General features: G+C 44.2%; 1 protein-coding gene across 3 annotated transcripts; it reads left to right on the top strand.

The window, feature by feature from the left end:
- Positions 1-573,873: 573,873 nt before the first annotated feature.
- TENM4 (teneurin transmembrane protein 4) lies at positions 573,874-1,067,855 on the top strand. Of its 3 annotated transcripts, none has more exons than XM_074983382.1 (30): positions 573,874-574,117; positions 592,106-592,375; positions 798,709-798,961; positions 806,630-806,728; positions 808,633-808,868; positions 838,779-838,949; positions 844,906-845,120; positions 849,187-849,397; positions 875,463-875,564; positions 880,782-880,976; positions 895,373-895,573; positions 916,528-916,713; positions 923,879-923,905; positions 931,939-932,085; positions 949,261-949,477; positions 972,240-972,359; positions 980,353-980,614; positions 984,615-984,882; positions 987,501-987,644; positions 988,682-988,931; positions 992,905-992,925; positions 1,008,888-1,009,120; positions 1,018,936-1,019,090; positions 1,022,542-1,023,419; positions 1,030,223-1,030,395; positions 1,034,806-1,035,041; positions 1,046,939-1,047,235; positions 1,048,770-1,050,384; positions 1,055,043-1,055,185; positions 1,066,513-1,067,855. In XM_074983382.1, exons 1-30 carry the CDS (start codon positions 573,895-573,897, stop codon positions 1,067,269-1,067,271), a joined length of 8,307 nt encoding a protein of 2,768 aa, XP_074839483.1. In that variant the 5' UTR covers positions 573,874-573,894; the 3' UTR covers positions 1,067,272-1,067,855. The 3 variants fall into 3 exon arrangements, with proteins under 3 accessions (XP_074839483.1, XP_074839468.1, XP_074839476.1); XM_074983367.1 differs by lacking the exon at positions 923,879-923,905 and adding an exon at positions 711,003-711,212 and having other exon boundaries at positions 573,895-574,117; positions 844,903-845,120; XM_074983375.1 differs by lacking the exons at positions 806,630-806,728; positions 923,879-923,905 and adding an exon at positions 711,003-711,212 and having other exon boundaries at positions 573,895-574,117.
- Positions 1,067,856-1,153,433: the final 85,578 nt, after the last annotated feature.

Below are 1,153,433 nucleotides of genomic sequence, written 5' to 3'. Positions count from 1 at the left end.
GTATTACCTACTCCTCACTTTTGTAAGGTTATGATATATTTTATTGAAAGTGTACTGAGAGATCATTCTCAAATTCCCAATCTGCTGGACATTATCATCGTCTTGTCACCAGCGACCTCCCTCACTGCCTGGTAAACCTCACTGCCTGCCCAGTGCAGGTGTTTTGACAGTCATAAACTCTTACATCATAACAGACAACACAGGCTTATAATAAGGACAGGTCTCCTTGGTACCAAAACATATTAAATGTGTTTCAAAATAGCTCACTGAACTTCTGGAGCCTTAAAGGTAGACGGAATCTGGTACATCTTTTCTGCGTGCTGATGCAAAATTGTCCTTTAACAAAAGTTCTCTGAGTGTTTAATACAGCAAGGAAACAACCTATTCAAGGCAAATGGGAGGTTGTGTCTTAAAAAGCATGACAATGGCTTGAAGGACAATGGGCAGTCGTGTTTACTGTCAGAAAAAAGAGGCAAAACAAAGATGCATCCTCTGCATGAAGTCTTATATATGTAAGATGGTCACTGAGAAGTAATCATTAGGAATCTTGACATATATCTCCTATTTAACTGCAGAGAAGGGCAGTTTGATCAGCTGCCTGTATGCCTGAGCCTGTGTTGTGCAGACAGGAGCAGTTTGCAAGGTGTGAATTGGGGGAATTCCCTGCCGGGTGAGCCTTCAAGGGCTGATTAGACTGGAGGCAAGGCTTTGAGCCAGGCCTAACCAGCTAGCAGCTCTCTCCATAAGAAGGGAGCTTTCAGCGAACACTGAGCAGCGAACAGGGGCAGCACCTAACAGGGAAGGGAGTTTGCCTCTGGGAGTTCGCCGAGGGAGGAGCCCCGTGTTTGTCCTTTTCAGGTATGGTGTTCCACCTGTGCCCTGCAAGGCAGCACTATCAGGAAAAGGAGTCTCTGAAGAGAAGAGCCTGAAGAGCGATGGGGGAAGGTGGACCTGGGGGCACTGAGAGCAGCCGGGGGGAGAGGGGCCAGTGCAGTGAGGAGGGCGGACATGGGAGCAGATGGGGGTAATGGGTTGGGGAGGGTCCTATGGTGATGGTAGCTGCGGGGGGAAGGTGAAAGGTGGGGAGGAGGGTCCCGGGGATATGAGGTCATTGCTCCACAGGGAGCTATGGTGACTCGTGGTGACGGGGAGGTATGAAGTAGCGGGATCCTTAACCACATTCTCCACACACCACTGCCTTCTGGGTTATCCTGGGAAGGAGCAAGGCTAAGGGAGTAAACCCTGACAGAAAATCCGGAGTGGAGTCCGAAGGCGGTTCGGTGTCAACTTCTGGCACTGTCCCAGCAACACCTGCAGCTGAGATGGTACCAGACATGGAGGTTATCCTCTCCTTTGGACTATATCAGTAAAGCCGAGGCGGGGACACTGGTGTCTGGGCAGCCCAGAGCCTCCATAATAAGTGCCCAGGCGCGCGCCCGGAGAGGTACTCCGGCATCGCTGAACAGCGTTGCATCAACACAGGAGGCAACAGATACCAGTTATAAGCTCTTGCTCGATTGGCGTAGAGAACAAGCGCCAGGGGTTGCCTTCGATGGTGGGAGAGATCCTTGCATCTCACTGGACAGTCACTGCCCGCCTCAAGCTGGGCAGCCCCCAGCCAATAGGGTACTGTCCTGCCACAGTTCACCTGCCTCGCTGGGTGCATGAGGCTTAAGGTTCCTGAACCTGACAAGTGACTGAAATTTGGGCACCAGGCAAACCAATAAGAAAATCAACAACAAATGAGAAACATCAACAATTTAAGCTTGCTCGCTGGAATATGCGGACCATGCTGACCGGCTTGACTGAAGATCTTCAGGCCATCAGTGACACCCGAAAGACCGCTGTTATCAGCGAGGAACTGAAGAGGCTCCCAGTTGATATCACTGCACTGCAAGAGACGCAACTCGCAGATTCAGGATCTCTAAAGGAAAAGGACTACACCTTTTTCTGGCAGGGTAAAGCCCAAGAAGAACCCAGACAGCATGGTGTTGGCTTTGCTGTCAGAAACACCCTTCTACAAATGGTGGAATTAGTCACGGGCGGATCAGAAAGACTTCTTCGGATCACGCTTCAAACTTGCGCTGGTCCTGTCCACCTAATCAGCGCTTATGCTCCAACCCTGTACGCCACACCAGAAGTAAAAGACAAGTTCTATGACGTGCTTAGTGCTGCTGTAGCACAAATACCTGCTCGTGAACAACTGTACATCTTGGGTGACTTCAATGCAAGAGTTGGAGCTGATTGGGCCTCATGGCCTTCCTGCTTAGGACACTTTGGTGTGGGAAAAATGAATGACAATGGACAGTGTCTCCTTGAACTGTGCACGTACCACAATCTGTGCATCACAAACACATTCTTCCAAACGAAGCCACAGCACAGAGTGTCGTGGAGACACCCACGCTCGAAGCACTGGCATCAACTAGACGTGGTCATCACTAAGCGTAGTAACCTCAAAAACATCCTTCTGACACACAGCTATCATAGTGCTGACTGTGATACAGATCACTCGCTAGTTTGCTCCAAGCTCAAGCTGAGACCCAAGAAGCTATACCGCTCTAAACCTGCTGGAAGGCCCTGCATTGACGCCAGAAAGACGGCAAACTCGGAGAAAGCTGAAAAGTTCAGAGAGACCCTCCAGGAAAATCTGCTCAGCGGCCCTGGGGGCACTGATGTGACATCCAAATGGCAACATCTGAGGGATACAGTTTACAACATGGCCTTGTTGGTGTTTGGAAGAACAGCTAGAAACACGAACGACTGGTTCGAAGCTAACTCCGAAGAGATGATCCAGTCATTGAAAAGAAGCACACTGCACTCCTGGAGTACAAACGCTCACCGAGCCAGAGTACCCAGCAAGCACTTAGAGCAGCCAGAAGAACAGTACAGCAGACAGCCAGGCGCTGTGCCAACAACCACTGGCTCCAGCTATGCAGCAGCATCCAGACCTGTGCTGACTTTGGTAATCTCAGAGGAATGTACGAAGGTATGAAGAAGGCATTAGGACCCACCCAGAACAAGATGGCACCTCTGAAATCCAAATCTGGTGAAGTCATCGCTGACAAAGCCAAACAGATTGAGCGCTGGGTTGAGCACTACTCCGAGCTGTACTCACGCGAGAACGTTGTGGTTGACGCAGCCCTCGATGCCATCGAGCTCCTACCAGTAATGGACAAACTGGATCAGGAACCGACTGTGGGTGAACTGAAGAGAGCCATCGACAGCATTGCAGCAGGAAAGGCCCCTGGTAATTACCACCAGAGGTAATCAAGTGTGCCACGGACACACTCCTGGAACCCCTACATGAGCTACTGTGCCTGTGCTGGAAAGAGGGTGAGGTTCCACAGGATATGTGCGACACTGACATTGAAACGTTGTATAAGAACAAAGGAGACAGAAGCGTCTGCAACAACTACTGTGGAATCTCCCTCCTAAGCATCACTAGTAAACTGTTCGCTCATGTCATCCTTGGCAGGCTCCAGAAGATTGCTGAGAGGGTGTACCCCGAATCGCAGTGCGGATTCCGCACAGAGGGGTCTACTGTTGACATGGTCTTCTCTCTAAGGCAGCTGCAGGAGAAGTGCAGGGAGCAGAGGAAGTCACTCTACATAGCCTTCATCGACTTGACCAAGGCCTTTGACTTGGTCAGCAGGGATGGTCTGTTCAAACTGCTCCACAAGATAGGCTGTCCTCCATGGTTACTCAAGATGATCCAATTGTTCCATGAAGACATGAGAGGAACCATCCAATATGACAGCGCATTATCGGATGCTTTCAGAATCAGGAGCGGCATCAAACAAGGATGCGTGCTTCCTCCAACATTGTTCGGGATCTTCTTCGCACTCCTCCTGAAGCATGCCTTTGGATCTTCAACAGAGGGCATCTTGCTGCACACAAGATCTGATGGGAAACTGTTTAACCTTGCAAGGCTGAAAGCGAAGTCTAAGGTGCAGGAAGTCCTCATCAGAGACATGCTGTTCGCAGACGATGCTGCCATCGTGTCTCACACAGAAGACCAGCTTCAAAAACTGCTGGAACAGTTCTCCAAAGCGTGCAAGGACTTTGGGCTTACCATCAGCCTAAAGAAGACAAATGTACTCGGTCAGGATGTTGCTGAATCCCCATCAATCAGCATTGACAACTATACATTAGAGTTCGTTTATCTCGGGTCCACCATCACTGACCCCCTGTTGTTGGACACTGAGCTAAATAGAAGGATCGGAAAAGCGGCCACAACTCTGTCCAGACTCAGCAAGAGAGTGTGGAAGAACAACAAGCTGTACACTCACACCAAAATGCAAGTCTACAGAGCCTGCATCCTCAGCACCCTCCTTTATGGCAGCGAGACTTGGACCCTGTATGCTCGCCAGGAAAAGAGGCTGAACATCTTCCACTTGCGCTGCCTCAGGCGCATCCTTGGAATATCATGGAAGGACAGAGTGACCAACACCGCCGTCCTTGAGCAAGCTGGAATCCCAACCATGCACACCCTCCTCAGGCAGCGTCGGCTCCGCTGGCTTGGCCACGTCCACAGGATGAATGATGGAAGGATTCCAAAAGACATCCTGTATGGTGAGCTAGCTTCTGGCAAAAGACCTCCTGGACACCCCCAGTTGCGCTACAAAGATGTCTGCAAGAGAGACCTCAGAGAGGTAGACATCGAGCTGGAAAACTAGGAAGAACTAGCAGACGACCGCAGCAGATGGAGGCAGGGGTTACACAAGGGCCTTCAGAAGGGCGAGATGAGGGTCAGACAGCTAGCAGAGGAGAAGTGAGCGCACAGAAAGCACACTAAGGACTTGGCAGACACCCACCACATCTGCAAGAGATGCAGCAAGGATTGTCAGTCTTGTGTGGGTCTTCATAGTCACAGTAGATGCTGTAAATGAAGTCCTCAACGAAACTATAAAGGGCGCGATCCATAGTCTATGCAAACTGAAGGATGCCTACTAACTGCAAAGAGGGTTCTGGTCCATTACATAAGTTTTCCGAATAACTGTGAACGATCAAGTCCCTAAATGTCTCTTCATCAGCACTGTTAGTAAATGTGACAAGAGAAATAAATGTCATTTGTTTAGCTGAATATCATTATTAAGTAGCCCACTGTGCTGATCTCAATTTCCTTGCTTTCATTAGGAGCATTTCACATCCAGGTACTATCAAGAATGCATCGTGACACAGGTTGGTGTCCGTGAAACACCATTGAACATCCAACACTAACAAATGTATTTCATGCTCATACATCCCCTTCATCTATTCCAGGTAGATTTGAAGTTACTTATTATGTAACAATAAGCTCCTTACTAATTACATCTATCAATAATATGCCTTCTCTGTGTTAGAAATGTTTTATCTTTATTTACATTTTCACATGTTTAGATAGGCATCACTATAAACACTTCCAGTTATCAGGGCGTTTATAAACAGAGATGGGAGAACCTCTGAGTTTGGAAGCTAAATTCACATAGGATCAGTACATTAACTCTTTGGGCATTTTGTATCAGATCAGCAAAATGGGATCAGAAATCTCATTGTAACATGCTTTTAATGAAGGACTTGTGATGCTTGTTGCTACCAGTCAGCATGTAGCTAACAGGGGATTTTACATTGTGGTTCACTTTAGAAGGAGAGGTGCTGCCTTTCAACAGGAACCAAATGTGGAGTTCTTGCTGATTCAGTCTTGGGTGCGTGGGTAGCGCTGATAGGCAATTATTTGACAAAACAGAATTTCATTGAAAAATGCCTGTGTGTTGAAACTGATTTTTTTTTCCTTGGGAGCATATTCATTTAGACCAAACTTCAAATTTTTCCATGGTCTAGGATGGAACTTCTGAACCAAATGTGATCATAATAGACAACCCAGAAGAGCCTTGAGGTTGGGACACTGATCTGAGAAACTTAGATTCAAGATCTTGGTCTCCTATTGTTCAACATCCTGACTGAGTGCCATAACCATCATGCTATTGATCAGGAGAGGGTACTTCTTGGGATGTATTATGCCTACTTTGAATCATGGTCCTCCATAAGAACGTGGTCTTTATTAAGGAAAAATACTACAACAGACAAATGGTCTCCACATAGGCCTATTTTCTTGTTTATCTGGGAATTCTGGGTTGAAATTTGAGGACTGCTGATGCTCATGCTGGTAATGCAATGGGGAGTCAATTCTTCAGGGCAGCTGATCCAATCATAGATTATAGCAAGGACATCAACACTCACTGCAGAAGAGAGGCACTTGTGCCAGGCGTCAGAAGTGCAGTCTCCATAAGAAGACTTTTATTAAATAAAATATATATATATTTTTGTGATTGTTCACTGTAACAAATATTCAGTCATTCAGCAAATTCAGAAAAAGTACAGGTCTTAGCATGAAAGTGCAGTGTAACATAAAGCCATTTTATGACACTAAAGCTCAGATCTTCTTGGATAATGCATCTGAATTTCTCCATAAAGACATTCAAGTTGAGTTCTGATGTCAAATCACTTTAATACGATGGGAGAATTAGGTTTCTTCTTCTTTTGTGGGTCATGCTCATCCTTTGGGAATATCAAATTATTTTCAAATAAGAAAAGCATTTCTCACAAGTACTCATTGATGTTCCAAACAACAAGGCATTTCAAAAATACACAGGAATGCACCACTAATTTCCTGATAGCACCGAGAATGCCTTCAAATTCTTTGCAGTTTCTCTTATCAGTGGTTTAAATACAAGCCTTTCAGCTTTAACCTTGTGAATATCTAATCCAGAGGTTTCTGACTGGTGTGCTGTGGCACACTGGTGTGCCATGAGGTCTAAGTGCACTGCAGAGATTCATCAATTTCACCTCCCCCAAGCTCTTTGCAGAGCAGGGGGATGGGGGTTGTATTGATGAAATTTCATGGCACACTTAGATGACCCCGCATCAGTTTCCCTCCTGCTGCCCTTTGCAAAGTCACCGTGAGGGGAAATTGACAACCCCACGCCAGCTGGGACTCAGGCAGCCTTATTGCTTGAGCCCCCGGCTGGCACTGGAAAGGTCAGTCCTCCCCTGAACTCTGCAAAGTGGGAAGGGGAAATTAAGTAACCCTGGGCCAGCTGGTGTGCGGTTGGTCAATTTCCCCTTACACAGGCTTTGCAAAGCAACTTCAGGAGACAAACTGGCAACCCTGCACCTGCTGGGATTCAGGCAGCCTTGCTGCTTCATCCCCTGCTGGTGCAGAGTCGTCAATTCCCCCTCCTCTAAGCTGGAAAAAGTGGGTGTGTTATGGAATTGTTGGTCTCATTGAAGTGTGCCACATTACTGAAAAAGTTGGGCACCACTGATCTAATCCATGTAAGTCAATCAAAGTACACTATGATTCCAATTTCAAGGAGAGCTGATGGAATAGATTCCTGAAGATGTAATTTGGAATTTTTTTCAGCAAATCTGCTTTGCAGTTCACTGCTGGTTTCATCAATCAATTCGTGGTCAGTCTGGGACCACAGATGCTTACTTACAGTTCGGAATCCTGGTAAGTGCTCAGGGCCTACTGAATCTTGAAATTTTGGGGGCAATACCATTTTGATGGCACATCTTAATATTGATGCTTTATTACATCCATCTTTTAAAATGGCAAAATATCTTCAGATGTCTTTTGTGAGTTCTTCAGAGGCAATAGTGATCAATTCAACTCTTTTAGCCAGATGCATTAGTTGTGCTTGAATGTAATTGTTCAGAGGAGCAAAATCTTTCAATTCTCATAACCTCAGCTAAGAACAAGAGTTTGGATGATTCCTTAACTTCCAACAGCCCTTGCTTCAATGGATAAATTGTCATATCCATTCTTAATGTTTCAGATTATGTTGTGAATCTCTTCCAAACAGAGGACTATTTCCAAGTCTATCTTGTTTCTATGAGTCTTTGCAGGTGCTGGCCTTTGTACAGCACAGTAACTTCATGCCAGCAAAAAATGTATAGATTTACATTTCCAAATTGTATCTGCTACTGCTGAGTTCTTCTCATACATATACAAACTAGATGTAACTGGTGATTCATGTAGTACATGTGAGGCATTTTGCTTGTTTAATTTCTTTTGTAAAAGTATTTATACATCCCTACATAACTTTGGCAACATCAAAGTGAGAACATAAGGTATTCTTAGGATCAATACCTAGTTGGTGAGTATCTTTCAAAATTTGTTGTGTAATATCTTCAGCAGAAAGGCCATTCATTTGGGCTACACTAATAACACAATCTTGTATTTACCATCAACAAGCTAGAGTAAAACAGTGAAGAAACTTTGTATATACATAGCGTCAGTTGTCAAGTTTTCTGCTTGAAATATAATTTTGTATCACCATTGTTCTGAGTATCTCCAACAATATCTTTCAAAATTATCTTCTTCATATCAGTTTATTTCATTCTGAATTTTAAAAGTGTATTTTGCCTTTTTTCTTGATGGTTTTTCAGAGCATTCTTGTATTTTGGATTTTGTTCTGCAGTAAAATTGAGAAGGTTGATTGACAGTTCAAAATGGATTTTCCAAAATAAGATCTGTGTCCTTGAAGTTTATGATAATTTGATCTCCACTCAGAGTCCATTCATTTAGCATAGCAAACTGGATAATTTTTGCCCAGGGTTTTAAACAGTACTTGGGGTTTTTTTTCCATTTTTAATAATGATTACTATAGTAGCACCTGATTATGATGTTTTATTATAACTGCATTTTTCAAATTCATAATTCAGTAAAGTTATTGAGCAAAATTATAAACTGAAATAATACAATTGGTAATGTTTCTATGTTGGATCTACCACATCAGGTTTTGGAGCTTTCCACAAAATAAAGGATTTTTCTACAGATACCAAAGACCTGCTTTTAAAGGGTGTTTCTTTCTCTCTCTCTCAACATGGTGACTCAGATATTCAAAGTGAGAAAAATAGCTGCCTTTATAGTTTTCCAAAGCTATGTTTTCTTTTCAGTTTCTAGATATTTTCATGGTTTCCCCATTAATTTAATGGTCTACCATTGTCTTTTCTGGGTTGTTCTGTGCTGAGTTCTTGGAGCTAGTCTCCTCTGGCTGTGGAGGTGGTTATTCCTTGTATGATTTTCACCTCCCTGTAGCAAGGTGGAGCTTGAATGTTGCAGAGCAAATTATGAGCAGAGTTTTATAGATACATAAATCCATAACCACAGTTTCTGTGCATTTCCCAAAATAGCCATCAGGTTCACAACATTATCAGCTTTTGGCAGAGACCTTACCTGACATACATTAATACACAGTAATATTGTACACAGGCAGTTGATTCAACTGCATATTCTTTGTGATTCCAACCCCCTGTTCTCCCTTTAGTGTGTCTGGATCCTGATTGTCCAAGGAATATAGAAAAAGTAACATAAATTGCCTGTAACTTCTCTTTTCCTGCTGCACTCCAATCAGCCATTGCTTTCAAGAGGCCTAAGCAGTTTTCACATTTGATTAAACCTTCAGCTTCAGAGAATGCATTTTTCCAGTGGCAAAATCCAGATTTGATAGAAACCACATCAGCTCCCATTCCACCAGTGTTGCCCGGGCGTGCATGCAACCGACAAGGGAAACAAAAGGCCTTATCTTCTTTAACAGAAATGGTGCTCACAGCCCTGTTGTTGCTCCCTTGAGGAGTTCTCCTTGACACTGCAGTGGTGTGTCACAGTCCTGGATTCTAGGTGAGCATTCCAGGTTTAGTCCCCACAGCCATACTTGTGTGTATACACCAAAAGGAGTCTTCCACACTGCCTTAGATTTTTGCAGGAATGACACCCATCCCTCTTAATTTACTTCTTCCACAGGTCCTATTCATGACAGGTGACTCCCCGCCCCATTTTTTTCCTCTTCCTCCTTTCTTCCCTCCCTCCCTGCTATATAAACCCTGGATTCTCATTATCTGCTCCAAATCTGATGAAGTGGATCTTACCTATGAAAGCTCATTAACTAATTAATAAAATTGTGAGCCTTTAAGGTGCTACGGCACTTGCTTGTTTTTTGCCTTCAAAGGGAATTATTATCTCTTCACTCCCCTCCAAACTGGTAGGCAGGGCCTGGTCACAGCACTCCAAAACAAGAAGCCCACTTCACTGCTTTATATACTTTGCAAGCTTCCCTGCGGAGGCTGGCTCTGCAGATATTTTCTTACCATGCATGCACAATTTTTATTAGAGCAGCAACATGAGGAAGTCCCCAGTCTTCGCTTAGTTTAAACAGGGTCAAGAACATCTCCTTCTCTCCCAGGCTGCTAGAATCATGACACATTTTTCCTCTAATCTTCTCCATCCATGTGTGAAATAAATTTTACGTGCACAGAGGTATGTGCCCAAGTGCACTGCCATGACAAAGATGTGCTGCTTGCTGGGGCTGTTGTGCTTGCTCTGCTAATCAGCTGGGCAGTATTTGAGTCCCTCCTGGGTAGGTGCCCAAGTGCTCAGCTTACAGGGAACCCAAACTGTGACCCTGACTCTGTGGCCTTAGGACTATCATAACTCATCTGAGGAAACACATTTTTCAGCCTCTCATGACCCTACAGCCACAGGTTTGCAGGTGTCAAACTGTAAGGGTCTTTCTCTTGCCTAATTCCTCTGCCCCTGAGAGCAGTGGAGATGTAAGAAGCCAGAGTGGAGAAACATGGTGCACAGTGGGGCATATACAGGACATCTGTGGAGGCTAATGAATTTGATTTAAAGACATCCCACATCCTGACCACCCTTCATTTGGAATTTTAAATTTGAACTGAAAGCTACACCTGTTAGATTACTATGATTTTAGGATTTCAATATCATGTTGATTTTAGTGGTCCATAAATTGAGCTAATGGAATTTACTGTGATGACAGGCAGTTGAAAAAATCAGGCTAACTGACTTAAAATTGATTTTACCTCAGAGCAGACGCAGTCTAAGAGTGCAATGAAGACCAGTCCTGGCTGTGGTAACAAAGAGGTAGTTATCCCACTGCAGGGTGGACAGTAAATGTTCACTAGGAACTGGATGGAGATCACCAGTTAGTCATGAGCTGTTGTATTGTGAGAAATATCATCAATCTGTCACTGCCGGGGTCTTTCCACAATGGCTGCTCTTACACCATGATAGTGACACTGCTTAGAAACAATGGGTCTCTGCTGATGTAAAAAAAGCAAAACTCCTCTGATCTCAAAGGGGTTACACCCATTTATGCTAGCAGAGAAACTGACCATGCTTTGAGAAGTCAGGTCTGAGTTACACAGTCTCCTTTGCCTGTGTAACTCAGACGTCATTTGAACAGATTAGACAATAGCAAAATGGAGATGAGATGAAATTCAGGGCCAGATTTTCATCCTTGACTCTCATGCTACCTGCTTTTATCCTAATTCTGACATACTATGATATGAATTGACCTCTTTTTCTTTTCACCTTATGTGCTGGATTTACTAACAAAATGCATAGTAGAAGTTAGGCATGTAAGCATGAAGGCACCAGAGAGCAATTTCTTTCTCTTTCTCTCTCACACTGTGTATGTGTGTGTGTGTGTGTGTGTGTGTGTGTGTGTGTATCTATACACGTTGATTTGCCATGTGATTATTTCAACAGCCTTTCAATTTCATTAGGGATTCTGGTGAGAGTCAGGATGTCACTTATTTTTATTTAAAGGTTACAGGAAGGAAAATGAGTACTGACATCTTTTCCAAGCAGACCTGATTTATCAGCTCTCCTCCATAACTCCAGCCTTGATCGCTTCTGCATTAGTTTGGCTTTCTGAATATGTAAGGTATATTTTCAGCTTGTTACAGAGCAGGAGCCTCTCAGTTTCTCTTGTCCAGCTGTTGCTTTTTTTTAAAATTTTAGTTATTATTATTATTATTTTATTTTAACAGGAACACTCTAATTAGCTGCTATGAGGATTTGTGACTAAGTTGTAGATACTAGAATCTTCATGGAAATGTTGACTTTCTCTGGCAGATGCAGCTGGTTAACTCCAACCTCCATGTAAAGTAGCAAATTCTGATAAATAGCATGTTGGTTTGGGAGAGGGGACACCTAGGTTATTTTCCTGGCTCTACCACTGACTTACTGTATAGCCTTAGGCAAGTCATATCCCCTCACTTTTCCCCTCCTACCATTTGTCTTGTTTTTATTTACCCTTTAAGTTCTCTCAGCCAGGAACTTTTGACAAAGTGTGTATGTACAATGGGGGCCTCATCTTGACATGGGTCTCTAGGCTCATCCATAGTACAGATAATAAAGAAAGAGGCAGAGGGTCTTTGCCCAAGTGTAAGTAGAGTCTAGACAAGAGGGATCCTGCACAAAATTCCTAGGAATATCCTACTGCAAGGTTAAGCTGAGCTATATTTTGACCTGTTGTTTCAACAGCAAATCTAAAGACCCACTCCAGGAAGAAGGGTGTGCTGTGTGGGCAGGACTTTGAGGACATCTGCAGTACCTTAACGTGGGAATGGTGTGAGGAATAGAATGGGGATTACACCAGACAATGGTGGCAGACAGCTGGATGCTGTGCTCTTGGTCCAGCAAAACATTCCTAATGTTGCCTAGTATACTGGACTAACTCGAGTTAGGTCCAGTCCAGTTCCTAATGGACAATGGAACCACATCACAAAACATTCACTGGGACTTCATGGATCATTTCAGCAGTGAGGCCATAGTAGGTACAAGTTTTCCTTCTCTCTGATGTGGCACATCAGGGTTTAAAAGTAATCTTATTGTACTATCTGTGCTGTGGATAGAGGACTTCACAATCATTGAGAATGGACTAGAAAACAAACCATAATATTTTCTCCATAACAAGTGACCCAGTTTCTTATGTCTCTGTGGCATTTATTATTGATGATCACAATAAAACTCCCATTCACTTTGTTAGGGTCAAGTGTGACCCTTGCTAGAATGATAGAACTGGAAGTAACCTTGACAGGTCATCAAGTCCAGTCCCCTGCACTCATGGCAGGACCAAACATCATCTAAATCATGCCTAACAGTTGTTTTACTAATCTGCTGTTAAATATCACCAGTGATGGAAATTCCACAACCTCTCTTGGTAATTTATCCCAGTGTTTAACCACCCTGACAAGTAGGAAGTTTTTGCTAATGTCCAGCCTACAACACCCTTGCTGCTAAAAGGGAGAAGATGCTGGTGGGGATTTCTCCATGAAGGCACAACTTGCTTTCTTCTCGTGGTCTGAAGTGCCTGGCTTTTCCATTTTGAGACCTTTAAGGCATGCTGGAAATACCATTTTCTTTCCTGGAGGCATAAGGAGTCTGTAATGCAGGATTTAGGGAACATGAGGCCGATTTCTTTTTCTTGTTGTTGCTGTAAATGGGAGGCTGCTCCATGCTTTGTCTTTGGTAGTTTACATAATTATCAGGGGTACCTAGAATTTGGAGCCCCTGTGTCTGTTTTATAGATGTATCAACAAAATTGAAAGGCCTTTAGGGGTCAAAGGTTTTTGTTCCCTGTGTGCGTGGCAGGAGGAGTCTCATTCCCACTCTCAGGGTTTGTAGGTGCGACTGCAACACATTCACTCTTATAATATTTTCACGCGTCTTCCATTTCTGGTTGTGGCTGAGCCCAGAAATGCAGAAATAGTTTGAGACCAGAGCTATTTCTGATTCAGCTGGACACCCGGAGTGCTTCAAATCTCACACAGGAACCTGATCTTTTGAGATGTACAACTCAGATTTGTAAATCCAAGGCACTCAAAAGGCTCAAATAAACATCTCAGCTTTTTGATGCTTGCTTATCCGAATCAAAGATCCAAATGCTTTGAAGTTTGTCACCAAAATGCATGCACCTGTGCGAGGTCTGTGAAGGATAAAGAGTAATGCATGTAAAAGTAAACTATTTTGAATACAGCCATTAGACCATCTAGAAAAGTGCAATTTAAAAAGACAGAGTAGCCTGCAGCAACCGTGGTAACATTAACAGGAACACTTTATGCTAAATAAAAAACATTCAGGATGACATATCAAAGCACAATAGCCCCTGGTGTTGCATGAAATCTGTTACACGATTTTCCAAGTCAGGTTAAAAACAAGTGGGAATCTCACAGTGTTCATAGATGTGTGCGCTTAATTTTTTAACAACAAAAATCTAAAATACATGAATCTGTCTTGTTAAATGTCTGGAATTGTGGATGTTTAAAAAAATAGATTAAACTGGATTCAGAAATATATTGTCTTCATTGCAATGAAGTCCTTTTAAAAACAAAACAAAAATCTGTTAAAAGAAGAGTCCCAGACATCTGCATGCTGTAATTTGTCTTAGTGTACAAAGGAGAGGAAGAAAAAATCTTGCGGACGCACTTGAATGCCTGTGTGAAAATACGCATTGATTTAGTTCATTCTGCTATTCCACACACCACATAGCTGATTCTTTAGTGTTTGTACAGGCTGAAGCTTCCTAGTTCAACACGCTTGGGACCTGACTGGTGCTAAATGAGAGAATTTGACGGGCTACAGGAAGTCAATATTGTCTAGCACTATTACCTACATTTCCAGGCTATGTCTACAAGGCTGCATCTACACTTGCCTTCCTCTTTTGAAAGAGGCATGCAAATGAGGGAAATCAAAATGCAAATGAGGTGCAGATTTACATATCTAATACCTCATTTTCATATTCTTATTTCAAAAGAGCTTTTTTCATAAGAACATAAGAATGGCCATACTGGGTCAGACCAAAGGTCCATCCAGCCCAGCATCCCATCTGCCAACGGTGGCCAATGCCAGGTGCCCCAGAGAAGGAGAACAGAAGACAATGATCAAGTGATTTATCTCCTGCCATCCATCTCCTGCCCTTGTTCTGAAGGCTAGGACACCATACTTTATCCCTGGCTAATAGCCATTTATGGACCTAACCTGCAAAAATTTATCAAGCTCTTTTTTAAACCCTAATAGAGTCCTGGCCTTCACAGCCTCCTCGGGCAAGGAGTTCCACAGGTTGACTGTGCGCTGTGTGAAGAAAAATTTCCTTTTATTAGTTTTGAACCTACTACCCATCAATTTCATTTGGTGTCCCCTAGTTCTTGTATTATGGGAAAAGGTAAATAATTTTTCTATATTCACTTTCTCCACACCATTCATGATTTTATATACCTCTATCATATCGCCCCTCAATCGCCTCTTTTCCAAACTGAAAAGTCCCAGTCTCTCTAGCCTCTCCCCATATGGGACCCGTTCCAAGCCCCTAATCATCTTAGTCGCCTTTTTCTGAACCTTTTCTAATGCCAATATATCTTTTTTGAGGTGAGGAGACCACATCTGCACGCAGTACTCAAGATGTGGGCGTACCATAGTTTTATATAGGGGAAGTATGATATCTTTTGTCTTGTTATCGATCCCTTTTTTAATAATTCCTAACATCCTATTTGCCTTACTAACTGCCGCTGCACACTGCGTGGATGTCTTCAGAGAACTATCCACTATAACTCCAAGATCCCTTTCCTGATCTGTCGTAGCTAAATTTGACCCCATCATGTAGTACGTGTAATTTGGGTTATTTTTTCCAACATGCATTACCTTACACTTACCCACATTAAATTTCATTTGCTATTTTGCTGCCCAATCACTCAGTTTGCTGAGATCTTTTTGTAGTTCTTCACAATCTGTTTTGGTTTTGACTGTCCTGAACAACTTGGTGTCATCTGCAAACTTTGCCACCTCACTGCTTACCTCATTTTCTAGATCATTGATGAACAAGTTGAACAGATCGGTCCCAGGACTGACCCCTGGGGAACACCACTAGTTACCCTCCTCCATTGTGAAAATTTACCATTTATTCCCACCCTTTGTTTTCTGTCTTTTAACCAATTCCCGATCCATGAAAGGATCTTTCCTCCTATCCGATGACCACCTAATTTACGTAAAAGCCTTTGGTGTGGGACCATGTCAAAGGCTTTCTGGAAATCTAGGTATATTATGTCCACTGGGTGCCCCTTGTCTGCATGTTTATTAACCCCTTCAAAGAATTCTAATAGATTAGTTAGACACGACTTCCCTCTGCAGAAACCATGCTGACTTTTGCCCAACAATTCGTGCTCTTCTATGTGCCTTGCAATTTTATTCTTTACTAGTGTTTCTACTAATTTGCCTGGTACTGATGTTAAACTTATCGGTCTATAATTGCCAGGGTCTCCTCTAGAGCCTTTTTTAAATATTGGCGTTATATTGGCCGTCTTCCAGTCATTTGGTACCAAAGTGGATTTAAAGGATAGGTTACAAACCACTGTTAATAACTCCGCAATTTCACATTTGAGTTCTTTCAGAACCCTTGGGTGAATACCGTTTCGAAAGAAGAAAACCAGTGTAGACACTGCCCTTTCAAAAGTAAACCCCATATTCAAAAGAATCCTTCTTCCCATAAAAAGGGGCACTATATGAGGCTGCAGGACACTTAGCCACTCTGATAAGTGGTCGTCTGGCCAATTAAAATCATGCCAGATTTCAGATATTGCTGTGTGAGAGAGTGCCAGACTAGAGAGGTTCAACCTATAGTTATTTTTCTGAGTCTGTATGCTGAAGTGCTATCACCCCTTTGCAGAAGTTGAGGAGGAGATATATATATGGCATTGTGGTTTAAGCCCTGTAGAAATAACTGGCCCAAACAGGGAAAACCTGTATCACGTCTTTGTTCAGATTTTAAAGTGCTCTTCCAAAATATGGAAGCATTCAGGACCTGGTTTTTGGTATGTGCCCTTTTTTTCAGAATTCCACCTGCTGTGAGTAGTCTGTGAAAACCTTTAACCTAATTCCTCCCTGATGGCAATACCAGTAGCCTTAATGAATAGGTTGAATCTAACCTCTAACATCTAACTTTTCTTTGTACTACCCGGTGGGCCCCATTCAGCAAGCACTGAATGAGAACCATCATGTAGCGAGAAGTTATCAAACTGTTTGTGACTTGGGACATCAAAGTGCAATCATGGCAATGGGCATGATGTAAGCACCTAATTAGAATAAAATGACTGAACTTATTCTGCCCTGTGCAGCAGTGCTCCTAATATTTTACTCCTTCCTTTCCTGTACAGATGGGAACAGGTAAGTCGAGACGTGTGGTGGTCTTAGGGCTGCAATAACTCCTGTGCTCCATGCTAGAGATGGAGTGTATGTATTCCTACCCGCAGCCAGGGAACTAGGTCTGCCACTAGCAATGCTATGCAGGGTTGTTGTACACACGTGATTCCCAGAATATTAAAAAGAAAAAGACAGTTGGGTAATTTTTTTTTTTTTTTGGATCAGCTTCGGGTGGTGAGAGCCAAGCTTTTCATCTCACACAGCTCTTCTGAAGAAGAGCTCTGTGTGGCTCCAAAGCTTAGAATCATAGAATCCTAGGTATGGAAGGGACCTCAGGAGGTCATCGAGTCCAGATCTCTGCTTCAAGCAGGATCACCCCCAGCTAAGTCATCCCAGCCAGGACCTTGTCAAGCCAGGACTTAAAAGCCTCTAGGGTCTGGCCAAAAGAGTCTGAGAGAGGTACCGTGTTAGTCTGTATCTTAACAAAACAAAACAAAGCGGTTCTGTAGCATTTTAAAGACTAACAATATGATTTATATAGGTGATGAGCTTTCCTGGAACAGACCCACTTCTTCAGATCTGGAGAATAACTGAGAGAAAAAGATCTGATAGAAACGTGGTCCAATAACAGGTACTCACTCACAGGCACTACTGGCCTGACAAGTGGGTGGGTCCCCAGGCAGCTCTCTGACAGTGGGGCCCAGCTGGTGGGTAGTGGATGCTATCATCAGTTGGAGCCCAGAGCCCTGAAGGTGCAGAGCCTGAGGCAACTGCCTTTCCCTAAGGCCAGGCCTGTGAGGGAAAGGCTGCCATGCAGTTTTCTGAGGCTCAGGGCTGTTTATTTTAGTCATCTGCTCTCCCTACAAACAATAGTGATCATCACTCATGTATATCTGGGGGTAGGAAAAATATTTAGAATGTTCTTAGGCTGAACATGGTTCTACATGGCCCACTGAAAACCGATCAAAACTGGGATGTTTATTCTTCAGCAGATAGATGGAGCTGTACCTGAGCAAGTGTCCCATATCATGAGATTACCTAGCCATGTAAGATGGCTAATTGTGCTGTAATTATCTGTACAAGCAGGCCTGCCAACAGGGTGAGAGCAAAGAGGGCAGTTGCACTGGTGTCCAGTGATTCCATGGGGCTCAGGGCTCCTGGCCACCACATCTGCTACAGCAGCAGCAGCAGCAGCAGAGTCTGGAGCTCTGATCCCTTTAAATTAGCAACAGAGTCCCACGTGGCATGCTGCAGAGCCCTGGGCAGCATACTTTGGATGGCTCTGGGGGCCACACCCAGCCTTCAGTGCCACCTGGACCATGTGCCTCAGGCCCTGCCCCTTCTCCCTAAGGCCCCGACCCTTTCTAGATTGTAGAGTCAACCCCCCAGCCTTGCCCAGGGGCTCAGTGAGGCTGTTGGCTTGCCTGTGTAGGACAGACTGATTTGCAAAGTCCAGGAAAGTGCATACAGCTGCGCTGCCAAATCACAACATTCTACACAACAATGGCACTTGTAAGATACTGATGTTTACAGAGCATCAGTGCATTATGCACATTCTCCCTCAATCAATGCTTTATGCATCCTGCTGGTGTTGCTGATATACATCCACTCGAGCTCCTTCCTTTCCTTCTCTCCTCTCCATCACTGCAGGCCTTTAGGGAAATGCCCCTTGGCTTCTTTGCAGTAACTCTCTGGCACAGAGGTTGTGTCCTGGATCAATGCCTTTACTTGTGGTAAATTCTGCAGTCTGACTTGCACAGGGGGCTGTCCCTTGTAAAGCATTTGGGGGTCCGGTCTACCTCTGTTGGGCTTCTTTAAAGAAAACAAGCCCACCTCGAGTAATTTATTGCCCATCTATATAGTGGTTAATTGGCTAAGGATTATCTGGACCTGACAGACAGTTACCAGAGCTCACCTGGAAGAAGTCCACGTAGAGAGAGGTCTTCATAGAGAAAGTATAGTAGTGCAGGAATGCCAAGTAGCCACAGAAGGTCCTGGGAGGTCCAGCTTCCAAGGAACCCCACACAGCTTGGGGAAGAGCTTCTGGCAGCTGCAGACCCTGCACAGACTCTGGTTCCAGGAAGGAATCCAGATCTGAGAGCGCCACATGGGCAAAGGGCCTGGACGTGGACGTGAAACTTAGACTGAGCCTGCCTCCCTGGTGTGAGGTGCTTTCTTGTGCTTGTTAAATTTTCTGCTAATAAATAAGATGTTCAGAAGATGGCGTTGTCTGATACGTGAAAGCCTTGCTGAAATTATTTACAGCCCCCCTCTGGACATTCAAACATGGTGTACCTGCAGTTCCGCAACTGCCGCAAGGGGCATGTGGGATTGCACACGGTTTGTCACAGATTCATGTATGTGAACTCTTTGAGCACTACATTTGGCTGACTGACATCAATGGCGTTTTGCAATGGCAGGTTGGGGTCTAGTTAAATGTAACCAAAAATACAAATTTATCCATCATTTACCTATTTGTTGCACTTTCTGCAATTCACTCCAACAAGGAAGCTAGACTTCTTGTTTCAGATCTCTTTCATTTGGTGCTCCATGGATTTGTGCTAAGGTTTCCCAGCACCATTGGCAATTCTTTCTATCACATGCAGAAAGGAGGGAGTAGATGGAGGAACGCTTCTTATTTTGCAGGTTTTCTTGTCTCCCTGAATTTGTTATTCACTGTCCATTTAAAAAAAAAAGTAATAAAACCATATAGTTAACTTTCTCAGTTCTGATTCAGTGCGATATAAAAATGAGAATCTCATAAAACATATCAATTTTCTCCAATTATTTTCTATGGATATGAAAAGACAAGAAAACAATAGCTGCTCAGTTTTGCTTGTAGAACAAATTTTGAGGGATATTCCTTTGCCTTTAAAGTAATTTAAAGATATAATTTTACACTAATCTTGGCATTAGGGCCCTTATTCATAAATGCCTCTTTGGGACTTTGTTGTTTTTTTTCTCTTTCTCTATACAGGACTCTTCCAGGTAACAGCTTATGGAATAACTAGCAGTTAGTGATCTACAAATATTGAACGCAATATCTACTCAGCAGACAACTGGACAGGTAAGCAAGTAGTAGTTGTTTTATTATTTTGGTTTTTCAGTTTCTAATCTTGTTCTGTGTGAAGTGGTTTGCAATCAGATTCTGATCAATTAAATGTTTCTTAAAATCAAGGGCTATTCTGAATTTCTCTCATCCTCTGTTTGCCTGAAGAACTTCAATGTCAGCAAATTCCATCTATGCTGTATCTTGAAAGATAATGTTTTCACTTTGCAAGTAAACCATTTTATTTCATGGTGCATCATGGGGTTATGTAGATGAAGTTTTATCTCCTGTTGGTTTTATTCAAAATCCGTGGTGCTGACTTTCACGTATATTTGTGCATGAGCAAGAAATGTTTATTGTTGTTTTTCTCCTCCGCCCCCACTGTATTTGGTGCACTGAGTTTATTGTAACTATTACGTTGGCAGCTAGTTGTTGAAAGTTTGCGGGCCTGTAAATGCCAATGCAGCTTTTATTTCTATCTGAGCAATGCTATTCAGAGAGATTAATGTATTTAAAGGGAAACTGTCCAGAAGTATAAAAATCTAAAGGAATCCTTATAGGGTTACAGTAACTGGCTTACTAAGTGTCCTTGAATAAGTCATAATGCTTCTGTTCTTCAGTTTCTCCATCAGTTATGTGGGGCAAAACTGTGCTTTTGCAAATAAATTCAGCGAATGTGCCTTATTTTATGTAACCAGTGAGCTTATCAGTCAGCTAATAAAAACCTAACTCATTAAATGTGCCAAGAACACACCTCTTCCCAGAAACACACAAAAGGTGCAATCATTTAAAATATGACTTAGTTCACTTGATGAGTCACTGCCTAGGATTGCGTAATGTAGCCCTCCCATTCTTCTTCTATGACCCCATTGTTTCCTGCACATACTGGCTACATCTGCAGTACAGCAGTCCTTCAAAAAAAGTTCTTTCGGAAGATCTCTTTCAAAAACCTTCTTTGGAAAGATCGTGACCACACACACAGAAGTGGATTGCAAAATCGATGCACTCTCTCGATAGAGAGCAGCCACACTCCGGCCAGTCTTCCAAACCAATGGGCTAGGAAGCACCGCGGATCAAAAAATCTGGTGCTATGGAGGACTGCTCTTTCAAAAAAAAGGGCCCACGGGGCATATACACGTTTTTATCTTAAATCTTACAGGAAAAAGGCATTCTTCCTCATCCAGGAGTGGAAAAGGGCCGCCAGAAAATGCCACATGCTTCCCATGTAATACTGAAAGAACACATTTTGTGTCTAGATGTTCGACACAATTTTTCGAAAAAGCCCGCTTGAGTAGACTTAACCACTGTGTGTAATAGTTAAATTGCTCACAAGATCTTCGATGCAGGGATTCTGTCTCACTGACCTGCGAGGCATAGAGCTGTTTGCTTCAGAGGAAATAGGACTGTGATAGGATGTTTACTGCACATGAGATTTGAAGGCTTTAAGGTGGTGAGGTAGGCCAATTAACTGCTCAGGCTGCCCTGGAAGAGAAACCGAGGAGCAGGGGTTGACTGTAGATGAGACTCAGTTGGCCTGGGATAGGTAGGTCCTGTATGAAGTCCAGAAGCTGACAGGAGCTAGTGCAGTAGTGGGCAGAATATGGCCTGTGGTCTAGATCCAACTTGCCTAACATTGCTGTGTGGCCTGCAATGCAACAGAGCGCTCAGGCAGGCTGCCGGCCACAGACCCATGCCACTCCTGGAAGTGTCTGGAAAGCAGCCAGTGGGAGCTGCAGAAGAAGTCTTTGTGGGTGCTGGGAAGGCATGAGACTTGCTTCTCCCTCCCCCCCAGAGGGGCACATACAAACATGGTAGCAGCATCAGCCGGCTGCTTCTGGGAGTTCCATGGATCCATGGTGTGCCAAGGCAGACAGGCAACCTGCTGGAGCACCCTGCTGTGCCACCAGCAAGGAGCCACTTGTGGTAAGCGTCTCTTGGCCAGTGCTTGAATTTAACACCCCCCTGCCACCACCCAATCCTCTGCCCCAAGTCCAAACCTGCTGCTGCATCAAACTCACCCTCTTCTGCATCCCAACATTCTTCCCCAGTCTAAAGCCCCATCCTACACCCAAACTCCCTCCCAGACTCCATGCTCCCTCCATGAATATAGTGGAAATCTGCAGCCTCTGACAATGCACCAAAATTCATGAAGTGGCTCCTCGCACAAATTATTGCCCACATTTGAGCCAAGGGCTTCAGGGAACTAGTCCCCACTTGCTTTCTGGAAGAAAGGAAGCATGCGGGTGGCAAACCCAGAGGCAGGCAGAGGGGATAGATGGTATTTAGAGCATAGGGCCCTCAGCTAAGATTAGAGTCCCTTCTTGCTGTTTGTGTACATAGTGATAGTCCTTGCTCTGGAGAGCTAACAGCCTCAATAGACAAAGACAAAGGGTGAAAGGAAGAACAGCCACAGATGTCAAATGACCTGCCCTGAGCATCACAGGTGTATTTCCAGCTCAGCCTATGACTTACTAAAGTCTCCTGACTCCTATGCCAGTGCTTTGTGCTTTCACTCATGGTGCCTTGTGGTTACACTCGGGGCAATCCGGCTTTTATGTTTGGATTCATTATCCAATTGTTATTTATATAACAGCCTTTACTGGCATGACTTGTAAAACCTCCCATTTATATCAATAAGATACTGAAATATTTGGACCTAAGCTTCTTGCTACTCTCCAGTTACCTCTGCTTTTCTTTTAATCATTAGAAATTATCTTGGAATACTGTCTATACAGAACAGAACCAATATGCACTGACACTGCCTTGTAGTGCCATATGCAAATAGAGTTAATAATTTGTAGTATGGTGTTTTGGATGATATCTGGAAATGGATGTTGGGATAGTATTGGAGATGAGAATAATAATCCAAAATTCTTTGCACAAAGTATTTTCTTAAGCGCTCCAAATGATTAGAGTGAAGTTAAAAGTACTCAAGCTATTTGCAGAAGCCATGGTGAGCCCACACCAGATGGCCTTTCAGGGCTGAATCCGTTGATCAAAATGCTCTCGCATGTTCCCATTTTAATGCAGGTCAACCAATAATAAACACTGGTCAAAGAAATTCCAACAGCATTGGGAGCATGTTAAATAAACAAAAGAGTTAAACACAACCTAGGGCAGAGGCTGAAGGCTTCTGCCAACTCTTGTTTGAGTACTACAAACTAGGCCCTATTTTGTAGCAGACCCCAGGTCAAAGGGAAAGTGATTAATCTTGCTTTTGCTGGAGGAAACGATGTAGTCTTCCTCCGTGAATGTTTAAAAATGCAGTTTTACTTCAGAAAAGTTACATTAATCATCATCCACTATTTTTCTGAAATGCTTTTGTAGCACGGTGCTACCTGCTGATTAATGGTCTCCTTCTCTCGTTCAGAACCACCTGTGGAAATGCTGAGCTTGTACACTTGAATTGTTGGGAATTTTACTTCCCACAAATCCTGTGTGTACAAGTGCATTTGGTCACATTAGGCTCATGCTGAGTTTGTCATTGTGCATCCTTGAGATTGCAAACCAGTAGAGTGGCTTCCTCATTCCCATGGATTTACATTAAATGCAAGGTGATAAAGTGCTGTTTAGTTGTGGGGGGGAGGGGGAAGAAAGACAATTGTGTAGTGACAGGCACAAGTTAAAAGTGACAAGTAAAGTGCCTGCTGAATTTTTCAGCATGACAGTGCATCTGAATTGAGTAATGCCTGGGTGAGGCAGATAAAGAGAGCAAGTACTGTTGCCACAAGGTTCAGAACTAAACAGCAATATGGTTTTCACCACCTTTAAAAGGGAAAGTTTTCAGTGCTTCTCTCTCTTACTGGTTTCAGATAAATAAATCCAGCACATCGAAGAGCCTTAATGCAACAAGGAGAAAATTGAGCTCTTGTCTATTTTTATGTAAAATATATGTAGTGTGACTAAGCATGTATTGGGTTACAAGCATCACACATACAGAAGTACTGTATGTTGAGTACGAAATTGATGTTGAATCAAAGGTCCAATGTTGTCATCCTTTCAAATATAAATGTGTACTCAGAAATACATTTTGGACACTGTCACAGGATAGCTGATCTTTGAAGGGGAGTAGGGCCTAGCCCCTGATAAACTGAAGCTGAGTCCAAGGTTCAGGAGATGGCTTCAAAATCACATGGTCCTCATTATTAGAAAAAGAAGTAGGTCAGGTGCGCAGGAGAGCCACAAAGAATAGGAAGGCACTTTAGGAAACTATGGCCAGGGGTTAGCACTCGAAGTTATACATGACTGTCAAGCAGATGGCCTGCAGTGTGTAATCCTGTGGGAGTCAAGGTGAACTTCTTTCTCCCTAGGCTGAAGGTGTGAGGAGTATAGTTCTGAGGGGTGTCAATGGACTCCTGCAGAAGTCAGAGGAAACAGAGAATGTTGATACATTGGACATTCTGAAGAGCTGAAACTGAAGCCCTGGAGGAAGTGGGGTCTGGAAGCTAGAGCATGTTCAGTGCATGGCCTGGTGAATTAGTGTACCAGTTCATGGAAGTTAACATGAATTGCAAATGTCTGTTTTACAGATGATAAAAAATGCATTCAGGTAACCTGAGACAATCACTGTCTGAATCAATAGCAACTGATTAATCCAAATGGTACTTTTAAAAATATGTAGCATTATGAACCTGTGTCATCAAATTCTGACACCCCTTTAATTACTGTGACCAACTCCATGTGATGCATTGCACCTGCAATGGGGCTTCAGACATGTAAGACAAAACCAAAGACCACAGTGCTGAAACCATGTGTTTGGCTGGCAGGTGGATCCTCTGAGTCAAATATTAGGACACAAATGCTCCTATTGTTTTATTATCATTATTATTGGTTGTGAAACAGTCAGAAAGCAAGGCATGCATGTGTGCAGCAGCTGGGTAGGGGGATAAGCAATAGGATGGCTTCATGGATTATCACTTCAGAATTCTGAATACATTATCCTCTGCATCACAGACATCTCTTTTTGTCTCCCATGTTGGTTGCAGAAGTTATCTGTGCCACTGCACATGCATCTGAAAACTTTCCAAGGAAAAAAAGACTATTGAAATGTAGTGCTATAATGCAATATAATACAACACCCTCTATAGATAACTGTGTTCCCATTCCTGTAATACACAGGTACAGGGCATTATCCAGTAAATGAACATATCATGTCTTGTGCTCTAGCTCTCAACTTATGTCCACTGTCAGTTCAAAGCCTTGTTCCTAGTCTTCCCATGGGTGGATGAAGTATGTGAAAGGTAGAGATAGTGTTCTTAGGCAGAGAGGTTCAGCTGTGGAACAAACTTCCAGAAAGGAATCACACTATTAAAGTCCAGGCCCTTCCAGGCTATTCTGCAAAAACTGCACCTTTGACCAATCTTTCTCACTATTGCCAAAACCCAGACTGCCCTCTTACACATTCCATAAGCACATACTCTAATAACATGGAGAAGAAGAGCTGAAAACATAATGCAGTCCACTAGATCTAACTTATGCAGGAAATGCACATATTTATATAGAGTGATTCTGGATTATCACTTCAGAATTCTGAAGATCTGAGCTTGGATCCTAGTTAGTTCATAAATAAATATGGCTCCTCATTGGACTCTAATTTCTCAATTTAAAAAGCCAACAACTGCCAAATTCAGCAGAGCTAGCAGTCTTTCTTTAATAGAGATCCATGATTTAAGCAGCTACAGGACTTAAAATTTACAGGGGAGCATGGAGCAATCAATAACAGTTCAAAGTTTTACAGCAACCTTCACCCAAGAACCTTGCAATGCTTTACCAGCATTAATTAAGTCGTGTATCAGCCAACACCACCCTCCCCCTCTCCCCCCGGATCAGAAAAGTGCTAGTATTTCCCACATGGAGACATTTGAAGCATATAAAGGTTAAGTGACTCAATGGCAGTCACACATTTGTGCTGACAATAAAAGCCTTAACTCCTGACACCCAGGCCTGTGAGCTAACCTCTAGACAGCTAACCTACTCAAAGTTAAACTTGGGGACTTCAAAACTCTGAAGTTCAGCAGGGGTCTGATTCATTGAAGCCTACAGCTATCTTACCATTGATTGTAATGGGCATGGGATGGACTAGTGTATCCTGTATGGCTATTCTCAGCAGCTCAGAATACAGTCAGTGTCAACTGTTCTGTGGCAAATAAGCATTTAGTTGTAGCATTTAAATAAAACATTTTCATGGATCTTTTCCTTTTCAGGATTCAAAAATTAATTTGAATATATTTTATTAGTTTAATCAATTGTATTGAGGCCTCCTTTCTGCTCTCAAGTTGTTGTGCAGTCACTACTGGTTGCAGAGGGTGTTACAGAATTTGAGTGTAGGCGTAATGAATATTTATGGAAGTATCAACAAGTGTAGTCTAGTTTGAATGCGAGAAAAACTTAGTAACACAGGAAACACAAAGAATGACATTCATGGCACGCACAAAATGCAACTTCACTATCTAAAGATATATCTGCACAGCAAAGTTATTTCAAAATAACAGCCATTATTATTTCAAAATAATTTTACTAGCATCTGCACAACTCAACCATTATTTCAAAATAGTTTCAAAATAGTGTTTGGCTTATTTTGAAATAGGTAAACCTCATTGGCGCCATGTCTACACTAGCAATTTATTTAAAAATAACTTTGAAATAAGGTCTCCTTTCTAAAAGCCCCATGGAGCGACTACACACATTATGTGCTACTTCAAAATTGGGATTGAAATAATGGGGCCACATTTCGAAGTCATTCTTCCTTTCCCATATTGGGAATTGTGCCCTATTTCAAAGTGTAACTTCGGAATAGGACGTGTGTAGACGCTCTGCATTCCACTCTTTTGAAATAGCAGGTCTGCCATAGCAGCAGCCCACAGGAGCGTGGAGACACTCTGGTTGCCCCAGGTGGGCCTCTATGATCACTGCTGTCCATGCTCAAGGAAATACACCCCCAGCAACCCATGGCAGGAAGATGAGAGTGTGATAGCACCAGGGAGAACATAAGCTCTCAGCTGAATGCCCTTTCTCCAGTGACAAGGCAGAGATCACCCCCCCCAACACACACACACACACACACACACACACACACACACACACACACACACACACACACACACCAATGGCAAGTAGCCAAGAGCCCTGTGCCCCGAGGGGTCCCCTGGTAAGTCCTCCCAGGAGCCGAGCAAGCGCAGAGCCAGAAGGGGCCCCTCCTGGTCCGAGGAGGAGCTCACGGACCTCCTCAACTTCGGGGGGGAAGAGGAGGTCCTCCTCCAGACCGGTATGTGTTGTTGCAATGTGGACACATTTGACTGGCTCTTCAGAGACCTCAGTTGCAGGGGGCACCCTAGCTGTACCGGGGACCAGGTACAGTCCAAAGTGAATGAGCTGAGGCAGGCATACTGGCCAAGCTAAGTGCTATTTCAAAATACATTTTGTGTGGAGCACCATTATTTCAGAATAAGCTTTTCCAGAATATCTCTTCTGGAATAGCTTATTTGGAAATAACACTGCTACATACACATAGCCGAATTGAAGTCTTTCATAGGAATATATTAGCAAATGATGGTTAGTTTCTATGGGTCACTGTTATGAGCCTGAATCCAAACTCCAAGGCTGAGCAACTTGAGACATTGGAAGAGTTTGGAACCACACCTGGACATCACCCACAGTTTGTTACTTCGTCTGAACCAAGTGACCCCAGAACTCTGAAGTTCAGAAGGGGTCTAATTCATTGTAGTCCATGGCTGTCTTACCATCGATTGTAATGGGCACTGAATGGATCAGTGTATCCTGTATGCTGTGCGCTTGTGCAACTGCTCAGAATAGATTTAGGTGCCCCCCAGCCGATTAGCAAAGCGCCCACCACTAGATTTTTAGTTTCTACTGGTGGTGCACTTTAGTTCATGCCTCAGTGCACATAAAATTATTCCACACATGGATGGAAAAATGCACACATGGATCGAAAAGCATAGAGGGAACACTGGATGGGACTTATTCAGACTTTGAGAGTTGGATTCCCCCAGTCTTCTTCAGAGCTGTTACGCAGGTAGGTAACAGAAAAGGAGAGAGAGAATTTCATTGGACCATCATTTAATAGTTCTCTGACTGGATGACTACTTCCTGAGATAATATGATGTTATGCAGTTTAAGAGAGTGAAAACTAGGCTAATTCCAGTGATCTACTTTTCCTGGAAAAAATAAAGGAAAATCTGTCTTCCTACCTTACCACATAGCCAGGGAGCGTACAAGGCTATAACCCACCACAGGCCTCACATGAAGGAAACAATTATATCTATATATAATCTTACTTCAGCAAATCTAGTGGACCAAGCTGGTTAACCTATTGTTTTGAACAGGTCTTCAAAAGCCAGAATTCACTGTTGAGGGCCCTGTAAGTGACCCACAGCATGGCCTCAGACCAGCCATCATCTATGTTGGTTTCTTTATCTGTAAAATGAGGATAATTTAACATGCCTGGAAGTAGCTGTAGGGAAAGATTATAAACTAGTTTGTACAAATGTTTTCAGTGCTAATTGGTGTGAACAGGTTGCAAACTACAAATTAGCCTATTTGTCTTCACTGTAACTCTATGAAGTAGCGAAATATAATTATATCCAGGTACTCCTGTCTCCTCTAAGTCCGAACTCATCTGAAGAGCTTATTTTTGTTGCCCATTTGCTCTGCCTTTTATGTGCCTGCTCTACAAAAGGGGCCAGGTACTCTTCTACATCATTCATATTGTGCCTTTCAGCAACTCCTATGTCTTCAATTGCCGCTGCACATCTTCTTAACAAGATTGGGTCATAGAATCAGAGAACACTAAAACTGGAAAGGTCATTGAAAGGGCACTGAGTCCAGTTACCTGCCCTCTTGGCAGGACTCAGCGTCATCATGCCCGCCTCTGAACACTAGAATTGGGTAAACAATCCATGCAAAATACTGGCTTGGGGAGAGGGCAGAAGAGGAATCACTTACTTTTCTCACACCAGTTCTGTTTTAGATTCCCATGAGTGGTGTAGTCACCATGATTAATGGAAGGAGTGGTTATTGGTATGATGAATTGAAACTGAGTTACTTGTGAAGTACTTTTGAGGAATAACTTTAAATCAGAAATACAGTTGAGATAACCATAAGCTTCTTTCTAAACATCCATCCACAGGAAAAACAGGCTAAATTTTTAAAATAAATTATTCACTAAAAACAATTCACTTAGTTCTGAATATGGAAATGAGTTTTAAATGATATAGGCCCTTTGTTGTCCTGAATGCCAAAAGGTGTAGTTATAAATCGTTTTGCCTCATGACCTACAAGGACTGCATTACAGCTGTCAATTATCAGAGTGCCGTGAAAAGGGTTTATATATAGCAGCCTGCTGTATAACCCCTCCTCCCCTTCTCCATTTTCCTTTGTCACAGTGGTTTGCTCTTTTGGCATTCAGGGAAAGAGAAGCAAAAATGTAGAGGTGGAAAAAGTATCCAAAAAGTTACTTGAGTAAAAGTGTGGCTGCTTTCACTTCTAGATACTTGAGTACAATCAAGATGCAGCGTGTGTGTGTGCTTTTACTCAAGTAGGTTTCCAGAGGGACACTGCGGTGATTTTTACTTAAGTGCACCCCCCCCACACACATCAAAGGAGCTGGACTTTTATTCAAGTAACTTTTGGGGTACTTTTTCCACCTTTGCAAAAAGGCAATCACAATGGATAGAGAAGTCATATGCTCAGACCTGTTGTCTTCATTCTTTCTAACATCTAATGTTGCTCTCCTTCTGTGTGCATGCACTCTAAACAACAAAGCTTTAACATTTCCTCTAAGGATTTAAAAATCACATCAAGTATATTTACTTAAACATTCCAATGTCCCTTTAATTAACCGTAAGTTGAGAAACAGAACAATAAACTGTCTGAAAGCTGATTTCTAGTAAGGCTAGACAAAACAGCCATACTACACGGGTTAAATGGACTAAAAGTCGTGTTTGTAAAGGCATGGAAAAAGACATACCAGTAGTAATCAATCACCAACATACACTCTGAAGTACATAGCTTCATAGCACAGTCAAACTAGGCATAATGTACTTATGAAAATTACATAAGGTACGAAGCTTAGTCTGGACAAATTTCAAAAACTTTATTAAAATTGAACACCCAGGCATCTTGCCCATACTGGTCTTAGCATACTGGAAAGACAGAGAATTTCATGCACATAAGAAAAAGATAAATGATCATGCAGCTTCTGTTTTCTGGGGGATAATTGTGCATTATGGTTTATAAACTCCCAGAAGAAAAGTCATTCATCCAGGTTGCTGTTTCTTGTGGGGGTGATTTTCTCTATGCAAAGTATTGTTATTTTCTGCTTCAATTCACTTTACTCTTAATGGCTAATAACCAGTAATGCCAGCCCCAAGAGTTCAAAAATTGTGAGTCAGGCACCAAAATGAGATTTTTAAAAATGTTCTTCTGGTTTCGAATCTTAGGGCCTCATGTTCTTGTGTTTTTTTGCTCCACAAATGTACAGGGTAAATCTGAGATTCTAATGGGCAAATGAATACAGGACCTGGGACTCCAAAAGTTCCAGTAAATGAAAAATGCGTGCCTCAAGTTCACTCATTTTTAAATGCCAGTTTCTGATCATTCACATTATTGTAGCTGTCTTGGTTCCAGGATGTTGGAAAGATAAGGTTGGTGACATAATATATGCATTGGACCAGTATCTGTTGGTGAAACAGATGAGCATTTGAGCTTACAGAGAGCTCTTCTTTGTCTCTCTCACTTCTCAAAGGGCATTGTTTAAAATAGTACGTATTTAACTTTTTAAGCCCTTAACGTTATGCGAGTATTTCTGGTCTTCCCACTAACCGTGTGTGTTTTTAACAAAGGAGAAATGAGAGGAACAAAGTAAATGTATGGCTATTTAAAAACCTGCCCTGAGAAGCATAAACTGCAATAATTTTTCCACTAAATTTTCCAGTATATTTGTCCTAAAAGTTTTTGAGAGAGAATTCTTTCAGGCTAACTATATCTGTATGAAGATGTGTTCAGCAGCATGTTGGGGGTTGCAGTTGTGATCATGCATATGACACTACCAAGTCCATGCTCACTCTCTTCCATTTATTAATTTGGATTTGCATTAGAAATTTGGTTGTCTGAGAACCTCTTACAGTCACAGAACAAAAATACACCTTGGGTCCATCTACACTTGCATGCCTCTTTCAAAAGAGATATGCAAATTGAAAATGTAAATGAGGTATAAATTTGTATATTTGACCCCTCATTTGCATATTTTAATTTCAAAAGCACTTCTTTCAAAAGAAGGAAGACAGTGTAGATGCTGCTCTTTCAAAAGTAAACCCCATCTTCAAAATAATCCTTCTTCCCATTAAATAAAGGGGATTTCAAATTTCCCGGGGTCCTTTCAAAAAGGACACCTGTTTGGACGAGCCGCGCGACAGCGAGCCACGGCAATGTTGAAGTGTCATGGTCACCCGCATGCTAATGAGGCACTGAATATGTATTTCAGCGCTTCATTAATGGTCTTCAAAATGGCCATTTGAATGGCCATTTCAAAGTTTTGGGTTAGTGTAGACACGGCACATATGTGTAATATGTTTTCCCATATAAGCTCACTCTTATCTTCAGTTTAGCTCATGGCTTGTCTGGGAATTTCAACTTAAGGACACTAAAGTGACTCTCTTTTGTGATTTTGACTAAACCTATTCAACCACTAAGACCTGCCACAGAGTCTCTGTATATACACTTGGTGCTGCGGTAGTTCAATGACCATTAATATATAGTGGAAAAATTCTGACTCTGTAAGGTTTTCTCAACAGAAATGAAAGCATGATTAAGAAGATAATCTGATAAATGCCATTCGCACTTTGCAGAGTTTATTATCCCATTGCAGTTCTCTGTTTTAGAGACTGCTCATTACCAGAATGTATATAGCTGTTATCCCGAGAAAAAGATAAATTTGATTTCTCTCTTGATTTTTAATTTGTATCCATTCATTTATGTGGCTTTCTTTCCATCCTCTTACAAAGTGGATTGAACTAATCAGGAATAGTTAAACTGCTGTCAATTCACAAGTATCAGAGGGGTAGCCAAGTTAGTCTGTATCTTCAAAAGCAACAAGTCTTGTGGTACCTTATAGAATAAGCAAAATATCTGTTAGTCTATAGACTAACCAAAAGACTTCTTGTTGTTTTTCAATACACAGTTTACCTGATTCCAGATTACCTTTTCTCCATAAACAAGCTCTAAATCTCCATTTATCTCAGTTGTGACAGCATCTCACAAACAGGGAAATGATGTCTCAAGTAGGCAGGTGCCAAATAGCCAGGATTTGACACCTAAAATTCCACCTGTAGCCCAGCCATCATTAAATTCTGATGTCATGCTCAGAAAGAGCTCACTGCTGATGCAAGCAGCATCTCAGTGAACTCTCCCCTGAGGATACTTTGGGAAAGGGAAAGACTTCTGGAGCAAATGGTATTTACGTGAACACATCTACTCTGTGTAGGTGTCTAGCAGGAGACAGGAGCTGTGTAGCTCCCAGTGATCAGCTTTGGCTGGTGCTGGGTCACAAATCACTTCAGTACTGAATGCAGGGTAGTGAAATGTTGTTATCCTTATTGTATGACAAAAGGGGAGCAGAACTCCACTGAGCTTGTCCTGATTGGGGATCACCCACTGCTGAAAGGGCCTTGCTAAGTCCAGGGCTCAAATGGCAGACCCCTTTGAAAGTAAGAGGGGTTGTGGACAGGTTTCCCAACTGGCACGTGTGTATTCGCCTCATCTAAAGCTAAAACCCTGCAGGTCACAGCAGAGAGGTAGGTGGCAGAAGAAGTTGACTGATGGTTGTTTGGCAGAGCAGCGAGCAGAATGAGCGATTAGCAGACAGGCAGCCTAGGGCAACCACAGCAGGCAGGACAGCCAGTCAGAGCAAATGCTCAGATGGCAGAGCAAGCAAGGTGCCGTTTTTTCTGGAAGTGTGGGATGTGAACTACTGTAGATGCACCTGTGACTTGTGGGTCCTCCCTGACTGAAGATGACTACTGTGAGTGGGGGACAGTGAGGGAGCAAAGGGGGCACAGAAAAGGAACTTTTGGTTGCAAAACTCAGGAACGTGAAGCAGAACTCTGCCCTAAGCACACTGAGGTAAGCATCCTGCTCACAGTTTCATGATTATGAATCCGGCTTGTGGCATTTTCCCTAATTAATGTCAGATAACTTCTCTTCTTTCAACAAAAGTTTCTTTTCTACACTCAGAATCTGTACTTGTGAAAGGGGAAGTATTATCTCTCAGAGATACCTGGGGTGGTATGTAATTTTCCTAGGTTCCTGGATGGGGGCCCTAGTTGCTGCTGACTCCATCTGGCAGAAGGGTTACACTTAGAATAGAGCACATTTTGGCCAGGTGACTGCTCCACTTAATTTTGTTATCCATGAGAATGCATCAGTATGTAACCCAGAGACACTGAGCCTACTGGAACAGATGAAGTCTGCTCTAAAGCTTTAACCCAGTGTTGATTGATCTTTAACTCGTGCAGTAGAGGCTCCTGGCTTTAACCCATGAGGTCTGAGGTTCAGTCCTGCCCTGCTGATGACTTGAATCTGTTTCCTCTCATTGCCTCTGGGTTACAAATAGAAGGGGTTCAGCGATTCACAGTGGAAAAATGTCAGCTCGGAGGAGACACTGAAACAAATGGGCCCCCCAAAGTTCGGAGAATAGATGAAAAGGAGGAGAAGATATAAAAGGGAGAGGTAAAACACTTAACTATGTAAAGATGGTAAATTAGGGAGTTCCTCTCTATGTAAAGAGATTTTAGGAGTCACCATGCCCCTAAGGGCAGCTCATCCACCGGAGCCCCGAATCAGTGTTCCTTTGCTTTGGCTGCAGTGGATATCGATGGCTTTGCTTCCGACCTAGTGGCTGGTTGTATGTCCAGCTAAATGCTTATCATACACAGCAACCCTCCCTTACATTCACATGTGGTTTCATCTATCCACTATCTGGTATTTACCCCTGTGATAAGCATGATACCTCACATACATACTCTTCTGACACTCCCATAATAGTTGAAATAGCAAGCGAGGTGCACTTTAGTTGACAGAGGAAATATAGAGCAAGTACGTAGAGGAATGGGAAGACTGCTTTGAGTAAATACATCCCAGAACACCAGAAAACCTACACACGAGACTTTCCCTGGGTTGGATTTGCCAGGATTCATGAATCCAGATTACTCCACACTAGTGATTTCCATCATGTGGAGGAACCCACAGATCTTGATAAGTTATTGCAGGCCTGACACTGCTTGAGTGGAGCAAGGTGGGGAGGATGCCAGTTTGCCCAAGGAGGGTAAACTCTTTGTGGCAACACCTGTCATTATTCACAGAGGAAAAAGTACCCACACAGCACAGCAGTCCTCTTCAGTGTTTCTAGAATGAGTCGCTGTCCCACGGTAGCTCAGGAACTGCCTTTCAGGGCTAAATAGGGAATGCACCATCTGCGGAGAGACAGTCAGGAGACTGGCTGCATCCTGTCAGTCATGGGGAGATTGTTACCTGTGCTGTCTTCCTCTTGATCCCCCTCTCCTAGGCTTAGTCATTGGAGCTGTGGCTTGTATTTCACCACAATAATCAAACATCATTCTCACATAAAGCTGTGGAACAACTGCCACTGGTCAGGGTTACTCAATCACAAGACTCGATGCCCTTGGCAAGGTGAGCATGCTGCAGTCTACCCTATTCTCATTGGCCTGGAAACATGCTTGGGTCCATCTTCATCAGATCCATTAAGGTGGGTTTCATTTACCCATTTGGGCAAGAACTGGAAATTTTGTATGGCTGTGCAGTAACTCAGACTGAATAAAAAATAATCTTAGTGACATAAACCCTCATGCTTCAGGGCCTAAAGCAACCACAAAATAATGAGCAGGAAGAAACATCCATTATGGAGATCTTATTTCTTAATTATCTGCTGCAGAGATTGTTGTGTCTTCCTCTGACGCATATGGTACAGGTCACTGTCAGACAATATATTAGCTTGGTTGCACTACAGGTCTGATTCTATATTCTCACATACATCTCAGAGATTTAAAAAAATATATATTTGTGGTACTATAGTGAATGTCACTTACCAGCAAAGCCCAAGTACTTTTATGATTTCCATTGCGTAGACCATAAAAAGAGAGTGAAATTCTCCACATAAACACAACAAATCTTGCATCTTCAGGTGGTCAGACTAGGTCAGCTTGGTATAACTACTTAACCCTTATACTCCACGTGGAACATAGGTCATTTACAAGTCTCCACTTCTCTCTGTCTTGGGACAAACTTCTAGCTGGCTCCAGGAGTACCCCAGTTGTTTTCCTTCAGTCTCAGCAGACCTTCTCCATGTTGTCCAAGGTCTTCCTCTTTTGTATTTTTCTTGCGGGTTTCATGTGAGAGCTTGATTGGCTATGCTGGATGATGTTTTCTGAGAGAGTGGCTAGCCATCCCCACTTTCTTCTCTTGTTTTCATGGCATTTATTTATTCCTAGCCCTGGTATACCTTGAGACATCATAACTTAAAGTGTTGCTATTATAGAATCACAAGGTTAAAAGGGACCACCACCAAGCTGACCTGACCTGTAAGCCAAAACAGATCGGCTTGGTGGTGTTCCCTTTTAACCTTGTGATTTTATATCACCACTTTAAGTTATAATGTCTTAAGGTATACCAGGGCTAGGAATAAATGCCATATCCTATTGGTGCCCCAACAATGTGAAGTTCCCATTTATATCCCTGATGTGCCATAGAGTGTAGGGCCACAGATAGGCTGGCAGGCCAAATCTATCCCTAGTCTTACTGTTCTAAGGCAAGCAAAGTTATACAAGGTATTAAATTAGCACAGTGTTTGGACATAATTTTGACTTGATAAGATACTGCATATGTGCTAAATATTGCTCATGTTACACTCCCTATAAGTACCTGACCCAAGCCAGGGAAGCTAATGATCCAATCAGTGCACCACATTCAAATTCAGTGCTGAATCCTGATCATGTGCCACCTGAGGAACATTGCACATGCCTTCAAAAGAAGATTAATGATGATAATTATGAGTGCTCTTCATTTGCAGATTGGGCTCATGTGGATATCACCTTGTGAGCTTCAGTCAGGTGCCTATTGGATATGGATGCCTAGCTCTCTTAGCTATACTTTCAGGGGCAACACACAGTAGAAGCTTAGAAACAGAAACAGGAGAACTTAAGAATATTTTGTTTGGGAAGCTGTAGGTTCAATGTAGCTAGTGACTGAAACACAGTGGGATGAAAAGTCAGTAGCATTAAAAGAAAGGGGAAGTTATATTCTGGGGAGAGACTTGGACTATAATGTAAAGTAGTCCATAGATACGTTAGAAAGGGAAGATGATTCCCGTCAGTGTGAAAATGATCACAGCATGAATTCATCTTGGTTTAAAAAAGAATGCAATAACATTGTATGCTTCAGCTCCCCAAATCAGAATAAGACATCAAAGATGTTGAGAGGTCAGAACCAGGAAGGGCAAACTTTTTGGCATGAGGGCCACATGAGGTATGGAAATTATATGGAGAGCCAATTATATGGAGGTAAAGCTGGGGGAGGTTGTGCCTCCCTAAACGGCCAGGTGTAGCCCAGCCAAATCCCCACCCCTGCACCCTGATCTCCCAGGACGCATCCTACTTCATCATCATCAACAACAACCATTGGCTCAGTTCCCGTTGGTGTCCAATGGCCTCCTTCACTATTTCCTTCCATTTTTTCCCTGTCCAGTGCAGAGTGGTTTAGTTTCTGTAGACGAGCTCTGCACTAGTTCACTATATCATCTACCCGTTCTCTGCAGGGACTGCCTCTCCTGTTCAAACCATCCATTATGCTGAATCCTAGGGTCTTGACTTTTTGCTCATTGTTCATTCTGCAGATATTCCTGAATAGCTATAACTTCCACTGTATAACCTTCTGCAGTAGCTTCTGTTCCGGCTGTATCTTCCTATGTAATTCTTCATGGGTGACCTTCTGAATCTATCATATTCTCAGAATTTTTCCATACCAACTCCTCTCGAATGCCAATATCCTTCTCTTAGAATATTTCATTATCACCCACATCTCATATCCATATAACATGCTGCTGAATACATATGTTTTCAAAATGCTCAGCTTTGTTCCTAAGCTAATTGTTTTGCTTTTCCAGATCTTATCCATCACCTTCAAATTTGCTCTTGCTTTTGCTATGCTAGTCACAATTTCCTTCTTACCATCTAGATCATATGTCATGTTGCTCCCCAGATATGTGAACTTTCTGTGTTCTCTAGTTCAGTTCCAGCTACAATGATCTTCCTATTTCCTTATCTCCAAATACTATTCTCTTCATTTTATCAATGTTCATAATCAGTCCATTCCGCTTCCCTTTCTCATTTGGCACCTGCATCATTCTCACTAGGTTCTCTTCATCTTCCTTGATGACAACTATATCATCTGTGAACCTCAAGTTAATTCTCATCTCATGCACTGATATCCCTTCTACCTCTTCTTTTATTTTGTCCATCTCTTTCTAGATGCATGATGATGATACTCAGTGATATCAGATCTCCCCATCTCGTATCTCCACTCGTTCTAAGCCAACTTCCCAACTCTCCACACGTTTTCACTGCTGCCTCTGCATTGTTGTTAATATCCTTCAACAACCCTATCAGTCTGCTATCCTCTCCTTACAACTCCAACACCGCCCAAGTCACTTTCTGATGTATACTGTCAAATGCCTTTGGAAAATTGACAAAGCAAGTGTTGTTCTTTCGTCAGGCTTTCTCCATGATCAGTTTTAGTTCCAATATCTGCTGTATGGTACTTCTATCTTTCCTGAATCCTGCTTATTCATCCCCTAGATGTTCTTCTGTCTGTGATCTCAGTCTCTCCTTCAGTATCATCATCAGCACCTTGCCTAGATGATTCATGAGGGCAATTGTTCTGTAGTTCTTGCACTCCAATGCACTTCCTTTCGTGTGTATTGTCACTAGCACAAATCTTGTCCATTTCTGCTCCCCAACCCCGGACTGCCCACAGACCCCTCACCCTCCCTCACCCAGACTCCCTCCCACAGCCTGAGCCCTTCATCTCCTTACCTTTCCTCCATCCTGCACCCAAATTCCTTCCTACAGTCTACACCCCACAACCCCTCCTGCATTCAAACTCCCTCCCAGACACTACACCCTCTTCCACACTCCAATCCCCTGGCCCAGTCTAGAACCCACAACCTGCACCCATGATGTTTCTTGGGGTCTACTCCCCAACAGAGCCCACTTCTCCTCCTGCACCCGATCTCCCTGTCCCAGCCTGATGAAAGGGTGTGAGGGTGAGAAAGAGTGAGCAGGAGAGGCACTGGCAGGGGGGGGTGGAGGGAGTGGGGGGGTGGCCTCAGACAGGACAGGGTATGGCCTCAGGGAAGGAACAGGACAGAGGGTGAAGCAAGTGTCTTTTGGTTTGCACAATTACATACTTGGCAACCCTACCATGCAGCTGAATCACCAGTCACCCCTGCCTGCCAGGCTGCCCAGGAGCTGGCCTGGCTCTTCCCAGCATAGCTCTCCCAACCTCACTCCTCCGTGGGATCTTGGGGGCCAGACTGAAGGGATCAATGGGCCAGATAAGACTTGCAGCTCATAGTTTACTCCCCTAGGGATTAGAAGCAAATTGCCTCTTTCCCCTACATGGCTGTGCAGAGTAGTAAAGAAGTCAGTTATCTCTTGACTTCCATGTGCTCACTCTTGCTGATGAGAGGAGGGATTAGGGACTAAAGGAAGCAACTGTCCTGGCACCCAGCAATTCAAAAGGATCCAGGTTTCCTGGACACTGCTACTATTGCTGCTGCAGCACAGGCCAGAGCTCCAGACCCTTTAAATCATAACCGGAGACCCAGGGAATGCGCTCCAGTTGGGGCAGGGCAGGGCAGGGCATGGTTGGGATAGCACTGAGGACTGGCTGCCCCAGCTGCGCCCCTTCTTCCCAAGGCCCTGCCACAACTGGAAGCACAAAGTTGGCCCCCACACGCTATAGATAAATTCAAGCAATTGAGAGGAAACAGGTGCTCAAGTGATGTGTTAGATCACTACCATGTCACAGGGAAATCCAAAAATGGGGATAACTTAGTGCAGATTATTTTGTCAATGAACTTGCCTGTGAGCCTCATGGAAAGTGGGTTTGTAACACATTTTTTAATGAAGCAATACACGAGAGTTAATTGGTGAGCATCAAAGCTCCATTGGCTAGGAATGATCCCTGGTAAAATTTGATATAGTAGTGTTGAATCCCCTTGGCAATAATTTTTAAAGGGCAGGTGTTTTAAAGCTGTGAAGAAAATGCCAGCCTGAAAGGGCAGAATAAAAACAACATTAACCATCAAACCAGGCTGGCAGTGAGTTAAGGACAGGTCCTGATTCTGTTCTCATTTACCCCATTGACATAAAAATCAGGAGTCATATTCTCTGCTGTTTGTAGAGCATCATTGCTTTACTGGAGCTAGTGGAGATATGCCAGTTTTTTGCCAACAGAGAACTTGCCTTTGGGAATAACTCCCCTGAAGTCAGAATTACGTTGATGGGAGATCGGAATCAAGCACAGATGGTTTGCTGTGCCTTTTGAGGAAGAAAATGGAGACAGTATACTCTGGCTGGCTAACTAGAAAAGAGCACGGGTTTATAAGGGCTGAACAAGCTCACTTTTAAAGCTTTTGAAATCCTAGCCAAATGCCACAAATATATTGGGATATAAACTAAATCCACTGAGGTGCAAATTTGGAAATAAAAAGGACAAGGTGATGAGACCAGCCTAATTAAGTGGAGGATAGTGCAGCACTTGGAGAATAGAATCAACCCATCTTGCAACCACTCAGAAAATATTGTGCCTCTCTGACTAGTTAGAGTTCTTTGAAAAAGTTAATAAAACAGTAGATAAAGATGACCGAATGGAGGTAATTTATTTGGATTTTCAAAAAGCTTGTGATAGAATCCCTCTTAAAGAACTATTAAGGAAAATAATTCTCCACCAGATAAGGAGCAGATTCTTGCTGTGTGATTAAAAATGAATTGAAATAAACACTACTGAATGACTCAGAATAGAGAGAGGCTAATGTTGGGTCCAAGTAAAGGACCATAGTTACATTTGCTGATATCTGGAGGATGCAGTGATCCATGAATTGGAGACATTTGCAAATGGCATTCATTTTGATGAGGATAAACTGCAGAGGCTTATGAGATAAGCCAGTAAATATAGATATGTATATCCCTTATATTGCAGTAACACCTAGAGGCCCTTACTACTGTACTGTTATCCCATTTTGCTAGGCCAGGGGTACGCAGATGAAATCGTGAGAAGAGCCATTTTTTTCAAATTCAATTATACAATCAATCCTTCAAGGGCCACAATGCATGTGAATAGGAGACGGTCCTCAATAAATAATGTCAAACTGTGCTTTTTATACCCCTATTTTAAGAACAGTGCACACACAATTATCTGTACCAGTTAGAAAGTTGTTATCCCCATCTCCAGCCCGTACCCCGCTCAGCCCCAAATCCACCCCCAATTCCGAGGCTTTACCTCCCCCATCCTGCAAACCTTCCCTCCCCGGCCTCCCCAGGCTTAACCCCTCTGAGCCCCAACCTCCCCCTCCCACCCCCAGGATTACCTTGCCTCAGCACGCAGCTCCTCCACTGCTCCCCGGTGCCTTCTTGGTGAGCTGTGTGGCTCCTGCAGGGGCAGGCTCGTCCGCCCCTACTCTCCTGCCAGCTGACTTCCACCCTCGTGGGGTGGCCCCCTCTTGGGCAGCTTTCACTGCCAGGCTCCCTGCCACCCCTGACTGCTCAGCAGCTCCAGAGTTGCCACCATGTAAACGGAATTTATTTTTAACTCGGTAAATTCTGTTTAAATGGTGGCCACCTCCAGAGCCACACGTGGAGCCAGCAGTGGCAGAATTCAGAGCCATAAGTGGCTACTAAAAGAACCGCAAGCAGCTCCAGAGCCCCAGGTTGCTGACCCCTGTGCTGGGCCCCTGTATAACATACAATAAATGACATCCCGAGCCTAGAGACTCTACAATTCAAAAAGGAATGGTCGTCATGATGGCAGCCTGGTAGCTCATCCCGTCTAAATGTCAGAGAGCTGGTGGGCTTTGAGCAGCAAGGCTCCTCTGAGGAAAAGGTGTGCCGTGCTCCACTGCTCTGCACCTTGGACAGTCACACCAACGCAAAGTGGGTTTCCAGTGCTGATTCATTCTGGTATCTTAGCATTTTACACTCACTTTGTACTGGTGTCGCCCCTCCTGTTCACTCGCCCAGTGTGAGGTTATTCAGCATGGGGAAGCCTTGTGATTTCTTACTTAACGTGGGGAGGCTAGGCCTGAGGCTCGTTGGTGTGTATGAATGTGTGTGTACCTCAGAGCAGACCCACTCAGATAAACCACCAGCAATTCTGTTAAAAAACACAAAACGGAATCACAGTTCAGCAGACCCTCTCCTCTGCCTGCAGCCTGCATGCTGTTTCCCCTCAGTCTCTGCTGAGACCCTGCTAGGGGCAGAAGGTACATCCTACAGCATAACTCCCACTTACAAACATGTTCTAACTCCCACTGTAACTAAGCCCCACAGCAACCAATTCCATGTCCTCCCTCTGTGTGACTTAAACTAATTTTTGGGGGCCCAAGAAGCACTTTTTGGTCCTACTGTAAAAAAAAACCCAAACCAGGACCACAGTTCAGCAGCCCCTCTTCCCTGCCTTAAGCCTGCATGCTGCTTCCTGCTCAGTCTTTGCTGAGACCCTGCTAGGGGGAGAGGTCACATCCTGGCAGGAACTAAGAAGTTCTCCCAGCATGTCACAGCTGTAGTTCCCAGGGCTGCTGCTGAAATGCACTTGTCCTTAGGCTGCTCTGGTGTCAATGTGCAAGGCATAGAGCAATGGAGAAGCAGATCCAGAAACACAAGTTATCACGGATTGCTCAAAGGTGTTGGCCCAGTGTGCTTTCATGGCAGCTGAAAATTAACTTTGTGTGGTATAGGGACAAGTTCCGAGAGGTGCTGAGCATCCTTTGCTCTCATCACATTGCTGTGGGAGATGAGAGTGTTCAGCCCCCACCAGAAAATGTAAATTCACTGCGACAATGAACGTCTTTTGTTGTTTGTTTTCATCTGTGCCATGCATAGTTATGGAGTCCTAGAAGTGAAAATAAATGTAGGAGCTGATGCAACCGCCTCTAAAAATGTCAATGAAAAGCTTCACATTGACACAAATAGGAGCAAGGTGAGTCCCATTATGCTGTGGAGACGGATAACATACCAGATGTTTGTGTACTAGAAAGGTTTTAACGTGAGTTTGGATTTGCCATGTCACCCACAGCTAATGTACTATATTTTTAATAATTATTATATAACAATAGCACACCCCCCCCAAATGCATCCGATGCACTTAGGCTGGTTGGCCAAGCAAGTGTAACTTAAGCCTTTATATGCAGGAACCTGAAATTGCTAAAGATAATGAATAGAGGAAGAAAGGATTTATAGTGTGTTGCCATGAATATTTATCCTCCAGATAGGATTAAAAGAACAAAACAAGATCTCATCAGAAAAAGCACACAATTTTAAAAAGAAAAGAACAGAACAGGAAAAAAGAAACACCTGATGGGAGCAGCCCTTCCAACAGAGAGCAAAGGGGGCCGTTGCCCTGGGACCTGGCATTTCAAAGGGGCCTGAAGTTCTAGAGCCCTGGGCCCCTTTGAACTGTCATGGCAGCACTGCTCCACATGGCCTTGAGTGGAAGGAGGGGCCCAGCAGTGCATTTCCAGTGGTGTTAAGCAGATCTTGCCCTAGGTTCTGCCCCTTCCAGCCTTGGCACCCCCCCCCGCACTTCTTGGGGTGAGAAGCCAGGCCCCGCTCCCACCTAGCCCTGGTGTCCATGGTGGCTGTTGTTCCCAATGGATAGTAGTTTTTGGAAGGTCTACTTTTGTGGGCACACATTCACACTGATGGACAATGGTCAGTGAGCAAGAAACAGAACCATCAGCAGACTCAGGAGATGTGATACTCAGCTGCAATTTATGGGCTGTGGACTTGGGCTGACAAATATGCTGTCTGTGAAATATGTTGTTAAATGCTTCCATTCTTCACTTTAACTAGACTCAAACTGATGGAAAATTGCTGTCTGGGGTGCCAAGATAGATGGTGCAGAAAAGTCTGACTGAAGATGTCTAGAAAGAAGTCAGGGAACTGAATTGGCTTTTGAGATATTTTTATATATTTGCCAAGTGTCTCAAGATTTAACAAGCTGGATTGGATCAAGGGCCAGGTACAATAGAATACTTGGAGGCTTGAAAAATAGATCAGAAACACATGCTGGGATGTATCTGGTTAATAAAAGAGCTTTATTAGAGCAGTATGGTGCTGCTAATAAAACTGACGTGTCTTGGCATCTTCTGCCTCTACTGTTCTCTCACCCCTCTTTCTTCTTTTCCTTTCCCTTTTCACCTTCTGTCTTTTGGGGCACTCTCTCACAAAGTAAGGCACATCCCAGCACTTCTGCAGCAAAGCATTTATGCACATGGCAGCTTTTAACAGTATGAGCTGTCTCGTGGACTTGTGCTTCAGTGCTTTGCTAGATCAGGGCAAGGCTACTCAGTAACATTGAAGATTGAGCCCCTATTCTCTCTGATATTCTGCTTCATGCTCCCTGTTGCCCCATCTACACAGGCCTGTCAACCATGCTTAAGCCCAGTTTGAACACATCTGTGGGTGAATAGTCTTCACGTCTGGCTTATGGAGGGGGACAAATATTAGAAGACCCATGTTCTAGCCAGATCTCCCTCTGCATGAGGATAACAGCTCCCAGCCAGCCTACGTTAGAACTAGGTTAAATCATCTAAATTAAAACCATGTTCCGATTCATTTATGTGGCTTCCAAGACGTGCTGTTCTATCCCTTCCTCAGTTTTCTCATCATTGTGCTAACCTCCGTAGATCTGTTAAAGTGGGTACTAAGTCTGCTTACAGCTTGAGTGTGGCACCAGACCTATCAGCCACTGGCAGCGGGGGAATGCTTGAAGTTTTTTTTTGCCTCCACAGGGCCTGGCAACTCAGCTACATCTCCCTGTTACAGAGATTTTTCTGAAGGAAATTCCTAACCTTATTTCAAGTCTTCAGATAGTTAAATGTGCATTGCCAGTTCCCAGCTATGTGCTGGCACCGCATTTGGGTGAGATATATTCTGAAGGTTTCATCACGACACAATTTTTAATTAAATAGCAACGTTTAATTCCTGGAGACTCCAGGTCAAACCTACCATTTCTCCCTTGCGTCCCTGCAGACTTCAGAGAGGAAGCTAGGCCCCGAGAAAGTCCAATGCAAAAGGAAAGTTCTGTAACTCCTGCCTTAACCACTTACTGAGTGTCTCACTGGGGATCTTAGTGATAGACACATTAAGTAGCAGTGTCAGGAAGCTGCAGTGCCTCTAGGTTTGCACCCAGCTTGCCCACATCTGGGAGCAAGCCCTGCTAATGGTTCCACCAGCCCAGGTCCCATCCGTTCCACCCCTAAGGTCCCATGGAGCCTGTTGCAGGTTCCACTGGCCCATCTTCATCCCACCATGCCTGCTGTGAGCTTGGCTGAACCCCATACCCAAGGATTCTACCAACCCTGCCGTAAGCTCTGCCAGCTCCCCCCACCCCTGGTCCTGACAGCCCATCTGTGAGCTCTACAACCTCCCTGGGTCCTACCAACCCTGCCACCAGCTCCACTTCCCTCTTTTAGGTCTCACCAGCCCTGCTGCATGATCTGCTGGCCCTCCTGGTATCCCACTACCTGCCTGCTGGGCTCCATTGGCCCTTGGGGTCCTGCCACCTGCTGGCCCTTTGCTGGCTCTGCAACACACCAGTCCCACCAGCCCAGGGGGTCCTGCAGCTGGGCCAGGGTTCTGCAGCTGCCTCCAGCTCTGGCCCCAGCCTAGGTTGGTGAAGTTTGCCAGCTCTCCGAGACTGGACAGACTGAAGGCCATTTGCTGCAATGGAGTCTGGTTGATCCAGTCTGGGAAAGTTGGCAACCCAGTATCAACAGGTCTAAAGTTGGGAAGGATGTTCAGCTCAGCAGCCCCACATCCAAAATAACTTCAGTGCCACTGGTCTTAGCCCACAATGTGGGCAGAATACAGAACGTGTTCTACAGCCTAGTGCAAGGTTCACAGTAACATCATCAACAAGTGAAAAATAGCCTTGTGTTTCTCCAGGAGGGATTGGCTGTGGGTGTGTTGTTATGTCCTATTCAAAAGGTCAAGTCTCTGTTCTCATCAACTTCTTAAAACAAAAAACAAGGAGTTCCAAGACTACATTTTTGCCAAAGACCAAGCCCTTATTCCAGTCCATTCTACCTCCTTTGGCTGCACCCCCAAAGGTCATGCAGCATGACCTCAGAGCCTCATTCAGCTCCTGAGAGCACTACACACATTGCACCACTATGGGCGTGCCATACTTCCTATCTATTAGAGTAGCCCTCTCCACTACTATCTCCAATCAGATGAGGCTTTTGAAGCTAGGCTCTTTCTCAGAAGTCCAGGTTTGTATTTTGAATTCAGACAGGTAGTCCTCAAAACTCTCTCATTAGTCATTACTTAAATAACTTCAAGAAACAGTCTTTTAATCATCTAATCTGGGTCCATAGTCTGATCTCCTAGGCAGCCACATGGCCATTTACAGAAAGAGAGAGAGTGAGAAAGAGAGAATGCTCTGGATGCCCATCTTTAAAGGATAACCCTGTTTCTAATGCTAGAGGTACATGCTGTGACAGATCTGTGGACCTGAAACAACCTATCTGTGTTTATCTGAAAATTTCTTTTCTTCCCACAATAAGGGTCACAGATCGATCCCACCTTACAGATAAATGGATCATCCAGAACAGAGCTGGAAATTGACAATAAAGACTTGGGCTTGTGTTCTCCAGGTGGAATCTCCCATGCAGTGCTGTAAAAGAAACTGCTGTGCCTTAAGCATATTTGACACACCTTATAATTCAGAGATGCAAGCTGACTTATCCTGGAGCTGCTAGTATCCTCATTTGGAAGGGGTGTGGTATTCCCATTCTGGCAGTAACTGACAAGTCTGATTCTGCATCTATGCTGCAAGCAAGCTGAAGTAGCCATGTCATGGATCTGTGGACCTTATTATTCGAAGGAAACTTTTAAATGAGCACAAATAGATTTTTTCCTACTCTCCCCTTGATACAGTTGTACATATTTTTGAAAGCTAGGCTTAAATATGGTGTTTGACTCTAAGGAATTGAAATAGAAACTATATTCAGCATAATTATCATGCAGTGAGCCATACTCACTTGTGATGTGGCATGAATGACTCACAGAATCATAGAACTGCAGGACTGGAAGGAACCTTGAGGTCATCTTGTCCAGCCCCCTATGCTGAGGCAGGATCCATGAAATCTCATCAGGGATGGATTTGAACTGTTCTTATTTTTTCCCTTTCCAGAATTTCTGATAAACGTGGCAAACATCAATAAAAATTATATTGTACAGGTGTGTGGCAGCTTGTACTATATAAGTCCAGCTGACACTGAGAATATTTTTTTCTTAATTAGACTGCCTGTTCATACAGAAACTTACCCTTTTCTGCCGGTGTAAAAAATAGTCAGCTTGTCAGGGATATATTTGTAATGTAGGTCAGGAAGAGGTGACTCTGGCAAGCACTGTAAATTAATTGTGGGTTGTAGCTGTTAATCTTATGCATGTACTCTATTTCTGCTTAGGTTACAATACAAAGGAAACACAAGAGATAGATTTCTCTAGCTGGTAACATCCAGGTTCATTTGAAGTCCTGAGTGTCTAGCTCTTTTGCATAAATAATCTCTCAGATGCTTCTACTGTATGATGGCTTTATATATTAGATATCATATAGTTACAACAGATCCCCAGCATACAGACTGAAAATACCAGAGTGGAAAATCTTTTACAGACCCTAGCTACGTGCTTCTAATTCTGCAAGTCCTCTGTTTAATCCCCAGTTACAACCAAGCCTGAAGTCTTCACAAAATCCACTAGAGGTTGAACTACAGGATTAAGTCCTGCAGCTGGGAGCTGTCAACAAACTATATTATTTTTCCCAGTAAGGCATAATGATCTTGTATTCAACAATTAAAACATTTTAATCTAAACATGGGAGAACAGGGTAATTAGAGCCACTAGTCCACAGTGCCTTGGTCTGTCTGAAGTCCTGAACGCTGACTTTCAAATGGAGAATGACATATGGACTTTGTAGGCACACCCTATATCCTTGTATAAGAATAGCAATTCCTCTACTTGTTATTCTGTATTGATCAATCACAGAGCAGAGGGTATAACACAGACTGAACCACGGGTTGTATTTGCCTAGCCCGTAGCTGGGGATGCACAGTAGCACTGACTAGAACATTAGGGGCCTAATAACCTGGGCAGTCATGGTTTAAACAATTGGTAATGAGATCAGATTTAATAGATTATACAGGCTGATCTTGGCAGGAATGCAGCAGCAGCTAAAGAATTAACAGAAAGAGAGAGTGAGAGACTGACCAACAACAGAACTTAGGTTCACACAGTAATATTCCACTTCTTCTCCCAGCATGCTTCACTCTACTTACCTCATCTAACGAAAAGGCACACAATTACAAAACCTAGCCACCAGGTGGCAGACAGTACCAGACATTGTGCAATGTAATTGGTAGTCTGCTTCTAATTTTGGTATATATTTTGTGTTCATTATGTGCATTTTTAACTTAAGAAAACAGTTCTTTGGGTTCTGTATGCCCATTGCACTGAAGGTCTGTGCATGCCTCAGACCAGAGACTTTTCTCCAGTGGTACCCATAGGGATATCCCAGCCACACCCACATACTCAGAAGGTTTTCTATAAAGGGCAAAGCTGCCCCATATCTCCTTCAGCTCCCTCTTTATGCCCATATGTGGTCTGTGTTCCTTGTGAACGAACTACTTGGGACTTACTTGTATTTGCCTAGTTATGATGTTTTGTTTTTATCCATTGACATTGTCTCTCTCTCCCCCCTCTCTATTTTTATTAGACTTTTTTCAGTTTTAGTTTAAAATTTTCAGTCAGGTCCTAGTGGAGCTTATAGGACTGTCAGTGGTTTCCATTTGCGCTGTCTCAGGTGTTCAGAAGAAAGCCTTATAAAAGACAAATGCTCAGTCTGCTGCGGCATCAAGACCAGGACACACAGATGTTTGGAAGAGGTGTCTTTGATGCATTTTTGGAGGCCCTGCCCATAAATGATGCCATTATCACTATCGACGCTGTGGCAAACCTGCTCAGGCTAAGATTCAGACAGTTCTAAACTCCTCAGCTCTGTAAGGGTAAAACTGGTTGTTATTACAGTGTTTCAGCCTCTAATTGATGATAGCACCATTTTTACTAAACCTTTCACAGTCAAGTTCCCAAAAGGTTTAGCCAGGATCCAGTGCCAACTTGACATTTGAATTTAGTGATATCTGCTCGTATGGACCCTCTATACGAGCCTTTAGTTTCCTGCTTGCTTCTTTTCCTGTTGGCAAAGGAAGCTTTCTTACTGGCCCTGACCTTGGTGCGATGAGAGGAAGAACTAAATGCACTTGTCACTCATCTGCCATCTTTTATGACGTCAAGGCACAACTCAAGATCCATCCCAAGTTTCTCTCCAAAGTGGTTTCTGATTGCCGCCTGAACCAGTCTATATGCTTAGCAGGTTTGGTTGGTTGATTGATTGGTTGGTTTGGTTTGGTTTGGTTTGGTTTGGTTTTTGATTTTGGGGGGGGGTTGTTTGTTTGTGCCTCACAGGGAGGCACAAATCTTGTACATTCCATGGCCTTGGGGTTTATTTTTACCTGCACAGGACAAAGCCTTGCCTTGTTTCTTTCCAGCTCTGTTTTCTGTGCAGAGCATATACGAGATCAGCCTGCCTGTTACATTACAGCAGCTCTGAACATGGATTACTAGTCATACCACTAGGTGTTACCCCATCAAAAACAAAACATTTCATAGTACAATTGCAGCACACTCAACCAGAATGCGTTCAACATTGTCAGTGTTTGGGGGAGTGGTCCTGCAGTCGATCTTCTAAGGAGACTCCAAGCTTTACCAGCAGGGATAGCAGCTTAGGAATCATCTACAGTGCAATGGACATGCAAGCACATGAATTTAAAAAAAATGCTACTCCTCTTCTCATAACTATTGTTCTTCAGGGCATGTTGTGTTTGTCTAATAATGACCAATGCATTTTCTCCAGACATCACATATTTAGATGTGAAGCTACTGACGAAAGTGCAGGACAGCTTCCCCCTCCATGTCTTCTGTTTTGAGCCCAGAGAGCTTAAGTGTGGGCAGGGCTACCCCTGCAGGCACTGCTAGGGAAGGGTACCTGGCACCATCGGATAGGACATGCAGACATCTACAGGCTAATGGATATACGCCACACAACTCATGGAACAACAGTTAAGTATCAGAGAGGTAGCCGTGTTAGTCTGTATCTTCAAGAACAACAAGAAGTCCTGTGGCACCTTATAGACTAACAGATACTTTGGAGCATAAGCTTTCGTGGGCAAAGACCCACTTCATCAGATTCATCAGATCTTTGCCCACAAATGCTTATGCTCCAAAATATCTGTTAGTCTATAAGGTGCCACAGGACTTCTTGTTGTTCTCAGTTAAGAGAAGGTGAGTAGCTGTCTTTTAATGTGGACTTACTTTAATTGAGCCATAATTTTGAGATAAAAATTAAGTGAATTAGTTGTGGTGGTCTCAAAGGCAATTGGCATGCAGGTAAAATAGAAAGCTGCAGTTGTGAGGAATTCCTGTTGGAACATGAAACAAGGATCCTAAGCTCTAAAAATGAATTATCTTTGTTCTTGTGCTAAAAAACACTCTCTATTAGGCTTACATCATAAAAGCATTTATCTATGTCCGATTCCCATGTTTCCAGGCACTGGGTATTGAGCCCACTATGTAGCAGTCTATTGGTGAATATTAGATCATTGAGGTATGGTAGTTAAGAATTGGATGAATGGAAATGGAAGCAGTGGGGGTAGTTCTCCTTCCAGCATTTTGCATCTCATGAAATTCATATAGTAGAAATTAAATTCATAAAAGAGGGAATTGCAGTTAAAGTGTGAATAAAGATTTTGGCAGCAGCCCCACAAGGCCAAGCTTTGGCAATAATCCAGGTTGTGATAAGCAGAGAAACTGCGGAAAATGTGGAAGAAAAATGTAACTTCAAGTTCAGGGCTATTCAGATTTCCAGTCTTGAGAGCAAAGCTAAGAATAACAGTTGCAGAGGAAAGGAGGCTCGTTAGGCATAACTCTTAACCCACACAGATGCCTTTAGTAGTACTAAGTTATGGTGTAGCCAAGAGCTGACAGAGCTGAGACAGGCAGATAGATGGGCAGTAGAGAGATGAGAGAGCAAGCCAGGGAAAATATAAAAATGGATGTCATCTGAGGAGAGGCGATTGCCAGAAGGCTAGACGATACCCTCATAAACTTTTCAGGATATATGATCGCAAGTCTTTTTAATAGTTTAGTCAGATACCAAACCAGGATTTTAGTATTTCATAGTTTTCTGAAGGTCTGAATATGACAAAAGCCTCAAAACAGTTATTATATTTAACACTCCGTACAATTTACAGTAGCACATATTTTACAGTTTATCAAAGAGGTGACGTAAGGGCAAAGTTCTTCCTTAAGGTAACTCCACTGAAGTCAGTGAAGTTATAGGAGGGATGGAGCTGGCAGTGTGTCTAATGCAAGGCAGTGCTATTTACAACCCAAGCTAAATAATGATACTGAGCCCTTACATGGGCTTTGCATCTTCAAAACACTTTATTGAAATAAATTTATCCTAACAAAATTCCTGTCACAGAGGTTAGCCATGGGTTGAAAAGATGGAGGCTGAGGCAGAAGATGACTGTGACTTCAAGACACAGACTTCAAGATCAGAGAGGGCATCTGTGTCAGAGTCAAGATTACAATTCCTGAGGCCGCTGTTCTCAGATCACTAGACCGGATCTTTCTCATACACACCCCCCAGACATGTGGCATGAAGATGCTCTTGACAGTGGACTAGTCCTGTGTATCTCTCTGTGAATAAGAAGGGTTTAAGTAGACTTCTTGCACCACTGCATGGGGCCTATTCATAATCAGTTTTAATTCCCAGCTGTGGCTACCCCCATATCTCCACCCAATCAGGAGCTGTACTTCCTCTCCTTATACCAGCCAACCCATAACTATAGCCTGAAGACATGAACCAGCAGAGGGTGAGAGCACGTGCTGCCTGTTGTCATTGATTATATAGGAGATTGTTCTGGCTTAATTCCTCTGGGGCACCGTGCACAACTCCTCTGGGGGCTGCGTTCAGCCATGTAACACCATGCAGAGCTCAATGTAGGTCTATGGCTTTAGAGCCAAGTTGTAGCCCAATGTTTGTTTAGTCTTCAACACTCCACTTCAGTTCAAGTCACACCCTCGAACACTCATTCATGTCTGGTTTCCCCTGTCTCCCTGCCCCCACCAAAGCCCCATCTTCTTGACTTTCCCTTCAAAAGCTTCTTCACCTCATCCCCTCCCTCGTGGTGATGTCAATACAATGCAAAGTCTGAGTGGGTTGCTGAGCAGGATTTTCTGACCCTCCCAAGGCGAGTGTCCATTTTGTCTTTTTTGTCTCCTGTTGTGATTTGCTGAACCTTGTTTTCTTGCTGTTTGGTAGGAATCATGTTCATGGAACCAGAGGATACCCAGAATAAATTTTTGTTGTTGTTGTTGTTGTTGTTTTTTAATGGATGTCAGTGGACTCTGTTTCGCTTCATAAGAACTCACAAGAGCCAATTACTGGCGCATAAATTCCTCTACCATGAAAATTACATCTTAAAAATAAGAGAAGCCCTACATGAAACTATATCTTAATATACTCCCTGGATCTGCCAGAGGCTCCTTCATAGACTTCTTCTCACTTAGTTCTGCTGCGCTGTCGACCACTGGTCTTATCTTTTTCCCTTTGCCTTTTCGCAATAGATGAAAATGGCTAGACCACTGGATAGCTTCTTACCTGAAGTAGCTTTCCTATATCCCTCTCAGAGACTTAACACTGCACTTCAGATCCACTATGGAAACACTCCCTATGCCTTTTCTGTACTTTCTCAATTATTATTTATTATTTACGATAATTTAAGTGAGCAGTTACATTATTTACCCTAACTGTGTAAGGTGCTTGGGGGAAATTCACAGGACAGAGCATCTGAAACAGATAAGTGCACTTTCAGCACCTATCAGATTCCTTGTGGGACATGGAAATAGATATAGTTATATGTAGTACATCTTATCTTTGTTCTTTCAGGTCACCCCCACAGCATGAATATTGCATGTCACAGTGCCCATCCAAAACAAAAAGATGTATTAGAAATAGAAAAGGTACAGAGAAGGACCATAAAAATGACTAAGGGTGAAGAATAATTCTTGACCATAAGTTAAGGAAGTATGGGTTGGATACATGGACTATAAGATGGATAGAAAGCTGGCTTGACAGTCAGGCCCAATGGGTAGTGGTCAGTGGCTCAATATCTGGATGGCCGTCGGGTTCAAGTGGAGTGCCCCAGGGCTCGGTTCTGGGGCTAGTGCTGTTCAACATCTTTATTAATGACCTTTATGAGGGACTGGATTCCACAATCAGCAAGTTTGCAGATTGTCATCCCAAGCTAGAGGGAGAGGTAGATACATTGGCGGGTGGAGATAGGACCTGGATAAATTAGAGGATTGGGCCAAAAGAAATCTGATGCAGTTCAACAAGTAGTGTGGAGTCCTGCACTTGGGACGAAAGAATCCCAAGCATTATTATAGCTTGGGGACTGACTGGCTAAGCAGCAGTACAGAAGAAAGGAACTTAGGGATTATAGTGGTTGAAAGGCTGGATATGAGCAAACAGTGTGCCCTTGTAGCCAAGAAGGCCAGTAGCATATTGGTGTGCATTAGGAGGAGCATTTCGAGCAGATCTAGATAAGTTGTTGTTCCCCTCTATTCAGCACTGGTGAGGCCATATCTGGAGTATTACATCCAGTTTTGGGACCCCTAGTGTAGAAAGGATGTGGATGTGCTGCAGCAGGTTCAGCAGAGGGCAACAAAAGTTATTAAGGGGCTGGAGCACATGACCTGTGAGGAGAAGCTGAAGGATTTGGGCTTATTTAATTTGCAGAAGAGAAGACTGAGGGGTGATTTAATAGCAGCCTTCAACTTCATGAACGGGTGCTCTAAAAAGGATGGAGAGAAACTGTTCTCAGTGGTGAAAGAGAGCAGAACAAGGGGTAATGGTCTGAAGTTACAGAAAGAGAGGAGTAGGTTGGGTATCAGGAAAAACTACTTCACCAGGAGGGTGGTGAAACACTGGAATGTGTTGCCAAGGGAGGTGGTAGAATCTCCATCCCTGGAGGTTCGGATGGTTCGGATGACTTAGATCAGTTTGATCCTGCTTGGGACAGAGGGCCAGATTTGATGACCTCTTGAGGTCCCTTCCAGCTCTGTGATTCTATTATTCTATTCCATGATTAAAAAGACTGGGACTATATGGCTTGAAAAAGAGATGAGTAAGGGGGGGATATAATAAAGGTATAAAATCACACATGTTTTAATGAAAGTGAATAGGGAAGTGTTATTTGCCCCTTTACATAGCACAGGAACTAAGGGTCACTCAATTAAATTAACAAGTAGCAAGTTTGAAACAAACACAAGGAAGTATTTCTTCACACAATGACCAGTCAGCCTGTGAATGTCATTTCTAGGCAAAGGCCAAAACTATAATTAGATTTTAAAAAAAGAACTAGAAAGGTCCATGGAGAATAGATCCATCAATGGCTATTAGCCAAGATGGTGAGGGACACAACCTTGTGCCCTGGGTGTCCCTAAATCTTTGATTGCCAGAAGCTGGAACCAGAGGCTACATGGACCATTGGTCTGACCCAGTATGTCCATTCTTAAGTTTAAGGCTAATATTTTGTCTCAATTATTTTTAGTAAAAATCAGGCCTGGGTCACATGCTTCCATGCCTTTTCGGTTATTGCCCATGATTTGTCCATTACTTTTACTAAAAACTACTATGACAAAATGGGAAGGAAGGAGGGTCCAGAACCCACAGCTACCAGGGCTTGAGTTCCCCAACCTTAGCCCATGATGGCTGTGAGCTACAAAGTCCTCCTCATATCTGTAGTAGCTCAGATTTCCAAGGGATTCCTCTAGCACCTACAGCAACTGGGAGCTACAAGGAGGTCCCATTCTACCCACAGTCCTCTGGTACTGTAGGATCCCCATGTCACCTGTAGGTGCTGGAGCTGCAGGGTCCTCACCAGCTCACACCTCCAACCATGCTGCCTCAGGACTGAAGCAGAAAGTGTCACAGAGGTCTCTTTCGCTCTCCTCTGTGCTGATTAGGCCTCAGATGGAGTATTGAATTTACTCTGGAAAAGAGAAGACTGAGAGGGGTCTTGCTAATAGCCTCCATGTACCTAAAATGAGTTACAAGAAGGAGGGAGAAAATTATTCTACTTAAACTCTGTGGATAGGAAAAGAAGCAGTGGGCATCTTCATTGATGCAAAGGAGGTATAGTCTGGACATTAGAAAAAATGTCCTTTCAGTATCGTTAAAATAAATTGCCTAGGGAGGTTGTGGAATCTCCATGATTGGAGATTTTTAAGATCTTGTTAGGCAAACATCTTTCAGGGATGGTCTAGATGATGCTTGACCTGATCATGAGTGCAGGCAACTGGAGTTGATGACTTATCAAAGTTTCTTCCAGTTCTATGGATGTTTGAAGTCATGGGATGCATGACCTCTGGGACAAAACCTTAGCCTCCCCTATGTTTCCTTATCCTGTGAATCTGAAATACAAACAAGACAAGAGTGTGCTGAGCTCAGGACTGGAGACCAGGAATCCTCCACAAAGAGCGCCTCATATTATTGCCCTGGCTTCAGCACTGATTACTCCTGGCACTGGGCAAGTCACTTAAACTCTCTACCTCAGTTTCACAAGCTAGCAAAAGTAGATAATACTTCCCTTCCTCACAAAAAGTACCGTCAGTATTAACTGGACTATTAGTGTTGCCTACTTGCTACATGGTGGTGCTGGTAGTCACAAGAACTACCCTGAAATTCTAATAAAGGGAGATTTCTGCTAAAGTGAGCTGCAGATGAATCCATGGAGACAGTATCAATATTTCCAGACTCAAGTTTTCTCCTATCATGAGCTCCACCTCCCCCCACCTCAAAAATTGTGAAAAAACTTAAAAAGCATGAAGTTTAAAAAAGTGCCACATTTGTAAGGCTGTGAGAAAACTTCACCATGACATTGTTGCAAAAGCTGCAACTTTCAGCTCTCACAATTTTTTATAGCTGTTGCACCCCTGCATGGCGTGGAGACCCGTGCTCAAGGTCAGTACAGTACTCACTCATAGGGTCAAATTGATGCTGAAATTTTGCCTGGCTGCCCTTCAGTCACAACTCAGGGGGGCATGGATGGGGGTGGATGAGGAAGCAGATGGAACCAGGAATGTGTGTAGGTTGGGGCCAGGTTACCCGGGGGGCTCATCCTACTTTCCACATCAAGCATCACCACCTGCACACAGTCTCAAAGGTGTAGACCTCTCATATTGCCCAGGTGCAGTTCTGTCCCCACCAGGTGGTACAGGCCCAGCCTTCCTATCAACAGCAGCTCCTGCATAACATCAAGGACATCAGGTTGCATGGCTACCCAGCTGCAATGGGGGATGGGCTAAGGGAATCCAGGGCGAATGGGGCCAGACAAGTGGAGGCTTGTGCCAATGGGCTGGGACAGGGAAACCCAAGTGCTGCCGAGATCCCACAGGGGTCCAAGAGGTCTCTGAACTGAGACCAACTGTTGGGAGCAGGGGCTAAAGCCCTCCCACTCTACCTCAGGGCAAATCTATACTAGACCTTAATGTTGATCATAGAGATGCAATTCCAGCTACAACAATTGCATAGCTGGAATCAACGTATCTGTGATCGAGTTATCTGGCAGTCCTCACTGAGGGAGGTCAATGGGAGAAGCTCCCCTGTTGAGCTCCCTTACTACTCGTGAGAATGAGGAATACAAGGGTCAACTGTTGACCCGATAGTTTGATTTTGCTTGTCGTCACTAGGCACAGAAAATAAAACTCCAGAAAATTAACTCTGATTGGGTTGATCTCCCAGTAAATGTAGATGTGCCCTTAGTATTTGGAGGAAAGGGGCTGAGTATTCAGCCCCCACTGATGGGAGTTGGGGGAAGGACCCGGCTACAAACTCGACATCTAGGCAGTTACAAAAGAAGAGTTGAGGTCCTGAAACTTCACAGCATTGCCTGAGCTGCCTCTTCATGTCTGTCCTGAAAGTTCCCTTTACCTTGCATCCCCAACTCATCTCTGTCTTGAGGGTGTCTTTCCGCACACTTGCATCTGCCTGTGCTACTGGAGGGATGGGGTCAGTGTTTAATCCACTTTTTTCTGTCTTACAGTACTTGAACTGACTGTGACAAAACAACTTTAGCAATCAGTAGTCTTAACTTTTAAACAAAAAAAATCTATTTTCTTATAGGCTTAATTTTTGGGGGGTTGGGTTTTTGTGGGGTAGAGGGCTGGGCGGGGGGTTGGCTTACTATAGCCTTTACAGTTTACATTTTCAAGCTCTTCTCTGTGACCTTGAGGTCAAGAAATGTTCTTTTAAATGAAAGCTGAGATTCTTGCCAAATCACCCAACTGCAGGAGCTAGCACTTTAAGAAAGAACACAAAAGATGGTGAGGCTCGAGATGTTAGCACAGGAGCCTTCAGACTAACAAGGGACAATTGTGTGTTAGTGAACGCATTGCAAAAATAGCAATGGGGAAGGACAAAGATTCCCATTTGGGCTTAAATTGAAGCTTAGGTGACATTTTTAGAGTAACAATACCTGAAGTGAGCTATCCATTGGGAATTAGCAAGGAACAGACCTTTTTGAGAGACAGGAAATTGTAGTAAACCTTCCCTATAATACCTGGGAAGGAAGAAACTTGGAGTGTAGGGTTAATAGAGTGTGACTGATAGCTACAAAACAATGATTCTATGTCTAAAGCCATAGATCCAGAACTAAGCCACAAAACTGTATTCCTGCTCTGCAACCATGCCCTTTCTGGGTTAGGCAGTCCAGTCAAATCCATATTCATTTTAGATACCCCATCATATCTGTTATTATTCCATGGGTAAGAGAGAAACGTTGCAAGCTGTTTAAATACTGACATTGGCTGAAGGCAAATGGTGGGTGGCTGGCAATGTGTCACTGAACAGTTTAACGAGGCAGATGTACTATCTCTTTGTACATCATATTTTGTTAATCTTCTGAGGTGACTCTCTGTAGAATGTCAGCACGTTGGAACAGAAGCACAGGAAGACGAGACTTATTTTTAAGAATCCAAGAGTCCTGGCAAATGGGCTCCTCTTCCTTTCCACCCTGCTGTTGCTTATTGCAAATTACCCACTCCACTGCCTCTCCTGCAAAACACATCCGATGTGAGGCAGAAGAGAGGCAGAAAGGCTTGCCAAACAATTTGTGTGTGTCTGTCTGTCTGTCTGTGTCTGTGTTGTTGAACTAATGAGCAAAATCTGATTCCGTTTGTTTTTTCTAAAACGATATCTAGAGTGGCTCAGCCTTTACCAACATAAAATATAATTCTATTGAAAAATACTGCCTCAGTTATTGCTGTTCTCAGGCATAATCTTAGTTGGCTTCACTAGTTTATTGTTGCAATAATTTTACATATCATTTTCTAGATAAAGACACTAATCCCAGATGCTACATCTAAACTAGAAAGTTTTGTTGACAAAACCCCAGTTTTGTTGATGAAACTTGTGGAGCGTCCACACTAAAAATGTGTTTTGTCAACATATTTTCAAAAGAACTCAGCACTTTTGTTGGCAGCCTTCTGCCCATCCCCCATTAGGCAGAATGCCTTTCTCGACAGAATCTGTCAAAAAGCCATGTGGATGCTCTGGGGGTGCCTCCATCGAAAGACGAGGCCTCTGGGTCACTGGACGGCCTGGTCTTCTGTGCTTCTTGTAGGCTGTTCTGTTGAAAGAGCCACCAGGCAGTCCAGCTGCTCTCTGTTAACAGAGTGGATCAAGAGAAAGATCCACTTTTGTGTCTGGCCGCAATCTGTAGACAAAAGTTTGCTAGGAAGATATCTTCCAACAATAACGTCTATCGACAGATCACTGTAGTGTACACGTAGCCAGAAAAAAGAGCAGCAGTTCTTTTATAGTGGGGTGAATTTCAACAGAATCACATTGTTCTAGTCTTCTAAATCCAGTTGTTTCTTATTAAGAAGGCATGCCTTGTAGAATTTGTTGGGCTCTAATATATGTGCCATCTTCACTAATTTTTAATAATTAAATCTTGTTTCCAATTGAGTATGGTTAGTTTTACATTCAAAATCCAATATTCACTATTTGCTACGTGAAAATGTAATAACATCTAAATCCACTCTTCATTACAAACCTGCAACGTATTATCCCCAGGAAACATAATAATGGGGTAAGATTTAAGAAAAGGGCAAGAATTCCAACAGTCTCTAGGAATTTTGGGTGCTTTAAAAGAGCCTGATTTTTAGAAAGCCCTGAGTACCAGCCCTCCAAAAATCAAGATTCATTAAGGTGTCTTGAGTGGGCAGTCTTATTCAAAATTCTCTTTTGCAAATCTTGACTGTAGAATTTCTGATTAAAGTTTGTGGATTTAGAGCTAAAATTTATGGATCAAATGGCAGTCTCCTATAAACAATGATAAAATTTCAACTTCTGAATTAGTCATGTTGGGCTGCTGCTCAGCCACAGGAGCCATATTTAACTGGCCATTGTTGGAAGATGATGTCATCTTCAGCTAATAAATTATTGCATACATATTATGCATGTTGCATACCCATGAACAGTTTCACAATATGCAATGCTGTTAAAGGCTTTTGTTCAGTCATCTTTTGGAATCTCAGTGTATCAGATCTTTGTTTCTGCTTCTGACAATGCTGTCTATTATCCCATGACCTCTGAAGGACAGACTAAACTTGTCAAGTTTTTGGTGGAGGGAATAAAATACTACCATTCGTACTTTGATTCTTTCTATCTTAAGGAAAATGGGCATTCAGCAGTGCTTTAATTAGTCCTCAGACCTGTAGAGTCACAAATAATTGTTTTTTTCTCCTCACCTGTTTTCTCTTCACTTAGTGTATATAATATAAATTCCTTATCTGAGGAACAGGCTGTAAGTGCTGTGGTTCCATGAAGGCACATTACTTAAAGAAACCGTCTTCAGCAGCTGATGGGAAAGCCAAAATAATTTCATAAAATCTTCTTAGTATTTTATTGGTTCCCAAATATTATGAGCACAATACAGGCACGTAACAAGGCCCCATCCCCTGACCTGATGTTAGTATCCATTGCCCTACTCCTATAAGAGGATCTGCACAGACAGCAACTTCTGCCCTACATGGAATCCTGTTGGCTTGAGAGGTTTGTCTGTGTAGATTTAATTACAGGATTAGGACCTAAAATGTCAAGACTACTGATTGGAGATGATTCTAAGCATGTGTTTTGATTTTGTCTGCACCTGTGCCATATTCAGGAATATATCCCCTATGCTACTCACTAGCCCATATTCTCTTTTGTCTACACTAGCCCTCTATAGATTTCCCCATATAGCAGGATCAAGATGAAATCATGTCATGCTTCAGTGCTACGTTATTCTGCATAAACATATCAATAAAATTAAATTAAAATTTAAATGCTGGCTGTGACAAAATTTCTGGTAGTCAGTGTCAAACACAAAGCACATTACAATATTAGCTCTCAAAACATTTCTCAAATATCAGAGGTTGGACTAGAGAACATTTGCAGTCTCAGCCAATTCTATGACAACGTCTAGATTACAGGGATTTGTCAACAGATGTTTTTCTCAGAAGATATCTTCTGACAAAACTTCTGTAGACAGATTGCAGCCAAACTGCCAAGCAGATCGCTAGAGAAATCTGCTTTGTCAACAGAGAGCAAACACTTTCTCAATAAAACATCCAACCGAAGGCGCAGCAGACAGGGCTGCCCAGTATCCTGGAAGTCCTATCTGTCGAAAGAAGACCCTCACCAGAACATCCAAACAGACCTCTGTCGACAGAGTCAGTATGCTTCATGGGGAGCAGGATAAGACTGTCAACAAAAGTGCTGTGTTCTGTCAATTTACTGTCAACAGAACGTCTTGAGAATCTGGCCACTCACATAGATTTTCGGACAACAATTAATGCCAGTTTTGGCAACAAAACCTTCTAATGTAGACATAGCCTACGAATCTATGATCAGCATGCACCTGCAATGCTTCAGAAGATGTAGAAATGGCAGACAACTCTAATACAAGATGCTGAAAAATCTCATGTGCATGAAAGGGTTAGTTTGGCCATCTAGTCATCATGCAGTGATTTTCATACTTCTGCATTGCTTGGTATTCATTATAAATCTGTCTAGTGTCATGCTTCAGAAAGCCCCAACTTCTCTGCACCAAACTGATACTTCAAGAGGACAGTGGAAGGGCAAAGAACACAGCTAGGCATGAATGTTTCCAGGCTGGAGTCTGTGCTTTTACTGATTGTTGGAGCGGCACAGAGTGAAAGCAGTGTGAGCTTTGTGGCCTGTGCCTGCCCTGTCCAGTCTCTGGAGGGGTGACCTTTGATGCCCTTCCAGCTACACCTGAAAACTAATCTCTGGGAATGGTTTGCCAGCCAGTTATTTACCCACTTTATAGTACCTCCATGTAGGTTGTATCTCCCTAGTTGATTTTTGAGGAGACCAGACTAGAAAGTATCAATAGCCTTAGTAAAGACAAGATACACCACATCTATCACTTCCCTTATCCATGGGACTTGTTACCTTGTCAAAGAAAGCTAACAGGTTGCTTTGCCAAATTTGTTCTTGACAAAGCTTTGCTGACTGTTACTTATCACCCTACTATCCTGTAGATTAATTTATTGCTTAATTATTTGCTCTGTTATCTTTGTAGGCACTGAAGTTAAACTGAGTGCTCAGTAACTCTCCAAGTTGTCCTTATTTCTCTTTTGTATAGATTGACACTATTTTTGCCCTTTTCCAGTTCTCTGGAAACTTTCCTGTCTTCCATGACTTTTTGAAGATAATTGCTAGTGGTTCAGATACCTCCTCAGTCAGCTCCTTGACTATTCAAGCATGTATTTCATCTTGCATTGGTTACTTGAAGATATCTAACATCTCTAAGTAATTTTTAACTTAACTGTTTGGAGAAAACTGAAATAAAATAATCTTTTAGTGCTTCTGCCACTTCTACATTGTGTTATTGCACCCAACTTTTTGAAATAACTTTGCTGTGTAGACCTACCCAAAGACCTGCTTTAGGAGTTATTTTGTGGAAGTTCTCTGGCCTGTATTTTACACTAGTCACTGATCACACTAGCTGGTCACGATGGTCCCTTCTAACCTTAAAATCTATTTATTTTTTAGAGTTTTTTATTGGTGTCAGTTCCACCACTTGACAGAAGAAAAGAAGCAGTTGCTTTGAAAAGGCAAATTAGTCTTTCTTTTAACGCACATCCAGCACCCAGCACTATTCAGGTGTTTTCAAATTCAACGAATGTCAGCTGCAGTAAAATCAATTCAGGATGTGCATTGGGTTCCTAGAGACTCAGAAAGAAAATGAGTCAAGCATAATCAAGGGGAACAGGAAATGGTGGCTCTGTGTGGTACTGGAAACAAGATTACTGTAGCAAGTGCATTGTGTATAGCAGGATTTTACTAACAGCCCCTCTTGTCTAATTACTGTCTGCAGTAAAATCGTGTGTTTTATGACTAACATTCAGGACAGGAAGAATTCTCTATGCGCACTCTACTTCCTGAGTGCTTGGAGGGAACCTTACCTTAAAAAGAAACAGGGAAATCCCTTGAGAGCACTCTATAGATTACCCAGCATTAGTAAATTTGCATTGAAGAGGTTTATTGCCCTTGCCTTTGTTTTACCAGCGTAATTTAGGAAAGGCTTAAAACCTTCAGAGGTTGTTTTTGTGTGTGCTTGTAGTATTAAATCTGTTTTTTATTGACAGAGCTGCATTGGATGAATTATGCTGAGTTGCTGATATAAACAACATCCCCCACTTTCTGTAGGATGCCAGCAAAGTGTGTGTGTGTGTGTGTGTGTGTGTGTGTTGTGTGGGAGAGAGAGAGAGATAAAATGACAGCTTCAGACCCATACACACAAAACAGCCATGTCCTCTGGGTCCTTCTATTAATAACATCCCCGGGTGAGCAGATTATAAGAACATTGTTGTCTTGTTTTATACTTAAACAGCACATTTATTTAAAGGATTTCATGGCACTTTACATCCATACATTAATTAAGCTCTACAAAATCTATGTGGTATGTAAATATTACTTTATCCATTGCAACACAAGGAGAGAATAAAGATTAAGGGACTTGACCAAGGTAACACAGTGAGTCAGTGACATAAGCTCAGACTAGAACACATGTCTCCTGTTCTGCTGCCCCAGCTATTAACAGTATGGAATAAATTCTATCAGTTTTTAAATTAAAGCAGGTTGATCTAGGACCCTTTGTTGTCAAAAGCTGGAGCCAGAGGAGACAGATGGACAGTTATTCACATGACGTAGATGGAAAAATGACATACGTGTGCCCTCTTTTTGCAATGTGCTGTAATTGCATGTGACACAGGTTTATTTTAAACCTGTTTTATACCCTTTGATGTCAAGGTGGCCTTTTTATTAACTTCAATGCCTGTGGGATCAGACCCTTCTATATCAAAGAGGAAAATCTGCAACTAATGGCCTGCTTCACCCATGTGGAGGTTGGAACTGAATTTCCACAGCCTCAAACATTCCTTTGCTTTGGAAGACTTTTCGTGTATTCACTGCTGCTTCCAGGGTAGAACAGAAAGAATATGAATTTCCTTTTTTCTGAAGTTTTCTCCTTGAATCTCATAGGCTGTGCACACACAGTTTGAAAGAACGACAACTGAAACCTCCTGAGAGAAACTGACCTCCCTGGAAATAGTACAATCAGGGTGCTGGAGCAGTGCTTAAAGTAGGGGTGCAGAGAGCCATTGAACCAAACAGGAAATCCTAGACACGATGGAAACCCCCATTTCAATCCAGGGGGTAGTTCCTGCACTTCTGAGTACAATTAAAACTCATCCTGTCATCAGACTCTTTTTTTTGGGGGGTGGTCTATCCAATGAAGGAGAGACATTTTTGTTCATTTTCTGTAACCCATTTTTCAGGAAATACTCTGTGCTGGTGGTTCCCAAACTTTTCACTAATGCAGACCCACAGTCACACCCCTCAACCATTTGCAGACTCCCAGTCACTCCCAAGCCGTTCACAGATCCACCTCAAAGCCAATTATGGCCACTGTGTACACTTCATTACATGAAAAAGGAAACCACAGCATAGATTTTCGGACAACAATTAATATTATTGGAAGATACTGAATTTAAAAATACTTGATTGTAATTTTGCAATTTATTTAAAACTTACGTTATATGATAATTTTTTTATCTTTTTTTTTTTTCACGGACCCCCTGCAATGTCCTCATGGACTCCCAGGGTTCCACGGAGCCAGGTTGGGAACCACTGGTCTATGCTGATGCAGATATCAAGAAAAGAGTGCCCCATATCTGACTTTTTCTTTGAGCTCATCCTCAGTAGCAAGCTAACAGATGAGTAGGCTGATTGTGTCAGACTAGAATAAGATGTGTTCAGCAGCTAGCCAACGATGTCTGTAGGGGTGACACTATACTAGATGATTTGATGCCAAACATGACTCATCTTTGTCCCACTGGTTAATCAGCATTAAACCAACCTGATGGTTAAAAACTGAGTTAAAAGAAAAGTCAATTTCCTACTAAAGAGAAACCCTAAAAATTCAATCTTACCAACTCTTTGGGAAAGCCTGAACTAGTGTAAAATGTATGATCAGATGTGAGAAGAATCAGACAGGAATAAACAAGAAGGAAATAAGACTATTTGTGCAGAACCATAAAATAAACACTGCTGAGTTTCCCATAATCATAATTATTTGGACACCAGCCTTAATCCAGAAGTTTTCTTTCCCTCTGGTATAACCTGGGCTTTAATCAGCGAATGTTTAGTACTGAATGGTTTTGTCCTTTTTATATGTAAATTTGTACTTGGAAAATCATCAGCTACTTTTAGTCTGTTTGGGTTGACATGGTCTGCTTGCCAGAAGTTATATTTGCATACTAATTTGGCTTTCCTATGGGTACTGAAAAAATGATGCAAATATATCAACAGTCTGATAACTAGAGGGGAGAATGCTTCCGTGTCACACAATTCACATATGAAGTAGTCTGAAATGTGGATTTTACTAATAGTTCTTTTATCTAATCATGTCAGCACTAAAAGGCCTGATTGGTTAGCACTGGGCCCCACTTCAGGAAGACACCTTAATGTCCATGCTATCACCAGTCCCATTAAACTAGACTCTTTACTAAATATCTCCAATCTATATTTCAAAAAGAGAAAATCCTGACTACTGCCACTAATAGTGATAGTCCTGGATCCAAATGTACATTCATAAACCCAGCCCCTAAATGCTGGGAAAGTTTGGGTCAAGATTCAGATTTCACAGCCAGCCCCTCTATTTGTGCCAGCACAGGGCAGATTGAAACTCCTGCTTTAAACACTGAAATTTATGTAAATATTTGGATAAAAATCTGCTCTCTGAACCTCAGGTCCATCTCTAGCATCCATGGAAAATAATTTCCTTCATCATTTATTTAAAGATTTTCCAAAAGGAACCAAGGGATTTGGGTGCTCAAGCCCAATAATTTTCAGTGGGATCTGAGGTCCTGAATCCTTCATTGCTTTTGTTGAAAATCTCCCTCATAAATGCTAACAGTATGTTTGCCACTGTACCATACACACAATAAACTATCCTTGTCCCACAACTCTAAAAAGGACACAGGACAGTATGACAATGATATTTAATAATAATTACTGTTGATTCCTTTTGTGTCACAGACATGAGCCTTTGTAAGCAATCTCAATGATGATATGGCAATAGAGCCAACTGGTAGAGGAAATGCATTTACATATGTAACCCCTTTGCCAGGTGCAGCCGGCAGCAACCAGGGCCGGGTTCAATAGCTAGGGCTTCCTTTTCAGCAAAGAAGCTACTTGAGCCCTCAGCAAGGAACCTGGGAACATTACTTCACATCCTTGGGTGCCTCTGAGAGGCAATACTTCCCTACTCGCAAACACAAAGTATGAGTGTAGAAAAGGGACTTTTGATTAAAAGGAGGAAGTCACTCCACATTAACTAGGGAACATGCCACAGGCAGGATTCATAATCATAAAACTGTGAGCAGGACACCCACAGCAGAGTGCATGAGGCAAAGCCTTCTGACTCATGTTTTTGAGTTTCTTTTCTGTACCTCCCCTCTGCTCCCTCACCACACCCCACTCATAGTGATTGTCCTCCACCAGTGGGGATGCAGAGGTGCTTCTGTGTGAGTTCACCTCACACCTGGGGAAGAAGGCACTTTGCTTGCTCCACCATCTGAGCACTTGCTTTCCCTGGCTGTCCCGCCCACCAGCTGAGAGTCCTTGCCACCTGGCCTCCCTACCAGCCACTCCCACAGGCTATCAATCACATTCTGCTGCCATCTGCCTCTGTGTTCTGACTTCAGCAGGTGAGATTCTTAGTGATTTTTTTAGCTCTTAGCAGATTGGGCAGAAACAATGCCTTGCCACAAGTAAGCTTTTACTGAGGACTTAAAGTAGCAAGGCATTCTTAAGGTAGGTCTACACAGCAAATTTATTTAGAAATAACAGCCATTATTACAAATTAACTATCCTCACATCTACACAACACAACCATTATTTCAAAATAATTTCAAAATAGTGGTTGGCTTATTTCAAAATTGGTAAACCTCATTCTACGAGGAATAGCACCTATTTCGAAATAGCTATTTTGAAATAGGGGTTGGGTTGACAGGGAATAGAGCCTATTTCAAAATAAGCCATAGTGCATCCAATGACTCTTTTTCAAAATAGGTGCTATATCTGTAGGCACTGTATTCATAACGCTTCCAGAAATTAGGCTGTTGTGTAGACATACCCTTAATGAAGACTATTTCTGGATATCTTCAACCAGCAAGGAGGGACAGGTTAAACAAAATTGGTGACACTTAGGGAGCATTCACACTGCCTGACGGGGACACCTCTCCCCACCCCTCTGACTCTCACAGGGGTCTGACATTCAAGCCCTTGGCTTATCAAGATCCTTCAGCTCAGGATGACATCCTCATTTGGGACAAGAGAAGCACAGTTCTGCTGCTCTTTAGATGAGTGGTGTCCAAGAAAAATTTAACAGATTTAACAGGGCCTCCCTAACCAGCACTGTGCCTTGTGAACCACCCCCTGGTTGGAGTCCACTGAGGCCGGAGGAGCTGTCTCCACCGCTGCCGCCACGTGCTTCTCCCACCATGTGGTGGGGCACGTGCGCAGTGGCTGGAAGGGCACCCAATGTGTGTGGCTTTCCTGAGCTGCTGAGCCACATTTCACTACAGTCCACTGCCCTTAAGGGGGAGCATATTGGACACTGCACTTTTAGGTACTCCACCTGCTGGATATCTTGGCAGAGCAGATGTGTTCATGTAAGTACAGTTTGCTTCTGAAGTCTCTTCCCCTCCCAGCTAGCTGTCAGGCGAGAATTCATCCAGACCCTGCCTACATATAAATAGAAACAATTGAGCTTTGTGAGAGACATGGATAAACAGAATATTGGAAAAAAGGTGTGGCCAGAGAAGGGGTTTTGTGCTGGATTTTTTATTTTGATTCATTACCACCTTTTTTATTTTTACTCTCTAATAGGTGCTTTCAATATTTGTGGGTGAAATATACTAGCTGCAACAGGATATACAGTGGAGTAAAATGTTCACAGCACTACCTAAGGCTGTGTGCAGAGCTCCAGGTTTCATTTTTAATTACAAATGGGAAACATCCCAAAGGCTCACTTTTATTCACAAGCTTTTTAACAGTTCATGGAAACATGGGCCAGTTGCAGAGCTTGTTTCGAAATTCTGCCTCACTCACAGTTTTGCATGAGTATCACACAAAGCCAAGTGAAATTCTGTGGTTTTGATCATTTTTGCTATGTTCATTTTCAAAACTGAAAGAAAAACATGGGAAAGGGTGTTAGCCCCCATGAGTCAAAACCAAAGAAAATATTCACACACGTTCTTGCAGAGTATTTGTATTTGACACTGAGTAAAAATAATTCCCTTGATAATTTGAAATGAATGTAGGTAGAGTTCTTGCTACAAAACACTTGGGCTGGGTGTACAATAGCAAGTTCTTTTGGAGAATCTGGCCCTTTTTCAAAAGAACACATGGAGCATCTACGCACAAAATGTGCTCTTTCGATCCAAGATGGAAAGAACATGACTTGCTTCCGGAAGCCATCTTCCACTCCCAGGTCAGGAAGAACACTTTCTTTCTAAAGCTTCTTTTTTAAAAAAAGCACTTGTAGATGCTCCATGGTCCCTTTTCGCAAAAGAGCAGTCCTCATGGCACCGGATTTTTCGGTCCCTCGCACAATCTTTCAAAAAAGTGGGGGCTGTGTGGACACTCGATATTGAAAAAGCAGTTTGATATTTTGATCCACCTTTTTGTGTGTGGACGCACTCTTTGAAAAGAATTTTTTTTGGAAGAGATCTTACAGAAGAACTTATTTTGAAAGATCACTGTAGTGTAGATGTAGCCCTGGGCCATGTCTATACTTGCAAGTTCTTTCAGAAAATCAGGCCCTTTTCCAAAGAACATGCAGTGCATCCACACACAAAATGCACTCTTGAAGTCTGAAACTGAAAGAATGTGGATCTTCTTCTGGAAGTTGTCTTCCGCTCCTGGATCAGGAAGAGCACCTCCTTCCGAAAGCTTCTGAAAAAAAAAAAAAAAAAAAAAGCATGTGTAGAAGCTCAATGGCCCTTTTTTTCAAAAGAGCAGTCCTCACGGTGCCGGATTTTTTGATCCCTGGCTCATTCTTTCAAAAGAGCGGGGGCTGTGCAGACGCTGTCTATCAAAAAAGTGGATCAATCTTTTGATCCACTTTTTTGTGTGTGGATGTGCTCTTTAGAATAAAGATCATCTGTTGAGAGATCACTATGGTATAGATGTGGAAAAGTAGATGCTAGGATTGTTGTTTTTTAATAACTTTGGTGGGTAGACCTACCCTTAGATTCATCTGCCAGGGAGATTGTAGCAATCATCACTGAAAATATCAAGCTCCTCTGTACCCTCATACCAAAAACTACATCTTTGCCATCTGTAAGATGGTACTTCCATTAGTGAAAGCTCATTTTCTAGCAGCATAATATACTCCTTTTGATATTATAGTCAAAGAGGCCTGACTCTAGATATATTAAGTACATAATTTAGTTTCTTTTAATGCTATTTGCTGTATTTTACTCTTGTTTCAGTTAAGATCACTCTTGCAAGGGTGTCTTCACACTGACATCCCCAGAGAGAGGGGAAACCCATAACATCTAATAAAGATGCTGAATAATAAAGGGTTTCTGGAACCTGTGTCCCTCTCGCAGATTCAGTCAAGGGGCCTGGGCAAAAATATTCTGTGCCAGTGAGGTGTGTTGCCACCAGGCTGCAATGGTTGAAATGAGGAGGAGACACTGAAAGGCAAAATATGTGATTAGGGATGTGAGTGGCACTGGATACAGAGAGGACTTTTTTTTTTTTTAAGTAATCTAAAATTGAAAGAAATGGCTTATGTCTGAGATGTTAGGACATGTGTCTACAATTCTCAAGGTTTAAATTTGTCTTCAGAACCCAAGAAACTGAGATTGTTTGTGCAAAATCACTAAAAGGAAACATTTAACAATGTTTCCTCTGAAAATTTTAGGAAATACACTTTGGAAAAAATCTGTCCACTGACTTTGTGCCAAATCTAAAGGCTAAGACAATCTAGTATAAACCAGGAATTTTAGTTATGAGCTAAGTCTAACTATGGAGTCACTACCAAAACTTCCATAATATTGTTGCTTTAGCAAAATCAACCCAAAATATACACACACAATTTCTCCTGAAACCAGAGTTGCGCATGAGTGTCTGAAAATAGAACACCTTTCTGTAAGATTATACTTTCATATATACAGGCAGGTATTTTCCCAGAATAATAGCTTTTTTTATATCTCTTGCCTCCTACCCTAGTCATATTTAATCTTTTTCTGTGATGCTTTTATATCGGAAACCTTTCCAGCAGCATCTCTAGCAGGAGCAGGCAATATACAGCCCATGGGCCAGATCCGACCCACAAACCCTTTGGATCCAAATCACAGCCTGCCAGGACCCATGCTCCTAGCCACATATCTTGTGGCATTATGTTTCATAGGTTAAGTATGTTGTACACAAACAAAAAAATTCTATACAAGGATTTAAATTTTGTTGCCTCTCAATTACATTGAACTTACCCTGTTCTTAAATTGTGACATGAGTTACTTTTCTTCAGTCTATTTGTAATTTTTTTTAAATTCTCAGTTAAGTCCAACTTCTACTTGTTTTCTCTTGAAACCAGATATTCCTAGTGCAGATGAGCATCAAACTGAATGCACCGTATTGAGTGCACATATTATCATTTATTAATTAATGAGCATGTTCCCTAGCATTTTTAATGTTGTTGGTGATCTTGGTGATACATATATCATAGACTGATAGGTAGAAACAGGAATTTTTTGCAGAAACATTTTTGTATGAAAATGCCAGGTCGTTGAAACCAAAACTTTTAGTGAAAATAATTTGAATAAAAAAATTCTAGGGAGGAAGAGAGTGGAGGGGTGGAGGGGAGAATTATCCACTCCAAAATGGACAATTGACCAAGTGGGCAGATGGTGAGCTTCTGTGTATTCCACATCTCAAGGCAGAGTATTAATCATTGGGCTATTTTGTATTCTGGAGTAGTATGGTGGATTTTTTGTTTATAAATAAATAAATATATATATAAAGGTCTCAATTTCATCCTGATGAAGGAGACTCCTTAGTAAAACCTAAAGCAGAACTTTGGCTGGTGGTTGCATAACTGTAAAATGGAAACATGATCAGAAAATTCTGACTGTACATTGTCATCTATTATTGATACCAGATTTACCAGGTTTGCAGCACTGAGGGTGTGTCTTCACTTGCATTCCTCTTTTGAAAGAGGTATGCAAATCAGGCAAATTGAAAATGCAAATGAGGTATAAATTTGCATATTCAACACCTCATTCACATATTCTAATTTCAAAAGAAGAAAGCCAGTGTAGACGCTGCTCTTTTGAAAGTAATCCCATCTTCGAAAGAATCCTTCTTGGGATTGGGATTAGGAAGAAGGATTCTTTCGAAGATGGGTTTACTTTCGAAAGAGCAGCTTCTACACTGGCTTTCTTCTTTCAAAAGAAGCTCTTTTGAAATTAGAGTATGCAAATGAGGTGTGAATACGCAAATTTATACCTCATTTGCATTTTCAATTCGCATGCCTCTTTCGAAAGAGGAATGCAAGTGTAGCCACACCCTGAGAGCTGAAGCTAGTCTTAGGAAAGTGCATCTCTTCCATCCTAAAATGTCAGTCAGAGAGTGCCTCTGCAGAATGGCCAACTAAGGACAAACCTTCAAGGACCTGAAGCACTCAGAATTATCTATCAAGGTGGGTTCTTACAGTGAACGAGAAAGGACAGGAACAGTAAACTAGGACTGGAGGAAATTAAATGTGTTAATAGAATAAATGATGGCTGAATGCTCGTCTACAACAATTGAAAAGTGTAACGCAGAGAAGGGAAAGGAGAAATTTAGGGTCATTCATAGCAACAAGCAAAAATGTAACAGGCTGAATCTGTGGAAAAGTATTCACAAAACTGATTGTACATAACACACCCATGCTACTAGTCAGCTTCCTGAGGGATCTGTTGAAAGGCGAGTCATTCTAAATTGCATTGAACAATGGACTCAGGAACAATTGTTGTGTAAATCTGGATCATTCAGTAAGAAATGATCAGGGGAAGGCCCAAAAGAGTTCTTCAACGCTTGCTTAAATGAGCAATTCCACTGATTAATTCACTTCAGCTGGCTATGTCTATCACCACTATTTACTGCAATGGGACTATACACCTTTGTGTGAGTGTGTTGGATTGTGGTCTTCAGTTGATTTTCACTGGGTCTTCCAGCCGGACCGTTTTTAAACTACCTTCCTTGAAGATGATTGTGGTCAATCAGTGACTTGGCTGCACAGGCAGACTAACCCCTGGGGCCTTTGGTTCTTCCCCTCCGCTGCAGGAGCCCAGAAAACTCCAACTGCAACCAACCTATTCACCGTTGTGGACCACATATGCAGCTCTTACGTGGGCTGCAGTCACACACTGTTTATGCTACCTTTATGGCCCTGAAGCTGTCACAGTTCTGTGCTGATTGGGCCACATGCAGGCCACAGGTTGAGCACTGCAGCTCCACAACTTGAACTGTAGTGTTAGGTTCAATAGCTGGAGGAGGTAACATGCCATCTTCTATGGACTGCACAGAGAAGGGACGTATAAAACATTGTGATCAGTGCATTATATACATGTACAAACATGTACTAATACAAACGAGGTGCCCCTGCCCCAAAGTGCTTACAAAATCTAAATATGAGACAAGACGCAAGAGGTGGATCAGATAAACAAACAGGCAAGCACACAGTGACAGTTAGATTATGAACAGAATGATAAGCACCAGTCACAGCACATCAGCTGCCTATACCAAAATACGAGATCCTCTGCTATTCATTGGCCCACATAATCAAATGCACCCAATGCTGTTCTCTAAAGTTTGCCATATGTGGGCACCTGTGGGTCGCCAGTGTGAGCATGCTGCTCACATGGAGTCTCCAGAATGTTTGTTACCTATCTAGTAAAACAAACCCCCAGCCCTCTGAGTCAGAGCATCACACAAGACCTTCAGGTCTGTTGAGAAGACACAGGAGAAGGGGAACTCTCTGCCAGTTTGGTCTTAGACCATTCTGTGCTTCAGCGATGGTAACCACAAGTCATAAGCAGAGCAGAGGGTGGAGCACCAGCACACTAACTGCAGGACCCTGTAGTTCATCGGGTTTATTGCGGTGGTGTCCTCATGGGTCTTTGGCTCCACTGATGATGATAACCAGAAGGCTGCTTGCATGTGTGTTCAATGATGTCAGCTCAATAATCGCAGCAGACCTTGCAAAGTTCCCAAAGGCCACAGACCAGGTAAGCATCAAAGGTGCCCAGCTTGGTTTATTGCAGCTGTACAATTACAGTTGTTGAGTAGAATCTACTGATCCACTGTACCTATGTATCTGCTGCAATGCACTGACTCATTCAGCAGAAATCCCACTGCCCCCTATGTCAGATATAGATGGTCCGCCCAAGACACCATGTTGTACACAGGTACAAACAACGCACACCTCACTGCTGACATATTAGGTTGTCATCTTCTGATGTTGTCAGTTTACCACCCTCTGACACTACATGAGGTAAGCAGTGAGGTGGCAAAGTTTGCAGATGACACCAAGTTGTTCAGGACAGTCAAAGCCAAAACAGATTGTGAAGAAATACAAAAAGATCTCAGCAAACTGAGTGATTGGGCAGCAAAATGGCAAATAAAATTTAATGTGGGTAAGTTTAAGGTAATGCATGTTGGAAAAAATAACCCAAATTACACGTACTACATGATGGGGTCAAATTTAGCTACGACAGATCAGGAAAGGGATCTTGGAGTTATAGTGGATAGTTCTCTGAAGACATCCACGCAGTGTGCAGCGGCAGTTAGTAAGGCAAATAGGATGTTAGGAATTATTAAAAAAGGGATCGATAATAAGACAAAAGATATCATACTTCCCCTATATAAAACTATGGTACGCCCACATCTTGAGTACTGTGTGCAGATGTGGTCTCCTCACCTCAAAAAAGATATATTGGCATTAGAAAAGGTTCAGAAAAGGGCGACTAAGATGATTAGGGGCTTGGAACGGGTCCCATATGGGGAGAGGCTAGAGAGACTGGGACTTTTCAGTTTGGAAAAGAGGCGATTGAGGGGCGATATGATAGAGGTATATAAAATCATGAATGGTGTGGAGAAAGTGAATATGGAAAAATTATTTACCTTTTCCCGTAATACAAGAACTAGGGGACACCAAATGAAATTGATGGGTAGTAGGTTCAAAACTAATGAAAGGAAATTTTTCTTCACACAGCGCACAGTCAACCTGTGGAACTCCTTGCCCGAGGAGGCTGTGAAGGCCAGGACTCTATTAGGGTTTAAAAAAGAGCTTGATAAATTTTTGCAGGTTAGGTCCATAAATGGCTATTAGCCAGGGATAAAGTATGGTGCCCTAGCCTTCAGAACAAGGGCAGGAGATGGATGGCAGGAGATAAATCACTTGATCATTGTCTTCTGTTCTCCTTCTCTGGGGCACCTGGCATTGGCCACCGTCGGCAGATGGGATGCTGGGCTGGATGGACCTTTGGTCTGACCCAGTATGGCCATTCTTATGTTCTTATGTTCTTACATAGATACCACCTATCACCGTGTACCTCATGATTTGATTAGATCATCTCTTATCTATCATGCTGTTATTTTAGACACTTTCCTGAACCTGGGTCTGTATCTGTGAGGAGTAGGTACCAATGACTTTTTTAATGAGCTGGTGGTACCTTGTGATTTCAACTTTTGACCTTTACCAATTATTGTTCAGCACCTGCACCAATTACCAATTAGAGTGTTGCATTCTCAGCCCTGTTTGTGACAAGTTATGTTATCAGGGGCCTGCCTTTTGTTCACAGCTTAGTATTGCTTTATGCAAGCCATGTTTGTGCATTGTTGCTAGACCTTACGCCTCAAGCCAGGCCTATGCTGTATGTGTAGGCTTAGGACTTCATCTTGCTACAGACTCTTCTTATGAAGTGATTGACTGCATCCTCATTCCTATCACTTGGAGCTATTTAATTTTCCCCTAAGTAGAGCACAATAATTAATCTGGCTGAAAAAGACAAAGGCATGGGTCACTGTGGAACGCTCTATATCTGAGCCTGGAGGCTGCAGCTTCCTGGGTAGCAGTAGGAGAAGAACAGCAGGATGAGTCACAGAATCCAGATAGAGCAAGAATCAAGGAGGCCTCACTATTATACAGCCTGTTTCTGCCAGTGGTACGTATATCCCAGCAACTGAGTGCAGGCACAGCTACAGCTGGCGTTCCTATCAGTGCATTCTCTCTGTAGCCTCTCAGCCATGTCACTTGCCTAGCAGGATGAGAGCACACATATTGGTAACAATGGATCACAAAATTACAGTCCTAGGCTGAAAGAGACCTCAGGAGGTTATCTAGTCCAGCCCACTGCCCAAAGCAGGACCAACCCTAACTAAATCATCCCAGCCAGGACTTTGTTAAGACTGGGCTTAAAAACATCTAGGGATGGAGATTCCATAACCTCTCAACCCATGCCGGTGCTTCACCATCTTCCTAGGCTATGTCTAAACTGCAGGCTTCTATCAGGAGCCCGGAGGTCTCCTGACAGAAGCCTGCTGCTTCAGGAGCATTCTGCCAACATCCCAGTCATCCTTCCATAAGGAAGAAGAGATGTCTCGATGGGAGTGTGTGTAGGGGGTGGCGTCCCTGACATTTGCCACTGTGTGGATGGGCCAAATGTTGGGAAAGCCTCTCCTGATAGAACTGTCAGCAGGATATATGTAAATGCGTTGCACTATTTGCATGTCATTTGCTGACAGTTCTCGACAATCTAGACATAGCCCTAGTGAAATAGTGTTTCCTAATATCCAACCTAGGCCTCCCCCACTGTAACTTAAGACCACTGCTCCTTGTTCTGCCATCTGTCACTATTGAGAACAGCCTCTCTCCATCCTCTTTAGAGCCCCCTTGTCAGGAAATTGAAAACTGCTATCAAATTGTCCCTCACTCTTCTCTTTTGCAAACTAAACAAGCCCATGTTTCTCAGCCTGTCCTCATAGGTCATGTGCTCCGACCTTCTAATCATTTTGTTTGCCCTCCATTGGACTCTCTCCAATGCATCCACATCCTTTCTATAATGGGGGCCACAGAACTGGACACAGTACTCCAAATGTGGTCTAAGCCATGCCGACTAAAGGGGAAATGCTTCTCCTAATACACCCCAATATGCAGTTAGGCTTGTTGGCTATAAGGGCACACTGTTGACGCATGACCAAGTTCTCACACACTATAATCCCCAGGTCCTCTTCTGCTGCACTGCTACTTAAGCAGTCAGTCCCCAGCCTGTAACAATGCTTGGATTCTTCCATCGAACCTCATCAGATTTCTTTTGGCCCAATCCTCCAATTTGCCTAAGACACTCTGGATCCTATCCCTATTCTCCAGTGTAGCTACATACCCTTAGCATAGTGTCATCCGCAAATGTAGAGTAACACATTCCTTCCCTGAATGTTCTTGTCCTTATTTCACATGCACGCACACATACACAGCTTCTTTGTGCAGACTTTTAAAAGTGAAACTTACTTCCTCTCTTCCTAGATGTCAGGTTGGAGCAGCACCAAAGCTCCTGTCACTTCTGGTTTAATTATTTATGGGACACAGTAGCGAGTCCACAGAACCTGCTGGGCTTACCATGCCTGGGCTCATGACTAGGGCAGGCATCACAGAAAAACTGACAAACATATGCCCCCTTGCAGTACCTTGCGGATTTTGGGCACAACTGTAGTAATAATGATAATGATTATTAATTAATAGTAGTTAGGTCATCTGGTCAGTTAAAGGTTCTTGAATAGGTTCATTAATCTAGGACCAACCAAACATAGCCATGGGGTGGTGGGGAAGGTCACACAGCTAATTTTCATTAAAGGAATCAGAGGACTCCTACCTCTTTTCCTAGAGGGGTAGTTTTTAGAGGCTGTGTTCCCAAGCATATCAGTCACAGCCTTTGTCCAGTTGGGCTGCACTTTGTCTATCCTTCTTCTGATCAATTTTCAATTTAGTTCAGCCACTGTAACCTGATGAAATCTGTATTTTAGGCCCAGTGGAAAACTAAGCTCATTCAACCACTACATTTATCTTAGAAGTAACCTAACCAACCACCCTCTGTAAGGACTTGTGTGACGAGGAAGAAATAGTATCCATACCTGTAATATATAGAAAATTCTCTAGACCTCAGTGCTCTAGGCAGTCAATCAAACCACAAGACACTAGGAATCTGATGCATTTCCTAACTCTGAGGCAGTAAGATAGGTTGAGGATTGATGCTTCCATATTATCCAAGGAGAAACTGCTTTCCTGGGATGTTGCCGAAAAGGTTGCAAACATAGCAGGAAAACAGTAAACCACATTTCTCAATTTTGTTCCATATAGTCCTTCAGATGTTAATGCTGGGACATTGTCCTCATCCATTACAAAAGTCCTCCCTACCCAGACGGAGGAAGGAAAGGTCACGTAAATAACATGGAAATGAACCCTTGCCACTGGCACAAACATAGATCTTAACCACTACAGCAAAATCAATTCTCTCCCCTGTTTGCACATGCAGAGCAGCCAGCCTGCCAACTGGGAAAGCAATCAGACAGGTTTACGCTGGAACAGAATATGGAGATCACTGAACTAATGAAAGGGTTAACCCTTAAAAAACCAGAATGGACAGTCAGTTCCTGCTTGATTTCATGTGTACAACCCCTTTCCTTCCCTACCCTATTTGGTTATCCCAACTCTTCATGTCATGTCTGAAACTAGATTATAAGCTTTAGTTAAATAAATAAATAAATAAATAAATAAAGAGCAAGTCTTTTCATTTCTGTAGTAAAGTGCCCAGTGCTTCTTTGTAAATTACTATTACAGGTGCAATATGCCAGTATATTTAGATAGGAATAGTGCTTTTTTTTGTTTTTAAAAAAAAAGGAGCTGGTACTCAGCTGGTTCCCTGTCCCCTCCTCCCCTCCTCTCAAAAGCCAGTACTGAACGTGGAGCTGCCGAGCTGCTAGTACTCAGTACAAGCAACAAGTACCAGCGCAAAAAAGCACTGGATTAGAGTAAAGCCGAAGTTCAGTATAGTTTGCATGACATCAGATTAGTCAATACACCAGTGTAGACCAGGCTTTCAATAGTGACAAACAATTCTGGCTCTCTCAACTTTTTGGATAGATTAGTTTTTCATGCTATGTAATGCCAATAATATTTCCTAGATGCTTGTGTTGTCTTGTTTAGAAGACGTATGGGTTAAGAATACACATTAAGAAGAACAGAGAGATGCAGTCTGATACACCACACCACCACCAGGCCCTTGTGTTTCGGATTAAAATATAGCTTGGTTCTAAAACAGTCTCTGGTTTTGAAGACCCCAGCCCAGCCTCTCCTTCCTATTCCTATAGCTCACATATGTGTATCCTGAGAGCGCTTTTAAGGCCTTTACAAACAGCAGTGGTTTTTCCCATCATGGTTTTGATGGAACCTCTGTGATGAAACACAGGATCTGCGTTAGTGTCTTTGTAGCTCTGAGTCCTGCTAGAACAGTTTAAGAACAGGATCCTGATGGTCAAAGGCCAGAGAGCTTGTCCATACTCAGTGGGAGGTGGCTGCAGTGCTCTGGACACCCCAGGATAGCGTTGATCTGGCTGGTTTGAGCAATAGTGAAGTGAAGACATCACAGCTACATGACAAAGGTCCTAGGCTGGCTTGCATGGACCATGCTGCTGCAGTTTCACAGAGATTGCTATTGGCAATAACTAGCTCAAAGTTTATTCAGGTATGCTGATGCAGGCTGCAGTCACTTCTCTGACTGCAATGTAGGCAAACCTGAGATGGAGCAAGAACACAGGCAGTAGGAGAGCTTTTGGAATCTGACTCATTCAAAAGGGCAGTTGTCACAGAAAAAGCCAGTGAAATCTGAGTATCATTAAATCAGCAATATTGAAAGTAGTCTTCCAAATTGGTGTGAGGATACACATGCTGGCTGCAGCCTATGTGTTCTTCTCATTCACTACCTGCCCATTGTGTAGCATTAGCAGCGTGTCAGAGAAGAGTAGAAAGAGAATTGCAGAAGATTTCACAACTCTATGATGGAAAGGACAAACCCTGCTGAAAGTGCAAATAGCAGTCAGAGGAGGCAGGACTATAAACTATATGGACTATGTAGGACTATATGGGAAAATCTATCAGGAATGCCTGCGGCAAGGGTTGAAGGAGTTCTAGCACCACAAGAGAACTTGAAACACTGTAACTCTGTTCCCCAAATTAAAAATTGTAGAAGGAATGTTGCATTCAGTCTTGGAAGAATTCAGATTTGTATTAATTGAAGCTAGTGTTGATGTTGTTAAATAAATGTTATCTTAAACTATTTTTTCTTTAATCAACCCTGGTGAAAAAATGCTGAAACTTGTATGTCTAAAGTTACATACCTAATCCTTATTTAGGGACCTAACTGCATGGCCATGTTTTCACAAGTGTTGAACAGTTCCACTGATTACAGTTCACCTTCTGTTGATAAAACATTTAGCTCACTTCTTCAGGGGTAAAATCTTCAACAGAGCCCAAGTAACCCAAGAGCCAAAGTCCCGCTGGGTTTCCATGGCATTTTTGTTCCCTCTTAGGTCCAGAAGCTCTGTTTACATCCCCTCCATGTAAAAGAAAGCAAGACAAAACTCCTAAAACAAACTGAACAATGCAAACTGATCATAATCTGAAAATTTTGCTTTTACGACCATACAGGAATATACATGCAGGTGTCGCTACCCTCAAAGTACTGCTTTGTTATAATTCACACACCTACAGGGGTCAGTTCACTGTCCCATGTAGTGGCACTTAACGCACTTACAGAAAGAGAGAATGAGTCTCCTTTCCAGCCTTAGGTGGGAGCTAGCCAGCTTTTAGCTCAAACTGTAGAGGCCCACGCATTATGCTCCAGATGTCCCAGGTTTGTGGCGTTACAATTGCAGGCTTGCAGAACAAAGCATCTTTGTTCTGAAAATCTCACTTGCACTGGATGCTTAAAGGACACTTGCATTCTAACTTCGGTTTACTTGAATAATTTAACAGTATGTTTCATAAGCATACAGAAATATAAACTGTTCAATAAATACTGAACATGTGTATTAGACATAAATGAAGAAGTAAGCTTTTGATTTTATAGGTATTACAGGAGGAACATATATTAAGTGTCCAACACTTTTTTTTCATGCTAGACTGCTGTTTTCAATTTTTTGAAACTTTGTCAGAACTGAACTAGGTAGACTGAAATTTTCTATTTTTGGCATTTACCTTGGGTTGATTTTTTTCAAGCATGATAATGACATAAATAGGCTAGGAAAGATTGGATTTTATGGATAAATGTCTGTAAATGTCAATTTCCTCACATACACAAGCCACTGAAAAAATACTTCTATCTATAAATAATTGAATTTTACAGTAAAGTAAAAAATACGTCTTGAGAACTTACTAGATTTTAACTTAGTTATTCACTTTGTATAATTTGCCGTGATGTTGACAATTTGAGTTTTAACCTTTATAAAGTGATAACATTTTGAATCTCGACATCTATTGTCAATGAATAACAAGCAGTCATGTAGCACCTTAAAGACTAACAAATTTATTAGGTAATGAGCTTTCATAGGTCAGACCCATTTCCTCAGATCTTAGGAAAGCTCATTACATAATACATTTGTTAGTCTTTAAGGTGCTACGTGACTGCTTGTTATTTGTGACACTACAGGTTATCATGGCTACCACTGTCATTGCGTAGTTGATACTTTCCTCTCCCAAATAATTCCCACAACTATGATACTTACGATAGAAAAAAAAATAACAAGGAGCATTGATATTATCTGCTGAAATTTAAAAGAAAATTCCACCAAGTCTTCACCTAAACGATGATACAATCTCTATGTGGTACATTCTACTCTGCTCCACTCTAGAGCTAACCTTCATGGACATATCTTTCATAATATCTAAATAGCACGTAGCTGCCCTTTATTGGGCATGTGTTGTCTGACGTACCTGAAAAACTAAATCAGAAAGGCAAAAATAAATAAGAATACACAGAAGGGCTGTATAGACTCAATGTTAAGCAGTTTATCTACCTCAAGAAAAGCGGGTATTTATTATATTATCAAGGAGTGAATAAATGGTTGGGGCTGTATTATGTCCATATATCTCTGGTCACTGTTGAAAAGCACTCTGTAGCAATTGTATCCATGGGGTACAATTGTATCTGGGATAATGTAATTATTTCCAGTTATAAGTACAGTAAAAGGAAATGCCTCCTTATCCTAGATGTCACTCTGTTGGCCAATATTGACCTTTCTAATGGTGAATACAGTTTGTGTATGCGTTTATGAGAAGCCTGATACCTCCTTAATACATAAATTCAGCCCAGCTTTTATTTCCCTACAGCTCCTATGAAGTCCTAGAAATAAGTTTTATAGAAGAGACAATGATAGGTCTTCTTCTTGAATGCTAAAATAATTAGTGGGGCAAATCATGCAAAGTATGTGGCATGTCAGTCCTTTCTGGCACTACTCATCTGGTCAGGCCTTACTGACTTTGCACCTGTCCCTTCTGTCTACTCACATAAAGACTTATATAAATATTTTCACTTAAAAGGCTAAGTATGACGACCTTGGATGTGTAAATCCAGATGGAAAACAAAAATCCCATTGTCATCCTAACCATTGGTTAAGCTTGTCTTGCTTAATACTTATTCCTATAATCAGATTTCTCAGGCTCCATTGAACTGTTTTTGTTATTAATTAAGGTTTGCACAGTTAGGCATGATTAATGTCCCTTTTCTTCTTACTGCTGCTTTTCCTTAATGGTTGGGTCTAATTTTACCAGAAAGCAATACATTTAATACAACTTGCCATATGCCCTTCCATTTCAGGGAAACTCTAGAAGGTGGCATATAATGAGTGTCAACACCGAGTTATCCAACTGGACCTAAATAAATTAGTCTGAGAAGGCTGGAAATGACATAACCTGAGGTGTACAAGTAAAATGTCTCATCTGATAATGAGGGAAATATGGATTTTATGTGGGCCTAAGAAAACAGTTTCTTGCAATATTTTGAATTTCTAATTCAGTGAAATCTCTGAATGAATAAGATGAGACCAGTGTGGGGGAACGTAAACAGTGTCCCAAAATTATATTTTTGTTAGCTGTCTATATCTCTTTCATTTGAAAAGCAATTTGGACGGTCATCTCCCCAAACTACACATACCCCTAAAATGGGCTGATCCATGTTTTCAAAAATTCAAAAAGAAAAAGTTTTAGATTGCTGAAGCAATATTTATCCTGTTTAACCTGTAACCTTCCCCTACTGGTTTCCTCCCCAGCCATATCTCTATGCTTTGTCTTCTAAGCTTATGTCCTGCCCAGTGTGATTCTCAGGGTTTTAATTAATAAGAGCTTCAGGGAAAGGCCCTGTTTATTAAGAGATTTTATGTTCTGTAAAGTACTCTGTACATGTATAATAACATATATGTATGTATGTATGTATGTATGTATATATAGTAAAACAAAGAGAGAAGAAATGTTATTTCTTTTCTTTATATTATATTATAGATAAAGATGTGATTATAATATATTCTTAATCCAACCATTTTGCGAAGACAAACAATTTCATTTTGAGACTAGTTGAAGAATTAGGGTCCCTTAACCATTCTGGAAAAATTATAGCAACTGTAATAGAGAAATATACCTTTCTATAAAATGGTAATCTGCTTTATAGAGTTCTAGTCTAAGGAATATAATTCTTGATTAAATTCCTTGTTTTGGTTTAAATTTTCTTATTAATTTCTATGAGTGTTTTTAGTGTAAGTTCTATATACTATTATGACTTTACCCTATCACATTTTATGGGGCTTTTTTCCACATGGGAATGAACTCTGCAGACAGCTGATTGCTTGCTGTGCAAATGTTCTACTGTTAAACTGTTTCTCTGAAGGATTCCCCTTTCCAGATTCTATTTCTTTAGTTTCACAATGGTCCCGAAAAAGCCACACATTAGTAAGGTTCACCAAGCACTTCCTATCTCTATCCTCTGTGCATGGCTGGTCACATCTGAAATTGCAACATGAGGGAGATATACTTCTCTTCTCTCATCCTGCTCAGGAATGTTGCAGAGACCCACCAGATTAATGAATCCGTATTAACTCCCTGCTCATAACTGATTTTGAAAGTTCTAGGACTGTATCTGTTTTTGATTTCCACATGTGGGTAGCTATAACTGAGCAAGTCTGAAAACCAGGATTATATTATCTTTTGATAAACACTAGTAGATAATAACTTCCGGATGGGACATTGCAGATAGCAATATTTATACCCTTTATCCTTTCACAGAGACCCCTCTCCCAAGAATAATAAAAGTGTACCATGTATGCTAAATAGCGACGCCTCCTACACAGCCGGGACTTTTATATCACAAAGGGTGGAGGTTTAACCATTTTTGACTTCATATGCTCTGTACAGGTTAGTCTTTACTCCTTTTAGCCAGCATAGTACCACTTGAATCAACAAAAGTGGTTATCAAATAAACAGGCCATTTAGTACAAGGGGAGTGGGAAGGGACGGGAAGGAGAATGTTCTTTGAGTCTATCTAGCATAGCAGATGGCTATTCCCTGTATGAAACAGAAGATCTGTTGACATTCTACCTCTGAATTTAAACTAGACTGTGCGTATAATTCAGTGAAGATTTTTGCTGCCTCTGTAACTCTCCGAATCAAGTGGAGATTCACTCTGAGTGCTGAATAAATGAATGGCACACCGATTGAATTAGGCTCCTTTAATGTTCATGATACTTGTTACTCATTTTCACAGTGATTTCTCGTTTAAAAAGAAAGAAAGGTGGATCTTGATAAATATAATCTTACTTTCTGGAGGATCTTCGGGCTGTTGATGTTGTGCCTCTGATCTGAAAAAATTAAATTAAAATTAAAAAAACAAAAGAACCTCAAAGGAAGGGGAAAAATGTGAAACTGTGAGAAACTGTCAGCAAACAATCATTCTGTTCACTCTGTAGGCTGTATCCCTTCTCCCCACCACTTGTCTTGTTGTTTATATTGCTTTAATCTTATGGGCATAGGGGACCTAAGTCTATTTTCAGATCTGAAGAAGGGGGGCTGCCCCACAAAAACTCATCACCTAATGAATTATTTTGTTAGTCTTTACATGACTCCTGTAAATAATTAATAGTAAATTAAATTAATAGTAAATTAAATCAGTGCAACTTTTTTTAATGTGAACCAGGCCTGGGCCTACAAGTAAAAAGAAGTGTATCTTATCTAGCTGCTCAACCTGCAAAGCAGAGCCAAAAGGCAAGATGGGTTATTTCTCTTTCCTGCATCAACACTAGTGACAAAAACTGTGCTTTCCTGATTTTGCCCATATTGAAGCATCATGGGTTTGCAGCAGAAGTATAACTGAGAGTATGATTGGAACGCACTGAGGTTACACAACTGTAGCTGAAGAGTTTCAGAGGAGTAGCCTTTTTAGTCAGTTTCAGGAAAAAATAACTAGGAGACTTGTGACACCTTAAAGACTAACAAATTTATGTGGGCTTTATGCACATAATTTTGTTGGTCTTTAAAGTGCCACAGGACTCCTCATTGTTATGGGCAGAGATGTTTTGACCTGCTAAGCATTCACACAGGTGATGATACCCCAAGAAGGAGAGAATTAATATGATCAAATGAAAATTAAGAAAAGGGAGAGGGGAGAAACCAATTTTACTAAAACAGCAAACGTTTCTAGGAAATTTAGAGCAAGGAGGATTTATCCTTCATCTATTAAAAAAGAAAAAATCTTTCAGAGAAAATAATTCCCATTTCCTTCTTAGTTCCCTCTCTCTCTTTGGTATTAAACACAATTTTACATACTTTGAAAATCCATTTTCATTTTAAAAGCCCCAAATACCTCACAGAAATTCTTTTACAAACACTTGGAAGGAAAACCACATGACTCTCAGACTCCAAGGTGAGTTTGCAGGCTGGCAATCAAGGGGAAAAAGGCTTTTAAATGGAAATGTGTTTAGTTTACATGTTATCATCATTGTCATTTATTATTACTTTGTATTATTATAATGCAGTGGAGCCCCAGCTAGGAATCACTTCCTGCTGTGCTTGATGCTGTACAAATACAGAATCAGAAGATGGTCCCTCCTCCAAAGAGTTTATAGTCTACACATGAGACCATAGACAACATGCATGTCCATGAGACACAACAGCCATGGACCCCAACCACAGTGCCATTTTTTCACAGAAGAACTGCACTTTAAACATAAAGGCTTGGGAATAAAGCTACAGCTAGCCAGGAGGAGTCCATTCATTCACCCACTAAGATGAAGGATCTCAGTGACTGTGTTGGGAAAGCAGAATTGGGAGTGAGGGTGAGTGCCCGATTGACTAGTGCCTTGTGTACACACTTGCAAAGTGGATGTAAAACACTGGTAAGGTGCTCTCATTGCACTGACTACTCAAGATACAGATTCATGGTAAATCAGGGCCAAAGTATCCAGTGTTGCCCTCACATGAGAATCCAGCACCACCCCCACTGTGAAAAATGTCTGCTTTGACATTCAGCAAGAGACACTGGAATCTTCCCTCAGTGATGCAACCACCTACAGTAACTACAGAGCTCTAACAGCTGCTGTGGCAATTTTGGGCTGGATTCAGGGGCAGCATGGGGGGGCACGCGCAAGAACCCTGCCACTGCAGGATACTGGCTCCTACCTCCCCTTCTTCTCAGTAGTGTGAGGAAGTAGGGCACTTTCTTTATGCATCTCTGGCTCTGCTGTTTCTCTGAGGCTCCTCCACCCTGCCCCCAACCACCTAGGACTGCCTCACTGTAAGAGCAGCAGAGCTAAAGGATGACCACCTGCTGGGATCTTCCCCTGCTGTCAAGAAACAAACATGCTATCACACCACAAACATTGCTATAATTACAGTGAAAACTTTCCTATTTTTTCCAGCTCTCCACTTTTGGGGAGATGACAGTACCTCAGGGTGGAACCTCCTTCCAGTCCTTTGTATTTATTCATAAGCAGGCATGAATGTGACTAATTTCTTACAGGTAGTGTACTGTCACAAGCTATCCCCTCTTTTGATGGGGGGCACTGCGATAAAACAGTGCCTCTAAGAAATTTAAGTGTTGGATGGAGTGTGGCAGGTTCACGGAAGAGGGATGGGGTTGGAGAGGGATTCAGGGGGCAGTGTGTGAGATACTGTTCCCTCAGATTTTTCATCTATGAGTGGAGTGAATTTTGTCTGGCACATCAATACTGAGGTCACGTCAGCTTTTTCAGGTGTGTGCCACCACTGCCCCCCTACCCATCAGAGCTCGAAATGACAGCCCCGGATTGGGTCCTAAGAGTACTGGCATGTGTTATGTTTCCCAGGAGATACATTTATCATTATGTTTCCCAGATCTCTTGGAAATAAATGTTAACTCCATCTCTGCTTACTCTTCCCTTGCTACCAGAATTCAGGGCAAGGGCTATAGATATGGGTGTTGAACTGGGAGAGAATTGCTTTGAGAAGATCAAACTCCACATCTACGAGAAGATAACTGAGTGGAAACTTATGCCTGGGAGCTTTTCTGTTACCTTTCAGGTTATGTTAACTTAATTTTCTCATTGGAAACATGTCCACTGAAGAGAAAGCCTTGCTGACAGCAACTGCTTTCCTGCCAAGTAATTTAGGATGAAAAATATATTTTGCATATATTCTGCATGTGAGGGGGAAAAAATAAAAAATATTAAAGGGGACAACAGATCCTGCCATTCTTATTCAAGCAATCAGTCCCACACGCCTCTCCACACTATGGCTGAATCTACTCTAGCAAGTTTTATTTTTTTTTCTTTTGTAAAAGCCAGGCCTTTTTTGAAAATCCCACAGACTGTCTACACACAGAATGCATTCTTTCAATCTGAAATTGAAAGAATGTGGCTTTTTTTCTGGCAGCCCTCTTCCTCTCCCAGATGAGGAAGAGTGCCTTTCTCTGAAAGATTCTTTCGAGAAAAAGGCATGTGTAGATGCTCAGCGGCCCCTTCTTTCAAAAGCGCAGTCCTCATGGTGCCAGCTTTTTTGATTCCTTGCACCCTTGTTTTGAAAAAGCAGGGGCTGCATGGATCCTCTCTATTGGAAGAGCAGATTGCTCTTTTGCTGTACTTTTGTGTGTGTGTGGACGTGCTCTTTCAAAAGAAGTTTTTCCAAAGAGATCTTCCGGAACAACTTCTTTTGAAGGACTGCTGTAGTGTAGATGTAATGCATCTGAATATGGGTGTGCAGAATAGTTTGATCTTAATGGTAGCACAAAGCATTTTGTCTTAATGTACATGTATAGGCAAGTGTCTAAGACCTCAGAGCAAGGAAATGCAACTTGAATGTGTCACCTGAATTTGCCTTTTAAATGTGCCAAATGTTTTATCTGTACTTTCAGCAGGGAGGGCAAGGAAGTGATCTCTTCTAACCTGTGAGTTTCAAATATTGTCCCTTAAAATGTATTCACGCATCTTTTCAAATTCTAGGGAAGAATCCATCAGACTCTGATAGAATGAATAAACTGCTGCACTTTGGATGGCTTCAAGTTTTGCATGTCACATCTGTTTCCAGTTCTCTGGTAGTGATTTCTAGATTGATTCAGAGAAGTCCCTTTGTAATAAATTGTTTCATTCCTTATTCACTGCAGGGGCCAACTGCTCCTGGTTTTCATAGCAGGAAGGGCACACCTGTGTGTTTAGAATGTGATGGCAGCAGATGTGAGGTTTTCAAGAGGTGGGTGAGGGGTGGGCTGGATGGTTTGGTGGGGGAGATGTTTCCAGAGGTTTGCTGCCAATTTGAGTCTTTGCTTCTACTAAATCTGTTTTTCCTCTATTTTCATCTTCAGTTTTGAGTACAGAAGAGCTCCTCCCTCCCGCCCTTGAAGCAAATGACTCTAAACTGTCTGCAAACTTGATCTAGTTATGGAGACTCTGTGTCTGCACATACCACGTCTCTTCTCCCCTCTGCCATTTTAATTTATCTGCAGCTCAGAACCTCTGTTCCTCCATGGCAGTAGTAGCAAGCCAAACAGGCAGCATAGAAGTGGGTGTAAGACACACTACTACATTCAGAGGTGTGTCCAAGGCACACAGGTTGGATCCAAGCTGTCCCAATATTCAGATGTGTTTGGATTTAATGGAGCGGGAAGGAGTTTGACCGAGATATGGCTTCTCAAAGCCATTTTCTCCCTTTTCAGCTTCCATTTTTTTACAGCCCGTCCCTGGAATGCCCATGCAGAGAGAAAAGCTGAGGTGAAATTAACTCTGGTTTCCTAGGGCCTTTGATAATTCCCCCCAGACCTTTGGACAAAGCACTGTGGAGGTGGGTTCAGTGTAGCGTTTGAGTGGGGTTCTTTAGATATTCTTATGTGAATTAACAAAGGTAATGGTGACCCTCACATCCCAAAAGTAGGAGCTGGCCACTTATCCTCCAGGAGGCATCATGTGTACACAACTGTCAGCTCCCAAGACAAAACATACATGCTGTAGCCTTGACCCATCCCACAAGCCAGCTGCCAGACACTGAGGCTACATCTACACAGCAGCAGCATTTGGAAATAATCCATTCTGGAATAGCTCTTCTGAAATAGCTTATTTTGAAAGAACAGCCACACACAAGGGCTACGGCAGGGGAGGTTAAGCATTCTAGGGACAGGTGATGAGCAGATGTAGACTGAGGCAGAGCAGATGGCAAAGCAATTTTACAAGGTATTGTATCTGCAACTTCAGCCTTTCACCACAGAATCTTGGGTTCTCCCCTCGATCCTAGCCGCCATGGCAGAAGCTGCAGGGACCTGATCCTGCTACACAGTGCCTCCTGTGTGGTCATTTTAACAGGAGCAGAAACCACTCTGAGCCTTGCAGAGAGCCATCAACAAACTTGCATGATCAGAGTTTAGATTCAGCCATAGTCAACATCTTCATTAAACAGCCCTTGTGGCCTAGCAGGCTAATGGCATCAGGAGATTCAAAATCAGATGCATTTCAAAGCTGCAATTGTAAATTTCTAACCAAAATAAGATTTATAAAAAGACCTTTGGGAAAGGTCAGCTCATGAACTAGTACCTTGTGGTTCTGCCATATATTTAGCCATTTCTCTCTGCTCCTAATTGAGGAACAAGCCTCTGCAAGTGTTGAGGGGAAAGAACAATTTTTGTGTTCTTCATTACTCACTTGTAGCTTCACCTCCTGTGAGTTATGACTCATTTTCGCCCTCCTGGGACATTTCTCATATAAGCCTATCATACAGTAATTCACAAGAGGGTGAAAAATTAACTTCTCTTCTTAATACAGAAGTTAGGAAAATAGGCTAATAATTCATTCCACTAGAAGAAATTGATGTAATGGGAGCAGTCAGGTCACAGCATGGCGTGCAGCCCAAGTGAAAAACCACAAAACAAAAAGCCGTGTGTTAGCTAGGTTAGAGAGTTAGAGATAGAAAGCCTGGCTTACCTTGATGGATGTTAATGTTGCCTCAACACTTATTCTGTCTCTCATTTTTCTTTGTTTTGTTTTAGGAGGGCTTTTCGGGAAGGGGGAGAGAGAGCAGGTGCTTTTGAACGGTACTAGATTGATATAACCACAGAAGGTGTTCTCTTGCTGTGCATGGACTACATACAGCTTATTTGGTAGCATTGCACACTTCCCCACAAGAGGCACCCTCTCTGCAGGGGAGAAGAGCATTATATTTTCATCCTCTTTCCTGGGACTTTCTGCTGACACCATCAAACAGGGGTGATTTATGTCTGATCTGCCCTAACTACTAACATGTATATCGGTAACACTGTGTCACTCAGAAGTGTGGGAAATCCACATCCCTGAGCAATGCAGTTATATAGACCTAACTACCATGCTGACAGCACTCGGTCAACAGCAAACTTGTCTCAGCGGGGTGGAGTACCTATGCTGGTGTGAGAAGCTCTCCTCTGGCACTAAGTGCTGCTGCATTGTAAGTGTAGAGAAGCCCTTAGGAGTGCAGACATTTGCCTGACAGGAGATGTCCTGAGTTGACCAATTTGTTTCACATCAATCTACAAAAAGTCATTGGACCCAGGGGGGTCAATAGCCACTGCAGGCCCCAGGGCAAGATCGGAGTGGGCCTGGCCCCTCAGAAGGGCGAAGCCAAGGGTAGCAAGGGCGGGACCTACGGCAGTCAGCCCTTAGTGACTCAGAGCTACTCCCAAGGCTCCAGAGCTGCAAAGAGCTGCGAAACGGCCCTACTGCAACTGCCCCCTTTACCACACTAAGCCCCATCGGCATTCCTGATTGGACCACTCCACTCCTGCCATCCTAGAGCATATTTGAACCACTGGCAATGCAGTAAAAAGTACAATATCATGAAGTCTGTCTCCTGAGCCAGCCAGAACTTCATGGTTTAGTGCCTAAGGCACATGGCTGTCAGGCAAGAGACCTGGTTTCTAAACCTACCTCTCCTATTCACCAGAGTTACAGCTACACTATCCCTGCTGGAGACTGCATGTGGGGTACTTGTAGCTCCAGACCACAGTGAAAAGCAAGCTGTATCCATGCTGTGGTGTGTAACTACACCAGGTAGTGGAAGGTTCTGGCAAAGCAGAGGCAGCTGGGATGGGGCTGGGGTGAGGAGGCGGTGGGGAAAGGCTCAGCCTTTCCTTGCTGCCTCCCCCTGCTAGAGCCTCCTCCCACTGCTAGAGCCTTTCCTCATTGACAGAGCCCTTCCCTGCTGCAAAGAGGGGCACCTGCAACAGAGTAGGACACTGCACTGCTGACATTACTGGCCTAGATGGGGCTCAATGGCTGAAGCTGGTAGAGAGAATGTAGCATATGTTTTTGAATTCATACCTGCACCCTTTAGACATGTCTTTGCTTGTCTACACCATGTCTCACTGCCTGCACCATGCCAGGGGATCTTCACAGCTGTACTCTACATGCTGCCAAAGGAAGCATGCATGGTAGATGTACCCTAGCTGTGTGATCAGGAGATAGTTATTAAATTTCTCTGTGCCTCAGTTTCCCAGTCTGTGCTGTGTTAGCAATACTTGGCCTCCAGGTGTGGGTAAGGGATACGGCCATAATTTTTTTTAAAATTCCCTGGTAATTTTAAGATGGTCTGTCATGCGTAAGAGGTTATAACAAGCAGAAGATGTCTTTGATGCTAATATTAGTGTTTATGTAACATGCATTATTCCCTATATGTATTTATATTATGGTATAGCCCAAAGTTTCTGATGAGGAATGGGGGCTCTATTCTTCTAGAAGGCCAGACAAACATACAAACAGACAGACCCTGTGCAGCTCAAACATGCAAACTCATCACAGTTCAGCTTATCTTCCTGGTGGTTATCACACTGCTGTCAAAAGAGGGGTAGCAGACGTGTGCTTCTGGGGAGGATCACAGCATCCATTTAAGAGTGCAGAGCAATACAGGGCAGCCCTTTAGGACAGGAAATAAAGAAAAATATTATATCCAATTCAACCTGCAGGGGGAATTTAGGTCAGCAGAATATCATTACTCAAATTGGAATTTATCTAGGCCACCGAGGCTAATAACGCTATTCTTGGGACAAATGCTACGGAAACTTTAATGACCACCAGTTGTCATGACATTGCTTTTGCATCTGATCTGAACTGTGCCACTTGTAACTCTTAAAGCTCCAGTCTCATCCGAGGCTGAACTAGCTGGTTCAGTTCTGATGCTGATGCAGGAAGATAACTACTAAGTCAGCAGCACTACTTTTTTGCAGCACTCAGAATTTTTCTAAGCACCCCCTCTCCATCTCCAAGTACTGTTAGGACATGTTCTTCCTTAGCTTGGGTTTTCTGACCTACATTTTTTGCTTGTTCTTTAGCATTTCATTTTGAAAAGTAAAAACTAATTTTCTTTTGTGCTGAAAGACCACTGTTCCTTGTGAAGGAATGGGATTGCTTGAGAATGCTATTGAAGTTGGATATTTTTAGGAGTATGTTAGATCAAAGCTCTTATATCTCTTGGTGAAGTCATTCATGTTTCAGTACTACTTAACAGCCAAAGAATCTCTTTCCTGTTTCTCCTTTCATAGCATTTTCATTATATTCAAATTTGGAGTTTTTAAAATAAACTTTCATGCTATGTACAATGCCTTAATACAGCACTCGCTGATTTGAATTTTACCAACTCCACTGAAGTACGGAAATGTGCAGACTGAGAATGAAACAGACTTTATCCAAGAGACAGACAAACTTTAAGGTTTTCAGAGGGTGAATTTGGATAAATCCAATTGAAATTTCTTTGCTGTTGAAATTGGAGAGTAGATCTTGCAAGAGCAATCTTTCTCCTAGAACTTTTGGTAGAGCTTAGTGTTCAGAATTCTTCATGAATGTTTTCCGTGTACTAACTTGTTATGTCTATTTCAATCCTTGTTTAAGATCAATATAAATAAAGGGGTCTGAGCTGCCAAGTTTGGATCTGCCCATGGTCTGGATCCAGAGTTTTGGCTCAAGCTATTACTGAAAGCATGTCTATGTCGGTGTGAAGGAAGTTAAGCGGAATTAATTGAAGGTGTGACTTCGAAGCCCATTAAGCCCCCGTGTGGATGTTCAGTTGTTGTCAGTAGCAAGGAACTTTCTTTGAATGATCAAGCAGCCTTCACCTATTGTTAAAATTTAGTGTAAAGGTATTATCGTGTGCCTCTGTTTCCTTCAGGATTCCCATTTGCACCTGAAAAATGGTACTATTGCAAACTATCTTAAACATTGGGAATTTTGCGTAAGACAGTTTTATGTATGTTTATAAGTATCAGTGTTACCAAGACGGTAAGGTAAGAGATCCATAATATAGACTGTGTGACATTAACAGTATTCCTCTTCTTTCAATCTATCTCTTTCTTTTCCCTGTCATACTCATGCAAGTCGACTAGTTCAGTCTACAATGGGGCGGGCAATAATTTTTGCATGGGGCGCAGGGGCACTCCTAGAATTTTAGTAAGTGGTGGGGGAAACACATTTCTGTTTTACAGAGTTTGGGTGCAGGAGGGACCTCCAGGCAGGGGTTGGGGTGCAGGATAGGTTGTGGGGTCTGAGAGGCAGTATGGTGCAAGTGGGACTTCTGATCTGGGGCAGGGATACAGAGTAGGGGGCAGAGTCTGTGAAGGATCTGAGGCACAGAAGGGAACTGTGTGACCTGGGGCAGGGTTGGGGTGCTGGGGAGGATACCAGTTGCAGGTTCTGGGTGGAGGTACTGGATGGTGGTGTAGCAGTGCACTTGGGCAGGCAGGTTGCATGTATGCCATTATGGTCGCACACTAATCAAAGCTGTCAGCCACTCCTAGCAAGCACATTTCTGTGTGCCCCTTGGAAGGGAGGGGGACCACAGTACCCATGCCCACAAGTACCAGGCCTGCAGCTCCCATTGACTGCTTTCCAGCCAAGGGCAGCTGTGAGGCTGGTGATGGGGTTGAGGGCAGCACATGAGGACCCATTGCCCCTATACCCCCAAGGGGTGCACAGAGACGCACTCACCCAGAAGCCTCTGGCATGGCGCTTCTGAGAGTGGTGTGGGTGGAGCCATGGTAGGAAAGTACACTGCCTGAACACACTGCTGGTCCATGGGACATTTTCCTCTGGCGCCAGCCCAGAAGGTCATGGCAGGCCAGAAAAAAACATTTGGCAGGCGAAATCTGGCCAGTGAGCTGTATCTTGCCAAGCTCTGGTCTATGATGTCAGCTATTTGGGCCTTTCCTGATGATGTTTAAGGATTATCCTTACACTTTTTCAACTGCACAAATTGTCTTCCTCCAACAACTGAAAATAAGAAGTAATTAAACTGTCCTTTTTAATTGTTTAGGTATTTGATGGAGATGTTATTCATACAAATGCACACAGCAAGTACATAAAATCAATTCCATTGCTTATTTTGTACCTGGGTAAGTTTCACAGAAAGCAGGGTGCAAACTGCTAGGACATGTCTCAATAACTTGAGTTGCTGTATTTGGTTTCTTCAGTTTTAGCTTTCCTATTATAGGTACTGCTAGAAAAATCACTTCTTTAATTACCGTTTTAGCACAAACTTTTGGTTTTTTAACTTGACAGATGCCAGAAACACCTCACTGAAGCAATTGTCAGTGTCTAATAATTGGAAATATGCTGAACATTCACACAGCATTCACATTCACTCATGCAGCTGACAAAGCAGGTCTTTGCCCACAAAAGCTTATTTTCCAAAATATCTGTTAATGTATAAGGTGCCACAGGGCTTCTTGCTGTTTTTGAAGATGCAGACTAACTTGGGCACCCCTCTGACACACAGCATTTCTGAACTTAGAGTGTTTTATGAATAGTAGTTTGTCAATCCTCTCTGAACCATTTTGAATTTGTTTAGGTAAATAAATATGATTAGTCCCTGTGACAGGCACACTCACCTCTCAATCGACTGGAAGTGGTTAACCTTATACTGTGGGCTGAGCAAGCTACATGCCCTTCACCCTACTGGGAGTGCTCTAGGTTTGGCAGTATAAAACAGAGCAGCTTAGCTCTGTTGGGGTAGACAGCTGTGGAGGAAGAGTATGGGCTGCCCTCTCTAGCCAAGGCTCAGCAGAAACCAGGACTGTGGCAGTAAGAGACACTGCAGCCCAGGCAGATGCCACAGCAACCATGGAGGCCTCACAGGATTTGAAGATGCCTGAGGAGGGGCAGACTGGGAGACCTAGAGGTAACAGGTGTGCCCAGACTGCAGCATCAGGGGACTCTGACACCAAACTGGTGAGTGAGCTAAGGCCTGGAATCTGTGTGTTTTGGATGGAGCCTTTCCCTGCTGACTCAGGGGCCCAAATTATGGTCACCAAAGGGGACCTGGGCTGGGGGGTGGTGGAGAGGAGTGGACCAGATCCCCTGGTTGAGGATGCAGGTCCCTTCCCCATACTGAACTTTGGCCTTTGGGCCTTATTGCTCTGCTGACAAGGGTGAATTTATGGGCTCTCACTATGTCATCCCTCAGCTAAGGGTGAGCTATAAGACAGGTATACTTCACCCTTATTCTCCAGGGATGCTGGATGTACTGGTCTTGTGCATGGCACCCCCTCCCTCGGCCCCTCACAGCCCCATTTCATAGATATGATGACAGGCATCCATTGAAGACTTGCCCATTACTACCAAGTCATAAGAGCCTGAGAAATCACCAAAAAAAGATCAGTGCTGGCCTCTTTGGCCTAGCATTGTGATAATTGCTGAATTGAACCAAATTAAGGCTGGTTTCTAAAATATTCAAACATGATAGGGTTAGGTTTTAACCCTCCATTAAACCTTAAATGAGAGGAGGGCCATCTGGTACTAGTGACCCCAAAGGTTAGTGCTGGGCTCCAGAGCCTTTGCCTCTAGGTCCTTAGTTCAGTTCAGCCCTGATCAATAGTGACTTAAAGGTATTGCCATCCCAGAACTGTGTGTAGGCCAGTGTGAAATGAGCCGGTGTCAGTGATTACAGCTGCTAGTGGACATGTGCCCCCAACATCAAAACCATTCCCAATGGCCCCCCGCATTAGCTCTCTCAGCAGAGAGGCTCAGGATTGCATGAGACTTTGCGACAAAAATGGCGGCTCTTCTCGAGCTGGTCCCTGCAAGTCTGAGCCTGAGGCACAGTGGCAGGAAAACATGAGGCTGCCTGTGTTGTCCCCAGTCTGTCAGATGGACTTTGGGCTGGGGTTTTCAAGGGAACATAATGGAATTAAGCCCTCCATTCCCATTGAATTCTCTCGGATGAAGTCCCCTAGTTTATCTGAAAATCCTTATAGGCAGGATGCTGGCCTGGGATCTAGAAGAACTGAATGCAATTTTCTATTCTGCCATGGCCTTCCTGACACACTTTAGGTAAATCACTGGGAATATGTCTATACTATGCAGCTTTTAGCAACAAGGTGATGTCAACACTTTTTCAACAAAATACTTCCACCCTCTACAAGCGGCTTTTATTTCTCAGCAGGGAGGAGTCAAGCTGTGTCGTTTGGAGGTGGAAGGGGGATAAGTATCTGTGAACAAGACAATTTTTGTCGATTAATTGAAGTGTAGACATACCATTATTCTTTCATTGCTTCAGTTCCCCATTGGTAAAATGGGGGTAACAGCACTCCCATACTTCAGAAGGGTGTTATGAGGATGTATATGTAAAATGCTGTGCTGGGCTAAAATTCCATGGCAGCCAGATAAGCTCTAATAAAAGACAGGAATGATAATGCACAAGCATTTTCCGCAGCTGATTCAATTCATGTACCAAAGAGAAAAGCAAACTGGCAGCTTAAATAAGGACTCTGTGGCTACATCTACACTAGCACAGAAAGTTGACATGAGCAATTAATATAGCTAGAGTCAATGTTACTGCTGGGCCTATACCAGAGAAGAGTGATGGGAGAAATTCTCCCATCAATTTCCCTTAATCTTGTCATCTGAGGTAGATTAGACGGTCAAATGCCGAGCAATCTGTGGTCGATTCGATAAGTCTTATCCAGACATACTAAATTGACTACTGGTGAATCGATCTTGGGAGCATCTGGCCGTGCTGTAGTGTAGGTATAGGCTGAGGTTAAGATGTGGAGCTGCTGTTGCATTTATAGACTGACCTAGTATGCTGATAAGATTGTACTCAGTCCAGCAAAAGATGAGCTGCTTTATTGACAATCTTCATGTCATGCTGCCTCTAGGTTGACATCAAAGAATATTGATAATGGCTCCACAAACATCAAATGTTTGGATTCGGACAGCTGCTGGTAGCCTCTAATTTTTCATTTTCAGAAATACAGTTTCATAGGGAAGGATTACTCTTGCCCATCAAGCTTCTATCTTTCCCTTCCTTCTATACCCCATCCCAGAAAAGAGACAGAAGCTTCACAGGTATTTTAATTAGACTCCCTTTGGCATGAATATCAACCATAATATCACCCATTGTTCAGAGACCACTGCAGAAGAATAAACTGGTGAAAATGGCACAGAATAGGTGCCTTAAGTTGGCATGCCTTGCGTTTTGTCAGGCACATTGCACTAAACAGGGCTCTTAATTTCTGTTCATGTGCATGCTCCCCACACACTTCCCTTACTTCAGTTTTTGAGGTGCAGCAATGCAAAAGGACAGCATAGGTCAAAGAATCTGTCCTACTGTTTCAGGCTCAAACTTATGCTGTCTTCACATTTAAGTTTCCTCTGCAACTACAAGGAGTATAAATGTTTTTCAGTTGAAGCTTTGATTCTGAAACAGAATTGTGCATCTAATTCTTTGGGCACAAACCCATACTATACATTTTGGCCCTCTGGAGAACAATTAGAAGTGAAGTTCCAAGTGTGAAGCTAGCTATTGTAAAGCAGATTGTATAAGGAACAAAGTGGGTTACAATTCCTGAATTCTCAGGCTAAAGGAATTTTCTTTTGGAAGTTGCCTTTTGAACCCAAGAAAAAATTGCAAATAGTCCACTTTTTAACAACGTTTGCATTTTAATAAACCAAGAAACAGTTTACGAGGAGAAAGTAGTAAAATTACAACCTGGACTCAGCCCAACCCCTCACTCAGAACAAACAATTACAGATATAATAAAAATGTGCTGGTCTGCAACCCTTGTAAAAACAACCTCTTGTTATTTCAACAAATACATCTCTGAACATTTTAGAATTCCCAGTACTAAGCCTGTATTTTCTTTTTCTTATGTGTTCCTTTCCCCCTCATTCTAATCCTTTCACCCACCCTTGATTACCACCCAGGTAGTCTAGACTAACATTGTTTTCTTTCAGCCTTCAGAGCACATATAGATGATCCAGTGGCTAAACAAATGATCTTGTCTCCGTAGCTCTCCCCACTTGCTATAACCACTATAGAGCTGCACATGTGAATGTAATAGTGGGGAATTTGTAGGGAAATGCTGGTGTAGACAAGGCCATCAGCATTGACCAATAAAGCCCTAAATGGTTTGGGTACCTGATTAGCTGCAAGATTACTTCCTTCTGCATGCTTTACTGACACAGCTGAAATCAGCTGAGCTTAAACTTCAGCAAGAGAGATTTAGGTTGGACATTAGGAAAAACTTCCTAACTGTCAGGGTGGTTAAACCCTGGAATAAATTGCCTAGGGAGACTGTGGAATCTGGAGATATTTAAGAGCAGGCTAGATAGATGTCTGTCAGGGATGATCTAGATGGTGCTTGGTCCTTCCAGGAGGAATGGGGACTGGACTTGATGACATATCAAGGTCCCTTCCAGTTCTAGTGTTCTATTATTTCAGTTGGAGCATCTTTGCTGTAAAACAGAGAGCTGCTGGCAGGACATGAGATGGACTTGACTTGTTAATCTTCCAGACATTTTGCAGAGTGCATATTTCCCTCCTAACTTATTGAAAGGAGGTGAGAAGGATTAGCATTTATATATGTATTATATTTCCTGGAGGATATTTAGAAGTGTACGTCCAATGAGAGGAAAAGTCCTTTCCTGTGTTCTTTTACATGTTCTCGCATTATGCAATGAGTATTTGTAGCAGGATTCCTTTTTATCCCTACCAAGCAGGGCCTGTCAAGTCTTCAGAAAAGAGAGGAAAAAATAAAGGTAGAGCCAGAAAAAGAATGGTAGAACTAGCCATGGCATGACAAGTAAGCCCATTCATTAGTGAATGTTGAGTTTAGTATGTGTAGGGTAGGAAGGTGGAGGCAGCTAGTTAATCATGAGGTACTTTATAATACAGAATAATATAATCATATAGGGATGGAAGAGAGCTTGAGAGGTCGTCCAGCCTCTTGTGTTGTGGCGGGATCAAAAACTTAGACCATCCGCTGCAGGTGTTTGTCCAACCTGTTTTTAGAAGTCTCCTCTGATGGAAATTCTCCAATCTTCTTTGGAAGCCTATTCCAGAATTTAATTACCCCTGATAATGTTTTCCACAATATATAGACCAGTGGTGTCCAATACAAATTCAACAATCACCACAACCCCCGCCACCCCCACTCAAAATAAATGCCCTACCTCTCCTCCAGAGCCAGATGCCCCCACAGCCAGGTATACACACCACCGCCACTACCCCTCCTGCACAAACTGGCAACAACTCACCAGAGCTGCCACTGGAGCTGTACCGCTACTAGAGCTGCATGCATCGCGACAGGGCTGGAGCCATGTGAGCCATGGCAGGAGCCAACCTGCAGCCACAGACGCATGAGCCGTAGCCACGGGAGCTGCATGGCTCCAGGCCAAGACCCACAGGAGGAGCTGCTGCCACTGTCGCCATGTGCTTGTCCCACCAAGTGGTAAGGCACGTGCACGGAGCAGGCAGAGGGCGCTCCACATGTGCAGCTCTGAGGAGCCGTGTTTTGCCACACTGTGGTGTCCAATTTGCCATATGTGGTGAGTGGAAAGTGTATTGGACAGCACAGATCTAAACTAAACATTATGTACTTTGCTCCATTATCCAAGTCATGAATGAAAATATTGAAAAGTAGCATAGCTGGGGCTGACCCCTGCAGGACTCCACTATGTGTACTCCTCGTTTTACAGCAAATCATTGATAAATGTTTATTGAGCATAGTATCTCATCTACTTATGCACCCACCTTATAGTAATTTCATCTGGATCACATTTCTTTATGTGGGACTATGTCAAATACATTACCAAAATCAAGATGTACCTGTTGCCTCCCCCTATCACTTAGGCCAGTAACAATGTCAAGTCAGGAAATCAGACTGGTTTTTCATGATGTGTTCCTGGCAAATGCTCGCTGGCTATTCCTTATGAACAAGTTATCCTCTAAGTGCTTACAAACCAATTGCTCTATAATTTCTTCTAATATAGACTTGTCATAGCCTACCTTTCATACCTGGAAATGTAATTCCCCAAGACCTCTTTGTTCTCCCTTTTTAAAGATAGGTACTATCTTCCCCTTTCTCCAAAGCTCTGGGATCTCATTTATCCCTCAGGTGTTCTTGAAAATAATTGTTAATGGTTTTGAGCTGGCTTTAAGTTGTTCCTAAAATACCTTAATATGAATGTCATCAGGCCCTACCAAGCTGAGCACATCCTATTTGTCCAAATAGTCTTTAACCTGTGCTTTCCTATTTTGAAAACAAAAAAGCAGTCAAGTAGCACTTTAAAGACTAACAAAATAATTTATTAGGTGAGCTTTCGTGGAACAGACCCACTTCTTCAGACCATAGCCATACCAGAACAGACTCAATATTTAAGGCATAGAGAACCAAAACAGTAATCAAAGTTGACAGATCAGAAAATAAATTATCAAGGTGAGCAAATCAGAGAGCAGAGGGGCGGGGAGGGGAGTCAAGAATTAGATTAAGCCAAGTATGCAAAAAAGCCCCTATAATGTCCCAGAAAATTTGCATCCCAAAATTTCCTGTTTTGGTTTCTGTTCCTCCCACTGTGTTAATATTATTGTGTTATATACATTTAGTCCTTTTTAGTGATGACTCCAACATAACACACAGCAGCCTTCTGGATGTCAGAAGTTATTAGCTCTCTTTCCCCATTAAAGAAAGGTCCTACATTTTCTCGCATCATTCCCTTGCTCCTAATGCCTCATATGATGTTACAGTTCTCAACCGATGAGTGAAAAAGAAAACAGCTCATTCTAGCTACTCTACTGCCTTTGTAGGCCACTTGAACAGCAACCAATAGACATGTTGACCTAATATTATCCATTTCTGAAAGTAGTAGCCAAAGACATGGAAAACTCAGCTTTCCAGAAATATTTATTGTGGTTCTGTGACCACAAGGGTCACTAAGGTGGCCTTCAAGTGGACCAGTAGCAGATTAACACACAGGCCCAGTGCAGAACTATGGCCACACGCAAGTTCCTTCTCTTCCACTGAGGCCCTCCCCACCAACCAAACTGTACAAACTATTGGGCAAGGTGAGTCAGAGGCAGAGGCATAGGAAATGTGTGGGGATCCAGCAGCAGTGGGGGAGCTCAGCTGGCACCCAGGGTCTAGCACAGTGGGATTGTGATCCATAAGTGATGCTCATAGGTGCTATGATAATACAGTCAGACATCCTGCTGCTTTCTCCCTCCCTCAGCTGTATGGACACACAGAGTGTGTCACTGCCAGGGGAACACTACCCTCTCACTGCTGGGCATCCATGACACAGGTGTTCATACCAGAAATTGGGGCATCGAGAATGTGATTCTCTCCCCCCAGAAAGAGAACCTTTAATTTGTGCCCCTACAGTAGCCACAGTTACATGTTGCCTCTGACCTATGCCCACGTGGGTGGGCATAGGGTCCAATGCCCCAGGTTCCCGAGACAAGAGGAGAATGTTTTTTGAGCCTGGAGCCTCAGTATATCTTAATCTGCCTGTGATGTGGAGGAATATTAGATAATGAAGCCAGGCCTTGCAGTGCCCACCGTTCATCCAGGATTCTTCATAGCTGGTGTGCAGTGAAAGAGGCAAATGCCATTGTGGAGCCTGCGTTTCATATAGGGCTCTGCTGACATAAGTGAGTGCATCCACATTTACTACTGGGTGGAGAATCAGCCCCCCAGTACAAATCTTGTATGGGGCAGTGATAACTTCCTTGCGGAGTTCATGCCAGGGGTTGGATAAGCTCTTCTGGCAGTGTCCTATAGAACATAGAGGAACACATTTTCCAATTCATTGTACTGAAGAAAAACACCAAGACAGCCCCCTTGGGGACTGAAGTCTGCTGTTTGTCGCAGGAAGAGTTAGAGCGTGGGCAGCAGAAGTCCCAAATTACTGACATGGCCTTACTACTGTGACTAAATCCTTGGTCTGGAGGGCTCGCCTCAATCAGTGGCAGGCCAATTCATTCTCCATGGCCAACTGAGCCCTTGACCTTTGTACTGTGAGCGCCACTCACATTACTAATTAGTGCCAGGTGCAGTGATTTTTGATTTTTTTAAGCATAGGCACTTGGAAATGAGTTAATAACGGTGAGCTCATTTCACACTGACTACTGCAAAGCCACTACATGATAAAAGGTTTTGCTTCTTGTCAACCTGACTTGGGTTTGAGGTGTTAATCTACCGCTGAAGTTAGGGCTCTCTTTCTGTCTGTGTTAGCATTTAAAGGAAGAAGAGAAGAATTTCACGTGATAAACACCAAAGTGGCACCTCTGCTACCCTTTTTTCAGAAGGGTTTTCCAAAGTGAATTGCAGCTGCATGGTGTTGTTCAGAGTCAATGGCCAGCCAAGCATATAAAACAGCTCTGCCTTTCATCCACATTTAGTGTCATTATTACTTATGCCCTCAGCAGCTATGACAGCCTCGGTAGCCCTTGACTACCAAGAGCAAGTTCTACAAAGACATACAGGGTATGATAAGGAACCACCTCCTCAGCATTTCTGAAGTCCCCCTCATTTGCTATAACACCACTTCCTTTGTGAGGTCAAAAGGAAACACTTAACTATGAAGCAGTGTCCTTGGCTCTCTGACTTTTTGTGCTCAGAGTCCACCAGATCTAACTTAGCTATTTCTAAAGTGCCTATCATTGTGATATCTGGTAGCAGAATAAGCTGGATAAGGTAACAACCAAGATAAAATTATGCTTCCCAACAGCGCAACAAATCAGGCTGTCAGTTCCAGCGCCATATCATGCCATACTCTCACCCTCTAGGAGAAAGGTGCTATAGCCAGCAAAAAGACACATTTGCACTTTTTTTTTTCAGATGCTGTGTGACAAGATGACTATTATGTTATGAAACCCAAAAGTGTTTCACTATAGATGTGATCTCTAGCTCCAAAGAGCTTCTAGACGAAATTTGAACCATGAATGGATGAAGGTGATGAACATTAAGGAGAAATAAGTCTAGGAAGAGGATGATGATTTAGCTGTAGCATCAACACTCAGGTGGGGCACATCTTGCTGGCTCTGTTAGTTATATGTATATAGGGAAGATAAAGACATGAGAGTGATCAGCCTTATCTTATTCTTCATGGACATGGTAGAAGAGGTGGGTTTCCAGGGTGTGTTTCATGATCAGTGAACAGTAAGTACAGTACGTTATCCAACATGTGCTATTCAAGGGGTTTAGTGCTACAGCCAAGCTAAAAATACAAGTATTCATCCATGCAGGGAATTTTTTCAAAAGCAGGAGCATCTGTGAACAGTCACATTCACATTAGGTTTTGGCATTAAATTTTGCCCATAGGCTGAGCACTGGTGCTTGGTACGTGGCTACTTCCCAAATTATTCATTCTTATAAGAGGGCTATGGACGGTCAGTGTATAACTCCAATTGGATAGCAGGAGTGATGGGTGCTGTGAAGTACCTGCAAACAAATCAAACCTTTCCTGTGACGTGTGACTATACCAAAGAGAGCAGCATTAGTAAAAGCAAGAACAGAAGATGTTGCTGTGATAAGGAGCTTCAGGAGAGTGAAGGGGGAAGCATGTTTCACAGAGCTCTTTTTGGGACTGAACTTATCACTTTTGTTTTTGAGATATAAAGTGTGCAGCCCCATATGTCTAGATCTGTGGTTCCCAAGCTGGGGTCCATGGACCTCTGGGATTCCACGGAAAAATAAAAGATAAATAAAAATGATCACAGAAAATAATCAGAGGAGTAGCCACGTTAGTCTGTACCCACAGAAACAAGACGTCCCATGGCTTCTTCTGGACTAACAGATTTATTGGGGCATAAGCTTTTGGGAGCAAAGGTCCACTTCATCAGATGCACAAATCTGTTAGTCTATAAGGTGCCACAGGACTTCTCTATGTTTTTTCATATAAAATAAGTTCTAAATAAATTGCAAAGTTGCAATCAATATTTTTAAATTATCTTCCGATGTTATTAATTGCTGCCCAACAAGCTATGTTGTGGCTTCCTTTTTCATTTAATGTAGTATCCATAGCCACTAGAATTGGCTTTGATGGGGGTCTGAACAGTTTGGAGGAGTGACTGGAGGTCTGCCCTAGTGAAAATGGCAGTTGTGACAAACATGAGGAAGGGAAATGGGAAGTGAACACAGGAGGGGAAGAGAAAATGAAAGCTGAGGAAGAGAAGAGAAATACAGTACTATGTAAGGGTCTTTCCTGATGTTTTGTTTCTGTTGTGGTAGAGCCCACAGGCCCCACTCAGGAACAGAGCTGCACTGTGTTAAATGCCTATTTCAACTGGATATTATGGGTAAGGTTACAAGCTCCCTGAAACTGATAAACATGAACACATCTTTCATTTAAGAGACAAGCACCCCCAGCATTCACCCCTCCTGCATTCACCATCAGCCCCACCTAAAACAAGGCATAATGAAATCTGCTCAGAAATTAGCACCATGTGGCCAAAGAGGTCCACTGGGGATTGGGTGACAGGGCCATGCATGTGCCATGGAAAGAAGCCAAGCATTATACTAGAAGTCCACTGTGGACCTGGGAGAAGTCTGGAGAGAAGCTGGGTCTGGCACTCCCTAGAGGCTGCCTGAAACCAGGGATGACATGTTGGGGAGCCCAGGGGGTCACAACCATCCCCAGCATTCATTCCCCATCAGCCCCATGCCACCTCTGGTGAGTGTGGGAGCTAGGAAGCTCAAGCTGCTCTAGGGCTGCACCACTATGAGGGATGGGCAGGACTGCACTGCACTCACCGGAAGTGCCATGGCACTTCCAGAAGAACAGGTGGGTGGGGGTGGAGCAGGGACATGTGGCGAGTGCTGCCTCCCTCCCGCCCCAGAACTTCTCTCACTAGTCACCACTGCCAGGAACTGCTCCTTTTGTTTTGGATTCCTCCTGGTTTTGGGGAAGCAGGACTTAGTATGTTCCTTGTAAACAAACAAAATAGCTCCAAAGAAAACACCAAACTCCATGTTCATTTTGCCTGCCCACTGAAACATCTTAAAGGCCTTTTGACTAGCAGTGTGTGTCCAAAGAGTGTAACAGTATTAAGTGGAAAGTAAATTAACTGTGTGTTGTGGTTTAATACAGTACAGAATAAATACACAATTGGATTATGCCTCTAACTTTGAGGGAGTGTATCAGTGCCACATCTGACATGTTGGCGTCAGTCAATGCCAGGAAGCGATCAGATGCCTTACAATTTTTCTATTAGTCGTTTTCCTGGTCATCCCTTGTTTCCTCCCTCCCTCGCCCTTCTTCTGTGTACTTGGTGTGAGTTAAAGAGTGAAGTTCTGCTTCCCTGGCTCTGAGCTGTGGGGTCTCACTCTCCCAGCTGGAAGATGCACAGTATGGGATTGTCTTCTGCTGATCTTTTCCTTTTCAGTGGGTTTTGAAAGGGGAGTACATGATATAACAGTTTTGCTTTAAAACCATTTAAACACAGTCTTCCAACAAACTCTACATTTGGGTGGCTTGAAAACAAATACGGCTACCCAGGTGACATTATCCTAAAAATTGTTGATTTAAGAACAAATGTTAGTAATTATTTTCAAGTTTGCTTTCTCTCCTGTGGCTAATTGACCTAATTATGAGCTGACTGTTTGCTTGGTTCAGGAAGTCAGGCAGTGTGAGATTTTCACATGCTCAAAGTGAAGAAAATATACTTAAATCTGAATGAAGAGCAGTTCAGACCATAGGAGAGCAAGAGAATTGCAGCTGGGTTGGCATGGAGAAACCTCTGAGGGATCGGAAAGATGGTTTCTAATATTGGCCAGGCTCGTGCCTGGAGAGGTACTCCATCATCACTTAACAGCATTGAACCAACACGGGAGGCAACAGATACCAGTTATAAGCTCTTGCTTGATTGGCGTAGAGAACGAGCACCAGGGGTTGCTTCCAACGGCGGGAGAGATCATTGCATCTCATTGGACGGTCACCGCCTGCCTTAAGCTAGGCAGCCCCCAGCCAGTAGGGTACTGTCTCACCGCAGTTCACTTGCCTCACTGGGTGCATGAGGCTTAAGGTTCCCAAACCTGACAAGTGCTGAAATGAGCACCAGACAAACCAACAAGAAAATTATTAAGAAAAGGAAATCATCAAAGTTTCAAGCTTGCTTGTTGGAATGTATGGACCATGTTGACCGGTTTGACTGAAGATCTTCAGAACATCAGCAACACGTGAAAGACCACTGTCATCAATGAGGAACTGAAGAGGCTCCAAGTTGACATGGCCACTTTGCAGGAGACGCAACTCGCAGCTTTGGTATCCCTAAAGGAGAAGGACTACACCTTTTTCTGGCAGGACAAAGCCCAGGAGGAACCCAGGGAGCATGGTGTCGGCTTTGCCATCAGAAACACCCTTCTGCAAATGTGAAACTAGTCACGGGCAGATCAGAAAGACTCCTTCAGGTCAAATTCAAACCTGAGCCAGTCCCATCCATCTGATCAGCCCTTATGCTCCAGCCCTGAACGCCACACCAGAAGCAAAGGACAAGGTCTATGACGAGCTCAGTGCTGCTATAGTGCAAATACCTGCTCGTGACCAACTGTACCTTTTGGGTGACTTCAATGCAACAGTTGGAGCTGATCGTGACTCATGGCCCTCTTGCCTAGGTCACTTCGGTGTGGGAAAAATGAATGACAATGAACAGCGTCCCCTCGAACTTTGCACGTACCACAATCTGTGCATCACAAACACATTTTTCCGAACCAAGCCACAGCACAGAGTGTCATGGAGACACCCACACTCAAAACACTGGCACCAGTTAGACTTGGTCATCACCGGATGCGACAACCTCAAAAACGTCCTCCTGACACACAGCTACCATAGAGCCGACTGCAATACAGATAATTCGCTAGTCTGCTCCAAGCTAAAGCTGAGATCCAAGAAGCTGCACCATTCTAAACCAACTGGAAAGCCCTGCATTGATGTCAGAAAGATGGCAAACTCAGAAAAAGCTGAAGTGTTCAGAGAGACCCTTGACAAGAATCTGCGCAGCAGCCCTGGGGATGCTGATGCAATATCCAGATGGCAGCATCTGAGGGACACAATCTACAATACGGCCTTGTCAGTGTTTGGAAGAAGAGATGGAAACACAAATGACTGCTTCAAAGCTAACTCCAATGAGATGATTTCAGTCATCAAAAAGAATCTCGCTGCACTTCTGAAGTATAAACGCTCACCGGAGTACCCAGCAAGCACTCAGAGTAGCCAGGAAAACAGTTCAGCAGACAGCCAGGCGCCATGCCAACAACTACTGGCTTAAGCTACGCAGCAATATCCAGACCTGTGCTGACTCTGGTAATCTCAGGGGAATGTACGAGGGCATAAAGAAGGCAATGGGACCCATCCAGAACAGGACAGCACCTCTGAAATCCAAATCTGGTGAAGTCATCACTGACAAAGCCAAACAGATGGAGCGATGGGTCAAGCACTGCTCTGAACTGTACTCATGAGAGAATACTGTGGTTGATACAGCCCTCAATGCCGTCGAGCTGCTGTCAGTCATGGACAAGCTGGACCAGGAACCAACTGTGGTCGAACTGAAGGAAGCTATTGACAGCACTGCAGTAGGAAACGCCCCAGGCCAGGATGGTATACCACCAGAGGTAATCAAGTGTGCCTTGGACACACTCCTGGAACCCCTACGTGAGCTGCTGTGCCTGTGCTGGAGAGAAGGTGAGGTTCCACAGGATATGTGGGACGCCAATATTGTAACCTTGTATAAGAACAAAGGAGACACAAGTGACTGAAACAATCACCATGGAATCTCCCTTCCAAGCATCTGGTAAATTGTTCACTTGTGTCATCCTTGGCAGACTCCAGAAGCTTGCTGAGAGGGTGTATCCTGAATCCCAGTGCAGATTCCATGCCAAGAGATCTACCATTGACACGATCTTCTCCCTGAGACAGCTGCAGGAGAAATGCAGGGAGCAGAGGAAGCCACTCTATGTTGCTTTCATCAACCTGACCAAGGCTTTCTACTCGGTCAGTAGGGATGGACTGTTTAAATTGCTCCACAAGATAGGCTGTCCACCACGGCTATTCAAGATGATCCAGTCTTTCCACGAAGACACGAGAGGAACCATCCAATATAATGGCACATCATCGGATGCCTTCAGCATCAGGAGTGGCGTCAAACAAGGATGTGTCCTTGCTCCAACATTCTTCGGGATCTTCTTCGCACTCCTCCTGAAGCAGCCTTTGGATCCTCAACAGAGGGCATCTTTTTGCACACAAGATCTGACGGGAAACTGTTTAATCTTGCAAGGCTGAAGGCTAAGTCTAAGGTGCGGGAAGTGCTCATTAGAGACATGCTGTTCGCAGACGACGCTGCTGTAGTGACACACACAGAAGGCCCGTTTCAAAAACTGCTGGATCAGTTCTCCAAAGCATGCAAGGACTTTGGGCTTACCATCAGCCTAGAGAAGACAAACGTACTTGGTCAGGACATTGCTGAACCTCCATCAATCAGCACTGACAATTACACACTAGAGGTCATCCATGAGTTTATTTACCTCGGGTCCACCATCACCAACACCGTCGCTGGAGTCTGAGCTAAACAGGATTGGAAAAGCAGCCACAACTCTGTTCAGACTTAGCAAGAGAGTGTGGAACAACAACAAGCTGTACACTCACACCAAAATGCAAATCTACAGAGCCTGCATCCTCAGCACCCTCCTCTATGGCAGCGAGTCTTGGACCTTGTACACCCGCCAGGAAAAGAGGCTGAATGTCTTCCACTTGCGCTGCCTCAGGTGCATTCTTGGGGTATCATGGAAGGACAGAGTGCCCAACAACACCATCCTCGAGCAAGCTGGAATTCCAGCCATTCATACCCTCCTCAGGCAGTGGCGGCTCTGCTGGCTTGGCCACATCCACAGGATGAATGACATCCTGTCCTTGGAGACTGAGCTAAATAGGAGGATTGGTAAAGCAGCCACAACTCTGTCCAGACTCAACGAGAGAGTGTGGAATAACAACAAGCTGTACATTCACACCAAAATGCAAGTCTACAAAGCCTGCATCCTCAGCACCCTCCTTTACGGCAGCGAGACTTGGACCCTGTACACCCGCCAGGAAAAGAGGCTGAACGTCTTCCACTTACGCTGTCTCAGGTGCATCCTTGGAATATCGTGGAAGGACAGAGTGTCCAACACTACTGTCCTTGAGCAAGCTGGAATCCAAGCTATGCACACCCTCCTCAGGCAGCGGAGGCTCCGCTGGCTTGGCCACGTCCACAGGATGAATGATGGAAGGATCCCAAAAGACATTCTGTATGGTGAGCTAGCCTCTGGCAAAAGACCTCCTGGACACCCCCAATTGCACTACAAAGACATCTGTAAAAGGGATCTCAAGGAGGTAGACATTGACCCAGATAGTTGGGAAGAGCTGGCAGACGACCGCAGCAGCTGGAAGCAGGAACTACACAAGGGCCTTCAGAAGGGCAAGATGAAGATCAGCCAGCTGGCAGGGGAGAAGCGAGCCCATAGAAAGGACAGCAAGGATGTGCCAGACACCCACTACATATGCAGCAGATGCAGCAAGGACTGTCACTCTCGTGTGGGCCTCCACAGTCACAGTCAATGCTGCAAATGACAATCTTAAATGGAGTTACGAAGGGCACGATCCATAGTCTACGCCGACTGAAGGATGCCTTGGATGCACACACTTCAGGGACCCTCTTTTTGTTTTGTGTTTGTAAGCAGCTAACACAATAGGGCCCTAACACAAGAGGGCCCTAATCCATCCGTAGGGTCCATTGGCATGACCACACTACAAAGAATAAATCAGGCTTTAATAACTCCATGTGAGACAGAGCATGGTGACTCACTGTATAACATCCTGTATCTGAACCTGGAACACAAAGTGGCAGCTGCCTCTTTGGCACACAGGGAGATGCCTCTCTATATAGAGTGGCACAGAAATAATATTTTTCCTGCTTTGTATGACGTAAGTGGAAATAAGTTTGTTAAGACCTTAGTTTCTGGCAGACCCATCACTAGAGAAATCAGTAAAGACAGCCATCTGGGAGTTGGGCAGAGGACACTGTTCAGAACAAGAGGGTGAGTGAGAGGGGTTCCCCTTGAACACCCATCCCCCCATTACCTCTGCTCTGCCTTGAACCCCCCTCATACTGCAGCGATTCACGAGGTTCTTCTCCATTTTCAGTTTGGATCAGTCTTTTCACATTAGTCTGAGCCATGCAAGGTCCTCCATCTCTCTGAAGCACATCAAGAAAAAGGCAACTATAATAGTATATAAAACACTACAAATGTGGAGTATAATAGAAGATACCCATTCATATTGTTGTTGTGCTGGCTGGAGTAGCTCCTGAGCAAGAATACCAAGGCTGTTAAGAAGCAGAGGAAAACCCAAACTGTAACTGGAGAGGGCCTTCTCAAAACCCACAGTATGAGGAGAGTTTTAAGGGAGAACTGAGGTAAAAGGGGGATGGATGTTCACTGGGTGCTCAAACCACTTCACCAACGAAGTAACAAGCATAAATTTCTCAGGCGCTATTCAGCCTTAACATGGTGTAATTGACAGTGTCCTTGGGCATCCTTCTGTATCCTGTCACCTTGGCAAGCTTGACTCTATAATAGATGGTCTCTTTACACCAAAGATCACAAAATATTCAGGTTCCTCTCAAACCCAAAGATCCTAGGACTTACCTCAGATCAATTTGTCTCTTAGATCTCACACAAGCCAATGTTTGTAGCCAATGTTCTAACTCATAACCCTTTAGTTCATTAAGCAGGGAAACCAAATAAGAATGATATGCAAAGTTAAAACACTTAAGCACCAAAACACAAATGAAATAAAATTCAAAAGATAATAGAAGCTTCTATAAGAAGCAGACTTGTATGTCCTTTAGGGCCAACCCACACCAAGCAGATTAGGGATCTCTTGTTTATGTTTATAGAGGTGCAGGACTGGAAGGGATTCAATAGGTCATCTAGACAAATCCCCCGCAGTCCATGCAAGACCAAGTATTTACTAGACTATTCTTGACAGGTGTGTTTAACCTTCTCTTAAAAATTCCAGTGATAGAAATTCCACAGTCTCCCAGCAAATTTGTCCCAGTGCTTAACAACCCTGATAGTTACAAAGTTTTTTTTTTCCCTAATGTCCAACCTAAACCTCCCTTGCTGCAATGTAAGCCCATTGCTTCTTGTCTTATCCACAGAGGTTAAGGAAAACCCTTTTTCTTTTCTCCTGTCTCCTTCTCTAACAATCTAAACAAATCAAATATTTTTCCCAAATTTTCCCCATAAGTCTAAACCTTTAATCAATTTTATTATGCTTCTCTGGACATTCTCCAATTTGTCCACATTTTAAGTGTGGCACCCAGGAATTTTTGCCCCACAGAATCCAACCAGCATAAAAAGACCCTAATCTTTTCTGCTCAGGAATTTTAGGTCTCACCTCCCTAGAGTCCAAAATGATGGGAGGAGTGCTTCTGTACATCATTCCTCATGAGAGAGAAGAGATTATGTGCAAAAGTTCAGTGGGAACTGGGGAGAGCAGTCCAGAAGATCTGTTTCACAATGGCCCATTTTGATTCCGGTCGTTCCTGATGGGCAGGAGATAACACCATGTGGGGGAACCCCACATTTTGCAGCAGGTGATTTTGTTTCCTTATATGGAAAAAACAGTTTCGGACCAAACACTTTACACTTGTAACACAGACATTTAAGAAATACCTTAAAGCACGGCATACATGTAATAAGTACCATTAATATGTGCAGAATCTTACAAGAATTCCATGAAGTCTAGAAACACTCATACAAAATTAATATCTACTGTAACCATACTAACCCACAGGCAATGAGACTAACAGCCAGAATGGGCACTTAGGCAAGGTGGAAAGGGGGCTCTGGCACCATGCCTTGGAAGGGGCATGGCCAACAGCAGAAGGTGCAGAACCAAAGGCAGTCATCTCTCAGTGGTCCGCCCCCCTGACAACTGCCTCATAGTATGGTGCAGCCACAGCAGCACTGCTGTGCCACTTCAGAGGGTAAGACAGCTCATGCCACCATGGCTGCAAAAGTAGCAGTGGTGCCAGGAGACAGAACTCTGGACCCCTTTGAAACTCTGGGTCCTGAGGCAACTGCCCCTTTGACCCCCAACCCCCATCAGCAGGATTGCACACAGGTAAGCTGGACTGGTTTCCAGCTAAGCATTGCTCAGTGAGACCTAGGGCCTTAGGGTGAGCTAATAGCTGGTCTGCCAGTGTCACAAGCTTCTCTAGTGCCTGAAGGTGAGACCTGATCTTTTGATGGTGGATCTGACATTCAATATCCTCAGTAGCTGAAGAAACTGTTTCTAAGAGGCTAGGGCTAAACCTGATGAAGGTACTATTCAGAAAACAGGGGACTCTCATCTGAGACTCATGCTTCACCGACATGACTTGGCTTCATGCATAACTGATCCTTCTCAAGGTCTTAAGTGTAAACAATACAAACATTTAATTTGACATTTATGACCTTTAAATATTCATAAGCTACTGAATTCTAAGGGAATACCTACTGCAGCATTCGAGCTTGAATAAACCCCTCAATATGTGATATGCACATGAATTCCTGGCTGTGCTCTGTGGGGAGTATGGAGGTTCAAGTCTCAAGAAATGTGTTCTTACAAAAAGAACAGGCTCCTTGTAACACAGTTCTTGACAGACTAGGTGGCCTTACAGGTTGCATGAGCAGTGCCCCCTCTCAACAGAAAGGTCTTTCAACAATCCAGTCCCTGTTCCTTCCAGAGGGAGACTGAGATGGTCGTCAAGCTTATCGCAACATGGGCAGTTGGGTAGGGGAGCCTATGCTCCTCCAATTTCACTAGACTCTATCCCAGGGCCCTATGACAGTCCAACAGCTTCTCACTCCCTGGTGTGCCCTCTGAGTTACCCTCCCGACCTCACTTCCTGTCAAGTGCTTCTCTCCCCCAGCTCAAAGTCCAACATAAAGAAAACAAATAACTATACCCTCAGTCCCACCAGGCACTGCATACCATCTTATCCCTCTCACATTGCTTCTCCAGTATTCTTGTCTAAGGGCTCTCCAGGTAAGTCTCTCCAGGTAAGTCTCCCCAGCCTTCCCCCTTCTGAGCAGAGTGGCCCCATTTTCAACTTCTCCTCCAGTTGGAACATGTTTTGAAGGTCTTGAAAGGTGAGGCTACTTCATCCTGGTTTTGCTTTTTATCCCCTCCTTGCTAGGTGTGAGGTTTTTTACACCCTATCACACTCCTCCTCTTGTGGAAAGGCTGGCTGGAGTTTTAATTTTTGTCAAGTATCAACATTGCCATTGGTGCAGCACAAGGGTGAGATGACCAGAGGTTTACATGCTTTGTTGTTTGTGTAGGCCAAGCACATTGCACGCACCAGCTTTCCATTCCTCTCTCTCACAAACACACATGCTGTGTACCATGTTCCCATCCTTTTCTATTTCAGGAACTCACAGCAGGGCCCCATAATGCCAGGAATTCTATGTGCTTCCTCATTTCTCCTCCCACTCCATTTTCGAGCACATGCCAGGGGCTCTTTGTGTCCGCCATTTTCTTCCTCTGCCAATGGTTCAGTGCGCTCCCCATGTGTCTCTCCCCACTAGGGTTGCAGGTTCTTGAGTGGCATTTAGGGATGATTTCCTCCTATCAGTGAATAGAGGACAGACACAGAGTCATAGTATCATAGAATCATAGGGCTGGAAAGTACCTCAGGAGGTCATCTAGTCTACTCCCCTGCTTCAAGCAGGATCAATCCCATCTAAGTCATCCCAGCCAGCACCTTGTCAAGCCGGGACTTAAAAACCTCTAGGGACAGAGAATCCACCACCTCTCTAGGCAATGCATTCCAGTGCTTAGCCACCCTCCTGGTGAAGTAGTTTTTCCTAATATCCAACCTACTCCTCTTATTCTGTAACTTCAGACCATTGCTGCTTGTTCTGCTATCTGTCACCACTGAGAACAATTTCTCTCCATCCTCTTTAGAGCACCCCTTCAGGAGGTTGAAGTCTGCTATTAAATCACCCCCTAGTCTTCCGTAAACTAAACAAACCCAAATCCTTCAGCCTATCCTCATAGGTCTTGTGTTCCGGCCCCTTTATCATTTTTGTTGCCCTCCACTGAACCTGCACCAGCACATCCACATCCTTTCTATACTGGGGTACCCAAACCTGCACACAATACTCCAGATGTGGCCTCACCAGTGCCGAATAGAGGGGAATAACCACTTCTCTAGATCTGCTCGCAATGCTCCTCCTAATGCACCCTAATATGTTGTTAGCCTTCTTGCCTACAAGGGAACACTATTTACTCATATCCAGCCTTTCATCCCCCATAACCCGTAGGTCCCTTTCTGCCATACTGCTGCTTAGCAAATCAGTTCCCAGCCTATAACCGTGCTTGGAATTCTTCCGTCCCAAGTGCAGGACTCTGCCCTTCTCCTTGTTGATCCGCATCAGATTTCTTTTGGCCCAATCCTCTAATTTATCTATGTCACAATGGATCCTATCTCTACCCTCCAACGTATCTGCCTCTCCCCCTAGCTAAATGTTGTCTTCAAACTTGCTGAGGGTGCAATCCAGTCCCTCATCCAGGTCATTCATAAAGATGTTGAACAACACCAGCCCTAGAATCAAATCTAGGGCCTCTCTGCTTGAAACCGACTGCCATCCAGATATTGAGCCATTGACCACTACCCATTGGGCCCGACTGTCAAGCCAGCTTTCTGTCCATCTTATAGTCCATGGATCCAATCCATACTTCCTCAACTTATGGGCAAGGTCCTGGACATCTTTTCTGCATTCAGTAGTTTTGACAATGGCCAATATTGTTTCCACTAAAGCAAGTGGAGGAGTCCAGGGCAATGGTTTTGGCCTTTGCTGAATGAGAGCAAGCAGGAGCTTTTTGTGGCACACTGGGCACTCAACACCGTGCCACACTATGAGCAGCCAGGTGCAGTCCTGTGTTGCCAGGTGAACTGGGATGGGGTGTACATGCAGGAGACCTTCCAGGAGACCTTTGCCTGGGAGCCCCCATGACCTGGCCCCACTCACTCCATGCAAACCCCGCCCCAGTTCTCACCCCTGCCCGACCACCACTGCCCTTGCCATCCCCACCCAAGGCAGGACACATACACTGTTAAATAAATTCAACTGCTATGTATGAAACAGAAAGAACATGTGACTATTTATGGGGCCGGGGAACTATTTACTGGGGCAGGGGTGGAGGTGAACTGTATACAGAGGGGCAGGGGTGAACTATATACATGAGGAGGTGTGGGGCCTAAATCCTCTGTTGGAGTGGCTGGTTGGGAGCCACGACAGCCCCTGGAGCCGTGACCGCCCTGGGTCCGGGAACCACAGCGGGGCTGGGATGGGGCAGGTGGAACAGGGAGGTAGGGCTGGACTGGAGTATCTAGGGGTTCGGACTCGTGGGACGGAAGTGGGGAAGCCACGGACAGGCAGGGCTCGCCTGGCCACAGCCAGCGTGCCAGCTCCCGCTGCTTGGCCAGGGTCATGTTGGCTGGGAGCAGAGCTGCAAGGGCCGGGCGGGGAGCAGAAGGGGTGCAGAGCAGGGGGCTGGGGAACAGGGAGGAGCTGTTCAGGAAGAGGGAATGGGACTGAGAAGAGGGAGTGGGGAAGAGGGGGAGGCTGGGGCAGAGGGAGGTGGCGGGGAGGAGGAGGGTACCGGGAAGGAAGGGGGGCCTGGGGCAGAGAGGGGTGCTGTGGGAAAGGTCATCCATGGGCCGGGCAGCTGGGCCAGGCGGTTAGCAATGGCCTGGGTCAGGGTGTCGAGATACCCGGCCACCCAGTCCCAGGCTGCCCACTCCATGGAGAACCATTCCTGCAGCAAGTGGTTCTGCTCCCACCATCCAGCTGTGTGGGCTGCTGCCAGATCATCTGCCCAGCTCCGGTGGCGGCTTCTCCCACCCCAGCGCCTGGTCTGGGGAGGTGTCGCCCCTTCACCCTCCTCTGCTGCTGCGGGGCTCCCAGGCACATTCAGGGACTGGGGTGGCTGGCAGATGCTGAGGCTGTGAAGACATAAGGTGAGAGGGTGGTGCCCCATCATTCATGAGCTTGGGTACCGTGGGCCAGCGACCTTGTCCCCACCACCATCCCACCCTGCTTGTAGTGAGGGGCTCTGGGGCGGCCTGTCTTCTGTGGGGTCCATCAACGTGGGGCCATTAGAGTGGCTGCCCCAGCCTCCTGGGCTTCTGACCCTCATGGCAGCCCGTGGCCTCATGCGGGCCCCACCCGGCAGCAATGATGGCCATCCCCGGGTTCCTGGCCCATGGCTGTGTGCCCTGGCCTGTACTGACTGCGTCAGGGACTGCCCCCTCCCCCACATGACCAGTGCACTCCATGCCCAGTCCTACCTGAGGGTTTCTTGGGTGGTTCAGGGGAGGCCCGGGTGGAGGTAGCCCAGCTAGGGCCCTCGGAGGGCTCGGCCATGCACAATGGTCCCTCGCCCCCGCTGTCGCTGTCCCCGGTGCCAACAGGTACTTCGGGGCCTGCAGTGGGAGGGGGCATGAAGGGTCCTGGCTGGGGCACCTCACCCTGCCCCTCCAGCTCCGCCGTGTCCAGGGTTTCCCTGAGTGGTGCACCTTCCCTGGGTCCAAGCAACTGGTGGAGCTCCCTGAAGTAGGGGCAGGTGGCCAGCACTGCCCCTGATTGCCTGGTTGAGTCCCTTGCTCAGGCACAGCCCTGCTGCAGCTCCTTCACTTTGGAGTGGATTTGGTCAGGGGTCCGGAGGGGGTGGCCCTTTGCGGCGAGATTGCTGGCGAGGCAGGCAAAGGCGTCCACATTTCTCTTCCTCCCCTCCATCTTGAGCTGGATGTCCTCCTCCCCGCAGACAGCCAGCAAGTACCGGACTTCAGCTTCCAGCCAGAGGGGTCCCCTCCTCTTTGGGGACTGCCCAGAGCCCTGGGAACCCCGCTGCCCGGACCCCTTGGCTCCACGAGGATCCTGGGGATCTTGGCTGCTGGCCATCAGTCTGGCCACGGTGGGGTGTCACTTTCTGAGGGTGCTTGGGAGTGTTGTCTAGCCACCTCATGCTCCTATGGCTGCCAGCAACTCTCAGCTTCCTGCAAGGGGTTTCTGTGTCCCTGCAGCTTTAAGGCACCCACAGCTGACAGCTATAGAGCTCTGGCTGCTGGTGGGAGGGGCTGGCTCTGTGGAGGACTTTTCATTTAGAAATGGCAGCCAGGGAGCAGCTACACACATTTAATTTCAAAATTAACATATAAAGGAGGCATTTTTCCCAAAACGGGAGTGGAATAACCATTTCGAAATGAACGCCTTTTAATTTGAAATTAATTTTGAAATGAGCGATTGCTGTGTCAGATGCATGGGTGGACAGGTGGGGAGGTTTCAGAGAAGGATTTAAAAAGGGGGTCTCAGTAAAGGGAAGGGCCAGAGCTGACAAGGTCTATTCAGTCAGGGTGGAAATGGCCCATTATCAGCAGTTAATGTGGAGTAGTGAACATCAAGAGAGGAGAAAACAAGTCAGTTCATGGGTGGGATGTGGCCCACTGACAGATGCTAATGTGGAGGTGTGAACATCAAGGGCAGAGAAACTGCTTTTGTAATGGGCCAACCACTCCCAGTCTCTGTTCAATCATTGGTTGATGGAGTCAAATTTGCAAATGAATTGCAGCTCTGACATGTCTCTTTGCATTTATTTTTGAATTTTTTTTGTTTTAGGACTGCTACTTTTAAATCTGTTACTGAGTGTCCAGGGAGATTAAAGTGTTCTCCTACAGGCTTTTGTATGTTACCATTCCTGATGCCTGATTTATGTCCACTTATTCTCTTACGCAGAGACTGTCCAGTTTGGCCAATGTAAATTGCAGTGGGGCATTGCTGGCACATGATGGTATATATTATATTGGTAGATGTGCAGGTGAAAGAGCCCCTGATGGTATGATTGATGTAAGGTCCTGTGATGATATTGCTGGTGCAGATATGTGAGCAGAGTTGGCAGTGAGGTTTATTGCAGGGATTGGTTCCTGGTATAGAGTTATTGTGTTGTGGTCCATAGTTGCAGGTGACAATTTGTGTAAGCCTCCCCCGGGCTGTCTGTAGGCGAAGACAGGCCTGCCTAACAAGGTCTGTGAGAGTGAAGGATCATTGTCCAGTGTGGGTTGCAGATCACTGATGATGCATTGGAGAAGCGTTAGCTGTGGGCTGTATGTGATGGCCAGTGGTGTTCTCTTGTTTTCCTTGTCAGGCCTGTCTTGTAGCAGGTGGCTTCTGGGTACACTACATCACTGAAGACATTCCCACTAGTAAAGAATACTGCCGTGTATGTCTTCAGTAATTGTTGTATACACATCACACTTTTCCTCCACCCTCTGTAGAGGCTTCTCATAGAACTTTGAATCAGGTTCACAGTCTAGGGCTACGTCTACACGTGCACCCAACTTCGAAATAGCTTATTTCGATGTTGCGACATCGAAATAGGCTATTTCGATGAATAACGTCTACACGTCCTCCAGGGCTGGCAACGTCGATGTTCAACTTCGACGTTGCTCAGCCCAACATCGAAATAGGCACAGCGAGGGAACGTCTACACGCCAAAGTAGCACACATCGAAATAAGGGAGCCAGGCACAGCTGCAGACAGGGTCACGGGGCGGACTCAACAGCAAGTCGCTCCCTTAAAGGGCCCCTCCCAGACACACTTTCATTAAACAGTGCAAGATACACAGAGCCAACAACTAGTTGCAGACCCTGTATATGCAGCACGGACCCCCAGCTGCAGCAGCAGCAGCCAGAAGCCCTGGGCTAAGGGCTGCTGCCCACGGTGACCACAGAGCCCCGCAAGGGCTGGAGAGAGAGTATCTCTCAACCCCCCAGCTGATGGCCGCCATGGAGGACCCCGCTATTTCGATGTTGCGGGACGCGGATCGTCTACACGTCCCTACTTCGATGTTGAATGTCGAAGTAGGGCGCTATTCCCATCCACTCATGGGGTTAGCGACTTCGACGTCTCGCCGCCTAACGTCGATTTCAACTTCGAAATAGCGCCCAACACGTGTAGACGTGACGGGCGCTATTTCGAAGTTACTGCCGCTACTTCGAAGTAGCGTGCACGTGTAGACGCAGCCTAGGTCTTTATCTTAAATAAGCCCAATGGCCTAGGTGCAGGTATGTAAAAGGTCACCTAAAGTTCTGGGATAAAGGCCATAATCAACATCAGTTCTTCTTTGACATTGTGGAACTCTCTATAATAAGGGTAAAATTTATCTGGGCAGGAGCGAGAACTTTCTCAGGGGACAGTCTGAGATTGTGGAATGAACTATCCACAAGAACTAAGGACCTTCACAGACCTTCCCACTTTCCACTCCAAGTTAAAGGCCCATATCTTTGACCTATCTTCTGCAACATAAACACACAGCAACAGATGTATTTTAAGAATCAAAACTAAATTCCAACAAAACAAGATATTCTATTGCACATGCTTCTCTCTGTGGAGGAAAATATGAGGGAACAAACAACACAGAGATGTAATGTTGTAGAAAGTGGTTATGAGCATAGCATAAAAACCTACATAATATATCTGTGTGGCCTACCATTCCCCTCTAGCCCTCACCATGCCAAGAACCCCATTGTCCCACTCAGGCCAGAGTCTCTGTCCACCCTCTCCTTTCTCCTCTTCCTCTCCATGCCCCATCCCTCTTCTTCACCATTCTTATTCCTTTTCTCTCTGTCTGGAAGACAAGCCATTCAGGCTGTCAACATTTTAACCCATTTTTGGGAGAAGTGTAGAGCCAAAATAAGAGTTATTGGTATGTCATAAGGTATTACTGCAATGGTGGTGTAGCCAGGTTGGTCCCCGGACATTAGAGAGACAAGATAGATGAAGTAATTTTTTTATTTGACCAACTTCTGTAGGTGAGAGAGAGAAGTTTTCAGGCTTACACAGCGCTCTTCTTCAGGCTTGGAAAATGGCTGTGTTCAGCTGATTCTTTCATATGTAGGGAATCACAGAACTGGTTGAAACTGCTGGCTCTGCTAGCCGATGCCAAAGGTTCTGTGAGTTTCTTCTTTCTTCCTGTTTGGTATTCCAGTTTTCACTAAATCAATGGCCCAACTGGTACCTAGAACATTCACTAACATGTTGGATTTGATCAGGTACAGTGGTGCTAAGTGACCATATTACTAGCAGGCAGATAGCCAAATGTTAACTTGAATGTAAGACTTCACTCACTCAGTTATTATAGAGGAGCTCGTAATCATAGAATCCTAGGGCTGGAAGAGACCTCAGGAGGTCATCAAAACCAGGCCCCGGCCCAAAGCAGGACCAACCTCAACTAAATCATGCCAGCCAGGACTTTGTCAAGCCTAGACTTAAAAACTGCCAGGGATGGAGATTCCACCATCTCTCTGGGTAACATGTTCCAGTGCTTCACCACCTCCTAGTGAAGTATCTTTTCGTAATATCTTATTAGGCTAAGTGCTGTAGAAACACAAGATGGAGAAAAAGAGAAGTATTTGCTGACAGGTAGTGGATACCACAAGCACTGGGGAATGTACAAGTTGCACAGAGTACCTGAGTCAATGACATAATGTATGGAACAAGCCTAGTCCTTGGCAATCCACTCCTGAGGCTGTTCTAATTCATGCTGGCAACTAGACCTCTTCCTGGCCGTGTCTACACGAGCCCCAAACTTCGAAATGGCCGTGCAAATGTGCTGATGGGAATAAGGGGACTTCGAAGTAAGCAGGGTCCTTTTGAAAAGGAGCCCCGTCGGGACGAGACGCACGGTGGCGAGGCGCGTCAATTTCGAAGTGCCGCGGCCGCCCGCATGCTAATGAAGCACTGAATATGCATTTCAGCGCTTCATTAGTAAACTTCAAAATGGCCATTTCGAAGTTTGGGGCTCGTGTAGACGTAGTCCCTGAGATGCAAAGGTAGCATAAAACCTGCTTTGTATTGAATCAAGTCCTCACACAAGCAATGCCTAGTGTAGCTCAAAATCTGCACAGAGTCAGGGCCTATCTATTTTAAATATGTCTGACTTTCTCTCATTGGGTTGATAGCATTTCTGAATGACTTTTACTGTTCTCATGTTAGCTGTGCATATAACAAAACTTTCCATCTTGATTATAAAATTAATTTACAAGCCTAAGAGGCTTTTAATCAGAAAAAAATAGAGGTGACTGTTCATGTGAAAAGCTTTCACACTGTACAGTCTCCTACAGTGTCTTTAGTAATAGGATGTACTAGTTTTATGTATCATTATGGGTCAGGGATTGTATGTAATTCCATGGGGGACAGGGGTACCCACAGGTTTGCACCTTAAACATCTGAGAACATGTGAAGCAAGATGAAATACATCTGTAGGTAGTCCGTCATGTCCGATGATGACGTCCTGAGCTTGCACAGGCTCATCGATTGTGGACTCGCATGTGGCTGAGGGGTCCAAACTTTGAACGGCATGGGCGTTCACAGTGGGGGCAAGGGAATTGTCCTAGCTCTGTTGGTGCGGCTGCTGCTGTTGCTTCCTTCCTCTCATGAGCATCAATGAGGCGTACACGTTGCTGCTTTTCAAAGCTGTCATACGCGTGTCGTACAAGAGCACGCCAGCCTGTTTGGTCTTTTGTATGCTGTTCTAGCCGATCTGGTTTTAAACCAGCATGAGCAATGTTGGCCTTCACGCAGTCTTTATACCTCTTGCAAGGCCTGCCTTGATTCCTTTTGCCCTGGGAGAGTTCATCGTAGAGAAGTTGCTTCGGGATTCTTGACTCCTCCATTCATATGACGTGCCCTGTTCAGTGAAGCTTGGATTTCAGAATCATGGTTTCAATGCTCGTAGTTCCTGCTCTGTCCAGGACTTCCAGGTTCGTAACTATGTCCTGCCGTTGAATGTGCAGTATTGACCTCAGGCTGCATGTGTGGAAGCGCTCAAGCAGTTTTATATGTTTTCTTTACAAGGGTCAGGTTTCACATCCATACATGAGACTGGTCAGGACTACAGCCTTGTACACTTTCAGTTCAGTGGACTGTCAGCTATTGTTCTGATTCAACACTCGCGCTCTCAGATGTCCTAGTGCCCGGCTGGCCTGGCAGATTCTGGCATTGATTTCTTTGTCAAGGGAGCCATCATTGGCTATCACACTACCAAGGTACTTGAACTCCTCTACTGTTTTTAATTCTCTTCCTTCAATAAAGATTGAAGAGGGGAGAGCAGCAGATCCTGGACCAAGTTGAAACAGTACCTCAGCCTTTCCTCGGCAATGTAGGGGGGGATAGCTCAGTGGTTTGAACATTAGCCTGGTAAACCCAGGATTGTTAGTTCAGCCCTTGAAAGGGGGCACTTGGTGTCTGGGGTAAATAGGTCTGGGGGGAATCTGTTTTAGATTTGATTTTAACAAATAGGGAGGAATTGGTAGAGAACTTGAAGGTGGAAGGCAGCTTGGGTGAAAGTGATCACGAAATCATAGAGTTCACAATCCTAAGGCAGGGTAGAACAGAAAACAGCAAAATAGAGATAATGGATTTCAGGAGGGCAGATTTTGGTAAACTCAGACAGCTGGTTGGTAAGGTCCCATGGGAAGCAAAGCTGAGGGGAAAAACAGCTGAGGAGAGTTGGCAGTTTTTCAAAGGGACATTATTAAGGGCCCAAAAGCAAGCTATCCTACTGTGTAGGAAAGATAGAAAATATGGAAAAAGACCACCTTGGCTTAACCAGGAGTTCTTGCACGATCTCAAAATAAAAAAGGAATTGTATAAAAAATGGAAACAAGGAAAAATTACAAAGGATGAATATAGGCAAACAACACAAGAATGCAGGAGAAAGATTAGAAAGGCTAAGGCACAAAATGAGCTCAAACTAGCTGCAGGCATAAAGGGAAACAAGAAGGCTTTTTATAAATATATTAGAAACAAGAGGAAGACCAGGGACAGGGTAGGGCCATTGCTCAGTGAGGAGGGAGAAACAGTAACAGGGAACTTGGAAATGGCAGAGATGCTCAATGACTTCTTTGTTTCGGTCTTCACTGAGAAGTCTGATGAAAGAATGCCCAACCTAGTGAATACTAGTGGGAAAGGGGTAGGGTTAGAAGCTGAAATAAAAAAAGAACAAGTTAAAAATCACTTAGGAAAATTAGATGTCTGCAAGTCACCAGGGCCTGATGAAATGCACCCTAGAATCCTCAAGGAGCTGATAGAGGAGGTATCTGAGCCTTTAGCTATCATCTTTGAAAAATCATGGGACACAGGAGTGATTCCAGAAGACTGGAAAAGGGCAAATATAGTGCCCATCTATAAAAAGGGAAATAAGAACAACCCAGGAAACTACAGGCCAGTCAGCTTAACTTCAGTGCCAGGAAAGATAATGGAGCAGGTAATTAAAGAAATCATCTGCAAGCACTTGGAACGTGGTAAGGTAATAGGAAACAGCCAGCATGGATTTGTAAAGAATAAATCTTGTCAAACTAATCTGGTAGCTTTCTTTGATAGGATAACGAGCCTTGTGGATAGGGGAGAAGCGGTAGATGTGGTCTACCTAGACTTTAGTAAAGCATTTGATACGGTCTCTCATGATATTCTTATCAAAAAACTAGGCAAATACAATTTAGATGAGGTTACTATAAGGTGAGTGCATAACTGGCTGGATAACTGTACCCAGAGAGTAGTTCTTAATGGTTCTCAATCCTGCTGGAAAAGTATAAAAAGTGGGGTTCCACAGGGGTCTGTGTTAGGACCGGTTCTGTTCAATGCCTTCATCAATGATTTAGATATTGGCATAGAAAGTACGCTTATTAAGTTTGCAGATGATACCAAGTGGGGAGGGGTTGCAACTGCTTTGGAGGATAGGGTCATAATTCAAAATGATCTGGATAAATTGGAGACATGGTCTGAGGTAAACAGGATGAAGTTTAATAAGGACAAATGCAAAGTGCTCCACTTAGGAAGGAACAATCAGTGTCACACATACAGAATGGGAAAGGACTGCCTAGGAATAAGTACAGCAGAAAGGGATCTAGGGATTATAGTGGACCACAAGCTAAATATGAGTCAACAGTGTGATGCTCTTGCAAAAAAAGCAAACATGATTCTGGGATGCATTAACAGGTGTGTTGTGAACAAGACACGAGAAGTCATTCTTCTACTCTACTCTGCGCTGGTTAGGCCTCAGCTGGAGTATTGTGTCCAGTTCTGGGCACCGCAGTTCAAAAAAGATGTGGAGAAATTAGAGAAGGTCCAGAGAAGAGCAACAAGAATGATTAAAGGTCTACAGAATGTGACCTATGAAAAAAGGTTGAAAGAATTGGGCTTGTTTAGTTTGGAAAAGAGAAGATTGAGGGGAAACATGATAGCGGTTTTCAGGTATCTAAAAGTGAGTCATAAGGAGGAAGGAGAGAACTTGTTCTTCTTGGCCTCTGAGGATAGAACAAGAGGCAACGGGCTTAAACTGCAGCAAGGGAGGTTTAGGGTGGACATTAGGAAAAAGTTCCTAATTGTCAGGGCGGTCAAACAGTGGAATAAATTGCCAAGGGAGGTTGTGGAATCTCCATCGCTGGAGATATTTAAGAACAGGTTAGATAGATGTCTATCAGGGATGGTTTAGATAGTACTTGGTCCTGCCATTGGGGCAGGGGGCTGGAGTCGATGGCCTCTCGAGGTCCCTTCCAGTCCTAGTGTTCTATGATTCTATGATTCTATGGTCAAACCAAAGAGGTGAGTGGCATCAGCAAACTTGTTGACAATGAGCTGGAGATCAGATTCCTTGTGTGCCATAAGTGCACAGTCATCAGCAGAAAGGGCTTCAAGGATGAGCCTCTCATGCCTTGATTTACAAACCTAATTTGTTCCATGAAAGTTGTTTGTAAGGTGAAAATTCATAAATCAAAAATGAAATTCCCATTAATTTCAATGTGAAGAATTCTGACTAGTTCCTGACTCCCAGAAAAATCACCCTTTAATTTTCCCGCAAATGTTACAATGCTGTACAATCATAAAAATAAAAACAGCATTTCTTTATTAATTTATGATGTTTATTAGCACTAGTCAGTTTTTTGATAGCGAAGAAGGTGGTGTTGACAAGAGTTCCATGGGATCTCATGAGTCGTCTTCAGAAGACAGCTCTGTAGTGACTTCCACTTCCTTAATTGGGGTTTTATCTTCAGCTTTTGAGGTTGAGGGTTGAGGATCATCTGACAGTGTTAAGGGTTTAGGTAGAGGTGATGAGGTTGGGGGTTGAAAAAATGATAGAACTGAAGTTTGTAATGCAGCTGTCTTTTTTCCTGTCATACAACTCCTGATAACACTGAATGACTTCATGAATTTGTCCCTTTCATGCAGAACTCCATTCTAAGTTTGGGTCATTGTCATCAAGAATTTGCATAGCTTCTTCCAGTGCAGTGAAAAATTGTGAGAGTGTTTTAGTGTCCAGCATATTTTGTTCTTCATCCAATTTTTCCTCCTTCTTTTCTGATAACCTTTCTGCAGCCAGCTGAATTAATTCTTCATTAATCAATTCTTCATTGTGTGACAATAACAGGTCTTGAACATCATCTGTGTCTACCTCACTGAATCTTGCTTCTGTTATCAGTTGCACGATAGTCTTTTGAATGTCTTTCACTTCACCCTCAAAACCATGGAAATCATGAGCATATTTCAGCAATGTTTTTTTTTCCAAACATCATTCAGGCTACTTTGAGTAATTTTTACTCCATGCAGTTGCAATATTTTCTAGAGCCATCTTGGCGATGTAGTTCTTCCATAACTGCTAACTGTTGGTTTGTCTTCTCCATCTGATGGAGATACTAGATATCAAATTCCCAGTTGCAGATAGTAAGCTTTAAATGTAGCAATGACACCTTGATCCATTGGCTGAAGGATGGAAGTGGTATTTGGGAGCAAAAAAACACTTGAATGTTTGCGCCATGTTCTTCAAAATTGCTAGGGTGACCAGGAGCATTATCAAGGATCAGCAGACATTTATTATCCAGATTATTTTCAGCAAAAAATTTAGAGATGAATGACAAAAGGTAGTTTGTTATGTAATCAGTAAAAGGTGCTTGTCATCCATGTCTTTCTATTAGAATGCTGGACCACAGGTAACAATGCCTTGTTTAATCCTTTAAGCACTCTCAGATTTTCTGAATGGTAAACAAGGAGAGACTTCATTTTCCGCGTCTCCTTCTAAATTTCCACCGAGAAGTAAAGTCAGTTGATCCTTCAAGGCCTTGAAACCTGTTGCTTTTGGTTCATCCCTCGAAATAAAGGTTCAGGAAGGTATTCTTTTCCAGAAAAGCCCTGTTTCATCAGCATTAAAGATTTGTTTTGGAGAATTTCCACCTTCATCAATCATTTGTTGCAATGCAGATGGAAAAATGTTAGCTGTCTGAATATAAGCAGATGCTGTTTCACCTGTAACACACAGACTATGATAATGTGAATGCACTTTAAAGTGTTCAAACCAGCCATTACTTGCCTTGAACAGTACTTCAGTGGCCCCCAACTTGCCTCTTTTCCTCAGCTTTCTTCTTCAGGTCCTTAAACAGAGACAGGGCTTTCTCCCTTATGATGAGGAAGCTCAAAGGCATGTTGCATTCACTATGGCTGTTGACCCAATGCGTTATGAGCTTGTCAAGTTTACACATTATTGCATCCCTGGCCTTTGTTATTCAGTGCATCTTACCTCCACCAACGTACATTTCTGCCACTTCTCTTAGCTTTTCTTTCTACAGGAAGATAATACACACTGTCGATGCCACAAAGTTCATTGCCAAACATATGTCTTTTGATCACTGGCCCTGTTGAATTTTTTTAATAACTTCAAGTTTGGTAGCCATTGGTACTACTTTCCTTGGTTTCTTGGCCTTAGTAACACCTGGTGAAAAACCTTTCCACGTTTAAGACCCATGATGATCAAAAATAACAAAGATGCTTGAAGAATAATATCCCTCACAGACAAAATCACCTGAACAAGAGGAAGCCTGTGAACCAGCTGGAAGAGCAGGTGGCTAAGGGAAGTGTGTCAGCCTGCACTTGCCTATTCATTTTTTTTTCAGCCAGCTCCCCTCCCTTTGCCCTGCCCCTTCCCCCCACCAGGGCTCCTATGGCTGGGACAGCAGGGTTCCACACCCATGCCAGCTCCCCAGGGCTGCAGTTGCTGATGGAGCTCCACGCCCACTGGCTCCCAGCCCTGGAGTTGATGGCAGAGCTCTGCATCCCTCTGGCTCCCAGCCCCACTGCTGCTGGGGCTCCCTAGCCAGGGCTAGAGTTGCCAACAGAGCTCCATGCCCCACCAGCTCCCAGCCCCAGCACTGCTGGGGTTCCTCAGCCGGGTCAGAGATCAAAGTTGACAGTGGAGCTCTGTGTCCTGCCAGCTCCCAGTCCCAGCAAGGCTGGGATTCCCTGGTCAGTACCTGGGTTACCAACAGAGCTCTGTGCCCCGCCAGCTTCCAGTCCCACTGCTGCTTGGGTTCCCCGTCTGGGGCCAGAGTTGGTGGAGGAGCTCAGCGCTCTGCCAGCTCTCAGCCCCGTGCTGCTGGGGTTCCCTGGATGGGGCTGGTGATGCCAGCAGATCTCCGCCCCCATACTGGCTCCCAGCCCTGGCACTGCCATGGTTACAGTCTTCCTCCATGGATGGCTTGGACGCAGATTCGTTCTTCATTATAATTAAAATTATGTTAGTAAATTGAAAAATTGGTATAAATTTACTTGCTTCCTTCTAGCAAAAATTCATAAATTGTATGTTTGTAAATCGAGGGGTAGGTGTAAATGAAATTATAATTTTTGTAGGCGGGAGAGAGGGTTGCTTACTGGTTGGTTTGCTAACCTGGATTTATTTCCCTGCTACAAAGAACAGCTTGTATTAATACCAGCATCTATGTGTACATTAAGAAGTACTAACATACGGAAATTTAGCAAAAATTAAAATCATTTTACCTTCCACTTACTGGCCACTATGTTCAGGATTCCATGTATTTAAGATTCATTGGGTGTTTGTAACTTTTGAAGCAGTGCAGGGAAACATTGTGAGTGAAGCATGATAGAGTCCAATGAAGGAGGAACAGAGAAACAAATAATTTATTTTAGCATGTAATTATATGTAATTTGTCAGTCTAAATATTCTTTGCTTTGTTTGGGATTGTAAAATACTATAGTTTAGGTTTGTTTAAAAAAGCTTTTCCATTCACCTTTAAAATAAGCCAGAAAATTTTATGTCAATGTTCCTCTTTTAACCATGATTTTTTGTGATGACTTGATTCCCGTGATTTTAAACTCCTCAAATTACAAAGCATGTGAATGCTTCATAACACCCACACCCACACACAAAGTATATCAGATGAAATTGCTTTAAAATAATCCTATAATTTTTCCTTGAGCAATGACAGATTTTTTTAAAGCCTGTTCCCGACAGACATTTTGATAAGAGCTTTAAGTTGATTACTTTTTATATCCTGTGTGCTGTTTGGCTGATAAGCTCCCAATGTCCATCATTTCACATTGTTTTTATCTTCCTGCGCCGAAGCCATCTACTCAATGTCATTTTTTTCAGTTGGTGTGAAGGTGGCAGTGGAAGTGAACAGAAAGAGGAGGGGCACAGCCCAGACGCATGTTAGAGCTTAGGGGTCAGCCTACCCACAGAAAATAGCTATTCTACATTCAGGAGTGACACTGATTATCTGGGGAATGATGTTGATCTTTGATTCATCGCACAAGCTCTAACAGGGTATCTGATCTAGAGCTGTCTCATCCATAGAATTGTTTGGGGCAGCTGCCCTGGGCCCCACACTTTGGGGAGCCCCTTGGGGGGCCAAGAGTGGCCTGGAGAATTACCAGGTGGCCTGGCACCAACAGCAGGGGTCAGCATGTCCACCGATGGGGCAAAGAGGGCAGTTGCCCCGAGGCCTGATGTTTCAAAGGGGCCTGGGGCACTGCTTCACAGCTCTGTATGGCTCTGAGGGGGCAGCCCAGGGTTGTGGGGGGCATCCTACACCCTGCCAGGGCTGGACCTGCTCTGATCTAATTGCAGCAGCCAAAAACTTTGTGCTTTTTGTTGCTCACATCTGTACAATTTGAGGGTTGTCCTTTCTTTAAAACCTATTTTGATCACTTGTTGATTATTGTTCATGCCCTCCTGGGTACCTGGCGGTGGCCACAGTCAGAAGCCAGAATACTGGCCTCGAGGGACCTTTGATCTGTCCAGTGTGGCCGCTTTTATGTTTCTTACACTTTTTTTGCAAAGTTTACATGATAGAAGGAAGGTTTAATGGTTAACGCTCAGAACTGGGGTACAGGAGAGCAAGACAGTATTTCTGAGTGAGCTTAGGAGAAGCCACAGCCATTCATTCCATATTTTTTTTCTTCATCAGCACTACAGCAGTGATGAATCAGCTACAGGTTGAAACTCTCTTATCCAGCACTCTCTCATCTGTCAATAACTGTGGTCCAGCACAACCATGGATGTTGCTGGACCAGAGGGAACCAGCTGCCCAGAGCTGGGCTGGCTGGCAGGATACTCTCTCTGGTTGTGCAGAGCATCACTGACAGTCCTGCTGCGGGGAGTCCTGCCAGGCCTGTCATGGTGGAGAGCCCTTGCGGGAGCTCTACTGAGGGAATCCTGGCTGGAGCCAGGGATCCCTGAAAGCAGACCCACAGCAGCAGGGAGCCAGTGCAGGGAAACCGCAGCAGCAACCCCACAGGTGAAGGGAGCTATGCCGTGCTGGTGATCCTGCAAGGAGCCTCTCCAGGGCCAGAGAATCCTGGTAGCAGCCACACAGCAGCGGGGAGACTGGCTTGGTATCCCCAGTGGCAGCCGTTCAGCTGCATGGAGCCAGACTGGGGCGAGGACCCCCCGAGTCAGCCTGGGGGTGAGGAGCTGGGGGGCCTGACCTCTCCTGGTCTGGCATATTCCCTTGTTTGGGACCACTCAGATCCCAAGGGTGCCAGACCAGGGAAGTACAACTTATAAGGGATGTGTGGGTGGGTGTGCATCACTGTTTTCTACAGGAAGAAATCAGAACTGTGAGGTAGGCCTCGCACTGTTAACATCTTTCAACTTTGTCCTTCAGCTCAAATGGCTCTGCTCTTGTAGTCAGTGCATCATAATATTCTCTCCCCATGGAGGCAAAGTTCCCAGCAACATGCACCACAGTGGTAAATGTTGTGTTCTAGTCAGCTAATGATTTGTTACCATGAGAGTTTAAGTCATTAATGATTTTAATGCACATTGAGATTTTTTGAGTGGAGGATTCAGGTGAAGTTTTGTAGTAGTGATATTTACTTTGTTCCTTCCGTTAAGTTTGTTCCCCCACCCCTTTGTAATTAAAACAAGGAGCTGATACCTAGAGAGAAAATACAGATTTTCCTTACCACACTAGAACATCAGGCTGGCTTACTGGGTTGTGTGAACTTTCAGTCTCTATGGAATTATGAGTTCTGACACTACATGGTCATAAAAAGGCAGCGACATATACTATGTAACCAAAACTGGAGGGGGCTGCTGTTGTTCAGCGCGCGAGCTATGCTGGCACTTGGACAAAAAGCTGACACGAAGATCATTGAAAGGGAGGTCAGAGCAAGGATACACTCTTGTGATTAACACTCATAAACTGGAAAAGAGACCAAGTGCCAGTACCTGGGGATTCAGAAACCTTTTCGTTACCTGTTGCCAGCTGTGTTTGGGGCTGAGAGGGAGGGTGTCCTACCTTCTGGGCTCTCAGAATAGGGATCACCTCTGGGTGAATGGAGAAATTGCCTTATCAGGAAGAGAAGAGGTTCTCACCACCCTCCCACCCCACTGCCCAGCTGTGAGACAGAAGCTAAACCCATATCATGTGACTCACAGAGCTGCACGTTAGCTTTGTGCTGTGTCTCTTACTTCCTACACAGCATTAACAATAGGAAGGAACCACTTGGGCTGAGTGAGTTCCACATTAATCATTTCCTCTAACAATATACATCGTGCAAAGAGTATCTACTACACAGCTATTCTGGTAGCGCCATACGTTAGACTATTACATGTGGCCCCATCACAGTGTCAGAGCAATGTTTAACCTCCACAACCATCCTCTGAGGTGGATAATCGATTCATCCGAATTTTCATATGGTTAGCTGAGGGACAGAGAATGTAAAAGCCTTGCCCAAAGTCATAAAGGAAGCCTGTGACAGAGCAAAGATTTGAGCCCTGTTTCCCAGATTCTAGGCTGGTTCCCTGCCTATCGGCTTACTATTCCTCCAAACAGAACATCCCCTTCTCCTCAGGGATTTATAGACCTGAGTGCTTTTTCCACTAACAAAATAAAAGTTTGATTTTTTTAATTTAATTAATTATGGGATGATCTAGTTATCTGCAGTTTTTATAACAATTTTCCTTTCACTAAATACAGTGGTCAAAATAAAGATTTATAAGCCTGGGTTGTAGTTAGATCATCAACCCCCTTCAAATATAGGATTAATTTCTCCTGCTTTACTGAAAAAAAGACAGTAGATATTCATTTTTGTATTATAAGGTTGGTATTGACAGATGTAAAATGTATTCTGTTATACTTCGCCGTTCTGTAAAACCGAAGTCTAACTGAAGAGCAGATATAGTAGTTTTTCAAGGTATAAATGCTAAATAACATCTCCTCTAAAGATGGTAAAAATTCAGTGGTTCTTTAGAACCACCAATACACCTGGCAAATGTCAAAGTGTCATAACTCATCAAAACATAATTTAGATGTTATGCTGTGTCCTTATAGTTCACCGTAAAATGACAGAGCATGGCAGGAAAAGTATGATCTAGTGGCTTGCAAAGGGACCTAGGAGTCAGCATTTTCAGGTTTTACTCCCTGCTATGCCCCTAATCTTATTGTGTGACTTCTGACTGCATCAGTAAACTTCTGTCAGTTTTCCAGCTGTAAAATGTGAAGGATGTGTACACACACAGCACAGAAATAGTGTGAAGACAGTGTCTGGGAAGTGCTTTGTTAAAGATGCATGAAAGTCAAATAAAACTGGCAGAATGTTTTGTTGCAGTTTGCCTGGATATAAGAGAGAATAGGAGACTCAGAACAGAGGCGTTAAACATCCTGCCTGAGTGATGGATGCAGCCTGCTTCATGTTTTTATGTGGCCCCCATGGCATTTTCCGGTTTGGCAGAATCTAAGCCGTTTTATTTTTAAAGTACGTTGCCTAGTTGTGAAGAAAAGCTTCCAAATGTAGCATGTGTGACTGCTGTAGTATTCCTTCCTAAGTTGGCAGCCTGGAAGACTGCCTCTGGGTTGTGCGCCCCATCCCACACACTGTGAAATGGGGAATGTTGACTCTAAAGACCAATGGCATTCTTTTTCATGCAGCTATTGACTATAATCATTTTATCATCATTTATAATCCTTTATAATCATTTTATCAGGTGAGATAGGCAACAGGGTGAAAGTACCAAACCCACAGTGAAGAACTGCAGGGGGCTGGAGTGAAGAAAATGGAGAACTGGAGAGGTGATGGGGAAAAGAGAAAGAGAGCAACAGAAAAAGTGAAAAATAGATAGTTGTGAAAGTATTTTGTGATACTCAGGAACTTAACTAACAGTAACAGTTCAGATACTACCCACAGCTCACTTTCTGTCCTTCACTATCTCCCATTGACATTGGTAGAACATTACTCTTTGGATTGAGGGGTACTTACTCCTAAATATATGCCTCTGTCCATTTTCATAATCACCCCCCTACGTCCCCGGTAAATCCATGATGTTTTGAATGTATGAAATTCAGCCCTCTCCAAATATGAGTTTGACATCCCGGATGAAGAATAATTTCCAAGCACAGGTGAAATTTATTCAACACCAGATCTGTTTTGATGTTTGAAGGATGGAGACAAGTGCACGTGATAAAAATAGTATTTCAAATGTTGTCGTGCGGGTGGGGGAAATCTCCACTAATACTTTGGAAGGGAGCCATCAACCCAAGTTTAGCTCAGGAGTAGCCACACACCTTGGAAAGGTGTTTGAATTTATTAATCTATTCCTTTTGTTTACAGAGCTTTGTTAATCACTTCTTCATATTTACATATACAAGAAAAGGACAAAGCCAAATCTGTCACATTGGCTAGAATCTGACATGTTTTATTACAGACTCATAAAAATAACACTCACTTCTTCCTCAGCCCCCTCAAGAGTTCCTACTTTGCACTTCTTCCTCCATTTTCTCATATTCATTAATTTATAGATTCACAGGCCAGCAGGGAACATTGTGATTGTCTATCGGACCTCCTCCATAACATGGGCATAGAACTTCCCCAAAATAATTCCTAGATCAGATCCTCTAGAAGAAACAACATTTATATGAAAATTCTCTGTGATGGAGCATCCACCATGAATTTTTATAAATTGTTCCAATGACTAATTGCTCTCACTGTTAAGCATTCATGCCATATTTCCAGCCTGAATAGGCACATCTACACTAGCAAGTACATTCGAAATTGAAGTCAAAAAAAGGCCTTCTTTTGAAATTCACCATGGAGCATCTTTACACGCACCGAGATCTTTCAAAATTAACTTTGAAAGAACGGGACCCTTCTGGCAAAATCGGTCCTCCATTCCCGCAGTGGGAAGAGCGCCTCCCTTGGAAAGACTCTTTCGAAAGAGAGGAAGTGTAGATGATCCATGGATGACTCTTTCGAAAGGGGCAGTCCTCCATGGCAGTGATCAGCTGGCAAGTGGCAGTGCCGCTCAGAGCACAAGTGGAACTCTATGGCTCCATCATCTGCCCGTGTTTAAAGATGCAGGCTCCCAAAAATCCCCAGGCAGGAAGCTGAGAGAGGGCAGGCGGTAGGGAGCCCACACTGCTGTACACCCTGCTCCCTGCAGCGATGCCTCAGCCAGCCTGTCACACTCCCGAGCCCCATGCTTAGCAAGCCAGGCCCCCCCCACCACAGTGGCCCCCCAAGGAGACTGGGGACTCCTCCCAGGAGCGGAGCCAGGCCCCGAAACACAGGGCCCTGTCCTGGACAGAGGCCGAACTGCAGGACCAGCTCTCCCTCTGGGAGGATGAGGAGGTCTTGCATCAGACAGGAGTCCGTCACCACAACGCTGTGGCTTTCAAGTGGCTCTTCAAGGGCCTCACTGTTCAGTGCCACCTCACCTAAACCCTGGACCAGGTGAGGTCTAAAGTGAAAGAACTGAGTAAGAGCTATTGCAAGGCCCGGGACATAGCCAGGTGGTCGGGGGCAGCACCCATATGCTGCCCCTACTTCGAAGAACCATATGTCTCCTGGGGCCCAAGGAGGTAGGACCCCCGGCCATGGTCCCTCAACACAGCGAAACCAGAGACCAAGCTGGAGATGGCAATGGAGGGCAAGGACCACTCAGGACCAGCAGCCAGCACCAGGAGCCCGTGGACGGTCCACCCACTCAACACCATCAGTGAGGGGGCCCTTATCATCGACATGATGTCCAGGCCATCCAGCCAGGTCCCATCCACCCGTGCCTTGCCCGAGTTCCTGGAGGGACCCCTCGAGTAGGTGGTATTCATGCCAGCCAACCTGAGGCCTGGGGAGGGGGTGTTCAGTCCCACCCATTGTGGGTGCATGCCACCCAAACAGCCGCCAGCCCCCATGCACATGGAACCTGGATAGCCCCTCTCCACAGGCTCTGTGGGGCCAACGTGTGGCACTCAGCACCATGCATCCAGGACAGCATCACAGGCCACACAGCTGTGGAGGGGGTCCGCACCCATGCCGCCCACATGGGGAACCCCAGGATGCAGTCATCACAGGGCTCCCAGGATGGGGAGGGGTGGGGACACAGGGCCAGCACACAGGACTAATGGCCTGTTCACTGACCCCTTCTGTTTCCACCGGGCCAGCAGCCGGATGAGCCCCGTCCATGGGCCAGGGAGCCCAAACACAGAGGGTGAGGGAGAGCAGCCTACACGCTACTGGGGACAGCATGGTGCCACCAGACCAAGGAGGAGGAGGCGGGGGACCCTACACCCTGCACCGTGGCCCTGAGGCACCTCACAGGTGTGCTATGGGAGTGGCTCAACATGGAGCAGTAGGCCTGGGATAGGGTGGGGACCAATCTGGACACCCTGAGCCAGGCCATGGCCAGCCACCTGGCCCTGGCCACCAAACCTTCACAAACCACTCCCGCTCCCACCCGCACCTCACTGTCCCCTGTCGCCCCATCACCCGGCCCCCTTCCAGCCTCCCCCCTGTTCCAGTCCCCCATCACCCTCCCCCCCTCCAACTTCCCCTCCTGCTCCGGCCCCCACAACCTTCCCCACCCACACTGGTTCCCCCCCACGAGCCCGACCTTGCCACCCTGGTCCCAACCCACCTGCCCCCAGGCGGTCTCATGCAGCTGGCCTGCTTGCTGCTGGCCAGGGCTAGCCATGAGAAGGAGGCAGTGCCTCCCACCCCCCACAAGCTGACCCCAGTGAGGCCGCGGGGCCTGCGCCCCAGCCGCACCCCTACCTCCCCGTGCTCCCAGCCAAGGCCTTGCTCCCGGACATGGGGGGAAGGGGTGGGCAGAGGTGATGTGGATCCTGTCCCTTAAACCTCGTTGAGGAGCAAGGCCACCTGCCCCAACCCTCAGCCCTCCTGGGGCCTTGCAGTCTGGCCACCCTGGGCCACACCACCGCTGGAAATAGTTCCCCAGCCCCCAGTTCACAGTTCCCCCAACCTGCCTATAAATAGTCCCACCCAACCCCCAGTTCCCCCAACCCTCCTGTACATGGTTCCCACAATTAGGCAGAGGCATAGTCTGTTGTAAAGTGCTCAGTAAACTATTTATTGTTGTGTTTAACCCTGTGTCCCCTGTGCATGTGTGGGAGTGTTGGTGGAGGGAGTGTGTGCTCGGGGGCAGTGGTGAGGGGGGGGGTGTTCAGGAGCAGTGATGGGGGTGTGCACAGGGGATCACTGCAGTCCCTAGGTAAGACCTGGCACAAGGCCTTCTGTACCCGCACCCTGTCCTGCTGGGCCTAGTGGCAAAGGGCAGAAGGGGGCTGCTTGTACCCACACCCTACCTCAGCAGCCCACCCCTGCACAAAGGGCTCCTGCTTAGCCTACGCAAGATTCTGCAGTGTGCAGCAGGCCCCAGCCACTGACAAGATGTTGGGGAGGCCCACCTCCAGCCTGGGGAGGAGGCATCTGAAGCACCCCTTCAAGCAGCCGAATACACGCTTGACTGAATTGCGAGCATGGTTGAACCACTCATTAAAAGCATCCTGTGTCAGCTGCATGTGGCCCGTATACGGCCTCATGAGCCAGGCCTAGAGGGAGTAGGATGCATCTGCCATGATACAGGGCAGCATCGTTGTGTCCCTGTCAGGGTGCGCCTGCCGGGGGATGAAGATCCCCTCTGCCACAGTGATAAGACTCAAAGAGATCAATCTATTTAGCTTAACAAAGAGAAGGTTAATCCAGGCACCCTTTATAGTCCCTAAGTATCTATATAGGGCATACATATTTAATAACTGGCTCTCCAGAGAGCTATAGCAGAGAAAGCTATAACAAGGTCCGATGGCTGGAAGTTGAAGCTAGACAAATTGGCTGCATCTACACTTCAACTCCCCTTCCAAAGGACATCTTTTGAAAATTAATATCAAAGGGTGGCCTTTTGAAAAGGAGAATCCACACTGGCAAACAGGGAGCGAAGGTCCGACCCACCCTTTCATAAGTCCCCACCACACTTTTGAAAGAGAACATCCACACGTCCCAGGGTGCCCTTTCAAAAGTATGGGGCCAGGAAACACCGTGGACAGGGTTGCATGGTGGCCAAGCTCTCCCGGGGCCATTGCCAGTTGCGCCGTGAAAGGGTGTCCACATTGCTGGACCCTCAGCCTGCACACACTGAGGACTGGCTAGCTGTCTCCAGGCAGGCAGATGGAGAGTGACTGCAGGAGGCATCCTGAGCTGCCATTGACCCCAATCAGCTCCCCCACCCAATAAGGCTGTGGCCAGCACACTGGCCGCAGTGCCAGCCACAGTACTCCAGTGGCTCCAGGTGGCCACGCTGGGGTGGCCACCCTCCTGAAAGCCATCCTGAGGGCATGATGCCTGCACCCAGTCCTCGCCACAGGAAGCAAGCCATGTTTGCCCAGAAACTAAAAATAAAAGTTTGAGAAAGGGCTAGTTTGGGGCTTTTGGAATCTTGAGACTCTCCTGCAGTGGGAAGAAGTGGGGGGTCAGCCAGCTCTGAGTTCCCCAAAATGGCCCATGCTGTCATTTTCTGTTCTCTGTGCTAGCCAAGGACTTTCTATGCTGTATTCCAGACATCTAATAAATCTTACGGGAGGGGAGGGACAGTTCAGTGGTTTGAGCATTAGCCTTCTAAACCCAGGGCTGTGAGCTCAGTCCTTGAGGGGACCATTTGGGGTCTGAGGCAAATAGATCTAGGAAAAAAAATGTCAAGGACAATGTTTGGTCCTGCTGCAAGTGCAGGGACTGGAGTCAATGATCTGTCAGGGTCCTTTCCAGGTCAATGAGAGAGTTACATCTCCATATTTACTTTACAACCCTGGCTGAGAGTCACTGCCAATATTGAATATGGGGTGCAGTTCTCCTTTTGGGAGTACAAGCCTCTCACAGGTGTACATCCCAGTTGGACTTGCTGAAAGAGGGGTGCCAAATGCTCAGATTCAATCCTTCTTCCTCCTTCTTGGCAATCACTCAGTAACAAGTAGGATGTCTTGAGGTCACCCTCCTATTTGTGAGTCTGTTGATGACTGATCAGCCCAACCATAGAGTCGCAGATCTTATCACAGAAGGGGCAGGTGTTGGTAGCTGTAGGAGGAGAATGGGGCAGGTTTTGCTGCTCTTTTCATCTTCTCTGCCTCTCCTCATCTGCACTGCAGCAAGACCTCTCAAATTGCACCAGCTCCTCATGAACCACCGTTCTTCACTGGGGACAGACTTGGGCAAAGTTCTGCCAAAGGTTGAGACTGATGTTAGGCTTTTTTATGTGTGCCTTCAGCATGTCCTTATATCACTTCCTCTGGCCCTCAGCACTCCTCTGTTCTTCCCCCAACTTAGAAAACAGAATCTGTTTTGGGAGGCACTGATCAGACATCCAAGTCACGTGACTGGAGCAGCAAAGTTGTTGATGAATGATAATGGCTTCAATGCTGGTCATGTTTGACTCTTCCACAATGCTAGTGTTCATGTGTCTATCCTCCCAACAGATATTTACGATGCTGCTGAGGCAGGATTGGTAATATTGTTCAAGTGCCTTCAGATGACACTTGTATGTTGTCCAGGTTTTACATGCATACAGTAGCGTTGGAACAACCACTGCACAGTATAAAAGGAGTTTTGCTTTGGGATAGATGTCCTAGTTCTCAATGACCCTTAGTCTCAGGCAGGCAAAAGCAGAGCTTGCACGTCTCAGACGATGCTGGATTTCCACATCAATGTCAACTTTATTAGAAAGATGACTTCCAAGGTATGGGAAGTGCTTCACATTTTCCAGTAATTCTCCATTGACTTAAATAGAAGGTACAAGAAATTTGTCCTGTTGGTGAGGGTTGGTGGAGCACCTAAGTCTTTTTGATGTTCATTGTGAAGCCGAGATTCTTGTCTGCTTCAGTGAAGGCACTAAAGATAGTCTGAAGGGCTGCAGGAGAAAGAACAGCAACTATGTTGTCATCCGTGTACTGAAGCTCCATGACTGAGGTCGTGGAGGTCTGCTTTTAGATTTCAGTCTCCTCAGATTGAAAAGTCCGACTTGTTGCCCTTCTTGTAGGGACTGACGGACTGTGGAGATTCAATCCATGGAGGTTGAGAAGCCAGGTGGCTTTCATTAGGATATGAGTGAAGCTCTAAAGGGGGCCTGGCGCAGTGGAAGGGCCCTGCAAGGGACTGTTATACCATCCAGAGCACTATGACAGCTTTGTATCCCTTACTCACAATGAATGGCACCATCCTGTTAGAATGATCCCACTGCAGGCTATAGCAGATCACTTGAAATCAGTGAGATGAATACAGGTTGCACCTCTCTTATCTGGAACTCTCTCATGCAGCAGCATCCATAATCTGGCATGATTTTAGTTAGCCAGCTGACCACTTATTGTGTGTGGCCAAGTTTCCCACAGTCCCATAAAGTTTGTGTACAGCCACCAGTCCTGGCTGTCAGTGTTCTGTGCTGTTACTTAGCTCTAAACTAACTCTAAACGTCTTCTAAGAATGCAATAAATAGTGGAAGTGTTGGTAATGTGCTAGACAATATTGACCTCCTGTGGTCCAGCAAATTGTCTCATTCAGCACCAGTCAGGTCCCAAGTGTGCCAGAAGGGAGAAGTTCAACCTGTACTATGCACGGAACATGGATGAAGTAAGACAGCTTTCTCTCTGAACGGTGATTTCAGAATCTAGTCCCTAAATATACTGGAAAGACGACAGATGTATAGAGTAGGGGAATTATCATTAGAAGGCAAATGAATCATTTCCATAGAGGTTTATGTCTACGCAGCAAGTGAACTGAGGGGCTAACCATGCTTACATTGAAAACTCTGCCAGCTGTATCCACTCAGTTTGTTTGAAGAATTAGCACATTAAAAAATACCCACATACTTAACAGGTCATCTTAGAAAAATCTAGCATTTAAGAAAATGATTATCAACAGTGCAATACTGACATTATGTTGCTCTTGAAAGCTGGATCAAAAAGAGGGAGAAGAGATGTATTCCTCATCTATCTAGAGTATTAAAAGGGATTACTACTGCGACTTACAGAACATCACTAGGCTGTCAGGCAGTCTTGCACTATAGTACAAACATAGAACACAGGGATGTTTTAATGGAAATGACAGCGGTTTTGCTTGTTGCCTATTTAAGTAAAGAACTGTTCTTTTAGCACCCTTTGTTTTTTAGAAGGACAAAGCCGATAAAAAAAAGCCCGGGAAGATTTGCTGTGAGCTGAAAGCTATTTGCAGCCCATAATGTACAATGCTAATCTATTCTGGTATAACCTGGTTACTTATGTTCATAAATCAGTTCTTCTGCATGAATATACCAGGTCTGAACCTGATGTTTCTTATACTGGTCTAATTCGGGAGTGGACACATTAAAGTCCATGGAGTTACACCACTGCATATCAGACCTGGACCCAATAGGTTAGTACTGTAGTCTAGCATATTTCAGGGGCTGGGTGAGGGAGAGGGATGGTGTGAGCAGGTGCAGGGCCTTGGGAGAGTTGAGGCAGAGGTGAGGTGTCAAAGATGGGGCAGAGTGGAGGCAGAGCAAGGATTTTACAATTACTAGTCAACCTACATTTTTTAAGAAATAAAACACTTCTTTAGGAGCTCCCTTCCCTTTTTAAAACTTATATCCTTGGCCCTTTGAGATAAAACGTGTGATTGTCTTTTGTGCACAAGCCAGAAGAAGGAATAATTCAAAGAGCAAATTTTAGCCACACAAATGCAGATATACACATGTGGCAAAAGACTCACCTCCCTACCCAAAGGCACACTCACAATGTCTCCTAAACGCATACAATGCATGCACACAGCTGCCTAACAGAGGCACGTTTTCATACAATTTTCTAGAGTAGTGTTTCTTAAACTATGTTCCACAGAACATTGGTGTTCTCTGAACAACTTGCAGGTGTGCTGCGAGCGTTTGGAAAAATAATTTAAAGTTTTACAAAAAATAACCATTTTACAGGGATAGCAGTAATGGAAAATACTTTATTTCTACATCTCACAAGAGCAGTAGTGGTCTAGCAACACAGTAAGATTGACCAACATTGCGCTAGTTTCCCTCCTCTCTAATCTTCTCCTGTCTATACAGTGACGTAGCAACTGGCAATGACGTACATAGATGCGCTATGCCAGCATGGTGACTATGCTGTCAGTCAGCTGCTTGATGTCAGCCAATGTGTGTGTGTGGCATGTGATGATTTATTATTTCCATTGAAATGAGTAAAGAGATTGTTACCTTTCTTTTTAAAAAAGTCAGAAATGAGTGAAAATGCCACTACTTTCCACTATTAAAACCAGATAAAATGTTAGTTTCATTGCTATGATACCTGATTAAATTACTTCACTATTTTGGCTCTTATAATTTTTTGAAAGAAATTGTCATAGGTGTTCTGCATAAAAAAATATTACTGTTTGGTGGTCTGTGGTCTCAAAAAGTATCAGAAACACTATTCTAGAGACTGTCTAAATCACCCAGCCTAGAGTGGGCTGGAGGGAAAAGATGAGGAGAGTGGATTGGGAATGAAAGAGGCCAAGGATGTGCACAGGATATGGGTGAGGGGACAGTGAAGAAGAGAGGAGGGAGTGAGGGGTAATATGGGGTGGATGGGGGTGCAGGGAGAAGTTGCAGGGTGCACATGCATGAGGATATGGGGGTCAAAGGGTGTCATATAGGGACATTCTGGGGGTGCAGCACTTTAGGAAGTTGAATGTGCAAGGGTGGGGTGAGGAACATGTGGAAGGTGGCTCTGGGAGGTAGAGGATGGGTGGGAGAAAGCTGTAAGGGGTACTGCAACAGGTAGGTGGAGGAGGACAGAATAGGGTGGTGGTGGGATGCAGTGACGTGTATGGGGACAGGAGGTGGGATGAGGAGAGATGCAGTGAGGTGTATGGGGGGCAGGAGGTGGGATGGGGAGGCATGCAGTGAGGTGTATGGGGCAGGATGTGGGATGCAGTGAGGTGCATAGGGGAAGGAGGTGGGATGGGGAGAGAGGGGGATGAAGGCAGGAGGTGGATGGGGAGGGATGCAGTGAGGTGTGTGGGGGACAGGAGTTGGGGTGGGGAGGGATGCAGTGATGGGTGGATGGGGTGTAAGGCAGGAAGGAAACCAGGATGCTTCAGCTACTTCCATATCAATCAGGGCTCACAGGCCGAGCTAGACTCCACTTCCTCCAGCAGCCCCAAGCTGCAGACCTGCCCCCACCCATCTGCCTCCTCCTCTCTCTCTCTGCAAACACTCTGCCTTTCCCCAATACCCAGTGTGCCCCCTCCCTTTTCCCCTCCAGACATTTCCCTTTCCAATGCCTCACTTGATCTGCTCCATCTACATCTATTCAGACTTCCCCTCCAAACACTCTTCTTCCCCATATAGTGCCCCCCATCCACACTCCCTTTCTGCACTCCCTCTCCCTACCCCATCTGCACACACACCCCTTCCCGCTTCAGTCAGACAAAGACCCAGGTAGCTGCTCCTTTCCTCAGGCTGGAGTCAGTCCATAGTGCCCCCTGTCCAGTGGGGCTTTGCTGCCTCCACCTTCCCGCGCAATGTTGTGACTGGACTCCCCTGACCCATGTGTGGACTGCACAGTGCCCAGGGTGGCAGCCTGCAGGCACAGGGTGAAGGAGGAGAGCATCAGACCTAGCACACATTGCGGGAGGCTGGTGCTTCCTCTGCTCCCAGGCTGTCTTAGCCCTGCGAGAGGGACAGGGAGGCAGGGCAACAGGTACCTTGACTGCACATGCTGGAAACAACTGTGAGCTGTACAGTATGGCATGGTGGTGAGCAGGCAGTCTGCCAGCCCCCTGTGTGATGCAGCACCACCAACCAGACACTCATTGGTCCACTCAGCTGTGCTGACCAGAACCACCAGATTCCCTCTTTGATTGGACACCAGGTCACTTTACCAAGGCAGTGAATTTCAAGTTGCAGTAGTTTAGCCTGTACATAGAGCAATCTAAGGACTGCGCTGACTACTGTAGCCCATAAACAACCATACACTGGCTCGGCTTCTGTAAAACACGGCTGTGTTCTCCTCAACTTCTGCCTTATCACCTCCCTCCAAACTCAGGTTGTATGGTATGGTTGGCCTGGGAGTCAGCTCCGTGAATTTTCTGCCAATTAGGTCAGCTTCCCCCATTTCCATTATGAGCGTTTTCAGCCTGGTTTTTAAAACTCCCACTCAGATGGCACAAAAGCCCAGAACTGAGGGCAAGAATCTGAACTTACGTTGTTAATTAGCCCCCACAAAAAACAAAAAGTGGGCAGAGCTAGAACTCGGTGTTCAGGTTCTAATGAGAGTTTGTGGCACCGTGTTTGTTCTGGGCATATAGATGCAGGCACTAGGCATAATGGGGTCTGCATTTTCAGGAATGACTGGTGACTTTAGGGTGTCCAGGCTGAAACATTTCAAGAGTCCTGATTTTTATCCAGAGGATGGGTTGTGAAAATCTGTCCCTTTGAGGATGTCTTGAGAGCCACTCTTGAAAATGGAGGTATCCAAATCATTAGTCTGTTATTGAAAATACAAGCCTAAAGTGCTATGAGATAATTGTTCTGTATTATACAACCAGTATGGTACATGACCTCTCTCCTTTGAAAAAGATCTAATGGGAACTGCGGACATTAATGGTGAGCTTGAGTTATTGGCACTCCTCAAATCATCATTGGATAGGATCAAGTAAACTTTACCATTCGTAAGCTCTCTTGAGTGCTGAGTTCACACACTTTGGGCCTGATTCTTCTTTCTCATTGGTATAAACATGGAGTAATGCCAGGAAAGTAAAGAGAAATACATTGTAGTAAAGATTACATAAATTACTGGAGAACCAGACTTATACTATTTTGCTTATAGACGGCAACATCTGCGCTATTTTCCAACATACAGATGTAAGTTATAAAAATTTTAAACTATCTTTTTTCTAGATTGATCAAGTTGTTATCCCTAGAGTAAATACATCATGTGTTCTTTAAATTCATGAAATTAGCTCAGTAGGTCATAATAGCTCCTCTTATTGTCATTGTAGTGTGTGTGTATATTAGAGTACATATATGCAGTCCCATAGTATATTGACTAAGATCTGATTTCACTTACCCGTAAAACTTTGCACAGAATGTATGTGCAGTAAGTTTATATTGTAAAATGTGTATTATTTACTTGATAACCTCTACTCTGACCCTCTTTTTAACACCATGAAATGACTGACCCCTTTGGGTCCCTCAAAGACATTTCAGATGATGTTCCAGAAGACCACTTATTCATCCTGGTGGCAAACCAAGAAAGCTAGGTCCTGTACCAAGATACTGTTATGTCAGCCACTGAGTTTTGCATGGGCTGGGGAAAGAGGAACTGCAAAGCCATTAATGCTGTGTGTGTCTGCATCAGGATTTATTTTCTGCAGTTTCCTAGTGGGGCCACAAGTAGGAACATTAGTACAGAAAGGATGCCACATGGCTGCAATCAGGCCTGCCAATGGGGGTGGGAGGTGTGGAAAGGGGGCTGTTGCCCAGATAATGGCAATTCTAAGGGACCTGGGGCTCCTGGCTGCCACTGCTGCTACTTTGGCAGTGGCCAAAGCCTCGAATCCTTTTGAATTGCCACCGGAGCACTGCACTGGGTGCTCCTTGGGGCTCTGAGGGCTGGTGATGGGGCATGAGTGCTGTGGTCTGGGCAGCACTAAGGGCTGGCTGGCCTCATCCTTCTACCTGAGGCCCCACCCCTTCTGGGGAGCATGGAACCCCTCCCCATACACTTTGCCCTGGAACAGCTTCAATTCTGTTGTGGTTTAAGTCTCCTCACAGCAGGTTTGCCTGACATGGTAGTCTCAGGAACCCGCTTTGTAGTGGCACTTTGGCTATCACCAGTATAGTGAGAGTAGTGAGCTTCAGGAACATTACCTGGTGCAGCTAAGCCCTCTCTGTGTGGCCTAAATATTTAACCTCTCTGGAGGAAATGCTGGTTGGAGTGAAATCAAGGACAGATCTCCTATTGACTCTACACTCTGTGTCTACTTCCTCATCTATCAGTTGGTGGTGGTAGGAACACCAAGTCCCAGAGGTGCTGTGAGTATTAATTCATGTTTGTGTAGTTCTTTGAAGATGCAATGGTCTGCCTATGAGACAAATTACAAAGTCAAGCTTTGGGGCCATTATCCACCTCCAAGCCTCAGGAAGGGCAGCCATGTCTGAAGACTCAGGAGCACTCCTCCTTCTAGTCACGAGGATTTGAAATGCATTACCATCCTGCCTGATTTATTCCCCTCTTGGAGCCCTTACTTAAAAGGTTTCTGCCACCCCTGCTGCCCCACTCCAAGTTTAATCTGTTGGATTTTAATATTGTAGTGGGGTTGGGAATGAGATTAAAGAAAAATATTACATGGAAACATCTGAACCTCTCAGAACCAGGCAGCAATATGTTGTTATGAATACTGAAGCAATAAGAAAAATCCCTGGCTGAGTTGCAGATTCATATGCCAGGTTTAAGCATGAAGCAAATTTCTGAAACCAGTTTATTTTAAAACCTTTAAAAATAAAAACAAAACACCCAGCCACATGATGGAAATCCAAGCTAAGCCCTTTACTGGTGCAACACTAGTGGGAGCTGCCAGGTGTTTCCATTTCCCCTGGTGCCTGCATTTCTTTTGATATAAAGCAGCATTGTGTGAGCTGTTCAGAGGCAGAGGGAATGGAAAGGAATAACACAATAATATTAAAAAGTTAGTCAAGTGCTGGGAAAAGCATAAATTTATTATAAAGGCCTGAAACCCTTAATGATTTTTATCCAGTATGAAGTCTCTTTTTTTTCTTCCTTATAGGAAGAACAGCAAAATGGATTAATATTATCTGGTGATCTCTTTCTGTAATTGTTTCAAACCCTTCACACAGCTCCCACTACCTTTCTGACCCCATGATATGAGACCTATCCTCCTCCCACCTTCTGGCTCTCCTTGCTTGACTCTAAGCAGTCTCTAATCGTGGTGCTGACACTGTTTTCTCCTTGGCTACTCTGGTGGCTAAACCATTGTTCAGCTGCATCCATTTGCAGCATTGAATACATTTCATAGATTCATAGATTTGTAAGGTTAGAAGGGTCATTTAGCCAGACCTCCTGCATGACACTGATGATGGAATTTCACCCAGTAATGCCTGCATCATGCATTTCAGCATGGATAAAACTAAATGATCTAATTCTACCTCCTTATTTTGAGCTTCAGCTTCCTAGTCTAGTTGAATTGTGTGGTGAGTGAATCTCTTGGTGCAGGTACATGCCATGGACAGCCAATAATTCAACGTAGTCATAGGGATCGTGGTCTACTGCCCCTTGTAGAACACTTTCCATCACATCAATGAGCTCTGCATCAGACTCAGCATAAGTTTCCTGAAGGGGAAAGAGTCCTAGAATTCTACCTGCCCATCAGGACTGGAGCATCTTTCTTTTGCAGGAATTGATTTTGCAACTCAGGAAAATTTCCTCAGGATGTGAAATTTTAAAACTCCATGACTGAAAGTGGGAGTCTAGTGGCTATCCTACCTCTTCATAACATGCACTCTACCAAGTACAGCTTTGAGCACACATTCACCTCCCAGCCAAAAAATGGGAACAAGAAAATGACTGGTGGAGGAGGAAAACTGGCCAACATTTCAAGCATGGAGGCTTAAGTTAGGCAGCTAAATCCGTGCTTATGCACAAATGTAAGTGGTGGATTTTTGTAGGTTCTGTCTCCAGTCTGTCTGAATGCTCAGCACCTTGGAAAATGAGGCCACTTAGTTTCATAAAACTCCAATCCTGCAAGCCTCTGATTTCATACATGTGTGATAGTGCCCTTGACTTAAAAAAAACAGTTTTATGGTTGGGGAACCAACATGCCCCCTGCCCCGGAGCAAAGTGGGGGTGGGGGCAGCTCAGCTCCAAGCCCCCACAAGGGGTGGGGCCTCAGGTGAGGGGAAAGCCAGCCCTCTGCATGGCGCTTCCCACACAGCCCTCATGGAGTGCACAGTCTAGCACTTCAGCAGTAATTTAAAGGACACAGGACCCCAGCCACCACCACTGCCACAGTAGCAACAGCAGCAGGGGATGAGCTCTGGTCCCGTTTGAATTGCTGAACCCTGAGTAATTGCCCCCTCTTACCCTGTTGGCAGACCTGGTCATGGTGTATAATCAATACAACATCAAATCCCATTCTGATGTGGTGGTCAAAAGAGCTAATGTGACGCCTGGATATCTTAACAGGGACATATCAAGGTAAGCGGTTATACTACCTCTGTCTTTCTCTCTTTCGATAGTCACTTGATAATGAGTAGGATGTCTTCATGTCACCCTCCTATTTGTGAGTCTATTGATGGTTGATCAGCACACTTATGGAGCTGCAGATCATAGACGGGGCAGGTGTTGGTAGCTGTTGGAGGGGCACGGGGCAGTTTTTGATGTTCTTTTCTTCTTCTCCCCACCTCCTCATCTGCACTGCGTTGGGACCTCTCAAATTGCACCACCCCTTCACTTATTACTATTCTCCACTGGGGATGGTCTTGGGCAAGATTCTCCCAAGTGTCAACACCGGTGCTGCACTTTTTCATGTGTACCTTTAGCATGTCGTTATATTGCTTCTGCTGTTCCCACATGCTTCTCTGTCCTTCCTCCAATTCAGAAAACAGAATCTGTTTTGAGAGGCACTGACCAGACATCCGAACCATGCGATCAGTCCAACAAAGTGGTTGATGAATGATAATGGCTTCAATGCTGGTCATGTTTGACTCTTTCAAAACTCCAGTGTTTGTGTTCCTATCCTCCCAAGAGATATTTAGGATTTTCCAAAGGCAACATTGATTATATTGTTCAAGTGCCTTTAAATGACTCTTGTGTGTTGTCCAAGTTTTACATGCATACAGTAGCACTGGAACAACTACTGCGCAGTAGACAAGGAGCTCTGTCTTCAGAGAAATGTCCTGGTTCTCAAAGACCCTTTGTCTCAAGAGAGCAAAAGCGGAGCTTGCACAGCTCAGTCAATGATGGATTTCTGCATCAATGTTGACTTTAGTGGAAAGATAACTTCCAAGGTATTGGTACTGCTCCACAATTTCCAGTAGTTCTCCATTGACTTCAATAGATCATATATGAAATTGTCCTTTCGGTGAAGGTTGGTGAAGCACCTTGGTCTTCTTGATGTTCCGTGTGAGGCCAAGATTCTCATACGCTTCAGTGAACGCACTTAAGATGGTCAGAAGGGCTGTGGGAGAAAGAACAGCAACCATAATGTCATCCGTGTAATGGAGCACCATGATTGAGGTTGTGGAGGTCTTGCTTTTAGCTTTCAGTCTCCTGAGATTGAAAAGCTTCCTGTTCATTCTATAGGCAATCTTCACATCATCTGGAAGCTTGCCATCAATGAAGTGAAGGGTCATGGTGATGAAGATGCAGAACAGTGATGTGGCAATACCACAGCCTTGTTTGATTCCTGTTTTGACCTGAAAGGGGTCGCTTTGGCATCCATTGTTGCTCAATACTGTGGCAGTCATGTTGTCATGAAGCAGCCTCAAGATGCTAGTAAATTTTTTGGGGCAGCCTATCTTTGAGAGGATAGTCCACAGTACAATATGATTGACTGACTGAGTTGAATACTTTGGTCATGTCAATGAAACTCATGTATCAGGCTTGGTTTTGTTTACAACATTTTTCTTGCAGTTGCCAGGTGGTGAAGATCATGTCCACTGTTCCTCAGAATGGTGGGAAGCCACACTGGGGTTCTGGGAGAATTTCTTCTGAGTGGCAAGAATCAGTTTGCAAGGATTCATGCTAAGATTTTCCCTGCCTTTACTAGAAGGGAGATGCCATGATAGTTTCCATAGTCCAACTTGTCACCATTCTTGAAGAGACTGACAATCAGTGTCTCTCTGAAATCTCATGGCATTTGCTCCCTATCTCAGATCTTGAGATGGAGTTGTTTGTGGAGCACTGGCCCACCTTCTTTGAAGACTTCGGCAGGGATTCCCTCTAATCTGGCTGCCTTGTTGCATTCATCGTTTTGGTGGCAGCTTTGTCCTCACTCAGGGTAGGAGGTTTTGCAATAGTGTCCTTAGTTGCTGAGGGATTTGGTCAAAGGATTGTAGGACCACAGAGGAGGAGAGGGGCAGTTTAAGAGCTCGTTATAGTGCTCCCTCTAGTGAGAAGCAATGGCTTCATTGTCTTTCAAGAGTTGGATGCCATCCTGTGATCTCAGGGCATTGATTCCATGGTTTCTCACTCCATGAACAGCTTTGGTACTGAAAGGCCAACAGCCCTGGTTTGCCAGCACCAGGGACTGAACCTGTGATCATAGGGGCTAAAGCCCTGTGCTCTGCCACATAAGCTAAAGGTCAGCTGGCTCGCAGCTAAGGCTGTAGAGCAGAGACTTCACTCACCCTAATATGAGGTCTCAGTGCCCTGGGTGCTACAGTAGCATTGAAGAAATCCCTTTTATTGTTGCTGTCTGCAAGATGCTGGAGTTCTTACACCTTCTCAGTCCAGCACTGGCTATTCAGAGTCCTTGTGTTACGTTGGGCTGCTGCCTTGGCCTTTGCATGCACTTCTCTCTTCATTGTGCAGTTGATGTCACTTTGCCAGGCCTTAAAGGCTTTCAGTGGGACAAAGAAGTTGGCAACAACAACTCCAGTGGAGTGCTCCTCCTTACGAAATGTGCAGAACACGAGCCCATCATCACAAACACCCTCTTCCCGCCGAAAAACAAATCTAAGACCTCATGGCAACATCCTCGTCCACACTTGCAATTGGCATGATGTCCTCACACATGCAATAGCTAGTGCTGATGACTGCTGGACCAATCATCACCTTGTTTCATCCACAACAGCGATTAGGATTGTCACCAAATGGAAAAGTCAGAAGAAAAGGATCTGATGAAAGATCAATGTTTAAGGCTTGAAGGACCCCATCAGATGAAGAGACTTCCAGATAGCACTCCAAAGGAAGCTGCCCACAGTATGCCCTGAAGATGTGGAACAATACTGGTGTCAAATGAAAAATGACATCATTGGAGTTTGTGGAGAAACCATCAGCTACCAGTCTAGGAAGCATCAGGACTGGTTTGATGTGGAAATTAAATTTCCTCTGTATTTGGCAATGGGTGTGGGCATTGCTGGAACGCTGTCCAGTTCCAAAAGGAAGCTGGTATTTTGGGGAGGTTCAGAGACGAGCCACAGGAATGATTGCAGGATTGAAAAGCATGCCTTACTGAGGCTGAGTTACAGGGCTAAATCTATTTAGATTAACACAAAAAGAATGTTCTGGGGTGATTTGATGATAGTGTGTAAATGCCTACATAGGAAACCCAAATGTGATAACGGGCTTTTCTGTCAAGCAGAATTAAGTATTACAAGGTATAACTTGCTGAAGGTACAAATGTGCAGACTGAAAATAACATGCAAAGAAAGAACTGCAAAGGTAATTAACAGCTGGAGCAATTTACCAAAGCATCTCATAGACTGTTCACCATTGACAGTTTTTAAGGCAAGACTGCATGTTTTCTTCTCCAAGATATGCTCTAGTCCCAAATGGAATTAATTCAGGGAATATTATGGCTTGTATTTGACAGGAAGTCAGAATGAGCGTGACCATATGTCCCATTTTGGCTGGGACTCCTGTGTTCCCTCTATGTTGCGTGGTTGGGCGGCTGCCCAGGAGAGAGTCAAGTGCTGCTTAGTTGATTAGCTGAGTGCACACATCCAGCAGCCTGTGTTCGGGTGTCCCTCTTCTGCCGCTTTGCATCCCTGTTACTCCTGTAGCTGCTGCTGGGACCTCCTACGGGCTCTTTACAGTGAGGGCAGAGGGGTGCTTGTGTTCCCCACTCCCGTACCCAGTCTCCACAGAGCAGGGGGGAAGGGAGAGACACAGACTCAGAAACTGTGCGCTGTCTCTCTAAGAAAGGCACTCGCACTCCTCCAGCAGCTCTGAATCCTGAGACTCCCACAGCAGCCAGCTCACACAGTGTTGGTCTTGGTCACACACATATACATTCTCTGTGTGTCTCTCCCCGGCCCTTTAGCCCATGTATCCCATCTCTGTAGATCTGTGGGCAGGGAGACTGGGTTCAGGAGAGAGCAGGAAAGTGTTCAGTGCCTTAAAGAGACAGTGCATGGTGTCTCAGAAACTTCTCCAGCAATCCGCACAAACACTGTCTCTGAGTCACACCCACACTTTCAGTCACACACACATACACACTTACCTCCCAGCACATACATGTGTTATTGCTGTCGTTACTTATTGGTTCTTCCTGCAATGCACATACAAGTCTTTATCATTTTATTCCTTCCAGATGTTATCTTAGTGTTTTGACAGTTCTGTGCATTTCATAATTTGCATTTCTTTTACACTTAAATTTAATTCTTTGAGTAGTGAATTAAAAAATGTCTATGCTTTCCTAGACAGAGTAATTATCTCTTTAGTGATTATTAAAATATAAATATATATACATATCTTGGGGTTTCTTGTTTCTACTGGTGGTGAACATCCACACATACTATGTACATAACAAAATTTATTCCACACTTGGATGGAAACAAAATTAGAGAGAACATTTAAGCCCTGTTCAGGCTGTCATGACTTTTTTGCAAAAGTGGGCATGTGTCCCGTTTGCACTTGCTGATTTGATCAATCAGCAAGAAGAAATGGGACACATGCCTGCTTTTGTCAAAAAGCTGGGACCCAGAGGAGTGTGCAGGGATGCAGGGCATACAGAGATGCCAGCCCTGCACAAGTGGGAAGGTACAGCTGGAGGGTTGGGGGCAGGTGCAGAAGCATAAACTGCTAAAAAAAAAGTCCTATGGCACCTTATAGACTAACAGATATTTTGGACCATAAGCTTTCATGGACAAAGACCCTCTTTGTCAGATGCATACAAAATGGGTCTTTGCCCACGAAAGCTTATGCTCCAAAATATCTGTTACTCTATAAGGTGGCACAGGACTTGTTGTTTTTGAAGACGGACTAACTCAGCTACCCCTCTGATAAACTGCTCAGGCTTCCAATAACCAGGCAACAGCCCGGCACAGGGTGAGGGTGGCAGTTCTGGCAAGCAACTGGAAATGTCCTGTTTTCCCTTTGGAAAATATGGTCATCATAGTCAGAATAGATGAATACTGTAGGCCTTTCCTGGCTTTATCATCTGTGAGATGAGAATATATAAATTATTTTTAAGGGATCAGGACCTAAATTAAGCCCCTAAATCCAAATTTTGATAACAAATTTGGTCTGTTATATATAAACAGTTATTTTGGATTTGAATATGGTATATTTCTTTAGATTTTGAACATTTTGAGTTAGGAACTGCGGCCTTTGCATTCTTCAGTTGTGATTGTCAATAAATGATAATAAACAAGGTTCTTATTAACAAATGAACTGTGGCAGTAGCTGTTTTACAGTGATTTATGAACAACTTGCATCGGAATAATGAGAAATTGCTTTGGGTTGCTTAGAAATTTGAATGTCTATAACCTTCCATTCCTCAAGTATCTCAAAATAATGGGGAAAATGCACAAGCAAGAATGAACCCCCAGGGAAACAGAGGAAGAGGAAAGAATATCAGAGTCAGCTTGAAAGCAGTGTCCTGATGAGTGGAAGAGTTGCTGGTTAGCACCTATAAGTCAGTGCTTACCACTGGGTGGTGGAGAATAGAGGCTGCGAGCTTCAACTATTTGCTGTGCTATCAGGATTTGTCACTCAGGAAGCTACACATCTTCTAAGAACTTTTTTTCATGATGCTAGGTTTGGTCACCAATTCATGTATTTAAGGATGTCTTTAATAACTTAACCAAACTGTTGAAGGTTAAAAAATGGAAGCACAGACTTACCAGCCACATTTTCTAAAGAACTTTTCTTTGGGACTGAGTTTCTCTAGATATATTATCTGTTTTATTATTTATTTGCATCACTGTGGTGCTTATGTTGAGTGCTGTATAAGCAGAGGGTGGTTCTCTTTCTAAAAATAACTGTACACCTGAACACTGAGAAGACAAATAATGTGTTTTACTTTAAAGCCGGTCAAAAGTAATTTTCTTTCAATTTAATGAAGTTAACACTGGGATAGTTTAATCACCACATTAAACACTAGATCATAAAACTAGAAGAGAAAAGAACCTACAGTCATACCTAATTACTTAATTATAGTGTTTACGATTATATATAATAATTGTTTGGCTAGTATTTTTTTTTCCTGGAAGGTGGTAACTTTTTCATAGGCTTTAAATCAGAGGGAATTCAGGAAAGAAGAATGATTGAGACTATAAAAATTGTCTTGAGAGAATAATTGATAATTAAGTGTTTAGTGTTGAAGTATTTTAGAGCATTCACATGAATAACAGTTGTTACCTTTGCTTAATTAATTCAGCATTGATAATATGGTTAGCTGTGTACAAAGCATAAAAATAAAGACAATTGCAGTCCCCAAAGAATTTACATTTTTAATATTTATTATTGCAACTAAAGTCATAAGATGCACCTGGGTTCTATTAATTATTCAGATATGAGACCGAAGAGCAGGGAATTATTACAACCCCAAATGTAACTTCTGGCAACATACATTCTATTTTTAAAAAATAAACTCTTTGAGGGTTAGGGGTTGTATTTATTTTTGTGCCTGGCTGACAGAAGTACACCTCAAAGCTGAATAAATATTATAAGAAGTGTCCAAAACACAGAGAAGGCAGGAAACAATGTAAAATCCAGAGGAAGGAGTATTTTGTTGCTGTTGTTAAGTCATAATTGTTATAACCTTATGTCTGCTAGGACTTTTTAGGTTTTTAATAATATGCAACCTAAATTGCTTTGTCTAGTTTGGGCCTCAGAGGTAATTTCCCTAGACTACTATCCTCGGTTGAGTGACTGTTTACCAGGAAATCAATAATTTGTGTCAAATTATTTTGAGACCTAATAAAAGAATTGGCCAACATTCACAACAGAAGTGAACGTGGAATGAGAAACATAATGGAAAAAGAGAATATTCTGTTCTACACAGGTTCCTATTCTGCCCTTATCACCCTATTTCTCAGCGCCTGTGGCATTAAACAATATGACTAACTGTCCTGTATGGTGTGTTCTCTCTGTCATTCTCTCTGCAGGGAAGAATTGTGTATGCAGTGGAGTAGACTGTTATGGTAGGGTTTGGGGGGTGTTGTGTTTCGTGTACATGCTGCTCTGTATTTCTGTTAGTGAAGGCAGGTCAAAGAAGAGTGGGTTACATTTGTGGCAGAAAGTGGGGAGGTTAGTTCCTTGGGAAGTTTGTTCTACAGTCTCAGATCAGACCCTGAGATAACTCTTGCCTGATCTGATGGGGTATCTACTTTCTACAAGACTGGAAATGGTCAAAATGGCCAGGTAAGTCTTCTCAAGACTCTTCATCCCATATGGAGTGTACAAATAATATCTGCAAAGACCAAACTGCAGATCTTCAGCACAATGTGAAGAGTGCACTCTTGTATGGATGTGGGACCTGGCATACTAAAGTCTTCAAATCGCAAGCTACAGACATTCATAAAAAGATGCCTGAGGTACATCCTTCACATCAAATTGCAAGACTTTATCACAGATGAAGAGCTTTGGAACAGAGCAAGACAAGAACCAAGTGACATTCAAGTTAAGAGAAGAAAGTGGGGATGGCTAGGCCACACTCTCAGAAAATCATCATCCAGTGTACAATCTCTCAAATGAAACCCGTAAGGAAAACGTAAAAAAGAAAGACCTTGGACAACTTGGAGAAGATCTGCTGAGACTGAAGGACAACAACTGGGATACTCCTGGAGTCAGCTTGAAGTTTTGTCCCAAGACAGAGTGAAATGGAGGAGTCTTGTAGATGACCTGTGGTCCACTTGGAGTACAAGGGTTTAAATCAAGTCTTTTTCCTCTCTTATTTCTATGATCTCTGCACCATCTCTGTACATCTGTTCCAGATTCAGGTGACAAATTCTGCGAGTAGCTTCAGTAGAATTTATCCTGCATAGCCACCATTTCTAAGGGCAGGGGTTCTGGTGGTGTTAACAAAGAAGAGACCTTGACTGTGCAATTTGTCTCCTCTTGCTTGGCCAGGCAGCCCCCAAATTTGTTGACCTTCTAATCTAACCTATTTCCCCAAGTGTGTGGCAGGGGTGAAAAAAGAATCTTAGGGCTGGAGTCTCTCCTGTGAGTGGCAGAGCATCTTCATGAGCTTCAGTGAAAGCTGTGAGTTCTCAGCAGGCTTTTGGCACCTCTTCATATTTCACCATAGGATTGGGAGAACTGTGGAGGGCAACTGTGAACCTGGATCCTGTTGTGCATTGTTTATGTATTTTGTAAGTATACCTAGACGTACGTAAATAGCCATTGCTTCTGAAAGAACGGTAGAAATAAAGTAGGTAATATGTGATATGTAATCAGAATTATACTTTAAGGTCAATGGGATTTTTTACATTTTCCTTTTAAGAAACCATTGGGGTTTTGCATAAACATGGTCAGTAGTTTAAGTGTTTATTGAAACAAAAAGTACACATAAATGAGGTTCACAATCTTTGCAACAGAGACATAATTTTAATATAATTGATAATACTCAACCATGTTTTAAATGACTTCATACTTCACTTATAATAATCATCCTATAACAATCTCAGGCAAATGCAAAAATCACCTCTTTACATGGAGATTGTCAGCATAATTAGGCCAAATATTTACATCCTGCAGTTCCCATTTGCCAGGTCTTACCTTCTGGAATCCCTAGTTTAGGTACCTACCTTTTTGTACCTGACCTTTGCATAGAAAATTTTTAACCAAAAAATTGACTAACAGCTTTCATTTGGTCAACTTCTAAACCAAATTGCATCCCTCAATTTTCCTTCTTCTTCAGCACCATGGTAAACACGATCAATTCATCTGATGAAGTGAATTTTACCTATGGAAGTTTATGTCCTAATAAATCTGCTAGTCTCTAAGGTGCTACCAGAGTTCAGGTCATTTTTGTGTTCCAGACTACAGGGCTATCTCTCTGAGACTCCTCCATCTTGTAATCTCTCAATGTAACTGCTGTGACCTTTGCCTCTCTGAGTGCTCCCCTCAAGTCTCTCCCACATGCTTCAGCTGAAATCATTATTTTCCTTACTTGCCATCAGTATGTCCTGTAAGCTGAGCACTTGGGCGGCCACTGAGCAGGAGCGTGGAGAAGCAACGTTAGAACTGAGGTTTGTGCACAGAGAGGGAGAGCAATGTCCTGCCTCCCAGGGAGGGGGCCAGCTCTTGCAGTGCTGCCCCGCGTCACTCCCTCAGTGTTGCCACTGAGTGCAGCTGCCAGGATCCTCTGCTCTCCCACCCAGCACAAGTACTCTTGATTATCCAGAATATTAAATTATCCAGCAACCTTCCGGTCCTGTGGATGCTGGATATCCAAGAGTTTACTGTATAAAAATCAAATACCTAAAAACTAAAGTAAACTGTAATTATGCACAAATTAAAGCCAAACTTGTGACCTTTTCTTTTTCCTAATCATGTCCCAACAATATTTCTTCCTCTTATTTCTGCTTAAACTCTCTGCTTCTGCACACAGATCAAACAAGGGCCTTTATTCCCTCATGGACAGGGCCCTGACAAATTCACTCTACATTTTGGTCAATTTCACAGTCATAGGATTTTAAAAATAGTCATTTTTTATGATTTCAGCTATATAAATCTGAAATTTCATGGTGTTATGATTGTAGAGGTCCTGACCCAAAAAGGAATTGTGGGGTTGGAGGGGGGGTCACAAGATGATTATATTCAGAGATCAGCAAGAGTGTATGTGCTGTACCCACCCCATCACCTTCACCCGGACTGCCCATTGGCCCAGGCTAGGATTGGCCTCCATGAAGCAATTGGCAGGATTGGAGCTTTAGTCAGTAAAGTCCTTGAGGCAGCACCTTCTGTTTTCAGAGGAGCTGGGGTAGAAGAGTCGAGCACCTCTCCAGTGCTGTGCCTGCTTGTGATGCGGGAGAGAGAAGAAATAATGATGTGGGCTGTGAATAGAGGAGGGCACAAGTGCAGTTTGAATGAGAGCCAGTGCCTGTCCGTTTGTTGGCTCTTGCATTGAAATACACAGATTGACAGGAAGCTGCGTACCACATTTCTGCTGAATTATTCCAGTCGAGCACGGATGGGTTGCAAAACAACTCCATGCCCCAGTTGGGGAGTGCGGGAGCTGAGACTTGCCAGATGGAACAGCTGTCAAGGTCAGACAGATTTCTATGTGTGCCTATGTAGCCAGAATAACCCTGATGGTGTCCATTTTATTGAAACTGTTAATTTCTTTTGATATAATCTATTGAAAATCTTGTAACTGAAAACTCAAGCATGTTCTAAAAATACCACCTCATATTCATAGACTTGGCATCTCTTAAACAAGCCATCCCAGTTTATTTTTCTGACAGTGAAAACAACCTATAATGTGGCAAATTATGTAAACTAGAATATCCATGTATGAGATTAAGCGAACAAGATAAGGGTGGAATTGTCAAGCCAGCAGACTATTAGAAAGTCTCCCTATGTTCATTATTTACAATCCCATCAATCTATGTCCATGGGCAATGACAGCTGTCCCAAGACAACAGTGATAGCTACTCAAAAATGCTGAGATGTCAGCACTCGCTGAATGGTTAGCCCACTCAGAGGACCTCTTCCTAATGACTTCCCTCTGTCAGGACAATGCTTCCTTTATGTAACGGTGAAACTTTCCACTCGGATGTTCTGAGTTCTGTTCCCTAGCGGAAGAGATTATGTAGATTTCAATTCATGACTGTTAACTGCAGTAACGCTGTCTTGACATGTAGTGTAAGTCTTCAAAGTTCTTTTGGCACTGCAGATTTCTTTGAGAGAAGTAGTGACTACCCATCATTGTAATACTTCAGCTATTTACCAAGTGTGTATATGTACACAAAAGTTACCGATAGATTTATTTTGTTATTAAAGCAACCAGGTCGTTGGTATTTTAAAGAGTAGAAAACCAAACATCAATTACATTCTGAGTTGACACTTTAAGAAGCAAAACTCATTCAATTTATATGACTGAGTGCAAAGTTATAGGATCATCATATTTTTGAAGTGCAGATGCAGGCAAAAGTTATGGAGATAAAGACTGCATAATCTTAACTGATACTGAGTCCAGTTGTTGCTGACCTGGGATTCTGAGGCTGAGTTCTGTCTTCTGAAAGGTCAACACATTTTTTTTAAGAATGTGGCATTTTTAGTGTGAGAGCTTATAGCAAGAACTATTAACGGATTTGTGGTTCACTAAAGTAACCATAATTAATTCAATTTGAAGCCCGGTTAGTTATAGTCTCTATCCCCTTCTTTCAAGGACCTTCGGGAGAACAGGATTGTCTGCATTACCCTACACATACATGTTGGAGAGCTGCAAATATATAAGACAAATGACTGATTAAACCTCATGCTTCATGGCCTCATTTGGACACTTGCAAGGGTCAGGAAGGAATTGTTTTCCCTAATGCACAACTAGCCAGATGGATTCTGTGAAATATTTCGCTTTCCACAGAAACATCATTTATTGCTCACACTTGAAGACAGCACTTTGTTTTGGTGGACTGCTGTTCTGAGGTGGTATAGAGAATTCTCTTTCTTAGATACCAAGCTGATGTCCTGCTCGCATGGTTAGGATTCTTTCCTAATCCACTTTGAGGTTGGAAAGTAATTTCCCACTAGGTCAGATTGGCAAGGTGAGACCCACTCAACCCCTCACTGCCAACTGCCAAAGGGTTAACAGTCTGTGCCAGCAATTCTTGAGTCCTGACAACTCACTACACCCTATAAATTGTTTTTGTGGTATTCACACAAAGAGGGTCAACTGACATATCTAATAACATTCCTGTATCATATTATACTCATAGCAAATGTGTGTAGAGATGATATCTAAGAAGTTGTGTTTATGTATTGAAAACATTTCAAGACTGGCAAACAGGTGTCCTGATGATGAGGGATAAGACATGTACCTCTGTCAGAGGTCAGACACCGAAACTGCATATGGAACCAATAGGGCAATGTGAAATAGACAGGGAAAAGCACACCAGAGAACAAGCCAGGGTCACTGGCAGTGTTCCCTCTATTTTTTCCATCCATGTGCAGAATAAATTTTGTTCTGTGCAGCAAGGCATGTGCTGATGTGCACCACCCTATGCTGCTGACTGTGGGTGGATGCAGGCACTCTGCTAGTCATCGGACTGGCCCCTGAACATCTGCTGGGTGCCTGCCCAAGCACTTAGCCTACAGGAAACACAGGTCACTGAACTATAAGTAGGGGACCAGAGAGAGATTTTTGTCATCAGTCAAAGACGAAACCCCTTGAAGGGAGTGGAAAGTTCACAAAATCTTGGATCCTGGTTTTGACTGAAAACCAGCAACCAGAGGTTACTGGTGCAGGAATTGCAAGGAGTGCACCAGCCAAGTGCACCCACCCATGTCCCACCCCTTCCCTGCCCCCAGCTCTTCCCGTGCCCCACCTGGTCCCGCCTCTGCTCTGCCCATGCCCTGTTCTCTTCCCCGCCTACACCTGTTGCACTGCTTCCATAGGGTGCAAGAGCAGTCCCCTCTCTTCCCCTTTATTAACTAGGAAAGGTGAGCACTGATAAGTTTACTGTTTTGTTTTACATGCATGACCATTTTGTGTATTATTTATTATCTTTACTTGCTGTCCCAAAACTTGACCTCTGATGAAAAATTTATCACAGTGTTGTGGTGCTATGAAGGATTGATCCTAAATTGTGCCAGTGGGGCTGTCTGGGGAGAGCTTACCTGTTAATGTATGTGAGTTTCCAGTAACAGGGGCTGGATACCCCAAGGCACAGTGTGAATCTGGCAATTGGTGTGCTCCTGGCACTAGAATACTCAGCAAGGGCAAGGTCTGCAGAGTCCTGAAAGGCTGCGCTTATGCAGCCTAAGCTTTTGGCTATAGGGAGCTGAATTACAGAAGGCACAGCTACGACTCTTTCAGGCTTAGGGAAGAGGGTGTTGTACCTCACAACCTTGGAGGCCTCTGGGGAGCACCAGACGAGAACTTTGTGGGGGTTTTGCATTCCTCTTCAGCATGGAGTACGATTCGCCTGCTAGCATCATCTGAGCATATCCCACTGAATCAATGTCCTTCCCGCAGTTCATCAATACTATTGTAGGAGTCTCAGGCATTGGTGGCATCTTATACTCTGCTTGCTGTACACCACAGTTCAGTTTCTTGGGGACTGAAATGACCCATTATGCTCAACATAGGTGTATCAGGATGAAGTTTAATGGCCTGTGACATACATGGCTTAGACTACATGATTGAGTGGTTTCTGCAGACATGAAACTACAGATTGCCAACTACATGTATACATTTAGGCTGTGTCTACAATAGCTCCCCACTTCGAAGGGAGCATGGAAAGTAGGGTGTCAGGAGATTATTAATGAAGTGCTGCAGCGCATATGCAGCACTTCATTAAGCTAGTTCTCCCCCATGGTAACTTCGAAGTGTTAAACTTTAATGTTCCGGCTGGCATGCAGCCATGGCTAACCCACAAGTACTTCGAAGTGCCAGGGCTACTTCAAAATCCCCTTACTCCTCAAAATTTTGACTGTCACTGCACATTGAACGGATGTTTTCAAAGAACTATCCACAATGACTCCAACATCTCTTTCTTGAGTGGTAACAGCTTAGTCAGACCGCATCATTTTTGGATTACATTTTGAGGTGTAAAGGGACTTTGAAGTAGCCTGGGCACTTAGAAGTACCTGCAGGTTAGCCACAGCTACATGCAAGCTGGCATTTTGAAGTATAACACTTTGAAGTTGCTGCGGGGGAGAATTAGCTTAATGAAGAGCTGCGTATGCCCCGCAGCACTTCATTAATAATCTCCTGACACCCTACTTACCATGCTCCTTTCAAAGTTGGGAGCTAGTGTAGACACAGCCATACAGTGTCACGGAAACCCATATTATTAGTTCTGCATTTATATTAAAACTGGACTCTCTGTTCTATCCTAGTTTTTATACCACCTCTATCCTTGTAGAAGCTACATCTTTTAACAAAGCGAAGCAATATAACTCAAATTAAAAGCTTTGTTTGGATTGCATTTAACAGGAATTCATCTGTTTGCCTTTATCTGTCCAATAAGCTTATCCATCATCCTTTTTTTTAATGGACTGACAAAGAGGAGGGTGACATGCAGACATCCTAAACATGATCGAGTGACTGCCAAGAAGAGACATGCACTTAGTTGCATAACAGATATCAACCACTCCAAAAGACTCACATTCAATGTTTTGTGAAAAATGCTCAAAGCCACCAAATGTTAATGGGTTGACCCATGTAGGAGTTCTCACCTGCCACATCAGAAAAGAGGTGCACCTTGCTTAATGGCCAAATTTTACTTTAAGACAGTGGATGAATTTATTCTGGCAACTGCAGGCTAGTCAGTCTGACTCCAATACTACGCAAACTGGTTGAAACTCTAGTAAAGAACAGAATTGTCAGGCACATTGATTAACATAATTTGTTGGGGAAGAGTCAACACAGCTTTCGTAAAGGAAAGTTGTGCATCACCAATCTATTAGAATTTTTTGAAAGGGTCAACAAGCATGTGGACAAGGGGAATCCTGTGGACATAGTGTACTTAGATTTTCAGAAAGCCTTTAACAAGGTCCCTCACCAAAGGCTCTTCAGCAAAGTTAACTGTCATGGGATAAGAGGGAAGATTCTCTCTTGGATTGTTAGCTGGTTAAAATATCAGAAAAAAAGGGTAGAAATAGACAGTTTTCAGAATGGAGAGAAGTAAACAGTGGTGTCCCACAGGGGTCTGTACTGGAACCAGTCCTATTCAACATATTTATAAATGATCTGGAAAAAGGGATAAACAGTGAGGTGGCAAAATTTGCAGATGACACTAAACTACTCAAAATAGTTAAGTCCCTAGCAGATTGTGAAGAGCTACAAAAGGATCTTAATACATTGGGTTATTGGGCAACAAACGGGCAGATGAAATTCAGTGTTGATAAATGCAAAGTAATGCACACTGGAAAATATAATCCCAAAATGATGGGATCTGACTTAGCTGTTACCACTCAAGAAAGCTCTTGGAGTCATTGTGGATTGTTCTCTGAAAACATCCATTCAATGTGCAGTGGCAGTCAAAAAAGCTAACAAAATGTTGGGAATCATTAAGAAAGGAATAGATAATAAGACAGAAAATGTCGTATTACCACTATATAAATCCATGGTATGTCCACATCTGGAATACTGTATGCTAACGTGGTTGCCCCATCTCAAAAAAGATATATTTGGTGGAGGTTTACCACTTAGGCCAACCCTCAGTCCTACCCTGAACATATAACCCAAAGAGCACAAAAAGGGGAAGGCAAACACTGCCTGAGTGGGACTGTTTATGTTAGGTCTATTGCCAGCAATGGAGGAAGTGCTAAGACTGCTAAGAGAGAAGAGGTGCTTTGCCATAGTAGTTTCAAAAGAGCTTTTCAGAGGCACTTGGAAATTCAGTATTTTAGGGCTTATCTACACTTACCACTGGGTTGACATGCCAGAGGTTGATCTTCCAGGGTTTGATTTAGCAAGTCTAATACAGACCTGCTAAATCAAATGCCAAGGCGCTCCCTTCGACCCATGACTGCAAGGAGTAAGGGAAGTTGACAGGAGAGTTTCTCCCCTTGCCTTTCTGCTGTGGGTACACTGCAGAAATTTGGCTTCATGTACATCAACTCCAGCTGCGCTATTCTTATAACTGGAGTTGTGTATCTTAGGTTCACGTGATCTCCTTATGTGGACCTGGCCCAAGTGTTTACACATCCGTGAGTAGTGCCGGTGCATCTGCCTTTTTTCTTATATTACTCCAGAGTCTATGCCAAGAATGTGGTTTGACATTTGTTCAGTTTAACATAGGAGAATGAACTGTGTTCAGCAAACGTTAATTAAGACATTGTAAGCACCACTTAGCACGTAGTGATAACAAGGCAGCCGTGTTTAAAAATGCTAGCCCTTAGTGGTTGACCAAAATATTAAAATTTGTCTACACTGTGGTGTGTAAGTATGAGTTATTCAGCATGTGTTACACAACATTTTCTGAACAACTCTCATTTTCTTAGCCTACAAATAATCAGTCTGATTAAGGGTTTATGTACACTGTATTGTAGTGAAGGCTATGGAGGTTTGCATTGTGGAGTGTACCAAAAAGTCTCCCATTCGTTCCTCAAAGTGGATGCTGCCAGTGCAAATTAGATAAGTCTTAGTAGTTCCCAGCCACATCCAGATGACAGGGTTTGAGTGTGACTCAGTGGTATTCTCTGCAATTCACATCTCTGTCATCTGCAGTACAGCACAGTGCAGAGATCACCTAACTCAGCATCTGAGTCCCACAAAAAAGAAAGACTGTCCTATTTGTAAGGCCACAAGGGACCATTTTAGTGGGCTAAAGAATTTCAGCCAGTAATTTTCATGTTAAGCCCATAACTTCTGTTTCGTAGTGTAACTTTTAAAACAATATCCAGTCTTGATGCAAAAACTTCAAGGGATGGAGAATCTTCCATATCCCTTAGTAGGTTGTTCCATTGGTTAATTACGCTCCACGTTAAACATTTTCAACTTATTTCTTGTCTGGGTTTGTCTAGATTCATCTTCCAATCACCGGATCTTGTTATGGCGTTTTCTGAAGGGAAACAGTACATTTATCTAACGGAAATCTTTTCCCCGTGTAGGTACTTGTAGACAGTGATCAAGTCACTGCTTAAATGTCTCTTGGAAAAATTAAATAGATTTAAAAAATAGTAGGATCTTGTTGTAAGGCATATTTTCCAAACTCAGATCATTGTTTAGTGTTTTTTGAATCTTTTCCAGATTCTAAAAATCTGTTTTGAAGTGTGGAAGTTAAAGCCAGACACAGTATTGGAATGCCTCATTATATATCCCTTACAAAGAGATTCCACCTCCCTCATCCTGCTAATACATCCAAGGATTGCCTTAGCCATCTGAGTTACAGTATTGGACTACAAGCTCCTGTTCCATTAACTACCTGCCACAATACCTAAGTCATTACCAGTGTCAGTGTATTCATGGATACACAGAGGACAGGTCTGCACTAGCAGAGAAAGTCAACCTAAGACACATCTTCTCCAGCCGTGCTAGTCTCATAGCTGGAGATGATGTTATCTTAGGTCGATCTTCCCCATAGCAGGAAGCTGGCTGGAAAAATTGACTACAAGGAGCACCAGGGTTGACAGGGATGCCCTAAAAATTCAGTTTAGCATCTCCCTCCTATACAAGCTCTGCTGAACTCCGGAAGATGAAACTCTGAAGCATCAATCTTCCTCTAAGTATAGACAAGCCCTGTGCCACTTTATAAGTGTAACCTACATTTTTTTTACATCTAGATGTATGGCTATGCCTTTTGCTATGTGAAAATACTGGTACAAATGAGCTCACCTCTTCAAGCGACCCAGGTTGGTCTGTATAAAGACCCCGTCCATGTCCTTACTTACCAGTCCACTACTTTTTGACATCTGCAATTTAACCAGATCTGATATTTATATTTACTTACAGATCATAGTAGTAGGCATGCTTGAGTCTGCATAGACTAAGGATCGCGCCCTTTATAGTTTCAATTGAGGATTTCATTTACAGCATTTACTGTGACTATGAAGGCCCACACGAGAGTGACAGTCCTTGCTGCATCTCTTGCAGATGTGGTGGGTGTCTGACAAGTCCTTATTGTGCTTTCTGTGTGCTCGCTTCTCCTCTGCTAGCTGTCTGATCTTCATCTCACCCTTCTCAAGGCCCTTGTGTAACCCCTGCCTCCATCTGCTGTGGTCATCTGCCAGTTCTTCCCAGTTGTCCAGCTCCATGTCTACCTCTCTGAGGTCTCTCTTGCAGACATCTTTGTAGCGCAGCTGGGGGCATCCGGGAGGTCTTTTGCCAGAGGCTAGCTCACCATACAGGATGTCTTTTGGAATCCTTCCATCATTCATCCTGTGGACGTGGCCAAGACTGCGGAGCCGACGCTGCCTGAGGAGGGTGTGCATGGTTGGGATTCCAGCTTGCTCGAGGACGGCGGTGTTGGTCACTCTGTCCTTCCATGATATTCCAAGGATGCGCCTGAGGCAGCACAAGTGGAAGACGTTCAGCCTCTTTTCCTGGCGAGCATACAGGGTCCAAGTCTTGCTGCCATAAAGGAGGGTGCTGAGGATGCAGGCTCTGTAGACTTGCATTTTGGTGTGAGTGTACAGCTTGTTGTTATTCCACACGCTGTCGTTGAGTCTGGACAGAGTTGTGGCCGCTTTTCCGATCCTCCTATTTAGCTAAGTGTCCAACGACAGGGTGTCAGTGATGGTGGACCCGAGGTAAACGAACTTGTGGACGACCTCTAACATATAGTTGTCAATGCTGATTCATGGGGATTCAGCAACATCCTGACCGAGTACATTTGTCTTCTTTAGGCTGATGGTAAGCCCAAAGTCGTTGCACGCTTTGGAGAACTGATCCAGCAGTTTTTGAAGCTGGTCTTCTGTGTGAGACACTACAGCAGCAGCATCTGCGAACAGTATGTCTCTGATGAGGACTTCCCGCACCTTAGACTTAGCATTCAGCCTTGCAAGGTTAAACAGTTTCCCATCAGATCTTGTGTGCAGCAAGATGCCCTCTGTTGAAGATCCAAAGGCATGCTTCAGGAGGAGTGCGAAGAAGATCCCGAACAATGTCGGAGCAAGCACGCATCCTTGTTTGACGCCGCTCCTGATTCTCAAAGCATCCGATAATGTGCCGTCATATTGGATGGTTCCTCTCATGTTTTCGTGGAACGACTGTATCATCTTGAGCAACCGTGGAGGACAGCCTATCTTGTGGAGCAGTTTGAACAGTCCATCCCTGCTGACCAAGACAAAGGCACTTGATTACCTCTGGTGGTATACCATCCTGGCCAGGGGCCTTTCCTTCTGCAATGCTGTCAATGGCTCTCTTCAGTTCATCCACAGTCGGTTCTTGATCCAGTTCATCCATTACTGGTAGGAGCTCGACAGCATCAAGGGCTGCGTCAACCACAACGTTCTCGCAAGAGTACAGGTTGAGCACTTACAGATCATTTTTAAAGATACTAAATAAGGTTAAAAACAAATCCATGCAACAACTGCCCTAAAATCACCACCTTTGGATGGCTTGAAAGTCAGTGGAACCTGACTTCTGTGTTTTGAGAAACCTTTTTAAGTTATTTTAACTGTGCTGAAAATCAGTGCCAAACCTTACCTGCATTTCGAATGGTATAATGAGACTAATCAAAGCTACTGCTTCTAGCTTTGATAGTTCCTTGCTATTGTTAATACGAATAGTTTCATATCCTCCAGAGCCACCACTAGTCTTCAAAAAAGTTGTGTTTCCTGTTTGCAAGGTCAGAAGAGGAACTGAACTGACCCTCTACATGTCAACTGAGTAAACAAAACAAAATATTGGCACTGGCGAAAGGCTGTGAACACATATGCACAGAGCCATTTTCAAATTTCACTCTTTTTTTTAGATGCTTAAATGGGACATATGGAAATTCCCCGTCAATCTTATTTTAAAACATACTGCTTTACTAGCTGGTCTTAAATAAAAAAATATCAGCAGGGGTATTTGCACCAAAGGAAATTAAACTATATCAGATTCAGGCTGTTTTTAATTCTGAATGAGAGTGTCCATACAGTGGTTTAATGCAGTCTAACTAATCCACTTTATAGTCACAATGTTAGTTCATTGGGATTTATTTTTGTGGAGTGTGACAACACAGAACATCCCATATTTGTAAAGTTATATTGTTAACATCAATTTTAGTCTCTAAGATTTCCAAGAAACCTAACTTCCCTCCAAACCCCAATTATACTCTTTTCTCTTTGCTTGTTCAGCACACTTTAATTTGTTCCTCATGACTGGTCTTCAGTCCACTTCACATGCTATTGGTATTATGGGAGATTTCCCATTTCCCAAAGGATAAAGCTTCACAGAGACCATTTGTTCAGCACTTTTCTGCTCTCTGAGGTGATTATTCACACTGGCAATTGAGACCTGTGGGATGTGTCCATCCTATCTTCATCAGTGCATTTATTTTTACTCTGTTGGTATTTTAAGGGTCCAGACCCATTTCCACACCCTACCACTACCTTCGCACAGGCATAGCAGGAGCAAAGTGGAAAATCACAGGTTTACCTCTACCACAATAGACATCAATGCTGTGCCCCTGCTTAAATGTTCTGCACTTCGCATACATTACAGAACTTGGGCTTCATGGGACCTCCCTGCACTTAGTTCAGCACCACCTGTTGAGAGATAGATGATGGGACAAATCAGAGAATGGAAGTTGGCGTTATGGGGAAGTCTGAAAATGTTGGAAAACCAGGTAGAGATGAGACCAGCCCAGGTAAAGGTCAGGGGTCAGGCTGGTGCACCTTTGACATGACTACATCAACCTTTCTCTGTAAGGTAAGGTTTTATTGAACTAGTGATGGGGTTGCAGAAATTCTAAGGTTGCAGAAGAGCTCTGCTGCTTGGAGGTGCAGGACAACATTTATCCTCTATGCGACTTCTGCAATGCTATCACATTGCTTAGTCATTGAGCTGGAATTAAGGTCTGCCCATTTATTGTCACCTGGACAAGTGGAGAGACTTGATTTTGTTTCTTAACAGATATTAAATATTTTTAAACAAGTTCACACCTTTCTGGTTTCCTTCCCTATTTGCATTGCTTTTTTTCTTCTTGGCTGTCCTCTTTTCCCTCTCTAATCCCCTATATTCCTCTTTCTTTCTTTGGAAAGATTCTCTTTAACATGTAACAATCTACTAGAATTTTTGAGGGGCGTCAACAAGCAAGTGTATGAGCAGGATCCAGCTGATAGAGTGTACGTAAATGTTCAGAAAGTTTTTGACAAGGTCCCTCCCCAAAGACTCTTAAGTGAGCTAAGCTGTCATGGGATACGTGGGAAGGCCTTCTCATGGATCAGTATAAGATAGGAAACAAAGAGTAGTAATAAATGGTCCATTTTCAGAATGGAGAGATGTTAAGTAGTGGTGTCCCCCAGGAGTCTATACTAGGACCAATACTGTTCAACATATTCATAAATCATCTGGAAAAAAGGGGTAAACAGGTGGCAAAATTTGCAGAGAATACAAAACTACTCAAGATAGTTAAATCTAAAGCACACTGCAAAGAGCAATAAAATGATCTCACAAATCTGCGTGATTGGGATACAAAATAGCAGATGAAATTCAGTGTTGATAAATGCAAAGTAATGAAGATAGGAAAACATAATCCCAACTATACATATAAAATGATGGGATGTAAATTGTTTCTTACCACTCAAGAGAGAGATCTTGAAGTCTTTGTGGATAGTTGTCTGAAAACATCCACTAAATGTGCAGAGGCAATCAAAAAATTGAACAGGATCTTGGGAATCATTAAGAACCAGATAGATAATAAGATAGAAAAACTCTTATTGCCTTTATATAAACCCATGGTATGCCCACATCTCAAATGCTGCTTGCTGATGTAGTCTCCTCAAATAAAAACAGGTTAATTGGATTTGAAAAAAGGTTCAAAAAAGGGCAACAAACATTATTAGGAGTATGGAACAGCTTCCATTGGAGGGGAAATATATAACATTGGAAAAGAGATGACTAAGGGCAGATATGGTAGAAGTCTATAAAACCATGACAGGTGTGGAGAAATAAATAAGGAAGTATTATTTACCCTTCTCACAACACAAGAAGTATAGGATCACTAAATTAAATTAATAGGCAGCAGGTTTAAAACATACAAAAGGAAGTATTTTTCACGCAGTGCTCAGTCAGCCTGTGGAACTCTGTGCCAGAGGATATTGTGAAGGCTATCACAGTGTTCAAACACAAAATAGCCAAATTTATGAGGTCCTTCAGTGGCTGCTAGCCAGGGTTGTAGGAATAGTGTTGCTAGCCTCTGTCAGAAGCTGGGGATGTGTGACAGGGAAGGGATCACTTAATGATTCCCTGTTCCGATTGTTACCTCTGGGGCACCTGGCATTGGCCACTGTTAGAAGACAGGATATGGGCTAGGTGGAGCTTTGAATAATGCACTGGCAGCTGTCCCCTTGAATAAAATATAGCTTCTTAGCTAAGTATCGGAGGGGTAGCCGTGTTAGTCTGGATCTGTAGCAGCAACGAAGGGTCCTGTGGCACCTTATAGACTAACAGAAAAGTTTAGAGCATGAGCTTTCGTGAGTTAACTCACTTCTTCAGATGCCGGCATCTGAAGAAGTGAGTTAACTCATGAAAGCTCATGCTCTAAACTTTTCTGTTAGTCTATAAGGTGCCACAGGACCCTTCGTTGCTTCTTAGCTAAGGTGACCATCCGTCCCATTTTTTGGTGGGACAGTCCTGTATTTGGGATACCAAAAAGGCATCCCTACTTATTTTAGAAAAGGGACTAATTGTCCAGTATTTTCTGACAGCAGCTGTGCAGGCCAGAGAGCAGGGAGCCCGCAGGTTAGCCTACTTTCCCTTTTCCTGGGGTTCAGGGAAGCGGAGGGAGAATGGGCGGCTGCCGCTTCCCTGGAGTTTGGGGAAGGCAGGGGGAAGTGCTGTGGCTGCCCTGTCCCTGCCGCTTCCTTGGGGCTCCCAGGAGTATTGGCAGCTGCCACAGCCTTGGGCTCAGGGAGGATGGGTGGCTGCCACCCCCTTTCTGGCTCCTCAGGGCTTGGAGCCAAGAGGAGCCTGGAGGAGCCACTTCTCCCCCCATATCTCCCTGTCCTGTGTTTGGGACAGGGAGATATGGTTGGCCTATCCTTAGCTGCATGGTTTTGATGTGAAAACAGGTGATACCATATATTTTAGCTTGCAATATTTTTTCTGAGTTTTTGCTAGAGATGGACTCAAATCACAGCATCTACATTTCATAGACCTCCATGGTCAGGTATGTTAGCATCAGAGGCTTGGGTCTGGTCTACTGTAGAGCCTGCAATATTTGCATCCAGATTTTGGTTCTCATTTTGAACCCCTGGAAAGTTTCTGGGGATCTGAGTGAGGCCCATCTTCCAGTTTTAGGAAATACAGATGTGTACGAGATGTGGTGAGCCCTGATAATATTTTCTACAAGTGACATCAGTTTTAAAATGTGCTGTAGAATCATGACAGGGCAGCACTGTTCCATTCCGCATAGTAAAGGTGATTTCTAAACCTTTTGTAATTTTTATCATTCTCCCCTGGACTCTCTCCAGTTTGTCCACATTCATGTAAATGTGGCACCCAGAACTAGACACTTCTACAGCTGAGGCCCCACCAATATGGAGCTGAACTTAATAATTGCCTTGGGTGTCTAATATACCTTGTAATATTCACTTTTTCCCCCAAATACCTCACATTGTTGGCTCCTATTCATGTTGTGATCTGGTAAACCTCCAGTTCCTTTTCCACAGTACTACTTCCCAAGCAGTTATTCCCTATGTCACAAATATTCAACTAAGTACTTAATAGATTTATTTTTGAGGCCCAAAAGGATCACTTTATGATCAGGGCCATCCCAAGGGATGGAGCTAGGCCTGGGGCAATGCCCACCCCACCAGTGCCCCAGGGGTGGAGCCTGAAGTCACCCACTTCCTGCACCACAGGCCCCATCCCTATCCCCTTACCCCATACTCCCAGGCAACAGGGCCCAGGGATTACCTGGGGCCAAGGGCTGGGCAGTGAAGGCAGCAGGGATCTCCTCCCTACCTTCACTCACCGTGCAGGTGGCCAGCGTGGCAGCCTCCTCTGCCCTGCTGTGGCACACCACTCTCCTGGCCTGTTGTGCCTCACTTCTTCACAGCAGTGGGAACCAGGCAGTACTCCGGTTCCTCTCACTATGGAGAAGCGAGGAGCACCAGGCTGGGAGGGCAGTGTGGCGTGGCACAGCAGAGTGGAGGAGGCCACCGTTCCAGCCGCCCTGCATAGTGAGTGCAGGGGGGGAAGGGGAGGCACCCCCTGCTGTGTCCACTGCCCAACCTGCAGCCCCAGGTAATCCCCCGGCCCTTCCATCCATAGGACATTTGGAGCAGCCACTGCTGGGCCCCTGAAAGCCTGGAGCCTGTGGCAGCTGCTCCAGTTCATCCTATGGATGGGACAGCTCTGATTATGATCACCTAGTCTGATCTGCATCGCACAGACCATAGGCATTCACTGGAGGTTGGCTGAGCTATTGCACATCTTGCAGAAAAATATTCAGGTTTTATTCAAGTGATAAACAATCTACTATATCCCTAGGTAAACTGTCCCAATGGTTAATTGCCTTCACTGGTTTGTTTGGGTTTTTTATGAGTCTGTTGGGCGGTCTGAATTTGTCTAGCTGCAGCGCCCAGTCACTAAATCTTGTTATGCTGTTGTCGGCTAGATGAATATCAGAAATCTTCTTCTCGTGTAGGTCCCTCTTCTTGTGAAGAGCAGCTCAAGCGCAATCTATCGGCTTAAATGTGTTTACACAGAATATGTGTGAAACAGTTCTGAAGGGACAATAAATTGGACAAAATGTAATGGTAAACAGTTGATCTGTTTGCACACAATTCACATCCTCTTCCTCGCTCCTGCCCCCAGCAAAATAGAAGTATTAAATGTGAGGAGGTGGGTAAATTGTTCACAACAAATAATTGGAGTGGCTTGATGATCAGCCCATATTTGACCTTGCTTTTCTGCTTTCCAGTTTCTACCCTCACATTGAATACCCCACCTACCCTCTGCCATTATTTACATTGGATTATGACTTCCCTGTTAAATCATGTTTTGTTATCAAATGAAAATGCAGAACGTGACTTTTGCTCATGTAAACTAACAGCATTGATGAGGGAATAAATGTGAATGAAACATCATTCATAATACAGCCAGGATCTGGTTTTCTGTTACTGTGGAAAGTAATTAAAATGGATCTTTTATCAATATAAATTTGGACTTGTCAGAATTTTCCCGATCTTACTGCATCAATTTTTTTGTTTTTATGGATGGTCCTAAAGCAAAGGGATTTTTTTTATTTAAACAAACCTGCTTCTTGTCTAAAGCATTTTATTAATCTGTGGAAGATGCACTCGATAGTAAAAATACCTCTTTAACATGTAGCATCTGTGGATTTCAAGGCACAGACTAAAGCATGCCAACTAGTCATCACTGACAAAGCCAAACGGATGGAGCGCTGGGTCGAGCACTACTCCAAGCTGTACTCACGTGAGAACATTGTGGCCTACTCAGCCCTCAATGCCATCGAACTCTTACCAGTAATGGACGAACTGGACCAGGAACCAACTGTGGATGAACCGAAGAAAGCCATCGACAACATTGCAGTAGGAAAGGGCCCGGGCCAGGATGGTATACCACCAGAGGTAATCAAGTGTGCCACAGACACTCTCCTGGAACCCCTACATGAGCTACTGTGCCTGTGCTGGAGAGAGGGAGAGGTTCCACAGGACATGCACGACGCTAACATCATAACCTTGTATAAGAACAAAAGAGACAGAAGCGACTGCAACAATTACTGTGGAATCTCCCTCCTAAGCATCACTGGTAAACTGTTTGCTCGCATCATCCTCGGCAGACTCCAGAAGATTGCTGAGAGGGTGTATCCTGAATCACAGTGCGGATTCCGTGCAGAGAGATCTACCATCAGCATGGTCTTCTCACTGAGGCAGCTGCAGGAGAAATGCAGGGAGAAGAGGAAGCCACTCTATATTGCCTTCATCAACCTAACCAAGTCCTTCAACTTGGTTAAACTGCTCCACAAGATAGGACATCCGCCACGGTTACTCAAGATGATCCAGTCTTTCCACGAAGACATGAGAGGAACCGTCCAATACGATGGCACATTATCGGATGCTTTCAGAATCAGGAGCGGTGTCAAACAAGGATGCGTCCTTGCTCCGACACTGTTTGGGATCTTCTTCGCACTCCTCCTTAAACACGCCTTTGGATCTTCAACAGAGGGCAGCTTTTTGCACACAAGATCTGACGGGAAACTTTAATCTTGCAAGGCTGAAAGCTAAGTCCAAGGTGCGGGAAGTCCTCATCAGAGACATGCTGTTCGCAGATGATGCTGCTGTCATGTCACACACAGAAGACCAGCTTCAGAAGCTGCTGGGTCAATTCTCCAAAGCATGCAAGGACTTTGGGCTGTCCGTCAGCCTAAAGAAGACAAATGTACTTGCTCAGGACGTTGCTGTTTCTCCATCAATCAGCACTGACAACTATACGTTAGAGGTCGTCCACGAGTTCGTTTACCTCGGGTCCACCATCACTGACACCCTGTCCTTGGAGACTGAGCTAAATAGGAGGATCGGTAAAGCAGCCACAACTCTGCCCAGACTCAACGAGAGAGTGTGGAACAACAACAAGCTGTACACTCACACCAAAATGCAAGTCTACAGAGCCTGCATCCTCAGCACCCTCCTTTACGGCAGCAAGACTTGGACCCTGTATGCCCTCCAGGAAAAGAGGCTGAATGTCTTCCACTTACGCTGTCTCAGGTGCATCCTTGGAATATCGTGGAAGGACAGAGTGTCCAACACAACTGTCCTTGAGCAACCTGGAATCCCAACTATGCACACCCTCCTCAGGCAGCGGAGGCTCTGCTGGCTTGGCCACGTCCACAGGATGAATGATGGAAGGATCCCAAAAGACATCCTGTATGGTGAGCTAGCCTCTGGCAAAAGACCTCCCGGACACCCCCAGCTGTGCTACAAAGATGTTTGCAAGAGAGACCTCAGGGAAGTAGACATCAAGCCAGACAGCTTGGAGGAGCTGGCAGACGATCGCAGCAGAAGGAGGCAGGAACTATACAAGGGCCTTCAGAAGGGTGAGTTGAGGATCACACAGCTAGCAAAGCAGAAGCAAGCCCACAGAAAGCACAGCAAGGACCTGTCAAACACCCATTACATATGCAACAGATGCAGCAATGACTGTCACTCTCATGTGGGTCTTCACAGTCACAGTCGACACTGCAAATGAGGATGCCAAATGGAACTACGAAGGGTGCGATCCATAGTCTACGTAGACTGAAGGATGCTACTAACATGGTATCATGTTGTTAGACATGTAACTTGGGCCTCCCTACAGGATTGGGGAGCAGGCAGATACCAGACACAATGCTGGCATATAATACTCTAAATACTCTTTATTGCTTATAAAATGAACCTCACTCACACCACATTCAAACCCCAAATATACTGCACCAGAATTTGTAGTCAGAAGTCAGAATCAGAAGTCCCAATGGCCAATGCACATTCCTTCCCATCAAAAGCTGCAAGGAAACCACAAGGAGCACACCATATCTCAACAGGGCTCTGGATAAATAAACAACTTCATTTTGCAAATGTGTGAAGCCTCCATTTATATTTCACTTCATGACATCATGGTCTTTTGTCTGTTACCTGGGCTTTTTATCCACACAGTTCCAAAGAGACAATCCTAAGTGGGCCTCTGTGCTGCAAGACCTACCTTTTCCCCCAATTCTTATACCTTTTTTTATAAATATCCAGCAGACGTTATTTCTTTATCTGCTGATTCTTCATATTCTTTTAGGACATAACAAAGTTGTTTGTACAAATTGTTCTTGAACGCTTGAAACCTTTATTTCTCATGTAAGTTGCCAACATGCAACAAACACACTCCTATCCAAACACACTTCATCCACACTAGGTCTCCATGGCCTACCCAACCCATTATATACTGCCTTTTTTGTAAAAAGAGAAGTGCTGGTACTCATCCAGTTCCCTGCCTCCCCTTCCTCAGCCAATCCCAAGCCTGGGGCTGCTGAGGTGCCAGTACTCAGTACCAATAAGCACCAGCACAAAAAAAAGCACTGATATTATGTATGGAGGTATATGTGCCTATCTCAACAACGAGTCCTATGGCACTTTAAAGACTAATAGATTTATTTTGGGCATAAGATTTGTACAAAAGCTTATGCCCAAATAAATCTGTTAGGCTATGTCTACACTATCCCAAAACTTCGAAACGGCCATGCAAATGGCCGTTTCGAAGTTTACTAATGAAGCACTGAAATATATATTCAGCACTTCATTAGAATGCCAGCGGCCATGGCTGGCAGCTCATCCAGACAGGGGTCCTTTTCAAAAGTACCCCGGCAACTTCGAAATCCCCTTATTCCTATCAGCAGACAGGAATAAGGGGATTTCGAAGTTGCCAGGGTCCTTTCGAAAAGTACCCCCATCTGGACAAGCCGTAAAGTGCCGCAGCCGCCAGCATTCTAATGAGGCGCTGAATATGTACTTCGGTGCTTCATTAGTAAACTTTGAAATGGCCATGCAAATGGCCATTTTGAAGTTTTGGGATAGTGTAGACACGGCTTCGTCTTTAAGGTGCCACAGGACTCCTCATTTTTTTTGCAGATACAGATACAGCAAAGTTATTTCGTGATACCAGCTGTTGTTTCAAAATAACTTTGTGAGCATCTACATTACACACACGCAATTTCAAAATAAATTTGAAATAATGGATTCATTATTTTGAATTTCGTAAACCTCATTGCAAAAGGAATAAAACCTATTTCAAAACAGTGATTTCAAAATAGGCACCGTTAAAACAGAACAGCACTATTTCGAAATAAGCCATAATGGAGTCCAGTGGCACTATTTCAGAATGGGCTCTCTGTATCCAAACATGCTATTTTGAAACGCTGAAATGCATTCTTGTGTGTAGCTGTGTTATTCTGGAATAGTTTGTTTATAAACAGATTATTTGAGAATAATGCTACTGTGTAGATGTAGCCTAACACAGCTACCCCTCTGAGACTTGTCTCAACAATGTTATGTTGCAGTCCAACATAACCTCTATTGCACACACGACATCATCTTCCCAATTCTGCTGTTGATTCCCTCTGTTTCCTTGTTTTCATTTGTGACATGATTCTGACACAGAGCTTTGACAGCTTGGGGGAAAGTGCTACATAAGAAAGAAGTGGAATCATTATCAAATTGTTCCCATTTCTCCACTCTCTGCTTAACCTCAGTTATTATTCTTATTATTAACACGGGCTTCCCTAAAGACTTCCAGTTCAAAGAACAGCCCAGAGCCTGTCTCTCTGGAGCAACCTGTAGTAGCTAATGGAATTGCCTCAATACTAAGGATGTTGTCATTCCCCCGGACTGGACCATGTATTCCTGATGGAGCTTCTGAAAGCCAGCAGTTCAGATCATCAGTGTGAGTGAGGCATGGGAGGTGAGAAGCACTCTTCATTTAACTCTTTTCCTTTGTGCAGCGCACGGGAGCAATAAATCACAGAAAGTAGTTCTGTTCTGGTTAATGAGGATGAACCAGGAGACCTCTACAATAGTCGAACTTCCCCTGGCCCATGCTGGTCTGCTGAAGAACCAATACTGACACTCTACTTAGGTTGCCCCACTGATACAGGTGGATGCTAAATGGCCACAGGTGATAGAGTAATGTAGTGTTTGTTAGAGAGTTCCAGGTCAAGGTGGCTGTTACCGTGCACATCACTAAGCTCTACAGCAGCCAGAGTGCATTTGTCTGTCATATGATGGATTACCTTCTGATTTGCTAGGCATGAGTGATAGCTTTCAGTCGTCTACACCAAAGGTGTATGCAAAGCATGCCAGTCAAAGGAAGCTATAGCCAGACGCGGAAAGGAGGAGACTTTGGGTGCTAGTAGGCCTTCACATTCATTAGGGATTATTTTCCTAGAAGATAAATGTGCAGAAAATAGTATAAATAACTGCTGGCAGTGATAGCTGGAACTTCCGTGCTAACGTAACATTTTTAGAAGTTAATCCAGCATTAAATGGTGCAGGTGGCATTTCTATAGGAATAGTGGTTGTGTTAGGGAGTACAAGCTAAAGTATGAGATTGGGTTTATTGATGAATACAGATTGAACACTGGGGGGGGTGGTATGTTGACGCGGCAGCCTTACTACGAAAGAAGCTATGAGCAATTTCGAAATACCTAGTCTAAATACATAGAGCCTGTTTCAAAATAGAGCCATTGGATACACCAGGGCTTATTTCAAAATAGGCTGTATTCCCTGTCTTAACAGTATCTATTTCAAAATAGGCACTATTCCTCATGAAATTAGGTGTACCAGTTTCGATATGTCAACTGCTGTTTTGAATTTATTTCAAAATAGCAGTTGCATCATGTAGGTGTTAGGATAGTTACATTAAAATAACTGTGTTGTGTAGACTGACCCCAGGACAAGCTCCTTGCGAACAAGATTGACTAAATAATAGCATAATCTCCTAGAGAGGATGGTGGGAACTGCATTGCTTTTAGCAAAGAAAGCAGTTCTTGTCATTAGGTAGTGCATTGGAGATCCAGGGTACTGGATTCAGCTCCTTTCTGCTGTAGACTTCCTCTGGAACCTTGAGCAAGTCACTTAAGCTGTCTGTACTTCAGTTCCCCATCTGTAAAATGGGAATAACACTTCTTTTTCCTACTGTGTCTAGTCTTAATAATATATATCATCGCTTATTCTGAGGACAGGCTTACAGTGGCTGGAAGATGTACTCGATAGTGAAAATACCTCTTTAACATGTAGCATCTGTGGATTTCAAGGCACATGAGGTAGGTAACCCATTTTATAGGTGGGGAAAAAGAACAGACTTACCCAAGACAAAGTGACGTAGCAGCAGCAGCAACAATGCAAACAGCATCCAGAGTTCTCAATTCCTGGACCTGTTGCTTGGGCTACACTGCTTCTGAATAGAACTGACCTAATTCTTGTGATGGTGATAAACAGTCTCCTTACAGTGGGCCTAAGCAAGCTGCATAAGAGCAATGAATAAGCCTATTTTCCCTGCTACTCACAATTCCTGTGAAATAATTTCTCTGTGCAGACATTTTTTTCCTGAGCTTGATAAGCATTTTATTTACATGGAAATATCTCAGCTAAAACCCACAGTAAACATGAGGCGGTAGTCAAAACGCTACATCTATTATTGCAGGGAGTGGGTTGAGGAATTTCTGCTTCTTCTATGAACAGACCGTATTTTATTATCTTTGTTGTAAACTCATTATTTCTATGTGGTGAGATGAGCAATCCCATTCCAGATTAGTGTTATTAATTAAGGATGCCCAAGTCCCGGGGCTTTGCATTTAGTTTACTGTGTATTTTAATACAATAAAAATATTTAAAAAAATAAATTTACCATGAAATGCTCAAATGGTACTTTATAGGTAAAGAACAGTGCATAGCCAGGAAATCGTTTGCATAGAATGTAGCACAGCGCAAATTGTTGTGTGTTAGAGATCTAAGGGTAGGTCTACGCAGCAAAGGTTTTTCAAAATAACTATGCTAGGCATCTACACAATGCAACTGCAATTTCAGAATAACTTCAAAATAGCAGTTGGCTTATTTTGAAATTGATAAACCTCATTCTACAAGGAGCAGTGTCTATTTCGAAACAGCTGTTTTGAAACAGGTGCTGTTTAGACAAGCTGTGTCTACGCTTGCATTCTTCATTCAAAAGAGGCATGCAAATGAAGGAAATCGAAAATGGAAATGAGGTGCAGATTTACATATCTGGCTCCTCATGTGCATATTGTCCTTTCAAAAGAGCTTCTTTCGAAAGAAGAAAAGCAGTGTAGATGTGGCTCTTTCAGAAATAAACACCATTTTTGAAAGAACCCTTATTCCTAAAAAAAAAATTCCTACACCCCCCTTTCCAAATGTTTGTGAGTTCTGTTATGACCTGGGGCATGGGAGCACAGTGCCCCTCAAGTTTGGCTGAGTCAGAAGTGCTTAGGCTGGGCCTGAATCCCCCCTTCCCCACTCCGCCCCACCCTGCAGCTCTGTGACCTATGATTCTAATCCTGTTCTGCTACCAGCTGTGAGAATTTATTTGCAAAGGACTTACGTAAGGTTTCAAGTGAGTTTATTTTGGGACAGGGGCTTCAGCTGCTTGATATGTCTTAAAATTCCTATTATTTAAGCCAAGAAAGACAAGTAATGATCTTATCGTCCGAGCATCTCAAGCTGGGCACTCAGAACCTGGTGACAATTAAGACTTTTATCTCAGTGGCTCAGTTTCTCCCATGTTTAAAATGGGGAAAATCGTAGTCTCCCCAGTTTTGTAGACTCCTGTGGTAGAAGGGATGGAAGCCAATATTACAGTGAATTGGCTCTACACCAATGGTACAGCACAGGCAGCTTCTTATCTTCCTGGTAGGGAGGGGGAGTTTAGAGTAATAGTAAGCACAGTACAGGTGTCTGGGCCAATGGATGGTAACCACTGTTTTAAGCGATCTCTGAAGACCAATAGGAAATTTAAATTGAGATGTTTGGAAGCATAATGATTTCCTAAATTTGAGAACACCTGCAGAAGGAAGCAGGACTGTGTAGAAAGCTGTAACCAAACAACGGCTTTATGATGTATGGAATGTGCCACAGCAGTGCTAAGCATTATTATCACTTATTATTACAGCTGCACAGTATCACAGACATTCTGTAGTTTACTAAGTCATCTTCTCTCCTCTCACTGCAGCTGTCACCAGCCTGCAGTTAATTTGCTGTGTGTTTGTTTTTGGCCATTTAACACAAAGGAAAAACAATGGGAATCAATTAAATCACATGATACAGGCTGGGAAAGTGGGAATGTGCCAGCAAACTGAAGCTCTTTAACATATGACCCAGTAAGATAACTTGTAAACAAAACCCTCAAAGAGAAGTGGGGAAAAAAACGTGTTCCAGAATACACTTAGGCAAGGTACATGTGGCAAGCAGGGGTTAAAAGTTGGTGTTCTAATGAGATACGGAAAAGATCCATACTAATGAGAAATGACCTTCATAATTCATTTCCAGACCCATTGAGTTTCATTTGTGGAATTTATTTTTTCACATCTCATACTGATCCATCTTTGTTATCACCCTTGCAGAGTTATTAATACATCAGATAGTCTTGCTGCAATTTTAATTTTTTTAACTGCAGAAAATTGCTTTCCTTACCAAAATCAGCATTTAAAAATTGTCATTATTTTTAATTTCCTAGTATTTTATTACTATAATTATATCTTAATACTGCTTTCCACTACTGCAGCACTTTGCTTGCCAGGATCACAAAAGTGCCTAACAAATTTGTGTTCAGGCTCACATCTCAACTGTGAAGTTCAGCAGAGTGGTAATACTTAGCTCTTTTATAGTGCTTAGGTCTGAAAGTCCAAGTTGTGAAACCAAGGCACAGAGAGATGTGATACATCTCTGTGTAGGGAGTTTATATTCAGTCCAGGACCCCCAAAGCCAAGGCGGAACTAAAACTTCTTGGGTCTGAAAAATGGCACAAAATCTTACATGATTCCCATGGCATGGTAAAGAACCCTTTAAGAACCATCTTTCTCGAGGAATTTTGGCACTTCCATTCCCACACCTGGCCAGAGTCCTAAAGAATGGAGCTGCACATAAGTGAAGAAGAAAAGAAGTGAAAATCGAGAAAAGTTAATTTGATTTCATATGAAGAATTGGGTCAGTTCTCCTCTGCTTTTTTCCATTTTCTTGATGGGAAGAAGTATGGGAAGCTTCCACCCTGCACAGCAGAAAGGCAGAGTGATCACATACAGTGGTGCTTAAATACATTTAATAGTGCAGGTGCTGAGAGCCAGCACCCTTACTTCTGTCATCTCCAACAGGGGCTGGAAGAAGAGCCATGTCTCCAGCAGGGGGGAGACCTGAACAGGGGTAAGGATCCAAGGCTTCAGCAAGCTTGGGGCCAGCAGCGGAACCCACATAAATCCTGCAGGTGCTGCAGCATCCCCCTGCATCCCTACTTCCTACTCTCACGAGCACAGAGAACTCATGAGGGAGCTAGGAAGTAGCAGACTGTCTACTGTGCTGGCTCAGCTAATTCTGATGTCATCTAGCCACCCAACCATGTAACACACGTGCCGCTATCTGCCGCACACTGCAGCCAGGGTGTGCAGTGCTCCCTTTCAAGAGAATGGCATTGTGCAATCCTTCACTTTCTTGAATCAGCCTGACCTGTGTCAGAATAACAGAGCACATCACAAATAGCATACGTACTGTGACTGAAATTCAGCCTCTGCTAGTAGCCACAATGCCCTTCAGCCGCTGCTCAAAGTGAATTTTTCTTCGGAGCTTTAAATTGACGTTAACTTTCTTTCCCATTTTATTTTTGCACTGTCAAAACAAAAAGGCAGTCCAGTAGCACTTTAAAGACTAACAAAATAATTTATTAGGTGGTGAGCTTTCGTGAGACGGACCCACTTCTTCAGACCGTAGCCATACCAGAACAGACTCAATATTTAAGGCACAGTGAATCAAAAATTGTTATGAAGGCAGACAAATCAGAAAAAGTGTAATCAAGGTGGGCAAATCAGAAGAGCAAAGGGCGGTAGGAAGTGGGGAAGTCAAGAATCAGATAAAGTGAAGTATGTAAAAGTGTCCTTACAATAGGCCAGGTAATTGCCGTGGTTCAAACCACATGTTAATGTGTCGAATTTGAATATAAAAGAGAGTTCCCCACTTTCTGCCTGAGGGCAGTCATTAAAGTTCCTTTTCAGTAAAACACAAACTTTCAGGTCATTAACAGAATGGCCCACTCCATTAAAGTGCTGGCTGACAGGTTTGTGAATTAAGGGTTTTCTGATGTCTGTTTTGTGTCCGTTTATTCTTTGTCAAAGAGTGTTTACCATTTGTCCTATGTACATAGTATGTGGGCATTGTTGGCATATGATGTCATATATGATATTAGTTGAGGAACATGAGAATGTGCCTGTGATTCTGTGAGGTTACTCTTGACTTCTCCCCTTCCTACCGCCTCTCTGCTCTTCTGATTTGCCCACCTTGATTACACTTTTTCTGATTTGTCTACCTTCATAACAATTTTTGGTTCTCTGTGCCTTAAATACTGAGTCTATTCTGGTATGGCTATGTTGGGTCTGTCCCATGAAAGCTCACCACCTAATAAATTATTTTGTTAATCTTTAAAGTGCTACTGGACTGCCTTTTTGTTTTGATAGAATATAGACTAACATGGCTATCTCTCTGTTACTATTTTTACACTGCTTATTTTTGGCAAACTGGAGAAATGGCCTGTGGTAAATAGGAAAAAATTCAATAAGGACAGATGCAAAGTACTCCACTTAGGAAAGAACCATTTTCCACATGGAAAATGGGAAGTGACTGTCTAGGAAAGAGAAATATAGAAAGGGATCTGGGTGTCATAAGCCGTGTCTACACGTGCACGCTGCTTCGAAGTAGCGGCACTAACTTCGAAATAGCGCCCGTCACGGCTACACGCGCCGGGCGCTATTTCAAAGTTAACTTCGACGTTAGGCGGCGAGACATCGAAGTCGCTAACCCCATGAGGGGATAGGAATAGCGTCCTACTTCGACGTTCAACGTCGAAGTAGGGACGGTGTAGTCGTTGCGCGTCCCGCAACTTCGAAATAGCGGGGTCCGCCATGGCGGCCATCAGCTGAGGGGTTGAGAGATGCTCTCTCTCCAGCCCCTGCAGGGCTCTATGGTCACCGTGGGCAGCAGCCCTTAGCCCAGGGCTTGTCGCTGCTGCTGCGGCAGCTGGGGATCCATGCTGCAGGCACAGGGTCTGCAACCAGTTGTAGGCTCTGTGTATCTTGTGTTGTTTAGTGCAACTGTGTCTGGGAGGGGCCCTTTAAGGGAGCGGCTTGCTGTTGAGTCCGCCCTGTGACCCTGTCTGCAGCTGTGCCTGGCACCCTTATTTCGATGTGTGCTACTTTGGCGTGTAGACGTTCCCTCGCAGCGCCTATTTCGATGTGGTGCCGCGCAATGTCGAAGTTGAACATCGACGTTGCCAGCCCTGGAGGACGTGTAGACGTTACTCATCGAAATAGCCTATTCGAAATAAGCTATTTCGATGTTGGCTTCACGTGTAGACGTAGCCATAGTGAACCACAAGCTAAGTATGAGTCAGTGTGACACTTGCATAAGGTTACCATATTTGAACTTTCAAAAAAGAGGACATCCCTGAGAGGCAGTGTATCTGTATCTACCAACTCACCTATTAATGTACTAGAGCAGAGTTTCCCAAAGTGCGATCTGCAGCCCGGTACCAGTCCTTTGAAAAAAAATACCTGTCCTTAGAAAATATTCAAATTATCGTGCGCAATCCTATTAATTTGGTAAATTTCCTATTTTCCTACATGCTGCGTGAATGCTTTCGTGCAGCCGAGCCTGTCATTGGTTTTTGTGTCAGGTGTCACAGCAGTCTCTGTTTGCTTCTGCGTGGTGCAACAATATGTATGTCTTTTTAGGTTTACTGCTTAAGTTTTCTTCATTTATTTTCAATTAAATACCCTCTCGTTTTCATCTTCAATATGGATAAATGGCTGAAGAATGTAAGAATTAACAACTTGAGGTTCGCGGATGATATATTTATCATTGAGGAAGATGAGGAGAAGCTAGTGAAAACGGTGAGGGTGTTAAATGAAGAAGGGAAGCAGAAGGAACTGATTATGAACATTGTTAAAACAAAAATAAAGGTATCTGGAGATAAGGAAATAGGAAGGAAGATCAGCGTGGATCGTATTGAACTAGAAAATGTAGAGAAGTTCACATATCTGGGGAGCAACATAACCTATGATCTCCACTGTAAGAAGGAAATAGCGACTAGAATAGCGAAAGCAAGAGCAAGTTGGAAGGCGATGGATAAGATCTGGAAAAGCAAAGCAATTAGCTTAAGAACGAAGCTGGGCATCTTGAAAACGTGTGTATTCAGCAGCATGTTGTACAGATGTGAGACATGGGTGATAACGAAAGATTCGAAAAGAAGAATATTGGCGTTTGAAAGGAGTTGTTATAGAAAGATTCTGAGAATAGGATGGATGCAGAAGGTCACCAATGAGGAATTATATAGGAAGATACAGCCAAAAGACAGCCTGCTTCAGAAGGTTATAAAATGGAAGCTACAACTATTTGGTCGTATTTGCAGAATGAACAATGAATGAAAAATCAAGACCCTAGTATTCGGCATAATGGATGGTTCGAATAGGAGAGGCAGACCCCAAGAGAATGGAGAGATGATGTAGTAGATTGGTGCAGAGCTAGGCTACAGAAACTACGCCACGCTGCACTGGATAGAAAAGATGGAAGGAAATAGTGAGAGAGGCATCAGATACCAATGGCGCTGAGCCCACGGTTATTGATGATGATGATGATGATGAATGTGACTGGAAATACAATTAGCAAATGTTTGAACAAAATGTAGCCTAATACAAGTAGATTAAGAAGATAAAAAGTCCTGGACCCTCAAGTATTCCAAGAAGTATTTGAAATTTGGTTTTTTAAGTGCTGGTGGTGATAATAGCCATTATGTATAATCTGTCACACAGAACTATCCAATGAATCCATGAAACCATCAAACCTGAAACCTCATTTGGAATGCAAACATCCAGAATACACAAGTAAGGCCATATATTTTTTTCATAAATAAAGAAAAATGAATTATCTTCTGCTAAAAAAAAGCATGAAAAGTGCACTTTATGTGGTCTTCAAATAAAAACTTCTTGTTGTCTTCATATGAAGTTTCAAAACTAATAGCCAAGACAGATTATCCACATACTGTTGACAAAAAGTTAATACTTCCTGCATTGCATTTTATTACATCCCTTACTTATGGATGAAAAGAAAGAAATCAGTTGGGGTCGCTGTCTTTATCCAACAACACAGTGAAACGTTGAATTGAAAATATGGCAACAAATATTGAGGAAACTCTCGTACGTCGAATACAGAATAGTCAGTTTTTTGCATTACAAGTGGATGAAAGCACTGATATAGCAGACACTGCCAATTTTATGTGTTTTGTTAGATATGATTATGAAAGCTCCATTCAAGAAGATCTCTTATTTTGTTAACCACTTCCAACAAGAACAATGGCTGACAAAATTTTTAAGCTAATCGATGATTTTATTATTCAAAGTGATTTTGACTGGAAAAAAATGTGTTGGACTGAGCAGTGATGGAGCTCGAGCAATGGTAGGGTCTCGCACTGAGCTTGTCCCATGGATTCGAGCTGTAGCACCAGCCTGTGCATGGGTGCATTGTAGTATGCCATCACTTTTGAGTTCCACTTTTCAGGAATGTGTGAGGTTTATAAATTATATAAAATCTCATCCTTTGAATTCCAGAATCTTTACTGCTTTGTGCAAAGAATTAGGAAGTAAACATGATCATCTTTTATTACACTGTGAGGTTCAATGGCTATTGAAAGGAAACCCTTTGAAATGAAGGTAGAAGTTTTATTGTTCTTGATGAGACACTCTCCATTGACAAAAGATATTATATTTAAATTAAAAGGCGGGTTTCATGAATTTGATTAGTTAACAATGGTGGCTTGCTTATGTGACACATAATGTCTTTTAAATGAGTTAAGTCTGAATTTACAAGACACTAAAATTAATATTTTCAAAGTTCATGAAAAAGTTGAAGTAACAATTAAAAAACTTTGTTTATGGGCACAACAGGTTAACAAGAGAAACTTTAAATCTTTTTGTCCTCTAACTGAATTACAAGAAAAATATGCTGAAACTAATATCTAATGATTTCTGCAACAATCAAAGAACATCTCTTGGGGCTAATATCAAGCTTTAATGAATATTTTCCTCCAATTGACACCAATAAAATGTGGATTAAGAACCCATTTACTGTTGACACCAAAAATGAAGAAATATTGCAACTGAATGAATCAGAAGTGGATTCATTAATTGAACTTTCTTGTGACTCTGCCTCAAAAGAGAACTTTGATAAACTCTCCTTGATTGATTTTTGGTTGAGCTGTAGAAATGAATATTCACATTTATCTGAGAAAGCAGTCAAATTCTTAATGCCTTTCATCTTGACATATAACTGTGAAACTAGTTTCTTGTCTTTGGTTTCCTCAAAAATAAATATAGAAATAGATTGAATGTTGAACAAGATTTGAGGATAAAACTTTCTCCTTTTGCTCCTGACATAAAGTTGCTGTGTGATGCAAAACAACATCACCTTTCCTATTAGTTCTCTTTTTACTTATTTAAAAGCTGTAAAGTGCACTCATAATAAATTAGTTATATTCAACTCATTAAATTATAAATAAACTTTACAACTGGTAAAATGCTACTGGTTAAATTGTAATTAAGGTAATAACAATAAGGCAGTTAAGTATTTTATATCAAGATTTACATTATTATATACTATTACTAGCATAACTAAATGATAAACAGTGAAAATGTATTCATTTTCATTCTTTTTAATACGTGTTTATGTTTTTGGGCTGCAAAAAAAGGTACTGAAAAAAAAGGTCCCAACTATATAAAGTTTGGGAAACCTTGCACTACAGTATATATTGGTCAGTTATTACAGTGTGAACCTCTCTAATCCTGAACACCCTCATCTGGCAAATTCTATAATCCAGAAGGATTTTAGTTAGCAGGACAACCATTTATAATGGATGTGGTCAAGTATCCTGTGGTCCCATAAGTTTTATTTACAGCCACCAGTCCTGGCTCGTAGTGTTCCATGCTGTTATTTAGTTGTAATTTATCCCTCAATGTCTTCTAATAGCCCGATAAGCAGTGAAATTGTTGGTAACATGCTAGAATGTATTGACGTCCCATCATCCAGCAAATTCTCTCATCTGGCACCGGTAAGGTCCCAAAGTGCCAGATGAGAGAGGTTCAATCTGCAGCATATACAATACATTAATACAATGTGAATTGGTAAATACTGATATAGACACACGCCTCTCAGAGGTGTCCTCTTTTCTGAAGATTCAAATATGGTAACCCTACTTTTGTCAAAAAAAAGTAAACATAATTCTGGGATACATTAACGGAGTGTCATAAGTAAGACATGAGAGGTGATTCTTCTGCACCAATTAGGCCTCAACTGGAGTAATGTGTCCAGTTCTGGGCACCACGTTTCAGAAAAAAGATTTGGAGAAATTGGAGGAGAAAGTCCAGAAAAGAACAACAAAAATAATTAAAGAGCTAGAAAATATGACTTTTGAGGGAAGACTGAAAGAACTGGGTTGTTTAGTATGGAAAAGGAAAGCTGTTACGTCCCCTTTCAGTCTTCCAAGTATCTAAAAGGTTGTTATAAGGATGGGGAGAAAAATTATTCTCTTTAACCTCTGATGATAGGACAAAAATCAATGGGCTTAAACTGTAGCATGGAAAGTTAGGTTGGACATTAGGAAGTTTTTCCCTAATGCTCAGGATGTTTAAGCACTGGAATAAATTTTCCTAGGGAGGTTGTGAAGTTTCCATCACAGATTTCAGAGCAGGTTAGCCAAATACCTATCATAGTACTTGGTCTTGCTTTGAGCACAGAGGACTGGACTTGATGACCTCTCAAGGTCCCTTCCAGTTCCACTATTCTGAGTAGATGGTTTGAGGCAGGACTGTGAGAAGAAGACTCAAAAGAATCTGTTCTCCCTGCATTTGCAATCCAGGTCTGGCTGTGATCCGCAAGAGAACCATTGTCATGGAGGTCTTACAGGCAGGAGGCAGCTAAGCACCCAGGTATAATTCTGATCTCATTTGTATATCCTGTAGGCACAAATTACTCCCTAATCTTCATTGGAGTTGTTCCTGGTTTAAGTTATTATGAGTGAACGAGACCCAATGCTTTCGGGAGCTGATGTTACAAGAACATCTTCAAAATACACTCCTCACCACTGCCTTCTAGAAAGGTGCCCTTGGTATCAGGAATGGAATTTTGGGTGGTTAATTCATAGGGGCTACGTCTACACGTGCAGCCAACATCGAAATAGCTTATTTCGATGTTGCGACATCGAAATAGTCTATTTCGATGAATAACGTCTACACGTCCTCCAGGGCCAGCAACGTCGATGTTCAACTTCGACGTTGCTCAGCCCAACATCGAAATAGGCGCAGCGAGGGAACATCTACACATCAAAGTAGCACACATCGAAATAGGGATGCCAGGCACAGCTGCAGACAGGGTCACAGGGCGGACTCAACAGCAAGGCGCTCCCTTAAAGGGCCCCTCCCAGACACAGTTGCACTAAACAACACAAGATACACAGAGCTGACAACTGGTTGCAGACCCTGTGCCTGCAGCATAGATCCCCAGCTGCCGCAGAAGCAGCCAGAAGACCTGGGCTAAGGGCTGCTGCCCATGGTGACCATAGAGCCCCGCAGGGGCTGGAGAGAGAGCATCTCTCAACCCCCCAGCTGATGGCCGCCATGGAAGACCCAGCAATTTCGACGTTGCGGGACGCGGATCGTCTACACGGTCCCTACTTCGACGTTGAACGTCGAAGTAGGGCGCTATTCCTATCTCCTCATGAGGTTAGCGACTTCGACGTCTCGCCGCCTAACGTCGAAGTTAACTTCGAAATAGTGCCCAACGTGTGTAGACGCGACGGGCGCTATTTCGAAGTTGGTGCCACTACTTCGAAGTAGCGTGCACGTGTAGACGCAGCTAGGAAGAATTAGAAGCCCTGGCACAGTCGATGAAGCATGAGATGACTGAAACGATGGAGACCTGGTGGGATAACTCACAATATAACTGGAGCACGGTCATGGGAGGGTATAAACTGTTCAGGAAGGACAGAAGGGAGAAAAGGACGAGGAGTTGTGCTGTATGTAAGAGAACAGTATGATTGTTCAGAGTTCCATTGTATAGAGGGAGAAAAGCCCGTCGAAAATACTGCGCTTAAGTTTAGAGGTGGAAGCAACAGAGGTGATGTTGTGGTTGCTGTCTGCTATAGACCACCAGATTGGGTGGATGAGTTAGACAAGGCTTTCTTCATACTACCAAGAGAGGCTTCCGGATCAAAGGCCCCAGTTCTCACTGGGGACTTTAATCACCCTCACATCTGTTGGGAGTCCAGTACAGCAGCACGCAGACAATCCAGGAAGTTTTTGGAGAGTGCTGGGGATAACTTCGTGGTGGGAAAGCAAGGGCTTTTGAAAACTGGAGGGAGTCCTTTCGGAAGGTCCCGTTTTCATGGGCAGCATGCGATTCGAAAAGTCACACTTTCAAATCGCCACGACCACCATTATGCTAATCAGGTGTTGCATATTCATTGCAGCACCTCATTAGCATCTTTTGATCCCACTCATTAACATGCCCCTTTCAAAAGGAAGGGGCACATGTAGACACAGGGGAAGAGTATTTCCAGCAGATCTACAGAAGTTGTTATTCCTCTCTGTTCAGCACTGGTTAGATGACATCTGGAGTAATGTGTCCAGTTCTGGGCCCCCCAGTATAGAAAGGATGTAGAAGCATTGGAGAGGGCCCAGCAGAAGGCAATGAAAAGGTTTAGGGCGGGTGGAGCACATGACCTACAAGGAGAGGCTGAAGGATATGTTAGTTTGCAGAAGAGAAGCGTGAGGAATGATTTGATAGTAGCCTTCAACTTTCTGAAGGGTGGCTCTTCAGAGGATGGAGACAGACTGTTCTCAGTAGTGATGGATGGTAGAACAAGGAGTAATAGTCTGAAGTTACACAGCGGGATGTATAGATTGGGTATTAGGAAAAACTGTTTCACCAAGAGGGTGGTGAAGCCCTAGAATGCACTACCTAGATAGGTGGTGGAATCTCCATCCCTGGAAGTTTTTAACTCCCAGCTTGACTAAGTTCTGGCGGGGATGATTTAGTTGGAGATGATCCTGCTTTGGGCAAGAGGCTGGACTCAATGACCTCCTGAGGTCCCTTCCAGCCCTAGGATTCTATGAACTTGTCCCTGGATACTTTTGTCACCTATATTTAGCCCAGGTTTGTGTATCTGAGCCCCTACAAACATTGTCAGCTTTAGATTCTACCTTAATCTCTCTAATTTAACTCTTCTTCAATACCTTCACCATCTGTATTCTCTCCTTTCTGATTTCTTAAATCCTTGCTCACCAAACTTCATTATGCCTGAAATGTGGCAGTTCATGTCCCTACATTGGTAGCCAAGAGCAGACACCTATAACCCACACCCACCGCTTGTAAGCCCTCTGGGCTGGGAACTTTCTCTTTGTATATGTATGTATACCACCCATCTCATAGGGGCCACAGTCTCAGCTGTGGCTCCATGGCACTATTAGAATATATATAATATATTTAAGACCTGTATTTGTGACCCACTAAGCTGACTGTCCACAGAATGGGCCTCTTGTCACTGCTTGGAGCTTACTAAGATGCATGTCAGAGTGTCAGATACTCCTGCAGTAGCCCAAGTCTGTCAGTCTTCAAGGCACACTGAAGGCATTTTAGTTGTGTAACCCCAAAGGCACTAAAACTACTGACAAGGGAGAGTGATGTCTCTGCTCTGCAGCCTTGCCGGAGGGCCAGCTGGCTTTTAGCTCGTGTGGTAAGAGCATAGGAGTTGGGCCCATAATGTCACAGGTTCATTCCCTCCTGCTGACGACCTGGGTCCATTTGCCTTACAGTTGGTCTTCCTTTTTCTTTTTCTTTTTCATTTTTTTGGCTTTTTAATTAGTGTTCCTAGTAAACTTCTATGCATGCTTTACAGACCCAGTATTTCGTGTGTCAGCACAATGGGTGCTATAGAAATACCTAAACTGGATTAGATTTGATTGACTGACAGACATCTGATTCAAAGTCAGTTACCCTGGTGAGCTAAGCCCTGTTTAGAGTGGAGGGAAAGCACTTGCTCATTAATTGAGAAAAGTAGTTAGGAGAAGAGAGATTATCACATCTCCTAAATGGCTTGAACCCTCCAGTGGCAAGATGGTCGTTTGGAAATGCATTCACGTTTATTTTTAGTACCTTGTTACAGTGCTACAGTAATAAAATGCAAAGTACAGGAAGGAAGCAGTTTCGAATGGAGCTTTTGGAGAGAAGAGCTGAAGATTGCTACAGCACTGTTTCCAAATCTGCCTGCCTGTCCAAACAATACTGTATTAATGTGGAAAAACAGATTTTTGCTAAGAAAAATTACAGTTGAATTTGAAAAGCTTTTATCCTATGCAAATGATGACTTCAGTCAGCATGGTGAATGGAGGAGGGCTTTGAAGTTGATTATAAATTAACGTGATTATTTGCTTGTTTGCATTACAATAGCATGTAGAAACCCCATTGAGATCAGGAAGACACTGTGCTAGGCAATGTACATGCACCTAGTGAGAGATAATCCTTGCCCGAAGGAGCTTACAGGCTGCAAAGACAGAGGAAGAGTGCTGGAAAGGAACTGTGCTGATCTGAGTTTTACAGATAAGGGACTGATCTACCCAAGGATGCCCGGGATGTCTGCAGCAGAAATTGGGCCCAACAGTTATTTCAAAATAACTATTCCAGGGTCTACACAATACAACTGCTCTTTTGAAATTTCAAAACAGTGCTTGGCTTATTTTGAAAAGGTAAACCTCATGGATGTGGCTAAATTGCCCCTTCCTTTCAGAAGGGGCATGCAAATATGGCCTATCAGAAATGCAAATGAGTTGTGGATTTGAATATCGTGTGCCTCATTTGCGTACTTGTGTGGAATCTCCATTCCAGAAGAGCTGATTTCAAAAGCCAAAACAGCCATGTAGATGGGGTTCATTTGAAAGGAAACCCCCCGTTCCAAAGCACCCTTGTTCCTGAAAAAAAATTAGGAAGAAGGGCACTTTCAAAAGCAGGGTTTCCTTTCAAATGAACTCCATCTACATGGCTGTTTTGGCTTTCAAAATCAGCTCTTCAATTCCATATGAGTATGCAAATCAGAGAGGAGATATTTAAATCTGTGCCTCATTTGCATTTTTGATCGGCGGCATTTGCATGCCACTTCCAAAAGGTAGAGGCACATTCCACAAGGGCTACGTCTACACTAGCCAAAAACTTCGAAATGGCCATGCAAATGGCCATTTCGAAGTTTACTAATAAGCGCTGAAATACAGATTCAGCACCTCATTAGCATGTGGGTGGCCGCAGCACTTGGAAACTGACGTGGCTCGCCGCCGCACAGCTCGTCCAGACAGGGCTCGTTTTCAAAAGGAAGCCGGCTACTTCGAAGTCCCCTTATTTCCATCTGCTCATAGGAATAAGGGTACTTCGAAGTAGCCAGGGGCCTTTCAAAAAGGAGCCCTGTCTGGACAAGCCGCGCGGCAGCGAGCTGCATCAATTTCGAAGTGCCGCGGCTGCCCACATGCTAATGAGGCACTGAGTATGTATTTCAGCACTTCATTAGTAAACTTTGAAATGGCCATTTGCATGGCAATTTTGAAGTTTTTGGCTAGTGTAGACACGGCCAAGGAATAGCACCTATTTCAAAATAACTTTCAAAATAGAAAAGCAGTCAAGTAGCACTTTAAAGACTAATAAAATAATTTATTAGGTGAGCTTTCGTAAGACAGACCCACTTCTTCAGACCATAGCCATACCAGAACAGACTCAATATTTAAGGCACAGAGAACCAAAAACAGTAAGCAAGGAGGACAAATTAGAAAAAAAAAATGATCAAGGTGAGCAAATCAGAGAGTAGAGGAGTAGAAGGGGGGTGGGGGAAGGTCAAGAATTAGATTAAGCCAAGTATGCAAATGACCCCCTATTGTGACTCAAAATTCCCATCCCGGTTCAAACCATGTGTTAATGTGCCGTGTTCTTTTTTTAATTTCAACTTCAAACCCTACCCCTTTCCCACTAGCATTTACTATGTTGGGCACTCTTTCATCAGACTTCTCAGTGAAGACCAAAACAAAGAAGTCATTGAGCATCTCTGCCATTTCCAAGTTCCCTGTTACTGTTTCTCCCTCCTCACTGAGCAATGGTCCTACCCTGTCCCTGGTCTTCCTCTTGTTTCTAATATATTTATAGAAAGCCTTCTTGTTTCCCTTTATGCCTGTAGCTAGTTTGAGCTCATTTTAGCCGTGTCTACACGTGCACGCTACTTCGAAGTAGCGGCACTAACTTCGAAATACCGCCCGTCACGGCTACACGTGTTGGGCGCTATTTCGATGTTAACATCGACGTTAGGCAGCGAGACATCGAAGCCGCTAACCCCATGAGGGGATGAGAATAGCGCCCTACTTCGACATTCAACGTCGAAGTAGGGACCGTGTAGTCGTTGCGCGTCCCGCAACTTTGAAATTGCGGGGTCCTCCATGGCAGCCATCAGCTGAGGGGTTGAGAGACGCTCTCTCCAGCCCCTCAGCTCAATGGTGGCCGCATGGAGTGGCCCCTTAAACGTCCCCACCCCCTCCCTTCCTGTGCAGGAAGCTGAGAGAGCGTGCAGGCAGCAGCAGTAACACGCGGCTAGCCTGCACACACTTCTGCAGCCACCCACACTCCCAACCAACCTGATGGCTGCCCGGCAGCCCCCCCCGCACCCTCAGGGAACCCCCCCCCAAGGGGAGACAGGGTTCCCAGGGCAGCCAGGGCAGGAGACAGGCCGGGAAGCGTCAGCGGGAACCCTCCTGGACGGAGGCCAAGCTTCGGGACCTGCTGGGGATCTGGAGCGAGGAGGAGGTGCTCCAGGTAATGGGGAGCAAGAGGCGGAACGCGGATGCGTTCGCTCAGCTGGCCAAGGGCCTGGCCACCCGGGGTCACCCTGCCCGCACTCCGGACCATGTCCGGAGTAAAGTCAAGGAGCTGCGGCAGGGTTACGCCCGGGCCCGGGATGTGGCCAGCTGATCTGGGGCCACCCCCGTCACTTGCCCCTTTTACAGGGAGCTCAGGGACATCCTGGGCCCCTGGCACACCTCCTCCCCTCCGGCCATGCTTGACACCTTGGCTGAGGAGCCCCAGCAGGCCCCGGAGCCGGAATCCTCCCCGGAGGCAAGCCCCGCACCCTGGGGGGGCCCCCTGGAGCCCACCCCCGGGGCACCGGAGCAGGAGGAGGAGGAGGGGGACTCCTCCTCCACCAACACCGGGCTCCAGATCCTCCTGCCATCCCGGAGCAGCAGCCGGGCGTCCACCCCCCCGGGTGTCCCCCGACCGTGGGAGTGGAGCTACAGGTATGTACCCCCCCGGTGCACACCCCCGGGGTTGAGGGGCGGGGGTAATAGACATGTGGCCAGGGCCCTCCACATGCCCAGATGGCCATGGCCCCAAGGACAGCAGTGCCATGTCCCTCACAGGAGTGCATCAGCCCCTGTCCCCCACCACCAGCACAACAGTTCCATGCCCCATCCCCGGGGCAGGGGGGAGCGGCACCTCTAGGGTCCCCCGGGAGGAGGGGGTGGGACACCCCGCAGCAGCAGCAACCGCAGCAGCAGCAGCATGTGATGGAGTGGGGGGAGTGCAAATGCAAGTCTCAGGCTAGATATGAGCAACAAGCTGAATAGCTCCCAGTGGCTAAGGATGATCCTGGGGCTACAACTGGCAGGTTACACCTCTGCCCTGAACAAAGAGGAGGGAGGAGCAAAGCTGGGTTTGAATCGGGGGCCGCAGTTAGAGGCTAGGGGAAGGGAGAGCTGGAAGGCAGCCAGCCTGAGGAGGGGGAAAGCTACACCCCAGAGGGGCACCCCTTGGGGTCTTCTCCCCAGGACGGGTTGGAAGGACTGTCTCTGACTGCTGTACTGTCGCTTTTGGGAGAAACTGGGCATCTGTTGCCTAAGAAACCTCTCCTGTCAGACCCTGCTGAGTGAAGTGAGAGTCACTCCCGCCGGGGGACGGGGTGCAGTGCAGGGGGACCCTTGAACCCCATCACAGCAGCATCTCCTGGGGACGGGGATGGGGAACCTGCAGCACAGGGGTGGGGGGACAAGGGCCATGGCTCGGGGCCCACACTAATGCCTGTCTCCACTCTTCTTCCCCCCTCCTGTGTTCTGCAGCTGCACCATCGGAAGAACCAGAGAGCGCCAGCGAGGTGTCAGTGGTCCCGGAATCCCCTCCGGGGCCATCGCTCCAGGCCAGCCCCTCGGCAGAGGACCGACCGGCCCCACGGCGGGCAAGACGGCGGACCCAGCACCAGCCACCGGCGACGGACCCCCAGCTGCTGGCCCTCCACCGCCGGCAGGTGGAAGTCGCGGAGCAGCGCCTGTGGGTGGAGCAACGCCGCCTCCACCTCCAGGAGCGGGCGCTGGCCTGGTGCCAAGAGGCATGGGGGGCCTACATGGAGACATTCAACCGCATAGTGGACTACCTGGCCCCCCATGCCGCGCCGGCCGCCGCTGCGCCCACCCTGACTGATCCACCCGCCACACCACCCACTGCTCCGCTCGTCGCCACGCCGTCCGCCGTCGCCCCGCCACTGAGGGCCGTTCTGCCAAGGGAGACCCGGGGCCAGCTGACACTCGCCGGACGTATCTGCCAGTCCGCCCAGCCCCCAGCCAGCCCCGGACAGGGCTGCGGCCGAGGCGGGGCTCCCAGCCGCCCACCCCCAGTGCCGGACTATAGGGGCGTGGGGCCCAGGACGTGGCCGCCCCCCTTGTATATAGTTGGTATTTATTTATTTGTGCCCCCTGTTTGCCCAGTCCCGCCCCCCATGTAAATAGTTCTCCCCTTCCTTGCAACCCCTGGTTTTTTTTGTTAATATATATATACACTTTTCATATTTAAGTTAGTTAGAATTCCTGTATATAGTTTGTATTAGTTAGTTATAGAACAGAGTTGAAAGTAAACGAGTTTGATTTCACAAACAAGTGTCTGCTTTTATTTGTGCAGGAAAAGTCGGTGGGGGGTGCTGTTGGGTGCTCTGTGGTATGGGCGTAGGGGCAGGGAGTGTTGTGGAGGATAGGGGGGCGCAGTGGGGGGCCTGGCAGTGTTCACCCCGCGGCCTCATCGAAGTGGGCCCGCAGGGCCTCCCGGACCCGGGTCCCTTCGGGGTCCACCTGGCGACTGGGGGCAGCGGGTGGCTGCACGTCAGCCCTGCCGGCCTCCACAGCCCAGCCCTGAGAAAAGGCCTCCCCCTTGCTCTCCACCAGATTGTGTAGGGCGCTGCACGCACCCACAATCTGGGGGATGTCGGTGAGGCCCGCATCCAGGCGGGTGAGGAGACATCTCCAGCGCCCTTTGAGGTGGCCAAATGAGCACTCCACCATCTGGCGCGCGTGGTTCAGGCACTGGTTGAAGCGCTCCTGGCTGGCAGAGAGATGGCCCATGTACGGGTGCATGAGCCAGGGCCGGAGGGGGTATGCCGCATCTGCGATGATGCAGAGGGGCATGGTGGTGTCCCCCACAGGGCTCTCCCGCTGGGGGATGTAGGTCCCCGCCTCCAGCCGGAAGCACAGGCCCAAGTTCCGGAAAACCCGGGCGTCGTGGGTGGTGCCAGGCCAGCTCACATAAATCTCCTGGAAATGGCCCCGGCTGTCCACCAAGGCCTGGAGGACCACTGAGTGGTAGCCCTTCCGGTTTATGTAGCGTCCTCCACTGTGCACCGGGGCGTGGATGGGGATGTGAGTCCCATCCAGACCCCCAAAGCAATTGGGGAAGCCCAGGGTGGCAAAGCCTGCGATGGTGGCATCCGGGTCCCCCAGCCTCACGAGCCTGTGGATGAGCATGGTGTTGATGGCGTGCACAACCTGCAGGGGAAGCACATGGGAGAGCACCAATGAGGGGTAAGCAGGGTGTGTGTGGCCCTCCCCTGCCCGGGCCCCCCTGCCCTGTCCTGCCCTGCCCTGCCCAGGCCCCCTGCCCTGCCAGGGCTGCCTCCCCCGCCTCCCCCCGTGGGTCCTCTTACCTCCATGAGGACAGCCCCGACGGTGGCCTTGCCGACGCCAAACTGCTGGCCCACGGATTGGTAGCTGTCTGGAGTGGCCAGCTTCCAGACAGCGATGCCGACCCATTTCTCCACAGGGAGGGCATGTCGCATGGCGGTGTCCTGGTGCCTGAGTGCTGGGGTGAGCCACTGGCATCGCTCCATAAATGTCTGCCGGCTCATTCTAAAGTTCCTGAGCCAGCGGTCGTCGTCCCAGTCCCCAAGCACCAGCCGCTCCCACCAGTCGGTGCTGGTGGGGTAGCTCCACAGCCGCCGGCGTGTGAGGGGGGGCGGGGGCGGGGTGCTGCAGGGTTCTGGGTTGAATCGTCCTCCCCTGCGGGCCGCTCCTCCTTCTGTGTGGCAAGGAGGTGCTCAGCTGACCTCCCGCATGGCATGGAGCAGGGCGAGCCCTGCTCCTGCAGGGGCAGCTGGGTGGACCTCTGGCTGCTGCTGCTGCTGCTGGGGGTCCATGACTGCGTCTCCCGAGGTCTGCATGCCTATGGCTCTGCAGACCGCGTGCTGTGCAGGCTGAGTGTGTCTGGGAGGGGCCCTTTAAGGGAGCGGCTTGCTGTTGCCCCGGAAGCGCGAGCCCGCCCTGTGACCCTGTCTGCAGCTGTGCCTGGCACCCCTATTTCGATGTGTGCTACTTTGGCGTGTAGACGTTCCCTCGCTGCGCCTATTTCGATGTGGTGCTGCGCAACGTCGATGTTGAACATCGACGTTGCCAGCCCTGGAGGACGTGTAGACGTTATTCATCGAAATAGCCTATTTCGATGTCGCCACATCAAAATAGGCTACTTCGATGTAGGCTTCACGTGTAGATGTAGCTTTTGTGCCTTAGCCTTTCTAATCTTTGTCCTCCATTCTTGTGTTGTTTGCCTATATTCATCCTTTGTAATTTTTCCTTGTTTCCATTTTTTAATACAATTCCTTTTATACTTTGAGATCGTGCAAGATCTCCTGGTTAAGCCAAGGTGGTCTTTTTCCATATTTTCTATCTTTCCTACACAGCAGGATAGCTTGCTTTTGGGCCCTTAATAATGTCCCTTTGAAAAACTGCCAACTCTCCTCAGCTGTTTTTCCCCTCAGCTTTGCTTCCCATGGGACCTTACCTACCAGCTGTCTGAGTTTACCAAAATCTGCCCTCCTGAAATCCATTATCTCTATTTTGCTGTTTTCTGTTCTACCCTTCCTTAGGATTGTGAACTCTATGATTGCGTGATCACTTTCACCCAAGCTGCCTTCCACCTTCAAGTTCTCTACCAGTTCCTGCCTATTTGTTAAAATCAAATGTGAAACAGCTTCCCCCCTGGTAGCTTTTTCAACCTTTTGGAATAAAATATTGTCTCCAATACAATCCAAGAACTTACTGGATAGTCTGTGCCCCACTGTATGTTTCCCAACATATATCTGGATAGTTGAAGTCCCCCATCACCACCAAATCTGGGGCCCTGCTTGACTTTGTTAGTTGTTTGAAAAAAATCTCATCCACCTCGTCCACCTGGCTAGGCGGCCTGTAGTAGACGCCTATCAGGACATCACTCTTGTTTTTTACCCCTCTTAGTCTAACCCAGAGACTCTCAATATGTCCCTCTCCTACGTCCATCTTCGCCTCAGTCCAAGTGTGTACATTTTTAATATATAAGGCAACACCTCCCCCCTTTCTTCCCAAGCAGGCTGTACCCTTCAATACCAACATTCCAATCATGTATTATCCCACCAAGTTTCTGTGATGCCAATGATGTCATAGTTATATTTATTTACTAGCACTTCCAGTTCTTCCTGCTTATTACCCATACTTCTTGCCTTTGTATACAGGCATCTAAGACACTGATTTGATCTTGCCTCCCTGTTTTGCCCTGACCCTCTTTTTACTCTGACATTGTTGCCCGTGCTGACTCCCATTTCTGACCCATCACCCAGGTTTCCATGTTCTCCACTTACCTGTGGGCTTGGCTCCCCTGCCCACGTCAAACCTCATTTAAAGCCCTCCTCACTAGGTTAGCCAGTCTGTGTCCAAACACGGTCTTTCCCCTCCTCGAAAGGTGAACACCATCCCTGCCCAGCAGTCCTTCCTGGAATAGCATCCCGTGGTCAAGGAAGCCAAAGCCTTCCTGGTGACAGCATCTTCGAAGCCAGGCGTTCACCTCTAGGATGCACCTGTATCTGCCTGGGCCCCTACCACTGACAGGCAGGATTGAGGAGAATGCCCCTGTGCCCCAAACTCCTTCACCCATGCCCCCAGAACCCTGACGTCACTCTTGACCTGCTCAGCATCATACCTCACAGTATCATTAGTGCCCACATAGATGAGAAGCATGGGATAGTAGTCAGAGGGCCTGATAATACTCTACAATGCCTCCGTAACATCTTGGGTACAGGCCCCAGGCAGGCAGCATACCTCCCGAGATGAAATATCAGGGCGACAGATGGGCACCTCCGTCCCCCTCAGAAGAGAGTCCCCAACCACCACTACTCTACGTTTCCTCCTCGTACTGGTGGCAGCAGGCTTCCCAGCCTTGGGGGTACAAGGCTTCTCCTCTGCTGTACGGGGCGATTCTTTGTCTCCTGTATCAAGTACACTATAACGGTTTCCCAGTACCACAGTGGGAGGATTCTGAGCAGGGGTGGAACACTGCCTGCTGCCAGAAGTAACAAGCTGCCAGTGTCCACCCTGATCTATCTCCTCCTCCACCTCTGGTTTATCAGCCGTCCTGTGTACTGGGACAGTTACCTCAGATGTCTCCACATGAATACTATCCAAGAACTGCTCATGGACTCAGATACTCCTCAAGCTGGCCACCTCCTCCTGTAGCTCCTCCACCTGTCACCTGAGAGATTCCACCAGCAGGCACCTTTCACACTGGATGGTCCCCCCAGCCTGGATATCAGTGAGTGGGAATTGCAACCTATAGTCCCTGCAAAGCCACACCAGGATCTGGGTAGAGGCATCCATGGTCAGGCAGTCTGTCTGGCTACAGGCACAGGTGGCGGAGACAGCAGTAGTGCTGGCACAGGTGTTGCAGGTCTTCCTAACCATCATAGGCCTCCCTCTCCCAAACTCCCTCTTAAACTCACCTGTCTGCAGCTCCCTGTCCACTTCACTCCCCTGGTCGCCCGTGCCTCTGGTTTTTAAAGCCTCCTGGCCTGGGTCAGATCCTCCCCCTGTGAGTCACACAGGGGAAGGCCAATCAGGGGAGCAAAGGTCGGGCAGGCAGTCCCAGCTGCCACAGAAACTGAAACTGACCCACCTGAAATCAAAATGGCAGTTCAAATTCAAACATATTCAAACAGTTAAGCACACTCACTCGCCCCAAAAAGCCAGCGCTCTCACCTGGTAGTTTCTGCAGCCGCAGGATCATTTGCGCTCCCTCTTGAGTCTGTTCTGGTCTGGCTCTGGTCTGAAGAAGTGGGGCTGTCCACGCAAGCTCACCTAACAAATTATTTTGTTAGTTTTTAAAGTGCTACTTGACTGCTTTTTTGTTTTGATAGTATATAGGCTTGCACGGTTCCCTCTCTGTTACAATTGCAGAATAGGGGCTGTTAAGACAGGCTGGCCATGGCTACACTAGCCCCTGCCTTTCAAAATGGGTATGCTAATGAACCACTTCGGCAGATGCTAATGAGACACTGCCATGAATATGCAAACCAAATGGGAAGAAGGGGCTTTCAAAGGCCAGGGGGTCTACATGAGCAATTTTGAAACATGCACATTTGTCATTATGCTAATGAGGCACTGCATTAGCATCTGCTGAAGTGGCTCACTAGCATACACTTTCGAAAGAGGCATTCAAATGAGGAAAATCAAAAATGCAAATGAGGTGCATATTTACATATATGGATCCTCATTTGCATATTCTTCTTTCAAAAGAAAGAAAGCACTGTAGACTGGGCTCTTTCAAAAGTAAACCCCATCTTCAAAAGAACCTTTCTTCCCATTTCGTTTCAGGAAGAAGGGTTTGTTCGCAGATGCGGTTTACTTTTGAAAGAGCCCAGTCTACACTGTTTTCTTTATTTTAAAAGAAGCTATTTACAAATGAGGTGCCAGATATGTAAATTGAAGCCTTATTTTCATTTTCAATTTCCTTCATTTGCATGCCTCTTTTGAAAGAGGAATGCAAGTGTAGACACAGCCACAGGGAATAGAGCCTATTTTGAAATAAGCCATAGTGCGTCCAGTGGCTCTATTTCAAAGTAGGCTCCATGGCCGATTCTACACAGGCCACTTCCTTCGGAAGTGGCATGCTAATACATGGAGCAAAAGATGCTAATGAGGTGTGGATGAAAATTCCCCGTGCCTCATTAGCATAACGGCACATGATTTGGAGTCCAGAAGACCGTTCTTCCGGACTCCAAAATGCTGTGTAGAAGCGCAGCCCCTGGGGAGGCTTCCGGAAGGAAGTCCTTCTTCCAGAGGTCCCTTCTTCCCAAAAATTTTTGGGAAGACGGGGCCTCCAGAAGAAGGACTTCCTTCCAGAAGTCCCCCTAGGGCCGTGCTTCTACATGGCATTTTGGAGTCCAGCAGAACGGTCTTCTGGACTCCAAATCATGTGCCGTTATGCTAATGAGGCATGGGGAATTTGCATCCACACCTCATTAGCATCTTTTGCTCCGTGTATTACCGTGCCTTTGTAGAATCAGCCCATATGTGTAGATGCTGTATTTCAAAATAGCAAAGTGCTATTTTGAAATGCAGTTTTCTGTTGTGGCAGTGTTATTTTGAAATAAACTATTTCAGAATAGCTCTTCCAGAATAGTTTATTTCAAAGTAAGGCTGGAGGGGTACATATAGTGGCTGTGGCCACACTACCCCTCCCTTTCGGAAGGAGCATGTAAATTACGGCCATGTGAAAATGTAAATGAGGCACTGTAATGCATATGCAGCACCTTATTAACATAATGGCAGCCGCACAAATTTCAAAGCTGCAAACTTTGAAGTGTTGATCAGCAGTCTAGCCACAGGTGCTTCAAAATACATGCCAAACTTTGAAATTCCCACTTTGGCAGATGCTCATGAGAGTTAGGGAGTAAAGGAATTTCAAAGTCAAAGCACCCACAGCTACACTGCTGGTCAGCACTTGGAAGTTAGCAGCTTCAAAATTCTCACAGCTGCCATTATGCTAATGAGTTGCTGCATATGCATGGCAGCGCTCATTTGCATTTTCAAATGGCCATTATTTATATACTACTTCTGAAAGGGACGGGTAGTGTGGCCACAGCCACCTGACTCATAGTTGAGTAAAAACAAGACAGGACAGAAAGAGGAAGGTGAAATAACTGGGGTATTTCAAGGATCCCTTATTTGTAGGAGACACTGCTTCTCTTGTACCTGGTGAAGTCAAAGGACATGGTGTGGGTAAAAAATGCAGGATCAGACTACTTGTTGCTCAGAGGTGTGTACAAACTGCTTTGTTTGCTGTTGACATGAGAATAGAGAACACTTAGCAACAACTCCATATGATTTAAATTTAGTTAGAATTGTGGGTGTAAAATATGACTCACGAAGTGCAATGTAGCAAAGTGTAAGCTTGGTGGTGTTACAGACCAAACAACTAACTGGTGGGTAGGCAGCTGACTTCGGCAGCATGGGCTCAGGCAGCTGGAGCTGGCAGGTAGGCGGCTGGCCCCGGCACTGCGGGACGCAGGCGGGCTGCTAACTCCAGCAGCAGGTGGCTTGGGCTGGCAGGTGGGCAGCTGGCCCCAGCAACATGGGGCCTGGGCAGCTGGCCCTGGCAGCGTGGGACTTTGGAGTCTCAGGATGGTGGGTGGGGTGGCTGGCACTGCCCGCGTGGGGCTTGGATGGGTGGCTCAGGTGGCTGGCCTGCAGCTGGGGTAGGTGGCTGGTGGGTGAGTGGCTGGCCCTGGCAGCGTGGGACTCGGGAACGTGGCTCTGGCAGTGCAGATCTTGGGCTGGCAGGCAGCTGGTGTGGACAGCTCTGGTGGCTGGCATGGGGCTCAGGCAGCTGGTCAGCTGGGGCTGCACCAGGTACCTGCAAGGGGCCAAGAAAAACCATTTGTGCTTATTTTTAATTTTAAATAACATTTTTATGTCAAGTTTTTGAGTTTATTTTAAATTATGCATTGATTTGTTTGTTAAAAGAGGGGTTGGATGATGGTAAAGAAGAGGTGGGGGGGCGTGAAGTTTTCTCAAAAATTGAAAGGGGAGGGGTGTGATGCCAAAAAGTTTGGGAACCACTGTTTTAGTAGATGAGAAGAACCGTTGGCAAAGAAAGAAAAGAAAGATAAAAAAGAGGCATAGAATAGGAGATAGGATTTTATCCCATTAAGTAATGATAACAATAGCATTGTGAACACAGTATACAACAGAGCTGGGGAGAAATGGGAGGGAGACAATTCACATTATCAAGCAATGCAAATACAGGTTGAGCCTCTCTCTTCGGGAACCCTCAGGACCTGACAGGTGCCACATGAGAGAATTTGCAAACCAGGGAAGGTCAATATTTTCTAGCAGATTACCAACACTTCCACTGCTTACTGGGCTCAGAAGACATTTAGGGGTAAATTGCAGCTAAATAATAGCACAGAACATTGACAGCCAGAAATGGTGGGACCATGGGAAACTTGGCCACACCCATGATAAGTGTCTGTCTGTCTAACTAAAATCATGCCAGATTATGGATGCTGCCAGATGAGAAAATTCTGGATTAGAGAGGTTCAGTCTGTACTGGCAAAGAGAAGTATGAAAGTACAATCAGAACAGGAGCCAAGGAACAAAATGCTACCTTTATTGATGCCAGTTAAGTTTTGCCACAGATTCTCAATGGACCCAGGATTCAAAATGCTAGAGTTTTATTCCCCACTCTGTCACACTGTGTGTCCTTGAGGGAATCATGCCTCAGTTTCCCCATACATGAAGGAAGATGAGATTTCCCTACATCACAGAGCTGTTGATGGATTTTTAATGTTGGGAAGGTTATTTTGAAATCCTTGAGTGAAGGATGGATAGAAGGACAGTGTGGGGTCTGCTGTGAGCAGACACAGAGAGCTGTGGAGAAACTATCACTGAAAAGTTCTGAACTCCAGAGGAGTTGGCACAAAGAGAGCTCCTTTGGCTAGTCTAGTACCTGATTTAACACCACAAGGACAGAGAGAGAGAGAGAGAACAAATTTAAGTTCCTGCCGTATAGTATGTTCTAATGATGAGCCAGTGGTAGAATACAACACAAGCAGAAGGAGAAAACACTAAGATGGTGATGGGAACTTGTCAAACTGAACTTAAAACAAATATTTAGACTGTTTGATCTCTCTCTGTCTGTGTTCACTGTTCATACACAAATTTCAAGCAATGGAGCCTAGTACCCAAGAAAAAGCTAAATGCTCTGAGGATCAGATGATCCACTGGGATAAATGGGTGAAGTGACATGAAAGTCTTTACAGTTGCACCCATTTACATCAGCTGAAGATTGGCTGATAGGAGTGTTCTACTACATTTTTAATTGAGTGAACTAGGATCTTTTCCATGAAAATCAACGATAGTTCTTGGGCAATCACGTCAACTGAAAAACATGAGAGGTTCCTGTGAATTTCCTGGAACCAACAATTCTGACAGCTTTTCTGGTGTAAGCCCTGTAGCAGCCCAAATTTCCAATGATTATCAAAATATCTGACTGCTATTTTAATGGTTCAATTTGGGATGGCTTATGTAATTACACAGAAACATGAAACCCCATATGTTCTGGCACCCAAGTTTTATTCCTGGGAACACTGACTAGCTATTTAAACCATGAAAAGCATTTATTGTAAAGTATATTAAACTGCATCTTCAGACAGATGCGGAAAAGCTTGCCGTGTCCTTGGTACTGATGTGCAACAGACTGTTTTGAAACCATCTTGCAAAATGAAGAACAAAAGCACATTAGGTGCCAGCATTGTTTTAAGAAACGGCGCAAACGTAGCTAGCCCTGTGCCATAGAGTAACGCTACTGCTTTAACAAGGGACAACAGGCTGTCAGACACTGTGCACATTGCTGGGCATGTCACATAGCTAAGCAATGTTCAGGCTGCAAGGAGAGGTAATTGCCAACACCTCTGGAATGCTGGACCACCCTCTGTGAGCTGCCAAAAGGACCAGCATTGATGAGGGCTTCAAACATATTGACCGTTTGCCACAAAGTTGCTGAGAAGCAACCAGTCTGAAAGTCGATGGGGGAAAGAGAGAGATTCATTGAAAGTGGTGGGATAGGCTGATTTAATGTTCATAAGCAAGTCTTGGAGAGTGGAGGTTTGATTTCTGAAATCTGGATGCACAGGTGTTTTCTGGGTGGTTCAATTCTTATTGCAGTTCAGGGCTGGTGACAAATGTTGGAGAAGGGGATAACTTTGCTCCCCCCCCAAAAGGGATGAAGCTAGGGACAGTCAGCCTTCAGTAGTGCACAGAGACCATGCCACACCTCCTCCACCCAGCCCTCAGTGCCAGCTGGACAGCACTGCTCATGACTCTGGCACTTCTTTAAAGATCCTGGAGCTCCATTCATTGCTGCTTCCACAGACCAGTGGAATCAGTGCTCTTTAAATTGCCAAGCCCTGGGACAACTGCCCTCTTTCTCCCTCCACTCCTAGTTGTCAGCTCTGTTACAATTATTTTATTACAGGCACTTGTAAAGAGCTTGTCACAATGGATTCTGATATTCTTAGCCTGAAGCAGATATGGGTCCAAATATCCATAAGCTATAGGAAAGTTAGGTTCTGCATCCAACTTTGTGATATGGTTCTTTTTGATCAAAGACTTGGGCTCCAGCATGATCTTACCTTCCGAAAAATCTGGATTTCAGACCCTACTTTGGACCCTTCCGTACTCTAAAATCAGCAGGCCAAGAATAAGGCTGATTGCTTCATGTTGAGTATGTCTCTGCATAAATCAGTAGAGGCTGAATCTCTCTAGAGCGGCACCCTTCATGTCAAATGAGAGAATTTGCCAGACCACAGGAGGTCAATATTATCTAGCAGCATTACCAACACTTCTAAGAGCCAAGCAAGCAGTGGAAGACATTGGTCATATCTACACTATCCCAAAACTTCAAAATGGCCATGCAAATGGCCATTTCAAAGTTTAATAATGAAGCGCTGAAATACATATCCAGCGCCTCATTAGAATGCTGGCAGCTGCAGCATTTTGAAATTGCCACGACTCACCGCCGCATGGCTCCTCCAGACGGGGGTCCTTTTCAAAAGGACCCCACCAACTTCAAAATCCCCTTATTCCTATCAGAAGATAGGAATAAGGGGATTTTGAAGTTGCCGGGGTCCTTTCGAAAAGGACCCCCATCTGGTGGAGCCATGCGGTGGCGAGCTGTGGCAATTTTGAAGTGCTGCAGCCTCCAGCATTCTAAGGAGGCGCTGAATATGTATTTGCATGGCCATTTCAAAGTTTTGGGATAGTGTAGACGTAGCCATTTAGGGGTAAATTACAGCTAAATAACAGCACAGAACACTGTGAATCAGGACTGGTGGCTGTAGATAAACTTTATGGGACTGCAGGATAGTTGGCCACACCCATGATAAGTGCTCATCTGGCTAACAAAAATCATTTCAGATTATAGATGTTGCCTGACAAGAGAGTTGTGGATTAGAGAGGTTCAATTTGTACAAGAATAACAGAGGAACAAATATGCCTCTGTTTATGTCATGCCATCCTTAATGATTTGAAGGACTACCCCTCCAAAAGATGCTATCCATGATCATTCCAAATCTCATTCCACCAGTGGCTGGAATTGTTACAGTTTGTGAAAGTTTTTTTTCTGTGATAAAGAGCCACTCCCAGCAATAGGACTGACCTTTGGCCAAGGAACATTTCAGTTATTGATTTTATTTAATTAAAAAGAAAACCCTACAGCATTCATGGAGAGAGGGCTGTAGATACAAATCTAATTACACTGTGAAACAACCCATGGCAAAACTGTACCCCTATAGATACCATAACATGCTCATTTCTTGTATAGCAAAGCTGTAGATCCATGATATTTCCAGCAAAGGGTCCAAGTAACAGAAGCAAAGTGAAAGGGAAATGATGACTTCTGTGATTATGAAGGGGGACAAGCATGGTTTTGTGTTTGAAAGCAGGTGACCAAGTTTGAAGATTTTTATTTCTCCACTGCCACAGCCCTCCTTTGAGGGTCTGAGCAATCTCCAAGCCCTCTGGTGCAGTAGTGGTGAAGGTGAGTTTTCCCCATCCTCTCTGGTGAGCTTCAGCTTTGGTCCCAAAACAGGAAGATGAAGAGCCCAGTTTGTGTTCCATGTTTTCCGGGCTTCTTTGGTAACATTTGGCTACACCTGGCTCCCACCCTTCTAATCTTCATGAGCCTAATCCTAACTCTGAGCTTTCTCCTCAGAATCCTTTCCAGGTTTTTTCCATCAGGGAGGTCCTTCCTTTTTCCCAGGACCTAAGTGAGCTTAAGACAGCTTCTCTTCCCAAGAGGCCTTTCTATCAGGCCTACAGTTCTTAGGTACCTTGTGACCCACAGGGTACCATTGATCTTGGAGGAAACCAGGGACAGGTATTTGTATTCTGCCTACCATTGAAGGGATAGCACATTCTAACCCCACCATGCTTTATGGAAAATGGATTATGAATATAAATATGAATAACTTAGAGATGCTTTGGACTAAGTGCTTCTTGCAACCTTTCATTTTCAATGGTGTAATCTGCTGGATCTTTAAATCTTATTTTTGTGCATGTATCATTTTTGTATTTGAAGTTCTAAGTATTGTCTAATATTTGTATTCCAAATGTTGTTTCTGTGAAAACCTCAACAGATGTGGCTACCCTGTTGTGAGAGGGTGGCTTGTCAGGGGAATAGCAATACTTGACTGACAAAAGACCTTAATGCATTCCCATCCACTTTGGAAGAACTTTTCTGTCTACCTTCAGGCCAGCAACTAGGCAATTATACACATAAGCTACATCTACACAGTCCCGGTCTTCAGGTAAGCTGCCAGCAGAGCTATGCTAAGCAGGTTTCTGGAAATCACAAATGGCTTCCAATTTTCATATTCATGTGACTAATTAGCATAGCCACATGAGATTTTGCTCTCAGCATAGGGGTCTGCCAGCAGCAAAGAGACCATGTGGACATGCTGGCTAAACCTCTCTCTGTTGCCAGTCCCTTAGGGGGGATAAGACAGACCCCTCTGTCAAGAGTGAAATCTCATGTGGCTGTGCTAATTAGCTATGTGAGTATGCAAATGGAAAGCCATTTGCAATTTCCAGAAACCTGCTTAGCATAGCTCTGCCTGGAGTGGAGCTGACTGCATCCGTATAGACATGGCCATAGAGAACAATGGAATTCCCTCCACAAGGGAAGGGTAGAAAAAGGGCTATGAGGGCTCCTCCATCTTTGTCTTCAGATAGCCTTGGAAATTGCCTGACACACCCTAAGAGAAAGAAGGAGCTTTACTGTGACTTGGGTGAAGATAAGATCATTTTTGACCTGAAGCTTTCACCTGCTCTAAGAACAACTGTTCAGCGTAAGAACTCACATGTAACTAGACTCTTAGTGGAATGGAACTGAATATGTGTTTTCCTTTATTTTAATTTAGTAGCTCACTTTGATCTGCCTGATGTTACTTTTAACCACTTAAATCCTACTGTTTTTGCGTAACACAACTCTTATGTTTATAATTTAGCCCAGTGTAAATAGTTATTACTGGGGGAGGGTTAGCACTCTGCATAACTCCCTTTCAATGACAAAGTGGGGCTTACCTGATGAGCTCTTTCCATGCAAATCTTTTACATAAAGAGATACGGATTTATTTGGGGTTTTGATCCCTTCTGGGGATTGATTGTCCAGGGGCTGTGTCCTAGAATTCCATCCTCCCAGAACTGAGGTAAATTAGCATTTGGATTGCTTGGCAGGGTGGGGGGCAATAACCCCAAATCTCTGCCTTGGTTGAAGGAGACCAGAGGATCTGGCCCAGTGGGACAAGGTGGTAGGAAGCCCCAGAGAACAAGAAGGAGAATGTCAGTGGCATGGTCAGCATACAGGAAAACATCCCTAGGGGGTCTTCTATGCCCACATTCTGTTACAACCACTCTCTCATATCTTTCAGGGGCTCCGCCTGAAAGAAGGTTGATTCACTTCTTTGGGGCAGCTAGGAATGTTTGCACTGCTACTTTCTGTTCAGTATTACTTCTGTGAACAGACAGCTTCCAGGGCTGTCAGTCTGGTATGTTTCATTACATTTACTCTCAAAATAAACAAGGAAAACTGTAAACCAACAAGCAAAAATAATGTAACCAGCCAAGATGAAAAGTAAGGTGTGATAGGATAGGGCTTGCTTGTGACTTTTTACTAGTGTGTCAATATTGCTTAAATCTAAATCACATTACTTTCCTGCTGCACAGATATATTCCATTTCTCTCACAATGTTTATGCTTTATTTGCTGTCAGTTTCCACCCCACACACTCGTGTATAAAAGTGTGTTCCGTAGGTTCAGAGATCCACGTCAGAAGTCTCTACATATGAATTTGAGACAAACCCTAAGGGAAATGAGTGTGGCATTTGCACACCCTATTGACATTTAAAACAAAAGTCAGGCCCTGAAAACATAGTAAAATTACAGGTTAGATTCCCTTGTGGTGCCTACATAAATTAGCAATACTGCCATCATTGTCATTTTATGCTATGCAGCATCTGTGTGGAAATTCATATGAACGGCACTGGCTCACCAATGTCACTTGCTGTCAAGGATCAGGAATAATTTCACATGGGCTGACACTGTGGAGTAGGAGCTTCTTCAGTGCTGAGTTACCATGAAGATTACATTATGGACTTTCAAAACAAAGGACAAGAAACAACCTTGCCACTGTAACTGCTTTAGGCTACGTCTACACGTGCAGCCAACATCGAAATAGCTTATTTCGATGAATAACGTCTACACGTCCTCCAGGGCCAGCAACGTCGATGTTCAACTTCGACGTTGCTCAGCCCAACATCGAAATAGGCGCAGCGAGGGAACGTCTACACGTCAAAGTAGCACACATCGAAATAGGGATGCCAGGCACAGCTGCAGACAGGGTCACAGGGCGGACTCAACAGCAAGCCGCTCCCTTAAAGGGCCCCTCCCAGACACAGTTGCACTAAACAACACAAGATACACAGAGCTGACAACTGGTTGCAGACCCTGTGCCTGCAGCATAGATCCCCAGCTGCCGCAGAAGCAGCCAGAAGCCCTGGGCTAAGGGCTGCTGCCCACGGTGACCATAGAGCCCCACAGGGGCTGGAGAGAGAGCATCTCTCAACCCCCCAGCTGATGGCCGCCATGGAGGACCCAGCAATTTCGACGTTGTGGGACGCGGATCGTCTACACGGTCCCTACTTCGACGTTGAACGTCGAAGTAGGGCGCTATTCCTATCCCCTCATGAGGTTAGCGACTTCGACGTCTCGCCGCCTAACGTCGAAGTTAACTTCGAAATAGCGCCCGACGCGTGTAGATGCGACGGGCGCTATTTCAAAGTTGGTGCCGCTACTTCGAAGTAGCGTGCACGTGTAGACGCAGCTTTACAGTGTAGGCGTCCTCAGTTCACCAAACGTCTCCTGACCATTGTTCAAAGTGTAAGAATTTAATCTATTACATGTCTGAGGTTAGACTTGGGCCCCGGTCCTGGACTTCAGTGCCGGCAGCATGAGATCCTTAGTGCATGATAGATTCCAAAAACTTCCTTATGTTGAGTAGAACCTGTTTTTGTGAGAGGTCCATTGAAATCTCATTGGTCTTGGTATAGGTGTCTTGCCCAGTGCAGGACTATTCAGTGTAGGTAGCAGAGTCTTCCCCTATATAAATAACTATCAAAATCATATTTGCATTGACATCTAAAGGCAGTGTGGAAACCTTTTAAACCTGGTGTGTTTCAAGTTGGCTAGCAGGGATGGCTTCCAAACAAGTTGGCAACATTATTTTGGGGGGTGAAGTTAAATGTAGCCTAGACAAGGAGCCTGAGATTTTAAGGAATTTTTTTTAAATATATGGTTCTAATGCAATTTTGCTCCATGTCTATACAGAAGTTGGTCCAATCACTCTATAGCACTCGTCAGCCAGAAATCTCTCAGGCATGTTCCAAAGCATCTTTGCCCATTTTTCAGGTGAATAAACAGTGGCCAGGTTTACACTAGAAGCAGCTGCACTACAAAGATTCAGCTGTCCTGCTGTAGTCCACCTGATGTTCTGTAATGATGGAAGAGCACTCTCCGACTGGCATGAGCACCTCACTTCAGCAAGAGCTGGAAGCATACAACATCCATGCGGACAGCGCTTAAGTTGCTGTAACTTGCATTGCTCTGGGCTGTGTCTTTTTCACACGCGTGAGTGATGTAAGTTTGACTTCAGCAGTCATGTAGATCTGCCCTGTGTCACAAAGATGTTAAATTGATTTGGTTACAAGCTTCTCAGAGGCAGAGCCACTAATAGGATGTAGGTCTCTAAACTCTAAGGCTGGAGGGTTATTCAATGGACAGCAAAATTCTGGTGCTTCTAGAAACCTGGTGAACTAGAACAGATTTCAACAGAACTGCCTGATCTGGCATGACCCCTTTGTGGCTGGGTCCAAAGACAGAACATAACTTTGACCCCTAGAATAGGAGGCCACTTAGGGCATCTTCTTAAAAGGTGACTGACGTTGTTTTCTTTCAATTCAATACATAATCCTGTTGGAGGACAGGAGGGACGACTAATTCCCACCTGATCCTGTCTCTGCACTAACTTTACAAACCATTACAAAGATGTGTACAGGATAGAGCATAAAGAACTGCATCTGCAGGGGCCTGATTCTCACAGGTGCAGCAGTCTCAGGAATGCAAGGCTCTTGATGTCTTGCCAGATTGAGCCGAAGACCATGAGCTGTGACAAAACCTGTTTAGCTGTATTATTTCTTACAATCGCAAACACTCCATATTACCGATAGTCAAACTCTGCACTGCTCTTCCAAAAAAAATTCTGCTTCAGAAGACTGCAGTTAGAAAAGTGCTCTGGTAACAATATTATATGCTAATATAACATTTAACTGAGGATATCTGAACACTTTGCAAAGGCAAGGGAGAGGAAGTGGTAATGATATATATCTTCCTCCTACAGACTAGGGAAACTGAGGTATGGGTGTTAAGTGACTTGGCCTAGGTCTTGGCGAGTCAGTATGGTGTTCTCACATCTAGGCAATGCTGGAGGCCGGGCCCTTGGTGGGGTGGGAGAGGTCACAGGAGATCTCCTCACAGGATGTTAAAGTTGTGCCTTAACCGAGACAGACAGAAAGAGCACACACTTACTGCTAAGTGTATGCCCTATTATTCTGAGTTTTAATTCTATAAAGCATATCCAATTTTTTTTTCAAATCAGCTTACAGAAGGGATAGCACCTTTGGAAACCAAATTAAAGTCACTACTTCATCCCCAGTCAACCTCGCAGCCTCCTTCATTCTATGGAAGTGCAAAGGGTTCACTGTGGTGCTGCCAAACTTGGGAGTCCCTGAAAAAGTTGCAAACTCATTTCTGTCTCTGGGGTCCCCACCCAGGCAGGGCTGCCATTTAAGAAAAGTTAGTTTGGGTGGGGACATTATCTAAACATCCCTATTTCTGCCTCCCCCCTGAGGTGGTGAGTGCTCTTGGTGTGACTAGAGGCTCATCCTGTCCCAGGGAATGGAGAGATTGGTACACCTGTGTGTATGGAGGGTATCTGACTGAAAGCCAGCCTGAGACAGAGATCAAGGCCTAGCTCACTATGTGCTCAGCGCAGGCCACCCATGCTGCTTCCTGTCCAGATAGTAGAGGGAAGAAATGATAACACAGCAATTGGAAGCCCCAGCCTGGCCTGGGCAACTTGCACCTCTGGGCTATGTCTGCACAGCTGTTGGGAATGAAGCGCACAGCTCAGGTGGACAGACAATCCCTAGCATGCTGAAAACAGCAGTGTGGACGTAGTATCATTGAGGCTACCTTGGGTTAGACACCAGAGCTTGCATGAACAGGAGAAGGGAGGGTCAGAAATTGAGTGGCTGGTCCAACCTGCTGACAGCTCCACACTGCTATTTTGAATAGTAACAGAGAGGAAGCCGTGCTAGTCTATACACTATCAAAACAAAAAGCAGTCAAGTAGCACTTTAAAGACTAGCAAAATAGTTTATTAGGTGAGCTTTCGTGGGACAGACCCACTTCTTCAGACCATAGCCAGACCCGAACAGACTCAATATTTAAGACACAGAGAACCAAAAACAGTAAGCAAGGAGGACAAATCAGAAAAAGATAATCAAGGTGAGCAAATCAGAGAGTGGAGGGGTGGGGGGGAAGATCAAGAATTAGACTGAGCCAAGTATGCAGACGAGCCCCGATAGTGACTCAGAAAGTTCCCATCACGATTTAAACCATGTGTTAATGTGCCGAATTTTAATATAAAAGTCAGCTCGTCCACTTCTCTCTCTAAAACGGTGCAATAATGTCTCTTCAGTAACACACATACCTTGAGGTCATTGACAGAACGCCCCATTCCATTAAAATGTTGACTAACTGGTTTGTGGATCTGGAGTGTTTTGATGTCTCTTTTGTGCCCGTTGACCCTTTGTCTAAGGGAGTTAGAAGTTTGTCCAATATACAAAGCATCTGGGCATTGTTGGCACATGATGGCATATATGATGTTAGTAGAGGAGCATGAGAAAGTGCCCGTGATTCTGTGAGTAACCTGGTTAGGTCCAGTGATGGTATTTCCGGAGAAGATATGTGGACAAAGCTGGCAGCGGGCTTTGTTGCAGGGAAAGGTTCCAGGACTGGTGTTCCTGGGGTATAGGCTGTGGCTGTTAGTAAGGATCCTCATGAGGCTGGGAGGTTGTCTGCAGGAGAGAATCACAGAATCATAGAATCATAGAATAGTAGGACTGGAAGGGACCTCGAGAGGCCATCGAGTCCAGCCCCCTGCCCCCACGGCAGGACCAAGCACTTTCTAGACCATCCCTGAAAGCCATCTAACCTCTTCTTAAATAGCTCCAGTGATGGAGATTCTACCACCTCCCTTGGCAATTCGTTCCAGTGTTTGATCACCCTGACAGTTAGGAACTTTTTCCTAATGTCCAACCTGAACCTCCCCTGCTGCAACTTAAGTCCATTGCCTCTTGTTCTATCCTCAGAGGCAAGGAAGAACAAGTTCCCTCCCTCTGCCTTATGACACCCTTTTAGATACCTGAAAACTGCTATCATGTCTCCCCTCAATCTTCTCTTTTCCAAACTAAACAAGCCCAATTCTCTCAGCCTTCCTTCATAGGTCATGTTCTCCAGACCTTTGATCATTCTCATTGCTCTCCTCTGGACCCTCTCCAATTTCTCCACATCCTTCCTGAACTGCGGTGCCCAGAACTGGACACAATACTCCAGCTGAGGCCTAACCAGTGCAGAGTAGAGCGGAAGAATGACTTCTCGTGTTTTGTTCACAACACACCTGTTTATGCATCCTAGAATCATGTTTGCTTTTTTTGCAACAGCATCACACTGTTGACTCATATTTAGCTTGTGGTCCACTATAACCCCTAGATCCCTTTCTGCTGTACTCATTCCTAGGCAGTCCTTTCCCATTCTGTGTGTGACACTGATTGTTCCTTCCTAAGTGGAGCACTTTGCATTTGTCCTTATTAAACTTCATCCTGTTTACCTCAGGCCATTTCTCTAGTTTATCCAGATCCTTTTGAATTATGACCCTATCCTCCAAAGAAGTTGCAACCCCTCCCAGCTTGGTATCATCTGCAAACTTAATAAGTGTACTTTCTATGTCAATATCTAAATCGTTAATGAAGATATTGAACAGAACCGGTCCTAAAACAGACCCCTGCGGAACCCCACTAGTTATACTTTTCCAGCAGGATTGAAAGCCATTAATAACTACTCTCTGGGTACGGTTATCCAGCCAGTTGTTCACCCACCTTATAGCAGCCCCATCTAAGTTGTATTTGAGTAGTTTATTGATAAGTATATTATGTGAGACCGTGTCAAATGCTTTACTGAAGTCTAGGTATACCACATCCACCTCTTCTCCCTTATCCACAAGGCTCGTTATTCTATCAAAGAAAGCTATTAGATTGGTTTGACATGATCTGTTTAACAAAACCATGCTGTCTGTTCCTTATCACCTTACCACCTTCCAATTGCTTGCAGATGATTTCTTTAATGACCTGCTCCATTATCTTTCTTGGCACAGAAGTTAAGCTGACTGGCCTGTAGTTTCCCGGGTTATTCTTGTTCCCCTTTTTATAAATGGGTACTATATTTGCCCTTTTCCAATCTTCTGGAATCTCTCCCGTCTCCCATGATTTTCCAAAAATGATTGCTAAAGGCTCAGATACCTCTTCTATCAGCTCCTTGAGGATTCTAGGATGCATTTCATCAGGCCCTGGTGACTTGCAGGCATCTAATTTTTCTCAGTAAATTTTAATTTGTTCTTTTCGTATTTCAACTTCTAAACCTACCCCTTTTTCACTAGCATTCTCTACGTCAGACATTCCTTCAGATTTCTCAGTGAAGACCGAAACAAAGAAATCATTAAACATCTCTGCCATTTCCAAATTCCCTGTTACTGTTTCTCCCTCGTCACTGACCAATGGCCTTACCCTCTCCTTGGTCTTCCTCTTGTTACGAATGTATTTGTAAAAAGCCTTCTTGTTTCCCTTTATGCTTGTAGCTAGCTTGAGCTCATTTTGTGCCTTAGCCTTTCTAATCTTGCTCCTGCATGCTCGTGTTGTTTGCCTATATTCATCCTTTGTAATTTGTCCTAGTTTCCATTTCTTATACGATTCCTTTTTTAGTTTGAGATCATGCAAGATCTCCTGGTTAAGCCAAGGCAGTCTTTTGCCATGTTTTCTATCTTTCCTACGCAGCGGGATAGCTTGCTTTTGGGCCTTTAATAATGTCCCTTTGAAAAACTGCCAACTCTCAGCCGTTTTTCCCCTCAGTTTAGCTTCCCATTGGACCTTACCTACCAGCTGTCTCAGTTTACCAAAATCTGCCTTCCTGAAATCCATGATCTCTATTGTACTGTTTTCCCTTCTACCCTTCCTTAGAATTGTGAACTCTATGATTTCATGATCGCTTTCACCCAAGCATCCTTCCACTTTCAAATTCTCAATAATTTCTTCCCTATTTGTTAAAATTAAATCTAGAACAGCTTCCCCCCCGGTAGCTTTTTCAACCTTTTGGAATAAAAAGTTGTCTGCAATGCAATCCAAGAATTTATTGGACAGTCTGTCCCCTGCTGTATTGGTTTCCCAGCATATACCTGGATAGTTGAAGTCCCCCATCACCACCAAATTCTGGGCCCTGGATGATTTTGTAGCTGTTTAAAGAAAGCCTCATCCACCTCTTCCACCTGGCTAGGGGGCCTTTAGTAGATGCCTAGTAGGACCTCATCCTTGTTTTTAACTCCTCTGAGTCCAACCCAGAGACTTTCAACCCATCCATCTCCTTCGTCCATCTCCACCTCTGTCCAGGTGTGTACATTTTTAATATACAAGGCAACACCTCCTCCCTTCTTTCCCTGCCTGTCCTTCCTAAGCAGGCTGTACCCTTCAATACCAACATTCCAATCATAAGTATTATCCCACCAAGTTTCTGTGATGCCAACGATATCATAGTTGTATTCATTTATTAGTACTTCCAATTCTTCTTGTTTATTTCCCATACTTCTTGCATTTGTATATAGGCATCTCAGACATTGATTTGGTCTTGCCTCCCAGTTTTGCCCTGGCCCTCTTTTTACTCTCCCAGTGTAGCCCATACTCCCTCCCATTTCAAGTTCATCTCCCAGGTATCCATGCTCTCCACTTACCTGCAGGCTTTGCTCCCCTGCCCCGTTGCCCCTAGTTTAAAGCCCTCCTCACTAGGTTAGCCAGCCTGTGTCCGAATATGGTCTTCCCCCTCCTCAAAAGGTGAATGCCATCTCTGCCTAGCAGTCCTTCCCGGAAAAGGATCCCATGGTCAAAGAAACCAAAGCCTTCCTGGTGACACCATCTACGCAACCAAGCATTCACCTCCAGGATACACCTGTCTCTGCCTGGGCCCCTACCTCTGACAGGCAGGATTGAAGAGAATACCACCTGCGCCCCAAACTCCCTGACCCGTGCCCCCAGAGCCCTGAAGTCACTCTTGACCTGCTCAGCATCACACCTCACAGTATCATTAGTGCCCACATGGATGAGAAGCCTGGGATAGTGGTCAGAGGGCCGGATAAGCCTCGACAATGCCTGCGTAACGTCTCAGATATGGGCCCCCGGCAGGCAGCACACTTCCCGAGAGGAAATGTCAGGGCGATAGATGGGCGCCTCTGTCCCCCTCAGAAGAGAGTCTCCAACCACCACTACTCTACGTTTCCTTCTTGCAGAGGTGGCAATAGACTTCCCAGCCTTGGGGGTACGAGGCTTCTCATCTTCTGTATGGGGTAATTCTTGGTCTCCTGTATCGAGTACAGCATAACGGTTTTCCAGTACCACGGTGGGAGGGTTCTGAGCAGGGGTGGGACACTGCCTGCTGCCAGAAGTAACCAGCTGCCAGTGTCCACCCTGGTCCACCTCCTCCAGTGGTTTATCAGACGTCCTGTGCACTGGGACAGTTACGTCCGCAGTCTCCACCTGAATACTATCCAGGAACTGCTCATGGACTCGGATACTCCTCAACCTGGCCACCTCCTCCTGTAGCTCCCACACCTGCCGCCTGAGAGATTCCACCAGCAGGCACCTTTCACACTGAATATTCCCCTCAGCCTGGGTATCAGTAAGTGGGAACGGCAAGTCACAGTCCTTGCAGAACCACACCAGGATCTGGGTAGGAACATCCGTGGTCAGGCAGCCTGTCTGGCTACAGGCACAAGTGGAGGAGACAGCAGTAGTGCTGGCACAGGTGTTGCGGGTCTTCCTAACCATTATAGTCCTCTCTGTCACACTCGCTCTGTCAAACTCCCTCTTAAACTGCCCTGTCTGCAGCTCCCTGTCCCCTTCGCTCCCCTGGTCGCTCCTGCCTCTGGCTTTTCAGCCTGCTGGCCTCTCTCAGGCCCTCCCCCTATGAGTCACACAGGGGAAGGCTGATCGAGGGAGCCAAAGGTCAGGCAGGCAGTCCCAGCTGCCACTGAAACTGAAACTGAAACTGAAACTCCCCCCACCTGGAATCAAAATGGCAGTTCAAATGCCAGCAGTTAAAGCACACGCTCACTCAACCAGAGATCAGCACTCTCACCCGGTAGCTTCTTCAGCGGCAGGCTCACTTGCTCTCCTCCCTCTTAAACTCTCGTCAGCAGCTCCCTGTCCGGTCACCTGTTCTCTCCTGCAGACAATCTCCCAACCTCATGAGGATCCTTACTAACAGCCACAGCCTATACCCCAGGAACACCAGTCCTGGAACCTTTCCCTGCAACAAAGCCCACTGCCAGCTTTGTCCACATATCTTCTCTGGAAATACCATCACTGGACCTAACCAGGTTACTCACAGAATCACGGGCACTTTCTCATGCTCCTCTACTAACATCATATATGCCATCATGTGCCAACAATGCCCAGATGCTTTGTATCTTGGAAGAACTTCTAACTCCCTTAGACAAAGGGTCAACGGGCACAAAAGAGACATCAAAACACTCCAGATCCACAAACCAGTTAGTCAACATTTTAATGGAATGGGGCGTTCTGTCAATGACCTCAAGGTATGTGTGTTACTGAAGAGACATTATTGCACCGTTTTAGAGAGAGAAGTGGACGAGCTGACTTTTATATTCAAATTCGGCACATTAACACATGGTTTAAATCATGATGGGAACTTTCTGAGTCACTATCGGGGCTCGTCTGCATACTTGGCTCAGTCTAATTCTTGACATTCCCCCCCACCCCTCCACTCTCTGATTTGCTCACCTTGATTATCTTTTTCTGATTTGTCCTCCTTGCTTACTGTTTTTGGTTCTCTGTGTCTTAAATATTGAGTCTGTTGTGGTCTGGCTATGGTCTGAAGAAGTGGGTCTGTCCCACGAAAGCTCACCTAATAAACTATTTTGCTAGTCTTTAAAGTGCTACTTGACTGCTTTTTGTTTTGATACTGCTATTTTGAGTGTGCTTGTTTGACCCAAGCTAGTGCAATTCTGTTTACATTAGCCAGGAGGCTCACAGCTTCAGTGTAGACATTTCCACAAGCAACCCTGCAAACTCAGAGAAAACATCCCAGTGATGACTGGAAAGGGCTATGAAAAGTCTGGCAATAGTGGGGAGGAAAAGAAGTCTGAGTGGACAACTGCTCCTCTACCAAGAAGACCAATTTCTCTAGCACTGAAAACAAGGTGCTTTGCGTTGCATTCCCATTGCAAGGAAAATCAACATCCAACTTAGTTTGCCTTTAGATTTTACTTACAGGTGCACTATCATCCTAGTCGTGGTAAAGACAAAGTGACAGACTCACTGGGAAGCAGGATGACAGCAGTTTTACAAGTCGCCTTTGCAGCATTACTGCCTAATTGTAGAGCTGAGCAATCCTTATTGCCAAATGAGTGAATTCAGTGGGAAGTAATCAGGGATTTCAGACATATACCAGATGCCATTGCAAATAAAGCATCTGTGCTGTGGTCAGTTTGTTCTGAGTCCTTTGCTTGTTTTTCCTGGCTTGAATTAAAGGGAATTCTGCTATTGAATCAGGCAGCACTTAAAAAATCCGTTCTTTTCTGCTCCCTCTGGGGTTTGTCTGTACTAAAAGGAAGATCAACCCACTGACGGTTGATCGTTCAGAGTTTGATTTTGCATGTCTGGTAAAGATGCAGCCAAATCGATCTTTCTGGGGTCAGCACTCAACCTCTATACTCCATGCTATCGCATGGAGTAAGGGAGGTCTATGCGAGAGTATAGAGACTAGTCTTCACTTGGGAAATAAGTTGATTCTGATGTATCGATTCTAGCTATGCAAATGCCTAGCTAGAATTGCATATCTGAAATCGACTTATTCCGCTAGTATAGACTTAGCTTTCAGAAACCAATGTACAACCATCTTTACAGCAAAAAGAACATTGCCATTAGAAGCCATCACAGATTTTGAATTTTTTTTTCTTTTCTTTTCTGTTCTTCTCTTTCATTCCTGTATTTCTTCTATAGCGCTGACATGCAAGTTGTAATGTTTCAGATTGAGGCCTGGGTGTGACATGACTGATTTCACCAGAGTTACGGGACTCATCCATTTACTCCTTTATTTTTAAAAGATGATCTAGTGGGCCAAATATTCTAAAGGATGAGATTCTCTTTTACTGGTGCATTTCACACCTTTAGTTTAAATACAGGTACAAATCAGGTAGAAGTGAAGTGCCAACATTTATCCCTGTAATTCATTTTGCAGGTGTGCATTTAGTGAGTGCACATTTTGCTGCAAAAAGGAAGATGAAATGTCACAGTGAGGACAAGCAAATATGATACCTTATTTTATTTCCTCTCCCACTCCTTTTCATTACAACACGTCTCTGCAGTGTTTCACGGATGGCAGGGAGGGCAGGCCTTTTTCTGCAGTGCTATTTCAGGATGGGCAAACATGATATGGGAACGACGTGGGAATCTATTCTCTGGAGTAGCGCAGGCATGCAGCAGAGACAACAAATACAGTTCAGTCTTCAGGGAGGATGGACCAAATAGTCATCCTGTACCAAACCCAGTGGTTCTAGGGAATAGGGTAGGTGTATGAAAGAGCTGGGATTAAAACATAATCTGTTTTTGTCATCCAGTGACTAAAAGCTTTGTAAACTGCACAACTCTTGTCTTCTAGCTCTGCAATGAGCTGAGAAACCTGCATGCACTTGTCAGCAAACACTATTTTGGGTCTGGAGGGATTGTTTTTTTTTATAAAGACTAGTGTATTTGTGAGATAGTGATGCTAAGTGAGGGCCTGGGAGCCCCTTCCAGCAGAGATGGGCAAAGAATAGGAAATTGTGAGGAGTCTCTGGATAGGATTTGCTAGGGAATTGATGAAAGGCTTGGGCCATTCACAGGGAAATGCTCTCTCCCCTTGCTAGTGTAACCTGCACCTAGTGGAGTGGGTCACTGTCTCCCACAGTGGCATCTAGACCACTTAGAGAAAGAATGAGTCCTCTCTGCAGCCTAAGCTGAGAGCTGGCGGGTTTTTACCTCAAACTGCTCCTGCACTAAACTCCAGAGTCGCATGCTCAAGTCTGCCTGTCGGTGGTCACAAGTGGAGGCTTGTCCGGGCTTTCAACTGGGTCTCTGAAGTTCGGGATGCACTTCATCCTCTAGGGGAAATACACCACCTAGACTTCTGTACTAAGCTGCAAAGGTCCCAAGTTCAAGTGCACTTGTGGGTGATGCCATGAGCTCCAGTTTACTAGTGAAGGGTCCTGTGGCACCTTATAGACTAACAGAAAAGTTTGGAGCATGAGCTTTCGTGAGTTAACTCACTTCTTCAGATGCTGGTCCTGGAAATCTGCAAGGCCAGGTATAAATAGGCCAGAGCAAGGCTGGGGATAACGAGGTTAGCTCAGGCAGGCAGGCTGAGTTGTATTGTCATCAGCAGATCTGGAGGTGTGAACTCCAAGAGAGGGGAAGTTCACACCTCCAGATCTACTGATGAAAATACAACTCAGCCTGCCTGCCTGAGCTAACCTCGTTATCCCCAGCCTTGCTCTGGCCTATTTATACCTGGCCTTGCAGATTTCCAGGACCAGCATCTGAAGAAGTGAGTTAACTCACGAAAGCTCATGCTCTAAACTTTTCTGTTAGTCTATAAGGTGCCACAGGACCCTTCGTTGCTGCTACAGATCCAGACTAACACGGCTACCCCTCTGATAGTTTACTAGTGCTTTCCCACTTACTGGCATTGCAGGTCCAATGTAGCTGGGCTGACAGGGTTTCTGGTGGCAGCCCATGGAACCTTTCTGTATGGTTATTTCTGCAGTGAATATGAGCCATGAGGAAGCAACACAGGGCCATATTTCCTTACTGAGCTCTGCAAGGTTGATTGGTGGGTGATGAATACCTCCAGGCAGCTCCCTCTCATGCTGAGGGAGAACATTACTAGGAAGGACAATGAGCTTCCTTTTCTCAAAGGAGGCAGAAAGGCTCATGCTGAGAGGCCACCTTGTGCGGTGATCTCATGCAGGATTGGACCTTGAGTTTTTAAATATATTAATGCAGCCACTCAGATTTTTGTAAGGTGCTGCAACAAAAGTGGGGAGGAAATATGGCCTCATGATTAGAGGATTTTGTGACAATGGGGACTCTACGCTACCTGTGAGCTCAACTGCGAAAAGTACATGAAAGCCCATTAAATGTCACAGTAACCTATAAGAACAAATATTGATGGGGAAAAGGTACAAGAGCCAGACAGGAAGATTAGATTACTCCAGACAAAAAGGCTACATTGATATAGTTCATAGACTATGCTGAGGTCATGCTTGGAAAACAAGAAGTGGAATTAAAATTAATGAACCAAAATTGATGTGTTGGATAATATGTGTAAATGGTGGACAAAATAATGAGGACATGAGTTAATCCAGCTACCTTTCCCTGTGTTGACATCAGTACAGAGCAGAAATCTGGGTTCAACTCCTAGTTCCACCACAGACTTCTCGGTGACCTTAGGTAAGTCACTTAGCTTCTCTGTGTTTCAGTTTGCCATCTGTAAAATGGGCATAATAATAATAATCTTCCTAGGAGTGGTGAGAAAAAAATTGCAAGGTCTTCAGATGCTCTGGTAATAGGGGCGTTACTGGTACCTTAAATAGAAAATAGTCAATTTACATTTAGACAATTTACTTTTAGTATCTTTGTTCGGACAAGACAGATTAAATGAGGACTCAGGTGGGGAGCAAATGGTAGTTCTTGAACCCTTATGATAACGTAGCCCTTCTATTGAATCACTGAAGGATAGCTCTATCATGCCACATTGGATAATTGGTGGGGGCTTTGCAGGTGTTTGGGGGGAGGGAAGAGTACTGCAGAACAGTTTTTGCTGCTCTCTATTCATGCAACTATGGAGGATTGATCCTGGTCTCTTAATGGTTCCTGGGTACAGGAAAGACAAATCAAAACTACCACAGACAGTGTTAATGATAATTTACAGAAAGACAGTCTGTCCCTTTTGAGCCTGGAGTGAGCCTATGGCACAGCATGGCACCCCAGGGTGTATTTAGCTTCTGTAGCATGGATGCTTTGAGATGAGAGGTAACACTGTGCTCACCCAAGAAATAATTGCCGTTCTTGTCAATATTATGAGCCGGAATTCTCCCTGCTACATATGCATATCAGTTGGATAATGTGTTCTCCCACACTTTCTGATGTCAATTATTTGTTAGTTTTGCTGTGCACAGGCTACGTCTACACTACAGAGATCTTTCGAAAGAAGCTCTTCCAGAAGATCTCTTCTGAAAAGAGTTTCTTTCAAAAGAGTGCATCCACACAAGAAAGCAGACGAAAAGAGCGATCTGATCTTTTAAAAGAGTGTCCACACAGCCACCACTCTTTCAAAAGAATGGTCCAGGAATCGTAAAATCAGACCCCATGAGGACTGCTCTTTCGCAAAACAAGGAGTGTGGAGCGTCTACACACTCTGCCTGAAATGGAAAAGAAAGAGTGAGTGTGAAAGGAGCACCACATTGGCTGTGTCTACACTTGCATTCCTCTGTCGAAAGACCACACAAATAAGGGAAATTGAAAGTGCAGAGGAGGTGCAGATTTACATATCTGGTACCTCATTTGCATATTCTTCTTTCAAAAGAGCTCTTTTCAAAAGAAGAGAAGCAGTGTAGACGTGGCTCTTTCAAAAGTAAACCTCATCTTTGAAAGAACTCTTTTTCCCTTTTTTTGTGGGAAGAAGGGTTCTTTCAAAAGAAGCTCTTTTGGAAGAAGAATATGAAAATGAGGTGCCGGATATGTATGTCTGCACCTCATTTGCATGACTCTTTCAAAAGAGGAATGCAAGTGTAGACACAGTAATTCTTTCAATTTGCTTTCAAAAGAACACTTTTTGTGTGTAGAGGCTCCATGAGATCTTTCGAAAGAGCCCCCTTCTTTCAAAAAATCTTTTGAGAGAACTTGCTGGTGTAGATGCAGCCCTGCTGTGCTCTGCCCTTTCCGCAGTTGCCTTTCCATGGGGTGGGGGCAATTTTGGTATGATTGGTTTGTGGTTGAAATTTTCAATATAAATTCAAGATGTTGTCATAAACCACGGCCATGATTTCTGTGCTACACTGTACGATACAGCCACTTGGGATCTCAGTCACGTCAAAGGTGGGATCACCCACCCCTTGAACAAAAGGAGAGCCCTCATTAACTGCTAACCTTAATACAGACGTGAACAGTTCTGATTCCCTCCAGCAGAGGGCCGCGATAGGCATGCACACTAGCTCGTTTGTGAAGTAAATATTGTATTATGACAGTATTTACTTATTAGCACAGTGTGCTAGGGAAAGACAAGAACTTGGGACTATTTTCAGGACTGAACCACAGCCTTAGCTCTCCTTGTATTTTTCAGAGCTGAAACTTCTCCAGCCAGCATGGGGGCCTATTTTAATCCTTTCTATTTATTTTGCTAAAAGTCTGAAACTGTAGTAACCTCCACCAGCCTTGGGCCAAGCAATGAGCATCTCAGGGCTGACCCCAGAAAGAGTGCCTCTTGCAAAGCTATTGAAACAGCCTCGGGACTATAACTTCCACATTAAACATTGCAAAACCCTTGTGCCATTGGCATTTTGGTTTAACCCTAGATTCTAGAACCAACTTTTAAACTAGTCTTTCCTTGACATTCATGGGGTGGATCTGAGAAGGATACACAACTAAGCCGCTTGGCAATGAGAGTTTGGTTTTAGAAAGAGGCCTGAGTAATAAAAGGAGTTTCTACAGAGAAAGAAAACTGTAAGCATGTATGGATGCACACCCATTCATTCTTAACCAAAGGCCTCCCTGTTACACAATCTTTCACACACTCCTTCCCTGCCAAAAGTCAGTCAGTTTCTCTCTCCCACATATATCTCCTACCACCAGATCTTTCTCTTTCTCTCCCCAGCATGTACCCTTTCCACATATAGAGATGAAGAGAAGTGTGCTCCTATCCCAAGTTCACAGAATCCCCAGTTCATTCCTATGGATTAACATTTTAAAGTGTATTTCACTTTTTTCCTTAGACACCCTCTGTTTGTTGAAAGGCTGGAATTCCACTGGAGATTAACCTCCAGGACAGATTATGTCCCTATCTCACGTTTCCTTAAGCTACCTTCCTACCTTGCAAAGCAACCAGATGACTACATTTTTCCCTCCCCAACACCCCCTTCCCACCCACTGCACACACATATCTACCACTGTAGGCAGGCAACTGTTTGCATCAGCTTCCAGTCTTTTGATTAATGGGTTTTCCACATTGAGCTGCACTATGTGGGTAACAAGAAAATCTTATTAAAGTGAAATGAAGTAGCAAAAAAACTATCACATCAGTAAAACTAAAATCTCATACAGTACCTATCCTCCTTTCACAGCATTCCTTCTTGCCCTATAAAAGAGGGGGAAAAGAAAACAAACCAAGCAAAGATCAATACCAGCACTAGCAATAGAGAGACTTCAATATATATAGGAAATTAATCGTTACCACTAAAGACACAGTCTCTCTTTTAATGAAGGCTGCTGCAATATCATTGCAACAACTAGCAACCCACATGTTCTATTACAACAGGTTGAGCCAGTGCACGATCCCCTGTGCCATAGTTAAAAAAAAAATCAGATGCCTAAACGTGAGGCTGCTTTATTTCACATGCAGAGATCTACCCTAGCACAGGCTTTTTGCTTTAGCTTTCCTTGCAGAAGAGAGCTGGTGATAGCTTATTTACCTTCCTACCGATCTTTGAACTATGTGGCTTTTATTTGAATAAATTCAATCAGCTGTTTCAAATGATGCCTTTACCCTCTGGAGCTAATTCTCACATTAATTTTTGCTTAAAACCCATGTTTTAAGTTTTCAACCAAATATCTACAGTCTGCAGGATGAATTTCTATTAAAGGACCTTGAAGAAAAGGGAGCCTCTGGGTAAGCAGAAACGTCATAATGTCTGGACAGCGCTCCTTGTTTTGTAGCTTTTATAAGTTATTTGTAATAAAATGAAAGGAAAATGATAGGTTGCTTGAACAGAGAAATTTGGTTTGATCTGTAAATATTGGGTCAGATCCTGCAAAATACTGGTGCATTTCCACTTGTATTAATTATGTTGATTTCGGTCTCTCCTAAAATAGCCTTAACACAGAAGATATTTAAGTTATTTTTTCATGAACTTAAAGAGACCTATTCTGATTTCAGTGACTCTGATGTACATTCCAGAGTGACTTTAGTGAAGCTATTCTGGATTTACTCCAGCAACACTGGTTTAAGAATTTAGCCTTCATGCTTATTTTAAAAGAAAGCTAGTAAGTGTCAATCACAACCACCTTGTTCAACAAACTACAGCAAAAACTGAAAAATGTTTTTTGCGCATAAGGTGGCTGAGTGCCTTGCAAGCAGGTAGTGAACAGCAGCAAAACTTCAATCATCAGCTGGTGTAAATTGTCTTACCTCTGCTGAGGTTGATGGTGCTACTCTGAATTTCATACTTGCTGAGAATTTGGCCCCTGGCATGGAAGTTGCAGAGCAGATTTTTTTTTATTGTATCCTTTGGGGAAAAACGTTGTCAGGAGAGAGAAGAGAATGTTTTGCTTTTAAAAATCTGTAAAAAGTCAATGCGATTCCTAAGAATTTACTTGGGTTAAGGTCTTTTCTTTTTTAAATTCTAGAAAGCTATCATAAAAATCTTTTTAGCAGCCCTTTGGAACTTAACATGTTGTAAATGGGGTATACTTTTATATCAAGCCTGTGTTATTCTGTATATCTTTATATATTTGCCACAGATGTTGTTTAATCATTGGCAGAAGTACTTATTTGTTTAAATCTCTTCCGCGTGCTCAGCAATGTCCAAGCCACAGAAACAGACATAATCTCTGGCTGAGGAGCCATATGGGTCCTATTCTGTAAATGCAGTGCAATGTTCGCTATTGTAAGTAGCCAACGGATCTCCTAATAGAGCCAAGAGCTGTGAATAATAGTTGTCTCAGAACTGGGCCTAAAATTAAGATTCACATGCCACACTCTGATCTTTGTTACTTTGATGTAGATCTGAGATAACAGTTAAAAACAAGGGATTTACGCCAGATTTTTATCCAGGTAAATGAGAACAGTATTTGAGACTAAATAGGATGAGTATTCTTCTTCTTCATCTTTCTGAATAAAGAAGACACCATACACCATGACAAAACTATCATTTTTATCTCATTTTGTGATGCCCCAAACCCCATAATCTAATTGTTACACAGCCTTGCTCATGAGAATGGCTCAAATATTAGCTTAAGGTTGCAATAACAATTAGCAGTGCAGAAGCTTAAGCTATCTGGGTAAATCACAGGGTTTGCATACCATATTTTCTTATCCCTGTGTGTCAGGGGCACCTTTTCATTTCATCTTGGAAATTTTTAAGTTGTACTGATTTCCTCTCCTGGAGATTTGTTTTGCATAGTCATATATCATGCACTTTATTTATATTTTAAGATGTGGACAAGGGTACACTACATACAACAGAAGTCCACTATGTTCCAAAAAACGATAACAGGGAATCGAGCATTTAGTAAGAGTAGGATGGTAGTACCAGATAACACTGAGAAGTATTTTGAGTAGCTGGATCTGGTGGGCTGAGTATAGAACTGAGCAAGGGATTAAAGATATGAGTGTGCACTGCCTGTCACCCCAGATAGTAGTTTATTTCTGTGCAAAGTAACTGCCAGATACTCCCAGCAGCGTAAGTGAATGGAGAATATTACCATTTTACCCTCACTTTGCACAAAGAGTTGGGCAAAAATCAGACTCATGGTGCTCTAATCCTCACAGGGCTACAGACTTACTCTGTGACCTTAGGAAAGTCACATAGACTGAAATTTTCAAATGTAGCCACTGCTGTTAGGCGCATAGGACCTACTTCTCATTTACATGGACACAGCCTTGCACTGTAATGGGGCTTTAGGGTAGGTCTACAAAGCAAAGTTATTTTGAAATAACAGCTGTTATTTTTAAATAACATTGCTAGCATCTACACACAATGCAACAGCTATTTCAAAATAAGTTTGAAATAGCGGCTGGCTTATTTTGAAATAGGTAAACATCATTCTATAAGGAATAGTGTCTATTTAGAACTAACTATTTTGAACTAGGTGCTGTTAAGACAGGAAATAAAGCCTATTTCAAAATAAGCCATAGTGCACTAAAAAGCTCTATGTGTGTAGATGCTGTATTTCAGAATAGCTAGGTGTTATTTCAAAATGCATTTTTGGTCACATCTACACTCACTTCCCCCCCCCCCACCTTCTGGAAGTGGCACAGTAATGAGTAGAGTGGAAGATGCAAATGAGGCATGGATTAAAATATCTTGCACCTCATTAGAATATTCCTGCAAGATCTCGCTTCTGGCAGATCCCCATCCGGAAGCAAAAGCTGGCGTGTAGACAGGGCTCCTTTGGAAGGAAACAGGGGTCCTTCTGAAGGAAATCCCCCTTTTGGAAGACCCTTCTTCTGCAAACATTACTCACAAGGCAGTTAGTGAGATGAACTCCATCATGTTTGTGCTGCGGTCTGAAAATGCAAAATGGATTGTAACATCTGACTGGTAATGTGGGACTGCCTTTACTCACAATGCACAGCAGCTCGCTCAGTGTGAAAAGTGCTTCCTCATGCTCAGACACAACAGTGATGAGATCTGTGGAAGCACCTGAACAGAACGAGACATGAGCATGAGTAGCACAGCTGGGCCCTGTATTAATAATAGTCATTTCTAAGGCAGTGAGGGTACACCCTTCTCCATACGACTGGTCGTAGTATAAGTCTGACAGGACTCAGTAATAGGTGTACGCTGCAAGTGAAGGTCTGATTGTAGCACAAGTAAGTATATTTGCGCCAGCTTTAATACAGCTAGCCAAGGTAAAGGGAGTATGGCAGCACAGGCTAGCAGCCAGAGCATGAGTCCACTGGGGCACCTGGGTACGCTCAGGCTAACTAGCCCATGACATCACATCTCACTACTATTCTTACCTTTGTGAGCGAGCATGCATGCGTATGCCTACCCTTGCAACAACAGCACTTTCACTTACAGTGTAGATATACCCAGTCAGATTGTTTGTGTGACTGAGAATCTGCAATATCAGCCACTTGTTTTGTTGCACCAACCATACTCTGAAAATGCATCCTTCATTGCAGTGGGGAAATTGAGCTACGTAGCCTGTTGCAGGACCAGACCTCTGAAGTACAAACATTTCTCCTGATAGTTTTACAATTACTCACATTTCAGTGGGAGTTTGTAACCTTATAGAAAGTACACTCCAGTGTCAGATAGTAAAGTCACAATTTACTCAGCAATGACGATGTCAAAGGCTGGCTTGCCCTCTAAAGGATGTTGAACGTAGCCCTGCCCTGACCAATCTCTTGCTTCAGAATTGATACTGAGAGGGATCTGCTGATAGCTTTGGGATCACCTTGATACATAGGCCAGTGATTTATCCCACAGGCTTACAGAGGGTCTGGCTGACCTCATTTACACTGATTTATATCAGGAGAAGCTTCAGTAGAATCATACTGGTATAAAACTGATGTGAGATCAGGCCCTATACATCACTAAAAAAGTAAGCTAAAACCTCAGTCAACTTACATTCCTGATTTAACAGTTCTATGAATAACAGGGAATCAAAAGTTTAATATCCTGTTTGATGTTCTATTTACTTATACTCTGAATGCTTGTTTATGAATGTTGCGTACAGCATGAGACTCAGCCTTAAAATATTACATAGTGTAATGTCGCTTATTGCATTTGGTAATAAATGGCATCAGTTGCATGATTATTTGGATTTGTAGGCTGTCTACAAACACATCCCATGCAATATGTGCTTTTATAACACAAAGAATACAACTAATATGATTCAGCAGAGAGAAAAATAAACAAGAGATGTTGCTGGTGTATTCAGGATAACTGTGTATTTCCCAGTAACCTGATGCGTCATCAATATACTGAGCATAGTAACCAGCCCGTCCTTTCCTTCTCTTTAGATACCACCAGCTGGAAATGCTGCTTTTCTTGCAAAGTGGAGGGTTCAGTCTTTAACTCTTATTGACATTAAGTGTATCTGCTGATTTTTCTAAAGAGTGCTTATGAATACAGTAGGCTCCTGAGCTACATCAGGGTTGCACTCCTGAGCACCCGTGACTAACTCAAATTCCGTGCAAGTTGGCAGGGGAGCCAGGAACCAGGCGACAGCCTGGCTCCCACCTCCCCTGGGCTTGTGAAAGCCAGGAGACTTACTAGCATACCGGTGCAGAGCTGAGAACTGACTGGCTCTCCAGAGTGTAGGCTAACACCCTAGGCAGGCTCAGGAAGCCGAGGATGCTTAGGGAGCAGAGGTTAGTGTGGTGTCTCAATCTCCTTTGTAAAATGGAGATATCTATCTCAAATAGGATATTGGAAGATAAATTGGTTAATATTAATAATAAGTGCATTGGAGATGTCAAACATACAAATGCTACATTTTTATGGGCAGTAGTATTTATTAATGATGCACGAAGTATTTATTTCATCTCCTTGTTCCTTATCCGTATTGGATGTCGCAGGAAACTAAGATAATCTGTCTGGAGAATTCACAGGAAACATATACTGTAAAAATAGAGGGCTGGGAAGGACCTTGAAAGGCCATCTAGCCCAGCTCCCTGTGCTGAGACAGGATCAGTGCATATGTTAGAAAATGCTACATGAGTGTAGGAGCCAAAGTTCTGCCTAGTGCCTTCTCCCCTGTGCAGGATGGGGAACAGTAGCTCAATGGTGCAACTCTGCCTCCTTTCCCCGCTGGGACTGGTGATGTAGGCAACTTGTGCAGGAGGAGTTGCTGATGCCCTTTACTCTCCTGAGTGGGCATTCAGCCAGGCTCCCAACTGAGAACTGAGCCCAGGGAGATCAGCAAGTGATGCAAGAAGTGTAGGTCAGTGTCAGTAACTGAATCCAGATCCTCTCAAGCCTTGCCTAGTGCTTTACCACAAGCCCATCTTTCCTCTCCTCAGATAATGATGTGCTTGCTTTATCACCTCTTAGGTTGTTACTAAGTTCATGTTAAGGCTTGGCTGAAAGGTGTTCCTTATAGAAGTGCAAAATAGTATTCATAAGCCTCTCTCACATGCTGACCCTAGAGGAAGGAATGACCCAAATTCAGATCTATTCTTCTGATAATACTGAGACTGGTCTGAAGAGAAATAACTGTTTCTTTCCCTGGCATATGAACGGGTGTATGTCTACAGTACTATCTGAGCCAGATTCTGTTTTACATCAGCACAATTCTGGAGTAACTAATCTAAAATTAGAGAGAGGTGGCTGTGTTAGTCTGTATCTTCACAAAACAAAAAAGCAGTCCTGTAGCACTTTAAAGCCTAACAAAATTATTTGTTAGGTGATGAGCTTTTGTGGGCCAGACCCATTTCTCCAGTTAGTACTTCAGGACTGCTTTTTTGTTTCATTTGAAATTAGCAGAGCTAAGTATCATTATCGAAAAACAATATGATATTACACAAGTGTATAAGACATCGGAATTTGTCCCAGTGAGTTAAAATCTCTTTTGCCGTGAGGATGTGCTGTGAATCGGAGGGAAAATCGGGCTTATATTTTATTTGACTCCAAATATTGTCTGATAGGCTGCGTATCCTGTTACAGTTGAATGGTGATTTCAACTCTCATGGCATTTCTAAATGGGTTCTTACACTGCTGAAGTTAGCATGGTAGTCAAGCACCTTCATTAAAAAGACTGTGCATTAAACTGTCCATATTCATGATTCTGAGCCTGAAATTACTTAAGAATAAAACAAAGTTGATGATCTATTCTGTCTATTTTGTACATTGAGGTGAGAGATAAATCAGATGGATGTCATGTGTTGGTACAATAAAAGAGTAATTATAGTTCGGGTACTTTTTCAACGTGTTTCTGGCTAGTCACTCAGGCTGCAGCTACACTACAGCAGTCTTTCTAAAGATGATTCTCCAGAAGATCTCTTCTGGAAGATTTTTCAAAAGAGCGCATCCACACAAAAAAGTGTATTGAAGGATCAATCCACTCTTTCAACAGAGAGTGTCCACACAGCCCCTGCTCTGTCAAAAGAATGAGCCAGGGATGGAAAAATTGGGCGCCGTGAAGACAGCTCTTTCGAAAAAAGTGCAGCATCTATACTTTTTTTTTTTTTGTTTTTTTTTTTGAAAGAAGCTTTTGTAAGGAGGCACTCTCCCTGACCAGGAGCAGAAGATGGCTTCTGGAAGAAGAGTCACATTCTTTCAATTTCAGATTGAAAGAGCGCATTTTGTGTGTGGCCACTCCGTGTGTTCTTTCGAAAAAGGGCTGGATTTTCTGAAAGAACTTGCTAGTGTAGATGCACCTTCAGGGGATGGCCTCTAAACTGGAGTTGTTCAAGGCTGTTCTGTCATACCCTATGGATTTCTTTAAAAAAGGAGCGAGAGCAAGTCTAAGTTTTCAGGGAGGAAAAAATATAAGTAGAGAGGAGTAATTTGATCCTCTGGGCAATTTATACTCCTTTTGACATGATCCCCACTTCTTTATGCAAATCTGGCTGCTTTTTGGGTAAGAAATGAGTAGTGTTTCTGGAGACAAAGGAACCCTGGTTCCAAGTAAATTAGAATGAGAGCGTCAATCTCTCATTTTACGTTGGCCCCATATGGTCTGTGAAACATGTTTATACAATACCCAACCACTTTATTTGTCGAGTGAGCTCCTTTCATGCAAACTGCATTGCAAAATGCTTTCTGTAGTTTAAAAATACATTTACAGAGTTAAATTATAAATAATTCAGAGGGAAAGAGAAAATAATAGGCACCGGCAAAGGAGAATAGAGACCTATACATTTACAGGACCTTACATCTTATTGCCATAAATAATTATCTTGTACATATTACCTGTAAGGTGAGTGCATGGTCCCTGGCAGAATTATAGAACTGAATGTCAGCTTTGGAGCTCAGCTACCATATGTAAATAGGTTTAACTGTGCTCTTGATTTTACTGTCCTTACTGTATCTCCTTTTGCTGTATCGGCACCATACGGTAAACCTATTTTGTACTGCACAAGTAAAAAGGTTTGCAAGCATGTGAGCTGTATCCCGTGGTATTTATTAAGGCAAAACTCCAGCTGATTTCAGTAGGAGCTCTGCCTAGGTAAGAACTGAGGACCTGCTCCTATCTTCAGCTCCATCTCATGTGGCTTTGGAGTGGGACTTATGGCATGACTGAAGAAATTGGTGCTTTGTAATCAAGGAGAGAGAGGCTTACAGCCTAGTATTGCAACACAAGCTGTTGTGATAAACTTGCTATATAGGGGCCAAATGCTGAATGTCAGGCCATAAGGGGAAGTGCTTTATTATCCATACTCCAGTATCTTGCAGGAAATCCAAAGACAAAATTCCAGCCAACTCCTTTCCTTCCACTCAGGGGAACCCTGATCACAAAGCCACCAGTGGAGGAACCCCCCAGCTGTTCCAGCAGAACTAGGGATAGAGGAGTTTTACTATGGAGAAATGCCAGGGGCCTTATAATCAGGATAGAAGCACCAGAACACAGAACTATTTGCTTCTTCATATCAAAGTGGGGAAATCCCACACACACTAATACAGTAGAAAGATTTGAGGGCATTCTCCCTGTGATTCTCCTTCCTATAGCCTTTTGCACCAAGGGTGGAATCTGGTCATGAGTTAAGACTGCAGAATTTGGCTATTAACCATTGCTGTGTTCTGAATTCTAGTGTAACTTGTCCTCTTTATCAAGAGTCAGACACTGAATCGGCTTTGAATTCTGATTTCATCAGATGCAAAAACTTTGCCACCAGTTCAGGTCCTGAGCTTATTTCACACGGACAGATGGGACTGCCCATGCACCATGTTGTGGGATTGCACTTCTGCCCTTCAAAGATGCATGCACATCCCTAACATTTGATCAGTGGATAGTGCCATGGGCTGTGTTTATGTAACCCACCCACCTATGCATGGCTCACTGTCCCATGTAGTGGCACCTAGACCACTTCATAAAGAAAGAATAAGTGTTCTCTACATTCTAAGCTGTGAGGTAATTGGCTTTTAGCTCAAATTGTAGAGGTTCCTGCATGAAGCTCCAAAGCTCCCAGATTTGAGTCTGCCTCTGGGCAAGTATCAGAGAGGTAGCTGTGTTAGTCTGTATCTGTGGGCAGTTGCATTTACATTGCAGAGTTATTTTGGGATGCTGAGGTACCCTGAAATAGCTATTCCATGCCTATGAAACACGTCTGGTATTTTGAAATATTTTTCTAAATACTGGGCATGCTATTTCGATATCCTCTACCTCTCGTTGCAGGAGGAGTAAGAGACATCTTGAAATAGCACAGTGTATCGACATTTGGCGCTGTGTACATAGCACCAAATGCCAAAATAGCCTACTTCAAATTTAACTCAAAATAGGATACACACTGTGTGTATCTTATTGGGAGTTAAGGGTGCAGTGTAAATATATCCACAGGGTTCTTAGAGCCTGATCACATGTGGATTATTCACATGGCTCACCCCATTAACTTTCACAGGATGACTCATCCAAACAGGGGCTTCAGAATGAAGCCTTCATTAACCAGATGAGTCCTTCAGTTGTAAATACCAGGCTGCAGACTTGAACCAGGGACCTCTAGAACTTAGTGTAGGAGCCTCTACAGTTTGAGCCAAAAGGTGGTAAATACCACTGTTTATTTGAACAGGATTACTCTCCTAAGAGACAAGTGATTGCAAAACCTGTTTATGAATGTTATTTAATCCAGTGGCAGAAAGAAAGAATAGTGTATTTCTAATTTTGCATTGCACAGATCTCACAAGCTTTGAGGACTGAAAAAGGGGCCTGTATTTTTAACAGAATTAAGAGTATGAAGGGTATGACTTCTTTAAAAATAAGGGAAAAAATTGGACTTTCAGCCTAAACAAGGGGTTATGTACCTCTTATGTTCCATAAGATGTGAGGTTTTGGATAGGTCTCTGCAGTGTTTTACTGATTTAAAATGCATGCATCTATGCCATTTGATTACCCTTGTAATAAAAAATTCTTTACCACTGGCTCTCAGCTGGTGTGGTGCCTATTGGTAAGGGCATACCTAATCAGCTGAAGACACCTCTGCTGTTGCAAGGCACCTTTGACCACAGCAGATGTTGCTATTTTTGCTTGATGAATGAGAACTTTATGATCTGTGTTTCCATTGTTTTCTGGGAGCAAATGTCAGTGTGGAAACACAACCTGACATCAGGACCATTAAGTGATAATCTGAGCAGCAGCTTTAGGACTCGATCTCCTTGTCCCCTGGAGCAGAAGGTCTAATGGGCTAATGCATTAGACTTTTCAATCACCTTCTTGCACCACAGATGAAGCTTCTTTACAAATTCTGCAAAAGCACTGTGTTTCTGTACCCTGCATCTTGCACAGAGCATTGCAGAGCAGCATGTTTACTACATTACAGAACATGTGTGTGCATGATATGACTGTCTGTGCTCTGATCACAGGCATTTTTAAATGAACAGCCTTGTGAAGACAGCCTGAAAATCTGCACGCAGCACACTTTTTCAAACACAGTAATTTGTTCTGAATTTAAGTAGGGGATTTTTCCTAAGCAAAGTAGGCTTCCCATGAAATTTACTATTGTTCAATTTTCCCAAAGCATCAGTGCTTAGTTCAGTTAACAAGGAAAGGCCAATCATGTAAAGAATGATGATCTGTTAAATTTGAATTTATCAGCCAGTCTAAACACAAATGTGCTACTATGTATTCGAGGAGACCAGTTTTTATTAGTATTTTAAAAAAATAAATTCAAAAATAAAATAATCACAGTAAATGTTCTGATGAAATGGAAGAACTTCAAAACTGTGGGAAAGTATCATACATCAGTAGGAACACTAAAAGAACAAAGAAAAGCAAAAGTTATATGCAATTGCAAGTGAAGATGTTCCATTTCCTTTCTAAAATCAAATGTAAGCTGCTCATGTGACTGATTTAGTATTGAACAAGAAGGGGAAAATTGCGTCTTGGCATTTAAATGGAAATGTTTTTTTGTCCAGAAATTTTGGAAGCTTGCACACCGTACAATTTTATGAAAGGCTTATAAAATTACCATTGAATTTGGATGAGGTAAATTCTGGTAGATACAGTACAGACATTTTCCTATAAAAATTTGCCCTTCTAGAGACCCAAATTATCTTCCCCTTAATTTCAGTTCCCTGGTTTGCGTGTATTATAGAATCAATAACATCAATCAAATATAGTTCATTTTTAATAGATACAATTTTAAAAAGCAGTAATAACAGCAGCTCTTCTGTATAATAGATCTTTGCTCCACGTGTCAGGAAGAGTCCTGCTGGTTACAATGACACTGATTTGCAGCATGCCCTTTAGCTTTGTTTTCTGGATTTGGACTAACACACAAACCCTTTTTTGCTCTTCCTGAGGGCTGGAAATGATAGGATGAGAACTAGAGAGAAAAGGAAGCAGGAGGCAAAACTCTTGCCTCACTGGCTTAAAGGTACCATGTGAAAACCCAATTCCAGTGTTGCATTATGTATTAGTCTTAGTAATAGTATTCAGACAGTACAATTTTAGGACCTAATCCCGCAATCATTCTACATATGGGATTTCCATGGAATCTAGTCATTATTTTGCACTGCATCTTTTGTGCAAATAGTACTGAGCATTGCATATGAGTTCAGCATAGTGTGGAAGATACAGGAAGATGCAGTCTCTACTCCAAGAAGCTTTCATGTAATATACACACAGAGATGAAATATTTAGACTTACATACATGAAGCTTCTAGTCTGAGATGCTGCAGAAGCCATTCATTGCTAATTACTGAGAGGTTTTTCAGGATTGAGAGCCTTTCACTTGGGAGAAGAGAGTTGTTAAATGAGTGAGAACATGACAAATCCAAGTGTGGGAAGGAACACGGAATGATTAAAATTTTACAGTTAAATTTTACAATTACATTTATATCTTTGTTTGCATAGTAAACTATTATTAGTGTATATTATTTATGTTAATGTAGCATCTAGATGCCCCAGCCAAGATTGAAACCCCACTGCATTGGGCCCTGTGCAAACACACAGTGCAGACAGTCCTTGCCTCAAGTACTGCGATTCTACATAGACAGATAAAGGGTTGGGGGAAAGGAAGGGAGCTTGTACCCACTTTACAGGAAGTGGTTCAAGCAGAGATTGTGGTTAGAGAGATTGTAGTTAGATAAGTGGTTAGAGAGATTGTAAGTGACTTTCCCAAGGTCACACAGGATATCAGTAGCAGAGCTGGATACTAAACCCAGGTCTGAGGCCCCATCCAGTACCTTAATCACATAACCCTCCTGTCCTCTCTTAAGCGCATATTAATTGCCAAAGTGTTCCCTGTGATTTCCTGCCCCTGAAGGCAAGTTTTAAAAAATACAGCCTGAGGCTGATTTTTTTTTTTAAAAATGCAACACCTGGCAGTACAAATTTTTTCAGCCTTAAGAAATTATATTTTGTGTCATATAACTAAATGCTTGCAGTCTGCCCCTTCCCCCCTTCTATTTGTAAAAGAGAGAAAGAGCAACATAATTGTAGATTCCTATTTTAAAAATAACATAAAATAAACCAAGCCGCACACATCCCTTGCCGGGATTTCTCTCTGCGATCTCTGAACAAATCGCACAAAGGCGAGGCATGATGCAAGTAGCCTGAAACTAGCGGCGGGGAATCAACCGCGGCGTTGGTTTGCTCATCACACTGGCGGCTCCGCAGTGAGACAGCCCTTAAATATGGCCAGGGAGGGACAACCCCCCCGCCCCACTCTCCAAGGGGGCGTGGAAACCTGGGCTGGGGCTGTGCCACTCCGAGATGGCCCTATCGGCAGCATCACCTGAGCGGAGCCTTCCTCTCCCCCCCCCCCCTTTTTTTTTTCGCCTGAGTGGTGCAGACCGCTTTGAATGCATGTGTGCTTGTCATTCCCAGGCACTGTAGGATTGGCTGCTGCCTCCCATTCATGCAACCGGCGTGTGGCTCCTGCCTCTCGCTCTGTGTGCAGACCAGGGCGAGCGTGGCGAGGGGAGCTCGCTGGACAAGCCTTTGGATTTGCAGCGGCTCAGTCCGAGCGGGGCCACGCCGGCCGGGGGAGACGCCGGAGCAGCCTGGCTGGGTGGCGGCGGCGGCGGCGTGGTGGATCTGCCGGCGGCGGGGAGCGCCCGCGCCGGGCTGTAGTTACCCACTTTGGGCTCGCGCTGCGGAGAAGGGGCGCCGCGCCGGGGGGAGCCTGCAGAGATGGTAAGGCGGCGTTTCGCGGGGGGAAGCGGGTTCCGCTGTCCGCCTCCTTCAGCCCGGCCTCTCCCCCGCCCGCCTCACGCGGGCTCGGGGCGCTCTGAGTCGCCTCCCGCCCCCAGATCCTCTCCAGGACACTTTAAACCTTCTCCCCTCCGGGTGTTGTTACCTCCCCGGCTGCCTTCTCCCAGCCTTTGCCTTTGCGCCGCCCGGCTTCCCTCTCGCATCCCTCCTAGCGGCTGCTCCAGCTCTCTCCTGCTCGTGGCTCAGGCGGGGGTTTGCTGCTGGCTGGAACCCTGCTGGGTAGCCGGGGCCCCGAGCCTCTAAGATTTAGGTGGTTTATTTAGGAGGGTTACTTCCCCCCCTCCCTCCATCCTCCACGCCCCTCTCCACCCCAGCGCATCTGAGCCAGCTGGGATGTCAGGGCTTCCCAGCAAGGCGGCCCAAGACTGCAAGAAGGAAGGGACCGAAGCTAGAGTTCTTGCTAGATTATAAGATGTGGGATTCTGCTTATTGCATTTGTCAGTAAGGTCAGCGAAAAGAGGATGCCATTATTTCTCACCACAACCCCCTTTCTAACCCTGCCGCCCTCTCCCCGGGGGTGTGTTTACATTTGGATGGGTGTTAGAGTTGCGGTTGGGTTCCACATATTCCAAAGGATGGATGTCGCTTTAAAAAAAATCTGCTAGACTACAACTTGGGAGACAAACCCCTTTCTTAGCAGTTGTTTTTTAACCCCTCTCTTCCCGTCCCCTGCCTTCCAACATCCTCAGGCATAGTTTGGCATTTTTGAAGAGATATGGGAGTATGCGGGTGGGCGGGGAGAGGAATCTGGGGAGTATTATATTTTGATTGGTGACTTAAATTCTAGACAACTTGGACATGAAATATGAAATGTGGTTACGTAACATAGAATGCACGGGCTCCTTAACCACATTTCTCAAAACTATGTGTTTGTTTTGCTAAAAACTATTATTGATATAAAATTGCTGTTATATTTAACTTTGAAAGTGGCAACTGCTAAATATACTTGCAGTGCTTTTAAAATAAATGTTGTAAAGGTTGCATGTGAAACTATTCATTTATGCTATAATGCTGGACTATATTGGGTTGGAAAACATTCTGGTCTCAACCACGTAAGAAATGGGGCCAAATTTGGAAACTGTTAGCAAATAATGTATTTGTATGACTCTTTCTAATTTATTGGGTAGATTATGAACGCATTTTACAGTATCATTCAATAGAGATGTGCCTGAATACTTGATGCCAAAACTTTCCATTCTTTGGGTTGCATATTGTTCAGTTCCTGTTCTTTCAGGAAAGAGTGATTCTTAAGGTGTAGCACCTTCCCCAGATATGCCTCTCAGTCTGTTATTAATTGTATTTTTAACATTCAACTTCATTTTAAAAGTTAAGTTTTTATGACACAAAATGACAAAAGCAAAGGACAACTTAAAATTGAATTTGGCTGTGTCCTTCACATATTCATTTGTCCTTTGGCATTGCAGCTCATCACAGGATACTGTGCTATGGACCATATATTGAAGGAGTCAGAGGGGAACAGTTAATGTGTTCTAACCAACCCAAGTCTCATGCGTTTTCTGCATACTTGGCTCCAGAAAAACAGTTTGCTTTTGACATAGCTCATCCCTTCCCTGGAGAGTGTTTTGCACCAGCCTGTGCCACTATTCCTGCAGAACCCAGAATCTACCATATATACCTGTAAAGTACCACTACCATGTGTGCCAGCAGCTCCCAGGCACATTGTGTGCAAAAGCAGCAACAAGTTGAGGACTGGGTATCAGTTACAGAAAATAGATTCCTCTCATGCATTTTTTTGGGGAGGTGGGGAGCAGGTTGTGAGAGGCTGCTCCTAATTTGTACTTAATTTATTTTATTGGCCTTTTCAGAGTCAGATGCCTCCCACTTTGGGTCAGCCTGTAATGCTTTATAGGCTCTGATGAAGAAACCAGAGTAGCCACATATATTTTTGTGTATATGACCAAGGGGAAGAAATCCCTCGCTCTCGCTCTCTCTTTCTCTATTTTTTTCCCCAGCAGAAAATAAGGACTGGAGACAGTGGGGCTCCCTTCTTTTCTGATGCTGCTTGTGATAAGGACATCATTGTGTTTGCTATTTTGTGTCAGTTGCCAGTCTCTTTCCCTAGATAGAGTCTTCAGTCCCAGCCTTTTACCTGCCGCTGAATAAATTCTCCTAGCTCCAGCTGTTCAGGGCCATTAGGATTTCCTGCTGCCACGATCCTTAATAACATGATTGAGGAAAAAATGCTTGTGCAGAGGAATAACTGGTTTTTGTTGCCAGCAGATGTGGGGGTTTATGTGCGGGGTGAGTGGGGAGGCCATATGCAGAGGGGACATTTACTCCAAACAGTCATTCCTTCTGTTTTTGCTCACCTCAGGGGCTGGGTCTTCTACTTTGCCAGGGATCTTCCCAGGAAAGAGGGAGAAGGTCTGTGAAGAGTTGGTGTGGTGTGTGTGTATGTGTATGTGGGTCAACAACCTGTTTCTTCCTTGCCCCTCAGCCTGAATCCCTTCAAAAGCCATTGCAACGGGAAGCTCCAGCAGCGCTAATGCATATCCTACTCAGGCTGGGGATCCTGCTGAGATTTGCCTCTGTACCTCACCCCTACTTTCTTTTCTGGGTGTGTTCATCTCCACCTGTCTTTGGAGAGTGAGTCTGTCTCTTCACTTCAGTTTCTGGGTACTCTGTGTGTGTGTTTTGTTGCAAGGAGAGCACCTTTTTGTGGAGGGGTGTTTCTCAGATATGTTTTTAGGAGGCTGGCAATGGGAAGGGAGAGCTGTCTTCTGTGGCAGGAGAAAAGGGGACAAGTGGTCTTCAGGGATTTGTTTTAATTGAAAGGGGACAGAGGACTAAGGGGAGGAGGACTTAGCTTTTGCTAATTTTAGAGGGTAAGGTTGAAAGGAAGGCTACTGGAAGAAGAAAAAAGGTGAATGAGAGGAAAAATTGTTTGCCTGATTTTAGTGGGGGAGTGGGATGTGAAGGGATGTGCCCTTCTCTGAGGGTTTTTGCTAAGCTGGTGGGAGACGGCAAATGCCATTTCTCTTCTTGGAGGTTTGCAGAAGGTGGGAGCTTGGGAGAGACGAAATTACATTCTCTGTTTTCTGCAGTACCTCTAAATTAATTTGCTTGAATAACTAAAATTCAGTCACTCTACTCTGGCTTGCAGGTAACATGATGGCAGTTGAAATACTGATTTTCTTATTTTGTTTTTAGGAGTGTAGGTGTGAATTGAGGGGGGTTTTTTTCTCCCTTTTCCTCCAAGTTTTAACTGAAAAGCCATCCTCCCCCCTCCACATCCCTGCTAGTGTATACAATGCTTCAATTTAAATAGTTTGCCTGTATTGTTAAGATTTTTTTTTCAGTTTGGCATATATTGTTTTTCTGCCCAAGAAAACAAAACAGTTCCTGTGGTTCCATTTAAAAATAGCTGAGATACTTGAACAAAACTATCCTTCTCCTTCCCAGGAAAGTCATTTCCAGTTTTGTTAGCATTTCTGCTTCAGTGGTTCATTTTCTGACAGAATCACGTCCTTGTGAGGGAGCAGAACCACAGGCTTATGTAACTTGATGTTTCCAGATCAAAAGTTACAAATATTGCAGTAATAAAATGATGAGGTGGATTTGGCAAGATTAATGTTGTGTGACATGAATGATTTCTTATTAGGATTTTAAATAAATGCTATTTTAATAGTTAATTCAAAAATAATAGTTGAATAAATGACAAACCAGTTTCTTTTCTTTATCATCACTACTTTGTTTTATCTTTTGGCCCTAGATAGTTAAAAGCATTCCAACCCCTATTTGTGTATGTTTCGTACATATTATATAAAACTGAAACAACTGAATTTGAAATCACTTCTTCCAGATTTGACACAAAGAGGTGAGATTAAAAGTCAGTTCAGATTTAAAGACTGATAGTTGCCTGCCCGTTGCAAGCTCTGTAAGTCTAGCTCATAACTAAAAGCTAAAATATTCTGTTTCTGCTTTGATCTGACAGATTGGCATTTCTGGGTGCTTTAACATAATAACATGCTCTACTTGCCCATGAATTGGGTATTCATGGGTCCTTTACCAATATATTTTCAGAAGAAAAGTGTTAATGAAATTGTCTTAAAATGTATATCCACTTTGATATAGAGTAAAACTATAATCAGAATTCATTTTTTTTCTCTTTACCTAATCTCCCTAAGCTCCGAAGGAGATGTATAAATTGTTATGTTGTAGTTCTACACAAGCAAAGTCGGGTCTACATTCCTCTGTGCTGTTCCACCGTCACTATGCTGTCAAATTATTTTCCTAGAAATACTTTTCTTCGACAGCTCTCTTAAATGATTGTTTCCAATAAAAATTTCAAGCTAGTGGTATAGTTGAAATATGAATATTAGGGCAAGTTTATATGGCTATATGCAGTGACAAATACTTCTTGCAGAAAGTGTACATTCCTTGAGAAGTTTGATGCTCATGCATGCAAAACCTTATGTCTAGCATGTAAACTTGCTATGAATAAAGTTGCTTGTTCTGAACACAAATTCTTGCTGAGTCTTGTATCATCAATAGAAAACAAGGACATAACTCTTTATTTATGATAAGATCATCTTAAAAAGAGTTCTGGTTATAGAAATGTTTGTTCTTGATGCGCGATAGCAGAGGCAAATCGTAGGTTAGATGAATATATTGGCAGTCACCAGAAATGGGGTGGGGTGGGGTGGAATGAATAAAGTTGACAGTTTAGATTTCTGATTCCCAGTAAGATTTGCTTTCTAGGGTTTGAAATACCCTAATTTTAAACAAGATTAGGAAAAACAAAAACCCACAGCAGGAGAAGTCGCTGATGGCCTGTTTAGGTGTCTGGGCCTGCTGAGCCCCACTTAACAATTCACATTTAACAGTCTACTGAAATGGAGAGAATTCAGTAAGATTTAATTGATGTCACTGGAAGCTTTTGTACAGTGGTATTTTCTTCATCAGGTGTCTCAAACTCATGCAGTCCAAGCAGTTCCACAATCTGACTCGTGCATGGCTACTGGCATGTTGGCTCTATTGGTGGGGGGACATACACTGCCTCCATGTGCAGCCCCTACTCTGCCCCCACTCCTCATCGCACCTATTTCCTCCAGCCCCTGCCCCTGAGGGATGCAGCCTTGGGGATTAACCAGGTGGCCTGCAGTGACTGATCTGCTGGGAACTGGAGTAGTGCATCAACCTCTGCTCTGCTCCACCACCATCTGCCAGGTCAGCCGGTTGCTCTGCTTCACTGCAGTGGTGGGAAGAGGAGTGCCCAAGCCAGCGTGGGCTGGCTTGGGAGATAGCGGCAGAGCAGAGCAGGCTGCTGCAGAGCTCCACTTCCCCCAGCTCCCTGCTGTCACAGTGAGTGCAGGTGAGGACTGGGTCTGGCCTGCCTATAGATAGGATGGCTCTGCTCACATCTCTCCCAGGCCACAGGGACCTGCCTGCAGTGGCACAGAGCTAGCAACCAGAAGTGGGTATAGACCCCCTGCCTTACTGGTAGTGGAACCAGGAGTCCTGGAGGGGAAGGTATTTGATCACCTGGAGGTGGCGGGGAGGGGCTGGGTTCTGCACAAAGAGGGAGCACACAGGCCAGCAGGTGGGGCCAAGAGATGCTTGGGTGGGGGAACCTCACCACGAGCCGTATCGGAGTGGGTGCCCGGTGGCCCACAAGGAGGATTTGAGGACTGACAACGACCCTGAGGTAAATTGAGTTTGAGGCCCCTGTTGTACACTGTAGGAAAACTGCCCCTGTTCAGGATTCTGCTTCACTGCTACAATGAAGATGGGAGTTTGGCAACATGTGTACTACTTGTACAGCAATACAAAACATGAAGTTGGTGGATTTTTTGATTGTGCACTGATTTAGGTTGGGTTTATTCCTGCGTCTACAGTGCCTTTTTCAGTGAGTCAATGCTAAACAAAACAATATGGCTACGCCTACACTAGAGAGTTTTACCGACAAGATTCTGCGCATGGAACGTGTACACACCAAATGCATTTTGCCAACAGTGGGGGCAAACTCTGTGTCTGTCAACAAAACTTGGTACTTCTGCTGATAGTGTTCTGCCACTCTGTGATGAGGAATAATGCCTGTAGACTAAAAAGTAGTGTAGATGCTCCCGGAGGCCCCCCCCTCTTGACAGAGAGGGCTTCTGGTTCACCAGGCAGCCCTGTTTGCTGAGCTTCTGGTTAACTGTTCTGTCTAGAGAGTGGCTGGGCAGTCTGGCTGCTCTCTGTCAATAGAGTGGATCACTTTTTTCGATCCGCTTCAGTGTGTGAATTTGATCTGTCAACAAAAGTTTTGCTGGAAGAGCTCTTCTGACAGTAACTTCTGTCCTCAGATCATGTTCGTATCTGTATCTGACAAAGAGGGTCTTTGCCGACGAAAGCTTATGTACCAAAATATCTTACAAAACAAAAAAGCAGTCGTGTCGCACTTCAAAGGCTAACAAAATGGTACATTAGGTGATGAGCTTTTGTGTGGCAGGCCTCATGAACGCTTATCACCTAGTAAATTATGTTGTCAGTCTTTAAAGTGCTACATGACTGCTTTTTTGTTTTGTGAAGATACAGGCTACCTCTGTTACTATCCAAAATATCTGTTAATTTGTAAGGTGCCACAGGATGACTTCTTGTTTTTGAGGATACAGACTAACATGGCTACCCTTCTGATAGTTGGTGAAGAAGGGAATACAATTAATGAGAATCAGACAAAGCTGCCTCAGAGGGATGCAGCATTGCAGGATTTGTAGAATGGGCTTAAAAGGAAAGAAGTCCCAAGAGAAGCAGCACTGACAGAGGAATCACGCAAATTGCTCAGCCTCACACCTTTGTATTCATGTGCCTTCTGTCAGAAGACTCCTCAGTAAGATGACAGTGTCCTACTCTTAACAAAAACTTTGACAATTAGAAGTCACAGATGAATGACAAAAATGAAGGAAAGTGTACCATTACTATTTTTTCTTTTAATCTTTGACTTCCAGTGAAAGATGAATGACTAAATCTTGTAGTTGGGTTGTAAACTTTCATGGAAGTTTTTTCCAGCTTGATTTTAGATTACCTTAATACTTATTTACACAGAGGTTCCCTTTGCTTGGGTCTTGTCACGTAAAGGTGCCCTAAAATGAGCATCAGTTATGTTCACGCTTGCTGTAAGGCCCCTGTGTGCTGCCACAGTGTTATAGCTGGGCCTTGGAGTAGTTTAGAAGCAGGGATTCAGTGTCTTCTTTGTATCTCCTCACCCCATCTGTGATGGTGACTACTGTATTCCTGTGGTGTCCTGAGGAGAAACTTGCTTAAGTTTTCAGCTGTCTTATTCTTCACTGTTGAGGTCTTTTGTCACTCCCATAATGGCTGTCTGTTGCTTCTCCTTAACTAGCCAGTTGGCTCACTGTGGGTCACTCAGAGGCAATAGGAGAATGGAATGTCTTGACACGGGTCGAACCTTGTGAGTTCTGAGAAGCTTGGAGAGAGGATCAGCTGGCTGGGCTGTGCAAAAGCAGACTCGCAACTTGGATTTTATTCTTGCATTTCTGTGTTTCCTGAACAGAAACATTGTCAACAAAACAAAATTGAACTAAAGTGAAAGGAAGCTGCACCTCTTTACTGACAGCCCCATAGTACAACTTAACTTGTGGTCACTGGCCATAGTGTTCTGCCTTCTCAAATGCTTTTTCCCCCTTTCATCTACTGAGTAGCTGGGTTTTTCTTGGGCTTTTCAATATTGTTAAGAGTTTCTGGTATTCCCTCTAAGCAGTGCATTGTAGCCCCCACATGACCTTAGTACTGGACCCTGAACACCTGTGTGACATCTGAATGGGGAAAGAACTTCTATAGCTGCTGATAATAAGTTAAGGCCATTTAACCCCACACAATGACTTTTCCCATCTCTATTAGCTATGATTGCCTCCCTCTTGTCCCAGGATTTCTGTGTGCTGTTATAGCATTACTGCTGCCAACTACCTCTGAAACACATTCAGATGTCATGATTTTTACTAGCGATATGATTCCATTGTTGTGTGTTCCATGCAGGTCCCAGAACAGGTACGTGAGGGTTGCAAACTGAAATAGGGAAAGAATCTTTTTTGTAAATGTAGGGATCACATTTTTTATACAAGTAGACTATAGTATAAGCAGGTACTGGAAGGAAATTGCTAATGCATAAAACTGTGCTGAGAGACGGTTGAAATTCCTTTGAAAACCCTGTTAATGCAATTCTGCCATTCAAAAATATTATCATAATTATTTATCTGCTTAGAAAAACAAAGCTAAATATCATCTTTGTGTGACCAAGAAGAGGGAAGATGGCCTAGAAATAGGAACTGTGAGATCTGGATTGTATTCATGCCTCTGCAATATACTATAAATGTGACTTTGGACAAGTCACTTAGACTTAGGAGTCCAAAAAGAGCCCTGATTTTGGATGCCTCTCTTTTTATTAAGTGTTTTACTGTGGATATTTGGCACCTGTAAAGCAATAGGTTCAATGTGTCTCATGTGGGTGACCGAGTGTTCCCCATAAGTTGTGCTCTTGTGTGACCATTCAGGAGAGATTCTAGTTCTGCTCAGTTGTTTACCGAGTGTCCACAGCTGGGTTTTGTGGTTCTACTTGTGGCGCACATTCTCAAATGCCTTGGTACGCGTAAAAATTATTCCACACATGGGTGGAAAAGAGTAACGGGAACATGGCTGGGGGCCCAAAATTACTGACCTCTTAGGAAAATGTGGGACATAAACCCAAGGAATACAGGAGGTTCAGCAGCGGGTGCTCATCTGACTAAATTACATCGTGTAAAGTTGGTGCAAAATTTTAAAAGATGATTCAAATTTTGGGTGCCTCAGATTTTGGGTGTACAAGTTGAGACATCCTACTTGGGTAACTAGCCTTCAAAATTGTGGCCTGAAAGTTTGTAAGCAATGTTTCTGACATAATTGACTTAAAACAAAGAAACAAACAAACAAACAAACAAAACTTTTGAATATATCAACCCATTAAAATGAATTCTGCAAACCTATTAATCTAGCTACTAGATTTAAGGTCAACTGGGTTTAGCAGTTGCTAATAATCACTAAGTTTTTGTTTAAGATTTGATCCCACAATGAGTTCTGAGTAGGCAGATGCTGGCCCCCACACTGAACTGCAGTGTGCTCAGTGGAGTGGAATATGGGTGCAGGGGTCTGTCTGCTCACTGTAAAACTCCAGTCTTAGTGATTTACTAGTGGTGCTGGTGTTTAATGTCACTGGAGTTGGAGAGAAAAGGAAATGGCACATCTCAGAGTGCCCCTGTCTGCCTATTATCCCTAGTGCCTATCCCTCATACGCCTTTAAATGTCATCTGTTTGCAGATGTCTGTGCTAGAAGCTGCCGATCACAGGCTCTGGGGAATTGCGTTATTATGCACCTGCATCATTTGTTTTTGCATGATTTTATGTCTTCTGCATAATTAATGTTTTGTTGAAAAATTTTTTGCTTTTTATGTCTTCTTCTGAGATAATCAGGCAGCAAGTGTCTAACTGGAAGAAGGGAACAGAAAACAAATTAAGGGATATCACAGGCTGACTTGTGGGGAGAAATGGGAAAGGAGCTTATCAACTTGTGTTAAGTACTGGGATGCTAGTCCCGTTGAGAGAGCCCAGTGTTCCATTTGTGCTGTGCAGGAAGCAAAAAAGTCTGTGGCGTGTGGTGGTTTTTTTTTTTTCTTTTTTTTTTTTTTGGTTTGTTTGTTTGTTTGGTTTTTTTTGTTGCATATAAGTTACTTTCTTCCCCCAACTTCAAAACACACACTGCTGATTAAAAAATAGTGTACGTGCTCTTCATTTAACTGATGTTTAGATTTGTTCCTCTGTCCCTTCCCTCTATGGAAAAGAATAAAGCTAAAAACCTTGAATAACCTGTGCAGAAATGGGACTGACTACATTGTTGCTTACATCATTTCCCCTGAAATATTTCATAAAGGTCCATCTTTCAGACTGTATTGGGGAATGGACAATCTGACACTGGCTATTTATTGTGGGGAGAAATTGGTTGTAATCCTTATCACACTGCAATGCACAAACTGCAGGGGTTTGATATTGGGCCAGATCAAAACCCCAGTAATTGAGAGTCTTCTGTGGACTCTAATGTACTTTGGATCAGGCTCTTATTGTGTGCAAAGAAGCAGGACTGTTTTTCTCAAAACAGCAACATCAAACAGTTATGAAAATCTGGAAGCTGGTGTAGAAATAGATGGGCTTGTGAATGCCTGATGTGCTAGAATGGGCTTGTGGTAGGTTGGGTGTTCTTAAGTTTTCAAGAAAGCCAGAATTCCTGTAATGAAAACATGCATAGTGCGGTGTTTTGTAACTATTTTTATACCTACATCAGACTTGATGTTAGTGGCTTTGAATTATTTAACATTTTTCTTCCTCAGCGGTCCTCTCTGGTGAGTTTCCATTGCAGGGTGGCAGGAATTGCTGTGGAAGAAAGCATGCAGTCAGGCTGGTGTTGTTTACAAGGGATTTTGTTTGTTTGTTTTATATCTTTAAAGTTATTTCTTCTTTTTTTGTTGCCAGTGAGGAGATTATAGCCCAACATATTAAATCGTGCCGACCAATGTGGTTAAAAATGAAAAGCATGCCAGCTAAAGACACAAATGAGGCTTTTTGGGTGTAAACCACTGAACATGCATGTCTGTCATGGCCAAGCCTAGTATTTACCATTCAGTCCATTCAAGAAAACATTATTAGGTCCCAAAGGTAATTTAAAACCACATCTGTTAGATGTGTATGTGGGTAAATATACTTTTCTTTTTTAAGTTCCAACTTATCCTCTTTACAGGGTTATCTTCACTATGGGCCTCTTGTAAAGTTAAACTGACAGCTATGAAGTGCCTGGAACAAAATAACAAAATGAATTGAACTTTTATCTTTGCCCATTTCTAATTAGTGTTGTGGACTTCTAATAGATATTTCAAGATAGACATCCAGTTCTGGCAGGGAGCCTTCTGGAAATCAAGATCATGCCTCGTGCTGTGCAGTCAATAACCCAGTATTTGTTTTTATTTCTGCCATACTGGAGATTTCTTGTTGCTCTTTTTGGTATTCTTTTGGCCTGAATAATGTGTGAAACTCAAAATGGCTCTTTCAGGTGGTCAGAACTGCTAGTTTTTACAACACATGATTATTCTGCAAAGGCTCTTATGTGCAGCTCTTACCACAAGCCGAGGCACCTTTCTTTTAAAACCGCGCCCCATCATTAGTGTTTCACTAACATTAATGGCACACAGTCTTCAGAGCCGTACTCAAGGTTAGATTGTGCTAAATAGCAGAGGGCCCATAGTCAGCAATGGTGTGGCTTTGCATAGCCCCTGGGGATTAAGAGAGTTTCCTGGAGCTCTGCATTTGTACTGTGGCGGAAATCATTTGTGCCACTCCGTTATGCAGTGTGAGACACTCTCACGTGCTCTCTGGCAGGCCAGCTGTGCTCACTGGTTTATGAGGTGAGTAGAGCTATGTCTCTTTGCTTTGCTGCCTTTTATTCTAGCAAATTGCTCCCAGGGCAGTAACTTGCTAGTTACACCATGGGCACCAGAGTGCAAGGGCTGCGATTCTGGACCCATTCTGCAGCCTGCAGAAGTGAGAGAGGAGATCCTCCTATGTCCACAGATCTACCTATGTTGCCTCTGAGCTGTGCGGTTGGGCGGCCATGCAGGAGAGATTCAGATGCCACCCAGCTGATCAGCAGAATGCCCACACTCAGCGGTGTGTGTTTCTATTGGTGGTGCACATTGGCACTTGCCTCAATGCACATAACAAAATTTAATCCAGGCATGGAAGGAAAAAAATAGAGGGAATATTGATCTCCACCCTGTGCAGCTGCAGGCCTGTGTAAGGGAGGGGCACAGTTATGTCTGTAATTTCTGCTAAATTGTAAGTCAAATTCCTGAATTACTAGCAAATGCTAACTGTGTCAGAGTAACTGTGGCTCATCAGCATCAGGGGAAGCTGTACAGTATGTGTGTCAACGGAAGCTGTGTTTGAGATTTGACTGTCAAAATAAAGCATTGGACTTGGTGTTCTGAGTGGGAACCAACTGAATTCAACATTTGCCCTTTGAAGTTAATAGTAGGACCGTTAACTTGTTCTAGCTCTTGAACAGACCTCAGTACGCTTGGTGCACTGCTAAAATTAACTTATTTTAGCTGCGCTACCTTAGGTCTTGTCTACACTTACCTGTAGATGACTGCTCCAGATGTCAATCCTCTGGGTAGTTGATTTAGCAGGTCTAGTAGGGACGCATTAAATTGAATACTGCTCATCTGACTGTTGACCCTGATACTCCACAGGGTTGCAAAGAGTAAGGGACGTCGATGGAAAGTTTCTCCTTTTGACACCCCTGCAGCTGGGACACCATGGTAAGTTGAACTAAGTTATGTTCATTCCAGCTATGTTGTTCACATAACTGGAGCTGCATAACTTAGTTGGGCTTTGCCTGCCTAATGTAGACCTGCCCCACGTTATCAGTTGGTGTTGCAACTGCACTACTAGCCCTTTTCCTACCAGTGGATCTTAATGTGTGAGTTCTTACTCCTACTGGAGTCCTGTTTGAAGCCTGGAATTACCTCCACATAATGGAATGCTCCATGGGCTCATGGAAATTTGTCAGCTGTTTCAAGCCTCTTAATATATATTGTATCTCTCTTCACTATCTACCTTAACTATAGCATTTTGAGGAGTATCTGAAGTAGTTGTGGGTGAAAGAAGTTTTATTTGCGAAACCTCCACTTGAAGTTTTCAAAGCTTCCCTTTTCATTTTGTACAGTACATTTTACAGCTCTCTCAAGCTCTTAATAGTTAGCATTAACCTGTAGCTTTCTTAATCAAAATTTTAAGTGGTGAGGGTGTGAAGCACCTGAGAATCAATAAATGAAGTACACATACACAGATGTAAACAGCAGATCTCCTTTCATGGAATGTATTGTTTTGTAATTGTAGCTCTTAAGAAAGTTTGGTAGGTATGTTGTAAATTCGAAATAATCTGTTGTTGAGGAACGTGTATAAATCTCTAAGACTTAGATTGTTTGTTTGGTTTTCTCTTTTTGTTTGAGTGGTTTGGCATAACTATGCCATTGCATATGTAGTTTTGAGTAGCAATATAATAAAGATGGTTTTGCATTTCAGTGGAATGTCACTTTTCAATTTAAATGGTTTCCATGTTAAATCTGAGTGCATTACTTTTGTTCTCAGTTTAAACAGAAACTTCATTAAATACTGGGCGACTCAGGCCTTCCTTTTCTGAGTGTCATACTGGAACGGATTTATAAGGTTGATAGTTTCCAGACAAGGGGTTGAAAAATAACTAAGATTGGGGAATCCTTTCATTTTGGATAGTGTGAGGAGTAGGTGTGGGAGGGACTAGAGAAATCTTCAAAAGAAACCGAACACTTTTTGTGATTTTTGTTGTGCTTTGTTCAAAAATACCATTCGGAATGTAATGCTTCAGGTTTCATCCTTGTGTGATCCTCTGACACTTGATGGATGAATAAGATAATTCTTGGTCATCTCATGAATCTTTCCCCGACGCTTACACATATAATTAACCTTCCACTTTTAAGTTTTTAAAAATAAACTTTTCACCAGATAGCCAAGCCACTTCCCCTTCTAGCCATCTGGTAGTAGGAGGGGGATTTGGGGTTCCATTTTTCTCCATTCACTTAGGCCAGGTCTGTACAAGGCATTAAAGTCGATTGTAGATATGCCATTCTAGCTATGGCAGTTGTGTGTCTAGACTTGACTTATCTACAATTGGCTTACCTGGCTGTCCTCACAGAGGGAGGCTGACTGGAGAAACTCTCCTGTCGACGTTCCTTATTCCTCTCAATATTGAGGAGTACAGGGGTCACCTGCCAATGTTCATTTTTGCACATCCCTATCTGGTGTGCAGCATTAAACCCTGGAAGATTAACCCTGACCAGGTTGATCTTCCACATAATGTAGACATATCCTGCATGGTGCATGTGGAGTATTTCCAAAGAAGGTTCCCATTTCTTGTAGCTCTGCTTGCGCTTGAGGTTTTACTTGAGTCTTTCCTGATAAAACTGGACTAGTTCCAGATAATTCTCGTTTCACTTGGTAACTTACCTCAAGTCTTCTGCAGCTGCAACAGTGAGTAAGGGAAGTTTGTGGGTAGTTCCAATATTAACCTTATACCTCTGCAGTTGAGTTCAGCGTAATTTCTTAGAAAACTTATAGAATATTTGCTTTAAAGCAGGTGAATGCCATGTAAAGTTCTCATTGTTTTGCTCATAACTCAATGAGCAACATTTCTGACTGTAATCTGCTTTCACACTGGTGTAATCCCATTGAAAGTAAGAGCAGTATTTCCCATCATAGTTTCCCATCATAAGCTGGAAGCTATCATTTTAGAAGTATCAGAGGGGTAGCTATTTTAGTCTGAATCAGTGAAAACAGCAAGAAGTGCTGTGGCACCTTTATAAACGAACATATTTTTTGGAGCATAAGATTTCGTGCGCAAAGACCCACTTCGTCAGATGCATCTGATGAAGTGAGTCTTTGCCCACAAAAGCTAATCCTCCAAAACATCTGTTAGTCTGTAAGGTGCCACAGCACTTCCTGCGTTTTTTTCCATTTTGGAAGGATGATAAAGGCATTCTGACTGGGAGGGAAACCCTCTACACAAAGAAGACTCATGGATTGATAGTGAAAGTTTAAGTCCTGATGACCATAGATTCTGCCCTGTACATCCCAAAATAAAATCCTGCTGGTCCATGTAGTATTCCTCAGGAATACCTAATAAAATATGCTATGCTCCTTATTTAGATATGAGTACATGCTCCATTAGAGGAATTGCAAGCTATGTTAACAGCAGATGTGCTGGATATTTGTGTGGTGGGGAGGGTCTGGTGACCTCCAGCCAGCATGTGTCTCACTGCTTTCTGACATCTCTTGAGTTATTACTATGGAGAGATTCCCATTGTTCCGCTTTCCTGTGAGGTTCAGGCTCCCTGCATTCCCTTTCCTTCACTTTCTTGAGTGCTAGTGTAGCCACCCACAGGTAGACTTTAACCTGGGACCTCTGGAGCTTAGTGCAGGAGCCTCTATAGTTTGAGCTAAAAGTCCTAGCAGCAGGCTGTCAGCTAAGACTGTAGATGAGACTCGTTCTTCCTCTGTGTAAGTGGTCCAGGCATCACTATGGAGGACAGTAGATGTGTGGGTTACAGTAGCACTGTGGTTCTGGGACCACATATGAGTTATGTCTACATGGCAGAGTTATTTCCAGATACCTTGGAACCCCAAAATAGCTACTCCGTGTCTGTGAAATGTGCCCGTTCTTTTGAAGCATTTTGCTAAATAACAGACATGTTGTTTCCACATCCCTGTACTCCTTGTTGCAGGAAGAGTAAGGGATGCTTTGAAATAGCTCATTATTTTGACATTCGCTACTGTTCAGGTAGCGCCAAATGCCAAAATAAACTCAAAAGAAGATGCACAAATCTTAATAAGATGTGTATCTTATTTCGAGTTTAGGGTGCCATACAGACATAGTCACGCAGACCTGCTTTGCACTGTTGTCTTTTATCTCTCCATGAGTGCTAATTACACTGACTAGTCAATAGGGAGGCAGTGCAACCTTAACTTAGGCTAAAGCACTGGGAAGTCAGGACTTCTGTTTCCAGCTGTGTGACCTGGCAGAAGCCATTTTCTCTGCCTCAGTTTATTCCTTAGTACAGAGAATGCTATATAATGTTAAGCACAACAACTGCTGTTTTTTCCCAAATATCTTTTTTGATATCTTGTCAACTGTATGTATTTGTATATCTCCACTACCATGTATTCAGGCCATAGTAATATCTGACCACTACTCATTCTCTGAGGCTGCATCTACACTTGCATTCCTCTTTCAAAAGAAGCTTGCAAATGAGGGAAAATGAAAATGGAAATGAGGTGCAGATTTACATATCTGGCACCTGATTTGCATATTCTTCTTTCAAAAGAAGAAAAGCAGTGTAGATGCGACTCTTTCGAACTTAAACCCCATCTTCGAAAGAACCCTTCTTCACTTTTTTTTATGGGAAGAATGGTTCTTTCGAAGATAGGGTTTACTTTCGAAAGAGCCGTATCTACACTGCTTTTCCTCTTTTGAAAGAAGAATATGCAAATGAGGTGTCAATATGTAAATCTGCACATCATTTGCATTTTGATTGCAATCATTTGCATGCCTCTTTCGAAAGAGGAATGCATGTGTAGATGCAGCCTAATTGAATACGCTATGTATATTAAGAATGTCATTCTGTGTCTGAAATTATTGAAATAAGGAATCACATTTGCATCTTCAATGATAAGTAAAAATCTAGTTAACCTGTCTTTAGGATATTTTATTTTATTTTATTCTCAGTAATTGCACTGATCTCTTCTGTGCCATTCTAGAAAAGAGTTCCAGGTGTGATTGTAAAATGTGGGGGGGGAGGGCTTAAACCCATCAAGCAGTTCTATCTAAATTACCATTAATTTAGTAAATCACAAATCCTTTGTTCAGCATTAAGCAGACTGTTATTTCCATTTTGGAAGGATGAGCTCTGTAGCTGTCATAGTAAGTCTGAAGATCCAGGATTGTTAGTTCATATAATATGGTGTGTTCAGTATAACTGTATCCCCAGTATGAATATTTTAGCAGTGTTGTATGTCACATTTAAAAAATGAATTGAATTCTCTCTTTGATCTGCCACAGTAGATGAATCCTGGGCATTCCTGCAGTTTATACATTTATATCCTTTATTTTGGACTAGGATTTGTGAGAGATTAATAACATGCATTTGGACCACTGCCAGGTATATTCCGGAGAAGGACATCTTTTAGCTAGAGGAAGGAGCAATACAGGACTGATTACAAAATGACCCAGGGGCTACAGCTAAATGTAGACCCTTTTCCTTCTACCAGCCCCTAACCCTTCACTACCCTTAGGACTAAAAGTAAATAATGATACGGACAGGGGTCAGCACCTTTTCCCCCCTTCCCCCCACAACGTGGGTGCCAAGAGTGTCACATGAGCCAATCTTAACTGGCATGCAAGATGAGAGCCCACCCCAGCCTCTCCTCCCTCATGTAGTTGGGAGCTTGCCCAAAGCCAGGCCACCTGTGGATTAACAAAAGACCACCTAATGTTACCAACCACCACCTAAATGGTAAAGCTCTGCGTCTTTATTTATTTTTTAAGGAAGCTGTTGTAAGTAGAACTATTAGTGATTTTTAAAAGTGTCATCAGCACGTGGACCATTCACAGATGTCAAAAGGTCAAATTTTGGCACTCTGCCTCAGAAAGGTTGCTGACCCCGGTATGGAAGATGGCTCAGATGGAGCAAAGATACTCAGCATCAGTAAGAGGAATGTGGGGTATCAAACTCCTGTGTAGTGGGGATTTACCTATCCTTGATCCTTAGCAGATCTTCCTTAGACAAGGTGTACCTGGCTTCAACAATAATTCACCAGGATCTTCAGTGCTAGAAACTGGTGCTGGAGGAGCCATCTCAGGGTTCCACAGACCCGAAGTCTGAGAATGGCTGCCTCCCTAAGATCTCCACTCACAGGTAAGAACCTTTGTTATGGAATCTTTTGTTATGGCTGTATAATCAACAGACTTTAAAATTAAGGTATTGTGCACAAGCAGCTGACCAAACATGGAGAAGGGATTCATATCCCAGGACATCCTTGGTTGGGTCTATATGTTCCTTGCCTTTATCTTCATAGGGGTGACAAAATACACCCCCAAAGGCAAGACCAGAAAGGACAAAATACCAGTTCTTTGTAAAACCGTGCCATAGTCATATTACTCACGTCCAGACTTCTGTATTTCCCTTTCTGAATCTGAGTCAGGACTCAGCTGAGAGAGGCAGGTTCAATAGCTTGTGCCTTTGAGCCTTATCCAAACGGGTAACAAAAGAAGCCCACCTTTGTCTTCATGAACCTTACCTTCCTTGGACCAAGTGTGGTGGAACACTCACAGTAGGGCGGAAGAAGTCAAATTTACCTTTATGGGAAGCAGGTCAGGTCTCCAGATCAGAGCCTGAGTTACAAGGGATCCCAAAATAAGGTAAAAGGTTAGAGTTTGGGAAGGGATCCCAAAATAAGGTAAAAATCCTTAATAATCTGTGCTGTGAAAAGACAATGTGGGCATAGATCTTCCTCCTGCTAAACCTTCCAGGAAGGAGAATAGGAAACAGATCACATATATTCATCTTCTCACTTGAGTTGTCCTGGGTCAGAGGTAAGGACAGATCAAGAAAATTCTGCATAGCTAAGGTCCTTAAGTTGACAAACTCTGAAATCTTAGATTTTATCTAGGTAAAGCAGACTTCATAAGTGTGCAGTACCTACGGATGGTTATTTCCTCACCATAGGCACCACATGAGAAATCTAGAAATAGACTTTGAAGCCTTAAGGGTGTCATCTCCCTTCTCCTCCTCCCTTGTCTTGTTATGGTGATTGTCCCTGTCAGAATTCATCTATCTGAAAATCCTATAGGTTATATTCTACTCCTAGGGGTTTTCTTGGTAGGGGTGTTTGCACTGGATATAACCCCAGGAATTCTAGATAATTCATATTTACGCCTGAGAGAATGTTCACACTTCCTGGTAGCCATACTCTCATGGAATATAGAGTCACCAGTCCCTACACCCGCATCTGTAGTCAGATGTGATTTCTCATTCAGCAGGTAGAACAGAAGGCTCGTTTGTCAACAGGGGAGACAAAGCATAGAACAGACTTGTCAGCACAGAAACCAGAAGCAGTCAGTACCATCCATCTTGGGGAGATGGGGCCCTCTTTCCTCCCTCTGAAGTCCACCCAGAGTTCCCCCACATAACTGCCCAATTCCAGCTCAAACTGTTCAGGCCCTCTCTCCCACCTCCTTTGTCCTGTTTCCTCGGGAAGAAAGATGTCACTTAGTTGCCTAGGTTACAAAGAGCATGAAGACCCATTGTGTATGTGCAAGAAGTCATCACACTGAAATTCCCGTTAGCAATATTGATGCTGTGCCTAGAAAAACTGAGGCACTCACCTAGTGTTACCACAGACCAGCAGGAAACACATGCAGCCTCACTAGGGGAATAAAATCCTCACACACCCTACTCCATCACACATACTCAGGTTTACTTCAGCAGTTCAGCTCAGTCTGTATTCTTGATATCATTCTGGGGTAGGCAAGTGGGACTGTCTGATGCAGTTGGTTCTAATGTGTGGAATAAGCCAAGTTCTTACGTTGTGCACAAACACCACACTGAATTGTTGGAAAAAAGGCATGGGGTCAAAATTGAAATAAGGATAGTTCCCTCCAACTTCCTCACATTGGCTATGTATCTTGGTGGTACCATTTTTAAAAAAATTACAACTAATAAGACCAATAACTGGCTTTCTCGGCATATATTCTTTACCTCCCAGTTAGTTTTGGAGAGGAGAAGAAAGTACCATGAGATCGTTCATAACTACAAGGCATATTATTTCCCCTGAATAAATGGCAACTCAGCAATGGATGTAAGGATAGCAGTACTGCTGAGTAACTATTTGAAGAACAATTGTATGTATTTCCATTTTAATCCTCTCAGTCCCCCAGAAACCTGCCACAGAATTTTATGATGAAAGTAGGTTCTCAAATTTATTTGCAGTATCTTACATGCATAAAGACTTACACTGATAGTATAATTGATTTAGGAAATATCTTGTAAATAAGAAAATGGGAAGGTTTAAGACATCTTTGTGAAAGGAGCAAGTATAAACCAGTTTTCTTTTTCCTGTGTCATATCTTTAGTCCTCTGTAGATGTCAGCTGAATCCTAATAACCTTAGTGTGTTAATTTGCAATGTATTTTCTTTTTCATAAATGATATTGGACACAGTGGCATAAGTGGGTCAGAGTTAGATGAACTAATCCCCATCCAAACAAGGAGGGCATTTCTAAGTTTTATTGCCTTAGATTATTTTCAGTCCTGTGTTCTTTAATATTAAACCCTTTTTTATTTATTGCTGAGCACTGTACCTTGTTAAATATCTTTCTTCATATTTTTCCAAGACTAGGGGATCCGTTCTTGGCCCTGTGCTGGTTAGCATTTTTTGTTCGTGATGTGCTGGGGAACGTAAACTTATTACTGATAAAGTTGCAGATGATATAAAGATTAGGGGAGCGATAAATAGTATGGAGATGGATCACGGATGTGGAGCAATTTGGCTCCCTTGTTATGCTGCATGCAAACAAACTTTGTTTCAGTACCACCAGTGCCAGCCATATTTATAGGATGGGGGTTCTATCCTGGGAAGCAGCAACTGATTTGGGGTTCATGATGTGGATAACTAGCTGCACGTGGGCTCCTTGTGCTAATGCAGTCCTTGGATACGTAATTGGGCTTATCGAATAAGAGCAAGGAGAGCTCCATAGTTGACGCTGGTGTGACTACTATGGATAAAGCTCTGAGAAACCTGTGAATTCATGGATTGCATAAAAATAGTAAAATTAACCAAAATCTGTGATTTCCCTTCAACCCTACAAGTGGGGAGGCAGAAGCAGGCATCTGCACAAGCTGACCTCGTGCTTGACAGGGCTCATTGCAGGCGTCTGTGTGACATCACAGCGCCAATTCAGGGTGGACTCAATAGCTGGTTTTGTGCAAGGCACAATAGTGGCAGACACACCAGCTTGGAACAGGTGCAGCTGGCCTCAGTGGGGAGATGGTAGTGGATGTTCACACTTACAGTCTTATCCAGCATGTGCCTTACAGCACATGTTCCAAGTGGCAGCAGCACTTGTTGCAATGACCTTTCAGTATCTTCTGTGCACATTTTGTAACACTTGCTACTTTATCTGTGACACTACTGCGAATATTCTTTAAGGGGGAAAAAAAACCCCTCTAATTATAGAATACTGTGTCCAGTTCCAATGTCCACAGTTCAAGAAGGGTGTTGATAAACTGGAAGAGGTTCAGATAAGAGACATGAGAATGGTTAAAGGACTGGAAGATCTGCTTTCTAGTGATACACACAAGGAACTCAGCCTGTTTAGTTTAACAAAGAGAAGGTTAAGGGTGACTTGATCGCAATCTGTAAGTACCTACCTGGGAAACAGAAACTTGATAACAGAATGCTCTTCAATGTAGTCTACAAAGGTATAACATGATTCAGTGGTTGGCAGCGGAGACTAGACACATCCAGATTAGAACACAAGTGCCATTTTTAACAAAGGAACTAATTAAGCGTTAGGACAATTTACCAGGTATTTTGATGGATTCTCATTTATTTGAAATGTTTGAAGCAAGATTGGATGTTTTATTCTAAAAGAAAAGCTTCAGTTCAAACAGGAATTCATTTATGAGAGTCCTTTGGCCTTATGCTACACAGCAGATCAGACTAGATCAGGGCTCGGCAACCAAACTAGCAAGAAGAGCCACTTTTTTCCAATTTGGTAAAAAAACCTCAGTAATTCACGAGCCACATTGAATGTTAACATGCGATAGTCTTTAATAAATAATGTCAAACCATACTTTTTGTAAACCCTATTTTAAGAACAGTGAATGCACAGTGATTTGTAATGCAATACATGTTTACTGCAGGATGGTCACAAACTTTTTACTTATTCTATTTCCTCACACTTTGTGTGTGGTGTTGTGTTTTGTTTTTTTTTACCACTGTCTTCCTGACTTTCACTCCTGAACTGTGTCTCTCTCTCAAGGATGCTAGGGGGAGTTACACATGAAAGCTTATGCTCCAATATATCTATTGGCCTTTAAGGTGCCACAGGACTTCTCGTTGTTTTGCTAATCCCCACTGGAGACAGTACTATATTGACGAGAGGCCTTCTTCTGTCGATGCAGGTACTGCCTGTCTTGATAGTGAAGTACCTATGATGAGAGGAGAAGCTTTCCTATCAGCATAGATAGTGTCTTCTGTGGAGCATTTTAAGTGTAGATCTGCCCTAAACCAACATAAGTCTGGTGTAAACCAGTATAAATATACCCACTCAGGGTTTACACTGTCTTAATTCTGTTTTTAAACTGAATTAAATCAAACTGGTGCCACTTCTGTGGTTAGACAAACCTTGTTCTTCATTGTCTTCACTGCACCTTGCACTATTTCACAAAGGGTGCAGAACACTCTTTTTACACCCACTTATCCTCAGTTTGTCCTGATTAAAATGAGCAGAAAAGGCACAGGGTGAGGGAGAATCAGATTCTTTGAGCTTATGTGGTTTATTGGTCTTACTCAGTGTGTTCCAAACAAGTGTGCCCAAATTTTATCCCTGGTACAAGCAGATGACTTCAGTGGAATTGCACTTGTTTGAATTTGTCCCCCTGACTTCAGTGCTCTAAGGTCAAACACAGGGAAGCTCAGCGCTTTAATAGGTTGGAACACACAAGGAATAAAAAGGGACTTCTGCCTTGTTTTATTTGTATTCCCAGCTAATTTTGTCTCAGACTTTACAATTAGAACTCTGATTATGAAAGATTTGCTTTGTCTGAGTGTTAGAGACCGACAGACAGAGTCCTTGGATAAATGTGAACAAGTTGGCTGCTTTTGGAACTGGAGAGACAGAAGTGAAGTGGCTATTCAGTTCTAAAGAACGAAACCACATTATTTCTCTTCAGAAAATCTCTCAGGCCTTATGAGCCTTAGCAGATCTATATTTCACATACTCAGAGACAATGGTGATTCATGAGTACAAAGTTATATGGGCTTTTGTTGTGGTGTGTTCTCAAACTGTTTAGTCTGGCGAGCAACAGTGCCAATTGTTGGCTAAACCCCTGACAACTGAATATTGAACCAATAATTGGCATTGCAAAATCCCCAGTCCTAGCACAAAAAAGATGGAAACAAGCAGCTTCTCCCATCCCAATTTAATTCACTTCTTTTATACGGACCAACTTCATGTATTTTAGATTACTTTTGGGGTTTTTTTCTTTTTTTTTCCTCCTCTCTCTCAGATCTCTCCCAAAACATTTAAGGAATTGTAAAGAAAGTTCCACAGCTAATTAGTGAAGAATAATACCTATGTTTTCTTACTTTTTTAAAAGGTTTTATTACCAACTGGGACCCAAAATATCTAATTAGGTTAATAATGCACAATTGTTTTAATGACCGAGGGCCATTAGCAATTTAAAAAGCAGATGGCTCCTAATGAAACTGTTAAATAATTGTTTATTTTCTGTACTACTTTTAACCAGTTTTGTCATGAGCTTAGTCTTTTTCCTTTTCACTTCCTCTTAGTCATGGTAATCTCTGATCCAAAAGTAAAGGTTCCCATGCTTAAAAATAAGAGTGAAGGTTGTTTGTTACCCAACATATTGCACAGGAGTAAGCTAGTTATGCTGTCCATTTAATGTCTCAGTGTTTATCTTTTTGAAAATAAATGTATAGAATTGAAGCTCAGTGAACGCCTATGGGGCTGTGAAGTGGCACAACTGAGTGGAAAAGCAGGCCTTCTGTACCTGGGCTACTTGGTTGTGATGCACTCTAACATATTGTGACTCTGTCCCCTTGTAGTACACTGAACCTGTGTATGGTAGATCATGAATTTGACAGTCTCTGAGCTAGTGGGACTGATCCTTTAGTTCAAGATATATGGGCTTATGTTTTAGAGCTTAGATTAGGAATAGTGTTTTAGATTAATAGGTACTTATTGAACAACAAGAAGTCCTGTGGCACCTTATAGACTAACATATTTTGGAGGATACGCTTTCATGGGCAAATACCCGCTTCATCAGATGCATGAGGTACAGTCTTCCCCCCACTTACGAGGGTAATTTATTCCTGAAAAACCCCTCTTAGGGCGAATTCTCATAAGTCGAAAACGTAATTATCATTAATTTCAATGTGAAAAAATTTTGTGTTCCTGAGCCCCAAAATTTACACCCATTTATGCTAAAACAACACCAAATCCCATTAAAATGAACACAATTACTTCAATAGTTGACATTAGTTATCATAACACAACCTAACAAGGCATTTTCCCTTCATTAATTACTCTATAATATGGCTGTTTACCTGCTTTCAGGGGGCTGTCCCAAGTGCAGAGACAGGGCTGTGAGGGGAATGGAAATTGAAGAGCGCCTGGGAGGGGGGCTCTGGGAAACCGCCGCCAGGCGCTGTGGAGAGATGCGCCAGGCGGGATGCAGCTGTGGACAACCGTTGCCTGGAGCCATGGTCTTTCTCCCGCTGCAGGGTGGCCGCATCCCGCTGAGGCACGTGAAATCCAAATCAGTCCTCGTAAATGCGAAGAAATGCCTCATAAGCTGAAGCAGGGCTATTAAATGAAACTCCTTGTAAAGTCGAATTCTCGTAACCCGAATGGGCGTATCTTGGTGCATGACTGTACTTATTCTGTCCCTGTGTGTGATCCAATGAGGCATGTCATTACCTGTGATTCTCTGTCCCCTTTTAGTGGCCAAAGTGAGTACAGTAGGTTGAGAAGAAGGAAAGGGAAGTATACCACTGCCATGAATTTTTTTGGGCTTTACTATCCTCCATGAGCCCTGCCCAGTGTTTGGAGGAAGTACTTTGTTTTCATGAACCTCAAGAGGTGAAAAATCATGTTATACCTCAAAAGGCATGGCTCAAAATACGAGAAGATTTTTTAACAAAAGAGTGTGTTGTGTTTTTGGGCCTGTCTCTTGATCTTTTTTTTGAACTCTTCTTCTCCTGGATATAGCTGTGTGACAATTTGTGTTCCCAGATTTATAGGGTGAGATGATTTTGGTCTGCACTGAAGGAGCTGGCACCCCCACATCTGCCTGGCCTCTGCTTTGTGTTTAGTGCTACCCCCGCAATCATTTTAGCCCTTCTCAACGCTCCCCCCTCCATCAATTCCTTTCCGCACCCCCCTCTTCATGGCCTCGGGATCTGCAATGGAATTAGTTCCCTTGCGCCCTCTTGGGATGCACAGGGTAGCTCCCAGGACTCTTAACACACCCTTTGCCTCTTCTCACGCTGATTGTTGTTGGAGGGAGGAGCGAAAGTGGAGCTGCCCTGACCTATTGGTCTCTTTTGCTCTATCCTCCCCTTCTACAAGATTGGCTTCATGTGGGAAGGAGGGAAGCAGGTGCAGGGCGGGGGTTAGAGAGAGCTCAGCCTGAGGAAGCAGGCAAATGGAGTAGGCATCTAAGGGCTCAAATTAGTTAGGGAGCGAGATCTTCTTGCATCATCCATCATTGGAAAGACAGGCTCCAGCCCCAACCAAAATCCCAACACTTGAAAAAAGTTTGCAAGAGTTGTAACACTGACAATGAACCAAACTGTGCCATGGTGCTCCCAGAGAGGAATTCTACCTCAGGCTGCTGTCAGTTACGACGTCATCCATGTTCAGGAAGCCCAGGCACTACAGTAATGAACAAAGGGAGGGGGAATGTCTCTTGTGACCTCTACTCCTTGACCGCTTGTGAAGCACCTGGTCAAACACTGCAGCTCCATACTTCCCTTTCCCCCTCTCAACCTCCCTGACATGGTCTGGCCATTAGAAGGGACAGTGAGCCATTTTGCTACCATGGATTAAACATGCATGTCTTGAAACTGACCATCCAGATACTTAAGCACTGGAATAAGGTAGGGTTAAAGGGAGCTTTAGGCTGAGGGAGTTTAGTGGTTGCAGGCATCATGAAAGGAGGAGCAAGTCTATAGAAGGAATATGGATGAGGCAGGGCGACCATTTGGCATATTGGTGTCAGAGAGGCTGGGCAAGTGTGTTCAACAGGTGCAAAAAACAAAATAAAAAAAGCCCCCAAAAAACAAAACAAAAATGAACAAATAAAAAAAACAAACCCAGAATTGTTATACCAGCACACATTCTCTTACCAGTCACTGATGTGCTTGAGGCCTTGTTCAGCAAGTTACATAAGTACTTGTTAACTTAAGAACAGCCATCGTAGTACAAGGCTGTGACTTCCTTAGAAAACTTAAAGCAGCACAGCTGCAGATGTGCTGGAAGCTCTCTAGTGTAGCTACTCTATTGCATCTGACAAAGCGGATCTTTGTCCATGAAAGCTTACGTTCAAAAATAGCTGTTAGTCTATAAGGTGCCACAGGACTTCTTGTTGTATTTACTCTAAGCTGGTGGGAGAAGCTATACTGACATCAGTGGTAGTGTAGAAATTGCCCTATTGATGTGAGTAGGTTTTGAAATCTGACATAACCATTTGCTGTAGGTGAGGTAGGAATGGGATGAGTGCATAGTTGGGAAGACCAGGAGAACACAGAGTGAGCTGGTTCTGCTGGTATTTTGGGCCTATTAGGTGGAAGGCTTTGAAGGTCAGGGCTTCATTCTCAGCTGATGTAAATCTGTGTACCTCTATAGAATTCAAAAGAGCTTTTCTGATTTGTCATGTGAAGATTTGGCCCAGGGATGGAAACATTGACCTGGCCTTGAAAAGACACTGTTCAAATCCTGTGTCGGGTAACATGGGCCAAGGTCAGAAGGGCCCTGAAGAATGTGCTGTGTGCTAGGTACCTGTTTTAGTGTCCTGCTGAAATGAAGCCTTGGACAAGATAAGCTGAATTCTGGTCTGAGCCCACCTTAAATCCAGAATAACTCCACCAAAGACAAAATGTGACAGCTTGACAAGTCATTGCACATCACAGCCCTGAAGGGGAGAAGCCACTGATCTGGCAGCTTGTGGCTGTGTGTATGTGTGTGTCACATCCACAGTGGAAGGTCACTTGGCTGTTCTTCAACTAGCCCCTTAATTTTCTGGGCTTGCAAAGCAGCTTTTTTGTTCTCTCTCATGTCAGGAAAGGGTTACAAATAACACTAAAAATAAAGACTAATTATCTTACAAGGGCTATGCCTACACTAGCACCCCATTTCAAAAGTGGGATGCTAATGAGATACTACAGGACATGCTAATGAGGTGCTGCAATGAATATGCAGTGACTCATTTGCATAATGGAAGCTGTGGCACTTCAAAAGTGCCTCTTTGGATCGTGCTCAGGTCGTCTACATGGGGTCCTTTTTGAAAGGACTCCACACATTTAGAAATCCTCTTATTGCTATAACCAAATAGGAATAAGAGGATTTTGAAATGTGCGGGGTCCTTTCGAAAAGGACCCCATGTAGATGAGCCGCATGTGATCGAAAGTGGCACTTTTGAAGTGCCGCGGCTGCCATTATGCTAATGAGGTGCTGCTTATTCATTGCAGCACCTCATTAGCATATCCCAAAGTGTCCCTTTAGCATCCCCCTTTCGAAAGAGGGGTGCTATTGTAGACATAGCCACAATGCTTAAAGTGGTGGGTAGCATCACTGCATTAAAAGCTCCAGGCTGAGTAGCTGCCTCCTTGGTTTTTAAGCATCCTGTGCTGGGAATGGATGGTTTGTTGGGCGGGGCTGGGTGAGAAGGAATTTACATCTGGATTAAGGAGGTGAAATAGAAACCATGTAATTTTGAGGGTGTCCCAACTGTGGTTTTTTTCGAAGTCCAAGTTTTCATGCTAGGGATGTGTACATTGGAACAGCACCTTTGAAGTTGATGGAACTAGTGTATTTGCACCAACTGAAGTTCTGGTACCCATCTTCAAAGCACCCCCTGTGATTATCTAATGCTACTTGTGCCATTGGTCTCCTACCCTCCTCTGGCCTCAAATGTGGGCTTAGCAGCTAATGATGACCTAACCAATTTTCAAACCCAGTGCTCCTTAGCAGAAGAACTGCCAAAGGAGGTGCTGTGTGTTTTGGAGATGGCTTGGGAGTGCCAGCAGGTTCAGAGAACAGAAAAGGGTAGGCATAGAATGGAAAAGCAGAGATTGGGGTGGGGCAGTACTTCACAAAGGATGCATGTGAGAGATCATGGCTAGAGGCAAAGAGGAGCAGTAAGAGATGGCAGAGACGAGACAAATTAGCAGGGAGAAGACTTGCATTGAGATGGTAGGTGCTGAGAGAGGGAGGAGAGATCACCTTCTGGAATTGGAGAGAGAAATGTAAGTGCTCAGCCCACAGCGATGGGACCCTAAGAGAAAGGGATAGGCCCTGCAAACCCAAGAGAATGAGGTAAGAGACTTCAACAGTAGTATGTGGAAGCTAACATTGAACAGATCGCCTGGCAAGTGAGAATCTGCAGTTAGAGTCTGCTGAAAGTTCCTGTCCTTCATGTCTTGGTGTTTAAGCACTGTGTAGGCCCTTCTGTATGTGGGAGCCTCTAGCTGTGCTGTGTGTGCCAATCTGGCTCTAGAGACTACAACTCCCATGAGGCTTTGGGAAGGAAAGGGGGCTCTTTGGCAAGGCAGAAGAAAGAAGATAGTGGTCTCCTGCTGTTGGAGAGTTAAGGCTGATGGAACAGACTGCTTCAAGGCAAGGGTGAAGCTTTCTCCCAGCCAGAAACTGCTTTGGGGAGCTGCAGCCTGCTAATGAGCAACACTGCAGGGAAGGAACTTTATCTGTGTGGGTTAAAGCACTGTAGAGGCCAGCTCCAGGTCAGGGGGCCTGGTCTGCTTGTTGCTTTGTCTGGACTGACATGCAGAACCTTCGTGGGAGTGTCTGCAATCCAGTGAATAACAGCCACACGCCAGTGCAAGCCAGTAACCGGAACTTTGATAATTAAAGAGTGTACACTCTGTGGTGGAAAAACTGAGGGTAGTGTACATGCTTGTTATCTTTCATTCATTTCTGTGTATAGTGATAATTCATTTCATTCATGTTTAGTCTGTAACCCTGCCTCCTTAAGTTGCTAAGTAAAGGTGTGAGCTTATTCTTATGTGGTCTGTCACACATATACTACTCATAACTGCTGTTTGGGAGTTAAATCTAGATTATAACTGAAATAAGTTTCTTAACAGGTCCCAAGACACACCATTAAGTGTGTACAGGGGCCAGCCAGGTGGAGGCACTGCCATCTTACAGAGCTTTAGAAATAAGGGCTGGAAAGGGGATTCCCAATTATCCAACATCACCACTGAGACACTCAGGATCTCCTTTATTATTATTGAACCCATCAGGTGCTTATACACACAGCTGAGTGCTGTGTGCTCCCGAGTAACTCAGGAAGGAGTGAAAGAGGGTTATTACTGGAAGTGTGTTTCTGGGCTGTTACTGGATGTCCTGTGTGTAACGAGGTGCAAGTATGGGCTGAGAATGACAAGTGACTAAATATCTGAAGTACCATGATTGCTTTGATGTAAGCTGTGTGGGGAATCCCACTGCCACTGTGGAATGGAATTCAGATACTTAAAACTCTGAAAACTGTTAAATCCATTGATATCTGACGAATTGCTACTCTGATGATCTAGAAGCTATCCAGCAACCACGGATCCTTCTTTGGGTTTGGAGCAGCATTCTCTGTTAGCTGAGTGCTTGGGCAGCTGCTCAGGAGGGATTTAGGTTCTGCCCAGCTGATTAGCAGAGTGCTCAAAGCCTCCCACAGCTGGCAGCATGTGTTTGTTTTGGTGGTGCACAACTGCGCACACCTTGGTGTACATACAAACACTTGTTCCACCTATGGATGTTAAAAATCTAGAGGGAACACTGGCCAAAAGTTCTAGAAAAATTTCTTAGTTTTCTTGTTTTTTCTTTTTTAAATGAGGTGTGGAGGGAACCAAGCTAGAGTATTCTGAGGTCTTCCTTTTGTAGTACCCAGAGACACTGAGACCTCATACTAGGGTAAGTAAAGTCTCTGCTCTACAGCCTTAGCTGAGAGCCAACTGGCCTTTAGCTCATGCAGTAGAGCACAGGGCTTTAGCCTCTGTGGTCGCAGGTTTAATTCCTGGTGCTGGTGATCCAACAGTGTTTCGCTTTCTTAGCATGTTCCTGAAGTTTGTTTGGATAGTCTTTCAGATGCTTTCGAATTCTTGAGACCTTAGTAACTTGCTGCAAATTCTTGGCATGTAGCTTTGTGACAGTAGAAAGTCTACTGTTTATGCATGATTACTTTTTTCCCCACCTAGAAATTAAAGCTGAGATTTTTTCCAAGGGAACTGTGAGGTTCAGCTGACATTGTTGACTTAAGGAGGTGGCAGTAAAAGGTTTCACTTTGTGAGGTGAGGCTCTGGAAGACAGGGAGCTACAAGGTCTAGTTGTATTAGGTAAGTTGTGTTTAAATACATAATAATTTGAGTATTTGCAATTAGGCCTCCACGTGTTAAAGGTATTGACCTAGAAACTGGGCCTCCCAATCACTTTGGCTGCTTTGCAATTTCTACTGTTTTCTTTTGCTTCATTGACTGATGTGGAAAAGGCTGTGGATTTTACGGTGTGTCATGGTACTTTCATCGACCCAAACTGAGACTCATCTTAAATATCCGTGCAGTGAGTATGTGCCCACCATGCTGTCACTGGATGGATGTACTGGGCTCCATGTAACATGCAGAATGAATGGGATGGAGAGTGGGTGCTCCTGTAGTTTGTTTCAAAATCCTCATCAGTTAATCTACTGGGGACCTTCCCAGCTCATCACATTCAACTTTAAAGAGATGTTGTCAGTTTCTGAAGGAAAAAATCTATTTGGAGGCAGGATAGTCACAGGGAGGTACCCGTGTTAGTCTGTATCTTAACAGAACAAAAACATTTCTTCTGAAGAAGCGGATGTGCCTCATGAAAGCTCATCACCTAATAAATCCATTTGTTAGTCTTTAAAGTGCTACATGACTGCTGTTTTTGTGTTATTTGGAGGCAGTTAGCTTTTACCGAAGCAGTATATCCTAATGGTTAGCGTACAGATGTTTGGTGGGCAGGCATGTGGATACTTCTCCTTTGTCTGCTTTGGACTGGTATATATTTAATCCCAGATCCGCAGTTTCATCTTTTGTAATAGGCTAACACTGGGCTCTTTCAGGTTAAATTAGTAGAAATTACTGTTTTTATCTGACTCTCCTTCCTTCCTTCCTTCCTTCCTTATTGATCTTATCAGGGGACATTTGAATTAGGACAGGAGAGTGGAGAGTAAATTCTTCTGGTATAAATAGGGACTACATAAAATTCACTGGAGTTATTTCAGATTCACAGCAGCGTCAGAACAGCGTTAGCATAGAATCTTTGTTGCTTTGTGTGTTTTCTCACTGTCGCTGTCCCTCATTTTAAGCAAAACTTTAAAAAAATATAGCCTCAGAGTGTATGTGTGCAATTTGTTCATGCAGATAATAGAACTGAGGTATTTAATTCTTCACATGTACCATGGATACAAATAGGGTTGTGCATTTGCGTTTGTCTTAGTGGCTCATGGAAGAGATCATGTTTAATTCACATGAGGAAAAGCACAGAGAGAGTAAGGCCAAATGAAAGCATCCTCACTTTGATTCTGTCCAGTATGAGCTTGAGAATATCTCAATATCTTGAGAGAGGTGCCCATCTGCAAGAGAGTTCAGAGCATTGCATAAAATGGGGAAGAAAGTAACATGGGTAAAATTTTTCATGGATGTGTTCGTGCAGCTTTTTTTCCCCTAGTTGGAGCAAAGGTTTTTTGGTTGTTTTTTAAATTCAGCCAGCAGAATAGTAGTTGGAAGATATTGTTATGAGTTTTATGCAGTTTGGATAGTAGTGCCTTTCCACTGAATATAAAAATACTAAGTTCAGCAAGTCTAAATAGGAGGACAGTGCACACTTTCAGTGTGATTAACATCCTGCTGTTACTTGTTCATGGTCCATATTGCGTGAATGGGTAAAGGTAGTCAACCTTGAAATCAGTATGCAAACTTAACCTTAATTAGCTGTTTCTAAGGTCCAGCTTACCAGTCCAGCCATGTGTTGTTTGTTTTGTTTTTTTTCTGATTTGAAATTTTAAAGAAAATCATTGGGGAATGCTACAGTTAACTTGTATTTGGCTGCTGAGCAGTAGTATCCTGTAAGAGCTGAGTATTGTTGCAACAGAAAACAAATATGGAAATACAAAAGAAAATATAGATTTACCCATTAGCTTGTTCATTAAGAGCTAAAGTGTCTCATTTCTGTGAAACAAAGGAACTGGGATATTTCTTCTTGTGCATGCTACCACAGAGTATTTGAAATCCCTCACCTGTTCTTTGTTAGCCCATCTCATGGAATTTTCACAAGGAATAAAGCAGAAGTTCTAGACGGTGGGGAAGAGGACTGAATAGAGAAGTGGCACTAGCACTGTTGAAAACCACACATCAGATGTATGCGCCTTGTAAGGGAAAGCTGGGATTTCGCTGTGATTCTAGTGTGTACATGGGCCTGCCACGAATCCTGGTGCTTTCATTTGGGGCTCACTGTTAGGTGCTAAAGGACTACTGGGCTTTTTTAAAAATCCCGATCTATTTAAGGGTATCACTGTAGTCCTCCCTGTCTCTCTCACATCAGCAAGAACCTTTTTCCTCTATCTCACTCTCACAGAACATCAGCAGGTACAGAATATATTAACACATTCTCTGCTGTCTCTGTTTAAAAGGAAAAAAAAAAGTAACCTCTGAGTCAGACACACAGCCCAATTCAAATTCATGAATACATTTGTTTATATAAAACTGTTCTGCCTAGTATCTTCTGACCTTTCATCTATAGGAATAGGCCATCCCAGTTAGTAGCACTTGGGATATTTTACAAACAAATTTGTATTGGGGTGTGGGCCAGCGGTGTCCTTTGTTTTCTCAGTTCACTAGCATATCTTCCTACCCATGTTTTCCTGTGTCAATCAAATTCAAACAATTCATCCAGTGTCCGATGTTGGTTGTATAAGATTTTGCCATTTTCAGCACTGTGTGTGTTTCTGAAAAGTTACAGGGACCTATGACTGAGAAGGGACTGTTGTTTTGAAATTAACATACGAACCTCAGGGTCAGGTGCTTTGAACTTTACTTAACCCATTTGCAAAATGGGGCTAATAATGCACATGGTCAAACCTATGGTGTTGTGAGGCTAGATTAACCAGTATTTGCAGAATGACTTAGCTCTTTTCATGTGACTTTGCATTTAAATTGCAGTTTTATTATGAATAAAAACAGGAGGGAGGGGGTTAAAATGAAGGAGTAAAAAATTTCCCAATGATGATATACACTGAATCTAGACTAGGTTGCCAAGGAAGCAGCAAAGACTTGTTCCTTAAAAATTATCAAGCCTGTGATAATGGTAGGAAACAAACCTGGATTGGGAGGCTGATGGACTAGATAACATTGAAGATCTTTGTCGTCGCTTACTTCTATGATATTGAGGTATTTAATCCATTAAGGGCTTGTCTAAACTAAGAAGGTGGTGTAGATAAACACGCTGACTCTTGGTTTTGGAGTGGGAGATTTTCTGCTTCCTGGCTTCACTGTGTGCTGTGTACATGCTTCTGCCTCACTGCTGTGCACCCCCAATATAAATTTTTGGTGGGGTGTTTGAGCCCTGGAGACTGACAGCATTGGTGCCAATGAGTGTGGAATAAGCTAGGATGTTTGAAGTGCACTAGCCATTCTCCATTAACTTGCTATTGTGCACTAGGTGTACCTTTTGGAGGGTTTAGCTTTCTGCACAAAAGCTCTTTCAGTGAGCCACATTGTCTCCGTGTGGGGTATTCATGCAGAACAGCTCATGCTTTTTAAATTCACACCCTGGGTTCATGCCTACTAGCTTCCCCTTGTAAAGTGTGCCATAGTTCAGACAGGCAGATGTTTAAAAATAAAACATGCCTTCACCCACATAGATCCCCTTTGTTCAAGTTACAGCATTTTTTTTCGGATGTAGTGGGCTGGTTTGAGCCGATGAGTTGTGTATTCTTGTAGCAGATGCTGTGTTTGTGTTTGCCATACATCTCCCTATGTGTAATGTAATGCCACTCTAGCAATTTCCAACTATCTTTTATTTTTTCATCACTGAAAAATTGGCTCTAGTACATTTTCACTATTGTTAATTTATGCCTAATCAAACATATTTCAGGTAGAAGCTTGAGAAGGGAATGAAATGTAACCCACACACCTATCAAAACAAAAAAGCAGTCAAGTAGCACTTTAACGACTAACAAAATAATTTATTAGGTGAGCTTTCATGGGACAGACCCACTTCTTCAAACCACAGCCATACCAGAACAGACTCAATATTCTGTTCTGGTATGGCTGTGGTTTGAAGAAGTGGGTGTGTCCCACGAAAGCTCACCTAATTATTTTGTTAGTCGTTAAAGTGCTACTTGACTGCTTCTTTGTTTTGATAGGATATAGACTAGCACAGCTCCTTCTCTGTTACCACACCCCTATGTGTAGTTAACTGTCTTGGTGCCACTACGAGACCACTTAACAGAGAAAGAGTAAGTGTCCTCTAAAGGCTGAGCTGAGAGTAAGGTGGCCTTTAGCTCAAGCTGTGGAGGTTCCTGCATGAAGGTGCAGAGGTCCTAGATTTGAGCCTGCATGTGGGCAGTTATAGAAACCCAGTAGGAAAGGTGTTTATTTGATAATGGTGAGTAAGGTGGACTCTGTTTTTATGTGCATTTTTCTTATGTAATTCCTTCTGATCCCTTAGCCTGCTCTATGCCAAACTGGGCAGTTGGGTAAATTCTAATTGGAGTGAGATTTTTCTTTTGGACTGTTCTAAAACTTTGACCTGAACTCTTCTCAGTCCTGGCTCCCACAGCACCTGTCTCCAGATTTAACACAGATCTAGTTTTTTTTTTAGAATAGCTGGTGAGCAGTTGTGTACAGTCCTGCATATAGTTACAAAAGCTGGGTCATGGAGTTTTCCTTGACAGAATTCTTATAGACGCTAAATATTCAAGCATGAAATGTGTATCCTTCATTCAGCAAAACAAGTCAAAGATGAAGGTAGCTCTATGAGTACTAATATCTGTTGGCTCCATTCATCACATCTTCCTATTGAAGAGGAGGTGTTGCTATATCCTTCTTTTGTTGTATTTAGATTAGGCTCTACCCTCAGGCTTCTGGCAAGCTGACAATGTGATTTTTGTCTTTGGGTGGACTTTGGTTGCCCCAGCATAACTAAAAATGTAATTGGTTGTGGCAAAGTGCACACGTTAACTGATCCTAACTAAATGTTATGACCCTTCTTTTTAAGATGGTTGTTCCCCTTTTGCTTGAAATTATACTGGAGTTTGGGATATTGCTGGCAAAACTCAGCATGGGGCTTGGCTCTTGCTGATGCTATGAATCTGCCATGAGCTTCTCTGGACACAACAGCTTTAGTGGGACTGTGGAAAAGGCAGGATGTGCATCCTCCACATTCTACATTGTTCAGCAATCCAAAGAAGGAAAGATGCTGGAAGCATGGTACATTTATGCCTTGCTGTGGTGAACTCTGTGTGCAATGCCCCGCATTCCCAACTAGTAACACCCCCAATGTCAGTGCTATTGCAGCTGCATTCTCCAATTCTTCTGATTGGGGCACTTGTGGAATATGAGTTAACAGGGCATTAAAGAGCGATTCATTTCCAGCAGTAAATGCTCTTTCTAATTTATTCCTTGCAGAAATCTGATGGCAAGTGAAAGATGGGCAGAGATAAGGCAGTCTGCACTGTGTGGTCTACATTATGGAGATGTGGGAACAAAGAGTGGGAAGTGTTGTCTTTTGCTCCTGATTGCACATTTCAGATGTAAAACAGAGTGAATGCCCTCACAACAAAAACAGCCTTGTCACCCAATTAGAACATAAGACTTCTGCTTCTGGTCTCGAGCACTAGAAGCTTAACCGACCATATGTATACAATACGCTGGTTTGCAAACTGAAACAAAGTTTCAATTGTTTTAATAAAAATTGGTGACATTACATAATTTGCTATGCTGATTTCAAAAATGGCATCCATTTTGCTCTATCATGTTAGGATTTTTCACAAATTTTAAAAAATGGATATTTGTCATGCTTTTATTCCACCTTATGCATTAAAAACTTGGTAAATAATAAGTTATAGTTCTTTTAGAAGATCTGTTGTAAGTCCTTCTTTAAAGAACAAAGGAGCAAAGTGTGAAATTTAACAACTGAGTAATTTTAAATGATTAGATGCGACTGAAACAGTGCTTTTTTGACAACTTTGTATGCATTTCCCCATCAGTCTCTCTTTTCAGGGACCAGCAGTAATCAACCACCATGTTGACATGCCAGCGTCCTTAATATCTCTTTTCCATCGTCTTGCTATCCTAATTAAATCTTTCCCTTTGCTCTTCACTGACACTTCCAAGATTTTCAGGAAAATTAATTCAGATGGGAATGCAAAAAATGAACTTTCAAGCTCATGTTGCATCCAATTCTTCCAAATTTGTTTACCATGTTGCCAACAAAGTTTTTATAATCGGGATCTTTGTTATTCCCTGAGAAGTTTTGTATGACATTTCTGAAGGCCACCCAAGTGTCTTCCTCTGTGTCATTCATGGTTTCTTCAAAGTTAGTTTCAAGAATCAGTTTCCTGATCTGAGGACCCACAAAGACAGCCTCCTTAACTTCTTGGTAACTCAAAGCTGAGAACTTGTTGTAAATGTACTTGAAACAGTCACTGTTCTTGTTTAATGCTTCTCACAAATTGTTTCACCAAATCTAGCTTGATGTGGAGTGGAGGTAGCAGTACCTTGTTGGGCTCAATCAGATTTTTCATGAATTATATGTGTTCTTGGAGCCGAGAGTCAGACTCTCCGTTGGTGGCCATTGTTTTCGTAGTAGTAGTAGTAGTAGTAGTAGGCATCCTTCAGTCTGCACAGATTATGGATCATGCCCTTTAAAGTTTCAATTGAGGACTTCATTTACAGCGTCTATCGTGACTATGAAGACCCACACGAGAGTGACAGTCCTTGCTGCATCTCTTGCAGATGTAGTGGGTGTCTGACAAGTCCTTATTGTGCTTTCTGTGCACTCGCTTCTCCTCTTCTAGCTGTCTGATCTTCATCTCGCCCTTCTGAAGTCCCTTGTGTAACCCCTGCCTCCATCTGCTGCAGTCGTCTGCTAGTTCTTCCCAGTTGTCCAGCTCGATGTCTACCTCTCTGAGGTCTCTCTTGCAGACATCTTTGTAGCGCAGCTGGGGGCATCCGGGAGGTCTTTTGCCAGAGGCTAGCTCAACATACAGGATGTCTTTTGGAATCCTTCCATCATTCATCCTGTGGACGTGGCCAAGCCAGCAGAGCTGACGCTGCCTGAGGAGGGTGTGCATGGTTGGGATTCCAGCTTGCTCGAGGACGGCGGTGTTGGTCACTCTGTCCTTCCATGATATTCCAAGGATGCGCCTGAGGCAGTGCAAGTGGAAGACGTTCAGCCTCTTTTCCTGACGGGCATACAGGGTCCAAGTCTCGCTGCCGTAAAGGAGGGTGCTGAGGATTCAGGCTCTGTAGTTTGCATTTTTGTGTGAGTGTACAGCTTGTTGTTGTTCCACACTCTCTTGCTGAGTCTGGACAGAGTTGTGGCCGCTTTTCCGATCCTCCGATTTAGCTCAGTGTCCAACGACAGGGTGTCAGTGATGGTGGACCCGAGGTAAACGAACTCGTGGATGACCTCTAATGTATAGTTGTCAATGCTGATTGATAGGGATTCAGCAACATCCTGACCGAGTACGTTTGTCTTCTTTAGGCTGATGGTAAGCCCAAAGTCCTTGCACGCTTCGGAGAACTGATCCAGCAGTTTTTGAAGCTGGTCTTCTGTGTGAGACACTACAGCAGCATCGTCTGCGAACAGCATGTCTCTGATGAGGACTTCCCACACCTTAGACTTAGTTTTCAGCCTTGCAAGATTAAATGAAGATCTCTTGCTCTGCTATCTCATTCACATAAAAAGCATGGCATTTGTGTAACCAGCTGCTGACCAAGCAGTGTACACTGCTCCTTCAGATCTCCACATACAGTATGTTCATGCTCTGGACAATACACCTTTTCAAGGAGAGGCTCAAGATTTTTGTAGGTTTCTCTTAGGTGGCATTAGGCACAGAGGCTTATTGATTGCTGTTATGAAGTACATCATCTTTTGGGCTTGTCTTTGAAGAGTCAATAAACAGTGTCCAGTCACCTGGTTGGTAAGCTGTCCCCAAGCTTTCTATTAATCTGGCAATGTTATTGCAGTATGCCAACACCACATCCATAGAAAAATATGGAGCAAACTCCTTCTCACGGTTCTTGTACCAAGCAAAATTCCCATCTGCTCATAGGAATAAGGGGACTTTGAAGTAGGTGGGGTCCTTTCGAAAAGGAGCCCCGTCTGGACGACCTCCATTTGCATGGCCATTTCGAAGTTTTTGGCTAGTGTAGACATAGCCTTAATGTATAACACATTATAATAGCATTTTTTTAAATAAGTAGACTCCAGTTTTTTGAACTCAGCACCCCAAAATTAGTTACAAACAGTTACTTGTTCTCAAACAATGGAACCCATGCAGAATCATTATTAGAAATCAAGCATCACAGGGGTAGCTGCATTAGTCTGTTTCAGTAAAAACAGTGAGGATTCCTGTGCTGCCTTAGAAACTAAGAAATTTATTGGAGCATAAGCGTTCATGATTCAGAAACCCACTTCATCAGACGCTGACAAAGTGGGCTCCAGCCTGCAAAAGCTCATGCCCAAATAAATTTATTAGTCAGCTTATTTTGCCAGCTAGTTTATTGAGTGGTGGTATCTGCAAGATGCCCAATTTCCTCCCTTGGTGCCAGAATCTGATGATTTGTACTGGGTGAAATTCTGGCCTCACTGAAGTGAATGGTAAAATTCCTCTTGATTTTTCAGAGGGGCCAGAATTTCACTCATTGAGAACCTCACTCCACAAACAGTGCAACTGAAACAAATCACGCTTGCTATAGAATGAAGTGCTGAGAAGCATAACGCTGTCAGGATCTGGCCCTAGATTTAAAAAAGGTAAAAGTTATTGTCTGTCTCCAGGCAAATATTGACCATGTAATGGCAACCACTCTTGCACTCTCAACATGCTCTGAAGCACTACATGAGGAAGAGTCTTTTGTCCAAACTTTAGGTATAGTGATTCTGTTAATTACAATTTATCTTGTTTCATATTTCAGTACAAGTGACCTGTTAGCTATGAGAAGGCAACCTACTACTGAATATCGGTTTACTAGGCATTTTAAAAAGGCAAAAATATATTCCACAACACAAGAGCAATGTTATGAAAATCAATTTGTGCCAAGGTGAATTGATTTTAAATCAGTGTGATTTTTAAATCAGTGATTCCAATCATGATCGTAGACTCATAGAACAACAGAGGTGGAAGAGACCTAAGAAGCCATCAAGTCCAGCCCCCTGCCCAAGGCAGGACCAAACCCCATCAGGTCAGCTCAGCCAGGGCTTTGCCAAGACTTAAACACCTTCAGGGATGGAGATTCCACTACTTCCCTAGGTAGACCATTCCAGTGCTTCACAACCCTCCTAGTGAAAAAGTTTTTCCTAATGTTCAACCCGGACCTTCCCAACCGCAACTTGAGACCATTGTTCTGTGTTCTGCCATCTGTGACCACTGTGAACAGCCTCTTTGCAACCTCCCTTCAGTAAGTTGAAGGCTGTTATCAAACCCCCCTCAGTCTTCTCTTCTGCAGACTAAACAGACCCAGTTCCCTCAACCTTTCTTCATAGGTCATATGCTCCAGCCCCCTAATTATTTTGGTCGCCCTCCGCTGGACCCTCTCCAGTGTATCCACATCCTTCCTATAACTGGGGGCCCAGAACTGGACACAGTACTCCAGATGCGGCCTCACCAAAGTCGAATAAAGAGGAATAATCACTTCTCTGGATCTACTGGCAATGCTGCTCTTGATGCAGCCTAATATGCTATTAGCCTTCTTGGCTACAATGGCACACTGTTGACTCATGTCCAGCTTCTTGTCCACTACAACTCCCGGGGTCCTTTTCTGCAGATTTAAATCACCAAGTGGAAATCTGAAATTTTTTAGCAATTATATAGCTTAATATTTCCAGATTCTTTTTGTGAATTTTAGTATGTTAACAAATGGTGAATGACACATTGCTGGCTTACTACATATTTAACATTTTGTCTATGACTTGCGTCAGGCTGCATTAGGATAGTAACTGGAATTTAAATAGACACAAAAATAGTATATAGAAAGTATATTTTCTTTAAAAAAACAACCTCAAATGCTTCAGATACATAAACATCACTCATAAAAACATGTTTCACTTTTACAACTAAATGATTTATTTGGCAGATTAACTGTCGTCACTGAAAGAAACTGGCTATTTCAGGTGAAGTTTGGAAAATTTTCAGATATGCCTAAGTGAAAGCAACTAGAGCTTAAGTTCCTAATTGTCTAAGGCTATGTCTACACTATGAGATCCATTCAAATTTAAGGCGGTTTGCTTGACGTTAAAACGTCTCTGTCTTCACTGTAAATACCACTAGTTCAAATTAGGGACCACTAATATTGATATAATATCGCCAGAACTGGCTGGGCGTAGTGTCAAGTTTGCGTTTAAAATTTTGAATAAAAGCCAGTGTGGAAGCGCCATGCCTTAACATCTAATTTATTAACCTCCAGAAGTTTCCTGTATGTATCCCACAAAGCTATGCAGTTACGTGCCAGATATGCTGGTTTCCTTCTCTACTGTCCTCAGGTGCACAGGGACGAGGTTGTGGGAAGCCCTCGAATGTGAATTGGAATTCATCAGCACCCAGTCCTGGAAATATAAAGAGCACCCCTAATGACAAATTTCTTTTACCCATCGCATCACACTGTATCAATAGCCATTGCATCAGTAACCATCTCCTTCAGTCATGAGCACTCAGGGTATTCATATGCTTAGTAGTTCTCAGTCTTGCAGAAGAGGTCCAGCTTGGAGCCATCAGGAGATTATGAATCTTCTTGCAGTTTGGGAGATGAATCAGTGGTGAGCAGCCTTTGGGACCAAGCTGTTTTTTTTGTTTTGCTTTTGTTTTGTTTTTCTGAATACTAGAAGCAGATTGCGGGTGAGTATGGGTTTTGGTTTTCTATGGATATGTGCCCCTCAGAACAGCGTGTTAATACATCTGGTGATGGAGCACTTATCCTTTTTGGAGATCTCCTTGAAGGCCTCATCCAGGCACTCTTGTATTTTGCACCAGGTTTTTGGGCAAGCCTGACTTATTGCAGCTTCCATGGTAACACATCTCGCTACTCCAGGCAACCAGATAGTGATCTGGTGTCATGGCAGCACACTGTATTTTGGCAGATTTTCCAGGCTTCTGGTCACACAGGATGAGCAGTTTTGTCGATATTTGTTAGTTTTAGCAGGGCAATATTTTCTTTGGCAACTGAAATAAGCATGGGAATTTGGATTGGAATTTTTTTGCAATGCTTCCCGCCCTTTTACATTTTCACAGAGCTCATTACTGCACTACATAGCTGGTGCGCGCTCCATCTCCCTGCTCCAGGTGGGTGGCAGGCTCTCTGGGCCTTTTCCCCTCCCATTTACCTACCCCCCCTGCCTTTTTTTTTTTTTTTTCCAGTTTACAGGGATCCTTCCCACCCAGCCATCCATGCAGCTGGAATCGAACCCTTCCACATCACCATGCAGCTGCCAGGCTCTGCGGGCCTTGCTACTTATGGAGGATTGCTCCAGGAATGGGTGAAAAATGTTTCCCCTTCTCCAGAACACCGGATGGCTTACCCTTATTTGCAGCCCCATCGCCAGAAAGCAAACAGTAATTTACCATGTCCAACAACAAAATTTTTTGGCTAAATGATGGTAAAATGATGGCTTGTGCAATGCACAGTTTGAATCCCATCCTTAAGTGGCCTTGCAAAAAGAAGCTTTCCCTGATAGTAGAGACAGAGACCCATTCATTTCATGGGTAAGGGCTTAGTGTGAAATGTATCTCAGTTGTGACGTTAACTTTCCAGCTGTCATGCCGAGTGTGGGAGACAGGTTGAGGAAGTGCAAAAGGTGCAAGCAGGATCTGATCCTGCAGCACATGGAGTAGTCTGAAGCAGAAACCAGTGACATGAAAAGGGAGACAGCACATTGGCGGCAGAATGTGCTTGTCTTCCAGGGGGAGCAAGTGGCAAACCAGACAGAAAATGTGGCAAAGCTCATAATGATAGTGAGCAACCAAACAGAGGTCCTGCGCTCCATGCTGGAGCTGCAGAGGGGCTTCCAATGCAGCAGTTGGGAGTCCCCTGAAGACATCACCCACCCCCCCATCGTCGCGGTCCCTGAATGTGGGGAGGGAGGCTACAGCCCCTAAGGGCAACTGCAAAAGTCTGTTCCACCGACCTTGACCACGCATCTTTTCCCTGCCACTTAAACCTCTCTTCCATCCAGAATAAATTATTAAAAATTAATTATTCTTTTGAGCTCAGTGTAACTTTTTTGGCATGCGTGAGTGGTAGGGTGCACAAATCATTGCAGGGAACCAGGCGGGGTGGAGTGGGCTGATAGGACAGCTATCCACTGCTACGCCAGAGTCCGCAGAAGACTTGAAGCAGAGGCACTCAGGTGTGGGTGGAGAGGACCAATAGCACAGCTACCCTTTTTTTCAGGAAAATAACCCTCGCTTCACATCTAGTCTTCTGCCTGCAACTTATCCCCCTCCCACCAAATAAAAGCATTTGTGTAAGATACTGTCTGATTTATTGGTCCACATTTGGTGGGGAGCACAAATGAGTTCGGTGAGTGGGGGTAGTTGTTATGACAGCAAAGAAATACATCACTATCACATGCATGGCAGATCATTCATGAAGCTATTTTTAAAGTGTCCCTGATTGCTGTTCCTCTGCATGGTTATTGGTGAATGGCTGTGTAGGCTGCTGCAAGTAAGCCCTGCCTATGGCCTCAGCCTTGACATTCCAGGCATTCAGGAAATTCTTCCACCTGCGTTCACAAATGTTATGCAAAATAACGCACCCTGTAATTACAGTGGAGACATTAGTTTCCTAAAGATCCAAATGGGTCAATAAGCATCTGAACTTCACTTTTAAATGGCCAAAGGCACATTCAGCTGCCATTCTGCACTTGCTGAATCTTTGTTTGAAGTTTTCCTTGCTGCGCTCCAGGACTCCTGTGTAACATTTCATAAGGCAAGGGGGTGCAGGGTAAGCGCTGTCGCCCAATATTACTTATAGGCATCTCCACTTTACCAACCTTTATTTTTCTGCTCTGGGACAAAAGTCTCATCCATGAGCTTTCTGTACAGCCCAGAATTTCTGAAGATGCGTGTGTTGTGAACCTTACCACACTGATGTCAGTGACATGACCTTTGTGATGTACCAATGCCTGCAAAACCATGGAGGAGTACCCTTTTCAGTTTATATACTCAGGTGCCAGGTGGGCTAGGGCCATGATGGGGATACGCATGCTGTCTATTGCCCCACTGCAGTTAGGAAACCCCTGGACAGCAAAGCCATCCACTCTGGCCTGTACATCTCCAAAGGTCATGGTCTTCCTGAAGATATGCTGACAGATTGCATTGGCCACCTACATCACCATGACCCCCAGTGTAGATCTGTCTACCCGGAATTGATTTGACACTGTCCGGTAACTGTTGCGCATTCCAAACTTCCACAGAGTGATTGCCACTCGCTTCTGAACTGTTAAAGCCAGCCACATTCTTGTGTTGCTGGGCTTCAGGGTGGGGGCCAGCACAACACACAGGCCGTGTCTGCACTAGCCCAAATCTTTGAAATGGCCATGCAAATTGCCATTTCGAAGATTACTAATGAGGTGCTGAAATGCATATTCAGTGCCTCAATAGCATGCTGCCAGCCGCGGCTCTTCGAAATTGCAGCTTTTTGCTGCCGCTCGGCTCATCCAGACAGGGGCCCTTTTCGAAAGTACCCCAGGAACTTCAAAACTATGTAGGAATAAGGGGATTTTGAAGTTCCCGGGGTGCTTTCGAAAAGGGTCCCTGTCTGGATAAGCTGCGTGGCAGCAAAAAGTGGCAATTTTCAAAGAGCCGTGGCCTGCGGCATGCTAATGAGGTGCTGAATATGCATTTGGGCTAGTGTAGACGTAGCCAAAGTTCCATAAAAGTGGACTTACACATGCAAAAGTTCTGCAGGCACTGCTCCTCATCCCAGGACTCCAAAATGATGTGGTCCCACCAGTGTGTGCTGGTCTCACAAGCCCAAAACCGCTGCTCCACTGTCAGCAGTGCATTCGGGCAGCCAGCAGTTGAGTTCTTGGACCATACTAGAAAGGTTTTCTCTTCAAAACCTTCATCATCATCATCGTAATGCTCAACCATCACTGAGCTTTGTAATCAGCAGAAAAATTGCACAACAGTCCGTGAAGTTGCCATAAGGGTGCGTGCAATGACCTGAAGCATTTGAGGATCCATGTTTGCGCTAGTGCCATCTCCCATTTGTTTTTGCATGGTTACTGGGTGCTCTGAATTCTGGGACAGTACTTTGCATTGTGGGATAAAGACATAAAACACGCAAAAGCAACTGGGTTTAAGGCACTATGCGATAGGTACCTACAATGCATTGCTCATGCAGTCAAACTTGGATAAGGCAATGGGGAAGCAGAAACTTGACATGGAGAAGTGGAGGGCTGAGTTTCCAGAAGGTTTGTGGACACTAAATTCGAACTCATAATATCGAGGTTAAGAAATCGAATTTATTAAAAGTCAAATTTATCCCATAGTGTAGACGTAGCCTAAGTCTCTGGATAATGAGACTGTCTCCTAAATTACTTAGGCTGACCTACTGTGTCATATTTATAAAGCTTTTTCCTCAAAAGTTAGATGTTTTTCTCCTTGATTCATTCTTTTGTGGAAAAGCAGCCAACTCAAAGTTTTTGATTGCATCTCATGGGTTCAGCATATCGATTTTTTTTTTTATTTAAATGTATTACAAAAAATAAAAGGTTTAGGCCTTAATATCGTTTGTATTACATTGTTTTAATTTTGAACACATTTACTTTTAAAAGGAAAACATTATAATTTAAATAACAAAATGTTTAATTTTTTTTTAGAAACATTGATTTTTATCCACCTGATCTGTACCGTATGCCAACCTTCTCCAGCTCTTGTATGAGCCTGTGATATTTTATTCGTGTTGTGGGAAGCAGTGGATTAAGGAAGGAGAACATGCTGTGGAGTTAATACTGAACATCCTGTTGCAGCTTGGGTGATCAGGGTGGGAGGTGGTTTTGGTGAAATGTGGCGATGAAATTGTTGACTTTTTAGTTAATTGAGATGTTATATTGTGTATTCAATTTGCCATCCATTCCATTTACCAGTTTATCATTTTGCCTTTTCTTTGTTCCCCACATCCAAGGCCTTTCCAAGTCTTGTTTTTGTTTCCTCCCTGACATCTCCAAAATCCACCAACTTCAAAAACACCCTGATCTATGCCTTTGTGTCATTTGTTGTATCTTTCCTTCACCTTGGCCTTTATGCAGATCAAGACTCCTTTAATCACACTATGGCTATTGCTATGAGAGAATTTACAACATAGCCACTCTAAGGTACCAGGAGAGAGTTCTTCCATAAACTTAATTAATCCATCCCTAACAAGTGTCATCAGCAGCTCTGCCACTGACATAGGGATGTCTATGCTGACACTTGGGTCAGTATAACTCATGTCACTCAACAGAATAGCTTATTCAGATCCTGGACTGAAAAAAAATTATACTGACATAAATGATAGTACACACATAGCCTTATAGTGCTAAGATTATTTTCTTCTGATGCTCTTGTATCTTCATCACCTCTAACTGCACATCCCTTCAGTGCCTTCCTCTTTCCTTCATGAGATCCAGCCTTCCCATCTTCACCTTAGTGGCTTCACGTAACTTTTCCCCATGTATATATCTCTGTCTTTATTTTGTCTAGTTTCCCTCTTCCCATTCCTTTCTTGCCCAGCCTCACACATTCTTTCAGGTCACTAATTCTGCTTAGAGAAGACTCCCACTTCCCTCTACGCTAAGCATCACCGTTCCACATCTTGCTACTGAGACTCCTTGGAAACTCACTTCTTTTCCACAGCCTTCATTGACTTAACCACAAGGGAAGACTTGAGTGGCATTAACGAAGATGCCACTTGGCATGCTGGGCCATTAATTCTGTTGCTGAAAGGGGAAAAAAATGCAAAATGCAATGTGTGAAGTCATCACCATTGCTTCCTCCAGAAACCACTTGCCCCAACTGTTGCTGCTTCCTGGAAGTTCTGTCATTGAAATACTGGCTCACTCTTATATTGTTTTAGCTTGTGAGTTAACGTAAAATCTAGTATAGTATTGCAGGACAATTTAGTGGTAGCTTCTGGTATTGAATCATGCCCTTTTGTAGGTGCTGTCATACTGAGTCAGACCAGGAATCTATCTAGTACAAAAGACTGTCTTTGCAAATGGCCATTATTAGCTATACAGTGGAAAAAATGCTGTAGCAGGCAGTTATAGCATGACCTCTTTCCCATCCCCAGTAGTTTTAGGTTGCGTTTATGAAGCAAAGGAGCTCCCACTCCCATGAAAGCTCTTGTCTTGTTTTTTTCCCTTATTGTTTCGTGGGCTTTCATTATCCATATAAATATTATTGTTTGTAGTCAAATCTTCCACATGGAGAACACACATTTGTTGATTAAAAACAAGAGACCGTTGATTTGAACAGAGCTAGTGCCTAGTGTTCTACCAAGCAGAAGGGCTGGTGTTTATGGTTCTCAAGCAGTTATGGGGCTGTGAACTCCTCTGATTTCTCTGCCCCAAAGAACAGCAGAGGCATGTGAGAAAGTAATTAGGCCTAACATCTTTTCATCACATTTTCCATTTTTTAAATTGTTTTTGAACTTCAGCAGTGCTGGCATCAAGCATAGTAAAAGCAGTATATTTTGTGAGGGGCTTGTTTCAAAGATGGCCATGTGTTATGGAGATAGCAATATATGCAGTGAAGTAAACTCTCATTCATCTTTATCCATTGCTAAATTAAACATTTACTTATAAATGTGCTCAATAATTCTGGAAAGATCAGTGATATGCACTCTGCTTATGTGCACATTGATGTACATATATGTTCAGTTAAAGTGATACGAACATATGGGTTTGGTTGGTAGACTCTTGTGCAATCCATGTTGTCTGGGCAGGGGAGAGAGCTGTGCTTCAGCATTACCCTGTTTTTCCAAGTGGTGTATTCAACCTTCAGAAGGACAGCATAGCAAATACCAAATGGGAACTATGCTTGCAGCAAGTTGGCCTATTCTGCCTTAGCTTTGTCTGAAATTTATTTTCATATTTTAAAATGGACTGTGTTGCTTATTGACTCCCCACAGGTGGGGTGAGGTTGGAGAACACTTCCCTCTGCTGTCTCCTTTCTGTCTAGTAGATTCTCTTAGATTGCCCTTGTCCAGGCAGAGAGGCGCTCAGTGTGAATCTATAGCTAGTATTTGTCTTCATGGAGTGGAGGACGGACTCCTTATGTCTGTTCCAAGTCTTCGGCTGTGATGCTGTGCAGCCGAACATCTCGAACTCCCTCTGTCTTGGATTCCTGACCTGTGCAATGGTTACAAGTGTGTGCTTGCCCAACTTTACTCAGTCCTTGGAGATATGCAGATAAAAAGTGCAATAAATACTGGTTTGGTTCGCCACATCTTACTTAGCTGCCAGGAGTGTGCCCTGATTAAAAACAGGCCATAAAGCTGTATTCATTTTGATCATGGCTGTTTCTTAAATGACTCCCAATCAATTGTATGTAAAGCCTCTGTCATTTTGTCTCACTGGCTTCACTGCCACCATTTTGTCTTGCCATTAGAGCACTGGTTTCAGAGCTGTGAAAGATGATATTAAAGGAGAAGGTAGGCTAGAAAGACAATGAGGGATTAAATGGGAGTTTAGCAGAAGTGCCTGGCTGTTTTTGTTGTCGTCTCCTCCTCCTCCTCCTCCTCCTCCTCCAAGAGAGTACTTTTGTTGAACTGCTAAAGCCAGCAGGGAGAGGTTTAAAAAGAATGCATCCCTTCTTCAGTATCCGTCCTTTTAGCATTCCACTTACAGCTTGAGTGGCTGCTGTATTGAAGCAGTCACCTCTGTTCCTCTCGATTTCATTGTACCCTATTTGTTGTTGTCAGGGAATGAGAAGAAAAAAAAAAAAAACAGATTGAAAGGACTGAAAGCAAACAGTAATCTCGGTGAGATGAAACTTTCCCTCCTGAACTCCTGAGAGCAGATTTTATACATGTAGATTTCATTCCACTCTTAACTTGGGAGTAACAACCCGTGCACATTGAGATCCATTCAATTTAAGTGCCAGCAAACCTTTTGCTGAAGTTTTCAGACTTGGCTAGCCTGCAAACTGTTTATTTTCTCTCTCTTTACATCTCCTTTTGTTCTGATCCCTTTTGGTTCTAGCAATCAGACTTCCCACCAACATGGCTGTCTCTTGGGTTTCAAAGGACCTGCATGGTCATAAAATACTGTAATTTGCCTTTTGGGAACTTGCGTGTCATGCTCTTAAAAGAAGAGCCTTGGAGAGATGTAAGAAAACGAAACCCAATGAAGATGTGGGATGTGCCTGTGCTGGTAATTTAAGGATCTTCCGAAGAAAGTTTGTTTTGACAGTGTCATAACGAACTTGGAGGCACTACGTGTCTTGAGGCTTGACCTGTTTGAAATCAGGGGCCGCATTTTCATTTCTTTCCAGGCCTCTTCATATGTATGCAGGCTTTCCTGCTGCTGTAGGAAGACAAGAAATAGCTGAATTTCCACTGTTTCAGTACCATTTGTGCCTCGCGCAGCTGCACACAAAAAGAACGCTTTAGTTGCTTCAGTTGTATCCAGTTACAGAAAGTGACTCAATTATTGCGGCTGTTTAATCCTGCTCAGCAGATGCTGGAAATTTGTGCAATCTAGAAATGCAGGACCCCTTCCCCAAAAGACAGATAATAGCAGCCCAAATTATTGCCATTGCCAGACTTCACAGGAGGATGTGAATTGTCATTGTCTGCAAAATGTGTGTACTTTACTCTTGTTTTATTTTTCTATTGTCTCCCAAGCATTTGGATCCAAAAGGCTAGACAATAGCTTAGTTTTTCTCCAGACCATCTCAGCAGGCTGTTGACACAAAGTTTTAACATGAGTGCATTTTTACTAAAAGCCCCAATGCACAGAACCAAAGAAAATGATGAATACACAACTAATTACACCTTTGTTGTTTGTTTTCTAATCTGTCATAGACCAAGTGAAGGTGATTCCCATGTTGCATTTCATCTGTAAATAGATGTGACGAGCTGCCTTAACCTCTGGTGGGAAGGAGACAAAGCGTTTTCAAGAGAACAGTTTCCTCTGTAATTTGAATACTTGGTCATGCCTCATTTGGCAAAAAATAAGGAAACACCGCGTGGTCTAAATACCCCTCCCTTTATCAGGCTCAGGTTAGGATGCAGCAACTGGTGCAGAGAGGCTGTGTGCTAAGGGCCCTGACTATCCTACTACATATGCATCTCAGTGTTAATCTGTGCAAATTTAGGGCCCAGTTCTCTGTTCATCAGTGAAGTTTCTTTGTCTTTGGAGTTACTCTTGCGTCACACTGTTATAACTGTGAGGAGAATGGGGTCCATAATCTCTCAGTAGATCATCTCTGCAGGCAGAAACTCAAATGACATGGCTGAAATGGTCAAACTCTGCACTTAGGGGTACTATGGGGTAGAGAATTACTTGGAAACAGCTTACTGTTGTGCCAGTTTTTCAGCTATTCAGAGTCTAATTTCATCTGTAAAACATTTAAAGAACACCTTTCATCTGAGGCCAGTTGGACTCACTTCAGGGGTGCCTCTTGACTCATACAGAATTTCTTTATCTTTTTACCCTGGAGCTCTTTGTTGGTGCCTTCTCTGAGGTAGTATGTTTCCCTACATACGTGGGACCCAGTCCAGCAGAGCACTTCAGCACCTGTTCAGTTGCACCTGTTGTTAGCAGGGTTATTCAGGTGCTTGCATGCTATATCTGGGACTTGGTAAATCCAGCCATTTTATGACTGGTGAATTGGGCTACAGCAATCTTCAAAGAGTTGCGAGGTACTTTATATAACTAATCAGGTGCAAGTACCTGAGGAATGAAAAGCTAGAGCATTCCCCACCATTTAGGAGAGCTTCTTACCTCATAACTGAATGAACTCACTGGAATTACCATCCCTCTTCTCACAGCAGTTTCCCCTTAATATAGCTCCATTGAGTTCAATGGAGTTAACTCTTGGTTTACACCAGGTTAAATGAAAGGAGTATCAGTCCCATTGATTCTGGGCCCTGTACATTTGCACAGCCAAGTCTTCAATCAGGAAAATGTAGCTAGCAGCCAGGAGCAGAGAAGAGTTCAGCCAAAGGGAGTAGGTTAGTTGTATCCTAACTGATAGTTGCACAAGGCACAGCTAGTACTTGCATCCAAATATAGCACAGCACTTAACAAAGATCACTTAAGGCTCAAAGTGTCTCTGTCACATAGGTGGTCTTTCCATTTGACAGGTGGATAACTGAGACATCTACAATTAATAATTTTTCCAACAGTTAGGGCGAAGAGGAAATAGAACCAGGTGTTCTTCCTTTTAGTTCCTTGCTCCTATTAGATTACATGTTGTAGATTAATTGGGCAGGCGGCTCCAGACAGCAGGCTCCTCTCCTTGCCAGCCTGTTGGAGCTAGGATGTGGCATTAGAATTATAAAGGACTATATATAAAGTAAAATGTCCTACAGTACCCTGCAGTTATGGTCCCAAATACTGCCGTAACTCTCTTGCTTCTTCAAAAAAACAGTCTATACCAACTCTAAGTTGAAATATTCAAAATAAATCATGTTTCTGTCATGTGGAAGCAAACCTAATGATACAGTAAAAGACTACATTTCCATAACTTTGACTCTCATCTGCATGTTATGTATTTGAAAGTCAATGGGAGCCATGTAACTAAGTGAAAAGAGACAGCCTGCTCTCTCTTGGCAGCTGCAATGCTATCCTGGAGCAGAGGAATCACCTGTTTGAGCCCTATTTGATTTTCTCACTCACCAATACGCAGTCTGAATCCAAACAGAAGAGATACATTAAAAAGAGATGGATGCTGTAACAAGATAAGAACAAACACTATGCGCTGTCCCACTGAAAACTACCAGCACGGTAAGTGGGGAGGGAATATGATAGTCTTTTATTTCTCACTCTACCAATGACTCCTGGAAGATTGGGCAAAGTTCGTAATGAGAAAATGTCAGCTTTGTTTATTTTAATTTACCCCTTTAAAAAATTAACTCCATTTTCTGATGATACACACTTTACATAGTGTTCTCTGATTCTTCAGTAGCTTTTGGAAAAACCCTTGTAAAGGTTTCTTATCTCCCTTGGGTGGTTAGAAAGGCATTTTTCAGCAAGTATCAGAGGGGTAGCCGAGTTAGTCTGTATCTTTAAAAATAAGAACTCCTGTGGCACCAGAAGACTAATAGACATGTTGGAGCATAAGCTTTCGTGGGCAAAGACCCACTTCATCAGATCTGACACATCTGGTGAAGTGGGTTTTTGCCCACAAAGCTTGTGCTGTAAAACATCTGTTAGTCTATAAGGTGCCCCAGGACTTCTTGTTGCTTTTCAACAAGGGGGAAGAGATATCCAAAGGCCCTGTAGTAAGTCAGGGTAGATCAGTGGTTCCCAGCCATTTCAGTAACACGGTACACTTCAATGAGACAAACAGTTCCACAGCACATCCCACTTTTTTCAGTTGAATTGATTGCTCATAAATGTCACATTTATTTGCATATATATGGCTATGGTCTTACGAGAGAGGTTTGCACAATAGCAGTGTATGCAACAAGCTAAACCGGGATCAAATGGGATCTTGAGTAATTGAGTAACTGCTGAAAACTGGGGTTGCAGAGTGGCTGGAGATGGCTCCAGAGAGCAGGCTCCCTTCCCTGCCAGCCTGTTGGAGCGTGGATATAGCATTTAAACCATGTCCCAGTTCCAACAGGCTACCATCCTTCCTCCTCTCTGCCACAGCAGGGAGGGGTCATGGATTGGGAAGCAGCATTTCAGCAGCCTCTTGGTGCGAACGAGCTTCTGTAGGGTCGGCATTTCCCCTCAGGGTGGCTCTGCAAAGGACCACTGGAAGGGAAAACTGAGAAATCCTGCATCAGCTGGGATTCAGGCAGTCTTGTTGCCTGAGCCTCAGCTGGCAAGGGGGTTGTAAGTTCCCACCCCGTGGCTCTTTGCAGGGCCAGAGCGAGGGGAAGTTGAAACAATTTCATGTCACACTTGGACACTTCTCATGGCACACCAGTGTGTTGCGGCACCCCAGTTGAAAACAACTTATGTAGAGTCATCCAGAGGACTTCTTGTATGTCCACGGTGACTGTGTAGGTCTTATTGGATTGGGGCCTTGCTGACTGTATGGGGACCATAACAGTTAGGTATATCCAAAGGTTTTTCATCTGCATAAATATAGCAGAAAAAAAAATTTTTTTCTCTAATTTAGACTTCACTTGCAGCTGCAGGCCCCTGTCCTGCCCCAAGATGTGCCTGGAGTGAGGATCCTGGTTCTTGCCATGTAGGATCGAGGCCAGACCAGCTGCAACCTTTCCAATATGATAAGTGGCCCAGTTTTTTACATCTATGAACTGCAGATGTTTAGCTGCCTCACAAGTGTTGAGTTGTGCTGCACTGATTTTGGTTTAAGTGCTTTGAGATCTCAGTAGCTATCCAAGTGGAAAGTTACGTTATCATTCCTAGAAAATAGTTCCTTCCTGTCTCTTTGTAAGGGTGCCTCATCAAAGCTTTGAAAATGGATGCCTTTCCCTGATAAACGGAATGGCAGTCAGAAATATTATTGACTGTCGAGTCATCCATAAGGAATTATTAGCAACATGGGTTGAGACCGATGCAGCTTTTTGCAGTTGTTTCTGGTGTTTTCTCCCAAATTTGGGTTGTTAAGAAACTGAACTAATATAAGCATAATGCATGCTAGAAATGGTTTTAAGGATCTATATGATGCACATCAAAACTAGGGAAACCCAGAGTTAAGGCTGAGAATGTATGTTGTGATTTCATCTGTTGTTCACATTGTCATGCTTAGGCATCTGAGTACGATACTGCTGTGCCTGGGACAAATCCATTTTGCAGACCCTCCGAATGCCAAGACCCAACAGGGTTGAGAGAATAGTTGTGAAAGGGAACTGACGGAATAAACATACAGCTTCCAGTAGCATGCACTGTCAGGTTTTGTACCGTTACAGAAGAATACTGTCATGTATTTATTTTAAATAAAGAAGAACATTATAGTAGCCTAGATCTCCAGCCTCAAATCTATATTTCCTTGTTTCTTTGGGTTTAGAGTATTACTATTTGCAGTTTTCATAATAATAATGGCTTGGAGGTTTAGTAATGCAGGATGGCTGGCTTCTTTAAGGCGAACCTACCTGTGACTGGCTTCTTTCAGAATGAACCCATCTTGACCTTTGTTAAAATAATTTCCTCCCTGGTATGTCTGGTTGGCCACTATTTGGCTAACAATCACCTGGCCCTGGCTTTGCTCAGCTGAAAGGAGTGCGCCTAGAGGGAGGAGCCTAAGGAGAGGCACTCCCAGGGACAGTGACTTAGAGAGGGAACTCAGAAGGTATTTGTGGAAGGATCAGGCTAAATAGCTGTAGGCTGCTTAGGGAAGAGCTGCAGTCAGCTAGCAAAACCTGCAGAGTTCCTGTCTCCAGCCAAAGGAACAAAGGTTGGGAGCACCTTTTGTATAGAGGTCTTAGAAATGGGAGTGGTAGATTCAGACAGAATCTGTTTTGCCTGCTGAGAAGCCTGGGTGAAGCTCAGCAGTCCCTCTATTTATTCTATCCATATATAGAATAAATTTTATGTGCACTGAGCTATGTGTGGATGCACACCACCAGTTGAAACACATGCTGCCAGCTGTGGGCGCTCTGCCAGTCGCCTGGGCAGCATTTAATCTCTTCTGGGCTGATGCCCAAGTGCACATCTTGGAGGGAGCACTAAAGGTCCTTTTATTGATTCTGTAGCACTTCCAGTTCATAAATCAGGCTCTCTGAAGGGGGCACTGTTGGATACATGGAAGACTGTTTGACCTTATTGATATGTGATCGAGGAAGTTAAGCTGCGTCCTGCCTGCAGGGCCACAGCAGGCCACAAGGTAAGTGCCCACATCACCATAGCTGGCAGCATGTGTTTCTACTGGTGGTGCACAGCTGCACAGGTCTCAGTGCTCATATCAAAATTTATTCCACACATGCATGTTAAAAATTAGAGGAAACATTGGCTGTATCCCCTGAAATCTCTAGCCTGGGGTGCCTTTTCCACTGCTTTGCTGTCAGAACTTCTGGCCTGCTCACACTGCCTTCAGCATTCACAGTCACTCCCTGCTTGAATATATGACCAGTCAGTCATAAATTACATACAAGTCAGCATATGCAAATTCCATGTCCCAGCCTTGTCCCTCAGAAATGTACATCTGAACAATGCAAGCTCATAGAAGAGAAAATGATAATGCACCAACCTTGTTACTCTAATGTGATTTCCCACATACTTGAATTCAAACATACTTGTTCAGATGAAACAATAAAAAGGAGCTACAGAAAAACTGTAAATGATTACAAGTGATGATGCATAAAAGTCAGGATTGGTTACAAAAAAATAAAAGTAAAACCCAAGCTATTGGTTATCTTAACAAACTAATAGATTTCAAAGCAAAGCTTTTCCTCACCATATGCTATAGGAAATTTCACAAGCTGGATACTCTTTGATCCCTCTCTCTCAATGCAGTATCCTCCAGGTATTCACTGATATTGTGAGTGGAGAGCTGGGAGGAGAAAAGATAAGTTGCAGGCCACTCTCTCTCAGTCTTATACTCTATCTTCCTTCTTTGAAGATTGACCCCCGCTTGATGTGCAGATGACTGGCAGTCTTTCTTGTGGGTGTGAGGTTTGAACTATCCCTTTGACAAAATGTAAGTTTCTTATTTAGGTCTTCTCCCCTGACCCCCTCAGCTAGCTCTTTAATACCTGGCTCTAACCGTTGTGTCTTTGTCTCTGAAAAACGGGTTTGTGGTTGTTACCCAGAATTACAATAGAGTGTCACATACAGTGTTATGTATTTCAATAAGATCATGATATTTAGCAGATCATGGCTTTTTCAGATGATACCTCACGAACTTCATTGTGTTGACCACAATGGTGTAAACTGTCACAACCACTCTACGGTGGAACACATGGGTGACACTCATATTTACTGCCGAGGAATAGGACAAACTGTGGGGTAGGCAGATCCCAGCTAATTTCTATATTAGAGCAAGCTGGAAAGTTGCATTCTGGGCATGTAATTACGGAAGACCTCCCCTGTGTGTGAAAGACTAGATTGGATTGTAAGGCCTCAATTCACTAAGGCAGACTAGTTCATAGTTTATTTTAAACATATGTTGTAATCCCAGTGAAGTATTTAAGGCCATGATTAAACTGAATAAGTGCAACTTCTTTGAAATCATTGGGACTATTGGCATGCAAAAGGACCTCCCTGATTTGGAAGCCTGGGTGGCTGGTATCATAGGCATGGGAAAGCTCTGCTGGACATGTCCCCAACTCCAGGCCACCACTCACCTGCTCTTTCCAAGCCCAAGGCTGGGGCAGGCACGCCGGGGGCTGCACCATGCTGCCCGCCTTCCCTGTGCTGGAGCCGCTGTGGCCATGCCTCCTGCCCAGCATTGGGGCTGGCAGCTTGGTGGGTGTGCGCAGTGGAGGGCCCTTCCGTGGCGGGGGGGGGGGGCATGCTAGTGGGTGGGGGAGGGTTAGGAGAGCTCTGGAGCTTGAGGGTGCTGGGGCTGCTCTGTCTAGCTCGCTGGGGCTCTAGGACAGGCTGCAGCTGTGCTGCCAAGTGTTGCAGGACTGGGGGAGGCTCGGACCATGCTGCCTAGTGCTCAGGGGCTGGGGGCACAAGTCTGGGGTACAGGCCAGTGGCCATTGTGTGTTGAGAGGCTGAGGGTGCTGGGCAAGAGCCAGCTGCCACAGTGTGGGTTGGGTTCTGGTGGTTGTGGAAGGGTCAGGGCCTTGGGTGGGGGTGGAGGGCAGCCTTCCCTATGTCAGGGGATCACCCACTACCTGTGATTGGGACCTACATGTTTGCTGAATCACAGCCTGAAATTCTAAAGTTTTAGTTATTTTTTTCCTTGAATATTCGAACCATACTAAGCTCTCTCAGAACATTTGTCATGTTTAAAGAAAAGCATTTGCTAAATAAATCTGGAGTGTGCTGTAAATTGGTTAATGGACTTTTCTGTAAATTAGTTCCTTTACTCACTGTTCAATTTCTATCAGAACCAAGGCACCTTTTTTAAAAAAAAACAAAACTCACTGTAGGCACTTATATTGTCCTCATTACCATGGTGTCTGAGCTCCCAAGCCCAGGTACTGTAATGATAGTGACTCTAATTTTTCTTGCTTATATGGGTAACACAGAGTGTTTGAAAATGTAATTAACATTTGATTGTGGAAACCTTTCAGTTCCATTTAGAATATTCCATCTTTAATTCACTTAATGTGCAGTGATACAGGTGATCCATTTAGATACTCAAGAAACTGAAAAGTCCTAACATACTCAGAATGTAACATTTATCAGTAAACAAAAGCCTTACTTGGATCCATTAGTTCTAAAGCAGTTATCACAAATATGTGACATCATTTACAGCCCATGCATAGAAGGGAGCACTATTCCACTAGATATTTTTCCTCATCCAAAAAAGAGAAACATTGATGCAAATGAACCATTCTTCAAGTTGTTTAAAGAATATAGCCAATTAAAATGTATCTGTGCATTCTGTAAACAGGTATTTCTTTATCTCCTTTCTTACACTTTCAAAAATGTAAGTGGTTATTAGTAATTTTAAAAAATCTAGATGATTTGTCACTGTTTATGAGCCTTACTTATTTTATGTTTCCATCAGCTTGGCCAATGAAAATCAGTAAAAACAATTCCACTTCTGTTTGTAGTCAGTTTAACTCTTCAGAGTCTTAGTGCTACAGAGTTTCAGTTTGCTGAATGATGATGGTAGTAGTGATTTTAAAAATATAATTACCTTTCTCTTGTCTTAGATTTCATAATTTTTTTTAATTAGGTCAGCTTGGGTTCCAGTTCGGCAAAATACTTTAAGCATGTCCTTAAGAGTGCTGTTGAATAGAAATTAACTTTATGTAAAGGCTCAGAAATGAGCAATTCATACAGTGCTTTGCTGAATCAGGGACTTTGTGGGATTAAAGGACCACTTTGTATGTGTATGGCAGTGTGTTCTAGATATCGCTGAGGAGTCATGAGGGGAAGGACAGAATTGCTGGGCCCCTGCGCAAGGTATGAAGAGGTGTCTTCATGCCTCCTTTAAAGGGGTGGGGCTGAGGCAGCCAGATGTCAAGGCTACTACCTGGCAGCCCTTAGCATAACCTTATGCTGCAGCAATGATTTAAAGGGCTCAGGGCTCCAGCTGCTGCTGCAGCAACCAGAAGCTCTGGGCCCTTTTGAATTGCTTTGCCCAGTGGCCCCTCCCCCCAGGTCTGTTGTCAGGCCTAGGTACCACAGTCTGTGCAGGTCACTGAAACAGACAGTATGAGACAGTGCCTGCTGCTAGGTGCTTACAGTTAAGTATAGCATAAATGAGGATGTAGGGAAAAAACAACTATATAATGAAGTTATCTTTGTTATACACGGTGTCTGAGGCACTGACTTGCCTACAGACTTCCACTTTTTCGAAAGGTCTTCTCTCACAGTTGGTGATTGGAATGACAGTCTTTGTTATTTATCATCTGTCTCAGTGTATGTCTATGCAGCAAAATTGTTGTGAAATAGCAGCCACTATTTTGAAATAACTGTGCAAGCATCTACGCAACGCAACCACTATTTCAAAATAATTTCAAAATTGCAGATGCCTTATTTCGAAATTGGTAAATCTCATTGCACTAGGAATAATGCAATAATAATGAAATAGGTATTTCAAAATAGGGGTGGCGTGGGTAGGAAATAGAGCTTATTTTGAAATAAACCATCATGCGTCCAGTGGCTGCATTTTGAAATAGGCTAAGTGCTTTTCAAAGTGCATTTTGTGTGTAGCTGCACTAGTTTGAAATAAATTATTCCAGAATAACTCTTCTGGAATAGATTATTCAAGAATAATACTGCTGTGTAGACATAGCCTCAGTGAGCAAATATGGACATGGTAGAGAGAAGCTAATTGTGCAGTGGGTCTATGCATAATGTTCAAGGGAGAAAGAAGGGAAGAAAATCTCCTAGGCCAGGGGTTTGTAACCTGCAGCTCCGGAGCCACGTGTGGCTCTTTAAGGACTTCTTTGTGGCTCCTGACACTATAATTACAATGTAAAAATAAAACCCTCCTGATTATTTTTGATAAATGGTGAATGTCTAAAAGGCCAATAATGAACAACGCATATCTAAACAGCAAACAATATGTGATCTCAAAATGTTGGATAACTCCCCCTTTTATATGTGCAGTGCCTTGTGGGATATGATCCTGTTATCTGTGTTTTGGCGGTGTTGCTAATAAAGTCTTGACTTTGAAAAGGAAGCTTGTGGCATTCCTGCTATGAAGTGCATCATGCATTTTGAGAAAGAAAACTGAAATTAAATGTGAGGTAAATTGGCATAATTAAAATAGGTTTGGAAGTGAAAGTCAGGAAGACAGTGGTCCAAACACACATTTAAAGTGTGAAGAAATAGAATATGTAAAAAGTTTGTGACTGTCCTGCAGTAAACATGTACCACATTATAAATCATTGTGTATGTGCTGTTCTTAAAGTAGGGGTTACAAAAAGTATGGTCTGAAGTTATTTATTAAGCACTGTCTCATATTCACGTGCATTGCGGCTCTTGAGTTATTGAATTTGTTACTGAATTTAAAAAAAAGTCTTTTTGCTATTTTGGTTGCCAGCCTCTGGGCTCACCTGTCGTTGATGGGAGAACCCCACACAAATAATTTAATTCTTAATCTGTAAAGACATCTTCAACAGCCTTGTAAAGTAGGGTTGTGTTCTGCAGGCCATAACTATGCTGGTATCATCTTTACAAACAACCAGATTGAGTACAATTCCATTGAAGGCTTGGGAGACAGAGCAAAGCAATTCAAAACCACTGCATACACTTCAGGAAGCTTATTACAGCCCTGCCTCCTGTGATCTCTGCAATTGTGTAGTTGTGATTCAGGATAGTACAGGTTTATTTTTCTCCTTTTGACCACTTCATGCAGTATCCTTTCTTCCTTTGTTTTGGATCATCACCAGCAAGTGTGCCACAGCAGCCAATGAGCTGTAAAGGAAGAGAGGAAAAACCTCACCAAAATTCAGCCTCCACACTTTCTCAGGTGTGGTGTGCACGCATGCAGGGGTGTGTGCACAAACTCCTTTGTGGGAGTGGAAGACTAGGTGATTACTTCGATGATAATTGTGGGAGGATTCAACCAAGACAGTACTGTGCTGCATAGACTCGCAGCACGAGACTGTCTTTGCCCCACAAGTTTACAGTTGAATTTAGTCATGCTGGACAAAGACAGTGTGGCCGAGGAAAGTTAGAGAGGCCAGGTGACTAATCCATTGTCAAGTAGCAGGTCAGTGGCAGACCCAAGATTAGAATTCAAATCTTCAATCCCAGTCCAATGCCTTAATTACTGGACATTTTGCCTTCTTTGTAGTGCAGGAGTTATCACACCACTGTGGAGGAGCACAGGGAGTTCAAGTCATAAATATCAAGGCCAGAAGAGACTGCTGTGATCTGACCAGATAACCTTTGAAGTGCAGGCCATAGAACTTCCCCAGAATAATTCAGAGAGCAGATTTCCCCGCAACCATTGGTAAATTGTTTAAAAATGGTTGGTTACTTCTCTCAAAAGCAATGTGGTGTGGGCCTGGCCCTTCCCTGCTTCAAACCCTGTCCTTTCCCTAAATCCTCCCCTCCCTTTCAATATCTAATATTGGATTACAAATGCTGTGGCTGGGAAGTTTGTTTTTTGGCTTGTACCATGAAGAGCCTTATATTCTGAGGGCAATGGGGCTAGGATTTTAAAAGATGCCTAAAGGCAATTTGGTGTCCGGAGTAAAAACCAACAGGAGTTGGGTGCCTAAATCCCTTAAATGCCATTGAAAATCCCAGCCTGCCCAAAATTGCCAACCTTTCATAAGCTCTTTCTCAGCCACTTTCAGTCACCAGAACAAAATTACACGTCCAGCAAAGCTCTCCTAATGCCTGCAAAGATATGGTAGAGTTATAAACCCAAAGGCTGGTGTCATCCCTACTTATTTGACAGACTCCTAATAACCTGTTCAAACATAGGTAAAGTTAGGCACTTAGGTTCACCTTGCGGTGCCCAACTAGTGGCCTGTTATCTCACAACTTCCATTACCTTGGATGACAATAGGGTATGTAGAAGCTCTTTAAAGGAGCAAATGTAAATCATAGCTCAGTATTGGAACATCTTTACCTGTGAAGAGGCAGGGATGAATTGCAGCAAAAAAGAACAGAACCATTCTTTGTATGATGTAAACAGGTGCTCAGTTTCCTGTCGTGAGCACCCCAGCTATTCCCTATTCTTCATTCCTTAAAAAAAAAAAAGAAAAAGAAAAGGCAGGAAAAGTAACCAAAATGGAACAAAGCACTCCCCTTCGTAGTGTTCTCTAGAATGGTGTTGCACTGCTGTTTCTGCCCCACTAACCACAGTGAGCTGTGTAAACCCCAGGTGAGCCAGGCTGAAGAGAGACTAGCATAAAATGAAGATTTTTTTTTTTTTTCCTTGAAGCTTGTGTCCCAGGGCAGTGCAGCCGTGCTCCATAAACACCTTGCTTTTGTCTTGCACTGCTGCTGCCTTAGGTTGCATCATACTTGTGACAATGACATTCTGCCAGAGTTGTGCTGGGAAGAAGTGAGCTCTAGTCACACTTCTCTGACAGTAATTTGTTAAACTAGGAGAGAAGGCTGCTCTTTCCGGAACAAGGTAAAAGGCTCTTCACTAAGCAGAAGAGAAGTCGGGGGGGGTTAACAAAAACTGAAGTTTATGACTCTGCTTGCTAATGCAATCGCTGTAATTTAAATTTCCATAAAGCTCATTGGCCCAAATATTTGCACATGCAAATATGTTCAGCTGAAGCCCCTTGATCTGTCGTATTCCTGCAAATCATGTTTCATGTTGGCTCACTCTTTGGGACAGATTGCCTACTTTTGGATTTGTTATTAAAAGATAATATTGACTAAGGCGCCTTTGCACTGAACAGCAGCATCTCCTCCAGGCTGGCATGACAATTTTTTGTCACAAACTGTTTGCAAGGAATTCTACCCTGCTGTTAATGACAACAATAATTAATGACACTTTCCCTGAGCTGCCAAGTGTCACCCATCTCACGGCCATGTCATGCCTGCCAGTGGCTCAGGCTGATCCTCAGCGTCCAGTGTCAACAGTAGCATTTGCACCTCTGCTTGCTTCTCCTGAGGGCCTGAAGCCAGCCTCTCTACTTCCCTCTGCTGGATCCTAACACAGGGGACCAGTACTGGTCCCTAATCCTCCCCCCACCACCATCCAAGCTGCGCAGGCTTCCCCATCACAACCCCCCTAACACCAGCTCTCTTACAGCAGCCCCAGGCATCCGTGCTAGCACCTACCTCCAGCAGCCCTACTACTCTGATTCCTTTTGTATCCTCATCTGCCCCCGCACTTGCCCATCTACAGTAGCATCAGGTCCTTCTGCTCCATGTGGCACCACACCTGGCTCTCCAGCACACCTTCTGATTAAAACCTGCTTCCCTGTGCCCATTACCCACCCAGTATCGCAAAGCACACCACCCCTCCCAACCTAGTTAGCTCCTCTGTTCAATACTTCTCGCTCGTTGTGCAGATAAGGCTCTGTGTGCATGTGCTGGGGATCCTGAAGTGCACCCTTTGGGCTGCTGAGGTGCCTGTATTTGGGGGGCCCTAGGCAGGTGTGTGCATCTAGAGAGCCACTCTGCCTCTTTGCCAATTTCAGTGTCCCTGCCCACTGGCAGGCAGGAGAGACTAGTCTTTGCAGTAAAGTTGTACATGACTGCTGCAGCATCTGTCTCCCTGCAGGCAGGCAACAAGAGAAGGAAACTGGGGTGGACAGTTCCCTGCACTGTCACCCATCTACCAAAACACCCCCTGGGAGGAACATGCCTCAAGGAGCTGTTCAGAATTTGTCAGATCTGCTTTACCCTCCTGCAGCTTTTTCCAAACACAGGGTGCTCTGTCGGCAGCAGCGTGTTAAACCCTGCGAGGCATCTCTACAGGACTCTCTGGCTTGATGTACACAAGGAAGGTAAGTCGATTGCAGATACACAATTCTAGCTATGACAATTGTGTAGCTAGAATCAACTTATCTGCAGTTGACTTACCTGGCCATCCTCACTAAGGAAGGTCAGTGGGAGAGTTTCTCCCATTGACCTACCTTATGCCTCATGAGATGCAAAGATAAGTTGAATTCATGCGTCTCCACCAGGTGCATGAAATCAACCCCTGGAAGATCGACTGTGAGTGGGCCCATCTAATGGGTAATGTAGACACAGCTGCAATTTTCCCATCTGTAAAACAAGGAGTCTAAGTGACTTTCCAGGGGCAGGCCAGAGTGAGGATCCCAGTTATCTGAAGCACGAGATCATCCTTCCCCTTGTGCTTGGCCAGGAAAAGGAAGAGGTGGATTTTATGTGACTGTGAGTAAGGGCAGACCCACAATGCCCCTGGGGAGGCCCCCATGGGGAGGCATAATCCCTGCCTCAGCCCCAGCTCTGTGCTGCATTTGCATGCTGCTCTACTCCTTTGGAGGAGCCAGCCCCATCCCAGCTACCCTCTTCCCCTTCTTCCACCCTGCCAGCAACCCTTGCTCTCCTTCTCCTGCTACTGGAGCTTGCCAGTCACCTCTCAGCAGCTGGGGCAAACAGCTTGGGAGATGCTGGTTAGAGTACCTGGATACCATGGTAGAGAGTGCAAGATGTGGAGTGAAGAGCATGAGCGCTTGCTTATGGTGAAGAGCTTGTGTGTCTGTAACTGGAGGGACTGTGGAGAACTAATAAGGAGGCACAGTTGGATGGAGAGATGAATTGACTCAGCTCTTGTCCTTTAATACAGGGATGCAAAGTAGAGTCATGCCCTTCAGTTCTAAAGATCAAAGGCTAATGACTTTCTACTTCAATTTAAGGTCACACTCATGAAGTCACGCCAGTCATAGTAGGTTCTCCCCCTCAGCAATGTTGCTGTGCAGAACATTGGAGGAAGCATGGCGGGTAACTCCTTCCTTTCTCAGGACAGCAGTGGTCAGCCATGTGTTGGCTAAATGGCCACCGTGGTTAAACGTGAGCATGCACACAACATATCTCCCAAGGTGAAGGGAATTCACTGTGTGCCACAGAGTGCCCACAAAACCACAAATGCCAAAGCTCCACCCTTAGTTCTCTGTTGTGTCCTTTTGTGTCACTCAGCTGTGCCTGGCTAGCACACAGCACTGAGGTACCTTAGCCCCATGATGTGAGTGGAAAATGGAAAAGCAGGGAGTTAAAGGAACTGTAACTGGGTAACTGGTCCATTTAATTTAAATGAGGTTCAGCACTCCTGTTCCAGGCCATGCGCTCCCTAGTTTGGTGTAATGTGGGCAGGGCTGACCTGGGGAGTTATAAATGAGAATTCAGAAGCCTGAGGCACACATTTCAGACTCAGACTTTACAAATGGAGGCAGTGCCAAGGCTGAGAGTTGGACTCAGAGTCAGAGCCAAGCTGTGAGAGCTCTCTAATTGAGCAGGGCCACCGCTCAAGGCCACATCAGGCCAATGGAAGCAGAAGGCAGTCAGGTGTCACCTGCAGTCTTTCCCCAGTCAGAGAGGGCAGAACTCTGAGGCCAACAGAGGGAGATGATTGCTCTGTCTCTGAACAGGAGAGCCAAGGAGGACTGAAGGCTGGGGAAGGGTGATGTGCGAGAGGGATAGGCCTGAAGTGTGATGAGAGACACCAGAACCATAGAGCTGGGACCCGGGGAGAGATTCCAGAGCTGTACTTGGTGTTCCACTGATGGGGCAGGCATGCTGTTTGTCCTGTGCTGGGGGATGGGGGGAGTCTGGTTGATGGACATGGGACTTTTGGGTAAGACATTATCCCCACAAATGAGCTATTTATGTATCATAGAATATTCTGAGTTTATCTGAGGAATCAAGAGGAAAACTGAGATGAGGGGTCACTTTCAGAGCTGCCCTGAGGCCATGGAAAGGCAGGAGACAGCCACATATCGAATAGGAAGGACATTGTAACAATAATTAAAAAAAATAATTTTAGCAAATACACGCATTTCTTTCCTTGGTTAGCAGAGACTTTAGGCTCTTCTAATGCAACTGGATTTTGAGTATCTGCTTTTTATCATCTTGCCTGCTTGTTTTGACTTATTTGTGTACATATTTTGCATTTCATTCTGCTCACAGGGTGAAATTTAGCTCAGTCGACTTCACTTTTCTTTGTAATTAACTCATAGTCAGTTTCATAAATGGAATGAAAGGCTGCTCAAACTGAGGTCCTGTAAAGAAGGATGTTCAGGCAGCTAATCGGTAACCTCGCAAGTCAGGAGCTCTTCCATCTATTCTGGGTTCTGCTACAGACTTATTCTGTAACACCAAACATGTCACTTAATGTTGTTTGCAACAACATTCACATCATTAAAATAAGACATACACAGTTAGCACAGGCACTGGATCTGCTACCATCACAATCAAAATCACTGACTTCAAGGAGATCAGGATTGGGACCAAGGCATCTGAAGGCAATTATACAACTTTACCTGGCAATTACTCTCCCTTCCCAGCTGTAACAACATCTCTGAAATCACTTTACCCTGAGAGTCGGGGACATGGAGGCCATTAAAAAGGACAAAACAGCGAGTCCTGTAATAGCAAGAGAAATAATCAATTTCCATTGTCCCAAAATGGTCAACTCATATGTCATACACACTCACTGAGCCAATTTTTGCCCCTAGCTTTGCAGACTGCCTTCCTTGGGCTGTGAGAATATATTTCTAGGTTTGTAGAAATTATTCTTATTCTTCCCTCCTTTCCCCTTCCACAACTGCAATGGAAAACCAGGCCAGGGAAGAGAAGTACGGCTTGCTCTGCTTCACTGAGTGCAGAAAATAAATAATCATCCTCTCCAGCATCCATTAGTTAACCTTGCTGTGTGTTTTCAGCCTACCGCCTCTGAAAGAAGATAATTTATAAACATGTTATATATTGAAAGTGTTTGTTCACATCTGTCTGTCGGCAAGTTTTATAAATCAATTAGCCCCAGACAGACACACTGTGTAGCTTCCTTTGTTGCCAAAGATGTCACTTATGTATCAGCTAGAAAAATCACTACCCTTAACTGTCTTTTAATTTGGTTGCCTGTGAAAAACAATTAAGTATAGTGTCTCTTGTACATGTGTATTCACAGTGTTCTAGTTACCTGGCAACCTGAGGAAATCATGTTTTGAGGGCCAGACACCTTTATAAAATAGAATACCTTAGATATTCATGTATACATCAAGTGATTTATGTTACATTGTGAGGGTGTTTAAGGAGTGGGCAAATCAGTTTATGTTCCGGGCAGCATAACTGACCAGTTGTTGTAAATGAGTTATCTGACCAGGGGCTGAATATGGGATGCGGAGCAGTAGAACTGAGAAAGTAGCGCATGAGCAGGGAGAGGCTTTGGAAGTCTTCAATGATGGAAGTCACTGTAAAGATCAGAGGGGTTATTGACATATATCAAGATAGCAGCAGAGCTAACAAACATAATGCACACAGCAGTGGGAAAACTGTTGCCAAATTTCTGGACTTCACTAGTTTGCTTCAGGCATCATGGTGATATAATAATGAATTGTTGCAGGGAAAGACGTGTAGCCCACGAGCCCTCTGTTATGAACCAGGGGCTATGAAATTCCAGATAAGGCTCCGACTCCACACGCTGACATGAAATACGTTGTGTGTGCTAATTAATGGTTTATGGATAAAAAAATAAATGTGATCCACTCTCTTTAGAGCCATGGAACTGGGTGTCAGGACTATCTAATTTTGTCATAACTTTCCTCTGAGACCTTGGCCTAGCCAGTTAAATGCTCTGCCTCAGTTTAAACCTATTGTCCAATAGGGAAACTCTTGGGCTGCCAGTTTGTTTTTTTTAGAGCATGTGAACATAGGTATGCGATTGGGAAGAGCTGCCTAGATAAAGTGGGGGTAGCTAATAATGAAGGTGGAGTAGGGAATGTAGATAGAGGGAGTGAATGAAGGTGGAGGCAGATGGGGAAGGGAACCAGAGTATGAGGAGGGATGGAGAAGGGAAGAAGCTGGTCTCTTGCAGGTTTTACATGAGAGCATGAGAATAGCCACACTGGATCAGACCAAAGGTCCATCTAGCTCAGTATCCTGTCTTCCAAAAGAAGCCAATGCCTGATGCCCCAGAGGGAGTGACCAAATAATATTCAAAATGTGAGCGTACTGTGGATTCACATAGAGGCAACAAGATATTCTCAGTCTTTTTCTCTATCCCTTTTTTAATGATTCCTAACATTCTGTTTGCTTTTTGACTCCTGCTGCGCATTGAGAGGATGTTTTCAGAAAACTATCCACAATGACTATAAGATCTGTTTCTTGAGTGGTAATAGCTAAATTAGCTCCCATCATTTTGTATGCATAGTTTTAAATGAGAAACAGGGCAGCCATTTGTTCCACAGATTACTATATATATATGCTCTTATATTAATGAGATCCATTGGCAGGAAATGGGTTGAGCCACAGGGATATTTTTCAGGATCACTTTTACACCAGCCACTTGAACTTTGGGAATTACATGTTGTTGCCTGATGGAATTAGATAGACTGACTAGTCCCTTCTCTGCACTTTCTGCACCACTTCTTTAAACCTTACATTTAAATTGCTTCACCTTTTGTGATACTGTTTTACTTCCATAGACCAGTAAATGGGTTAATCTTTAATACCTTACAGTAATAAAACTTTTAATTAGCATTAGCTTGGAATGACAAGACAACAAGTAATTAAGTTACACTGGGATCTAGTTGGAATAAAATTGATACAAGGGGATAATATACACATAAATCAGCATTTAAATAAAGTGAGATCAGATTGCTGTAATTAAAAGGAAAATCCATTGGTATTAAGATGTAAAAACAACTGATATAATAAACACAGTAAAATAAACAGTCTAGGAAAATGCAAATCATCCGAAAAGGAAGGAAAAAAAACACAGTTTGGCTAGTGTTAAGAATACACAATTATACAATATGGGAAAGAAGAAGTTGGAAGAATGAATAAATGTTGTTAGCGTCAGCTTGGAATGCCATTAAAATTAACCTGATGCATTACAAGGGAATTCTGGTTATAAAAGTAATTACAAGAAACAGTATCCATTTGGAATCCATGAACGAATGAGGACAGAGAAAAGGATGAGTTGAGTACAGAAGAAAGTCATTACCTCTTGGAACTTATGACAGGCACATGCTGTAGGAAGCTAGCAAGAAACTTCTAGTGTGAGTTTAATTAGACTATGGAGAGAGCAGCCCAGAATGCATCTATCAAGACATCATTCTTTAGATTGCTCACTGCCACAGGACTTGGCACTTTCAGATGATAAAAATGTAACTGGTTCATTAGCTTTTTGGATTAAAGGAGCCATTGTAACTTCAAGTGTTTGTTACAGTAATTAAGGTATAATAGTTTGAGTGCCCCACTTTTTTTTTTTAACAAGGCGATCTCTTTCTGCAGAAGGACTGCTGAGACAACGAAGGATTTAGAGGGATTGGATGTAGGACGGCAGTTTAACAGAACACAAGGTTTTCAAAATTAGCTGTAATACCCTAAGGCAGGGATGGGCAAACTTCTTTGACCTGAGGGCCACATCTGAGTAGATGTACCATTCAGTTTGTCATAAATGCCTGTTAGCCCAACCTCTTCCCAGTACAGATTAGCCATTGTGCCAAAGGGGCATGCCTAAGGGCCCCAGGCAACTTGGGATCCCAGGAAAATCAGCAACCCCACGCCTCTCCCAGCTCTGCTGTTTCCTGGCATTCTTGCGGGGTAACAGGTTCAGAGAGAGGCAAGCCCCCAGCTGCGCTTCCTGATGGGAGTGGTAGACAGAGTAGGACAAGCCTCTGATCATGCTTCTCAGCAGGCGCTCAGAGGCCAATTGAAAAGGTGTGACAGGGTAGGCAGAACCCACAGGGCCGTTGTTTGCCTACCCATGATTAGGGAATGAGAATCCTGAGGCCAGTTGTGGCTAGCCCAGTGAAGATGTGCTGTCAGCAGTGGTGACTGAGAAGGAGCATTCTGGGGGGCAACAGCCACATGCCCCCCTCTGCCTGAGGAAGGGCAGGACCAGTCCTTCAAGTTTGAGCTGCTCTGGGGCTGTGCTGCTCCAGGGGAGGAGTGTAACCACCACTGCCTTCCCCAGAAATGGCACAGTGCTAATGTTAAGTGCAGAAGAGCATGAAACACTTCATGCATCCCCTCATGCATCACTCCTCCCTCTCAGCACATGAATCCATGATGGAGGTCAAAATAGTTACACTGAGAAAGGAAGAGAACACTACATAGAATGCCATTCTGTTGATTAGTGGTAGATTCTGTCTTTGAAAGTGGTATCATTTTGGTCACATCTTCTCAAGCAGGATAAGGAAGTGGAAGAGGTTGTAAGACCCACAGAAATTCCTTGAGGAACAGGGTGGTGTGTAATGGAGGCTTTTTCTACATGGAGAAGTTTAAAAGCCCAGGAATGTTTAACCTGGAAACAAAAAAAGAATGCCACGGTATAGTACTGTGTATACCGTGAATGAGGTAGAGAAGGCTTAATGGACACTTGCTGTGAGAACTTGTCTATATTCAATGCTGTACTGGTTTAGCTTAAGATGTGGCAAACTACTTTAGTTCAGCAGGTACTAAAGTCTGTGTAGATGCTCTTCAGTAGTTTCAGATTTGGCTTAGTATCACAGTTTATCATAAATCATTTTGGATCTGGTCTTAACAGAACAGGAAGGAGCCACTCTAAAAGCGAAATAAGTGACCACACACAAGAATTGGGACCCATTTACTAAAATGGTAGAAATATGCACTCTGACGAGGGTGTAGGTTCTTCTCCTTAACATGATTCTAGTGTGGAGACCAGGGATGGGTGTTAATGATGTGTCAGGTTGGCATGAAGAGGTGTGTTTTGTGGATGCTTCTGACTAAAACTGGGATCAGACAAAAGGGAGACTGTGGGAGAGGAGGAATAGATGACTGAGCTGGTAAGCAGTTTGTGACAACCCCACCCAATCTTCCTCTTCCTTTTCACCAGTGTAAATCAGACAGCAATGCTGCTGGACTCAGTGGAGTGACACCAAGGTCAGTGAGAGGTGAAAAAGAGTTTTAGCGTAAAATCTTGGCCATACTGAAGATAGCTGTAGTTTTGGCATTGGCGTCAATGGGTCTGAGATTTCACTCTCAGTCTTTTTTATCAGTGGAAATCCCATTTGATTATGGAATAATAGGAGAAGAATTTTTCACTGTGGTTCAGCTTTCACTTAAATACATCAAAGATACTCCTTCAGTGTTGATCATGTTTGTCAGCACAAGATAATTGCCTTTAATAATGGTGTTGCCATTTACAGGGAAAGAGGTTAGGGATCAAACAGGAAAATTAAGAGAATAACGTTCTGACATAAATGAAACAGACATTATTCAGCCTGACTTGAAGGTGCATTCAGCTCCTCCGACTGAATGAGTGCTTGCAAGCCTGCGTGGCTAGTTAATGGCTCTCTGCAGGTCACTGGACTGTTTTGGACATATTTGTGTGCGTAGTAGGAATGTAGCAGAAGAGTAATTTGAGGAGAGCATTTTTTGTTTCTTTTTTAGTGGCAACTTGGTGAGCCATTAGCTGGAAACACCAAACTTCATAGACTGAATGATTCGTGCCTGGTTATGATGGTTGTGATGTGGCATTTGCACAGTCCTTGTCATCTGTCTGGAACCCAAAGTGCTGTACAGTATAAATTTTTCTATCAATTGTGACTAGAATGTGCCATGCTGTATAGTGCAGCTACCTTTGAGCTGAAACAGCAGCAAGTAGACAGTTCACTGTAGCATCTCACAACAAATTTGGAGAGGCCGTGAGAAATACTGTTACTTGCTGATGATACGAGGGTAGTTATAGTGAATCAAGGTTGAATTAGGTCAGGATACTGAAGTTACCATTAGATGCAGAAAGAGGAATAATGAAAGATCTCCTTAGGCTCTTTAACTCTTTTTTTTTTTTTCCTGCAGCATGTTTTGCGATATGAAATCCCTTTTTGTCATAGAATCTTTAGGCCAGGTGTACAGTAGAAGATAAATTTGATTTCAGATATGCAAATCCATCTATGAGAATTGCGCAGCTGGAGTCAACGTATCTAAAATCGATTTTTGCTGCTGTCCACACAATGAACAGCTTCCCTTACTCCTTGTGACTGCCAGGAGTACTGGGGTCGATGGCCACGCCATTAAGTTCAGTTTAGCACATCTCCCCTGGGTGGGCTAAATCAAACCCTGGAAGATTGACAACCAGTGGGAGGATCTTCCCCTAAGTGTAGATGTACCCTTACTGACAAGAGGGTGCAACTTCAGTTCTGTGTTTCATTTGAAAGATGGTGCTGTCAGCAGCCCAGTGTCCCCTTTCCCTTCCTCAGGGCTGAATCATCAGGAAAAGTGTCACATCTAAGCCACTGGTTGGCAACCTGTGACTTGTGGGCCACATGTAGCCCATCAGGGTAATCATGTGCCCACACTGGAAAAAAAAAAAAAACAAAAAAAAACCCAACCAACCAACCAACCAAGTCACCATCCAAAAATCAGTTACTTTGACAAAGTGTTAGCAATCCTAAAGGAACTTTTCATCCCCAACAAAATGCTGAACAAGGAATGTCTGAATAAATAGCTGGATCCTGAAGTATTCCCCTGATGGTTAGCAAGGCTCCGAGTGAACTAATGATTTCCAAAATCAGGGATCGTTCCCTTGAGAATGCCATTCCTTATGATCTATTAAATCAAGGCTTCATAAAGAGATCTTCAGCAACAGTACAAGGAAGGAATCAGTCCTGATAGCAACCAGGAGAAATGAAATAGACAATACAGGGGGTGAGTGCCGTGCTGATTGCATGCTGCCAAAGATACCTCACTAGTTCCCCTCCTAGTGTAACGTGGACACAGAACAGGAAGGAGATGGAATGAAACCAGGCTGTCTGATGGAGGAGGTCAGAGGGCAAAGGAGGCAGGTACTCCTGGGCTTTGCATTTCAGATGAGCCTAGCGCTCCAGTTGCTCCTGCTGCTACTTTGGCAGTGGTGGCTGGGGGTATGGGCCTCTTTGAATTGCTGCAGCATTGCTGCTCTGGCTGCATGTGGCTGTGAGGGAGTGGGGGCATATGTCAGACCCATCCCTTCTGCCCTTGGCTCTGCCTCTGTCAGGGCACAGAGCTGGGCCCCCTTCCCCAGGGCTCATGACGGCTGTCGGCCCATTGAACAGAACCCCGGGGAAACAGAGCCATTCCATCACAGTGCTGTCTGTCCCACAGGCCTCTCAAACACCAAGATTATCAGACACCTGCTTGGTGTAAGAATTAGCATGGACGTATGACTGCTGCTAGGGTCTCTCTTTAGCATACTGGTTATTGTTGGATTTATTTAATCTTCCCTAGAACTGGGAGAATATTTCTCACCTGCTTTCCTTGTGACATAAGAGCAATAGAAGCCCCATCTTTTCCTAGTCATTTCTCACCTTCCCTCCTCTTCCCCCGCCCCAAAAATACAGCATTGTTTTGCTGCCACCATTGTTTTTCCATCATCTTTTTAACATAGGGGCAGTATATGTGGCTTCCAGCTTCCAATAAGCTTTGCAATTGCAGAGAATCAGTCTGGCCTTGTGGATAGAGTACTGCACTGTGTTTCAGGGGAACTAGTTTCTATTGCTGGCACAGATGCTGGGTGCCTTTGGGCAAGTCAGTTTACTGATTCCCGTGCCTCAGTTTCTCCATTTGTAAAATGTGGATAATACTAACTACCTGCTTCGTAAAATGTTTTGAGATATACTGATACTGAAGACACTAACCTCCTTTGTTTAGCTCAGGGGTCAGTAACCTTTCTGAGATGGAGTGCCACAATTTGACCTTTGACCTCTATGTACAGCCCAAATATATTAAGACGCGGAGCTTTACCATTTAGGTGATGGTTGGTAGCATTAGCTGGTCTTTTCTTAATCCCCGGGCAGCATGGCTTTGAGCAAGCTCCCGGCTGCATGGGGGCGGAGGAGCAGGGCTGAGCTCCTGCATCACATGCCAATGAAAATCACCTTGTGTGCTTCTCTTTGCACCCATGCTGGGGATTACTGATGCCTGGTTTAGCTCTTTGAGATTTGTAGTTGAAAAGTGTTATACAAGATCTAGCTTTAGTTGTTGTTGTTGTTGTTGTTATTATTATATTTATTATAAACAAATAAACATGTGTAGCTCAAGAGGTAGCATAGCATGCAAAAACCGTTAATTCCCACTGACTTAATTCCCATGTTCAAAGTGAGAGTAGCTGTCCCTATTGCATTTCATGCAAGGTAGGTGCAGTGCTTTGAATTCTCGCAAGTTATTGGGGAAGAAGTTTGGACACCCCCACTGTCAGCTGCAGTGTCTTGTTAGTCACAGAGATTACTTCAGCTTGTGGCAGCATCTATGACAGTAAGGTATCCTGCTTTCTCTTGTCTGCTGTCTTATCAAGTGCATCCATTTATGACCAGGGCTCAGTCTCTGTTCTTGGCACAGTCTGTAGCTGATTTTTGTGGAGTCAGTGATTCATTGGAAAACAGCTGAGCAGGCATCAACAGCCTGCACTTAGTAAAATAGGTTCAGTGGCACTGCCGTATGAAGAGCGCATGCAAGAGAGAATCAGTCCCTGTTGGGAAATCAAATTAAGGCTGCATTGAAATGTACAAGCTGCTCACTGAAACACAGTCTAACTTGGGGATGGGAGGGGTGTGTGTGGCAGGGGAGGGCGAGTGTGAGGAAGTGAGATGTCAGCAAAGCCTTTTAGTTAAACCACAAAGGTCCTTTGCCAGCATAGCAAAACCTGGCCTTGCTCGGCTCTTGTAAATCTCTGGAATACAGAGGCCATGGCAGCCTAAGAAGTGTTCTAGGAAGTAATAGCAGAAGGGAATCAATTTTTTTGGATGGGCTTTTAAGTCGTTGTAGGAGGAACTGAAGTGCTATTTCTTCCGGTATCCAGTCTCCTGGCTACTTCTGTAAGGCCATGTCTGCACTACCCCAGAAGATCAACTCACTCAGGATCAGTCTTCTGGGGTTCAGTTTCATGCATTTGGCAGGGCATGTGAAATCGATTTATCAGGGGTCAGCAGTCGAACCCTGTACTTGCATCTTGCGGAGGTCAACAGGAGAGTTTTGTCGACCTTCTTCAGTGAAGATGGCCAGGTAAGTTGTTTGCAGGTAAATGGAAGTTAGAATTGCGTATCTGCAATTGACTTACTTTCCCTAGAGTAGACATAGCCTGAGGTTTTTTTTAAAAATGGAAGACAAAACTCTCCCAATCAGGTGATACAGGCTCTGCTCCTGACCCTTGCTATTAGTAAATCTTCTCCACCAGGCCAGCCAACTAGCTCTTGATTTTCTTTCTCGGTGTGGTTATTTGAGTGCTGATCCATGCCTTAGTATTGAAGACACTTAAATGAAGAAAAATGAAAATGTGGCAGTTTTGCTGCTGACTTGATGATTGTGAAGGATGATTGTGGGCAAACAGACAGAAAAGGATAACACTGCGTCCTTCATGCAGCTCCCACTCAGAGCCCTAGACAGGCTGCTGTCATGTGCCTGACCCTCCTGCACTTTTCTGAAAATGGTGAAGAGATGGGAATTGCTATGTGCATTTCTTGCCAGGTATGAAACAGAGGCATTGACAATCATATGGGCCTTTTCACAAGATGATCCTGTGATTTTGGGCACAAGAGCGAGGATGTTAGCCATCATGCCCTGGCCAAATTCCATTCTGGATCACTGAAGTCTGTCTGCATAGAAGCCTCCTGCTGTTTCTGTAGAATTCCTCTTTTCCTTTTGCCTTTCTGACCTAATTTGTTGTGCTGCATGTCTGCACTCTGTTAAGGACTTGCTCTGTTTCATTGGATGGCTGCTTTGTCAGTGGAGAGTGGAGTCAATTCTACATATGAACATAGGTTTTGTAGCATCTTGGAAATGCCTTCTGGAGAAATACCTGTGATGACGATTATTTGTTTGTATTACATAAGGGTAACATTGTCAATAGAGGCAAAGCCACTTTCAGAAGTCACTTTGGGAATGAGAGTTAGGCTGTTCACTCACTCAGCTGCTTATGAAAATGCTACCTGTGGTTGCCAAGTAGGAGGGTCTGATTGATTGTGCTAAAATATGTGCATACACACGCAAACGATCCCTGACCCAACCAGCTAATAATCTGAGGTCCTGGCTAAGTTTGGAAGTGATTTTCCAATTAAACCTCAAAGTTGCGAAGTATCTGTGTAGACTGCCCATGTTTACAGTATCTCCTGCCTAAAGGTCTGCTTGGTAGACTCGGAAAGGGACCATATTGTGCAGTGTTAGAACGAATGTCTGAGAGCTGGGACTGCTGTCTTCCTTGCTCTGGCACAGATTCTTGCATCATTTTGGGGCAAGTCACTCAAGATTTCCCATCTGCAACAGGGTGATGAAGGGGATAATGTTTTCTTAGGTCACAGGGATATAATAGTAATGCTTGTAAAAACACCTTGGAGGTCATTGGATAAAGAGAACAAAGTGTTTCCTGGCAACAGCCACGTTCAAAGCATCATAGCAATTGCTTGTGATACTTTTGCATTTCCCCGTATCTCCTGATGCTTTCACTCTGATATGAGCTGAAAACAGGAGGAGAGCCATACATAAACGCAAAAGAACATTAAAACACATCTCACTATTTTGGAATCACTAAAAGTGCTAATATCCGCAAAGACAAAACTGTGGATCTTCAACACGAGTGTGAAAGGTGTGCTCTTGTATGGATGCGAGACCTGGCATACTAAAAGGTCTTTGGATCACAAGGTACAGCCATTCATAAACATATGCTAGAGGTACATTCTTCACAGCAAGTGGCAAGACTTTGTCACAAATGAAGGGCTATGGAACAGAGTAGGAAAAAAGTGCTTGATCAAGAACTGCTTAATGCTCAAATCAAGAGAAGAAAGTGGGGATAGCTAGGCCACACTCTCAGAAAACCACCATCCAGCTTAGTTTGTCAGTCTATCACATGGAACCTGCAAGGAGGATGCAAAAGAGGAAACCTCAGACAATGTGGAGAAGATCTACTGAGACTGAAAGACAGCAACTGGAGTCGTCCTGGAGTCATCTAGTTTTTTCTCAAGACAGAGTGAAGTGAAGGGGACTGTAGATGACCTGTGCTCCTTCCAGAGAACATGGGTTTCAGTCAAGTAAGTCAAAAATGATTAATCTCTGGCAGAGATTCAGGGGAGTTTGATTTATTTTCCATATTCACATATGCACAATGTACCAAAATCCAGTCCCACTGAAGTCAGTTGTTGTCAGATGCCACCAGTGCAGTGCTCTGCTCTCTCCAATGCTGGTATCACTCAGCTGCGTGCGTGTGTTCCCTCTGTGTGCTGCCCCAGCTCTGCAGATAGCCAACACAACAGACCCGAAGAGAACCCCTAATGACCACAGAGTCTAGTAAGGTGTGAAGGCACGTCGGCCAGGTTTATTGCCGTATTGGGCACAATAGTAGTTCCCTGTAGACTCCTCAGTCTAAGTCAGGGCATGCTACAAATATGCACCCACGGTCAATGGACTCGGCTCAGTCAGTGGCAGGACTTTCCACTGCCCCCTCAGCCGGACCCAGACCACATCCCAGAAGTACATTCTTATACACAGGTACAAACAAATTACACATCACTCCTGACATATTGAGGTACAACCCTTCTATGTAGTCAGGTGCCGCCTCTCACCTTGTACATGTTGGTTCGAACAAAACAACTCTATCCATCATATTACCCTTACCTTGTACGTGTTGCTTTGAACAAAACAACTCTATCCATCATATTACCCATTTGCTCCTGTCATTGGGATGGATTGGCCTATTCTTTCTTATCTGTGGAATGTTCCAGGGTAGGGTGTTCTGGTACCATGTACCCCCTTCAGTATGCTAGGTAGATATGTTTATGCAACATCAACCCTCTTCTTGCCAACTTCTGTGAGTAATGCATTCCTTTAGCTCACAGCTGCACTTTGCTTTCTGTTAGCAAAGTCTTGACCATTACTTTGGTTCAGGCCTAAGGCCTCATACTGGGCCTGTACTTACTACATCAGTGATGATTTCACTCAGTGTGGCCTCTTGGATGGAACAAAGGACTGGGAGTCAGAAGACCTGGGCTCTATTCTCAGCTCCTTCATTGGCCTGTTGGGTGACGTTAGGCAAATCACTGCCTCCCCATGTGCCTCAGTTTTCCCATTTGTAAAATATGGCTAATGATACCTACCTCTTTGGGATCTTCTGATTGAAAAGACTAAAGAGGAATGCATAATTATTATTTTATTACATGCTAGCAATGATTTTCAGCTGGAACAGAACAGGGTAGTGGGTGAAAGTCTAGAGATCTTTCAGTTCATTCCAGACATATTCAGGATTTGAGCTGCAAGCGCCACAGTAAAGTTAATTTTGTCTGAAGTTTTTGGAACAAATCTTTGGTTTTATTTTTTCTAACAATAAATAAAATAAAAATAAAAGTCAGTCATAGGTGGGCTAGTAAACAAGGGACAGGGGGAGCGGGAGAGGAATGACCTTGCACTATAGCACACAGCACCTGCGACATGCTGTAATAAGTGTGTATGTCACACAGGAGAAAGAGGAAGGAACAGGTGTATTTGGGTTGCTGTCAGAGGTATGCCGTGGTACAGCATTATAGTGTGTAATTGTATTTTCATGCTGCCTGGGATGTCAAGGGCTTTGCAGAGACTTCTGAGTGTGTTTGCTTTGCAGCCTTGATCGAGGCAGCAGTTGCTGGGTGGCGTGACCAAAATCAAAGGCATAGGATTTTTTTTTCCCAGGAAATCTGGAGGGGTTGAGGTAGGGAATGACACTAAGGTGAGGAGGGAATAAAAATCTTTGGTGCTTCAACAGTGAATCCTCTCTGAGCTATTTGGGTTTATCCAGACACTTCTGGGATTTTGATCATGTAGATGAAAGCGATTTGTCTGTGCCACCAAAACATAATCTCCCCCCTCTCACCCCAACACACACACAAGAGATGGTTAGTCTCTTTGAAAAACAATATAAAAGCTCCAGTGTGGCTTCTAAGCCTCATTTCAGTTGTTGTCACAGCCTGTGTTTAGCATAACCCGCCACCTGCCTATCAACGCTCAGTAGTAGCACTGGGTGTATTTGCTATGATGAAAGATACTGGGTTCATAGCCCTGGAGAGTGATATCCTTTATAGGCAGGGCACAGATACAGAGGCTGCGTCTACACTATGTCTCCCTTCGAAAGGACGACTTTTGATACTTAACGTTGAAAGACGGCCTTTTGGAAGGCAGCATCCACACAGGCAAATGGAGAGTGAAGGATCGACCCGCCCTTTCAAACAGCCCCCACCACACTTTAGAAAGAGAGTGTCCACATGTCACAGGGCACTCTTTCGAAAGTACAGGGGCAGGAAGTGCTGGGGGCAGGGTCGCATGGTGGATGAGCCCTTCCAGGGCTGCTGTGTGCCATCCCTTTAAAGGGCCCCCTACCCCAAGCCTTGGCCTGCACACACTGAGGGCTTGCTACCTGTCCACAGGCACGTAGACTGATGGAGAGCAGAGGAGGCACCCCAGGCCTCCATGGATCCCAAGCAGCTCCCATGCCCCATTGAGGCTGTGGCTGGCACTGGCCGCAGTCCTGGCGGCAGCGCACCAGCTGCTCTGGGTGGCCACCCTATTAGCCACCCTTCTGGAGGTGGTCCTCAGGGTGTGACATCCCCACATGGTTACCGGGGTCACCCACTGCTTGTGGAGCAGTTGGGTGATGGGGGCCGGTGGGGTGGGGACTGGTCCCTCCACAGCCGGCTGGCCGGCTGCATGGTGCTGAGTGCTGTGTGTTGGCCCACTGGAGCCCAGGGAGCCTAGCCGTCCAGAGTCCACAGGCACCAGGTCTGGTGGCTATGTGAGAGGCCTGCGGCAAACCCCAGGCAGGACCCGACACCCTCCCTCCCAAGCCCCGGGGTGGCTGGCGTGCAAGCAACCTACATATGGGTCCCTCGGAGAAGTTGGGCAAGGCATGGGTGGATGGGACCTGGCTGGATGGCTCAGACAGAATGTCGATGATAAGGGCCCCTTCACTTGAGCCCTCATCATCGCTGGTGGGGTCAAGTCACCATGCCGTCAATGGGCACCTGGTGCTGGCTGCCGGTCCCTGATGCTCCTCACCTCCATGGTTATCTCCAGCTTGGTGTTGGGCTTGGCTGTATCCAGCACGACAACCAGGGGTCTGGCCTCTTTGGGCCCCAGGAGGTGGTGGAGCTCCTTATAGTAGGGGCAGTTTGTGTCCGCTGCGCATGGCTGCATCCCAGGCCTTGCAATAGCCTTTGATCAGACCTGGTCCAGGGTGTGGGTGGAGTGGCCCCAGTCGATCAGGCCCTCGGACAGCCGCTCAAAGGCCACGGCATTGTAGCGCCAGACCCATGTTTGGTGGAGGACCTCCTCATCCTCCCATAGGGAGAGGAGGTCCTGGAGCTTGGCCTCTGTCCAGGAGGGGCCCGGTGCTTTGGGGTCTGGCTTGCCTCCTGGGAGGGCTCCCTGTTGTCTTTGAGGGTCCCTGGGATGGGAGGAGGTCTAGGTGGCTGGCCGTGGAGCCAGGGAATGTGAGGGGCTGGCTGAGGTGTTGCGGGAGCCAGCAAGCTGGAGAGCAGCATGGGCTCTCTGCTGCCTGCACAGTCTCGGCTTCCTGCCTGAGGTTTGTGGGAGCCTGCGTCTTTAAACGCGGCCAGATGCTGGAGCCATAGACATCCACTTATGCTGAGAGTGGCACTGTTGCCTGCCATCTGATCACCACCTTGGAGGACTCCCTCTTTTGAAATAGCCATCTGCAGAGTGTCTACACTTACTCTCTTTCGAAATAATGTTTTGAAGTGGGCCGCTGTGCCCACCGTGAGAATGGAGGACCAACTTCAACGGAACAGCCCTGTTCTTTCAATGTTACTTTTGAAAGATCGCGTGGTGTGTGTAGACGTTCCGTGGGTTATTTCGAAGGAAGGCTGTCTTCCAACCTCGATTTCAAATGTACTTTCTAGTATACATGCAGCCAGAGTGTAAACTCGCTCATACACCCCATCAGTGTACTTCACACTGGCCTGGATAGGGACCATTAGGGAAGGGGAGAAGAGAGGGGCGGATGACAAAGGCAATTAAGTTCAGTGCCTGGCTATGTCCTAGGTCTATAAGTATCTATATGGGCAACAAATATTTAATAACCCCTTTTTAGCTTAGAAGAGAAAAGGAATGTAACACCAGCCAGTGGCTGGCTACTGAAGCTACAGCAGATAAGGGGGGTGTGTACATATATTTTAATTGTGTGAGTAATTAAACACTGGAACAGTTAAGAAAGGGTTGTGCTGGATTCCCCATCAATGACTATTTTAAAATCAAGCTTGGATGTTTTTCTGAGTTTCAAAAAAGTTTAGTGAATGTTGCCCTTTCCCCAGATTTTTTGAAAAAGCTTTGCTGCTACCCTTAATATGGAAAGTCCACATGTTCAAAGGCAAAAGTGTGGTAAGAAAAACACTGGGGCCCAAACTGGCCAGTCTGCTGTGTCTTTGTGTGGATGAAGTGAATAGGAAATAGCCAGCAGAAAAATGTCACTGAACAGGCAAACTGTTTGTTGGCATTAATCAAACACAGCTGCCTCTTGCACTGGTTGCCCTCCTGGCCCCGTGTGTTGTAGGGACGTTGAGGGAGGAAGGGAGCAGGGAAGAATCATAGAAGAGCAGAGTTGCCCTGCTCTGCTTCTTCACTGACATAGTTTCAAACAGCCCTTCAGCATCGCTAACTTTTGCCAGGACCAGGTTTGGCAGGATTAGGACTCTGCAGTCATCAGGCGGTGATCCTTCCATCTCTGTCTCTGTGAATTGCATGGGATTCAGACAGTAGAGAGAACTACCGGTGTGTTCCATAAATCCTTGCAGGCTTGAGCTTTCTAGGAATGGATCCACACAGTCTGTTTTCACATGATATGAACAGAGAGCTCAGTTTTTACTGACCATGAGGGAGAAAGTTCCAACCTTGTTGACTCAGTACACTAAGCTCATATGGGTCAAAACACCAAATTCAGTTTTCCAGTGATGGGTCTGTCTGTGTTGGAGTGAACAAATTCTCCATTGTGCACAGCACAAACAGCCTTTTCTTCCACAGCAAGCTGCAAGGCCTCTTTGTTCCAAAGGTTTTTTTTTCCTGCCATAGAACAAACATATTTATTGTCAACAGTGCAACAGAACCCTCCTTCCCGTATGTCTGAGTTCCCATGTGTCTCTCTTACACCATCCCAGGGCATTGATAGTGTACGGGCTCTTGTTCCAGACCCTTATCTGGCTTTTATTTCATTAGTGCCCTTGGCATCTACCCCATTCAACAACTTATAAGTGTATCTAGGTGACCTTCTGCGCTAGGAGCCTACTCCATTCTTAAAGGACCAAAATAGATTTCCCTCCTTTCGTTCACTTGGCACGTGGCAATCAAGACATTGCCCCTACTTCCAGGGCTATGGAGTTTATGTGGACAGTGACAGCAGAAGATGTTTAAGCAGCTGGTGGGGCTGACAGAATTGCGAGGACCCAGGGTAAGGGGGGCAGCCCTGGCTCTGTGCTCCCGAAAGGGGTGCAGCCTTTGGCAGAAGGGGTGGGGCTGAAGCCATACAGCCCTCAAGTCCAGTCGGATTGTGCCGTAGCACCATCCAGACCATGTTGCCTGGGCCTCTGTCAGCGATTAAAAAGGCCCAGGGCTCCGGCTGCAATAGTAGTTCCTTTTGAATTGCCGGGCCCAATGGAAGTTGTCACTTCTGCCCTATTAGCAGGCCTGTTGGCAGTGCTGTCAGCAGCAAGATTATCAAGACAATTAGCCTCAGTAAGATGTATTTGCGTAGTCCTACATTATGATATCGTCCAGTTACTTTATACTACACCTGGCAGAAGGCAGCTTCCTCGTCGCTGAATAATAATTCCAGTCATTGGTTCCAGACTTGCCTCCTGTGACACATAAAAGTCAGTTATCTCCTTGTGGTACATACACTGAGCCAGCTACTCCTCTGGCATGAAACCTGCCAGTGGAGCTCTGCTGATTTATCCCACCAGAGGAATTGGCCAGTAACTTGATTGCACAGTGGCTAGCAGCAAACATTATCCTGGTAACACTACAATTGGAGATTTTCAGCATACGAAGTGGATTGTTACAAGGCAACAGCACGGTCATGATCCATGTTGTGTGTTAGTCCAGATGGGACTCTGTTGAAATCAGTGGAGTTATACCAGACGTAAATTTGGCCCATTGCAGTGGAGATGAAGGAAGATCATCTCTGTCCATGCTAATGAATGGGAGATGACAATTCTGGTAAGTAGGGAAGGTGGCCTCATGGACTAAGGCACTGGACTGAGACTGGGAGTTTGGGCTCAGTTCCTTTCCCTTCCACAAGTTTGCTGTGTGTCCACTGTGGCATAGGTCTAAATTTTCATAGAATCCTAGGACTGGAAGAGACCTCAGGAGGTCATCGAATCCAACCCCTGCTAAGAAGCAGGAGCAATCCTAACTAAATGATCCCAGCCAGCGCTTTGTCAAATGGGAGTTTAAAAATCAATAGGGATGGAGATTCCTCCACCTCCCTAGGTAACCCATTCTAGTGCTTCACTACCCTCCTAGTGAAATTGTTTTTTCTAATATTCAACTTAGACCTCCCACACTGCAACTTGAGACCATTGCTCTTCATTCTGTCATCTGTCACCATGGAGAACAGCATTTCTCCATCCTGGAGAAACCCCCACTCCCATGAAATTGCCCATCACTCTTTTCTTCTGTAGACTAAATAAGCCTAAATACCTCAGCCTCTCCTTAGAAGTCATGTGCTCCAGCCCCCCCCGCCCCATACAGTGCCTGCTACAATGGCAGTCATGTTACATAGCACAACAAAGCATTTGTTGGATGATGTGAGGATGACTCCATTGTCGTTCCATGCCAACAGAATGATGTGCAGTGAAAATCTTTAAGATGTTCCTCACCCCCAAGGGCACAGACTTCCATGTTGTGCTGGAAACATCATTCTGGCATGTACTTTCTCCATATATGTGTGAGAGCTTTAGACAGAGTTTTTCTGTTGTAAAACAGCAAGAAGTCCTGTGGTACCTTATACACTAACAGATATTTCAGAGCTTAAGCTTTCGTGGGCAAAGACCCACTTCGTCAGACAAAAGCTTATGCTCCAAAATATCTGTTAGTCTATAAGGTGCCACAGGGCTCCTTGTTTTTGAAGATACAGGCTAACTTGGCTACCTTTCTGATACTTTCTGTTCTAAGCGAGTGGTATTCCTCATTAGATGACTAAGAGCTGGAGAGCTGCTTTATCACCAAACGATGAGCAGAGCTACTAAATTATTGCAAAGCGAGGTAACATCTAAGTCCATCATTCTTCTGTATTGATCAATGCCAGAAAGCAAAGATTACAGTTTCGTGTCAGGTTGTCCCCTGTGATTATGTTGTATCTCCGTGTATCTCCATTTGGTACAATCTCTCTCCTCTTTTTTCCTAACTTCTGTCTTTAGTCAACTTTTACTAAGTGCCAGGAAGTTTATTCTTGTGGTCAGTATTCTTCTTGCCTAAGAATGCAAATCTTTTGTAGTATTTTGCAGGTAGTTACCTGCAGTTCTAGTGCTAGTAACTTTGTATCCGGTGGCATTTCAAATAATCCTGATGAGTATACCACAGCCTCTTGCTAATAATGGAGTTAATTGGCTTTTATCAAGTAATTTAAGGAACAAGTGTAGGAAACAAATTGAAATTCCCATATTGGGGAATATCATCTGGCTTCTAGGTAGCTCTTTAAAAACAAAGGATCATATTCCCATTGCAGATGTTTCTGGCGCTAACCCAGGCACAGGTCAGAGCAGGAAGCAGGCTTGTTTAAAATGGACCTGCTGGCAATGATCCCCACCAGACCTCTACCAGCTGGGGATAACCAGAGCTCTCAAAATTAGCTGGCATATGGTAGACAATTGGTGTCTGCACCAACTCTACCTGTTCTTTGCTTCCAGTGGATTCCCAGGCTGGGAAATCCTCCACTAAGGTTTTGTGGCCAACCCTGTTTCCTTTGTGGTACCTGAGCAGCACAAAGAGAGCAGAGTATGCCAGAAAATCTGCCCCAAATACATCATGAAAGGGGGAAACCCAGTTGCCATTGTTTATATGTAATTCCAACATGAAAACAATGTTTGTGAGGGTAAAAAAAGGTAATTAACAGTAGCTGCTCCCCAAAATGTATCCAAGAATAGCGATATGTAAGCAGCTAAACGTGGGAACTCATTTTGACTTCAGTTGTTAGAAACCCAGAAGGGGAGAAGATGAAATGACATTGGTAAGGGAAAAGGAAAAGTAATATAATATGCACAAGCGTCCACAAATGGAGCTGTGGTAGTGTTTCTTTAAGATCTTTTGGTTATGTTATAAACACAGTGAAACCTTGCGTAAGGTTCTAAGAACAGAGAGGCAATCTCTTCTCTAATATGACCATTTTAAACTGTCCCCAAGGTCTCTGGTGCCATTATGGTTGACCGTTAAAGATCAACTCTATGAGGCAGCTGATTTTTTTTTTTTTTTTTTTTTGCCAGTCCCCATAGGGGTTCCTTAAGACAGGTTTTACTGTCTATTGAATACAGCAGCACTCCAGATGTTTTTCTTGGGCAGATGTTGCCTTACTTAGTACCAGACAGCATATTTACTGAGCTGCTATTTTGTATGTGCAAAGCAGCTGCAGCTGTGATTCAGAATAATTTTCCCCTGTGTCATTTAAATTTTCTATCCAATTCAAGTACCCCAACATGGTTTCATATTTAAGAAGCACACCTCTTAAGCAGTGACATTTGTTAAAAATATTGGAGGACTGTTGCTTGAGAGAGGGAGTGCACCATGTTTTTTTTTAAAAAAAAATTTAAAGGAAATTGTTTCTCATTGCATGAAGCTTTCAATGTCGTTTGCATAGATGATTGGATTGATTCCATAGTAGTCTTTCTGGAGTCAAGGCAGCAGTGTCAAAACAAGAGGGAACAAGATCACGTGATGTTTCTGTGAGCTGCTGGCTGAATCCTTCCAGTTTCCTGATTTCAAGTGTTAATTTTAGCCTCCTCAGGCAATTAAACCACAGACATAACTCACAAAGCTTCAAGGATATGTTCTGTGAGCACTATGAAAGACAGTCCTTCTAAATCTGGGGTCAGCAACCTTTCCAAGGTGGAGCACCAAAATTTGATCTTTTGACCTCTATGTATGGTGTGAGTGCTTGTGATACTTGTTAAAGTCACTAATAGTCCTACTTACAACAGCTTCATTAATAAATTAAGATGCAGAGCTTTACCATTTAGGTGGTGATTGGTAGCATTAACTGATCTTTTGTCAATCCACAAGCAGGATGGCTCTGAGCAAGCACCCGGCTGCATGGGGAAAGAGGGGTGGGGGCTGATTTCCTGCCTCATGTGCCGCTGAAAATTGGTTCATGTGCCACTCTTGGCACCTGTGCTGGGGGTTGCTGACACCTGTTCTAAATGTTTATCGTAAAAACTATAAGCTCTGAAAAGATAGATGTAGATATGAAAAATAGTCAAGATGGTGGGCCCATTATGTCTGCAAGTACCCGTGATCGAGCGCCCAAAATTCTCTAAACAATGGACTACCTGAATGGATAATGTTTTCAGAAATCCAGATGTTGATGCAATCTTTTTTAGACCACCTCACTCAAGGGGTAGAAATATTTCACAACCAGCATGACTGAAACAAATAGCAGTATTTGAATACATCAGTCTGCAATGCTGTAATAATAAAATTAGTTACTCGGCGGATAAAAGTAAAGAGACAGGTAAAATACTGGCAGAAGCCATCATCTCTATCTTGTCAGCTCAATATGTGACCCTAGGGACATGCAGGGACAGAAATTCTGATTCAAGAAGCTTTTTATGTTGAATGGATCACAAAACTTCAGGCCTAGAAATAGACGGAGACTATCACGCACAAATTGCAGTTTATGAAATGGTCTCTGCCCCTGACTTATAGGGCTCAGACTAGATACTTTGTGGATAACCAATCCTGTTCAAAGCTGCCATGAAGGGCATAGATCTTACTAACTCCAATGAAGATGCAAGAGCAGAAAGTTTAACTTCAAAAGTCTTGAAGGAAATCTTTTTGTCTGTGTGTTAAATCAGTGCACCTATATAATTAAAATGGCAATATTATTACATGACAGAAATTTAAGTAATTGTTTTGTTGTATGCAGGTCTTTGATTTCAGTGAGAATATTCTAATTAATATGGAGCCATTTCAGTTTTTATTTAATGAAAACTTTACCTTTGATAGTCTTGGTGATGTACGTTTCTCTCACTTTTCTATTGAATGTATTTCTCAGCTCCTTCCTTCTTATAAGTGCTGATCTTTTTTCTTTGAGAAGATAAAATTTCTCCCAATTTCCAGATAAACAAGAAAATGTAACACCTTCGATTTTGCGTCAGTGAACGAGACTGTCAATGTCTCCAGGGTGAAAAGGCCAGTTTGATAGAAATTTTAGTTTCCCTTTCCAATGCTTGTGGTTCCTCATCCAGAATAGGCTGTGTTTTTATGTAGCTTTGAAGATAAAAGTGATGTTCATGTGAGATCAAGCAGTCCCCTTGGCTTGAAACACATCTTGGCAAAGGCCAGGAATCCAGATGGAAAATTCACTGTAATCTAAACCAGAAATAATTTACTTGGTTTATTTTAGTATATGTACAGGCCCATGCACAGGAGGTGCTAAGGGTGTGTTTGCACCCCCCCCCCGCCCCAGTGAGCTGCCCCACCCCTTCCACGCTCTGCCCCTACTCTGACCCTTGGCCCTCTTCGTGACCAGCCTGGCTGGGGAGTAATTGGGGCAGGGGCATGGTGGCAGACAACAGTGGCAGCTACAGGGGATTGCCTTGCTGGGGCTTCCCTCGCCCCCTCCCTCCTTCTGCACTCACCACAAGGTGGTCTGCTGCATCCTCCAACCCTGGTGAGCCCCCGGGGCAGCTGGAGGCCTCCCAGCCACTGGCAGAGAAACAGGCCTCACCAGGAGGCCAAGGTGGAGTATCGCCTAATGAGTGCTAGTGGTGGGGGAGAGAGGCTGTAGGGGATCTTCAGGCCAAGAGGGGTAGAGTTGCGGGACTGTTTAGGGGGAGGCAAATCTGGGGTGGCAGGAGGGCATGGGGGCCAGTTCCAGCTGAAGAGCTGGGGTTGGGGGAGAAGGGCAGGGCCCACTGTGCCGGGGGGCGGGAGGGTGATCCACATTCACATAAAGAGTGTACATGCGCGCATGTGCACACACGTTCTTGCATATGGTCCTGATGTACAACTACATTTTGAAACAAGGGACAGTCCTGATGTGCCGTCTGGGGAGTATTTGAGGTACATAATGGTGGAATGACCATTATATGTGGTCATGGAGCATGTGATCAAAATGCAAAGCAAAATAATTCATCTGGGGGAAGAAAAATATCATCTCGAACAACCCTGCTGACTGTTCTGTCCAAAGAAATAAAAGTTTTTAAGCCGAAGAATTCAAGTTGAAATTTGAGACCTATATTGTATTAATTTCTTTGTTGCATTTGGAAATAAAACCTGCTGTGTTCAGAAATGTTATCCCACTAATGCCCTATCATACCTGTAATTGTAACAAAAAGTCCTAAATGGCTGAGTTAAAAAGTGTTTCTTCAAGTTTTGCTCACATGCTTGTTCCTCTTAAGACTCCTTCTGTGGCAACACAAATGCATTGGTTTTGGAAAACCAAAAATTTTCACAGATTACTGAAGAACAAAAGAACAGTACAAAGCAGCTATAGTAACCGATGAAGTCCAGAAGTGATAATGGATGCTCTAAATAGCAATCTAGAGGGCCTGACAGGTTTAGCAATGAGTTCTATAAATCTTTTTGGGAGCTTTTAGTGCCTCAAATATTTCAAATATCTCTACACTCCACTGAGCAGGGAACATAGCCCAGTTCCTATTTTCCATCAGGGTATTACCATGCTCTTGACCATTATCATTAATTAATCTAGGCAATTAAAACACTGGCAGAAATCTTAGTAGGCCAGCTATCTGTAGACCTATGATTACTTATTTATGGCTGACCAATCTGGCTTTATTCCAGCATTGAACTACCAATCATAATGTTCAGTAAACACTAAACATCATTCATCACACTAAATGAATACAAGCAGGCTACTATCATGAGATGCAAAGATGGTGTTCGGTGAGTTTTTAGGATCATCATTTTGTAACACTGGGGAAATTTAATTTGGACATAATTGATTACCTCCATCTGACCATTCTACAATTTTCCATGTGTTTTCTTCTGATCAGAAGCTGATGTTGCTGACAGCCTTTGTTCAATTTCTAATTTCCCCTTTCAAAGGGCAAGCCTAACACTGCAAAAGAAGCAGTCCTGTAGCACCTTAAAGACTAACAATATTAGTTATTATGTGATGAGCTAATAAATAATATTGTTATTCTTTAAGGTGCTACAGGACTGCTTCTTGGCTATGTTTACATTACAGCGCTCTGTCAAAAGAAGTCATTGTTGAGAGAAGTTTCCTGACAAAACCGTCTGTTGACAGAGTGTGGCCACACACACAAGCCAGTCGTGAGAGTGGCCCGCTCTGTCAACAAAGGAGCTGGACTGCTTGGCTGCTCTCTCGATAAAACAGGCACCCGGAAGCACAGCAGACAGGGCTGTCCATTGCTGTGGATGTCCTGTCTGTCATGAGAAGGCCCACGCAGAGTGGCCACACAGCCTTTTTGTCAACAGAATGTGTCAACAGTAGCAGTCTGCCTCAAAGCTCTGAGGCAGAATGCTGCTGGCAAAAGGTGCTGTGTTTTGTCGAGGTACTGTCAGCAAAATGCATTTTGTGTGCGCGTGTGCCATGAGTTTTGTCAACAAAGCCGGGGTTTTGCCAGCAAAACTTGCTAGTGGAACTGTAGTCCTTTTGTTCTGTGAAGATACAGGCTAACACAGCTGCCTCTCTGAGATTACAAAAGAAGTTTGACTTAAGACACACAACTCCAGCCAAAAGTTGTTGTGCACAGTGTAGAACTAACTGGGTGAAATAGTGTGGCCTGTGTAATGCAGGAGACCAGACTAGATATTTATCATCCCCACTGTCTTAGAAAGCTTTGAAGGTTTTTGACTGTTAGGGTTCCCATGCCAGGGATAGTTACACTGGATTTACATCATGTTGAATAGTAACAGAGAGGAAGCCGTGCTAGTCTATCCACTATCAAAACAAAAAGCAGTCAAGTAGCACTTTAAAGACTAGCAAAATAGTTTATTGGGTGAGCTTTCGTGGGACAGACCCACTTCTTCAGACCATAGCCAGACCAGAACAGACTCAATATTTAAGGCACAGAGAACCAAAAACAGTAAGCAAGGAGGACAAATCAGAATCTTGATTATCTTTTTCTGATTTGTCCTCCTTGCTTACTTGCCTTAAATATTGAGTCTGTTCTGGTCTGGCTATGGTCTGAAGAGGCGGGTCTGTCCCGCGAAAGCTCACCTAATAAACTATTTTGCTAGTCTCTAAAGTGCTACTTGACTGCTTTTTGTTTTGGATTTACACCAGTGTAGCTTGGTTCAGTTGTATGTCAATCTGTGTACAGTGTCCATTTAAATCACAAGTGGTCTCTCAACTTGCACACAACTCCTAGTAATAAACCAATGGGGTCTGAAAGCTTTGTTATGAAATCTAACTGTCAAACCTTTGCCCCTGTTTGTGAATCGTTTGTCAAAACATATTTCTGACTCTTGTAGCAATGTTGCATCACTTTTCTCACACAGGTAGTGGGAGCATGTTGAAACATTTATCATAAAAGGCCAGATCCGAGACCCTGCTTTGTTGACTTTGTATTACTTTGGGGAATGCCCAGCAGGGGCAAGGTAGCCTGTGTGTGTTGGAAATCCCCAGCAAGTGGAGACCTACAGCTCGTGTGCCCCCTCCCCACGTGAAGATACGAACTTAGTGATTGTTAGTGTGGAAAAGAGCCAAGAGGAATGTTGCTCAGCCTATCCCCAGTGTGAGCCACTACCAGCTATCTAACCCATCTGTCTATTTTGCTGCAGCACTTGGCTCTTACCAGAATATCAGAGTGCAGTATGATAACCCTGTGCTATACGGAAGTAGGATTATTCCATTTTTACAGGTGCGGTGCTGTGCTCTGAGGTGGACCAGGGACGTGACCTTGGGTTTTCTGAGTCATAAGATAGCTCCCTGGATCCCTTCTGATCTTAGTTGTAATTAAATTGACAAGTCATGATTTATTAAGGTCACCATTCCAGCTACTGGGCCGTTGGCTCTCCTGGGATATACCTAGAGGTTTTGGAAATGAAGTCTAGAATTGGGTGAATCTTTAGCACAAAAATACTAACATACAGACCCAGCAGTCCTGTAGCACATTAAAGACTAACAAGTTTATTTGTTAGGTAGTGAGCTTTCGTCATGACATAATAAATGAAATTGTTTGTTTTAAGGTGATATAGGACTGCTTGTGTTTTGTTTTGTGTGAAACTACAGAGTAACACGGTTACCCCTCTGAGACGCTTTAGCTCAACTGTTTGTTTTGTTCAGTAAGAGTCTTTTATGTTTTGTGGATTGTTTTATCAATTTGTTTCTTATTCCTCATTGCTAGGTTAGGGCCTTTTCCTGATTTGGAGGTGCGGATGGTAAGTATCTTGCATGGTTGAAGGCAGTGGTCATGTTACCATTGACTGCAATGAGACCAGGATCTGACCCATAGACTCACAGCTCAAGGGCCAAATATTTAGTTGGCATTAGTTGGCATAGCTCCAATGATTTCTGTGCTGAAGATCTTGCCCAAACAGTGACCGTTAGAGTGTGGTTACATATCAGAGAAACATTTTAAAAGTTTATAAGGGACTTGTTCGGGGGTAATATCTGTATTTCTTCTGTCACTAATGCTCTTCCCACCTAAATATTAGATATCATAGCTCTCTCATGTGATGTGTTTTTTGTTCTCTCATCTGTTTCCAACATTCAGATTTTCCAGCATTTTGAGTCCATCTATACTGACATTTCTTGTTCATCATCCAGACAGGAAAATCTAAACACCCTTGAATGATCCTGCAGCAGACCTTCTTCCTTTCCACTTAAATAGTTAAAGTATTGTGCTTGAAACCTGCTGCATAGTCCCCATAGTCTGCAGGTGATTAAAGGGTGTTAATGTAGACTGTGCATTTCCTCTTTCCACCTGTCACAATTTGTGAAAATATCACTATTACCTACGACTAAAGAGAGTCATCAAAGACAAACACATTACAAGTTGTTTTCAGCACTGGCCTGTTTTCAAGTTTTCTGAAGGCTATGACTGTTTGTTTATTTCCCAGAAAGAATTAGGTAGTTAACTCCCCAGCACTTCTTGCTGGTCTTTTACATCAGCTTCTTTGATAAATCTTTTGGGACGTCAGATAATCAAGTGTTGCCATAAAACCTTTATACAGATCTATAAACTAGATTACATTGTGTGGGAAATAATTAAGTTGTTCTACTTGAAGTGGGCTGTTTATATTAAAATGGAAAGCAAGGGGCTGCACAGATGTGCACGGGTTCAGCATAGGTAGCCCATGGCAACTTTGACATCTCCCCACCCTCAACTCAAGAGTGATATCCATTATTGGATGCCATGAGAGATCAAATTGAGAATGAAACACCCTGGAGTCCAACTTCCCTGCTTCACCATTTTCGGAACCTTTGGATTCTCTGCCGGGCTGCTACCATTATTCCACATCAATGGCAGTCATTGCCGAATGATTTTAAAACGTTGCATCATTTGGTGGCAATCATTTTAATTTAGTATTTCCATGCCATTCTGCCCTGAGATAATTCACAAGGGATATTCAGTAACTTCACATCATGCAGGGTGTGTTAAAACAACTGCCATCTATGTGGATATCAGCTGCTTGAGAAAAAGACTGTGAGCATGGTTCTCCAGTGCAAATTTTGTGTCAATTGCATGCCTCCTCCTCTTTGGTGCAAGTGAGCCAAGAGCAGCCTATTAGAGATTATTTAAAACTGGAAAATTTTAAACCTGCTCCTTTAAAACTGGAAAATTATTCTGGTGTAAACTGGAATTGTAATGGTGTTAAAAATCTGTAGAAGTTGCTCTTTGAAAAATAGCCTTTCCATCTTAACAGTGGCACCCCTGTCTACCTGTGTTCCCTTTAAACTGACCTCAAGAGAGCCACTCAAGAGAGATTCAAATGTTGGCCAGCTGATTAGCACAGTGCCCACAGCCAGCAGCATGTTTGTGCTGGTAGTGTATACCCGCACATGTCATACATATAAAAAATGTATTCTGTGCACGAATGGAAAAAATTAGTGGGAACATTGCTGTCTACCCAGAAAAAAAAACCAAGATCGAATAAATAATGTAACCTGTGACACAAACAAATGAATCGACCAAAAAATCCCAGACAGACAGATGCTCAGGGTAGGCATTTTAACCCCCCAAAAAGGTGAAGTGCCAGAGACCCTGTGAAAGCCAGTAAGGACTTTGTTACTGGTATCTTTTGTGTGCATGTGTGGGAAGCTACTCAGATATTACAGTGAAAGGGCGGCAGTATAAAGACCATCAGAAAGATAGGTTATTGCTGTGGTGAATCAGGCCATTAATATTTATATTATTTGCAAATAATTTATTTTAGAGAACTATACAATGATAACAGCCCTGTGTTAGGCAAATAATTCCTGGAACTAGGGAAAAGGAAACAGGGAGATTGTGACTTGACCATAGTCACATAGTGAGTATTCAGCAAGATCTGAATTTGGTACTCTGAGCACTGATATTCTATATTCTTTATCAAAACAAAAAGCAGTCAAGTAGCACTTTAAAGACTAGCAAAAAAGTTTATTGGTTGAGCTTTCATGGGACAGACCCACTTCTTCAGACCATAGAAGTGGGTCTGTCCCACGAAAGCTCAGTTAATAAACTTTTTTGCTAGTCTTTAAAGTGCTACTTGACTGCTTTTTGTTTTGATAATGTGTAGACTAGCACGGCTTCCTCTCTGTTTATATTCTTTATAAGTGCTGTCAGCAAAGCATAGAGAAATTGGTCCACACAAAGTGAAACATATTGGTGGGATAATAAAGTATTTCTATGCTAGTACATGCAGCAGAGTGCTGGAAATTTATATCCTCATGTGGAATATAAAGGTAGGATTGTACAGCCATGGCTGTGTCTACACGTGCCCCAAACTTCGAAATGGCCATGCAAATGGCCATTTCGAAGTTTACTAATGAAGCGCTGAAATGCATATTCAGCGCTTCATTAGCATGAGGGCGGCAGCGGCGCTTCGAAATTGACGAGCCTTGCCGCCGCGCGGCGCATCCAGACGGGGCTTCTTTTCGAAAGGACGCCACCTTCTTCGAAGTCCCCTTATTCCCATGAGCTCATGGGAATAAGGGGACTTCAAAGTAGGCGGGGCCCTTTCGAAAAGGAGCCCCCTCTGGACGCGCCGCGCGGCGGCAAGTCTCGTCAATTTCGAAGCGCTGCTGCCGCCCGCATGCAAATGAAGTGCTGAATATGCATTTCAGCGCTTCATTAGTAAACTTCGAAATGGCCATTTGCATGGCCATTTCAAAGTTTGGGGCACGTGTAGACACAGCCCATGATGGCAAACAACTGCCTCTTGAATTGTATTTCTGAACAGATTGGTTGCTTATCTTACCCCCGTGCATGTTATAGTGAGGAAAAAGAAATTTTTAATCCTATTGAATCTCCACCAATCCTCATGAAGCAACCAGCATAAGAAACTATCTTAATCACTGCTCTGACTATTGACGTTTAATATAATATTTTCCTTATTAAACAGTTTTGTATTTTAAATTCATTTTCTATTTTCCTGTTATTTTTATCTATTTTTTTTGAAAATGGATAGTAAAAAGTCAAATTTTCTTCCCTCTCTAATTCTTAGCCCCTGATTGATATGTTTGCATTTAAGGAGTTTACTTTGTAGTTCCATGGGTCCATATTGCTTTTGCTGTGATGGGGAATGATTAATTTGAGTGCTAAGTTTATTCTTACTTCACTTCTACAAAATACGTTGTCCCGCCTAATGCAAGCAATGGTCCCTTGATTTATAACGTCGTTGTCAGGAATTATTTTAATGACATGGAACTCTTTTAGCTTTACTATATACTAAGAAAGAGATCACATGCATTAGAAGGTGCACAGGGTCAAGTTTTACTAACTACTGGCATTAATTGGTGATACCATTTAAGAACATAAGAACGGCCATACTGGGTCAGACCAAAGGTCCATCCAGCCCAGTATCCCGTCTGCTGACAGTGGCCAATGCCAGGTGCCCCAGAGAAGGAGAACAGAAGACAATGATCAAGTGATTTATCTCCTGCCATCCATCTCCTGCCCTTGTACTGAAGCCTAGGGCACCATACTTTACCCCTGGCTAATAGCCATTTATGGACCTAACCTGCAAAAATTTATCGAGCTCTTTTTTTAAACCCTAATAGAGTCCTGGCCTTCACAGCCTCCTCTGGCAAGGAGTTCCACAGGTTGACTGTGCGCTGCGTGAAGAAAAATTTCCTTTTATTAGTTTTGAACCTACTACCCATCAATTTCATTTGGTGTCCCCTAGTTCTTGTATTATGGGAAAAGGTAAATAATTTTTCTATGTTCACTTTCTCCACACCATTCGTGATTTTATATACCTCTATCATATCACCCCTCAATCGCCTCTTTTCCAGACTGAAAAGTCCCAGTCTCTCTAGCCTCTCCCCATATGGGACCCGTTCCAAACCCCTAATCATCTTAGTCGCCCTTTTCTGTACCTTTTCTAATGCCAATATATCTTTTTTGAGGTGAGGAGACCACATCTGCACACAGTACTCAAGATGTGGGCGTACCATAGTTTTATATAGGGGAGGTATGATATCTTTTGTCTTATTATCTATCCCTTTTTTAATAATTCCTAGCATCCTATTTGCTTTACTAGCTGCCGCTGCACACTGCGTGGATGTCTTCAGAGAACTATCCAGTATAACTCCAAGATCCCTTTCCTGATCTGTCGTAGCTAAATTTGACCCCATCATGTTGTACGTGTAATTTGGGTTATTTTTTCCAATGTGCATTACCTTACACTTACCCACATTAAATTTCAGTTGCCATTTTGCTGCCCAATCACTCAGTTTGCTGAGATCTTTTTGTAGTTCTTCACAATCCCTTTTGGTTTTGACTGTCCTGAACAACTTGGTGTCATCTGCAAACTTTGCCACCTCACTGCTTACCTCATTTTCTAGATTATTGATGAACAAGTTGAACAGGATCGGTCCCAGGACTGACGCCTGGGGAACACCACTGGTTACCCCCGTCCATTGTGAAAATTTACCATTTATTTCAACCCTTTGTTTTCTGTCTTTTAACCAATTCCCCATCCATGAAAGGATCTTTCCTCCTATCCCATGACCGCCTAATTTACATAAAAGCCTTTGGTGTGGGACCATGTCAAAGGCTTTCTGGAAATCTAGGTATATTATGTCCACTGGGTGCCCCTTGTCCGCATGTTTATTAACCCCTTCAAAGAATTCTAATAGATTAGTTAGACACGACTTCCCTCTGCAGAAACCATGCTGACTTTTGCCCAACAATTCGTGCTCTTCTACGTGCCTTGCAATTTTATTCTTTACTATTGTTTCTACTAATTTGTCTGGTACTGATGTTAGACTTATCGGTCTATAATTGCCAGGGTCTCCTCTGGAGCCTTTTTTAAATATTGGCGTTATATTGGCCATCTTCCAGTCATTGGGTACCGAAGCGGATTTAAAGGATAGGTTACAAACCACTGTTAATAACTCCGTAATTTCACATTTGAGTTCTTTCAGAACCCTCGGGTGAATACCGTCTGGTCCTGGAGACTTGTTACTATTCAGCATATCAGTTAACTCCAAAACCTCCTCTAATGTCACTTCAATCTGGGAGAGTTCCTCAGATTTGTCACCTAAAAAGGCTGGCTCAGATTTAGGAACCTCTGTAACATCCTCAGCCGTGAAGACTGAAGCAAAGAAATCATTTAATCGCTCCACAATGGCACTGTCTTCCTTGATCGCTCCTTTTATATCTTTATTGTCCAAGGGCCCCACTGCTTCTTTAGTGGGCTTCCTGCTTCTAAAGTATTTAAAAAACATTTGACTATCATTTTTTGAATTTTTGGCTAGCTGTTCCTCAAAATCTTTTTTGGCTTTTCTTACTACGTTATGACACTTAATTTGGGAGTGTTTATGTTCCTTCCTATTTTCCTCACTAGGATTTGACTTCCACATTTTAAAAGCTGCCCTTTTCTCTCTCACTGCCTTTTTAACATGGCTGTTAAGCCATGGTGGTTCTTTGTTAAGTCTCTTACTGTGTTTTTTTTATTTGGGGTATACATTTAAGTTGGGCCTCTAGTATGGTGTCTTTAAACAGTTTCCATGCAACTTCCAGGGATTTTAGTTTAGTTACTCTACCTTTTAGTTTCTGTTTAACTAGCTTCCTCATTTTAGTGTAATTCCCCTTTTTGAAATTAAATGCCAGAGTGTTTGACCGTTGCGGTGTTCTTCCCAACACAGGAATATTAAAAGTTATTACATTGTGGTCACTATTTCCAAGCGGTCCAGTAACAGTTACCTCTTGGACCAGATCCTGCATTCTAGTCAGGACTAGATCGAGAATTGACTCTCCCCTTGTGGGTTCCTGTACTAGCTGCTCCAAGAAGCAGTCATTTAAGGCATCAAGAAATTTAATCTCTGAATCCCGTCCTGAGGTGACATGTACCCAATCAATATGGGGATAATTGAAATGTCCTGTTATTACCGTGTTTTTTATTGTGATAGCCTCTTTAATCTCCCTTAACATTTCAGCATCACTATCACTGTCCTGGTTAGGTGGTCGGTAATATATTCCTAATGCCATATTCATATTAGAGGAATGAATTGTTATCCATAATAATTCTACGGAACATTTTGATTCCTTTAGTATTTTTGTTTCATTTGATTCTATATTATCCTTCACATATAGTACCACTCTGCCACCCGCACGACCTGTTCTGTCTTTCCGATATAATTTATATCCCGGTATGATAGTGTCCCACTGATTGTCCTCATTCCACCATGTTTCTGTAATGCCTATTGTGTCAACTTCCTCCTTTGATATGAGGTACTCCAGTTCACCCATCTTATTAGACAGACTCCTGGCATTTGTGTAAAAACACTTTAAAAAAACTACCACTATTTATATGTCCGCCTTTCACAGACGCCTTGTATTTTTTTATATGTGATTGTTTCACATCTGATCTTGCCCATATATTATTTCCCACGTTCCCTATCTGACTAACTTCTAGGGCATCCCTATCTATGTAGCCTCGTGTAAGAGAAGTCTCTGTCCGATCCACGTGCTCCCCCGCACCAATTGGCTTTCCCCCACCTCTTCGTTTAAAAACTGCTCTACGACCTTTTTAATGTTTAATGCCAGCAGTCTGGATCCACCTTGATTTAGGTGGAGCCCATCTTTCCTGTATAGGCTCCCCCTACCCCAAAAGTGTCCCCAGTTCCTAATAAATCTAAACCCCTCTTCCCTACACCATCGTCTCATCCACGCATTGAGACTCTGAAGTTCTGCCTGTCTGTCTGGCCCTGCGCGTGGAACTGGAAGCATTTCAGAGAATGCCCCCATAGATGTTCTGGATTTCAGTCTCTTTCCTAGTAACCTAAATTTGGCCTCCAGAACATCTCTTCTACCCTTCCCTATGTCATTGGTACCGACATGTACCATGACCACCGGCTCCTCCCCAGCACTGCCCATAAGTCTGTCTAGATGCCTCGAGAGATCTGCAACCTTCGCACCAGACAGGCAAGTCACCATACGGTTCTCCCGGTCATCACAAACCCAACTATCTATATTTCTAATGATCGAATCCCCCACTACTAAAACCTGCTTCTTCCTAACAGCTGGTGCTCCCTCCCCCGGAGAAGTATCCTCGGCACGAGAGGATACCATAGCACCCTCTGGAAGGAGGGTCCCAACTATGGGATGGTTTCCCTGTGCTCCCATTGACTGCTCTCCTTCCCTGAGCCTTTCTTCCTCCGTAACAGCATCAGGACTGTCAGATTGGAGGTGGGACAGCCCTGCTATGTCCCGGAAAGTCTCATCAACAAACACCTCTGCCCTCCTTAGCTCCTCCAGTTCAGCCACCCTGGCCTCCAAAGCATGCACTCGGTCTCTGAGGGCCAGGAGCTCCTTGCATCGAGCGCACACATACGCCACCTGCCCACAGGGTAGGTAGTCATACATACTGCACTCGACACAATAAACAGGATAGCTCCCACTCTGCTGCTGGGCTTCTGCCTCCATTTTCTACTCTAATTATATATGAGGGTTTAGTTAAATGTTTCAGATAGAGGTTGTTATAAAGGATTTAAGTTTAAGGGCAATAGAAGTCACTGGCTCCCTCCAAGCTCCCCCTCTAAACTCCCCTCTCAAAACTTCCTCCTGTTAGCACTCTCCCTGGTCACTTACTAGGGGGCTTTAAGTGCTTGGCCTCCCTGAGAGCTCCTCCCTCTGCTTACAGCTCAGCCAATCAGCACACGGTGTTTCAATTCAAACCTAATCAAGACTCACAGCTTCCAACTGCCTGCCTGAGCACATGGCCTTTCAAACAAACACTCAGCTCAGCACTCCAAATGCCAAACAAACAAACAAACACAAGCCCAGAACCCCCAAACACAAGCAGCCACTTACCGAAGGTGCCTAAGTTTGCTCCTTCCTTCTCCTCCTCCAGGAAAGCCTCTCAAAACTCCCTCCTGTTCGCAAGCACCCGGTCGCAAAACTTAAAAAAATTAAAAATATTCTTCCTTATTGGGTGCCCGCAAAACTGTTGGTTATTCTGTTCTGCTTTCATTCTTATCCAGACTTCATCATTGTAGTATCTGAGCATCTTACAGTCATGTGAAATGGGGCAGCTGGCATCTGTCGCAAGATGTCTTTTTGTCTTCCTCTCCACGGATGGAGTATTGTTAGCAAAGGTCAGGACAAAGAACTGTCTTTGTGGTGGATCTTGGCTCCTGATATAGATTTCACAAACACCTGTGTTGTGGTGCAGTCATTGCTCACAGTCTTGGTCTCAGGCCTGTAGATGCAGAATCTTTTTGTTACTCACAAATTGTGGTGGTTTTACATACAGCTTTGGGTCAGGCTCCATCTGCTGTGGTTGTAGTAAAGCTTTCAACAATGGCAGGATGAACCAGCTGCACGAATTCAAAACAAAACAAAATGAAAAAAAAACCCTATGCAATTTGTACTGACTGGGATTTGCTTAGTGATTTCCCTCTCTTAAATCCATACAGGGAAAACCTGTTGTTTGATCAGATCTGACTCTCAAACAGGGATCTCATTACAGCTGCTTTCAGCCACGCAGTCACCTTTTCAGATGTGCAACAGCTTTTCTTTATTACTAAAGTGAAGAAAGGATGTTTGTTTCTGTAATGGCTGCTGAGAGAGAAATCTCCGCTTCCTTTTGTAATGCCCCGGCAAGGGCAGATCCTGAGAGATAGCAAGCACCTCACAGCTCTCTAAGAGATCTTCTGTGTGGGTTTGGGTCACTCAACAGGACACTCATTCATCCCAAAAGTGAGTACCTTCAGCTCTAACCAGATTTAATGAAAGCAGAGGATCTGCAACCCCATATGGAAATGAGGTCACTGACACTCAGTACCTCTCTGATACACTCTGTGGTCACCATCCTGATCATATAGTCTGACGTGCAAATTGCAGACTACAGACCATCACCCATACAGGCCTGTAGAAAGTCCCTAACCTATGGCTAAGTTTCTGAATTCCTCAGATTGTGGTTTAAAGACTTAAAATTGAAGAAAATTCATCCTTTATACTAGTTCATGGGTCAGCAACCTTTTTGAGACAGGGTACTGAAATGCGACCTTCTGACCTCTATGTACCGTCTGAGTGCTGGTGATACTTTTGAAAGTCACTGGTAGGTCTACCCACAACACCTTCATTAATAAATAAATTAAGGTGCAGAGCTCTACTATGTAGGTTGTAGTTGGTAGCATGATCTGGTCTTTTGTTAATCTACAGGCGGGCGTGGTTTGAGGAAGCTCCTGGCTGCAAAGAGTATGAGGTGCAGGGCATTCTGATGAAAATCTGCTCATGTACAACTCTTGCAACTGATGAAGCGGGTCTTTGCCCACGAAAGCTGATGCTCCAAAATATCTGTTAGTCTTTAAGGTGCCACAGGACTTCTTGTTGTTCTCTAGGCTGCAGACTAACACGGCTACCTCTCTGATACTTGTCGTTGAGGCATAACAGAGAGAAAGCTGTGCTAGTCTATATAATATCAAAACAGAAAAGCGGTAAAGTAGCGCTTTAAAGAGTGGAGTCTGTTCTGGTATGGCTATGGTCTGAAGGAGTGGGTCTGTCCCACGACAGCTCACCTAATAAATTATTTTGTTAGTCTTTAAAGTGCTACTTTACTGCTTTTTTGTTTCGTCTTTGAGTCATTCACTGGCACACATTTAATGAAGATAGAAAGCCAATCACTTAACATTGGATGAGGAACCGCAATTTCCTTCAGTCTGGCACTTTGTGTATTGAGCAAAATTGCATGAGAGCTTTGAGCACTAGGAAAGCTGTCAAGTGACCGTTAGTCTAGGGGCTTGAGCAGTCCCCTTGGAAACTGCTTAAACCTTTTAAATGAAAGCCTTACAAAATGTACATCTGTATGTAATATATTGCTGTTAGGCTCAACTGTCAAGGGCTAAGCTACAAAATGTTTTAAATTTTTTTTTTCCTTGATGGTAATTTTCATGCTTTTACACGTGAACAGAATCCTCCGTAGGATGACTAGATTACTCAAGAATCAAGAGTTGTGCATAATGTTTGCCCTTAAAAACTTTTCATTTTGCTTAGCTAACCAAATGACGCTTACTGTAGTCTTTGCAATATTCCCTAGATGCAGCTAAGATCAAGACAGATGCAAATACTGAAGTTCTTTTGGTTTGGTCGGGCAAAATCAGACTGTTTTAAAGTCACCCACTGTTTACTGAGGAGAGAATTGTTGATTTTAGGGATCTGTTAATTGATTTCTCTGACTGACAATGTACTGACTTGTTTTTGCTGTTATCTGTCTGTGGACCAAATACAGAAATCACAAGAGGGTGTGTGTTACTAGATAATTATATCCTGATTTGCATAAGTACTGAGCACCCTCAACTCCAACTGAAGTCAGAGAGTAGGACGCTACAGCTAAGAGTGTCACAAGCACTTTTTATCTGGGGTTATCAAGGTGTTAAAATAGCAATAATATATTTAGTGTAAATGAACTGCGACAACAGTCATCCCTGTGAGGCACATAGGAGTTGCCACATTATATCCATCTAATATAGTATCCTGTTCCTGACAGTTGCTAGGATCATGTGCTTTGGAGCAGTGTTCCTTAAGCTATGTTCTGTGGAACACTGGTGTTCCATGAACAACTCACAGGTGTGCCGCGAGCATCTTGACACTTTTTTGATATCATACACTAATGGTGTATATTTTCTGTTATTAAAACCAGATAAGTGTTACTTCTTTGCTATGATACTTGATTAAATTACTTCATTTTGGTTTTGCTGTATATGTTGCTGCTTCTTTTTTTCTTTTTGGTCTGACAATTTTTTTTTAATTTTTCATAGGTGTTCCACATAAAATATTATTTGTTTTGTGTTCCGTGGTCTCAAAATTTTTAAGAAACTCTCCTTCAGAATGATGGACAAACCTCCCTGTAGGCAGATATGGGGATAAGCTGTCCTGATGTAGGTCTCTTCCTGACCTCTAATAGTTAGAGATTGTCTTAAACCCTGAAGCGTAAGGTTTAATATCCCTTCTTATAAATAAATTCTGTCTATCCTAGATTTCTGTATAGCTGTCTCATCCTTTTCAGAAATTGCACTGTTTTTTACCCTAATGTCATCCTGCAGCAAGGAGTTCCCCAGTCTGATAGCCCATTGTGTGAGAAAGTATCCCCTTGTAACATTTTTAATTTAATTGGCTGTCTCCGTGTTCTGTTAAAAGTGTATCTGAGGAAACAGAGGCACAGAGAAATTAAGATACTGGTCTGAGAACACAAATCAGTCAGTGGCACAGCTGGACACGTGGAAAAAAATTGGTCTGTCACTTTGTGGACTGGGGGAGTTGGGACAAGCCAGCCCCGTTCAGTTATGAGACCCAACTAGAATGGGTCAGGTGATCCCTATTAAAGACTGAGAGAACTCAGTCAAGAGGAGCTGTAGGAAGGAGTGAGACTCCTTTAGTTGACACTGAAACAAGGGGTTACAGCAGCATTTCCCAAATGTTGTTCTACAGTATCCCGGGGCTCCATGACATGCAAATAAGGGTTCCACAAGAAAATTCCTCTGCAGTTCCGTTCCCTGCCCTGCCACTGCTGAAACAGTAGAACTAAATTTAATTGGTTTAACAGCTAGAAGAGCAGTGGGAAGGATCCAGCCACTAAACCAACTCAATTTAGTTCCATTATTTCAGCGCTAGCAGGGCAGGAAGCCACAGAGAGCTCCTCACTCATCCTGCTACCTGAGCGGCCACACCCCTCCAGTGAGTGTGATTCAGCTCACCCCCATCAGTGGAATACCTCCACTCCAGCCTGTCTTCCTTTGGGTGCATGTGGCTTTGTGGTGTAGGTTCTCCAGCCAGTACCATGGATGGGTTAGTGCTGGTGACTGGTTTGGGGTTGCGGAAGGCTGATCTTTGGGAATGTGGGGTGGGTTTGGGGCTGAGATGGGGGCCAGGTTTGTGGCATGCAGGGGCAAAGCTTGGGGATAGGGGGTAGATTAGGGAGCTGAGAGCTGAAGTGGGTAAAGCCTGGAGCTGGGGGGCAGGTTTGGGGGTTTAGGGGGTTAGGGCCTGGGAATGAGGTTCCACAAAATTATTTTGAGTTTAAAAGGGTTCTGTGGCCAAATAAATTTGGAAAACACTGGGTTAGAGGGAAGAATGTATCTCTTCAGTGCAGAGAGAGGCAAATGTGAAAAGGTTTGAGAGCTGCAGCCCAGATTGGGCAGAGGAAGTACTTTTGTTTGGATATTTTGCCAAGTTTGTTTGAACCGGAAAACTGCCTGGATAGACACTTGGTTGTAGCAGTAGACTCTTCCTGGCCAATTCAGGAGGAGATCCACCCTAAGGGAGGGGGAACTGAGGCAGTGGCTAGCCTAAAGCCAGGGGGGTGAGACAGCGAATCAGTCTGTTATAACCACCAAGACACAATTAATCTCTTTATAAACACAGAATTCACAGCAGTTGCACTGAGTGAAAACATCCTAAATAAATAATGCTCTAACAGGCATAGTTCATGAGTGGATCCGGTCTGAGGCTTCCCTTGATCTGATCTGCGAGGCTCAGGGCTTGCCCCCACACCCCTCCTGCAGCGGTGTGAGCTGACACCTGTGCCAGCTCATGCCATTGCAGGAGGAAGCCCTGAGCCTCAGGAGATAGTCGATGTAAGCTGCAGGCCATGCCTGGCAGGTGGAGGGAGCAGCACTGCACCCTGCAAGGAAGCACTCCATTGAGGCACTGCCTCCATCATTCCCAATGGCCGACAGTTGTGGCCAATGGTGCCTGGAGGGAGTACTTCTCTGCAGTACACAGAGCCATAGAGAGACAACTGCACCCCACCCATGGAGTTGCACTAGACAGGAGCGTCCATCCCCCACCTACTCCCACCCTCAGCTTGCTCCTATTCTACCTCCTGCCCAGATCCAGTCCCCACCACCATTCCACTCCTGCACCTGCATCCTCCCAAGACACCCCAATGGACCCTGCTCCTGCCCCCTGCCATACAAAGCTTAGGGGGAGACCCGCAAAAGCTACTAGTTCTGCACCCCCAGAAGAGTTAATCAGTCTCTGGGGGCACACCCTGAGCCTCAGCATCTTCTCCCTCACTCCAGGGCTGGAGTGTGGGGGCAGTGGCTTGTTTTCCTGTTTCTCAGTTGGGAGCCATATCTGCAAGTTGCGTTTGCTTTTCCTCCTTCTCACTTGAAGGCCAGGTCAGTGTGGGTGAGTTATTTTTTTCCCTCTCGTTTGTGTGTGGTCCCCAACTGCTTTTTCTGTGTGTCACTGGCCCATGACCCAAAAAAGGTTTCCCATCTCCGGCATAGTTGACCATCCTGTTTCTGTGACCCTAACTGTGTTGCTTTTCATGCTTCCTCTCTCTGTACTCCTCCTGCCTCCTTTTCCCTCGACATGCTTTCACAGCATCCTGCAGGAAGACAACACTGAATGTGGGCAAACACATAAAGAGGATTGGTCTAGGAGTTCAGAGGAGAACAGAGGAGTTCCTCTGCTGTTTTCTGAGCAGTTCCATGGTGATAAATGAGAATGCATTTATTGTTTTGAAGATATTATTCATGCCAGGGCAGACGCTCATTGGGAACGAAATAAATCTACAGCAGTAAAATAAATAAAGCATAAGAGAAGTGATTATTTTGAAGAAGCTGGGGGTGGGAGGAGAGACTAATGGTTATAAAATAATAGCAGGGCAGGTTTCAGAAGTTGCAAATCGGCAAAGGTGCCAGCCTATTGTTGACAAGAGGGCAGCAACACAGGGCAGGAGTGTATAGATCATGCTGCTGCTTTGAGATCGATTGCAGGTAAAGTAGCCTGAATAATTTAGTAACGTTCACCTCCTGGACAGTGTTGTGGGCTGAATTCTCACTAAGAGTTATTTAAGGCCAAGAGGAGATGTTCTGGAATCTGGGTAGAAAATGCTTTGTTCTTACGCAGAAGCAGGTGCAGCAGGGGAGAGGGTGACTGACTTCCCAGGACCCTAGACAAGGTGTGGGGGTATAGCTCTGCATTCCCAGAAGGGGCAGGGACATGGGCTAAAGGGGCATGGCTGGGGCATCCAGCCCTCAGCACTCCCTGTAGCATGCTGTGCTGCGTCTCCTCACCTCCTCCCAGGCAGTCCTGAGCGCCACAGCTCTCCAGTGGCAATTCAAAGAGCTCAGGGCTCTGGCTCCCATCAATCTTGTGGTCATAGTGGTGCCTGGGAGCCCAGGACCTTTTGACTCTCTGTGGCATGTGGCAGCTGCCCCCTTTTCTGCCCTCCCAGCCCTGTCGGTGGGCCTGCCCACAAGGCTACATGGTATTCTTACCCCAGCAGGCTTTGCTCTGCCTTTGCCCTTGTGTCTGCTGTGGCACTCTAGGCATAGATAGTCCAGATAGTCATGGACTTACAGAAGGAACAGGCATCCCTATAAGTGTCAGAGGACACTTTTCCAGGACCAGCATCTGAAGAAGTGAGTTAACTCACGAAAGCTCATGCTCTAAACTTTTCTGTTAGTCTATAAGGTGCCACAGGACCCTTTGTTGCATCCCTATAAGGCATCCCCACACGCTTCCTCTCCCAATGTACTGTTCCACCTCACAGTGCTCAGGCCATGTTGCCACAGTCAGGGCCATCTCCTCCTTCATATGGGAAGGGGTCTGATTTCCCCCAGTAGCATGCACAGGTGCAGTCACAGGGAAGCCATCCAACAAAAGGTGGAAGCAGAATGGCATGTGTTGTAGTTGGTGAGGGGTAGAAGTCTTTAGAAGTGGTGGATGTTGCCACCAAGAGGGTGAATAAACTTTCCATACCACAGCTAACCGCAGCAGAGCAGAGCCTGTTTTTTTCTATATGTAACCCTTCTGCCAGGTGGAGCCAACTGCACTCAGGGTTGGGTTCAATATCCAGGAATTCTTTTACAACAATGTAAAGCGTCCCCACCCATGAACTGAGGAGCATTTCACTCCACGTCTCGGTGTCTCTTAGAGGCAATACTTCCCCACTCGCAAGTATGGAACATACAAAAGAAACTTTTTATGAAAGGAGGGAATCACTTGACATTAAATAGGAAAAATGTTGCAGGAACAAGTCATAAACATAAAACTGTGAGCAGAACACCCCCCAGATAGCATGGGGCAGAGTCTCCTGCTTCAGGTTCTGGAGTTTTTTAACCAAAAGTTCCTTTACTGTGTCCCATCTGCTCCCTTATCTTACCCCTCTCACAGCAGCTGTCCTCAGTCTGTGAGGACCTAGGGCTCAGAGGTGCATCTGTGTGAGTTCACCTCCCACCTGGGGAAGAAGGCACCTTGATTGCTCTGCTCTGCCTTATCGAGGTCCTTTCAGCTGAAATGACCCCCTCATTCGGGACAGTACAGTTCTCCTCCCGTTTACTCATACAATAAAGAAAATGACTTTGATAAGACTTCCGTAGCCCTGCAGTCAATACTGAAGGGATTCGTAACCCAACACTAGACAGAGTTGATCATTTTGAACAACATTGCTCTCTCTGCCAGATGTCTTGACAGAGAAGGTGTGTTCATGTTTGATCACCATGTTTGCTCCTGAAGTTTCTCCTCCTCCCAATTAACTGTCAGGGGAGAAATCTTTCAGACGTTGCTTACATCTGGTTTCCCGAGAATGACTGGAAAAAGATGGCAATGCAATATGTGTCAGTCCAGTAGTTTAAAGGAGCAACATTGGGGCCCATAGGTGCCACTGTACTAAAAAGAAATAATAACCTATCCTTTCTGTGCTTAAAAAAGGAGCAAAAGTAAATAGCAACTGGGAGTTTCCATGTTGTGTTGTAAAAGGCTGTAATATCACTATATCATTAGAACTTTGTTTCACTTTTATTTTTCTAGCTTCACCCACCCTTCTTTATTTTCTTTAAAAGTTTTTATAGTTTGGTAGTGAGTAAAGATTCAAATCCTGCCAATATCAGTCAGACCTGTGAAAAAGAGTCAGTCAAAAAGAGAATAAAGTCACATACATTATCTAGTTCAGGTGCATAGCCAGCTAATGGTATTCTGTGTAATCCTAGCTCTTACATAGCACTTTTCAGTTGTATGTACCAAAAGTGTTTGACAAAGGAGCACAGCATAATTATCCTTATTTTACAAATGGTGTAACTGAGCACAGGGCAGTGACTGTCACGCAGGAGGCTAATGATCATGCCAGGAACAGAACCCAGATCTCGTGAGTCAGTTCCGTGATCTCTCCATTGGGAACACTGTCTCTCACATGGATACACTCTGTTTCCACTACTGTTCAGGCCTGTGTGCTGCAGAGTGAAGGCAGATGAGCCCTGTTGTGGGTCACAGAAATTGTACTTGTATATTGTGTTATAGTGTGTGTGGTTTTTAAAGGGTGATGTGTGTGGGTGGCAGGTCACATAGGCTGGCAGAGGCTATGCCTCCCCAACCTGCCATTCATGGCCCTGTCCATACTGTGCCCTGCCAAGACCTCTAGGCTGTGCAGCTCCTCTCCAGTCTCTCCTTTGCTCTGGCCGAGGCTGGAAAGGCTGAGACTGTCTGGCACCTGCCTTCCCTGCGCTCTGGGGCTCTTGAGGCAGGGAGGCAGGGTTGCTGTGGCCACACACAACTTTCTTTGTGTTCTGGGATTAGGTAGGCTACAGTCTCACAGTGCTTGCCCTCCCAACAGCCCTCCACAGTTTCCTGGGGCAGGGCTCAGGGCTGTTGGCCGCTCTGGGGGTGGGGGCTCTGGGCTCTGGCGTGTGCATGCATGCGTGTAAAAGGCAAGTGGAAGGAAAGGCTGGGTCTAGACTCCCAGAACTAGAGATTCACCCTCCCCCCCTTGTAGAATTGACATAACAAGGTCGTAAAGTAAAGGAGTTTGGGAGAGAGCGAAGCAAATGACAGTTACACAAAGTAAGGTAGATAGGTTGGGTTTTTTCAACAAGGTGACACAAATCACGGCTAGAGATGATACAGATCATATGTATAGCGGTAGTGTTAAACATGAGCACCATTATGCTAGTTGCTGTGCGGACTGACAAGGAGAAAGCTTTGTCCCAAATGGCTTACAGTATACAAAGATGAGAGGTGAACCAGAAGAAATGATTTGTCCAAAGAGCACACAGTTGGTCTGTCATGCAGCTAGGAAGGGAAACCACGTCCCCTGACTTCCAGACCAGTGCTCTATACATTAGTCAGTGCTGCCTTCCAGAGAGTAAAGATGTATAAAGGGTCATCCCTCCCAGTGAAGACCTGTTTCCTGTTGTAAAATTATTGCTGGTATCATCCTATGTACTTCTGAAAGTCTTGGATGAGCAGGATTCTCTCTCTTCCCTTGGGAAGCTGTCCACATCCTATAAGATGTTACTGTTGTGCAGTGCAACCTGAATTTTTTTCTCTTTCTTAATTTCCTCCCATTACATCTAATTCTCCACTCTTGAGCTACTTCATGCAGTTCCTCCCTGAACCACTGATCAATGGCACAGTAAGACAGCAAAGCACATCTTGATAGCCTAATCAGGATAGTAAATGCTTAATATAATGCAGACCATGCAGTAAGAAATAAAATTAAATGAAAAATCAAATAACTGGTATTTATTATATTTAAATAGACTTTATTTTTCAGCTACTGCAAATAGGCTGTGTATTTGATCCCTCTTATGTGGCAGCATTGGCAGCATGCATCTCTGTGGTTTTCAAATGGCAGTAAACAGCCATTTGCAAGTCTGCTTTACCATACGATGCTTGTTAAAACAATAACTTACATTATTGTCATTGTGCAAGTGGAGGTCCTCCCTTTCAGATGAGATGTAAATGTGTGGGTCTGTCCACTTCAGGTTATTCAGAACCTGGTGGTACTTTTTTGAAAGAATTTTAACTAAAAATTACTGAGCCATTTTTGAAAACATTTTTCCAACAAAAATGGCTTTTCAGTTAATCAGGAAAAGTCATGAGAACTTTTGGTATTTGCCATGTTTTGTTTTTGTTTGTTTTTTTTTAAAGCAAAACATTTCCAGCTTTTTGGTTTGACAAGCACACACAAAATTCTATGAAAAAAGTCAATGAATTTGAAAACTCATTTTCATCACAATGTATTTAGAAAATAAAATATCTATATTTTGATCCATTTTAAGTTGTAATCATTGTCATGCTGATTTTCAGGTAACTTAATTCTGGCTATTTAAATTTGGTTTCAGATGAACATAATATTGTAGTTTCAGGTGAACATAATGTTCTTCACAACAGTGTGGGGTAATAGGTATTCTGTTAGCAAGATGCTGTACTCCATCCAGAGGTAGGTATGTTTCAACAATGGGTGAACTGATCCCTAGGTACACCTGGGGTTTTGTAATACAAGATGCTACAGAAGTGCAAACCAGTCCATTCGCTGATTAAAAGCCATGAAATGGAGATTGGAAAATGGAGGGCACAATACAAGTGAAAAGCATTAGCACTGTTACAGTGTAATTATTATATTATGCTGATATACTTTATTCTGATAAAGAACCTCTTTGCATGTGTGTGAGCGAACATGCTAGCATTAAACAAACTAAAAACATTATGGATGGCAAAATGCTGGCTTACAAACTTGTTTAGAAAAGGTTTTGTAGGTAGCTCTGGTTGACATTTAAAAATCCAAAATAAATAAATAGTAGTTTGATTTTGAAATTGTGAGTGAAAAATACTGTTCACACCTTAGTCACAAATCCTGCTGTCTAGCTGAAAGAAACTCAAAAACCTTGTGTTTAGGGTGACTGTTCATCTAGGTTTTACCAGGGAAGTCCCTTATTTAAGTGCTCTCACAGGCGTCCTGACTTTTTTAAGAAAATAGGCAAATTATCCTGTATTTTGTGGTGCTCCTGTTCCCGGGCACTCTGTGTCTTGGGGTGGCAGCATCTCTTGCCAGGGAGCTCCTCCACTTGGTTGCTGTTCTGTTCCCCAGAGCTCTGCACCTTGTGGCAATAGCTCCTGTTGCAGGGGAGCTCTTCTGTGGGGCAGCTGCCCCATTCCCCAGCATCCCACCATGGCAGCCCCCACTACCAGCAGACTCCACAAAGGAGTAGCTGCCTCTGTTCCCTGGTGCCCTACACTTAGGGGAGGTGACTCCTGCTGCCAGGGAACCCCTCCACAGGTCAGTTCCCTTGTTCTCCAGCCTCCCATGCTTCAGGGAGACAGTTCCTGCTTCATTCCCTGCTCTCTCAATCCCACCGGGAGGCTTTAGAACACACCCCTACCAGGAGGTTCTGGCACCCCCAATTCCCACTCCCCTTCATCCCTGATACCTTCCCATTTGAGGCTGAAGAGCCCCCATCCCTGGTGCCTCATCCTGGAGCAGAGTCCCCATCGCCAAGGAGCCCTGACATGGAACAGGAGCCCCACCCCCATCCCTGTCTCCAGACGCTGGTGTCCTGTATTTGCCACAGGGCAATGTGGTCACTCTACTTAGTCCGCTTAATTATTGTAATTTTAAAATCACTGAAGCAGCCCAGACTTCCATGCTTTCTGCTAAAGTACTAAGGGTATATCTGCGCTACCTGGGCAAGCAACCTCATCAGGGTTGATCATCCAGGGTTTGATGTCACACACCTAATAGGGACGTACAAATTCGGGGGGTTGACAGTCGACTCTTGCTCTCCTCATTCTCACAAGGAGTAAGGGAGGTCGAAAGGAGAGTGAGGACGGCCAGATGAGTTGATCGTAGAGACGTAGCTGGAATTGCCATAGCTGGAATTACGTATCTGTGATTGACTTTCAGGTCTAGTGTAGACCTAAAACTAAGTTGAGTACCATGGGCTTTCCATGTAAGCAATTGTAATAAAATCACATATTTTCCACAGGAGAAAAAACTATCCCCTTTTTCACTCAGATTTTGTGAGTTGGTAAAACGTATTTAGACTGCAAGCTCTTCAGATCAGAGACCGCCTTTCTGTTGGGTGTCTGTCTAGTGCTTTGTACAATGGGTCGCTGACTTCTATATATTTCTGCAATACAAATCATAAGAGGAGAATCTGGGCCCTGCCCAGTCGGGCTGACAGCTGCTGCAGGCCCTGGGGAAGGTGGGAGGGGGGCCTGGCTCCATAATCCCAGAAGGGGTGAGGCCAAGGGCAGTCAGCCCTTATCACTGCTTGGATCATGGTTCTGGGACCCCCTCCCACTCTCTCACAGTCAAGCAGAGGGGCACTGCTGCAATGTTTCAAAGGGGTCTAAGGCAACTGACTCTGTTGCCTCCCCCTGTTGGTAGGCCTGGCCCTTCCTCAGCCTTCCCTGGTGACATAGTCAACTCAATTTACTTCTTTCTGCTTGCTGATTACACAGTACTTAATTACTAAGTAGGCTCAAGTCATTTACAATATGAATGGCAGATGTGGGGCCCAATGTAGGTGGGAAGTGTTACTATTTTAATAATCATGCAATAGAGCTATAATCATAATCTTTTGGAATGTTTGTTTCTGCTAATTTTGGCTTTCATCTGGCCAAACATAAAAGTCTGTGCTTATCTTTAAGCATATGAATAACCCTACTTATATAAGACACGTTTAAAGGTCTCATATACTTCCCTGGCTTAGGGCTATGAAGAGTGGTAACTTTGAAATGCTCACAAAATATTTGATTTTAGTTGGAGCACTCATGTGCTCCACTTTAAATACCCACTTAAGCTATTTTGCTGGGTTGGAGCTGATGTGCAGCAATTCTGTATGTTCCATCAAGTCAATGGAGGAAGTGAATTCCCACTTACAGGAACAAGGCCTTATCATATCTTCTCAAAAAAATTCACCTGTCTCTGCTCTGACTTGTTGATATACATTTGCATTAAACTAAGCTCTCTGTTTTGATTGAAAGAAATCTGAGATGATAAGAAAATAGCGGCTGATGTAACTTGTGAACTGTGACTGCAGATGCCCTTAGCAGGATCCTGTCACCGAATCTTGAGAGGGCTTCTTGTGCTCCAAAAAGGAAGGCTATTAAGCCTATGTTATGTGTCCAACAAGCTTACAGTTTGCTGGATACAAATACAATGATCCGTAAAGATTTATATCACCATCTGTGGCTTCTGAATCTTTACTCTCTTGTTCAGAGGCAACTGCTTGCATGGACTCAGGCATAGTGCTGGTTGGGAATTTTCTGACTGAACAGTTTGTCAGAAAATGATAATTTATCTAAAGTGAAATGTTTGCAGGAAAGCAACCATTTCCATAATGGTTTTTACTTGAATTTTTTGGGGGAAAAACAGTTGTGAGTGGCAAAGTTCAATTTTGACATTTTTTTGAATGAAGAAATCTGGTTTTGAATGAAGATGAGTTTTGTTTTGAAGTTTAAACTACATACAGTAATCATTTTGTAACAGGTCAGTCAAAACAAAACATTTTTGATTGACCCTAACTCAATTTTTAAGATTTTTTGGTCTGTCAACATTTTTGAGATTTCAACTTTTTGTCCCGATATGGGATGGCAAAATTTTTGGAGCTCTTCAAAATGTTTTACTTAATCAGCATGTGAAAGAGGAATGAATCTAAAACCCTCCTTTGTCCTCTTGCATGAGCTCAGTTTAGTAACCCCTTAACTGGAGATTGGCCCCATATATGTGCTACTTCATAGATTGAACGCCATGTTGTAGCACTCCTGGAGGTCAACTTCAGTCAGCTCCGGGCATCTTTATTTATATCTTGTCATGTCTTACAATTAGCTGATTTATTAGGTCCATGTGCACTTTTAATCCTTTGAATATAGACCTGTGTGAAACTGTCATTGAGGTAGGCTGCAAACTAGCAAGTCTCATGATTCCTTCTCAGAGGGGGCTGAAAGTCTGTAATTGCTAAACAAATAACAAAGCATCTTGTAGCACCTTCGAGACTAAAAATTTATGAAGTCATGAGCTTTTATGGGTAGGATCCACTTCTTCAGATGATTGGAGTAGAAAAATAGAATCCGGGGTTGATATAGCACAGATAGCAAACCAAAAAACAAGGAGAGGGTATCTTACTTGTAATTCATAAGGTAATCTGACGAAGCGGGTCTTTGCCCATGAAAGGTTATGCACCAAAATATCTGTTAGTCTATAAGGTGCCAGAGGACTTCTTGTTGTTCTGCACCATACTGTGTTTCTAATATATAGCAATAGAGTGTAAGTCTTGTCAAAATAATGCCAGACTCAGGAAAACATCTTGTCCTTAAAATGAGGCTAAACTGAGAGTGGAAAAAAATAAGACTTTGAAAACAATATGACAGGAGTCTCTGTTAATTCTGTCTCTGTGTTTTCTGGACCAAATGCTCTCAAATGATGAATGAATGATTGTTACAGTCCTGTCCTGGTTTTAAGGAGATACAGGACTGATTGTTATCCCAGTATACAGTTAATAATCAACTGTAATTAGCCCCACCCTTTGGATTCCACATGATTCCAGCCAGCATCCAGTCACTGTTACTAACTCAGCTTCTGAGGTAAGCTCCTGGGGGCAGACTTCCTCCTGTCTGTCAGCTTTCCTCTGGGTGTGGGACAGTCCAGCTGCTCTAGCAGCCCAGAAACCTATGTTCTTCCTCACCACCTTCCCTGGCTTATAGACATGCCAACTTTTGCAAATTAATCGAGAGCTGCGATTTTTCTGAGTAAAATGATTGTCAGACTCATGATCTCACAGTAGAACTGCCAGAGCTGATAAAAATAAAAAAGATCCTGATGTTTGAGAGTTCTGTCACAAAATAGTGAGCCACACTTAATCATTTTACTTAGAAATTGCTGTCCGCCCCAGCCTGCAGGGGTTCCTGCTTTGAGCCAGCCTGGGGGCTGACAGAGAAAGCCACAGATGCCTGGGGATGACAGTGGGAGCCCCTCTTTGCAGAAGCTCCCCACAGTGAGCTCCCTGGGGTGGCCAAGTCTCCCCCCTGTCAGCCTTGGGGCAACTACGAGCTTCCTGTTGTCAGACACAGTTGGCTGAGGTCCCCCTGGCAACCTGGTAAATGGGACGGGGACCAGCACTTCAGCCTGCCCAAGCCTGAGGGAAGGGTGAAAAACCCTAAGATGAGCACAGTGAGGTTGGAAGGGCTCAGCTTTGGCCTGGGTGCAGGAAGCTGAAGGGAGAAAAGTGGGAGCTGGTGTGGCAGAAGGGCTGTATTGATGGTGGATTCTGTGCAGGTGAGGTGAGTGATGGGATGGTGAATGGGGCAGGGTCAATGGGGTGAGGCTGCTGAACTGAGAGAGTGATGGTGGATGGGGGACTGGACTGAGAGGGAGTTGAACTGAGAGGGATTGAGTGGCCACAGTCGATGAGGGACTGGAGTAGTGGCTGGCACAAGTAGAGGTGAGAGCTCCATCAGTAGGGGCCAAAACCACCTTATCTGGTGCATGGGGGAGAGTGGGCAACACTAGTTAACACATACCCACACCCTGGGGATGGACAGGGGAGGGGTGAGGGAGGCGTTCAAAAATCAAGAGACTGAACAGCACCCTATCAGCTTGTTACAGAAGCGCATGATCTGACTTCTGATCTCTTGAATCTGGCAATACTGGGCTCCCCTTGAGTTCCACCTCTAGGGAGTCTTCAGCTTATCCTGTAACCCTTTGGGGCCAGGGCCAGTAAGAAACGCAGGCTTGGCACAGAAGATTCTAAAACCGCAGTAATTTTTGCTTTCAAAGCCTAGAGAAGTTTATGGATCATATCTAGGCAAAGCGACAAAGTCTGGATAAATGCCCACTCTTTCCCATGACTCCAGAGCTCCAGTCCATGCACAGGCCTGGGCTTTCCGAAGCGCCAGAGGGCACTTAATCCCCAGTCCTCTCCCTCATCTACCTGCCCCTCCCTGAGTGCTGTCTTTGCTCTGCTCCTTTCCTCCCAGGCTCTGGAATGCTGCAAAGCAGTGGATTGTGAGGTATGGGGCTGAGTGGGGGGTGCTCATCTGTGGACCCACCAGGAGGCACTGGGAGGAAAGAGGGGAGCTGATGGGGGGGCTGCTGGTGGGCGCTCAGTACTTACTCCCATCCCCCGGTGCTCAGGGACTTCGTACCAGTGAGTTCATGTCAGTTGGAAAGGGACACTCTTTCCCTCTGATCCAAAGAGAGAAAGGTTCCGTCTGTTGTCTAGATGCTTACCCCATGTGAAAGGTTACTCCTAGGTTTTCCAAGCTTGGCTTTAGGCCAAGATGAACAAGGTAGTTGCCTCAGGGCCCCCTTCCCATCTTCAGCGCCTTGCACTCAGCATACACTGCCCACCGGTCGGGCCTTGATATGTGTGTGCTGCCTTGGGCTGTCCTTAGCTGGGCCTGAAGATTTCTGTCCACTCTGTCAGTGAGTAATTCAAAATTTTCAGACATCAGGACAGGAGGCTCCAGCCCACTTAACCAAGATTTCAAACTGTGAGAGCCATTTTCTGTCAGGTTGATTGTTCCCAGTAGCAGAACTACTCTTAAGATGATCATCAAGTGTGCCAATTGCTTCAAGAATGTTTTCAGGCTTTATAAGATGGCTTAGTCCAGCATTTCTCAAATACGGCCATCATAACTGCATACCGCAATCACTGAATTTTTTGTGGCCACAATAGTCTCCAACACTTGTGCTTTTGGGTTACAGAAGAAGAAGGAAAGCAGCATTCATAGTACGCAGCTGTTGTTCGTAGAATCGTTAGAACACTAGAATTGGAAGGAACCTTGAAAAATCAGTCATCGAGTTCCATCTCCTTCACTCATGGCAGGACCAAGCACCATCTAGATTCTTTATAATCTGTGACAAATGTTTATCTAACCTGCTCTTAAATATTTCCAACAATGGTGGTTTCCCAAACACCCTAGGAAATTTATTCCAGTGCTTTGACATCCTGAAGGTTCAGAAGTTTTTTCTTAATGTCCAACCTAAACCTCCCTGGCTGCAATTTTAAGCCCATTGCTTCTTGTCCTACCCTCAGAGGTTAAGTAGAATTAATTTTCTCTCTCTTCCTTGTAACACCCTGGAAAGCTGAAAGCCCCTTCCATCTTCTCTTTTCCAAACTGAACAAATCTAATTATTTCAATCATCCCTCATAGGTCATGTTTTCTAGACCTTTAACTGTTTTTTGTTGCTCTTCTCTGGACCTTCTCCAGTTTCTCGACACCTTGAGGAGTGGTGCCCAGAACTGGACACCACCTTGGTATTTGCACTGGCACTGCCAGCACAATTTGGCACTCAGCACCACCCAGCCTGATTGAAGGTTCTGGGCAGCACTTCTAGACGTGGGGCTGGTGTGAGCGATATTGGAGGAACCTGGGACTCTGCAGGTGGCCAGTGAGTTCCTGATCCATCTTCCCCAGGGCACTAAGACATGGCCTGTGGCTTCAAGTTTGCCATGGTGCAGGTGCGTATTTTGGGAAAAATTGTCAGATCAGCAGCCAGCAAGAGTTGTGAGGCCACTGAAAATTTTGTTGCAAGAGCCCAAGTCTCAGTCTGTCCTTGACATCCCTTGGTAGTTAGAGTTGCAGGCTACAAATATAAATCATAGTTTCCAAAATGATGGTTACAGGGTCAAATGCAGGTCATAATTTGCCAGAAGTGTATGGACATGCAAGGCAGTTACAATGCTTTTGTTTTCTAACTTGCTGCAAACACAATCTGAGCTCTGAACATCAAGCTGGTTTCCTAGGGTCTCCTAGACATAATAGATATTTAGGACTGGAAGGGACCCTGATAGGTTGTTCAGTTCAGTCTCCTGCCCTGAGACAGGACTAAGTATTATCTATATTGGGGGGTCGGCAACCCCCTGCACAGCTGCCAAGAGTAGCACACAGGGTGGGAACTCAGCCCTGTCCCTCTTCCCCTATGCAGTTGGAAGCTTACTCCAAGCCATGCCACCTGTAGATTAAGAAAAGACCAGCTAATACTACCAACCACCTAAACGGTAAAGCTCTTCATCTGAATATATTTATTAATGAAGTAGGACTATTAGTAACTTTTAAAAGTATCACTGACACTCGAACTGTACATAGAGTTCAAATGGTCAAATTTCAGCACTCCACCTTGGAAGGGTTTCTAACCACTGATGTGGATCCCTGACAGATGTTTGTCTTCACTTGTTCTTAAACACCTCCGGGGTGGAGATTCCTTAGCCTTCCTACGTAATTTGTTCCAGTGCTTAACTACCCTTGCAATTAGGAACTTTTGTCTTACCCTCAGAGAGGAAGGAGAAGAATTTATCACCCATCTCTATGTGCACTTGAAAACTGTTAGTGTCCCTCCTCAGTCTTTGCTTCTCCAGACTAAACTAACCCAGTTTTTTCAATCTTTCCTCCTAGGTTACACTGTCAAGACCTTTAATCACTTTTGTTGCTCTTCTCTGGACTCTCTTCAATTTGTTCATGTGTTTCCTCAAGTGTGGCGGCCAGAACTGGACACAATACTCCCATTGAGCCTTATCAATTCTGAGCAGCTCAGAAGAATTACTTCTCATGGCTTTGCTTACAACACAGCTGCTAAAACATGTAAAATTATGTTTGCTATTTTTGCAACAGTATCACGCTTTTGACACATTTAGCTTGGGATCCACTCTGCTGCACTACGCCTGCCTAGGAAGTCATTTCCCATTTCGTTTTTTGTGCAATTGATTGTTCCTTCCTTAGTGTAGCACTTCACTTTTGTTTTTTTTCTTAAATTTCATCTTATTTAATTTAAATAATTTCTCCTGTTTCTCAATAGCATTTTCAGAATTAATCCTGCCTGCAAAGCCCTTGGAAGGCCTCCCACTGAGTATTGTCCATAAACTTCATAAGTGCATCCTCTATACCATTATACAGTTCATTTATGAAGCTATTGACCAGAACCAGACCCAGAGTACATCAAGCTGGAAGGATATATCAAGTGGGGTATCCACTTGATAGATTCTTCCAGCACAACTTCGAATCACTGATAACTACTCTTTGTGTGGTTTTCCAGCCAATTGTGCACCCATCTTATATTTGTTCGTCCAGGCTATATTTCTCTTATTTGTTTGACATGGTGTCATCGACTTTCAGGCCAAAAAGAACCACCATGATAATTTAATCTGACCTCCTGCACATTACAGGCCACAGAATCTCATCCACTTCTGTAATAGACCCACAACCTCTGACTGAGTTACTGTCATGTGAGACAGTATCAAAAGCCATATTAAAGTTGAGATATGATATCTGCTGTTTTTCCTCTCCCCAGCTTTGATCTTGCTATGCCAAAGAAAATTATTCAGTTGGCTTGACGTGATTTGTTCTTCATAAATCCATGTTGGCTGTTACTTATTTCTTCTAGTTACTCACAAATTGATGGTTTATTCACTCCATTATCTTTCTGGATACTAAAGTTAAGCAGACAGGTCTGTAATTCCATGGGTTGTCCTTATTCTCCATTTTACAGGTAGGTACTATATTTGTCCTTTTCTGGGCATCTGCTATCTTTCCCATCCTCCAGGAGTTTCCAGAGATCATCAGTGGCTCTGACATGTCTTCAGCCAGTTTCTTAAGTATTCGAGGATGTATTTCATTGGACTTTGCTGACGTGAAGACATGTATGGTTACTTTCATAGGCAAAAAGAAAAAAAAGTCTAAAGGCCATATCATGCCTGCTGTAGCTGTGTAACCTCATAATCTTGAGAGCGAGCTTTCAGAGACACATGTATAATCCCCATCTCCATCAGTGGGTGTGTGCAGGTGTAATTGATTGGACCGTAATAAACAATTATGATAACGATGCTTGAATAGGAATGGAATCCAGCTCACTCTTAGTTGAGTTTGTTCTGCAGGAGTAATGAGAATACATGTGTGAACGTTCGGCAGTACAGCCTGTGATAGTCCTCTGAATACACAGGAGAAGCAGATCTGCTGACTAAGGGAGAATTTTTGTAAAGCCGTTGTTCATATCAGGACCACGTTTAGAATCACAGAAATGTAGGGCTGGAAGGGGCCTTGAGAGATAATCTACTACCGCCCACGGCCCTGAGGCAACACCATGTAACCCTAGATCATCCCTTGCAGTTGTTTTTCTAACTCCAACCTGTTCTTAACATCCTCCAGTAAAAGGGGTTTTGCAATCTGCCTTGGAATCCTATACTAGCACTTGAACATCTATATAATCGGGCTACGAGGTAGCAAAGCCTATGCAGCCTATTTTGCAAACAAAAAATATTGAAAGCAGTGAGAAGAGTGGGATTTGGTCACTACAGAAATGCCTAACAGATTATTTGAGGTACTACTGATTTGGAGAGGAGAAGTCATCCTGAGAGCAAAGAGAAGTGTTTTTTAATGAAATATGTTTCTACAGTGTATCTGGGGGAATGGGAGTGACCATTTTTCTGATCTTTATGGCAGGTTCCATGTTATTAAACAAACAGTAAAACTGATAGTTGTGTATGTAACGAATCATAAAGAGATTTCTCTCAATGAAATAAACTTAATGTACAGTGTCATATGGTAGGCAAGTACCTGCAAATGTGGCAGGTTTAATAAGGGTTCAGAGACAGACATATTGGTTTTCAGCAGGCTAGTTAGTTAATCTGAATTTCACCTTCAACCTTCTAAATAGGGGGTAGATTTATGAAGTTGAAAATTCCAGGAACTCCTGACTGTTGCAGTTACAATGGTGCTAATCTGCCTGCCCTACTCTTAATGCTGTAATTGGAGCAGTAGGAGACTGTTGAATTAGGGAAAATTTTCTCACAGTGTTTAGAATGGAAAGGGCACTTCTCTCTGTAAACTTATTAAGACAGTAAATGTGATCTGTTGGATTTTTTGTATTGCTACTATTTTTCTCATTAACTCTATTGAGTGAAGTCATCTAGTTTTCCTGAATAGCTCTAACTATTTACAGTGCCAATGAGATCCAATTTGATAACAAGGGACACGGTGGTGAAATACTTTGGATTAAGTTACAAAGAATGTCAGACACCAGTGAACAATCTGCCGCAAGCCATGAAGTGGGAGAAGAAATAAATTCCTTGGACCAGTTATTGAGGAGCTGGCTGTAAGATACGATATTCATGGGGTAGTTTAGTGACCTAGACAGCTGTTGAATATCAAATGGTTAAACATGGATTGTCAAGGACATTTGTACATTACATGGAGGAAAAACTTTATGATGTGTAAAGCAGAGAATATACCATATAGGAGCCAGTCTGAAGGTTTTTCCTCTGAGCTAATAGGAGGGACTTGAGAATGTGAAAATAATAGGGAGGCTTCAAACTAGTGAGTGAAAGCTATTAGAATTCCAAATGAATAGGCTCACAAAATGCAATGGAACCTGGTTATTGGATATCAGAAAAGAAGTTCTGTCAGAATTTAGGCACTACTGAATATGGTGCAATAAAAGGTAATGTTTAAAATTGCTTGGCTATGAACTTGTACAGACAGAACTCTAGCCAAAGGACTGTAAGGCTATGCATACACAGCAGCAGTATTTCAAAATAAGATATTTTGAAAGAGCTAGTTTGAAATATCGTATTGTAAAATAATGCTGCTACACACCAAAATGCATTTTGAAATAGCACTTAGCTATTTCAAAATACATCATCTAAACACCTAGAACTGATTTCGAAATAGAGCCCATTGGATGTACTATTGCTTATTTCAAAATAGGTGCTATTCCCAGTCTTAACAGCACCTATTTTGAAATATCTACTAGGTACTATTCATCCCTGCAATGAGGTTTACCAATTGTCAAATAATGCACCTACTATTTTGACTTTATTTCGAAGTAGCAGGTGAGTTGTGTAGACATTAGCAAAGTTATTTTGAAATAGAGGCCATATTCTTGAAATGACTTTTCTGGGTAGGTGTAACTGAACTGACTGATTAAAAAGCAATGTATTCAGTTGCAGGGACACATGCTAGAAGGTGCTAAGAGTATCTGCTTTGGGTACAGACCTGTTTAATATCTTCATTGATTATCTTAAAGACCGAGTTAATTGTGTGTGCTGATGGCAAACCCAGGCTCCTGGGGGGATGCATAGGGCCTCAACTGCAGCCTAATCATGTAAAAATTATTTTGGTAGATACTAGGGGACACATATTGGAGTGATGCCACTGCTCTGACACCCTTTAAAGGGGTATGGCCAGCTCCTTGCTTTGTATTCAGTGATTAATATGTAGGAAAGAGCAGGTCCATGTACTTTTGCCTCCTCCCTACTAGTGGCTGTTTTCATCACACTGAGAACAAAGAGAGGATGCTCGCCATAAACTAGGACTACAAACTTCAACAGGATTCAGGACATTCCCAGCAGAAAATGCAATGGGACTGAATTTCTTGTGCTATTTGCCATCCCACCTTTGCAAAGGGGCCAACCAACATCTGACTCAAAATGAGGAGAGATAGCTATGCTCCAGGAAGGATGTTAAGCCGTTGCAAACTGAATGGAGGATGTCAGAAATATGGGCTACATGTAACAAAGGGAGATTTGACCTGGAAAAAAATTTAGGCTAAAGTATCTCAGCTGAGGAGGAGGAAAATAATTGGAAATATAGCTATTCAGTGTGATACCAGCAGACAGCAAATAATAAGTAAGCCTGAATTGCCATAACATGACAAAAAGGGGACAGTGTTGTATGGGGCTGAATATGCAGTGGTATCATTTCTTTGCCTGAAGGACTAGGCGTTGTTTCTCTTTAGAGGGCACTGATGAAATTGCACCTACCATACTGTTGAGACATGTTGGGAATTCTGAGAGATGCAACAAAAATCATTAAGGAGCTAGAAGGTTTGACTTGGAGGAAAAATAAATTTGTGTGCTAGAAACAGAAGGATGGAAAGAAGAGGAACTGTTTGTAATCCCAAAATGACAAAGACCAGAGGGGAGGGATTACATTAAGCATAGGAAATTGGGCTGTATATCAAGAAATACTTGTCAAATAGCAGGACTTTTTATTTGGTATCCCAAGAGAAGCAGTGGAAGCTGCTTGAGTTATTATTTGTCATCTGAAAATTTATACCTGGGATTGTTACAAATAATCCCCAGACATAACTGACAGAGAGTAATTAAACACTTCATTGTCTTTAGCTTGTTCATGTAATGCATTTCAAAGCACTTTGTCTGGTTAGGTTCACTGTTTTATTGAGAGTTGGTCTACCTGTCCTGTGACCTAGCATAAAGTTGCATGATTCTGGGAGGACAGAAGCATGCGTAACCCATGCTTAATATCCTGGCTCTCTGTCCCTGGAAAACACTGAGACTGAAGAATTGGCTTCTGGCTTTTGGCTATCAGAGTTTAGCTCTTGAGGGAATGGCAATGCTGCAGAGAGAAATGCATGGCACTGAGTCTCAGAGCCCAGGTCAATTCACTAGGCTTGGGCTGTGGGGCTACAAATAGCAACGTGGATATTCCTGCTGGGGCTGCAGCCCAGGCTCTGAGACCTGTGGAGGGAAGCAAGTCTTGCAGCCAGAGAATTGCAAATCTATCAGTTTGATTTGGCTCTGAGACTCGGTACAGGACCATGCCTTTGCAGTGTAGGCATACACTTTGTCATTCAGTAGAGACACATTCTTTTGGATCCAGAGGTCCTGGATTGACCACATACCAAGGTACTACAAAAATGTTTGTTTACAGCTTCCAGATTGATAGAATCCCCTTCCTCCTCTCTTCACACCCTGCCCCCACCAGAAAATACAGCAAGGTCACCTTACTGGTAAAGTGTTGTAGGAATGAATTTGCCTCAGTACACTGTTTAAGGCGCATAAAGGATCCACTAAGACTGGTGTCCAATACTTTCGCTACTTGACACGTGGTGAATAAGACACCATGTTGTGGAAAATACACTGGTGGCCAACCTACAGCTCTCGAGCTGCATGCAGCCCCTGGAGCTGTTAAATGTGGCTCCTCCTGAGAGTTACATGTGTGGAGTGCCATCCACTCGCTGCATGTATGCACCCCACCTCTTGGTGGGAGAAGTGCATGTCAGCAGGAGTGGTAGCCCTGGCGGTGGCTTTAGTGGTGGCCTCAACAGCAGCTGCAGCAGTGGCTCCGCCAATCTGGTAAGTCTCTGGCATTGAGTTAGCATGCAGGGGCTTGGTGGGGCCTGGCTCTGCGGGAGCTGGAGGGCATTTTTTTAGAAGGGGGTGAAATACAGATCACGAATATTGGATAAAAACCTGGAGGTGGAGTTGAGATGTTCAGTCAGTGTGGAATATTTACCTGATTTCCAGCCTTAGTAAAAGATAAAAATTGCAAAGTGTCACTCTGATTTCTGCAAATATTAATGAATGGATCTTTTAAAAGTTTTTTGTATCATTTAGTATGAAATCCCTACCAATGTTCTTGTATTATTAAGTAGAGTTTTATATAATATAATGTGGCAAATATGGAAAGACAACAATCACCAGTGTGGTGCTCTTTGAATTCCTATCAGGTTCTGCTGCACTGAGATGTTGCTTAAGACACCAGAAGTGGCAAAGCTAAAATGGAGTGGACGGCAGTTGAGTGTGTGCACAGAAAGAGAGGAGCATACTTGGTGACTGTGTAAGCCACAAGATTCCTCTACTCACCAACAGGGAGGCAGAATGTTGTGTTGCAGACTGCATGTTTGTGTGTTCCATTCACACTACTTAAAGGACCTTTTGTCATAGAATCTATTTATTGAATGAATCTGTCAGTTACAACTTTCTAATTTAGAGTCCCTTTTAACCCTTGACTGAATAGGACAATTTCTCAGAGACTGTAGAGGAGAGAACAGCGTGCACTGGGGGATGTATTAATGGGTCTTTTCTAGACCATATCTCGGTTATTCTACAATGAGATTATCCACCATTTTATGGTGGGGTCTCTTCACAGCTGGAGATGGGCCAATAATGTGGGAATCTCATTTCCTCTGCTATTTTAGCTATGAAAAATTAATGACAATTAACTTAAACTCAGTTGACAGGAAATGGAACCTTAATGTTGTTAGAACCTTTAAAGTATGGAAACTGTACTTGCTTTTTTTTAATCTAATGATCTGTTAATTTGCTTTAATATTTATAAGTAGTGGTGGTAACTTTTATTTTTTTTTGTTCTGTCCCCTCTTCCTGTTATTAACCCTTTCATGAGTTACATGGGTCTGATCCTATTACCTTTAACAGCATTACACCAGAGCAACTAAAACACAGTTTTGTTCCAGCAAATCTGGGCCTGATTCTCCATTGTTCTCCACCTAATGTGGTCATTTATATCAGGGGCAAAATTTGTGGATAATGTTGCTACTCTCATGAGGTATCATTTTATGTTCCCTTTCAATTCACTTTCCTTGGTATAAATGATTATGCAAGAATTGGTGCAACAGAGAATTAGATCCACTTAGACATTACTGTGTTTACTATGAGACCTTTCATTTGGTGTTCCCAAATGTTCTGTATGAAATAAGTCTCTTAGCATCACAATGTCCTATCTGTTTTGTGGATTGTTAAAATAGTCCCTGGATATTAGCACCTAAATACAGTAAGCTCTTTCATATCCAGCATTCTATCATCTGAAACTCTCAAATCACCAGCATTTTAACCCCAAGTAAATTTTAGTTATGTTTTCCATAAGTACAATACTGTGTAGCGAAATTAAATACAAATAAATACAGCAAATCTGGTATAAATTTACAGTGTACAATTCTACTGTTGTTAGTAAATAAACTACTCTGCATACATTTTTGTTTGTTTCGTAACAGCTAATCTTGTTTTTCTTTAGTTTTATGCATTGTTAGGTATACCTCCCTGTTATCCAGAATATTTGATTATCTGGTAACCTCCCAGTCCCAGGGCTGCTGGATCCGAAAGAGTTTGCTGTACTAAGTTGATGGACTGTCTAGAAACAGGTTAAGTCCAGATCATGCAAACACTTATGCTTGTGTTACAATTACAAAAGCAGTTTCTCCTCTCTTGATGTTCACACCTCCACATTAGCTACTGATAATGGGCTACCTCCTCCTTGGTTAAATTGACCTGGTTTCTTCTCTCTTAATGTTCACAACTCCACATATGCTACTGATAATGGGCCACATTCTCCTGTGACTGAACTGACTTTGTCAATTCTGACCCTCCTCTTGACTGGGACTTCCTCCTTTTCATGAGCCTATATATTTAGACCTTCTTCTGGACCCACTCATGCATCTGATGAAGCAGGTCTTTGCCCATGAAAGCTTATGCTCCAAAATATCTGTTGGTCTATAAGGTGCCACAGGACGTCTTGTTGTGTTTGAAGATACTAACTCAGCTACTCCTCTGACACTTATGATTCTGCTTCACTTTAAGTGTTTTGGTACTCTCTCTGGAATCACTGGGACTGCACAAAAGTAAGGATGTGTTTGCAAGACCTGCTTTTTAGAGTATGTCTATATGGCACTCTAGGGCAGCATGAAGTGTATGTGTAGCTATGTGCTGTAGTGAAAAACAAGCTGCTAGACCCTTTCTCCATTGTGTCTCATGTGCTGGACGCTTTACCTGCTGCCTGAGCCTTTCTTTTCAGGGCAGGGGAGATGCCGGCATTGGGAAGGCAATAAAACGCTATACTAGTAAAAACAGAAGTATAGACAGGGGATAGGGTGACCATCCGTCTCTACTTCTTTTTTAAAAGGGACGAATTGTCCCATATTTAGGTCCTCAGGGGCTGTGGGGTGGGGGCAGGAGCACCCAAGGCTGCAGCTTCTCTTGAGCTGCGGGAGGGGGGAGCGTCAGCTCCCCAGGGCTTGGTGCAGTTAGGAGGAGCCACCCTTCCCCCAGTATCTCCCGGTTCTGTATTTGGGACAGGGAGTTATGGTCGCTGTAAGAGGGGAGGAGCTGTTTGCGCATATAGTGAGCCATGTATGGTACATACCCTCAGGGTTCAGGTGCGTCTTTACTCACTGAAGTAGTGCCTGCCCATCTACGATGCTGTTCACACCCCAGGTATGCAAAGTATGTGTTCTACATGCTGCCATACAACGTGTGTGCAGAGTGGACATACCAGGGCATAGAGAAGTTGTGACTTACCTGAAAACGCCTCCTGATGGGTGTTAATGCAGCCCAGGAAGGACTCCTGACTCCTAGTCCTCCGCTGTAATCCATGCTTTTGTTTTATATACAGTATACTCTTGAAATGCACGATTTTGAGTTGCACTAACTTGCATTAACACTAATCAAGCACAACTCAAAATCCTACTACCCCCAGCCCTGGTTCAACCCCCCACCCAGCTGAGCTCACCACCCATGCATGGCTATGGCTCATTCCCCCACCCCCGTGCCTGGCTCCCACTCACCCACCACCCTGGTTCAAACAACCCCCACCATCCCACCATGGCTCTGGCTCAAACCCCTCTCCACTTGTGACTTTGGCTCAACCCTGCCCCGCCGTAGTTCAAACCCCCTGCAGCCTGGCTCACTCCCCAAGCACAGCTCTGGCTTACCACCCCCATGTGTGTCTCAACTCAACTGCCTCCACCACACGTATCTCCAGCCCAACTCCAGCTTCTGCCCTCCTGCAGCCCTAACCCACTCCAGACTTAGCTCCTCTGCCCCCCTCACATGACCCCAACCCACCGCCAGGCTTAATCCCCACAGCTGCACACCCAACCCCAGGACTTACCTTTCAAAAAGAGCTCCAGATGCTGCTCCTGCTTTCCTGGCTGCAGAATGTGCGTTCCACCAGGGATAAAGCTGCCCCCAACTTACGCAAAATTCAAGTTACATAAGTGCGTGTGGGAACACAACCCTCACATAAATCGATGTTCTACTGAATGTGCAATATTTATTCATAACAGTACATGCTCATTACAGTGCATTACAGGGTGTGCTCTTTTGTAATGTAAAGTCCACTGTTCAACATTTCTTTAGTCTGTGACAACTGGACCCTAAATTTGAAGTGCAGTTATTGTAGCTGAATAACTGCCATGTGGCTCTGTCTTGTTTGAGGCCTGGTCTACACTATGGATCAAAGTTGATCCCAGGTATGCAATTCTAACTACTCCATTAGCATAGCTAGAACTGACATATCAGGATCAACTTTATTCCCCAGTGTAGATCAGGGATCTTCAGGCTCATGTTGATACATGGAGTACTAGAGTCAACAGCCAAGCCCAGAGAGATCGATTTTGCTGCATCTTCTTGTCGTGATCCCCAGAAGATCGATTGCGGCGCATCAACCCCCTTCCTGCTCTAAGTATAGACATACTCTAAGACTGAGGGTGGGGTTTTATTGTGCTATATGCTTCTTAAGGTGGTTTTGTTTGCTGTTGTCTTGTTCTCTATGTGGCTTTTTTGAAGTGGGGGAGAGGAAGGGAAATCTGAACAGAAAGCGATAAGTCATAGGTAAAATGACAGCTGTAAAACTATAACTAGGTGCAGCAGCCTTAGGAAAATTTACCCAACAGACATTTACCCAGATCCTCCATAGTAGACATACCTGACTTCAGTGAAGCACTCCTAAACATGGACCTTGGCTCCTCAGTCAGGGTGACCCTAACTCCAATGTACTACGTACGAGCCACTGGTTAGTCAAGCTGTGGTAGAGTTGATCCTAACCTCAACAATTGGTAAGTGAATCAGATCATAGTAGCTTATTTCTCAAGCGATGGCGTTTTAATGCACAGTCTGACAAATTTCATTGCTTGTGGCAAGAGGCAGTGGATTTCAGATATTAAACTTCTATGTGGGTTGTTTGTCTCATGAGTTGATCTGTCAGTGCCATTTGAAGCAGGGGTGAAAATCAAAGAGCTGAGAACAATACTTGCTTATCAGGGATCAGTGACCTTTTAAAAAAAAAAAATTCCTGTGAGACCATTCATTTGCAGTATAGAAAGTACTTAAGAGCATAATTCTTCCGCAGCACCAAGTAACAACCTTTTAATAAGCATCATTAAGCCTTTAGATTGCAATAAGAGGCCATCCGCCCTTTTATCTCATATTAGATTGCCCAAATTCTTCCGTGCCCCTTTGCTGTGGTTAGATGAAAGCGCTGTGCATTCATATTGATCATTAAAAGCACTTTCTCTCCCCTTGTACCAGTTCACTGCATCACTTCTAATTGCAGTTTATCTGATCTCTCTTCCTTTGGCTCCAGCCCATTCAAGACTTTCAAAACTGTAGTTTCAGGCAGGTCTTGGAGCCAAATGATCATGTTTCTTACATCACTCCAGCAGATAACATTAGGATCTTTGTTCAGGATAGAATTCAGAAGAAAAATAATGTGCTCTTCTTTCCTCCCCCACCCACCTCTCTTCCATAAAAGTTATTTAGACCTAGATGCAGCAGCCCCTAGAATGACTTCTGCGTGTGTCCCACCCATCTCCCCTTTTTTATTTGGTATTAGGTTTTCCAAATGCAAGACCTTTCGGAGGTATAGCTATGTTGAAATACAAGTCTTGGTGCAAGCTGAGCCCTTCAAGGCTGTTGGAATAAATGGTTCTCAGAGTTATTCTTTTTCACTGGGAAAGAAACAAGTTGCTCTTTGATGGGTTAATGAAATAACATGGGTAACAAAGCAATCAGTCGAAGGGGTTATCAAGAATGGGACTGGAAACAGCCCTTAGTTTCAGTGGTGCTATATCCCTCCGGCTGAGTCTATATGTTTTTTATTTCTTGGCGTACAATTTGGGTTTGCACAGACTTCCCAGCTTAATAATCAGTGTAGCTATTTCAAGTCCTATTTTTCTCCGCTTTTGTCCTGTACAGACCAGCATGGACCACCTGGATTCCTATTGGTTCTAAGGAGGCTCACCATTCAGGGTGATAGTAGCCCAGGCCCCGCTAGGTAGTTTAGAAACAGAGATTTAACGTTTGAGCGACTTACTAATGAACTGAAGTAAAGAAGCATGCATGCATCCACGTGGGCTAAGATGGTCTGATGCTAGCTACCAGCCTTGCTGGGCAACAACAGACGCTGAAAGCACTCTCCAAGCTGCAGAACAGAAAATTCACACAGCACATTTGCCTTTTCTAAATGCTCTGAAACAACTAAATCATCTTATGGGGGGCGGGATTTGTTACCAAATTTGGACACAGTGATGCCTCATCTTGTGAACATGCAGCTTCATAAGTAAAATTCATAGTACCTTCTGTCTGCTGTTTTGTTTGTTTGTGTGTACAGTACTTTCATTTCTATTGCCACTAGATAGAAACATCATTTTTGAGTGCGATATCCTCCTTCCCATAAGATTTAATCCACCAATTTGCTGTTTCATCAGATGCGGCTTAATCTTATGCAAGACTGTGAAATGGCACATGGCTTTTCAGCCTTGAGAGATAATTGACCCCTCTGTGATTTCAGCCAAACGGGATGAAGAATTTCTTTCTTTTTTTCCTTTGTGGGGTGAAGGATGCTGCAAGAGGGATGAGGAACAAAACTTTCACCTCTGAAAAACTTTTGGAACACAGAGGGCTTGTCTACATTTGCCCCCAGTTTTGAAGGGGGCATGGTAATCAGGGGGATGGGAGATTACTAATAAAGTGCTGCAGTGAATATGCAGCATTTCATTTGGCTAATTTTTCCCCACGGCAACTTCGAAGTGTCAAATTTTGAAGTGCTGGTGTGCATGTACCCGTGGGCACTTCAAAGTGCCTGCACTACTTCAAAGTGCCTTACTCCCCAAAATTTTACGAATTGACACTTTGAAGGTGCTGCGGGGAAAAATTAGCCAAATGAAATGTTGCATGTTCACCGCAGCACTTCATTAGTAATCTCCCGTCACCCTGATGATTATGCCCCCTTTGAAGTTGGGAGAAAGTGTGGACCCGTCAGAGTCTCAACGTTTTAGGTTTGCTCTTTGCACTTTCCTGTGGAGCGGCTCCTGTTTATGATGGGCATTAGATCCTTTCAACATGGAGTTTCGTCCAAGGCAAAGGAACATTGGCATTTGCCTTGCCACTCGTAACCCTGTAATCATTGAGGAACCTTGATGTTATTAGTAGCTTGACTACAGCTTCACACTACTCTCCCAGCCAGGGTTCTACATAAACAAGTTCAGGGGTCAGCAACCGCCGGCACAGGTCTCTAGAGTGGCATGTGAGCCAATTTTCATTGGCACGCGAAGTGGGAGCTCAGCCCCATCCCTTCTCCTTCATGCAGTCAGGAGCTTGCTTGCCACATATGGATTAACAAAAGAGCAGCTCATGCTACCAGTCACCACCTAAATGTTAAAGCACTTCATCTTAATTTATTTATTAATGAAGCTGTTGTAAGTAGGACTATGAGTGTCTTTTAAAAGTATCACCGGCACTCAGACTGTACATAGAAGTCAGAAGGTCAGATTTCAGGACTTCACCTTGGAAAGGTTGCTGACCACTGAGCTAAAAGGAAGAGAAGTCACAGAAAACACCATTTCCCTTTAAGAAGTTTGCAGGCTTGGGGACTGGGGGACGGGGGGGGGCGGTTCTCTAAGTCTGTGCGTGTACAAGAGGCTTCTCCCAGAAAAACCGTGCTTTTGTTGCAAAAAAACATGGCATGTCTACATGCAGAATGCACTTTGTCAACAGTTTGTCAGCGAAACCAGGCACATCTGCTGGCAGCATTATACCTCTCCCTGTTCAGGTATAACACCTCTCTCAACAGTGTTCTGTCAGCAAAACAGCCGTGTAGATGCTCCAGGGCCCTTTAGTCAACAGACAGGGTTCATCGGGCAGAGCTTCTGGTCAGCCATTCTGTAAGGAGAGGGCGAGGCAGTCTGGCTGCTCACTGTTAACAGAGCAGATTGCTCTTTCGATCTGCTTTTATGTGTAGATGCAACCGCTTGAGAGAAGTTTTGCTGGGAAATCCCTTCCAACTGTGACACAGAAGCGGCTCATGTAGATGTTGCTTACATGTATCGTTTATGCATTACTTACACAAATGGTGAAGCAACCAAGCCTGGGACAGAATCCTTATTGAAAACCCAGCACTTTCTCCTTACCAAGAAGTTAGTGCCAAGGCTGCACTTTTTCACCAGGGAGTTGATACTGGATTTCTGGAGCCCACTGTCCTCATGTGTCACATTAACTTTGGCATCTGGATTGAGATCTCTGACTCTCAGGTGCCTGGTGAATATTTTGAGTCCTGCCTCTAGCTGAGTGGCACTGAGCACATTAGCAATATATTTTTGCTGCTGCACTGGCTGTTTCAGGCACTGAGATCCCGGTCGTGGGTAGGGAACAGTCCTAGGAGCTGTGGCGATTTCTTTCAGCCACCAGCTATCTGCCACTCCTTCTTATAAAACAGGTAGAAGGCTTTTTTTTTTTGCTAGTATGACACAGTGTGCCACAGTAATCACTCAGTTGTAAATTTATAAACAATATGCATCCTCTGGTGTGAAAAGATTTTATAATATTGATTTGAAGAAGTACTCTCCCCGCCCCCCAAAAAACCCAAAACCCTACACCTTAAATTAAAACAGGATGAGCAGCTTTGTTGCTGATATTATGGAGTCATCTCTTAATTTGGAGTGTCACCCTTTCCATGGAGAGTGAAATCCTGAGCCCAGTGCAGAGCGTAAAGAAACATGCAGCATAAAGAAACATACTGTAGAGAGTGTCCAGACCAGTATTTCTTGAACTATATTCTGTGGAACGCTGGTGTTCCATGAACAACTCACAGGTGTTCCGCAGCGGTGTAGCAACTAGCAACAACATGCAGTGCATATATATATTTTCTGTTCTTAAAACCAGATACAATGGTCTATGTTCATTTCTGTGACATCCGATTAAATTATTTAATTTTAGTTTTGCTGTATGTGTTGCTGTTCGTTTCGGGGTTTCTTTTCTTTTCTTGGTCTGACAATGTTTTTGAAGAAAATTTTCATATGTGTTTCCCATAAAAAATATTACTGTTTGGCATTCTGTGGTCTCAAAAAGTTTAAGAAACGCTTGTCAAGATGACTGTCCTTTCTTTAACTATGGGTAGCATCAGTTTCCCTCAGCACAATGGGCCTACACCAGTTCTCCTATGTTCAGGCCTTCTGCATTAGAAGCAGCTCTTGGAGAATATTCTCCTATGATGATTGTCGTGGCATTTTTAGAATTATCTGGAGTAACAATGGATACCAAAAAACACTTGGAAGGAATGGTGTTTTCAGTTCTTGCAGCACATGGTAAATTCCCAGAGAACACACAAGTATTTTTCCTCTTTTCCTATCCAATGTCCAGCCTCCAAGCCCTGTCAACTCAGAGTGAGTTGGTTTGTGGTAGATTCCATTTGTGGGATGAGAGGAAACAGTGTGGCATAGGGCCACTAATTTAATCTGGTTGTACTTTTATGTCTATGTCCGGGGAGGCCAACAGACTTGCCAGGCTACCGGGCAAGGTGGAGTAGGGCAGTTCCACACTCCCAGAGGGGGTGGAAGGGTTGGTGCTCGGAGCAGCTGGTCCTCAGCGCCATCTGGAGCGCACTAGGCTGGGCTCCCCCACCCTCAGAGCTGTTTGTAGTGCATGATGTGGCACTTTGGAAGTGATTTAAAGGGCCTGAGGCTCTGATCACCACCGCTTCTGCCTTAGCAGTGGTCAGGAGCCCAGGGCCCTTTTGAAGTGCCAGGCCCAGAGGCAGTTATCCCTTTTCCTCCCCCTCTTCTTCCCATTGGCAGGCAGGTCTAGTCAAGTGCCTTGCAAAGTATGTTACACCCTGTCGTATGGGTTGATGAATACATGTATTTCTTATTTTATGGGTCAAGAAACCAGAGTGCAGAGATGCTTAGGAATGTCATTATTCAGGGGTGGCAGGTCTAATAACCATGTTCGCTGGACCCCTGGTTGTTGTTTGGTTGCAAGCGTTTTGGTTTATGCCTCATGCACATACAAGGACAGCCAAGGAGTTGGTATTTGCTGGCCAGCTTTCTGGGTTCCTTGGTAATGTCCATGGGTGTCAGAGAGCTCATTGCAGAAACTAGGTAGCTAGCAAATAGTGCCTCCTCGGCTGCTCAGGGACATGCGTGGGGCATAGCAAAAGTGGTAGGAAGAGATGCTTTACCCCATGATGGCTTGGGTCTGAGAAGGGAAGGCAGAGCTGCAGCTAGTCTAGGGGTTCTGCAAGCAGGTGGGGAGCCCCCCCATACCATTTGGCCTGTGTGTGTGTGTGTGTGCGCGCGCGCGCGCCTGCCCCAGGCTTCAGTCAGCTCTAGTTTCCTTCAGCCAAGGGGGGACACTTAGGGCTGCTGCAGCCATGGGGGGCTTGTGGATCCAGTTAAGGGAGGCCTGTGGCAGGAAGGGGCAGAGCTGGAGAATAGTCTCTATGAAGTGGAGGCTCAGTCCACCACCCTTGTTAATTATTTGTATTATTGTAGAGCTTAGGAGCTCCAGCCCTCTACACTAGGTGCTGTACAAACAAAGAACAAAATTACAGTCCTTGTCCCCTGGAGGGTTACATTCGAAGGATAAAATGTGCAAATGTGGACACCAATATAATGTGCCTCCATTTTTCTATGCCTTGTTAAAATCCTGGGGCTCAGAAAATCAAAGCCCAGGTGTCTATGTTTGAACTTCCAAAAAACTGCAGCAACCAGCATCAGAAGCCAGTTTTGAGCCTTTGGCTTCAGTGTCCTTCCAAAGTGAGCAAACAAGTGGCCCATCATGAGAGAGAATGCAGGAGTCCTGATTGCAAACCGTTGCTCTGCTAGGCTAGACAGTGAAAGCTTAGCAGGGCTTACAGCGTTTCATTTCTCTGCTGTTAGTTCCCCGATGAGACAGAAGATGCTGGGGATAACATGGTTCTGCAGACTAAAAAAATCTCTTTACTAAGCTTGCCAACCTGTAGACATTGTACTGAGTGAGGTGTCCATAAATAATTGAGCTTTCTCAGCTGAAGCAGGGCAACCCTTGGCCTTACTATTACTCATCTCGTTCAGTAGAGGCCATTCTGGTGGTACGTTCAGAATCAACAAGAATTTTGTCAGGATGGCACTGTTACTGTAGCCAATTAATGTTCCTGTTCCTACTAATGATAAATGGAGCTGTTGTCAGTTCCTCTGGCACAATGCCTGCAGCATTATGTAATCGTCTGAGACTATACCCGGGGGTTTCAGTATCTAATATCTCAGCTATTATGGATCATCAGAATTCTTTGTGGAAGATGGATTTGGTAAATAGCTGCTGAAAGATGGTTTAGGTTAAAAAATAGCAAAGGTCAGTTCTGCAGTTGCGATTGGTTTAGTGATGAGCACTGGCAAATGGAATGACAATGGGCAGAAGTAGCCCAAACCACGGTTAAGTGGTGATATGTCAGGCTAGGGAGGCGGTACTTCAAGGGATCAGTGTGAGATCAGTTTGATTGAGCATCTTCATTAGTCATCTGGAAGGGGGTTTAATTGCTCATTCGTAAAACTTGTAGAGGATACAAAATTGGGAGGTATTGCAAGGATAGAAACCAAGAATGAAGGGACCTAGAGAGCGGGGCACTGCAGGCGGGAGCTTACAGAATGGCGTTCCGATTGTGGAGAAATGCATACAAATAAATCTGTGATTAAATGATGGAAATCTGGATGGATAATGCAAGATGAAGATGGGAGACAGGCGGTCGAGAAACCTGGGAAGGGAACGGATCTAACGTGAATGTGAGATGGTCAAGGCAACTTGTAGTGCCTAATGCTATGCCTAAGTCCCATGGTGTGTGGTCCCTGGATGCTGGGGCACTTTGACAGGGAGACTGGAAGAAGTTTGGTGACACCTATATTTACATTGTTTATAAACAAAAACTGAACGATATTGAACACATGAAGTATGAAAACACGGTTGGAGTGAGCTGTGAAGAGTTTTAACTTTTGGTATTCCTGGGCTTGCAAGGGGAGGACATTGCAGGGGGATGGGCAGGATAAGAGAGAGTTGATTGTGACTGTGAGGTGAGGCTCTGTTATTCCCGAACAGAATCCTTTCTGGTTGGCCCTTTCTCCATCTGGGCTGTAGCCACCTTTTGCTGCATGAGATAATCCCTCTGCCTCTTGTAGCCCTGGGCACCACCAACACCACCCCTTGCTTCATACTGGGGATGCAGCAGAAGCTGGAGTGGACCTTTCTCTGTGGAAGAGTCAGCCAGCGTATGAGATTGTGCATGGATGCAACTGCTGCTCCAGAGATCCAATAAAGGGCTTGGAAGTGGGAGGTGGAAAGGGACTGTAGCATATGAGATAAAGGGAGGGACAGAAAGAAAATAAAGAAGAGACTGGAGATGGGGAGTACTGTATGCTCACCTATGGGCTTTGGGGGGCAGGTCTACACTATCCCGGAAAATCAATCTGCTCAGGGTCGATCTTCCAGGGTTTGATTTTTTTGTATCTAGTAGGGGCGTGTGAAATCAACCTCTCAGGGGTCGCAGTCAACCCCCATATGCCTTGTGAGACATTAGGAGTAAGGGAGGTCAACAGGAGAAACTCTCCTGTCGACCTTCCCCAGAATAGACAGCCAAGTTAGCCAAGTGCAGATACATTGATTTTAACTATGCAATGGCTGTAGCTAGAGTAGTGTTTCTGCTGCCAACTTTCTTAGCTTAGTGTTGCCATAGCCTGAGTCAAATCCCTCGCAAATGTGAAATGGTGTCACTGAAGTCAGTGGAGCCAAGCCGAAGTACATCAGCTATGGATCTGTCCCAGGGTTAATAAAACTACCACAGCATCCTGTCAATTTTACAGAATTACCATGTGTCTTGTGGGGATTGGAGGTTGCTGGTGGGAAAGCAGATAATCATTTTGCTTGTGCAAGTTAAAATACCAAAAGCCTGCAACTGTCAGCTATTGATTTCCCTATGGCTTTCTAGTCTTATCCCTCTGAGGCTTTACTCAGAGCTGCTCTATTTCTATGAATCTTTTAAACACCTAAGTTAAAGACAGTTAGTTATTTTTGTATATAATATTGCCCTCCTTTTTTGATTGATATACAGGAAGGGGTTCTAAATAGGATATGCCCATTAGACTGTATAATTTTGAGTATGAACATAAGAAGAGCCATACTGGGTCAGACCGAAAGTCCATCTAGTTCAGTGTCCTGTCTTCCAACAGTGACAATGCCAGATGCCCCAGAGGGACAAAGCAAACAGGTAATCATCAAGTGATTCCTCTTCTGTTGTCCATTTCCAGCCTCTGACTAACACAGGTTAGGGACACCATTCCTGCCCATCCTGGCTAATAAGTATTGATGGACTTACCCTCTATTAATTTATTTAGTTCTTGTTTGAACCCTGATAAAGTCCTGGTCTTCACAACATCCTCTGTCTGGGAGTTCCACAGGTCGTCTGTGTGCCGTGTAAAGAAATACTTCCTCTTGTTTGTTTTGCATGTGCTACCTATTAATTTCATTTGGGGACCTCTAGTTCTTCTGTTATGGGAACAAGTAAATAACTTTTCTTTATTCATGTTCTCTATACCTGTCATAATTTTATATACCTGTCTCATATCCCCCCTTAGTCTCCTCTTTTTTTAAGCTGAAAAGTCCCAGTCTTTTTTCTCTCTTTTCATCTGGCACCTGTTCCAAACTCCTGTTCATTTTTGTTGCCCTTTTCTAATGCAAATATATCTTTTTTGAGCTGAGGTGGCCACATCTGTATACAACATTCAAGATGTGGGCATACCATGGGTTTATATAGGGGTGATAGGTATCCTTTGCCTTTCTCTCTATCCCCTTTTTAATGATTCCTAACATTCCGTTTGCTACTGTCTCTTGATTAGTTCTATCAATTTTTATGTATAGATGGGGATTATTTTACCAATGTGCATTACTTTGCATTTATCAACATTAAAATTGATTTTCGATTTTGTTGCTCAATCACCTAGTTTTGTGAGATCCTTTTGCATCTCTTCAGAGCCTTTGTTCTAAGCTGTCTTGTTTAGAATTATCAGCAAATTTTGCCACCTCACTGTTTACCTCTTTCTCCAGATCATTTATAAATATGCTAGTAAGGATTGGTCCCAGAATGGACCCTTGCAGGATAACACTAAAGCTATGTCTACACTTAGGAAAAACTTCAAAATGGCCATGCTAATGGCCAAATCGGAGAATGCTAATGAGGCACTGAAATGAAAGTGCTGCATTTCGCTTGCCCGTGGCTCGTCTACACTAAATGCAAAGTCCTTACCCCTGTGTAGACAAGCTGCGTGAGAGCGAAACATGGCGCTTTTGAAGTGCCATGGCCAGCAGTGTGCTAATGAGGCGCTGAATATTCATTTCAGTGCCTCATTAATATTCTTCGATTTGGCCATTAGCATGGGGTTCTGGGGTCCCCCAAGCTCTGCACCCTGTCCGCAGGCAGGAGAGTCTCTTACTCAGCAGGAAAACAGCAGGTTAATTAGCCGACAGGACACAGCATCATACAGAGGAGTCAGTACAGCAGGCAGAGACAGCCAGTTCAATCCATGTTGGGGAGAGGAGGCCCCGAGGGGCCCCCAGAGCTGGGGCCTGGCCCCCTCCTTTGTCTCTCTCTCTCTCCCAGCCCAGACTAACTGCTTCCAACTCTCAGATCCAATTCAAACCCCTCAGGCTCCACCTCCTCCTTTGTCTGCAGTACAAAGGTGTTACCTGGTCGTCAGGGTTACCCTCAGCAGGAGCCCCACACTCTCTGTGAACCACACACACACACACACAGAGGTATCCCCCACTCCATCACACATGGCCATTTTGAAGTTTTTCCTAAGTGTAGACATGGCCTAATTATCTCTCTCCATTCTGAAAACTGATCATTTATTCCTACCCTTTTTTTCCTTCTTTTAACCAGCTGTCACTCCATGAGAGGACCTTCCCTTTTATCCCATGACAACTTACTTTACTTAAGAGACTTTGGTAAGGGTCCTTGTCAAAAGCTTTCTGGAAATCTACGCACATTATGTACACTGAATGCCTCTTGTCCACATGCTTGTTGACCTCCTCAAAGAATTCTAGCAGGTTAGTAAGGTATGGTTTCCTTTTACAGAAACCGTATTGACTTTTTCCAAAAAATTATGTTCAACGATGTGTCTCACAATTCTATTTTTTTACTATAGTTGCAATTAATTCACCTGGTATGTATGTTAGACTTACCAGTGCGTAATTGCCAGGGTCACATCTAGAGCACTTTTTAGATATTGGTAGCACATTAGCTATCTGCCAGTCATTAGGTATGGAAGATGATTTGAAGGATAAGGTACACACCACAGTTTAATAATTTCTGAATTTCACATTTGAATTCTTTCAGAACTCTTGGGTGAATGCCAGCTGGTCCTGGTGACTGGTTACTGTTAAGGTTTTTGGTCTAAAACCTCCTCCAATGACATCTCAGTCCGGAGCAGTTCCTCAAATTTATCACCTAAAAATTTTTGCTTGGATTTGGAAATCTCCCCAACATCCTCAGCCATGAAGACTGAAGCAAAGAATTTATTTAGTTTCTTTGCAATGTCCTTGAGTGCTTCTTTATCATCTCAATTATCTAGTGGCCCCACTGGTTGTTTATCAGGCTTCCTGCTTCTGGTGTACTTAAAAACATTCTGCTATGAGTTTTTGACTAACTGTTCTTCAAACTCCTTTTTGGCTTTCCTTATTATGCTTATGCACTTTCTGTTTTCCTCACTAGTATTTAACTTCAACTTTTTAAATGCTGCCTTTTCATCTCTCACTGCTGAAGTATTGCCAATCCCAAGCATTTAAAAACTGAGAGAGACCTCCCAACATTTGACATTGGGTCCTGGCTTAAAATTAATAATGCTTTGGTTTATTTTAAATTGCCTTCAAGTTGTTGAGCTACTAGGGCCCTAAATTTTGGGTTTCTTCTGCAACCACAAGAGATGAAAAATGGTCTTTATTTTTTAATGAGAACTGAGATTCTTACCTTACAGGCAGTCCTTATCTTTACAACATGTGACTTGCAATGAACAGCAGTTATATCATTTCTGAATTGACACTGTAATTCAAATCACAGTGTTGGTTTTGACTTCACAATGCTGTGTCCCACAATGGAGTATATTTTAGTTTCAAGTTAGGATTTTTTGACTTATGATGCAATTTTCAGTAACCACTTGTGTCTTTCTGTATCACTTTTAGTGTCTGGGTCTTCAGTGACAACGCCAGCAAGTGTGTGACTTGTGAGATCTTAAGACTTGTGATCCAGTTTTATGTTTTGAGCTGTCTGGATGGAAATTGTTAGGTTTTTTATTATGCCTAGAATAACTCCTTATTAACATATACATGTGGTATTCAGGGCTGTATCGTTGGGTATAAACATCTTCCATAATGCCATTTTAATTTAAATGAAATATATGCATTTGTATCCACTAGCCTGTTTCAAAAATCTCACCCTTTGTATTATTTCCTTATATTTCCTTCCTTGTTGAACTCCTGTTAGAGTAAAATCTCTCTCTGGCATCCCCACATCCCTAACGGTGCCGCATAAGCAAATTTAATGGATAGGGAGCAGGGCCAATAATTATTCTTCAGGTAGGTGTGCTGTATTTTGTGTGTTTGACACCGTCTTTATTGCATCAGTGATGGCTGCAGTTTGTTGATTCCAACTGCAAGCCAGGTTTTGAAGTCCCATGTCACTAGAAATAATGAGGAAAATCCATCTATGAGAGCATCCATTGCAGAACTTGCACAATAAACATCTTTCTTGATCATTTTTCTCTTACATAGCTGCATAGTGAGATTCCTGTTGTATCAGTAGATAAAACAATTATGCTTTTTAAGATGAATTTCAAAATTAATATGCTGGCCTTGTACAAACTCCTTTATTACATACCTGCAATAAAAGGTGAGAAGGCGGCTCATGAATCCTTTTCTTCCCCTCGCAGATAGGTTAAGAGAAAGAGGCTGCCTGCCCTGGGAAGATGAGCTTTAGATTTGGTTTCTGATCCACACAACAGAAATGGTTAAATTTCTTTTGAGATGGATTATCTTCATTGGAGTTGCTTTTTAAACTGAAATTTAATGAAGTACTTGTGGTCTTTTCATAAAATATTAGACAAAGAGCTCTTGTTTGATAACATTTGCCAGTTAGTGCTGGGATATTATTCCTTTTTTCCCCCACTGGTCACTGACTTAGAGGACGCAAACAAACCTGGCATTTTAAATTAAGGCATTATGGAGACACTTGAACTTCTCAGGTTTAAAAAGAAAAAAAAAGCCAAGCCTGTAGTCACGGGCATTGTCAGGAGAAAGGCAGAAAGGGTGAGGAAAGGTTCCAAAAGGGGGAAAAGGATGTCTTCTTTGTATTACCTGGGTGCTTCTATGAGTCTTATTCTCATTTTAAAAGTGTCACCAGTGGCTTTTGAGATATACACAAGATTCTGCGAAATCCTAGAGCCATTAAACCATGGATGTGCGCTAACAGTGCAGTGAGCCCATGTCTCTTCAGTAACCAGTCATTTAAGCTCTCAGCACCTCATGGCCCACCCCGTATGAGAGATTTGAATAACAGCCACCATTTTTTACTATGGCTATGTCTAGCCTACAGGGATTTGTCGGCAGAAGTTTGTATCGGGAGATGTCTTACGACAAAACTTCTGTCTACAGAGTGCATCCAGATTGCAATGCAGAACAAAAGAGTGCTCTGCTCTGTTGACAGAGAGCAACCAGAATGCCCAGCCACTCTATCGGCAAAACAGCCACCCGGAACCACAACAGACACTGTCTGTTCTGTTGACAAAACCCTTTAATCTAGACATAGCCTGTGTGGAAAGCTATCATACAGAGTTAGTAGTCTGGTTACCTTTACCTAATCATGTAACTTCTTGTTTAAAGATTATTGCAAATGTATCTCAGGCTGGCTTCATACTGACTTTTGTCATTCATTTTCATGTTGATTGTATTTTGGAGCATGAAAGCAATATCATTTTATTTTAGTTGTGTAGGTGGTTCCTATAAAGCAGCAAAACAGTTTACTATTTAGTCTTCAGTTCCTTCTTACTCTACATCAGAGCCAGTAAAACCCTACATTGTCACTTACCTGCCTGTAGCTGGTGTCTTAACTCTTTGATATGCAATTTGGGCAGGTGCTCATAAAGGTTTTGTTAAAGTAAATCAAACAGCAGTAGGTGAAAGTGTGAACATGTCCACCAGCAATCATTACAGTCCCAGAGGTCTGCCAAACACCTCCTCAGGCATAATAATTTATTACATACCTCTACTAGGGAACTCTTTATTGTGGCTTTTTATTTTATTTTGGTCAGTACTGATGCATGTTAGAAAGGTTGGCATTTTATATTCACCCCATAAAGCCTTCCAGATTAGCAAACTACAGGTTGAACCACTCTAATCTGGCACTCTCTGATCTGGCAACATCTGTGATCCGTAATGATTTTAGTTAGTCAGATGTCTGCTTATCATCAGTGTGGCCAGGTTTCCTGTGGTCCCATACAATTTGCTTACAGCCACCAGCCATAGCTTTCAGTGTTCTGTTCTGTTATTTGGCTGTAATTTACCTGTAAAAGTCTTCTAAGAGCCCAGTAAGCCGTGGAAGTGTTGGTAATGCTGCTGGACAATATTGACCTTCAGCAAATTCCCTGGTTCGGCAACGGTTAGATCTTGAGGGTGTCAGGCTACAGAGGTTCAACTTGCACATTTGTAAAATCATATCATGTCCTTGAATACATTTTTCACCCCACAAGATTGAACTGATAGGAAACAAGAGTCTGTCTTTGAGGGAGAGCTGATGTTCCGTTACATGCCATCTGTGCAGCACTGTTGGACTGCATGCATTTCTGTGGAATTTCATGCGGTTTAAGCTCCAGAATAGTGAGATTTCAGCGCAGAATCATGAACAGCCTCTGATCTGTGCAGAAGGTTCAGGAAGCTCAGAGAATCTTGTGACAAATTCCGTGTAAGTCAGACTTGTTAGCAAAACTGGAAACCTTGTGTGTTTAGAATGGGTTTGAGCTTCAGTGTGAATAAGTGCACCATGTGTCATGACTCCAGCACTCTGATGTTGTAATTTTGCTTCACAGTCAGAGAGGAGAATAGAATTGAGACAGCCCTCATCAGTGCTTTACACCAGAACTTTTGGGTGCCCTGATCAGTTTTTCTGCTCAATTTCAGGTTTCTTTTAAATGAAACAATTCTAACCCCTTATGGTTGAGAAGGAACCCTTCCAAATGTGAGTCAGTGCTGTGCTGTCTGATTGATTAAAGGCTTGGCTGCATATCAACTTTATATTGCTTTAGCTAGTCCTGTATTGCTTAAATGGTACAACCTTCCCTTGCTATGTCTGTACAAATGGGCTTTGTACCAGTATTTCTGTCTGTGATAAGGGAAATAAGCTCTACTGGTGCAATAACATCCACATCGGGGTTGTACAGCTGTATCTATGTGAGTGAAAATTATACTCACACTCCTAATTGACATAGTCATGTTGGTCCAAAACCTGTATGGACAAGGTCTGCATGTGTACACAGCCTGAAATCTTGTCTCAGTGTGTTGTGTCATACCAACAAGAAGACCAAACATCCTCATTCACCTTAGTCAGAGTTTGTCTGTCCAAGTGACACCAATTTAGATGACTGTGTTGTCTATTCCCGCCTTTGAATGGCACACATTCTACTCAACTTAATTTGCTTCATGTACTGGTCCTCCCAGTAATAAGTTATCCCCCTTCTTCCTTCCTGCCCCACCATCCCTGCTATATAAACCCTGGGTTCTAATTGTTTAATCCAATAGTCTGAAAGAATCTGACCCATGGAAGCTCATGACCTAATGAATTTGTTAGTTTTTAAGGTGCTACGGGACTGCTTGTTAAGTGTTAATCATGTGAACGGAAACATTCTAGCTCTTCTGGGATTATGGGTGAATACGTCAGTCAATGTTCCTGTTAATCTTTTCCATCCATGTGTGGATTTTTTTTTCATACATGTATGGAATATATATTTTAGGTGTGATGAGGTATGTGCAAATGTCCCCCTCGAGTAGAAACACAAAACCTGACTGTAGGCTCTCTGATAATCATCTGAGTGGCATCTGAATCTCCCCTGAGCAACCACCCAAGTGCACAGGTTACAGGGAACACTGATGTTGTATTATAGAAATCCAGGCTGATGTTAATTGTAGGTGGAGCTTAAGATGAGCATTGTCTCCTGTGACTGCTTTCTGATGTGCTGAGCATGGGGCTCAGAGTGAGTTATCATCTGAATACACTAGCTGTGCTGCATAGAGACTGTAGATAGCCATAATACCCCAAAAATGTTCTTAAAGCAAAATACCACATAAATTTATCTAAAGGACAAAGTGGCCTTGGGATTGGATTGGTTGTGAAAGTGCCACAAATCTGAATTAGTACGTAATTTTATCAAGGAATTGCATAGTGCGGCATATCAGGCAAGCTGTTGGGTTGTTTGTTTTTCTTTCATTACGTTGTATAAATTAATACCACTGACAGGCAGGGGAACAACATGAAAAATACCAGAATCCCTGTCCTTCCAGCACTGCCAGCCACATGAGAAATAGAAAGACCTGAGCAAACATGAGTGAAAAAAATGGAGAGAGACAAACACAAAACTGGGGAAGAGGCAAAGAACAGTGATCGGGAGAGAGCCTGGAGCAAAAGGATGTTCATGGTAAAAGTTGGGGAACTGAGTCTCAAATCTATACAAATTAGGTTTAATAAGTTTTCATTTTTAAGCGGAATTCTTGTCACTTATAATGTCTGAATATATCAAAACAAAAAGCGGTCAAGTAGCACTTTAAAGACTAGCAAAAGTCTTTAAAGTGCTACTTGACTGCTTTTTGTATTGATAGTGTATAGACTAGCACGGCTTCCTCTTTGTTACTGTCTGAATATATGTTTATGTCAGAAAAATAAAAACAGATAAAACAGGATTGGTAAATCCTTCCAAATTACCACATTCTGGTGCACTGTGAAGTTCTTCCACCTTCCATCTGTGTCATTTTCACTGATCCCTTGCAATGATCCTTCAATACTATTCCTTTAATGATAGCCCAGCCAAGAAAAGAGTCTGAACAGCCAGATGAGAGGGTGGGAAACAGAACATGGAGGGAGAAAGCTGAGACACAACAGGATGGAGTGATGGTGGGAGGAGAGGCTCCTAGCTACTGCAATGATGATCTCTGTTAGACAAACCTTAGACAAGCACAAACCTTCCTCACATATTGCAGTCATTTTAAAATTCATAGATCTGTAGACTCAAGCCAAAAGGGACCATTAGAATATCTAGTCTGACCTTGCTGTAGAATTTAATTCAGTTACTCCTGTGTTGAGGCCCGTAACTTATGTTCTTAACCCTATTCTTACAGCAATTCACCAGCCACCATTGTTCTTACCTCTTACTGCTATTGGCCAGCATCATGCTGGCTTTTCCGTCTACTGCACCTCCCTTAGGAACATACCTAACCAATACAATAACAAAAATGGGGTATGACCAATGGGAGATTACTAATATGGGGGAGGTAATTATAACTTAACCACTTAATTGTCAGAGCATCCTAGAGATTCCGTCCTTGCATGAGGTCACAGTTTCGGACTACACATTTCCCCCTTCCTGTTTTAGTTGTGTATTGTCCACTGTTGAGATATGCAACATGGCAGCATTAGCCCTGTGAGAATATTAATAAGTCAGGCTCTGGTTGGCCCATGAGCAGAACTAAGCAGCCTTTTCTCATTTGGTCTCATTATTAGGATCATGACTTCATATACAATTAAGTTGACAGGTTTTTAAAATTATGTTCTCTGTCTTAGCTAAGTGTGGTCCTATACTCGCTTCCTCCTGCACTTCCTTTCTTTGCTTTTCCAAATTTTCTTCCTCTGCTCAAGTCATCTTTTCTGTAGAGAAAGAGAACAAGGATGGAGGTCTCTGAGCGGGTGATCTTTAGAACTGTGCCAAATTGAGGTTTCACTTCTCAGGGATTCTTCAGTTTCAGTTCATGTAGGGGTCAAACCACTTGATTTGCATGGATTTTCAGGTTCAGTACAAGTGTCATCTGTTTTTACATTGAAGCCATATGAGCCTGCAATTTTTGGACTTCAGTCAAAGGTGGACTGCCCTGGTAAATCCTGAAATTTGAGGAAGTTTGAATCAGTCTGGGTCTGATCTTAACAGATGACTGATAGAATGAACTTAGACTCTGGGTCTAAGCCCATAAATTCTTGGAGAGTTCAGCTTGACTGAACTTTATGGATTTGAATCCATCACTATTTGAGTGAAAAATCCTGGCAGATTAGATTTGCTAAAACATTTTAAGAAGCTGTCCCTGAACACAAATCTGTAGAAATGCTTGTAGAGTTTCAGAGGTTTCATGAGTTATGAAAACGTAGAATTCTAACCCTCTCCATTATCCTTGTTGATGTACATGGCATATCTATGCAGTGCCATTCTTCTTTTCCTGCATGTAGCAAAACTGGCAACAAGAGATTTGCTGGGTGGATCACAAAGCATGAATTTAGCCTTAAAAATGTAGAGTGGAGTTAGATTCTCAACTCTGGGAAGAGTGCCAATCTTTAGTATTAATAATAATTCAGTTGTTTTTAATTCATTTATAATTGTGCAAATGTTATTTTTCCTGATTAAAGTTAATTAACACTATTTAATTGATTTAATATAATACAGTAATGCTCCAGATTACAAAAAAAAAAAAAGAGAGAGTTGCATTGTTGAGATGGCATTGAGGGAAGCGGGGAGATAAAGCCAGTTTCCAAGTTTTTCACCACACTAAAGGCTGAAAGTAAGTATATGCCAAACAGTGCTGCTTTTTATTTATTTATTTATTTTAATTGACAGCTACCATTTTAAATGAAGCAAGTTGAGGAAAAGAAGTTGTATGCCACTCAAAAGAGCATTTTGACTCTGCCAGCAGTACAGTGATTTGCAATTTAAGTTGCAGTGTTCTATTTAAAGGGACCATATTATATGAAAAATTATATTTCTGCCTGCAAATTTTGTCTCCAGTTGTCACAAATTAAATACAGATTTACTAACATGGAACAATATTTTTTCTGATTCCTGGATGGGCCTTTCTTGTGTATCAGTGCTCCAGTCCGGAGGCAGCACAGTCCAGTCAACTGAACTCTTTCCATTTTACTTTACTGAGCTGTAGAATAGTTTGCTCCCCTGCCCCACCTATTTAGCCAGTCATCTTGTAGAGAATGTTGTGAGGTGGTGGCGGTGTTTTTATGTGGGTCCGGATTTAATACATCCAAGGGTACTGAGAGAATTGGCAGATGTCACTGCAGAGCCTTTAAGGGCTGTTACCTTTGAAAACTTGTGGAGATTGGCAGAGGTCCCAGATGGTATGCTTACGGTTCGTCACTGAAACATTAGGTCTACTGCAGTACACAAAGTTGAGAACTGGAATGATTATTTGCCGGATTGCGGCCTAAGAGTACGAGATTTGTATGGATGGAAAAATATTTTAGGTTGCCTTTCTAGAGATATTTAAAAGTTTTAGTTTACTTTTCTCTCTCAGCCCTGGGCAGCTGAATTTGCAATAGATAATGTTTTCTGGCCTTCCAGGTGAAAGGACACAAAAATATTCTGTTAAGTTGTGAATGTTCTAAAATGATGGAGTTGGTTTGTTTTGTTGTAACAGAAGTGTGTCTCATGCAGAATAGTTGCTGAACTAGTTTATAAAAGTGTTACTGGCTCTTATTTGGGAAGACATTTTTTTGACTGATAAACCTTTTTGTGTCAGAGCAGGGTCATCAGCCTGTTGCTCCGGAGCTGCATGCAGCTTGTTAACGAGTTGTGTGGTAGCACCCTGCTGCTACCACTGACTCCTCTGCAGCTCGCTGCCCTGCCGCCACTGAAACAATAGAACTAGATTCAGGGATCCAGCCGTTAAACCAACTGAATGCAGTTCTGTTATTTCAGCAGTTACAGGGCAGGGAGCCGCAGAGGAGTCAGCAGCAGCAGCATTTGGACCTGCATTGAGTCCATTAGGGCCCCGGGAGAGAGCAGTCTGGCCCTAGAGGGGAGGAGCTAGACGAGGCAGTTCTATGTCCTCCTTCCCCCTCCCACCTGTGTCTTCTATGTTGGCCAGCTCCAGCCTGTTCTTTCGCTCCCGATGCAGGTCAGCAGATCTGAAAGCTGAGAGGGGGAAGGAGGGTGGAACAGGCACAGGAGGCATGGAGCGGGGGATTGGCCCTTCTGCCTGCCTCTGCCAAGGGCAAGAAATGCCCTAGACTCTGACAATGGCTCATATCCCGCTGTCTGATCTGACTTGTGTTTTCCTCTTTTGATACCTACTGTTGTTAACGGGCCATTTCCACCTTGCTGAATAGACCTTGTCAGCTCTGGCCCTCCCTTTTACTGGGACCCCACTCTTTAAATACCCCTCTGAAACCACCCCCTCTGCCACTCATGCATCTGATGAAGTGGGTCTTTGCCCACGAAAGCTTATGCTCCAAAATATCTGTTAGTCTGTAAGGTGGCATAAGACTTCTTGTTGTTTATTAAGGACTGTCTCGTATTCATATGCATAGCGGCTCTTGAAGAATTGATTTTGTAACCAAACTTGAAAAAATGGGTCTTCTCGCTATTTTGGTTGCACACCTCAATTTTAGCGTCACTTTCCAGCCTTCTTCAATGGTAACACCTGATCTTGTGTTTAATTGTCCAATGGTATGGACATGTCAAGGCTTTGGGATGCTGTAATGGAATGACAGCAGATTCTTTCCAGGTTCTTTATTGTGAAGTGATATTTCCCTCTCCTGCCCTTCTGCCTCCCATCCCTTTCGTCACAAGTAAGCTCAGTGCAGTGTAGGGACTTTGATGAAAGTGGAGGAGGAGCGTGCAAAAGGGCCTCAGGGTTTCACACAGCAGAAGAAGAACTTGTATTGCATGGGGGAGCAAGCATGGACCTCAGTGATAGTATCCTGGGGACTCTCTGAGAGTGATTGACCTTCAAATAATAATCAAGCCCTCAGGGTTATTCTCACTGTAGTCTTCTGCTGGATGTTTTCACTAGCCATAGCCTATTAGGTCAAGAGGCAAATGGGACAACTGACATCAGTGCATCTTGGCACATTATTTTTCATTTGCAGTGACTTTAGAACCGTGTTGAATACAAATAGATTTGTCCTTCTCACATAAAAAGAATTAAAAAAGCAAAATATAAATAATTTGGTTGGCAATGTCCTGCAGCATCTGGGACTGTATAGAAACGCACAGTGGAATTCCCATTTGGGTAGCTGAAACCTGGTAGCAAGGCCTTCCATGCTGCACTAACTCAAGTTACCTACATGCTAGTCAATGCCTATTGAGTTAGCCAGTGCAGCAGTCAGCAACCAAAATAGTGAGAAGGCCATTTTTTTCAAATTCGGTTACGAAATCAATCCTTCAAGGGCTGTGATGCACGTGAATGCGAGACGGTCCTTAACAAATAAAGTCAAACTGTACTTTTTGTCACCCCATTTTAAGAACAGCACACAAATGATTTGTACAAGTTAAAAAAGTCAAGTTAGCCCCATCTCTAGGCTTTACCCACCTCAGCCCCCAAATCTGCACCCCCTATCCCTCAAATCCTTCCCCCATCCCCAGGTTTAACTCCTCTGAGCCCCAACCTTCTCCTCTGCCCCAGGCTTAAACCCACTGGGCTGCAAACTCTCCCCCAGGCATAACTCCACTGAGCCCCAACCTTCCCCCCATCCCTAAGATTAACTTGCCTCAGCATGCACAGATTCTCTGCTGCTCCCTGCCTCTGTCTCGGCAGAGCTGTGCAACTCCAGCAGGGGCAGGTGTGGCTGCCCCTCTCCCCAGCTTTCCTGCTGGCTTAGACTTCCACCTATGGTAGGCAGCTTCCTGTCCTGCCACAGCTTTCACCTCCAGGGCTCCCTGCCACAGCTGACTGCTCAGTGGCTCTGGAGCTGCTGCTGCTAAAACAAAAAACCTAAATTCAGTTGTTTTAATGGAGGGCAACTGCATTTATTTATTTATTTTGTTTAAGTGGCAGCAGCCTCCAGAGCTGCAGGAGGAGTCAGTGGCGGCAGCGCTCTGAGCCGCAAGTGGCTCCTTAAAGAGCCGAGCGTGGCAGACCCCTGGCCTAGCTCTTGTGAGAGCAGCTACACCATGAAACAACACTGGAGCAGCACCGACCAGTTGTAGAAGTGGATGAATTGTGTGTGCTCACTCTGGTTGTAGCCGGTAGCCTACCAAAGGCAGCCAGTTCAAGTGGAAAGCACTAGCACTGTTGAGTGAAAGATTTTTATGCGTGTGGACAACACCAGATTCAAAACTCAAGTGACTCTACAGTGAAGTCAAAGCCCATAGTCTGAATGCAGGGATCACTGTGGTATCCACCTTTCGTATTGGAACATTTTATTTTGCTTTTAAGGTCTAGCAACTCTAAGGGCCTGCGTAATATCTAGGTGCTTCTGATTTATAGCTCTAGGGGTCAGATAAGTGTCTCTCTTCCACTCTCAAAACATATTAAAATGGTACTGTAAAAGGGACATACCTACTTAAAATCATAGGTTGTAAACAAGTTTATTGATCTGGATGACAAGTATCAGACAGGTAGCCGTGTTAGTCTGTAGCTTCGAGAACAACAAGAAGTCTTGTGGCACCTTATAGACTAACAGATATTTTGGAGCATAAGGTTTTGTGGGCAAAGACCCGCTTCATGAGATGCATACGTTGAGGGGGTGGTTTCAGAGGGGTATTTAAAGAGTGGGGCCCAGTAAAATGAGGAAGTGAGGAAACAGATGGATAGAGCCAGATGAGTACCCAGAAACCACCTGCTACGAGACAGGCCTTGAAAGGAAAACAAGAGAACACCATTGACCATCACATACAGTCCCCACTTAAGGCCTCTCCAAAGCATCACCAGTGATCTGCAACCCATCCTGAACAGTGATCTTTCACTCTCACAGACCTTGGGAGGCAGGTCTGTCGTCGCCTACAGACAGCCTGCTAACTTTAAACAAATCCTTTGCAGCCCACTACAAATCACAAACCAGTGATTCTAGGCCTGGAACCAGCCCCTGCAACAATCCTCACTGCCAACTCTGCTCACATATCTACACCATTGACATCATCACAGGACCTAACATCAACCATACTATCAGGGGCTCCTTTACCTGCACATCCACTAATATAATATGTGCCAGCAATGTCCCACTGCAGTTTGCATTGGCGAAATTGGACAGTCTCTCCATAAAAAAATAAATGGACATAAATCAGACATCAGGAACGGTAATGTACAGAAACCTGTGGGGGAACACTTCAATGTCCCTGGACACTCAGTGGCAGATTTAAGGGTGACAGTCCTGAAACAAAGAAATTTCAAAAATCAAATGGAGAGAGAAATCGCATCCCCCTGTCTGATCTAACTTGTTTTTTCCTCTTTTGATAAGTGCTGTTGATACTGGGCCATTTCCACCTTGCTGAATAGACCTTAGCTGTGTCTACACGTGCACGCTACTTCGAAGTAGCGGCACTAACTTCGAAATAGCGCCCGTCGCGGCTACACGCGTCGGGCGCTATTTCGAAGTTAACTTCGACGTTAGGCGGCGAGACGTCGAAGTCACTAACCTCATGAGGGGATCGGAATAGCGCCCTACTTCGATGTGCAACGCCGGGTCCTCCATGGCGGCCATCAGCTGGGGGGTTGAGAGATGCTCTCTCTCCAGCCCCTGCGGGGCTCTATGGTCACCGTGGGCAGCAGCCCTTAGCCCAGGGCTGCTGGCTGCTGCTGCGGCAGCTGGGGATCCATGCTGCAGGCACAGGGTCTGCAACCAGTTGTCGGCTCTGTGTATCTTGTGTTGTTTAGTGCAACTGTGTCTGGGAGGGGCCCTTTAAGGGAGCGGCTTGCTGTTGAGTCCGCCCTGTGACCCTGTCTGCAGCTGTGCCTGGCACCCTTATTTCGATGTGTGCTACTTTGGCATGTAGACGTACCCTCGCAGCGCCTATTTCGATGTGGTGCCGCGCAACGTCGAAGTTGAACATTGACGTTGCCAGCCCTGGAGGACGTGTAGACGTTATTCATCGAAATAGCCTATTTCGATGTTGCTACATCGAAATAAGCTATTTCGATGTTGGCTTCACGTGTAGACGTAGCCCTTGTCAGCTCTGGCCCTCCCTTTTACTGGGACCCCACTCTTTAAATACCCCTCTGAAACCACCCCTCCCCCCACTCCTGCGTCTGATGAAGTGGGTCTCTGCCCACGAAAGCTTATGCTCCAAAATATCTGTCAGTCTATAAGGTGCCACAGGACTTCTTGTTATACTTTATTAATATGGCTTCCTCTTCTAGCACCTGAGAACAAAGAGAAGGAAGTCATGTTAAAAAGAAAAAAAAAAGAGGAGGAAAAAAGCACTTTGCTTGTCACTAGGTATTGATGCCCTTAGCTTGCTTTTTGCATGTGCCTCAGCTTGGATGGTGAAAAATCAATCAAGCCAGTTGCCCTTTTGTTTTTCATCATTTTACTCTTGAGTTCTCCAGGTTCTCATGGTTGATTTTCAGATGCTGGAGGGATTATATTTGTCTAAGCACAGGTGTTTTCCATTAGAATTACTTGGATTTTGATTTGAGGTTTCAGGAAAGCTTGTGTGTATTTTTTGTTTTGTTTTAAATAAAACCTAAGTTTAGCCTCAAAGGGAAGGGAACAGGCTATTTGAAGAAATAGTGTCTGTTTAGTAAGCTCATGTTTGCAGCTGGTTGAACTTGTTTTGTTGGAACAAAATTGGTTATTAAATTATCAGTAAATTAGCACAGAGACACATTAGAAACTATGCTGTAGTTATTAGGCCACTAGCTTGGGGCTTTGTAGACAGGAGTTCTGTTTCTTGCTCTGCCAGTTTTCTGCTTTGTAACCTTGGGCGAGTCTCAGCCTCTTGTTGCTTTTGTGTTTCACGTGCACAGTGGGGATAATAGCACTGCCTTACCACACAGGGTAGAAAAAAAAATACAATAATGATTCTAAAATGCAGGTGCTGTGGTTATGCTACAGTGCTCTATCAATGGAATTCGCTGTCAGAAGAGATTTCCCAACAAAACTTCTGTCGACGGTGTGGCCACACATGAAAGCCAATCAGAAGAGCGATCTGCCACTGACCAGCCCCTCTCCCAACTAAACAGGTATCTGGAAGCACAGCAGACAGGGCTGCCCATTTGTCTATCGAGAGAAGGCCCACCAGAGTGTCCGTAAAGCTTTTTTGTCGACAGAACTTGTTGACAAAAAGAGGTCTTCCTCATCTGGGAGAGGTGAAAGTGACAGCTTTTCTCGACTAAATGCATTTTGTGTGTGGGCGCTCCATCAGTTTGTTGAAAAAAAATGAAGTCTGTAGATAGTACTCTCTAGTGTACCATAGCCTGTGGTAATAGGGGCTGTATAAGTGTTAGAGGTAGATAATCATAGAGTGCTGTACAAAGGTAAATTCAAATGATAGCATTAGAGTTGCATGAGTAAGGAAGGTATTTGACTTAGTTTGTAAGGACTCTTTCCAGCAAAGCACCTAAGCAAATGCTTGACATTAGGCATGTGCTTAAATCAAAGCACATGCTTGGGGGCTATTGAGATGCCTCGCTGGACAATATAAATATTGAAATGTTGCTGGAAAACCTAAAGCAGGTGAAAAGAGAGACTGCAGATAAGGAGAAAAGAAGAAAATGATGCAGAAATCAAACAATTAACGATTCAGATGTGGAGCAGATTTAAATATTGCTATTTATTTTCAAACTGAGCTCCCTGGGGTAGGGAGTGGGACCACATCTTAAGCTGTGTGTGCTGTGAATGCCTAGTGCTTTATTGTTGAAATAGAAAGAGGCATATTAATAATAATCCCAACTGGGCCTCAGGGTGCTACCAGAATGTAAATAAATAAACCTAGCTGACACACATCCTGGGCAGATAGATGATGTAATCAGTGTCTGATTGGACTGATGAGTGATAGGACTTGTGAGTCAGCACTTACCATTATGAGCTAATGCTTTCCTTTTCACAGGGGATGGAGGAGTGTAGGTTAGTCCCCAGTTAAACTTTCCCTTGGTTTTATTGTCTTCATTAGAAAGTGAAAAAAATCCTGAGTATTCCAAGGAAGAGTGAAGTAAACAACAGGTTGAATTTTTCAAAGCAAGATTAGAAAACTAAGAAACAAGAAAAGATGCAGTAGTTCAGAGGGTAGGGAAAGGCCTTTTGTAAACTTCATGGGCTGATGAAAAAATGAACTTTAGAATTTCTTGGGCTACGTTGTGAGACCGGGTTTGTGGTAATTCCCCCAGAAGGCAAGTGATGTGTAGGTATTTAATGGCTTCATAAAGGCTGATGATTCAGTTGTGCAGGGTTGTGGCAGAATTCAGAGCCTGGAGCAGGGAATACCCCATGTGAATGCACATGAGCCAGGGTCACCCTTGACTCAAAGTCAGTCTGCAAAAATGCAAGGCATGGTGTGTGTGTGCACTATGCAACTGAGCTGTGTGTATCAAGAGGTACCAGAAATGGGCTTCTCAACCCTTGCTACCTTCAGCCATGACCACAGTGGATATCGACAAACAGCTGTGATGCCCAACCTTGCTGAGCACACTGGACCCCTCATTCTATCAAACGACTGGCATGCTTTGTGACAGTGGCAATTGGACTTATAGCCAAGACAGCACTTTTCAACAGCCCACGGAAGAAGGGGCTTTAATGTTAGTGTGATGCCCATTCCTTCATCACCGTTTTCCCATCTGTGGTCTAGCGGACTCTGCTGTTTGTCAGCGTACTGGGACTTTCTTCTGTGTAAAACCTTTCTCTCAAATTCAGTCCACTACACCTGCCCTACTTACCCTCTTACCCCAGCCCTGGTGCTGTCGGTGCAATTTGACTCCATTTTCTTTCCATTTAGCTTGCTCCGTGCTACCGAAACCCACCCCCAAAAACCCAGCAGAACTAACATGCATTTAGCCATCACTCTGCTTGTGTGATTTAGTTTCAGGCAGAGTCCTTGACGAGCCATATATATATATATATATATATATATATATATATATATATATATATATAGTGTGTGTGTGTGTGTGTGTGTATACATATACATATACATATACATATACATATATATATTTTTAACCTGGGTCCAGCAGTTGTTGTCCTCCCTCTGCCTCAATACAAGTCCTTTTGTTTCCTGGTGTTTTGAAGTGTTTATTTGGGCAGAGAACCAGAGGAGAAGCCAACTGGAGGCAATCCATCTTTTCCTCCCACTGCAGTACATAGAATTCCCATACAGCAGGACTCTTTTGTTTGATTTGTCCACCATTCAGTGGAAAAGTTTACCGGTCCAAGATACAGGTTAGTATCAGGCGACCTGGTCACCTGCCTTTTAATATCTCGGCATCCATAAATTAGTAGCTGTGTGGAGTGCCCACAGCAGTGGAGGGTAATAACCGGCCCACAGGCCAAACATGGTTCCCCAGGTTAGGCCCAACAGGCTGATGCCATTGTATCTACCTGCATCTCTGCAGGTACAGGTGCTTGCAACTCCCATTGGCTGTAGATCGCTGTTCCCAGCTAATAGGAACTGTGGGAACTAGAGTCTGAGTCTGCACTGCTTCCTGCATCTCTCCTTGGGCAGGAGCAGTGATCAGGGGGGCCAGCAGGATCTGCATATGTCTGTACCTGCAGAGTAAATGTGGTGCCTGTGGCTCACTTGGAACTCACCGTGGCAAACTATGTCTGTTCACACCTTCACGTGAGCTGCTGCTGCTGGGCCACATCCTCTGTGACTGAGTTGACCTTGTCGGCTCTAGCCCTCCTCTTGGCTAGGGCTCCCTCCTTTTCATGAGCCTATAAATTTGGACCCTCCTCTGGGGCCCCACTCATGCATCTGGTGAGGCAAATCTTTGCCCACAAGAGCTTATGCTCCAAAATATCAGTTAGTCTATAAGGTGCCACAGGACTTCTTGTTGTTTATGTCTGTTTTATTGCCCATCCGTGGTCTACAGGAAGGTCTAGCCTATTCACAGTCCATTGTCCTTGCTGATGGGCCATCAGCTCTGTCTGATTCATCCACTGTAGTCCCTGAAGCAGTAGCAGTTAGAATGCTCCAGAACAGCAAACATGAAATACCAATTCACAGGTCAATATTCCTAACTCCAAATACAGAAATAAAATGTGCATAAAAATGGAATAATCATATTCAGTACATAATAATCTTTCCAAAGATCTCTTACATGAGCCATCTTGCATAAGGTGCATCACAATTGTGCCATATTTATATAAGCATATTTTCATAAAGAATGTGCAGTATAATGTCTCACCTGCATTTTGGACAAGACTTAGGGATGGGACTAGGACAAGGGAGTAGAGCAGCCACAATGTTATCAATTATTATTTAGAGACTTAGAGAGAGGAGGAGGTAAGGACCAGAGTGGACACTAATTTGCTAGGAAAGAAGGCAAAAGGAGCAGGTAGAATTTTGGTGGCAGTTTGGAGCCTTCCCAGTAGGCATGTAAGTACCTTTTGGAAATCTGGTCAAAAGTGCCTCTGTGGAGGAGGAAAGTCTGGGCCAGGGATTGCTACAGCAAATCTGCAAAAAGTAGGGTACAGCATTCATAGGTTTATTGGATGGGGGAAGTAACTTGTGAGAGGGGATCAGTGCTTATTCACTTTCTAGTGGGTAGGGCAGCATTTGTTGATTTGGAGTGATGGAACAGATTATTGGTTTGGACAGAAAAGAACTGATTGAGGGCAGAATTGGGTCCCCTCTGACTTAGCTTTCTCATGGTAGACAACGAAGAGACTGAAATATTTTCTTCATCAGAGCTGGAATCCTAGTTGGCTTGGCGCCTGGGATTTCATCTGTACTTAGTGTGGCCTTTTGCAAATTATTCCTGCAAAATGCTGAGAATGTTGGACTCCAGCTGACTTCAGTGAAAGTAGCAGGTGCTCAGCAGAGCTCTGGATCAGGCCCCCAGTGATGGAATCAAAGCAAGAACCCCAGACCTTGCTTTCAAAATAAGGCAATGAGTGAGTGACCAACATGATCTGATTACCATATTGTGTTCAAGTCTCATAGTGTGAGCTCCGTTCCAGTACAGTATACAGTATTGGTATACCACTGATATGACAAATGCTTACTATTGGGTGCAGTGCTTTATATGAGAAGTAGCATCATTTATTTCAGTAGGGAGCTCTAAGCGTATTAATGTTTATTGAATTGGGCTGGAAGATTGTTAGCTTGCTGAAAAAGAACGTGGGAGCCTTAAATGGCCTGTTCTACGCACCTTGCATAGTTACTTATGCCTGCACAAAATGTTAATATGTACAATGCCAGGTTGGTAGGGTTTGACAACCATTCTGTGCAGGTGCAAATAGCTGCAAACAGAGTAAAGAGTCAGGCCCCAGTCTTTTTATTAACGAAGTGTGTAACGCTTGTTAGGAACTGCATAAATAACAAAACATCTCTGTTACTATAAAACATATGGTATTTGTGGTTGTATTTTAAAGATACACTGGGTGGGGTTTAACTCTAGAAACTTTACCTATTTCTAAAATTGATACACTGGCTAAAAATATCAAAACAAAAAGCAGTCAAGTAGCACTTTAAAGACTAGCAAAATAGTTTATTAGGTGAGCTTTCGTGGGACAGACCCACTTCTTCAGACCATAGCCAGACCAGAACAGACTCAATATTTAAGACACAGAGAACCAAAAACAGTAAGCAAGGAGGACAAATCAGAAAAAGATAATCAAGGTGAGCAAATCAGAGAGTGGAGGGGTGGGGGGGAAGATCAAGAATTAGACTGAGCCAAGTATGCAGACGAGTGCCTATAGTGACTCAGAAAGTTCCCATCACGATTTAAACCATGTGTTAATGTGCCGAATTTGAATATAAATGTCAGCTCGTCCACTTCTCTTTCTAAAACGGAGCAATAATTTCTCTTCAGTAACACACATACCTTGAGGTCATTGACAGAATGCCCCATTCCATTAAAATGTTGACTGACTGGTTTGTGGATCTGGAGTGTCACATGGTTTAAATCGTGATGGGAACTGTCTGAGTCACTATAGGCGCTCGTCTGCATACTTGGCTCAGTCTAATTCTTGATCTTCCCCCCCACCCCTCCACTCTCTGATTTGCTCACCTTGATTATCTTTTTCTGATTTGTCCTCCTTGCTTACTGTTTTTGGTTCTCTGTGTCTTAAATATTGAGTCTGTTCGGGTCTGGCTATGGTCTGAAGAAGTGGGTCTGTCCCATGAAAGCTCACCTAATAAACTATTTTGCTTGTCTCTAAAGTGCTACTTGACTGCTTTTTGTTTTGATAGTGTATAGACTAGCACGGCTTACTCTCTGTGGTGAAAAATATGTGAGAGCCATGCTGGAAACCCCTGGACACAGGAAGTGATGTTTAATAGAAGTAGTAACTGAATTATATTGTGGTATTTTCAGGGTGTAGCCAGACAAAAAGTGAAATGTTGTGATTCTAAAAGGAGATGCAGGTGGTTTTGAGAAGTGAATTAGGAGGAGAGGAGTGGAAGGCAAAATTAACATCCTCATAGTGTGTTACAAAGATACGGATATCCTTGTCACTTATTAAAGTTTTATTTTGTTCCCCCATGAACAAGGCAATTAATTATTTAGAATACCAATCAATCTGGGATTAGATGTACTAATCAAGCACATTCTAGCTGCTAAGTATTTCTCACTTAAGACACTGATCAGCTGTGGGATGCTCTTTAGATCATTGAGATGGGTGTTTTACAGACAGTGTGCTTTAACTCCCCTGAGGTCAAATCCTTGACATCCTCAGCTGGCCCCTGTAGATGGTTGAATGCCAGCCCATTTGACAGACTGTAATTATTTTCCATTCTGATGCCCTTTATGTAGGTATTAGGGGATCAAATTTCTGAGTGAGTCAGGAAAGTTTCTTGCACAGCAAGCAGCTAATGGGTTGAAAATGAGCCTCTTTTGTTATGTTGATTATTTTGCTACTTGATGTTGTTGGAACCCCGGAATGGATATTCAGGACTGACTTGAAGATCTGTTTGCTTTGTTTCTTTTTTGGTCAATCCCTCTTTGGTGCTATGATGGGCAGAGTAATAAATTGAGACCATTCCCATTGGTTTTTCTTCTTACTGTATTCCTTGGGGTTCTGTGCAGGGCCTGTCTGAGGAATAATTAGAACAACTTAAGAGTAGATTCCTGATAAATAATTGAATAAACAGGCACATTGTTTGCAGTAGCAATGTGATTGCAAAATTAGGCTACTGCATAGCAAGTTGCTATACTGTTTCCCCTTATGTTGACCCTTGTAGTAATTGGAATTTCAATTATTCATTTTCAATTATAAGCATGGCATGATGATCACAAATGTCATTAACTATTAAATTGTATCTAATGATGGATGGACACTTTTATGGATCATTTCTTTATTTAATGCTATACATTTAGGCAGAGCTTTTAAAATATTAAGAATTTGGTAACACGCAATTTATGTCCAGTAGATGAGACCTACTCTCATGGACACCAACCAAGCAACTCAAGTTTTCATCTTTGGTGGTACTGCATGAAAAGTGATGCCAAATGTATGTCTCAGATTCAGATACTTTCCAATGTAATTTAATAAGGTAAGTGAGTAGAGTAAGATATTTGCTCTCTCCCTCACTTCAGAAGATAATATCCCTCTGCCTGTAAATGGGGCCTATCTTGTACTGCCACATGCTAAGTTCCCCACATCAGTATGGAGCATCATGTGGAATGTCATATAACAGAATTCGATGCGGATTCCCACACCTGGGTTAGACTACTTGCCCATTTATGTCAGTCCCTGTTGATAGCATAGAGAGTTAGGGCCCAGTTTTAGAGTATCCTCACTCTCACTTTATCTCAGGATCTCTCCATGTAGCAACTTAAGGTTCTCACTCTTGTTGCTCTCACTTTGATAGCCTCACATCCTCCCAACACCCAGATGGTTTGTTTGTTAATTGGCACCTACCCTAGGCCTTGGTTTCTGTCTTTCTTAAACCCAGTTCTCAGTGCCTGAAGCAGAAATGGGAAATCGTCCATCACTCTGACCGCACCTTTGCTCCTGCTTTTCACAGCTTTGCCAGCAGACTGATGAAACTGATTAGAATTGTACAATCCTAGTTAGTTTTGTGTTGCTGCCAGCACTTCCAAGAAAACTGCTGCTGTGCAGATTGCCCAGCTACTCTCACCTTAGGTGCTGTAGGATTCTGCAGATTTTTTTTTCTCATTCTGGTGAGTGGCAAAAACACAGGATGGCAGGGGGATTCCCTTAATGCCTGGGATCTTAAACGACACCCTCCCCACCTAATCCTGCCCTGGTGTGCATCTCAATGTGGCATCATTTTCCTAGCCTGGTGACCCGGGGACCTGTGATTTTAGCTGTAGCAAAGTGAAATCTCAGAAATTGTAGTGGTACAGTAATAAAAATGAGAGAGAGCTGATCACAATCTGTCCTTGATGTGAAGCTCCTGCTTTTTCAGGATCTGCAGGTGGTCCTGAATTATTAACTAAATCTGATTGCTGGTTGTAAATTACCTGCAATCAGATGGTAAAAGACTTGGGTATGATTGCAGACAGCTCAGTGAAAACTTTTAGCCAGTGTTCAGCAGTGGTGGTCCGAAAAGCAATCCAGTGATTAGAATGTATAAATGACAGTTAGGAAAATAATGTGGAAAGTATTTTGGTGTCTGTGTCATATAGAAATGATTGGTCCTGCATTCAGGTCCTGTCTCAACAAACATGACACTGTCAGAAATAGAAGAGAGACAGAGATTGTGAAAATAGCTAGACTTGAGGAACAACTTTGTATGAGAAAGGGGAAAAGAGATAGGCTCTGTTTAATTTAGAGAAAACTGAATAAAAGGGAGATTTGCTAAGGCATACAGAATAATGAATGGAATGAAGAAGGTAAATCCGATCCTCCCTTGCAAGTTTGTTTTTAACACAAGAACATGAAGGTATCAAATGAAACTGAGTGGCAACAAGTTTAAGACTGATAAATTGACTTTCTCGCACAGTTTATCATGTAAAACATGGAACTCATTGCCACAAGATAGTGAACCATCCTATGGTAGAAGTAGAGCCCATCTATAGTGATTGGCTTCAGCTCTCATGGTATGCCTAGTTTGGGAGCATTTGGAAAATAAGTTCAGGCCTTTTCATCAAGGTGCTACTGTAGTTTCGTTCACTAGGGCATCTCTGCAAATCACAAATGTTAATGAGCATTCCTGTGAGGTAGCAGAATGTTGTTATTCCCCTTCTGCAGATGAGGAGTGGTGACCCTGAAGGTGAAATTCACTCCTGTGCAGTGGGATGGTACACGTCAGAGTTATGTACTGCTTAAATCCCCCGAACACAATTTAAGTGGGCCTTAAGTGGTACATAGACTTTGTGCTGCCTTTTTCCCTGGGAGTAAATTTCACCCAGATAGATTAGCCTGGAGTCTGGCAGGAAGCCTGTGGCAGAACTGTGTATTTAATGAGTGTTATCCCAGCACCTTAGCATGCTATGCTGGAGGGAGCAAGAGTGTCTTGGTTTTAATATAAGTACAATGCATTCAACCCTCTTTTTGTCTTGTGTGTGTGTGTGTGTGTGTGTGTGTGTGTGTGTGTTTTAAGTTTGACTTTTTTTCTATAGTAAATATAGGATAATAATCCACTGTGAAATGCATTAATTACTCTCCTCCCACCATGCTGCGTGCGTGCAGTTCCTGCTAGAAAGTAGTGGCACTTGGTGCTTAGATGCTTTGCACAATTCCCAGTTTAAAGTCTCTTTGAAGTCTGACTGTGTCAAAATCAGGCCTTGGGTTTTGCCTTCTCAGTATTTCGCAGTGCCCTGTGGCACATATAATGATTTCTGGGCCTTAAAGGGAATTTGTCAACGATTGTTGCCAATTTGATGTCTTTACGATATGACCTGGAAACTGTGCTCCTGACAACTTGGTGGTGTTAATAATATGGACTACAGGTAGGTTGTGCCAGTAGTTAAGGAGTCACAGTGCAGCGTGACAGTTTAATTTGGTGCTTTGATGAGACTTGTCTGCAAAGAGGTACAGAGTACAAAAGATTGCTAATATGATGCTGGCTGCAGCTCATTAAGGGATTCCTGGAGTTCTTTAACTTTTTTAAAAGCACACATATTTAGAAGTAACCAATTGTCTTGATTTTAATGCATATTTCACAAATTGCAAGGGCATTGTGATCATCTGAACAATAGTAACTGTAATAATACTTAGTTCTTACATAGGACTTTCACATCATTGGGTATCTCAAATGGATCTGAGGACTCACCATTTGAAATAACAAAGCCAGTCATGTAGTCGTGGAACAGACGTATGAGGTTAATAAATCTTCTCGGGCAGCCAGGTTTTGACAGGATAATCCACAGAGCTTCTCTGTTGACAGTGTCAAACACCTTGGTCAGGTCTATAAAGACAGTGTACAGATCCAAGTTCTGCTCCATGCACTTTTCCTGGACCTGATGAACAGCAAAGATCATGTCAATGGGGCTGCGGCTTGGGCAAAAACCACACTGTGCCTCTGGTAGGTTCTCCTCTGAGATGCTAGTGATCAGACGGTTGAGGATGACTCAAGCCAAGATCTTCTCAGCAGTACAGAGAAGGGAGATGCCCCGGTAATTTCCACAGTCAGCTTTGTTGCCCTTGTTCTTGAAGAGCGAGATGATTGTGGCATCCTTAAAGTCTTTGGGCATATCTTCTTCTTCCCAGATGCTGATCAGGATGTTGTGAAAGGCTTCAAGTGACACTGGTCCTGCCACTTTGAAAATTTAAGCAGGGATACTGTCCATCCCAGGGGCTTTGCCAGAGCAGGTCTGGCTGATTGCCTTTTTGACCTCATCCATTGCAGGAGGCAGATCAAGACTGTTTATTTTGAGTTTCTGAGGGATCTGGTCTAGGGCCACAGGGTCAACAATGGAGGGTTTATTGAGAAGGTTGCTGAAGTGCTCTCTCCACCTATTGGTGATGCTGTTCTTCTCCCTCAGAAGGGTCATGCCATCTGCTGACAGGACAGGTGTAGTACTTGGCTTTGAAGGTCCATATATAGCTTTGACTTTGTTCTTTCAAATGGTGGGTCCTCAGATCCATTTGAGATATCCAATGGTGTGAAGCAAGGGTGTGTGCTGGCCCCAGTGTTATTCAACCTCTTTTTCATGTGCGTCCTCAGCCACACAGTTAGGGACCTGGACCACGGAGTGTACATAAAATACATACTTGATGGGTCACTTTTCAACCTTCATTGTCTGAATGCTAAAATGAAGACACTTGAGAGGCTCATTGTTGAAGCCCTTTTTGCTGACGACTGTGCACTTGTGGCACACAAGGAATCTGATCTCCAGCTCATTGTCAACAAGTTTGCTGATGCCACTCGCCTCTTTGGTTTGACCATCAGCCTCGGAAAGACCGAGGTACTGTTTGAACTTGCTCCAGGATCTGATGCTCTCCCCACTTCAATCTTTATTGAAGGAACAGAGTTAAAAACAGTAGAGGAGTTCAAATACCTTGGCAGGGTGATAGCCAATGATGTCTCCCTTGACAAAGAAATCAATGCCAGAATCTGTGAGAATCTGTTAGGCCAGCCGGGCACTAGGACGTCTGAGAGCACGAGTGACGGATCAGCACAATATCCGACAGTCCACTAAACTGAAAGTGTACAAGGCTGTAGTCCTGACCAGTCTCCTGTATGGCTGTGAAACTTGGACCTTGTACAGAAAACATATAAAACTACTGGAGCGCTTCCACACACGCAGCCTGAGGTCAATACTGCACATTCAATGGCAGGACAGAGTTACAAACCTGGAAGTCCTAGACAGAGCAGGAACCACAAGCATTGAAACCATGATTCTGAGAGCCCAGCTTCGCTGGACAGGGCATGTCATATGAATGGAGAAATCAAGAATCCCTAAGCAACCGCTCTATGGTGAACTCTCCAAGGGCAAAAGGTAGGCTTCGCAAGAGGTATAAAGACTGCTTGAAGGCCAACATTGCTCATGTTGATTAGGAACAGAGAGAAAGCCATGCTAGTCTATATACTATCAAACAAAAAAGCAGTAAAATAGCACTTTAAAGACTAACACTATAAAGTCTTTAAAGTGCTACTTTACTGCTTTTTTGTTTTGATTGCTCATATTGATTTAAAACCAGATCAGCTAGAGCAGCATGCAAAAGACCGAACAGGCTGACGTACTCTCGTACGACATGTGTATGACAAGTTTGAAGAGCAGTAATGCGTACACCTCATTGATGCTCATGAGAGGAAGAAAGCAACAGCAGCAGCTGCACCAACAGAGCCAGGACAATTCCCTTGCCCCCACTGTGAACGCCCATGCCGTTCAAAGCTTGGACTCCTCAGCCACATGCGATTCCACAACTGATGAGCCTGTGCCAGCTCAAGACGTCATCGTCGGACACGACGGACTACCTACTACTACTACATAGGACTTTAAATCTGCAATGTACTTAGCAAACAATAACTCTTTCTGTGCCTTTTCCCTCACTCTCTGATGCAGCTAAACAGCCAACAATGGCCCTGGCTGAATCTAGAGAGGGGAGCCTCAGCTCCCATCCCATGCTCCCTGAATGGCATGTGAGTGGTGGGAGTCTTAGGGCTGGGGCAGTCCCAGATGGGGTGAGGCACACCCCCAGGCACCCCCTTTCACCTGTCTGATGATTCTGTCTTTTCTCGTTGTTATTATGAGAAACAATCCCATTCAAGGCACATCCCATTGATCTGGCACAACCAAATCCTCATGTTGCCTTAGGCTGTGATAAGAGGCAGTGGGCATACCTAATTTGGTGGTCCTAACTCTTACTGTTTAGGAGAAGTTCTTGACCAAACAATCTGTCTCAAACATATAGTTGATTAGTTATAACAGCTCCAGTGAGATACGTGGTTTTTGTGGTTCAACAAGACAGGCAAAGTATTGATGGAGCTGATTTTGTAGATTCATAGACCTTAAGCCCTGAAAGTGACCTATATGATCATGTAGTCTGACCTTGTGTATAATGCAGTTCATAGATTTTAACCCAGAAATCCCCACATTGAACCAGTATCTTGTGGGTTACTTAGAACATCTCATTTACTCTAGGGTAAATCCAGAGTAATTACACTGCTGTCAATGCATCTCGATGAGAATCTGGCCTGTCTTCACTGTCCTTATGTTATTGGGTTTTATTTATTATTTGTATTCAGGTGGCAACAAGGGGCCTCAGTCCCATTGTTTTAGGCACTATAAAAACATACTGCGAAAAGAATGCCCCCTCCCCAAAATCTCACTTTGCAATATCATACAAAACATGGCCATCTTTGACTGGCATTGAATGGGAGGATGCCATTTCCAGCATGTTTGTGGAAAGCTGACAATGAGTTTGGATCGTTTGTAAGAACCTGGCAAACCTGCACCTTTTGCTGGTTACCTTTATGTGTTTCAAAATCTAAGCTGTTGTTTAAACAAAAAAGCTCTAGCCCTTATACTTTCAAAGAGAGCATCTAAAATGTGAACTCAGTCAACACTGTGACATTGCGTCTGCCTGAGTCTGCAGACAGCCTAAAACCATGGCTCTGAAAGAAACATGAATTGTTTGTTTTTCTTCCCAGAGACGCTAATTCTGAAATCCAACTCAGCTGACGTTTCCAAGGATCTGAAGGGAGCAAAGTGCCCAATTCCTAGAGATTTTGAATGGGGCATGTATGCCTAGAAAGAACCCTGTGGACATTCTAGCCTTAAGTGTCAATATTTTAATTATTTCAACACTAGGCACAGAACACAAGAAAAAAGAAAAATCATGCTATCTGTGAATAGTGTTTTAGAAAGTATTGTATAGTGTCCCAACAGGCCTAAGACTCCTAGGTGCTTCCACAATGCTGTATAGTCACGCTGGGATTGTTAGATTGTGGGTGGAACAACACTATTCTGTTGACACAGGGCTGAAAATCTGACGAGAAAGAAAATGTCCTTGAACTACATTGAATTGAACTGTTTAACTGGCGATGTTCCAGAGAAATGAAGAGCAATTTGGACACTCTTGTATGAAGAAATTTTATGCTAGACGGGAACATTTTCACGCCTTGTGTTAGAGACAATGTTTTTGAAGGTTTGCAGTATGTCAAAATAAACAGAGGCACAAGCGGACCAAATGAATAAACTGGTGGATGAGCTCTTCTTTATCATCTGTTTTCTGAATGAATGCAACTACTGTACTTATATTCCAGCTGGGAAGTGAAATTAAATTGTCTGGATACTTGATGGCCCACTGTTTTTTTTAGAAAGCTATTAAGATGCAATGTTGTCTAGTAGATGACAGCCTCCTTGACCCTCTGTACCACCCTGCTCCCAGCTCTGCTGGCTTCATCACTGTGCAGAAGGCAGCACATTGGGGTGACCCTATTTAGCGTTGTCTTCCACTAAGTGGCTGTTTAGTGAGAGAAAATATGTTAGGCCAATTCTTCCATTTTGCCCTTCCACCCACCTGGAACATTTTCGGATGGTTGCCTTGTCTTGGAGAAGTGCAGTGGCACAAGAAGACGTTCTATACAAGCAGGTTCATCACTCACTTGACAATCTCAAAGTGTGGAGAAAAAAAGCAGTAAGCGCAATTTTAACATAGAACCTGGCCAAACTTTCTGAGCCAGAGTGATCTAAGGGTAAATGACACCTCTCTGACTTCTCTGTACTGGCTGTTCTCACTGTGTTCCCCTATGATTTACCCCAGTGGAAGGAGAGGAGTCTTGGAATTGCTGCTCTTTTTCAGGGTAAGCTCTCAGCAGAGAAGGGGGGCTTTATGCAGTGAGCGAGCCTCTAAAAGAGCCCTGCCGGTAGAGGCAGCTGAATCAAATCATGCTGCTTTCTTGGCCATGTCCTCTTCCCTGCTAGTGGCTCTGACTTTCTGCACCCTGCCTGGCATGGCTGGGTTGGCTTTTGTCCACCAGATTCTGTGGAAACTGCCTGGATAGACCCTGGCCCTCATTTCCTAATAGTAATAATAATAATAAAAGTTAAGTGTGTTGGATGGAGTTCATCATTACTTATTGAACAGCTGACTCCCTTTCTTCACCATCATGTTATTAATCCTAACTGAGGTCCTGATGATACAGCACGGAAGTGCATTAGCATCCATACTGTAGCATAAATCAACAGAAGCACCACATTCTAAGTGCAGACGCTGTTGCACTCTGAAAAGGAACCCTGACAGCACCATTGTGAGCTTCCATGCGTATCCCTCAGATCAAAACATATACAAGTAAGACAAAAATGTCAGCACTAGTAATACTGTCTGGTCTCTAAAAATCAAGCTGCTTCCTCCGTGGCCAGGTCTTCAGTAGGGGAAAAAGCCAAAGTAAGATACACAACTCAAGCTATGAGACCTGTGTAGCTGGAGCCGATGTATCTTAAATTTTTTGATTTTTGCTGCTGTCCCCACAGTGGGAGGTCAACAGGAGAACCTCTCCCATCGGCTTGCCTTACGCTTTGTGACTGAGGAGTGCTGTGGTTGTTGGTGATGCTCTGATAATTTGATTTAGTGTAGCCACACTGCATGTGCTAAATTGAACCTTGGAAGGTGGACTGCCAGCACGTAAGTATAGACATGCCCTAACCTCGTCATCATTTTCACAGGTTCTGCAAAGTTTAAAATATTGTTGATGACGCATAAGCTCTATAGAACCCAGATCAAACTCCTGAAGCTGAAGAAGTGCCAACAGCTGCCCATGGGCAAGAGAGTAGGGAGGCCCACCTTCCTGCCTCTTGGGGGGAGGGGTGGGGCTTAGAGCAATCAGCCTTGGGGCCCACCTCTGACCATTCATGGAGTGGTGATCTAGCACTCTACAGCATTTAAAAGTAGGGCCACAGTAGGGCCTATCCAGCTGCCGCCATTGCTACTACAGTAGCTGGAGCTCCAGGTCCCTCTGAAATGCTGGGCCCAGGGGTAACTGTTCCCTTTGTTGCCCCCCTTTCCCTCCCCACTGGCAGGCCTGTTAAGCTGTATTGGCTTCGGAGTGCTGCCAGCAGTAAAAATTTGATTTTGCTACTGAAATTAGAGGCTTAAGTACATAGTACCAAATCCTGAGGGCCTTGCTCATTTCCGGCTTAGCGTGTGTTTGGGGAAAATTTCCTATGGAAGTTAGTGCTTTAACCTGAGCAAGAACTGAGAAGCAAATATGTTGAGTAAGAGGGGGACATTTTTAGTAACTGTCAAAAAAGTCACAGCACTCCAGCCACGTATCACCACCTCTGAATTGCACTCACATTTCAGATACTACTTTGAATATGTACAATCCATATGCATTGTTCTGCACAACTGTGGTTGGGCAAAGAGATGTCCTGTCACTTTGAGTTGTTACTAATTAAAGTTCTCAAGTGTACTGAAATGCATTTGCTTACTCAAAGAGCCGAAGTGTGAAGATGTTCTCAGAATATGAATGAATCCCTACACCAATGCTGCAGTCAGCATGGCATTCATTTGGTGTGCTGGACTGGGAATAGGTTAAATATTTTAGTGCAGTCTGGTGATTACCAGATGACTCATGAATCAGACTCAGGTTTTGTTGTATTGAGGAGCCCAATACTTCCTGCCAGGGCTTTGTTTTTGTCTTCAGTCAATGCCCCTGAAAGGGCATAAAGGCCCACCTTAAAAGGGAATGGGTTGAGATACCAGTCAGCCACTTAAAAAAAGATCCTTTTTGGAGAAGGAGAGAAGAAAAGGCAAATGGCAACAAATCACTCTAGGCAAATGGCTGGTTAAATACTTTTGGGGCAGAATGGGGAGGGGAGGTTCCCAAGTTCAGACACTTCTGCTTAAAGCAAACAGCTCTTTTCAAGCTCTGTTTTTTCAGTGTAGTTGTTTGCACTGAATCCACACAACAGTCCAGATCTTGTGATCTCCTGAGCGGATGAATGACCAGCTTCTTCATCTGCCTCTGAACCCTTCACACAGGATTTCTGAACGGTTATTTGCAAAGAGCAAAGCTGCCCCTTAGCACAATGTCCTCTAATGAACCAAAAGGAGAACCGTCTTCACTCTGAAGTGAGCCCATTGTTGTGGCACGTTGGAATGCTGCAACATCTGCTTCAGAAGCTCCTTTATTTTATTCCTCCACACAGATTGTTCTTTTAAAGAAACTAATCTTGATTCAAATCTCTTAAAAACTTAGTCTCATGATCCAGGAAGAGGCTATGGAAGTTGCTTATCTATTGTGTTTGTATAAGTTCTCTTATCTTGCCTGGCTAGTCATGCATTCAGATGCATCAGAGTTTCATATCATCCTCTTAGCCAGATCCTCAGCGTGGTTAAATCAATGGAGCTCCACTGAAGCTCACAGAATTACACCGTTGACTCATTTGGCTTCAACAGAGCTGCAATGATTTACACCTGCTGAGGATCAGGCTGCAGGGCTGGATGGTATAAGAAACTTGTAAGAAATAAAGGCCTATGGATAATGGTAGGATTTTATGCCATGATAACAGAGAAGTTGTATATTTTATTAGAGCATCAGCTGTATTGGTGCACCACAGGATCTCACCTTTCTTGAAAAGACAGTTGGGATTCAATTCCACAGAAATAATAAAACAAAGCGAAGAAGAAGAAAATGGTCTCCCTCTATAATTTTATACAAATGCTGCCCAAGAGTAGTTTTCTCTGAAACCCAAATCAGCATCTTGCATTGACATTAGTTGCTTTTGTTATTGAAATGTTTTCTACAGCTATGCATAAAATCAAATAATTGTCAACGTGTTGAAATTGCATATCATGGTTGCACATATAATAGAAATCTAACAGTTTCCCTTTAATTAAAGAGAAGTATAGTTAAAGCTGTGTTCTCTGGCATGTTGGGGAGATTGGGGGAGGGTTAGTTCATTGATTTATTCGGGTTAACTGAGATTTCTACTTTACCAATGGAATACCTGAATTAGAATACCATAAAATTAATAAGATATAACATAATATACAAATATGCACCAATCCAGAAGTAGTACCACACTGCAGAGTGGTTGGTTTCTCAAAGCGCTTAGGTGAATAGAGATAAAGTTTTCTACACAGTAGGTAATATTATTACACTACATATCACTATGGGCGGCACATGGTACACCCAGATCACTGAAATACACTTAACACCATAACTGTGCTGAATATAATCTCAGATGATTCAGAAGACACTTTAGGATCTTGTGGTCATCATTATCAACATCAGTTACCATTGTAGATGTATAAGGTGTAGGGGATTGGGGTGAATCAGTCATGGCCTTGTATGCCACACCTGGAAGCTTCTTGTTTGAATAAATCCCTGATTTTAGCTTGCTTACTTGTCTTCTGCTTCTCTTGCATAAAAGTAGAGTGCAGAATAATGTAATTACATAAGGTTTTGGACAATATCTTAGTCCTGGATGCTAGACTGAAGATTTATATTGGGAAATATAAGAAATGCTGGTTAATTGGGCTTTCTGGTTAATAAAGAACTGGATAATAGAGCTTTTACTGTAGGTAGAAGTTGTTGTAAGATCCCCATTTTGGGTTTACTTTCCTCTTGTTCCACTGGGATTTTTATGTAAGTAGTGGCCATATGATCAGGCTTCGAAAGGGCGAGAATTGAATCTAGCTGTAGAGAATTTTGCAGACTGAGTGGCAGACTACATAGCGTTAGTTCTAGCAAGAAGTGAGGAAGAATCACAAGGAATTAATAAAGCATGAACCCCTGGCACTCAGACCTCTCCAGGACTGTCTCAGGTGTGTACTCACATGGGCAAAGAGAGTGGGGCACTGCATTCTGTGGTGCAAATGGGCATCAAGGAATTGATGCTGCTTTACACCAGCTGAAAATCAGTTGGGGAATTTTGTGATGGAGGTCAGTCCAGACAGGGGTTCCTTTTTTGCTTGTTTTGGCCCTTTTGTCAATTGCCATTTCTCTTAGCCAAAGAACCCAGGTGCCCGTTTTAGGGATTAGGGTTGTCCTCTCAGAGCCTTCTCTTAGAGGAATGGCCTTACTGGCAGACTGGTGAAACAGGGCAGCCCACCCTGGAATCTGATGCTGGCTGGGAAGTCTACCATGCCTTCTTTTACTCTTCTGCCATCTCTTAGGAATCCCAGTAGGGAAAATCCCACGGAAATAAAACATCCAGGGAAAGAGGAGGGGGAGTTGGGGAAAACAGATCTTTCTGTTCCTTACAAGAAACACACTCCAACAAATATGCAGGTGAACTGACTGTTCAGCTGAAGACTGATCACTTTCTGTGGCAGTTAATGGTGTGTAGTGTTCTACCTAATTCAGAATGTTTAGATCAGGGTTCAGCAACTCCTGGCGCAGATGCCAAGAGTGGCATGCAAGACAGTTTTCGTCGGCACATGAGATGGGACCTAAGTGCCCCGCACCCTCCCTTGTGGCCAGGAGCTTGCTAAAAGCCATTCTGCCTGTGGATTATCAAAACACCAGCTCATGTTACCAACCACCATCTAAATGATAAAGCTCTGCATCTTAATTTATTTATTGAAGAAGCTGTTGTAAGTAGGACTGTTGTTGACTTTAAAAAGTATTCCCAGCACTCAGACTGTACGTACAGGTCAAAAGATCGAATTGCAGTACTTCGCCTTCATAAGGTTGCTGACCCCTGATCTTGAGCGTAGCAAAAGCAGATGCAGAAAAATAAGGAGGGCATTACTACAGCACATGCTGGGAAGTTCTTGGAAAAAGTCTTTTGACATCTCCTATCATGGGCACTTGTAATGAACACTGAGACTGCAGTCTGCTAAATGGTTTGTAGGGATAAAATGTACATCCGTCTATCTGTCCATTCTATCTAGTGTATCTCTCTCCTGTATCAGGTTCTTGTACAGCATCTTTTGTCTTGATAGTTTCCAACCACTCTACACTCAATTAATTAAGCCTCACACAACCACTCTTGGGTAGCGAAATAATTTGTTAATTAATCATCAGCAAGTATCTTAATTTTTACTACTTGAATAGCTTTTCATCTTAAAAGGTCTTCAAGTGTTTCACAGACTATGGGCCCAATTTTGAAAACAGACACTTTATCAGGTGCCCACACCCTGCATTATGTCTGCTCCAATCAACACTGAATCACTCCAGCAGCTTTTCATTAATATCATTTTAATAATTATGTTGTACTCACCTTACCTAGTGCACCTTTCATGGGTGCATTTCAAGCTACACAGAAATATAAATGCAGTATTTGTCCCTGATTCACAGAAATGAATCTGATTGCTATCATAAGAACTTAAGAATGGCCATACTGGGTCATACCCAAGGTCCATCTAGCCCAGCATGCTGTCTTCAGACAGTGGCCAATGCCAGGGATTCCAGAGAAATGAGGAGAGCAGGTAATTATCAAGTGATCTATCCCTTGTCACCCATTCCCAGATTCTGACAAAAAAGAGTTAGGGACATCATCCCTCCTCATTCTGGCTAATAGCTGATGATGGGCCTATCCTCAAATATAATTATTATTATTTCGCATTCGATAGGGAAAATGTGATTCCAAATGTTTAAGTGAAGGGCTCACAGTCACACACAGTTGTTATCACTAAAATAGAGAATGTAACCTAATGGTGAACTGGTTCCAATGAAGAACTTGTCATTGACTTCAGTGAAACTAGGATATCACAGCAGGTCTTGTGACTCACCGTCCTCTGCTCTAACCACAAGACCATGCTGGTTGCCAAAGTGCTATTTTGAGCTAAGAGACACTGGCATCAGAGTGATCATTAGAGGTTCCTCAAAGACATCACCTTCCTTCCTCCAGACACCCCCCTCTTCTAACATCAATTCAGTACTTGACATTATCACACTGGGGAGGCTTAGCTGCCTGTAAAGACCCATCCTGTTCATTTTATTTTTTTAAAGTGATGGATGGCAGGTGTGTTCCCGTTCTCTATTACAGCATTGTTTTCTCTCATTCTACCACAGAGTGACCAGGAAGGGAGATGATGATCTTTGTGTCTTGCTTTATTTTGATCCTCACCTCAGATTTATCCTGGTGAAGCTCCATTGACTTCAGTAGAGTCATTCTCCAACTTTATACTGGTATGAGAGAAGCAGGCTCATCATTTATAACATTCGTGTTTGGAATCCTCTGTACTTTGACTGTGACCCTAAGAGCAGGGAATCAAGGTTCTTTTCAGGGCTGTGCTTCTGATAGAAGTCCTGTTGCTGTGCAAATCAAACAAGGAAACACAGGAAGGAGGGGTAGTTCAGTGTGTAGGTTATGACAGTTGTCAGGGGTATCCAAGACTGAGAGGGACCTTACTCCATGTCTCTAATGAGAGACAGCCTTGCCTGTAGTGGCTGGGAATTAAGTGCTTCATGTAACTGCCCAGAGGCAGACTCAAACCTCTGCCCTCTGGAGCTTAGTGCAGGCACTTCTACGGCTTGAGCTAAAGGCTTGTTGGCTTTCAGCTTCTGCTGTAGAGGACACTTATTCTTCCTCTGTGAAGAGTTCTATCATTACATGGGACAGTGAACCGCACATAGGTGTGTGGGTTACACTTAACACCATGAGCATGTTAGCCACTTAAGCACTTCTGCCCCCACCCATCTTTCTCTTGCAGTTAGCATTGGGTACCTTCTATCCCCAAGTCCTTTTGAAGTATTCCCTTATGCTGTCTGGACCCTGACCCTGCTTGCTCACAGGAATCCAAGATCCTCTGCTCCCAAAGGAAAATTTACTCCAGTGTACCAGTTTAATTTTAAATCATAGAATATTCGGGTTGGAAGAGGCCTAGGGGTCATCAAATCGATTGCCCTGCTGAAAGCAGGACCACTCTCCACTAAATATCCACTCTTGTAAGCCACATGGCACTTGTGAGCACTTACCAGGAAACAAAAGTAGTTGTAGGGATGACTAGCGCTTCAGTGGAATTGAAAGAGAAAGATGAAAGGAAACTTTCTCAACTGAAAACAAAATCATAGGCTACGTCTACACGTGAAGCCTACATCGAAGTAGCCTATTTTGATGTGGCGACATCGAAATAGGCTATTTCGATGAATAACGTCTACACGTCCTCCAGGGCTGGCAACATCGATGTTGAACATCGACGTTGCGCAGCACCACATCGAAATAGGCGCAGCGAGGGAAGGTCTACACGCCACAGTAGCACACATCGAAATAAGGGTGCCAGGCACAGCTGCAGACAGGGTCACAGGGCGGACTCAACAGCCAGCCGCTCCCTTAAAGGGCCCCTCCCAGACACACTTGCACTAAACAGCACAAGATACACAGAGCCGACAACGAGTTGCAGACCCTGTGCATGCAGCATGAATCCCCCGCTGCAGCAGCAGCAGCCAGAAGCCCTGGGCTAAGGGCTGCTGCACACGGTGACCGTAGAGCCCCGCACGGGCTGCAGAGACAGCGTCTCTCAACCCCCCAGCTGATGGCTGCCATGGAGGACCCCACAATTTCGACATTGCGGGACGCGGATCGTCTACACGGTCCCTACTTCGACGTTCAACGTCGAAGTAGGGCGCTATTCCGATCCCCTCATGAGGTTAGCGACTTCGACGTCTCGCCGCCTAACGTCGAAGTTAACTTCGAAATAGCGCCCGACGCGTGTAGCCGCGACGGGTGCTATTTCGAAGTTAGTGCCGCTACTTCGAAGTAGCGTGCACGTGTAGACACAGCTATAGAGAGTTAAGTAGGGCCTGTACTCATTGATAATGATATTCCCTGTGTGATAGAAGAGTACATTCTTTCCCACTCTTTGCAAGATTCAGGCTGATGCAGATGTGGTTGGCTTCACAAGAACCAGGACCCAAAGACAGTTCCATTAAAAACAACCCTCCTGCAGAAGGTATCTCCTCAGTGAATGGATTGAAAGTACCTCTCCATCCTCTCTTATTCTGACAGGGGCCGCAAAGGGAGCAACTGTCCCAGGCCCAGCAATTCAAAAGTTCCTTGGGCCCTTGGCTGCTGCTGCTACAGCAGCAGCTCTGGCCTATGGAGCCTTTGGCTCTTTAAATTGCTGCTGGAGCCTTGTGTGGCATGCCCTGGGCAGCGCTAAGGGTGCGAAGAGAGGGGATTGCAATAAAGGCCAACATTTGTCATTATTCATAAGCAGTGCAATTCCCCGTTGTAATGTTCCTTTCTTTATTCCGAGTGGTTCTGATGGTTTGCAGTTGTCTCTGACAGTTTTCCATCGATTGTACTGTGATGGAATAAGGCTCGACAATTGACTCTTGCGTTACATCACCAACTAACCAAGTACAATGGTGGGATGGGCCATCTCTGAGAAGAAGTATGCCTTGGGAACTAAGTTTTACTTCAAGTCCATAAAGAATCCTTCCATTAGTTACATTATTCCTCAAACTGTATGTGTGCATTAATTTCACAATGATTATGAGTCTTGATAAATTACAAGCTTTCTGTAGATTCCAGCCCTTATAGATTAAGTACTATGTGAGATTTGTTTAATGTAGTGAGGTTGTCAGGCCTGAGATGAGAGTTGTTTGCCAAAAGAAGGGACCTTTTGCAGAGGTGCCGTTATGTCACATAGGGCACTTGCCAGGGATTTGAGTCTTTGCTCTACCATAGACTTCCTTTTTGATACTGGGCAAATCACTTTGCCTTAGTTTGCTATGTGCAGAATGGGAGTCATCCTAACAGTTTCTCACCTCACAGGGGTGTTATTGTACAGTGAACTCTTTCACATCCAGCATTCTTTCATCCGGAACTCTCAAATAACCGGCATTTTAACCACAAATAAATTTTAGTGACAGTTTCTGTAAGTACAGTATAGTGGAAGTAAATACAAATAAATCCAGTAAATACAGTATAAGTTTACAGTGTACAATACTACTCTTGTTGGTAAATAAAGTACTCTGTATTCATTTTGGTTTGTTTCTTAAAACCTAATCTTGTTTTTTCTTTAGGGTAATGCATTGATAGGTATACCTCTCTATTATCCAGATCATTTGAATATCTAGCAGCCTCCAAGTTCTGAGGCTGCTGGATATGAAAGAGTTTGCTGCAGTAAGAAGTCTGCAGATGATGTAATAGTGAGGGCCACATCAACAGGTAATATCAATAGAAGCAAATCATAGTTCCCTGCCCATATGTCACGAGAATTTTATTTTTGTTTTTTTTTGCCCAGTAATCTAATCCAGTTTGATTTAGATTTTTTTCCTCTCTCACCCAGCGAAGAACTACCAACCCTTGAAATCATAACACCGCTCTTTTAATGTTTTTGTGAGAGGGACAATGGTGACAAGTACTAGTTAGCAGAAGAGTATCATTGGCTTTGTATTTCGGACTCCTCAGACCTTTTTTGAAGGCTTCAGTGCTGTCTCTTTCAGCAGATATTCTGCTCTGCGATTATAAATAACTTTACAGGCTGTTTCTCTGTAAACACACTCCATTCTACCAAGCACATGGTAACACTGAAATCAAGAACCATGCCTGTCAACCTCAGAACAATGGGACTGCTACTTCTCAGCAGTACCCTGATTTGACCCGGCAGCCCTCTGGAGCACAGGCTACAAAAGATTAACATTGCAGTCTGCTGAGCCCTCTGGTGCGACTTGCTTTATCTTATAAGCTCTGCCGGAGGAATGAATTACCCTAGTTCATTAAGACTGGTTTTGAACTGTGGCAAGAGGTCACCTGCATGAGTCACCTCCAGTCTATTTTGCGAAGAGAGGGGATTGCAATAAAAGCCTGCTGGGAGGTTGAAGCTCAAGGGTTTTGTTTTCTTTGTTCTTCAAGGTGGGCAGAATAAAGGGTGGGGAAACCCTGATCAGGACATTTCCTAACACTGAATAGTAGACTATAGAAAATTCCTTTTTGTCCTTTTTTTAACCCATGAATGGGTGACCTCTTGATCTTCCTGACCCCTTTATTTTTGCCATGAAAGAAGTAAAACTAGTTGTGCCTATACAAAATCTTCTTTCTTTTCCATTTTCTCATGATTAAATTTCCTGCTGTGGTTTTTGTTCAAGTGCTCTGAATCTGCCTTTTGGAATTGGGCAGATGTTTGACTCTTGGAAGCAGCATTTTTTTTTTATTATTATTATTATTTAGCACTGGTCTGCAATCAAGGCATGTTCATCCACATCAAGAATAGATAAGAAAATGTGTTTCTATAGCACTATTCATATGTAACCACCTAAAAGTCCTTTGCAAGTGGTACATTTGGACACAGTAATTAGGAGTTTACATCAAAACATAGTCCAATGCACATAATGGTGTGGATAATAAAACAAAGGCTGTATCAGTGTTGCGTAGATTATGGAAATGCACTAATTACAGTTTTAAGCCCCTCCATACATCACCAACTCAAAATCGGGCAATGGAGAATGAGGCTGAGGGCAGATGGTGCATGGTGATATGTTTTAGGGGCTTTTTAAAAAGTGAGTTGAAACCAGCCACAAAGAGGAACACATTGGCTGTGTCTACACGTGCCCCAAACTTCGAAATGGCCATGCAAATGGCCATTTTGAAGTTTACTAATGAAGCGCTGAAATGCATATTCAGCGCTTCATTAGCATGCGGGCGGCAGCGGCGCTTCGAAATTGACGAGCCTTGCCGCTGCGCGGCGCGTCCAGACGGGGCTCCTTTTCGAAAGGGCCCCGCCTACTTCGAAGTCCCCTTATTCCCATGAGCTCATGGGAATAAGGGGACTTCGAAGAAGGCGGCGTCCTTTCGAAAAGGAGCCCCGTCTGGACGCGCCGCGCGGCGGCAAGGCTCGTCACTTTTGAAGCGCCGCTGCCACCCGCATGCTAATGAAGCGCTGAATATGCATTTCAGCGCTTCATTAGTAAACTTCGAAATGGCCATTTGCATGGCCATTTCGAAGTTTGGGGCACGTGTAGACACAGCCATTGTGATGAAGCGGAAGAAAATAGATGTATTTTAAAGATTTAGGAGAGTGAGATGCTCCGCTGGTGTAAATTGCCATAGTTTCATTGACTCTTGGAAGCTCTTTGAGTTTATGCCTGCTGAAGACCTGGTCTTTAACAAAAAGAACAAATTTTGGTTGATGCTTGGTACATTTTCTGGAGCTATATGACTAATACGAATAAGCTAATTCCTTCCTCCGAATTTACATACAAGCTATTAGAATTACATATACTGCAGTAGCATCGCTCAGGAACAAGAGAGTATTTAGATATGTGACATACAAATATTGAGAGTTTTGTTGTAAGGCAATAGAAAGGCTTCAGGGTTTCACCATGTCAATAATATCAGCACAAATGTATTATAATTTGCATGCAGTTGTTTCTGTATATTTTCTGTCCCTCAAACAGTCAGGGAGTTGACCAAGTGATTTACTTTCCTGGTCTGAAATACTGTTGTTAGTCTTTCCAACCATATGTTCAAATCCCATCAGGGTTAAGCTAGCATCTCCATATTGCTCTTCTGTGTAAATTGAGTTCCATTCTTTATATCCTCTGTACTCCACCCAAGATGTGGGTGCATTTCAGTGTAGCTGTGTATAAACAGTAATGGAGATAAAATACTGTGTTTGCTGTGGTGTTGTATCCACGTTAGTCCACAGAAATTAGAGGAGCAAGGTGAGTGAGGGAATACCTTTTATTGGCTATCCAAAGGTTAATCCAATAAAAAAATATTACCTCTCCCACCTGTTCTCTCGAATGAGTTGCTACTATAGGTGTCATGCGGTTTGGAAAAAATAATCATGTTCAACCACACAATTGATTATACTGTTAAAAATAATAGAATACCATTTATTTAAATATTTTGGATATTTTCTATACTTTCAAATATATTGATTTCAGTGACTACACAGAACACAGAGTACAATGCTCATTTTATAATTGATACAAATTTGTGCCGTAAAAACAAAAGACATATTTTTCTATTCACCTCATGCAAATTCTGTAGTGCAATCTCTTTGTCACAGAATCATAAGCTGTCTCCAATCCTCAAATAATTTGGGGTTAGCTTTACATGTTGTGGAGTCTTGCTGGCAGGCAGAAGGTTAACTCCCACTCACCTTAGACATGGGAACAGTGCCATTCAACCCAACTGGTTTCTTGGTGGAACAGAGTGGAACAGGCTTTGCTTTTGAATCAGGATGCTCATTTCCTCTATCAGAATCTGATGTGGTGAGACAGAAGGAGAGGGAGACAATATGTACCAGCCTTTTCTGGGAGTGACTGTGTTTGAAGTAAATTATTGCCCTAACTGTGAATTATGATTTTTGCAAGATCTTAAAAGCCAACAGCTGTGAAATTAACTTCTAACTGATTTTAATTGAGGTGAGCCAAAAATAAAAATATCAGAAATAAAAGTTTGGTATATCTGTTCCTCATGTTGATGTATGAATTTCCTTTTGGCACTTACGATATGTCTTTTTCTTTCAGACTTACACAGAATGTGTGTTTTGTTATCAAGTGTTACTTCATATAAAATCCCAGGATGTATGCTGAAGTTTAGAAACCAATTGGCCAACTGCGAAAGAAAGTTAAGGGGCTTGTCTACACTTGCCCCCAACTTCAAAGGGGGGCATGTTAATCAGGGCGATGGGAGATTCCTAATGAAGTGCTGGAGTGAATACACAGAACTTCATTAGGCTAATTTTCCTCCGCGGCAACTTCGAAGTGCCAAAATTCGAAGTGCTGGCATGCGTGTAGCCACGGGCACTTTGAAGTGCCTGCACTACTTCAAAGTGCCTTTACTCCTCTATAGAGCAGAGACTTCACTCTCCCTAGTGCATGGTCTCAGTGCCTCTGGGGTTACTCCTGGATGCATGGACAGGGAGATCTGAAGTAGAAGTAGAGATGTTATTTACTCCTGCCTTTGGCACTGGTGCTACTGCTGCTGGAATCCTGTGTCCTGTTCTGGTGCCCACAACTCAAGAAGGATGTTGATAAATTGGAGGGGGCTGAGTGAAGTGCCAGGAGAATTATTAAAGGATTAGTAAACAGACTCAAAGAGCTCAGTGTATTTAGCTTGATGAAGAGAAGGTTAAGGAGTGACCCGATTACAAGCTGTAAGTATCTATGAGAGAAACAAATATGTAACAATGGGCTCTTCAGTCTAGCAGAGAATGGTACAACATGATTCAATGGCTGGAAAATGAAGCCAGAGAAATTCAGACTGGGAATGGGCATAATTTTTTAACAGTGAGAATAACTAACCATTGGAACAATTTACCAATACTTGTGGGGTATTCTCCATTACTGAGAACTTTGAAATCAAGATGGGATGTTTCTCCTGTGAGATATGCTTTAAGAGTCATGCTGAGAAAGTTCTAAGTCTTTTATACAGTTGGTCAGACAAGATAATTGCAGTGGCCAGTTTTAGCTGGGGTATCTATTAATTTGTTCATTTGGGTTTGACATAAATGTAAAAAGCAACACCATCGAGTTGCAGGCTCTTTCCTGTAATGTAAGAGCCATATCTTCTTCCCCAGATGTGAGTGTAACCAACCAAAAGCAAAATCAGCCCCCAGGCAATTATTGGCTGGCTTATGTTCTAGGTGATTGAGAATGACTAATGCATCTCATAAATGTTTATTCTTGTTAATAACTGTGCATACAAATGTCTAATCCTCTTTTGAGCCCTACAAATCTTGTTACATTATAAGTTTGTTTTTTTTTTAATGGTAGATACCCCACCTGGAATGAAGGGGCGAGGGGGGGCTGCTGCACTCCCTGGCTACGTCTACACGTGCACCCAACTTCGAAATAGCTTATCTCGATGTTGCGACATCGAAATAGGCTATTTCGATGAATAACGTCTACACGTCCTCCAGGGCTGGCAACGTCGATGTTCAACTTCGACGTTGCTCAGCCCAACATCGAAATAGGCACAGCGAGGGAACGTCTACACGGCAAAGTAGCACACATCGAAATAAGGGAGCCAGGCACAGCTGCAGACAGGGTCACGGGGCGGACTCAACAGCAAGTCGCTCCCTTAAAGGGCCCCTCCCAGACACACTTTCATTAAACAGTGCAAGATACACAGAGCCAACAACTAGTTGCAGACCCTGTATATGCAGCACGGACCCCCAGCTGCAGCAGCAGCAGCCAGAAGCCCTGGGCTAAGGGCTGCTGCCCACGGTGACCACAGAGCCCCGCAAGGGCTGGAGAGAGAGTATCTCTCAACCCCCCAGCTGATGGCCGCCATGGAGGACCCCGCTATTTCGATGTTGCGGGACGCGGATCGTCTACACGTCCCTACTTCGATGTTGAACGTCGAAGTAGGGCGCTATTCCCATCCGCTCATGGGGTTAGCGACATCGACGTCTCGCCGCCTAACGTCGATTTCAACTTCGAAATAGCGCCCAACACGTGTAGACGTGACGGGCGCTATTTCGAAGTTACTGCCGCTACTTCGAAGTAGCGTGCACGTGTAGACGCAGCCCCTGTGTTGAAGTAGCAACAACCCAAATACATGGTTTCTGCCTTCAGCACCTCCATTATAGAAATTGTTCCAGCACCATTGCATGCTAGTGCCTCTCCCAATTTGGGCTTTTGGTTGCTACCATATTATAGATATTAAACAGTGACTATAATTTTCCCCCAATAATACTTTGTAGGCATGAGTTCTTCAGAATAATTGTGTGGTGTAATTTATAATTTTGGATTCTGTATATTAGTTTACATTCATTATCTTTGCAAAGTAGGATGGAAATTCCTTGATTTGGCTTTCTTTAAAAATAATCACTTTCTTTTTGTTTTTTGTTCACACAAAAATGCTTTTTGTCGTGGCATTTCAGCATTTCTGCCAGAAATTGCTGAGAGATGGTTTTGGATAATGAAATAGAGTGTACACTTACGAAATATGCAGCTGACTAAGCTGGGAGGGTTTGCAATCACTTTGGAGATTGCGATTCAAATTAAAATTGACTTTGACAAATTAGAGAAATGGCATGAAGTAAACAACATGAAATTCAGTAAAGACCAGTCCAAAGTACTTCACTTATGAAGCAAATATCACATGCATAGCTACAAAATGGGGAATAACTAGTTAGTTGTTAGTACTGCTGAAAAGGCTCTGGGGATATGTCAACACAGCACAGTTATTTTAAAATAACAGCTATTATTCTGAAATAACTATCCTAGGATCTGCATAATGCAATTGCTGTTTTGAAATTATTTCAAAATAGTGGTTGGCTTATTTTGAAATTGGTACACCTCATTGCACAAGGAATAATGTCTATTTGGAAATAGGTATTTGGAAACAGTCACTGTTAAAACAGGAATAGAGCCTATTTTGAAATAAGCCATGTGTCCAGTGGCTCTATTTTGAAATAGGCTCTATGGCTACAGTTACACTTACCTGAACTGCTGGCAGTGGTATGGAAATAGGAGGTTTCCAAAATGCAAATGGATGCAGTTGGGATGGTCTTTTCAAGTGATATCGTAGTATCCTCTTGCACCATGGATGACTCTTCTAGGGAGGGAACCCCAGTTATTAGGAAGAACCAGGTAAAAATAATGGGGGATTTGAGTATTGGAAATATAGATAGTTGGGTTTGTGGTGACTGGGAGAACTGTGTGGTAAATTGCCTGCGGTGTGCCAAGGTTTTGGATCTCATGACACATCTAGATAGACAAATGTGCAGGGCTGGGGAGGAGCTAGTAATTGCAGTGCATGTAGCTACCAGTTGTTTGGATTTCACCAAGAAATAGTTTTTATTATTAATGTGTATATTATCTATTTATTGTGTCTTTTAAAAGTTATTTTAGTATAGGAAGGGAGGGTTTAATTTGTTTTGGTATGTATTTTGTTCTTATCGTTGTTTTAATAGGGTTTTGTTTGCAGTTTCATTAGCTGATATTTAATATTTATGGTTTAATTTAGATAAAATGCTGAAATTATGAAAGCATTAAGACACCCAAAGGTTAACCAATAAAGTTAAGAGGGGGAAATCACTGGTTGTTTACCAAAGAGTGTGTGTGTTAGCTTTGCAAATTTGAATGAAAAATGTGAATGGAATTTTAGTGGGTTTTTTTGTTTGTTTGTTTTTTTAAAAAAAAGCTAATTAGACATTTAGGTTTAGGATGGACATGAGTAAAAACTTCCTAATTGTCAGAGTGGTTAAACATTGGAATAAATTGCCTAGCGAGGTTGTGGACTCTCCATCACCAGAGATATTTGAGAGCAGGTTAGATAGACATCTATCAGGGATGGTCTATAGAGGGTGCTGGGTCCTTCTTTGAGGACAGGGGACTGGACTTGATGGCCTCTCAACGTTCCCTCCATTTCTAGTTGTCAATGATTCTGATGTGTACCTAAATTTTACACTTTTTTAAATGTTTTTATTCAATGCTGAGGTTTTTTTTGTCATGTTGTAAATTGTTCATTATTGTAAGTTCATTGATGACAGATGGGGTGACCATATCTCCCCCACCCAAATATGGCACTCATGGGAATGATGTCATCCCAGCTAAAATGGGATGGGTGGTCATTCTATGTCAGGGCAGCTGCCACCTGACCCTGTGGCAGGGGTGCTCTCTGTCTCCAGGGGGCAGCTGTCACTCTCAGCTCCTCCATGACTTGCCGCATTAGAAACAGGGCTGCTGCCCCACCAGCAGCCATGCCAGTCCGGTTCCCTAGCCAGGGGATGCTGGGTGGCAGCCATACCAGTCCGATCCCCACAGCCGGTCCGACTCCAGGTTCCACCAGCTGAGGGAAGCTGGGATGCAGCCGCACCACTATGTTGGTCCGGCTCCAGGCTCCCCCAGCTGCAGAGGAGCCAGAACCAGGAGGCAGCCACAGAATACAGGGCAATTAGCCCCTTTTGCAGAATAAATCGGGATGCCAAGATGGCCAGGAAGACAACCCTAAAGCTGTTACTGCCAGAGCTGGGTCTGCATGGTGGGATGAATCACTTAAAATTTCCCATTTTGGTCATTTCCTCCAAAGCATCTGGCCTTGGCCATTGTCAGAGACAGGACACTGACTGATCTGAACTAGTAACAGAGAGGAAGCCGTGTTAGTCTATACACTATCAAAACAAAAAGCAGTCAAGTAGCACTTTAAAGACTAGCAAAATAGTTTATTGGGTGAGCTTTCGTGGGACAGACCCACTTCTTCAGACCACAGCCAGACCAGAACAAACTCAATATTTAAGGCACAGAGAACCAAAAACAGTAAGCAAGGAGGACAAGTCAGAAAAAGATAATCAAGGTGAGCAAATCAGAGAATGGAAGGGTGGGGGGGGAGGTCAAGAATTAGATTAAGCCAAGTATACAGACGAGCCCCTATAGTGACTCAGAAAGTTCCTGTCCCGGTTTAAACCGTGTGTTTTTGGTTCTCTGTGCCTTAAATATTGAGTCTGTTCTGGTCTGGCTGTGGTCTGAAGAAGTGGGTCTGTCCCACGAAAGCTCACCCAATAAACTATTTTGCTAGTCTTTAAAGTGCTACTTGACTGCTTTTTGTTTTGATCTGAACTAGGATGGCAACACTTATTTCCAAAACCAGACTACATGCTGCAAGGGGGTATAGTTACTATTGGACTTACGTGACTTCTTAGCTGTGTGAGTCAGTCTTCATATCTTCCTCTTATATAAGACTGGGACAGTAAGACCTACCTACCTCAGCAGGGGAGGTGCTGTGAGGATCCTTAACTTAGTCTGGAGATTTCAAAAGGGTGAAAGGGATTTAGGAACTCAGGCTATATCTACACTACCAAAGGGATTGATGCTTTAAGATCAGTCCACTGGTGGTTGTTTTAGCAGATATAGTGAAGCCACGAAATCAACTGCAGATTGTTCTACAGTCAATCCCTGTACTCTACTCTGGACAAGAAGAAGAAGGATAAAGTAAGTTGATGGGAGAGTTTCTACCACTAACTCCACATGGTCTAGACCCCACAGAAACTCAGCCTAAACTAAATTGACTCCAGCTACATTATTCACATAGCTGAAGTTGCATACCTTAGGTCGACTCTCTGCAGTGTGTAAATATATGCTCAGGTTCCATTGGAATGTAAGGAGAGTCAGGATGCAGTTTGTGTAGTCCACTGGTTCAATGGTGATATTTTCATGCTGTGTCTTCTTGTGGATTCTAGAGTGACTCTGCAGTCCAAAGCATGAGCTGATGAGGCACACAAAGTCATTGGTGGGCATGTAGGTAGCTGTTGCAGTGATATGAAGCATTTCCCTTGCAGCAAACAGTCAACTATTTCTGTCCTCTTGAAAGGCTTGGAAAGCTCTGAGTATGGTGTTTTCCCATCCAGACCTATTTGATGCAGCCCCTTGAGATTATTGCACTGAACAGCATACTGTTTTTAACATTACCCTTGTAGTGCTTTGTGAGGTGGTCTTTATTCGGGTGGCCTTGCGCCAGTTCCCCATAATATTTTTTTTTTCTGCAAAGTTGATGTTCAGTTGTCCTAATGATATATCCAACCCTGCATAGTTGGGCTTTTATTAGCAGGACCTTGATACTTGTGGCATTTGACTTTTGGAGAACCTCAAGTTTGGTCATTTTGTTTCGCTAGCAGATCCCCATAATGGCATGCAGAGACCGCATGTGGAAGACCTCTAGCTAGCGGTTTGGTATACCATTTGTTTGGCCCGTGTCACTTTGAAAATACCATACTTTGTGTTTAGAGAGCAAAACAGACACTTTGTTGTTGGTCCTGTCTGTTGTTCTCACCATGCCATATGTAAAGTGTCTGTCTTTAAATACTTGTAATTATGATCAAAAGCCACTGGCCTTGAGTATTACACAGGTAAAGAATTTCACTGAGCACAGTACTAACCATTTTTCAAGGACAGCGCATGCTTTTCTGATGGGTAAAAAAAAATTCTGTTAATTTCCTTTCGGTATACTGCTTTAGTGTAGATTATGCTGTCACTTGTGGATATCACATTCTTTTATCTGAATCTTGTCTGGCTGGAGGTGGGGGAAGATCAAGAACTAGGAGTGGGTTTCTTTGGTGGTGGTGTTTTGTTCATTTGTTTTTAATTGAGTTCTCTCTCACTCTCAATATTAATAATAATCCACCATAGAATTGCCTTTGATATAGAAAAAGTGGCTTTTAGACTGCTTGACCATGAATGTTATTGATTGCTCTGGGTATTTGTTGCAGATTTCTGAGAAGCACTTGTATTTCCATACTCCACTCTTTTAATTTCACTGGGCTTGGTTTATGGTCTAACTTGGAGCTAATCTGTCTTAATGCATAACTTATACAGGCATATGAAAGAGTAAATGGGAAGAATTTACTCAATGTGTGGTAAGTTGGAAGGCGATCATGAAGGAGAAGAGGCTTCATAGGTAGATGAAGTGGGAAAAGTATTTGCATATTTGAGATATAGAAAAATGACCTATATTCTGATTGTAGCGCATCAGGCTAATAGATGTCATCAAAGTTACAGGTAATATCACTGATGGCAGCTGCATACTACTGTGAATGATGAATTAGTTATATATTGAGTCTGTTAATGTACTCTACTGTGGTTTTTCTGTCCTGCCCCCAGCACACATCAGAGAAGACATTATGAACATCTTATCTACTTTCTGTCTCTGAAAGTGACCAAGCCTATGTTCCAGGGGAAAATGCTGTGTGAGTATTATGTAGCGTGGTGCAGAATTTTGACCTGACCACATCTGGTGGTTTCGTTTTTGATCAGTAACCCTTATCCTTTGTATAAATACTTGGTTTAGCTGCAGGTGTTGTTCATAGTCAGAAAAATTTCTATCCATTCTGTTTTTCAAGTTCCAAGCTGCTTTTCACAATGACGGCATCCACACTACATTCCTCTTTCAAAAGAGGAATGCAAATGAGGGAAATCAAAAATGCAAATGGAACACTGATTTACAGATCTCGTGCTTCATTTGAATAATCTCTTCCAGTTGCTTTTTTGGAAGAGATTTATTCGAAAAAAAGCGGTGGAGATTGAGTTCTTTGGAAAACAAAAACGTTTTGGAAAGAACCCTTATTTCTGAAAAAACCTAGGTTTCAAGGTTCTTTTGAAAAAGCTATCAATAGAGATTATGCAAATGAAGCACAAGATTTGTAAATCAGTGCTTCATTTGCATTTTTGATTTCTCTCATTTGCATTCCTCTTTTGAAAGAGGAATGTACTGTAGACACAGCCAAGAACTCCTGTGGTATTCGTTATTAAATGGAGAATAGAAGGTTTAATGTGAAAAATAACTGTGTTCCCAATGGATTCTGTTTCCGACTATCTTCCTTTTGGTCTATGCATTTTTGCATTCTCTGCAGTAATAACCAGGGATAGCTAGCTGCTTGTTGTAGGTGCATACGTTTGAGTATTTTTGAAGGACACTTTATCAATCCAGAAAAGGGGACCTAGACTCTACTAGGTCCACATGTCCCTATAGTATCTGAAAACTGCCTTTGGCTCTTTCATCCCTTCCTTTCTTGCCTCCAACTCTTACATTTTAACATGCTGCAAAATGACCTCTTCCCCTGGGCGCTCCAAGTTAGGCACTTCAGATGCAGCCGGAAGGGGAAGTTGCTTGAGTGAGAGGTCAGAGGTTGCTAGCAGGATGCAGGAGGAGTAGCAGATCGTGGCTTCCTGAGGATCCCTTCTGTTGTTATGCTGCCAGGCACTTTTCCCATGGCCCTGCCCGTTTGGCTTGATTTCACTGTGAACTTGGGTGCTTCTGTGATCTGTGATTTTTTCTTATATGATTGCAGTAGCGGGGAGGGAAAGACTCTAAACCAAATTTAACAGTTATGCCTTGCATCAGTTGTCTTCCTTGTCTGCTTTTATGCGCTGTCAGCAGCCAGTACCTTGCTGTCTGTCATTCCCAGAATCAGGGATATTTAGGAGTGGAAGGGACCTCGGTAGGTCATTTAGTACAGTCCCCTGCACTGAGGTGGAACTGAGTGTTGTTTGGACCAGTGAGTCTCAACTTTTTGGGTTCAGGGCCCATTTGTAAAGGTTTATGGCATGTCATAACCCAGTAAATAATCAGGAGGTAGAAGCCCTGGGCTGGTTTCTGTCAGGTCCTGCTCCTGGCAGGGGCGATGGAGGGGCAAGGGAAGGGTAGATAGGGTCCTGCCCCATATTCTCCCTATAGGGGTGGCTCTTCACTCTCTGTGTTGCTACCTGCACCCCTGCATTTGAAAACTGACACCCCCTGCCAGGAGATGGTGGATCAGAAGCTTGTAGGAGCCATCCAGGCCTCTCAATCCCCCAGGTCTCCATGCTGAGGGAGCCAGAGCACTGGCTGCCTACCTGGCAGCCCTCTCTACCTTGCTCCTCAAGCCAGGCCATCTCTGCACAGCTCCCCAGGCACGGCAGCAGCACAGCTCTGTGAAGGAGCCCAGTGCCACTAGCAATGACCATACCTAGTGCCTTGGCTCCCACGGCATGGAGAGCCAGTGGCGTCAGTGGGCTGCCCAGGCCGCTGCCCCACTCACCCACCCTGGATACAGCCCTACATCATCGTGATGGCTGGGCCAAACCTGAGTGGCGCTGGGACTAGGCAAGTAATGGTTTAATGTGTTAACTGGTTACTCAGTAAGCATTAGCCTTACTGGCATGCTTACTGGTTAATCAGTGGTTCTGCCTGGCTGGAACAGCCCTTCTGCTCACCCACTGTGGGATCCCAGCCCTCCAGTGTTAACCAGTTGAGCATGCCATTTATCTGGTTAACTTTTTAAAGGGGAATTTGCATCTCGAGCTAGAACCCTAGATGTTGCATTCCCAGCAGCATTGAGTTGAGCCTATTCAATCCTTGAATGCAATCTGGGCACCCAGTTTTGGGTGGTGACCCAGAATTGAAAAACCCTGATTTAAACCGTCATTGACAGGTGTTTCTCTAGTTTCTTCATAAAAGCCTTTTTTCACAACACCATTAAAGCTAGATTTGCACAGCAGTAAATACAGTTACCTTTTATTCATGACAGGAAAAAGTTATTAACTACATGTAAAGCAGTGCAAAGTTGCTATTTATTTATTTATTGATTGGATGGCAGCTTCATTCAGAAACATGCTAAAATGAGGGCTGCTAATGCCATTCGGTGTGGCCAAAGTTCTTATGTTTTGCGTACCTAAAAAGTTGCATGTGTACCAAAAAGCAATCAGAACCCCACTGCAGCTCTGTAAACATGAGGCATTATTTCCAGGAAGAGGGTGGGGTTTTTATTATTTATTTGGCATTTGCAATCTGATCAAGCCAAGCCACAGCATTCTCATCAACAATGGCGAAGGCAAAAAGACCTCTGGGAGGTTGTAATTTTCTAGTCTTCTTCAGTGTGTGCCATGGTTTGTGGCTGCCCATGTCGACAGAGTAGATTGTTGCAAAAGTACCACGGAAATTCTGCAGCAGCACAAATTCCCTGTCCTGTGTGAAATGGGTTGGGAAGTAAAATAGTGCCTGTGATATACTGGAGATTACAAGATGTATGTTGGAGTTGAGCAGGGCAGTGACCCAGCCCTAGAACTTCTTCCCCAGGTATAATAACCAAGGACAACTTTTGGGTTGCAGCACATATTGGATATTTATTGTATGTGCTATGCTGCTATTCTACTGAGATGAAAATCGGGAGTTTTGCTCCACTTGGTGTTTGCAGATCCGTGTCTTAGCAGTGCCACCTTTGTTACACTATCCTGAGGCATAAATCTGTTGCACCATAGCATTGCAACACATAAGGTTAAACATAGGTGATCAATATAGTAAGTACAATAAAGAACAGTAAAACACTGGAGATTTTCACAAGAGCTTCTTTGTACTCTGCCCCATCCCATTACAATACAATATGATGACACCACAATATATCATCTCAAGGCGGTGACTTTGTGTCAACTGAAAACTATCATTAGGTTGGTTCAGTGTCCCTGCAAACCCTGCTGCAGCGCTCCCTGCCAGTGAAATGGGAATGATCTAGCAACATAAATGATTGTTGTCAGGCTTATTGTGGCTCTGCTAGCTCAGGTGACCCACTTGTGAATGAAGGGTAACAGACTTAATAAAAGTATCAGAGGGGTAGCCATGTTAGTCTGTATCTGCGGAAACAACAAGAAGTCCTGTGGCATCTTATAGAATAATTTATAAATCTGTTAGTCTACAAGGTGCCACCGACTTAAGAAAATAATGTGAACATTTGCGGTGACCCCATGAAATAAATGAACGGGGCTGTGGTCCTTTTGTTCTCACTAACTGATGTCCTGGATCCCCTACAGGGAAAGAAATTGTTGGCTCATCTCATGTCTCCATTCTGGGAAGTTTGTTTGTTTGGTTCTAGTTTTAATGTAAGATTTTAAATCCAGTGAGAGAAAATAAACTGGACTGATACAAAAACAGGATGATGCACTCAGAGGAACACAACACTGCTTATTTCTACCTTGTTATTCCTTTTCCTTTAACTGAACAGGAAGGTGGCTACAAGGAAAGGGTGAGATCAGGTTTGGGACGCTGCAGGGTGTGTATTTTACGTAGTAGTCCTGCAGTAGGAAGAGGTTTAAGGACCTCTTGTATTAGTGTGTTGGGAAGATCTCTCAAAGTAGGCATGTACTTATGGACATATTCCCTGCATTTCCCTGTATGCTCCCATAAACACCATGAAATACCAGAGACCCTCAGTATATTTATCTTTTTCCCTTTAAGATCCAAGGAAAAGCCCATACTAAGAGTGGGGTGCTGCAGACTGTAGTCTGTTTTGTCAAGTGCTATCACGGCATTGAGTAATTTGCATCAGAATCTGGGTTATTTGTGTGCACTGCTTTGCGTAGTAGTGCCCGCTTGCACCAAACAAGCTCTCATTACCTCCAGCAGATTCCTAGTCATCAAGAGCCTTCCTCTTTTAAGGAACCATTATGCGTAAAAGTTAACAAATGCTCACAGCTGATGCACTCTTGGCTGTGAATGCCGATGTATAAAGCTTTTAGCTGTAACCTGAGTCGAGTCTGCTCCGAGCACTTACTGTGATGAAAAGTGACAGGGTTGAGTACCGTCACTGACCCAGACTCTGTTTTTGTTGGGGTAATTTTTCGTTAAAGTAAATGGCACCAAATCATCCTAATTATTGATAACAACCTACAATTTTCAAACTCTTACTTCATTACCCAGGCCATTTTCTCAGTGTCCCTTTACATAAAATATTGGCTAGCGAGGCTGTGCACCATGAATCTGACCTGTATTTAGTAGTTCCAAGAGTGATTGGGAATGTGTGAAACAGCTGAGAGAAGAATCACAGTTGTTCCTCCCCCGAGCTCTGGACAAAAGAAAACCTTTGCTCCAAACTTGAATTGAACTTGTATAGATTTTTTTTTTCTGTACGTTTGAAAAGTTCAGCTAACTTTAAAATACACAGGTACATCATCTGTCTATTATGTGGTCCTGTGAGAAGAAGCTTTGTCTATATGCATCTCTCTCATTAACTTCAGATCAGTTCTAAAAAGCAGGTCCTAAGCCAGTGGTCAGCAACTATTCTGAGGTGGATTGCTGAAATTTGACCTTTGGACCTCTATGTATGGTCCAAGTCCTGGTGATACTTTTTAAAGTCACTGATAGTCTGACTTACAACAGCCTCATTAATAAATAAAGATGCAGAGCTTTACCATGTATGTGGTGGTTGGTAGCATTAGATGGTGTTTTGTAATCCACAGACGGCCTTGGCTTTGAGCAAGCAACAGGCTGCATGAGGGAGGAGGGGCAGTGCTGAATTCCTGCCTTGTATGCCCATGAAAATCAGCTCTAATGCCGCTCTTGGCACCCGTGCTGGGTTACCAACCTCTGTCCTAAGCCTTTTGACCTCTTCCGTGTGTGGTGGGGCTGGGTACAGCTGCATCATCCTAGAGGGAATATAGGATGAGTGTGGACATGTAGGCCCAGTGCCTCCTGGGGCTCTGTGGTGGGGGTTGCAACCTCCCGACTTAGGCCATGTCTACACTACCATCTATGTCATTTATTTCTGTTCTCTTGCTGATGTCGCTACTGCTGCTTACTGAGCTGGTTTTATTGTGTCAGTGGGAGTCCCATTGGCATAACCGTGCTACGTGAGTGCTCTTACGGGCCACAGCTGTACCCAGACAACTGTGCCACTATCAGCTTGTAAATGCAGACGTGGTATAAGGCCAAGGCAAGAGTGGGGCTGGAGCCCCAACTCTCAGGCACTGTCAAGCCTGCTCCTGGGGTGAAAGCCAGTACAGAGGGAGCATTAGCAGCCCCGGGCCAGGTGGAATAAGAGAGTTGCCATTTCCTGAATGAGCACGGCACTGCCCTCTGTCCCCAGATGCCCTCCAGCTGGGACAGAGAGCCATGGGCAAGAGGTACAAGGAGGCTGCAGGCATCAGCCCTACATGTGGTGGTTTTGAAGTGAAATATTGAAGTCAGCTATGACTATGTCCCAAGTGTATACACAGGCTGTGGCAGGAAGTTGTCCAGAGGAAGGTAAGCAAGGGGCCAAGGGACAGGGTGCTCTACTCACGGCTGGAAAGCGCTGCCTCCTGGTAGTTTTGGGGATTTGCTTGGTCCAGCCAACACCTCTTCCAGAAATTCCACCCCATCTGTTTAATCTCTGTGGCCCCTTCTCCCTCCTCAGGAGCCACAGTTCAGCCCTCCAGCCATGCCACTATTAAAGGGGCTGGGAAAGGAGGGAAACGTGTCTCAGGCCATCTTCTGCTTCACTGCCTCATGGTGACAAGCATCAGAGAGGTAGCCGAGTCAGTCTGTAGCTGCCTCATGGTGCCACTCCTGCCGTGGTTGGCAGGGGAACCTGGACCTGCTGTCTCTGCAGCCAAGGTCCAGGCCCTGCACCTTGCTGCCTTTCCCTGAGCTGCTTCCATGCCTCCCAGCCCCCTCCACTCCTCTGGCTTTGCCAGTTTCTTCACTCCCTCCTCCCAGGGAGTGCTGTTTAGCAGCTTATCTCTTTGCCCCCTGGGAAGTCATGGCAGATTTTACCCTTAAGCCCTCATCTGCTGCCAGTTTCTTGCCTTTTGTAGAAGCCCCACCCATCTCTAAGTAGCTGACTTTTGGCTAAAGTGCCCCTGTTTGAGCCTAATTAGCTCAGTTGGACTTTTCTGGACTATTTCAGCTTTTGCAGGGCCATGAGGAGCACCCTCCATCTCAGGCCGGCTGAACTCAGTTCTCACTCAGGGCCTGGGAAATGGTAGAGAGGCAGGACCTGGGTCCTTCTACCCATCCCGGAGCTATGCCTGCAGGCTCAAGGAGGGCAGAGCAAGGAGTTACAAGTAAAGAGGCTAGTCCAACTGGAACGACCACGTTCTGAGGTCTGGGTTCCATGAACTGTCGGAATACTGCAGTTTGAGGCCAGTGGTACCTGCTGACTAAGCAGGCTCCATTGTGCCTAGGAGGGATGTGCACATGTTTCGACCCATCAGGCAAGTGTAGGAAGTGTTCCTTGCCTCCTTCTCTCCCCCATTGGAATGGCTTATGTTCCACGATGTGCTAGCAATGAGGAGACCCTGTATTCAGGAGAGCAGAGGACTTAATTTGTGGTGAGCAGTACCTGAGTGGGGAGAGCAATGTTATAAAAGGTTCGAGGCATCCTTTACTACTACCTGGACCTCCTTTCTCCCACTATATATAGTAAACCCTCGACATACGCAGCTTCAAGTTGTGTGTGACTCACTTCAAAGCGAGTTAAGCACAACTTGATGCTGCTTTGCAGCCCCTTCTCCCTGCTTCCCCCAGTGGCACAGCTGTCAGTTTGACAGCCATGCTGCTGGCAGAAGGCAGGGAGAAGCAGCCAGGAAACAGACCAGCCCTGGTGGGGCAGTCAGCTTCCCAGGTCCACAAGCTGAGGAAAGCTGGGAACCAAGTGGCAGCTTGGTTCCCATCTCCCCCCCCCACTGACTTGCATAAAAATGTGTTCTGCCAGGGCTGCAAGAACGCAAACCTTGCGTAACTAGAGGATTTACTGTACACCTATTTAGGAACCAGCAACAATCTGGCCTGTGATGTTTGGGAAGATAGGAATGGCCAGTCCAGACCAGACCAGACCCTGAGCTCCATGGAGTTCAATATCCCATGTCTGTCAGTAGACAACAGCAGACATTTCTGAGGAAGGAGTAAGATCCTTTCTGTGGGCAGGTGAGGATATTCGGTCCTCCATGTTAACCTCCTCTTGATTTCTGCTAGAGGTTGATTAAGTTGTGAAGCGTGAGATTTAACCATCCGTCCAGAATTTTTGTTAGCAGTAACAGTTACAAGGTTGCATATTCTGACAGTCCATGTAAGTGTCTAGTCCTCTTTTGAGCTGGCTAAATTCTTGCCTTCAGCAGCCTTCTCTGGCAGTAAGTTCCACAGTGTAATTACATGTGTGAAAAAATATTCCTAGCCTAGCTCGAAGCAGGAACTACAGGGAAGCTCACGAGCCTGCTTTTGTCACATTCCTAGTCCTAAAAATGATCAAATACCTTACAAAATAGTTTCTTTAGAAACATTTTAATATATGCTGTGTAAGATTCCCCTGGCTTGGTTATCCCAGTAGTTCACCAGTCTGTGCGGTCACATTGGGATTCTTTAGCTTCTGGCGTTCACAAATCATCTCTCAGGCCTCCAAATGGCATGCGATTCATTCAAAAATCATGAGATTTAAAAAAAAATGCAGAGGATATTTTTTTCCTTCTCCTCCTGGCATCTGATTCTTTGGGATTCACTTGGGCAATGTTTTTGGGGGGTTTTCCCCCTTTAACTCGGAAGTCTAGAAACTGACTTTATATTTTAACTTGAAAACTGTGATTTTCCCTTCACAAGACTGGGAGCTTGGCCTTTACGAAAAATGCTAAATATTGCAAGATTTATTATAAAATTTTGATTGTTGACAACACTGTTTAGAAATGGACAAGATCCAGAGGGAAATGCCTTCAAACTTGGGGAAACATCTTGACTGGAAGTTTTTAACTGAGATCCTGCTTTTAATGGACAGTTCATCTGGTACCTACAGCATTATAATATCTGAGTGTCTGAACTCAGTGAAAAACAAATATTGCAAAATCCTTTGTCTTCATGACAGAAACTTACGTGTCCTTTGTGACATCCCCGACTAAATCTGTTAAAGGATTTTTATGCTGGTTTTTTATCTGTGGAGGCCTGGAACCCTGTTTTCACTGACATAAGAGAAAAAAATTCTTTTTCCCCTGCTTTGTGGGAGGTGTTAGGGCAGCTTTGTTCAAACCTAAGTTGATTTTATAGGTGAAAAATTTACGGTCTTCTCCTAGTCTCTAGTTTCCATCTCTGGCACTACTCACTGGTTGTGTCTATACTACAAAAATAACTTCAAAGTTGTTTATGTTGAACTACAATTTTGGAGTAAGCAACTTGGAAGTTGAGCATCTACACACACCCTACTTCAAAGTTAAACTTCAAAGTAGGGCATGGAGTAGTGACTTTGAAGTTGGGCTTAACTTTGAAGTAAGGGAAAAAAAAGTGTGTTGACTCTCTGCTGGCTACTTCGATTTAGTGCCTAACTTTGAAGTTAACTTTGAAGTTAGTTCCTAGAGTAGATGCATCCGTTGTGACTAATGGGAATCCCAAGGCTGGAATGGCAGCGGGCGGGGAGTGGTGGTGGTGGTGCTATTACTTGTGGGGACTGAAATATATCTGTGGAGCTGTTCAGGGAGAGCTTGTAAGATGCCAGTTGCTGGTCTGCCTGACTCATTTTCCCCTGTTGTCAGTTCCCCACTTTTGTGAGCATAGCTAGTAAATTCACACAGACTAAAGGACTCTAAAGATGAATAAATAATCCTTGATGGGAGGTTGTGCACTGTAGTTAAATTACACAAGTAGCATTTAGAGATGGGATCTCATCCTTGCCCTGCCAAGACATGAGCTCTCTGGTCTCCATTGGTCTGTCCTCGGCTGATTTAGCTGATGCAAGTAGTAGGGAGTCCTCTGTGGAGGACTGTTTCACTGTCAGAAAGTTTTCTCCTGATAATCTTAATAGTTGTATTGTTTTAATTGCACCTCAGCACTCCGTTAATAGCTTCTTCCTGCCATTTGTGTTTTCATCTCCACTTTTTTCCTGGCATTTCTGTACCTCAATCATTAGTTACCCAGATTCTATGTATCTATCTCTGTGAATCATTTTGCATCAGTCATGCTTTCCACATATATGTGTACATGTAACAAAAATGGTTCTCCAGTGTCCACTATGGCCTGTTTATACTTAAGCTTTCTTGCAGTATTTCTACTTTGGTTACTGCAAAGGATTTGCAATCTGTGGGCTAGTCTTCAGCATAGCAGATCAGATTACTACTCTCTGATTTACTTGAGCTTGAGGGGGAAGGGTCACGCTTCAAAACAAATCTTTGTTACGCAAACAGAACAAAGCATCAGAGTGGGTGGATGAGCAGAGTAGTTAGATTAGCAGCTGATGAGTTGGGCTAACTTGAGCTGTGGCTCCATTTCCATTGCATTACTAGGTCATACTCTGTCTTCAGCCTGCATTGCTGATGGGTCATCTGGATTGAATTTAAAGCACCGTTTATCTCAAGCTAGGAAAGTGTGTATGTGTGCACATGGAAATCAGGTTGGGGCAATACTTGTGTCCTTCCCCCAGCCAATACTGCAGCGAAGACAGACCCTGTGATCATCAGGAACATATACTATACATACATCAGAGTCTAAAGAGAGACAATGAAACTTTGTCAAATGTACCATTTTTTAAGACATGCGCTTGCTTATCACAGAAAATCTTTGGAGTGTTTCTGTTCTACTTGTTTAGATGTCAAGGATGAATGAGCCCCAGCCGTAACTTGAACCAATTACCTAGTGATCCAGAAGATAAAGTTGTGCAATCAGTAAACCATAATACATTTACTCTGTAAGGTGGTTACACTTAGTCTTACATTGAGACAATTCCTGGTATCATCCCAACATAGTGCTAGTTGTCATAAAAATCTGACCTTGATTTTATTATTAGGATTTTGCATATAATCCAGGTTTGAATTTTATTATTTTTTAAATAGCTTTAGTAGAATCTGTCAGCAGAGTTTTCCTTTGTGATGTACAGGACATGCTCCTTTTGTGTACAGCAGGATTCTCAGATCTCCGTAGCATGCTCTGCACTTACACTCTGCACGTGGTCGTCAATGGAAAATCCATGTGTGGAACAAGAATGTTTGCAATAGAATCTAGGGAGGAAAGATTTTGATGCACAGTTTGATTATAATGAAAATATATTTGTATTAAATTATATTACCTGAAAACTCTATATCCCTGTTCGGACCTAATTTAGTCAATAGTGTGGCTCAGTTGTAATACAGTAAACCCTCCAAGATGCAAACACCAGAGTTACAGACTTACTGGTCAACTGGACATCCCATGGAGCTGTAAGTCCTCAGTCAGGCAGTGTTGGCAGGGGAAGAAAGGAAATACTATATGGACTGGGGGAGATCAGGGCTCTGGGCAAGGAGATGTCCGCATGGCTTCTGACCCTTGGGAGCATGGTGGCTCTGGGTTTTTGTCATAAATGAGTGCAGGGAAGGGGTTAATCTCTCCTGATTAAGTTGAGTACAGGTGAGCCAATGGGAGTGAAGTAGCTTTGTTTAAACTGAGAACAATTGCTCCTTTGGTTTTTCTTTTCTTTTTGCAGACCAGCAGAGAGGAAGTCGGGGGGGAAAAGTTGTCTCCCAAGCATTCAGAAATATACTGACTGTCACAAAATCAGCCACAGTGGTGTAAGTCAAAGGGAAACGTATAGTTAGACATGATCAGGTTCTGGCTATTTTGAATTTGGTTGGACTGCCTGCTCTGTTTTTCTCTTTTATGTTGTTGTTTGATCTGATATTTTTTCCCCTATAACTTTTAAGCTGAATCCCAGGGAAATAGTTTTCTCTATGTGCAACCTCATGATTTATTTTCTCTTGTTTTGCAGATAAGTCACTTTTTTAAAGCAAACAGTCTGGTACCAGTGTCCGAGAAGGGTCTGTGTACGTGCCTTCGGCCACATAGCTATCGAGTTACAGCTTGCTGTTCTCAAGCCCTCTGTGGAAGGGAGAATGGGTCAGAGTTTTTCCCACATGGGGCAACCCCCAGTATGCCTGCCTGAGTTAAAGGGGTCTTCAAGGACTGGGGTGGTGCTAGCGCTACTTCCAGGGTCCAGGGGGTCTAATACCTTGGGAAGTTTTCAAGTAAAACCTGTGTGTAGACAAGGTGTTTTTGAGTTTCTGCGGGGCCTCACTTTCTGCACTCGAAGTGTGGAGTGGAGAGGAGCCCCTGACAGCTTTAGAGTGGGGTGGAGTGCTGTGGCTTGGGATTTCTGCCCATGGATCTGTTCCTGGCTTCAGCCTATGAGGGATGCTGGGGCACCAGGCTTTAGCCATGAGGGGAGAACCATTCCCCCCCCGCCCCCGATAGCTAAAGCCCTGAGCCCTGAAATCTGCTCCCAGTCCTTCCCCATTTGCAGAAGCTGGGAGTGGAGCCAGAGGGAGCCTGAGCCCTGGTGCCTTTTCCCCCTGCACTGAAGCTGGGAAAATAGCACTGGGACTGTATTCCTAAGTCCTGCAAGCCCCACAAGGCTGAAACCAGGAGCAGCCCCAAAGCCCCGAGCCCCAGAATTCCCCCAGTGTTGAGCACTGTGTTGAGCACTGTCTCCCTGATGGGGCAGAACCCCTGAGCCCTCAGCTTGGAGCCCTGGTACCCCAACGGTCAGATGCCCCAAATCCCCCGCACTCTGCAGCTGCAACCCTGACTCCACTCCCACCCCCGTACCGTCCCACATACACCTTATGGCTTCAGCAGAGGCCAGAGCCCTGGACTTTTAAAATTTCCACCAGAGTCCTGCGCTGTGGTCTGGGCTCTACTTAGGGCTGACTGGGAGAGGTGTGGTATGGTCTGAGTAGTGCTGAGGGTTGGTTGCCTCTAGCCCCGTCCCTTCTGCCTAAGGTCAAGCCCCTTGTAGGAGTCCAGAACTGAGTCTCCCTCATTGCCTGGGATGTAGCAAAGTCTGTTTCCAGGTCTGGAGACTGAGGAACAAAAATGTAACATGAGTGGCATAATAGGTCAGTGGAGCAGATCACACAACAGAGCTGCAGATAGAAACAGATCTCCCGTCTCCCAGAATGGGGAAAACCTTTTTAAATCATCTCCATCATCTGTGGGCTCCAACAGAGACAAAAGAAAAAATTTCCATGCTTCACAGAAGAAATGTGTGTTATCTCAGGTACCACCTTGCTGTGATCATTGACAAACGACAGACTGCTGTGGTGCACACTGCATACATGTCTTTTTTAGGTGTCCAATTGTCTTATTGCAAGAAGGGATGAAAAGCCTTCCTTGTGCCCCACCGGCAGTACAGAATCTTACAGACTTACATATTTATTTCCACTTGTTTTGTTAAAAAACAATGAAAAAATACAAAATCTGAATTTCATTTCAGTTTACCCTAATACCTTAAAATGACTGGAGATGCAGAAATATTACCAACTATAAGTAAGAAGAAGGGGGAAAGTATTTTTGTTTGTGTCTGCATTGGCCTTGGATCAAATATACTGGTGCATAATGGATTTCTTTGATTGCACATCTCTGCTGAATGCTTCTAAGCCCTGCAGGATTCCAGAGTGTCTTTTGATTGCTTCCCTCTTCTGCATGTCATCCTCTAAAATAGTGGTGCACAGTACTGGAATCATGATCATTGGGAAAAGATGGGACTGAGTTCCATTTTGCTGTAAATGAAAAGTAACTGCAAAGTGCCTTGATTTTCAGTGGAGTTGCCTGGAATTACACAAATATGACAAAGTAGGATTTGGTTCTTTAACGCTAACCTGACCTAAGCTGCATTGTCATGAATTGTTGGGAGTTAGAGGCAGATTTGGTCTTCCTAGGATGCTCTCCAACCTTCATTCAAGTCACTGGGAGGTGTTCTTGACTTCAGGTGAAGTTGCACCAGGCCTTATGTTATACACACCAGCAATTTATATCCATCTGGTTTTGTGTTTTGGTTTGATTTTTGCTTCTGGAGATGAGGTCCCCATGAATAGATCTTGAACTTGGTTTCTCATTCAACATGGTCCTAAAAGCAAATCAGAGCACACAAAGAAGTCTGCGGGGTATCCTAGGTAGTTCTGGGGCACCGTTGGGAGGCTCCTGCACATGGAATTATAATGCAGTCATAAGACCATACCACTGAAAAATTAAAATGGTTGGCATGCAGTTCTAGTTACCCCATCTCCAAAGGAAATTATTTGCATTGGAAAAAGTACAGAGAAGGACAACAAAAATTATTATGGGTATGGAATAACATAACATGAGAGCCAGATGTCCCCCAATGAAATTGTGGAAAATGAAACTGAGGAACTGTCCCGGATTGAAGTGTCATTAGAGGAGATTTTGGAACAAATAGATGAACTTAATGTTAACAAATCACTGGGACCAGATGGCATTCATCCAAGGGTTCTGGAAGAACTCAAATGGGAAATTGCAGAACTATTACCACTAATTTGTAACCTGTCCTTTGGATCAACTTCCGTACCTAATGACTGGAAGATAGCTAATGTGAAACCAATATTTAAAAAGGGCTCTAGAGGTGACACTGGCAATTACAGACTGGTACGTTTAACTTCAGTTCTGGGCAAATTATCATAGAATCATCGAACAATAGAGCTGGAAGAGACCTAAAAAAGCCAGGAAGTCCAGCCCCCTGCCCCAGGCAGGACCAAACCCATCAGATCAGCCCAGCCAGGGCTTTGTCAAGGCGAGACTTAAACACCTCCAGGGATGGAGACTCCACTACTTCTCTGAGTAGACCATTCCAATGCTTCACCACCCTCCTAGTGAAAAAATTTTTCGTAATGTTCAACCTGGATCTTCCCATCCGCAACTTGAGACCATTGTTCCGTGTTCTGCCATCCGTGACCACTGTGAACAGCCTCTCTCCAGCCTCTTTGCAACCTCCCTTCAGTAAGTTGAAGGCTGTTATCAAGTCCCCCCTCAGTCTTCTCTTCTGCAGACTAAACAGTCCCAATTCCCTCAACCTTTCTTCATAGGTCATATGCTCCAGCCCCCTAATTATTTTGGTTGCCCTTTGCTGGACCCTTTCCAGTGTATCCACATCCTTCCTATAATTGGGGGCCCAGAACTGGACACAGTACCCCAGATGCGGCCTCACCAAAGCCGAATAATCACTTGTCCGGATCTAGTTGAAACAACAGTAAAGAATAAAATTGTCAGGCACATAGAAGAACATAATTTGATGGGCAAAAGTCAACATGGTTTCTGCAGAGGGAAATCATGTCTTACTAATCTGTTACCTTGTGTCTACATGTGCCCCTTCCTTTCGAAAGGGGCATGTTAATGAGCAGGTTCACAAGATGCTAATGAGGTGCTGCAATGAGTATGCTGTGCCTCATTAGCATAATGGTGGCCACGGCGATTTGAAAGTGCAGCTTTTCAAATCGCGCGCTGCCTGTGGAGATGGGACCTTCTGAAAGGACCACCCCCAGTTTTCGAAAGCCCTTCTTCCTATCTGGTGATTGGAAGAAGGGCTTTTGAAAACTGGAGGGGGGTTCTTTCGGAAGGTTCTGTCTCTATGGGTGGCGCACAATTTGAAAAGCTGTACTTTCGAATCGCCATGGCTGCCATTATGCTAATGAGTTGCTGCATATTCATTTCGAACCTTCTCATTAATATGCCCCTTTTGAAAGGAAGGGGCACATGTAGACCCATCCTTAGAGTTCTTTGAAGGGGTTAACAAACATGCAGACGGGAGATCCAGTGGATGTAGTATACTTAGGTTTCCAGAAAGCCTTTGACAAGGTACCTCATCAAAGGCTCTTGTGTAAATTAAGTTGTCATGGGATAAGTGGGAAGGTCCTTGCATGGACTGAGAACTGGTTAAAAGACAGGAAACGGTAGGCATAAATGGTCAGTTTTCCGAATGGAGAGGGGTAACTAGTGGTGTCCCCCAAGAGTCAGTCCTAGGACCAATCCTGTTCAGTTTATTCAAAAATGATCTGGAGAAGGGGGTGAGCAGTCAGTTAGCAAAGTTTGCAGATGACACGAAACTGTTCAAGAAAGTCAGTACAAAGGCAGACTGTGAAGAACTTCAAAAAGATCTCATCAAACTGAGTGATTGGGCAACAAAATGGCACATGAAATTTAATGTGGATAAGTTTAAGGTAATGCACATTGGAAAAAATAACCCTAAGTATACATACAATATGATGGGGGCTAATTTAGCTATAACTAACCAGGAAAGAGATCTTGGAGTTATTGTGGATAGTTCCTTGAAAACATCCATGCAGTGTGCAAAGGCAGTCAAAAAGGCAAATAGGATGTTAGGTATTATTAAAAAAGGGATAGAAAATCAGACAAGGAGTATCCTACTGCTCCTATATAAATTTATGGTACACCCACATTTTGGATACTGTGTACAGATGTGGTCTCCTCGCCTAAAAAAAGATATCCTGGCGCTAGAAAAGGTTCATAAAAGGGCAACTAGAATCTTTAGGGGCTTGGAACCAGTCTACTATGAGGAGAGGCTAAACAGATTGGGACTTTTCAGTTTAGAAAAGAGGAGACTGAGGGGGAACATGGTAGAGGTATATAAAATTATGACAGATGTGGAGAGGGTAAATAAAGAGAAGTTATTTACTTGTGCCCATAATACAAGAACTAGAGGACACCAAATGAAATTAATGAGTAGCAGGTTTAAAACTAATAAAAGAAAGTTCTTCTTCACTCAGTGCACACTTAACCTGAGGAACTACTTGCCAGAGGAGACTGTGAAGTCTAGGACTATAACAGAATTTGAGAAAGAGCTACATAAATTCGTGGAGTTTAGGTCCATAAAAGGGTATTAGCCAAGGATAGGAATGGTGTCCCTGGCCTCTGATTGTCAGAGGCTGGAGATGGATGGCAAGGGACAAATTGCTTGATCATTGTCTTCGGTCCACCCCCTCTAGGGCACCTGGCACTGGCCTCTGTCAGCAGACAGGCTACTGGCCTGGATGGACCTTTGGTATGACCCAGTATGGCTGTTCTTATGTTCTTAAGTGGTCAGCAGCTTTAAAACAAACACAAGAAAACAGTTTTTCACACAAAATGCTGGTAACAATCGGGGCCAATTTTCAAGGGATGTTCTGAAGCACGAAAATATAACTGGTCAAAAAAGAGTCAGGTAAGGTCACTGAAGCTTGGTCTATCAGTGGCTGTTGGCCAAGATGATCAGGGATTCATTGCCGTCCTCTACTATTACTACTACTACTACTACTTTTGTATTTCTTGTGGAGCATGGGTCATCTACAAGTCTCCTCCACTTCACTCTGTCTTGGGACAAAACTTCTAGCTGGCTCCAGGAGTACCCAGTTGTTGTACCGTCCTCTGTGTATTCCTAAACCTCTGTTTGCCTGACAGGCATAGGTCACACGTGGGGGGATCCACTGGCACCACATGCACCCCCCCATTCACCATCAACTCTGCACTGCTTCTGGAGAGTCCAACCCCTCTCTAGGACTGGGGTTGCCCAAGAGCAATGCAAGCTTCCTAGCTCACCCTGCTCTTGGGCTGCACCACTCTGAAGGAGGGGGCACTGCCCCTGCACTCCCTGGAAGCAGCATGCTGCTTCTGCAGGAAGAGGTGGGAGCGGGGGTGGAATAGGGGCAGTGAGTGGGACAGGCACATGTAGCTGGTGACCCCCTGGAATTCCCACACGAGTTGGCTCTGCTGACAGGGGATGCCACTGAATAAAACTGATTCCAACCTCTGTGCATTGCATGATAAAGGTATTTCCTTATGTTTGTTTTAAACCTGTCATCCATTAATTTCATTGGGGGACCCCTGGTTTTTGTGTTATGTGAAGTAGTAGGACAATACTTCCTCAGTCACTCCCTCCACAGCATTCATGATTTTATAGAGCTCCAACATGTCCCTCCTTAGGCACCTCTTTTCTAAGATGTCTTTTTAGTCCTCTCCTACAGAAAGTGTGCCCTTTTTTTGATCTGACCCAGTATGGCTGCTCTCCTATAAAGTGTAGGTTTTATTATTTAAGAGCTGATTGCCCAGATTTTTAAAGAGAGCAGCACTGTTGTGCAAGGGAATGGTGGGAAGCCAGGTCCAGCTGCACCACGTGCTACCTTCTAAAGACCCTTGGTTCAGGAGATGACTGAGCTTCTTATGAGAAAGGCGAGGGAGGCTGGGAGCTCTTAAAATAAATAGAGCATTGAAAAATTAATTACCTAGTGAGTGAATGGGGAGGGGAGGAGAAAATATGGAAGGCTGTTCCTTCCTTATCCCCTGTGTAGTAGTCTAAGAGATATGTGGGTGACTGAGAGGGACTGAAGTAGATGAAAAGGAGAGAAAAACAAAGTCAGATAGTATTTGGAGGATGATAAGTTTGTAAAAATTGTATTCTGTGCTGAACTCGGAGGCCGTAGATTATAGCAGCTCAGAATCTGGGCTTTGGGAACCACCCTTCATTTATCATCTAATTAGCAAGTGCCCTACCAGGGGAGAAGAGAGGGAAGCAGCCCTCCCTTCTCTCATTTTTAGCACAGCACCATACTGTGGGTCGGCTGCACAGCAGCAAAGTGAACATACATTGTGCAGGGGCCATCACTTCATCCACCGTGGCACTTCTCTGCTTCAGCCACTAGATCAAGATATTTTTAATGTACTAAATACAAGACAAGCCCCATTTGCAGAAGCCTTTTACTGCAGAGCACTCTCACCTGCACTTGCTGCGGCATTAAAGTACTGCGTACTTCATGCTAGCGGGCTTTAACCACAGAGGACCAGTAAAAAAGCTCTTTCTCTCCGACATGAATTAGGATGCTCAGTTAAAAATTCATAGGAAGATTACATAAAACCATATGCTGCCTTTATTTTTCCCCTTTTGCATTAAAAATGTACAGCTGCTCTGCATTAGACATTCCATTAGCCTGTGAGGCTCACAATCTAGAGTTTATAGTTAACGAAGGGGAGAAAAAAATGTAAAGGGATTTAAGCACAATATTTGGGGCTTCCCTAAAAAGACAGTGTTGTTAGGTGGCTGGAGAATTCTGGGAGAAGGAAGCTGCTGTTGAAAAGCTGTGTGTGTTGGAACGATCAGCTTACCCTCTCTGCTCCCAAGCAGCATCAGCAATAATTAAAGTGATATAACCTGGTTCCTGTGGTCATTTGGGAAGAAAATAAAAAATCTATATTCCAAATGGACTCAGGAAATGTTTAGACTCCTCTAACAGTGTTAAGTTGCACACAGTTTTATGACTACTCCATTTCTTCTACTGAAGACCCCTTAGTTGAATTGGAAGACTTGAAGAGTCCTGCTTTAGAATGAGATAATTGACTGTGTTGGGTTGGTAATTGCCTTGGTTTCAATGTGTCGGCACTTAATGTACTGACAAAGTGAATTATTTCACCATCATGTTTCTGTACACCATAAAGAGAAGCATTCCAAAGGGTCCTCTTGTTTCTGTTGTATCAATAACTTGCTTAAAGAGTTTATAGGTACATCTGTTGTATTTATGTGCTGTAGGATGTGATGATGTGTAAAATGGGCCAAACTCAGCTCTGGAGTAAGCAGATGCAATAGCACCAAAGTCAAAAGCAAATACTCAGGGGCAAGGGCTGGGTCTAAACGGGACTGCAGTGCCATCAGCTTCATGGAATTGAGCAGTATCACAGTTGTAAATGGCTGCTTATTAGCATAATCATGTGGGTAATTAGCATAGCCACGCAAGTTCTCCCTGCTGGCAGAGGCTGCTGCTGGCAGTAAACAGGATGTGAACATGTAGAGGTGCCTCTGCCAGCAAAAACCCCTTCTGACACCAGTCCCTTATGCCTAAAAAATGGGTTCAGTAGCTGCAGGGATACTAGAATGGTGTTGAGTGAATCATCCTCACAGATAGAGAGGAAACTATGATGCTCAAAATGAAATGATGCATCCTGACAGATAAACTATAATTCTGTACAATCATGAGAGATGAGAAAGAATAGAGATTTTCCTAAAGTCACATAAATAAAAGTTGAAAATGTGACATCTCAGAATGTGTGGAGGTAGTCACCATTGTTTAGCTACGTATTTAATTAACTGCTGTCTCTGAGTACATTTCTAATCAAATGTAAATTGCTATCTAAAACAATGAAGCTGGAAGTACTAGGCAACAGGAACATAGGAGCATATTAAAATGTCTTATTTAAATTATAGGCAATATGGCCTGATTCCACTGAGTACGGAAGAAATTCTCTTAGCTTTGCATGCCCACAGCTCTAACATCTTCATGCAGCTGATGATGGAAAGGTGTTTTGAAACACATTGCGTTTGACATCATGTTCGTCTAATAAACTTTAAGACAGTGTAAGTTCTGTCCCCATGAGCTGTGTGATAAGCTGACCCAAAGAAAGACCCAATCATGAAACTGCAGCCTCATTTCACAGATCTTAAGGCCAGAAGGGACCACTGTGGTAATCTACTTTGACCTACATTACACAGCTATTCTCTTCTGAAATATACGGCACTTCATGCACCAAACTGAGACTTCTGCACTGTGATTCCCCCATCCAGCAAACGTCTTTAAGCACGTATATGACTTTAAGCATGTCAGTATCCCGGTGATTTGAATGGGATTGTTATATGCTTAACATTGTGCACATATGTAAGTGCTTTCCAGATCATGGTATTTTAGTGGAGGCATCGTAAAGCCTGCTGTTCGTTGGCCACAATTGAGCAATTGTCCAGTAACCTTCTAACAAAAGTGTCTCTACTCTTGGTGGTCACTCGAGAACAAGTAGGACATTTTCATGTCACCCTCCTATTTGTGAGTCTGTTGATGGTTTACCAGCCTGATTCTGGAACCACAGTCTTACCACAGAAAGGACAGGTGTTGGCAGCTGTTGGAGGGGTGTGGGGTGGTTTTTACTGCTCTTTTCTCCCTCTCTTCCTCTCCTCATCTGCGCTGCAGCGGGACCTCTCAAATTGCACTGCCCCCTCATGTATTACTGTTCTCCACTAGGGACAGTCCTGGGGAAGGTTCTCCCAAGTGTCAACACCGGTGCTGCACTTTTTCATATTTTTCTTCAGCATGTCCTTATATCGCTTCTGCTGAGCCCCAATGCTCCTGTGTCCTTATTTCAACTTGGAAAACAGAGTCTGTTTTGGGAGGCACCGATCAGACATCTGAATCATCTGACCAGTCCAGTGAAGTTGTTGATGAATGATAATGGCTTCAATGCTGGTCATATTCGACTCTTGCAGGGTGCCAATGTTCATGCGTCTATCCTCCCAAGAGGTATTTAGGATTCTCCTGTGGCATCATTGTTGGCAAATATTTGCATATGGGTGACTATTACATGACAGTTTAAAACTGGTAATAGATGAAATTGACATAGTCCTCGTACATGGAGCTGCATGCCAGTGGGGAATTGGTTTGTAAAGATGACAGGAGGAAAACAAACACTGGTACTGCCATGCGTCACTTGGGGGAGGCAGCTTTCAGCTCTGTTGAAGATTTCACAGGAGCCCCGACAGCGGAATGGGGGAAGCTGGTGGGAGAGAAACCATATATCTTGGCTCTGGCTTCTCTCCCACCAGTTCTCCCCATTCTATTGCCTTTACTGTTCAGCTCTGATCTTCTCCTGGCAGAGTGAAAGTTGCCAGTTGCATGCCTCACTGAGCTGCTCTTCCAAGCAGACTTCTTAAGGCAGGTCTACACTAGACCTTAAAGTTTGATCCTAGATACACAGTTTCATCTATGAGAATTGCATAGCTGGAATCGACACAACTACAATTGACTCATCTGGCCATCTTCATTGAGGGAGTTTGATGGGAGAAACCTCCCTTACTGCTGGTGAGAATGAGGGGTACAGTGGTCAACTGTCAACCCCTGATGGTTTGATTTTGTACATTCCCATTAGGTACACAAAATTGAACCCCGATTAACCTTTGGGTCATGAAGACATACCCTAAATCTCAGACCTGTCAACAGACATGTTTCCTCCCTCATTTATGGCCTTGTCGCATTCTCTGTGGTGTGAACTCTTGGTCCTCCATTATGTGCTCTAGGGCAGCAGTGCGGAAACTTTTTATGTTGGGTCCCGCTTTTTGTCCCTGCAGTTAGCCACCCCCTCCCCAACCTGTCTAATGTAATCCAAACCAAAGGCAATTTTGGTTCCGTTGATATATTAAAAAAAACAAAAACCCTTTCAGGACGTGTAAGAAAATAATTATGTAGAATGTAAAAACTTCATGAATCGGTACATAAATGTGAATACACATACATGAAAACAGTAACATATTTCAACATTTTTAATGAGATGGCTGAGCTTGAGACCTAGTAACCAATTGTGCTGTGCCCCCCCTTTCAAAATTTCATGCCTCCCCCCCCCGATGGGACCTCCCAACCCTACTTTGTGCACACTTGTTCTAGCGAAACTAGAGAATAAGCAATAAAAGATCTAACCAAAAGGCCTTTTTACAGATTCATGCCATATGGAATTAATATTGTGTTTCTTCTAAGCTCTGTGGTGAAAGCATTACAACACAAAGTGGACAGAGACCCTCCTTCTCCCAAAGTGGTTTCTGCACCTAATTAATTAGTTAATTATACATGTGTTTCACTTGATTAGGGAAGATGTATTGGGGAAGGTTGCTGCCCTTCCAATCACTCTAAAGCCACATGTTTTTCTGCGCTTTGCCAGAATGACTTGCAGCCCTGCCCATATTACTAAAATGTGAGAGGACCTGAGGAGCGCTCTTTAGAACCTAGGGACATTGCTCAGTCTTTGGAAGAGAGAGTAAAAGGAGCTAAGTATGCATTCCTTACTTAGGTGGGGTAGGAGCAGGACAGGGGAAACAATAATTCTACACAAATATTCAGAGGGCTTCATCCAATGCCAATTGAAGGCATTAAAAGGGCTCTCACAGATTTCTATGAGTGTTGACTCAAGCCACCAGAATGAGAGAAATGATTTTGGGTGGACCGACAGAGTAAATCCAGGATCAAAGGAGATGAAACTCACTTAGTAAATTAGGTAAGTCATCACAAAAGAGATCCATTAAACTCTGGAAGCCCCATTACATTAAAACCCATACTCAACTTGGCTATCAAGAACAATTGTGCACTGCAGGTATGTGAATGTTGTGACACAACATCTGTCTTTCCACCTCTTGATTCAGTTAACCCTGTTTGTTAGCAGAGGTAGTAAACAGAAGAAAACAGATAGGGCATGGTGGTAGCTAAAATAAAATTAAAATAGTTTAAAAATACATTACAATTTTAAAAATTCTAGATCATGAACAGGAAATACATGTTGGCTTAATACTTATAACTATACAGATAGTTAACACACCTTACTTTACAATCTGCTCCTTCTTTATTAATCCAGCAAGCTCTGAGAGTGGATGACTCTGCCTGCTTAATGTAGCTTGCAATAAATATATGATGTGTGCATTTCTCTTGACACTGAAACAAATGCAGTGCTTATGAAAAGGTATAGATTGACAGCCATGCATTGAGACTGTCTCATTATCCACACCCTAAATGTCCATGTTTCTGTCTTTTCCGTTTATCCATGGAAAAACTACAAATATGGAAAGTCACAATGTGAAATTCCTTGAACAAGTCACATATCTGCTCTCTAAGGACAAGCTCTGATGGATGTTCAGACTTTATATCTGCTCAGTGATCAGTTTCTTTGTAGAGGCATTCATCGTTTGCCATTTGTGTAATGGTGGAGTCTAGAAGAATGACAAGATTAAGAACTGGTGTAATTGTTTGCAAGTAACCTGACTCTCTGCTGGGAAGTGCTATTGTGGTCAGATATGAAATTGCTGACCTAACCTGGTATGTAACTTCTTGCTTAAATCAGACTCTGTAACAGTTGACTGGCAGATAGCTAATGTAATACCAATTTTTAAAAACAAAACTCCAGAGGTGATCTTAACAATTGCACGATTGTAAGCCTAACTTCGGTACTGCACAGATTGATTTAAACTTTGGTAAAGACCAGAAATTATCAGACACATAGACGAACACAATATGTTGGGGAGGAGCCAACACAACTTTTGTAAGGGGAACTCATTCCTCACCAGTCTATTAAATTCTTTGCAGGGCTCAGAGAACATGTGGGCAGTGATGACACTCAGAGATCTTTTATCATCTGGAAGAAGGTGTGAACTGTGAAAAGTTTGCAGACAGTACAAAATTACTCAATAAAGTCCACAGCTGACTGCAGAGCATTACAAAAGGACCTCACAAAGTTGGGTGACTGGCCAAGAAAATGGCTGATGAAATTCAGTGTTGACAAATGCATAGTAATGTGTGTTGGAAAACATAATACCAACCAAAACCTAATACCAGTTTACAAAATGATGTGGTCTAAATTATCTATTACCATACAAAAGAGATATCTTAGAGCCACTGTGGATATTCTCTGAAAACTTTGTGTCATAAGGCCACTGTATAAATCTATGATACAGTGACACCTTGAAAACTGCGTGCAGTTCTGTTTGTTTCATCTCCAAAAAAATAAATAAGTTGAATCTCTCTCATCCAAACTCTGGTCCAGCAACATCTGTTGTCTGGCATGATTTTAGTTAGCCAGATGTCCACCTGTCATGGGTCTGACCAAGTTTCCCACAGTCCCATAAAGTTTGTTTACAGCTAGCGGTCCTGACTCACTGTGTTCTGTTCTTTAACTCTGATTTGCCCCTTAAAAGTCTTCTAAGAGCCCAGTAAGCTGTGGAAGTGTTGTTAATGCTTCTAGACAATATTTACCTCCCATGGTTCAGCAAATTCTTGGGTTCGACACCAGTCGGCACTCTAAGGGGCCAAACCAGAGAGGTTCAGTCTGTATAGTATTCAAAAAAGCACAGAGAAGGCAAGAAAAGTGATTGGGTTATGGAAGAACTAGGACTGTTAACCTGGGAAAAGAGGTGACTGAGAGTAGATATATGAAGAAGGTTTATAAAATCATGACTGGTGTGGATAAGGAGGTGTTATTTACCCCCGTACATACCACAAAAAGCAGGGATCAGCCAATGAAATGAATAGACAGCATATTCAAAACAAACCCTCGAGTCAGCAGCTGTAATGACAAAGGCCCTGCATTTGAGTTCTCTCTACTCCTGTTTTGTCTACTGAAAACATGAAGGTTGTGGTGATCTGTGAGGGTGAGAAACCAGGGGAATGGTGTGTCCTAGATACAAGTGTAGTGTTTTACAAGCTCTTGTGCTCTTGGTCTTGTTAGTTGAGTGATGTTTCTCTAGAATTGAGATTTTTCCGTGAGTTTATCAGGGGACAGAGTACAATAGTTCGATTCTTGCTGGAGGACCTGTGTCCTGCCGTCTGCTTGGAGAATGCCAGTGGTCTGTCTCAGACGAAGGCACGAGGTTTGTGCTCCTTGCAGCTACTTCCTCTTTGGTAATAGTGATGTGCATGTAAGACCACCAGTTCATTTCACAGAGGGCACCAGCAGCTAGCAGTAGCTTTGGGTAAGCACTAGCCTAATCTGGATTTGAACTTGTGATCTCTTTCTCCCATTCTGGCCCCTCAAGCCACCTGGCGTCTCTGTCCTGTGAGTGCTCTGAGCTGAAAGTGTTTTTGTACAGAATTACTGTGAAAGGTAAATCTACTGTTCAGTGAGCACTGTGTAACATTTTGCTTGTGAACAGAGCAGTAAGAGGAGGCCACAGGATGGCACATTCCGTATGCCACTTTCTTGTGCTTACAACATTTAAAGTGGGGACAGGATTTCAGTGCAGTGGTAGAATTCCTGGGTTCAGCAGAACTGATAGCCGCTGCAGGCCACAGGGCAAGGTGGGAAGGGACACAGCTTTGTGCTCTGGAAGGGGTGGGGCCAAGGATGGAAGGGGCGGGACCAAGGGCAGTCAGCTCTCAGGACCACCCGGACCGTGGGCCCTCCCTCTCCCCCCGCAGCCACATACAACTGGAGCACCACTACTGGGCCTAGAGTGCTGGGTCCCCTTGGAACACTGGGCCCTGGGGCAAATGTCCCCTGGATGAGTTATTGCCATCTTTTTGAATTCTAGCAGTCAGCAGCTCAGCTCTTCTAGCATAATGTGGTGCTTCCTCTTTTTTTTTTTTGAAGGGGGAGAAGCGAGAGGCTTCTTGTAACAACCGTGGCCAATGGGCACCCTTCCATATGTCTCCTCCCTGTTACGGCTGCTGCACTCTGTCTGGCTTTCTTGATGGGAGAGTGTCCCATTGATGGTTCTACCATGTGTCACAGCATGTGTCTTCTCGTGGCTGAGCTCAACAGCTTGGGAACACCAATATGGGTCCATAACATCCTCACTTTAAACTTTGCCACGAGGTACTTCCATTGACAGCAATATTAAGGTTCTTATCCCAAAGCCCACCACAGTCAATGGAAAGACAGTCAGTGACTTCACTTGGATGTGGGCACTAAGGGACAGCTGACACATAAGCAGTGATAAAAAGGAAGCCGTTTTCAAGCAGTCATCCACTTACTGAACTCCCTGGCTAGCCTCTAACTCCATGTGCATGTCAAGGCCTTACGGCCATAGTAAGAGAAATACATTGCTGCTTTTCATGCTGTCAGCTTGACCAATGGTCAGCTGCTGTATTACAGCATCGAAAGTGAAATGAAGAATAACAAACAACAACCCTTCCCACTGTATTAGCCAGACACGGCTCAACTGTCTGGAAGTGACTTAGCAAAGTGGTCAAGTCTGTTTCCACATTGTAACTGGGGGAGTATGGCCCATGTACCATGCTGCGTTAGAGTATGTAGGGGTGAAAATGAGAGCGTCCTGAATTTGAAATATGGGTTTTATGTGGTCTAGAAACTGTGACCATAAATAACATTATTTCTTTTGTTGTTAGTAAACCAGTCTAATGAAATCATCATTTACCTGTCCTTCCAGCAGCTTTTCTGCATAAACATATATGTGCATTTAGAGTTAATACAAAACCACTTAAAATCTGAATGCCTAGTTTATTTCCAAATGGGAAGGTCAGCATCATTATCCTTGGTGGATTTAATTACCAAATCCTGCATAATCATAGTGCTTGCTTCCTGTCTGTTAATCATGTCTAGCTGTGCATATATTATGTGCAGATATAACCAAAACAACGGATGGAATTTCCGTGTGTGGCATGCCTGACATGAGTTTTTACAGGTTGAAGTTTGACTTTCCTAATGTGATATAGATTTTTGTTGTTGTTTGAAAGGAAAACCCCGTGGCAAGGAAAAGTGGGCAGGCATCTGTTTGCAGTTAATCCTTCAGCTTCATTTAGACCCCACAGGATAAGTGAATGTAAGTCATAACAGTAGAACAAAGTTGTTAGACTCCAGCAGTGAAAAAGCCTCTTAAAAAAGAACAGCAATTATAATTAATGGCCATCCAAAGTAGTGTTTTTGTTCTGTTTTTTGGGCGAGAATGCTATTGAAGTTATGTCAAACATTATTCTTTCCTTATTTATCATAATGCTAGTTTCAGCCAGGAACAATAATCCTAAAATGGAGAACAGTCAATAAAGGAAAATGTCACCCATTTATATGTAAACAGACACTATCAAGAATGAAACCATATTTCTGGTAGTGAGGGCCTGATCTAAAGTCTGTTGGAATCATTGGATGTATTTCCATTGACTTCACATCACACCCTCAAAGGTTTTCCTTACCTTTGTTACTGCTCTAGATTATTACAAATGGGGCAATAATACCTAATTCTTACATGGAGTTTTTCATTTGGGCTATGGCTACACTGCAATCCGCTTTTCAAAGTGGAATGCAAATGAGCAAATCAAAAATGCGAATGAGGCATCGATTTACATATATCAAACCTCACTTGCATATTCTCACATGATCTCGCTCCTGGAAGAGGCTTTTCTGGAAGTGAAAACAGCCATGTAGACAGGGTTCCTTTGAAAACAGGCCTGCAGGCCCACTCAGTCCTATTTCTTGGACAAACCAGTTTGTTAATGTTTGTAGGAACTTATTCTGTACACTTCTTGTTTACAGTGTTGCCCGAAAGTGAGAACAGGTGTTCACATAACACTGTTGTAACTGGTGTTACAAGATATTTACATGCCAGATGCAATAAAGATTCATACATGCTTTCATGCTTCAGCTGTCATGCCAGAGGATTAAGTTTTTTAATCATGATTAATTATTTTGGTTAGTTGCGTGAGCTAACTGTGATTAATTGGGAGTCCTACTATTTTTACTTTCACTTCATAGTAAAAATGTTATTACGCATGCAAGAGTTGCAATCCCAATTAATCACAGTTAGCTCACGCAACTAACCAAAAAATGTCACTATTTCCACCAGTGAACATAGTCTTTGGAGAGGAAAATGGTGGAAACAATTGACGTGGTATTACAGTAACCTTTAAGATCCCCAACTGACAATGGATTTCCATTGTGTCGAATACTGTATAGGCAAATCAGAAAGGACAGTTTCCACCCTAAAGAGTTTTACAGTTGAAATAGAGAAGACAAACAGGTAGGAGAGAGAAATATTCTCGCAGTTTTACAAATAGGAGGAGCTAAGGAATAGGGCAACAAGACCAAGATTTTGAAACATGGTTGATGAGTATTAGGCTCCTGAGTTTGTATCTGGTCACTCTATAACTGACTCCGATGAATGCTCCCAGCTGCTCAGTCCTTTCAGAAAATAAGTCATAAGTAATTGTCCCAAGGTCATACATGGAGTCTGTGTCAGAGGACAAAATTAAATCCAGGTCTCTGGAATCCCCAGCCACAGCCTTAACTGTAACCCATTTGCTATGGTTACACTACAGCACTCTGACAATAGAAGTCACAGTCAGAAGAGATTTCCTGGCAAAACTTGTGTTGACAGAGTGTGGCCATACACAAATGTAAATCAGGATAGCACTCAGCTCTGTCGACAGAGTGGCCAGGCTGCCTGGCTGCTCTCTCAACAAAACAGGCACAGCACGATAGATAGGGCTGCCTGTGGTTGTGCCTGCAACAATGCTGTCTTTTGTTGAGATACTGTCAACAAAATCAAAACAAAAAAGCAGTCAAATAGCACTTTAAAGACTAACAAAATAATTTATTAAGTGAGCTTTCATGGGACAGACCCACTTCTTCAGACCATAGCCATACCAGAACAGACTCAATATTTAAGGCATAGAGAACCAAAAACAGTAATCAAAGTTGACAAATTAGAAAAAAATGATTAAGGTGAGCAAATCAGAAGGCAGGGGGGAAGTATGCCTTAAATATTGAATCTGTTCTGGTATGGCTATGGTCTGAAGAAGTGGGGCTGTCCCACGAAAACTCACCTAATAAATTATTTTGTTAGTCTTTAAAGTGCTACTTGACTGCTTTTGTGTTTTGATAGTATATAGACTAGCACAGCTCCCTCTCTGTCACTGTCAACAAAATGCATTTTCTGAGTGCACTCTCCAGAAATTTTATAGACAAAAGTGGGGTTTTGCCAGCAAAACTTGAGAGTGTAACCATAGCCATTTATTTTGGTGTTCATGAAGTGATGCCATTTTTGTTAATAAAGACAAACATTTTTGCAGCAATAGCAGCTGTTCACATCTTCCAACCTGGGCTATGTCCTGAATAAGAAGCAAAGATTTGAGTCAGCGTAACAACTGCTTTTTTGTTAGTAAGGGCTAGTGTTTGAAGCACAATTTTAGGTAGGAGTGCTTAGAACCGCTGGGTTTTCGTCCCAACTCTGACACTGGTTTGTGTGTGTCTGTCTCTTAAAATCTGTACTGTGGAATGGTTATTAAACCTACTTCCTACAGGACGGTGTGAGACTTCCCTGCTGAATAAATGCAAATTTGAGATCCTTTGATGAATAGTGCAGTGGAGAAGTATGGATACTTAATAAAACAGCAGAACAGTGGTATTTTGCCATATGCCAGCTTTTATTTTCTCTGGAGCAGTGACTCCCAACCTTTTCACTTGTGAGGACTCCTAGTTGCCCCCCAAACTGTTTATGAACCCCTCAAATTGTCCACAGACCACCATCAAAGCCAATTCTAGCTACTATGTACAGTTCATTAAGTCTGTGTCTACGCTTGCATTCCTCTTTCAAAAAAGCCATGCAAGTGAGGGAAATTGAAAATGCAAATAAGGTGCAGATTTACATATCGGGTGCCTCATTTGCATATTCTTTCTTTCAGAAGAAGAAAAGCAGTGTAGATGGGGCTCTTTCAAAAGTAAACCCCATCTTTGACAGAACTCTTCTTCCCTTTATTTATTTAATTATTTTTGCTCTGGAACAGGGGTTACCAACCGTGGCACACCTGCCACTCTTGGCACCTGAGCCAATGTAGAGTGGCACTCAGCAGGAGTTCAGCTCCATTCCTCCTCCCCACATGCACGATGCCGAAGCCCCCACTGGAGCACAGGGCCAGTTCTGGAGCTTCCACCAGGGAGCCCGTCACAGCGCGGGGCGAGAGCACATGGCCCCCACTGGAGCTTGGGGCTGCAGCCAGGTTCCTGTTGGAGAGTGGGACCAGAGCACAGGGACCCTGCCAGAGCATGGGGCCAGAGCATGGGGCTTCTGCTGGGGCTCAGGGTCAGAACCTGGGGCTGGAGTGTGTGGCTGGAGCAAGGCTCCCAGCCGGAGCATGGGGCTGGAGCCTGGGGTTGGAGCACAGGGTCCCTGCCACAAGCAGGGGCCCCCACTGGAGTCAGCACTTTTTTATAATTGTGGGGAAAAAACATTTTAGATCCCATCAAGTCTGGGGTCACAAGAAGGCTACTCTGCTAATTGTAAGGAGGCTTATTAGTAACTTCAAAAAGTGTCACTGGTACTCGGACTGTATGGAGGTCAAAAGTCAAATTTCAGCACTCTGCCTTGGAAAGGTTGCTGACCTCCTGCAATAGAAGATTGCTAGTGTGTCTCTGTCAAGGCTGAAGGCAGTAGCCCTTCATAAGGGTCTCTGTCTTAAGCCATCCTACTTTGTCAGAACTGAGCTGCTTTATGGAAGAACAATTCTTCACACCTCCTGTCATTTCGCAGTGGCAGCTGCTGCTTAAGACCTTCACTTCTGCCTATTTCCTACTCTTTATCCTGGCGGATGAGCTGCTCCATTAATATGAGTAACAAATAAATGCCAGTGTAGCAGCCTGAGATCCCCAAAACCATAAAGTTACCTTGTGGTTGTGGTGTCCTCCTCTTTTTTCCTTTCTTTTTTTTTGACCTGTCAACTTCCTTCCCTGCTTCCACCTGTCAGAACGTCACACATCTATTGTTCTGGCTGTGATATTCTGGTCTCAGTTACACTAGTGTAATTCTATGTCCACTTCTTGGTTATGGTGGCATCAGTATGAGGCTTGTTAGGTCTTCTTGTGTTATCTGAGCCTGTTACACTCTATTACCAGCAAACAAAAATATAAAGAGGAAGCGGGTATTGCAGTAATGCTGGATATAGAAGGTCTCTTGCTGGCAAAAATCCAACTATTCACAAACATTAGGACTTCAAGAAACCTTTGGATTTCAATTACCTTTGCACTTAAGACTTCACCATGCATAAACTGTGTGAGTCTGCTGCATTGGGCAGGTGAAGGACTCACTCCTGTAGCTCAAGCTGGAGTGGCTCATACTTTCAGTATTGAAGGTTTTCCGTAGCTCTGTCCATGTGCGTGATGAAGATGAGGACAGGTACAGCTGTGCTACTGGAATCAGTGGGTCATCTTTGATCAGGACGTGAGCAGAGAATTTTGCACCTCTAGTGGACATTTCATTAAGAAGGATCTCAGTGAATTACAGCCAAAGAGCCTAATCCTGAGACGTGCCAACTATCTGCTCCTTACATGGTGATCATCCTTTGGCTGGATTAGGATTGAAGTTCCTGGGGTGGGGGGGAGTATTTGGGGCCTAATCCTGCACTCTTTTCTGTCAGTTTTCCCCCAGTGTGACTCCACAGGCTCCAGTGTACGTGCTTGCTGTCATGAGCACTTCCACTGTCTTCATGTTTTTGCGAGAAGGGCCCTATATTTATAAAGCACCATGTGCTCTCACTGTGCTATTTAAAGTATCATCCTTGTAAAACTCTGCTCTGTAGGGAGGAGTCACTCCGTGCCCTAGTGAAATGCATCTTCTTTTGAGGCACAAAACAAAAGAGCAGTTACGCCAACCATGCACAGCACCACTCTACCACAGTTAAGGACAGGAAATGAAGGCCAAATACCATCTGCATCTGCATTTAAGTACATGCAGTAAAAGACCCAAAGTCAAATTTAATCGGGACAGAGATCAAATTTCACTACTGAGTCAAGAAGCAAGATTGGATCATTAAGAGCAAAATTGTGTCTTGCATCAACCACTTGCCCATGGATTAAAGTTGCATCTGGCCTACCCCTGTGGTGGTATAAGCGTCCACTGGTCTAAGGGTACATCAGCATTTGCTAGGCAATTGATCTGGTCAGGGTCAATCTTCTGGGGTTTGATTTTGAATGCCCAGCTGGGATGTACAGAATCAGATTATCAGGGCTCAACAGTTGACCCCTGAACCCCTCATTAAACTCTCCTGTCAACCTCCCTCAGGGATGCTGGCCAGATAGGCTGATCCAACATAAGTCAATTCCAACTGTGCAATTGTTGTAGCTTGAATTGGTTATCGAGGATTGACTTTTCGGTCTAGGGTAGACCTGCCTTCAACATGACAGCATAGCCAGCTCTATGGGCCAATCAGGAGGCTAAGGTGTAGCAAAGGGATGGGAGGAGCTGGTTCTGACTTCCCCAACATGCGCATGAGCCAGCATGGATGTGAAGTGATCTGTTAGGGTACATCTACCCTTATGGGAAGATCAGTGCCCTGGTGGTCAATCTTCTAGAGTTCAGTTCAGCATGCCTAGTGCGGATGCGCTAAATCAAATTGCCATGGTGCTGCTGTCAACCCCGGTACTCCTGGTAGTTGTAAGGAGCAAGGGAAGTCAGTGGGAGAGCTTCTCCCACCAACCTCCTGCTGTGTAGACAGTGGCAAAAAACAAATTTAGATGAGTCGACTCTAGCTATGCAATTTTCGAAGCTGGATTTGCATATGTAAATTGATTTTCTTCCTAGCCTTTTCCTTACCAGGCCTTAGTGGTAAAAGTCGGAAGATTAGTTCCCACAGGAACAGGGGAATAATTAGGACAGGAATGAGAATTGTGCCTTTCTTTCCCTGCTCCTAGTATGGTGAAAGCCATTTTTACTTCTGGCCTTGGGCAAAGTCAAAGTCTTGCTGTACATAATCACATGTGTCTAGGAGCCTGCTTTTATCTCATGTGAGAGAAAGTGTCTTCAATCAGCAGTATTCATAACCCTTGTACTGGGGCATTTGTTCTTTTATATATCCAAGGGAAGAGTGCGACCAAATGGAAACCAAACAGCAGTTTTCATTCCAAATATTTTGCTCCTTCTGTAAATTAGTCCACAACATCCTGGTCTGAGCCATGGACAACTTCTGGAGTGTTTTCTGTTTCTTTTCCATGAGGAGAGCGCTTGGATTGAAAAGGTCACTCTCTGATGTGCTTTTCTGGGGTGGTGGGAGACAAGGAGGATGCATAGTTTAGCTGTGTGTTGTAATGTCTTTGGTTGGCATGAAGTGATCAAAATGTTTCCACTGACTTTACTGATTAGTTCGCTCATGCAAAAAAGATTCCCAGTGCCTTGTGCAAACTGCTTTGCCTTTTTGGGGTGCATGAATTAAAGGCGTTTGCAAAATGCTCCAGTACCCATTGCAGAAAAGTGCATCTCCATATGTTTCCCTGATTAAGAAATTCAGTCCACCAAACGACCATCTTTGCCTGGCTGGAGTTGGTTGTATGGTTGGGATTCATAAACAGCATTCTTTTACCTCATGCATCTTCCTGTTTACCATAAAAGAAAACAAATTACTTTAGGGCTTTCTTGTTCCTTTGTTCTTGCACAAAGTGTATTCTGGGTGCTTGTACAGTGCCTCTAACTCCTAGAGCATAGGCAACATGACTGAGACTGTCAACCTGTCTCCATCGGCCGTCATCACTTAACAAGGGCTGAGCCTGGGCAGTGTGAAATATGCCTCATTAAGCACTCAGTGCTGAGTGAGACAGAAATAACTGACTGATCTGGGTTACACAAATGCGTGTTGGGATTTATTGGTAGATTTCCAGTTTTAAGAAAGGGTTGGGGGAAGGGAATTTATTGAATTGGATTGACACCCTGCAAACTGATAATTCTTTATGCAGAAGACAGGTTCTATTCAGGCTACCAGAGAGCAAGCTTTCTCCAGGCTGCTCCTTCAGTGTGCCTTAACCTTTTAGGGGGTGAGAATATTTCTGGGGGATTGAAGGGACAGTAATTCAGGCACCATGGCCCTTTCAATCTATGGCCTTGTTGCTGAGATGGCTAGGGAGGATGACAAGTATAATAGTGGCTCTTGTCATAGAGACAAACATCCATCTGAAGTGGAGAGACCACCAACTTCTGAGGCCTCTGAATGGACATCCAGTGGCAATAGCTTTCGTCCAAAGGGAATTAGGAGCTCAAATCTCATTGTCAGGATTTGGATGCCTAGCTGCCTCAGGCTCCTTTTACAGTCCTAGCATCAAGTTCAATAAGAACATAAGAACAATCCTACTGGGTCAAACCAAAGGTCCACCTAGCTCAGTATCCCGTCTTCCAACAGTGGCCAATGCCAGATGCCCCAAAGAGAGTGAACAGAACAGATTACCATGAAGTGACCCCTCCCCTGTCATGCACTGCACCCATGAAAGATGCTGTGTTTGATTATTGCTAAGCCACCCAGTCCCATTGACTGTAATTATTTAAATGGCCCCTCCCATTTTGTTTCGTTAATACCTAGTGGTGGTTATAGGTGTGCACATGAGCGAAACACTGCAGATTTAGCCTGGGAACCCTCTCATTCTCCACACACCTACTGTGACCAGGGAGTCTGCAGGTGAGGACCTCTGCCTCCAGATGGCTAAGTAGCTTATGTCTAGATGAAAAGACATCCTCTGGTGCCTCCTCCAAGTCACAACCTATTCTTTACATTTGGCGGGGGCGGGGGTTGAAGTGATTCAGTGGTGATTTGACACTGAAATCTCCTTTCTTTCTGACTTTGTCATTAATTTATTTTAGATTTATTCCTGTGGCCAGCCTCAGCATTGACACATTATATGTACTCTGTGATGGTCTGGGAGCCCCACTGTTACCATTAGATTTATAAATCAATTTTCATTGTAGTTCCCAATTTTCTCCCACTGTTAGCTCTCTGAAAAACCTACTGCATGGGCTGAAATAGTTGTGGAGGAAGGAATACAGAGTCACATTGTCTAAATAATGTAGCTCTGCTTTGTTTAAACAGACTACGGGAACATGGTTAAATGCTTGTCTCAGATGAGTCTGACGATGAAAACTGAGAATGTACAGTACAAAGATTAGGTAAGTTGTAAGAAGAGAGGGACCTGAATTCCTGAATGTAAGCATTGTATCAGAATATTGCTGCACTTTAGGTAGGTTTCCATATTGGAGGAATTCAGATAGGCTTCCATAAGTTTCATTAGGTCATGAATATTCTAGTTGATGCCATGTTCACATTTGGACTGAGATTCTTCCTAGTTCAAAGGACCACTAATGCATATGCCTAAAATTGGCCATCAGCGGAGGGATTAATTTTGCCCTGTGAATGTGTCTTGGAACATACACAGCTTTCAAAACCAACTAAAGAGGCATCAGTTAGGGGAACAATTTGTCAGACAAATAATTTAAGAATGTGCCAATTAACTGGCAGGTTGGGAAGTGTTTGTTACATTCTCCAAACCTGTAGAGGTACAAGAGGGTGCCTTTATAGAGAAATCTCTGTGCCACACTAATGCACTACTTAGAAGAAACAGGAATTATTTTTTGTTATTAAAAGTTGCAGGAAAGTTCCTAGACATCTCAATTTTTAATTCCCATTGTAAATTCCCAGGTTTAGCCAGCCATTTTGATGTATTCATATTCTTTACTGAACAGCCTTCTAGAGATGCCACATTTCATTCTTTTGACCTGAGAATCACTTGTTTTTGTTGTGCCTCTTTATTGAAGGTAGTGTTACAAGGGAGTTTTCTAATACGAGCTGTGTTCAGGAATCTCTGTTGTACAACTAATGGATAATTTTCCCTTAAGAATTATATCGTTCTTTTGAAAGGCTCTAATAATTCCTGTTTCATCTGTCTGTAGCCTGTGGCATTGCAGGGGAAACAAAAAACAAAGAGCTAGGTAAACTCTGGTTTAGAAGCAGTTTTGTTGACAGTGAGGGAGAAAGTTCAATGCCACAATCCGTGTGCAGAGCTAAATGGCAGAGTCCTGTAAATGCAGTTGTGAATGGGCCTGTTTAAGCATATTTCAGACTGGGTTAGAAATGAGTAATAGGAACTTTTTTAAATAAATGACATGATGGGCCCTAAATTTTTCAGTTGATTTTGATAAGTTTGTGCAGTTAAGGTTAGCATTTGTAGTGTTTGAGATATTTACTCTAGCAAGATCAGTGAAGTGTCAGGGAATAGGGCAGCTAGCAAACTAACCTTCTCTCTTTGTCACAGGTCACACTGGCATGGGTTTAAGGATCCCCATTACAAATTGCAGCTGATGAACTGGGTCTTTGCCGAGGAAAGCTTAAGCTCCAAAAAAATCTGCTAGTCTATAAGGTGTCACAGGACTTCTCATTGAATTTGCACATTATTATTCCATGGAAAAGATTAAGTAGCATGGATCAAAATAAGAACATATTTGAAGTTTGCATAGCATTTTTTAAAAATGTGATTTATTTATTTAATAATTAGGAGTGTGGATGGCTAACTTGAGATGTTCAAAAGGCGTGATTATGAGACAGCAGTATTCAGCCTCCTCTAAGAAGCCTCAAGCTGGGCATCCAAAGTCATTTGAAAATCTTGGCCTTTGGTAATATATATCATTGGGTGTCCCCATCCTTCTGAGAGCTGTCCTTGCTGTTTCATTTTCTCCTTATTTGAAATGCATTTGGAGGTGTGGGACTGTCATTTATTTCATGTTTGAATGGCAGCTGGCAAATAGAGGAAGACCCAGTATCCAGCACTCTTCCGAGATTTGAATCGGCAACATGCATTGATTCCACTTGTCATGGAAAACGATGCAGTTGTGTTATGATTTCACAAAGGTAAATTATCTGTAGTTCATCCAAAACAAATGTATAAGTGAACTCCAGGTCTGAAATCCATTCTGCTCAATGGCACATTTGGCTCTGAAGTTGTCAGCGGAGGTGGAGCAGACAGGACTTCCTTACAAAGGAGAGTTTAATGAGGCAATGGCAGAATTTGAAGTTTTCCTCTCCTTCATTCTCAGTCAGCTATACATTTTTTCTCCTTTTCTTCCTGTCTGCTCTTTCACTCTAGCTTTGGGGCCATCGTTTGAGATTCTCTTGACACCAGAAACAGCTGCATGAACTGGCTGCAGGGTGGTACACTGGACTGTCATAATTCTAGACATTGGCTTTGAGCAGATTCACAGTGCAATGTGTGTGCTCCAGCCTTTAATGTGGCAGTGGTGGCTTATGTATCTTCAGCTTTTCAGCTAGTTGTGTGGCACTCAATTGTCTGCTGGGTGATATAGAGGTGTTTGGGAAGCTGATGTTGGCATGGGATTGGGAAGAAAGGGTAACTAAGTTATGTGGCAGGGCATTGACAATCCTCTGAGTAATTGACAGCCATTAGTGTAACATCTTCCAAATAAAGTATGTGGAACAGCTACTTCAATGTCCCAACCTGGGCAGTGCATTATTATCCAATAAGATTATTTGGTGCATTGTGATGTGTGTAATAAGATAAATTTCATCCCATGTGATCCCAAGCTGATTTGCATGCGCAGTGGCCCGAAATGCTCTGCTGCGTACAGGACATTGGAATGTACCATGCATGGTTAAAACAAAAAAGCAGTCCAGTAACACTTTAAAGACTAACAAAATAATTTATTAGGTGATGAGCTTTCATGGGACGGACCCACTGGGTCTGTCCCACGAAAGCTCATCACCTAATAAATTATTTTGTTAGTCTTTAAAGTGCTACTGGACTGCTTTTTTGTTCTGATAGTATATAGACTAGCACGGATATCTCTCTGTTACTATTCAACATGAATGGTTGTTGGGGATGGGGGGTGTAAATGGGACAGGAAGTACTCATCACATCTTTGAGAACTCTGGCCCTTGAAGGGAAAGGGCAGTAGGCCAGACTAGGGTTAAGTAAGGCAGTGCTAAACAACATGGCATCCCAATGTCATGTTCTCTCTCCTTTGCTTTTCTCCTAATTTTGGCTGTACGTGAGACGATGCAATCCTGAGGAGCTAGACCAGTCACTCACAGCCTTTTCAGGCTACTGCACTCCTTTCAGGAGTCTGATTGGTCTTGCATACCCCCAGATTTCACCTCACTTAAAAACTACTTGGTTACAGATTCAAGCATAAAAATTCAAGTGTCACAACACCTTATTATGGAAAAATGGCCAAATTTCTCATTTTTACCATAGGATTCTAAAAGAAATGGGTTGGACTATGAACGTTGTACTTACATTTCATGCATAGTATATAAAACAGTATAAACCAGTCCTTGTCCATCTGAAATGTGTGTTGGTACTACTGACTTCACTAGTGCTGTTTATGGAGCCTGTTGTAAAGCTAGGCAAATATCGACATCACTAATTTCCAACCTTTTCACTAGTGCAGACCCCCAATTACCCATCCCCAACCATTCATGGACATGGCCCCGTGTTTCCCCCCAAACTGTTTACAGACCCTCATCAAAGCCAATTCTAGCAACTGTGTACACTTCATTAAATGAAAAAGGAAACCACAACATAGAGTTTTGGACAGCAAGTAATAACGTTATTGAAAGATACTTAATTTAAAATTAATAATTGATTGTAACTTTGCAATTTATTTAAAACTTATTTCCTATGGTCATTTTAACAAACCTTTTATTTTTTTCATAGACCTCCTTCAATACCTTCATGGACCCCCAGGGTTCTGTGGACCCTGGGTTGGGAACCACTGATCTAGATGAATTACTTAATGTACCCTGGGGAGGAGCTCTGCATATCCCCAGGGGCATACATGCTCTGTTTGGGAGCCACTGAGCTAGATCATGACACCCCTTATTTGACTTCTGCTCAGAGTATGACCCTGGCCATTGGGAGGTGAGCAAGTTTTGCTCAGCCAGGAGCCACTACTGTGAGTAAGCTAGTGGGACGGGGCAAAGGGATGGGGTGTGCTGGTTCTGTGCTCTGCCCAGAAGGAAGGAGTAAGCTATATGAAAAACAGTTTCAGTAAATTGCTCTTTCCCTATGGTAAATGGTAGCAGGAAAGGAGTTATAACTGAGTTACAGTGCATTGCTCTGCTCCCCAGGAGGTGCCTCGATTTGTCTTCCTGTAGTCAGGGCAGAGTGTACAGTTCTGGTGTGGTCCCGAATAATGTTCCCTGTGTCTGGTTCAGTTCAACTGAATCAGAAAGCCAGTGGTTAATAGCCCAGTTTAATTTTGTCCACCTAGGTTTTGTCCCTGAACACATTTTATGCATGCAATTATGCATCCATGTCACAATGTTTCTCCGATATCTGCATCTCCCAGCCCATTTCCTCCTGCACTTTGATTCTCTGTTCCCCACTTTGCACTAACATCTTTATTTTATGATGCACCATATCTTAGAAGCATTACTTCTCTCATAAGGCAAGCGTGTGAACTGGAGCAATATTTTGCATTTTTTTATTGTTGCAGCTTTTCTCAAATCTTCTAAAAATGCATAGTGTGTCCTACCCTTCTTGGGTAGGCAGCTGTCTTCCACTTTTTGGCATGACAGGTCTTTCCCTGAAGATGATACGTATTAAAATTAGAGCAGATTCTGTGTGTGCATCTGCCAAGATGGAGCGGAGTTCAGGATGTGGGAACAGGTTACACTAATTTGTATCTGAGTGGTAGCTGTGTTAGTCTGTATTCTATCCAAAACAAACCAGCAGTCATGTAGCACTTTAAAGATTAACAAAATAATTTATTGGGTGATGAACTCTTGTGAGACAGACCTACTTCTTCAGATCTTAGCCTTACCAGAACAGACTCATTATATAAAGCACAGAGGTCCAAAAATTGTTATCAAGGTTGGCAAATCAGATAAAATAGCAGAAAGAGGGGCATGAGAGGTGGGGGAAGTTAAGTGTTTGGTCAAATATCAAAGTATGTGGAAGAGTCCTTATAATGGGTCAGGTAATTGCTGTCCCTGTTCAAACCAAGTGTCAATGTGTCAAATTTGAATATGAATGTTAGTTCCAAACATTCTCTCTGTAGATGGTTGTTAAAGTCTCATTTCTCCAGAATGCAAATTCTCAGGTCTTTAACAGAATGGCCCACTCCATTGAAGTGCTGGCTGACAGGTTTGCGTATTGGAGATTTTTGATGTCTGCTCTGTGTCCATTAATTCTTTGGCGAAGAGCGTTTGCAGTTTGCCCAATGTACATAGTGGATGGGCATTGCTGGCACATGATGGTATATATAGAATGTGCTCCTGATCTTGATAACAATTTTTGGACCTCTGTGCTTTATATATTAAGTCTGTTCTGGTAAGGCTATAGATCTGAAGAATTGGGTGTGTCCCACAAAAGCTCATCACATAACAAAGTATTTTGTTAGTCTTTAAAGTACTACATAACTGGTGTTTTGTTTTAATTTGTATCTGTGTATAGGTGATAAATGGTCAATTGTGACCTAAGACAGAGGTCATGAAACTATGGGCCATCAACACAAATGGGCTGTGGGAGCTGGCTGGTAACCCACTCCCTCCTCTTGTTATTTCCAGCTGCTAAGTATCATTCAAAGACAGCAAATAATATATTAAATGTTGTTGGGTTTTTTTTTTTCAAAATAATTGCTCCTGTTGTCATGGGAATCTCTGGCTCGTGAATTTGTGAGGAGGTAGTCCAGGAAACAGTCTTTCTGTTAAGACACAGCCTGCCCTATAGAAAAGTTTGTGAACCTATGGTATCTATCAAATGAGTTGAGTGGTCAGTTCCTCTTAAACAAAGAGTCAAAAAATGCAAATACATCTGATACATGCCTTTGTCACATACTGTTTTCCCCTGGGGTTTCAGCCAGTGCCTATTGACAACAGTCCAACCTTGGGCGTTACTTTCAGTGGGCATTGGATTGGTCACTTGAGATTTGCTTTTCATGTGTTTGGCACAGTGGAGCCAAATTTTCGAAATAGATGGTTCAGCTCCCATTTAGATATGTAAGTTACAGCTATAAGGTCCATGATGCCCAGCATTCAGCAATTCTTGCTGTGATGAGGACACCAAGATTTTCAAAAGAGCTGAACAGCCACAGGACGAACTTCTTTGAGAAACACAGACACCTGCTTGAGGACCAAGAGCTGAGCTGTTTAAAGCCTGGCCCCAGTCTGAAAATTTTGAAAATTCTGAACATCGGGTAAAGTTTTCTATAGGTGACTTATGAACAAAAATTTCAAAGGGACTTAGGCTTCTAATGCGCTGAAGCATTTTGTAAAATGTTACCTTTAGTTTCTGTAGGTGGGGATTGAAACTCACCAGTGGGGCCACCAGGGTAGGCTTGCATTGCTCTTACCTGTGCACTATGGCTGCTCTGTAGATGAACAGAGACCTTCCTTCCACAGGCCTTTCACTCCCTCCTTTCACAAGACTCCCCATTTATTTTTATGCGATAAACTGTTAGGGCCAACAGTGTCACTTCCTATAGGTATGTCTACACAGCAAAGTTATTTTGAAATAATGGTCGCTATTCCAAAATAACTTTGCGAGCGTCTACACAATGCAACTGCTGTTTCGAAATAATTTCAAAATAGCGGATGGTTTATTTCAAATTTGGTAAACCTCATTATATGAGGAATAGTGCTTTTCCTTGCAACAAAGCCCGCTGCCAGCTTTGTCCACATCTCTCTTCTAGCAATACCATCACTGGACCTAACCCAGTTATTCACAGAATCATGGGCACATTCTCATGTTCCTCAACTAACATCATATATGCCATCATGTGCCAACAATGCCCAAATGCTTTGTATATTGGACAGACTTCAAACTCTCTCAGACAAAGAGTTAACGGACACAAAACAGGCATCAAAATATTCCTGATCCACAAACTAGTTAGTCTACATTTCAATGGAGTGGGCCATTCTGTTAATGACTTAAGAGTTTGTGTCTCATTGAAGAAGAATTTTCAGTCTGCTTTAGAAAGAGAAGCTGCTGAACTCTCTTTCATATTCAAATTCGACACAGTAACACATGGTTTGAACAGGGATGCAAATTTTCTGGGACATTATAGGGGCTCTTTTGCATACTTGACTTAATCTAATTCTTGACTCCTCCTCCCCCCCCCGCCCCTCTGCTCTCTGATTTGCTCACCTTGATAATTTTTTTCTGATTTGTCAACTTTGATTACTGTTTTTGGTTCTCGCTGTCTTAAATATTGAATCTGTTCTGGTATGGCTGTGGTCTGAAGAAGTGGGTTTGTCCCACGAAAACTCACCTAATAAATTACTTTGTTAGTCTTTAAAGTGCTACTTGACTGTTTTTTTTGTTTTTATTCTGAAATAGATATTTCAGAATAGGGCCTGTGTAGACAGGGAATAGTGTGGATGCATTTTCCAGAATAGTTTATTCTGGACTAAACTATTCTGGAATAACTGCATAATGTAAACATACTCTGTGGCCGTTTCTACATGACACTTTAGAAGAAAGTGACATGCTAATAAATGGCCCAAAATATGCTAATGAAGCACAGATGCAAATTCTGTGTGCTTCATTAACATAAGATCACGTGGTTTGGAGTCCGGAAGACGTTCTTCTGGACTCAAAAACGCCGTTTAGAAGTGCGGCCCCTAGGGGTCTTCTGGAAGGAAGTCCTTCTTCCGGAGGCCCCTTGTTCCCAAAAATTTTCAGGAAGAAGGGGCGTCTGGAAGAAGGACTTCCTTCCAGAAGACCCCCTGGGGGCCACGCTTCTAAATGGTGTTTTGGAGTCTGGAAGAACATCTTCCAGACTCCAAAACATGTGACCTTATGCTAATGAGGCGTGGGGAATTAGCATCCGTGCCTCATTAGCATATTTCAGGCTGTTTGTGCGTGTAGAAACGGCCTATGGGTTTGCGCAGCGTCAGCACAGTGGGGCCTGGTTGAGGTGTCTGCACATTGACAGAAGCCAGGTGATAGATTATAACTGTATATTAGCAAGGGAAGTGAGATGGGCAGGCTACTGAGAGGAAAGCGTGAGGAGCGCATCTCTTCTGGTTATTAAAGATATGTTCATTAAACACACTTCCATGTTCATTAAGTGTGAAAGCTGAGGACGATCTGTGAGTCTTGATAATTTTTTTAAAACTACTGCCAGAGCATATATGTATTTATTTTAAATCAAGAGACTGAGGCCTTGCCTTTACTGAGGTCTGAATCGAAACAAATGCTGACCTTAACTGACAGCTCTACTCCTGTTTTGATTGTACTGATGAATAAGACGACAGCAGTGTAGTGGTGTGTGGAGCCCCCAGGGAAATATTTAGAAGGCACATTAGTATGGCAACATAAACTAAAACAGCTATTGACAAGCATGGAGTTCAGAAGCTGCAATTTTGCCGGAAACCATGGCTTTTCCCTCGCCCCCTTTAAAACCTCTTGTCAAGACTGATCATTGCCAGATAAGGAGGCAGTAACAAGGTGCCATTGCTGTGAAATGAATCCAAGGATAAAGGAAAGGATGGAAAAGGGAATTAAACCCAGTTTGGGGAGTCTCAGTGCTTGTTGATCAAGTATTTCTCAGACCAGGAGAAATTGGCTTTTGTGTGCATTGTCCTTTGTAGGAGAGCTTAAAACTCACCCTTTGGGGTGTATTGTGCATTCATATCGTGTGTTGGAAAATCCTGTAGGATTTAGTAAAAAATTATGTTTGTAACCCTTATGTAAAATTTGCTAGGAGAGTTCATAAGCCCTATAATGGGAATCTCTCTGCTGAAATGTATGTAGGGGGTTAGCATATTTTCCATAAACTTTTAATTACATTTCTGGAGACCTTTTTCAGTAAGGGAACAGTAGAGTTTTAATTACAGCAGAGCCACTGCTGTGCCCTGTTTTTAGGAATTGTCTATGAGATCTCCTTTAAAGAGTCATGCTCCTGACATAAGCCTGATCTAAACAAAAAAGCAGTCCAGTAGCACTTTAAAGACTAACAAAGTAATTTATTAGGTGGTGAGCTTTCGTGGGACAGACCCACTTCTTCAGACCACTTCTTCAAAGCCTGATCTAGTGATTGAAGTGCAAGACAGAGAGTCAGAGCAGGTGATTTTAGTGCAGCTGGTAAGGGCCTTTTCTTACTTGTTCTGTGACCTTGAAACAATTCACTTATGCTTTCTATGTCACTTTTCCCATGTGTAAAACGGAGATAGTTAGTACCTCTTCCAGAGTTCCCTGGAAGCTGCACGGCTACACAGGGAAGCTGCCCAGCTTGGATTTGACAAGACCGGGGCTCGCCTAGCCCCAGCTTGGCCCTGGAGCAGCAGGGAGAGGTGCCTCTCTCCCTTCCTCCCTTCCCTAGCACAGGTGCTGTTGCAGGGAAAGAGAGCAAGGGAGAGTCTTCTCTCCCTTCTCTAGTTCCAGGGCAATCTCATCTCAAACCCCACAGACCTGCCCCCATTCCCAAGCACATACCCCCAGCTGGAGCCTTCACATCCCAAACCTCTGCCCTGGCCCTGAGCACCTCATCCCTGACCCTGCTCCACAGTCCACAGCCAGAGCCCTCACACCCCTGCACCACAACCCTCTGCCCCATCCCTGAGCCCACTCCCACACTCCGAACCTCTCCCCGTCTCCCCCCGCATGAATTTTGTCATGTGCACCAATTAGAAGGTAATGTGTCATAGATCACGCCCATATTGGTGCACCTAAGAGAGGCCATTCTGCGCGTGTGGGAAAAATTACAGGGAATACTGCTTTCAGGTGGACTATGAATCTTATTGAAGTAATTCTTGGATTAAAGTTGCATGAGTAACTCAAAATATTATTTAGCAAAGCGTTACTTAATGCTTAAATGAATTCCTGCAGGTATGGAAAACTCTTTTGACACTGTTTTGCACATTACTGTAGAATCGCTCTAATTTTTTGCTCTAATGAGCAGGGGACAAATTCTGCAAGTTTGCAAATGATAAAACATGATGAAAAAAAATCAGTGTTACTGCACTGCCAGATGTAATGTTTGGATTTATTCTGGCAAGCGTAGGTTAGTTTTAATTATTTATGTTAACACCACATAGGCTGCTTGTAAATATTCTACTTTTTTTTTTTCTTTTACGAAGGCTGGATTGGCTTGTGGTCTAAGGCAGAGGAGTAGGAGCTGCCTTACTTGAGTTCTATTTCTGTCTTTCCCACAGAAAGTGGCAAAGCAGCACATGCACAGCATTCTCCTATGACCTTGGAGAAAGTCACTTAATCATTGTCTGCCTCAAGTTTCTTCCTTTATATAGCAACGAAGGGTCCTGTGGCACCTTATAGACTAACAGAAAAGTTTTGAGCATGAGCTTTCGTGAGCACAGGCTCACGTGCCACAGGACACTTTGTTGCTGTTACAGATCCAGACTAACACGGCTACCCCTCCGTTCCTTTATACAATGAATGTAAGAATACTTAACTGTATCTTGAGAAGTGTTATACATGTCAATGGTTTGGAAAGCTCTTTGAAATCCTCTCATGGAGTTCAAACAGCCAGCCAGATCGGAGTCTGCATGGAACAGTGGAGTGAGGCCACTGGGGATCCTTGAATATTGTTAGGTGTATAGATTAGCAAATGAGAATTAACTAAAGAACTTCACACGGAGCCATCGTTTGCTCTATATTTATGCAGCTCCAGGGCATAATTGAGCCCAGCTTGATTGTACCTTTAAGGCATTACTGTAGTATACAAAAAAAGAAGTCTGTGACTTCTCATATACAATTGACAACAACTTATGAGCTTCAAAACTTCTCATACCAAGCATCTAGAGACCTTAGCAGAGAATGTGGCCTCATTGTGTTTGGACACTATACCAACATCTAGTGAAATAAAATTCCTGCCCTGAAGAGGTTACGTCCCAAATAAATAATCATTTCTGTTGTGGTGGGTTTTTCTCGGGGGCAGTGTGAAAGATTCTGAGGCCAGAAGTAATCAGTATGATTGTGTAGTTTGATCTTATGCATAACACGGGCCACAAGAATTCCCTGAATCAACTCCTGTTTGAACTAGAGCACAGGTTTTGCCAAACCATCCAGTTGGGATGTTAAAAATTGCCAGGGATGAAAGCCATCACAACTGTAGTACCCAGAGGCACTGAGACCTCATACTAGGGTGAGTGAAGTTTCTGCTCTACAGCCTTGGCTGAGAGCCCACTGGCCTTTAGCTCATGTGGTAGAGCACAGGGCTTTAATCCCCACGACTGCAAGTTCAAACCCTGGTGCCAGCAGCCTGGGTCTGTCAGCATTATGCAACTGCTGATAATTTGTTCCAGTAGAGGTTGGACCTCCCTGATTTGGCACCCTTGGAACCTGATTTGGCACCCTTGGAACCTAGCCCAAACAAGAGAGTTTGCTGTACTTGGGGAGGGGTTCGGACTCACTCCAGCCTCATTGCTGGGCTACTATACCTGGCCACCAGGCTCTGCTGCTCTTGATCCCACTCTTGCTGCCAGTCCACAGGAGTGGCTCCACTCGCAGAGGCTGATGGCCCCATGGACTGCTAGCCTACTGGAACACCGACAACCTCTGCCACTGGGGCTGTCTGGTCCAGCAACGTCTGTGGTGCTGCCAGATCATGGATGTCACCAGACCAGAGAGATACAACCTATATTTAATTACCCTCACTGTTCAAAATCCACCATCACTTAAGTCCAGTCAGAATTGGTTTAGTTTGAACCTCGGGCTGTTGGATTTTGTTACACCTGTGTTTGCTAGACTACAGGGTCCTCTGCTTTTCCATTCTGTTTTTTAGACTGTATCTCATAGACTTGTTTGTGGTGCATGAGCCCAGTGATGAGGCGGGAACCTTTAAAATTGGCATGTGTGCGAGGTACTGGTTGCCAAGCATCTTCCTGGGTTTTGGCCTTGATATTCTTTGCTGATGGAAGGAATTTGACAATTGAAGTGAAGCCGAAAAACATGGACCTGAACATTCTGCCCTTTCATCTGCTGGCTGTTGCATTTCCTCAGCAGTCCTGGCTGTATGAAAGCCACTGTTCCCCCAAAGTATCAGCAAGAGCCTCGTGTCCTTCAGGTTTGAACAGTCAAGCATAAATTCTTCCACCGATGTAACACTCCACATTTGACATTTGGACCTTTGGGGTTTGGAGTTTCTGTGGCTCTAGACAGAACTCGCATCCTGTCTCTTTGGCTCCTGCCATTCCAGTTGAGCTTAGTTGAACTGATCTTTTGCTCTTAATAAAGTCAGTTCTCTTTTTTTCTAACTTGCCTCTAGAGTCTTAGATACACATATGCCAAACACTGTTAGTTCTGTCTCCCCTCTTCCCAATGGCTAGTGGTCCTGTCTGTAGTGAAGGCTGGTAGACTTTGCCCAAGCGGGGAAATAAGTAGACTGATTTAGTTCACTTGGACACCTTTCCTAGTGATGATTTCAATTTGCATTTGTTTATCTCCTCAGAGCTATGGAACATGCGCTGCAGATTTTATTCAAGCGTCTAAGTACTGTTTTTAGTTCCCTTAATCCTGTCCACTCTGGGTATCTATGAATTCTTTGCTAGAGGGTATGTGATTAAGATTTTGTGTTCTGTCACTATAATGCAAGTTGACAAGCACTTGGGTAGATGATAAATCTGGACGTACAATCTTTTTTCATGGTAGGTGAAGAATGGGCTAGAAAATCTTCATCAAGGGATTAAGTCCCGGGGTATATTCTCAAAGCGTCTAGCAGAATTTTAGTCATGTGACTCATCAAAACCAGCATAAGACATAGGGCTGAACATCCCTGTATAGCAGGGAAAATGTATCTACCTATGCCTTAGTGAGTTCATGAGTGGGATTCAGGGCCATATCTGTAAATGGTTTGGGGTGGCTGGAGCAAATGTGCTATAAAACTGTTCATCAGCCGTTTCCCACTCCTGGGGTTATGCATATCCCAAGTGACTTCACTAGAGTCTAAGAAAAAGCAAATTGCCAAAGCTTCCTTCAAGTATGAATACAAAAACAGAGCAGCCCTACTGGGTCAAACCAAAGATCCTTCTAGCCCAATATCCTGTCTTCTGACAATGGCAGATGCCAGTAAGGGTGTTTTGTGTTTGATATTGCTAAGGAGGTTGCGGCAGAGCCTCATTATCTCCTGTCTTGTCATCTTTAGTGTACCGACCTCCCACCTTGCTCTCTCCAGCCCACTCAAAAAACATGGTGCCTATAAAATAATGGCCAGGCAGAGGGCATGCAGGGATTGCTGGTATTTTGAAACATCCCAATGATTTCAGAACTGTCAGTCGCTGGACAGAACTAGTCTAGGTAAGGAGAATACAGGTTGAAACTCTCTAATCCATAATTCTCTCATCTGTCAATATCTGTAATCTGGCATGTTTTAGCCAGATTACCGCTTATCTTGGATGTGGCCAAGTTTCCCGCAGTCCTGTAAAGTTTGTTTACAGCCACCTGTCCTGGCTTTCAGTGTTCTGTGCTGTTGTTTTGCCATAATTTACCTCTAAATGTCTTCTAAGGGCCAAGTAAGCAGTGGTAGCGTTGCTAATGTGCTAGCCAACATTGACATCCAGTGGTCCAAGATCTCTGGTCTGGCACCACTCACATCCAAAGGGTGCCAGACTGTGCTTTCAGTCCCATTACTTTGGTAGCTCACTCTGGGGCCTTTTCTGTTATTGTTACACAATCAATTATTTTATACATACACACATATCCTAGAACTGGAAGGGACCTTGGAAGGTCATCTACTCTAGTCCCCCTGCCTTCTTAGCAGGGCTGAGCACCATCCCTGACATTATTTTTCCTAGTCCCTAAATGGCCTCCACAAGGATTGAACTCACAACCCTGGGTTTAGCAGGCCAGTGCTCAAACCACTGAGCTATTCCTCCCTGCTGTTGTGGGATAGCATTTTCTAGCTGCCAGCACGAGACCAGGTGCTAATTCTGCCTATGAAAAATTCATCACATTGCATGGGATCTTTAATGTCCATGTATTGCAGGTAGTTTAATGAGGGATGACAGAGATGCTAAGGACATACATGTCCAAATGGGATGTTGTGCATCTCTGGAAATCACCTTACAGGTTACTAAGATGCCTATACTGGGCATCCCAAAATCCATCTCATAAAATGAACTGCATGGTACTCTGTTTATGTATTTCAAAAATATCTGGCCAGGATTTGGTCCTGTGGTTCTCAAGAAGTCCATGTGTTTCAAAATCTGAACCTTAGACTTTGTAAGCTATTCCTTTCAGTAACAATACCGCATGGGCCTCAGCTTCATTTATATGTTGTAACAGTCTCAAAAGCCATAGATTTTTCTTAATACATTTTGCCACCATAGACATTGTCCCTTAGACAATTGTGTCTTCAAAATCCACACTTGCAAACCTCTATTGACAATTGCCTCCATTCCCTGTGTAGAGCTTTCATTGATCTGGATGGGAGTTTTGTTTGTGAGTTTTGAGTGCAGGATATGCAAGGGATGAGATAAGAGTGCTTTTGATGAGAGTTTGCACTTCAGATAAGAGTTCAGTAGTGTGGATGGAAGAGCTGCATTTCACCTTAATTATAGTCACCTTCCTTGGTGTTTCAATGGAGATGCCCTATTTAAATAAAGTATCAGAGAGGTAGCTGTGTAGGTCTGTACCTTTGAGAACAACAAGAAGTCCTGTGGCTTCTTATAGACTAACAGATATTTTGGAACATAAGCTTTCATGGGCCACGAAAAGCTTATGCTCCAAAATATATGTTAGCCTATAAGTTGCCACAGGACTTCTTGTTGTTCTCCATTTAAATAAAATATTAAAAAAAAAAAAAAAAAAACAACCCAGGCACCAAGTAACTGAAAGGAGTCCCATAGAAACTGCCATTGATAAAACCTTTAAAAATGCATCGTGCCATGGCCATAAATCTTCAACAATGCATCCTGAGCAGCTCTCAGGAAGAAGGTGTACTGAAATACCCAGTCGTCAAGCCCACTCACCAGTGATAATCTGCCACATGCCAATACATGTCCAACAAACTAAGGAGAGTCTTTGAGAAAGGGTTTTCTCTTTAAGAGTGTGCCTTTAAAATGCAGTCCAGTGCTTCAATTTGTGTGACAGAAATGCCAGCCTTTATAAAGGCAATGACGATAACAATAGACTTATTAATACGAAAAACCTAGCTCTATAATTATAATAAAACTATTGAGTCTCATCTCTTTTACATAGATGGCAGTATGCAAATAGGAAAGCATCCGCCTTGATAACCGCTAAGACTATGTAAATCTTTATTTGAAGAATTTAAATCAGGTTTTCCTGCTGCATTCAGTACTCAAAATTAGGAAAGGAGCTCGCTCCGCACCCCAGCCCTTTCTTTCGGAACATAACAATGCATTTTAAAGTGCTCTGAAATTGCAAAGCTATTTCACAGTTTCATAGAGAAGGAATGGCTGGAGGGAATCATTTGCCTTTTATGCCTGCAACATCAAAATAAAATACCAAATGGGAAAATGAATACTGGTGTGCCAAGGGTGGGAGCGATGCAGAACAGATTTTTGTCCCAGAGGGTTCATCGTCTGAGGGGGTCAGAGGCACAGTGCATGAAAGTGTAAAGTCATCCTCCTTTAAGGTGCTGTGATGCTGCTTAGGGGTGGTGACAAGATGAGTAAACCTGCATTAAGTATGTAGGGGAGGAGGGTGTTCATCTCTGGTTTATTAGAACCACATCCGGTAAGCTGTGGAGCACAGGAGAAGTGCAGGCAGCATGATCTAGAGGAGAGGGTAGATTGGTGTAGATCTCACTTGTGTGGTAACGGCCCTTTTCTACAACTGTGGCTATCCCTCTGTGAACCCTTGTGCAACAAGCGGCAATTAACAGGTGCAGTCAGAAAGACCAGGAAGGACAAGGCACATGTGACACTTCGAGACCTGGCTTTGGATCACTGCTTTTTGGTACTTGCACCTTTCCAGCATCGCAGATACAGTAACTTTCAAATCTTTATGCAGCTGCATTCCTCTTGGTTGGTATGTCAACAGTATTTAATGAGCACTTCTCAAGCCCCTCTGCCTTGGGAAATATGCTGCTAATTAATCTCCCACAAGCCATTGTCTGATGGGATTGTTCTTGAAGGACACCAAAACAAAACCACTCCAACCCATCTCCTGAGGAGGTGCATGCTTCATTTTCACCCCCTGACCATTGTGGGAGTCTGCCAAAGGATTTCATGTTGGAGGAAGGAGCTAAAGAGGGCCAAATTTTATTCTCATCCTATATATTGATCCAAACATTCAGATTTGCAAGAAGAAACTCTCACAAAACCTACCAACCATATCTCTCTAGTGATTTCGATCTCAGTAGCACAGGGGTGAAGAATCCTTGGCCCGTGGTCTGGATCCGGACTGCAGCTTGCCTGGATCCAGCCCCTGGGGCTCAGGCCTCCCCTCCCCAGCACACATACCTCCATGTGGTAGGGGATGTGGAGCCCAAACCTTGTGGGCTGGAGTCAGGCAAGCCGAGGCCAGATCTGGTGGGGATAGGAAATGGTTCTGCCTCTGCTCCTCCTCCTGCTCCCCCAGGAAAAGCCTCTCACCACTTTGATTGGCTAGAATTCTGGGCAATCAGAGCAGTGGGGATGGGGGCGGTTCCTGAGAGTAGCAGGAGAAAAGCCTCTCCAGGGAGCATTTCACTGCACTGCTGTTCCACCAATCATGGCAGAGGGCAGTGGCAGCGGCGCACGAAGGTGAGCGCTCTCCCCATCCCCCCCAGATTGCCCAGACCCTCCATGTTCACCTACACCTGCCCCCTGCTCCTGCTCAGACCCCCACCCTCAGCCTGTTACTGTACCCTCTTTTCCTCCCTGCCTGCCACCCAGATTGGGCATGTTTTCCAATCTTGTCTAGAGTAATGGCAAAGGAATTCATTATAATTGATGAATGCAATCTTATTTACAAAAAAAACAAAAATAATGTTTAAAATATTAACATATACCAAGATTTTTACTGTGGAGTAGTGTATGCAGGTGTGCCTTGTGGTTCTGCCTTTGTCTTGAACCACGCGTTCAGAAAACTCTGGTTGAAATTTTGTGAAATTTCTAGGAAAAGAACAAAAAAGAATTGATGAAGTTGTTTATAAAACTTTTTAATCTGTTTTTCCACAAGCTCTAAGTCTCAGAATGGAGTTTTTGTCTCTTGGCTTCCAGAAGAAAGGCCCTTGACATTAGCACCCAGTTTGTAGAAGGAAATCTTTTTTTGGCCATATCAGTGGGGCAGTGGAGGGGTAAAACTCCCCAAATAGTGGTTGTTGTGGCAGAAATGTTACTACTTCTAAGATGCAAGCATAGGAGGAAGGTTTTTCCAGCCAGAAAGGTCCAGGGCTTGTGCAGAAGGGAACAGAATGTTCTAAAGTAGCTAGTGACCAAAAACCAGGGGTGAAAGGAACTCAAAATTGCTTACACATACTCTATCCTATTGCAACGCTTGTCCCTGCTAGCTCTTTAAATAGCTCCCTGCTGGCTTTTGCCACAGCGCAGCCAAGTCTTGCCAGAGCTGCGTACCAGGTCTCCCCAGCTTATTTTCACCTCTGCCAAAAGCCGACAGTGAGCTCTAAAGCAGGCAGGGCACTAGTATTTGGTGTCAGGCTTCTGAAAAATGGACTTGCTTGGCTGCACTTTTTGACAATCTGTATTCCAGATAAACAGTATTCATGTACATTTTGTAAGTAGAAAATTTACAGTAGAAAATGCACCCTGACCTCATGTCACTGTGTTTTACGATCAATGGGAAAATGGTTGCAAGGCCTCAAAATCAGTTCCCACTTAACAAAGGGGATCAATATCAATTTTGCATTCAAATTGATGATGTCCTTTTTAGTTTGATAGCATAAATTCAAACAAATCTTGTCACAGTCAGAGGCAACTCATGAATCCTGTGTTCTGAGTTGCACCTTGTTCCATGAATAGCCCAAACAACTTTGTTGGGACCATACATGGAGGGACGGTACTTTTTATTTAACATTATCAGAAAAGTGTGTAAAATACCCACACTGAGTGTCCCTGACTTAAAAATCTTTGACTTAGAGTTAAGGTTAGTCAAATGCACATCCAGTTAATGTAATCATTAAAAATGGAAGAAAACAATTGTTGAAGGCTACATGAATTTACACTCAGACTCTTCACCTAATTTCCTTTCACTACACCCACATCCAGTTCCTTTAAATTACACTTCAAAGCACAGCCTAAAGAAGATATTTTGCAAGGCAGATCTACTTCACAGAAGTACATGTGTTATGGTGAACTTTAAAAATCCAAGGTTCTAGCACCTACAAGACTACGAAATCCTACTTCTTGTTCAGCCAGTGCTAAGACCAACAAGGAATTTACATTTTTAAGAGATAATGCTTCCCTCTTCTTATTCTCATTACCAGAAAGTGAGAGTGGTTGTTTTTATAGAACTCTTTTGACCGACACTGCAAGGTATTTATGTGCCAAATAACATTCATATGCCCCTTCAAGTTTCCATGCTGATTACACTAATAAAAATATATAATTAAAATTTCAGTTCAGTTTTAGCCACTTTCTGCCACGTGTTTCATGTCATAGTAGTCTCAGATGAAGTATGTTCATTTTAAGAACATTTTAAGAAGAAAGTGGGTATAAGTGTGAGATTTCTGAACATAGCTACCACACTCAATCCCAGGTTTAAGAATTTGCCTTCCAAAATCTGAAAGAGAGAAAATCTGCTACAGAACCTGAACCACCATAGAAGAAAATCAACCTTCTGTTAGTGTCACCTGACTAAGATGATGAGAATAATTACGTCAGTCCACACTACTTTGGATTGTTATCAAGCAGAACCCTTCATCAGCGTGGACATGTGTCCTTTGGAATGGTGGCTGAAACATTAAAGGACATATGAATTTTTAATGCATCTGGCATATAAATATCTTGCACACTGGCTATAACAGTGTCAGGTGAATTCCTGTTTCTCACTTTCAAATGACACTGAACAAGAAGTGGGCAGCATTATCATCTGCAGATATAAACAAATTCATTTGTCTGAGTGATTGACTGAGCAAGACATAGGACTGAGTAGACTTGTAGGGTCTAAAGTTTTACTTTGTTTTATTTTTAATGCAGATTTTATACATACTTCTACATTTGTAAGTTCAGCTTTCATAATAAAGAGATTGCACAACAGTACTTGGTTTTGGTAAATTGAAAAACTCTATTTCTTATATTTTTTACATTCTGTCTTCAACTCCAAAATGAGATACCCCATGGTACTTGCAAACCCCACCTCCAGCAGGCAGCATGAGAGTGCAGGTCTGAAGAGCCCTGTGGCTGCATGAGAGAAGCCAGGCAGTCCCCCTGGCAAGCTAAGACAAGGCCCTCCTGTCCAGCAGACCCCCACCTCCCTCTGCAAAGCCTGCCCAGTAATCTTCTGCCTGCCCCCTGCTTGAGCCCTCCCCACCCTACAGCAGCCTGAGAGCACAGTCAGGGGAAGCTTTGGGAAATGCTGGTCTAGATTGTAAACTCTCCAGAGCAGAGACTGTCTTAGGAAGAGTGCTCAAAGTGCCCAGCCCAGTGGGGCCCTAGCCTCACTTGAGGTGTCTGCATGCAAAATTTAATATAAATTAAAGCTAATTATTAAAGATGACCGATTAAATAGTGTTTGTTTTCCTGACTCTGACAGATGGACTTTGATCCACAGTATTATCTTTTCTGCTGTCTGAAAACAACATAGTGATGGCTGTTCCCATCCTATGGGGAGCTCTGCTCACTTATCCTTAATCAGCAAAGTGGATTCCAGCATTGCCTTCCGCTGGGGTGGCCAGAACTCTAGGACTGCCCAAAGGTCTCCAGGAATTAAAGAGTAATCTTTAATTAAAGGTTATGTCATGTGACAAAACTTCCCGGAATACCTAGAACTAAAATTGGCAAACCCGCCCTTCCAGGCCAGACTTATACTTGCCATGTGCCTTTTGCAGGTTACGTTTTACGACATTGCAGATCTACATTAAAATGCTTGTGATTAATGACAGAGTAAGTTTTAGTGCCTTTTTTATTACTCTGCAGTGTGGGAAGGTCTCTTCTTTAATACTGCAGAAGACATTTTACAGTTGAGAACTGGCTGGCTGCGATTTGTATGGCTAAAAGAAGAAAAAAATCACGTGGTTTATGTTTTTACATAATTCATCTCCCTAGTTTGTATAATTCATGCACATGATGAAGTCTATTTTTAATTAATTTTTTATTTTAGCTTTTGGCCTATTTCCTGCTCATGCAAACCCTTGCAATGTACATTTTGTCAGACCTCATTGAAGGAGTAAGAAGAACATACGTTTCAAGAAGTAGGTCAATGAGGTTGCTTTTTAGAATGTGTGTTCAAAGAAATAAATAGAAAAACCACACGCTTGAAATAAGGGGACATAGAATCATAGAATAGTAGGACTGGAAGGGACCTCGAGAGGCCATCGAGTCCAGCTCCCTGCCCTCATGGCAGGGCCAAGCACTTTCTAGACCATCCCTGAAAGCCATCTATCTAACCTCTTCTTACATATCTCCAGTGATGGAGATTCTACCACCTCCCTTGGCAATTCGTTCCAGTGTTTGATCACCCTGACAGTTAGGAACTTTTTCCTAAAGTCCAACCTGAACCTCCCCTGCTGCAATTTAAGTCCATTGCCTCTTGCTCTATCCTCAGAGGCAAGGAAGAACAAGTTCCCTCCCTCTGCCTTATGACACCCTTTTAGATACCTGAAAACTGCTATCATGTCCCCCTCAATCTTCTCTTTTCCAAACTAAACAAGCCCAATTCTTTCAGCCTTTCTTCATAGGTCATGTTCTCTAGACCTTTGATCATTCTCGTTGCTCTCCTCTGGACCCTCTCCAATTTCTCCACATCCTTCCTGAGCTGCGGTGCCCAGAACTGGACACAATACTCCAGCTGAGGCCTAACCAGCGCAGAGTAGAGCGGGAGAATGACTTCTCGTGTCTTGTTCACAACACACCTGTTAATGCATACTAGAATCATGTTTGCTTTTTTTGCAACAGCATCACACTGTTGACTCATATTTAGCTTGTGGTCCACTATAACCCCTAGATCCCTTTCTGCTGTACTCATTCCTAGGCAGTCCTTTCCCATTCTGTATGTGTGACACTGATTGTTCCTTCCTAAGTGGAGCACTTTGCATTTGTCCTTATTAAACTTCATCCTGTTTACCTCAGCCCATTTCTCCAGTTTATCCAGATCCTTTTGAATTATGACCCTATCCTCCAAAGAAGTTGCAACCCCTCCCAGCTTTCCTAACATGTTAAAGAGATAAATCCTGTTATACATTCCCCTGCTCAAACAAACCTCCCTTCAAAGAAAATGGCTTGTCTGAAGGCTTCGCAGTGGCCAGGACAAAACTTGCATGTTTTTTGGAAAGGTTTGGATGAGATTATTGGCTAAATCTAAGTGTGTGTGAATTGGCAAAGGTCCATGGACTTCATATACTTCCTAATACAGTTTGACTGATTCTATGAAGCTCTGCAGATTTTCACCAGCTAAGAATCTGCCCCTCTGACTTTATGCACAGTCCGGAGCAGTGGATGGGGCATAAACTTCAGGATCAGCCCAGGAGCATCCTGATGCGCAGAGAGAGTTACATGGCTGGGCTGCATTATCCATGAGATCAATGTATCTGCATCGCTGAATGATGTGAAGAATTCACTCCATTTAGAGATGTAGTTGAGTTCTCCTAAACTGTAGTGGAGGCATCACTAAGTCACCAGAAGAATTATTCCTTCAACCTAGTTACTATCTCTAGAGGAGGTGGATTCTTTGCCCACAAAAGCTTATGCTCCAAAATATCTGTTAGTCTATAAGGTGCCACAAGACTTCTTGTTAGTGTGCCAGAAGACCACCTTTCATTATAGTAGGGCAGTGCTGTGCAACTGGTGTGCCACAAAGCAGCACTTAGTGTGTCATCAAATTTTGAGAAAAAATATTTTAAAATTAATTGAATAAATCAGGGGTGGGCAACTCAGGCTCTTGAGCTACATGTGGCCCTTTGCGCCATTAGATGAGGCTCCTGCTTGGAGTCGCACGCTGGGAGTGCTGTCTGCTGCTCTGCGCATGCACTCCAGTGCTTGGTGGGAGAAGCGTGTGGCACGAGTGGTTTCGGTCAGTTGCCAGCATCAGGTTCGAGCTGGGGACTGGGGCTGCCTGGCTCTGGGGGAAAGCATTGAGTTAGAGGAGTGGGGAATAGGAGACTGGGAGTGCCTGGCTCAGGGGCAGTGGGAGGGCATTAGGTTATATACATTGGGTGTGCCATGAAATTATAAGGAGTGCTGAAATGTGCCACAATGTGATAAAGGTTGCTGAGCACTGCTATAGAAAGTGTCTTCACTACAATGCTGCAGAGGTGCAACTGTGCTCACCCAGCACTTCTGGTGCAGACGTACCCACAGTTCCTCCTGCTGTGTTGAGATTTGAATGATGAATGGCAAAGGGGTGGAATGAGTTGCAATCATTTAAGCACTTAATTAACTCCTTGCCTGCATTTAAGTGGGTCAGCTCACATTGCCAGTGAGGATTTTGACACACTGAGGTTGATGCTGTCACTCTATACATGCCCCAAGGTATTGGGAGCCAGAAGAACATCAACTAAAAAACCCTAAATAAAAATAAACAGATGGAAATTTTTAGGCTCTCAGTGGAGGCAGGAGCTGGTGTGGCTTTTCCAGAAGTATTTTCTGATTTCAGAATCTGCTTGGCGAAAAGAACAACGTAGGAGCTTTGGATGTGTTGGAAAAGATAATGGCTCAGGCCCATAGTCGAAAAGGTAATGAAATCTGTGGGACTCTTGTAAATCCCCCGGAGTGAAAAGAATTGTGGGTTGATTGTGGGTTGAAGCCTGAAAGCAAGACTGCAGTGATTTCAGAGACATTTAAAGCCAGATTTAGATTTCAGTTACTTTGATGAAAAGCTGAGTAACCCTGTTGGCTTCACAGGAGTAATTGTGGATTTACACTATAAAATGGAGATCAGAATCTGTCTCATAGGTGTGCCAAATGCCAGCATCTGATCAGTGAAAATAAAATCACAATATTAAAATATAAATCAGTACCCGTTAAAGTCCAAGCTGCTGTTTATTGTGACTCTCAAGAATGCCTAAGTAGGGGAAGCACATTCTATAAGTAATGGTGTTAACATATGCGATCAATTTTTGTATGAAGTAGCTAGTGTCTGCCACAAGAAGGGGCAGTGAGGAGCTTTTAACCTTTTGAACTGCATTTAGACTAATAGGATGTATCTACACTAGAGAGTTTTGTTGACAAAACTGGGGATTTTTCTGACAAAACTCATGGAACATCTATACACAAAATGCATTCTGTCAACAGAACGTGGTACTTCTGCCAGCAGCATTCTGTTTCTCTGCGATGAGGAGTAACACTTTTGTCAACCATTTATTTCGTCAAAAAATGCTGTGTAGATGCTCTGAGGCACCCTCTGTCAACAGACGGCTTCCGGTTCATCAGGCAGCCTTGCTTACTGAATTTCCAGTTGGCCATTCTGTCAAGAGAGCGGCCAGGCAGTCTGTCTCCTCTCTGGCTACAGAGCGCATTGCTCTTTCTGTCCACTTTTGTGTGTGGATGTGATGTGTCAACAGAAGTTTTGCCAGAAGATCTCTTCTGACGGCGACTTCTGTTGACAGATAGCTGTAGTGTAGATGTAGCCACAGAGGGTAGTTGATGTTCCTTGAAGAAACCAAAGGATCATAAATCCAATTAAAAGAGATGAATAAGGTAATCAGCCCTTTATGAGCAATGATACTTAGCCCTTTCCCAGATCTCTTCATCTACAAAGGACTTTGTAAAAATAGCTGGCTAATCCTCTTGCCCACCTCTAGACTCAAGTATATGACAATAGTATCCCCATTGTATAGAGAGGAAACCGAGACAGCGATGTTAAGCGACTTGCCCAATGACGCAGAAGGAATCAGAGTCAGAACCAAGATTTAAACTCCCTGTCTCTTGGTATTCTACTCAGGTGACTAGAGAAAACATCCCCATCTTATATTTACGAGTTATTTCTATTATGATTTGTGTGAGCAAGATTTTGTGTTTCTTTTTAAATGATCTCATTTTATCTTTGCTTAGCGTGAAAAGACAAACACAGCAGCATGTTTTTGTCATGTGCATGCAGAGTCATAGAGGAGCACTGCAAATGTGGAACATCCGTGTCAGTAACACTGCCGCCTCCATGATGCCTTATGCCAGAATGCACTCAGCTATCTCTTCCTTGCAAACACCGTGCACTCTGTCTGTTGAATCACAGATCATATGACAAGACAAAATGAGAAAAAATAAAACAAAACAAGGAAGCCCAATGTATTCACGTGTTATATGCATACTGCTGAAAGGGCTTTTTAAAAGGAAACCTTCTGTTTTTGAAAAATCTAGTGGTGTATAAAGAATCACAGTCAGCATTGCGATTAACCCAAAAGCTCCTGGAAGAAACTGCTTTTATCTATATGCTGTCTGTTTCCAGTAATGTGTTCATCTTGTGTCTTCGCTCTTATCTATAGCTTCTCCATTTTCATTTCTCTCTTTACCTCCCCTCACTTGATTATCTGATTCTCGGGGAAGGCTTCCACGGTCAGAATTCTGTTGCTAACTGGTCTTTGTGGGGAAGTTTTTGGGTGACCCTTTAGGCTGCTCTAACTTGCAGTAGGGGTCTAAACTGAAAAACAAGGCTCAAGATCAGGGGAGCGAAAAGGAAGCTTTCACTTTTTCTTTGGAGCTATTACGCCCTGCTCAGGGCTTGTCTATGCTTACTGAAAGATCGATGTGCTGCAGCTGATCTTCCAGCATTAGATTTTGCACGTCTGGTGAAGACGTGGCAAAGTTGACCTCTCTGGGCTCAGCCATCAACCCCTGTACTCCACGCTATCACGTTGAGTAAGAGACATTGACACAAGACTAAAGAGATTCAGCTTCACTAGGGAATTTAATTCTGATACATCAATTTTAGCTTTGCAAATGCTGTAGCTAGAATTGCGTCTCTGAATTCGACTTATTTCCCTAGAATAGACTTAGCCTTAGTGATAGAAAAGGACTGGGGACTCGCTCTTTTATAGCGGGAAAGCTGGATCTTCTCTCCTTCCTACTGCATGGCGCTCCATAGGTCTGTGTGTATGAAGATGTTGCTGTTTAACAGAGATACACCAAGTAGTGAGGCATTATAGTTTAGTGGGCCAACTTCTGTTGGTGAAAGAGACCATCTTTTGAGCTTATACAGAATTTGGCTTCAAGTCTTGTGAGGAACCGTAAATTCTGTTCAGTAATATGATCTTCTGCATTCTGTTCCTCCTGGACACACAGTTTGTCTCCATCCTGCTCATTCTACTTTGGAAGCAATGAATTTTGGCACCACCTAGCCTGCACCACGGGGCATGACACCTTTTTCCTGTGGTGTGCTGCATGCTAAGTCACTAGCAACATGGGGCTGGTTGGCCAGCTGAGTGTCACTCTTTGGCTTGGACAATAAATATGTTTTCAGAATAGTGTGGCTAGTTCACTGTAGTGGCTACTGCTTCAGAACTGGTTGGACAGTCTGGCCTTTTTCAACTGGTTCTTTGCTAGCTGTGCTTTTAGCTGTCCAGTTTTACTAGACCACTCCCCAGCTTCCCTGCAGCATATTCTGAAACCTACCTCAATGTGTGGGTTTTCAGTCGCGGAGGCTATGTGTAGAGACCTCATTGGAGGAAAAGTGTCAAACATACTTTTCCACTTTGTGGCTACTATGGGCTTTCACCCAACACAGAAGCTTAGCTAGCCCCTGGGCTATTCAGCAGTTCTCCAGGCTGCTCCAAGCTACAGCTGTGGGGTTTTGTTTGTTTGTTTGTTTTTAACCTTGTAAAATCACTTTTGTTAAGTGAGAAGCTGCCCTGGGCCTGATCCTGCAGACTGTGTGCGAGTGAGATTCCCGGTTGGCTTCACTTGGAGTTCCATGTGCAGAAGGCCCCTGAGCAGAATCTGCCAGCCTAGCTCCCTTGGTAGCATTGTCACAGAAGCTTTACTTTTATCTTCTCTTCAATTGCTGCAAAAGAGCTTGCCATTAGATTTCAGTTGGACATAAGGAAAAACTTCCTAACTGTCAGGGTGGTTAAGGACCAGAATAAATTGCCTAGGAAGGGTGTGGAATCTCCATCATGGGGGATTTTTCAGAGTAGGTTAGACAAACACCTGACAGGAATGATTTAGATAATACTTCGTCTGGCCATGAGTGCAGGGGACTTGACTGAATGACCCCTCCAGGTGCTTTCCAGTCCTGTGATTCTATGTTTAAACATGGAGCTTGGGGTTTCCTTGTCTTTATCAATGATTTTGGGTGTGATCCTGCAACGCTCTCTGCATTGGCTTTACTCTGACCCTGTAAAAGTCCATGGTAAAAATCGTATTGAAGTCATCATGAAAGCACAGGTAGGTCAGCTCTGAGTCCTTATGACAACACGCGGCTGTGTCTTGAGTGGCTTCATCGTGCTCTGATACTGGTGCATATTGGAATTCAGTACAGATACACTATTGCAAACCTGTAGTAACGAAGAGAAGTGTCTGGCCCACTGTGTTTTCCTTCATGGGGGAAAGTTTTCCATTTTCAGTATACAAAACTGTTTAAGCTTAGCTGTATACCCAAAGCCTTGCATAGGGAACAGAGCTGGTCTGTCTCATGAGGCACTCTGGAACCAGCAGCAGGCGTAGTCCATCAACAGCTTTTCATTGTCATTGGAAATTCACAATCTTCTCTGCTCATTGCAATACAGCAGATTTCTCCCCCAGCCCACCTGCCTCACTCTGATACCTAGCATAGGCGTCAGGGCACGGAATTGGCCCTGCCTTCATCCTGACACCTTTTCAGCATCCCACTCCCGTGGAGTGAGAATAGAAGGTCTGAATGCCTTTGTGACCCGTGCAAAGTGAGGCTGATTCTTATGCTCACTTCTGCCCACCTCTGGTCACAATAGGGTGAAGCTTTACCCTTTTACCACTGACTTCAGTGAAGCCAGGATTTCACCCCAGATATAAACCTGATTTCCAGTACACTCCAGAGCCAGATGTCAGCCTGGGTACATATTTTTTTTTCTAGCAGGCATGTAAGTTAGGATTCATTTTAAAGTCATCAATCATCGTACTATAGGGCAGGGGAGAGTGGACTGTGTCCCATACCAATAATAGTTTTGCAAGGCTGACTTAACCCTGTTTAGCTAAAGTTTAGTTAGCTTCTGTGTGGCTTTTCAAAGCCGACTGGCTGGTAACCCATTTCCCTGAAGGCTTCTGGACATCTGAGACCTTTGCTAAGCGAAGCATCCTGTACTGTACCCCTGAGTGTCTGGGGAATTACTGAAATCTAGATTGCTTGAAGTCTGATACCCCTTTCACAGAAAGTATGTTTCAACTGTGTAGAGATCTGGACTCCTATTTCCCCAGACAAGAAGGAACATGTTTTTCATGTGGCCTGCTTAAGCCACAGCACACCAGTGTTTTGCTGTTGGACATGATTTTTGGTTGTGGTGGGAATTTTTTCCCCTGTTACTAACTTAGGCCTGTTTGTCAGGTGCTTGTGGTTAATTACAGGCCTCATTTGCTTTCCATTGTGTCCTATCCTGCTTTGTTACTAGATCTGGAGAGGAAACATGACAAAGGAAACTAAGCCCATGACCAAGGAGCAAAGGGTTGACTTCTTCCCCTTTCCCCCACCCCCACCGGCTAGTTTGAATTACTAGCTAGGCCACTGCGTTTGCCAGGCTGACAGAAAGAGGGAAAAGTTAGCAAAGAGACTGTCAAATTCAGGGAGCAGGGAAAGATGGTCTGGGTCATTTCTACTTCCTGCCCAAACTGTTACAGAGTACAAAATTCAAGTCATATTATTTTAGTTATTTGTTATCTGCATTGTGGTAACATCCACAGAACTAGCCGAGTCTATGACCCCATTGTGCTGGACCCTGTACAAACACAGAGGTTTGGGCTACACTGTAGTTAGAACTTCTCTAATCCAGAATTGTCTCATCGGGTGACATCTGTAATCCAGCATGATTTTAGTTAGCCTGACAACCACTGATCATGGTTGTAGCCAAGCTTCTCGCAGTCCCATAAAGTTTGTTTACAGTCACCAGTCCTGGCTCTCAGTGTTCTGTGCTGTTATTTAGTTGTAATTTACCCCAAACGTCTTCTAGGAGCCCCGTAAGCAGTGGAAGTTTTGGTAATGTTGCTAGACAATACTGACCTCCTGTAATCCAGCTAATTCTTCATCCGGCACCATCAGGTCCCCGGGGCTGCCAGATAAGAGGGGTTCAACCTGTACAAAGTTTTACTGGTATAACTATGTCAGTTAAAGGTTTGTGACTTTTTACTGTTATAAGTGTACCTGTATACACCCTTGTGTGGAGGCAGTTATACTGGTGTAATGGTGCCTTGTACTGGAATAGCTGAATCTGCTTCCCACACAGGTAGAAGCTGCATAGGTATTCATGCTTTTGTACTAATACAACTGTGTGCACACTGCAGGTGGGTAGATGGATTGTACCAACTATCACTCTGTAATTAAAGCAGTGGAAATTGTATATGTAGGTAAACTCACGGTCAGAGACTGTCCCCACCCCAGACTTTACAAGCTAAATACAAAAGATGGTATCATGCATCAGGTGAGTGATAGTGGCAGGAGTACAACACAGGCCTGCTGGGTCCCAGTGCAGTCCCTAAAACCTGGAGAAGTGATATTTTCATCAGTGTAAACTGGGAGGGAACTCCCATGCAGTAAACGCACAACTGGTGGAAGATCGATCCCAGCCACAGAGTTCTTCCTGATTTACACTGATGTGACATCAGATGTAGCTGCAGTGTCTATTTTGCAACCCGCCAATGCCTGTTTAGTCTGAGCCATTGAAAAGCATCTAAAATATGCCTACATTTCAGTAAATATCCAAGACTGGCTGGTGTCAGCAGGTCTGGACTTTCAGGGCTCAGGCAGTGGAGTTATAAAATTACATTGGGATTCTCATGGGGTCCCATGCCCCGGGCTCCAGTCCAAGCCAGAATATCTGCACTTTGATCTGATAGTTCTGCAGCCCCACATGCCGGAGTCAGTGGGCACGGGCCAGGCACGGGAGTTTTATTACATGGTAAATTTACACTCAGGGCCCACATGGAGTAAATACAATGACAATAAGAAAGAGATTAATTATTGTTAGAGTTGGAATTATCTTTATTGTGTTCTGGTTACAGGTGGGACTCCAGATATAGGCGGGAAGATGCTCTGTGATAAGATACAGGATGGTAGGGTGAACTCCTATCCCGAGTGGGTGAATTCCCTTATCTTGGTACCTGGATTCTTATCTTTGAAACTCAGGTTAAAAAAAAAATGCGTGAGCCCTCATCATGTTTACCATTTTTAAATGCTTTAGTTGAGGGCAAGATTTGGGCAAGTGAATGGTTTACAGTTCTGGAGACTGATGTCCTGGACTTTTACACATATTGGGTACTGTGCTCTCAGCTTTTCCAGACTCCTGTAACCCTGTTTCATGTCGCTTACAACCACTTGCTTACAAAATCAGGCATAAAATACAGAAGAGTCTCAATGCATTGTCCACAAAAAATGGCTGTTTTTCTCCTTTTTTACTATATAATTATAGTTTAAATGTACTGGAATATATATATTATACTTACATTTCAGTGTTTAGTGTACAGAGAAGTATAAATCAACCATTCTCTGTCTGGAAATTTGGTTTATGCTGACTTTGCTAGTGCTTTTTACAGAGCCTGTTGTAAGATTAGACAAATGCCTCTATACATTGGTGTACTTCCCCACACACCCCTTGGAAGACATTTGCATAAGTTCTGGTTAAGAAACACAATGGTACAGCTTGCCTGTATTGATTTTTGTTCCTCTACTTTGATTTGTTATGGCCAAGAGTAGTTCAGCTTCCATGGTCTGCTCAGTCCCTAGTTATGTTTATAACATCTATAAATCTCAAAGAACTTTAAAAAGGAGGTTAATTCGCATTATCTCCATTTTTCAGATAAACAAAACAAGGCACAGAGAGGTGAAGGGACTTACCCAGTGTCAGCCCAGCAAGTTGGTAGCAGAGCTGAGAATGGTGCTCTTTCAAGTCTCTTATGTTCTTAAGTCCCAGTCCAGGACTTCAACCGCTAGGCTACTCTGCCTTCCTCCTTGTCCTCTTTTCTGAAGTCTGTCAACAAAGCTGACTGTCACTAATGGCAGAGCAGGGTGGAATGATTTAAATCAAAGTGATTTTAAGTCACCAATTTTAATCAAAATTTAAATCAGCAAGCAGGAAACCTTGATTCAAATTGCTTGTTTTAATCATGTTTTTTATTTGTTCTTTGTAGTTATTTTTGTAAAGAGAGGTTGATTTTCACTGGTTGGTAACCGTTTGAACGTGTTTGATTTGCAACTAAATATAGTCCTTAGACTAAATTTAATGCTTCTTTTTGCTAACCCAGAAGATAGTCTGTCTATACACATTTATTTAACCAATTTTGCAGTTTATTTTACATTTATGCAAACTCTTAATTTGCCCATTTTGGATTGCCAGAAAATGGTGAATGATGCATTTCTTATTTACTTGGATGATCAATTTTTTAAAATCTTGGCTTGTGTTGAGCTCTTTGCAATTAAAAAGGCACAAACCTAGCATTTTTTTAAAAATTACATAAATTATTTTAAAGGTGCTAGATATATTTTGTCATATCAAAACTATTAACTTTACATAAAACTGCCCTGTTGTGACTTGAGAAATCATGGGCTCGGTATGGGAGTTACATAGATAAAATTCTATGGCCTGTCCTGTGTGGAGGTCAGAATACGTAACCAGAGTAGTCCCTTATGACTTCTAAGTCTGTCTTTCTGCATGTCTACAAGAACCACTGCAGAAGGCATTGTAGGAGTAGATTATCCAGTTCCAGTAGATGCTGAGTAGTAGTAGCAACATACCTGTGTAATGTTGCACCTAAGCAGTTGTTGCTGTTATGGGAATTGTCAATAATTCACAGTAGGAAAAGTGTTTTCAAGGGAAATGTTGCTCATAATTGGCTGTTGCTCTTACAAGGAGTCTCTGCGAACAAGTGTTTACTGTGTTTTATGGCATGCTGAACATGGCACATGTTTTCCGTTGAGCTGAATGTGTTGAGGGTCTCTGAATGCTGTTGTTTTTAATAGATTATTTTAGTTTATTCTCTAATTTGTGCTGGCTGCACATTTATTCATTTGCTATAGAGATTGAGAGGTGGTTGTTCACCTTCAGATAGAATTCCTGCTGCTACCAGCTCTGAAGGCATAACAGAAGTTAGGGTGGCAGTACCACGACACTCTGAAAATAATATTGCAACCTCCCCACCCACTCCACAAACTCCTTTTGGGTCAGCACTCCCTGTTTGAGAAATTCTGGATTCCCTTATGAAATCTGTATAGTACAGAGTAAAAGTGCAGAAAAGATCAGATTTCACAGTCCATGACGCATTGTTTCACATCTGTGAATTTGGTTGGGCCCTAGTTACAAGTTTTGCCCCTCAGTCTTCTTTCCCCAAAATTAAACTTGCACAACATTTTAATTTTTTTTCCTCTAAGGCCTTTTTATTGCTCTTTTCTAGACTCTCCAATTTGTCCATGCCTTTCCTAAAGAGCAGTTTATACAAAAGTCCATCAGAGTGATGTTCTTGCTATTAAAAAGTAATTGTGACTTGACTAGCTTGGCTTAAACCCTTGTCCTCTGAGTGAAGCATAGGTCATCTACAAGTTTCCTTCACTTCACTCTGTCTCACGACAAAACTTCTAGCTGTCTCCAGGAGTACCCCAGTTTCTGTCCTTCAGGCTCAGTAGACCTTCTCCATGTTGTCAGAGGTTTTCCTCTTTTGCGTTTTCCTTGCGGGTTCCATTTGAGAGCTTGACAGACTATGCTGGATGATGGTTCTCTGAGGGTGTGGCCTCACCATTCCCACTTTCTTCTCTTGATTACTGTGTCAATTGGTTCTTGTCCTGCTCTGTTCCAAAGCTCCTCATTTGTGACAAAGTCTTGCCATTTGATGTGAAAAGTAATTGTAGTGTCCTCCTTTTTCCAAGTGATTCTGTAATAAATTGGATATTGGACCTGATTTTCCTGTCACATTGGCGTATGTCAAGAGTAAATCATTGATGTACGGGGTAGTAAATAGATGGGAGAGTAAAATGAGGTCCCAGGCATTTCAAGAGGTAGATTGCTACTTAGAGAAGACACTTACAGATTTGTAAACTAGTTTGGGGACCATCCAGTTTCCTGAATAGAATTTCAGGCAGCTTAGAGTCTTAATTTGTCACAAGTACACTGTACAAACAGGAAGGTGATGGCTGTTCATACTGAAGTCTGAGGTGCCCCAGGCTATATGCTGATACCCATTAGAGGTACTCTATGACTGGTTATTGTACTGCTGATCTTTGCAATGAACATTAGTATTAAATAGCATGGGTCTCATTCCATTCTAATTTACGCTGGTGTGAATCAAGAGTAATTAAGTTATTCCAGACACAACTGAGACACGGGGGGTGAGGTAATATATTTTACTGGACCAACATCTGTTGGTGAGAGAGACAAGGTTTTGCGCTGACACAGAGCTCTTCTTCAGCTCTCAAAACCTGGGACTCACATGTCTACCACAATACTTAATACAAGATACAACTGAATCAGACTGTTGACATAGTAAGCTTGATATAAGCCTCATTCACCACTGGTGTTAATCTAGTTTTTTGCTGATATAAATCCATTGTCTTTGGGGCTGAACCTAGCCCATGAAGTGTGCAAACCATAGGTTGCAGAGCAAATAAATACAGTTATTATAGTACCACTGATTTCAGTGTGACCTCTTGTGAAAAAGGGTGGCAGTGTTTTAACCTCAGATTATTTCTAACCAAGCAGATATCTGCTTGCTGGCACTCTTCAGACTTTTATGTGTGGAAACAAATAGCATTTATGCAGCATCATCAAGTCATTGCAAACCACTGTGTGGGGAAGAAAGCAGCTCAGCACAGCAGGCTAAGGTTAATCTGAGAGATAAAAGACTCACTTAAAAACATTTTGAGAGATTTAAAAACAGAAACTCCTTCACATGGCCACCCGCTCTCCCCCCAGCTCTGTCCTCCCTGCCCAGCCCTATTCCTGATCACGAATGCCTATAATGGTAATATTGTTAGAAAACATTCCTGTCTGGAAATGATATCTTCCTAATGGATAGATGACTCTGTATGGTTCTGTGCATCATAGGTGGGGAGAGAGAGCGTACTGGACAAATGACCACAGCTGACATTTCCTGTTAGTGCATCGGGATAATGTGAAAGCTCTACTGCATTGCATCTTCCACAAAAAACATTTCTCTAAACAGCAGCATTTTTATGGACCAATTTACAGCACGCACCGGTGGGTACCTTTTTGTGCACTTGCCCTTTTTGCAGTGTAAATGAGACATTTATAGATTATTTGCTTCTTATGCAAGATACACTAAGGTAAATATGACTAATTCCACTGATGTCCACGAAATCATGCCAGGATGAACTCAGTATAAATGAGATCTGAATCAGGTCTGTTGAACTTGGTGATGTTTGGGTTTTGAATCCCTTAATTCAGGTAGTTTAGAGGTTCAGATTAATTTGGGTATCAGTTTTAAATGTCCAAATGGTGCTAACTCTGTTTCGATAAGTTATTGTACCTGCTTTAGAGGTTAAAATGAACTCATATATGAAGCTTAAGAAAATGCAGTATCAGTTATTTTTTCTGCTTGAGCTACTATGCTCCTATCTTGCTGCCGAGCTAAATTTTGTTGCTTTTCTATTCCTTGTAACAATAACTTATTTAGATAAATATGTTTTAGTTTTCAGTTCCTTATGCTAACTGTCCCAGTAGCTGTGGGTTAAGTTACTTATTGACTGATTTATGCAGTTGGCATGGATCATTAGGAAATGGTGAAGAACCTATCCCATCCACATGTGTCATAAAACTCACCAATCTGTGATGAAAGCAATCCTGGATTAGATTTCAACTAAGTAAACTTAAACAGTGACTCCAAAAAATGATGTGGCATGGCAATAACATGCCTTGGAATCAAATGCATGTTAAAAATAGTTCATGATTATGCTGCTTACACTCTTGATGCGGGTGTAAGCTAACGAAGACTTTAAGGGATGATAATCAAGCTAAAAGAAAACTTCCTCATTGCTGCATATAATCTACATTTCTGAGAGGGCACTAAAGTCTGTAGTTTTGACAGCATCAAACCTTTAATTCCAAAATAGCATTCAGACTGTGGCAAAAACAAGCTTTTGTTTCTCCTATTGGTTGTAGGACTGGTATACCTCCTGTAATTCCAGTATTGTTAACCCTAATTTACAGCAGTTGTAAATGAGATCAGAACGAGGCCAAAAGATTCCACAGTTAGAAATTTGCTGACAATTTCTTTGATGAGCTGAAACAGAATCCAGATCAGTCTAGACCTGTATCAGATGTTCAGTGTACCATACCTTATTTTGCATGGTGAAGTCAGAAGCTAAGACTTGATTAAAGTAACAGAGAGGTAGCTGTGTTAGTCTGTATTCTAATGAAACAAACCAGCAGTCATGTAGCTCTTTAAAGACTAACAACATAATTTATTGGGTGATGAGCTTTTGTGGGACAGACCCACTTGGGTTGAAGTAAGATGCTACAGTGCTTAAAGAGGGCCAAACGCCAAAACCCTTTCTCCTGGGGAATAGCTCTTTACTTCACAGATAGTTTTCTGCATAGTAGCTATGGCAGAATCTGAGAAATACCTGTAGTTAATTAACAGTAGTCACATATGAACTGGACCTTCCATTGCCTTAGTCTGTGTATGCTACTCCGTTCATAATAGATTCAAGAGGGGTAAAAATGTTAGTCTGTAGCTTAACAAGCACTTTTGTGGCACCTTAAAGACTAACAAATGTATTTATTCGGTAAGGAGCTTTCTTATGTAGTCATCTGATGAAGAAACGGAACAGATGAAAGCTCCTTATCGAATAAATACATTTGTTAGTCCTTAGGGTGCCACAGGACTGTTTGTTTGTCCATCCATCATATTAGTCAAGCATTTACAGTGTGTTGAGATTAAGGTATTTTGGAAAACAAATTCTCTGTTGTGCCTGTGCACTCACTGGGCTGGCAGAGATTAAAAAGAAAGTGAGGAAATATGTGACAGAAGTTAGGATGATTCTGCATTATCATACTTAAGAGTGAGTCCCCTCTTTGCTGCTTATCTGGCATTTGAAGTAGCATTATGTAAGCTCAGTATTTGTTTGTTTGTTTATGTGTTTGAGAGGATGTAAAAAGCCATTTCAAAAGACGATGCCTCTGCAATATAAAACACACACACACACACACACACACACACACACAAGTTCCAGGTCCGGGCTGAGGTGGTGGATTAGAGGGAGTTGCACCCAATGAAAGCTTGTTCAGCCGGTAGGCTTTCAAATCCTTCTGCTGAGATGAAGATCAAAGTGTTTAAACACGTTGATCCACTACTGAGGGAAATTTAGTGCTAGCAACACAGAGCAGCTGCACTGTTGCTGGCATGTCTAAACGCACAGCAGGGAACTAATTGGTCCTTTGAAAGGATTGGCTATGCAAAAACAGGTCTGAAGGAGGGCTGCTTCCATGTGCACAATGATGGAGACTAGTGTGCAGCCAGAGAAATGCAGATCTAGGGTATGCAGGGTTGAGCAGATGGGAGAGGCTTGTAAAGTGTGTGTGTGTGTGTGTGTGTGTGTGTGTGTGTGTTGGGGGGAGGGTCGGGGAGAGAAGAGTAACTCTCTATACTTCTGTTCCATTTGTATTTTACAGAAAGAGATCCTATCAATTTACTCAAGATTAGAGCATTAGCTTTGAGCTCTCCTTGAGACACATTAAATAATGAAATGAGGGAAAGTAGCTCAAAGTCAAACCATGATGTTATTTGTACAGCATATTGTGTGTGGATAGAGTGGAGAGGGGAGCCAGCTATATTAACCAGAGAATTCCTACTTTTTAATTAAAATGGAAATGTTATTTCTCTATACATTATTAACGCTTTTTTGTTGGGGGAAAAGTCATTTGGCTGGTTAAGCTGTTTAAATATCCATTGTAAAGTGATAACTGTAGCAGAGACAGGATACATGTATAAAGGCCCTCTATTTATTTAGTCTCATACTCTCATCACCAGAGTATCAGAGTACCTTGAATGCATTGAGAAACTGATCCCCAGCAACACCCGTCACTACCCAACACCACTGTGAGCTGCTGTGATTACCCCATTTTACAAGTGTGAAATTGAGGCAGAGACAGATTTGGTGACTAGCCCCAACTCACAGAGGAGATCTGCAGCAGCACTGGGAACTGAATGAAGTCTTTGCCCAATGGGATTTAACCACAAGATGATTCCTCTTTTTCATGAGGAAGCTAAGGGTGCTGAGGAAAATGTGCTGATTGGTACTTCGTACATCTGACTGTAAATTTTGAGACACTTCAGGTCTTTTATACAGCGCGTGTTAAGATAATCAGGAAAGGCTAATGGCATACTTCCATTGAGTTAGAATCTAGCTCAGTATCAGAGAGGTAGCTGTGTTAGTCTGTAGCTTTGAGAACAACAAGAAGTCCTGTGGCACCTTATAGACTAACAGATATTTTGGAGCATAAGCTTTCGTGGGCAAAGACCCACTTTAAAGCGGGTCTTTGCCCACGAAAGCTTATGCTACAAAATATCTGTTAGTCTGTAAGGTGCCACAAGACTTCTTCTTGTAATCTAGCCCAGAGGATCCTCCATATGCTTAAAAAAAAAAAGTGCTTAGACACGGGCATTTTAGGATATACTCAGGAAGAAGAGACTGACTCTTATCCAGATGACAAGGAGACATGTCTTGCATTCTCCCACACTGGGTAAAGGTTATAGTTGCCAGCCATAGAATCATTACAGTACAGACTTCCATAAAATCTGCCATATTAATTCAGACTGTTGGGCCCTCATATTTGGTAGCTAGCATGTATGTCACTCTTTCCTTTGTCTCAAATGATCCTAACAGAATAACAGTGCTTTCCAGCTTTCCATGTAGTGAATATTAATTGAAATCTTGTGCATAGGACATGTTAGAAGAAATTAGGTTGTAATTAAGCTAAATGAGTAATGATAGTATCACATTGGTAAGATTATCTAGACTATGGAAAGACACAAGTAACTTAAATAAGGCCATTGTGACATCAGAGATAACTCAACCAATCACCTCCTTCCTTTGCAACTATTTTGCATAGGAGAATTTTATTGGTTGTAATAAATCAGCTCTATGAGGAGACTGGACACATATTCTGTCAACAATTCTTATTGGCATATTAAATGTCTCAGCTATTGCTTCTCTTTAGAGAGTCAGTGGCTGCATCATAGCTCAGGCATCAGTAGCTGTGCGTCATTTCCTCAAAGAATTGCTTTTATTCACTGAAGCAATGTTGTTGGAGGAACTGAGGCAGAAGCAACCCTTAAAGCAGAGATGTAATAATTCAGGAACTGGATTCTGCTTAACCTCTCCCTTCTCATAGCACCGATCTCACTAACACCACCTTCTAAATCCATAAGTCAATTGCGTGTGAAGAGCCAGAATCACCCATATATTTTGGTTTCACTGCGCTGGTCTGGCCATGCAGAGTAGCTGCAAACCCAGTTTACGTGGTTCACATGCTTTGTCTGCTTTGTGCTTCTTGGAGTAACAGCCAGTTTACCCTTCTCAGTTAAATGTTTTTAAAGCTTAATGAAGGCTGACATTACATAGTCAGTATTTAGACACATCATGGGGTAGCATTCTCCTTTGTATCCTTTGTAAATGAAATTTTTGACATTTAAAACAAGCAAACAAACAAACCTAAAGAAATTTGAAGACACAAAAAAAAGCTGGTAAAGAGTGTTAAGGCTGAGAGTATGTACTATGTACAAGTTGAACCTCTCTCCTCCAGCACCCTTGAGACCCGACTGGTGCTAAGTGAGATAACTTGCTGGACAAAAGGAGGTCAATATTTTCTAGCACGTTACTAACACTCCCAGGCTACGTCTACACGTGCAGCCAAGATCGAAATAGCTTATTTCGATGTTGCGACATCGAAATAGTCTATTTCGATGAATAACGTCTACACGTCCTCCAGGGCCAGCAACGTCGATGTTCAACTTCAACGTTGCTCAGCCCAACATCGAAATAGGCGCAGTGAGGGAACGTCTACACGTCAAAGTAGCACACATCGAAATAGGGATGCCAGGCACAGCTGCAGACAGGGTCACAGGGCAGACTCAACAGCAAGCCACTCCCTTAAAGGGCCCCTCCCAGACACAGTTGCACTAAACAACACAAGATACACAGAGCTGAGAACTGGTTGCAGACCCTGTGCCTGCAGCATAGATCCCCAGCTGCCGCAGAAGGAGCCAGAAGCCCTGGGCTAAGGGCTGCTGCCTACGGTGACCATAGAGCCCCACAGGGGCTGGAGAGAGAGCATCTCTCAACCCCCCAGCTGATGGCCGCCATGGAGGACCCAGCAATTTCGACGTTGCGGGACGCGGATCGTCTACACGGTCCCTACTTCGACGTTGAACGTCGAAGTAGGGCGCTATTCCTATCTCCTCATGAGGTTAGCGACTTCGACGTCTCGCCGCCTAACGTCGAAGTTAACTTCGAAATAGCGCCTGACGCGTGTAGACACGACGGGCGCTATTTCGAAGTTGGTGCCGCTACTTCGAAGTAGCGTGCACGTGTAGACGCAGCCCCACTGTTTACTGGGCTCTTAGAAGACATTAAGGGGTAAATTACTGCTAAATAACAGCACAGAACACTGAGAGCCAGGAATGGTGGCTGGAAACAAACTTTATGGGGCCACAGGCAATTTAGCCATACCTCTGCTAAGTGGTTGTCCAGCGAGCTAAAACGATGCCACAGTACAGAGTTTGCCAGACGAGAGAGTTCCAGACTAGAGAGCTTCTACCTGTACCACTAATTTGTTGGCTAAAAACCTTACAGGGAAGTTGGGCTATATCTACACAACAGCCTAAACTCCAAATAGACTATTTTGCCATGTGGTGCTGTCTAAATGGCACCACATGTCAAAATAAATTGCTATTTTGAAGCATCCCTTTCTTCTCCTGCAATGGGGAGTGCAGGGATGCTGAAATAGAGTACCAGTTGTTTCAAAGAATATTTTGAAACGATGGGTACATTACATAGACGTGGGGCAGCTCTTTCGGGATACCACAGTATCCCAAAATAGCTCCCACAGTATAGACATAGCCTAGCTGATTACCCCACAACCAAGCATTCCAAACCCAAGGAATTCAGAGGTAAATCTGCATTTAAAACTAACATAAATGGTGAAATTAGAAATGTACACTTGAATGCCCACACAATCTTAATCCTGTAATGATGTCATCAGAGAAAAATATGAAAAAATCTGTTACATTTTAAAAATCATATTGATATAGTCTGGAATCCCAAACACTAAAATATCTTAATGCTAACCGTTTACATACCATCTTGCATCTGTACAGGACAGGGTTTTTGCATTGACATTTTTCTATGTCTTTCAACCTTGCTGTTGAATTTCATGGGTTCATAATGTTTGGATCAGTAATAATTAAAACAACCTTGTAATGCTGCTTACCCTTAAATTTCTGACATATACACTCAGTCTTAATTCTAGCTTAACTATATAAAATAAGCTATTGTGTGTGTAGGGTGTTGAATGAAATGAGAGAACAGGACGTAGGGACAGCACCCATGCTACTCTGATTTACCTTTACAAGCCATTCCCACTTCTGCAGCCATCTTGTCACAGCCAGGTCATGGGCCCACAGACCTACTAGTCAGAACCAGAGTCATGAGCATGGGTGGTGGGTATCGCAGGCCAGGAGAAGCTAAATCTTCCCAAATAGCCAGGTGTGCCCCCCCCTGCTCTGGCCCATACCACCGCCTGCCTCCCTGTCTTCTTCCATGGCCTTCCATGCTGCTGCTCCTCGCAAAAGTGGGTTGGGACTGGGACTGGGACTGGGGCTAGGGCAGACCAGCTGGGACCAATGCTCAGGATGCACAGGACACTGCAGGGTTGGGGCTATCTGGCATTCCATGCTTAGGCTGCCCAGTCCTTCTGAGGTTGCTGGGGTTGCCTAGTGCTCTGAGGGTGGTGGCACTGGGGCCATTCAGCACTCTGGATGTGTCCCAGGGTTGGGACAGGCCAACCAGGTTGGGGTTGGCTGGTGGCTTGTTTTGGCTGTAACTCATGGTGGTTGAGGTAGAGAAGTGGGGTTCAGAAGGCCAGGAAACCAAGGTGGAGCACCGTGTGGTGAGTGCTGGGGAGGGGAGGAGGGTAATCCTTGTGGCTGCTTCTGCCACCGCCTTCCCCTGTCCTAGACAGTTCTCCCCTCCCAGGCCAAGCCGGGGTAGGGGGAAGGATCTTGAGGCTGAGTGGAGTGGGCTAAGGTGGATCTTGAGGCTGAGTGGGAATGGGAGTAGAAAGGCAGAGCTCCCACTGTGTGTGTGGGGGGTCCACATTTACAAAAAAAAAGCAAACACCCCCCCCTCAAAATTCCTGCATACAGACCTGACTGGAGTCAGGATTTCAGTCCTAGGCTCTATTCCTGCCTCTGCCACTCACTTGCTGTCCTCCTGTAAACTCCTGTGCGTTTGTTTCCCCAACTGCAAAACCCTGAGGATGCAAATTACCCTCTTTTGAAAAGTGTGTTGAGACCTTTGAATTAAATATCAGCACTGGATAAAAGCAAATGATTATTACCTCTGTTTAATGTTGTTAGCTAAAGAAAACGCCTTTAGTTAAAAAAAAGGAATAAAAAACCACCCTCACACTTTATTGTTGGATGAGTATGCGTAAAAGACCTGAAACATTACAGGAAAAAATATCAAAATAACAATTATAACAACATCTGTTCCACAGTAGAGAGCATGTTCCTTCCGTATCATGGAGGAGTTCTAGGCACTGTAGCAAGTTAGATCTTCTTAACAGGGTAATTGGGATGTAAAGTATTAATGAGACAGAAGAAAATGTTTTTCAGCTAGTAGACGAACCCTGTAGTAAAGCAGGGATCGGGGAGGGGTACTGCACACAAAGCAGTAGCTGATTATTGATCCAAGAGTGAAAAAGAAACTTTTTTTTTAATTTTAAAATAGGCCAGGAAAATAGTTATTTTGGAGACACCCATTGGACAATGGACATACTCAATGCTTGACTTGATTATGACAGCTTCAAAGCAAATTTTGCTGTACATCCTAAAGAAAGGGTTTCTAAACTGCTGAGCAAATCTTGATCAGATGGGAATGTTAATTTCAAAGTATGCAAAAATATGACCATCTCCAATTAAAGGAAGAAACCATTGAAAAAGACACATTATTTCTTCGCTTGGGGACATTGAGTTCAGGATCTAGACTTAGTGGGATCCATTCCCCCACTCTCAGCAACTTCATTAATTTGATTGTACGTGTACCCATGTATGTCAGAGGCAACTTAGTTCCAGGCTCTCTAAGTTCTGTTTGCAGGGGCTGGTCAGGGTATAGAATTCTCTGACTTACTCTCTGAATTCATATGAGGTGTTAAAAGAATATTTCTCTTGTCTCTGAACAGCACCATTTACTAGCCAGTCCTGAATGGTAGCGGTAATGGAGCACTGCTTCATGTGAAAATAGTTGTGGTGATGGTAGGAACCTGGGTGGTAGGAGAAGGTGACTGTGTTTCAGAATATAAAGCCTGAGTGAAGCCCCTTTATACTGCTTTGGCCATGCATGCGAATATAACAGCCTACCAAAGTGGTTTCAGACTATGTCTACATGGCCAAGTTATCTTGAAAAAAGAGCAGTTATTTCTACATAACTTTGGCAGTACGCAAGTGACACACACACTTTCCGAATAACTTCAAAATAGTGCACACTTTATTTCGATTCCGGTACACTTCATGTCATGAGGTATAATGCCTGTTTTCAGCACAGTTAACACACAAAATAGCATAATTTCGAAAATAAGCAATAATGGGTTCCGATGCCACTATTTCGAAATAATGCTATGGACCCGGAAATGCTACTTCAAAATAAGTGGGTGCTGTTTTGTGTGAGGTTGTGTTGTTTTGAAATGAGATATCTTGAAATAACCATTTTGGAATATCTTATTTAAGCATAGTGCTGCCATGTAGACATAGCCAAAGAGACTTTATATAAGTAAGAATCTGATCCTCTGTGTATAAATATGGATCTCTGTATCCACATTTTTGCATAATGTATCCATTTGTGTTGCAGTTATCTGTGATGGATGGGGAGGATGATGTACACAAACCATTGCACAGGTGGGGCAGGAGGGGAATAATGCTCTGAAAGGCCTCTGTAGCAGGCTGTGACTTCAAGGCGCCTCCTGCTGGCCAGTCTGGGGATTAACTCTTCTTTGGTTTCAGACAACACTCTGCTGGCTTTTTCTTGTTAGTTACCTGCTTCCTGTTCGTTTCTGCACCACTTATCAGGACCCATATCTTTCACAGGCTGTGGTGCTCTTCCCTCAAGGTACTGCCCTATGGGAGCACCCATACTTTGAAGTCCTTTCCTCCTACGGAACCCTGTTAACCTTAAGCCACCGCTTGCCTCAGTGACCCTTTTCATTTAAGCATCTAGTGCTTTCCTTCAGGGCAAACTTCAGTCTAAACTGCCCACTCATTATTGGTAAGGGGGTAGAGGGGTTGGACGTGCTGCCTTTTCCTGCCCTACTTGTTCCTCTACAGCCCTGTTGCTGGACCTCAGCCTGGGGTCTGTTCAGGCCTGAGCTCCCTTGGCTCACCCTGCCTTTTCCCAGCACTGCTCTGTCCAAGGTGTTCCTTCTAGTAGTTATGTCCCTCTTCCTCCAGAGTTGGAGCAAGACTGAGCACCTCCTGTGCAACCATCTTTTTACACAGCCCTGCCAGGCTCTGATTGGCTGCCTCAACGCTCTCTGGATTGGTTGGCCGAAGCATGTTACCGAGCTCTTACCTCTTGGGGTGGGAGTAGAATTCCTTCCATCCAGTCTCCAACAGTTTGATTTTTCATGTGAGGTTACTGTGTGGTTAGAAAAGTGACTTAAGGCTTAATGGCTCCCACAGTATAGTCCTGTAAGCCGGTGTCTTTCCACAAAGGCACTGTTTAAAGTCCAAACTCAGTCCTTCCCCCTTTCATGGTATAAAAACAACCAAACAAAACATGCGGCTAAGATAAGAAACCAAAAGGAAGGTTTTCTAGGGTTGTATGCTTCCTCCCTCAGGACAGCTCAGCTCACAGACTAGCTCCCCTCTCCCTCGTGAACCCCTGTCATCTCCCTCCTGCTCAGCTGGAATAAAGAGCCACTTTCTCAGAGCAGTCGGCTTCTATCAAGTGATAAGTTTTTTCAGGCAATCCCTGTCAGCCTGTTACAACTGGGCTCCAAAAGACCTCTTGTTAGTTATCAAAGCAATATCCGACCCTCTCTAGCTTTTTCAAGAAGCATTGGTTGCCTGTTTTGATGATTATGATAATTATAATAAATGTGTTGTGCTGATAGCAAAGTGACTGTCAGTTTGTGGCAAAAAGGGTTAGTTTAAAAGTGTTGGATGGATTTAAAAGTCCAAATGTGCATAGCTGAAGCATGCTGTTATCATGAGCAGAACCTATTTATTACAAAGGAACATGCTCACTTAAAGGAAAGTGATTCTTTGATTTTACTGTACTTTGAGAGAAGCTCCTCAACTCTCATTTGCTCCTACTTTGAGCATAGTTGAGATCTGTGAATTTATCCTCATGTCTTTGCCTTCTTTCACTAGGGGGACAATATCATGAGTGTGTTTACTGGGAGGAGCTCTAAATGTGGGGACTACTTTGCCGCTTGGCCCTGAACAAGTTGTCACTACTCCTTACAGTGCTTATTTTAATGACCACATCACACAGCTAATCTGTGGGAATCACGTACAGCAGATGGTGCTAATAAAAAGAGGGAGAAAAGTGAAGCAGAGAGATAATCTAAAATGACAGCAATCATTTATAATTATAAAAACAATGCAGCTGTGTGAACGAGCCTCCCCTTCCCCTGAAAATCACTCCATATCAGTTCAGTAAAGCATTTTAAATATATGTTGGAAGTGTGGCAGATGTTTTTTGTGTCACTGAATTAAATAGGACTTCAGCCCATGGTTAAAGGTAAATAGGTACCTAATAGTCTTGCTGGGAAGGGATGGAGCGAAGCATGTACTGAAATGCTTTGTAGAACAGAATAAAACATAGTGCTGGATCAATGAGCCTGAGAAGTAAGGACAGAATAGTCATACTTGGGGGCCCAAAGTCAGCCTTTTAAATCCTCATTTAGGTCCTGTGGAGAAGGGGCCTGATTCTCGAAAGTGCTGAGGACCAGAAGATGTTAATAAAGTCAGGAAGAGTGGCTGGGTGCTCTGCACTTCAGAAAATTAGGTCACTTGTACTGTAGGGGCCCACTTCTGAAATGTTTGTCCTGAAACCCTCTGCTTATCCATTGGTAGGTGTGGGGTGGGGTGGGGAGCAGCAGTAGGAGTGTAGCGCCCTGTCCCCGGTGGAGTTTTGCCTTTGCTTGCAGCGACCAGAGGTGCTAGAACAATTTTTGCAGTGATGCTGAGAGTCACTGACCCAAACTATGAACCCTGTCTGTAATGGAAACCACTTCACGCCTGAGAGTGCTGCAGCACTCAGGCACCTGTTGTTTCAGCATCTGTGCCCTCTTGTAAAACTTGAAACATGGAAATATATAGATCTCAAAGAACTGGCAGGGACCTTGAGAGGTCATTGAGTTGAGTCCCCTGCACTGACAGCAGGACCTATCACCATCCCTGACAGATTTTTTCCCATTTTAAATCTGATTTAGCCCAGACCTTGAAAGGCCCCATCAAGGGTTGAGCTCACCACTCTGGGTTTACAAGGCCACGCTCTAGCCACTGCGCTTTCCCTCCCCCCACGTACAAGTGTGAAAATGCCACTCCAAAACTCCAAGCTGTCCAAGCCCTTGGCCTTGTTACAAGACTGCTGAGGAGTCCTCATTCCTGCCAACTGTGATGATGCTGTCTGTGAAATGAACCTCTTTCCATAACGAACTAATACTCCTGTTAATTGAGGGCATCCAACAGCTGCCAGATGATACCCGATTTGTGTTAAAATGAAGGTGGGCATCTAGCAAGGACTGGCTCTGTATGCCATTTGCAGTCCTTGGTACTACCTAGCCTCCCTCAATCACAGCTTGAATAGGTGGTGCTTTTGGAAATATTTCTTTAAACTCAGCCTGAATTAAAGAGCAGAGCCGGCAAGGAATTAGCCTCTCTTTGCTGTGATCCCTGTCACAGGACACAGTTTTCAAAACATTCAGAATGAGACCATTGATGGTTTCAGATGCTCTGGAGCATACAATGCAGAAAGTCAAAATAAAGCATGGTGTATGACATCTGTTACAAGTGAAAGCCAGTGCATGGAATGTCAAGGGTGCTTGTTTTGATTAATCAATGACAATTACCAGCCTTGGTGAGAATATTTGCCAGACAAATGGTAGTGATTAGAAAATGGCAATTGATTGATGGTTAATTATTTCACGCAACCTGTCAGAGACTGGGATATGAGAAGGGTCATGCTGAGTATTCTCTGTAACCTGAGCATTTGGGCAGCCACCCTGGAAATCTGGAATATTGTGTCCAGTTTTGGGCCCCCCAGTATAAAAAGGATGTGGATTTGCTGGAGCAGGTTCAGCGAAGGGCAACAAAAATGATTAAGGGTCTGGAGCACAAGACCTATGCGGATAGGCTGAGGGATTTGGGCTTGTTTAGTTTACAGAAGAGAAGACTTAAAGGTGATTTAATATTAGCCTTCAACTTCCTGAAGGGAAGCTCTAAAAAGGGTGGAGAGATACTGTTCTTAGTGGTGTCAGATGGCAGAACAAGGACTAATGGTCAGAAGTTGAAGAGGGAAAGATGTAGGTTAGATATTAGGAAAAACTACTTCACCAGGCGGGTGGTGAAGCATTGGAACACATTGCCTAGAGAGGTGGTGGATTCTCCATCCATTGAGGTTTTTAAGTCCCGGCTGGACAAAGTCCTGGCTGGGATGACTTAGTGGGGGTTGATCCTGCTTGAAGCAGGGGGCTGGACTAGATGACCTCCTGAGGGCCCTTCCAGCTCTGTGATTCTATGAAATATTCAGGTGCCACCAAGCTGATTAGCAGAGCGCCCACAGCCAGCAGCCCGTTTTTCTGCTGGTGGTGCACATCCAAACAGGGCTTGGTGCACATAACAAAATTTATTCCACGCATAGATGGAAATAATTAGAAGGAACTTTGGCCATGCCTAGTGGTTGGAGCCAGGGTCTGTTGCCTGAGCCAAGATTAAGAACCAGGTTACGTGAAGTGAGGAAAGACTGGAGCCAAGAGGGAGATATTGTAGCCATGGGCAAATTCTTTGAAAAACCACCAAAGTGCTGCTGTTATTGGGCTTAAGGGCCAGTCTCTTCAGATTCTTCCCACCAGTCAGGCAGCCTAGGCCTGGTGCTCTCTTTAGGTGTCTCAGAGACTGGCTCTGCTTCTGGCCCAGATCCCTGGCATGACCAGTATATATGTGCATTGGATTAGATGTTTTGTAATAGGGGAATGGTAAGGACTCCTCAGAGCTAGCTCAGCCTTACTCACTAAGGTACTAGTGTATGTAAAGGTGATCAGATTTGTCCCTTTAGTGGAGAAGCATGAAATCAAGTTTCCCAGTATTTTTAAATTTCCAGGTTATTTGGTACTTCTGATAGATTGAAAATACATGTGTTTTGAAGTAGGGCAACAGAACAACTACAGCATGGAGACATACAGCACAGTGTAGGCTTTCATGCTGAAAATGCCCCTTTCCAGTATGCTTCACTTCTGACCTGATGGAAACCTCATCTGTGAGATATCCTCCTGAGGCACAAAATGTTAAGTGACTTGTCCAGGGTCATGGAGAGAGTCTGTGGCAGACCACTGCATTGAACCCAGATTGCCTGAGTCCTAGTCCACTTCCTTAACTACAGGCTGTGCTTCCTGCTGTACAATAGCACATAACTGGATACCTGATACTGAAAACAAGTCTCAGCATCTCATGCTATTAAATTCATCCATCCTTGTAAAATCTTCCTTTGCTGCATAGAATGTGTTAATCTGGTTCAAAGCATTATTACTGTCTTGTCAACAGACACTAGTTAGAAAGCCTTGTGAAAATGAGGTAGAAATACATAGGGGAGCAACTTCAAAAGTCATGCAAAATTAGTTTTCGATAAGGTTTTGGGGGAACTTATTGTACGCTGCATAATGATTTATGACAATTTGAATCTCACTGTTTCTGTAATTAATATTGCTGGATGCTTCCTATTCAGAGGGATGTTAATCATAATAATGCAAATGGAAGTATTATTGCAGCTATGCATCAGTCTTCATATTTCAAATGGAGCCAAAGGTTCAATATTCAACAGCCTTCTCTATGGAACGTTCACATTGTATGGGTAGATGAATGTGCACCAGAGGTAAAATAACTGAATTAATATGAGCCAGAAGAATGTGTCTGGCTCATAGCTTCCCATTTTGCTGAAAGGTCCTGATTGTTCAGCCTTTTTAAGCCCCAAATAAATTATTGGAATACATTTGCTAATTATGTTATACCGAAGTTCTGTGTAGTATAAATTGGAGCAGTGATGGATTTAGATGAAGTTTCTTATGCTTATTTTTTAGTGATTCAAAAAAAAAAAAAAAGCCCACTTCCACTGTAGCTAGGCCTCATTTGTAAGGCTACAGGAAAAAGATTTGAATAATCATTTCCCCAGTTGGGTGGCAGTATTGTTTGTAAATGTGGTCCTGTCTACATCTTTCCTTGCTTAGTGTGTTATTGAAGAGGGCAGAAGCCACAATTCAGATTAATTGTGGTTTGTGTTTAAAAAATGCATTTGTGAAATTGGATTCTGCAAATACCCTTTAATAGTGTTCAGGCACTCTTCTCTCTTTTTAATTCTCTCCATGCTCTGTTATTCTCTTTCTTAACCGATTATTTCTTTTTTTGTCATAGAGGATGTTTCTTGAAATGTCTGGTTCTTTTTTTGGCTCGCATGTTTTTTTCCCTGCTGGTTCTTATTAAGCAGCATGTGATCAAGTAGTTTCCAAGAATATTTCAGAACTGATTAAGAAGCTTCAGTTAACATTTCTACCATAAATAAACAAATAAATAAATAAAAAACACACCATAAAATGATTGCTGTAGAAATTTAATTCTCATCCTTTGCCCTTTACCTGATGAAATGGATCTGCCCCACGAAAGCTCATCACTGAACAAATCATTTTGTTAGTCTTTAATGTGCTACATTTCTGCTGTTTTATTTTGTTGGAGTACCTCGCTGTTACCATGATATCTACGTTGATCCTGCAGATAGACAGGGTGATCTCTACCTTTTGGGGCTCTCCTGTGCTTATTTTGTTGCATCGGCACATGATGCAATCACTGTGGAAACTTCATGCTGTGATTTAGGAAGAAGTGTTTTTGTGTTGTATAAGTGTGAGCTGGCTGGTGGAGAGAGAGCATGACCCAGTCATTAGGACACTATGGCTTACCCCTTATGAGACCAGTGGTCAAGTCTGTACGTTCTGTGCAGATGTTCTGTGTGATGTTGGGTGAGTCAAATTCACAGAAGAGTTTTTAAGTACCACTTATTCAAACCGCCAGGGTAGAGGGTCCATCTTTCACTTTTTCTCTCTGCAGCACAGTGAGTGTTTTTTATACAAAGCAGAACAGCTCCAATAAGAGAGACTGCAAGAGGCCCCCTTCAGATTAGCCAAGAGCCCGTGGTTACAGCAAGCTCTTGTAAACTAGAAGTCCAGCATTCAAATCCCTACTGCAAATCAGGCAGGGGATTTAATAAAACCTCCCAGCAACCTCTGCAACCTCCCAGCTGAATGCCCTAACCACAGAGCTGTTTGCTAGAATGTGTTGGGTGTCTTGTGCTGATGTTTCACAAGGGTGAGCAAACAAGGCGGCATAGGTGTCTAACTCCAGGGGAGGGTTCATAGCTGAGAACTGAAAGCAAAGAGAGGTGCCTCCCCAGGTCAATAGCTGTTAATTTAGGACCCAGATTCACTGGTGTCCAAATCCTGCCGTTTTTCCTCAGTATTCTCTACTGGCTAACTTAGGCAGCTCCCCTCTCTGCTTCCTGGCTTCTGAGAAGGCTGTCTTAGGCTGCGTCTACACTAGCCCCCTCCTTTCAGAAGGGGCATAGTAATGAGGGGTTTTGGCAGATGCTAATGAGGAGCTGCCATTAATATTCAGTGCCTCAGTAGTATAATGATGCCTGTGCACAATTGGAAAGTGCCACTTTCTAAATGCATGCTTCTTGTGTAGACAGGGGCCTTTTGAAAGGACCCCCTGATTTCAAAAGCCCATTCTTCCCATTTTGTTTTGAAGTCTGGGGAGTGCTTTCAAAAGGCACCTGGCTACACGGGCAGTGTGCATTTCAAAACAGCACTTTGGAATCACATGTGGCTGTTGTTATGCTCATGAGGTGCTGCATATTCATGTCAGCACCTTATTAGCATCTTCTGAAATCCCTCATTAGCATGCCTGTTCTGAGCGGAGGGGGCGAATGTGGCCACAGCCAGAATGAGGTTTACCTATTTTGAAATAAGCCAACCTCTATTTTGAAATTATTTTGAAATAGCAGTTGTGTTGTGTAGCTGCTAGGATAGTTATGTCAAAATAAACATCTATTATTTCAAAATAACTTTGCTGTGTAGACCTGCTGTTAGATACTAACCTCTCTTTGTGCAGTGCACAGTTGCCTGGGTGTTGGAGTTGTGGCTCCATATTACACTGGGCTGCCCTAGGAATTGGGCTTGAAATACCTAACTTCCATATCCGTATAATGTGCTCGCCAGTGCTTGTGGGGCTCTTAGTGATACGTTAGATTGGGCAGGGGAACCTTTCTTGGGTTGGGGACCATTGACCCAGAGAAAAGTCAGTTGGGGGCCAAACAAGTGGAGAAGTAAAAAACTCCGAAGTCACAACAAAGGAGATGGTCCCTTCGTTCCCATCATACACCAGCCCCAGAGGCCAGGGGACCCAGTGCTAGTGCATTTCATGGGCTCTCTAGGCTCTGGGGTGGGACCACAGAAGAGGGTTTTCAGCATGAACATAACATAAGAACATAAGAATGGCCGTACTGGGTCAGACCAAAGGTCCATCCAGCCCAGTATCCCATCTGCCGACAGTGGCCAATGCCAGGTGCCCCAGAGAAGGAGAACAGAAGACAACGATCAAGTGATTTATCTCCTGCCATCCATCTCCTGCCCTTGTACTGAAGGCTAGGGCACCATACTTTACCCCTGGCTAATAGCCATTTATGGACCTAACCTGCAAAAATTTATCGAGCTCTTTTTTAAACCCTAATAGAGTCCTGGCCTTCACAGCCTCCTCCGACAAGGAGTTCCACAGGTTGACTGTGCGCTGTGTGAAGAAAAATTTCCTTTTATTAGTTTTGAACCTACTACCCATCAATTTCATTTGGTGTCCCCTAGTTCTTGTATTATGGGAAAAGGTAAATAATTTTTCTATATTCACTTTCTCCACACAATTCATGATTTTATATACCTCTATCATATCAGCCCTCAATCGCCTCTTTTCCAGACTGAATAGTCCCAGTCTCTCTAGCCTCTCCCCATATGGGACCCATTCCAAACCCCTAATCATCTTAGTTGCCCTTTTCTGAGCCTTTTCTAATGCCAATATGTCTTTTTTGAGGTGAGGAGACCACATCTGCACGCAGTACTCAAGATGTGGGCGTACCATAGTTTTATATAGGGGAAGTATGATATCTTTTGTCTTATTATCTATCCCTTTTTTAATAATTCCTAACATCCTGTTTGCTTTACTAACTGCCGCTGCACACTGCGTGGATGTCTTCAGAGGACTATCCACTATGACTCCAAGATCCCTTTCCTGATCTGTCGTAGCTAAATTTGACCCCATCATGTTGTAGGTGTAATTTTTTCCAGTGTGCATTACCTTACACTTACCCACATTAAATTTCATTTGCCATTTTGCTGCCCAGTCACTCAGTTTGCTGAGATCTTTTTGTAGTTCTTCACAATCCCTTTTGGTTTTGACTGTCCTGAACAACTTGGTGTCATCTGCAAACTTTGCCACCTCACTGCTTACCTCATTTTCTAGATCATTGATGAACAAGTTGAACAGGATCGGTCCCAGGACTGACCCCTGGGGAACACCACTAGTTACCCCCCTCCATTGTGAAAATTTACAATTTATTCCAACCCTTTGTTTTCTGTCTTTTAACCAATTCCCGAGCATGGGAGGGGTTTGCCAGAAAGTGGGTTTGGGCATGGGGTTTGAGGAGGGAACAGCAGCAGGTTGGGAATTTGGGGGGGTCTGGGTGAGAGGGGGTTGCAGGAGTGGGCTGGAGGTGGACAATCTGGGCAGGAGAGGGGCGCAAGAGTAGGCTTCATGTGCAGGGTCCAGATGGAAGGAAGGTGCATCAGGATTTGGGCCATGGGATCTGGAAGAGAGTGTCAGGGTAGGGACAGGGGTCTGGGTGGGATAAGGGGTGTGGGAGCAGTCTAGAAGTATGGGGCGTGAGGGCATTTACCTGTGCAGCACTATGATGAGTCAAATGGCTTTATACCCCTCCCCCCCACTACCAGGCACTGTCCTCCACAGTTCTGATTGGTCAGAATTTTGGCCAATCAGAGCGGTGAGATAAAGCCTCCAGGAAGTGCTGCTGCTCCCCCTCCCCTATTCCCTTCTCCAGCTGGGGGGATGGCAGCAAGTGGCAGGGGTACAGTGTGGAGTAGCTTCCTACCCCACCCCCCACACCATGGCGGAGCCCATGGGCTGGATCTAAGTCCATCTTACTTTACTATAGCCCACGAGGCTCTGGGCTCCACACTGCCCATCCCACCAAAGGCCAGATGCTGGGGAGGAGGGCGCCAAGTTTTGGGGGCTGGATCCAGATTGCAGTCCAGGGACTCCACACAACCAAGGGATGATAATATACGAACGTGTATCAGACTGTGGGAAAAATAATGCCAAATGCAGCCATACCAACAGAAGAGAGGGATAACCTGAGAAGGAGAAATGGTAGAAGACAACCCAGGATATGTAAGCTGGAGGAGAATGTGAGAAGAAGCAGAGGAATCATTCCGGTGTGTCTGGTGCACGTGGACGGTCCAAGTGTCATGAACTCTCAGTTTGAAATACATTGGCAGTGCAATATATGGTGAGATAAAAAATTAAGTGCAGTTTTTGTCAGCATATTCATGGGCAGAGGGGAAAAAGTATGCAAAAAGTTACTTGAGTAAAAGTGAAGCTGCTTTCATTTCTGGATACGAGACTACAATCTAGATGTGACGTGTATGTGAGCACTTGCGCTTTTATTCAAGTCGTTTCCCAGGGGGCCACCAGTGACTTGTACTTAAGTACACCCTCCCCAGCAGCTGCACTTTTACTCAAGTAGCTTTTTGAGTACATTTTCCATGTCTGTTCCTGGGTGTCTTGTGCCTTCCTGGGATGTGAAGTCTCATCTATATATTGAGTTGGTGCCATGGTACTTGAAATATTACACATGGTTTGGGGTAAGGTCTTACCAACAAAGACAGCTGTAAGGGAGACAAAATTTAAAAACATCAAATGAGTGTATCCAATAAGGAGAGACTAGAATTACTTAGTGGGTGAATAGGGCTCTAACTCAAAGTATGGAATTGGATTGAAAAGGTTTGATTAGGCTGACCATAAGAAAAAAATCTTCCAAAGAGTGAGAGCAGTTAACATATAAATTGTTTTGCAAGAGAAGGAATGGTTACTACAATGCTTAAGACATGCATTGGAGCCAGCACTTGGTACTTTGCACAACTGTCCTCCATTGAAAATGGCATGAGATATACTGGATGATATAACTGGTCTTTTCCATCTTTGATGTGTGTGATACTTTAAGAAAAGGTCTGCTCTTAACACTTGGTTTGTCATTCATCATATTTACCACTGGGGAACAATTGACTTTATGTTCTGCAAATAAATACTATTATGTATTTTTAAACAAAAAATAAATAAATAGCCTAGTGTGATATCAGCAGCAACATTCCTACTTACCAAACAGTTGTGATAACAAAGGAGTCGGGTCTGATATGACACCACTAGCTCATACACAGCTATTGCTAATTCTTGATTTATATAGAATTAAGATCATTTTTAAAAAAAACATGACCATATTTTTCTGTGTATGATTTTTTTCAACAGGTAGACTAAGGTGAACACCTGTCCAGGTTAAAATTGCATTCTTCAAGGAGTATTTCATGGATTATTCCTAGATACTTCAGAAAGGTGAATTAAAAAGTGAGTGTTTGTGTGTTGTTTAAAATCAAGCAATGCTATTTAACTGTGATGTTGCTCATTTTTTGGTGATAGGGTTATTTCTTGTTCTTGTAACAAATGCCTCTGATCAGAAGAGGAGGAAACTTAAGTAATTTTGCTACTTTTTCTCGTAACTGTCTATAAACTGATAAAAACCAGGAACACTATTTTTTAAACTTTGCAATGAAAGTGACAAATCAAGAAGCCTTTCTTAAGTTTCAGTTCTTACTCAGGCAAAAATGCCACAGACTTAAATGGAATTGTAGGCAAAAATGCCACAGACTTGAATGGAATTTTGGCCGAGTAAATAGAAAATAAAAATTAGAGGACGTCTACAATTTCGGCCAAATCTATTGTTAAGCTCTACCAGTACCTCCTGGTTTCCTGGTACTCAGCATCTCACAGGAAATGCTCAGTTACAGGATTGGGCCGTTAGGTCATCTAGTTCCTCCTCATGTCCTGTCAGTGCGCTTCCAAATGTGCAAATGCCAGCTTGTATAAATGGAGTGCTTCGTTCCCCGTATTTTTACAATCCCTGGAGCTCATGGGAGAAGTCCAGGCCCACTGAATGACGCAAAACTCCAAAGGACTTCCTTGGGGCCAGAAACACAAGCTCTCTCTCCCTCCCCATTTTTTATATTTGAGTCCCCATTTTAGAAGAGTGGCATAGCGAATTAGGCACTATACACAATCATAAGACGAAGACAGTCGGTGCGCCCTGTACCTTAAAACCTAAGTACTCAGGAAAGGCATTTCTACCCAGACTGTCAGCAAAGAGACAAGTTCTGGTTGCGAAGTTTTGAATCCCAGTCAGAATTCACTCTGCTGTAAAGTTGCTACTTGGGCAAGTCACTTAGGGTGTATGTCTATACAGCAAAGTTATTTCAAAATAACAGCCAGTTTTCCAAAGTAACTTTGCGAGTGTCTACGCAGCAAAACAGCTATTTCGAAATAATTTTGAAATAGCGAAGGGCTTATTTTGATTTCTGTAAACTTTATACTATGAGAAATAACGCCTATTCAAAAATGGATATTTTGGAATGGGGCTGTGTGGACAGGGAATAGGGTCTATTTGGAAATAAGGTATCCCAGAAGAGTTTATTCTGAAAGAATGTTGCTGTGTAGACATACAATACTGCTTGCAAGTGCCTGTCTTTTATGTGTTTCCAGGGGCTCTAATCTAAAATAGCCTCTGTTGTGTGTGGACACACTATATCAGAATAACAGAGAGACAGCCGTGCTAGTCTATATACTATCAAAACAAAAACGCAGTAAAGTAGCACTTCAAGGACTAACAAAACAATTTATTAGGTGAGCTTTCATGGGACAGATATATATATCAGAATAAGTTTTGCTTAGTTTGTGGCTTCCCTGTAGTGTGGATATTATTTCAGAATAGCCTATTTTGGAATAATCACTTTGGAATAAGTATCAGAGAGGTAACCGTGTTAGTCTGTAGCTTCAAGAACAACAAGAAGTCTGGTGGCACCTTATAGACTAACAGATATTTTGGAGCATAAGACTGAGTGAGTAAGTGGGAGGGCCAGAGCTGACAAGGTCTATTCAGCAAGGTTTTTTCCTCTTTTGCTAAGTACTGTTGATACTGGGCCATTTCCACCTTGCTGAATAGACCTTGTTAGCTCTGTCCCTCCCTCCTACTGGGCCCCACTCTTTAAATACCCCTCTGAAACCACCCCTACACTCATGCATCTGATGAAGCGGGTCTTTGTCCACAAAAGCTTATGCTCCAAAATATCTATTAGTCTATAAGGTGCCACAAGACTTCTTGTTGTTCACTTTGGAATAAGCTATTCCAGAATAACCCTGTAGTACAGAAGTGCCATTAGTGTCTCTGTGTCTCAGTTCCTGGTCTATCAAGCAGGAATCATAACGCTTCTTTAACTATTGGAGGGGTAGCCATGTTAGTCTGGATCTGTAACAGCAACGAAGGGTCCTGTGGCACCTTATAGACTAACAGAGAAGTTTTGAGCATGAGCTTTCATGAGCACAGACTCACTTCATCAGATGCTGGTCTTGGAAATTTGCAGGGCCGGGTATAAATAAGCCAGAGCAAGGGTGGGGATAACAAGGTTAGCTCAGTCAGCAAGGGTGAGGCTTACTACCAGGAGTTGGTCTGGAGGTGTGACTGCACATTTCCAAGACCAGCATTTGATGAAGTGAGTCTGTGATCACGAAAGCTCATGCTCAAAACTTTTCTGTTAGTCTATAAGGTGCCACAGGACCCTTCGTTGCTGTTACTTCTTTAACTGTTTCTCAGTTTTATCTGTTTAAGTGGTAAGACCTTTGCAGCAGGGGCTGTCTCTCATGTATACATACAGCATTTAGCACAATTAAGATTCTAGTCTTGGTTGAGGCTTCCAAGGTTCTTCTATTCTTTATGAATGATAAATACATAACCACCTACGCTTGAAGATTGTCGTTGGACCAATAAATAGGAAGACTAAAATGCCTATAATATAAAATAAAATAAACAAATATGGGGTGCAGGTGGTAGTTGTAAAAATTGTCAAGCTGATTATAAAGTGACATTCAGATGAAACTGGTGCAGAGTTACATTCGCTTAAAAGATAATCATCAGCGCAGAATAGCTATGCAACATAAATAACAGGCGTCTGTCTCACAGAATGGATCACTTACATTGGCAGATTATGGCTAGGATTGTTCTTTATTTATTCATTCTTTAGGGAGACACCACTTTCTGATATAAGGAATTCATTTGTTTCCCTCTGCAATAACACTGATCACAGTGAATTAATTGAACACTCAGAAGCTGTCTCATATAGAAAGTCAGTGTCCCTGAAAGATCTAAATGGAGAGGTAAAAATGATCAGAAAAGCAAGTTTTGTTTTGTATTCATGATGCATAAAATGTTCCAGCAGAACCAAGCAGCATACTGTCACAGGTTGACTGGGGGGGGAGGGCAAATCTTTAAAAAACATGTAGACTTGAAGTTACTATTTCCTAAGTTATTTTGCACTAGGATCATGACATTAGCGATGTTCGCAAGCTCTGTGTAAAGTCAGGGTATGTGAGCAGAGAGAATTTCTATAAATGACAAATTCTTATTTTTTTAAATATTAACAGGATGTTCCGAACAGATCAGAGAGGAGGTTGCTAACTACCCGCTCTGTCTAACCACGTATTTATTTACTGAACGTGTGAAGCTGGTAGCCAATCTGATTAGTGAACAATTGGTTAAATGATGAGTGCCATAGGCCCAAATTTTGCATGTGCTGAGATTAGTGGCAAAACTCCTGTTGACTTCAGTGGAGGCAGGATTAGGTCCTTCAATTTATGCTCTTCTTCTCTGTAAAGGGATTCAGTTGCTGCAGGAGCCCCTCTTTTTGGCCAGATATGGTATAGCAGCTGTCTCCCCTGTGGGACCTCCTGCCAGTGCTGGTCCATTGCTAGAGTGGTCTCTCTTCCACAACTCGGGCCTCTGGCTAGGTCACACTTTAGCTGACCCCTTCCAGAGTGATAGAGAGTCCGTCCCAGCTGTAGTCCATTTTAAAGGTCACAGGCTGCCCCAATTGACCTTAGGCTTGAGGTAACCCTTTGGCAGCTAACAGGAATAAGGCCTTCACCATTCTAGGGCTGAAATTGAGACCAGTGCTCCTTGTTTTGCCATCTGTCACCACTGAAAACAGCCTCTCTCCATCCTCTTTGTAATCACCCTTCAGGTAGCTGGAAGTTGCTGTCAAATCCCCCACTTTACTGTTCTCTTCTGTAGACTAAATAAGCCTAAGTCTCTCATCCTTGCTTCATAAGTCATGTGCTCCAGACCCCTAATAATTTTTTAGACTAACAGATATTCTGGAGCATGGTGAGCAGCTAACAGCAGAATTTCCATGGGAGTGTATAGGGGGACTTTGGAAGATTTAGTTTATTGGTACAGTTTCACATTAGCAACAAGGGAAGTTGGTCATTAGCTATTGTGACCCCAGCTGGATGTGCCATATTCTGCTTTAAGCTTGACGACTGAGAAGACTTCATCTGCATGATCTTAAACAACAGCCACTCACCTTGCTTAACATCGGGGATATGGAGAGATTCCTGACAGAAAAAGAAGTTGAACGTTCTGGATCCCTTTGAAATGCTGGAGTTAGAGACAAAAATGAAAAGAAGAGGTAGAATTCAGTGGAGAAGTATTCAGAACAGAAGCACTGGGGATCATAATATTGTTGATTTCATGTCTGTTCAGATATTTTGAAGCCTTCCGGAGGAATAGGAGAAATAGGTTTGGTTCAGAGACAAATAACAGGAAGGAAGGGCTGCTGAGAAAGGAAAGCTAAGGAGCTGAGGCACCAGAAATCTGTTATATTTGCTTCAGGGTTGCATGGCGCATAAAATAAGACATGAGTTATTCTGACAACGCAGATCTTTGCCCACGAAAGCTTATGCTCTAGACTGTCCGTTAGTCTATAAGGTGCCACAGGACTTCTTGTTGTTTTTGAAGATACAGACTTACTCAACTACCTCTCTGATAGTACTCATTTTTGTTTCCCACCGCTGGACTCTTTCCAGGCTTGTCTACACTACCACTTTCCTTTGAAGGAAGGATGGTAATTAGGGTGTTGGGAGTTTACTAATGAAGTGCTGCTGCATAGGCAGCACTTCATTAAGCAAATTCCCCCCCGTGGCCACTCCGAAGTTTTAAACTTTGAAGTACCAGCAACGCATCTTGCCGCAGCACATCCGCCCGGTACTTCGAAGTGCTGGGGCAACTTCAAAGTCCCCTTGCTCCTCAAAGGCGTATGCACAGCAGCACTTCATTAGTAAACTCCCAACACCCTAATTAGCATCCTTCCTGTGGAGGAAGGTGGTAGTGTAGACACAGCCTCCAATGTGTCCACATTCTTTTTGTGAAGGGGGCCTCAGAACTGGATACAGTCTTCCCCGGATCTCCTGGCAATCTTCCCATACCATACCCCACCCCATCTGGTTCCCGTCTTTGTTTGTCTCATCCACTTGTCACATGTTGTCTTTTTAAATTATAAGCTTTTGGGGTTAGGGTATGTTTTTACGGCCACCAGCATATTCTGGTCCTACTGTCTTTCAGCTGTTACTGTAAATATTAACAACACAAATATTACTAATAATAGAAAACTGCATTCTCTTCTCAGGCCCCTTGCATTGATCCAATGTTTAAAGAGATATTGATTAATAAACAGAATATTTTTAAAGTCAGCATGTCAACCAGTGTTAGTTAAGCATTAATTAATAGTGCTTCTTTCTGTGAGGCTCAAGGCCATCATTTCTTCACCATAACTCCAGCTGTTTTACTTAGGATAGTTAGAGAAGAATGAAATTAGCCTGTGTCCTAGACTGCTAAGGTCTTTCTCTCTCTCTCTCTCTCTTTCTCTCTCTGTATGTGTGTATATATATATATATATAATATGTATCTTTTTTTTTTTTTGCTGTCAAGTAGATCAGTCTCCATATTTCCTTCCACCTCCTTAGAAGAAATTGGCAAAAGGATGGCAATGATGTAGCTGATCATTTGATAAAACACTATAAAAGCAGAAGGAAAATAAAGAGAGAAAAAGAATCCATTGACCATTGTCGGTCAATTACTTCCTTGCTGTTGAGGTTTCTAAGTGAATTTCAGTGCTATCTCCTGGAAGCATCGGCTTTAGTTTTTATTTTACCACTTTGTGGCAAGCCTCTTCTAACATGTTTTCATCTCTTCTGTTATGACAGAGAAAGGATGTGATTTCACATCCTGCAAAGAACTGGAATGACAGTGATCTGGGGCAAAGATCCAGTTATTGCACTGTTTGGAAAAAATAGAACTTCATCTTAAAGACTTTCTGCATTAAATGGCATACATTGTTGAGTGTTAATAAATGCAGTGTCCAAGTGGATCCTTCACTTCACAGTAACACTTAGTCTGCCTTCCATTAGGTTTAATAATTCACTGCACTTCCATATCACTTTCCCTTTGAGGATCTCAGAGTGTTTGGTGAGTGTTCATGAGTTAAGCTTTGCAAACTCCCTGGTGAAACAGGGAAAAGTTGCTATTCCAATATCACAAATGGTGATATTGCAGCACAGGTGCCCAGGTAAGACACCTAATAATATAATGCAGTTATCTATACTCTTGTCCTTTGCTTTAGTCAAAAAATCTTTGTGGTTACCCTGTGTCTACACGTGCCCCTTCCTTTCGAAAGGGGCATGTTAATGAGCGGGTTCGAAAGATGCTATATTGAGGTGCTGCAATGAATACGCAGCATCTCATTAGCATAATGGTGGCTGCGGCAATTCGAAAGTGCGGCTTTTTGAATTGCGTGCTGCCTGTGGAGACAGGACCTTATGAAAGGACCCCCCCCCCCCAGTTTTCGAAAGCCCTTCTTCCTATCTGGTGCTAGGAAGAAGGGCTTTCGAAAACTGGGGGGTCCTTTCGGAAGGTCCTGTCTCCATAGGCAATGCACGATTCAAAAAGCCGCACTTTCGAATTGTTGTGGCCTCCATTATGCTAATGGGGTGCTGCATATTCATTGCAGCACCTCATTAGAGTCTTTTGAACCCGCTCATTAACATGCCCCTTTCAAAAGGAAGGGGCACGTGTAGACACAGCCTTAGGCTGTACCTTTAAGAGGTTGTGACCCACACTAAAAAGTGAATCTGGTGGTCTAAAGGCATTGTAATCAGGCCCACAAAGGTGGGAGGCCAAAGGGGGCCCTTTAAATAGTTGCTGGAGCCCTGTGTGGCATGCTGCCAGGCCCTGGGTGATGTGTTCCAGATGGCATTGGGGGTGGGGCAGTGCACTCTGGGTGTTGCTAAGGACCAACCTGGTGGGTCTGTCGGCCTAGCTGATTGTAGGTATGGTATCAGCAGAAACCATGGTGATGAGCACACTGTAAAAGGATAGAGAGCAGTTGTACCCTTTTGCCATTCCCTTTTTTGCTCTTATATTCAGTACTATGTAGCAGTTTTCCATTTGATACCCATGTGTAACTCCTATTAACATCAATGCATTCTCATAGTGCAGAGTCAAATCCAAACTCCATTGTAACACAGCTAAAGACAATGTTTGTCTGTTTCCAGATGCAGACGGAGAACCAGTAGTTCTTTCTCACTCACTACTCCCAATTGACTAATGCAGCCCCTAGTGTCTTGTTCCGTTCTCGAAGAGTCTTTCCAAATCCTGGCTTGTAAATATGCAGTCTCGGAATGGATCACAGACCACATTAAGGGTCTCAGTGGGAGCGATATGTATGCATTGGGGGAAGATTTTGATCCCTTTCTGCTTTTGCCTGCCTCTGTCAAGGCAAATACATCCTGATCACAGTGGAGCATTTTAAATACTGTCTCTGTCACAGGCTAGGCTTGATTTAATTTATAGCTCTTAGATGTTGACTGATAGGGTGGAGTGGAGGGAAATGTGCTTTGGGGCAGGTGGGTGTTGGTGACCAACAGTAACCTAATGAGTATCAGAGGGGTAGCCGTGTTAATCTGTATCCACAAAAACAATGACAAGTCCTGTGGCACCTTATAGACTAACAGATTTTTTGGTGCTTAAACTTTCATAGGCAAAGACCCGCTTTGTCAGATGCACCTGAAGTATTTTAGTACATAGGAGACTGGGCTTTTGATTTAATATCAGTGATAATTTTTAATGTGTATGTGATTATTCTAGGCAGGGATGCTGGAGACACGTACTTTCCTTGTGTTTCCTTACCGATGTTAAGGATCATGTCCTCACTCACTATCATTTGGTAAAATATCTGGAAATGCAGCTTTGCAAGGCTGTATCATGGGACTATAGAGGTGTTCATCTTAAACACTGATGATCAATATACAAACTTAATGAAGGTAAGATATAGAATCTGTTGCTAGCTGGTTTAAAAGGGGCCTTCTTGGTCACAATCTAACAAAGCACTTAAGCATATGTTTAAATTGAAGCATGTAGGTACTTCTGATGATTTTATTTGGGATTACTCATGTAAGTAAACAAAACAGCAGAAGTGTAGCACTTTAAAGACTAACAAAATGATTTATTCAGTGATGAGCTTTCTTGGGACAGACCCACTTCATCAGACCAATCATACTTCCAGTAAAGACTCATTTATAAGTACAGAGGACCAAAAAAAATATTGGTGTAAAGAGCCTATATATCCATGGTAGCAAGGATGGAATTGTCAGGAAGGTTTTAAACGTTTTATAACTTCTTCAGGAGGTCAGTGGTATCTTGGAGATAGCTAGGAGTGCTGGTGGTATAGGGTTTGAGGAGGGAGTCTACATAGCTGGACAGTCTGGTAATAAGGGTGCCAATACCTGAAATGATAGGGCATCCTGGGTTTCCATGTTTGTGGATTTTAGGCAGTAAATAGAATAATCCAGGTCGGGGCTCAGATGGTGTGTCTGAGTGAATTTGGTCTCAAGTAGTGGCTGGGAGTTTTTTAAGCAGATGGTGTAGTTTCGTTTGGAATTCTAAAGTGGGATCTGAGGAAAGAGATGTGGTGTTGGAGAGTTGTGTAGCTACCTCCTATTCATAGTCTGACTGGTTCATGATGATGATAGCACCTCCTCTGTCAGCCAACTTGATTATAATGTCTGAGGTATTTTTGAGACGGGACAGCATAGCATTCAGCACACTTGATATTGTGTTTCATTTGGTGTTGTTTGCATAAAATTTCAGTCTGTGCATGGTTGCAGAAGCGTTGTGTATAAAAATGTAGACTGTCACTATGACCATCCATGGGAGTCCACATAGAATTCTTCTTCTTTTGGTGTTGGTAGGGGGTGGGTCTAGCGAGTCAAACTGTTGCTCATTGGTGGGTTGGAAGTATTCTCTTAGACAGAGACTATGAAAGAAGGCCTCAATATCACCACAAAATTGTATTAGACCCATGGAAGCAGTGCGACAAAAAGAAAGACCGTAGGATAAGAAAGACCCTTCAGCTGGGTTGAGTTTGTAGCTTGAAAGGTTAACGGTGTTATCCAGTGCGTTGTAGTTGTTACTTCATCCTTAGGTATGAAATTATTTAGACAGTTTATTGTCCTTTCTTTTTTGTAGGAAGTGGACGTGTGTATTACAGATTTCTTGTTTAGTGTGGGAAAAGTCCCGCCCTGGGGTGTTTTGCATGAAAGCTTGATTATTGATGAGAATTTCAGGTTCAGAGAAGTCATTCTGGATCCTTTCCTGCTTGCTGTATAGGATACTGATCAAGTGGTTCCTCAGTTTCTTAGAGATTGTGTCATAGCTTTTCACAATAATCAGTGTAATACATTGTTTTTAAAGGGTTTTTTCACTGTCAGTCCCTTGGGTATGGTGTCCATGTTTTGCATTTGGAGAAAAAGATTATATCTGCCTGGATCTAAGCGAGTTGTTTTATATAGTTGATGGATTTCCATTCCAAATGTCTAAATGTAGTGCCTTGGATGTTGAATAGTGACAGAGAGGTAGCTCTGTTAGTCTGTACTCCAACAAAACAAAACAGCAGAAATGTAGGAATTTGAAGACTAACAAAATGGTTTATTCGGTGATGAACTTTCGTGGGAGAGACCCACTTCATCAGATCAAACTCATTTCCAATACAGACTAACATTTATAAGTACAGAGGACCAAAAAAAAAGAATTACAATGAAAACTAACTAATCAAGTACATAGGGCTGAAAGAAGCAGGTGAGGGGAGGGAGGATGTTAAGCGTCCTGCCTGAGATAATTATGAATATCAAAGGAAGGAAAGTGTGAGGTAGTTGATGTCTCTGTTCATACCACGTGTTAATGTGTCGAATTTGAATATGAACTCCAATTCACAAATTTCTCACTGTTATCTGTTTTTAAATTCTCTTTGTTCTAGGACACAAATTCTCAGGTCTTTAACAAAATGGCCCACTCCGTTGAAGTGTTCACTGACCTGCTTATGTGTATTGAGTTTCTTGACATCTGCTCTGTGTCCATTTATTCTTTGGTGAAGTTTTTGCCCAGCCTGTCCATGTGCATACAGTAAGGTCTCAGAGTACACAAACTCAGAGTACGCGATCCCGCTCCTATGCATTTGACCCCGACTCCTATTTTAAACCCTGTAGTGCGATTTCCAGTTGCCTTAACTCGCTCCCCCCTCCCTGGCTCAACCCCACTGGCTCTGCACGGCCCGGGCTCAGCATCCCCCAGCTTCGCTCACCACCTGCACATAGATCCTGCTCACCCCTCCAACCTTGCCTCTGGCTCTAGTGTACCACACCTCAGGCATGACTCCGACTCAGCCTCTCTGGTCCCCGTTCAGCTGGCTCCCTGGTCCCTCTCCTGGCTCACCTGCCACCCCAACCTCTGGCTCACCACCCCTCATGCGTGGCCCCAGTTCACCCCCCACCCCGATTTAAACCCCTCGCATGTGGCCCTGTTTCCATACTCCTGCCCCTGTATAAATCCCCCGCACATTGCTCTGGTTCAACTCCCATGCGCAGCCCCAGTTCAACACCCCGCCCCCAGTTTAACCCACCTGCTGGCTCACCACTCATGCCTGGCTCTGGCTCTGGCTCTGGCTCAACCTCCCCGCCACGGCCCTGTTCACCACCCACGCCCAGCTCTGGCTCTGGCTCTGGCTCTGGCTCAACCTCCCCGCGACGGCCCAGCTCACCGCCCGTGCGCGGCTCTGGCTCACCTGCCACCCCCACCTCTGGCTTTGGCTCACCACCCCTTGAGCGTGGCTCCAGTTTACTTTCCACCCCCAGCCCGGTTTAAACCCCACATGCGCAGCTCCAATTCAAACCTCTCGCACGCGGCCCTGTTTCCATCCTCCTGCCCTGGTTTAAACGCCCACGTACGGCTCCAATTCAAACCCTCCACCCCCAGTTCTCACCCCACATGCTGTCTCAGCACCTGCGCCTGGCTCTGGCTCTGGTTCAACCTCCCGTCGCATCCTGGCTCACTGCCCAAGAATTGCTCCGACTCTCCACCCCGCACACGGCTCCAGCTTAACTCCACGCCTCTCCCCCCTACAGCCCTAACCCACCCCAGCTTTATCCCCCATCCCAACTTACCACCAGGCTTCACCCTCCCCAGCTGCCCCCCCCATGCCAGGTCTTACTTTTCTGCTGCTTCCCTGGCTGCAGAACATGTGTTCTGCTGGGGAAAAAGCTGGACCGCCACTTACGCGAAATCTGGGTTACACGAGGGTGCATGGAACAGAACCATCGTGTACTCTGAGACCTTACTGTAGTGGCAGGGCATTGTTGGCACATAATGGCATGGATAATGATGCTGGAAGTGCATGAGAATGTGCCTTTGATCTTGCAACCAACATGGTTAGGTCCAGTGATGGTATCCCAGAAAAGATATGTGGACAAAGTTGGCAGCGGGGTTTGTGGCAAGGAAAGTTTCAGCATTAGTATTACTGAGGTATAACCTGTGATTGCTTATTTTACCTTTTTACTTTGAATCTTTTAATGACAACATTTTCCAGTGTCAAAGACATGTAGCAACTAAGACAGATCCTCAACAAATAACCATTCCAACATTTTATGGAGCGTACAGCCAAAGAGGACCATTAACTCCTCCAGTCTGACCTTCTGTTTGCCTGCCGAAATCTGTCTTTCAGTGGGTTTTAGAATTCCAATGAGGACTGGGAAATCTGTTCATTTACCCTGGTTACTTGGCAAGCAGCTCCTGTATTTTTAACCTGTTGGCAAACACTGTAACTGTACACAGATGAAATTGTATGTTTTCAAATTTTGGTACATTTGAATAATTTCCACACTACTCCTCCCTTTTTGAACATCCTCAATTAACCAATTTTCTGGTGTGTCATCACATTTAACCCACAGTCAGGAGCTCCCAGCATTTGGGAATAAACCAGTCAGTGGTGGTGAGGGTGGGAGTGGGTGTGTATTCCCTATTGATAATTATCCTGCCTATTCCCATCATCACACAGGGGCTTTTATTGTTTCAGTAGCAGCCAGCATCTCTGATGAATTCCAGCTGGCAATTGTAGAGATGACACGTCTCTGTTCTTCTCATTCATTGGGACCCACTGTTGTGGTATGCCAGAAGCAGAGACTAAATATGCAACAGTTAAACCCCAACAGTAACTTTTTTCAGTTACAGTAGCTAGCCTTCCAGATGGGGGTGGGGGAACAACAGAGAATCTGGGATGCTGACGAGCATCTTAGGACCACTCTTGTGCTGTTATGCATCTGGATTTAGAAACTAACTGAATTAATAAGGCCTATGCAGTTAGTATAGAATTGTGTATAGACGTTGAACCTATCTAGTCCAGTACCCTTGGGACCTGACTGGTGCCGAATGAGAGAATTTGCCAGGCCACAGGAGGTCAATATGGTCTAGTAGCATTACCTACGTGTTCACTGCTTACTGGGCTCTTCTAAGACATCTAGGGATAAATTACAGCTAAGTAACAGCACAGAACACTGAGGGCCAGGGCTGGTGGCTGAAAACAAACTTTATGGGACCATGGGAAACTTGGTCATACCCATGATAAGTGACAGAGAGAAAGCCGTGTTAGTCTATATACTATCAAAACAAAAAAGCAGTCCAGTAGCACTTTAAAAACTAACAAAACAAATTATTAGGTGGTGAGCTTTTGTGGGATAGACCCACTTCTTCAGACCATAGCCAAACTGTTCTGGTATATTGTTCATGTTGCTGGACGAGAGAGTGTCGGGTTAAAGAGGTTCAACCTGTATTAAAAATTTTAATGTTCAGAAGTACTGTTCAGGGCTACAAATGTGCATTTTCAATTTCCATAAATTTTGAATCTATAAGGAGACTATTCTGCAGTCTGGCTAGATTTGCTGGGTTTTTCCTTTACTGAAATACAGCCCAGCTGAGCCCAAAAGACATGGGAGTGAAGCAATGGAACATCCCAAGGACAGAGGAAAAGTTTGCTTTCTCCCCTCATTTTGCACTGCTGGCAGTTACCTCCTGGGAGAAGACAATAGGGGATTTGCTTTGTGATTACAGGCTTTGTTGAAGTGATAAGACTGGTAGGTGCTTCCTGTCACAGGCTAGTCTTGGGGGCTGCTGATGAGCAATGCAGAGTGGTAGAGCAAATGTTTGCTAACTCTGTGCCGGCTCCTACCTTGTCTGATGTGAAAGGTGGGGGGATCTTTCTTTGAAGTGTGTGTTAACTCTGTGTGTGTAACTGGAGACAGAATCTGTGAGACACACAGAGATGTTACCTTTTAACAAAACTCAACTAGAATACTGTGACTGCTGACATAATTGGAATTATCTTTGGGAGTAGAAGGTCCTGGACCTTAGACAATGTGAGGAAGCAGAGCCAGGTGGTAAAGTACTAGCACAGTAGAAACATAGAGCCACAATGTCGTAGCTGAGAAAGGAAGGTGGTACTAGAGATAAGAGTAATGGTAATTGGGAGAGCTAATCTGTGATACGATAACAGGAAAGAGCTAACGTGGGAGTGAGTCTAGTGTTCATTAGACATCTGCGTGATTTTTGTGATATGTTCTGATACAGAGATAGAAGTTTGAAGTTTGTGCTCTCTCTGGGACTATGGGTCAAAATCCTGAAGTTCCTAAATTTCTCCTTATTGCAACAAGAGGGACAAGCAGAAGAACAGAAAATGGATTGTGGCTCTGAGAATCCTGGTTCTGTTCCTGAAATGGCTTCAGAAGGGATATAATCTACACAGCCCTATTTGCTTGTACAGTTTATTTCCCTCCTGGGTGCAGCTCTGATGTGTAGGCCAACAGGTTTAGGGAGAGGCTGAGCAAAGGTTCAGTCTGTCTTCACAGGAGAGGAGAATTAACCTGATGGTAACCACTTCCCCACCCACAAAGTCTCAGGCGATGCAGGCGGCATACCCTGGGGAGCAAGTGGAGTCTTTATTCCTCTTTAGTGCCCTTCACATGCAATTAGCAGGACTTACCAATGCCTCCTAAATGACCTCCTTGGGAATTTTTCTCCGGTAAGGACAGTTTAAGGATTTGGGCCTTTTCTAGGCGCCTTTCCCATATAAGCCTGATTTTCAGGAGTGCCTAACACCCACAGATCCCATTTCTGTCAGCAGCAATTGCAGCTGCTTCACCCCTTTGAAAATCAGGGTGTGTGGACTTTGCTGCCAGAATGTGGAATGAAGACGCAAACTTCAAGCACTGTGTCTTACAAACCTTGGCCTGGACCTATAGGCAGTTTTCATGCCCTGTCACTGTAATGTCTAGGCACCGTGAGAACCTTAGGAGAATTGTCACAGCTGATCTGTGGTTTCTGATGGCAGACTGAACCTTTTTCTGGTTCCAGACATGTCGGTTTCTTTCTCTCTTCATCTGTGCCCGCCTCAGGCCCTCCCTTTATTTTCCTCAGGCCCTAAAGCAGTGGGTTTAAGGCTTAGGTCAGTTACTCCCCAGTGAGAGGAGGCGCATTTATAATGTCTCCTGGAGAGCCAGCTCACACATTTAAAAACAATCCACTTTAGTTCACCAAAAGCTGGGCCACTTGTGTTGCCTTCATTTTCTTCATGAGCTTTACACACATTTTCTTAAGAAAGGGTAGCTGGGCCCTGTAAACTAATAACACTTCTTTCTGGGCCTTTCTGTTAGACAAGACTAGTAATGGCCAAAGGGACATAATTGTGTTTTAATTGGGCTCTGCTTGTTCTGAGAGGTTGGGGGAGCCTGCCTTTTAGTTCCCATGGCCTTCCCGATAAGTTTGCAGCATAATGCCAATTAGGAGAGAACTAAAGAATATGCAAAGCAGATGACAACTGCTGCTTACCAGGAATCACTCTTTTGTGACTAAAACAATGAGGGTTCTTCATTTGAGGGTGCCTTTTGCTGCTGCAGCCTCTCTGATTCTCTGTCAGTGTTTTGCATAGGATTTGCTGCTGAATGGGCTAAGCCTGGCAAATGTAAGGATGAAGGAAAAGCAAGAGCCTTCCACATGTGTGCACTCACCACAGAGCTGAAAGAAAAGTCAAATTAACTCCCCCCGCATTTCTTCTCTCTCTGTTTATTTTATTTTATTTATTTTAAAGGGATCAAGGCTTTTTTTCTGGTTTTTTTTTCGTTCTTTATATTTTTTCTTTCTCCCTGTTTGTTAGTTTTTAGGGTAATTATTCACAAGGACCTTTTCAGCTGTCACATGTAACAAAAGATAATCCAGCCTCTCCCCAGCCACCTCTTTTCTCTTCAGAAAATGTGGCCTTTGTTGTAGGGAGGTCATCACGCGAGGAGCCCTCTGCAATCCCCTGAGATACAAACACTGCTCTGGCTGGAATCAAGGCGACCTTGAACAAATCTGGCAAGTGGCTGCTAGCTCTGTCCTGCGAAACATTTCCAATGGGACAGTTGCCAACTTGACAAATTAGGGTCTGGTAGATAGTCTAAATGTTTACTTTTCTTGAGATGGGATTCCTATGAGCTAGCTATCAGTTTATCTACAAAAGATGGGGGGAGGCATGAATCAATCTTCATCTAACAGATGGTCTTTTGCCACTGACTTGGGTTCACATCTCAGACTGATTTGGTGTGAACCCTGCAATATATTCAATTCTCTTCCTGGCCTGCACTTCAGTGTTGTTGAATGAGACACACTAGAAATGGTACTATTGAGCATCAACCTATTTTACAGGCTGGAAAGTACTACAGATCAGTCTAAAAGGACTGTAGGCCCTTCTCCATCCTCCTGTGAACATTTTCTTGGATGCTTAATGGATCTTGTCCAGAATCCTAGATTTCTCTGGGAGCTGTAGCAGAGGCACCTTGAGAAGAAAAAAAGAACCCTTCAATAATTATACTGACTCATTCACACCCCTGTAGTCAAAGCTGTGTCAGCATTTCACTGAGAAACTCCTGCTTTCAATTAAACATACAGTGTCGGAACCAGTATTATCATATCTGGGTATGGTTCATAGCACTTTAAAGTTACATAGGGGCAGAGAGAGGAGGGTTTTTTTTTTCTTTTTCTTTTCTTTTTTTTATTAAAGAGGTACTTTTGTAAGGTATGGAAATGGGTTTGGGAAAAATAACCCTTTCGAATTTTCATTCGAAGCTCAAACAGAATCTTTGTAGTGATCAGATGTTTGGTTAACTTTCCTTTCCCCTGTTTCTTTGCTTCCTGGGACCAGAGGCAGAAGCACCATGCTGTTTCTCTTGTGTTATTTCAGGTCCTTATGACTACTTAGTAGTCTTATTCCAGTCACCACAGTTCATATCAGGGCCCTATTATGCTATGCATGGAACAGGAATACTGGGAAAGACACCTCACTATCCCACACATCTAGACCAACATTTCTCAAAGTGGGCTGCAGACCCACTTTGGGAAAGCCACTTGTGAGCGCACACCACTTTGTTTACCTAAGAGGATTATAGCTACAGAGTCTCCTGGCTCCCATTGTCTCTAGCTCGCCAGTTCCAGCCAAGGGGAGCTGTGGGAACCAACAGCCCAGGCCACGCCACTTCCCGCACCTCCCATTGGCTGGCAATGGTAAACCATAGCACATGGGAGCTGTGAGGATAGCATCCCCAAGGCAGGCCCTTGGCCCTCTTTGAGAACACTGTTCTAGATTAAAGAGACAAGAGAATGGGAAAAAGTATCTCTAGTTTACCTACATACCTGGGGAATGTGGGTACATAGAAACGAAAACTTAGACCCTCAGCAGAGCAATGGGAGAGATGTGCTTAAATGCCTTTGAGGTTCCGAGCCAAAGTGATTTGGCCAGTGTCACACAGGGTTGGCAAAGCAAGGAATTCAATTCACATCTCACAAGACCCCTATGTAATGCCTTAACTGTAAGACCAATCTTGCTCTCAGCTGACTGATGTCTGTTCAGACTCAATAACATTCCTATACGACAAGAATTTGTTCCCATGAAAACTTCTGAATCAGTTTTTCCAGACTGGGTTAGCTTGGACCAGGGTTGGGTGTGTTTCCAGTCTTCAGGGTGTTTATCTGAAGCAAGGACCTTGGCTTTTATTATGTATTTATTTGTTTATTTTGTTAAGGTTGTACCATCACCATTTTTATGTTGTTCTGAGCTAAAATTGGCTTTGGTACAGCATTTACTTCAAGAACAAAAAAATCCACCCAGCTCTGTATTCTTTCATCAGACCCCAAGGTGTTCCACAGATTGGATATGTATGTGCTCCTGTGTATCTGTCCACATATCACTGCATCCATCACTGAAAATATAACCACACCTGGGGTGGAATATGGAGCTTTATTATATTGGCCACCCAAGCAAAGAATAACATATCTAGTTGAAAGTTTAGACAGGACAGAATGTACATGAATCTAATGAACTGCATTGTAAGAAAGCCCCGGGGTCAGCCAAACACTTTTATTCCTGTTAAATGTTCCTTTGGAATTTAATAACCACGTGGTCAAGACCTGGGTTTTTATGAGTCATTCAAAATGCCTTCTGGCATCACCGTGCCCTTCAATTCATCCAAACCTTTCATCGCTGACAACTTTTAAAATCAATACTGGATGTTTTTTGAGGAGATATGCTGTAGGGATTATTCTGGGGGAAGTTCTCAGACCTGTGTTATCCAGGAGGTCAAATTCGATTATCACAATTACCCCTTCAGGCCATGGAATCTATGAATGCACGAAATTCCTTTCTGTTTCACAAACAAATGGAGGTGTCTCAGGATCATTGATATTTTCTGCATCACATTCCTTCCCCAGTCGCCTAATCCAAATGTTTGGTGCCTATTGCATGAAATAGTTCTGTCCAAGTTCCCTACAGTGTTACTTCGGTGCATGTCGAAATCTCAGAGCCTGTTCTGACAACTAATGAATTGATTTTAACAGTGACCTGAGAGGGTAGAAAGTAGAATTAGAAGCATTGTACAGAGAGAGAAATGGTGATAAATAGGGATGTAAAATCATGTTTAATTAGTTCACCGGTTAAACATTAAGTTTAACTGGTTAACTGACTAAACAGGGGTGGGGAGAGACAGGGAGCCTAGTCTATCTCAGCTAGATTGGCGTAGCCCCCACCGTGGATGGGGGCTGCTCTGGCCAGACTGGAGAACTCCCACCCCTGGTATTCCCAGGGCTGCTGCAGACAGAGCTGCTCTGGCCAGGCTGGAGTGCTCCTGCCTGCAGCACTCTTGGGCTGTGACAAGGGTTGCTCCGGGCATGCTGGTGTGCTCCTCTGCAGGGCTGGAGTTAGCCCCAGGTCCATGGTGGGCGGGGGGTGCTGCTCCAGCCCCAACCAGTGAACTGTAACAGGTAAGCCTCATCTGTTTAGGGAGAGCCCCAGGGAGCTGTGAAGAGCACCCATACAGGTTGCACCTATCTGGTCCAGCAACCTCAGGACCTCAGTGGTCCTGAATGAGGGAGTTTGACAGACCAAATGGGGTTAATGACCCCGTCCCTGGCTGTCCCCCATTCATTCTCCAGCCATGGCTCACCATTGCAGCTGATCCTGCAGCCCAAGCACTCCGGCTCTACAGGGCTGCTAGGGGAAGCTGGTTCTCTGTCCCTGATCTTCAGCGTGGGGCTGCCAGGGATGCCACCTCCAGCCCTGGCTTCACTGCTCCCCACCCCTATGGGGTGCCAGCTGGTTGCCTTCCTGCTCCAGGTCCAGCTGTACAAGGGATGTTGCCAGACCAGAGAGTGCTGGTTTTAGGAGGTGCAACCTGCACTGCTAGAGGGGCCTCTGATCAGGTGGGTGAGGAAATTATCTTTTATTGGAGCAACTTCTGTTGGTGTAATTTATTAAAACTATTGTATTAAAAACATTTTACAGACGGCTAAAAAGAAATATGGGATAGTGAAGTGACTTGCCCAGGGCTGCAAAGTAGTTTAGTGTGACTTGTGAGGAATATACCCATAGAATTTGATTGGCAGTCCGCAGTTCTAAACACACTCTTGTGCTAGTACTACAGATACAGTCGTGACATAACTTGTGTGTCAGGAGTGCGTAGTTTTTATTAAAAATAAATAAAATCTGTTTCAGTTGCCATTTTAAAGGACTTTGTTCAACCTGAAGACCCTGCCTAATATTAAGAGGCAACAAAAAAAAATCTCCGTAGGGACTCACGGCAATGCTAATAATAAAAAATAAAATGATAATTCTAGTCACGATAGGACTGCTTGTAGCTCCTAGCGCTAGCGTTAGTTATATCATGCATGTGCCTTACCCCCCTTCCATCACTGAAGGATCTGTTCTCAGTACCTCTGCAGCAGCAGAGATTAGCAATTTAATTCTGTTGCACATTAGCAGGTGAGAAGATTTATCTTCTCTTGGCATTAAAACAGAATATTTGAACAAACTATTGTTTTGTTCTCAAACTAGATTGTTTCCACTTGTCAGCAATTGCCTGTATGTGAGAGAAAGAGAGAGAGGGAGTCTGGGAGGAAGTCTTCCCTCATGCAAATAAGGTTGTACAGTTTCCTACAGCAACTGTCACTGTCATCAGGAGGAACAGAGCAAGAAATAAGGCCCTTGTGCCATTGGCACCAAGTTGCTCATTACGACACCCTCATAGTAATGTATTGCATACTGTTTCTTTCAGCCCATGATTTGTTAGCATTTTACTAATTAGCACCACAAGGAAGATAAATAACCCGCCCCCCCGTTTTACAGATGGCCAGCTTGAGGTGTGGGAAGTTAAGTGACTTGCCCAAGGCTGTAAATTAAGTTAATACAATTTGTTAGGAATGTAACCATAGTATGCAATTACCAGTCCATAGTTCTAAGCACATTCTTATGCTGCTACTACAGAGACTGTGGAATAACATGGCTAGTGCCTCAGGGATGTGACCCTCTGATAATGTGATGGAAAATCATTTAAAATGAATGTGGAAGTTTCTTAGTGTGTGTTGCATGCTGACTGATTTGAATGCCATACATAAATTGTGGATAACATGGGCATTAATCATAGCAAGTTACACAATTTAAGAGCATTAGGCAGATAAAGGTCCCTTTCCTCCAAACACTGAAGGGATAAGGTCATCAATGAGATAACGTTCTTAAAGAGAACCATATTGTTACATATTGACGGACAGTGTTCAAACCCAGGGAGACCTTTGCCATCGCTTCTTGGAAGAGCATTCAAATTACACTAAATGAATGAAGAAAAGATAGATATAAGAATATGACCATCTGAAAATTTGAGGTGTGATTCTAACCTTGAAGGCTCCCAGGAAACTCACTGGGACATCAAGCCTAGGTTTGTAGTCTTTGGGAGCTGTGTGGTGAGGATGCATGGGCTGTTAAACATATTGCAGGGTTTCAGTTTTATCATCTTAATTAAATAGTGCCTGATATTTCAAGATGTTGAGCCACTCTAGAGTTTGTTGAGTGCTCTCAAGTCCCACCAAAGTCATTGGGAACTGGAGAAATTCAGCAGATCCAAAGAGGTGTTCAGTATTTGACAACATTGAACTTGTCTGTCAGGAGTTGGATTTAAGATTGATTAGTATTATTGTGTCAGAGTCACAGGAACCCCATTTCACATGTCTTGAGATCCCTATCTTCAAAATAATAAATAAATAAAATTGAGGAGCTAGGTTTACAGCTTTGCTCTAGTAACAGAGAGGAGCCATGCTAGTCTATATTCTATCAAAACAAAAAAGCAGTCAAGTAGCACTTTAAAGACTAACAAAATAATTTATTAGGTGAGCTTTCGTGGGACAGACCCACTTCTTCAGACCATAGCTTTGCTCTACTTCGACATTCAGAGACACTGGACTGATTTCCAAGCCAGATAATTCCTCATTGGCTTGATGCTGTAAATTGCTAACCTTCCTTACCTATTTAAGTTATGAGCATTCAGTGTTTTGCTCTGTCAGCTCCATGAGGGCAAGGGATGGGAATTTTGTGGTGGCAGCACACTTAGTCCTTGATGATAAGGAGTTGCTACGTATACAGCATTTCTTGGTGGAAATTTTCACAGGCCTTTACAGAGAAACTCTTCTAACCCACGCATCACCATTGTTTCACGGATACAGAATTAAGTGCTTTGCCTAAAATGGTCCACTGAATCAGTCACAGATCTGGACATATAACCGTGAAATTCTAACTTTCAGTAACGTGATCCCATCCCTTTCCAATGATCATATTACGGCAGTCAGTCCAAGGAAAGAATATACCTCAGATGTACGAACCTGTACGCCAACACATTTATTAACCCAATTTGTGTACTTCTTGGTCATAGTATGAATTTACAATGTGGGATTTGCATGCAGAAATGCCGCTTCTTCTTGCACATGCGCAGAAAGGACAGTTGCAGAAGTGAATTCGAAAATCTGGACTGTGTTATCCTATCTGATATTTGTGTAAAACACTACATTAAATGCAAGTTATCACTTTGTTAAAAATGATGCTCTACAAAGTAGAGTTCACATGTAATCTCTTTAGAATGCATACTCTGAAAAGCCCTATTGGCACTTAGCTAGACAAGGCCATTTTTACTGGCATATATTTTGTTTGGCACTAGTTCAGCCTGTACTAATAGCTTCATAATTTTGGCAGACACACCAATGAAGAATGTTACTAAACCAGACCCAATTATGTCTACAAAATGTAAACAGTTGTTGTCTCTTGGGAATAGCTACTGTATGTTGTACAGTCACGGCTGTAAACTGTATTGTAGATTGCTCCAAATTTGCTTGTGACAAATGGCCACCTGATGAGGTGGTTTCTGGGCTTTGCAGCTGATGATGTGAGGTCATTGTCAATGGAGTGTGATACTAACATGCGTTTTGTTACAGCTCTTAGGCCAGCTTTACAAAGTGTGGCAGCTCTGAATGTGGGCTGGATTTCTGCTGGTTGCTTTTGATAGAAAATGCCACAACTCTAGATCCAGGTCCTAACAACCTGATTCAGGAGCAGTATATCTCCTTTTCCTCATTAACCACAAGTGGAGGGGTTGCTCGGGCTATTTCTTAACTTGGAAAAATAATGTGGATCGTCATATGCCTATAGTTTTGCAGTACAGTCTTAAAAACGCAACATGTCCTTTTCTTGCCTTCATTATGTTGACCTTTTGGCAAATTTTTGTGATCTTTTGGATGCAGTTCTGGAGCGCCCATGCCATCACTATAACTGAAAATGAGTCTTACATGGGCTAAAAGCTGCTCAGAAAGTGTTTTAGCTAAGCCTGATCTGCAATTAAACAGTGATGAAAGGGGGAGGGGACAGGCATTGGAAAGGTGGGGAAACAAAAGACTTGGAGTTTTCTTTCGCCGCTTCTCAGAACTCTGAAATGGGAAGAGCCTTCTAGCCAACACCTGGCAATACCATAATGAGTATTCCTTCCTGCTTAGAGTAACACTGTAACACAGCAGGCGCTTGCCAAAAGGAGGTGGGTTAAGGAGAGAAGAGTCTTTTAAAAAAAAAAAAAAAAAAAAAGCCCTTTCTGGTTCATTCAGGTAGTAGAGTACAAAGTAAACAATAATGAAGCGTAAAGCTGGAGGGCAGCACACAAGAGCATGACTTTGCATTCCATTCAAGTCTGCTACCAAGTTGCTTAAGGAAAGCTTAGAAAATGAACTGTTGAGCAAAGCACAGCTCCTGTGCTCTAGCTGAGCTTGCAAATGCAAACCAGAGTTCCTTGGGAAAGCAAGTTAGAGCGCAAGCTACGAGGAACCTAGGCCACTACCAATCACTGTCCTTATCAGAGTTTTCCAGGGAGCCCGTAAACATGCCTGCTTCAGGAAATGGCATGTTATAAATGTGGGTGACTAAAAGCATTGCACTGAAAAAGAAGTCAGACCAGTATTTATCATGGCAGTTGCATAGCTACCATCCCCTTGTTGTGCTAGACTGGTTGTAGGGCGGGTGATTCACCAAGCCATTGTGAAGCTTTGTATGAGGTAAGCCTAATCTTTAAACCATATTGTTTTATTTATTCCTGCTACCACCTAGTTTTCAGAGAAGAGTCTTCTGCTCATGGGGCCACTTCATCCCCTAGCTTAGCAGAGCATGCTGCAATGTCAGTTTTCCCAGGCTTTCCCCAGTGGAGATGGGAGGAAGGGGTATATAATTTGTGGCAGGCTGAGACATGTGTAATGGATATTGACCTTTTTTTTTTTTGTCTCTAATTATAAAGATGGCAAGGCAAGTTGAATTTATGATAAAAAGAAGAATGAAAATAGATGTTGGGATATAGAATCTGGCTACATTTTTATGCCACATATTTAATATTTTGGTCAAAGATGGGACTAGAAAAATAATCAAAAGCAATAGATTTCTTTTTAAGTTGTGGATTTACATGTGGTTCAAGCCCTTAGAGTATTACCATTGTAGAGTGTTAAACCCAGGATGATTATAGTAGGATCTGAATAAACCTGAAGCTAGGTTTGGGAAGGAGAAGGAAATGGCACTGAAAACAGAAATTTGTGGGCCATAAGAAACAGTTTTTTTCTATGTGCAGTTGAACTTCACAGATCAACCTCCTTTTCATTATAGTGATGTGCCTCAGCTTCGAGTAGCCCCTGCCAACATGACTATCATTTTCCCCTGAATCAAGCTCATCAAACAAACTCAATTTGAAAAGCAATAAAAAAATTTTATAACCTTAAACTGATCATTATTTTTGATTACATCCTCCTGTTTTCTAGCATTGAGGGTGGGCCACGTATTTAGCTGAAGCACTGGAGGTGCAGAAATTATCAATGAATTCACCATCTTGGAACTGATGGGATCTCAATAGGCATCCTCAGTGCTCAGCCGGAGCTGGGAACAAGAGAGGTGCAGAGAAACGGAACTGTTACTGAAGGTAGACTACAACTCTTAAGGAGATTTCTTCCAAAGACTGAACAGTATTGCATGGAATATTGCAGGGGCAATATGCAGATTTGACATTTGAGGCAGGAATTATGGGAGTGGGAGGAGCAGGATTTCAGTAGTCAGTGCGAAAACAACAAGGCAGCCCAGTAGCACTTTAAAGACTAACAAAATAATTTATTAGGTGGTGAGCTTTCAAGGGATAGACGCACTTTTTCAGACGATAGCCATACCAGAACAGACTTAGTAGTCAGTAGGGTTTTGGATGAGTGAATCCTTTGTTTCTTCTCCTCTTGTAGTGTGAACAGAACTGAAATTTACAGCGTGGAGTTTATTTATTCATATGAATAAAGACAATACTGTTATATATAGTGCCTTTTTTGTTAAAAAAAAAAGAAAACTAAAATAAAAAGAGGAGCCAGTACTCATCCAGCTTCCCCACCCCTAGCCTATCCCTTGTCTGGGGCTGCCAAGGTGCCGGTACTGAGTACCAGCAAGTACCAGCACAAGAAAAGCTATAATGATTTCTGATACAACTTTTCAGTCATTCTTATCAGTTGTGTTCAGCACACATCCGGAAAGGGAGTCATTGCATTAATAGTCACTCTGGACGCGCCAAAGCTTATGATTCCAGTTTGTGTGTCTTGGAGAATTGCTGGAGAATTACACAAGAGAATTCAAAAATGTATGCAGCTGTAATTTCTGCTGACTGCGGTGGGAGTTGCTTCTGCTACACCAGTGCCGTATTGGTACAGCAATATGAAGATATGATCCCCCCACTATACTGCACGTCAGTTGTCACTTTGTATCAGAGAGGTAGCCGTGTTAGTCTGTAGCTTCGAGAACAAAAAGAAGTCTTGTGACACCTTATAAACTAATAGATATTTTGGAGCATAAGCTTTCATGGTCAAAGACCCACTTCATCAGATGCATGAGTGAGGGGGTACTTTCAGAGGGGTATTTTGAGTTGTCACTTTGGTTATCAGACTTTTTTTCAGATTTTATTTAGTTAACTGTCAGAGTCTTCACAACCTTGAGTAAACCAGGTTTTGTCAGACCTTTGTCAGGTTTTCCCATCCAACCCTCCTGAAGCATCACCACCACCCCATCCAGTCACTTTCTGGGAGTTGGTTTCTCACACGTAGTTGCCTGATTTGTTAAAAATATTTTACTTCTAATTGGTAAAACAGTTGGTCCACATCCTGATTAGATTTAGACTTCTTATCTTCACATTCAAAAGGTCTGCCTGCCTAAGTCTCTGGAGACTTCTCTGACCATCTGATTTCTCCTTAAAATTGACTGTTTCCTCTGTCTCCCCAGTTGTTTGGTGATTTTACTCCTGTTGTCCAGTTGTAATTGTCTATAGAAACCTGGTGGCCAAACACTGCACCCTGCTATTTCAAGTGAGGTATTTCATTCCCACTACCCCTCATTGTGAGAGGGATAGCAGGAAATTCAAAATAAGTTACCTCAAAATAACATACATGATTTGCACAACACAAAGTGCATAAGTTATTTCAAGATAGGGCTACAGCCCCAGCCTAACAGATTAACATAAGCAATATTTAAACAATGAAGGGAGGTGTGGGCAGGCCTGCTGATGGGGAGGGGGGACACTGGTAAAGGGGGCCCCTTTGAAAGGCCCCGGAGTGCTGTGTTGCCACTGTGTGTGGCTCTGAGGGAGCATGTCGGGGGATGCGGAGGCAGGGCTGACTGCCCTAAGCACCCCCCTGCTTCCACCTTCTGCTCTTGACCATGCTTCTTCTGGGGATGGGGAGCCATGCTCCCCTCCCACCTTACCCCCAGGCCTGCAGCAGCTGTTGGCACCACTCGATGTGGCTGAAAAGACTGAGCAGATAGGGCAGTGTTGTCAGTGAGGAGAAAGTGGGTTCAGTCACTGAGTCTCTGTCCGACCTGCTGTGAGTCACATAACTTCTGTGTGCCTCACTCTCCCCGTATGTGACAATGGAACAATGACACAGTGTGCTTAGCCAGCCTTCCTTGTTTATGATTAAAAATGTTGTGTAAAAGGGTATTATTAGGCCTAATCTTGACACTTTTTCCTTGATTTTTGTCCATTTGTTGCTTACACAAGCTCCTGACGACTTTAGTAAGGTTCTGAGTGAAAACTAAAGGGGAGACCCTTGGGATGAGCCCCATATTTTGATTATTATCACTGATTGTTAGAAAAAAATCCCTGGTTTCATAAAATGCACGTCCCCTTTAGGTGACCATCTATGCAGCTGCCCCACATCTCCCTTGCTGAGGTAAACTGTAACATTTTTAACTAGCTAGGGCTGAGAATATTCAGGTTAACTAGCTCTGACAGGAATTGACAGAGACAGGAGAAAAGACTAATTTCTCAACACTGAGGTGATAATGCTGAGCAAATGCCATTAGATTGGTCACATCCTGTGGTAAAGAATGTAACACCCAGGTTAAAGTTTCATATGCAGTCAAAGGGAATCACAAACAGAGGGCCCAGTTCCACCCCATTGTAATCCGTGGGAGTTTTGTCATTGACTTTATTCAGTCTGCCCGGAGCCATTCTACTATGCTACCTTTTATTTCAAAGGACACCCAAGTATGAGATACAGAAATCGCAGCACTGCTGAAGTGGAACTTCCAACAAATAAAACAAAACAGCAGCCATGTTGCACTTTAAAGACTAACCAAATGATTTATTAGGTGATGCGCTTTGGTGGGACAGACCCACTTTTTCAAATCTGACTGAGATCTGAAGAAGTAGGTCTGTCCCATGAAAGCTCATCACCTAATAAATCATTTTGTTAGGCTTTAAAGTGCTACATGACTGCTGTTTTGTTTTGTTAGATACAGACTAACACGGCTATCTCTCTGTTACTTTCCAAAAAATAGTCGGAGCTCTGGGCTCATGGCATCATAATTTTTAAGTCCTCAGTTGAAACAACAGTACGCTGCAATTAGCTGAGCTCCTTCTCCTTACATGAGTAAAGGACAATTTAAAAGTCAACACTTGCCAGTTCCACTGTACCGAGATACCCCATTGTCCCTCTGCCTTTCATACACGTTGACTAAGCACATTGTACCCTCACATTATAATTCCCTTTTTTTAGACAAAATTTCCCATTGAAGTCACTGGCATGTTCTGCTTAGAAATAAACAACACAGTTATTATGAATAACAAGCAGTCCTGTAGCACCTTAAGGACTAGCAGGTTAAGAGTTATTATGATTATTTATATAATTTTTATTTCAGTAATACCTACGGGCCCCATTAGACTACGGGCTGTAAAAACCCAGAGTAAGGTAAGAGTGTCTCAGTCCTGAAGAACTTGAATACACAGAGAAGTGATGGAGAAGAGAGGAACAATGAAATGAAGTACTTGTACTTTGTCCATGATCAAAGCAACATTAGTGCTTCTGTGAGGAACAGAATGCAGGTCTTTTAAGATGTGGTTCAACTTCAGCCGGGTAGCTCACACTAGCAAGGTTCCAGCGGGCATACTAAAAATAGATGTGTGCCCCTTGCTGCCTTGTCAAAGACTCAGGTTAGCTGCTGGAATTCAAGCCTAGGTGGTCAGGTGGGCTGGAGTTTGGATGCCTAGCCTGAGTGTCTGCTGGAACTGCAATATCCGTACTGCTTTTTTTTTTTTTTAAAGTAAAACAAAGTATGCTGTCTTGAGTGCAGTTAGTGCAAGTTTGTCTGCCAGAACTGGGAGGCTTGCTCTTAGCTGAGTATAGATGCAGCCTGTGATGCAAATGCACTCCTCAGCCACCAAATTGCAGTCCCTCTCTGTATGCCCTATTGTATTGTATATTGATTGGTAAATTGTGATCTTCATGGTGATGTGCCTGCCGTCTTAATTTTTTTAACCATCTCGTTTTTCACTTTCTAAAAGAAACAATATGGCCTGGGGTTTCATCTCTACAATTGTGGTTTTCCTCTGAGCTGTATGTGTTTAATATTTAGTTATCTCCAGTCTGTTTACACTAATTTTCATTTATGCCATACATCTTGTAACTGAGGTAGAATGGGTTTCTTTTGCTATTTTTGTTTTCTGATTGAGCCTTGAGGGAAGACTGCCATTTTTAATCACGCTGTGCTGCGAAGTAAGCCAGTGTTTTAATTCCACTCCAGTGGAATATCTGAGACTTACATTCATGAATGATGTTAGGTTATTTCCCTTTTTTCTGGCTATTCTATTTATAGGTAACATTGTTTCTTTTTTGTACACTCTCTCTCATGACTGCAGGGGAGATGCAAACAATCAGAACTCCTCTTCTGTTTTGTCATATTCTGCTACATTCTTTTTTAAGTTTTCTTCAGTGCTAGCTAACAGGATCATTGTTTCGTTTTGCAGGTAAGAATGTATGGCTCTATCATCCTCTAAAGCTATGGGGATCCAGTTTCTTGCTGCCTTACATTTAATAATTGTCATTTAAACACATGCAAAATGCTGCCAAATCAGATTAACAGCATTTCATGCTCAGATGTGCACAAGTGTAAGTGAAAATTACCCAGGTATCTGACAATGGAGAATCAAGCCCCTTGGATTTTTTAAAGTCAATCAGTAACCTTTGGGACAGATTCTTAATTCACTTACGCCAGTTTTACACGAGGGTAGTTCAGTTGACTTTTTTTTGTGCCCTTGAGAGACTAGAGTCAGCCTTCTTTTACGTAGAGAGGAGTCCAAGCCACAAACTTTGTGTTTAGATTTAAGTTCTCAGGACATTCTGCGGTTTAATATCTCAGGCTTTGGTTGCCCACAAAGTTCAGATATGGATAAGAAATGTTTTAAAGTTGTGCAGAATTCAGAGCCATGCTTTTTGCTGTACCTTTGCACAGGGTCCTGGCAATAGAATGCCCCTGTGCTGGTAGCTCAAAGCAGCTAAGCCAGTCGTGTTAAAGAAGTGCACATCAGTGGCTGATTCAGTGCATCACCATGGCAGCATCTGATGGCAGGGCTTTTGCTTAGCAATGAGTGTAAATTAAAATTTCCTTTCCTCTGCAAACCTGAAGTAGGGTAGGGAACTAGCTGCAGTGATTATGGCCCTCTGTTTAGTAAATCTCCCCCCTTTATGGCTATTTTGTAAGATTCAAGAGTGTTACAAATGCTTGCACTGTCAATATGTAGGAAATTAAAAAGCTAGGTGGGGCTCTGCCATGATGGGTTTTTGGATGAGCTACATCAACTTGATGTTTGGAAAGAGTAATGTGAAATGACATAGCAAATACAATGAGAAGTAGTATTTATAAATGGAAGCAGTGGCTCTCCTTAAGAAATGCTGAAAAGGACGTGGTTAGGTTCATCCTCAACGTGGGTTTAGCTGTAGGATAGGAACAATGAGAAACAGACATTGGATATGAAATCCAGATGGTGGTTCTTACCTGACTACATTGTCAAGTTCCAAGAAAATGCCACAAGCAGAGCTTGACTAGGGCTGAGCAAATCTCCAAAGATTCTGAGGCTGAAGTCAGAGAAACCGAATAAGGGCGTTGATCGCTATGGAACGTTCAGTTTGCAGTCATTGTTCCAGAGTGTGGCTCTGAGTGGATCTGGTGGCCCTGTGTGAACCTGAGAGTGAACAGTTCTGTGCCCACCTGAAGGTAGAGTTTTCTGAGCACACCTGCAGTGGGTGTGTGAATTTTGTATCACAGTCTTGTGAAAGTTGTAGATGCTACTGAGCTGTGCTTTGAGATTCTGGATTCCTTTGACCTCAGTGTTCAAATGGAAGTCTGTGATTGGGCAAGGTGGCAATGCATGTGGATCAGAACTGAAGAAAGCCACCAATCTCTCTCCATGTTGATTATATTGGGCCCATTGCCAAAAGTCCTGCTGGAGTTCCAGCTTTTCAGAAGATGCTTGGCAACAGCAAGTAGCACGTGTTGAATTTATTTTTTTCAGAAAAAAGACCAATAGGTGGCTTATTGTGGGTGTCAACCTACCAAGCAACTTCCATTCTAGAATCTCAGTGTCCTAGTCAGAATGCAGGTGTTGTTATTCAGTGCCAAAGGGTAAACTTCAGTTTTCAAACCTGAAAACGTTGGCTGAATTAGCAGTTCCAGAATGTTAGAAGTTCTACCCCTTTAGGAAAATGAAGACATTCACACTGCCATCTCAGGTGTCCTGTGTGTTGTTTAAGACCTATTTGTCATAGACTAGGATGTGGGCGGACATGTCTAGTGATTGGTAGAGATGTTAATGGCTAACTAGTTAACTGGTAAGACTTACCCTCAGTTAACCTATGGAGGTAGGAGCAGCACCCTACCCACCATGGGCAGAGGTCAGCTCCAGTCCTTCAGGGCCTGTCATTGGTCGGGGGTGCTCCATTTATGCCAGAACAGTGCAGGTCCACAGCAGCGCAGGGCATGCCATGAGGAGTGGCAATCTAGCTTGGCTGGAGCAACCACTGGCTGGAGCATCTTTGGTTCAGGGCATGCCATGGGCAGGGGCTCTCTAGCTCAGCTGGAGCAGCTCCAATTTGTGGCAGGGGAGGTGGGGAGCACTCTGCCCCATTTAATTGGTTGACTGGTGAAACTTAATATTCAACCAGTTAACCATTTAAACAGGATTTTACATCCATGGTGGTCATAAGCATGGCAGTCAGGTCTAGTGGACTGGGTTGGAGTCAGCTGCCAGACACAGATCCACAGGTCAAAGCCAGAGCCCAAAATAAGGAGTCAGACCCAAGGGTCAGGAATCAGGAATGTGAAACTGAGCAGGGCTGGAGCACAGCAGGTGCAATCACAGCTGCAAGAATGTGTGAGGAGCAGCCAGAAAACTTCTGCTTGATGGTGAAGCAGACACACCAGTTGAGTCTATCACCAATACCTGCTAAATTCATCGTATGTTCATGTGCCTGTGCTGTCTTACCCTGTGGCATATCTTTAAAAACCATGGCACAGTAAGCCCTCCATTTGATGGACTAATGCAGGGGAGTGGTGTCCATGATTCCCGAAAGTCCATTAAATGCTAGAGGTTTCTGCCCCTCCTATTCCCCCAGCCCCCTCCAAAAAAAAAAACCCAAAAAACAAAACAAACAAAACCCCTGCCACTCACCAAAGCCGCTGCTGGAGAAGCCCCTGAACCCTGCCCTGGCTTAGATCCCGCCATGTGTGGGGTACCCAGCTGCTGTGCTCAGCTGGAGCTGCCTTGCCACCTGCAGCTGGAGGTGCTCACTGCGCACGGTTAAAGGTGCCTCGCTGTGCCCAGCTACAGCTGCTTCTCCACGTGTGGCTGGAGGTGCTTCTGTGTGTGTGGCTGGAGGCATCTCACCAGGCACAGCTGCAGCTGCCCCACCACATGTGGCTAAAGGCACCCCACTGCAAGGGGCGGGAGGCACCCTGCCATGCATAGCTAAAGGGGCCTCGCCACACATGGCTGGGGGAGCCACCTCATGGCTTGCAGGAGCCTCAGCAAGAGCCACCACATGCTCCTCCCACCCTGTTAAGTCCCCCGCCCCCCCCCCCACATTTTATGGGCTGCAGGGGGATTTAGGATTTAACAGACCCCGGTGGACTTTTGGAACAACAGGGGGTGCTGTCCATTGTTCTGGAAGTCCACTAAGTCAGGGTCTGTAAAATTGAGGGTTTACTGTACAGGATGAACCTCTCCAGTCTGGCATTCTCGGGACCTGACAAATGCTGAACGAGAGAGAATTTGAGAGGTCAGTATTTTCTGACAGCATTACCAACCCTTCCACAGGTTACTGGGCTCTTAGAAGATATTTAGGGGTAAGTTAGAGCTAAATAACAGCACTGAACTGAGAGAGAGAGAACTGGTGGCTGTAAGCAAAGTTTATGAGACCACAGGAAACTCGGCCACACCCATGATATGTATCCGTCTGGCTAACTAAAATCATGCCAGGTTACAGATGTTTTCAGACAAAACAGTGCCAGACTAGAGAGGTTCAACCTGTATGTCATTTTAATGCTACCTCCCACTCTCTCCTGATACTGTCCCTAAGCCCCTTATAATACAGCCTGTCACTTCGAAGCATCCAAATTCTTCCTTAAGAGCTTGTCTTTCCTGGAAACATTCCCTGTATTCCTATAGCAGGTGATCAAGTGTTTCACTACCCTCACGTGTTACACAAATCATCTCTGTATCTAGTCAATAAACGTAATAGATTACGCAAACTACAGTGACCAGTTAACATTCCACCGTAACATCTGTGGGCACTTCTCCGGTCCTCTCATAACTTTGGAGTGGTGCATTGTCCTCTATGTTGGGACATACTTCTTAGAGTCTCCTTCCTTTTTTCTCCCCATAATATTGTCCAGACCTGCTTTAATTCTTGTGTGACTATGTTTTTAAATTCCTGCTTATTTAAAGGAATGTTTGTATCAATTTATCCTTTTTCAAAGTATTTTTTTGCCTGCTGTTTCATTGCTAGGCATCCCGAGATGTGCCGGAGTCCATGCTAGTGCTACATTCACACTCAACTCTAACAACTGTTGTTAGAACCAATATTTCATTGATTAGATTGCTCCTGCTTTCTGAGGTACTTCCTTGAAAGCCATCAACTTGCTGCTGCTGAGCTTAAATTCAGACCTGTAGGAACCTTGCAGCCAATCAGTGGTTCTCCTGCAGCCCCACTGGGCTCATTAACGGTCTGGCTAGCCCCGGCCTCTGTCCCTGACATGCCCATCTTAATTCCTTCACAATGTGTTTGTGACTTCCCTCCCCTTCTGAGGTTTGCCTCACCCTTTGGGAAATGCTGTCCTCAATTTTCATTTCTGTGAGATGGCTGATCATTATTAACCCCATTCTCCAGATAGACAAAACACAGACACAGGAATAAATACAGTGCTGGCTGGGACAAGTGAAATGGAGTCTTTGGGAATTATGCTCACTTATGTTAGGGTTGAATTTATGCTGCAGGGAGGCCACACTAGTTGCCATTTCCTACTAGCTGCAATTGCTGTTTCCTCCTGTAATGATGGTGACATTCAGATTACATGGTGCATTAGCTGTGGGCAAATGTAGGTTTTCTTAAAGGCAACTCCTGTTCATGACTTGCCCAGGGTCACATAGAAAGTCAGTGGCAGAGTGCAAAGGGTCACTGATCCAAGGGAACATAGATGCAACCCTTCTTTCTTTTTCAGGGCTCTGTCGTGTAATTTATCAGCGGCAGCGCCTCTAAAGGTAGAGAGGGTCAGGAAGAGGATGTGCTAATGCCAAATAAAGAGATTGTGTTTATGGTCTGCATGAATCAATGCTATTGCATTAAAATAAAACTGAAGTAACTTACAAATCCAGCCCTTTGATGTTACGTTGACATCTAACTATGTTCCTAAGTGGAAGATAGCTATGTCTCTAAACCACGTGTTCCTCTGGGCATTTGCAAACCTTCCCGGCCATGTTCAAAAATAATTGCTGCTGTTGGTAGTTCTCAGAATAGTTTTGTTGATTTGTGATAATGTTTTGTTCATGTTTTGAGGAAAGCTCACAGAGCTGAAGATTTCTTATTTCAAATATCATAAAGAATCAAGGAGCATGCTTACTTATCTTTCTTTTATTTTCCATTAGTTGAACAAATTACCACTCCATGCAAATGAATAAAGTGCTGTGGATTCCATCATCAACACAAAAATAAAGGAGTGAGTTTGTGAAGGAGTCAGAGAATATGTCCAAACAGTCAGTGATTTATTTTTGCAGGTTTTTTTCCAATGTTGTTTCTGTTAAACTTCTACTCCAAGGCCGTTTCTACACAGGCTCCCAAAGGCTTTCACTTTTAGGCCGTTTCTACACATGCCACTTTTTCTGAAAATGGCATGCTAATAAAAGGCCCAAGACATGCTAATGAGGTGCGGATATAAATTTCCAGTGCCTCATTAGCATACGGTCACATGATTTGAAGTCCAGAAGAAGCTCTTCTGGAGTCCAAATCATGTGAAGGTATGTTAATGAGGCACTGGAAATTTACATCCATGCCTCATTAGCATTTTTAGGGCCGTTTATTAGCACACCACTTTCAGAAAAAGTGGCTTGTATAGAAATGGTCTAAAAGTGAAAGCCCTTGATGTTAAAGCTATGCGATGGATTCATGTGAAGGCACGTATATATCCTGGAGTCACATTAAGCCATCTTCTCCACTGCCTTGCATCTTCTCTAGGCATTTACACCTGTAAAAAGTGGATGTAAAATATACCAGATTCACGTGGCAGCTCTTCAACCCCACATATACAGCATCAAATTATTGTTATTAGTGTTGTGGTAGAACCTAGCAGCCACTCATGGGCCACAAGCCAATTAGCCACTGTACGTACTCAGAACAAAAAGGTAGTCCTTTCTCCAAACGCTTCCAGATCTGAGGCCCTGTGTGCACTACGTAAGTTGCATGGCCAGTGCAGCAATCTCTTGAGTGCACATGTACTAAGCTCCTTCTGTCAGCAGTGCATGTACTCACTGGGAGTGCTATGAATGTGTATTAGCCAGAATGCACAGGAATTGTGTCCCTAGTCTCTGTTTGTCAGAAGCTCATAATGGGCAACAGGGGATAGATCACTCAAGGATTACTTGCCCTGTTTGTTCCCTCTGGGGCACCAGGCGCTGTCCCAACTGTCAGAAGATAGAATACTGAGCTAGATGGAGCTTTGGACTGACGCAGTGTGGCCATTGTTATGCTCTGTGTTAATCAAAGTACTTCAGTCGTGGCTCTGTACTGTATTAGAACACCTACACCATCAGGTCACTGTCCATTGCTTTCCATAGACCCAACTTCGTAATGTAGACCAAAGCCTGAGATATAAATGACCACAGAGGGTGTTAGGCACTGAAGAGTCATGTTTCTCATCTTGCTTTTATCCTCATCCCAATGCTGAAAGTTAGGTCATTGATTTATTACCTGTTAGCTATGGTAAAGGGGCCCCTCTCCGTTGTATGTTACCTCTTCTGCCATTGACATGCTCATTAATTCTCTTGCTGACAACTCCTTCACTGTCCACCTGCATGAACTGAAGAGTTTCAAACACATAATGAGAACAATTTGAGCATCAAGCACCCTTGAAAGAGGTCCATCTATTTTTTCTTTTCATTTGGTTTTACCTTCCTACATTCTACAGGTGCTCTCCACATCTTCTAATATCATATTAGTGTTATGTTCAAGTGGCTTCCGTAATTTTTCTCACAAGGTGAGTATGTAGAAGATCCTCATACTGTGCATGGATAGTGTGAGTTTTGTTGGTGCAGAATGGATCCACTATCACATTAGTGATATGGTAAACCCCCAATATACGTGATTTTGACTTGCGGTTAACTTGCATTGACGCAAGGTGAAATCCTGGAGCTGAGTGCTGGCAGGTGTGCAGCTTCTCAGGCTCCACTAGCTGGGGCAGCCAGGGGACAGACAAGCACGATGGTGCAGTTTCTCCCTGGCTTCCCCCAGCTGGGGAGGCCGGGGGACAGACAGCTGCACTGTCATGGCTTCTCTCTGGCTTCCCTCAGCTGGAGGAGTTGGGGGATAGAGAGCTGTGGTGGTACAGCTTCTCCCTAGCTTCTCAAAGCTGGGGGAAGCTGGGCGGGCAGACCGCCATGGTGGAGTGGCTTCTCCCCAGCTCCCTGTGACTGAGAGAGCCAGGAAACTGACCAGTGCTGGTGTGCTGCTCAGTTTCCCGGCTCCCCCGCCCAAACTTGCACAAAATGCAAGTTATGGGAGGTTGTGCAGGAACGCAACCCTCACGTAACTCAGTGATCTACTTTATTGTTGTAAGTAAAGATCTCTTTCCATAGTGGCCAGCTCCCATAGGCTACATCTACATGTGCTGCTTCCAGAAGCAGGATGGTAATGAGAAGTTCGGAAAATGCTAATGAGGCACAGATGTAAATTCCCGTGCCTCATTAGCATATGAGCATGTGATTCGGAGTCTGGAAGAACATCCCGACTCCGAATCGTGTGCCCATATGCTAATGAGGCATGGGAATTTACATCTGTGCCTCATTAGCATATTTCAGACTTCTCATTACCATGCTGCTTCTGGAAGCAGCACATGTAGATGTAGCCACAGAGACCAAGACCTCTGTATTACTAAGGTCTTTGAGATCTATAGATAAAAATGCTAAATAAGTAAGCTAGGTATTATTTTTATTATTTATTATTATTGCTTTCACTTAAGGGATTATTTCTTCAGTTCAAGTGGTTGTTATACAGTTAGGCAATCCACTTGAAAATGTGATTCTCTGTTCTGCTACAAGATATACAGTGTGCAATATTAGTGATTTGAAAAAAGTAGTTATCTATAAATCAAATAACTATTTATTAATCATTAACTGCTTAATTGCAGCCAGTCTTTCTTTGCATATGCAGTGAAGCTGACATCCCTTGCTACTCCATAGGCCAGTTGAACCGTCAATAAAAAAAAATTTCCTGTCATTTTTCATGATGTGATGCTGAAAATATTTGGGACCTGGCTAAACAATCACTTACACCACTGTTTTTATAGTAGATGCACTCCCAAGTTACATAGAAATATAGTGCCTATACATACCGGGTTGGTAACAGACAAGAGGAAGCGTTCATTACCTTCTTTGTATCAGTACCTCAGTGATGTAGTTTTTTGGGTAGTCAGCTGGGTGACTTGAATTTGGAATAGTTTCATGACTGGAAACAGACTGTGTCATATGTGTAGCATATTTGATGTGGGAGGCTGGATAAAGATTGACTGCCCAGGACACTGGGTTAGAGGGAAGCCACTTCTTGATTTTCTGACAAGAGATAAGCAAATGAAGAGCTATTTGTCAAGTTCTGTTCTCTGTTGTGTTGGAAGTGGAGTTACTGCAGATTTGCCCTGATTTTAACAAGAGCACAGTTTGGCCCATAATAATTACTCTGGGACGTGGTGTGTCTTTCTCCGGAAAACCTGAACGAACTTCAAAGAGCGTATTTTAATTAACTGTTCTACTCATAGCCGGAGGAGGGTGTAACATGAAAAGAGGATTAGACACCCTGCTGTGTTCTTGCCAAAACTTCAGGCACAAGCATATTACAGATGGGATAATGTCTGCATCAACATTTACAAATGTAAAATGTCATTGTCTTCACTAGTGCCTTGGAATGTGTCTCCAAAGGAGAAGCTCCTCCGTTCTAGTGCCTTGTCTGTGCCTTCACTCACCAGTCACTAGTTAACATGTGTCATTTTGGCCACCCATCTTCATAGCCATCATCGCCATTTGCTTCCTCCTTGCGCTGCTGCACATGTGACATGAAGCTGGCCTGTTCTAGATCTGTGGTGAAATTGCTTCATACAAGTTAGAATTTAGCCATGGAATGTTTTAAGGAGGGGGAAGCTAGACAATGAACTTAACTCTCCACTTTCTTACACCTTGTGGGGTCATTTATACTTAAAATATCTATAGTCAGCAAGAGCTTGGGCCACTCTGTTCCTGGCCAGATCTTTAAATAGATGAGAGTAGGCGAAACCTGGAAGGCCGCTGTCGCAATCGTGGATTAGCAGTGCTTCGGGTCTGGTGACCATGCTGCCTGTTTCAGCAACTGGATGTTGGAGGGGTTATAGCCTTAAAGGCAGCTCTGCGTCCCCACAGATTTTCTCTAGACGAGCGAGATCCACCTGGAGAGCTAAGGGGAGAGAGGCAGAGCCCTGAGTGGGTATCCGTAAATATGAAGCGGATATGTATGGATATGCAGGCTCAATACATTAGCGTAGGGCAACCATATCTCCCTGTCCCAAACACAGGATAGGAAGATATGGTGGGGAGGGGCAGTTCCTCCAAGCTGCACCAAGCCCTGGGGTGGTGGGAAGGAGCCAGCAGTTGTCGGCGTTCTCTGGAAGCCCCAGGGAAGCAGCAGCCCTCAGTGCTCCCCTGGGAAGCAGCAGCCACCAGCACACCCTGAACCCCGCAAAGCAGCAGCCGCCAGCACTCTCAGGTAGCCCTGGGGAAGCAGCAGCTGCCCATGCTCCCCCTGCTTCCCTGAAGCTCAGGGAAGTGACTTGGTGCTCTCCGGCCAGCAGCACTATTGACAGTGCACTGACTAGGAACTCACTGCGGCATATGGAAACAGCAATCATAATTATATCATCCTGCATCACAGCTATGTCTTAAAAAATATGGCCCCTGTTTTGTTCTCACGTATTTATCCTAGTAAATCTGAAGTGCCTCACCCGCAGCTGTAACATCAAAGCCCCTACTGCTGCACAAGAAGCCCAGGCAGGGTTCTGTTTTCAAGCAATCTGGGCACATACCCTCCACCCTCTCCAACTGTGACTGATTGCAGCCCAGGTTTGCTTTATTTACACAGCATGGAAACATCAGATTCTCTCATTATACAGTCATTATTTAATTAGTTCACAGCACCAAACAAAACCTTTCTGTTCCCCATTTCGGTTTGACACCCCTTTGGAGGGCTTGGGTCACAGATTGTTGTCAGATTTGACAGTTCAGCAGTATGGTCCTAAATCTCCTCTTTTTTTCCCTGTGAATTCAAGGCTCCGCGAAGGGGTAAATCTTGGAGAGGGCACAGATTGAGAAGGGAGGACGTGATGCCATGAGAAAGATGGAGGAGCTGGTGAAGATGGGGAGATGAAAATGCAGGGAGTAAGGACTTCCTCCTCAGAAAGGAAGATTGTCCCACAAGTTTCCATGGAAGCAGAGGTGCAACCTTAGTGGCTGGCTACAAGCAAGCGAGTTTATGCAAATATATGCAAACTTAATGCACATTTGATCTCAGGCTTTCTGATGGCTGGGTGTCCCTTGGGCTGAATAGACAGTTAATTATTAATCTTATTTTCAGACACTTGTGTTGTGTCCTGTTCTATGTATGAGCTGAATCCTACATCATCGGTGGGTGGGGTGTGTGTGGGGGGGGGAGGGAAAACGACATTCTTTCAAATGGAAAAAAGAACAGACAATTGCCCTTCATTTTTCAGTTTGGAGAGGTGAAGTGTGTATGTTTTGCACACCAAGCTGTGTACGAAGTCACTGAAATTAAAAAAAAAAGTCCCACAGCCCAGTTTTATTTCATTTAGCAAACATTTAAAGTGAGGGGAAAAAACATTTTAAAGCTAAACTTAAAAAGGAGCATTGCAAGATCACCATTGACACGTCTATCATTGTGTTCACTGAATTCCTCTGGTTATTTGAATCCACTTTAAGTAAGGAGGAGAAAAGCCAAATCTTGTGGCAAGAGGGGAAGGGTCAATAAGCATGACATGAAAATATTTCCTGCCAGAAAAAAACCAAACAGGAAGAAGGGCTTTTTTTTTCCCACCTGTTTTTTTTTTCATTAAGAAAGTACAGCAGTCTTTCCATACTGTATTGTGTGCTAACAGAAAGGCATAGATTATCCAGAAGTGTCTCTCGAGTAGAAATTTGGTTATTCACCTAGATGAAATATGAGTGGGGGATAACAAGCAGAAAGGCCTGGGAGTCCTTGCTCAGACTAGCCAGGTAATTGGAGGGAGGGGAAGTCACTAAACATTTCTGTTCCTCAGTCCTTCAAATGCTTCGGTCGCTGTGATGGGGTTCAGGGGTCCCTCTGCACTGCACCCCGTCCACTGGCAGGAGTGACTCTCACTCAGCAGGTACAAGAGGAGTTTTATTAGGCAACAGATGCCCAGTTTCTCACAGAAGCGACAGTACAGCAGTCAGAGACAGTCCTTCCAACCCGGCCTGGGGAGAGGACCCCAAGGGGTGCCCCTCTGGGGGTGTAGCTTTCCCGCTCCTCAGGCTGGCTGCCTTCCAGCTCCTCTTCCCCTAGCCTCTAACTGCTGCCCCCGATTCAAAAACCCAGCTCGGCTCCTCCCTCCTCTTTGTTCAGGGCAGAGGTGTTACCTGCCAGTTGTAGCCCCAGGGTCATCCTTAGCCACTGGGAGCTGCTGCTTGCCTCAGACATCCAGCCTGACTCACACAGGCACTCCCCCCACTCCATCACAGTCTCTCACCCTTCATCAGTTTTGTCTGTTTAGATTGTCAGTTCTTTAGGGCAGACTCTCTCACACTCTGTTTATAGACTGCCTTGTGCAGGTCTGGTTCCAGTGGGGACCCACAAGTGGGTGATTTGGCCCAACATTATTTAACATCTCTCTCAGTGACCTGGAGGAGAGAAGAGATTACCATCACCAAGGAAGTTTGCAAAGGACACAGACGTTAGGGGAGGGGAAAACAGTGAAGAGGACAAATCACTGATGCAGAGACATTTAGATTGTTTGTTTGGTAAAATGGGCAGAAGGAAGCAATATGCTTTTCAATAGTGACAAAGCCAGTCTTATTCCTGGGCCTCTGTTCAGTCCATTAGGACCACTTAAGGGCCTTATTGCCCTCACTGGGGCAAGGGGTGGTCTGGGGGGAACCCAGCCCCCACCCATTCATGCTGGGTTCCAGCCCAGGGAGCTTGTGTAGCTGCCAGTGGGAGGAGCTGACTCCCTTGGCAAAGCAGCTCTCCTCCCTGAGCCACTTCCCCAGACGATCCCCCTGGCACCTTCTCCAGGCCATAGCAGTCATGGGTCCTCACTCTTGAGCTGTAGAAGCTCCCCCTCTCCCTCTGTGATCACCGGTGTTCCTGCTGCTCTCTCTGCTCCTGTCTCCTTGTATTTCTCTGCTCACATCTCACTCTCTCCCCCTGTGAGAGATTTTAAAGGCATCTTATTGGCCCAGTCATTGGGGCCACCTGGTTTTAATTCGGCTGAGCCATCTCCCACCCAGTTGCCTGTGATTGCCCTGTTGGTCCTTCTGCGGGTTTGGGTTCCCTCTGAGGGGCCCTTGACCCTGGCCCTGCCACAGTATGATTAAATGTAGGTGTAGGAAGCAGAGAATGTGGGCCATAATTACAAGGCAAGGGACTCTATCTTGGGAAGCAGAGATGCTGAGAAAGATTTGTGGATACTGTGACCAAAAGAGCCAATGTGAGCTTGTGAGTCATAAAGAAGGGAATCTCAACTAGGAATAGAGAGAGGTTATTTTGCCTCTGTTTTTGGCAGTGGGGTGGCTACTGCAGGAACACTGTGCTCAGTTCTGGTGTCCTAGGGCTTATAAGGATAATCTCAAGAAACTAAATCTATTCAGCATAACAAAGCGAAGACTATTGGGTTACTTCAGTACACGGGGAACAAATATTTAATAGTGGGCTGTTTAATCTTGCAGAGAAAAGGTATAACACGGTCCAGTGGCTTGAAGCTGAAACTAGACAAATCCAAACTGGAAATAAGGTTTAAATTTTTCACAGTGAAAGTAACGAACACTGAACAATTTACCGAAGGTAGGGGTGGGAGAGGGCATCCATGATAATTTTATAATAAAGGCTGGTTGCTTATCTAAAACACCTGGGAGTTATTTTGGGGAAGTTGTATGGCCCGTGCAAGATGAGAGGACAGACTAGAGGATCACAATGGTCCTTTCTGGTCAGGGACTTACTGAATGAGATCTAACTTCAGTGGATGCCTCTTGAGGTTGTTGCTGAGTGCAGGGGGCTGGGTGAAGGGGGCTCAGGGCAGGGTGTCAGTGTGTGGGAGTCAGGGCACAGGCTGGGGCGCATAGGTTGTGGATCAGGGCAGAGGGCTGTGGCGGCATAGTCACCAGGGCCATGTGCAGTGGTGAGGGCTGTGCTGCCTTGTCCTGCAGACAGCGGCTCCCTGAGCTGCCTGGTCCCATGCTATCCAGAGGATGGCTCCTCCTGTGGAGGTGGGTCAGAGGCTGTGCTACCTGGCTCCTCCTGGGAGTGGAGGGAGCACAGGGGCTGCACTGCCAGTTCCAGCTGTGGGCTCCTCTGAAGGAGTGGGAAGGCTGGGCTGCACATCCAGACCTGGCATTGCTCATTGGGAGGGTGTGTGGGCTGCTGGCTGGCAGGGCAAGCCACCCCATCCCATGCTGCTGGGTGGTGGGTCTACTGGTGGGTATGGGAGGATTTGGGGGCAGGAGGACCAGATACCTAGGCCAGTTGTTGGCAACATGGAGATCCCCAGATCCAGCTGGCCGCTCTCTTTCTGGTACAATCCCCCAGTGGTCACTCTGCTGTATAACTGTCCCCTGCACTTGCTGGTCATTGTGGAGCATAACAGTCACTGCTCTCAGACTCCTGTTAATAAGATATGGAGATGCACATCTCATAGACCTGGAAAGGACCTTGGGAGGCCATTGAGACCAGTTCCCTGCTCTCTTGGCAGGACCAAGCACCATCCCTATTTTTAATTTATTGGGCCCAGATCCCTAAATGGCCCCCTTAGGGACTGAACTCACAACCCTGGGTTTAGCAAGCCAGTGCTCAAACCACTGAATGATCCCTTCTCCCCTTGGGAAACAACTGAATTCCAGGCACATTCCATTATTCTGATACAACCGAACACTGACCTTGCTTTAAGTTAGGGTAGGAGGCAGCTGCATACAAAATTTAGTAGTCTTGGTTCGTACTGTTTAGGAGGAAAACAAATAAGCAGTCAAGTAACACTTAGATAATAATTTGTTTGTCTTTGAAGTGCTACTTGACTGCTTGTTTGTTTTGCTAGAATGCAGATTAACACAGCTACCTCTCTGTTACTGTTTAGGCGTTCTTGAACAAACAGACTCACAAACAAATGGATGGATTCACAGACAGACATGCAAACTTCCAAAAATAAATAGATAGATGGATGCAGAGCATAGGTTAATAATAGGCACAGCTCTATCATTGACTCCCATTGGCTTTGGGTTTAGCCCTTCTGTCCCTCAGTTTTCCTGGCTACAAAATGGGTATTTACCCTTTGGAGCATAGCAAACTAAGTGTACAAACTTATGCAGTGAGACCACACTTGGGCTCCCTTTTTGTACTCTTTAACAAGCAAACTTCCATTATTAATGAATGCAGGGCCCTTTACTTATGTTACCTCTCCATTTAGCTTGAGTTAGCAATCTAGTGATACTAGATCGCTATGCAATCTTTGAAAAACAGGAAAAAGAGATTGACTTGCGCAGCTGCTGTTTATTGGGATGATTAATTGGAAGTCTTAAACAGAAAATTTAGAGGATTGTTTGTCCTGAGCACAAAATGCAGTACCAAGAATACAGCAGTATAATTGACTACTCTGTGGCCAAGGCAAGTCATTTACCCTCTCCGTCTTCTCCAGTGTCCTCACCTGTAAAGTTGTTATTACTCTTTAGTGCCAACTACATGCATGGTGCTCTACAAACATATGGGGACTTGTGGCTAGAGTCCTTAGGGGGAACCGTCCTTTGACAGGGTGTTCTGAGTATTATTTATTCTGTGTCCTCCACTTGGAAGCTGAACAGCAGCGTAAATGCTAAGGATGTATGTCTACTGCTGTTGGGATATCAAGCCCTGATCTAGCAAGACCTCTGCTCAGAGTTCCCATAGAAAAAAAATCCGCAAATCTGGATAATTGTGACCTCAGTGTCGGTTGTGCCAGGGAGGGAGCTGTGAGGATCAAGCCTCCAGTTGCTCAGAACAATCTGGCCCGACATTTGTCTCCTCGGACTCTGTGGCAGCTCAAGTGAGTTGCTAATTTTTCTTTTCACTCAGAGGCTTCTCACGCTGAGGTCTTGCCAGCACTGGCAACAAGTTAAGAAGCAGGGACAAGCATAGGAGGACTTAATTCCCCTGACTTATGCAAAGCACAGCATCCTCCTGCTTGGCTTGTGAATCTGGACCTCAAAATCAATTGCTCTTTTGTGCTGTACCAAGAGTCCTGGGCTCCCAACCAAGAAACTTTTGGATCACAAAGGCACACATCTGAAAAGAGAGCAAACGAGCAAGCGAGAGAGAATACATCTGTTCTAGTGTGTAATGAAATCCTAATGCTGGACAGACATGTGGGAGATCAAGAGCTGCTTTTAAAATATTAACAAAATTGCAAAACAATCCCCAGGGGAGCTTTGGGAATATTTGATTTGATGATGCTGTGATTCCAATTTGTTATTCCCCAAGAGCTGGGAGAGACAGCCTGCAAGTCAACTAATCCCTCGGAATGGCTTCTTTCTTAAATACTACTTCGTTATTGCTCACATCATTTACTCTGATTTGGAGGGCTTCATGTATTAACAGAGATTAGAGCTGGAATAGAAATCTGGTCAAAATTTCCTCTGCCTAGTTCACAGTTATCCCTGAGCAGCATGTCCTAAACTGTGGCTACGCCGTGTATAGAAGCCTACTGAAAAAAATCGGTTCCATTTAACTTATTTTTACTTCCTTCAGTAGAGATTTTAATGCTGAAAGTCATGCAGATGAGCCTTAATAATTAGTGGCAGGCATTGTGGCAGGGGAGTTATTCTTAAGACATTCCTTGGGAACACCCCTCCTGCTGACCTAACATTGTAGGCATCAGCGATTTACCTCTCATCAGTTGAACGTCTCTGTTCTCTGGTCTGACAACGTCCCTGGTCTGGCATGATTTTAGTTAGCCAGATGTCCACTTATCATGGGTGTGGTCAAGTTTCCTCTGGTCCCATAAAGTTTAACAGCCAGAGCCTTGCTGTCCATAGGATGAGGTGGGGTGGCCAACCCAGGCACTGTGCTTTTGGAGTCCCTGTGGTGGCTGCTCCAGGCATCCCATGACCAGGAGGGGGGATTACCTAGGACAGAGCATGGGTGCCACGGTCAACTGGAGGCCGCAGCAGCCACAGGGGGTTGCCTCTCCCTCTCTCCTGCCTTCTTCCTCCTTCCCCCCACCCTGCACACTCAACCCACAGAGTGAGCGAGCAACAGCTTGCTCTGATCTGCGGCTGCCTCCTAGCCCTCTGAGCCATGCTTTAAGGTGGGCAGTTGGCTAGATGCCAACAGAGAAGCAGGGTTCAGCTAGTCGGAAGTGAGCGGCAGAACACCATGTGGTGAGTGCCAGGGGCGGGGGGGTGGGCAAGGTGATCCCCTGTGGTTGCTGCTGCCACCCTTCACCTACTGCCCTGCTCCAGGCTAGCTGGGAAGGGGGTCCAGGTTGGGGTGGAGTGGGGAAGAGGCAGTGCTGGGGGTGTGACCTGGGCCCTGCGCTACCTCTTTTGGGATGGCCCTTTTTGCAGGCACCAGTGCTGGCTCGCAGTGTTCTGTGTTCTTATTTAGCTTTATTTGCCCCCTTTTCAGCCCTGCAACTGGCCACCACCCCCCGCACCTGTGGGAGGACTACAGGAACAGATGGGGGGATGCTCGGGAAGGAGGTGCTGGGAGGCTCCAGGGAGTGCCCTGAAGGGGGAGGGTTACTCAGGGGGAGAACCCCAGGAGGTACCTCTTCAAGTCAGGAATTTGCTGGCTGCCCCCACCACTTGTCTCAGGGCTGAGAACATTCTGATTGGGCCCGTGGTGGGGGCAGGGGTGGCATTCCCTTAGCAACAGAAGCAGTGGAGGCCCTGGGAAGAAGTAGAGGGCTGGGGAGGCAGACGAAGCCATGAGTGGGGGAAGGGGAGCCAGTCATAGTGCACCCCCACCTTACAAAATGTCACACTCCCACTTTGCACACCCCTGTTCTAAGAGCTCAATGATCAGTGGAAGTGTTAGTGATGCTGCTAGACAATATTGACCTCCCATGGTTCAGCAAATTCTCTGGTTCAGTACCATTCAGGTCCTGAGGGTTTAACCTGTACAAGTATAGATTCCACTTCCTGTAAAATGTGGTTTGTTTGTTCCAGTGTAACCGTGATGCATCCTAAGTAAGTGGTGGTGGTCGCATGCACAAAATTAGTGCAAGACCTATGATTTGTTTCTCTCTTTACCATGGTGATAGGATAGGTCAGTGAAAAAAAATCCCACAGCACTGCTATGATGTGGCCTTTTTAGCACTCGTACATCTGGGCCAACACAGTCTTAACATTACCTCTATTTTTCATTCCAACCTGATTTATTGCATCACATATGTGCTGGCACCATGTTTTCACCATCAAACAAAACAGAAGATGACTAGCCAAATTCAGCCCTGCTAGAAGTATGTACAACCCTGTTGAAGAAGGTAGAATGTGATAGGTCTGAGGTTGGTCTGATGTATCATGTTCACATCACGAGTTACCTTTGAAGTTATGGGAGCACTGACAAGTAACAGGTAAATGGCCTTTATACCCATCTCTCTCTGGGCTGCTGCACATAGCTGTAACACCTTGATTTCAGTAGAACTGCTCTTGAGTTACACCAGTGTGAGACCAGAATTAGGTCCAATGGATTCAGGTTTTTTTAACTGAAAAATAAATCCATCTTGCTAAAAAGCTTATACACATTTCTTCCCAGGCTGACAAATTATTAAGCCCATTTCTTAATTCTTGACCTGGATTTACATAAAACCTTCCAACCAACCAAGGAGGTGCAAGTGGTCGAAGACACTCACAAGTTCCCTTCCAGCAGAAGGATCCTGCACCAGCCCCCAAAACAGCGGTCACTAGCTAGGTAAGGGGTGCAGCTAGCACAACATGCTAAATCAGCATTTCTCCCTGAGAGCTCCTCTGGCTGCAACTGTGGCAGACTATTACCAAACCTCTTCTCTCCCCCAGTGTATCTCGGTAGCCAGCAGCTGTGAAGGAAATGCCTATAAGAAAAGTCTTCAATCAGAGATTGTTTCTTAAGTGGGAAACTACAACTTGTGATGGGAGGGGAAAGTTGCTGGCACTAGGAAAGAGGCAGTGAAGGGAAATCTTGTTCACACGTGTTACCTCCTACCCAAGCATATTTTTAGCTTCTGTGCATATACTTGGACTGAAACCAATGAGCCAAACAAAATTCTCCTTGTAATGAGATGCTTACTGAAAAACAAACAGAGGGCTTGTGGCCCAGCTTTAGCGAGGATTGTTTCTTGAATAGTTGCCTCTAAGGGGCATGTAAAAGCTGAGGTTGGCAGTAGGGATGAACTGAAGTTGGTGGGCATTAAACGCAGCTCCGTGCAGCTTGTACCAACATCATCCCTGCTTTGGGTGGGTCTGTGCTGATGGCAATGTGCAGGATACAGGCTCTGCATGCACAGTTAGCAAACACATAAACAGCACAGAAAGGTATGGCTTTGACAAAAGCAGAGCATAGCAGGGTACCTGCACACTGAATCCTCACTTTAGGCATTGCATAGCTTTCTCCATACCCAAGCAGCGCCTCCCACAGCTGCTATTTGTCATCCTGAATGCTGAATGTTTCCCTACCACAGTGAAAGACTCTGGCAGTGGGGAAAGGCTGCACTGAGCACATAGCATCTGGCCCTGCAGACCTACCTACATGTGTGATTATGCACCTGAGGAGTCCCATCAGAGGTCAGAGGGCTACTCACAAGCAGAACATGAGTCTTTTCAGGAATTGCCAGGGCAGTAGCCAAAATCTTTTCTTAAGCTCAGTGGGCCAGTAATCATGCCACTTCTCACTCTGCTCTTCGCAGCCCTCACTGGCTGATCTGTGCATGCCCCATATCAGTGCTCAAAGGGACAGTGATGAGAGGAGAGCAAAGGTAGGCCAGGTCTCTCATAGACCTTAAAGTTGATTGTAGGTATGCAATTCCAACTGTGGCAATTGTGGAGCTGGAATCAACTTATCTATGATTGACTTAACCGGACTGACCTCACAAAGGGAGATCGATGGGAGAAACTTTCACGTGAACCTCCCTTTCTCCTTGTCAGATTGAGTACAGGGGTCGACTGTTGACTCCTGGTAGTTTGATTTCGTGCATCCCCTTTAGGAGCATGAAATCGAACCCTGGAAGATCAGGTAGGGAAGGCATACCCATAATGTTGGTGGAAAGGGAGTGCAGCTATTATAAGCAAACATCTGGATCCAGGACATTGAAAGCAAAGTATGACCAAACAGCAGAGGAGAGGAAAGCGAATCCTACTGTCAGAGCATTAGTCTTGGACTCAGGAAATAATGGAGATTCAATTCCTTGCTGTGCCACAGACTCTTTGTGTGACAATGTGCATGTCACTTAAGATGAAACTTTCAAAAGCACCTAGGTGCCGTAGAGACTAAATTGCTTTTCCAGAAGCCAGTTTTGCTCTTAGGTTTAAATCCCATTGGCTTTCAATGAAACTTCGGTCTCTAAGGGCCTGTGTCACTTTTGAAAATTGAACTCAGGCTCCTCAGATATTTAGGTGCTTTTGTTCATTTTACTCTGAATCTCTCTGTGCCTTGGTTCTCCTTTTGTATAACAGGGATAAACATGGGTAGTGGGTGACCGCTGGGCTCGGGGAGGCAAGCACTTCAAGCTCTGTCCCCACACCCAAGACCTGCCCACTTCCTAAGGCCCTGACCCCCATTGTGGCCACTGGTCTCTACCCAGCCTTCCTCCCCAACACACCAGCACTGCTGGCCCCCAGCCTGGCAATGCGTTGCTCCAGAGCTCTGGGAAGCCATGGCACAAGGCAGCACAGCCCCAGAGGAGCATGGGCAGTGCCAGGTGAGACAGTTTGGGAAGGAATTGCTTTCCCTGGCCTACAATAACAGCAAATCCCTACTTCACAGATGTGTTATGATTATAAATGTGTTAATGATTATGAGACACTCAGATCCTTTGGTGATAGGGGTCATGCAAATAGTGGAAATGGAACTGAGTGGTTTTTACATGGAGAATAAGATAAACAGATTTGAGAGAGGAAGGATTAAAACAAGTTGAAACAAAGAAGGTCTCTTAGCCTACATTTACACAGCAAAGTTATTCCAAAATAACAGCCATTATTTTAAAATAACTTTGCCAGCATCTGTACTACACACAAGCTATCTTGAGATGAATTTTAAATACTGGGTGCATTATATCACATTTCATAAACCTCATTGCAGGAGGAATAATGCCTGTTTCAAAATAGTAACAGAGAGGAAGCCGTGCTAGTCTATATACTATCAAAACAAAAAGCAGTCAAGTAGCACTTTAAAGACTAGCAAAATAATTTATTAGGTGAGCTTTCGTGGGACAGACCCACTTCTTCAGACCATAGCCAGACCAGAACAGACTCAATATTTAAGACACAGAGAACCAAAAACAGTAAGCAAGGAGGACAAATCAGAAAAAGATAATCAAGGTGAGCAAATCAGAGAGTGGAGGGGTTGGGGGGAAGATCAAGAATTAGATTGCGCCAAGTGTGCAGACGAGCCCCTATAGTGACTCAGAAAGTTCCCATCATGATTTAAACCATGTGACACTCTAGATCCACAAACCAGTTAGTCAACATTTTAATGGAATGGGGCATTCTGTCAATGACCTCAAGGTATGTGTGTTACTGAAGAGAAATTATTGCTCCATTTTAGAAAGAGAAGTGGACGAGCTGACATTTATATTCAAATTCGGCACATTAATACATGGTTTAAATCGTGATGGGAACTTTCTGAGTCACTATAAGGGCTCGTCTGCATACTTGGCTCAGTCTAATTCTTGATCTTCCCCCCCACCCCTCCACTCTCTGATTTGCTCACCTTGATTATCTTTTTATGATTTGTCCTCCTTGCTTACTGTTTTTGGTTCTCTGTGTCTTAAATATTGAGTCTGTTCTGGTCTGGCTATGGTCTGAAGAAGTGGGTCTGTCCCTCGAAAGCTCACCTAATAAACTATTTTGCTCGTCTTTAAAGTGCTACTTGACTGCTTTTTGTTTTGTTTCAAAATAGATATTTCAAAATTGGTGCCGTTAGATATTTCAGAATAGGCACTCTGTGTCCAGACATGCTGTTTCGAAATAGCTGGGTGATGTTTCTAATTACATTCTTGTGTGTAGCTGTGCTATTTCAAAATAAGCTGTTCCTGAATGGATTATTTCGAAATAACACTGCTGTGTAGACGTAGCCTTAGAGCATCAAATTCATCCCACAAACCTGATCTATTGACCCACCTATCATGATTTTTATAAGGCTACTCCTCACCATGATATCTGAGCACCTTAATATTGTCCCTCATAGAGGTGATATTCGAACACCCTTCAGTTTGTCTTACAGTGCAGCCTTCCCATTTCATGCAACAGCGGGCCACTAAAGATAGTGAGCTGGCTCCTAAGTGGAAGGCAAAGCCAAGGAGTGGCATACATCCTGTCCATATCCTTTATATGATAAAAGAGAGATTTAATCAATCCCAAGTACTTGTTTAAAAGTGTCATTTGTGGAGTGCATTTGGTATCACATGTTTCTGAGGAAATGGCAGCCATTTCTCTCTCCCTCTCTGTGTTTGTGTGTAACTACATATGCACTTCAAGAGCTCTGCAGAAAAATTTCTGTAGTCAGCGCCACAGGGGTTGAAATAATTTAGGTCGTCTTAGGGATTCAGTAATTGACATTGCCCAAGTGAGCATGGTGATCTACAAAGTGACTTGTTTACTTTCTTCACCTAGAGCAGGAGCCAGCATCTTTTAGGTGTAGGGTGAATTTTTTTGCCTCTAGCTGGCTCTGCTGCTCTGCCTGCCTTCAATACCAGGGTTTTCTTTTACATTTCTGTTATTGCTGCTGTTTTATTTTGTGAGACATTTGTTTACATTATCCTTCTCCACTCATTTCTCTCAAGGGAGCCACTTACTTGTCTGCACTAGCTCCCATCAACAGTAGTCGACAGGGAGAGTGATGGGTTAACTGCTCCATTTAGAGCAATTGGCAGGTGCTGGTATCACTCAAGATGAATTAAAATACAAATATTTGTCTTTGTGCCCAAGAAATCAGATTAAATTTAGGGAACAGACCTAAGAGTTTGGGGTCAGTCCATTTACCAGCCTAAGAGTTAACACACTATTGAACATATTTACTGACAGTTTACATGCTTAATTGTCCAGTGTCCTAGTTTGATAAATTTTTGGAACGATTTTCAGAAGTGAGTAAGTGGTACTGGAGGCCCAATTTGAACAATTCAACCAGACCTAATTTTCTGATAATGCTGCACACCTACCCTCTAAAAATCCAGACCCTTTAAGGGTTTTCTGATTAAACCCTCAAAAATCAAGGCACCCAAAAACACTAGTTATTTCTGAAATCTTGGACACACATTATTGCTGTCTGGTTCTGGGCAGGTTTGTATCAGCAGCACAGTTATCTCTAGATGAACATTTCCAGCATATTCAAATTCTAGTAATTACTAATTTTTAGCCACTGTACTGAACCTTTTGGGTGCTGATCATTTGAGCTGCGTCTACACGTGCACGCTACTTCGAAGTAGCGGCAGTAACTTCGAAATAGCGCCCGTCACGTCTACACGTGTTGGGCTCTATTTCGAAGTTGAAATCGACGTTAGGCGGCGAGACGTCGAAGTCGCTAACCCCATGAGGGGATGGGAATAGCGCCCTACTTCGACGTTCAACATCGAAGTAGGGACGTGTAGACGATCCGCGTCCCGCAACATCGAAATAGCGGGGTCCTCCATGGAGGCCATCAGCTGGGGGGTTGAGAGATACTCTCTCTCCAGCCCTTGCGGGGCTCTGTGGTCACCGTGGGCAGCAGCCCTTAGCCCAGGGCTTCTGGCTGCTGCTGCTGCAGCTGGGGGTCCGTGCTGCATATACAGGGTCTGCAACTAGTTGTTGGCTCTGTGTATCTTGCACTGTTTAATGAAAGTGTGTCTGGGAGGGGCCCTTTAAGGGAGCGACTTGCTGTTGAGTCCGCCCCGTGACCCTGTCTGCAGCTGTGCCTGGCTCCCTTATTTCGATGTGTGCTACTTTGCCGTGTAGACGTTCCCTCGCTGTGCCTATTTCGATGTTGGGCTGAGCAACGTCGAAGTTGAACATCGACGTTGCCAGCCCTGGAGGACGTGTAGACGTTATTCATCGAAATAGCCTATTTCGATGTCGCAACATCGAAATAAGCTATTTCGAAGTTGGGTGCACGTGTAGACGTAGCCTTGAAAGGCATAGTTCATGCTATACTGTTAACTCTGCATGTAAAGGAATTCAAGTTTTAAAACAAGTTGTAGGAAATTAATCTTCTAGGGCCTGATCTAGTGTCAGGTAATGTCCATGGAAAGACTTGTGTGGATTTCAGCAACTTTGGCATCTGAGCCATAGTTCACATAGGACTTGTCTACACTAGCCCCTTCCTTTGAAGCAGGCATGTAAACGAGCCCAAGTGGTGAATAGCAATGAGGTGCTGCACTGCGTATGCAGCACCTCATTAGCCTAATTCCAGCTGCACGGGCTTCAAAGTTGCTATCTTTGAAGAGCCAGCAAGCTGTACAGCTGCAGACACTGCGAAGTACCCATCCAACTTCAAAGTTCCCTTACTCCCAAAACATTACTCCCGGCTACACGGCTGGCTGACTTTGAAGTTCACACGGCAGGAATTAGGCTAATGAGGTGCTGCACATGCAGCCGAGCACCTTATTGCTATTCACCACTTGGGCTCGTTTACATGGCCCCTTCTAAGGAGGGGCTAGTGTAGACAAGCCCATAAAGTAGTATGGGAATAAATACAGTGAGCCTAATCTCATTGTATTCCTTTCCATACGGCTCAGGTCACAAATGGCAAATTCATGGAAGTGGTTCTAGTCATACGTGGTGCTGAGGAGAGGTATTCTCTGGTTGTGTTGAAGGAATTTACACTTGGAACCCTCACTACCGCAGACTGGGAGATTATACATTTATATTTCCAGCTCTTCGGTGGACAAATACAAAAGTAAAGATTTTACTTTGTAGAGTATCTTACGTAGAGACTGTGACCTTCATCTTCCCTGAAATTAGGTGATGTCTCTCGGTAAACTTCTTGTTAGTTCTCTGAGTCAATATTTTAGGCACTTACACAGAACAGTACAAGTGCTATAGATAATTGCTAGTGCATGTACATGGCATCTTTAAAAATATTAAGGCCTGGATGATCAGTGTGAAGTAGGTAAGAATGATCAGTCCTGTTTTACATGCAGAGGAAAAAGGAAGTTAAATACCTTGTCCAGAATTGCCAAGAACAGACTCAACTAGTCCTGTTTCCTGGTTTTTGCTCCTAAGCACTAGACGTAATTCCCTATCCACCTAAGGCATAAGGGCTGTAATCAAGATGGTTTACTTGATACTTAAATCCACTGTCATCTTAACTTAAATCCACTGCCTTTCGGACTTGTGCAAGGTCAGGAATGTGCTCAATACACTACAGAGATAGTGGAGTCAGGATAGCTATCTTGACTTGGCTCCTCTTTCCTTTCCTTTTCTACTCAGGTAGAGAGAAAAATTCATGTTTTATCTTTCTCATACTGTAACTGAAGCTAAACTGTGTCAAGATGTAAAGTTGTCTGCTGAACAATTGTGTTCTTCTTCAAGAGCTTTTCCGTATGTGCACCAAGTGTTTGAACCTGGAAATTCTAATGAGCAGGTCTGGTTGGCTTGCACATATGCACTAGATGGCCTCATGCTCCCAAGCAAGGTGTAAGAGGGAGTATAGGCTGACAGCTCTCCAGTTACTTGGCTTTGCTGCTGCATTGCTGTGTGTGGCATTGTTCAAGTCACTTTGCTGATGCATGCCTCAGTTTCCTCATATGCAATGTGGAGATAAGGCACATCGCCTTTCTGAAAATTCACTGGGCTGTGTGGGAGGGAAGGTGCAGTAATACAACTGCTAAGCATTATCACTGGTGTGCATTATCTGTAATTTGTATGTGACTAACAAAGAAGTGATTGCTTGAATTTACAGCATAACCAGTGTGACACTGGCTCACTGTATCAAGGGGCTCAGACAAAGTAAACTTGAGCTGGTGGAACTTGTGTGTTTGATGAGCAGAGGAAGATTGCCAGATTGTGTTTTGCAAGGACCAGTGCCAAGTACCAGGAGTGCCTGCAGCAAGTGGGATTTGACAACATGGCTGATGATGGTATGCTTCACAAGGCTGTAAAGCTTGGAGGGAGCTTGCTGGCCAATGGCTCTCACGTCTTGTGTTTCGTATTCACTCTGATGTGACCTCATGGTGCTTTCCTTTAAGAGAAAATAATAACTGTTATCATTAATGTGTTTATAAAGTCTTCAGATGAAAGGCACTGTGTGCAATAGCCTGGAAAAACCTGCAGGTCAATTAACCCACCAGGCAGAAAAAGCTACTTTCCAGCCCTTTCCCATGATGATACCTAGTGTTGTTTTTGCTGGCCCTTTGTTAAGCTGGAGGGTAGAATTTTGCCTGGGTGACATAAGTGGAAAAAATTATGTTTTCAAAGGAGATGGGGTGTTACTCTCCACCAGTTCTTTAGACCCTTCCTAACCTCATTTTCCAGTCCTGCAGCAGTGGTAAATATGATAGAGCATCTCCAGACTGTACTCTGCTAAGTTGCCCTGCAGAGGTTTCAGCACCATGCTTCAGCACAACCATCAGACAGTATTGGTAAATCTACCTGTCAGAAGTTGATATATGTGGAATGACATTGATTAGAAGGAAATTTGGATGGAGAAACAGTCCTGTGATAAGGATTCCATCTGTTGAAATTCCTTCATTGAAGGCGATGGCTTCCAAATTGGAATAACAAGAAGGGTCTTTTTTTTTTTTTAATGAGGATTATTCTCTTTCTAGTTTGCTATTTTTATCTCTGCATTTTTTCTCCCGTTGGCATTTTACCTAAGGAAAATATACTGCCTGCTGCATAAGCTTGAACTATAATTGAAAGTTAAGCTTTGGACACAGTAGGAGTTGTGCTGATTAATCAGTCCCTGGCATCCTTTAGTGCTTTCTGATTATCACAGGGTGAGGTCCTAAAATAAGTCCATTGAAAATCAGAAATCAATTCATGGGCCTTTGCAGTCTTTTTTACAGATAATTCATATTTTAATAAACTCAGTTTGAAGTTTGACTCTTAGGGGAATTTTATCAGGAGGAAGAAAAATGGGTTTGTTTCTTTTGCCACGGGAGAAAGCTGGGGACAGATTAGTCATCCAGCAACTTCAGCATCGGCTGTATGAGCTGAGAGGCTGGTTGTCACACGTAGCCGTAGGCAAACTGAGGAAATGTGGTCTAGATCAGTGGATCTCAATGGGGGAGAGGGGAAGGGGGCAGCCTGCAGACTCGTGGGGGTCTATGAGCCATTTCAGGGTATCCATGGAGCTCCACCACTGAAACCCAGTGCCCTGATCCCTGGCACCACCACATGGGGCTGCATTAGGGCTGAAGCCCTAATGTCTCCCTCCCTCCCCCTGCAGCTGTGAGTGGCACAGGGCTGGAACCCCAAGCTCATTTGGCTACCCCGTGTCTGGGGCTATGTCCAGGTGGCTGCTCCCCGAGGACTGTGCTAGGCCAGAGCCACATGGGTAGCTCTGGCCATCTGCAAAAACCATCAGAGGGGGGTTGGGAACTGAGGAGCAGCCTCAACTGTGGCACCAGCAGCAAATGGGGGAAACTTCTCGGCACCACCCAGCAGAGGAGCAGCTGCCCCCTACTGCCTGGCCCTGGCTTCCCACTACAGGGCAGAGCTGGAGGGGAGCTGCCCTCAGAACTTGTGCCCCCTCATCTCTGCCCACAAGCTCAAGGTTTCTGCCTGCATCAGGATTTCAGCCCTGCTCTCCTGGCTGCTGGGGTGGGAGGAATCTTGGAATTCCAGCACTGCACTGCCCCAGACACGGGGTAGTCAAATGAGGCACTTCAGTGAGGGGAGATGCTGCTGCCTCTTAGAGACTACTGTGCAGAGCTGTCCTTCCCCACCCTCTGTAGAGGGCAAATGCCGAAGGGATCCCACCCCAGGGCCAGAGCCCCAGCCGCTCTGCCCCCACTGCCCCCTGAATTTTTTTCTAGCATGTTGAGAGGGGCTGCAGAAAGAAAAAGGTTGAGACATCCTGGTCTAAATGAAATTACTGTAAGGCAGGTGCACAACTGGTTGAAAGACCATACTCAAAGGGTAGTTATCAGTGACTTGCTGTCAAACTGGGGAGACATCTCTAGGGGTAAGTCTGCTATGTTAGTCGATATTTTCGTTAAAGACTTGGATAGTCGAGTGGAGAGTGTGCTGATGACATTTGCAGGTGACAAAAAAGTGGGAGGGATTGCAAGAAACAAAAAAGATAAAAGGTTTACAAAACTTGAGCTGTGATGAAAGGTTAAAAGTAACTGGTCATGCTTAGTTTTGAAAAAAGAAGACTGGGGAGGCTTGATAACCATCTTCTAATACATTAATAACTGGTGTAAAGAAGATGGTGATTAATTGTTTCCCATGTCGGCTGAAGACAGGATAAGAAATAATGGGCTTAATCTCAAACTCAGGAGATTTTGGCTAATATAAGGGGGTGGGGTGGGGGGCTTTTTAACTATAAGAATGCCTGATATAGGAATAGGCTTCGAGGAAGGTGGTGGAATTCCCGTCGTTGGAATGTTTTAGAACACTGCCTGTCAGCAATCATAGACTCATAGATGAAGAGTGGAAGAGACCTCAGGAGATCACCTGCTCCAACTCCCTGCTCAAACCAGGACCAACCCCAACTAAATCATCCTAGCCATGGCTTTATCGAGCCCACCCTTAAAGAAAAAAACTCTAGGGGTGGAGATTTCACCACCTCCCAAGGAAACCCGTTCCACTGCTTCATCAGCCTCCTAGTATCCAACCTGGATCCACGCCACCCACTGCAATTTGAGATCATTGCTTCTTGTTCTGTCATCTGCTGCCACTGAGAATACCCTGGCTCCACCCTCTTTGGATTCCCCCATCAGATAATTGAAGGCTGCTGTCAAATCCCCCATCACTCTTCTCCTCTGTAGACTAAATAAGCCTAAATCCCTCAAACTCTCCTCATAAGACATGTGGCTTAGACCCCTAATCATTTTTGTTGCAGGAGGATGAACTAGATGATCTGATGGTCTAGGTATATTTCGTTCTGCCTCCGTGAAGCAGGATAGACTCTATGAGCTATCAGGGTATCTTCTAGCCCTGCATCTCTCTGTTGTAGAAAGGAGAGGATGGTTTTGTGGCTAAGGTACCAACTTGGCCCCCAGAAAGCAGAAATTCAGTTCCTGGACTCTGATACAGGCTGCTCTGTGACCTGGGGCATATCACTTAATTTCCCTGTTCCACAATTCACCATCTATAACATTGTGGGTGATAATGCATTCTTTCCCCTTCTCAGCCTGATTTGTCTGTTTAGTTGGTAAACTCTTAAGGACAGAAGATGCTGGTGCTGGGACCTTCATCTTTGCTGAGGCCTACTGGAGAACTGTGATACTGCATAAGTAATAGTGATACTAAATAAGGGCTGAGTCTGACTGTGACAATGTTTACAGGCTGCCTCTTTATGTATCTCTGAATTTAAAGGAATCTGGGTTGTCTCTCTCTCTTGCCATTCAGCTGCCAAAGTTAAGGACAGTACAGGCATAAACTATTACTCATTTTTGGCAGGGCCAAATGCAAAAAAAACAAACAAAAAAACAAAAAACAAAGAACAAAACACAAAAAACAAAAAACAAAACCTACAGTAAACTCTTCAGACGGAAAATGAGCTAAATCGGAGTCCAGGATTCATGCCCGTATCATCACAGAGATGAGATTATTTAACTAAATCGTCTCTTCCAGCTTTCTCAGGTATCTGTTACTGTAACTGTACAGCAAACCCAAATTCACAGCTCAGGGCAAGTACATCTGTATTTCCCATCTGTGGTCCACTAGCTCCAAGCGCCACACTCCTCAGTTATCACACCTCATGAGTAGATACACTTGAATCTTTTGCTTTCCTGTGGAGGGTTTACCAGGCCGCCCAGTTCCCAGCCTATGCTGTGATATGTCAAGCAAGCCAGACTGCCTAAACAGACCCCTTTCAGACCTTTGCTTTCTTTCCAGAGTCCGTAACTTATGTAATTGCTAGCCGTTACAAGTTAACACAAACAGACTTTTTATTCAGTGAAAACATTGCAGAGAAAACATCAAACCAATAAAAGAACATGCACTCATGCCAGTAAGCTCACTAGAGACCACCCCAACTCCAGCAGAGGCTCTGAAAGGGATTCAGTGCATCAAATCCTTCAAAAGGGGTTTTCTGGGGTTACAGGTTCATAATGGCCTTAGGTCAGAATAAGCAATCCTGTGAATAGCTCAACCTTTCTTCTATACAACTTGGGCCTTTAATCTTCATACTTTGGGAACAGGCGATCAGCAGACCATGGTCCCTTCCTCAGAGTGTAGCTTCAAATAGCCAGGCTTTTGCATAAGCAAAGGTGGGACTGTTCCATTACCTCCCTCTAGAGATCCCCCAGGCAACCACTTGGTGTTTTTGTCCCAAAAATCCATTCTGGTCTGGGACATTGATCAGTATAGCCCATTGAAACTCATAACACACTTTGAGATTCCTACCCCATTTCCACACTAGAGAAGTTACATGCATTCCCAGCCCACAATAACACATCCCCTTTGCTTTTCATACTCAGGAGTCCAAAGATATTTAATTCAGTGTGGTTTTTCAAGGATATTGCAGGACATTGCCATATCTGTCACTGCTCTCTCTGTCATTTAAACACTTGTCTTTTGACAGAAAATTGGATGATGGGACATCTTGCCTTCAAAAATCGGTATTGTCTATCACCTTGCTGCTAATCTGTTTGATTAGTGACCTGTAACAAAAGCCAACTATGAAAGGCCACCCATCCTTCTGCACTAACAGGATTAAGCAGTTCCTAGCATGTCTTTTTGTGATGTCACCTTTTTTCAGGTTTTTTTAACTAGGAGATGTGCCTGGCGTTGCTCGGTTCTTTAAATGAAATAGATCTTTTTAAATTAAATGAAAAATGCATTTTTTCAATGGTAGGATTTTCCAAAAACAAAGAAGAAGGAAGGCTGGACTGAGGGTTCCATGCCAGGGGCGGGAGCGGAGGGCTCGGGCTGGGGCTGGGTCGTTTAGGGCGGAGGGTTGGTGAAGGGTCAAGGACACGGGTGGGGAGTAGGGATGCAGAAGTCAAGGTAGGTGGGAGGTGCAGAAGTTAGGAAAGGGATCTCAGGATAGGGGGCTGGGAAGTATGTGTGTGTGTGGAGGGGGTTATCCAAACCACCTGTGGCAGTAAGGGTAATGCTGTTCTAGTGGCAGCTTGTCCCAGGGGGTCAGGGCAGCACTCCCAGGCCAGCGGCTCCTCCTGAGGGGGCAGGGGCTGTGCTCCCTTTTAAGCGACTCCTGAGAGGAAGCGATCCAGGGATACATGCTTGTAGGAGCCAGCTGCGGACAGGATTAAAAGGCTTTGTGGGCCAGATTCGGCCCATGGGCTGCATCTTACCCACTCCTGTCTTAGAGCAAGGAAGGCTCTTCCAGAATCCACTAAGCTGCAGACGGAAGCCTCTTGTGCAAGGATCAAAGGGAATCCAGTGTTAGTTGCAGTGTGAGACTGGGGGAGGGAGACAACCTGGTGGTCCTGCAGGTGAATAGCATACCTGTGCAGGCCTTTAAGGGCATGAAGAACTACTTTAACCTTGACACGGAAATGTGGTGGTGGTTCTTTACATTCTGTATATGCTGGAGAGGTTGGGCCTGGGGAAGCCTACCTGAAAAGAGTGGGAGCTGAAGATGCCCTTGATGAAGACTTCAGCAGAGGTGAAGTAAGTCATAAAGGATATGTATACACGAGAAGCCTCTGTTGACAGAAGTCACTGTCGGAAGGGATTTCCTGGAAAAACGTCTGTCAACAAATTGTGTCTACACACAAAAGCAGATTAAAAGCGCAATCTGCACTGTTGATAGAGAGCAGTCAGACCTCCCGGCCCTCTCTCGGCAGAATGGCTGACTGGAAGCTTCACAAACAGGGCTGCCCGGTGAACCGAAAACTCTGTCCACCAACGAAAGAGCTCTGTAGCATTTACATGGCTGTTTTGTCAACAGAACACTGTCGAGAGAAGCTGTTATACCTGAGAAGGGAGAGGTGTAACGTTGCTGATGGATGTGCTTGGTTTTGTCGACAAACTGTCAACAAAATGCATTTTGCATATAGGTACTCTGTGGGTTTTCCTGACAAAAGCCCAGTTTTTCCAGGAAAAGCCTCTCATGTAAACGTAGCCAAAGAGGATCAGGTAAAAAGTAATAACGTAGTAGAGAAATGCCCAGGGTCACATTCCCTAGTTAGAAAAGCTGGGAATTTGGCCTTACATATAAAGATTAGAACCCAGTTAGGATCTTTTCTAGTGCGGGAGTGTGAGGTGAGGGGGTGATTTTATATTTGAAAGCATCAGCTTACAAGAGCAGTGGGAGGGTGTGAGCTGAGGAACATTACATCTGTAACAGCCAGAATGCCCTGGGAATCCAAGCCCTGTGATACTGAGGCACTCGTGTGGAAGTTGGCGAATTTATGGGGCTTTGTTGACATACTGTATGAGCAACTTAAATTTTTCAACACTTTCCTGTTAAGAAAAGCTTATAAAACTCATCTGGTGGGAATTCACTCCATTTCCAGATGGCTTCTTCTCCCTCAGCGCCACCCCCCCACCAACAATTTCCTATTTTATGGCTAGTGATGGTAATTACAGACCCTGTTTGTACCGTGCCGATTCTGACTATGCTGAAGAGCTTTCTTGACATGTATGAATCTGCTTTTAGGTTTTTAAATAACTGGCCCACAGTGAGCATCATTGCAGCACTCTTGATTAGATGAAAGCAGCCACCCATCCATCCTTATTTTTGTGCAACATAGTAACTGCTTTTGTCACACACTTTGTCCCATCAAGGGACCATAAACCATGATTTAGATGTTCATTATAATGTCTCCCAGTAGCACTGCTACAGTGAACGGGCCTCTTTTTAAGGTGTTTTAATAAAACTCACAACAAGCTTCTACTAAGACTTCACACCCAACTGTGTAGCCTTAGAGTCATAAAAGAAAAGGTATGAATGCAGTAATAGTCAAAGCAAAGGGAAACTATTTTTAATCAAAAAGAGAGTTTTGTTTTTACATAGGAAAATAATTAAAGACAATTTTAATAGAACAAAAGAAGTGAGCAATAGTAAAATCTTTGTTATGTCAACTGTCCCATCTACTGATCAATGGAGGATTTTCCTCACAGTGTAACTGCCACTGCTTTTCTTTGGTACAATTTTAAATTATTGAAATGAAAGGCCTGTTCCTAAGCAGAACTATTCCACACACTTAGGAAATTCTTCTTGATAATTCCCCTGAGTATAGCTGCAGGATATTGTTTTGCTCTGAGGCGGTTTCTCATCCTCATTCGTGGACTGGACTCAGCAAAATGTGGAAGCACGTGCTTAATTTTAAGCAGATGAGTAATCCCATAAATGTTGAGCAAACACTTAAGTATGTGTTTAACTTGAATCACCAAGTTCAGTGGGGATTTAAACACTTGCTTAAGGTTATGCTTGTGCTTAGGGCCTTGCTGAATTGGGACCTCAGATATTTGATGATCCATGAATAAATAAGGATGAAATCTCTGATGGAAACAAAGTTTTCCTTTCCTATTCTCTGTATTCCACATGCTTTACGGACAAATACAGGCATTAGCTTGGCTGCTGTGAAGTCAGTAGATATTTTGATATTAATTTAATTAGGTCCAGGATTTCACCGTGGAATGGGTGGGCCTAACAACATTTTTGATTAAATCAAGTTGCGTGCCTTATTTAAGGCACTCCATGTAAGTCAAGATATGTTACACTAGTTTACAAGAGATCAGAATTGGGCTCAGAGTTCCTTCCACTACCAAGTACATGGCAGAGTCTAGGATCTAAATGCCAGGGTCATCCTGGGTGTGGTTCCAACAGAGGCACAGTGACAGACCTCCAGGTCAGTTCTCCCATTTCTTCTGGGTTCTAGGTGCATCTTTTTTGCTGCCAGTTACAGACCTGCTTCATCCAGTCACCTCTCTAGGGCTCTAGGGCAGCATACAATCTTGGCCAAGAAGAGGTAGTTGTGTTGCAGTTATTAGGAACAACTGGCAGAAATAATGATGGAGTGTCAGGCTTTAAGTTTATTTTAAAGGGGTTTGTTGTTAACTCAGTCTTTAGAGTTGAAATGGTTGCCATTTGCCCCTAGATAACTTTCTCTTACGTTATGCCTTTACTACGAAGAAATGTCTTGAAAAGATTTGCAAATATTGCTTGTATTTTTCAGCTTTTCTGTCAGGAGAAGCTTTTCCAAAATTTGGCCTGGTGTACATGGTGCCAAATATCAGAAAAAACACTTCATTTGGGACATCCCTTCTTCCTTGTGGAATGAGGTTTACAGGGATGGTGACAGAACATGTCCGCTTCTCTGGCAGGGTTCTCGGATATGCAGACATTTTCCTTAGTACTAATGCTGCAGGGTTTCCTTCAGTGCCAATCCTTTGAGTTTTGATTTACTTTTGCCCCTTCTAAATAATAATTAAATATTCCCATTCACTTTTTTAATCTTGTGAAAAATACTAAACTAAGTATAAATCTACATATGTTTTGAGAAGTGTTTACTATTAATTTCAGTATGGCAAGCCATATAAATTAGAGCTGTTTATTTGTCTTCCCCATTGCTCTCAAGAAATAGAGGAAGATGAATAGTCATTATTAACCACTATTGGCCTGATATTCAGAGGTTCATGTTCAATTCCTCTTGTATTTAGTGTGAGTTGTGATGTTCAGCTCCAGAGTATATCAGGCCATAATTGCATATACTCGTCTTCAATATATGGTTTCTTCGGAGCACAATAAACCAGTCTGGAAGCATAGAGACATATTTTATCACAGTTGAAAAGAATACTTGTTGCCTTGTTTCCTGTAAATAATACTGTGGGTAATTTTATTACAGTGAGAAGGTGATCTATTTCAATAATTAATTATTTTGAAAAAAACATATTTTTGTGTTTATTTCTCATGCCAGTTTCTCCTGCGTATGTGTACATGCCCCCGGATGCTTGTGCATATATATATTCTGTGTGGAGTTGTCACAGAATCAAAACCCACCGTTGTGAAGCTTTGAAGGAGTGGTGCCATCTCCATTTCTTCTTTGAAGCTTCTCAGCTTTGCTGCGTACCGTAACATTTCAAATAACAAAGTGAAGAGGAGCAGCTGCCTCCACAGACATCTTTTCTGGGCTCTTTCCAAAACTCACACTTCATTCTGTAGGGGCGTCATTTCAGGTTTGCGGGGTAGGGAGGGGGAAATAGGGCCAACAGCAAGGCCAGACACCAGAGCAAGGTGGGAGGAGGCCCGGCTCCATGCTTCCAGAAGGGAGGAGGTTGAGAGTGGAAGGATAGGGGCTGAGGGCAGTCAGCCATCAGGTCCCCTGCCAAGCTGGCAGAGTAACAGTGTCTGCATGTCCGTGGCTAGACCAGCCTCCCCCCCACCCCCCCAGGAGTCTGTATGTGGCTCAGCTCTCCTTTTCCCTCTTTCTGTGTGTATGTGTGTCGGGGGGGGGGTCCACTCTTCCCTGTGTGAGTGGAGAGGAGGGCTGGGCTCCCTCCTCCCCTCTGTGCTTGAGTGTGTGTGTGTGGTTGGGCTGGGGCTCCCCCGTTGCCTATTTCCATGTGTATGTGTGTGTAGCTGGGCTCCCCCTTTCCCTCTGGTGTGTGCATGTGTGTGGGGCTGGGTTTCCCCCTTTCCTCTGGGGTGTGTGTGGTTGCCTCTCCCCTTCCTTGTGTGTGTGTGTCTGGGTGGCTGAAGCTCCCCACTTCCCTCTGGCTGTGTGTGTGTGTTTGGGGCTGGGCTCTCTTCTTCCTCAGTGTGCACGCACACACGCACGCCTGATTTAAAAACACTTCCATTAGAATCGGATAAGTCCAGTGCTGTGGTGCCACACATCTGAACAAGCACGTATGACCTCAGTATTGATGCACAAGACAAAACTCACTACACACAGATGAAAAATCTTAGAGGTAACAGTGCCCCAACCCCCCTGCCTCCTGAATGCCCCCCAACCACCGTCCCTCTACTTTGAACTCTTCACACTTAACCCAACCCTTAAATGTCTTATAGGCACCGTTTTATCACAGTGGGGGATAGGTGGTGATAGTACACTACCTATAAGAAATTTGTTACTTTCACCCCGATTATAAAAATACAAAGGACTGGCAGGAGGTTCCAATCCTAGGGTTTCTTTAAGGCTTTGAGAGGAGAAACATCACCTCCATGACATCCACTGGTGCCCTCAGAAATATTAAAAAGTAAACAGGAGCTAAGATTACTTACCAGTTGGAAAAGAAGGATAGTACAGGACATGCACAGCTATAAAATGGCTGTGAGACCATTCAGAGCAAGGATTTGTTGTTTCTGCACAGTGACCAGTAGCAAAGGTGTCATGGGAAAAAATCCTTAGAATTCAAAAGTGCATTTGCTCTCCTGCTGAGGAATCCTCATTTGTGTGTAACTGTGGGGCCCTATCTGTTAATCTGACCCAATCCATTTTAAAGAACAGAATCTCTCAGAAAAGTGTAAAGTGGAACTAAATGGAAAAATAGATACCCCACCCTCAAGTACTGTCATATGCCCCCCCCAAAAAAAAAAATTGGAGCTTTGGAAAAAATAGGAGAGTTTGAAATGTAATTTAAGCAATGTTTGTGGTGTGATAGCATTTTTGTTTCTTGACAGCAGGGAAAAGATCCAAGGAAGTGATCATTCTTTAATTCGGCAGCTCTTCCACTGAAGCATTCCTAGGTGATAAGGCAAAGAGTAGTCAGCCCAGAGAGGGGAGAGACAGTGAAATTTCTTTTCAGTCAGTGTGGCTGGGGGCAGGTGGGAGAGCCTCAGAGAAACAGCAGGGCCAGAGATGCATACAAAAAGTGTCCTACATTCCTCACACTCCTGGGTAGAAGGGAGGCAGGAGCCAATGTCCTGCAATGGCAGGGTTCTTGGGATGGGGGGGAGGGGATAGGGCTGCCACCCCCTTTGTTCCCCCAAATGATGACCCTGATTCTTCACTCTCCAGAACTCTAGCAGCCTGCTCTCTTGGACACTCTCTTGCTTTTTTCTTTCACTGTTCAGTCTCTCTAACCTAAAGTACTCCATAAAGACCCACTTAAAATATAGATCTATATTTTCAAAAGTGACTAGGAATGTGAGTATGTCCACTTTTGGGGGTGTGCCCAAAACTAGCAAAGGAGATAATGATTACTTTAAACGGAACCCACCATGAGGATATTCAGAAGCAAAGTTTCAGTTTGCAGTGCAGATCTATTACAATGAAGTCTGGATTTGTAGAATAGATCAGACAGATGGAGGTCAAGGGTGGGGCAGTTTATCAAGGCATCTGTTATGCTGATGCCAACAAAGTATACATTATTTCACTTTTATTTATGTATTAGTAGGCTGCGATCTGGTGACATGTGCCAAACTGACAGCCTAGGGTCTGAATTCCAATTTCAATAGAGCGAGGGCAGCAAAACACGTGTGCTAACCTGGCCGTGTGCAGGAAGTTTATTTTCAAAGCTCAAGTGCTCAGTGCTTTCTGAAAATTAGGCTCCTGTAAGGTGTTAGAAGTGGGTTGAACTCAGAATGAGGAATCCAGAATTGCTAGTCACTTTTGGAAAATCTCAGTGATGTTCACACTTTGGACATACTAATAATGCTGGTTACAAATGGCTGTGGGTGCCAAACAGCAGTTCTTAGAGCAGTTGCAGTTATAAATGAGAGGTACAGTGAATGGCTTGGGACACAGATATTTGATAATTTCCTTTTATAAGTATTTCTTGTAAGTGGATTCCCAGAAGTGCATTAGACACCTTTTCTTTTGTATGTTGTAAGACTGAATTAAAAGCTTAAAAAAAAAAAAAAACCAACCAAACCAACAAACCCACCCCAACCCTTGTCTGTCTAATGGGATCAGCTCAAATCACTTATCTTTTATGCTCTCTTTCAGATTATTCCAATCTGATCCCCACACAGACGCTCTTATTTTAATGTTGAAGACTCTGACAAAAGTGCCATGGATGTGAAAGAGAGAAAACCATACCGATCGCTGACCAGGCGCCGTGACACCGAGCGACGCTACACTAGCTCCTCGGCAGAGAGCGAAGACAACAAAATACCCCAGAAGTCCTACAGCTCCAGTGAGACGCTGAAGGCTTACGATCAAGACTCAAGGCTGACCTATAGCAATCGAGTCAAAGACATGGTGCACCAGGAGGCCGATGAATTCTGCCGAACAGGTTAGTGCAATTCATCAGGTGCTGCTGTAAGCAGTGTGCGTTAATCAGCTCTGTGCTGAGGACCAGATCTAGGTAAGGGAATAACTCAGAGCTATAAAGGATCCTGAGACCTGCACAGAGGATTGTTTTCAAGGCATTGCACAGAGCAATGAGAGAAAATGCCAGAGGAAGATCAACATGGCTTTGTCTCTGCCTATTGTATGCATATGTAATTGCATTCCTTGGCAATTTGTTGGCAGTGATTGAACCTGAAACATTTTGAGCATGAGCATCTAGTTCCTGAACCGGAAGAACAGGCTGAGTAGCGTGGAATCAGTAAAATAAACATCTTTGGGCTCTAGCCATAAGAGGGAGGCAAAGAGCCATAATGCATGAGCTTGAGAGTATGTCTAGACTGGGGGAAGATCAGCCCAGTCAGGGTTGATCTGCCTGAGTTTGATTTTGTGCGCCTGGTAGAGACATGTGAAATCGAACTATCTGGGGTTGGCAGTTGACCCTCGTACTCCTCAATGTTGTGTGGAATAAGGGAGGTCAGTGGGAGAGTTTCTCCCTTCAAACTCCCCCTGTGAAGACAGCCAGGTAAGTCAATTGCAGATGTCGGCTCTAGCTATGCAGTTGTCATAGCTAGAAATGCTTATCTGCAATCAGTTAACCTGCCTAATGTAGAAGAAGCCTTAGTTGCACACATATCTACACCAGTGACATCATCACAGGACTTAACATCAGCCATACCACTGGGGCTCCTTTACCTGCACATCTGCTAATATAATATATGCCATCATGTGCCAGCAATGCCCCACTGCAATTTACATTGGCCAAACTGGACAGTCTCTCTGTAAAAGAATAAGTGGACATAAATCAGACATCAGGAACGGTAATGTACAGAAGCCTGTGGGGGAACACTTCAATCTCCCTGGACACTCAGTGTCAGATTTAAGGGTGACAGTCCTGAAACAAAGAAATTTCAAAAATCAAATAAAGAGAGAAATCTCTGAGCTGCAATTTATTTGCAAATTTGACTCCATTAACCATGGATTAAACATAGACTGGGAGTGGCTCGCAGCTTACAAAAGCAGCTTCTCTGCCCTGGGCATTAATATTTCCCCATTAGACTCTGACAAAGGCTCACATCCCCCTGTCTGAGCTAACTTGTTTTTTCCTCTTTTAAAAAGTACTATTGATACTGGGCCATTTCCACCTTGCTGAATAGACCTTGTCAGCTCTGGCCCTCCCATTTACTGGGACCCCACTCTTTAAATACCCCTCTGAAACTATACCCCCCGCCACTCCTGCATCTGATGAAGTGGGTCTTTGCCCACGAAAGCTTATGCTCCAAAATATCTGTTAGTCTATAAGGTGCCACAAGACTTCTTGTTGTTCTTGAAGCTACAGACTAATACGGCTACCTCTCTAATAATTGATACTAGACTGTCAAGAGTGTATCCCAGGCACTCTTAGGTTGGCAGAAACTGTGTTTCGTCTCCATCCAGGAAAGTGTGAAATGGGCAAACAAAGAGACTGGAACTTGCGGTAGTGCAAATGATGAACAGAACAATTGACATAGTGTGTCGCTGGTACATCCTGCGTTACTTATGGGGGATGCTCACAACTGCACACGTCTAATTTGTGTGTATCAGTAGTTCCCAACTGATGTTCCAAAATGAAAAATGAAAGTAAGGGTTCTGTGAGAAAATTCCATTACAGTAACATTTTGTTATTTAAAATTAATAATAATAACTAAGCATTTATTAGTGTTATTAAAAACAATTTTCATTTGCATCTGCCATGGTGAGTGTCCTTGTGTAATGTCAGCTTAGCCAGAGAGTGGGGATAATGATGTCACTACTCAGCACTGTGAACACAGTCAGTCAGTGGTAGGATTGCCTGTTATACACTACCATAAATCCCCATACTCACTCAATTGCTTCAGGCGGCCAATACAAAAATGTAAAGAAGTTTCTTTGATTGCATTTTGAGGTGGTTTAGTCAAGAATATGCAGCTTTATCAAGACGTGCAATTTGTCGGGTGTTACCCTTCACCAGCACATACTTGTGCAAAACTGGGTTCTCAAATTGCACAGCAACAAAAACGAAATACAAAATTTGACTGAATGCTGCGCCAGATATGCGAATCCAACTTTCCAGTATTAAAAAGAATTTGCCAAGAAGAGAAAACACTCTTTGCATTAAAAACTGCCAATATAATGCATATTTTTGAGCTGTACTTTTATACACATTAAATGTGATTTTTGTTTTTAAAAATGTGCAGTTAAACTAAATGTTGAGCTCATGACCTTGCTTAGCATTTGTTTATTATTATCCTTGCTTACTTGTGGTCTACTTTTTCAGTTTCATATATAAGACTGTTATTAGGGGTTCCACAATTTTTTTTCGAGTTTAAAAGTGTTCTGTAGCCGAATAAAATTGGGAAACAGTGGTGTATATGACTGTCATAATATTGCTGGTATTTTATGCTTGTGCTCATAGTCCTCATAGTCATGGTTTTTGTTCTTCAGAGAAGTTGCAAAGGGCAATAACTAACTTAAAGGGTGTGCCTAAACTGTAATATAATAGGAGATACACATCTCCTAGAACAGACTTTGGGAAGTTATCTCATCCAGTCCCCTGTCTTCTTGACAGGATCAAGCACCATCACTGATATTTATTTGCTTTCATGCCTAAATGGCGTCCTTAAGGATTGAGCTTACAACACTGGGTTTAGCTGGCTAATGCTCAAACCACTGAGCTATCCCTTTGACCTAGCTTGTGGTTAACTTTGAAGTTAGGCACTACTTCGAAGTAGCCAGCAGAGACTTTACGCACATTTTCCCTTACTTTGAAGTTAACTTTGAAGTAGGAAGCCCAACTTTGAAGTCTGTCCTCCATTCCTGGGAATGGAATAGTGCCTTAGTTCAAAGTTTAACTTCAAAGTAGGGTATGTGTAGATGCTCTGCTTCGAAGTTGCTTACTTCGAAGTAAGTTGTACTTCAAAGTAAGCAACTTCGAAGTTATTTTTGTAGTGAAGACACAGCCAATAATACTTAGCAATTATATAGCATCCTGCAGTCTAGAATCTGAAAACACTTCCCAGTCTCTAAATATCTACAAGGTTACAAGCACAAGAAAGACCTGTTAGGTTATCCAGTCCATTGTATGTGTAGAGTAAGACTGTCTTGTCCAATATATTCTTCCTGCTTGGTAGATGTAAATTTTTGTATATGGCTAAATGGAGTCAAAAAGAGGTTAAAGGACCTGTGTAAGGGTACAGAACCAGGAATAGATCCCTAACTGAGTTCTCTGACCATTAGAACACACTGCACCTACAGACTGTCATTCTTCTTCAAGGGTTTGCTTGTGTCCATTCCATGTTAGGTGTACATGTACTGTGTGCTGAAGATTGTTCCCCTCAGTGGTGTCTGTCAGGTCAGCGATTAAGAACTGGTATAAGGCATGCTGCTGACCCTGTGCCCTCTCAGTTCCTTCTTACAACCCACATTGGTTGCTGGATCAACAGCTATTGCTTCAGCAAAGTATTTTTCAATGGTTTCTTCTCTGTATCTCAGTTTATTAGTGTTTTTGTGCTTGTAGTGAAATATTACTAGTATAGATTGTTAGAACCCCTCCTAGGTCATTGAAAGGCTCCATTTGTCCCTGGGTCAGGCATGCTACCCAGTCGCCAGTCTTCAAGGCTTGTACCTCCTGTGGTAAGCCCACGCCAGGAAGCAGCTCACACTGCACTTGTTTGAAGTGTGTAGGAGAGGCTTCCATAAGAGACTGCTGTCAGTAGCCAGGGACTTAATACTCTCTCTCCCTTCATCGCTGAGTCTGATAGGACAACCGTCAGCTTCAACGAGTGTGAGCAGGAGAGAAAAGGTGCTCTGGGAGAGGAGGTGCAGACCCCTGAAGGGCTGCCCAGCAGCCAGCCAGAAGGACTAGCTGGGCAGAGGGCCAGTTCTGGCGACAGGAGTCCATGCCATTCCACGCCCCACTCTCACCTGCAGTGGCCGGGGGAGTGCAGCAAGGCAGTCCCAACTTGTGCTGCTCTGCAGCTGCACTGCTGCAGGGAAGCAGGCAGGATTGTCCCAGCACTCCCCGGAAGCAGCGTGGTTATGGAGCAGTGGGAGCTGGGGTCACCTTGCTGCACTTCCCTGCTCCCCACTTCCGGTGAGTGCCGAGGGGCACAGACCCCACTGCAGATGCTGGCCCTACAGCCCCAGAAGTCCCCCAGACCAGCTTGGCTGGGAAGAGGCGAGGCAGGGGCAAAGCATGGGCAGGGAGAGCAGGGCTGGGGACAGAGTGGGGTTGTTCTGGCTCTTCCCCAGGTGGGGGGACATGTGGCTGATGCCCTCTTTGCCCCGCTCCTCCCACCGCCCACCACCAGTCTCCTCTGTTCCTCAGACGTCATCCAGAATTTTGACAAGTGGCTGATCAAGAGTCTCTCAGAGGCCCAAGTAAAGAACAGCATCACATCCAAGCCACCTTCCACGCATTAGGCTGCCCACTGATAAATGAACAAAAGTCAAATCTCAGTACAGAGAACAGAGCTCATGGGGGCAGTGCTCGACTTGACCTGGTACAAAGTCTTCCTTCCAGAAGCTCCATTCCGGACAACGTCAGACCCGATATCTAAGGTTATGGCCCATCCAATCACAACAGCCCACCGTGGCAGGGCCTCCTGCCCCACTCTTCTTCCAAGGGGGCATGTCCTGCAGTGGCCCTCTCACAGCCCAGTCACTGAGGCCTTGTAGCCTCGTCATTCAAGTTCAGGCCTTAGTGGCTTAGTTATATATAGCAGTCAGGCCTCAGCAGCATAGTCAATATAGCAGTTGACGCTCCCCACTCCATGGGATCACTAGTGTGGGGTTAGGAGGGCCTGGACCCTCCACCAGACCCCAGCCCAGGGCCCTTTCAGTGTTGGGCGTGCCCCCAACCACCAGCTCAGTGGGGAATCCCTCCGAAACACACCAAGCACAGCAGGACAGCCTCCTGGCTCCCTGCCCCAGGCTACTTCCTACCCCAGTCCAGATACGCAGCACTGCTCAGTCTCCGGCTGCTGCTCCTCTGCAGACTTGTTCTCCAAGCTGCTGTTCCTCCAGGGCTCCTGCTGCTCCCCAGGCTCTTCAGCGAGGACAGGAGCTCCTTCCCCCAATTGGCCAGCCATGACTGATTGTCTCCTCTGGTTTGTATACCAGGGCTTCAGCTGGAGTGTGCTCGGCAGGACTCTCTCCGTCCAGGAAGCCTGGTCAGCGCGGGATGAGTATACCCTGTCACACCCACATTTGCCTAAACTCCTGAGAAATATGATCATGTGCACTTGTATGGTCTGCCAGACAAGGCTGCACATCAGGCACCTACAGATGTGTTTAGCTTCAGTGTCCTCACCAAATAGACACCACTTGAACTCAGTAGCCACTGTTATTCTTCGAGAGATTGTTCATGTGCATTCCAATGTAGGTGTGCCCGCACACACATGGTCAGTTGCTGGAAATATTTTCACCTAGCCAGTAGCCATCCGTCTGCTCAGGTCAGAGCAGCACCCTCTGGAGAGGTGCTGTTATGACACCCACTATAGGCAACACCCGACCCAACCCCCACTCAATTCTTTCTTGCTGCTGTGTCGGTTGCTGTAACTCCCTGCGCTCATGAAAGCAATCTCTTTGTGGTTAGCTGATAGCTATTAAGCCATAATCTGTTAGTAGCTGTCATTACATTTAAATTGTTTTTTTTCATTATTAGTAAGTAGTTAGTGTTAATTGTTTGGCTCTTAGAAGGCTGGTTGTTTCCCCCACCTCAAGGCCTTGATGCTGGGGCATGGGAAGGTATATCCAGGTTTTAAAGTCTGCATCAACTTCAGGAAGCACATGTCAAAGATTGATCCTCGCTCAGCTTGTTTGAAATGTCTGGGCGAGAGTTATCAATGGGTTTGCTGCCCAGTTTGCAAGACCTTCAAGCCAAGGACTCTGAAAAGTAGAGCTCAACACTTCCAAATTTTGTGAATGGAGGCAACTCTTCAACTAAAGAACTCCCTGTCCCCGGGGCCAAGCACATCCTCCTCTTTGCGAAGTGCCAACGCTGAGCTCAGCTGTGGCATCAGCAGAGGAGAAGGGGGTCCAGCACCATGATCAAGGGCCGGTAGCCCAGCTTCCCCAGAGGCACAAGTCCCAGTACCTGGTGCTTCACAAAAAGAAATGGCACAACAGGGGCCATTCTGCAGCTGCTCCTGAGTGCCGGGAGACTTCTCAGATGGTGTCAGGAGATGCACACCAAGGGCAGGCCCTGGATGGTCTGTCTTCCAACGCCAATCTGGATGTCCAGCTCTTGCTCTCCAGTGCAACTGCCTTTGGTGTCAGAAGCGTTCCAGGTAGTGCAGAGCCTTCTTCAGGTTATGGCGCCCTTCTCTCTGCTGAGGAGGAATCCATCCTTGAGGTAAATGCCTAGTCATCTCCCCTCTCGCGGCAAACCCTCCATGCTGGTGCGTCTGCCTATGCCTACAGCACCATTGGTGACCATGGCACCGGTGCTGGCATCCCATCCGGTGTTGACACAGGCACCATCAGGGCTGGCACCGCTTTGGTCTTCGGCCTTGGAGGTCTTGAGCTCGGAGTCTGATTGGTACCACTCCAGTTGTAGTAGGAGTAGCAGGGCTCGCTCCTCGTCTCGGAGGAATCGGCTTTCTTATACAGGACAGTGGTCCCTGCATTAGCAGCCAGCTCTGCAGTGGCCATTCAGGACTCTGTGAGTATATCACGAGTGAGAGGCAGTTCATTCACCCTGCATCCAGGGCCCCATCATTGGCATCAGCGTTGGGGATCCTCAGGTGCCACAGTTGTTGCCGTTAGCTTCATTGGGAGCCCCTCTGTGGGATGGTTCATAGGACTAGTTGCCCCAATGGCATCGACTTCATTGGCACCATCAGTTGCCTGGGGCACTGACCCTCTTGGCAATGTCATAATTTTGCCAGTTGCCCCCTCTGGCATCTGTTTATGAATGTCTATAGCTTGTGATTTGAAGACTCTTTACTGTGCTAAGTCTCACATCCATACAAGAGCCCGCTCTTCACATTTGTGTTGAAGATCTGCAGTTTCATCTTCGCAAATATTATTTGTGAAGGTCCTCCTGAAATCAAATGCCACAGTTATTATTCTTGTAGCCCTGGCATAACCCTTCTCACACTAGTTTGGTATGCTGCTATATTAATCAGTAGCACCTCTGCTACCCCTCCCATTCTGTCCAGACCGGATCTCACAAAACCATGGTCATTAATCCATCTGAAACTTGTGTTGCTTCACTTTTCTGAGTGGAAACTCCATGATTGAATCCAAAGGATCAAACCTGTTTGGAACAAGTTTGACAGGTCTTGCAGCAAATTAAGAAGCCATCCACCACTGATATATGTGGTTATTTCAACCCAAAGCTCTCGGTAATTTTATGCTGTGCGAGGTGGTGTCAGGAAATAAATCAAGGGACACGTGACCATCTGACCAACAGATGGCTGATGTAAACAGGACAACACAAGGGTGCTTTCACTTCAAGTTAAACTTTAGTCTCAAACACTTACACGTCTGCAGCAGGTTCATAAAACACCCCAATCCTCAATGGTTACTGAAGTTGGGCCAAGTTCCCAAGTGGCACAGTAAGTCTTCTGATGGCCAGTTTTCCATTTACCAATGCAGACCATAAGATGTGTCCAGAGGGAGAGTCCCTGAAGAGCCCCTCAAACTTTTCTTCTATGTATCCATTAGTATTACAATAACACATCGTTCAAAGAAAACTTATTAAGCAGTTTTAAAAGCTAGGCAAGAAATTACCTTCTGATCATCAATTAGCCAGATGTTTTTTCAGATATTGCATATCCTTAGCCTCTGACAGACACATCCCTGAGGGCCCATAAACAAGCTTCATGATTTCTAAATACATAGCTCAGCAGTTTCAAAAAAGATCCCATCATCAAGAAGCATGCAGGGTCAAGATGGCCTTTCTGTGGCACCTAAACACCTTCCTCTCTTGACGTGGTCATGCTAAGTAAGACTGCTGCATAGGCCCATTTATGGCCTGCTACCTTGCCTGCTTTTAGCGATAAGCAGTAGTGATTTAGGCACTGTACAGGTTTTCTAAAATTTCCTCCTTTCTCCAAAATTACCTACCTAGCGTAGTAGAAGCTTTCTCAATATGCTCATCCCAACTAGGCCATTCTTTGACTCAGTCTTCCCATCAGTCTATTCTGGGCTTCTTTCTCCACCTAAAACAACAAGGCAGGCCCTCACATCCGCCAAGGTGCATCTAGCAACAATTTTGGCCTTCTACTTGCCATAGGGTGGTAGGACAGCTTTCTCTCACAAGATTACTGTTTGCTTTCTGAAGGGATTAGAGAGACCTTTCCCTCAGGTTTGCAAACTGATTCTCCTGTGGGATTTGAACTTGTTCCTATGAGGACTCATAGGCCCTCCCTTTGAGCTGCTGGCATTGTTTTCTCTTTCTCTACTGCAAGGTCTCCTTCCTGATAGTGGCTACCTCAGCCAGAAGGGTCTCTGAAATTAGGGCCCTTATATCAGAACCATTGTACATGTTCTTCAAGGATAAGGTTCAAGTGCACACACAGACTCCAGCCTTCCTGCCAAAGGTAGACTCTCAGTTCCACAGCAACCAAGACATTTTCTTTCCAGTCTTCTTCACCAAGCTGCACAAGAAATCAGAGGAGCGGCAATTTCACACAATGGAGTTTAGGTGTTCCCTGTCTTCTGCATCAAGGGAACTAAGCCATTTTGCAGGTCTGTGCCTCTCTTTGTGTTAATAGTGAAGAGGACGCAAGGCCTGCTGAATAATCTCCTGTATTCAGGCATGCTACCAGGAAGAGAATGTTTCATTGCCTGTCATGTGTACTGCTTATTCTGTGATAGTTCAAGCTTGTTCAGCAAAACGTCTGGTTCAGATTCCAATTCAAGATATATGCAGGGCTGCAACCTGTCATCAATACATATCTTCCCATTCCACTGCCCCCATACCCAGCAGACTCCAGATGATGCCAGATTTGGGTGAGCACTGTTGCAGTACTCATATCGATGAGCTCTGAGTCCTCTTCATTGAATAGTGCTTGTGACTCACCTAATGTGAACTGGATACGGGCAAGCACTCAAATATTAAAAAGTGGCGACTGGCCTTCCGTAACTGTTGTTCTTTGAAATGTGTTGCTCATGTCCCTTCTGTGACCTACTCTTCTATCCCCGTCCCCCCATCAGAGTTAGCCTGCAAGGAGAAGCTGAGAAGGTGCTGAGCCATGTACATCAGCATAAAACCAGAGGGCTCTAAAATCAGCTGGACAAATACCACTGAGGGAAAAGTCTTTGGCAGGGATGCTCGTAGCATATACACACCAAACATGGCATGGGCATGAAGCACACCTTGAATAACAAATTAGGGAATGTCAATAACCATTTCATTTGTAAATCATCTTCTTTCTTTTCCTCTGTGCTTGAAATTTCCTATCTCCTTAGCTCTGTAAGTGGGCTGGTTAATGATAACAGTTAGCCTATAGCCTATTGGTTAAATCAGTGTAACTCTATTGACTGTGGAGGAGCTTTATTGATATACACTGCCTGGCTCCATTAGCTTGTGATGTTTTTGCTTGATATGAAAAGCCAAAGTGAATATTTTCTCGAGCTGGTCTGGACAGCAGAGAGGAGGTAAACATTTCAAACAGACCAAATAAATTAAGTAAATAAACAAGTCATCATTGATATTGTTATGCTTAAACGAAGCACACGAGATCTTTTGAAGGCGAAAAGGCAGCACGCCACCTTTATTGAGAATACAGCAGTAGCATATGCTTTTCAATCACGCACACACATACACACACCATGCACACAGTCCTGCCAGAAGATGTTATAGTTACCAATCCAGTGTCTGGATCAATCTAGTGGCGAGCTAGATCTATCACAGAGGGGGAGCAGGGCCTTGTCGGTCATGATCTGATGTCCTCCTGGAGTTGGTGGCAGGATGAACCGAAAGTCCAATGGCAAAGCACGCAGCTTTTATAATCCTTTTTCCTTGTTGAAGTTGGTGGAACCTGCTGTGTCAGTCTGTGACTGGTAGTTATCTCTCTGATATCAGTTGTTCCCAAAACATTTCCGAGAGGCTCATTTTGTCAATTTTTCAATCCAACCACTCCTGATACTGATGGTTCTTTCCTGATGTCCTGCTGAATCTATCTTCACCCATGCTTTGCTCCTCCTTGGCCGTCTGGCTTTAAGGATACTCTTTGTACCTTTATCTCAACACAGGCATTCCGCTTTCACACACGATCAGTGTTACAAGGACTTCCAAAGTACCTAGTATTTCAAGCATCTTGGCTTTGGCCTCCAGCATTCTTCTAATCTCATTAAGATGGGCACAATATTAGAAACTCTAACTTTGACTTACTAAACTAACTAAACCAGAGGCATATATGAAATGTTACAGGAGTACAATTAATAAGATTAACAAAAGTAATTAATAACAGTAACAAATTACTAAGTGTGTTAGTCTGTAACAATATAGTGTTGTAATACCAAATTTAGAATATGTATGTAAAGAGAATAAGGGTTTCTGCTGCAACAAATTGGTTTTAGCCAGATTGAGTGTGCCAAGAAAGCAAACAGCACAGATTAGCATAGCAAAAAATAGATCAGACCTGTATAAAAAATGTTTTAGATATTTATTTATCGTCCTTTTATTGACTTTCTGGAAAAGCCCCAGGGAAAGACGGTATTCCCTCAGAAATCCTCAGATGCACCAACGGTACCCTAGTTTCAGAGCTGCATGGAATACTTTGCCAATGCTGGAGAGAAGGCAGTGTACCACAAGATATGAGGGATGCTAACATCGTGACTGTCTACAAGAACAAGGGTGACAAAAGCAATTGTAACAACTATCACGGCATCTCCCTTCTCAGTACCGTGGGGAAGCTACTTGCACGTGTTGTTCCGAAGAGGCTCAATGTTCTCGTGGAGAGAGTCTACCCTGAGTCTCAGTGTGGGTTCAGAGCTGAACGGTCCACCATAGACATGGTTTTCTTTGTTAGGCAACTACAAGAAAAGTGCAGGGAGCAGAACAAACCTCTGTATGTTGCCTTCATCGACCTGACCAAGGCATTTGACCTCGTCAGCAGAAAAGGCCTGTTTGCAATTCTGGCTAAGATCGGCTGTCCCCCAACTCTGCTCAGCATTATTAAGGCCTTCCATGAAGGCATGAAGGGGACCATCGTATATGACAGATCCACATCCGAACCCTTTGAGATTCTCAGCGGAGAGAAGCAGGGGTGTGTGCTGGCTCCAGCGCTGTTTGGCATCTTTGCAGTTTTGCTCAAATATGCCTTCGGAACTGCTACAGAGGGCATCTCTCTCCGCACAAGAATGGATGGCAACCTCTTCAAACTGTCGAGGCTTAGAGCGAAGACCAGGGTGCTTACGAAGAGTCTAAGGGAGTTCCTTTTTGCTGACGATGCAGCTATTGCTGCTCACACTCAGCAGGAACTGCAGTCACTCATAACTCGCTTTGCGGATGCATGTGTGGAATTTGGCCTCACAACCAGCTTAAAGAAGACGCAGGTGATGGGCCAAAAAGTGGGTAACGAGCCATCTATCAACGTGCTAGACTACGAACTGGAAGTCGTCCATGAGTTCGTGTACCTAGGCTCGACGATCTCGGACAACTTGTCACTTGATAGTGAGATCAACAAGCGCATTGGAAAAGCCGCCACAACGTTCTCCAGGCTGATGAAGAGAGTATGGGCTAACAATAAGCTCACTGTACACACCAAGGTGCAGGTCTACACAGCCTGTGTTTTGAGCACACTGCTGTACGCCAGTGAAACATGGACTTTGCGCTCAAAACAAGAGCAGCGGCTCAACGCATTCCACATGTGCTGCCTTAGGCGCATACTCAGTATCTCATGGCAGGACAAGGTCCGCAATAGCTCAGTGCTTGAGAGGGCAGGCACCGCCTCCACGTTCACCCTTCTCAAACAGAGGCGTATGCGCTGGCTGGGCCATGTCTCACGCATGACGGATGGCTGAGTACCGAAGGACCTCCTCTTCGGTGAACTGGCGTCTGGAAAGAGGCCGAAAGGGCGACCTAAATTGTGCTACAAGGACATGTGCAAGCATGACCTCAGCGCTCTCTCTATCAGTGTGAACACCTGGCATTCACTTGCCTCAGACAGGCATGCCTGGAAACAGAGAGTGAAGGAAGCTCTTGTTATGTATGCAACTACCTTGGTGAAGGAAGCGAAAGACAGGAGAGCCCTCAGGAAGATCAGTGCCCGTGATACCAGAGCGACATCTGCCTACTGCTGCTCACAGTGCGGAAAGGACTGCCACTCCCGCATTGGATTGCACAGCCACAGAAGACGCTGCTCAAATCAGTCCAACTGGGGCGCAAACCTATGATCCCTCAGGATCGAAGGATGCCTACTACTTTTATTGACTTGAGTTCTACCAACTTAAAAGGCTAGGTTGAGCATCAAATGTGAAAATTGTTGTTTGTCATGCTGTTTGTTGCAAATAAATTTGATTTTCAGTTAATTGTAGCAGTCGTTTTTCATAATTGTTGAGTTGCTGATGCCAGAGAGCCTCACTCCAGCTGTGTACGATGTGTTTTGAGGTGAAGTGTGGACTGTTACAGGAGGAAGAGGAACTTGTGCTCATTGATCGGTGGGACTGAAATCTGCAATGTGGAGGCCAAAACAAAAGGCTCAACTGTCTTGTGAGGCCTAGTGTAGGTTTAATCCTGACTCCAGGGTCTGGACCAAATGTAGAACTGATTGATTGGAGAGGGGTGATACAGGTACATCTGCCTTTTCAGTTCAAGTTCACTTGCTGCTGAGGCTGTGGGTTGGGAATGGATGTCCTCTAATAGGATAGCCCAGCAGTGTTACGTGGATTTATTTATCACAGGCTTGCTCTGTGCTCTCTGAGCTGACTCCCAAGGTTTGGTGATGCATATGAGCCAAGAGTATCCTGGCTTGTCGGCTCTGTCAGAAAGATTAATCTATTTTCGTTAATTACATAGGTGTGAAGTTCACAATCTTGTACTCTGAGCATTCCAGACCACAAGGCATGAGCAAGCTGAGCCACAGTTTTCTGTCTCACTGAAATGTGTCTTCTCTGCTTTTGTTTGGAGCTAATGTCAAGTTGGTTTGTCACTCTGTCTCTTTTTGTGCACCTCCCATCCCTCTTCCCACGGGGGCTCCATAGCAAACAGAAAGAAGCAGATGCTTCCCTATTAAGAGAAAAAACAAAATGCCAGCTGCCTGTGGTTAGTGGATCATTCACTGTACAGAGGTTATTGCGGGAGAAATTATGTATTAGAAAGGGCCTTGTGCTGGGCCATCTCTGCTGCAGCTGTAAGCCACAAAACCCAGAATTCAGCTTAGAATTAGTTGTACTGGCCAGTTTTATATAACATCAACCGGTGGAAATTTTGAGGGAAATCGCTAGCTTTAATATGGCCATAGTGTTTGGATGGGAGCAAAACTCAGCCCTGGATCCAAAGTCAAGGTTCAGAGTGGAAGTTGGTATCTCTCTAATGAGCAGAGACCGAAATGCCCCTGAAGATAATGGTTCACAGTTGAGATCCAGCCACAACTCTCTAGGTTCATGTTTTCAAATCACTGTAGAAACAGTTAGGAGCTGGGAACTCCCATCTGAACTGGAGTCTGCATCTTGAGTTTAGATAGGGGGTTTTGGTCTTAGCCCATCTTGATAATCAAATAGAAGGAAATGGGTTTTTCTGTCCCAGTAATCTTCTGATGGTGGTTTTCTAATTCAGTGTGCAAACTATGCCCCATAAGAGTTTAACATCATACAAGGTGCGCTATGCTGCAAAAACAAACAAACTTGGAAACAAGCCCCAAAGTCTTGGTCAAGTGACGTGGACTCATGGGACTTGCACTATGTGGCTAAAAGTAGCAGTGTAGACGTTCTCACTTGGGATGAAAACTGGGCTCTGAAACCAGGTGGAAGGCAGTGGAGAGGGGAGTGTCTCAAGGCCTGAGCTTCAGCCTGAACAGGGATGTCCACACTATTTTTAGCTCTGTGGTGTGAGCCCCCACAAGCCCAAGTCAGTCATCATGGGCTCTGAGACTTACCATTGCAGAGTTGCTGGTGTCTGTTTTTGTTTTGTTTTCTTTTCGTGGTTTGTTTTCTCAGTGTAGATGCTATGATGCCAGCAGACAAGGTATGGGCTCATGCCAGAGCCCCAGGCTAATTCATTCTGTGGTAGTATAGATCAAATTGTTAAACAACCAATACGCTTTTTACATTTAAACTTCATGAAAACTAGTAGGATACCACTTGCATTGCTTTCATGTGTCTGTATCCCATTGTAAACTAGGAGGAAATATTTACATTTTATATCCCTCTTGTAACTAAATGAGCTATCCAACAAGAAGGAAGCCTTGTGGCATGCAAATGAAGAATTTTAACCAAGCAGTTCAGAGCAAGTGATTGTTATGTGCAATGATTGACTGTCAAGTCAAACACTCCAAATGCTTTACTTACTCCATCATCAAAAGAAAAGCCCCCAGTGGCAGTGGTGACACTGTCAGCTTGTTTTCTATGAGAAGAAGCTGTAAATATGTATTCAGGGAAAGAGACGGCATCTCCTGTCTGTTTGGACTGTTATAGAGAAGTTTACTGGAAACAAAGTGGAGATTCCCAGAAACAAAAGATGTTGTGGAAACTGGCAGTTTTTGCACCACTACCACACATACAAAATTACAAACTGTGACTCACCTGTGCATATATTTGACCTGCTTTGGCCTCTCTGTACAAGTTGATGTGAGGCTAGTCTCTTGGGGCTGGGAACGACCTGATGTGCTATGATTTTACAAGTGACCATTATCATAAAGTTCAGTTTGTCTGGGTAGGAAGATAGGCTAGGAAGTCTAAGGGAGTCATCTCTGACTTGATGGGTCTGTTGATGCCCCTGTACACCACGACATTCCTCTACACCACGAGGAAGAAAGGGATGTGTCGGTAGAGGGATTTTTTTTATGTCATTTGCCCCATGTGGGTGGGTGGCCGGCCAAATGTCAGAAGAGCCTCTCCTGATAGAACTATTAGGAAAAGGTATGCAAATACACCGTGCAATTTGCATATCTTTTGATGACAGTTCTCGGCAATCTAGACACAGCCTATGAGAATCGCTTTGCCCACAAATGTAGTTCAGTCACACCTGAGGTGAAATGTAGCTCTATAACGGTGCATAGCAACTAAATGTGTATCCATGTGAAACGAAGAGAGGTTAGTTCAGCAGAATATAATTACCCAAGTCAGAGTTGTCCAAGACATGGGGACTAATGTCCCTTACTGGTCCAAAACATTCCCTGAATCCATCAGATTGCAGCATACTGTCAAGCGGAGGCAGGGATGCATTGTGTCTGGTAAATGCACAATGCAAATACACCCATTCACAGGATGCCAAAGTCTTTTAAAGTCATTGGATTCTGAAAAAGAGAGTGTAAATTAATAAATGCATGTGGATTAGAGTGGAGCCAGTAATTGCTCCTCTAATTGCTCTCCCCAGCTTTTCACCACTACTTTCTCAACAGAGTGCTGATAACTGAATCCCCATTCGCGCTGCCAGGGACTGATTATGGAGCTCTGCAGGTAACTAGACATGAACTCAGGAGTCATTTCCAGGTTATATTTTTAGCGAGCAAAACAATTACATCTATTTGCAGCCCAATAACCTCTGCCGTGACTAAGTCAGAATGAATAAGCTTAACTAGGCTGAGAGGGGGTAGCATTTGGATGTGAGACCTTGGCAGGAAACCTAGGTCCCACAAGATGTGGTTTCAGTGGTTCAAGAGTTGGCACAATCACCTCTGAGACACTGATGAATCAGTGCCCCAGGATATTCGACAGTTCTGGAGTTGACCCTTCTTAGTGGATGTGGAAAATTAAAATCCTAACTACTGCTGATCAGTGAATGTCCCATGTTACTTTCCCCAAGAGCAGATGTGCTTGGTGAAAATCTGCTTTGTCTGGTTATATTCTGTCTGTCTTAACACCCCTCTACACATGCACACACATACACACACACAAAACTGGATACATTTGGTTGAGGCAATATCACCTACTACTTAGAGGAGAGGACAAATAGTTGGGAATTGTATCACTGTGTTGCCTTGGGAAAGTCATATAACCTGTCTGTTGTTTCCCATATTTGTATAATGGGATATAATACTCCTCAAGGATTAACTAAGCTGGAATTTGTAAAGTATATTGGAAGGCACTGTAAAAATAGGGTGTGGGATTTTTGTGTAGTTTTGCTGTATGCTGCCAAACAGCTCTCATTCTTTGTGTTTGCTCATTTGCTGGTTCGTTGACAGAGGATGAGGTTTTCTGATGGGTAAGAATGTGAACAGGTTTATGCCTTTAAAGTAATTTGCGCAGGTGTGGTGAGCATTGATCCCATTTTACAGGTATGGAAACTGAGCTACCAAGTGTTTAAGTAACTTGTCTGATGGCACATAGGAAGTCGTGTATCTGACGAAGTGGGTCTTTGTTTTTGTGGATACAGAGTAACATGGCTACTCCTTTGACACAGGAGGGTTGCCATAAAGCCAGGTAGCAAATCACATCTTCCAAGACCCAGTGCTGTGCTTTAACACAAGACCATTAACATGATCCAGCCTGTCCTGGACATAGTCTAAGAGTGAGTTAGTAAAGATTCCAAGAAACCAAAGGTGAAAGAAATCAGTTGCAAGAAATGCCAGCACCACAACAATCCTCACAAGGGAGAGTATCAAAAATAGTTGGTGTTTTTGTTACCATAATGATTCATATTAAATTTAGGGCAAGATGGTGAAGACACATGTGCGTTTCACTAGTATTTAGAAGTCACTGTTCATTATACCATGGTGTACAGTCAGATGTTAGGGCTAATAACAGGTGGTAATAATAATAATAACAACAACAACAACAACAACACTCCTCAGTTGCTGAGTGACTTTGCTCATAGTGATTTTCATATTCATAATACTGTTCAGACACTTCATTGAATCCTCACAATATTTGAAGTGAAAGGCAACGCCCATCATCACCATTCTGCAGTGGGTAAAACTGGCTCAGAAGGGCCAAGGCTCTCATTTTTGAAAGTAGCCACGTTCGGTGCCTTAATTGCTGCCTGGCTGACTTTGAAACGTCTAGGGCCTGGTTTTCAATGGGAGCTGCTGTGTTCATCACCTTGGATAATCAAGATCAAAGTGCCCCAGCTCAGGCATCCAAAATTAGGAGGAAGTTTGGAACATTTGGGCCTAAGCTGTTTGCCAAAGGTCACACAGCAAGTCACTGTCGAGTAAGGGATTAGCACTTAGGAGTCGATATTTCCTGCTCTTGTGCTCAGAGCACTTGACTGTAGAATCATAGATATGTGGGTCTGGGAGGGATGTCAGTAGCTCATCCAGTCTAGACCCCTGCCCTAAAGCAGGACTAAGTATTATCTAGACCAGGGACAGGCACATTTTTGGCCTGAGGACCATGTATGAGTAGGTGAACTGTCTGGTGGTCCATTGACCCAGCCTTCTCCCAGTGGCTCCAAAGGGGCATGTCCAGGGGCCCCAGCCAATTTGGGTACCCCAGAAAAATTGGCACCCCTGCACTGCCATCAGCTCTGACCTCCAGTCTGGTTTTCCAGCTGGGGAGCAGCAGGCATAAGGGGGCAAGCTCCTGATCACACAATACCAGCTGCAGCAGTGGGCATAGCTGGACAAGCCCCCAACCTTGCTCCCAATGGGAACTCAGGAGCCAGATGAAAAGGTCCAACAGGTTAGATGTGACCAATGAGCCATCATTTATGCCCCTCCCCCTGATCTAAACCATCCCCAACAGCTTTGTCTAACCTGTTCTTGCAATCCCATACCATGTCCTTATCCATGAATCATTCAGATGCTGGACAGAAGAAATAGTCCAGTTCGGTTCAACACCACAATGCTGTGTTCCTTCCTAGGAGCCAACTTCTCTCTGCGAGAGCTGGGCCTCGACGACGTGACTGCAGCACATGGGACTTTATACAGGACCGATATTGGGCTGCCTCACTGTGGCTACTCCATCAGCACTGGCTCAGACGCTGACACAGAGGCAGATGCTGTCATGTCACCAGAGCACCCGGTGAGGCTGTGGGGACGCAACACTAAGTCAGGCCGCAGCTCCTGTCTCTCTAGCCGAGCCAACTCCAACCTCACGCTCACCGATACAGAACATGAAAACACTGAAACTGGTAAGTGACAAGTCCAGACAGGCCTTCACAACCGCCTCTCCTAATAGTGCAATTTTAATTTCCCTTGAGGTTTGATGTAACTAGGAGAAGGGAGGACAATGTTCTTAATCATCCCATGGCATGGCTTTTTGCACTGCTGTTCAAAATATTCATTAATGCATTGCTAGAACGGCTCCTGCTTATTCACCTCAGAACTGGCGATCAGTAGATGGTTGTATAGTACCTATCTGATCTTCATGGGAATGCTGCAGACAAAAGCATTGAAGTCTCCCCTCCCTCCATGCTTACCTCTTGTGAAGTTTTTGGACTGATCGTTTTCCTCCCTTCCTGCCTGGTTCCTTGATAATAGCTATGTGGCTTATGTAAATGGATTGGCTGCTTGCTGATGGAAGCAACTGTGAAATATGTTTAGAGACTTTTCATTTGTTGGAACTCAAAACTGAAGGTCATGATTCTTTTTCACAAAATGTTGTAGCCTTCTGTCTCCAGCTGCTGAGACTCCTGTGGGCTTGGCTGGTGTGGGAACTTTTTGCTCAGCAATTCTGCTAGTCTTTGTGGAAAGCAGAGAGTATTTTTATACAGTTGTGGTTTGACCCTAGTGTTCACACAGCCCCGTGCCTTTGCACTATGATTTAATTGCTTCATCTTAATACAGTGGCTGTCTCCTAGCCGCTCCTTAGCTTGGGCTCAGCAGGAAGGCTGACATGAAGTCACTGTATTGTTTGCTCTCTTTGTGTGTCTTGATACAGTATGGCAGGGACAAATTATGATGACTTTTACTCAAGAAACCATGAAATGGTAAGGCGTATCTGCCTGGGTGTTTTTCTGTGTTTTTCTCCAACAAAATTACAGCTGAAGCCTATTAAGCTTTTGTTAAATGATAATGATATATGTTAGACAAGGTTCAGAGGTAAACAGCCCTCTGTTAATGGGATATAGGAATGGTTTGATAAGTTTTTATTCTCTTTACAGTCCTTTTATTGACTCCTTCAGTTCTTCATTCTCAGCAGAGTCACTCATTGGGGCAGACCAGCTTTTTCAGTGGAGTGGCAAAATCTGCAGTTTTAGTTCCAGCCTTGCTGTTATTATCTAGTGTTTGCTAAGTGATCTGTATAACTGTTGGATGACTTAGGGGATCTTGACTTGGGACACCTTGTTAGGTCTTTTTAAATAAACCAAACCAAACCCTGGCACCCTAGATTCTCTTGAGGTCTGGTCCTTGTATTGCATCCCTCATCATATTATTTCAACAGTTATGATCCTATCCTTCAGCTTTCTCTTTTATTCATGCCCAATCAGAAAAGCAAGCCACTGAATTTTAGTCTTTTTCACAGAAACGGGAGGAACTACATTAGCGCGATTTATGTCATTAGCCTTCTACAGTGTTTTTCCGCAAACTATTTTAAAAAGTGAGCCCAGGCTTCCATAACATGGTCTCTGTTGGTGCAAATGCAGTGTTGCCCATGTGAATCACTTGCATATGAAATTGTTACACCTTAGCACCAGTGCCTACACTGGTAGGATTTACAGTCACATACGTCTAGCTACATATCTACCAGACCACCCTAATTTCCAGGCTAACTACAAGCCGAAAATGCACACAAACGGGTTATGTGCATGTGAAACCCACACAGCTACTGGGCGTGGTTCACTGTCCCATGTAGTGGCACCTAGACCACCTACACAGAGAACGAATGAGTCTCCACGTTAGCCTTAGTGGAGAGCCAGTACACTTTTAGCTCACACTGTAGAGGCACTAAGCTCCAGAGGTTCCAGATTTGAGTCCACCTGTGAGTGGTTACACAGGTGCATGCTGTTACTTGTTTGTTCAAGTAAAAGTGTGTAACACTTTCACAAGCAAATGATGTGGGTCTCTAATGCCGCGGTTGCAGACATGGAAGTTGGCTTGGGGTCATTTTAAAAATTTGGTGTAGAAAATATGAAGGTTGCTGATTTTTCATTTTTGGCAACTGGGCTTCTCTATCCTCAGCTATCAACTGGCTATTTTGAAAAACCCCAGCTTTGTAGGAGAAAACTTTTAGAGGGCATGAAATGTGCACAGCAATGTAACACAATGGCTCAGTTTACAGCATACCTTTATTAGTCAATATTAATTGTTGATGGTATTGATAAAAGCTATAGCCTTTAGCTGAACTCAATATGGACTTTTATGAAGCTGCCATCAATAGCAGGTTTTATGGGGTTCATTGAAACCAGTTTTTCCATTGAAGGTTAATATCAGCCTTTTTATGTTCATTAATTATCCAAAATAAATAAATAAATAAGCAATATTGACTTACAATGTTTATAGATCCAGGCCTTCAGGGCAGGTTTATAGTTAGGCCATAATTGAATTTTTGGAACATGAAAGATTTGATTCTTCACATCCACATGGTACAGAGAAATAGGCCTACACCAGTGTCAGTGGCCTTTTGAAAATGGCCTTGAGGAGAAGACTTACTTGGCTAGTGACTACTACCAGAATCTATCCTCTTGGCCTTGGCAAGACAGTTGCAGTGGTGTTGTGGAAGTGGCATGTGTATAATCATCAGCATACATTAAACCACCTAGTCTGGCACGAGGCGTGAAAAACCAAGAGGTACTGTGACTCAGCTGGTCCCATTCTTTTCAGGCAGGGGAATGCATTTGCTAGATGAAAGGCTTGGCTGCTCTGCAAAGTTAAACTCAGCTATTGTAACTCAGCTGTTGCCTCAAACTTGAGACCTATCCACACACAAACTCTTAGCTCAAGTGGTGGTTTTCACTCAGATTGGCTGACCCGTTAGGGGCACATGCTACAGTTTGTGTTAGAGCCACTCCCTGTGAACATGATCGGTGTGTGCTGTTAACTCAGTGCAGCTCCAGTGTTATTTTCCATTGTGGCTGCTCTCACTGGAGAGGTATCAAATGAAATGGAGAGAACTCAAGTTAACTCTACTGTGAAGACTGAGCTTAAAGTTGTGGCTTTACCCATTCCCTGCAGCACATCCCCAGCTTAGTGATGTACCAGCCTTCCTGCTGCTGTCTGCCTCAGTTCCATGGGATGTGCTATAATTCCACAGGTCTGAATCCCAGGAAACTGGCACCCAGTGAAAGACTAGGGCTTAGCAGTTCAAGCTTCCCTGAAGGTTAGAGTGCTCACAGTTTATCCCCAGCCTTGTTCTGGCTTATTTATACCTGGCCCTGCAGATTTCTGTGACCAGCATCTGATGAAGTGAGTCTGTGCTCATGAAAGCTCATGCTCAGAACTTTTCTGTTAGTCTATAAGGTGCCACTGAACCCTTCGTTGCTGTTACAGATACAGACTAACACGGCTACCCCTCCGATACTTGACACAGTTTAGGTGTAATGTCAGGCAGTGCCAACATACCTCTGATAACCCCAGAGGATCTACGCTGAGTTCAGCATTCGTGTCAGTGAGAGAGCAGTCATGGAGTCTGTGGCGCACATCCAACAAAACCCTAATAAAGTGCATTTTTCATCTGAAACATGTGACTAGTCCCAATCCTTGATTGGGGCATAAGAGATGAAGGGGCACTATTTTTCTGGATAGCAATGGGAAAAGTTTGAAGTACTTTTAGAGATTCCCTTCCCATTAGGTGGAAACCACTTCTTGAGCATAGAGTATTTACTGCTTCCTACAGCACATTCTGAGCAGAATTACACTGCACTGGCTGATAACATTTTAAAAGACTTCTGGTGAAAAGGGACTTCCATTGTATTTTAAAAGTACCATTTTTTTCAGCCTCTGGATGTTGCAAAGCAGTCCACATAAATAAGTAGGGCTTTTTTTTTGGCCCTTGGATTTAGTTTTGTCTCTGTGTTCTCCATGTTAGTCTCTAGCAAGGTACACACTTAGTTAAACTTGGGAAGGAAAGGGAACTCTTCTTCATTAACAGTACCAGTCAGCAGTGATTAATGTCATACATGTGCAGAGTGTAGCTGATGTTTCTTTGATCATCTTATCTGGGGGACAGTGTTTGCAGCATCAGGAGGCCAGAAGGAGCTCACAGACAGGATGAGTAACATCAGATGACGCAGAATGGTTCAACAGAGCCTGACACTGTGCAGAACCAACCACTCAATTATGATCTATTGTACAAAGGAATTATTATGCACTGAGGAAGAGGTACAGTGAAATTATCTTGTCCCTTGACTTAGCGAGGAGTACAGATAAAAGTCTTAGATTCAGACACCCTTGAACTTTGGAGGATTTCAGATCCAGGTGTGTAATTTGTGTCTATATGGTACCACAGGACTTCTTGTTGTCCTGGACCCATCACTATTGTATTGTTCTTTATTGAAGATAACACTTGGAAAATTTAGAAACATGTCATGAAGCCAGTGTGATAATTTTTTTCCTCCTAAAAACACTGCACATAAATGATTTGTTCACGAAAAGCAGCCAGAAAAACACTGTTGGAGCTCAAAGTCCTACATTTAAATGGAATATAGTTTCATCAATGCTGTAAAGCATTTCTCTTACACAAGCTCTTTACAATGCCAGTTCTGTTCAGGAAGGGTAGATGAATCGCGAAGTTTATTTAGCTTTTCACTCCATCAGTGAAATTGCTGATTGGTGTCAAATATGATGAGGGTGGTTATAGTGATAGGGACGCTTACTCTTTGGTGACAAAATTAAGAACTCCAATTCATTCCACACAGACTTTCCAACGCCCTTTTGATAGAAATTAGTTTTCATTCAGTCACTTCTCAATGGGGTTGCATTTAAATGAACTTTTTGAAACTCTCATGAAGATTGGTCAGACAAGGAACAATTCTGCTCTCCCAGCAAAATGTTGCTGGTGAAACAAAGAAGGATATTTTGCTTTCCCTTAAAAACAGATGGCTCACTCTGCTTGGTTGTACTAATAGAATTTTGCAAAACTGAGTTTCACTGAAAACTGAGACGTGAAAATTTTAGGTAGCCCAGTCACCAGTTCCTTGAGCCAAGTGGTCACTACCCTGCACTTACTTGTTTAATCCAGTAGGTTGTTTGATGAAGTAGGAATGAATACAGTTTTTGTTAGTGAGAGTGCCTGATGAAAGGAAGAATTAGAGGCCCTGGCACAGTCAAATTAGTATGAGGTAGTTGGAATAAAGGATACTTGGTGGGATAGGAAGGACAGACAGGGGAGAAAAGGAGGAGGAGTTGTGCTCTATGTGAGGGAGCAGTATGATTGCTCAGAGCTCCAGTATGAGGAAGGAGAAAATCCAGTTGAGTGTTTTTGGGTTAAACTTAGAAGCAGACGTAACAGAGGTGATTTTGTAGTTCGTGTCTGCTATAGGCCGCTAGATCAGGAAGATGAGTAGATGAGGCTTTCTTCAGGCAGCTAAGTCAAACTTCCAAATCACAGGCCCTGGTTCTCATGGGATACTTTAATCATCCGGACATTTTTTGGGAGACCAATACAGCAGCACACAGACAATCTGGGAAGGTTTTGGAGAATGTTGGGGATCACTTTGTGGTACAAGTGCTGAAGGAACCGACGAGGAGCCATGCGCAACTTGACCTGCTGCTCACAAACAGGGATGAACTCGTAGAAGAAATAGAAGTGGGAGGAAACCTGGGCTGCACGACCATGAGATCATAGATTTCATGATCCGGACAAAAGGAAGAAAGGTGAGCAGTAACATACAGACCCTTGATTTCACGAGAGCAGACTTTGACTCCCTGAGAGAACGGATGAGCAGGATCCCTTGGGAAATGAAGATGAAGGAGAAAAGAGTTCAAGAGAACTGGCAGTATTTTAAAGAAGTCTTACTGAAGGCACAGGAACAAACCATCCACAAACCATCCCGCTGCATAGTAAGAAATGCAAACATGGTAGGCAACCAGATTGGCTTAACAGGGAAATCCTTAGTCAGCTTAAACTCAAAAAGGATGCATACAAGAAGTGGAAACATGGACAGTTGACTAAGGAAGAGTATAAACATACAGCTGGAGAATGCTGGGCAGTAATCAGGAAAGCAAAAGCACAATTGGAACTGCAGCTGGCAAGGGATGCGAAGAATAACAAGAAGGGTTTCTACAGGCATGTTTACATTAAACAGGTTATCAGTGAAGGTGTGGGACCGTTACTGGATGAGGGAGGTAACCTAGTGACAGATGATGTGGGAAAAGCTGAAGTACTCAATGCTTTTTTTGTGTCAGTCTTCACAGAAAAGTCAGCTTCCCCATGACGGTCTTAGACAATGCAGTATGGGAAGGTGGAGGGCAGCTATCTGTGGGGAAGGAACAAATTCTGAGCTATCTAGAAAAAGTAGATGTGCACAAGTCCATGGGTCTGGATTTAATGTACCCGAGGGTACTAAGGGAATTGGCAGAGGTCATTGCTGAACCTTTGGCCATTATCCTTGAAGACTCTTGGAAATCAGGGGAGATACCAGATGACTGGAAGAAGGTAAACATAGTGCCCATCTTTAAAAAAGGAAAGAAGGACAATCCAGGGAACTATAGACCGGTCATCCTTACCTCAATCCCTGGGAACATAATGGACGGAATCCTCAAGGAATGCATTTTGGAGCACTTGGAAGAGGAGGAAGTGATCAAAAGTAGCCAACATGGATTCACCAGGGGCAAGTTCTGCCTGATCAATCTGATTAGCTTCTATGACAAGGTAACAAGCTCTGTGGACATGGAGAAGTCACTGGATATGATATACCTTGACTTCAGCAAGGCTTTTGATACAGTCTTCCACAACATTCTTGTCCATAAGTTAAGGAAATATGGATTGGATCCTTGGTCTATAAGATGGATAGAAAGCTGGCTTGATGGTCGGGCCCAACAGATAGTGGTCAGTGGCTCAAAATATCTGGATGGCTCGGTTCTGGGGCTAGTGTTATTCAACATCTTTATTAATGACCTGGATGAGGGACTGGATGACACAAAGCTAGTGGGAAGAGGTAGCTGTGTTGGAGGGTAGGGAGAGAATCCAGAGTGACCTGGGTAAATTGGAGGACTGGGCCAAAAGAAATCTGATGCGGTTTAACAAGGAGAAGTGTAGAGTCCTGCACCTGGGGCGGAAGAATCCTCAGCATTGTTATTGGTTGAGGACCAACTGGCTCAGCAGCAGTACGATGGAAAGGGACCTAGTGGTTATGGCAGATGAAAGCCTGGATATGAGTAAACAGTGTGCCCTTGTAGCCAAGAAGGCTAACGGCATACGAGGGTGCATTAGGAGGAGCATTTCAAGCAGATCTAGAGAAGTAGTTGTTCCCCTCTATTCAGCACTGGTGAGGCCACATCTTGAATATTGTGTCCAGTTTTGGGCCCCCCAGTATAAAAAGGATGTGGATTTGCTGGAGCTAAGTTCAGCAGAGGGCAACAAAAATGATTAAGGGTCTGGAGCACAAGACCTATGAGAATAGGCTCAGGGATTTGGGCTTGTTTAGTTTACAGAAGAGAAGACTTAGGGGTGATTTAATAGCAGCCTTCAACTTACTGAAGGGGAGCTCTAAAGAATAGGGTAAGAAACTGTTCTCAGTGGTGTCAGATGGCAGAACAAGGAGTAATGGTCTGAAGTTGAAGAGGGAGAGGTGTAGGTTAGATATTAGGAAAAACTACTTCACCAGGCAGGTGGTGAGGCATTGGAATGCATTGCCTAGAGAGGTGGTGGATTCTCCATCCCTCGAGGTTTTTAAGTCCCGTCTGGACAAGGTCCTGGCTGGGATGACTTAGTGGGGGTTGATCCTGCTTGAAGCAGGGGGCTGAACTAGATGACCTCCTGAGGTGCCTTCCAGTCCTATGATTCTGTGATTCTGTGATATGAAAGGGAAAATGTCACAGACAAGAGTTAGAGACAAGCTTGTGTATGACTCCTTGGTGTTAAAATAAGAATCAGAACTATATTTTTTGTTTAGTTATCAGGAGTCTGCTCCAAAGTCCTGACCTTAGTGCAAAGACTCCTTATTGACTTTAGTGGGCTTTGAATCTGGCCTTAGATAATTTCAACATAGCTGATGTGATGTGGGACAGCGAGCAGAATGTCAGTTTGGGGGAAAAGTCCAGTATATTTGGTTAAATGTTCAACACATCTTAATTTACTGCCAGGTTTAATTTGCCCCAGGTTTTCTGCATATGTTTCTATTCCTTTATAAGATCAGCAATTTGTTGTGATAATCAAATCACACACTTCAAAATCTCACCTTCTCTTTGCAAACACTTTGGCTGGGTCTACACAATCCCCTTCCATTCGGAAGGGGCATGTTAATGAGCGGGTTCGAAAGATGCAAATGAGGTGCTTCCATGAATATGCCGTGCCTCATTAGCATAATGGCACTGTGGCGATTCGAAAATATGGCTTTTCGAATTGTGCGCACCCGTGGAGACGGGGACCTTCCAAAAGAACCCCCCAGTTTTCAAAAGCCCCTTCTTAAGTTTTGATTTTGAGCTGAAATATCTTGTGAATCTAACATCAAAGTAATATAGTAACAACAGAGTAACAGAGAAAAGGCTTTCGAAAACTGAGGGGTCCTTTCGGAAGGTCCTGTCTCCATGGGCAGTGCGGGATTCGAAAAGCTGCGCTTTTGAATCACCGCGGCTGCCATTATGCTAATGAGGCACTGCATATTCATGGTAGCTCCTCATTCACCTTTTTCGAACCCGCTCATTAACATTCCCCTTCCGAAAGGAAGGGGCTCATGTAGACACAGGGTTTCTCTTTAGAAGTGACATTACAGCACTAAGGTACTTATGTCAAACTGTGCCTATATTTGCAGTTTTTTCTTATTCCTTGCAGTAGTCTGTTATCCATCCATCTGATGAAGTCCATAAACACCACCAGTGGCTTGCTTTATCATTGATCCACACCTTCTAAACTTACTGCAATCTCTGAAAGGGGAAAATTTTTTTTTGTATATTTTTGTCCATTTCCTTGGTTCCCAAATCATGTTGACTCGGTTCACTGTCCCAATGTACAATTCAAAGCATTAGTGTAATTAGCACCAACAGAATTACTGTGTAGTCTTAGTGCTACAAGTTATTTCTTAATACCCTTTCCAATTATCGGTGGTGACTTTTCTTTTTATCACGAAGTTTTGCTGACTAATTTCCTTTTAGGCTCCATATACTCTGTTGTTACTATATTACTCTGATACAGCAACATCATCTTTTTTTCCCCCAGAATTAAATAGTGCATTCTAAGGTACTTTCAGTAAGTGAATGCGTGTCTGACATGTTTACTTTCATCTTCAAAGGGTGCAGGCAAAAATGTCATGGTCAGAATAGGGATATTTCAGAAAGCTCTAAAGAAATCTTCAGAATAAAAATATCCCTACAATTTCTCACACTTTAGCTATACCTTTTGAGTAGATACAGGCACGAATAAATTAGAATTATGTAGGCAAGATAAGAGGTTTGCTGCCCATCATTCATACCTTGGTTCACTTTGTAGCAATGTTAGATTCACAAGATATCTCAGCTCAAAATCAGAACTAGCCAGAAGTCTTAATACATCATAAATTGCATAGCATGGCAGTGATCATAGAAAAAGTGGCCAAATCCAAAACTCATTGAAGTCACCGGGAATCACTGACTTGGGTGAGGTTTGGACCAAGTACAAATGATTCTTTCCCTACATCCTCTGATGCTAGTCCAGACAATTAAGATTTCAAGATCAGTATCCAAATCTATTGGGATTCCCTGGAAACTGCAGTCTTGTTAATACCCTTGTGAATGAAGCTGTTCTCATTCATGGAAGCCCAGATGATGACCGTGAAGAGGGGAGATGCCTCCACTCTTTTATTCCTTGAGGCTGATCATACTCTCATAAAGTGCACTCTCAGGGTTTGTCTAAACCAGTGGTTTTCAACCAGTGTGCTGCGGCATACTAGTGTGCCACGAGAACTGTCCAAATGTGCTGTGAAATGTCATTACTTTTTCTTTGCTTTGGCTCTTTGCAGAGTCACAGTTAGGGGGAATGTTGACCCTGCAGGAGCTGGCAAGGGAGCCTCCTCCACTCTCTGCTGTGGCAAGGGGTAAGGAGGGAGGGCAGGAGCCTGTTGGAGTTGGGACGTGGTTTAAATGCCATGTCATGGCCCCAACAGGCTGGCAGGGAGGGGAGCTGCTTTCAGTAGTTACTTGTTTATTCAACACCTCTAGCATGGCATTGAACAGATTTTGAAAAAGTGGCTGTGCTCACAGTCGAAGATGGTGTATTCTGTGGTGGAGAAGTAACACTAATGCATTTGATCCTTGTTTAGCTTGTTGTATGCACTGCTGTGTTGCAAACCTCTCTAATAAGACTGGAACTATAACAAATGTAAGTAAATGTGAAACTTACGAACAATCAATTCAGCTGAAAAAAATGGGTGTGCCATAGCACTGTCAGCACAAACACACTGAAGTTTGCTGTGTTACTGAAAAGTTTGGGAACCACTGATCTAAATTGACCCATGGGTCGAAGGGCAGCAATCGATTCAGTGGGAGTCGTTTTATCATGTCTAGTATAGACTTGATAAATCAATCACTGAGAGCTCTCCTTTTTACCCCAGTATTCCACTGAATGACATAGATAGCTAATGAGAGAGCACCAGCTTTCAACTTACTGTAGTGAAAACCCCCCAGGAAGTAAATCTAAGTACATCAGCGTCAGGTACATTCTTTACGTAGCTGAAGTTGAGTAACTTAGGTGGACGGTCCTCAGTAGTGTAGTAGTGCAACCTTTCCTAGGTTTTGTTGGAGTGCTGAAATTTGACCTTTTGACCTGTATATACAGTCCAAATGCCAATGATGCTTTTTAAAGTCACTAATGGTTCTACTTACAACTGCCTCATTAATAAATAAATCAAGATGCAGAGCTTTACCATTTAGGTGCTGGTTGGTAGCATTAGCTGGTCTTTTGTTAATCCACAGGCAGCATGGCTTTGAGCAAGCTCCCAGCTGCATGGGGGAGGCGGGATGGGGCTGAGCTCCGCATTGTATGCCGATGAAAATCAGCTCACATGCCACTCTTGGCATCCATGTTGGGGTTTGCTGACCACTGGTGTAGAACAAGCTTTAGTCTTGAAGAAAAATTTAACTACACAAGCTCCCCAAATGCCTTCTTAAAGGCATGCCGTTCTTTGAAAGTCTGTCACACCCTCTTCGTTATTTTTGATACAACTTTGTAGTTGCTGAAATCATGTGGGGTTATTTTTTCTTCTCACTTTTATCTGAACCCCATCTTTTTTTATGGGCCCATGGCCTGTGACCCAAAAAAGATTCCCCACCCCTGGAATAGGGGAACCCAGCCAAAATCAACTGATGTCAATGAACACACTCCCACTGATTTTATTGAGCTTTGACTCATAACCTAAATCCAGATCAGAAAGAACCAGAGATTCTTGCAGTTATAGTATCTGATAAACTAGCTTTCAGGAAAAAATCAAATAAACAACAGTAAATGTGTCCCGATTTGAAGATTCTTCCACACTAACCCTCATATTAGCTTTTTGCTTCATTCTCTGCCTTTAGGGAACTAAACTAAACCAACATGCTACATGGCTACACTGCTTGACAGAGGATGGTTTGTTAGTTTCACATTATTTATTGCTATTACTCTCAAGCAGTAAAATATATAAAATCTTCCAAACTCAGTAATAGATCACTGAGTCTAACATATGAAGACTTCTAGAAATCAAATTAACAGGTAGAAATTGCCTTCCTTTTCAATTATATTGTTAATTTTAACATTATGGCAGATAAAAAGAAGCTAAATAATAAAAAATAAAAAATGGAGCTAAAAGGTTACAGCTCAAAATGAGACTTATTTCAAAGTCAAGGAGCAAAGATTTTCACAGCTTCCCAAAAATCAGTTCCTATGGAAGGAAGACGGTTCAGCCTGAAATGCAACTGTTCATAGAGCTGACCGGAAACATGGTGTTTTACTCTAGACTGTGTAATTGTGTTAGGATTAATGAAAAATAGAAAAAAAAAGTTATTTTTATTTTCACATGGTTTATTTGAATGCCAAATAAATAAAGGTAAGATTTCATTCTAGGCTTCACATCTTTCTCTGCATTCAGTATGGTGGGGACCCAAAGTCATAGTCTGCCTTGGGAGCCAAAAAACCTTGGGCTGGCTCTGAGTAGGATGTTGCACCTGCATGTTAGTCCCCTCTCTGTTGTGCCTTATAGGCACAGTCTAATCCCAAATGATGCCCTCATTGATACAGCAAATAAACAGGACAATTTGAAGGTGGGTTCTGATGAGACATACATTTTTTGTTGCAGAAATGTCTGTTGTGTGAGTTTGAAAGCTTCATCCAGTCCCCTTACAGAGTATAATGTTATGAGCACTCATTGCATGTTCAAAATCCTTTTTCAAGCATCATCCCCATTTCCAACTTTCCTGTTCCACCTGTCTTTTGTCCCAAGGCACCACTCAGGTGGCAAACCATCCATTTCTTGTATTCCCATTAGTATCTCTGGTCCAAGTTCTACCCATGTTCTTATTTTCTTCACTGTGCTATATTCAGCAAACAGACTTATTTCTCAAGACAGAAATCAAAAGCACCTGCAAGCCAGCTCATTTCCCTTCTACAGTTCTTGGAGGGCAGCACTGGTGCAGAGTGGGAAAGAAACACTTGTCAAGTGTTAGAGGAACTATTTTTTCCTCTACTGTTATTGGAAAGGTTCTCTTAGCCTCCTGACTTCCTTAGGGACTGGTAACATATTGAAAAGATCTTTCATGCAGACAGATAACAAACTCACTGAAGGGCCACATCAGAAAGGAAAAAATACTTACCAGTAATGAGGTTTTTCACAATCACTTTGCCTTTCTCAGTCCTCCAGAGGAAGTTCTCTATTACATGGAGCCAAAACACAATGCTCCTTATTTTGGCAAACTTCTGAAGTGCAGATTTAATGAGTTCTACTTTGAGTGTTGGATGTTTTACCTCAGATATGGTGTGAAGGAAGATCACACTTCTCACATGCTAGGGTCCCTTCCATTCAACAAATTGGCGTAAACAGGACAATTTGAAGGGTGGGTTCTGATGGGACACAGTTGACTGAACAGTTGATCATCTCTGTGGGGGCCATGTGAGGGAAAGATCTGGGCTTTTAGTGGGCTGAACTATCTGGCAGAGTGAGTTCAGTCTTTTACCATACTAAGGTAGGAAAAGAAAGTTGCATATTACTGTGTGTGGCTCTCTGGAACAAGATCTTTATCCTGTCTGCTTTGGGCGTACATCCCTCCAGAGCTGCTGTAATATAATGATTTACCTAAGAGTCTCTGTCCAGACTTGTTCTTCCCTCAAACGTTATGTACTTTGCTTTGTGCCAGTTGGTTGCCAACGCTCTCCTCAAAAGATGGATGTATTTCAATGATACTGTACAGTTGCTCTTGAGATTCTAAGAGAAGAATGGACTTGATGTCTTAACAGTGCTTTTCTGCCTCTAATATCTATGATAGCTACAGCTTACAGAACTCCTGTGAGATAAAAATGCACAAATCAGCTGACTGTGCATGTGACCGCGCAGTTGAACACATAAATGGCCATTTGTGCATACAACTATTCTGTTTGCATTTGCAGCCATGGTGATTATGCTGACTTAATGTTGAAACCTGTGCCCATTAGTGGGTAACACATTCTGTCAGGGGCAAAACCTGGGATCAGAGACATGTCAGGTGATCTGACATTCAGTTCCCTCCTCTATCCACAGGCTTTAACATGTAGAGTAAGATCCTCCAGGGATGTATATTAGCGTGTTAATGTTTAACCAATGTGGCAGGGCCAGGCTGAAGGGCCCCTCAGAGGGAGCTCAAAGAAGCAGAAGGACCGACAGGGCAATCACAGGCAGCTGGGTGGGACATGGCTCAGCCTAATTAAAGCCAGCTGGCCCCAATGACTGGGCCAATAAGAGGCCTTTAAAACCCTTCACAGTGTGAAGGGGAGGGGGGACTGAGCGAGCGAGGAAGCAAGTAAGAAAGAACAGGTTTGAGAGGAGCAGACGAGAGCAGCAGGAACACCAGAGATCACAGAGGGAGAGCGGGAGCTTCTACAAGATCAAGAGTGAGGACCCGTGACTGCTACAACCTGGAGAAGGTAGCGGGGGAATTGTCTGGGGAAATGGCCTAGGGAGGAGAGTTGCTGTGCTAAGAGAGTCAGCTTCTCCCACTGGCAGCAGCACAGGGTCCCTGGGCCGGAACCCGGCATGAGTGGGCAGGTTCCCCCCAGACCACACCTCACCCCAGCGAGGGCAACAGGGCCTTTAAGGGGTCCTAATGGACAGAGGCCCAGGAATAGGACTGACTTTGTTACACATGGTGTCAAAGGTGGGATCTACCCACTGTGAGGTTTCACAGTGACCCTAAAGCCAACTATCTGGGCCCCTCGTAAAGAAGTACCCATGGAGGACAGGATACAGGCACTCCTGCAGGCCACGGCTGCCCAGCAGGAGGTGACCCAGGTCCAGAAGGAGATGAACTAGCTGCTGATGAGTCAGGCTGCCCAGGACCGCGCTACCCTGCAGGAGGTCGTGGAGCAGGTGAAGGCCCTGGCTTTCCAGATACCAAATCAGGACAAGACCCGGTCGGTACATGCTAGCTGTTACCTACAGAAGATGACTGGGGATGATGATGTTGAGGCCTACCTTCTGGCCTTTGAGAGAACCGCTGTACGGGAGGGCTGGTCCCAGGCTCAGTGGGCCAGTATTTGAGCCCTGTTTTTGAGTGGGGAAGCCCAGAAGGCATATTTTGACATGGCGGAAGAAGCGGCTTCTGACTACCCCCAGCTGAAGGCAGATATCCTAGCATGGGCGGGTGTCATGGCAGCAGTGAGGGCCCAAAGGTTTCATGAGTGGAAGTACTGGGAGGACAAAACCCCCCAAATGCAGTTGTTTGACCTAATCCAACTGGTCCGGAAGTGGTTGCGGCTGGAGGTCCACAGTGCAGAGAAGGTCATTAAGGTAGTCATCCTGGACAGATATATCAGAGGATTGCCACCCGACCTACGGGAGTGGGTTGGGTAGAATGACCCTGCTACCTTTGATGACCTGGTGGCCCTCATGGAGAGATGCTTGATGGCCAGGGAACTATTTCGGCCCCCCGGGGACAGGGTGTGGCAGAGCAAGGAGCCTGGCCTCATTCCCAGGGCCCCTGTTCCTGAAGCCCCAGAACGGGCACGGGCAGAGAAGAAGGGAGCAGGGGAACAGCTGGAGGGTATGAGGAATCCTGGGGACGAAGGTAGGGAAGGCCTGAGGGCCAGACCCAGCAGCCCAAAGAAAAGGTGGATGCTCCGCACAGGGCATAGGTGTTATGTCTGCGGGGAGCTGGGGCACATAGCCATACAATGCCCCAATCAGGAGGAGCCCATGCAATGTGGCGTGGGGTGCCTGCGAGATCCCTGCGCCCTGATTCACCTTTCTGGCATTTCAACAGCCCCCCATCAGTACACCCACCCGGTGAAGATGAACGGGATAGAAACAACTGCATTGGTAGACTCTGAGAGCGCAGTTACTTTGGTATCGGGGATGTTAGTGGGACAGGACCAACTGACCCGGACCAAACGCACAGGGATCTCTGTGTTCATGGGGATGTTAATTGTTATCCGGCCATACCAGTAAACATAGAGGTCCAAGACAGAGTCACAAACATAACTGCAGGAGTGGTTCCCAAGCTCCCTTATCCCATGGTCACAGGACAGGACTTCCTGGGGTTCAATAACCTCCTACAGCGTGATGGGGCTGAAGGAGATAGCCCGGTCCCAATCTTTTATGAATTTTCCCAGGACCTATTCTCAGTGCCTGGGAAGGCCCGTAAGATGAGGTGGGAGAGAAGGGCAGCCAAGAGGCTGGGAACCAGGATATTGCGTCACAGTCTGAAGCAGGTACTGGCAGGAGGGCAAACCTGTCTGACTACTAGGGGAGAAAGCAGAGAAGTAGGTGAGCTAGAGGTGGGGCCCCCCGACTCTGAACATGTGGGTCTCCCTCGGGAAACGTTTGGCCAGGATCAGGCCAATGACCCAGTGTTCCAGAATGTCCGTAAGGAGGTGGTCGAGGTTAATGGGACCCCTGTGGAGGGAAGGAGCAAAGGTACGGGGCCCTTATTATGTAATTAAGGGGGATTTGTTGTACAGAGTAGCCCGGATACAGGACCAAGAGGTGGAACAGCTTTTGGTACCTCAGAAGCACCGTAGGGTGGTAATGAAGCTGGCCCACAGCTACTTATATGGGGAGGGGGTATCTCAGGGTGAACAAGTCACTAGACTGCGTTCTGCGGAGATTCTTTTGGCCGGGGAAGTATATGGAATTCTGGAAATATTGTACTTCCTGTCCGGAATGCTAGTTACATGGGCCCTGACCGCACCTGCAGACCCCGTCAGTGCCCCTACCGATCATCGAGGTCCCCTTTGGGAGGATTGACATGGACATAGTTGGGCAACTAGAGAAGTCTGTACAGGGGCACCAGAGCATCCTAGATGTTGTGGACTGTGCCACCAGGTGTCCGGATGCTGTGCCCTTGTGCAATACCCTGTCCAAAACAATAGTGAAAGAGCTGATCCAGATTTTCTTGAGGGTGGGGATACCCAAGGAAATACTAACTGATCGGGGACCCCCTTTGTGTCCAAGCTCATGAAGGACTTATGCACCCTGCTCCAGACACACAGTCTGAGGACACCAGTCTTTCATCCCCAGATTGACGGCCTCGTCAAGCAATGTAGTAGACCTCTGAAGAGTATGATCAGAAAAGTTGAGCCTCGATGGCAAGGACTGTAACATGCTGCTTCCATTTGTCATGTTTGCTGTAGGGAGGTCCCTCAAGCTTTTACCGGGTTTTCCCTGTTGGACCTCTTGTATGGGCGTAACCTCCAGGGAATTCTGGACCTTGCCAAAGAGGCCTGGGAGGAACAGCCCAACCTGAGGCTCAACATCATTGACCATGTGCTGTAGATGAGAGACCAAATCACCAGAGTCACCCCAATAGTGTGGGAACACTTAGAGAAGTCGCAGAAAACCCAGCAAGCCCACTACAACCAGCAAGTGACATCCCGGAAATTCCAGGTGGGAGACCGGGTGATGGTGTAAGTGCCAACAGTGGAGAGTAAACTCCTCACCAGGTGGCAGGGGCCATATGAGGTGATAGAAGTTGGTGTTGAGGTGGATTATAAGGTCCATTAGCCTGACCAATGGAAGCCAGAGCAGATATATCATGTCAACTTGCTAAAACCATGGTGGGACGGAGAAGTGCAGCTGGCTGTTCTGGGAGCACCAGCACCAGAGGAGGATCCCCAGAAGTAGGTGGGGATATCTCCTGAGTTGACCCGATATCAACGCATGGAATTACTTTACATGATAGAGAGAAACTGTGCTGTGTTTTCAGCTAAACCTGGAAGAACGACAGAGGTGTACCATGACATCATTACCATCCAGGAATTAAAGTGAATGTCAAGCCCTACCGGATACCCGAGGCAAAGCAAAGGTAGCTCCAAGCAGAGGTTAAGAAAATGCTGGAGCTGGGCGTTACTGAAGAATCGTACAGCCAGTGGTCTAGCCCTATTGTATTGGTACCCAAGCCTGATGGAAGCCTACGGTTTTGCAATGACTTCTGAAGGCTGAATGAGGTATCGAAGTTTGACACCTACCCCATGCCACAGGTAGACGAACTGATCAACCAACTGGGAAAGGCCCAATTTCTGTCCACCCTCAATTTAACCGAGGGCTACTGGCAAATTCCTCTGACCCCAGGGGCCAAAGAGAAGACAGCATTCTCAACCCCAGATGGACTCTTCCAGTACACCGTCCTCCCCTTTGGTCTGCATGGCGTGCCTGCAACGTACCAAAGACTCATAGACAAGCTATTGCATCCACATACCAAGTATGCAGCTGCCTACTCAGACAATGTCATTGTCTGCACTCTGGATTGGGACACACCCCTTGAGAAGGTGGAAGCTGTGTTGGAGACCCTGAGGAAAGCTGGCCTTACGGCAAACCCCACTAAGTGTGCAGTTGGGTTAGCTGAAGCCAAATACCTTGGGTATATTGTAGGAAGGGGTGTGGTAAGACCCCAACTGAATAAAGTAGAGGCAATAAAATTTGGCCCTGTCCATCCTGAAAGAAGCAGGTCAGAGCCTTCTTAGGGCTGGTTGGGTACTACCGCCGGCTCATTCCCCACTTTGCCTCCAGGGCGTACCCATTGACTGACCTGAACAGAGCACGTGGCCCTGATATTGTAAAATGGACCCCAGCAGTGGAGGAGGCTTTTATAGACCTGAAAACTGTCCTCTGCAGTGACCCTATCCTCATTGCCCCTGATTTTAAGAAGGAGTTTGTCCTACAGACCAATGCCTCAGAAGTCGGGCTAGGGGCGGTATTGTTGCAGATGGTGGGGGAGGAGGAACATCCCGTCCTATACTTCAGCAGAAGGCTCCTGTCCCATGAGCAAAGATATGCCATGTGGAGAGAGAATGCCTCGCGGTGAAAAGGGCCATGGAGGCCCTACGCAGTTACCTCCTGGGGCGGAAGGTCACCCTGGTCACCGATCATGCACCCCTACAATGGATGCACTGCAACAAAGACAAAAACTCGAGGGTCACCAGATGGTTCCTGTCCCTGCAGCCCTTCAATTTCAAGGTGCAGCACAGATCTGGAAGCCAAATTGGAAACGCAGATGGCTTGTCCAAAGTACATTGTTGCATGACCCAAGTAGCCCAACCCCAGGGTGTTGAGCAGGGTGAATGGGATGGAAATGTGTGGCAAGGCCAGGCTGAAGGGCCCCTCAGAGGGAGCCCAAACAAGCAGAAGGACCTGCAGGGCAATCAGAAGCAGCTGGGTGGGACATGGCTCAGGCTAATTAAAGCCAGCTGGCCCCAATGACTGGGCCAATAAGAGGCCTTTAAAACCCTTCACAGTGGGAAGGGCAGGGGGAGAGAGAGAGAGAGGTGAGCAGAGAGACAGAAGGAGATGGGAGCAGAGAGAGAACAGGTTTGAGAGGAGCAGAGGAGAGCAGTAGGGGCACTGGAGATGACAGAGGGAGAGCGGGAGCTTCTGCAGATCAAGAGTGAGGACCCGTGACTGCTACAGCCTGGAGAAGGTACCAGGGGGAATCACCTGGCATTTAACTGGTTAACTAATTAAATGGGATTTTACATCCCTACTGCATATTGCCATAGCTCCAGTGACTTCAGCTAGGTCAGCACTTGCGCTGTTAAGTAGCAACTTGTGCTGCTGGAGCTCCAGTGCAGTCAGTTGAGTTATGCTAGTTTACACTAGCTGCAGATCTGTCCCTCCCCCCCGTCCACTAGAATGGAAAGAAGGCATTTTTCTGGTGGGCATTAAATCTGATTTATGAGAGTCTGTGAACAGGTACCTGTATAGCAATTGCCTTTTGCTGCGTTACAAAAAGAAACTGCACTCTAATATAACTCTGTTAATAAAAATGAAGCTAGTGCTATTGGTGCTTGAGGCACAAAACAAAACAACAGTCTTGTGCAAGACAGCTACTTGGTAAAATGTTTCACCTAATGTCTCTGGAAACAATGATTGAAATATCAGGGTCAGTTGGGTTGAAGATGTAGAACCTGGGGACGGGGAACGAAGTGCAGTTTTTATGGAGAAATACACAGAATAAATCAAAGGGTGGATTTAAAAAAAAATTCTCTGGCTGATTCTGTACTCTGGAGGATCATAGGTTAGTTTTCAGACTCCCACTGTTTGGATTATGCAGTAAATGTCAGAGTGTAGAAACTGATGAGAAGGGGCTGGAATATAATGGAGAAATTCAAAGCAGGAACCTATCTGTTAGAAAGTGTCTCCCACTCATAAAGGAGAGGTGATATTTATGCTGACATGCACATAGCTGGATGGATTTTTAGAGAGGGTGAGTGGCTCATTAACCTCTAAAAATGAACCTCACCTATTCATATATTTTATTAAAAATACAATAACACATTATAGCTACGTCTACACTGGTATGCTACATCGAAATAGCTTATTTCGATGTAGCAAAATCGAAATACGCTATTTCAATGAATAGTGTCTACACATCCTCCAGGGCTGGTGCTGTCGACGTTCAACGTCGACATTGGACAGCGCTACATCGAAGTAGGCGCTGCAGGGGAGCGTCTACACACCAAAGCGGCCCAAATCGAAATAAGGGTGCCAGGAACAGCTGCAGACAGGGTCACAGGGCAGACTAGCACTTCTGGGGAAACAGCAAGCCGCTCCCTTAAGGGGTCCCTCCCAGACATACTCAGCCTGAACAGCACGCGGTCTGCAGAGCCACAGGCATGCACACCTCGTGGAAGCAGCATGGACCCCCCAGCAGCAGCAGCAGCAGCAGCAGCAGCAGCAGCAGCAGCAGCCAGAGGCCCACACACCCGCCCCTGGAGGAGCAGTGGTTGCCCTGCTCAGTGCCATGCAGGAGGCAGCTGATCATCTTTTATTTCAGGAAGATGAGCTGTCCTCGGGGGATGAGGAAGCAGCCCCAGACCTTGCTGCCCTCCCAGCCCCTCCCCTACCACACACACCACCGGCTGTGGAGATATCCCACAAGCACAGACTGGTGGGAGCAGCTGGTGCTCGGCGAGTGGGACAATGACCGCTGGCTCCAGAACTTCTGAATGATCTTGCAGACATTCCTGGAGCTCTGCCAGTGGCTCTCCCCTGCCTTACGGCACCAGGACACCCCCATGCGACGTGCCCTCACCGTAGAGAAATGGGTCGGCATCGCTGTCTGGAAGCTGGCCACTCCAGACAGCTACCGATCCGTAGGGCAGCAGTTCGGCATGGGCAAGGCCACCGTCGGGGCTGTCCTCATGGAGGTAAGAGGACCCGGGGGGGGCGGGGAGCCCGGGGGGGGAGGGCCAGACACACCTTGCACACCCCTCACCGGTGCTCTCTCATGTTCTTCCCCTGCAGGTCGTCCGCGCAATCAATGCCCTGCTCCTCCACAGGCTCGTGCGGCTTGGGGCCCAGAAGCTGCCATAGCGGGGTTTGCCAGCCTGGGCTTCCCAAATTGCTTCGGGGCTCTGGATGGGACCCATATCCCCATCCATGCCCCAGAGCACAGTGGAGGATGCTTCCTCAATAGGAAGGGATACCATTCCATGGTCCTCCAGGCCTTGGTGGACAGCCGGGGCCGCCTCTTGGATATTTATGTTGGCTGGCCTGGCAGCACCCACGATGCCCGGGTGTTCAGAAATTTGGGCCTGTGCCGCCGGCTGGAGGCAGGGACCTACATCCCCCAGCGGGAGATCCCTGTGGGGGACACCACCATGCCCCTCTGCGTCGTCGCAGACGTGGTGTACCCCCTCCGGCCCTGGCTCATGCAGCCTTACACGGGCCATGTCACAGCCAGCCAGGAGTGGTTCAACACACACTTGAACCATGTGCACCAGGTGGTCGAGCGCACTTTCGGCTGCCTCAAAGGGTGTTGGAGGTGTCTCCTCACCCAATGAATGCAGGTCTCACCAACATCCCGCAGGTTGTGGGCGCATGCAGTGCACTCCACAACCTGGTGGAGAGCAAGGGAGAGGCCTTCTTCCAGGGCTGGGCTGTGGAGGCTGGCAGGGGCGACGTCCAACCATCTGCTGCCCCCAGTCGCCAGGTCGACCCTGAGGGGATCTGGGTCCGGGAGGCCCTGCGGGCCCATTTTCACCAGGCTGCGGGGTGAACGCTGGCAGGGCCGGCTGTGGGTGAGCCACCTACTGCACCCCCCCATCCTCCACAACACTCCATGCCCCCACGCCCACACCACAGAGAACCCGAGAGCACACCCCCCCGCACACTTCTGTACCATAAAAAAATGGAATTTTTTTAAACAAAACCCTGCAACCCTTTGTATTATTAATAATATGAAAACAGAGAAATAAGGGGGGAACTATGTGCATGGGGGGGCAGTTACAAAACAGAGGTCAAACAAAAACTATTTACACCAACATGGGGGGAATGAGTCCAAAGGAGAGGACCTTGGGGGGCAACATCTTCGGCCATGCATCCCTATTGTCCTGCGCCTGGTGTTGGGGGGCGTGACCCACGTCTCGGCTGGAGGCCTGGTCGAGGCTGCGTGGGGGCCAGGAGAACCGGCAGGTATGGCCGGGCGGTGTCCGGAGGCCCATGGTCCCCCTCGGTGGCACTTCCTCCTCGCCCCAGAGCCCCAGCAGGTCCCGGATCTCGGCCTCGGTCCGGGAGGGGCCCCACTGCCTCTTCCCCCTCTGGCTGGCAGGCTGGGAGCCCTGGGTCCCCTTGGGGAGGTGCCCTGTGGGTGCTTGGGGGGCTGGCTGGCTGCCATGGGGTGCAGGATGGTGGGTTGGGGCTGCGGAGAGACGTGCAGGCTGGGCACGTGGCTGTGCTGCTGCCTGCATGAGCTCTCAGCTTCCTGCACAGGAAATAAGGGGGCGGGGAGCTTTAAGGGGCTGCTGCATGCAGCGACCATAGAGCTCAGGGGCTGGAGAGAGCGTCTCTCAACCCCTCAGCTGATGGCCGCCATGGAGGACCCTGCTATTTCGATGTTGCAGGACGCGGATCGTCTACACATACCCCACTTCGACGTTCAGCGTCAAAGTAGGGCGCTATTCCCATCTCCTGATGAGGATAGCAACTTCGACATCTCGCCGCCTTACGTCGATTTAGCCGGCAAGTGTAGACGTGGCTTATGTGTGTTAATCTATATTCAAATATAGACCCGGTGTGCAAGAGCATTGTTTTGTAAGTTGACCATTTCTTTTTGCATGTATGTAATTGAACAGGTCATCCATGGCTGTCCCTTAGGGCTCAGACATCTAAGCTGTTTCATCACTGTATAGACTTCTGGGCCCATTCCCATCTCTCAAGGTCCTTGAGCTTGTGCTCCATCCTGAGCCCAGAAATTTGCACAGGGATGAAACAGCCCCAGAGCTCAAGCCCCATGAACCTGAGTAGGCTGGCACAGGCCAGCTGCAGGTGTCCAGATGTGATGAAGACACACCCTGGGAGCCCATCTTTGCTGTAGAGTTAGCTCCAGCTATTTCCTCTCAGGTTAGCCTGAATGAGAGCATCCATGCTGCAAAGCAACACTTCAGAGACTGAGACCACAGTGGTCCTGCACTCATTTGTGTGAGCTGTGCAGGCTTCTGGACACATATCCTAAATCTGCACCACAGAGAAAAGTGCTGTATTAATTCTCTTTCGGTGAATCGTGGGAGAATGTCTTCCCTTTTTGAGCACAAAGGGAGAATTGTGGGAAGACTTTGGAGGGTTAGTGTCCTCCAACTGGTGCTAGCCTGTTTTCACACTGTGATACTCAAGTTAGCAGCTGGTGAGTAGTGGTCATGTGAGTTTTAGCCAGTGCCCACTTTGAGTTTAAAGCATCCCTGCACTTGAGTTCAAGGGGTTTTTGGTCGGTTTATTTGGTTGGTTGGTTAATTTATTTTTTTTTTGAGTGGACAGGACTGGAGTAGGGTCAACATGGCAGCAAGGACAAGCTCTTACTTTAGAAGATATTAAGCTGGCTTTCAGACTCTACACAGAGGTAACACAGTGCTCAATGACTAATGTCCCTCTGTTCCAGACATCCCCAAATGGTGCACATGGTCGTACAACCCTTTTCTTCCCCAGAGGAAAGGAGGGGCTTCTCCTCTGCCAGGTCTGGTAACATCATTCCCTCCTTCTGCGTGGAGTGGGAGGTGGGAGGAGCCCAGTCTGACTGTAGCTCTCACTTTCCCTTTGTCTGCCTTCTTCATGGGAGTTAGAGAGGAAGTTTGGGTCTCCCCTGCTTAGTGAAACAGCAGAAACCCCCCTACTTCTCCCTTCCCTGCCAGTGTGAGACTCCAGGACTGCATAACTGCATTGAAAAAATTGACATATTTTCAATGTCCTGCACAGTGTGGGACCCTTGAGAAGTAAGCACCAAGCTGTGTCTCTCCTGAACCTTGATTTCTGTGATCACAAACCAACAGAGACTTGAGTTTGGTTTAAGATCTGATCTGGGTTTTGGGCAATAGGGAAATACTTTGAAATATGAGTATGGTTGCACTGGTTTTAGCATATAAGATGTTGAAAATGAAAGACTGTCCCTCTTACTTTGACCTTCTGAGAACTCAGAACCTAGGGTCCAGCTGGCTGGGCTCTGAAACTAGGGACAGATTCCACAGACTCCCTGGAAGTTAAGCAAGCCCTTTCCCAGAGTTCCAGGGTTGTGGGCACTCTGAAGTACATTTTACTGCTTCAGGGCACTTGATAGTTGAAGAACCTTACACAAAAATGTTGCAAAAGGGTTGGGAACCGATGCCTCATTACTTCAGTCAATAAAAGAAATAGTTCAAATCCTGCCTTGGTTTCCTCACCACCACCCTGGAGCGTTCTTCAGGATGGTGGCTTTTCAGGATTCCAGATCCTTTCTTCTGTGCCTCTGTTGTCATGGTTTCTCTTGAACATGGTGTATGCTCTATCCGCTGGCCAGCTTCCTTTGATTGGATGATCCCACAGTGTAAAAAATTTCCTAACCCTTCCAAAAGCCTGTGCCTTTGTTCCTCTCCCTTGTCCAAGCTTCCTTTACCTCTTTATATTCTTGATTGAACATCTCTGTCCCTTTGTTTTCCTATTTGGAGACTTTGTATTTTCCATTTCCTTCTCCCTGTGGATAAATTTGGATGAACTGTCTTTCTTCCAGCTCAGGCATCCTCTTTAGCATGCCCATTGTCTGTCCAGTTAGAGTACAGTCATTCAAATGAACACCTCCTTTTGTTTCTTCTGTAGCTTCTGGCAGAGTGGGTGATAAACTGCTGAGACTATAGATATTGGAGCTAAGGATGCTGGCAGTGCTGCCACACCCCCTGATTTGAGGTGGGTTGCATCACAGAGAGGGTTTATCATTTGGTTCAATGGCTCTCAGCACCCACATTATGCAAATTGTTCCTGCACCCCTGGCAGAGAAACCACACATTAAATCATTTAGTGACCCAATTTTATAAAAGTAACCAGAGTTCATAAGTTGTGTGTAGATTCCCCAAACGGGCACATCGGTACAAATTGGTGTATAAACAAGGCCTTGATTAGGTAGTAGCAATTGAGGTGCGGCGTGTCCCTGGGGATGGATGACCTGCTGGGAGGAGTTGATGAAGATGCAATGGAGGGCCATTAATGTCAGCTTGTCGTTGATTCCAGTAATGCCTTTCTCCTAGATCGTTATTGCTAGGGTGACAGAAAGGGAAAATACAATATGTTTATGGATTTTTGTCTGGGTGATGTTGTGTGTGTATTTCAGTGTGTAATACACAGTGATGCTGTACCGATTTGTCAGCAGGCAGATTCACAAAATATGTCTTCTGAAATGTCTTTGAAAGGTGTTTCACTACTACATACCATTTGCTTTTATGTACCAGAGGTCTGTACTTTATAGGCTGAAAGGCAGCGTAGAATTGTAATACAAGATTCTTACTGCATCAACTCTGGATCTCACTTTTCTTACGGACGAGCAATCAAATAGAAGTTGATCAGAGTCTTAGCCCTTGAAAAAACAGTGGAATTATTTTGGGAGCGAATTACCGCTATAGTACTACAAGACAGTAATTGTACTGGTGACTCTGAAATTTACTAGCAGTCATCAGAATACTTAAAAAGTTCAATTACAGTATCTTTCATTTCACTGCAAAGAGCAGAGCTGGCCCAGCGAGGCCTGGCTGGTGGGTGGGACCCAAGGCAGCATGCTGATAGCAGAGCCCAGCCAGTGGGCAGTGGCTGTTATAGTCAGTTAGAGCACAGGGCCCTTAAGGTGCAGAGCCTAAAGCAACCACCTGGTTCACCTTGCCCTAAGGCCAGGCCTGGCAAACAGCAGTATCTCAGAACACTAGCACAGGAAGTGAAGTAGAATATTCTGTGCACAAAGGAATCTGCCAGAGGAAATATGGGTGGGCAGAAGCATACAAAGCAATGTCTTGGTGAATTTCTGGGGGTTCTGTAAAACAGTGATCATGACATACCAGGCAGATGCTTGAATAGAATCTGAAACAGAGGAGTATTCTGGTGAGGTGCTCTTGTGAAGACACATTCAGCCACTGCCCACCTCAGCTGAAAAGCTACCATGGTACAGTCATGCTTTTTTATGTCCTTGGAACCCTGCCAGGTGGAGAGAGAGCTTGACAGTAGTCCTGCAGCAGGTTCACTTGGGAGAACTTTCAAAATGTCTTTGTGGTGTGTATTTGTTTATATATGGAAAAACCAACCAAACTTAGAAAACCTACTCTGTCCCCTAAAACTGGTTGGGGGAACAGGGAAAGGTAGAAATGAGTCAGTGACTGCCCAAGGTTCAGAGAGATTTATCCCTAAGGCAGGAAGAGACTGAAACCTATTTTTTAAAATTTATTTCCATACAGTTATTTTCTTAATATGCAAAACAAATAGCAGACTATTGATTAGTCTTGCTCTGCACTGGGCAGATTTTGCTGAGCAGACTCAATATCAATAGCTCAAAATCTGGGGAAAAACCAGTGAACATGGAGCATGTTTGACCCAGCAACCTTCACACTGTGTCTGTGGTAAAAGGGAAGAGCAGGCATTGGAGATGATAATGAAGGCACTTGTTTTAGTGCATATTAATATGCACAGCCATCAAATGCTCTTCCTGCCAGATTTTCATTTTGTGAGCAAATTGGATGAGACTTAAAAGAGCACAGGGTGAAATACTGATACGTAGATCCACATTTCTGACGCCTGAGTGCCCTTTATTGTGACCAAAATACATCAACAGTAAAAGTAACAAGGTACGCTGTGTTGAAGACCTGAAGTCACTTCTGGCCTCTGCCACTGATGTGACTTTGGAAAAGTCACTTCACCTTTCTGTACCTGATTTCTCCGTGGGAATATTGATGTGCAGCCTTCTTTGTAATGAGCTTGGAGACCCAAGTTGCTAACTCTTGTGATGGTGGTTTTATTATTATTGTGTTTTGCAATCTTTTCATTATTAAAAGATGATAGCAGAAGCTGCCTTCCGGCTTCCAAGATGGTCTTGCTGTGATGGAATGAGCATATCTCTGTATTTGGTCCTGACAGAACTGCTTCTGGAATCCTGTGTCCAACTCTGGTGGTTGCAATTCAGAAAGGATATTGGTAAATTGGAGTGGATTCAAAGAAGAGCCAGAAAAATGATTAAAGGATTAGAAAATGGGCCATAGCAATAGACTCAAGGAGCTTGATATATTTAGTTGAACAGTGAGAAGATGAAGGGGTGATTTGGTGACAGTCTGGGTATACCTTCCTGGGGAACAAAAGGGCTCTTCAGTCCAGCAGAGATAAGTATAACATGATCCAATGCCTGCAAGCTGACCAAAATCAGAACAGGAATAAGGTGTTATATTTTAAAAGGAATTAATCACAGGAACAATTTACCAAGGATTGTGGTGGGTTCTCTATCAGTAGCAGTTTTTAAATGAGGATTGGAAGATTTTTTTTTCTAGTGGATATGCCCTTGGAACTATTTTGGGGCAGTTCTCTGGCCTGTGCTAGGCTGGGTCTACACTTGCTGCAGAAGATTGAATGCTCAGGTTCGATCTTCTGGGGTCCTGTTTTGTTCTGGGGTCAGTGTCAACCTCAGAACTCCTTGTCAGCCACAAAGATTAAGGAATGCCGATGGGAGGAGCTCACCTGTCGGCATTCTGTAGTGAGGACAGGGATGAATATTGATGGCTGCAAAATCGATTTTTGGTATGTAATTGGAGTACCTAAAATTGCATAGCAGCCATCAATATTCAAGGTAAGTGTAGACCCAGCCCTACACAAGAGGTCAGACTAGAAGATCACAATGGTCCTGGGTGGTCATAGAATCTCAGACTGCACTGCTGGAAATGGGTTCTGTATAAATTATGATCTATAATTTCTATAGCATTGAAAGTTGGTTAGCTGCTGTGGAAAAGATTTTCACCAATGTGTAAGATTTAGGAGGACAAGCCTCATTGAGAACCGAGGGGATTAGGTGCTTTTGTAAATTCCATCTATTATACTTACAAGCTAGGCCCAGACTGTGACTGACCTAAATATGAATATACATGATGCAGAGTGCATCCACGAGTCCTCTTTTTGGTTGTGTACATTCCATCTGTCAAAATGTTCCCAGCAATAGAGGGACAGCTCCCTCTGTAGCCCTAGACGCTGTCTCCCAAGCAGTGGGAAGATGTTGCGGTATGGCCCAACCCATAGACACACACAGAGCACACCGTGATGGTAACAAGGTAGGAGCATGTCCTCCTGAACCTCCCAGGCATGGGCCTGTTCCCACAGCACCCTCGGGCTTCTTAGGCACATTAGAACCAACTTGGTATAGAAGGAGGCACTGGTGGGTAGATGGATGTGGATACCACTTCCACAGCTATGCGCACAGGTATAAATGTGATGAAAGATCTTGGAAAGGTCAAAGCCAGCGAAGACTCAAGATAAAATCTAAAAAGAAAAACAAATGATAAACAATTACCACAATTACCTATTAAGACAATTACCAATTAAATTCAGTCTGTATCTTCCTCATTCAGTACAGCATTCCAGTCTGGTTTCTAGGTCTAGGGCAAGAATTTGAACAGACCTCCGTGCAGCGGGACTGACAGCCACCGCAGGCCTCCAGGTAGTGGTGGGAGAGGGCCTGGGCTCAGTGGCTCTGGAAAGGGGCAGGGCTAACGGTGGAAAGGGCGAGGCCTAGGGCAGTTCAGCCCATAGCACCGCTTAGACCATGGTGCTGCTCCCCCCGCCCCAGAGGCACGCAGAGCAGTACTGCTGTAGCATCTCAAAGGGTCCTGGAGCTTCAGCCACAACCACTGCTACTGCAACAATGGCCTAAGCTCCAGGACCCTTTGAAAAGCAGAGCCCGGGTGCAACTGCCCTCTTTGCCCACGCCCCCTTCCATCAGCAGGTCTGCATCCATGGTAGGGCTTCCTCACAGTTTTGGTCTTTGTCCAAACATGATCTCGGCAGTTCAGGAAAACATACGCTGATGGCAGGAATTCAGAAGCCAATTGAACTCTAACTGACAAACTGCAGCTGGCTGAAGAATTTACATATAAATAGGTGATAGAGAAAAAGAAGAATTATTATCCCTGTTTTACAGATGGGTAACTGAGGAACAGAGACATTAAGATCTGTGGATAGATGTAGAATTTCAGCGCCTCTGATAATCAGGCTGTTTGTGTATGAAATGGGATACTAAAAATGGAAGGACCCCAAATCAGTTTTTACTGTCAAAAACATTAATGGTACATCTGCTGACTCCAAGACTTGTTTTCCACCTACTTGAGCATATTCATTCCCATGTTGCATTGTTTACTCCTCATAGCCATGTAATATTCACTCTAATACTTACAGCAAGTTAAGGATTTCCAAGCAGGCATAGCAGCCTGCCCATGCACTGTGCAATACACACTCATGGTCTGAATGTGGACCTCTGTTGTAATTTCTCATAAGACTTTAATCCAGACTTTCATTGGTTCATATACTTCTTGTACTAGTTCAATCCATGCAGACTGCACTGTTTCATCTCTTTGCTTTCATCACTGATGCCTGTTGCTTATTAGTCTAATCTGTTTTCCTTAGCAGCAGCGGCTTACTATTAATACCTAACATTTGCCCTCAAAACTTTTTGACACTGGGTATGGGATCAAAACAATTAAAACATAATTTTCCACTATATGATGATAATTCTCCCTCGTCAGTGAACATTAGGAAATGGCATTATTGTAAAGGCCCAATTACCTTTTTTATGAGCACTGTATATTTGGAAAGTAATAAAACAGAGTTATAAAACCTAGATGATTAAGAAGCTCAGAGATGCTCTGCATTTTTAAGAGGCAGGAGATGGGGAGAATATTCTTTTAATTGTATCTGACTTCAGACTGACCAATGATTCGTTACTTTCAAAGCAATAACATTACCTGGGAGGCAATAAAAGGAAACACAGGGAAGTTGTATGATGAATGATTCCTAGTGGGTAAAAGGTGTAGGAAAGGAGAGTGGTTAATGGTTAAAGTAGTAGCCGGAGAGTCAGGACTCTTGGCATCTCTTCCCAGGTTTGATTCTAATGTGCTGTGTAGTCTTGGGTAAGTAGCTTTAACTTCTGTATGCCTCACTTTACACTTTGTTAAATGAGGTCTAATAATACTACCAAAGTAGGAGTTTTGAAGCTTAATTTATTAATGCTTACAAAGTATTTTGAGAGGTTTTGCATGAAGGCAGCTAGATAAGTGTAAAGTATAAGAAAGGAAAGCATGGAGCATGAACACACACAGTAATTTTTATGGGGAAAAAAACCCCCCACAGGATAAGGGCCATATATGATGATGGACTGGAGATGTTCCTGTGACTTTATAACAAGAGATTGATCAGCTTTGTTTAACCTGGGCAGGTATGACAAGCCTTCAGATAGATTTTTGTCTTGGAGCAGTTAGTCAGACACTTACTTGACTTTATGCCTCATTGTGCCTCTGGTGTCTTCAGCAATGTCAGGATCAGGTTCTGTATGTCCTTTGCAGATGATTGAAAGGTGTTTAGCACAACCCTAAGCTGCCTCATATTGCAGTCCTCCCTTGGTAATCCAGAACCTTAACACACTTCCTTCCAGAGATGATTTACTGATGTACAGGTGTAGTTGTGGAAAGGAGAGTGAAAAGAAGGGTGTGTGTGAAAGTTGCTCAGTTTAATCAGACTTGCAAAGTCACCAGGAACTTTTGTATCTCACCGTCGGAGACCACTGCACACACAAATTCTGGCACTACTATTTTCAAATGTGTTTGTACTAGAGAGAGCCTAGTGCACTCCTCCTGGTGCAAGATCTGAGGCCTGAGCCAGACACCATGAACCAAACTCAGGCCATGTATTAAAGCAAATGACCGTAAGTAAGGGTAAGGTTTTGTCATGGGTCACAAAAAGTCACAGACAAGCATCAAGCAATAAATGAAGTCATGGAGCCCTTGACCTGCCTGTGACTTTCACTAAATACAGCTGTACAAGGCATGGAACAGGGGTGCATAGCACTGGGTGCATGAGTGCAGGGCCAGGGTGAAGGGCACAGCTGCAGCCTGAGCTAAATGGAAAGGAGCCTCGCTCCAGCCAGAGCGTCAGCCTAAGAAGTCACGCAAGTGCAGTAAAGTCCCAGAATCTGTGGTTGCCGTGACTTCTGTGACTAACTCGTAACCTTTACAAGTTCAGTGTCCAGTATGTTAACTTGGCATAAGTACTGCTGTCATTGCTAGAATACACTGACTAGGGAACACACATTCCAGTAGGCTAGCACAAGTACACCCCAAGTCTGGCAAAACATAAGATGTTTTGACAGAAGTGGTAAATAGCAACACTCGGCAGAAACACCAGGAAGGGACCAGGTGGAGATTTAAAAAAACATGTCACTAAACTGGTCAAGTTATATGTAAGTTGTTCATCCCAGATTGTTTGTCTCAGTCTATAAATGTTGGGGTACTTGACTTTACCTTTGTCCAGCCTGGGGAAAGCCTTAGGGGGCACATGTTGCCCATTGAACAAATTATATCACTTCACTCCATCATCACAGACAACAGCCTCCAAAAGTCTAATGTTGTGTGCGTGTTTGGTTTTCTAGACATACTGTTTTATAGGTTCACAGCTCTCTTACCTTACCCATGCTATGGAGTGAATGTTCCAGCTCTCTTCTTTAACTTATGTAGGCCGTGTCTACACTAGCCAAAAACTTCGAAATGGCCGTGCAAATGGCCATTTCAGAGTTTACTAATGAAGCGCCGAAATACATATTCAGCGCCTCATTAGCATGCGGGCGGCCGCAGCACTTCGAAATTGACGCAGCTTGCCACCGCGCAGCTTGTCCAGATGGGGCTCCTTTTCGAAAGGACCCTGCCTACTTCGAAGTCCCCTTATTCCTATGAGCAGAGGGGAAAAAGGGGACTTCGAAGTAGGCGGGGTCCTTTCGAAAAGGAGCGCCATCTGGACGAGCCGCGCAGCTGCGAGCTGTGTCAATTTTGAAGTGCCGTGGCTGCCCGCATGCTAACGAGGCGCTGAATATGTATTTCGGCGCTTCATTAGTAAACTTTGAAATGGCCATTTGCATGGCCATTTTGAAGTTTTTGGCTAGTGTAGATATAGCCGTAATGTTGCAATTGCTCCCACTAAAAAGTCCATTTAGCTCCTTCCAGGATTGCCTTCAACATGTGTTGGCTAGATTTGGCATACAGGGGGTCATCATGTTCCTCTGAGATTGCTAAAGTTCCAGACTACTGCTGCGTCATTCCCAAATGTCTGGGGCAGGTCTCTTGTAGTGGCACCCCTTTTCATGGCTAAGCTGCTAACTTAGTTCTCTCCCTACTGTGATAGGTTACTGTAAGAGAAGACCCCTTGGGAATGTTCCCCAGTGTGCTGATCATGCCATTAGCACCCACCTTCTTATCCTATGACTCCTCTCTGCCCTGTCCTGTTGGGTCAGATCCTCTGGTTTTACCCAGACAAGGCACAGAGTTGGGCTTACCACTCCCCTCCAGAGCAATGCAACATTCATTTATTTTGGCTCTGGAAAGATGCAGCTCTAAGGCACAACACCCAGGAAACCAACCCCCAAAAGGAATCAAAATCCCAGCTAAATTCATGTCTCTCCAGGCAAAAATTTTGCACAGAGAGGGCCTGTCAGAAAAAACTCTCTTTATCAGTGAAAGGGAGATATAAGGGAGATATGCACAGAGGTGCCCCCTCCCCAGTCAATAAATACATGCACTGGGCTTGATCATAAACAAAACATCATTATTAAACAGAAGGATTTTTCTTTTTTAATTTAAGTGGTTGTAAGTAACAAAAAACATACAGATCAAAATAAGGAATTGAAATGAAGAGAAAATGCAAACATAGTTTGCACTTCCCTAGTAGAAGTATGGCTTACAGAGTCTTACTGTAAAGAACAGTTCTCATGTCAGGCAAAATCTTCAAACCTGAGCTGTTCTTTTTCTCTGATTTGGGTCAACAGTCTTTCATAGTTCTTTGTTGCGTCTTAGGTTATGTTAGGCAGACTCCAACACAGGCTGAAGACAGAAAAACTAGTAGCTTCCCGTTGCATAAATAGACTTCTTTATTGATCAAGAAATCTTTGAGGAGTAAAGGGACTTTGAAGTTGGCCAGGCACTTTGAAGTACCAGCAGGTTAGCCGCAGCTACACGCGAGCCAGCACTTCAAAGTTTAACACTTCGAAGTTGCCGTGGGGGAGAATTAGCTTAATGAAGTGCTGCATATGCAGCGCAGCACTTCATTAATAATCTCCTGACACCTTACTTACCATGCTCCCTTCAAAATAGGGAGCTAGTGTAGACATAGCCTTTACGTTTATCACCTAGTCAGTAAGATTGAAGCATCAGTAAAGACGCTCAGTAGCACATTTAAAACTGTAAACCAAGGGTCAGCAACGCCTAGCATGCATGCCAAGAGTAGTATGCAAGCCAACGTTCATTGGCTTGCGAGGCAGGAGCTCGTTCTTCCTCCTCCTCCCCCATGCAGCTGGGAGTTTGCTCACCGGTGGATTAACAAAAGACCAGCTAATAGTTCCGCCACCACCTAACTGGTAAAATTCTGGACCTTAATTTATTTATTAATGAAGCTGTTGTAAGTAGGACTATTAGTGATTTTAAAAAGTATCACCGGCACTCGGACTGTACATAGAGGACAGATGATCAAATTTTGGCCCTCCGCCTCCAAAAAGTCGCTGATCGCTGCTGTAAACAGACATACACTCCCATATTTCTATCTTTACATACAACCAACCTCTACACACACAGAGGCCGCATCTACATTAGCAAGTACATTCAAATCAAGGTTGGATAATGGGCATCTTTCGAAGTAACCCGCAGAGGGAAAGTGGGAAAGTGACATCGAAAGAACTGGGTGGTTCCATCGACGTTGGGCCTCCGTTCCCACGGTGGGAAGAGCACGCCCCTTTGCAAGGTTATTTCGAAAGAGAGTAAGTGTAGACGCTCCGCGGATGGTTATGTTGAAAGAGGGAGTCCTCCATGGTGGTGGTCAGCTGGCAGGAGGCGGTGCCGCTTTCAGCATAAGCGGAGCTCTGTGGCTCCAGCGTCCAGCTGTGTTTATAGACGCAGGCTCCCACAAACCTCAGGCAGGAAGTGGAGACTGTGCAGGCAGCAGGGAGCCCACGCTGCTCTCCAGCACGCTGCCTCCTGTGACGCCTCAGCCAGCACCTTGCCCTTCCCGGCCCCATGGCCAGGCACCCAGACCCCCGCCCACCCCAGGGCCCCCCAAGGACAACAGGGAGCCAGCCCTCCCAGGAGATGAACCAGACCCTGAAGCACCGGGCGCCCTCCTGGATAGAGGCTGAGCTCCATGATCACCTCTCCCTATGGGAGCATGAGGAGGTCCTCCACCAGACAGGGGTCCAGCACCACAACGCTGTGGCATGTGAGTGGCTGTCAAAGGGCCTGATCAGCCGGGACCACCCCACCAGCACCCCAGACCAGATTGGTTTGAAGGTGAAGGAATTCTGGCAGGGCTATTGCAAGCCCTGGGATGTGGTCGGGCAGTCGGGGGCAGTGCCCACAAGCTGCCCCTACTATAAAGAGCTTCACCGCCTTCTGGGACCCAAGGAGGCTGGACCCCTGGTTGTTATCCTGGACATGGCTGAGACTGAGCCAGGGACAGCAATGGAGGGCGAGGAGTACCCGGGACTGGCAGCCAGCACCAGGCACCCGTGGCTGGTCCGACAGCTGGACCCCCACCAGTGAAGACGAGGGCTCAAGCAAGGGGGCCCTCATCATCGACATCCCATCCGGGCCATCCAGCCAGGCCCCATCCACCTGCATCTTGCCCAATTCCTGGAGGGACCTACAGGTGAGTGGTGTGTACACCCACCACCCCCGGGTTTGGGGAGAGGGTGCTGGGTCCTGCCCAGGGTGGCCACAGTCCACCCACATGTCCACCAGCCCCGGTGCCTGTGGACTCCAGACGGCTATGCTCCCTGGGCCTTGGGCTGACACGCGGCACTCAGCAAAACATGGCCAGGACAACACCACAGGCTGGCTGTCCATGGAGGGAGCACGGGGGAGCCTGTGCCCATGGCACACAAATGGGGAACCCTGGGAAGTGGGCATCGCAGGGCCCCCAGGACAGGGGGAAAGTGGGTGGGGACACAGAGGCCAGCATCTGGGACTAATGGCCCATTCCTCTCTCCCCTTCTGTCTCCACAGCTGGACCAGCCCCACCACTGAGAGTGAGGGGGAACAGCCCAGACCCTGAGCAGGGACTGTGCAGGGCTGCCGCCAGGCCATCCTCCGGCATCACCAGGGTGAGGAGGAGCAGGCAGGGGACACTGCCCACACACAGCCCTGCAGGACCTCACCGGCATACTGCAGGAGTGGCTTGCCATGGAGCGGCAGGCCTGGGACTGGGTTGCAGCGAATGTGGACTCCCTGACCCAGGTCATGGTCAGCTGCCTGGCCCTGGCTGCTTGCCCCTCACAAGTCACTCCTGCCCCTGCCCCTCCCTCCCCTGCCCCAGAATCCGCTGTCATCCAGCTGCCACACCGCCTTCCCTACTCAGATGTTCCTCCCGGCCCCGGTCCACTTGTCAGCCTCCACCCAGCCTGAGTCCCCTCTGCCACGCCAACTCCCTCAGCGAACCCCTGCCCTCGAGCCCAGCCTTGCTGCCCTGGTCCTGACCCACCTGCCTCTGGCTGGCCTCATACTGCTGACCCATATGTTGCTGGCCAGGGCTGGCCAGGAGGAGGCCATGCCCCTGGGTCCCCGCTCCTCCCGTGCCAACCCCAGGGAGGCTGCAGGGTGCCTCACCCCAGTCACATCTCTACCTCTCGGTGCCACCAGTCCTGGCCCAGCCCCAACTGGATCTGTGGACACGGGGGGAGGGGCAGGCAAGGGTGGCAGGGATCCTGGTCCTCAATCCTGGTCAATGGGTAGAGCCCCCTGCCCCTCCCCTTGGCCCTCCTAGGGATTGGAGGGCAGCTGCCCGGGGCTGCGAGGCCCCTGCATATAGTTCCCCCCCCCAGCCCCCTGTTTACAGTTCCCCCCAATATATAGTTCCCCCTTGCCCCCCATTTGCAGTTCCCACTGCCTATATATAGTTTCTTGGAGCTGGTACAGGCACAGACTGGTGTCAGGTTCAATTAAAGAGTTTATTATGGAGTATAACCCGATGTCCCCTGTGCGTGTATGGGGATGGTGGTGGGGTGTGTGTGCAGGGTGGGGCAAGTACTGCAGTCCCTGCATGAAGGCCTAGTGCAGTGCCTTCTGTATCTGCACCCCATCCTGCTGGGTCTGGCAGCACGGGGCAGCAGGGGGCTGCTTGTACCTGTGCCCCGCTTCAATGGCCCACCCTGCAAGAATGGCTCATGCTTTGCCTCTGTGAAGTTGTGCAGGGTGCAGCGGGCCCCAGCCACCACCGGGATGCTGTGGAAGCCCACCTCCAGCCTGGTGAGGAGGCATCATAAGTGCCCCTTCAAGCGGCTGAATGCCCGCTCAACTGTATTGCAGGTCCGGTTCAGCTGTTCGTTAAAAATGTCCTGGCTAGGCTGCGTGTGACCCGTGTATGGCCTCATCAGCCAGGCCTGCAGGGGGTAGGTCATGTCCACCATGATGCAGGGTGGCATTGTGGTGTCCCCAGCGGGGAACTCCTGCCAGGGGATGAAGGTCCCCTTGGCCATGTGGCAGCCCAGCCCCAAGTTCTGGAACATCCTGGCATCATGTGTGCGGCCAGCCCAGCCCATGCAGATGTCCTGGAAGCGACCATTGGCATCGACAAGTGCCTGCAGGGCCAGGGAGTGGTAGCGCTTGTAGTTTACATAGGCCCTGCGGCTGTGCTCCCGGGCTTGGATGGTGATGTTCATGCCATCCAGGGCCCCGAAGCATTTTGGGAAGCCCAACTTGTCGAAGTGCTGGATGGCATCATCCAGGTGCAGATCAGCTGCCACAGGAGGCCCTGTTGATGGCCCAGACAACCTGTGGGGCATCGGGGGGGGAGCACTCGTGAGTGTGGGGTGGGGGTGCATTGTGCCTGACCGTCCCCATCTCCACCCTGTCCCCTGCAGGGCTGGCCTTCCTGAGGCCCCTGCCCCTTGTGTGCCTGCCCATCCCCGTCCCCATCCCCTCCCTGCAGGGTCCACCCCCTGATCCCCAATGGTGCCCCTTGCTGGGGTGCCCCTGTCCCCTGGCCTCTGTATGCAGCGGGGTTGTGACCCGGGCATGGCTTACCTCATTGAGGACAGCCCTGACAGTGGCCCTGCTCACCCTGAACTGGTGGCCAAAGGATCAGTGACTGTCCAGAGTGGCCAGTTTCCAGAGGGCAATTGCCACCCTCTTCTGGAGCGAGACCGCCGGCCTCATGCCAGTGTCATGGTGCTGAAGGGCTGGAGCGAGCCAGCAGCACAGCTCCAGGCGTGTCCCCTTGGTCATCACCCCAGTCCTCCAGTTCCAGCTCGTCCCACCAGCTGCTGCTTGTGGGGAAGCCCCACAGGCGGCAGATGACCCGGGTGACTGGGTGGGGATATCACACCCTGAGGATGGCTTCCAGAAGGGTGGCTAGAAGTGTGGCCACCCAGAGATGCTGGTGCACGGCGTCCGGGACCGCGGCCAGTGCGCCAGCTACAACCTCAATGGGGGGGAGCTGCTCAGAGTCCATGTTGGCCCAGGGTGCCTCCTCTGCTCAATCTCCTTGCGTGCCTGGGGACAGGTACCTGGCCCTCAGCACGTGCAGGCCGAGGCTTGGGGTGGGGGGCCCTTTAAAGGGACAGCAGGTGGTGGCCCCTAAAGGGCTCATGCGCCGTGTGACCCTGCCTGCAGCACTTCCTGCCCCTCTACTTTCAAAAGAGTGCCCTGGCATGTGTGGATGCTCTCTTTCGAAAGTGCAGTGGGGGCTGTTAGAAAGGGCGAATTGGACCTTCACTCCCTGTTTGCCTGTGTGGATGCTCCATTTCGAAAGGCCGTCTTTTGACATTAAGCTTCAAAAGCCGTCCTTTCGAAAGGGACCTGAAGTGTAGATGCAGCCGGAGCCTACTTCCAAATGGAGCCATCTGATGCACCATGTCTTAACAGCTATTTCAAAATTGCTATTTCACAATAGCTGCGTCTACACGTGCACGCTACTTCGAAGTAGCGGCACCAACTTCGAAATAGCGCCCGTCGCGTCTACACGCGTCGGGCGCTATTTTGAAGTTAAGTTCGACGTTAGGCGGCGAGACGTCGAAGTCGCTAACCTCATGAGGAGATAGGAATAGCGCCCTACTTCGACGTTCAATGTCGAAGTAGGGACCGTGTAGACGATCCGCGTCCCGCAACGTCGAAATTGCTGGGTCCTCCATGGCGGCCATCAGCTGGGGGGTTGAGAGATGCTCTCTCTCCAGCCCCTGCGGGGCTCTATGGTCACCGTGGGCAGCAGCCCTTAGCCCAGGGCTTCTGGCTGCTTCTGCGGCAGCTGGGGATCTATGCTGCAGGCACAGGGTCTGCAACCAGTTGTCAGCTCTGTGTATCTTGTGTTGTTTAGTGCAACTGTGTCTGGGAGGGACCCTTTAAGGGAGCGGCTGGCTGTTGAGTCCGCCCTGTGACCCTGTCTGCAGCTGTGCCTGGCATCCCTATTTCGATGTGTGCTACTTTGACGTGTAGACGTTCCCTCGCTGCGCCTATTTCGATGTTGGGCTGAGCAACGTCGAAGTTGAACATCGACGTTGCCGGCCCTGGAGGACGTGTAGACGTTATTCATCGAAATAGACTATTTCAATGTTGGCTGCACGTGTAGACGTAGCCAATAGGTGCTATTCCTCATAGAATGAGGTTTGTCGATTTCAAAATAAGGTGACCACTATTTCAAAATTATTTTGACGTAACAGTTGCGTTGTGTGTGCTAGGTTATTTCGAAATAACTTTGCTGTGTAGACCTATCCTAAGAGAGGAGATTGGGTTCAAATTTCAGATTTCACTCTCCTCTGTTCCAAGTTTGTTGGGCTTTTTCTTCCCCAGCTGTTTTTTGTTTTATTTTCTACAAACCAATAGTTTGAGGTTTGTGTTGATGCCATCCTGAAATTGTGGGGATCGGCGGGAGGGTGGGGAGGGAAGAAACTTGTGACTTAATGCAAAGAACCTTGTTACCTTTCGCCTGTCAGTCTATACACTGGTCACTTTGGTGCAGCACAAATAGAAGAGCAGAAGGGATCATTAGGTGAAACTACAGTTGTGTGCTGGTTACAGTCACACCAGTTTCATTTCACCTGGCAATATTCTAAAGCCATTAAGGTAATTTGGACACTGTCCAGCCATCAGTGGACAGTGGAAAAAAGCTGATTGCTCTTTGGCTGAAGCGTTACTAAAAGGTAAAAAAGCATTACAAGTGTCAATGCATTTGAGCTAGATTACCTTTTTTTTTTTTTTTTTTTTGTAACTAGAAGCAACCCGCTGCTATGTGGAGAATGGAAAAAAACCTTTGTGCCAATACCTTCCTGTGTGTGCAGTGCTCAGAGTGGCACTGTGGATTTTTCACTGCCTTCTCTATGCTATTTTGCTATTGCTTTTTGCTTTCTAACATGGATTCCTAATAATCTTTTCTGGCAGTTAAAATCTACAAATCTGTGCCTCTCTTCTTCCCAGAGACTTCTGGACCAAGGGTTTCTAGTAAGAATAAGGGAGAAATGAGTGTAGTATAAATGCAGATGAGCAGCTGTCTGGATAAACAGATGGGGCCTGCATGCCATGTGGCCATTCACGACTGTAGTCTTTTTCTGACAGTCCAAGGTATTTCTGTAGTATTTCAGTCAGGAGATGATGGTGTGGATGCACAGGCTGCTAGGAAGCAGAGAAGCTCCATTCTTTCTTACCTGGCTGCCTGGGACCCATCATAACATGGTGCCCAGCATATGCCATCCCTTGCCTCTCCAAGGCCGTGTCTACACGTGCCCCAAACTTCGAAATGGCCACGCAAATGGCCATTTCGAAGTTTACTAAAGAAGCGCTGAAATGCATATTCAGCACTTCATTAGCATGCGGGCGGCTGGGGCACTTCGAAATTGACGCGCCTCGCCGCCACGTGTCTCGTCCAGACGGGGCTCCTTTTCAAAAGGACGCCGCCTACTTCGAAGTCCCCTTATTCCCCCATGCTCCAAAATATCTGTTAGTCTATAAGGTGCCACAGGACTTCTTGTTGTTCTCAAAGATACAGACTAACATGGCTACCTCTCTAACATACCATAGTGCCACCCCAAACGAGGCCTATGCCCATTTGCTGCTTCATTTGGGCTACGTCTACACGTGCCCCAAACTTCGAAATGGCCACGCAAATGGCCATTTCGAAGTTTACTAACGAAGCGCTGAAATGCATATTCAGCACTTCATTAGCATGCGGGCGGCCGCGGCACTTCGAAATTGACGCACCTCGCCACCGCGCGTCTCGTCCAGACGGGGCTCCTTTTTGAAAGGATGCCGCCTACTTCGAAGTCCCCTTATTCCCATGAATAAGTCAATTTCGAAGTGCCATGGCCGCCCGCATGCTAATAAAGTGCTGAATATGCATTTCAGCGCTTCATTAGTAAACTTCGAAATGGCCATTTGTGTGGCCATTTCGGAGTTTGGGGCACGTGTAGACGTAGCCCAAATGAAGCAGCAAATGGGCATAGGCCTCGTTTGGGGGTGGCACTATGGTATATTAGAGAGGTAGCCATGTTAGTCTGTATCTTTGAGAACAACAAGAAGTCCTGTGGCACCTTATAGACTAACAGATATTTTGGAGCATAAGTTTTTGTGGGCAAAGACCCGCTTCCACTCAAATGGCAAACCTCAGGCAGTCATGGAACATACCTTCCCCCCCATGCCGCCACACTGGCTTTACTGGGGCTTCTCTTCCCCTCCCCCCTGACCCCCACTGAAGTCGATCCAGCCTTTGTCTTTCACACAAACAAGTGAGATAGTCAGGAGAGCGGATTGTGAGTGCTGCGTGCCCTTCAAAGCAATGGAAAAATGTTCCCCTTCCTGTTGCCAAAGCCATAGGGAGATGCCTACCCGAACTCCCACTGTGCCTCAGGACCATCTCTAGTACAAGGCTCTTCCTGTAAATCACAGTGGAGCAGACCACAGATCAATTTAGGAGTTAAATACATGGATCCCTGCAGCCCCACGTCACAGTGGACTTAGCTGCTTGAAGAGTGGGAAGGGTGAAAGGAGCTCAGAAAGAAGTGGTGTTGGGTTGTAAATGTAGAGCATCTCCATTCTTTACGGCTTGCACAGCACCTTGGAATTTCTTTTTAAATAGAATTACAGCAATAGGTGCTCATAGCCTTGTAGAGTCAGTTTCTTAGGACCTGAGCCTGCTCTCCTTGACTCTTGCCAAAACACCCACTGAGGTCACTAGGCACAGGCTGAGGATCTTGCGTTCTTTTCTATTCAGAGAAATGACGATTAGGGTCCAGTTTTCAAACTTTAGTGCCCAAGGTTGGGCACCCAGAACTGTGTATAGTTTTCTAAAATATTGCTTCAGGTACCTATAGTGCTGATTGAGGTGACTTCGTACCTAGTTCGGTCTCTGACTTCCAACACCTCGGTTTGAAATGTGGGGCGTTCTTTGTGTGGACGATTTAACCCTATGTACACGTTCATGTGCATTAACAGCTCTCAGTATGGAAACCATTGCAACGAGAGAGAGACCATTGGACCATGGCACTGCAGCATCTCTCCTGAGTCCCCCTTCTCCTACTCCCAATTCTAATGACAGTTCAGTGGTCTAAAGACCACCACTGGTCAGAACTCACCGTCCTCGTTCCAGGGGAAGAGCATTCCTGAGCACTCTGAGTTACTAAGGTCAAACCCTGCCTCCATCATTGAAAGCAACCCTGGATTGCCTACTGTGGCTCCAGATAACAGGTTTTCAGTGGGGAGGGGGAAATGACTTAATGCAAACAGAAAGTAACAGATTGCATCACTTTGTTTAGGCTTGTTGGGTTTCTATTTCCCTGATGCAGAAACAGAACAGAAATCTTCAAACTTCTGTTCCATTAGAAGAAAGAAAAGGCAAAACATTTATTTTTTTCAATTTTTTTAAACAGACATCGTCTAGTTCTTGGTTGTTAATTAAGAAGTGATCCCAGAGAAGGTTGCTGCTGCCACTCTAATAAATCATTCGTTAACCATCCATTTCAGTGGGATTGTTGTTTACAAGTACTGTATTCAGCTGGTAAAGAAGTCTTTATTATATCTGAGGAGGTGTTTGATAATCCGCGGCTGTAGGAGCTACAAACAATATTTGTGGTATTTCTAGGATGTCCATGTGTCCTGTATTTGGTCGGATGGTCCCATATTTAGGGAGCCAAAAAGGCATCCCAACTTATCTTTTAAATGGGACCAGTTGTCCTGTATTTGCCTCCCCTGCCTCGGAGACCTTTCCCTGTGCCGGCTGGAGACTCTCAGGGCTTTTTTTTCTGGCCACCGCCATTTTCACAATGTAGCTCCTGGCCTGCTGCACCACCGGGACCCCACTGCCAGCCCCAGCCTTGCTCAGGTGCCTGGTTGGGCTGGGGACAGAGCGGGGGGGGGGCAGGAAAGTGGGGACTGGAGCAGGGGAGCTGGGGCTATTGCAGTGCAGGGGCTGGGGTGGAGCCAGAACCCTACTGCGGCTGGAGCCCTGCACAACGCAGGGGCAAAGTTCTCCCTTCCCCAGCTCCTGTCACATCACAGGGCCTGGGGCCAGAGCTCTGTGGGGCGTGAGGGCAGAGCCACCCGTAGCCCCAGCCATTGCCAAGTCACAGGGCCAGGGCTGGAGCCTTGTACTGTGTGGGGCCAAGCCCCGCCCCCAGATGTCCCACAGGCCCTGAAGAACCTGCTGCACGCTTGTTTCTCTCCTCAGCCCCAGTGGGCTGGGGGTGGGCTTGTGGGTTCTGGCTGGGATGGAGGGTGCAGGAGCAGGCCAGGGCTGGGGTTTGGGCAGGAGGTAAAGTGCAGCAGTGGGTGGGAGGTTCAGGAGTGGGCTGGAGGTGAGAGATCTAGGTGGAAAGAAGGGTGCAGGCATTGCCTGATATAGGGTGACCATCTGTCCCGTTTTAGCCAGGACAGTCCCCATCCCCAGGGTGTCCTGTGTTTACCCTAAGAGAATATGGTCACCTTAGGTATTTGTTTTTGCAAATATAGGTTGTTTTGAAGGTGTAAATGTGCATATTACCATGGTGAGGAGTGCTGTCTAAGAATCTAAATGAATGTGCAGGCACACAAAATCATAGAATCCTAGGACTGAAAAGGACCATGAGAGGTCATTTAGTCCAGTCCTCTATGCTCAAGACAGGACTAAGTAATACCTACCATTCCATTTGTCAAACTGTTCGTCTTTAAAATCTCCAATAATGGAGATTCCAGAAGCTCAAAATGAAATTTATTCTAGCGCTTAACCATTCTGACAGAAAGTTTTGCTTAATGTCCAGCTTATACCACCATTACTGGAATTAAAGGGCTAGTCTATGCTATGGGGCAATGTCAACCTACGGTACATGACTCCAGTTACGTGAATAGTGAAACTGGAGTCAAAGAATCTTATGTCAAGATGTTGCATGATCTCTGCAGTGGGGTCAATGGGAGAACCCTCCCCACACATTGATTTCCTTTCTGCTTCTCATTCCGGTGAAGTACCAGAGTCAACTAGAGATGGATTAGTGGTTGATTTGGCAGGTCTTTACTAGACACACTGTCAACCCCCAAGAGATAGAGTGTCGCAGTACCAATCTCCAGGTATGTGTGGACCTTTCCTAAGTCAGTTCTTTCAAACGTCTCATAGGTAATGTTTTTTAGACCTCTAATAATCGGTGTTGTTCTTCTGTGGACTTTTTCCACTTTGTCCACATCTTTCCTGAAATATGGCAGACCTGCACCTAATTCTCCAGCTGAGGCCTTAGCAGCAAAGAGCAGAGCAGAAGAGTTACTTCTTGTGTCTTGCTTATGACAGTCCTACCAGTACATCCCAGAATTATGTTTGATTTTTTAGCTTGTACCTGTAATGTCATTTTTCCAAAGTAACTGTTCTTGCACTGTAGAGGACCCCAACAGTTACACACTGTTTATTGCTTTAGTATGCTGAACTCCAACATCCTTAACTAACTTTCTGTTTAACAGTTTTAAAGGGCAACATACTACATCTCTCTTGCTTTTTTCACTCACTTTTTGTTCCTTACTTTCAGAGATTATGCGCTTGTTGCAGAAAATCCAAGGTTCTCTGTCCCATATTATCTTCTCGCCTTAAAATGTATCAATCTACCATAGATCATAATGTGTGGGTTTTTTTCTAGCATTATCTTTGTGTGTTTGCAAGTGAACTAAAATCCATGTTCCAACCACTCAGAGATTTGTGAACCATTTCAAATCCAAATCTGCTTTTTATACATGGCGCCTACTTTTATAATGGGCTGAACCCAAACCATGGGTATGATGCATCAGTGTCTGAAAATAATGGAATATATGAAATATGTATAAGAATTTGGTGTCTGAAAACTATGGTGATGAGCATATTAGAAGCACCTGACATTTATAGCTAAATAGCCCACTTTTAGTCTTTAAATAATCTGTATATTAATAGTTCTGTGTGAGTATCCAAAATGTGCTAAGCACTTGACAATCAAATAGCAGACACATTTCTCGCCTGTTACTATAGTAACACCCATAAGCCTTGATCGGGTATCAGGATCCTGCTTTTCTAGGCCTCACATACGCAATTTAAAAAGACAAACCAGGCCTCAGAGAGCTCATGATCTAGCTAGAAAAATCTTAAGATCCAGAAAGTTAAAAATTAAAAATAATACAAGATCAACAGCAGTGACTGGAGGAGCCGGGGGAAGACTACAATAGGAAGGTGATGCACTTAGGCCCTAATTCTGAAACATGCTTAATCACAAGCACAACTTTTAAACATACAGGTATTCTTAACTCTGTTCATCAAACCACTTACACTTGGCTGGAAATCCACTGACTTCCGTGGAACTTGCCTTGTTGAAAGTTAAGCACATGCTTAAGTGATTTGCTGGACTTGGTCTAAAGTGCTCAGGCCCAAATTTTTAAAGGTATTTTAACTAATCACCTGGCTCAGCACTGTAACACTTGAGTGACTTAGAAACCTGTTTCATTTCAGAAGTGTTTTAGGAACTTAGGAGCCGAAGTCCCATTGACTTTCAGTGGGACGTAACTCCCTATAGGCATGTTGGACTTAGGCTTCCAAATTGGTTAGGTGTTGCAATGCTGAGATGAGCAAAGCCTAAATACATTTAAAAACTGGGTCTCAAAATCTGAGTCTGAAGATAATTCAGAGCAGGGGCAGGCAAAATACAGCCCATGAACCAGATTCACCCCATGGCCCAGTGTGAGCCTCAGGCAGGCTCCCTGTCTGTTCTGCCCTGCCCCCAAACAGCTGGCTGCAAGGGCCATGTGTGCTCTGTGCACCAGGTGTCCTTGGGAAGGGGGCTCTGCATGCTGCTCCCACTCCCAGCACAATCTTGCAGCTCCCATTGGCTGGAAAACTTAGCGGCTCCTGAGGTTATGAATTTGACCTATCACTTCTGCCAAGGTGAAGGACTCCCCCTCAGAAATGCTAAAGACTCCTGTCCACAGACTGTTTGTGGAAATGGGGAAGGCCTCAGTGGCCATCTCTCCCAAAGGCTTGGCTTTGGAAGGGTTCAGGCTAGTGGGAAGTTGACTATTGACTTATTGTTGCCCCCTAACATCTGCTGAATCTCTTAAGAATGTATAACCTCGTTTTCCACACCAAACTTTAGGGAAAGAAAAAGGGTCTTGTGAATGAAGCACTGCATTCCGACAGAGCAGACCAGGAGCCTGTTCCTGGCTCTGCCTCTCTCTTCATATTTATCCTTGGTTAAGTCAAGTCACGTCACTTACCCTCTTTGTACCTCAGTTCACTTAATATATGGAATTGGGTATTATTATGGACCTAATTCACCAGGGTATTGTGAGGATAAGTCCCTTCATGCTTAGGAGATGATCAGATACTATGAAGATGAGCTCAGCTGAAACTTTCTAGGCTCTCCCATGACACTGACTCTCAGTCTGGTAAGACACTCTGTACTTGTGTGTCCACACTGTGTAAAACATGCAGCAGCAAGTCTCACAGCCTGGGTCCGCAGACTCAGGCTCCAAGATTGGCTGACATGGGCTTTAAAACTCAAGGGAGACATATTCATAGTGGCTTTCTCTAGGTCTGTGCATATTAATCAGTTTCCAAGTGCTCTCAGGCCTGCCATTGGTGGGAGAAAAGGGGGCAACTGCCCCAGGGCCCAACGATTGAAAGGGGACCGTGGCTCCAGGCCCTTGAAATCACCACTGGAGTGCCAAGGGCTGAGGGACAGGGGCCACACCTTGGTCCAACTGCTCTCAGCCCCGCCCCTTCTGGGAGCATGGAGTAGGGGGCCTGCACAGGCTGTCAGCTCTGCTGAGTGCTCTACCCTTTCCTGAAAGCACGTGGTTTTAATTTTTCCTCCTTTGTCTTGTACATGAGTCAACAGCTCATTTCAACGAATGTATCTTTAGATCCAAGAGGCCAGATTTCTTGAGCGATATTCCGGGATTACTAAATAAAGCGTGGGTCCTTGCAAAACCTCTTCCCATTTTTTCTAGCCTTATGAAGGACACATCAGCACTCCCTCCCTATTATTCACACCAAAGCTACTGTCATCTGAAACATTCCTGTCTTTGTTCAAAATAACAGCTATCATGGTATTTTCTAATCTCCTTCACCCCTTATGGCTGATGCTGCCTTTCTTTTGATAAACACAGGTACTCGTATGCTTTTTTAAAAAAATGCTGGCCTGCGCCACGATGTTTTCTTAACTCTTGAGTAGTTTGCCTCTTGAGAGACTTAAAAGCATAACACTATTACAAAGAGAGGATCAAAGTATTATCTCAGCACCCTGAATGCAACAGCCATTTCAAACCACTTGAAAACATAGACGATATGCTGTCTGTGATCTGATCTTACTTTCTCTGGGGCCTTTTCTTGTACACATATAATATTTTAATAGCATTAGCCATGCACTTATGTTCTTTCTTATTAAACTAATAAGCCTATATTTGTTTTTATTGTGTATTTTAATTGATGCCTAGCTTAAGCATTCATGGACAACAAGGATTTTAGAACAAGTTGGACCCTGCCTGTTGAGGATAAAAGGGCTTACAAAACTTTGAAAAGTTAAGTCAGACTATAACTAAGTTTTTATTTCTTCCTTCAAGGGGCAAATTTGGTCCCATGAGGAAATCAATGAGCATTAAGACATTGGCTTTAATAGCACCTGTAGGCTGATGAGTATCCTATGAAATATGTACATTTATAAGATGGAAATGTGATATCTTTTAATACAATGCAGTTTTCATGCTTTTATATATACAAATAAATTAATTGTGTGAGAAGACTAAACATCTTTTGCGCACAAAAATAATATATTTCACTTGCTAAACTAGAATCCCCTGACCAGAACTCCAAGACAGAGTTAAACTTGAGAATATATTGCCCTTAATGGAGGGTGACAATATTCCCACAGGCTAAATACAGGATACCCTGGGGCAGGGGTATCCTGGCCAAAATGGGACAGATGGTCACCTCGGGTCAGGCACTGGCTGCCCTTACGGGGGCTGCCACCCTGCTGGGTGGTGAGGTGTTCCCTGGCTGCGGGGGGCAGCTCCTGGTTACCCCATACCTGGGGGCACCAGGAACAGGCTGCAGACCCCTAGGTGACCTCCGTAGGCCAGTGCTCCTCCCAGCTCCCAGAACCTCAGGGAACTGGGGAAGGGGCAGCCGTGCCAGTCAGGTTTCCAGCTCCCATGAGCAGTGGGGAGCCTGGAGTCGGGTGCAGCAGTACTGGTCAGTTTCCCAGTTCCCCTCCGCTTATGAGCTGGGAAACTGCCTGGTGCTCCTGTGCCTGGCTCCCAGCTACATCTGGCTCCTTACTTCCATGAGCAGTGGGGAGCCCAGAGCCAGGCACAGCAGTGCTGGACAGTTTCCCAGCTCCCGCAAGCATGGGGGAGCTGGGACCCAGACAAAGCCGCTAGGAGCCAGGAGTGCAAGGGCCAGGCTACCGCTTATTTCCTGGCTCCCTGCCTCTTTCAGGAGCCAGGAAACTGACCTGCACTGCTGCGCCTGGCTCCCTGCTGTGCCTGGCTCCTGGCTCCCATGAGCAGCGGGGAACCTGAAGCCAAGTGCAGCAGCGCCAGTCAGTTTAACAGTTACCCCAAGCTGCAGGGTCCCAGGAACCAGGCAGCAGCCGGGCCCTTGCACACCTGGATCCCAGCATCTGCACAAATTCAGAGCAATTAGTCCCTTTGTTAAAATAAAATGGGACACCATGAAAGTGTTCCAAATTCGGGGCTGTCCTGCCCAAAATGGGATGGATGGTCACCTTACCTTAATGAAAAAATAATTATCATGGTAGCAGCATAAATAGACACCTCTTACTAAATACTTGAAATCAGCAAATTTACAAACACCACTTTAATTATGTCCTGATACCCTCATGTAACACTGACAGAGCTGGGTTGCCAGTACCAGGTATAGAACCTGTAAGCATAGGGGGTTAAAGCCCTGCATTCTACTACATGAGCTAAAGGCCACCTAGCTCTCAGGCCAAGCTGTAGAGCAGAGACTTCACTCACCCCAGATGAGGTCTCAGTACCTCTGGGTACTACACTCACCTACCCTTCACTTACAGGCAAGAGACCTTCTCTGGGTCTAGTCCCACCTGAATTTACAATATTGGTCACTGCTCCCACTATTTGCTGTTTACTCAGGTAACTCAAACATGTGCTGTTAGAATTGCTTGCCTCAAAGTTCTGCTCTGGTCTTTGATAAATTATGATGACTTCTTGGCTAAGAAGATGCTTTAAAGATTACAGGTTTTAAAATGGAAGCTTAAAATGGTGCCAATTTAGCTTTAAATGGAAACTGTCTTTCAGCTTTTTCAGCAGAAACAATGTCAAGGCTCCTTAAAATAGTGGCATGGCATCCCATCTGGAAAGCCCCAGGGAGCAGGCTGATATGACTAGCTCTCAGTACCTTCCTATCAACCAGGAGTATATTCACACCCCCTAGTTTAGAGGTGAAAGGTTCTGTGTCAGATGAAAAATCCCATCTGGTCCTTGGGGCCTGATGTTTATGACAGTTGTGTAAAGGAATTTTGGACAATCTGCTTTTACAAAAGTTGTGGGAGTGGAGATGAAGACCCTAACAAACATTAACAGAGAGAACTGGAGACAGAGGCCCATGCCTGATCCTTAGATGTTCCATATAGCTCTCTTAATGCCAGTGAAATGACACTAAATATGGCCGGCAGAGAATGTGACCAATCAAACATAGCAGACAAGTCGGTCACTATGATAACCAGAAAGCTTGCCCTGCTGTTTGGGAGGTGGAGCTAGATGAGGATGAACAGTTCACTTTTCCATCCTGTAGCACACAACTGACACCCTGGGGACTGAAGCAGACAGACCTTAGCTCGCAGAATAGACAAACTGCTGTATTGTTCCTCTGAAGGAAATGTCATGAAGCATAATGAAAAAATGCATAAAAACTGTGCCCATTAACGCAACAGCAGGATAAAATACGCTTCTCTAAGCCATCCCCTTCCCTTGTAACTGCAATCTTACACGCTGCTTTTCTTGCATGGCCCATAACGTCTTATCAGAGAGGGAGTGGGAGGTGGGCAGAGCATAAAACCGGTGTGGGCATTGTTGACTTTATTTGGCAGGTAGAAGTAATTACTGCAGCTGATAGGGAAGGAATTTTGCCATCCACTTTGCCATTGAAAGTGCTCGTGAGGAGCTTGTCATCTTATTAAAAAGGCCTAAATCAGCATTGCCCAAGTGTTCAAAGATCTGGATCCAGGACCCCAGAATCATGAGAGGCTTAAAAATCATTAATTTAAAAATAAACCTTTTGGGTCTTTTTATTTGCGTTTTGGTTTTGCTGGAAGTCTCTGCCTGTCTCTAGTGGTCTGGGGTTTGAAAATTGAAAGAATGTTTCATAAATCAAATCCCCCCCCACCCCTGCATTGCAGGTCTGATTATTGAGAGGTTGTTTTGATTTACATCAGTTGAGGGACTGGTCCATAGAAACTGCAGGCCCATAGCAGCTTTCTGAGTCAGACCAAAGAGGAGTATATCTTTTTGGCAGTTGAGATGTGATTGGAGCTCATGTGGACGTGCCCACAGTAGTAGTATTGCCATTAGCCGAGTAAAAAAACAGCCATGTAGAGGCAGCATCAAGGAATTGCGCATGGGCTGTACAAATGTACATGGTATACTGGTACATACTCACCTATTCTAAACCTGAACTGCCATGTCTACACTGCTGTTTTTAGCTGTACTAGCATGGGTATGGTTTGCATGGGTGTAGATATCCACGTGGCAGCCACACCTTAGATTTCAGCATAAACATTCTCTCTGATGCTGTTTCACTCTTTTGGATGTCAGCGTACTTAGTGAGGCTAGATCGGTCATATCAAAGTACAGCTTTGAATTCCAGCTGGCATATACTAGAGGCCTATTCTTGCTCTGGGTGAGGAAAATAGTGAAAATCCCCCGAATGTCAGTGGGTCAGGATCAAACCTGTTTGTGTTTGAGTCTCTAAAAGTGCATAGGAATTTTTAATAATTAAAAAAAAAAATCTCCAAACTGTTTACATTCGAATTTAAAAATAAGTGGAAACATTTGTATTCCTGTTAAGTTAATATATTTGACAGTGTTCCTACATTACTCCTTTACTTCCTTGACAGTGTTCCTTTTTTAGGAAGAATTAAGTCATCCAGACATGCTATTTTCTTTGGTCTGTGACAGTTTGTGTTAGCAATTTCAGTAAACAGAAGTAACCAAACCTTGAGGGATCATTGTTTCCTGCAGAGAATGCAACCAGACTGTTGAAATGCAGAGCCAGACTTCTATGCTTTTCTATTACTCCTAGCTGGTGTTTTGGTTTTGGTTCTGACCTCTAATGGATTTTGCAAGTAACGATTTAGGAAACTAATTTACAAGCACATGGACTAGATTGTTTAGTAAACTCTGAACTTTATCCTAGCAGCCTTTGAGTCAGTTATTTGTCTTTTCGTACTTGGCTACTCTAAAGCCAGTCAGAGATAGAGGTGTGTGGCACAGCAGAACTTTATGATTTGTGGAGTCATATGCAAAGTTCATACATTGATTTATTAATTTGACTTGGGAAAGGGCATCATTTGTTTCTGTGGGTACCACTGCACAGCAATTAGGAAAAAAAAACAAACAAAAACACCTGCTGCCACATCTTAGAGCCAGGGCTTCAAAGGCTACATCTACCCTGTGTCTACACTTGCCCCTTCCTTCAAAAGGGGCCTGTTAATGAGTGTGTTTGAAAGATGCTAATGAGGCACTGCAACGAATATGCAGCACCTCATTAGCATAATGGTGGCCGCGGCGATTCAAAGGTGCGGTTTTTCTAATTGCGTGTGCTCGTGGAGGTGCGACCTTCCGAAAGGACCCCCCCAGTTTTCGAAAGCCCTTCTTCCTATCTGATGATCGGAAGAAGGGCTTTTGAAAATTGCAGGGGGTGTCCTTTCGGAAGGTCCTATCTCCGCGGGCGGTGCTCAGTTCGAAAAGCTGCACTTTCAAAGTGCCACGGCCACTATTATGCTAATATTCATTGCAGCGCCTCATTAGCATCTTTCGAACCCGCTCATTAACATGCCCCTTTTGAAAGGAAGGGGCACGTGTAGACCCAGCCCTACACAGGCAACTTCTGTTCACAAAACTGGGCCTTTGTCGACAAAACTTGCCAAGCATCTACCCAGCTACAGTGTTCTGTCGAGAGTTTGTCAAGAAAACTCAGCTATTAAGCTAACAGGGTTATACCTCTTCCCCATCAGGTATAACACCTTTGTGAGCTGTGTTTTGTCAACAGAGCACCCATGTAGATACTTTTGTTGACAGAGGCCATGTCTACACTAGAAGCATCTGACGACAGAAGTTACTGTCGACAGGGCATTCTCGACAGAACCCCTGTCAACAGATTGCATCTACACACAACTTACTCTGTCCACAGAGAATTGCCAGACTGCACTGCCCTCTGGTGCCAGAAAGAAGAATCGCAGCTCTACAAAGAGGGCTGCCAGGCAACTGGAAGCCCCCTCTGTCGACCGACATATTTACACTGCACTTTTTCCGACAGTACTCTGTACAGAGATTGATATGTCTCAAAGTTTTGAGGGATACCACTGTTGAGGAAAATGCAGAGTTCTGTTGAGACTTCAACAGAATGCTTTAAGTGTGTGGACGCTCCCTGAGTCATGTCAATCGACAAAAACTCGCTAGTGTAGACCCAGCCAGAGAGGGCTTCCATTTCCCTGGGCAGCCCTGTTTTCAGCGCTTCCAGTCTGCTGTTCTGTCGAGAGAAGGCAGGGCTGTCCATCTGCTCTCTGTCGACAAAGCGGCTTGCTTTTTTGTTCTGCTTTTGTGTGTAGATGCAGTCTGTCAACAGAGGTACTGCTGAGGTTTCTCTGTCGACAGTGATCTCTGTTGACAGAGGCTGCATGTGTAGAAGTAGCCAAAATCTTCCCCTCTTGCCAGGTTTCAGCCCAAGCCCAAATGTCTGTTTTTAGCCCTGCAGTGTGAGTCCCACACAAACCCCATGTCCGTTGACCAGGACTCTGAGACTTGCTACTGTAAGTTTTTTATCACAGTGTAGGTGTACCAATAGTGTTTAAATCTAATGTATGAAAGATATTTCCATTTGATGTCTGCGCTGAAATGTAACACACTGGTTAAATGCAATTATTTGACAGCAGCGAGTGCATTAAGTCAGCATAGCTCCAAGCTTCTTTTCCTCCCCCAACTCCAAAAAACAAAAACAAAAACCTCACTGTGAAAGAGAGGCTTGGGATCTCATGCTGATTTTGTCATTTAACTTGCAGCATGATAATCAAAACCTCCTAGGAAGATTTTCACTTTACTAGAGGGAAGATGGAGAGCCTTCAAGACATTCTGACTGGAACTGATATATTATTAGAGTCTCTCCTCCATCTGTTTTTATGCCAGCATGGTGCTCAGTGATTGGCAATTCACCATGGAATCTTTGGTCATACCAAATTCTGCCAACTCCCATCAAATCATATTGGACAGACTCACTCCTTGTTTGTGCCTTGTATTTTCTAGGCAAGATGAAGTTGAGTAATTATGTTGAGACCTCAAAATACTGTTTAAATATGTCTGAAGGTTTCCTTTTCCCCCTCTTTTTTACATTGCTTTGTTTTTTTTCTTTTGTGTTGTTAGGTCATCGTGTTCACAGAATAGACACTGAATGGGACAGGGCCATAAGAGAGTCCCTTAATTCTTCATCATTTTGTCTTTCAACTCATAACAAGCGGAAAATGCCTTTAGAGCAGTGGTTCCCAACCTGCAGCCTGCTGACCCTGGGGGTCCATAAGGGTACTTCAGGGGGTCTATGAAAAAAATCAAAGATAAATAAAAATGATCATCACAAATAAGATTTTAATAAATTGCAAAGTTGTAATCAATTATTATTTTTAAATTAAATCTCTTCCAATAATGTTATTAATTGTTGTCTTAAAATCTATGCTGTGGTTTCCTTTTTCATTTAATGATGTGCACATAGCAGCTAGAATTGGCTTTGATGGGGGTCTGCAAATGGTTTGGGAGGGGCTATTGGGGGTCCGCACTCGTGGAAAGGTTGGGAACCACTGCTCCAGAGAAGGTTCACTCTCCATTCAGAAGCAGTTGTCGCCTCTCCACTGTCTAAGATAATTTTACATGGGCCTATCACTGTAGTACATGGGAAACCTCACTATCTTTAAGTGCATTTTTCTTCACAACTCCTTTGTGTGGCAGGGCAGTGCTACTGTGTCACTGATGAGGAACTAAGGCACAGAGGGTTAAGCTATTTATTCAAGGCCACGCAGGGCGTCTCTGGCAGCTCTTTTAGGCCCCTAATCACTGCACCATCCTTACTCTCTGCTACCAGTGCTGGTGTTGGTGGTAGTTCTAGTGACATGGACACCTGTGCACTAGGACCTGAGTCAAGACCAACCCTTTTCACCAAGGATCTGAGGATGGTACCCTCTGAATGCTGCCTGGCACACAAGTCTGTCGAAGTGGATGGAGCACTAATCTGATGGCCAAGAGACAAGATTCTATTTACAGCTCTGTCAGGGGCTGCTGGGTGGCAGAGGGGCAAGTTAGTTCCTCTCTCTATCTCAGTTTCCATTTTAGTAAAATGGATCTCATGATCCTGATGTCCGCTGTGAAGCACTTGGAAATCTACCAATGAAAAGTGCTATACAGGACCTAGGTGCTACCAGACTGAGGCCCAATCCTCAGGGCCCAATTCAGAAAAGTATCTCTGATGAGGACCGCACTGATGTGATTAAAATCCCAGTGAAGTCATTTGTGTTTAAGTACATCCTTAAAGGTAGTAACTGAGGTAGCTGTGTTAGTCTGTGTTCTAACAAAACAAAACAGCAGCCATGTAGCACTTTAAGAACTAACAAAATAATTTATTAGGTGATGAGCTTTTGAGGGGCAGACCCACTTCGCCAGATAAGCATGTTTGGTGTTTTCTGTTGTCCTAAAGTGTGGCCTTTAACATTTATATGAGAGGAGGACGTTCGTGTGATTTCAGCGCTGGACTAGGACTCAGGACATTCAAGTTTGACATTTTCTTGTCTGGCGCTGGTCAGGTCCCAAGAGCGCTGGACGAGAGAGGTTCAACCCGTACATCCCTTTTCAAAGGAGCTGTTGTAAAGATTAAGGGCTAGCTCATGCTCAGCTGAGGGCACTGAGAGGATGAGGTCAAGTCTCAGTTCATTAATGTTTGTGCGTTAAAATGGAGGACATGCAAGTACCTAGATAGATGAAGTAAATCCAGTGTCATATATGAATAGTCTACTGACTTCAGTGTGTCTGCTCACGTGAATAATTTTGCTAACATGCCATAGGGGTTGGCAAGATAAATGCTAGAAATCTTTAAAGGTAAATCTGTATCTAATTCCCAGCCCACAGAACTGTCTTCTCCCTTACCTTGTGGCTAATTTAACCCACTTGATGAAGTTGCTATCCAAGTCTATTTAACATTTTACGCCAGATATTCCCTCCTCATCTGTTTACATAACAGTGTTTTTGGTAATGGAATCCTGAGAACTGGGAAAGTTGAGCAGCTCTCTTTTGAGTGTCATTTTTGTTATATTTTGTGTTATTCGCCCACATACGTGTTTGTTACGTTAGCACTCACATCACAAAAGAAATGCCTTGCAACTGTTGTCTTCCTTTGTGCAATATCTTAAATGGCTTCCTTCCAAGTGTCTCCTCCAGCTCCCTACAGAGGCAGATGAAAATTAGTTCCTAAGCAACAAAGACTAATTTTAACAAGAAATTGCTTGTAAATTCCAATAAATGAGTGGAGATACTGATTAAATTTTTGTGGTAGATAAACCTCGGCATTTGCCTACTGCTCCTGGAAGGTATCAAATATATTGTGCTTATAAAATGGCATAGGCTCTAGGTGCATGTTTGTTAGAGGTACGGCAGGATATATAACATAATGTTGTTTTTTAAGTCTGCGTCAGTAATGGATTTAAACCCAGTTTTTATACTTAAACTGGAGGCTTAGATTTCTCTAAATCTTAGCACAGACATCCTAAGATTTCTTGAAGGCATGTTGTAGACTAATCCAGGATTCTAGTTTTATTTGTGTGGAAGTGGGTAAAATACTCTGGAAGCTGGGCCTCCTGGAATACAAACTTTGGGAAGAAATATGAGTTATATGAGAAGTTTAGAAACTAGCATGTATTTCAAATATTCATCTAAAATAAACATTAACATAAACAGAAATTACCTATTGTGAGCTGAAGCCATGTTGGTTTACCTATGGTATAAAATACATGATACAGTTAGAGATGCATTGAACAAAAATGAGGCAGCCTGAAGATTTAATGTGAGGTTGGGAGAAATGGCTTCTATCCCAGACTTTTCTACAGACTTGCTGGGTCAGCTTTGATAAGTCTCCTTGCCCCACATTTCCAGTGTCTACTAATCATGGGTGCCAGATAACTCCAGTTAGAGTCAATAAGGAGGTGCAGGTTCTCAGCTCCTCTGAAAATCATTTGTAGGGTGTCAAGCATCGGAGGGGTAGCTGTGTTAGTCTGGATCTGTAACAGCAACGAAGGGTCCTGTGGCACCTTATAGACTAACAGAAAAGTTTTGAGCATGAGCTTTCGTGAGCACAGACTCACTTCATCAGATGCTGGTCTTGGAAATCTGGACACCGAGATGGCAGGCCACTTGCTAAAGTTTGATATTTAACCTGTCTGTGGCTCAGCTCCCTCATCTGTAGAAAAGGAGAAAATAATGCTTGTCCACTTCTTTTTCCCCCCTTACTAATTGTGTCTTTAATTTACTGCTGTTAGCACCCAGTATACGCAATGCCCACATAAAGGGGAAAACCATGTATGCCTCAGCAGTCCCTTAAAAAAACACCACATGAACAGAGAAAGAAAACAGTGATCCAACAAACAAAGCAAAATAGAAGGGAAATTGACTGTACAGAGAAAGGAGTGAAATTGATTATACACACAGTGCAATATGGGTGGGCCAACTTCTGTTAATGAAAAAGACTAGCTTTCAGGTTTACACAGAACACCGGCTATACATTCAGTTCTGGCAAGCAGAGCAGATGGGAAAACAAAAATCGTGTGATAAAATTCAAGGTTTTGATCCACGTTGGAACAAAAGCAAGGCCAGTCAAAATGTATCATGAAAAAAAAATACAAGGCAAACATTTGTGCACTCCAAAATAGTCACCTGGGGTGTGAGAGACTCCTGCTCTGCCTCTCTCTTTAGACAAATGGATAGTTAATTAGTCATACAAAGGGGAAGAGCTCTAACACGAGAGTTAGAGAGACCAACCCCCAGAATAACCAAAGGCCCAGTAATTATGTTTTCCTCAAATCTCTTTTAGTGGTAGCCATTTGAAATCATAATTGTAACAAGAACTGGTTAAAAATATTCAGACGGAAGCCTGATTTTTTCTTTGACTGTGTCCCTTTAATTCTGCCTCAGTGGCAGATAAGATGCAGCAAGGTGTTTCAATTCGAGCAAGAAGTAACTTTTAGTACAGCAACATAGCTGTGTTTTCCCAACATTTTGTGCAGCGGATGCTTAGGGTGGACGGCGGGAGTGGGGTAAGGTTGACGTAGGTGGATGAGATGGCTCTCAGTGAAAGCAATATGTTTGACTGAGGGGATATAAAAATGAAGCGAGCTGAGGGTTGCCCTCCCCTTTAGAGCTTTCTGAGGAAACTTTGATTTAAGGCCCGGTCCAGCTGATCTGATGTGGGTGAAGGTTGTTTGCAAAGGAGCCCAAAGCTACTGGTGAAATCCTGGCCCCCATAAAAATCAATGGAAGTTCTGCTTTAACGGGGCAGGATTTGCCCTGGATTTTTAAAGGCAACAAGAACAAAATCGGGTCTGAATAATCTAACGCAATTGACAGCTAGCTGCTAACACAATGAAACTTTTATGTCTAGATTTATCTTTCAGAAATGCACTTCCTTCCCTTGGCACCTAACCAGGAGTTCAGCTCTTCAGAATATTAGGGCCTTAGAGAGGATGTTTGCACCATCTGACCTGCCTAATCAAATCCAGTTTTCAAATGCCACTTTTATTAACTTTTTAAAAAATAAACAACTTCAGACAAAGCAGTTGATGGCAAACAGATGTTACATGGCTTATTAGCATTTAGCTCTCCTAGGTACTCAAACAGAGAGAGATCTGGAGAGATCAAAACCTCCCCAGTATTTGTTTTATTGGATGGGCTTTCTTGAATTTGTTCCACACAGAGGAAAATGTTAAGGAGTGAAAATGATTAATGAGGGCAACTGAATACCTAACATGTATGTAATCTGTAATCCAAATCATTAGATGTTAATATGAAAAAATAGTGCCAGCAGCTAAGCAAACCATCTTAGAGTTTGCAGTGGCTATAAATCCTCACGCATATCTTCCTTCACCTCCTAACTAACCCTAGAGCCAGTCCTGCAAACTCAAGCTAGATCTGAAAATCCAGTTTAGTTCTTTCTTTATTACAGTTTAGGTTCTGCATTCAAACTTATCAGGTAATTGTGCTGGTGATGCACCAGGTAAAATAGAATTCAGTGTCCTTTTACATAGCCTGTTTGGTTCTGCAGTGCTAGTAGGGGTGAAAGCTTGGCCCAGAATACTGGTACTGCCATATGCAGGTCACTAGGACTGAAAACAGTGGCAAACATGGTGGCAAACAGTAAATCCACTCTCAACTGTTTGGCAGATTAGTTCTACAGCTAGTCAGCAGCTGGGATTTGGAACTATTCACTTTCATTCCCCACCACACATTTATAGTTTTTCACGGTTCATTTTATGCATTCCCTCTGGGATTGGCCAGTGTCAGCTATGTGATACCATATTAAATGGACCACTCAGTGGAGCTGACTGCCTCTAGAGGAACTCAGGGCAAGGGGAGGGGAGGGCCTGCTCTGCACACTCCCAGAAAGGCATGGCTGCGGTCAAAAGGGTGGGGCCAAAGGCAGCCAACCTTCAGTGCTGCCTGGGGCACAAGGTGGACCCCGCCCCCAGGCCTTAGCACTGGCCAGAGATCTCCAGCATGCAGTACAGCCTGGCTCTCCAGTAGCAATTTAAAGGCCTTAAGGTGGGGGCCTCAGGCCTAGGCCTCTCTGAATCTCCAGGCTCTGGGGCAATTGACCCTTTTGCCTGTCTCTCCTTGTTGGTGGGCCAGGGGCCACTGGCCTGCATTGATGCTGTAATTTCTTTGCCTTAATTGTCTAAGGACATAGCCTCACCTGGGTGTCCTGTATCCTCACTGCTCCCATGATCACTACCACTCCCGTGGGAGTTGTAGCTGCAACTTCACAGTGTCTCCTTACTAAAATGAGCTGAATACAAAGATGGGCTGGACATCCATACGTTCCACGGAACTCGGGATCAGCTTACCCGTATTTTGTAGCCTGTTTGCAGTGATTACTGTATTCCACTCTTCTGCAAATCAGAAAACCTTCCCTTTGATGGAGGCAGTATCCTTACCCTTTGGGTCAGGAAATGCACAGAAATGCACCGTAGAGAGGACAAAACTGGGTTTCCCTAAACATGATATATGGGTGGAATGGGAATTGCTTGCTGGTACCTAGTTCCCATCTTTTTAGCCATGACCTGGGTGCAGTATAAGTATTGAAGGTTTAAGAAACTCACACTACAGTTACAATATTATTGATTAGGGAAATAACACTAACACCTCCATGCAGTGCAATCGATTAGCAATCCTTGGTTGCTTAGTAGCATTGCCAGTTTGTCTGGTTACTGGTTCTTCTCCAAAATTAAACCAGCCATGCTGTTCTCATCCCCTAGCATCTATCTTAAGGTGTGATTGTGGTTTAAAAAGAATGTGCAACTAGCACCACTTTTCTCAAGAGATCTCCATTCCTGTCAGGTCTGCTGATTTTTACTGTCCAAGCCAAATTTTTATTCCGATTAGCACTGCAAAACCAAACTAGCTACTGTGGAAGTATAAGATGTGACATTGTACATAAAAGGGTTACATTGTAAAAAGAAATTAAATCACACTATGATACAATGTTACTTCTGAGCTCAAGAAGGGGAAGTTATGTTGATACTGTGTGTTGGAATGTAGGGTGGGTTTGGATGGAGCCAGGTGTGCCTGGGAAAGCAGAAACCAGAGCAGTAGGTGCTAGACAGTAATTAATTAAGGTAACCAGGGAGTCATTGGCAGGGGATTGCTAAGGGTGATATGGAAATGAAGGTACCTGACTGGTCTCAGGGACTATATGGGGTGTGTGTGTGTGTTTTTTTTTCCTTTTTTTCCTTTGTCTATTAACTTGCCTTTTTGATCTGTATAAATTAAGAGACCTGAGCCCTGGGAGGGGACTCACTTTTCTAAATGTATTAGCAGAGCAGCTTTGCTAATAAACAGAGTGGTCTGACAAATTGTGAGTCTTGAGTCTAACTTTGACACTACTTAAAAGGTCACTGGATCCTATTCTACCTGTTGCATCATCAGCACAAATATCTGATTACATTTGAATGCAGAACAGGTACTGATAATGAAAAAAGAACACAGCTGGATTTTTCACAGCTAGCCTGAGTTTTCAGGGCTGGCTTCTATGGCTGGATAAGGGGTGAGGGAAGACAGGGGAAATCTTTTGATAAGTAAACAGGGCGAGTTAGAAGTGAAGTCTTTCAGAGAATGGGCCTCATCATTTTGCATTATTCCATTTTTATAGTGGAGTAACTTAATACATGTGAATGGCATTGTTATTAGTCCAGTATAAAAACTGGCATCCCACAGTGATGAATCAGACCCAGTAAATTCTGAACCTCACAATGCTGTTTCAAAGCTACTTGCTCGTCTGTAACCATCTTTGACTGCATGTGATAGCTCACAGTTTCTACAGGGACTCATTGTATCTAATTTTAAAGGAGAGGTCCTCTTTCCTGCCAAGGCAGCATCACCTCTGCCATACTCAGAGTAAAATCTCACTTCTTTAATTCTGATTTTTAGGCGTCAAACATTCATCTGAGCGTCAATGGCCATTATTTACGTATCTTGTATAGCACCAATCAGTGTGTACAGGTTGAACCCCCCTTGTCTGGCACACTCAGGACCTGACTGGTGCCGAATGAGAGAACTTGCCATACCACAAGAGGTCAATATTGTCTAGCACATTACCAACTCTTCTATTGTCTATTGGGCTCATAGAAGGAATTTTAGGGCAAAATGAGAGCTAACTAAAATCACAGAACACTGAAAGCCAGGACTCATCATCATCAATAACCGGGGGCTCATCGCCTGTTGGTGTCTGATGCCTCTCTCACTATTTCCTTCCATCTTTCCTATCCGGTGCAGAGTGGCTTAGTTTCTGTAGACTAGCTCCACTCCAATCTACTACATCATCTATCCATTCTCTGTGGGATCTGCCTCTCCTATTCGAACCCTCCATTATGCTGAATACTAGGGTCTTGATTTTTCGTTCGTCATTCATTCTGCAAATATGTCCAAATAGTTGTAGCTTCCGTTTTATAACCTTCTGCGGCAGGTTCTCTTTCAGCTGTATCTTCCTGTATAATTCCTCACTGGTAACCCTCTGCATCCATCCTATTCTCAGAATCTTTCTATAACAACTCCTTTCGAACACCAATATTCTTCTTTCTGAATCTTTCATTATCAACCATGTCTCATATTCATACAACATGCTGCTGAATACACACGTTTTCAAGACACTCAGCTTCGTTCTTAAGCTAGTTGTTTTGCTTTTCCAGATCTTATCCATCGCCTTCAAACTCGCTCTTGCTTTTGCTATTCAAGTCACTATTTCCTTCTTACAGTCTAGATCATACATTATGTTGCTCCCCAGATATGTGAACTTCTGTACATTTTCTAGTTCAATACCATCGACACTGACCTTCCTTCCTATTTCCTTACCTCCAAATACCATTGTTTTTGTTTTATCGATGTTCATAATCAGTCCGTACCGCTTCCTTTCTTCGTTTAACACCCGCACCATTTTCACTAGCTTCTCCTCATCTTCCTCAGTGATAAGTATATCATCCACGAACCTCAAGTTGTTAATTCTTTTCTGGTGTCTATAAACAAACTTTATGGGACCACAGGAAATTTGGTCACACTCATGATAAGTGGCTGTCCAGCTAACTAAAATCATACTGGATTATGGATGTTGCCGGATGAGAAAATTCCAAATTAGAGAAGAGCCTCTAATTGCTAAACAAACAGTACATAAAATCTTACTTCTCTTATGGAAAAATACAGAATTGGATAGAAAGTAATGACACTTGCATACGTTTTGGATAAAATTTGATGGAATTTAAAATAAGAAAAGAATATCTTTCTGTGTTAGATCTGATTGTTTAGAGTTATTTCTGTAGCAGCCCCTTGATTTCATTTCTGTTAATTTATTTCATGTTTTTTTCCATAAGGGTTGTAACTCTGTAACTATAGGGGTGGAGAAAGCCAAACACTCCATTGCTTAAAAAAATAAGTATAAGTGCCCAGCAAAATATGGCTGTCAAACCCCAAGTGTCAATGAGTGTTCTTTCTGTTAATCTTTCCAGTACCTGCTATTTCCAGTTCCAGGGTCAGCAGTTCAAAAAAAAAAAAAAAGAAGAAGAAGAAGAAGAAACCCCTAACTACTGTAAAATCATCTGTCATTTTATTTTCTCCCCCTAGTCTCTTAAAGAGTGTCTGTAGTGAATTACCTCTCTGTCTGAAATGAATTACTATTTCATCCTACAAAAACACACCATCATAGCTGCCCCAAGCAAGGTCTGGAACTGTATTGCTCTTATATGTTGAACAACAGACAACAGTGGTGAGATGAAATTGATTATGTGAAAAATTAGAATGCTTCAGTAAATCACTTTCTCTTATGTCATGGACCTTACATGTAGCTTTCTTTTTAAAAAGGAAAAGTTGTATTACATTTTTTTTGTTCTTTCCTTGCTTTTTTTCTGCAAGGCTGTTTTCAGTTATATGGGTACCATCCCACTGGATTCAATGTAGAAGGGAAACAAAAATGACTTAATATTTTGGGAAAGTGGAATCTTTCATTACAAGAGTGTTGATCCAAACCCAGCCTAGCTTAGCAATGGCTACATGTCATTACAATTAGGCTGTGTGAGACAAGAGTCAGGGTCTCAGAGTCTTCTGTATTTGTCTGGTGTACACATTACAAAAAACACCACTTTAAGCAGTACCTTCAGAAGGAGGGTAGTTCTGAGTGGGCAGGAAAAACTAGTCACCATGTTGCTGTTAGAGGAGGCCCCTCGAACACAGCATTGAAGCATTGCAGTAGGGTAGTAAAAGAAGTTCAGGGTACTGTATCTGAGTTGTGGATAAAGGACTTCGGTTTCTTTGTCTGTTAGCCAGTCACCATACCCAAACACTAAACTTGAACACTTGAGACAGTTACACTGGTTTAACTTACATCAGGTTTCAAACCAGTTTAGCTAAAAAAGTGCAAATGCCCATGTAGACATTATTCTGGCTAAAAAGTGGCTTACTGCAGGTTATCTTATGTCAGTGATGTTTAACAACCAAAATAAGCCTCTCTTCTATCAAAAATAAGAGTATCTAGACAGGGGTTTCCACTGATTAACTACGTTGGTTGAAAAGCTCTTTCACATAGTACTGGGACAGCTTTAACAAGCCCTAAAAGGGTTCATATCATGTTTTGCGGTTTGGACTTGGTTAACAAGACCAGTTGAAGACCACATTGGCGGAATTTTCACATATAGACATGAGTTAAATTCCTTTTATACCTGTTTGAATGGAAATGATTCAGCATAGGTGTTTGTGTGCTGCCAAGGATGAATTCAGTGATGCTTTAGCACTGATTCCTACTCAAATGGCTGTCACTCCATTCCCCAGTGCAGGAGTTGTTTCTCTTTAGGAGTGTGTGAGGGGTTTGTTTGATAAGCTGCTGTGCTGGAATATAATGTAAATAAGAATGATCACTCCTAGAGCTGTTGTATGAGGAACATAAGTCATGCCTATAAGAGATGAAGGCTAAATCATGCATGTGCTATTTTCACTCAGATGTCATCCACGGAATGCATAGAAATGAAAAGGGAATACATTACAGCTATTGAAAGCAAGGCTGTGGCCATAAGGGTAGATTGGTTTCATCGTTTTTGAGTGTTCAGGCCTTGTCAGTCAGCAGCCAAAAACAATAAGTATTCCTTAAGAATGAAAGCCAGAAGCAGGCTGTCATTGGCACTGAGGTTGAGGGAGGCTATCATGGTAAGTATCTTCACAAGGTTATTTGTAAGCTGGGGGAAAGCCCTTTATAAGGCTGTGGCTGAGCCTTTTCTTTATAACTGAGTTTTACATGTTATCAATGATTTATCAGTAATAAATCAAGTGTCTCCAGAAGAGTTCAGTGAAACCACAAAGTATTAGAAAGTCCATTATATCAGCGAACAAGAAGCAGAGTCTCCGGTCATAGAGTGGTGGATTACTTGGCAAAAGCTCAGGAGCTTGGGGTGATGCCATTCTTTTGAGCCTGAGCGTGAGCAGTGATATTACCAGGCTCCTATTTACGTACCCCCTACAATGCTTACACATTACTCCTGGTACTCATACCACCACCAAAGCCCCACTCGCTCAGGTTTAAGTTTTTCATGTTACTGGCTACTTAAGGGAGAACAGCGTGTTGGCTTATTGGCCTTGGTATCGGGATTCTACAGACATGGTTCTAGTCATACCTCTGCCATGGTTCTGCCAGATGACCTTGAGCAAGTCACTTTGCTTCCTTGGACCTGTAGTTTCCCCATCTTCAAAACAACACTACGGTTCTGATCTTCTTAGTAAAAGCACTGTGAGATCTGCCGGTGAAAAGCATTCTAATGTCAAGTTGTTGTTTAGAACATTCTCCCATAGAAGCTGCACTGTTTTCTGGAAGAGCATGTAGGACATGTACAAATAAATCTGCAAGTATCAGAGAGGTCACCTTGTTAGTCTGTATCTTCGAGAACAACAAGAAGTCTTGGAGCACCTTATAGACTAACAGATATTTTGGAGCATCAGCTTTCGTGGGCAAAGACCCGCTTCATCAGATGCATGAGTCAAATAAATCTGCGGTTACCCATTCCTGTTATCTTGTCACACTGCTCCATTTATCTATGTATGTACTAATCTTACAGTAAATAGCTGCTCATTCCCTAGAGACCTGTCATACACCAGTTTCTTTGGTTGGACTTTATGCTCACTGGTCTCCCATCCAAAATGGCTGTCTCCCACCTATACGTGGTGTTGTGGAGGTGGCATATTTAAATGTACCCTAGAATGCTTAATGCCAGCAGATACAGCTCTTATGAATCTATCCCCCTTGGCTCCAGACTCTACCTAACCTCTGAGTTGTGACAGAGTGCCACTGTTCATTAGGGTTTTGACAGTGTTTAATATAAGCATAAATGCATTCATCCCAACGGACAAGCATTTTTCATTCCCAGTAGCTTTCAAGAGTTGGATTCCTGTGCTTTTAAAAGGCTTCTCTCCCTTATCCTCAAAACACAAAGTGTGGGGGGCGGGTAAATGAGGTCTTGTAACAAGGAACCTGAAAGATGACTCACAATTAAGCTTATGTGCATAAGTTAGGAAGCATCTTTCAAGCTTAGCAAGTCACTGTCTTATTACAATAAATGTTTGTATTTCTTTTGATGTAAGTTCTATTGATATTAAATTCTGTGCATTCTTAATATTCACACCGAATGTACAATAAGGCAACGTTACTTCCATTTGCTCCCCTAATGAGAGTGTCTGCTGAATCATCCGGTGTTTCGGCCTTAATCAATACAATTCATTACTGAAGCTCACTTTTCCACAAACAATAGTCTATGTACAGTATCATTGGGAGGTATTTTTGTGAAATTAAAAAAACACAGCATATTGATTTCTCCAAAGCTAGAGTGAGTTTGCTGTCCATCATGAAACAAAGTAGCCCAGCTGCATTCCTAACTGCAGGGGTCTAGCACTCACACAGAGGGAAATGCCCATTTTGTTTTATTTTGAGGGCATAAGGAATGTGGCACAAATATCTTTTTTAAAAATATGTTTTAAAATGACAACTATGATAGTTGCTAACCTTTGTTTTCCTTTCTAACGGTTCTATGGAAAAGTGCCTGACTGACACCCCCCAAAGACTGAGGTTCTGTGTTGATTCACAAATCAGGTAATGCATAAGCAGATAACTTGTAAATTCCCCACCATGCTACATCAGAGTGGTTCAACCCTAAAGTGGAAGGTACTACTGCTTGTTTTTATGACTGGTCCAGACTTTAGTTGGTTCGCCATTATGGCTGCCAGTTAATGTTTATTGTGGCATTGGTTTCATTATGGCAGCTATTTGATGGCTGGAGAACCACAAATCTTTTTTCACCTATGCACCAAATTGCACCACCCACCTTTGATCATTACTAAACTGTGTTGGATTTAAAATGGTGAAAGGTTCCCTTACCAATCCCCTGAGCAAGCAGTTTGTCTGTGAATTCCGTAGATAGTTGAGATTGAGGAATCAGCTGTTTCCAAAATTGTGCAAGGGTTATGGTGAGACCCTTTGAGTGACAGACCTGTGAACCTTTCTTCAATGCCAAGTGGGTATAAGAAGTAATTAAAGAGAAAGATGAAACATAATAACAGAAACTGAGATTCTTCTTGGAGTGGTCCCCGTGGGTGCTCCACAATAGGTGTTGGGCTCGCCCGGTGCTGCAGATCGGAAATCTTCCAGCAGTTTCTCCTGGATCGCGCATGCGCCGGCGCGCGCCGCCCCCCTGCGCACCCCTGGCCGCATGCACGATCTGGTCCCCGCCAGTTCCTTCTCAACCGCCATCGGCTGCAGACGGAATCCACTCAGGCTAAGGCCAGAGTCAGATTACTCAGTGGTTTTTTTCCACATGTAATTTGTCGTTTTCGGTTATTAAACAAAAAAAAAAAAGGAGAGAAAGCAAAGACAAAGAGAATATCAGCAAAAAAAAACAAAAAACCCTCCTTCTCCGTTCCTCCAACCAATGCCACCATTTCTGGGATTGGATCCCCTGGAGTACTATCACAAGCCAGTTTCACTTCTATCTGTGTTGTCACGGAGGTCTCGCTCTCCCAGACATCGGGGGTACACACCCCGTGAGTGGTCCAGGTCTCCATCCCCGGACCCTTGCCCATGCTGCCATGGTCGTCCTTATCATGCTGGACACAGACAAACCACAGACCTACACCCAGGGGCAGGTCCCCCCCCGGCCGCTCAGTACCCCCGTGGGCACTCCCGATCAGGGATGGAAACACAGTTGTCTCAAGGGGAGTTAATTTTAGAACCCCGAGACTTTCCTTCACAATCCTCCAGCGAGCAAGTGTATCATCGACCGCAGGAACCCGAGGGTTCGAGGGAGGTTTACCTTAGTGGTTCCTCCTCATCCTCCCCAGATGAGGCCGTGGCCCCTGGGGATGTCTCTCCCCCGGATGACCTTAAACAGTTTCAGGAGCTGTTTAGAAGGGTGGCTTTTCATGCAAAACATTCAAACGGCAGAGGTGCAGGAGAAACATCACAAACTCCTGAAAAATTTGAGACCCCCAGCTTCATCCAAAATTGCTATTCCGCTGGATGAAGCCATTCTGGAGTCAGCCACTACTATATGGCAGACTCTGGCCTCTGTTCCGCCTACGAACAAGAGAGCAGATAAGAAATACTTCGTCCCGGCAAAGGGCATGGAGTTCCTCTTTAGTCACCCACAACCAAATTCTTTGGTGGTCGGGTCGTCCCAGCAGAGGTCAAAGGCTTCTCAGTACAAATCGGGGGATCGGACAAAGATGCTAAGAAGCTAGAGCTGTTTGGCAGGAAGGTATATTCCTCTCCTATCCTGCTATTGAGAATGGCAAATTATGGGCACACCTAGCAAACCATAATTTTGATAATTACTCCGGGCTTACTCCCCTCATGGATTCACTTCCGGAAGATAAAAAGCCTGTGTTAAAGGCAATTGTTCAAGAGGGCTACGCAGCATCGTGGACGGGAGTCCAGATTGCCCTGGACGTGGCGGACACGGCGGCACGTTCAACGGCTACAGCAGTGGTCATGCGTAGAGAATCCTGGCCCCAGACGTCGGGTATCTCGAGGGAACTACAGGTGAAGATCATGGACCTTCCCTTTGATACACAAAAGCTGTTTGCAGACTCAACCAACTCGGTCCCTCACTCCAGTAAGGACTCGAGAGCTACACTTAGAACCTCGAGCATTTATAGTCACCCATACAGGAGGGAAAAATTTTATCCTCAGCAAAGACGCTACGCTTACAACCACAGCGTGCTCAATATCAACGGGGCTACGGCCAAGGGCGCTATCAATAGCAGCAACAGTACAGAACTCCTAGGCGACGTTCTCAACACAGCCGTACGCCCTCGGGTCAGGCCCAAAGGCAACAAGTTTGATGGGTATGTCGGGGGCTGCACTATCAATACCCTCGCTCAATGCCACTCCCATCTCATGTTCCATCATCGCCTCAGACAGTTCCACTCCCAATGGCAAAAGATCACCACAGACATATGGGTGCTGGAGATCATCGCCACGGGTTACGCGATCCCCTCCCAGTCACTTCCACCGACGAAGCCTCCCACCAGGTCTCACCTCAGGGACGCTGCCACGAGGCAAGGCTCAAGCAGAAGGTGACTCACCTTATGTTCATAAGGGCGGTGGAAAGAGTGCCGGAATAATTTCAGGGGAAGGTTTTTACTCACGCTACTTCCTACCAGGGAAGAAAACAGGACACCAGAGGCCCATCTTAGATCTTCGGGGCCTCAACCGTTACTTGCGCAAGCAACAGTTTCGGATGATCACAGTTGCCTTGATACTCACGGCACTGGACGATGGAGACTGGGTTGCAGCACTCGACTTACGAGATGCTTACTTTCATATAACAATCCACCCGGCACACAGACGCTTCCTCCGCTTCACGGTCGGCCAGGAGCGCTTCCAGCACAGGGTTCTTCTGTTTGGCCTCTCCTCGGCCCCCAGAGTCTTTACCAAAACCCTGGCAGTGGTGTCAGCCTACCTGCACAGACAGGGGGTGTTTATTTTTCCCATATCTGGGCGACTGCCTGCTAAAAGGGACCTCGAAGGCAGAGGTCTCATGCATGATACGTGTCACAGCGGACACGTTTCTTCGCTGGGCCTAGTCATCAACCTCACAAAGTCAAAGTCCAAACCCACACAACATACAGAGTTCATAGGGGCACGCATAAACTCTATCACAGCAAGGGTGTATCTACCTGACGCCTGCTTCTGCGCAATCAGTTCGCTGGTGCAAGTCATTACATACAGCCCCACGGTGCCGGTCTTAATGTGCCTACGGCTGCTGGGCCACATGGCGGCAGCGACGTTTGTAGTACGGAATGCCAGGTTGCACATGTCAAGCCTGTAGCATTGGCTGGCGAGCGTTTACAAACCGGCATCCCACACTGTCCACAGGGTAGTGTCGCCCACAACAGAGGTGCGCAGATCCCTGGCATGGTGGGAAAACCCCGAGAATCTGCTAGTGGGGGTGCCTTTTCACCAACCACAAATTTCTATTTTTCTTACTACCGACGCCTCCCACATGGGATGGGGAGCTCACATCGGCGACAAGGTAACGCAAGGGCTGTGGTCCCCTGCGAAACGGACACTGCACATATCCATACTGGAGCTCAGAGTAGCGTTCAACGCCTGCAAACATTTTCGAGATTACCTACATGGCAAAGTAGTCGGGATTCAATATCGACAATACCTCCACTATGTTTCTACATCAATCGACAAGGAGGAGCACGATCCCGTGCCCTATGTGCGGAAGCACTTCCGATTGTGGAATCGGTGCATCGCCAATAACATAAAGTTGAAAACCTCGTACTTGCTGGGCTCTCACAACATGAATGCAGATCAGCTGAGCAGGCGCTTCGCAATCATGCTCGAATGGCAGAGCCACTCTGATCTGCTACAGCGCATTTTTCGTACATGGGGGTTTTCCCCAGATCGATCTGTTTGCCACCCAGTACAAAAAAAAAAAAGTGTCCCCAGTACTGCTCCAGGGCAGGAGTGGGGCGGGGGTCCCTGGTCATGTTTTCATGGAAGGGCTCCCTACTTTACGCGTTTCCCCTGCAGCGCTTATCCACAAGGTCTTGCACAAAGCCAGAAGGGAGAGAGCTCGCATGATACTCATAGTCCCGCAGCCGCAATGGTTTCCCTTGCTTCTGCGCATGTCGGACCGCCCACCGCTCCCTCTACCGGTGGCGCCGGGCTTACTCACGTGGGCTCAAGGAGGACTTACAAGCAGAAATGGACTCGATTCACAGCCTGGTGTTCCGCCAAGCAGTTAGCTCCCCTTGACGTTCCTATACCTGTAATACTAGAATACTTATTGGACCTCAAGAGAGGCGGGCTTTCTCTATCCTTGCTAAAGGTCCACCTCACTGCTATATCAGCCTTTCAGCATACAGAGGAAGGGCCCACGGTATTCGCCCATCCTATCGTTACCAGGTTCTTGAAGGGGCTGGTAAACCTGTACCCCCCCTCGGAAACCGCTTCCACTATCGTGGAATTTGGACTTGGTGCTCAGCACGCTATCGGGTCCACCTTTTTGACCCATTAGCCACAGTTCCCATACGTCTCCTTACGATAAAAACAACCTTCCTCCTTGCAACTAAGTCAGCCCGCAGGGTGAGTGAGCTTGCGGCAGTGATGGCAACGCCGCGCTGCACAGTATTCTCAAAGGAGGCGGTAACCTTAAGGCTGCGCCCAGCCTTTGTTCCAAAAGTCTCTTCGGAGTCCAATCTTAACGAGCCAATAGTTTTACCCTCGTTTTACCCGAAGCCACACAGCTCCGGCAAGGAAGCACGCCTGCATCTCCTAGATGTGAGGAGGGCGTTGGCCTTCTACACAGACAGAACTAAGTCCTTCCGGAAAACGGACAGGCTTCTAGTCTCTCTTGCTCCCGGGTCAAAAGGAGAAGGTCTCTCTTCCCGGAGAATCTCAAAGCACATTGTGTCCTGTATAAAAATGTGCTTCGAACTTCGAAAGACTCCTTTGCTGGCCCCGCCCAGGGCTCACTCCACCAGGGCGGTGGCGGCGTCAACAGCCTTCTTCAAGGGCATCGCGTTAACAGACATCTGTAGAGCGGCGACCTGGTCATCCTATGACACCTTCGCCAAGCATTATGCCCTGTCTCGGGTATTCTAAGAGGATACCCATCTGTCGACAGCAGTCCTCTCGGGGGCAAGCTGCACATAAACCGATTACCCACCTCCTTACTTGGGTTACTGCTGGGTAGTCACCTATTGTGGAGCACCCACGGGGACCACTCGAAGAAGAAAGAGAAGTTACTCAACTGTAGTAACGATGGTTCTTCGAGATGTGTCCCCGTGGGTGCTCCACCACCCGCCCATCCTCCCTGCTTCGGATCTCTGTCTCGTGTTTTTCAGGAGCATCCGAGGCGGTTGGTCAAGGAACTGGCGGGGACCGGATTGTGCACGCTGCCGGGGGCGCGTAGGGGGGCGGCGCGCGCCGGCGCATGCGCGATCCAGGAGAAACTGCTGTAAGATTTCCGATCTGCAGCGCCGGGCGAGCCCAACACCTATTGTGGAGCTTATTGTGGAGCACCCACGGGGACACATCTCAAAGAACCATCGTTACTACAGGTGAGTAACTTCTCTTTATTCAATCTGCTACAATTCTTTCAGCATTTGAGCAGAATAATGGATACTGGAAAGGAAGCTGATGTTATTCATCTGGACTTTTTAAAAGCCTTTTGATGAGAGGCTATTGAGGAAGTAAACTACATGTGGTCAGGGAGGCAAAATACTGTTGTAGACCAGAAGCAGTTAAGAAGCGGAAAGCATAGATTAGGAATAAATGCTTCAGTTTTTCCATAGCAAACAGTTAGGATTGGAGTGGCACTGGAAATGTTTAATACATTCTTTAATAACTTGAAAAGAGGGCTGATAGGGGAGATGGTGACATTAGTGGAGAACATGTAGGTATTGAGATAGTCGAGATGAGGGAAGAACAAGAGGAGTTTCAGAATGACCTAACAGCTAGGTGAATGGGAGTTGAACTTCAAGTTTTGACAAATGTAAGATAATGCACTTGGAAGGAATCCTCTGAAGTACCCATAGTTGGATTTTAAATTAGTTGCAGCCACTTATGCAAATGACCTTAGGTGTCACTCTGGACAGTGTGCTGAGATCCTGGGCCCCATGCATAATAGTCATAAAAGAAAGAAAAGGCTAAGCTGTGTAAAGACAGGCCATAAAAATAATACAGGTTGAACCACTCACTCTAGAGTGGCACTCTGATGTCAATTTCCATGGTCTTTTTACACTGCTATCAGAGAGCTAGCCAGGTCAGTCTGTACCCGCAAAAATGAGAAGTCCTGTGGCATCTTATTGACTAACAGATTTTTGGAGCATAACCTTTTGTGGGCAAAGACCCACTTTGTCAGATGCATGTGACTTGGTGAGGCAAACCTTTTGTCATCTGGGTGGGAAGGGGGCAGGTTTAACCACCTACGAACAACACAGATTTCCCACTTTATTGCCACTGTAGATAAAGCCTCAGGTATTAAGTGGAGACAGAAAGGGACACTGTGTTGGTTGGGTGCTGGGGTCCAGTTTCCACTGGTACCCTCACTATGTAGTGTGTAAAGTGATTTGGATTCCTTCAGATTGGAAGGTTCTGCAAAAATGAATTGATTAGTAAAGACTGATCAGTGAAGGATTTGACCTTGAGATACAAGGGAAATAAGGAAAATGTAAACAGAAGAATATATTTGGTTTTTCTAATACGATATGGTCTCTTAAGTAACAACAGAGATCCTACAATTGAGTGAGGGCCCAAGTTGTAGGTCAGGAGTGATCATGTTTACCTATCATCTGACAGCTGTTCTTTGGGTCTCTGTGCATGGTGTCAGTCCAGCCGCCATGACAATATGCTGTCCTGGCAGTCTCCACAGATGGACTGAGTGGATCCGGGGGATGAACTCCATGAATTGTTCTTTCCTGTCAGGATTAAGGTTTGGTGGGGCATTGTGAGGAGAACCTGGCCGGCCCATGTGCACACTGTCCTGATCTGTAGCTAAGCAGAGGGCTTCAGTCTCCCAGCCTGACAGCCTGGTGCCTTTCACCTTGGATTTTCTGCACTGTGTCCCTCTTCTTACTCCCACTGTTTAGTTGCAGTTTGACAATAATACTTTTGTGACCCCTTCCCCCTCAACCTGTACTGGGATCAATTAGTTCCTCTTGTAGAGCATTTTAAGGGGCCTCATCTCCTCCTACTGAAGTCGGGTATGCTGATTCTGATTTCACTTTTTAGTCTTAAGCAGGGCTTTTTTTTCCTGCTGGAAAACCACAGAACGGCGTTCCAGTGCCTTTTTTCATAGAGCCGTGATTCTGGAAGGTGGCTGGATGGCTCTGAGCTGCCTATCACAGCTGCATTGTCCAATATGCTCCCCAGTACGCTCAGAAGAGACGCACACACAGTGCACCCCGCTGCCACGCTGTGCACACACCCCACCACTTGGTGGGACAAGCGTGGTGGCCGTGGATGAGGCTGCCCCGTCACTGTTTCCCTGAACAGCTCCTATGGCTATAGCCCGGAGCTGCGTGAATTCTTCAGCCCCAGCACAGCTCCTGTGGCTCTAACCAGGAGTCACAAAATTCCTGCTGCCCAATGCTGCCCCAGTAGCTGTGGCCCAGTGTGGTGTGTGCTGCCTCAGTGCCTGCAGCCAAGCGCAGCCTTGGGGCCCAGGGTGGCACCTGTGGCTCAGCCCAGCCCGGGAGGCCCAACACAATCCTGGAGGCCCAGCTCAACGCCTTCATCCCCAGCTCCATAAGCAGCTCTGGTGAATTGGGTTGAATTATGGGGGGGTGGGCTGGGCTGGGGGTATCTTGTTCTGGGGGAGGGCATTCATTTAGAGCTGTGCTTGGGGGGGCTGGGGTGCCTGGTTCTGGGGAGGGGGAGCGAATTGATTTACAGCAGGAAGTAGGGAGGCTGGGGGTGCCTGGTTCTGAGGGGGCTGGTTCCGGGGGACAGCATTGATTTAGAGCTGGAGGTGCTTGGTTCTAGGGGAGGACATTCATTTAGAGCAGGGGGCCTGGTGCTGCAGGGAGGGGTTAAGCCTGGGGGTTGTTTGGAGCTGCGGGTGGGCGTTAAGCCTGGAGGTTGAAGAGGGGTGGTTTGGGGCTGCTGGGTAGTTATGCCTGGGGGATGATTTGGGGCTGGGGGGCGTTAAGCCTGGGGCAGTGGGCGGCACGGTTTGGGGCTTGAGTTCTGGCACCTTTTTTTCCCTAGAAAAAGTCCACTGGTCGTAACGAATGAGAGAAGCGTTGTAATATAGTTAGAAAATAGGGGCTAGGTTGTGAACCCTTAACTCAGAGTATGTCTATGCTTACGGGGGGTTACATGCACCACAGTCGATCTTCCAGAGACCTATTTTGCTGTGTGTGTGAAGACACAGTAAAATGGATCTTTCTGGGCTCGGCTGTCAACCCTGGTACTCCATGCTATCCTGTGGCGTAAGGGACATCAGCGCGAGCCCGAAGAGCCCAGTCTATAACAGGGAACAAAGTCAATGCTGATACATCAATTCTAGCTATGCTAATGGTGTAGCTACAATTGTGTATCTGGGATCGACTTTGATCTCTGGTGAAGACCAGACCTCAGACTGATGAGCAGTTCCTCAGGCAAGTTCTCCTATAAGGCTGCTTGTGTGAGTGAGTCACTGATAACCAGGTCAAGTAAGGGGCTACGTGTGAGACAACATTATCCTTTAATAGTAAGAAAATGCAGGAATCTTGGGGCCAGGCATTTTGGGTGCAGAATGTCCATGGAAGTCAACGCCTCTCTGGAGTCTCTTACTGCCTGTCATGATCAGCCATCAGTGAATCTTTTGTGAGGCAAGCATCTTTAGTGGGGTTTAGCACATACCCCTGGGATAATTAAACAGAACTCTCTAATCCAGAAAACAGTTCCAATATTAAGTCTGATTCAGCAGCTCAATATCGGCCAAGATAAACAAGGTATGGAAGAAGAGAAAGAAACTGGAAACAGGATGTGCACATCTGTTACTCAGGCCATGTCTGTCCACTCCAAAAGACATCATCTACCAAACCTGCTCAACCAAATATTGTCTCTGCTGCTCAAGGAGGGCAGCTCTTTGAGAGGTGTGGCTCTTGCCTGTGCACTGTGATGTGAGCTGATAAAGAGCTGGTGCTGTATAATACAGAGAGCCTGTTTTCACTCCCCACTGAAATGAGTGCCTAAATTCTCTGTTGACTTCAGTGGGAGTTAGAGCAGCCCCCCCCCCGCCTCTCCTTGTTTTATGCAAAGGAAAAACAGCCCATCAGTTTTTATTTTTAAAGGTTTGTGTCAATTTTCAACCAAAGTGAATTGTTATATGCCACAGACCATGTCTTTCTTTTTTTTAATTAACCTAGACAACATGCTGTGGAGGTTTCAAAACTATGTTAATAGGAGGATTGATTGTTTTATGTGCTGGTTTGAGCACAAATATCTTTGTTTATTTCATTCCATTTTCTTTTTGCAATTAGTCTCATATTAAAATGAAAAAATACTTAGGAAGTAAATATTTAGAAGACTACTCCAGTCATTTTTACTTTAAAGAAGCCCTAGCTAACAGCATTTTCAGCCCGGCTTCTTGTGCCTTCCCTTATCTTAAAAATATCTTATGCTGTACTATAAATAACCAGCTGAAAGGAAAGTGATGCTAGATAAAGAGGAGGAAAAAACAGATGTGGTTGTCCTTAATCACATTCAAACACAAACATCAAGAATGAGTGTGGTTCCCTCCATGAATTTTCAGTCTGAGAATCAATCCATGGGGATTTTGATTTGAGGCCTTGGCGTCGATGTGCATTACTGTGGGGTATGAAATGTGCTCTGAAATATTTGTGAATAACCAAATGAAACAACTCCCTACAGTGCAGCAGTCTTTACCCCAGCTATTACATTCTCTTGAGGGAGAGTAAGTCTGGGGTCCTGGGGTCCTTTTTCAGGTGTGTTACAGAATTACGTTGTGACCTTAGGCAATTAACTTAAAGCTTCACCTTCCAATGAATTGGGGCTATAACTCCACATGCAGCCACATATACTGTGGCCATGCAGGGACGGCAAAAGCACACACATGTTTTGTATCTGAATACATGATGACATTTTTGAGTCCAGTTGGCCATTTGCTGGGAGCAGCTGGTTGAGTTCCCAAAGGGGGCATTCCTAGGCAGAGCAAGTGTAGAGCCATAGCTCTGTCCTCTTCATTCTAGAGAGGGTACGTTAGTGGTCATATCGCTGGGTATAACTGTTGTACTTCATCACAGGGGACCCTTCTCCCTTTGCTGCCTCCCTCGCCTCTGGACATATTATGTATTACACCTCCAGGCATAGATGCTCAGGCAGAACATTTCACTCAGCCTCCTAAGAATCATAATTTGAGTTTGTACCTGATTAAAAAGCACAAAAAATCCTTTGTTATTTTGCTCCAATAAACATACAAAGCAAGTATGTGGCATTAGTTTCTTCTGCTACAGTGCAAACAACCTGGTTTAGCAGACACTGTTTACACAGATGTGCAAGCTACCATGTAAGATTTACTGCTAAATCTTTTTTTTTAAACTGTTGAGCTTGCAACCATATTGTACAATGACTTTTCTCCAGATTTCACTGGGGTCTTTGCATGAGTCTTGTGAAGCACATAACTGATACTAATAACAAGCCATCTTGTAGCACCTTAGAGACTAGCAAATGTGTTAAGTCATGAGCTTTGGTGGGTAAGACCCACTTCTTGAGATGATTGGCAGATAAAGAAGAAGTGGGTCTTACTCATGAAAGCTCATGACCTCATACATTTGGTAGTCTTTAAGGTGATACAGGACTGCTTGGTCTTTGTGAAGCTACAGACTAACACGGCTACCCTTCTGATAACTGAGTGTTTGAGCTCAATGTGACATAGTACACATGATCATTTCTATCCGTTTGTCACTCTGCGAGTCAATCACCTAATTCTGATGGTGTTAAAATTAATTCTGCTTCCCTTCAAACATACAAGAGTTACCAACTGATTAAGGAAAACATTACCAAAGACCATTTCTATTGATTTGAATGCATGCATGTTTAGTTTGAGGGCACTTTTAAACAAATGGTATTGTCATTGTGAACCTTAATTAGATAATAAATTAATAGATACATGGATTAGAAAGTTCAGTATGGATTTCTGAACCACAGCTAGTGGCATAAAAATTAGGTGTTTGATATTAGCAATGCTAATAAATGGCAAAAGGAAACCACTAGGGAAAAATGATGTGGTGGCAGCTGTAGGGTGAATGAGGACAATTTTCTCTCCTTTGCCCAAAATATGTTTTGAAAATCAAGGTGTTTCTGTGCTTCAGATGCTTCTCTACAAAAGATATTGGTTGTGTTGATCCTAAAGGGTAAAGATGTCAGCTGCACTGCACACCTGAAAGCCTACATATTTAATAAGCAATTCATGAAATATTCAGCATGCACACTGGATATGTTCGGGAAATGAGGCTATACAAAGACCAGCACGTACATCTGCAGAAGCAAGGTTTAGGCAGGAATGGAAATATGTTAGTGATGGCAGAACTTCTCAAAAGGCACGCAGTTGGTTTGGACAATGTCAGAACTTTATCAAAGCTTTTTCCTCTCTCTGCAAAACAGGCCTGGAAATCCCATGATACAGAGTTCCCTTATGAATCATTTGCTGCTTGTTCCATTCTGTCTGGGACCAGCAATGATTACAGACTCATGGGGTGTGAGTCTAGAGTAATTCTACAGGGATGCAAATGAACTCATGGGAGCTATTCCAGATTTAGAACAGTGTAGTTGACATCAGAATCTTAAAATATATGAATAGGAGCTGGGTTCCTAAGTCTTGTTTGTTCATTTGAAAATGAACCGCTGGTCCATTGACTCAAGCCAATTATTGTTTTAATTGGAGTTGATTCAACATCGTGTGTATGGGACTGTCTTGCACTTGTGTCTTTTTGGCGTTAGGTTAGGTTCTGAAAGGTTTAAAGCTTCCATTGTGTTCAAGAAAAGCACTTTAAAAAGTGAAAAACCTGAGAACAAAGATTTCATACTAGTCTTCCACTTGAGCTTTGTCTGTGATTCAGACAGCCTTCAAAATGTTGTGAACTTCACCAACAATTATTATTATTCGTTGTTAGAAAATAGTCATTATCCAAACCCTCCTTGGTATACATTTCAATAACATTATATTAGATTATTTCATTTCCAAAGATGGACTGAATTTTGTTTTAATTTCTTCAGGGGATTAAAGTTTCCTCAGGTCAGGAGGGGTCAAGGTTATAAAAAGTCAGTACTATACCTACCCATCAGCTAGATCATTAATAGTCTGATTAGCAATCTGTCTGAGGTAGAAATGTTCAGGCACAAAATACTGTAATTACTGTATGGTGTGTTGCATCCGGGAAGTCTCATCACTTCTATAATTTAATGCTGGAGAGAACAAAGTACTTGAGAATATATTACAAGAACAATCACAGTGACTCTGAGGGTGGGAGGGGATGAGAAACCTGACCTAACACTTCTTTTTCACCTCTAATCTCTATTATCAATGATTTTTAACTAAAATCACCTTGAATGTGTCAGATAAGCTTCTCATTAATGGCTCTCAGAAGCAGGCCCACCATATCAGGTGGGAGAAGGGAATGGGGAACAACTGATTGGGGCCCAGAGCTTCAAAGGGGACCATTGTTCCCAGCTGTTGCTACTACAGTAGAAGCAGTGGCTGGAGCCCCAGGCCCTTTTGAATTGCTGCTAGAGAGCTGCTCTGTGTGGCTATGAGGGGTTCTGTGGAAGGCATCCTCCAGTCTGGGTATGACTGCCTGGGGCCCCACACCTTCCGCCCAACGTCCCACTCCTGGGAGCACACAGCTGGCCTTCCACATCTTGGCCCAGGGCCCACAGTGGCTGTCAGACCCGCTGCTAATAAACCTTCCTCCCTCCAGAAGGAGCCCCCTCATAGATGAGTCCCGCTGGCTTAGAGGTTAACCCGCAGTCCTTTCTGTCTTGTACTCTGAGGAGAAAGATATTGAACACTTGTGCTGGGACATTTGCCAGACAAATTACTTTGTTCAGGAAACAACACAGTTTTACTTTAGATTAGCAAGAGGCAGAGGCATCCTATGTCTGTGACAAGGAGGGGTGGTCGCCCCAGGCCCAGCACTTTCGGTGGTACTGTGGCAGCCATCCCAGGCATCCTGTGGATGGGAGGGAGGAGGATTATGTGGAGGGCAGGGATTGTGCACAGAAGCAGTAGCAGTAACAGGAGGTTGCTCTCCCCAACCCCCCTGCATCCTGCTTCACTCCATTATGCCACTCACTCACCTGGCTGTGCCGACCTTTCCTGCAGCAAAGGGAAGCATGGCAGAGTAGAACAGCTCCCACTCCCATTGCCCATGTGATGAGTGATGGGAGGGGAGGAGGAGACACCTGCAACCCCTGGCTCCAGGTAATCTCCCGGCTCTGTTGCTGAGGAGGAGGAGGAGGAAATGGGGCAGGGCAGGGGTGGAGCAGGAGAGGGGGTTCCTAGTCGTGGGGGTTCCCTGGGCCCATGCCTAGGGCACTGTTGGTGGTATGCGCCAGGCCCTACCCCTCTTTCGGGACAGCCCTGGCAAGAGTGCACATGATGCTTACTGCTGTCTTCCTGCCACCTTGGGCCCATAGTCTCTAAAGACTTGAAGAATGTGGTAATGGAATTATGTGTTGTTTTTCTCCTTTTTATTTCTTTTACTTTGAGAAGAGAGCTAGCATTCACTTAGACCGGTTTTAGATTCATTGTATTCATCGTCCTGTCCTGCTTTTTCATTTTCTAGTGGGTTGAACTGATGTTAATCAAGAAGACTCCAGCTTGCCTTCTTCCTTGCTGTCTACAAAATTTTACATAAAGTAATAGAGTTGGAAGATAGGTTGTGGCCCAGCATGCGGAGATTGGGGTCTCATCAAAAGGAAGGAAAGCAGAGAGAAACTTTGATCAGAGCTCAGTCTCTTGAATCAAAATGACAGCCAGTTTCACTGGATTTCAGAAAGGCAATAAAAAACGGTGGGCTCTATGGGGAATAAATTGCTTGCTTCCCTTCATGCATAACGACGTCTGTTGTGATGTCTATTGTAATCTCTCTCTAATTGTGTAACTTACTTGCCATGAAATTCTGAACAAAAGAGCTTTGGGGTAGTCATTGTTCTCATGTCCAGTTTAAGAGACATGCTTTCGTAGGTGTTAGAGGCCTTATCTCTTCACCCTCCCACTTCCCTGGTCCTTCTCACATGAACAGAGATCAGCAATACCTGAAATCTAGCAATGCAAACAATCTGATGTTTATTGGGATTAGCTTCCAACAAGCATGCATCCAGTTTCCTTTTCCAACTAACTCCCTTTTTTTCCCCCAATTTATATATTGTAATATTTTCATCTGCATCTTAACCAGTCATCCTACTGACATTCAGCTATCCACTCCTAACATATGCTAGCATGATTATCTAACCAAACACATCCCACCACCGTTATTGGTTTACACCCAGCAACATTAATTACATAGCAGACAGAGACAGTCAAAGAAGCAGAGAAGCAGGGAGGATAATGACAAAACAATAAAGAAATGAGGATTTCACATCCCAACTATTGACAAGTGGGTCCTTGCCAGACAGAGCTATCAGCTTAGGTTTTCTTTAAATCTTCTAGACTGTTCCCTTTATCTCGAGGCGATAGATTGGATCACCCTTCTAACAGCCCAAAATTACCTTATTTCAATATGACTGGCTTGGGGTGTGTGCAAATGTGACCATAGGTTTCCCAGCTTAAGACTGAGCCTGCTGCTTAGCCAAAAAGCCTTAGCTAAAGAACAAGGTTTACAGTGAGAGAAGACTCATACACTGGTGGACTGTGGTTTTGATTCTGTGTTTTTATACCCCTGCTAAATAGTAAAAATACACCTAAATTCTTAAATGTGTAAGCCTCTACAGGCAGGCCTGAATAGCTATAACCTAACCAGTGTTTCCTCTTATTTTTCTACCCATGTGTGGAATAAATTTTATAATGTGCACCAACGCATGGGCAGATGTGTGCCACCAGTAGAAACACATGCTGATGGTAGTGGGTGGTCTGCTAATCACCTGGGAAGTGCCTGAACCTCTCCTGGGTGGCCACCCAAGAGCACAGCTTACAGAGAACACTGGTCCTAACAGAAGTTAGTATGAATTAACACGCAAAATATTGTCATGTACCAAGTTCACAAGCGTTGAACATGGCCACAAGCTGAGCTGTATCAGAAGTTTAAGTTTGCGTGTTCCTTTTTATTTCTTTGAGTGATTTCCTTTTTGAAGGTATCAGCTTTTCCCTCAGGACTCACTCCTGCCCCACTATAAAGTTAATAACAAACAAACAAAACCTATTTCTTGCTAACTTAATTAGTGATAGGTCCTGGACCCTTCATAATGCAACCTGTGGGGGCTTAATTTATCACTTTTTGTGCTGCTTGAGTATAATCACTTGAGTTGTATGCACTGCTTTAATGAATATAGAAAGACAAATCTAGTGTTTCATGAGATTTGTGGTATATAGAGTACAATCAATAAGCACAGTGATCACCTTGGTTTAGCATTAGTTCCCCCCCAAAACCCTTGACAAAACAATAAGAACCTACGCATATGTGCACACTTGAGTTAAAGTCCTGTTACTGGATTTAAAGAATTAAAGCCTTTGATCCAAAATATCACCACAACCAGAAACTTGGAGAAAACCTGGTTCCAACTTCAATCCCAGTTTGAACTTTGCAGGTTGATTCTCCTATAATGGACTGAACAAGAGCCCTAGATTTGAGCAGCCTTACACTTTCACAAGGTTCATATTAAATTCTGCATCTGAGTTCAAAAGTTTGTGTCTAATCTAAAAATGGACTGAACAAAGCAATGGGGAAAAATATCATAGCTGACCTAATAGGTCATTTCCATTACTGATATCTTTGATTCTGTGAACCAGCAACTATGCATTCATGCTTGAGCCCTTCAACCAGTAGCTGCTTTGCAGCTTTCCACCTTTAGCACCTTTCTTCCATGCTCCAAGGATCTATAACTTCGTCCACCTCACTGATCTTAAACCACTCGTTTGCTATAAGACATGGCTTGAGCTGGAGTTCATGTATCTTACCGCTATGCTGTTAGGGCATTTTTTTTTCTGACAGATGATTTCAAACCATTTTTTTTTCCATCTGGCTCTTCTTCCTCTCCAGGTCAGCACTGCGCATCCTGATGAGCTTGGGAGAAGGTTTAAACCATTATCTCTGAGGACATAACCACAGTGCAAAAACCTGTGTTTTACTGGACTAGGATGGGAGCTATATTTTTTAATTCGGATATTTCTAGTGTTAACCTAATATTCATAAACCTTGTCTGTCTGTCTGTCTGTTTGAGCTTCTGTTTGCTTGTTTTTTGTGTCTTCCTTGATACCAAAAATTTGAACTAGAGTTAACTTAGGAGAGATCATTAGTCTTCCCAAAAGAGTGAAACTGCCTGCTGAGAAGTCTCCCTACTGGGCAGCCCTGTGTGGCAGGCTTCTGTTCTGAAAATTCAATCTCGCCTCTTCCAAGGTTTTTGCTGAGGAAATTGCTTTGAATGAAAACTTAGAAAGCCACAAAACCATATAGAAAACAGTTCTAGAAGACTGACCCACAGGCCCCATTTTTCAAAGGAACCCGGTGCAAACAGTTACATTTTGAGCACTTTTTATGCACTGTTAATACAAATGCTGAGTACAAGCTAGTATTCATTGAACCAGAACTATTTAAACATCCTCCTTAAAGCATTCTTCCAGAAGGTGCACCAGTTTTAAGCCTGATAACAGTATATCTCATCATCTGTTGAGTGAATAAGTACAGGGTTTAATATACAAAGTACCTTCTTGGAATTCTTCAACATAACATCCGAGTTCATATTGTGGAAATAAAATCTGGATATGAATAATTTGAATAAAATATTTTTCATTTGTTCATAGTGAATTCAGTGCTGCTGGAATATGCTGAATTGATGATCCTGGTTCCCCATATTTATTCACAGAACAGGTATACACATGGTGAAGTTTCCTTCTATCTCTTCTTTCAAGGGTCTTCAACCCTTGCAAGAGGGTAGCTGCCACACCCATGTAATCCCTGATGTATGGAAAAGACTCGATGCCTGCCCAAAGAGTTTACAGTCTAAATTTAATCTTTGATTTGTCTGTTGAGCTTGTTGATGACCTAGTACCATTAGGTACTAGGTTTTGCTGCTGAATCCATTTAATATAGGTCTCTGAACTCCTATCGGAAGGTAATAACTTTTGATACTTCTTCGAGTGTCCCCATGGGTGCTCCACAATAGGTGTCGGGCTTGCCCGGCGCCACAGATCGGATCTTCCAAGCAGTTTCTGCTGGACCGCGCATGCGCCGGCGCGCGCCGCTCCCTTGCGCGCTCCTGGCCATGTGTGCGATCCGGTCCCCGCCAGTTCCTCTTAACCGCCGTCAGCTGCAGACGGAATCTGAACTAGGCTAAGGCCAAGTAGCGTATTCAATGACTTTAACTGTTTTTCTTTAAAGTTTTTTTCAAGTACTTAGGCTACTGCAAGTTAGCTGGTTGTTATTTTTCAAAAAAAAAAAAAACAAAAAACAAATTACAAGCGGGACAGCTTCAATCCAGTCCCAGTAACAAGCGCCGGAGGCCAGGAGCATAGGGCCATCAGCCCTCCTGCTGCGGCAGGCCATCAGAAGGGGAAAACAGCACAGAGAAGGTGCTAAGTACCCGTTTTAACAACTGAAAGACTCACCAACAATGTCCTCTTCAGGATTTAAAAAATGTGAGCCCTGCCGAGAGGCGATGCCAGCGTCTGATGGGCACAGTCTATGCATAAGGTGCCTTGGGGAGTCCCATGTTGCACAGAAATGCTCCTTCTGTGCTAAATTAACAGCCAGAGCAAGGAGAGACAGGGAGATGCAGCTTAAAATGCTGCTTTTCGACAAGGCCCTCCAGCCAGACGTGCCGGAGCGGCCGCAGCAGGAGGGACCCTCCGGGGCCCATAAAAGGAAAGCTGCCTCCCTCACCCCATCAGCGCAAAAACGGAGGAAAGTCTCCCCAGCCCGATCCCTGCCGGCAGCAACAGCGAGCGGGACGGGAGGAGCGAGCAGCCCCCAGCCGCGGCAACAGCTGATCGGCGGCGGCACGGAGAGCCACGTGGAAGGGGCTCAGCCTCCGATAATCAGCCAGCTGCCCCGCACCACAGGCAGGGCGGCGGCTAAACAAGCACCGGTACCGGCGGCACCGCAGGCAGCGGCACCGACCCCTGGGGAACCGGCGGTGCAGAGAGCACAGGCACGCAGCCTGCAGGCACCGGAGGACACCGCACGTGCGGCACCGCCCTCGAGCGTGCCGAGCATGGTGCGGACGGGGCCGGGATCCCCTGTACGTCAGGGGGCGGAGTTACCTCCTCAAGGGAGGGGGAAGGCTGCACACAAGAGGAGGCATTGCAGTCCCTCTCCGCACAGGGCTGTGGAGTTGCTTTCTCACAGCCCTCCGCTTATGTTGCAGACTCCAACCAGAAGGCAGGGGTCCCCCCTAGCCTACCCGGAGCCTCCTTCTCCATTTTTGCAACCAGCCTCACCCTGGCTGGGACCACCTTCACCCTTCCTGGGGTTTGAACCCCTGGACTATTATGCAAAATCGCTCTCTCCAGTGTCTCGACGATCTCCCTCCCCCAGACGCACAGGGTATGCACCAAGGGAGTGGTCTAGGTCACCTTCCCAAGAACAGTGCCTATACTGCTATGGTCGCCCCTACCACGCGGGGCATAGTCACCATCGGCAATCTACTAGGGAAAGATCCCCACAGACGATCTCGTATCCCCGAGGGCAATCGCGACCGGGGACAGAGACTCAAGCATCTCAGGGGGGACTGGTTATGGAACCCCGAGATTTTCCCTCGCAAACCTCTAGTGAGAGGGTGTACCATCACCAGCAGGAACCGGAAGGGTCCAGAGAGACGTACCCCAGCGGTTCCTTGCTCTCCTCCCCGGACGAGGCTACCGCCACGGGGGACGTCCATCCTCCGGATGATCTCAAACAGTTTCAAGAGCTGTTTAAGAGGGTGGCCTTCACGCAAGGCATCCAGACAGCAGAGGTGCAAGAGAAACACCATAAGCTCCTCAAAAATTTGAGACCTCCGGCCTCCTCCAGAGTAGCAATACCGCTTGATGAAGCGATCTTAGAGTCCGCCACTACGATATGGCAGACCCCTGCGACTATTCCGCCTGTCCAAAAGAGAGCGGATAAGAAATACTTCGTGCCAGCGAAGGGCATGGAGTTCCTGTTCAGCCACCCACAGCCAAATTCCTTGGTGGTGGAGTCGGCGCAAAAAAGATCAAAGACATCTCAATTCAGGACAGGGGGAACAGACAAAGATGCCAAGAAGCTAGAGCTGTTCGGCAGAAAGGTCTACTCCTCCTCCACCTTAACGTTGCGAATGGCAAATTACGCAGCGCACTTAGCGAACCATAATTTCGACAACTATTCCAGGTTAATCTCCCTCATGGACTCGCTTCCAGAGGACAAAAAGCCGGTGCTCAAGGCCATAGTGCAAGAAGGCTACGCGGCCTCGAGGACGGGAGTTCAGATCGCCCTGGACGTTGCGGACACAGCAGCACGTTCCACAGCAACGGCAGTGGTGATGCGAAGGGAGTCCTGGCTCCAGACTTCGGGTATACAGAGGGATCTGCAGGCAAAGATAGTTGACCTTCCCTTCGACTCGCAGAAGCTGTTTGCTGAATCAACTGACTCGGTCCTTCATTCCAGTAAAGATTAAAGAGCCACACTCAGGACCCTGGGGATTTACACCCCTCCATACACAAAGAAAAGGTACTACCCTCAACAAAGACGGTACCAGTACCAGCAACAGCGCCCCCAGTACCACAGGGGTTACGAGCAAGGGCGACATCAACAGCACCAGCAGTACAGAACTCCCAGGCGACGTTCACAACAGAGCCGTGCGTCCTCGGGGCGGGGCCAAAGGCCGCAAGTTTGACATACAGATCCAGGGCTGCGCCATCACTACCATCGCACAAGGTCATCCGAAGCGACTATTTCACCATCGCCTCCGACCATTCTACGACCAGTGGCAAAGGATCACCACAGACAAATGGGTGCTGGAGATCATAGCCACGGGGTACGCCATCCCCTTCCAGTCGCTCCCACCGTCACGACCTCCACCCAAGCCCCACCTCCAGGAGGCCTCCCATGTAGCGAGGCTCAGGCAGGAGGTGGACCATCTCATGCTCATAGGGGCAGTGGAAAGAGTGCCGGAGCAACTGCAAGGGAAAGGGTTCTACTCCAGGTACTTCCTTACGGAGAAAAAGACAGGAGGCTGGAGGCCCATCTTAGACCTTCGCGGCCTCAACCGGTACCTGCGCAAGCAACGTTTTCGGATGATCACAATCGCCTCCATCCTTACAGTACTGGACGATGGAGACTGGTTCGCAGCCCTCGATTTACAAGACGCGTACTTCCACATAACTATCCATCCGGCTCACCAGCGATTCCTCCGGTTCATGGTAGGCAACGAACACTTCCAATACAAGGTCCTACCGTTTGGCCTCTCCTCGGCCCCCAGAGTCTTCACCAAGACCTTGGCAGTGGTGTCAGCCTACCTGCACAGACAGGGGGTATTTATTTTCCCGTATCTGGACGACTGCCTGCTCAAAGGGGCCTCGAAGGGGGAGGTTCTGCGCATGATACACGTCACAGCAAACACGTTCTCTTCACTCGGCCTGGTTATCAATCTGGCAAAATCAAAAATAGACCCCACACAGGACATAGAGTTCATAGGGGCTCGCATAAACTCGGTTACAGCGAGAGTATATCTACCAGAGGCTCGCTTTCGGGCCATCGGCTCCCTCGTGCAGGTCATCACCTTCAGCCCTACGGTGCCGGTCTTGACGTGCTTACAGCTGCTGGGCCACATGGCAGTGGCAATGTTCGTAGTACAGAACGCCAGGTTACACATGCGCAGCATGCAGCACTGGCTGGCGAGTGTATACAAACCGGCAGTACACACCGTTCACAGGGTGGTGTCACCCACAGCAGGGGTGCGCAAATCCCTGCAATGGTGGGTAAACCCCAGGAACCTGCTAACAGGGGTACCCTTCCACCAGCCTCAGATATCGGTTTTTCTCACTACAGATGCCTCCCTCATAGGGTGGGGAGCGCACATGGGCAAAGAGGTGACTCAAGGACTGAGGTCACCCACAGAACAGTCACTACATATAAATATACTGGAGCTCAGAGCAGTGTTCAACGCCTGCAGACACTTTCGAGACCATATACAAGGCAAAGTCATCGGGATCAGTACAGACAATACCTCCACCATGTTTTATATAAACAGGCAAGGAGGAGCTCGATCCCGTGCCTTATGAGCGGAAGCAATCCGCTTATGGAACTGGTGCATCGCCAACAATATACTCTTGAAAGCCTCATACTTGCCAGGTGCGCACAATGTGAAGGCAGACCAGCTGAGCAGGCATTTTGCACTCACACACGAGTGGCAGATCCGTCCCGATCTACTACGGCCGATCTTCCACGCATGGGGTTTTCCCCAGATAGACCTGTTTGCCACTCAGCACAACAAGAAGTGCCCACGATTCTGCTCCAGGGCAGGACTGGGATGGGGGTCTCTGGGGGACGCGTTCGCGATCCCGTGGAGGGGCCCCCTGCTTTATGCGTTTCCTCCCACAGTGCTGGTCCACAAAGTCTTGCAGAAAGCCAGGAGGGAAAGGGCCCGGATGATCCTGGTAGTCCCAACGTGGGATCGACAACAATGGTTCCCCCTACTCCTGCGCATGTCGGGCCGTCCACCGATGCCTCTTCCGGTGGCGCCGGATCTGCTCACGCAAGCCCAGGGGTCCATAGTGCACCCGCACCCCCAAAACCTGCGACTGCAAGCGTGGTTAATCCATGGCTCAGCTCCCTAGAGAGCACATGCACAGTGGAAGTACAGCAAGTCCTAGAAAGTAGCAGGAGGACTTCCACCAGGAAGACCTACAAGCAGAAATGGACTCGCTTCACAGCTTGGTGTTCTACCAAACAGCTGGCCCCCCTTTTGGTGCCTATACCTACAATACTAGAGTATTTACTGGACCTCAAGAGAGGAGGACTCTTGCTATCCTCGTTGAAGGTCCACCTTGCCGCCATCTCGGCATTCAGACACGAGGAGGAAGGGCACACGGTGTTCGCCCACCCTATGGTTACCAGGTTCCTCAAAGGGTTGGTAAACCTATACCCCCCTCAGAAACCGATTCCACCTTCGTGGAACTTGGACCTGGTGCTTACCACGCTAATGGGACCACCGTTCGAGCCCTTGGCCACGGTCCCCCTCCGCCTCCTTACAATAAAGACGACCTTTCTTCTTGCAATTACGTCAGCTCGTAGGGTGAGCGAGCTCGTGGCAGTCATGGCAACGCCACCCTGCACTGTTTTTTCCAAGGAGGCAGTAACCATACGGCTGCATCCAGCCTTTGTTCCCAAAGTTTCTTCCGAGTTTCACATTAACGAACCTATTGTTCTACCCTCGTTTTATCCAAAGCCTCATAACTCCAACGAAGAGGTGCGCCTACACCTCCTGGACGTGAGGAGGGCGCTAGCCTTCTACGTAGACAGGACCAAGTCCTTCCGGAAAACGGATAGACTCCTAGTCTCCCTCGCTCCCAAGTCGAAAGGAGAAGGTCTCTCCTCGCAGAGAATCTCAAAGCACATTGTATCCTGCATAAAAATGTGCTACGAGCTCAAAAAGACTCCTTTATCAGTCACTCCCAGGGCTCATTCCACTAGGGCGGTGGCGGCATCAACAGCCTTTTTCAAGGGCGTTGCGTTAAAAGACATTTGCAGAGCGGCGACCTGGTCATCCTACGACACCTTCGCCAAACATTACGCCCTTCACAGGGTATTCCAAGAGGATACCCGTCTCTCTACAGCGGTCCTCTCGGGAACAAGCTGCACATAATCCGATTACCCACCTCCTATCTTGGGTTACTGCTGGGTAGTCACCTATTGTGGAGCACCCACGGGGACACTCGAAGAAGAAAGAGAAGTTACTCACCGTAGTAACGGTGGTTCTTCGAGATGTGTCCCCGTGGGTGCTCCACTACCCGCCCATCCTCCCCGCTTTGGATCTCTGTTAGTGTTTTGCAGGGGCACCCGAGGCAGTTGGTCGAGGAACTGGCGGGGACCGGATCGCGCACATGGCCAGGAGCGCGCAAGGGAGCGGCATGCGCCGGCGCATGCGCGGTCTGGCAGAAACTGCTTGGAAGATCCGATCTGCGGCGCCGGGCAAGCCCGACACCTATTGTGGAGCACCCACGGGGACACATCTCGAAGAACCACCGTTACTACGGTGAGTAACTTCTCTTTATTACTGATAGGTGCTGGCTTTTGACTCACAAGTGAAATTATCACTGTTTCATTATCCGTCCTGTATATTCTTCTGTCACTTTTCCTTCACAAAACCTTGTATTAAAATTCAGTCCTCTAGAAGACTCTTGGCAACTTGTGTATCTTGCATTGAGTATCTCTGTGAACAACAGTTTCTCCTAGAACTGCAATCTTATTCTGATAAATGAGTCAGAGCAGGGAGATGGCATGCACTAGGTGCCATTAACTTGAGAATGACTAAAATAAACAGAAACAAACTACTAACTCCCCTAGATTAATTTCTCAGAACAACATAGATAAGAAACTCTCTCAGACATGACTTAAAATTACATACAATGAATGTGGGAAGGAAGAAATGGAAATATCTCAATGAGTCATTACCAAGTCTTTTTTTTTTTTGGATAGGCTCCCACTTTTTCAGATGAGGAAAAGAAAAGTTGCACAAGAGGGTATTCTTTATTTATTGTTTCCAGCTAAAGAAGGTGGGTTTATGTGCTCTCGCTTGCTCAGATTTCATGTTTCAATTTGAACTTCTGCAAAACCAGGTTAACTAGTTACCATACTGCAATGAACATGCATTTTGGTACTATTCAATCTGGCTACACAAGTCTGTGCTATATAAGAAGAAGCCTAAGACTCGAATACAAGGGCTATGTCTGCACTAGAGAGTTTTGTAGATAAAACTGGGGTTTTATCAACAAAACTTGTGGAGCGTCTACACACAAAATGCATTTTGTCAAGTCTGTTGACAACACTCAGCATTTCTGCCAACAGTGTTCTGCATCTCTGTGATGAGGAATAAAGCCTTTGTCGACAGGTTCTGTCAACCAAAGAAAGCCATGTAGATGCTCTGGGGAACTCTCTATCAACAGGGCTTCTGGCTGGCCATTCTCTCTCAAGAGCAACTGGACAGTCTGGCTGCTCTCTGTCGACAGAGCAGATTGCTCTTTTGATCCGCTTTTGTGTGTAGACGTGGTTGTCGACAGAAGTTTTGCCAGAAGATCTCTTCTGACAGTAACTGCTATCAACAGATCACTGTAATGTAGATGTAGCCAAGATAGTTACAGATCAGGGTTGCAATGCAGTCATAGAAATAGGTACAAAGACTTGCTGTGCAATGTCTGTTTCTATCCCTTGCTTCAGTTGTTGATTTTTAGGAGCACTAGAATTTACTTACGAAAGTAAAACAAAAAACATGGCTGCATTCCACAGGCACCCTCTGTTTCCCAAAAGGTTTTTTGCTTTCAACAAGCAGTTAGACAAAATGGCTTCCTTAGGTCTCTTCCAACCTTAGTCTCTATGACTTAATTCCCTTCAGGATGTTGAATTTATTTTCTATGAAATAAAGAGAGGGCAAGCTCTCATGAAACAACTACTAGTGAGAAAGTTCTGTCCTTAGGGTGCAAGTTCTGAATGTTATTTTCACAGTATGTAGTTCCATACAACAGATGGGATTCTTTAAACATTGTAATAGGGAAGGGAAGATGATATTTGATTTTGATCAAGGATTCAAGGAAAAGGAAGTACTTACAGAGAGCCAGACATTTTCCTTCTCTTTTCATCAGGAAGATTTTCAAGAAGGAAATGTACAGTGAACAGATTATTTGAAGATAACCAGGCTTTGGTGAGCTTTGGAGAGCTCATGTGTTTCCTGTTGCCAACTACATCAAAGGTATTTTTCTTCCAGCAAGTTACTAGAAATTGGTGGCATTTTTCAGACTTGCTCATGTACCTCTCGATGTATATACTGAAACATTGCATATCCCAGGCTCTTGATGATTCCAATGGTAAGATTAAGAAAGAAGCTAATTTGTTTATAGAACGTTGGTTAATTTCTTCTTCCCTGGAGAATGATGTGAGTGAGCATCTTGAAGTGGAGTATGGACATGTGTAATCACGAATGGAGGACAATGTGGATTTCAGTATGTTATTCTGGAGCTAGAAAAGGAAATAATAATACAGTAAAAGTTTTGTTATCTGGCACTTCAATATACAGAACACTTGGTTAACGGGCATCTGCCATAGACAGCAATACTATTTGCTCTTCAGTTAACTGGAAAAAATCTGATATCTATCTGGCATCATTTTCTAGTGTTTGCCCCAAAATTGCATTTGTTTGATAACCCTGAGGCAGTAGAGGAGCAGTAAATTACAGTATTATATACAGTAATGGTGTTACAGGTACAATGTTAAGTAAGGTTGTTTCATTTCTTAAACATTTTTGAGTTGAGTGAAAAAGCTGGAGTAACCGGTAAACCCTATTTTCCATGCATACCAGATACCAAAACTTATACAGGTTGGACCCCTCTAGTCGGGCACCCTCAGTACCCAACTGGAACTGAATGAGAGAATTTGTTGGACTACAAGAGATCAATATTGCCTAATAGCATTAACAACACTTGCACTGCTTACTGGGCTTTTAGAAGACATTTAGGGGCAAATTACACCTAAATAACAGCACAGAACCAGGACTGGTGACTGTAAACAAACTTTATGGGACTCAAGGAAATTTAGCCACACTCATGATGAGTGGTCGTCCAGCTAATTAAAATCATGCTGGATTATGGGTGTTGCTGGATGAGAGAGTGCCATACCAGAGAGGTTCAACCTGTACTGTAATACATAGCCTTCCTGATCCAGAGAACTCAAAGGACCAGATTGTGAAAACTTCAAAGTTGCCTGCACTCCCCAACCTCTGTCTTCCTGTGTACATGCATTATGATTCATAGGTGTAATATGAAGCTTATCTATATGACCTGTCTAAATGTTTTTGCTGTGGTTGGGCATTTCATGAGTAGCAACTCTTTCCTAGGCTTATCCAGTAGATTTTACCTGATAGCTGTTACATTATGTAAAGCTTTTTATATTTCATACCATACACTTTTTCCATCTCCATGGTCTTTTTGGAGAGCTGCTGTTTTTTTAATCATCTGCACCAGATAGAACTTTTCCCTCAATGGTCCATTATCACTGTGCACATTCCACTCTGTTTTCCATAGTTGGTTCTGCTTGATTCCTTAAGAAGTTCAGTTTCTGGGATGGTCTTTATAGGCTCACTGTGTTGCAGCATTGCTGCCTTTAGGGGAAGGCCAGTTGCACAAAAGATGGTTGAGAGAGTTCAGGAGAGGTTTGTATTTAAAAATAAATAAAGAGGCAGGCAGGAAATGCTTGGCGATCAGATACGTAGCTCAGACATTAATCAGCGTGGTTTCTGCTTTAACACTTTTAACGCAAGTTAATTTCAGGAGGAGATGCACAATTCTCCTTGATTTTACAAGACAGATAATTACCATCTACAGCTTATAAATAGGATTTTACAGCATAGCAGTTAAGTCTCTGTTACTGGTGTTCAGTTCACTCTGGTTCTATTCCATTTTGAGGGAAATACAGGCCTATTATACCAGATCCTGAAAATATGTAATTATGAGTAGCTGATTTTTATTAAAACCATGGTTTGAGAGGTAGATTAATTTTTTTGGGTATTTCTTTTCTCTCGTGTTGCCATTCTACTCTTTCTTTCTGATAACTCGTTACGGCCTCTGGTGTTTTTCTGGATTCTCCTGCAAGGTCTGCAAATGACTCACTTCATGGCCTTAGTCAGGTCAGTTTACTTTGCTGGACCTCAGTTTTTGCAGCTGTGAAATGTATTTTCCTGTGTAAGTCACTTTGAGATCATTGCATGGAATGTGCTATATACATACTATACATACAAATTTTCCTTGATTCTAGTGCTGTTTAATGCCCTGGTCAGCAGGCAACACAGACAACTTCTTATTGTTCATGGTGTGTTCTAAAAGCATTTATAGTTGTTAGATGAAGGTTTGCAGTAAATCTCATGCTTCAGGGCATAAATTGATCACATGCCAGGGGTTCAGGAGGGAACTCATTTGTGCATGTACAGCAGTGCAGTTGGCTGGATGGATAATTTCTCTGTAGATTTCAGTATTGGCCGCTGTCAGAGACAGCCTATTGGATTGAATGAACCAATGAGATTGGGAAAAATCTTAATTCTAACAGCACTATGCTAAAAGACTACAATAGTACCAGTTATACCAGTGTAGAAGTAATTTTTCCAGTCCATCTTCCCATTATATTGTTTGACAGCAACCCTGTCCCATCAGGATGGATGAAATGATAGGTTAAAACAGGGGTGAGCAAAGTGGGAGGTGGGCCCCCTTGTGGGAGGGAGGTGAAATTTCATAATTTGTCAGGGGGGCTCAGCATGATTGGCTGCTGGGTTTCAGGCTCATCCATCTCATTAAAAATGTTAAAATAAGTTACTGTTTTTAGTTAAGTATCAGAGGGGTAGCCGTGTTAGTCTGGATCTGTAGAGCAACGAAGGGTCCTGTGGCACCTTATAGACTAACAGAAAAGTTTAGAGCATGAGCTTTCGTGAGTTAACTCACTTCTTCAGATGCTGGTCCTGGAAATCTGCAAGGCCAGGTATAAATAGGCCAGAGTAAGGTTGGGGATAACGAGGTTAGCTCAGTCAGGCAGGCTGAGTTGTATTGTCATCAGTAGATCTTATGTAGATGTTTTTAGTTATGTGCTCACATTTGTATACCAAATAATAGTTTTTACATTCTACAGACTTATTTTCTTGCACATGCCAAAAGGATTTTTTTTCATATGAACATAACTGAAATTTCCTTTGGTTTGGATTACACTAGACGGGTTGTGGGGCAGGGGGCTACTAATTGCAGGGATGAAAAGTGGGGCCCAACATAAAAAGTTTGCTCACCCTTTGGTTCAAGGACAGGGTACATTGACTGATCTCCTGGATGGCTTCACAACACTAGAGTAGCAGCAGCAAGGACAGACAATACACTTTTATAGTTCTCCCCCCGCTCGCCAGTTGGTGTTTGTACCCAGCATAGGCAGGACTGAATTATTGTAACCTTACAAAAGAAGCAAGCTATGAAGTCTGGTGTTTGCAGGCTACAAGCCATGCAAGATTGAATTCATTTTGAATATACCTCCTTCCTGAAGAGTTTTAGAAGTTAATTGCTTACAGTTTTTCAAATTTACAGGAAAATCCATAGCTGCCTTAGATTTAGGTCTTAGTATTATTGGATGATCGAATGCAATTATTACTGCTGAAATAAAACTTGCCCTCCTCCCTTCTGTGGCCAGGATGAGGGAAGTGGCTGAGACCTTTCCTTGGTCTGGGTAAGGTATTGCAATAATTGGGCCTACAAATTTACTCCTGTGTTACATCTAAATAAACACAATGGGAGTCAGTGACAGATTGCTACATTTTTACCCAAGTAAGGTGAGCTGGTTAGTTGTGGCAGGCAAAAGCTGTTTTGCCTGTGATAAATTCACTGAACATACACATGCTTTATTGCACAAAAGGGCAGGCAAATAATTTACAGATGCTTCTCCTTCATATTCAACTTCCTTGGTCACTTGAATTCTTGCTTTCTTAGCACTCTCCTACACTTAGCTGCCACTTTTTCTCGCAACCCAAAGTACTCCTGTTACTTTTAACGTTCTTGTTCTTTTCCATTCCTTGCTTTCCAGAAAGATGTACTCCAATTGTCTTACAGCTCTGAGCCATTCTGAGCTGCTGTTTTCCCCCACCCTTGTCCACGACACGTCCACAGCTTGCACTCCTACGTGCTTTTCCTTCCCTCAGCCATTGCTTAGCTACTCTGATCAAACTAATTGAATAATTCTTACCTCTACAACTGTGTTGTGTGGTCCTATGGCTGATGTCAGTGATTCAGGTGCACAGATGTTACAAGTCAGATACATACATAAAATATAGATCTGTCTATAAGGGTATATTGAGAGACATTTTTGACCTTTGTGTTTCTCTATGCTTTATTAAGACAGTGCTACTGTTATTTATTTTTAAAATCATAGGGCTTTATTATGTTTGTTTTTCATATCAACCATATCAGTCCCTCACTGCCTTTTTGTGGATAGAGACTGTTGCTCTCCACCAGTCAGCTCAACAATAAGGATGAGAAATCTGTTTGTGACTCTCTTGCCCCATAATGCCTCGAGGCTCGTGAGAGGGTACAAGCACTATGAATCCAGCAGATATGCTTTAATTGAACTGGTAGAATTACTGCTTTGGGATTCCAGGGACTCCAAGGAGGGACTGTTCTTACAGAGCCAGGGAGTGGTCTTGGGCAGTTGTTTCTCTATCTGTTACCAAGGACAGGCTTGTTGCCTGCCTAAACTGTGGCAGGGAGATCTTATGGCAGGGGTCTGCAACCTGCAGCTCCAGAGCCACATGCAACTGTTTAAGGTCTTCTTTGTGGCTGCCGACGCTATAAAAAACAAAAACAAAACAAAAACCCTGATTATTTTTGATAAATGGTGAACGTCTAAAAAGCCCAATAATGAGCAACTGATCACTAAATAGCAAGTGATATGTGATCTCAAAATATTGGATAACTCCCCCTTAATATGTTGAGTGCATTGTGGGATATGATACTATATTTGTGTTTTTATGATGTTGCTAATAAAGTCTTGACTTTGAAAAGGAAAAGGAAGCTTACAGTGTTCCTGCTGGGAAGGGCAACATACATTTTAAGAAAGAAAACCAAAATTAAACATAAAGTAAAATTGGCAAAATTAAAGTGGGCTCAGGTGTGAAAGTCAGGAAGACAGTGGTACAAACACACACATAAAGTGTGAAGAAATAGAATATGTAAAAAGTTTGTGACTGTCCTGCAGTAAACATGTATCACATTACAAATCATTGTGTGGGTGCTATTCTTAAAACAGGGGTTACAAAAAGTATGGTTTGACATTATGTATTAAGGACCATCTTCACATGCATTGCAGGTCTTGAATTAATTGAGTTTTTATCAAATTCAGAAAAAAATGGCTCTTCTTGCTATTTTGGTTGCTGAGACCTGTCTTAGGGACTGAGACTGCTCTACAGAAACACTGAAAAACACTGGTTTTGGCAAGGATTCTCAATTTTTTGAAGTACCCCACCCTCAATATACTACAGTTTGAACCTCTCTCATCTGGCACCCTCAGGAACTGAGCTGTTCCAGATGAGAGAATTTGCCGGACCACATGAGGTCAATATTGTCTAGCACATTACCAACACTTGCACTGCTTACTGGGCTCTTAGAAGACATTTAGGGGTAAATTACAGCTAAATAACAGCACAGAACACTGAGAGCCAGGACTGGTGACTGTAAAGAAACTTTATGGGCTCACGGGAAACTTGGCCACATCCAAGACAAGTGGTTGTCCAGCTAACTAGTCATGCTGGATTACGGATGTTGCCAGAACAGAAAGTTCTGGATTAGAGAGATTCAACTTGCATGAAAACTGCAAGGTCTAGGCCCCTTTGGCTTCAACCAATGGATGCATGTGGGAGGTATCATTAGGGCTTTAGACCTGTGGTAATTCAGGGCTTCAGTTGTGGCAGCGTATGGGGCCCAAGGCAATGGAATTTAGCCGATGCTGCCATGGAGCATCTACACACGCTTTTGTTCAAAAGAAGCTTTAGAAAGGAGGCACTCTTCCTGATCCAGGAGGAGAAGACAGCTTCTGGAAGAAGAGCCACGTTCTTTCGATTTCAGATTGAAAGAGCACATTTTGTGTGCGGATGCTCCGTGTGTACTTTTGAAAAAGGGACTGATTTTCTGAACGAACTTGCTAGTGTAGACACGGCCCGGGTGGGTGCCATATTTTTTCTGTCCCCAAAGGAGTTGGGATGGAAATGAAAAAAAGCTAGGCAAATGTAAATCAATACTGCTCACTTCCTCCATTCCCTTTGTGGTTCCAGCTGCTTCTCTTCCTGCTAAGATGTGTGTGGATGCAAAACTTAAAAAAAAAAAAAAATAAGATTTATAAAGCTTTAGTGTAACATTTACAAACATAAACAATTATCTGTTAGCATCTTTGTCCACTTTGACGTCATTGGGAGCTGCAGGTTCTCAGCACCTCTAACATCAAGCCACTTGTGGGAGGAAATCCTGGCCTCAGTGAAGTCAATAGTAAAACTCTCAGGCTATGTCTACACGTGCCCCAAACTTCGAAATGGCCACGCAAATGGCCATTTCGAAGTTTACTAATGAAGCGCTGAAATGCATATTCAGCGCTTCAATAGCATGCGGGCGGCAGCGGCGCTTCGAAATTGACGCGGCTTGCCGCCGCGCGTCTCGTCCAGACGGGGCTCCTTTTCAAAAGGACCCTGCCTACTTTGAAGTCCCCTTATTCCCATGAGCTCAGTGACTTCACTGTGGCCAGGATGTCAGGCTAGAAGCCTCAACAAGGACATAAGTGCCTTTCTTTAAGCACACAGTTTTGCAGACTGGGGCTAATGTTTTACTGCCTCCATGTAGTTTATATTCATTTTACTGTCCCGGGTGTTCTTTGTATGTGCTGTGTGGAAGTCATTTAAACATCTGTAAAATATAGAGGGGATATGGTCAAACAGGGGTCATGACCTCAAAATGTACTATTCTTGTTCATTTCTGTTAGTCTTTCTTATCTTTTTATCTACTGACAGCATTTGCAATAGAAACAGATCAGAGGCAAGTTTAAGATTAAATATATTAGATACAATAGCTAAACAAATATACTAAATAATGGTAAAGCTTGATATCCTAATAAAGGAAATCCCGCTTATTTTTTAATTCTGTAGCTGATACCCAGCAGGTGCCCTGCTTATTTAGTAATTCTCAAGTAGCTGTAATTCTTAGCTTTTTTAGCTGTAATCAGCCTGTTTCTTTAGTCTAGATGACTGAGTTGAATGTTGCAGAAGGACTTAATAAATGCATTTTGCCAACATTTCTGTAACAGTTTGGTAAGTGGATATCTTAGAGGCCCAAGTAAGTGCTAATCATGGATTGCATATTTCCCAAGCGTGAAGGTTATTTCACATAAAGTGTCATTAGACAGGATGGTTTCCTGGAGCTGCCAAAAGAGCACAGAGGGACAGCACATGACTTTTGTGGATTTTCTCTGTATGTAGGACAAGAAAGAACGGCAATAAAACCTCGGTGGGAGGTTTAATATATACAAGATTGTGGCTTCATCCATTTCTGTTGAGGGTTATAACAAAGTGTGATGCTCTGAGGTTCAGCCCAGACTAGCGTGCAGTTTAGTCACCACTTGCCATGATGCAACCAGACAGCACACAGGTCACACTCAGGCTTCTGCCACCCCGTTACTTTTGACAGAACAACCCCAGCACCTTCTTGGTTCTAAATTCCTCACCTCCCCCAATTGCCTGCCAATGTGACAGTGTGCTGGAGTTCCCAGAACTGAGTTACTGTGCTGCTCCTCTCAGCCGCAGCAAGTGAGAATTTTGCTACTCCTGAGACGTGTGACAGCTCCTTGGAGCACCAACTTGTCTGCCTTGCTGGCAAACTGTTCAGGCAGCTGCCATTCCAAACCTTGCCTTGTAGGTAAGAAACAATGAATCCTGGCTCCTGAGTTCCCCAGAAATGTCTCCCGGCAGTGTCCAGCGCTCTTCAGAAAGACGCGCAGACGTTATTAGGGCCATTGCTTCTTTAGATAGACAATATACTGCACCTCATTAATTTAAGTGGGATTTCAGACCATCACTCAAGTTTCAATCACAGCAATGAAGTGGTTTCTACTGAAAGCAAAACCGGTTTATGTAACCAAAAGATGTAGGATTAGATGATACCGAGTATAATAAAAAAAGATGATAGAAAGTAGGTATAAAAAGATTTAAGTTATCTAGTTCATTCAACAGCCAATGCAGGGGAGTTCATTGTAGGCTGTATATGATAAGCATTATTGACAGTAAGAGATAGATTATTAAACTGTGGAATGATCTGTTAAATAAAGTTGTAGCAGCCTCACTGATTGAGAAAATTAAAATTAGACTTGATACACCGTTAGATGATATACTGTAATGGTAGTCCATCAATCCGATGATGACAATGATATACTGTAGTGAACAATCATACAGTAGCCTGCAAATTTGGACAAGATGATGCAAGAGCTCTTTCCTGCCTCCAGTGCATCTTGAGTCTACATTCAGGAGAAGCAGAGGAGTCTTGATAAAATTTTTAAAAAATATTTTATGAAAGGAGGAATTCATACAACATGTAAGTAAACTGTGGAACTACCTGCCACAGGATATTACTGAAGCAAATGACTTAGTGAGATTCAGAAAAGGCTGAGCCATGAGTAATAATAGAAATTACCACTGTAGTTTCACATGCTAGTGTTGTACCCAGAGGTAGAGACCTTATCTGGGGTGGGTGAAGTCTCTACTCTACAGCCTTGGCTAAGAGCCAGCTGGCCTTTAGCTCATGTGGTAGAGTGCAGGGCTTTAGACCCCTATGCTCGCAGGTTTGATCCCTGGTGCTACCAACCTAGGTCTGTTGGCATTACACTAGGAAAAAATGATAATGTCTACCAATCATCTTGCTTGGTTGCATAAACTGATTACCAGGTGGTGTCAGGAAGACATTTTCCCGAAGTCTGTGTCTACAGTACAAAAATCTATTGAAAGAAGTTACTGTTGGAAGATATTTTCTTACAAAACTTCTGTCAACAGATTGCAGCCAGACAGCAAAGTGGATCAAAAAATCAGTCTGCTCTGTCAAAAGAGAATGGCCGGACTGCTCAGCTGCTCTCTCGACAGAGCAGCCAACTGGAAGCACAGCAATCAGGGCTTCCTGGTGACCCGGAGGCCCTGTCTGTTGACAGAGGGCCACCCAGAACATCCACATGGCCTTTTTTTTGTTGACAGAGTCCATCGAGAAAGGTGTACTGCCTCACTGAGGAAAGGCAGAAGGCTGTTGACAAAAGTGCCGCATTCTGTTGACAGTAAATTGACAGAACGTATTTTTAGTGTGGACACTCCCTGAGTTTTGTTGACAAACTGGCATTTTGTCAACACAACTCTCATGTGTAGACATAGCTCTGTAGTATAGTACTGTATAATTAAATTATGAGGGGATTATTTATCCAGAATTGGCCACAGATGGAGAAAGCAAGAAAGAAAGCAAGAAAGATGGCAGACTACATGGACAATTAGTCTGTTCTGGTCTGGCAATTCTGTACAGTGTGTATGTGCATGCGTTAATGTAACATTAGGATATTCCTAAAGAAGAAAAAGCCAGGAATTACCCTGTACAGTATCTGGGAAGAGATTAGGTTTTTCAATGTGTTGTGGGTTTGATAAATATGTACATTAACGTTCTATTATTTCGTAAAACTTGTTTAAAAACAGAAATGAAGGCACGCTGTTGCTGCAATGCTATTACTGGAAAACCTTAGTTAAAGGATGTATTCATAGTCTACTAGTTTTGTCAAGTAATGTTATTGTATTTTGTAAATCAGTGTGTTTGCCTGCAACAGACAGTTAATTGATGCACGGTCATTTTGAAGGGAAATATTTTTTCCTTTTTGTCATGGCTATGAATTCCCACTTAATAGCTTCAGAATATTTTCCTCTATTGATTTCATCGTTGTTTTTGTGGTTGCTTATTTACTAGTGATGTGTTCTAGGTTTGGAGTGAAACTAAAATTAAAACAGAGATTTTATTTTTTGTCTGAAAACAAATTCTGATGGCAGCATGTCTTGTTATTACAGTTCTTATTTGGCAACACTATCATCAGCACCACTCTGAGAATATTTTCCAGCAGAGAAGAACATCATCCACATAACCAGTGACCAATGTTTTAATCCTGATTTTCATACTGACACAAAGACCTGTTTTTAAGGAGGACCACTTTAGAGCAAGACTTCCAATGATGAGGGCGGTGTCTCTGCTGTGCAGTTTTGGTGGAGTACTGCAGCTGTGAACTGCAGTTGGACTTCATTCTGACCCCAAATTTCATAAATTTTTTTGCCTCCAGGAAGTGACACATAGAGGCTGCATCAATGCTACATTCCACTTTTGGAAGGGGAATGCAAATAAGTATGATCAAAATGCAAATGATGCACTGATTACAAATTTTGTACTTCATTTGCATAATCTCATGCGATTGCCTTTCCAGAAGTGATTTTTTTTTCCGAAAAAACCCCAGCCGTTTAGGTGGGGTTCCTTTGAAAAAATCCCATTTTCGAAAGAACCCTTCTTCCTCAAACAAAATAGGAAGCACGGTTCTTTTGAAAACAAGATGTTTTTCCCCAAAGAAACCCTGTCTACACAGCTGTTTTTTCTAATCACTTCCAGAAACATGATCACATAAGATTATGCAAATGAAGCACAATATTTGTAAATCAGCACTTCATTTGCATTTTGAACACACTCATTTGCATTCCCCTTCCAAAAGGGGAATGTAATGTAGATGGAGCCAGAGTCTCCAAGCCTCTGTCCCTTTTTTAGTGCATTGTGAACAACTCTCCTTCAAAATAGCAAGGTTTTCTCAAGCATAAGTGGCTTCTGATCTGTTCTTCATTATGATTAGTATTGCAGTAGCACCTAGAGGCTCTAACTGAGATCACCATGCAAACACATAATAAAGATATACAGGATAGTAGGGGAAACAGAAACACAGAGAGGTGAAGCATCCTTCCCATGGTTACACTGCAAGTCAGTGTCATATCCAGGAGCAGAACCCACACCTTCAGACTTTTTATGTCCTATGCCCTGTGGCGAAATATAATTTGAGGTGCTAACTCAATAGAAAGAAGAGGCTGAGGAAAAGAAAGTTTCCCCTTTCTCAGATAATTCAGGCTCTAAGCTAAATAAGGGAAGCTTGCAGAAGTAGAGTTTGAGTCAGATATTGCGATACTGTTCTTCTCAGCTAAAGAGGAAGAATTATTTGATTTTGAACATGAAGAAGTTTAGAGAGGTGCTTGCTTTCAATGAAGCTACTTGAAACAGTAATGGAAAAGGGAGATTGACCCTGGATATTCTACTTGTTACTGATGTCAAGGACATGAGCCATGATGTATAGGATGGTAAACTCACAACGAAGTGGCTTCAATCAAATTTTTTAAAAAGCACTTATGCTTCTTTCTCTAGTTGGTAATATGAGAACATAAGAACATAAGAACATAAGAATGGCCATACTGGGTCAGACCAAAGGTCCATCAAGCCCACCATCCCATCTGCCGACGGTGGCCAATGCCAGGTGCCCCAGAGAAGGAGAACAGAAGACAATGATCAAGTAATTTATCTCCTGCCATCCATCTCCTGCCCTTGTTATGAAGGCTAGGGCACCATACTTTATCCCTGGCTAATAGCCATTTATGGACCTAACCTGCAAAAATTTATCAAGCTCTTTTTTAAACCCTAATAGAGTCCTGGCCTTCACAGCCTCCTCGGGCAAGGAGTTCCACAGGTTGACTGTGCGCTGTGTGAAGAAAAATTTCCTTTTATTAGTTTTGAACCTACTACCCATCAATTTCATTTGGTGTCCCCTAGTTCTTGTATTATGGGAAAAGGTATATTCTGATCTGATAAAGCATGTCTTGATGATTATAAAAGGCTTAACAAATACTCTCAAGCTCTGTGTGATACTAAAATGCAAAGCCAAGATTGTAACTTTACCTCAAATTGCCTGTTTGTTCAGGGGCCCACTCATCCCATCCGAAGAGGATTTCCTCCCCAACTGGCCTAGTGATAGATGGGTAGTATTTTCTTCATGTTCGAACTATCCCATCTCTTCTGGGGCTTTCCAGGCATCAGCAGCCTCTCCTCATTTTATTTAGATTGAACTTATTTAGACAGGGTCTCTTCCTTCCAGAAAGCACAATATATGCTCACTGCTTCAGACTCTCTCCTTGGATGCCATCTTCATTTCTGATTGATCTGTGGACTCTCCATTGAGCTTCTAGTATGGTATGTAATTTAGGTGATAGTACCATACTTCTGGCTATACCGGGGCCACCCACCTGTTGGGATCCACTCAGTATTTTGGAGGAAAGTGTTTGAAGAACCACAGACAAAAAGGAAGGGGAGGAAGCATCTCCATGAGATTTTCTATCAATCCTTTTCTAAAGACTTATATCCTATCACCATTCATCCTTCCCCTAGAAGAGTCCTAAGGTCCTCCTGCAACCACCACCTTTATCTTGCTCTCCACTCTTAACTGCCCTCATAACTGATGGAAGGGAATGCCCATCTCTTTCTCTTTGGCCATATGATCTTGCCTCAAACTTATTTTCCAGTCTTAATTTAAACAGGGTAAAGCCTTGTCCACACTGGCTGAGGTTCACTTGGAAGGCTCATAAAATATGGCAAGCCCTCTGATGAATCTAGGCTGAACTTTGGGCTTGGACCATATATTTAGTAAGAGTTATGTTCTGGTGCACACAAGAGAATGCAATGCAGTTTTGCTTTGGTTTCCAGCATTCCACTGGTATGTTTTCACTGACATGATTTTAAAAAAATTCACATAAACCAGCCTTGCAAAATTTCTGTGGAAGTTAACCATCCCAGCCACAAAAGATGCTATGATCCAGACGTTCAATCTTATAATGATTCACCTGTCAAAACCAAACGAAAACTTACCCCACACAAGCAAATGTCTCAAGTTTTGCAAGGCTGCTATAAACCTTTTTATTAGTGTTAGGCTTAGTGAAAGCAATTTCTACAATGCCTGACTTTTGGTTCTAAATTATGGAAAATGTATCTTTAAGCAGATTTGTATGTAATCATTTACAGAGAGCCTCAGGCTTTATATTGGGTGTTTTTGATCAGATACAGCATTAGTGTCATATTGAGACAGGCCATTTCACAGGCAGCTCATCATCCTTCCTACTGATTACTCAAAACCAACTGGTAAAAGCATAATGTAAAGTTGAGAGAGCCTTTGGAATGTGAATCAGTAATTAGGGTTGTGCTTCCCATAAAACTTTAGAAAATGTAAATGATTTGCATAAATATTCCTCTAGCAAGAAGCAATAACATTAATAGGCTGGAATGATTTGGATTGTTTATATTGACCCTCTTTATGGGAAGGTTAATTTATGTAAGCAGTTTCTCATGTGGCTGGAAATTAGATGACCTATTTGTGCTTCAGCGTACTTGCAGGTGCAGTTTCTGCTGTTGTGTGCACAAATGACTCAGCTGTATAGCCAGCTCATGTCATGGCCTGTAGAATTTTCTGAAAATCTAGCCCATTTTTTCTGGGATGGCAGAATCCTGAGAAGTTCAGGCTGTAGCCACACATTTCAGTGAACCTCCATCCATACACAAGGTTAAAATGAGCAGAGCTATGCCACTCCAGAGTAAATTAGGCCACAGGAGAAACTGAGCTGTAAAGTGCAACTTCCCTGTCTGCCCCTGTATGGGCATGTGTAAGGGGGTTCTGATTTCCTCTGTGTTTATCAGGGTGGGAGACCATGCTTCCTTGCTACAACACTTCCAAGGTACCTTGGTTCAGGGGACAATTAGTTCAGTGTTAATACGCCAGGCCTGCAGTCAGGCCAAGCAATGGTAGCAAGTCTGTTTGCCTTGGGGGCCCTCAATCAGAGAGGGACAGCAACCAAGTAGGGACTCCGGCCAACAGCAGACTAGGGGAGTTTAGCTCCCTGGTGAGGGGGTTGTCACAAGCATCTGGCACCCTAATTCAAGCAACTGCCAGACCTATGCAGGCTCCCTGAGAACCAGGTGGGCTGGCTGCCACCCCTGACGGTTGGGTGGTAGCAGCAGGGAGACACAGGACCTCGCACACCACTGCTCCCCAAATCAGGGCTCAAAGAGTGGTGGAGTGTTGTGTCACTAGGTTAGGGGAAATTTGATGGCAACATACTGGCCAGATGGCACACACTCACACTAATGAACCCTATTCAGCTTTCCTGGGCTCCTTTCTATGCTCTCCCCTCTGACGGTACCTGGACTCCAAAGTTATCATCAGCCTTCCTCAGGTAGACAGCAAGCGGCAGTCTCCGCAGTCCCTCAGGTCCAGCAGCTCCAGCAGTCCCTCTGGGTCTCAGGCACCAGAGCAGCCTGCATTAGGTTCAGGCTCCTGCAATGGGAGAGAGACATCCTGCTTCTCCGACAGCACTTCTCTGATGGAGCTAGAGAGCTGGCCTTTTATAATTCCATTTCCTATTCCTTTCCCACCCCTCTCCTTCTGGGAGGTGCTGCAATATGCTGATTCTACCCACTCAAAGCCAGTTGCTTCTCCCTCCCCATCTATCAGGGTAAATAGTCTCAGAGAGATACCCATGTTAGTCTGCAGCTTCACAAAAAGTAAGCAGTCCTATAGCGCCTTAAAAACTAACGAACCCCACACCCCTTGCTACAGCAAGCTACCTGAGTCAAAATCTACAATGAAACCCGCACCTCAGCAGCACATTGCAGATAGCATCTGTCAGGAGACCACCTCAGAAAAGCCTGTCTCCCAGCAATCCATCTCTGAAATATGGGTGACAGAAAATAGGCATGAGAACATGGATGTGTAGCTGGGCCTTTTATTCCTTTGAACTGAAGTCCCCATATGGCTGGCCTTCTCATGTGAGCCACACAGTACTCGCATGTCTGATTGTGGTACCAGCTCTTCTGTACGTGCAACATCATTATTATTTCCATCATGATGAATGTTTGTCCAAAGAACCTTCAAGGCACAGAGTGTGTTCAGCAAACTTGTCAAGGTTGTTTTCAAATTCTTTCCCTTCCATCGGCTATTTCATCCATGGGAAGGACTTTTTTGGAATGAATATACCATCCTAGCCAAACATGGCATAAAACATTTCATGGCAGTTTATAGCAGAGAGAAAAATGTGCTTGGGAGCCACAAAATCTTAGCAAAACTCCCATCATTTTGTGATACCTGTAAACAGCTAACAAAATCATCCAGGGCCCAGAATTTGGTAGTGATGGGGGACTTCAACTATCCAGGTATATGTTGGGAAACTAATACAGCAGGGGATAGACTGTCCAATAAATTCTTGGATTGCATTGCAGACAACTTTTTATTCCAAAAGGTTGACAAAGCTACCAGGGAGGAAGCTGTTCTAGATTTAATTTTAACAAACAGGGAGGAAATTGTTGAGAATTTGAAAGTGGAAGGATGCTTGGGTGAAAGTGATCATGAAATCATAGAGTTCACAATTCTAAGGAAGGGTAGAAGGGAAAACAGTACAATAGAGATAATGGATTTCAGGAAGGCAGATTTTGGTAAACTCAGACAGCTGGTAGGTAAGGTCCTATGGGAAGCTAAACTGAGGGGAAAAACGGCTGAGGAGAGTTGACAGTTTTTCAAAGGGACATTATTAAGGGCCCAAAAGCAAGCTATCCCGCTGCGTAGGAAAGATAGAAAACATGGCAAAAGACTGCCTTGGCTTAACCAGGAGATTTTACATGATCTCAAACTAAAAAAGGAATTGTATAAGAAATGGAAACTAGGACAAATTACAAAGGACGAATATAGGCAAACAACACGAGCATGCAGGAGCAAGATTAGAAAGGCTAAGGCACAAAATGAGCTCAAATTAGCTATGAGCATAAAGGGAAACAAGAAGGCTTTTTACAAATACAGTGGTAACAAGAGGAAGACCAAGGAGAGGGTAAGGCCATTGGTCAGTGAGGAGGGAGAAACAGTAACAGGGAATTTGGAAATGGCAGAGATATTTAATGATTTCTTTGTTTCGGTCTTCACTGAGAAATCTGAAGGAATGCCTGACATAGAGAATGCTAGTGGAAAAGGGGTAGGTTTAGAAGTAGAAATAAGAAAAGAACAAATTAAAATTTACTTAGAAAAATTAGATGTCTGCAAATCACCAGGGCCTGATGAAATGCATCCTAGAATCCTCAAGGAGCTGATAGAAGAGGTATCTGAGCCTTTAGCAATCATTTTTGGAAAATCGTGGGAGACAGGAGAGATTCCAGAAGACTGGAAAAGGGCAAATATAGTACCCATTTATAAAAAGGGGAACAAGAATAAGCCGGGAAACTACAGGCCAGTCAGCTTAACTTCTGTGTCAGGAAAGATAATGGAGCAGGTCATTAAAGAAATCATCTGCAAGCATTTGGAAGGTGGTAAGGTGATAGGGAACAGCCAGCATGGTTTTATTAAAAACAGATCATGTCAAACCAATCTAAAAGCTTTCTTTGATAGAATAACGAGCCTTGTGGACAAGGGAGAAGAGGTGGATTTGGTATACCTAGACTTCAGTAAAGCATTTGACATGGTCTCACATAATATACTTATCAATAAACTATGCAAATACAACTTAGATGGGGCTACTATAAGGTGAGTGAACAACTGGCTGGATAACCATACCCAGAGAGTAGTTATTAATGGTTTTCAATCCTGCTGGAAAAGTATAACTAGTGGGGTTCTGCAGGGGTCTGTTTTAGGACCAGTTCTGTTCAATATCTTCATTAACGATTTAGATATTGACATAGAAAGTACACTTATTAAGTTTGCAGATGATACCAAGCTGGGAGGGGTTGCAACTTCTTTGGAGGATAGGGTCATAATTCAAAAGGATCTGGATAAACTGGAGAAATGGGCTGAGGTAAACAGGATGAAGTTTAATAAGGACAAATGCAAAGTGCTCCACTTAGGAAGGAACAATCAGTGTCACACATACAGAATGGGAAAGGACTGCCTAGGAATGAGTACAGCAGAAAGGGATCTAGGGGTTATAGTGGACCGCAAGCTAAATATGAGTCAACAGTGTGATGCTGTTGCAAAAAAAGCAAACATGATTCTAGGATGCATTAACAGGTGTGTTGTGAACAAGACACGAGAAGTCATTTTCCCTCTCTACTCTGCACTGGTTAGGCCTCAGCTGGAGTATTGTGTCCAGTTCTGGGCACCGCAGTTCAGGAAGGATGTGGAGAAATTGGAAAGGGTCTAGAGGAGAGCAACGAGAATGATCAAAGATCTAGAGAATATGACCTATGAAGAAAGGCTGAAAGAGTTGGTCTTGTTTAGTTTGGAAAAGAGAAGATTGAGGGGCGACATGATAGCAGTTTTCAGGTATCTAAAAGGGTGTCATAAGGCAGAGGGAGGGAACTTGTTCTTCCTTGCCTCTGAGGATAGAACAAGAGGCAGTGGACTTAAATTGCAGCAGGGGAGGTTCAGGTTGGACATTAGGAAAAAGTTCCTAACTGTCAGGGTGATCAAACACTGGAACGAATTGCCAAGGGAGGTGGTAGAATCTCTAATCACTGGAGATATTTAAGAAGAGGTTAGATAGATGGCTTTCAGGGATGGTCTAGAAAGTGCTTGGTCCTGCCATGAGGGCAAGGGGCTGGACTCGATGGCCTCTCGAGGTCCCTTCCAGTCCTACTCTTCTATGATTCTATGATTCTATATGCTCCCCTCAGTCTATGGAAGTTGAAGTGAGGTTCACTATTGCATTCTAACCATGCGTTGGCCCTGTTTCTAATACTCTAGACCTTTATGCAGTGCCCACCCTTATTTTTCATTTTCAAAGAACATCTCTTTAAATCTTCATTTTGATGATGTAACCGTCCAGACTTTTCTTGTTCAGATTACCTTAATTTGCATTTTTTTGGTCAGATTACCTTAATTTGTATCTTTCTTTCTTCCTCTTCACTCTGTACCTGTAAATCAACACACAAAATTATTAAAATAACCCCCGTTACACACACACACACACACACACACACACACACACACACCACACACACACAATCTCAGTTGAACTTCAGGAAATATAAATAATTAAGAATCATTTTCAAAAGTTACTTTTAAAAATCAGTTCTCAGTACAAGATATATACTTCCAGTTGATCTAGCAGTGTTGTGGCCACCTATTGTTGAAGAACAGCAATGAAGTTCGGTAACAGCTTCTTATTCATGTAATTCACTGACATATTTTGCCTGACAGCTAATCTGGCCATTTTTTTTTCCAAAGCCGTTTTATGCTGTCCATATGAAAGGCATGATATGCTGCCCATAGAAAAGGTGTGACTGCAGTGAGTCCTCAGGAGAATTCTTTCTCTTACTACCTCCCTTTCAGAGAAAGCCAGCAAAGAAAAAAGTCTTTTGCCATGTGATAATCAGGGGCCTGTTTCAAATAATATGTTCCCCTCACCTCGAAAATCAAAATGCTATTCTGGCATAGATATTCTCCCTTTCCCATCCTCAAAGCAGCAGGGATTCCAATGCTCAGGAAGGCACCTGGAACAAATTATTGTATTTATATTCTACAGCGAGAGCAAGTTAACACTGTTAAGGAGGCAAGACAGTGCCCCTCCTGCATTCTTCTTCTGTCAGCAACCTATTTCAAATGCAATTGTTGGATTGCCCTGATGCCAGCTCTGTTGATACCTGTGTGAGAAAGTTCATTTTAAAGGAGTGCATGAGAAAGAGCTCACCCTTGTTACATTGCTTCTTGCTGAACAGTTTTAGTCAATTAGGAAAGGCGAGGGGAAATTGACTGACTCATGTTTTGCGGGGGCCAAATATAGGTACAAATGCATTTCCATTGTGTAAGCAGGTCATGGATTTCTCCCACTCAAGAGTAGGTACATTTTTAGTATGCATCAGTATGATTTAGTTTGGGTGTCAAGAAGGATTGCTCAAAATCTCTGTGCAAGGAATTAAAAAAGCTCATATGTTGAGATTCCCTTTTTGTCTGACAGACTTAAAAACTCATCCAGCACATTACAGAGTACACAATTTGTATCATTTATCCAGGTATGCTTTGACTAAAGAAGGGCTGCTAGGGGTTTCTTTTTAAAAGGCAAGGTATATGCTGTGTTATAATTTGATTGTAATGGAGCTGGTCATTGTCAGTGTAATTAAGGCTCCTCTGCATAGCTGTTATAAACTTTATTTTAGGACTGTATAATAAACCACACATTTTAACTGACATGATGTAATGTGTGAGACCTATCTTGTTTAAAGGAGTCTATGCTCTAGCAATTATTTTGGAAAAGTTCTATGGTCTGTGTCGTACAGGTCAGACTAGATAATCACAGTCATCTCATTGTGCTTTAAAATCTATGAATCTATGATTACAAGGTCATAGAATCAAGTTACCTTGTACAGGTTCAGCCTTTCTAGTTGGGCACTCGGTGGTCCGGCAACATACATGGTTGTACGTGATTTTAATCAGCCAGATGTTCACTTGTCATGGGTGTAGTCAAGTTTCCTGCAGTCCCATAAAGTTTGTTTACAGCCACCAGTCCTGGCTCTCAGTGTTCTGTGCTGTTATTTAGGTCTAATTTACTCCCAAATGTCTTAGAGCCCAGTAAGCAGTGGACGTGCTGGTAGTATTGCTAGAAAATATTGAATTCCTATGGTCTGGTAAATTCTCTGGCTTGGCATTGGTCAAGTCCAAGAATGCCAGATTAGAGAGTTTCAACATATAGTTTGCTCCTGCAGCATCCACATGGGGGAGTTACAGCATAGCATGCTGATGTATGCAGCAGTTCTCAGCCTCAGTGAGGGGCCACATAGACCTTAGCTTATAGATGTGTAGACATTCATTGTATAGAGAATAGCCTGTACTTTTTCCTACTTTCTGATTATATATATTTTATATTCTGCTAATTAAACAGCATTTTAAGGTGAGAAGAGGTCAGATTTTGAGTCCTTAATGGTCCAATATAGAACATGGAATTGATCATTCGGAGTTTTGCATTCTGTTTCTGACTTCGTCAGGGACTCACTTCATCACTGTGTGTGCATAAACAGGCTGTGCCTCAGTTTCCTTATCCATGAGAAAAACAGTAACAACCCCAGCCTAACGGGAGCATAACTGGACTGAAATCATTCTTGTAAAGGACCATGAGATCCCCAGCTGAAAGGTCCTAAAGGAGGGAAAACAGAAAGGTAAAAATGTGATCTTGCCAGTTTCTTTACTGCAGGCAATATCCTTTTGAGTATTTTCACCAACACTAAACTTTATGGAAACAGCTGTTTTACACTATTTACAGCATGAAAAGTCATTGTTGTACAGCACTTACTTTTCTAACCATTTAATTTTTGGTGTCATGCCATAATACATAATAGACAAGGCATTTTATTCACATAAATTGGAAGCCATATGCAGACAAATACTATGTTACCTGCTGTAGGAGAGGGTATACAGAGTCCTTACTGGGCTTCATTTGTAAACCAAACCCTAAGGATACTACATTTCAGATAGTTGCTAGATGTATCTGTTTGATTGAAGCAGTGAGGTTTTGGTCCTCATTACTTCCCATGCTTGTCAGAATAGTCTTTGAGTTCCATACAAAGGCTCCAGCAAGCACCTACTCATGAGCTTAGTTTCAGATGTTTGTTTCTATTGAAAGAAATGGGATGTAATTTTTTTTCGTAAACAGGGATCGACTAAAGATGTACATAGTTCTTGAAAGAAAAGCACATTTCAGTGTTTTCCTGAACTGGAGACTGAAGCTTCTTTTGAAAAGTAACCAGCCATGGATGCAGGAAGACCTAACTTGTTCCTTACTTGCTTGAGGGTATGTCTGTACTTGGAGCTGGAGCTGTAATTCCTAGCTCAAAGAGCTACATCCACACTCACTCTGTTCAAACGAGCGTTCTAGAAATAGCACAGCACCATGGCAATAGAGGCTAGCTACTCTGAATATATACCTGCCATCTAAGAACAGGGACAATGCTTGGGGTGGTTTTCTCCTCCTCCTGTTCATGCCACTGTGGTTGTGTTTCTATTTATAGCACACTAGCTCAAACTGGAGATAGCACAGGTACATCTCCTCAAGCTGAAAATAACCCTTCATTTGTAAATGCCCCAAGTTACCTGCTTTCTGGCAAAGCCTCTGTGGCAGAGGTGGCATCCCTCCTGTTCCCTTATGGCATGGCACAGTGCCACAGCAGCTCTGCCTCAGTTTCCCCTACAGTCTTCCAGACACTTCAGTTATGGACGTGGCTTCACCTCCTGGGCTTAGTAACAGAGAGAAGTCAACCCCTATTAGGGTAGCAAAGTTCCTATGACAAAATCCAACAAAAACATACATTGAAACAACCTTTGGTCCTTCTGGCCTTAGCTTTTACTCCCGTTCCTTTCAGCCACATCCCAGCTGCAGCAGTGTGCCATAAAACTCATCACCAAGTTCCTGCTAATGAATCAAACTAACATGTAGGCCCTGACAGACCACCATCTTCAGCCAACTCCTGGCCCCCAGGCTTCTCACATGACATGGGAGCTTGTTGTCTGTTCTCCTTCCTGGTCAGTTCCCAGTGCAGCTCACTCTTTCTTTCCCAGCCTGAGAGGTGCTTAAGGTGATGCAGGGACAAACTGACGGTGCCCACAGCAGTTCGTTAACTCTTCATGGCCAGTTGGGGGTAGATACACATCATCCCACTTCCAATATATATTGGAGTTAGTACAACCCATTTGGAATAACCACTTGGGCTACGTCTACACGTCTACATGCAAATGGCCATTTCGAAGTTTACTAATGAAGCGCTGAAATGCATATTCAGTGCTTCATTAGCATGCGGGCGGCAGCGGCGCTTCGAAATTGACGCGGCTTGACGCCGCGCGTCTCGTCCAGACGGGGCTCCTTTTCGAAAGGACCCCGCCTACTTCGAAGTCCCCTTACTCCTTTCAAAAAGGAGCCCCGTCTGGACGAGACGCGCGGCGTCAAGCCGCGTCAATTTCGAAGCGCCGCTGCCACCCGCATGCTAATGAAGCGCTGAATATGCATTTCAGCGCTTCATTAGTAAACTTCGAAATGGCCATTTGCATGGCCATTTCGAAGTTTGGGGCACGTGTAGACACGGCCTTGATGTCCAATATGGTAAAGTTACGAAGGGCCTGATATTGCCAACTGTACATTGCCTTTTAGGAGACCATTGTGTTTTACACAATTATGCCCAAATGAATAGTGTAAACTCACGTTTTCTTTATTATTTTTTTTTACCTTTCCCTCAGACTATATTGTGTCTGTGCTGGGCTCTCTTTTCTTCTAGCGATACAGCAGTTGTATAGAACTGCAGGATTATTTAGTTAAGTAGAGAAATAGAATATTTCTGTTATTTCATATTTAGAGTTTGTGTTTCTTTATAATTTCTATGGCGGCATTAGAGGTCTTAGCATCTCTCTCTCTCTCCTTCCGATTGTTCCAGAAATGTCTTAATCTGAAATCTTGGCACGTTGGTAAAAAAATAAGTTGGTCGGTTTTCTCTGACTCAGCAAAAGTAACAGAGCATTCATACAGATGAGTTCTAATTACATTATCCCTGCCTCAATCCTAAAGAGCACAATTTTGACTATTCAATACAAGAGAATATATGGGATTCTTATAAATTGGTGCCAGGGGGCCCATTATTGGGATATATTTTTATTTTCTTTTAGTTAGTTTCCAAATTGCAAGAATGTGCGTAATGAATGGTTAGCTGGTCCTTCTGTTTTATCGTGTTTGGAGGGAAAAACAGCACATGTCAGTAGACTTGGCCCACAAGCTCAGATTCCATAGCGATCCAGTGTTGCTGTGGATTCATTCTATGTCAATTAGAAATTGTGCTTTGGCAGCCAGAATGAAAGCACATGGACCTAACCTTCTTCCTTTACTCAGTTGCTTAATCTCATGGGCTTTAATAGGATTATTTGAGTGAGAAAGTAGGCAGGATTTACCCTTATCTCCTTCTTGTGTTATTTTTGTAGATTATTTATTATATTTGTATTACTGATTAAATTTTATTTTTGTCTCTTTATTCGTGCATCAAAGTGTATGTTATTCTCTTTCATGAGGCTGTCAGATATGTTTGACTTTTTAATGTAACCATTATTGATACAAGTAATATGACGTGTTTATATACCCTGTCATGCAGCTGTGAGCATGAGTGACTAATACGCATCTTCATCCTGTGTAGCAAGGGTGCATAACTTTTTTCAGGTCAGGCACCACTGACCCATAGACAAGTCAGTTGGGAGCCACAGAAGAGAGAAACAAAAATAACACCTCGATGACATGGCCCCCAACTGAATGAAAGCCAGGACTATGGGGTCTGGGCAGGACGGAGAGTGCAGGAATGAGCTGGGGGTAGAAGATCTGTGCCACAATGGGGTGCAGGAGCAGGCTGTGGGTGTGGGTCTAGGTGAGAGGAAAGATGCAGTAGAGGTTGGGATATGGGGTCTGGAACAGAGGGGTTGGGGATCAGAGTCCTGAAATGGAAGGAGTGCAGGAGCAGGGTGTGAGGTCTGAGCAGGAGGGGATGGAGGGTTTGCGGTGCGGGGTGTTGGAGGGAGGGTGCAGGAAGAGGATGGGATAGGGGTCTGGATGGGATGGAGCACAGGAGGTTTCTTGAGGGACAGGGTTTTCTTTGATGGTGATGCACTTACCTTTGCAGCACCCCTGGATGCACACAGCTGTGCTCCCCTCCAAGCTCCTACGAGGCACCACCTTCCATTGCTCTGATTGGCCACAGTTCCAGCCAATCAGCAGCAGTAGAAAGCCTCCATCTGTGAGAACAGCAGTAACCAGCTGTGGAGCCCAGAGCTGCTTCTTGCCCCCTCCTACCCCCAGGCCCTTGGCAGAGCCCACGGTCTGCATCCAGATCACAGCTTACCTGGTCCAGCCTGCAGAGCTCAGGGCTCTGCCCCTCCACTCTGCTGCAGACCAGATACCATGGATGGTAGCCCTGAGCCTCAGTATCTGGATCCAGATAAGCTGTGTTCTGGATCAAACCATAGGCTGGGGCTTCCCCACCCCTGCTGTGTGGAGTTGCTGACTTTCTGACTGAAGAAAACCCAGCAGCCTTGCCCCACCCCTGCCTTGCCCCTCAGTCTATCTAAGGCCCTGACCCATCTGGTCACTCCATCTTCCTTCCCTCTGTTGCTCACTTTCTCCCATCCACACATTTTCATGCGGTAGGGACAGACCTGTGGGGGGCGGGTGAGGACTCCACAGGTAGTGCAGGCCCTGGGGTAGGGTCAGGGCTAAGGGATTTGGGGTTTAGGCTCTGGGACAGAGCCGGGTGCAGCAAAGGCGTTCAGAGTATAGGAGGGGACCCCAGACTGGGAGAGAGGTTGAGGTGCCGGGGGGTGAAGGCTCCAGCTGTGGGTGTGGGGGTGAGGATGTGGGACTTGGGGTGTAGGAGAGTGTTTGGGGCTGGGACTAGGGTGACCATCCATCCTGCTTTTTGGGAACAGTCCCTTATTTAAGCTGCGTCACAGGCGTCCTGACTTTTTTTAAGAAAGTGGGCACATTGTTCCGTATTTTGCAGGGCTCCTGTTCCCTGGCATAAGGTATCTCAGGGATGCAGCCCCCATTGCCAAAGAGCTCCTCCACAGGGCAGCTGCCCCGTTCCCTGATGCCCTGTGCCTTGCAGGAGCAGCTTCTGCTGCTGGGGAGCTACTCCATGGGGCAGCTGCCCCACTCCCCAGCACCCCACAGCAGCAGCCCCCACTGCTGGTGAGCTCTGCCATGAGGTGGCTGCCTCATTCCTGGCATTGCACACCTAGGGGAGACAGCTCCTACTGCCAGGGAACCCCTCCAAGGGGCCAATTCTTCATTCCTCAGAATCCCGCACCTCAGGAAAGCAGCTCCTGCTACGTGGAAGCTCCTCCATGGTGCAGCTGCCCTGTTCCCCAGCACTGCACCCCTGCTGCCAGACATCCCCTGCCTGCTGCAAGGAGGTTGTGGAATCCCCATCCTCTGCTTCCCCTCATCTGAAGGCTGCAGGAGTCCCCACAGCCGAGGAGCCCTGCTGTGGAACAACAGCACCCCCATTCCTGGAGGCCGGTATCCCATGTTTGCTGTAGAGCAACGTAGTCATCTTAGCTGGAGCAGGAGGTTGGGGTGTGGAGGGAGGGCTCCAAGCTGGATTCCTGGTTCAGAATGCAGGAGGGGCTCAGGGTTTGGGGTGGTGGGGCTACAGAAGGGGGAGTGGGTCCTAGGAGAGAGCTTGGGTTCAGGAGGGGAGCCCAGAGCTAGGGTAGGCAGTTGGGTTGCAGCGTGTGGGCTTCATGAAGGGGTTCAGAGCTGGGAAAGGGTGTGTAGGAGCAGCCATGCTTACTTAAAGTTGCTCCCAGAACTGGCAACATGTCCCTTTGGCCCATAGGCACAAGTGGTGCTGGGAAGGCTTTGTGCTGCCCTTGTTTGAAGGCACCAGCTCAGCTGTTTCAATTAGCTACAGTTCTCAACCAGAGGGAGGCACAGAGCCAGTGCTCAGAGTGGGAGCCGCACACAGAGCCTCGCTGGCAGCCCCTGTGCCTAGGGCCCACAGGGACACATCATCCACTTCTGGGAGCCTCACTTTGCTCTGCTGCACCACTTACCAGACTTTTAACAGCCTGGTCAGCAGATCAAATCAGCTGAGTGGTTTGAGCATTGGCCTCCGGTGAGCCCAATCCTTGGAGGGCCATTTAGGGATCTGGGATAAATAGATTTTTTTTTAAAGCAGGGGAAGGTGCGTGGTCCTGCTAAGGGGGCAGGGGACTGGACTCAATGACCTCCCAAGGTCCCTTCCAGCTCTTTGAGATGTGTATCTCCATTAAAAAATAAAACAACAGCAAAAAAAAGGAAATTGTGGGTTCCACTCACAAACTGCATGCCTGGCTACTGGCAACCCTAATCCTGTGCCTCGTGGAATTCTCAGTTGCATCTATATGAATAAGGAGGGATTTTCCAAGATACCCACAGCAATATGTGCCAGTAACCTGCAAAATGCTGTGGGATTTTGATGGAATCTTTCATATTAAAGGTCTGATCATGTACTGCTTAAGGCTTGTGTAACTCCCACTGAAGTCTGTAGAAAGTTTAGTATGTAAGCTGTATGGTGGCAGCTGCTTAAAATCAATTTTGTCAGTGGGGAGCAAACCAGGAAAGGAGGCTTCCCCACATTTCATATGAGAGAAAATAAATTCCAAGGAACTGCAGTATATGGTGTGGGTGGGGAGGCATGGGGGTGGTGCAATGTTTATACCAATTGACAAAATTTTGACGTTTTGAATGTAGGACTTCTTTTTATACCATTATGCCTACTGGCCAGTATTATTAGGCTCGAGCTATAATATATGATTTCATCTGAGATATGCACTGCCTGATCTAGGCACCGTGGAGGAAGCCTGAGGCCAATTAGTATTGCTTGTGTGAAACCAGAGAATCACTATACTCTCAAATGAACTCAAACAGAAAAAGGATAAAAGAGATAAACATGTATCACCTATTGGTGAACATTTTTGCAAAAGGATCCTTCCAGATCTAACTTCCCGTCCTTATCTGCAAAGGAAAACTGCATAACATTTTCAAAAGATGAGCCTGGGAGCTTAAGTTCATGGTTTTGTTACTCACTAAAATGAATGCATGTATGGCTTGTTGCAACAGTCATTAATCTATTAACACCCCACCAACCCCGGCCAACACACATACTCTCTCTCTCTCTCTCTCTCTATATATATATATGTATATCTCTCCTTTGCCCTATGGCTGTAGGGATGCTAACAGGCCACTTTATATGGAAAGGTCCTTTAGAATGTGTGTTAACTACTTGTGCTAAACAATTTGTTTCTCCTTGAAAAAGAGTTCTGCATATCTCAAAAGCTTTCACCAGCAAAAGGTATTACTTCATCCACATTGTCTCTTTGATATCCTGGGACCAATACAGCTACACAAACACTGCAAACAACATTATGTTTAGTAAGAAATATTGTGGAACAGTAGTGTGGTGTGTATTTTTGCCATGTTCATGTATAGCTTTAAAAAAAAAAACCTTTTAGAATGTTGACAAAGTTTTCATAGTGATTTTTCAGCACTGAGTAATTTTAATGGGTTTTCAGTATCTGTAAAATGTGACTGCCAGATTTATCATTCTGACTTTCATATGAAGTATTTCAGAGGAGTGAAGAAAAAACAAAACACAAAACCCAACACTGTTAAATGGATTGTCCTGTATTTTAACTTCTTACATGTCTGTGTTTATATTCCTCTTGTTTTCAGTGATGCATTGCACATACTCAGACATCAAGCTTAAATAAATTTTGTATAGTCACTTAGGATATTTTATTTGACAGTTTTGTTTGAAAATCTAGAAATATTTTTGCTATCTTTTAAATACTAAGATACTGCAAACTCTTTGCAGTGTGTTTGCAGAATTAGGGCCTAAATACTAACTCTGGGCCCAGTTTAACTTCTTTTGAAGTCAGTAGGCGCTTTCACTGAGTCAGAAGTGGCCCTATATAAACAATACTTATTATACTATTACATCTCTCTAGATTTCATGAACAAAATTATACTGCCTGGATTAAGTTTATTCTAGCCCCTCCCTAGTCAGTTTCATTTGTGTGCTGACATGCATTAGCACATCACTTAAGTGCTTGAATCTGTCTTACCCTCCTTTACTCATGTGAGTAAGGGATCTTTTGGTTATTAACAGTACAGAGGAATCAGTAAATCCAAACCAAGAACTGTTCTGAATAATTGTCAAGAACTCACAAAAGCTTATCTAGTAATCAATCTAGTAAAACTTTAAAAAAGCCTAATTTTGGTGCTTTAACTTGTTGATGGTCTGTTTCATTACAGACACACATTCTACATTAGGCTGGAAATTACTGGACGTATAAAATGCTCGCTGTACAGCATATACATATTTGACTGTGTGTTTGTCTAGGTATATATACACACAACTAAAGAGACGTGCCTGTGCAGCGTGTAAATGCACACACCGTGCATATTTACACAGGTATTGTTAATAAATATGTGCAGTGTGTCCTGGTTTTTTAAAGTCCCCCCCACACACACTGTGCATGTTTTCTGTTGATTTTCCTTGTGTGCCTTATAATTTTATTTTTCTGTCTGTGTTTGTGTTTGTGGTTCACAGGTCCTCCTTTGCATTGTTCATCCGCTTCATCAACCCCTATTGAGCAGTCCCCTCCCCCTACCCCAACCCCTCCCGCCAATGAGAGCCAGAGAAGGTTGCTAGGCAATGGTGTGGCCCAGCCAACCCAGGACTCTGACTCTGAGGAAGAGTTTGTCCCTAATTCATTCTTAGTTAAAAGTGGCTCTGGAAACCTCTGTGTACCTGCCAATGGTGAGTTATTTTCTCTACCTATTTTACTGCTTGCTTGTCTTACAAGTTGTGTGGGGGCCCGCAGGACGACAGTGTGGCTTGGCTCCTGGATTTTGAATAGTAATTCACCCTGGGTGTGATGTCTTTCCTTCTGCTTCAGTTTTATAACCACTATGTGTGTTCTTTTTGACTCCTTGTGTTTCCTGTGCATTGTTTATTCCCTGGTATGTTTGCCGAACAAACCATTGCAGTGCTGGCTATAAGACATCACCTAGCTTGAGACAGCCCCAGAGCCCAGCGCTGACAGGCTGATTGTAGTTTAGCCCCTGCCTTGAGCCAGCCCTGCTGAAATGTTATGCAACTTCTTGGGCATGTGTTCACTATGGGATAGATTGTCAGGCAGTCTGTGGAACTTTCCGTGTAAGTCTGCGTGTGTGGATTTCAGGAGTGTTTCCTTTCCAGTGACCGGTTTGGAGATCAGATGGAATTCAGGCTTTATGAAATGTTTACTTTGCACTATCCACAGGCCTGGGGATTGTGTCCTGGATGACTTCAAGTCTATGAGAAACTTTTCGCTGGTTTTGCTTCTATGATTTCACTGGAATTTTCATGCTCAGTACAGGTGCAAGACAGTCTCAGTAGCTGCATTATGAGAATATAGAAGTAATAACTTCTTAAGCATCGGTCTGCATTTTAACCCAAATATGAGTTATGACAAGTGATACTAGCACATTGCCTTCACATGCATATGCCAGAAGTAGCTTATGGATACAAATTCCTGGAAGTAGCCTTGAGAAATTTCCTAAGGGCAACATGCATAAGTAGCACCAGGGCTCTAATTACTGTATACTTTTTAATTCCCACTTATCTCAGTGGGAGCTGAGGGTCTTGCCACCAAGCAGGACAGGGATTCCACTGAAAGGATAAGGATTTAAAGGAATACAAAGGAAATAATAGGATTTGCTTTACAGTTTGGTACCCTAAAGATAAGTTGTAAAAAAGGAGACAAAGCTCATTGATGAAGAAATGTTAGATTCATCAAAGACTGTGCAACCTAACAGCAGTGAAACAATAGCGGTAGGGGTATATAGTGTAGTATATAGACTAGCACAGCTTCCTCTCTGTTATTATTCAGTAGCAGTAGGGGTCAGCCCACTGCTGTCCAGACAGAGTGATCATTGCAGGACGGTCTGATTTATGGGGGTGAACCAATTCACAGACATCTACCAGCATCTACTAAAATAAAAGAGAGAGGGAGAAGCTTACAGCATCTGGTAAGAATTGAGCCCCAATTCTGATGAGTGTTTAAGGACGTTTCCTAGTACAGTGTTATTTCAAAGGAAAGTGGAAAAAAGTTTAGCATTGAATTAATTCCTCCCCTCCTCAGCTTCCTCTTTCTTCTTTTTATTGCATTTGCTATGGTAAAAACTAACTTTGCTTCAGGGCTTTTCAGTGGGAAGGTTATCTGTTGTGAATTGTCATCATAAGGAGAACAGGGGGTGGGGTGGAACACAGAATTTCATTCATTCAGGAAACTGCTTAAAATTCATATCCTTCTACCTCCCTTCAATTGCTAGTACAGTCAAGTTTGGAGGCATGTGGGTGACCCCTTAGTGTTCACAGTAACACCGGGAAAGGTGGTTGGAGACAAAAGCTGCCCACACTAACATCCTCAGTAATTCTTACATGATAATAGTCTATCCATTTATCCATCTGTCTGTGTGTACCCACCTCCCTGGTTAGAAAGAGAGAGAGAGAGAGAGAGAGAGAGAGAGAGAGAGATTAAAATTAAACCCCTTAATCTCTTCTTTTACTAATTAACTGAACAACAAAAAAGCATTGTTCAGAGTCCACAGTCAGTTGATGACATTATTGTATTATTGATGTGCTGGTGAGTTAGTGAGACTTTCACCTCTTCAGCTGTCTGCTTATTTATACTCCTCATCTCTTTGCATCAGTTTGTGGAGGCTTTACTTTCCCCAGGGCTGCCTTTGTGTGTAAAATTCTGCAGGTTGGTAATAAATATGTCCCTCACAGAGACAGTGTGTCTGGGGTCTCATTTGCTTGGTTACTCTAGTTGTTCAATAATGAGAGGTGCAGATAAATCGGACACATTCATGACCTGCTCCAGGTCACTATCACACTGCTATCAGCAAAAAACAAAGGTGACCTCTGAAAGCCTCATTGACTTATTATGCATCCTATCAGCTCATAATGCGGGAGTTCACCTGAATGAGAAGCATGTCCAAAATACTAACGCTCTTCTGACCTCTCTAAATGGATTTACTTGCCTTGCTTCCGTAAATTTCTGTTTTTGTGAGACCTAGCTTAGGCTTTAAATGACAAAAGACAGTTCTTTATGTCCCCTAAATGGGGAAAATTAGTAAAAACTTATTTTGGTTAGGATTACATTTAATACAGTTAAAGCACTCATTTTCTGTGTATTGTGGCTGCTGTCTCACTAAAGATTTGTGTTGCACTTTTTAATTGATCCCTGCTAGGTTTTCTTTCCACAGCTGTGTAAACTCAGCTTTAGAGGACTCCATCACAAGTTAAGTATCACCCAGTGAGCTGTTGTGACAAATCCCCATGCAAATCAGAAATATAATGAACATGGAACATAAGATATTTTTAGACTATTCTTTATCAACTAAAATTTCAAATTAATGTTGAAGGACTAAAACATTAGGTAAAAATCCATAGATTTTCTTTCTTCAATATTTTATATTTGTGTTCAATACATTGCATATGCATCTTTTCCAGTTACACAGTCAAGGTAACCCCACATCTCTGTTATTCTTATAAATTTTAAAAACAGAAGAAAATTTAAAATTAAAATCACTTTTACTTTGCTTCTTATTCATGTAAACACTTAGCTGTTTTTTCAAAGTTACTCTGATTTTTGGGTGCCTCAATTTTTGGATGCCCAATTTGAGACACCATACAAGATCCTGATTTTTGGATGGTGTTGGGTGTTAAACACTTTCTGAAAATCAAGTCCCTTTATGACTTATCAAACTGGCACTGACATGCTGCCAAGCAAGCAAAAAGGAGCATTGTGAGATGCCATACAGAGAAATCTTCCTGTTGTGCTTACATGGACTATTGTATAGTCCTTTCAGTCTTTAACCTGTTTTTCTTCACAACACCACTGTGGGGTGGTGAAATGCTGGTAATCCCCACTTTACAGATACAGTAATGGTGAACTGAGGTACAGAGAGATTCAAGGCCTGGATTTTTTAAGTTATTTAGGGTTTCTGTTCCCTGCATGGCAATACCTAAATGATTTTGGAGCCTTGATCTCATGAGATTAAACTCCTAAATCAGTTAAGCATTACAATGAGTGCAGCAATGCCTAAATAGCTTTAAAATCTGGATCTAAGCGACTTGCCCAAGGTTACACAGGAAGTCTGCTGTAGAACTAGGGAATTAATCCTGGGTTTTCAAACACCCTAAATGCTGTACACCTTTAGATATCTGAAGGTTTGTGTTTGTTTTTATGAGTTATATAAAGGAGCATAGGCCAGTAGGAAGGACAGATGAGTATAAAAGAGAAAAAAAATCAGTGTAATCTGCCACAATTTAAAGAACTAAGATGGAGTCCCACATTTTTAAGTCACCTCTGATCTTGAGCATCTCTCTTTCTGGGTGCTAAGCTTTAGGGATCGTGTATCAGAGCATGCATATACAACTCCAGTGGAAGTCAAGAGACGGGTAAGTGGCAAAGGATGGTTATCCAGAATTAGGCCCTGATCCTGAAACCTACCTCACACGTGTGTCTGTGTGCCAGGAGAAAGCCTCCTTTGAAGTCACCAGCACTTAGAGGCCACTTTTGAAAATTTGGACCAAAGCGTCTTTTTAAATGTTCTGATTATTAGGCCTTTAGTATGTCACTGTTTGCAATGCTGCTCGTCCTTGCTCTGTGCTCCTTTGCACCAATCTTGAATCATTTGTTGTCAGTGAGGACATTACTCCACAAATGATTTAGTAGAGACATCACACCGGCTCCAAGTGTCACCCAAGGTACATTTAGAAGAATCATAGAAAAGTCCTAGAAAAGGTAAGGATAGGATTCCCTCTGGCATAATATTGTTATACCTTTAATGCCCACAGTGCACTCAGTACTGTACAAGGCATAAACAAAACAGTACGTGCCTCAGCAAAATTTTGCAATCATTGAAGTCAATAAGACTTCTCACAACATAATGTTAAGTACATGTGTTAGTCAGTTAGGGTCAGAGGCTGAGGGGTTGGGACAGCTCCAACTCAAATCAATGAGACTCTTCATTGATTTCAGTGGGATCTGCATCAGGCCCTAGAAGCTGCCTCTCCTGCAAATCAATGGCAAAAGTGTTCCTTCTCTTTATTCAGTTTCAGGAAAACTAACACTCTTCCCCTCACCAGCTGTCTGAGTTCCTGTAGGTCCCTCAGTTTTATTTAGGATTAATTTACTACCCATTTGCACTTCCCCTGTTTACGCTAGGTGCTGGGTCACTTCAGAGCAATAACAGTTTAGTCTTTGGTCACTTTGAACTGTGGGAAAGTAACAGAGGGAGACTGAGTGGCTTTACCTTGCCCCAAGGCTTTGTTTTCCTAGCCTGCTAAGCTGCTTACCTTTTCTGGTCCTAAGTGCAGTCTAAAATCAGTGTAACCCTTAGGATGTATTTATTTGCAGTGGTTATCACTGAGGTGCTAAAGATCAGAAAACTCGTTTCCAATCACTAATTTACCTCCCCAGTTCCTCTCTCAAGGTCCCTCAAACATAGTTGCCTTTTTCCTTAGCCCCTACTACAGTCAACCACCAGTAGTCACCCAAGTCCTTCACAGGTGCAAACTAACAGGGTAATTAATTTCAAACCCACTCCTGTCTTCCCAGATCCTCAGCTAGCACAAAGTGTTAGTCTTTAAAGTGCTACTGGACTGATTTTTGTTTTTTTTGTTTTTTTTTTTTACTGAACTCAATGGAGCTGTGCCAGTTTAAGCCAGCTGAAGAACTCTTCCTGAGGATCATATTAAAGACAGAAAATGTTTTTATTACCTTTAAATAGTGTTTGTTTATCTTTTGTTTCTTTTAGTACCCCAGATGGGTCATCACCTAATAAATTATTTTGTTAGTCTTTAAAGTGCTACAAGACTGCTGTTTTCTTTTGTTAGGATACAGACTAACACAGCTACCTCTCTGTTACTATCCAAGATGTATGAGACATTTTCCAAACAGAAACGGGGCACTGAGATCACAGGTTCAGATGCATCTGTGAATATGATCATTATTTTTTATTATATTTTATTGTGTTTGGTGCTGTATTAATGACAACTACACAATCACTGTCCCACAGAGTGTATAATCTTAGCACTGGATCCAAAGGCCAATGAAGACAGTTGAAAAACTTCTGTTGACTCCATTCTGTTTGAATCAGGCCTGGCATCTGTGAACTTGCAGACACTGGTGTGCGTAAATGTAAGCATGACCCACTGAAGTCAAGCACCTGTTTTTTTAACCATGTGCTTAAGTGTTCACAGAATCATTGTTTAAAGGATAGTCAAAAGAACACAACATTCAGTGGAGAACCCAAAGAAAGGAATAATTAAAGGATTTTAAAAGAACTGTACTTTGTGAAACTGTGAGAATTTTTGAGGCCTTTTAATAATGTAATTATTGACAATAATAAATTCACATTAGATCTTCTCTCATGTAAAAAACTAGATTTCTGCTCTTCTGCTAAAGTCCTAGAAATGTATAGTCCATTCTCTGACCTCACAGTGAATGCACAGGCAACATATCCTCGTATTCCAGTGTTTCCCATTGTATTCCAAGTAAAATGATAATTAGGCTTTGCTCCTATTATAGTATCTTACATCAAAGGATCACAGTGCCCTTTAGAAATGTAAATTTAAAATACTCTCCTGGCATCACAAGGCTGAAGGTCAGCCTCCCCAGTGTGCCAGCTGTGGTGGGTGCATGCTGCTCCCTCTACTATATTGTGGAGGCAAAGCACAAGCCCTTCGTGTAGCAGTGGGCTGCCGAGGCCAGCCACGGATACGAGCAGGATAGGGTGCGGATCAGGGAGGTGGGTCATGGAGCTGGATGGTCCCGGAGACACACCCCATACACAACTACAACCCTGCTGCCACACACTCACTCCTGACCGCTCCCCCACCATGAACCCCCTCCCCCATCCCCGCCCTCCCCAACATCCACCGGGGACTGTCCCCCACAATATACACCATGGACATGGGAACTGGATCTGCAGCTCCCGCGGGCTACAGTTCCTGGCCAGTCAGAACTGTGGAGTCATCGCTTGGGGTGGAGACAACACGTGGAGAGCCCCCCAGAGAGTGCAGAGACATTCTCATTGCTCCAGGAGTGGGGTGAGGGTGGGCAGGAAGCCTGTCCTAATCCCTCTGTGCTGCTGGCAGTGGCTGGGGGCCCTTTTAAATCACCCGGGCCCCTGGACAACTGCCTGCTTTGCCACCCCCTGTTGGTGGGTATGGAGGGTGAGGCCATGAATTCTTCTTTCCTTCTCCGGTGTGGATGGACCGGTCCTGAGTTTTTCTTATCACTCCACACGTGGTACCAGTGGAGAATGATGAGAACAAGACTAGCTTGTGAACTGCAGAGCTTTTATAGGACATGACTCTCTGAGTGGCCGCTTGCCTTGTTTTTGCTTAAGGTTCTCTGTGTGTTAAGTTTGTATAATGAGACAATTTGTTTAAATTGGCCATTGTTTGGCTTAAATATGAGTCAAAAATCAGAGGCAGTACACTCAAGTGATATGTTGTAGGGCCTGATCCAAATGTCACTGAAGTCAGCTTTTTGTTGACTTCATGAGGCTTTGGATCTGGTCCCTATGTAGTGAGGGTCAAATCTTGACCTCACTGAAGTCAGGGTGTCATTAACAAGAGAAGACCTTGACTCAGAGTGAACAAGCTGAATGTTGAATGCATGAAAGATTGTTTTCCTGCTAATACTATCACTAATAGAATAAGAACAAAGTTACGATTGTCATATTCGATGTATGGCAGCACTAAAATGAGATCTATTCAGACTAGTAAAGAAACATACTGAAACAGTTAAAACAGATTTATAGCATTGTAACTGTGATAAAACCATATATCTGCATAAGTAAATTTACAGAGGCCTGGGTATTTTTCTTCTAACACGAGCCACATTGAAATGTATACATGACTGAGTCCAACTCAGAGGAAAGACAACTGGAACAAATTATATGCATTCAGACTTGTTAAACTGAATTGGCAGCAGAAATATTCCTAGTAACCTGAGAATTATAGCAGCACTGGTATAGTTAAAGTTATGTCAGTATTTTCATTAAAAATCTGTGCTTTCACGAGTTTGTATCTACAGTAAAAATTCATTGCGGGCTGAATCTGTGTCGGTTCTAGTCTCAGGAAAAGAAATTACAAAATTGGAAAATAAAACCAAACCCTGTTTGATGGCTTAAAATATCAGAGCACAAACAAAAATAGTACTTTGGCTTTGATGTTTGTGTTCAAAAACTGCTTCATTTCTTTGAGCATGTAATAACCAGATGAGCAGTAAGACTCTCAAAAGACAGAATTAGTCCTCATGGTCTTAATGAAAATGAAATATTAATTTATTGCCCATTTAATACTTACCACAGAATCACCAGTGTTTTGACCTACATCAGGTCATAATCGTAGAAAGAGATTGCTGGAGACTGATGACTAACATGAAACAGGGCAAAGTAAAATGGATCACATTGAAGGTTGTTCTCTGAACAGCTGCAGAAAGGCAATAAAGAAAAAGCAGTTTTGTCTAGTGGTTGGAGCAAAACACTGGGACTCATGCAAGTCATCTGAAGTCCATACCTTGCTCTGACACAAGACTTCTTGTGTCACGTTCTTTGGGCAAGTCACTGAATTCGGTTTCTTCATCTGTACAATGTGGATATGGCAAGTTAGTTGCATGACTGGAGACATGCTCCCTGAGCTTCATTCCCTTCTCACTCTCTTTTAGGAGAATCAGATCCTAATGTCTGTTATCCACAATCACAGGGCCCTTAAGAGTCTAGATCATAGTTTTTGTAAACATTTTGATATTTTTGGGGTACAAGGTACTATAGAAATACCAAATTTTATGGTGGTATTTAACACGTTTGAGCCTAAACCTAAATGGGTGAAGGGCCGACTGGGAGGTGCTGTGTGTTATCTGCACCTGACAGAGTTTTAAAAGCTGTTTGAGACTGTTGAATAAAATCCACCATAGAAGGGCAAAGTATTGTAAAATACTGTGAGGAATATGGTGACTATACATCCATAGCTGCATCATTTTTTTTATTGTGAATTTGATCTCCAATTGGGAAGGAATTCACAGTTTTTGATGTCTTCCTACATTGGTTGTTTTCCAATGATATGCCTCCATTTTATGATGATAACTTTGAGGCCTTTGAACTTTATTTATAACCTGAAATTTGCTAGCTATTGTAGGTCATTGATTGGTTTATAAAAGGGAAGAAGCCAGAAATAGCTTTCTCCGTAGAACTAAACAACCAATAACTTCCCAGCCTCAGAGGATGTATCTTCTTCTCCTTTCTATTATTTTCTTAGTTTGCACTATTATTTGCCTCATGTATTATGACACACTATTAATCTCAGTCTGCAGCCTGAAGACCTTCACACTCTCCCTGTTTAGGAAATACCCAGATAAGCAGGGATATCTTTACATAGCAAGGATGACACTTCACAGGCAAGTCTGTGTATGGCAAAGAGTGAAGTTAACCAGTTTGAGACAGTTAACTGGAAAAAGGTTTCTCATGGCTGCGAAGTGTTTGGAACTCATTTTCAGAACACGCACACACACAAACAGAATGACCAAGATCATAGTACCCATGCCTGGCACAGAAAATGACAGAACCTTTCATTTTGGAAGGTGTTACATGATAGATTCTCTCTTAAGAGTCAATTGGGTTAAGCCTTTGAAAACTGCAAGCTTAAGTATACATGCTTCATATAAGCAATCACTTGTCAGCTCAGAAGTGGGTCTATCCCACAAAAGCTCATCACCTAATAAATTATTTTGTTAGTCTTTAAAGGGCTACATGACTGCTTTTTTGTTTTGTGAAGATACAGACGAACACGGCTACCTCTCAGTGGCAAAACCAATCTGACTACTGAGAGGAGTACAGTAGACTGAAAAGGTCAAGAACATTTTACGTTGAGTGTTGCTCAGGCAATAGTATTTCCACTGATAAAGTGCTACTCAATGTATGAAAATGTAATTGGGCACTTGTTTCCTAGTGTATAGCTCTTCAGTGGTAATACCTGAAATTTAAACTGGAGGCCCTATAAGATGTGGCAAAAATGTGGAGAAAAAACTATTATGTGGGCCAGACATTTGTGGTACTTGTTATCCTGTTCGCTTATCTAGTCTTAAGCAGTATAAAACAACTTGATTGTTGGTTGCAGACAACTAGCACCTATTTTGTCAGAAATCCTGTTCTTTCTAGGATTGTGCTGGAGAAATGAGCACACAATTAAGATTCAAATCTAGTAATAACCTCTGTTTTACCACACGCATGGACTGTGCAGTCAGTTCTCCTCTTTTAGCAAAATAGGTTTGATGATAAACTCCCTACTTTATGGGGGTGAGGAAACCAAACAGAAACAAAAGTTTCTCCATCTTTAAAATTGCATATATTGTAATAACAACAACCTACTTCACAGGAAATGTGAAATTTATTACATTAATGTTGTAAAGTATCATAGAATTATCAGATGATAGATGCTATACATAATCCTGTGGCCCTTATATGTATGTTACTTATTACTGTCAGTGGGTGTTTTATGGTAGTAGTTGGCTGTGTATCATTATATATATTATTACAAATCATTCAGCCATGACAGCCCAGCAATTGGACTTTAGATTCTCCCACACAAGTGGAGAATTGAGTTTTGTGACATGGTTCAAAAATATAAGGTGGCAATGCACACAACAGCTACGGTGATGGTTCTTCTTCGAGTGTCCATGTGGGTGCTCCACATTAGGTGTCGGGCTCACCCGGCGCCGCAGATCAGATCTTCCAAGCAGTTTCTGCTGGACCGCGCATGCGCCGGTGCGCACCGCTCCCTTGCGCGCTCCTGGCCACGTGCGCGATCCGGTCCCCGCCAGTTCCTCTTAACCGCCGTTGGCTGCAGACGGAATCCGACTAGGCTAGGGCCAAGTTAGCGTATTCAATGGTTTTAATTGTTTTTCTTTAAAGTCTTCAAGTTCTTAGTCTGTTGTTCAGTTAGCCAGTTGTTATTTTCCAAAAAAAAAAAAAAAAAAAAGAAAAGAAACAACAAGCGGGACGGCATTCAGTCCAGTCCTAGTAACAAGCGGAGCACCGGAGGCCAGGAGCCTAGGGCCATTAGCTCTCCTGCCGCGGCAGGCTATCGGAGAGGAGGAAAACAGCACAGAGAAGGTGCTAAGTACCCCATTAACAACTAAAAGACTCACCAACAGTGTCCTCTTCAGGATTCAAGAAATGTGAGCCTTGCCAAGAAGCAATGCCAGCGTCTGATGGGCACAGTCACAGCATAAGGTGCCTTGGGGAGTCCCATGTCACGCAGAAATTCTCCTTCTGTGCAAAATTAACAGCCAGAGCAAGGAAGGACAGGGAGATGCGGCTTAAAATGCTGCTCTTCAACAAGGCCCTCCAGCCAGACGTGCTGGAGCGGCCGCAGCAGGAGGGACCCTCCGGGGCCCATAAAAGGAAAGCTGCCTCCCTCACCCCATCAGCGCAAAAACGGAGGAAAGTCTCCCCAGCCCGATCCCTGCCGGCAGCAACAGCGAGCAGGACGGGAGGAGCGCACAGCCCCCAGCCACAGCAACAGCTGATCGGCGGCGGCACGGAGAGCCACGTGGAGGCAGCTCAGCCTCCGATAATCAAACAGCCGCCCCGCACCGCAGGCAGGGCGGCGGCTAAACAAGCGCCGGTACTGGCGGCACCGCAGGCAGCGGCACCGACCCCCGGGGAACCGGCGGGGCAGAGCGCGCAGGCACGCAGCCTGCAGGCACCGGAGGACACCGCCCATGCGGCACCGCCCATGAGCGTGCCGAGCGCGGTGCGGACGGGGCTGAGATCCCCTGCGTGTCAGGGGGCGGAGCCACCCCCTCAAGGGAGGGGGAAGGCTGCACACAAAACAAGGCACCGCAGCCCCTCTCCAGACAGGGCTGCAGAGTTGCTTTCTCTCAGCCCTCCGCTCATGCTGCAGACTCCAACTAGAAGGCAGGGGTCCCCCCTAGCCTACCCAGAGCCCCCGTCTCCATTTTTACAACCAGTCTCGCCCTGGCTGGGACCACCTTCACCCTTCCTGGGGTTTGAGCCGCTGGAGTACTATCACAAATCGCTCTCTCCAGTGTCCCAGGTCTCTCGACAATCTCGCTCCCCTGGACGCAGAGGGTATGCACCAAGGGAGTGGTCCAGGTCACCTTCCCAAGAACAGTGCCCATGCTGCCATGGTCGCCCCTATCACGCGGGGCATAGACACCACCGGCAGTCTACCAGGGAAAGATCCCCACAGACGGTCCCGTATCCCCGAGGGCAATCGTGAACGGGGACAGAGACTCAAGTATCTCAGGGGGAACTGGTTATGGAACCCCGAGAGTTTCCCTTGCAAGCTTCCAGCGAGCGGATATACCATCACCAACAGGAACCGGAAGGGTCCAGAGAGGCGTATCCTAGTGGTTCCTCGCTCTCCTCCCCGGACGAGGCTACGGCCCCGGGGGACGTCCATCCTCCGGACGATCTCAAACAGTTTCAAGAGCTGTTTAAGAGGGTGGCCTTCACGCAAGGCATCCAGACAACAGAGGTGCAAGAGAAACACCATAAGCTCCTCAAATATCTGAGACCTCCGGCCTCCTCCAAAATAGCAATACCGCTTGATGAAGCAATCTTGGAGTCCGCCACTATGATATGGCAGACCCCCGCGACTATTCCGCCTGTCCACAAGAGAGCGCATAAGAAATACTTCGTGCCGGTGAAGGGCATGGAGTTCTTGTTCAGCCACCCACAACTAAATTCCTTGGTGGTGGAGTCGTCGCAACAAAGATCAAAGACATCTCAATTCAAGACACGGGGAACAGACAAAGATGCCAAGAAGCTACAGCTGTTCGGCAGAAAGGTCTACTCCTCCTCCACTCTACTGTTGCGAATGGCAAATTACGCAGCGCATCTAGCGAACCATAATTTCGACAACTACACTAGGTTAACCTCCCTCATGGACTCGCTTCCAGAGGACAAGAAACCGGTGCTTAAGGCCATCGTGCAAGAAGGCTACGCGGCCTCGAGGACAGGAGTTCAGATCGCCCTGGATGTTGCGGACACAGCAGCACGCTCCACAGCTACAGCAGTGGTGATGCAAAGGGAGTCCTGGCTCCAGACTTCAGGTATACCGAGGGATCTGCAGGCAAAGATAGTCGATCTTCCCTTCAACTCGCAGAAGCTGTTTGCTGAATCAACTGACTCGGTCCTTCATTCCAGTAAAGACTCAAGAGCCACACTTAGGACCCTGGGGATTTACACCCCTCCATACAGAAAGAAGAAGTACTACCCTCAACAAAGACGGTACCAGTACCAGCAACAGCATCCCCAGTACCACAGGGGTTACGAGCAAGGGCGACATCAACAGCACCAGCAGTACAGAACTCCCAGGCGACGTTCCCAACAGAGCCGCGTGTCCTCGGGGCAGGGCCAAAGGCCACAAGTTTGACACACGGATCCAGGGCTGCGCCATCACTACCATCTCACAAGGTCATCCGAAGCGGTTATTCCACCATCGCCTCCGACCATTCTACGACCAGTGGCAAAGGATCACCACAGACAAATGGGTGCTGGAGATCATAGCCACGGGGTATGCCATCCCCTTCCAGTCGCTCCCACCGCCACGACCTCCACCCAGGCCCCACCTCCAGGAGGCCTCCCATGTAGAGAGGCTCAAGCAGGAGGTAGACCATCTCATGCTCATAGGGGTAGTGGAAAGAGTGCCGGAGCAACTGCAAGGGAGAGGGTTCTACTCGAGGTACTTCCTCATGGAGAAAAAGACAGGAGGCTGGAGGCCCATCTTAGATCTTCGAGGCCTCAACCGGTACCTGCGCAAGCAACGCTTTCGGATGATCACAATCGCCTCCATCCTTACGGCACTAGACGATGGAGATTGGTTCGCAGCCCTCGACTTACAAGACGCGTATTTTCACATAACTATCCATCCGGCTCACCGACAATTCCTCCGGTTCATGGTAGGCAAAGAACATTTTCAATACAAGGTCCTACTGTTTGGCCTCTCCTCGGCCCCCAGAGTCTTCACCAAGACCTTGGCAGTGGTGTCAGCCTACCTGCACAGACAGGGGGTATTTATATTCCTGTATCTGGACGACTGCCTACTCAAAGGGGCCTCGAAGGAGGAGGTACTACGCATGATACGCGTCACAGCAGGCACGTTCTCTTCACTCGGCCTGGTTATCAATCTGGCAAAATCAAAGATAGACCCCACACAGGACATAGAGTTCATAGGGGCACGCATAAATTCTATTACAGCGAGAGTGTATCTACCAGAGACTCGCTTTCGGGCCATCGGCTCCCTCGTGCAAGTCATCACCTTCAGCCCTACGGTGCCGGTTCTGACATGCTTACAGCTGCTGGGCCACATGGCAGCGGCGACGTTCGTAGTACAGAATGCCAGGTTACACATGCGCAGCATGCAGCACTGGCTGGCGAGCGTATACAAACCGGCAGCACACACCGTTCACAGGGTGGTGTCGCCCACAACAGAGGTGCGCAAATCCCTGCAATGGTGGGTAAACCCCAAGAACTTGCTAACGGGTACCCTTCCACCAACCACAAATATCGGTTTTTCTTAATACAGATGCCTCCCTCATAGGGTGGGGAGCACACATGGGCGAAGAGGTGACGCAAGGGCTGTGGTCCTCCACGGAACAGTCACTGTACATAAATATACTGGAGCTCAGAGCAGTGTTCAATGCCTGCAGTCACTTTCGAGACCATATACAAGGCAAAGTAGTCAGGATCAGTACAGACAATACCTCCACCATGTTTTATATAAATCGGCAAGGAGGAGCTCAGTCCCGTGCCTTATGTGCGGAAGCAGTCCGGTTGTGGAACTGGTGCATCGCCAACAATATAACCTTGAAAGCCTCGTGCTTACCAGGCGCTCACAATGTGAAGGCAGACCAGCTGAGCAGGCGTTTCGCACTCATGCACGAGTGGCAGATCCGTCCCGATCTGCTACGACTGATTTTTCATGCATGGGGTTTTCCCCAGATAGACCTGTTTGCCACTCAACACAACAAGAAGTGCCCACGATTCTGCTCCAGGGCAGGACTGGGACGGGGGTCCCTGGGAGACGCATTCGCAATCTCCTGGAGGGGCCCCCTGCTTTACGCTTTTCCTCCCACAGTGCTGATCCACAAAGTCTTGCAGAAAGCCAGGAGGGACGGAGCCCGAATGATCCTGATAGTCCCAACGTGGGATCGACAGCAATGGTTCCCCCTACTCCTGCGCATGTCGGACCGTCCACCGATGCCCCTTCCGGTGGTGCCGGATCTGCTCATGCAAGCCCAGGGGTCCATAGTGCATCCGCACCCCCAAGGCCTGCGACTACAAGCGTGGATAATCCATGGCTCAGCTCCCTAGAGAGCACATGTACGGAGGAAGTGCAACAAGGCCTAGAAAGTAGCAGGAGGGCTTCCACCAGGAAGACCTACAAGCAGAAATGGACTCGCTTCACGGCATGGTGTTCTACCAAACAGCTAGCCTCCCTTTCGGTGCCTATACCTGTAATATTAGAGTATCTACTGGACCTCAAGAGAGGAGGACTCTCACTATCCTCGTTAAAGGTCCACCTTGCCGCCATTTCGGCGTTCAGACACGAAGGAGGAAGGGCACATGGTGTTCGCCCATCCCATGGTTACCAGGTTCCTCAAAGGGTTGGTAAACCTATACCCCCCTCGGAAGCCGCTTCCACCTTCGTGGAACTTGGACCTGGTGCTTAATGCGCTAACGGGACCACCGTTCGTGCCTTTGGCCACGGTTTCCCTCCACCTCCTTACGATAAAGACGACCTTTCTTCTAGCAATCACGTCAGCTCGCAGGGTGAGCGAGCTTGCGGCAGTTATGGCAACGCCACCCTGCACTGTTTTTTCGAAGGAGGTGGTAACCATACGGCTGCATCCAGCCTTTGTTCCTAAAGTTTCTTCTGAGTTTCATATTAACGAACCTATTGTTTTACCCTCGTTTTATCCAAAGCCTCATAACTCTAACAAAGAGGCACGCCTACACCTCCTGGACGCGAGGAGGGCGCTAGCCTTCTATATAGACAGGACCAAGTCCTTCCGGAAAACGGATAGACTCCTAGTCTCTCTCGCTCCCAAATCGAAAGGAGAAGGTGTCTCTTCGCAGACAATCTCGAAGCACATCGTATCCTGCATAAAAATGTGCTACGAACTCAAAAAGACTCCTTTCCTGGCCACGCCCAGGGCTCATTCCACTAGGGCGGTGGCTGCATCAACAGCTTTTTTCAAGGGCGTTGTGCTAAAAGACACTTGCAGAGCGGCGACCTGGTCATCCTACGACACCTTCGCCAAACATTATGCCCTTCACAGGGTATTCCAAGAGGATACCCGTCTCTCAACAGCGGTCCTCTCGGGGACAAGCTGCACATAATCCGATTACCCATCTCCTATCTTGGGTTACTGCTGGGTAGTCACCTAATGTGGAGCACCCATGGGGACACTCGAAGAAGAAAGAAAGGTTACTCACTGTAGTAACGGTGGTTCTTCGAGATGTGTCCCCGTGGGTGCTCCACTACCCGCCCAGCCTCCCCGCTTCGGATCTCTGTTTAGTGTTTTGCAGGAGCATCCGAGGCGGTTGGTCAAGGAACTGGCAGGGACCGGATCGCGCACGTGGCCAGGAGCGCGCAGGGGAGCAGCGCGCACCGGCACATGCGCGGTCCAGCAGAAACTGCTTGGAAGATCCAATCTGCAGCACCGGGCAAGCCCGACACCTAATGTGGAGCACCCACGGGGACACATCTCGAAGAACCACCGTTACTACGGTGAGTAACCTTTCTATAAGAGATCTAATAAATAAATTAGGGTTGTCAATTAATCAAAGGTAACTTAAAACATCACCATTTAAAAATTAATCATGATTAATCAGTTTTAATTGAACTGCTAAACAACAGACTACTAAAGGAAATTTGATAAATACTGCACGTGTTTTTCTCACATTTCAATTATATCCCAGAATGTAAAGTGTACAGTGATCACTTTATATTATTTAATTACAAATATTTGGACTATAAAAATGATAAACAAAAGAAATACAGGATATTCTCTCTAGTCTGGCACTGAACCAGAGAATTAGATGAACCACAAGAGGTCCAGAAGTATTACCAGCACTTCCACTGCTTACTGGTCTCTTATAAGACATTTAGAGGTAAATTAAAGTTATACAGTAAACCCTCATTAAACCCTGGGCAACCTACACGTAATCAAATTTCACATAAATTGGTGGCGAGATTGGGTAGATGCACAGAATTCCCGTAGCTGGGGGAAGCGGGTGGCTGGAGCCTCTGTGCCAGTCTGTGTCTCTGGTTCCCCCTGTGGGCAGGTGGGGACTGGGTATGGGGCAGGGCGGGGTGCCTCCTGCTCCAGCCACCAGCCATGTGGAGCAGCCCTAGAGCCCATGCAGTCCCCCAGCCGCAGCATGGCTTGGCCCTGTGGCTGCTCGGGCAGCAGCAGCTCCAGCTGCGTTGTGGCTTGGCCCCTCTCTGCCCCTGGCCTTGCAGTGCCATGCAGCCGCAATGCAGGATCTGACCCCCTAAAGAGCCCCTGAGCTGGCTGGCAGCATAGGGTAAGCGGAGAGGTAGGGTACAATAAAGTAGGGACCACCGGGACTCGTGTTAACATAAAAACATGTAAGTTGAGCCCGCACAATGCAAGGGTCTAATGTGTAACAGCACAGAACACTCAGAGCCAGGACTGGTGGCTGTAAACTAACTTCATGGGGCCACAGAAAACTTGGCCACACCATGAAAACTGGATATCTGATATCATGCTGCACCATGGATGCTGCTGAATCAGAGAGTTCTAGAAGAGAGATGTTTAACCTGTAGTATTTTTCTGTTTACCTCATGCAAGTACTGTATTGTGATCTCTTTATTGTGAAAGGGCAACTTACAAATGTGGATTGTTACATAATTGCGCTAAAAATGAAAATATAAAATTATAAAACTGATGAGTCTACTCAGTCCTACTTCTCATTCAGCCAGTTACTAAAAGAAATATTTATTTGCATTACACATTTTCAGGAGATAATGTTGCCCACTTCTTATTTACAAAGTCACTTGAAAGTGAGAACAGGTGTTCCAATTTCCCTTTGTGCTTTGGCCACCATCCCAGAGAACATGCTTCCATGCTATTGTTACTCAAAAATGTGTTAATTAAGTTTGTGACTCAATTCCTTTGGGGAGAATTATGTTTCCTGCTCTGTGTTTTACCACATTCTGCCACATATTTCATGTTATAGCAGTCTTGGATGATGACCCCCCAGTATAAAAAGGATGTGTATATGCTGGAGCAGGTTCAGTGGAGGGCAGCAAAGATGATTAAGGGGCTGGAGCACATGACCTATGAGGAGAGGCTGAGGGATTTGGGCTTGTTTAGTTTACAGAAGAGAAGACTTAGGTGTGATGTAATAGCAGCCTTCAACTTCCTGAAGGGGAGCTCTGAAGAGGATGAAGAGAAACTGTTCTCAGTGCTGTCAGATCGCAGAACAAGGAGCAATGGTCTGAAGTTACAGAAGGAGAGGAGTAGGTTGGATATGAGGAAAACTACTTCACCAGGAGGATGATCAATCACTGGAATGCATTGCCTCGAGAGGTGGTGGATTCTCCATCCCTAGAGGTTTTAAAGTCCCAGCTTGACAAGGTCCTGGCTGAGATGACTTAGTTGGGGTTGATCCTGCTTGAAGCAGGGGGCTGGACTAGAAGACCTCCTGAGGTCCCTTCCAACCCTATGATTCTATAAGATGCTCATTTTAAGAAAACTTTCACTGCAGATTTGATAAAACACAAAGAAGGTACTATGTGAGACTTCTAAAGAGAGCTACAGCACTCAGCCCAAGGTTTAACAATCTGAAGTGCCTTCCAAAATGTGAGAGACAAGGTGTGGAACATGCTTTCAGAATTCTTGAAAGAGCGAGACTCTAAAACAGAAACCACAGAACCTGAACCGCCAATAAAGAAATGAATGCATTGATTTGGAGAGTTGGCAGCATGGACACATGTCGTCTGGAACAGTGGTGGAAGGGTGAGGGGACAGAGAAATCATTAGTGCATCTGACATCTGAATATTTTGCAATTCTGGGTGCAACAATGCAATGCCAAAAACCCCTGATTTCACTTTAAAACGTTGTAAAGTGTAAACAAGAGGCGGACAGCATTATTTCCTGAAAACATAAACAAACATTGGCTACGTCTACACGTGAAGCCAACATCGAAATAGCTTATTTCGATGTAGCAACATTGAAATAGGCTATTTCGATGAATAACGTCTACACATCCTCCAGGGCTGGCAACGTCGATGTTCAACTTCGACGTTGCGCGGCACCACATCGAAATAGACGCTGCGAGGGAACGTCTACACGCCAAAGTAGCACACATCGAAATAAGGGTGCCAGGCACAGCTGCAGACAGGGTCACAGGGCGGACTCAACAGCAAGCCGCTCCCTTAAAGGGCCCCTCCCAGACACAGTTGCACTAAACAACACAAGATACACAGAGCCGACAACTGGTTGCAGACCTTGTGCCTGCAGCATGGATCCCCAGCTGCCGCAGCAGCAGCCAGAAGCCCTGGGCTAAGGGCTGCTGCCCACGGTGACCATAGAGCCCCGCAGGGGCTGGAGAGAGAGCATCTCTCAACCCCCCAGCTGATGGCTGCCATGGAGGACCCGGCAATTTCGACGTTGCAGGACGCGGATCGTCTACATGGTCCCTACTTCGACGTTGAACGTCAAAGTAGGGCGCTATTCCGATCCCCTCATGAGGTTAGCGACTTCAACGTCTCGCCGCCTAACGTCGAAGTTAACTTCGAAATAGCGCCCGACGCGTGTAGCCGCGACGGGCGCTATTTCGAAGTTAGTGCCGCTACTTCGAAGTAGCGTGCACGTGTAGACACAGCTCATGAGTCCATGTCAAAACACTCCACCACCTCCTTCCATCCCGAGGCATAATGCAAACAATTTTCCTATTACATCTTAATTTGGGGCATGGTAACTGTCCCACAGAAGACTGACTAGAGCCCTTTAGATTATTAATTGCTATGTAATCTTCTAATTGTTGTCCAAATCCAATTTATCTCTACTTGCCCCTCTCTTATTAGGCAGTTCCCATGCAATTATCGATTACACATATATCCTATGCAGTAGGATATACTATGCTACACAAAAGAAACTCCTCATCTTTTTCTTACCTCTGTGTCCCCAAACATGTGAATCCAGTTATGTCAAATAGATCAGAGTTTTCTTCAACTGTTTTATTTTGTCTCCATGGTTCTTTTGTATAATGTTGATGTTTCAGAGATACCCAAAAGATTCTTATTAAAATTCTTCTAAATAGTCACTTTCAAGCCCATGAACTTTTTTCCCCACTATTATGTTTTAATATTAGTAGCTAGGCTTTAGATGGATGGACCTAAGGGTCAGGAATCTTTGTATGGTACTTTGGTAAATTATCATCTTTGTATTGTGCTGAGCTTTATGGTAGGAATTTACTCAGAAGTTTTAAAATACAATAGCTCTCGGGAGTTTATATCTGAGAGATCAGGGAACCAAAAAAAGAAAGGATCTTTAAAGATTGGTGTAAGTGACTTGCATGTCAGAAAGATAATCCCTGAACACACCTGTGCAACAGAAACACAACACATGGATTAGTGATGTACTTAATCTGTCATTATGGCATTCCCTTGCTGAACTGCCTTGAGTGGTTTCTGCTACCCCAGCTCAAGTTCCACTTCCACATTATCAGTGTCCACATGAGTTCCAATGGATTTTGATACTGAACAAAGCATGTTTGTTCATTCATTTTGACTGTGATGTTTAAGGTGGAATTTTAATGGAGCGAAAAAAGAGGGGAGGAAAGGAAAGAGAAAATAATAACCTGAACACGGAAACTCAATGCTTAATACAATTTGCCAAGCTTTGCATTCACATCTGCTACTCTTTTCAGAAGAAACTCAACCCTCACATTTATAAAGTGGAATTCTGCTGCTGGTATTATTCTGCCAGAGAGTACAGCCTAGAGGGAGTCTTACTGTTCATTCCTGGGGTTTTAATCTATCCAGCTAGCAGCCACACTTATTAAACCACAGTTTGTCTTGTGAGATTTTCTGTGCTTTTCAGCTGTGAACCTTGTTCAAGCCTAAATACTTATGCTGACCAAACTGTACATCTACAAAGCCATGAGATGTTGGGGTTTTTTTGTTTTGTTTTGTTTTGCTTTGTTTTTTAATTTCAGGAAAATGCCTCTCTATTGAAAATGTTCCAAATAAAAAGTAGAAAATAAGAGAAAAGAAAAAAGATGAGCATCTGTGATTTCTGCCCATTTGCAGAAAATAGTCCATAAGTGCAGAAAGCAGCTTTTTGCAGAAGCCAAGCTTCTGGCTAGTAAAACTCTCACTACAAAAAATAAGAAGCAAGAAAGTGGGGTTGTAATAGTATGTAGGATCTAAGAACATGGACACATGTGGGGGAGCATGTTTAATACAGTTGAGTCTGAGATTGATCTGGTGCATTTCCTGTAGCATTAAAGTACCATAAATTGAAAAAAAAAAAAAAAAAAAAGCAAGTTGGAAACAGCCTGGACAAAGCTGCAGTTACTGCCAAAGTGGTTTATTAATCTTTTTGGAGGGAGGCCAAAGGAGTTGACCGCCCAGTGTGCTGGAACCCATGCCAGCCAGTGAAAGAATAACATTTCTTTGACTAAGAAGGCAACTGTTTGTTTGTTCTTCCCGCCAAAGGAGAAAAAAATGGCTGTTAATTCTGGTGATGATGGAGGAGGCTAAGAAATGAAGGAACGAAAAAGAAATTGTTCAGGGAGGGGAGTAAAGGTCAGCGGTAAATTTTACCCTCTGTTACACTTCTCCAGTCCCTTTGTCTTCAATGTAAGTGAGAAGAAACCCTCGATTGCAAATAAGATGAAACCTGTCTTTTACTTACGTGTCTTTCCTGCAAAATATAGCAGGTTTCTTCCCCCCCCCCCCAACTCCCCTGAGAAGATTAAAAAAGGAGGAATTGCCATTATTACTATTTCTGCACAGGACCAAACTCGATGGGGAGGGTAGGACGTCACCATGCTAATAGTATTCAAGGAAATATTATCCTTTTTGTGCAGGTCTATAAACTCCAGTATCTCATGAAAAAAATAGTAAGGGAATCCTTTCATTACTACAACAGCAATTGGACACCTAAGATTTGGGACCTCGTCCCACTAAATTCAGTGGGAGTTTTGGGTGCATAAGAAGAAGGATCAGGCAATTTAGAAACTATTGCTGGTCTATTTGATATCTGGGCTGGCTGTCCTTCTGATGCTCTTGTAGCTTGTTGGATTGTGAGTTTGGGAACAATGATATCTTTTAACCTCTTCTTTCTTTCTCTCCTGTTGTGTGACATGTTATAGCTACACAGATTCCTAATGGGCCCATCCATTGACACTTTGTCTAGATTGAGATGTGATGTAAGCTCAGGCCTGATGTCAGCTATTTACATACTATTTGATTTGTTCTGCGTTATTACTTATTCTGAAAGCGTTAATACCCTTTAATAGCCTTTGAATTCTAATAGGTGCCCTGTTTGCAGAGAGGAGGGGCAAGCTTAGACCTGGCTAAGTGGTGCCAAGAGGACTTGGAGGTTTTAAGGTTTAGGTCCTTTGAGTTATGCCAATAACACAGAAGGATCTTGGACCATACATCTGACTGTTTACTAGCTTTTTATCTTGAATTCACCTGAGTGGCATGTCCTCCTTGCCCTATTATTAGTTGCAGTTCCTGTACAGCTGACTAGGGTTTTCTGCAGCATGTAATTTGTATACATCCAACCAAATTCTAGGTTGTGATATTTAACAATTTGTCTTGGAGCCCGAGCTCCTAGAGTCATGTGATTATATGAGAAATTTGACTCTCATTTAAAAAAGAAAGTTTCTAATCTTGATAACTGTGGAGAAAAGCTTGAACATGGAATTCAGGTATTCCCTAAAGGTTCAAAACCCAAAAAAATCACAAGATTTTTTTAAAAAATACTTGACTTTAAGTCAATCTCATGCTTTTGAGAATGGCTCATGTTTCTGAACACTTGGTATGGGCAATGTTGTGGGTGAGGGGCCTTGAAATCATTGTTAGCACTTACAGCCTGTAAGCATATATATTTGATTTATAACTTGTAAGCTGATACATTCAAGCCTATCTACTCTCCTAAATCTTTTGCTGATTTATTCTATTTAGCAGTAATGCAAGGACCTGCAGGGGATTGTACCCTATAAGAAGTTAGCTTTAACAGTAGTTTAGACTGGTATTAAGGCGATTTATAAGTAAAGGTTAATGTTACATATTTTTTCTGATATTTTTATATTTAGGTATGTGGGAGTATTTGGAAATTTCCAGCCCTTCTAACTAATCTAACTTAATCTAACTGCAAATGGGTCAGTGTGCTGACATAGAATGTGACATTATCTTTTGTGGTATCTGAGGGTCCAAAAATACAATGGCCCCACCAGGCTGGATATCCTGCTTTACCTAAAAGCAGAGCTGGGGGTTGTCAGTTGTAGCATTTCTTGGTATTCTAACTGAGGAGTTTGTCCTCAAGACTATGATGTGGCATCTCAAGCATATTGAAAGAGGTGTCCTAGTTTAATCCTCCAATAAAATGTGCATACTCTGAAAATCTTAAGGTGCAGAAGTCTGGTTTTGGCTTGGCAAGAGTGACACATGAAGGCCTATAGCATCCCACAGCCGATAGCCTTGGTAGGAGATCTTTCTTCCTCAAACTCTCTTCCCCTTTTTCTTTTCTGTTCACTAGTACTAGTACCTCTTTAAATCTTTCAGTTTCCTGTGCTTATAATACTCTTACCTCTCACTGGGATTCCGGCTGCATCAGTAGAGTGAGACCAGTCCTCTAACTGTCAGGTCTTCAGGTGGGTGCATGAATATGGTGTTATACTAGGCAATTGCAACTCTATACTCAGGCTGCATTTATGTTTCTGACCGGGGCAATCGAATCCATTTATGTGGTCATTGCCTGAGGTATTTTATTGTGTGTGATTTTAATACTAGTTGTAGTAAAAATTGCTCTGGTGTGGTACTGCGCACAGTGTGCGTATGATTGCTGTGGGTCCCAAGGCCTGCTTCCAGACAGAGAGCTTTTTTGCTTTTAATATCTATAGTCAGGTTGGAGGGTGAACTTGTCAGAAAGCCAACACCCAAAATAATATTCCTAATAATATTCCTAACTCTGGTCAACACATTTGGATACTTCTTTGGGTGTGGCAAGTATTGTTTATTATTCCCCTTATTCTCAGAAGGCCACAGAGGATGCTGCAGTTCCAGAAAGTGCATTTGCCCCTAAAGGAGCAAGGAGCAGGAATAGGCTGACCCATGACCAATTTTTCCCTTGATTGTCCAGGAAGATCTGCGTCTTGCCTGCTCCGTTTCAGGGTCATCATCCAGATGAAGTTTGGAACCTGCTTGGCCCATTCATTTTCTCCCCAGCGGTGAGCCAGCCAGTGGTTTACAGGTGGAGTGATTTAAAGTCTACACAGGCTTACCTTTCAGTCCACCTGGGAGAGGAGAATTCACCCCATAGAAATCCATTGGGCCATACAGAACCCCATTAAGGATTAAATGGTGGAGAGTTGCCAATACGGGAAGAACCCTGCAGTTATGGAGTGTATTCGGGCTCCACTCCACATAAGTGGCAGGACCAGGATTTGACCTTCTATGCTTTCACAGAGTACAGCTTGATCATAGCCACCTGTCAGAGAAAGATGTCACCTCAAGCCAGATGTGTGCTGCTTTGGAATTGTTGGGTTGGGCATTTATAGGGGAAATGGAATGACAGACTAGCATTAGCATTGCTAATATCTTGAACAAATGTTTTTTTTCTGATTAATTAAAATAAATTGGCATAACGAGAAACACAGTGTGCGTTCTTAAAAGTGCAAAGATGTTCTCTAATGCAGCTTCCCATTTGAGCTAGTTCCTTAATTATCTCTGTTTGTGCTCTAAAGCAAATTTGTTTTTTCATAGAAATCAGTGTTGCCTAATTCCCATTGCTGCTTAAAAATCAGTAGCACAAAGAAGTTGTTAACTATGGAGTTTGTTGCCCCCTATGCTCACACGTTGCATCACTCAGGCTACGTCTTACACTAGCCCAAATCTTCGAAATAGCCATGCAAATAGCCATTTCAAAGATTACTAATGAGTTGCTGAAATACATATTCAGCACCTTATTAGCATGCCGGCGGCCGCGGCACTTCCAAATTGCCATGGCTCACTGTTGTGCGGCTCGTCCAGACATGGCTCCTTTTCGAAAGGACCCTGGGAACTTCAAAATCCCCTTACTCCTATCAGCAGACATCAGCAGAGAGGAATAAGGGAATTTCGAAGTTCCTGGGGTCCCTTCGAAAAGGAGCCCTGTCTGGACAAGCTGCGAGCTGTGGCAATTTCAAAGTGCCACGGCCACTGGCATACTAATGAGGCGCTGAATATGTATTCAGCGCCTCATTAGTAATCTTCGAACTGGCCATTTGCATGGCTATTTCAAAGGTTTGGGCTAGTGTAGACACAACCTCAGTGTCCCTTTTAGATGACCATAGATATATTGATGTCCAGTGTAGAAGGCCTGTGTTTGTATTCAGTACCAGTTTCTTAGCTTTCTTTATTTTATTATTTAAACGTAGGCAATTTTAGAGGCTCACTCAGTGGCAAGCAGGCTGAGAGATGTCCAGTAACAGTAGCAGAAGAGCCACCTATTTTCCCCATATAGAAATAATGAAAAGATACTACCAAGTTACAGCCATAAAGCAGATTTATCACTGACAGGAATTGGAAAAGAAAATTTTATGGCAACTGTCATGAAAGACGATGATGTAAGTAAGCACCAAAGCAGTACAATTACTGTGTGTTATGCTGCAGCATCATGAATGGCTAAACAGTCCAGTTCTCAAATGACAATCCATGCCACAATGAGCATACAGTATCCATGAGGCACAGGGCCAGAAGATGAATCTGGTGCACTATTAGTGCTTGAAAGCTGCTGTGTTTTCCTCTTCATTCTCTTAATCTCCTCTCCTCAGTGTCTTTCACTTCCTGGAGCAGCAGTGCCTTCCAGCATGGTGGCCTGCTGCTAGCCATGCCTGTATCTTCATGGCTTGTGGTGTCAGTGTTGAAAGTTTTCAAGTCCCTGTTGTAAACCTCCTTAAACCTGAGCCTAGGTCAGCCCAGTGGTCCTGGAGCATCTGTAAGTTCTCATACAGTAGATTATTAGGAATGCATCCCATCATCCACTCTGTGCAGATGACCAATACAATGTAAACATATGTGTTTGAGGGTAGTGAATAGACTGGGGAATTTTGATTCCTCAAGCACTTCAGTGTCAGCAATTTTGGTTTCCCACTTGATATTGAGAATATAGTGAAGTCTGCAGAGGTGAAAATATTTAGCCTCCTAATCTAGGTCTCACTACCATGTAGAGGCATTTTTAAAACACATGTCTGATAAACTTGGTGATCATTGTTCATTTCCTATTATCTGTTCCATGTGTACTTGGTCACTTAGCTGATATCTGCGTTTTCCTGTCTGAGAATTAAAGGTGTTGTTTAGAGACAAATTATCTTACACAGTTGATCTTAGGGAAGAGAACCTTTTCACAATTGCTAGTATGATGTTAGCTATTGAAACTCCTGGTCCAGTCAGCATGCTTTTGTGCGATCACGTGAGCATATTGTTTTAAACAATTGTTATTGGCAGTTTCCTTAGCACAAAAGAGACATTAATACAAATGTATAATTTATATCACTACCAGATATAAACCTTAACAAATGTTAACACCTGAATTGCTAGCTTCTTTTTTAAATTGTAGCATATTCAGCAAATTAGATGCAACACTCCACACCCTAAACAAGTGCTGGTTATGTGATTTCATAGTTTCATCCAATTGTCTGAGCAAACTAGTCCCCATGTTACCTTCAGCTGGGATGCCATCAGATCTCTTAAGTTAAGTCATATGAGTTAGACCTGTACTTGATGGGAAACCTTCACATAGTACTTACATTGTTGCTTGAATTGCTGCAGTTAGGCTGTATGGTGACACTCTTTGCTGTGAGCCAACATTGAATTAGTTCTACAGCAGTGGCAGGTGTTCTCTTTGGATGAGACCTCAAACCAAAAACCTGACCACTTGTGCTCTTTCAGAGTATGTCTTCACAGCAGTTAAGCACCCACAGCTGGCCCGTGTCAGCTGACTTGGGTTCATATTGCTTCATAAATTCACAGAACTTGAACAAACCTGGAGAGATCTTGAAGACTGGTTCCCTGCATTCATGGCAGGGCAGAACACCGTGTAAACCGTTCCTGACAGTCTGTCTAACCTGCTCTTCAAAATCTCCAGTTATGAACATTCCACAACATCCCTAGGCAATTTATTCCAGTGCTTAACCACTCCCGCAATCAGGAAGCTTTCTGATCCATGGCACTAAGTGCTGTGTAGATGTTTGAGCTTCAGCTGATGTCTGAGCTCTGGGACGGTGCCTGAGACCTAGCCCCAACAGCTATACTACTGTTTTAAAGCCATGCACTGCAAGTCTTGTAAGCCTGAATCACCTGATCTCAGGTGTTTGCTGGGTGGACATACCCTGGAAGATCTTGTCACTTTTAGTGGTAAGTGGGATTTTGGCTCTGGTGTCCTGGGTATATTCTTATTTGAGTAATTCCATCCCTAATTTTTTTCCCCAGAATTGGTTGTGGCATTATTTTTCACTTTATTTCTTCAACTTTTTTCCAGCAATTCTGTACAGTCTTAAGCAACTGTTACGTGTCACTGGAGAAGTGGTTCCGTGTCAGTGGGTGGGAAGTGATGCTTGGATATCTCTTTCATAATGGTGTTGCAAGGCACAGTTAGTTCATGTAATAAAGCAATTTTAAATCCTCAGTGCTCCCAAAATGCAAAATATTTTTTACTAACAATCTAAAAGCACCTGCTTGTTGGGTTCCCTTTATTCCTTTCTAGACAACCTCGATGAGCCTACTCATTTATCCTACGGAATTGCTTTTAACCTCTTTGCAATTTTCCAGTAGAACTTGGAACTGGGCTTTTAGCTGAGAGAGCAAATCCCATGATATAAAAGTTTTCAGTAGCATAAAGTAAAATCTTTTTATGCTCATGATTATGCATCCCAGCTGTCCCCTGTTTTGCAAGATCACCGATTTGATTAAAAAATGTTCATTTGTTGTGTTTTTCCTTTCTCTCACACTCTGGGAATTCTATTCATATCACACAGCTGAACTTTTACTTACAGTAAAGAAAAATAAAGTAAAAAACCTCTGTCTATCCAGCTCTTCATTCTCATTTTCTGCTGTGGATCCTATGGAGCGTGAGTTAGTGAATCTCATATTCCCTATAGTAGGCAACCCCTTCTATTTGTGAGGACTGTGTGGGATATGTTTGTGCCTATATGTGCAGCAGCACAAACATTTCCTCTTACAACTAAAGAGGGAACTATACACAGACCAATGTTTTGTGGAATACAGCACTAAGACTGAGATTTAAATGCTATTACGTGAAAATGTTTGATTAATTTTTAGCCCAGCAGCTATTGGTCTGAAACAGGAACTTTTATGAATGCTATGTAGGGAAATGAAAAGTCTAGGTGCCACAGCTCTCCTTGCAGAGTGTAGATATCAACATTTAAATCACACCAAGCTTGATTTTGCTTTTCATCAAAGGTAAAACTTACAGGTAAAACCCAATCACTGGAATCACAATCACAGACGAGGACCCCATTGTGCTAGGTGCTGTACAAAAAAAAAAAAAAAAGACTGTCCCAGCCCTCAAAGAGTTTACCATTCAGGTATAAGACAGGCAACAGATGGATACAGAGATGCAGAGTGTCTGATGGGAAAAACAAGGAAAAAGACAGTGCTAGTGATAAGCATCCCCACAGCACACCAGACCTCCTGTAGGTCATCTGGCCTGTCCCACAATGCCAGTACAGGATACAGTATATTTCAAATGGTTTGTCCAGTCCTATTTTACAGGATTTGAGATTCCAATGCTTGTCTCAGAGAGTTTCACCATCTAGTAGAGTTCTGTATTAGGAAGCCTTTTCTTGACATTCTGACTTCAGTTGAAGTTCTGCCTCCCAAACCTGTGTGCTTGTGTGTAATACTAAAACATCTAATCTGTATCAGCAGTCTTTCATTTGTGTTGAGATATTCTTTTAAATTTTGAAATGATCTGCATAACAACATGAGCAAACAGTACAGGTCTACCGTATTTTATTAATTCATCACGTGGAGTCGGTCTCAGCTATTCCATGTAAAGCATGAACAATTTTCAGCAATCATTCCTCTTTTTTCTCATCCCATTCTGTCTCTCTTTAACCAGAAACCTTCTATACTAAAATGGAGCTAAAAAACTTCTATGGCTTGGTGTGAGCGTAAGAGCTTCCAGAGCACAGCCAAAACTTGCTTTAGCTGCCAGTGCTCTCTCCTTTGGGATGTGCTTGTTTAATCAGTCCCAGGGAATCCTAGAGAAGGATAGGGCTTTGCTTGTTCCTTTCCAGCAAACATCATTCTGTAATTTCAGATTGCATCTTATCCCCTGGGACCTTTTGTTGACCTACAGATATGCTGCTGTAGGCCAAATGCTTTGGTGTCAGATAACCTGCAAAAAGACCCAGGGGCCTGCCATGCCTTGGCTTTGCAGTTTTTCTTGAGGGAGAATTGATGAGAGACATTTATTTTTAACCCCTTTTTCACTGACTTCACTCCAAACCATTGAATGCCAGTAAATTTGCTCTGTAGCTGAAAACTGTAGGCTGTGCCAGCTGACATGTAAATAGCTGTTGGGGAGCAGAAAATTGTGCTTAAAAAGTCACTTTCACTGCTCTGAAATTTGTTCCTTATTTATCCTCTGAGTAAACCTTAACATGATGGGTCTTTATAGTCACAATAGATGCTGTAAATGAAGTCCTCAATTGAAACTTTAAAGGGCGCGATTCATAGTCTATGCAGACTGAAGGATGCCTACTACTACTACTACTGACGGGGGACTTCACCTATCCAGATATATGTTGGGAAACTAATACAGCGGGGCACACACTATCCAGTAAGTTCTTGGATTGCATTGGAGACAATTTTTTATTCCAAAAGGTTGAAAAAGCTACCGGGGGGAAGCTGTTCTAGATTTGATTTTAACAAATAGGGAGGAATTGGTAGAGAACTTGAGAGTGGAAGGCAGCTTGGGTGCAAGTGATCATGAAATCATAGAGTTCACAATTCTAAGGAAGGGAAGAAGGGAAAACAGCAAAATAGAGATAATGGATTTCAGGAGGGCAGATTTGGTAAACTCAGAGAGCTGGTAGGTAAGGTCCCATGTGAAGCAAAACTGAGGGGAAAAGCATTTGAGGAGAGTTGGCAGTTTTTCGAAGGGACATTATTAAGGGCCCAAAAGTAAGCTATCCCTCTGCCTAGGAAAGATAGAAAATATGGCAAAAGACCGCCTTGGCTTAACCAGGAGGTCTTGCATGATCTCAAAATAAAAAAAGGAATCGTATAAAAATGGAAACAAGGACAAATTACAAAGGCTGTATATAGAAAAACAACACAAGAATGCAGGAGCAAGATTAGAAAGGCTAAGGCACAAAATGAGCTCAAACTAGCTACGGGCATAAAGGGAAACAAGAAGGCTTTTTATAAATATATTAGAAACAAGAGGAAGACCCAGGGACAGGGTAGGGCTATTGCTCAGTGAGGAGGGAGAAACAGTAACAGGGAGCTTGGAAATGGCAGCGATTCTTAATGACTTCTTTGTTTCAGTCTTCACTGAGAAGTCTGATGAAGGAATGCCCAACATAGTGAATGCTAGTGGGACAAGGGTTGGGATAGAAGTTGAAATAAAAAAAAAAAAGAACAAGTTAAAAATCACTTAGAAAAATTAGATGTTTGCAAGTCACCAGGGCCTGATTAAATGCACCCTAGAATACTCAAGGAGCTGATAGAGGAGATATCTCAGCCTTTATCTATCATCTTTGGAAAATCATGGGAGACAGGAGAGATTCCAGAAGACTGGAAAAAAAGGCAAATACAGTGCCCATCTATAATAAGGGGAATAAGAATAAGCCGGGAAACTACAGGCCAGTCAGCTTAATTTCTGTGCCAAGAAAGATAATGGAGCAGGTAATTAAAGAAATCATGTGCAAGCACTTGGAAGGTGGTAAGGTGATAGGGAACAGCCAGCATGTATTTGTAAAGAACAAATCATGTCAAACCAATCAGATAGCTTTCTTTGATTGGGTAATGAGCCTTGTGGGTAGGGGAAAAGTGGTAGATGTGGTATACCTAGACTTTAGTAAAGCATTTGATATGGTCTCTCATGATATTCTTATCAAAAAACTAGGCAAATACAATTTAGATGAGGCTGCTATAAGGTGGGTGTATAACTGGCTGGATAACCGTACTCAGAGAGTAGTTCTTAATGGCTCTCAATCCTGCTGGAAAACTATAACAAGTGGGGTTCCGCAGGGGTTTGTTTTAGGACTGGTTCTGTTCAATATCTTCATCAACAATTTAGATACTGGCATAGAAAGTATGCTTATTATGTTTGCAGATGATACCTAGCTGCGAGGGTTTGTGCTTTGGAGGATAGGGTCAAAATTCAAAATGATCTGGATAAATTGGACAATTGGTCTGAGGTAAACAGTATGAAGTTTAATAAGGACAAATGCAAGTGCTCCACTTCGGAAGGAACAATCAGTTTCATACATACAGAATGGGGAGAGACTGTCTAGGAACGCCGACTGCAGAAAGGGATCTAGGGGTTATAGTGGACCACAAGCTAAATATGAGTCAACAGTGTGATGCTGTTGCAAAAAAAGCAAACATGATTCTGGGATGCATTAACAGGTGTGTTGTGAACAAGACACGAGAAGGCATTCTTCCGCTCTACTCTGCGCTGGTTAGGTCTCAGCTGGAGTATTGTATCCAGTTCTGGGCACTGCAGTTCAAGAAAGATGTGGAGAAATTAGAGAGGGTCCAGAAAAGAGTGACAAGAATGATTGAAGGTCTAGACACTGTGACCAATGAAGAAAGGCTGAAAGAATTGGGCTTGTTTAGTTTGGAAAAGAGAAGATTGAGGGGCGACATGATGGCGGTTTTCAGGTATCTAAAAGGGTGTCATAAGGAGGAGGGAGAAAACTTGTTCTTTTTGGCCTCTGAGGATAGAACAAGGATAGAACAAGATGGGTGAATTAGAGTACCTCATATCAAAGGAGGAGATTGACATAATAGGCATCATGGAAACCTGGTGGAATAAGGACAATCAGTGGGACACTATCATACCGGGATATAAAATGTATCGGAAGGACAGAATGGGTCGAGCGGGTGGCGGAGTGGTACTGTATGTGAAAGATAATATAGAATCAAATGAAATAAAAATCCTAAATGAATCAAAATGTTCCATAGAATCACTATGGATAGCAATTCCTTCTTCCAATGGGAATATAGCACTAGGGATATATTATCGACCACCTGACCAGGACAGTGATAGTGATGCTGAAATGCTAAGGGAGATTAGAGAGGCTATCAAAATAAAAAACTCACTAATAATGGGGGATTTCAATTATCCCCATATTGACTGGGTACATGTCACCTCAGGAAGGGATTCAGAGAGAAAATTTCTTGATGCCTTAAATGACTGCTTCTTGGAGCAGCTGGTACAGGAACCCACAAGTGGTGAGGCAATTCTTGATTTAGTACTGAGTGGAACACAGGATCTGGTCCAAGGGGTAACTATTACAGGACCGCTTGGAAATAGTGACCATAACATAACAACATTTAATATTCCTGTGTTAGGAAGAACACTGCAACAGTCCAACACTCTGGTATTTAATTTGAAAAAGGGGAATTACACAAAAATGAGGAGGTTAGTTAAGTAGAAATTAAAAGGTAGAGTAACTAGAGTAAAATCCCTGCAAGCTGCATGGAAACTTTTCAAAGATAGCATATTAGAGGCCCAACTTAAATGTATACCCCAAGTTAAGAAACACAGTAAGAGACCTGAAAAAGAGCCACCATGGCTTAACAACCATGTAAAAGAGGCAGTGAGAGATAAAAAGGCATCTTTTAAAAAGTGGAAGTCAAATCCTAGTGATCAAAATAGAGAGGAACATAAACACTGCCAAATTAAATGTAAAAATGTAATAAGAAAAGCCAAAAAAGATTTTGAGGAACAGTTAGCCGTAAATTCAAGAAAAAATAGTAAAATGTTTTTAAGTACATTAGAAGCAGGAAGCCTGCTAAAAAAGCAGTGGGGCCCCTGGACGATAGAGACATATAAGGAGCAATCAAGGAAGATAATGCCATTGCAGAAAAACTAAATGATTTCTTTGTTTCAGTCTTCATGGCTGAGGAGCTTAGAGAGATTCCCAAATCTGAGCCGTCCTTTATGGGTGACAAATCTGAGGAACTGTCCCAGATTGAAGTATCATTAGAGGAGGTTTTGGAACTAATTGATAGGCTAAACCGTCACAAGTCTCCGGGACCGGATGGTATTCACCCAAGGGTTCTGAAAGAACTCAAATGTGAAATTGTGGAACTATTAACGGTGATTCGTAACCTATCCTTTAAATCAGCTTCAGTACCCAATGATTGGAAGACAGCTAATACAACACCAATATTTAAAAAGGGCTCTAAAGGAGACCCTAGCAATTATAGACTGGTAAGTCTTAACATCAGTACTGGGCAAATTAGTAGAAACAATAGTAAAGAGTAAAATTATCAGACACGTAGAAGAACATGATTTGTTGAGAAAAAGTCAACATGGTTTCTGTAAAGGGAAGTCACGTCTTACTAATCTATTACAGTTCTTTGAAGGGGTTAACAAGCATGCGGATGGAGGGATCCAGTAGACATAGTATACTTAGATTTCCAGAAAGCCTTTGACACGGTCCCTCACCAAAGGCTCTTATGTAAATTAGGTGGTCATGGGATAGGAGGAAAGATCCTTTCACGGATTGGGAACTGGTTAAAAGACAGGAAACAAAGGATAGGAATGAATGGTAAATTTTCACAATGGAAGGGGGTAACTAGTGGTGTTCCCCAAGGATCAGTCCTTGGACCAATCTTGTTCAACTTATTCGTCAATGATCTAGAGAAAGGGGTAAGCAGTGAGGTGGCAAAGTTTGCAGATGACACCAAACTGTTCAGGATAGTCAAAGCCAAAGCAGACTGTGAAGAACTTTGAAAAGATCTCAGCAAACTGAGTGATTGGGCAGCAAAATGGCAACTGAAATTTAATGTGGGCAAGTGTAAGGTAATGCACATTGGAAAAAATAACCCAAATTACACGTACTACATGATGGGGTCAAATTTAGCTACGACAGATCAGGAAAGGGATCTTGGAGTTATAGTGGATAGTTCTCTGAAGACATCCACGCAATGTGCAGCGGCAGTTAGTAAGGCAAATAGGATGTTAGGAATTATTAAAAAAGGGATAGATAATAAGACAAAAGATATCATACTTCCCCTATATAAAACTATGGTACGCCCACATCTTGAGTACTGTGTGCAGATGTGGTCTCCTCACCTCAAAAAAGATATATTGGCATTAGAAAAGGTTCAGAAAAGGGCAACTAAGATGGTTAGGGGCTTGGAACGGGTCCCATATGGGGAGAGGCTAGAGAGACTGGGACTTTTCAGTTTGGAAAAGAGGCGATTGAGGAGTGATATGATAGAGGTATATAAAATCATGAATGGTGTGGAGAAAGTGAATACAGAAGTTATTTACTTGTTCCCATAATATACGAACTAGAGGACACCAAATGAAATTAATGGGTAGCAGGTTCAAAACTAATAAAAGAAAGTTTTTCTTCACACAGAGCACAGTCAACCTGTGGAACTCCTTACAACATGATGCTGTGAAGGCCAGGACTTTAACAGAGTTTAAAAAATAGCTCAATAAATATTTGGAGGTTAGGGCCATACATGGCTATTAGCAAGGGGTAAGGTATGGTGCCTAGCCTTTTGTCGATGGTGGGAGATGGATGGCAGGAGACAAATCGCTTGATCATTGTCTTCGGGTCACCTCCTCTGGGGTACCAGGCATTGGCTACTGTCGGCAGACAGCATACTGGGCTAGATGGACCTTTGGTCTGACTCAGTATGGCAGTTCTTATGTTATGTTCTTATGTTAACAAGGGGCAATGGACTTAAACTGCAGAAAGGGAAGTTTAGGTTGGATATTAGGAAAAAGTTCCTAACTGTCAGGGTGGTCAAACAGTGGAATAAATTGCCAAGGGAGGTTGTAGAATCTCCATCTCTGGAGATATTTAAGAACAGGTTAGATAGATGTCTATCAGGGATGGTTCAGACAGTACTTGGTCTTGCCATTGAGGCAGGGGGCTGGACTAGATGGCCTCTCGAGGTCCCTTCCAGTCCTAGTATTCTATGATTCTATGATTTAGATAAAAATCCTGCTATCTCCTGCTATGTACAGCCACCTGAAGTTAAATGTGCACTGGGGGCTTTAATTAATAGCATTAAGATCATGAGCCAATTCATTCAGGCTGAAAAAGAGCTGAAATGCCTTAGGAACATTGTGAGCCAAATCCCAGGAATATACTCACAAGCCAGCGTGCCATGATTCGCACAATGGGGTACATCAGTGCCAGGGAAAGGCTGAGATTATGGTGCCTGGCATGGTGCTGGTTCATTATACAAGAAGGTACATTTTAAGTCTCTTTAGCAGCAACCATATTATCACTGTTATTGGCTTCACTTGCTGTGATTTCACTGTTTCATCATAGTCAGATAACATCAGGCGTATCTGTTGGTACAGTATTGTGCATTGTGGCAGCGTGCTTTTGGGATGTGTGAAGAGTTGTGACTCTTTAAACTCAGGATTTTTCCCTGTTGCTGGGATGTTCTTCCACCATTAGCTGCAAATTTATCTGGAGCAGGCATTGTTGAAGCAGTTTTGTGGCACTTTAGAGACTAAAAAAAAAAAAATACACCTCTGAAGCCAGTTATATGTTACCTGGAAAAATTGATTTAAGATATGCAACTCTAGCTATGTGAGTTGCATAGCTGGAGTCCACATATCTGAAATCAACAGTGGGAGATTGGCAGGAGGAACACTCTCGTCAACTTCCCTTACTTCTCATTGTGGGAAGGAGTACCAGGGTTTACAGTGGAGTCTTAATGGTTCAATTTAGCACAGCCTCTCAAGGAGTACTTAATCAAACCCTGGAAATTTGACCATCATTGCATTGACATTCTGATAGGTGTAGACATACCCCAAGACTGTGATTTCAGTCATCCCTAGCAAAATTGATTAATTAGCACCCTGTCTACATAGACTCACACAGAGCCTCCCCCTGTAAGATGCTGAGCACCTTGTATGAATTGCTAGTGCTCTTGATTCCAGTAATCTTTAAATGTGGATAGAGTGTACTCAGGGAGCACAAGGGGCCCATTTTAAAAGGTTTTAGGTGACAATAGATGCAGATAGGCACCTTATGGGATTGTTGAAAGTGCCTGAGTAGGTAAGGTGCCTAACTCCTATGGTTGCCAATGAGATTTAAGATTTCAAGTTCCTATACCACTTTTGAAAATGGGTTTAGGCTCTTACGTTATGGGGGCATTGCAAGGTTAAGTGGAACCACACAGAATGTACCTGCCGCTTCTAAGTGCCATATCACTTTTGACAATAGAACTTAGACGCTGAAATCACTTCAATGAAATTTTCAAAAGCAACTAAGGCTGCACTTTTATGCTCCTGAATATCTTTGTCAGATTGGCACTAACCCTCTTCTTGCAGGATTGAGCCACTATGTTACCACTGTGGCAGTAGTGACTTTCACCACACTGATTATTCTCATACACAAAATGCAGATTTTTGACTGGTGCTGAAAACAGGTATTGTATATTGCAGTTAAAAGGAACTTTGAAACAGTTCCTTAAAATTGCACCTCATGATCTGTGTTACAGCCTCAGAATAGTTACTTAGGGTAGAATGAGCAGTTTGAGGCAGTTTCAGAACACTGACCTTACCCCACTGGGAGAGAAGGTTAGCTTACAGGAGGGAGTTGCTCACAGCTATCACAATGATGAAGTGAAATTTAAAATTACATTAGATATTTGCTTAAGGAACAACAGATGAAGAGGCCCTGTGGATTCTTAAATCTCCATTGCAATGCTGTAAAATGAAACCTTGACCATTTGTTATCCTTCCACTGGTTTGTTTGAAACCCAGGCAGACGAGATAACCTTTTAATGATTCCTTCCTAAGAGTGTGTATGTGTGCCTTTTTTAAAATGCTTGTTTAACCATACTGTGTGAAAGTTCCATTCTCTTCATTTAAAAAGTCTGAAGCATTTCTGTTGTTCGTATGAGTTGGGTTTTAAAGTATTTTTCCCTCCTCAGAGGTTTTACAAGAATATCACTGAGTAGTTCCATGCTAATATGATGAGGGCTTAAATTAATCCACAATAGCTAGACAATTAGTAAACAAAATTTAATACAAACAGGACCTTGGATCTTGCTGAAATACTTTTCACTTATTTGCTGAGCAAAAGGCTCCTTCCTTTTGTACTTTGAAGGAATATCACTGTTGACATAGCTTATGTTGTAAAATATAAATTAGGACTCTAAAGGATCTAAGTGTTTTAAGTACAAGTTTTCAATTCTCCCAATGAGTGCAGTGTAGTCTTTCCCATCCAAGAAGCTAATTTTAATTAGACTTGGAAAGGAGCTTTCCCAGTTAAATAAGAGTCCTGTGGAGGGCTTTTGTTTTCATTCTGTTGTGACTAAAAATGGCACATTTTGCTTTTAAAGAGGTGTAGAGCCAGACACCATTTTCTGGGTTGTGAACTTTTGACACTAGTGAGAATAATTCCTGCCAAACAAAAATCTATTGCTGTTCAAATTCTTTGCATGACTGTATTCATGTAAATGTCCCTTATAGTCCAACATGAAGTAGTGTATTATAAACCATTATAACACAGTCATCCTTTTTCTCTGAAATTCAGATCATTAGCATAGGTCCAACAGCACAGAGAACCAATTTCCATAATAAAGGAAATCCTCTCTCATTTAATCACTTACCACCAAATGAACCATTTAATGCCACATTCAGACCTATTGTTTGAGGATTTCCCAAGGCTCCCCTTGATCCACTTATACTTTATCTGCCTTTTGTCTCTGGTTAACCTGCTTACTTTTTAAGGGGGGAAAAATCAAATCAATTGCAAGAGGCATGCAGCTGTTTAATTAAACTTCTTCCCCCCCTCAAAAGTTGCTTGAGATTTCTGTGGGTTTCTCTTTAGCAGGGTCTAATCACTATAATTTAACAGATTCTGTAATTACCTGCTCACATGGATATAGCTTGATTGCTGCTTCTTTGTTCCATCCATTTCAACTTCAAGTGACAGCTGAATTTACTCTAGATGAATGGCTTGTGCAGTACAGGGGTGGTCTAAGTTTATGTGCAGCCTTTAAGGCTTCCAAAACAAGAGCAAAACATCATTCTGAATTCACAGAGAAATGGGGATGTGCGAGACTTCTTTATTTATATCCTGAGAACCAGATTCTGTCATTCAAAAGTAGTGCTTATGTGGTGGCTCCCTTTGCACTCAGTGTAATACTATTCAGCATAAATAGAGGTTGTAGAATGTGGGCCTCTGCTAGTATATTTCAGTGTGAAAAGGAGTATGGTAACAGAGTGGCAGCAAATGATGGGAAATTAGAAATTCAAGCTGAAACTGGCCTCAGCTCACCCTTCCTGTGCCCTTTCTGGTTCCCACCTGCCACCAGCATATTTACAAAGAACTCTCAGTTGATTCCAGCAGGAATTTCCATGCTTGGGTCAATGGCATTGTATGGCCTATTAATTGTAATTGCTTGGGCAGAAGACTTGCAGGATTCTGTTCAGAGAGAGGTTTCTTTCTCTAATTTCTAAGGCTATGTCTACACAACAGAGCTATTTCAGGATACCTGGTTATCACAAAATAGCTACTCCATGTCTGTGACACATGCCTGTTATTTCAAATTATTTTTCTGAAATAATGAGCATGCTATTTTGGCATCTCTGTAGTAATCATTGCAGGAGGACTAAGATGTTTTGAAAGAGTGCTTTAGTTTGACGTTTGGTGCTGTTTCGACATTGCCAAAGGCCAAAATAGCCTATTTTGAACTACACTTAAAATAAGCTATGCAATTTACGTAGCACAAGTTGCATTGCTTATTTTGAGTTTAGGCTGTTGTGTAAATGTAACTGCCCACAACCACTACATGGGACAGTTAACCACACATAGGCGTGTGAGTTACATAAACAGAGCTTAAATGAACAAGACATAGTTTTTATGAACATATTAGAGAGAGGAGACCAATTTTTCCAGCATTTATTCTTTACTTGAAAAAGAGCAGTGATGTAGCAAAGAAGCACAGAAAGATAATTTGGTCTTGTCCTGCTCCTCTTGAGACTTGTTTCCTATAGTCTGTTTTTAAATACTTTGTAAATCTTTTGTTTTCAATGTCCAAAGTAACATGGTTTCTTTTAAATGTGCTATGAATTTAGGTAATGTTAAAATACAAATTCTAAGAATCTGGCAACACTACAATAATAATAATAATAATAATAATTTAAACACTGTGCTCACTATGATTGCCTCATTTCATAAGGGTTCCAAGGGGAGAGCAGTCATACAGTATAATTTTATTAATCCAATATACGTCAGTACAATGCAAACAATAAATACAGAGCACTCAGACTAAGAAATTGCAGGCAACTGTACTAAGTAATCATAATGTCAGTGTATTATCCCCTGCAAGCTTTTTAAGATAAAGAGATACTATTTTCTTAATCTCAAACAATGTGTCACATTTTTGTAATAATATTTTAGCACTTACACAGCTTTATTCCTCTTCAAAGCATTTTACAAATAACAACTTATTTATTCTAAAACTCCAAAGTTTTTGTAGTGAACTCTTTCATATCTGGCATTCTATCACCCAGCACTCTCAAATCACCAGCATTTTAACCATAAGTAAACTTTAGTTACGTTTTCCATAAGTACATTATAGGGAAAGTAAATACAAATAAATACAACAAATAGAGTATAACTTCACAGTGTACAGTACTACTGTTGTTGGTAAATAAAATAATCCTTATACATTTTTTTTTGTCTCTTAATATCTGATCTTGTTTTTCTTTGGTGTTATGCAATGCCAGGTATATCTCTCTGTTATCCACAATATTTGATTATCCAGCAAGCTCACTGTCCCAGGGTTGCTGGATATGAAAGATAGATAGGTAATAATTATTATCCCTATTGTACAAAGGGAAAAATGGAGGTTGAATAACTTGTCACAAGCACTGAAGGTATTCACAATCAGGGAGGGGATTAGAACTCTCGGACTCCTTCTTCACAGTGTTGTTGTCAGACCATTCCATCACATTCTTTATTGACTGGTAGCTTATTTGAATATTCCCAATGGTTGGCACTCTGACTTGTGCATGTGTGGGTACCAACTGGTAAATTCTGTACATTTTTTCATGTTTATTTTTTTCAACCAGATAAAACTGAGGTATCGCTCTTTTTATGCACCTCAAGTTGCCATGCCAACGGTTGACTCTTGGTCAACCATCAGAACCAGAATAACTGCTTTAAAATAGAAAAGCAGTCAAGTAACACTTCAGAGGCTAACAAAATAGTTTATTAGGTGATGAGCTTTCATGTGACAGACCCACTTCTTCAGATCATAGCCATACCAGAACAGACTCACTTCAGAATAGGAGCTAATTCTCCAAGTTAGCACCAGTTAATTTGTTTTTATCCTACTTTTGTAAGAAAAACCAGCTAGACCCACACTTTTTGTGGGAACTGAGGTGCAATTTCTAGCTGAACACTTCTTTTTGGCTTTACTTACTGAAAGGCTAGATTCAGACAAGTAAAATATATTGGCAGGATAATAAGGTATAGGATGTCTAGTGAACTTTGACCTTCTCTCCCTGCAGACAGAATTCCAAAACATACCTGGGACACATTGTGTTACAGTTGGAGCACTCTGGATATTGACTGGAGTGGCAAAACAATAAACAGCAACAAAATGTGCTTCCTACATTTTTTGTTTTGCTGTTCTTTGACATTGTTTTGAAGAAACGCTTGTTGGAATAGTACTATAGCTTAAAACCAGTGAAAAGATGGATGCATCAAGGTTTTTGAAATCTGTGTGGGAGCTGTTGAGTGCTCAGTACTTCTGAAAATCAGACAAGTGCCTAAATATAAAGCCTAAATTTATTATTCCAGTTCTCAGATAAAATGCATTCCTGGTTCATTTCCCCTTATTTTCTTCAGACATACCAAAAAAGTAATGAGAGTCAGGTGGATGAAAATGACATTTAAGATGAAGAAATGAATCCTACATTATTTAAAAGTCCCTGAACTTTTAGATACCATATTTTCATTTTGAGTCTAACCCCAAATAGCATCCTGTCCTTCATCCATGGGAAACTGAGAGCTCATGTGTCGAGGTAGATTACATACTGTAGAAATAGTCCTGTTTTTAGAGGTGATCAACAAACATAGCTCTCATTTACATCCGCTGGAGTTGCAACTGTTTTCTGTATGAGAGGCTTCACTCTTTGTATGGCAAAGACAAAGGGGCACAACTGGATTTGTGCCTTGGTTGATGATTATACAGCACTGAACTCTTCCTCTCCTCCTGTAATAAATTACAGTAGAATTCGGAAAACAAAAAGCAGTCCTGCAGCACTTTAAAGACTAACAAAATAATTTATAAGGTGATGAAGTTTCGTGGGACAGACTCACTTCTTCGGATCTGGAAAGTTCTGAATTTTCCGCATCTGAAGAAGTGGGTCTGTCCCACGAAAGCTCATCACCTAATAAGTTATTTTGTTAGTCTTTGAAGTGCTGCAGGACTGCTTTTTTGTTTTCCGAAGATACAGACTAATACGTGACTAATAGAATTCAGGGCATATACTGCAAAGAGAAGATTGTTGTACCAGTCTTGCTATTTGCACTACTTGGCTACGTCTACACGTGAAGCCAACATCGAAATAGCTTATTTCGATGTAGCAACATCGAAATAGGCTATTTCGATGAATAACGTCTACACGTCCTCCAGGGCTGGCAACGTCGATGTTCAACTTCGACGTTGCGCGGCACCACATCGAAATAGGCGCTGCGAGGGTACGTCTACACGCCAAAGTAGCACACATCGAAATAAGGGTGCCAGGCACAGCTGCAGACAGGGTCACAGGGCGGACTCAACAGCAAGCCGCTCCCTTAAAGGGCCCCTCCCAGACACAGTTGCACTAAACAACACAAGATACACAGAGCTGACAACTGGTTGCAGACCCTGTGCCTGCAGCATGGATCCTCAGCTGCCGCAGCAGCAGCCAGAAGCCCTGGGCTAAGGGCTGCTGCCCACGGTGACCATAGAGCCCCGCAGGGGCTGGAGAGAGAGCATCTCTCAACCCCCCAGCTGATGGCCGCCATGGAGGACCCGGCAATTTCGATGTTGCGGGACGCGGATCGTCTACACGGTCCCTACTTCGACGTTGAACGTCGAAGTAGGGCGCTATTTCGATCCCCTCATGAGGTTAGCGACTTCGACGTCTCGCCGCCTAACGTCGAAGTTAACTTCGAAATAGCACCCGACGTGTGTAGCCGCGACGGGCGCTATTTCGAAGTTAGTGCCGCTACTTCGAAGTAGCGTGCACGTGTAGACACAGCTCTTGTGTGAGAAGCAATAGGAGCAATAGAAAAAGCAAACCAAGAATAGGGGATTGACAGTCTGGTTTGGTAGTGTTTTACACCCACCTTGCACTTGTGGAAATCTTATTACAGAAGGTGCAGGGACAGACATATCATGCTTCTTGGTTCCATCAACAACACCCTGATGGCCAACAAGGACTAATAATCACAGAGCTATCATTGAGCTACAACACTGGCTACTTGTAACTGGTTAAAACACAGTAGAATTATAGAGCTAAGAAGTACCAGGTCAGAAGTGTCGTAACAGGGATTGATAATAGGATAACTCCATTTCTGTCATATTTAGGAGGTATGTTGTGTATACCAGCAGTTGGTCTCTCTCTGAGCTGTTAAAGTGAAGTAATGCTTCATGTCATCCCCATCTTGCATTGTGATGATTCAGCTCCTGGTCACTGCATTGCCTACCCATCCTGTGAAGTTGCTTCACAGATTAAATAGAATCACAGTCACACAGAACATGAGATGATGAAATTAAAGAATATGAGATGACGCAGTTAAACCCCAACTCATTTCTCAAATCTGTTACAAGTGAATCCAACTACAGTAAATACTCAATTTAATGTACTAAGGGGGGAGAGGGGTGTCCGTTAATGCTGAAAGTCCAGTAAATCGGAGGGTTTACTGAAAATAAGAAACACCACTTTCTCATCTAAAGAGGTGGTATCAAGTGCCCACCCACCCTACCAGGCTCCTGCACCCCAGGCCTCCCCTTCCCCCCCAAAATGCCAGTGACTCAACGAGAGCCACCACCGCTGGAGCTGGAGTTGCCTACAGAGGATCCGAAGCTGGAGACTCCGGTGCAGCTGTGGCTGCAGGAGCCCTGCTGCAGCTGGGAGACCCACCGTGGCTGCAGGAGACCTGCCATGGCTGGAGATTCTGCTGCGCTGATGGTTGCAGGAGCCCTTTGTAGCTTAGAGCCCTACCATGTCTGGAGAGTCGGCCGTCGCCATGGCTGCAGGAGCGCACCATGGCTAGAGACTCCACCATGGCCATGCCTTGGAGCCCCTTCATGGCAGCTAGAGCCCTGCCACCACCCCAGCTGGAGATGACGACAACAACGCAGCAGGAGTCAACATAGCTTGAAACTCTGCTGTCGCCGCAACCTGGAGGAGCTGCCACGACCACTGGAGCAACCATGTACTCCTCCCACCAGGGGTGGGGCCTGTATGCAAATGCCATCTGCCCATGTGCATGCCCCACCCCTGGTGGGAAGAATGCATGGTAGCTCCGGCAGCTGTCCAGACTGCAGCAGAGGGTCCAGCCATGGCAGCCCCTCTAGCCGCAGCAATGGCAGGTGCTGCAGTCTGGTAAGTAAGGTTGGGAGGGCTGGTGGTTTTAGGATATTACAGACCCCAGCAGACTTCAAGAACACAGGAGGTTGGGGGGACTGGCAGACATCTGCTGTTCCCAAAGTCTGCTAAACCGGGGTCCATTAAATCAAGGGTTTACTGTATGTGTGACTGCATGTGATGGGGTGGACTAAGCCCTGATGCCCACTACAGGAGACCGGAGGCTGTGCCACAACCCATCCCAGTGAGAGGAGCAGACAAGAGGGAGGATAAAGTGGCTGTCTCTACTCCTCCAGGCCTGACACTGGCTGCAGGTGAACCAGGGTGGGGCTGATGAAGCGAACAGGCCCTGTTTAACCCCTGTACCTTACACACCCATTGGCCACAGAGGGGCGCTCACAAGCAGGTGGATCCCATTACACTGTACAACAATTTTCTCTTAAAATATGCAGAGAAATAGCCCATAGAAACTAAGGCAAAATCTGCTCTGTCACACCACATAAATCCAGCCTACATCAGAGGAGTTACCCCAGTTACAATGGAGTAACATAGATCAGAATTTAGCTCTAAAAATCCTACAAATCAAAGAAAAGAAATAGACCAAATTCAGGCAAAGGCAGCCTACAAAAAGGGGGTGCAATTTCTTTGAAAGGTCTGGAGTGAAATCAAATATCAGCATAGAACTTGATATAAATAACATTCATTTTTCCATACCTTCTGAGCCTGCTGCTACCTTACAGTCCTGTGAAGTGAATTGAAAATGCTGGATCCATTTTTTTCACTGACTTTGCAGCAGTGTAAATGATTGCAGAAGACATTGAAGAATCTGCCCTTCTGAAAGCTCATATAATACAAGTACACTACAGGTTGAACCTCTCTAGTCCGGCACCCTTGGACCTGGCTGATGCCGAACGAGTGAATTTGGCAAGCCACAGGTGGTCAATATGGTCTAGCATCATGACCAACACTTCCACTGCTTACTGGGCTCTTAGAAAACATTTAGGAGGAAATTAGAGCTAAATAACAGCACAGAACATTGACAGCCAGGACTGGTCTGTAAACAAACTTTACGGGACCACAGAAAACTTGCCACACCCAGGATAAGTGGACTTCAAATTAACTAAAATCATGCCAGGCTATGGATGTTGCTGGACAAGAGAATGATAGACTAGAGAGATTCAATCTGTGCTTTCCTATACCACATACATGCATTTTCTAATCACCTTACACCTGCACTTTACCACCACTTTATGTCACAGCTAAGTGTGGCCCAATACGGATAATTTTCAGGTGATCATATAGCGAACTGCATGACATTTAAGCAGAGTTAAATGAGTGATGCCTCCTAATTACATTGTTGTAGCCAATGCTGCAGTACCTTTCAGTAATCTATGTTTAATTAATTAATAATAAGTTTTGTGGGTTTGAATTTAATTAATAATTAGAGAGACCTCAAATAACTCATCTTGATTGAGAGTAGCTTGAGCAGTGCTTAGTCAGCACATAACATAAAGGCATACATTACCGGTATCTTTAGACCCACAATTTGCAGCCTGAACACAGCTGTTCTTGATACTGTCTGGTTTTATATTGGGTTATAATGTAGCGCCTTGTTACCTAACTTGCTTGTAGATTTGTTTCTATTGTTTTCTCCTTTCAAACTTACAGAAATGTTTTAGTGTATTTCCTGCTTTTTTAGTACATTTCATAATTTTCTAAGTGTGTGATTGAACATCTGTTGTTTGTCCTTTCACATTTTGTTAACTCACACATCCATTCATGATTGTGAAGTGTGCATTCAAAAATACTTATCAGCTCAAAGGAAATATTATGAGGCTCATCACAAATCCTTAGTTTTCTTTTTCTTACCATTACTACAAAGTATTATGGGACTCTTGTTCACAAACGTGTCATAAGGCCTCAGGAGAGTCTGGTCAACACCGACAGATGTACCTCACAGCTAATCAAAGCATAAAGTTTCACTGTTTAAATATATTATGGTACATTGGCCCTTGCATTGTGGAATTTAGTGGCATGCAGTGTTGGTGTAATATATTTGAGGAATAAGACAAGCACATATAGAAATATCAGTGTCACCGTGTTTTGCCCTAGCCTGGGACTTCTGCAATAAGGCAGTATTTACATCAGCTTTTGCTATACATTTGGATTGCCATATGACCTAATTCATTGAAACCCATTCCCTGCCATTTTAGATCAAGGCCAGAGTGAATAAATTCCATCATCTGTGGCTCTCAAAGCATTCTACAAAAATTTCTACCTATGCTCTCTATTTTACAGATGGATAGGGAGAAGTTGAGTGACCTCCCACGGATCAATACACTGCAGAGTGCTATATAGAAGGACTCACATTCTTGTTCACAATACTTTCCTGCTTTCCTCTCTAAGGAAGCTAATTATTCCTCTTTCAAAAGTGAGAATGTATAGAGTCAGAATCGAAGGGTGCCATTGATAGCATGTGCATGGCTCCCATTGTCTCAGTGGGAACTTTTTAGTGCAGATGACCAAAGGCAGCATTTAGTCTTTATAATCTACTTTACTCTGACCTATGTATCACCTTTTCTGTTTCCTTCTTACAGCAGCTTCATCCAGCCTAGTTATTTTACTCCCCAGATTATTCCCCGCAGTCTAACTGTCTACACGTGCCCCCTCCTTTTGGAAGGGCATGATAATGAGGCACTTTGGAATATGCTATTGAGGCGCTGACGTGAATATGCAGCACCTCATTAGCATAATGGAAGCCATGCATGATTTGAAAGTGCCATTTTTGGAACATCACTGCCCATGTAGAAGGGGGCCTTTTGAAAGGACCCCACTGACTTTGAAAGCCCCTTCTTCCTATTTGGCCTTAGGAAGAAGGGGTTTTCGAAGTCCGGAGGGGATTCTTTAGAAAGGCCCCCATTTACATGGGCGGCGGTTTTCTGAAAGTGGCACTTTTAAATTGCATGCAGCTGCCATTATGCTAAAGAGGTGCTGCATATTCATGTCAGTAACTCATTAGCATTTTCCAAAGTGCCTCATTAACATGCCCCCTCCAAAAGGGGTGGGCATGTGTTGACACAGCTTCTGTGCAAAATACTACTTCTAACTATGTTATTTAAAAATGCAGCTGCTATATTCTTCTCCACTTACCACCCCTTTAAATATATCAGATGGCTTCCCATAGTCCTAGGCAACAAGTCCATATGTGTTATTTTCACTTTCCAGGTCCTACACCATTCTGACAAAGAGATCTGCCCAAACCCCTTGTTTCTTGCCTTATTCTTTATGGTTCCCTCCATTCTGCCTATGATGCCAGTCACAATGTTACCTTCCTCTCCTCCCTTCTCTGTGCTACCATTAGGCTACCCCTGCGTATGAAGTGCACACCCAATACTTGTTTAACAAGCTACCTCCTTTGAATTCTTTCCAAAAACTCAGTCTACCATCTTGCTTTCTAAAGTGGGTTAAGCCATCCATTCTGTGCATGGGGCTTAGAGCCTATGTGAGGGTTTTAATTTCACTGTGATTGTCACCCTCACAACTTCCTAAGAGTAACCCCTCACTTCTGTCATATAAATTTAGACTGTAAACACTTTTGGAGTGGGTGAGGCTTGATTGTCCTCAGGCTTACACCAGTGAAAAATCTGGAGTAACCCCATTTCAGTCAAAAGGCTTAAACTGGTGTGAGAGAAACAATTGTCTCTAAAGTGCCTTGTCTGTTTGTGTGTATTTTAAACATGACAAATAATACATGAATAAATTTAATAGAAGACATGATTATAGATGCTTTAATTAAAGTGTTGTTTGGGGGAGGGGTTCTTAACCTTCCCAGTGAAGGATCCAGAAACGGGGGGAAGCAATCGAAACAGAAAATAGTACAACCCTTGAAAGGAAAAACACATTGTACTTGGTGTTAGTTTGTTTATTGCTTAATTATGATTTATAGTTCCTAATTATAAAAGAGCCTTGTCACGCCAATGCGGGCTGTTGTTCCTTATTATTAGTATTTATTACAGTATTTCAGAGCCTTGGCAGTGTGTTTGGCAGCCAGGCCTTGGGGAATCCAGTTGGCAAAGCTTCACGGCTCTGTGGGCTTGGGGAAAGTGGAGTTCAGCAAGGATTACTGCACAAACCTAGGGGACAAGGGACACCCTTCAGGGCCCCAGTAATTGTTTTTCAGCTGACAAACTGGGACTGTCCCATGTTTTGTTTTTTGTCATGGAATTGTTTAAACAATGAGAAGTCCTGTGGTGCCCTATAGACTAACAGATATACCGGAGTATAAGCTTTCGTGGGCAAAGATCCACTTCATCCGAATTAGCACAAAAGCTTGTGCTCTGATACATCTGTTAGTCTTTAAGGTGCCACAGGACTTCTTGTTGTTTTTGCAGATACAGACTAACATGGGACCTCTCTGATACTATTATCTGTTTGTTGTCATTCCTGTAAACAATTCAGTATTTTACTTTGGAGAGACTTCAAACACTTAGACCCACGGGTAGTCACGTTGTCTTTATTGTACGCATAAGAGAGTACTGCTGTAGATAGTTTTGCTGCACAGAGCTTTTATTTCAAAAATGACATTAGCAACACATCAACTTGATAGGTACATTCCTTCTTGTGCCCCGTACATTCTATATCCAATCTGTTACTTTTCGTGTCCTCTATATTCCATGCAGTAACCAGGTATAGGGCATTTTACATTTGGTCCCAAGCTTGTGAAATGCTCTTCCATATGCCTTTCATAACCTCTAATTCTCTTACCACATCGGGGGTCAGTTTCAAAAAGCCTGATAGTTAGCTGGTATCAATCAACATAGCTCTCCATGGATTTCAGTGTTTGTGCCTTCATACATTTCTTTTCTCATGCTATTTTGATTCCACATGTGTTTGTACAGTAATTTATTAGCCAGGATAGATAAAGGGAGTTTTATCAATCTAATAATAATAATGATAATGATAATAATAATAATAAATAAAACTTACATAGCACTTTAGAAGTATTAGTTCATTAATAAGCATATACTTGAGGTAAATATATACTATAACACAGTATTCTGAGAAAACACCATCAGTATAATCACAGAATCATAGGGCTGGAAGGGACCTCAGGAGGTCATCTAGTCCAGCCCCCTGCTTCAAGCAGGATCAACCCCTCTAAGTCATCCCAGCCAGGACCTTGTCCAGAGGGGACTTAAAAACCCCAAGGGTTGGAGAATCCACCACCTCTCTAGGCAATGCATTCCAATGCTTCACCACCCTCCTGGTGAAGTAGTTTTTCCTAATATCTAACCTACACCTCTCCCTCTTCAACTTCAAACCATTACTCCTTGTTCTGCCATCCGACAACACTGAGAACAGTTTCTCACCCTGCACTTTAGAGCTCCCCTTCAGGAAGTTGAAGGCTGCTATTAAATACCCCTAAGTCTTCTCTTCTGTAAACTAAACAAGCCCGAATCCCTCAGCCTATCCTCATAGGTCTTGTGCTCCAGACCCTTAATCATTTTTGTTGCCCTCCACTGAACCTGCTCCAGTAAATTCACATCCCTTTTATACTGGGGGGCCCAAAACTGGACACAGTATTCCAGATGTGGCCTCACCAGTGCCAAACAGAGGGGAATAACTACTTGTCTAGATCTGCTCAAAATGCTCCTCCTAATGCACCCTAATATGTCGTTAGCCTTCTTGGCTACAAGGGCACGCTGTTTACTCATATGCAGCCTTTTATCCACCATAAACCCTAGGTCCCTTTCCATCATACTGCTGCTGAGCTAGTCCGTCCCCAACCTGTAACAATGCTTGGGATTCTTCCACACCAGGTGCAGGACTCTACACTTCTCCTTGTTGAACCACATCAGATTTCTTTTGGCCCAGTCCTCCAATTTATCCAGGTCACTCTGGATTCCCTCTCTACCCTCCAACGTATCTACCTCTCCCGCTAGTTTTGTGTCATCCGTAAACTTGCTGAGGGTGCAATCCAGTCCCTCATCCAGGTCATTAATAAAGATGTGAATAACACCGGCCCCAGAACCGAGCCTTGCGGCACTCCACTTGAAACCAACAGCCATGCAGATATTGAGCCATTGACCACTACCCGTTGGGCCCGACCATCAAGCCAGCTTTCTATCCATCTTATAGTCCAAGGATCCAATCCATATTTCCTTAACTTATGGACAAGAATGTTGTGGGAGACTATATCAAAAGCCTTACTGAAGTCAGGGTATATTACATCCACTGACTTCCTCATGTCCACAGAGCTTGTTACCTCGTCATAAAACTAATCAGATTGGTCAGGCAGGGCTTGCCCTTTGTGAATCCATGTTGGGTACTTTTGATCACTTTCCCCTCTTCCAAGTGCTCCAAAACAGATTCCGTGAGCATTCCCTCCATTATTTTCCCAGGGATTGAGGTAAGGCTGACCGGTCTATAGTTGTCCTTCTTTCCTTTTTTGAAGATGGGCACTACGTTTGCCTTCTTCCAGTCATCCGGTATCTTCCCCGATCTCCAAGAGTCTTCAAGAATAATGGTTCAGCAATGACCTCTGCCAATTCCCTTAGTACCCTGAGGTGCATTAAATCCAGACCCATGGACTTGTGCACATCTAGTTTTTCTAGATAGCTCAGAACTTGTTCCTTCCCCCCAGATGGCTGCCCTCCACCTTCCCATACTGCATTGTCTAGGACTGTCATGTGGAAGTTGACTTTGTCCGTGAAGACTGAGGCAAAAAAAGCATTGAATACTTCAGCTTTTCCCACATCATCTGTCACTAGGTTACCTCCCTCATCCAGTAACGGTCCCACACCTTCTCTGATAACCCATTTACTGTTAACATGCCTGTAGAAACCCTTCTTGTTATTCTTTACATCCTTTGCCAGCTGCAGTTCCAATTGTGCTTTTGCTTTCCTGATTATCCCCCAGCATTCTCCAGCCTTATGTTTATACTCCTCCTTAGTCAACTGTCCACATTTCCGTTTCTTGTATGCATCCTTTTTGAATTTAAGCTGCGTAAGGATTTCCCTGTTAAGCCAAGCTGGTTGCTTGGTATGTTTGCATTTTTTACTATGCAGCGGGATGGTTTGTTCCTGTGCCTTCATTAAGACTTCTTTAAAATACTGCCAGTTCTCTTGAACTCTTTTCCCCTTTGTCTTCATTTACCAAGGGATCCTGCTCATCCATTCTCTCAGGGAGTCGAAGTCTGCTCTCCTGAAATCAAGGGTCTATATATTACTGCTCACCTTTCTTTCTTTTGTCCAGATCCTGAAATCTACAATCTCATGGTCACTGCAGCCCAGGTTTCCTCCCACTTCTATTTCTTCTATGAGTTCTTCCCTGTTTGTGAGCAGCAGTCAAGTTGCGCACAGCCCCTGGTCAGTTCCTTCAGCACTTGTACCAAGAAGTTATCCCCAGCATTCTCCAAAATCTTCCTGGATTGTCTGTGTGCTGATGTATTGGTCTCCCAACAAATGTCTGGATGATTAAAGTCTCCCATGAGAACCAGGGCCTGTGATTTGGAAGCTTCACTTAGCTGTCTGAAGAAATCCTCATCTACCTCATCTCCCTGATCTGGCGGTCTATAGCAGACACCAACTACAACATCACCTCTGTTACTTGCGCCTGTAAGTTTAACCCAAAGACACTCAACTGGATTTTCTCCTTCCTCATACTGGAACTCTGAGCAATCACACTGCTCCCTCACATAGCGTGCAATTCCTCCTCCTTTTCTCCTCTGCCTGTCCTTCCTAAACAGTTTATAACCTTCCGTAACTGTGTACCAGTTATGTGAATCGTCCCACCAAGTATCCTTTATTCCAACCACCTCATACTTCTTTGACTGTGCCAGGGCCTCTAATTCTTCTTGTTTGTTCCCCAGGCTTCTGGCATTAGTGTACAATCATTTTAGAGAAGGGGCCGATTGGCCCACTTTCTCCTTTTCACCCAGGAAACCCACTTGATTGTTCCCTCCTCCTTCCCCACTTACCTCAAGGCTTGTGTCACCTTCCCCCGAAGAACCTAATTTAAAGCCCTCCTCACGAGGTTTGCAAGCCTGCCCGCAAAGAGGCTCTTTCCTCTCCTAGTCAGGAATAGGGCCTAGTGAGGTTGGCAAATAGTGAAAGATCAGAAAAACTAATTTTGTGGGTTTTGATTATGAGGTGACAAGGGCAGCATATATAACCGTCTGCTACTATTTGAGGATACAAACATGAATGAGGGGAAGAACAAAGCATGGAGAATGGAGCAGGGACTTCTGCTAATAGGATGAAATTAACAGAAGGAGAATCTAGTCTAAATTTTCAGGAAATTCTTTACATCAGATCTATTAGCCTAAAATACCATCCAAAGGAAGTGATGCTGTGAAAATTAGGAAGGATGAAAAGCCAGAAACATCCAGTATGGGGCAACCCTCTCTTGGTGACAGAGGGGCAGGATCCCAGGACTGTTGCAAAAGGAATTTTGCCATCGATTTTCCTGGGAGGAGGATTGGGCCTATTGTATCCTAATGAATGCTCTTAGATGGCTCAGTAGTTAGAAATCTAGGCCAAAATGAAAGGAAGGGCAGTGCCTGATCTACTGAGGACAGTGCCTGATCTTCTATAGCCCTGTCCCAAGTTATTTGGCTTAATGTAATAACCTCGGGATGAAATTTTTTGACCTGTGTTAGGTTGGTGGTCCCAGCCTCATGATTCCTTCTGGCCTTAAAGTCATGAATAGCCATGAAAAGGAGAGGGAGGAGGACAGTGTGTACATAAGAATGTAATATTTTAGGTTTAATTTAGCTACATTTTGATCTTATTAACACCCTTCAATTTCAGTCAGGTTTACATTAATGTAGATGAGGACAGAGTCCAAATCAAAGTTGGTCCACTAAACCTTGTCTGTCCAAAAGCTTGTGTTTATTATACTTTTTATTTTGTTCCTATGGAGTTTGCTATATCACATCTTCCCAACTGAAATATATTCAGCATATTTTGGAAGGGCACTTTGAATTGGGGAGGGAGCAGAGGGGAGAGAGGAGCTCTTTGTAATGTCATGTTTGATGATGTCTTCCTTTCATGGGTGACTCTGAACCGAGATCAGATGGCAGTTTTATTCTAATTTAAAGTATTAGATTCAGGGGAGGACAAGGTAATCTATCCTCAAGAAAAAAAAATCAATGCAAGTAAGTGTAATTAGCAGCACTCTTCTTGTAACTTAATGGTGTAGAGAGAGCCTAAAAACCACTGCAGATTACATTTGTTTTTTTGATGTATTATGACTACCTCACAGCTTTTATAATGAAGTTGTTTAGATCTCCTCTAGGAATTAAGCGTCTGTTTGTCTGACTAAACATATTGACAGGCTCTAATATGCCAATGACAGTTCTCTCTATTAAGAAAAATCCAGACATACAGGTTCATGTCGGCAGCAGATTTATTAATTGTCTTTTGTTGGAAATCAAATAAGCCTGTGGTGAAAAGCTTACTTCACACTTTTTTTTTGTATTCACCAAGTTTATTGAATGTACATAAAGGTGTAAATCCTCAGGGACATTGTGTCCAAATCTGAACTTGTTTAAAATCTCCATCATGCCAGATATGAAGATCTGTGTATTATGTATGTTGTCAAATGGTCACTTGCATTTAATTCCAAATTGTCAAGAGAGTTTTCTTGTCTTGACAAATCTGGCAGCATAAATTAAAAGCAGCAGTAGAAGCCAGAGGATGAAAATATGACTCCTGCATTTGATTAAGTTTCCCCAGCAGCTGGGTTATTTGTTTCATCGACTTGCACTAGGTTGATTCAATTTTTTAACACAAATGGGAAGCTGAAATTGAAGAGAATAACGTTCTTCAAACATTTGTCCATGTGTATTACACTTTTGATACACATGCACCCCAGGCACTTAACAGTAGACCTTTCTGGCCAACAGTACATTCTGGTATCAAGGATGATCCCCTAACAGGCCTCAAGCTCCCCTGCCAAGAACATAAAGGGACAGTTTGGGATTAAGCACCATTCACTTAGTTTCTTCCAGCCAGCTGCAAAATGGAACTCCATGGTATATGTGTCTCAGAGTTTTACAAATACTTTTGTAGCTACTTCTGCTTATTAGCATCAGCTAGAAAGAATTTAAGGCCATGTCTACACTACAGCCTATGCCTGCATACATTGTGTGGCTTGGGTGTGGAAAAACCACCTTCCTGAGTGGCATAGTTACTCCTGGATAAGCTCTCCTGTGCACAGCTCTGTGCCAGTAGGACATACCTTCTGCTGCTCGTAGAGATGGTTTTATTATGCTGACGGGAGAGCTCTGTCCCATAGGCATAAAGAACAACAAGAAATCTTGCGGCAACTTATAGACTAACAGATATTTTGGAGCATAAGCTTTCATGGGCAAAGACCCACTTCATCAGATGCACGAGTGGGGGGGTTGTTTCAGAGGGGTATTTAAAGAGTGGGGTCCCAGTAAAAGGGAGGGCCAGAGCTGACAAGGTCTATTCAGCAAGGCAGAAATGGCCCATTATCAATAGTACTTATCAAGAGTGGAAAAAGGCACAAAGTGTCTTTACCATACATGCTGCAGGGTTGTAGCTTCATTGGTACAGCTGCACTGCTGCCGCTCTGTACATATAAAATGACCTTACTTAGGATAGTTTGCCTATTGGCTCCATGCGTGAGTCCTTTTCTAAGAAGTATAGGCAAGAGAGGCAGACTTTACCGTGTTTTTGTTAGATTGCTCCATGTGACTTGCCTCTGATCTGAAGAGGGGAGACCTTCCAGCATGGATGGCACTGTGAGACTGGATCCATGAGCTTCAGGTTACACCTTTGATGGCTCCCCTAGCTATGGACTCAAGTAGAATTGAAAAAAGCCAGAACATTTGGAAAGAAAAAAAAAAGGAGTATTGCTTCTCTGGGGAGAGCAGGGATAGATGCCTGCTGGGAATTCCCTGTAAAAAGAGGTCCAAGTCATCTCATTGTTTCAAGTTGAAAGAGACTTCATGGCCTGTGCTGAGTATCACTGGACATATGAGAGAGTACAGGACCAAATCTCTAACTCTGTCATGGGAATCAAAATTAACTGCTAATACTGAGCCCAAAGCACTAAGAGGCTCCTTGTTACCAGTCTTTCCAGTAGCCATCATTTCAATGCTGAATGCTTTGGCACCAGACACTGCGGCGTTTTTCACGTGGCTTTGCACACAGCTGAATATGCCTGACACAATGCTGTTGACATCTACATTGGCAGTAGCAGGTGCCTTTCAGCTTGGCTAAAGACATGTCCTGGCACCCCAACCCTCCCCTTTAGATTTAGAATTCCCTTTTTCGTCATCAGATTCCCAGCAGAGCAGGGAGAGATTCCCTATATGTTCAGAAAAGGCCATGTTGTTTGAGCCTTATGAGTCTGAAAGCAAATCGGAGACATGGCTGGATCATATATGGGTTATAAGATAACCTGTAGGCCCTGATATCCCTTTCTCTGTCTTACTGGCCTTTTTCCAAACAATAATCTCTTGTAGGCCTAATGGAAGACCTGGATTCTTCACCAGATAAGGCATCAAGCCTCTAAAATAAGAACCTCCTGCCTTTCCAGGCATCTAGGGTGCCTCAGCTTGCAGTCCATGAATATGAGGTACATGAGGAATTATGTGAGGAGAAGCACATTGAGACAGGGTATCAGGCAGTGTCAGCTGCTATAAGCTGTGTCTACACGTGCACGCTACTTCGAAGTAGCGGCACTAACTTTGAAATAGCGCCCGTCGCGGCTACACGCGTCGGCTGCTATTTCGAAGTTAACTTCGACGTTAGGCAGCGAGACGTCGAAGTCGCTAACCTCATGAGGGGATCGGAATAGCGCCCTACTTCGACGTTCAACATCGAAGTAGGGACCGTGTAGACGATCCGCGTCCCACAACGTCGAAATTGTGGGGTCCTCCATGGCAGCCATCAGCTGGGGGGTTGAGAGACGCTGCCTCTCCAGCCTGTGCGGGGCTCTATGGTCACCGTGTGCAGCAGCCCTTAGCCCAGGGCTTCTGGCTGCTGCTGCTGCAGCGGGGGATTCATGCCGCATGCACAGGGTCTGCAACTCGTTGTCGGCTCTGTGTATCTTGTGCTGTTTAGTGCAAGTGTGTCTGGGAGGGGCCCTTTAAGGGAGCGGCTGGCTGTTGAGTCCGCCCTGTGACCCTGTCTGCAGCTGTGCCTGGCACCCTTATTTCGATGTGTGCTACTGTGGCGTGTAGACGTTCCCTCGCTGCGCCTATTTCGATGTGGTGCTGCGCAACGTCGATGTTGAACATCGACGTTGCCAGCCCTGGAGGACGTGTAGACGTTATTCATCAAAATAGCCTATTTCGATGTCGCCACATCGAAATAGGCTACTTCGATGTAGGCTTCACGTGTAGACGTAGCCATATTGTCTTTGTCCTTGGATGAGAAGATGGTTCCATATACACTGTAGTTCTCAGACAACTACAAGAGCTTTTAAGCTCTGCTCAGATGCATAGTTGATTCTCTTGAGGCACAAGAGGGCTTACACAAGCTTTTAAACGTTTTTCATAACTTCATTCTGGGTCATTATCCCACCAGGCAGTTGTGGATGGCCTGCTACTGCTTCTCAATCCATGGCATCTGCCATTGTTAGTAGGAGGGAGAGTGCATGCTGGCTTCAAAGTTCTGGCATCCCAGGGGAGGTGCAAACAACTGTGGAAGAGTTTCCATTTGAAGGACTAGATTTGTTTTTCTCAACAACTGGCAGGGCTCTTCATTCAGTGAAGGACTCCTGGGAGACACTATGTTCCTTTGGAATTCATCCACTGGCTCCTAGAAGTAAAAAGAGAAAACCACAATCCTACTGAGATTGCCACATAAGAGATTGTTGTGTCAGAATTTGAAGTCACTTGTGTCTCTTGAAGTAACAGAAGATGTTCCTTTATCCTAGATGGCAAAGGGGGTTTGTTCAAATTACTTCACAGCACTGAAGAAAACGGGAAGAAAAAGGGAAGAGAGGGCCCAGTTCTGCCTTCATCCACTGCCTTCATCCCAGATTAGCCTCCAGAATTTCTTTACTTGATCCACAATACTGGCATATAGCTCTGGACCCACAAGATGCCAACTTCCACATCTCCTTGCAGTTAGCACAGTACAAGGTTTCAGGTGAGACATAACACTTATCAATAGAGGGTAGTGCTATTTGTTATCTCTACAACCCCAAGGGTAAGATCTAGCTGTTACTTCTGCTCAGAATAATACCTTTATCATATCTAGATGGCTCAGTCACCTATGAAAAATCACCACAGCAAGTGAAAAGTTTCATTCACTAAGAGTTGTTCCACCACCTGGTCCTGGACATTCACTACCCGGTACAGTAGGTCCCCCTTGATTATGTAGTATGGCCCAGGACCCTTGGCCCTCCCCTCCACGGGGACCCCATTTACCTCCACTATTTCTTTACATACGTTTTGATACACTGGGTCATCAGCTTGGTCCTTTGCAAAACTTGTATGGGAGGGTCCCCCCTTCTCGAGTTCAAGGAGGTCCTCCTCCTCTTCTGGCCTAGGGGCTTCGGCAGTACTGGGCCCAGGCTCAGGCCCTCCCTGCTCCCGTACCCTGCTCTGTTGGGCCAGTTCTTTCTCCCCTACAACTAGGGCTTGCCTCTGGTTTCCAATCAGGATCCGGGTTCCCAGGTGCTTGGCAGCCCTTCTCTCACGCTGGGACTTGCGGGCCTTCCCGGGTGCAGAGAACAGATCTTGGGCAAACTCCCAGAAGGCTGGGGGTGCTTCCCCTATTTCCCCCTTCCCTTTGGGCAGCAAGTTACCGAATCCAGGAAAGTCCCACCCAGTCACTACTGGGTGGGAAAGCCCCAGGACTACCTCCGCTGTCACCTTGGCCACATTTCCCTGGACCTCTATCTGTACAGGGATGACTGGGTAATAGTTCACATCCCCATGTTCACAGGATACCCCGGTGCGCTTGGCCCAGGACGGTTGGTCTTGTCCCATTAGTTGCCCTGAGACTAGGGTGACTGCGCTTCCTGAGTCCACCAGAGCTGTGGTCTCCACCCCATTCATCTTCACTCTCCGCGTATATGGGTGGGAGGCTTTTGCTACATCCACCATGTGTATCAGGCCACAGGGCCCCACCCTGTCCCTGAGGCAACACTGCATGGGCTCCTCGATGTGTGGATACTGGGCTGCTATATGCCCTATCTCTACCCATGCATAACACCAATATCCACTATGTGGCAGCTGCCTATTCCTTATGCTACCTGGCCTGGCCTCCTAACTCTCCTTTCTAGTAACCCCCAGACCCTTCAGGGCCTCTGACAGCTCTCCCGTCTCCTTCCTACCACCCCCTGTCCTGCCCAAGGATTTGGAGGAGTGGGCCTTAAAGGTAGGAGTGGCTCATTTGGCTGGCCCAGCGTCTCCCCTGGGGGAGAGTCGTGAGAGGTTCCTGGTAGATAGCTGTCTCTCTACAAGCGCCACCATCCCATCTTAGGAGGAGGGGTTGTTCCGGCTAACCCATCCTTGCAGATGGGGTGGAAGTCCCCACTTATATCAGTCTAGTACAATGATCTCTACAATCCTCTCTGGTGCATAGGTTTCGGGTTGTAGCCACCTTTGAGCCAGGTGAAGTAGGTCAAACAGATGGGACCTTGGGGTTTTCCCCTCTCGGTACCTCCATTCATGAAACTGCTGAGCCCTAACAGCAGTGGTCACCCCAGATCTGGCCAGGATTTCTGTCTTCAACTGGGTGTATTCAGCAGCTGCCTCCTCAGGCATGTCAAAGTAGGCCTTCTGTGCCTCACCACACAGGAAAGGCACCAGGATGCTGGCCCACTGGTCTCCGGGCCAACCTTCCCATGCGGCTGTCCTCTTGAAGGCTAAGAGGTATGCTTCCACATCATCTTCTCTTGTCATTTTTTGGAGGAAGTTACCAGCCCACCGGAGTCGGGTTCCATCTGAGCCAGGTATGTGGGCAGTCAGGGTTTTTAGCTGCAGCACCACCTCTTCCAGGGTCATTCAGTGCTGGGTAGCCTGGCTTATCAGCAGCGAGTTAATTTCTTGCTGCAGCTGCAGGGCCTCCTGCTGTGTAGCTGCATACGCCTGGGTGGCTTCCTGCTGGGCTGCGGTAGCCTGTATGAGGGCCTTTACTACGTCTTCCATCGTGTCAGTGTCACTATATTGACAGTGGGTTGTTCTGTTCTAGGTGGGTCTGCTGCAGGGTCTCACAGCAGCTCAGATCCCACTGCTATCACCATGTGTGGTGTGGTCAGTCTCATTCCTGGGCACCAGGCCCTCTGTTTAGTCCACTGGCCCCACCGTATGCACCACGTTACCCTTGTTGGGGCAGGGGGCAGTCTGGGGGGGAACCCAGTCCCCACCCGCTCGCTCCAGGTTCCATCCCAGGGACCCTTAATAGCCACTACCTGGGAGGGCTGACTTACGCCGCCCTGGCCCCTGCAGCTTCTCTCCCTGGGCCACTTCCCCCAAACACTTCTCCCTGGTATCCCCTTGCTTGAGTGGTAGTCATGGCAGCTGGTCTCCTCCTTAGTTTGGCTCCTTCAGCTGACCAGTTCCTCCAAGTCTCTGGTGAGGCTCCAGGCCCTTCATGGGTTGGGGCAGCACAGCCCCCTGGGTTGCTGCGGCTCCTCTCCTCTCCTCTCCTCTTTCGTGGCCCCAGCTGTTTCTGTCAGTCTTCTTCCTTCTCCTCACTCATCTCCCAAACTCTCTTTCACCACCTTGCCCTTGCCCTACATGGAGAAGAGCTTGTAAGGGTAGCCCCTGAGTAGGATCAGCTGGCCCTGATTGATTTAGGGCAGCCTACTCCTCAGCTGTTCCTACTGTGGTTGCCAGCTCTTTCTCAGCTCTCTTTTTACTCCTGCCTCCCCTCTCCTGGCCACACCCTGCCACAAAGACGAACAGATAACATATGGATGTATACCTCTAATAATTTCTCATAACATTCTTGCATCACTACCTTGGTGGAAAGACTAAAGCTGGGTCAGCAGGAGAGTCCTTTTTCTGTACCCCATTCATTCAAGAACTTAATGATAGCTGTGTCCCTTCTGTAATGGTAACAATGGCAGGGTATGGTATTGCCACCCTTACTTCTGCACTGCTGACTGCAGACCTGTGTCCTTAGACAGGAGCTGCCACACTTTGGTTGCTCAGCACTGAAAGCAGCAACAGAGAAGTAAGGGTGGGTTGGTATTGTATTGCCATTCTTACTTCTGTCCTGCTGCTGTTGGTGGAACCTTGTCTTCAGACTGGGCAGCCAGAAAGTTGCAGCCATTTGCCAACTTTTGGCTACCACTTTCCAATTTCCCAACTGTGAAGGTAATGCAGCAAGGTGGCAATACTGTGACTGCTCCTCCCCACCCCCTTCGTAACCTTGTTACCCCTCTGCAACTTTTTTGGGTCAGGACTCCCAGTTTGAAAAATGCTAGTCTCCTAGGCAGAAGGCACACAAAGATCAGATTTCACTGTCCATGGTGTTTTTCACTGCAGTGAATTTGGTAGAGCCCTACTTTTTGCTGACAGAATGAAATATCCTACAACATCAACCAGAGATTATCCAGATGGGTTCAGGGTACAGTCGTTTTATTATGACTTGGAGAGTTTAGAGCCTGCAGCTCGGATTAGGGCTCATTCAATGAGGGCCCAGGCTGCTTCTTTTGGAAAGGCCATTGGTGTACTATTTAAGTAGCCTCTGATCACCCATATTCTTACATTACTTTACTGGCCATGAGTCATCAAATGACATATGGGAAAACACTTGTGGAAGAAAGAAGACATACTTACCCTACAGTAACCCAAGTTCTTTGAGGTATGTTGTCCATATAAATATATTCCGCAACCCACAGTCCTTACCTGCAACTCTGGAGTTCTATAATAACTGGATTCTGCATGTGCCCCAAGAGTGGAATATACGTGGACAAGACATCTATCTTTAGAGATCTCTAGTGACTGTAAGGTAAATTCCTTTTTTATAGCCAAGCAAAGGAAGTTGACTCTTAGTTTAAAAGTGGTTAGGAGAAGATTGCAAACAGCAAACCTATTATTTTAACTTGGAAATAAAAAATGCAAAGCAACACTTCTGCTGAAATGGCAAAAAACAGGCATATGGGACCATATTCTCAACTCAGTGCACTTCTGAGTCAATGTAGTTACTCTGGATTCACAGTGGTGTTACTGAGATCAGACTCTGGCGCAAGATATTTGGTAAAAACAGTCCTGTTCTGCAGGATATTACAAAGTTTAGCCCTTTAAAAGTCAGCGCCCATTTACAAAGAAGCTCTTTTTCAACTCATGTATCAGTGAAGAACATTAGGGAGGTCAACCAAGACCACAGGTCTTGACCTCTGCTCTAGTATAAAAGAAAAACCATGTGTTGTCTAATATCCATAAAGTGGCTAGAAGCTTGCTTTATTAGTCAAATAGCAGCAGCTGGAACCTGCTGAGCATTTCTCAGCTGGAACCAAAGTCATGTGATCTTCTGATTTTATTTAAATGTGAACTTTTATTTTAGCCTAGACAATGTAAACTTGTAATCTTGACTGTTCAGCCAATGAAAGTGAAATGCAGAGAGATGTTCACACATAGGCCCCTGATCAGCAAGGCATGTAAGCACAAGCTTAACTTCAAGCATAAGAGTATTTCCAGTGAGTTAAATTATATCAGTTATTGACTTCAGTTAATTTAACCTCTGCTGATTTGCTCGACTGGGCTTTTTGCCTGTTGTGGGCTACTATTTGTACCACAGAAAGGCTGCAGAACCAAATTTCACATAACTAACAATTTTACTCAGGATTGGCCTGCAAGCATGCATATCAGAACCCCATGTTCATTAAATCCCATTTCTCTGACTGCATTCAAGTGTGTTTTGTTAGTTCAGAGTCCACTATTCTAATTAATAATTTGAGTCCAGGTTCCCTCATCATTTCATTGCCTTTAATTATAATCACAGTCATCTTAACACGGCATAGTCTTGTTATTTAGTACACTTAACTGATTAATGGTTATAATAAAGCACTTGGAGAGTCGAGGGCAAAAGTTGCTATATAATAGCAAAATGTTGTCTATGCTGAAAGCTCAGGCTTTCAATAGAAATCTGACATAATATTTTAAAAGAGTTACCTCACAAGCAAGTGAAATATAAGTCAAACCTAGCAAAATAGTTTCTGGAATTTACAGTTTTGGTGTGTTATGGAGAGCAGGCGGGGTACAGCTCACAGATGCCCCGCAACTGTGAGGTCAGGTCAACTGCCATCCCAGAAGACGCCAGCTGGGTTGTGGGGAGGATGTGTGCCATGCCTGTAGATTCATCTCAAGGACCAGTCAGTTGGTGACCCACAAGCTATGTGAAAATGAATGGACGACTGTGCTCCTTACTTTTCAAAAGAGAGTAGATAGGATGAGAGAGACGTTTAGAGTAAATTCCAGTTCCTTTTTCCAATACCCAGAAATGCAATGGAGGGCAGAGATTAAACCCCAAATCTAGCAGATGGTATAGATATTGGAGAGGAGCCAGGTTAAAGTTTAAGTCATTCAGAGAAAAGGCTAAATAGTGGGATCCCAGCTTCCACAGAACCAGAGCAGCACAGGTCTGAAAGAGACCCTAAGTGTCAAGTCCAATTCCACATGTTGAGGTAGAACCAAGTAAAACTGGATCATCACTGATAGGTATTCATCCAATTTGTTCTTAAATTCCTCCAATGATGAGGATTCTACAAACTCCTTTGGAAGGCTATTCCAAACTTCAATGACTGATATAGTTATTAAGTTTTTCCCTGACATCTAACCATCTAAGTTACTTGCTGCCGTTTAAGATGGTTATTTCTTGTTCAAACTTCTGTGGACATGGTGAGCAGTTGATTTCCCATCCTCTTTATAACAGGTCTTATTGTATTTGAAGGCTGTCATGATCCCCTCTTTCAGTTTTCTTTTCTCAACTAAAAATGTGCAGTTTTTATAATCTTTACTAATAAGTCAGGTTTCTAATCGTTTATCCTCTTTGTTGCTCGCATCTGCACTCTCTCCAGTTTGTCCACATCTTTCCTAAAATGTGGTGCCTAGAACTGGATGCAGTAGTCCAGGAGAGGCCTCATCATTGCCATTAGAGAGGGACACTTACTCCTATGTCTTGCAAATAACACCCTAGTAATACACCCCAAATTCTATTTGCCTATTTCACAACTTCATCACATTGTTGACGCATATTCAATTATAACTAGAATGCTTGCATTTTTTTCAGCATTGCTGTCATCTCACCAGTTATTTCCCATTTTTCATTTGATTTTTCCTTTTTAGTTGAAGTACTTTGCATGTATCTTTGTTGAATTTTGTCTTGTTAATTTTGGGCCAATTATGTAATTTGTTAAGGTTGTTTTGAATGCTAATCCTCTCCTCCAAAGTGTTTGCAACCCCTCCCAGTATACGTTTCCCTCCACTATCCAAGTCATTAATGAAAAAAAGCAAATAGTACTTAACCTAGGACTGACCTCTGTCACACTCCACTAGGTACACCCTCTGGCTATGTCTACACTATAGCAATCTGTCAACAGATTGCGGCCAAACATGAAAGCATGGAGGTCTCTTTTGCTTCACTAAAATCTCTTGTCTTTTCTTCTGCCTGTGATCTATCACCATCATCTGCTTCTTTCTGTGAAGTCCCTCACTTCATCAGCTCGTCCCAAAAGATTTCTGTTTTGTTGACCATGTGAACAGCTGTCCTTCTTTTATGTTATTCCATGTTCTTTTTTTCTCTACTCTGCTGAGCCTGATTTTTGACTGCTTTGTTTTGATGTTCTCCTTGTTTATGAAAGTCATCACAGTACAGCATCCACACCAAACTGAAGTTTTATCAGAGCTGTGTTTTATCAACATTATTATATGCATCAGAATGCTGGTGGATGACAGAATATGACTTTGGTAAATTCTTGACCTTTCACACCGAAAGCCTTCAGAGGATCTTCCACATTTTTTGGCCAAGAATAAATTCAAATCAGGACCTGCTTGCGTGGTGCAAGCAAGATGACATGGCCACCATCATTATGAAAAAATGCTGGAGATGGACTGGGCATGTGTTCAGGAAAGATGGAAGCTCCATGACAAAGACTGCTGTGCACTGGACTCCTGAAGGGAAGTGGAAACAAAGATGACCCAAGACACATGGTGCTGGGCTGTTTGAAGTAGAAATGGAGATTATGAATCACACTTGGGGCACTATTGAAAGGCTGGCCAGTGACAGACAGAAGTGGAGGACTTTTGTTGCTGCTCCACATGCCAGTAGGCATAAAGGATGATGATGATAATGATGGTGATGTTCTGCTGTGTCATGAGCCAAGAGGTGCAAGGGAAACATTGCCATAAGACTGTACCTCTAAGAAGCAAACTTTGAATCCCACACCCACTTTACTGGGCTTTACAACAACAGACAGTGAAGCTCACAGTCTGAGGCTATGCCTACACTAGAATTATGTGTTGACAGAAGTTTCTGTTGGAAGATATCTTCTGACAAAACTTCTGTCAACAGATCATGGCCAGACTGCCAAGCAGATTAAAAGAGGGATCCACTCTGTCTACAGAGAGCATCTAGACTGCCTGGCCACTCTCCACTCTCTCAACAGAACTGCCAACCAGGACCACAGCAGAGAGTGCTGCCTGGTGACCCAAAAGCTCTGTCTGTTGACAGAAGCCCCCCTGCCCAACCTGCCCCAGAAGTCCACTTGGCTTTTTTGTCAACAGACTCTGTCAAGAGACAGCAACGAAGGGTCCTGTGGCACCTTATAGACTAACAGAAAAGTTTTGAGCATGAGCTTTCGTGAGCACAGACTCACTTCATCAGACTCACTTATTCTTCTACTTTGCTACTAAGCAGAGGGCCTACACTTCCTTATTTCTTTCTCTTGCTTCTAATATATTTTAAAAATCCCATCTTCTTGCCTCTCATGTCTCTTGCTAGATGTAACTCATTTTGTGACTTAGACTTTATGATTGCCATATGAATGGCCCTTCTGTCCCAGCCAACCCTTCTTTGTCCCTCTTTTCTTTTTTTCTTCTGGTTAAGTGAACCTTTTTGTTTTTTCAGTTTGATGTTCTTCTCTGACTGCTGCTGACCTCTCCTAGCAAATCAGAGCCATAAACTCAAACCATTTGCTTTTCTGTAATATGGAATTTAATATTAACTTTTCTCAGTGCATCCACAATTTTTAAAATGATCATTAAGAACCATGTTCTACCCCCACTCCATATTGTTGCCTGATCTTTAGATTGTATATAATTGTATAGATTACTCATGAATTTCAAGTTACCACTTTTAGGATTGACTGGTCCTTTGTTCCAGGATCAGACCCAGTATTTTAATAATTCTATATCCAGGAACCTTGTTGTACACAGTGGCCTGTAAGTTCCTTGTGTTACAGCCAAACTACTTTAATATAAATCTACTATAACCTGGTATAATAAATATATAAGCAAAAACATAAGGAAATAATAACTATATGTAAGGTAAGCAAGTAGGTTAGCTCTGTAGGCTACATGCATCTCTTGGACGGGGTGATTTGTAAAATGGACTCCATTACACAAGTACAGATGTAAATGGTCAGACATTTGTAAGGATGGCTGCAACACTATTTTCCACTGCTCAGGATGAAGGAGGAGTATCATACCATGTGCGCCATATAGCTGACTGTAATCTTAGTGGAATATAAACAAGGAATGTGTCTGTACTCTGGATAGTTAAATCCTGATCGCCTGGATCAGGCAGGATAAAGGTGATGCTTATAAAAGTGGGAGTAGGAAACATTGCTTGGTTCCTTATCAAAAAGGATACTAGGGAGTAAACATAAATTTGGGTTTGTGACAGGAGATTCCAAGAGACCATATTTGTAACTAGATTGATTCTTCCTTTGATTGATTACCATGCAAAACCGAACATTTCCAGAATAGGTTACCGTCTCCTTCAGAGTCTTTCGGTTAGTCTCACCAGGCATGATAATAATGATTACTTATTCCATAGCTCATCCCCCTGTAGTCAACACAGAACAGTGTCTGTCTCTAACACATTACCACTACAGATGTACTTAACCTGTCTTTTCTGCTCCCCAAAACTCAGGGTTTAACATTGGGCTGTTAGTCTGTACAAAGCTTGTTTATTTAGAGATGACAGGCCCGCAGACTTACACTAACTTGCTGAAGCTAATGTCTTCCAAGATACAAGACTGTCAGTTGCTTGCATTACTGCTAAATCTAATGCAAAGTAGAATATAACGTAGCAGTGAATATAACAAAGGCAACACCAGGCTACAGTATGTATATATACCTCTTATGCCAGGCAGGTTGCATTGCAGAAGAAGGTCTGTACTGATAGTTTTCTACAGCTCAAGGGCGGCATAATCACCCTAAGAATTTCTAGGCACCGTTTTCCAAGAAGTTATATAAATAGGACATAGGCTGTTTGATTAATAAACGTATATGAAGAGTCATCCCTTCATTTTGCTTGATCACTGAAATTAAGGGAGAGGGGTAGGGTTAGGAATTAATCGTGATATATTAAAGGTAGAATAAATTCCAGCTACCCATTGTTATTAAAATCCCTCTGGTACTTTTTAAACAAGATGGAGGGTGAATTCTGATCTCATTGAAGTCCTGGAGGGTGGGTTTGTTATTGCCTTCAATGAAGACAGGATTTCAGCCCAGATGTTAGGCCCCGTTCAATAGGTGTCACATTTTACTACAGGGGTGACTGAATTTCAATGATTGGTTGAGTGATTCCCTTCTAAGATTTTGTGTACCACTTTTGTAAATGTATAAAGTATTTTAGGATCCTTTGGGGGTAAAAGTAAGTAATTTTGTTTCTGCTGTAATATTTCTGTATATTCAATGAAATTCAGACTCCACAGTTACAAAATTCCAGACATGATTAATTTTGATCTCTTAATTCAATCATTGTACCTCCACTTTCAAAATGAATGTTCAAAATAATTTTGCAACAGACTGAATATATTAGGATTTAAAAAACCTCCAGTCTGTTTATTCATCCTGTTGCTAAATTTGTAGGTGTTATAGTCATGTAAAGAAAGAAAAAAGAAACATGCGTATGCACTTCTTGAATTCCAGATAATAAAATATGTCTTTATTATCTTTGTAATTAAACCAGATTTTTGTCACTTTCCCTGAATGGTGCCATTTGGAGCCTGTGGCAAATAGTAAAGTACTTTAATAAGTTTGTTACTGAAAAAGGGAGGCAGTCTTTTAATAGGATTTAGTACTGAACTTGATTTTTACTGTTAAAGGAAGTTAGAGGAGGTGTAAATTTTATAGCACATGCTTCCAACATGAAAGTAAATTGCTTTCCACAACAAATAACTACCAGGCTGTGGCCACACTACCCCTCCTTTCAGAGGGGACATGCTAGTGAGCCACTTTGGCATATGCTAATGAGGAGCTGCCATGAATATGTAGTGCCTCATTAGCATAATGGGTGCTGCCCGTGCTTCAAAGGTGCCGGTTTCAAAATGCACACCGCCTATGTAGCCGGAGGCCTTTTGAAACGACTCCCCTGATTTCGAAAGCCCCTTCTTCCCAAAACCAAATGGGAAGAAGGGGCTTTTGAAGTCAGGGTGTCCTTTTGAAAGGCCCCTGGCTACATGGGCGGTGTGCATTTTGAAACCAGCACTTTCGAAGCACATGGGGTCACCATTATGCTAATGAGGTGCTTCATATTCATGGCAGTGCCTCATTAGCATCTGCCAAAGTGGCTCATTAGCATGCCCCCTCCAAAAGGAGGGGGTAATGTGGCCACAGCCCCAGTGTTGGGAACACAGGTTTCATGTAACTGACGTTAAAATACATGATTTTAAGCTATTTGAAGGAGGATACAGAATTCAATAGCCCCCTTTTATAAAGGGCTAATTTTTAGGCCCCAATCCTACAAATATGTGCATTGATTTTACTATTATGCATCTCATTAGTCCCACTGAAGTTACTCCACAACGTAATATTAAGTATGTGCGTGTGTCTTATAATATCAGGCCTTAGTTTGTAAACTGTTCAATATCAATATTCTTCTCTGCAATATTACTAGGAAACTGTTACCTGAGTTTCACATTTAAAAAGCTCCTAAACTATATTAGCAAATGTCAGGAGCACGTATACAAAGTAACGATATGAACCTGAGAAAATTCTTCTTTCATTGCAATCCATCTGACCCTTTTAGCCCCGTGTTTCGTTCCAGAGTGTGATATGAGAGTGTGGCAAAGTACATGCACTTTGATACAGGAGCTTACAGGAGCACCGTTAAAAACATAGGACTCAATCCTAAAATTCTAATCTTGAAATTTTCAAACTTGCCTGTCACAGGTGGGTGCCTCGCTCCCAATGACTTTCAGATGTCCAGATCTGAAGAAGTGGGTCTGCTCACGAAAGCTCATCACCTAATAAATCATTTTGTTAGTCTTTAAAGTGCTACAGGACTGCTTTCTTGTTTTGTGATGATACAAACTAACACAGCTACCTCTGAAGGAAAAAAAAAGCAGTCAAGTAGCACTTTAAAGGTGAGCTTTCGTGGGACAGACCCACTTCTTCAGACCATAGCCATACCAGAACAGACTCAATATTTAAGGCACAGAGAACCAAACACAGTAATCAAGGAGGACAAATCAGAAAAAAGTGATCAAGGTGAGCAAATCAGAGAGTAGAGGGGTAGAAGTTGGGGGGAAGGTCAAGAATTAGATTAAGCCAAGTATGCAAACTCCCTTACCCGATTTATATTGTTATCTCAGCAGTGCTTTAAAACCACTTTCATTTTCCCTCAGTTTCTTCTTTATTAAAACTCGAACAAAGGTGTTGAAATAGCTTTAAAGTTAAACAAAGGCACATTTAAAATACTTTCAGGACAGTTTGTAGCAGGTGCTCTGTCAAAAACTAGATTTGTTTTAAAATCAGCTAGTTCCTAAAACATTAATTTTCCTTTAGCATGATACTGGTACATAGAATTTGCAGAGAATTAAGGAAATGAAAGTTAAGAAAGATTAAGACATACTAACTATGACATGGTTCATTAGTGAATTCAGATTTTGAAAAACATTTCATGTACATATTTGGGTCTGTTTGCCTGTCCGTAGTGAGATAGCTAAGTCTGCAAGCACATATTCAGAAGGAGGAAAGTAAAACCTTTAACTATCAGAGCATGTGTATAAATATCCTTATGAGCCAATAATACAGCTCTCTGTGTGTGTGTGTGTGTGTGTGTGTGTGTGTGTGTGTGTGTGTGTGTGTTTATAGTTTATTCTAGGTACGCCAGAAGTAATCACATGTTATATTACAAGAAGTAGAAACAAGCCCAAGACTATAATGGATGAGAATAAATATCAAGAATATTTTATATACTGTATGGAAGGATTGTAGTTAGTTGGCACTCAGATGTTGTAGTAATGGTGACTATATAAATACACAAACAGACCTACCCAAATAAACTATTGTTGACTTTCCATCATGGCATTCTTTTCAGCAAAGCACAATATTACTGTGGGGAATCTTGACAGATTCATAGTTTTGATTTTCTTTTAGTGGCTTCTTCAATTGTTAATAAAAATATAAAAGTTTTTATGTCTGTTTCAGAATTATTTGAAGCATGGTCTTCTGTCATTCATGGTTCTGAGAAGGTCAGCTAGAACCTAAAGGGAAAGGTCACAGAGCCCAGTAGTCACAAATCAGATTCATGTGTCAAAGAGAATAAGGTTTTCCACCTGTGCAGAGAAATTTTACACTTAACTGCACCCATGGTTTTCTGCAAAGGAAATCAGTCAGGCTTTTGTGTATTTGGTGGCTAGGGCGGGGGAGCTAGGTATTAATCACTGTGACAGACTTCACATCAGAGTCACAGCTGTCAAACAGAATTGCCACTACTTTGTCGGCCATTGCAGATATTTAACAAAAATGGCTTTGTTTAAAATTTTATGGGCAGCAAAATAAAAAAGGAGAGATAAGGAAAGAGGCGACAATAACATGCAAAAGAAAACTGATGAGCTGGAAAGCCAAATGGGCCAAATTCTGTCCTGAACTATGGGCCCGTGACTCCACTCAGCTTGAGCAGGAATTAAATGTGGGCAGAATTAGACATAAAATTCTGAGAAATTCCCTGATTGCCAACAGGGACATTAAATGATTTATTTCCCTTGCTGCCAGTGTGATATTTTCCCCTTTCTTTCTCAAGAATAAATAATTAAAAGACAGCCCAAATATGGGACAGTTTGTCCCTTTTAAAAAATAAGTAGGGACACCTTTTTGGTGTCCCAAATGTGGGACCATCCTGCCTAATATGGGACAGATGGTCATCCTAAACATTGCAATGATGTTGGAGAACTGCTTTGTTAATGAACATGATCAGTATACAGAGTAGTGTTTTGCATATTTTTAGGGAAGGAAAAGTTGTCTTGTGGTTAAAGGGACGCAGGCCTGGTCTATCTTAAACATTTTGCTAGGATATCTATGGCAATGTCTACAGTAGCCAAAAACTTCGAAATTGCCATGCGATGAGCAGATGGGAATAAGGGGACTCGAAGTAGCCGGGGTCCTTTCAAAAAGGAGCCCCATCTGGACAAGCTGCGCAGCGGCGAGCCGCGTCAATTTCGAAGTGCCGCGGCTGCCGGCATGCTAATGAGGCACTGAATATGTATTTCAGCGCTTCATTAGTAAACTTCGAAATGGCCATTTGCATGGCCATTTCGAAGTTTTTGGCTTCTGTAGACACGGCCTGTGTCAGTTAGAGATGTGAAAAAATCACCCCTCTTGCCAACAAAACTGTGCCAGCAGAATCTCCAATGCAGAGACGGTTATGCTGGCAAAAGATCTCTTGCTGAGATGAACTGTGCCTCCACTAAGAGGATTTGCATTTATAGCTGTATGTGAAAACTCATTCTAGTGTACTAAAGGACTCAGTAAGTCTTTAAGATTTCATTTATTGATATCTTTGGTCATTTGCAAAAAGTTATGTCTTGACATGTATGGGCACCCATCTTAATTCAGAATCAACAGTATTTAGCAACATAATAGCTGTGGCTACACTTGCATTCCTCTTTCAAAAGAGGAATACAAATGAAGGAAATCCAAAATGCAAATCAGGCAGTGATTAACATATCTGGCACCTTGTTTGCATAATCTCTTTTCGAAAGAGCTTCTTTTAAAAGAAAGCAGTGTAGACAGTACTCTTTCGAAAGTAAACCCCATCTTTGAAAGAACCCTTCTTTCTATTTTGTTTCAGGAAGAAGGGTTCTTTCGAAGATGGGGTTTACTTTCGAAAGAGCACCATCTACACTTCTTTCTTTCTTTCAAAAGAAGCTCTTTTGAAAAGATATTGTGCAAATGAGGTCCCATATCATTTGCATGCCTCTTTGAAAAGAGGAATGCAAGTGTAGACACAGCTAAAATGTGCAGACCAGATATTGTTTTATCATTAACATTTCCTTTTTTTCCCCAAAATGATTTGAATACAACCATAGTTTGGTAGAGGATAGTTGTTTAAAACCATTCCTCCCATATTTACCTTTTGTGGGAGGAAAAGCGAATATTTTCCTTTGGACTCATGGGGGAGGAGGATTGGAGGAGGAGGTGGTGGTGGATGGAAGAGTCTCAACAGACTAGAAAGAAGAGACGGGGATACCATTACGTCGTTATCAAAGTCACCTTGAAAGTGACCTAGTTAAAAAAGAGTTACAAGTATATTCAAGCACTATGCTATACTTCCTCTTCAAATCTTGCCATTTTATGTTTTACAATTCCATTTTCCTGTTTCTCTTCATATGTTGCTGTGTGAAAGACCTACCCCCAATCCTGCCAAGCTAATCGTCAGAAGCAAGTTCCTCATAGATCAGAACCCACACACTCAAATTAGTATTAGACCCTGCCAGAACAACAGATGCAACACCTGTAGACATATCTCCATTGCAATAAGTATACTGCACAACCCACAATTAGTTTTTTGTCAGTTCCATATATGACTTACTTGACTTAAATCCTTGTCCTGAGTGGCGCATAGGTCATCTACAAGCCTCCTCCATTTCACTCTGTCTTGGGACAAAACTTCTAGCTGACTCAAGGAGTACCCAAGTTATTGTTCTTCAGTCTCAGTAGATCTTCTCCACACTGTCCGAGGTCTTCCTCTTTTGCATTTTCCTTGTGGGTTCTGTTTGAGAACTTCACAAACTAAGATGGATGATGGTTTTCTGAGAGTGTGGCCTAGTCATCCCTACTTTATTCTCTTGATTTGAACATCAAGTGGTTCTTGTCCTGCTTTGTTCCATAACTCCTCATTTGTGACAAAGTCTTGCCATTTGATGTGAAGGGTGTGCTTGCTATTTTATGTGAAGGATATACCTCAGGCATGTGTTTATGAATGTCTGTATCTTGTGATTTGAAGATTTTTAAGTACACCATGGCCATGTCTACACATGCCCCTCCACTTCAGAAGGGGCATGTTAATGAGGCACTTTGGAACAGGTTAACAAGGCACTGACATTCATTTTCCACACCTCATTAGGATAATGGTGGCCAGTTGCTCTTTGAAAGGGCTGCTTTCGAAACACAGACTGGTTCTATAGATGCAGGTGCTTCAAAATAAACCCCACAATTCGAAATTCCCTTATTCCAAATTCCCAAGATGAATTTGGAATAAGGGAATTTTGAAGAGTGGGGTTTATTTCGAAGCTCCGGGTATATTTCGAAGCGCCTGCGTCTAGACAGCCAGTTTGCTTTTCAAAAGCAGCATTTTCAAAGCGTGACTGGCTGCTATTATACTAATGAAGCACTGAATATGCATGTCAGTGCCTCATTAACCTGTTCCAAAGTGCCTCATTAACATGCCCCTTCTGAAAAGGAGGGGTATGTGTAGACACAACCCATGTATCACATCCATACAAGAGCACACGCTTCACATTTGTTATGAAGATCCGCAGTTTGGTCTTAGATATTATTTGTGAACGCTATATAAGACGAAGAGTCTTGAATGCAGGTGTTGTTTTCCCTATTCTGGTACTGATATTCTTGTCTGTTCTTTCGTCTCCACCCATAATTCTCCTCAAAGAGGTGAACTGCTCCACATCTTCCAGCTCATCCCCTCCCCGTGTGATGGTGCAGTTGTGGGCCTGCTTAATCCTCACTGTCTTGGTTTTTCCCTTGTCAGTGCTCAGTCCAGTCATTGAGGAAGTTTTGTCTAATGTTGTCACCTTCTCCCATGCTTTCATGTCGATGTGAAAGGAGGGCAATATTGTCAGTAAAATCAATGTCCTCTAGCTGTTTGAGAAGTGTCCACTGAATAGCTATCCATTGATGGCTATCTGTTGTGATCACGAACAGGAAGGGTGACAATAGGCACCCTTGTCGCACTTCTGTGAGTATGCTGAAGTATTTTGTCAAGACACCATTGTGAACAACTTGGCATGTATACCTTTCACAATGGCCATGTCTACATGTAGTGAAAATTTCAACATAGCCGTGGTAATGGCCATTTTGAAGAATACTAATGAGGCACTGAAATGCATATTCAGTGTCTCATTCACATGCCGCCAGCTGCAGCACTTCGAAATTGCCACTTTTCGCTCCTGCACGGCCCATCCAGACAGGAGTCCTTTTTGAAAGGACCCTGCTAACTTTGAAATCCCCTTACTCCTACCTGAATATGCATTTCAGCACCTCATTAGTATTCTTCAAAATGGCCATTAGCATGGCTATTTCAAAGTTTTCTCTAAGTGTAGATGTAGCCAATATGTGTTATACCTCACCCAATGTATCAAATGCCCCAGTAACAACTGGGTGGGTGAAATAAGACAAATCACTATGCTCTCAAAAGGACTCTCACAGAAAAATGATATAAAACAAAACCACCACATCACATAGGAGTCAAACACTTTTCACAGAGTGATCACTCTATATATGATCTTTCAAAACTTGTCTTTAAAGGACAATGTGCGCAACACCTTCAAGAGTTTGGGAACTTAAACTTTAAATGCTCCTAAACACTAAACCCCCAAGACTTAGCAGGAACACACGTTTCGTGGCTCATTATGCCAGTCTGTAATATGCACCTGCCTGCCAATGGTCCATTTCAAACCCCGTTTATGTAACAATCTAATCCATAGTGCCCATTCTGACTCAAGTGTCCTACAAAATGTTTTACCCCTTATGCTTAATTATTTCTCCTAACTTGTATTTAGCTCAGACACACTGATTTCTTTCCCCAGTCCTGTGTAGTTCAAAAGTGTGTGCCTTCCACAACAAAAAATGGTTCAATAAAACTAGCAGTTTAGTTACTGGAGCTAGTTACTAAAAGTAGAATATTAAGGCTTTTTGCAGTGTACTGGAGAATTCTTTTATTTCAGAAGGTGGGGAAAGATACTAGGTGAAAGACTGTTCGTGAGGTGATGGTGACAGATAGGGAGGAACTGGTTGAGAATTTGAAAGTGGAAGTTAGCCTGGGTAAAGGTCGTCATGAAACGGTAGAGTTTGTGATTCCAAGGAATGGGAGGAGGGAAAACAGCACAATAAAGATAACAGATTTCAAGAAGTCAGACTGTACTAACTCAGGGAGTTGGTAGGTGACATCCTGTGGGAAGAAATTTTAAGAGGAAAGTGTTAAGAGGAAAGTATAAGAGGAAAAATAACACAAGTACGGAGAGACAGTTATGAAGGCCAAGACACAAAATGAGGGTAACAAGAAAACATTCTATAAATACATTAAAAACATTCAATAAATACGTTAGAAGCAAGAAAGCGACTAAGGACAGGGTAGCTCTATTACTTAGTGTGCGGGGGTGGAGGGAGCCAAAAATGTGTAAATGGCAGAATCATGATAGAAAACTAGAACTGGAAGGGACCTTGAGAGGTCATTGAGTCCAGTCCCCTGCCCTCACAGCAGGAACAAGCACTATCTAGAGTCTCCAGACCATCCCTGATAGGTGTATATCTATCCTGCTCTTAAATATCTCCAGAGATGGAGATTCCACAACCGCCCTAGGTAATTTATTCCAGTGTTTAACCACCCTGACAGTTAAGAAGCTTTTCTTAATGTCAAACCCAAACTTCCCTTGCTGCAGTTTAAGCCCATGTGTTTTTGTCCTATTCTCAGAGGCCAAGGAGAAAATGTTTTCTCCCTCCTCCTTGAAACCCTCTTTTAAGTACTTGAAAACCACTATCATGTTGATTACCAGATTACTTTCTCTTTAACTTTAAAATCCCTACCCTGCAGCCCAAACCAAATGTCACACATACAGTTGGGTTCTGGGCAAGCAGGAGAGTTAGGATGCATTTCCTCCTGGCTGCCTTAATGATCAAGCTACCTCTTTGCCTCACTCTCTGGCACCAACCCATTCCTCTTTGCTGGTTCTAAACCAAGAATAGCCTTGGTCTTAGGCAAGCAGATTAAGGTTCATTTTTGCTGCTGTGACTTCTGTGCTGCTACCTGCATGTCAAGGAAACTGCATCTTAGCAGCCCGCTAATGGCAAAAGAGTTACAATTATAATTTTATTATATTATACTAATGCCTGGTGGTTCCCATCAGGGATCGGGACCTCCAACACCAGGCACAATAAACACATGTAATTGACTTTTTCCACCTCTCTTGTCCCACTTTTGCACTGCAGATTTTGCCCAACCAACCCGCAGTCCTGGCTCTTCTCCTTCACCTAATGACTCTTTTACTAAACGTGATAATTTCACAGTTAGCTGTCCCTCACCCAATCATAAATAAGATGGTTCATGCCCCAAAGGGCTCCCATCTCACCACATGGTGAAAGTGAGCAGGGACTATAGCGAATGAATGAGAGGGCGAGGGGCATCTAACTGTGAAATTATCATGTTTATTAAAATGGTCATTAGGTGAAAGAGAAGAGCCTGGACTACGTGTTGGTTGGGCAAACTCTGCAGTGCAAAAGTGGGACAAGAGAGGTGGAGAGAGTCAATGACTGAGATAATGGAGGAGGAGGGGAGAAAGGGAAGAAAGCAGAGAAGTCATGAATAGTGAGGGACTGGTAAAGAGAGTAAAAAGAGACTACTGTGAGCAGCATAGAAGGAAGTGGGGAATCCAGCACTGGAAGGTGCAGGTTCAGCAGCGGTGGAGCATGATGAGACAGGCTGGGGCTCTTGGATTTGTATTTGTCTTCTGATTTATGAGCCTTTGAATTCACCTTCTCAGGCTTTTCTGTGCAGCCATCAGGGCACAAACATAATTTAGAAAAAAATGGAACCTGAGAATTTTATGTGGTCACCTGTCTCCTGGAGCTGGAACTGTAAGAAAAACATCATGTAATTATGAGAATTATGAAACCATGAGCATTGGCAATACTGTAAATTTATCTGTATAAATTTCTAAGTCATATAATTGCCCTCCCCCTCAGTCCCCCAGAAGTCCTTTAATAGTACAGAAAAGCTGCATTTTTGCTTTGTTGATTGGATCATCGGGGCGGTCAGTGTCTCAGCTGGGACATGTTACATACAGAGCAGCCAAGCACAAACCAAAAAAGGTCCCAATTCTTCTTAGCAGGACAGTGATTCCACAAAGCACAAGTACAGATCCTTAGACAATTCTGAACTGTAAAATACTGTTAATTTTTGTTTCCCTTTATGATTGGAGTATTTTTAATATCAAAATAACTATCAGCATGTCAACAAATGTTTAACTGGAAGTGTGTGATAACCCCATTGTTCACTCTTGTGCTCTCTCTCTTAGAGATGTTTTCGTTCTGCAGGACAAACAGGAAAAAAATGGTGAAAAGGTTTTTGTCCTTCAAGTTTTTGAACACAGTCACAAAGTCAATGGAAGATGCCATTTTGGTATAGTCTCTTTTCAGAGTAGAACGGTATTATACAATAAAAATATTTTTTATACAAAAGAGACTTAAGAGTTTCAAATCTGCTGTTCAGATTCTCCCCATGTTAGCTCCTCATTGAGTTTTTTATGGTACACATTTGTTTGATCCCTCCATACAGAGTTCTATCAAATCTAATTGTCTCACTGTACAAGCTCCATTAGCTGAGTTATCTCTCTGCTCTGTTTTATCTGTAGTTATCAAACCAGTGGTAGTCAATGACATTTTAATGTTAAAAATATACAGCAGAAACTTTATTTCTATTGGGATTTTTAGAAATCAGGTTTCTAATATTTTCTTTCAATTAAGTACCATCATATTTCATGTATGACACACTTTAGAGACACATTAGTGAAAATGAGGCTCACTGGGGTCTTCATTAAGTCTCCAGCAGCTTAGACCTCCACGGGGCCAGTCTGTTTTGTAGGCGTACTGAACTTTGTCATTCTGACTGGCACCCTGCATCTAAATGTGTGGAAAACTATTGGTGGAACTATGGTGAATCTATTGACAAATGTCTCTTGCCATCTCTTTAAGGCAGAAGCACCCCCGGGGCCTGATTTGCTGTTTGTTTTATTTCTTGATGACATGTCTGCTTTGTCTGGAAAATCTGGTCTCTGTAAATGGAACAAGTGTGATTTTCCTCAGTATACTGTCTGCAGCACGATTGTCCTGCTGTTGTTGAAAGTCACAGAATTGTTTACCATTTGTAATTCTTCAGAGCTTAATCCAAATTGTCCCACTGTTGGTTCAGTATCAGCCACCTTATACCTGCATGGAATTGAACCCTCAGACCTTGTGGATGGATCCCTTAACAATCCTCAGGAGGTGAGAGCCATCGATGCCAAAGCTGTGAATTCTTGGTATTTCTGGCAGCCACTGGCTTCCCTTGTCAGTATAGCTTCAGTGAGGCCTAATGATAGGAACAGCTTTCCCTGTCCCTGGCTGTCCAGGGAGTGAGATCTGCAAAGCAGTTAATGCCTGTATCAGTAAGAAAACTGAGCAGCAGAAATGTAGCACTTTAAAAACTAACAAAATGATTTATTTGATGATGAGCTTTCATGGGACAGACCCACGTATCAGTAAGAGTTCATGTAATAATCTCTCAAATATTACATATAAATACCTGATACATGAGAATCATTGCACCCCAGCATTAAGCCCTGTTGCTGCGGGAGGGAAATATGACAGCTGTTTAACACACAACTAATTTTATACAAGAATTTAAGCCAGGAAGTGAAAAATACCATATTCATTTGAAAGGACAGTGGAAATTTTAGAGTCTGTCTACACTAGAAATGACACAGCAGCACGACTGCTCCACTTACTACAGTGATGAAAAGAGTTTCTTCTGCACTGAAATAAATCCTTTTCTCGGAGAGGCAGTAGCTAAGTAATGGAAGAATTCTTCCATCCACTTAGAGATGTCTGTGCTGGGGCTCAAGTCAGCTTAATTACATCACACAGGGTGATGTTGTTAAGCCATACTAAGCATCACTTATGTATGAAAGATGTAGTTTCTTACCTGGGAGTTTAGTCACTCTAGCAAATGCATGGGATCTTTAATGACCATAGGTGGTCAAAACTTTGATTTTATGTCTCATTCAAAAGTCTTGCTCACCTGCAGTGATTTTCATTACCAGGATTTCACAGTTTACAAGTATCTTTTTGGTTAATGTCTCAAATCTGAAAAGAAAAAAAAATACTAAAAAATTGTAAAGCAAGAGAAATAAGCTAAAATCCTAGTCAAGGTATACCCAGCTCAGTAATGCTCAGACATGACATAAGTATTGAGAATTTGTACATGAATAAAATTAAGAATTTTCTGGGGGGAAAGGTACCTGACTGTCAGAAAAAGGAATGTAAGCTATAAAATCCCGTGAAAAGTCACACAGACAAGAGTTAGACAAATGTGCTGTCTTTACTTAGCAAAGAAATCACAGAGGGTATGCAAATAGAGAACAAAAATGACACGTTTTTACTTGGTTCAAAGGCATTATCCATAATAACATCTGCAAAGTGTCTGCAATAAAAGGGTGTAAATTGGAATTTACATAGCAGTTTTGTAGAAATAGGTTCTGACTCAGAGCCTCAGATGAATGTCTCCAATAGGCAGAGTCAGCCCATACTAGAGCAACTTAACGAAAGACACATGCACTACCAGGATTTACCAGTTTGCCATCCTCTGCCTCTTACAATTTACCATGAATGTCAGCCATCATTTGTAATAAAAACTGGAATAACTGGATTAGGAATCTCTTCATCTGTTGAGCCTTGTTTGGAAAGCTCTTCTAAAAGATGCTAGATTGAGAGCCCTAGAAACAGAGGTCCTCTGTTTATGTTGATCACCTTCAGACTGGGATTAATATTCTGTTACTTAACTTCTGTTTGTAAGTAGATGAATTCTCCTGCTGGCTGGATTTTTGGCTTCCAAGGCTGCAGATGTTGTCCTCCACCCTCCTAACATTCCTGCCTTCCTTCTACCCCTCTGTAAATTGCATTTCTGTATCTGCAGGAAAGAAAATAGGGCTATTTCTTCCCACAAGGACAGAGAGGGAAAAAAGTTCCAAGGCTATGGCACTGGGTTGTCTAAATCAGAGAACCAGGTTTTTCTGGCACTCCTTACTACCAGCACTCCTGGCACTGCTAACAAGTAGATTTCCACAAGATTCACAGCACGCTTTGGTGGTCCAGTCTGTACAGTACTACAAGACTAGAACCAGCCTGGTTTGCATCTGTTCCTTTTCAGTCCGTCTTTATTACCTACCTTAATGAAAAGCAACTTAAGAACATGGACCTTCCCTTTCTTAGAAAAGTTCTGTATGGTGCAGGGAGTCATCTGTGAAAGCCAGACTCTGGCTGAAGATCTAAGATGTGGAGAGCCAGTTTTAGGTGATTTTACAGATGAGTCAGATTACCTTACACTCAGTTAAAATTCTCTTGGTCTACTTAAACCCATTTTACTTGTGTGTAAGGGAACCCAAGTTGGCATAACTTTTGGACATTGAGGATCTGCAAGAAGGTGTAATTTAAAATAGGGGCAACTACTTTTACTTACTCTTGCAGCTGACTTGTCAATGTGTATGATAGGTCATCTTAAGCTCCCTGACATATGTGTAGAGCTGTTTGTAATTAGTGGTAAGAATTGACCAGGGAGATTTACAGAGAATAACTGACAAAGTAGACTGGGAAAGCTGAAAATGTGGACTGAATCTGCACAGAGAAGACAGAAATTACAGGAACTGAAAGCAGGTAAAAAAGGTGAATATGAACTTAAAGACCTCAAAGAAATGGAAAAAAATGCATACCTTGAAGGCTAGTAACAAAGAATGGGAATTGTGAAGATGGCATAAAATGAAGACTTGCTGTGTCTGCTACTGCATTCAAAACACTCTGGCTGCATCTACACTAAGAGATAAATTTAAATTTATTTATATTGATTTTCTAATTTTGGAATTTATAAATCGTTTTTGACCACCCTCAGTTCACACCTTGCTCCCCACAAAGTGGAGTCATTGTTGCCACACACATATAGACTAACACTGACTGTTGCAGTAGTGCATTGTGGGAAGCTATCCCATAGTTCCCTCATCCCCATATCATTCTGGGTATGCTCACTGGTCTTGATGTCATCCTCCCCCACTGAGTTTAATCATTGCCCTCCCAATCCCTGAAAATATGTTGATCCATTGGAAATAATGCAGAAGACACTGAAAATTACAAGAAAGGATTTCTGCTTTCCCCACACATTACTTTGCCAACACTGGTGTAGCGACTGTATTCTCAGCTGGCCACCTACTCATCCTACCTCGCATCATTGCCAAAATGTGATCCCTGAAAATAATGCAGGGGGAAGAATCTAGGAAGAAAGAAATAATTTTTTATTTCCCCATACAATATTGTTAATTGAAAGAGTTTTTGGCTTTCCAGTGCACTATCTGGCTTCCATGCAATGACAGTGTTCTCAACTGGCCATCCATCCCACCTCCCATCATTGCCAAAACGTGATCCCTGGAAATCATGCAGGGTCCTGGGATGTTAGACTGAGAAGAGTGTAGGAGGAAATAATTGTTGATTTCCCCCTACACTCTATTGACAACATGGGTTCAGCGACAGTATTCTGAACTGGCCATCCATCCCACCTCCCATCATTGCAGAAAAAAAAAATGTTGGTTTTCCCTTGGCAGCAGCAAGCCCAGGTATGGGCCAAGGGAGCGGGGGTGCATTGGATGACCAACTGAAGTATTCTCCCCCATCAGCAGCAAGCCCCTTAGCCGCAGGGGGAGACTTTTCCCCATCGGCAGCATCGAGCCCCTTAGCCACTCAGGGAGATTTTTCCCTGGTGGCAGCAGCAAACCCTGGTATGGGCCAAGGGAGGGCGTGTCATTGGATGACCAGTTGAGCTGTTCCTTCCCCCAAAAGCCCCGAGTATCTTAACCACTGGGGAAGACTTCCCCACAGCAGCAGCAAAGCCCCCAGAAACTTAACTGTTGGGGGAGACTTCCCCATGGCGACAGCAAAGCCCTGCAGTATCTCAACAGCTTGGGGAAACTTCCCGACAGCGGCTGCAAAGTTCTCTCTTTCCTGCGTGACTGGCAGCATTGCCAACACCAAATGGTAGGCACATCCTTGTATTGGGTGGGGTTGGGGGCTACCCATGTGATGTGCATGAGTGCAGGAAAGACGCAGACTGTGTGGTTTCTGTGGGGGAGGGAATGGGGATTGGACACAAATGTAAACTGCTGAGAAGTTTCTTGGCGTGTTATGCGAGCACCACCCCCAGCACAGCCTTGTTGATATGTGGTACGGCGGGGCAGGGGCTGGCGCCAGGCAGTGCGAAAAAAAAAAATAGCAAGTGTACAGACAGTTGCAAACTCCCTGCAGGGCCTATTTGAATGGGTAGATGCGCACACCCTGCTATCAACATAGAAAGAAAGAAGCCATTTCTCAGGCTGTCATAAACTAACATGAGCCCACAGCTAAAGGCTTGCTGCTCCTGCTTGGAACGTCAAGCTCTTCCTGTTACTGGAGAGCAGAGGCCAGAGCGTAACCATGGGAGGGACATTGTGGGTTACATATGGGACACTACTGGAAGCTAATAAATTTGGTTTTAAGATGTGGCACTTCCACACTGGCCTTTAGTTGAACTTCTGAATTCAAGCTTGATGGTATACCCATCAGGTAACTGTGATTTTATAATCTCGAGGTTAGTGCTCCCTGAATCAAGCTAATGGTCTTTATGGTGAAGGCAGTCACGTGGTAAAATTGAGCTAACCAAATTAAATTTGAATTTATTTCACAGTGTAGATGCAGCCTCTGTAACAGCTGGAATGATAAAGACATTTAAATAAAAACAAAAAGCATATATGGGTTAGGCTGTGCTTAATTTGTGTTACTGTGGAAATTGCAGGTCCCTCAAAACTATGCTTACACTGCAGTTTTTATTTTAATTAACTTCCTTTGCACAGTCCACAATTTTGCATAAATTTTGAGGTTTGCAACTTTTCCCCATTAATACAGTAAGCCTCATTTATTTGAGGAGACAATGGTAGGGTGTGGGCTATCAGCCCCAAATCTGTCAGCCCTGTTTATGGCAGGGCTTGGGATGTCATCCCTGGAGTAGCAGGGATCTTGCTGTCTGCCTTCAGGCAAGCAGAGTTCTGGCTGTCCAACCTCTGTGGATGGTTGGAGCTCTGGTTTTCACTTCTATGTGGGCCATGGTTCTGGCTCTCAGTCATGCTGGCAGCCTGGGCTCTGATTCTCCGCCCTGCATATTAAGGACTAATATATTTGCGGAAGAATGTCAGGTTATCAAAAAATTAATAGATATAATACTCGAGTGTTTATATTGTTCCAGCAAGGTTTTCTTAAACAAATATGTCTTCTCTGTCTTTTTTTCAAATTACCATAATTAATGAAGGTGATTCAAGTAAGGCCTTCTATATCAGACAGTTGTGGTGCAAATATATCTGCACATGTTGAAATACTAGAATATGAGGGAAGTCAAATGAAATATTGTGATTTGCAACATGTACTTGGGGATGACTGAGACTTTCAAGACTGCAGAAAATAAAAAAATGGAGAGGTGAGAAAATGGCATGGGTATGAATTAAAGTTCTTAGACAGTATTCAGAGGAAATTACCATCATGGTTTTGACGGATGTCAGGTGTAGATCCCAAAAAGATACCGTACATGGCTGTACATGCCAGAGTGCCAGGACCTGGAAATAGAGCAAAAAGAAGGATGTGTTAGATAGACATGGTAAAGAATGACATGGAACAAAAAGGTTTAAACATGGATGAAGCAGTAAGGCCCATTCCAGGTAGAAAGTGATAGAAAGCCTTCATGCAGCCCCATCATCAGCCTGGTGGATGGGATTCAAAAAAGAAGCAGTGCTTCTGATTTATTGTAATGATGCCTGTTGAGCTCTCGCTCATCATCTTTTAGTGTAATCTCATGTCTCTAAAGGGAACCTAAATAATTTTAAGGGGGTCAACTTAGAGAGTCTGAAACATCATTCATTGCTGCTGACCTAAAGTTAAGATTCTAATCCAGGTTTCAAAAGTGCTTCTCAGAAAGGATATTTTTGATGCAAGAGACGTATATGAGCTGTGATGTCTATCAGAAGCTGCTACATTCTAAACACAGATTGTGGTGTTTTTCGTAATATACCCTGGAGTTCTCCCAGTCTCTGTCTACGAACCACTTCATTCCTTTGCCACTCCGCCAAATCCAGTGGAAATAAAGGACTCTGCATCTAATGCTGGACTCACTCCTAATTCTGTATCAACAGCTAATATACTTACGAACCCTCTTCAGCACCAAGTTAGTGACAGTCCTTTCGTAACAGGACATACGGCAAATAAAATTAGGCTAAATCCCTAATCTACAGCCCAAGCTGGTCTACGTCTCCTAAATTACCAGATTCTTATTAATAAAACAATGAGGAGTCCTGTGGCCCTTGAAGACTAAGGCTGAGTCTACATGAGCTCCCAACTTCAAAGGGAGCATGGTAAGTAAGATGTTGGGAGATTAGTAATGAAGTGCTGCAGTGCATATGCAGCACTTCATTAAGCTAATTCTCCCCCGCTGCAACTTTGAAGTGTCAAACTTTGAAATGCTGGCTTGTACGTAACCGTGACTAACCCACGGTCACTTTGAAGTCCTCAAAATTTTGCCTCTTCAAAGTTGCCGTGGGGGAGAAGTAGCTTAATGAAGTGCTGCATATGCACTGCAGCACTTCATGAGTAATCTCCCAACACCCTGCTTACCATGCTCCTTTCAAACCTGGGAGCTAGTGTAGACACAGCCTAAAAGATTTATTTGGGCATAAGCTTCAGTGGGTAAAACCCACTCCATTAGATTCTTATTAACATAACTGACCCACTGGTCAATTGCCACTCCAGACAAATTATGCTGGACTTACCATTCCACTGAACCCAGAATGGGTGACCTGGTTGTCTGAATGTATTTGGTGTAGAGAGTTTGATATCTCTGTGGTTAGTGGCTGCTGTACAGCAATTTCACTGGAAGCCAGATGGAAAGACTGGGTTACATCCTTTATCTCCCAGTCAGCTGAGGCTACAGTTGAGAACAGACTTCCAAATGTCTCAGAGACCAGGTAGCCAATTGTCTTTTGTGATTCCAAATGGAAAATGCAGTTTTTATAGGTAGGGAGATATCTAGAATGAGGGAGATACCCGTAAATGGAATCTGGCAGAAGGTACAAAGAAGTTGCTATGTTAACAAGTGTCAGAGGGGTAGCTGTGTTAATCTGTATCTGCAAAAAACAATGAGAAGTCCTGTGGCACCTTATAGACAGATATTTTGCATCTGACATTGCATCTGACAAAGCTGGTCTTTGCCCACGAAAGTTTATGCTCCAAAATATCTGTTAGTCTTTCAGGTGCTGCAGGAATTCTTGTTGTTTTTGCTATGTTGGGCGAAGTTGCACCTGCAGGGTCTAATCATGCATTCCACCGAGCTGGACTCCTAAACCAGCAGACAGATTGGCTCAGCTGCAAGGATCTCCCTTTCCAGGAGAGATAACTCTGTCATACTTTCTTCATTCTGGTCTACCATTCTTGGGCACACTATATATGAGCAGTGCCATGGGCCCACAGACAAGCTGAGAGCAGGGCCTGCCTCCCCACCCCTGGAAGGGGTGGAACCAAGGACAGAAGAGGCAGGGCTTAGGGCAGTCAGCACTGGGCTCCCCCAACACTCCCTCAGAGATGCACACAGAGCAGCAGCAATGTACTCTGCAGCATTTCAAAGGGGCCCAGAGCACTGTCCTTGGCTACTTCAGTAGCAGTGGCTGGAGCTGCGGGCCCCTTTGAAATACTGGGCCATGGGACAACTGTGCCATTTACCCCCCATCCCCAACAGCTGGTCTGGATTTGGGTCTTGATTATGAACCTGCCCGATACTCCTTTGAAGTTACCTCCTATTAGGTACCAAGAAACAGTAAATGTCCTCCCAATAAAAGAAATTTGGGCAGAAACTATCCCTCTTGTTCCCTAAGTCCTTTACAAAAATGAGCTAGAAATGCTGGAGCTCATCTCAGTAGTTCTTGGAATGACAATGTAGGACTTGCTACTCACAGCTGTTTGATCAGTCTCTAAAGTTCTCTGTTCCCTTCCATCTACCCCAAGCCTTTCACTTCAGGACCTCTGGAAGATTCTATCAAGTTTTTCAATGGAATGATCTGCACTATTAAGCAGGGGTTAACTGCAAACTTGGTGGACAATTGCCAGTGGCAGATAAGTCTTCAATATCCAGTTCAATACTATAGGAGGGAGCTTACTTATAGTCAACATCCAGGCATTGGAAATGTTCATCTCTCCGTTTTGAAATGGTGAAAAGGTTCAGCCTGTCTGTAGACTCACACTAGGAAAAACTCAAAAAATCAGTGTTCAAATGAGAGACAAATTTTATCCATCAGATTATTAATATTTCTTTATTCATGTTATATAGTGTCTAGGAGCACCAGATTTGGAACAGTCACCCCCATTGTGCTAGCCACTAGACAAATGATCATTCAAGATACCTCTTCTGTTCATTCCCTCTGAAGCACCTGCATTGCCCACTGCAAAAAGACAGGGTGCTGGTCTAGATGGAACATTGGTGTGGCCCATTATGGCCATTTTTGTTTTAAACATAGACCAACAAAAAAGGTCCCTGCTGTAAAAAGCCTTGGCTCTGTTAGTGAGCCAGAATTCTCCTCTTCATTGCCCTGCCATGGGGGTTCAGTTGCAACCTAGAAATGTCATGGCCAGGCTTCTGTGGCTATTCAGTCCTTGACCTCTCTACTGAGACCATGAATTAGTGGAATTTTTGGTCTTTTTACATGATATGGATACCTGGTCAGCAGGTTGTGAGCTGACACAAACATCTCATCTCTCATAGGCCACCATACAACTATAATATGTTGATGACCTGCAGTCATTGGCTACATCTACACTAGCCCCAAACTTCGAAATGGCCATTTGCGTAGCCATTTCGAAGTTTGGGGCTAGTGTAGACACGGCCATTAACTTGTAGAAACCGGTGATGCTCTATTACCAAGTACCCAGAGCTATCCATCTCCCACAAGATCCATAAGCAATTTTTACTTTATTCTCAATTTCCCAGGAAAGGTGGGCAAAATAAACTATCCACCAACTGCTGTGAAAATCCTTATGTTCTAATCTTTCTTCACGTGTCTACTCTTTTCTGGAGCACTTTCTCTCACTGCCCTCTTTCCCTGCACCCATTCTCCCCAGATTTTATTCACTAGTACATGACAGTTCCTGGACTTTTATTTAAAGCAGCCTTAACACTACCCTTCTACCACCTTTCTTTCTTTTCCTCATCAGTTTTCAGTGTAACTTCACTCACATGCCCTCAACCTATACCTCATCCGTTTTTGGACTCTGCTTCATTACTTCTCTTTTATTTCACGCTGCCTACATTTGTAAGTTGGCTATTGATATTGTGTTATGTCTTTCTTGAAATCTAGAATAAACTCTCCTATCTGTTATGCCTAGCCTGGTTAGATGGTAGAAAAATTCTGGCAAAATACTGAAAACAAATTTAAATGGAAAGTATATTCACCTAACTTGAGCAACAAGACTGTGTGTTTTTGCATGGTCTTTTGTAAATCATCATTCCTACAGAGATGGCGATTACATCTGCAGTTATGGATCAGAAATAATTTGATAGGCGAAGACCATGTGCAAGTATTCCAAGCCTTTATAAGAGAGGTGAGGAACTTGCAGGCTCTTGCTGGGGATGTGGGCTCAGGGGTGGGATCATGGGTGGACCCAGGATTTTGGGTACAGGATGAGGTTCAAGGTGCAGACTCCAGGAGAAAGTCTGGGTACGGTTTTCAGGCTCCAGAGGGAGTTATGGTGTGGAACCTCAGGCAACTTCCAACCTCAGGTAGGGGTAGGAGTGGGTGAGGAGTTCTGGCTCCAAATGAGCGGCACTCACCCTAGAGGGCTCATGGTTGGTGGCACAGCAGAGCTTAGGCAAGCTGCCTGCCTGCCCTGGATCCTGTGTGGCCCCTTTGTGGAGTAGCCAGTCCGCTCTTTGTGGTACGCACTGCCCGTACTTACAGGTGCCAACCCTGCAACTCCCATGTTAGGGACCTGCACAGTCAGTGCTGAGGACAGAGGCAACACACACAGCTTCCTTGATCTTCCCTCCAGCTAGAGGCTGCAGGGACATGCCAGCAAGCTGATGCTTATAGCTCTAGCCCCGTGGTGGGGTTGCCAAGGCATGGTACTTTCAGCCCTCAGTGGGGAAATGAAGCAGGCCAAATACAGACCGTGGTCTGTAGGTTCCCCACCCCGCTTTATAACATTGTTTTTCTGTTTACTGAGAGTAAAAGTCATATATTTCATTAGAAGTTGTAGAACAAGACTGATTATGGTTGTCTTTTGAGTTTGATTTTGTGTCTCTGTCCACACTGAAATAAAAATCCTAGCTGCCACTGGCCTGGATCCACTAACTTGATCTTTCCAGGCTCAAAATTGTTGTCTCGGTATTCAGGCTTGTCAGGCATCCAAGCTCCGGGACTTTGTCTGAGACCTTCCTCGGAGCTCGTGCTCCAACCAAGACCAATTGCCTGCACAGTAGTATACAGTTCTGCAACCAAGTCCTACAAGCCAGAGTGAGCTGACCCAGCCCAGCCACAGATGTTTAATTGCTGGGTAGATACACCCTTAGTCTTCACACTTTTTTGAACTGCTTGTGCAAAATGAACATTGGCTGGAATCCTAACCCTTAAATAACTTACTTATGTTTTAGATCATCCAGCGGGTCTTCAGAACCATTCAAGACTTCGAACTCCTCCACCTCCACTACCACATGCTCACACACCAAATCAGCATCATGCATCCTCCATCAACTCCCTAAACCGAGGGAACTTCACACCACGTAGCAACCCCAGCCCTGCTCCTACTGACCACTCTCTTTCTGGAGAGAACCCTGCCAGCACCCAAGAGCCAGCCCATGCTCAGGACAACTGGTTACTCAACAGCAACATCCCACTGGAGACGAGGTAGGGGTTGGGTTTTTTCAGTTTTTTACAGTGTTCCATATTCAGCTTAGTGTGTACCACAGAGAAATACTAGAGCTACAAGATGAGTAGGTAATAGATTTTATTGGACCATCTTCTGTTAGTGAGAGAGACAAACTTGTAAGCTTACACAGAGCTCTCCTTCAGGTCTGTGTAAGCTCAAAAGCTTGTCTCACCAATAGAAGTAAGTCAAATAAAAGATATAACCTCATCCACTTTGTCTTTCTAAAGTCCTGGGACCAACGTGACTACAACAACACTGTGTTTATAGAGATATATGTCTGTTTAGTCAGTGGTTCCGCTTGTGAACCGGTGTGTAATTTATGCATTCCAAGTTTGTATACATTATTACTTATATCTTTTATTTGGACTAAGATGGAAGGAAATTGTTCTGCTTCCACAGACGGGCATTATTATGGGTACTAATCACTTATACAGTTTTTTCCCCATTTAAAATTAAAACCAGAAATGTAGATTTAAAATGTTTTTTCGTAATGTATTTTCTTCCCATGTGGTGGGATAAATTAATATTCTAGTTATGAAACTGAAATCTGTCAATATGTTGAAAAGAGTTAACCTTTTAATTGTGCCACATCCAGCAGATATAATTGTAGTATATAATGCAGGTAAGGCTGATCTTCTTAGAACTAATGGGAAAATGGGGAATATAGTGCTGCATTTTACTACCTGTATTATTGCTTCAAGAAGTTGTGAACACTGAAGGGTGGCACACGAGTCAATCAATATTGCTTCTATTAACTTTTCATGTTCTTTTCCACATCTCCTGTCTTTCAGGTACTGAGTAATTTTATGTCTCAGTATTGTCCTTACCTATCATAAGAAACATTCCTCTGTTTAAAGTGTTCTTGCTTCCTAACATTTATTAAGATTTCAGCAAATCTATCAAGGATCTAAAAGTGAAACCACCCAGTATTGTGGGAGGTTTTATCTGGATTTTACATTATTGAAGTTGCATATTTATGAAGAAGTAAACTTACTATACATTAGAAATGGTCTGTAGATGTTTGTGGTACCTGGTAACTGTTGTATTCCTGTCTACTCTTAACACAGTCAACATGAGCAATGTGTAAAATTGCCAGCTGTTTGCTTGGAGAACAACAAACATAAATCTGTATAATTCAGGTTAAGAAATGCTTCCTCATTTAGTAACAAGAAGGTGAAAATGAGTCCAATCTATCTGGCTGTGTCTACACTAGCCCCCTTCTTCAAAGGGGGCATGGTAATCAGTCTGCGTGGAGAATGCTTATGAAGTGTTGTGATGAATATGCAGTACTTCATTAGGTTAATCCCCCGCGACAACTTCCAGGTGTCAGACTTCGAAATGCCTGCATGCCGTGTAGCCATTTAGCACCTGTGCTAATTCTAAGTGCCTTTTTTGGGGAGTAAAGGCACTTTGAAGTAGCATGGGCATGTCGAAGTGCCCACGGCCACACACCATGCCGGCACTTCGAAGTTTGACACTTCAAAGTACTCATGGGGAGAATTAGCCTAATGAAGTGCTACATATTCATCCCAGCACTACATTAGTATTCTCTGCTCAGCCTGATTACCATTCCCACTTCAAAGAAGGGGGCTAATGTAGACACAACCTCTATGATGCATAGAGACAACGATCCATTAGATCCCACATAATCTTAGATTGAGCCATATTCTTTGGTTCTTTGGGATTTTGCCAGACATTCTGGATATTCCTGATTTAGTAATGTTCTGCATGCTTCCCTGCCATATTACGCTGCAGGGTATGCTACACACCTACAACTACTTAGATAATGAAAAGGATGCTGGTGGCGTTATTGAAAAAACAGCCCGAGTAGAAATACCTCTCACCCACTCTTGATGTTTTGCTTCTACAGCTTCTGGATAATAGATGAAGCTGCTAATTCTCTTGCTGCTTTCCGTCTGCTTGTGTTCACAGCAGGAAGATAAGACAGTAGTGAGAGAGGGAAGACACGCATGCCTGGCTGGACACACCCAACCTCTCTCACACAGATACACCTGTGCACAATGAATCCTGAGCATGTACATGCACCCACACTAGGGTCTTGTCTAGATAGTGAGTTGGTGGGCAGAATGCTGGAGTATAAATCCGCAGCATGCTACCCTGCTGCTCTCTAATGGATTGTGTGGTCCCTGATACCACACATTAAAAGTTCCGTAGTGGGCTTTGATGTACTGTTTCAAAGCAGGGTAGATCAGGGTGCTGTAGGGAACTTTTAATGCACAGTAGTAGGGTCTGTATGGCCAGTTAGTGTGTATTGTTTACATCCCAGCTTGCCTCTCGCTGTCTCGACATGCCCTAATACACTCTATCACAAACATGCACACAGTTTTTCCGGTTCACCAATTATCTGCCTTTCCCACCAAATCTATTTTCTTCCAAGCCAGAGCTCGTTATATAGTTCCTCAACCACACTTCCTTACAGCTGGGCCTCTTCCGGAGTCTTGACTCAAGACTTCCCCTGAAGACAGATGAAAAGAACTCCAGTTCATCTTGCAGAATTACACCCTCTTTCTCCAGAGATTGTGCTCTACCATTCTCTTTGCCTAAGGAGAGAGCTACCTGAGTCCCTCTTTGTTCCCGGCCTTGATACCTGTTTCTTCCACTCCCTAAGTCTGAGGGGGTGTCTTCTGAAGCTAAATCAGGGAATACAAATTCATTTAACTGCCCTAGCTAAATGAACAAATCACCAGGAGTCTGTTTACTAAGCCTCCAGACCAAGCTAAGGGCCAAGTTTGTCAGTCCTTTGCAGCTTGACTCTCACTGAGATCAAAGAGTATCTCATGCATCCACTCTAGGGCAGATTCTGCCCAGCTGAGACACCAAAGCAGCACTGCTGAGAACATTAGTTTTTAAAAGCAGATGTATATTTTGATCTATCTGGGTAGGAGCCATGTTTATAGACTCCTCTGAATCTCCAGATTATGTCCCAGTTTCATGTTTTTATAGCATTTCATGCTAATTGATTTCTCAGGGACTGACTGATTAAAACTCAACTAAAAAAACTGGCCCTAAAAGATTAGGACAAAATTGCATGTTAGTACTGCATATGTGATTTGGCCATAGTTGTAGTAATTTTAATAGGGTACAAACTCTACTGCATATATACTCCAGCAGTGAAGTTTACACGTTTTCTTTATGGAGGAAATTTACATCCGAGCTTATCCTGCTCCCAGTTTTGCAGCCCTTCCCCTTCTATGAGTAGTCCCTTTGATTTCAGTCCCTTTGATTTCAGTGAGATTGCTCCAGGATCAGACCTTTAGCTATCTGGGCTCCACATGAGACTAACCCATTTTTAAATGTGTTACCTCCATATTGTCTCAGGATTTGAGTACATACTATATAATAAATAGCATGAAAATGGACAATATCAACTAAAGCCCTAACAACCTAGAAGAAATGGAGTGAAAAATAAAAAATGCAATGGTCATCAGATCTAGCAGACTGTACTCATTTTAAAAAATCCACCCTTCAGTGGATTTACGTCAGCCAAATCATGCACATTCTTCGTCTATGTAATAATGTTATTATAATGGCTTTACTCTGCCCTTTCTTTTGTGACAAAACTAAAAAGCAGTCTTGTAGCACTTCAAAGACTAGCAAAATGATTTATTATGTTCCCTTGTTGCATCTTGCATGAATTTAGACAGTAAGCCCTTTGGCAGAAAGGTCTTGCCTTTTGTGGGTCTCTGGTACCTACTCCCACACCCAAAATAAATACTAACCTGGTTTTATGGAATCAGTGGTGGAACCTCAGAGTTAAAGGCTCTCCCCTGAAAATGTCACACTCTTAGATGTCCGTATTCATGGGTCATGAGGGAGAGCAAACGGGCATCAGAAATCATAACAGTTACAGTGATGCATGGAGAAAAAGAGAGAGACAGTCTGTCAGGTACCAGGAGCCCAGACTATATGCCCCTGTTAAACTGGACACTCTGACACATCCTTAACTGTAGCATCCTCCACTGAAATAGGTCTAGTGAATGTTTCTCCAAACTTGAAGAAGCGGATTTTATTGCATATTTCTTAACTGTCATAGGCAGATTGGTGAATTAATATTATTGCTCCTAACCAAATGGGTCATCTAGAATTTACTCAGAAAAAGTTGTCCTTGTATGTAGGTTAAAGCTTTCACTTGCCTCACAAACTCTTGTCATTGTTACTTGATCCTGGATGTCATTACTCTATAAATTGATATTGAATAGAAAACTGGTTATTTGGTAATCAATTATATCTCTTCCAACTCATCAGCTTCAAGGGCATTATATTTCCTTTATATTTGGTTATGATGACAAGTATTATTTGAGAGTTTTCCAGACAAAGAAGGGGTAAAAAGCTTCTGTTTTCTAATACTGAATTAGAAACTAGTAATTCAATGGGTCATCATCAACGGATCACTGTTCCCCAACTGAATAAACTATTAGTATAATAAGGTACGTTGTAGAGATAGTGGTAACAAAGAGACTGCAATGCTTGGAGCATTAGAAACATGGTAAATCTTATCTCTGACATGCACGGATTTTTCCTTTACTTCTGTGAGAGATCTCAGAGACCGTTGTTCAGGTTTCTCCTTCACACTTGAGAGCAGCATTCTTTCTTCAGTTTATGGCAGCTGTGTAGTTCCTTCTCACTGCAAAAATCTAAATACTTAGGGATCAGAAAGATCAGCAACTACTGGAATAATAAATAAGGAAACCACAATAGATTAAAGTTTTAAAAATAAATTCTATCCCAGAGAAGATAATCCAAGAATTAGGACCTTTGAAGTATAAATATATGGTGTTGTGATAATCTCATGTCAAAAATTGAATTGTATTTCTGTTGAATATCCATTTTTGTAATCCCACATTAGCCAGCACAAAGGAAAAAACATAAAGAGAAAGCTATTTTGTTTAAACTGAGACCATTATAAGATAGAAAATATGTATAGAGCACTTGATCAAAAACCTCTTCCACCCCAAATTTGAAGGTATTTGGTTTTGATGTTTAATAACCTTGGGGCCATTTGTAGAGTTCAAATCTGAGTTCAGCGTTTGAATGATCTGATGAAAGGATGTTCAGAATGGAAGGTTGAGTGAGAACAGGCTGAGTTTAACGAAAAAACAACAAATGCATAGTATAGGTTTTCAAAATCTTATAAATACTGTGCCTATTAGAATTTCATATGTTGATGGAAGAGAAGTCTATCCACACATTTCCTCCTTCCCTCTTTTTTCTTTTCCCCTTACCCCTCTCCTCTTTTCCTCTATTCTCTTTTTCCTTCTCCCTCCTTTTCTGCTTTAAAAGCAATTTACTGTATGAAAACATCTGCCCGGGACTGAAAGCTTATAAATGAGTATTTCTCTACATGTTTTTCCTGTTCTTTATTCCTCCCTTTTTTCTCTGACCTCTCCTTTCTGCTCCAGTAAATGTGACCTTGCAGTGAACAATTAAATGCCAGCTGAGTTGTCCATTTGTTTGGCACAGCTGTAGCTTCAGAACAATTGTGGTCCCAGAAAATTTCAGAGGACCAGATTACAGCTCCCAACTCCTGTTGAATTAAGATCTTACAGGTCTATCTCAAATAAACCACTACTCAGCCTAGGTAAGCAGGTAGAATGTGGCCCATGATAGAGGAAGAGTGCAGTTGTATAACATTGCCAATGTAGCTCAGTGTGTGACCAGTCCGTGAGTGACATTCATCAAAAGATCACATAACCTGGTGTTCTGTCACGTTATTCACAGTTCACAGTTGAAATACATGAAATCATCAGTTTTGCACAGATTTTAACTATTCATAAACCTTTACTGATTGCTGTGTTGTTCGGTGCTTTGCATTTTATTCTCTAAAGACTCTGGGCTAATGCACTGCTTCCTTACGACATTGAACAAAGCATCCGACTTTTCCTGAATTTTTGTGGAATGCAAGGAAGCAATAAATACTTGGGGATGGGTTGATATTTTGAATGCTGTGTCTCAGCTCAGACACGCTGATCCACTCTATTTGAAAACTATGAATATGAGTCACATTCCTTTTTCTGGGATCAGTTGCAGATCTGTGCTGTCAATGCAGCCCATAATCAGTAAAGCAGGGGCTTGAACTAAACAAGTACTGGCATTAGCAAGAAGGCAGAGAAGAAGAGATGAAAACTAAGGTTAAGGACACTTTAAATAAAAGGAGATTTGCATAAGGTGGCAGTACTGAAGTTTCCCTTGGTATGTCCTGATACCTGAAATCAGTTTCTGTGACACAGTAGGCCAGGAGGTCACAATTCAACCTCTGACTGACTTTGGCACCTTGAATACCTTCTCTCTGTGCCTCTTTTTCCATCTCTAAGGCCGTATCTACACTAGCCCAAAACTTCGAAACGGCCATGCTAATGGCCATTTCGAAGTTTACTAATGAAGAGCTGAAATACATATTCAGCACCTCATTAGAATGCTGGCAGCTGCGGCACTTTGAAATTGACGTGGCTCATCGCGGCGTGGCTCGTCCAGACGGGGCTCCTGTTCAAAAGGACACTGGCAACTTCGAAATCCCCTTATTCCTGTCTGCTGTTAGGAATAAGAGGATTTCGAAGTTGCGGGGGTCCTTTTGAAAAGGAGCCCCATCTGGACGAGCTGCGCAGCGATGAGCCTCCTCAATTTCGAAGTGCCGCAGCTGCCAGCATTCTAATGAGGTGCTGAATATGTATTTCAGCACTTCATTAGTAAAGTTCGAAATGGCCATTTGCATGGCCATTTTGAAGTTTTGGGCTAGTGTAGACGTAGCCTAAATGTTTGTGAAGAGCTTTGAAATCCTCAATGGTACTATAGAACATCCATATATAATTATAAAGCATTTGAAGTTGAGTGGTTGGCTCTGGGTCAATCCTTCTACCCCACAACCAGAAGCGTTAGGAAGTTTAGGCTGTATGGCTCTGGATTTGGCTCACCTCCATATAAATACAATCAAAACTAGGAATGGGAAAGACGTTTCTAGGTTTTGCCCCTCAGTATTTGAGAGAATGTTTGTTTAAAAGGTGCACATGGAGCAAACCCCAGATATCACAACCACTAAATATCAGACTAACATTGGACCACTTACATAAGTAAAATGATTAGATTAAGTAATCATTTCAAAGCACGACACAGACATTTAAACAAAACAGAGAGAGTCCATCTGGTTAAGTTCTCGGCTGGAAATAAGTGATGGCACAAGGTGGACCCATGGTATTGACTGTACTTTGGTAGTATATTCAGCCTTCACACAGCAACAGACATTAATGCAGACTCATTATTGGAGTACAGCTTTGCAAAATTAAGATTTGGTTTATTGAATCCAGCAGATCAAAAAGTTCATGCATATTTTCTCTGAAGTGGCAGCAAAATAATAATGAATGTACATAGACATAAAAACTCTGGCTTTATATATATGCACACAGTGACGTGTGTATGTATTTATATATACATATATATATTTGTATACACATACTTAGAAGTGAACATTCTTAAATGCTGTATATGTATATGTGTAATATCCTATACATATAAATATATAGTCCATCATTCTAATTCCATGCACAGCTGCACTATAACCATTGTGATTTATAAGATCACACTTCATAGATGCATGACTCACTGGCTTCATTCATGTTTCCATATGTATGTAGAAACATAGCAAAGCAGACATTCCTAGAGACATTGCAGGACAACCTCATTGAGATGGACATTCTCACCTCCTCCCGACATGACGGTGCTTACAATGATGGGTATGTGACAATTACGTGGTCTTCCTATTTACTGTAAAGTCATGATCTTTGCATGAGAGCATTTAGTCACTTCAGTGATGTTTTAAGGGCAATGCCTTTTTTGCCTCTTCTAAGATGGCTTAAAAAATAAGGTTCTTGAGCTTGGAGCACAGCATCCTGTACATATTAATGGAAGTCTCATTAATATGTTGATGATCATAGCATCTCATTGGCTGTCTTTGCCATTTTGAATATCATTTCACTGATAAGATATGTCTGTACCAATTTATTGTCATCTACAAACAAAGGTTACCTGTATTTCAGGGAAGACTTTAAACTGCTGTGAGGGTGGCTTAACAATATTACAGATGTTGACCATATACTTCCCAGGTTTGTTGCCTCATAATAATACAGAATTATTTTTTGACATTATAGAAGTGATGATGGGGCATCTCTTTAAAGCTGGGCCTTTGGTGTTGACTTAGCATCTCATTTTGATGATGCTTCTTAAATTTAACTTTTGATCATGTAACTTTTAGTTACAAATTGCTTCTAAAGCACATACTGTGTGGAAGTGATTTCCTAATTTAATAATCATCATCAGCCATAATACTGCTTTGTATATTTGAACACTTGCAGATGCCTCTTCAATGGGGACCAAATAAATCTGTAGCTAGATAAAGCAAATAAATGAATTTAGCTGTGCAGACACTGCTTCAAGAATTAACATAGACTAATAGTGGAAATGATGAGTTATGCTCTAGCAACCATTATTTTGTACAGTTAATTAACTAGTTTGCAGAAGTAGTATAAACATTGTGTTGAAAGAAAATCCACATTGATTTATGTTGCACAAATTGTTCCATGACTTTTCTTCACAGCAATGTTTCTGCATGTGAGAGCTTTTCCCTGTTATTACATGTGTCTTTGAGATGGAAACATTGGGCCATATTCTGTACTGGCATAAAGCAGGAAAACCCCATTAACTTCATTGGGGCAGTACGTTTTATCACCACTCAGGATCTGGCCTACCAAATCAAGATTTAAATACTAGCTGAACTGGACCTGATTCTGATTCCACAGTAGTGGAGTTACTCTTGATTTATACTGGCCTAGAGGGGAGAATCAAGCAACCATCCCTACCACCATTTCGGCTTCCTTTCCCTTCAGTCCTATAGAAAACATAGGAATAGAGGGATTCAGGTACCTTCTATTTCTCAGGATCTTTTCCTGAAAATTGGAAACTTCTTTTGTATTATGAACCAACTCCCATGGAGATTAAAGGGGATTCTTCCCTTTTGGATTTAGTGAGACTTGTTCAAAGACCTTACATTACTGTCTCCAAAGCCACACATAAAACAAATAGGATAAAATATGGCTGCTGTCAAAATATTGGGATCGAAAACCATGGATGATGTGACAATTTGTAGACCATGAAAGGACCTGATCTCCCTTTTCCCCATCTCAATTCAGCAAAACAAAACAAAGCTCTCTTGTGGCTTTGGGTAAATTTTCATATTTTCCCTTCCCCCACCCCACCCCGGCCTCCAGCTTGCTTCCATTAAAATTAAATTAGAAGTTTCAGTGGGAGCAGGCTCAGGCTGTCAGTCCTGCCTGCAAGAATTGATCTGTTCTAGCTGTGCTTGGGACCTCCCATTTCACTGTATTGTGAATTTTCCTGTGGAGATGTCTCTTCTTGTCGAAGAATTCTCTGCAGCTTTGTTGGCACTGTGATGTTTTTCCTTTACTTTTTGTGACTTCTGTTTCTGTTCTTCTCTCCTGTGCATGGTATCCATGTATTTACAAAACATTGTGTGAAGCTGGTTACTTCACGCCAACAGCAGCCACTGTCTCTAAGCTATGAATTCTGCCTCTGCTTTTATTTTTGTGAGGAGTCATCTGCTCTTTGTCTTTTCTTTCCTCAGGCACTTCCTGTTTAAACCCGGAGGCACATCTCCCCTCTTTTGTACTACATCGCCAGGATATCCCCTGACGTCCAGCACCGTGTACTCACCTCCCCCTAGACCCCTACCCAGAAGTACCTTCTCTAGGCCCACCTTTAATCTGAAGAAACCCTATAAGTACTGTAACTGGAAATGTGCTGCTCTGAGTGCCATTATCATCTCAGTCACGTTGGTGATCCTGCTTGCTTATTTTATTGGTAAGCATATTCCACTTTTCAATCTTTTTATCCCTTGTCCTCAGTACCACGTGTTGCTAACATTTGGGAATGCAAGATCAAGTTGGTAACTAACAAGTAAGGCCTCTGAGGGGTTGTCTAGTTGACTTAGCGTGTGGCAAGCTGCAGGTAAATCTACAGCCAGTACACTGAACACTGTCTGCATGGACCATGCCACTGCAAACTCAGTCTTCTCTAGTGTGCTTTGACATATTCCAGTCTCAAACAGCAGCAAGTCATTGTGCACTAGGGAACTTCTAGTGTGTGGTAGCTGGGCCACATGGACCATCGATGCTCAGCGGGCTGAGACACTGTAGCTGTACATCACAGCTTGCTGTGCGCTATCTCTCTGTCTAAACATGTCTTGAATCCTTGTGTAAGCTCATTGACTTTGGTGGGTGTTGCAGGGCTGGGTTCACTTTATTGAAAAGTACCAGCAAGGTTTCCCTTTCCATATGCTATTTGTAAAAAGTTTCAGCTGCTTCTTTTCTGCTGAAAAAAAGTTGCAATCAGCTAGAATGACACAAGCCCACCTGCAATAAAGCGTAGGAAAGAGATGGGGATCCTAATTGTGCTCCCATCAAAGTCAGTGGGAGCTGAGTCAGACTCTAAATCCTAAAATGTTGACTCTGTTCTTAATCAAGCAAAATCTCCTCTTGGCTTGGAGTTGAATGTGCTTCTCTTACTTATACGAGTAATTGTTTGGAAATTAATGGAAGTACTTGTGTGAGTAAAGGGAACAGTCTCGGAATTTTAGTAGAGTGAAAAAGTAGTTCAGGGGCTTAGGACCATCAGGACATTTTGAGCTTTAGTGGAATAATTTAACTTTGAAATACTGAAGATCTGGAAGTTTTGCTGCCCAGTTGCAGCCGTGCAATGGCAGTTTTGTTTGAGCTTTGCCTGCAGTTGGTTTCCTGTACTTCCAGTGCTTATAGCAAAGAGCAATTAAATTATTAAGGTGAAAATAGTATTCGTCAACATCTAAGGTGTAGGTAGTACTCTTCATTTCTTTTCCTTTTTTGATGATAAACCTTGTTTTAATTTTAAAGGTTTTTTTGGTAGACACCTCTTTTAACACCTCAATGATACGAACTGTTATGATGATCCCAAGGCTGTAGCCACAGGTGAAAGAGCCTGTTCTCTGTCACGAAGAAGGTGTTGTCTTTGAGTTCACATTAACTTCCTATGGGCTAATGAGCTGTAAAATATTGCAATTGGAAGTAGCAAACCCCATTACCTGGATTGAAAGATAATTTGTTTTCATTTCAGATGTGTATATTACGACTACCACCAATGATCAGTGTCACCATGTCTCCTTTATGTGTGCTCAGTGCCCTTTTTGTTTTTTTTAAAAAAGGGAGCTTGTACTCAGCTGCCTCCCCGCTGTCCCCCCCAGCCAACCCAGCGGCTGGGGCTGCTAAGGTGCCAGTACTCAGTACCATAAAGTACCAGCACGAAAAAAGTACTGTGTGTACTGCTCAAATGACTGAATCTTTTCCATTCCTGATTCGTATTACACTTTGGTCACTTTTATGCCAACTGTAATAGAAGCAGAAATAATTAATTAATCAACACTAAATCAGTAATAGTTTGATGGAATATAGAGTCACTTTTCATTGTTTGTTACTTAATGTTTGAGCCTGTCTGTCTCATTTATGGAACATTCTCCTTACGTACAGACCTGGGCTCCATTGGACATTATCTCTGTGTGTCAGAAGAATCTATTCGTAGCTCACTAAAAACTTTGTTGCCCATTCTTTATGACTGTGGATGTATACACATTTGGCTTTGTTACAGACAGACCTGGAAGGCTGACTTGCCTCTTACTGATCTGTTCAAAAACCTTCTCCAACAGTTTTGAAAAGAGCAGAGCCTGGATTTAATTCACAGATAATATGGTTAAAAATTATGTTCATGGGGTTATGCTAAGGTCCTTTTCTCCCATTTACATGAATCCCGTGCACTATGTGTGGCTGGCAAGGTGCCAGGAATGGTGGTCAGGTTGGACTGTCATAATTATGGGTCATTTTTGCTAAATTCTAAAAGAACTATTAATTATTAAAAATAAAATTCATTGGTTCAGTACAGCATAAACATATTTAACAAAGAGTATCGCTGCCAGAGCCACTGATTTAATCAGTGGGCAAAAAAGCAATAATTTAATTAGATTTTGATGAAAAAATGTGTTTAATTTCAAGTATAATCTATTATTAATTAGTATAATGAGAGACTCTGACTGGGCTTCCTAATTAACTCATTTAAAAATTATGAATAACCTTTTCATTTGTAATTATTTTCTACATCCTGTTAAGTTGCAGATAAGAATTGTATCACCTATGCCAAAAAAATCACTTTCACCAGCTTCTCACAAAATGGGTTGTCTCCTGATCAAAAAAGTTTTTAATGAGTATGTTTGTTCTGTTCTGTTTAAAAAATAAGTGCTTTTGTATTGTCAGATCACTGATATTTATGTACTTCTGCATTCCTTACTCATGTTGAGTAGTATGTCACTGCTATTGATTTCACTGAGACTGTTTGAATTGTTAAAGTATTGTTGAACATGAATAAGAGTGGCAAAATAAAGCCCTTATTATGCCTAGAGAATGTTGATAACTTGGCTGGTTGCCACTGGCTATTGTTAAAGTAATCATTGAAATTCTCTTTTATGACCATTGGCCCAACCCAAAAGAAGTGGAAGTCAATGGATAGACTCCCATTAAAGTGAGCAAGCTTTGGATCAAAGCCCATAGCAATGCTTTGGAGTTTAATTCTCTTTTTATCCACCTACCTGTTGATACTAATACTCCAGTCCACTGGGGAAGGTAGTGTGCCAGAATTCTATTCACAACACAATTCTCCATTCAAATTAAAAGGAAAAGAAAACCCTACCTTTGGCAGAACTTTCTTAGGCTGAAAATAGCCAGGGTCTTCATGAACCCACCAGGGACTTTGCTATTCCTAATAGATTTTATGTGTTGATGATGTGAAGAAAGAGGTGAGGTGGGTTCAACAATATCTTTAATGGGACCAGCTTCCCTTGGTGAAAGAGACAATCTGTCAGGCTTTCACAGAACTCTTGCTTAGGTCTGGAATAGATGGATGAATAGACTGACTTGGCATGAAAACAGAGAACCATTAGGAACGTTTTGAAGATCTTTGCAGGAGATGGTTGCATTTTTAAAAACACATCTGCAGTATCCACTATATTACCTATTTTAAGACTGAAAAGCCATAGAGCAACAGGTGTATGTCTATTTTTACAACTGAGTTATGCTTTTTAGTACTCTGGCTTATTTATGTGACTGTTCTTTCATTTCAAAGCCATTGGGTTAGGTGCAGGTGGAAAAGAAGCGAGAGTCCCAATAAACTCAGGCCTTGTCTCCACTATGTGGTCAATCAAACCAGCAGGGATTGATCTACCAGCCATCAATTTATCATGTCTAATCCACACACAATAAATCGATCTCTGAGCTCATGCCCATTGGTGCTGGTACTCCACCAAGATGAGAAGAGTAGCCCGAATTGACAGGAGGTCAGCCACTGTCAATCTTACCGTGTGCAAGATGCTGCGGTATGTACATCGACTTCCACCATGCTGTTTGCATAGCTGAAGTAGATTGGTGGTGCAGGCAAATGTAGACAAGTCATTAATGACTGGAACCCTGTGTAAACATTGTGATTTAGCTGAAGCTTTTGCAGAGATGAATACCTGGTCTTGAAAGATAATGGCAAGCAAAGTACAAAAAAGCATAGCAAGCACCAGAGGTTATTTTTCATTGGAATTGACCTGCTTTAGATTCACTTTTTACCATCTTTTCAAATATTCATGGAAACTACATTAAGTCAATGGCGACAGTGTACACAGTGGCAGTGCACTGCATGCACTGACAGCTAATTCATACTGATATGTGTATGTATATATGCAGACTTATATGCAAATCCTGAAGACACATCACAGGCCAGTCTTGAAAGGTGCATATGCCACAGAGAAAAACTTTTTTAGGTCAAGACTGCAACATAAAAACTTCAAGAGCAGTGAAATAAGAACCACTAAAAGGAAAGACTTCTTTAGGCAGCCTGTAACTAATCTGCAAATTTGCAGTTCCTAGAGGTCATGGAAACACATGTTATGGCTGTAATTTTAATAGAAATTGTTCATTGGGGGACTATTTGTACTATTTACAGCTGTAATAAGGATGATCAAGTCCTGTGCTCTAGAATATTAAAGAGTGAAACTGGCAGTAGGGTCAGGAAGGATTTTTTTCCGCCTCATACCAAAAAAGTCAGTAATCTCCAAATCCTGACGCCTTTGCTGCAGGTATGGAGGGCTTTGCTTGCAGTGAAACAAGGCTTGTTCCACTGTACAGTACCTGAATAGGATTTGGGGATCCTGCATGCCACAGGGCACAGCCGAGCAAAAGCTCTGTATCTCTGAGAGGGAGGGTGGGTTAGATGGATCTCCTGCTATGCAGATATGCTGCCCGTTGTGTCTGCATGTGTGATAGGAACAAGGGCTGCCAGGACAGCTTTGTGGAGAAGCTCTCTGCTATCACTCCCCATCTTGGGAGGAAGAATTCTGTCACCATAGAGTTCATAGGCATTAGAAGTGGAAAAGGCTTGTTAGATTATCCAGCTTTCTCATGCCGACCAGCTGCATGGCTGGATGCTAGGAACAGTATTGGCTTCTAAGTGAATTAGGGATGGAGAATAGTTGCTTTCATCTGAAACAGAAGAAGTATTTTCCTGATCCAGTTACCAGGCCAGATGGATGTATAATTTGATGTAGTAAAGCACTTGCTATTTTCCTGCATTTTAAGCATGTACTGTGGTTGCATTTCACAAACAGCAAAGGAGATGTGCATTTGATTCAAATTAAAGATATGGATGGAAAGTGTATTACAGAGCCAAAATAGCCCCTCATTTGAGTGGAGTCAGATCACTCTCTGCTATTTCAGCTCTCACATTTATTTAAACCCCTAACAGCCACTGTTTCACTTAGAGCTGCATTGCTCATAACCAGGAAAATTCTTCAACAATAAAATGGTTCCAGCAATGTGATGTGTTTATAAAACAACTTTCTTGTCATTGTCAGAAGATTGTCCCAAAAGCTGACATGACTTCAGTTTACCCTTTATCCTTTGATGCCATATTCTAACCTTTGTTCAGATCAGCATTCCGAAGTGTTTGTAATTATCTTGCTATGCATTTCCCATACAGCAGTTACCATGGTGTCTGGGCACCACCTGAAATCAATAGGAGAAGTCACTAATACAGCATTCTTCAGCTTGTGCTGTGTGGGTTTTTTTAGCCTATATTTACACTGACATATTAAGGCTTTCACTCACACGAAAATATAGCCCAATATTTTACCCTACCAATTAGTTTCCTTAATTTTGTTTTCTTCTCTAATCCAAGATTAAGGGTTCTCTTATCCTTTTAATTAGCAGGATTCTTTCTGTTCCTTATTGCCATCTAATCTCATTCCAGAAAGACACAAACAGCACTCCAAAGGATTCTTGGTGACAAATTCTTTATTATACATTGTGATCTGTTTTTTAGAGCAGGGGAATTGGCACCAGGATCCTGTCTTCTCTTCTTGGTTCTTTCACAATCCCACTGAATTACTGCTCACATTTCAGTTAATATTTGTGTTGTGCACTTATTTTCTGGGTATTGTGTGAATTAATGAATGAATATGTGTAAAACACTGAGACCCAGTGGTGAAAGGTGCGATAAAAGTGAAAATGTTATTATTCATCCACAAGTGTTGTTATGATATACCAGCTATATTTAGACCTAGATAGATTTTTATTGGCAAATTGCAGTAAATGTTCACTTCACTGTATATACACGTTGAAAAAATATTTTCATTGATGATAATAGAAGTCTACACACATGCTTGTCATAAATGAATTAGCAAATGAATACAAGTTGAACCTCTCTAATCCAGCACCCTTGGGACCTGACCAGTTTTGGATGAGAGAATTTGCCAGACCATGGGAGATCAATATTGTCTAGTAGCATTACCAACACTTCCACTGCTATCTGATTTCTTAGAAGACATTTAGGGGTAAACTGCACCTAAATAACAGCACAAAACACTGAGAGCCGGGACTGGTGGCTGGAAACAAATGTTATGTAACCATGGGAAACTTGGCCACATGCATGACAAGTGGGCATCCAGCTAACTAAAATCATATCAGACTGTGGAAGATGCCGGACCAGAGAGTTCTAGATTAGAGAGGTTCAGCCTGTGTTAAAAACAGGTGTGATTTGTTGATATAAGGACTCTTACTCCGTATATTTTAACATGCAATGTTGATTTTGTTTTAATAGTTTCAAAAGCTTTAATTTTTGGAACCATGACATCCACTGTAATTAAGTAATTGTCAGACTTTTCCCTTCCCCCAATTTCCTGCAAATGTGAAGATTTAGGTAGTTAAAATAATAGCTAAAAACTTAATATCCCTAGATATGCACAACTCTGAAAATTTAAATCTAAAAATAATGGTAATAAATAAATATCAGTGTTATCAACTGAAGTTCTGAAAAACATTAGTATCTGCAAAGCATATGTATAGTGGCTAAAGAGCACAATCAGGTTGGGCCCTGTTGTGCTAAATGTTGTACAGACATATAACAAATGAAAGTCACTGCTTGGAAGCACATACTGTCTAAATGAATTGTGTTTCTGTCTGTCTCTACAGTTTTTCCATACAGGCTCCCATCATATCAACTGACACCTCCCAAGAGACAAATTACAATATTTTAAAAGTATTATAATTCATAACCTCCTGTAGTATTTTTAGTCTGAGAACGGTGACCTGAGTGTTTTCTGCCCTATACCAGCATTAAACAGGATCAACTTCATTTACATTAAATCTGGTGCAAATGAGATCAGAATCAGTCCAGACCATCCTAAATGTTCTGTCTGGTCCCATTCAAGTCAATAGCAAAGCTTTCATAGACTGCACTGGGTTCTGGATTGGGCCGTAGGAAAATTTACAAACAAAAGTCATTCTGATTCTGGAAAGTGGTCTGACTGAAAGCATAATGGATCAACTGGGTGCTGACCCTCATCCCTATGCTCTGCATTTGGCCCATGTGAATTACCTCTGGGAACCAGGGGTATGAAAAGAACTCCAGTTGAATGGAAAGATGCCATCAAAATGGACCTATGAACTGATCCTCAAAAAAATGCTTGATCTGAGACAAGAGAACCCCCTGTTTTGTGTGAGAGTTAGGGAAACTGAACTCTTTCTTCCTGTGTGCAAGCCTCCCTCATAATCTGCTTCTGTTAGGGAAACAGCACTTTGGGCAGCTGCTATGTGTAATGTGGACGAGATGCAGGTTGATTAGCACTGAGCAAGAGCAAGCACCCACCGGGATCTGTCAATAGAAGTTTTATCTGGGTAGTTCTAGAGTGAACCACTTAATGTTTCCTCCCTGCTCCATTCCCAAGCCACTTTACCAACTGTTCCCTGAAGTCATATAAAATATGTAATGCTTAAAATGTGTAGTTCAGTACATCACAGTCTCAGCTGCCTTGGGAGAGAGCAGGGGAAGCTGCACTTTAGTAGTGTACTTGGAAGGAAGGCAGGAATCATTAGGGAGAAAAAACAAGAGAAAGACAAAAATCTGCCAGGACAAATCATTATCAGTCTTTTCCTTTGTGCTTTTTCTTCATCTACAGCTGCTTTAGTCATACTGTGAAATAATTATAATTGAAATTTTATTTTTCTTGCTCTCCACGCCCAGAAAGCCTTTCTAGTTCGAAGAGAGTGAATACGGCTTTTTGTTTTAATTTTTGGCTTTGTATTTTTTTCTTTGGACAGCAGCCACAGTTAGCTTTATTGGCTAGGGAATAGGAAGCTCACATGATTTATGGCCACTTTACAATAAAAGCATTAAAAGATACAAGATCCCACTTTTGAACTCCTCTTGAGGAAATCAGTTCATTCCTATGGGTATTTGGAAGCCAACTGTAGTCACTCTGGTAAAGATGGTTCCCTTTATTTCAGCCCTAACCAATATCTGAACCTTGGCATTAATTGTTTTGGGGTCAAGGAAATACATGATGGTATGTAAGCCATTGAAACAAATAAAAACCAAAAAAACAAAACAAAACAAAAAAGCTCCTTTGTCAGAAAAATACGGCTTAAAAAGAAGTAGGAGTTACTTCTGTTTTTTTGCAGGCCAAAATGACAAATAATATCAAAGCCTTTTCAAACTAACAATGGAAGTGTTGTCCAAATGGTTCCAAGTCTAACATCTAAAAATACTTTGATCTTTCATAATTATAAGACATGCTCATTTTATAGCTCAGATTCCAGAGTTTTACAAGGATAAAATTTTGGCTTTTTTAGTTGTCTGTGTTATATATTCATGGAAAGCCATGTACATTCACAGCCGGGCTTTGTGCAGTCCTTGCCCAAGAAACTGACAGCTCTCATGTGTAGTCCATTTTTGTGGGCCTCTACTTGTGAGCCCGTCAAACTGCTTAGCAGATGCTGAAAAACAATACATTTTAGAAAACACTAGAAGATGTACCCTTAACTCAATTCATTTTTGGTGTTTAGAAAACAAAATGAAACTGTATATGCTTCATATGAATCATTGCCCTGGGATGGGGATGGGGATGATGGTTTCAGTATGCAGGCTGCCCCAAGGAGAGACGACTACCTCAGCCCTCTCTCACCACAACAGCTTGGAGCCAAGTGGGAAGTGCCTCTCTGTAGTTACTGCTGCTCCCAACAGGAACAACCAGGGGAAGGGTGTATATACCCCTGCTAGGGCAGGTCCGGGTTCATATGCCACCCACACTCCCCAGCCAGAGCGAGGAATGCAGCAAACTCTGCATTTTCCCTTTGCTTCCTGATGAAGAGGAACAGCTAGCAATGTTCCTGTACAAATTGAGGGCTGGGTTGAAAGAGTTTAGCCGCCCTTGCTAAAGGCCGCATTGGAGGTGAAAGGCTCAGGGCTGGGACAGTCCCAAATGGGGCCAGGGTGGGCAGCCCCAGCCACCCCTTTCACCTTCAAGGTGATTCTGGCTCGCTTCTGTATGGTTTTATGAAAAGCAGATCCATTCCAGGTACATCCAATTTTACTGGCACAACTAAACTCTTACCTTGCTTCAAGTTACAATAGGAGGAAGCTTTATACTAAATTTTGTGGTCCTGGCTCTTACCGTTTAGGAGAAGTTCTTGAATAAACAGAGAGACACACAGGCCCTCAAAAAAACCTCTCCCAAATATGTATAAGACACTGTGAAAATTGATTTGTTATAGGCAAGGGCAGCAAGTTCTGAAACCAGGTCACTGAATTCCTACTTGGAGAAATAGCCAACAGTCCTGCAAAAGTACACTGGGATTGAAATCAGTGAAAAGACTACTGTCATCCTCAGTGGACCCATCTTCATGGGCTTTTCATGGAATTTAAGGTCGCAAGAGACCTTTCAATAAACTAGTCTCATCTCCTGTATATCACCGGCCACAGAATGTCCCAAGTTACCTCTGTATTGAGTTCAATAAGTTGTGTTTGACAAAATTGTACATCCCAGGAAGATACACTGTCTTGATCTGTTTCATCATCCTCAGTATTAATAATGCATGCCAAATTTTTAATTTAAATTCATCTGGCCCTCTGTTTTTTCCTTAGTAAGTTTCTTATACACAGTGATCAAGTCACCAATAAATTTGTTTAGGCCTGCTGATTTAAAAGGTGTATTCCAATAGAACTCGTTTAACATACTCATTAGTTATTAAAAGACTTATAAGTACTCCTTAATCCTCATGTGACATCAGTGTGTTATCCTGCTTCTTTTCAAATACAGAACAGAAATATTTATGGACTATTTCTGCCTTTTCTAAACAATTGTCAACAGTTTTACAATCTCTATCTAACAATGGACCTATCCAACTACTAGTATTTCTTTTATTCACAATATAGTTAAAAAAAAAGCCTCCTTAGTATGCTTAGCTCTGTCAACTGTTGCTTTTTTTCTGCTTTCTTTGGCTTCCCTCATCAATTTTATGTGTTATAATTTCAATTTATATTTATTTACCCCCTTTTAAATTCTAACTTCTGCATTCAATATGCCACTGAGCCAGTATGGGCTTTTAGCCAAAGTTGTCCTATTTCTTGCTTCGGGAATTGTAGCTTTTTGGCAATTAAATAAACTGTTTTTAAAGAACTCCCAATTTTTATTCATATTTTTATCTGATTTTCTTCTCTGTCAATTTTTGCTTATAATGTTCCTCAGTTTAGGCAACTGGTCCTTTTGAAACACCAAATATTTATGTTATTGTTAGGGACTATCCTTTCTTTGCTCATATGGGATGTAATAAGGTCAACCTCAAGTTTGCGTGAAGGAGGGACACTATAGTTTTAATACAATAAGAATGTGGCCCAGATCCTCCAGCCTGGTCAGAATTGCCTGGTGTCTTGGGCAGAAAAGATGGCATTAAATCACATTTAGATTTAGATCACATCTAGATCCTCATGAGTGACACAGCAGCCATTTTAAAATCAACCCTAGTTTCACCTACCTCTTGATTAATTAACATGCTACCTGGTCTCAAGCGTTAAATACCAGAACAGTCTGTTTATTTACCAGTATATGTTCTTCATCAGCACAGTATCCCTAAAAGTGTTGCTTAGTAACTTTGTCATCTCTATGACAGCTCTTACAGCTATTGCTTCCATGCTTTTGAGATAGTATCTGTGTTGCTGGCCAAATGTATAAATGCTTGCAACAATATGGATTTACAACTACTTGGATCAGGTCTGAATTTGGCCCTTTATCTGTGACCATTTGTAAAAAGTGCATAGTTGATTACAATGGCTAGGAGGAAGCGGTTCAACCACATTTTTTACCAATCTGGTATAAACAAATATAAGAAGGCCTGTTTCTAGGAGAAGATTAATAAGACAGCTAAAACCCACTGTGAGCTCTCTTTACCATATTATTATTGACATTCATTTTTCAGGACCTGCTCAGAATTCAGATGATACAATTAAAAAAACAATGGACCAGAATCTCTGCTACCTTGCTGTTTTGTCATCATTTATACCTAAGAAAAATTAATGCAAAAAGCTACCACTGTCTTAGTGCGTCTTCTGATTTCATAGCTTTATTAACTCACTCCATTCAGGTGCAAATGACCAGTCCAGGTTCAAGGCAGTGCAGAGTCAAACCTTATGTCTGAAAACAGTCCAAGCATTTTGAAGTGGAGTGGGATTTAGGTAGCTGAGACTGGGGCTGCCTCAGCCTTTCCAACACTGTCGTAGACGGGCCATCCTACTCCTCATTTCACAGCTCAGATTGACCTTTTGCACATGAATGCAGGAGAGGAAACTGTTTTACAGGTCTTAGTATCTCCTGAAATGAGTTCTCTTCATGTCTGTGTTTTTATTTCACACTAATTATTGTAGAATAATGTAATTTAATTATAGTTCAGAAGAGACAAAAGCAACATTTCCCCTAATGGATTTCCTTTCACTGTTTTTAAACACTATGCATTGGTGCGGCTGTAACTAGTCATAATAATAGGCTCAGATAAGGATGTCAATGACTCTGTAAAATACTGCTGAATTAGTGTTCAGTTATTATCCCCTCTGCCTTCCTTTTCTTCCATAAATTAGAAAATACCTTCAAAGCCTTATGTGCAGGATTTGGCATAATTTTCTATTGGGCTTTGTGTTGGATATGAGCTACCACAGGAAATCTTGGTGAAATGAGGAGAAATGTGGAGAAGACCATCATGGACAGCATCATAGGATATCCCCATTGTAACTGGTCCTCTGACACAGTTATTTTGCAGCGTAGATGGAGTCAAAAGAGTAGCTCAAATGGCCTCAAACACAATTATCTAAGCAGAGGTAGCCACTTGTACAAAACACAGTCAGTCTGATTTGGTACCCTTTTACACACACTCTGCAGAGATACAGATAATATAAGGTTCACAGCAGTGGAGAATGATGTATATACCAAGTATGTCTACACTATAGCTAGGAGTAAGGTTCTCAGTCTCAGTAGACAGGCTGACACTAACTTGGCTGTGGTCAGCATGCTAAAAAATAGCAGTGTGGACATTGCAAGTCAGGCAACAGCTAAGGCTTTCCAGCCACCCAACTGCTAGGTTTCAACTTGGCTGGCTTGCCCAAGTCTCCATCTTCACATTGCTGTTTTCACTATATTATGCTTTGCTGGATTCATTTAGCCTGAGTCTGTCTGCTTAGGCTCAGAAGCTTTTTCCAAGCTGCACTATAGACAATCCCTAGATGTTCATAAGTCAGACCTGCTTGTATGCGGTACAGGTAGCAATGAGCTTTTTGCCATGTCTCTGAAATTTGGTCCAAATTTGGTGAAATAATAAGTCTCTGAAAACTGAAATTCAATAGCAACTTGGTTGAGTCTGGCAGCTAAAACCTTGGAAGATTGCCCTGGAAGAGCATGGCCCACCCGCTCATGATTCCTGATGCTGAACAGACTGTGCATGCACGATTGCCACGTAGCCACTAAACATGCTACGTTTATGAATGGACTACTCATGAGGCATCTCCACTGAGTGACGAATGGAGTATGCTCCAGCCTGAAGATGCAGACAATGAGCAAGCTTTCCTTGCAATTGTTCTTCTCAGCAAGATTCTTGCAGGAAAAAAATAATACGCGACCATGTCATTAAAGACAGTTATCGTTATGATGCATATGCACAACGGAGCCACATTAAACTGCACAGGTAACCTTAATTCTGACATTTCTTAGATTTTACTTTCATGACTTTGCAAACTTTGTGTTTGCTTAACATTGTTTTTAGGATGTAATTAAATAAAGAGGTGGCTATGGGCCTTATTATAGAACTCTATGGGTTGTTTTTGGTTTTTGCCTTCTTTTCTATCTACTGGATTAGTCCTGAGGCTGGAATTAACAGATTGGCAGGTGTGTTAAATTTTATTATTGAGTGAGCTTTTAGCACTGATCTGTACCATTCACTTAAGATTTATAGGTCCGTGGAGTCCTATGTTGGATTTTCCCCAGGTCTCTAGTGTGGTGGGGAAATTGCAGTTTCATTAATTGTGCTGTGCCGTCCATTTAATCAGCTTTCCCAGTCTGTATATTTGTATCAATTTGCCAGGCTTTTGTGCAGAAGAAATGGGGTGTTTCTTCCCAAATTAACTTTCACCATTAATAGCTTGGATTTTTTCCAGTTTGCTTGGCGAGAGATAAGAAAGTAAAATAAAGCACACCTTTATCTCTTAAGCCTCTTTAAAACAATGCAGTGCCCCCTTAAAATACCTACCTAATGAACCCTTTCACTCCCGTGAGCATAATGGTAAGGCAGAGAAGACTGGGAGGTGAGATACTGAGCATCTGGTTCTGATTCAGTAAAGCACAAGAGTCGTTCTGTTGAAGTCAGTGGCACAACTGACATTGCTGAAGTCAAATGTGCTTAAAGTCCTTTGCTGATCAAAGGGACACATTTTTTCTTCTGTGATTGTACTGCATCTCTCACAACCCTTACTGGAGCTCATAGATGCTACCGCAACACAAATAATAAACAAGTGTTGAACTGCAGTTGATTTATCTCAATGAATTAGATTCCCTCCATTGGGTTCAGCAATTATAGGTGCCTAATGAAACAGTATGACTACATCTACACTACATCGATTTTTCAAAAGAATTCCTTCTGGAAGATCTCTTCTTTCGAAAGAACTTCTTTCGAAAGAGGGCGTCCACACACTAAAAAACAGATCAAAAGAGCAATCTGCTGTTTCAAAAGAGAGTGTCCACACAGCCCCCGTTCTTTCGAAAGAACGGACCAGGGATTGAAAAATCAGGCACCATAGAATCATAGAAGAGTAGGACTGTAAGGGACCTCGAGAGGCCATCGAGTCCAGCCCCCTGCCCTCATGGATCAAGCACTTTCTAGACCATCCCTGAAAGCCATCTATCTAACCTCTTCTTAAATATCTCCAGTGATGGAGACTCCACCACCTCCCTTGGCAATTCGTTCCAGTGTTTGATCACCCTGACAGTTAGGAACTTTTTCCTAATGTCCAACCTGAACCTCCCCTGCTGCAATTTAAGTCCACTGCCTCTTGTTCTATCCTCAGAGGCAAGGAAGAACAAGTTCCCTCCCTCTGCCTTATGACACCCTTTTAGATACCTGAAAACTGCTATCATGTCCCTCCTCAGTCTTCTCTTTTCCAAACTAAACAAGCCCAATTCTTTGAGCCTTTCTTCATAGGTCATGTTCTCTAGACCTTTGATCATTCTCGTTGCTCTCCTCTGGACCCTCTCCAATTTCTCCACATCCTTCCTGAACTGCGGTGCCCAGAACTGGACACAATACTCCAGCTGAGGCCTAACCAGCGCAGAGTAGAGCGGGAGAATGACTTCTCGTGTCTTGTTCACAACACACCTGTTAATGCATCCTAGAATCATGTTTGCTTTTTTTGCAACAGCATCACACTGTTGACTCATATTTAGCTTGTGGTCCACTATAACCCCTAGATCCCTTTCTGCTGTACTCATTCCTAGGCAGTCCTTTCCCATTCTGTATGTGTGACACTGATTGTTCCTTCCTAAGTGGAGCACTTTGCATTTGTCCTTATTAAACTTCATCCTGTTTACCTCAGCCCATTTCTCCAGTTTATCCAGATCCTTTTGAATTATGACCCTATTCTCCAAAGAAGTTGCAACCTGTAGTGAGTCAGGATGGCCTCCTGCAGACCCGGAGGCAGGGGAAGCTATGTAGAGGCCCTGGTGGGCGGGGCCAGAGTCAGGAGACCAGAGGCCCGCCCCTCAGAGGGCGGGGCCAGGGGCTAGAAGAGCCAAAGGCGGGACTCAGGAACCATTCGGGGCTGGGCCTCCAGGCAGGGAGGACGTGCCTGCATGAGCTCCTCGGGGCCGAAGGGAGAGGGCCTGCGGCCGCCCGGCCAGGCCTGAGGAGCAGGCCCACCGAGGCTCCACGCAATCCCGGGTCCGTATGCCCCAAGGAGACTACCCGGACTTCCCGGACCTACCAGGACCTTCCCGCCGGCGGAGACCCCCCGCCTTGGAAGAGGCCCCAGGAGCGGGCTGCCCCAGAGTCCCGGCGGATCCTTACAGCGCTCAGACCCAGGACCGCCTTGCGTCTCCTGTATTGCCGCCGCCTGACTACCCTAACGACGTTGTTATGGACGATTGGCTGGAGCCCCCAAAGGTGGATGACCCAGAGGAGACCGACCTAGGAGGACCCCTCGACCAGATGGACTGGGACCTGCCGCCCACAGAGGGTGAGGTAGGAAGTGGCCCGGGGATCGTCGCTCACGAACCAATGGCAGTGTGTTGCGGTCTGGATCCCCACTGCCGGGGTTGCATGTGAGCGACCCCCAGGGCCCCGGGCCGGGTCGCAGTGGAGTGGGAGGGCCTGCGACCCCCTACCCCCTCCTTGACAGGGCCAGCCCCCGCTGAGCCTGTCTGTAACCCTTGTGTTGCTGCCCCGCCCCAAACTGAGGGCTGGGCCGGTGTTTAACCCTTGTGTTGCTGCCCCGCCCCAAACTGAGGGCTGGGCCAGTGTTTAACCCTTGTGTTGCTGCCCCGCCCCAAACTGAGGGCTGGGCCGGTGTTTAACCCTTGTGTTGCTGCCCCGCCCCAAACTGAGGGCTGGGCCGGTGCTTAACTCTTGTGAACTGCTGCCCCGCCCTGGACTGAGGGCTGGGCCCAGAACTATACAACTCTTCTGAACTGCTGCCCACCCTAGACTGAGGGCTGGGCCTAGAACTATACAACTCTTCTGAACTGCTGCCCCGCCCTAGATGGAGGGCTGGGGGCCTGTATGGTGGTAGCGGTGAGCCGCTGACTGCCCGAACTGAGTACGGCTGGTGCGCTAACCCCCTTTTTTGTTGCCGCCCGCCCTAGACCAAGGGGCGGGGCGTCACGGGACGTGTTACACGACCCCTCCCAGCTTGGTATCATCTGCAAACTTAATAAGTGTACTTTCTATGTCAATATCTAAATTGTTAATGAAAATATTGAACAGAACCAGTCCTAAAACAGACCCCTGCAGAACCCCACTAGTTATATTTTTCCAGCAGGATTGAAAACCATTAATAACTACTCTCTGGGTACGTATCAGAGGGGTAGCCGTGTTAGTCTGGATCTGTAGAGCAACGAAGGGTCCTGTGGCACCTTATAGACTAACAGAAAAGTTTAGAGCATGAGCTTTCGTGAGTAAACTCACTTCTTCAGATGCATCTGAAGAAGTGAGTTTACTCACGAAAGCTCATGCTCTAAACTTTTCTGTTAGTCTATAAGGTGCCACAGGACCCTTCGTTGCTCTCTGGGTACGGTTATCCAGCCAGTTGTTCACCCACCTTATAGGAGACCCATCTAAGTTGTATTTGCATAGTTTATCGATAAGTATATTATGTGAGACCGTGTCAGATGCTTTACTGAAGTCTAGGTATACCACATACACCTCTTCTCCCTTATCCACAAAGCTCGTTATTCTATCAAAGAAAGCTATTTGATTGGTTTGACATGATCTGTTTTTAGCAAAACCATGCTGGCTGCTCCTTATCACCTTACCACCTTCCAAATGCTTGCGGATGATTTCTTTAATTACCTGCTCCATTATCTTTCCTGGCACAGAAGTTAAGCTGACTCGCTGACCATGAGGACTTATCTTTAAAAAAAAAAAAAAAAGGAGGGTCTACACACTTTTTCTTTCAAAACACGCTTTCAAAAGGGGCTGTCTTCCTGAAATGGGAGGGGAAGAGGGCTTTCAAAAGGAGTGCCACATTCTTTCAATTTAATTTAGAAAGAATGCTTTTTGTGTGTAAACGCTCCACTGGATATTTTGAAAGAGCACCTTTTTTCGAAAAATATTTTGAAAGAACTTGCTAGTGTAGACATAGCTGTAACGTAAAATTATATCATGCGTAGCAGGCTAACCCAGACTTTTAGCAGCTGCAAAGCAAGTAGGAATCCCTGTCTGTGCTCATTTCTCTAATAGAAGTGAATACTCCAATGGGAAATTTCTATTGCTAATATTACATACACAAATTAAAACACCATTTAGCAGTGCAGTGGGACCATGTTGTAAATGACTTTGATTGTGCAGAAATCTCAGTAACATATATATTAATATAGCCTCTGCCATAAAGGGAATCTGGAAGGAAAAATATTATTTTACTGAGAAAGGCCTGAGCATGTACAACACCAAATTTACTGGCATCTCTGGGACTGAAATAAGCTGCTCTAGTGCAGTAAGCTGCCTAACATCAGCAAAATCTTACTGAGGTTCATCTTTTGACTTCCTCTTCTGCTTTCTCATAGACACAAGTGTGATGAGGAAATTATAGATTATATGTAAGCGGACGGCTTCTTTGATAAACCAGGACACCATCACAGATAAATCCTTTTTTTTTCTATAGGTTGACGCTTGGAAAAACCCTCCTAAGGAAATGAATATAAATATGCTAAGGGTTGAAAACCCATTTTCCCTCCATGCAGGAAATGAGAAGCCTATGTTGAGTAGGCTGTAAAACTGGTGGGGGCAATTCTCTTAGCAGTTTGAATGAAGAGGCAATCACTTGAAATTCTTTGATCCCCAGGGCAATTAGGGAGACCTTAAATGGGAAGTGCTGACTCTTTCATTGAACATTGAGCTTAACCACTTTATTTCATACTGTGTCTTTCTAGTCACTTCCTTGAAGCTTTCAAAGGATGCTTCATGTGGAAGGAAGCTCTTCTGTTCTGATCAAGAGCAATTGACAACTAAATTAAAATATAAAATATTCTGCTAAGAAGGAAATGTTACTAATTTGCAGGCCATTTATTTACTTGCCCCTTGGAAGTCTCTGGAATAGCTGCAATATGCAGGAAAGAGACATCTTTTGCAGATAAAGTTGTCAGATGTGGTCAAAGTATGATATGTGTGTCATGTGCATTCTTTGTGCACAGTCAGTACAAGTGGCCTTTTGTGGACACAACATCTGGAGACCCCCCCATATGCTGCTCACATTTTTTTGGGTGCGTGGTTCATACAGAAAAGTCCCAAAAGGCAGTGAGCTATCATGATAGCAATACAGAGCAGCTTCAGCCGAGGTAGAGCCTTGTACACTAGACCATATCTCTTATCTCAGAATTAATAGAGGTTGGCCCTCTGTGGTGAAGGGTACCTTTGATGCATAGGCCCCGTCCATACAAGTTGCTAGAGGGTGCTCAACCTCCATTTCACCCCATGTCTCACCTCTTCCCCCACATCTTTCCCCAGTTCTTCCCTGAGCACTACCACCCTCACTCCTACCCTTCTCCCCAGGGCCTCCTGCATGTAACTCAACAGCTGAGTAGGGGAGTCTCAAAGCACTTGGGAGGGAGGGGCTGCAGTTGCTCCTCATTGGCCGCGTCTACACTAGCCCCAAACTTTGAAATGGCCACGCAAATGGCCATTTCGAAGTTTACTAATGAAGCGCTGAAATGCATATTCAGCGCTTCATTAGCATGCGGGCGGCCGCAGCACTTCGAAATTGACATGACTCGCCGCCACGCGGCTCATCCCGACAGGGCTCCTTTTCAAAAGGAGCTCATGGGAATAAGGGGACTTCAAAGTAGGTGGGGTCCTTTCGAAAAGGAGCCCAATCGGGACGAGCCGCGCTGCGCCGAGTCGTGTCAATTTCAAAGTGCCACGGCCGCCCTCATGCTAATGAAGCACTGAATATGCATTTCAGCGCATCATTAGTAAACTTCGAAATGGCCATTTGTGTGGCCATTTCAAAGTTTGGGGCTAGTGTAGATGTAGCCATTGCTAGCAGTGGGTGCTGAGCAACCACTGTTTTTAAGGTGGTTACTCCATTCTTGGAGTACCTACAGAGTTCAGGCCTATACTGCATTCTGTTCAATTCAGAATAAAGCAAGATATACAGGGCTGCGTTATTGTCTGTTACTTCTGTGGAGCAGAAGCCAAGCCATGCCATGTACATATTTGTTGTATTGTGCTGGAATGAAGTAGCAGCATCACGTCATGGGAATTGCCCTCACCATGCATTTATCTTTATATAAACAATATGAGGAAGCGTGATATGCTGCACTTTATAGAGGGGCCAGTTTCGCCACCCTTACTCTATTGACAGGCAATGCCATGAGAGTCACTTGGCCCATGGACTTCTGGTGTGTTGCTAGCACACCCGTCAGGGCAAAGTAGCATTTCCACTGAGTAATATTCCACTGGGCAATAGGCGCTCTGGAAAGACGTGTTTGTTTGCTTGCTTCCTTTAATATGTGTTTTGCTGGTTTTATTCCGCTTAATTTTATGGGCCTTTTTCAAAATTTATTGAAAGATTTACAAACTGAGTGATTATTTTACACTGAAAGACTCCTTTTCATAACAACATTGAATGTCAGGAAACTATGATTAATTCTGCAGCAGTCAATTCTTCCACTTCTTCAAAAATCATATAATTTCAGTGTGGAGAGAGACAGTTATTCAGATAATTATAGGCAAGTTTATCCCAGAGATAGGAGTGAAAGCAATAGATTTACTTGAGGCAAAATTAGCCTTGAGTAATCTACTGGTGGAATCTGGAGTATTTGAACTTGAAAGATGTAGTTACTACAAAGAGCCAGCAAGATGTTTTGGCTCAAAGGTCAGAGAGGCTGAGGAATACATTAGAAGATGTTACATCCAGTTCACCTCTAGAGAGAGAGAGAGGCGGAAGACAGAAAAAGGAAGAAGGATGGATACAGGGGTTGTTCTGAAAACCTTCCCATTCCTTCTCCTGCTCCCTTTCTCTTTGTTCATTGTTTTTGTCCTGAGCACCTGTTTCTTCTCTTCCTGTTATTTTCTGTTCCCTCCCCAGGGTCTGCTGCTAGGGGAGAGAGTACTTACTCGCTTTGAAGAGTGTCCCTTGTACATGTGCATTGGTGGAGCTGTTATTGAGCCCAAGAGGTGTTCCATGGGAGGCAAAGGAGTTGCTGTGATGAGATCAGAATTAAGCCCCTTAGAGGCGCTTGCAAAGCATTTGCTGTTAGTTTTACAACACAGAAGGAGACGTGATGGAAAGCTTGGTTTTACCAAAGCTCACACATACTTGCTCTTGCTCTCTTTCTCTCTTTCCCCTTTTAACCTAGGAACATAAAAAGGGACATACTGAATCAGATCAGTCAGCTACTGGTCCATTTAGCCCTGTATCCTGTCTTTTGGCAAAGGCCAGTGCCACAGGGAATGAACAGAAAAGGGCAGTTATCAAGTGATTCACCCATTATCATCCAGTCTTGCTTCTGGGCGTGAGAAGTTTAAGAACGCACAGAGCGTGGGTTTGCACCTCTGACCATGCTAGCTAATAGTTAGGATTGGACCAATGCTCCATGGACTTAACTGAATTCTTTTTTGTAATCAGTAGTACTTTTGGCCTTCACAACTTCCCCAGCAATGAGTACAATCAGTTGATTGTGCATTGTATGTAGTAGTATTGCCTTTTGTTTCTTTTAAACCTGTTGCCTGTTCATTTCAATGAGTGAGCCCTGATCTTTGTGTAATGGTGGGAAAGGGGAAATTACCCTTTCTTATTTACTTTCTCCACAGCATTCTTGATTTTATAGACTTCATCCATATTCATCTTTACCATCTGAGAGACACCCCCAAAGCACATACCCCTAGTTCAAAGCCTGTACCCCGGCTTGCATCTCAGCCCCCAACTCAGAGCCCACACCTCTTCCTTGCACCCCTAGCCTGAGGCATAAGTGAACCCGTCCTCAGACCTGGAACCCCCCACCGTCATCCCAAACCCCTCATCCCTAGACCTGCCCCAGAGCCCTCACCCTTTCCTGCACCCACTCCCCTGCCTCAGCCTTTAGCCACTCTTGAATTTCAAACACCTTGTCCCCAACCCCATTGCAGGGCCCACACTCACAGCTGAAGCCCTCATCCCCTCCTGCAGCCCAGCCACCTGCCCCAGCCCAGAACACCATTTAGAGCTGAACTCCCATTTAGAGCCTTCACTCCATCCCTCAGCTCAGCCTCTGCCACATACAGTCCATATGCAGAATTACTTTTCTTATGTGCAGCAACATGGAGGTGATGTATCACATAACAAAAGTCATTCTGCACACAGATATAAAAATTAGAGGGAACACTGATGAAGTATGCTGGTATTTATACCTCTCCAGTGTGAGAACTGACCATCTATTCCTACCTTTTATTTCCTCTTTTTTAACCAATTACTCATTCTTAAGAAGATCTTCCCTTTTACTCTATGGCTGCCTACTTTGTTTAAGGGAGACAAGGTGGGTGAAGTAGTATTTTTTACTAGATCAACTTCTCTTGGTGAGAGAGACAAGTTTTTGACCTACACAGAGCTCTTCCTCAATTCAGACATTACCTCTCTCACCTTCTCTCTCTAATATCCTTGGACTGACATGTCTACAAAACATTGCATATTTGCTTAAGAGCCTTTCTCAAAGGTTTTCTGAAAACCAAAATGTAGTGTAACCACTGGCTAACACTTGTCCATATCTTCACTGACTCTCAAAAATTCTAACAAATTGGGGTGCATGATTTTTTTACAGAAGTGCTGTTGACTCTTCCCGAACAAAACATACCATCTGTATATCAGATTATTCTTTTCTTTACTAGAGTTTCAATCAGTTTGCCTGGTACTGCAGTTAGGCTTACTGGCCTGTGGTAGCCAGGATTGCTTCTGGAGCCTTTTTCAAACAATGGCATTATATTAACCATATCCCAGTCATCTGATACATACTTATTTACGTGATTGCTTGCATCATGCTAAATTTAATATTTAGATTCTTTCAGAACTCTTGAGTGAGTACCCTCTGGTGTTGGTGACATATTATTGTTTAATTTATAAGGTTGCACTAAAACATCTTCTATTAACACCTGAATCTGAAATCGTTCCTCAGATTCATGACCAAAAATATGGCTCTGATGTGGGAATCTCCCTCACATCCTCTGCAGTGCAGACCAATACAAAAATTTAATTTAACTTCTTGAAAAAATTTCTCTTTCTTAAGTGCACCTCAACTGCTCCAGTTGCCCCACTGATTGGTACGCTACTTCCATTTGATGTACTTCTTTTTCTGTTAGTTTTTGCTGTCTTTTGCTGGTGGCTCTTCAGATTCATTTTGGGCCTTCATGTCACACTTGACATGCCAGAGCTTATGCTCTTTTCTGTTTTCCTCAGGAGGACTTCACGTCCAACTTTTAAAGGATACCTATTTGTCCCAATTGCTTATTTCCCTCTGCAGTTTATCCAGGGTGGCTTAGGACTGAATCAAAAATTGCCTCTCCCATTTGGGTTCCATGGCTAGCAATCATTTGTAGCATCCAGAAATTTTGTGTCTGCATCCGATCCTAAGGTGACATGTACCCAGTTAATATGCAGATAGTTGAATTCACCGTTATTGTTGGGTTTTCTGTTTTAACAGCCATTCTAATCTCTGTGAGCATTTTCCATTGTCATCATTCCTGATCAGGTGGTCAGTAGCATATTCCTACTGCTATACTCTTATTCTTCAAACATGGAATTTTTATCCATGGAGATTTGATGGTACCACTGGATTCATTTAAGATTTTGACACCGTGCTTTCTTTCACTTATGGTATCATGCCCTCCTCAGTCTAACCTACTCTATCATTCCTATGTATTTGACTCAGAATAAAATGTATTTACCTCCTGAGATGTAAGGCAGAATACAAATGGGGAGCATTTAGCTGGAATTTTCAAGGGGACTATGGGACTTAAGCATCCAAATCCCACTGGATTTCAGTCAGAGTTGGTTGCCTTAACACATTTACCCTGCTTTGAAAATCCAGGCTATTGTTCCTCCTGCTATTATCATTATTATTATTTATGTATTGTTCCCAGGAGCCTCTGTAAATTCTGACAAATGTGTTTTGGGGTTGTTCTTTTTTTAATCATTTGAAGATGACTAAAGAGTTGAGAAGATGATTAGAGATGATTGAAAGAGTTGCCATTTTGTATGCATTCCTCGGCTTTGGTGGGAGTTTCCTCTGACTAAGGAATGACCCAGTGGTGAGACATCACTTCAGGGTCTGACCCTGTGAGAACAGTGTAGGAAGTAGTAGGGAGAGATTGTAAGCCTACAGTGTACGTGCACTTTTGCAAGTCGCCTTTAAACACAATGGAAAGCAGGTGGTGCCTTGAGCCATAGCCTTTCAATTGGGCCTTAATGTCAAACGTTGTAATTGATCATTTTGGTTATTTATTACACTTACCTTGCCCGCCTGGGCATGTCAACAATCTAATAAAGGGCAGCAGTGTGTTTTTCAGTGTTCTGCTGACTGTGGTGGTTTCTGGGGGTCTCTTCTGCTTCACTAAACATCTCTTGTCTTTTCTTCTTTCTGCCTGTGATCTATCACCATCATCTGCTTCTTTCTGCTAACTCCTTCATTTCATCAGCCTGTCCCAAGAGATGTCTATTTTGTTGACCATTTGAATTGCTATCCTTCTTTGTCTTTTTTTAATCTTAAATGCTATTTCATGTTCTCCTGTCTCTACTCTGCTGAGCATGATTTTGACTGCTTCTTTTTGCTGTATCATGAGCCAAGAGCTGCAAGGGAAATATATCCATAAGACCGTGCCTCTGAGAAGCAAACTTTGAATACTACAACCACTTTACTGGACTTTACAACAACAGACAGTGAAGCTCACAGTCTGAGGCTATGTCTATACTAGAGCAACCGAAGTTTCTGTTGGAAGATGTCGTCCAACAAAACTTCTGTTGACAGCTCGTGGCCAGATTGCCAAGTGGATCGAAATTGCCATCCACTCTATTGACAGAGAGCATCCGGGCTGCCCAGCCACTTGATCTCAACAGAATGGGCAACCGAGAACACGCCAAACAGGGCTGCCTGGTGTGTCAGAATCCCTATCTCTTAACAGAAGGCCCTCTGGAACATCCAGACTGTCTTTCTTTCAACAGAATGTGTCGGGGAGCAGATGAACACTATTGACAGAACTGCCACATTCTGTCAATTTATTGCGGACAGAAAACCTTGGGAATGTGGATGTTTTCTCAGCAAAGCTCTCTAGTGTAGACATAGCCATAGGGAAGAGCTACATAATAGGCATAATGCCATGCAGAAGAAGGATGCTGTTGTAGAAGATAAAATTGTGTTTAATTTAAAGGGTAACATTTTCTAACTGTGAAAGAAAAAAAGATACCCTCGGAAGATTCATGCTACTGGCCTCTGAAAATGTGTGACTCTAATGCCTGTTAGCTCACAGACACATCACCACTGCATGTTGAAGTTAATTAGCACTCTTACTGGCATAGTCAGCAGAGTAACCAAGGCTTCAAAGGACTGTAGAGATTGAACCCCTTGCCACCCAGAGGCACCCCTTCAGAAGAGGATTTAGGCTTGCTGCAAATCTGGTGATAGGGAATCTCACCTTGCCACTGTCTGCGTGCTGTTCCCTGTTCAGCGGATTTCAGCAGCCAGGCACCTCTCAATGGCACATGTTTCATTTAAAAGCAGAGGATTTAATTGTATAAGTCAGGCATAATGGGTCATTTCTTTCACTGGTGTGTCTTGGTCTATGGCATTGGTGTTCATTTGATCCAGTGAGCATGCACACTGTATTTCCCGCCTCCCTCCACCGCCTCCGCCACCACTAGTATTTCACTTCTGAGAAAAAGTAAAATATTATTTTTAATTAGAAAAAATGTAACCAAAGCTTCTCAATAGCACATGATTTCCTAGTCAGTGGAAACTACATGTTATTGCATACAGTGGTACATTTTAATGCCTGTTGATCACACAGTGCTTTTCATTATTAGAGCAACTATTGAACTTTTTAAACTGATAGAACTTTTACTTTGAGAGCCACACTTCACATCTTGCTGAGCAGAAAAAAGCTAGAGAAAATGTTGGCCAGGGGTTCCAATTATCTTGGAGATTAACCTCTGTTTAAGTACAGAGGTGGAAAAAGTACCCAAAAAGTTACTTGAATAAAAGTGCAGCTGCTTTCTTTTCTGGCCACTTGAGTACAATCAAGATGTGACATGTCTGTGCTTTTAATCAAGTAGTTTTCCAGTACGTTCCTCTCCCTGCCCTGGAACCTAAGCTGCTGTACTTTAACTCAAGTAATTTTTGGGGTACCTTTTCAACCTCTGCTTAAGAACATCAAGAGTCTCAGCTTCTTTTATGGCTTCATTTTGCTTTTAGAAACCATTAACATTTCAAAGCACATGATTGTGTCTGTTGTCCATAGTTCCATCACTTTAGTGAACAAGATTAAATTTTCTCTCTTTGTTCTGCTCTCAATACATTTAAATAACAGTCTGCATCCACAGTTATAAATATCGCACTGCAATTTACAGACTTAAAACATCCGTTGCTGTTATGACTTGACATTTCAACAAGAGGGTGGCCTTTATAGGAGAGGAAATGAGAGGCAGAACCTTCCTCCAGCTTCCAACATCATAAAGTTTGGGGATTTGTAAAACAGCAATAATAACTGAAAATCAGGTGGTGAAATTACTGGTTCATGGAGTTCAAATTGGCATCAGTTTCCAAAGAGTAAACAGACTTTCTGTTTTGGTTTCAAATAGCGTCTTATGATTGGTCCATGTGTTATGCAGAAATTGAGTTACATGTACCCAACTTATTGGTCTGTCCTATCCAGATATTTACACTGCACTCAGCAGTATTGTGTTAGAAGCTGAACAGCCCACTGCCTATCTTATTGCGCTTCCTCAGGAATTCTAGTCCATCCTGTTATTCAGAAGGCCATTATAATAACACTTTTTATTTCATAAGCACTTTAAACATGTAATCCTCACACATTGTCTGGGAGGTGGAGGAATCAGCATGTACCAACAACTATGACAGATATTTCCCATTTTATTTGATGGAAAATTTGTGTTAGTTCATGGCAAAGGCTGCCTCTGTAGGTAAAAGCTGTTATTTCAAAATAACTTTGTGAGCATCTACACTACACACATGCTATTTCAAAATAAATTTGAAATAGCGGTGAGTTATTTTGAATTTCATAAACCTCTTTGTGGAAGGAATAACCCCTAAGATCAGATTAGCAGAGACCCTGTTTTTGTTTGTTTGTTTGTCTTCCTCTGCATCATGGGTCATGGTCACATCACACTTTAAACTAATGTAAATGGTGCATTCTTTTTCAAGTGATAGTCCCTGTTGTAGTCCACGGAGGGTTATGCACATGCTGCTCTGTAACTTCAAGTCTTTAACCCCTAATTTGAAGACTTTAAATAACTCAGACGGAGGTTAGGTGATCTTTTACTGGAGTGGGTGGGTGAGGGTCTGTGAGCTGTAGTGTCCAGGAGGTTAGACTGAATGATGATGATGGTCACAGTCCATAATTCTATAAGACATTAAATGACACTCTGACTTGCTCAGGGACACATGAAAAAATCAGCATGCAAGGAACCCTCCGCAATTTCTGGCTTCTATTCATTCAGTCCTACTTGTAGAAGAATAATATCCAGCTTCCATGATATTTTTAATGTGCCCCAAACACTGCTCAATTCTTCTGCTTAGGTTTCTCGCAGTAATTATCCACAATAAATAAATTCTCACTGGAGAACAATGAGAGAGAAGGAAATAATGGCCCTTCAGCATATAGTAAATAGTAACCATTCAAATACTATTGCAATACACATATGCTACGTCTGCACTACAGAGAGCCTTTGGAAGATGAGCTTCCAGAAGATATCTTCTGGAAAAAAACTCCTTTCAAAACAGTGCATCCACATACAAAAAGCAGATTAAAAGATTGAGCCACTCTTTTGATATAGAGCATCTACTCAGCCCCTGCTCTTTCAACAGAATGGGCCGGGCATTGAAAAATCTGGTGCCATGAGGATTCCTCTTTTGAAAGAAGTGCCCCACGGAGCAGCTACACATGCTTTTTTTTGAAAGGAGCTTTTGAAATTGGAGTGGAAGAGCACTTTTGAAAGGAGCTCTGCATCTTTCGATTTACTTTTGAAAGAACGCTTTTTGCATGTAGACTCTCCTTGGGACCTTTCGCAAGAACTTGCTAGTGTAGATGTGGCCATCATGTGCGCCAGGAAGGATGTCTACTGGAGAGAGCCCTAGACTTGTTCTTAGACCTGGGTTCAGTTTCCCTCTCGGCCACAGAAGACCTGTGTGAACTTGGACAAATCACTTCATCTATTCTGGGCCTCAATTCCTCATCTTTGAAGTGAGGGTAGTACTTTCCTACCTCATGCAATGTTAACAGAGAGGTAGCCATGTTCCTCTGTATTCTAACTAAACAAGCCAGCAGTCATGTAGCACTTTGAAGACTAAAAAAATAAAATAATTTATTAGGCGATGAGCTTTCATGGGACAGACCCACTTCTTCAGATCTGAAGAAGTGGGTTTGTCCCACAGAAGTCCATCATGCAATTCTGTGAGGATAAAACCCATTAATGATTATGAGGTATGCCGTTACTGTGATGATGAGGGACATGGAAGTCTGTAAACATAAAGGCTGTGTCTACACTTGCATTCCTCTTTTGAAAGATGTATGCAAATGAGGTGCAAATTTTCATATGGATATCTCATTTGCATATTCTTATTTCAAAATAGCTTCTTTCAAAAGAAGAAAACCAGTGTAGCCACTGCTCTGTCAAAAGTAAATTCCATCTTCGAAAGAATTCTTTTCCCCATGAAAAAAAAGGAAGAAGGATTCTTTCAAAAATGGGGGTTTACTTTTGACAGAGCAGTGTCTACACTGGTTTTCTTCTTTCAGAAGAAGCTATTTTGAAACACGAATATGCAAATGAGGCGTCAGATATGCAAATTTGCATCTCATTTGCATTTTAATTACCTCATTCGCATACCTCTTTCGAAAGAGGAATGCAAGTGTAGACACAGACATAATATATAAGCAACTTGATATCCAAGGCTCTGTAGAAAAGATTTCATTGTCAATATTTGTGGGCTGCTTAATTTTTTTTGCCCTACTCTGATATAGTATTGCTGGAGAAACCCATATGCACCCACTCAAATCAAAACCACACAACAGTCTGTCCTAAATTTGCTGTTTGAATCAACACCTATATCTATCTGCAGCTTTCCTCTTATTAGTAAAGTTGCATGCAGGCCTGCGTCAAAATGTACTGGGTTTGAACAGATTCCCGAGTCTCTCCTTTCTCATAGGATGTTTGTGTGAGTTTTTCTTTCTTAATTGATTATTAGGGTTTTGTTAACAAATCCATTCCCTGTTTACCACAGTGAAGTGGGAGTTCTAATTTCACTCTGCTTAGTTATCTTCCATTACCTATTAATATGACACCCCTGTTTATGCTAGTAGATGTCCTAATTGACGATGAAATAGAGGAAAGCGCTAATTTTGCTCTGGCTGTCCAAACGGCTTGTTTTAAAAGAACTATCCAGATGCCTTTTCAATGCACTTGAAATGTATTCTTTCCAATGCAGAGACTTTACTAAACCCAGCACTCATCACTGGGATGTTTGACAAACTTGGGCATAATTTTAAAAATAAAGTGAAAATGTGTGGTTCTCTTCCTCTTTGCGTATGTTAAACATCTCTGATGTTAATATCACTCCACAGTTTCTTGGAGAAACTATTTCGTGAAATAGGAGTCATACCCTGAATGGGAAAATGTCATTACAAGTGCACTGAATATCAGATCATTTAGCCATTGAGTGCCCGAAGGTAAACTGGGATGGTGATTAGATATGAAATGTTTATGTTTGGGAAGAAAGGAGTGATACAGGAAGCCACACTGCTTTCCTTCTTGTTTTCAGGAGGTGCGCCTTAATTGCATAAGCAATCTTTTCTCCATGTATGTCTTTGCTTTTTAAGTGCTCTGCCATGATCCTTAACTTTAGTCACTTTAATGAAATTTTGTGGAACAGTTTCATACATTGGATGGTCCTGTGCAGTCCCAGAAACCTGCTATAAGATGTGTCCTGGACTGATGCAAATTCAGTTGATGTTATTCTCTTTTAACCCCCCACAGTGATTATCAGAAAGCTGGAATTGTACCAGAGAGAGCTCAATCACATGCATTTGCACTCAATCCACACAGAACTAATACTAGAGAGAAAGCCGTGCTAGTCTATATACTATCCAAACAAAAAAGCAGTAAAGTAGCACTTTAAAGACTAACAAAATAATTTATTAGGTGAGCTTTTGTGGGACAGACCCACTTCTTCAGACCATAACCATACCAGAACAGAAGAACAGACTTCTGTTCTGGTATGGCTATGGTCTGAAGAAGTGGGTCTGTCCCTCAAAAGCTCACCTAATAAATTATTTTGTTAGTCTTTAAAGTGCTACTTTACTGCTTTTTTGTTTGGATAGAATTAATACTGTAACAATAAAAGAATGAATTACACGTGGCTGACCTTTAAGTCTCTTACTTGGTCCTTACCCAGGCAAGATTCCCCCTCTCTTTCCCTGTATAAGGACTGCATAAAAATGAATAAGTGCCAGGAGAATAGCTAGCGAGTAAAACAGTACACACCAAAGGCTCCACTTCCCTGGATTTATTGCTGCATAAATAAATACAACATTCACATCTTCTTAAGTGTTGGCACTACAGTTGCTCTGAATTTCCATCCCAGCTTCAGCTGTATTCTGAGACCTGGGGTCCAGGTCTCTTCGCACAAGGCAGAAATCCAGAGCAATTCCATTAAAGTCAATGGAGCTTCACTAGAGTGAAACTAGAGTGAGAGGGGAACCAGGTGTGTTCGTGATGGTATTGCAGAACCAGTGTGAGTTGTCAAATAACAGAGATCCCATGCTTTTCTTTTTAGCAGTGATTAGTGTCAAGCAGTAGGGTGAGAGTCTACCAAGTATCCCTGCAGTTCTGAAGCTCTCCCCAGCAGAAAAAGATGACTTTTCTCATTGCTCACTACAGCCATGCACCTGTTTGGCCTAAACTGGCACCTGCAGCCGATGGAAGGGCAGATGTATGAGATCACGGAAGACACAGCCAGCAGTTGGCCAGTGCCAACGGACGTCTCCTTATATCCCTCGGGGGGCACAGGGTTAGAGTTACCTGACAGGAAAGGCAAAGGATCCAGTGAAGGTATGGTTGATGTGTGTCCATGTTGTGAGTCCTCTGTGTCTGCCTCTGATCTCCTGCCATCAGTCCCATATTCCATCATTCCCATGCTACCTTTCTGGCAGCACCAGAGATAGTTTGGTGCTTTCTAATCTTTCGTGTCTAGAGCTATTCGTAATCACTCATGTTTCTATATATTTGTAAACATCATGTCCTTTTAATGTCTATTAAGGGGTATGTGTTCAGCAAACCACTTTCAAGGGGGAAATATCAGTACCACATTTTGCATGGGTACAGTGTTCCGCTGCAGAAGCCTTAATGGCGATGCCAGTAGTATTGTCACTGTGCTTTCTCTATTGCAATACAACTGTGCTTATCCTAGTATTTCTTTTGGTTACCAGATGGCATTGTTAACAGTACCAAAATATTTGCTAAAAGCTGTTGGCATTGCAGCCTTCAGCATTGTGAAAGTGGCCATGTATCCTCAAGGACAGGCAAATGAAAGATCTCATCCTGTAGAGTGTTCAGGGGAATGACAGCCTTCAATTCCCACTGAAGTTAGAGGTGCTGAGCCTGCTCAGAACCATGTGGAATCAGGGTCTAATTTTTTTAAAAATGCACTATTCCTCAAGCAAGCAAGGGGTTTTATAGCTTTGATTGTGTTTTCATTGGAGGCATCAGTGCTAGAAATACCTATGAGGTCTGCAAAATACAGGGTTTTCATCACTCTAAGACTCACATAGGGGAGATGAAGAAATGAGGAATTCAGATTTGAATTTAATAAAGCTCTTTGTGCTGCACCGTAGTTTCTGCATATTTAAGTGTCCAAGAGATCAAAAATCCCTCATTTCAACAGAATTATAGTTATTGACTGGTGCTGGTGGAGTTTTGGCTGGTGGGGAAGGTGGATAAGAAGCAAGGAATGGTCCAAATTCCACTGAAACCAATGGACATCTTTCCACTGGTTTCACTGGGCTTGGGATCAGGCCTAACATAAATAAGCTTATTAATTACAGAATTTTTACTTCATGGAATTATCTGTGTGCATTAATGCAAACTAAGCCCATAGTTACATACTCCTTAAAACAACTTTGTTAATAATGACTTGTGAGTGTCAAATTAGCACAATGTAAACCAGTTAATCCAGAAGTGTAGAACTCTGGACAAAGCTTGTTAGACAATGTGGTAAGCTACGAACTTGTCCACTGTTTCTTCATTCAAAAGGGCCTCATGGTAAAGCTTATTTTTCTTTTGTCTTCTGTTTTAATTGTTGTGTTTAAATCCCTGTCTATTGTATTCAAGCTCTACTTTCCCTATTAAAAGATCAAAATGAAAATTAAAATGATATGCCTAATAATTTAAGTTGAGGGCCTCTACTCATTTTTTTCTCTTAGTTCTTCTTAGCCAAACTCCCACTGAAATCAAAAGGAGTTTTGTTTGAATAAGAGCATCCCTCTCTCTCTCGCTCTCTATATGTATATATATAGATATACATATACATGTGCACATGCTCCCAAAGTCTGTCAGCTTTCCTGCCAAACTCTCTCTGTGCTGGAGAGCTTTACTTAGAAGGAAGTCTCTTGGGACTGCAATAGGTAGAGAGCTGTGCAGAGCCCAGCTTGATCTTTTTGCATTTCTTCGGGAACTTGTGACCATGTAGGCATAATCTGCTTCTGATTAAAAATTAAAGACCTTGGCTACATCTACACTAGCCAAAAATTTCGAAATGGCCATGCAAATGGCCATTTCGAAGTTGAGTAATGAAGCGCTGAACTACATATTCAGCACCTCATTAGAATGCGGGCGGCCGCGGCCCTTCGAAATTGACATGGCTCGCCGCCACGCAGCTCGTCCAGACAGGGATCCTTTTTGAAAGGACCCTGGCTACTTTGAAGTCCCCTTATTCCTATGAGCAGATAGGAATAAGGGGACTTCGAAGTAGCCAGGGTCCTTTCAAAAAGGAGCCCTGTCTGGACAAGCTGCACGGCGGCGAGCCATGTCAATTTCGAAGGGCCGCGGCCACCCGCATTCTAATGAGGTGCTGAATATGTATTTCAGCTCTTCATTAGTAAATGTTGAAATGGCCATTTGCATGGCCTTTTCAAAGTTTTTGGCTAGTATAGACACGGCCCTTTATGACGTGTCCACCACTGAAATGCAGCTCTCTGTGCAGGGTGATAACATGGTAGCTAGCTTTTCTCAATAAGCATGTATGATGCTGGAATTATGAAAACTGACTAAAGTCATCCTTGAATAAACCACTTTTCCTATGGTGGGTTGGGCTAACATGTCCTGAGGGCTGAAATAAATAGCTGTTACTAGCTGTAGGCAGTTACCAGCTCTAGCTTCTCTCCAGTCCCTCAAAGTTTAGCATGTACTTAAGACCATCCTGATTCCTCAGATTTAAGACTGTAATTAAGTGCTGTTTAAGTCAGTGACTCTTGCATGCACTTTAGAGCTGTGACCGATCAGGTTACTTTACCAAATCAGAGCCTATATCAGAACTATAATCAAACTCAGTTGGGTCCAAAAAATAAAATATTTAATTTTGGTAACTGAATACATTAGAAATAGCTGCTAAGGAAACTAAAGAATTGCATATGCTAGGTATTTTAATGTGTTGAAGGAGCAAAGTAATTGGCAGCCTAATTAGGAATTCAGAATTCTTTGAAATTAATTTTGCTTCAGGTTAGTTAGACAAAGTTACTGATTAAAAATTGTACTGAAATTTCATTCTTATTTTGAGCTTTATAGATATTCAGCTCTCAGAGCTTGATCGTATTCTGCTCAGAGCCATTGACAATTCTTGTTGATGTCATTGGGTGACATTTACTCCTCTGCAGAAAACCTTGCTCTGAACTTTTGCACTGGCGTAAATCTTTCCCAAAAGGAACATGAAGCAGTTGCTTTGACTAGCTCCAGAACAAGAGTATACCGGACCTTTTCCTACATATAGCTAACAAACAAGAAAAAACACGAAAAGACACGTACTTCTGTGGAATGGCCATTTTTGCCTCAAACACAGAATTTTTTTTTTTTCATTTTCTTGCTTGAACAAGCACCACACGTACTACAAGGAATCTATCTTATGCTCATTTTTTTCTGAAGTATCTACTGCATGGCAGCCTTTAGTATTTTAAACACTCACCCTGCCTCATTTGTTCTGATGTAAGATTTTCATTAATGACCACTTAATCAGTATGCTGTGTGCTTTGCTTTTCCATTTTAATTTTCGTGTGTGCATCAAACATGTCAGTAATAATCCCAGAAATACATGTGATGTGGACCAGAAGAAATAAACTCTGAAACTTGTTATAACCTATTGGCTACGTCTACACTAGCCCCAAACTTTGAAATGGCCACGCAAATGGCCCTTTTGAAGTTTACTAATGAAGCTCTGAAATGCATATTCAGCGCTTCATTAGCATGCAAGCGGCCGCGGCATTTCGAAATTGACGCGCCTCGCCGCCGCGCGGCTCATCCCAATGTGTCTCCTTTTTGAAAGGATCCCGCCTACTTCGAAGTCCCCTTATGGAAAAGGAGCCCCGTTGGGACGAGCCGCGCGGCGGCGAGGCATGTCAATTTCGAAGTGCCACGGCCGCCCGCATGCTAATGAAGCACTGAATATGCATTTCAGCACTTCATTAGTAAACTTCGAAATGGCCATTTGCATGGCCATTTCGAAGTTTGGGGCTAGTGTAGACACGGCCATTATAGCTCTCTTTGCATCCCATAGCTATAGAATAGGAAGTTTTGAAAGAAAACCTTACACATGCAAGTTGTCTATCCTAAAAAATGACTTTCAGGATTCATGAAAATTCTAATAATTGAATTCACAAAATAAAATAGATGAAATTAAATGAATTTGATCTCAGTTATATTATTCTGTGCTATTGACCGTGTTGCAAATGGTTTAATTATAATTTCCTATTCCTCCAAACCGCCTTTGTTTATTTTTGTTAATATTCATCTAGATTTTTAAACTCTGATAAATAAGGAATTTAGATTTTTCTTGTTTCTTTGAATGCAAAGGACAAGAATAAATTAGGCTATGATAACAATAGAAGATCCATCTCTCCATGAATGAAGTTTTATTCCTTTGTTGGTGTTTTCAAAATCAAACATTTATTAATTTGATAATGAGGCATGTGTATGCCATAAGCTTCCAGTCCAGCAAAGCTCTTAATTATGTGCTTCACTTTAAGCAGGAGTAGTTTTGTTGGTACTGAAAGTTCAGCATGTGCTCAATGGCTTTCCTGTATTAAAAAAAACTAAATGAAATTTCTTCTCCATGATAAAAGATAGCACCTGCATTGAGTACTTTTAATGTTAACAGGAATTTTAACTTTTTTCATCTACTTCTAATTAAGATGACACTTTAAAGTTTGAACTCGATATTTCTGCTACAGAGTTTACATTACAATGATAATATATGGAGAAATTTAAGATTTAAGTGGATTTTTATTATTTTAAACAGAAAAAATAGTTTATTTAATGACTGCAGGATGCCCTACCAGTTCGGCATTAAATGTACATTGTGAGGGTATTTGACTAGAATTCATAATATGTAAAAGGACACTGTAGTTTCTTATTTCCCAAATGCAGAGTTATTAAAAAAAAAAGAAAAAGTTTCCATAAATGTGATTTTGTTACAAATGATTTTATATTCCTGGAAGAGTCTTTCTCATTTTGTTAGACTCATTTGATCTGTGACACATACGGTATTGGGTTTTAACAGCAAAGAGATGAAATAGTTGTTGATTTGAATATCTAAAGGTACTAAAGACAGCTTATGATAGTCCACATGGTATTCTCCTGTCCCCTAATTGTTCCTATAAAAGCTGAAATCTGGGAGGTGATGCTAACACATACTTGTCAAATATTAATGGGTTTAATTATAAAATAAAGGCAGTCTTCTAAGCAATGCATTTTTCATCTTTATCTCTTTTCCTGTTTTGCTGTAATGTCAGACAAGGCAGCATGGGGCAGTGATTAAAGCAAAGCCCTGGAAGTCAGCAGTTCTGAGCTTTTACTTCCCACTCTGACCCTAATTCACTGTGCTTCCCTTCGGTCCCCATTTTCCAAAGTGCCAACTAATTCTGAGAGCTAATCAGATGGATGCCTAAACTGATATACCAAGGGCTTGTTATTCAAAGGAGCTGAGAACTCTGTTGACTTCATTTGGATTTGTAAATGCTTAGTACCTGTGGATAGCAGCACAAAGCGTTTTCAACGTGGACACCCAAACTCAGTAGACTCAGTCAGAAAGTAAAGCCTTAGCCTTTGTGTCTCAGTTTTCCCATATGTAAAACAGGGAAAATTAGCCCACTCCATAGAGCTCTTTTAAAGCCTAATTTTAAAAACTGAATTCTGAAATGGGAGATGGTATGGAAGTGCAGCATAAGATGTTCCCTGTCTTTGCTGTATGGCTCTCCTTCATTCAGGCATTTCTGTATTGAGGATACCATCCCACAACTGAGGATATACTGAGGATGTGTTCCCACAATTGCAAATAATTAATTTTCTAGTGCATTTTGCCTCTACTTTTCTCCTGTATATTTCACCATCATTTAAATAGATCTTCTTGACATATGTGTCTGACTCCATGTTGCATGGGAAACTCACAATCACTACATTTTTTGATAATGTAATAATTACTTTCTCCATAAATAAAATACATGATATGATGTAAGATGATTTATTTTAGCATTAAGATTTAAGCAGAGGGCCATTTGGGAATCGATATTGCACTTCCAAGATACATGTTTTTAATAGAAGGATGGAGAGTAGCCAGGAGTAATCCTATCCATTTTTCTTTCATAAGTATAAAGACTTGATGCATAATGTATTCTGAGGAAGTCTGTACATGGGTAGATCAGTGTCAGAGATACCAGCTTGATCAGATTGCTTATGGGACGCGAGGCTAATCCAAGTTCCTTTTTTTTTTGTTTTGTTTTTTGTTGTTTCTGTGTCTCAGCAGGAAAGCCCAGTAGTTTCTTTCCAGAGGACAGTTTTATAGACTCTGGAGAAATTGATGTTGGACGGCGAGTCACGCAGAAGATTCCTCCTGGTATCTTTTGGAGATCTCAGGTGTTCATTGACCACCCAGTGCATCTAAAATTCAATGTGTCCTTAGGAAAGGCTGCTCTGGTTGGGATTTATGGCAGAAAAGGCCTTCCTCCTTCACATACACAGGTAACAGGAACACATTTCAATGAACCAATACTTACATTAATATTGATGTACTTGTAGCTTGTATCATGAGAAGGTAGATGGCCCCTCTTTTCATTCCGTTTGCCTATCTCATGAATTTGGTGGGTTCACAGAATCACAGAATCATTGGGCTGGAAGGGATCTCAGGAGGTCATCTAGTCCAGCCCCCTGCTTCAAGCAGGATCAACCCCTACTAAGTCATCCCAGCCAGGACCTTGTCCAGCCGGGACTTAAAAACTTCAAGGGATGGAGAATCCACCACCTCTCCAGGCAACACATTCCACTGCCTCACCCACCCGCCTAGTGAAGTAGTTTTTCCTAATATCTAACCTACACCTTTCCGTCATCAACTTCTGACCATTACTCCTTGTTCTGCCATCTGACACCACTGAGAACAGTTTCTCACGCTCCTTTTTAGAGCTCCCCTTCAGGAAGTTGAAGGCTGCTATTAAATCACCTCTAAGTCTTCTCTACTGTAAACTAAACAAGCCCAGATCCCTGAGCCTATCCTCATAGGCCTTGTGCTCCAGACCCTTAATCATTTTTGTTGCCCTTCGCTGAACCTGCTCCAGCAAATCCACATCCTTTTTATACTGGGGGGCCCAAAACTGGACACAGTATTCCAGATGTGGCCTCACCAGTGCCAAATAAAGAGGAATGACTACTTCTCTAGATGTGCTCGAAATGCTCCTCCTGATGCACCCCAGTATGCCGTTAGATTTCTTGGCTACAAGGGCACACTGTTTACTCGTATCCACCCTTTCAGCCACCATAACCCCTAGGTCCCTTTCCATTGCACTGCTGCTGAGCCAGTAGGTCCCCAGCCTGTAACAATGTTTGGGATTCTTCCACCCCAGGTACAGGACTCTACACTTCTCCTTATTGAACTGCATCAGATTTCTTTTGGCCCAGTCCTCCAATTTATCCAGGTCCCTCTGGATTCTCTCTCTATCCTGCAACAAATCTACCTCTCCCCCTAGTTTTGTGTCATCCGCACACTTGCTGAGGGTGCAACCCAGTCCCCCATCCAGGTAATTAATAAATATGTTTAATAACACCGGCCCCAGAACCGAGCCTTGCAGCACTCCGCTTGAAACAGACCGCCATCCAGATATTGAGCCATTGACCACTACCCGTTGGGCCCGACCATCAAGCCAGCTTTCTATCCATCTTATAGTCCAAGGATCCAATCCATATTTCCTTAACTTATGGACAAGAATGTTGTGGGAGACCGTATCAAAAGCCTTGCTGAAGTCAAGGTATATCACATCCACTGACTTTCTCATGTCCACAAAGCTTGTTATGTCGTCATAGAAGCTGATCAGATTGGTGAGGCAGGACTTGCCCCTGGTGAATCCATGTTGGGTACTTTTGATCACTTTCCCCTCTTCCAAGTGCTTCAAAATGGATTCCTTGAGGATTCCCTCCATTATTTTCCCAGGGATTGAGGTAAGGCTGATGGGTCTATAGTTCCCTGGATTGTCCTTCTTTCCTTTTTTTAAATATGCACACTATGTTTGCCTTCTTCCAGTCATCTGGTATCTCCCCTGATCTCCAAGAGTCTTCAAGGATAATGGCCAAAGGTTCAGCAATGACCTCTGCCAATTCCCTCAGTACCCTGGGTTGCATTAAATCCAGATCCATGGACTTGTGCACATCTAGTTTTTCTAGGTAGCTCAGAACTTGTTCCTTCCCCACAGATGGCTGCCCTCCACCTTCCCATACTGCATTGTCTAGGACCGTCATGGGGAAGTTGACTTTGTCCGTGAAGACTGAGGCCAAAAAAGCATTGAGTACTTCAGCTTTTCCTGCATCATCCGTCACTAGGTTACCTCCCTCATCCAGTAATGGCCCCATGCCTTCTCTGATAACCCGTTTATTGTTCACATGCCTGTAGAAACCCTTCTTGTTACTCTTCACATCCCTTGCCAGCTGCAGTTCCAATATTGCTTTCACTTTCCAGATTACTGCCCGGCATTCTCCAGCCGTATGTTTATACTCCTCCTTAGTAAACTCTCCACTTTTCCATTTCTTGTATGCATCCTTTTTGAATTTAAGCTAAGGATTTCCCTGTTAAGCCAGGCTGGTTGCCTACCATGTTTGCATTTCTTACTACGCAGCAGGATTGTTTGCTCCTGTGCCTTCAGTAAGACTTCTTTAAAATACTTCCAGTTCTCTTCAACTCTTTTCCCCTTCATCTTCGTTTCCCAAGGGTTCATGGATGATACTGAGGTTCAAGTATTCAAAGACAGGTGCTTACGCGCTGACTGTAAAATATACGTTCACCAGCATTAAGAACCAATTCAGATCGTCAATAAAGACGATTCCCCAGGTTGAAACCATAGAAAGATAATGTTATACACCAAATACACAATTTAATTTGTATAGGTGCCAATTGCATGTGTCCCAAAGAACTTGTATACACCCAAATCATGAATGGCGTGTGTTTAAAGGAATGAAGCCCACTTTTATTATTAGTGGCTATTATCTGGTACTTCTGATATGTCAATGAAATTAACTTTTTATGCTCAAATTTCCTATCCTAAAAGTGATTTGGTGGGAGTGTATATTTCGAAGATTATGAAAAGTCATGAAAAATGTTGGGTCGTCTTATTTTACTTTCTAATAAAAGTTGTAGGTAACCTACTTTGTTTGGATGTGACAAACTGGGAAACCATGTTTTGTTAAACTTGACAGAAACCTGGCTAAGAAATAAGGAGTGAAATCTTGGCCCCACTGATGCTAGTGAAAAATCTCCTATTGACTTTGTAACAGGGTGCAGGAGGAACTTCAGAGATCCTACCTCTGCTCTGCTCCAGCCAATCAGCCAGAGACCTCTGTTGTTGGTGCTATCATGATTTACAGTATAATTTCCCATCACCTTTGTGCTACAGCTAGTTTCAGGATTACAGCCTCAGGGACTGCTAGCCCCTTCAGCCAACAGAGAAGAACTGCTATTCCCTATAATTCTTTGTCTCTTCCCTCTTCTTCTCTCCTGGTGTCTTTCCTGTCAGCCTTTACATAGACCCAGACAGGGTAGACTGGTAGCTGTTCCCTGTTTCCAATCAGGCTGAGCCTACTCGGCCAATTCCAATTCCCCTTTCTTGTTTCAAGCTTGTGTGACAGAGGCCTGGTGATGTTTCCTTAGCCAACATCCTGTTACAGACTTCACTAAGGCCAGGATTTTACCTAGCATCTATATTAGAAGTCAGACAAGGGGAAGAATGTAAATAACTAACTTTATGGTTCAGGGTCTATGCTCACAAAAGTCAGGAGATTAAAATTATTCTTAAAAGTATTTTTATTTTAATTGAGCCAAGTTGAAAACAGTGAGGCTATGGATACACTATAGTGCTATTTTGGGATGCAAATAGCATTATTTCTAGCATGGTCTGCTGATTCTGGTACCCATCGTCATATTAGGGGTAGCAGAAACTTCGAAATAGCCACTTATTTTGGACTTCAGTGCCATGTGGAGCAATGCATCAAGTTCGAAATAAGCTAACTCAAAATAAAATTACATAAATCATTTCAAGTTATAGGTACAGTGTAGCCATAGCCAGAGTGAGTCAACAATATCAGCATTTACCCTAACGTGTGAAACAGATAGTTTAGTAATTGCAGTAGGAATCTCAATTTTTTTCTTTCACATTTTTATCCATTTAAAATGTTATGAATTTTTTTTAAAAAGTGGCTATAGTGTGTTGGAGGCATTAGAAGCACCCCCGTGTGCATATGCAGAGCTGTGAGAGAAGCAGGAGGAGAAGAGGTGGAGGCAGGTGGTCAAAGAGAAACAGATCAACAAATAGATAAGGAGATCCTGCAGAGTACTGGAAAACAGACACAATTCCAGTAATCTCCCTATAATTTGAATCAGAACATGTCATGACATACCAGAGGAAATATCTTGTGTAATGTTCCATAGTGTGGGTGTCTAACATTTCATGCAAAGCTTTTCTTCCCTTCCCAAGACAGATCTAGACCAGGAAGCGTGATCATTTTCTGGAATTCTGAAGTATACAATAAACATCTCTCATTTGTGTTTCAGTTTGACTTTGTTGAACTCCTTGATGGGAGACGACTACTTACCCAGGAGGTGAGGAGCCTTGAAGGACCTCAGCGGCAATCTAGAGGCTTTGTGCCGTTGTCCAGCCATGAGACGGGATTTATCCAGTATTTGGATACAGGAATATGGCATTTGGCCTTCTACAATGATGGGAAAGAGTCAGAGGTGGTTTCTTTTCTTACTACGACCATTGGTAAGGATTTACTGCATTATTTTCCTAATCAATGTACTTTGGGGCCAGTTTCTCATGCCCTTACTCACATTGGGTAACATCTTACTCCAGATGTAATCTCACTGATTTTAACAAAACCACTCACAAAGTACTGTTCAGCATAAGTGAGGATATTTGCACAGTGGTTGATAGAGGCATATCTGCTCTGGGGACAAAACTGCACACAGCGTTACTGCTAAATACTGTAAGAGTTAACATATCCTTGAAGGTGTGAACAGGGCATAACTGTATTAAAGCCCTATTTCAAAATTACTTTCTAGGCAAGCTGCCTGCCACTGCAGATAAGGCCAGAATTACAGATTAAAGCTTGTCCCCTCCTCTCTGAGCCTTCTATTTGAGAACTTTGATTTGATTTCTTTTGGCCTATATCTTGTGTCTGTAGTGTAACTGGGCAGCTGTTCAATGGTACATACCAACATCAAGCAATGGTTTTGGACATCAAATGAGGAATATCCTTATCTGATTGAAACTGCTGGCATCACATAATTACTCAAACTGGAGTTGGGGTAAAACACCAGAGTTAACACCCCATCTTTTGCAAATAGCACTATGGAAGGGTTAGCCAATTGTATGAACTTGTTTAATGCCATGTCTAAAAGAAAGAGGCTGAGATGTTCAGATGAGTGGTAACTGGGTTTCTTCAGCAGTTAAGCACTCCATGAGCCTTCCAGCATATATCTACTGCACAGTAAGACCTGTGTCAGGTCTGTCTCCCTCAGTTTGCAATCAATCTTTTACCAGAAACAATTTCTGACTTCACCATGTTTAATTTGCACTTTTCTTCCTTCTGCCCACAAAGATTGTTTAATGGACCTTTTTCTGTACTGCATAAAATACGTTCGTGTAGTGTTGCCATTAATTTCTCTCCCCAAAGAGGCATTGGCATTGAGTCTCAACTGTCTGCAATAGTTACCTGAGAAAGATGGGTTGTAATTTGTCTTGGCAGGTTAATTAAAAGTTTAGGTCTTTTTAAAGCAAATCATTAAGGCTCCAATATACAGTTTTACTTCTAAAGTTTATATAATACAATCCTACCATAATACTGTATTAAAATAAAAACTTAGAACTTAAACAGGCCTTTGCTGTCAGAATTCAGTGTACTCAAGGCTGTTCACAATTAAACAACACCAGAAATAATTGCTTTCACTTACTAAGTAGAGGACTTGCTCTCTGCAGTGTGGTTTTATTAATTTGCTTAGTTTACTTTACCAAATTAGTGTAATCAAAACACATTTTACCTGTATCCGACACCTCTCATCCAGTGGGACCCTAAGGCCGTTTCTACATAGGCCACTTCCTTCGGAAGTGGCATGCTAATACAGGGAGCAAAAGATGCTAATGAGGCGCGGATGCAAATTCCCCATGCCTCATTAGCATAACATCACATGATTTGGAGTCCGGAAGACGTGTAGAAGCGTGGCTGCCGGGGAGGCTTCCAGAAGGAAGTCCTTCCGGAGGCCCCTTCTTCCCGAAAATTTTTGGGAAGAAGGGGCATCCGGAAGAAGGACTTCCTTCCGGAAGCTCCCCTGGGTGGCTGCGCTTCTACACGGCATTTTGGAGTCTGGAAGAACGGTCTTCTGGACTCCAAATCACATGACGTTATGCTAATGAGGCACGGGAAGTGTGCATCCATGCTTCATTAGCATCTTTCGCTTCCTGTAGTAGCATGCCACTTCTTCTGTGTAGAAATGGCTTAAGTGTTTTCATATAGTAGGATCCATACAAAATAGTTTCTTCTGTTCTGAAGGATTCTACCCATTGAGAGAGGTTCTACAGCAGATGCCATTGAACCAGTCATAGCTGTCCCTATGGAAGAGAATTCTGAAGTATAATCACTGTACTTTTCAAACTGTTGACAGAGTAGTAGCTGGATTCAGGCTCTTCTCCCCACATCAGTACACTCACACAGTAGAAGAGCAAGATACACTGCTACTCCACCCATCAGCACTAGGCTGAAGAAATGAGTAAGGCTCCCATAAATGCTCCACAGCTTCAGGGTGACCTGGTCCTCTGTGGTTAAGCTCACCCATGCATTAGCTGTGGTTGGCCAGTGAGCATGTGGTGCAGGCTGTGATCTTATTTTAGCCTACTTGTGAAGTGCTGCCCACATTAATTCCACTTTGAATTATTCTGCCCTTTGTTGGCAGGAAGACTCACATCTTTCCACTTCCAGCTCTGTCCTGCATCTATCATTCATCATTACTAGCTTGTCTGCCTGGTGCACTGTTCTGCACCGCAAAAGTGTAAATTCCGGGATGCACCAGTGTGTTCTGCACTAACTGACCCCTAGGGACACTATTGGCATGCTATAAAAGTTCCTTGGTGGAGGTTACACAGCATTGTTTGAAAGGGAACTAAGTTGTCACTCACATTCAGGATGTGCCAGCAAGGTGTATGGAGGCCAGTGAGTGTGTAACATGCTCATGCACATTAAAATTTATACCTGCTGGTGCAAACCAATGCACCGTGCAAACAAGTTCTAGTAAAATGGTGCAGACAGAATTTTGCGCTGTATGAGGATTTTGCACTGTTTTTACCCACGAGTAGCCACATAACAATGCAGAGGCACAGTACCATAGCAAGGATACATATTACTATCTTTGGGACAGGATGTGAAAACTACCATGCCAGATAGTTCTAGAGGATGAATTTTAGGTAAATGTGGTGTGACAGGAATTTGGCCAGAACACCACAGCTAATCTAACACCTTACAAAAAGGACTGTTAGGATTTCAGTGGCCAGAAACAGCACCTTGCTTTTATGGTGGTTTTCAACAGCAGGATTTACAAATATCTGCTGGAGGTATCCTGTGAAATCCATTAAATACAACACTATGTACAGCAGAATCTCATACTGTTTTCAGTGTGTTCATAAGCTCGTACAAGACACAGTTGCTACCATTTAAGTCCATAAATACTGTAGCTTCTTTCGTCGCAATCCATTGACTCCACAGTAAAGAAGGTGCAGCAGACTTACATTCCAGATGAAACCAGATGTAAAATCCAGTGTCGTCTGACATATCAAGTCAGATCAAACCATCAGGTTACATTTATGTGTAAGGAAGGAGTGGAGGTGTGTGTTTGGATAGTGTTGAATTCTGATGGCTGTCATTTGATTTTATTTTTGGGGGTGGAACATGAAAAAATCTCTCCAATTATTGCAGAAGTCCAAAGAAATAATTAATACAGGCAAGAAGCATTTTCAATTTATCAGCATTATCAAGAAAGAGGCAGCAGGATCATGCAGTGTGAGCACAGGGGTGGGAGTCAAGTGTCAGAGGGGTATCCGTGTTAGGCTGTATCCACAAAAACAATGAGAAGTCCTGTGGCACCTTATAGACTAACCTGTCATTTGAAGCGTAAGCTTTTGTAGGCAGAGACCCACTTCGCCCAATACACGTCACATGCATGCATCTCACAAAGTGGGTCTTTGCCTGAGAAAGCTTATGCTCCAAATGATTGGTTAGTCTATAAGGGCCACAGGACTTCTCATTGTTTTTGTTAGGTCTGGGAGTCACAATGCTAATCTGAGCATTAAAACTGACTCACTTCAGGCTTTTGCATGTTGTTTAATCTCTCTGTGCTTCAGCTTCCTGCTCTGCAAAACTGGTGTAATGCTTGCTAGCTGGCCCACAGAGGTGATGTGGGATGAATGGCTTGAAGATGAAAAATGCTGTGTACCTACTGATCATTCACAATATCGTGTGATTTTTGGTAAAAACTGCATAGGGCCAAATTCTGCCACCTATCCTTGAAACTCCCATAACTTCAGCGGGAGACTGGTTTGAGTGTGGTACACATTCCAGAAAAAAAAAGAGTGGATTTCAATAAGTTCACCTCCTGCTTTCCAACTCATCAAACATGTAGTAAAATCAGTCAGCATAGGTCAGTTTCTGTACCTTACAACATTGACTGTAATTGTTGTACACTGCCTGTCTGGACTCATCATACTCTCCATTATTCAAGTGAAAACAGGAGCAAAATGCCAACAGCCTGCATTCCCAGCTCGAAGGCATATTTATTTTCATAAAGCATAAGGCTGTGCCCACTTAGAGATTTGGATCCAGTTAGAGTTAGAGATCCTGCAAAAGCTAGAAGGAAATCTACTCACTCCATTTCATTGTAATTTGCTTTAATAACCTTTTTATCTTAGCCTGTTTCTGGTAAGGAGGTAGATTTACCTACCACAGAAACATCACAGCCGACAGGATTGGATTTGGCAGTATCTTTTCCTAGACATGCACCATGTAAACCCTGGGACACTGTGACATTATGGCTACGTCTACACGTGAAGCCAACATCGAAATAGCTTATTTCGATGTAGCAACATCGAAATAGGCTATTTCGATGAATAACGTCTACACGTCCTCCAGGGCTGGCAACGTCGATGTTCAACTTCGACGTTGCACGGCACCACATCGAAATAGGCGCTGCGAGGGTACGTCTACACGCCAAAGTAGCACACATCGAAATAAGGGTGCCAGGCACAGCTGCAGACAGGGTCACAGGGCGGACTCAACAGCAAGCCGCTCCCTTAAAGGGCCCCTCCCAGACACAGTTGCACTAAACAACACAAGATCCACAGAGCCGACAACTGGTTGCAGACCCTGTGCCTGCAGCATGGATCCCCAGCTGCCGCAGCAGCAGCCAGAAGCCCTGGGCTAAGGGCTGCTGCCCACAGTGACCATAGAGCCCCACAGGGGCTGGAGAGAGAGCATCTCTCAACCCCCCAGCTGATGGCCATCATGGAGGACCCGGCAATTTCGACGTTGCGGGACGCGGATCGTCTACACGGTCCCTACTTCGACGTTGAACGTCGAAGTAGGGCGCTATTCCGATCCCCTCATGAGGTTAGCGACTTCGACGTCTCGCCACCTAACGTCGAAGTTAACTTCGAAATAGCGCCCGACGCGTGTAGCCGCGACAGGCGCTATTTCGAAGTTAGTGCCGCTACTTCGAAGTAGCGTGCACGTGTAGACACAGCTTATAATTGCCATCAAAACTCATGCTGTTGCTAAGTAATGGCAATTCGAGGGGGAGAGGTGAAAGGATTATTTTGGCATAGTTTTCAGCTTTTAATAACTTTTTTTCATTTTGTTCCTCTGAATTACAGCACAAAGCACAATAAAGGAATGGAGAATCAGGGTCTCTCAATAATGAATTAACCTTCTTGTAAATGACATTGGCAATGGTTTCTGAAATTTTTAATAGAAACACTTCTCTGAAAAGCGCCTTGTGAATTCACCTCTGCCTGACAGCGGTGATTTAGTCAGAGCAATCTGGTATAAATGGAATAAAATAGTAGGCTAGGGGAGAGCTGGAGTCAGCACATCTGAGACAGAGATGTTGGCCAAAAATCTGTTCAGTGGAGGCAGTGAACATCTGAGAGCCTGAAAGCAGCATCTATGAAGTCAGAGAGGGAGCCTGTCAGCAGCTGTTCCTGCTGAGCAATAGCAGACTGGGCTGTGTAGGGCCATGGAAAAATCAAAAGGAAGAAAGCATCCGGCTATGCTCTCGAGAGAGAAAGAAAAAAAACATATGAGAGGAGAGGTTGTCTGTTTACCTGTGTCACTCTATACCCCAGCCAGCGAGAGGAAGTGTATGTAGAACATCCATTATGGGATGCCAGGTTTTAGCTAGCTCTTAGCTTTGGAAGAGAGGCATGATTCAAGATTAAGAAAAGTATTGTCATTCCTCCTGCCCACTCTCCTTCCTGTAAAGAACACTGCCAATGAATGCAAAGTATGAAGAGATCTAGAGGTTGTGTTTATAGAGGCCAGTAAGTGTGCACTGCATTTTACAGTGCAGAGGGCTAAAATATAACCAATGGACAATCAAATGCAAGGTTTAGAGACATTGTCAGAGAGGGGACTAACGCAGGAATACATCACAATAGTATTGAGTGGAGAGAGGAGGATTGAGGGGAGAGAGGAGTATTGGAGAGAAGAGTATTGGAGAGAGGAGTATTGAGGGGAGGGAGGCTGCATTATTTGTGCTGGGTGCAGGAGGTGATGCATGCAGTGATTAAGAACAGTTCTGATTTAACCCTGTCCGAAAATTTCTCTGTACAGACTCCAGTATTTAGATTGTTCCCAAGAAAGGCTAGTGTAACTCTTACTTGCTTGCATCTGACAAAGCGGGTCTTTGCCCGCAAAAGCTTATGCTCCCCTTATTCCTATCTGGTGAATTGAGGAATAATGGGAATCTGCTGATAGGAATAAGGGGATTTTGAAGTTGGTGGGTTCCTTTTGAAAAGGACCCCTGTCTGGACGAGCCACGTGGCAGTGAGCTGTGGCAATTTCAAAGTGCCGCAGCTGCCCACATGCTAATGAGGCACTGAATATGTATTTCAGCACATTATTAGTAATCTTCAAAATGGCCATTTGCATGGCCATTTCAAAGTTTTGGGCTAGTGTAGATGTAGCCCTAGTCTATAAGGTGCCACAGGACTTCTTGTTGCTTTTGAAAATACAGACTAACAGCTTTCAGTACAGCCAGTACCTGTGTTCCAATAACTTGGACATCCTCAGCTTAGGGAAACTCGGAGTCCATTAGAGAGTCTCACACCCATTCGGTCAGTGTCTGAGAGAGTCTAAATGTACATGGTAGGATGGCATCAGCTTTAACTCACCCCATCTCTCAACTCCTCAAATTCTGCTACACTCACATAGGCTCCCCGAGAAAGCGGGTGTAAGTAGGGCTAAGACAGCCTGGATAGATGAGGATCTGGCTTGTACCATCTGATCCATCCTTTCTGAATTTGGTCTTGCAGCTTTCCTGCAGCAAAGCACTGTAATAAATTATAAAAGGTAAGGCACTTGAGCCTCAAGACATTGAGTAGGTTTCATCCACCTCACATTGCCTGGATGAGCCCAGCTTTTAAGGCTGCTGCTACACTACCATGGTCCCGTCGAAGGGGCCGTGGTAATGAAACAACTCCAAGCAAGCTAATGAGGCTCTGACATGTATATTCAGTGCCTCATTAGCATAATGGCGGCCACAAGAACAAATGTCCATTTTCAGAACTAGAATGGAGTAAGGGAATGTCAAAGCAGGGTGCTTATTTCGAAGGTGCCCCCATCTTCACTCTCAATCTGAAAATCAAAGTTTGTTCATGTGGCTGCTATTATGCTAATGAGGCCCTGAATATGCATGTCAGCACCTCGTTAGCTTGCTTCAAATTGCCTCATTACCATGGCCCCTCTGACGGGACCATAGCAGTGTAGCAGCAGCCTAAGAGAGGTTCCTTTTCCATTTTATTTGCATTGTCAAAAAATGAGTGTCCCTTTTCCTAGGTCACAGCAAGACTTCCTCCCATTTCTGCCTCGGGGGGCCTTTCACTGGACACTTTAGCTAAGACTTGTCACTTCCTAGGCTCAAAGACATTTCCATCTGCTCAGGCTGTACAGAAAAGAAAGAAAGAAAGAAAGATGTTGGGGGAAATATGTTGCAGCTTTACTTTTGCTAAACAATTAATGGTGCTTTGTGTGGTCTGCAAATAGGTTTTGCCTTTAGCGCTGCATGCCACCTTTCATGCCCTTTCTGACAGCCACACTATTAGATGGCTAATGCCTTTTTTGACTAGCCTCAAGCCTTCAGCACTTTCTTCCTGGCACTTTGGATTCATCCTGTGCAGTTCAGGTACGTCCCACACAGATATCTCACAGAGGTTTGAAACCCTGTCAGATTATAGTTAGGTTCAGTTAAAAGACAAAATAATATCTTTTTTGTGATTGTGTTCTTGCTATCTTGTGATCAGTCCCCTTCTGTGAAACTGCAGAATGTGCATTGTGGGTTACCCCTCAACACCTTGGTTACTTCCACCCACAGGGCATCCTGTTAGGTTTTGCACCCAGAAGCATCCATAAGTTTAGGCTTTTTCATGTGAAGTCAGTGCTCATGATAGAGTGACCTCTGTGCACACTGAAATATTACACTTACTTTGTTTCTAACAGGTTCCTAATAGGCAGCTGTATTACAAGTACCTCTGCTACCCTGCCACTATGTCTTAAACTACAGCAATTATCAGAAATGTTTGCAGAAGTGACTCATTCATTCCCATTTTCAAGTGCAACTTAGGCACTTACATCGAAGTTACATGCAAAGTCAATGGGACATAGACTTCTAGGTGCCTTGGTCTCTTTTGAAAATAGGGTTTAGGGAATGTCCTCAGTAGAAATACAATCAACTTACGTTAGGCCAACTTACAACTACTCCAGTGATTACCGTGGCAGTACATGTCAGTACTCCCCTCTTCCTGTTGATGGTGTTCACTCCTACCAGGAACACTTCTACAAGGTAAAGAGGGGCAGAATGGGGGCTGAGAACCTGCACTCTTAGCTCCATATACAACCTCCTGCCTCGAACACAACTCCCCACAAGCCAGGGGTCGGCAAGAATGACAGCGAAAGCTGAAGTAAGTAACACACTGTCCACACAGATGCTGTGGTGCCCCAACTACACCGCTATAAGCCCTGTGCCTCTCACAAAGGTGGAATTGTTATGTTGGCATAGTAGTGTACTTACATCCACGAAAGCAAGGCTGTAGTGTGACCGTGGACATAATTAAGACAGTGTGAGCTGCCTTACTGTTAGGCTATGTCTACCTTAGAGAGTTTTGTCAACAAAACTGATGATTTTCCACAAAACCCATGGAGCATCCACATTCCCAAGGCTTTCTGTTGACAGGAAATTGGCAGAATGTGGCACTTCTTTCGACAGCCTTCTGGCATTCTCCCATGGGGCAGAACACCTCTGTCAACAGAAATCTGTGAACAGAAAACCAGTGTGGACACTCTGCGAGGCCTTCTGTTGACAGACAGGGCTTCCAGGACACCGACCAGCCCTGTTTGCTGTGCTTCTGGTTGGCCGTTTTGTCAAGAGAGCAGCCTTTTTGTCAAGAGAGCAGCCAGGCAGTCCAGCTGCTCTCTGCTGACAGAGCGGATCACTCTTTCAATCCACTTTGCAGTCTGGTCGCAATCTGTTGACAGACATTTTGTCAAAAGATATTTTCTGATGGTAACTTCTGTTGACAGATCACTCTAGTGTAGACATAGCCTATGTGTAGAACAAGCCTCAGTTTCATTAGTCACTTATGACTTTGAGGCCGTGTCTACACGTGCCCCAAACTTCGAAATGGCCACGCAAATGGCCATTTTGAAGTTTACTAATGAAGCGCTGAAATGCATATTCAGCGCTTCATTAGCATGCGGGCGGCAGCGGCGCTTCGAAATTGACGTGCCTTGCCGTGCGCGGTGCGTCCAGACAGGGCTCCTTTTCGAAAGGACCCCGCCTACTTCGAAGTCCCCTTATTCCCATCAGCTCATTGGAATAAGGGAACTTCAAAGTAGGCGGGGTCCTTTCGAAAAGGAGCCCTGTCTGGACGCGCGGCGCGCGGCGAGGCGTGTCAATTTCAAAGCGCCGCTGCTGCCCGCATGCTAATGAAGTGCTGAATATGCATTTCAGCTCTTCATTAGTAAACTTCGAAATGGCCATTTGTATGGCCATTTCGAAGTTTGGGGCACATGTAGACGTAGCCTGAAAAAGCAGACTAGGCTGGTGCTCAGTCTTTGAAGCCTAGGGAAGGACGTCAGCTTCGGACTCAAGTTGCGTCCCGACTTACAACTTCAAAGCACTGCTTACACTTCTGTTTTTAGAATGCTAGCACAAGGGTTGCTAACTGATGTTGGTCAGCCTGGCCTGGGAGACTTATTGCCATCAGCTGTATTGCGAGGCATTTTTGAAAAATTTTACCCCACGTTTAGAATCAAGAAGCCAACTCACTCTTAGCACCTCTTCAGTCTTTGCTGTCTTTGATACATCACAGCTGATACCAGCTTCAGTGGCAGTTTCTTAACTGTTTATGAAGAATTGGACTGACAACTATCATTTATACAGGCCCCTAATGGTATCAGGTTTTTTGTCATTTTAAAACCAGGTTGAATGAAATCTCTGGAGCTAGATGCTTCCTGTCTTATTACCAGATCTTCCTAAGCCAGTAGCCTCTCAAGAAGGTTGTTCCTTTGTGCATAGTGATAACTATCCATCTACATATTATTACTGTGTTTTAAACAGGGATGGATGAATATCAAAAGGTTTACAATCCAGTCTCAGATCAGCTGCCTATCCAAGAATTGCTCAGATCTCTGCAAAATTTAGCCTGCAGCTTTGCAAGAACAGACTTTCCCTACACTGTTACAGCAATTCCAGTTACTCCCATCAGCTTATATGCATCTGCTGGGGAAAAATTAAAATGTAGGCCACTTTAAAAAAAACCTTTGTTTTGGGTCTAGGAGCGGATAAAATTTTATGGGAGAGGGAAGAATGGGGAGTAGCTTCTATTTTTCATACTGGGTTGCAATTCCCTTAGCTGAGCTCCTCAGTGAGGTTCTTTTCTCTGACCCTCAGTAAGTGACTATATGTCTAGCCAGGTAATCATATGGCCTTCATCAGTGTAGCATCTGAGTTTCTCCTGTGACTACACCAAAGCCACCATAGTGCTCTAATTCCCCTCAGTTGTGCCACAGCCATGCAGGTTGCTAAGCATTCTGATTTCCCACTGAACCGTGGGGGTTGGCTTCCCCCAGGTGGATGCCCATCTCTCTAGCTGTCTCTCTGTTGCCTATGATTTCCAGCAGACTTAATATTTCTCCAGGTTTTTAAGCCCTTTGCAGCTTCAGTCAGTGGCCAGTTGCCATCCTGCCATTTGGCTAGTGTCACTGCCAGACAAACAACACAGAAAGCAGATCTCTCGCTGGTTCATTATTATTTCCACTAGAGTTGTCATATGACATGTGCTGCATTGTAGCTGTACTGTGCAAATTGAGGTAGGCTGGCTGTGCTCTTGTCTAACACCTGTTCCTACAGAGCGCCATTCTGTCTGCTAAATGGGGCTTTCCTAAATAGCTGGGGCTCAAGCTGCTTCCAAAAACTTGAAATCAGACCAGTCAGACCAAATCTAGCTCTTACACAGGATGACCTTTTTTCCCTCCTTGCAAGTGTCTGCAGGAATTCTTACATAACAGTCCTCCCTCCTGACTTTTACTCCGTGCAAAATGGTGATTTTACAGGACCTTTGAGTCAAAAACTTAAGGCGCCTCAAATAAAGGGGAAATCTGTGACGCAGCTCAAAGATGATCAAGTAGTAAGAAGCCTGTAAAGGTCAGACATGTTGCACTAGCAATTTCCACATCCTGTTTCTGCATACAGTGTATCTCTTCCTTGGTTCTGTAAGTAAAAGGGCTATGTTCCAAAGTACCTACTGGTATTGTCCCACTTGTTTAAGGCTAGATTAGCAGTAAACCAGGATTTGGACTAATTGGTTCAGGATTAGCTATCAGGGCAACTCTTTGGCACAAATTTCTCTACAGAAAGGTCCTTGAAATTTTACAAGACACTTTAGGAATGAAAAACGCATGTTGGCTAGAGCACAAGGAACACTCTCCCTTTGTTGTTTTGTAGTTGCAAAAGAGAAAAAGTTATTTTTTATGAGCTCTGCTTACTTCTGTATTGAGATGGGCTATGGTAGCGTGGAACTCACTCTGTCACCCACTGCTTGTCAGTGTGCTGTTTGCAGCGGGCAAGTTCTCTTGATCTGATAAAGTTTGTACAAAAGGTTTATTGATTGGGGTAATTACTTCAGCTTCAGGGTCAAGAAAAGGTTTATTTAATTCTAAAGTTACTTTTTTGGTTTTGTTATGTTTCTTTGACCAGTGGAATTCTGCCTTAATGACAAGGCTTCTAGTGTTATCTGAAGCCTTCTAGAAAAACTTGCAAATCAAGGAAACTCCAGGACATATGGTTTTCATTTTTCAGTGTTTGTCTATAGCTCTGTCTATATGTCCCAGGCTGAAGGCTAATGTAAGCTTGTTTCATTCCTGTGTTATATTACACTCCCGCTTGACTTTTTGTTCCATTTAGACTCTAGCAGTAAAGAGCAGAAATAGGGGTTCTGAGAGTTGTTTGTAAATTTTGGCAAATGGAAGGAAGCCCTCTTTGTGTTGGAATAACCGGCTTCTTAGTACTTAATTTTCAAACGTCTGTGCTTAACAGGTATCCGTTAACATGGGCTTGGGTACACAAGCAGGTAACAGCACATCCATAAGGGAGAAGCTAACAGAGGGTCCACATCTTCCAACAATCACCAGAAATTTCCCTTGTTCTTTGCAGAGAGGGAAATGTTCACCACTCTTTCTTACCCCTGCCTCATCATGTGATCACCATGGTACACTGTGATGTTTTATCAATTACTACTTTTCTGTATTCACAAATGCATTTGTAATGAATTCATACCTCCTTTATTTAATTAATCCCTACAGCACTCTCTGCAAGGTAGATATAGTAAAGGGTGTTCAACCACTTAATAGCTGGGTAAACTAAGGCACAGTGAGGTTAAGTGATTTGCACCAGTTCACACAAACTGGCTGAAAACCTGGAAACAAAACTAAGAATTCAGATTCCACACCTCACCCTCGCACCCCAGCTCTAAAATTGTAGCCAAGTAAATGTTTGCCACCCATCCTGGCTACCTCATCCATAAGCTGCGTCTACACGTGCACGCTACTTCGAAGTAGCGGTCGAAATAGCGCCCGTCGCGTCTACACGCGTCGGGCGCTATTTCGAAGTTAACTTTGACGTTAGGTGGCGAGACGTCGAAGTCGCTAACCTCATGAGGAGATAGGAATAGTGCCCTACTTCGACATTCAACGTCGAAGTAGGGACCGTGTAGACGATCCGCGTCCCGCAACGTCGAAATTGCCGGGTCCTCCGTGGCGGCCATCAGCTGGGGGGTTGAGAGATGCTCTCTCTCCAGCCCCTGCGGGGCTCTATGGTCACCGTGGGCAGCAGCCCTTAGCCCAGGGCTTCTGGCTGCTTCTGTGGCAGCTGGGGATCTGTGCTGCAGGCACAGGGTCTGCAACCAGTTGTCAGCTCTGTGGATCTTGTGTTGTTTAGTGCAACTGTGTCTGGGAGGGGCCCTTTAAGGGAGCGGCTTGCTGTTGAGTCCGCCCTGTGACCCTGTCTGCAGCTGTGCCTGGCATCCCTATTTCGATGTGTGCTACTTTGACGTGTAGACGTTCCCTCGCTGCGCCTATTTCGATGTTGGGCTGAGCAACGTCGAAGTTGAACATCGACGTTGCCGGCCCCGGAGGACGTGTAGACATTATTCATCGAAATAGACTATTTCGATGTTGGCTGCACGTGTAGACGTAGCCATAATGTATTAGCACGTGTCTAAGTGAAAATGAATTTACTTCTTATGTAAAATGTCAACACTGATCAATTTAGTGACATGTATTTTCATTGAACCAGGCCACATATGAGGTCATGAGTGTATGTATGTTCCCTAGAATACATAGAAACATTCTCACTATCTTTTTCAAATGACACTCAAAGCCAGCTTTAGCCTTGCCCTAAGCCACAGGCACAGAAAATGTAACACACTGAACTTCCCATTTTGCTACTTTAAACCTTAAAGCGGAATAACTGTTGTTTCCTGTATTAGTTTGTAACAGTTTATATGAGTGAAAAGGTATAAACAACCTTAGTAGATTTATACTTGCAAATAGGCAAATAGGCCCTTAGGCAAATCAGGGATAGCGGAATTTCATTTAGTGGACCGAAATTCAGATTTTAAAATATGCCATCTACAAAAAAGAAAGGAAGGGAAAGAAACATTGCCAGAGAATGGTGTAGTGCATCTTTGCTGTATATGCTAGTTTCATTAATGAATGTGGTACCCTCATTATATATAGGTCCTGCAAGTTAAAGATTCCCTCTCATCTGAGTAGTTTGGTAACTTCATTCAAGTAAGGAGGCTTTATTACCCCAGGAATTCCATATGTTGAAAGTACCTATGACATGTGGGATAAATGAATATTTAAGAGTGACTAACACACATCAGAGACTTTGAAATGTCCCATCCAATCTCATAAGAACTGTACTTCTCTGACATCCTTGTATCTGGCCCCCTAGACTTGCAAAGACCCTTTTTCCTAAAACCAAATGAGAAGAAGGGGCTTTCAAAATCAGGGGGTCCTTTTGAAAGGCCCCTGTCTCCATGGATGGTGTGCGTTTTGAAAATGGCACTTTAGAAAAGCATGTGGCTGCCATTATGGTAATAAGGTGCTGCATATTCATGGAAGAGCCTCATGCCACGTGGAGAGACTTTCAGAATTACCATTGACTTCAATGGGAGCAGAGATAGGCCAGTGCTTTTGAAATCCCACCTATTGTGCTTCCAAGCCGAGAGTAACCTTTATCTATTAGGCATTCCATGCTGGTCTGATTGCTGATAAAAAAGAGAGTGAGAGTCGAGGGATGGGCATGTGAACTTTCCCCCTATTTCCAAAACCAGGCCCAGACCAAACCTTCTGAAATGACGAGACTTCCGCCGTGCCCAGTTTCAGATTCCAGAAGCTCTATAAATACTGTCCAAAAGGCTTGCAGCTTTTTCGGCATGGTTTGCAAACAGATGTGCTGAAGACCTGTGAAGGTTGCTCTTGAACTAACCTGGTGTGATGAAGAGGGTTATATGGCTTGGTCTGCACTAGAAAAGAAATTGGACATAAGATAGGCAACTCCATCTACAAGCATTGCATCTCTGGAGTCAGTATCCCTAAAGCTTAATTTTCTGCACAGCCCCACTGTGCGACATCAATGGGAGAAACTCTTCTGTTGACTTCTCTTACTGTGCATGACAGCGAAGAGCACTAAGCTCAATGGGAGCAACCTCACGATTCATTTTAGTGTGTTCCTACTAGCCATGTGAAATCCAACCCCAAAGATCAACCGCGGCAGCCTCAATCTTCTGTTTAGTGTGGAGAAACCTATAAATAACTAGAAAGTATTTCAAGCCAGGACTAAAAGCAAAAAAGGGGCTGAAATCTCACATGGTATGCTGTTCCCTTCAGTCATCCAGGTAGTTCCAATCAGCAACCCAAGATTCGGGGCATTTTTTCCAAACTGATCCAAACTTTGTGTACTTCACCATTATTGGTTTGAAACCATCCTGAGATCAGGAAGATGCTGTCAGTAAGCTGATGGAAGTATGGGGTACCTGCCATTAAACATTTCGTTCAATGGTGCCCACAGAGGAGTGCGGGAAGATCACAGTGAAATTGGATGTTGTGATTATGGCACTTCACATTGACTTTCCAGGGAAGTTATTTAAAGGAATGTCTTTCCAGTGCCCTTTTCCTAATTTAGCAGCATGCAGAGGTTCGACCTCTGGTGGGATTTGAGAGTACAGTAAACCCTCGATTTAATGGACTAATTGCGGGGGTGGGTCTCCATTAAACCTGAAAGTCTATTAAATCTGAGAGTTTACTTTCACTCTAGTGCCCACCCATCCCCACCAGGCTCCTCCAGCCTCCATCCCCCTCACAAAAAAAGAAAATGCCAGTGACTCACCAGAGCTGCTGGAGCCAGAGCCATGGCTTGGAGCGCCGCTGTGGCTTGGAGCACCATCACAGCTGGGAGTGCAGCCAGGGCTGGAGACTCCACCACCGCCGGGGCAGCTGGAGACTCCGTTGCAGAATGGAGGAGCCACTGCTACTGCTGGAGCCGCCACGTGCTCCTCCCACCAGGGGTGGGGCATGTATGCAAAAGCCATCTGCCTGTGTACATGCCCCACACCTGGTGAGAGGAGTGTATGGCAGCTCCAGTGTCTCTTATGGTCCATGCTGCGGTGGAGGGTTTAGCTGCAGCAGACCATGGCTGATGGAAGCGACGACCCCTCCAGCTGCAGCAGCAGTGGCTCTGGCTGCTCTGGTAAGTCATCTTATTTTGGGGGGGGAGGAGGGCAGGAGTTAGGATTTTATGGGCCCCAATTAAGCAGACTTCAGGAGCAATGGGGGTTGTGGGGCTGGTGGACATGCATTGATCTTGAAGTCTGCTAAATTGGGGCCCATAAAATTGAGGATTTACTGTAAAAGGAGGCTACATACATGGATCTTTAATTAAATCAGATCTCCCAACCTTCAGAAAAAATCAAATTCTGGCAAACCATCAAGTAGCGTTAGCAGTATCAGTGTCAGACCAGGCGCCCTGCAGAAGAGAAGACTCAGAACGATCACTCAGAAATAATGACTGGGTTTCCAGGATGCTGTCAGGACATTCACATTCCCAGCTGCCAGGTGCGGATGATTTGAACTAGAAATGTGAAAGCCATCCAAAATACTGGGGAAGTAGATGAATCAGAATTCCTGCAGGTGCAAAGGGAAAAAAACCCAGTCCTTTCAGACTTCAACTTGGAAAGAAAAAGGAAGAGCAAGAGATCCAGCATGTCTGCATTTGCTTTAGTTATGGAGTCCTATATTTAACCATAGCATCAGGCTGGAAATATCCAAGTGTCTGAAACCTGTTGTATCTCCTCTCTCCATGAGCTTCTGGTAGTGTCTCGTTATCACAATTACTGTAGCAGCTGACAGTCCTTTGGATTTATAATTCTGCCTGCCCTGCAGAATGAATTTCATTGAATGGCATTGTTTCCTTCGAAAGCAAATAAGCCCCCAAGAGCTACTGACATGCTGGAGAGATGAAATTATGGGTTGTGTTCACGGAGAGTCAGAATTTTCTTTCCCAAGGGTTGCTTTAGTACCCGTTAAACAGGCAAAGCGGTGATGAGACTTACTGTGGCTGAGAGCAGTTATTACGGTGAGAATACTGGTGGGAGTATTCCCCTGGGCTGGAGCAAGGGCAGAGAGAAGGTAGCTTGTTGGGGCTGGCTGGAGCCACAGCGGCAACGCAGGATTGCTAATACACAAAACTGACCGCACAAACACAGGCTATGTCTAGGCTGTATGCTTCTGTCCACAAAACTTCAGTTTTGTTGGCAGAGCACACGTCCAGACTGCATATCTGTTGGAAGAGATCTGCTGGTCGGGAGCGTTCTGTTGACAACCCTGTACACCTTGTTCCACAAGGAAGAAGGGATGTGTTGGCAGAAGGGGTTTTCTGACATTTGTCCCCATGTGGATGGGCCAAATGTCTGAAAAGCCTTTTCAGAGAGACCTGTGAGCAAAAGATACCCAAATGCATTGCTCAATTTGCGTATCTTTTGCTGACAGTTCTCAGCAATCATTTTACAGACCAGCACAGTTCTGCACTAGAGTCACCCATGGGGGAGGAAGTAAGGGCGTGCAAAAGCCCTCTCTTTCAAAGTTACTCACTGGATAGTGGAAAAGGTCTTGTAATTCTTCATAACCTTCTTGCACTGGGGAGGGGAAAAAATGTTACCTGCCACTAGTAGTACCAGTTGATGACACAAATTAAGTAGGATGTGTCCCATTGCTGCAAATATCAAAGGTGGGGAAGTTCCCCGTGTAATGCATAAGATAGTTGAGGTCTCTGTTCAAGCCAAGGTTATATGTGTCAAATCTGCAGATTAATTTTATTTCGGATGTCTCCCTTTCCCCTCCTTCCTTCCCATGTAAACCCTAGGTTATTTTTGCTATTCCAATCGTCTGAAGAAGTGAGTCTTACCCATGAAAGCTTATGACCTAATAAATTGGTTAGTCTCTAAGGTGCTACAGACTGCTTGTTGTTATAAATGTGTTTAATTACTTAACTTTGGGGAGTCATATACAACTGGTGCTTGGTTGCTTGGTTTAATGAAGACATTGTTCAACAGGATTAGGGTCGATGGGCCAAGCTTAAAAATCACGTTCCCATGGGAAATGGTATTTAAAACAAACTGCGATGGGGTTCCCTGCAAGGTCTGTGTTTTGGTCTAGTTTTCTGTAAGTGCTCTGTCTGCCTCCAGTAGGTTGTTTTTTGTTTATGGTTTTCATAAGCATCCATGGGTACTGCTGCCTGGATGAACCAGTCCAAACAAGGGTTTAAAAACGTCTTTTTCTCTGAGGGGCAGCATGTTGATGTGGTAATTCACTCAACTTGCTGGAACCTTAAAGGTGAGCACAAGTATTTGAGCCCACTTCTGGGGAGGTAGTGTGGATATCCAGTTAGGAGAGAAAACTGGGATTCCTAGTCTTGTGCTGACTCGCTGTGTGATATTACCAGGAAAAATTTCCTAATTATCACTTAACCTCTCTGGGTATGTCTATACAGCAGCTGGGAGCAAGCTGTGCCGCAGAGGCAGATGCACACACATTTTCAGGGCTCTAACTAGCACACTTAAAATAGCAATGTGGACACTGTGGGAATGAGAAGGTCTTGGACTAGCCACCCAAGCTCAGACGCTTCCTGGACTCGTCAGTCTAGCAGAAAAAGGCATAACACAGTCCAATGGCTGAAGGCCGACATAGTATAAATTCAGACTGGCAAGGAGTTGTACATTTTTAACAGTGAGGGGCTGTATCTTCACAGCAAAGTTATCTTGGAATAACGGCAGCTATTTTGAAATAAATTTGCAAACATCTACACAGCAAAACTTCTATTTTGTAATAATGTTGAAATAGCGGACAGTTTATTTCAATTTCTGTATTCTCGTTCTACAAGGAATAGTGCCTGTTCTGAAATGGATATTTTGGAATAGGTGCTGTGTAGACAGGGAATAGGGGCTATTTTGAAATGGGAGGCCTCCAGTCCCACACAGGGTGTCCTGCTGGCCAATCAGTGTTGAGGCTCTGTTTTGAAGTAGCTGAGTGCTATATCAATACACATTTTGAGTGTAGCTGCTCAATTTTGAAATAAGCTATTCCAGAGAATCTCTTCCAGAATAGCTTATTCTGAAATAATGCTGCTGTGTAGACATAGACGGGGAGATAAACCACTGGGACATTTTACCAAGAGTCATAGTGGACTCTCCACTGCCAGCACCCTGGGTTCAGGCTTGGGTGAATAGCTCAAGCCCCACTAGGAAGAGTCTGTCTAGTGTGGCTGGGTGGCTCCTTTATTTGCTCAGCTGGACAAAAGTTTGATGTCACTCACTGCATCTGCTTCACAGGAGTTGGCACCAGGATTGAGTTATTAATTTTTTTTTTTTGGGCTGATCAGATTAAAGGAGCTAAGGTAGTGCAAGGTATGTTTCCAAAAGAAATTGCTGGAGTATCCATAAAAACCACTCTGCACTGACTGAAATTTAATCAGTAGTTAGAAAACAGCCGTGGTACTTATTAACTCCTAGGAAAGCTACTGCTTTCCATCGCCTGCTGGATAAGTAGTTTTTATTTGCCAGTAGATAATTCCCTGTACAGCCTGGGGAGCAATGATGCTTGGTGGCTATTGTAGCTATAAAATATTTAACTTTAACATATAATTGCGTTACTGCAGTCTCTAATAGGATTTGGTGTCAGGCAGATGTCTGCCTTGGCCTCTGGCCCAAAGATATAGACCTGAGCTACTAAGTGGAATAAATAAATAAGAAAGATTAAAAGTTAAAGTAGCAATGTTGCTTACCAACAAGCACGGTAATTATCTGAAAGAAAAATCTATCTAGGGTCCAGTAATTTGTCCATCTCTTTAATATATTTATTGTATTTCAGCTGAATAAAGGTAATTCACATAAGTAATTGTAGGCCAGAGTGAGAGCTCTTTATAGAGCTCATCACAGTGCATTTGGTCTTTGCACATATCTTTGTCTGAAGCAAAGTGATCCATTGTACAGACCACTGGCCTGGGAACTAGCAAATGTCAGTTCAGTTCCTGCCTCTGTCACAGAGCCACTTCATAACATTGGTATAATGGGCACTTTTCTTCTAGAAAGAAAAACTCCCCGCAGCCCCAAACCACCCCCAAGCTTAACCCCCCACAGCACCACCCCCAGGCTTACTCCCCTTGCAACTCCAAACTGCCTCCTCCTGCTCCCAGGCTCAGCCTCTCACTGCCCCAACCCCCCCACCCACAACCTCAAACTGCCCCCCCCAACCCCAGGATTCAGTATTTATCTTACCCAGGCCAGGAGCTCTGCATGCTGCTGCGCCCCACTGCTCCTTCACCAGGACGTCTGCTCTTCACCATGGCTGCATGGCTTCCCCCACCCCTCCGGCTCCCCCAAGCAGAGTGTGGCCAGGGCAGCTCCCAGCGCCCTCCCATGCTGAAAGGACTCTTCTTTCAGCACAGCAGGCAGGGAGCTAGAAAAGAGCAGCAGTGGCGGGAGCTGAAAATGACTCCTTAAAGAGCCACATTGGGCTTGGAGCTTGCCCAGATGCCTTCAAAAATTGCAGCACCAGAAAAAAAAGGTGCCAGAACACTGCTCCATGGTGTTCAGGCACGAAAAGAGCCTTGGGTATAATTAGTATAATTAGTCTGTGCCTCAGTTTACCCATCTGTAAAACTGATATAGTAGTTCATTGACCTTTACAAAAGCCCTTTGAGCTCCTTGGATAAAAGACAGGTACAGAGGAAAGTCTTATTGTTAGAGACAGCAAAATTATGTCTAGGTTTTCCTATTTAATGAAGGGAGACTACACTGGAAAGACAATAATAGGATAAGAGCAGAAGAACAGCCATATGGGGTCAGACCAAAGGTCCATCGAGACCAGTATTCTGTCTTCTGACAATAGCCAGTACCAGGTGCCCCAGAAGTAATGAACAGAGCAGGTAGTCGTCAAGTGATCTATCCCATCCTATCACCCATTCTCAGCTTCTGACAGAGGTTAGGGACACCGCCCCTGTCTATCCTGGCTCATAGCTATTGATAGACCTATCCTCCATGAATTTATCTAGCTCTTCTTTAACCCCTGTTATAGTCTTGGTATTCACAGCATTCTCTGGCAAGGAGTTCCACAGACTGACTGTGTGTTGAGTGAAGAAGTACTTTCTTTTTTGTGTTTTAAACATGCTACCTACTAATTTCATTTGGTGACCCCTAGTTCTTGTATGTGGGAAAGAGTAAATAACTCTTCTTTATTCACTTTCTTGACATCAGTCAAGATTTTACAGGCCTTTCAAGCTTCTGGGGCAGGTTTGATTTAAAAAAAAAAAGAAAAAATGTGCCTAGGGTGGTGATCAGTCCTTCTGTGGGGGCAGGGGGACTGGACTCAATGACCTCTCAAGGTTTCTTCCAGCTCTATGACATACATTTATCTCCATGTTTCACTTTATTCTTATCTAATAGATATTTTCCACCTCTAGCTTTTGTAGAGCAGAGTCAATTTACAAATCCTTAGCCACTCCCTGAGCAAGGTGGGTTTGACTAGTGTCTATTGTGGGATGAAGGTAACTCAAGTCTCAGAGAAGCTATTGTATTGTTTCCCAGCGTGAGACAATGTGGAGCTACAGGCAATGTGTCTGTCATTTATGTCATTTATTCCTCACCTCAGAAGACAGCTGCATGTATACAATGTTTATTCATGAATAAACTTGTTTTCCAGTGGCTAATTAGATTTTGGAGCACGCAGGATGATTCAACGTGCTTCCACATTCAAGTCCTTGCATTCCAAGATAAGCTGTTTAAGTTTTGCTGGTTTGCCCCGATGTATTGTGCTCGCTTTCTCAAAATCACTCGGGCTGCCAATTTGTTTTGGAAGGAGGCAAGGAAACAATGTTTTCAAAGTTCAAAGTTGGCCATTATAGCAAAACCATGTGTTGGGGTTGCATTGGCTGAGCCTGTGGTTGGTAATCTTGGCTCTCACTAGTGGGTGTCAGTAAAATGTTGGGCAATCACTACAAAGATTTAGACTTTAAGAACAAAACAGGGATGCAGACTCAAAGCAATAAATATATATTAAAAAAATGGACAGAGTATCACATTGAAATTGGACACCCTTTAAAGAGAACATTGCTACAATCTTCTACAACATTTATATAGAATTAGTTAGAGCTTTGGTTCTCAGCCAGGTATAGACATACCCACCGGTGTACATAGAGGTTTTCCAGATGGTATTCATCTCATCTAGATAAGAAGCTGATCCCCAGATTGATCCCAGGACAGGTTTAGGGGGGCTGCAAATGGAGGGGCGGCATTACAGGGTAGAAAGCAGAGCAGTTGCCCCGGACTTCATGGCATAGGAGCCCTTGCAAAGCTACATTACATGCTCCAGCCCTGGGTGACATGGCTCAGGCTTCTGACAAAGCTCACAAGTGCTGAAGTGTCAGAATGAAATGTAAGGGCAATATATTCCAGTCGATTTATTTTAAAATTACATAGGTAAAAGTGAGAAACTCAGCACTTTTTCAGTAATGATGTGCAGTGACACTTTTGTATTTTTATGTCTGATTTGATAAGCAAGTAGGTTTCAAGTGAAATGAAACCTGTGTTTCAGAAGACAAATCAAGACTCCTGAAAGGTCTGAAGAACATTGAGAGTCATTGAGTTAGCATTAAGTGTAATGCTGCGTTTAGCCAGGGATATGCGTATATTATTTCAAAGCAGAAAATAAGCATTAGGATGGGTGCTGGAATCAAATGTAGACTTAGCTAATATTATGGTATATGGTCATACTTAGGGGAGAATAGTGCTTGAAATAGTTGCTCAGTGCAAATGGCTTTGGTTCTTTATAGAATTTTCTAATTTGACTGCTTATAACAACCATTGAAGTTTTAGCCAAGTCCTTTCTTCTACCGCATACGTGGAAACGTAGCTGTTTTATTTTTCATATTTCCATATGGTTTTATTTTTCCCATATTTTCTTAGAACACTCTCATTTCACCTCTTTTATTTACCAGGCTATGCATAGAAAAATGTATATGTGCAAGCTGTAAGATTGTCACATGAATGAGACTCCAGCTGGTGCAATGGCTTAGGACACACGTCTTATGTTTCCATGCTGTCAGCAAGCTGTCTTCAAGCATGAGCGTTCAGGTGCTCTGTGGTGTTGTTCTAACTTGGCAATTCATATGGTGAGCTGATCTCCTCTGGCATTGAAATCAGGGATGCAGAGGGCAGCTGATATGCTGCCCAGTCCAGTCCTTCAGTTGCTGTAGCTCTTGCAAATTTTGCAATAAACCCTGACTAATTTGAATTTAGTAAAAGTTTACTTTAGGCTACTAGATTTTTCATGTAGACTTCTAATCCTGTAAACTAGATCCAGCCAAAGGGATTTTTTAAGAACTTTCGGCATATGTGATTTTTTGTTGCCTCCAAATTCAAAAGAATACTCAGTTTAGGAAATTCAGAGGAACCTGAGTAGAGCCTTATTCTGGATTACATAGAAATGAAATAAATAGCAACTATCCCACTGCCAGACAGCTCCTAGACTTCTGCTTGTTTGGCAGCTACCAGAGATAGTGAAGGAACAGCATGACCATTTAGCACCCACTGTTGGAACCTATTTTTGAACTACATTGAAGCAGCTTCCTTTCCAACCCTGGCTCCAGGCAAACAGCATGTTTGAGTAACATGAATAATTCTTGTTGCCAAGAGGTTTGTCTCAATTGTCAAAAGAGCTTTCTGAAGAAAGTAGGGACCTTAATTTCCCTGTGTTATCCAAGCCAGGTTTATATTCTCGGCTCCCAAGCAGATATTACAAGGCACCAGACCTTGAGGGAACAATTTTTTCATCTTCTCCAGTCCTTTCTCACTCCATGGAAGAGGTTACTTCAGGACAATAATGCAGAAAAGCAAATATGCATAAAATGAGGGCATTATTGTAAGTGTCACTCTCAGACTCATTAGAAAAATTTAACACGTCAGATAGCATTTAAGCATGACAAAGTGATTTTAACAACCTAGCTTCTTATTAGTGGAATGGGGTAGTCAACACATAATTAAAAACTGAGGAGGTACTCTACAGCATATTTGCTATTGTGAATTTTCTCATAAGTGTTCAGTTATTGTCTGGCTTTGGTTGCAGTTAGGAGGTCCATGCCCTTTTCCTTGGAAAACTGGAGCAGAATTTCAGTAAATATGGTTAGTGAGGAATTCAAGATGTTATTTGCAGTTTGGCCACACTTAGGCCATTTCTACACACGCCACTTTTGCCGAAAGCAGCACGCTAGTAATCGGCCCAGAAAATGCTAATGAGGTGTAAATGTAAATTTCTGGTGCCTCATTAGAATATGGTCACATGAAAATTTTGAGGAAGAAGGGGCTTCTGGAAGGAGGATTTCCTCCCGGGAGATCCCCCAGGGGACACTCCTCTACGCACTGTTTTGGAGTCTGTAAGAGCTTCTTCAGGACTCTGAATCATGTGACCACATGCTAATGAGGTGCTGGAAATTTACATCCGCACCTCATTAGCATTTTCTGGTCTGTTTATTAGCACGCCACTTTCGGAAAAAGTAGCATGTGTAGAAACGGCCTTACGGAGTATCTTTCTGTGAAATCAGAAAGTGGGAAATAATGGTCCAGACCACCTGCATTACTACTTCATTACTCCACTGGATTAACAGTGTGGTGAATCAGACCCAGATCATTAACTAGGAACTGTAGTCTTATTTCCATGCACCATAAAGTGAATGTCTGCTTGACATGAGAACATCAGTGTCAGAGAAATAAGTATTTTTCTACCTGCACAATAAAGCTCTACTTACTAGAAATATATATGGAGTCTTGAAACTCAGTTTTTATTATTTAAAACTACCATTGCACTCTTTGGATGATGAATTTACACCTTGTCCATTACAGTGGCCTTCAGGAGCCCCTATCAATCAGGGCTGAGCCAATCAGATATTGCCTTCTTTTCTGTTAAGTTCAAAAACTAATGTCACTCTTGGCTCTAGATGTTTCAGCTCATTTGATGAACAGGATGTTTACAAGTAGGTTGGCTACCACATGGCCCAAAATGAATTAAGCGCCTGAGAGTGCAGTTATTCTCCAGTGCTTCATCATTCCCAACCTGGTTTATTAAAAGGTGTGAAATTAGGTTGTTTTCTATACACCTGAATCAAATTTTTATAGAACATGCATTTCACTTTGAGGAAATCTGAAATAGTAGCCCAGGATAAACCATAATATGTTGTTATCTTCTCAGGCTACACACAAAAAACCTACCCTGCCTGTAGGCAAACTTTTGTTAAGAAAAGAGTGGTTTTCATTCCCTTTGTCACTGAAAGATTGAATTTAATAAATCATGTCCTTCTTTTTATTAAATACAAACTGTGAACACTATGCTCTGAGGTAGCATTGAAACAAAACAGAAAGAACCAGAAATAATTTCCCCTACCTATTAACTTTGCTTGGAAGATCACTATCTAATGCTTGTAACAGAGAATTTGTAGACTTGACTTGAAACAGTACCAGCCATTAATTTGTCTCCCAAGAAAACTAGTGGTAGTCCGTTATGTGGGACTCTAAATAACTACCACCTCATACGATGCACTAGAAAATATACTATGGGAAGTGGAAGATTGACATAATGTTCCTGTAGGCCATTACCATCTCCAACTTCCAGAATTGCATTTGCAGTGGACTTAGTCTCTGGGAAATTCCAATTTCAGATCAACTCTCTTCATTTCAGGTAAGCATGTTCAAATTCAAAAGTTCTTGAATTTGCAAAACAGGGCTGAAAATCTTTCAAGAGAACAAGTTCTGCCAGGAGTTTTCTGGCATTTCTTGTCTTCAGTCAGATCATAAATAGGAACTTCGCAGAAGAGCAACAGAGGAGATCCATTATCAGGAATTGTTCAGATTCTGAGCTGAGTTTCTATACATTTTCATTAGTTTGCCTGTCTCTTATTTTGCACCTCTGGGTAGTGCTCCCTGTTTAAACCTGGGTGGGCTCCTTCCCAAAATAGAGTGAGCAAAACCCCACCCAGTGCAGCACAGGGCTTTATGTGAGACTCCAGTTCATACCACCTCCTCACAGCCAAGGAGGGGATGACATAGCAATAAATAGTGCAGACCTGTTGTTTTGCTGTTTTATCTTATGAGACTTTGAGTCTGATCCTTTGAGGTGCTGAGCGAACATAATTCCGGCTTGAACTCATGAGAGTGGAAGTTGCTCATCATCACTCTCTGAATCAGATCACTGAAATGTAAAAAAAAACATTTTTAGGGCCAGGACCTCAGCAGGTGTAAATCAATATAACTTCAAGAATCTTTTTCAGATGAGCATTTCCGTGTTCATAATCTGTGCTAAGGTGTACGCACTTTATTATCAGTTGTGCTGCTGTCTATGGGCTCTGTCAAAGACAGAGGATTTCTTTTGCCTAATTAAAATAATGTCATTTCTCTTTTCATTTTCTAGAATCAGTGGATAATTGTCCCAGTAACTGCTACGGGAATGGAGACTGTGTTTCTGGGACCTGTCATTGCTTCCTCGGCTTTCTGGGTCCCGACTGCGGCAGAGGTAGGCGTTTATATCTGATTCAGTAACATATGCACGTTTCCTCTGGTTACATTTCTCAGAGCATGTTGGAAAGATACACTCATGGTTCTCTTCTTCAGAAGTGAACCTGCTGGAGATTGTGATGGTACACTAGAGTAGAAACTGACTAGCTCTGTGGGTTGGTTTGTTTATTACTTGCCATGCTTGCAGTAACCTTAGTGACATGAGCCCTTGAACCTCTCCCCTCCCCATCCATGTAAGCAAACAATGAGGATAATAACTCACCAGGAGCTCCCTCTTTAGATATGTGTTGAGAAAAGATGGCTTAGAAAAGCTGTACTATTGTTTCTCCAACAGACCATTTTATCAAGGGATTAACAGGGCTTTATATAAAGGTCTTTGTCCTCTGCCATTAAAAAAGTGGTCCTTAAGCACCCTCACTCTTGCCTTAGGCCTCAGAGGTCTCCCTGGTTTAACCTGCAGCAACCAAAGTGAGGGGGAAAGTAGATTGAGACAGCCAGTGGCACTAGGAATGTGAGACCACATGTGGCCCCACCCCTTTTTAGGGGATTGACACAGACATTGCCCAGACAAGGAACTCACCTCTGGCCTTGGGTAGTGCTCCATGTTTAAGCCTGGGTGGGCTCCTTCCCAAAAGAGAGTGAGAAAAACTCCACCCAGTGCAGCACAGGGCTTTATGTGAGACTCCAGTTCATACCACCTCCTCACAGCCAAGGAGGGGATGACAAAAGATTCCCCTCCTTTCTGTGCACACACACAATTCTCTGCTCATCTGGTTGTCTGGAGTGGGTTTCAGAGCTCACAATCCAGTAACATGAATGAGACAATTCACACCTCGTAGAACTCTTGTTTCAGGCTGCCTGTGGATAGATTCCAACCAGTTCACATTAGCTTATTAACCACAAGGGCGTGAAACGTCACTGGAGTTTCTATACTTGCATCATGGTGTAACCCTTCTGTTAACGCCAGATGCCTGTCAGAAGGGCTGGGTTCAACTCTTGTGGGGTTTTCCTATCAAGGATACAATCAACCGGCTCAAGCCCCCACCCAGTGGCCTGGGACAATTTCACCCCCGTGCTGGGTGCCTGTAAGGCGGTTCTCCCCCCCTCGCAAGCACAGAGTCCGAGATAGAAATGGCTTGTTTAATGACCGTAACCTACCCCAAGGTTACAGCGACAGATGCAGTATATCTCAGCACAGAAGAGACAAAACCCCTTTTACCCAGATACCATCCCCATATGCAGTAGAACCCAGTCTCTTGCTGGGGCTCTTGGCCCTTTTCCACACACACACAGTTACAGGGTGTACCCTCTGCGGTACAGTCCCAAACTCAAAGCCCACAGATACATCACCAGGGCAATACTAGCTGTCGACTTGTCTGTAGCCTCCCCTTGCTGTCACCAGCCGCCCGCCGGTCGCCGTCGTCTGCCGCCGCCACCGCTCCTACCGGCCGCCCGCTGGTCCTGCTGTTGTCCGCCAGTCCTAACCCCACTGCTTGGGACTGCCCTAAGGCAGAACCCAGTGATTTCAGCTCTGTGTGGCCTCAGCTGCCACTCTGTGATTTCAGCTCTTGGTATCTCTAGTGTGGGGTTTCACAAACACCCTAGTAGCCAGCTCTATCTTTTAACAGGTGGGGAGGGTTAGTCAAGCCAGGCTTATAGCTATATGGCCAAGGCACAGGCAGGGCCAAGGCACTCAGCAAGCTGGCTCAACCCATACCCCTCCCCTTCTCTCTCACAATGCTTTAAACCAGGGAGCCCTGTGTAATCAATGTCTTACACAGCTAAGGCGACTGCCCTGTCCCCCCACAACAACCCAGAGCATTGGTGAGATCTCACAACTCCCACCTTAAGTGTCAGCTTAAATTGTGATTTTACAACTACATGTTTACAATAGACCAAATCTCATGGCTTACTTGCTACCCATTAGGCTTTGCCTGAAAAGGTATCACACATGCACACCTTTGCATTCTCATGCAAATGATCACTGGGAGACTCATTCCTCCCAGCCTTCAGCAGCACTGCGTTCCTTCTGCCACATTCCCTACATCGGCATCTATGAAGTCTCCATAAGCAGATGTGCAGAGAGGAGTGGTTTTGAGTCCTCTGTATTGTCATGAAATAGTGTGGTCAAAACCCTGTAGCTCCAAATCATACTGTCCACTTCCACATGCAAAGGAATAACTTGGGGGAGTGTAATTGAACTTTGGAATTTGCTTTCCAGCTTGGTCTGAAACTGTGTGGTCTACTGCCCTTTACTGAAGGCTGCAAGACTCACCTTTAGGGGACCAAGCATGATGATGCCTTACAGCAGCTGGAAATGGGGATGAGGTCATGGTATTGTGGAACCAAAGGGTCATTATTGACTTTTTCCTGTCCAATTAGTTTTAGACACATGAGGGACACAAGGCTGCTAAATTGATATTGCTGAGTTAGAAATGTTGACTCAATGCCAGGATCTCCGAGAACAAGGGGAAGGGGCTCTTTATTTTTTAAAAATCCACACAGATGAGTAAAGTGTTTTTCAGTGATATTCTCTAATGCAGCACTTTATAAGTATCATGTGTTTGGATCACTGCAATCATATTTGTTCAAGGGAATTACCTTAATAGAAACCCATCCTGAACACTTGTTTGTTTGGCCAGAATGTGAATTATAAAGGTTCCACAACTATAATGGTCTGGTTAAAATACATTGTTTTTTAAAATGAGGTATGACCGGAAGGGATTTCTCTGGGTTCCCTGTAACTGTGAAATGTAGCAAATGAGACTTTGCAATCACTGTCACCTTGTTATTCTGGCTTTGAGATAGCTCTGGATGTGTTCTCACACAGAGCTCTTTAGAGCTCTAGCCTTCTCACATGTGGCCTTCCATTTATCTGATCTTACACTGGATGATCAACTGGCTTGTCAGAATACATGTAAGTCCTTCTCAGCACCTGTGTAGTCTCACCGGTTAAACCTGATTATTTTTTGTCCTTGTTTAGGAGAACCATGAGCTTATCCTCTTCCTGTACAAAGGAACAGGCTCCATTATTCAGCATTTTAAATTTTAGACAGGTGAATGGAAACCTTCAGTCAGGAGAGCTAAAAAGTTAAATTACAGAGCTTCTTTTGTTCTGGGTAGTGTGTAGCACCTAATACATCTTACCCAATTTATGTCTTGTACTGTGCACATAGATATTGCCTTGCAAATGATGCACTTGACACATATACTTAGTGTACCTTATTTCAGGCAAATAAGGCACTGTTTAGTGACAAAGAAAACATTTCCGACGTCCTTTCCCTTGTAAATCTCTTGTATTTTAATCAGGCAAGTATGTTCCATTGTAGATAAAGCAGTTTAATACAGTCTCAATGCTGGTAACTTATTATATGGGCCACTGCTGCCGTGATGCTTTCATACACTCAGACTGGCTTGCCTGTAGTGAGAAGCATGAAAGCAACACTGGAGAAGCATTGTGATGCTACCCTGAGAGGATAGTAACAGACAGAGGGATGATTTCTTTAGCTACAATGAGTATCTTTTCCTGTTTGCACAGAAATGTGAGAATATTGTAAAATAGGGTATTGTATCCAGCGTAAGTCTAGTGCAGGTGGGTTGAAATACAGACTGCATCATTGTGTACAATTGCAATGTAATGTTCTTCGTTTAAATAATCAGAAAAATGCTTTGGTGAGTAGTGGACATGAAGGCTAATGGTTATCCAGCTGCTCTCACCTAGGGTGATATGGGCAAAAGAAAACACATGTCCTTGCAGCTGAATTTCAGTGAGGAGGAAATGGCATGATGCAGTAATGTGGCAAAGGGAGCCAGGCTAACATAGATGGATTCAAAATGTGCAGTGTTATGCCAAGCTATCTGGGTGATCTCACATTTAGCTGTGACACTCTTACTAGCTTTCCCAGAGCAGAAGGGGAGCTCTATGTAGCTCAAAAACTGGTCTCTGTCACCAACAGAAGTGGGTCAAATAGAAGATGCTGTGTCATCCATCTTGTCTCTCTAGGTTTTGAGATGGTATTGGAAGAAAGGAAGTATCTCATTTTCCAATTTGATATGGCAGTAAAAGAGAGTCATGATGAGGAGCATAGGAAAGCCCAAGATTGGGGCTGTGGGCTTTGTGAGCAATGAAAGAGCAGAACATGTATTCAGAGAAGAGGTGAAAGAAGTTCATAGCAATTTGAAAAATGAGACAAACAGCTTTAAATTGTATTTGGAGATGAAGAGCTGGTGAAGCTGATGGCCATAAAAGGTGGCCAAGGTCCAGATGATGCTCTATCATGAACTGAAGTGGGAGAATAATATACAGTAGGGTCTCAACATTCGCAAACTTAAGGTTCAAGAATTCAATTATTCATGAGCCACCACTTCCCTGGGGCTCTGGGGCACAAGGGCCATCTGCCGCTGCTTTCTGGTGCTCCGGGGCAGGGAGAGCCAGCGGCTGCCACTTCCCTGGGCTCCAGGCAGGAGCGCTAGCAGCTGCCATTTCCCTGAGGCTCCAGGTGGGGAGCATCAGTAGCTGCTGCCTTGCTGGGGCTCTGGGCAGTAGCCCCAGCAGCCGGGCTCCAGGTTGGGAGCCCCTGCCGTATTCGTGAAATTCAACATTCGCGAGGGTTCTTGACATGGAACCCTAACTGCAGAACTCTGCTTCCATCTCAGCAAAGAACTTGAAGACCATAAAACCAGGGGTTAACCGGTACAAATGGAGGAGTGATTAATAAATAGCTAAGGTTAGCAACAGAGGCAGGGTCAAGGAAACGATGCAATATGAGGAACATCCCAAGGTAGTTTAAAGCAGATCTGAGAACAGTGAAGATATAGAAGGAGAAAAAGATTCAAGGTCCTGGAGGACTCCCAATATTGCTGATTTTGGGATTAAATGAACAGTTTGAATCTAGATTGCTGTAGGACACATCAGAGACACAGAATAAAGAGACATTTTCACTCAGAAACATGATTTCATGTTTTAAGCATTCACTTGCAGAAAGGTATGAGGTAACCAAGAACAAAGATATTCCAGGCAAACAGGCAGATAGGAAACAGTAATCAGAGATTTGAGTGTGATCCGTATAAAAGTGTTGCCCTTGATTAAAGGCCATGTTCGAATACCCTAGTGGGAGAGTATGTCTGAAGAAGAGTATAGGTCCTGGAGTTATCCTTAGTGGAAGGAAAGAAGGGTATAGTTGCTTAAATGCTGTGTTTTTCTCATTTCTCTCAGCATCTTGTCCAGTACTTTGCAGTGGGAATGGTCAGTACATGAAAGGGCGATGTCTATGCCACAGTGGCTGGAAAGGTGCAGAATGTGACGTTCCAACCAACCAGTGTATCGATGTTTCCTGCAATAACCATGGCACGTGCATCATGGGGACCTGTATCTGCAATCCAGGGTACAAGGGGGACAGCTGTGAAGAAGGTATTTGCAAGTTACATTCAATTAGCCTTTTGTGCTTTGATTGTTGATATATAATTACATAGATAGAGACAGTACTGAATAGTTCTGGCACTTAGACACCACAGTAATAGGCACCTTAGAAATACAACAGATGGATGGAACATGAAAATGATATGTTGTAATAGCTAGTGGTTATTTGTCAAATTTGTGCAGTAATTGGGTGAAAAGCCATCAAACATTTCAGAGAGACAGAGCTGGTTGAAGGCCCAGAACATCTGATCACGTGTTCAAATATTCTTATTAAATTATCATTTTCATTTACACATCTAAATGTATAATTACTTTAAGAGGGTATTTTTCTGGTGTGCTATTCCAAATGATCATGGTTGCTTACACATGTAAAAATGAGGCGTGTGAGAGAGAGGCTCTGCTTCCTTTCAACTTTAAAAGGTTAAATATGTTCAAGACGTGAGTTTAAGCTCAACTTCAGAGCCAGATATCACGTCAATGGACCTGCCATAAATTTTTTTTGCTTCCTATTAACCTTAAAGGATTTTTCAATTTACATTTATTTTTGTTACTTCTATTATGGTACCATAAGCATGCCTGCCGATGGGGCCTGGTGATACAACTGCCCCAGGACCTGGTGATACAAAAGGGCTCAGCACTCCCAGCCACTGGTGATGCTGCTACTGAGGTAGTAACAGTGGCCAGAGCTCCAGGCCCTTTAAAGTGTTGCTGGAGAACTGCTGCTGATAAGCAGTTTAATTATTTTGTGCAGATAGTCATCCCGTCTGCCATTATGGAACAGTAACAAGATAAATGCTCATCTTCCCCAATCCATAACCATCTCGTCACACAACAGTTCCTAGCAAAAACAAACAAAATACAAAGGTGGGCCATGGTTTCCATATTTGCACATAAGCCCTCAATCCAACAGTTCTAAAGATATCTCCAAAAGGGCCTATTTTTCAGAGGTGGATTAGTTCCTGCTGTGACTTCCTTTGAGGTTGTAAGTGTGCCAACCATTCTGAAAATTTAATGCAGAAAACCCCAAAGACAGTTCATTCTGGGTTTAATTCATCTCCTCCACAAATGCCAGTCCACCACCCTAAATGGTGCATAGGCTTCAGACATGACCTTTGGACGAGTGAATGTCACTCCATAATTTACCTGCCATTGCTACAGTGAGGCTGCGTCTACACGTGCACGCTACTTCGAAGTAGCGGCACCAACTTCGAAATAGCGCCCGTCACGTCTACACGCGTCGGGCGCTATTTCGAAGTTAACTTCGACGTTAGGCGGCGAGACATCGAAGTCGCTAACCTCATGAGGAGATAGGAATAGCGCCCTACTTCGACGTTCAACTTCGAAGTAGGGACAGTGTAGACGATCCGCGTCCTGCAATGTCGAAATTGCTGGGTCCTCCATGGCGGCCATCAGCTGGGGGGTTGAGAGATGCTCTCTCTCCAGCCCCTGCGGGGCTCTATGGTCACCGTGGGCAGCAGCCCTTAGCCCAGGGCTTCTGGCTGCTGCTGCGGCAGCTGGGGATCCATGCTGCAGGCACAGGGTCTGCAACCAGTTGTCAGCTCTGTGTATCTTGTGTTGTTTAGTGCAACTGTGTCTGGGAGGGGCCCTTTAAGGGAGCGGCTTGCTGTTGAGTCCGCCCTGTGACCCTGTCTGCAGCTGTGCCTGGCACCCTTATTTCGATGTGTGCTACTTTGGCGTGTAGACATACCCTCGCAGCGCCTATTTCGATGTGGTGCCGCGCAACGTCGAAGTTGAACATCGACGTTGCCAGCCCTGGAGGACGTGTAGACGTTATTCATCGAAATAGCCTATTTCGATGTTGCTACATCGAAATAAGCTATTTCGATGTTGGCTTCACGTGTAGACGTAGCCTGAGTGTAAGATAAAGAATCCCCTCAGCTGGTTATTTTTTATACAATGGCAACAAGAGTAACCTTTATTGGATTCTGATACCCAAATGGCACTTTTTAGAAGCACAAAATGAATTCTGGATTGCACATATGGCGTTACATGGTTTGTATCTCAGTGGCAATTAGCTGGACACAGTGATGGTGTAAATTCCATGCTACTCAGCCATCTCGTGAGAAAACTTTTTACCTTGGTTTAAAAATGCTTACAGTGTAAAAGAGCTGGGAAGTATAGAAAATTCAACATTATTGCTGAAAAGTGGATCACTCTATCTCTTCATTATTAAATCATCACTGGTATCTAAACAAAAGTAGCAAATGAAAATTATTTAAGAGTCAGGGTCAGATTCTGTCCTCAGTTAGACACTTGAGTAACCCTCCTGATGTCAGCAAGGTTTCATACATGGAACACAGAATAAAATCTGTTTTTTTCTAATATGAACCTCCTTTCCTCATATGCATTTGAAGCAGTGGAATAAGCCCAATTCAGTTGTTTTATGTTATCACTGTAGCAGGGGACAGTATCACAGCCCCATTAGGTAGAAACATGACAGAGAATGAGGAGCAAAGAGTGCACACTTTTTCTTATGAGGTTTTAGTATTTTTTCTGCTGTACATTTGTTTCTGTGTGCAAGATATGATTTGTATTAGGCCACAAAAGAGAGAGATCAGCCTCACAATGTGCCATGTAGGAAATCTGCAGGATACTTTTTTTTTAACATCTAATAAAAAACAGTTGATTTACATTTCTTAAATTGCATTTATTTCCTGATTTCTCTTTCATGAAGGGCCATCTGGTATTGATTCCTTTTATTGTTTCTCAGTTTCTTTGGTGTAGCTTCAGTCCTCATTCTTTGTTTATAATGGGTTTCTGTGCTAATGTTTCTTCTTCCTATTTTCCCCTGTAGAAGTCTGGCATTTTGTATAAAGTGTCAGCTAACAGTCTTACAGGGGTTGTACTTTTCTCTCTTCTAAAGTTTATTACCCCATATTTTATAAGGCATAGGCCAAGCCGTCAGGATGCTAAGGGAGGGGGCAAATAAATTTAATCAATGAAAAAAGTGTAGTTTCTGCAATATCATTACTTGCTGCTTGATTTATCACTGTCAAAGGGTGTGCAAAAGGTTTAAGCAATCAATGGGATACTTTCTAAACAGGAATTATTAGAGGGTATTTTCCAACATTTGAAACAAACATATGCAAAACTCAGATGTTTGAGGGTTTTGTTGTTTCCTATGTTAGACTTTTGTGCCCTTTTCCCACCCCTCCCCCTCCCCCTGCCACCATCCTGAACTGAGAAGTTAAATTTTGCAGGCAGAACTCCCTGAAAAAATGTATCATTAGCCTCAAAAACCACCAAAGCAATTGAAGAAGAAAGCTCAAGTCCCTAATCCTGCCCCATGATCCTTGCCACAGTGCGGAATGCCTAAAGAGCTGTGGCTACTAAGGGCGAGATTAAAGTTGCCATTGTTTGTGGCGTCTTTTGAAAGGGCTCATTTCAACATGAAAAATGGCCTTGGGATTATGATAAATGGGGGGCTGTGACACACACACATTCCCCCCCTATAATCTTCTGTGTTAGAGCGGAGGAAGCAGAGTGCTGGCTTTCTGTGATGGAGCCCCATTTAGAATTTACCTTTTTTCCCAATTGACCTTCACAGGGAATGATTAATTGCTTGGAGGTAGCCTCTTGTCAGTTAGCCTGTGATCTTCGTTCTCTGTGTTCAAACCATCTGCTGAGAACCTAGCATTCTGTTAGTCTGCTTCATAGCCACTTTCGTACTTATTACTGCTGAGGAAGAACAGGGCCAGGGCTCCAAGGGTCTCAAGCTAAAATTGGAACCTGCGCTCCCAGCTCGCTAATAGCAGAAGAGATTTATAGACTGGTGCTTTCCAGCATCTTGTGATTCTCAAAGGTTGTTCCAGCTGTAAGCAGAGGGCCAGGGACCTATGAAACAGAAAATACCCTCACATGCCTCAAGATAGTAATTGCTGAGCCATTGCTTGTCAATCAGAAGGCTTTGTGAATCCAGGGAATTATCACAGTAGCTTAATGGGCTGGTGTGTTCCCTCTCAAGGTGTCTGGATATTAAATAGGTCATTGGAATTCTCATTAACCCTAAAGAAAAAAAAGTCCTCAAACCTGCCAGAATATGCTGTGGCCTCATTGTGTTCTGCTTTATGAGAGCCAGTAGTTGGGAAACTCGGCCCTCGCAGCTTAGCCTGCCTGACATTTGGCATTGATCCGCAGGGCGCTGCCGCTGACAGTTTCAAGAGGTGGGAGTAGTTTGAAAGGACTTTTCATCCTCTCGCTTGCCCTATGTGCTTTTATATCAATAGATGCTTCGTTCCTCCCATTCCTTGTGTTCTGTGTGTTCCAGGAGTTTCAGCTGGTGGATGAAATTCACCCAGTACAGTCAAAAGGTCTTTTTGCACCACTTCGCTAAGAGGCATTTTGTGGTACATACGTCGTGTGCAATAGGCTCTTCTGAATTTGGATGCCCAAATAGATCGTCTAGCATCTCATTGAAGAGACTGCCCTTACTGAAGCTAGCATATGAAAAAACTAAAATTTAAATATTTGCCTAAACCAGGGGTCTCAAACTCAATTTACCTTAGGGCCAGTGCCAGTCCTCAAATCCTCCCTGTGGGCTAGCAGGCATAGGCTGTGTCTACACGTGCCCCAAACTTCGAAATGGCCATGCGAATGGCCATTTCGAAGTTTACTAATGAAGCGCTGAAATGCATATTCAGCGCTTCATTAGCATGCGGGTGGCAGCCGCGCTTCGAAATTGACGCACCTTGCCGCTGCGCGGCGCGTCCAGACGGGGCTCCTTTTCGAAAGGATGCTGCCTACTTCGAAGTCCCCTTATTCGAAAAGGAGCCCCATCTGGACGCGCCGTGCGGCGGCAAGGTGCGTCAATTTCGAAGCGCGGCTGCCACCCGCATGCTAATGAAGCGCTGAATATGCATTTCAGCGCTTCATTAGTAAACTTCGAAATGGCCATTTGCATGGCCATTTCGAAGTTTAGGGCACGTGTAGACACAGCCATAGTGTTGCCAGATGTCCTGCACAAAAGCACTGGACACCAACCGCTGGGGGGATGGAGGGGGGAAGCCTCCACCACACTCCTGCCAGGGAAATGGGGTCAGAGTGTGGCGGCTTGCTTCCCCAGCCCCCCTGCCCAGCAGTTCTGCTGGGGGAGATGGGTTAAGTCACTGGGGCTTTTTCCACTCTTGAGTGGTACTCCTGGCAGAGAGCAGAGCAAGTCCTCACACCCCAGTGCTGCTCCCCAGTGACAGTGCTAGGCAGGGTGCGAGAGCAGAGGAGGGGCCGCTCATTACTCTGGGGCTTCCCATGGCTGATCTGCCACTGCTGGTGCAGGATTGCTGAAAGGCACTGAGGCACATGTCACAGCACTCCTGGGAGAAGCTAGCTGTTGTATAGCTGAGCACAGGCAGCAGCTGCACCCAGGAGGGGCTGCAGAGGGAGCTGAAGCAAAACCTGCTCACCCTGCGCCAGCACAGTAATGCAGGGCAGGAGCCAGGCTTGGGCAACGCGCACTGAGACTGGCAGGGGGGAGGTACCCCCAGGCTAGTGGAAGGAACAGAGGGAGGGAGCCCCACGCTGCCTGACTCTGCTAAAGCAGCCTGCATGCACCCACCACTGACGGCTCCGCTCACTTCTAGGCTGGAGGGGAGCCCAGCTGCTCCCAGCATGCCCCACAGTGGAGACCCCTGACCAGCAATGCTTGGAGACCGTCACTAGGGGTGGGAGGATGCCACTGGCTGGTGTCAGGCGGCAGCCCAGAGCAGGCAGGTGCAGATGCAGCAGCAGTGGTAGCGGCTGGAGGAGGAGCATGGAGCCGTGCAGTGCTGTCTGCCGGGGCCCTGGCCAGCAGGTTGCCATATGCCCTCCACATACCAGACATTTATGTGTCCAGTGTTCTTTGTTTTTTTTTTTTTTACCTGAACAGAACCCAAATACTGGACTGGCCAGTTCAGTACTGGACACCTGCCAACCCTAAGCAGGCACCGCTTCTGGAAGGGCTCTGAGAGGTCGGAGAAGAGGATCCATGTGTTCTCCCCATCCCACATGCATCGCCTTGCTCCACCAGTTGGCCTGCATGCTCCCCCTGCATGTCTCCTTGCCCCACCTGCTGCCCCAAAGGTGATTTTACACCCCCCAGATGCCCCTGCCATAACCCCTGACAGCACAGCAGGGTGAGAGTGGCTTCTGGCTGCTACGTCCACTCAACTGCCAGCATGCCTCTGTGGCCCTGAAGAGATGTGTGCATAGTTGTTCTGTCCACAGGATGGTTCAGGGTTTCTGATCAGGGCCCCATGTTCTAGGGCTCCCCACAATGGCCACCTCAACTATCCTATGGATGGGATGGTCACCCCTGCTTAGATTAGCCCATGGGACCCTGGGCAGGCTGAGGCTGGCAGCAAGGGTCAGGACCCCGACACTCACCATGGCAGTGGGAACCTTGGGTAAGTGACACAACCAGGCTGGCCTGAGAGATCGTAGAGGAGCAGAGTGGAGGTTGCTGCATCACGCTGCTTTCCCATGGCTACTGCTGCAACAGTGAGTGTGGAGGACCAGCCCCTGCTGCCACCCAGTGCCAGGCCCCCAGTAATTCCCAAGGCTGCATGCCTCTGGGAGGCAGCTTGAGGGAAGAAGTGCAACGCAGGGGAGAGGGCAGAGCAGGGGGGGGAAGAAGCAGAGCAGAGGCAAAGGAGGAGCTGCGACTGAGTGGATGAGTATAGACACACACCCCTGGGCCACAGGGACCCATGTGCTGGCAGCTGTGTGCAAGCTGCATTGTGGAACTCATGGGCCGTAAATGGCCTGCAGGCTGTGAGTCTGAGATCTCTGGCCTCAATAAATGTTCAGGAAAAAAGAGATATTCAATAACATTTTGTCTTTCTTTTTTTCGTTTGCACCTTTGGTCAGCAGCGCGTATAAGCATTTTACCTGAACCATAAGCTTAAGTCCAAGATTGAGCAGAGGCTGTAAGTTAAGCACTTGTGTATGTGCTTTGCTAAATCAAAGTCTTAATCATTATTTGGAATTTTTTCTTGGAAGCTGAAAGCTCAGAACTGCACAACAGTGTAATATGCAATTGAATATCACCAATGTAATGGCTCAATTGAAATAGAATCTGGAAGGGACCTCCAGAGGTCATCAAGTCTGGTCCCTGCACTCACAGCAGACCTTATCACCATCCTGAACAGATTTCTTTTAATATAACCTGCCCCAAGCCCTTAAAAGGTCCCTCTCAAAGGCTGAGTTCACACCCTGGATTCACAAGGCCAATGCTCTAGCCATTTAGCTATTCCCCTGCACAACATGCCCACACAACAGAAATTATGCTAATACTGTCTCAACCAAGATGCTGTACATGCCATTCACTGTCGCTGCCATTAGCCTACATTGATAACTTGGGAGACGTCCCAATTAAATTGGAAACCTCTTCCATGGAATGGGTTTTAATATAATTTCTGAAAATTTGCCCTTACGAGAAAACATTTAAAAAGTCCTTTTAGTGTGAACATTAGTTGTTCAGTTAGCATCAATATGAATGTTCTGTCTTAATTACTAGTGGCTTCTAACCACAAGTGTAACCTTTCTATCTACCAGCCTAGGGGTGAGCAAACTTTTTACTTTGGGCCCCTCTTTTCATCCCTTCAGTTAGCAGCCAACCCCCAGCCCCCAACCTGTCTAATGTAACTCTGGTCTGCAAATTGAAACACAGTTTCAGTTGTTTTGATAAAAACTGATGGCTTTACATAATTTTGTTATGATGATTTCATAAATGGCATCGATTTTGCTCTATCACATAAGGGTTTTTCACAAATCAGAAAGAAAAAATGGACATTTTTCATGCTTTTTTTATTCCATTTTATGCATTAAAAACTTGGTAAATAGTAAGTTATAGTTCTTTTGGAAGGTCTGTTGTAAGTCCTTGTTTAAAGAACAAAGGAGCAAAGTGTGAAATTTAACAACTGAGTAATTTCAAATGATTAGATGAGACTGAATCAATACTTTTTTGACAACTTTTTATACATTTCACCATCAGTCTCTTTTTCAGGGACCAGCAGTAATCAGCCATCATGTTGACATGCCAGCATCCTTAATATCTCCTTTCCATCATCTTGCTATCTGGATGAAATCTTTCCTCTTGCTCTTCACTGACACTTCCAAGATTTTTGGGAAAATAATCCAGATGGAAGTGCAAAAAATGAACTTTCAAATTCATGTGACATCCAAGTCTTTCAAATTTGTTTAGCATGTTGCCAACAAAGTTTTTATAGTCATGATCTTTGATATTCCCTAAGAAGTTTTGTATGAAGGCCACCCGACTGTCTTTGTCATTCGTGGTTTCTTCAAAGTTGCTTTCAAGAGTCAGTTTTCTGATTCGAGGAACCACAATGATACCTCCCTTAACTTTTTGGTAACTCAAAGCTGGGAACTCATTGCAAATGTACTTGAAACAGTCAGCATTCTTGTTTAATGCTTTCACAGATTGTTTCATCAAACCTAGCTTGATGTGGAGTGGAGGTAGCAGTACCTTGTTGGGCTCAATCAGTTTTTCATGAATTATATTCTTGGAGCCAAGAGTCAGACTCTCCTTTGGCAGCCACTGTTTCCTTACCCAATGAAGATCTCTTGCTCTGCTATCCCATTCACATAGAAAGGATGGCATTTTTGTATAACCAGCCTGCTGACCAAGCAGCATACACTGCACCTTCAGATCTCCACATACAGTACATTCATGCTCTGGACAATGCACCTTTTCAAGGAGGAGTTCAAGATTTTCATAGGTTTATGGGCAATAGCCACAGAGGCTTATTGATCGCCATTATGCAGTAGAACACCTTTTAGGCTTGTCTTTGAAGAGTCAATAAACAGTCTCTAGTCACCTGGTTGGTAAGCTGTCCCCAAGCTTTCTATTAATCTGACAATGTTATTGCAGTATACCAATAGAAAAATATAGAGCAAATTCTTTCTCACGGTTCCTGTACCAAACAAAACTTGTCCCAGGGGAAAGCAAATTCTTTGCTTGAAGTCTGGATCCCAAAACCTCATCAGAATCTTTAGGTGGATCAAGGTCTTTCACCAAGTCATTCACCTCATTCTGGATGAAAAGTTGTGGTTCATTACTGGCATGTTCTGCTCCATACTCAGTATCGTCTCCAAAATTATCAGCATCCGTGTCTGAAGACTACATGAAATTTTCAAGGCAATTTGGTGGGTTAGGGGTAGGCACATCAGGTCCATGTGGTATTAGCCATATTGCTGAAGGAAGGCCTGGTAAGAAATACCATGCTTGTTTTGAACGTTATACCCTTCTACATTACATAAACAGCAATAACAGTCATCCCTGTGACTCTTGGGCTCATGCCAAACCATGGGAATTCCAAATGCCATAGACTTTTTTTTTCCCTTGACTCCATTGTCTCAAAGACTCCACACATGATTGACGCTTTAGGTGCATCTACACTAGCAAGTACATTAGAAATTAGGATCAGAAGGCCGAGTTATTTCGAAAGACGCTGTGGACCATCTACACTGACACGGTGCTCTCTCAAAATTAACTTTGAAAGAACTCCCTCCTTCTTTCAAAGTCAGTCCTCTGTTCCCGGGATGGGAAAAGCGCCCTCTTTTGAAAGATAATTTTGAAAGAGTGCAAATGTAGACACTTCACGGCCTGTTCTTTCGAAAGAGTGGGTCCTCCATGGCCATGATTAGCTGGCAGGCGGCAGCATCAGCTGGCAGGCGGCAGCGCCACTCACAGCACAAGCAGAGCTCTATGGCTCCGGCATCCGGCCACGTTTCAGCACACAGGCTCCCAGAAGCCCTCAGGCAGGAAGCTGAGACCATGCAGGAAGGAGGGAGCCCACGCTGTCTCGCACACTGCTCCCAGCCGCGATGACCCGGGGGAAGCCGCAGCATGTGGGAGCGGCTTGCCACGGAGAGGCAGGCATGAGACTGGGTGGCGTCCAACCTGGACGCCCTCACCCAGGCTGTGGTCGGCCACCTGGCCCCTGACTCCACTCCATCGTGGGCCACTCCCGCACCCATGTCCCCCATAGCCCCCCCACTGTCCCCGACACTCCCATCGCCCATGCAGCCCCTCCTCTCCCTCCCAGTGGTTCCCCTGCTTGCTGCAATCCCATATCCCCCTGCCTCCCCCACAATGCCCCTCCCCTGAGGAGGCCAAACTGGAGGTTCTGCTGCCTCCCCACCTCCTGCTGGCCAGCCTCATCTGCCTGGCCCACATCCTGCTGTGCAGGGCTGGCCAGCTGGAGGCCAAGCCCCTGGCCCCCTTCTCTCCCTGTGCCGAGCCCGGCACAGGCGCGGGAACCATGCCTGAGCCGCGCCCCTACCTCCCTGTACCACTGGCCCTGGCCCCGCCCCGGCGGGGCCCTCAGACATGGAGAGGAAGGGGCGGGCACAGGCAACGGGGCTCCCACCATCAAGCTCTGTGGAGGGGTGAGGCCCCCCCCGACCCCGGCTCCCCATTCACCCTCCCCCATCCCATGTAAATAGTTCTCCCCATTCACCCTCCCACCACACATGTATATAGTTCTCCCCATTCACCTTACCCCCCACAAGTATATAGTTCCCCCTAGATAATGAGGGGTGCAGTTTTTTCATAGGAAATGGTTTATTTTTATGGTTTACCCTGTGTCCCCCCTGCATGTGTGCTGGTGGGTGTGCGTGTGTGTGCAGGGTGCAGGGGGTGGGGGGTTTGCCATGGTCCCCACTGAAAGGCCTGGTGCAGGGCCTCCCATACACGCATCCCGTCCTGCTGGGCCTGGTGGCACGGGGCAGCAGTGGGCTGTTCATACCTGTGCCACGCCTCGGCAGCCCACCCCTGTATATAGGGCTCATGTTTCGCTTCCACCAGGTTATGGAGGGTACAGCAGGCCCCGACCACCGCTGGGATGTATGGGAGGCCCACCTCCAGCCTGGTGTAGAGGCATCTAAAATGCCCCTTGAGGCAGCCAAATGCCCACTCCCCAGTGTTCCGGGCATAGTTCAGCTGCTCATTAGAAAGGTCCTGGCTCAGCTGGGTGTGCCCGGTGTAGGGCCGCATCAGCCAGGCCTGCAGGGGGTAGGCCACGTCCACCACGATGCAGGGCAGCATCATCGTGTCCCCGATGGGGAGCTCCTGCCAGGGGATAAAGGTCCCCTCAGTCATACAATGCCCCAGCCCTGAGTTCATGAAGACTCTTGCATCATGGGCACAGCCAGATCAACCCATGTAGATATCCTGGAACAGGCCATTGGTGTCGACCAGGTCCTGCAGTACCACCGAGTGGTAGCCCTTGCGATTCACATAGGCCCGGAGGCTGTGCTCCAGGGCCTGGATGGCAATGTGGGTGCCATCCAGGGCCCCGAAGCAACTGGGGAAGCCCAGCTCCTGAAATCCCTGGATGGCATCGGCCAGGTCCCTGATGCAAACCAGCTGCCTCAAGAGCACCTTGTTGATCTCCTGGATGACCTGTAGGGTTTAGGGGGGCACACTTGTGTGCGTGGGGTCGGGTGCAGCTTGCCCACCCATGCCCGTCCCCATCCCCGCCCCTGTCCCCACGGTGCCTGCCCTTCTCCCGACAGTGCCTGTTGCCAGGCTGCCTCCCGCTCCCCCGCATGCAGTCTAGGTGTGAGCTGGGCACTGCTTACCTCAATGAGGATGGCCCTGACGGTGGCTTTGCCCACCTCTAACTGGTGGCCGATGGATCAGTAACTCTGTGGGGTGGCCAGCTTCCACAGGGCAATGGCCACCCTTTTGTGCAGGGGGAGCATGAGCCTCAGGTCTGTGTCCTGGTGCTGGAGGACTGGGGTGAGCCAGTGGCACAGCTCCAGGAATGTCCCCTTGGTCATCCTGAAGTTCTGTAACCACCGGTCGTCGCCCCAGTCCTCCAGCACCTGCCAGTCCCACCAGTCGCTGCTTGTGGGGAAGCTCCACAGGTGGCGGATGACCCGGGGGACCAGCTGGGAATGTTGCACCCTGAGGATGGTGTCCAGGAGGGTGGCTGTTGTGGTGGCTACACATGGCCACTGCAGCACAGCAGCCAGGACTGCGGTCAGGGCGTTGGCTATGGCTGCGATGGCGGGGAGGTGCTTCTTGGGGTCCATGGGGGCCCGGGATGCCACCTCTGATCTCTCTCTCTCTCTCTCCCCTTCTCTCTCACGCGCGCTGCTTGGGGACAGGGTTGCTGGCCCTCAGAGTGTGCAGGCTGAGGTATGGGGGGCACCCTTTAAGGGGACAGCGGGCAACAGCCCCGGAAGGGCTCGTCCGCCATGCGACCCCGCCCGTGGCACTTCCTGCCCCTGCTCTTTCAAAAGAGTGCCCTGGTGTGTGTTGACGCTTTCTTTCAAAATTGTGCTGGAGGCCTTTCAAAAGAACAGACTGAACCTTCAGTCCCCACTGGTGTGTGTGGATGCTCCGTTTCGAAAGACCACCTTTCGGTGTTCTGTTTTGAAAGATGTTCTTTCGAAACAGAACTGTAGTGTAGACACAGCCTTTATGAGGGGCCCAAGACTTGCCGTGATCCCCAAGTATTATGCCAAAGTAGGCATCATATACATTTCTAACAAAATCTGTTATGCTCTGTCTTTGCTTTTTTGGAACAAAACTGCCACAAATGTAGCAAAATATGTCTGGATCATTCAGGCAACCCCAAGATGCTATGTTAGAGGATTAGCTGAAAAAAGTGGAAAATACAGTTGTAAATATCATTCAGAACATAAAACAATTAAACCATTCTGTTTTGTTACTCCTATAATATATAATATCATAATTGGTTGATCCTCTTCAACAAAATTAAGCTAGATGGAAAATAAGTCACAGCATATAATGTATAACACATTATAATAGCATTTTTTGAAAAAGTAGATCCTGGTTTTTCAGAAAATCTGCCATGGGCAAAAATGGATATAATATTTGAACTCAGCACCCTGAAATTAGTTAACAGTTATTTGTTCTCGAACAATGGGACCTAGGCAGAAGGATGACTCCAAACTGAGGGAAATTTCAGTAATTTTTATATTAAAAAAAAAACTTTCATCACATGTAAAGTAATAAGTATATAGAACATAAAGGCTGTGTCTACACTAGCCCCAAACTTCGAAATGGCCACCCAAATGGCCATTTCGAAGTTTACTAATGAAGCGCTGAAATGCATATTCAGCGCTTCATTAACATGCGGGCGGCCGCGGCACTTCGAAATTGACGCGCCTCGCCACCACGCAGCTTGTCCCGGCGGGGCTCCTTTTCAAAAGCACCCCACCTACTTCGAAGTCCCCTTATTCCCATGGGGGATAAGGGGACTTCGAAGTAGGCAGGGTCCTTTCGAAAAGGAGCCCCGTTGGGACAAGCCGCGCGGCGGCGAGGCACGTCAATTTCGAAGTGCCGCGGCCGCCCGCATGTTAATGAAGCTCTGAATATGCATTTCAGTGCTTCATTAGTAAACTTCGAAATGGCCATTTGGGTGGCCATTTCGAAGTTTGGGGCTAGTGTAGACGTAGCCAAAAACTCTGTTAATCAGGATATAAATGTGAATGCACAGACATAAAATCAGTGCCATATTTCAACATTTTTAATGAGATGGATGAGCCTGAGACCCAGCAGCCCATTGTGCTGTGCCCCTCTTATAAAATTTCACATCTGCCCCACCCCCTTCCCCAGGAGGCCTGTCCCTACTTTGGAAACCCTTGTACTTGCCCATTCTGATTACTACGACTGCTAAGCGTCTAGGCGCTCAAGATTTGCATTGGAAAAGGCAGGGAATGGGAATTGTCTGTGTTACAGAAATAGGCAAATACTTGGGATAAAGATCAGACAGAAATGCAGTAAACATGTTGTAATACATAAAGTGCAACAGTTCACTTATAATACATAAATGAACATTTCCCTCTGGGGGCTGAGTTGATGGTCCACTTGATCTCACCAGCCATGGAAGTGAGTGGAGGGAATATCTCTTGGGTAGACAGGGAGGTGAGACTTATGGTTCATATTCCCAGCTTTATAATGGTCTGTGCAAGTTTGCTTATTCTCAGTCTCCCCATTTTAAAATGGGGATAGTATCTAATTCACAAAACTATTCTAAGGCTTAATTCATGTTTGCAAAGGGCTGTGAGGTCCTGGAATGTATTGTTAATAACTATTAACTTAATTTATTGCTTTCAGTTTGTTCCTTTGAGCATCAACATAAGAATAGATTTCACTAAGTAATATTTCTTTGCTTTAATTTTAGTTTTATTCTATGCCAAATCCCCCCCGGTTTCTAGTGCAGAAATTTCTGAAGTACAAAATAGTTGTCGGATGCTCCCGGAGGCAGGCGCTGTCTTTGTCTCAATTGACCATGCAGCCTCAAGAGGCTACTGCTGTGGCATAAATATCAAAATGGGTCATTTCTGAACTTTCTAACTCTGCTTCCCTTTGCCTTCCCCCTGCCCCAATGTAGTGGACTGCATGGATCCGACTTGTTCTGGGCGAGGAGTTTGTGTACGGGGAGAATGTCACTGTTCCGTTGGCTGGGGAGGAACGAATTGTGAGACACCCCGAGCTACCTGTTTGGACCAGTGTTCTGGACACGGGAACTTTCTACCTGACACCGGGCTCTGCAGCTGCGATCCCAACTGGACCGGACATGACTGCTCAATCGGTAACTGTATCAGTGAATTATTTTTTTAATTATAAATGTTAGCAGTTGTGGCTGCCAAAATGCACTACAAATTTCCGGGTTAAACACACGTGGTGCACGACTGGAGACACAACTGCTATTCCTTGACCACATAAATAATTCTGCGTCTACAGGTAAATTTATAGTAATCTAATAAATAGCCCCATTAAAGCTACCTGGGACTGCTGTTGTTCATTATATCACTCTGAATTTAATTTACAGGCTGCACATAGTGGTCTGTTGTTAATTCCTGAAGAAATTTAGTGGCCTCCGATGGAGATTGGAATTTTGTGAGATTACTGAGCATTCTTTAGTCAATCATATAACAGTGAAAAGACCATTAGAGACGAAAAGAACCGTTAGACATGATAGTTCTACTTCGGGAGTGTTTCTTCCTGTGCTGTTTGCATGAGGTGTGACTTTGGGTCTGTTTTCCCTGCAGTGTTTGTTGGAGGTGTGTTTTCAGCTGTAAAGTATAAAATAGTATGAAGAACTGTAGGCACCGGTAGAAGGTCATACAAGGAAGGATGGAAGTGACTGCAAGTATTTGAAAGAGTCAAACACATTTCAGAGAGTGATTTTAAAGTGAAATCTCTAGGTTTGTTAACAAATTAGAGCTTAGGATTTTCTCATCCCTCAGCTAAGCAGGAAGCTTCTTGGTAAGCAGCAGTAGGTATCTGAAACAGAGATTCAAGAAAAATGATAACACAAGTTTCTTCTCCCTTCTTTAAGAATAATTCACTCCCAAAATGACATTCTGGAAACATCATATTCTTTGGCCTTTGTTCTGTATTCTGTATTCACAAATAAGAAGCACAAAGAAAACAGCTACAGATCACATCCTTAATGGTTTCTTTACCTTCTACAGGGTTGAGGAACTGCAACACTGAGCATGGTAGTATTGTCAAGCAGTTTAAATGCATTTGTAGCAGAACAAAATGAAACAAACAAAAAACCTTTTAAGAGAACTGGATTTGATGGCAGGATTGATGCCATAGTAAATATGACAACATGCATAAATAATAATAGTTTAGCTAAAAGGTTATTGGACTTTATGGAAGGTAGGACCATCTTAACTGGCTACAGCTGTGGCCACACTTGACCAAAACTTCGAAATGACCATGCAAATAGCCATTTCGAAGATTACTAATGAAGTGCTGAATTGAATATTCAGCGCTTCATTAGCATTAGGATTCTTCTGGCCGTGGCACTTCGAAATCCCCGCTTTTGAATGCTCGCAGCTCAGCGCGGCTACATGGGGGTCCTTTTCGAAAGGACCCCACACCTTTTGAAATCCCCTTATTCCCCTCCGCTGAGAGGAATAAGGGGATTTCGAAGGCGCAGGGTCCTTTTGAAAAGGAACCCCACATAGCCGCGCCAAGCTGCAAGCGTTCGAAAGCAGCGCTTTCGAAACACCACGGCTGGAAGTGTCTGAATGTTAATGAGGCACTGAATTGAATGGCCATTTCGAAGTTTTGGCCAAATGTGGCCACAGCCTACAAGTATTTCAAGAGTATAAACTCTTAAGGATAGAGAAGAACTAATGTGGTGCACAGGGGTATAACCAGGAGCAATGGACGTAATTTAAAAAACTGGCATTTAGACTGAATAGCAAGAAAATCCCCTTACAAGTTAAATAGATGCAACTGAAGAATATTCTTCCAGTGAAAAGACATGGAAGTCCCTTTGCCTGTGACATTTAAAACTGGATTAGCCATAGCACCTGCATATGTAGTGTAGGGCACAATCTTGCAGTGGCAAAAGGACTGTCTGGGTGATTTACTCTGAATTTTTTCCCCAGTATTAATATATTTGATTCCTTGTACTGAAACATGACAGAAGGGAAGAGAGAAGAGCGGCTTCAGCAGTTTTGCAACATGATTCACAACTGACATCTTCCTCTGAGATTACAGAGTAGTTTTAATATTGCAAGGATGAGTTTAGAAAATTCACACTTCTAAACACAAGCACATAGACAACCCTCCTGAGGTTATATATGTCCCATATAGTCCTGTACAAACAAGGACTGTCAAGTGATTAAAAAATAAATCTCAATCCTGCGATTAAAATCAATTGTGATTAATTGTGCAGTCAATAATAGAATAACATTTATTTAAATAGTTGGATTATATTGATTTCATTTACAACACAGAATGCAAAGTGTTTAGTGCTAATTTTACATTTTTATTTCAAGCATTTGCACTGTAAACATGAAATAGTATTTTTCAATTCACGTAAGTATTTTAATGCAATCTCTTTATCATGAAGGTAATCTTACAAATGTAGAATTATGCACAAAAATAACTACATTCAAAAATAAAATAATAGAACACTTTAGAGCCTACAGTTCCACACAGTGCTACTTTTTGTTCAGCCAGGCTCTCAGACAAACAAGTTTGTTTATATTTTCAGGAGATAATACTGCCAGCTTCTTGTCACCTAAAAGTGAGAACAAGTATTAGCTTGGCAGTTGTATTGCTGGAATTGTAAGCTATGTATGTTCCAGATTATGCTAAACATTCATGTATCAGCCACCAATGCAGAGAACATAAGTCCAGGCTCATGTCATGCATTAAAAAAATAATGCATGAATTAAATTTCTGACTGAACTCCATGGGGGAGAATTGTATGTCTCCTGCTCTGTGTTCTACCTGCACTCTGCCATATATTTCATGTGATAGCAGTCTCAGGTGACCCAGGCCACGCAGTTCCTTTTAAGAACATTTTCACTGCAGTTTTGACAAAACAGAGTGCACCAATGTGAGGTTTCTAAAATTAGTCACCCAAGGTTTAATAATCTGAAGTGCCTTCCAAAATCTAATGGCATTTGACTCAGATGAAGAAATTGAACAAGTGTTGGTCCATGATGTGTTGGATGATTATTGAGTAGAATCCATCATCAGCAGGGACACATGTCCTCTGCAATGTTCCTTGTCAGCTGTGTGCTTCGGTGGCCACCCAGGAGAGATTCAGGTGCTGCCCACATGATTAACAGAGCACCCACAGTCACCTACAGTGGGCAGTATATGTTTCTGCTGGTGGTGCACATCTGCATATACCTTGGTCTGCATAACAAAATTAATTCCACCCATAGATGGAAAAAATTAGAGTCTGTGCAAATGCCCGTTCTCTCTTTCGGGCAACATTGTCAACAACAAACAGGAAGTATCACCTGCAAATGTAACCAAACTTGTTTGTCTTAGGAATTGGCTGAACAAGAAGTTGGATTGAGTGGACTTGTAGCTTCTAAAGTTTTAACATTGTTTTATTTTGAATACTGTTATTTCATTTAAAAAATCAACATTTGGAAATTGCACCTGCACAACAAGAGATTGTATTTGTAGGAAATGAATTGCAAAATGCTGTTTATTTTGTTTTTTCACAGTGCAGTTATTTGTAATCAAAATAAATAAAAGAGTGAGCACAGTACACTTGCTGTTCTGAATTGTAATTGAAAATAAAACAATTAAAATATTTAATAATTTCAAATGGTTATTCTGTTGTCTAGCAGTGCAATTACAACTGTGATTAATTGTGATTAACTTTTTAAATCACAGTTTTGTTAATTGTGTTAATTAACTATGATTCATTCATAGCCCTCCTATAAACGCACCACCTTTCCTTATACTACATTTGTAAATCTAGTAGAGGTTATGCAGGAAAAACTTCAGTAATTTCACTCCAAACTTAATTCTTGATAGAATCCTATGTAACATTAAGGTTATTGTACTTTGCCTCATAGCTAAAATCACAGGTAAGGCCATTTATAAATCCCCATTTATAACCTGGACCTCTCGAATGGATGAGGGCCTTGGTTCTGAAGGACAAATTTACTCACTGAACATGTGATATTAAAATGTAGTGTTGAAAATGCATTAGTGTATGAAACAACACACAGCCACAACTAGGAAGATGGTTCTTTGTGTACTTATATATGTGTTTACCACCCTGCGTTCCCAGGAGAAGCAGGAATAAATACTTGGGATCCTCCTGCATAGGGAAATGAATGGCCTGTTTGCCTGGGAAGCAGGGGCCCCCAGCACAAAAGAGAAGAGCACTGGTTTAAGATGGGCTTTGCATTTTTTCCCCTAGTAACCCCAGGAAGAGCAGCTTCCCTTCCAAAGACTGTTCCAGCAGTCAGCACAAACTCCAAAGGTCCTCATTCCGCCCAGAACATGTAGGTAAACAGCGCAGTCCAGTCTGGGAATTCTGCCTTTATATATGATGGCAAAATCAAACTCTAAGCTACTATTAAATAATTTAAAGAAACCAACACAAATCATTCCAACAATATTACTGGGTCATTGTAATAGGGCCCAGGCAGGACCCTCAACCCTTAGCCATTTCTGCACCCATAAACCAGCTGGAGACATCTCCTCTGATGCAAGCTCTCATGCTCTTTGTTGATAGCATCAGTCCCCACCACCTAGTTGCAAAGTTCAGATTTGCAGCCATGGGGACTGCTAGCTTTTTCAGTTAGCAGAGGAGCACAGCCATCCATTACCTGGTTCCTCCCTTTCCTCCTCCTCTCTGCACTTCCTTCGTGCTAATCAGATGCAGACCTTCAGTTAATGAGGTCAGCAGCTACTTTCCATTACCATCTAGGAGATGCAATGCATCAACCAGCTCCAATTAACCTTCTTGACTGACACTGGCATGATGAAGGTCTGACTTAGGGTTTCCCAGCCAGTACTCTGTCACATTCATGAAGAGCTAAGCATCTCACCATGCTTTCCTGGTAGCCCAAGACTCCCACAGAAGTCAGAATAAATTGATCTACATAAATGCAGAGATTCACAGACTTTATGGCTGGAAAGGACCATTGAATTATCTAGTCTGACCTCCTATACAATACGGGTCATAAAACTGCACCCAGTTACTCCTGCATTAAGGATAATAATTGGTGCTAAAGCTAAAGCAGCTATTCCAGAAATTAATCTGGTGTTACTCTGAATGCTTCAGGAGACTCCACCATTTCCTTTGTTAGTTTGTTCCACTGATTAATCACACTCTCTGTTTCCATAACATGTTGTCAAATGTGGGGTCTCGGGAAAAAAAGCCATACTTAGGAATTAACAGTCTACAACCAAAGTCCCATGGATTTCATTGGGCCCTAACCACATGTTTAACTGCATTTCTGAATACGGTTTTGATTTAAACACATGCTTCAGTGTTTTGCTAAATTAGGGTCTTATACCAGTGTGATTGACTGCAGAATACAATCCCAGACAGTATGTTTTTTTTCTATTCTTTTTTCAATTTATATGTATATATATGTAAATTGAAAAAAGAATAGAAAAAATATATACACACACCCACACTCCTCTGTCTCTCATAGCTCCAGCAGTTCTTTCACACATTCTCTGTAAAATGAAACATGGTGATTTTCACATTGGTTCCTGTTTTCTCGCTGACTTTTGTGGACTTCACTTGAGACATCTAAAACTAGACCACAAAAAGCATCAGTAAAAATGGTGCTCTCTATCTCTTTGCTCATCTAGAGTTGAGGTGACTGACAATGACTGCTACACGTTGACTCACATTCAGTGAATGGACTTGATTTCAGTAACTAGTTCATAATTAACCCATTGACTTGTATACAGAGTTGGCATCTGTCCTGATTACTTGAGACCTTTACAACTAGACTGGGCAAAGCGGTAAGAAAAAAAATTATGCCTTGTTTATGGCAATCTGCAGTTGGTTAGGGAAATGTAAAATTGGTGGGCATGGAGTTGTGTGATCAGAGCAAGGAATTGGGAGGCAAAGATTCTCTGGTCAATTCCCTTCCCTGCAACTGCCCTATTTTTTTTTGGCGGGGGGGTGCACAAGTTGGTCTCAGTGTCCCTCATTTTCATTTTCTGTTAAATAGGGGTAAAAAGGTTGCAAGTATTAGCTACTAAAAGTTTGTAACAGGTTGGCAGAGTTTTCTACCAGCCCTGCCTATGGGAACCTGCAGTCCTGCTTTCTCAGTCTGGCGAAATCTATCTTGGACTTAAGGGAGGTGTGAGTGGTGTGTGAGAGAGAGAACTGAGGAGCTAGGTCATAAGAGATCCTGGAGGGAAACAATAGAGACAAGTTTAGGAGATAAAATAGCAAGTTCATATGCTAATTCAGGGCTTGTATTCTCTTTTGCAAGCAGCTATGGATTGAAAAGCTAATACAAAGCCCCCTGAAGAAAAAGAAAGACACCCATTGATTTCAGCATTCTTTCTTTGCCCTTTTACAAGCACTGTGAGGTTATTGAATTTAAGAGTCTATGTAAGGTAAAGGTATTATTAAAATATTGATTCATTTCATTTATTATAGTTGAATCATACAAGTTAGTGATTAAATGACCTTTTGGGCAACAGGCTAATTATTTTTCCACCAACTCTGACTTGTTTGGTTCTTTGAAATATATGCATGTTTTTTTAGTCCAATTTGGAGAAGTGGAGAACAAGAAAGATCAAGTTTAAAAGAAGAAAAGCAAATAGAAATCTCTCTTTACTTTCTCTAATGGCTTTTTCCATCATAAATTGTGCGGGGGATTATTAGAGAGGGGTATTTTCTGAATATGCACACGCACACACATACACACGTGCTTTTCCTGGAATATCAGAAGGTCTGATTTCTTTTAACAATGTCATATCTCATTGGCCAAACAGCATTGGGATTAACACAACTTGTGCAATAAAAATTGATTCCCTAGGCTCAGTGGTGTCAACCTTACAAAACAAAACTTCATATTAAATTCACATTATGCCCCAGGCCACCAAAATAGAAACCAGAACATGGTTGTGTAATTCCACCTTTAAACATCATTCCCTTTGTTAAGGAGTGAGAATGTGTCTGTATGAGATGGAAGTTACAGGTGTTGTCACATAAAATAGTCTTACACATCACAGTGGTGCAAAGGTGTTTCCGCAGCACACTGGATGGTACTTGTTTGTCTTTTCTCTTTGTCTTGGTCCCAAGATACATTGGAAAAAGCAGGAGAACAATATCCAAGCAATAGCCCCTGAAATTGATAAACTTTCATTTGTTCAGATCTGAATGACTTAAAAAGATGATTTCAGGCACCACTGAGTTTTCAGAAACTGCTTTAAATGAGCCCACTTCACATGTTCATCTCTCTAGCCTTGCAGCTCTCCTGCTTGTTAAACTATCATGGAAGGTGGTAGGACTTTGCTTGGCAAAAAGGTTTCTGAGGTGGGCCCTGAAAGATACTGTCAGAATCTGCGCCAGGGCGATCCCGGTATTGCACTCTTACCCTGACTAACTTGGTGCTTAGTCAAAACTCCCATTGCTTTCAGTGGGTGGTTTTCAGCAGTCAGGATTTGAGAATTAGGCCCTGCATCATGGGTGTCCAACCTTTTGGCTTGCCTGGGCCGCACTGAGTGAAGATAGTCTTGGGCCGCATACAAAATATATAATATAGTTAATGTATATAAACCACATAATAATGTTAAAAGTTTACAATCTTGTGGGGCCGCATTACTAGCTGTCCAGGGCCGCAGGTTGGACACGCCTGCCCTACATCATCAAGACATGCTGATATGTGTAGCTCCGAACCTTCCTGTTTATGTGCATAGAAGCAAAATCTCCACCTCATTCAGCTCAGCCAAGTTATATTTGACTCTAACTGGCACCATGTCCCCCATGCTAATAAACTCCCTGGTCTAACTTGTGCCCTTTAGGGGTTTGGGGATGCTATAGCCACCCCTCCTGAGGTTTTAACCTCTGAATTTCATACTTGAGGTCTACTTAAGATCTGCACGGAGGCTAGAGCATTCACTTTAACTGCAGCAGCTGCATACCTAAAATCGACTTTTGAGCCATTGGCTTTGGTGGCTCTCTTCATGGCAGAAGGTCAACAGGAGCTCTCCCATCAACCTTCCTTACTTCTCATGGTTTCCAAGAAGTTCTGGGGTCGATGTTGAACCTGGAGCACACTGTTTTGTGCATGCGTGAAATGGCACCCCAGAAAATCGAACCTGAATGGTTGGTCTTCCTCAATAAGTATAGATGTAGGCCTCCTGGTGCCTGCCTAACCCCATGGTGAAACCTATATGAGGGTGTTGGCATACCTCCAAAATGTACAGCAAGGTGGTCTTCTTCCTTGCCTCCTCAGACTGCCCAGGAGACACTGGGGGAAAAATACCTTTCTCCCTTTGTGGTCACTGGAGCATGAGTCAGTTGACTACAGTAGTGCAGAGAAAGGTAATTCTGTATAGCTGGAGATGACAGTATTTTGAAATTTAGGATTTTTTTTCCAATTTGGAGACCAATCCAAAAACTTTAAAATTCTGAGGGAAGCAAAATGAAGGTCCTGGACAGTCTGCTTAATGGCTACCTCAAAGCTACAAAACTGGGAGCCTTGGGGAATTCCAGTGGGTGGTCTTCCATGGATCCTGAAAGTCCAAGTTGCCAAAGAACCATGAGCCTGGAGTCCTGGGAGCCTGCATTCCCTGGCTCCCCCTCATCCCCCTTGACAAGCTGTGAAGCAGCTGGGAGCCTCAGATCCCCAGGCTTCCATGCTCCTGGCTCTTCTTCACACAGGCTGAAGACAACCCAGGAGGCTGAAAGCATGGGGACCTTTCTCTGCCATGCTACCAGGCATGCTAGAGTTGTCTAGTAGCTTGAGAGCCAGGACTTCCAGGGCTTCTAAGCTCTCAGCTTCCAATCACTCTGGTTTCCCACCACCTTGCCCCCCACCCCAAGCTCTGTGGCAGCCTCCCCAGTGTAACACTGTAACTTCATCATAACCAAGTGTCTCTGCACAACATTTTGGGTTCAACAAATGGCCCCTCATAACAGATAAACCTTCCACTGGAGAATTTCCAACCATCTCTGCTGTTCAGATGTCAGGCACTCTGGTGTGTGTGGACAGAGGTGTGAAGCTGGGTTTCAAATTGTTGGTCAAGATGCTTAAGGCCAGTGTTCTGCAGGAGGTCAAATTAGATGAACAGAGCAGTCTCTTCTGGCCTTTGAAATCCCTGGATGAAATTTTGGTTAAAACACTGCATGGATTAATACTACACCGATACACTATTATTTCATTTTGTATGTGTAGTTAAAGCTTGTTGAAGAAGCGCATTTTTATTCATTGGAAAACAAATGATTTTATATATGTTTGCTTTAAATCTGATTAGTTTTTCATCAGAGAATACTTTTCTTGCTGTACTGGGGTAACTCCCCTGGATACATGTGGACATTGCATAGATGTTTGGTGCCTCATCTTTCATCACTAACAGGAAACTTTACTGTTAACACAGTCAAGGAAGGAAATAAACCCCACTTGCTTCATTGGTGTATTCAGAAAAAACAGTATGTTACCATGGAGATTGTAGTAGGGTTTGGTAAGATGTCATACAGGTTTAAAGGAAGCAAAAAGGAAGAATTAGATGACTCAGGCTTGAGAATGGGGTACGGTTCACTGGATACAGGGCAATCAGTGACTGAAAATCATTACTATTGATAACTACTGTTTCTGTTTGAAGTAATTATAGGCTGCACCGATCAGTTAGCAGTAGATTGATGTCCACGCTGTAAAAAACACCATCAAAGTTGGCACTAATTGGTAACCTTTTAACAGTATTAGCAGAGGGGTCAATGTTTCAACAGGCCATGGAGAATGTGGTACTCGCTTTTCCTGTGAAGGTGATTTTTCTAGGTCAGAGTTGAGGAGTATTAACAGCTGGTGGTGGGTGAAGGATAGCGGAGGGGAAGCTTTCAAAGCTGCGGCTGGTGTATATCAGTGGTGTGGGTAAATACAGGACTAATTTTTAGGTATAGCAGTCCGGCACCTTTCACCAAGGCTAAATTTACAGTATGTATTTATGTAACAAAACAAAATGAACAAGAACAAAAATAATAACAATAAAAGTTCCCAATTGCAGAGAAAAGGCTTACCTGCAAAAAATGTGTTTGCAAACTAAATTGGGTATGATTACACAACAATACTGAGATCTGAGCAATGAAATTACACTTGATTTCTAACAGTTGCATCAGTTGTTCAATTTCATTTAGGAAACAAAACCGAATTGCCTTGAAATTTGTAGGGAGCAAAATGTATTTCTTGTTAATAACAGAGTGAGCAAAATACTGCTATTAATATTGTCTTATGCTTGCGGATGGGGAGAGGAAATTAAATTCAGCTCAGAAAAGAATCCCTGTTAGGAGCCTCATTTATGCAGTAGGAATTGTTCCTGCTCTGGGAAGCTTTAACTCACATCCCACAAAATGCTAAGATCCAATTAAACATCAAAGGCTAAAACATAATCCTGTGAGTTGGGATATTTATTTTTATTTAACAAATCTTAACCCCCAGGAATAAAATCCTTAGAGACATAGCATTGCATGCCCTGCTATCCGACAGTAAGTGACCATTTAAAATAATGTTCCAAATATTAAATACAGAGGAGACTGACAATGGGGCAGAAGTAAATCACAGCTTTAGACAGTAATTACTCTTTAGTAGGGATGGTGGCGAGCACCATAAGGATGAAATTAGGACACAAAGAATTTTATAAATGTTGCAGACGGTAAAGGTTGATAAAGCCCAGCACATTTTAAGTTGTTGTTGAAAGAATGTTGTCTTATATGGCTGTAGCTTTACAGAGAGGAGTTGAGAGCATATTTACAGCATTCTGAAACTGTTCTTGGCAATGTGGTTTCTTTTTATGACCATTCTCATGTCCCAGTTGGTAGTACTGCTTGTTGTATAGTTACACAGAATTTGCTAGACTGGTTTATGGAGTTCATCCATTAAGTAAGGGATGAACAATGAGATAGACATGGTTCACCAAGGTTAGTACTTGGCAGGCTGCCTGTGCTTTATTTACCTGTGCGTCCGCAGGCATGAGCACTTGCAGGTCCCATTCGCCATGGTTTGCCATTCCTGGCCAATGGAAGCTGTGGGAAGCAGTGAGGAATGGGACACGGCAGTTCTCATTGCAATCTGTGGTCAGCAGGACCTGCAAGCAGCTGTACTTTTGGAGGTGTAGATGAATGAAGCAAGCACTGGCAGCCTGCTGGGGTCTAACCCTGGAGAACCACCTCCAAGACACTTATTACCCACCTCTGCATTAAATCTGATATCTTCTCTCCTTTTGGGTGGGCAATGATGATCATTGTATTATTGTAGCACTTAGAGCCCTTAGTAGGGGTCAGGCAGACTAGATGCTGACTGTCCACATGGTAAGAGACTGTCCCTTCACCAAACTGTTTGTTGTCTCAGTAGACAGATGAAAGAATTCCCATCCTTACCTCACCCCATTTGGTAGATGGAGAAGTGAGGCACAGAGAGATGAAGTGACTTGACAAGGATCATATAGAAAGTCTGTGGAAGAACCTGGAGTTGAACACTGGTACCTTGAATCTTATTCTGGCACTTAGCCAGGAGGTCAGCCTTCCACCTGTAAAAGATAGTGAGATGGTGCCGAGGTTGAAATCAGGAGTGAAAGCTAGGAGCTGTGGATCCTACAAATGGCTCTACCATTGTTTTCTTGCATGACCTTGAGCAAGTCACTTAACTTTATTGTGGCTCAGTTTTCACATCTGTAAAATGGGTGGAAATAATCTTACCTCATCAGTGTGCTATGAGGTTTAGATCAGTGAAGTGTGGAAAGTGCTTAGGTCTCCTTGGAAAGTTCTATAGAAGTGCAAACAATGTATTATTGTGCTGTTGTACGAGACAATGCTTCAGCTGACTGGGAATAGTCCAGATTGTGTTTAACAATGGTCCTTGCTTTGTATCACACTGCGCATACTCTCCTGTCAGTTCAAGCTGAGCACAGACTGATTGAGATTAATGCTTTGGTAAGCAAGGGAGTGGGTAGCCTTTTTCAGGACCGTAGCCCAAAACGCTGAGTGGATTGTTGTACATTAGTGCTAATCGCAAAGTCATGTGACCTTCAATTACTGATATTAACATAAATCATGCAACCATTACCCAATAATTGATACAGTGTTTTTTAAAGACTTTACATTACAAATTTGCTATTGCAATGGGAAGGAAAGGGCCTCTAAAGTTCTCTGGTGGATTCTGCTTAGCAATATGGTTCAAAAGTTTTTTTAAATTCCTTTTTAAATGAGTTAAAATGTAGCACCATTCAAAAGGCTAATTAGCTTTGTGCCTTCCAAAATCCTGCTTTTTCAGTGTAAAATCACAGCTGCTTCTTGATGCAAAGGAACACCTTTGATACTACATTGATGTCCAAATAATGTTAATTATAATGCCTGATTCCCTTTGTTCCCCCACCTCCACCATATTACATCCCATTCCTACTCTATTCCATTCCTAGCTCTGTCAAATGAACACAGGTTGTTTCTATAGCACTGCTCCCTTTACCTGCTTCACCTGCTTTTAGTACCCACCATGCACTATCTCCACTCCCATGTATCGTTTCTGGAGATATCTGTGCAGTTCTGGGAATTGCAGGACATGAGCCAACTTGAAACCAAAGAATCCCAGATAAGACAGGTTTTAATTGTTACATGTTCAATTAATATTTTGAAGGTCAGTGTAACCACCCCAGTTTTCAAGAAGCTTCTGGGCAATTTCACCTGATCTAATATTGTAGCACTAAAATCCATACTTATTAACGGATTTAGTGGGTAGGTCAGAAGTGGCTAAATCTCTGATTCCGTTTCACATGAATGCTAAACATTTATTCATCATCTGTACTGCTCCCACCGGAATCAGGTAGGGCAGAGTCAAAGCCCATTTTCCCCCACTATCCCTCAGTGAAAACTAGAGCTAGATAAAGAGAGGCTGGATCCTCCTCCACAGCAGCGTAACTGACACACGTGTGCTCTGGTAGGACGTCCCCATGTGTAGTCATAGCTAAACGGCAGGAGCCCCCCAACCCCCTCACGCCCCACGAATGCACTCAATAGTTCTTTGGTTACAGTCTACCCCGTCAGCAATTCAATAGGTTCTGACTGGTTACAAAAGTCACCAAATGCCCTGACAATTTACAACTAAACAAATGCAGTCCCCTAACATTGCATGACTGTTCCCTAAACATTTAGGGCAAACGTACATGGAGCTGCCATAAGAAGAATGTGTAACAGGTTGAAAAGCTGTTCCCAATGGCTGTGTCTACACTACAAAAATAACTTCAAAGTTGCTTACTTCAAAGTACAATTTTGAGGTAACAGGCTTCGAAGTTGAGCATCTCCACACGTGCTACTTTGAAGTTAAGCTCCATTCCCTGGAATGGAGTAAGGATTTCAAGAGTGGGCTCCCTTACTTCACAGTTAACTTCGAAGTAGAGGAAAACACATGTAGACTCTCTGCGGGCTACTTCAAAGTAGCACCTAGCTTTGAAGTTAACATTGAAGTTAGTTCCAAGTGTAGCTGCTCCCATGGGGTAGTTGTCAGTGGTTTGCAGTCAAAGGTGAAAGGCCAAATCTAAAGGGGTCCTGCAAGGATCAGTTCTGGGTCCAGTTCTATTCAGTACTTCTACAGTGATTGAGCATCTCCACACGTGCTACTTTGAAGTTAAGCTCCATTCCCTGGAATGGAGTAAGGATTTCAAGAGTGGGCTCCCTTACTTCACAGTTAACTTCGAAGTAGAGGAAAACACATGTAGACTCTCTGCGGGCTACTTCAAAGTAGCACCTAGCTTTGAAGTTAACATTGAAGTTAGTTCCAAGTGTAGCTGCTCCCATGGGGTAGTTGTCAGTGGTTTGCAGTCAAAGGTGAAAGGCCAAATCTAAAGGGGTCCTGCAAGGATCAGTTCTGGGTCCAGTTCTATTCAGTACTTCTACAGTGATTTAGATAATGACCTAGGGAGTACCTTGGTAAAGTTTGCAGATAATACCAAGCTAGGAAGGGTTGCACGTGCTTAGGAGGAGAGGATTAGCATTCAGAATGTGCTGGACAAACTGGAGAAGTGGTCTGTAAGAACAATACAAAGTACTCCACTTAGGAAGGAACAATCAGTTGCTCACATACAAAAGTCTGCCTAAGAAGGAGTACTGCAGAAAGGAATCAACGGGTCATAGCGGATCACAAGCTAAATGTGGTGAGGCTTGCAAGTTATGGTTAACCAGTGGGGATTGGTGCAGACTCCCAGCCGCCACAGCCAGGGGTCTGCTCCAGCCCCACAGGGCCCTCCACAAGCAGGAGATGCTCCAGCCAGGCCAGAGCAACCCTTGTCCGTGGTGGGCCCAGCCCAGGAGCGATGCAGGAAAGGGTGCTTCAGTCTGGCTGAAGCAACCCTGGTCTGTGAGAGCTCTTAGAGCGTCATGGGCAGGGGCTCTACAGCTGAGTCGGAGCAGTCCTGGTCCGCGGAGACACCAGGAGCCATGGTTGGAGGAGGCTCCAGCCCAACCATAGCTGCCCCATACATGGTGGTATGGGTGGCCCACCCAGCTACATCCCCCAGTTTCATCAGTTAACCAGTTTAACTTAAACATCTAAGCAGTTAACTAATTAAACAGGATTTTACATCGCTGTTACCGACCTACATGCCCTATGCTGGTCAGCTGGCGAACTGTCTGAGGCTCTAGATTTTCCATGTGTTGATTCCCCCTGCTGCTGCAGGGGTCAGGAAGGTATTCCACAGTTCTTTGGACAGCACCTCTGCTTTCCACCCCACATTTAGCCAGGTCTTGGGGTCTACACCTTGTTTTCATTCTGTTATTCTTTTGGACACAAACATTTCAAGGGTAGGTTAAAGTTTCCTCCCTGGCATGTATGGATGTTTTTCTCCTATTGGAGCCAATGAGAGCCCCATTCAAGGCCAGCATTAGGCCTGCAGTTTGTGAAACTCCAACATAGGCCACAAGCTCATTTGAGTTCCTGCAGGGGGCTTTGGGCATCCATGACATCAAAGAAAGAAAATGAATCAGTATGGCAAGAACACAGAAGCATATAGTGCACCTAGGAATAGGCTAGGGAATGACTAAGCTATTTGTACAAACAGTAAAAGAGATTAAAGATGAAAGGAAATATTTAGCCACCTTTTGGGGACAGCTGGTGTGAAAATATTTGTTAACAGGAAGGACTTTTATGCCCAAGTAGAGTGTTCTAGCTAAGCTTAATAGGCAGGAGCAACATAATGCAGCTGGCCACAGCCTGTGGATACTGTAACAGGAGAATTAAAAGCTTTTCTTCTACCGATTCACTCACATAGCTCAGATGCTAGCTAATCACACTCTCTAATTTTAACAACGGAATTGGGAAACTTAAAAAATGGAGATGGCAAATTCTGTTGCTTGGTCCAAATGATAAAATAACAATACACCTGCCCACCTCAGTAAAATATCCTTTCCCATTTTAAGCAGCCTGCAAAGACCAATATTTAAAAGAAAACTTAATTGCAAACCCCTTTTGATCGTGTCTGTGAGTCCCACCATAAAAATAAAGGCTACTCTGTCGATTGAATCGTGCATTAGAAACCTGTGAGCATAAGAAGACCAGGTTGTAAACGTCTGGTTGATGTTCATGGCAGGTGGTGTGCTGTAAAGCTATTTAAATTGTACAGTTCACAGCTATTTTTAAACTTTCTCTTAAAGGGAAGATTTAGACAAGTGACTGCCTGGCTCTCTTTGTTAAGAATCGTTACATGTTAGTGAGTCTGTCTGAAGTATCTTTTTTTCTACAGGTATTGATATAGATTGTCATCTGACTTTTTTATTAGTGCTCATTGGAACTAGAATCTTTGATATCTAGGGCCAAATGACTGTTAGATCATGGGTTTTCCACCTGATGGTCATAGCCACCCTGTCCTTCCCATATAGCTGAAAAGGAGGAAGCTCTGACTAGATCCCAGCTAGATTGGCAGGAGGTCCTAAAAGAGATTCTGATGTGGAGAATTTGGTTCTGATGTAGAAAAGGTTCAGGACCACTGTTTTGGATGTCCCTGCCACTGCAAAGTTGTACCCTGCAGTGCTCCTGGATGTTCCAGTTGAGATTTAAATGGTCCAAGCAGTGGGGTTTACACCTCTTTTCATGCAATGCTTAGTCCGCAGAGGTTCACCTTTGGGAGCTTTTTCCTAATGTTCATCTGAATTCACCGTTTTTGTTGTGTCGCTCTATTATCCTAGTTTCGCACCTTTAAATAACTCTGATCAGTTTCTCAAGATGGACTCATAACAGACTCCTTTTGCCCCCACTCCTACTTCTTCTTAGCCCTTCTGTAGAAATATGACCTGTGAAGGGTTTCTTTCCCCAGTCTTGTGGCCAGGGTGGCAGGATAGGGTGGCAGAGGGGAAAAGCAATACAGTAGACCCCCAAAATGTACGATTATGAGCTGTGCTTAACTTGCATTAATGTGAGTTAAGTGCAACAGGAAGGCTGTCTATGGCTGTCTGTCTGCCTGCCTGGCTCCCTCAGCTGGGGCAAGCTGGGGAGAAGCTGCGCCTGGCTGCCAGAGTAGTGGGGAGCCAGGAAACTGACCAGCAACGTGCTGGTCTGTTGTCCAGCTCCCACCAGCGGAGGGGAGTTGGGAGCTAGGAAACTGACCAGCACCAGCGCTGATCAGTTTCCTGTCTCCTGGGAGTGTCTGGAGCTGGAGTCTGGCTCCCAAGTTATGCAAAAAATCAGCTTACGTGGAGGTTGGTAAGAACATAACCTCCACATAAGCGGGGGAGGGGGGGGTCTACCGTATGCCTGTTAACTATGGTCAAGCCATGAATTGAGCCTCCTGAGGTCTCATTACAGGTCCTATCCACTAGACTGTTCTTCCCTAGGATATCAGTGGCAATAAAGGTGCTCAGCCCCTTATAGGATGAAGGCCGGTGGTAATTTTAATTTTAATAATTCTCTTCCCATCTCTGCCACAGGTTTCTTGTACATTCATCAGCAAATCATTTAGCTTCTCTTTATCTTGTTTTCCTTTTCTCTAAAAAAGAAGGTGGTGCCTGCTTACTCCACACAGTAATGTTGTCAGACTGTAACCCCCTAATATCATTTGTTAAAGTATTTTGAGATCCTGAGATACCTGATCTCTCTCTTGGCACTTAACTGGTCATCTATCACCATATTATTTGAGCACCTCACCTTGCTCAGCAATATGGGGCACAGGTGGCTTGCTGGTTTGAACTAGAGAAAAGAGAATTCTCTGTAACTTGAGGTCTTTAGCTCAAGTTTTGAAGACTTCAGTAAGTAAGTCAAAGGTTCTGGGCTTATAACAGGAGTCATGGATAAGGTTCTGTGGCTTGCAATGTGAAAGAGGTCAGAGTAGAGGATCACAGTAGTCCCTTCTGGCCCATGAATCTATGAGTCTGTTAATGGATTTTATCCTCACAAGAGTTATGGGTTAGGGGGAGGTTGTTGTCCCCTTTTTACAGATTGGGAACCTAGGCACAGAGATGAAAAACAACACGTCCTTCTGTTGCCAAGCTAGGAATTGAACCTCTGGAGGTCTCATTACAGACCTTATCCTCTAGGCTATTCTTCCACAGTCCATCAGTGGCAGTAAAGGGTGGTCAGCCCCATGTAGGATGGATTCTAGGGGGAATGTTAATAATCAGACCAGTCATTCCATCCCAACCCCTTAGCTAAGCCATCGGGAAAAGCAGCAAAGGCCTCTTTATCATGGATTTACATACAAAAAATCTTGAACTTGTTCAGTCTCAGGACATGTCTTCTCCTTTGCCGGAGGGCTCCTGCCATAAATTGTTTAGTTTTTACTCAGTTTACTTATCGCCTCCTAGACCTTATCCTCTCACAGGTCAGACAAGGAAAGACAACTTTTTTTTTGTGCAGGTGTTCAGCTTGACTCCTACATTAGTCAGTTTGAACATGAAATGCATTCACATGATTCCCCAGTTTGCCTTGTTCCATAGCAGTGTTGTCTGCTGATTAGAGCAGAGGGCATGAAATAAAAGTCGCTGGGATCTGTTCCCAGCTATCTCACACCTCAGATGATCTGTACCTTGTATCCTCAGTGTGTGCCGTGACATGACAATACTCACAATCCCACAAAGGAACAGTTTGTTAATTCCAGACACAAAGGGTAAAACTGTCAAAAACCTGTACGTGACTTAGGAACCTATATACCTTTAAAATCTGATCCTCAGGAGTCAATGGAACATAGTCTCCAAAATACCCAAGGTCCAGATTTTTAATGATATTTTAGCGCCTAAAGATACAGATAGGCTCCTTGTGGAGTTTTCAAAAGCATTTAAATACGCACGAGCCACCTGTCTTCGTTGTGAGGCTCCTAAATGCTTTTGAAAATCTTGTCCTAAATCACTTTGAAAATGGTACTTAAGCTCCTGAATCAACAGGTGCTTCTGAAAATTGTAGCCAAAGTATGTCATTAGAACTTGGAAGTCTTCATGATTTGACAGAAAGAGGTCAAGGTCCAGGATGGGCTTGGAGTCCCCAGGAATAAATGATTTGTATTTAATTTAAAAGTATGTCATGTGTTGAAACCTCCAGCAATATGTCCAACCAAAACTGGCAACCTTAGGTGGGTCACTCAATAAATTGCTGTATCTGTTAATTCCCTCCGAACCATCTGGCATTGGCCACAGCAAGGTGACAGGATACTGGGCTCGATGGGCCATTGGTCTGACCCAGTATGGCCATTTTTATATACTTATGTTCTTGTGAAATGATTATAAACACATAAATTGTGGTGTGTGGCAAACAGCTGGAAAGGTTGTAGGGTACTTTGAGAATGAGGTGTGCTCTATAAGGGCTAAGCATGATCATTTCTTCCAGTATTTACTCTCTGTAGCTTTTAGTGCCTGGAAGGAAAGGGTCTCTCTGACTGAAAAGCTGTAAAAACCCTGCTGCCTTGATTTATAGACACACCAGATCTCTTTCTCCCAGTCCGAATGAACACAGCAGCCTCCCCAAGCCTAGCAGAAGTGCCCCCAAGTCCCCGTATGTCTGAAAGATCCTGTCAGTGGGAGTATTCATTAGAAAGAGGCTAAAGTGAGCTTATGTAAGGCTGAACTTCAGTCAGCTGTGATGTTAATGCAGGCTGAGCAGTTCTGAATTTTTTATGTAACAGTCAGTGACCTGAAGCAAATGTCTCATATCATACCAACCCCTTCCTCACCCACAGACTTTCAGGGCTACATAGGTTGCCCCTAATTTACTGAGACAAACAAAGGGGGAGAGATTGATTCCATCTTGGATTGTTGAGCCATCCTGGTGGAACACAATGGGATTGGGTGGGGAGTGGGAGTGAAATGCACTCTGTGTAGCACCTTACTACACCTTAACATGAGCATGGCATACGGAGTTCCTAGTGCCCAATGGCAGCATGCATTCCAAATGATATGGGGGCCTCATAACACCCGGAGCAAGCTGATCCTTCTGCACTCATCGGTGGCATGCCAGCCAGTGCATTCCTCACTCTTCTGCCTGTGGAGTACTTGACTAGAAATCCTGCCCAGCTCTGCACAGCTGCACTGAAAGGGAGAATGTTCCTGTCCCCAGGCCACTGACAAGAGGAGGTGGAGCTAAAGGGGCAGTTGCACTGGGTCCCAGTGATTTAAAAGGGCCCAAGGCACTGCGCTGCCATGGCAGCAGCAGCAACTGAGCCCTGGGCCCTTTAAATTGCCACCAGAACCCCAAGCAGTGTGGTTCAGGAGGTGCTGAGGGCTCTCTAGTGGAGGCTAATGATAGCCCCTGACCCTTCTGCCCAAGGCCCCACCACTTCCAGGGGGGCTGTGGCTGAGCTGCCCCACCCACACTGCTCAAGGCCCATCAAAGTCTGTTGCCAGCCCTGCCTGTTCCCACTCCCTGTGCCCTCCTTCCTCTCCATCCTTGTGAGCGTTATCAGAGAGAGAGTTGTGTCCCTAGAACATCCAAACCTATGAAACAGGGTTGGTAATGAAAGAGAAATAATGAACTGTCAGGCAGATTCAGCCCAGTTCATTTGCACTGTAGTGAATAGGCATGGAGGGGAAGCGGTGTTAGTCTGAGAAGTTGAGGTGCTTAGGCTCACATGAAGCTTGAAAGGGGAAGGGTGTCATTAGGTTTGTGTGACACAAATGAAAGGAAAGATGTCCATTGAGGCTGGAGTCTGGTGAAGCCATAGTGCGTACATTTTGTTATATCTGTTTCCTAAGCCATTTTGGGGTTTGTTAGTCTTTTCCTACAAGCCACTCTACAATGGCAATAGCACAAATGGACACTTAACATCTGTGTCATGGATGTCCAGTCCCCTCCAGCCCTTTTCTCCCACACCAATAATAAAATAAGATGTAGGTGAAAGGGACCAGGTTGTAGGATTTTAGGGCCAGGTTCTGAGAGATACCAAGCACCCCACAGTCCTGTCCAAGTCAATGTGTGCTTAGTACTTCTGCAAATAAGGCATACAGGATCTGTTCCTGCTGGGAGATAAGTGTTGAGGCGTTAAACATCCTCAACTTCCGCTGACATCAGAGAGAGTAGCACCCGCACAGGAAGCTGACCATAAATATCATCAAATAAGAGCATAGGCCCCTCTGAGTTCATGGAAGGGGAAAGAGAGCCCCATCTTCTCCCACAGAGAAAACCTAACAAAATTGCTCTTTATTAAAGATAAAGGAGAAAAAGGAAGTAATTTAATGAATCCCAGCCCCAGAATCACAGGCTTACAAGCCGAAAATAGACTTTGCCAGCACTTAACTTTGTCATCAGTGATTTATCAGTGCATTGTTTTCACACTTAACCTGTTTTTAATTAAATTTGACTTCTGTTCCCTTTGTTGGAAGAGTCTTCCCGGTTGGATGTGGTCAGCACAAAAGTTTGTGGAGTGTGATAGAATTAGAAAGCAAAGAGGAGAATCAATCACAGCAGATCTCTGCAGTCCATGTCCCTCTCTTTTTTCTAATCTCCTTATTAGATTCTTATTGTCAGAAAGGATTAGTGTTATGAGCAGCAGGAATTCCTTTCATTCCCCGTAAGGCGAGGTAGTGAAGTGTGGCTGCTTTTTTAACAATAACATTCTGGATTTCTCCTCTTACCCGACCCCCCTCTCTCTTCTCCTCTCCCACAGAGATTTGTGCAGCAGATTGCGGAGGACATGGCATCTGTGTTGGAGGCACCTGCCGCTGTGAGGAGGGATGGATGGGTGCAGCCTGTGATCAGCGGGCGTGTCACCCACGCTGCAATGAGCATGGGACATGTCGGGATGGCAAGTGTGAATGCAGCCCAGGCTGGAATGGAGAGCACTGCACTATTGGTACGGGGAAAATACTTTAAAAAGAATAATTGAGGAGCAGGAAGTGGGGTGGGGGGAGAGAAAAGAAGCATGCTTAATTGAATCTGTGTGACTTAGTGTAGCATGATCACCTTTGTTCTTGGATTTCAAGTTTTAACATCATACATTTTCATGTGGGAACAAGACAAAATGTCCTTTCATTTGGCGTTGGCATGCCTATGTATATTTTTTTACTGTCAGAAGTGAAATATACATATATAGTTTTTGATCACTCAGACACAAGCCATCAGTCCTTACCTAGATGCTTGAGTAAATGCCCCACTTTCTACTCTTGTCAGAGGTCTTTTTCGTCAACCTCCAAGACTCCTCTGCAGTGTGATATCAGCTTACTCGGAAACATGCGGACTGTTTTAAGTTCCCATTCCCCTTATTTGCTTCATTATTTGAACAACCTACCAGTGACATGGAGAATTATATTCAAAATATTTCTTGCTTATTTCAGTGCTTTTCCTTGTTAATTCTTTCTCTACCTCACTACCTACTGTTCTAATCATCTCACTTTTCTTTCTCGCCATCTTTGCGTATCTAATATACTTGGCTGTTACCTTAAGCTTTGAACTGGTGGCACATAGATCTCTGTTATTTCTAAGGTGCCGTCAATGTGCTGAACATTTTAGAAAGTGGCACTCTCTTGCCTTAAGGCCACTTGTATGCTCATTAATAAAGTGGTTCAGATATACATTGCCTCTTCATCTGAGTTAGCCTTATTCCCTGCTGCACCTTGCCTTTTCTTCTCTCTGAGCATCACAACTTTGCCCTTTGGTCACTGTTCAGTGACATTCTCTGCACAGTCAATACAAGTCACACAATCATTAGTATTGGAGGTATCCAGCCTACACTTGGAATTCACTAATGGGTCAAACTCTGCCTCTCACAGACACTAGTGGATCTAAAATAGTTCAGTTGATTCCTAACAAGTCACTCTAAATTTACATTAGTGTCACTAATGCAGAATTTGGCCCTCTTTTTCTAATCAGTTATTCTTAAATTCGTTTGACAGTGTAGCTAGTCATCCAAGTTATCAGCTTGGGCACCAGGCAGATTCACACATACAAAGGTAGCCAATAACTGAAGCATACTCACAAATAGTTTAATTCCAGCATCAGGGTTGTGCAAGCAAACCATGTTTGTGGCTTAGTTCTGGCTAATGTCTCTCTGCTACCTTATGGTCCTCACAGACATCCCTAATGAAACATGTCTAGCACTTAAAAACTTCCCACTACTCAACAGAAATTGCATTCTGTTTTCTCTTCTATGTGCCTAACAACATCTTTCAGTTCTTCCCCATTAGAAGTGGGTGAAAAGCTTTCTCATAAACAATTTTAAACTGAAAAGAAAGCAATAATGCATTAATAGGGGCATCATGTTGTATAATATTGTTTGATAGTTCTGTTCACCAAACTATAGATTCTGAGGTGATGGCTTTCAAGAAAAAATCATCATCATCCTTGAAGAAAATACTTAAGATTAGGGAAATGTCCTAAAGACAGAGGAAAATTTAAAGTGGACTGAAGTCCTACAGAAAGTACTTAGTTCATACAGAGAACGTCATTCTATTTATGCTTATACAAAAACAATACAAATTTCTTTGTAGTGATGCAAAGAAAGTATGTGATATTTCAGGGTATGTCTACAGAGCAGTCTTATTTTGAAATAAACTATTCTGGCAGAGCTATTCTAGAAGACTTATTTAAAAATAGCACTGCTACACACAAAATGCATTTTGAAATAGCACATAGCTATTTTGAAATACAGCGTCTACACGCACAGAACCTATTTCAAAATAGAGCCATTGGATGCACTATGGCTTATTTTGAAATAGGCTCTATTCCCTGTGGCTGTGTCTTTTGAAAGATTTTTCAGAAGAAGGAAACTCTTCTAAAAGATCCCATGGAGTGTCTACACACAAGAAGTGCTCTTTTGAAAGTAAATTGAAAGAATGCAGCACTCCTTTCAAAATCACTCTTCCTTTCCCATTTCAAGAAGAGCGCTCCCTTTCAAAAGCTTCTTTTGAAAGAAAATGTGTGAAGACACTCCACAGGGCCCTTCTTTTGAAAGAGCAGTCCTTGGCTGCAGCTACACTAGCAAGTTCTTTCAAAAGATTTTTCCAAAGAAGGGGGCTCTTTCAAAAAAGCCCATGGAGTCTCTACACACAAAAAGAGTTCTTTCAAAAGTACATCAAAAGAATGTGGTGCTCCTTTCAAAAGTGCTCTTTTCAGGAAAAGCGCTCCTTTTCAAAGAGCTACTTTTGAAAAAAAAAAAGCTTGCAGATGCTCTGCAGGCCCTTTTTTTTTCACAAAAGCAGTCTTCATGGGGCCTGATTTTTCGATCCCTGACTGTTCTTTCAAAATAGCAGGGGCTGTGTGGACATTCTCTTTCAAAAGAGCAGATCACTCTTTTGATCCACTTTTTTTGTGTGTGGACACATGCTTTCAAAACAAGTTCTTTCGGAAGAGAGCTTCTGGAAGGACTTCTTTTGAAACATCTCTGCAGTGTAGACATAGCCTGTCTAAACAGTTCCTATTTCAAAATCGCGGTTTTGAAATAGGCACTATTCCTCATACAGTGAGGTTTACCAAATTCGAAATAAGCCAACTGCTGTTTCTAAATTATTTCAAACTAGTGGTTGCATTGTGTAGTTGCTAGGATGGTTATTTCAAAATAACTTTGCTCTGTAGACCTACCCTCAGTCTGTAGCTGATATGCCACCAATGCTTTCAAGCTGGTTTTACCTTGCACACTAATTAAAGTGACCACATTATTTGTGGTACTTGTCATTCTTAGTACAGACATCATAGCAAAGACAAACACCACAATGCAGCAAGAACCTAGATTTTAATTGCCCCTCCACCCCCGTACTTTCATACACTACTACAGTCCCATTGCACTGATGTCTGGGCTTTAGGAACCACCTCTTAAACTGACTGCAGAAGTATCTCAGTTTCCTTCCTTCACCCACCACCCCCTGCCTCCTGCCTCCCTCCAGCTACTGCAGTGTAAAAAGAAATGTGTACATAGACTCATGCCTCTGAAGCTGTAAACCATATTTCCTAAACAACATTTACTGGTAATTGTGTAGAATATAAAGAAGATTTGACAAAGTCATAAATATTCAAGGAAACTGAATAGGCATGTGAAGGAGTAATAAGCTAGTAATACTGGCACAGATGAAAGGACATTGACTTGGAATTACATTAAGTGTGTGGTAAACATTCACTTTGTCCTTGTGTAATTTCCCTGCATGGCAACTTGTTCCATTGACAGTAATCCCTTATATGTCTGTGTCATTGCCCAGCCTGCATTAGCAACAAGATGCATAAAAACCCATTGCTGAAGTAAATCTTTTAATAATATCACCATGTGTGCAGGTAACAGTGGTAGAAATGGATGATACAAGTAAAGAAAGTTTCTCCTTCCATTTCCTGTTGAGCACATATGAGAGTAAGAACTCCTTTTATTTTCTCATTTACTGGGAAGGAATGAGTAGGAAGCATTTTCTCATGCTACCAGGAAACTGTGATCTCAGTGGATTAATTTTGTTTGCTCAGACAAAGGGAAAGTTGTGTGACCAAGTATAGTGGCTTGATTGCTCACATTCTAAGATTTCATTAGCATAACCTCAGTCAATTCCTAACCAGGAAATTGATGCAGAAGCTTGTGTTCATCATCCTAATTCAGCAACCTTCTTTCATTCAAGCAAGAGGGTAGAACATAAAGTTTATTATATAACTGCAGGAATCTTTAAATCCTGCAGAATGGCTTAATTTATTTACTCTGAATTTTTAAAACAAGAACTAAGGAACATACACAATGCAGCCCTCACTTGGTTCAATCTCCAGTTTGTTACAGCATTTCCTTCTGCCAGAATAAAGTAATAACAGTTACATTTAGTTTTCTTTAGATTCTACCACTCATCTGTCACCCTCAAGCATCACTAAGGCTTTGTCTACATTAAACCTTAAAGTCAACTGCAGATACACAATTCTAGCTAAGCAGTTGTGTAGCTAAAATCAGCATACCTGCAATTGACTTTAATGTCTGCTCTCACTGACCGAGGTGGACAGGAAAGTTTCTCCCATTGACCTTCCTTGCAAGGCATACATTGGTCAACTGCTGACCCCAGACAGATCGATTTTGTGTATCTCTGCCAGATGTGAAAAATCGAACTCCAGAAGATCAAGCCTGACTGGGTCGCTCTTCCTGGAAGTGTAGACAAAGCCTAAGGGAACCTGAGTTTAAGGGTGAATTCCCATCTCCCTGCCCCCAAAGGGTCAAGTTGTAGATTGGCTCTGCATTGAGACACTTTGTAGGGTGATTAAGGGTGATCCATGAGTGGACTACAGGGTGTGACCAGGTCATTGCTGGTGAGTCCACAAATTTTACATGAGGGTTATAGTGAACCTCACCCACTGACCACAGTACAGGTTTCAGAGTGTTATGACTGCTCTCCATCCTGCATCTGTGATGCAAGGGAAAGGTTTCACTTGGCAACTCAGGTTTTACACAGGGGGCTCAAATTGCAGCCTCTGTGTGAATTCTTCTATGTAGTTGTTTACAAGTACATGAGTCTGGAGGCTGTGCAGCAGATTGTATGTGACCCTTCCTAGGTGTACATGTGGAGGAGAGGCAGATGGAGTCTCCTACCCAGTTGCCTTCCCTACACTTGAATCGGGTATAGATGCAGTCCTTGTGAACCCTGAACACAGGACTGTGGTGCCACTGTCAGCTGCAGATGCTCCATAGCTAGTGGGAAGATGGTCCCTCCACAGCAGTGAGATTCTATGGTGATGGGGGCCACAGTGTGTACCTAGGCAGAGAGACAAAAAGACATCATCACTTCCAACATGGGTTGTTGCTTATGGCACAATCAGGCCTTGTTTTGTCATACTTAGAGAAGCTCCTGATTTTTAAAAATCTATTCTTTGGGATAGGCTGTCATCAATGCTCTGTCATAAATATTCACACATGCTATGAATGGGCTGGGCTGTAAGCAGTGCCTCTCAGCTCTACTTGAGTGCCTGGAACCCAAGCAAAAGGCATGAAGCCAGAATTGTGTCTTCTGTGGGGTATAAGTTCTAGGCTGCTGTCAGACCAGAACTAGAGGTATTCAGATGTCTGAGTATGCTGGAGTGTTTGGCTGTATCTGCAGTACAAAGTGGACTGTGTTGTACAGCCAGTCTCATGACTGACTGCAGTTTGGCGCTTTGCAGGGTGCAGCTCAAGCTGTGGTAAATGCTCACTGTAGAAGTGTGCTTGATGCCTCGCTCCAACAAGCCTTCTGCATCAGGTTTGAACACAGGTTGGCCCTGGATGAAGAGGAGGATTGTAATTGACATGGGATGCTAAACATGGGCAGCTACACAAACTTTACCACTATCACTGAGGCGTAAACTCATGTTATCTCCAATGACTAAGCACATAAGGGCTGCATTCTGCCCTCTCACTGACATTTATGTTAGACCCCTTTATCTCCAGTGACTTCATTGAAGCTATGCCTGATTTACTTTGGAGAAAGGCACAGCATTATCAGGCCTTAGAACACCCATTGCTCCAACCCTTTTTTAAATCCTAACCTCATTCTGCATACCTATTGTACAGGTTCCCTTTGCACCTCTCCCAGGGCATGCCCACAGGTGACAGAGTGATGTGTTAATGCCAGTGGTGCAACATGTGCATAGAAATAATGCAAGTTCAGGGTGAAAAAAATTATGTCAGAATTTACTTGTGGATAGATTTAAGGCTGTGCACAGGATAGTCTCATATGAGGCTTCATTGTTCTTCAAGCCAGTGAAGTTGAAAGGTAACATCTGCAAATAATTGGTATAGCTGGCATGGTAGCTCCCTCATTCTTTTCCCGTTAACTTTTTTACATCTGAAATTTCAGCTGTGAAGCAAAACATTGGCTGAGGTTTTGTACGTTTGGCTGCCCTGAAATTTCAAACCTGAGTTGCTCATTCCTGGATTACTGCAGCCCTCTGAGCTGTGTGCAAAGCTGTGCTGCATGTATTCAGTCCTACATGAGAGTGATTTGTGAACCTCGGCCCATTGGTGTCTAACGCTGGGGAATTAAGACTCTCCTAGTTCACTTACAAAAGTGGGCTTGTGTTTCTACTAACCCATTAGACTCACGGGATTCTAGATTCAAACGTGGGGGAGGGCAATCCTGATAAGCTTTGTGACCTTCTGCTTGGATGGTCTCTGTGAGCCAATCTCAAATGCGAAACTCCCCCTTTGGATGTAAGGACTCTGAGAACAAGATCACAGGGAGCTAAGGTATAGTGCTGGAACTGGAGAAATAACATGCAACAGCTCTTACACAACAACAGCTGTGGAGCAAACTGTTTGCAGGAGGGTGCAAAAGAGAAAAAAGCAGAAAATTCCTCCCAAGCATCTTTTTAAACATAAATCAACTGATGCTAAGAGGAGTGTGGTCTATTGGCTACGGCAGAGAGCTGCAAGTCATGACTATAGTGTTCTATTTTTGCTTCTGCTAATGACTTCTTATGTGACCTTGGGCAGACTAGGTGCGTAATGGTTTTCAAAGGCACTCAACTCCTATTGACTTGCAAAAAGATTTAGGTTCCTGACTGCCCTGTATGTCCCCACACCCTCTCTGTGCTTCACCTCATCTCTCCTGACAGTGGACATGTTTGTCTGTGTAAATGCAATATGTTATCCTTAAGGAAATCCAAAAGTAAAAGACTTTCCATTCCAATAGGGGCCACAGGGGAACAAGGTATCTTTGTTGAAGAAAATGTAACACTGTTAGGCAGGGTGGAAGAATTTTAGGGTTATCCCTGTCACAAAGGTGAGTTGTTGCAAGCAGTCAGAACCGTACCATGTTCTGTCATTTGTTTTTAACCTTCCTGTTTCTCTTGCTGAGCTTATTGAATCCCTGGAACTAGCCTAAATGGATGACTGAACACAGCCTTCCTCAGTTCTTTGATTGAGAATAGTTTTGTCCCACCCTTTCCTTCTTTCTCCTCTCCCCACAATAAAAGTTTTTTTTTCTTTTAATATCATAGCAAACTTTCCTGTGCCTCTCTTTGCACCTGCACAATCTCATACTAAGTTGTACTGCACTTATTCAATCCTACCTTAAATGTCCTGTCTTTTATCTCCCAAGCTCACTATCTGGATAAGGTAGTGAAAGGTATGGTCTTCCTTCCTCTTTTTTCCTGTTGTCTTTGTGTTGTTGTTTTTTTTTTTAAATGCACCGTGAACATGCTGTGTTGAGGTTGCATCTTTTACTCATTGTCATGAATCTCTCAATGCTGGAAAGGGTGAATGTTCCAGTCATTTTGGTAGGAAATGGCTCTGGAACTTCGTCCTTTGTAAATGCTGTAATCTCGTGTTAACATAATATCAGTGTTCCTTTCCTCCCTCCCTCCCCTCCACAACATCTCTCATCGCCACCTTGCCCAGCCAGGCAATCAAAGTCAGGAGTTAAAAAACACACACACACACACACATCTGTCAGTATTAAGTATCTATATAAGAAATCCATACAGTAACAAGAAAGTGAGTGTTATCTGTATGAAGTCTCCAGGTTTTGATCTTCAGGTGAAAAAATTTATCCCACGTTCGTAAGGGAAGAAATTTTTCTTTATATGAAAATGCTTGGTCTTTGGGCCCAATCCCCCAACTCTCTAAATCAGTAAAATTCCATTGATTTAATGGAATTGCATTGATTTACACGAGTTGACTATTTTGCCCTACGTCTATTTCTATTAGTCAAACAAGTCCTGGGCCTGATTCTAACCTCATCTTTGTGTCACATGAGAAAGAAATTGAGTTACACTGAGGCTGTGGCCACACTTGGCCAAAACTTTGAAAGGGCCATCCTAATGGTCATTTCAAAGATTACTAATGAGGTGCTGAATTGAATATTCAGCACCTCATTAGCACTAGCATGCGCCCGGCCACGGCACTTCGAAAGCGCCACTTTCAAACATGTGCGGGTCAGCACGCCTACACGGGGGTCCTTTTCAAAAGGACCCTGCACATTTTGAAGTCCTCTTATTCCCCTCAGCTGAGAGGAATAAGGGGACTTCAAAATGTGCAGGGTCCTTGAGAAAAGGACCCCTACGTAGCCACTCTGAGCCACACATGTTGGAAAGCGGCGCTTTCAAAGCACCGCAGCTGGAAGCATCCTAATGCTAATGAGGTGCTGAATATTAGTAATCTAATAGCATGGTCATTTCGAAGTTTTGGCCAAGTGTGGCCACAGCCTGATAGGAAACCAGTGTGGTTGGTTTTCTAATTTGTTCCCATTTTAAAGCTGCAATTCATTATCTGATTTCATGTTTGAAATTATAACAGTGGGGGCCAAAGTGACTTTTAATTACGAATATTGACTTTAGTCCCACTTGCTTAAAACTATAAAAAATGCATAGGTAATCTGCACGTCCTAGAGAAATATGCCAAATGGACAAGAAATGTGATGGAGTGGATAGCCAATGTTTTTCTCAGTGGTTGCTGATACCACACAGAACACTCACTTTTCCAGTTAAAAAAAAACACCTCAGGGAAACTCTGCCACTGCATTTAGACTTCAAGATCATTTACAGTTCTGAGCCATCAGAAATGGCAACCCACCATTAGAGGTTCAAGGAGACAGGTGAACATCCCATAATATTGGTCCAGTGAATGGTTAAAATGCAGTGTCTATATACAGGCTTTTACTGTGCAACAAGAAACATTGTGGCCCTGACAGCTGCAGTTCTCCAGATGAATTTATGATCTGGCATCTGCTTCCTGCTTCATTTGATATTAAAGGGCATGTTCAAGCAGAACCACAAATAGGGAAAGACTCTCGAGTGGTCAGACACATATTAATGATAAAAGTGTTGATGGTTTCAACAACTAATTGGTCCTTTCATGAGAGAGAGAGCTGCACCAGTGAGCAGTGTCCATTCCTGAATCTTTGGCTTTAGACTGACTATCTGTTCAGTAGCAGTTAATTTTCTCTTAACTGCACAGTGTCAATGAAGCACCCTTGACTCGCTTTAAACTAATAAAAGGGATTCTGTGTTAGATTAAGGAGTAGGGATCTTTGTCTTTCTTCATGGAGTAACAGTGGTGGCATTCTTAAAAGAATATATAGGTCAGCATTAAGCTGTGTGATCAGAACCTCTTGCTAATGTTGTACATGTCAGTGCTTTGCATTTCAAAAACTCTCAGGATTTTGCCCTTTCATCTCCATTTGCACTGCTGAAGATTGGATCAAAAGATAACAGCTAAGCACCAAGGGGAAACAGAAGATGAAAAATAATCTTGCAGAATCTCTCTCCTTTAGATTTAGGGACCTGAGATAATAAAAAGCCCCCTGCACTGTCCCATTTTTAAAATACTTTTTATAAATATACCCTCTTTCTCTGAACAGCCTTTAGACTGATTCTAATTGCCAGGAACAAAGGCACATTGTAGTTATTGAATTTTGCAGTGGGTAATGGGTTAATCAACATATTATAAATAAACCATTCACTTGCCATTTATTTTGCATTCCCTTCTTTGGAAGGATTAGCAATCGCTGAATCTTTCAACACAAATGATTTTTACTTGGCTAAATGCACAGTATGCAATTTTCAGAATTACATTTTTCATGCCATTTTGGCTTTCTTAATTATTAACATGTTTCTGGTTGAAATCCCTCCGCAGCAATCTTGGCTTATTGAGGTTGAGTAGGATTGACTGCTGGCTTCCTACCATTTTAAAGTAAACCAGTGAGTCAGTCAAGGCTCTAGAATATGTCTCCTCTTGTTTCAAGGGGGAGAGCAAATTGCAGGAACCAGCTTAAACATTGTTAAAACCAAAAAGCTCCTCACTAACAAAGAGCTGTACTGAAATCTTATCACTGGAATTGGCACTCCAAATTTAAGCCATTTTTTTAAAAACACAGTGTGGTCTCCCTTATAAGTTTGTTCTGTCTGGAAGTTTGTTCTTATTGGAAAGAGTTTCCCGATATCCTAAATGCCACTGAAATGACTAACATCACTCAAGATAATTCATGCCTGGTTATTGGTGAATAATTCTCATCTGAAGAGTTAAACCACCTAAATCTATAGTATTGCCCTTAAGTAAATGGTCTGATTTTCAAAGGTGCTGTACACCCACATCTGCTTTTGATGTCCGTGCATTTTGTTGGGAGTTCAAATCTTCTGAATAGCAGGTCACTTCTTTTTGGCCGTTTCTACACAGGCCACTTCCTTTGGAAGTGGCATGCTAGTACAGGGAGCAAAAGATGCTAATGAGGCGCGGATGCAAATTCCCCACACCTTATTAGCATAACATCATGTGATTTGGAGTCTGGAAGACGTTCTTCCGGACTCCAAAATGCTGTGTAGAAGTACGGCCGCCGGGGGGGCTTCCGGAAGGAAGTCCTTCTTCCAGAGGCCCCTTCTTCCCAAAAAATTTTTGGGAAGAAGGGGCCTCCGGAAGGAGGACTTCCTTTGGAAGCCTCTCCTCGCCCCCCACCCCGGAACTGCGCTTCTGCAAGGTGTTTTGGAGTCTGGAAGAACATCTTCCAGATTCCAAATCACGTGACATTATGCTAATGAGGTGCAGGGAATTTGCATCCACACGTCATTAGCATATTTCACTCCCTGTATTAGCATGCCACTTCTGAAGGAAGTGGCCTATGTAGAAATGTCCTTAGTGTGCAGCTGAAATCCACACACCTTGGACATGTCTATACAGCCCTTTAGCGCGGCACTGCTGTTTGCAGCACTGTGGTAATAATGGTTCTAGAAATTGCAACTGGAGATCCATTTGCAAACACGCATGGCTAATTAGCATAGCCACACAAGATTTTGCTGTTGGCAGAGGTGGGTGCTGGCAGTACAGAGGCCGTGTGGATGTGCCTCTGCCGCCTAAGCCCCCCTCTGTTGCCAGTCCCTTTTCCCTGAATGGCCCTTCTGGGTGTGGTGTACTGTACTGCTTAGTGGCATGGAGACCTCTGATAGGGAAAATAATGAGTCCACTCTACAGCTTTGCTAAATCATACTTGCTTTCCTTGCCCATGTAGTATAGGTGTAATTACATGAGTGAGACAAGCAAGATTAAGCCATACTATACTAGGAACCATTTGATTTGGGGCTTCATCATCCCCCTCTTATGTAGGATCACTCTGATGACCCATTGCTTGAGTAATTTCCAGAACATTTTATTTTTGTGTTCCCGTAGTATATAAAGATTTCTTAATGCCTTGCTTTCCTTTGGAGCACACAGAACTTTTTCTAGATAATTTAAAATTATTATTAGCTATCTCTGGTTGCATTCAACAGAGTTTGACCCAGCTTGTGGCCACCTGAATTCAGAATTCCACCAGGTCTGGTGGGATACATCAAAAGGTGCTTCAGTACCTTTTTACAGCCTGATAGACACATAAAGAAAAGAATACATTAATTCTCCTGGCACTATGCAATGATCAAACCTGAGCTAGCTTTATCCCTTAAGCCCAATTTTATATGGCAATGAGGCTTAACTTGAAGGAAGTTTCAGCTAAAGCTTCATTTATAATTGAGACTAATTAGGGGTCCTTAATTTTTCAGATCATTACCAGAATGTTATTCTGGCTACTACTTTTAAAATGGCAGGGTAATCTCTTGCTAGTTCTGGTGAATGTCCCTGTGAGAGCATGACATTCATTTTTGTCTCATTGAAACAAGTTTTTTTTTTCCCGGTGTACTCTGGATCTAGGCTGTGTTTTCCATGATATGCTTGAAGTCTCCATGGATGGGCAAAGCTGCCTTCTTTCTCTAGTAAGATCAGTTTTTATAGCAGCGTCTGCAAGTGTTTCAATTGAAACCTATATAGAACTCTGCCTTACATTAGCTACTCAGCTAAAGCTCATGCTGATTTCAGTGAGACATCCACAGATTTAGGAACAGCAGAAATAAGTACTTCATTTTTTTTCTAAAGCCTCATGCAATTTTTAAATTCTCTCCCCTGCCTTAATTTCATTTAATAAAAACAATCAGGTAAAATCACCAGCCATCAGAGATCACAGAGTTTGCAAAACATTATGCCCTAGATATGAGGCAGTATAAAAGGTTCCAGAGTTGTTGATTATTAGAAGAGCTTTTCAAACATCAGATTATCTTGTGGCTTTAATATATAGGTTTTATGGAAAGGTTCACTTGCGTTGCCATTTCTTAGTATTCACTACTGTGCAGGGCTAGTGTGGAACACATAGTACTTTAGCTGTTCATACCTTGCAGAAACATATAATAAATAGGATTTATCATGCAGCCTTGAGCACCTTGCCTTTCCTTTGCTCTCCAGTTCATCTCTTCTGGGTGCTAGTCCTACATTCCAGGATTCTGATTCCCAGCAAGCAGAACCAGTTGTAATTTTAAGCCAACCAGACAGACACATTTCATCCTTCACCCCTAAATTTCTGCCCCAGCCTGTGGATCAAGATGGAGAGGATTCACTCCATCATAGGCAGCTTTTCTGAACATTAAAACATCACAGTCTCAGTGTCCAAAATTTTACAGCACTTGCCCCTACCCAGAGGGGCCCAAGATACCATACTTTACAGTACTGGCAGAGAATGTATCTCTCACACCCACACCTCAACAGAATTCCCAGGCCCCTGCATAAGGTGGGGTTGGGGTGGCTCCATGCTTTGGGAATGGGCAGGGCCTCAGACAGAAGGAGCAGGGCTGGGACATCCAGCCCTCAGAGTTGCCCAGAGCACACCACTGCTGCAGTGGTAGCATAGGTAGCAGCTGGAACCTGGGTCTCATTTAAATCTCTGGGCTCGAAGGCAACTATCCCGTTACTCTTGAAGGGGCCTAAGATACTATAATTTGCAGTACTGACAGTGTGTATATCACACACACAAAAAAGCTTTTCTATACATCTTTCTAGGCTGCTCATTATGGTTTCCTTGGATTCAACTGGATAACATTCACTGGGAGCCATGAAAATTATATATATGAAATTATATCCCAGAGATGGTTAAAAGAATGTTAAATTTGCAAAGACAAGCCTTGGAAGTAAAGAAAGGATAGAATCAAGGTTTCTGGGGAAACTTAATTCCTCCCCTTTGGGTATGAACCCATTTTTAATTACATGATCATGCATTTTTTGGTCAGGATCTGTGTCTCATTCAGAGCACAAGGTGGACTGTGCTCACTAGGTGGGCAATTGTTCACTATTTCTTTTTATCCTCATTGTTCATTGTAGGGACCCATTTTTTGTTTACTATGCAGGATCCAAGCCCTGTACTGAATACATAATTATTAGTTTCCTCATAGGTTTTTCTATGACACTTTCATCATAGTATTTTAGTACTTTGAAAACATTAAGTGTCTTGACAACTCCCCTGCAGTGATCCTCTCGTCTCCATTTCTCTCTCTCTCTCTCTCTCTCTCGCTCTCTCTCTGCCTGGGTCTGTACTTAACCTTGCATGTCGATGGCTGCTATGCACTCCTAGGTACCCCAACTGCATACCAAAAATCAATTTTGCAGCTATCGATATTCATCCCTGTCCTCACTGCAGAGTGCCGATTGGAGGAGTACTCCCATCAGCATTCTTTAATTCTTGCAGACCACAAGGATTTCCAGGGTCAACACTGACCCTGGCATTTGCCGTTGTGCGCATGCACAAAACAGCACCCCAGAAGATTGAACCTGGATTCGATCTTCTGCGGCAAGTGTAGGCCCAGCCTCTCTCTCTCTCTCTCTCTCCCTCCCTCTCCATCCTGCCCTGGGGGATGCAGCCAAGGTGACACATGGTAGCTGTAAGGGGGACAGAGCATGTGCTCAGTGAGCCAGCATCTCTGGAAAATTTAGCTGCCAGACCTTACTGAGCATGTGCAGACTTCAGGGGCTTTTGTCAGATCATTATAACATGGAGAAATTTGAGTAGATTTTCACAGTTATGGTAAAATTCACAACTCTGATACCGGAGGTTGTCAATGAAATTATTGTAAGAATTGTTTTTACATGGGCAAACAAAATATTTGTTGCCAATCTTGTTCTTGTTGGAAACTGCTGGACATTTTTAGCCTAAACTTTTTAAAAATATCAGTCTTAAAGACAGATACTGGGCATAGAAAATTTCAGCTCAAATGTCTAAACTTGTGGCAAAATTACAAGCAGCTGGTCAGGGTTATATAAGGGGACATGTCAAGCCACCTTGACTATAGGCAGAGCTATCCGTTCTGCCTATAAGAACGCAAACACATGCCTGCACTCTTTAAAAAAATGACTTTTTAATATTTACACACACAAACCGTGTATCACTCCTCTAAAGTGTGTGTGTGTGTAAATATAAAAGACGTCATTTTAAAGAGTTTTCCTCCACTCCAATGCTTGTTCAGTTGGACCCATGCAAAGTTAGGCAGTAGTCTTTGAAAGTAGAAGGATAGAAAAATAGTTTCAGTAAAAGTGTTTAAATCTCTCTTTACCAACTGAAATGGCACTTTGTAGTCCATGGAACCTGTATAGCGTACATGAGAGCATGGTGTGTTAGGAATTTTCTACCAGCACCTGTATAACATGAACCCTATACTCACGCATGGCCCTGTCTCATAGGAGCAAGCCGGTCATGCCAAAGTCATATTGATGAACTCTTCATAGTACATACATCTCACCATCATGAGATATATGCATATATACGTAGAGACAAAGTGACCCATCAGAGAGGTCACTAAAATGGGTTCTTCCTTAACTGTGCTACTGACATGATGTTTGGTCTTGGCCACATCACTCTGCCAGCATGCCAGACTGATCCTTAGCTGTACTTTCCAGAGCCCGGACACTGCTGAGGACTCTAACCCACCATGGAGCTTGGGTTCCCCCAAGCCCTGCTCTTGCAAGGCAACCCAAGGGGTAGGGTACATTGCTGGATGCACTGCTAAAGAATCAAGCAAGCAGAAAGCATCCCCATCCCAGAAACCCATCAGTACAGTAGAGGTGGGGAGCCATGAGCTGTAGTCATCAAAGCTTGAAGTACTAATACAATGAATGTAATGTCCTTCTTATTCTACTATCCCCTTTGATTCTTGATTGCAAAAGAGGCAGGAAATCTTATAAATGGGAGAGGAGAGATAAGTAGAAGGTAAAGGAAAAAGCTATTTTTAGACTGCCCCCGCCCCAGCCACATTTCCAGGTTGTCTTTCTGTGTCTCCTAACACTTTCCAATGCATTCAAATTTGTTTGTTTGCCTTGCAGAGGGTTGCCCTGGCCTGTGTAATGGCAATGGCAGATGCACTCTGGATATGAATGGCTGGCACTGTGTCTGCCAGCTGGGCTGGAGAGGAGCAGGCTGTGATACTTCCATGGAGACAGCATGTGGTGACGGAAAAGACAACGACGGAGGTAGGACACGTGTATGTGATTTATCAGGCTTCACGGACCTTTACACTGTTTTTCTTAGCAAGGCCCATAGCCATGTGGGGCGACTCTATGATGCAGACAATCCTTGTTCTTAGCAGCTAATGGAGAATGGATAGTGAACTTTGCCAGACTAATGCAGCCATAATGTATATGAATTTAAATTGATAGAATTGGGTGGAGTTGTCTGAGGTTTATGTATCCTCAGAATTGGCACAGCACAGTCACAGGCAGTGCAGCCTTCCCACCATCCATCTCCACCTTCATGTCGGAGCAATGATACAGAGGGATGAGTCTCGCTGTCCAGTCAAATCTTGGCCTGTCTCCTGAGACTGCCATGACAGGTCCTTATTCACCTCAGACCAAAGTGAAGCAGCAGCCCAGAGGCTTAACTAGCTGAGCCACATGCCCCCAAACCGTCCAACCCCTCTCGGTCCACAATTTATTGATTCCAGTTCCAGACATAATGCGTCAGGCATGAGAATAATAGCCAATAGCATAATGCAGAGGTAATGTTCAGCGTTATCTCATTACAAAGGAAATGCTGGAACAGTGTGAAGGTTTGAATTAGAGGGCTAGAGTTGAGATATTAAATTTGAGACACAAGAGAGGCTGCATAATTTATTTTGTTGTCACTCACACAAAGCTCTGTTAACCACAGGCCAGGCCAGGACCTAGATTGTGAAATGCAGACTGCGTTTTGCACATCTTGTTTTATTGTATTGACAAGAACAATACAGTTTTAAAAAAGAGCCAAGCCTGGATTATTGATTTACAGAGAACGCACTTCTGATAGAATACTTAAAATGCCTTTCTACATTTGGCATGGTACTTGGACCAAACTGTCCCCTTAAAAAGACAGGGGAATAAAACCCAGAGCCCCATACAAAGAGTACAAGTCAGAGAACAAGGGCCAGTTATTCCCTCAGATGAAACCAAATACCACTGTATTAGTTCTTTCTATTTACAGCTGACACAAGGCACCAGTAAAGTTCACCACACCATATGTGTGAAAATATGGTAAATATATCTGAGTGTAATCCAAGCTTCTGTGGAAAGAATTGTCATATCTTGGAGAGAGGGCACAAAATCTCAGAGGTAATCCAGCCCAGAGCAAATGGAGCCCGTAAACAGAACATCAAAAAGTCCATGATCAGACTGGCTCTGTGGGGATGTAGTCAGAGACTCCATGGTCTGAGGTGTTCATTGCTTATGTGGTGACTCACTAAGTTAACCATTTCAGAGGAACGGTTGATTACTTTGTCAGCCAACAAGGCAGCAGATGTAGATTGGAGAAGCAGAGATGAGTGCTGTGTTTATCCTGTGGTAAGTGTTTACGTAAAATCCAGCCCTTTTGATGCATTACAACCTATAGATAAATTGTCCATGACAGATGCATACAACAGTGATGCTGGACTCTTACTGTACTATTGCTGAAGATGTTATGCAGCTAGAGAACAAAACAAGTACAAGCTTAGCTGACTTGTGAGCCATTTGGGGGTTTGATAAAGTTACCTACATGGGTTTGTATCTTGGGCTATCTCCTTGCTCAGGAGATGTTGGGAAACAGGTGGGGTTGAGACATTTTTGTTCTCTCATCCCAAAGCCCAGCTGAAAAATCACTAACTTGAGGACACCCCCTACGAGCATAGCTGGGATGGAGAGTGGCATGGGAGCTATGTTAGTGGCTCCATACAGGGTGATCCTCAGGGCTTGATCACCATCTTTATGGCCACGCTGTATTGCTGGGATGTTGCAGAGCAGCCAGAATAATAAATGTGACATGTAGTCTTTAAATCTGATACCTGAAAAAACAGCTTCTGCTCTGTCCAGCAAGATCACTAGTAGAAATGTTCAGAAGCTCACACTAAAGGCTTGGTGCTCTGCAGGCCCTATCAGAGGTAGTCAGATATACACATTCCAGTTGGGGCTCACAGGGGGATTGTGCCTCTGGCAATCACATTGCCCCCAAGAACACAGAGGGAGCATAAGCCAGAGTGGTCCATGTTTCACCCTTTCAGAGAGCACAATGCACTGGTTCCCAGAGAGTGGGGATGCCAGAGCCTTGTCTCCTACAGCCAGAATAGCACTAGTGCTCAGACATGGTCTGGAAAATTTCTAAATGATGTGGGAAAAGTGGGATGGCAAAATTTGCAGACCATAACAAGCCCCTTGAAATCGCTAAATTCCATGACTGAAGAGTTACAAAGGGCTGTCACAAAACTGGGTGACTGGGCAACAAACTGGCAGATAAAATTCCTTGTTGATAAATACAAAGTAATGCATGCTGGAAAACATGATCCCAACTGATTGGGATCTAAATTAGCTGTTACCACTTTAGAGAGAGATCTTGAAGTTATTGTAGATAGTTCTCTATAAACATCCACTCAGTGTGCAGCGGCAGTCCAAAAAGAGGTGAACAGTATGTTAGGACAGATAGTAAGACAGAAGATATAATGCCAAATTATATAAATCCATGTTATACTAACATGTTGAATACTGTGAGCAGATCTGGGTGCCCCATCTCAAAAATACGTATTAGAATTGGAAAAGGTACAAAGAAGTGCAACAAAAAGCATTAGGCATATGGAGCAACTTCCATATCAGGAGAGATTGAAACGAAGGAGACTTTTCAGCTTATAAAAGGGATGACTAATGAGGAAATGATAGAGATCTATAATATCATGAACGGAGTAGAGAAAGTGAATAAGGAAGCTAATCCTACACATAACACAAAAACCAGGCATCACCCAATGAAATTAACAGACAACAGATTTAAAACAAACAAAAGGAAGTACTTCACCCAATACACATTCAACCTGTGGAACTGGTTACTTAGGAGGATGGAGTGGGGATATAGTGAAAGCCAAATCTATAACGGTGTTCAAAAAAGAATTGAATAAGTTCCTGGAGGATCGGTCCATCTCCAGCTATTAGCCAAGCTGGTCAGGATGCAACACCATTTTCAGGGTGTCACTAGCTTCCAATTGCCAGAAGCTGGGAGTGGATAAGAAGGAATGGCTTACTCAGTAATTGCCTGTTCTTTTTATTCCCTCTGAAGCACCTGGCATTGGCCACTTCAGAAGACAGGATGCTGGGCTAGATGGACCATTAGTATGAATCAGTGTGGCTGTTGTTATGCTCTCTTCAGGAGCAAAACAAGAGTAGTTTACTTCCATCTAACATGCCAGTACAAGGCTAATTTCAGTCTAGCCTTTAAATATTATCTGTGCATGTGTCTAAACCAAGAGTCAGTTTGGGTCATCTTTTAGAAGGAGTTTCATGCGTAACTCCAGTTGCAACCAATGGGAATTAGGCATCTAAAACTTTTGGGTCTTTTTACATCTGGTCCTTTGCTCCCAGAAGTGGTTCTGTATATGCAGAAGTTTCTAATAAGAAAATTGTGATTTGCACTTAAACAATTTGACTCTGGTGTTCACAGTAGGTAGCATATCACTCTTCCTGATTTCACCATTCAGCTAGTTCCAACGCAGTGGTACGGTATGTAACACTGCGGCTGGAAATTCCTTACTGTAATGGAGCTGGAGTTAAAATCTTTTTCATTCGGGGCCCTGGGCAAATGAGGCTCCATGGGACACAGGTAACAGAAACTCTTTAGTAAAGGGAAAGGCTGTTTTATCCAAGAGAAGCAGTGGCAAACTATGGCAGGAGTAATTCAGAAATGCATTCAGTGAAAGAGAGTCTTTGTCCCGTTTAGAACATTGATATTTGGGGTGGGGAGAGGGCGGTGTTTCCCTGGCCATGTCATCTGGCTGGTCTGGCAGTACTATTTGCACATGGGGAGTGGTTAATTCTGCTGTTAGTTACACCAGGGAAAAACTTGGACTGGAATGGCATTGCACCAGGTTTTACACCAGAGCTGGTGTTTATTCCAGGGTCATTAAAGGGAAAACAGCAGACAGTGGTTCACCTGTAACAGTCTAGCACACTTAAGGTTACAAGGGTTTGCAAGGCTGCACCCTAGGAATCACAAAATGTATTACAGCAAACTGCAGAAGTTTTCTAATAATGTGCACAGAGAGGACAAGCCTAGAGTGACTCTAGCCATTGATCTATGTTACATAACCACTCTATTTCAGGCATGCAGAAACTGGCTGCTCTGCTGCAGCCCACATCAAAAGTAGTCTATCAAATGCTTATAACAAGGTGGACCTGGAAGCCTTAAATAGCCCAGAGATGGCCCTTAAAGTAAAACCGTGAACCTTAAGGGAAAATATAATGACCATTTCTTTCCTGGAAAGTAGATTTCCTACCAGTAGTCACCTCTTTCAGTGGTCATGTCTAAGGGAATATCCCCCCACAACTCACAGATACATTGCTTATGAGCAAACCTACTTCAGCATTTTATTTTGGGGAAGCTTTCCTTCTGCACAAATCACTTTGTATTAGCAGCTGGTGCTTATAGAAATGTTGGGCTAGTCTGGCAATTTGATATTCTGTGCATCTTTCAGTGGTCTGAGATCTTAAACCGAATAACTCCTTTCTGCCAAAGCTTCTGACTAATTGACACGTAAACTTTGAGTTGAGGTTCCTGGATTTATCTGAGGAACCTGGGTCAGTGCCTGGAAGGCAAAATTCTAGGGCAGTGGAGTCCAAGAGAAATTTAACCGATCACTGCAACCCACCCCACCCCGCAGCCAGGCGCCACCCTCCCCCAAACCAGGCACACACACCCACTGCCACCACATGCTTGTCCCACCATGCGGTGGGGTGCTTGGGTGGAACAGAGGGCGCCTCACGTGTGCAGCACTCCTGAGCCGTATTTCGCCACTCTGCGAATGGGGAAGACTATAGGACACTGCAGTTCTAGGGTCTGCAGGTAGTGAAGTGGTTTATTGTGTGGTGTGGCTCTCTTTTGAGTCAGTGTTTAACCTGTTTCACACTAAGGGACAATTAGATTTGGTTAAGAAAGAGGTAAAGTCAAGGCAACGCTCTGGCCATATATAGTCATTAAAGATCTCATAATAACCTTGTCAAGAAGCTATTGTTTTTCCCCATTGTCCTTTCCTAATTCCTACATTGTTAATTTTATCTTCTTACCTGCATTCCCCTAATTACATACTGAATTCTTCTTTGCCACCTGCTTTAAAGTACTATGCAGCCAGGTCACTGGAGTGTTAAATAGGTATTGTTCTCTCAACCAGAGAATGGTGGAAAAAGTGATTCCTGTATATCAGCATTTCCCAAAGTGTGGTCCACAGACCAGTACTGGTCCTTGAAAAAAAGGCCAGTCCTTAGAAAATATACAAATTATTACTATGTACTATTATTATTGTGAATAAATAATAAACAGTGAAAATTTATTCATTTTTCTTTCTTTTTCTTATGTGTGTTTATATTTTTGGGCCGTAAAAAGAGGTACCAATAAAAAACAGGTCCCAACCATATAAAGTTTGAGAAACACTGCTGTATAGCATTAACAGGCATAAGGGGATGAAGAACATTGTGTAAATATAGCAATTTATTTATAATATTATGTCTCAAATGTTGTATGAATGAGAGGGGTAAATGTACTTGAGCCTCCTGCATATTTCCCAAGAACATTACTGTGGGATCTCTGACATCTCTGCCCAGTTGCAACAGATCGAAAGGGCACTCAGTTGTGGTTATAATGTGTGCAGTCATTTTAAAAATATCTTTCTTCCATTGAAGTAACCCTGACCCATTCCAGGCTGTTTAGCAGATGAGAGCAGCCTGCTGACCTTCTTTTCTCAAATGGGTTGCCATTTCAGTATGATATTTTTCTCTGGAGAAGTGAAAAAGGCACCTCTTTTCTGCCACAATTGAAATAGCCAAACCTCTTTCTTCAGCTGATATCTTATTCATGAGACCCTAGTGCCATGTAACCAAGTAAGAATTCAGAGTTCCAAAGTACACAGGATTTTCTACTTGTCTTTCCAAGTGTAGTTCTTGCCCCACAGCTCACAGCCTGAAAACAATCCTCTTTCCCTTCCCTCCAGCCTTCTCTTGCAGAATTAAAGTCTTTCCTTCTCTTGTACAGTAATCTCTCAAAATGCATGATTTTGAGTTGCACATAACTCAGATTAATGCGTGTTGAGTGCAACTCAAAACCCTACTCCCTCTCGGCCTTGGTTCAAACCCCACCTCACCTTGCATGGCCTCAGTTCACCCACCCCCTGACACGGCCCCAGTTCACCCCTACTCCACCTGGCTCCAGCTCACTACCCCCTGTGACCAGCTCCAGCTCACCTCCTGTGCACCTGGCTCCAGCTCAACCCTCCACCAGGCTACGTGGCCCTGACTCAACTCCAACCCTACAACTCCTGCAGCCCTAACCCACCCAGGCTTAACCCCCCAACCCCCTCACACAGCCCTAACCCATTGCCAGGCTTAACCCTCCCCAACTGCCCCCCCAACTCCAGGACTTACCTTTCCAAAGGAGCTCCAGGTGCTCCTGCTGCTTCCCTGGCTGCAGAACGTGTGTTCCGCAGGGGAAGGAAGCCACTTACGTGAAATTCAAGTTACATGAAGGTGCATGGGAACACAATCCTTGCATAAATGGAGGGACTACTGTAGTCTGCAGAGCACCAAACAGTTGTTTTGTTTTGGACTTTCCCCTTTGAGGTATTTAGGATTAGCCCCTGCAGACACAAGATACCAGAGTTGATGCACCAACACCCTGCCTCACCCAGATCTAAATACTTGGGGCAGGTTTTCAGCTGAGGTTGATCAGCATTGCTCTATTGACCCCCGCAAGAGCTAGGCCAGCTTCCACCATTGGTTACTTCATTTGCTGTCTTCACAGGGTGTGGGAGCCCTGGAGCAGGCTGAAGAGTGTGTAACAAGCAGAAGAAGGGAAGTAAGGTGCTTTACACGCTTCCACCCAGAGGAGTCTGGCACCTTTTTTACCATCTTCCCTGCTTTTGTCTGGGGATGAAAGTGTTCTCCATGGACAGCTGGTGTGAGACTTAAATGAGCTTTTGCAGCATGTTAGGCCAGAAGGGAAATAATGGCAAGATTGTAAAAGCAATACTGTAAAGAAGCTGACAGAATCCCAAAACAAATTCATTAGCTATGGACAAAGGGAGAGGTGCTTTGCAGTGTTTATGATTTCAAATTTTTTGTTTCCTGCATGCTGTTCAGAGCCTTTACTTAATGCATGCAGGGGCTTTTATAGCGCAAGAAGATTGTCTCCCGGACATGTTAGGGGAGCTTTCCAATTCCCTGATCCCATAAAAAATAATTCAGTAATGTGCTAGCTAAATTGACAAAGGCTAAGGGAAGTATTAAGATCTGAACATACCTGGGAAAACAGCCACCATAAATTAACATTTCTCATCATGAACACAGCTAATCAGACAACAGGGTCATTGTGGAAGAGCCACAAACTGCTAAAGAGAGGAAAACACAAGCTTTACCTGAAAAACTCTTAACGGCTATGACATGGGGGTTTGTTATGAATATTTGGTTTTTTGAGGAGGGCTGTTAGTCACCTTTCCCCCAAGTAAATGAGCAGAATCACTAATCCACATTTTCAGAGTGTTTGTTTCTTCTGTGACTTTCTTGGGAACAGCAGCTGTTGTGCAGCATTTGCACTAGACAGCCATCTTTCGGAATATGTGAGTATGATGTGGAGCCATACCTCTGGCACTCAGAAATGAATGTCACTGTATGATCTCCGGAGCTTCTGCGTCACAGCCAGGGAACTGATGGTTGAGGTGTGACCTTGGTTGTCTCACTTCCTATCTGATAGCTAGGCTTTCCCAAAATGCCTATTGCTGGGCAATTCCTAGAACAGCACTTGTCTGTGCATCAGGAAGAAGATGTATTGACACTGTAGGCGTGCAGAATGAGACAAAAGGTGGGATGGACCTTCTCTAGACAAGTTTCAGTTGAAAAAAAATGTTCATGTGACCTCATCACCACTTCCATTGCAATGATGAAATCACAGAATCAGGATAGCTAGACTGGGTGACCCTCGTTATATTCATATAGGCAGTTCGAGCAACAGATATTTAACCCTTCCTCCCCATTCCATTCTATTTCAGGGTCTCATTCATATGCATGTGTGCATTCTTGACCTCTCCGGAACAGGGATTTTCTTGTTCATGACCTGTCTGTAACGCACCTTAGATAGTGGGGCTCTGACCCTTTGAAAGAGGTATATCTATAGGGAGAGTTAACACAGTTTATTATTCTTGCCATTTCACAGATACCAGAGGCTATTACAATACAATTATTTATTCTTTTCAGCCCATACATGTGTATGGGTTGGAAATCCTAAATCCAGCATTCTCTGGTCCAGCAACATCCAGGATGAGGGATGGCACTGGAACAGAGAGTCAGGCAGGAGGGTGCGGCCTGCATGTTCTGGCAGCCTGGTGGGCAGGGGAGTTGGCTGCAGCAGAGCCTGTGTCCCCCTGGTAACTCCTGTTGGAGAGCAGGCTTGCAGGGCTAAAGCTGGCTTTCCCTCATCAGCCTTGTGGAGCTGGGGCCAGGGCCAGGGCCAGAGCCAGAGACGGCTTTCCTCCACGGAGCTAGGGCCAAGGCAGGAGCTGGAGCTGGCTTTTCCCCGCAGCCCCACGGAGCCAGGGGCAGCCATGCGGGGCTGGATCTGCATCCCCAGCAGGGGCCTGAGTCAGCTTCTCCTGGCACCTACAGAGCGGAAGGTAGGAGAGCAGCCCAGTGGTGTGAGGAAGAGTGGGGAGTAGTGGCTTGGGGGCCCTGGCAGGGAACCTGACAAATTCTCTTTTCCAAGACCAGTTGGGTCCCAACCATGCCAGACCAAGGAGGTGGAACTTGTGCTGGGCATTTCAAAGAAGGAAGTAAAGACACAGTCCTGTTCTCAGAACACAGTACTGTTCTCAGAGGCCATTTCTACACAGGCCACTTCCTTTGGAAGTGGCTTGTTAATACACGGAGCAAGAGATGCTAATGAGGCGTAGATGCAAATTCCCCACACTCATTAGCATAACATCACATGATTTGGAGTCCGGAAGTCCTTGGGGGCAGCACTTCTACACAGCGTTTTGGAGTCCAGAAGAACGGTCTTCGAGACTCCAAATCACGTGACTTTATGCTAATGAGGCACAAGGAATTTGCATCTGCGCCTCATTAGCATCTTTAACTCCGTGTATTAGCATGCCACTTCCGAAGGAAGTGGCCTGTGTAGAAATGTCCAGAGAGTTTGGAATCTAATTTAGGACATAAACAAATAAAAATAAGACAAGGGAAGAAAAGGAGGAGAAGGACAAAGTTTATAGTAATAAGATGAGGTGATTGATTCAGGAGGGAATGGCCCTGTCCGCCATCTCTTACTTTTGTGTTGAGTTTTCCTTTGACTCCTTGCCAGATCATACTAGCATAGGGCCAGATACTGCAATGTGTACACGACTAGTGCCTGTAGGTAAAATTCAGCTCTGCACAGAGCTCCAGCACATCGTCTTTTGGCTGTTTGAGTCCCATTGGTATAAGCTTTGTGCTAGCCCTCAGCAATGAGGTGAATTTCTTTGGCTTCTGCTGTGCAAGAGCACAGACTACACATGATCATAAGGGTCCCTTCTGGTCATAACATCTATAAAGCTGTGAAACAGCAAGAATAATCAACTGTGTGTACTCTGCCTGCAGATGTGCATCTGCTAAAATCTCCTTCCCTTTGCTGTCCATGTAATAAATCTGAGATAATTACAGGGCAATAATTATCATTGCAAAAGATAATGTCATTGTGTCATTCTGTGGAGTGACAGACCCACCGGAGTGCTGCTTACGCTTGTACAGGAAGAGGAAATGCTCCTTACTGCATTAGAAAGGCTAACAGATTTGTGTTGCTTAGTATGTTACAAACGGTTTTCTCAGGCACTTTTCTCATTGAAAATCTGCTGCAAAATTTCCATTGTCTTCAACAGGAGTTGGATGGAGCTTTGAATTTATCAGATGTACTCTTCCAGGATTACAATATCAGACTTCATTATTAACTTGTATCCACTTTCAACATGAAAGAGTCTGTTTTCATGGTTGCTGGCTAGTATTAGAAGTGCTATGCTCCAAATTACTCTGTCTGCATAGATAGTTCTGTCCCCTCCCATGGTCTGTATGTTCCATCACAATACTCTACATGCAGCACCCATTGGTATTTGCTTAAACACATAATAACATCTCTAGCTGAAGGTTATTTGCATTCTGCTCATTGATTTTAGTGTGATGGATTTTTGTTGCAGTATCCGTAACTCTGTAGAAATGCTCCATTATTCAATCCTGGCAAGCTAAGATACTGCCCATTAAATCACCCAGCACAATTCTGGGGCCATGAAAAGTCACAGCTAATTTGAAATTTTATTAGCTCTCAGCTGATCTTGTTTACTGCAGGAGTTGTCTTTTGAAACAAGTCTTCTACCTCTGTATAAAACTCTGGTCATGATATTGAACGCTCAAGCTGAGAAGCTTGGAAATGAAGCTGCATGAGGCTTGAAAGGGGAAGCAGACTCCTACTGCTCGTGGGAGCACTTTACAGCCAGCAAATACTTAGGTGACCTAAAGAATTCAAAGAGAAGAGACCCACTGTTGCTTGAAATGAATTCCTCTGTGATGCGCTTGTAGATGTTAATGCAATGCTTAGTGTTAGCACTGGGGGAAAACTACTTCACAGTTGTTTTGTCAAGGTTTAAAAATAAGTTGAAAAGTCTGCCTCCCCCTGTAAGCAGTAATACCCTACAGATCATTTCCTAGAAGTTAATGACCAGTTTTGTTCCTCTGGCTCTTAATCCTATCTCAGCAAGAGGGGGCTTTGAGAGAAATTAAGAGTCCAGACAGGGAGGCTCACTGACAATGTTGTACACCAACAAAGCATCTCTCCCCAACTCCCTCTAAATCTTGTAGAATGCTTAGAAGGCAAGGGCAGGGTATCAAAATCCAGGATTCTCCTGTGATGTGTATGCAAACATTTCATCCAGCCAGTTACCCAGGAGGTCAGAGTCCATGTTGCTATAAACCATCCAATCTTAGTTTTAAAAGGAAATTGTTCTGCAAGTCTTTGCATGGTGAGCTGCAGAGAAAGCAAAGTGATGGTATTCCAGCTAACCTGGAGGCTATCCCAGGGATGCAAATAAAGCACAGGATTAGTATAGTCCTCCATATTGAACATGGAGGTCTAGATTTTCAAAAGTGACTAGTGACTGTGGGTGCCTCCATTTCTGGGTGCGCAGTTTGTGACCCCTTAAAGCGACCTCTCTTTTAGGAAGTGCTTAACCACCAGCACCGGAAAATCTAACCTTTTTCAGATGGCTCAGGTTTGGCATCCCATCGCTGAGGCACTCAAAATCACTTGTCAGTGGTTTACATGTCCCAAAGCCTCTTTTTGCACATACTCCCTCATTCCCATACAGGATAAAGGATCAGTGGAGTAAGGGGTGAATCAAGGCACATGGCTTCAAGTGTCTCCTTTGAATAGCTAAAACCAGCATATCTAGAAGCAGAAGCAAGACAAACTCAAACTGGAAATAAGGCACACATGATTAATAGGGAAGTTGTATTATTATTATTATTATTATTATTATTATTATTGAGCCCCCAGACACAGCCCAAGACCCCATTGTGTTAGAGGATGCATAAACACAGAATTAAAATATGGTCCCTGTGCCTCAAAGAGTGTATGGTTCAATTAACCGTTTGCAACAGCTTCCCAAGGAGGTAGACCTTCCATCACTTGAACATCTTTAAAACAATCCTGGATGTCATTCAAAAAGATGTACTGTCATTCAGTTGCAAATGAACTGGGCTTGATACAGGAATCACTGGCTTAGATTATCTGGCCTGTGTTATTCAGGGCCTTGTGCTAGATGATTGTTATAGTATCTTCTGGCCTTAAAGTCTCGGAATAGTGCCAGCTGGAGGCTTTGGATCTGCCTTTTTCTCCTGTGCCAGAAAAGTAGAACTCAGGCTGCTGAGCACATTGTCCCTCTGACAGTCTAGCTCCTCCTTCATGTCTGCCTCTTGTTGAAAGGGAGTCATTTGAAGGTAGTGAGGCAGGTGAGGAATCTCATGGTTACTTTAGAAGCTGCTCCCCAAAGGACTGTGTCATGTAGTGTAGGGGTCTTCAGCCAAATAGTGAGAAAAGCCATTTTTTCAAATTCATTTACAAAATCAGTACTTCAAGAGCTGGAATGCTTGTGACTACAAGGCAGTCCTTAATAAATAATGTTAACACGTACTTTTTGTAGTCCTTAGTTTAAGACCAGCACAGACAATGATTTGTACCAGTTAGAAAGTTTAAGTTACTTTCACTTCTGGATTGGAGAGCAAATAAGGACAAGGAAAAGGCTGCGCCTGGGGATAGGTTTTTAAGCAGGAAGGAGCAAGGTTTGCATCAGCCCTCTGCACCCCTTCCCCTCCATTCTCAGGCTCTACCCACCTTGGCCCACAAACCAGCCCTCCCATCTCCAGGGTTTACCCTCCTCAGCCTCCAAGTCTGCCCCCCTATCACAAAGCTATCCTCTCAGCCCCAAACTGCCCCCATCCCCAGGCTTAACCCCCTCAGCCCCAAAGCCACCCCCCCAATCCCCAGGCTTAACCCCTCTCAGCCTCAAGACCACCATCCCCAGCCTTAACCCCTCTGAGCCCCAAACCCACCCCCCATCCCCAGCCTTAACCCCTCTGAGCCCCAAACCCACCCGCTATCCCCAGTATTAACCCTTCTCAGCCCCAAACGCAACCCCCACCCCCAGCCTTAACCCCTGAGCCCCAAACCCACCCTGCCATCCCCAGGCTTAACCCCCTCAGCCGACGAGCTCCTCCAGCTGCATATACTGCTACTGCTCCTCTGCAGCCACTGCCTCCTTCTCAGCAGGGCTCTGTGGCTCTTGCCGGGGCAGTCTCAGCCACCTCTCCCCCCAGCTCCCCTGCAGGCTTAGCACTTCTCCCACCTGCAGCTTCGGTGTCTCCCTGCCCTGCTGCCACTGAAATAATGGAACTAAATTTAAGTGGTTTAATGGCTGGGTCCCTCCTGCTGCCCTGCCAGCCATTAAACTAATTAAGTTTATTTCCATTATTTCAGCAGCAGCAGGGCAGGGAGCTGCAAGAGGAGTCAGTGGTGGCAGTGCCTGGAGACGTAACTGACTCCTTAAAAAAGCTGCAGGTTGCCAACTCCTGATTTAGTGAACATGCTAAAACAAGTGTTAGTGTCACAATCTCCAGTGGCTGCAACTTTAAGCACCTGATAGTAATCTTTTGAAAACAATACACGCCTCGTGGTTTGAATATTATAATTCCCTCTACATGGTTCAGGATCCAGCAACAAATCCACCCATCTATTCGACCCTCAGCATATTATGGCTACTGCGTACCCTGTCCCTGCATCAGTGGATTTTACTTTAAATTGGCATCCTTGGTTTTTAAAGCTCATAGATCATATTTAAGACCTCTTCCTTGAGCCAGCCCTGAGAGATAGTTATGTTCTGGCCCATTGACCTGTTAGGAATTGTCAGACCTCTGTGTGCCTGTGCTGCAACAGTCTGTGGCATGCAGAACCTGTTTCTGTCTCAGTCCGTCATCCCACCTTTTAAAAAACACACCTCCAGCCATTGCACGTCTCAGAAGAGTTTTAGAGTAGAACCCAACTGCCCTTCTCAATACCTCTTTCCCCGATCCTCCTTGTCTCTCTTTTCACACAGGCCCCCTTCCCTTGTTTTCATCACTTTTGGATTATCGGAGCATGACTTTTAGTGAATTTTAATTTGTTTTTATTCATCTGTGTAACTCCCAGAGCAGCTTACTTTGTGGGGAGAGCTCTTGGTAAATGTCACTTTATCCTTATAATTTTGACAGGGAAAGTAAGAGCTCCCAAGATGTGAGGAGACACAGCTGTATGTAGCATCATTCATTTCTTCTTCCCATTCACTGAAAGACACCACATTGATAACTAGTGGGCTTTTTATACTAAAAAATAAACAAAAAAAGTATTTGGATGGGTGGCTGAGCATTATTACTTATTGTCGGGTTTCTAGTTTAAATTTTGCAGGGCTTCTGGACACTTCAGATGCAAGCAGCTCCTACATTTTACAAGCTGAAAGGAGTTTAGCACTATTGTTGCTATTAAAACCAGTGAAACCTGAGTAGCTAAATCTGAGTTCAACTCACAGGAAATTTAAGGGTTATAAGATGTCAAGCTACATCTGCACTACCATGGGGACTGACCAATACACTGGTGGTCGACTAGTGAAGATCTGCCAAATTAACAGCAGATTGCTTTCCAGTCAACTCTGTTACTCTACCTCAGATGAGAAGAGTAAAGGAAGTTGATGGGATAGTTTCTTTCATTGAATCTCCATAGTGTAGACATTTGTGGTAACTCTACCTAAGGTACATTAACTCCAAGTACGTTTTTCACATAGCTGGAGTTGTGTATCTCAGGTTGATTTTCTGTGGTAATGTAGATGTAGCCTCAGTGACAAGGTCCTTTGGTGTAATTACGACCACCTTAGAAAACACAGGACTGAAAAATATTAGGGGGAAGGATAATCTGTAACTTGGTTCCCAGCATTCCTGCATCTGCAAAATATTCTCCCATGTAGCAGGTCCTGAAATGAACATTTGCTGCTTTCTGTGAAGACAGAAATTCCTTGCCATCCTACAATTTCTAATCCCAGATTGCCGCTCTGACGTCTGAAATGAAAAACAGGGTAATGAAAAGGGATGGTACAGCAGGCTTGCCAGCCTCTCACTACAGTGTCTGCAGCCTTAGAAAACATTATTAATGTGTGGGAGTAAATGACAAAGTGTCATCTCACTTGAAGCAGTAATCTCAACAGTAACAAGGTGGGTTTTTTTTAAAGCTAGTTATAGATAGACATACTATAGCAACATGGTTCTGTATTTTTTTAAAGTGAGCCCCAGATTCCACCCTGAATTCAGCATTCCAAAATTCTACTAGCCCAATCATCTGCTTCTTTTGATGGACAAGTGCAATATAATTTGTACTTTTATCATCAGTCATCTTCAGATAAGGGAGATGGGCCAGTTTTATGCGTGAGCTGGTGCATTTTCATGACAATTTGGAAGGAGATAATGGCTACGTCTACACGTGCACGCTACATCGAAACAGCTTATTTCGATGTAGCGACATCGAAATAGTCTATTTTGATGTATGACATCTACACGTCCTCCAGGGCTGGCAACGTCGACGTTCAACTTCGACGTTGGGCAGCACCACATCGAAATAGGCGCTGCAAGGGAACGTCTACACGCCAAAGTAGCACACATCGAAATAAGGGTGCCAGGAACAGCTGCAGACAGGGTCACACGGCGGACTCAACAGCAAGCTGCTCCCTTAAAGGGCCCCTCCCACACACAGTTGCGCTAAACAACACAAGATCCACAGAGCCGACAACTGGTTGCAGACCCTGTGCGTGCAGCATGGATCCCCAGCTGCAGCAGCAGCAGCCAGAAGCCCTGGGCTAAGGGCTGCTGCACACGGTGACCATAGAGCCCCGCAGGGGCTGGAGAGAGAACGTCTCTCAACCCCTCAGCTGATGGCCACTATGGCGGACCCCGCTATTTCGATGTTGCGGGACGCGGATCGTCTACACGTGCCCTACTTCGACGTTCAACTTCAAAGTAGGGCACTATTCCCATCCCTTCATGGGGTTAGCGACTTCGATGTCTCACCGCCTAACGTCGATTTCAACTTCGAAATAGCGCCCAACACGTGTAGCCGTGACGGGCGCTATTTTGAAGTTGGTGCCGCTACTTCGAAGTAGCATGCACGTGTAGACACGGCCAATATATTATATTTTCAGAAGCACTCAGTGGTAGGCTAAATATGTTCCCCTTAACATCAATGGCAATTAGCCAATGCTGCCACTTTCGAAAATCTGTCTGTCTCTCTCTCTCTCTCTCACACATAGAGAGAGAGAGAGAGAGAGAGAGAGAGAGAGTCCGGATAGTAAAATTGCATAATTCCTCCAGGACTGATACAGATACACAAAATTGGCCAGATTCTAAGAGTTACACTGGTGTGAATTTGGAATAATTACTTTGTCAGTGGACCGTCGCATGCTTTATGCCCACACAACTGGGCTCAGACCGTGGTACAGAGTGTGTAGTAAAGGTGAGCTGATTTGGTTTGTTTTGCAATATTTTCTTAGAAATTGACAATATTCTGTCCTGCTGTCTGAGAGACACTTTCACTCTCCAGGCGCATTCAGTTTTTCGTCTGTGCTGGGATGGTCATCGGACACTAGCAATTAAGGGTGATTTGGCTGATATGGACTGCTTCTAAGAGTTGGACTAAGCACTGCACATTTTGCATAGGCTTCTGAGCAACCATCCCATGGGAATAGTTTTCATTCCCTATCAAACTGCCTTATTTGAACTGATGACTTAGAAGTGAAAGGCTTCATATCCCAATAGCCAAGCCCCAAAGGTCTAGCCCCTTTAACTGATTCAAGAATCCATCTCAACTGCATGCTTAACTACTTTTATTTTTGAATGTAGTGCTTCACCAAACCCCCACAGAGCTATAATTTTTTTCTTTGCATCTCCTTCCCCATCATTCATTATTACCAAGATGTTGGGGATGAACTGTGGCACCACAGAATGTACTATGGAAGAGAGGAACAGTCCTGTGGAAAATAGGTGCTTCCGTTTACACATATGGTTGCTTGGCTAACAATACTTAATTCTACTGATATGCTGAGTAGGCTTTTTTTGTGCCTGTGACTGCTAGTGCTATTTTTATCACAAATTTCATGCTGATGCAAGGTACAGGATTGACAGCCTGGGGGTGTGAAGTCCTCTGTTTATCCAGAGAATAGTTGCAGCACAAGCAGACACAGAGTATGGTCTATTTTGACAAATTTATCTTGTCCCTTTCTCCACCACTGGGAAACACTCCATTAAGTAAAAAAGTAGTCATGTAGCACTTTAAAAACTAACAAAATAATTTATTATCCAGATCTGAAGAAGTGGGTCCGCCCTACCTAATAAATTACTTTGTTAGTCTTTCAAGTACTACATGACTGTTTTTTTGGTTTGTGAAGATACCAACACAGCTACCTCTCTGTGACTATACTCCATTAAGTGTGAGACTGTAGTTCAGTTTTCCCGCACAGACCTTTACCTGCCTGCTTGGATGTTTTTGATGCATCTTATTGCCGCCGTGCTCAAATTTCACTTTCATCTCTGCAGATGGCTTGATAGACTGTATGGACCCAGACTGCTGCCTGCAACCTTTGTGTCATGTTAACCCACTGTGCCTGGGCTCGCCTGATCCCCTGGATATAATACAGGAGACGCAAGCCCCCACATCCCAGCAGAACTTGCACTCTTTCTACGATCGAATCAAGTTCCTGATTGGCAAGGACAGCACGCACATCATCCCAGGAGAGAATCCATTTGATGGAGGGTAAGTGGTGGGGGCTTTCTAAACAAGAACGAAAGCTCACGTCCTTAGTTCCCAGTCAGAGGTGGAATGGTGAATTCTGTACAGTGAAATACTAATAAAGGAGGACAGAAGGATACAGGGGACAAAAATAGTGTCATTTTGAATGTCTTGGTAACCTGCCTATGGGAAATAGCTATCTGAAGAATTTCTTGACTATTACAAAGTTTCTGAAAGTCCTCCCAGAGGCACACACAGATCAAGAAATAAAGCAGCCAGGCCCATTTTTATGCACTATCACCTCAGCTTTTCATTACGCTCTTTCCTCCTCTGTTGGCCCCACTGATCTCTGTAGAGTAGTTGAATTATTCTTCCTTATTGTGTCTATGTCCTTTTCTTTGTTAGTGAGCCCTTTGACATCCCATCTTACGATTATCCCAGGGTGCATGCCAAAGGTCCGAATCCTCATGGGGGATCAGTGAGACAGCACACAGAATTAATTCAACAGTGTGTGCAATTTAGATTACATGCCTATGTCCGACCTTGGGTGAAAAGAGTTTTCTCACTTGGAATATTCTCTCTAGCATCATGGTTCCTTTGCAGTCACTTAAGTTTCCTGACATTTCACTGCAATGGCAGAGCAAGTGGAAGTAGGAGAATTGGCTGCTTCGTTCCTGTGCAAATGGCCCACATTGTTGGTTTGTTTGTTTTTTTTTCTTTTCCCACAAAGCAGCCATTAATCCAACTTGATCTGTGGTTTGGCTTCCCTTGTTCAAATGAAAGTAGTTTTCCAAGACTACTCTGCAATGGTGCCTTTAAAATGAGCATTCCCATGTTGACAGAGTCAGCATCCCTTCCCATCTCACTTACAGAGAGGAGCAGCTGTAACTAGAATTACAGCTCAGGCTACATATGACTGTGAAAGGACTCCAAAGAGCTAGAAAAGGTCCTATATCATAGAGAAGGCCTGATATTTCCAATGTAAAAAGTAAAGCAGAACATAGGCTGAAGTTTTTTTTTTAATGCTGAGACATTTATTGTGAGAAGTAGGGAACAGCAAGAATCCCTTCTGGTGGTCATGCCCTGTATCAGCAATGTGAATGCCTAACTAAGCACATAAATAGTAAGCAATTATTTGAAATCATGAGAGCACTTGAGCTTACAATAAAGAACGTGCTTAAGTACCTTGCTATCTTGGTAATTCCCTGTTTTCTGAGTTCTGCAAGTGGTTGGAAGGGTTTCAGACACAGGTAAAACTTGGTAGTGTCAGAGTTTAAATTCAGTCTGATTAATTATCCCTTATGTTCAGTTTTCCCACAAAAATGGCTGTGCTGTGGAAATACATTGGAATTGTAAACCTCTAATTTGGTATGCTCATAGGACCAATTCAGTACTTGCAATTTGACAGCCACTGCAGCCTCTGCTGAAACTGATCCAAGGCTATTCCATGGATCAGCTGACAAAAGAATATTGCCCTTGATAGCCCATGCATGCCACCCTGTATGATTCACCATTTACAATGGTGCTGGAAGCTGACCTCACATGTGAGCCTCTTAGAAGTACAGAAGTATCAGTGAGTCAGCTTGGTATGCTGGTGTCCATGGTCTGAGTCTTTGCCAAGCTTCTGTAGAGGCCAAGAAGGCAAACTACAGTGCTTTGGATTAAAGCCAAGCAGCCAGTATGTAGCAAACAATGTTATTGTCAGTCTTCACAAGACTGCAAATTTTGTAGCTGGATATGATAAGCAATGCAGACTCTTGCCTATGCATTAGTTTAGCAGAATCTCTACTCTCAGATACCACAATTCTTAGTGATTGCAGTAAAAAGCATGTACCAGAACATGGACTAAATTATACTAGTAATTTCATTTTCAATATGATAGTTTTGGGGTAGCATTTCTCAAGGCTGAGCTGTCAATCACAAGCCCTATTATAGGGGAAGCCACTGTCAGATCATGTACAACAATATATTCTAAGGACAGGAGGATATGTTATATGTAGATCCAACATCATGTCCATGTTTAATGAGCTTTCCCCTTGACAACTGAAGAACTGTCAGATTGTAATATCCATATATTACTGTTTAATTTGCTTCTGTTCTGTGAGCCTTCTCTGCTTTCAATAATAAGCAGATATTCAAGGACTTACACATGTTGCCCATTAATACAGTGGTGAAGCTTTTCAGTAGCATACTCATACAATGAAATTCACTCCTATGGAGAGACCCAATGCAAGTTCTACGTTACCTCTCAAGTGCCATTGAGGTCCTTAAAAACAGAGCTTAGATGGTTCATAGGCTTTGTACTGGCTGTCTGTTCTGTAGCCGATTTCACCTCCAAATATGTAAATATCCCACTGTTGAAAGGTCTGAGCTCAAAAGTAACATCTGCCACGCAGAAGGGTGAGATTTCCTACACCCCAGCATGTAAAGCTCTCCTTTGCTTGAACAGGGAATGAAAAAATTAAAATAAATGGGATAGGTTCATAACTAATTATTGTTCATTTTTTTACATTGGAACTAGTAAATTGAACTTCATATTTAATTTACTTTCAGCATGAAGAGCTCTGTCATTACATAAGTTATTTATGACATTTTGCTATTCTTTGTGTATCAACACTGGCTGATTATCAATAAATATGGCCTGCAGACATGCCATCTCTGTCTGTAACACCACATCTCACAAGAGAAACATCCTTGATCTTAGCATAGGAGCTCTCTAAGGAACACACACGTGAAGGATTTAGTGGTGTCAGTGGCTCAATAGGAGGGTACTTATTCTGAGCATGTGGCAGGCCAGTCCACCAACACAGTACAGGTTGCACCTCCCTCGTCTGGCACTCTTGGTATCTGAGCAGTCCCGGATGAGGATTTTGCCGGATGAGGGATGCTCAATGCCTGTGGGGCTTCCCCACCTGTCCCCCAGTTACTTTTAAGACTTTCTGCTGGCTCCCTGGCTCCTCAGTTCCCTGGCCACTCCTACCCATGTGGCTCCCCAGCAGCTCTATGGCCTGCAGCTTCCCAGCCCCACAGCTCCCCAACTGGTTCTCCATAGCCCCCACCCCCACGCGGTTCCCTGGCCACTCCCAGCCCTGCAGCTCCCCAACTGTCACCCTGGCAGCTCACCAGCCTGCAGCTTCCCAGCCTCACAGCTCCCCAGCTGGCTCATGGCCCATGGTTCCCTGGCTGCTTTCTTGCCGGCTCCCCAGTTTCCCAGCCCCGCTGCTCCCTGACCAGTTCCCCAGCCACAAAGGCCCCAGTGCTCACTACTGGCTTTCCAGTCACTGGGGCCCACTAGCTTCTGCTCTCCCGCTTTCTCCTTCTCTGAGGGTTGAGCAGGGGCTCTGACCATAGCCACACACTCCAGTGGGGTCTCTCTCCCTACCCTGGGTGCTGCAGCAGGGGTTCCAGCTCTGCAGAGGCATAAGGGACTGGCGACAGAGGCAGTTAAGCCAGCAGAGGCACATCCACATGGTCTCTGCAGTGCTGGCACCCCCTTCTGATGGCACTGAACTCTTGTGTGGCTATGTTAGTGAGCTTCAGTAGTGTGCAAATGTACAGCCATTTGCAATCCTGAGAAGCTCACTTTGTGTAGCTCTGCTGGCAGCCGTGCTGGGCGGACCTCCGTGTAGACCCAGCCTGAGAGTGTGGAAGATTCATACCTGCAGTCAGGGAGTTAGTGTGCCCTCAGTGGCCTTTAAAAGTGTGCTGCAGTTCCTGTTTCTGTGTGCAGCACCAGCACCCAGACAAAGGCATTCACCTTTCCTGCCTGCTTCTGTCCTTCATGGGGAGATGCCACCCGCCATTGTGGCAGCCCTCTCTCTAACATAGCAGCAACTTCTGAAGCCACAGTCAGCCCTCACTGTCTGTTTATTGCTTAAATTTATAGATAATGTTGTTATTAGAGTGGTGATGTTTATCATTCCTGGTGGGACCAGATCAGTGCAGTACTTTGCATTTCTTACATGGCCTGTGTAGAAATGGCAGCAGAATGAAATACATGATGGAATACTTATACAATACATCCCCTGGGCTTTAGAGACCCAGCTTAGCTACCTTTTAGAAAGAGCACCAGTACAGATCATCTAATGGAGTACAAGTAAGCAAATATCTCATGACAGCTAGCCTGTGAGTGAATTTATTATTGAATTACACTCTAGCTTTTTAAGAACAAGCTGAGCTGACAAGCACCTCATCACCACAAAAGAGGGAGGAAAAAAGACAGTGATAAATTACGTTGATGGATAAAGGTAAAGACCATGTCTCCTCTAAAATACCAGCAATTATATAGTAATCCTATCTGAGTAAAAAAAAAACATATTCCCCATATTGAAATGAGGGTTTTTGGTGGTAAAGCAGTAGCTAAATTAAATTCTGAATGCACAAAATGTGTTCTTTGCGTCATTTTGATGAACAGATAACAAGTACTCTTCTGCCACTTGATCATTCTTGTATTGATTTCAAAACCACTTAGTCTTGCTGTTTGCTTTGTATCTTTAAGCTGTTCTTAGTTGTCCCTCACCATAAGGAGCAGCACAAGATGCACTGATGTCAAGTTGTTGACTTTCAAGTAGGACACCTGATACCCTTGTTCTCTCTTGACGGACAGCATCAGACAGTAGTATAAATTCATGGCCTGGGGAGTCCTTTATGTCAAGTGTCAGCATAGGACTAAGCTACTTCTGGCAGCCAGGCGTAGAACTGACTATTTTCTATAGTTTGTTTTAAACAGAATTTAGAGTGTTTTCAAAGTGTATCTGCTTTTGACCCCCTGATGGTTTATTGCATGCTATCATGTGAAGCCATGATACTGTGTTGTCAGTACAATTAACTTTCTGTGAACCCTCCATAATTATATGGGCAACTGGAAACGAAGAAAAGACTTATGAAATAGAGCTCCATGTTGTGTATGAGTGTCCTCATGAGGATTGGCCTCTGGCACTAGCTACAGAGAGAGTCTTTTCTCTTCCTCACATCTAGAGCCAGTACGCAGAAAGCAGGTCTGGTGATATAAAATTCTGACTGGAAATCAGATTCTTTGGGCTCTCTTTTCATCTCTGCCACTGACTCCTGATATAACTTGAGGCTAATTATGTCCCCGTTCTCTGCCTCAGTTCCTCCATCAATAATATAGGCATAATAACATCTGCTTACCCTAGAGGAGTGTTTAAGGCTAAGTTAGTAAATTATTGTAAAAGCATTTTGAATTCTTGAGATGGAAGGTACTGTATAAATGCCACAATTTGCTATTTCATAATATATAGCACGTATGTTTTTGATCGTTACATTGTACAATCAAACCGCCCCTCATCCATTATCTGGAGCCAAAGCCAATTAGCTGATCCTGGCCAGAGAACAACCGAATGTGAAAATGTTGGAGGAGACAATGCTGTTCAAATCTTGTGGTGAAGCCCCTTTCAGCACAGTTTTCAGGGACTTAAAATGAAGATCTGCAAGGTGCTTTCATAATACTCTTGGATGGGGAGATTTCTTTTCTTTTTGCACGTCTCACTGACTGCGGCCACCCTTGGCCAAAATTTTGAAAGGGCCATGCTAATGGCTAAATCAGAGGATACTAAAGAGGCGCTGAAATGAATATTCAGCGCTCATTAGCATGCTGCGGGCTGCAGCGGAAATGCCATGTTTTGATCACATGCAGCTCGGCTACACGGGGGCCCTTTTCAAAAAGACCCCGCAGACTTCAAAATCCCCTTATTCCTATCAGCTGCTCAGATTTCGAAGTCTGCAGGGTCCTTTCGAAAAGGACCCCTGTGTAGCCAAGCCACATGCAATCAAAATGTGTCACTTTCGAATTGCCTCAGCTGGCAGCATGCTAATGAGCCACTAAGTATTCATTTCAGTGCCTGATTAGTATCCTCCGATTTGGCCATGAGCATGGCCATTTTGAAATTTTAGCCAAGAGTGGCCACAGCCGCTGTGTCAGATTGCAGACAGCTGTCCAGACAAACATGCTGGCCTTGTCTTCACTTCAGTAGAAGATGTGCAGGAGGATAACTAAAATGGGAGCTATCCAAAAGTAAAACCACAGTGAAGACAAAGCATTTTAGTTTTGCTTTGGGCAGTGGGGAACGGGATAGCTCAGTGGTTTAAGCATTAGCCTGCTAAAGCCACAGTTGTGAATTCAATCCTGGAGGAGGCTATTTAGGGGCCTGGGGCAATTAAATTTAAAAAAAAATCTGTGAGGAATGGTGATAGGTCCTGCCAAGAGGACAGAGGACTGGACTGGACTTGATGACCTCTAAAGGTCACTTCCAATTCTATGCAATAGGTATGTCTCCATATATAGTTAACTGGGCAAGGTTAGCCTGAGGTTGGAATTTACTTTACCTTCATTGCCTAGTGATAAAACTAAAGAGCCTTGCCTTCACTGTGTTTTCACAATGGACTAGTTCATATGGTTAGTTCCCTTGTGGTAAAAAATACATATTTTATAAGTCAGGTTAAGGCCTGATATAGAAGCCTGACAAGGGAACTAACCATATGAACTAGTTCATTGTGCAGCCCCAAGTTTACAGTCTTGGTTCGTAATGACTGACATCTCCATATTGCTTTCTGTTGTTTTGGCTTTAATCTGAAGTATTGAAGTTGACTGCTGTGCCTCTGGAGCTGTGTCTACATGTGCACACTACTTCGAAGTAGTGGCACTAACTTCGAAATAGCGCCCGTCACGGCTACACGTGTTGGGCGCTATGTCGATGTTAACATCGACGTTAAGTGGCGAGACGTCAAAGCCGCTAACCCCATGAGGGGATGGGAATTGCACCCTACTTCAACGTCGAAGTAGGGACCATGTAGTCGTTGCGTGTCCCGCAACATTGAAATTGCGAGGTCCTCCATGGCGGCCATCAGCTGAGGGGTTGAGAGACGCTCTCTCTCCAGCCCCTGCGGGGCTCTATGGTCACCGTGGGCAGCAGCCCTTAGCCCAGGGCTTCTGGCTGCTGCTGCTGCAGCTGAGGATCCATGCTGCATGCACAAGGTCTGCAACCAGTTGTCGGCTCTGTGTATCTTGTGTTGTTTAGTGCAACTGTGTCTGGGAGGGGCCCTTTAAGGGAGCGGCTTGCTGTTGATTCCGCCCTGTGATCCTGTCTGCAGCTGTGCCTGGCACCCTTATTTCGATGTGTGCTACTGTGGCGTGTAGACGTTCCCTCGCAGCGCCTATTTCGATGTGGTGCTGCGCAACGTCGATGTTGAACGTCGACGTTGCCAGCCCTGGAGGACGTGTAGACGTTATTCATCGAAATCGCCTATTTGAATGTCACTACATCGAAATAAGCTATTTCGATGTAGCGTTCACGTGTAGACGTAGCCTGGAAGAGCTTGATATGGGCACAGAACATAGTGATGATGCAGTGATGCATTCTGTAGTTGACTTCTGCCTGAGGTTGGTTTTACCAGAGATGAATGCAGCACAGAGGATTGTGAAGGTCTGCTGATAGTCTCTCTGCTGTCAGCTGATGCGTCACCTGGCTTTGTATTGGCTCCTGAAAGCCCATGACTCGTCAGAGCTCAGTATGTTGAACTATAATAAATTGTGCACATGTGATGGAATCAGAGGTAAAAACTTACATTTGTTACAGTACTCTTGTAGTGCACCCCCATGGGGTGGCCCTCAGGGAATGGGGTGAAATACTATAGTACCTGCATGGAATTTATAAGGGTAGAGTGGAGTGTGGGGGTTCAGGACAGGGGAGGCAGGGGGGCCTCTGGGCTGGGGGTGTTGATATGGAGGGCTGCAGGAGTCATGGAAGGAAGTTTGGGATGTGGGGGCTCAGGACAGGGGACTGTGTGTGGGGGCATGCCGGATTCAGGGTTGGGGTGTGTGAGGAGGGGCTCAGGGCAGGGCACTGGGGTGTGAGAAGAGGCTCAGGGCAGGGTACTGGGTGTGAAGAGGGGCTCAGGTTGGGGCACTGGGGTGTAAGGAGGGGCTCAGGGCAGGGTACTGGGTATGAGGAGGGGCTCAGGGCAGGGTACTGAGTGTGAGAAGGGGCTCAGGCAGGGTACTGGGTGTGAGAAGGGGCTCGGGGCAGGGTACTGAGTGTGAGAAGGGGCTCAGGCAGGGCACTGGGTGTGAGAAGAGGCTCAGGTTGGGGCACTGGGGTGTAAGGAGGGGCTCAGGGCAGGGTACTGAGTGTGAGAAGGGGCTCGGGGCAGGGTACTGGGTGTGAGAAGAGGCTTGGGGCAGGGTACTGGGTGTGAGAAGGGGCTCGGGGCAGTGTACTGGGTGTGAGAAGAGGCTCAGGGCAGGGTACTGAGTGTGAGAAGGGGCTCAGGCAGGGTACTGGGTGTGAGAAGGGGCTCAGGGCAGGGTACTGGGTGTGAGGAGTGTCTCAGGATGGGGCACTGAGGTGTAAGGAGGGGCTCAGAGAAGGTACTGGGTGTAAGGAGGGGCTCAGGACGGGGCACTGGGTGTAAGGAGGGGCTCAGGATGGGGCGCTGAGTGTGAGGAGGGGCTCAGGATGGGGCACAGGGTGTGAGGAGGGGCTCAGGGCAGGGGGGCTGAAGTATGAGTGGATTCAGAGAGTGCAGGGAGCTGGGGTGCTAGTCAGAGCAGGTAGAGGGGCTCAAGGCTCTTCTAAGATCTGTACTAGGAAGTTGCTTGCTGTTGCCTTTCATCCCACTCAGGGAGTGGGAGGGAAGCTCACAGCATGGGTCACTCACACCTCTGCCCCCTTCCCACCCCTGCACACCCCACAGGGACAGGCATGCATACACACTGTGTGCTTTGCTCCCCTGAGCACCAAGAGACCAGCAAGCAGCCTTGTTATATGAATCATGGGGGAATGGGGACTTCAGTTCTCTGCCCTCCCTCAATGGCTCCCTGGAGGGGTTCAGGGCTGGGGCAGTCCTGGACTGGTGGAGGAACACAGCCCCAACTGGCCCCTTTCATCCTTGGGAGCCCAGCTGGCAGCGAGCCACTCCTCCTCGAGCAGCCACACGTCCCAGCTGGCTCCTTCTTTCTTGCTGGAGCCACACTGGCCAGCTTTCACCTCTGGATGGAACTAATGAAATGCAGCCACTTCTGGGGTGAAACACAGAAACTGTTAACAGAGCACAGCAGCTATATATCACTGGTTGGAAGAAGAATACCTTATATGCTTGAACTGCACCATATCATTGATAGGGATGAATAAACCTTGAGACAGATCTATTAGTGTGCTTGTACAGGGTCATGATTAAGTTATAAGTTTTTCATCATCATCATTTCCTATCCCCAGTCATGAAATTAAGGAGACATTTTGGCTACATCTACACTAGCACACTACGTCAAAGTAGACTATTTCGATGTAAGATCATCGAAATAGGCTACTTCAACGCGTATTGTCTACACGTCCTCCAGGGCTGGTGCCTTCGATGTTCAATGTTGAAGTAGCGATGGAGAACATCAAAAGGAGCCGCCCCGGAAGGAAATGTGGAGCATCCACACACACAAGTGCTCCCCATCGAAATAAGGGGCCAGCAAAGCCCCAAACTGCTCCCTTAAAGGGCCCTTTCCAGACACACTCATCCTGCACAGCACAAGATCCACAGAGCCAACAACCAGTTGCAGACCCTGTGCACGCAGCATAGACCCCCAGCTGCAGCAGCAGCAGCAGCAGCAGCAGCCAGAAGCCCTGGGCTAAGGGCTGCTGCACGGGGTGACCATAGAGCCCTGCAGGGGCTGGACAGAGTGTCTCTCAACCCCTCAGCCAATGGCTGCCATGGTGGACCCCGCTATTTCGATGTAGCAGGACGTGGATCGTCTACACATGCCCTATTTCAACATTGAACATAGAAGTAGGGTGCTATTCCCATCTTCGGATAGGAACAGCGATTTCGATGTCTCGCCGCCTAACATCGATTTCAACATCAAAATAGCTCATGGCACGTGTAGATGCGACGCATACTATTTCGATGTTGTCCCAGCTACTTTGAAGTAGCCGGCTAGTGTAGACTCACCCTTTATATTTTAAACAAAGGAAATACAAGAGATTTTTACCCCATCTTCTTGTAGCCTTCTTTTACTACTTTTTCAATGCATTGACTTCTTTTGTTGCTTTCTGCTTTAATGGACTCTTTAATGACTGAAGATCGTGTTTTCTGAAATGAAAAGATCAAAGAAGAGGTCAGAAGGACCAAAATAGCATCTTTTACTTTGGTTATATTCCTCATAAGCAAAGATAGAGTGTACTTAAACCTTTCTCCTGTGTCGAGGACAGTAAATATTTGTGCTTGTGACTTCACCCTTCTTTTTGACTTAAAAAATAGCGTGTGGGGTCATTTCATTTCATTGTGGTTTCTAAATTTCAGTATGATTAAATCTAAGTAATAAGCTACTACAAAAGATATACCAATATTAGATGGACTTGTGTAAATGGAAGAAAGGATGCAGTTCCAATCTCCTGGGGCTTCCTAGCGGAAATGATTTTATTCAAAGAACTGAAGAATTAAGATCTCATTTGCTGGTAGACTACTCCTAGCCTTTCAATGAAGAAGGAAAAATAGTTCAAAATTAGAGGAATAGTTCATGGAAAATATGGGAACATGTCGTCCTGGAAAAATTAATAAATCAATTATACACGCAGCAAAATAAATAGAGGTTGTGGTATGGCTAACTTCGCTCCTGGGCTCCAGGCCTCTGTTCAGTCCACTAGCCCCAAGGCCAGGACGCCATTGCTCTTCATGAGATGAGGAGGGGGAAGGATGGTGGTCTGGGGAGAACCCAGACCCACCATTCATTCCAAGTTCTGGCCCAGGGACCCTGTGTGGCTGCTGCCGGTGGGGAAGCATTCCCCTCAATATGGACACCGCAGCTCTTCTTCCTGGGCCTCTTCCCCAGAGGATCCCCCCCTCCCCTCCGCCCATACCTCCTCCAGGTAGTGGCAGCAGCAGTAGCAGCAGCACATTCCTCCTCCTGGATCAATTCCCCCTGTTTGATCAATCTGTTTCAGCCTCCTGCCAAATCTCAGGGCCACCTGGATAGGGGCCTTAACCTCTTGCTGCTGAGTACTCCTCCCCTCCTCTGCTGTTTCCAAAAACTCCCCTTGCTTCTCTACTCTCACCAGATGTAGCCAGATGTAGCCAGTTCTGGATTAGAGAGTTTCAACCTGTATATTTGCTTGCAAAAATCTCCACATACCAGTCCATTTTTTAAAATATTAATGTTTAAAAGGTATGCCTGGTTTGACAAATATGAGTTGGATCAGGAGTTCTACTTAATTTAATAAAATTGCCAGAAGCAACATCTTCTGGATGGTTTAAAGAAGTTCACTCTGGCTATGTCTACACTACAGCAATCTGTTGACGGATGTCACTGTCGGAAGAGCTCCACTAGCAAAACTTCTGTTGACAGATCGCATCTACATGTAAAAGCGGTTGAAAAGAGCAATGTGCTCTGTCGACAGAGAGCAGCCAGATTGTCCAGCCTTCTCTTGACTGGAAGCTCTGCAAACAGGGCTGCCTGGTGAACCGGAAGGTTTGTCTGTTGACAAATGGTCTCTGGCTGTCTACGTTGCACTTTTGTTGACAGAACTCTGCTGACGGAAGCGTTATTCCTCAACACAGAGAGGGACAACACTGTCAGGGAAGGTGCTCTGTTTTATCGAGATTGTCAGCAAAATGCCTTTTGTGTGTGGATGCTCCCTGAGTTTTGTCAGCAAAAGCCCAGTTTTGTTGGCAAAATTGTGTAGCGTAGACACGGCCTCTGTGTTATAGCAGTATCCTGATAAATAAGGAGATTTGCTTATTCCTTCTCTCCATAACTTTTCTCTGAACAAAAAAAAAAAACAGCTAGCTATTGTAGCAATCATAATTTTGCTTGTGATATCAACATGGCAATGATTTTAAACCTGTTAAAACTTCCTAAATAAATGAATAACTGTAATTCAGCACCCTGCCCCCTAAAAATCCTATGTATTTTCTTGATCTATTCTCTTCATAATTCCTGCAATTCACCATTTGTATCATGCGAGCAAAGAGCCTGTAGATAGTTTAATAATCTTTTCTTCAGGGCCCATAAGAAGTGAGCTAATTGCATCATTAATGTTTAAACAATGTGTTCCTCCATCTGTGTGTCCCATTTAATTTATCTATCACTGTGTCTGTCTTGTGCAGCTGATGGACAGAGACTATCTTTATTTTGTGTCTTGTACAGCATTGAGCACATTGCCTGAGCTTTCTAAGAGCTTACTAAATAACTATTAATAGTGTATTAATAGTGCTAATTGTAATATTTGTGAGACCAGGTAAGCAAATTCCTTCATAATTAGAGTTCACAAACTTCATGGGATCTGGCATAAGAATAAGCATATCATTCATTTCTGAGATTTGCTGCACTTTAAAGTCATTACGAAGAAATAATGGTTTGCAGAATCACATTTTTGTGGGGTGTGAAATTAACCTAACTCATCATTATATGCAGAAGGAGCTTGTGCCAGAGGAGCTAAACCATCTGAAGGGCTAAGAACCTAAAACCCTGATATTCTTTCTGCTTCCACAAGTGTAAACCAAGAGCAATTCCTCTTAGAGATACACTGGCTTAAAGGAGAGGAGAATCAGCTTTTCTATCTGTGGTATTATGGAAATCAATGAATTGCACTTAGACCTAACACCTTACAGTAAACTCCCAAAATACCCAGCTTCACATTGCACCTAACTCACTTTAGCATAAGTTAAGCACAACTTGAAGCTGCTCTGCAGCTGTCAGCCTTCTTAGCTGCCCCTTTTCCCTTTCTTCCCCCAGCAGCACCACTGTCAGGCTGATAGCTGCATCGCTGGGGGAAGGCAGGGAGAAGCAGCCAAGAAACTGACCAACCCTGGTGAGCTGTTCAGTTTCCTGGGTCCCACAAGCAGTGGGGAGCAGGGAACCAAGTGGCAGCTTGAGCAAAAATTTGAGTTACAGAGGGGGTTGCAGGAACTCAACCCCCGTGTAACTCAGGGTTTTACTGTATAGTCACATAACTTTATTTTTAGGGTGACCATCCGTCCTTGGCAGGACGGTCCCGTAAGTCCTGACATTTTATAGAAGGGACTAATTGTTCTGTATTTGCTGCACAGGTGCAGCTACAGGCCTGAGAGCACAGTACATGTTCTCTGCAATAGAGGGAGCCAGCCGGTTAGCCTGCTTTCCCCTTCCCCAAGGCAAGGAATGTGTGGGGAGTGCCGCGGCTGCCCCGTCCCTGCCTCTTCCCCAAGGCTCGGGGAAGGGGGGGAGTGCCGCCCCCCATCCTGTATGTGGCCTTGGGAGATATGGTCACCCTATTTATTTTGTACTGTATTTTCTATGTGAACAGTAGCCAAAAGTACTTTTTCAAAGGCTAGTAATATAGTATAAGTTAATTATTATCACACATGTCCCTGCTGCTGCAATAGTCTTCTCTTAGTTTCCTGTTTTGTGGAATACCTTTCCTGTGTCCTGCTGCCTCACCCACTCCTCTTCTTATTGCATATCTCACCTGAAAAGTCCCTAGTCATGTAAAGAGAAACATAGAAAAGCATCAAACAAAATGAATGACACCTAGCAAGGGGCAGATGAGGCAGCAAGATAAATTATGCCAGATTCTTAACACAATATGAACAATGAAAAGGAACAAAAGCCAAGATAGAGAAAGAACAAGTTAAAGAATACCTAGGAAGTGAGATGTATTCAAGTTTGCAGGGCCCAATGACATTTGTCCTAGAATGCTTCAGGAACTAGCTGAAGCAATCCCTGAACTGTTAGTGATATCTGTGAGAACTGCTGGGAGAAGGGGCAAGGTCCCAGAGGACTGAAGAATGGCATGCTGTCTCTTTAAAAGAGGCAAAGAGGACCTGGAAAATTACAAACCAGTCAGCCTAACTTTGATACCTGGAAAGATAGTAGGACAAATTATTAAACAATTATCATTTCTGAGCAAACAATTTATAAGCACCTTTGGGATAACAGGGCAACAAGTAATAGTTATCCTGGATTTGTCAAGGCCAGATCATGCCAAACCAACCTAATTCCCTTCTTTGACAGTCACTGGCCTATTGCCCGGGGGTTGGTGAAGATTTATACGTGATATATCTTGATTTTAATAAGGCTTCTGACACACCATCCTGCATGATATGTTCACTAACAAACTAAAGAAATGTGTTCTAAAGTAAATTTTTATAAAGTGGTTGCAAAACCAGTTGAAAGTCTGTACTACAAGAGTTGTTATGGTCAAATGAAGGGAAGTATCTAGCAGCGTCCTGCAGGGGTCTGTCCTGGCTCAATGCTATTCAGTATTTTCATTCATGATTGGATAGTGGAGTGGAGAATATGCTTATACAGTTTGCATCTGACAACTAGCTGCATAAAGAATAGGATTAGAATTCAAAGTGACCTGGATAAATTTGAGAATTGGCCTGCAATCAACAAGATGAAATTGAATAAAGGCAAATGCAAAAGAAAAAGTCTTAACACAGAGCTGCAAAATTGGGACTTGCTGGCTAACTGGCAGTACTGCTGTGAAGGATCTGAGAGTTCCAGTGACTCACAAGTTGAATATGAGTCCACAAAGTGAAGCAGTTGCAGAAAAAGCTATGGTCATTTGGGGTTTATTGTCACATGGAATGTCAGGAGAGTAATGGTCCTGCTTTGCTTATCACTGGTGGCGCCTTAGCAGGAGTACTCTTATGGTAGGACAAGAGGTATTTGGTCTGATTTGCAGGAAGGATTAAAAGGTGGGACTGAAGTAATTGGCTAAATCTTCAGCCAGGAAGATTAGATTTGCTTTTAGGACAGTTGTTCTAAGTATAAGGGCGGGAAAGCTCCAGAACATTACTGAAAGTTTCTGAGAATGGGTTAAACAAATATTTGTGAGGAGAGGTGTAAGTTTATTTGGTCCTGCATCAGCACAGGGGGGCCAGACTACATGGCGTCTCACCATCCCTTCCAGCCATACTTTTCAGATTCTATCAAACACAAGGTTGAGTGTTGCTCAGATACAATTGTGATAGACTTTGATGTAAAACAAAATCTACAGTAATTTTTGTACATTGTGGTTAGTTAGAGCTTTATTGAGATAGCTTGGACACCAGCTTCTTTATCAGTATTCCTAAAACTACTCCAGTATTATATTGTTGTTTTTTCTTCTGTTTAAGTAATTGGCTTTGGATATGACATTCTGATTAACTGCCTGCATTATTTCAGACTGTGTATGTTTGTAGAGTGAGTGACTACATGTAACACATTTCTGCAAACTGTTAGCTAAAAAACCAAACTCACAAAAGAACATCAGGCTCTCCTGAGGCTCAAGTGATAGAGCCAAGTACCTAACTTAGTTGCTTAGGCTAAAAAAAATGAGAATAAGGGTGTTTGGTTCCTGCAGACAGTCTGGATTTGACTTCCCTTTGCTGAGCTGTGTTGTTTTTGTTTTTTGCCTGGAGGTCCTCTTTTCGTGTGTTTCCCACTCTATCACCACCTCAGGAAGTGGAGCTACGGAAGCTTTCTCAGGCTCTTTCTGTCAGTGTCACTTCAGCAAATCCCTGAATGCACAGTTGCTCAGATGTCAACAAGTTTAGGTCCTCCTCAGCCTGACACTGGCATTCTGGTGCTTCATTTATTGGCAAGGTTCTCTGCCTGGCGTAATTAATTTGTTCTGAATCCCAGCTTCGTGACATATGAAGACTCTTTCATGAACTCACTTGTGTTATACATTGCTGTGTGGGAACGTTGTTGGATGGCTACTTTTCAATTTTACTTTTCCTTTTTTGAATTTTTTTCTTGATTAACATTTCAAGAACCTTTTATTTCCCTTTTCGTACCAAACTTCATGATTCAAGTGACAGCAGAGGTTTGTTGAGTAGTTTTCAGCGGTTAACCTTCCCCATTGCCAAACCAAACAGGAAGAACCAGATTGTGGCTGACCCTCTGTTAGCCGGTGGCCGGGTAATGTGCGGTGAGGTATTCCCCTGGGTCCTAAACAATCCAGTTTTTTACGGTTAGAGCAGGGAGCTCCTAGCACTCTCACCTATGGCCAGGCTGTGGTAACCAAATGGTTAAAGTTTCTTTTTGTTGTGCCGGCTGTGTTGCAGTGATAAAAGGGTAACAGCAGTCAGGCTTAGATCTTAACTAGTTACAGGTTTATTTAAGCTACAGTTATAAGCGTGCAGTTACAAAGGCTATTGTCTACTTCTTATATGCTAGCAAAGTACAGGTGTTAACAGGTTACGTTACAATCCAATACAAAGATATCTGTTACCATCTAACACAATGATATCTTGGTACAACGACATCTAGTTACAGAGCTCTAATTCTTTAACTGTGCACAAAAAGAAAGGAGACCTTGCATGGGTATATCTTACCCTCTCTGCGTCTCTCGATACCAGCGTAGCCAAGCCGGATCGGTCACTCAATTCCACGGTAAGACGAATACGAGGTTGGGCGTCCCCAGTTGCGGACCTCGGGAAGCAATCACCTGACCCGACCCGCAGGTAGTTGGTGGAATGCACTCAAAGTTAGAGTTCTGCTGGGCCCACCTTTATACTCCTTTTAGGTTACGTATTCTCTTTCTTATCTAAGGTGCCAGATCGTACTGGTCTGTCTTTTGTGACGCCAGTTTGTTACAAGGGCAATTCTTACTTAATTTGCACTTGTAAGACAGGAGATAAGCAATTTAGGAGTACAGGACATTCTTTTTGTGTGGGCGGAGACTTCCTCTTCTGGGATGGCTGTGTGGTCATCATATCCATCAATGCCAGCTGGGGTGATTTCCTGAGGTTCCCCCCCCTCTTGTTGACAGTTTGGCCTGTTAGCCCTCTATCTGTACTTTCTGTTTCTCAGGGTCACGATGAGCTAGCACATCTGGGCCTCAATCAGAGGCATCAAAGACTGTGCTGTCAGCAGCCGTTTCCGTGCCCTGTGTGCTCCTCAGTGGGGTGGGGGGGCAGTGAGCAAGCTGGCTTGTAAGGGGGAGACTTTGTCTGGCTACACCCTCTGAGGGACAAGAGTGTGAGGAGTCTTTTCCCTCAGAGCTGGGAGGCAAGGATCCAGAATGGTGGTGGGTTAGCCCTGCCATTGGCACTAGCTTCCAGGCCAAAGTGGAACCATATGTTAGACTCTGTCCTGTGCTTTAAATGAGCTAAAGGCCAATAGAATGTAGTGCCTTTATTGCTCGGATTTTCTGACGCTCATCACCAAAATATCTGAGTACTTCACAAACTGGTAGCACACTCCCATAGTGGGGTAAGCATCTGTGTCCAAATTAACAGAAAGTTACTCAATTTATCCACACATTGCTCTGTTGAGGTAGAGCAATGAGTTTATTTCCATTTGTATAGCTAGGGAACTGAGGCACAGAGCAATCATGTGACTTGCCCAAGGTCACACTGGAAGTGTGTGGCAGAACCAGAAGGAGAAGCTAGATCTCCTGATTTTGGCAGGAGAGCTTTAACAACAGAAATGTCCTTCCTTTCCAGTCACTTTGTGCACCCCTGGTGAAGCCCCATCTTGAACAGAATGTTCAGCATTGGGCACCTTGGTGCCAGAGTGACGTCAAACAAGTTGAAAGTAATTTATATAAAAGTAACAACAATGATTATAGGGATGTGGGAGAGTAGAGATTCTTCTGAGTAGAGGTTAAAAATCTGTAATACGAATAACCCGGTGAAAGCATGGTTAAGGGGTTGGGAGAATATGTTAATCATTCAAATGTATTTGAAGCCTTTCAGCTTCCAAGAAAAAAAGGAGCTATAGGCTGTGTCTACACGAGCCCCCAACTTCGAAGGGGGCGTGGTAATTATGGTGTTGAGAGATGACTAATGAAGTGCTGTGGTGTATATGCAGCAGTTCACTAGGCTAAATCTCCCCACCCCCAGCAATTTCGAAGTGAGCAACTTCGAAGCTCTGGCTTGTGTGTAGTCACGGGTCAGCCGCAGATACTTCGACGTGCCTGTGCTCCTTCGAAGTCCCTTTACTTGTCAAAATTTTGAGGAGTAAATGGACTTCGAAGGAGTGCAGGCACTTCAAAGTACTCGCGGCTACACTAAGAAGAGAGGGGACTGGACTCTTGAGTTGCCTTCTAGTTCTAGTATTCAGTGATTCTGTGCAAAGGAAAAATGAACATAAACACAAGTTCTTCACTGTGAAATCTATGAGCTTCGTCCAGTGTTTGTTTGGAGTCAAGTGGGAGTATTTCCTTCAATTTGAACAAGTGTCAGATTAGACCTGATTAAACGATGGAAGAAGGAACTTCCTTATTTTGTCTACTGTACAATGCCCACCATATTCCCAGTACTAAACAAATCATTATTAATAATAAAGAATTGAAAGCACCATTGTCTGAGATGTTTAACATTAAACCAGCCAAACAGCAAGGAAACACACATCAGGGAGCAATCGTTCGTGGCATGAAGACAGATTAGATGACCTAGTTGTGATTTGTCCTTTGATTTCTGGCATTTTGTAACTGTTGGCATATTTGGATCTTTTTCTGGCATGTAAATGCAGGTATTACTAAAGAAAATAGAATTTTCTCTATAACTGTGGAAAGGGCGCATGAACTTGTCTCTACCTTTGATGACACTGGGCCCTAGATCATAGCCGGGGGGGACAGATGGACATGAACTTAATCTTCTAGTGATTACAAATCACTTCAGCAACCAATGGTCTAAAATTACTTTTTCTCAAACTTGCCATCTAGCAAGCCACATGGTAGCAATTCAGCAATGATTTAGTGTTACCTAATTATAGGGAAACCTCTACAGGAAAATAAAAGACCAGAGGGGTTGGGAAAGGCTAATTAAAAAAACAGATTGAAGAACTGGTTATTGTAAAACAAGGAATCTGCACAGCCACATGTAAACACAGTCTGAAAAAAACAGTTCAGGCAGTAGATGAAATCTGTTAATAATTCAGTGGAAAGACAAGTCTACAGCAAAGAGACATTCAATTTTGCTCAACTACAGAAAGTGACTTCAGTGCTAGCGAAACTAGACTGATGGAATAAATCTTTCCTATTAACATGAGAGATAATTTTATGTAAATATATTGGTAGGCCTTCCAAGCAGGGCTGAGAGTCTTTGCAGTACCACTTAATGTGTTTGCAGTGTAATTGCATTTAGACCAAGGTCTTCTGAAGGAAATGGCTGACTAAATTAGCATTAACCAGGTTCCTGGGGGTGGGGATGAGGTGCATTGTGGGTAGTTGATCTTGCCTCCAGAAAGGACACAATGACACTGATGAGGCCAGCTGCTTACAAAGCACAGCATTAATTGGTTTTCCCAAATGGGACAAATTTTATCAACTGGGAAGTAGAAAATTTAAGGATCTGATCTGGCAGTCTTGGATTCAATTTCTTTCCCATCTGCCCCCTCCTGCCCCCACCCCGTTTAATTGAGTTCAGATATTTGTATACATTGCCCCAGTTTCTTTTTATGACTGGGATTTGAGAAGGAAACTTGAGTAGCTTCTGTAGGGTTTGAATACAGTTGTTCTTTCAAGGGACTTTTTGAGGGGTAGGCTTTCCTGAGAGTTATTTGTCTCTGAAGATGGGTTGCCTTAGTCCAAATCAGTAATCAAAGAAGCAGAATCCTGCAACTTAAAGAGTTGTTGAGAGAGGGAGGGAGTCACTCACAGGTAGATAGAAGTGGAGGTGTGTTTGTTAGAGATTCCCCTTTACGGTGAGTTCTTTGTCATATATTTAGTGAGGCTATGTCTAGATAAGAGCGATTTGGCAACAGAATTTTCTGTTGGAAGATATCTTCTGACAAAACTTCTGTCAACAGATCACAGCCAAACCGCCAAGCAGATCACGAGTGATCTGCTCTGTTGACAGAGAGTGGCCAGACTTGCCCGACCACTCTATTGACAAAAGAGCCAACTGGAAGTATAGCAGGCAAGGCTGTACTGTATCCTGGAAGCCTGTCGACAGAAGGGCCCTCAGAACATCCAGATCGGCTTTCCATTGACAGAGGCATTATTCCTCGTTGGAAGTGAGATAAGGCTGTCGACAAAAGTGCTGTGTTCTGTCAATTTACTGTTGACAGAATGCATTGGGAATTTGGACACTCCCCAAGTTTTGTTGACAAAACCCTCTAGTGTAGACATAGCCTGAGATTGTAACTGTGTCTGTTATTTATCCCTGCAGAGCTAAGAGCCCATGATAGTGTGACAACTATGAGCTGGATTCTCAGTAAAATTCTGTTTACACAAGCTGAGGATCTAGTCTAGTGTATTGGCTATAAACTTACAAACTTTACTCACAAGCTGCCAGCTGCTTGGACCCTGGGAGAGTGACCATCATAATAGTTAGTATCTTTTGTCTAGGGTACCAGTTAAGGCATCTATATAATATGGTGTCTCGTCTTTTCTTTACTTGTGGTTTCTGGGGAGGGAGTTGAAGAAGGTAGAAACCCTGGTCCATTGTCTCATGAAAATATGATCTATATATATTGTGGCTCAACCACTTTCACATGAGCAACCAGCCACCAATTAATCTTTTGGTGTTGGTTTGAATATGTAACAGTAATTCAGCCTGCCAAGTCAATTGTTCCCAATAGCAAGAATGCCTTGGTCTTCAGAAGAGGAGTGCACAGTAATGCTTATCCTTCCACAAAATGTAAGGCTGGTCAGAAGACCCAAGAACCTGGTGACCATTACAGACTCACTTCACCTCTCACTAAAGAAAAGGAGAAGAGTAGTCTTTTGGGCAATGTAGAGGCTTTGGAATGGAAGTTATAGCACTTGGTTGTCCAGAAATGTTGGTATTTTGAGCTAAATATTTCCTGGTAGTGTTCTTTAGACTTCACTGGGTTGAACAGTAGGGTGAATTTGGTCTTTTGCAGGGGTGGAGAAAGTGCCCCAAAAGTTACTTGAGTAAAAGTAAAGCTGCTTGGCCGGGAGGTACTTAAGTAGATGTCAGCAGTGTCTCTCTGAAAACTAAAAGTATATGCATGTGCGCGCACACATTAATACACGTCATGTCTTGATTGTACTCAAGTATCTAGAAGTGAAAGCAGCTGCACTTTTACTCAAGTAGCTTTTAGGGTACTTTTTCCACTTCTGGTCTTTTGGGCGTTCATTTCCCCATCTGTGAAACAGGGACATGGACAATTACATAGGGTCCTGGAATGCTACAGAGCTGAAATGTTAATGCAGACCTTAGGTAGAAGGTGCCATGGAGTACATAAATTATTATTGTTTTAATAATGGAACTGCTTCTCCTTCCTCATCGGTCTGAATCAAGGCTAATAGTGTTGATGTCAGTGGAGATACACCAAAGTTAAACTAATATAAGTGAAATAAAATTCAGGTGCATTATATTTTGTTTTTTGTGGACTGATCACAAGAAATACAGAAATCATGTGACTAGATACTAAAATTGAAACTGTCAGAAGCTTTTGTTTCTGAATACCTAAATGCCAAGTTTTGAGCGATACCCCTGCCATCAACATATACCTGGAAATACCTACTTAAATCAGTGGAGAGTTCTGCTCTAACTGGATGGCATGACAACTAAAAAGTCTGCCTTCTACATCATAGAATACATACCCAGTGAAATCCTTATTTGATACACAAAAATACCACAATTTGTTATTATTGCTGAGGAAAATAAATACCTAAAAATGGTCACTGAGAGCGGACATCATCAGATCCACAAGATTTTTGTCTTTTTTGAAGTTTCTTGGTAAGCTGTACAATCTAGGGCTTTGAACAGTGACTTTAGACTGGAGAACTGTGTAGTCTTTTGTAGGCCCTGCCACAGGTTGCTGAATGACCTTGAGCATTCTGAGAGCCTGAGTTAAAGATATCACAACAGTGCAGCGTGAACCTCTATAAACAACCAGTGGGTCTGTTATTTGCTTATTCAATTGCTGATACTTTCGATAGGGAACCCATCTGATCCATGCAAATTTGTCCTCCTAATTTCTCCAAGCAATAACTTACACTTCTTGGCTATGTCTACACTAGCCCAAAACTTCGAAATGGCCATGCAAATGGCCATTTCGAAGTTTACTAATGAAGCACTGAAATACATATTCAGTGCCTCATTAGAATGCTGGCAGTCACAGGACTTCGAAATTGACGTGGCTCGCAGACCCGTGGCTCATCCAGATGGGGGTCCTTTTCGAAAGGACCCCACCAACTTTGAAATCCCCTTATTCCTGTCTGCTGATAGGAATAAGAGGATTTCGAAGTTGGTGGGGTCCTTTTGTAAAGCAGCCCCGTCTGGACAAGCCGCGTGGCTATGAGCCACATCAATTTTGAAGTGCTGCAACTGCCAGCATGCTAATGAGGCGCCGAATATGTATTTCAGCGCTTCATTAGTAAACATCAAAATGGCCATTTGCATGGCCATTTCGAAGTTTTGGGCTAGTGTAGACACAGCCCTTTATGGTATATGGAAAGTCTACGTTATCAAGGCCAGCATATCTGTATGCTTATCTGAGGATTTAATGCTCTTAAACCAGACCAGGCAGTATTTGGTACATTTTCATCCTCCTCTGTTCTAAAATATGTTTCATCCTTAATCAGACCAATACTGTCAAGACACTATGAACTTGAGTGGTTTATAGCCATGTCAGGATATCATTGCCCTATAGGAAAGAAGATAGCTAAGAACAATATATTTGCCAGAGGCTGAATATTGCAAGAGTAGAAAAACAATACCCAAGTCAGCAAGAGCTATGTGCCTCCATGTGGGGGCATGTCTGGTGTACTGTATTCTACTGCTTATGGCATTAGGCATCCCTGTGCGCAGGCATTCACGGCAAGTTAAGTTGGGGAGGACCCACTCCATCTTCGAGATGATTCACCATTTCTTGTCATTTCTTTCCTTCCTGCAGCCACGCGTGTGTCATTCGAGGTCAGGTGATCACATCAGATGGAACCCCTCTAGTTGGAGTGAACATCAGCTTTGCCAACAATCCTCTTTTTGGATACACAATCAGCAGACAAGATGGCAGGTATGGTTTCTGCTGTACATTTTACAGTATGTAAGCACCCAGGGCTGTGTAGAATGGAGCTAGCACTGGAGAGTGACTCTCCCAGCAAATACACACCTCTGGTGCAACCTGCAGATATTATGGTTATTGTTAGTATTAATACTGATATTATTTTAAGGTGTCTAGAAGCTCTGGGGAGCTCAAAGGTGCCAGGTATTGCCCAGGCATGTAAAGAAATGATGGTTCCTACCCCAAACTGCATATTCTTAATTCCTTTATACAGAAATTACAGAAAGATACATTATTGTTAGAGGCAAGTGGTAAAAATCTGGACAGTTCCACTGAACCATAAAAATATCCTTGTGAATTGGGCGAGTCCTACATTTTTTCTTTTGCCTGTCAATACTAATTGCCTCTCTCTTCAAAGCTTTCAAAAGCTAACTGATGGAGCTGCACATACTCTAGCTAATGGTGATTAGTACTAACACTTTACGGAGGGTGACCCAGCTGTGCTGATTTTAGCAGCTCCCCAGTCTGACATTAGCATTGAGGATTTGGCTTGACCTGGCTAGAATAGGCAACAGGGTGATAAGGAAGGCAATGAACACTTAATAGACATGTGTGCTTTGTGTTGGCTAGGCAAGTTCCCATGGGACTTGGTGCCCACTGAAACTTCAAGAGATGTTCTCACCAATAGTCCATCTGCTGGAAAATGCAACAGCAGAATTTGAGCGATAGGAACGTTTCCAAGGAAAACAGATTATCTCAGTTAAATGAGCATAGTGTCTCTTATAAGGTGGTGGTTTTGCAAGTCTTGTGGTTTAGAAACTATTGAGAACACTGTGGTGCTAATCCATTAATCTCAGGCCTGGTCTGCACCTAAAAATGTAGCAAACGTAGCTACATTGCTCAGGACTGTGAAAAATTTCGCACTCTGTGCATCTTATTAGGTTGAGCTAATCTCACTGTAGACACAGCTAGATTGGCAGAAGAATTCCATCAATCTACCTACTGCCTCTCAGGTACGTAGAAAAACCTCTTCTGTTGATGTAGGAAGCATCTGCAGGAAAGCATTCCAGCCACACAGGTGTAGCAGCAAAGTTGTGTCACTGTAATGTAACTAGACCGTCAGTGGAGCAACTCCTGATTTGCACTCATGAACCTGATATCAGAATCTATAGGTCAAATTCACAGCAGTCTAAAGATGCTAGGTGTTACAGAGGCATATAAAGAAATTATGGTTCATGCCCCAAACTGCATATTCTTCATTGCTTGATATAGAAATTATTGGGCCAAAATAATTAAACCTGTAAGATGCAGTATTGCTAGAGGTAAGTGGTAAAAATCTGAACAGCCTATGCAAATAAAAGTAATAATGTCTACAAAACCTTTGACCATAGATAGGCAGCTGATGTTCTGGGACTCCCTGTTTTTCATGCTGACCAGTATCAGCTCATTATTTCCTTGCGTTCTGCCAGTTGGTCTTCACCTAGTGTCTGTAGTCTTCCACGTAGACTGTTAACTCTTTGGGGTGGGGCTCTTCTCTTTGTTCTTTGTTTGTTCATTGTCTAGCACTATGGGGTCCTGATCTGCCCCAGGGGATTCTAAGCAAATAGCAAGACTGGCATTGCCAGGACTTATATGGGCTCTCTGGACAGGCATGACTTTTACCACCTACAAGATAAGTACAGTACGGGCAGCACAGTTGAGCAAGCTTCTCCGCACAACGCCAAGCCATGCTTCAATATTCTTCTATATGTGCCACTCCTAGAAAGACAAGTGAAATAGCATATCACTCCTCTGCTCACTCACTAACTCACAGACATACTTTCTTCCACCATCCAGGCCCTTTGCACAACTTAAACATCTCTCTCCCACCAGCAGATAATATCCATAGTGGAGGGGAGTTCTCTGTTCATGTAAAGCTCAACTTGCTCTTACACCACTGCTTTTCCAACCTCAGTGTAGTGGGGCAAGGAGAGGGGTGGCCAGTGTGCCAGTGTGCTCTGCCAATTCCCAGTTAGCAGATTGTCCCTAGGGAAAAGCCATCTGACATAGGATAGAGCTGCTTCCAGGAGCTTGCTGCCAAGAGCTGTAAATACAGGATCCATCACCAGTACTAAATTCAGTTAAAGTAATATAGAGACAGTGATCGGTGGTGCCTGAACATAGAGTATATAATCAAAATAAGTCCCATCACCAGGCTAGCATGCCTACCCCTAACTCCTGCCACCCCCAAAAAAACAAAAACTCAGAACAGGTGGAGCTAGGCAGCTTTTGCAGTGATTTCCCTTCATTATGTTCTATGGTTGTGTGTGTTCAGGTCTAGTGCTTTGTGCTAACAACATTTCAGAACATAATATTCAACAGATAGTCTGATTACATTACTAAGTATCTTGAAATGTACAAATGAGACTATAATTGGCCCCAAAATATTTGTCTTTGACATTTGCTCTTATATTTTGTTGCCTGATCAGGCACAATGCTACATCTGTGTGCACTGGAAGGAGATAGTGTATGAATAGGTCAAAACATTATTCCTCTAAAGAACCAAAATCATTAATTTTTCACTGATATGACATGAGAGCTACCTAGAACATCACTTGAAACGTTGATGGTACCATGGTCTAAAGGTGTAAGTTCAGGGTGGAAGTCAAGAAGTCCCGAACTTTAGTCTGCTGATGGGTGGCTTTTAGATACATTGTTAACCTGCCTGTAAAGTGAAGATAACACTTTCTTCCTGCCTAGCTGAGATGTTTGTGGATTAAATACTCCAAGTGCCATGGTTTCAATATGTAAAGCATTATTGCTATTATAGTTGCTGTTCTATAATTCAATATGTTACAACAGCGGGACTCTCTTCTAATAATCTTTTCAACAGAACAATTTTAGTCAGAGACAATGTCTACACAAGTAATTTTCACAGATGTGACTGAATCAGTTTAGAATCCAATTTAGTTAAATCAGTGCAACCCCCTTGTAGTCTCAATATAAGAAGGTTCACGCAAGGGAACTGTGCCTATTTAACTAAATTGGTTTCTAAACTGATCTAATTAAATCAATGCAACTTTCTTGTATAGACAAGACCAAAAAATGAGTTTCATTATTACTAGAATTCCAATTTTCAAATTGCAATGAACTGTAACAAATTAGGACTTGAATTCTGCTTCACTGTAAATAGTTTCACTATATTCTAACTTTACCCTTTTGTCACATTGGTCAACTGTAGACTCCAGAGTGAAATCCTGGCTCGACTGAAGTCAGTGGCAAAACTCCTATTGACTCCAAGGGATCCAGGATTTCACCCCAGATTAGGTTATACTAAATAACCCCAGAAAATGAGACTATATTAAGGGTCCATATGTGTCCTCAGGCTGTTTGTCTTGATACGTATATCTTTCTGATCCCAGGGCATAAGAATAAACCCACAATTTTCAGAATGTACAACAGGTTGAACATCTTTTGTCTGGCACCTTCGGGACCTGACTAGTGCTTGATGAGAGAATGTGCTAGACCACAGGAGGTCAGTATTGTCTAGCACATTACCAATACTTCCATTGCTTATTGAGCTCTTAGAAGACATTTGGGGTAAATTACAGCTAAAAAACAGCACAGAACACTAAGAACTAAGACTGGTGGCTGCAAGCAAACTTTATGGGACCACAGAAAGCTAGGCCACACCCATGAAAAGTGGTTGTCCAGCTAACTAAAATCATGTTGGATTACGGATGTTGTCAGACAAAAGAGTTCTGGATTAGTGAGGTTCAACCTGTATTGTATATCTGACTTTTTTGTGACACAGACCTCATAGAAGGACTGGGGAGCTCAGGGGCTTGGTAATGGCTTATAAACTGTATTGGGTATGTTTTTAAGAGAAGCCAAACACTAAGTCCATGTAGCTAATATGACATTTTGCAAAGAGAAGAAAGACATATTGAGACACTCAGAGTACCCAAAACTGTGAGTTACCGTGTTACCCTCTGCCTCTAGGAAGAAGTGGCCTTTCCCATGAGTGCTGAATGTCAGCACCCTAACACCACCAGCCTGTTAGCCACTCAGGTACTCTCCTCTGGGCATTGCCAGCTCTGTATTTGCCTTGTAGATTAATGCTAGGTGCACCCCAACCCTGAATCTCTTTGAATCATTCCCCTGTGGCATCTAGCCCCTCAGACTAGCTACTCACAGAAATCCCAGCTCCTCTGCTGTTTAAGAGAGTTGGCAGAAAATGAGAGAATGGTGGAATCAAATGGTTACAACACAAAACAAAATTACATAATGAGAAGTTGAGTCCACCCTTTTAAATAGTTCCCTTTCCTAAGTAGCACCTGCTCTCACAAAAAAAAATTCCGTCTGTTGCAGAGTTAACAAGATTGACAGGAACCAGGATCCAGTTTTTCATGGGAACATGGCTGCTCCCCAAAGTAGAAGGACACAGAGTGCTTTCCCTACTCTATGTCATGATGAAGTGGTCTTTTGTCATTATTCATAAGCAGCATGATACTCTGGCTGTTGTAATGTTCCTTTCCTAGCTCTGAGTGGTTTTGTTCATTTGCAGCGGTCTCTGACGTTTTTTCATCAAAAGTCTTGAGATGGAGTAAGGCAAGAGAGCCAAGTTGTGCATTAAATGACCCACTAACCAGGGCTGGGTCACAACTCCTTTCTGCTAGAATGGGCCATCACTAAGATATTTTATTCCCAGGTGGCTACACTTTTACTCCCAAGTCCATAAAGCAGGAGCATGCAAAGTGAGAAGGTGGACTCCCTGAGGGGGATGGGGCATGAAATAACGTACAGGTGGAGCACGGCACTATTGGCTGCTGCGTCTCAGGCCCATCAATCTGATCAAAAATGGTGAAATACATTACCATTTTTATGTAGGTGCATTCACATTTATATACCAATTTATAGTTTTTACAGTCTACAGACATTATTTTACATGTGCCAATTATTTTTCTTTCCATATGAACATAACCCAAATTTCTACCATTTTGGATTACATTAGGCAGGTTGGGGACAGGGGGGCTCTTCTAATTGCAGGTATGAAAAGTGGGGCCCAACATAAAATGTTTGCTCACCCCTGCCATAAAGAACCTCTTCAGCATAATTATATTATTCTTTAACGTCACTGGAGCATACGTTTCTCAATGATTATGAATCTTGACAAGTTATAAACTTTCTGTAGATACCTTGTATGCTACTCTTTAAGGATAAATATCCCACAATACATCTGTTTGGTGCAGTGAGTTCATCAGATCTGAGACGGGAGTTGTTTGCAAAAAACTAGGCTTCTAGGAAGCCTCTGAGTCAATCCCGCCCATCTCAAAGATCAGCAGCTCACCTGAGAGCCTTGTTCTAGATTTTCATCCTGAAGAGTTTTCTGATAGTAATTTTTATTTCACTGCTATGTTTGGGAGATTTTTTGTTCAGCTGGGCAACTTGGGGTATGTCTGGATGGTATTTGGAGCCCACACAAGCCCAGCCCACCCCCTTCCGTAAGCATCAAAGCCTTAGCCCCAGCCTGAGCTGCCACTTAAAAGCACTGTCTACACAGTTATTCCTAGAGCACTAGCAGGAGCCCCACTGCGCCGACTGGAGAGCTTGCTGCCATAGGCTCCCCAACTCTATATATTCATATCCTTCAGGGCTCAGCCATGTGACTTGAGAAACAGTACTTGATGAGTGGCGGTGTCTCTTGCTGCACAATGCAGGCCTCTGTGTTTTCACAGCTGCTTGAGTCTGACATTAGATCGATGCCTTCCTTTCTGGCTCGGGTTTCTCATCCAAGGGAGAAGCAAGATTTTTTCTCTCTGCAGGTTAACGTGCTTGACCAAAGCTCATTAGAGCCCAGGGCTCCTAGCCGCTCCACTTGCCAATGACAGAAGCAGAGGCATTTCTATAAATAAACAACTCCTAGTTTTCCAACGGTTGTTGAACATAATTTTTTTACGTTTATCCCTTCCTTCCTTTGCCCTCTTTAGTGCTCAGCCTTGTGCAAAGTGAGTTTTTCCCTTCTAGCAGCAGGGCTTGCCAAATGCTAATTGACTGTTAAAAATGTCCTCGTCAAAGCCCAAATGCTGTTCAGCTAGCTGGCAAAGAAGTTACCCATCAGGCTTTTAAACACCCAGTTACATAGGTCTGGGAAGCTGATGCCTCACTTGAAGGGCAGAATAAACACCTTACACATTTTGAGGATTTGACATGCTCTCTCCATGGACTTGAATAACTTTCCTTTCACAACTGCATTCACTAAGCAGAGTCAAAAATACAGCCAAATGAAGGCAGTGGATGAAAAAATAAGTCTTAACAGTGGCTGGCTCAGGATTGTTTAAAAATGTGGTTGAGCTCTTTATTGTTTTGCTGTGCTCCAGGACAAAGCTGTAAAGCTTTTTAATTAATTAAAAACTATTTTCTGCTTTTTTTTCCTCGAGAAATATCACCTACACCAAATCTGACCATTTACTTGAGAATGCATTGTAGGGTCTCAGGGCACTTTAGGGCTTGACTTCACTACTGGGCCACACCAGATGCAATATGTTGTTGGGACAGTATGCTCCCTTCAATATGTTACTCCACCTTAATGAAGGTGGAAGCTATGTCAGTAGGACAGCGTCTTCTGCCAGCTTAGCACTAGTGTAGACATCTCTTAGGTTGATGTAATTTGAGTCAGTTGGGGGGGCACCTTTTTCACACCTCTGAACATTGTAAGTTGTATCAACTTAAGCAGTAGTGTGGACAAACCCTTAATGTATTCAGGATGGTACTTAATCGCATGCTTAACTCAAAAGTTGTGGGTAGTACTATTGAAATCAGCAAGTCTATTCATATGCTGAACGTTATGAACATGCTTAAATATCATCCTGAAGCAGAGCCTAACATTTCAATTGGAAATGCCTGGGTGTTGTCTAACAAAGAATTCTTTTATCCAAAAGTTATTTAGCCATAAGTGTTAATTAGATATTGGGACAAGGAAACCAAAACCACAAGGACTTGAAGGCCTGAATAAAAACCCTTTCCCTCTCAAATTGTCTTCCACTTTCTTAGCTCTTGGGATGTGATCATGTCATCTTTTTGTCCTGTGTTTGTACAGTGCAGGCTATATATATTTACAGGGAAAAATTTCAAATCCACGAGGGGTCTGATTTTCATAGGCATTGTGGTCCCCTTCATGGGAGCTTTGGGTATCCAGCTCCTCTGAAAATCAAACTATTACTTTTGAAACCCAGTTACTGTAAGATCAGCTCCTTCTTCCACTCTCCTATCCCAAACTGATTTCCTTGCTCATCCATGTTCTCCTGGCACTAATGGATGGTGCTGTCACTAACACATGAAACAATATGTCACTTGGGTCAGCAATGGCTTCAGGGAAAACAACACAGAGCTGAAACTGTTTTCCAAGAAGTCTGTGCTATCTGTGACTGATATTGGATCCTAAACACTTGTTTAAAATAGTAATAAAATATTTGAGAGCCAATCACTCAGCAAAGCAATCATGAACATAAACTTTGTGTTTTAAAAAAGGAAGAGAACATGTTTTAAAAACTATAGTGAAAGCTTTGTTATCCGGCACTTCGTTAACCAGAAAATTTATTAACTGCACTAGCGGCATTGTTGTATGATGTCATCAGCAGATGCCTCTTTTCCCGTCAGCCTGCCTCCAGCACCTGCAGATAATGTCATCAGCTGGTGCCTCCTTCCCACTTTGCTTGAGTATCCGGCACATTCAGTTAACTGGCAACTGGCAATTCCCTTGAGTGTCGGATAACAAACTGTATATCTCTTAATTTAATGCCAAGGTCCATTGTTGCAATTCCTAGCTTTGCCACTTTCTTTTTTTTACCTTTGCTGTGCTTCTGTTTCTTCATCTGTAAATAGGTGTGTGTAATATTTCTCTAGCTCACAGGGTTTTGTGAGGGTTTAATGTTTAATTTAATATTTGCCCACATTTGTAAGGTGGTATGGATATGCCAAGTATCATTTGTCTTATTTTTATTTTTATTGTGTCTTTTAAAAACAGCTTTGATCTCGTCACTCACGGTGGGATTTCTGTTATCTTACACTTTGAGCGGGCTCCCTTCATCACTCAGGAACACACGCTCTGGCTGCCATGGGATCGCTTTTTTGTAATGGAAACCATAGTCATGAGGCATGAAGAGAATGAGATTCCAAGCTGTGATCTTAGCAACTTTGCCCGTCCCAACCCTGTGGTCTCCCCATCCCCCCTGACAGCATTTGCAAGTTCCTGTTCAGAGAAGGGCCCTATTGTTCCAGAAATCCAGGTATGAATCGTCTTTCTAAAGTGAAATATTTGCTCCTTTCATTGCTCAAGGCAGTCAAGTGGAGAGATACACATGGAGCTATACATGGCCGGGGTGTTCATCATGTTCTCTTGTTGTACTTGTTAAAACAGTTTCTGACAGTGATTTGGTCTTCATTGGCAGCTTTCCAGGAGCCAGCTTTTCTAGATGCCTTGCCTGATTTACATTATCCATTTACATACTTTTAAAAAATCAGAAATAGACACTGGGCCATAACACTTGTTTTTGTTCATCTCTGACAGACAGATAATTAAATGCTTATTCGCTGGTAGCAAAAGCTGCACTGGGTCTGCTTTGTCCTCACCTCCTGTCTACTGGCATAGAGTGGCTGGGTGACACATTTTAGGATGTAGGCCTTCCAAATATGTTTCAACAACCATTGTTAATATGTGAAATGGTGCTGTACTGCTCAGGGGCAGAGTCCCGTAACTGAACTTTCCCAAAGCTTGGGAACATAACTCTCAGTCTCCAAACCTGAAGAAAATATTGCTGGGAGTGAAATCTTTGCCTTCTTGAAATCGATACAAATTTCCCCTTCATCTGCCTAATTCTCACATTGTGTAACCTATATTATAAAGCTACCCTAGTGGAAAAGTGCTTGAAATTCTACCATTACATTCTATTAGACACACTTCTCAATAGAGAAATGTTAAAATTAATCGACATAATCATATTTGTTCTTTAAGGGACAAAGCAGTGCTTGTTATATTGCAAAGCCAAGTTTTAAGACATTTACAGAAGATTCCAAAGCACTCAGCAGTCTGAATACAAATGCTCTTTCACAGAAATGCAACAATCTCTGATGTATAGCATTGCAGTTATTTAACTACACCCAACAGAATATTAGTGTTGTTCAACTGACAGGGGAATTTAGGTAATCAGAATATCTTAAACTGGATTTCTGCGAGGACATCAGAGCTAATTCCTAAGCAGTCAGGCCCTTGGTTTATTCTGTCATCCAAAAGGCAACATGACAGTATTCAAATGTCATTGTTTCTCATCAATTTAGCGGTCAGAGTATTATGTGTGTCATGCTGAAGAAATTGGACAGAGTAATAGTTTCCTTGCTCAATGGAATGTGTGTGTGATAGCAAGGGAAGGAGTGAGTGGCTATAATAGAAACATGTAACTCACGTAATGTTTAAATGAGCATCAAGACGTTTCTACTTGTTACATACAAAATTGGCAGGCTTTGCTACAGCTGGGAGTTACTGACATTGAAGGGGTTAATAGAAAGCAGGAGAGAGAATTCTGAATGTGTGTCAGTCTAGTAGTGAGTTGGCCACTTGTGTAAAATATGCAGTACAAACACAGTGGCTGTGTCTACACTGGCCCCTCCCTTTTGAAAGGGGAATGCAAACACAGTGGATTGAAAATGCAAATGAAAAAAATTAGGAGGAAGGGTGGTTTCGAAAGCAGGGCTTCCTTTCGAGGAACACCATCTACACAGCTGTTTTGCATTTCGAAAGCAGCTCTTCCAGAAAGGCAAGTGACTGTTATTATGCAAATGAAGTACTGAACATGCAAATCAGCACCTCATTTGCATTTTTGATCGGCCACGTTTGCCTGCCTCTTTTGAAAGGGAGGGGCCAGTGTAGGCATCGCCTGTAAATGCATCTACATGCGTATAGCTACAGTACTAATTAACAGATACATAGAAATATGGGAGTAATTTCTGCCTCTTGTTACTCTTGGGAGTTCTAGGCAAATTCTGGCTCATCCTTTTTCCAATGGCATTTTCTCTGGGTGAGCATCACCAGGCTAGTGTTGATTGTGAAATCCAGCAAAGCAATATTCATCTTTTGTGAAAGTTCTGGTGATCCTAACTATTTGAACCAGCTCTTTTGGCAAGATCCTTTTAAGTGTATTGTTGGCATTTGTTTGATGTGTATGTATTATACAGTTGACCCTTCCTCTGAAATGGTCAATATCTAAGAGCGATAGATTGTGGCAGGGAGAAATAAAAATTTCATACACCACCTTGAACCAGACATTGCAAAACACCCTTTGGTGGCAATTATTTCTGGCTGGTGTTTTCTTGTGTGGCTCTGTATGTGAAGACAGATAGGATGGAGGGGACAGCCTTTTTTGTATCGCAGCTCATCTGGTCTCTCATTGAGCCTGGTGCCAACATAGCTTGTTGCTAAGCTTGTAAAATATATTTTAAAATTCCTGGGTTTTCCCAGATCTGTCATTTTTCACCCTCAGATGTGCATAGGTATGCAAATTGAAAAGGCTGCATTAGATAAAGTAAATATTTATGAATGTGGTGGAACAGTACTTCAACTTCCAGGATGCATCAGTTTGTCAAGTGCTGCTGTGCTCAGAGGTTATGAATTATCACTTGAAAAAGTGTTAGGTCTTTGATTATAGCCCCAAACAATGGTTTTTAGGTGCTTCATTTCCCAGATTGGTGATTATTTATAACTCAGAAGCTATGTAAGAGGCACACCCCACATGACTGAGGCTGAGTAAAGCTTCAAAAAACAGGAGTTGAATCTGGTGATTTAAGCCAAGCACTAGAATGAAGTTCACATTCCCAGGGGCTGTCCTTAACTCTGCTATTGACTGTGTGTGTACCTTTAGCAGATATTTTAAGTCCTCTGTCTTTCACTTATCCCATCCATGAAATGGGCAGGGTTGTTGTGCAGACTGGATTGTATTTATAAAGCATTTTTTCACATCCCTCAGTATCCAAGGTGCTATGCAAATGCTAAAAGCATAATTGTAGGTAGGGTCTTGTAGCAATGTCTACAGTTCAGATTGCCAAATATTTTCCATTATAAATCTCTGTTTTCAGTTGCTTACACACTTTCCATGCCAGCACTCTGCTGGAAGCTGATATTTGGGAGGAAAATTTTAGCTAAAATGATTCAGCCATTTCCAAGGAAAAGGTTAAGGGAAATACACTGTTGTGTGATGCCCGTATTTAAATAATGCATAGAGCCATTTCACAGAGAAGTTCTTGAATCCCTATGGTTTGGCATAGGGCCTGGAAATTTGGCAGGGTGACCACCCTCCTTTTGTGCCTTTTGCCAAGCCCATAAAATTTGCCCTAAACTAGCCAAATTATAACCTTCTCCAAATCCTAAATTCATATGTGCTCAATAGAATCTAGTTAGAGTTTAGCAGCCAAATTCTCTGAAGATGCCATTGGCACTGAGCAGGCTCAAACCCCAGGCAGCTATGGATGAGCTAGACTTTCTGCAGTTTCTCATCCAGTTTGGTGGAGACTGCAGTGGCACTGGGCAGTAGAACTTACTGCAGGACATCTTTGTCTCCTGGGCTCCGTGCTCCCCTGTGGGTGGCCAGACAAAATGGCAGTGGAAGAGGAAGAAGCAGGATACCTGAAAAACAGATGGGTGAGAAATGCAGAGATGGGACAATGTGAGAGCTCAAGGGAGAAGAGCTCAGAGCAGGAGCCAAGAACATGAAACGGGTAGGAGCAGAGTCATGGCAAGACCACAGGAGGAGAGCAGGGTAGGAAGAGGGGATGAAGAAGGAAAGGAACAGAAGGAGGGTGGAGTACAGGAGTGGAGGAAAGGAGTAGAGATGATGTTTCATGGGCAAGAGGTAGGACAGGAGGTGGAGAGAGAGGGCTGTGAGATAGATGGAAAGTGGAAAAAAGAAACATTGGCTGGAGGCATGATCATAAGCAGGCAGCTCCAGCTCCAGAGGGCTGGAGGGCTGGAGTCTTTTTCTGCTTGGATCCCATGGTAAGCACTTTAATTCCCTTCCCCACACATACACAGATCTCACAGAGACACATTCCTTGGTCTTTCTGCATAACCCTCCACATTGTGTATATTTGATAAATGATGCCTTGTAAATGGTCTTGTTTAGAGCTTCTCAGAGAGATTTTCTAAACACACATGTATGTGTCTGATTCATTGCAACTATGCTGTAGTTTTGTGTCTGTTCAGTCATGATTTAGCACCTCCTGCCCCTTTCTTTTCCTCAGGCCCTGCAGGAGGAGATTAATATTGCTGGCAGTAAAATAAAGCTGAGCTACCTGAGCAGCCGCACGGCTGGTTACAAGTCAGTCTTGAGGATCAGCATGACCCATCCCACCATCCCCTTCAACCTCATGAAAGTTCACCTTATGGTGGCTGTAGAAGGACGCCTTTTTCGCAAGTGGTTTGCAGCTGCCCCAGACCTCTCCTATTATTTCATCTGGGATAAGACAGATGTCTACAGCCAGAAGGTGTATGGACTGTCAGAAGCTTTTGGTAAGCTTTGTGTAACTGCCCACAGGCTCACTCAAACCTGGGATCTCTGGAGCTTAGTGGAGGCGCCTCTACAGCTTAAGCTAAAGGCCAGCTAGCTTTCAGCCTAGGCTGTAGAGGACCCTTATTCTTTCTCTGTGAAGTGGTCTAGGTACCACTACATGGAACAGTTAACCATACATAGGTGTATGGGTTACATTTGCACTTTGTGTGGCCCTCTACATCTATAAAGCAATTATCCAAGATGTGAGGCAATGCAGAATTGGGCTGTACATGTTCTCTGCACCAAATCTTAAATACAGCACCATCCATGGTTCATAGTCGGCAGGGTCTGCAGCTGAAAATACTGGAGTCCCAACAGATGGGAGAAGCTTCTTCTCTCCTGCCCATCTATCACTTGTATGGCTACAGCTCCTTCTCCTCCTGGTATGCATCACAGAGCCCACCCATGCAAAATATCATGGCTTCTGACTCAGTTGTCAGGGAAAGGACATCAAAGGTGACAGGACATTGAGCCTGCATAGTAACTTCTCATTGCCACAGCTGGGTGTTGGCTGCTCCCTATCTGACTGACAGCCAGCAAGAGGATTCTTTCAAGGAGCCACGTTCCTTCACTTACATTTGTGCAATCGGGTTCAGCCTGGCAGAGTAGATCAAGGCCTTTGCAATGGCAACAGCGTGATGAGAACCCCACTTCTCCCAGGGTGTCTACACTGTTACTTTAAAACAACAGACATCCACCCTGACCCTTCCCCTTGTTGCTCTTGGAACAGTTCAGGATTAGCTGTGGCCCTGCAGCAAGATTCCTCTTTGCTCTCTTGTAGTCTGAGTGCAGAGATGCCTGTCGTAAGAACAGCAAAGGGCCTCTTTGCCTCAGTCTGCAGAGACAGAGAATGTGTTAGGTACAGGGCTGAGCTTCCTTGCAAGAGGCTAGTGGACATGATCTGCTGAGGCTTATGAAACCCTGTTTCACAGCATAAGTGAAGCTCTTGGTGGAGCAACATATACAGATAATTCATAGAGAAAGGATTAGCTATCTAGTGTGACTTCAGGGGCCTGATTGTTATGAAGGCCTCAACCTGCCCTCCTCCTCGTGTCACACTCAGTAGCAGCTACAGTTTCAATGCCTCTCTATCTGGTTAATGGGAGTGAAAGTAAAGGCAGCATCTGAAAAGCAGGCCGTAAAAGGGTTGTGCTTTTAAGAGTGAGGTAGGAGAGCCAAGCCCTCATTTGGAGTCTCCTTCTGGGCCCCCTCTTCCCAAAAGAGATTGTACTGCCTGCTTCTGTTTCTGTTGTGACAAGTCTGTTCTATGCTGTGTCCTTGTTGACTAATAAACCTTCTGATGTACCTGTGAATGACAGGCGCATCTGACTGTGGATGAGGAGGGTTGTTCAGGGCCTGAAGACACCCCCCCTACTCCATAACATCTGAAAGTTATTTCTGGCAGTTATCTCCCAGACCCCTTCACTTTGTACTTGTGTTTTTGTATTATTCAACAAACCTCCAAAGGCTCGTGGAGGTTTAAAATATCATATTACTGGCCAAGGACACATATAGATGAGCACATATGTTTTCTCAACAAAAGAGCTGAAAACAGAATGGTAGCAGAAAGAGACAGGAAAGACCTTTTGATTATTCACTCCAACTCATCTCCCTGCCAATGCAAGACGGTTCCCTGTACTGCATTCTTTTCCATCCAGATGGGTCCTGCAAAGTGCCTAATGTCTCCTGAGTGGTACTGAGCTTCTTAGAGCTCAGCACTTCTCAGGAGACACAGAGCTCCTTATTTTACCTGCCAAGAGTTGTTCCATATCCTGTTTTTCCCTTGTCTCCTAAGCAGCGTAAAACTGAAGATCCTTACTCTGCTACAGGTACCAGTGATGAATAGGTTTTGGATCTTACTTCTTTTGAGGAAAACTTCAAGAAGTCCATGTTTCACCTGAAGCCTTCTTCTAGGTATTCAGTAAAATAATGGGCCTGATTCTCCTCTCACTCAAACTCATGTCAGAGTGATGTAACTCCATTGCCTTTAATGGATTTATTCCTGATTTCACCAATGAAAAGGAGGTAGATCGGGCCTGAAGACTCTCTGGAAATAATGAAAGCCAATTCATATTCAGCGCTTTTGTCTGTATTAGAGATACTGCCCAAATTAATCATTGTTCTGTCAGCTTCATTGGCACTTACTAACTGAGACCTGCTTCTTGGTTTTTTTAAGCTGGGCCATGTTTCTCTGCCTCAACACATTACTTTACTGCCAGGCAGCCTTAGCAAATGAGGTGATGAATAGAAGCGACATGCTACCATTCTGGAAGTCTGGGACCATTTTTGCTAAACCCTTGGGTCACCCATTGCTTTGAATTGTGTCTGTAAGTCAGCACCGTTTGACTATTTAGCAGATTTGTCCAACCTCTACTGCTGTGTTGACCTTTTTTATGCAGAGTGGCCTTTAAAGAGAATGTTAAGACTCTGCATTAATGTGATGGTATTTTAAATAGAATTGGCACTTGCCTGTAGAAATGGCCTTTCCCTCACCTAATTAAAGCTTTCAGCTCTGCTCTGGATGTGCGTTTCTGAGGTTGTTAACCTATGGGCTTCTTTTTTTCCCCTTTGCTCCCAGTTTCTGTGGGCTATGAATATGAATCATGTCCTGACCTGATACTGTGGGAGAAGAGGACGGCGGTCCTTCAAGGTTATGAAATTGATGCTTCCAAACTTGGAGGATGGTCCCTGGACAAACACCATGCCCTCAACATACAGAGCGGTGGGTTGGCTTTAACAAATGGCGTGAGCATGGGTGATGCAGGGGTACAATGCATTGTTGCTTTTCACTATTAATAATTCAACCAACGGGAAAATACACAGATAGACGCGCTACTAACAAATTATTCATTGTAACCTACATTTAGTGGCAGCTTTGAATGGGCAAATCTGAAAAGAATCATTGGCTGTTGTATATTTTTACAAAGTATGCAGTCCCAGCTTTGTACTGCCTGTGAGGAATGGTCTTGAATTCTTTGGTGGCCATTGAAAAAAGTCCCAAGACTGAACCCTCTGTAAGCACCTGTGCTGTATGCATGTGCTCAGATAGGGCCAATCCTTTGTTCACCCCACTGAAAGCAAGCCCACCCAATACAATCACAAATAGCAAAGCTTGACATCACAGTCATGGTAAGTAGTAAGAACCAGAGCCATCCCGTCCATAGGATGAGGTGAGGCAGCCACCCCCACCTATCCTGTGGAAAAGAGTGGGACTATTACCTGGGACAGGGTGAAGGCAGTGTGGGCAAGTGGCCACTGCAGCAGCAGAGGATCGCCTCTCCTCAGACTTCTGCCCCCACCCTCTGCACTCACCATGTGGCACTCTGCTGCTAAGCCCTGCATCTTCACAGGAAGCTGGGAGGAATCCCTAGAGGCAGCCACCCAAATAAGTCACAGAGGCTGATCATTGTTAGCATCAATACATCTTTATAATGAGTGGGGGTGCACAGCATGAATGTTTCTAACATTATATAATGGGTCACTGATCTGAAAAGGCTGAGAAACGTGCCGTAGGAGTTACGGCAGCTTGTTGGGACCCCTCCAGATCTCATTTTTCACAGGATCCCACAAAACCTGGGGATAACCCTGAAGAGATCTCTTTGTGGTGGGATACAACATGAATCTGGGAACTGGGACACCAGGATTCTGTTCCCTGTGGAGCCGTTGGTTCATTCTGAGACCTGGAGCAAGCCACATGCCCTCTGTGTGCTAGTTTCACCATCTCTCTTTTATTCCCTGCCTGCTCTTATTGTTTTCTAGGCATCTTGCATAAAGGAAACGGGGAAAACCAATTTGTCTCTCAGCAGCCACCTGTCATAGGAAGCATTATGGGTAATGGACGCAGGCGTAGCATTTCCTGTCCCAGCTGTAACGGCCTTGCGGATGGGAACAAGCTCCTGGCTCCCATTGCTCTAACATGCGGGTCAGACGGAAGCCTCTACGTTGGCGACTTCAACTACATCCGAAGGATCTTTCCCTCTGGCAATGTCACCAACATACTGGAGCTCAGGTACAGCAGGCGGCTCACAGCCTGTGGGAATTGTTCACTCTTGGTTGTGCAGAAGTGTTATGTACCCAGAGGGTAAATGAGTCCAAACTTCTTTTTTTAAAAAACTAACAGAATGGTCCGAATTCACTACCAGTGCAAGTCTGCTGACTTTGACTAGTGCCAGGAAGGCATGTGGCCTCATGCCTTCATCCAGAATGGAGTCACAGGGCCAAAATAGTCCATCTCATTTATTTCCTGCTACCTCAGACTGAGTTAATGTGCCCTCTTGAGTCTGGTGAGACTAGTGGGAATTCTAAAAAATTAACAGTCACCCTCCAGGATAACTTACACCAGGAAAGACACACATCAGTAATGAGGAGATATAGAGGATATTTAAGAAGGAGGATCATTCAAACCTAGGACAGTGAAGTCACCAACAGACTCCCACAATCTGCGACTTCCTGATGTTGAACATGCAAACACCCACAGCAAATTCCTGCTCCAGATCTCCATTGAAAAATAGGGGCTGGGTGAAGAAGTTCTGTCCATTCTCCCCTGCAGGGAGACGAAGTGCTGCCACTTGCCCTTGCAGAAAAATGCAGAGAAAACTTGCAGGAGGCAGAGGTTTGCAAAGCAGCATGCAAGAGACGGGAGGGAGGGCAGTCGGGGGGAGTCAGAGAGGAGAAACACAGATCTGCCATACATTTAGATGAAATAAAATATATTGTGACTGAGTCAAAATTTGTGTTGACTCATCTGTGATGTTTTTCCCTCCCAGACATTTCATGGTAAACACATTGCCCTGTTCAAGGCAGTGGATCTGATTCTGATCTCACACTGAAGTGACCCAGGGTTAATTCCAGGGAAGTCAACAGAGTTAAACTGACATAAAGTGACATCTGAATCAGACTCAGTGGCTTTGCTGTAAAAGTCTGAGTTGAAACCCAATGAAATCGACAGGAGCTTAACCAGTGACTTCAGTGGGCTTTGGATTAGGCCCTAATACAATATGTAATCGGACTGGAGCTGAAAACTGTCCATTGGTGAATTCTATATTGGAGTTGTACATGGATGTGTGTCAGAATGCCTAGTCTGTGATATGTTTGGTACACACACTCATCAACCAGTACATTGCACACAGGACGATAAAGACAGTTTGTTGCAGTTCTTTAGTCTGACTAACCTACTGACAGAAATCCATGCATTTTTGGTGTGTGTTCTAAATGCCATGTTGTAATCTAGTATATCCCCCCTCACTTTCCTTCTGGTGAAAGAATTCATTGCATTTTTGAAGACCCAAATATACTAAACCCCTCACTCCAACACACACAAAGAGCTACCGAGAACTCATCCATAATGTATAGCATCCAGATGGAACATAAAGGAAAGGGGCAGAGCTGAATCTTTTCCGTTTTTAACAGGGTACTTGTAGGATATGGTTTCTGAGAGGCTCTGAACACTCACAGCTCACAGCAGTTGCAGGTGCATACCAGCTCTCAAGATTTGACCTGAAAGTGTGGTACTTCTCACTCCCCTGAGATGTTACTGTAAAAATGGCCCTACTTAGTCAGCAAATCTGCATTAAGAGCTATGTCTGCTGACAAAAATAAGTCCCCAGTCCTACAACCTTTGCTGACTTAACTGCGGCTCATTGCAGGATCAGCGCCAACAGTTGTATTGCATTATACTCCTGCTCAGCCGGAGGAGTTGTAATGGGGTGTGACTCACCACTGTGGTGCCTCTGCTGGCCATCTTGGGAATTAACTCAGTCCAACAATATGCCTTCCTCTAGCAATATGGCACCCACCATCACTTCTGTTCCACCTCTGGGTCCCACATTATTCCCTGGTTCACCGCGTCAGCTGCGGGTCAACTTGGGGTCAGCTGTGGATTGACTCTCCCCCACTTGCAGGACTGACAGTACTCAGTCCAGCCACTTGTGCAGTCTCTGGTCTAGTCACTGCCTTCAGTGGCAAGCTTCAGTCCATGCACTGGCCTCAGTGGTCAGTGGGGGGAAGAAGGGGCTGGGCCCAATGGGAGAAAGGGGGTCTGGGCCCATCTGCCCAGTATTCTAGGCCTTGACGCTGGGACCCTATAGCCAGCAGCAACATGCTGCTCCTCCTCCAATCCTTGATGTCTGTCTCCCTGGGCCACTTCCCCATAGTCCCAACACCTTCCCAGCCCTTTGTATGAGGGGCCTCAGGCTGCAGTTCCCTGTTCTTCCCCTAACTCTGTCAAGCACTGCTTTATTTAAGGTACTCCCCTAAAGCAACCAGTCCTTCCTCCTTTCACTCCAGGAAAAGACTGCTGCTCTGTTGTTTATATGACTCTTCCTAGCCCTGATTGGCTTCTCTAACAATCTTTTTCTTGATTGGCTCTCTACAAGCCCTCCTCCCATTGGCTGGGTTTTGCACAGCCTCCCTGAGGGCTGCTTTAACCCTCCCATCTACCGAGATGGGACAGCTGCCCCACCAGAGGAATCAGTGCAATTAAAAGAGAATTATCTGAAGTCTGTTTCTGCTTGTGCGTCAGCAACAGAATTGTTTACTAAACGTTACACCTTTGCAAACCCACTGAGGGCCCAATTTTGCCTGTAGGACCTTTATTGTGGGTGCTAACATACAAGAAGAAAAGAATCCAAATGAAGGTAGATCCTTGGGCTGGCACATAGAAGACCAGTCTTTTTCTGCGTAACCTGAGCTCATTCCAATGGAAGTTATGGGGAGTCAACAAACCAGCATCTCTTTTGATAACATATTTGCAGTCACTTCTCTGGATGAGCCCCGGCTTGAGCAAGGTATCGGTAGTGGGACACCAAGTACTGAGGAATGATTGCATGCTGGGCCACATTAAGATGCATAGTATCCTTCCAATGTTGAAAGGTTGTTTTAGTGATTGAGGTGATGTTCAAAGGAGCTTATGGCAGATAGGTTCTCAAACCCCACCACAACTGCATAGGAGCTGAGTGCCCCGCTCCCTTAAACATTCTTAAAAATCCCATCATGAGTTCTTTTTGTATTTCAGCATGGATAGGAAGACCTTGTGTGTATGGGTTTGTCTGAACAGTCCCTGATTTCAAAAGAGTAAATTGCAAACCTTGACAGAGTGAACTTGTTGTATTCTTCAAAGAGACACAAATTTTTATTTACTCCCATGTTAATCCTGCTGAAGCCATTACTACTTTTTCTGTGCAAGCACATAGGTTGTAGGATCCAGAAATCCTTCTTCACTCCCATGTGCTATGAACTAAATGGGTATAGATAAAGGTTGACTCCATGCTGTGGGGGAAAGCCATGGTTCTGGCCAAAATGGATTGTACGTGTGCCTCCTCAGTTTCTTTGAGACTCACTCTCCAACTGTTCAGTATGGTCTCTTTATTAGAACATCATCTCTTTTCTGGAGAGGAGAGACAGCTGCAGTGTGGTTTCCAGCTAATTACAATGGAGTATGTGACTTGGCCCATAGAAAAAATTGTGTTTGAATTCTCTCCTGTGGTGTTTCTGAGATTCTGGCAGTGAACATAAAAGAAACTAGCCAGATCAACTCTGCTGGTAAATTGCCTTGTAAAATAGAACTGCAATGAGCAATGGTGAAAAAGCTGTAAAGCTTACTCAAGAAGCAGGCTTCTGTGCTGATGTTGTATTCCATGACAGATAATTAAAGTGTGTGTGTGAATGTGTGTGCGTGCATTTGTGTGTATATATTTTCAGTACTTCTGCAGATAGTGAAGTGTGTCTGATCCCATCTCCTGCATAAGTGAGCACCTCTCAGATGGTGAGCTCATACTTCCTTTGTGACATGCAGCAGAAAGTGAATTCACTGACAAGTAATAGCCAATATAAAGTATACCAGTGTCATGCCTGCTAAGTCTTTATTTATTACTGCATTGTATGGTACAGTTACTGTCAAGTTTTCAATCTGCTAGTAACGTTTCTAACTCAGCCACTAACACCTTGTACTTTCTTCTATTCCCTGCTTTCCTGCTGTCTGTCAGAAATAAAGATTTCAGACATAGGTAAGCCAACCAGTGGAGAATTTTATGCCTTTTCCTGTCTTCTTGCATGTTGTTATATGGTGAGCCACAAGTGCCATTTCCAGATGATTCAATAGCAAATGAAGCCAGTGTGATTAGAGCTGATGGAGGTGATCAGTCATCCAAACTGGAAGCTATTAATCACACGTCAGAGTCACAATGGAATTCTGCTTGTCTATAAATAGTCATATTCAGTTGAAATAAAGTATAAAAGTGGGAGGGGAGGGAAAAAAAAGTTCTTTGTCAAACAATTGGGTGAATGGCAAAAAAGGAACTCTGGGTGACCCATTGGTTAATGTGTGTTACATGTTACATGTCCTCTGTGTGCCTGACCCACACAGGAAAACAGGTCTGTTACATCTGCCATCTAAAGGAGATAGACCTAGCTAAAGCTTTAGAGGTTCGTGCTTTTAGTGGTCATTGTTATAAAAATTGGGACATGCTTGAGATTAGAATGGCAGTGAGGCTCAGGCAGTAGGTGTGAACTTAGAATCATAGAATCATAGAAGAGTAGGACTGGAAGGGACCTCGAGAGGCCATCGAGTCCAGCCCCCTGCCCTCATGGCAGGACCAAGCACTTTCTAGACCATCCCTAAAAGCCATCTATCTAACCTCTTCTTAAATAGCTCCAGTGATGGAGATTCTACCACCTCCCTTGGCAATTCGTTCCAGTGTTTGATCACCCTGACAGTTAGAACTTTTTCCTAATGTCCAACCTGAACCTCCCCTGCTGCAATTTAAGTCCATTGCCTCTTGTTCTATCCTCAGAGGCAAGGAAGAACAAGTTCCCTCCCTCCTCCTTATGGCACCCTTTTAGATACCTGAAAACTGCTATCATGTCCCCCCTCAATCTTCTCTTTTCCAAACTAAACAAGCCCAATTCTTTGAGCCTTTCTTCATAGGTCATGTTCTCTAGACCTTTGATCATATCCTTGCTCTCCTCTGGACCCTCTCCAATTTCTCCACATCCTTCCTGAACTGCAGTGCCCAGAACTGGACACAATACTCCAGCTGAGGCCTAACCAGCGCAGTGTAGAGCGGAAGAATGACTTCTCGTGTCTTGTTCACAACACACCTGTTAATGCATCCTAGAATCATGTTTGCTTTTTTTTGCAACAGCATCACACTGTTGACTCATATTTAGCTTGTGGTCCACTATAACCCCTAGATCCCTTTCTGCTGTACTCATTCCTAGGCAGTCCTTTCCCATTCTGTATGTGTGACACTGATTGTACCTTCCTAAGTGGAGCACTTTGCATTTGTCCTTATTAAACTTCATCCTGTTTACCTCAGCCCATTTCTCCAGTTTATCCAGATCCTTTTGAATTATGACCCTATCCTCCAAAGAAGCTGCAACCCCTCCCAGCTTGGTATCATCTGCAAACTTAATAAGTGTACTTTCTATGTCAATATCTAAATCGTTAATGAAGATATTGAACAGAACCAGTCCTAAAACAGACCCCTGCGGAACCCCACTAGTTATACTTTTCCAGCAGGATTGAAAACCATTAATAACTAATCTCTGGGTACGGTTATCCAGCCAGTTGTTCACCCACCTTATAGTAGCCCCATCTAAGTTGTATTTGCTTAGTTTATTGATAAGTATATTATGTGAGACCATGTCAAATGCTTTACTGAAGTCTAGGTATACCACATCCACCTCTTCTCCCTTATCCACAAGGCTCATTATTCTATCAAAGAAAGCTCTTAGATTGGTTTGACATGATCTGTTTTTAACAAAACCATGCTGGCTGTTCCCTATCACCTTACCACCTTCCAAATGCTTGCAGATGATTTCTTTAATTACCTGCTCCATTATCTTTCCTAGCACAGAAGTTAAGCTGACTGGCCTGTAGTTTCCCAGCTTATTCTTATTCCCCTTTTTATAAATGGGTACTATATTTGCCCTTTTCCAGTCTTCTAGAATCTCTCCCGTCTCCCACGATTTTCCAAAAATGATTGCTAAAGGCTCAGTCAGATACCTCTTCTATCAGCTCCCTGAGGATTCTAGGATGCATTTCATCAGGCCCTGGTGATTTGCAGACATCTAATTTTTCTAAGTAAATTTTAATTTGTTCTTTTCTTATTTCAACTTCTAAACCTACCCCTTTTTCACTAGCATTCTCTATGTCAGGCATTCCTTCAGATTTCTCAGTGAAGACCAAAACAAAGAAATCATTAAACATCTCTGCCATTTCCAAATTTCCTGTTACTGTTTCTCCCTCCTCACTGACCAATGGCCCTACCCTCTCCTTGGTCTTCCTCTTGTTACCAATGTATCTGTGAAAAGCCTTCTTGTTTCCCTTTATGCTTGTAGCTAGCTTGAGCTCATTTTGTGCCTTAGCCTTTCTAATCTTGCTCCTGCATGCTCGTGTTGTTTGCCTATATTCGTCCTTTGTAATTTGTCCTGGTTTCCATTTCTTATATGATTCCTTTTTTATTTTGAGATCAAGCAAGATCTCCTGGTTAAGCCAAGGCAGTCTTTTGCCATGTTTTCTATCTTTCCTACGCAGCAGGATAGCTTGCTTTTGGGCCCTTAATAATGTCCCTTTGAAAAACTGCCAACTCTCCTCAGCCATTTTTCCCCTCAGTTTAGCTTCCCATGGGACCTTACCTACCAGCTGTCTGAGTTTACCAAAATCTGCCTTCCTGAAATCCAATATCTCTGTTGTACTGTTTTCCCTTCTACCCTTCCTTAGAATTGTGAACTCTATGATTTCATGATCACTTTCACCCAAGCATCCTTCCACTTTCAAATTCTCAACAATTTCCTCCCTATTTGTTAAAATTAAATCTAGAACAGCTTCCCCCCTGGTAGCTTTTTCAACCTTTTGGAATAAAAAGTTGTCTGCAATGCAATCCAAGAATTTATTGGACAGTCTGTGTATCATGGAGAAGTAATTAACCCTTAGCATCCATTCTGCAGCATTCTTCATGTCTGATACACAGTAGGTATCAAAGTACTTTGGATCAGGCCCTTTTGGGATCAGTTGCAAGTTTCCAGCATAGGCTGTATTCCAAATGTAGGACACCACTGTGCAGTTTGATGTTCTGTTTGGCTCAGCTTGAAAGCTTGGCCATCACTGATCAACTAAAAGAACTACAGGGCCAACCATCAGTTCTGTTTATTGCAGCAGGTAGTTTTACCTAATCACACACACCAGGTGCCAACCAGTGAAAATGGCATAGACCTCAAACAAGTTGCAGCAGAAGTCATCCCCCTGGGATCTGCAAGGTGCTCAGTGCTATTGAAATCACCAACACTGAACTCCTGCTCCAAGGGATATGGGACTTCATAGTTGACAACAAATGTTTGTGATCACCAGTGGCCTGTACCACAGTAGGAAGTCCTGGGAAAGAGAGGGAAGGAGGGCAATAATGCAGGCACAGGAAAAAGGGCAAGTCAGAAATTAGCACAGGGTAAATGCTAGGGAGAATGTTTCAAATATTAAAAGAGAGAGATGACGTGAGAAAGCCTGAGAAGAAAGCATAGTCAATGTGCCTGGAGCCCCCACATAACCTGTTTGGCAAAACCTCTGTCTATTCCTCCTACTATCACAGAAGTTGCCAAAATGGATCATATCAATGGTCCATCTAATCCAGTCTCCTATTACTGACAGTGGACATCACTGAATGTTTCACAGGAAGGTATAAGATACCCCAGAACAGGTAGTTAAGAAACAACCTGTCCCACAGAGGTTTTCCGTCCTGATCTCAAAAGTTAGCACTTGATTTATATTCTGAAGCAGGAGACGTTTTCCTCAGGTCTTCCTTAAACACACCTCTTCTCACAAGCCGTAGTCATTGCATGGTGAAGTGTTCACAATCTCCGCATTTTATATACACACACACATATATATATATATATATATATATATATATATATATATATATACACACACGCGCGCACACACACACACACAGGTGATATGCCTGGAGCATAAGCTCTTGGGGTCAAAGATCATGTATTTTCATCTGCCTGTAAAATTCCTAATATCCTGTCCAAATAATAAGAAAAGCTAAAGAACAACAGGAAAGGAAGGATGTATTATGAGAAAACATTTTGGAAAAGCAAACCCAAAACAACTGAGGTATTCAGTGAGTCAGAGAGGAGGCCTTCCAGTTTGTCACTGAGGTATCTGTGGCATTGTGCATAGCTAGAGATAGATGAGAATGGGTAGATTGTAACCTCCAGAGAGAAGAGTACAGGGAGGAGTTCCACAAAGCAAGACATTTCCAGTCAATAGCAGGTCCTTAACCTGAAAATCTTGGACAATGCCACTCAAGATCCATCAGATCCAAGGGAATGAAGAGGTGTACAGGGCACACGTGGATGGCAGCTTGGCCCTACCAGTAAGGAAATAGAGCTTGCAAAAAAAGAACTCTTCAGGCAGTCTAGGAAGAAAAATTCCTCTTGTTGGGTATTCAGTACTCAGAAGAATCAAAGGAACATTCTGTACTGTGCAGGTGGACAACAGGACAGCGTGTTGCCTTCCCAGAGCCAAGACACTAGACATCACTCTAATATGCGATAGGCTTCTACAAATTGACAGACAAGCATCCATACAAATGCTATGGTATTGCAGATATTATGTAGATTACTTCAAACAACACAGCAATGAGATGAAGAAGGAAAATACTCAAACAGTCTCCCCTAAGATTTTCTTGTCCTATGAATGAAAAAGGAAGAGGATTCTGGGACAGGTGTCCAGGACAGTTGTGTAGGGCTTTGGTTTTGTGAAACACTGGCCCACCTTTCATGGGTAAAGGGAGCTATCATTTTTAGGTGGCCTTTACCATGGGAGAAAGGGAACCAATGTATTGAGGACAGACTAACTAGAATACTTGGGATGTGAATCAACTAAAAACAGAAAGGGAGGCAAAATGGGGGAAGATATGAACAATCAGCACAAAAGAGAGATGCTGCTTTGACCCGGGCAAAAGGTAGCAAGATATGTAGGTATATAAATTTGGGAAGGCTCGCCAATCTGACTTAAAGTTGAAGATTATAGGTTCGCACCTCCCCCAACTTAACAGTGAGATCTGAGGCAAAGCCTCAGGCCAAAGCCGGAGGTGAGTTTTTGGGATTCCCAGTCACAACACAGACAATGATCTTAACAATACCTGTGCTTTATTTAATAGTACAATAATACATATGCAGCACTTAGCCAAGACACTACAATAAAAATATATTGCGGTTAGTACTTAGATTACAATCAAAGATCTTACTTAACAATATTACTAAGCAATACCTATTGTTTTACTGATTAATCTTATGGTTTTATCCTATGTCTAGCAAACAGGATGCAATACTCACTGACTTCTTTTGAACTCTTTAGAAGCAGAGACCAGCTCGCTTCCACCTGTCAAAAGGGAGTTATTGCAGTGGTTCAGAAAAGGAAGAAGTTAGCTAAGAGTTCTAAGAAATAACAAGAGTAGAATATAACAAGAAGAGAGAGACAGAGAGAGAGTTGGGGTGATAGGCACCCCATTGGTGCAGATCCGTCCGGCACAGCGTCACACATGTCACGTTGGGCGTTCATTACGTGCCCTTCTGTTCTCCCAAAGGATTGTTTTATACCCTTTTTCCCTCGTGTTGACGAAATTAGAGTCTGACATAATCGAATCTTGAATACCTACGGAGACCCCCGTATGTATGATGACCTATTCTATTCAACCTGTTTTTCTTGAAACAGAGTTTAAAAGGGAAATTCCCATCTTAGCCCTTTTACCTGAATATATCAGATGACCTTTTATTCTCTCCCGTAAGTGAGAGAAGGTTTGGGCATATTTTGCTATTTGAGAGGTGTTTTTAGATGGCCCAGACTGAAATGATGCACCATTACTGACCTGACCTTAAACCTACTTATAAAAAGATAATTTGCCCAAGCTTTCCCCCATCATGCCCTACTTATTGGACAGGCCCCTTGTGTTTCTGCTGACAGGAAAGAAGATAAGCATAGATTCTTCTAGGCCTCAGTTAGCCAAACTATCATGGCTTCCTTATATCTACCCTAGTTCTAATACTATAAGCTAAGCACAGGCAACAGCTTAAAACAAAATTAGTCAAGGAAGTGAAGGACATAAAGGCCGTTTCTACACATGCCACTTCCTTCAAAAGTGAAGAAAGTGGCATGCTAATAAATGGCCTGAAATATGCTAATGAGGTGTGGATGCAAATTCCTCATGCCTCATTAGCATGAGGTCATGTGATTTGGAGTTGGGAAGATGTTCGTTCAAACTCCAAAATGCCATTTAGAAGCATGGCCCCCGGGGGGTCTTCCGGAAGGAAGTCCTTCTTCCGGAGGCCCCTTCTTCCTGAAAATTTCTTCGAAAGTGGCATGTGTAGAAACGGCCATAGAGAAAAACTCTTGAATTTTCTATACATCCATGTTAGAATTCTAGGTAATGAACAAGAGAAATTGCAAATGCTGTTTTCTTATCATAAGTTCAGTCTCTTGGTATTAATGAAAGCTGTTCCATCTTTAACATGACTGGAATGTTGAAATTAATGGTTATAAATAGTAATAAAACATTAGGAAGGATCAAGGGGACAGAAGGATAGGTTGAGTGCCACTCTGTGTTAAAAATGGCATTGCCTTTTTGACAGAGGCTATGTCTACGCCGCAACCTTATTTTGAAATAAGCTATCCCGGAAGAGTATCAGAGTGGTATCCGAGTTAGTCTGTATCTTCAAAAACAACAAGAAGTCCTGTAACACCTTGTAGACTAACAGATATTTTGTAGCATAAGCTTTCGTGGGCAAAGACCCGCTTCGTCAAATGCACGAGTTGGGAGCAGGGATAGGTAGGGGTTCAGAGGAGGATTTAAAGAGGGAGTCTCAGTCAAGGGGATGGCCAGAGCTGACAGGATCTATTCAGTCAAGGTGGATGTGGCCCATTATCAGCAGTTAATGTGGAGTTGCGAACATGAAGGGAGGAGAAATCCAGTTAGTTCAGTCAGGGGGGATGTGACCCTGTATCAGTTGCTAATGTGGAGAGGTGAACATCAAGAGTGGAGAAACTGTTTTTGTAATGAGCCAACCACTCCCAGTCTCTGTTCAATCCTTGGTTGATGGAGTCAAATTTGCAAATGAATTGCAGCTCTGAATTTTCTCTTTGCAGTTTATTTTTGAATTTTTTTGTTGTAGGACTACGACTTTTAAATCTGTTGCTGAGTGTCCAGGGAGATTGAAGTGTTCTCCTACAAGTTTTTGTATGTTAGTGTTCCTGATGTCTGATTTATAGCCCTTTATTCTTTTACGTAGAGACTGTCCGGTTTGCCCAATGCATCCCAGAAGAGTTTTTCTGGAATAGCTTATTTCAAAATAAGGCTGCTATGCACAAAATGCATTATTTCAAAATTATTTCAAAATAGCGGTTGCATTGTGTAGATGCTAGCAATGTTATTTTGAAATAGTGGCTGTTATTTCAAAATAACTTTGCTGTGTGGACATACCCTCACTACTAACTAAGAAAAAATTATCTTGAATGCTTATGGATCAGAGTGCTAACAGATAAAGCGGAAGACAGGGTATTATTTGGTATCTGATACAGACCACCAAATCACACTGTGAAACAGGATGACTGCCTCGTTACACACGTACCTATGATGTTTAGGGGAAATTATCATGGAGGAGACAACAGTTTGAATGATACATGCTGGAGGTCTCATGCTGCCAATGCTGAGCCATCTTTGGAATTTCTAAACATGGATGAAAATTTCTTAACTCAGGAAGTAATGAAGCCAATACAGATGAATTTTTATTAGACCTTGTCTTAACAGCTAAAGAAGATGGGATAAAAAGAACTAAAAATAAATGGTAGCCTAGGTACAAGTGATTGTGACTTGTTTACATTTATAACATGCAAGCAGAATAATGTTCATATATGTAACCTGTTGCTTTAATAGTACCAATTTCACAAAGCTGAAAACAATTCTGAGCCAAATGAGCTGGGGGAAAGAATTTAATCAGAAAAATTTCAATGATAATTAGAAATCACTTAAGAACACTGAACAAGAGTCCCTGAAACCCACAATCCCACAAGTAAGGTGGGGGAAGCCTGTCCTGGTTAAAAACAACAATCTGATTTAGAAGTAAAGCGAAGGCACTTACAATTTTTTTTAAATATTACATCGAATGGAAGAAAGGAGAAGATGATAGTACTGAATATAAATCTGGAACTGTAAAAAACTGATAAGGGATACAAAGGAGTATAAGAAATCTATGGTCAGCACAGTTAAAGATAATAAGAAAGAGAGATTTAAAATAAATTAGGGGCAAAAGGAATCCTGAATATGATATTGATTAGATAGAAACATTAGAATTATCAATAACAATGCAGAAAAGGGAGCATTCTTAAATATTTCAGTTCTGTATGTAGGGAAAACAGATGAGGCAGTCTCATCTTACAGTGATAACACTCCTTACACTCCTTCCATTCTAATAGTATCCTTAGATAATATTCAACAGAAGCTATTGATCTTATACATAGTGAAATCAGCAAGCCTGGATAATTTGCATCCTAGAGCTTTAAAAGAGATGTCTGAGAGGCTGTCTGGACTGTTAATTTTTACTTTCAATGAGTCTTGAAGCAGTGGGGAAGTTTCAGAAGACAGAAGGCTAATGTTGTGCCAGTGTATTAAAAGGATAAAGGGGATGACCCAGGAATTATAGGTCTGTCAGGCTTACATTGATCCTGGATAACATAATGGAAAGGTTCATATAGGATTCAATTAATAAAGACTTAAAGGAGGGTAATGCCATTAGTGCAAATCAGCGTGGATGTATGGAAAGGTAGAGCCTGTTGAACTAATGTGTTCTCATTTTATAGGATTGTAAGGTTTGTAGATCAAGGCAGTAGTTCTGAGTTACTATATTTAACATCTCTAAGGCATATGAGATGGTCCAACTCAACATTTTATTAAAAATTTACAATGATATAAAATTAAAATGGAGCCCATTAAATTGATTAAAAACTGTCTTACTGATAGGTCTCAAAATATGATTGTAAACGGGAAATCATCATCAAGTTTGGTATGTTTCCATTTAGTTCCCAGCAGCGACTGGTTCCTAACCCCATGCTATTTATCTATCAGTGCTCTAAAAGAAAATGTAAAATTATCACTGATAAAATCTGCAAATGACAAAAATTGGGGGAGTGGTAAATAGTGAAGAGCATAGGTCTCTGAGTCAGAGTGCTATCGATTGCTCGGTAAACTTGGCACAAACAAATGAGTTTTAATACATGTAAATATAAATGTGCATATCTAAGAATAAAACATGAAGGGCATACTTACAGACATAGGGACTCACTGGGCTTGTCCACACTACCACCTTCCTTCAAAAGAAGGATGGTAATTAGGGTGTTGGGAGTTTACTAAGGTGTGCTGCGGCTAGACGCAAGCTGGTACTTCGAAGTTTAAAACTTCAAAGTTGCCACAGGGGAAATTTGCTTAATGAAGTGCTGCCTATGTGCACTTCAGTAGTAAACTCCCAACACCCTCATTGCCATCCTTTCTTCAAAGGAAGGTAGTAGTGTAGACAAGCCCACTGTGTTTCTGAAAAAATATTTGGGGGTTATGGCGGGAAATCAGCTGAACATCAGCTCCCCAGGTGATACTGTGGGCAAAAGAGCTAATCTGGTTTTTGGGTACATAAACAGGGGAATCCCCAATAAGGTCTAAGAAGTTATTTTACTTCTATACTTGGCACTGGTGTTACTGCTGTTCTAATACTCGTTCTAGGTGGGAGGCCCACAATTCAGGCAAGATATTGATAAATTAGATAGGGTTCAAAGAGGGGCCATAAGAATGATAAAGGATTAGAAAACATGCCTTGTAGTGTGAGACTGAAAGTGTTCAATCTATTTAGCTTAAAATGAGAACATTAAAGGGCAGGGCGCCTATGTCTCCCCGTGCTGTATATGGCATAGTGGAGGCTCCTGTTGGCACCACCAAGCCCTGGGGAGCTGGGAAGGAGGTGGCAGCTGCCCGCCTTCCCTGAGCTGCAGGGAAGCAGCAGCCCCAGGCACTCCCTGGGAGCCTCAGAAAGCAGCACTCCCCGAACCTCAGGGAAGAGGCAGCCACTGGCCCTCCGTGGCAGCCTGGGGAAGTAGCAGTCCCCAGCGCTTCCCAAGACCCCCAAGGAAGCGGCACCACCGGCCTTCCCCAGGAACCCTGGGGAAGCAGCAGTCACCAGTGCTTCCCAAGAGCCCCAAGGAAGCGGCGCCACCGGCCCACCGGCCCAGGAACCCTGGGGAAGCAGCAGGGACACGGCAGCCACCCATGCTCCCACCGCTTCCCTGAGGCTCAGGGAAGTGACCTATGTGCTCTTGGCTGCTGGCAGAAAAGGTCATTGGGGGGAGGGCCCAAATACAGGACAATTAGTCCCTTGTAAAAAATGAGTAGGGATGCCTTTTTGGCATCCCAAATATGGGACTGTCCTGCCAAATACAGGATGGATGGTTACCCTATTAAAGGGTGACTAGGTTACAATGTATAAGCACCTACAAAATATTTAAAAATGGGCCTTTAAATGTAGCAGAGAAAGATATACAAAGATCCAGTGGCTAGAAGTTGAAGTGAGAGAAATTCAGACTGGAACATAAAACATAAATTTTTGAAGGTGAGAGTAATTAACAATTTACCACGAGTGACTTCTCTATCTCTGATCATTTTAAATCAAGATTGATAATTGTTTTTCCCTAGAGAATCAGCTCTAGGGATTATTTTGGGGAAGTTCCATGGTCTCTGTTATACAGCATGTCGAACTGAATGGTTACAATGGCTCTATCTGGTCTTCGAATCTAGGGATAGATGAACCTGATCTCTGTCCCCATGTTTTCCTAACCCATCAGTATAGCATATGCCAAATAAGGAAACCATTGCTGGGCAGGGCTGGTCCTAACTAATTGGCAGCCTTGGGCAAATGGGGGCTGCTGGGTGGAGGGGGGGCCACTATATGGGGAGGTGGTGGGTGCACCCTCCTGGATGCTGTACCCTCCTGTGGGTGGGGGCGTGTAGTGGATGTGCCCTCCCAGTTGCTGTGTCTACCTGCTGGGCCCTACTGCACCCCCGGCCACCCACAGTGCATCCCAACTGCCAGGCCACTCAGCTGTAGTCCTGCCTCCCCAATCCCCCCATGGCACACTCCCACTGGCTTCAGCCCCACATGGGCCGGTCCATTTTGGTGGCCCCTGAAAATTGGTAGCCCCAGGCAACAGTTTGGCTCGCCCATCCCTAGGACTGGCTCTGTTGCTGGGACTCTGGTCTTCAGCTAGTTTAAACTTGCACAACTCCAGTGACTTCAGTTCGGGCTCTGACCCGCTGTCTGACTTACTGAAATGACATTGTAATGCTGTGCCACAAAGTCTGCCAAACTGAATCTTCCAAACCCTGGATACGATTTCGGACACTCGATTGCAGCTGCTTCAGCTAGAGCCCCAGGGGTTTAAAGTGCCAAAGCAAGCTCCCATAGTTCCTCCTGAAAATAACAAGATGTGCATGGAGATATCTAAATCAACTCATGTGCTTTGCTGTCAGTTCATCTCCAGTGGTGGCAGCATCAACGTGGAAGATAAATATCAGGCGGCTACAACTGATTAGGCTTCAGATGATTACAGAACCGCTTGTCTGTTTTGCTACATTATATAACACAGAGATGAGAGAGGCCAGGAAGAACTGAGCTGTGTTGCCCCAGGCATACTTATTTCAGTTGTTGTTCAGTTCAGTCCAATTTGCTGCTGGGTTTGGCTTGTGATTGTGACATTAAATAAATAGAAAAGCCCATAACTGGAATTTCACAGCCTCGGTGCTCCCATCTTCTCGTTGACAGAGGGAAGTAGTTTTTAACTTCTATAGTAATAAAGTGCATTTATTCAGTGCCTTTCTTCTTGGTGGATCTCAGAGTGCTTTTACAGCTGTGTACATCCACAGCCACACTGGAAGTGGAGTAGAATGGTACATAGAAGTAGATTGCAGCACACTAGAGTGGGCACCAAGGCCAACGAGGCAAAACCCTACTTGACTGGTGTTAAACATAGATACATAGTCTCCTAGAAGTGCATGTCATTGTACATAAGGAATAGATGTGATCCTTGCCTGAGAGACGCTAACAACTTATAAGGGCCATCAAAGCAACGATAGTCTTTTCAGTGGTATCAGTTGCCTGGGATCAGCACCTGGGAGCTCAGCTATGCACGATGAGCTAATTCTCTACCATAGTGTAATATATAGGGTGAGCGTTGTCCAGGATAGTGGAGTTACCCTCTGCTTTTGTGAAACATGCCATACAATCTTTACTTCCACCTGCACATCTACCAAACGTGTGCAACTCCCTGCAACATTACATCCACTATGTAACAATATTGCCTTCCCTGCCATATATCTATGTCAGTATCAACTGCAGCCCCAAGTCCTGCTGGGTCAAACCCACCCCTCTCTGGGTCTTGACCACAAAGCCTATTCACTCTTTAAATACCACTTAACCCTGGTTTTAAGGGAGTGGATTTTAGGCCCTATTCTCGCCATTTGCGAAGGTGAGGGTTACTTGGTGGGACTGTAACCATAACTGCCTGATTTATTGCTGCTAGTGGAGACCTGCTTGCCAGGCAGTCTCCTGCTCAAGTGTCAATCAGATGAAAGGATTGCCCCAGGATCTGATCTCTTCTGGCAGCACAACTCTTTCCATCAAGTTGTTTTGAGAGTGCAAATGGGCCAAGCCATACGTCTCAGAGAGATGGACCAAAACTTGAACCACTAGAAATGGATGAGATGTTTTCTGTTCCTTATGATTGGTCCAGCATAGTTCAGCAAAACTGCCAGTGTTTGAGAGTCAGCCACTTGCAATGGTAACAACAAGCTGGCTTTAGCTATGTGATGAGCTGACTGAGGAGCCTTTTTTTGCTGGAACACTGGTTGAAATCCAGGTCAGGCTGCAAGAGACCCAGCGTGATTACCATCTGATCAGCAGTTTGTTTAAAATAAATCTCTACCTCCTGTCCTTCTGAGGATCACTTTGCTGGTAATTATAATTGTGCTACAGTGGTATCAGGCATTTACAGAGGATTAACACTAGCAACAGACAGTCCAATTTGTCATTTTAATTATGTATATAATGCATTAGAATCTGGGAATTAGCACTCACCCCAGGAATCTAAAATGAGAACCTAGAAGAGTAACTTTAACCTTGGTTTACAAGTAGTTGTTAACAATATTACATAGAAAGGACATCTGTTAAAGTGGCTGATGAAATTTGGGCAAGAGGTGGCATTTTGATATTTTTTTCAGCTAATTGATGCTGTTCTCCTTGGTTCTCTAACTGGTTGCTAAAAAGGACTGGCTCTGACTTTGGTGTCCATTTTGCTTTCATTCTACATAAGGATTAAGACTGGGAACTACTTGGAGTTCTGTCTTTTGTGAGAAAGCTATAGCTCAGACAAAACACCAGAGCAAGGCTATGAAGTTCAATAAATAAATGACAATAGTAATTCTTAGTGCAGAAACTGAGAGTCAGGACTCCTGGGTCCCTAGGCAAATGACACCACAAAATTGGAAAGTATTCTTATTAATGACCTCCTCGAGCCACCTTTTTCACATAGCAGAGATTATGCACAGCTCAAAGTCTGACTGACATTCAACTGAGCCTTGTAAAGGCAGTTAGCTGAAAACACAAGGGCCTGATCAAAATGGATGGTGGATTCCCATAGGGTTCTTTTTTCCACCAGGGTGGAAGCCACTTGCTTAGCGTGAGTGACATGCAGGTAAATGAAATAATACCCTACTAGCCTGCTGCCAATAGAAAGGAATACAAATGGAGACTGAACTGCCAGGTTGGAGCTGTCTTGAAGGTCAGAGCATTTTATTTAGCACGAATCAGTGTCATTTGTGGAGATGAAATCTGTTCAGACTTTAATAGGATAAATCACAGGGGATATTCCAGGATAAATCAAAAAGGCTTTTTTTTCCAAAGCAGTAAGTAATTTGAATGAAGAACCCAATTGTGGCTTTTAAAATTGAGAGCCATGCCATATTTTGAAAAGAAAGGAAGTGAGCAATTCCTAATAAAGGAAAAGAGAATCAGCATTGCACCATAGCATATCTGATCATTAGGATGGTTTTATGCCCACAGAGTCCACAATGCATACCCTGTAAACATGCCACTGAATTTCGTGAGCTGCGTCTACACGTGCACGCTACTTCGAAGTAGCGGCAGTAACTTCGAAATAGCGCCCGTCACGTATACACGTGTTGGGCGCTATTTCGAAGTTGAAATCGACGTTAGGCGGCGAGACGTCGAAGTCGCTAACCCCATGAGGGGATGGGAATAGCGCCCTACTTCGACGTTCAACATCGAAGTAGGGACGTGTAGACGATCCGCGTCCCGCAACATCGAAATAGCGGGGTCCTCCATGGCGGCCATCAGCTGGGGGGTTGAGAGATACTCTCTCTCCAGCCCTTGCGGGGCTCTGTGGTCACCGTGGGCAGCAGCCCTTAGCCCAGGGCTTCTGGCTGCTGCTGCTGCAGCTGGGGGTCCGTGCTGCATATACAGGGTCTGCAACTAGTTGTTGGCTCTGTGTATCTTGCACTGTTTAATGAAAGTGTGTCTGGGAGGGGCCCTTTAAGGGAGCGACTTGCTGTTGAGTCCGCCTCGTGACCCTGTCTGCAGCTGTGCCTGGCTCCCTTATTTCGATGTGTGCTACTTTGGCGTGTAGACGTTCCCTCGCTGTGCCTATTTCAATGTTGGGCTGAGCAACGTCGAAGTTGAACATCGACGTTGCCAGCCCTGGAGGACGTGTAGACGTTATTCATCGAAATAGCCTATTTCGATGTCGCAACATCGAAATAAGCTATTTCGAAGTTGGGTGCACGTGTAGACGTAGCCGTGGGGAGCCAATGAAAGTAAGGATTTAGAGAAAGGGGAAAATGTGGGGGAAGAAATTTTCAAACGTGTCCCAGTAGTTACCTTGCAGATCGGAGAGGAAACAAGGCTGGGTTCATGCGATAGGTATGATTAGTTTAACAGTGTTGATTCCTGGCCTCAGAAGAGAGTGTAAATCAATAGCTAGAGGTGGCAAACACTTAACTTGAATAATAGAGAGATAACACTATACTGTATATAGTTTCCTCAAAAGACCTCAACTTAAATAAATGTCTAAATTCAAGCCTATTGCTGTTTCCATCTAACTCTGTTGTGCGGTCTCTATTTTATTTAGATGCTGTTGCTCAGTCCATTTCTGGCTTTGGTCTCAGGAGCATTTATATAAAACCATATGTTGGTTTTCAGTCTGCTCACACTGTTTTCTCAACCTGCTTGCTAATTTTTGGGAGACAGTGAAGTTTAACGGTTTGAGCAGACAGGAATCAGAATTTCTAGGCTATACCCCTGTTTCTGCCACTGGCCTGCAGTGATGATTTGGGCAAATCATTCAACCTCTTTTAGAGAGACTGGAAGAGTTTGATCCATGCTCCCATTGAATTCAGTGGAAACGTTCACATTTACTTTGACAGGACCCATGGGACTCTGCTAACTAAATGCAAATTTTGCCATTAAATTCAATGACAGAAGGATCAAACACAACATGAAGAATAATAGTGCATTTTATCCCTATATCTAAAAGCACTTTACAGAAAAAGTTACTTTTTCATTACAACCATTAAACAGATGGAGAAACTGAGTCACAGAAAAGCAGAATGACTTACACAAGATCAAACTGCAGCAACACTCCTCCAATGCCTTATACATTGGACCACACTGCTTCTCTTTAATTGCTTTTGATGCACCTTGTACTACTATTGTGCAATAATGAACTAAAGCCACTGAATGTACAGCTGCAGCACTTCTCCTTCAAGATTGCATTCTTCCGAACTATTGATTCTTTGCTTAGGGAAACAAATATTGAAATCTACCAATGAAGATAACACTCCTGTGTATTTGTTTTTAGCCACAGCCCAGCTCACAAGTATTATCTGACATCAGACCCAATCACTGGCTCCATCTACCTCTCTGACACGAACAGCCGACGAATCTATAAGATCAAGTCGACCTCAGTCGTGAAGGATGTTGTCAAGAATTCGGAGGTGGTGGCTGGAACTGGCGATCAGTGCCTTCCCTTTGATGAAACCCGCTGTGGAGATGGGGGTAAAGGCACTGAAGCAACACTCACTAACCCCAGAGGTAAGATGCAGCCTCATCATACAAATATTTTAAGTTGGGCTTTGAGAAAAGGTGGTAAATCAACAGTTCTAGACACAGCTCTCCTCTATCTACTGAACAGATATTGCAGCTTCACCAGGCCAGCCTGCTACCACGTCTAAGCCCTAAACTACAGGGACCACCTTTAGGGATGAATGGATCCTTCAGCCTATGCCCTTGGCCTTTTACTGAGGCTGCTAAGGATGGTGCCAGTCTGGAGGGGGGATTTCATGGGTATGTGTCCCAATGGGAGCCATATTGAGAGGACTTAGCCCTCAAAACACCATGAGAGAATTACAGCTTGTGACCACGACCCATCTGGACTACATTCATTGATTCAGTTCTGTTCTTTGAGATGACTTGATTTGCAGAACAGGCTCTGTGAGTGTTGATTTATATAAAACAGAGATAACCCCCTCACGTGTCCCTCAGAAATACGATGAAGCCAAGGTTACACACTGCAGTTTTGATCCTTTGTGATCCAGGTCTTGTGTATGCAAGAAGGCTAGACTGGTTTAACTACAAATACAATTTTATTCAATATTATTTAGTCCATGCAAAAGGCTATGTGAAAATTAATTTTGGTACAAAAGTGTCTTCTTTCTATTTAGTTTAATCCTGTTCCTGGTCAGTTTAACCGAAACTGAAATAAGCCTGGTCAAACCAAGATGAGAGAGTCTACATAGATTGTTACATTGGTTGAACTGAATGGATTTAAAAATCACGCCTTCCATTAAACCAGTGCAACTCTTTATGTAGCCAAGTCCCCAGACTGGCATTCTACAGTTGAAAGATCTGCATGCAATTACCTACCCTGAGCCAGCCACTGATCCTCAAGACAGCCAGTCTTAACACCAGATTGCAGTGATGCTGTGATATATGTAGGAGGAAGTGTATTGTTGGCTTTCTCACCTTACGAAACATTTCAACCAAAAGAGCAAGGTAACTTCCACTGACTAAACTTAGACATACACTTCTCATGCATGTGCTGTTTCACTGAGGTGGTGGCCTTTACGCTCTTTTGATTTTGCACAGTCTTGATAGTCTTGTGTTGCAAAGACTTGTTCTCATGTTAACTGTGGATAGTATTCAAATGCAGCTACTGAGTCGCAGATGAAGGGTAATCGGCCCTGCAGCTTTATTTCTTTAGAGGAAATGCCTTCATTCCTACTGTGTGACTGACTGCTGGAGGTGAGCAAGTCGGGGGAGATCCTCTGGAGAGACTGACTGGCGCTGCTGTTATACATGAGTTACATGCTCAGGGGACACCTTCTGCTGCACTGGTTACATGTCTTGTTGTCTATTGTTCAGGAACTTAGGGAATTATTTACGAGGTGTTGGCTTTAAAACCAAAAAAACCAAAAAACCAAAAAAATCACACTTGGGCCCCCTTCCCAGCTACCTCTGCACATGTAGTGTCAATGGGTGTGTCTACATGGGCACAAATCTTCGAAATGGCCATGCTAATAACCTTTTCAAATATTACTAATGAGGCACTGAACTGAATATTCAGCGCCTCATTAACATTAGCACGCTTCCAGCTGCGGCGCTTCAAAAGCTCTGCTTTCGAATGTGCGTGGCTCGGCGCAGCTACATGGGGGTCCTTTTCGAAAGGACCCTGCACCTTTCGAAACCCCTTTATTCCATTCAGTTGAGCAGAACAAGGACATTCCGAAAGGTGCAGGGTCCTTTTGAAAAGGACCCCCGTGTAGCTGCGCTGAGCCGCACACATTCGAAAGCAGCGCTTTGGAAGCGGCGCAGCCAGAAGCGTCCTAATGCTAATGAGGTGCTGAATATTCAATTCAGCACCTCATTAGTAATCTTTGAAATGGCCATTAGCATGGCCATTTTGAAGATTTGTGCCCGTGTAGACACACCCGATATGTGGCAAGTTTTTCTCTCTGTCACCGTGAGACTTTATAAGACCCTGTCTTCCATCAGCGCTCTCATCTCCAAGCCTGTGTACCTGGCTGCAATCTTTACAGTGAGGGAGTACATAGGGTCCTCTAACGTGTTGCTTTCACAGTAGAGGTGAAGGCGGCAGAGCTGTCTGTCTCCTAGCTAGAAGGGATGATATACACCTGGCATTATGTTATGGCATTCAGAAAACGAGAACCAATTTAGGGGCAGCTCCAGTTGTGAATCTTGGTTAGGGTAGGCCAGTTATGTCTCCAGGTGGGATTTGGAGGAACATAACCCAGAATGCTTCATACTGATCAGTACACTCGCCTCGCTAGACGAACACAACTAGTTCCCAACTTTCTGCTCGTAGGCAAAACTCATAAGAGAGACACTGAATTCCTATTAAAGTACATGTAAAAGTCTCTAATTAGTTCCTAAGGGCTCCTAACTCGGGGAAGGAGTGGCAGCAGGTGGCACTGCTTTTGAAAGGTAAATGAACCTTTAAAGGGTTAAAGACTGGGGGCAGTTTGTGGCTGTGAGTGGGAGGGAGGATTAAATTCTGGTGGGGGGTTCAGGCTGCGGGGCCGTGGTGGGGGGTACAGACAGTGAAGGGGGGTCTGGCTGTGGGGCCAGCAAAGGGGTCTGGGCTGCCGTGGTTTGGTGTCGCGGGGCCGGCAGGGTGGGGGGGGGGGATCAGGCTGCAGGGCCGAGGGTCTGGCAGAGGGGTCTGTCTGTGGGAGCGGTTAGACTGCTGCAGTACGGGGCCACGGGGCCAGCTGCGGGGGCGGTCCGTCTGTGGGGCCGGTTAGGCTACCGCGGTACAGGGACACTGGGCCAGCAGCGGGGTCTGGCTGCAGGGCCATGGGTCCGGTTAGGCTGCCATGGTATGGAGTTGCGAGGCCATCAGGGTTTCAGGCTGCGGGGCTGGCGGGAGGTCTGGCTGCAGTGGGTTCAGGCTGCAGGTCTGGAGGGTTCAGACTACTGGGGGTTGGAGCTGCAGGGCAGGGGTAAGGCTCATATTAGCAGGGGGAAGTTCACTCGTTGAGTGATTCTAGGGGAAGTATATGTATCCCTCATTTAAGCGAAACTCGTAAATAAAGTACTCATTTAACGAGGGATGAGTGTACCAAAAACAAGCAACTGCGTAACTGACCTATAAAGGCTTCCTGGTGCACTCAGCACTCCCTCTGAAGCTTCCATTACATGAGTGTGACAGTAGATACAGTAGACACAGGATTTACAAGGTCTATAGCTATCTGTTGATGAGTTGAGAAGTCAACCCATTTTACAAGGGGAAATGGAGTGGAAATGGAACTAGGGGGACAACATATGATCTAATGAACAAGACAGGGAGACAGGAGACCTGAAATCTAATTCCCTCCACTGAATTCCCAGCTGCTGAATTTTGGGGTCAAAAATCACATAAGCTCTTTGGGCTTCCCATTTCCCCCTCTGGAAGGTGAGTAAAATCATACTCCTATTGTGTTGTGTTATTTCTGTATGCTGTTGTGAATTTGTGCAAAATATTATGGTTGTCACCAAAGGGAACAAAATTCAAGAATTAGGGACTCCCAGGTCCAGGATCCATCCTCTCAGTCACTTGAACTCATGGAAGTCTGCCCCACCACTTCAAAAGTTAAATCAGTTTGAATTTATGCATTAAGGGATTGCTGATATTTCGTGTGCGTCAATGCAAAATATGTTTGTCCTTTGGAAATTTTGCAAAATAAAACTTGGTGGATGGGAAAGGCAATCAGACACAACAAACTGCCAAAAGATGTCCAATGAATTTTCATAAACATTTTGTCCCCGGTTTCACCCAGCACTGATTCTACCCATGAATTTGTAGACAACTCAGACACATAACTCTGACATGATTTGCTCCACATTCATCTCAGCAAATGGTTAATACTGAAAACTAATGTTGACAAAAGAACATCAGTGTCATTCTACAATATCCAGTGAATGCTCTTTCATTTTGAACTATTAAAAATGCAGATGCAGCAAGAATGAGGCTTATTGGACCTGTAACCAGCAAGCCTTAGACTGGATCATACCTTCTCTGTCTCTGGAGAGCAGAAGCTCAGTATGGTTGGATGGACAGAGAAGATGTATTCCAAACTGGATGAACGTATCCAGGAGTTTGTACTGCTGTTGACCAGGGAAGTTTATGGAAGATTCATTCTACAGCTAGCTCTCTACTTTTTCTAAGTCTGAACCCACTTATTCACCCAAAATAATAACCTAGTCACAGGAGTAGAAACGTTGGTTTGTAACAGAGAAGCAAGGACCTCTTTCCAGCTTGCATGCAGCTACCAGGGAAGTAAAAGAAGTAGAGTTTCAGCAGGGGGAACTAACCAACTTGTCAGAAAATACTTAAGAATAGCATCTGAAAGTCTTACAAAGCTAGGTGTAATCAATGGAAAATCACATCCAAGGTATCAAACCCCTCGCCTGGACTCTCCATAGCCCATTTCCCTCCTTGGCTCCTTCTAATTCATTTGACACAGAGCATGGCAGAGCTTTAAGATGCTAATGAATTTCAGCATACTCTGGACATATCAGTGTTATCACTTTCTAATTATCATCTGCTCATACTGATTTTATTCTACAAGCAAGCTTTTAAAAAATATTAAAACTCCAGCTTGTCAGAGTGTTTTGTTTCCATCTAAGTACTCACTGGTGGGTCTTGTCAGGAAAATGTTGTGGCAGTGAAATTGCCAAGAAGCCTGCAATTAACAGAGATCCAAGTGACAAGATTGACATAATATGAAGATAGTTTCAGAAGGGGGGAGAAGGAGTCCATCCATTCAGCACCACAAAAGAGATGCAAAATGAAGTAATTAATTTGAGGACAGATCATTTCTGTCAGTGTGTAGTTCCGAATGCATGAGCAAAACCTCAATTGTTCTCTAAGTGCTCATCAATTCTAGCTGAATAAAAGAATAACAGGAAAGACAAGAACTTATCCAGCCAGGCAAAAAAGCTTCACCTTCTGAACCTAACTAACTTGTATTCTGGATGTGAGGATTACAGGAGATCCATTCCTTTACATTTTCTCTACCCTCAGCCAAGGCTCTCCATTCAGCACCATATGCATTGAGCTGTGCAGTGTGAGCTGCCTCGTTCATTCCAGAGGACCTTATGGAGATTTTGTTGTTGTTAATAGGTTTCCGTATGTAGGCTAACTACTTTCAGCTAGTTGTAATTCAGGATGAACTTACTACTCTGGTGTCAAGTTTGCCCTGCAGCTTTATGCTATCACATCATCATGCAACAAGGCCCTGATGTTACAAAAGAAATGCCATCATAACACAGCATTCCACCAGCTGAACTTGTTATCACGATACTTCAGGGGCACTGCAAGCCCTGTTTCCTAGTGGATGTTGGACCACCCCAAAGCAACTGGGGTGATTTCACAACATTTCTTAGCCCAGATCTTAAAATTCAGAGATTCTGCGCTGCACTCCTTCCTCAGGTAACCTCAGTAGGAATCTTATTTGGTTAAGGTATCTGCGTAACTGGATGTTTGATTTGCGTATCAGCAGTCTTTAATTCTAATTGCATTATAGGTAAATGAGAGAAGACTTGTGCCAATGCAACTTACACTTCAGAGTTCTTCAGGGTGCACAACATGCTTGTCTGACAATGAACTAGCCCAGGCTGAGTCTACTGTAGATAGCTTCCCCAAAAGGTGGAACTTCCTGTGGCTAAGTGCCCAAAAGGTTGACTTCCAGAGGGGAAAAAATGAAAGTTCTTTCAAGAGCCAAAGGTGGTAAAATCAGGCCCCTGAATAGTCCTGACCCCTATTGACTGCTACGCATCAGATACAGTACATCAGATACTTCTCTCCCATCACACTAAAAATACCCATTTCAAAGGCATCTGTCTAAAGGAGAGTGGACTCCTCTTTAAGAGAACATCAGAAAGTTCAGTGCCAACGTAATGCCTGCAGACCCCCTCTATCCCATGAGCTAAAAGTCAGTATGCCATTAGCTAAGGCTATAGAGCAGACTGATTATTCTCTCTGTAAGTGGACTAAGGGCCACCACAGTCTAGCACACCCAGAAGGTATGTGGATTGCACCAAGAAGAGCAAGTAAAGTGACCTGGTTTGGAATATATACCATATGAAGAGAACCTGGTGGCACTAATTTAATATATAGACCCCATCTCCTGGGTTTTATCTGCATTGAAGTCAGAGGGCGATGAGGGGAGGCTGGCTGAGAAGACCCTAAACAACCTTCCTTGCTCTGCTACCAGCCACCAGCCTAAACTAGAGCACCCCATGATTGAGTTCAACAGTCCATCACGGACCATTCTGTTAGCCCAAGATCACCAGATGCACTGCACAGAAAGCACACTCCCCTGCAGCCTTTAACCTTCTCCCCTCTCCACTCCAACACTTCTCTCACACACAGCCTGCATGGAGACATAATAGCAGCCTTAGATTTCTCTGTGTTAGGGGAATCCCCATCTATTCCTTTAGAGCAGTTTAAAGCCAGCATGGCAGGAGACACTCAGCCTAAATCCAGGATCAAGCCCTGTTCTTCCTGTGTCTATACTACTGAATTCTCTCTTCCTCTGTTACTGTTTAACTAGACGAGTGTAATGTTTAACTCATTAAACCATTTTGGCTTACAATATTTATGAAAGATACTTTGCAAAATAAAGGCCTGGAAGCAAACATGCCTGGCCTGATTTTGCTGTGACTGACTAATCTGCCCAGGCTGCATAACCTGGACATTAGACCCACAAGTTGACTGCTGTGAAGAGCTGTCAGAATGCTTTGCTGATAAGCTCAACCAAATGCATATGGAACTAATAGGAAGGAAAATTCCAGCCCTAACCAAATTGTATAATCCACACCCCAGCCCTAATCGAGCTTGGCTCCATCACATATGTTGAAGCTCAAGAAGCTCTGAAATATTAAAGCCGTAACCTTTGAAATGTGTCCAGATGCCTCCTGGCTGATAAAAACCAGTGAAGAACAACTAAGCCCACTACTTATGGAAATAGTTAATGCCTTCTTTTAACAGTGCCAGAAGCGACCTCTCACAAGATCCCTCTCTGGTTTGGTGTGTCTTCATTCTTTAGTTCTGGTGCCATTTTGGTGTTTCTTGGGGCAGTTTTTTTCAGTGGCACAGCGCTCCAGCCAATTCTCACGATGCCTGCCTATTAACCAAAATGAGCCCCTTCTGGGTTATACAGCCCACAGGATCTTTATCAGTACCCTCTGATGGTCTCTAGCCTTTCCAGGGTTTTGGTCTTTAAGTTGCCCAGATATAGTATGGGGCTATATCTCCAGGGCTTCCTCCAAGGAGACACTATCTTCCTGAAACTTCCCCAGGGTCAGTACCTATTCAGTCCCAGCAGCAAGCCAGGTGCTCCCTCAGTCCCTCCTAGCAAACTGTTTTTGGTTGAGTCCTAGAAGCCAGGAGCATCTCATTCTCACCACCCCACACAATCTTGCCCACACTGAGTTGTCTGTGCCCTTCTGCTATTCCAAGGAGTCAGGCCTGCAATCCTTTCTTCAGCTCCAGGCAGTTAACTAGTGCCCTGAGTCTGTTCCGCTACTTCTTTTATGTTGCTCTCCTGGGTGCTGACTGGCTCCTTTCTATACACCCACTGTAGCGTGGTTGGATGACCTCTCCACTGCTCCATTCCAGGGATGAGTGTGGCAGAACCCTTTGGCCTCCAGCTGAGGGCTTTTAGGCCTAGTCCACCTCATCACACACCTTCAGAGAGGCATACCTATTAAACTCTTTGCAAAACACAAGTATCCATCATGTACGTGTGAGATAGTAAGATGCCAGGGTTCAGCTGCCAACAGCTTGCCAGTATTACTCAACTAGATATCTCATTCTAAACCAATGCAAACACTGCCACTTCTAAAACATCAGAAAGCAGATAAGAAATCAACTCTCAGGGGAAGAAAAAAACAGCTGGCAAACCCAGGCAAGGCCAAAGTGATGCTAGTCAGAAAAGGGACATAATTCAAAGAACTGGTCAACGTGTTGTCTCCATCTTTCATTTAAGGTGTACAGCCTCAATAAAAAATACTGTGAACCCTAAAGGTCCTGTTTTACTACTCCTCAGACTTATATGACCAGGTTGTATCAGTCACTAAAAATGCCCTTTTTCATCTCCAGCTCATTATGAATCTTTTTCCTTTATTGATGGATGATGACTTGGACTCAGTCAGCCTTCATGTTTTACAGGCTGCATTAATGGAGTTGAATATGAAGATGATGCCCAAACTTCAGCTTTTACGGCATGTGGTTGCAGACCTTCTCCATGGTTTAGGTTTCCAAGAGCTCTGCTGGCCCACACACAAATTTCAGGCTGAGTCAGCTTCTGATGTCAATTTAAGGCATTGGTCCTAATTTTCAAAGCAATTAATGGCTCAAGGCACAGCTACACCAAAACTGAATTTCCAGTTGGTGCACACAAAGCACGTGATAGTGGAGCACAAAGAATTCTCACCCAGGGGGATGTGATTATGAGTCATGATGAGGAGGAGATGAGGTGAACTGAGAGTCCAACTGTCTTTAGGAAATGCTGCAAAACCTTCCCCTTTAGAAAGGCCTGTTGAGCGTTCCAATTCTGTCATTGTTTTACTTTCTCCTATCCAAAGAAACCCAAACCCCAAATTCGAATTTTTAGAATCTAAAAGATAAAAACTCTTCCCCAAGCAGAGCTTTAACCTGACAAAGGAAACCTTCCAGAGCCTCCATGAACTTCACTATGGACTTTCAGTATTGCCATTCCTTTTATACTGCAGGGGCTCCGGTATGCTGTGATGGGCAGTGGCATAAAACACTAAGGCTAGGGCTACACTACAGCGCTCCTTCAAAAGAATTTTGTTCAGAAAAATCTCTTCCAAAAAAACTTCTTTCACAAGACCACAACCACACACAAAAAAATCTTTCGATGGAGAGTAAGCACACCCTGGCCTCTCTTTCAAAAGAACAGGCCAGGAAACTCCATGGATCAAAAAAAATCCGGTACCATGCAGGACTGCGCTTTCAAAAAAAGGGTCCCTGGGTTTGTTTCTGAAAGAATCTTTCAGAAAAAGGCATTTTTTCTCATCCAGGAGTGGAAGAGGGCTGCTGTGAAAAGTGGTGTATTCTTCTAATTTAATAGTGAAAGAGTTTTCAAAAGAGCCCTGTCTTTTTTGAAAAAACGCGTTAGTGTAGAAGTAGCCTAAGAGAATTCCATCAACTTCTACTCTTGATTTATACCAGTATGACGGAGACGTGAATGCACCACCTGGAGTATATCGCTGTCCACTACCCCCAGCGTGTCACAGCAGGGTGATGCTCACATGGCATTTCAAAGGAGCCTGGAGTTCCCTGCCACTGCTATTGCTGCTGTGGCAGTCAGGAGCTCTGGACCCCTTTGAAATGCCAGGGTCCGGTACAATTGCCTCTCTTGCCCAATGCCGCCTGTCAGCAGGCCTGCCCACAAGCAGTAGCTAGTGTTTCTAAGGTGTGATGCATAATCACTAGGAAGTCTTTTCCTTTGAGCAGTTCATTGAAAATCCAAACCTAGTTGAAAGAACGGACAGAAATGAGTAAACAAAATTGCAGTCTCTGCTGTGGTTAATTGCTACTGACTTCAGTGGAGCGGTATCAACTGTCATTGGCCCACTGGTTGGCTAAATCAAGTGTCATTAACTTTTAATCCATAAAATAAATTTCTCCCAACTTCCTTATTCATGTAAGCCCCAAATTAGTGCTCGTCCACCCCAGTAAGAACTGGTGCAAGCCCTCAGACAACATTTATAAAGATATATATTATGACCAATGCTAACAAGCATTTGTTGCATCAGCAAGGTATTTGATTGTCCTGGTGACCTTTCATTTGTGATTTCCCTGCTCTTCTCCTGCTTAGGCATCACCGTGGACAAGTTTGGGTTGATTTACTTTGTAGACGGCACCATGATCAGACGTATTGACCAGAATGGGATTATCTCAACCATGCTGGGCTCCAATGACCTGACATCTGCCAGGCCTCTCAGCTGTGACTCTGCCATGGACATTTCTCAGGTACCAAAACTTGTTTCATCAAAAGTCCAGGCCAGTTTTTCTCTATGTTGTTTAAGACACACTCTTATGTATCAAGTAGGTGTAAGCGTGCTTTGTTGTCACTAGACTATTTGCAACAGCGCAGTTTTAGGACTGAATCAAATTAACATCTGGGAAATAGTGATTGGATGCTGTGTTGCCAAATTTAGCAACAGCAGGAAAACAAGTATCTTGAATTGCATCAAACTGCAAATTGGTTACAGCTACCTTCATCCTGGGCTTTTAAGTTGTTCTGGTTAAAGGCAAAAACAACCAAAAGGTCTGTGTTTGGGGCAGTAGGCAAACCTGTTACAGGCCAGGACTCAATTTTCTGTGGCAGTTCCCATCCCATCATATAGTGCCATTTTGGAGGTACAGTCCTTTAAAATCTTTTTGCCATTCATTATTGGAAGGCCAGTGGAATGTCACCCCATTCTGCAAAAATACAGATCTTAGCTGGTAGGCTAAGTACTGTTATTTAACCACAATGGATATCAATGGGGTTTCCCTTTTGTAGCTACCGACATAATTTTCATGCTCCCATATGGAATCTATTCTTCATGTTTTCCCCTCTAATTTGAAGAGATTACTCTCACTTCTTTGTAGCAGGTTCCCACTGTCCACAATTTATGAAAAGGCTAAAATTACAAGTTTAAAAGCTCAAGCATCACAGAGAGGTAACTTTTGATGGTTAAAGGCCATCTTGCAGTATAATAGCCCCCATCTCACAAGCATATTCCCTTCTTTAACAGCATCTTAGTGCCAACCAGAGGAAGCTTATTGTGGTCCAGGCTTTTAAAAAATATTTTCAGACTACTTACAATTTTTATGTAATAATGTCCTCTTTAAAACTTTCTAAGATGGGTTCAAAAACGTGCCATCGGCATCCCCTAGCTCCCCCCTCTTTAAAGTGAAAGGAGCTATTCTCAGATTACCAGTTCTGAGACAGACAGACACAACAGACGAAATTAAAAACCTCAGCTTGGGGAACTCTCTTTTCATCATTTCTAGTGACTAGAAAGTCTCAGCTGTCAGGCCCTGAGGCACTGTGAGACCAGAGGGCATGAAATATTTAGCTGCCAATGCTGATGAGAAATGGGTTTTATGGAACTGAAAATTCCCTTGTCAGTTCAGAGTAAACACCACTCTTGATGCTAACTCAAGGCTGCAGTGGAGCAGTGCTCTAAAGACTATGGGAATGTATGGAGACATGCATTATTGAGGGGAAAACCACAGGCTATAATGTATCACGGGAAGGGTGAAGGTAGGCCAGGAGCCAAGAAAAGAGGGATTTTTGAGAATGTAGCAGGAGGAAACTAGATGGGGCTCAGCTTTCTGTGTCTTGCACTGAAGCTCAGACCTCACAAGCGAGGGTGTTAGATGTCGTAAGACCAACTTAACTGATGCCCTTTAATAAATAAGTTTAGGAAAAGTTCGAACAGACGTGTTGGATACTTCCCCTAACCAGCAGCTCAAGAGTCATGTGAGGCTCTTACGGTGTCTGTAGATCTGCTTCGTCTCATACAAAAGCAACAGGGAGAGTGACCTCACTGGGACACAGATTACTGGGGTCCCCTTCACATCCTTCCAAGGAGCTAGAGAAGATAGGGACAAGGAGAAACAGCATCCAGGGATAAGATGGGAAAGAGAGGACATTGTGTATTAGAGAGGCAGAGAGGTACCCTGGTACTGTATTGCAATGCCTGTACCATGATATATGTCATTGTAAAATTAGAACAGCGCAATATTACCCCAACATATGGGGTATGTTAGCGTCAAGGAAGCAGTAAAGGTGGAGCAGGGAAGGGATGGGCTAAAGATATGCCATGTGCATCTGACACTTTTTTGATGTCATGCCCTGTTGGTAGATATTTTCTGTTACTAAAACCCCAAACAATGTTACTTCTTCATTGTGGTAGTACCTCATCAAATTACTTCATTTTGTTTTCTCTATACATCTTTCTGTTTAGGTACAGTTTTTTTTTTGTTTTGTTTTGTTTTTTGTTTTAGTTTTTGACTGGCAGCAAGTTTTTTTAAAGAAAATTTCCATAGGTGTTCTGCATAAAAAATATTGCTTGGTATTCTGTGGTCTCAACAACATGTTTAACAAACACTGGGCTAAAGAACATCTCTATTCTGCACATTCTAAGTTAGCATGTGGTTCCTTAGACCTTAGAGACCACAACCAGCTGTCATACATTGTAGCAGGGTAATCGGCTGTTCCAATGTACCACAGAGCCAGGTCTGGGGCTGCTGCAGCTTGAGGAATGAGGTAACCAGACCCAACTATGTATTTGGGGATCTTTCACTAAGACTATACCTGTGAAGGACTTTAAGAACTGATGTCCAATAAGTTGTTTAAAAGACTGGATTGGAACAATTCCAAGGTGAGCAAGAACATCCTCCAAACTTGCTCTCCATCCATCCCACTGCAGAATCATACATGCTGCATGAGACCCTCTTAAAATTATTCGGCTCCCTTAACTCAGTGTCAGACCAGTTGTGTGTGTGTGTGCGACAAAATCGAATTATCTCAAAGTGTATTTCTGTGGCTTTTATTTACATTGACATGCCTTGAAATATAAAAGGATGTTAAATTATACTGATATTTTCACATTAGAGCTACACGTTGCCCATGTAGTGGTAAATTTCTCTTAGATTTGGCATTATTCTTAGCGAATCAAATCATATCCTTACTTGAGGGGCAGTATGTTCCATGGGTGGAGCAGGAAATCAGGTTCCCAGACTCTTATCTCTACTCTTGACTTGCTGTGGCTCAATGGCTCTCTGCCTCACTTTTTAATCCATCTTCACAGGGTAGGGCATACAAGTATAAAACATTATTATTACTTGCACTTGGTCTTCTATAATACTTAATGCCATGAAAAATCACTGTGAAACAAGCCTTCTATTTCATGCAGTGAAATAAATAAACTGAATTGAGTGAGAATTCATATTTATCCATGGTTGCTGGGCCAATGCATGAACCCCAAGCACCTGTAATAAGTTTTCAAAAAGATGTTCATAGCTTGGCACAAAATAGGCATTTACAACATAGCACATTTAGTAGTACAAATGGCTACCCATGTTCTCTACAAGCCTGTATAGCTTACACATGCAATTCAGGGCCCTCTTCTGCAACGAGGAGATCATAATCTTTTTAGTGCAAGGGCCATGTTTTTATTATCTGATTGTACAGCACCTAGCACAGGTGGACTTGGGAATTGTGAAATGCTCCCACAGTACAAATAAATATTAATTTAGTCCTTTCTCTTCTCTTTTTAACTGTTTCATATGCCAAACAGAATGTGCACCTAGATATTGAATGGGTGGGTGGAAGCCTTAAGAGGTTTGATTGAAAAAAGCTGATTTTGGATAGCAAGTAGAAAAAACCTAGACTTTTAACAGTTTCTTTCTGTCATTCTGTTGTTAGGTTCGCCTAGAGTGGCCCACAGACCTGGCAGTCAACCCAATGGACAATTCCCTCTATGTCCTAGACAACAACGTTGTGTTGCAGATCTCCGAAAATCACCAAGTGCGCATTGTGGCTGGGAGACCCATGCACTGCCAGGTCCCAGGCATTGATCACTTCCTCCTCAGCAAAGTGGCAATACATGCAACTTTGGAATCTGCCACAGCTTTGGCCGTCTCCCATAATGGGGTCCTGTATATCGCTGAGACTGATGAGAAGAAGATCAACCGCATCAGGCAGGTCACCACCAATGGCGAAATCTCACTTGTTGCTGGTGCACCAAGCAGCTGTGACTGCAAGAATGATGCCAACTGTGACTGCTTCTCTGGAGATGATGGCTATGCAAAGGATGCCAAGCTAAATGCCCCTTCCTCCCTAGCAGTGTGTGCAGATGGGGAGTTGTATGTTGCTGATCTTGGAAACATCCGAATCCGCTTTATTCGGAAAAATAAGCCATACCTTAACACACAGAACTTATATGAGTTGTCCTCTCCTATTGACCAGGAACTCTACTTGTTTGACACCAGTGGTAAACACCTTTATACCCAGAGCCTTCCCACTGGAGATTACCTTTACAATTTTACCTACACTGGGGATGGAGACATAACCCTGATCACTGATAACAATGGTAATTTAGTCAATATCCGGAGAGATTCCACTGGGATGCCACTCTGGCTGGTGGTGCCGGATGGCCAGGTCTTCTGGGTGACAATTGGCACCAACAGCGCTCTCAAGAGCGTAACAGCACAAGGGCATGAAGTGGGTATGATGACGTACCATGGCAACTCTGGCCTTCTTGCCACCAAGACTAATGAAAATGGATGGACAACATTTTATGAGTAAGTACTGCTGAGATAATATGCCACTGGCACCATTTGTATTCCATGGGCCAAGTGTTAATGGAATAAAATTCTCTGGATGAAATTCACCCCAGCGTAAAATGGCCCTAATGCAAACAGTGTCAGGTCCCATGTAAGCCTTTAATGTAGAATCTAATTGGCACTTAGTGTGGACTGAGCTCTCTGCACTGAGTGACTTATATTTAGGCTGAGATTTTCAAAGGTACTTAAGGGATTTGGATGCCCAATTCCATTTAATTTTAGCTGGGTCCATTGCCACACTGCTGCAGAAGATTGACCTGCTCAGGGTTGATCTTCCATGGCTTTATTTCACGCATGTGCAAACGGCGCTTTCTAGGGTTGACATCAACCCCAGAATTCCTTGTGAGCAGCAAGAATTAAGGAAGGTTGACAAGAGAAATGCTCCCATTGACCTTCTTCTGTGAGGACAGCCATAGCAGCCAATGGCTGACAAGTCAATTTTAGTTACACAATTGGCATAGCAAAAATTGCACGACAGCAATCAACTGTTATGTCAAGTATAGACATAGCCTTGAACTGGAAGGTTAAGCTGCAGAGCAGAGAATCCTACTTAGCTTTGGAAATTGCCATCTGGGGTTTGGAAAAGATCTATTGTTATAATTATTACCATCATCCAACATCACACCTGGAAGCCATAATGGGAGCTGGTGTGTTAATTCGTCAGCACCCACTTTGGTTGGAGGTAGCTTTGTACTGAGTCAGCTCAGGCTGGCAGAGGATCTACAACAGTCCTGTTCCAGGCCATGGAGGGTGTTAGTTTCAGTCCTGCAGGGACGTGCAGATTTTCCCTTGTACTTGGCGGGATTCCAACTCAGAGCCCTTAAACCAGACAGAATCGAAAACCCCAACAACTCCTCTTACTGTGCCCTGAGCTATTTCTGCACCTCCCTGGACTCTGTAGGCCTCTCCAGCCTGTGGATCTGGACATCCCTTCTTTGGGGTGTTGGCTGTGAGTAACTTCTTAGCAACTTGCTGGCAAGACTTTACATCTCCAGCCTGCTCACTCCTCTGCAAGCCCCCCATTCTGCTTTGCTTCTCATTCTTCATAGAATCATAGAACACTAGAACTGGAAGGGACCTTGAGAGGTCATTGAGTCCAGTTCCCTGCCCTCTCAGCAGGACCAAACGCCATCTAGACCATCTCTGACAGGTGTCTGTCTAACCTCCTCTTAAATTATGTGAGTGAAGTGCACAATATGTAAATCAGTGCCTTATTTGCATTTTAATTTTCCCTCATTTGCATTCATCTTTCAAAAGAGCAATGCAAGTGTAGACACAGCTTCAATGACTACTTGTTCTGTTTACTCCTCTGGGACATCTGGCATTGGCCACAGTTGGAAGACAGGAAGCCGAGTTAGATGGACCTTTGGTCTGACCCAGTATGGCCATTCTTATGTTCTTATGCTAGTCATAATAAATTTCAGGGTTAGAATGAAACTGTATAAGCAGCATATGTTTACTGATGATGTTTTGAACAAAGTCACTCCCCTGAATTGGTGAGAAATATTAATCAGGCACCTTGAAACAGAGTTCCTTCAGTTGCTAAGCCAACTTTTCACAACTGTAGTTTCCTCTTCAGGCCCAGACAGAATATTTTCATCATTTGGTATTATTCACACATATCTAAGAGATCGACTGGAGATTGCAAAGCAGGAAAACTTGTATTTCTGTTTCAGTCTATGAATCACAATGACGGTGGGAGTGGGGAAGATGAAAACTAGTGGTAGACTTTGTGAAAACCTTCACTTTAGCATTCTGACATCTTGTCAGAGTTAATAAAATTTGAAAATTAAAAAAAAAAGTTTGTAGACACCCAGAAACTCAGGAGACTGCTGCTATTGCAAGTGTGAAATATTTATGGAACATTTAAGATTTAGTTAATAAAATATAGGTGCTGTTGTGTTAGTGTGTGAGATTTAATTCTTACCATTCCTTAAGTACTACTGCTGCATCTGCAGTTTGTCACAGGGAAAGAGTATTATGTACTAGTTCCTAAATTAATAAAAATCAAGTTTGCTAAACAAATTCCACAATGCATGACCTCTGAAATGTTTTAAAGTACTATACTATATTGTAAATTGATACATTTCAGTGATCAGATTCGCACCAGTGTTTAAGAAGTATGTAAAGAAGTTTCAGTGGGAAACTTGATTTAAATCAGTGATGATTTTTCTGGCAATTTACTGTGATTTAAATCAATGCACATAGTTTTTCACCCTTCTGTACTTTGAGGCGATGTCTAGAGTGTGGTTGCTATTTCGGGATACAAATGTATCCCAGAATAGCAACCCCACAGCTTTTCTCCAAGCTCAAAATAATGCAGCTATTTTGAGTGCCGTATTCTGTTTCCATTACCCCTCGTTGTGAGAGAGGTAGTAGAAACCTCAAAATAGGCACTTCTTTTAAGTTTCAGTGCTGTTTGAATAGCACCAAGTTTGAAATAAGGTAACTTGAAATAATTTACACAATTTGCATTAGGGAGATCGTCTAGATATAGCCTGAGAACAAGGCACCCTCTAGTTCAGAAAAAAGTCCTATGCTCCTTTGAAGCCAAGTGTGAGTCTGAAGCTGGCTCTATACAGAAATGGCCTGCAAGCAGCTTCATGCTAATGAGCAGTCTCATAATTGCAAATGGCTGCTCGTTAGCATATTCCCATGGTTCATTAGCATTGCCGCACAAGATCTTGCTGCCAGCAGAGGGGGGTGCTGGCAGTAAACAGGCTGTGTAGACAGGCCTCTGCTGGCAAAAACCCCCTCTGTCAGGATAAGGGGCTGGCAAGGGCAGGGTTTTTTGCCAGCAGAGGCATGTCTACATTGCCTGTTTACTGCTGGCACCCACCTCTGCTGGCAGTGATATCTCGTGTGGCTGTGCTAGTGAGCCACGGGAATACGCTAACGAGCTGCAGGACGTCTATGTGTAGACCCAGCCTGATTGTCCAGCAGCCACAATAAATACTCACCTTCACTCTGACCCTTTCGCTGAATAATCAGTGAGAAAGGAAGCAAGTCTGGGAAATGCAACAGGCTAGAAAACTCTCACCATCTAACTCTTCAAGCCAGAGAAAAGGAATGTTGTGTAGCTTGCTGCTTTTTTCCTTAACTTGACCTGAAAGAAATGCTGTTAGTCTCTTTGCCATTTATAACTGTCTTTTTTTTTCAGAAACGAGAGCTTTGTTAATTTTCTAAAATCAGGACTGTAGTAATTATCTTGATTATCTCACTGTGATGGTATCTCTGTACACTAAATAATTTAATTTCCCCTAGAGCCTCAGTCAAACCTTTCATGCATTATTTAGCCAATATAAGGTGTTCTAGTTCCAGTCTTTTCTCTGTTCAATTAGTTCTCAAAGTCACTTCCTCAGATGCAAACATAGGTGTTTACACATCACTGCAATTAATGTGTAGGATCAAACTGCCCAGAAACCCCAAAGAAATTTGTGCTGCTCACCTACATGAGGTGACAAGCTGACCTTCTGCACAGACAGCACTTGTGTGACACTGCCTTGATTCTTAGAGATGGTGCTTCTGTACAGCATTAATACGATAAATGAAAGCTCTGAATGTTTACCAGCTACCAATTAGGTCTCATAAGTACCGAGTACCATTTTAATTCTGTGCATTGAACCTTGGCTAAATAAATTTCCGATTGGGGATGGATGGTAACAGCTTCCTTTGCCGGCATAATAATTGTCACTGTAATTGCAAATGCCGAGTCCATGCCTTTGGTTTGAATAGGAGGCAGCAGCTGCATTATCAGGTGATGAATTTGTTGCTGAGTGCAGCTGTGCTCATTCCTGTGTTTCAGAATTTCCTTAATTCTGGTGCTTTTGTAGCATTTGGAGAACACTAAAGTCTTAGGTTATGACGAAAACTGGGCCGCCTCTAAATCCTTAGATGTGCAAACAGGTCTGTGCAGCTTAGCTTTGAAATGACTTGACTAGGAGAGATTTATCTTACCACAAATGCCAGGTCACACCTGCAGCTGCATGAGAGTGTCACCTGGCCTTCCTCTAGGAACTGGGAATCTGTCATGTAAATGGCTTTGTGGAGGCGGAGGTGAAAAGAGATGAAACATCTATGTCATTCACTTTGACTTGTTAAAACTTCTTAGCTATTCAGAAACACGGAGACCTTAAAGTCAGAGGGACCCAAGGGGCTGGAGGTGTACAATAAACAGCATCCTGTATGTACCATGTGCTCTAATCCAAGACAAAAGGGCAAAGTGCTTCAGTCATAAGCAAAATATATAATGAGAAAGGAGGAAAATAAATGTGCCATGAGAAAAGCACATTGTATTCAGATGGGAATGTTGGACATAACTCATATTTATATTGAGCCACCTTTTGTGCTGCCATCCAAGTGCTGAAAGGCTTTTGTTGGGACATGAATTGTGTACACTTCATCTGCCACTAATTAAAAATAATAATAAAATGTTAATAGTGCAGTTGTGCTACCTTCTCACATTCCCCTCTGTAGGATATGACCTTTTAACAGCTGCCAGTAGGCGAGATATCACCCCCCGAGTAAACTAGTACCATTCCCCCATTGGTTCCTAATGCACATGGGATGGAGGTGGAATAATCATTTAGAATACTTAAAATGCAGATGTTTCAAGTTACCTCTAGTTCTCAACCCTAGATTCCTCTCCTGGTTCTTGGGTGACATTCATCACCATAGCTGCTGCGTTCTATTAAGCTGCATGTGTGATGTTTTTATTTAAATGATGTTTAATTTTCTTGTTTTGATGTATATATAATAAACTGTATAGCACTAGGTGTCTCAACAGGCATCTACACATATAATTGCATATATGCAAAATCATCTCATATATTCACATACCTCATAACCATATATGCGTGTATGAGATACTTTGTGTATCTGCAACCTCCAAACTTCCTGCCCCAAGCAGCGGCAGGGCCAGGACTTGGGGCTGCACAGAACTTGGCCTCTATCACTGAGCTCGCTGAGATGAGAGTCTGAAAGCCTGCTATGGACATGAATGGGTGAATGGTAGCAGGTGTCTGAGATGTGCTTGGGTGGAAGTTTGGATGGTGCTAATGGTTCAGTGCTTGGTTGAGTGCTGCAAGGTGTCAGGATAGATGGGTGGGACAGAGGGTTTCTGGAATTGCTACTGGGTGTCAGAGGGGCTGGAGGGAGCTGGGTGCAAAGCTGGGGACTTAGGTCTGTACTCTTTGACAAGAGATAACTCAGTTTCCTGGAGGTCTTCGTGCCTGGCACATGGTCACTAAGAATGTTGTGGCTTGGCTTGTCCAGACTGCATATACACAATAGAGTGTCTTGTTGCGGCAGCATGTGCTACACACACCGCCACATATATAGTCTAAAAGTAAGCAAGGTCTTTGTGAGGGTTCTGGCAGAAAAGCTGGTGGCTGGAGCGCTGTTTGTGGGACAGCCAGGAGATAAATTGGGACTGAACAGCTTGGTGCAGTTTCTTTTGAAAGCGTAAGTGGGTCTTTTTGCTGGCTCCCTGCAGGGTGCTGAATGCCATTCACTTAGGAGCAATCATAGAACTCTTAAGATGTTTCTAAATGTGACTTTAGTGTTTAGCAGCATCCTTGCTCTAAGGTTGTAAATATTCCAGGTTTGAACTGTTAGGGTCATAAACCAACTTCCCAGAAATTTGAGGGAGTCGGGAGCAGAATGTGGGGAATGGATCTGAGCTGCTTGCTATTCTTAGGCTGGCACTCTGTGTGCAGGAATACTGATGGCAAGATAAAAAGTGCTTGTGCTGATAATACGTACCACACCGCTGGGGACAATGATCAGTGAAGTGCTAAATCCAGAAAGACACTAGAATAATGTCTCTTGTTCACTGCTCCTGCAGTGGTGAAGGGATATCTGTTGGGACTCAGTGCCTGTATGAAATTACATGATATTTGCAAGTAGGAAGCCCACAAATGTCCTTATAAGAGGTAAAGTGACACATGGCACCCAAAATGCTTGAGTGCCCATCACAGTGCAGACAAAACAACTAAGGAACAAAGAAAACTACTCTATATTCAGAGCACTTTGTTTGAGTTCCAGCTTTAAAACAAAATTAATGCAGACTCGAAGCACCATTTGTCAATGGCTGTTTTTGCTGGGCTGCAGGAGACTTATTCCGCCGTACATGGCCCTGTCACTGTGGTGTCTCCTCAGCAGGTCCATGGGTGCTTTAGGGAGTTGCACCACTTTGGCTTTGCATTGCTCTCCACTCCCAGCTTACACGGGGGAAAAAGCTGCCTTGGGGAGTTCTCCTCCCAGGGGATATTTCTCTTGATCCATCCCTGCTTTTTGTTCATTCTCTGGGCAGAGGGAACTACTTGCACAGTGCCCTGGTGGAAGGGGCTGGTGGTGTGAGGTGTCTCTTTGTCCTGCTAGCCTTGGAGAGGTTATTTCAGTATGAGCACCCCCTACGTGAGTACCATTCTGTGGAAAGTCCAGCCATGGGTTTCCACTTCTCTGGTTCATTGACAAAATGAAACCCAACTCATTCTGTGATGGGACTGAGGAGAGATGATAAGTTTAGGAGACGTGCTTAAAATATTGGCTAAAACTTACGTGGTCAAAATAATTGAGAAAAACCTGCACCCCTTTTATACAAACAGAGCTCCTAGTGATGTCAGTGGGGGTCATAAATTGGCAGGGAGCTTTTCTGGAATAGAATCTACTGTAATGGTTGCAGGTTCCAGCCTGTTCTGTGTAAGGCAAGGTGCAGGTTCTCCTCCGCTATGGTACTGATTGCACTCCGTCCTTTTCAGGTACGACAGCTTTGGCCGCCTGACCAACGTTACCTTCCCCACAGGCCAAGTCAGCAGCTTCCGCAGTGATACCGACAGCTCAGTGCACGTCCAGGTAGAAACTTCCAGCAAGGATGATGTTACCATAACAACCAATCTGTCAGCATCAGGAGCCTTCTACACCCTTCTGCAAGGTGAGCCCAGACACTGCTCGTACTCCAGGTTAATATGTGTGCCCAGGATTATACAGAAGGAAACAGACTTCTTAATCTCAACATAAGAAAAACCCTCCACCCAGCACTCCGCAATATGGCAGTGCACACTTATCCACACCTCCTTAGGAAAGCAATAGGAAACACAGAGCTTGCTCTCAGCTCTGCAGCACTTTTCCACTGGGTCCTCAGTTTGTTGCCTGGCTGCACATTCTTCTTGCAGTGCTGTACTCTCTCATCATTGCTACTAGTATTCAAACCAAGGGGCTAGCTAAGCATGACTGCTCCTCCAGTATATCTTGTTACGTCACTCATAATGGCTTCCCACTTAAAGAGTCATTGCATCCCCCACCAGAGCAGGTGTTGACTAAAGAAGCAGAGTATTGAGCATGGTTAGTCTTTGTGCAATGTGCACCGCACCATCTGCAGCTGGTGTGAATGGCCGCAGCTCTGTGGACTTTGCTCAGAGGGCAGATAGGAAGGGGATGAGATTAGGGAAGCAGGAGAGGGAAGAAAGAGGTGATGAGGCAAGGGAGTAGAGCAAGTAGAAGGATGAGGTGGGTGGGAAGCAGGGGCAGGGCACTATGATGGGACCCAGACTTAGACTCCAGAACCTGCCCTGATGTAGATGTGAAGAGTGGTTCCTTGAGGCTGAGGAACTGAAAGGAACCACAGAGGCTGGGGCTGTGCTCAGTCTCAGGCCCTAGGGGCTGGCAGGCCCTCTTCATTCCCTGCTTCCTGCTGGCTCCAATGAAGAGCCAGCAGGCTCTGCCTCACCCCCACTTGCTAACAATTGCTCTGTGCCCAGCGAAGATGCTCATGATCAAATGTAAGTTTTCTCCTTTGTACAGAAAAAAATGTCTCCAGCAAACCCCGTCAGCCCAGGAGTCACATTTATGTTGATTCCTTAAAAGCCAGATCTCTGGGTGGTTAATCTCCCTTTTTTCACTATGTGTCTATAAGCACCTTCTCTGGCTATTGGGAAAGCAATCTGGGGCCCAGACCTCATCTGGTTGTAGCTTACATTGCCCTAGGGCATAGTTAGTGTGTGGTGATGTTTCATTATGCGCTACAGAACGCACCAACTGAAACTCTTAACTAGCCCAGCCAAAAATCCACGCATTAAGATGTCTGGCAAATACTCAGACATGAGGTTAGCTTCACCTCAGGAGCCTAATTAAGCAATAGAACCCGCTGCTGGGGGCTCTTCTGTGAGATAATTGACTGTGAGGTGATTTATGCCTCTCAAGCCAAAGGCCAATAAATTGCCCAGCAAATCTCATTGTAGCGTCTCCCACCCGCACAGGCCACAACAATGCAAAAGGCCATTTTTAGTATATTTAAATGACTGTTGTGGATTGACAGACCAGAATGAACAGGGAAACAAGCTTTTCCTGACTGAAGTGAACTTTCCCTAAGAGATGTGTGTAGTCCCATCAGGAACAAATCCCGATTAGGCATGTTCACTAGGCCTGCCTACAGAGCGGTTCTAGGCCAGGGCACAGTTGGGCAACCTGCTTTCAGAGACACAACCATACTTTTCACGTGCTCTGCCAGAACTGGATTTCTGCCAGAGGACAGAAAAGAGACTCCAGGAAAAAATTGTTAGAGCTAATAAGCATGTTGGCCCATAAACCAAGCGCCTTAGCTTGCCAGATGCCTAACTCATGACATGGAGTGAGATTGTGTGGTGTTACACCTTCACCCTAGGGATCTCGCCGGTAGAGAGCACGGAAAATTCCAAACCAGCTGGTGCTCAGAGGGGAAACCACAAGTTACAAGGAGGTGGGACAATGGTAGAGGGAGCAGTACAGGAATGGCAAAAGTATCGCATGTGCAAATCAACCTGCACTTGGAAAAGAAGCAGCAGCAAGTTCGCTGTCTTGCATGTGCCACCCCACAGTAGCGGAGCCAGCCATATTTGCTCTGGGGTTTTAAGACTGTCTCTCCCTCTCAGTGGCTGTTCAGGAGAGAACGTCTGGCATAAGCAGAACCCTTTGCAATAGCCCAGGCATTGGCAGTGGGTGCAGAAGTTAATGGTGAGCTCCAAACTGGTCAGCTTTGGCACGTGGTTCATGAGCCTTTCAAGAACTCATGACTGAGCTCTGAGCAGGCTCAGGCTGAACCAAACTGAAAACTGGGCTGATTTCCAGTTTGGTGCAGCACTCAGTGTGACACTGAGCGGAACTAAAACCCAGACTGAGGAAAATTCTGCTCACAGTGACAGCTGGGTCTCACAGAGCTCCACAGAGCACTAAGAGAGAGAGTCCATCAGTGTAAAACATAGAGGTAGAAGGTCCAGGGTTTTATTCCCCAGGCTGTGTGCGACTGATGGCCATACTGTTTGTATTGGATGCAGCGGTGCTCATGTTGCACAAGGTGAATGTAAAGTGTCCTTGAACTCTCACAGATGGCTTCCCCATGGCCGTTTCTACACAGGCCACTTTCTTTGAAAGTGGCATGGTAATACACGTCCCGAAATATGCTAATAAGATGCAGATGCAAATTCCCCGTACCTTATTAGCATACGGTCACATCATTTGGAGTCCAGAAGACCCTTCTTCCAGACTCCAAAACGCCGTGGGGAGCTTCCGGAAGGAAGTCCTTCTTCCAGAGGCCCCTTCTTCCTGAAAATTTTTGGGAAGAAGGGGCCTCCGGAAGAAGGACTTCCTTCCAGAAGACTCCCCTGGGAGCCGCGCTTCTAAACGGTGTTTTGGACTCCGGAAAAACGGTCTTCCGGACTCCAAATGATGTGACCGTATGCTAATGAGGCACGGGGAATTTGCATCTGTGCCTCATTAGCATATTTCGGGCCGTGTATTACCATGCCACTTTCGAAGAAAGTGGCCTGTGTAGAAACAGCCCATCAGTGCAACATAAAGCTGCCAGAAGCTGCCACACTTCCTGCACCAGATGCCCCCTCCTAGTGAGGACGAGTGGGGATGTTAGATGTGAGGAGGGCAGAGGAGCAGAGTGCTCTGCCTGATTCACCACTGGCATAAGTGATAATTGCCACACTGAAGCTCTTATGCCAAGTCTGTGCAGCCAAAAATCAGGGAGCCCTTGCCAGTCCCTGCAGTATTTGGATACATACTGATAAGTTCCAGTGTCACTTCTGTAATGGTGTCAGTCTGTCATTAAGTTGTCTACATGCATTTGGCTTGTCTGGTCCCACTGAGATCACTGGAAAACTCCGTTTAGCTACAGAGGGTGCGGGATCAGGTCCATAATCAAAGAGGCCAGCCAGTTTTAGGCTTCCTCTTCCAGCTGCATCCGGTTATGCCATTTACCAACAGTGCAGAGCCTGAGGACAGATGATAATTTTGCTCTGACCTGAGAAGAGCTATTGAACAAATGTAACTTGTTTCAAAATGGAAAAACAGTTTTCATGAATTTTTTATTCACAATTAGACATTTACACCAGCCAGGGAGGCAGAGTGGCAGCGTTCCCCAGCTTCAGAAGGAACTGACCTGCGCTGCATAATGGGTTCTGAACAACCCTTTTATGCTGAGTGGAACCCTAACCCACACTGGAGAGCCTACAGAGGGAAGGCAGGAAAGTTAAACCCCTTCTCCCCCACTCCTGAGCTAGGTGGGTTTGACCCATAGATCTCCTGAGATCTCTGGAGCCTTTCAGGATCTACTGGAGGCCATATGGAAGTCCTGTGCCTCTGCACTCTCTCCTGTCCCCCATCTCCCACAGCACCTGTTGGTGCTTCAGAACCCTCTTGCAGGGTGGATGGGAGCACTTCACTGGGAAAGCAGTTAGCACAAGTGAGAATCCCCACTGCTTGGGCTGGAGGAACAAAGCTGATGAGAGCCACTGGCTCTCCTTGCAGAACCTGGTGTCCACCACAAGTGGTTAGAAGACTTAGTATAAACAGGCATATTTTCAAGAGTTGCATATCTATGCACGGCGATATAGAACACAAATTTCAGGACTTTTCTAGGATGTAAAGGCAAAGAACATTGGATGCACATGAGCTTCAGAGGGACTAGAATTCAGGACCTGCAACAGCACAATCCCACCCACCTACTATGTAAGCTAAAGGAGTAACTCTTAGCTGAGAGGGTAGCAGGCCTTTCTCCTGCCTGCGGCTAGCCCCTACAGACAGACCTGCACACACGTGTGCCAGTGTATAACACATTATTCCATGGCCTTCTTTGACCTGCATAACAGTTTTTGTGAAAGTGTTTGTAGTCCAAAAAGTGAAACTTTCTCTAGACTGACAGAGAAGTGGACAAATTCCCAAACAGACCTTAATGGTGAACAGTGAAGTTGAGTGTTGAAAGATGTGAAGAAGCTTGCCTATAACTCATGTAAGCAAAATAATGAAATATGGGTTTCTGTTAGTAGTCACTGCCCTGACCCAATCTCTTGCCTTTCTCCAGACCAAGTGCGAAACAGCTACTACATTGCTGCTGATGGCTCTCTCAGGTTGATGCTCGCTAATGGCATGGAGGTGGCCCTGCAGACGGAGCCCCACCTGCTGGCTGGCACTGTGAACCCCACGGTGGGGAAGAGGAACGTGACCCTGCCCATCGATAATGGCCTTAATCTGGTTGAGTGGAGGCAGCGGAAGGAGCAAGCTAGAGGGCAGGTTACCGTCTTTGGACGCCGGCTGAGGGTGAGCAACTGGCAGTGCGGGTGACATTTGGTTTGACCTTTCGGCCATACTCAGTCTCATAGTAGAGAGGGACAGGACCCAGGTGCAAAGCATATAATGAGGGATTTTGACTGAAGCCAGAGTAAGGACAGACACTGTATCCCTAGCTGAGATGGCCTTTATTATATCTCCCTGTGACTGGACTGAGCCATCATGGCTGGCACTGCTCGTTCCATTGTAGGTCCTGCGTGTTAGGGGGAATGCCACACAGCCAAATCATAGGTAACCCAGCATGTTAAAGGCACAGATAAGAACACAGGTTTACAGAGCTGCACATCTTTCCCGTTGCACTAGGCACACAGACTGAGCATAATCCTGATCATGGGCAGTTTAGTAAACCTCATTGCTCATTCAGTGTGCTGTCTCTAAGATGCTTCCTGTTTCCATAAATTTACTACTCCGTAGCCCGTACAGGTGAGGTGAGTTGGTGGGCTGCTGGGAATGTGCATTTGTGCACCTACAGAGAATGCCGTGCATACCAGAAGCCCATCTTTTAACTCTTCCTCACCCTTTCAGGGCAGAGCAGAATGTCTGTGCTTGTGAATGACGTGCTAGGAAAACTGCTGTGCACGCAACTGTGTATTTTATGTACTTGTTGGAGCCTCTTAAAGATCTACCCAATAAGCCTGTAATTCCATTCCTGATGAGGTTGTAATTAGAGTCTTGACTACACATCCATATGAGCTGCCACTCCTGGAGTCACCTCTGAGCTGTTCAGTAGCGCGCAGCACTTGGCACCATCTGACCTGAGAGTGATGCTCAAGAGTGTTAGTTAATGTCACTAGAGAGATGGGATTCAAGCAGCTATTTAGCCACACTTGGGCTAGGCAGTAAATAATAACACACGTGGTCTCAGCGTATAAATTTTCTGCTCCTTGGTTCTCAGTCCTCTCCTCTTTCCTGCTGTGTGCCCCTGGCCACTCCTGGGTCATTTCTGCTCTTCACTCAGAATAACACACGCTTGTACACTCTGCCTTTGTAACCTCAGCCACTCCAGACCTTTCCCTCCAACCTGGACATTACCATAGACCAGAGGTCAGCAAACTTTTTATGCTGGGCCTCTACATGGCTCACTTCCCTACAATTTGCAGCTCCCCCCACCCTACAATTTGCAGCTTCCCCCACCCTGCCCCACCTGTCTAATATAATCCAAACTGATGGGACTTTTGGTTATGTTCATATGAAAAAAAAACTTTTGACATGTAAGAAAATAAGCCTGCAGAATGTAAAAACTTTACAATTGGTATATAAATGTGAATACACATAGGTAACGTAGTTCAGCATTTTTAATGAGATGGGTGAGCCTGACACCCTCCCTTACAAAATGTTGTGCCCCCCCTTACAAAAACATCATGCCCCCTGATGGGACCTGCTCCCCACTTTGCTTATGCCTGCTATAGACTCTGGGTGCTTTTCAGTCTCTTTCAGAACCAAGAGAAAAATGTTGCAAGTAGAAGTCCCTGGGACTGGGCATGTGCGTCTGACCCCTCCCTCCTGAGAAGCAGCTTTTCTGCAGTGGGGTTCAGCTGGCTCAAATTTTCTTTTTCCACTGAATACCTAATGAAATTAGTAAACAAGTTGTTCTCTAAGGACAGACAGGCTTGCAAAACCTGCAGCTGTTCAAAAGCCTTTTGGTGTTCCAACCAGCTTTCGCTGATTTCACCACAGCTCACTTGGCCCCATCAATTTCATTTTCTACACTCCTCGCACAGGAGTTTCCCACACACAGCATGGAGAGGGAGTTTTGTGTGTGTGCATGTGCGTGTGCATGTGTGCTTTTGAGCACTCAGGAAAGCATTTTTAAAATCTGCATTTGATCAACAACTGTGTAAATCTGATGTCATGTATTCACACTCCTTGGGCGGAGCTACACTTTGCACTGAGAAGATACCTGCCAGCTCTGATCCAGTGATCCTTATGAAATAGAGTGTAGCCACAGCAGTGAGGGGGGCAAGCTTCAAGGAGTGCATATGCGTCTGAGCATTTAGGTACGTATTCAGGGCGGATAGCTTCTTCTGCTACTCCTGCTACTGTGGCTACACTCTGTTTTTAGCACGCTATCTCAATCAGAGCTAGCTCAGGTATGTCTCATCAAGCTGACAGCTCAGAGCCTATCAGTACCCCGTAGTCTGCTAGTGCCTGCTCTGAGCCCGGTTCCCACTGAAGTCAGGATGTGTCTTGCTTTATAGAAGGATAAGGTGGCGTTTGGGACTGCACAGGGGGAGCAAGGAGTTGGCAATTTACAAGGTGTCTGCCCCTGTATGTACATAACTGTACAAGGAACATCTAAACATTTATGTCTCATCCTACCAAGTGCTCATTGGCTCTGAAGAGATACCCCCCACTCAACAGCATTATAAAATAAAAATCTTTTTTCTCCCTGGCTTATATCATAGAACTAAACTAGACTAGCTTTCCACGATGGGGAAGAGATTGCCCTTCTTTTAGAGATCCTTGATGTTATGTGCCCCATGCAGATATCCCTAGGAGCCTCCCCTTTCCACCCATTTAGTACATATGGTGTGAAAGGTAGCCCCACAAGGAGTTATGCTGCATCATGGAGGGGAACACGTAAATAAGTTACCTGTGTCAGGGGCCCCACATATCTTGTCTCCTCATCCAGTTCTGGGAGAACAATTTATCCAATTGTCTGGAAACCAAAAACTCAGTTCAAATCTAGACTTATCGCTTGACTTTTCATTACTGGAATTTCAACAAGCTCCATCTGAAATGATCAAATTCAAGTGTGGGGGAGGGGTTTATCACAGCTCCACAAATCAGATTGTTCATGTATTCTTAAAACAGATTAACACTTGCGTATACATTCTGCATTGCATTGTGTCATGCACTTTATGACTGGCTTGCTGATTTTATGAATTGATCCCTGTATAGATCATAGTTGTCTGTGCACTACAACATGTATGAAGTAAGCAAAGCTACAGCTGCAAGCTTATCACACATTACTCTTCTTTTTTCTATCTGCAAGCCACATATGAAGTGTAAGGCCTTATATGAATTCATGCTTTGTCCGTTGTTGGGCTATGTCTATGCTACCGCTTATGCTGGCATAATTTATGTCACTTAAGGGTGCAAATAACCCCTTCCCCCCACCCCCGGCCTGAGAGACGTAAGTTACACCGCCATAAGTGCCAGTGCAGACTGCACTATGTTGGTGGGAGAGAGTCTCCCTCCAACATAGTTTCTGCCATTCTCTGAGAGGGTTTTATAATGGCAACAGTTTTATTATATTCTCTCCCAGTCACATAGAGCATCTTCATAAAATCATAGAATCATAGAAGAGTAGGACTGGAAGGGACCTCGAGAGGCCATCGAGTCCAGCCCCCTGCCCTCATGGCAGGACCAAGCACTTTCTAGACCATCCCTGAAAGCCATCTATCTAACCTCTTCTTAAATAGCTCCAGTGATGGAGATTCTACCACCTCCCTTGGCAATTCGTTCCAGTGTTTGATCACCCTGACAGTTAGGAACTTTTTCCTAATGTCAAACCTGAACCTCCCCTGCTGCAATTTAAGTCCACTGCCTCTTGTTCTATCCTCAGAGGCAAGGAAGAGCAAGTTCCCTCCCTCTGCCTTATGACACCCTTTTAGATACCTGAAAACTGCTATCATGTCCCCCCTCAATCTTCTCTTTTCCAAACTAAACAAGCCCAATTCTTTGAGCCTTTCTTCATAGGTCATGTTCTCTAGACCTTTGCTCATTCTCGTTGCTCTCCTCTAGACCCTCTCCAATTTCTTCACATCCTTCCTGAACTGCGGTGCCCAGAACTGGACACAATACTCCAGCTGAGGCTTAACCAGCGCAGAGGAGAGCGGAAGAATGACTTCTCGTGTCTTGTTCACAACACACCTGTTAATGCATCCTAGAATCATGTTTGCTTTTTTTGCAACAGCATCACACTGTTGACTCATATTTAGCTTGTGGTCCACTATAACCCCTAGATCCCTTTCTGCTGTACTCATTCCTAGGCAGTCCTTTCCCATTCTGTATGTGTGACACTGATTGTTCCTTCCTAAGTGGAGCACTTTGCATTTGTCCTTATTAAACTTCATCCTGTTTACCTCAGACCATTTCTCTAGTTTATCCAGATCCTTTTGAATTATGACCCTATCCTCCAAAGAAGTTGCAACCCCTCCCAGCTTGGTATCAACTGCAAACTTAATAAGTGTACTTTCTATGTCAATATCTAAATCATTAATGAAGATATTGAACAGAACCGGTCCTAAAACAGACCTCTGTGGAACCCCACTAGTTATACTTTTCCAGCAGGATTGAAAACCAGTAATAACTACTCTCTGGGTACGGTTATCCAGCCAGTTGTTCACCCACCTTATAGTAGCCCCGTCTAAGTTGTATTTGCGTACTTTATTGATAAGTATATTATGTGAGACCATGTCAAATGCTTTATTGAAGTCTAGGTATACCACATCCACCGCTTCTCTCTTATCCACAAGGCTTGTTATTCTATCAAAGAAAGCTATTAGATTGGTTTGACATGATCTGTTTTTAATAAAACCATGCTGGCTATTCCCTATCACCTTACCACCTTCCAAATGCTTGCAGATGATTTCTTTAATTACCTGCTCCATTATCTTTCCTGGCACAGAAGTTAAGCTGACTGGCCTGTGGTTTCCCGGCTTATTCTTGTTCCCCTTTTTATAAATGGGTACTATATTTGCCCTTTTCCAGTCTTCTGGAATCTCTCCCGTCTCCCACGATTTTCCAAAAATGATTGCTAAAGGCTCAGATACCTCTTCTATCAGCTCCTTGAGGATTCTAGGATGCATTTCATCAGGCCCTGGTGATTTGCAGACATCTAAGTAAATTTTAATTTGTTCTTTTCTTATTTCAACTTCTAAACCTACCCCTTTTTCACTAGCATTCTCTATGTCAGGCATTCCTTCAGATTTCTCAGTGAAGACCGAAACAAAGAAATCATTAAACATCTCTGCCATTTCCTAATTCCCTGTTACTGTTTCTCCTTCCTCACTGACCAATGGCCCTACCCTCTCCTTGGACTTCCCCTTGTTACCAATGTATTTGTAAAAACCTTCTTGTTTCCCTTTATGCTTGTAGCTAGTTTGAGCTCATTTGAGCTCAGTGACTCAGCTGCATTGGTACAGCCATGCCTTTGCAGTGCTGTATCTGTAGACAAGCCCTAACCCTCTGCTGCCATCCTTCTGTTTTTTTCCTTGTTCATGAAAGGCCAACAAGTGAGAGAGGAAATTATGTGACTGGTGGATCTGTTGTTGGGGGTTGGGGTGGATGGGGGACCTGTTGTGTGTGTGTGGCTTGTGGATCTGTATGTCATTTTTCAATGTTAGCATGTAGATCACTCTGCTTTGTATGTTCCATCCCTGTCATCAACCTGTTGTCCGCCTGGTGTGTTTAGATTGAAGTGCTTGTGAGGATTGTGTGTTACTCTGTACAGTGCCCAGCTCAACAGAACCTCCTTCTCAGTGAGCCTGTTGGTGCTAGCATAATAAAAATGGTTAATAAATAATATGCAGATCCATGAGCCATAATAGCCAGCCTATTGAGGGGGAGAATTCACTGCACAGGCTGCATGATGCAGCAGTAGCCACAGACTAATTGTACTACCCAACTGTAGGCCTGTAGAAGAAAGAGCTCTGGAATCTATCCACCAGGGATCCTGTGCATTCTGGCTTTCCAGAGGGGAAGAGGATTTGGCCCTTAACACGTACTAATTTTCAGCTTCACTGATCCGCTAAGTGTGACCGTATTTGTCAGCTGCCTGCGTAGCTCCAGCTTTGCTGACCTGGCTGTTTGTGCATCCGCAGTCTGCAGCCCTCAACAAGCCTTTACCTTTACATATCCTGCGTGGCCTCGGTGAAAGCCTCTGGGCTCTAATTGGCCCTTTCAGCACAACAGATTGACAGCTGTGCTGGTTGGCTGGCTGCAAATTCCACTCTGCCAGTAACAAATGGCAGTGTACAGGCACCATCCCAAATTGGAGTGTTAGCTAGAACACTGCTCTTGATAATGTAGCTCATTTTTTTTCCTTTTTATGAGCATGAACTTTTTAATAAAGAAGAATGTAAAGTAATCTCCAGCAGTGGAGCATGTGGGACAGCTAACAGTTACAGAGCCTGTCTGCTTAATCAGTTTTATTTATTTAACCAGGGAAACACCCATTCAGATTAATCTCATCTTCACCGGGATGCTGCCTGCAAGAGAGCAGCTACAGGAATGTTGTGTCTTTGTCACAACATTACCTCCTATCACAGCCTGTGTGCCTGCAGAGATCTCTGGGATGATGTTGGTACCCATTTCCTAGCAATTAAAGTGTTCTAACCTCATCCCCAGAATATGTATAAAGAGAGGAAGCCCAGACTCGAACAAACTGATAGTCACATTTTACTTGCCAGGGATATTCCGTACAGGCAATATTTTTAATCTGTGCAGTTGTGTTCTGTCAGCCCCTGGGGAAGAAGCTCTTGATTACAGATGTGCCATTTTCACTCTCATTCTAAAAGCTGCCTCTGCATTTTCATTATAAACCCTCATTTTCAGGGCTTTATCGCTCACATGCAAAGCCTGGCTCCAGCGGCTGTTGATGCACATTATTCTGACACTGTTCAGGAGCCCAAAAGAAGGTGAGAAGTCATTGATGGTCATGAATAACACTGCAGTTCCAAAACTGCTTTATTGATCTGTTCTGGGCTGCGAGGTTTTTAAGTTTGTATCTCTCCCATTAGCTGGAGGTTATTTCATTAAGTGTAAAGGAGCAGGGAGTATATTTTGGATTTAAATGTAGGAGTTGCTCACCCAGATCTCAGTCGCATGCTCTGGGTGAGTACATGGGACTATATTTTGATGGTGGTTGTATGCCCCACTCCCGCTGATTTAAATAAAATTGGGCACTTTAAAACCTTTTAAAAACTGTCCAAAAGTCAAAGTGCTTTGATGGGCCACAGCAGTCAGTATAGTTTAGGATCAAGCTCACAGGACAGAGAGCAGACACAAGATTTAGATTTATAAATCTAAGGAAATAGTGTTGTTCCTGGGCTAGATCTAAAGGTTCATATTTGGTCCTTATTTGAGCCATTTCTCCCATTGATGCTCACGGGTTGTTGTCCGTGTTAAGACTTACAGATTTGGCCCTTATTTGTGATGTAAAGAGCATTTAAGGTGTGCCAGGCCATGTGCATTGTGTTCTTGTCAAAGAACAGAATCTTTGGCCCTTGGAACTTACATACTTTATGTGTTCATGGATGGAATACCTCACAGCAAAAACATCCAGGCCATCACAGATGGTGTGACCGTTGGAGAAAGAAGTCTTTTGGGAGAAGATTTTCAGGTGCTGTTCAAAGCAAGAGCAGCAGACAGAAATGAATGTAAACTGAGAGAGCGTTTCCCTTGTGACTCCATATTTTGAACTCTTTTCAGGATTTGATTAGTTTTGAAGTGGCTCAGTTTGTTGGGCTAGTGGGGGTTGAGGAGGTGAATGACACACGAGAAGAGCTGGACTGAACTGGTGTCCAGTGACTTATTTGGTCATTCAATCCAATTCTGACTGGCTGATGCTCCCAGCTAAAAGTAACCAGCACCATACCTGCCATTGCTGCTGGTGTTTGGGGCAGAGAGGCCAAAGAGGGATTGCACTGAGGTGCTTTCCAAGCTGTGGAAGGGCTCCTTCCAGCTCTGCTGGCAGAGGGCAGCACGGTTAGCTTGCATGGTGGCTGTATCTGTTCTGTGGAGAAATGAGAGACAGATACATTTTTCTCTCTTTTACACTTCTTTGTAAGTGCTTTTCTTCTAGAAAAATGGAATCAGAACTTAAGCCCCAAACCGCCTCATTCTCCCCGAGACCCAACCCTCGCAATGGCTTAACCCCACCACATGGGGCCCAAACCACCCCACGGGGGCTTAATTGCCCCCCATGGGGCCCGAGCTGCCTCCTGTGTGGGGCCAAAGCCACCCTCTGACAGCTTAACCCTCTCCCCCTTCATGGAGACCTAGCTGCCTCCTGCATGGCTTAACCACCCCCACCGCCCCTGAGGGCCCACCATAAATCACCCTGGACTTCAGTGATACATTTATATTGTGGTGTGTATTCAGCAGGAGTTTAAAGTGCTGCTGGACTTCATCTGTGTTTTCACTTCCTAAGGCCCTGATTCAGGAAAGTACCTCTGTGGAGGAAGGAATTTAAGCATGTGTTTAAATCAAAGCATGTGTTGAAGTGCTTCCAAGCATCAGTCTCTAAATTACAAATTCCACACCTCCCTTTCTCTTCAGCAGAAGCTATATACAGTAAAGTCTTTCATGTCCAGCATTCTATCATCTGGAACTCTCAAATAATCAGCATAAGTAAATTTTAATTACATTTTCCATAAGTACAGTATAGTGAAAGAAAATACAAATACGTACAGCAAATACAGTATAAGTTCACAACGTACAATACTACTGTTGTTGGTAAATAAATTTTTGTTTCTTTTGTTTGTTTCTTCATACCTAATCTGGTTTCTCTTTAGTGTTATGCCTGGTTAGGTATACCTCTCCATTATCCAGAACACTTGATTATTCAGCAACCACCCAGTGCCGGAGCTGCTAGATATGAAAGAGTTTACTGTAGGTGGTTGCCACTGAAATAAATGTCAACAGTTTCCACTGCCTTCAATCACTAGCACAGATACCCGGCATCCAGCAGTATCCATTTCCATAGTGTCTGACAAGTAACTTTGCTGTTTACAAAAGCCTTGTAATTTTACAAGAAGGAAGTTGTAAGAACAGCTTTGGTTGCCCAGGCTCACAACCTGGGCCAAACGAAAGCAGTATGTGCTGGAGGTGCTGAGAGGCTCTTCTTGGAGCACCATTGTCCCCAAGTTTCTGATCCTAGGTTATGACAGCTGCCTCCCCACAAGCACTTGTTTGCTGAGCCCTCCAAACACAACTTGAGGCCAGACATCACGAACAGCTGCAACCTCGGTCTGCTTTTTGGCTTGCAAAAGAATCATAGAACATGAGAACTGTGAGGGACCTTGAGAGCTCATCTAGTCCATTCCCCTGCTCTCATGGCAGGACCAAGCACTGTCAAGAGCCCCAGTCCTGCATCCTCCCTGCCACTTCATGTTGTACCCTGCCACCCCACGCGCAGCTCTTTGGGCCCATAATTACAGCTCCTGCCCAGATAGGGTTAGTCAATGATTCAGGTGGATAGAAACTCACCCCAGCACCTCCCACCACCTTAAGCACCCAGTCACTCGCCCAGCGCTGGGATCAGCCTTGGCCCATCTGCAACTCTGGCCAGCCTCCTGCTGTGGCCCGCCCCTCTCCGTGGCGGCTGGGAAGCAGTTGGGGCAGTACAGCATACCCAGAAGGGCAAAGAGCAGCAGCCCCCACAGGTCATTTCAGCACCAGTGCACCCAGCCTGGCCACTTCACATCCAGTCGTGCCAACAGCCCCATGCCACAGCCACCCCCCAGCACAGGGTCTGAGCTGCCCCTCCAGGTGGCTTAACTCCCCCCCAACCCAAAAAGACTACCCCCGACCCCAGACAGCTTAATTCCCCCTTCCTCCCACAGCCCCCAACCACTGGTGCCCCACCCCCAGGCTTAATCCCATGATTCACTCACCTTAGCCAGAAATCAGATCTCCACATGCACCAGCTGTCTGCTCTTCACTGCACAGCTGTGGCTCCCTCCAGCTCCCCCAGCACCCTGCTGTTCTGATAAAAAGACTCAGTGTAATTGATTTGCTTAAACCAATTAAATTGAGTTCTCTTTCAGCGTGGCAGGATGCTGGGAGCTGGAAGAGAGTAGCAGCTGCAAATGGCTCTTTAAAGAGCCACATACGGCTGGAGCTGTTCAACTGTCTTTTATAAATGGCGGCACCAGGTAAAAGGGTGCCAGAATGCAGTTCCGCTGCGTTCCAGCAGAATAAAAGCCCCATTTATAAGTAATTGCTGCTCCTGTTGCTCTATTTATAGTAATCCAGCACCTTCTAGATATCAAATCACTCTTCTAATGCTAATGGTTCATGCTAAAAAACATGCATAGACTATCTCCATTCTGCTTCATAGACCTGGTCACTTTTTTTTCCGTCCTCTCTGGCAACGGCCGCCTCTCCTCAATGCTGTGCAGTCTGGTCCTTGCTTGTGTGACCTCTCCCCATCTGGAGCCATCCTCCCTGGACTTCTCAATCCTGCATTCCAAATTTTGAATCATAGAATACTAGGACTAGAAGGAACCTTGAGAGGTCATCGAGTCCAGCCCCCTGCCCTCATGACAGGACCAAGTAGTATCTAGATCATCCCTGATAGACATTTATCTAACCTGTTCTTAAATATCTCCAGAGATGGAGATTCCACAACCTCCCTAGGCAATTTATTCCAGAGTTTGACCACCCTGACAGTTAGGAACTTTTTCCTAATGTCCAGCCTAAACCTCCCTTGCTGCAGTTTAAGCCCATTGCTTCTTGTTCTATCCTCAGAGGCCAAAAAGAACAAGTTTTCTCCCTCCTCCTTATGACACCCTTTTAGATACCTGAAAACTGCTATCATGTCCACCCTCAATCTTCGTTTTTCCAAACTAATCAAACCCAATTCTTTCAGCCTTTCTTCATAGGTCATGTTCTCTAGACCTTTGATCATTCTTGTTGCGCTTTTCTGGACCCTTTCCAATTTCTCCACTCTTTCTTCAAATGTGGTGCCCAGAACTGGACACAATACTCCAACTGTATTTTGTCTCCTTTTACCAAGATGAAGTAATTTCTCTTCCCTCTGCTGTTAGATATTCAACTCCATATTCCCTCCCAAAAACAGAGTCACAGGGAATTCAGAATCACAGTGACAAGTATCAGTTCGAGATCAAACCTAGGTCAGGGCTGAGATCCAAATCTCATTCAGTTTAGGAGTCCTGGTTACCAACCAGCTTTCAATATGCATATGATTAAATACAATAGTAATGTGGCTTTATAAATGCTTAGACAAACATAGCTAAACAGTAGTGCATTCATTATCCATTATTATCTATAGCTCTTTGAAATACAATAATACATTTCCCTTTACCTTTGAAACACATATGACCCGGCCTTCAACAGAAAGTGCAAAGGGTATTGAGACAGCAGTAACGTAATTACTGAAGGCGGGATTAGGCCAGGACATTGGGGGTTAACAACCACACCTCTTACTGGCAGTAGGGTCAGGAGGTCTTTCGTGGCTGTAGATGATCAGGGCCTCCATATTAAGTTTCATGAAAAAAAGCCTGTACCACCAGCTGATTCAGGACTGACACAAGGGAAAAGTTACACCTGACGAATCATCCACACTATTCCTTGCAGGGTCTGCAAGCACAATGACTCGCTACCATGTCTGTTTTAAAAAGTATGAACTCTTGACACCCATGAAAGCAGGGGAATTTGCTGGGTCCAAGCAGGCAGACCTAGCCCCTGACACAGGGCAGTCAAGCACCTTTGCAAGCTTCCCCAGCAAGCTTTTACCAGCATACCTTCCTGCAGACTTACAACAGCTGTACAGCGGTAATTCTAGGTCCCTTGTGAGCAGAGGGTGTCTGACGTTTTTTGCAAAACAGCCAACATTCTACACCCTGTGACAGGACTTTCAAATGCTTTCAACAGTGGCCTGCGTCTGCTGCCACTGAAGTCGTCACTGGCTGCAGCTTCAGTTGATGTGTGGAAGCAGAGTTAGGCCAACAGTGAATATTTTTGAAAAATCTTACCCTCAGTCAGTTAACACATCGGTATGTTCTGCACTTTATACTGGGAGTGATCCAAAGGAGTGTTTGATGTGGGTGGAGCTATAATTTGCCACATAAAATCATTTGTACCTTTCTAATTCTCATTCTGCCTCTGCCCTGTAGGTTCACAACAGAAACTTGTTATCCCTTGACTTTGATCGTGTGACAAGAACAGAAAAAATCTATGATGACCATCGCAAGTTCACCCTGCGGATTCTGTATGACCAAGCAGGCAGACCTAGCCTCTGGTCACCTAGCAGCAGGTTGAATGGTGTTAACGTGACTTATTCCCCAGGAGGCCACATTGCAGGGATCCAGAGAGGCACTATGTCAGAAAGGATGGAATACGATCAGTCTGGCAGAATTATATCGAGGATCTTTGCTGATGGAAAAGCATGGAGCTACACTTACTTAGAGAAGGTATATGTCCTCTTGTCACTTACTGATGGCTATTCACTGTATTTGCTAACTTACAGCTAGATTCTCAGCTGGTGCAAATAGACTTCACTACTTTGGCTTCAGTGGTGTGACACCGATTTGCACCAATGGAGAGTCTGACCTTTAGAGTCTAACCAACAGCCATCTATTTAATCTACCTATTTTAAGATGCATATAACTGTAGAATCTAAGCCCAGATAACAGATCCATTTAGCACCAAGTATTGGGCAATATTCTCCATCCAGCCCGACCTCACTGTGCATGTATGTTAACCCTACAAAACTTTGGTTAGTGAGATACAATAGTTCTTCATTGCGCTGGGTGTAATAAAATGTCTCCAGTAAAACCAAATTATATCCTAGTCAAGTTATAGATGCCATGAGTCATCAAGAGAAGAGTACAGTAGGAATGTATTTTGGATGTTCCATACAAGGAAGAACCAACAGTTCTTAAAGTCTAGCAGTTCTGCCTTCTGCAAAGGCCAATTCCTGATGCTTCAGAGGAAGTTGGAGTAGTAGGGAAAGGTGGGAAGAAGACAGACGAGTTCAGCTAGCCAGTTATGGAATGCTCTGTTGCGGGTGGGAAATGGCTTTCTCTTTGCTGCAGGGATCAGAAAGAGATTTAATCATAGCCTTATGCATCTTCCTTTTAATCCATTGGTGAGCTCTTTGGGGCAGGAATTGTATCTCCCTGTGTGTTTATACAGCATTTAAAACAATGAGGTCTTGCTTCTGAGGTCTACAATGATATAAATGATAAATAAGTGTAAAGCAATATTTAACTGGCAAAAAACATCAAACAGTATCCCAGCATATGCATTAAGTGAAACTGAGTTAGAGAACAGAATTAGGAAATTTGCAGTAAGTAACTAGTAGCAGATGAGTCTCTTTAATCAGGGAAAAAACTGGGTTGCCTGGGGGTTTTGTTTGCTTGCTTGCTTCTTTTTTGTGTTTTGTTGTTGTTAAGCTGTTTGCCCCGTAGTGGCAAATGGAGAAGTGAACTTGGGAGAGTTGGCTAGGGTTTTTTGGATCAGTCATAACAGGGGGATCCCTGGCTCTGTGCCTTCAGTCCAAGCCTTACAGCAGTGCCTGTGACCCTTCCTGTTTTTCTTCCAAACACATCTGATCACACTGAAGTGAGTCTCTCACTACTTAAGCTTATTGTCCTGGTGTCCACACCCACCGTCTTAAATGCTGTACAGACATAAAGGAAAGTTGACTCCTCCTCCAGACTCCAAACAAGGTAGAAATCCCATCATGAAGAAGTGATGCTCGCTGAACAGTGTAAAACAGGGACAGAGAGGAGATGAAAGGAGAGGATCTGCCAAGTAAAGCGGCCAGATGGTGACTGGCCACATATTAGTTCCTCTGTTAGGTCTGCAGGTCATTTAAATTTTGCTGGTCTTATATTTACTATGTGGTGAAGTCCTGAAATACTAACTTCTCAGAAAAGTTCAGAATGATCATGCCTTAACATTTTAAGAAAATAATTCATTCATTTTCCCCACCAATTCTAGTCCATGGTGCTGCTCCTCCATAGCCAGAGACAGTACATCTTTGAGTTTGATAAGAATGATCGACTGTCATCAGTCACCATGCCCAATGTCGCCCGTCAGACCTTAGAAACCATCCGCTCCATTGGATACTACAGGAACATTTACCGGCCTCCAGAGGGCAATGCCTCAGTCATTCAGGATTTCACTGAGGAAGGACAGCTCCTTCACACCTTCTACTTGGGGACAGGGAGGCGCGTCATCTACAAGTATGGCAAACTGTCCAAGCTAGCTGAAATGCTCTATGACACCACTAAAATTAGCTTCACCTACGATGAAACCGCTGGTATGTTAAAGACAATAAACCTGCAGAATGAAGGGTTCACTTGTACTATCAGATACAGGCAGATAGGCCCACTCATCGACCGCCAGATTTTCCGCTTCACGGAGGAAGGCATGGTGAATGCACGCTTTGACTACAATTATGATAACAGCTTCAGAGTGACCAGCATGCAAGCGGTGATCAATGAGACACCATTACCCATTGATCTGTACAGATATGATGATGTGTCAGGCAAAACAGAGCAGTTTGGTAAATTTGGGGTCATCTACTATGACATCAATCAGATTATCACCACTGCTGTCATGACTCACACTAAGCATTTCGATGCCTATGGTAGGATGAAGGAGGTTCAGTATGAAATATTCAGGTCTCTCATGTACTGGATGACTGTGCAATATGACAACATGGGGAGAGTGGTGAAGAAGGAGCTGAAGGTTGGCCCATATGCAAACACAAGCAGGTACTCATATGAATACGATGCTGATGGCCAACTGCAAACAGTGTCTATCAATGACAAACCACTCTGGCGTTACAGTTATGACCTCAATGGAAACCTTCACTTGCTGAGTCCAGGGAACAGTGCTCGTCTTACTCCGCTAAGGTATGACCTCAGGGACAGGATTACAAGATTGGGGGATGTGCAGTACAAAATGGATGAAGATGGCTTCCTGAAACAAAGGGGGAATGACATTTTTGAGTACAACTCAGCAGGCCTGCTCATCAAAGCATACAATAAACCTAGCGGGTGGAGCGTGAAATATCGCTATGATGGCCTTGGAAGAAGAGTTTCTAGCAAAACTACCCATGGCCATCATTTACAGTTCTTCTATGCAGACTTGACCAATCCCACTAAGGTCACCCATTTGTACAACCATTCAAGTTCTGAGATTACGTCCCTCTATTATGATCTTCAAGGCCACCTCTTTGCAATGGAGCTTAGCAGTGGAGATGAATTCTACATAGCCTGTGATAACATTGGGACCCCTTTGGCAGTCTTCAGTGGGACGGGCTTAATGATCAAGCAGATACTATACACAGCATATGGGGAGATTTACATGGACACCAATCCCAACTTCCAGGTTGTCATTGGATACCATGGAGGTCTGTATGACCCCCTCACTAAGCTGATCCACATGGGCCGGCGAGACTACGATGTATTAGCTGGGCGGTGGACGAGCCCAGATCACAATATGTGGAAATATCTGAGCAGCAACAACATAATGCCTTTCAACCTGTATATGTTCAAAAATAACAACCCTATTAGCAACTCACAGGATATCAAATGTTACATGACAGGTAAGACTTCTGCATATCTTTTTTTTTTTTAATTGGTGTGTACACAAGTTGGTTTTTGTTTAGGTGGGGAATTTGTGCCTTTTCTTTCAACAATCTAACTATCATAGTCTCCCAGTCTAGACAGGGACTGAGTTTCTCTTTAAAAAGAAAACACTAAAGAGTCTTCCAAGCTGGAGAGGGGCCTGGATTCTAACATAAAGCTACAAGCAGAATTTTAAAAAAAACCAGAAAACCACACCAAACTTTTCAGTTCTTCTTTGCACATAAATAAACAAAAGAGGGCACAAGCCCAATATATTTTTCCTTTGCAGGTCACCTTTAACCCTTCCACAGCTGGATCACTGGCTGCATACACAGAACTAATGAAAAATTTAAGCCAAGAACTGCACATCTACCCAACAGGTTTTCTTTTTTATTTCCTTCCTGCTCTTTTTATTTTTTCCCTTTATTTTGTTTCCAATTGTTCCTGTCCTCAAGCATCACCAACTAAATTGCAGATTAACGTCTTGATAACCCCTCTCATTTGTATATGAGTAACTTTGTTTGCACAGTTTTGCAGTAAAGACAAGTTGCAGATAAGCTAGTTTCGGCAAAATGGCAGCAGCAACCTAAAACAAATTGCCTGTTAAAAGCTAGCAAAACCAAGTACTGCGTGTCTTAAATTTAATGCTGAAATATAGAAAGATTAGGGACTTTTTTAATCTCAATACGTGGAACAGATACACTGAGCAAGTGTTTAAAAGTGAGAAGAATGGGTTTCCAAAGTGAATTTATTTCAGCAGGAAAGATTCTAGGAGACCTGAGTCTCTTAGAGCTAATGATCATATGATTTTATCAGGTGGAATTAATGAATTAATGAATTTAATGAATGAATTAAATTAATGAATTTACTTTTCTCTTATATATGTTCATATATGTCTAATATGAATAGCCTATGTAGGCCATCCCAAGTGAGCACTGACAAAACTTTTTTAACAACCATATACTCTGCATGTGCCACATGTTTGACAGGTAAGCTGTTTTAGAAATGTTTTAGGGAGTTTTAAAAAAGTATATCAGGGCTCGTCTATATCCTCATGTTTATAAAATCAGAAGACTCCTTTACCCTGAGTGAATAGTATGAGATTCCAGTATGTGTACACTTAAAATGCTACAGCTACACCACTGTAGTACTTCAGTTTAAAACCACCAGCAGGGATGCGAGGGGTTCCTCCAACACAGGAGCTAATTCATCTGCTTGAGAGGCAGTAGCTAGGTCGTTGGTGGAATTCTTCCATTGACCTAGTGCTATCTGTACTAGAGGGTTAGGGCAGCATGGTTGTGTTACTGAGGCTAGGTCTACACTAGCTGCGGAAGATCAAATGCTTCAGTTCGATATTCCGGGGAGCCGTTTCACGTATGCATGAAATGGCTCATTCCGGGGTCAGTGTCGAACCCGGAACTCCTTGTGAGCCACAAGGATTAAGAAATGTTGGTAGGAGGAGTGCGCCTGTTGACATTCTGCAGTGAGGATGGGGACCAATTTTGACAGCTGCAAAGGCAATTTTAGGTAGGCAATTCCTGTACCTAAGATCGCGTAGCAGCTGTCAACATTCCCAGTAAGTGTAGATGTAGCCTCTGTTATGGACTTCCCACACCCTGAGACACATCCCTATGCCCATGTACATTTTCTGAGGAGACCACTCTCAGTCTCCCAGCACATTTGTAGGAATTGGGAGTGCGCTCCAGGGAGAGTAGGAGGAGCAGGTTTTCTTGTTCTGAGAGGCCCATTGTTCAACATGAATATTTCAGCAATTGTACCCATCGTGATGCAGAGCTTAGCTGCCAAAATCAGGAAACCTGATGGATTGAACTGACATTTTCATTACACGTGTCTGCATTAAGCAGTCTCTCTCAGTACCCCAGATGAATTTACTGTGAAATGTGTTGGCAGGGCTACTGTAACTCAGAAACCTCTGTGATGCAAAACGTACTTTAAAAAAAAAAGGTGTCATTGCCTTTAGCAAATTAATATTTCCCCTCAATCTCTTAACTTCTCCTTCCACACATTTATTTTTCCTGTTCCTTCCAACCTACCAACCCACTTCCGAAAAAAAAAAAAAAGCAAATCCTGCTTACGGATGCTTTCAAAGTCAGATTTGTGAGAAGCAATCAACAAAGACTGAATGAAATCTTTTCAGACATTACATATTTTCCTGCTGCTCAGCAGCCCCCTGTGCCCCTTTTGACATTGTTTTGAGCATGTTTGGTGAGTAAATTCTTTCTTTTATGGATTTACTTTGTTCTCCAAGCCACCTGGTCCAAAATATGCATATCAAAGCTGCTAATTTCACATTAGGAGGGTTTGGAAACAGGGGTGGCTGATGACAAAACAAAAAAAATAATCAAACAAAGCTTTACTCCCTCCATCGCACCGCCCACACCTCACCTTCCTTCCAAAGACGCTTCTAAAACAATCTGTGTGGTAAGAGAAGTGTTTTATTACAGCAATGCCCCTTTTTCCACATGGCTTGATGCAGCAGCTTTCTGGACCCAAGCCCAAACTCAAAATTTTGGATTGCAAGAAAACAAGCAATAGACAGTGTGTTTGTTTGGCTTCTGGTTCTGCAATCACTTGGAAGCACACTATTTGTCATTTATGTCCCTGCTGCTTTTCCAGCCATCTCTTAAGAAACACACATTCAAACACGTGGGAAAAATGATTCCCCCATCCAGAATATCCCACTAGTGTCGATTCAATTTGATGAAATAAAAAGCAAACCTCTTGCTGATACATTGGCGCTTGAAACAAATGAATCATCAACACAGAGGTAATTACAATATGGAAGTCCTAAATCCCTTGGGAGCTGAAAGTTAATTAAACTTTGACCCTCAGCCCCTCAGATTTTCCCAGAAAAGAACGGTGTTCAGAGGCTGACTAAATGACAGGTAGGTTATTGGTGATTATGGTACAGGTTACACCTCCAAACACTGGCATTCTCTCATCCAGCAGGATGAGGCATGCTCCTGGACCAGAGGACTGGGACAAGAGGGCACCTAAGCTGGCCGCCCAGCAGCTCCTCAGGGTGCCACGGGTCTGCAAATAGTGTTCCCTAGCAGCCCTGCAGGGAGCTGGAGCCAGGGTGCCTGCTTCCCCTGGCAGCCCTGCGCAGAGCCATGCTCAGGGAGCTGGCACCCCCCACCGTGGAGCCAGGGTCATGGAGCCTGCACCCCAGCATAAAACTGGCAGCCCTCGGCAGCCCCACATGAAACCAGAGTTGGGGACCCAGCATCCCCTGGCATGGAGCTGGCATTCCCCGGCAACACCACACAGAGCCATGTTCAGGGAGCTGGCATCCCCCATTGTGGAGCTGAGGTTGGAGAGCCAGCATCCGTTGGCAGCTCTGTGCAGGAGCCAGCTTGGGAGCCCGCTGTGGCAGGCAAGCGGGGGCAACTAGGTACTGGGGGGTATTCACCTCCCCTGGTTCAGGAAAATCCCTTATCCTGGACCACTGAGGTCATGAGGGGGGCCTGACCAGGGAGGTGCAATCTACAGCACCGTTTTTCCTTCTTTCCTTTCTTCCTTTGTGAGTCAATGAAGAAAAGCAAAATTAGAATCATTATGTGCACTGAAGAAGACAAATAGGAAAGCCTTTTGTGTGCTGCTCCCAGGCAGATCCGGGAGCTAGTCGAGCTAGTGTTTTATTTTCCTCCAGCTAGGCACTCCCTCAGCTCTTTCCTGTTGGTCATAGAATAAAAGATGTTAGAGATTGAAAAGACTGACTGAAGCATCAAATCCACTACCCAAGCAGGGACATTCCCTGTGGCACATCTAGTAGCGTTTTCTTGGGTAGAAATTTCACCTTCCCAAGCAATGTGGTTAGCATCACTTCCTTTCTGGTTCCAGCAGTCTCCCTCTATTATAGTACAAAATTAAAGCTTCCTGAACAGTCCCTCCACTGAGTTTAATCATCACATCTATATGGAGCTGCTTACGATGTAAGGGGATGAGCTGGACTGGGGAAGGCTCAATGAGTGTAATGGAATGATCATACGGACACTAGTTTTAAATAACAGTGTAAAAAATTAGCAAAGGCAGCTGCTCGCTACCTGTGTACCCTGTCTCAGGAGCACCTCCGTTTACTTCATAGCATCTAAACCAGTTAGAATGCTTCAGGGTGATGGACGTTAAAGCTGAGATTTTTTCAAAGCCACCTAGACAATCTTAATCCTCAGGCAAATTATAACAGCTCGATCTGATTGTATTTTTATTCCTGTGCTTTTTGCTCTGTGCTGCACCATTGTGGTGCATGGGGCCTTACAAACTCAGAGAAGTTTTGGAGCCAGAAAGTTTGCTTCTGCTTTGACTTTTTTAACAAAATATATACTTCAGCTGTGTGCAAAAAGTGGAGAACTTGGACTGGGACGCTGTTTGGTTCTGTGGTAATTTCCTTCGTCTTCCATAGTTTTAGGATGTGATTCTTTAAAGAATCATTTCTGATGGTGTTACTCCTGTGAATGAAATGTAGTACACTCTTTGGGGCCGGGGTTGGTGTCTTACCATGGGTTTGTATAGCACCTTGTACAATGGGGTCTGCTCAGTGGTTCGGGCTTTTAGGCTCTACTGCAATACAAATAATAATAACAGATGACCTTCATATGCTTCTCTCACATCCCAGATGTCAACAGCTGGCTGCTTACCTTTGGTTTCCAACTACACAATGTTATCCCTGGATATCCCAAGCCAGATACGGATGCCATGGAGCCATCGTATGAGCTTATCCACACACAGATGAAAACCCAAGAGTGGGACAATAGCAAGGTGAGACCATGTGTTCTGTCTACTTCAGGCACTGACGTGGCTCTTGTCACTGCATGTTCCAGGTGCAGTGATGACTGTAGAAATTAAAATCAATCTGCTATTGCAGATGCTCAGGGGACCTGAGTGAAAGGTGGCCTGCGATCAGCTGCTGTCCCTCCCAACTCCAGTCATGAAATGTGACGAAATAAGTCCATCTGAAGTTCTTTATCACCCAGGGGTCCTTTCTCTGATACTTGCTGCTGATCGCTGAATAAAACTATTCTGTACTGTTTTTCTTTCTTGAAAAATGTCACGTTAGCATAGATGTAATGCTAGCCCCTAAAAACCAGTGCTGGGAAACTGAGGTTTCTGAGCAGGCTGCATGAGGGGCTCTCCATCTCAGTGGGCCACAAGATTGTCATAACCAAGACAGCCTCCTGAGAGCAGGTAGTTTTGCTAACTGCACTTACATACATAGAATTTGTGGGTGTGCCAACTGAACCATAGCAGTGCTTTGACTGGATTCGGAGGGAGCGCATGGTTTGATGTTGTGTGCGATCAGCATGCACCTCACTTCAGAGGCCCTTGCTTTATGTGCATGTCACTTAGGTCATAACAATAGGAAAAAAGATACATGGATAGAAACCAGAGGAGTCTGGCTATCCAGCATGTGGGCAGTGGTAAACACAATGTCGTGTGGGCCACATGTACAACCTTGATGGTTGCCTACCACTGCCCTAAACCAAGAAATCAGAGCTAAAAGACCTCATGGCTCACTCACCCATCCCCCACAACAAAATTGGTTGCTACAGTATCTCTTTTAGTGCTTAGTCCAGTTTGATTTTAAAAGCAAAAGAACTCCCATTACATCCCTTAGAGACTACTTTACCATGTAATAAGTCTGTCCATGAGACAGCTGTTCTTGAGAGCTTAATTTTTACCTGGCTTGATTTTGTCTCATATCACTGTGCAGTAACTCAGGCCTGAGCCATGATGATTGTAGTTCATTTTTGGCAGCCAATATTGCATGCACAAAATGGGATCATCACCTTGAAAACAGAAGTCACTTAAAACCCAAGCACATGGTCTGCTGCTTTCTTCCCATGTGGAAGAGTCCAGCGCAAAGGTAGAGACGACACAGCACTTGTCAATGGATAGGAAAAACTTCCTGCAGGTAAAACTGGTTAAGCCGTAGTAGCCTTCTGAAGTGCTTGGAGAAAGTCCCATCACTGGGTCAGCAGCACCAGCAGCCGCCATGCGCCCTGGGGCAAGGTGGGATGCGGGCCTGGTTCTGTGCCCTGGAAGGGGTGGTGTCAAGGGCAGAAGGGGTGGGGCCTAGGGCAGTCAGCCCTTGGCACTGCTCAGATTACAGTGCTGGGCCTCCACCTCTGCTCCTTTGGAGCAGTGGAGCAGCACTGCTGTGACGTTTCAAAGGGACCTGGACCTCTGGCTGCTGCTGCTGCTATTTCAGCTGCAGCAGGGACCAGAGCTCTGGGCCACTTTGAAATGCTGAGCCCCAGGGCAACTGTCCCCATCCCCTCCCCATACTGCTGTCAGTAGGCAAGCCTGCACTGGGCTCATTTAAAACTAGTCTGGGTGAGTGACCTGAAAATATATTGTTGCAGAGAGCTCTGCATTAGCTCCAGTGGCATCAGTCGGATTGTTTAACAGATCTTCCCCTTCTCTGACTCCTTGGATCCTAGCTGTCAGTTGGCCTGATACTGCCCAGAGTTAGACAATGTAAGTACTGAGTTACTCCACACCATCCATGGAGTGACTTCGGATCCACATCACTGTACTGGCCTAAGAGCTCAGAATCAGTTCCCTTATCTACGAAGGGCAAATTGGAGCATAAGGAGAAGGCAAGTAACCCTTCATAAAAGACTGCATTTCATCTTCAGTGCACGCAACAAGATCCCAGACCCCCCTTCCATAACATCAGGCTACTTGCCTTTCAGAGATGGGAGGTGCATAATGCTGAGCTTTGCACGTCCCCCAGCTTGGAAATATCCAGCCTCCCATCAGCCTTGCACTAGGTACAACTTAGCTTAGTTATCCCCACGCCATGCTGGAGTGTCATTTAAAAGCCAATACTCTCTTGGGCTGCACTTTTTTCCTGTGACTGTGAGGCTGTCACTAAATTGTTTGTTGAACAAGTTCAGTGCTATTGGGCAGCAGGGGATGCTTTGCGACCTCTGGCATATTGCAGAGCTGCAGCACCTGAATCCAATTTTGCTTCTTTTTCCCTTTTGTCTTGTTGAATTACCAAGTAATTGCAGGCGCTCTACAGCTCTATCTGCAGGGGCAGGGAGGGGCAGTCATCATTTCATTAACTATACTGCTCTCAGTCTCATGAGCATTGCAGCCCTGATACCTGGGGCTTGTTGTCTGGAACTGAGGCTGCAGGGACAGGCAGGTGTAGTCCATCTCAGCTGTTGGCTTTCCTCAGCACACTGCAGGAGGCAGAGACAGATCTGTATTGTTCTGGCTGTGGAAGGAAATAGGGTGTTGTGTCATCTAAGAGTACCTTCCCCTGGGTGGATCCTCCACGCATGCAAGAGGCTTTACTTCTTCCGGCCTAGTGAACCTAGTCCATCGGGAATGCCTTCTGCCCACCCTGTAAGTTTTGTAAATGGAGCCAACTTTTTTCTCCCCAGCACGAACCACATTATTTTTCATTGGAGGGGTGTAAAAACAGAAGTGATTTTGGGGTTAATGCACAAGACAGGGATTATGTGCTTCAGCTTCTGTGCAGCATCATGTGAGAAAAATCCTCACCGCACTGCTGGGAATCTCCATAGGGAGGTGCTGCCATTCTCTCAGATTGCACGGAGTCTACTGCAGCCCCTGTGGTCCTAACACTTCCGCCTACAGGAGATGAATAAGGATGAGGGGATTGACCTAGTGACAGATCTCTGGTCCTAGCCTGCTGTTTCTCCACCATCTGTCATGTGCGCATAGAGGCCACCCAAATGGAGCTGTGGTCTGCAGCGTAGACGTACAGTCCCTGTACAAACTCACTGAACCCCATCCCTGACCACCTCCACACAGACGCCACATCAGTTCCAGCCCAAATGAGTGCACTGTGCCTACCAAGAAGGGACAGAAGTTAATCTTATATGCAAAAGTTTCTTCCACTTACAAAGTGGGGGTCATAATGCTTCCCTCTCCTGCATGGGAGATGCCAATTACTGAGTCTGTTTTCATTTGATTTAATGACTTAAAGGCCCCAAACTTAGTGCCAAAAACTCTGGCAATTAATCATAGACGCAGTGAGGAATTTTCTGACAAAATGTGTTTTTCCTTTGAAAATGCCAATGTGTCAGAACCACACCTTTTTATAGGAAAGAGTCATTTGACAACTCATAATTTTAAAAAAAAAATAAAATAAAATAATTGGGGAACAAAAAGTTTCGAAACCCTTCTATGTAATTTCATACATTATTTAACTTTTTCTTAGCTATTTAATTTAGTTACACTGAAAACATTAAAAATTAAATGTCAAAGTTGTAATGAAACATTTTGAAATTATTTTAAAATGGTTTGATTGACCTGATCTGGAAATCTTCGGATTTCCAACTTGTAAAAACTTTCCACATTATGACTTTTTCTTCTGAACTGGAGTGGAAAACATTTTAGCAAACTCAAAAATTCTTGCAGGACGGGAAAACAGATTCCCATGCAATTCTGCTAAATCTTTGTTTAGACACATCAATACGTAGCTTGATTTTTTTCAGCTGCTGAACAGCCTTGACTAAACTGGGAGTTGTGGGTACTCAATGCCTTCAGAAATCAGATCAATAGATTTTTAGAGGTTCTCTGCCATCTTCAACTCAGACAATAATTTTCTGTTTCTCTTCCTTTCTAGTTCATTAAAATAGGTTGTAAAGTGAAGCAAAAATGATGGATCATCTTATTTCGGACTTTTTGATTAGCATAGACCAAAGAATTACACTCAGAAGTCCCTGCAGTGGGCCTGTAACTTTTGTTTCACCTGTTAACATGTCTTTCAGAAAGTCATTCAGTCCCGACTTAAAGACTGACAGTGCTGGAGAATCCAGTACATCCCTAGATAACTTGTGTTACTGGCTAAGTACCCTCATTGTCAAAACTTGCACCTTGTTTCTAATGTGAAATTTTCTGTCAACCACTCGATCTCATATGCCTTTGACTGCTAGTGCGCTCTCCTGTCAGAAATCTCTGCCCCATATAGATAAATGGAGACCATGAGAGAGCCACCTCTAAATCTTTTCTTGGATAAGCTAAAACTCGTTATTGCAAGCTTTTTTGTTTACACCCCTCTCACTGTGGATCCCTACTGTAGGGTAAAACTTCCTAATGTATCTCAAGCTAGTTGTGAAGCCTTAGCAAAGCCTTAGCTTGAATAACCAGGAAATACATTAGGAATTTTTATCCTACACCTACAGTTGTCATCAGCAAACAGCAGACTCCCTTGTGACCTCATATATTGGTCACTCTGCATGATAAAGCCAAACTACGCCTTCTTTTGGCCTCTGTTCCTTTTTTGTGGGCTTCTAACTGGGCCCCTTTACTTACCCTGTGGCCACTTTCCACCCCTCTGCTGGCAGAGGCTCTGCTTTTCCACCCAATGCTGTGAAGAGGCTTAGAGGAGACAAGACCGTGGTGTAGTTAATGTAAAGATGTTTTACTTGGGTGACTGGGCACAAACTGAGATCAGAGTGCCTCTACCCAGCCCTTGAGCTCCCATACTATCTCTGTCTGATTATACAATGCTCCTTGCACTCCACAATGTTTCCTTAGTCATAGTCTACACATAGCAAGTCAACGAAAAGTCCATTATATTAGTAAGGGAAATACTGGTATAAGGAGAAACAACAAAACATGTTAAGATTTCTGTCATATCTTGACTGTTATGATAAGAAAGGAATAGGTATCAGAGTGTAAGGAATTTTTTAAAGCAGTAGATGATAGAAGCTGGCTATGGTATTTTAAATCCTTGAGAACCGCAGGCAAAATACAAGTGGTTATTCCAAGATCACTGTAATGCACTATTCTCTTGAGCTCTTACCACAGCATACAAACAATGAAGGTCACTCTCTTCTCTCCAATGGGTCATTACTAGACAAAGTAAAATGTTGCCTTAGGGCATCTGATTAAAAAAGATCATAAAGCAAAACAAACTGAGAATACATATGTCAATTTTGTACAGTGACAAATACTGAAATGATACAACCAATAAATCCCACCACTATTCCCTGCTGCTGTAATGCTGTTTTTATACTGTACCTCTGGATGACAGATGCTAAAACCTACAGCATTTTTAGAGAGCTCTGCTCTGTGCCATCTTCAGCTCCAATGATAATTTTATGTTTCTCTTCCTTCCTAGTTTATTAAAATGGATTGTCAGATGAAACAGAAATGATAGAGTGTTTCAAAGGCAGGGATGTGCTGTCTCTTTGCATAATCTGTTTGCATCTCCCCTTTTCTGTTCACAGTGGAGCATACAGGGTGAAGTGTGTGTGTAAAAAATAAGATTTTTTTTTAGAAAAAGAATGGTTCCCAATACATTCTGCTATAAAAGGGATACAGACAAGGTCACCAGACTTAAAATTAAGCAGTTTTCAAAGTCATCATATTATAGGATTCACTTTCAAGGTAACCAAAGGACTTTTATTTATTCTGCGTGATAATGCATTGTGCTACTATGTGGAACACATTACTTTGCAGGCTTGTGTTGCTGGATGGTGAGAGTTGAGGAATGGTGGTGCAGCATCAAAGCTATCCAATTTACTTCTCAGCTTAAATTAGTATAGCTCTAAGCAGAGAGCACAGGATGAGGAGTCCAGAGACCTGAGTTGTAGTCCTGGCTCTACCACCAGCTCATTGTCCATGTCTACACGTGCTCCTTCCTTTCGAAAGGGACGTGTTAATGAGCGGGTTCAAAAGATGATAATGAGGCATCGCAATGAATATGCAGCGCCTCATTAGCATAATGGCGGCCCGGCGATTTGAAAGTGCAGCTTTCCAAATCGTGCGCCGCCCGTGGAGACGGAACCTTCCGAGAGGACCCCCCTCAGTTTTTGAAAGCCCCTCTTCCTATCTGGTGATCGGAAGAAGGGGTTTTCGAAAACTAGGGAGGGGTCCTTTCAGAAGGTCCTGTCTCCACGGGCAACGCGCGGTTCGAAAAGCCGCACTGAATATGCACTGCTTCATTAGCATCTTTCGAACCCACTCATTAACATGCCCCTTTCGAAAGGAAGGGGCACATGTAGACCCAGCCTGTGGAACCTTGAGAAAGTCCCTTCATTTCTCTGCACCTCCTCATTGGTGATTGAAATTACTCGTGCAGTAGGGTGCTTTCTAAAAGGAAAAGAAGAGAAACAAACAAGACAGACAAAACAAGGGAGATGGTTCAGGTGATGAGGTACATTGTGATCTTTAGATAAAAGGTGCCAAGTGCTATTGTTGATGAATCACAGGGACACTCACTAAACCGCAAGCTAGGTCTGCAGTGTCCAGTACATTAGCTGTTCACCACGGCTACATCTACACTAACAGAAATCTTCAAAATAGCCATGCAAATGGCCAGTTCGAATATTACTAATGAGGCACTGAAATGTATATTCAGCACCTCATCAGCCTGCCGCCAGCCGCGGCTCTTCAAAATTGCTGCATTTCACTTCCGCGCAGCTCGTCCAGCCGGGAGTCCTTTTCTAAAGGACCCCGCCAACTTTGAAATCCCCTTATTCCCAGGGGGATTTTGAAGTTGGCAGGGTCCTTTCGAAAAGGTCCCCCCTCTGGACGAGCTGCGCAGGAGCGAAATGCGGCAATTTTGAAAAGCCACAGCTGGCGGCATGCTAATGAGGCGCTGAATGTGCATTTCAGCGCCTCATTAGTAATCTTCAAAATGGCGATTTGCGTGGCTACTTCGAAGTTTTGTGCCAGTGTAGACACGGCCCACGTGACAAATGGGGAATCAGACTGTGGCGAACGTGGGCTGCCCCTCTAGCCACGCCACACACACATGCCCCACCACAAGTGTGTGGCAGCAGGAGTGGAGGCTGCTGCTCCAGACCTGGTAGTCTCCAGCCTCAGGGCGGCTCCAGTGAGTAATCTTGTGGGCGGGGGGCTGCCTGGTAGGGTGGGGGATGTCTGGCTTAAGGGGAGCAGCACCTGGCAAAGGAGGGAGGGCCAGTGGCGATCCCTTATATTTGTTTTGGACACCACTGGGCTAGCTATTCTGTCCTGATGTAGATTGGTGGTTTGGTTTGTTTTCAGTGATGATGGCCATATCAGAACATTATCTCACCTCATGAATGTCCCTGAGGCTGTGTATTACTATGTTAAGGAAAAGTCATGTGTGTTATTATGCTGCCATGAAACACAAAGGAAACTAAACACATATTTTTAATTGAGTATTCAATGGTCTGATTTGGTGACAAAAACCTAGGGCATTCGATCTATCTGTATCTTAACTTAGCCATCTGCCTGATTATTCCCCTGTTCAGAGAATACCTGCGCTACACTACTCTGGAAGGATGGGGCAAAGTTTCCTTTCATCTGTGTCTTGCAAAGTCAGCAGAATCTCAGTGTTGATTAATAAGGGGCCCTGTACTGTGCCAGCTGGTAAACAGAACAGCTGAGGAGTGGAGGAGGGGAAACATGCAGCTATGCAAATTCACCAGGGCATCCTGATTCTGCTGCGCATGAGCACTTTGACAGTGTGGGACCCTGGATTGTTTGCCCAGAAGAAAAGGGGAACAGAGTTCAGGCGGACTTGTCGATAACAACTCACTGCTGGCAAAGGTGAAGTGAGACAAGTGTAGAGGAATCTCTGACAGGGCTGCATCCATATCAGTCATGTCTCAGTCGGGCATCCAGAGCACCAACACCCTTCCTCTGAGTGAAAGGCTGCACGGTAGTTTCATGGTGGGAGGGGTGACATCACCAGGCTGTCAAGAAATAGACTCTTAAACAGTGCAACATTCATATGTCAGAGGGAACAGTCCTGCATGGAGGGAGGCTGGTCTAACAAACCCTTTGCCATCTTTAATCCTGGGGAACACATTTAAGGACAGGCAAACTAGGTCTGTCCCTATAGGAGTCTACAGGCAGTTTTGCCCAGCATTCAAAGGCAGCCTAAACTGTGGGTCTGAGATCTAAAATGAGTTTAGCAACAGTGGGATTACTAGTCTAGCCCCTCTTCCCTCCCTGATCACAACAAGGATGGCAACTGAAATAGATTACGAAATGGGAATGGTATTTATACCTCTCTGGCTACATCTACACTAGCCCCAAACTTCAAAATGGCCACGCAAATGGCCATTTCGAAGTTTACTAATGAAGCGCTGAAATGCATATTCAGCACTTCATTAGCATGCGGGTGGCCGCGGCACTTCAAAATTGACGCGCCTCGCCGCCGCACGTCTCGTCCCGACGGTGCTCCTTTTCGAAAGGACCCCGCCTACTTCGAACTCCCCTTATTCCTATGAGCAGATGAGAATAAGGGGACTTCGAAGTAGGCGGGGTCCTTTCTAAAAGGGGCGCCGTCGGGATGAGACGCGCGGCGGCGAGCTGCATCAATTTCGAAGTGCCGTGGCCGCCCACATGCTAATGAAGCGCTGAATATGCATTTCAGCGCTTCATTAGTAAACTTCGAAATGGCCATTTGCGTGGCCATTTTGAAGTTTGGGGCTAGTGTAGATGTAGCCAGAGAGGTATAAATACCATTCCCATTTCGTAATCTATTTCAGTTGCCATCCTTGTTGTGTCGAAGTTTCAGTTGCCATCCTTGTTCTGTCGAAGTTCAGTTGCCATCCTTGTTCTGTCGAAGTTTTTGGCTAGTGTAGACACGGCCTGAGTGTGTGTTCCACACCACTAAGGAGCATGCGCTAGGGGAGTTTGTAGCATTTACATCTGTAGAGTCATTTACTGGGTCATGCTGGAAAAAGGGTGATCTTTCTTCATCTTTAGCATTGGTCATATTGGCTGGGTCTGCACTAGAGAGTTTTCTCAACAGAAGACTCCTTCTGTTGACATAACTCAGGGAGCATCTACACACTTAAAGTATTCTGTCGACCGATTCACGACAGAACTCTGCATTTGCCTCGACAGTATCATTCCTCAAAAATTCGAGGCATAACAATATGTCACACAGTACTGTCAACAGGCGTGCAGTGTAGACACTTCTGTTGACAGAGAGGAAGGAATTCCAGTTGCCAGGCCACCCTCTTTGCAGAGCTGCCATTCCGCTTTCTGGCAAGAGAGGGCAGTGCAGTCTGGCAGTCCTCTGTCGCCAGAGGAAGTTGTGTGTACGTGCAATCTGTTCACAGAGATTCTGTCGAGATCTCCCTGTTGACAGTAAGGTCTATTGACAGATGCTTCTAGAGTAGACGTAGCCATTGCATCCTAATAGAGTTCACCTACAACTCCTTTGGTGTCTTGCACAGGGGATAGGTCAGTGCTGAATTTAGCCTCAGAGTGAGGCCCACAAACTTCTAGTGACACATTTGGCAAGTCACTTAATCATCTGTGCCTCATTCTCTTCATGGCTGAAATGGGCCTGTTGATATACCCTCTTAGGAATTAGGAAGCTAACATCATTCATTGTTATAAAAAGCTTTTGAGATCTTTTGCTAGAAATGGAAAGTGCTGTAGCAGCTGTGTCTTGTTGCTAGAATGTTAGAAGTTGAATATGTAACAGGAAAAGAGAAAAAGCGCTGGATCACATGCCTCACTGATGAGTACTCACAACAGCCCCATGTAAATTTGTGTTGGCTCAGCCAAGAGGCCGAAGTTGGACTGACCATGGAGTCTGAACTGTCCTTTGTTACCCCTGAAAAAAGGTGTCTTCATATTGAGGCGAACCTATTTAATGATGGCTGTCATTGGTCGATTGAATTAAGCCCTGGGCAAGGCAAGAGACTTTTATTATGGCATCGTCTCACTTTTGTGAAATTTGAAATTTGAACTTCCTGGACCAAAGTATGAAGGAATACTGCACTCCCATCAGTTGAGTGTGTTTCTATTGGCGTTTTGCAGTAACAATCAGCCACTGAATTGTTCGGTGCACTTACTATATTATATGCTAACAGCAAAAGTGACTTTGCATTAAAACTGGACAGGTGATGTAAGGATGAGGTCCATGTTTGGGTCTTGCTCAGGCAGAGCACCCACTGATGTCAATGCAAGCTTGGCCTCTGTAAAAAAGGAGCTTCAGGATTGAGTCTTAACAGCTGAAGACTTGATCCCACAGGAAGACTGGGAGCACAGTAGCAGTGAGAGGGGGAAAGAATTAGCCCCTCACTTAACTGTTGAATGATCCACTTTGGCCAGTGCTTCAAGTGGCATGGAGGGGCTCTGGGAATCAGTGTTTTGGCCAGGGCAAGGATCACACTGTGCAGGATTTAACCAAAAATGGGTTAAAACAGAAGGAAACTGCTAGGTATCAAATATTTCTAGGTTACTGAGCACCTTTCCTCACAGGACTGTACAAAAATTAATCACTGGAGGAATCCCAGTAATCAGCTATGAATTATTTCTGATTACAGATGAAACAAACTGACGCATGAGCAATTAATTTACCCAACATCACAGAAGGAGTGGGGTAGACTGCAAACAGTTCTCACTGTTGCCAGCAAGTCATAAACTCCCCTGCCAGCTAGTTTTTCTCCACCTCAGCTTTCCACTGTCTCAGAGGGATGGTGTTACATTCAGTCCAGTTTCTTGGCACTACGACAGTTAGGGGCTATGTCTACACTAGAGGGTTTGTTGACAAAACTGGCATTTGTGTTTACAAACCCTTGGAGCGTTCCGTTTCCCAAGGCATCCTGTCAACAGTAAATCAACAGAACAAAACACTTGTGTTGACAGTCTTAGCCCACTGCCCACAAGGCATAACACCTCTATCAACAGAGATCTGTCAACAGAAAGCTGGTCTGGCCATTCCTGGGACACAGGGCAGCCCTGTCTATGGTGCTTCTGGTTGATAGTTTTGTCAAGAGCGCGGTTGGGCAGTGCAGCTGCCCTCTGTCGACAGAGCAGATCACTCTTGCTTAGCAGTCTGGCCGTGATCTGTCAGCAGAAGTTTTCTGATATAACTTCTGTTGACAAATCACTGTAATCTAGACATAGCCAGGGAGAATGGCCTGCATGCATAGGTGTCTCAATCAGTTGGTTCACTAAAAAAAAAAAAGATTTTATTTTCCAGATGAATGTTAAGAATTAGCAAGACAAAGCAGAACCTTTTTGATCTTCTCATTGGGTCATGCCATGTTACTTCTCCAGTCTCCAGTGTGTTAATGATACCAGTCAGTTCCCATGTGTCTCTTTCTAATATGGGTTTCTCTTCTTCTCTTCCTTCCCAGTCCATCTTGGGAGTGCAGTGTGAAGTGCAGAAACAGCTGAAGGCCTTTGTCACCCTAGAGCGCTTTGAACAGATCTACAGCTCCAGCATTGCCGGGTGCTGGCAGATCAAGGAGAACAAGAACTTTGCCTCGGGAGGATCTGTATTTGGCAAAGGGGTCAAGTTTGCCATGAAGGATGGGCGTGTGGCCACTGACATCATCAGCCTGGCCAACGAGGACGGGCGCCGGATTGCAGCCATTCTGAACAATGCCCACTACCTGGAGAACTTACACTTCACTATTGAGGGGGTGGACACACATTATTTTGTTAAGCAAGGGCCATCAGAAAGCGACTTGTCCATACTGGGCCTCACTGGTGGGCGGAGAACCCTGGAGAATGGTGTGAATGTTACAGTGTCCCAAATCAACACAGTGCTCAGTGGAAGGACTAGACGTTACACGGACATCCAGCTCCAGTATGGTGCACTTTGTCTGAACACCCGTTATGGGACCACCTTGGACGAAGAGAAAGCCCGCGTGCTGGAGCTGGCCAGGCAGCGCGCCATAGCCCAGGCCTGGGCCAGAGAACAGCAGAGACTGCGAGATGGGGAGGAGGGCATTCGATCCTGGACAGAAGGGGAAAAGCAGCAAGTGCTAAACACAGGCCGGGTGCAGGGCTATGATGGCTACTTTGTGATCTCAGTGGAGCAACACCCAGAACTCTCAGACAGCGCCAACAACATCCATTTTATGAGACAGAGTGAAATGGGCAGAAGGTGACAGAGAGGGTCAATACGGTGACTTCTTGCCAAAGACAGCTACTCTTTTGTGGCCACTTACCTGACTGTGTTGTACTCAATCCTTTTTCTAAAACAAACTGGTGGGGGGAGGAGACTAAAGACAGAAAGAATATGGTTGCACTGTAACTCATGCAACATACTTTTTTTTATTCTTTTAAATTTGGCCTTCACATGTTTTTTGCAATGAACAGAAGGTATATTTTGCCGTAGTGTGATCACAGTGAAATTTACTGTCTCTTGTCCTTTTTTCCCCTTTGTGAGGAATTTAAAGTGGGGAGTGGTCAACGTACATCCATAGGTAACTTGGTGTGAAGTGAGAAATGGGTGTCTGTGCTAATTTGTTTCATCCTAATCCTTTCTTATTTGGGACAGGGACAGATAGCCTTCCACCTGAAGAGCAGCCATGGTGGGTCCCACCATGTCCCGGAAAGCTCAGGCTGGGCATGCTGGGAACAGAAGATGGCGCTGACTCTCTCAAAGTGACTGTCTGAACCGTGTGCCTCAGAAGAGAACTTAAAAGTAGTTTTCATCTTTCACTGGGGACTTAAAGTATTTCATGGGCTCCTGCTGCAAAGAAGTAGATTATAGAGGCAAAAGGAGCTGAATATATTAACTTGCAAGATGATTCTCTTCCTTCCTGAACTAGAATTAAAAAAACAAAACAGTCTCTTTTTATTATGTTAATAGACTTTTTCCTCTTTCTTTTTTGGTCCATGCAGAAATCCTGTTTTTAATTTCAAAAGACAGTAAAGGCCAAGAAAGATGCTACCATTCTATTGGAAAATATCCTCTCTTGTGCCTAGAGCTGTTCTCTAGGTGGGCTGAATGCACCGAAGTTGAAGACATAACTTCATTAAATACATAGTATTTCAGTACACCACATTGTGTGTTTGGGGGTCTGGTTGGCCATATCCAATGCAGCAACTTCATACTTAAGAAGCTAGCTTGAGTCTGAAGGTAGGGCAGTTTCCCACTGACGTACCACTGAAGAGCGCAGCAAATCAATACCCCAGCATTCTTGCTTTTTGGAGCTTTTTATTAGCTGGAAACTGGTTGGTAGATCATTGAAGATGATGGCAAACGTGCCTCTTTGGGACTCCCAGCAGCAAGGAATTTAGAAGGTATAATAAGTTGAAGCAGGAGGGGAAATATTGGAACAAACCTTTTAACTGTTCCTTTCCCCTTTCACCCAACTGGGCTACAAGGATCTTAAGATTAAGTGAATAGCCCACTGAGAGCTAACTTCAAACCAGGAAGATCCTGAATATCAATGCCAACGACAGTGGAGCCAAAATAGTTTACAAGACACTGCTTACAAACTTGCTTGACATGCTAACATCATTGGTACTTAGTAAGCCCTGTGCTGTGGCATGTGCAAGAATCTCTGCAATCCAAATGAGCAAGGAGACTGAGATGAGCTTCTTCCTGAGAAAACTCTCTGCTAATACAGGGTAGGGAGGCAGTTGGAGAAATACAAGTGTGACACCATTTAGCCCATCCAGCCATCATTGACTGAAAGAGTCAATATTCACTCACCACCACCCCAGAACTTTCACTTGCTTGCGGAGAGCAGCTCCAAGCCTCATACCCATTCTGAAATTGTTAACTTCTTTCAATCTTCATTTCTTGCTGCCAGTTTCTAGCAAAAGACAAACTGGACCAGGCGAAAATAGCACCACAAGAGAGGTTTCAGAGCCAGCCCTTGGAGCATGGTGTTCTGTAGTCCCACCCAAATCACTCCTGCTTCCTTTGCACTCACCCACCTCAGCAACCTCACCAGCAGCTTCACTGCCTTCCTCGAAGTGGGCATCCCCATGCTTCTCAATTACAGGAGAGCAACAAGAATGGAAAGGATCCAGTGGGCACAAACACCATGAGTCGAGAAAACTGTGGTGTTCCCACTTCTATCATGGCCTCCCTGTAGCTGCAGAACTTGTCTGACTCTGTCCTCCCCTCCTGGCTGGTCTCACAGCATTGCCAGATGGATGTGAAGGAAATCCCCCAGGAGAGCTTGGTCTCCCTAAAAATTTTAACATAAGGTTACAGACACAGTGAGAGATGTATCCAGAGTTTTAGATGTGGATCTTTGTCTACTATCCTGCTGCTTTAAAAATTCCTCCTGGCTTGAAGTTAGGGGAGTGTATTTCCCACAGTAATTCAGTGTTATCCTTTGAACTTCTCCTGGCAGAGCAGAATGAGTGTTGACCAAGACTGAACTCGCAAGCATTCTCTTTGGAGAAATATGTTGGCAGAAATAAATAGCATCTGGTGGTAAGTCTTGAAAATCACCCCTAGTTCTGGCAGAGTGGCCTCACTCTGTGGGAGGAGGAAGTTCTGAAAACAGAGCTGGCTCAGAATGAACAAGTTGCTCATCTTCAAGCCTAGTGTGTTATAAAACAGCTCATCACTCTGTTCCACGCCCCGCACTCCTTTTTAAAGCTACTCAACACATAGCACGGAAGTGAGGGAAGCTTCGTGTATCATCTCACATTACTCTGTTTAAAATGTATCAGGAATGCCATGGTGGTAAATAGCCTTCATTTACATGGAGTAGAGGAAAAGGAATTCAAGTACAAAATACTCTCATTGGAAACCTTGCTGGACTAACCTGCTATCATTATAGCCTTTCCCAGGGTCTATTATGGAACTAGTGAATCCAAGTAGGTCTCCCATTTTTCATGAGTCTGACAAATCTACCTAAACCCAGGAATAATCCAAACCCAAGGCGTGGCAAAAATTAGTGCAAATGAGATTTAACTCTTCTGTCTCAAGCAATGTGCTGGGTCTAAAACTGCCTGACTTCCTATTAACTAGTGTCCTCTAGTTGGAGTCTGTGCACAGACGTAGAAGTTATTATTTTGATTCTCTTCTCTCCTGACTATTAAAAAGCCCTTTAAACAAAACAATGTTTCTCTAGCTCTGAGAAGAAACTAAAGAATCCATCAAGGAAACAAGTCAACTAGTTGTGTCTGCAGCACTATTAATAGAGCAATAATATAGGGAAACGTTTGGGATGTCTCCCTTTCATCTTACTGGGAGTATGGGTGCGGCGGGGGGGGGGGGCAGGTAAGACCTTAAAAGACTATTTACAGTTCTGCCCCCATAAGATTCCTCTTGTCCTGCCAGAAGGCTCTTGTCTACAAGAGCCCAGTGTTCTTCTGTGGAGTTGACCCTCCAGGGTAAGGAGATGTTAAAAAATCCAGAGCTGCATGACCTCTTATCTAATGTTGCCCTGTAGAACTATATACTATGTGCAACTGCCCATAACTGGTTACAGTGTGTAAGTATCTACACAGGGAAAAATATTTAATACTAGTTTCTTTAATATAGCAGTGAGAAGTGTAACATGCTTGAAAGTTGAAGGCAGGTAATTTCAGCCTGGACAGAAGGTGTACATTTCTAAGGGTGAGAGGAACTAACCATTGGAACAATTTACCATGGGTCATGGTAGGTTCTTCCATTGCTGATAATTTTTAAATATAAAGTGGATGTTTTTTGTAACATATCTACTGCTAGAATTAGTTTTGGGGAAGTCCTACAGCCTGTCTTATACCAGGGATCAGACTATGGAGGTACACATCTCATAGAGGTGGAAGGAACTACTAGAATTCATCAAGTCTGGTCCCCTAACCTTTTAGCAGGACCAAGCACCATCCCCCCTCTACCTTCTTTCTATTTGCCCCAGATACCTATGTGGCCCCCCTCAAGGATTGGGCTCACAGCCCTGGATTTAGTAGGCTAATGCTCAAACCACCAAGCTCTCCCTCCCCTATGACTAGATCATCACTCTGCTCCTTTCTGGCTTTGGAATCTATGAATAAATATTTCCCATATGTTGCCTGTAGCCTGACATTCCATTTATAACCCACACTTGCAGTGTGTGGCTCAGGCCCCCTCTTGGAGCCAAATCACAGATGGGTTTATGAGCTAGCTGTGGATGTTTGCAAGAAACTTCTGGCTCTCAGGCAGTAGAGGTTTGTCCTTTTCAGATGCAGAAGTCCTGGGTTCTAGGCTGATAGCCCACACTGCAGCGTTATTCTAAACCCAACGTGTCCAACCAGTCACTGCAGTGAGTACTGCTATAGCAAGCTAGCCACATTATTCTGAAAATACAGTTGCTGTTCAAACCAGCTAGCCACACTCAACCAGCCAAATAGCCACCTGCTAGTGGCTAGCAGATACCACAGTCCTAAATATTCATTTCAATAGCAATTGTGTAGGAAGAACTGTCAGGACAACGGCTAGAATGGGCCAGCTGTGTTTAATTTCTGACTGAATAAACATGCCCTTCCCTGAAGGAAATCCAGTGCCCCCAACCCCCACCAGCCCTTTCAAGTTTCTTTCAAAATTTATCTAGTGCAAATCAGCAGATTCAAATTATAGCAAATTGCATTTGAATTGCCACTGCTGACCTTTAAATCTTGGTTTTGGGGTGTGCATGAGAGTAATCAATTCAAAGTCTAGGCTAGGAGTAGCCAGGACAAGCATCCACAGGGCTTAGTTCGCACTCAGACAAAACTCCTGTTGGCTTAGTAGATGATTTTTCCCACAAGTTGTCATGAGCATCAAGCCACATTTGCTCCAATATGTTTATTTTGAACCAAAATTAGATCTGGCACCTGAACTATCAGGACCAGACTCCTGGCAGGCCAGTCTCTGCTACAGACAGTTCTGCACTCTTCAACTTTGTTGTCAATGCTCCAGCAAAGGAGCTTCTAGCTATGTCCAGTGGAAGTTCACGTTGCAGGAACAAGAGCTGCATATTTTCCCTTTTCCACCCACTACAGAAGGGAATTTATGCCGATTTTTGTCCCCTGCAGCTTTGGATCACTCCCACCTCTGACTTTCATTATTCAGAAGGCATTGCGTGTGTGTAGCAATTTCAGCCCCCACTAGACTAATTTAGCACTGCAAGATGTACAGTAATGTTTGTTTCCTCCAAGCTTTTTTGGACAGAAATTGTCTATCCAGAGCTTGGAAAAATATCATTAAGCACCAGTAACCAGAGGGACTCATACAGTGCATCGTTTCTTTGTCATTACAGCTATTGATCAGAGCCATGGCAAAAACGGGCCAACAAATCTAAACAATACCCGGCAAGAACAGAATAGATGGAGGCCGTTAAGCGACCTCATGCCTGCTTTGGGTTTAAAAGACAGATGATTGGGAGCTAGTCTCAAGACACCATTTGTCTATAGGTAAGGAACAGTGAGGGAGTTCTGTACTATATGTGTGGTTGCTTTACTGAGTTGCTGGGAACAAGGTAATGTTCTTTTCAGGCTGCTCTATGGACGCTGCAACAAGAATAAATCAAAATTGGTTAAAAAATCCCCTAATAAAGCACCTTTTCAGCTGTGACTTGTAAGCGTCACCATGATAAATGACTGTGCAATCCATTATGCAAGGACAAGACTCTTAGCAGGAAATTTTAGAATTTGATTTTATGATTTACAGCGAGGGCCCCATTTTATTTATAGCAGGGCCGTCTGTTTTGATTCAATCGCAGCATAAATGAAACCAAGGCCATGGATCCAGTTAGCTCTATGGCTTGTCTTTAAACATCGAAGGGGAATAAACACAGTGTTAATAAAGGCACTAAAGATTGCCTGGCTTGTTAAATGGTATTTGGTTTATCTTCATGTTTGGCAGTGAGGGGCTGTATCTTAGCGCTGTTGAACCTGAGTAAGACACGTACAAATTACATTCATAATGGTGCACATTGCAGCAGGCCCTTTAGTGAAATAAACTTTGGACCTTGTTATCTTGAAACACGCAGTCCTCCAGCTCGGCACAGCAAGCAAGTCCCATTGGAAACCCTGGTGTTAGCCACTGGCCTGTTTGATAGTGTTACTACTGTCCTTGTTCAAACAAAGATTTTTGCCTTTTCTATTATAAATATTTCACCATATTATTTTCCCACTTTCCAATACAGATGTTAGGGATTTTTATACAAAACCAAATGGACTTTTAACTGTAGGGTACATTTAACTGAAATTTTCCATGACTGGTGAGTCAGTTTTTAGGACACACTGAATTGTACAAAATGATCAGTTTCAGAAGTTATACCCTGTTTCAGAAAGTCCCACCCACTTAATGTACCTTGTTTAGGGAAGGTTCTATCATGTCCTGATGGCTGTGATCTTATTTCCTATAGTAATATATTAAGCTGGTTATTTGAACTGAAAACAGTCTTAAACATTCAAAAAGAGGTGGGGGCAGATAGCAAAAGTACTGTCTCTTTCCCTTTTTAATGGCTATAAATATTTGTGCTAATGACAAAAGGTTATGTGGCTTAATGGTTATCTCCCATCCCACAGGGGAATGGTATTTGAGCAGGGGAACCCTGAAAACACCAAGTGAACACCAACTAAAAACAATATTCAACGCTCAGAACTGTTCTGACAGAGAGTAGGTCAAACTGCAGGACAGTTTCAGTGATGTGATTGAAGTAACAAATCAAAGAATCACACTTTTCTATTAAAACAAATAAATCTGCTTATTTTTCATGAGGCCTTCTGAATGCAGCTGCAGGCTAGAAGGAGGCCTTTGTGTTAAAGCTGCAAGCTGTAATTCCATCACTGGAGCCTCTTGTCATTACCATGTGTAATAATTTTCCTGATGTCTGGAACTAATTTTTGAGATTTTTTTTCTCGATACTTTGGGTTTCTAACACTGTATTCTTGACTATGTAAATATTACCAGGCTGTAAATAAGTGCAAATGTAGATACCTTCTAGGAAAAAAAAAAAAAAACCCAGAAGTGACCGTGTGTAGCCTTCGGTGACAAATAAAAGAATATTTTGTGTTTAAAAGGGGTTTTTTCCGTTATGTAAAGGTGAACTCTAGACTTCATACACAACTTGGCACTTGCCTAATGAGCTGGGGAATTCAGAAGAACAGAAGATGTAAGATGATTTACATTCTAAAACTCTCTCCCCAAAGACTCTGCTCCTTGACTTTCTGGATTTTTTAATGTGTGTCTAGTTTTTGAAATAAAGACCGGTATGGTCTTGCTCTTTTAACAGCGAATTCATAAACACCCAGTTACATGGAAGATCATATCGCTCACACACAAGGCCAGGGCCTGGGAGTCAAAGCATGTTCAGGACTGTTGAAGTTACTTACGTACTTTCTGTGAATTCCACTTGGTTCCCTTTAAAAGTGGAATATTTCAGTTTAGATAAAACTCCTGCCTAATGGAGGTAAGATAAATGGAAACAGGCATTGCTTTAAAAAGAATTGCGAGCAGCCACAGACTTTTGCTCTGTTTGAACTAAATCAGTTAAAGTCAATCCACTGCAGCGTTCTCCTGCAGATAGGGTCTCAGCTCCATCCCTGCCTTTCTCACCAAGTTGCTTAATGTGCCTCTGCCTGCCTTCGTGGAAAGGGTGTAATGCCCTAGTTCGCGATGGAAGGGCACCTGCCTTTCGTCAGCCTGTAAAAGTTGTGCTCACATCTGGGGCTGGCTACAAACATTAGAAAGCAATAACAGGGAGGCTCCTTACCAGAATAGCATGAGCCTTAAAGTTTGCACTATGCTTTCATTTAGTCCAATTGTGATGTTGGCAACAGCCGTGGAACCAGAGTCATGAAAAAGTGAGGGCAGCTAATTTTTTTCTCTCTCCAAATAAATCACATTTCCTTCTTCTTAAGGGCTAAATCCCAATCCACAGGTGAAGAAGATTTTACAAAGGGTCACTGTAACCCTCCATGCTGCTGCATGTTAACGGAGTGGAGTACTACGAGTACTTCGCCCTCCTGCCCTGTCCACAGCTGTGCCATGAAAGTTGCATGGTTCCCTGGCTGTTGGAAACCTGCATGCCATGACATCACAGGCTTTGGCCCTGTGGATGTAATCTAGTGTGTTACAGGGCTGATGTATAACACATCCCCCTCTAGCACCTAATCAAAATAAGTACCTACTTAGTATTGTTACCAGATACTAGCATTACTCCTTGACATTACTCCAGGGCATGCTATGGTGCTAAATGGGTCCATTGCCATGCCGGCCCAGCTCATACCGTGGCTATGTGGTGTAGGCCATCCAGCTCAAAGCCCTGTGGGTAAGCAGCACTATAATCTTAAACGAGAAAACTTTACAGGTGAGGGGCAGAGATTTGCCCAAATGCCAACAGTGAGTAAACAGCAGTGCTCTGCACAGGTCCCATTTGCAGCTGTCCCAATGCTAATACCGATGCTGTAGGACTAGCCAACATTAACCCTAGATCATTGAGGCAGCACTGAAAAACAGCTTAATGGTCCATCAGTAGAACCCTGCTTACTAACTGCCATAGGAAAACACACCAGCCTGAGCTAAAAGGATCCTCGGTGTCACTGCACGCAGTGGTTTTCAAGCGGCAGTATGCAAGCTGTCATGCAGGGCAAAAGCCCTGTAATGTCAGCCAGCACATTTTGTTTCATAAAGCTGGGCAAGCTAAGACACATTTAAGGTCCTTACAGGTAAAATTGCAGCCCCCCGACCCCAGCCCCACTGGTGTGAGATGCCGAGCGACTGCACAAGGTTTTCAGCCAGTGGAGTTAACTGCTACACCAGAACATCACAGGGGGCAGTGATTCCAGGTGGCTCTGGTGGAGCTCAGGGAACGCACACTATCAATGACACATACCCTCAACTCAGTTCAGAGGGCCACACAGCCCATCTGATGTAGTGGTGCAGGCAATGAAAACTTGTAATTTAGGGGACAGGCTGGGGCTCAGCTCAAATAGTTGGCTTCCTGGCTGCTGTTCCAAACCAGGATAATTTTTCTCAGAGAACATCTGCAAACTGATTTGGCCCTCATGGTGGCAGCTCCGAGATGTGGTGTTTTACACACTCAGTCCAGCCTTGGTTTCACTCAGTAACACCACATTGGCCTTAGCCATTTACCAATCTGCTGTGCCTTGTAGAACCAGTCATCACTACCTGGTGTCTTCTAGTGATGCCAAGTGACAAGGTGACCTCAGTGTTTAGGGTGCCAGCCTGGAACACACCAGGTTCTGCCACATGTGCAGCTGTGGGTAAGGCACTTTGGGCCAACATCTCAAAGGTATTAAGGTGTCTGGGGCTATCACCACCAAGGGCCTTAGCATTAGGATACCTAAAAATATCTGCTGTCTGGTGGCCTCCATAGCCCTGCCTTAGGCTTGGTTGCAACTACACCATTAGGTTGGTGCACAACAGCTTAGATCTCCCTTGTTGTGGATATGGCTGCACTTAACTTCGCTCCTGCCAAACTAAATGCCCTACTGGTGGTAACAATGCTACCATGCTGATCGGCATAGAGGCACGGTCAATGCCATGGCAGCACAGCCAATGCACAACTTATATCATGTAGGACTGGCCTAGAAGAGCTGTCCCAGCCTGACCACGCTGCTTGCCATTCTGAACACTGCTGCCCACCTAACAGCTCTCCGTGACTGTGTGCACCTGCTCAGAAGCCACACACTGCAGACACATTTCTGTCTGGAGGGTGCAGGAGGTGTTGGCGCTGTGGAGAAAAGAGGCTGCACAGACACAGCTACAGACCAGCTGTAGAAACATGGACATGTATGTGCAGGCTGCTTAGGCTGCATGAAAAGAGATCCAACAAGCACCAGCAGCAGTGCCTCAGTCGAGCTGGGGTGGAACCACCAACTTGCTGCTTTTATAAAAATCTGTGCACCATCCTTGTTTAGCCCCTTCACCACCTCCAAGAGCCTGTGGCTACTTCCAGGGAGACTGCATCACTGACTCTGACTAGGAACAGCGAGACGGAGAAGGTAGGCAGGGAAGAAGAGCAGGGATATGGGAGTCCTATGACCCAGGGACCCAGCTGCGCAGCAAGCCATGCCCTGTTTGTGATGCCACTGCAGCTCAGCCAGGTCAAGCACAGGCAGGCCTGGGGCAGGGGAAGGACCCGTGAATAAGCATGCAATGTATTTTGAAATTTCCATGATGACAACCCCCAAAGCAGCAGAGCACAACTTTTGATTGACTAATGTTTACTTGTGCAGGAAGACGTAGAGTGACAAGCAAAAGAGGTAGAGTGACTGTCTGTGCCCCCCCCAGTAGAATTAAGTGTAGGGAGGGGGCATGAAGAGCCATTTCTTTATGTGCATAGGCATGTTCAATGAGTCCTCTGTAGCGAGGGCAATGAACTCTTTCTGGACGTACTTTGCAGTCCTCTACCAGGGTTTTCGGATAGGACAGTCTTGTTTCTTCAGTTGCAGTAGGATGCTTTCCTATGGCACTCAGTGGCTGCGTCTACATGTGCACGCTACTTCGAAGTAGCGGCAGTAACTTCGAAATAGCGCCCGTCACGTCTACACGTGTTGGGCGCTATTTCGAAGTTGAAATCGACGTTAGGCGGCGAGACGTCGAAGTCGCTAACCCCATGAGCGGATGGGAATAGCGCCCTACTTCGACGTTCAACATCGAAGTAGGGACGTGTAGACGATCCGCGTCCCGCAACATCGAAATAGCGGGGTCCTCCATGGCGGCCATCAGCTGGGGGGTTGAGAGATACTCTCTCTCCAGCCCTTGCGGGGCTTTGTGGTCACCATGGGCAGCAGCCCTTAGCCCAGGGCTTCTGGCTGCTGCTGCTGCAGCTGGGGATCCATGCTGCATATACAGGGTCTGCAACTAGTTGTTGGCTCTGTGTATCTTGCACTGTTTAATGAAAGTGTGTCTGGGAGGGGCCCTTTAAGGGAGCGACTTGCTGTTGAGTCCGCCCCGTGACCCTGTCTGCAGCTGTGCCTGGCTCCCTTATTTCGATGTGTGCTACTTTGCCGTGTAGACGTTCCCTCACTGTGCCTATTTCGATGTTGGGCTGAGCAACGTCGAAGTTGAACATCGACGTTGCCAGCCCTGGAGGACGTGTAGACGTTATTCATCGAAATAGCCTATTTCGATGTCGCAACATCGAAATAAGCTATTTCGAAGTTGGGTGCACGTGTAGACGTAGCCAGTGATGTCAGCAGACATCATTGCAGAATGCAGACTGGTAGCACACAGGGCTGATCTCTCTCGGCGTGGTACCTCAGGAGTGAGAAATCCATCGTTTTGGGAAAGGGCCAGTCTCAAGTTACAGAGCCATTGATAGAGAAGGCACCACATTCCTTAGTGAGTTGCTCCAATGAGTAATTGCCCTCCCTATTAAAAACGTGTGGGAATCTGATCAGTTGGTACAACCAATTATTAAAAACACCCGAATGCAGGCATTTGCAAAAAGCAGGTGTGCGTTTGGACTTTTGACCATACTACAAAAGCCCTTGTGTTTGAGTTGGGCCTGGCTCTCCACTCTTAGCTTCGGTTTTAACCCTGAGTTCAGGATATGTTTTGTTTCCTAAAGGGTTTTCTAATATAAAAAAATATCGGTGGGCAGATCATTAGAGCCACCTTCCTGAGCAAAGCAAGGACAATAAAATAAATATTGTAAACAAGCGAGACTGCACAGGACCTTTGATTTCTGCCTCAACCTGTATGACATGAGAAGAGTCACATGGAGTGAAGTTGCTGTCTTCTAGCGAGGAGATGCTTACATCCTTTAGGGTTTTTTATATTACCGTGTCTCATCTAACCTAGTCACTCTGCACTCGGAAACCCTCAAGGCCTAAACTGAAACTGGAGTGTGACAAGTCTAGCAGACAGGCTCCTTGACGAGAAATTCCATCCATCAACTGTATGTGGATTGTCTCGCACCAGGTTAACCTCCCTCGATGGGTCATGGCTAAGCAAAGGATTATGGGACTTTTGCAATGGCTCTGATTAGGGGTACTGTGAAGAATTTGCTCATGCTATTTCCTCTATACCAGTGCCTGGTACAGACTGAAAGGGGATTATTTTAACCTTAAAATAAAGGGAATTGAAGTAAATTTACAGTAGACAAATTCATGGAAGCAAGGACAATACAAACATTTATACTTTGCCACTGTACTCCATCTTGCACTCATAGATCACCAAGTATGGTATAAATATTAATTGCATGGGATTTGCAGAGAATGTGGTTTCCATTTTTTAGCTGAGGTAACTGAGGTGCTTAGAGGTGAAGTGACTTTAAGATACAAAGTTAGAGGCAGAGAGGAACGAAGCACACTGTAGGTTTGAATCCCAGCTCTAATTCCAGGGCAGTGTTTTCACTTTAGGCTGAGTCAGAATCTTGGTTTCAGGGTCATCCATTATATCCAGCTACAGCCCAAGGTTGTCCAGCCAGTTGCTGACCTTATCTGTAGTACAAGCTGCAATTACTAGGAAGCTAGTCTATTTCAGAAAAGTGGAGGCTTCATTTCAGAACAGGAGTGAGTGGACACCACTCATTAATTTCAGCAGCTCCAATAAACTTGTGCCTGTTCACATCATGTCTGAATTGGATCCCAAGTTTCAGCAGTAGTTCAGATTTCACTTCAGCCTTGGAAAGGAAACTGAGCATTTTAGGGAATCCCTTCTGAAACACTTGGGCTGTGTCTAGACTAGCCCCCAACTTCAAAGGGGGCATGGTAATTAGGGTATTGGGAGATGACTTACGAAATCCTGCAGTGCATATGCAGCACTTCATCAGGCTAAATCTCCCCCACAGCATCTTCGAACCCTGAAACTTTGAAGTGCTGGCTTGAGTGTAGCCACGGGTCAGCTGTGGGTACTTTGAAGTGCCTGCAAAAATTTGGGGAGTAAAGGGATTTAGAAAGTGTGTGAGCATTCTGAAGTGCCCATGGCTGACCTGTGCCTACATGCAAGCCAGCACTTCAATGTTTCACACTTCGAAGTTTCCACGGGTGAGATTTAGCCCAGTGAAGTGCTGCACCTGCACCTCAGCACTTCGTTAGTAATCTCCCAACACCCTAATTACCATGCCCCCTTCAAAGTTGCGGGCTAGTCTAGACACAGCCTTGAAGGAAGGGAAGGTGACTAGGACTCATAGCTTCACAAAGGGCAAGTCATAGCTGACCAATTTACTTGCCTTATATGATGAGATAACTGGCTCTGTGGCTCTGGGGAAAGAGAAGGGCATGATACACTTGACTTTAGCAAAGCTTTTGATACTGTCTCTCATAGTATTCTTGCCAGAAAGTCAGAGAAGTATGGCTTAGATGACTGGAATATAAGGTGGACAGAAAGCTGGCTAGCTTGTTGAGCTCGACAGGTAGCGATCAATGGTTCAGTGGCTAGTTGGTAGCAGGTATCAAGCAGAATGCCTCAGGAGACTGATTTTGTTCAACATGTTCGTTAATTATGCGGATCATGCATGGGTGTATGGATGACGCTAAGCTGGGGGCGCAGGGGGAGAGGTAAATACACTGTCTCAGAGGGGGAAAGGGTCCAGAGGGACCTCGACAAATTGGAGGATTGAGCCAAAAGAAAGCTGATGTGGTTCATCAAGGACAAGTGAGGAGATCTGCACTTGTGCAGGAAGAATTCCAAGCACTGCTATAGGCTGAGGACTGAGTACCTAAGCAGCAGATCTGCAGAAAAAGACCTGGGGATTACAGTAGGCGAGAAACGGCATATGAGTGTCAAAACCAAAAACAGTCCAGTAGCACTTTAAAGACTTAACAAAATAATTTATTAGTGTGTGTGTCCCCTAATTGCCAAGAAAGCTAATGGCGAGTGACTGTTGCTCTCTATTTGGTACTTGTGAGGCCACATCTGGAGCACTGTATCCAGTTTTGGGCCCCCCACTACAGAAAGGAGTGGACAAATTGCAGAGAGTCATACAGAGGGCAACAAAAATAATTAGGGGGCTGGGGCATATGATTTGTGAGGAGAGGCTGACGGAATTGGGTTTATTTAGTCTGCAGAAGAGAAGACAGTGGGGATTTTATAGCAGCCTTCAACTACCTGAAGTAGGGGAAGGGTCCAAAGAAGAAGGATGCAGACTCTTCTCAGTGGTGGGCAACAGAACAAGAAGGAATGGTCTCAAGCTGCAGTGGGAGAGATCTAACTTGGACATAAGGGGAAAAACTGTTCCACTGGGAGGGTGATGAAGCACTGGATTGCATTGCCTAGGGAGGTGGTGAAATCTCCATCCTTAGAGGTTTTAAATTCCAAGCTTGATGAAGCCCTGGCTGAAATGATTTAGTTGGGGGTTGGTCCTGCTTTGAACAGGGGGTTGGACTAGATGACCTCCTGAGGTCTTTTCCAGCTCTAATTTGCTATGAGTCTGATCACCGCTATCTTTTTAGTAATTTTACAGAAGAAAGAAACTCTAACTCTCAGAAATGGAGGAAAAACTTCCCATAAAGTAATGTGAGGAGCCTGATATTCAAACAACTTCTTAATAAGATGACCAAATCCAGCATTTGGATGCTCCGAGAGCCATCTAGCCATGAAAAGACCATTCTCGGCAAACTCCCCTGACTTAAACCAAAACATACCACATAAGCCTTTGACTTGAAAATCCCACTTGATGCTTCTGTGTTGATTTGAGCATCCTAATGTGGCATTTGGATTTGCTATCAAAGCATTCTACCTTTGACAACCAGGTGCAGAACTAAAACCAAGAGAGCTTTTGCCGCAAACCCTCGGTCTTCCCTCCGGAGTAGCAGAATGTCATCGGAGATGCATTTCCTTTTATATTGCATCACTCAAATAAGAAGAGAGGTGAAAGGAGGAGGATCACTAGGATTGAAAGCACCCTGGTATTCATACCCTACACACTAGTTGAATAATCTTTACACACCCTGTGCCTTGTGAGGCATCATTTGAAAACTCCTTACTCACTGTTCAGTGAGATCATACTAAATATGTGTAAAGTTATGCATTCCCCCCCTATGATGTTAAAAATCACACATTCAGACACGTGTAGCACCAAACTGGAGACACATAACCTGTCTTGAACAAAGGTAGGTATGCTAGTCTTAACATACATTTGAACAGTAAACAGTCACTAAATGGGTCATCCCACCTAAGCACTCCTCAAAAGAGATTGATATCAAAGTGATCAGTTCCCAAGATCCAACAGTTCATCCTCCTGTTGGAGGGAGAGTACAGGCCTTTCCAGAAGCCATTACCCTATGTACAAGCTAGATAAATAATGAAAGAATAAAAGTAGCGTCAAGGTGGGCTATGTTACATCCTGCTAATCCTATATTAATGTAGCACAAAGGCTGATTGCTCAAATGACAGGTGGTGTTTGCTCAAAAATGGCTTTCATGAGCTATTAACACTTCATTAATACCTAATGAAAGGCAAGTTTAGAGCAGTCCCCAAAGTGGCCGAGAGCTCCTGGTACCCATAAATGAAAGGATAATGCAGTGCAAATAAGGCTGCATCACACAAAGGTCGCAAATTAGGCCATCATCTAATAAAGGCAGCTTAGTTTTACTAGAAATTAAATCCCCTGCCCCCCACCCTCAGATGATTTCTGTGAAGAAATGCCTGTAGGAATTTAAACAACAGCTACCGCCCGCTGTCTCTTCCTCCCCAATCACTAAGCTGAAGTGCATGAGATACAAACTATACATAGTGTTTGACAAATCCTTCTTCTACTTGTGACTTCAGAATTTAATCAGTGCTCTGCTTGCCTCCTATGGGAAATCCCATGACAAAGGTATCACTTTTGCATCCTGTCAACAACCTTATTGGGTTCTGCTGCACACGCTGAGGGGTCTCCATGAAACGCATTGAGCCACCAGCCCCATGACATGTGGAGTCTCTTTGTGGCAGTGCCATCTTCCCCTGCTGTGGACCAGGGGAGTAAACATAACTTCCTACTCAATAGAATCACGTTTCGGCTGATCCTTCAAATTCATGTCAGTAGTTCATGGCCCTTGACCATACTCAGTAGAAGCCACCTTCAACCAAAAACCCTCTGACGATGACACCCAGAGAGAAACTACAAGCACCATGTGAAGAACCCAGGAAAAGGAAACATTCCTGACTGATTGGAATGAAACAGTTTTGGCCATCTGGTAAAGTTGCCTGTGACAGTGGGCCTGCTGAGGGGACAAGGATGGGCAGAGCCGGGGGAAAGGTGAATGCAAGAGAAGATGACCTTAGAGTGCCACCTGGGGCTTTCAGTGGTAACTAATTCTCGCCCCAGGGTGTCAGGAATAAATCAATGAGAACACAGCACTCTGTCTGATGCACGACTGACACAAGCAAGTGTACTCTTACCTAAAACTACTATTTATTAGCTATTAAGTACATGCAATAGGATTAGGACATCATAGACATAGTGACCTAGTCTGTGGTAGTTTCAAGTGATCATCACTTCCAGAGGACCTCCTTCTATCCAATTGATGGGGAGTTTAAATGTCACCTTCTCTCCTGAAGAAAAACTCCTTCAGACTGCCCTGAGATATTTATTTTTACCTAATCTTTTACAGCTAACTCTAATAAAACACCTAACCTCTGTAGTGAGCCTTAGTGGGTCAACATAATAACTTCTACTAGGTCACTAATTTTCCTAATTTCAGCAAACTGCTCATTATCACTAAGGATTTCTAGTATTTCTAGCCATAACAGTGATACATCTAAGCACCCAAAGCCAAGGTCAGTATTCTCACTTTCTTCCATAACTTTCTGTCCCATTCTCCCATTCTGACTGACACACTGCAAGTTTGCACCTGTCTGAGCTTGTCCCTTGAAGGCCAAAGCTTATTCCTTAGCTAGGTTATGTTTGATTTTCATCTGGGAGCGACTAACCATACAAAATGGCTGACTGCAGTACTGTCAAGGTCTGGGTGCAGGGCTGGAAGAAACAAAACAACATCTAAGTAGTACATAAACCTGAGGAGCCCCAGATCAGGAGATGATCTGCCCAGATCACTGTGCTATTTGCTCATGCTTAATGACTAAGTGGCCATCATTCCCTCGGGTCTATTCCAGAGGCAAGGTTGTACATCCTTTCCCTGTTCACTTTCTGACGACAAGTAGGTGGCTGGCATCCACTTCAGTTGTTAGAAGTTTGGTGGATAGGCCCAGCTCCCCAACTTCCGTCTTCTGTGGGCAATCCTTTCACAACCAGAAACTGAGGGAGGGGTTTTTTTTTTTAATGCATTTGATGTTTCCCATTGAGGTTGTATGGGGCGATTTTGGCGGCCCGGCAAAATGTCTGAACAAATACTGATAGTTGGAAAATTGGTCCCCATGCTCATGGTCAAAAGCAGTTAAACCAGTAGGTCTTAGCAGGCTTCATATGTAAGCGAAAAACCAAAGCAGGGGCAGATACAGAGAAGAGGATTCAAGGGGGAAGCTCACCTGCTCTGTGCCTGATAAGATCTCTGTTGAACTAGCTGAGGTATGTGTTTTTGAAAAACAGAAAGCTTGTCTATATTTACCTTTTAGGATGTGTTTTTCAGGATTTTCCAAACATGCGGGCTCTGCAAAAACACACCTGTCTAATTGATGATCTGCAGAATCTTCTTGCTTCAGCTTTGAACTTATCTTAGACTCTTGGAATCCTAAGGCTGGAAGAGATCTCAGGAGGTCATTGAGTCCAGCCCCCTCCCAAAGCAAGACCAACCACAGCTAAATCATCCCAGCCAGGACTATGTCAAGCTGAAACTCAAAAACCTCTAGGGATGGAGATTCCACCAACTCTCTCCTTAACTCGTTCCAGTGTTTCACCACACTCCTAGTGAAACAGTTTTTCCTAATATCCAACCTAGACTGCCCCCACTGTAACTTGAGACCACTGCTCCTTGGTCTGCCATCCATCACTACTAAGAACAGCCTTGCTCCATTTTTTTTAGAGCCCCCGCTTCAGGAAGTTGAAGGCTGCTAGCAGATCACCCTTCACTCTTCTCTTCTGCAAGCTAAATAAGCCCAAACCCCACAGCCTCTTCTAGGTCATGGGCTCCAGCCCCCAATCATTTTGGTTGCCCTCCATTGGACCTGCTCCAATATATCCACATACTTTCTATACAAGGGCATCCAGAACTGGACGCAATACTCCCCAGTGCCAAATAAAGGGGAATGATAACTTCTCTGGATCTGCTGGAATTGTTCTTCCTAATGCACCCCAATATGCCATTAGCCTTCTTGGCTACAAGGGCACATGCTGACTCATATCCAGTTTTTTCATCCACTGTAGTCCCCAGGTCCTTTTCTGCTGCATTGTTACTTAGGCAGTTGGTCCCCAGCCTGTAACAATGCTTGGGATTCTTCTGTCCCAAGTGCAGGACTCTGCACTTGTCCTTGTTGAACCTCATCAACTTGTTTGCTTGAGGTTTTTCTTTTTATTGACCTATTATTCTTACACTAGCCCATAAACAAGGAGTGAATGTGTGGAGCAGGTGGACTTGTTGTAGACACAGTTTAGGGTCCCCAGTGGGAGCTGGCCAAACAACCAGACAGCAGTTGTTGTACTGTTCCATCCCTCAATAATTACTGATTTTCGGGGTGTTTTACCAACAGGATGAGGACATGGGACAGCGACTGATATTAGAATAAAGTGCAACTTTGAGTGAATGCAGTTTTGTACAGTTTGTGCAGCCACCTATCAATCAGATGGTCCTGTCCCCATAGAGCTTTGGGTTTTTAGAATCATGGTAACAAGGTCACAGGGCATTAAAAGGTGCTGATAGGTAGGAGAAGCTCTGAAACAGTTTTTGCTCTAAGAATGGGTGATAGTCTGCGGGTAGGTATGTGGAGATTATATTATCCAAACCAGTTTGTTTAGCCATCATCATTATTTGCATATTGATGCTATCAGCACCCTAACATAATACATTTACTCAGCATAAGTAGTAGTATCTTCCACTGGCCCCAGCAATGGCTGTCTACAACTCACTGCTAGCTAAGGGCGTGTTGTTTTAACTCAAGGCCTGTGCTTTTGTTGGGAAGGTCTCTGGTTCTGTTCCTGCTGAAGGACTGTAATGTTGGGCTATACACGGCCATGGTTCATTAGTATAGTATCTAGGTACCATTGCAACATTCAAAAGGACATTAGCTTCCTGAAGAAGCACAAACAAGACTCCTTTTCCTGCCCTTCAGCCGCTTGCTTACGATGAATCTTAATCCGTGAGGGGATGGTGCAGTTTGAGAGGTCCCACAGTGGTGCAGGCGAGGAGAGGTGGAGAAGAACAAAAGAGCAACAAAAACTGCCCCACGCCCCTCCAAGCAACCCCTGTCCCTTCTGTGATAAGGCCTGAAGCTCCAGAATCAGGCTGGTCGGGCATCGATGGACTCACAAAGAGGAGGTTGACATGAAGACATTCTATTAATTATCAAGTAAGCACTAAAAGAAAGGATGAAGCAAACCTACATCAGGTGGCTGTCTTCAAGAGCAAGAGAGAGATGCACTGCATCACATGCAGAAGTTGGCGAGACTGAATTGCCCACCCACATGTTGTCTGCCTCACCACTGCCCAACAAACGCACCCATTAGGACTTGACATTGCAAACGTGTTCTTCAAGATTTGCTGAAGGCCCAGACAGTTGCCCCCATTAATCCCAGGGCTGTGCCCAGCTCATTACGTACCCATAGTTTTGATACATAACATGATTGGAATTCCACTGCAACTTAGCAGGAGCCAAAAGTTTATTGAGTCATCTGTATTCTGTGCATACACTGCAAGGTTGTTAGGTCTACCTTTTACACCGAGAATATTCCTGCAAAACAGATTGCTTCTGACAAGGATTTCTTCTTTCTTATTTTATTTTTGAAATATAGGGTTGTGAATTTTTTTTAAAGACCAGGTGGTTCCATTGTATTATATATTGCATATGACAAGCTTTCCATCTGGAAATGTCCAATCATTTTGTAACACAGTGCAAAGCAAGTCCATATTTTTATATCATACAATATAAAATTGAAATATGCTGGGAAGTATAAAATTATATGTGAGAAACTGATAATAAATACATCTCACTAGCTAGACCCATGCACACAAGAACTTTTGATGCCATACATGAGACTTTTTTTTTTGGCATATTTTGTCTTTTTGCTATGCTGTATGTATCCCCTTTCCAAGTGTATTGCAGAGATCTTGCTGCTGGGTAGTTGGCAAAAATGAACAATCTGCTTGGAACAGCTTCCATGAGGTGACAAAGGCTATGGCTGCCTTAGACTTGGCAGACCTCCGGCGCTCCCAAAGCAATCTCCAGGGGCATTAAATGTCTCTGAACTTCAGCTGACACTGTAAAGAGAAGACTAGTGCTCAGTGTTTGTTTGCGTGTCTGTAAAAATCAGAACAAAAGGCAAGATTTAGCCCCTATATCTCATACGATGAAAATAACTATGCCCTGATTCACTGCCTATGGTATCTCATTGATGACAAGGCACCTACTCTAGTGTAAAGCATGTCTCCTTCAGGTGCCCAAGGCTTGGCGATTTAAAAGGGCCCAGGGCTCATGACTGCTGCTACCACTATCTCAGCAGCAGCTGGAGCCCTGGGAGGTATGGCCCAGGCAGTGCTGAGGGGCTGGCTGAGGGAGGTTGGGGACCCAGAGCTAGCTGCCCCCACCAGACACCTTGCCCAGGTACCTGGCAATTCTATCAGCAGCCCTGCAATTGAAATGGTAGGACACAAACACCACGTCACCTGTGGGCAAATACTTGTCCAAAGCGATCGCCCTCTATCTGACCTAACAATCCTCAACCTCAAAGGAAATCTGCACAGCACTTTCAAAAAACAAGGCCAAGAGCTAAAATTCATGATGCTGCAAGACACTAAAAGTCATGGATTCAATGGGGACACTGGGCACTCTATATATCCCTATATAATCCACTAACACTCACCCCAGCTACTTCCCTGCCTCTTCCTTTCCTGTGACTAGAGGACTGTTCGCTGGCCACTTCACAATACCAGCCCTGCCGGGCTGCTCATGTGATTTGCGAGGGCAGGGCCACAACTGGCCCATTGCTGGCACCTGGCATCATCTCAGGCTTGGTCTACACTATGGAGTTGTCAATTGCAGATACGCAAACCTAGCTACAGCAGTTGTGTAGCTAGAATGGACTTATCTGCATTTGACTTACCTGGACATCTACACAGAGGGAGGTTGACAGGAGAATCTCCCATCGACCTCCCTTACACAGCACGATATCAAGTTCGATTTCACTCATTTTTAACCGGGCATGCAAAATCAGACACTGGAAGATGGATCCTGACTGGGTCAATCTTCCCAGCAGTGTAGACATACCCTCAGGAGCAGAGCAAAAACTGCACAACCACTTTGAGAAGCTTGTGAACACTTTTTGCCAAAATTTCAAACATTCAAAAGATTTTCACAACTTCCCCCTCCCCCACCCCATCTCAACAGACTTTTTTTTTTTCCTCCGTGAAATATAAAGCAGAGGCAAGGAGGGCCTGTGGGAGAAAGAAAAGAGAGATGAGAAGGAGATTCACCCCAAAGATGGGCTTTGGAGGTGTACAGACCAGATTGCGGCTGTGCAGGAACTGAGCTGGAATGGCTGTGGTAAGAATTTCACAGCATTTAAATGTAGTCAAAAACCGCCACATCTCCTCTTTGTTAATCCACCACCCATGAATTCTTTGTAAAATGCTACTGGATGCAGCCCTCTTACAGTTGACCTTTTAATAACAATAAAATCACTCAGAGGGGCACTTTGTTTTGATTTATCATTGCACAACATAAAGGGATTATATATCAAAGGAGGCTGTAAAAATGATAAGGCTAATAGGAAGAGACCAAACAAGGATGGGAGAAAGTACAGGAAAGGGCTTCATTGGCGTTTTGGTTGAAAAGAGATACAGAACCATGCCTTATCTCGAATGGCCCTGCGGAGGATTTTATTTTATTTTATTTTTTGACAGCCTAAAAGTCAGGGATCACTTCAAAACAAACAGTCTGGAGGAAGACCGTGTAGAACCCTCCTTTAATTATGGGGCAGCTGATAATTTCCTGGAAGGGCATCAGTGATTGTATTTAAATTATGCTCACAAAGGGGATCGGACATTTAGCTGGATAACAAAGCTCTCCAGTGTTAGAACAGTAAATCCTACACACACAAAAATCCTCATGCTTTGGGGACCCAGGCAGACGTGCACTTGGAAAGCTTCGCTGGTGTAACTGTGCTAGTGTACTGCATTGGCAAAATGTCACAATGTGGAAGCTGTACTAAGCAGTAGCCACAACAGTGTAACTGAGACCAGGACAGTAGTTGCTAAAACACTGCACTTATTTCTGACCCCTGCCACAAATCTTGTGAGACCTTGGACAAGTCACTAAAACTCCTGGCCTCAGCTTCCCTTCTGCAACGGGGGGGGCGGGGATACTAACAAGGGTGAATTTCTGTAATCTGGCACCCTTGGGACCTGACCAGTGCTGGACGAGAGACTTTGCTGGACCACAGGAGGTCAGCATTACCAGCAATGGCACTTTCACTGCTTACTGGGCTCTTAGAAAATATTTAGGGGTAAAAAGAGCTAAATAACAGCACAGAACACTGAGAGCCAGGACTGGTGGCTGTAAACAAACTTTATGGGACCACAGGAAACTGGGCCACACACATGATAAGTGGTCATCCAGTTAACTAAAATCATGCTGGATTACAGATGTTGCCGAATGAGAGAGTGCCAGACCGGAAAGGTTCAACCTGTACGTCAATTTTCTGGGCTGTCTGAATGCTTTTTAGTTCAGGGATTGACTCTTACTACAGCATCATAATAATGTCACGCCGGAAGGAACTTTAACAGATCATCTAGTCCATCCCGCTGTGCTGAAGTAGGGTGAGAAGCAGGTATTGTGTGCAGCACATGGGGCCCTGAGCTCAGCTGTGACCTCTATAATTTGTATTACAGTAACATCTAATTTACTTTGATGGAAGGTTGGGTTATGACAGTTCCTAATTCTACACAGTTAAAACCTTTGAATTTTTTTTTTAAAGCTGAAGAGCAGCCAGCTACTTGGGTAATCAGGCTGGAGAAATTTCTGCTGTCATAAGCATCAGAAATTACCAAACATTAACATTTCAACAGCGCAGGGATTCGGAAGGCAGCTTACACAGGAGCTGTCTAACAGCAACACTAACTGCATTTGAAATCACATCTTTTCCAGAGGTATTTTGAATCTACCTCCTAGGTTATATTTGATAACTGTTTAATTCAGTCTGTTTTTATCTTGTCATTGTTGGGACTGTTTTAAACAGAGGCATCCACGTGTACCTGTGTGGAGTATACTGGAGAGGCCATTGGCTAGAATTAAAATTATTAGTATCATTCTTTCAAAAACTTACACTTGAGCTAGTGCTAGAATTGTGTTTGGCACAGAGCAAACATACTAGCCTGATTCTGACCTCATATTGGGGTAAATCCAGAGCATTTCCATTGAAGCTACTGGAGATATTCTGGATTGGTACCGATAAAACAGCAGTGGCTATTCTATAGTCCTTGCCTGGAGAGGCTTACAATCAGTCTACAGCAGGAATGGAGAACCTTTTTTCTGTCAGGGGCCACTGAGCCACAGAAAAATCAGTGAGGGCCACAAACAAGTGAAAAGCAAAAACAAAACAAAACAAAAACAAAAAAACGCCTCACGGATGTGGTGCCCAAGTGAAAAGCAAACAGTCAAACAACCCAACCACTCACCTCACACACACTCCCCCGGGGTACTGGGGCTCCACTCACTGCAGCCCTGTGGGGAGGTGCCAAGCCTTGGGGCTTCCGTCCCAGCACAAAGACTTTGCACAGGCCTAATCAATGTAAGCCAGGCCCAGAGCTGGCCCATAGGCCCGAGGTTGCACATACCTGCTCTATCTATAGTGAGATGAATCATAGTTGGACAGTGGGAGAAGGGAGGTGGAGAGGAACAACACCACAGTCATGTGACTCTAGTTGCACCTTGTGGCAGTTCATTAGTACATTGGTGATGCCATCAATAGCACCACCACAGCAAAGCACACGTGTGTGACACTTTCTGGGGAGCCCAGGGAAATGAGGCACTTGCTACCACCTGCCCGAAGCATGAGGAAGCTTCATCTGTGCTTGTGGTGGATCAGCTCCATGTCACTACCACCAGCCCGTGGCAACCTAAGCACCACACTCCAGGGCTGCATAGGCCCTGCTCTCTCTCTATCAGTTCACAATTGGTACACTCCAGCATCCAAAGTGTTCCCTATGCTTGCCCAGCCCCTGTTCCCAGCACCTTCATGGCTTTTCCAGATCCTCTGCTCCCAAATGAATGATAATCTCCAACTTACCGCTTACTTGCGTTAGATCATAGCTCCATTCAACATTCAACACTTAGATGTATAAAAAGTAAAAAAAAAAAAAAAAAAGGGTTACTTAACAAAACACAAAACAAAATAAAAAGCAGATGCAAGAAGCAAGGAAGAGTATTGGAAAGAATATGATAAAACATAACATGCTTTCTAAAGCCTAAATGGAACTAACAAGACAGTAAAAACAATGAAGCGTACAGGGACACCTTAAAACTAACAGTTTTTGGGCATAAGCATTCCTGGGTAAAAGCCATTTTGTCAGCTATATGTCGTAGAAATCTCCTTTGACTGCAGCTACACATACTGCAAAGGACTTAAATACCTACATCCCACTGACTTTCAATGAGAATTAGGCTCTTAAGTCATTTAGGCACTTTTGAGAATGTTGCCCCTTTTGAATGTTGTAGTCTACGTGCAGAGTCACAGCAAGGTAGCTGTGTTAGTCTGTATCTCCACAAAACAAAAAAACAGTCATGTAGCACTTTAAAGGCTAACAAAATAATTTATTAGGTGATGAGCTTTCGTGGGGCAGGTCCCCTTCCTCAGATCTGGAAATATTAATAATATTAATAAATTATTTGTTAGTCTTTAAAGGGCTAAATGACTGCTTTTTTGTCTATGTGCTAAAACGTTTTCCCCGTACCATACTTATGCCAAGAAAGTTAGCTTCTGTGGGAGCTTATTGTTTGCAAGTCAGCCTTCTACTCAGATTCTGAAGGATTTTCATATAAATCTATTTATTGTTGTGTGCTTTCTGCATATAGAGGAAACGTAATGCTAACAAGGACACAAGTAGACCCTATAACGCCTAATTGGTCTCAGACACTGGGCCAGATGCCAAACTCAGTTTCATTAGTCTAAAAGTCAAGGTAACTTTCCTTAGTAGAGTTAATCTATGTCACAGAGAAAAAAATTGGCCCACAGAATCGTTTGGAGTGTGTGCATTTTAGACAGTTTGCTAAATCCTCAGCTATCTGGAACCAATTTTACACTGCATGTAACCAACATACTGGAACCATTACTTTTGGGAAAGCCTGGGTAATCCTTCCTATCCATAAATCAGCACAGTGTATCAGGGGAAAGGCTGCATCATGGTATTTTCTGATGTTTGTCACCAGCAAACGTTACACACATGGCTACATTAAAAGGAAATTTTGAAAGAAAATTGAAAATAAATTCAGAAAATAAATTAAGCCAAAAACACAGGGTTTCATTTGGGGCTGCAAAAATGAGGAACTGACTAAGACTGTTACCAACTGTGACTCATTTGATGCAATACACACAGCTTTAAAAATGGCTTAGCACTGCAGAGGGGGTCAGAATTGTCCCAGGGATTTAGATTATGTTATCTTCTGTTCTGCAACATGACAAAAGGGTCATGGATGTGCTGATAGCAGGAATTGGAGACTGAGGATTAAGCAGAAGCCCAGATAGTGAACTGCTTTCTTCTCTTTCCCTTCCATGGGTTTTAAAAAGCTGCCTGGCCTAGCAGAAACAGGAATTAACTCTGTGTCCTTGGCTGAGCCGCTGAGTAGTAGAGTCACCTACCAACATGAATGGATTGTCTTGTTATTTAAACCAGGAGCTGAGGGAAAGCTGTCATCTAGTGAGGAGTACTTGGGTCCTACAATGACAACCAGAATGATCCAGAGGACAGGGATCTTAAGAGCACCAGTGGAAACAGAGTGAAAAGTGGATACGTGTTAGCAGCTATACATGTTTCCCTGGGGGCCCGAAGGAAGCTCTGAACAATTAGTGTTTGTTAATGCAGCTTAACCAGCTACCACAGGTATCCACACAATCTCCAAAATTACAAGCCAATCTTTTCCATCTGTTAGCAGCCAAGGGATGCTCTGGGGTGTTGCCATGGGATTGTACAGCAGAACCTGGAGAGAAGCCTGGTTTGATTAAGGACAATCAATATGGACAATAAGAGAGGAGGCTGGATAATTAAGTGCTGTTGCTTGTACTGTGGACGCAGTCCAAAGCTGCAATCAAGGATCATTCCCCGTTGTGCAAAGCATTGTGCACACAAAGAACACTGGTCCCTGCCCAAAACAGTTTGTACTCCAAGAGCTAGGCCATGATGGTGCCCACATGGCAGCCCAGGCAAGCTACCTTTCAGACTCCCCAGAGCTCTGCCGCTTTGAAACACTGAGCCTGGGGCAACTGCCACCTTCCCCTTCCCCCACACCTGTCAGGGGGCCTCCCACTGGGATACTCAGGATCTCCTTTAATGTCAACATCAGGCACACAGGTGAATGTTACTTGCTCTTCAGTGACCCAGGAAGTAAAGGGTTTGGAGGTACTTTAAGCTTGGGCTAATTTACCTTGGTGGAAGATAACCTGGGCTCAGTTTTAAGTCTAGCTGGAAACTGCCCGCTTTGGAGTGAGGCTGTTATTCATGTGCTGATAATCCTCCAGTGCCTTCCCACAGTTCTCCCTCAGGACAGGCAAGTTTTCCCACAATTGACTGGGAACAGCGCACAGAATCATGGGCAGCTATGCCATTCAGACACACCCAGGTGAATGGTGCACCAAGGAGGTCATGGTGATGCAGGCGAGGTAACACCTGAGCTAACTCTACAGTGAAGACACACCCAAAGAGATTAAAGGGATTTGCCCAGGTCACACGGTGTGTTAGTGGCTGACCCCAGAATAACTCATCCACTCTTCTGACATTCATGCAGTGCTCTGATCACTAGGCATGGCTCCCTTCCTGGTTATGAAGAGAAAGGCCAGGATAGAACAAGGCTACTTTGTTACTATACTTAGCACTGTGCTTTCCAACTCACATCTGCTCAGCATCCTGCCGAATAATCCCAAACAGGCTTCTGGGGGTGCTGGTGATATGAGACAGATGTGTGGCAGCTCACAGTGTTCTAGTCTGGCTCACGCATGCACGGTCTACCAAATTACCAGCTCAATTGGTTCCAGGCTGGTCCTTGTTGATGATGAAGTGAAGGGCAGTGAGAATGCAGCTTTCAGCTCTGACGCCAGGTGGACGAGCAAAGCGAGCAGCTGGAAGAGTCAGGTTTTGATTTATAAAAGCTGCTCATCCCAGACAGACAGCAATGGCAGAGGGTACTTCACAGAGCACCAAAGTGAATCTTTCTGTCACAGACATACTAGTGTTGGGCTACCCAGCTGGTGAGTGTGTCTTATGAGTTCCTTTCTGCGCTGGTTCACAGAGGATACAAACGTTTACTGCCCCCAGTTATGCACGCCTGACTCTACTTCCAGCTGCAAGAAGTTCATGCTTTTATTTCTGAAGATCCCTGATTTAGACCCCAATATGTCAGCCAAGAAGGTGGGCGGCACATGAGCATTGATTTAAACCCTTGTACTCTGAGCGAAGGACAGATCATCTACAAGTCTCCTCCACTGCACTCTGTCTTGAGATGAAACTTCTAGCTGGCTCCAGGAGTACCCCAGTTGTCCTTGAATCTCAGTAGATCTTCTGCACGTCTGAGGTCTTTCTCTTCTGTGTTTTCCTTGCGGGTTCCATATGAGAGCTTGATGAACTATGCTGGATGATGGTTTTCTGAGGGTGTGGCCTAGCCATCCCCACTTTCTTGGCGATGCACAACGGGTGGGCTGGAGAGTGGAGGTTGTTAGTAAGTATTTATCCCCAATTGTTTAAAGAGCTGGATAGGAATCACTGGGGTACATAAAGCACCACCGCACCAGAGGCCAGTGCAGGAGCATAGTTCTTTCGGGAAGCTGCATACTAAGAGAGAAAGTCAGCTAGCATGTGGGCCAGGTGATTTGCAGAGTTCCCTAACATGAGCAGTGTCTACACGTGCCAGCTACTTCGAAGTAGCTGCGCCAACTTCGAAATAGTGCCCGCCACGTCTACACGTGGCGAGCGCTATTTCGAAGTTGAAATCGCCGTAAGGCGGCGAGACGTCGAAGTTGCTATCCCCATCAAGAGATGGGAATAGTGCCCTACTTTGACGTTGAAAGTCAAAGTAGGGCACGTGTAGCCGATCCACGTCCGGCAACATCGAAAGAGCAGGGTCCGCCATGGTGGCCATCAGCTGAGGGGTTGAGAGACGCTCTCTCCAGCCCCTGAGCTCTATGGTCGCCGCGTGCAGCGGCCTCTTAAAGCTCCCCACCCCCTCCGTTCCTGTTCAGGAAGCTGAGAGTGTGTGCAGGTGGCAGCACTGCCACACGGCCAGCCTGCACGCCTCCCTGCAGCCCCAAGCCACCACTCCCGCAGCGATGGCCACCCGCCAGCCCCCCAAGCGCCCTCAGCGCACCCCCCCTCAAGGGGAGCCAGGGCTCCCAGGCTGGCAGCCAGTCTGGGAAGAGGCAGCGGGGCCCCTCCTGGACGGAGGCCGAGATCCGGGACCTGCTGGGGCTCTGGGGCGAGGAGGAGGTGCTCAAGGTAATGGGGCGTAAGAGGCGGAACGCGGATGTGTTCGCTCGGCTGGCCGAGGGCCTCGCTGCCCGGGGTCACCCTGCCTGCACTCCTGACCACATCAGGAGTAAAGTTAAGGAGCTGCGGCAGGGTTACGCCCGGGTCCGGGATGCGGCCAGCCAATCTGGGGCTGCCCCTGCCACTTGCCCCTTTTACAGGGAGCTCAGGTCCATCCTGGGCCCCCAGTATGCCTCCTCCCTGCCGGCCACTCTTGACACTGTGGCTGATGAGCCCCAGCAGGCCCCAGAGGCAAGCCCCACACCCCAGGGGCCCCCCCAGGAGCCCACCCCTGGGACACCGGAGGAGGAGGAGGGGGAATCCTCCTCCAGCGACGGGCGGGGGGGCTCCACATCGCCCTCCCATCCCGGAGCTCCAGCAGGGCATCTGCCCAGAGGGTGTCCCCCGACCATGGGAGCAGACCGTCAGGTATGTACCCCACTGGTGCACACCCCCGGGGTTAAGGGGCAGGGACAAGAGACATGACCAGGGCCCACCACATGCCCAGATGACCATGGCCCCAAGGACAGCAGTGGCATGTCCCTCAGAAGAGTGCATCAGCCCCTGCCCCCCAGCAGGACAGTGCCATGCCCCATCCCTGGGGATGGGGGGAGTGGAACCTCGGGTCCCCCGTGGGGAGGGGGTGGGACACCCATCATCATCATCAGCATCTCCCGGGGATGGGGAACCAGCAGCAGAGGGGTGGGGGGACAAGGGCCACGGCTCGGTGCCCACACTAACGGCTGTCTCCACTCTTCTTCCCCCTCACCCCCGTGTTCCACAGCTGCACCATCGGAAGGACTGGAGAGCGCCGGCGAGGCATCAGTGGTCCTGGAAAGCCCTCCGGGGCCATCACTCCAGGCCAGCCCCTCGGCGGAGCACCGACCAGCCCCAGGACGGGGCCAACGGCGGAGCCACCACCCGAGGACGGCCACGGACCCCCAGCTGCTCGCGACCCTCCGGCGTCAGCTGGAGGTGTCAGAGCGGCAGCTGGAGCTCCAGGAGTGAGCACTGGCCTGGCTCCAGGAGGCATGGGGGGCTTTCATGTGCACATTCGAACACATAGCGGAATACCTGGCCCCCCCATGCCGCGCCGCCCACTGCTCTGCCCGCCCTGCCCGCCTCTCCACCCACTGCTCCAACCGCCATCCCACCGCCGTCCACCACCCTGGGGCCTTCTGCCGAGGGGGACCTGGGGCCTGCTGACACCCACCAGCTATACCTGCCGGTTCGCCCGGCCCCCACCCAGCCTCAGCCAGGGCTCAGGCCGAGGTGAGGGGCGCGCCCTCCAACCCCGGGCGCCAGACAGTAGAAGGTGCGGGGCTGAAGACGTGCCCCCCCCCTTTGTACATATCCCCCCATCATATATTTGTATATAGTTTGTGTTAGACCCCTGTTTTGTTATGGTACCTGCCCCCCCATGTGAGTAGTTCCCCCCTTTTGTTCTACTATATATATATATATTTGTAGTATTAATAATAAGAGAATTCACTATTTTTGGTTTCAAAAACAACAGGTCCATTTTTATTTGCAAGAAAAGTTGGGGGGAGTGCTCTTGGGTGCTCTGTGGTGGGGGCAGGGAGTGTTGTGGAGGATGGGGGGGTGCAGTGGGGGCCTGCCAGCATTCACCCCACGGCCTGGTCGAAATGGGCCCGCAGGGCCTCCCGGACCTGGATCCCCTCAGGGTCCACCTGGCGACTGGGGGGCAGCGGGTGGCTGCACGTCAGCCCTGCCAGCCTCCGCAGCCCAGCCCTGGACGAATGCCTCCCCCTTGCTCTCGACCAGATTGTGGAGTGCGCTGTACGCGCCCACAGCCTGGGGGATATTGGTGGGGCCTGCATCCAATCGGGTGAGGAGACACCTCCAGCGCCTTTTGAGGCGGCCAAAAGTGCGCTCAACCACCTGGCGCGCATGGTTCAAGCGTGTGTTGAAGCGCTCCTGGCTGGCTGAGAGATGGCCCGTGTAAGGGTGCATGAGCCAGGGGCGGAGGGGGTACACCGCGTCTGCGACGATGCAGAGGGGCATGATGGTGTCCCCCACAGGGATCTCCCACTGGGGGATGTAGGTCCCCGCCTCCAGTCGGCAGCACAGGCCCGAATTCCTGAACACCCGGGCGTCGTGGGTGCTGCCAGGCCACCCAACATAAATGTCCAGGAAGCGGCCCCAGCTGTCCACCAAGGCCTGGAGGACCACCAAATGGTAGCCCTTCCTGTTCAGGAAGCGTCCTCCGCTGTGCTCTGGAGCACAGATGGGGATATGGGTCCCATCCAGAGCCCCGAAGCAAATTGGGAAGCCCAGGGTGGCAAACCCCGCGATGGCGGCATCCAGGTCCCCAAGCCGCACGAGCCTGTTGAGGAGCAGGGCATTGATGGCGCGGACGACCTGCAGGGGAAGGACATGGGAGAGCACCAGTGAGGGGTGTGTAGGGTGTATCTGGCCCTCCACCCGAGGGCTGCCCTCCACCCCAGGGCTCCCTCCCCAAGGCCTCCCTCCCCCAGGGCTGCCCTCCACCCCAGGGCTCCCCCCGCAGGCTCTCCACCTCCCTGGGTCCTCTTACCTCCATGACGATAGCCCCGACGGTGGCCTTGCCCATGCCAAATTGCTGCCCCATGGATCTGTAGCTGTCTGGAGTGGCCAGCTTCCAGACAGCGATGCCGACCCGTTTCTCGACCATGAGGGCACGTTGCATGGAGGTGTCCTGGTGCCTCAGTGCGGGGGGTGAGCCACTGGCAGAGCTCCAGGAATGTCCGTCGGCTCATGCAAAAGTTCTGGAGCCAGTGCTCATTGTCGTACTCGCCGAGCACCAGCTGCTCCCACCAGTCGGTGCTCGTGGGGTAGCTCCACAGCCGGCAGCGTGTGCGGCGAGGGGGGGTCGGAGGGCAGTGAGGTCTGGGGCTGCTTCCTCATCCCCAGGGGGCAGCTCCTCTTCTGCAAATAGAAGGTGGTCAGCTGCCTCCTGCATAGCATTGAGCAGGGCAAGCACTGCTCTTGCAGGGGCGGGTGGGTGGACCTCTGGCTGCTGCTGCTGCTGCTGGGGGTCCATACGGCTTCCACGGGGTGTGCGTGCTTGTGGCTCTGCAGACTGCTTGCTGTGCAGGCTGAGTGTGTCTGGGAGAGGCCCTTTAAGGGAGCGGCTAGCTGTTGCCCCGGAAGTGCTAGTCCACCCTGTGACCCTGTCTGCAGCTGTTCCTGGCACCCTTATTTCGAAGTGGGCCACTTTGGTGTGTAGACGCTCCCCTGCAATGCCTACTTTGATGTAGTGCTGCCCAACGTTGACATTGAACGTCGACGGCACCAGCCTGGGAGGACATGTAGACGCTATTCATCGAAATATTTCGATGTAGCATCCCTGTGTAGACATAGCTATGGGCACCTCTCCCTTTATAACTCTGCTTGGATCCTGACCAAGTATAGCTCTCACGCTCCTGAACTGCTAGGCCTGCCTGAGGCTAGCTCCAGCTGCTGCATTAGTGGGCTGTGAGGTGAGAAGGAGCCACAGCCCCACCAAACATTATCAGCGCAGAGATGATGCAGGGTGGGTGGAGTGCACCCTTCAGCCTTCCAAAGATGTTCTAGAGTTAACTGCCTCAGAAGGAAACCTGTCTCCTGTGCCAGCTGTATCTTGCAGCCAGCCCCATGCCCTAGGCCCAGTTCTTCTGTGTCTCATCTTCATGGGTATGTACTAGTGAATGCTGCCTAGAAAAATTACATTCTTTCCAGCTTATGTAACGGCAGAACAACCAAACATGTGCACCGGTGGGTTTATCACACCATGTCTGAATTTCTCAAAGCACATGCCACGAACAATAGCTCTATAAGCAGACCTTGGCTCTGTAATCCAGTGACAACCAAGACCTTAAAAGTAATGGCAAATCAGAATGAGACACACCTCCCACTAAACACACAAACACATGCTCATGGTCACACTGGCAGTAAGAAGAGTGAGGTAAGGTTTGGGAATGATGCCAACTCTCAAGTGAGATACTGGTGATATCTCACCAGTCGCCTGACTGAACAGCTGAGGCGCGGGACTGTCGTCCTGTAAATTAATTGAGACTGTAATCTGCGAAATAAGAAAAAAAAAACATCTGAGAACAAAAATGTCCCGTTCCAGTCCTCTGCCTCTGTTTGGCCTGTATCTGCTTCTGCAGAGTGCTGAGATAGCTACGCCGCTGCCAAGCAACAGAAGGGCTGCATGTGTAAAGCTAAATGGGTCAGTATGTCTGAGATGAAATATGGGCATAGGAACAGTTTTGGGGTCTACAATAGATTTCTTCCAGTTGCTTCTCTCAACTCATTCATTAATGTACCCAGAGTGACTCATCAATGAATGTGTTGTCAGAGCCCCAGTGTGGGGACAGACACGCCTCCAAGCCATGGCAGTACCAATATCCAGTTTACTCTGTAAGTCACCCACGTTTGGGAAACTGGGACCAAACCCTAGTTGCAGTTCATAGGTCACTAGAACTAAGTGAGAGGTTCATCATTTACTAGTACAAAGAGCTCTCATTCTCTTTCAGAGCCAGCCAGCCAATGGCACCTGGGCCAATTCACTCAGAGCTGGTCACTAACATGCAGACACTCTAATATTCAGTGCTGGGTGCTATTTCTATTTGGGCATCCTTGTTACACCATTTGCCAGAGTTTTGTCCCCCCTTACGTAAACAACAGCCCCATCCTTTAAGTCAGAAAAGGACAGTAGTGAGAGAGGAAGACAACACGCTGTGCGTGAGAGCACACCGTGTGCGCCCTTTGTAGCCAGGCTGCAAGTGAACACAAATTGGCTGCCTCCCCTGCAGCAGGAAAGGGGGCTTTATTCCAAGTGTAGGTGCTGGAGAGAGGAAACAAAGGCATAACACATATATGCCACTATACCAGTGGTTCCCAACTTCTTCACTAGTGCAGATTCCCAATCACCCAACAAACCGTTTGTGGACCCTCATCAAAGTCAATTCCAGCCACTATGGACACTTCATTAAATGAAAAAGGAAACCACAATATAGATTTTTGGACAGCAATTAATAACATTACTGGAAGATATTTAATTGAAAAATGAGTATTGATTGTAGCGTAGCCATTTATTTAAAACTTATTCTCTATGATCTTTTTTATTTATTTATTTTTTTTTTCACAGACCTCCTGCAAAGCCCTCACGGGCCCCCAGGAATCCACAGATCCCAGGCTGGGAACCACTGCACTATACTCTATGGCCAACATCCTTTAACAGTATTTAGGCATGTAAGTCCCATTGAAATCAATGGGAGGAGTGAGGCACCTAAATACCTTCGAGGAACAGACCAATGTCTTTGAGGGATGGAATAGCTGGGTACGTGTCAGTCCCATGCCTTTGCTTTCCAACAAGTGGAGGGTGGCTTCCTCTGAGCCACATTAAAGGCTTCAGTTGGTCTCCGTCCTTACCCTGGCTGCTGGTTCCTCAGTAGCAAAGCAAGGAAAGCCCTGTACCCATGTCTGATCTTGGCACATGCCACCTGGAACTCTGCACAGGAACCAGAAAATCCTCCTCAGAGGTGCAAGCAAATCTCAGCAGTATGGAACGGTGGACAGCACATGAGAGGATGCTGTTACGTGCATTTCTGTACTGAGCTCTAGCCAAGTATAGCCACTCTCTGGGAGGGTGAGTCTGGCATCTGTACGGGGAGTCAGAAGACCTTTGGAGAAGCAAGAGCTTTTCAGAGTTTTATAGGAAATCAGGTTTTGCATCTCACCCCTACACCCTGCGAACTTCAGACCCATCTGTTAGTGCAATGGAAGAGACTTGCCAGCTCTTTGGGAAAATCATACTTAACAGATCCTGAAACCTCTACTCCTGTTAGTCAGACCTGTTTCCTTAGTGGCCAGTGGGACTACTTGTGTGACTAATGATTTCAGGATCAAATATGATGGTTTGGTCTTTCTAGGGACCTTCTTGAAGTGAAATGAGTCCCAGTTTATGGTGGCTCAGGCAAAAGGGCAAGTCACAAGGAGTAAGGGAAGTTGATGGGAGAGTTTCTCCCATCAACCTCCCACTGTGGGGACAGCAGGAAATATTGATTTAAGATACATCAACTACAACTATAAAATTCTCACAGCAGGAGTTGCACATCTTAAATTGATTTTTCCCCTATCGTAGACCTGGCCTTTGTTGTTGTATATAGTGTGTGTGTATCAATGGTTATTTTGTGACCCTGCTTATCTTAGAATAATAGAATCATAGGATTACAAGAGATCTCAGGAGGTCATCAAGTCCAACCCCCTGTTCAAAGTGGGACCAATCCCAACTAAATCATCCCACCCAGGGCTTCATCAAGCCAGGACTTAAAAACCTCTAGGGATGGAGATTCCACCAGCTTTCTAGATAATGCATTCCAGTGCCTCACCACAATCCTTGTGAAAGTTTTTTCTAATATCCAATGTAGCCCTCTTCCACTGCAACTTGAGCCTATCACTCCACATTCTGTCGTCACCACTGAAAACAGTCTCTCTTCATATTCTTCGTAATCCGCCTTCAGGTAGTTGACAGTTGTTATCAAATCCCTCCTCACTCTTCTCGTCTGTAGACTAAATAAGCCTAAATCCCTCAGCCCCGCACCATAAGTTATGTTCCGATCCCCTAATAATTTTTGTTTCCCCTCAGCTGGACTCTCTTCAATGCATCCACATCCTTTTTTTAATAGGGGCCCTAGAATTGGACACTATATTCCACATGCGGCCTCAACAGTATCAAATAAAGGGAAATAATCACTTCCCTAGATCTGCTTGCAGTGTTCCTACTAATGCGCCCAAAATGCTATTAGCTTTCTTGGCTACAAGGGCACATTGTTGATGCATGTCCAGCTTCTCATCCACTATAATGCCAAGGTCCTTTTCTACAGAACTGTTACTTAGCCAGTTGGTCTCCAGCCTGTTTGTGTTTGGAATTCTTATGTCCTAAGTGCACTCTGCACTTGTACTTGTTAAACTTCATAACACTTCTCTTGGCCCAATCCTTCAATTTGTCTAGGTCTCACTGGATCCTATCACTACCCTCCAACGTATCTCTCTCTCCCCCTAGCTCAGTGTCATCCGCGAACTGCCTCAGAGTGCAATCCATTCCCTTGTCTAGGTCATTAATGAAGATGTTGAACAAAACTGGCCCTTGGACTGACCCTTGGGGAACTCCACTTGATACCTGCTCCTGCATTGGCTCCTGAACCAATACACCACCAGTGATGGCCCTGAAAAATTCAATGGCAACCTGAGGAACTGCAGATTGGAAGGTGCTTTGGGTAGGCTGATGGCTTGTTGGCAATGTCTGCATATCTATCTGGATACCATACGGCAAACGTGTTCCTAGGATCACAGCCTGCTTTGCACTGCACAACATTTGACAGTCAAGAAGCATATTTTCATTCTGAGTGGGCATGGGACCCATCTGCTTTACAAAGTCTGTGCAGGCAACTGGATCCTTCATATATACAGACTGGTCCTAGGTCACAAGGGAAATTGGAGACACCATATATGCACATATCCTGGCACAACAGGGAGGCACAGACTGACTTTTGGTTGTGTCAGGGGATACCTCTACTTACTTTCTGTGAAGCCATCTGATGGACTCTTCCTGAAGGTCATTATCTATTTCTATGTGTTACACTGAAAATATTTACAAAGCCAGTTATTAGGAGGCACCTGGGCTAACAGCTTTGGTGCTCTGGAGGGTGTTTCTGGAGGGTGGTGGCCCAATGATGAACTTGTTGTGAAATATTGTTGTCCCTTTCACAATTAAACACAAGTTTTCCCCAATCCCTCCTCTGTGTCCTTGTGTCTTCTGAGATTTATGAACCTGGGGCAGAAAGCCTTAAAAAGGCAGGGGGGGGGAGCAGATTTAAATTGCAATGATTCCAAAGCTGTAAATGGAATACGACTACATCTCTAAAAGCTTATGTCCCATTTCCAAACTATAACATGCCACCAGCATTCCCCAGCACTCGGAAATTTACTGAAATTGTGATGCTGATGGTTTAGTTTGTAGAAAAAGTTAAAGTTAAACCCCTTCCGCAGTTGTGATTCATTTCCAAGAAGGAATGGGGGGTCACTGACAATGGTTTCTGACTCTTGTACATATGACTTGTAAAATAAAACCTAAGTCCATAACTTAATTTACACCAGTATGGGCCAGTCCACTTCACACAATGGTTTATAGTTTGCACAGGAAGGGGTGAAGGACCTATTTGTGTGCCTTTTGCAAAATGTGGTGTTTTTAAGTATTGTGCTGGTAACACAAATCAGAGCTAGGCCGAACCTCTCCTTTAAATCTTTACAAAACTGTTTGCTGTCTGTGTGCTCAGCTCCCAGCCCTGGTGATGTTGACAAATGCTGTCTGTGGGTACCTGCCAAATGTTTTGGTGCCTTAGGGGCATGCTACAAATCATTTTTTTCTGAACCCTCTATTATTGTGAACTCTTGAAGTGATCAGGTATTCTTGATAGATTTTCATGAGAGAAAGAGACGGAGAAGAAATGCAGTCATTGTGTTAATGTATTCACTAAGAACTATCACCACTGCCATGCGCAAATCATAGGTGTTAGCTACTCCTAGTCCAAGGTCTGCTTGGAAGCGCTTAAGTTTTTGGCAGCAGGTGGCTTGCAGGGGGAAGAGGGGCATTTTAGAACAGGGAACCAAGAGAGGCTGTGTGTGACTGCCAGTAAGTTACCTTTCTTTTTTCAGTGTTTGAATTTGAACATGTTCGATAAACATATCAAGAAAGACAACCTGACCCCCACAACATGGAAGCTTTCTGCAACTTTGGAAATGGAGAGGTTTGTAATGCCCCAGTCCTTCCTCTCTGTCCCTGTGGCTTCCAAGATTTGTGAACCTTGGGCAAAAAGTCTATTTATATATATATATATATATATATTTTCAATTGTAATAGTTCCAAAGTTGTAAATAGAGTATGATTACATTACTCAAAAAGCTTGATGGCCCACTTCCAAACTAAAACACATCGCCAGCATTCATCAGCACCAGGAAATTTACTGGCACTGTGATGCTGAAGGTTTACTTTGTGGAAAAAGTTTAAAAGAACAAGAAAAGGAGCAACTAAAGCAAAAGACAATTCCAGTGAGATTTTCTATAGACGATTGTTTAAAGGAAAGACATATTTTGATGATACAAACAACATTTAAAGGGAAAAATGTTGGTGAAAATCAACATTACCGTCCAGATTGTAATGACTCTGTGTTGGTCTCCTTCCTTTCCTCACCGGATGGGGTGAATGACGAGCAATAATGACGGTGGTGGGGAGAGCTTCTGCGGCTGGTACAAACAGCTGGTCCAAGCACTCCCCAGTACTACCATTGGCTCCCTGTCCAGTCAGGTGAATATTTGGCGAGGGTCTCCAGGCTGATGAGCACCCACTGTAGCAGCCAGAGGAAGTGACCAGTAATGGCTAACAAAGAGCCTTATGATTTCTTCCCCTGTGGAACTCAGATTGCTCCTCCATTCTCCTCTCTTTCCCTGCGAGGAAATCCCCCTGGCCCTTCTCCTTGCCATGTCGGGCATTCTGTTCCTGCGCTCCATGCAAAAACATTCTCATTCTCAGGAGTGGAATAGTCTCACTGTTCTCGCTGCTAGTGTGAAGGGAGAGGAAGAGAAGAGGACATTCCATTTTGGCACTTAAAAACAAGTCAAGACACACACCAACCCCATAAATTAGCTACAGTTTTGCAAAAGACCACAATTTTGCTCCACAATCTTTGTCTTTCAGAGGCTATTTGCAGCCCATGAGCAGCCAGGGGAGGCACATAGTGCTGAGAAAATTTTATGAGTTGTTTTAAAGATGGAAACTGTTTATGCTGTCTCGGGGGCTTGGCAGGATGCGGTGGAGAGAAAGAGAAGGCCTTCCAGGGGCCATGTAACCAGTTTTCAGTTTCTTTTTTAAGCCTGGCCAGCATTTGGAGAATGTAGCTGTATTCAAAGTATCTCACTGGAAACGAGAAATGGCTTTCCAGTCCTGTGGGGGGTTGATCCAGCACTGGATGCAAGCAGAGATATTTCTGCTAATGATCACCCCTCCACACGTTGCTGAATGGAGGGGTTTGGCCAGCTACTAAGGTGGTCTGAATACATTCACAGCACCAGTGAACCTTAAGAACCAGCTGGAATTCCTCTTGCATGAGCAATCTGATGACATGTGCTTGCAGGATTGGGCAGGCATTAGACTGGAAGTCGACTGCATTCTGAGATAGCATGTGGAAATTTCATGCCCCAGGACAGCTGAACAGTGGCTACCCCCTTTCACCAGCAGTGCCAGGGAATTCAGCCCCTGTGCCTGCACGACACTGGGGACCTGCAGAGGTAAATAAAAGTATGATGGTTCTGTCCTAAGTGTTTTGAAAATCCTGCTCACCACCACAAGCCGGACCCTCACACAACAGGAAAGGGCCACAATGCTGATTTGTGTCTGCCTGTCTAACAGCACAGGCAATGGGTGCTTGGTGTGGGGAAGGGAAGAGCTACCTGGATAAGCAGGAAGAGGCATGTGGAGGCACCCCAGTTAGCAATTAAACTTTTGGCCTGGGCATACCTTGCCACCACAAATCACTTATGCTCAACATGACAGCACCTCCTCCTCCCTCAGCCTGGCTGTCCATGAGGAGATGGCAGAGACAGATACTTTAACCTGGCAAAGCTTCCAAAGGAGGAAATCAGTGTTGAAACTCTCTTTTTCTTGCCGATGTGTAAGTTGTCTGGACAGGTGGACTGGTAGCCATGAGCTCAGGACTCAACTCCGGCAGGGCTGAGCTCCTGGCTCTGCTGCAGCCACAGCAGAGTGGCTACCATCCTCAAACCATATGCTCCACCCTCTCTCTCTTTCCCTTCCCTCCAAGCGCTGCGCCAGCTCAGGGACAGACAGAAGAATGGACAGACTGAAAGGCGGATTGATTTTTACTTTGCTTTTCTCAGAAATTTGGTTTAGAAGCCAAGGCCCAGGCCCTTTCAGTGTGGTTCCTCAGACTTGTTGAGCTGTAACTCTGACCAGCCTGCTGAGGTGGAGCAGCAGATGGGGGTGGCTTCAGGGGAGGAAGGGTTTGGTGTGGCCATGGGCACCACGGTGGTGTGGTTGCAGCGGAGCACACCCACAATCAGACAGAGCAACGGATGGCTTGCTGTCCAGTGAGGAATAATAAGTCCAGATTACTCCAAATCCTCTTGATCTGCAATTGGGAATTTAGCTGCACAGAGAAAGGGGCAGTTATTGATGGGGAGGCTGGGCACCATTGTGACTTACCAGTCGGGGTTATGCTTCCTTCAAAGGCAGTGGTGTCTCCAGAGAAAAGTCAGCAGAGGATCCCACAACCTGGAACTTCTCCCTTGTTTGTTGGGCTCCTCCATGGTCCCTCCTGCTTCACTGCCCTCACCCACCTCACTGTCTTATTGGACGACACGGCTGGCTGGGTTTAGGGTTATATTGAAAGCGACTTCAAGCTCAGTACTGGGGGCACTGGACCATACCCGGTCTAGCTCCAGGAAGAAGTGACCAGTGCAATGGGCCCACCCAAATCAACTCTCATTGGTCTTCCTGAATAGGGGCCTCAACTGCTTCATTGGCTCCCTGCACCGCCCCTGCTGTCTGCCAGTGCTCAACTCCTCCAGCCTCCATGAAATTTGCCCATCAGACAAGTGGTCCCTCTGATCCAGCCAGGTGTGGAAGGAGCTGTATTACCACCGCTGCCCAGACACAGCTCAGCTCCCTGCTCTGCTTGGTGGGCCCTGTGGCTGTTTTTAGGGCTCTGTACAAAGTTGAGCTCTAAAGAGTGCAGCTGGAAGCTGTTTTGATGGTTACTACCCAGGCCTATAGGGGGACAGGGAGCTGGAGCCTGGCAGAGGGTCAGTACAAACAGGGTTTGAGGCATGCTGGGGGTAAGTGTGAAGGGTTTTAGGTTGTACCTCCTTGGTTTGGCACCCCCAGGACCTGACTGGTCCCAAACCAGGGAACTTGCTGGATATGGGGAGGTCCATGCCAGGGCTCTGCCCTGGTGGCAGCAGAGCCAGGAGCTCAGCCCTGTGGAAGTCACATCCTGAGCCCATGGCTACCAGGCTGCTCTCCTGGTCCCCAGCCAGGGGGCTCTGCTGCCACCCTGTCTCCTCCCTAGAGTGCTCCCCAGTCTCTGCTTGGTCAATGTCAGCCCTTCTGCTGACACCCCCCTGTTCCCACTCACCTTGCGCCCTCCGTGAGCTTGAACACCACAAATCAGCTAGCTGAGGCATTCAGGAAGCTCTGGCATGGCCAAGGAGGAGTTACGGAGTGAGCCCTGGCTTTTCCCCAGGAGTGTTCCATCCCCAGGGTATGCATGGTGATGCTGTACCACAGATGTTGCTGGACGAGTGAAGTCCAGCTTATAGAGGTCCAAATTGTACTGATACTTGAAACTTGGTACCTGCCCCTGTCCCCACAGCAAACAGCCCTGGCATGGGAACCATGTTACTACACCTTCCCATGTCCATAGCTCTGCCTCACAGACATGCTAGTTTGTTTGCCCTCTACTCAATGTTTGACATGGACTCGTGGACAGTCACTGGCGCAGACACAGCTGTAAACTAATTGTGGCAATTTTCAGATCTCAAGTCAAGATGTTGGATGCAAAAGATCTTAGGAAAGACAAAAACAAAAACAGTTAAGTCATTTCCAGGAACATGAAGAGATCTCAATTTTAATGGTTTTAAAAGCCAGAGAAGAAGGCTATTAGATCCAGGTGCTTTCAATGAATTTTATACCCTGAATCTATACAGTGTTAATTGGGCCACCCATCTGATGGCACAGATCTGGAGAAAGTAAATAACTAGGTTGGTGAAGAGTCTGTTGAAATTCTCTTTGGTCAAAGTTATGAGCGCCAGCATGCAGAATTTCATATGGCTGCCTGGAGTGATCGAGCTCTTTGCTTTCTGTTGCAATTTGGTATCTTTTTTGGACTGCAGAGTAAACATAGTTCTTGAGCCCTTTTGCTTTGAAACTACTAGCTAAGAGTTTTTCCTGCCATGTGGCCTTGTATTTTCTTTCTATTAAGCCTATAAAGCACTTGTCCCAACACGTTACCGTACTGTCTGTACTTTGTGTTTATGAGAGATATTGATCAGCCTCTGAACCTGCAGGATCTTATTTACTTAACGGCTTCGTTCCTCTGTCCCTCCTGGGAGGTGAGCTTCATGAATTCTGTTCAAACAGAGGTTTTCAAAGCTTCACAGGAAGTACTGTCAGTCTTGAGTGACATTAGAAGTATTATTTTTAGTCACACCTCTGAATGGCTCATCATTTGACATTGAGGAGCGCAGCTTCCGCCAAGCCAAAACACTATTATTAATTTGTAGCCCTTAGGAACGCCAGTCATGGAGCAGGAGCCCATTGTGCTAGTGATGTATGAACACAGAACAAAGAGACAATCCCAGGGTGGTTTAACATATCCTTTGGGTCCAATTCAAAGTACTCCTGTAAGGGAGTGGAGAATAAGGCCTCACAGTTGGCATCAAAGCAATATGGCATCAACAGGAAATAAATCAATTCTTGCCTACAAAAATGTATAGCGGGAAAAAAAAATAGCTGCTTTCAGAAGTGCTTCAGCCCTGAATTAACTGCTGTGCCAGTTACTTTGGTTAGCTTATTGATCACTGGTCACCTTGACTCTGGAACTATTTTTTGGGTGGAGGTGTCTAGCTGCCCGCCCCCTTCCCCTCCCCACCACACCTGTTCATGCCCCTCTCGGCCCCAGGCTGGGGGTCATACCTAGGGTTGCCTAGTCTCTCATGTTGGATAGGCAACTTAGCCACAGCTGGAGGTGGCTGCTAAGCCCCAGGCTGGCAGAAGGACCCAGAATGACAATGGATCATTTAGGACCGGTAGCCTGGACCCCAGTAACAATGGGCAATGGGCCACTGTGGCAGAGGCAAAGCCAGCATTGCCAATGGGACCCCAGAAGGGCCACCCAGAGGCCAAGACTCAGGACAGTCAGAGCCAGTGGCAGTGGGCAGCAGGGCTGGCCCCTGGGGTGCAAGAAAGCAGGGTGCAATAGCTGGAGCTGATGCAGCACCCCGTTTACTCCTACTTCCTGCACCTATTACTGCTCTATAGAGCCTGTGGTCCCAGTTCAAGAAAGCACTTAAGCCTGTGCTTGACTTTTAAGTATGGACTTAAATCCCATTAACATGAATGGAACTTCAGCCCATGCTTAAGTGCAGCATGTTTTCCTAAACTGGTGACTCTCTGACTCGCCCAAAGGCGCATCCGAGATGGAATACCAAGCCCATCTCAATCTGCACAGGGCGGCTGTTCCACCAGCGTGTCACCGTATGTCCGTAAAGAATCCCTGTTCACACCTCTGTTTGACAGGTGGAGAGAGGACAACCCTCTGTCCCCTACCCCAAAGCTGACGCAGCTCCCTATAGAATGAGGGAACAACCCCTCTTTCTTCACAAGCAGCCAAGCACAAGGAACCACGTTCCTGTCACAGGAATTCAAGAGGGAGGAAAAGGGGAAGGAACCATGTTTGATATCACGTGTCACTAGACCATCTCCTTTGCTACTGCAGAAAACCTTTTCCTCCTGCAGTGTAGTAACGATAGAAACCAGGATGCTCGGTTGCACTGCAAGAGAAATAGCTCATAAATCAGGGCGAAGAGGATTTTTCATGATGTAAGGGAACAGTTAAAGCTCAGTGAGAGAACTGTGTGTGTAATTACTGACCTTGTCTCAGAAACTTTATAATCACCCGTGAGGGATAAAGCAATGGAGAGCGATACTGTGTTTTCAAAAGTGCCAGGCTATTAGCATTAGGCAAAGTCAAGGAAAGAGGAGTTTATTTTCTCTATAAGAGGCAGTCTGGGGGCAGTGCTCTACTTGACACTTCTGGAAATTGTAAAAAGGACTGAAATTGCTCCCAACAAACTTCTGAGCACTGGGAAAATACAAGAACAGAGGCATGTGTAATGTGAACTTTGGTGTTACTTTCATGTGAAGAGCAGCAGACATATGGACCACATTACCAAGGAGATCTATGGGCTGTAAAAAAAGCATGAATAGGATCAAGAGGGAACAGGTGAGAAAACCCAACAGACTAAAGTATATTGGGACTCCAGCAGCCTATCCTTACTCCAGGGACTGACCGCAGGGGCTTATGTAAATGTTTTGCTCAATTCTCTGTAGCCCTTCAAAGTGGTTTCAGAGCTTTCCTGCCAGCTCGAATTTTAAGCATGATTTGCAAGTGTTTCCCACATGTGCCTGCACTGAAGCGAAATTCCTGCCAGTGATGTCCTCCTTGTGCCACAGTGAGAGCAGCTCTTTACTGAATGCTGGAGCAATTGATTTGGGAGACAATCCAAGGGCTGGGTTAGAGGCTGCTGAACCCAACCTGGCACAGGGTGCCTGGCTCAGAGAGCTGCCACTTTTTAGGTATGAGTGCATGGTGAGCCAAATGTGCTGGGTCAGGAGGAGGGGGCCAGGTATTTTCACACAGCTGTCCCAAAGCCTGAGCCAGGAACCCAGGGAGGACAGCAGCTGATCCTTAGCAAGGCAAGAGGAATCATGAGCTCAGCTCATCCAGATCAAAAACCAAGAAGAGGCACTCAAGGCCCAGCTCTGTGCTTTGAAGGCAGTAACAAACTTAAGCCTCTTTAGGTGCGTCTACACTAGCCAGCTACTTCGAAGTAGCCAGCACAATATCGAAACAGCACGCATCACGTCTACACACGCCGTGTGCTATTTCAACATTGAAATCAACGTTAGTCGGTGAGATGTCAAAATCGTTGTTCCCATCCAAAGATGGGAATAGCGCCCTACTTCGACGTTGAACGTCAAAGTAGGGCGTGTGTAGCCGATCCGTGTCCTGCTACTTCGAAATAGTGGGGTCCTCCATGGTGCCATCAGCTGAGGCATTGAGAGACACTCTGTCCAGCCCCTGCAGGGCTCTATGGTCCCCACGCACAGCAGCCCTTAAAGCACCACAGACCTGGATTTCCTGTGGCAGGAAGCTGATAGCATGCAGGCAGCAGCACACGCATGTGCTAGCCCTGCATGCCCTCTCTGGACCCCGACCCAAGCACCCAGTGCCATGGCATCGAGCCAGCCCCCCGAGTGCCCCCAGGGCTCCCCTCCTGAGGGGACCCAGGCACCCCCAGCAGCCAAGTGGGGGGCCAAAAAGAGGTGGGGCCCCTCCTGGTCAGAGGCCAAGCTCCAAGACCTGCTGGGGCTTTGGGGTGAGGAGGAGGTGCTCCATGTGATGGGGAGCAAGCGGCAGAATTCAGAAGTGTTCGCCCAACTGGCCGAGAGCCTGGCCACCCAGGGTCACCCTGCCTGCACTCCAGATCACGTCTGGAGCAAGGTGAAGGAGTTGTGGCAGGGGTACGCCCAGGCCTGGGACTTGGCCAGCCAGTCTGGGGCTGCCCCCACCACTTGCCCCTACTATAGGGAGCTCAGGGCCATCTTGGGCCCTCGGGACACCACCTTCCGCCCCCGGGGCTCACCTGAAGACCGGCCGGTGGAGGCATCCTGGCTGTACTTGCCGGTCCTATCAGCCCCCAGCCAGCCGTGCCGGGGACCGCAGACAAGGTGGGGGTGGTCACTACCCACACCCGCCAGGGGTCGTGCCCCTCTACCTCCACCCCAGAATGATGGGCCAATGGCCGAGCCATCTGCTGGGCCCCAATTTGTATATAGTTGTCCCCCTTGTATATAGTCGTCCTCCTTTGTATATTGGGCGTAGTTTTTATTGTGAACATAAGACAGTTAGCAGTTTTCAAAAAAATCACCGTTTTATTTTCCAAAGACCCAGAGACGTGTGCTTGTTGGGGGCGGTGTGCGGGTGGTCCTCAGGGGAAAGCCAGGGAAGTGCTCAGGGGTCTCCCTGATCAAAATGGGCCCGCCGGGCCTCACGGACCCTTACCCCCTTGTGGTGGGACTGGCGGCTGGGTGTGGCGGCTGGCTGGGGGAAGCCCGTGCCGGCATCGAATGACCACCCGTGGATGAAGGCCTCCCCCTTGTTCTCCACAATGTTGTGCAGCGTGCAGCACGTGCCCACAACCTGGGGGATGTTCTGGAGGCCGACATCCAGGTGGGCAAGGAGGCACCGCCAGTAGCCCTTCAGGCAGCCAAAGATCCTCTCCATCACCTGAAGGGCATGGTTCAGGCGGGCATTGAACCACTCCTGACTGGCATTGAGGTGGCTGTTATATGGGCGCATGAGCCAGGGCTGGAGGGGGTACACCGCATCTGCCACGAGGCAGAGGGGAACGGTGGTGTCCCCCAGAGGGACACACCTCCAGCCAGTGGCACAGGCCCGAGTTCCTAAAAACATGGGTGTTGTGTGTGCAGCCAGGCCAGCCCACGTACATGTCCTGGAAGGGGTCCTCACTGTCCACCATGGCCTGCAGGACCATGTATCTTCCTCCACTGTGGTCCGGGGCTCGGATGGGGATGTGGGTCCCGTCCAGGGCCCTGAAGCAGTTCAGGAGCCCCATGCCAGCAAATCCAGCAACGGCTGCGTCCAGGTCCCTGAGTTGGACAACCCTCTGAAGCAGCATGGCATTGAGTGCACGGACTACCTGTGGGGAGGGAACGCAAGTGCCCATGAGGGTATGCAGGGTGCCACAGGGCCCTGCCCCCCGGGTCCCCCTCTTGGTCACCTCCCCACCCAGCCCCTCCTTTCCCAGCACCCCTCCATCCCCAACCCCCCCCCCCGCCCCCCCCAGTGGTTGCATGCCCAGACCTCCTTACCTCCATGACGACGAACCCGACCGTGGCCTTTCCCACTCCAAACTGGTGTCCCACGGAGTGATAGCTGTCTGGAGTGGCCAGCTTCCAGATGGCTATTGCTACCCTCCTCTCAACAGGGAGGGCGTGCTGCATCCATGTGTCCTGGTGCCTCTGTGCGGGGGTGAGCCACTGGCAGAGCTCCAAGAAGGTCTGCTGGCGCATGCGGAAGTTCCACAGCCACTGGTCATCATCCCACTCCCCCATGACCAGGCGCTCCCACCACTCAGAGCTGGTGGGGTAGCTCCAGAGGCAGGGGAGCACCCAGCGGGGGTGGTAGAGGGGATCCCGGTGGTCAGGGGCATTCTCGTCTGCCCCCTGGGAGGGCTCCCCTGGCAGGAACCACTGGGCAGCCTCCTGGGCAGCACCTAGCAGGGCACTTGCCCCCTGGATGACTACGTGGAGGGCCTCCTGCTGCTGCTGCTGGGGGTCCATATCTGCTGTGACTTGGTCTGCGACAGTGTGAAGAGTAATCTGTGGACCTCGTGCTGTGCAGGCTGGGTGTGTCTGGGAGGGGCCCTTTAAAGGAGCAGCTTGTTGTTGACCCAGAAGGGGTAGTCCAGCCTGTGACCCCATCCGCAGGCTTTCCTGGCCCCTTATTTCGACAGGGAGCACTTGTGTGTATGGACACTCCGCATTTCCTTCCAGGCCGGCTCCTTTCGATGTTCCCCGTCACTACTTCGACAGCACCAGCCCCAGAGGACGTGTAGACGATATGTGTCAAAGTAGCCTATTTCGATGTTCTCACTTCAAAACAAGCTACTTCAACGTTGTGTGCTAGTGTAGATGTAGCCTTTATGTCACCTCCTCTAGAGGGCCCACGTTCTGCCAGCATGGCTCACTGTATTTACATGCAGCAAATGCTCCTAGGCGTAACTTGATTTTTCACCTGTTTGCGTTACTGTTTAACCACCACACGCTTCATGAACTGTAGCCTCACAACACCTGCTGTAAAGGGAGTTTAGACATGAAATATAGGCATAATTCTACGCTAGTCAAGCTACTTTGTCATGACCAGCCTCGAATTCTTACACTGTCTGGGAACTCTCTTACACTCAGTAGCAGACCTGTGTAACACACATCAGAGTTTGGAGTGAGATCAGTCAGGCAGATGGTCATTGAGGGAGACATTTCCTAGCTATCAGGAAGCAAAAAAGTGCTAAGACCTAGGGCAGGCCTACTCTGCAGGGGAAGGTTGAATTAAGTGCACAGTTTCAACTACTTTAACAACATAGCTAAAGTCAACACACCTTAAGGTGGGTTTTTAGGCCATCTCCACTAAGGGAGGTTTATGGGAGCTCCCATCAATTTCACTTATTCCTAATGGGGGGCAGGAGTGCTGCAGTCAAGGGGAGCACCCTGCAAATTCAATTTAGCACATCCCCACTAGGCACCCTAAATTGAACTCCAGAAAATGGACCGCAGCTGGGTCGATCTTCCCTGGAGTGTGGATGTGCCATTACATGTAAAATTCCCCTTTCACACAGGAGGATCTACGGTGCTTTACAGAAAACGTCATACAGGGAACAACGATCTGCTGCTGGAATTCAGCTGCTTCTGAGGAAGTAACATGACAACTGTTCTATGTACAAGTGCTGTGGGATTTCCTCATCTTCATTCACACTGCAGTTTTACATTCTGAAACACAGACCCACCCTTACTCTCACAGGAAGGCGGCTTTGGCAGAGGGAAGACGTCTTTGTGTGAATGAGATGCTCGCCTGCCTATGATGTTATATTCGGCACAGTGGTCACATCAAGAACGTCCAGCAATTATAGCACTGCAATGATGAATAGCTGGAGGGTTGCTGAACAACTAACCTGTTACAAATGTCGGATTGCTGGCTGAGAAATATTTGCACAGCATGTGATAAAAATCACAACAGCAAAGGAGATCTGCTGAAGTGCTTGTTTGGGATGCACTAGAATGTAACTATCTTTCTTTCCTACCCTGGAGGAAATCCATGTGTGAACAGCATATGTACAAGCTCATGAAGAAATGTTCAGACTAAATTCTTAGGGAGAAGGGACGGTCTCTGTGCATTAGTCTCTCCTCTCTTGGTGGTCCCTCAATAACACGTAGGATGGCTTCATGTCACTCTCCTATTTGTGAGTCCGTTGATGGCTGACCAGCCTGATTCTAGAACCACAGCTCTTATCACAGAAGGGGCAGGGGTTGGTAGATGTTGGAGGGATGTGGAGCAGTTTTTTGCCATCCTTTTCTCCTTCTCCGCTGTGGTGGAACTTCTCAAATTGCACTGCCCTCTCGTGGGTTACTGCTATCCACTGGGGACGGTTTGGGGCAAGGTTCTCCCAAGTGTTGCAACCGATGCTGCACTTTTTCATGTGTGCCTTCAGCATGTCTTTATATTGCTTCCTCTGGTCCTGTAGCGAGGTGCTGTGGCCTCCCCCTGACTCAGAGGCAGAGGAGGTCACTCAGAGACCATGGTGTGCAGGTCCAGAGCCAGAACACCTGTGCCCCACCCTTCAGAGGGCGGCGCCTGGAGCCAGAAGGGCCAGGGGCAGGGCTCAAGGCTCATTAAGGGCCTAGCCTCCAAGCAGGAAGGAGGGCTCTGACCAGGCTCCTGGGCACCAGGACTGGGGGACCCACCACCGACTGCCCCACTGGCAAGAGCTGCCCTCCAGCGGCCCAGATCAGCCTGGGCAGCCACAGCCAAGCCTGCCGTTGGGTCACTACCCCGACTTCCTGGATCTACCAGGGCCCTCGCGCAGGTGGTGGGCCGCCTCCCCTGAGGCCCTGCCAGGACCGGAGAGATTGCCTGTGGCTAGTTACCCTGGAGCCCCAGAGGAGCACAGTCCTGGAGTCCTGCCTGACACCTGCAGCACGGAGGCCTCCGACCGTCCGGAGCCCACGGTGCTGCCTCCGGTGGACCTACCCAAACAACGTGGAGATGTCTGACTGGCCGGACCTACCGAGGGCGATCTACCCAGAGGAGACCCACCAGCCTGGACCAGCAGACCAAGCTGACTGGGACCCAGTGCCGATGGAGGTCGAGGCAGGAAGTGGCCCGGGGAACACTCCCCCTAAGCCCATGGTGGTGTGTTGCGGTCTGGATCCTCACGACCAAGCTCAGGTTGAGAGCAACCAGTAGGGCCGTGGGCCTGGACACGGTGGAGTGGGAGGGCCTGCATCCCCCTACCCACCTCCCTGGAGGGGCAGCCCCTTGCATCTCCCAAGCCACCCCGTTTGGTGGATCACTGCTTACCTGCGGCCCTGCCCTGAACCACAGCCTGGGCTTCCCAGCTGTTGTGTGTCTGCTGCCCCACCCTGAACTGAGGGCCTGGATTTCTACCTGTGGACTTGCCTCCAGCCGTCCCTTAAAGGGGACAAGGCCCCAGGGTTGGCTGGACACGGAGGGGCGAGCTGTGTTGGCCCGCGCCGCCTAGTGGAGGCAACTCAAGTGGGCCGAGGTTGTTACAGGCCCCCAATATTCATTCCTGTGTCTCTTCTTCAACTCAGAAAACAAAATCTCTTTTGGGAGGTGCCGATCAAGCTTCCAGACCACATGACCAGTCCAACAAAGTTATTGGTGAATGATAACAGCTTCAGTGCTGGTCATGTTCAACTCTTCCAAGATGCTAATGTCTGTGTGCCTATTGTAGCAGCTGCTATGTCTGTATTAAGTATTATAATTTAGTAAGTTCAAGTGCCTTCAAGTGATGCTTGTATATTGTCCAGGTTACATACGTGTACAAGTAGCATGGTATACAAGGAGCTTTATCTTGTCACAAATGACACAGCTCAGACAATGTTGGATTTCTGCATCAATGTCAACTTTAGCAGAAAGAGGACTTCCAAGGTACAGGAAATGATACACATTTTCCAGCAGGTCTCTGCTGACTTCAATAAAGGGTACGTGAGACTGTCTTGTCAGCAAGGGTTGGTGGAGCATCTTGATCTTATTGCTGCGTTGGTAACACCCCTACCTCAGTTCAGCCTTGATTGGGCAGTCTGGGCACTGCCATAACAAGTACTAGATGAGAAGAATGACTTCTCCAGTGGAAGCTATAAAGCAGGTATGGAGAATCTTTTACTCACACAGGGGTCACTGACCCATAGAAAAATCAGTTGGGGGCCACATACTAATGACAAAAAAATCTCACTACCCACCTATTCCCAGTGGTCCTGAGGTGGGAGGCATAAACTAATGAAAAACAAGCCAACCAAAAAAACCCACCCTGCACAAGCACTTAACTGGGCATATGCCATGTTTCAGCTCAGTGGTTGGGGGAGAGAGGGCACCAAGGCTTGAGGCTTCTGGCCTATGACGCAGAGCCTTGTCGTGAGCTGGATCACATTAAGCTGGGGGCCAGATCTAGCCCGTGGACTGTAGGTTCAGAGGGAGTATAAGCAGGCACAACAGGCAAAATACAGGCCCTAACTTCAACATTTCAACCTCAACAGTGCACGATCAGCTGGAGCACAAAGCCAAGCCATAGACGAGCTGCTCCTCACCCCTTTTCTGTGACACTTGCCTACATTCCCCCAGGTAGCCTTGTGACTGCTCCATGGCGGTCATCGCTGACCAGGAATTATGTGTATCTGTATGTGTGGGAAGGAGCAGGACCAGGCCTCCACCAGGCCTCTGCGGTTAGGGAACTCACTCATATGAATCCCCATTCCTCAAGAGACTCCACATCCTTCTATTGTGGATTGGTCCTAGAGACCCTATACACCATTCCAACCTTTGGCTGGTCAGTCTCCAGGAACCAGTTGGCCATTTCAGAGTCTTGGTACCTGAGAGTAAGTAGCTGATGAGCCCCTAAATCCCATGGACGCAAGAGTCATGATTTCTCCCCATGCAGTTGCCTGGGATGGAATGCAGCCAGGCTACCAGGAAAGATGCCATGTTCAGTGACCATAATAGGGCAAGGTGGAACTCAGTTTAACGTCTCATATGGCATTGCTAATGGCATGTGATCCTAACACCAAGGGACACCAAAATCTCCTCCAGCATCTGGGTTTTTACTGGAGCTCTCTATTACCCAGACCCTACAATATCATAAGACCAAACCGCGAACCCTTCATTCCCCACCGCCAGGCCCATTAGGGGAGGTCCACGTAGGTTAGTTTTTTTTCACACTGAACATTCTACCTGTCGGGCCATTTTCGAAGAAGCCGGTGACAAGCAGCAACAAGGGACAGATTGTTCTTCTCTGCTCTTAGAGACAATACGTCTCCATTTTGTACCTAAAGGAAAAGAACAGAGGCTGGAACTTGCTGGCGAAATGCTGCCATGACAGTCAGATTCAGTGCCCTGGAAACTGGTGTGGTGTGACCGTGATCTGCCGTATTTTGATTTCCAATCACACTTTAATGAGAGTAAATTGAATTTCCAGGCACATATCAATAATGGATGTATGACTTAACTCTTAGGGCCCAGCTCATGACGGCTCTGCAGTGCTGTAACGGTTAGAGACTCTATAGCTCCATGAGGCAGTCTTTCCTACGTGTGTATGGGTGAGACGCGAAGCTAGAATTTTGGATCTGGGAGACTCCAGAGCATCTGCAAGAACAGGGCAGCATGACAACTCCAGGGCTTGTTGTGAAAGACAGTGTTGTCCAGTATTATGCAGCCACCTGCTGTTCTTGCTTTTAGTACATAAAATATGAACTATGATAGACCTGGTCTACAGCCTCTCCTGTTATTGTAGCCCAGCCTGGCTCTTTACTCCAATCTGTGAAGATGTAAACTTTCAATTTTTAGCCTGGATATCCCTTCTTCTGTTCCAATGTATCCCCCACGGCTGGGGCGGTCACAGGAAGTGAGGTGTTTGTCATGAGACACCGTGTTTTCCACCAATGGCCTCTGGGCCTGGAACCCTGACTGAGCTGAACATTCCAGAGATACCTTTCTTTGCAAGGCTTGGGATTTTTGTTTCCTGCTTTAGTTTTGGGGTTGGAGTTTTTATGACATGTTCTACTTAAACTGCTGTACCAAGCAGCAAAAGCAAGAGTACGTGGAGCCTAATCCAGAGACCAATGAGATCACTGGGGAACCTTTCTATTGACTTTAGATCAAACCTTAGACCATTAAACTGCGACAGACTGACAAACCACAACAGCCTTCTCAGGCAGGTGGCCAGCTTACCTCTCCTCATTACTAACTTTCTTCCTATACTGACTGCATTTGTATGTCTGAGAAAAACAACTATGAAGTGTTGCTTCTGGGTCTGTTGACTCGGAGGTCATATCTAGTCTTGTTTATTCCAGTTTCCGTCTCAAGTAGCTCCCTTAACCCCACTGAAGTTGCTGTAGATTTACACTGAGATGACTAGAGCAGAAAGAGGCTTTTAGCAGACAGAGGCAAAATGTATTCTTCCTTGATTTTACAACAGTTCCTCATATCCATCCTCCCCTTGAACTGATGAGACAAATTAGATACAGAGTGTCTCTTCTCATTAAACTGTAAGAGCCATTCCTCCCCTGCGTGGCTCACTTTCCTTTCTCAAAGACATTTTCCCCATAGGCTGTGAACTGGATTTAGTAGCCCCATTAGAACATAAAGTATGTTTGAACAGGAAGAAGACAGATGGTTCGTACGTGCCTGCCCCTACTCTTGCTTTATCTTAAGATCTTTTCTTTGGTTTTCCTCTCTGAGGGATATTGAGATGTGTGGAGGAAATCCACCCCCTTCTTACAGAGACCAGGCTACATGACTCTTGAGTTTATTTATAGCCTGGGCTTCAGACTCCTTACTCACTAAACTATTCCATATGTTTATTACCCTTTGTGTGAAACATTTGTGTGTCAGCTCTCCATTGTTCTTCTTTCTCTGAATGGACCTTGGAGTTTTCAAGCATCCTCACTTGAGATTCTGCATTTCACTAGAATGAACAAAAAGCTGGATCAAGGTGGATCATAAAGGTCAACAGCTACATATGTAGCCTACCGTATTGCCAACCACAAATATTTAAAAAAAAAATCGTGAGTTAGCCTGCCCCAAGCAACCCCACCCCACACCCTGTGCACAATACCCACCCCAGCCACCGCCCAAAAAGCCAACCAGGAGATTTTAGACAGACTTCATTCTGGATTTATTTATTTGCAGTTTGCTGTCTGAGTAGTTAAGGTTTATGTTTTAAAGCTTTTCTCCACAACCGCGAGTCCTTGAAACTGCTATTTTAAATTAAAGCTGACAGCAAAGTAAAGCCTTGCTGCCCGAAGCAGCTAACCAAAAAAAACCACTCAGAATCATGAGAACTGGCAATACTGTGGTCATTAATACTGGTAGAGTTTATAGTTGCTGTTCTGGAGTTCTAGGACAAAATATTGAGAAGTAAAGGGACTTTGAGGGAGCATGAGCACTTCGAAGTACCCACAGCTGACCCATGGCTACAGACAAGCCAGCACTTTGAGGTTTCACACTACAAAGTTGCCACGGGGGAGATTTAGGCTAATGAAGTGCTGCATATCCATGGCAGCACTTCATTAGTAATCTCCCAACACCCTAATTACCATGCCCCCTTTGAAGTTGGAGGCTAGTCTAGACACAGTCAAAGAGTGTAGGCCATGTTTGCAAGATGGGGGACTGTGAGGGGAAGCAGTGACTCTGAAGGTTCTGCTGGATACTCATCTAAGTACAACAATCATAGCCAAAAGGGCTATTGTAATCCTCGGATGAATAAAGAGGGGGCCTCAAGTAGTAGAAAGGTTATTTCACCTCTGTGTTTGGTACTGGGGCAACTGCTGCAGGAATACTGTTTTCAGTTCTAGAAGCCACCATTCAAGGATGCTGACAAATTGGAGGGGGTAAGAGAAGAACTTTGAGAATGATTGAAGTATTAAAAAATAAGCCTTACAATGATAGACTGGTGTCCTTGAGTCTATTGCGTTTAACTGAGAGAATAAGGGGTGACTTGGTCACAACTGAGGTACCTATATGGGGAACGATAATGGGCTGTACATAAGTCTACAAGTCACCCCTTATTCTCTCAGTTAAACGCAATAGACTCAAGGACACCAGTCTATCTTTGTAAGGCTTACAGATTGAATGGCAGTGCTTGGATAAGGTGAGCTGAAAAATACATTCTCCTTTGTTCTGTACACACTCTCCTTTGTTCTGTACAGTGCAAACATTTGTCGTCACAATAAAGTAAGCACTGTACACTTTAAATTCTGTGTTTTAATTGAAATCAATATATTTGAAAATGTAGAAAGCATCCAAAAATATTTAATTAAAGATATTCTATTATCACTTAACCGTGCGATTACTTGTGTGATTAATCACAATTAATTTTTAATCACTTGGTAGCCCCACTTTATAATCATTAGAACCCAAATTGTTAACATCACATGTGAAAATACACAAAGTAAATCAAAATTTAAGTTTTTGAGTAGGTTTTTTCTTATTTTGCCTGAGTGTAAATTTTGATTATTGATGGAAATATCTGTCCGTTTGTGTGTACAGTGAAATCAGAATTTATATATAAAAATCTAATCCTTCCAAGCCTATCTATGTGCATTTTGAGCTAAGGTGACAGTATTTACATAAGCAGCCTGGTCTGGGCAAACAGCTGCATTTGGATCTAGGACATCCAGCACCTGACGCATGAGACTTTTACTACTTGAATGAAAGGAATGACTTATTGTAGCACCTGCAGAAAACTTTTGTCCTCTTATATGGACCAACCACCAAAAGGCAGAACTCCACATTTACCTAGTGTGGGTCATGTTATGGTATGCTCACTGCTTCACCAACAACCTGAGGGGAAAACAGGGAGCTCTGGCTACCTGACAGGGTTAGAAGTTAAAGAGAAAAGTAAAACTAGAAGTGGGTACATGCCCAATGCTAGAGAAAACCACCCTCCTTAAATGCCAAAGAAATTGCTGAAGGACAAGCATATCATGCCACTAACAACTAAAGATTTCAACCAACTAATGTGAGGGCCCTGTTCTGGTAGGCACAGTACATAGGGCCTGTCCCGAATAGCTAACAGTCTGAACAAATAAGACAAATGGAGAAAATAGCAAAGCATTACCCACAATTTGAAAAATGGGAATTTAAGAAGAGAGGGTAAGTCATTTGCCAAGGTCAGACCGATAGTCTCTTGCAGAGCTACTGTAACCCCCACACCCGTGTGAGGTTAACTCTCCCGTGTAGTGGTACCTAGACCACATCACAGAGGAAGAATAAGTGACCTCTACAGCCTAAATTGAGAACCAGCTACCATTTAGCTTAAGCTGTAGAGGTACCTGCACTATGCTCCAGGAGTCCCAGGTTCAAGACTGTCTGCAGGAAGTTACATAAGGAGCTGAATGCAGGTTTAGAAGAGGATCCATCCACTCCACTACCATCAAAATCAGATGTTCCATCACACACACCACATATGCAAGTCCAAGCACGAGTCACTGTGGGACTTCTTGAATGTACACATTCACGGTTTAGAGAGAATATTTATAACGTGTTTGAAGCAGACATTCTTGCCCCGCCCCCATTTTAAATGCTCCGACAAGAACTTCCCCATTTCATTTTTAAACACTGAAATGCAGTTCACAATTAACAGAACACAGCAACGTTAAACAAAAAAGATTAGCACATGAAGTGAAGCGGTGGGTCTTGCCCAGAAAAGCTCATCATTACCTAATAAATAATTTAGTTAGTCTTTAAGGTGCTACAGGCCTGCTTTTTCGTTTTGTGAAGATACAGACTAACACGGCTGCACCTCTGAGACTATTTACAAAGGAGGTCAGCATCGCGAGGTCCATTTTACAGAAGGAGAAAGGGAGGCACTACTGCGTTGGGGAACGCCAGGAGGCAGAACAAGAACTGGATTTGAGCCAAGGCACTGGGATTAACACATCTTTTGGAAAAGGGCTATGAAATCTAGTGATCTCGAGCATTTGGGAACTTGGTTTTCCAAATCAAGGAGAAGACAGTACCTCCAGCCTGTACTGCTATGCTAGGGCTTTGGGCCCCACTTCAGACATGTTCTTTAGTACACCGCTACTTTAAATACCTGACCAGTCACTGGAGACAGTGAAATTGTTCAGGTAACTAAATACCTGGCTGGATCAGAGCCTTAGCTCAGGGTTGGTCAGTGGCACTGACAGCCAGTGTGAGCCCTGGGGCGAGGTGGGGGGCTGGGAGCAGCTCCGTGCCCCCAGGTGTGGAGAGGCCATGAATGGAAGGGGCAGGGCCTGGATCACCCAGCTCTCAGCACTGTCAGGACTGTGGTGCTGCCCCAGGCCCTGCCAACAGCTGCACACAGCTGGAGCAGCACTGCCCTGGTATTGCAAAGGGGCCTGCGGCTCTAGCTCCTGCCAAAGTAGAAGCAGCAGCGGCTGCCAGAGCTGTAGACCCCCTTGAAATGCTAGGCCCAAGGGCAACTGCCCCCTCTACCCCGCATCAGCCAGCCTGGGGCTCGTTGATGCTCCTAGCTTTGCATCAGGGCAGCGGCCTCACTATAGCCCTGAGCAGAGCTGCTGTCATTGGCTACGTCTACATGTGCAGCCAACATCGAAATAGCTTATTTCGATGTTGCGACATCGAAATAGTCGATTTTGATGAATAACGTCTACACGTCCTCCAGGGCCGGCAACGTCGATGTTCAACTTCGACGTTGCTCAGCCCAACATCGAAATAGGCGCAGTGAGGGAACGTCTACACGTCAAAGTAGCACACTTCGAAATAGGGATGCCAGGCACAGCTGCAGACAGGGTCACAGGGCGGACTCAACAGCCAGCCGCTCCCTTAAAGGGCCCCTCCCAGACACAGTTGCACTAAACAACACAAGATACACAGAGCTGACAACTGGTTGCAGACCCTGTGCCTGCAGCATAGATCCCCAGCTGCCACAGAAGCAGCCAGAAGCCCTGGGCTAAGGGCTGCTGCCCACGGTGACCATAGAGCCCCACAGGGGCTGGAGAGAGAGCATCTCTCAACCCCCCAGCTGATGGCAGCCATGGAGGACCCAGCAATTTCGACGTTGCGGGACGCGGATCGTCTACATGGTCCCTACTTCGACGTTGAACGTCGAAGTAGGGCGCTATTCTTATCTCCTCATGAGGTTAGCGACTTCGACGTCTCGCCGCCTAACGTCGAAGTTAACTTCGAAATAGTGCCTGACGCATGTAGACGCGACGGGCGCTATTTCGAAGTTGGTGCCGCTACTTCGAAGTAGCGTGCACGTGTAGACGCAGCTATTGACAGTCAGTACACCACCTCCCCAAAAGGCAGTAGCTATGAGAAACCCTCCAGTGACACAGCACACAGGCGGCATGAGGCGTACAGATGGCGGAACTCCATCACTCGGGGGTGGGGCTTCCCCAAAGTGATGCAGTCGTATGGATGTATTTTATACCAGGGCTCAGTAATGACGGAGCATTAAGAGTACCTAGGACTGACTACATACAGACTGCGCCTTTGCTATCTGCAGGGCAGGGACTGTTCTGCAGCCTAGTTACACGTATTAAAGTGCCCAATAAATTGGGAGTAATGGGATAGGTGCTTTTAAGACTCCAGTGATTACCTTCTTGGCCTTCTCCTTCCTAACCAGCCCAGCAAGCTGGGTCTCAGATTTGTCACCCAGCTAACTTCTTAGCAGCGTTTTCTTCACTTGCTCCCATTAGGCTTCAGGTTTCTTCATCATTACCAGCAAGATATATGGGACTGGCACTTTTCTGAGCATCTCCTGGATATTTTCATTCCTCACGGATTGTGCTCTGCAGACATCTCTTTAATCCCATCATAAAAGTCATAGAAGCTAGGAACAGACTACACATCCCTAGGTGTTCCAGCAGCTGTTTGTTCTTTTATCTGTCTAAGCAATGACTAACCACACTAACAAACCTTTCATAAATACCTAGTGCTTTTCCAAGTAGGCCATTATCACCTCGTTTTGAATCAGCTAGACTTCCAGGGAGAGGGGGCCTTCAATAACAGCCAGCAATTCCAAAAGAAAAAAAATCAACAATATTAATTTTAAGGGTTTGTTTTTAAGGAATATTAACTTTGAGCCATGCAGGAATAAGGCCTTTCACATACTCTAAAGCACTGAAATAACATTTTTGCTGTCCCCTTTCAGGTCTCCTTTTAGGAAAGGGAAAATGTTAAACTAATAGCAGTTTAGGTGTCATAGAGTAGCAACTCCATTGCTTTACGCATTTAAGACGACACTGGACAAAACACTAGTTTAAAACAGACTCAGTAATCAATCCTGTGCAGGCCCTTGAAGTTGTGTGGAATTGTTTTTAAGTAGTTCTTCTCCCTACCTCTTGGTTCTGTGATTAGCTCTGCCTGTCTTTGCACAATCACCACACTATCATCAGATCCCGTTTTATTATAAGAGAAAGGGGTTTTGTAGTTACACTTCACTGTCCTTTATGAGCAAGACAAATCTGGTTTGTTGAATTGTACAGACTCTTTCCCTGAGATTCCTTTTGCCCTTTTTCTTGTTCAGAAACTGCTTGTGCCGTCCTGGATTTTGACCATTTCTACTTCTCAGGAATTCTGTCAGAACCAACCAGGTTAGCATGGATTCCATTGCTCCCATAGCCTCGACAAGTGTGGAAAAGACAAGATGTTAAAGATCTTTATTCTGGAACAATGCTGCTGAGAATAGACTGGGGGAGAAAAAGATCCAAAAACAGATCTGTAAAGTTGTTTTTAGAGACAAATATTTCACAGGCCTTTGGAATAGTTCAATAAAAACTTTATGTGCTTAAAAACTGTGCTGTATTGCCACCTGCTGGACAGAGCTGCTTTTTGCATCCTACCGTAAGGCTGGGAATCTGCATGGCAGATGAGCAAGGGAAGGGGGTTGAAAAAAATGCAGATATAGTTACCTTGCTGGGAAAAAGAACTCATGCCTTAATCTCAAGCTTTCAGAGATAGCAGAGAGGTTTTATTGGAAGGAAGCTCAAAGTTTAAACTCATCTTTGGAATTTGAAATCAGAAACAGCTGATATGTCACAGAATCACAGTATCACAGAGCTGGAAGGGACCTCAAGAGGTCATCAAGTCCAGCCCCCTGCCCCAAGCAGGATCAACCCCAACTAAGTCATCCCAGCCATGACTATGTCAAGCCGGGACTTAAAAGCCTCTAGGGATTGAGAGTCCACCACCTCCCAAGGCAACACAGTCCAATGCTTCACCACCCTCTAGATGACGTAGATTTTCCTAATATCCAACCTACTCCTCTCCTTCTATAACTTCAGACCATTACTCCTTGTTCTGCCATCTGACACCACTGAGAACAGTTTCTTTCTGTCCCTTTTAGAGCACCCCTTCAGGAAATTGAAGGGTGCTTTTAAGTCACCCCTCAGTCTTCTCTTCTGCACACTAAATAAGACCAAATCCCCCAGCCTCTACTCATAGGTCATGTGCTCCCACCCCTAAATCATTTTTGTTGCCCTCCACTGAACCTGCTCCAGCACATCCACATCCTTTCTATACTGGGGAGCCCAAAACTGGACTCAATACTCCAGAGGTGGTCTTACCAGTGCCAAATAGAGGGGAACAACAATCTCCCTCTTTAGCAAGATGGGACAGTACAAGTGTACCAGTCATTCGACATGTTTTTCCATTTAATGCAGCATCTTTCAGAGTTGGGGTTTCCATGTTACAGCTCTGTCACAGATTTTTCAGAAGTACCTGCATCTTACACTGCTTAGTGAGGAAACAGAAGACTAGATCTTATGTCTGCCTCCCATTCACTCCTCCCGGATCATTGCTGTGCTCCAGACGTGATTTAGTATTCTGCCTGGATAAATCAGTGGAATAAGTTTTGTAATGAACCTGCTACAACTGTACACCTTTAAAACAGGATGCATATGCATATTCTTAAGCCATTCCCCCATCAAAAGAATCAAACTATAGGAGGCCCCAGGTCTGCAAGGTGCCACGTGCAGGCAGCTCTCTGTACCTACGACTTAAAGGGGTCTCTGCAGGCACATGACCAGTTGGCAGTGTTCAGGCCTTACACGGCCAGCTAGTCAAAATATGTATTGGTCCTTTTTCTTCTTAATTATTTGTAATATTTTACTACTCTAAACTTTGGCAGGCGGCCTGGAGGCAGGGGTGGCAGAACAGTCTCTAGTGAGCACGCTGAAAGCTGTTCTCTATGAGCTTGTGTGTGCAAGATGCCACTTTCAGCCAGCGGCTGCTCCTGCAGGCACCCCTGCTCCACCTTGGTCCAGCCCTTTGACTGGAGGTCTCCTTATTAATCACGCAAACCCACACACTCTTTCCCACTTCATGCCTGAGGCCCTTCCCCTTCCCCAGCGCCCAGCCCCTCCATCCTCCCCTCCTCTACTGCTTGCCCTCCGCCACTCTCCTTCACTTTCACCTGGCTGGGGCAGGGTGTGAGGGTGCAGGAGGGAAAGTGGGCTGCAAGCTCTGGGAGGACATTTCAGTGCGGGAGGAGGCTCAGGCCTAAGGCTTGGAGTGCATGAGGGTGTGGACTCTGGCAAGAGGCATAGGGATGGGGCAGGGTACTGGGAGGGTGGGCTGCAGCTGGGTGGCACTTACCTCAGGAGACTCCTGGGCAGCAGTGCAGCAGGGATAAGGTGGGCTCCCAGCCTGCCCTGACCCCACACCACTCCTGGGAGTGGCCAGCAAGGTCTGGCTTTTGAAGGACCAGTTAAAGCCAGACTTCCAATTTCTTCTTCAGGCTCAGTAGTTCTATCCAACCCCTTCTCTGGGCTCAATACAGTCCTGTCAGGCTTCAGTCCCTTCCCCTGGCTCTGTGGTCTCACAAGCCTATATCAGGACACAACAGCCATACTGCCTACCCCACAGGAATTCATGGTCCTTTATGTCAACCCTAGCTATTACTTGCTGAGATATCTTCTTGCATCCTTGCAAGTCAATCAGTTCCCCTCACAAGAGCTCTGTGCATGGAAGTACCAAGGTACTTTGCTCCCAATTTCTCTGAAATATCCAAGGACTGTCCTCAGCTAGTCCCTGTTCTCCACTTCACCCTCCCTGATTCCCCATCTTATCACATGCTCCCTTTGTGTGAGCCCTGTAGTAGTAGCATCCTTCAGTCTACGTAGACTATGGAACGCGCCCTTCGTAGTTCCATTTGGCACCCTCATTTGCAGCGTTGGCTGTGACTGTGAAGACCCACACGAGAGTGACAGTCCTTGCTGAACCGGTATCTGTTACCTCCCATGTTGGTTCAACGCTGTTAGTGACGCTGGAGTACCTCTCCAGACGCGAGCTTGGGCGATTACTGGGACCCTGGGCTGCCCAGATGCCAGTGTTCCCTTCTCAGCTTTACTGATATAGTCCAAAGGAGAGGATAACCTCTACGTCTGGTACCAGCTCAGCTGCAGGAGTTGCCAGGTCAATGCCAGAAGTTGGCACAGAACTGCCTTAGGACTGAACTGAGAGGGAAACTAGTGAGTGGCAAGGCTAGAGCCAGGACTCCTTAAAGAGCCTGCTCATCTTGTGACATCATTATTATAACTTCCTGGGAGGCATATGTGGCTCTTCTATTGCAGTGGTTCCCAACCTTTTCAGTAACATGACACACTTCAAGGAGACAGGCGATTCCACGGCACACTCCTTTTTTCAGATGGATTTATTACTTGTAAACATCACATTTAATCACATTTACTATGGTTACAGTCTTACTAGAGAGGTTTGCTGCACAGTAGTGCAGACAAGATAAATAAGGATCAAATGCATGAATGTTACAAATCCACCACACCGTGCACCGTCTTAGACAGCCAGCACTGACACACTTTCAAAATCTACTGAACACTATGTTAGGGCTGTTGATTTATTTGGGGACAGCTCAGTGGTTTGCATGTTGGCCTGCTAAATCCAGGGCTGTGAGCTCAATCCTTGAGAAGGCCCTATAGGGATGGGGGCAAATAAATGTCAGGGATGTAAACAAGTAACTGCTGAAAGCAGGCTCCCCTCCCCAACAGCCCATTGGAACCAAGGGGCGGCATGTAAACTACATTTCAGCACCAACAGGCTCCTGTCCCTTGGCCCATTAAGGAGTTGGGGGTTGGTTCCCAGCCAGCTCACTTGTGTCAGGGAGCAGCATCTCAGCTGCCTCCCAGTGAGAGCAGTATCCTAATTTCTTCTCCCCCCCCAGTGGCTCTGCAAAGACCCATAATGAGGGGAAACTGGAAAAATTACATGGCACACTTGGACAAGTCTTACTGGCTGAAAACAAGTGCTCCATAGTATATTCTCTCTCCAGCTCCTGGGGTAATATTCACTCCTGTGCAGAGACTGCCCAAGGCCTACGCACCATTTAAATGCTCAGGAAAATGCTGCATTAAACTTGGGTGCACTTCACCTCCAAGCAGAAACCCTTCGGAGGAGTGGTTTTCACCCATTGGGAACAAGCCTCCCAACACATGGTAGGTTAGGTTAGGACACTTTCAGTTATTGCTTTTATTAGCACAGACAAGACAAAGTACAAGCAGTCCTTGCCTGGCCGATTTTACAGTGTAGAGGAGACAGGACATGCTGGGAAGCCCAGAGATGGGAAAAAATAAGGATTTTAATTATTTTTCATAGCTGGTATTGGCTTTTCTTGCAGACATCACGAAAAAAAAGAGTTTTTAGGGCATGTTTGAATGTAAGCTAGGTGGCAGCTCGCCAACCCGGAGTATAAGGGGAAACAGAGGCACTGAGCGGTTATCCCTTAATAATTGTTTAGCTTGTCAAGTCTCCTTACGTCAATGACAGTTAAATGCACATGTTTTCAATTAAACCTGTTTGTGTATTCCGCTGGATCTGGGCCCAGGTGATTTGCTCACAGGAAGGCTCAAGTATTTAGGCACTTCATTCCCATTGAAATCAGTGGTATATGGAGGGCACCTAACTACCTTTGAGGAGCTGGACTAAAGTCCATGACTGACATGTCTTCACCCAGCTTTTATAGCGAACACCTGAACAAGGATGTGGTATGGTCATAAAGGTGTGTGCTGCCTCCCACCCTTGCAGGTGTGCTTCTGCCTGGTTCCGTGGATTTCTTACTTACTAGGAACAGACCACATCACATTCCCATAATGTTAGAGGTGCTCTGGTTTTCAGAGGAAAGAATTAAAAACAAATTAGACGGAATGAGCTCAGATTGATTCTAAACCCAATCAGGGCCAGAGGTTTGGCAGAGTAAATGAATGAAGCAAGGTGCAAGCCTGAGAGCAGGCTAACCCGGAGATCTAGGAGTATTTGAAAGTCATTTGGCAAGGTAACAGAGCAACCAAAGCTCAGGTGTTCTCTCTCACCTCCAAATTACAGAGACCCGATATCCTGATATTAAGTGGAGGGTCTCAATATTAGGGAAAGTGTTTTTGTGCACAATCTGTATTACCCAGCCCCACTCCAATTTTTCACATTTGCTATCTTGTCAGCCTACTTCAAACACAACAGAAAAGGAGGAAGAACAACTCTGGGGGCTCTCAGCTGATATGTAGGATTCTGGCCCAGATCTTTTGTGGCTATTCAGATACACAAGACTTAGCAGTGTTAGGATGAGTCAGAAGTTTGGGAGTGTTGGCATGAAAAGGAGATCTTCAGGGAAAATCCTTGTGTTCTAGGAAGCTGCACTGGTGATTCAACAGTATTGAACTCTGCAAAGCTAACTGTAGAACAGGTGAGGACAGCAAGGCTATGCCTACACGGCGAGATTTTTTCAAAATAATTTACACAATTTGCACTATGCAAGTTGCGTATATTATTTCAAAATATTTTATTCCAAACTTGATGCTGTCCAAATGGCACCAGATTTTGGAATAAGGGGCTATTCCAAACATTCCACTACTCCTCGTACAACAAGGGGGACCAGACCCAGAATAACTCACCCAAAATAGCAGCACTATTTGAGACGCTGTGAAAAGTTGTGGTGTTGCTATTTCAGGCTATCTTTGTATCCTGAAATAGCACCTGCCGTGTAGACGCAGCCCACGTGCCCATGAATATTGTGCATTGGCTTGGAAGTGATGGTTGGGCATTTGAGCAGAATGTCATTGTCTAGGGTGGATGTTGACCAGGACACTGAGCTGTGACCGAAGACACTGGATTGTTAATGGCCACAAGCTGTTAAGATTTCACTTTTGGGTGGGGTTATGAGTTGGGTGACCATGTTTCCCCAGGCCAAATACGGGACACCCAGGGAGGGCGTGGCTCCCTGGCAGCAGCTACCAAGCAAGTGCAGCTCTCTGGCTGCCCCATGCCATGGGGCACCTAAACAAGGCTGTTGCCCCACGGGGCAGATCCCTCGTTGTAGGGCAGTTGCCCTGCAGAAGTTGGGGAGGTCACCAAATGACCCATGCCTCCAGGCGCCAGGAACATGGCTGCGGGTGAGGCTCCTGGCTTCTCCCCATGTTGCGGGGAGCAGGCAACAGGGCTGCAGCCCTGCCTGTGGGTGGAGAGAGGATTCTCCCTGTCTGGAGGGGTGGCTGCCTGGGGCACCTGTTCCCATTAAAACCTTTAAAAGGACTGGGGGACAAACATTACATCCCCCTTCTCCCCAACATACTCTGCCTTACCTAAGACACAGCCCTGCTGGCTTTCTCTCCTGCTGCTGCCTGCACACATGGCCAGTGAGTATGTGCTACACATGCTCTCCGGCCTGTGGTTTGCTGACATGGGGGGAGGGCAGCTCATCAAGGGGGCATGAATATGGGACAATTAACCCCTTTGTTAAAATGAATCAGGACACCTTCCTGGAGCCAGACATACAGGAGTGTCCTGACCAAAACGAGATGGATGGTCACCCAAGTTATGTCCCAGAATTCCGAACACCCAGTAAGAGCACGAAAACGAACTGGAGATCGCGACATTTCCTGTGGCATTTTCTCTGCCAATGCAAGCATGAATCCCCAAATGCTTCAACTCATAGCACACACTGTTTCAGCACCCACACTGGCGGTCATGCAATTTTGCCTTCAGTTACAAAGCTCAATGACGGTTCGGTATCATGATGATGATGATGCTGGTTTTGAAGAGCAAATTTCTCAACTGTGGTCCAAGAACTCACAGACGTGGTGTGATGCGATGGGCAAAGGAAGTTTTTAATTGTGGACACTGGTGAATTCAAATTCAAATTCAAATTCTAATTCTAATTCAATCAAAAATTCACAGGCTTTCTCTGACCTTCTTCCTGTACACCTGGATGGAGAGCAGCGGAGAAGGAAGCAGCCATATATGGAGGGTCACCGCCTAGCTTTGTGGGATACATATGGGACAATTCTGGAGGCTAATACATTTGAATTAAAGACATAGTGCTTCCACACTAGCCTTTATTTGAAATTTTAAATTTGAAATTGACACTATACCTGGCCGATAATATTGACATTTTGTTGTCAGTATTAGGACTCAATACATTGAGCAAATGGTATTTACAGTGAAGATGTTGCCATTTTAATATCGAGCTAACCCCTTTAAATTCAATTTTGTCTTGTAGTGTAGTTGCAGCCTGAGAAGGGCCTGCAGGGAAGGAACTGGGAGTAACTATGCCTGTTTGTGTAAGTTTTTGCAAGGGAAGGCGCACAGCAGAAGATGGAGTGTGAGGAGAGGCCAGCAAACCAGGACCCATTTGCTGGGGCCGGCTCCAGTCAGCCAAGGGGTTGTGCAGAGTGCTGCCTTCAGCTGGGCTGCTACACAGAACCTGCCGCATGATGTCTCTAGCTGCAGATTTTCAAGCGCGCCAACGCAAGTGCCTGTGATTCGGGAATCCAGAGGACTATACACGCAGGGTGAGGCAAATGGTGGCAGCATAAATGCCAGTTACATATTTGATCTTGGTCTGCTAAAACTTGTTTCTTTAAGTCTAATTCAAGTATGTTAGATGTATATTATTCTTATTCTTATTAGAAAGGGATTATTAGATTATTATTAGTATTACTCAAAAAAGATTATTCCTGGCAGTTCCCAAGGCACACCACTGATTGTGTACAGGGGCCAGCCAGATGGAGGCACAATCAATTTTGAATTCCTTTGGAAGTAAGTGGCCTGGATAGAGCATTCCCACCTCTCCAACATCACCACTGGGATACTCAGAATCTCCTTTACTATCAACATCAGGTGGCCGGGTGAGTGTTGCCTGTTCCTGAGAAACCTAAGCAGGAAAAGGAGGGTTACAAATACAATAACAATAATGTAGCTGGATGGCAGATCTTGGAATGAAAAACTTGGCTGAGTCACCCTAAATCTAGAGGCTGGACTCCTACACAAATACACAGCGTAATTACTGCAGGGACAGGCTGCCTAGTGGATTGTGTTTATTCCTATCAGGCTTGAAAGAAGATTGGACCAGGTTTCCCTGAGTCAGCTTCTACAGGCGGCGATGGAAGGGGGCCTGTAAGAACAGCAGGATGTGACAAACTTGGTGGTGGCTGAGGTCGGGGGGGGGTGGGCGGGAAAGCTTAGCATGCATGGGACAGAAGGGTTAGCTAGTGGCTTGAGTATTAGCTAGCTAAAAACAGGGATGTGAGTTCAGCCTTCCAGGGGGCCATTTAGGGATCTGGGGGCTTGAAAAAAGAAAGGGAGAGCGCTTGGTCCTGCAAAGAGAGCAAGGGACTAGACTCAATAATCTTCTAGCTCTCTGAGATGTGTATCTCCATATGTTATTTGTGTTGCATTTTGCTTTTATTTAAATTACCTGTTAAACCAAAACACTGGAAAAGGTGTAAGTTTGGACTATATATAGTGAGCCTCATTCTTGCCTCACATTTATGGGTTTTAAACTGGTGTCCATTGAGAGAAATCCAGCCCAGTGCATGTTCAGAGGAGGGTGGGAACCTCCCTATTACTAGACCAGGAGAATGAAAGTGGCAGCAGCCATCACATTTTACCCCAGTGGTGGACAGTGTGGCTCGTTTCTACTTCTAAAAGCACTTTTGAGAGCAGTGGGGATGAAAGATTCTGTATAACTGCCTGGTATTAATGGCAGGGTGTGAAGACTCACTCTGTGACTCATGTACAAATTGAATTCACCCCAGAGGAGAAGGAAGGAGTTTCTGGTGGAATTGGATCTCCAAGATTTGCTGATGGAGGACAGAACAATGTCTCAGCGGTAACATAGGAATATGGGGTGTTTCTGATACAGCCGTACCCTTACCCTGCCCCTGGGTGCCAACACAGTAGTGCCACTAGGCCTCCTCTGTAGTAGCTGTAATCCAAAGCAGTAAATAGTTGAAGGCAGGTGGTGATACAGCATGATAGATTTCACACTGTGACCATATTAAAGGAGCATATAAGAAATCAGAAAGAAAACGGTGAATGAATTTCACGTCTGCGACGTGACGGCAAGGAGTTTCCTGGTTGAGACTAAGGGCTCTGCTCCTGCAAGAGCCTTCTACAGCAGGAGGTTTTTAATAGCTGCTTTAGGGGAAGCAATGAGATATTCTAGCTCATTTAGCTAGATAAGAGATGAGGGGGGCACTCCAAGAATTTGGTAAATGGCTAAGAGCTCCACTTTTCCACAATATTAATGGAGGAAGTTCAGGGTCTGGGATGGAGGCTGGGTCCAGAAGGGAGCCTGGGGTAAGGGATTGGGGTGCAGGAGAGGATTCTGATCTAGAGGAGGGGTGTAGGAGGGAGTACAGGGGCTAGGAGAGGATAGGGGTGCAAGAGCGGGGACAGAGGGTTGTGGGGAGGGCAGGGCTGGGGTGCCAGAGGCAGGACCTGGACAGGAAGCACTTACATGAGCAGCTCCCAGCCAGCAGCCCTGCCCAGCAGGTTCCTCACCCCAGATCCCTGCCTTTCATGCCTCTCCTGGCCATGCTGAGCAGCCAGCAGGAACCTGGTTCTGCTCTGAATGCTGTGAGCCCAGATGAGGGGTGCTTTGCATGCTGTCTGGCCTGCAAGCAGGCAGCTCTCATGAGCTGAAAACTGGCCAATAAGAGCTGTGAGACTGTGCTGGGGGCGGAAGCAGCAAACAAAACCTCTCCTACCTCAGTCCCAGGCTTGCAGTGCTCACTGAAACACATGGCCAGTGCAGGTGACTTCTCTGAGCAGCATGTGGAAGCAGGACAGGGAAGGAGCCTGGCTGGGTCTAGGTGGGCTGTATCTGGCCAGTGGGCCATATTTTGCCTGCCCCTGAGCTAGATTGTACATGGTTGGTTGCAAGGCTGCTCCTGGAAGGTCAGGCTTCTGTCTCAGATGCATACTGCCTACAGAGTTTGTGTCTCAAAAAGACACACTAGATGAGTCCACTGTAAGATACTTTAATCATCTGCTAGGGATGGCTGAGGCTAGCTAAACAGAGCGTTTTACGCACAGCCTCACCCAGGAGCTCAACAGTGCAGTACAGTTTGGCAGCAGAGGCTCAAGGCAAAATAGACTTCAGGGCCATTTTAACCCACTACCCTGAGGCGTGAGCCCACCAAGGTCCAAGACAGCCAAAGCACATGGCTTCTCCTCTCCATCCTTGTGCTGGGCTCAGCGCTGGTGCAGCCATTAATGTGGGCCTTTTTGGCCACTGGGGTGACTATGTATGAAAGTTTGGCTCTGTGGTCCAGATCACTACAGGTATTGCGGCACCTACCTTCGACCTGTTACAGGGAAGGTGAGGAGCCGAAACACTGTAAGGCTCTGGGCCCTAGGGACCCAGTTGTGAGAGTAGGATTAAAGCCTTGACTTCAGGGAGACTCTCAGCACAAGTAAGGCTTTGGGGGCTTGGGCGCTAGAACCCTAGGCTGCGAGTTCAGAAGGGTTCTGAGGGAAATCTGACGTTCTGTGGGAACAGGGAACCTCACACCTTGGGCGAATCCATCCAGCAGTTTACTCCAGTTCATCACAAGCATTCTAAATCTCTATTCACCTCCACTTCCCCATGCTAAGCAGTGCAGAAGCACTCTGCGAACCAGCAGAGGCCTCATTCCGACCTGTGACCATAACCGAATTGAAACCTTCACATCAAAAACATTTCCAGCACAAGCACACAAAAAGACACATCTGCCATCCACCTGCCGTTTGCACCTTCCATTTCCAACTCCAAACCCTTCAGGGCTTTTCTGCCACTTGCCCCCATAAAACAAGTAACTGGAACTACATTAATTTATAGACCATGTTTATTAGGTGATATTAGAAGCATACATACATTCAAGATGTATATAGATCTGGGCTCAGAGCACTTTGGCACACTCATGTACACTGTATTTTGGTTAGGACAACAGAAATGTGATTGTGTGTACGTCCCAAGCCAAAATCCTTGAGATATGGCTACAGATAAGATATGCACACAAAAATTCTTTGCTATTCACACCCCCGCTATGCTGCACTGAGCCACACGAGTGGAAAAGTGACTAGTTCTGTTTTGAATGTCAAAGGACAGCCTTGATGTGCCCGTCTCTCTGGAAGCAGATGGTTAAAGCTTATCTGCAGGAATTCATTTACTAATCAAAATCTACAGTGTGTGTGTTTTGGAAGGGGAAGGTAGAAATTTGTATTTAAAAGCTGAACAGGACAAAGCCTAAGCCACTTAACACAAACTTGTTTGCAATGCACTACTAATCCCCTCCTATTCTGTCTTCATTAACCTCCTGCACACTGCACCTGCGCTGCAGATAATACAACTTTGTTTGGATACAGGATTTCCTCTCCGCCGAAGAGGGAGCCTAGCCAATAATGTTCTAAAAGCCCGTTGTGTGTCTTGCTGGAAGTTTTTCCTCCTAAAGTTTCATGTAACTAGAATGGCCTAATTTCCAGTGGCATGGGTCATTTCCCAATAATCCGAGCATCAATTCTCTATGGAAAAGGGCTTTCAATTCAATAGGTTTAAAACTAACAAAAGGAAGTCTTGTTTCACATGGCGCATGGGCGGCCTGTGGCACTCCTTTCCAGAGGAGGTTCTAAAGACCAAGATTTTAACAGGATTCAAAAAAAGAACTGGATAAATTCATGGAGGTTAGGTCCATCAATGGCTCTTAGCCAGGATGGGCAGGAATGGTGTCCCTAGCTGGAAATGAATGACAGGAGCGGGATCACTTTGGAAATTACCTGTTCTTTACACTCCCTCTGGGGCATTGGGCATCAGCCTCTGTCAGAGGATAGGTACTGGGCTAGCTGGGCCTTTGGTCTGACCCATGATGGCTGTTCCCATAGACCACTGGTGTCCAATAGTAATGGAAAGATTGCCACTCTTGTGGTTGCCATCCTTCTGCATTCACCACAGCCCCCCCCCACTCTAAATAAATGCACCCCTAGAGAGCCAGGTACCCCCAGCCACCCCTAACACTACCCTCCCACTCCCCCAGAGCCAGGCACCCCCCAACTCCCCCTGCCAACAACGCTCTTGCCCACCCCACCCAAACTGAATGCAGCGACTCACCAGAACCACTGCCTCAGGAACTGCAGGTGCTGCACCAGCAGGAGCCATGCTGCGGCCCAATCCACAGCCCAAGCCACGCCGGCAGGAACCGTGCCATAGCCCAGGCCACAGCCTGAGCTGCGTCGGCAGGGCCCGAGCTGTGCCAGGGCCCGAGGAGCCACTGCCGCTGCCACACACTTATCCCACCAAGTGGTGGGGCAGGAGCACCCTCTGCCCATTCTGCACACCACTTCCCCACACCGCAGTGTCCTGCTCGCCACATGTGGCGAATGGGAGGCATATTGGATGCCGCAGCCATAGACTGTCAAAGCAAGTGCAACATCTCAACCCTTATCCTCAAAGTGGGTCAGGCCAAGGCTGGTTAAAAGATCTTCTAGAGCTCCATGGGGGAGAACATGGTCAACAGCTCCTCTCATCTAACAAAACAGAATTCTTTACCATTAGGGTAAATCTTATCTGTGCAGGAGACAACTTTTCTGTGGGCAAAATCCCCCAGGAACTAAAGACCATCAGAAACCTCACTCCTTTCTTCTCCACCTTATTTTGATCTTGCTGTCTCTAACAGTTACATTGAACATATAAAATTAATACTCCACCAAACCTAGGCGCTCCACTGCACAGACTTCTCCGTCTTGGGAGAGGGTTGGAGAGCGCCCGTGAGAGAGAGAGTCATGTGGCTTAATGCACAACTGGAAGGCACTCGGGTATTAACGTAATGAGTGTGTGGTCTGCATGGGAGTTATGCTAGTTTCCCAGTCTGGGCAAGATACTATATATAACATAATACTTTTATAAGAGTAACTTGACTAGCAATGTATGTCTGTAGCGTTTCCCCAGGTTACATAATATGTTATCCACTAATCATAGCAGAACTCTGTCAGAGCTGAGTAATTATGTGATTATTTCAGCCTTTTAAATTACAGCTTTAGCACCGTAGCAAGTGCAGGTGACATGGCAAGGATCCGTTTCTCCACTGTTTGTTAATTACAATGATAAAAACCCAAATACTCTGTCAGGAAAAAGAATCACTCTTTAGTTAGTACTTCTCCCTTAAAACATTTTTTGTCACAAACAAAATTAGAATGACAACTATTAATGAAGTCATTACTTGTTAAGATATTGGTGTCCAATCCCAAAGGCCTCAGGATGCCTTAATAATAGTGTCTAAAACCAAAATTGCAGAAGACAAAGGCAATATGTTGTTATTAACATAATTACAGTAGACTACAGAGGTCATGGGCGGTGGGTAACCTCACAGCTTGGTGAGGCAAGACCCCTTCCAGCCATGCCCCTTCCACCCAAGGCCCTGCCCCCTACTATAGCCACAGTCCTCCCGGCCCCCATACACAAGTGGGACACTGGCCCTCAGCCCACGGAGCTCCAGGAAGCCAGCAGCATGACTGCAACCATCCTCAGAACTCCGGGGTGCCAGAGGGTGGTGCAGCTGCCTGGCCCAGCCCCAGAGCTCTGGGGAGCCAGCAGGGGTGGTGGCTGCAGCTGGCCCTAGCTCTGGTGGGCAGTGTGGCTGCCCAGCTCCCAGCCTGCCTTCCCCAGTCTCTGCCACCCACAAAAGCAGTCTGGGGGAGGGAGCCAGGGGGCCTCTGTTACAACATGGGCAGTGCCAGGTGAGGCAGTTTGGGAAGGCTTTGTCTTCTCCAACCTACGATACCCGCCACCCATGGCAGAGGCGCCATTGTGCTTAGTACTGTACAAACACATAGCAAGAGATAGCTCTTCTTTGGTAGGCCTAGCTAAATAAAGACAGACAATAGGGAAACAGGGGCATAGGAATGTGAAATCCAAACCAAAAAAAAAAACAATAAACACAACCAATGGGGGTGAAATGGAATGCAAATGCCCTGCTCTCTGGCCTGTGCTGCTGCCCATGTGACTCCTGAAAAGCCATTGATCAGCAAGTCTGGGGGAAATGGACAGTCCCTCACAGAGGCAGAGTCATCAGGCTTTGTGTGGGGTAGACAGAGCCTACTCCTCAGATTAAATGCAGGTTAAAGGGCTGCAACATTTCTCACTTCTGATTCTCCACAGCTTTCTGGAGGAGGTGGGCAAGCCCAGATCTCCTGGCTCTAACACACCAACCTGTTGAGCCAAAGTGGAGAGCCCCTTCATGGTATGTAGTATGTAAACTGGATGGGAAGTCCAGGAAAAGAGTCACTGTAATTCAGTTTACAATGTTGAATATTTTCACCATTGGCGAGCACCTCAAAAGCTGGACACAAAAGAACAAAAACAAAACAAAAAAGCAACAACAACAACCCTAAACAGTTAATGAAATTTTGTTTGCCAATTTTGTAATTGATGAAACATTTTTGTTGACATTTTAAAATCCAAACAGTTTCAACCAGCTCCAGTGTCAAGCAGGCTGAAACTACCTGCATGACCTCTCTGCCAGTGACTCCAGCACCTGCATACGGCTCCCCAACCCAGGGGCAGGAAGTGACACTGAGCGACTTCTGCAGGGTACATTTAATCCACTGGGAGAACCAGAAAGGGAAATCAAATGTTTTGAGCCTTACCCTGAAGGATCATTCTGAGATACCACAGGTGAGCTGTGGCCTGAGGGTGGAGAACATTTCAGTGTTGTGATGATCCAAAGTCCACTGAATTCAGTGAAAAGACTTCAAGTGACTTCAGTGGTTTTCAGATTCGACTCAAGATTATTTTCAATGGGGACGAACACTGTTATGGCAGCGACCCAGAACAAGCTCCTTCAGGTAGTATAGCAGCTTTACTGCTGCTTAAACCAAGGAGCACTTCGGAACACAGTGGCCATGTCTACACTATCCAAAAACTTCGAAATGGCCATGCAAATGGCTATTTTGAAGTTTACTAATGAAGCACTGAAATACATGTTCAGCGCCTCATTAGAATGTGGGCAGCCACAGCACTTTGAAATTGCATGGCCATTTCGAAGTTTTTGGCTAGTGTAGACGTAGCCAATGTGCCGGATCTTCAGCAGGCATAAGTCAGTATCACTCAAAGAATCTTGCCCAGTGTTTTAATCTGCTCTGTGCTTTATACATTACAATTCATGCTTTCTCCTCTCCATTGAAATATTGCTGAATCCCAGTCAGAGGATGATCTTCCATCACAGTTACGTAATTGGTTCAGACACCAGCCAATTCTGAGTACTTTAAGGGCTCCTGGGAAGGGCAACCTATTAGAAGCATTACACTATTATAGATTGTACCATTGATGGGATCAGCAAATACAGAGTCACATTCAGGAATGGATTGTGCAAAAGGCAATTTGGAGAAGGAAATGTGTTTGAGTCAAATGCTTTCTGCCAGTAAATAGCAGAGCCCTGCAAAATATCAAATGTGTTTAAAGCACAAATGCCCCATGGGTGGTTTAGATTTTCCCAAAAGTGAGCAGCAGAAGCAATGTTGTTGCAGAACAATATGACATCATGAAGTGATAAAAAAAAATAAAAAAAGGTGAAAAAATCTGGTGATGTACTGCAAAAGAAATTCGCCTTCCAGCAACCTAATAAAAGGAGAAGAATATCTCCCATTTAGAGAAGGAAGATGGAAAGGGATGGGACTACGCTTTACAGACCATTCTGCTAGTGGCGGCCTCAGCTCATGTTAATTTCACAAAGGCCCTCAAACAAAAATAGAGCAAACCACTCCGATGAAAGAAGTGATGGCCAGACAATCGCTCATCGCAGGCAACAGCCTTTAAACATTAGCCTCTTCGCTGAGCCACATGGCAGCCAGTCCTCAATCTAGCTTTGTTCCCATCTTATCCCTTACCATTTATGAGGAGAATATTCCATGTATTTTCACAAAGATGTAGGGCCTGATCCTCCATCCAAGTGGAAACAGTAGTTACCACTACTAAATATATTTAGGAACCTACCACTGAAGCTCTGTAGGCCTTAACATGCTGCATCACCACTTCAAAGGAACATGCATTGAAAAGGTTTAACTGTTGTTTTTTATAATTTTATTTGGTTTACATAAAATTCACTAATTTTATTGGCGCTAACTGGCAAGTTGCTTAGGTTTGTTTAATATTAATGGGAATAATGAGCATTAATAATTGTCATGCACATATGGCATGTTATCTGTAGACCACAAAGTACATCCTGTTTTGCTGGGAAACTGAGTCACTGAAAGATGACACAACCTGAGCAGGATAAGACAAGTCAGTGGTAGAACTGGTAATAGAATCTGGGTGTTCTGGTTCCCAAAGGCCTCCGGGTACTTTCTGAGGACCATTGTCCAATGTGGACCAGTGCTCTTCATAACCAGAAGTCTGTCAGTCTACTCCTTTAGTATAAAAATTAAGATCTGCTTTACAATGCAAAGTGTTTTGAAAGTGTTCTTTGTGTTTGTCAGTATCCTGCAATCTACCATCTCATGATTGCTGCAGCCCAGGTTGACACCCACTTCTATTTCAATCTCCAGTTCTTCCCTGTCTGTGAGCAGCAGGTCAAGCTGCACACGGCCCCTGGACAGTTCCTTCAGCAGTTGTACCAGAAAGTTATCCCCAGCATTCTACAAAAAATTCCTGAATTGTCTGTGTGCTGCTGCATTCATCTCCCAACAAAAGTCTGGGTGATTAAAGTGTCCCATGGGAATCAGGGCCTGCAATCTGGAAGCTTCTCTTGATTGTTTGAAGAAATCTATGAAATTCTATGATACCTCATCTACCTGATCTGGCGGTCTATAGCAAACACCAACCACAACATCACCTCTGTTGCTTCTGCCTCTAAGCTTAACCCAAAGACTCTCAACTGGCTTTTTTCCCTCCATATACTGGAGCTCTGAGCAATGATACTGTTTTCTCACATACATCGCAACTCCTCCTCCTCCTTTTCTCCCCTGCCTGTCCTTCCTGAACAGTTTATACCCTTCCATGACAGTGCTCCAGATACATGAGCCATCCCACCAAGTCTCCATTATTCCAATCACCTCATACTTCTTTGACTGTCCCAGGGCCTCTAATTCTTCCTGATTGTTTCCCAGGCTTCTTGCATTTGTGTACAAACACTTTAGGTAGTGAGCTGATTGGCTTACTTTCTCCTTTCAGACCAGGGATCCTCCTTTATTGTTCCTTCCTCCTTCTCCACTTACCTCAGGGCTTAAATATTTAAATATATGGAGATACACATCTCATAAAACTGGAGGGGACCTTTGGAGGTCATTGAGTCCTACCCCCTGCCCTCTTGGGAGGGCCAAGCACCACCCCCCTTTTTTTTTTAATTAAATCTATTGGTCCCAGATCCCTAAATGGCCTCTTCAAAGACTGAGCTCACAATGCTGGGCTCAGCAGGCCACCAATCAAACCACTGACCTATCCCTCCCCACTGCAACACCCCCCATGAGCCTAGTGTAAAGCCCTCCTCATGAGGTTTGCCTACCTGCCTGCAAACATGCTCTTCCCTCTTTTTGTTAGGTGGAACCTGTCTCTTCCTAGCAATCCTTGTTCCCGAAACAGAATCCCATGGTTGAAAAAACCAAAGCCCTATCTGACAATACCTGCACAACTATCCATTTACTTCCACCACCGACAATCTCTACCTGGACCCCTTCCTTCAACAGAGAGGAAGGATGACAACACCACTTGTGCTCCATATTCCTTGATCTTCCTTCCCAGAGTTACACAGTCCGTGAGATCTGCTCAAGGTCATTCTTTGGTGTGTCATTAGTTCCTACATGGAGAAGTAGGAAGAGGTAATAATCCACAGCTCTGATGATTTTTGGAAGTCTCTCTGTCATGTCCTGGATTCTAGCTCCTGGTAATCAGCAAGCTTCCCAAGATTCCAGGTCTGGAAGGCAGGTGGATGACTCCAGCCATCTTAGGGGGGAGTCTCTGCCCACCACCACCCATCTTCTCTTGAGGGAGGGTGGTTGTAGAACTTCCATCCCTAGGGCAACACATCCCATGCCTTCCAGTCAGTGGGGTCTTCTTCTGATCCCTTCTGTGAGAGCTCTCTGCACCTGAATTCTCCACCATATCACCCGTGCAGAGACCCTGAAAGTGGTTGCTTACCTCCACTGGAATTGGAGACATATGAACTGGCTTTCTTCTCCCAGAGGTTATATGCTCCCAGTTTCCTTTCTTGTTCTGTACTGCCCTCACTGGTTGCTCAGCCTGCTGTGCCTGCAGGGCTAAATGCTGCCTTCTGTCAAGGAAGTCTTCACCTTCTCTGATGGACCAGAGGGTTGATATTTGTGCCTCAAGTCCTCTAACCTTTTTTTCCAAGATGGTGACCAGCTTGCACTTGGTACTTATAAAATCCCTTCTGTCTTCCGGGAGGAAGTCAAACATGCTGTGCAGCTCACAAAAGCTGACTTGTCAAAAGACTTGTCTCTATCCATTTTTCCCTTTCTTCAGAGAATTTCTTCAAACTATATTAGTGCCTCCTTGAAGGGTGAAGGAGAAACAAAACTTAAGATCCAGTAATATGGGGCTCCCCACAGGGTGAACTCCCAGGCAAACTTCCCTGTTTGCAGCTCCCAGCTGGTCACGCACCTGCTGGTCGCTAGCCCCTCTTGTGAAGCCTTCCCTCCTTTGGACCCTCCTAACCTGGTGAGTCACAGCAGGAGGGGCTCAGTCAAACTGGAGGGTGATCCAGTCATTCCCATGGTTTCTTATTAGGGAGGATGGGGCAGGGGATACTGGGGGCCTCCCCCCAAGGGAGGCTGCTGACAGGAGAGGCACAGGGCATTAGGGGTAATTGGGGGTGCTGCTGAAGGGAGAAGGATGGGGCAAGTGGAACTGGGTCTCCAGCTGAGGCTTACCTGAAGTAGAGAGCACCCACTGGTCAGGTGTCCATCTACAGAGTGCCAATGCCATCTTCTGCCCTGTATGGTCTGGGATCACCAGGCTCCCCAGCCTCCATATTTGAACACCTGTGGGGCCAGAGCTGGGGTGGGCTCATGGTGTGTGTGTGGTTGGGGGTGAGAGTAGGTGCATTGCTGTACAAGTGCATGCAACATGGGGGAGTCCTGCTGGCCGTGGCACGTCAGCCAGACCCTGCCCTCAGACCTCTCACTGAGCTTCCCCCTCTGTCCTTCCCTTGCACCATCAAGTGGTATGAGCCTCTGGGGGGAGGTGGTGTGGCCAAAGCTGCCACAGCAGCTGAGCAGGCTGCTCCCTGACCTTGACCTTACTGAGAGAAGGTCAGGGGTGGGCAGGTAGAAGTGGGAGGGAGAATAGAAGGAGGGCAAAAGAAAAGAAATTTTTAATAAAAGATGGGAAGTAACTCGGTGTTAATTTGGGAAGACACCACAAACAAGATTCCTAAACATCCACCGTGAGTAAAAGACCCATTCCTATATAGGGTGGGCAGAGTCCTTTGCCCCTCACGTTCTGAAGTCCAGCAACCCAGAAGTCCCTTCCATGTGCCAAACCCATCTCTGCACCCTATTGAGAGTTGCTATTGTTGGTTCACCTCCCAGTCTGCGTGGGGGTAAAGAGGCACCTTGTTCACTCCACTGCTCACCTGCCCCCTTGCTGGCAGCTTGCTCCTGCCAGCCACCTGCTGTCTGCATCTCTCCACCAGCCACCCATCACGCCTCTCTGCTACCAACCTCCTGGCTGCAACTGTCTGCCTCATCAGCTGACTGTAATTTTCTGCTGCCACATACCTCTCTGTTGTGACTTCTGCACATTAGTAAGTTTTAGCACACAGGGGAGAACCACAGTTCTACATGACAGATTTCAGCTGTGATGGAGTAAAATAGGCTTAATTAGAAGTCTCTTTGTTATGGTAAATGTTCATTCTTTTGTGGTGAACAAGTTAAACGAGTCAAGGGAGGACTCTTGGGGGAGGGGCCATGCCTCCTCGCTAGGACAATTGTTCCCACACCTCTTACTTTCACAGGGCTCTGGCATTCGAGACTCTGGCTTAATGAGGTCCTTTCTGCAGAGGGTTACCTGCCATTTGGGACGTGTTTAATACAGTTCTGCTTCCCTGCTCTTGATGGTTACTTGATAAGGAGTAAGCTGTCTTCATGTCTTCCTCCTGTTTGTGAGTCTGTTGATGGCTGATCAGCCCAGTTCTGGAGCCGCAGCTCTTATCACAGAAGGGGCAGAAGTTGATAGCTGTTGGAGGGGCATAAGGTAGTTTTTGACGCTCTTTTGTTCTCCACCTCTCGTCATCTGCACCTCACCAGGACCTAACAAATTGCACCATACCCTCAGAGATGAAATAACTACCACATTAGTAACAGCATCTCACTACCCCTGTATTCAGTACGGAAGTGATCTGTGACCCAACCCCAGACAAAGTTGATCACTTTAAGCAAAACACCACTTTATCTGCTGGGCTACGTCTACATGTGCAGCCAACATCGAAATAGCTTATTTCGATGTTGCGACATCGAAATAGTCGATTTCGATGAATAACGTCTACACGTCCTCCAGGGCCGGCAACGTTGATGTTCAACTTCGACGTTGCTCAGCCCAACATCGAAATAGGCGCAGCGAGGGAACGTCTACACGTCAAAGTAGCACACATCGAAATAGGGATGCCAGGCACAGCTGCAGACAGGGTCACAGGGCGGACTCAACAGCCAGCCGCTCCCTTAAAGGGCCCCTCCCAGACACAGTTGCACTAAACAACACAAGATCCACAGAGCTGACAACTGGTTGCAGACCCTGTGCCTGCAGCACAGATCCCCAGCTGCCGCAGAAGCAGCCAGAAGCCCTGGGCTAAGGGCTGCTGCCCACGGTGACCATAGAGCCCCGCAGGGGCTGGAGAGAGAGCATCTCTCAACCCCCCAGCTGATGGCCGCCATGGAGGACCCAGCAATTTCGACGTTGCGGGATGCGGATCGTCTACACGGTCCCTACTTCGACGTTGAACGTCGAAGTAGGGCGCTATTCCTATCTCCTCATGAGGTTAGCGACTTCGACGTCTCGCTGCCTAACGTCGAAGTTAACTTCGAAATAGCGCCCGACGCGTGTAGACGCGACGGGCGCTATTTCGAAGTTGGTGCCGCTACTTCGAAGTAGCGTGCACGTGTAGACGCAGCTCTGGATATCTAAGCAGTACAGGAGCAAACTGCATTTACATAAACACATCCAAAGTCTCTATGCTCTCCAGCTGGCTGTCAGGGAAGAATTCTTTCTGATCTGGTTGACATGTATTATAATTACTGTATTCAATATATTGTACGTGCATGGTTTTTCTTGGAATCTCCAATTACTTATCATGTAAATGCAGATTACTCCATGATTAGATTTTCTCCAAAGCTGACCTGGTGATCCTTCAAAGAACCCAGGGGGATGGAGGCACTGCCAAATAAATTCATATAGCAAGAAAAAGAAATGCACCCTGCTAAATGGTGGTACCCAGAAGAACCCAGGCCTGTTCGTCAAAACCTGCAGAGACTGGCACTAAAGAGGAGCTAACTGGGTGGCTAAGAGGAGCTACACAACCTAGGCTATTTCTAGATTGTTGAGAACTGTTGGCGGAAGCTAGGCAAATTGCGCAATGCGTTTACAGTTCTGTCAGCAAAGGCTTTTTTAACATTTGGCCATCTATATGAGGCCAAATAACAGAAACCCCAGCCTCTGTTGAGGCAGCCCTTCTTCCTTGTGGAAAGAGGTGTACAGGGATGTCCACAGAATGGTTCCCCACTGGGACATCTCTTCCGACAGATCCGCAATCTGGACATGCACTCTGTCAACAAAGGGTCTGTCAACAGAAGTTTCGATCGATAGAAGTCTGCAGTCAAGACACAGCCCTAAGGAGAGTTAAGATGGAGTTTTATAAATGTATTGCATGATGGAATTGCTGTTAGTAGTTGGGGCTGGATTGATGAGCTTTCCGGTCCTGTACAGTCAGTCCTATGTCTGTATGAAATATACAGATTGTTCCCTTGACCACAATGGAACAGTCTCAAAACAACAGAACCAGAACAAGATCTCTAAGCTGGATTTTTGATCCAACTTCGAATTCTACAGCAGAAATACAGCTATCAAATTTTGTACTGTTTCCAAAATCCTATTAAAAAGTTATAGTTTTCTTGTTGAATGGTACCAGGCTTTTCCATGAAGGGAATATCATAGGGTCATTTACTGTTCTTGTGTTTTTACTACCGAGAGTGGAAACTAAGGATCTGATGGTTTCCAAAATGACTTTACAACAGTCCAGAAGACACAAAAATGAAGATTTTAGGCATGCAATTCTAATGTTTTTAGCACATGAGCATAAAATGCCTCCCATCAGTGAAAATCCAATCTCTGCTTAGAGATGTATGAGTCCCCCTACAAACCACAGCAGGCAAATTGCAGATCAAGCAAGCTGCAAAGGTGATAGACTAGCTTACTCATGCAGATAGATGTGCAGACTCCAAGGGAACACAGCTGTAAAATCAGTAGCATAAATACATTTCTGCAAAATATTCCGAACTTTAAAAAGCTTAGCAGTGCCTAACAATTAGACAAATCTTTTCTCCAGATTGAATTTAATAGGTCCTAATTAAAGCCGGCAACTTTCCGTGAAATCAAAAGAACTAAAGAGAGTCCACCTCTCCTGTTTTCAGGCTTCCGAGCCCTTTCCTCCTCCCCATCCACCTCCACCCACAGGGGAGATTAAACAGAAGATTCCAGACAAGATGAAATGCAATGCTCCTGCAGTTGTATTTGATTTATTAAAAAGAGAGAAGTAAGCACGTGGGAGGGAAATGCGTCAAATGTTCCGAAAGCTAAACACATGGCTCTTGCTTTTTAATATTTTAAACGCATGCCACTTATTGTAACAAGGCAATGAGCTTTTAAGGGGAAACAAGTTGCAATTGGAAGGGAATAGGTGGGGGGAGGGGCACACAAGGATGGCTCCTCATTGGGAACCAGAGTGGACAATAGCCGAAAAGCTCGTCATTAGCATGATGTTTTCACCTGATCAGGAGACACTACAGCACAAGGCAACCAGAGGCAACTGGTACAGAGATTCCAGGGGACACTGGCCATGTGCCCCAACCCCACCCATGCCCTGCTAATGCCCCTCCCCTCTCATGCTCTGCCCATGCCCCTTCCCCTCCCAACCCCTACTCTGGCCCCTCCCACTCTTGTCCCCGCGTCCTCCTCTGTCCACCTCTTCCTGTGGAAGCAGCACAGCACTGACAGTGAGTACGAGGCGGGGGGAGGGGCAAGGTTGGGGATGCATGTGACCCCCTGTGCATCCCCCCATACGTTGCCTTGCCTCTGATGCCAAGCATAGCATTTATACCAGCCGCAACAGCCATATTTACAGGACAAAGCGCCATCCATTACAGACTCTTCCATTAAGTGCCATAAAACATGGGTACAGGGAGCATTTTCTCCTAAGCATGATACAAGGAAGTTACTGGACAAGAAAAACAACACGAAGTCTTGTGGCACCTTATAGACGAACAGATATTTTGGAGTATAAGCTTTCATGGACAAAGACCCGCTTCATCAGATGCATGAGACCCCCTCTGTAATGTAAGCCAAACCCACGGAAATTTTGCTTCTGTTCATTCATATGGAAAAAAACCCACCCTTTTGGCATGTGTAAGAAAATAAGTACAGTAGGGCCTCGATTTACACCAGGGTTCCATTCCCACGCCCCCTCGCGTAACTGGAATGTCGCGTAAGTTGGGGGGCAGCTTTCTTTCCCCAGCAGAACACATGTTCTGCAGCTGGCAAAGCAGCAGGAGCACCTGGAGCTCCTTTTGATAGGTAAGTCCTGGGTTGCGGGGGCAGTTGAGGAGGGTTAAGCCTGGCAGTGGGCTGGGGCCGTGGGAGGGGGCAGGAGTTAATCCTGGGGTGGGCTAGGGCTGCAGGGAGTGGAGCTGGGCTGGAGCCACGCGTGGGGGTTGAGCCAGAGCAGTGAGGGGTTGAACTGGGGCAGGGAGGTTGAGCTAGAGCCATGCACGGGGATGGTGAGACACAGCCGTGTGCGTGTGGCAAGCTGGGCCATGCACCGCGGGTTGAACTGGGGCTGCATGTTGGGGGGTGGTTGAACAGTGGGGAGTTGAACTACAGCCACACGCAAGGGTGGTGAGCTGGATTTGTGCACGGGGGTGAGCTGGCAGGGGGTTTTTACCAGGGCCGAGGGGGTTAAGCTGCAGCCACATGTGAAGGGTGGTGAGCTGCAGCCAGAGCCGAGCGCGGGACTGCGGGAGGCGGGGGTGGGGGGAGCCGGAGCCATGAGCAGGGGGTGAGCGGAGCTGGGGGTGTTGGGCCAGGAGGAGCGAGATTTTGAGCTGCGCATTTCAAGCGTTTACAGTACTTAAAATGTAAAATCTTTATCAGTGTATAAATGTGAATGCACCCGAACACAGTAACAGATTTCAAAGTTTTTAATGAGATGGATGCGCCTGAGACCCAGCAGCTGAGCACACTGCGCCGCCCCTTCTGGAATTTCACACACACCCTGAGAGGTCCCACCACCCCCCCTTGCCCACCCCTGCATTCGAATGACCTACACAGGGTCTTTGGTGTGTTTGCTGTTTATGAAAGCTTTAATCCAAGACAGGCGTGGAAGGGGGATGTGGCCAGGCTATAGCAGACACTGGGTGCTCGACTCTGCCCCATCCACCCTCTCCCCCAACCCCACTTCCTCCTCTCAGGCTTCCATCTCTTCTCCTCCCCTGCTTGTGGTGTTCCAGAAGCACTGGAGGGGAGCGGGGGCAGGGGAGCCGGTCAGTGGGGCCACCAGTGGATGAGAGGCTCAGGAAGAGGGGAATGTGGCTGCCAGTGGGTGTTGAGCAAACACTATTTTTTCCCCTTGGGTGCTCCAGCCCAGGAGCACCCCAGAGCTGGTGCCTCTGCTTTCCTGCTATGTCAAGTAACCATGACTGGACTGGCAACTCCTCTGATGAAACCACTTTCTCAGTGTACATACTGGGCACTGAAGAAAAAGAGAAACTGATTGAGCTCTCCTGTAACTGTGAACTGAAAAGGAATTTCAAGAAGTCTGTCACTGATCAAGTTTTGGGTGAGTTTCAGGAAAACCTGAAAAAGCTACTGCAGTTTTGTTACTATTTTCAACAACATGTTTATGCGAGAAAGTGTTTTTCTCATACACACATATGAAACCAAGTAAGGAAGCGGACACAGTGCTAAATCAAATCTGAGACTTCATCTTTCTCTGGTGGCTCTGGATTTCCAAGAGCTACACTGATCAAAGCAGGGGCCTCCATCATACTCCGGGGATTTAAACTTCAACACTCCTTATGAGCAGCGGAAAGGGGAAGTGAATTCTCTTCTGCTGAAACTAAATAGGCTGCTAATGGGGTTTTTGAATTATGAAGAACAAGATTAAGCTTTGTTGTCATGCATCACATTGGTGGCTCAGTCATTCGGCCAATCCAGCCAGGTCTTTCTCCTCTCTTCCTGAGAAGTCCTCAGCTTATAGTGAAAATTCTTCCTGTTAGTTCTCAAGCGCAGGCAGGCCTGCCAATGGTGGTGGGAGGGGAAAAGGGGACAATTGACACTTCACCTGGTGATATAAAAAGGACTGGAGGCCTGAGCACTTTAAATCACGGCTGGAGCACCACACAGCACACTTCAGGCAGCATGGTCCAGGTGGCACTGAGGGCTGGCTGCCCCCACTCCTTTTGCATGAGGCCCCACCTCTGCTGGTGGTATGGAGTAGACACCCCCCGTCCACACACACAGACACACAGCTTGCCCAGCCACAGCCAGGATCTTCGAAATAATACCCTGCTTCTCTGGGTCTACATTATTAAATATCACTGTGCTCCCAAGCAGCCTCTCTCCACTCACACTGCAGGCTGAGGGATCACAGTCCTCCTTTTCAGGACTGAGACTGGTCCTGGCCTGCAGATCCTCTGCTCAGGTTCCAGGGTTTTGCAGCCTTGTGCATTGGGGCAGTATCGTGACCAAGTGCTGCCTCTCCAGGACACAAGCACAAGCTCCTTTTCCCACTGAGGTTGGAGTCACTCAACCAGCAACTAATCACCATTGTGACCTCCCCAGGAGGGTCTAAGTATCCCAAGAACCTGTCTGCATGGCTGGGAGAGTAGGGAGCTTTGCCCCATCGGTGCTCCTGGCCCCAGGCCCTTAAGGGACATGGCCTGGGTTTTCCTAGACCTCCTCCTCACGGACACTATCTCCCAGGACTGAGGCGGCAATGTGGCCTGGGGAGTTAGTAGGAGGGGGAGCCCAAAAAAGGTTTTCAACCCCAGATTTACAGACCCCACCCCAGATTTGGAGTTGGTGTGGGAGGTAGGGTGCAGGAAGGAGGTGCAATGGAGGCCTGAGTGATGGGAATGCACTTAAGCTTTGCAGCACCCCCAGATGCACATGGCTCTGCTCCCCCTCCCTCTGCTACCTGGCACCACCTCTGCTGCTCTGATTGGCCAGAATTCTGGCCAATTAGAGCAGTGGTAGGAAGCCTTCAGGCAGGTCGCCCAGGCTGCCGCTGCTCCTGCCAGCTGGGAGAACAGCAGCAATGGGCAGTGGAGCCCAGAGCTGCTTCCTGTGCCCCTCTGCCCCAGGCAGAGCTCGCAGTCCAGATCCGTCCCTGGCTTGCCTAATATGACCCATGAGGCTCAAGGCTCAACAACCCCCACCTGCTGTGGGCCAGATGATAGGGAGGGGAGTCCTGAGCTTCATGGTCCAGATCCAGAGAAGCCACAGTCCTAATCCAGACCTGGGGCTGGGGGTTCCCCACCCTTCCCCTAAATGACTGTGTGTACAGCTGTAGGGATGAAGAACTGTCTGCTCTGCAGACTTAGTGTTTTGTACTGGCACCCATCACCCTAGTACCCAGGGGGCAGATTCTCAAAGGCATTTAGGCATCTAAAGTAGCAGATTGGCACCTCGTGGGATTTTCAAATACACCTAAGCTGAGTAAGTGCTAACTCCCGCTCAGATCAGGGAGGACACGTATCAGAGAGGTAGCCGTGTTACTCTGTAGCTTCGAGAACAACAAGAAGTCTTGTGGCACCTTATAGACTAACAGATATGTTGGAGCATAAGCTTTCGTGGGCAAAGACCCGCTTCATCAGATGCATGAGTGGGGGGGGGGCGCGATTTCAGAGGGGTATTTACAGAGTGGGGTCTCAGTAAAAGGGAGGGCCGGAGCTGACGAGGTCTATTCAACAAGGTGGAAATGGCCCATTATCAACAGTAGGTATCAAAATAGTCAAAAACACGTCAGATCAGACAGGGGGATATGGTACTTTGTTCCCGGCTTCTCTGCTGGGCTTTCTGATGTGCATTCTCCCAGAGCAGCACAGCCATTATGGGGGTTTATAAATCAAAACCTTTGAAATAGCTGGGCTTAATCCCTTAATTGCTTTGAGGAATAGGATCAAAGCCTTAAACTGGCATTGGAAGCTGACTCACACCCACTGCTCCCTGTAAGGTGAGCACTTGTGCAGCTACCCAAGAGAGATTCAAATGCCGCCCAGCTGATTAGCAGTGTTGCCCAGAGAGGGCAGCATCTGTTTCTACAGTTGGGGCACATCTGCATGTACGTCAGTGAACATAACAAAATTTATTCTGCACGTGGATGGGAAAAAAAAAGAGGAAAATTTGCTCAGAGCAAAGGTCTTGAGCGCAGAGAAGGCTGTCGGCTCCAGTCTCTGTCCTCTGCAGCCCATGC

The sequence above is a fragment of the Carettochelys insculpta genome, chromosome 1 (assembly GCF_033958435.1).
Source record: "Carettochelys insculpta isolate YL-2023 chromosome 1, ASM3395843v1, whole genome shotgun sequence".
Lineage (NCBI taxonomy): Eukaryota > Metazoa > Chordata > Testudines > Carettochelyidae > Carettochelys > Carettochelys insculpta.
Note: the sequence above shows the minus strand (reverse complement) of the source record. Positions and strands in the feature narration are given on the sequence as shown.

Coding starts and splice junctions, on each gene's coding strand:
- TENM4 (XM_074983367.1), top strand. CDS start 573,895: ATGGATGTGAAAGAGAGAAAACCATACCGATCGCTGACCAGGCGCCGT. Junction 972,360..980,352: donor ATCAGCAGACAAGATGGCAG/GTATGGTTTCTG, acceptor TTTTAAAAACAG/CTTTGATCTCGTCACTCACG. Junction 1,035,042..1,046,938: donor TCTTTGGACGCCGGCTGAGG/GTGAGCAACTGG, acceptor TCTGCCCTGTAG/GTTCACAACAGAAACTTGTT.